The sequence below is a fragment of the Camelus ferus genome, chromosome 5 (assembly GCF_009834535.1).
Source record: "Camelus ferus isolate YT-003-E chromosome 5, BCGSAC_Cfer_1.0, whole genome shotgun sequence".
NCBI classification, from domain to species: Eukaryota; Metazoa; Chordata; class Mammalia; order Artiodactyla; family Camelidae; genus Camelus; species Camelus ferus.
In genome coordinates this window covers 93,009,225-94,162,657 of record NC_045700.1, presented here as the reverse complement: position 1 = coordinate 94,162,657, position 1,153,433 = coordinate 93,009,225, and the positions used below count along the sequence as shown (strand labels likewise).

Below are 1,153,433 nucleotides of genomic sequence, written 5' to 3'. Positions count from 1 at the left end.
GGGAACTTCATGTGCCAAATGTAAATAAATGAATCACTGTGATTAACTGCACGAAGGCATGGAGCTCAAAGTGTAGGACGGGTCTCCAGGGTGGGGATCACTGCCCTGTGGACTAGTCACCGCACAGACCTGCCTCCTTTCTGCACATACGTGCATTTTAACATTCATTCAACAACCTTCCTGCAGAGCCTGTGTGCTGTTCTTAGTTCTGGGCCTACAGAGCTGGACGCGACAGAGTATTACCCACGGGTCCTGCTGTAGACAAACAATTGCCCTGCAAAGTGACCAGGGCTGTAAATGCAAAAAATGCAACTGTCCCAGGTCATCAGAGAAGAAGGGAAAGATCCTTCAGTAAGTGACTTTGGAACAATAACACTTAGAAAAATGACTTATTCGGGTTACTGCTTGCCATAGACCAACACACATTCTAGATGGAGTCAAAAGGAAGCTGTTTAATCATCTATTTTTTAAAAAAAGCAGAAAAACTCAAAAAAAAAAAAACAGCGATCATCAGATCTCTGGAGGACGAACTTTTTAAACTTTGAAGCAACAGAAGGAATTATCAAGGGAGAAAGAGATTTTGACTAGATAATAATTTTAAATGTCAGTCTATTAAATATAGAAATAGGATTTCAGAGTAAATGGATAAAGAAAATGCAATTGTAGTAAATATGCAGACAGAGGGTTAATTTCATAGCAAAATGCCAATGGAAGAGTGGGGTCGGGGGGTCATGGACGAAGAATTCACAGAAGGAAATACAATTAGTAAACAAACACTTGGGAAAATTTCCCGCAGCATCAAGGATGGAATAAATACAATTAAAGTAATTATATACCATTTGCCCTATCAAGTTAACAAAGCTTATAAAAATAAACATCATTGCCAGAGAAGGTACGGGGACACAGCCCCTTAGTTACCAGCGGCCAGCACTTGCCCGGAGCTCGGAAAGCACTGTGGTGACAGCCTAAAGAATCCGGCTTCCGGGAACCCTAAGGTGATGGGAACCAGCACTGTAACACTGCAGAGAGAAAGATTTTCATCACAACAGAATTCATCATAATGACAAACTGATAATGTTAGGAATGCCCCAGAAGGAGACACGCTAGTTAGGAAAACACAAGGCAAAAGGGATTACTTATATTTTTAAAAAATACGGCATAACAAGAAAAATATGTCTGATAGACTATTCATTGGAAAAGGCAGAGCATAAACCTGGATATACAGCACGGTCAAAACCATAATAAAAAGGAGTCACATGGAAAGTCAGAAGAACAAGGGAAATGTGTTCGGGGTTGGGTGAGGACCGGTTTGCTTTTCATTTCATTCTGCTTGTTTCTGTTTCACAAGCGTGCTTCAATGAGCACGCCAGTCCTTCCCCAGTACACGCATCACGAAGACACTGCTTAAAAATGAGGATCCCCTGGCCCAGATGATCTGCTCTAGTCCAGAATCTGCATGTTTATTAGCATTCCAGGGGATGATAAAAGCCACTTCTCACACACCAGCTGGGTATCTGACAATCCGACTCCATTCTGGCACCAACCACCTGGAATTAGCAAAGGCCCCACGCTAAGGGCAAAGTCCCTCATTTCCGACACGAGCTACCTGTGGCGAGCATCAGACCCCACAGTACCGCCTTTACTTCAGGTGCCAACCAAAAATGGGACCCCAAGGCTGGCCAGACTTCCGTCCCACTTGGCTACACATTTGGGAGCTCTCATAACTCCCACCTCACGCTTGATAATTTGCTAGACCGACTCACAGAACTCAGGGAAAAAATATACTTACAATTACAGGGTTTTTTTTTTTTTTTAAGAATACAAATTAACAGCCAGATGAAGAGGTGCAAAGGGCAAGGTCCTGGGGAGGGTGGCCCAGAGCTCCCCGGCCCCTCCTCTCGGAATCCAGGTGCGACACCCACCAGGAACAGGGTGTGTTCGCCAACCAGGAAATTCCCTTGTTCCTCCGTGTTCAGAGTTCTGTTGGGGTTTTATTACCCAGACAAGTTTGATTAAATCATCAGCCGTACAATTGAATTCCATCTCCAGCCCCCTTCTCCTGAGGTCTGAGGGTGGGGGTCAGAGTTCCAGCCCTCCAATCACATGCTCAGTCTTTGTGGTGTGGCTTGATCTTTCTGGATCTTTCCTCCTTTGAAACTATTTAAGATCCTACCTCATTAGCATAAATTCAGGTGCGGTCAAAAACGTCCTTCTGAATAACAAAGACTCTCCTATTACCAGGGAAATTCCAAGGGTGTGGGAGCTCTGTGCTCCGGATGGGGGCAAAGACCAGATTACTTCTTTATTATGTCACAGTGACCCACGTCCAAGAATCATACTTGAGAGATATTAGAATTACAGTATTTTAATTTAAACAATAAGTTTTAGGCTATTAATGGGGAGGGTATTTGGGGATGCTAGAGGCAGGGGAGACTACCGCGGAGACCCCTGAGCTGGGTCTGGAATGGTGATGGGCTTTGCCCAGAGGGGTGTTTGATGGGGATGGGCGAATGGGAGGGGTGAGTGTACGCTGAGGATAGAGGGTTGACATGCATCACGATTCTGAAAGGAGTGCTGTGTTCTGCAGTGGCTGGAGCTCAAGTCTGCATGAGGGAGCGATGCTACCACGTTGGGCTGAGCCACATTTGCTATGCAAAGGGGGTCTAATATGTCTTTTTTCAAACTGAAGTATAGTGGTTTATAATGTTGTGTTTCTGATGTACATCATAGTGATTTGGTTACACATAAACATATATATATATATATATATATATATATTCCTTTTCATATTCTTTTTCAGCACAGGCCGTTACAAAGTATTGAATAGAGTTCCCTGTGCTGTACAGTAGGACCTTGTTGTTCATCTCTTTTACATATAGTAGTGTATAGCTACAAATCCCGAATTCCCAATTTATCCCTCCCCACCCTCCTTCCCCCCAGCAAATGCAATTTGTCCTTTAGATGAGAGTTTTAAACACTATGTGTGGCATGGCTGCTTAATAGAATAGGCACATCAGAGGACACTGTATGCTTTAAGAGGAGCTGTTTTTTTGTAAAGTGTTTTGGTTTTATGAGTATGTTTATGGTGTGTGTGTGTGTGTGTGTGTGAACATCTGGGCTCCACAAGTGTGCTGAAAACTGCTAGCGTCCCACTGCTGAAGCTGTGGCTTCCGACCAGGGGCCGTGAGCTGCAGACAGGTGATGGTCAGCGTGTGATAAATGAGCAAGGCCAGGGAGGTTCCACCCCAGAGTCAACCGCAGTAAATGCGTGATGGACTAGGACCTGGTAGGGACTACAGAGGAAATTCCATACCGGCAATAGATATATTGGGGAATTTTACTGACAGATTTAAGAGCCTGCCTGACAGGAGGCTGGATGAGTCTAAGAGCCACAGAAGAAATACCAGGAAGGCGAGGTGCGTCACGAGTGAAGAGTTGACGTAAAGGACCCACAGGACACGATGTCAAGTGTAGATCTAGGTGTCTGCCTCAGCCACGGGTCAGGGAAAACCAACCCAGGAGAGCCAAACACACTGGAAAGTGGGAGGACAGGGCGCCACAGCCCACCGTGGCTCACGGAAGGACAGGAAGCTATTAGGGAGACGGGAAAGAGACGTCGGAGACCCTGGAAGGGAGGTTTCCGGGTAGAGACCAGAGCTGCCCTAGCCCGGTCTCCCCCAAAGCCCACTGGAGCACACACAGAATCTCACTCACAAAACTGCAAAATTAGCTAAGCTTGGGAATTGGAGAACATAAATCAGTCATTTTCCAGACTCTGGGAAGAATTTCCACACAACACTACCTGGAGAGAGCTAGTCGGAGCCAGAGGCAGTAAAAGGCTGTGGGACTGATTCAAGGAGACTGATCCTGGGACAGAAGAGATTCCAGACAGACTGCAGTGTGAGTGAGACCTGGGTGTCTGCAGAGAACACACGCCAGCCGGCAAAATTCAGGTGAATTAATTACCCAGCAGCACCAAGAGAGCTGGCTCTTTGGTTAAAAAAATGAAAAAAAAAAAAAAAAAAAACAAGCAAACAAACAAAACACCCATAAGATCATAAGATTTTCACCTTAAGCCATACCCAAAAAATTTCAGACAAATCGGTGAATTAATAAAACAGAAAATACATGAGTATCGATCTAATCTGTCTGATTATGCTGAGACCAGAAATTGACACCTTGTAACTGACTATACTTCAATTAAAAAAATAAATCTCTGTCTGAAGAAGGGCCTTCTAAATAAATTACTTACATAAAATATTTTATATATATGCCAAGATGGGAACAGAGCCAACAGAAGGCATTACAGAAAATTAACGGAGACGTTTCAAAAAAGAGCGACCAATAGTGTCAACCATGTCTGACCACTGGAGTAAAATCAGAGCTGGGTCTTGAAGAACAGGCCAGATCCAGGCAGGTGCAGATCGGGGAGGGAGGCCCAGGTCACCAGGGCAGCGTGAGGCTGGACGAGGGGACAGCCAGGCCTTGGGTTGGCCTTTCTTAATGATCAGTTTACTGAAATCCTGCATAAACAAAGGCCACCTGGGCGAGTGACACCACCTGCCTAACTTCATTTCCTTATGACCATCAACACTGACATTTGTAGACTCTTTGAAAACGAATGTAATTACTCAGGCAAACACTCGCCCCTCTGCAGGTGAGTGGGTCTAATTCAGATACCTGGGCCAGGATGTGGACTTTGACTTAGAGAGGACAGCGCTTGGGAAAGTGCTCCCAGGCAGCTGTAGTGCCTGTGTGCAGAAGTGGCTAATTAGTTTCTGCTCCATCAAACATCTGAAGAACAGCGTTTTGCATATTGTATCCAGGATAGATCCCTGTCATAGGCAGAAGAAAAAAAAAATTAAAGGAAGAGCCAGCAGAGACAGGAGATTCACGCCGGGCTCACTGTTACCTTCCCTGGAAGGCATTTCAAAGAAGCTGTTCGATCCCTTGTTAAATACAGGTGGGTTTTGTTTCATGTTCCGCAAATACCTTTGAAACGTCTGGCAACCAGAACAGGGCAGTAATTTACAATGCACGTGCTATGTCCACGTTTTAAAATGGCATTTTCTTTCCTGATATGCAAGAAAGAAATCAGACACTGAGACAAAAAAGGTTAGAAAAATAACCTTCTAGTAATTACAACCTTGATTTTTTTTCTTGCGTCATCTTGGCTTAGATGTGCAGGTGGCACTCCTGCCCAGTGTAGACGTGCTTGAAGCCGTGGCTCCAAAATCAAGCAGAAGCAGTTTTTCCTAGTGACAAATCCTAGATTCAAAACAATACCATCAACATCTCTCAACCTTGAAGTTCAAAATCATATTTAACAAGCCTGCATTCCAGCCCTGAGGTGCACACATCCACCTCCGGGATCTCCTTGGACCTCCTTTTCCTCCCCAGGCCGGAGGGAGGATCCCTGCAGAATCTCCATCTCCTGGGGCCCTGATTTGAAAGATTAGAGTTTTATGAACAGTTTCTCACCTTCAATCAGGTGGTTTCCTCCCTTTTCACTCGGGACAGCCTTTGTTCAGGGAGCTGAATCTGCTGTTGGGTGGGGATGAATTCCACTGAAAGGCAGTGTTTAGCCAGGAGGGAGATAAGGATTTTTGCTTTGTGATGTAGGTGACCAGATGGATGCAGACACCTGCGACAAAGCGTGAGCTCATTAGCATTTGAAAGAAGCCCACAGATGCTCTTAGCACACAGGGATTTTGCTTGATGCTTCTGTTCTATGAAAGCTGAATAAAAGGTGTGTTTTTCTGCTTCCTGGGAGAAGCACATGGAAAGACACACAAGTTTTCCTTTATAACGTGCAAGAGGTACCCGGATCCTGCAGTTACTGATGAGCAAACATCCGAGTCTTGGGGACAGAAGGCAGAGCCGTCAGCAGGGACTTAACCTGTCCCGCCCGTCCTCCCAGGCTCAGCGCCGCCTGGCCGGGTCCCTGCCTGGCCGGGTCTCCTCTGCTAACCCTGCCTCTGCACTCAGCTCCTTTCCTCTGTGGTTCTCCTCACAAATCGCAGGGACACGTGTGTTGACATTTGTCCATCACTCCACTAGACCCAGCATTAGAACAGGGGTGCGGTGTGTGTTCCACTCTGCACACCCAGCCCCTTGCAGGGGGGCGTCGGCAAACACTCAGTAATTACGGAATCAATGGCACCCTCTCCAAGGAGGCTTTGATGACGTCTGCCCTTTGTTTAGAAAGTACACACTTTATTTTTCTTCTATCTTAAGTGTCTTCCTGGATACGGGCTTCCTTCCCTAAACTGATAAACTTTTAAATATCTTTAAGAGAAGGAAGGAAGGGAGGGAGAGAGGAAGAGAGAAAGAAAGGAGGACTCAAAAACAAGCAAGAAGAAGAGACACACACTCACAAAAGAAAAAAATCAGAAAAGAAAACGTCTTCAAACCCATCTTGCCATCCAGGCTTTCAAGCTTCTTGAAAGGTGAGGTCGCCCCTCTTTCACCTTTGCTCACCTCCGTCCATCCTTCAGCCTCCAGCCTCACGTTCCACCCTGCCTCCACCATAAAATCGCCCCCGAATTCCCTGCGTACTTCCGTTCTGACAGGCCGCCTCCTGCACCCAGAAGCGGCTGGACAGCCGCAGACCGGCCCCAGGGACCAGGAGCAGGCTCCCCGCGGGCCACCCTCCTCTCTCCCAGCCCGGGCTTAGGGCCGGGAGCGCACACGGCCGTTCCCTCCTCCTCTTCCTAGCGGTTGTGCTGAGCCTCCTTCATCACCTTCGACACCTCCCACCCCACGTCCATCATCCAAAGTCCAGCAGACGGACTTTGTGTCTACGCCACAGAGATGGCGAAGACCATCGAGCACAAAGAGCCTCCACTTCCCCGGTATTTCCACCTCCAGGAGTATGTCTACCTTTGCCTGTTGCTGCACAACAAAGTGCTCCAAAGCTCAGTGGCCTAGAAGCTACACTGTAGCTGAGGAGGTCAGCGTGGCGGCTAGGGGTTCTGGCTCAGGGCCTCTCATGAGCCAAGGTGTCAGCTGGGATGAAAGCCATCTGAAGGCTTGAGTGGGGCTGGAGGATATGCTTTCAGGATGTGTTACTCACAGGGTTGATGGCAGGAGATCCCCCCTCAGCACGCGGACCTCCCCACAGGGCTGCTTGGGTGTCCTCGCAATATGGCGGCCGGCTACCCCCTCAGAGTGACCCAAAAGAATAAGCCTGGTGGAAGCCACCATGCCTGGTATGACCTCATCTCAGGGGTGACCCTCCACCAGCTCCCTAGTATCCTGCAGCTTACACAGGCCAGCCCTACTCGGCTTTGGAGGAGATTACCCCGAAGTGCGAGCAGCAGGAGGCGGGACCAGAAGGGTGGTTCCCAGGTAGAGCCTCCTCCATCCTGGCTCTGCCAGCGACCCACTTTCTCCCTTTATCTTTAGTCTCTCCCCTTCTGCTGACTTATTTGCCTAAACAAATAGGTATATTCAGATATCTCCTAAACAAAGAGAAAGAAAATTCTCTCCAAGTCTGCCTGATTCCACCGAGAGTTTCTTTAAAAAGTCCTCAATCCGCTGTCTCCACTTCCTCAGTTCTGTTTAGGCTTCATCCCATCACGACCTCTCTTTGGTCCCCACTGTTCCTCTAAAACTCCTGCTGTGGCCACCAGTGGAGTCCTGGTCACCAAATCCAGTGACCCTATAACCCAGTGACATCTCTGGGGACACAGGTGTGGGTGACACCTCCTTCCGTTCTGAGAAAACTTCTCTCTCCGTTCCTCAGGCATCTTCCTCTCCTGGGTCATCTCCTAGGTCTATTTCTTCTACATCTTCCTCCTTGTTCCTCTGCACTTCCCTTGCATGCTGCCTTTCTGAGGACTCCACCTTAGCCTCTCCTCCCCACGCTCTATCTACACTCAGTACAGTGAGAGCTGAAGCCCCGGGCGCTACAAGGAAGCAGACCTGGTGCGAACCAGCTCTGCCCTGCCTCTCTCAGTGGCCTTAACCAAGTCTCCCAACTCTCCACGTGTCAGCTTCTTTGTCTTCAGGATGGAGAGCGCAGGGCAAGCTCGCAGGAGTGTTCGGGGTGCTAACTCACGCAGGTGGCAGTGCTCGGCAGCCAGCGATGGTGTGGGGTGCACCTCACTCACTGGATCCAACAATTTCTTGTAGCAGATTCTAATTTCACAAGTCACTGACTTTGGGGTGCAAACGTTTCCCGCTATCTGGACTGTGTACTTTGAGCCCCCACTGCCACCTGAAGGCATTGGAAAACTGAATCTAGTCACTCCCAATTAAACTCAGCCAGCTTCAGTGATTTCTTGGTCATTTCAGATTAAACTCAGCCAAATTCAGGGTCCCCTCCCCCTTCTTTCAGGATTACACCTGCATTTCACGGACATCTGCACAGCATCATAGCATCAGGGACCAACATTTGATTCATGGTCAGTATCTGTCCATGCATCTTCCACTTGTCCCATCGTCCTCAGTAATGGTCACCTGATGTCACCCACTAAAATATGACCCTCCAGGATGGTCCTATGGCATCACCACCCTTCAGTGCTGGCGTCGGCTGCAGTGTACTTTGTAATCATCTCCTAATCCAGCCTTCAGGTAGGAACCCTCATCCCGGACAACAGGGGCTTGCCAGCTGTCTCTTTCTCAGACAATCTGCACGTCCTTTTGGGCCACAGTAGGACCCGCCCACACCCCCCTGGTGTCCATGGGCCTCTGGGAGGTCCCCATAGACGCGTCTATTTCTCTGTCATTCTGGTGCCTCGTTGCACACCTGGCTTCCCTCCAGGCCTGCTGTCTACCCGACACCCCTCGGGAAGGAAGGCATGAGATCATTTCAGCCTGGGAGCCGCTGATCTGGCTAGATCCTCATTGCCACCCACTGCTGTGGGGACTCAGCCAGAAGAGGGCCGGCCGGCAGGCCCAGGCATCTGAAACGGGCCTTTGGCTCTCCTGCTTCTCCTCTTGTGCACCCCCGTCACCACCTCCCCATCGAAGACAGCAGCTTGGACTCTGTGTGGACGAGGGGAAAGGTAACTGCTGTCATCTGTGCATGGCTCAGCTGCGCACCCAAAGCACGCGCACTAGTTTCTAACTGGAAGCCAGAAAGTTCATAAACTCGTCCTCTGGTTTCTCTGTTCCCCACTGCCTTCCTGCCTGAGCCCATGCCGGGCAGATGCCCCCGGCCCGAAGGGGAGGAAACCCCAGGGTTACGCTATGTATGTGACAAACACTTGGGTTTACAATCACACGCCACCTTGCCACACGTGTGTGCGCTGATAATAACTCCCAACCCCTTTGCTGCCCCACGACCTCCGGGACACCCCAAGCTGCCCAGTGGGCTCCCCAGCATCAGCCGGACGTGGCCTGCTCCTCAGCCTGCTGCGCCCTCGCCTCGCCTCCCTTGGGGCCCCTGCGCTGAAGGCTGTGTTCGCACATCGCCTTCTCTTTCTAGTTCATTCTCAGCATCCAGCCAATTCCAACCACAGCTTCTTGCCACTAAACCGTAAAACACCTTCCCACAGAGCTGGGGCAAGGCTCCGGGTCCCAGCTCCCTTGACATCTAAGCCCTGGGCCCTGCACGACAGATGCCCAAGACACCGGCTGTATGAATCAAAAAAGACCAGAATTGAGCTCAGGTGCAACCCTGACATTTCTTAAAAGAGATTTTTTTTCCGGATGGCATTTTACTCTAGGCCTAAAATCCCTCAGTCTCTCAGTATCTGCCTCCACTGATTTCCAAGCTCAGTAAATTAGGTCATGCCTTTTCCAAAAGGGCTCTCCATGAATGACACTCACCACAGTCCACAGCCCTCGGGGACCAGAGGGGCACACAGCAGTCCTGGAGGGCCCCGAGGGTCGGCGGTGGCTCACGTCTGAGGCTGCCCACGGCGTCCAGAGTAGGGACCCCATCACCCAGAGCGGGAAGGCTGCAGCTGCCCAGGCCTCTGTCCCTCCCCACCCCACCCCCACCCCGGTGAGCGGACCCTCCCTCCAGTGAGGGATGAGGGCGGTAAGAGTCCGTAGGTCCTGGGGGGATGGATGTGCTAGGTTTGGGTTGTGTCTGGAATTTGGCATTCTCAGGGGAGCCGACTTTCACTGAAAGTCATTTCTCACCTTATTGATGCTCAGGGATGTCAAGGTATTTGCCTCCGGGCATCCCCCTTCCTCCCACGGCCGCTTCCTCCTTGTGAAATGTTATGATTAGACATTCTCTTATCAGATGACCTAATGTGAAGAGCGGAGCAGGAGACAGGCGTGTGGAAAGCGGGGCTGGTGCCAAAACCCCCGCCATCACGCGCCCCCCGTGGGCTCCTCGGATGAGCAACCAAAGCTGCTCCTTCAGCCACAGCCAGAGCGTCACCCATCCCTAGCATGCCCAGCCCCCGCCCGGGGTGGGGGGCACTCGGGTGGCACTGAGACTCTGTCTGTCAGCCCTGCCCCACCCCAGTTCGCCTGGATTAGAATCGATGCCCTTCTTTCTAACGCACATCCTCAGGGACTCAGACGCCTGCTGAAGGCGAGGGGCCATTGCCTGGAGCCTCCAAATGCATCGTTGCCCTTTAGGACCATTTCAGGGAAAACAACTTTTCTGTCCAGACCACCACCATCCCAGTGTGCCCTGGAGGATGTCACTGGGGGATGAATTCAGCTGTTCCCAAGGCAGTTCCCTGTCCCGGGTCATGAGGACCCGACAGACCAGCCTAAGTCCCCGCCCTGGAGAAGTGTGAGTCTCACCAGGACGCGGGAATTCCCAGGTGGGTCCCCGTGATCGCAGACCAGGCAGGCCCGGGGCTGGCGTGTGACCCGCGGGCACCACCGCTCTGCAGCCCTCACCACGTGATGAAGGCATGAACTCCACGTGTCCTCCCCCCGGGCAACGTATGCCGGGTCGGGGCCGTCAGCAGTGCTGGTGGCGTTTCTGCTCATTGAGAAAGTGACACGGAGAAGCCTGTCCCAAGGAGGCTGTTTGGTTCTCTCCTTGGTGGAGTTTGCTGGAAAGCCGCCAACAGAGAGCCCTGCGGGCAGCCGTGCAGGCCGCGTCATTCAGCTTTGTCAGACGCGGCACATAAAGAATGAAGGGAAGAGAGGGAGGGAGGGAGGGAGGGAGACATAGGACCACAGTCCAAATAGGTTTCTTAAAGAAATACTAATTTAGTAAAACAAACCCTAAATTAGTTCAATCAGCTTTTTACATGTAAATGTTGGGCACTCGCCCCAAGACAGTGACTTGAGCCTGTGCCCTAAGCCCCTTCCACCACTAACTCTCAGTGAAGCTGCAGGAGAGACAGCAGGAGACCGTGATTCTGTGCCAGTGGTTGGAGGGCGGGCGTCCTCCACAGGCCGGGGGCTCTGAGGACAATCCAGTGCTGTACAGGCTGGGCCAGATGGGGACAAGGGTCCACCCTCCACTGAGAGGGCGGGGAGGGCAGACCCAGACCAGGCCCATAAATCGCAGGACATCACACGCAGACATGCACAGGACAAAGCCACAAAATAAAAGAAACTCAAAAGATCTTCAAAAGCAGACACTGTACCGGCCAAAGCCTCAGCTTCCCCTACCACAGAAACCAATGACAAATGTGTGACAAGTTTATCCTCGGAATAAACTGCGGAATTTTGAGCAGGAAGGGGAGGCCAAGGCAAGAGTGTGCACCTGGAAATTTTCGATCTGCTGCTGGGAGCTGAGGGGGAGACTCAGAGCAGCTGTGAGGCTTGGGAAAGCTGCGTCCGCGGAAGTGAAGCTGTGGGGAAGGGGTCATCGGTGGCCAAGCCAACTAATGCGGGTTTTGGTACTGAGAAGTGGGTTGTCACTGTAACAGATGCCTGAAAATATGGACGCAGTTTTGGAACGGGGTGGTGGGTAGAGGCTGGAGGAGCGTTGAGGTTCCTGCTGAAAACCACCTGCATTGCCGGGAAGAGACTGTTAGTAGGAATACGGGTGTTAAAGGCCATTTAGTGAGGTCTCGGGTGGAAATGAAACTTGTTACTGGTAACTGGGGGAAAGGTGATCCTCGTCACAAAGAGGCAAAGAACTTGGCCGAACTGCGTTCTAGAGCTGTGTGGAAGGTAGAACTTGCAAGTGATGAAACTGGATGCTTAACTGAGGAGATCTTGAAGGTGTGTTGAAGGAACAGCTTGGTTCCTCCTGGGGTATACAGTCAAAATTGAGAGGAGAGAGATGAATCCTTGAAGAAGGCATTGTGATGGAAAGAAAAAGCCAGAATCGAAGATTTGGAAAATTCTCAGCCTACCAATATTGCGAAAAGATGGGAACACTTGTTTTGAAGAGAACGCTGAGGGCGTGGCTGAATGACCATTTGATAAGGAGATTCACGCAGGTGGGAACAACACACTGACTCAGCCACCACAGCAGAAGCAGGAAGAGAGATTGGAGTTGACCAGCAGAAGCACTGCCAGTCGGGCTGTAAGGGATGGAGACAGGACATGGTGAAGGCAGGCTGTTGGACTTAGGTTCTGTGGGACGAGGTCACAGAGATATCAGGCTATGAGCACGTGCTATTCCTCAGGTAAAGGGGAAACGGCCCTGAGGGCCATAAAGAGGTCATCTGGGCCACCACCAGAAGGCCAAAGGCAGTAGGAGTGGGACTCAGGCCCAGCAGAACCATGTGGGCAAGACCGCTGTCCCAGAAGGTCTGGAAGGTGGGGCACTGAATCAAAGAAACATAGTCTCAAGCCTTAAGCTCTAATAGAACTCACCCTGCTAGGTTCTGGACTTGCCTGGGACCCGTCCCCCTTCCTTCTTTCCCATCTCTTCCTCTGGAGAAGGGATGTCTGTTCTATGCCTGTGCCAACATTGTGTTTTGGAAGCCCGTCCCTCGTCTGGTTTCACGGGTTTCCAGCTGGAGAAGAGCTTTGCCTTAGGATGAGTAGTGCTTCTGCTCTCACCCACTTCTGCTTTAGATGAAATTTAAATTAGGCTGTGGGCTCTAGATTTCAGAAGTGATGCTGGAACAAGTGAAGACTTTTGAGGCTGTTGAGAGGGAATGAATGTGTTTGCATGTGAAAAGGACATGAGCTGGGGAAGCTGGGGCAGAATGCGATGGAGTGAATGCTGGTTTCCCACCCCCTCCTCAATTCATATATTGGAGCCCAAACCTTCAGTGTGACTGTATTTGGAGACAGAACCTGCACGGAGGTGATAAAGGTCAAATGAGATCATAAGGCTGGGGCCCTAATTCACTAGGGCTGGTGCTTTTAAAAGAAGAAGAAGGGACAGCAGAGCCCCCCCCCCCATGTGAGGATACAGCAAGAAGGCGGCCGTCTGCAAGCCGGGAAGGAGCCCTCACCTGGAACAGAAGCAGTGGCACCTTGATCTTGGACTCCAGCCTCCAGGACTGTGAGAACGTAAATGTCTGTTACTTAAGGCCCCCGGTCTGTGGTGTTTGAGGTGGGGGACAGAGCCCACTACCAGAGTGCTACCTAAGCTCCAGGGACTCATGCTGGAGACCCACGGAAAGACAAGGACACATGCAAAACGTGAAAGAGCCAGCGAGAGCCAACCCCGCTTAATACGACCGCCGGAAGGGACGCTTCCTGCACTTGGTGGAAAAGCTCAGTGCCTGGACAGGTGGCTGCTCCAGGAGGAGAGCAGGCACACGCCCAGGGGCCACAGGAGCCTGGAGCTCAGCAGTCTCGGGTCCCGGAGGCCTCAGCCATGCCCACCCCAAGGGACAGCGGCACGGCCCAGAGAAGGCCGATGGCATGGAGCAGCCAGCCAGACCCATCAGAGCCCGTCCTCGGAAAGTCCCCAAACTCTACAGGGACGAGGGACTCTCCCTGCCCTGGCAGGGTGGCCAAGGATCAGGGAAGGCCAGAAACGTGTCCCATGAAGCCACCCCATTTGCAGCCACAGTCCTGGTGGGACCTGAGTCAACTCCAGGATTGCTCTTCCTTTGCCCATTCATTTCCCCAGCAAGGACGTGTGCAGGCTTTGTTCTATGCTGTCTTAGTCTGTTCTGGCTCTTACAACAAAAATGCCATAAACTGATGACTTAGAAACCATAGAAATGTCTTTCTTACAGTTCTGGAGGCTGGATGTCCAAGGTCAAGGCCCCAGCAGAGTCAACGCCTGGTGAGGTCCTGCCTCCTCGTTCAAGGATGGCCACCTCCTCCCTGTGTCCTCACATGGTGGCAGGAACAAGGGAGCTCTCTGGGTCTCTTTTCTGAGGGCACTAATCCCATTCATGGGGACTCTGCCCTCATGACTTAATCACTGCCCAAAGGCCCCATCTCCTAACCCATCACAGTGGAGATTAGGTTTCAATGTATGAATCTAAGGTGGTGTCGGAGTGGGGGACACAAACATTCAGTCTATAGCATTTGCCCTGGAGTTTCCGCAGATAACACAGCAGACCAGCTCCCTTCCAACACAGCATTCAATCCTTCGGGGGAAGCAGACAACAGTCAAGGGAACAAAGACATAGCGCCCTGTCTCAGAGGGGCCAAGAGTGAGGTGTGTCCAGATGTTGCTGACCTGCATCCTTGAACCCCTTAATCGGTAGAAATTGATATGAGGCCAGACAAGAAATTCACGCAGGGCTTTACTGGGACCCATGCTGCAGCACCAGGGAGTGAGCACAAGTAACAGATGCCTTTGCTCACTGCCCTGGGGCGAGGGCAAGCTGGTCCCTGAAATGGGGTGAGGGTGGGGGCGGGTCCGTGGATCTGGAGGGGTCTGCCTGCCCCTTGGTGGTGCTGTGTGCAGGGCTCACGCCCAGTTCCCGCTTTTGCTTTGCTCCCAGCACCTCTGAAGTGGCAGTTGGGTTTTGTGGCTTTTTGTATCTTGTTCATAATTTGCCCCAGCTGTGCATGCACAGTTATTTTCAGTCCCTTAGTTTCTTTGTGTTCTGTTGCTCGAGGAGACATTTGTCCAGGTGCACGCACTGCAGCACAGGGTCCCGGGTCCCAGCCTGTCTCAGTGGCACATGCATATGTGGGTATATGACATTTCTATCATAGGTATACAGCTCATTTCTTAATGCATCAGTCCCCGTGAAATTGTGCTGTCTTCATAAAGTTTAAAGTTAAAAGGGGAGGGACAGGGAGACACATGAGCCATGTTCTCCAACTGGATGGACCCTCCTTCCAGAACAGATGGCCCTTCCTCCTGCCAACCAACCAACTCATGACCGTTGGGTGACTGCCTGAGGTGCCTGGTCCCCCTGGTGACACCCAGCCATGCAGCCACCTGCTTAGCCGCTTAGCAAGACTTCACTCTTCCTTCCTTGGAAAAAAAATGGCGGGTGATAATCTGCCCAGACACCTGACACACATGGAGTTGCTTCAATTTCATTTCCAGCATGTCCCAATGTGTCAAATCCATTTGCCTTGTTATTCCTGGAACACACGCTGTCCCTGGCAAACCCGAGTGATGCCTTTATCAGGCTTAAGTGTCTATGAGGGCCCAAGGAATCACCCATTAATGCTGTTTTAGTAGGCACAGAAATGCAGTTGCTAAATCTCTTTGTGGCTTTCCTGATTATATTTTTTCTTTATATGTACAATCATTCGTCTGCCAGTGTCAGCTGTGAAGGGGGCTCGCACTGCAGTTGCTGTGAAAAAGCAGTAATGAGGCTGGAAGACTCATTTCCAGCTTCTCCGCACAGAAGCCTGTTTGACACCAATCGGCTCTCACCTGAATGCCGTACCCCATCTTTTCAAATCATCTCCTCTCCCATTTCCTCGGTCGATGGTACACCTCTGTGACACGGGCAGGCTAGACTGTATTTTGACTTTTTTCCACAAGGAACGGTTTTTCTGCACTTCCCTTGGCAGGTCAGAGGCAGCCCTGGCTTCAGTGTCGAGTCCGGGCTCTCCCCCCACAACAATGGATAACCTGGTAAGACCTCTCCTTTCTGGCCTCGCCGAACCCCGTCCCTGTGGCCACCATTCATCTTGCCACGGCTCACGCAGCACCTGCAAGGGCCACTTTGCCCACCGGTGTGGCCCCCTTCCTTTTCATACGCACGGTGCTTGCCGAAGGCCCCCTGTCCTGCCAGCGCGCCCTTAAGGTGGAGCGCGCCACGAGGACTCCCGGGGACACCGACTGGAGAAGAGCAGGCTGGGCTCGCTGGCGCCTCCCCTCCAGCCGGCGCAGGCGGAGCGCCGTGCGGGGCAGTGACTTTTCTTGCATCAGAGGTGGCGACTGAGCTTGGGACAGAACAGAGGGCTGGCTGGACGCGTCAGCCATCCCTGCTGCTCAGGGGACGGTGGAGGTGTCCAGAGGGCCACGCACGAGACACCCGCTCAGGGCGCCCTGCCAAGCCCAGGGCGCGCTCCTGACTCCCTGAGCTCGCGCGGCCCGGGGTCACCGTGGGGGCCTCGCCGCGCTGGTGCTCACTGCCGCTGCGCTCTGTTAATTGCATTAAGCCTCTTTCTGAAGCGGTGCTGGCAGGCGGGGCTGCCCGGGGGGGTGGGGGGTGGACGGGGTCTATTTTCCCAGGTGCTGGGTGGGGGCCAAGCCAAGGGAAGTGAAATAGGATCCCCGCAAGTGTGGCACTCCCCCGAAGTAACCCTGCCCTTCGCGCCAGAGGACCCCCGTCGGCAGAGCTGCGCTTGCATTTCAGCACATCTTGCTTCAATTCAGTGCTTTTTGCATAAAATTCCAAGCAGAAAAATAAAACGGAGATGTAATGATTTTGATGGGAAATTACTGCTCTCCAACATAAAACATATTAAGTGTCATTAAATTTTATGGATTATAATTCCCTAGTGGACAGCATACTAGCCCCGTCTTCAGAAAACGGTAATTTAGTGAATTCAGATCCACGTGATTTATCTAGAAGCTCTGAAGTGGGACCAAAATGCCTTTGCTGGCGTCTACTGCAGGTACGATGAAGCCTGAGGTGTTAGTTTAAAGCTAATTAATTACTGTCAGCCTCTGTGTTCACTGGTTCCATGTCTGCAAATTCACTTTCTTGCTAAAATGTGTTTGTAAGACCCACGTCAGGACACAAGGCGCTTGGTCATCTGTGCACGTGTGCAGAGCAGCAAAAAATGGGAGTGTGCAAAGCACGTGCACCCAGCTGCGGCCACACGAGGTGACACCCTGGTTTTTGTTTCAACTCATGCTATAAACAAGTGGCCTTCAGGCAGCCTGTCCAGGGCCATGGTTTTTGCATTTGTGTGCTCTTTGTGGGTGATTTTGCTAAGCTGGACACCAAGCATAGCGCTGTCTAGTGTTCCTAAGGACATGAAGCTGTGACGTGCGTGATGGAGGAAATCTGTGGGTTAGCTGAGCTGCTTTCAGCCCCGAGCTCCAGCGCTCTTGGCTGGGAGCGCGATGTCAACGCGTGAGAAGTGCAGCACATGAGGGAACGGCAGAGGAGACTCACCAACCTGCACGCGAGGCCGCGCTGGAAGGTGCCAAAGGCACCTGTCAAGGGCACACTGAAGCAGCGAGGAAGATGGGGAAGCAGCTCAATTTGGGGATTTGTGACGCTACGACCGATTATTTTAGATGTAAAGGCAAAGGCACTACTGTGAGCCTAAAAGCCAGAGAACTTTTTGCCACGTTCCCCAGAGTCATGCAAATGTTAAGCCCTTTTCAGCTAGTGTTCTATTATAAAGAAATACTGCATGTAATTAGTTATCTGCATAGAATATAAAACAAGATGTCTTTAAACAGAAATGCACTTATAACAAGTTTACGATGTACTCACCAGCTGACGAAGTGCTGTGACCAGAGGCTCACAGGAACCTAGTCCTGCAGGTCCTCTGGGAGCAATGGCTCAGTGTTCACTAATTCAGTTTTGTGGTAACTTTACCAAAATAACTAGTGTGACTAATGAGAATGAACTGCAGTTGTATCAATTATAAAAGTTATACATGAAGAAAACAAAATATAAAATCAGTAAAGAAAACTTAATCGGCCACCTCATGTCCTAGACACGAGGAGAGGTAAATTCTGGTTTGTGCCCTTTCGGCCTTTCTTCAAGCTGTCAGCACTCGCGTTTGCACTCCACAGCATCTGTGGTCGGCTGCCTTTTTGCAGTTGCCTGGAGAGCACTGCCTTTTTCAATAAACGTTTGCCTGCTTTTCAGCTATTCAATTCTTCATAGCTGTGTAATACTCCACCCCATGAATTTACCCTGATACTTGTATCTTATCCTGCATTGTTAGACAAGGTTTTCAGGTATGGTTGTACAGGTTGCTCACTGCACAACGGCCCCCAACAGAAGGGCACTTGAGAGAATTCAGCTCACACTTAAGCGGCCAAGTCATGCATCCTGACTGGGGCTGTGTGTCCTTGGAGGAGAGGTGCTTGTTGGGCCATGGGCTGAAGGCTGGCAACTCAGAAGGCACACTTTTCCCATTCCCTCCAGGACACCGGACAGGACAGAGGAGGCCCTGGTTGGACATCCGTGTTGTTTCCAGTTTTGGGCTTGCACAGACAGTGAGGCTGTGAACTGCTCTGCTCGCTACTCCTCCTGGGTCAAGTCACTGTTAATTACTGACCAATTTCGAGAAGCTAGGTAACTGGGTTAAATGAAACTATTAATTTAGAAGGGACCATTTCAGGAGATAGAATAATTCAAATGAGCATAGGCTCACACAAATTCTAATTTCAGGAAAAGTTCTTACCCAGGAATTTGAGTAGAGCTGGATTTTGATGGGTGGAAGATGTGAAAGCCCTTTAAAGAGCAAACTTTTCTCAGCATCTCAGCAACTCTGACCCACCACCTAAGAAAACAGGGCTTTTATGCAAATGAGCTCATTGCAAATCATTCTCCTTTGTTTGTAAATGCTTTGTTTTTAACATTTTTTATTGATTTATAATCATTTTAAAATGTTGTCTCAAATTCCAGTGTAGAGCACAATTTTTCAGTTATACATGAACATATATATATTCATTGTCACATTTTTTTCTCTGTGAGCTACCATAAGGTCTTGTGTCTATTTCCCTGTGCTATACAGTATAATCTTGTTTATCTATTCTACAATTTTGAAATCCCGTCTATCCCTTCCCACCCTCCGCCCCCTTGGCAACCACTAGTTTGTATTCTATGTCTATGAGTCTATTTCTGTTTTGTATTTATGCTTTATTTTATTTTTTATTTTTTTAGATTCCACATATGAGCAATCTCATATGGTATTTTTCTTTCTCTTTCTGGCTTACTTCACTTAGAATGACATTCTCCTGGAGCATCCATGTTGCTGCAAATGGCGTTATGTTGTCGGTTTTTATGGCTGAGTAGTATTCCATTGTATAAATATACCACATCTTCTTTATCCAGTCATCTGTTGATGGACATTTAGGCTGTTTCCATGTCTTGGCTATTGTAAATAGTGCTGCTATGAACATTGGGGTGCAGGTGTCATTCTGATGTAGGGTTCCTTCTGGATATATGCCCAGGAGCGGGATTCCCAGATCATTTCTTTACACTAATGATGAATCAACAGAAAAAGAAAGTAAAGAAACAATCCCCTTTAAAACAGCACCCAAAGTAATAAAATACCTAGGAATAAATCTAACCAAGGAGGTGAAAGAATTATACACAGAAAACTATAAACCACTGATGAAGGAAATTAAAGAAGACTTTAAAAAATGGAAAGATATCCCATGCTCTTGGATTGGAAGAATCAATATTGTTAAAATGGTCATGCTGCCCAAGGCAATCTACAGATTTAATGCAATCCCTATCAAATTACCCAGGATGTATTTCACAGAAGTAGAACAAATCATAATAAAATTTATATGGAACCACAAAAGACCTAGAATTGCCAAAGCATTACTGAAGAGAAAGAAAGAGGCTGGAGGAATAACTCTCCCAGACTTCAGACAATACTACAGAGCTACAGTCATCAACAGCATGGTACTGGTACAAAAACAGACATACAGACCAATGGAACAGAATAGAGAGCCCAGAAGTGAACCCACAAACTTATGGTCAACTAATCTTCGACAAAGGAGGCAAGAATATACAATGGAATAAAGACAGTCTCTTGAGCAAATGATGTTGGGAAAACTGGACAGCAGCATGTAAATCAGTGAAGCTAGAACACTCCCTTACACCATACACAAAAATCAACTCAAAATGGATCAAAGACTTAAACATAAGACAAGATACAATAAACCTCCTAGAAGAAAACATAGGCAAAACATTATCTGACATACATCTCAAAAAGGTTCTCCTAGAATAGTCTACTCAAGCAATAGAAATATTCGTAAATGTAGAGTAGTGTCAGGGTCCTCCTTACTCAACCCTGACTAGGAATAGGATTTTAAATAAGAGAAGAGAAGCTGGTGTTTGCTTAGAGCATATTTTCCCCCAAATTAATGGAAGTGCTGGGCACTGACCCCAGGACCTGGTTCATGCTACGCATGCGCTCTACCACTGAGCTACACCCTCCCCCCTGTTTAGAGCCCTTTTTATGCCAGAAACTCTGCTTTTACTTACATTTCTCAGGGACCCTCCCTGCACAGCAGCTTCTTCTGAAAAATTAGAGGATTAAATTAGCAATCCTCCAAGGTCCTTTTCTGCTTTAGGAAAATAATTCTTACATTGTGTTTGCTATATTTCAACTTTTATTTGGGGGTATCTTTAGTATCGGCACGTTAACCAGGAGAATTTCTTTATAAAAATTCTGTATCCCTGCCCGATCCAGATCCTGTGGCTCCCTGCCTTAATTCCCCACCACTGTGGGTTGTCACTGCTTCGGGGGCTTGACTGGAGAGACCCCGGCCTGTGGCCGTAACGGTCCTGTTACTCATCTGCTTCTCATCTGAAGAATTAAGCCACAACCATTTCAAACAAATAAACCAAACAGATGGGGAAATACTAAACACGCATCATGTTGTTTTTAAAAAAAACCATTTGTCTCTGAATGGCTAAAGTATATTTTCCCTGTTTTTTCCCCTCAGGCAGGAGTTTTGTCTCCTGCCAGCACCTCAGCCCTGGTAGCCAGCCCAACACCCCCCCGGCCCTCCGCTCAGAGCACCTGCCATCCCCGAGCAAGGCTGCCCGCCGCAGCCGGCGCCCCCGCGCCACCCCCACGGGCAGTGCAGCCCTGCAGGGGTCACGTCCTCGCCTCCCCGAAGCCCGTGGAAGCATCCAAATGAATGAAAGTCTAAGAGGAGGACTTCACTCCCAGGGGAAGCGTTGTCCAGGGTAGACCCCCAGCTAAGCGGAGCCGCGGGAGCTCGGTTCCCGGCGGAAGGACGGGAGTCGCCCTGCCCCGCGGGGGCTCGCCGCTGCCCCGCCCCCCAGCACGCGGGCTCCCCTGACCCTCTGCAGCGAGGTCGAGGGAGCCTGGGTCTCTGTAACAGAAAGGAACAAAGCTGACCCCGTGTCAGACCTGCTCCTTTAGCTCTAACCCTGTGCTGTTTCCTGGGCTGAGTCCTGCTGGTTCGGCACTTCCTCTAAGAGAATGTTGCCTGGAGCCTGAAGTGCCCAGGGCAGCCCGTTCTCAGGGCTCTGACCTGTAAGCGTAGAACACTTTCCCATTCACATAAACACAGAAGGTTGCAGAAGGGAAAATAACATCTGTCTGGTTGGAGGTTTATAGGGACACCACGACCTGACCTAGCTGGACAGCTGCAAGGACAAAGGATTTGGACACCAAGAAGTTTGCAACAACCAGCACACCCTGTTCCCTGTTTAACATAAAAAGAGCCTGAATTCTGACTTGGGGAAGATGGTTCTCCAGGACATTAGTCTGCCATCTTCTCAGTCTGCTGGCTTTCCCAATAAAGTCATTATTCCTTGCCCCAACACCTCATCTCCTGGTTTATTGGTCTCTCATGCGGCGAGCAGAACTAGTTTGGACTCGGTAACACCCCAAATCCCCAACAGGAGCAGCTGGGGAGGCTGGCTGTCTTGTCCAGTCCGGAGAAGGTGGGAGACGGCTGTCCTAAGTAGGACAGCGACTCGACAGGTTATTCCACAGGTGAAAGTCAGGTGGGTTACCCTGACACTGCAGATGGTGGATGGATTTTTTTTTTTTCAAAAGGGATGAGGCTCTAAGGAAGAGGGAAGTGCTACCGCAGAGGCAGCTGCACCCAGACAGGAGGGAGGTGATCACGGCCCCAGGGTGGGCAGCTCCTCCGTCGGGGGCGGCATAATCACCGGTGGAGCCTTGAGACCGTGATGAGCATCTCTCATGCTGAAACAGTGCAGAGTGGGGAGACGTAAGGGTCTCTCTCTGAGGCTCCTGGAGCAGCTGCGTCTCCTGCAGGCATCACACAGCTGAGGCCCACACTGGCCATGGCATCGCGGCTGGAGCCGGGGGCTCAGGGAGCCAGTGCTGAGAAGAGCAGACCCATGATGCTCCCTGGGCCATATCAGTGCCTGGTCTTCAGCTATCCTTGGCCTCCAGGGTCTCCATCCGGGCTCCTGGTGCATCCGCCACCACTGGGGTGTTGCTGCCATGATGGTCCTTTACCCGCAAGCTGGGAGGCCAGGCTGTTACATGGCCTCTCTAAGCCTGGATACTGAATCCATTAGCACAGAAGGCGACCTCTGCTTATCCCTTCAACTATTTCACCTCAAAATTCTATTTCTTGATTCTTTGTTTCTTCCCCTACAATCTGAAGATTCTTGCTTTGGGGACAGAAATTAGGAGTCTGAAATTCTGATCCCAGCTTTGCTATTAATTGAGTGTTCTTGGGCAATGCATTTACGTTTTCTTGGCCTCCGTTTCCTGAGTCAGAGTACTTTCCAAACATCAGTCCATGGATTGGTGCCAGTCAACAAAGCGGATTTGATGAGCCCATAGCTAAATGAAAATATTTGGGACAAGGATATTTACATGTACGTGTGATTCTAGCTGCTGCTCTGGGGGATTTCTAAGCTTTTATTTTGGTATCATAGCTTCCTGGTGGGATTTTTATGAGCGTGGAGTGGTGAACTGTTTTCATTAATGAAGTTATCATAATAAATTATTACTGTTTAAATTTTTATCTTATTCCCATCTTTATATGAGAAAATCAGAAGTTGATGATTTTTTGTGGCCAATCCTCCTTACACTGTTTATTACATGTAAGTTCTCTAAAGTCCCAGATTCCAGGAAGCAGTGGACTAAATGCTTTTTGTAACTGTTTTCATGTATAAAACTATAGAATTGTTTGACTAAAACTTCTAGGGCTCTAATATTCTTGTCTGAAGATGTTTTCAGCAATGATTTCCAAAACCTTTCTAAAATTCTCTTGATAAGTTCCTTTAAATATTAACCAAAAAATCAATTTTGTCTTTTTTGAGGAGATAGTATGCTGTCTTTTCCAAGGGAAAGGTTCAGAGTTCTCTCCTCTTTGTCCTTTGGACAAAGTCAGCCCTAGATGGATGGGTCCATTATAGTAACATCTAATGTGTGCGATACCTGTTATTTTGAACTTCTTTCTTTATGTTATTTCAGTCTTCTTATAATTAAAAAAAATCTTTTATAAAAATAAGCAGCTTTGAAACCTTTTGGAGGCAGGATAGAAGAGTTTAAAAATATATAAACATGCTAATCAAAACTTTTTTTAAATCTTGAGTAGAAAATTCATATCAAATAAGTATAAAAGGTAATGATTATATGAAAAAATAAACTTACTGGTAAACAAGAAGCGTCAAATTTACATGAGAGAAAGTTACTCTCCCCTCTCCCCCATCCCAGCCCTGTTGACAAAAATGTAGAGAGGTGCAAGTTTTCTGGCAGACAAGTTAGCAATTAATATCAAAGGCTTTAAAATGTGCATGTCTTTTGACCCTAGACTTTCGCTCCTTGGTCTTATTCCTAAAGAACATGATTAAGGATGTGTTCAAATTATTAGTAATCAAGTAATTAGTTACCCAAGGTGATGACAACATAGAAAAACGGTAACCAACCTGCCGCTGCAGCCGCTCTGCTTTGCTGGGAGGCTGTGGTCCATCCCAGGATGGGATACTCTGAGACCACTACCGACGATTTTCTCCCAGACGTTACTGTCCAGTGAATAAACAGCGTGTCCTCTGAAATCAAAGGTAAAGAAATATATGCCCAGCTAGAAAATGACCTGGAAGGGCGTTTGCAAACATGACAGCAACAGACACCCTGAGGACTAGGAACTAAAGGGACGTTTGCTTTCTTTGTCTTTGCTTGCCTTTATTTTCTGATTTTCCCCCTTGCAAGGAACCTATATGATTTGCATAATAAGTTAGAATTGTCATTTTCAAAAGTAAAAATAAATAAACAAATAAATAAAACAAACAAACACGTGCAGCCTGATTCTAAGTATATTTGATCATAAGAGAACTGCTTTTCCTATTGACTCCTTGGCACGTATGTGAACGGTAACAAATACATTGTATGCTGTTGGTAACAAATATTCTAACCGTCTCTGATGTGGTGGTGAAGTAGAGTGTCTTAGGTAAATTTCTAAGTTTTTACTGGGCTTTTTTGGCAGGGGAGGGTTACCTTAACACGAAGCACCACGCCTCTGGTGGGGGAGGTAAACTAGGGAAAGGTCAGAGCCTGGCGCAAACCTCACCAGCTCCGCGGAAGCTCCTCCAGCCACCAAAGCAGCAGCATCTCCATCCCGCCCTCTTCTCCTGCACGTTCCTGAGAGCCACCGCAAATCCTGAGCTTTTGGCCCATGTCAGCTCTGCTATGCACTGCCCCCATTCTGGAGAATTTCTCCACTTAGCGACAGACTCGCACGGAAATGCCAGTGTTGCCCATGGTTGTCACCTGTTCCTGTGAGCTCGTGGAATCATCAACTCAAACCTTTCAACGTCATTTCCTGTGCGAGTTGGAAGTCCTCTTCGGATTTTACAACTGAAATCAGCTCTTCCTTTATACATACATCACACTGAATAAAGCAGCACAAACAAAAACCAACCAAACAAAAACTACCCAAAATATTTTCACTGCTGTGAGTTGGGTGGAAAATGAGACATGGAAGAAGAAATCCCACAGTTTCCGTGCATCGACGTCCAGGTGAGCTGATCACGCTGCTCTTCTGAAGTGCTGCTCCTCCGCCCCAGACTGGCTCCAGGTCCAGCTTTCCCCGCTCGCTGGTTCTCCTCTCCTTCCTCTGAGTCATTTCCCTTTGGGCCACGCAGGGCATCCCTATCTTATGATGCTTCGGTGCCACACACGTGGCACCGCCCCATCCCAAGATCTCCCCAAGCAACAGCCGTCATTGAATATAAACTGGCCAAACCAGGCATTGTGCTTCGTTCCTTAAGCATCTAATCCTCACAATAACCCTTCAAGGAAAGTAGTTTCTTAAGAGGAATCCTGGTGCGAGCTGGGGTTTTGTTTGTTTGTTTTCACTTCATTACATGAATAACTTTATTGGCTATTTGGAAACCTGGAATTCAATTTTTAGAGCTAGAAGGAACAAATGAGCTAGAGGGGGTTTATTTTCGGCGCAGCTGTTAAAAGGTAGGACCAAGTCACATCATGATTCTGTTTTTCTCAGATGCTCTTTTCATTTCAGAAGATGAGTCCAATTATCTCTGTCTCAGTCCCAAGAAAGCAACCCCACGATTCTGTCTCAACGTAATTCAGTGAGTGGTTTTAAGCCATTTGGCTGGAGAGGGGACGATGATTTGAAAGAAGAGACAGACACGGAATCGATTAACTGTAACTTGACAAAAGTGCTGTCAAAGGGATACAGGAAGAAATGGGACATGAGAGGATGGCCACGTCCCAGGTCCCAGGTCCCAGGCGAGTCCCTGGGAAATGCCCCATCCAGTGAGGGTCCTTGGCTTCCCACAGGAAAGAACTCAAGAGCAAACCAGAGTAGAGCGAAGGTAGATTTATTCAGAGAGATGCAGTCTCCATAGACAGTGCAGGCCTTCTTACTTAGAAGGGAGAGCGGCGGCCCCAGAGCTCGGAGTTGGCCGGGAAGGTGAGACCGGCCGCCAGAGGTGTGGGGCTGTTAGTTTTTTTGGCTCCGTAACTCCACGTGCCAGCAAGGGGGAGGCCTCTTCCCACTGCTCTGGGGAAGGAGACGGGGTTCCCAGGAACTGGGCCACCACCCACTTGCTGACTTTTGTGGTCAGCCTGGAAACTGACCTGGCGCCTGTGGGGGTGCCATTAGCTGCGCGTGGTATCAGTGAGCATACGTGCAAGCTCGGGGTCTACTGGGAGTTGAGCCTTCCGCCATCTTGGCGCTAATGGCTGTGTCCTTCTTTGAATGGTTGTGCCCTTTTCCCTTCCCTCCTGTCTCAAAAGGGTGGGCCTCCCCCTCGGCCCGCAACTTTGTGAGCGAGCCCTCCAGCAGTTCCCCTCGTTAGTTTCCTGCCATTCCAGCTCCCAGCCTGGTGGGATGGGAGGAGGCAGTAGGGGCAGGAACCCGGAGAAGGGCCCCTGAGGATGAGTGGGAGGAGACGGGGTCCACGTGAAGGAAGCAGACGTCTCCCCGCCGGGAGAAGGCTCAGACGCGTTCCCCTCCCTTGGACCTCTGCCGGGGATCCCTACTGGCTGAACTCGGCTGGAGCCGGAGGGCTCAGGAGCCCAGTGGTGACCACGCAGGTGGACGAGGGCAGCAGGGATGTGCGGGGACAGAGGGAGGAGGCCCGAGTCACAGCACTCAGCTCAGGATCGAGCACACACGGACACGCACTCACACTCACAGCCCCCCCCCCCCCACGCACCTGTTGTCTTTGCTGGGTGTGTGTCCCCTCGCCTACCTCACAAACGCTAGGCATCTTTCCACGCATCTTTCCTGGAAAGCCATTTGCGGCTTCCCTCCACTTTGAGTGCCTTCCACATGCATCTGATAAAGTTCCTATGCACTGTTTGCCTTCTTGACTGCTTTCTCCCTCTAGACTTCAAGCTCCTTGAAATCGGGAACTGCGTCTTGTTTATTATTTTATCCTGGGCACCTACAAAGGAGTCTTTCATCCAGTGCTTACTGGAAAAAAAAAAAAAATATATATATATATATATAGAACAAAACACATTATGACCCTGCTTTAGGAGCTTTCCACACAAAAGCATTTTTACTTTCGGGTTTTATTCGCTTGCTCCCCCTCCCAGCACAGCCAGAACAGAGGGAGTCAGCTGTGAAATCACTGCGCGGAGCAAAGATTTGGACTAAGGGGTGGCAGACGTGTCCCCACCTGCCCCCCTCCCCTCTCAGCCCCCCGGGCTTCAGTGGACGTGGGACCAGCTCTGGCCAATGGGCTGCGGCCGGAAGGCCATGTCACTTCCAGTGACACATGAGTGTGCTGTTTCCCTTGCCGCAGCCACACAGCACCTCACGTTCCAGAAGATGCAGACACATGTCAGGAGGCTCCATCCACCTGGGCCTGGAGTGACTGTGGTCAGAACCTTCCACGGACCTTCAGCAGCCCGGCCACCCGAGCGAGAAGTAAACCTCGCTGTGTTCAGCCCCTGAGACGTCTGGATTTGTTACCACAGACCGGCCCAGCCGGACTTACACGCAGAACGCATATTCTTCTGTTACCCTAAAAGGGGAAGGGGAAAGACCCCAGCTCTTGTCGCACCCAAAAGAGAAGAAATCAGACGGGAGATGGAGCGTCGTGTCGCGAAAGATTCTAAAAGACTTGCCAGCAAAGGGAAAGCCCGCCTGCAGGAGCGGGAGGCGGGCTGACCCCCGGCAGAGAGCCGCAGTCTGCGCCCCCCCGCCCCTCACACCCTCGCGCGCAGGCGGTCTCTGGACGGACGGACAGCTCTTGCCCCTGGAGCACTGAGTCACACTCGCCTCCTTTGCACGTGTCCTTACGCGCGATGCAGGCAGAAGAACCCGTGGTGGGGTGGGCGGCCCTACACCGCAATGCTGATTACATCACAGCGAGCACTGGGTCACGTCCGGTTAGGTCCTTGTCGCCACCGCACAGTTACGGCTGTCGGGTTCTAACCAGTTTCTTGCTGGCGCTCATTTAGAGGAAGCAAAGCCCCTTTATGCTGAAGGCAGGCACACCGCCACCTTCCAGACCATCCTCCCTCTCCCCCGCCTGCCTGCCTGGGGCCCCCACTTCTCTAGCTACCTGACTCTTCTATAAAAGGGACTGTTGACTAGCTTGTCTCTGAACTTGGCTCACGACCCACCTTAAGGCAAAGCAGCCAGTGTCAGTGACCCAGGGAGGGCAATGTGTCCTAAAACCCCAAGCCCAGTCTCCAGAGTCCAGTCCAGTGATTTTGTTCACACGTCTGCTTGCTCGTTCTTTGATCTCTTGTCCCCTCCTGTCGTCTTGTTGTGGATTGGATTGTGTCCCTCTGCCTCCAGAAAAGATACATTCAAGTCTTAACCCTCATCTCTGTGAAATGTGACTTTATTCAGAAATAGAGTCTCTGCAGATACGATCAAGTTAAGATGAGGTCATACGGGGGTAGGATGGGCCATGACCCAATGACTGGTGTCCTTACAGAGAAGGGAGATTTGGACACCGAGACACAGAGGAGACACACTCACAGGGAAGAAGCCCACGGGATGACGGAGGCTGAGCCTGAAGCGATGCACTTGTAAGCCAAGGACCAGCAAGGATGCCAGTAACCATCAGGGCTGGGAAGGGACAGAACATCCTGAAGGAGCATGGCCTTGCAGCTCTTGACTGCTGACTTCCAGGCTCCAGAACTGGGAGAGAGCACATTCCTTCTATGCCACGCGGTTGGTGGTCTTCGGTACACTTTCTTCCTGTAAACTCCTTCCCACGGAGTGGAAGGTGTTACGGTCAGTGGTGGTGATAGGTCCAGGCAAAAATCACACACACACACACACACACACGCACACACACCACATACACACCCCCACCGCCACCACATACTTATCAAATAATTAATGAAAACCATGAATGCAGGGCTGTGTAACACAACATGCTATAAATATGCCCCTTTTTCCTGACTAAAGGAGCATAGCCCTGTATAGTTAACCTGAAATGAAACGATTTTGACACAAATAGCTGTCATTTGATATACTGCGTTGTGTATTAGAAAAAGAATTGTACTTTGCTGTTGGCCCAAGTCCACCGTGAAAAAGTTCAACTTATTCTAGCTTTCTTCTCTGAGGGCTCTGAAATATGTAGCAAGGTTTAAATGGAGCCTGTAGGAATAAATCCCTCATTAAGCCTCACGGATATTCATCGTGCTTATTAAAATCACACAACAATAGAACAAAGAAGCTGAAGCGATGCATGGCTCCCTTGTAGTTTTCCTCTGTGTCTTTGAGAGGGATTGAGATTCAAAGCCAAGATTTGTGGGAAAAGTCACAGTATCCAGGCACTGAAAGGAGATGAAAGGGGATAATTTGTCAGAAAGCAAAACAGAATTGCTTTTTTTCTTAACATGTGGTAGTTCAGGAACTAGGGAAAGCAAACGTTTATATTTTTTTCTACCTTATATGCTTTAATTTTTTTAAACAAATTTAAAGCATCATAATGGGCCTTAAGTCAGTGGCCTAAACAGTTGAAACAGTTCTAGACATGGAGGTGACTTGACCCAGCAGGATACACGTTTTGGAAAATCATTGTGGAAAATCAACATCCTTTTAATCATAAAATCCTTTGCTTGCCTTGGTGAGATCATTTTCATCTTCTGCAAATGCTTCATGCTGTAATGATTAAATGGTGCAAATTAATGCTATTTTTAATTTTCTTTTTCTATAGCAATTTCAACACCAGAACATTCTTTTACCAGATTCATAAATTCTTAAGCAATTTCAGCCTTAACAAGCAAGAGTTGAAACAGGGATGCAGGGAAGCGTTGAAATATTTAGAAGGTTGCTCTGCATCATTCTAAATCCATTATTTTTAGAGTGAAGTTTTGAAAATACCACTCCATAATAGTTCATAATCAGAAGAGCTCTGCACAGCTCTGGGGGCTGAAGGCAGTCCTCTGAGTTGAAAATCATGGAATAAAAGCAGATCCCTGAGAGCACAGTTCTGCAGACTAAATGTTACTGAGTTAAAACTCATTCTGCTTGCCCCACCACAGGCCAATAAATCAGGGGACAAGGTGATGGGGCAAGGAATAATGACTTTATTGAGAAAGCCAGCAGACCAAGGAGGTGGCAGACTAATGTCCTGGAGAACTATCTTCCCCAGGTCAGAATTCAGGCTCCTTTTATACTAAAAGGGGAGGGGGCGTGTTTGGTGGCTGCAAACTTCTTTGTATGAGAATCCTTTGTTCTTGTAGCTGTCTAGGTAGGGGTCAGGTCACGGTGTCCCTGTAAACCTCCAACAAGGCAAATGTTATTCTCTGTTCTGCAACTTTTTGTCTTTGTATGAATGGGAAAGTGTTACACCCTTAAAGGTCAGAGCCCTGAGAACGGCCTCTCCTGTATTATTTCAGGCTGTAGGCAACGTTCTTTTACAAAAGGTGCAGAACCAGCATGACTAAGCCCAGGAGGCAGACAACAGGGTTAGAGCTAAAAGAACAGACCGAATATGGAGTCAGGTTTGCTCTCCCCTATGACTAGTCACTCTGTGACGGTCAGCCTGGCCTGGACCTGTCAAAACTGCATGTGTGCTCCCGGCTGAACTGGTTTCTCCAAATTGTCAACCTCTCGGTGGGAGAGCACCTGACTGCTGCCTCAGATGGCATTAAGATGACATGGCCATCTCCCAGGAGCAAGGTCACTGCTTTCAGGAAATGAGACTCTACCTTGAGGAACTCTTGGGGCCCAACAGCTCCCCTAGAACTCTTGTATCCTCAGAAGCAAAGATACACAGAGATTCATCAAAACTTGGCTGGAAAAGTCCCTCTCAAGGAGGCCCACGCAAGAACGCAGGTGGCAGGTGGGGTTATGAGGCCCTCGGCCAGGGTCTGGTTCCAGATGTGGGCATCCTATTTCCTGGAATGGGAGCCTCCATCTGCAAACCTCTGCATTTTATGGACCAAAATGGCAGACAGCAAAGCAAGTTTTCATCAAAGCTCAAAGGAAGTGGTTGCTGCCCTGGAGATGCACCGCTCAGGTGAACCTTCTAGAAAGGACTCGTGCCCTTGGACAGTGGCCTAGTAAGGCCATCAGGGGCCGGGCCCTTCCGGCCCAGTGCAGGGTTCCTCGGGGGCGCTCTGTTGGGCCCGCACCTCAGCCTGACGGTGCCCCTCTGCCCACGCTGCTCCCTCCCCTTAACTCTCACAACAATTACCCCAACAAACTGCAATAGGGAAGAACAAACCTGACTCCATGCTAGATCTGCTCCTTTGGCTCTAACCCTGTGCTGTTTCCTGTGCTCAGTCCTGCTGGTTCTGCACCTTTTGTAAAGGAATGTTGCCTGGAGCCTGAAATACACAGGACAGCTGTTCTCCAGGCTCTGATCTTTAAGGGTGTAAAAATTCCCCATTCACATAGAGTTAAAAAGTTGCAGAGCAGAGAATAACGTTTGTCTTGCTGGAGGTTTACAGGAGAATCATGACCTGACCCAGGTGGACAGCTGCAGGAACAAAGGGTTCGGACGCTAAGAAGTTTACAACAACCAACCACACCCCCCCCCCTTTTTAGTATAAAAGAAGCCTGAATTCTGACTTGGGGAAGATGGTTCTCTAGAACATTAGTCCCTCCGCTTCTCAGGTCTGCTGGCTTTCTGAACAAATTTGGGATAAAGTTATTCCTTGTCCCAACGCCTCGTCTCCCGATTTACTGGCCTGTTGCGTGGTGAGCAGAATGAGTCTGGACTCAGGGAAAAAAACCTCTTCACGCCTATTTCCATCTCGGCACCAGCTTCCAGAGAACCCAGCCAGCTCAGAAGCTGTTACCCGGCCCTCGCACTGCTGAGGACAAAGGGAGTCAAATGTGGCCGAGCCTCCAAGCAGAGGGGAGTGCAGGGGGGAAACGGGAACCGGGACTGTGAGTCGGCAGATGTGTAGGGACAGAAAATAGAATTGCGTGAACTCGAAAGGCTGTGACCTCACAGGCGCATTCAGACGCTGCCAGTCCTCCTCTGCGCTGCCTGATGGTTAAACCAGCATCGATTCCCTGTTACAGAGGCTACGTGCTCTGTCTTGACTTGTGTTTTCGAGGGCTCAGTAATGAAATGTCTGTAAGTCTGTAGCTCAGTCTCTGTGACCCTGGAGGGCTTGTATGGGGCCCTTTAAAGACCTTGGAGGGCTCAAGACACAGACCGTGGAGCCCCCCCAGCAGAGCACCACCGGAGGTGAAACATGTCACCAGATCTCTATGAGTTGACTTGATTGGCTATTACCACACGTTTTGGTAGACTTTTAACCACTTATTAACTTTGATTCTGCAGTTTTAGTCCTATGTCTCATAGCCGATGCATCTTTTACCCAGATCGCAATAGTTTTGGTTGGCAGTGTGGTGGGTGGGAAGGGTGCTTAGGAAGCTGGGAGGCCCCTGGTATGTCACCCACAGCACACAGCAGGTGAAGACCTTGGGCTCGGGTGGCGCGTCTGCATGGCTGGCAGGATCTTCTGGCCCATTCTCAGGGCCAGCATTTCCGTTGGTGGGTGCAGAGCTGGCGCCCTGCACGCTAGCTCCCGTGAACAGGAGGCCCGCCACTTTCTCCCGTGACCCTAATGTCCTTGGTGCTTCAGCAGAGCCACAGGGGGACTCGGAGGCAGGCAACGACTCTCTAGTTTCTGCATCAGACCGTTCAGGCCCCTGAGCTGACCTCGCAGCCATGTTCCCTGGAGTGGTTTGCACTCACGCTGGAGAAATGGAAAACAGAGGCCACCGAGGGCTGGTGACAAGAAGATGCAGGCAGAACAAATGAGCCTGGCCCCTGGGGCAGGAGCAGAGCGGGGTAAGCCATGTCAGGGTGCTGGGTTTTCCTGGAAGGAAACACTAGCTCCACTGGGGCTGCCCGTTTCCATCTTCATGACTGTGTCTGAAGTGCCCCATCTCCACACTTTCCCATCCAGCCTCTGCCCTGGGATCTGGCACCAACTGGGCTCCCCACTCAGGAACTCTGGTTGGGTCTGGACCTGGAAGAGCACAGTGGGAGGTGACAGGGATGGAGGGATGGAGGGAGGGAGGTCAGGCCAGTCCCTCAGCCCCTTGCCCCTCCCCAGTGGGGTCACCATGTAACCGAGCAGGATCCTGGGGGGCCTTCCAGTGTCAGAGCCGTCCCCCCATGTACTCTGCCACAGCTCCTGTATGAAGCACCCAGATAACAGTATCTCATTTATATTTCCTGAGTTTTTCAGATGCTAAAAACCACCCCCAAAGGGAGGAAATTAACTACTTGATGATGAGAGCACGTGGCCCCAGGCCTTCTGGCGCCTGGGGGTTGGTAGTGGTGACCGCCCTGTTGCCTTAGCATCGACCAGTCAGAGAGCCGTGCCTGAGCTGACAATGGACCCTGCAACCCCCCTCCCTTTCCTGGCCTTTAAGTGAGTTTTGCTGAAACTCTGGGGGGTTGGGGTTTTCTTGGGCATAAGCCACCCTGTCCTCCTTGCTCGGCCCTGCAATAAACCTTTCTCTGCTCCGAACTCCAATGTTTCGGTTTGTTTGGCCTCACAGGGTGTTGGGCACACGACCTTGCATTTGGCAACAGCCACCCCCTAGGCCATCCCTGTCCCTCAGCTAAAGGTCCCTACCATCTCAAGGCAGCTAAATCTTCACCCTGGCTGCTCAGAGCAGGTCCGCTCCGAAAGGTCTTAGGGAGACATGAGATTTTGGCTTCCATCCTCTCACTGACTTGGAATGGGCACCTTAACAAGCTGTCAGGAGCACGTTTTCCAGGCTCCACATCTGCCCTCCCTCCAGGCTCCAGTGTCTCTCTCCGGCCCCTCCCTCAGGCCTGTGTGGTCCCCACCTCTCCAGCTGCTACCAGCTCTGCTTACTTTCTGCCCCTTTGGGTTTTCTCCAGCACTCACACCTTTGCAAATAGACTTTTTGCAAATACACCTTCCTTGACCCCCCCTGAGAGCCTGTGGGCCGCCGGCCTGGGAACCTGCGCTCTCCTCTGCCTCCGTCTCTGCCTCCACCCCGTCCTAACTACCCCGCTTCTGACGATGGTATGTGGTTGGTTCAACTTATCAGCCGGCTGGGGACATGCTGGCTTTGAGGTGACCTAGGAGGGCTGAGGTCAGACAGACAGACAGACCCGGAGAGAGAGGAGGCCTCCAGCCCCGGCGCCCAGGAGATGGGCCTGAGCCTGTGGAAGACGGAGCCCCAGGAGAGACCACGCGACAAGAGGAAAGGCCCGGGCGGGGGGAGGGCCGAGCGACGGGGGGGGAGAAGAGGCAGAAACGCACCCGGGGCGGGGGGTGGCAGCCAGAGAGCAGGAGGATGGGAGCCGCTGTTTACATCTCCCCGCGCTGAGTTGTTGGGAGTTGGCTCCAGGTGGACTGAAAAGACACCACGCGAATTCAGATGGTGGGGGGCCAAGCCTCCTGCACCCCAGGCCCTGCTGACCCTCAGCCTTGACCCCGCGCAGCCTGGCCCGAGGCGCTGTCCTCAGCCCCCAGCCTGGTGACAGTGCACAGCGTCCTCACCCAGCACACGGCTTTCATCCCGGTGGAGCCCAGCCCGCCACCCGGGCGCATGGACCCCAGCACCCCAGCGCCTTCCAGCCCCTCGGCGCCCTGCTCCAGGCCTCCCCGTCGTGGGAGAAGGAGCTGGTTCTCTTTCCAGTGAAAAATGAAGCCACAGACGGCGTCTTCTCCATTTAAGCCTAAATCCAATTAATTTGGGGGATAGCATTAGAGTCTAACTCCTAATGACTGCACCTGAATTGATTTGTCCCGTCTTCTGATGAAACAGTCTACTGTCTCTCACACAAAGATGGCAAAATGAACGAGCGTGGAAGTGATCGATGTGGAGCCGCTAAGTGTAAACCAGGGAAGTGCTCTGCCCCAGGCCAAACCCTCTTTTAATCTGCAGAGCACCGGTTAACCCCTCTGTGCCGCCTCATTTGTAACATGAAGTTGCTCAAACAGATGATCTCACCCTCCGTGACTTCCTGAGTCCCTCTGATTTTTTAAGGCGAGAATAGGATGAAACAGCTCCTTACCGAAGGAAGGTTCTCTTTGTTTGGGTACTGATTCCTGGCATCTGTGTGAAAGGGAAAATGTCACAGGCAAGACTCAGGAGGTGGACCCTTTAAAACATGACCCACCCTCCTGGCGCTGGAGTCTGGATGATTCCAAGGAGACCCAACAGCAATGACACACTGTCCGCCAGTGCCCAGGGGACACTGACATTCCTTTAAACTGACCCACCTGCTCGGGGAGATCCAGGGCCTGGCCTCCTAGGGTTGTTCATGATCTGTGGTTTAGTTTTGATACTAATTTATTTTTCATTATAAAAACAAAGCAAAATCATTTGTGGAAATTTTCAATATACAAAAAGAAGGGGGTGTAGGGGAAAGAAAGAAAAAGAAAGGAAATTATCGAACAGGTTCAGTCCCTAGAGCCAACTCTTGGCGTCCTTCTGTGGTTCCCACCAGTTCGTACCACGTAGAAAATTTTTTAAATGCAGTTACAATCACACGGTGTATACAATTCCACGTCCCAGCTCCGTCCTGTCACGTTATAACATGAGCATTTAGAAGAGCTGATGGAGCGGACATCTGTGCCTATGGACGGGGCGTGAGGACCGCTCAGCCAGGGGCAGCATGCAAAGACGAGGCTGGACTTCACTAACTGCCCTTAAACAATGGTAGGATAAAAGACTCAGTGGACTAGGAAATGGAACAAGAGAAAGTTGCAGTTTTGCATCAAAGCACTTGCCAATCTCTCAGTGTGCCTTTCCTACAGAAATAAAGGCTGAGTTTAGATCCAAAGAGTGGCCGCGGTTTCGGGTGGGGGTGATGCTGGGCCCTGCTTCCTGCCTGCTGGTGAATTTTCCCCTGAGGCTGTGTCCAGCTGTGGCCCCAGGACCTGTCCCAGCCCAGGTGACGGGTGTGGGCAATTTGAAACCACTGAGCCTACACTGGGGCTCCCCACACAAATGCCGTGTGTCCAGGCTACTTCCCGGGACCTCCGACTCGCACACTGGATGTACCTCCTCCGGGCCCGTCCCTGCACAGGCAGCCCGTCCCAGTTCTATTCCTGAGACTCAGCAGGGTCCGCAGTAACTCGGGGGCTTATTGATATCCTAGAGAAGGGAAAGAGTGAAACAGCTGTTCTCAGAGGAGGCACCTCAAAATGTCCCTGACACACTGTGTGATGTCACTCCACTGCGAGATCAGGTGGCCCCAAAGCCACCCACCTCACTCTGTGTTTCCATCCCCTCTTTGCAGGTTCCTGGGAAAGACGATTTCATCAGCTGGAGCTGACTTATTTTGTGGTTTTGGCACAATTTCCCAAACCCCATGTACTTAAGCCATCCTTCAGAACAAAGCACCTGCGTGCCAAGCGTGTCTGCTTCCAGATGCTCTGAGCACGTGTCTCTGACAGGTGCCGACAAGACCAGCCTGTTGTCTGCAAAGTAACCCCACATCTGGGAATGGGTGGGCATTTTGCAGGGGCGATCACCTGCCCCATCAAAGCGAGCTTCCTGCGGCTTCTGAGCCACTGGGGAGGTAGTTAGTTCCATGGTGAGGACGAGGAGGACCTGGCATCACGGAGACAAAGCAGATAGAGAGCGAAGACGCATCTGGCTCCAGGGAGATGACTGGAGCCTGTCCAAGCAAATGGGGCGAATGGCTTAGTTGGAAGATGATTCCAGGGGAGCCTCACAACCCAGACAGGACAGAATCCAAGGGAAAGAGAAGAGCCGGGGAAGCTGAGAACCGCTCCTCTTCCCCTTTTCTGCTCGGTTATCTGCAAACAAGGCAATGAGAAGGGAGTTACGAAGCAGAGCGGCCAGAATGAAGCAAGCGGCATCCTTTCTTGAGTCTAGCATCCAGCCTGCACGAGTAAGGATGTAACAGGGAAGAACAAATTTGACTCCGTATGAAATCCGTTCCTTTCATTCTAACCCTGTGCTCTGTTTCCTGGGCTGAGTCCTGCTGGTTCTGCACCTTTTGTAAAAGAATGTTGCCTAGAGCCTGAAACATATGGGAGAGCCCATTCTCAAGGCTCTGACCCTTATATTCCCACTCATATAAAGACAAAAAGTTGCAGAAAAGAAAATAAAGTTTGTCGTGGAGGTTTGCAGGGACACCACGACCTGACCCCCGTGGACAGCTGAAAGAGAAAAGGATTCCGACACCAAGACGTTTGCGAAAACCAAGCGCAGCCCCTCACTTTCTAAGAACAAAAGGAGCCTGAGTTCTGACTTGGGGAAGATGGCTCTCCAGGTCACTAGTCTGCCTTCTTCTCGGCCTGCAGTCTTTCAGAATAAAGTCATTATTTCTTGCCCCAACACCTTGTCTCCCTATTTACTGGTCTGCTGCGCAGCGAGCAGAATGAGTCTGGACTCAGTAACAAGAAGGGAGCGCCATTCCAAGAAGGATGTGAGCTCAGGGCAGGCCAGCCAGGCTCAGAGCCTCGCCCATCTGGAGGCAATTCCCTGGCACCCTGAACATTTGCTAACACTTCCCTTGGCACTTGTGGCTGGTCTGGCCTTCGTGTGTGCGCCAGCGGTGGAGGAATAATCCAGAAGACTGTCCCCGCGGCTTCGCAGTGGCGTTAGAGAGCTTCAGAAGAGTGCAGCCTGGCCGCCAGGAACTCGAAACTCTGCTCCATCACAGTCATCAGCATCCCCTCGCCCCGAGTTCCCCACGGAACGTCTGTGTTCCTAAAATTCACCCTTCCGCAGATCTTAATTACCCCAAAGCCTTCCCAACTGGACACGCCTTAGACATTGAAAATAAAATCTCCTAAATATGTATGTCTTCTCGTGTCTCGGCTTAAAACCGTTCAAAGGCAGCCGCTTAGGTCTCTCTGAGACGAGGCTGTAGTTCAACACAGAATTACAACCCCTGTGACTCACCTGCTCATCTGAGAAAGTCTCAGAAGAATCTGCCTAAATGTTGACTGTAACTTGAACCAGTTGTTTCATTAACTTTAATTTACTGAGGTGGGTAGAGGGGGATAAACTGTAATTTTATGATTCATTGCGTGAAATAGTTAAAAGTTTTTTTCCTCGCTCCTAAATGCATGTTTCTCATTTGAAGATCAAATCCACACACTCGCATCTCAGAGGCTGTAGGTCCTCTGTTTACAGAGCCACCTTCATGGGCCCGAGCTGGCCGGCCCCGCAGGGAGAGCCAGCACCCAGGGCTTCACCTCGCGGGCGGGCAGGCGGTCGGCCATGCGTCAGGTGAGCAGCAGGCTCAGGAGGCAACGTGAGGGTGGGCAGAGGGAGCCCCGGGGAAGGGGTCTGTACCCACTGTGGGGACCTTAGGAGAGAACCAGCAGGTGAAAACGGGTTGCTAGGCAACCTGGAAGCTCCCTCTCTGCTTTCTCCTGCAGCTTCTCTGCAGGCACTCTTACCTAACTCCATGCGGTTCCGTGTCCGCAGACCTCGCTCCCCAGATGCACCCGAGCAGAGTTTTCAGAAACTCCTCCGGCCTTTACAGCCTCATGTCCCCTCTCCCCCCAGCCCTGTTCTGCCTCACCTCTGATAAAAGACAATCTCACGTGCTGTTTTTCTGGAAAATAGCAGCTAAACGACCCCAGGCAGGGATGCTTTTCCTGTCTGGCTAAGCAGCGGCAGGGGAAGTTCTCCAGCCCCATCAGGGCTGAAGTGCGAGGCGAGAAAGGAGCAGGGCACACGCAGGAGCTGGAGCACATGCTAGCAGAGGCACTCGGGCGCGCCGCCGGGCACCCAGTCGGCAGCTGGCCATCGCACGCCTGGCTCCTGCTGTTTCTCTGTGAACAGCGTTCCTGGCTTTTCTATCAGCCCCCGTGGGCCAGGGGACACAGCCTCCCACCTGCCTGTGCACACGTCTCTCCTTTCACTCTCCCAGTCCCTTAAACTGTAAGTGCTCAGGGAGCGTCTCAGACCCTGAACGGGCAGGCAGGACATCGCAACCACCCCACCCCGCCCATGTGCGCCCACACCTGACTAGGCTTTTCTGCCTCTGCTCAGCGTATTCCTTCTTGGCTTCCTTCTCAATCCCCTGCCCTGCCAGGTCTCACCCATGGTTCTGGGTCCCGTCTACTAAACACATTCCCATATATGGGCAGCCAAAGCCACCCGTGGGGACCAGACTGGGTCTCTGAGCCAGCTAACTCAGGAGATTGAGTTGGACTTCTTTGGAATCTTGCCTCCATCCCAAGCTTTGTCAGAGACTCTAGGCCAGATATGCCCAAGGCCATGGCCACCGGGCAGAGACTTCCTGCGAAGAACAGACCCTGTGAAGAGACACTGGGTACCCAGCGCCCCCTCACCTTGATGCCCCCAGGTCTGAACTCCCTCCTGCCCCTCCCACTTGACAACCTCACTCCACCATGAAGTTGTTCCCCCAAGCCACCAACAAGTCATCACCTAATATATCCGGACTAAAAATGACATGACTTCTGCACACAATCAAAGTTGGGATTTGCGTACGACCAGCTCATTCCGGTGCATATTCACAAAAGGGAATAAAAAATAACCTATCAGAGTTATATCCTGTGACCCATGGTCATTAGCAAATTTAACCACAGGGATGCTCTCAGCTCGCGGACTGCAAACTCTAGGAAGCACTCCGTCCTAGTGAGAAGGGTTTGGAACCACAGCCCACACAAAAAAAATGTGTCTCTGGTCCCTGTGCATGGGGGTCCCTTCGGAGGTTACCTGTGCAGAAATCCTAGTCTGTATCAAATGATTTTTTCCATTTTCAAGTTTCTTCCTGTCCCTGCTAATAACGTGCGATTTAATACTTGTTTTAGACATTTTGTTATTTACGGCGAAACCTCCGCTGTGATGTTTACACCAGTAAATCTCCCAGCTTCCTCATACATGTTGCCAAATCCCTCCACCCCCAAATAATCCAAACCCAAAAGCTGCATCAGAAATTAATAACCACGATCATAAATCAAAGTGAAGGTTTTATCCTTCCTTTCTGCATACGACATCCTGACTAAATGAGCACCCCAGTGCACACAGGGCTTATCAAAAACGGGGAAAAAACCTTCCTTAATCAAAGGTATATTTCATCTCTGAAAAATTCATCAGAATGTGTTACAGAATGACTGTACATCTTGAAAATCTCTTTCTGGCACATCTGGAAACTTACGTTTTTTCCCCCATCATTTTATTCAGGAATACAAGCGTTTCTGATTTGCATGCATAAGGCAGTTTCTTCATCTCTTATCTTGTGTGCCACGTGAATGAGTTTCTGTGATCTATGGTTACAATTACTGAAATATGGATTAAGAGTGCCCACATTAGGCAGACGGTTGCTGTGATCAGGAGGCTGCAGGAAATACATCCAGGGCGGGGGCACGCTCGGCAGCTTCCTCCGAGTCCTGCCTGCTGCCTGGAATCGCAGGTTTCAGGAGTACCTGAGCCCAGCCGCTTCTGGGCTTCCTCAGGAGCCACGCTGATAGGTCTCCCTGCGCTGGCAGTCTTGTGCTCAAAGCCGATTACTGAGACGCCATCCTCTGATTCCTATAACCCATCACACTGAATTATCCCCTCTGCTCTGCTCAGGGGCTCTTCCTCTCCTGTCTGAGTGACACACCTGCTGGGTCTTGCCAAGACCGCCCAGGTAGATGCTAAGTGCATGCATTTCTTATACACTGGCTGAAATCAGGGGCCAACATCTCCGGGAAGGGCTTCATCACTGACAGTCGTGTTCATTCTACCTTTTCCCAGCATCTGCGTCTGTGCACAAAATAAACGGTGAAATGTGCAGAAAGCAGTTTGTGTGCAGATGCAAAGTGTGGAAGCTGATGGTTGTCACCACCACCCGCCAAAAGCAGGGTGGCTGGTATCTATGACGGCTGTCATCAGTGAGTGACACCCCTGTCCACTGGGTGGGGGACATCAAGGAGCTCGAAAGATAAAGATCCTTGAGATTGTCCCATAACAGCAGCTAAAAGAGCCTGGAGAACTTCCTCAGACTCAGCTCCCTCGTCTAGAAAATGGAAACGGTACTATTGCCTGGTGTGTTTGCTTCCTGGGGGTGCTGTAACAACACGCCACGAAGCAGGTGGCTTAGGATGACAGAAAGTTATTGTCTCACAGTTCTAGAGGCTGAAGTCCAAAGTCAAGGTGCCAGCAGGGCTGTGCTCCCTCTGAAATCTCACCATTCCCCCCAGACATTCCTTGGCTAGTGGCAGCATCCTCTCTGTGGCTCTCCACATAGTCCTGCCTCTGTCCGTTGTCTGCCTCTGTCTCAATGTCCCCCTTTTATAAGGATGCATAAGCCATACTTGATCAGGGCTCATACTATGACCTCATTTGAACTGGATTGCCTCTGTAAAGACCCTATTTCCGAGTAAGGTCACATTCTGAGGTGCTGGGGGTGAGGACCCCAACACATCTTTTTGAGGGGACAGAATTCAGCCCCTAACCTAGTACCGTCGTGAGACCTGGAGGTGATGCAGGCAGGGCTAGCTCTGGGCTCCACACGTCAATGACTGTCCGGGCCACCCCTCCTCCGCATCCCAGCCCCCGGGGACAGGCAAGCTCCATGTAACTCTGGATGCAGCCTAACTGAGGGGATTTGGTCAGGATTCCAACTCCGTAGCGAGTGGAACATCCTGCAAAATGAGCTGCGGGCATCACAGTGGGTCCCTCGGCTAGATACGCAAATTCAGCTTTCAGACAAGCCTAGAACATATACAGCTGCCCCAAACGGGGCACAACAGGAGTCACGTGTGCTTCTAAATTTGGCACAAAACCTGCTTTCTTCCAAAATCATGAGCAATTATCCTTTGTGAAAAGACCAAGATTGTTCATTGTTTTTCAAGGAAATACAAAAGGGAAAAGAAGAATGAATACAGCTTGACGATTACAACCTGCTGTCGGGGTACACGCCCGCACCAGGTGATGAGCGCTTGGAGCAGAGACCGGCTCCGAGCACGTCCATCATAAGGCAGCAAGGTGAAGCGTCCGGACTGACGGTCACGGATGAGGGCTTTCAGCCTGGCTCCCGGGGCTGGTTCTGACTCAGCCTGGTTGCACGCAGTAACCGCTTCTGAAGATTTGTAATAAACAGTGCAGTGCTTGTCGCTCTCAGGGACCAGGTCCCAGGCTTTGACTGGGGCCCCGGTCAGGCTGCAGCCGCACCCAAGAATTCTGGATCCGTGCTTACGTGGCGTCTGCATCAAATGCAGCTGCGTGAACCTTCGCAAATCCAACTGTAATTCCAAATGACATGAAACAGGACTCGTGTGGCGCCCCCAACATCTTAGAATTCAGTCGGCTTTTAGCAGCGCTGGCTACCCGCCCTCCTGCCTTGGAACGCTTGAGACAAGCTCCTTTTGGGCCCATGTGGTTTCACTGTCAAGCTGGGAGCAAGTGCAGTAGGGAAACCAGTCCTGCTGGTTCACTGTCCTCACAGACAGCGTGACACCAACTTAAACTGAAATCCTCACTCCAGAGGACGTTCTTCCAAAGGCGTCACGGCACCGGGCTGGCTCAGGGCACACCTTGCAATCAGTCCTTCTTGCTGGTTTCACGATTCCCTTGAAATCAAACCGGATGTCCTAAGGGCGTGTTGCTGAGGGATCTTTTTCCCCTTTGGCCATGATGAGGTGCCTGCCACAAACAATCCCCAGCTAAAATTTCTTCTGTATGAAATCAAAAGTCTTTCCATCCTCTCTGTTCCCCTCAGAGTGATCTGCTGGGAGGGTGGTCAGTACTCCATGAATAGGGACCCAAGATTTTCCAGGTCACTCAGAGCTGGACCAAGCACTCCTGCTTCTACAGGATCCAAACCTTGTGTGGACTCCTGTTTGCTGACGTACAGATTGTCATACAAAGAATAGTTTCAAACGTTAGAAAATTGTAAGCAGTGGAGGACTGGATTCTATTTGTACCGCTTGACTCTAGAGGTCAGTGAACAGACTTTGTATGACATCTCATGGACGAGGGGAAGTAGAGGACTTAGACATGATCTAAGCCAACCCTGTCCCCGGCCTCCCCTCCCTCCTGGCGTCCCCTCCTGGCGTCCCCTCCATCACTCACCTCCATCCTGGGGTCCCGTCCACCATGCACCTCCATCCCGCACCTCCATCCTGGGGTCCCCTCCATCCCACACCTCCATCCTGGCGTCCCCTCCAGCTTCCTGAAGCCAGTCCCAGCATCTGCTAGCCTCCCCAGCCTTCACCTGCCCCCTCCTCTGCCCAGAGCTGCCCTCACTAGCTCTCCTAGGCCCATCAGTAGGATGAAGCCTGACTGTGAAGAGGACAGAGCTTCAGTTTCAGGGCCAGGGGGGCCGAGCAGTGTGTCCCCATGGACATTTGTTGTGTACAGTTTGCAGAGAATGTGTTTGGACCCCAGCTGGTTAAACCCACCACCTCTGTCTGCTCCAACTTCCTAGCCATCCTGCAGCTGCTGCTGGTGGAGGGGCAACTGATTAGTTCTGTGGTCATGGGATCTCTCTCTATGGTTTGTGTCCACTTCCAGGTACAGGTATGTCATTGGTCACCATCCTGGTTTAGGAGGCACTTCTGTGAATCCTTCTACCATCCCTCAGCCGCCCAGTGAGCGTGCTAACACCTGGATTTTGTCAAGCTGGTTACCAGTGTCACCGATGCAGGGAATCCTGAAGGGCAGGCCCTGGACTGGAAATACAGATATGCCTTGCAATCGTACAAGAAAGAATTTTAACAGTTGCTGTTCCAAACTCGACAACAATCCTAAATGTTTACCTGAGTTTCCAGAATTTGTCCCCAGACGCCCCAGTCACCAGTAACGGGTTATGGAGCTGAAAGATACAAAATACATTCCTAGATCATCAAAAATATAAAGCTAATGTTGACCACGCCGGCCAGAGGAGGGACCAAACTGTCTAGTCTCTCTACAGGAAGTAAGCACTCAGAATTATGGCTGAATTCAGACGCGACCAAGACGATGTAGCCAAACGGAAGGGGCAGCAGGAGAGGCGGGGCTTCGGCGGCTACGGAAATCCATGAACTGTGATTCCCAGAGGCATAAAGCAGGTTGTTTCCTTGCATTTTGTGACTGATGTATTACAGACCAGCTTTTCAAAGTCTGCTATTTGTCATGATATCTTTTCAAGTGTAAATGAATACTCGCTTGCCTAAGTTGGTGCTGGCTTTACTTATTTATTCATCTTGTATGTATTATTTTTTTAATGGAGGTACTGGGGGCTGAACCCAGGACTTCGTGCGGGCTGAGCACGCGCTCCCGCTGAGCCGTCCCCTCCCCTCGAAGGTAGTATTTGGAATCGTGTCTTCTCTTTCCTGAAGAGTCCCCTAGCGCTGACGCTGACCCAAACCCCGCGTCCGCCCTGGCGGCAGGGTGTGGGGGCGGGGCCCCGGCCCAGGGTCCGTGAGGAGCCGCCGGTGGTCGGGGGCCCAGGTGCCCACCTTCAGCTTCTATCCCCAGGTACCCAGTGACTGCTCAGCCTGTGCCCAGTCCCCTTGCGGGGATGGGGTGCTGCTCTGAGGCTTGTCTTCTGCCACAGACTTTGACACTTGCCTGGTACTCGCCAGGTCCCCATCCCAGGCCCGAATCGCCACTTCCCCCCTTAGCCAGTGGTTGGGGCTCTTCCTAAAACCAAGCAGACTTTCCCCAGGATCAGGATGGTCACTCCCCAGGGAAGGCTGCTGTGAGCAGGCTTCTGCAGTGCGACTCCAGCTGCTGCGGCCCCTCCCTTAGACGGGACCCCCTGAATATGAAAGAAAATCAACCATCCTCCCTACCCCTCCACTTCCCTCCCAGGGCCTGCCTTTGTTTCCTCAGTAAAATGAGAAAATAAGGGCCCTACCTTCCTGGATTATGGTGCATAATATAATCCACATGAAGCCTTGGGCACGGTGCCTGGAACCGACGGAGCCCTCTTGACGGTTACTCGCCCTGTGGTTGTCATTGTCACTGTTTTCATTAATAAGAAATACTCATATTATTAATAATAATACCCAGTGCACCGTCAACATCACCTAAATCATGGGCGGAAATGTTTCACCGCAGACTATAAATGGCAGAACCCCCGAGGCCAGGGGCGGCCCGCTAACGGGAGAGCGATCAGCCCCACTCCTGCATAGCCACTAATCCCTTACCAATCCAGGGTGATCCCCCGGCTCACACGTCCAAAGAACATCATGAGAAATTTCTCCAAAAATGTTGTTTCGATCCAGATATATGATGTCTACAGAAGGCCTCAGCTCTCGGAGTCCAATTTCCCTGTCAAAACAAGGAAATGAAACTAATCTTGCCTGATTGGCCTTTACTGAACTCCCACTGGCTTCAAATGATCACCAGCCGTCTCCAGAGGCTTATAAACCATCCAGGGAAAGTCGCGTCTGCATTCTCGCTGTGGACCCAGCTCGCGGGCCTGCGGTGGGAGGAGAGGCCTAGTCTCCCTCTGCTACAGACTGTGTTATGTCAGAGTTTTCACACAGACCACAAGCGTCACAGAAACAGCTACCACGTGGGTGCAGCTGGCTAAAACTGGGCCAGATCTGCTCCTCCATCCTGATGATCTGCGTAATTTTCCAGTTGCTCAAAATAGAATTCTGTCTCCATCTAAAAATGCTAGAAGAGAGGGGGGCATGAGATTTTCATAAGGGTGATATTTTTTTTTTTTATTTTTCTTGGAATTTTTTTTTTCTAAAAGACTTGAGACTTTTATTTGAATCCAGCTGCCCCTGGTGCCCTGAAATGTGTTGCAGCGTCTGAATCTAAATAAGAGAAGACCACCCCCAAGTTCTTAGCTCTGTCCCTGCTGTCCAGGACATGGTAAGCTGGGGCCACTGGGCTTCTCTGAACCACCAAGGCCAACCCGGAGCAAATCAGGGGTGGGTTCTGGTGGAGAGGAGGCCACGGCAGTACGGACTAGGGGCGGAAGTGGGGGCCACATGAGCTATTTGTGACCTGGGAAATAAACACGGGAGCAGTGTCTTAGAGGACATCTGATGTTTCCATCTGCCCAGCACCCATTCCCCACTTTGGACATTGACTTCTTCTACAGGACCATCTCTCCTCCATCCTTAGACCACGTTGTTCATGGGGGTCTGACCCACCTCTGGCTCGTGAGCAAAGGCTATGAAGTAGGTCTGGCTAATGAAACGTCACAACTGCTCAGCCAGAGTGATTAATTTAAGATGTGAGGTATGTGACCCAAACCAGCCAACCAACTTAAGTGCCAACCCTGAGACTCTTGCTAAAATTCCTGGAGAAAAGCCTCTCTGCCTGTGGCAAGCCTGGAGCTCCCATCCTTGGGAGACACTATCTGAGAATGAGTCCAACCCAGATGAAAGCAGAACCAAGAGGTGGAGACTAGCTTCTGACAACATTGCCTGCATGTCTGGAACTAGTTTTCCCTGCAGCTGGATTTAGCTCCCATTGGAAACTTCAGTTCTATAAGCCAATAAATTTATCTTTTCTTAGGCCAACTTGAATTACATTTCTGACTATTGCAACGAAAAGGATCTTATCCAATCGTCTGCAGAACCAGAGAGCTTAAAAAGGGATTGGGCAGGCCAAGGACCAAGGCGCTGGGGCAGACATCACTGAATCTCATCAAATATCCCTAAATCTTGGTTACGTATTAGGTGTGCTTCTCTCCACCCGCCTTTGAAGCTAGCTGTGGTCACGTGATTTGCTTTGGCAGTGAAATGAGATCAGAGAGGCTCATATCACCTCTAGGGAGAAGCTTAGGAGCAAATGTTATTTCAACACATCCCTTTTTTCTGCCTTGCCAATTATGGGAACAGAGATGGAGCCTCCTTCATCCTTGGTCCATGAGATAGAGAGGACCTCATGTCCCAACCAAACAGGGATGGACATGTAGCCTGAATGGGGGGGACAAACAGATGAAAACAAAGTATTTTAATCCACTGATATTCGGGACTTGCTTGTTACTGCAGCAGAGATCATCTGGCCCTGACTGATACTAACATCTGGTCTATGAGAGCAGCAGTGAGAGCCCAGGCAAGAGCTAGGCACGGTGGGCGTCCTGTGTGGCCAGCCAGCTGTGCGGTTAGGTCTTCCATGTGACAAGCGAAATGAGTAGGAGGATCTTGAAGACTGTAAGACCCAGAGGACCATTAGACAAGGCATGTGGACGTTGTTAAACTAAAGAGGTAAGGAAATGGTGGGAGGGAAGACTTAGACTGGTCAGTAGCCGGGAAACTTTGGATAATACTCGTGAATAACAGCAGCCAAAGGACATAAGAGAAATGGAATGTGAAAGAAAACACAGAAGTGATCACACCCAGAAGACAGAACTGTGTTGACTAATGAAACTACACTTGAAATTTACCTGCCTGGATTGTTCTGTGAGTCCGTCTCAGCTCCCTGACATGCACGCCTCACACTGGGCTCCACAGTAACCCTGCAGGAGGCCTTAAGGAGACAGACCATTAGCCCAAGGGTGCGGTCACTGGGGTCAGACTCTAGTCGTCTTGTCCCACCCAGGGGTGTGCGATCCTGATGAGATAAGAGAGGTTCAAATACATCAAAGCCCAAGTCAACGTGTTGTCTCTTGTGGGGGGGGGTGGTCCTGAAATAGCTTATTGTTTTAATTATTCATTGCTCTTCAGCAGATTACCTCAAAAATGTGTGCTTTAAAACAATAAGCATTTATCACGTTATAGTTTCTGTGGGTCAGGCATTTGGAAGTGGGTCAACCCGGTGCTTGCAGTGCAGAGTCTCTCGTGAGATTGCAGTCAAGATGCCAGCTGGGGCTTCCGTCAGCTGAGGGCTTGACTGGGCCCGAGGAGCCACTTCCAACATGATCACTCACGAGGCTGTTGGCCAGAGATCTCAGATTCTTACCCATGGGCTCTCCATGGGCTGCCTGAGCATCCTTACAACATGGCAGCTGGCTTCCCGCAGAGCCAATGAGCCGAGAGAGAGAACAGGGAAGAGGTCAGAACGCCTACTGTATGTAGCCTGGTCTCAAAGTCTAGATGCATCTCCAAGAATTTACAAACCACTCCTTCTGCCATCTTCTATTTGTTAGAAACGAGTTGCTAAGTCCAGCCTACAGTCAAGGGGAGAGGAATTAAGCTCCACGTCTTGAAGGGAGGAATATCGATTTGGGGACAAATTTTAAAATCACCACACTCATGCACCTTGTTCTCTTCTCAGGGTGATGAACAGAATAATGGACTCCAAAGATGCTGGCATCTTAGTTTCTGAGACCTATGAGTATGTGACCTGATGTGGTCAAAGGGACTTCCAGGTGTGACTAAAGGGCCTTGGGATGGAGAAGTTATCCTGGATTATTTGAACTGGCTCAGCATAATCACAGTTTCTCGTCAGACGGAGGCAGGAGGGTCTGAGTCAGAGGAGGAGATGTGAAGACGGAAGTGGAGGTCAGAGTGTGACCCAGGGGATGCAGGCAGCCTGGAAGCTGGAAAAGGCAAGAAGTAAGAGCCTTCAGAGGGAAGACAGCCCTGCCGACAGCCTGACTAGGACTCCTGACCTCCAGAACTGTAAGAGAGTAAGTTCTTGCTGTTTTAAGCCACTCAACTTGTGGTCATTTGTTACAGCAGCCATAGGGAGCTAACACACCTAGCAAGCGTTTGTTGAACCCGCACACGTGATGGGAATACAGAGCTGCACGGGATAGAAAAGTGACCGAGAGAGGCCAGGGGCAGGAGACAAGCAAGCAAACAAATGCATGAACTAAACCTATCCGTAGTGGTCATCGCTATCAGGACAGTAACGCCAGGGGGTGTGACTCGGCCGCCGCGGGGTAGCTGAGGGGTAGCTGTGGTCAGAGAAGGCCACTGGAGCACAGGGAGCCCGCCTCATGCACGTCTGGCAGGGGAGCAGAGACACAGCCAGAAAAGGAAACATGAAGCGGAGAATTCCAGAGGCAAGAATAATGTTGGCGGACTCCAGGGAGACAAAAAAAAACCCAGAGTGAACAGGGACAGAAAGAGGCAGGGGCCAGGTCAAGTAGGGCCAAGTGAAACGGGTCCCAGAGTCAGACACAGCTCAGGGAGGTGGTGTGGCCCGACTTACAGGGAGGGCTGCCCCCGCCGTTCCTGTTGGATATGACGGTAAAGGACACAGCGGCCACCCAGAGGGGACCTGGAAGCTGCTGCTGTCACACAGGTGAGAGATGGGCGGTTGGACAAGGGTGGGAGTGATGGTGAAAAAGACTGGCGGGTCAGAGTGTGTTTTCCAGATGGAGAGACGAGGATTGACCCCACTGGCTAGGGGGTGAGAGGGGAGCCAAAGAGAAGGATGGAGGGGCTATGCTGAGCACGGAAGGCCGGTGCGCCCCCTTCCTGGCTGTGGGACCTCGGGCACGGCACTAGGTGGTCCCGACAGCCCTTCGCAGTGTGAAGTCTTTGGGTTATTGACGGCTTTTATCCTGATGGCTCCCCGACCTCAGGAGTCTAGTGCATGTGGCTGTTAGCAGAGAAAGCAGGGAGCAGCCAGCACCCCCATGTGCTAACACTGGGGGTTCATTACCCACCGAGGCACAAAACGCCCCAGGCAGCACTGCGGAGGAAGACACAGCGAAGGCAGCAGGGGGACTGTGCGCATCTTGCTAACTTGGTTTCCCAGTTGCTCAAGGACTCTTGGCGCTGGCTCCGGGGGTGGCGTGTTTGTGCGCCCTGGATGCTCTGTGCCTGCAGAGGGGGAGCCTGGCTCCTTCTCCCTTTACATTCACCCAGGACCTGAGGCTCTAGTTCATCAGACTCTACTAACAAGCACCGAATTAGAACATCAGCCGCTGTGCCCATTTCTCCCTGCAGATGACGGACAAAGAGCTACAGGCCCGAGCGTGGTGCCCAGAGCTCCTTTCAGACAGAGTAACTCCGTCTCATAAAGAAGCATGTGCTGCAGTTCCCAGGCTGACAGCCGGACCGCGAGCGCCCGCAGGAGAGGGCCACTCCCCGCAGCGTCCGCCAGGCGTGTGGGGGACTTTGCCCCAGTCCGCTGCGGTTCCCAGGCATGTGGTCTGCTTCTTCAGAGCAAGGACAGCCAGTAATTTTTGCCAAGCAGTTGTATTTGTTTGACACTTAATCCCATGTTCCTCTTAAAAAAAAAATCACCATTTTTTGGTGCTTTGTCAGTCATGAGAGTTCAGAATATATTTGTTGAGTGAACGTGTCAATGATGAGGTGACCGTTATCTGGAAAATCTGGATCCCTCTGGCCAACCTTCTCCATGGAAACTATGCCTCTGACAGCAAAGATCTCAGGATGATGGGGTCAAAAGATTTGTTAGTGATACCTGTAGCCAAATATTCACGGATATCAATTATGCGGCTTCAGGCATGGGTCAGTGCAAAACTTCCCAATATTTTTTAAATTATATCACTTTAATAATCAATTACGTCAGTTACAAAGGGCACATGCATAGTATTTCTGCTTCTCTGGGGAGCTGTTCCTGCTGGCGATCATTTCAACTCCTGACCAGTGGCTCTGGAGAGCTGGCCAACTCCCTTCCTTAGCAAATAAGGCTGAGTTGTACCCAGAATCCTAAAGCCACATGGATTCCAGGAAACGATTGCTTTGGAGCTCCAAAAAAATGATGAAATAAACAATATTAGAGACATGGGAAGTGAAAGAAATGTGACTGCCCCATAAGCAGTTGCTTCTACTGCTCTCCGCGGCAGCCCACGCATTTCATGTTTGTCTTAACACAGGAATGAATAAAGGCGACATTCCTTAGTGAGCAGAAGAGCTTGGCTTTCTCACAACTCACACGCCCTTCGGGACATAGGCAAGCTGATCAAACGGAACAAGGAAAAGTAAGAAATGCCGTTAAACTACTAAAGCATCCCATCAACTCTCCTTTCTGTGCGAATAGCCCAGCAGCCCTCAATTTAGTCTCCCGTTTGGCCAAATAGACAAATTCAGTCCTTCCACTTGTTCTGCAGAGAATAAGTCCCAGGTGTCTTGTTTCAAAGGGCATCACTTCAAAAGATGAAGGCAGAACAAAACCTGGGCCAAGCACTTGCTGCCTGACCGTGGTTCTGGCTAACTGAAGGTGCTGGTTCACTCAGTAACTCTGGTCTCTCGCCTCCCGAACCACCCGCCACATTCTCCTCACCCCTGAATTTACTAAAACATCTCACTGTCTTGCCCACAACCTCTTTGGTTTTGTTTTCTAATTTGTTTGAACATTAATTGGAAAGTGCTTTCATATCGTCTCCCCCAAAAGCCAAGTGAGCAGGGCTGACGCTGTGGGACCAGGAACCTGCCGGGAATCTCAGATGACTTTCGAATTTCGAGTCAGACTTTCGACCCATCTCGCATCACCTCAGCTCATTCTCACACCAGCCCCGTGAGGTCAGGAGGAGGTTGGTCTCCTCCATTTTCCAGATGGGCAGGGCACTGACAAGGGCTGAAAGTCACCTGGCTGCTTCCATCAGCCCAGTGATAAAATCCGAGCTGCATACCGGGATCATCGTGAGCTGGTGGGGGTGATTATGAGGGTGGAAGAGACAAAGAGGCGAGAGAAACTGGAGGCAGAGGAACAAGTAGACCGTCTGCTAAGAAAGAGGCCATAAACTAGGGTAAGGCAATGGGAATGGTGACGGGAGTGGGGGACAGATGCAGGGAATAGTCTAGAAACAGCACTGACTTTCCAGAAGCGGCGGCTTCCAAGATGGTGGATGGGGACTCTGGAGAACAGTCAGACACTAGTGATGTTCCCAGAGGCAGGTTGTCCCAACTACAGCATCTGCATCAACGGAAGAGAAGGACATGGGATGGAGGAAGGGTGCTGAGTTCATTCCGATGCTGAGTCGAGGCATCTTCGGCACCTCAAATTCAGGTGCAGCTTGAGAGATGTCTGAGATGGAGATGCAGATTTGAACAATGATGCACAGTCAACGCCGTAGGAAGGGAAAGAGGCAGAGCAAAGAGGAAACGCCAGCAAAGACAGAGCCCAGAGCTCCCAGTGCTCCCGTGGGGACCCTTTTCCTAAGGTGTGACTGGAAAAATACCCAAGTCTTAGAATGCTTGCTAAAGCGAATCTTGCAATTAGAGCCTCAGTTTGGGACAGAATTTCTGGTTTGATATAAACAAAATATATACAGTATGGAACATGTAACTTTAAAAATATTTAATAATAATTAAGTTCTGGGATATCTGGTCATAGTCACAGCAAAAGAACAGAAGAAAATTAGAAGATAATCTACACCTGAATGTGCATGTGTGCGCATGTGCATGTGTGTGGTGTGTGCACGGATGTACGGAAATGATATGTAACGAGCAGGCCACATTCTCTGTGGGCCAGGTGTCTGTGGTTTAGAAACATGAGGGCATTTGCTCCTTTAAGTTCCCATTGCTGAGCTCAGGGCTGTTATGATTGCTGAGCCCTGTGGACTGTGTGGTGCAAAAGGAACATTAGCAGAAGGCTGCTCATCCCTCAGAGATTCAGGCAGAGGAGGGCTCCCCCTCATACACCAGAGAGCAATTTCTCAGTTACCTTGGCAACGTCAGGAAGTCATGGGAAATCTGTCACCATGAGGTGCTTTCTCATTTCCATCTGGTCCTTTGATATTTTGACCAAAAGAAGAGTTTCTTCTCAAAATATATAGGACAGGTAACAAAAGAAAACACAGATAAATTAAACTGTATCAAAAATTGTTTTAAAGTCTATGTATCAAAGGATGAAGTCAACAGAGCGAAAAGACAACTTATGAAATGGGAGATATTTGCAAATCTTGTATCTGATCGAGGTTAATATACAGAATATATAAAGAGCACCAACAACTCAATGACAAAAAAAAGCAACTTGATGAAAAATGGGTATAGTACTTGAATAGACATTTCTCCAAAGAATATACATAAATGGCCAATAAGCACATGAACAGTTGCTCAGTATCACTAGTCATTAGGGAAATGCAAATTAAAACCAGAGTGAGATATCACCTTATGACCATTTGCATGCCCAGTGTCAAAAAACAGAAAGCAACAAGTGTTGGTGAGCAGGCAGAGAAGTTGAACCCCTTACGTTGATGGGAACAGAAAATGATGCAGCTACTGTGGAAAACAATATGGAGATTCTTCAAAAAATTAAACATAAAATTATCATTTGATCCAGGGATTCCATTTCAGAGTGTGTACCTCAAAGAAGTAAAAACAAGATCTCAAAAAGATGATGGAGCATCTGTGTTCATAGCAGCACTAGTCACAGGGGCCCCAGAGTGGAATCAACTCAAGTGTCCACCAGCAGATGAGTAAATAAAATGGTGCCCAGGCCCATGGTGGAATATTAGTCAGCCTTGAAAAGGAAGAAGATTCTGACATGTGCTACAATGTGAATGAAACTTGAGGACATTATGCTGAGTGAAAGAAGCCAGTCACAGAATGACTATTACTTCATAATTCCACTTCTCTGAAGTATCTAGAGGACTCACACTCACAGAGACAGAAAATAGATGGTGGGGGCCAGAGGATGGGGGAGGGAACGGGGAGCGAGTGATGAATGGGGACAGAGTTTCAGTTGGGGAATGGAAAAAAGATCCGGAGAGGATGGTAGTGCTGCTTGCACAGCAATGTGAACACACTTAACACAACTGAAATGTACACTTAGAAATGATTGAGACGGTAAATTTTGTTATGTGCATTTTACTACAATTAAACTTTTTTTTAAAATTTGAAATGAATACATGGTAAGTTTTCAGTTCTTCCCTTTGCCTCTCAGTGTCCTTTCCATACTTAGACCTCTGGGTAAATATGGAAAGGCAGTCTCAGGGGACAGCAGCTGACAGGCCCGTTTGGACGACAGAGCAGTTCCTAAAAGGTAGGACCGTCTATAAAAAGGCCACAGACAGGCATCTTCCATGGAGGGGGGCGGAGGTCAGCAGTTCCTTTGAAAGTGACACATTGCACGTTCACAATTGGTAAAGATGTTCTTGAGCCAAGCATCTTGAAATCTGGCCTCTTATGAAACTACATTCAGCAGATCAAGTGGACAGCAACTCCATGAACAAACGTGTTTCCAGCCTCAGACTGTCATGATCTTGGGATCTTCTGTGACTAGAGGGACGACCACCAGGTCCTAGGGCAAAATGTCCCCACGTGTTTGCGACCCACCTCCTTCCCACCTGGGACTCCCTCCATCGGGTCTCCAGGCCTGCCTCGGGGACCAGCACTGTCCTTTCTCGCAGAGCTGGGATCTGGGGATGACCAGATGACTGAGAGAGAGGAGAGCAGTAAGGAAACAGAACAAGGTCCATCACGCCCAGGTCACAGGACCTGGTCACAATGCCTGTAAATCTCTCTCCTTGCCCTGGACACGTGGTGGCCTATGTGAAGTGACCAGTGCCCCACCCCACCACCCTCCAATGGGCCTTTCTCTGGGAGGTGCCCCCAGGCATGCAGTCCACTTTCCTCCCGGCCCCCAGAGGCCCTGCTGCAGGGCAGACACAGATGTGTGCTGAGTCACGTTGCCTGGGCTTCCCTGCTCCCCCCTCAGATATGGAAACGCATGGCTGTAGTTAGTGGTGACCACATCCACCAAAGAAACATGCTTTGCTTCTAAGAGACAAAGGATGTCAAATTTCTACAATGCTGGATGGCTGCCAATGACTGCAAGGATCAGAAACCCTTCCAGAACACATCACCCTAGCAGGTTATACGGGGGTGGCAGGAGCAGAAAGGAAGAGCAGAGAACTATTTCTTTGTTACTTTACTTTGGTATCATTTAAATTTGTTCGTGCAAGCATACATCACTTTAGAAAGTAAATGCATAGACACACCAGAAAGGCATAAGACTACTTGTGCTGGCCCCGGGCATGGGCGTGCCGGCCCCAGGCACATTTGTACCTCAGCTGTCAGGGAACGGGAGTGGGTGAATTTGAATATCAGATTTCACACAAACAGATGTTAAAGTCAATGAAATAATATTTGTCCTGACAACGCTGCCCAAGATAAGCATGATTCTTGATTTTTAAAAAAAAGCGTCAAAGAGATGAATATAGGATGGGTTTATTGGAGGTAAGAGGCTGGAAAACAGCTTATTTCTGAGGCTCACCTGTGTCAGAAGCCCAAACCTCTCTTGAAATATCAGTAAGAGAGAAGAAAAAGTCAAAAAGCCTTTCTAGTCCTTGCAGAAAGCTGGAGAGAGTATGTGCTGGCTTCAAAAGACTCAACAAGTGTGACTCATGGTCCTGTTAGGGGTCCCGTGAGGAAACCACAGTCATGGACAACCTGCATCAAATCCCCCGGGAGGTGACCCAGCAGAGCGATTCCCGTGCGGTAGAGGCAGGTTGCACCGGAAGGTCTGTGTGTCTAGGGCCCTGGGCAAATCCCTGTGGGGGTTGGAGGATGGAAGGATGTTCAGGAACAAGTCGCCAACCAGGGCTGTGTCTCATATGGAGGTATCGTTTGTGCAGCTCCAAGAGGAGAGGTTGGGTAGGCAAAGAATGACTGAATTTGGGGGAATAAAAGCCCACAGGCGTTTGGTGAATGGTTAATTCACATCGGCCAGGCATTAATCTCAGCAGAAAGAAGCTTTGCAAGGGTCCCAGACACAGCTACGCTTGCCCCTCTGAGGACAAACTGTAATAGAAGAGAACAAATCTGACTCCATATTAGATCTGTTTCTTTGGCTTTAACCTTGTGCCCTGTTTTCTAAGTAGTCTTGCTATCTCTGCACCTTTTGTAAAAGAACGTTGCCTTTAACATGAAATATACAGAAGAGCCTATTCTCAAGGCTCTGACCTTTAAGGATATTAACACTTTTGCACTCATATAAAGATAACAAGTTACAGAATAGAAAATAACATTTGTTTTGTTGGAGCCTTTACAGGGGCACCATGACCTGACCCCCGTGGACAGCGGCAAGAACAAAGGATTCCAAGAACAAAGGATTCCTACACCAAGAAGTTTGCAACAACAAACCATACCTCCTCCACTTTTTAGTATAAAAGGAGCCTGAATTCTTTTTATTTGTTTTTATTTATTTATTTTTATTGAGTTATAGTTACTTTACAATGTTGTGTCAATTTCTGGTGCACAGCACAATCTTCAGTCTTACGTGTGTGTATGTGTATATATGTGTGTGTGTGTGTGTGTGTGTGTGTATTTTCTGACTTGAGTAAGATGATTCTCCAGGACATTAGTCTGACATCTTCCTGGTCTTCCAGCTTTCCTAATAAAGTCACTATTCCTTGCCCTAACATCTTGTCTTCCAATTTACTGGCCTGTTGTGCAGTAAGCAGAACAAGTTTGGCCTTGGTAACAAAATGAATGGAGGCCACAAGTCATCCTCCTTCTGGATCACATAGTCCACAGAACTCACTACATGTCAACATCCTTATCAAAGATGCTAAAAGCATCAACACTTAACCTTGGCTGTAGGCCAAAGATGCTGCCAGTGGAAGCCTCCCTGTTGATGGAAAACCATCCCGTTGGAGGTGAGGGTCGGTGCTGCTCACTCTGGTGGCTGGTCCACAGGCCAGGACCCAGCTCCACCTCCAGCCAGTTGGTGCGAGCACATGCTCGTGATCAAAGCCAGCTTCCGTGAGCCCTGAGAAGGGAAACTGGTGAAACACTCTAGAAGGATTCCAAATAAACATCATTCTCAAGAGCTAAGTAAATCCCATGGAACATCTTTGCAAAAGGGTTCTTTGCTAAGAAATTAAAAAAAAAAATCAAACTCCAAGTACAAAAGGACCCTAAAATATCTGAAATTCTTTCTTGAAATGTCAAGACTCTTCCCACGTCGGCTCGCTCTCTTCTCAATAGTTATTTTTTTCATCCCCAGAAGCAAAGGCATGAAATACCCTCTTTGTCAGAAACTCTCTAATGTTACTTAGTATAAAATTGGGGGGGTGGTTTTGGGGGAATATTACTGTTTTTTATATAATTTTTGTCAAGAGTGCGTAAGGATGACAGGAACCCTCAGAATTAAAAGAAAAGCCTTGCTGAAGCCTGCACTTTGCTACCAGACAAGGACTATGCAACAAACAACATTTTTTAAACTTAGAGCCCTCCTCTCCCATAAAATAGCTACTGTGTTGATAGGATTTCATTGGATTATAAGAAATACTAAAGTAAACAATTACTTACACAATTTAAGTGCTCAAATAAATTATGGTTCATCAACACTGTGGGAGCCATTAAAATACAGCTATTAAAATACTACTCAGCCATGAAAAAGAATGAAGTAGTGCCACTTGCAGCAGCACGGATGGACCTAGAGATGATCATATTAAGTGAAGTAAGTCAGACAGAGAAAGACAAATACCCTATGATATCACTTATTTGTGAAATCTTAAAAAAGTGATACAAATTCTATTTACAAACCAAAAACAGATTCATGGACATAGAAAACATACTATGGTTACCAAAGGGGAAAGAGTGAGGAGGGATAAATTAGGAATTTAGGATTAACAGATATACATATAAAATAGATAAACAACAAGGACCTGCTGTATAATACAGGAAACTATTCAATATCTTGTAATAACCTATAATGGAAAAGAATCTGAAAAGAAAAAAATATATATGTGTGTATATGTACAACTGAATCACTTTGCTGTACACCAGAAGCTAGCATTGTAAATCAACTATACTTCAATCAAAAATAAAATCAAACAGAATGAAATAGAATCATGTGCTCTGAGAATTTTTAATATTATAAAAATGTGTGCCATGTGATGTCAAGTGAGGGCGAGCAGGATCCTCAGCTGTACACAGAAGTTACAGTGTTCCAGGAAATAATTCACTTATTTTTCATTCAGTTACAATTTATTGAGCACTTGCGATGGGCCAGGCAACAGGTGAAACTTGGTATGCTTTATCTCATGTATTCTTTGCAAACTCTAGACGATAGATGCTATCCCCATTTTATAGACGGGAAAACTGAGGCCAAAAAGGGCAGATAATCTGCTCCCTAGCACCGTTGCACGGTGGAAGCCTAAGCTCTCACCTTCCCTGTGCCGAGATGCGGTTCCCAGACCGGCCGCATCCGCAAGACCTGAAACTCAGACCGGTGTGGTCCCAGCCCCACCCTGAACCTCCAGATTCAGCATCTGAATTTCTGTGCCACCTCAAGGCAACCCATATGCACATTTAACTTCAACAAGCGCTGCTCTAAACTACGACTTGAGGGATAAAAACATGGAGAAAATACATCAAAAAATTCACAGTGATTAACTGATTTTACAAGTGATTTTAATTTTCTTATTTACATTTCTCTGTGTTCCCCAAATAGCTTCAATGAGCATCTATTTCATCTTTAATAAGAAAAATATTGAAGTGAGCTTTCCATTTTCACTTGTTGATACGATAGAACATAGATCTGTAACACCCTAAATTGCCGAAACGTAAATTAGAGCTAACTCTTCCTCTTCCATCACCACCAGACTCCAGATGTATGAAGTCCCGTCATGGATTCTGATGTAAAGAAGAAACGGAAAGTCTGAGCTGGGGACAGTGTCATCCAGCAGATGTCCTCAACCACAGCATGGTCCCTGCTCTGCCCGGGCAGCCTGGTGGTCCAGCAGACGCCTCCGCGTGGGGCGAGATGGAAAGAGACCAGGCAAGGGTCCAGATGCACTCACCCGCAGGCTGTCCCCTCCCGGGGGGCTGCAGCGTGCTGTGGCCACAGGCTGGGGTGACAAGGAAGAGTTTGTTCAGGGACTGGGTTAACGAGCGGATTCAAGGATGGGTGACATCATGCGGTCCTTGGAGAAGGAGGCTGGATTCTTCGCAGATGAAAGCACCGTCCCAGCCCTTCATCTGAAGCCTGTCTGTCTGTGGCTGGGACATGGTACCCACATGCCTTCCCTTCCCTTCCAGGAACCATCCTGTCATTACACGCATGGGAACGGTGAGCGGTGACAGGACTGTGAAAAACAAAACCCAGTCCAACAGCAGGCAGCCTGGCGTTTTCTCTGCAGCATTTCAGAATCATCAGAGCAGCGCTAGGCAGCATCAGGGTCTCTTCAGTGCTTCCTAAGGGCCCTCTGTTTGGGCTGCTGACTCCTCTCTGACTTTCTCCACCCAGAGCAGCTCATGCGTCCTAGTCTTCTCACGTCTTTGACACTTTAACTGGCCTTGAACAGCCACCAGGCTCCTCTGTACCCAGGAAAGGGACTCTGCCCAAACCCTCATCACACCAGGCACCTCCGGGGCCCCAGAGCATCTCCCTGACTCCAGAGACACCCTTCCTGCCTTCCCACTCCGTCCACGTGGGTACCGCGGGCGGGAGCCCTGGCCACGCTGTTTGACCAGGGGCTGGGCACCGTACCCAAGCTCAGCCAGCACATGTCTCAGGAATTTCCCACTTTAGATCCAACAGATCCCATGAAAGCTTTTGAGATAAAAACCCAGGAGCTCTCGGGTGGCCTCCTCTCCCGCCTCCTGTAGAAAAGCAGCGTGTCCTGAGACGGCGTTCAGGGCGTTCAGACCCCCGGCCGAGCCCCCTTCCTGTTCAGATGGAAGAAGGGAAACAGCCACAGAGGACCGCAGAGCTTGTATCACGTCCACCACAGACGTGTCCCCTCAGAACCTCAGAATGTGACTCGACTTAGAGTAAGACTCTGTGCTGATGTAACTGAGTTACCTTCATTACATGAGGTCATCCTGGATCAGGGCGAGCCCGAGATCCTTCTAAGAGATAGAGAAGCAGAGGGAGTAAAAGGAGAGGAAAACACAAAAACAGAGGCATAGACAGAGGGCAGGCAGCGCCGTGTGAAAATGAGGCTGGGGTTGGAGTGATGCCACCGCAGCCCAGGACCCTGAGGGGCTGTCGGGAGCTGGGAGAGGTGGGGGGGTCCTCCCCGGAGCCTCCGGCGGGAGTGCAGCCCTGCCTGCCGACACCTGGGCTTTGGACGTGCGGCCAGCAGCGCTGTAGAGGGTACGAGCTGGAGTGTTGTCACAGCGGCCCTAGGAGACAGCACAGAACCGCAGCTGCCGGCAGAGATTTGCCCTGAGTAGTCAGCGGTACTAGGCAGACAGACTGACAGTGTCAGCAGTAGGGACGGAGGCCCCAGGAACCTGAAACGAGTCCTGAGAGATGCTCAGGAGGTGGCCATACTGGCCGAAGCTGAGCAGAAGCTCAGCACAGAGCCAGCTGCTTTTGCAGGAGCCAGGGGGGCAGTCTCGGGACGTGCGCCCCATGAGAACCAAGCAAACAGCCAGCCGGATGTGTGCATCCAACCCTGAGGTTTCAGTGGCTAAAAGAAAAAAGAAGTCAGTCAGTCTGTGGTCATTTCAGCCTCTGCCCCTGGGCCGTGTACCGGCAGAACGCTTCAGTCCAAGAAATGGACCCCTGATGAAGGAAGTCAGAGTGATGGCAACACAATACAGGCAGCCAGAGTTTGACGTCCCGGACACGGAGCTGGGTCCCTGAGTCACACGTGAGTCAGGGGAGGACCCTGTTCACCCAGAGCAGGGCCTGTGGCTGTAGGGATGTGGAGAGAGAGATGCGTGCAGCTCCTGGTACCAAGCGGGATGAGAAGTCTCCACTGCTCGTCCGGCGTTCGGCCACGGGGGAGGGGAACCAGCCAAAGGGCCTCCTGGTTCCTCTGCCACACTTATGGTGTCTTCCTGGGCTGCGCCTGACTTGTGCTCAGGCACAGGGAGCGGAGGGAGCAGGCTTGCGCTCTCACGCGCACACCTCTGGGCCCCAGCCAGGCCGGGCACTTGCAAAGACAGGGATTCTTGCTGAACCAAGTGCAGCAAGCGTCTTCTGCACCTTCCCCCGTGCACAGACCTGCCCCTGCGGGGACTCCTCTGGGGCCTGTCCCGCCTGAGCCAGCTCAGCACGCCTGGGCCACAGCAGGGGTCAGCACGCCCGGGTGGACGGCGTTTGTATTTCCAACCAAAGGGCATCCAATTTGTCCAGGGTCCAGAGCACGAGCCGGTAAAGGGGAGACAGTGTCTCTGACTTTGTAACCTGCCCCCGAAGTGAGGGCCTTGGAGAGCATCGCAGTGAATGACACAGAGGGAAGATGCCTCGGGCTCCCTGACAACTCCTGACCGTTCCCCAGTTCTCAGCGCAGATGCCCGAAGGTAATCGTCAACTGCCCTCAGATCGGGGGGACTCCGAGTGTCACCTGTGGAGATGCTCCATCCTAAAGCTTCCGATACCTCTCCATCTGCTTCCAGTTCTCCTGGGAATGAGCACCTGGAGGCACAGAGCCCACCTGCCCGGGGAGCTGCTCCCCGAGCCACTGACAGTGAGAACCTGGGGCCCACCTCCCACCGGCCCACCCCCTTCACCAGTTCTGGAGTTCTGCCCCCACTGTGCCCCCGGCCCTCTCACCACACGCGCCGCCCTGGGTCTGGGCCCTCATCCTGGGCATTTGCCTCACACGCAGCCTTGCGCTTGGCGTGGGTGGGACCAGGGTGAGTAAGACCCCCGCCCTCATGGCCCGTAGAAGGGACCCCATCGAGCCCTGAAGACGCAAACACTCACCCACCCAGGTCGAAGCCCTTGGGCTGGGCCGCCAACTCCCGCTGCCACCTCTTCCCGACTCCCTGACCCCCACCCGCCCCATCCTGTCCGTCCTGTGGGAGCTTTTCTTAACCTGCGGGACAAATTCTAGGTTTTAGAGCCCTCCCTAATCTCCTTATTTTGTGTCCCCCACAGCCCCTGCTGCCCTAGCTCTCTGATCCCCCAGCGTAGCCCCCTTCTCCAGACACGCCATTTTGTCGAGGAAGCTCTCAGGAGCCCTCCCCATCCGTCTCTGCCCGCAACAGGGAAGCGCGACCCTGACTCCACGCGGGGTCTGCTCCTGGCGCTTTAGCCTCTGCGCTCTCTTGCTTTTGCTGCAAGTTATTCTCCATAAAGGGCTCTTGCCTGTAAGCTGAAATCACACACAGTGGCCGTCTCTGGGAGCCCTGCCTCCCAGGTAGTGAGCGTTAAGCAAAAATACCTGTGTCTAGCTCACAGGAAGCGTCCTGACCAGGTCCCCCTCCCCCGGGAGTGACTGCAGGAGGGAAGAAGTGAGCACCTCCCCGCAGGGGGCTGTGCAGAAGTGGGAAACGCTTGCCTTCACCCCCTCCCCTTTTAGTTTAAAAGAAGCCTGAATTCTAACTCAGGCAAGATGGTTCTTTGGGACGCTAGTCCACCATCTTCTCACTCTGCCGGCTTTCCAAATAAAGTCACTATTCTGTGCCCCAACAACTCGTCTCTCGGTTGACTGGCCTGTTGTGCGAGTTTGGGCTCAGTAACGTGCCCTGCCTCTGGTCCTCCGAGCCCAGGTCAAGGCCCTTCCTTTCCAGGAAACTGCTCTTTCTCTGCCCTCTACTGCATCTGCTCATTTGGGATGAAAAAAAGTTACTTTAAAAGCCACAATCAAAAAAAGAAAAAAAAAAAAAAAGAACCATTTCTCATGCTGGGGAGTGATGGAAGTATATGGCCTGGAGGGGCTGGTGCTCTGCAAGGAAAGCGCTTGGGTCTTGCAGCAAGAAAGCCCAGAGCCTCATCTGGGGGGGGGGGGCAGCCGACGCCTCGGGAGGGGGCAGCCCACGCGGCTCGGGTGCAGCTCGGACCAGGTTTGGGCTTCCACTGGGAAGCAACACTCTGGAAGTGGACTGGGTTCCCTCCCTTCCTGAGGGTCGGTGTCCTGACTCGTCATTTGCCCTTGAAGATCAGCAAGAGTCATTGCCAAAAAGTCAGGGACACTCAGGGGACTTGGCGGACAGCTACCCCGCCGCACGACCACTGCCTGTTCATGATCACGTGACTTGTTCCTGCTACAGCATAAGAGAAACCCCTGCAGGCCAGAGAAATACTGAGGCAAAATCCATTTTTTCAGAACATGGTGCAGAACCGGGGAAAATGTTTCTCTGTCAACATTCAAATCTGGAATCTTAAGCATTTTTGTACTGTCAACAGACCCCAACCCCAGAGGAGAGGAAGGAGTATGAGGGCTTCTGCATTCAAGACACTCCGCCCAGAGCCTGGGGTCAGCTCTGAGACGGCCGGGGAGGCCCAGTCAGGAGAGGCAGAAAAGATGCCCGCGTCTCAGAGCCAGGCTGAGCAGGGCATGGGTCAGCCCTGCAGGGGCAGCAGATCTGACTCAGAAGTCGACATCCTGTCAGCCACCACGGACTAGCTCAGGGCCAGAGGCAGGGACGGGAGGGGCCCGCAGGTTAACCTGGAGAGCCGGGGTCTAACGTGCAGGAAGGCGCAAAGGCAGGAGATGTCTGGAAGGCATTACTTAATACAAAGATTCAGGTTTCCCCACAGACAGGGGTTCTTTCATGTGTAACCCATGACCTTCAGGGCTTCCAGTTTCCGTGTGAGTATTAAATAGCCTCAGAGGGCATGCTGCAACAAGACACCCTGGGGTTAACGGTGGTGCAGCGCAGATCCAAGGTCACAGGCCTGCAGGGCTCGCTGATGGCATGCGCCATGGTCATCTGATCGTGTGACACTCTGCTCTATCCATTCGTTCACAGGACAGAGCTAGGGGAGGCGCTGGTGGTGAGCCCTGGGCTTCCAACCTGCGAAGGTTAAATCCTCGCCTCCCAGCCGGGCAAGGGAGGCGGCCCACGAACACGTGAGCATTACACGTAATGCCAGGATTTGCCCTCGGATCCCTTTTTATTGTCCTGAGAGGTCTGGTAGCTCACGCTGAAACCTCCCTGCTTCCCTGCCCCATCATGGCCAGGGATCCGGGGCACTGTGCGTGGCACCCTGTCCCGTAACTTTGCTGCGTCGCACACAGAGCCTAGCAGTGATGAACGTGTCAGCGAAAACTCAGTGGCTCGTCGTCAAGGGCGTGGATTGCAGAGCGCAAAGGCCACCAGCAGGATGGGGGGAACGCCTGCCAATCACGTGTCTGATACGGGTTGTATCCAGGATGTACAAAAACATAAAAAACCCACACCTCGACGACAGCAGAGATAACCCAAGCCAACTTAAAAGGGGCAAAGGATTAACAGGCGTTTCCCCAAAGAAAATACACAAGTGGCTGATACACACATAGAGAGATGTTCAAAACCACTCATCTTTAAGGAAACATAAATCAAAACAACAGTGATACACAGACACACACAACAAAAAATAATACGTGTTGGCGGGAATGTGCAGAAATTGGAAAACTTGTGCTCCGTTGGTGGGAATGTAAAATGATGCAGCCCGTATGGAGGCTCCCCCAAAATCTAAACCTAGAATTACCATGTGATCCAGCAAAGAAGTGAGAGCAGGGATTTGAACAGATTATTTATACATCCACGTTCATAAGCAGCATGATTACTCACAGTAGCCAAAAGGTGGGAGCAACCTAAGTGTCCATCGATGGATGAAGGGGTAAGCTCAATGCGGTCCATCCATACGATGGAATATTACTCACCCTTGAAAGGGAATGAAATTCTGACACATCTGCATCGTGAACGACATTATGCTAAGTGAACTGATTCAGTCACAAAAGGACAACTATTATATGATTCCACTTTTATGAGGGCCCGAAGGTAGTCAGACTCGCGGAGACAGAAAGCAGGCGGTGGGAGCCAGGGCCTGGGGGAGGGGGACGGGGAGTGAGTGTTCAAGGGGGACAGAATTTCAGCTGGGGAAGATGGGAAGTTCTGGAGAGGATGGTGCTGATGGCTGCACAACAGTGTGAATGTGCCTCACACCACTGGACTGTACACCTAAAAATGGTTAGAGTGTCAATTTTACGTTATCTATGCTTTGTCACAACTTTTTAAAAAAGTCTTCACTTGACTTCAATTTAAGTCATAATGTAAAAACAGCTTTGCTTTTAGACCAATACACCCAAAGAGGTCCCTGTCTCTCCAAACGTGACGAGCGTGTGCGTGACTTCTGTCTAATCTCCCTCCTCTTTGCTGGGCTCCGCAGAGTAGCCTTTGGCGGGGACTGTACTAGGTAACTCTTCCATGAACCAATGATCGGTTTCCAGAGCAGAAAGGAAAAGTCAGCTGTGTGACACAGTCTGGACGTGAACGGGGGCCCTGCCTCCACTAATCACCCCAAGTATTGGAGGCCACGCTCACGGCTGAGCCCTCTGCCGTGGCCCCAGACACGCACGGCCAGGACGGTCCCAACAGGGGCCAAGGACGCGGGAGCCCGGGGCCTGAATATTAGCCGTGACCCATCTGGATTGAATTTCTCTTGCTTTTTTTAGTACAAAACTATGATAAAACTGGTCTGAGCCTTTTCATAGGCACACACTGAATCGAACAGTTGATTAATTTTCCCTTTCAGAACCTGGTTTATCTCGTACCAGGGTGGTCGCCCACCGCCCTGGCCTCTAATGCTCTTGAAAGACTCTTTATGGGGGAAGGTTTAAAGCTTGGAGATTGTGTGTTCTTTTAAGAGATGGACACATTTAAAACCCCTGTCACAGGCCTAACTGATGTGGTCACATGGCCAGACCCAGGGAGGGTGGGATTTGTCCGGCTAAACCCTAAATACGACAGAGATTAAATTCACTGTAAACAAGAGGGATTAAGAAGGAAAAGCCGAGCCGGGTGGGATCAGATGACATCGGTCGTCTGAGAATAAAGGCTCCTTGGGAAGTTTAAAAAGTGGTTTAGCAGAGCCTGGTGCTGGCATCTTTAGGTGACGTTCACAAAGTCAGCAATTATGTACTTAATGGGACAAAAAAGCATGGCGCAGGGCGAGGACAAGAGTGTCTGCACTTCTCAAGCCAGAAAGACCCAACACTTGGCGTCAGCTCAGCCACCACCTTGGCCTCTGAATGTTTTAACCGGATGCTCCTCCAGTCATGTTACTTCTTGGTAACAAAGACCCACACGACGCCGCCTGCGGCTTTGCTGCTGTTCCTGCAGCGGCCCTGGAACGCCCGGGGGCGCTTTCCCAGAAGGAAAACTTGAGGAAGGCCTTTCCACCTGGCGGTTCTCAGCGTGCGGCTTCCGCCGCGAGACGCACCAGCAGGTGGAGGCCCGCGGGGGACCACAGCCCCGCTCTCCACCACGCGATGCGCTTTCAAGCAGCTGCTGGGAGGCTGCAGACCCAGAGAGGGGGGTCCCCACGTGGGGCTGGCCCCAGGCTAAACCTTGCCAGGCCCAGTGCGAGGAACTCACCTCAGGCCGAGTGGACCAGGAAGCATGGATTTTTTTGTATCTCCTTTAAAAAATTACAACAACAACAAAAATCCCCAGAACAAAAACTAGAGAATCTGAACATTTTAGAAACATTTGAAAGCTTTGACAGAGAGTCAGAGAGAGAAAGACAAAATATGAAGCAAGCGGAATCCCATCACCTGAAGGGCACCTTCACTAACGTGTTGGTGCGTGAACTTGCAAGCTGTCCTCCCCTGTGTCTGCCACAGGGGATGCCCGCGAGGCTTCCGTGGGTGCTGGGCACCGCTGGCCTCGAGTGGGAGCGCTCTCCGCGGAGACGGCCTGAAGGTGCGGGATGGGCAGCGGACTTTGCTTAGCAACGCAGCCCTGGAAATGGCAACAAGCATTTCCTCGTGACTTCCTGAGCCTCATAGGGGTGGAAACTGAGAATACATAAAATGTACATTTATATATTTATGTGTGTGTGTATAATTTTAGCACTTTCTTATTTTAAATCATTTTATGTAGTGTTTTTTTTTTTAATCTTCCTCTGCTTATCAATCCTGTTGGAAAAATTAAGACCTCACCCCTTGCTGAGCGAGATGACAGCTGAGGCAGTCTGCACAAATTTCTAAACTAATGGCAGCCCCAGAGCAGCTCATGTCCTCGATAAATGTGTCTGCCTGGTTATCCGTCTCCAGAGGACGTGCACTTAGCTATGTGACTGGCGGTGTTTCTCCTCAAATTCCAGATGTGGGGTCGTATTGTCTGTGCCGCCGTGTACAGTAAATAACCCGGGAGGACTCGGCAGGCCACATCTGGTTCCCACCCGCAGCCCTCACCTGTGAAGAGGGCGATGACAGCAGACGACACTTGGATGTGGTTCGGGCGGCTTTTTTTCCTCAACTGCATAAGCCTCCCATTTGCCTTCTTTGATGGGAAGCTGCAGATTTAAAGCAGGATCAGACTGTTACCTGGACCTGCCATTCCCAGTGTCACTTCTGCATCCCTGGATGTCAAATGGCCATTGTCCTGCCCAGATCAGAAGCTTGGCATTCATGATCACAGTGTAGCAGGTGAGTAACCTCAGGGAGTCACTGCAGCTGGGTAGTGTGTTCACATCCGATGGTGACAGACATGGTGACGGAGGCGGTGCTGATGGTGGTGGTGGTGGCTGTGCAGGAAGATGGCTGATACTGGTCAGATCAGCCTCTTTCCCCACAAATGCCCCAAACTATTCCACACCTGCTGCCAACAGGTGCCCTCCCAGCTTTTGGCCTCTGATTTCCTTCTCTGCTTTCCAGATGAATATAGATAGATAGATAGATAGATAGATAGATAGATAGATAGATAGATAGATAGGCAGGCAGGCAGACAGACAGATAGATAGATTACTCTTAAGTTTCACTGATTTGCAAAAGCAAATTTAGAAAAACTGGTGGAGTTTTAGGTTTGGGGACACATAACGATCAGCTGATCTTGTCACAATAGATCCAGCAGTGAGACCAGCATACTGTTTTTCAGCTCTCTGACTCTGTGGAGAGCACACACAATAATTACCTCACCTCCTCTCTGTGAAAGTAAGACTTTTGCTTTAAAATGTGTCCAAGTCCTTGGGAATCTAGTTTCTGTCCCACTGTGCCCGCACAAAACCACATCTGGAAGAGGGCACATCGCTTCGCTGAATTTTTAAAAAAATATCCAGATAGTTATACTATTTTCATTGTTTTTCTCAACACTTTCAAGTATTCTACTAACTGCAGATTCTAAAACATGTGTAAGGCAAGGCAGGAAAAGTGCTCTGGGGTGAAAACATAAAATCTCCTCGTGTAGAATAAACCTTTATTCGTTCCCAAACTGAATCCACAGCTGCATTTGGAAGATTAAGACGAAAGGGACGAGTTTTGCTATCTCCATTATGCCTTGTGCTTAGCTTTCTCGCTATGCGGTCAGGGGTGAGTGAGGCAACCAGGGTGCAAGGAGGCCTTCATTCTCAGGGTCTCACAAGTTACTCCACACCCGCTGGGAGGCCAGGGGCATGGCGTCAGCATGACCACAGAGGGCAGAGTAAGATGCCGGGTGCTGGCGGTGCTTGGCAGCACCTGCGACTCCACCTCGTGATCTCAGCACTTGAAGGTTGGGGAGATCTTTAGGGGATAAATGCCCTTTCAGTTCTACGCCTGAGCCCATATAGGATTATGATTTAAGAAACTCATGGTTGCTTTTACCTTGGGTCTCCAAGACTTCAAGGAATTGCAGTCTAGTTAGCACTGTGATGGGGTCTTTGGGGCCCATTGCCCAAGGTCTCACTGTCTTCAGCAACAGCGTCTGACATAATCAGGCCAGGGGACTGGTCAATCCAGAACTCAGTCATCTGGTCAACCTTACTGCTCCTGCCCAGGGCTGTCACCCATCACTCACTGCCTCCATGACAGTTACCCCATCACTCCCAACCAGGCTCTTCTCCCCAAAACACCAATCCATGGCCCCCTCAGTGAATGAAAAGAGTTGAGAGCACCCCACAAGAGTATCTAGAACTTTCACCAACCCTTTTCCACACAAAGCATGGCTCCCACACCCTACCCTATCCTTTGACTCAGAGACTCCCCTCCTCTCTAAAACCAGCCTCTCTGCCTGTGTTTTGGATTCTGCCTCTTCCTGACACTCCTGGTAAGAGCTCCTTCCTACAAATGTCCCCAGCCCCCCAACAACTGACAATACTCCTTCTAACACAGACTTCATACCTGCAATTTATTCTTCAATTAAACTCAGATTTTAAATTATTATTGCAAAAGTAATATATCAACATGGTAAAAAAATATTTCACATAGTACAGAAAGACAATAAGTGAAGAGTAAAAATCTCTCCCTCTACCTGCCTTGCTCCCCATCCCACGTTTTATAGACAGCCTCTGTCAGAGTTTCTGGTTCGGGTTGTCCTGGGGCTGTCATTACAGCACTGAACAATGTGCTTAGACATCTGGTTCCCAGCCCATCACCCACAGGCAGCGCGCACTTACTGTCTCTTCTGCAAGGGGAGAGACACAGTGTACGTGCACGTCCCTCCTCCATCCTTTCTAACTTCTTTTTGGTTCTATCATCTTTGGTTTCTCTTATCTTCCAGAGTTTTAAGTGATACACTTCAGAAAGGAGCTCTTGGCCTTGATTGATCATCTAAATGACACATGAAGTGTTTTTAAAGTGCAGATGAAAGACTCTTCCCTCCTCAGACCAACTCAGTACCCCTGGCAACTGTAATATAGCTCTACATTGGAGAGGTGATTGATTCCAATGAGCAGCCAGGGTTGAAAACGATGGAAAGAGACATTTTTATTCAAGGTCAGGAGCCCAAGATAGCGGGAAATAAGGGTAAGTCAAATCGCTTTGACGAACTAAGCAAAGTAAAAACAACCAATAAGATGGAGCCAAGGATAAGAAAACCAATTTTTAATAAAGTTAAACATAGATTTATCACATGACCACACGATCCCACTGCTCAATATTCACCCAAGAGAAATGAAAACAGATGTTCCCATAGAAACCTGCACACTGATGCTTACAGTGGCTTTATTCATAATTGTCAAAAGCTGGAAATGGCCCAAATGTCCCTCAGCTGAGGAATGAATAAACAAATTGTGATATATCCCCACAATGGAATACTACTGAGGAGTTAAAAAGGAATGAACTATTATATGTATAAAAACATGGATGAATCTCAAAAGCATTATGCTGAGTGAAAGAAGCCACACCAACAGTTACATTAGCGTGCCTCCGTTTTTATGGCGTCCTGGTAAAGGCAAACCCACAAGGACAGAAGTTACACCAGTGGTGGCCAGAGGTAAGTGTGGGAAGAATTGACTGCAAAGGGGCAGAAGGGAAGCTTTGAGATGGAGGTACAGATTCTACACATTGATTGTGGTGGCACGTACACAACAAAACGCTTGTCAAAATTCATCAAACTGTACAACTATACGGATACATTCTATGACTTGAAGATCGTACTTGAATCAACTTGATTTTAAAATAAAATTAAGGATCTTTGCCAACATGTGAACACATGGGAATTGAGCAAATAAAAGATTAATTCTCTAAAAGAACTATAGCCACAAAATTCAGATTCAAACATTTTAAAGGAGTCAGTTTACAATACTGTATTGAAATCACTCATTTAGTCTCCTTCGTGTAAGTCCTCACTGTTGTGATTTCTCACTGCGGTTAAGCTTCCTAACTTTCCTGTAACATACCAACCTTTTTAAAAGTCGATTCCTAAGTTATTACACCTTTTTGTTGCTGTAGAGCGTAATTTTTAATATTTTATAATTATAGTAGAGATGTTAAATTTCATAGATATATTTTCTATATGGTCACCATATTGAATTAATTCACCACTAATAGCCACTATGACACAGGACAAGGAAAAAGTTAACTTTTCCCCAGTTTTCCCATATTTATTGATTTTACGCTTTTTAATGAATTTTCTAAAATTTCCGAAGCAAAGTTGCACGGCCTCTGTAACAGGTGGTATGGGGGTGTGCTCCTGCCTCGGGGATGACACACTGCACATGTTGTCATCGGCACTGTGAGGTTTGGATAAATATGAATGATACTTACAGAAGTATTTCTCTATTCGCAGTTTACTACACACTTCAGAAATAACTCCATTTCTAATGTTACCAGAATTCTTTTTGCCGTTAACTAGGGTCATCATACGGCTTTTCCCCTCAGTCTCTAACTTGGTGAATTATAGGAATAAACTGACACTGAATCAGCTGTATATTCCCAGGGTAAAACCGCTATTTTTAATATATTACAGTTAAAACATTATTATTTATATTTTGTTTCTTTTTATTTCTGAGTGTTCTGTCTTTGTTTCCTGAACATTTTATTTAGTGTTTCTAACTCATTTAACAGATGAGATGTCAGAATTTATTTTCTGGGCTCCTTGCTCAGGTCTGGTTCTCAGACCTGAACTCGTGTTATCACTTTTCCTGCTCCTCAACACACATTTTGTTTTCCTTTGAACTTGCATCTTAATCATATTTGAAAATTAAGTACTTTTTCCTACTTCACAAAGAGCGCATATTCATTTAAGAAAAAAAACAAAATATCAATAAAACACAATCAAAATTATTGTCTCCTTCCTTCATTGACATAATGACCCCCATGAAGAATAATCACAGCCCACTTTTCTTTCTTTCCTTCCTTCCTTCCTGAATAATTCAGTGCAACAACCACGAGGTGGGTCCTAGCCAAGCAGAAGTCCGTGCCAGAGCAAGGGGGAGGAAGACCTGTTCCAGCCCAAGGCCAGAGCGCCAGCAGCACGACGAGGGCTAATATGTGCAGGAAGAAGCAGCCAAGGCGGTGGCAGCGCCCCCCATCCTGGGACCAGGTGAGAAGATAATCCACGCGGAACACGAGGACAGCTGGGCATAGGGCCAGGAGGTTGCTTTCACATGAGAAATAAAATGAGCAAATGTACTGATGATAACAGAATAACGGAGTTACACATATGGGAAGGAAATTAAGACAGACCCTACGGTGCTGGGTTGGAATTAAAGTGTCCTTGTGAAGTCACATACATGTCAGCTCCAGCTCTGCCCTTGAAGAGGACGTAAACACCACCAGCACAACCGCAACGAGCACGCCTAGCACCCAGACGGTGCTGTCTAGTTGCCATTCGCTACCAAAAGGAACCAAAGGTGAGTGTGGGAAGGATTGACTGCAAAGGCACAGAAGGAAAGTTTTGGAGAAACAGCTTGTTTCAAGGCTGGGAGGCTAGAACACCTCGTTGTACCAGCAAGTATAGAAGAGCTTAACGCCTGGTGGGGATATGACAGAAGGATGTAGATACCAAGCAGGGAGGGCTCCCACTGGCTAAACGTGGCAGAACGTGCGCGTCAAAATAAGGAAGGATACTAATGCGTAGTAACCCGTTGAGTAAAACAGGAATACGTGAATAAATAAATAAGAATAAGAGAAAGCTCTCCTCAGAGCTGAAAGCCAACTAATCGACGCAAGAGACGCGACGGGATTAGGAAATCGTTTCTGGCGGCCCCTAGACTATAGTGGTAGTTCATCCAGGAAAAATCAATGTGTGCTAAAAGCAGAGGGTGAAATTTTGAAAAAAAAAAAAAAAATAAGGATATCTACCCCAGAAAATACTTATTAATTACAAAGGGGGAGAAAGTAACTTGACAATAGATAATCCTGGTAGGCGCCGCCTTAACCAAGTGACCAGTGTCAACAACACCAGTAATGGGATGAAACGAAATTATTTGGCACCTGCTGTGTTGCAATGGGAAACCACAGCACCATGTCTCTGACGTTCTTGACAAATCTGAATAATCTGAACCTGCTCACGAGGAGACATCAGATAAACTGAAATCTTCAAAGGTATTTAGGTCGTGAAAGTCAAGGAAAGATTAAGAAACCTTTCCAGAAGGAGGGAGAATGTAAGGCGATTAACTGTAACCCATGACCCTGGTTGAGTCCTTTTCCTCTAAATGGACATTGTTGGAACAACTGATAAAATTTGAAAGGAGATTGATAATCAAAGAATAGTAATGTATCAACTTTCCTTTCCTGACTTCAACTACCGTGCTGGGGTTTTGTAGGAGAAAGATTTTGTTTGCATGAAACACGCGAGCCTTTGTCGGTGATGGGGCACATGGCTATAGCATTGTCTCAAATTATTCACAGAAAAAGTTCCTTGTGCTATTCTGCAACTTCTTCTGTTGGTTTAAGTTTACTTCAAAATAAAACATAGAAGGAGAGGCTTCAATTATTGTAATGACCCTACAAAACCAATATATATCAGGAACCTTGAAGTCCGTATACCTTCAAACCAGCAATGCAACCGCAGAGAATAGATCCTGCAGAAATAATCACAAATGTCTGCAAAGACTTAGCTTTAGTTGTTTATCCAGCATCATTTATAGGTCAAAAAATGAGAACCAACCTAAACATATTACAGTAGGATTTGGGAACATAAACTACGTTATAACCATGAAATGGAAAACTAACGCAACTGTTAAGGAAGATGTTTGGGAAAATATTTCATGGCTTGGAAGAATGTTTATGATGTATCACTGAGTAGCGAAATCAGGTTTGAAAACAGTGTTTTCAGTGGGTCCCATTACTGAAATAGCATAAAAACAAGCACGGTGTGACTGTGTGTGTGTGTGTCCGTGTGTCCGTGTGTGTGTCCGTGTGTCTGTGTGTGTGTATGGTGTGCAGAGCAAGTTAATTGTGTTCTTTACAAGGAAACCCAGAGCCCCAGTGTCCCGAGGTGCCCTGTAAGCCTCCGAATCCGGCATAGAGTCAGCAGCGTTTCCCAAACGTGACCCCGGAACCCGTTTGTCTGCACATTTCTGAAAGTGGCCAGAACTTTGAGTGTTTGCCTTACTTTCCTCTGACTTCAATTTCCCAGTTGATCCCACATCCTGTCCTATTCTACTCTGTGCCACTCTAAGTTGCCCTATATTATTTTTCAAACAAAATGTTCAGTGTTATAAATTAATGATCAATAACAAGCAGGAGGCCTTCCTGCAGGAGGCCCAGGGGGCCCTGGGGAAGGATCGAGGGAAGGGGTGGCCCCTTAGGGAGTCTCTTTCTCCCTCCGGAGCACCATCTTCCAGGCCAAGAGTTCCCGCTGAGTTGCTGCAAGAGGTGGGAGTGGGGATCTGCCCCTCCTTCAGGCACCCTCCCCTGCTGCCAAACAGAGCTTCTGTTTCTTGGTTTGAAAAGTTTATAAATCCATCCAAACCTAAAAAAGATCTGGAAACCACTGACCCAGGGGTCTGCCCTGCGTCCTTTGTCCTCTGTGGTCATTAGGAGGAGGGCACCGATTCAAAGTCAGCTCAGCAATGAGTCAGCCAGGCAGATGGTTTCCAATCGGTCAGTGGCAAAGAAGCATCTTCAAAGTACAGGGAGAGGGGGAACACCTTCCCTCGGAGGGGCCGACCATGCTGGAAGGAAGGAATCCTTTCATGAGCACCTGGGATGGAGGGGACTTGATCCAGTGACAACGGGTGACCATCAAATCACCTTCTAACAACGCCACTCTCATGGGGACTAAAGGGTATGAGGTGCACACAGTACTCAGTACAATACCAGGCACAGAGTAAGAACACAGCAAGTGCTGGTGGTCCCTGGCTCCATCCGCAGCAGAGGAGATAGGGGTCTGGAGAGCTGCAGGCCTCCTGTCCCACTGAGTGACGTGTACAAGCCAGGACTTGCACAGGGGCCTCTCCCGACCCTTTCTAAGGGGTGGTCAGGGAGAAGAGAGCAGCACAGGGACAGGGACCAAGAAAATGTCTGTGCCTACTCCCCTCCTCACTTGACCGGCTAGGACTGGAGGGATGTACGTCATTTTAAAAGGATTTTATTTTTTCTGGTAATCGCTGGTTCTGGGCAGGAAATGCAGTAGGCAGAACGGCAGCCCCCTGACCTTTGCTCCCTCGTGTTACTCAACCATGTTGTATTAGGTGGCAAAAAGGACTTTGCAGGTGTAATTAAAGTTACTAATCAGCTGAACTTAAAACAGGGACACTATCCTGAATCACCTGGGTGAACCTAACCCTTCTCTGGTGGACAGCAACAGGGGAAATCAGAGATTCTAAGCTGGATTGGGTGGAAATTTGGTTGCAACTTTGCTTAGACCATCTCTGGCTTCAAAAGATTTGAAGGAGAGTTGAGACCTTTCCTTCCAGACAGACCTCAAGATTGTAAGATCTCGAGATGGCAAGACCTCAAGGCTGGGGAATCTGGACACTCTGAGACCAGAAGAGCGTCAATCACATGACTTAATACCCTCAGCCCTCGAGTTACCCTTGGGCAACCAGCTCAGTACAGCTCCCACGCGAGAGAACTGCTAGGCTGAGAGAACTTTCTTTACATTAGAGTTCCTGCAGATTCACACCCAAAACACAAGCCCACTGGGTCGGTACGATCTTCCCAGAGTCTCCTTGACCTGGAAAGACTGACCTTGACCTTCTCTGGCGGGTTTGGTCTTCTGCTGCCCTGCCCCTCACCCCAGCAACTGGCCTGGCCCACCCGAAGGGGCTGGTCCTTCTGGACTTGAGTTCTTTAAGGACTCTGGTGTCAACAATTCCGAGACAGCGTTTTGGTTTATCCAGTGATTTCTTACTATTGCAGAAGGGGAGGTCTGTTTCCTTCTACAGCTTAATTGGAGGAACAAAGCCCAGGATAGATTTTTGACTAACATTTATTAAGTACCACTGTGTGCCAGGGATTGATCTAGGCACATTTTTTTTATATTAACTTAATCCTTACAACAACCCTGTTAGAAAGATAGTATTATGCTTACTCTAAATATGAACGAATAGAAGTTCAAAGGGTCAGATGACTCTCAGATTGCACAGGTGGCCTGTGGAAGACCTGGTCTCTTGCCTGCAAGCTCGAGGCTCTTTCTACCCTACCTCAGTTTCCCCTGGGGGAGGAGTCAAGGCAGAAGTACACAGAAGGCCAGCTCTCCCAGAAAGTCAGCTGCCAGGAAGATGGGTGAGGGCTGGCCAGTTTCAGGAAAACTGAGTAAGACAAAAGACCCACAGGCTTCCAGTGAAATGAGGAAGGAGAGAACAGTGGTTTACGGTGAGCAGTAGGCTGACAGCCTGCCAGTGATGGGCCTGGGCAGGGCCAGGACCAGGTGGGACAAGCCAGGGGGCTGGGGTGCAAGTGTGCGACCCGTCCTGGGCCCAAGTCCATCTCAAAATCAAGGCCGCAGGAGACAGGCCATTCCCTGAGGCCAGAAGCAAAGTGAGTCAGGGATGCTCAGAGTCACGCAAGGGCCAAAGACAATGGCCACAGCTAGCAGAGGCCCTTTGAGAGTAGGTAGCATGTCCTCACGAGGCAGGCACATGTTTAAGCAGATGAACAGATGTAGCGTGACTTTAATTAAACTGGATAAATCACTGCCGACCAGAGACTGTCACCCCCAATCGATGCCTCCCTTCTCAACTGGAGGAAGCTTAGCCCGGGCACTGCCCCTTGTTTAATGTCTATGAATGCCTCGATCTAGAGCAGGGGCACATTTCATAAAGGATGATGGGGCACTAAATACCAGTGGTCCCGACACATGTGCATTTTTAACCAGAAGAGGATTTCACTGGACATTTGACCTCAAAATCTAACCTTTCAAATACAAAACTAGAGTGAAAATTTACTATGCTTGCTAGTGCATTAAAAGAGAAAGAGAGAGAGGGCACTGAGCCATTGCTGGCAAACATTTCCAGTGCCCCTCCCCCGCCCGATGGATTTGGGGAGGTGACAGATGGCATCTGTGCCGACTTGAGCGGAGCTTTGGATTTTGTTCCACATGATTTACTCATCAAACCCAAAATAAACAAGCGTCCGCCCCGCTACTTGGAGGTGGCACGGAGGGGCCGGCCTGTTTGCTTCAGAATCTTACTGGCGGCCCAGCCCCCACTGGGGGCTCCCCCAGAAAGGGGGTAATGCAGATTCAGGTGACGAGGCCCTTCTCTTCCTCTGGGTCTCACAAGGCACCTAAGGGAAGTCATGAGGGATAAGCAGGGAGAGAAAGCCAGGCTCCCCGAGACAAGCTGGCCTGGGGGACATGGCTCCTGGGGGACGCGCAGGGACAGACCCACGTCAGTCTGAGCATGGACACAGCTTTGGGATGGAGCTCAGCCTGAGTCTGGAAGGAAACGGCTAAATAGGAATCAGACAATACAGGGAACTGGGGAGATGCTGGAGGGGAGGGCCCCTGGTGACCTCATCACTCATACTGTTTCAATAGGTTCAGAATTAAGGGGTTTGGGGAAGAGAAGGGAGGGACACATAGCCACGACCTTCTGGGGTGGCTAATCTTTGCCAGGGATTTCTTCTCCCCTGGGTCAGGGTAGGCAGCGTCTGACACAGACCCAAGAACCTGTGTGGGGTCCGGGAGACGGGAAGGAGCCTGAAATTGCATCCCGTCTCTGCCCCCGACACAGGGCAGTTGTGTTTCTAAGGATGCAGGATGGGGCAGGGCAGGCTGTCAGATGGGGTCTGCTTGGTCATTCATTAATTCATTTAGGCATTCATTCATTCCCTATACCCCCTGCCCTGAGGAAGTCTCTGGTTATTGACTGAGTTTCCCTGCAGGGTCTCAAACCCACCTGCCCAGAGAGTGCAGACAGCTACGGAATTGGCCATGTGGGAAAAACTCAGTGCCCCACCATCAACTTCCAGGAAAGCCCGAATTCAAATTTGCATGTGATGTCCAGTGAATTTTAATCATTGAAAACTATTTCCAACTGGGTGGCCCAAACCACAGCTGGGTTTGGCTACGTGGTCAGTTTGCAACTGGGGTCACTGGGATCACTGACCCGCTCGGGACACAAGTCCCCAGCATCCTTTTTCATTATCAGTCTTGGGCCACAGGTCACAGGTGCCAATGCCTCGGAACCCAGGATGAATGGAGGCCCACCTGAAGGGAGTGGGGAGGACATTCAGACAACGGACCACTAACAGGGGCAGAGTCCCCCCAGGACGAGGGAAGAACCACATGCAAGGAGAAAATTCAACAGCAAGCTGAATTTACCCACAGACCCCTCCCTTGAGTTCGGCCCAGGACCCCCACCCCTCCAGTCACCCCATTTCTCTGCACCCTGTGACAGCCCCTCCTCCTCTTCCAACCTTTATATTTTTCACTTATTTTATTGAAGTGTAGATGATTTACCATGGTATGTTAGTTTCCACTGCACAGCCAAGTGAGTCAGTTACACAGATGCATGCGCATTCTCTTTCAGATTCTTTTCCATCATAGGTTATTATAGGATATTGAATGTGGTCCCCAGTGCTCTCCAGTAGGGCCTTGTTGTTTATCTATTGTATATACACTAGTGTATATTTCTTTCCAACATTTAAACCAGAGACTTAAAACTTATGGTCTGAGGTATGCCGCCCTAATATTTTTGACCACAATAGTGGTTTTTAAAAATATGAACAGATTGGCAATATTTAGAAAATGGAAAACTATATGAAAATTCAGATCTCTTAAAAACTCAAAAGGTCTGTTGACCCATATCCCTCCCCCTGGCAACAGGGGGCTGAGCTGAGGCATGGCCACCAGCCTTCCCAGTCCCTCAGTGCCCACCTGACCTGCTTCCCTACATGGGGCAGGGGAGGGGGGAGCTGAAGAACCCCGGCTGCCTGAGCTGGTGGTCTAGTCTCTTGTGCCTCGGTTTCTCCACATGTCACATGGGGCTGGAGGCACCTCTACCTCACATGACTGTGGGATGATTGGCTGACACCCCGACTCAATGCCAGGACACAGGAACACACAGGGAGGGGGCCCGTGAGCATCTAACCTGGGGCCTCATGTGGAGATGTGAGAGGCAGAAGCTCTGGGCTGGCCTCGCCGCCTCCCCCTGGAAGCTCCCCTCCAGACGTTGGCCAAGACTTACTCACCCAAGACTTGAGTCACATCTTCTTGCTGACAAGTCTCCCGTGTGTATCTCTGGCCAGAGGTTTCCCTGTTTGATGGTGAATGTGTCTGATTCTCTGGCGTGGCCACCACCCCTCTGACGTCTCCTTCAGTTGGCCCAAGGGCACTTCACACGGGCTTCCGTGCAAGTCCTGCCTCGCTCACCCCCGCAGCGATCCATCCAACTCAAGCCTCACCTTCATGCTCACCGCTGCTCGCCTGTGCCGGGGGTCGGCCTCCTGCTGCCTCCTCCCATCCACTCTGGGCCCCTCGATCTGCACACAGCATCCCCAGGGACCCTATGCAAAGGCCAATCTGATAGAAATTATGTCTGGACCAAAGACCTTAAGAGATTTCCATCGTTGAAGGAGAAAGACACATCTCGCTACCTGCTCTCCGCCCGTGTGTGCAGCGGGCCCCTCCCCCACTGGAGGACCACATCTCCGCTCATCCGACGCGCCAGGCCCTTTCACAGGCTGTCCTCTCTCCTGGGAACTCCTGCTCCTTCCTGGCTGACACCGGCAATCCTGGAAGTCTCCGTGTGAACATCCTTTCCTAGGAAGTCTTTCCTGCCCCGTTATTACTTTCCAAGCACGTCTTCCTTCCCTCAAGCCACTTCCCACAATTGTACCCAAACACCCGTCTGTGTGATTGGGACTGTTTGCCTTCCTGCTGGGCTGGGAAGGCCACGCGGGCACGGAGCACGTCTGCCTGCTCGCCACGGAGCCACCTGGCCTGTCCGTGAGTACCAGGGGAGTGGAGTAACTGATGCAGACATCAAACAGAAGGGCTGCGCGGGGAAGGATCAGCGGCTTTCATCAACCACGTGTAGGTGGGCGTCGAGGTAGGCGGTGTTCGGGGGGCAGCGTCGTCATCGGGGCCTGACCCCGTCATGCGGCCCGAGCACCAGCCAGGTCACAGCGGGAACACTCTAGTTATACAATTTTTCCTTTTTGTAAATACTTTTTGCAAAAGCTCCTCTTTCTGGAGGAGCTATGTAGCTCACCTCCTGCTTAAGGCGAGTGCTGCTGTCAATCCCACTGAGGTCACTGAGGTTGTTGGGACCCTGGCCTCTGCACCTTCGCACTCTGCCTGAGCTCTCAGTCCATGTTCCCTGGAGAACTTGGTGGCCAGCAAGGTGCAGGTGGGAAGCCACAGGGTGGGAGCCGGACGGCCCAGCCTGCCCCGGGGCTGCATCCGGAGCCCGCCAGCCATGGGGGCACCGCCAGGCCATCCCCTGTCCTTAGGCTGCTCAGCAAAGCAGGAGAGAAGGCGGTTCACTTCCGCCTGGGAGACCTGTCAAAATGCTGGCCAGCCTCAAGCTTCTGTGATTTTAAAATATCTTGGGCTCAGTGGCCGGGACTCAAAGGAGGGACTGGGGGTGGGAAGGCTCACAGCCTGGCTCAAGGGTGGTCCTGGAATTGGACAGCAACCCGCCGACGGAGGGGAAAGGTTGGGAGGCGCTGCTGGGACCGCGGCAAGAGGGAATGACGCCCAGGGAGATTACTTAATGCCGGTATTTCCGAATCAGGACGGTTTGCTTCTTTGAAAGGCCCCGTGGGCCAAAACCATCGCATCGTTCATTCTGCATTAAAAAGCGGGGAGTGGTTGCAGGGCTGGCTGCTCTGCTCCAGGGGGACCCTCTGAGGCGTGTCCCCCGCCAAGCCCCATCGCTAGAGCTGGGGTTTGGGCACAACACTCTAACCCCCAGTGAGGGAGAGAAGACAGCTGACCCCGCCGAGCCCGAGGCCCCCCCTCCGGCTCCCCTTGCCGGCGGCCTGGGAGATGGAGCCGAGAAGGGAGGGGGTCCGACGCCCTTGCCGCGCCATCCCAGGGGCTGGGGTTCCGTCTGCACGCGGAGAGCAGATGCTTGTGCTCGACTGACAGTGGACAGTGTCCCACAGGCCGCCAAAGCAGAGGCAGGAGGCAGGTGGTCTGTCCCCACCCCGGCGGCCTGCACTCCTCATGGATGTGCAGTGGCTCAGGTGACCCCCTCTGCCCTGACCCAGACGGCACTCCAGAGGTCGGAGGACTGAGCCTGGATGCACCAGCTGCTCCCTGGGGACAGTCAGTGGGAGGGGTGCTGGCCGTGCTCGGCCTCAGGGAGAGCGGTCCCTCCACTCAGGAGACCACCAGGCCTGAGGGGGGCGTGCACGCCAAGCATCCCCATCCCAGGGGAATTTGACCAAATACCTCCCTTCTCAGTGGCTCTGTTGCCAAAGGGAAACTTAAAGGTCACTCGGGGGCATAACTGAGGCGGCGAAAGGCTACATGGGGACAATGCTGGAAGAAGGAACGCTCTTTCAAAAACAACAAAGTCTCATCTTTGGCTTTTGTCACTGCAGCACCTGGGCACAAACAGTCACATTTTTATTTACATGTTGTCAAGTAGAAAGTTGCTTTCGGATTCTCAGCCTCCCACGGTCACCCCGGTCCCCTAGCTCTCAGAGCCCTCAGACCTGTCCTCCCGTGCGCCGCATGCTCCCCCGCCCACCCTTCCAGGGGCCTCGCGTCCCCCAGGACGAATCCCAAGCCCACCCCCGGTGCACCGGCCCCGTCAGCCCGCCACACCACGTCCTGCGCTCCGGGACGCTTACCTCTGCGCCTCCACTGAACTCTGTGTCAGCTTGTTGGTCTGCCGATTAGCAAATGACGCTAAAAATAATCCAGCCCAGCCTCTTCGTTTTAAAGACAAGCATTAGACAAAGGAAGTCCCACTCAGAGGCAATGCAGAAATTCAACGGAAGAGTGAAAACAGCCCCCGTCTCCCTGCCACACCGTGATGCCGTGTGACTGGCTCCTGCGAGCATTCACTAATTGGGCGAGTTTGGGTTTTTTTAATAGAAAGCATAAAGAAACACTTCCACACAAACGGAGTTACATCCTGGATTTCAGAGAAATGTTTAAATATGGCAGCAGAGTGGTCTTAGGATCCAGGAAACGTCCTTTTGCAGCTCCACCCACATCCCAGCTCCCCACCCCATCCCCACCCAGCTGACTGCCCGACGCTGGGCTCTCAGATGGAGGGCCTGCTACGGGGAGGCAGTGGTTCACCAGCGTTCACTCATTTCTTGCGACCTCACCCCCTTGTGGGCCCCAGGGGGTTCTGGGGAATTCAGGTCCCCAGTGTCTGGCTCCACTGGGACCCACCCGTGTGACCCTGCCACGTCGTCACCATCCTCTCCAAGCTGTGTTTCCCCTGGGAGGGGAGTAATGAAGCCAGACCTGCCTGTCACCCAGGTGCTCTGAAGAACCAGTGAGATCCAGGATACTGACCGTACTGAGAGACCACACACTGTCCACCGGTCGGGCAAGACGCGGCAACAGGGCAGCACCATTCCCGTTCACAGAAACAAGTCACAAGGGGCTGGCGTCCCCTCCCCGATGGAATGGCTCTCCACGCTTTGATCCTAGGACGGGGTCGGCAGACTTGATTTCTAGATGGCAACAGAGTGGCGAGAAGAATAGTCAACGATTTTCCATTTTTGTAACACAGGAGATCTCTAACGTGTATGTTTTATTGAAGTAGAGCTGATTTACAATATTGTGTTACTTTCTGGTGCACAGCACAGTGATTCAGTTATACAGTTATATATATTCCTTCTCACATTCTTTTTTATTATAGGCTCACAATAGATATTTTAAAGCGAACTAACTGATTTTTTCCCCAGATTTGAAGAAACTGAAAACAACTTTTAGTGTTGGGCTGATTTCATAGAGACCCAAAGAAAAGATGATATTGAAAAGGTAAAAAACAACAAAAAAAAACAACAGCAAGGAAAATAATTAATCAGAGCAAGCCGACAGACAGCTTCAGAGACGACAGTGTTGGCCCACTCCCTGAACGTGAGCGGCCAGGGGAAGGGCCTCTGCAGGTAACGAGGTCCTGACTTAACGGCGAATGCCAAAGGCCCTCAGAGGTCGGCTGCAAACTCGGGCTCCCCCTGGGGTACCAGTTGCTTTCGAGACTTCCATGGAAAGAGGAAGGTTAGAGAACTCCAAGGGAGGAGCATCTGGAAGCAATTACGGGCTCTGCCAATTACTTAGGGCTTCTGATGTTGCATCCAGCACATTCCTTCCTAGGTCTGCAGGCACCACGGGTCTGTGTGGCACAGTGAGCGCGCCACATTTCAGCTGGCCACACCCCAGGACCTCCCATGTCAGGTGACACAAGGGCGTCAGTGCTGAAGACACACCCACCGGCCAAGCTCCGTGTGTCGTGACCGTCGTCCACCCGAAGGGAAACAGCTGCTGTGGCCTTTCAGCCGACGCCAGAGGTGTCACTTACTGCAGAATGACGGGAGCGCACTAAGATGTGCGCCCGTGCTTGTCTCAGGACAGAGGAAACGCGCAGAAACGGTTGGGGCTTCTTTGTTTCAGCTAAATGGTCACTTCACTAGAAAACCCTGTGTTAGGGTGCGAGAACATATCAACAAAGACTAGGGTGATCTGGGGATTCCAGAATCAGCTCCATCACTGGGGAAAGCTGGGCCCATCCCTTCCCTCATGGTGGGTCCTCATCTGGAAAAGCCAGGTGACCCCAAGTTCTCAGATGGACGCTACCCCGTTCTACCAGGGCACCCTTCCTCCTGGACCGCTGTGTTGGTTCTGGCCAGATCTCTTCCTCCATCTTCCTCCAACAATTGTCTCTTTCTGCCTGGCCTCATCTTTATGTCAAGAAGCAAGACTGAAACCTACCTTTATAACTCAAATGACACTTTCACTATTTGACATTCTTTGTTCCATTGAGCTAAGAATAATTTAGGGGAGCCCAACACAGCTGAGTTTAATAAAAGAATCCTGGAAACAATGTTCCCAACAAACACAGCCCATCAGTCTCCTCCAACAAAGGCGCAGATGCGCGAGTCCAGGGACCTGCCAGGCACGGCCGCCCGCCACGCTGGCCCGGGGAGCCGGCGGGACCCAGGACGCAGCACTCGGTCCTGATGCCAAGAGCTTTCAAGGATAAGGCAGAGCCCCTGCGAGGTGGGACCCGCCTGGATCGCCCAGCTTCACGGTGAGCCAGGCTGCCCAGGCGTTGCTAACTGACGCCCTCCGCTTTACCTGCATAGCTCTCCCACAGGACACATGGACTGAAGAAGCGATGCTGGCCACTGTTGGAAAGAAAACTCTGTGACCTTCTCCTTGGAGAGCTCAGGGTGTTGTCGCCCTACGTAGCCTTATAAGACATATGGAGATGCTACGCATTGTGCATAATTCCTTTACGGAGGATATGGTTTGGAGGAGTTACTAAAATGAATTGAATTAGAAAATGCAAACCCTTGATATGAATTTTATCAATCTTGCACTTCATTTTTTGATTCAAAATAAAGTAATCTTGGGGTCTGTCCCTCCAACAGCCCTGCGTTCCAGCAGCACTGTATCCTGAGCCAGAGAACATTCCACAGGCTCGCAGGCCCCTGCTCCCCGCTCCAGGCTCTCTGACATCACGTTCTCTGCAAACAGTCTTCCTTATTAGTTGGACGTGCTAGTTGGCAACTGAGCGAACAATTGTCAGTTAACCCCACAAGGGTATCTCAGATGTCTACCAAATGTCAAACTCTACCCCTAGGCTTGTTTTTATGTCATATCGCTATTCTAGAAGAAGAGAGGTATGAGGGGGTGTAGCTCAGTGGTGGAGCGCATGCTTAGCATGCGTGAGGTCCTGGGGTCAAGCCCTAGTACCTCCATTTAAAAAAAATCTGAGTTGGGGAGGAGTGCAGCTCAGTGGTAGAGTGCATGGCTGGCATGCACAAGGTCCCAGGTTCAATCCCCAGTACTTCCATTAAAATAAATAAATAAAAACCTAAGTACCTCCCCCAAAATAAGAATTAAAAAAAATTAAAATTGTAGAAAAGAAGCAGAGAAGTGTATCTCCAAAATCTAGCAGTAATCGAAGCAACCCCCAATGGCTGGGCGTGACCGCGCCGGCCGCTCAAGTCTCTGACTGTGCGATTATACATCCACGGAGGCCTGTGGGTCTATTTCCCAGAGTCACTTCTTAGGAAGACTATTTATAAAGCTTTATAAAGCTGTCTTAGAGACAAGCAGAGTCACAAAGTCACAGAGAGCTGATAGAAACAGCAATTTGTGCTAATATATTTCTTTAAACCCTCTACAACCTTTGAAGATGTTATCCAGCCACCTAAGAATGGTACTTAAGAATAATCTTCTAACAACAAACGTCTATGCTGTGAATTGAAGCATATGTTGGTTTACCCTTTTGGTGATAATGTCTATGAATTCTGTAAATCATTCACATTCTTACAGCTATTGTGTTGTAATAGACCACCCAGCTTGATGAATACAAGGTTTTAGCTGGAGGAAAAAAAATAACAATTGTGGTTGAGGCTAAATTCCATTCCAGAAGTTCAGCGCTCAGGAGCTCAGGATCTTCTATGAGAAGTGAGGGCACCTGAGGGTGGGGAAGGGAGAGGTCTTGGATGGCAGAGGCCATGTGCAGACAGGGACCCTGGGCAATGACACCGAGTGGTGTCCCTGTCCCCCAACTTGTGTGAATGCTGCATTCATCCCGTCTTCCAGGCAACCGGACAGAGCACAGTGCTGAGTAGGAATCTGGGGCAAATACCAAAGGAATACATTTCAAGCAAATAACCTTAGAAAAACTCAGCTAGCTGCATCGTTCTCTACCTCTTTTTCTACGATTGCACATTATTTTTTTCTGAATGAAGGGATTTCCCCACTTTTGCATCTTTGACCACGCTGTGTTCTGCTCTACCGTTTTTGGCACAGAAATCAGAATCTCCGGGCCTCATTAAATCACTGATAAAGGCAGGCAGCCCCGCTCTTTTGTCTCCTGGCCAAGGGGTCCGTTCCGAGGGCCTGTGTGCTGACTCAAGCATCTGTGCGCGGTGATTCCTCCCAGAGAATCATCCACGGTCAGCAGCTTCGTATTTGTGGTCAAAATGAAGCGCTTAAGAAATGTCTGTGGCTAGTGAAGTGCAGCTGATACGCCGAAACATTTGTGAATGGGATGGAGCGGTGGTTTTTTCAGAGCATCTCTGCTTTTGCAAAAGCAGTCCAGTAGTTCTTTCCTTAGGTGCTTTCTGGGACGGTCCTGGGAGCGACTCCGGAAACGCGACCCTTCCACGAGGCTGTGGACGTCAAGGTATGGTAATTTCATAATCTGAAACAAATTAGGAACCAAAGACGTCAAGGGTGAGAAAATAGTTACAGGGTCCTCAGGCTTCTCCTGGGGCTTCGGCAAAATCTCCGTTCAAAAACCATGACCCGAATTCGCAGGAAGGTGGACCCAGCAGCTGGGGTCAGGGTCGCGAACTGTGAGACCAGGTTGCAGTTTGGTTTGCCCCTGTCCTTACGCATGAGCTTGTATCTTAACAGCCTAACAGAGCTTCTACAGAACTGGGGGGGTGTCCCCCAACATAACACGGAGGGCGATAAATCTCCTCCTCTCTGCTGATGACACAGTTCTATTATCATGAACTAAGAATGACCCCCAACGATCCAGCCACAGCCAGGAAGGGCTGCTCAAGCTGAATTAGTCCAGACCTGAGGTCACTGTCTTTGCAGACACTCTCCAAACCCAACGGCCATCACTCAGTAAGTTCATGAGCAACTTAGCGTGTTCAACTTGTTTATCCTGGTGAGCTCCCAGCATCCTCAGAGAAAGGGTCTTCGAGGTCTCCCTGGACCTCCAAAGACAAGTAATAGGTAACACTTTCTCTGAAGACACTTCAGGCCTACATGATCTCTGAGGTCTCATGAAAGTTACACCAGTTGCAAAGATACTCCCCGAAGAAAATCTTAGATTTCGCCTGGCATGGCTCTCCCCAAGTTGAGGACAGCAGCTCCTCCTTCTCAAGTGTTGGGAGGAGGGGCTCCATCCCGCCAGCCTAGACCCTGCATTCCCAGATGCCTGGGCCTGTGCTCTACCAGCCAAATTGTTACTGAAGGCAAGTTCATGTGCCCAATGCACAGTGAGGCCCCAAAAACCAAAACACCAGAGTCTGGAGCAGAGAAAGGTTTATTGCAGAGCCGAACAAGGAAGATGGGGTGGCTTATGCCCCCCCAAAACCCACAAACTCCCCGAAGGGTTTCAACAAAGCATCTTTAAAGGCCAGGTGAGGGATGGGGGTCACAGGGTCAGTGATCAGCTCCTGCATGATTCTCTGGCTGATGTTGAGGGAACAGGATGGTCAACACTATCGACTTCTGGGCATGGGAAGGTCTGGGCGCCACGTGCTCTCCATCATCAAGTAGTTGATTTCTTCCCTTTGGTGGTGGTTTTTAGCATCTAAAACACTCAGGAAATATACACGAGATACTATTATCTGGGTGCTTCAGAAAGGAGCTCCAGCAGAGGATACGGGGGGGGGGGTCTGTCCTGAGAAGGCCCCCCAGGGTCGTGCTCAGTTACAACGTGGAGCTGCACGTCCCAGGCCCCACGTGGGGGCCCCAGCAAGTCCCAGCTAGACGTAAGGGCGTCTTGGACACAGGCTGCCCCTCCTCTCTCTCTCGTCTCACATTCAGTCTCTGCATCGAGCTGGAATAGTGCAGGTTACACGCTTGGACCACGGAAACCCAGCCTCGCCAGGGTCCTGCTTGCTGAGCTGGCTTCCGTGCTGTGCCCCGGCCTTTTATCAGGGTTTACTGCGAGGGGAAAGACTCATGAGAAAACAGCTCTTGGGTTTCTTGTAAAAACACTGTTTACGCTTCTTCCCATTATGATCTCCAGTGTGATCCCACAGTTGAAGTCCAGGTCAGTTTTTATTTTAATAATTCACAGCCAGAAAACTCTCAGTCAACCCCGAGGAACTGAAATGCTTCCTGTTTTCTGATAATGAAACTATGGCATAATTTCTCCCCACTTTTCTCTCTACATTCTGGGATGCTCAACACTGAATTTAACGTCTATTCCAAATGTATTGCCTGTTCTCCAGTACCTGTTTCCTTCTTCCTCTTTCTGGTTTCTCACTCTCTCATATATTTTGCTACGTGGTTAATTTGGAGGGGATATAGACCCTTTATCAGAGGCCATCTTTTTTGCAAGCAGATAATGCATCTTGAAAAGTAGCCATTAACAGGAACTTAGATGTACGTAACTGGCGCTGAGAAAGGGCCACGTGTGTTGGAGGAGTCGTCCCCATCCCTGCTCCCCACCCCCCGCCAGGGGATTTGCCCTCTGCTCAGCCAGAGCTGTTCCCTCTGACGCCCCTGCCTCTGCTTTTCTCAGTTGAGCTCCTCCTGCCCTAACTGTCCACATCTTGCCTCACTTAAGCCCAAAGCATATCCAAGGTCATTTTTGTTTCTTGAGCTAAATTCGCAAGAGAGATCATGAGTGTATGTTTGCTTCTGGAACCTTCCAAGTCAGTGGCCTGGCTTCTCCCTGCTGCAGTGGCTCCTGTGTACCACCCCCCTCAGGTGGACATGCCCCATCTCCCTGGGGTTCGCACATCTTCAAACGGAAGGGCAGGCTTTTGCTGGGGCTTCCTGGCAAGAGCACTCACTCAGATGCAGTGACTGGTCTGTGGAGGCACTTTGATATCCTTCTGTGAGGTACTGACAGCTTTTGTTAACCCTTAAAATATCACCGTTGGCAAATTCCACCAAAATGATTACACTCTCAGCAGATTATGGAATGGCTTGGAGGTAAGTGTATTATTCCGAAGTATTCTTCAAAGAAAAATCAGGAGGAAAATGGAATCAGTCCCTAACAATAACCTCTACTAACATTCCAGGAAGCTCTGCGTTGAAGGCTCCCCTAGGAAGGTGGGGGCAGGGATGGGCGGTGGGGTGAAAGGAGGAGCAAAAAGAAAACTTTATTATTACCAAAAAACCACATCACTGCATTGTCACTGAACCCAAGCTCATACTGCTTAGCACACGACAGGCCAATAAACGGAGAGATGAGGTGTTGGGGCAAGAAATAGCGGCTTTATTCAGAAATCCAACAGACTGAGAAGATGGGGGACTAGTGTCCCAAAGAACCAAATCACTGGAGTCACAATTCAGGCTTCTTTTATACTACAAGGGGAGAGGGTGAGGTTGGTAGCTGCAAACTTCTTGGTGCGGGAGCCCTTTGTTCTTGCAGCTGTCCACGTTCAGGTCATGATATTCGTGTAAACCCCCAGCAAGAAATGTTATTCTCTGTTCTGCAACTTTTTATCTCTCTTTGAGTGGGAAAGTGTTCTACCCTCACAGGTCAGAGCCTTGAGAACGGGCTCTCTTGGAGATTCCAGGCTCCAGGCAACATTCTTTTAGACACAGGCACAGAACGAGGATGACTGGGCGCAGGAAACAGCGCACAGGGGAGGAGCTAAAGGAACAGACCTAATGCGGAGTCAGGCTTGTTCTTCTCTGTCGCGGGACCAGAAATGCACCCAGCACCCTGGACTCTCCTCACCTCTGAGAGACCCAGCGCATCTCCAGGAAGGGGTCACGGTACCTATTTTTGGTCGTACAATACATTCAACCAAAGACTGACTCTAAGAGACTCATTAAACAAAATGACTCGGAAAAGTGAAAAGGTCAAAAGCATGTATCAGTCATTAAGCAAGATGAAAGGAGGGTGGCACTAGTCGCACCGAAGGCATTGCTTGGTCGCTTTATACTAATTAGACACAAATTCCAAGATGAAGACCCCATAGTCACGAGCCTTCACTGCTTCGTGACATAGCACTGAATTATATAGACACAGTTGACATACGAGAACTTAACCCACCATTTTCATTTGTCGAAAGACAAGGAAAAACCAATACACAGTCACTCGGATGATGGGCAAGAGGCTTGAGGGGGTGGTCCTGAGGGGGCCAGGCTCCTCTGCTTCACCTGCGATCAAACTAGACGGATTTGACAGCTTTCCTACAGACCAGTGTGACCTGGACCAATTTCCCTTTTCTGTCTTTGGTTTCCAACAATCTGCCTCCAAGTGATTTTATAAAGAAAGGAGCAAGGAAAGACTTGTAATGTACCTAACCAAAGATTTTAACAGTAATAATAACAAGAAGAAGAACTGAGGTCAAATCTGCTAAAACCTAAATGCCTCCAATGGTTTTAGACTGGAAAGGCACTGCGTGAGAACCAGAGAGGCCTTGTTTCTCATGATCCCATTGACCTGCTCATGTGAGACTCAGGTAAGTCCCTGAACAGCTCCTCACTCCACCGTAAATAACAATTATGGAAAGGGTACCAGCTGTCACTCTCGATTACTTACTAACACAGCAGACACTGTGCTAGTTACCTCCTGAGGCCCCTGGGGGCAATCTCAGACGGTGAGCACTGCTATTATGCTGATCTTACAGATAAGGAAATGAACTCTCAGAGACAGTGAGTCCTTTGCCCAAAGCCATGGCGAAGCCGGGGTTCAAACCAAGACTGTCATGTTCCAGTGTCCACACAATTGTTACCAGACTACGTGATTTCCCAGGGGAAGGAGGCACTTGAGTTAACATCCCTCCAGCTGTAAGAATTTCTTTCTACCCACCCACGCAACTACCATCTCATCCATCCATCCACCCACCAATCCATCTGTCCACCTACCCATTCATTCATCCATCCACCCACCCCTCTAGCTATACCCATCTGCCCCCCCACCCACCCACTTACCCATCCACCCACTCATCCAACTGTCCATCCACCCCTCCATCTGTTCATCTGCCCAACCATTCATTCATTTATTCTCCCACCTGCTGGCCTGAAGAATTTTACTTATGGATAACTTATTGAACCATCCTTCCAGCCAGAGAAGCCACTCACAGTGCATGTCCTACTGCCGTTTGGTCACTGACGATATCTTTGTACCCAAAGAACAGTACTGCATGACTCCATTAGTGATACCAACAACTCGGAATTTGAGATGATGGAAAACTGGCCATAGAAACAAACAAACAAACATAAAATCCAACCAGGCAAGAAACACAAGAGCTAATACTTGGTGGACTGAGGAGCAGAGGGAACTGTAACATTTTCTAGTACAGATAGTTTGGGAACTGGCCGTGCCTTCAGGTGTGTTCCATGTCTGAACATTTTTTAAATTTAAGGATTAGATTGGTAAAAACACCAAATGCAGTTTGAAAAAACAAATAAAAATTGTTAGCATCCTCGCCAATATTTACTGCAGATATTTACAAGCACGTGTCCTTCTCTCTGTCCTGCACGAGATGCTCGGGGGAACCCCAAAGTAAAAGGCACACAGCACCTGTGTTGGAAGAGGCTTCACTTCTTGGGGAGGAGATAAAGACTTATCTTCGGCATGAAAAGATGGCGAGGACGGATGTGAAGATGTGGATCGGGCGTCAAGGGCAGGGAAGTTTACAAGCCAAGAAGGCGGCGGTCCTGGGTCTTCAAGGAAGGGAGGAACCGCCTTCCGTGGGGATGAGCAGCCTTGAGGTTTAGCCTTGCTGGTCACTCCGAGGAAAGCCTGGTTCCCGAAGGGGCTGGGCCCTCCAGCCCCGCCCGGCGCCATCCCTGCCAGCCTCCTCCTCACCCACAGCAGTAGGGACAGAGGCCTGGGGAGCGACCCCCAGCAGGGTCCCTGTCACCACACTTTCAGCCTTCAGGGCACCCACCGCATCCTCATCTGGTGAAGCGGAGCCCTGGCCTGGGAGCGGCCGACAGCTGCCCCCACCGGGGCCCAGTGCTCAGGCGGAGCCCGGCGTCTCCGCTCCACGCCCTGGGCTGCAGTGGGCGTTTGCTGCGAGCCTAGGGCACCTGGTTTTCAGCCCCTCGCCGAGGTACCGTCACATCCCGCTCAAAGAGCGCCTGGAGCTCATGGTAATACTCTCGCCTTCTCTGGCAGACATTTTTTCAGTCTTCTCACGGCGGATGAGCACTATCAGAGCGTGTGGTTAGATGCCCCCCCGGCAGCTCAGAGACCGATTCCTTTAAGAGCTGGAGTCTTGACGACCTCAAACTGGGACCCCGGGCTGGACACACACTGGCCATTAGAGGACATACTATAGATGTGTGTGTGTGTGTGTGTGTGTGTGTGTGTGTGTGTGTGTGTGTGTGTGTGTGTGTGTGTGTGTGTGTGTTTAATAACAGCTCTGCTGAGATTTACATGTCACACAATTCATCCATTTAAAGTGTACAGTTAAATGTCTTAGCAGATTTACCAATAAGTACAACCATGACCACAGTTAATTTTAGAACATTTTCATCATCTCTAAAAGGAATCCTGCACTCTTTAGCTATCAGCACCCCGACCCCCTGTCCCGCCAGCCCTTAACAACCACTAATCTACCTTCTTTCTCTGTAGGTTTGCCCCTTCTCGAAGTTTTATGCAAATGGAATCACATAATGTGTCGTTTTATTCTTCACTGGCTTCTTTGAGCATGTTTTCAAGGTTCATCGATGGAGTAGCACGGGTCGGTACCTAGTCCTTTCCGTGGCTGAATAGCATCCCATTGTGTGGACAGACCACATTTTGCTTACCCATTTATCAACGGATAGGCATGTGGGACTTCTCCACCTTTGGCCATTAGGAGTAATGCTGCTATAAAATTAACATACAAGTTTTTGTATGAACATATGTTTTCATTTCTCTTGAATATATACCCAGAAGTGGAATTGCTGGGTCACATGGGAACTCTGTTTCACCTTTTGAGCTATTACTATGTTTATCTAACCTTGTATTCCAAAGTAGCTGCACCATTTTACATTCCCGCCAGCAGTCTGTGAGGGTTCTGGTTTCCACACAGCCTTGGCGATGCTGGTTATTGTCTGATACACAGATACGTGTTGAGAGATGCGGTTGGGAGGATATGAGAAGTAAGTTCAGACTCTAAGGTGGGGCATCATTCCCCAGGATTCCTAGGCTTCCGTGCAGACCCAGCTGGGCCGCGTGAGAGTGACAGCTTACCAACTTCCTGCTGTGTGTCGGTCCCCATCTTGAGGTTGTGCCAGACTTTGCTCATCTTCCCCATCCCTCATTTTCTGACGCCTCCTCATCTTCTTTCCGTGGATCTCATTTCACACTTCAAGGCTTCTTGCTTTTGAAACCTCCTATTGCGTACGCAGGCGTGGGGCAGCCCTGACATGGTCCCCACTGACACACTAAGGACACGGGCAGAGCAGACACACAGGAGGAGCACACAGCTCCACCCCATTAACCAGCCGGGGGGTCTCCCCGCCTGACCCATGCCACCCCAACCCCCGTGCCACATACATGACCTTCATGGAAAATGAACAAGCAATACTGAAAATCAGCAAATGTTCTCATCTGAACAGGCAACAAACGACAGCTCTGTACCAGGATGGCGTCCGAGAAGACACAGGAAGAGTGAAAAGTGGAAGTCACGGGGACCTACTGATGAGCACAGGGGAGGGGCTCCATCCACCCCGATGTCAGCCTGCGGGGGGAGGGCGGTGGGCCCTCTCAGAATCAGGTACCTATCCCGTTTTAGCCCACCCGGTGGAAATCAGCAGAGATTGCTGAATGAATTATTTTGCAAAAGGAATTCAAACTTTCACGCCATTAGTATCAACTCAAACTGTGGGTCATGTTTCCGCTCTTAAAAACCATTACCACTGGTAAAATTGTCTTGAGTCATCGTTTTATAATTGACCTGTGGTTCGATTAGTCCCTTTGCATTGACAAAACTTACAAAGGAACGTTGTCTGGCGTCCTCGTCTGTGGTCCCGCAGCGACCGAGGCCACCTGCCACAAAGCTGCACTAAGGAAAGTGAGGAATCTGGAAACAAAGAAATGGTCTTAATCCATGAGAACATTTTGCCACAGCTTTTCCCAAGGACTATCCTTCAGAGTGGTAATACCATGGGGCGCTAGTAGGTGTTAAATAACAAAGGAGCCCTGTGCTCAGACAAGCCTATAAATCACCAATTAAACCCAGTTTAAATAGGTTTATTTACTGCAGCATTTTGGGGGGTCGTTTTTAATACTGCAATGTGAATTACGAGTCTCTGGGAGGAGAATATAAAACACGATATTTTCTAAACTCGTGTGACCACAAAGCCAGTGTTTTAAAGCACACCGGGGGACTGTGTTTCCACGCAGCACACTTCACCCCTGTGTCATGTACCAGGATGCAGAGACCAGGGATGACCAGAGCTCATGACACTTTCCAAGTGAAAGGCTGGGCGGCCGTCCTCTGTGGGCGTAAATCCCAACTCAGCTCTTGTTTTCTCCCTCTGTAATCAGATCACATAACCTGCATCACACATTGTTTAGAGAAAACTGACTCACTGATTCTGTAAACTTCATATGGCACATTGAACTAATACATTTTCTGTTTGTTTCAGATATCAAGTTTCATAAGGAAACATGTTTTGGTTTTTTTTCCCCAACATGAATTTTAGGGTATTCCCCCCCACCCTGGGGTTTCTGCAGGACCACTCACAGAGTGGGAACGCTGGAAAGTGACATCGGAACCCAGCGTGCCCAGGCATGTGGCCACCATGTGGCCACTGGGTGTCGTTCCGGGGAAGGCATGATGGTCAACTGTTGACACACGAGAGAGGCTTCATTTTCCTTAGTGGAGAACAGGAGGTAACTCTGTGATCACCACACTAATAGCCAGTGAGTATCTCAACGCTGATGGCCACACGGCCACGTTGGACTAACTCCAGTGGCTCCAGCCTGTCAACAGTGCTTCCATTTTGATCAAGGCAGAGAATTCCACGTGAAGAATCGTGGGCTTTTGTGAAATGGATGAAATTGGTGGATGATACAAAACAGGGAAGAAAATTTAATAAAACACATGGCTGTGTGAGTTTTCTGGGGCTCCCTTAATAAAGGACTGCAAACTGGGTGGCTTAAAACAACCGAAATGTATTCTCTCACCTTTCTGGAGGCCAGAAATCCAAAATCAAGGTGTTGACAGGGCCACGCTCCATGTGAAGGCTGTCGGGGAGGCCCCTTCCTGCCTCTACTTAGCTCCTGGCGGTTCTCTTTTCTTATAAGAACACCAGTCATTGGATGGGGGCCACCCTTCCCCAGTGTGACCTTGTTGTAACTTAATTATATCTGCAGAGACCCTCTTTCCACATCAGTTGATGGTCACAGGTGCAGGGGGTTAGGGTTTGGAGCAATCTTTGGTGGGGACATAATTCAACTCGGTACATCGACCAGGATAAAGCCTCTAAAACCTTGAGAACTAGAGCAAAAGAGTAAATATGCAGAAAGAAAGTATCTTTAAAAATTTGCCCCTGGGTTCAAAAATGCATCTAAGCATGTGTACAGCCAAAAAGATTTGACTGGGAGAAACACGTATGTGAAGAAATCTTAGACGTTTTAGTCGACTGCAGAGTTCCTTGGAGTTGAGTCTGCCGTCGTGCCGGTTGACATGCCATCGGAACATGAGCGGGGAGCCCAGATCAAAGGCCGTGGCCCCCTCGGTCCCACCCCAGAAAGTGCAAACCCTAAGTGCCAGGTTTAGTTGCAAACACCAGACCTCAAGAAGGACACTGGCAGGCAGGAGGGCATTCAGGGCCATCTCGGGTAAGTCCAAATCCCATGATGTTCGTGATGATGTGGGAAAAGACTTCAGAACAAGAGAAGCATACCTGAAGGGCAGACAGGTAAGGCAGACTTTCATCAACCAAAATGGGGTTGGGGATTGATATTCCAACAATCCACTTTTGGTACCTGTGGCTGCTGGGAAATTCAGCTGAATCTTGTTAAAACCAACCCCTCAAGGGCTGGATCCCCAAGGCTCAGTGCTGCAAAGGCGGCTGAAAAACTCAGACCACCCTCCTGTCAGCCTGATAGGGTCCAGGAAAGGGGGAGGGCGGGTGCTCAGGTAGGGATGCGGGCGGCGGGCGGGAGGATTTCCAGCTGTGCCCCCACAGATTACCAGGTGCCTCACAGTCCTGCCAACTGTGCAGATTTCCGAATATGCTCATACAGTCACACACAACATATGTACGTTACATCTGCCTAAAGATTATCATCACTCTCTTATCTGCTTTGTACATTAGGATTTGGGATATTTTAGTTTGCTGCTTAAAGTTTAAAAAATGAAGAGAAATGGACAATTCGAACCCTATGAAACATAGTAGGGGGCTAAATACATGATGGGAAAAAAAATGAGTGGAGGCAAGAGTGAGCCAGGAGAGTCAAAGAGTCCCTCCCTCCACAGACCGGAAGCAGCCTAGGCGGGCTGAAGATTTGGACTAAAAAGAAAACATGTGGGTTGAATCTCTGGGTTCATGTAGGACCTGCCCGTGGTCACCCGAGGTGGAAACATCCCCTCCAGTGACCTCTGGCTTAGCCACCTGGACACACAGGAAGTGGGCACAGGACGGTCACCGACAGGAAGGCAGCTGGCCAGGTTTACTCACTTCCTCCCAAGTAAGGTGTCCCTGGCTGGGCTGCGGGGCATGTAAGGCAGGGAATTTATAGTCACATGTTCTCCTGTTTTAACGTTCTCATTTCCTTGACCCTCTTGCTGTCTTTTTTAATTGCCTGGCCCTTCCCCTTTCATAGCATCTCTCCCAGGCAGAGGCACCAGAGCTTCCACCTCCACCAGGCATCCAGGAGCCTCGGCCAAGAATCAGCTGCTGAGCTGCTTCTGTGGGCCCGAGGGGCTCTCCTAGGCAGACACCGTCAGGCAGCAGGTCCATTTTGCTTCCCCCAGTTCATATTTACATTGCCTTTGGGTCAGAGTGTAACAGGGAAGAACAAATCTGACTCCATATTGGATCTGCTCCTTTGGCGCTAACCCTGTGCTCTGTTTCCCGGGCTCAGTCACACTGGTTCTTCACCTTTTGTAAAGGAATGCTGCCTAGAGCCTGAAACACCTGGGAGAGCCCAGTATCGAGCTCCGACCTGTAACACTTCCCCGTTCATACAGAGATAAAAGGTTGCAGAGCAGGGAATAACACTTGTCTTGTTGGAGGTTTACAGGAACGCCATGACCTGACCTACGGGGACAGCTGCAGGAACAAAGGATTCCAACACCAGGAAGTTTACAACAACCAACCACACCCCCTCCCCTTTTAGTATAAAAGGAGCCTGAATGCTGCCCTGGGGAAGACGGGTCTCCAGGACGCCAGTCTGCCATCATCTGGGTCTGCTGACCTTCTGAATGAAGTCGCCGTTCCTTGCCCCAACAACTCACCTCTCGATTTATTGGCCTGTCATGTGGCGAGCAGAATGAGTTTGGACTCGGTAACAGTGGGGGGAGAGATAATGTCCATGACCCTTGAGTTGAGAAGAAACAGACCCAGCCCTTGCCTGGGCAGATGCCCTAAATCGCCAAGGGCCTTCCCACAGGCCACAACGTGCCTTGGCCTGAAGCGCTCAGGCCCCTTGTCCCAGCAGCCCGGCTCCTGCCAACAACCTGGCAGGGCCCTCGGGACAAGGGCACTTTGTGATGATCTGTCCTGTATGGCTGGCTGCTGCTTCTCCTGAGGTCAGGCTGGATTCAAATGCTAGGCTGCCTGTCCACAGTGCTCATGCAAGGAGAGCACGTTTGTGGGCGTCCCTGCATCGTCCGGCCCCCACCTCGGTGAGGCATTAGTGCTTGGGATCCGGACCCTGCAGACCACCCCCATCACACGCAAGCGGCATGACTGTCCCAGACGGTGAGTCGGTTTGCCCGGTGAACCCACACCACTTGCTTCCCTGCCCATGGCCCCCGGCCTGGGAGTCCTCGATGCTTCGATTGGATTCTCTCTTAGGGTCAGTGCACTGGACAAAGACTCGGTGAGGCGAAGTAATCGCCCTGGGCCTGAGCATCCTTAATCTCAGGGGCTGAGGCTGCCAGCTGAATCACGAGTGATTCCAAGAGGAAGCTCCAGAGAGCAGAGCCTGGTCTCAGGGACAGCCAGGCACGAGGGGCCGTGCCACCCAGAGAGGTGGAGGGAGGCCCCGGTCCCGCTGGCACCAACTCCTGTGGACCCAGCTAGACGTGTCTAGATGCTGGTTCTCTGAGACTTGCGTCCTTCCAATCGTCCTGCGCTTTGAGTCCCAAGGAGCCTGCGCTGGAACGCTGACCTCCTTGGGCTGCAGTCCTGGCCCTTTGGAGAGGATCAGTTTGAGAAGAGGGTGGGCTAACATAGCCCGGGCAGTGTCTGGAGCAGAGCCGGCTCTCGGTAGCCGTCATGCCTGCCTCCCATCCCAGGGGTCAGCACGCTGGTCTCTGTTGAGGGCAGACAGTAGATACCTCGGGCTTTGCGGGCCCCATGGTCTCTGTCACATGGGTCCTGCTCTGCCATTGCAGCCTGAGGGCAGTCATGGACAGTTTGTAAGCAAACAGGCATGGCTGTGTCCCAGTAGAACTTTATTTATAAAAACAAGGGATGGGGCCAGAGTTGTCCGGGGGCTGTGATTTACTGACTTTAATTTAGTTCTCCACCTGCCCCTGAACTGGGCATTTTCCCCTTACCCTTCTAGCCAGCGTCCTGCGGTGCTGCCTAAATACCCTCCTGGTGGGCACAGTGTCTGTGGGGCAGGGAGGGCCGCCAGACCACACGCAGGCTGCCCAGTTAAAATTAAATTTCAGGGAAGCAACCACGAATTTGTTGCAGTGTAAATATAGCCCACATATGCCACGGGATATACTCACACTAAGAAAGAAATTGTTGTTTATCTGAATTTAAATTTGACTAGACACCCTCTATTTTTGTTTGCGGAACCTACCCGCCCCAGGTGCTTGAACTGTGGGCTCGGGAGGCAGCATGCCACCAGCGTGAGTGTGGGTGCCCAAAGCTTCCATCCCGCAGAGCCTCAGCTCAGATTTAACAGGACTGGAAGCGGGAAGGGAGAAGCAGCCGTGTGGGAGGGCAGAGCTGGGCCTCCGGCTCCTGTGACTCCATGGACAGCAGCCTGGGGACGTGCGCCAGCCGGGCAGGCGGAGCGCAAAGCCTCAGATGACCCCGGGAACCCCGCCGTTGCCCTGCCCTAGACTGGAACAGAGACCCTTCCGGCCAGATTCAGTCTCCAGCAGCAGTTTCTGATGCCACAGGTTCTCATCTCACTGACACAACCACCCATTTGTCCTAACAACTTTACCCTTTCGCTTTTTGAAAGAAAAAAAATAAAATGTCACGGACACGCTCATCCTTTATCCCATTCTTCTCCGTTAGGGTTCAACCTAAGTGTTTCAGTGGGCTGTGCTCGTGGGTAAAAGTGTGCTGTCTGAAACCGAAGGCATGGTGAGTATGTGAAGAGGTAGATTTCATGGGCGATGATACATTTCATAAGGGGAAGCTAACTTCCTCACTGCTGGGATGACACTGTCTGGCAGGGGCTATTATTATTTCTGTTTTCCAGGTGGGGAAGCTGAAGCCCTGGGAAGTCAACGACCATGAACAGGTGGACACGGTCAGAGGGGGAGGCGGGACTGAGACTCGAGGGAGCTGACACCTGAGCACAGTGAAGACATGCTACACCCTCAAAAAATTACCTAAATATGTTTATATTTGTCAATATCCTGTTCCCAACAGCTTGTTTTAACCATGGTATTTGCTTCTTTTTGATTTTGATAGAAAAATTGTTAAATGTAAAGGGAAAAAAATACCAACAAAATATAGTAACTTATAACTTTGTGGTTTATGACTTTTTTACTTTCATTGCTTTCCAGAGTGTTTTCTAGGTACGGGGATATGTGCATGTGTGCGTGTGTGTGTGTGTGTAAACCTTTAATGTGTACATTTTACAAAGCTGAGACACCCCCTCTTACTTTCTGAAATGCTGCCTGGAGGTCCTGCTCCCATCAAGGGCCAGCACATGTGGATACACAGGTGCATGAAACTGACAGCACCAGGAGCGCAGGGAAGGTCTGGAAATCCTGACACCAGGCAGTATTTACACGCACTGGCAACTAAGAGCAGTGGAAACCCATCTGCCCACCCGCTGCCTGGATCCCACCGGCTCCAGGAGCTGCAGCGTCGGCAGGTGTGGGAGGAGCAGGAAGGGGGACCAGAGGACCCGCTGAAGTTGTACAGGCGCAGCCCCGCTCCCTTCCTCCTCAGGCCCCTGCTCTGGCCCAGCAGCGTCCCGTCGTGGTGGGATGCAGAGAGACCGACGCTCCTGTCCCCAGGGCTCTGTTTCCCTCTGCTCTGAGGCCTCCCTGACCATGATGATAAGAAGCAGGTGCCATCTTTGGCTCCCTCCCCAACACCTCTGCCAGGACGCGGGCTGGGTGCCTGAGCCGCCTGCCCAGTGGGTCCACTGACCCTCACACCCTCCTTCTCAAGGGGGACTCACGGAAGGGACTCCAGACCACAGCAACACGGGGCATGGGACCAGCGCCCACAGAAGTGCTGATTCCTGCGCCTTTCATTCCGGAAGCCGTCGTTCACTGGTGTCAAGTTGAAGGTGGATCCTAGGACAAGCGTGGTGGTGGGAAGGGTGGGGTGGGAGCAGAGAGGGGAGTGGAAAAGCTGTGACTATTACTCGTGTGGCTAGACCAAGTGATGCAAAACAGGGTGCTGCCAAAGGGTAGGGACGTTGGGGGCTGCGCCTTCATCGTCCATTCATGCCCTCCCACCACCAGTCAGCTGTCACTCACCTGCCCTGAGTGCACTCAGGGCTTTGAGTGAGCTGGGGGTGGGGGGTGTGGACCCGCTCCCAGGGTCAGAGGGACCCTCACTGAGGGAGCCTGAGCAGGTGGGTGCCAGCGGAGAGAGGGGCCCCAGAGATGCCCCAGGTGGGAGCAGGTGGCTGAGGCTTGAATCCCGCCCGGAGACTTGCCAGGGGGGAAACCACAGCAAGTCCCTTAAACCCTCGAGGCGCCGGCCGCGGCCCGCGGAGGCAGGAGCGGCGAACCTCAAGCCCTGTTTGTCTCTTTCTGTGTCCCGTCTCCCCAAAGCTTTGGTTTCTCTCCCTATTTTTTTATCCACATTTTCTGCATTGAAGATTTCCTCTTGCTTTTCCTTAAATCCTACTTCAGGGCTGAGAAAACAGTTTTCCCCGAGCACACAGCCACCAGCAATCAGGTCCATCCAGATCAGAAAACCCAAGCCCAACAGCCTGGCTTCTGTCCCACCTCCACCTCCACAGACACCCACTTCTGGGGCCCACGGAGCAACAGGGACAGTCACCAGATCTCCCAAAGCCAAGCATCCTAGGGAAGCCCTCTCCTAATGCAGGCAGGAATTCGGGGCTGAATGCCTGCACCGCTCCTTCCCAGGGACAGAGCTGCAGAGCCCTCGGGGGTCCCTGGGACCCTCCCCCAGAGAGGAAGAGAAGCCGCCTTTCTGCGCAGGCCTCTCCCTGACCTACCTCCTCTGGCGCTGAACACAGAGATGCTTTCCTCGCGCTGCTGCTTCCTTCTCCTGCACAACGTGTTTTTTGAAACCAGCATTTACTCTTTCTGATAGGATCCTGAAAGATGAGGGAACCGTGGAGACGGTGAAACTTGTCGGGGTGGGGAAGCCGCGGGGCCGCCGACGTGCTGACTGTACAATCCATCTCCATATCGCTTACTCCATAGACAGAGTCTGGAACAAATTGCAATATTTAATGCACAATTATGGTTTTCAATAAATTGTTCCCAGATGGCTCGGGGGAACAGCATTAAGCAGAAAACAAGGAATAATCAGATTTTAATGAATGTTTGTTTCTTTTGCCTTGTTTCCTTCGTAAATCTAGTGGAATGTAGGGTTCAAGAGGGTATCAGCTGCAGGGCCGTGTGCAGATACATGCTAAGGCATTAAACACACCTGCGTGTTTAATACACGTAAATGCATGTGTAATGAGTATACGGGACAAGAGTGGTACGTAGGCGTATGTATTTCATTTATTCAGCATGTATTGTGTACTAGGCATTGTGCTCAGTTACACATGTATCATCATATTCCTCACAATTCTGCCAGAAAGATATCATTCCCATTTTAAAAATGAAAATGTTGAGAACTTAAATTACTTGTCCAAGGTCATCTTGTTATGGGAAAATGTGTTACAGCTCCATATTGTGATAGCAACCTGGATGCAGGCAAGAGACCACGCAGCACTTGGAGACTTGGAGAACTCAGGTTTACTACGCCAGCAGGCCCAGAAGCGTTAATACGACAAGCTCTGGACCTCAGCTGTAGGTTTACACTGGTTTTTATAGGCTGCCAGTTTACACTTCGCAACATCATATGCAAATGAGGTATAACGAAAGTTGACTAATTAGGAACAAGCTTTGTAGAAATGGCCTGATCAGGAGGGAGAGAAATAACCAATCAGGAGTGAGCTCCATGCAAATGAAGTACTACAACTGGACCAATCAGAAGTTAGGGAAATGGACCAATCAGGAGTGAGAGAAATAACCAATCAGGAGTGAAGAAAATAACCAATCAGAAGTGAGCTCAGGGAACCAATAGAATTTTAGGGGTAAGTAAGCTGTTTCAGAGGCAAAAAGGGAGATAAAGCCTCTGGGCCAGAGAACTGGATGGTGCTTGCAGGAGAGTAGTGGCCCTGCCGGTCTTTTTATGGGCTCCCCACCACAACCTGAACCCTGATAGAGGTAGTAAGTAGACACCCCTCCACGTGGCCCACAGGCACACCACCTGTGCATAACACGATGAAGCTATCAGAGGGTCAGGCAGACTGATGCTAGACTCCAGGCAAATGCACCATCGGAGAGAAGGTACCAGGCAGGGTCTCAGCCCACCAGGCTGTGCACGGGCTCGGACCTCTGACTCAGGTGCTGGGACCCTCCTGCTCCCCGGCCTCCATGTGGCTGGTCCGCTTATCACTGGCTGGGCTTGAATGTCACATCCTAAGAGATGCTTCCCTGAGCCCCAGCCTAATCCCCCAACTTCTCTGTCAAACCAGCCTTTCCTGTTTTCTTCACTGCAGCTGCATCTCCAGTTAATCGTTGTCCGACTCCCCGTAAACACACTCCAGGGGGTCAGGGCCCTCAGGTGTCTTGTTTGTTGTTAAACCCGTGAAACCGACATACTTATTCCATAAATAAGTGGGGGCCACGTTGGTCTCTCCCCTGCTACCCACTGTATGTTTGAGGCGCTGGGGGCACAACCCATTGGCACCCCCCCAGTGGCCCCTTCGCCCCTGTGGTTGAGGCAGCACAAATTCAGGCCACGTCCACCCTCCTGCGTGGGTTTTGGGTCCCGCATTTGGGCACTCAGTGTTTTCCTCCCCCAGGAAACAGGCACACATGGAGTGAAATGCTGGCGGTGAAGACGTGTGCCAAGACGTGAAGGAAATCCTGCTTCTAATCAGCCCACGTGGAATCAGACAGAGGGGCTCCCACACAGACACACGCGCCCTCCCGGCTGAGAGCCGTGCTTGGCCCTCCGGCCTGCAGCACACAAGGGCCAGTGATCAAGCATCACGGACGTTCAGATGACACCTGCCAAACAGTCTGGGGTGAGGGGGGCGGTTCCCATGCCCCAAAACACTGAGCTTACTTCGGGGCTCGTGAGCCTCCTGAGGAGGGGTTTTCTACCAGTGACGCACATATAACATCTCTGGGTGCTGCACACTGTGCCAGACCCATGCTGTCTCCCCTGGTGTCTTTCAGCACCTGGAGGACAGGTCCTATGACAGTGGGTGGGGCAGAAAGAGCAGGCTTTGGGCACCTGGTGATGGTGTCACTCACAGGAGGTGTGACATCGGACGCTTCCCTTGCCTTCTCAGAGCCAGAGCTCCCCGCTCTGCTATTGGGTGATGTGATTCCTCCCTCCTAGAGGCACGGTGAGGACCAGAGTGAGACGTGTGAAGGTCACACCATGTAGAGCCGAGCATCCGAGACATGGCCACTCCATCCACATCCTCCCCCAGGTGTATGCCAGGTATAGGCAGGTCTACAAGTACCAACCACCATTTCCTCTCTGGTCTTTTGAGGAGGCAGCGTGTGCTCCGTCAGAGAGAAGGAGCCCAACCCTAGGCCAGGTGACGGCCCGTGACTGTCCCTTCCCTGCACGGTCCAGCAGAGAGACCCACCCTCACACAGTGGAGTCTCTGCGCCCAAGGAAGGCACAGAGGGACTCCAGCTGCTCTGTAACCTCAGGCATCTCCAGGCTGCCCCTCAAGCAAACATGACCAGTGCGGCTGCCTTCCATGCTGACGTCCACCCCAGGTCCTCCCCTGCAGCCTGTACCCTGTGTTCTGTCGGCATCCAGGCCAGATGACGTGACTAGGTGGGCCCACGTGTGCTCGCCTGCTGGGAGTTGGGGAACCTCATGCTCTCTGCCGGTCAGCTGCTTCCCACGACTCAGTGTTGAGCCCTGAAATCCAGGGCCCCGAAATGCAGGAAGGAGAAGGGAAAGGACTCATCAAGGTCACTGTTCAGAGAAGCAAACAACAGAAACCACTGTTGTTCCTTGTTGCTAACAAATAGGTATCAACACGTGGCCACCAGCCAGCTCCTGCGACATGCCCGCATGCTCACAAGCTTCCTTAATTCTCGCAGCAGTCCCTGAGACAGGTACCACCGTGGTCACTCCCATTTTACAGACGATGAAACTAAGCTCAGACGAGTTCAAGTGACCCGACAAGGTCGCCTGGTTAGCAGGTAGTACATGTGTGAGATTTGAACCTGGGCACCTGGCCACTCAAAGTCCGGTCCTCCATCAACAGAATCCACATCTCATGGGAGCTGGCAGGGAATGCAGTGTCTCGGGCCTCCCCCAGGCCCACTGAGTCAGGATTTGCCCTTTCATAAGATCCCAGGTGATTTGTGTTCAGGCTGAACGTGGCAAGGGTTGGTGGGGGAGCTGCCCCGGGAGTTGGACTCCAGAAGCCCTGGGCTGCCTCTCACCCCAGCACCCGGGTTCCAATGCCCTGGTTTATCAGGACCTGTGTGTGGAGCACCCACCACATGTCAGATGCTCCACCAGCTTCTGGGAACACAAATAACGCGAGAACAGTCCTGGGCCTAGAATCCACTTCATTAAGAGTGGGGCAACAATGCAAAGTCCTCTCTGCTATGAAAAAGTAATTACCTAATAAGAAAGTATAATGATACAGTATTTAGAGATACACCTCATGTGAATTCTGGGAAAAAATGTTGGAAGTTTGTCAAAGGAGAAACCCAAAAAACCAGGGTAGCCATCTTGAAGGCATTTCCGGTATCCAAATCTGGAACGGTTTGAACAAAAAAATAAATAACGATGTCAAAGAATGACAACCGACGGAATGAAGGAAGTGTGTGCAGCTCATGTTGATGGAAAGAGCAACTGAGGAGGAGAGAGAGCAGGGAGAGGGACCCCAGGACGTGACGAGGGGCGGAGAGGCGGGAGCCAGTCTGCAGAGTCTCCCTGGTTTACTCAGAACAGTGGTTCTCAAAGCACGGTTTGTGGAACCCTTGAAGTCACTGAGATCCTTTCACGGGACCCAGGGGGTCAAAACTATTTTCATAACACGGCCGGGAATTTATTTACCTTTTCCACTGGGCTGACATGTGCACTGAGGTCAAACGCAGCCGGACTAGAGGCAACTAGACCCAACAGCAGTGGTGATTATTACATTCTTCACTACCGTTTAATTGCAGAATAAAAAAGCAAGTTTTACTGAGAAATAGTCTGGTTGTAGTATTATAAATTATTAACTATTAAATCATCTTTCTTGATTCCATATCTTAGGGTACCTGGTAGAATAAACTGGGAAGTGCACACAGACTCCTGCTGTTCCCAAGCGCTACGCCCCAAGGAAAATAATTTTTATGTGCTGACCTAGCCTCTTTTTTATACGATGCCATTTTTACTTTAGAATGACTGACAGAGAAGCTGTGATTATTTAGATTTAGTTACTTGGCATATACTTTCTCAAAAATGAATGTGAGTTTCTCCCTTCTAGAAAATCAACAGACATTATTTATTGCCGATGATGAAATGTAAGCTCTCCTGAGAAAATTCATCTTGACAGCTTCCCAGTACTGACAAACTCTTCTAGTGGGATCCGTGGTGATATTAACAAAGGTGATTATTTGATAATCTTAATTAAATGTGTCAACATTCTAAAATCTATATAACTTGGTGAAATAATGCACTATTTAAAAAATTACACGTTAGTACAAGATTTATTAAATGTGCAAGACAGACCTATGGATTCTAATGCAATGGATTTGACAATAGTCCATGATAGAGTCTGAGGTTCCACATTGCAAATAACCTCTAAGAACCTGCCAGTTGTGTTGTTTCAGTGTAGTATCAAAATCGATAACCACGGTTACCTGAAAACATTATTAAAAATAAAAGAATTTAATAAAGAATAAGTGGGAGAAGGAGCAGCTCTTCCTTACAGAAGAGTTCCAGTTAACGAATGTAGCAGGAAATGGAAGACAGAAATAGAAAATCACCATTCTGCAACACCACACCAATAATTGTCATGCACACAAATGGATGCTAACACTTGTGACCGAAAAGATAAGAAGAAAAAAGATTTTGAATAGTCCTGAATTATTTTCCCACCAGATACCTATTAAACAGAAAGAAGAACTAATAACGTGACAGTGGAGAAACCTGGCAGATACCACTCTAACCACGTGGTCCGGGTTAACCCCCCCAGTCACGGGGCACACCGTGGTCACCTACATCCTGCTGTGAGTCCCTGAGAAGGACACAATAGCACCTTCAGGGTATTTTTGCCAAAATGTATAACCTCAACCCAACAACAAGGAAACACAGAAAGACCCCGGTTGAAGGACAGTCTACAAAAAACCACCACCAAAGGCCAGTACTCTTAAAAATAGGTCATCAAAGACAAAGACAGGCCAAAAGAAGTGCCCCAGATTAGAGATGACCAAGGAGTGCGGCCGCTAAATCCTGGACCAGAAAGAGGGCATCAGAGACAGTCAGGAAAACTGGAATAAGGTTATGTGTTAGTTCACAGGGTTGTAGCAACAGTGAGTTCCTGGGTTTGATCACTGCAGAGTGGCTGTGTGAGGCCTTGGTACTGGGGGAGGTGGGGGCAGGTATTCAGGAACTGTGTGTACTCTTTCTCCAATTTCATTGGCGTAAAATTTTTTTTTAAATAAAAAAGTTTTTTAAAATGTGCTTCCTGTGAGTGGACTCAGGAGCTGCCGCACTGAGTGGCTCTCCGGCGCCTCGTTCATGGCACCGGGGAGGACGTCAGGCAGAGATGCAGAACGGTTCCAGGAGCGCCTACGGAATTGTTGGAAATTAATTTGAATTATGCCATTAAACAGATGTGCTCCACGGGGCATGGACAACTTTTTATTTCTTACATGTCGAACCGGCTGCTTCATCAGATGGCATCCAATTAATTACACAGTCATCCGGGGACATGACATAACAAGCCGTGGCACGGCCATACATCATCCCGCGTCGCGCCGAGGCGCTGCCAGGCTGGGCTCCGACCCAGCTTGACAGGTTGTCTGCTGACTGAGCGCGTGCCCGGGGCACGCTTGTGTGCGTCTGAAAACTTAAATGGGAGCTAAAAGCTAAAGCATCCAAACAGAAGAGATGTATCTGAAATCACCAGAACTGGTCAACTGATCCAAGTTCATTATTCACACATGAAAATACAAGGTTTATATATGGAATGCTTCATACATACAGTTTACACATTTAAATATAGTACTCTACATGTAGAGAACTACTATATACGTCTTGAATATTTTAGGCAGCATGTGAAAGACTAAGACGTGTATAGGAATGTGAGAACAAACAGTCGGATGGATGGATGGATGAATAGACTCACATACATACTAGGAAAATATGCTTAACTTTAGGGTTAATAAACTACAAGGAGAAAGGTACACTCTGCTTCTTCAAAAGTAAAACAACTAGGAAGTTTGTTCAATTATCTAATTTGTTCTGTCAGAGTGACAGTCACTCTTTTCCAAAAAGCAGTGCATTTCCGAAGACCTACAAGACACAAGTCACTCCCACCCTGAATTTTATTCCATAGAGAAAACAAAACACAAAATCAAATCAGAGCCAATCTTTTGATGGTAAGTGCTCAGTGTTTTCAGTTAAATAATAGAAAGATTAGATGTGCACCCCAAAAAACATTTGTTGAATGAGTAAATAAATGGGTGATTAAGAAAAATCATACATATTTTATATCTAAAATAAGAGTTAATACAGAAGAAACTAACATAAAACAAAATCAATTTAAAATACGTCATCTTCAACCTGAAGCAGAGCTTGCATTCTAACACACAAAAAATAGGCTAAATGTTCCCAAATCAGATTTCTATTTACACTTAATTAATCACCCATCCATTCATCCATCCAACCATCCTTCCACCCTTTCATCGTCTGTCCATCCATCCATCTGTCATCCATCCATCCATTCACCCTTTCAGCCAGCACTTCAGACCCCAAGACACTAGCCTAAGTGTTGCCTCTACTAAGACAAACAAGCCATGAGCCTTTTCCAAAGAAGGCACTGACTTTTGGGAAGACAAATCCATGACTCAGTCAACCCTGGCCATAAGCTCCTGCAGGTGCTCTCGTAAGGCAGCTGGTCCAGGCAGACACGCGAGACATGGACTTACTAAGACACAGGTCTGCACAGCTGCTTGCTTGCCTGGTTCTGGCTGCTTGAGGCTGCAGAACCTTGGTTCTTATTCACTCATTCAATCTCCAACTATTTTCTAAGTTTTCATGACAATTATGTGTCTGATAGGGTTCTGCCAAGATCCTCAGCTCTGTACGGGAGAGACAGTGGTTCCAGTGGCCTGGGTGCTGCCGGGCCCACGGAAGCCTCTCGCCCAGGTGGGCCAGCTCATCAAGGAAGGGACAGGACATCCAACCCAGAAGATGAGGGGGATGTGGCCAGCCTGGGGATGCAGGGAGTGCTCCAACCCTCGGGAATAGTAAGTGAGAGGGTAACAGGCCCGGGAAAGGGGGTCTGAAGAAGGTGGTTTGGCTCTGGTTGGGGGGAAGGGAGGGGAAGGACATGGCCTGAGGGCTCTGGTGGCGTCATTGTCCTAGGCCCTGGGGGGCCCGCTGAGTCTATCCTGAGGGTTTCAGCAAGGAACGCCTGCGACTTGATCCTGATCCCTAGTGTGAAGACTGCCTCTGAGAGTTGTCAGAGGCACTGAACCAAACAGTGAGTGCCAAGTCCCTGCACAGCCAGGCCCTCCCCGCACGGGGCAGTCCTGCCACTCCCCAGGCCACGGCACAGGTGGACGGGGCCCGACACCCGCGTTTCCTCTCTCTGGCTCTGGAAGGCTGGAGAGAGGGAAGAAGTTTTTGGTTTTGGTTTTGGTTTTGATTGAAGTATAGTTAGGATGGGAAGGGATAAATTGGCAGTTTGAGAAGCTTTAAATCAGATACATTTCAAAGTTTTGACTTGACACCTCTGGGATTTTTTAAATGATCAAAATAAGTCTGATCTTGGAACTACAAGTGACTGGGGCAACTTTAACACCTGGGAATCAGTGACCCAAAAAGACATGGACTTGCCTCAGAATTCAGTGAGGAACGGATCACGGGAGCTCGTTTTGGAGGGGCTCGTTGGGGGGACGCACGGGGACGTCGTCTTCTTCCTGCTTCGCTTCTGCTCTGTCTCCCTCCGGCAGCAAGAGACCGTCCTCTCGGGAGGGCCTGCCTGGCTTCGGGCAGCAGAGCCGATCAGCCGGGGGAGGGCAAGCAGAGAATGAGGTACCAGGAAAAGTTGTAAAGCAAAGCGTGGGTGGCCTGGAGCGGGAGGACGGGGACCCAGCAGGACTTGGCGGCTGGCTGGGTGCGGGAGGAGGGGGCTGTCGGGAGAGAGGAGGCGCCTCCCTCCGTGGTGGTCAGACTCTCCCAGGCATCTGTGTCACCTGCGGGGGGACCAGGTACCCCAGTGTGTCTGCATCAGCAAGTCTGGGCAGGGCCTGAGAATCCGCATGTCTAAGTTCCCAAATGGTGCGGATGCTGCTGGCCAGGGACCCGGCTTTGAGAATGACGGTGAGTCTTCTCTCTCATCACTGTGGACAGCACTGGCCCGATGTCCATCACGACCGCATTGGTTGGAATGACGGAACAGCACACCCTGAGAATTTTCACACGTTCCCTAAAGCAAACTGTAAAGGGGCGAAGGCAAGTTTTGACATCAAACCCCAGTGCCCACTGGTTCTGAGCGTCGGGCTTCCCTTGACCACCAGCTTGGGAAAGTTCTGGCGCGGAGATCCCTGCCCACGAGCTAGTGCATCCGTCCTCCTGCAGCCCCGGACAGCCCGGCTCGCCGGCTGCCCTCAGAGAGGCTCCGTCTGAGCTCCAGCTCTTGCTCCAGGAGCCCTCCGTTCCCAGCTTTGATCAGGTGCTGCTCAGCACTGCAGTTCCCCTGCCCCCCGTGAGTGCCCCTCACCTGCCAGCCAGGCTCTCCGCGTTACCAGGCCCGATGGTCCTGCTGCGTCCCGTTCCCCAGCAGAAGAGCTGCTTCCCAGGGAGTTCCAGGTCACGGGGCTTATCTAAAATGTCACCAGTGTGTTTGTCCCGCAAGCTCGGGGCAGAGGAAGGAGACCTGGGCAGCCCCCCGCCTCCCCGAAGGCTGACAGGAATCAGGCACCCCGTAAGTGGTGATCAGTGACCTGCAGTTTGGGAAACTGCTCGCCTGCCTCCTCCCGGAGGCTCCTCAGTGTTACCTCAACTGGGGCGGGGTTGCATCCTCTCCGTGGGATAAACCGCCCCCCACTGCCCCCGTCCTTCAGGGGAGGAAACAGCGCATTACAGCTCTTTGCTGGGGGAGTAAAGTGTCCTGTTTGGGGTCTGGGCCGAACCTGGACCCCTCCCCCACCACGCAGCCCCTGACACTTCCTGGATTTTAGGAGAAATTATTCGCAGTGGGGGCAGGGGCCGTGAGCTGGGCTGCGTCATCCCCGTATGCCAAGGGGCCGCCCCAGACTAGCTCGGCAGTGGATACCTTGGGGGGGGGGGCAGTCTTTGCCAGTTCCCAGAAACCCCTCTACTTTGGAGTAACCCCACATCCAAGTGCATCAGGCCCAGCAGCCGGCCATGGTGGGACCACACACTCTCCTGGTGATCATAGCTGCTCTGGTCTGAGATGGAAACCTGGCCACAGTAGGACTGGCCAAGAGCAGACTGTGCTGTGCAGGCCAGAGGAGCCGAGAAAGCCTGGAGGAGCAAAGGCACGGGGTGGGGGGGACAGACAGACAGACAGGCGGGGACAGACAGACAGACAGTCAGAGACAGACAGACACAGACAGACAGAGACAGACAGACAGAAACAGAGAGAAACAGACATAGACAGAATCAGACAGACAGACAGAGGCAGACAGACAAGCAGGCAGACAGAAGAGACAGTGAGGAGAGTCTTCCTGCCTGGTTCCCACCTTCCCCACAAGTCCTGGCTGCATGCTATCCTTGGGGTCCTTGGGACATCCCTATATTTTAAAAAATAATAATGATAAGTGTCTTTTATATTCAGCTAGCTCAAGCTGGTTTTCTTCCTCGCGGTCTAAGAGTCTGACTAGCACGGGTCGCCTGCAGTCTTGCCCCCTCACCCAGCTCCCTGCTCTACCCTCAGTGCCCCTAGTATCAACCAGGGGTCTGACCTTGACCCCAGCCGGCCCGTGCTCCCCTGGGCTGAAGGCCAGACCTCTGGTTGCAGACTCAGGCCACCCAGGCCTCCTTCTCAGGAACCCCCTTCACCTGTGGGCTGTAAATCGGGGCCTGGATGACCTTGACTCTGACCTGCCCCGACCCACTGCCAAGAGCCTTCTTTGTCAAGAGAGACCCTGCCTCCTACTTTAAGCCCAAACCTTAAGGTTTGCTGGGAGTCGGGGCACAGGAAGGGCCTGGTGCAACGTGTAGTTCCTTTTGGAAATACATGCATTTTTGCTTGTTAACGCCAATAACGGAGGCGTTGTAATGGGGCCTTTACCGCGCAGAAACACTGGTACGAGCCCCGCTTCACAGCTGGGAAGCGCCAGGCACAGACTGGGATCTGCCTGGAACCCAGTCTGGGGCTTTTGAAAATCAACAGGGACTGGGGGTGGTAAACTCCAGCGAAATAGATCCCAGCTCCTCACGGCCTGCTGAGCGCTGGCGGCCAGGGAACCCCAGCAGGGAGAGAAGTAAGATCGCAGAGCTCAGGCCACTGCCGACAAGGGAACGGAGACGCTCCAACTGCTCAGCTTTGGCCCCGAGCGGCCTTGATCCTCCAAACCCATGTGTTCCAGGCCCCGCATCTCCCATCACCACGGGACAGGAGACTCTCTGTACCCGTGTTACTTGGGCTTCCTGTGTGTGCAGGGGCCCCCTGGGAGCTTAAGGAAAATGCTGGCTCCTGGTACCCCCAGCCCACCCCACCCCACCCCAGGAGGCTGGCATTCAATTCAGTACTCCCAAGATTAGTCACAATTATAATCAGATGATTATGCTGTGATGGTTCTCTGGCTAAACTCTGAGAAACGCCACAAGATAAAAATAGGCTTGAATGTAAAAGCAGTATTTCCAGGGTTCAGGGGACCCCTGTTAGGAATTCTGCTTGTCTGGCGACACCTTAGCGCCTCCGGTCTGCAGAGAACCCTCATCATTCCAGCCTGTTGATGGCAGCCTTTCTGTTTTCCAGTGAAGACACAGAATTTCTCCTTTTTTTTTTTTTGGTGCTTCTTCGATAGTGTGAGTACGGGGAGGCAGGAGTTAGACTCCCGTAGCCCCACCCCGCCAGCAGCAGAAGCCCGCGCCCGCGGCCTGAAGCCCTGACTGCAGCGCGTCAGCTTTGGCCAGGCTTGGAGCCGGCAGTCGCCTTCTCTAATAAGAGAGTCTACGCAGCTCATGCCACGACAAATGATTTTATCGCTGTCATCGTACGGAGAGAACGCAGGAGGCCCTTTAATATGCTGCCGACGGAGGCAGCTCACGTCCTGCGGGGAGTCCGGGCTCTCTGGGTTTCAATCCATTTCCAATTATTCTAAAAAATTACAAGACTAAGGGCATCAGCGGGGCCCATCCTTCCTCCATATGAATTTAGATCCACCCCCGGTTCCTTGTTTTCTGTCCTCATTGTCTCCAGGCAGAGTTTGAATTGCAGCATCTCAGAGACCCACTCAGCATTCAGAGCAGCCTACTCCTCGGTTCACGGGGCACAAGGCAAATTCATTTATCTTAAAAAAAAAAAAAAAGTAATCCATTGTGGAGGCAGTGTTTTGTGCAGCAGAATCCTGCCTGCTTGAATTGAAAATCCCAGTTTCACCCAGTCTAAGCGGTGTCACTTGGCTGGGCAAGTTTTGTTGCCTCCCTGGGAGTCAGTATCTTCATCTGTAAAATGGGCATAAAAATGGTCCCTACTGTGTAAAACGCTGGTGAGAATTAAAGACACTATTCACACAAAGCCCTATGCACTGTGCCTGGCGTATTGGAAGCGTGCGATGATTGTGAGCTGTGGTCGTTTGCCATGCCCTTGGTGAGGCCTGGGATTCAGCAAGTGCTTGACCTGGGCTCCCCATCCCCCCACTACCCCAAAAAGAAGAGATCTGAGAAAAGTGCTGTTTGGCAGCAAAATTATTAAGGAGACGATGTGAAGGAACCAGAGTGAAGGACCAGGGAGAGAGCGAGGACCAGAAGGAAAGCCACCATCAGGGTGTGCTGCTAAGATGTCCACTCAAAAAGGAAAGTGGGGCCTTGGTCCTGGGTGGGACCCTCAGAGAAGGATGGAGAGTGTCTCTCGGAGTCATCCCTCCAGGGGTTCAGGCGAGGGATTCACCCGTGGGCTCCTTCCCCCGCAGCTTCAGTCGCCCCCTCAGGCACCAGCTCCCCACTCAGCATTACTAGCTTGACGATTAGGCTCCTGGAAGAAGCGAGGGCCAGAATCAGTTCAGATGTCATCCTGGGTGTGGTGAGGATGAGAGCAGTCAGTGGTGGATGCTCTGAGCCAGGGTGCGAGAGATGCAGCCCAGGGGAAGCCAAACACCAGCAGCCCAGGGCGTTCCCCTCCCTACACGCTGGCAGCAGTGACCGGACATTCCAGGTGAACGACCAGGCTGCCTCCCTTCCCAGGCTGGATGCTCACTGCCCGACGCCCGAGAAGCGCCGGCACCTCAGACCCGGCGAAAGATCCCTGAGAGACTTGAACAACGCTCGGCCTTGGTCTTGGGCGGTGACCTGCTGCTCGGGTCTAATGCTATGACCTTAAGCACTGTCGTCTGCGAGAGACCTTGAGCAACAGAACGAAAACGAACACGTTAGGGAAAGAGCAGGGTGTGAAACAGCTCATTACAGCAGGCGTTCTCCCTCCTGGCATCCTTACACGCGCCCTGACAAGTCCTCACGGACACAGGGTGAAAATTCAATCAAAGCAACGTTTTCCGAAGTCCAGTAGCACAGCCAGGATTAGCTAATAAAATCCCAGTGGCCTGATGACGCCAGTCTCTAGGTTGTAATTCCCGTTTTCAGTGCAGTTCGTCTTTGTCTGAGTCCCGATCCCTTTCTTTCCAGCTCTGGGCACCAGTTAATCTGAGTAAATGGGATGAGCACCGTGGACAGGTGAGTATCCATCAGTTCCCCACCTCTCCGGGGGACCTTGCCGCCACACCCTCCAGTGGGCGGCCCTCGCCCACACCTGCTGCTGAGCTGGCATCCAAGGAGCTCAGACGTGGGCAGACAAGACAGTGAATTACCCAGCAATTAAGGGTTTGGTCTGGCCTCCTCGGCGCCTGAGTCCCTCAAAGTTTCTGTGACGGATTAAGTGTTTACGGCTCCCCACTGCCATCGAAACCTCTTCTTCCTCGGGCCTGCTGTTAAGCTGTCAGTATAAACAATGGTCCTGCCCTGGGTTGCCCTCAGCATCCACCAGACTCAGGAAAGCAGGCAGCTATTGTCCCTGTTGGCTAACGTCCCATCTGAAGGCAATGCCTTTTTTCTTTCCTCTGTGTGGTCCTCGTCTGGCTGAAAACAACTTCCCAGAGAGCAATTAACTTTCCATTTCAAATGAAGTAAACCGATTTCTCCTCCAATCTGCTCTCTAAAGATACTTCAGGTACCTCCAGGGCATTGCGAGCTGACGCCACACAAGAGAATTTTGTTCTAGAAGCTGTCCCGACTCAAGAACTCGGAACCTCACCCCACTCCAGTCCTGTGGCCCCGGGAATTCACTCAGAAAAGATGTTCAGCTCTCTAGATGGCAGTCATCATTTTAACTTTAGCGTCTGCTTGGCTCTCTCGTTCAGGCTATCACTTCTCAGGCAGGCTCTTCCCTTCTCAGCATTTGCGAGGCCCGACCCCAAACCACAACCGCACATTAATGCACACGCAGATGAGCTGCCGTGGCAATGCTCGCAGGGGATCGCTGTCAGGGGCCACTCGGATGAGAGAGCAGGGCTGAGGGACGCGGGAGTGATCAGAGCAGCCCCTTGTCCAAGCTTTGCAGCTGCCTGAGCGCTAGACTCGCACGATCCAGTCCAGAAGCCATGAGTCACGTGGTTAATTGAACACTCAAAATGCAGCTGATGCAAACTGAAATGCTCTCTAAGTGTAAAACACAGATTTTCAAAGCTTGTTATAAGAAATAAGAATGTGAAATATTTCACTGGTAATTGTTACAGAGAGTCCATGATGAAATAATAATATTGGGAATACACTGAGTTACATAAAACAATATGAAAATTCATTTCAACTTGAACAAAACTCTTTAAATGTAGATTCTACAGAGTTGGAGGTTATGCATGTGGTTCAGGCTGCATTTCTGTGGGGCAGCACTGCCCTGGGTCCCTCCTGTCACTGCGCCCGTCTCCTGACCCAGGTGCCTCTCCCAGCTGCATAAGGGCGGTGCCTGCAGGTCTGTGTATTCCTGGGCAGAAGAGCGCGGTCCGCGGCTGGCCGGCCACAGGAAGCCACAGGGGCGGGTTACCAGCTCAGCCAAACCTGCCGTGGGCGAGCACAGAAAAGCCACATCTTTGTAGCAGAGTTGTGTGTGCGTGCCCATATTCCATGAGTAACCAGTCATTCAGTCTGATCTCCTTGTGGGAGACCAAGCCCTGTGCCTCGTTCCCCGAGGGTTATGCCGGCAGCCCTCTGAGTCACTCCTGAGCTCTGCTTCTGGGCTGTGTTAGTTTTCTGAGTCTCCTGTGACAAATGACCACACATTCGATGGCTTAAAGCAGCAGAAATTTATTCCATCACATTCTGGAGGCCAGAAGTCTGAGATCAAGGTGTTGGCAGGGCAGCATCCTTCCCTGCCCTCCGGCCTCCATGGCCCCAGGTGTTCACGGCCCCGTGGCTGCCTCGCTTCGTCTCTGCCTCCATCTCCTCCTCTCTGCCATGTAGTCTCCCTCTGCTTCACTCTTGCACGTGTCATTGGACTTGGGGCCCATCAGGAGAGTCCAAGTTCCTCTCCTCAAGATCATCGACTTAATGACACCTTTTGCACACACGGTGATGATCAGAAGTTCCAGGAATCAGGGCCTGGACACAGCCTCCTGGGCTCACCGTCAGGCCCACTACAGGGGTGAAGCGGACCCCTGGTCAGGGCCCCTGAGGGGCAGGGGACTGCTGGGTTCTCATTGCCCAGAAGTCGATGGCAGGTACCCCTCTTACCTACAGGGAGTTTTAAGTGCATTTTCTATTTTGTGTTAAGTCTTCTCTTTTTCTGAGTAAATATCTAAGTTTCTCATTCCAGGAATTTGGCAATAAAGCGCCTCAAACCAAAATCGCTCTTATAAGTGGATGGAATCGTGTGCACATTTCCAGCGTATAGATTACTTTTCCAAACCACATCCTTCAGAACGAAGCCAGATGCTGTCTCAGGTGGGTTGAGAGCAATTTACTGTTGTTGGGTTGGGAGGCCCTTCATCCAAGGCTGTGGTTGAAGCAGACTCTTCCTGGATCACCCCCAGCCGAGCTTCTCCGTGGGCAGCCACCAGCCACGTGCACCGGAACCACGCGGATGCCTGCGCACTCTGTCAGCTCCCAGCCTCCCCCAGATCGGGACCTCTGGGGACAGGGTTCCCAGGAACTGCCTTTCTAGCAAGCTCCCCTGGTGATTTTGATTAAAAGAAAGTTTAAGAACCATCAGCTGGCCTTCTCTTGACCTCAGTTCTTGAAGGTCTGCTCACAGGGATGGGGCTCAGCACTGCTTCTGACGGGGTGGGGAGGGGGGCAAGCAGAAGGCATCAAATCGTAAATCAGGTGGTGAAAACTTTATTACCTTCATGTCTCTCTTTGCCACTAGTCTGTCTTCAACACCCAACGCTCGCCTTTCTCCCAGTTCAGCGGAGAACGAGAGCGGGCCTCCAAGGCTGAGCCCAAAGCGGGCAACACTCCTGGCTTTCGTCTGGGGTAAGTGCGAGTCCTCTCCATTCCCAGCAGGAATACCGAGCTCCTCTTGCAACGCGGTGTGTTCCAAAAAAGAAGTGAGTCAATTTAAAGGAGAGCATCAAGAAAGTTAAAAGTTCAGGCTCTTTGAGGCGCAAGTGGCCACAGCCTGTCCCAGGCGGACAAGCTCCACCTTGACTCAGGGGCACCACAGCACCCCAGCTGGTGAGGAAGCGTCGGCCGGCGGGCGGAGAAGCTGGAACCCGGCCCGTCTGCAGCAGGATCAAAGGAGCCGGAGGAGGAGGAGGGAAGGGGGCCACGGGGGAGCTGGCCACGAGGAGACCCGGCGGAGAAACTCCCATGGCAGGCGGGAGGCTGTGTTCCCCCCACGCCACCTGCAGCCTCTCACCTGAGACACGCTGAGCTGGGGACGCCGGTGCCGTCTCCCTGAGAAGCTTCCTCCGTGGGCATTTGCTGCATCTCGCAGGCTTCCCTCCTCCACACACCCTACTCAGGGTCTGGCGGGTGGGGAAGGACTGTGACAAGCATGAAGGGCTAAGCCAGCCCAGCCCGGAGGCAGTGGAATAGGACGTGTGGCTTAAGAACCACCAAACCAGGCCACTCAGTTCCATCCTCAGAAACTCCATCCACTCGTCCAGATGCTCCCTTCCATGCCACTGAGTGTTCGGAAGACGTACCCTTTGGTTTCACGGAAGCTGAGTCTCCCCACAGGCTGCCTGTCCCGCCAGAGCCTGCATCTTCCCCATCGGGAGGGAGGGAGCTCACGGTACCTGGGAAGCAGCTCTGGCTTAGGTCACCCAGGTCCAGGCTGGAATCCTGCCTTGGCCACCATGGCCTCTGCCACAGTCTTGGTCCCCTCGGTGATATTCTCATCTGTCAAATGGGATGACTGTACCTCGGGGCCAGGGCTGGATGGAGAGAGTTGCCTAGTGCGCAGATTTAAAGAGCTACCCTCGTTCGTGGAAAGTGAGCACCTCTTTAGGGGTTGTCTTTATATTAGGCACTGTTGTCACCTCCCCATGACCCAACCCTGCTGTGGCCACTGCCGCGTGGAGCCAATCACCTGTACACCCTGCCCTTTGTGCCTGTGCAGCTGGACTGAAAGTCTCCCCCAGTCTCGAAGGTAATTGCCTAACACACTGTTTTGCAAATGGAGAGCCTCAACCCACTACTGTAAACTGATGTGAAATCAATACAGAGAGCTGTGACCAGCATTTAAAAAACTGAAATGGACCAGAGTAGCCTGGAGTGGAATAAAAAAAATAACAGAAAATATCAGAATGCATCTTATGTGCTTTTTCATGACATTTGTTTCAAGCATGTGTGTTCTGTGTGTGTGTGTGTGTGTGTGCTGAGTTGGGATAGAAACATTATTCCTGACTGTGGCTGAGGACACATCTGCTCCTCCCAGCCTGCTGTTCTGCACCTGGCCGGTCCCTGTCTCATCCCAACCCATCCCCAGGCACACGATGGCCCTCACGGCGTCCACCAACGGGTCTGTGTCTGCTAGATCAGCGTGCAGGTGTTACGCGTGCTCTCCTCCCCTCTGGGGGCTCGTGCTCTCAGCGTCCAGCTTCTGGGGGATGACAGTGACATACTGGACCTCACCACCATGGGTCCTGGCCACAGTCCTGGCTGCAGCCCAGCCCATGGAGTGGGAGGATCAGACCTGGAGATGAAGTTCAGACCCCAGGCAGCCTGGACAGAGGCTCTGTCATGGTACAGGCTGCGGTGTGGAACCTTGGAAGGGGAGGCTCAGGAGTGACAAGGTGGGAGCCTTCCTCCTGCTCCCACTGCCCCTGAGAAAAGAGATGGTACTGTCTCAGGAAAACCACCTGCTTCCTCTCGCACCTGAAATTATGCTCAGAGCCCTTGCTGGGGAGGACGGAGGTGCCAAGACGCAGAGGACATCATCCCTCTCCTGGAGGCAAGGTACAGACTCAGCCATAGCTGATAGTGAAATATTGTATATCAAGACACCAAGATGCTGAAGAAAACGGGGAGAGGAAACTGGTATTTTTGAGTGCTTAATATGCAAGGCCATGCCTGAGTGATTTCATTTCATCAGAAGAAGAATCCTGTGGTCTGAGTGCTGTTATGTCTACAACGGATGAAATGGAAATTGCCCCACATTTTTAAGAGTTGGGAACAGGATTCATGCATTCATGTCTGCCTCAGATATATTCCTTCATTTATTCAGCAAATAAAGATCAAGCAAACATTATCATTGCATGCTGGACAAGATACAAAATGTTAAAAAATTAAATGCCCTCAAGATGCTCACAGTCTAGTGTGGGAAGATGGCTCCATAATATTGAAGTACGTTCAAGCCATCGATGGTCTTGTAGCTCATTTAGAGCACACACGGGGGAGAGGGGCATCCTGCCAGGAGCAGGCAGCTGGGCAGGGAGGGAGGACAGTGTGGGACTGCAGTCCTCATCTGGGTGAGAGCAGTTTTGACTAGGGAACCAGGACATCTGTTCACTTTAGCAAGGGGGACAGCAGAATGGAATAACCAAAGAGGTGAGACGTGGGGGGGAGAGGTCAGCCCTGCAGAAGGACAGACGAGGGGAGTGGAAGCCATGGTGCCAAGTTGTCCAGGATCCCAGAGAAAGATGGCGGCAGACAGGAGGCCACTTCTCACAGGGAAGACGTTTTAGGAAACAGACATCCTTGGTCCTCGTCTGCTGGGGTTCACAGATTGAGGCCACATTTCCCTTAACATCCGACTCAAAGGACAAGCAGCCTCAGTGTTCCTGAGAGCTCAGAGTTCAGTGAGGACTGGGGGAGGACAGAGGACCTGAGGTCGCTCTGCAGAGCTGAATGTTCCATGCAAATGTCCATCGAGACCGTTGTCTTCCGAGGACTGTCCAGGTCACCCCTTTGGGAAGTGTCTGTTTTATGTTTTCCTAGACAAGCCTGCAATCATCAGGAGGTGAATGCAGTTCTGGGGCAGGTGAGGGAGAGTGGAGTTGACCCTTAAGCAGGGCGGATGGGGGTGGGGCACAGAAGGAGGGCATGGTCACGCTCAGGGAGCTGGGACAGGCTTCAAGAACGCAGAGATCTCGGGGGCTTTTACCCTTCTGTGCCGCTGCACTGTCCCAGACGCAACCTGATTTTTATGCTGAAGACTGGCGCCCAGAGAACAGACAGGGTTGCAGGCACTCATTAAAAAGTTTATGCTCTTAGTAGTGTGTGAGTGTGTGCGTGTGTGAGTGTGTGTGTATACGTACTTGAACTGTTGGAAGCATAAACATCTTGCATATTTTTTTGTTTTTCTTCCAACTTCGAAAAGGCCTTGGGTTTGGTTTGTAATCTGTAATCCCCTTGGAAGCCCGAGGCGTAATCTGATAGAGGAAAGTAAAGCCCAGAGAGGTTCACGGAGCCCTGAGCTGGCTTTTCTCGGGAAGTGGCTTCTCTCAAGGTGGCTTTCACTGCGAGAACGCGTTTTCACAAGGCCATGTTGGAAGACTGGATGTGACGTGTGACTGGGCCTTCCTTTCAAAGGTCAGGTTTTCTTCAATAACGGAACGTGTCATTACTCTGCATAACAGGAAAACACTGGCCAGCTGACAGACCCAAGGCAGAGTGTATTATTTCCCAACCATTTGATTAAGACCTTCTAGAAATGGTCACCCAGCAGTGTACATAAATACTGGGATATGGTAGTGGTTGTAGTGGTTATAGTGTTATAGTGTGTGAACAGGATGGAAAGGTTAATTCTGTTTCATTTTGACACCTCGAGGTGTCCGGGGATCTGTCAGGTAAAAATGTCCATAGAAAGCCCTGCTCCTTTCAGCCTCAAGGAAGAAATACACATCTGATATTAGCCAAAAAGCCAATAAGTCATAGAAAAAACCGATAACTCAAACCGCGTTCCATTATCCACCCTCCAAAGATTGATACCCTAACAGAAACAGCATGTAATAGTTTGGATTATTCATGGAGTTCCAAAGAAAGATGAACTTACAACCTAGATTCTTAAAGTAGACCCAGAGGAAAACCAGACCGCTTGCTGTCAAACAGAACAGGGATGGGCCCTCTCAGCCCGCGTCTATGGCCTAGGCCGCAGTCTCGGTCACCATGGGGCTGTGTCTTCCTGGAACCTGGCCCCCGCAGCCTGAGCATGTGCCGAGTCTCTTCTGACCTTGAAGCTGTCTAGTGACGCTCTGCTTTGGACCGCCCGTCGGTCTCCCTGTGTGAGCGCAGGGCCGTGGGAACCCCCTGGGGAAGGTCCCAGGGCAGGGGTGCCTGCGCTCTCACTCTGTCCTTGCCTTCCCTCCCTCCTCTGCACTTGAGGCTCCAGCCTACCTCTCACTTCCATCAACCCAGTCCCTGCGGCTTTCCAAGTTCCTCTGTGCCTGGAACTTCAACCACAAGTACCCATGACTTACATCCCAGCAAACGGAGGAACCGTTCGTTGGCCTGAAAAGGGCATATGGTCACTTTGGTCACTTTTAAAGCTCTGTGGCTTTAAAAGATGCCTTCCCCTTGAGACTCCATAAAATTCCACGGGCTGTGGCCGGATTGTTGGTCAGTGCCTGCCTGGCAATGCGCACCACGAGACTTCAGCAACAAAATCAGTCCTGCTCCCATGAAAGACGTGAACATTCATACGGTGCCCACAATCCACGTTTTTCTGATCAAAACACTAGTACTTAATCCAAGGTTCAGATACAGCCTAGATGTAGGCTGCCCTTGATTTGTCTTTAGAACCCCCAGAGGCCTCCCAAATCCATCACTGGACCTGCGCCGAGCAAGTCAGTTTGCCGGAATGATCTGGACCAGCGGGACCTCATCACCACTAGAGACACGGAATAGAACCGTGGGTCCACTTCTGTGCGAGAACCGCTCTCAAATCGAAGGGCAGGGAGGCTGTCCTGGAGCGGGGAATCCGCTGTCTGCTGCTGGGGGGAGTCACGGCTGCATCGTGGCACTGCACAGAAAAAACAGGGACTCGGATCAGACTTCGGTGAATACAGTTCCCAGCTCTACTGCCTACCTGTCATGTGACCCTAGGCAAGATGCTCACCTCTGTGCCTGCAAAATGGGAACATTCTAGCGCTCGAAGGGCTTTTGTGGAAATTAAATGAGATGTTAAGTTAATTGATGTGCATAGTCACCTGATGTTAGTCCTCTTCCCTGCAATCCCCGATCCAGAATCACGTCCCATCCCATCTCTCCCGGGGCTGCCCAGCCTCCATCCCAGCGCCCGGCCTGCACGAGGCTGCAGCTCAGTCTCATGGAGGGCGCACTGGCTGGGAGGCCTTGGAAGCACTTGGCTTTGAATTCAGTCTAGGTTTAAATCCCGGCTGCATTATTTGCAGGCCCTCTAGTCCGGATCATTTTGTTTAACCTCCCTGCCTTGGCTTCCTCAACCATGAATCACACTCTCCCTGAAGAATTATCTCAAGAAACAAATAAGCTCCTGGTGGGACAATGCCCATGACCATGTATGGCAAAGCCTACGCGCAGTGTCCTCCCTTTCTTGGCCCTCTCTCCCTTGGGCACAAGGAGCCTGGCGTGCTCTGCCAGGGGAGGGAAGGCGCCCCCTGGAACTTCAGGAACTCCGCCCCATCGCCTGTGATGTCCACTGCACTCTGTGGGAGGAGGCCAGGGGCTGCGCCCCTGCCAGGCCCTCAGGCTGCGTGGGAGCGTGCTGTCTCACCTCTGTATTGAGGGGGGGTCAGCAAGGCCTCCGACGGCTGTGATTCTGTACTGTGTCCTTCTGTCCACACACCAACTCCCCCGAAGGAGAAGCTGAAGCCATCCCTTGGCCTGATTTCAGTTCCTTTCCTTTCCCCAGTCCCTGTTCTCCGGAGCCTCTGATCTCCAAAGCTCTTTTCCTCCCACTACATAAGAAATTTTTAAAACGATGATAACAACAACAGTAATAGTAACAACCACCCTTAGTGGACTCATGGGGACCCCCCCGGATCTTGAAACCATAGGGACCCATCCATTTCCCCCTTCTTAAGGTTAAACATACAGGCAACTCAGGCCAACGCAGAAGCAGTGCATTTAACACACACACACACACACACCCCACACACACACACAGGTTACTGAGTCCAAACTCGTTCTGCTGGCTGCACGACAGTAGAAAAGGTGTTGGTTGGGCAAGAAATAACTTTATTGGGAAAACCAGCAGACTGAGAAGATGGGGGACTGGTGTCCTGGAGAACCGTCTTCCCCAAGTCAGAAATCAGGCTCCCTTTATACTAAAATGGGGAGGGGGTGTGGCTGGTTGTTGCAAACTTCTTGGGGTTGGAATCCTTTGCCCTTGCAGCTGTCCACGTGGGTCAGGTCATGACGCTCCTGTAAACCTCCAACAAGACCAATGTTATTCTCTGCTCTGCAACTTCTTCTCTCCCTGTGAGTGGGAGAGTGTCCTACCCTTACAGGTCACAGCCTGGAGAAGGGGCTCTCCTGTAGGTTTCAGGCTCTAGGCAACAATCTTTTACAAAAGGTGCAGAACCAGCAGGACTGAGCCCAGGAAACAGAGCACAGGGTTAGAGCTGAAGGAGCAGATCTAGCATGGAGTCAGGTTTGTTCTTCCCTATTACATACACACACACCGTAAGGAATACATTTGCAACAAATCACCCTGAAGATCTTCTCGCAATTAGCCCATGAAGAACACAAGAGCCGCTTGCCTCTCACAGCAAGCAGGATACTGCTGTGCCTTCACTTTGGTGTATGCGGAGCAACCCCAGGCCAGTCAAAGGGGACGGATCACCCACCTCCACCTTTCCAGGCAGGAGACCAGGGCTCCTGAGTCTCTCAGACACTTGGGAGGCAAACTCCACGCAAGGGCGTAGTCTTAGAATATGCGATTTACTGCGCAAACATTTGCCTGGACTCTCCGAGCCTCCAGGAGGGTCCCTCCAGGGGCTTGTTAGGAGGGCGGCTGGGCGGCAGAGGCTGCCGTGCTCTGGATTTTCCTTCCTGAGCAAGCACTTTGCAGTTGTCTGACACTTAGAATTGCAAAAGTGTAAAATTAACAAGGGCCCCAGAGACCAAAGACCAAATCAGACATTGCAGAGCAGGTAATCATGCCCAGGCCTCATTCCCGGGCTGGCAGAGGCATTTCTCCGTCTCTACGCAGAAACAGAGATCCAGCTGAACACATCTTCCCTGACTTTGGCAGAAGTTGCCCACACCCCCCAAATTTTTTTTGGAAAAGTGTAAGAAATTATTGCAGGTCCTTACTATTCAAAAATCAGCCTTCAAGTAACCTAAAAATAGAACTAGGAGCATTTTTAAAGACCTGAAAATCTTTTTTTATTATAATGTGCCCCTGTGGATAACAAGAGGAACGATAATAACGTTCATGTAACGTCCATGATCTGACATCCAAAATTGCCGGGTTTGACAGGGGTCCCATTGGGGGTGTCTACCTCTGCCATCGTACAGGCCCAGTGCTAGAGACTCTGTGAGTGGAAGTCACAGTACGTAACAAGCAAACGGAGTACTGAATTGAGCCTGGCTTTGGATGCTTGCAGCTAAGGAAAAGCTCAAGTAAATAAAGTAAGAAATTATTTCACACTAAATAAAACCCTCGGAAGACTTTATAAGTCCTCCCTCTGCTCCCAGAACGCCCACTCACGCCTGCTCCCAGCAACCTGCTCCTGTACGCACGGGCCAAGCCTTGCACAGATGCACCGGGGTGGGGGTGGGGTGGCAGGGAGAGGACGCTGCGGGTGGAACCGCTTCCAGAGCGCAGGAACTCCTTTTTTACACCAGAACCAGATGTGCAGACAGGACCCAACCCAGGGGGCTACGGGTCATTTCTGCAGTTACCCACCAGCCTCAACAACTCCATTCAGTGAAGTGTGGCCTTGTGCTGGAGCTGGGGGGCGGGAGGAGAGAGAGAGAGAGATTGCACTGACACCCAACCCCTTCCTTCAAGAATCTTAGCACTCTGTTGGGTGGATAACACATGTATAAAAAATAAATAAAGAGAAGACAACAGCAAGGGGTAGTGAGAGCTTTCCTCTGGGCCTGCCCAGGGCCGAGGGCTCCGCCAGCGTGAACCCCGCCCGGCCGCCTCCCGTAGGCCCTGGGAGGTGGGTGGCTCTCCCCTTTGGTCTGACTACTGATCAACAGGGACAGGGCTGACATCCAGAAACCTCAGCAGCTTCATCCTGTTGCCCAAGAGCCCCGGTGTCCTAACTTCCTTGACTCGCATGGCCTGTAATTTTGTAAACGGCCTTAAATCACTTAGTAGAACATATGACACTTTTACAAGAATGTGTTTACTAAGTCCAGCGTGTCCAGAGTCAAACTCTGCCATTCTCCCCAGACCTGCTTCTCTTCCGGGTTGTGCTGCTCTGGTGAACGGCAGCTCCACTCCCCCAGCTGAAGCCCTGTTGTCACCTTTGCCGAGTCACTCGGACCCTCCCTGCTTTTTCTCTCTCCTCTGCCTCTAAAGTATTGGCCACTGTCCGTTCCTTCAGAATATCTTCCTGTTTCCATCTGCACGTTTGCCATCCTGGGTAGCAAGTAGGATATTCTCAGTCTGGGAAATGGAAAGACTCTTCCAAGGCCTCCTCCGTCCCCTCTGTGTCCCTCTGCACCACCTTATATACTGCTGCCAGAACTAGTTCTCAAAGAAGACTTCTTAGGACATCAGCACCCACATCAAACCACATGGAACTGTGATATATGTCCATTCATCCACTTGTACACTCATCTATCTACCCACCCTTCCATCCATCCACCCACCCATCCCTCACCCTCTCCATCCATCCACCCACCCATCCATCCGGATGGATTATGGAGCCCTTTCTCTGTGCCTGCCCAGTGCTGAGGGTTTTATAAGCATTAACCTGTTCTCTCCCTACTTCCCAACCCTGTGAAGCAGACATTTCTCCTCTCCTGAAGTGGTGGACAGTGACAAGGACTTTATCAGATGTGAGAGGCAAAGCCTGGAGAGTAGAAGGGACTCAACAAAGGCGACAGAGACTGCAGGGGTCGAGCTCTGGGGGACTGGAGCTGCCGTCACCCACAAGAGGGGCATCCAGGAGAGAAGCAGACGCGGGGAAAATGACAAAGCGTTCGAGCGTAGACATGTTGAACTTAGTCAATGAGTCCTTTGAAAAGTAGATCTGGGCTTTGAGAGAAAGGCTGGAGTTTAGATTTGGGGGCAATTGACGGGGTGAAAAATTGTGTTATGATGTTAAAGAGGTCACCACGGGGCAGGGGGAGGTGGATAGAGAAAGGAAGGAAGAAAAAGAAAGAGAGAGGGAAGGAAGGAAGCAAGGAAAGAAGGAAGGAAGGAAGGAGGGAAGAAGGAAAACAAGAGGCAAACTTGGAGGTGCTCCAGATGCTATGGGTTTAGCTAGGGGACAGCATACTTTTTCTGTAAAGGGCCGCATAGCACATGATTTACGCCTTGAGGGCCACACACCTCCATCACAGCCACTCACCTCCATTGTGTAGTGTGCAAGCAGCTGTAGACGGTGTCCAAGTGAACAGACAAGGCTGTGTTCCAATAAAACTTTATTAGCAAAACAGACCATGGCTAGATTTGCCCCAACAGGCATAGTTTGAGGACCTCTGGGTCCATGGGGCACAGGGGAGGGGCGTGCGGAGGGGCTGGAAGAGCAGGGACCCCCGCCTCCCCCAGCCAGGCCTCCACAAGGTGTATCGCACCCTAACCTCCTGCGTTCCTCATGATGGCAGGGGGTGCCCCACCGCCCACAGATCTGACCGCCACGGCATGTGGGGTCCAGGTTCAAGGCGGCTCTCTGCTCTGCCTGAGGGACAGCGGGACAGCGCACAGACGTCAGGATGGGGACTCCGAGGGAAAGGCTGGGGTCAGATGCGGCCAGCGGCAGGGAGGGGACCGGAGCCTGCCTGTTGGAGCAGACGGAGCAAACGAGCTTCCGCTCTGGTCCAGAGCCCTCCCTCCCCAGGCCTGCACTTCTGGGTCTTCAGAGCCTCCAGACTCTGAGCACTGCAGGGAGCCGGATTTCTCAGGCGCTTCCCAGAGACGTCTTCCGCCAGGACGAGTTTTATTTTCAGAGATGCCCCTTTCCTCTTTCCTCCCCTCAATCAGGAATCTGAGAAGTTGTAAGAACCACGTCCATGTGTTCCTGACCCCAGCAGGCCATCACCAAGGCCCAGAGGGGCGGGCGTCGGGATCTGGGCATCATTCTGTGCTGTGCTGGGAGCTGATTCACCAGAGAAGATGACTGGGTGGAGCGTGAAGGAAAAAAAAAATTCCAGGAAACCTCGAAACTGAGGGGGTAACAGAAAAGCAGAGCTGTCTGCCACCTGTGTCCTCAAGAGAAAGGGTCTCCCAGGTTTCATCACAGTCTGTCCCCCTGCGTGAGAGGAAGCTCAGTGAACACTCGTTGAATGAATGCATGGATGAATGGATGCACGCACTGGACGGACCTCCTTTGAATCCTGGGCCAAAAATAACTACCTTGCAACTTAGGCAAGTCACTCCAGCTCCCAGGCTTTTTTTGTTGTGGTGGTTTATCTATAAAATGCAAATAATATCTCCCCAAGTTGTGAGAACGAGGACTATGTCTCAGATGGAAACTCACCCAGCCTCGGGCTTCGCTGCCTGCATGCCCTTCCCGCCTTCCCTGGGCCTCACCCTCCTCATCTGGAAACGCAGGCTGTGGGACCAGATGGTTCTGAGATCCCTCTCTGCTGGCATCCCCGGGTTCTGAATGCGCAAGTGAATGCTCAGACTTGGGGAGGACCTGGTCGGCGGGGAGGGGACGGGCCCCACGGAAGGCGGCGTGTGAACGCACTCTGCACGGCTGGATTCCTGCGTCTTGGCTCAAATCCGAGATAAGAGAAAACAGTCCTCTTTTTCAATCACTGTCATGACTGACAAGTTCTGCGGGGACCTCTCCGCCCACGGGGAGGCAGAAATGCAAGGCGTTCTGAAACACAGCCCTTAGCGACAAAGTCTTCCCGGACTAATTGATTCCAACAGTGCGGTGCCTCAGCCCTGGGGCCCTTGTCCTTCAAGAGATGTTGAGAAAAGGAGTGTTGGTGCGGCAAGCGGGCAGTCTGACCAAATGCAGTCTGTAAGCTGACGTTGTGCAAGCTGGAGCTCAAAATAAAAAGTGGAGATTCCCTGCGTGCTGAGGTTGTATTTATCTTATTCTGTGACTCTGATCAAAACCCTGTAGAGCACAGCTTATAACAGTTCATGATGAGTGGATTCAACATTTGAAGGAAAATGTAAGGACCATCTTTTGCAACCACAGAGCCAAAAAAGGAGGCAGAACATTCCCCGAAATTGGAGTCAAAAAAGGGATGCGACGGCTCCCCTGAGCGTCAGGTGTTAATGTTCACACGGGGTGGGGGAGGGGGGCAGACCTAAGCGTCCTGCAAAACCTGCTTCACAGGGGCGTCCGGCTCCCCGACCTGCAAAGCCCTCTGTCTTTCCATCCAAGGACGGGAAGTGCACTGCAGACGTGGGGTGGCAGCCCCAGAAGCCCGGACAGAGAGTCGCTGGGGAAAGTGAGGGGTGTGGCCTGGGGAGAGCACATCCCCGTGGAGGACAGGACAGGTCCCAGTGCCCTGGGCATGCACAGCGGGACACTCCCGACCCGGGGACATGGGATACAGCCGGAGTCCCACTGGCCAGGGCTCTGGGCTCAGACTGAGCACGTGCCCGCTCACGGCATCCAGCCCCAGCATCTGTGAGCTCCACGGCCTTGGACGTCTGTCTCATTTCACATGGAGCAGCCTTCAGTAAGTATGAGCTTAAAAAAACCTCACGTTATTAACCGCCTTATAAGACCCTTCTGAATTCACACTTGCCTTCCACTCTGGGAGTGAATATATGGCCAGGCTCCCGGCCAGCCCTTCCCTCCCCTCATCCTCGGCGGGGGTCTCCTTGTTTCATTGTGCGCCACGTTCGGAGCGGTGGAGGGTATTCCGCGTCCCCGGACGCCGCGGGCAGGCAGGCAGGCCTTCCACGTCTCACCAGCTCTACTTGTTAGCGCGTAGATCCCGGGTGCTAAGATCATCTTGCAGCTGAACGTCCCCTTGGAAATGACTTATTCCTGCCTGACACGGTGCACGCAACAGGGACACAGGATGGAACGGCTCAAGCTCTTCAGTGGTGGAAGCAGCACTTGCCCCCAGACCCCCCGGTTCCTGGACCTTCCCAAACCTTCCTTTAACTCCTAGGAATTGCTTATAATTCCACTGTATAAAGGTTAAGTGTAGAATGTTGACCAAAGCAGGACCTGGGTCTCAGATTCTGAACTAAGTGCCCAAGAAGAGAGTAAACGGTGACCCCAAGAGCCGGGGAGCCGGGAGTGGAGCCCGAGGGATGTCCCTGCCGAGGGGCAGGTGACCAGCAGAGGTGGCCAAGCACACAGCCAGTCGCATGACGCCCTGCAGTGTGTGGTTACAGAGGCCACGCGATTGTGTTCTGCTTGTGATGAACACGTTCACTTAGGATAGTCTGAACAATTCCTCCAACCCCAGAACTGAAGTCAGGACTGGGAAGTGAATGGAGCGTCTGTTGTCGGCTGAGCTGGTCTGCCGGGTGGTCCCTGAGCTACTTGGCTTTCCCCATGTTTATTTCTATAACAAGAATGCCTGTCACATTTTTGGATATGCATTCACTTGAAGTCAAAACACTCGACCCCAAATCAGCATTCCTGGGCCCTCTCCACTTGGGAACACGACCTGCCTTCATCCCACAGACCTGCAGACCCCGCGAGGAACATCCTTAGCACGTGGGGGACTGGGGGCTGGGCAGGGACCTTCTCCAGGCCTGGTCTCCACCCCCAGGTCTCCTGAGTCCCCCAGCCACGCAGAGGGGCGGGGAAGGGGCTGCGGTGCTGGGGAGGGAAGCACCTCGCGGCGTCGGAACAGCGCAGCAGAGCCCTTCATCACGTGCGGCTGCTTGTCCCTGCAGGGAGAGGTCAGGGCGCCACGTTCCCTGCCCCGCCCAGACATCACCCTGGAAACCAGAATAACTCCCCAAACATCACCCTACTCCCCCGGCGTTCAGGAACTCACGACTGTTTTCCCAGATGAGCGCGCTGGAGGAGGACGAGAGTGAGCGCGTTTTCTGCCCTTGTCTCCACGAGGAGCTGGGTTACAGCTCTGGCTCCTCCTGAAAAACTCAAGGAGGCTAAAAACCCAAATCTCAGGACAAATGAGAGGTTTACTGATCACTTTGCAAAAGGAACCACCAGTGGCTACCTCTCAGTGGATGGCTTCCCCAGTGCTCATGAAACGGCAAAGCTCAGCCCTCAGGTGACAGTGACCGGGGACACACCCACAGCCCCTGGGCCTCATGTCCCAGAGGAGAGGCCACATAGGAGGGGGCGGGCGGCAGCAGGCAGTGGGCAGGTGTCCAGTCTGATGTCGGCCCGAGGGCGGGAGCCAGGAGGAGAGGGAGGGCCCTGGGGTCCCAGATGAACCCACATGGTCCTGATGCAATGCAAGGGACTAGACATCGCCAGTCTGCTCTGCGCACTTAATCCACGTGCAGTGTGCAGACCTTGCTCTGCCAGCAGAGTCCCGAAGAGAGGGGGTTGTTCTCCAGGCAAGCCCCATGCTTTTCTTTCACTAAACTTCCTAGGCGTGTGGTGACCCGCAGGGGGTCATATCTTCCCAGGGCGGGCTGGAAACTCCAGAGGAGTCCCCGCAGGAGACCGGCTGCTCAGGCCAGAGACACCGAGACCCAGAGCCCTGACTCCGAGCACTCTGTTCCAGAACCTTCCATGTGAGTCCTCTGCACTCTCTGCCTTTAGCCCAGACACCCCACATCGGAGGCCTGTGTTTACCACCCCTCCTCCACGAGCATCCCAACCAGGCCTCCCGCGATCCTGGCCACCGCCCCGACTTCCAGCTCTGGCCAGTGTCCTGTGACTGGCAGTTCCTGGGGACTTCACCCCAGTCTCCTGGGCCCCCAGCCAAGTGCTGACAAGCCCCTGTGCCACCCAGGGAGGTCGGCAGGCCGCCCGAGGCTCACGTCCCATGGTTCACGTCCACCCACTGTGCATAAGTCAGCCTCCCCCTGGGGCCCAGCATCCCACCTGGGCCTGAGAGGGCAGGAGGGCCACGGAGGAAGCTCTGGTTTGCATGGATCATTCAAACAGGGATCTCCCCACTTGGGGCTAGTGGCTGAGAGTGTGTGCACACACAGACACACACACACAGGCGCACACACAGAGGCACACACAGACACACACGCACACAGATCCAAGCAGTGAAGGGGTGGGCACTGCTCCCCCCACCCGTGTGTCTCAGCCTCTGCCTGACGAGCACTTGGCCTGCCATTCTGGGAAGGACGATTGTGAAAGGGGAACTGGGACTGAGAGAGGAAGCAGAGCTGGGCTGGAGGGTCAGGCAGTGAGCACCGTGTCTGCGATGGGAAGGGGCCACAAAGGCAGGGCGTGGACACAGAGCTTCCCTCGCCCCCTCTGCTGACAGGGGTGAGCTGCCACGGCCCCCGTCACCCAGCAGGTAATGGGTAGGCAGGGACTCAGAGGGGAGTAGGAAGGGTCTGACCTGCCCCTGTGGCCCCTCTGCTCTCGCTGCAGCAGCAGTGACCGAATCTGCTAGGTGCTGTGCAAAAAGACAGGGGCCACATGGTAGAAAACTCGAGGGACAGGGACCCCGGCTGAGGTCGTTTGATCAGCCACAGTGGAGGGGTGATGTTTCTGTTGAGGACTGAGGGATAAAGAGTGAGCCCACTAACAGAGGGGAGAAATGATATAGGCCAAGTACCTGCCTCACGTGCAGAGGTCCTGGGGCAGGAAAGAGCTAAACAGGATTTGTGACTAAAAGAAGCACAGAAAGGTTGGGAGAGGGACCCATGGGAGGCTCAGAAAGGGGGGCGGGGCCACATGGGGCACTGACTGGCCACGGCGAGGAGCTGGGATTTTATTCTAAATGCAGTGTTGAAGTTTTAGAGGGCTGTAAGTAGTGGGATGACAGGGTTTGGGGTGAAGCATCACCCTAGCTATGCTGTGGAGACCGGGCGGGGTGAGGCAGGGTGGGGCAGGGAGCACTGCCTCTTGCGGGGACCCTGGGCATGTAGAGAAGGCAGAAAGGTCAGGGTGTCAGATCCACCTGGGAGAGGGCACGGGGTGGGAGGGACAGAGGGAGTCACAGGTTCTGAGACCTCTGGTGGAGCAGCTGAGTGAATGGCAGACTGGGAAACACAGACGGGAAGCTGCAGCAAATACCCGCCATCCTGGGGCTTGCTCAGAGCAGGGAGGAGGAGGAGGAGGCCCAGATCACCTATGTGCAAGGAATTCCAGACCCAGAGGCTTGGTCTGGGCTAAGCTCAGAGCAGGAGTGAGGCTGGGAAGAGGTGTGGTAAGTAGGAGGCCGGCTCCTCCTGTGCCCTGGACATCTGGGTGGAGGCCAGGGCTGGCAGGGGTCCTCCTACTACACAGAGGGTGGAGGAGGCAGGCCAGGCTGGCCAGATGCCTCCCCTCGGCAGAGACCACCAAGTGATGGCAGGATGAATGGACCATCTCCTGCCTTGAGCATCTGAGGTTAGGATTATAACTGAGTTATATTCAGGAATGAGAGAATGGCCTTCTTGTACCCCCGGAAGTTTCTGGACCTAGGTTTCCAGCATCCAATACAGGTAGGCTTCTGGTCCCTCCACCTTACGAGAGGCACAGAGAGGTTGGCCACCCCCAGGGAGACACAGTGGGCTGTCCACCAGGTTGACTCGTGGGCTCGACCCAGGGCTCTTTCCTGGCCGGAATGTACCAGAACCGCCTTCTGACGAGGGTCTGTGACATCAGGGCCACGCAGGATAGTGACTGGGCTGGGTAGCCTTTCCCTGTCACCATGGAAGTAGCCTGATTCATGGAGTGATGTTGGGTCCCTCCGCTCACAGGTGCCTGTAGCTCACATGCAGAAGGTCCTAATCCCAGCAGAGGAGACAAGCTCCAAATGCAGACGTCTGGCTGAGGCAAAGCAATGGCTGAAATACATGCACAATATTAACCAGCAGCAGTGGGTTTCATCTCCATTAAAAACTGAGTTCCTTCTGTGTCAGGAACCACGCCACAAACCAACAGAGTTTTCTCATGTAACCCTCACAGACATCCCAAGGCGCAGGTGCTGCGATCTCCACTTTACGGAAGCAAAAGCTGTTCTGGGAGTTTGGACATCATCCTATGAAGGGAAAAAGTGGGTTCAAACACTTGCTATGACTGGTCCTCCATATCCCATGTCCTTCGTCACCACGGCGAGCATGGGAGTGAGTGAGCAGACCTCAGTCCGCAGCAGGGAGAAGACAGCGGGGGGAATCCGAATTCTAGTCTCCTAGGGAGAAGAGGCCGAAGAGGATCAGGCCCTTGGGTGCCCGAAACAGGCAGCATCCACAATTAGGGAGAAAGATTTAGAACCTGGGGATCAGATACAGAATGCACAGTACACCGGCTTGCCATTTGCTCTCTAATTGTAGACAAAGAGACTTTTTTGGAGATAAACTCTCTGACAGTCACATCCTGCACTGCCTCTCAGGGCAACCGTGACCTTAGGCAGGCCTCATCACCGCTCTGCCTTAATTTGCTGCTGTGCAAGACCAAGGTGGGTGATAAACCCCACGCGCCTTGCAGGTTGACGAGAGGTGGAACTCACCCTGAGGAGAGCATCCTGGCACGTTGTGGGGCTTACAGGGAACAGAGCGGTTCCTTCAATGACAAGCACTGTTCCTGACTCCAAACTCGTTCTGTTCACTGCACGACAGGCCAATACATCGGGCAATGAGGTGTTGGGGCAAGGATTTTATTCAGAAAGCAAGCACACTGAGGAGATGGGGGACTAATGTCCTAGAAAACCATCTTCCCCAGGTCAGAATTCAGGCTCCTTTTCTACTACAAGGGGAGGGGGCGTGGTTGGTTGTTGCAAACTTCTTGGGGTCAAGATGCTTTGTTCTTGCAGCTGTCCATGGGGGTCAGGCCATGGTGTTCCTGGAAACCTCCAACAAGACAAATGTTATTCTCTGTCCTGCAACTTCTTCTCTCTCTGTGAATGGAAAAGTGTTATATCCTTAAAGGTCAGAGCCTTGAGAACAGGCTCTCCCGTATATTTCAGGCTCCAGGCAACAATCTTTTACAAAAGGCGCAGAACCAGCAGGACTCAGCCCAGGAAACAGAGCACAGGGTTAGCGCCAAAGGAGCAGAACTGAAATGGAGTCAGGTTTGCTCTTCCCTGTTACAGAGTCAGCCTGGAGCGCCAGGACTTATGAAGTTGCTTTGTTTTCTTTTTGAAGCAAGACCAACTTACTTTCGTAGGCGCTGGCTTCCTAGAAATTGGCAGATCAAGGTGTCTTTTTTTTCTCTCAAGTCCATAGAGACAAGAATAAAATCCCCTTCCAAAAAGGATCCACGCCCTCTTTATTCTTAGGCAAGTCTAGTAAATCAAAGCCAGATAATAACAGAGCCCGAAGCGCAGGCCGGCCGGCTTCCAAGCTCACAGCGCAGCACTGCGCTTTCACTGGCCGTTTCTGTCACTGGTATTTTCTGGACATTCGTTCTCAGAGCTTTACTGCTGCAGAATCTACACCATCTGCAGGTTTCTGGGACCTCGACCTCGACAGTGTCAGAAATTCCATCAAGAAGCAGAGCTGAAGGGACAGAGAGTCACAGGGTCGGGTTTCGAATCCTCTCGCCAACAGCTCCGTCGGCCCGCCTCATCCCGGCCCTCACCTGCGAAGCCAAGGGGAAACACTGCCTGTGGGGTTAGCACCACGATCGGGTGAACACCAGGGTCGGGTGTCCCCAGAGGGGGCGCCCTCTTTGTAACTGCTCACGGGGACCAGAGGATGCAGGAGCTTCAGCTGGGAGATACCTGTTTCCTTAGCTGCAAACTGCATAGGGAAAAACACAATTCAATTTCTGATGAATCGGTATCCCATGATGAGCCGAGCAGTTTCAAAATTCCTGGCCTGAAAAGTCCCCAGATCTCATGGAGCTCAAACGCAAAGTTCCGGAAACAAAGCTGGCTGCCCCAGCCCGATGCCTCTAAGCCGTGTCATCCCGCGGAAGTGACCACCTTGCTTGGCACCAGGCTGCCCCGCACACGTGGGGTTGTTTATCCTTCAAGCGGACTTAAAAAGGAAGAGAAAGCAGTGAGGGCTGCCGGTGGGGGGTTCTACTGCCTTCTCCTCCTGAGCCTCAATTTTTCCCTCTGGAGGTGATGCTGGCCCAGAAGCCAGGAGATAGATTTCCATCCTTGCGGCCCTAGTCCACCGTGTGCCCCATGCAGTCTGCCTCCAGCCCGGCATCTGCGCGGCAAGTGTGGGACAGACTGGGTGCCAGGGGAGGGGGCGTCCAGTTTGAGCCTCCTGCTAACAAACAGCGCCGACTGGCCAGCTTCCCCCTCATCCTGCCCCCCTCCTCCAGCCCTTCTGCCAGCCTGAGGCGGCTGAGTCCTAGGTCCTAGTAAAAGAGGAGTTGAATTTGGTTTTTGTGACTCAGTTCCACTTTGCTTGGCTTTGCCAGAAGATGGGAAGAAGGTCTGGGGAGGAGCTGCTTCTCGGCTGGCAGGGGGCTGGGGTGGGGGCTGGGGAAGGTGGTTGTGGGCGTGTTTGCTGCAGCTCAGGCATCAGCAGGCCCAAGGTCAGGGCAAGCGGTGTCCCTGTGTCCCACCCTGGCGCTCACAGTCAGATAGAACGGTAGGTACCGTAGGGATGTTTTGGGGTATCCTGTACCCCTAAACCAAGCACCTCCGTCACCGCACTCCACTGCTTTGAGACAGACATGTGATTGCTGCCTTTCCACTGAGCAATGGGGACACAGGTCCCTCAGCCCCAGAGTCCCAGCTAGCGTCTGATGCCTAGCCAGCTTAGGTACAACCAAGAAAACAAGATGAAACAGGTCTTTGCATAAAATACTCCTAGAACCACTTAGAAATGTTAACACCACTAGGATTTTCCAGCGCATAGATGGCCTGGAACCAAAGTTCCAGTAGGAAAATCCATGCTAAGTCTTCTCGCCTGTCCCTGAAACAGCTCAGGAAGGAGCCGAGTGAGTTCTAAAGTGAGAGGTTCCCACTGCAGGGGACCCGATGGCAGCAAAGAACTCGAAAGTGTCTTTGATCATGTTATTAATGCATACATTCAATCTAGTCTTCCTGGGATGGGGGCTGTTTTTGGATCTGAGTTTCTTAAATACTTAGTTTGGGGATGGGAGAGTGTTTCTTTCTGCTTGGCTGACCACCCTCCCGAGATGCTCTCGCAGGCTGCTTCTGAAGGAAATTCACAGGCAACACTAAACATCTGGAAACTGGACTGCAGGTGCTCTGCGTTCAGCGGACCAGCGTCCCTCTACATGAACGTCGCTCTTGGCACAAAGCACATTGCTGAGGATCCCTTTCTGATGCAGAGGGAGTGCATGAAACAGAGACTTGTGGAGGTCAAGAATGTCTTAAGTGAGAGAGACAGACAAGCAAAGGCAATTCCATGAATACTACCTTTGAAAACTAATTAAGCCATTCATGAGTTGGGGTAGGGTTGCCAGATAAAATACGGGGCACCCAGTTAAATTTTAATTTTAGATCATCAATAATTTTTTTAGTATACCTCATGCAATATTCAAGATATATTTACACTAAAAATTTTGGGTCAATGTTTATCTGAAATTCAAATTTAACTGAGCGTCTTGTGTATTAAATAAATATTTGCTGAATCTGACAACAGTAGACGGAAGGTCTGGCAGTCGCACCCAGGTGACCTCCGTACCCCCGACCCAGCCACAGGGTTCCTCCTTTTCAGGGCTGACTGATCACTTCACAGACTGAGCTGCTGCCCTGCGTGTGTTTTGGTTCCAAACTGGATGCTTTGCTCTTCAACGTTTCTAGTTCATGCCATCACTTTTCTACACGTGTTTCATAACTCTTAACTGTGATCAAGCCCAGGTCATTTTTGAATTGTATAAACCCATGGACTCATGCCATTGTTTTTGTTGTTGTTGCTTGTTTTATAGATATGTTTCTTTCAAGCTGTCCATAAGATTCGCTTGCTTTTTATATTTTTAGGAAGAAAACTTGAGTGTGGCTAAATGTCACTTCCACATTCGGGCTGTGTCACATTGCTTTGTGTTTCCTAATGTGAAAATTGAGCTTGTTAAGTTTTACGCACAAACTGTTTGGCCTAGTTGTTAATTGCCTGCTTGCACGTAACAGAATCCCAACTAGCCTAAATGGGGGGTTTGCTGGGAGGCACGAGTTTGCCTCATGAAACTAGCAGCAAATGCCCAGGGGCTTTGGTAGCAGCCCGGCTGACTTCCTCCTGTGCTCTCCAACCTCCATCCACCCTCATCCCTGACCGCCGGTCCTCGGCATCCCTGTGGAACTATCTCCCTCACAGTCCAGTTTCAATGACCTCATAGCTTTCCCAGCTCCAAATTTAGTTACTTTCCCCCCAAACACTAATTGGATGCATTGGGTACTAGGTCCAAATTCTGGGGACAGCCTCTGATTGGCCCAGTTGGGCGGGGGCCAGCCCCTGTACAATCGCTCATGCCTTTCTGACTTGCAGTGCTGGGGCACAGGAAGAGAGGAGCAGGCTACCTGGGCGCAGGTGCTGCGTGATGGCTGAATTCATTGGCGTGTTCACAGCCGTAATCCTAGTTACACTCTAGGGGGACACAAGGATTCGAATAATAAGGTTGGAGGAGAGATTCCAGCTCCATGTATCTGAACCACCTAATCTGCACAATCTCTGGCAATTATGTTACCGAGTCCAAACTGGTTCTGCTCACTACACAACAGACCAATAAATCATGAGACAAAGTGTTGGGGCAAGGAATAATGACTTTATTCGGAAAGCTGGCAGACCGAGAAGATGGACTAATGTCCTGGAGAACCATCTTACTTAAATCAGAATCCAGGCCTCTTTTAATAAAAAAGGGAGGGCATGTGGTTAGTTGTAAACGTCTTGGTGTTGGAATGCTTTGTTCTTGCAGCTGTCCACGTGGGTCAGGTCATGACGTTCCTGTAAACCTCCAACAAGGCAAACGTTATTTTCTTTTCTGCAACTTTTTTTTTATCTCTATATGAATGAGAAAGTGTTACACCTTTAAAGGTCAGAGCCTGGAGAATGGGCTTTCCTGTGTGTTTCAGGCTCTAGGCAACATTATTTTGCAAAAGGTGCAGAACCAGCATGACTAAGCCCAGGAAACAGAGCACAGGGTTAAAGCCAAAGGAACAGATCTAATATGGAGTCAGATTCGTCCGTCCCTGGTACAATTAGCTTCTGGACCAGGGTGTATTCTGGATCTCCCCTGCAGCCAGCATTCAGAACACGCCTCAGGGAAACTGGTCTTGTTGACACGCGTCTATGCATTTCTGTAAATAAAGTTAAATGTTACCAACTCATTTCAGGATCTTCAAATCATCACCAGTTGGTAAGTGGGTTACGGTTATTATGCGAATAATGGAAATCATCAACCGGTCCTGTTGAGAGGAAATTCATAAAGTTGCAATGAGTGTGGGGCTAAATGGGTGCGCATTAAGTATAAAGATGTTTCAACGGCCAGCCAGCGCTCCACAGGCAGGGCAGGGGCACGTCATGTTTTTAACCAGCTCCTTGCCGTTGGATATTTTGGACATTCCTTTTTCTTCTCACTGTCATAATCAGCGCTGTAAATAGGCAGCATTCCTCCCTCAGGCTGAACTTTTGCGCAACATGATTCATGGTAATAGCCTGTCACTGGGGTTTGCTTTCATCTTTGACCCAGTTGTTATGTAGCAATGTTTTGTTTTGTCTTGCTTTGTTTTAATTTTCTGGTGGCTACAATTTCCTATTTATGTCTTCGTCATGTTGCTTGTTTTACTGCTTTGTGGTCAAAGAATGTGGATAGCACTATTTCCACTCTTTAAAATTTATTGAGTTTTTAAAAGATAGTTAAATATACGGTCCATTTCTGTGGCTGTCCCATGGGGTGTTTAGATGATGCTGGATCATCCCTTTGGAGGGCACACCAGTGGACTCTCACTTCTCAACCCTAAGTTATTGATTAGAGTATTTAAATCCTCACAGTCATTTTTCCTTAAGTGATCTCTTAAAAACCAAGGAGAGACCCCCCTGCCATTTGCTCCTGGCGAGCTCTTGTACTAACGCCAGGCAGAGTGTTCTGCTGTTCACTTGGCCTGAAGGCCCAGGGCAGGTGGATTCTGCAGTCACTTGAAGAGCATTCTTTGTGTGTTAGGTATTTTTCTTTAGGAACAAAATTTTACTAGGAAAAGAACAAACTTGACTCCATGTTGGAGCTGTTTCTTTTCACTTTAACCTTTGTATGCTGTTGCTTCTGCCACAACTTAAGAATGTTGCCCACAGCCGGAAACACACAGGAGAGCCCATCCTCAAGGCTCTGACTTTTATGGGTCTAACACTTTCTCGTTCATACAGAGACTAAAGGCTGCCTAGCAGAGAATGACATTGGTCTTGCTGGAGGTTTACAAGAACATCCTGACCTGACCCACCTGGACAGCTGCAAGAACAAAGGATTCCCACACCAAAAAGCTGCAACAAACAACCACACTCTTTCCACCTTTTAGTGTAAAAGGATCCTGAATTCTACCTCGAGTAAGATAGCTCTTTGGGACACTAGTCCACCATCTTCTTGGTCTGTTGGCTTTTGGAATAAAGTTGCTGTTCCTTGCCCCAGCAACTCCTTTCTCAGTTTATTGGTCTGCCGTGTAGTTGAGCTTGGACTCAGTAACAAAACCGCCAGTTCATTGAAGCACCACGATCTCTCATCCGAAGCTATCGCAGCTTTGCTGATATCCTTCATCTCTTTAACCATTTTTTTTTTACTTTATCCTAAAAGAGATTCTAAAAATTGCCCAATTCAATTTTCTGAATTCTGACTGACTTTTACACTTTTACCTTTTCGATTCCCATTTCATTTTTTAAAATTTTTTATTGAAGTATAGTTGATTTACATGTTGTGTTAGTTTCTCATGTACAGCATAGTGATTCTGCTTTATAAATAAATAAATATATATATATATATATATATATTCTTTTCCATTATGGTTCACTGTAGGATATTGGATGTAGCTCCCTGTGCTATACAGTAGGGCCTTGCTGTTTAATCTTATGTATAGTAGCTCGTATCTGCTAATCTGTTTTATCCCTGCCCCTTTCTTTCCCTTTGGTAGCTATAAATTTATTTTCTCCATCTGTGAGTCTGTTTTTGTTTTGTAAATAAGTTCATTTGTATCATATGTTAGATTTCATATATAAGTGATATCATATGGTATTTGTCTTTTTCTTTCTGACTTACTTCACTCAGTATAATAATATCTAGGTCCAGCCATGTTACTGCAAATGGTATTATTTCTTTTTTATGACTGAGTAGTATTCTATCACATATATACATACATACATATGTATATATATATATATATAAACTTCTTCATCCAGTCAGCTGTCGATGGACATTTAGGTTGCTTCCATGTCTTGGCTATTATACATAGTGTTACTATGAACATTGGGGAACATGTATCTTTTTGAATTAGAGTTTTCTCTGGATCTAAGCCCAGGAGTAGGTCTAACCCCATTTTAAATTCTGTTACACTTTTTCTCTATTTCTTTTTAGTGAGCATTTCCTTTTTCATTTTTGTCTTAGTGTCTCAGGGCTCGTATCTTACTGTGCAGAGTCTGTAAAAGGGGAAAGAATATGATGTGTGAATGTTCCTCCTGTTTCCTGCAGTAAACTTTTTTACATGTGTTTCCCCCTGGTGACTGCAACCTAAGTTTGCCTCCTTCTCCTGTGTGGAAGAATGGGACGTCACAGGATGCTCTCTAGTGGAAAACAGCTCTCTGGGCTCCTCCTGTCCAGGCACAGTTACCCGCACCCGCCCACCCCAGACTTCCAGCTGCAGGGCAGCCCCTGCAGATTCACACGGACGGTGCTGAGTCTCAGGGGCACAGCTGTGAGTGTGACCCTGGTCAGCCCTTGACGTCTTCTCTCACTGGCGAGATCTTGACATCGATACCCAGTTGCTCACGTCAGCACCCAGGGTGGCCCTCTGCCTGGTGCCACTCCACGGCTGCCAAATGGGATGATGCGTCCTCCCACCTCGAGTGAGACTGCAGGTCACGACCGGGCTTGGTGGAGTCACATGGTCCTTCTGGGGCCGGGAAGGGCCACTTAGAGACAGGTCCATGTGAACAGGCTTCCCTGAGGGACACTGCGGGCAGGCGCAAAGGAAGGCCAGGTGCTGTCTCCACCGCCGCCCTCTCTCACCTTGAGCCTGGCCTCCCAAGGCTCCTGAAGTTCCCTGAAACTCCCCCACTGACCCCTACAGCCCTCCCTGATTTCTGGGGAAAGATGAGGGACTTCTGTGCCCTACACCACCTCGTCTCAGCTCTACCGCAGCCGGCAGAAAGCCCTCAGCACCCCACCAGGGAGCCCCCACTTCCAGTCTCAGTGCCCGTGACGCCTACCCCCAACTATTCTGCCTTACAGCTAACCTTCGCCATCAGCTTCAAGGATAGAGGGACAAGCTGGCAGTGACTCTTACCCCCACGACCTTCATCATCAGCATCATCATCATTGCTAGTAAACGAATAAGGCATCAATTATGATGCCAAGAACCATCTTAAGCATCTAATAGGCATCAATCCATTTGATCCTCATGTGGCAGGCACCGTTATTATCAGTCCCATTCCGCAGAGGAGGAGACTAAGGCACACAGATGCTAAGTGACTTGTTCCTAGTCACACAGCTGCGGAGCAGCTCCAACAAATCAAATTCAGTCCAGCTTAAGTCTCAATGCATCTTTATGTCTTTAATCCAAAGCACATAAGTGGCCCCTGCAGTGTGTTCCAGCACCAAGCTCCCCAGGTAACCCAGTAGGAAGAACACGGGAAACGGTAGCGTGAGCTTGAATTCCGGCTCCTGCAGACCACCTTAGAGAGGGTCCTTGGACATATGTCAGTGTTAGAGAAACAGGTTGTAGAGACGAAAGCCTTATCTATAAGAGCTTCCCCCGCTCTGTGCCAGGACCAGTCGAGAGACACCACCTCTGTGGTGATCAGGGAAAGTCCTTGAAGTGGCCTTTCCACACGGTGCTTCAGAGAAGCATTTGGCAAAACCACCACTGCTCCACTGCCCATGGGACCCAGGACAACCTCCTGACCTGCACACCCACCTGTCCAGAGCTCGGACCCCAACCTTGGCTCCTCCTCTAATCATCTTCTACATGCTCCACCTGGCATGTTCTCCATCTCACGCACAATACAGAGTTCAACAGAAGAATAACTCTTTTATGCAAACACAGAAAGTGCCAGGAAAATGCTAACTAACCATCTTATAGCCAGTGCCCAAGAACTGCAGAGCACTGCATGGTAAGAACATTCATGCTGATGCCCTAAGAGGCCGTGAGATGTGTGAACCCCTCCCTTGGACAGCTTCTCAGTAGCCATCCTCCCACTTCCCCACACGAGTGTGAATTTACACAGAAAAATCACTCCCTATTCTTGATCGGAATGGGACACCTCCCAAACTGTCTATTCTCTAGCTACCAAAGACACCAACTCCATTGCCAAAGAATCAAAGTGTTTAAGAGATATTTTGCCCAATTAATGCTATGACACCCAAACAGAAGTGTCTGCGGGGTTTCTCCTTCCCTAATTAGAGATCACCATGGCGAAACAAACACACACCGCCCAGTCAGCAGCCCTGAGGCAGGAGGCTGAGAATGCAGCGCCATCTGAGGAACAGAAACTTCTAAATGTCAGGACGTGTGTGATTCATCTGGAGTATTCCATGGTCTTCCTGGGCGATCTCAAGCAGGTTTCCGTGCCTCGACTGACTTCCAATCTGTAAAATCTTGCAGGGATATTAAGAGCAGTCAAGGAATGTCTGTAAAGTGCTTTGAACTCCTAGAGTTAGACATTAAATAAATACCCAGTGCTGTTAGAACTCCACTGGGGCAATAGCATGTTCGAAATGGGACTTTATTATAAATACTCTCTGACGTTTGCCAAGAATAAATTAAACGGGCAAAGGCGACATACTTGGCTGTAACTTAATCCAAACTTGGCTTATTTGCCAATGCTTGGCATCATGATACATGAATAGTGAACTCTGGAGGGAACATGAAAGGATTCTGTTATTTGGAGCCAACTGTTTAGCTAAATTTCCATATCTTCCATTTATTTGTTCTATTCTTTAAATTGCTGCATTATAGAGGAAAGCGAAAGTACAAAATAAAAATAAAGGTCCATGAGCCTGTTTGCATTTTCCTGAAATTAATACAACTGAATGTAAATTGGTTTAAAGACCACAAAATCAACCCCATGTCGATTGACTAAGATGGATAGAAACCAAGATTCTCTTTTCTAAGTTCTCACAGCAGAAACTCCAGCAGGACTAAACTGCCTTTGCATGGTGATCAGAGAAAGCTATGCCTTCAATCAAATTAGATGTATTTTAAAGTCTAACATCTTATAAAGAAATCCTGATTTTCTGGGAGTTGGAAGCCAGTTTAGACTTGCAAATTCAGAACTTTTGCATTGCCTGGAAGCCTGCGTTATGATTTGGAGTCTTTAAAAAGACGCTAAGTGAGGCAATTACCATCACTAAGAAACAGAATACTCCATTTACGTCAGGATGTCAATCAGGGAAGACAGCAGGGTGCAGAGACAACCCCAGCCAATGCTGGGGTGGGACTTCTGCAGTCTGGTCTCATTTCTGTCATGAACTGGCCCCTCCCGCACCTCAGTTTCCTGATATAAAATGACAGATTTGGGGATCTTTTCTTCAAATAGCAACTCTTCTCGAAAGCATTTCCAAGTGAGAATGGGACCAAAAGAATACATTCCTGGGAGGAAAAAGCCCCAGATTGATGTTAAGCCCTCACTCATACTCAAGAATAAGTATTTTGGAAAAAGTTTTTTTTTTAATCAAACCCAGTGTTTGAAGATTCCCCCCGTCATCCTGCTTAAAGAAAACGACCTTATATTCGCAAACACTGTCGGGGACATTCTGCAGCAAATCTCAGTCCTTGTGTGTTCCTGTGTTTAAATTCAGCACTTTTTAAAAATTCTTGTGTCCAGATAAATACTTCCAGGTATGTTTCCAGATCTGCTTACCAGGAGATTAAATTCCCTTGTGATGGATGGCTGGAATTGCCTGAGCTCTGGACTGAAAATATGCTGCATAGTTTCTGGATGGGCAAATGGGAAAAAATTAAAGGCCCCAAAGATGATTTCAGCGAAGCAGTGCACTCGGGGTTTTTGTCCTGAACATGTGCTTTGGGCAAATGAGCAGACGGTACAAAAGTTCTCACTAATCCTGGGATGGAAAATAAAGGCCCGCCAACATGGCCTGGAGGAAAGGGTGGGAACTGGAGCCAGACATGCAACCAGACCCACGGCGTATCCACCCAACTTTTCACAAGCTCACTCTCCTCCAAGCTCAAGGCCCCAGCACGGGGCAGAGGCCGACAGCAAGTCTGAGCTTAAACTGGGCTCTGAGTGTGGGTTGTACCGTCTGAAGTTTGCAAACTCCCACTGTCCTGCAAGAGAGAACAAACGTCTGATGCTTGACTGCTTAGGGGGCAGTGGACCGAGGCCGCCGGACCCCAAGTCGCGGAGTTAAGGGGGTCTGCAGGCATCAGCGTCCTCCCAGAGGGGAGAAGAGGGGGCTGAGCCCCACCAAGGGCAGGATGAGGAAGAGGGGCCTCCGAATGCCCGGGACCTGTCCAAGGTCTGCGCAGGGTCAGGGTGGCATCCCGCTCTCCTGATCCCCTAAGGCGCTGGTCCCAGGGCCCAGCGGCTGCCGTGAGGACGAGGCACAGTGGAAAGAGGACTTACACCTCAGGCACCAGGCCCTGCAGAGGCTGTGGATGGAGGTGGATGAATGTCTCTCATTAGAGACGCAGCTTCCCGCATCCCCTCGGTGGTCCTGCCCTCCTGAGTGTTCTACACCGTCGCATCTTCTGGGGGCTTCTCACCTACATGCCAGGCGGGGTGGCGGAGCAATCTGGAAGTTCTGCCTGTCAGCATGCTGGCTAGTGTGCCATCACCCCACTGAGGCTGACCATTGAATAACCAGCCCCAGTCCCTCATCAGCTTGGCTGTGACGCCACAGCCGTCATGACTGTGAGCCATTCGGGGAAGTTAGTTGTTAGTTTCATTATCCCAGGAGACCTCAGCACTACTGAGGGCATCCTTCCCTCCCCTGCCCCAGTCACCCCCGGAGGAAATGCACACAGGCCACCTCATGGTTCCCGCCAGTCCTCAGTGTGCAACCCGGGCATCCCCTTTCCACATCCTTGCCCAGAAAGCTCTGGGCGTGGTGATTTCCAGCCATGTCTGAACTTTTGAGGAATGTGAGAGTCGAGTCAGGAATGTTTCTTCTCCTTGTGGATGGGTGGTGGGAGGAAGCAGGGGAAGCAGGAGTTACAGCCAACAGCCACACAGGTTCACATGCACACACACTCAACACGCATATGCAATCACGTGGACCCACCGGTTCACGCTCAGGAACTCACTTCCACAGGCCTATGCACAGGTACACACACACTCAGATACGCACAGGCTCACCCACGTGATCAAACACAGGTACACACCACACACACCTGTGAGACAGGCTGGGACCTGGGACCCTGTGCTGCACGCTTGCACCCAGACAAATGTCTCCTCGAGCAACAAATCACAAAGAAACGGTAAGTGACTGAAAATAACCATGTACATGCACAGCTGGGGCAAATTATGAACAAGATACAAAAAGCCCAAAAACCCAACTGCCACTTCTGAGGTGCTGGGAGCAAACGCAGGCACTGGGCGCGACCCCTGCACACAGCCCCAGCAAGGGGGTGTGCAGACCACGTAACCCACTCCCCCCACCAGATCCACGGGCCCGCCCCCACCCTCACCCCCTCTAAGGGACTGGTTCACGCCCGCCTGGGGGGGGCGCAAGGGCGCCCGTCACTAGCTCTCACTCCCTGGTGCTGCAACGCGAGTCCCGTGAGGCCCTGCTGGAATTCCTCGTCTGGCCTCTTAGCAGTTTCTACTGATTAAGGGGTCCAGGGACCCTGGTTGGTAACACTCCATTCTCACACCAAAGCTCACATGCACACACACACACACACACACACACAGACTCACCCCCGACACAGGCAGCCTGTAAAACTGCACGCCGACGAGACGGGGCCCCCGCCCAGAGCCCTGCAGCAGGGCCGTCTCTGGCCCAGGCCCCCAAGGTCTCAGGGTGCAGGGGAGCTTGTTTGCTGGATGCTGTCTTGTCCACAGGTTACGGGTTTATCGGACAAGACTCGTCCACTCTCTCTCTGCATTTGCTCCACTTACCCCCGGCCCTGTGGTTGTGCGGGGACAGAGGGGTGGGCCCGGCCTTCCCCGGCCCGGCCCAGCTGCAGAGCAGGCCAGGGCGCCTCCCCTCACTAGCAGACGGGCCCTTGGATCACTGTTCCTGGAGGAGCCCTGCTGACCCCGCAACCTGGGCCCCCACCCGGCAGAGCCCCTACACACACACACACACACACACACACATGCACACACAAGCACACGCACGCACACGGTTCTCAACTGGCTTACTCAGCCCCAGGCCCGGACCCGGGGCCACCCTGAGCTCTGGTCCCCGCTGCTCATGAACCTCTTTTCATAAAGATGGACCTCGGCAGCACAGCCAGCACCCCTTCCTTTTATTATTGGGAGAAAGTGGACACTTTGATTTCAAAATCTGGCATTACCAAATCTTCAGCAGCAGACTTTGAGCTCCTCAGCAATGCTCGTCATGTCCCCTTTGCTGACACCAACAGGCTGCTGACTCCTTGTCAGCAAAGCAAGACTCGTCCCATCCAGGCTGTCACATCAGCCGTGCTCCATGTTTGTCATGTGTCTTCTTCCCTCTCCTCCCTGCCACCCCCGGCAGGCCCTGGGTCACCTTCTCTGCCGGGTGTCCCACCCCAGGGCCATCATCCCTCCGTCCCTTCAACCAGGGCCAGCGTGGATGCTGGAACGCCAGCCTCCTGTCTGCTCATGCACTTGAGGGCTCACATGCCCTAGAAACGATCAACTGGATCCCAAAACTGTCCCCACCGGCCTCCAAGCACAGCCACCTCCCAGAGGTGCCCTCACCACAGCCGCCCACACCTCGTTCACTGGAGATGAGATGCCGAGAGCATCCAGGTGGGCCAGGCGGAGCCGGGGATGCTGAGTGAAGCCCACGCCCCACCCTGGAGGGCTGACAGCCCAGTGAGGATGGTGGCAGGTGCAAGCACAACCTCCCAACCCCGAGACGCGCTGTAGTGGGGGACGGTGCACATGTGCATGGAGAGGGGGTCCCCCTCACACCAGATGTGGAGGGGCTGCAGGAGGAGGGGGCACGTGAGCTGACACCTGCCAGGCGGCGGCAGCACACACTGGAGGCTAGAGATGCTCTCCTGGGTTACTTACAGCAGCAGAAACAGGCGAGCAGTCGGCTAGGTAGCACTGCCCTCCCAGAGCACAGGCTGCGCATCTCACAGCAACAGACGTTCACTGTCAGCTCTGGACCCTGAAGCCCGAGACTGAGGTGTCAGCAGCACTGGCTCCTCTGAGGCCGTGCCCGCCTCTCTCCTTGGCCTGTAGACACCGTCTTCTTACCCGTCCCCTCACGTCATCTTCCCTCCACACGTGTCTGTCTCTGGGTCCAAATTACCCCCTTTTATACAAGGACACCAGTCATTGGTGGAAGCCCACCCTGATGACCTCGCTTTAACTTGATTTACTCCCTGAAGACCCTGTCTCCAAATAAGGCCCCCCCTTGGGGGTTAGGACCCCAACCTGTCGGCCTAGGGGAGGCACACCTTGACCCATGACACGGTCCAGTTGCAATGATTCGTCAGAGTGCGGTGAATTACAAACCATTAAAAAGGGGGTGAAGGACCCTCTATGTTAAAATGGAAAACGCTTGGGTTGTGATGTGAAATCATAGAAAGAAAAACAGACGAGAGGAGAAGACAGACAGACGAAAACAATGGGTGTGCTGAGCTCCTCAGCCCTCTTGTCTTTTGTCCTTTGTCTGTTCCCCGAGGGTGACTTGGTGAGGCTCCACCGCATTTATGATGCACACTGTTGACATTGTCCTGGAAGCCGAAGCCCCGCCCTCCGCCCTCCTCTCCTCCCCCCGCATTGGGAGGCAGGGATCTGCTGGCACAGACGTCCTTGTCAGTTCTTGAGAGGCTGTGAGTGCAACAGGGCCAAGCAAAATCCCACCAAGAGTCTACCGGACACCCCCACCCCACCTCCACGCTCCTGGCCCTGGTACAGCAGATGGCTTGCCAACGTCGGGTCTCCCTACAGCCCCGGTGCCTGCTGAAGGGGCTCTGGGGGTCTCATGGGATGCTGTCTGAGCATCTCATCCCTGGTCCAGAAGAGCAGCGCAGATTCCTGTCCTCGGGGCGTGGAGTAGGACGCGCTGACAGGACAAGGGAAGGAAACAGCACGGACCCGCTCCAGCCCAGTGGTGTCCTGGCCGTGAAGACCCGGGCCTGCCAGCAGGCCGCCAGTCTGGTGGGGGGGGGGGTGTGTGCAGTGCTCTGAAGCCATCAGCTTCTCCCTGACAGGACGGCATTCCTGGCTGGTCCGGGACTCCTCCCCTGGGGAATGGGGACCCCGGTGTGATGGGTCCACTGTGGGTCTCAGGTTGGCATGTGTGACGAGGCCCAGGAGATGTCCAGCTCATGAAGACTTCGGGCAGAACACTGCTCTGAGTCAAGCTGCGCACCAAGCTTCAGAAGCCTTATTTGCTGGAAAACTGGGGTCACTCCTTAAAGCGGCAGCAGCGTCCCTGTCTCTCTAGCTGGTCGTTTGGATTTGGCTTTGAAGACAGATTGCTGCTCTGTTGTGGAAAAAATATATATAAAACACTAATACTCACCGGGCAAGATAAAGCCCAGATCCTCTTCCAACACGGGAGGGTTGGAGAAATTCAAGCACTTAGCTGTTTGTGGTAAAGGGTGTCAAAGCTGCTTTTGCTGCCGGCAGGTGTGTCATCTGGAAGATTGCTGTGATGTGTAAGTGGGACCTGGGGAGGAGGAGGAACCACAGTCCTCCTTCGAAGTGCTCAGAGGGCGTGGACCCTGGAAAGGAAGGAGGGCGCAGACATCATAGCCCAGGCCAGGAGGGAGGACGCAGGTGCCTAAAACATGGTGACAAGGGGTGAGCTAAGGGCAGATGGAGTCAGTGGGGACCCCGCTGGAAAAAGGAATGGCTGCCAGTCCACGTTGAGTTGACATTTTTGCATTGTAATCTCCCTGCTGACCCGGACTTCAGTCAAGTTGTATGAGCTGTGACAGCTCCGTCAGTGCTGTCTTTCGAGTCATCACAGAAGGGGCTGTGTCCAGGCTGGCGAGAAGCCAGGTACAGAGGTGACCTGCAAAGGCACTGAGCCGTGGTTCAGGGGGCTTGCCGCCTGCCGTGCAGATGACCACCAGGATGCTCTTGGAAGAGGTAAGCCCAGGGACCCCCAGAAGGCAGTGAGGAGCCTGGACAAAGAGTGAGCTGCCTGTGGTTTGGTTATTAAGAGGTCACCTGGGCAGGAGACAGGAGCTCCAGGAAATGGGACACCCTGGCTCTCACTGTAGTAGGAAGAACAATTCTGACTCCCTGTTAGATCTGCTCCTTTGGCTCTAACCCTGTGCTCTGTCTCCTGGGCTGAGTCCTACTGGTTCTGCACCTTTTGTAAAAGAATGTTGCCTAGAGCCTGAAATACACAGGATGGTCCATTCTCAAAGTTCTGACTTTTAAGGGTAGAACACTTTTCCATTCACACAGAGATTTGAAAATTGCAAAGCAGAGAGTAATATTTGTCTTGTTGGAGGTTTACAGGGACACCATGACCCAACCCACGTGGACAGCTGCAAGAACAAAGGATTCTGACACCAAGAAGTTTGCAACAACCAACCACACCCCCTCCCCTTTTAGTATAAAAGGAGCTTGAATTCTGTCTTGGGTAGTCCACAACTTCTCAGTCTGCTGGCTTTCTGAATAAAATTGCTATTCCTTGCCCCAACAACTCATCTTTCATTTTATTGGCCTGCCATGCAGCGAGCAGGACAAGCTTGGACTCAGTAACATCGTCACATGGACCACTGACCAATAAGACTGAGGGGCAGTGGATGACAGTGCTGGTCCGGGTATCTGTCAGGATAGACTAGGTTCTGCCATGTAACAAACAATCCCCACATCTCAGTGCCTAAATAACAGTCATTTCTTGCTCATGCACACGTCCACGGAAGGGCAGCTGGGAGCGTCCATTACTCAAGGAACCAGGTGGTTGGAGCAGCCTCCACCTCCAGCTGGGCCAAGGGAAGAGAGCTCTGGCAGACAAATGCTCCACTCAGAGGTGAGACACTTCCACTCCCAACCCAGGAATAGTCACGTGGTCCCACCTGACTTAACAGACGTTAGAAGTGCAATCCTATAGGACAGTGGCGGGGGCAGAGGACACCAGTGATTGAATACACAGCCCTTCCGCATCCCAGAGAGGAGCAACCCTCCAGCCTTGTGCCCGGCAGCCCCAGCCTCCCCAGCCTCCCCCACCCTCTCCTCACGGTTGGAGGAGAAGCAGACCCCACACCTTCTCTCTAGCTGCTGTCTCCAACACAACCATAGTGGCCGTCTCCCAGGTGGGCAGAGTTTGGGACCTGCCAAGAGCACAGGGAATTTAGCCTCGCTGATCGGTGTGGCTGGAGAAGCTGGACTAGAACCCCACTGCCCGCGTCCTGGAGTCTGCAGGTCTACTCAAGACGGGGCTTGCCCTCTGACTTCAACTGAAGAGAAAGTGATTTATCTTTGATTTCCTAAGGAGCAGCGCTTAAATGAAGAACCAGAGAAACCCTTCTTCATTCCTGTTTTTCTCTCCACTGAGAACAGCAACACAGCTCCATCAGTAAATGTAGAAATTCCTCCTTGAAGCCTTGTGCTCAGCTGTCCAGCACTGTCTGCATGTAATTACCTTCCACCCTCACATAGGAGCTGCAGAGAGCAGTCTGCGGATTCCATCAGGGCTGGTGCTGAGTGGCCTCAAATTGCTCCAGTGACCCTCACTGCTTCCTTCTCAGGCTACCTTTGTCATTGGCTCCAGTTTCAGCAAAACAGCTCTGATCCATCCAGGGGCTCAAACCTAGTGGCTGACAGGTTGAATCCCGCTCCCCCCAAGTGTCCTGTCTGTCTCCACTCTCACTGAAAATTGCATTAGTTGTCGACATTTTTTGATTCATTTTAATTTTAAATATTTGTAAAATATGTCACATTTAAAACCCATATATCTAGCTTCCTCTGAAAATTTAAGAGATTTAAAAGCCAACCAGCCAGCCCTGGGCCTGCATCCTGGCACGGTGACAGTCAGATGAGCCAAGGACAGGTGGTCCCGTCCTCCTTGTCCACATCGCAGTCCCCTCCTATGCCACTCAGCCCTTCGTGCTGCCAGCCTGGCCCCGGGACATCTAAGGCGTGGCCCTCGGGTGCAGAGCGTGTGTTCTGAGATGCAGGAAAGCAGCTGCATGTCCGAGTCCCAGCCCCCAGCCTAGCGTCATGCTGGGGCCAGTGACACGTCCTGAATGAATGGGCACCGTGGCAAAACTCATGCCATCAAAGCCAGTAGGAGCCACGCTCCCCTCCTGCCCCTGCTCACACGGGGACAACTCTTGTTCCTGCGTCCAAGTTCGTACTGCTCACCGCACGACAGGCCAATAAGTCGGGAGACGAGGTGCTGGGGCGAGGAATGATGACTTTATTCGGAAAGCCAGCTCACCGAGAAGGTGGGGGACTAGTGTCCTGGAGGGCAGGGACTTAAGGGGTCCCAACAGCAGAGGAGCATCTGTCCAGGACATCATGGGTAACAGCCGTTCAACCTGGGCCTCCAGGGCCCCTCTAAGAGGCTGCGCCTGGGGCTGAAGGCCCCCCAGGGGCTGTGACCCTGGCCCCGCCTCTGGCTTCTGACCAGCTCTGCGCATCAGCCTTCTACACAGGGCCTCAGCAGGGGGGGAGGTTCCACTGCTAAAGGGAGGAAAAAAGAACCCTTGTAAACCTGATGAGTTCGGTGCCTGATAGGTGATGAGCAGAGAGGTTGTGTGAGTGGTCTGAAGTCACACAGCGAGCAGTTGGCCACGCTGAAGCAGGATGGAGCTCTCAGGGCTGCCAGCCCAAGAGGCCTCCAATGACAGTACTGATTTCAGAACAAGGGACAACTCCTTCAGGCTGCAGGACTGGCCTCAGACAGCTGTCTAAGGAAAGGGCACTCTTCTCTTCCTTTGAGTTAAAAGATGGCAGATGGGGCATGAGTCATGGGGTGGGGAGGGAGTGGCTGGTGCCGCTGCAGACCCAGGGTGGGAGACACAGCCGGCCGGAGCCAGGCGCGGACTTGACCTGCTCAGCTGTGAACTCTGTGGAAGCCCGGCACGGCGCCGCCGGCCCCAAGGGCGCCGTGCGCTGATCAGGCTGCTGACAGTGTCATGGGAGGGTTTTTTTTCTGTCTTTTAATTGGGAACCCACACAGCTTGGTAGACACTCTCTAAAGAACAACCCATGGACGTGTAAAATGCTCCAGCCGTCCCTTGAACGTCAAGGCCATCTTGGTCATTTTCATCCCGCGCTCGCCCCGTGTACAACCGGACACTGCTGGTCTCAGTGCTTTTCCAGTGCAGACCGGGGCCTGGCTTCTTCTAAGCTCAGCTGAAACCCCTGGTCCTGCACGGTCGGAGATCAGTACCCTGTTACCGTGTGTGGTCCAGAAAAAGCCCATGATTCACCCAGAAGCTACGCTCAACAGCAGACAAATTAAACTGTTACAACTTGTTCTAATTACCTGAGAAAGCTTGTCAAGAGCTGAAGAATTCGTCAAGACGAAAACAGTGCTATTCACGCAGGACAGCATTATTACAGCAATAACCGCTGGTCCACCCGCATTCCCGAGCCCCAGCCCTAGGAGAAACTCACTCCGCCCTCCGTCTGGGCGGCTGCTGTGCAAACGTCTCCCCCGGGCATGAATCAGCGCCTGCCCAGGGGTGCAGCAGGAGGTGGAGAGGAAAGAGGGGCAGTTCTCCAGGGTGAAAAGATTCCATTCTGGGAGAGCGGGAGCCAAGCAGGCCAGCTGAACTGTCAGCCACGCGCCGCGCCTCTACGATCAGGCCTGCGGTCCGGGCAGCCTTTCAAAGACACCCCCAGGAGATGCTCAAAGGCCTTCTCAGCCCGGGGCAGGATACGGGGTGTTTTTAATCTCAGGGCAGTCCCGAGCTTCTGGAGAGCCGGAGATAGCCTGGGAGCCGTCCACACACGCTCATTCACCATGCGGGCCCCGGAATTTCATGACCAGCTGTCTTTTCTTTTTCCCTTTCAGGCGAGACTCACAGGTCTGGCCATGATAGCCGATCCCACTGACAGGACACTGAAGCTGTTCCAGCGGGAGGAGAGCCAAGGGAGACTTTGTGGCCCTGACGTGTCTCGAGGGCCTGCTCCTGGAATCTCATCTCTCCCCAGCCCCCTCCTCATCCTGGCCCGGCACGGGCTTCGCTCAGGCTAAAGTATCAACTGCACGAGCTCAGGGTGAAACCGGAGGCAGGAGACACGGACAAACAGCACACGAGGGAAACGTCAAGGTTTTCTTAACTGTGAACTTAGCAGAACCTGACAGTGGGGAGCTGAGACTTAGTAAACCCATCCTCCCCGAACCAAACCTGATCTCACCATAACTTCTACCTACGGTTTCTAAACTCGCTTCTGGAATCACAACGACCAAGTCCAATCTCTTTTAATAAATCTGTGTATGCCCTTCTAAGTACGGAAGACAGCCACCGGCCCCCTGAGGCTTCCCTGTCCCCAGGTGAATCCTGCTGGGTCTCCTGGCGCTTCCTGCTCCCCCAGCTGGCCACGTGCTCGGTGAGCTGCTGGTGCGTCCCCAGTGGGGGCGCTCCTCCTGTGAAGAATTTCTGAAGCTTCTCTCTCCCTGGCGCTGCCAGTCAGAGGCTGGAGGAGATTCTTTCATTGGGTGGGCTTGGATATCTCAACCTCAGACTGTGGGCCAGTTAATCCTTTGCTCTTTAGGGCCGTCCTATGTGTTGTAGGATGTTTAGCAATACCACCGGCCTCTACTTGCCAGATGCCAGTAACACCTCCCCCCAGTAGTGACAACCAAAAACGTCCCAGACCTTCCTCACATTTCGTAAGAGGCAAAGTCACCGAGGGTGAGAACCACTAGGGTTGAAAATTTGATTAGGGCGCCCCGAGCGGCAAGGTTCTAACCTTCATGATTCCGTGAATTTCTTAGCTTTTCCCAAATCCTCTGCTTTATTTAGACTGTGAAACCACCAAGAGCCTAAGAGGAACTTAACAAACAAACAACAAAAACTTGGCATTTTGAAAGTTCTCGATGAGTAATAGACTCAATCTAAAGACGGTCACGATGATGAGGATGACTTTGCAAAAATGCCCCAGTCCTCCTTGGAATGAAAGGAGTAGGGGGATGGGGTGAACTGAGCCGAGAAGAGTCTTGAAACATCATCCCTTGAGGATTTCCCTTTTGGGCTGAGAGCCTTCATAGCATACAGCTTAGTAAGTGAACTTCACAGAACGTTCTTCCCACCTGCAAATGGTGGTTTCCTATCATTTCAGCTGGCGGGAGGGGGGAGGAAATAAAACAGCTGAGGTTTAAATGAAATGAAATAGGAGAGTGGGTGCTCAGACGTCTTCCAATGTTGGCTGTCTGGCTAAAACAAAGTAAGTCTTTAAAAAATGGAGAACCAGCCTTCAGATGCCGGCCTCATTGCCGGCTGTTGTGTGGCCAGAATTGTGGATTGGTTTAAGAATGCAGGAGAAAGACTGACCTGGGATTTCTGAGCATCTGATTCTAGTTTGCAGTTAACTCGGAAACCCACAGGAAGACACGCCATGCCATTCACGTCCGACACGTTGTAAAATCTCATTCTTGGGGCCCAGAAGATTGGCCATGAAGCCAAGGGGACTATCCCTCATTGCCTGCCTGAGGCCTCTCAGAAACATCTTTTTAGTTTGATTTTCTCATATATGGAGAAGGTCAGTGGCTGAGATTAAAATGAGAGATTTTGAACAAATTCCTGTACTGTTTTTAGTCCTAAAGCTTTTCTACCTGGACCTTCTCCATGAGAACCATACCAGTCTGGGTGTCAGGACTGAGTGCAGACCAGCTTCCCACCTGCTGCCACTCCGGATGCCCTGGTGTCCCAGCTCATTCATCTCTGTCTGAAATGCTGGGTGACCCTGAGCCCAGGAAAGCAGCTCAGAGCACAGATGTCTGTCTGGTCCCAGAACCCAGCGGAACCAGGGTGTGAGTGCGAGAATCCCAGATGCAAAGGCTGCTGATACATCAGTCCCTGAACCCTCAGAGCCTTAGTGCTTTCCAAGCCCTTTCCTGGGAATGATCCATTTCCCTGTGTGAGCCAGGTGGCGGGGGCGGCCTCTGCACCAGGTCATGGTCTATTCTAGTCTCGGTGAGGGCACGCTGGTGCCTGCTAACAACCTCTCCAGTGGTTGGGATGGGGCAACCGTTTGCAGCACTTGCCAATTTCCATCGTGTAAATTTCCATGGTGTAACTCCCATCATGATCAGTTTCAAGGAACCGATGTGAAGTCAACCAACGCTCCCAACACCTGAAAATTTAACATTCAGCTCTGGCAAGCAAGGGCAGGCCACCCTCAGCACACCACCCAGTCCGCCACGCGCTCCCCGGTGCGACACCACCCTCCTTAGAGCCCTGACGACCCTCATTTACTCTTGTCCCATAAATGCCAAAGGGTTAAAATGTTTTTGGCAGGAGAACCAGACAATCTGGCTCTGGGAAAGGCAAAGGGGAGTCTGAGTAAATGTAAGTTTGCTTTTTTGTGAGAGACAGGGTAACGGCAAAGTAGTGCAGGAAACTGTAATGTTCTCAACCATGAGCTCTAAAGAACACACACTGTACCTAACATCAAACACCACCAGATTCTTATCTCCCAGAAAAGGGGAAGGGGATTTACTTCTCTTCAACGCTTTTCAGCTAAAGAGCAGCCTGACTCATATTGTGAGGCTACTCCTTACTGTGTATCAGGATTGCTTTTACCCATTAATTTTCTTATTATGGCTGAGTATTGATAATGTCTCCAAGAACGACGGCTCCTACTTTGCCCCCCTCTGTGAAACGAGTTTGTAGTTTATCTTTGCTAACGGGAAGAATGACAATGAAGAAGCTCCATAGCGGGACTTGAAACATTAGGGTCACGGCTTCCTCAACATTTAAAAATAAACGACCGCTGGATGAAGAGATAACCACAGGTTTGCAATGTATCATCCACCAGAACTCCACAGGGCGAAGAGACAAACCGAGCAAATGGAATCTCCAGGACCCACAGGCAGAAGAAACCCAATAATGACCGAGAAAGGCAAGCAAAAGCCCTTTATCAGAGCACATCAAATAACCTGACGTAAACACCCAAATCAACTCGAAGTCCCCTTCTCAGTCATGTTGCACCTTTATGCTTATTCCCGATGAAAAACAGCTGGAAAGAGGCAATAAAAGGGGAAAAATGCCTTCATTCTTCAGGATTTCCGTGGAGACGATGGACATGATTTTATCTTCATGGCCAACCCACCTGGGTTGATCTGTAATCCTTTCACTTGACCCAGGGCTGGGGTGGGGAGCGAGGAGGGGAGGGGTGGGCAGTGGAATATGAGAATGACTTCCGAGCTAATTGCTGGACTCCCTCTTAGGCAAACTCACCAAGTACTCATAACTTGGAACCAGTTCAGGTCACTCTGTAATTTGCTAGACATGTCGGCTATTATCCATACTTTAATGTACAAAAGCAAGGCCAGAGCCAAAACGGCAAGGTGGTGCCAAGACTTAATCACCACTAATGCGCACATGAAAGGTCAGCAGGCTGCACGGCGCAGTCCGTCACGCGGCAGTCAGCTGCGTCTGGCGTAACCCAAGGACTCCCTAAGACAGGCCGCAAAGCCATCTGAAGGTGACTGTTTATGGAGGTTAACCTGAGAGCACTGCGTACGACCACGGGGTTGACACACATAATTAGGTTAGAAAAGCTCTCTAAGTGGAACTGAAGACAGAATCTTATAGAAACAGATGTTTATCTAACTAATGTTCTTGGGCGAGTGCCACGGGGCCATGGCTGGGAGATGCTCAAGCCTGGAACATCCTTGTACTCTCTTGCCTAATTCCAACTCTGAGTCTCTGAGTCTGAAGACAACTTCACCGCCCTGGCTCCAGCCAGATGTGGCATAAGGGGGCACGCCTGCCTGGTACCCTGTCCCTCACACCCCTTTTACAGCCTTGGACCCAAACACCAGACAAGGAACCGCATGGAGTCTCCCACCGAAGGACACTGGCAAGGGCTGCACTGTCGCAGAGAAAGGAGAAGTGGCCATCCTGACAGCAGAGCGTCATGACAGCCGAGCCATAGCTCACAGAGTACCACGTCTGCTGCGCAAGTAGGGGAGGACCAGGCCGCAGGGGAGGGCCCCGAGCCGGGGGAGCGGGGTCGGCGGAGGAGGCAACCTGCAGGAGACTGATTAGGGGGCGCTTATCTTCCCACACTGAGGGGGCCCGGGAGGGAGTGGCGAGTGACAACCGAGACAGACCCCAGAGGCCCCCCGCCCCCCACCCCTCCCACTACCTCCAGAGGATTTTCCCTCTGGGTCACAAGCCAGGGAATGCCCAGCCGCAGCTCTGCAGAAAGGAAACCCCATCCCTCACCACGGGTGCACACTGGTCACCAGAGCAGCTTGACAAGAAGCACTGGTCTGTGCGCGTGTCCCCAGTTTCCTTGAGCAAAGCAAGCTCCCTGCCTGTTCTGACCATCGTCTTCCTCTCCCTGCAACGTCACAGGTGTTAGAAGTCTAGTATATCCGCGTGAAGCGGGGGACTCAAGGACTGCTCCTCCCCTCTCCCCCCAAACTTCCTCCTGCATTCTGCTCCCTCCCGACTAACCCGCCGGCCGTCAGCCAGTGTCCCTGCACTCACCCCCATCGCCAGACTGCCACTAAATCCTGTCAGTTCTACTTGCAAAATTATCCTGAGTCCGTCCACCTCAGCCCTTCTCCTCTGCTACCACCCTGCTCCAGGCCTCTCAAATCACCCATGTCTGGTCTGTCTCCCCCCCTTCTTACCTCACTCAACTCCATTCCACACAAGGCAGCCAGAATGATCCATTTAAATTCTTACCCAATCATGTCAACTCCCCTCCAAAACCCTTTGATGGCTTCCTACTGCCCTTTGGATAAAATCCAAAGTCCCTAACGTGCCTCAAAGACCTCGCATGGTCGAACAGAATGGAAAGTAGTAGTTAGAGACCCTCCGAAAGAGGCAGAAGGAGTGACTGTTACAACATCCTGATATGAGCTTGTTATTACAAGTGGATACTGAATTTAGCTACGAGTTCCCTAAAAGCCAGTCAGAAATGAAATACGTTGGTGTCTGATTGGCATTTTTAAATAAAAGATGCCACGCAAATATGTCTGGAAAGAGCACCTGACCTTAAACCCAAGGACGTAACTCAACTCTTGTCTAATGATGGAAAACCCATTCATTACAAGAGGTATGATAATGAACTTCTCTCTGCAAGTCCAGGGGGCACAACGTGGACGAGTAAAAGGTTCAGACAAGACGTTGCTGAAAGTAAAAGTGCTTTGTAAACTGTAAAGGGCGTTAACCAACCTTCAGTGATCTAAACTGAAAGGTGTGTTCCATCGCCACGCTGTCTGCATTGCCCGTTCTGTTCTCATAAGTGAATGGAGGCATTTCTGTGGAGGGTTAAGTGAGCTCGGGGGTCCAGGCATTTTGCTTTCTGATGCTCTGCAAGTGTTTGGCTGGCTCGCTCATTCTAAAAGAAAGACCAGACAAGATTCTGACTCTCAATCAGCCCCTTGAGCAAAGCTTAGGCAGGAGCTAAACAGCAGCACAGAAGGGGGTTCCAAGTCAAAGCAGCAGGTGCTGTGGGTGTTAGACAAGAGACGAAAGGGTTCTGGCTTCTTCTTGTTATGAAACTTGAAATTGTAACGTGGAGCTCTAGAAATGCAGCTCTTTAGGAATAGCTAATCCCTCATCCTTCTTCCAGTTCAGAAGCGACACCCAGGTCATGATAAAGTGTCTACTGATTGTTCTTGGCCATGAACGCAAGTCAAGAGCATTTTCAATGGTCAGTTGCGTGAAGGACCCAATAATTCAATATTGTTGGAAAGTGATGGTGTTTGCACAGAGTCTACCCTCCCCCCAATCCTCCACCTGCTGACTCTCCTCCTCCTCCCCAGCCCTCTGCCCCCCCAGACCCCGCAGTGCTTTCCTGGAGGAGCCAGTGAGGGTCTCTACCCCATACCTGCCCAAAGCAAGTGCCCAAAGACACTCTTTTTAGAAATACTGGAAACGTTAGAAGCACTGAGGTCCAGATCCCCTTTCTCAGGGACACTTGTGTCACTGTTACTGAGTCCAAACTCATTCTGTTCACTGCAGGACAGGCCAGTAAATCAGGAGATGAGGTGTTGCGGCAAAGAATAATGACTTTATTCAGGAAGCTAGCGGACCAAGAAGGTGGCAGACTAATGTCCTGGAGAACCACCTTCCCCAAGTCAGAATTCAGGCTCCTTTTATCTAGAAAGAGGAGGGGGTTTGGTTGGTTGTTGTAAATGTCTTGGTGTCGGAATCCTTTGTTCTTGCAGCTGTCCACGGGGGTCAGGTCATGGTGCTCCTGGAAACCTCCAACAAGACAAATGTTATTCTCTGTTCTGCAATTTTTTTTTTTTCTCTATGAATCAGAACGTGTGCTACCCTTAAAAGTCAGAGAATGGGCTCTTCTGTGTATTTCAGGCTGTAGGCAACGTTCTTTTACAAAAGGTGCATAACCAGCAGGACTGAGCCCAGGAGACAGAGTACAGGGTTAGAGCCGAAGGAACAGATCTGACATGGAGTCAGGTTTGTTCTCCATTATATCACCGTGCAAGACAGTGCAGGGCACACCCCCAGGTGTGTCATTCCAAGACCACCTTGATCTGCCCAGTGATTTTCTGCTGTGCCCTGGTCATTGGGGTGGTATACTAGGCGATCAGATCCTTTATGAATTTCCTAATTTAGCAGCAGTCAGTCTTGGATTAAGACACGGGGCCTGGCCAATGTTTGTAGACTCTAGCCAATGACAATCTGGACTGGGGACCTTGCAGTGCTATCTTGTCAACTCTGTGTGCTCCTTGGAAGCCACTCTGAAAGCCCAGCTAGTTTTCCACACTGAGGTTCAGCTCTGAGCCCTGACATGTTCATTGGGGTCAGTTTCATATTTGGGTGGTTAGGAGTTTGCCCAGGACTTCCTAGACACTTGGAAAAAAAACTCTTTCTTCAGCATCCTCCAATCCAGAATTCCCCTCACTCTCTAATTTGGGAGGGTAAGGGGCACCATCTGCCATGAAGAAAGAAGTCCAGAATACCCCATGTCTTCCTTGACACTAAATTAGAGGGAAAGAGGCACTTCTGTGGGTGCTCGGTGGTTCCTGGGGTGGGGACCGGGGTGGGTGTCCACACTCCCCACTCAGGCTGTGTGGACAGCACCACGGTGTGGGACAGGAAGAAATCATGGCATTGGGCTGGGGCAGTTAGGGGGTGCTGCCAAAAACTTTCTGTCCTACTGGGATATCCCTTTCCTGGTCCTTCGGCCAGAAAAACTGGGATTTTCTTGGGGCTTTTGCTGTCTGCTCCTGTTGGAAGTTCTGGGTTTCAGACTCTCCCAGCATCCGGTCTGGAATGTGTGGGATGCAAAAGGAAGCCTCAGGGGACTTACTGCCGTGTTGTTCATCAGACTCGACTCCCCAGCCAGTCCTTTAGCTGGTCAGAGTTGTTTTAGGATTGTCTGTTACCCTGTGTCCAGGGTTTTGTTGAACTTAGCAGGAGGCACAGGGAGAGAATGATTTGGAAACCTAATAAACTTTTAATTTGGGGCTGATTTTACACTTACAGAGAGGCGGCAAAGGCAGGACTGAGATGTCCTGTATCCCCTTTACTCAGATTCCCCCAGTGTTAACATCCTGCATAACTAGTGCTTTTGCAAAAAACTGTGTTACAGCTCAGTTCTGACAGCAACCTGGACCCTGTCCGAGAGTTACAGAACTCAGGTTTATTACACCACCTGGTGCAGAGAACTGAACACTTCAAGCTTTGGACCCCATCTGTAAGTTTACACAGGCCTTATATAGGCTGCCAGTTTTACACTTTGCAACATCGTATGCAAATAAAGTACAACAGAAGTTGACCAACCAGGAACAAGCTTTGTAGAAATAGACCAATCAGGAGTGAGCTCTGTACAAATGAAGTACTACAAATGGACCAATCAGAAGTTAGGGAAGTGGACCAATCAGAAGTGAGAGTAATAACCAATCAGGAGTGAAGGAAATAACCAATCAGAAGTGAGCTCAGGGAACCTATAGAATTCTAGGTGTAAGTTAGCCGCTTTAGAGGCAAAAAGTGAGATAGAGCCTCTGGGCCAGGGAACCGGACGGTGCTGGGAGGAGAGCAGCGGCTCTGTCTAGGGGTCCTGCCTGTCTTTTTATGGGGCTTCCCGCCTCAGTGCATTTCTCAAAACTAGGATATTAACACTGGGACGTTACTATCGCATTAAACTCCGGACCTTACTGGATTCCACCAGTTGTCCCATGAACACCCGTTTCCTGTTCCAGGACCCGGCATTGCATTAAAGCATCACATCTCCTCAGTCGTCTGTGGTTTGTGACAGTTTCTCAGTCTGTCCTTATTTTCGTGATCTTGTAAACTCGAAGGTCCTGGTCAGGGATTTCACAGCACCACTTCACTTGGGTTTGTCTGATGTTTACTGGCGACTAGACTAGGGTTGGGGGAAGAAACCACAGAGGTGTAGTGACCTTCCCCTACCAGGTGGGACCTGGATCACCTGGATAGACTGGCGCCTGTGAGGCCTCGCCACTGTGGTGTCAGGATTTTTCCATCTTCATGCTTTGTTTTTTGGAAGTTCCCCATTAAGTGCCCCCACACTTAAGGGTAGAGGACTTCTCAGCTCCACCTCCTGGAGAGGGGAGCTCTACTGTGCGATTTGAAATTCTTCTGCAGGGAGAGTGTCTCTTCTCTCCCGTTCATTCATTCAGTCGTTTGTTTAAACCCAGATGGAGTCGTGCTTGGTTATTTTACACTTTGGGTAACAATCCAGTGTTACGTTGTCTACTCTGTCGCCAGAAGTGTCCCAGCTTTGCTCACTGGAGGCGCTTTCAGGTGACTCTTCCTCAGGTTTAATGTGAAGTTGGTCAAGTGGGTGGAAGCCCCCTGTGGGGTCCTCCGAAAGCCATTCCACCATCTCTGTTCGTACACGCCAACGTTCAGAATGAACACTGAAAGAAGGGATCTCTGGCCATATTCAGTGTTTCCAAAACTGATTTTTAAGGCCAAACTTTATTTAGCTAATCTTATAACTAGAGTAAATTCACCTGCTGGTAAACAGAGATAAACTTTGAGTTCCAAATACCTGTGATGGTGAGACAGCTCATGGAAAACTCTCTCTGCAGCCCATGCGTGGACTTTGTTCAACAGTGACCAAAAAGTGCTCTTCCTCCAGGCAGGAACAGAGAAAAGGAAGCCAGGCATGCAGGAAACTCTCTTTTAAATCAGCTACATGCTCTCCTAAGAATTATAATTCTACTGAGCTGCTGTCTGAACATTTGTGTGGTCACTTAACTCCAGCAGCAACATCAAATAAGAGAAAATTAAGTATTACTTTAGAAGAGAGACCAAAATTTACTGCTTCTGCATCAGTAGAAGATATTGTTAAATGCAATAACAAAAATACTCCTGTACCAAATAAGGTGGAAATCATAAATTAAGATTCATGTTTATATGTGTGGATTTATCAAACACTATCCTAAAAATGTTGCTTTCAAGTCTTCATTTGAGAAGTTGTATAACTACTTAAATAATAGCAGTAAAACTAAAATAGGAAAATGTCAAAATTATTCTAGAAGAAAGACAAAATAAAAATATTGGCCATCTTTTTGGATGACTTCAGTGAATTTGCTAACAGCGATAAAGACGCTGTAATACACTACTGACAAATACAATAAAATAAATTAACTTATACAAGTCAGATTTAAATAATCTACACTTATAAAATGTTATCTAAGAATAATAAAACCCTATCAAGCTTCCATCTGGGCCAATAAAAACTAACAACAATAAAAAGAAAAGGAAGCAACCAAAATTATTTGAGCGGAGAAAGGAGCATCTTGCTGTGGTTCTGGGTTTTCAGAAGGAGCCTCATTGGAAGGAAGGGGCAACTCAGAGGGGCTCACTTCTGCTCTCAGGCTGTGTGGACAGCACTCGGTGTAGACATGTTCCTCTGCACTCAGTGGAAGATGTGCCTGGTGGGCGGAGCCCTCGATGGGGAAGGCTCCCAGGCTGCCTCTTCCTCCTGTTCTGGAATCTGGGGGTGGGGCAGGGGGAGCGGACAGAGTCCTCTTCCCAGCTGCCCCAGGGACATCCGACAGGAGGCAGGAGGGTTGGATCAAAAACCAGCCCTGCATTCTTGTGTTCGATGAAAGGCTGCCAAGGGGGGATGGGTTGGCACTGCAGAGGCTCTTGCTCCCCTGGCCTGGGACCCTGGACCCCACTCCCCACAGGCCGGTGCTCCTGGTTCCTCAGGGTCCGGTCATCCTTGCCAGCGTCGGCCAAATGCCCCACATATAACATCATAAAAAGGGAGTTCGAGATTAGCAGATGCACGCTGCTATACATAAAATAGATAAACAACAAAGTCCTACTGTAGAGCGCAGGGAACTATATTTAATACCTTGTAATAACCTATAATGAAAAAGAATATGAAAGAGAACACATATATGTAGAACTGAATCACTACGCTGCTCACCAGAAACTAACACAACATTGTAAACCGACTGCACTTCAATTAAAAAAAAATAAACTAAGGCTGTTTTGGAAACCTTCAAGAGTCTTCCTCACTATTTTTGGTCTCAGATAAGCACTCATTTTTTCATGCACGTGGGTGTCTCTCAGGCAGAAAGCACCCCACTCACTACCATGAGTTTTGTCTCCTAGAGAACAGCCACCTTGGCCGACAGCCAGTGACTCCTTAAAATTTTTCAGAAGGATTTTGGCTTGTGTTACCTGGCGTCAGATGTGACACCTCCTCCTGAGTGACTGACATCGTCATGTGCTTTGGAAGATTCTTCTCAACTGTGAAGGTAAACTGTCTCTGAGTCAGATACTCGGGGAATCTGCTTTCTTTCCTCTGACGCAGGCGGGAAGGACACTTCCCCGGGGCCGTGGCCGCCTCCTTCGGACTCTGGTTTCCTGACTGTGGTGAAGCTCTCCCGAGGCGGAGGCGTCGCGGCTGATCTTCAAGGGCATCTATTGTATCATCTGTTTCAGTTAATCTAGTGCACATTGTATTCTTTGTCCAACAAGGTTTTTAAGTAGGTATTTAGCTCAGCTGCATGGATGCTGTCTTCAGAATCCCTTCGATTCACCTCCCAGTTGATCTCTTTGTTCCATTGAGTCCCATGTTAATGGCTCGGAGGAGACTTCCTCTTGTGAACGTTGCCACCTTCCTCCTCCTGTCTCAGAATCCAGCTCTGGACAAGGATTAGCACCTTGGAATCAGAGTTTTTCTCAAGTTGTCACCCAGTTTCCCAAACTAGTTTCTCTAGGGCACTCCCTCTCTGCCCCAACCTCCCATGACTCTGATTAATATCTCCCAGAATCAGCATTTCAGAGCACACTTTGGGAAAGGTGCACGTGGTGAGATTCGGTCATTGTAGGGGTTTAACAGGACATGTGGACTTGGCTGGGGGGTCATGATACCTGCCCTGTCCATACAGAGGACAGAGCAGTGTCTGACACTCAGAAAAAGCCCACTAACTTGAAGGATGGGTCTGCGCTGTCCCCCAAGCTTCTGTCCTCTGGCTGGAGTGAGCTATGGATAATCCCAGCCCTCTTGGGAAAAGACTCCAAGACCATGCCCACGGAATGACTCCCAGCCCCTCCTAAACCGTTTGGGTCTGATGGGAGCTAGGTTGTTCTGACCTGCAGTAAACCTCTTGCCCCTGGTGGCCTCTCCTTCTCTTTGGGCCTCACAGCCAGAAAGCTGAGAAGTTAATGCCAACATGGCTTTGCTGGACTTCTAGTTTTAGCTGGGACAGGTCAAGTGCTTGGAAGTCAGCGTCCCATCCTTGCAGTAAGAAAAGCTGGATGAACTGAATATTAACAACTTTTCTTGGATCCGTCAGAGAACTGAGGTCTCAGGGCAAACCACCATTCTAAAATCTGAAGAAACAGGTGGTCCAGAGAGATATAGGACCTAAGATTCGCTAACCTGGAACAGAAACCACCAGATGCCACAAGCCAGCAGAAACATTAAGGTAGGAATTTTAATGAATTGCTGTAATCTGAGTGTGGGATGTCAAGTAAGAAGCTCCTGGGGGCTGTTGTCCTTCCTGGAGGGGCCCCCTCACCTCTGCAGGCCTTTCCTCCAGGAACCCCAGCAGACTCTCACAGAGAGGAGCAGGGTGAATGCAGATGGAACACCCCCTCTTCCCGAGATCCTGACAGGAGGAAGGAAGGGATAACCATTGTGTAACCCAACCAGGAGCTTCCTTCTTACAGAACAAAAGCCTTCTTCCTGGGAAGGAATTTCCAGAGAGTAGCAGCGACATCCATCCATCTGGCTAGAGAGAGGGAACCAGTGTGCGATCCAACCCTTCCCCACTGCCTTCCACCACCTGATTAGGCCTCCAGTTACCAAAATTGAAGAGGACAGAGACAGACCGAGGAGAAGCACAAAGGGAAGGACAAAGCCAAGAGGGGAGACAAGGACAACTTAGTTAAATGAAGCCCCCAATGACCCCATTCAACCTTCAGATACGATGGGACATTGACCTGTGAGGAACTGCAGAAAGCACCGGCTTCCCTGCTGGCTCTTCCAACCACAGACCACGACATAAATAACAATGTGTGTCAGACCAGCCACCAAGCCCATCACTCCTGTCCAAGTCTGCTGCTGGTCACAGCACACCTGTTACCTGATTCCTGCACAGACAGCAAAGCATGTGGTTGTGTTGCCGCCTTGCCTCCCAGTGATAAAACCATGAGGTATTGACAAATAACGGGCCATCAAAAGAGGAGATAAGCCACCATCAAATAAGTGAGAAGTAATACTGTCTGAGAACAACTCCAGCTGGACATAAATGGGTTACAGAAGCAATAGATGACCCTGGGAATGTCACGACCACCTTTCAAAAGACCCTGCAGAAGCAACCAGAGGGACTTAGTGAAGGCAAATTTTCAGCATAAATAAGGAACTTGGTTCTGACAAAAAGGATGCGATTTCCAATGCTAGTGATTACAGATGCAAGTTCACAGTAAAGGAGCTCTCAAAGATATTTCATGACACTATGAGAGCAAAAGATAAAATGGCGGAGGCAGATCAAAATTTAGAAAGGAGTATGACAATTTGCAGATGCATAGAAAAGATGCTCACTACACATTATAAGTTACACAGTGATGAGAAGGGGAACACTGTTCATGCACTCCCAATAATTTTTTTTTTACCAAGAATGAAACATTTTAATTCTCCATGTTTCAAATGTTAGATTATAGTATTCTAAATAAGTAATGGTTTTTACTATTTTTTCATTCTCCTACACATTTGTAACCAACAGCAGGAAAGTTTTTAGTGTTTTGACAAAATATACTAAAGTTCATAGAAACATCATAATTTTTCCCATTGATTATTAAGATCACTCTGCATGGTTTCAGGTTCCATCATCCCTTCTCCAGTTCACTCTAGTGTCCAATGCAAGGGCGGTCTGCATAGAAACAATCATGTTAAACACAAATGGTCTAAACAGAACAGCTAAAAGGCAGAGATTGTCAAACTGGTTTAAAAGGAAATGAAAAGATTCAACTCTATGCTGTTCACAAGAAACCTATTTTAAATATAAAGACTCAGCTATGTTAAGAATTAAGGGATGAAGAAAGACATATGATTACTCTAAAGAAAGCTGGGGGAGCCCTATTGACCTCATACAAAGCAGAAGTCAGAACAAGGAAGATTATTAGGGATACAGAGGGATATTACACAATGATAAGTGGCCAATTCTTATACAGGACAGAAACCCTAAACATGCATGCACCTAACAACGGGGTGCCAAAATACATGAAGCAAAACCTGTAGAACTGGAAGGAGAAATAATAGATAAATTCACAATTATGGTTGGAGACTTCAGCATTCCTCTGTCAGTAACTGACAGAGCAGGCAGAAAACAAGTAAGAAAATAGATGAACACAACAGGAGTATCAATCCATTCGGCCTAAATGACCTTCAACCACAGCAGAATGTACAGGCTTTTCAAGGGCATGTGGAACATTAACTAAGATAGATGACATTCTAAGGCCTAAAACACACCTTAACAGATTTTTTTTTTTTAAATAGAAGTCCTATGAAATACATTCTCACCTTATGACAAAGTTAAACTGGAAATTAATAAGACAGATAACTGGGAAAAAACCCAAATATTTAGAATTACACAGTATACTTCTAATAACGCATGAGTTAAAGAAGAAGTCTCAAGACATTGCAATATATTTTGAACTAGCTGAAATGACACTAAAGCAAAAAGTGGGATGCAGTGAAATCAGTGCTTAGAGGGAAATTTCTAGCATTAGATGCGCACTTTAGAGAAACATACTTAAAAATCAATCATTAAATTTTTATCTTGGAAAAATAAAGAAGAGCAAATTAAACCTAAATGCAAGCCAACGAAGGAAATTATAAATATTAGAACAGAAATCAACAAAATTTAAAATATGGAAGATGAAGAAAGTAAAAACTGGTTCTTTGGAAATACCAATAAAGTGAATAGGCTTTTAGCAAGACTAATCAAGGAAAAAGAGAGGACAGATTATTAATATCATAAATTGAAGAGGGGTAAAAATAAATAGACACATGATAGAGAGTTTGGAAATAGACCCGAAAAACATGGTCAATTGATTTTCAAAAACAGGCAAAGGCAATTCAACAAAGAAAAGACAGTCTTTTCAACAAATGGTATTAGAAAAATTGGACACCCAGATGCAAAAAATAAACCTTGGCCTGTACCTCCCTCCTTATACGAAATTTAACTCAGTGAATCATAGGCCTAGATGTAACACCTAAAACTATAAAGATTTTAGAGAAAGTATAGGGAAAAAATCTGTGACCTTGAAGAATTCTCTTAGGTAGGACAATGAAAACAGAGTCCATAAAAGAAAAAACAGCTCAATTGGATGCCATCAAAATTTCAAAACATTTGTTCTATGACAGAGAATGAGAAGACAAGTCACCTACTGACAGAAAATATTTGTAAATCACATAACTGACAGTGAACTTCTATTAAGAATATATCAATAACTCTCAAAGTTCCACAAAACCAAGAACCCAATTTTTCTAAATGGACAAAAAATATACACAGGTTGTCAAATAAACACATGAAGAGATGCTCAACATCATTATTCATGAAGAAGATGCAAATTAAAACCACAGTGAGACACCACTAAACGCTTACCGGAAGATTAGACATTTTTTAAAAAACAGACAATAGCAAGTGTTTGCAAGAATATAGAATAACTGGAACTTCTCTACGTTGCTGTAGAAATGCAGATAGGAGAGCTTTCAAAGAGCCGATTGACAGTTTCTAATCAAGTTAAATACACACTTCGTTTCTAACTCTGCAGTCGTCTTCTGGGTTCTTAACCAAGAGAAATGAAAATGTATGTCCACTGGAGTGTTTATAACAACTTTATTTCTGATTGCCAAGAACTGGAAACAACCAAAAATTCCCCCAGCTGGGAAATGGATGAACCGTGGCACGTACGTACAATGGATGCTGTTCAGCCCTGAAAGGGACCGGCCACTCACTGGTGCAAGTAGTCACGCAACTGAGTCTTGGATGTTCTGTGTGAAGTGAAAGAAGCCAGGCTCAGGTCACCTGCTGAACTGAGCCATTAATGTCACCTTCTGACAAAGGCCAAATACAGGGACAGAGAACAGATCAGTTTGACTACAAAAGGCAGCAAGAGAGACTTTGGGGTGGGGTGGGACTGCTCTGTACCCTGATTTCAATGGTAATCACATGATTCTGTGCATTTGCCAAAACCCATAGAACTGTACACCAAAAATGTAATGGAGCAGAACCCTGAGGGGGCCTTCCCAGGGACAGACCCTCCAAGGCGTCCGCCTGCCTCTTGTCTGTAGAAAAACTTCAGCCAAGGAATAAATTTAATCAGAGAAATGAGAAAATGCAGAAATAAAGGAAAGCAGTCAAACAAGGTGAAATAATAATAGCTTGGCCATTAAGCAAAGTCAGGGACCTTTAGTTCCTCCTCAAGGGTTGTAGATAATATTCTGAGCCATGTTTTTTGAGCTGTTTGGCTGATAGTAAAACCCCCGCCAGGTGGAAGAAGTTAACTACATGATGACTGGACTGTAGCCACGAAATAAGCTGCTCCGTCTTGCACAGTTCTGAGAACTGGCCTCAAGGAAATGCGAACAAACTCACCCTGGAGCTGAAGATTAACTGTACCTAAAACAACCAAGATGACACTGACCAGACTGCCACATGACCAGTTTCAAGATGACTGTCAGAGCTGACTGTGCTGCTCTGCACATAGCCCCCCACTTCCCTTACCTATACACCCCTAAAAATCCCCTTTAAAAACTCTTTCCCACTGATTGGCAGGGGGAGCTGGTTCTTTGGGACATGAGTCCACCTTCTCCCCAGGATTGCCAGCTTCCTCAATAAAGGTCTCTTTCCTTTTACCCAACACTTGTCTCTCAGTATTGGATTCTTGAGGAACAAGCAGCCCAATGTGGGTTCAGTAACAAAAAGCAAATTTTACTTTATGTAAATTTTTAAATAACCTTAAAAAGTCAAAGCCTTTTGTAAACATTCATTCATTTATGTACTCGGTCTGTGTTTACCAAGTGACTATTGTATGACACAGACTTTGCTGATTCTGGGCAGTGGCAAACGAGCTAGATAATCTTCCCTGTAGAGGCACAGAATCTAAACTCACTGCTTAGTGCAAGGGTTGGCAAACCACAGCCTGAGGGCCAAATACCGCCCACCACTGATTTGTGTAAATAAAGTTTTATTGGAACACAGCCAATGCCCATTCATCTGTGCATTGCCTGCAGCAGAGCTGTGTAAGTGTCACAGAGACCTATGGCTCCCAAGTCCTAAAAATTTCCTACCTAGCCCTTCTTAGAAAATGTTTGCCAACCACTTACATAGCAGGTCTCAAATTTAATGTTGCCAAAGCATCTTTTGGGAGCCTGTTAAACTCAGGTCTGCCCAGAGAATTTCTAATTGAGTAAGTCTCTAGCAAGTCCACAGATTTCTAGATGATTCTAAAGCGAGTAGTTGTGGACCACACTTGGGAAAATCTGTGTAAGAATTACAGACATTAAATAAAGAATTGCAACTAAGGGACTCTTGTTTGCAGGGTTAAAGTCCAACTCATGCATTAAACTCGAGGTTGACAGCTTAGCCCTTTCAGAAGTGGCTTCAGTAATTTGAAGGTGGCACCCTCTGGGCGAAGCAATATTTTGAAAACATGTTTCAGAAGAATTATGGGCGAGGGGTTATTTTGCTCACCTTATCTCCCATTATGAACACATATAAAACTGTTGAAGAATTTGGTAATAAAACCGCACATTATTTTAGGTTTCAGCCCCAGTCCAGCCCCGCCAGGGTTCATCAGAGAGGCCAGACAGCCCCGCGGCAGGGAGGTGATAGCTGTCTCATGTGTGAGCCTGAAGGGCGGGAGTGCGGGTGGCTGGCGGCCCAGCTGGGGCGCCGTGGGGATGGGGAGGGCGCGCTGGGAGAACCAGAGATGCTCTGGGCAGGCTTGGCCGTAACACTCACCGCGCAGCTCCCTCCCGTTGTGGACCTTTCCCCGTCAGCACGGTCGGCCAAACTTATCCAGCTTCACTCCTTTCTGAACATGAAGGCCAGCTCCTAAACAGGCCCTGCTGTCCCTCCACACCTACAGAATGTGACAGAAATACAGGTCGAAGCCAAAGAGCAAGCGTAGTCAAGGAGCTGAGGAGGATGTTGTGAAATAATTGCGACCCGTGAACACTACACTTAGCTCTGAGTTTCCTAAAAGCTACAGTGAAAAAATGAATAAACAAATGACAAACTGCAAATACGAGCAAAATGCCCCGGCCGTGGGTAGTGAGTCAGAGCCCAGGGAAGGGTCTGCAGGAGACGTGGGCCATCGGCCTGTCTCCAGCAGCCAGCCCCGGGGAGCTGCCGTTAGTTGACCTCTGCTGGCCTCCAAGGACCACTGGTGGTTGACTTCAGGAGTCTGCAGTCAGCCCAAAGCCATCCGGCAAATTCCATCCGCTTCAGGGCTGTAATTGTAGCTATTTTAGAGCACTGCAAGATGGGAACATGATTGCTTTAATTAGTACTTACATGACATCATGACTGGGAAGATTTTATTTTGAAAGTGAAGTGCCCCATGATGCAAAGTAAAATTATTTGGGGCCTCCTGTAGTGTCTCCTTGGTGCTTATAATTCTGAAGTCTCACGGAACGGATGAACTGTGTCCAACACATAAACATGAACTTGTTTTTCATGTTGCTTAGCTTCCAAACATACTTAGTTTGAACTTCACATCTGAGGCCAAGATGGCCCCACTGTATAATTAGTAATGAATTGCTGTCTGTCTTCTGTCAATTACTTTCTTCTGGTTATGGTTTGGCAAAAACAGTCCAACAGGTGTCCCATCTGACCTCTCTCAACAGCGTCCATGACGGGAGCATTCCACCATGACGGATGTGGGGAGTTGGAGGGACGGTACTTCATGTATGTGGAGAGTCAGAAGATACATTTCTGGCTGGAATGAAAGGCATCTCTGTTGCTTCAAAGACAGTAGGAGCATCGTGAGGCCAGCACTGATTTATTCTGCTGAAACTGGGGCTTCATGCTCTGTTACAAAGCAGTAGCGACAAAACAGAAACAGACTCACGGACACAGAAAACAAACTTACGATTATGGTGTTGGGGTGGGAGGGAGCAGATGGGAAGGGATAAACTGGGAGTTTGAGATTTGCAAATATCAACTACTATATAGAAAATAGATAAACAACAAGTTACGACAGTATATTGCAGGGAACTATATTCAGTATCTTGTAGTGACTTATGATGAAAAAGAACATGAAAGCAAATACACGTATGTACATTTAAGGCTGACACGTTATGTTGTACACCAGAAACTGACACGATATAGCTGAATATACTTCAATTAAGAAAAATAAAAATTAAAAAAAAAATAAAACAAAGAAACAGCAAATGTCAAAACTCCAGGATCCTCTTCTCAATTATCGGTCACGGTTGGAGCTGACGGGACGGCAGAAGAGAGGTGGTCCGTGGTTGCCTGGGCCCTCACGAAGTCCTGAGTTACCCATCTCTTTGTATTTCTTTATAAAGGTTTGCTTTATATGGACCGTCTTAACAAAAGTCAAATCAAAAGATAATACCGTTTCAGGAAATATCAAATTGTGTAGGTTAAGAGATAAAATAGTTGCAAAATGCACGAACTGTACTTAGATCTGTATTCTAGATGGCATTAATAGTCACGGTGAGAGGTCACACAGAATAACTGCAGAATTTTTACTCTCAGAAAAATGTTGATAATGAACTATTAGCAGTGTTCATGTGTGGAAAACCTTTATGGGAGAAAGGAAAACCTGGCATCGGCCTACACCAAAAAATGATCAATGTCCCAGAGTGAACACACCCACACAGAAGGAGGATGAGAAACCATCAGGATGCTCTTCCTTAAAATCCAAAATGGCTCAAATCATCTCCAAAATCCAAATGGTAAGGAACGGATTCACAGAACACATTTGGAGGAGAAGCAATAAAAAGTCTCAGTCCAGGGCTGTGTGACGGGGACGTGCCATCCATGAGACAGTGCGATCAGAGTGGCACAGAGCCGGAGCCGGGCCACTCAGGGCAGCCTGGCATCCCGAGAGGTGGGCAGAACCGACCAGCAGAGCAGGCGCCCCGGGGCTATGGGAGGGGCCGGCAGGGAGGACCGGGCAGGGCTGCCCGCGTCTGGGGCAAAGGTCTCAGGGCACAGCAGTGAAGCAGCCGTCCAGCAAGGGGAGGTCTCTCAGTGCACACACCTGAGAGCAGGACGTTCCAGGCCCATGACCTGGAGACGGAGGCTCAGTGGTGGACAGCTGGGGGCCAGACACCCAGGCCCGGATGGAAGTGAGGTGCCGGCTGGAGGGAGGAGGTGGTCCTGCGTCAGTGCTGCAGCCAGAAGTCTTAGCTGCTCCCCGGCCTCCATCGAGAGCCTGGCCTCGGGATTTCTGGCTCCCCCTCCAGGTTGCGTGTGTGGCTGTGTCGTTGCGTGTGTGCTGTCTTAGTTTCCTGTGACTGCCGCTACAAATTACCACAAACTGGGGGGCTGTAAACTACAGACACTCTCACAGTTCTGGAGGACGGAACCCTGAAATCAAGGGATTCCAGGGCCACCTACAAAGGAGGCTCCAGGGGGGCCGTTCCCAGCCTCCCCAGCCCCCAGTGGCTCCTGGTGGCCCCCGGTGGCTCCCAGCATTCCTTGGCTTGTGGTCACATCTCTCCAATCCCTGCCCCTCCTCTGTGTCTCCCCTCTGTGTGCCTTATAAGGAAACTTGCTATTGGACCTAGGACCCAGGGGGTGATCCAGGATGATGTGGTCACCCCAAAACCCCTTATGTAATTACACTGACAAAGACCTATTACAAACTTCTACATTATTATTTGTTTTCATTAAATTCATACTCACAGGTCCCAGGGATGTGGGCATGAACATGCCTTTCTGGAGGCTCCCACCCATCTTCAACCCACAACACTTGCTTTGTCAGTGTTTTAATGAAGACGTTGGCTTTACTTTTTCAGGGAGATGAATAGAGGCTGCCGGTCTGGGAGGACCGAGTCTTGGCGGGGCTGGGGGTGGTGAGTGAGGTGGAAAGACGGTGCCTGGAGCATCCAGGTGGGCTGGGTAGTGTCGTTCAGGAGACCAAGTAGCCAGAAATATGCCCTCCAGGGGCCGTGGGAGCCAGTGATGGCCAGAGGCTCATGGGATCATCAGGACAGGCCTCCTGGACAAGTACTGAGTCCCTTCTGGTTGACCATCAGTGACCTGAAGGGCTCAGAGAGATGTTAGATGTCTGCTTGAGCTGCTGGGCAGAGGAACAGCAAGGTACTTAATAAATGTGCTCTGAGGCAGTTGATTGTTTGAGCTACAGAATTTTAACTGATGGACTCATAGAAGAAACAGGTCAAAAATCCAAGGAATTCTTAGGGAAACCAGCCTGTGACACTTCCAAGCCCGTTTACTCTCATATTTTGAACAGAATCAGCTTGGTGCTTTTAACACTCAAAAAGCACATTGCTAGGTCAGGCTTAGGCTTTTTCTTGGAAAGGGCGTGATTCAAGTGAACCCAGAGGCTGACTGTGACATCCCAGTGGCCGGAGCTGTCACGACTCAGCCGCCCTTCCTCGTCCGGAAACAGACCTCACTGAAACCAAACCCATTTGCCATCCCCCCAGGCTGTTTTTGCTTCTCGGCTCCACTCAGGTTCAACTGGCCCTGCGGAAGGCACGGGGCCGGCCAGCGAGCATGAAAACATTCCTCCCCTGGGGTGCAGGAGGCGGCCACATCTGGGAGGACCAGATGTGCGTGGAAGAGAACAGAAGCCCTGGGGTGACTCAGCCTCGCTCAGGAAGAATGTGCCTGACTCACACTGTGAGTCAATTTCGGCAGCGTTGTTTTCCTGAAACCTCAGAGATGTTTTGGAAGCCACTTAACGGCCCCTCCTCTGGAAAGAGCTGTGCTGGACGTCACTCTGGTCCTGTGATTCTTCAACAGACTCTTGCATCAGAAGACATCGTGAAGTTTCTGAGAAGGACATGGGTGTTCGGGTCCCACCCAGACCCATGAAAGAAGATCCCCAGGAGTTCGTGTCTGCATGGTTTTGATTTTCATGGTTTAATGGTCCACAGGTGACTCAGAGATTTGCCACCTGGCGCATGGAGTCCACGGGCCTGAGAGGACCGTCCAGATCAAGCAGGCCCCCCAGGGAGCTCAATGATCTGCCCCAGGTCACCGAACACTTGTGCTCCTAACCCCAAGGGATTTCTCCTCTCAGTGCCCACAGCCCTTTAGGGGAGAATCAACCCCAAGATTTTGGGAATTCAGAGCCCCTCCCTCTGGTACACTTGATCCAACCCCTGTGGAGGAAGCAAAGAAACCAATGATGTCTCCACAGGGGAAGGTGATTTACAAGCCAGAAACACACGTTCAGAAAACAGCTGTGGCCTGGCCAGGGGGGCTCAGGGACCCAGTAAAACCTTCTTGCATAGATTCCAGGAATCTGAGGGGCGTGAGGGACAAGGAAATTGTACACAGCAGATCCATCCCACCCTTGGGAGCAGGCTGGGGAAAGATGAGCTCCCCCTTCAATCAGTCAGATGTAAAAGGTGGCAGAGCGTGCACATGAGACCCCTCCTCACTAGTCACCAGGCCCCCCCAGCGAGTGGGGATGGGGAGCCACGCAATTCGGGCCAGTGGAGGCTCAGCCCTGAGAACAGCATCCCTGAGGTGCCCACAGAGCCACGGTCGCACCCAAGGATGGACACTTGGATTTAACCATCTCCTCCACTTTCCAGTCCCCACTCAACGCACACGCCGCCTGTTGCCCCGCGTGCCCTTTATAGAGGTTTCAGGTTTTGCTCCAGGATCCACTTAAGCTTCTTTCACTGCATTTTATTGTTTTTATTTATTTTTTTACCTTTCATTTTAGAACAGTTGCCCACCATTTGCTTGTTCGTTTTTCAAGGCATGGGATAGTCTAGGTTAGCCGTCTTAAAGAACACCTGCCATTCTGGATCTGCCTGATTGTCTCCTCGTGATTAATATTGTGGGGGAGGAAGGCCACCTGGGTGAACTTGTTGCAGCAAGTTATTCTTTCTGATGGACAGTATGTCCGCTGGGAGTCCCTTCAAGCCAGTTCCTGTGTCACTTTGCACAGCCCTATCAGCCCCAGAGCATGCCCTTGGTTTCTGAAATCAGATGTCCCAGGTGCAAATTGTGCCTTTCCTACCTGCAGCAGACGTTTCTCCAAAGAGCCTTGGTTCCCTTCAGTGGGGAGCGGTACTTAGAAACCAAGGTGTGGGTGCTAGGTGTGCTCACTGTGACTGGGATGTCACTGCCCCTTGGCCCTGTTGGAGACAAGAAATAAACAAACGTGTTCTTTTCTGATACCTCTAATTCAGTCCCAACAGCATGGGTTCTTCTTACCTCCCCCTTCCATATTTGTGTCTCTCTCCTCCCTCGGGGAGAGCCCTGGGTCCCAACAACACAAATACCTTTACTTACTTGATCCCTCCTACAACATTGACAAAGTAATTTAAAAATCACAAAATTATGGTAGCCATACCACTATCAGTAACAGATCTACTTAGCAAAGTTCAACATTACTTGAATTCTTTTCCCTTGTACAATTAAGATGATTAAGTTAACACAGCTAAATTCATTACTTTATGTTTTTATTCAATACTAGAGTTTGATTCTTTTTACCAATGAGCATTAAACTTTATTTTTGAATTATATATATATATATAAAATTCAAAATTTGTGCCGTATATATGTATATGGTACGAAGATCACAATTCTATGAAAAATTATCTTCAAACAACACTTTCCGCCATCCCCAATCTCTATCCCATTTTTATCCAACCCCTGCAGGTCACTACTTTTACTAAATTCTATTTATCTTTTCCGTATCTCTTTTTTTTCAAATATGCAAACATAACCATGTATTTTATTTATCTTTTCTAACAGTCTCTTGCACCTTAACAATATATCCTCACTCAGCAATATAACCTGAAAATCATATTATATCAATCCTTAACAATCGCATCATTAATTTCACTGATGTACATTATTCCACAGATTGTCAGTCCACCCCATTTCATTGTCTTCCTCATACAGAATTCTCACCTAAACATCAACTGAGAAGGAGAAAATGGGGTTGATGAAGTTGTGGAAAGCAGAGGTTGGAAGAGAGACAAGAGAATGTTGATAAAAAGAAGTATGTCAGGTCCGGAAGGGTAACCGGATGCCTGCCTGTGATAGAATCCAATACAGCCTGCCCTCTGTGTGGAAGGAGAGGCTTCAGTGAGACGAAAAGGAGAACGGGTCCCCATAATGTCCAGGGAGTAGGGTTCTTTGCAGGCTCAGAAGGAGTCCCAGAGTGGAGGACAAAGTCCTACACAGCAGACTGATTAACAGGTAGGATCCAGTGTGTGTCTGATGCCTGAAGGCAGTTTTGCAAATTGGAATTTTAAAGCATTTATGTAGGATTACGTACAGCGACAGATAAAGCAAGTCGGAAGAGCGGCCGTCCTCAAGAGCAGGGGCTCTGAACTGCGAATCCTCTGAAATTCCTTGAAAAGTTTGAGTAGATTTTCAGAGGAGAGCATTCAGAGACTTCAGTAGGTTTTGAAAGGTGTTTGTGACTCAAAACAAAAAAAAAATTTAAGTTAAAGATCACTCATGTTCTCAGGGCCAGGAAACTGATGGCTGAGCAGACGGTTACGGTCACTGAATGGACTGCACTAGCCGGTGCAATCAGTGGGAACGACGTTCCCGGGCGTCGTCCGTTACAGCCGTGGATAATCTTTGCATACGTATTAGTCCGCGCTTCCCTATAGCAGGTGTTCACTATTAACCCTGTCCCCGAGGGGTCGATAGCAACCTCAAGGCCGTGACATTGGCAAGGGGTAAAGCTGGGACTCGAGCCCACACCTGTCTTATTCCAGAGGCCACCAGTCTGGCCACTGTGAACACACAGCAACCAGTTCTGAGCACCTTCCTTAGAGACCAAATGGTAACATATCCAGAGAAAAGTGGTCACACTGGATGAGACTCACAGCCTCATCACTGCAGAGACCCGTCAGGTGCCCTTCCCAGACTCTCCTCTCATTACAACCACAGCCAGCGTGCCCTCTGCAGCCTCGTTCCTGCCGGCTCCTACGTCTTCAGCCCATCTGGCCCCAGGGAGTGGGGCTGCTACAGCCCTGCTCTGGCCAAGTCACCACCTTGACCCACCCCTGGAAACTGGGTGCCCCACGTGGGTCTCCATTCTGAGTGCCTTGGTCCTAGGATCTTTCTGGTTCTCTGCCCTGCTCCTGGACCTCTCTCTTGCCCACTGGTCACTTCCAGGAAGACTCAGCCTCTTCGCCTGCAGCACCTGACGCTCTGTCTCTCACTACATCACGTCCCTAAAGCCTATGACGTGATCTCTCCTTACAAAATGCATCATGTTAGCAATCAATAAAGGAATGCCAAAGGCCAAATTTGAGTTCATTGTTTTTTAATTTACTATAAATACTTTTTATGAAATGTCCACATAGTTATAATATAATAGGGAAGAACAAATCTCAGTCCTTATTAGATCTGTTCTTTTAGCTCTAACCCCGTGCTCTGTTCCCTGGGCTCAGTCCTGCTGGTTCTGCACCTTTTGTAAAAGAACGTTGCTAGAGCCTGAAATACACTGAATAGCCCATTCTCAATGCTCTGACCTTTAAGGGTACAACACTTTTCCATTCATAGAGAGAGAAAAAGTTGCAGAGCAGAGAATAACACTGGTCTTGTTGGAGGTTTCCAGGAGCCACGTGGACAGCTGCAAGAACAAAGGATTCCCACACCAAGAAGTTTATAACAACCAACCACACCCTCTCCCCTTTTAGTATAAAAGGAATTTGGGGAAGATGGTTTTCTAGGACGTTAGTCCGCCATCTTCTCAGTCGGCTAGCTTTCCCAATAAAGTATTCCTTGCCCCAACACCTCATCTCCTGACTTCCTGGCCCGTCATGCGGTGAGCAGAACAAGTTTGGACTGATAACAATAACGTCTCCATCCTAAAGAGGAGAGAACGGGGCATCCCTGCCACTACAGGCCTGCCCAGCAGGCCAGAGGGCCTCATGAATATTGATGCCGAGAGGTAAATAAACACCGGGGATACTGCAGCGTCCAGTGGGAATACAATTAATGACAAATGGAAAGAATTCACTTATTTGAAATTATTACAGCAAAATCTTATAACTCCACTTTCATTTGACAACATTTTTCTTGAAATTGGTCTTTTTCCATGGCTTCTCTCTGGAGGGAAGTTAAGAATATTTTTCAATATTTAATAAGGAATCATCTCCTTCTTAAGGTCTTCCCTGTGTTTCAAATCTGGTCCTTGGCCTCAAATGAATGGATGGGATTTTCCATTAGATCTTTTTAGAGAAAGCGTGGATCCTGTGTGTCTGTAATCAATCCTGAAATCCTCCTTCCCCCAATAACACTGCCATTTGGTTGGCTGGTGAGCAAACATGTTTACAGCACTTCCTGTGTGTCAGGAACAGCGGTAAACACTACAAATATTATCTCATGTGATGTCCAACCCCATGGACAGAAACTTACCCATGTTCGAGTTAAGTCTGTGAACCTGCGCTTCAACGTGTAATTTAAAATTCACTAGAAGTTAAAGTTTGTTTTTCATTTTATGCTGTCTCGAGCCAAAACAAAAACAAAAACAAACCGCAGAAAGATGTGCTCAATGCTATAATCAGAAGTTAACACAGTGAAGGAAAGAGAGGGGAGTGAGATGTGATTGCTAACGGCTTTCTTTTTGGGGTGATGAGAATGTTCTGGAATCAGAGTGGTGATATTCACAAAACTTGGTGAATATTTAAAAAATCAGCTGAGTGGTACACTTTGAATGGATAAATTTTACAGTATGTGAATTATATCTTGATTTTTTTCTCAAGTTCATGGAGTAAGAAGACTAGAAAAGCAACGATTCTCTTGTTCCTTCGCATGTTCCAAGGACCCACACCCCACACCCACCATGATTTTTCCCCTTTTGCCTATGACTCAGATGGAGAGAGAGGAAACAGTAAAATTGAAGACAGAGAGAAGAACAGTATAATGGTGTTGCAAAAGTAACCAGAGCCGCCGTCCCAACTTCGGCTGGAAAACAATTTTTGGCCCTGAGACGAGTCCACCCTGTCCCTGGCCCGAAGCCTTGTGTTGCAACTGTTGGTTTGGCTTCATCAGGGCCCTCCAGGTGGCCACCAAGCCGAGCCAGACTAACCTGCCTGGTGCTGGAGTGAGGCCATGGGGAGAGGCAATGGACAAGCAGGTAAATGAAAAATGTCCTTGCCTGAGGTGCCTGCAGCTTTCAGGAGGAGAGACACAGGTAGAGAGACGATCCCAGGGGTAGAAGCATGAGCTGAGAGTGGAGGGAGCAGTGGGTTCAACTAGGGACGCAGGTAATCTCTCCAAAGTAGGTCCATTTGAACAGGGTCTTGAAGGTTGATTAGAAGTCCACTGGGGACCAGACGGCTCCCTGGAGATCTGGGGTCAGCAACAACCATGCACGTTTGTTACAAGTAAAACATCTACACATGGTGGTGGAAGAGGTCCGAAGGACCAAGCGAGAAGGGCTCATATGCCATGCTGGGATGGGGGCCCCACAACAGGCTATAAGAAGGTTAAAAAGAGGATGTAAATAACTACTCCGGACGTGCAGGCGCTGGGTCTTGGGAGGAGGGACATGGTGTGGCTGGAGAGGATTCTGTCCACGTCACTCCCAGGGCTTCTGGCTTCGAGACAGGAGTAACATGTCAGAAAAGTTGGTTTTGATATGACTGTGGGTCTTGCCAATGGAGACCTCCTGGCAGCTATGGGGTCGGGAGCTCAGGGGCGAGGACATCTGAGAGGGGAAGTGCGGGGCTCAGCCTGTCTGTCCGCCCCGGAGCATGGGCAGCTACTATGGAGGACAGCATGGAGGTTCCTTAAAAAATGAAAAATAGACTTACCACATGATCCAGCAACCCACTCCTGGGCATATACCTGGAGAAAACTCTAATTCAAAAAGACCCCTGCACCCCAATGTTCACAGCAGCACTATTTACAGTAGCCAAGACATGGAAGCAACTAAACGTCCATTGACAGATGACTGGATAAAGAAGTGGTGGTATATTTATACAATGGAATACTACTCAGCCATAAAAAAGAATAAAATAAGATCACTTGCAGTAACATGGATGGACCTAGAGATGGTCATACTAAGCGAAGTAAATCAGACAAAGACAAATATCATATGGTATCACTTGTATGCAGCATCTAAAAAATGACCAAAACGAACTTATTTACAAAACAGAAACAGACTCATAGACATAGAAGACAAACTTACGGTTACCAAGGAGGAAAGGGGGTGGGAGGGATTAAGTGGGAGTTTGCAGACACGACTATATATAAAATAGATAAACAACAAGGTCCTACTGTACGGCACAGGGAGCTATATTTAATCTCTTGTAATGACCTATAACGAAAAAGAACATGAAAAGAAGTATGTGTACATGTATAACTGAATCATAGGCTATACACCAGAAACTAACACAATATTGTAAATCAACTATATTTTAATTTAAAAAATTTTTTTAAAAAGAACTAGGGGCTCCGGGAGGCACTGCAGACATGGTGATGGGGAGAGGACCCCAGCTCAGATGAGCACGGTCCCCGGTGCTGAGACCAGATCACCTCCCCAAGGGCATCTTGGTTTCCCCGAGAGGAAGGCCAGCCTCCAGCACCGCCTCCAGGCAAGGGCCGGGGCCCAGGCACACGCGCCGCCGGTCAGACTCCGGGCGCTGGGCTGGGGACGCCGGCCTCCTGTCGCTTCCTCCCCTCGTTCTGCTCGCTTCACCGGAACTGCACCCTCCCCGCCAAGTGTGTGTCTGACTCAGGCCACGCAGGAGGCCCCGGAGCAGAGGTCTCTCGTGCCAAGTGGCTCAGGTCAGAGGAAGGAAGCCTCTCGCAGACAGTGTTCTGCACGGGCCTGAGAACCTTCTCCAAACACACTCACAGAAAGAGCTTTCAGGAGGCCCCTTTTTAAAGGCAGGGTTTTCTGGGGTTTACAGAAGGATTTGCTGAGAAAGACTGAGCCATTACGTGAGGATAACGGCACGCGATGACACGAGATGAATGATGCAGCCGTCACCCACATTCACACCCCTGTGCCCGCACGCGTGTGCACACCCACGGCCACCCAGTGACTCCTCGCTGAGTCACCATGGGTAGACCCTGCGTTATCCTGACCTGGTTTCTTAATCCTCTAGGCTCAGATGATCCCGGGCCATCTGGGCTGAAATCATTCCGTGTTTCAAACCTTATCACTATTTGAAAAAATTGGTTAGGCTTTGATCTGAAACTGCTCAGATCCCGGTTTAAATTCATTCTTTATTTGGAGGTTTCTACAGCCCTCAAATCTGCCCAAGAACTTTTCCAATTAGAGGTCTCCTGCCTGCCCAGTAGACCCAGAGATGACCATTAGAAAATGACCAAGCAGGCCTGCAGCCCCCTTCTGTTTTCACGTCCATCAGAGTCTGCCCTGCCGCATGGATGGCAGCACGCTCCCCAACCCGAGTCCCCGCTGAGCCAGGCCCCCCGTGGGGCAGAAGCGTGGACTCGTGGACGCCACCTTCTGTGTCAGGGCATCAGCCACCATTGCCCTTGGCCCAGTGGCACGACAGCTCTGACAGCTCCTGTGACCTGAACTCATGGTCAGCTTCGCCTAGGTGACCTCAGTAGCTCTTGAACACCCCAGGAAGCATTTGAAAGGCCCTTTCCAGAAGCTTCTGATTCAGGTGTGGTGGGACTCAGGAGTCCACAGTTTTTAAAATGCCCCATTGCCCAACCAGGGAAGGGAACCCCGGGACATCCTGTGATAAGAGGTACCAAGTAAAGACAGTTCCGACCGCAAGTGTGACCTCTGGCCTTCCTTGGAGCCACGTCACTCCATCACGTCAGCAGGACAGATGCCGAGGTGCCGTATGATGTATTGTTTTAACAGAAAAAGTCACCTGCCATGTCAGTAAACAAACGATGCTGTGGCCATCAAGCTCTCAGCCACAGCAGCCAGCCTGGACTGTGCACCTGCAGGAACACAGGATGGAGAAGACAGGGCACTGGCCCTGGACAGCTAAGGTGCACTTCAAAGGATTGAGCCCAGCCTCCTGCATCTTCCTGTGCATAGAGAAGCACCAAATTCCTTGACTTGCAATATCTGGTTTCCTTTAATTAGCAGTAATCTTTTGATGTTCTGACTGCTTCGTTTTTGTTGCAAAACTCCTATATATCCTGGCTCCTCCCCAGCCTCTTCGGAGCAGTCCTTCAGAGCCGTCCTTCAGAGCCATCCGAGACTCTGCCTCCCAGCCTCAAGTCCTCAGCAAGTCCACCAAACAAAATGTAATTCTCAGCCTTTAGGCTCTGCATTTTTTTTCCCAGTGAACAGGGTCCACTTGAATGGGGGATAATCTCTGCTCAAGATCCTTAACAAATCACGTCTGCAAAGACCCTATTTCCAACTAAGGTCACATTCACAGGCACCGGGACTTGGGATATGGACATATTTGGGGGGAGGGGCACTTTTGAACCCACCACAAGGGGGTCATCCTTTACCCCTACTTTAGTGATGAGAACATAGGAGGAGAAGCTCAGTAACCAAGGTACAAAACTGTCAGGAGGCACGCACAGAGCAGTTACGGGAGGGTGTGCGCGGGAGCATGGTGCCTAGAAAAGGGGAGGGGAGGAGTCCCAGGTGTCTGGTGACACCCAAGGCAAAGTTTAGTCTCCAGTCATGGCGTTGCTTTCGACCCCTCAGACCACCCGTCCTTAGCCTGGGCTCCCGCAGCCAGCCACCACCCCCAGCCAGGGTCTGTGACGTGGGCACCCGTGACAGTACCATGAAATGGAAAGATGCAGTTTTAGCGAACACACTCGCTGGCTTTTATCCCTGAATAAGCAAGGATGCTTCCCATGCTAATTAACCGAGACTCCCAGGTCTCACCTGGGGCTCACCAGGCAGCCCTAATTTAGGAGGACTGATCATAAATCCTCATTTAATGCGAGTCATTCCTGCAGCTCGTGGGGAATATGTCAGCTGTCACAGGCACCCGGGGGCTTCGCTCCGCTGCCTCTGGTGAGTTGCGCCTGATGCTTGGAGAGAAGGCGCATGAACCAGCCTCTGGAAAAATTACAGAAATCCAGGAAGAGACACCCAAGATCTCCAGATCACTGAGCCAAGACGGAAGGCATTACAGTAGGAAATGTGACACTAGCTGGACAGGCCCGTCAGGGCGCACCTGCCACTAAGAGGGGGAGGGACGTGGGGCGAGGGGGAGATACGGCAAGGTAATTGACCTGCCAAAGTTATGATCCTTCACCTGCAGTTTAGAGCTAGAGAGCGAGTGATGGAGAAACAAAGGAGACGCATTTCTCGAGCACAAAGAGCGCTTGTAGCCGGTCCTCCAATCCCGATGCTGGACGTGAGGACCCAAGGCAGAGAAATCAGGAGACGAGCTGAGAGTCGCCCTGCTCCGCAGGCCAGGCCGCCGTTAGAAGCCAGCGCTCCTGACTCAGCTCACCCCATTACACCCGAAAAACGGGCTTCCCACTAGGAGAACTGCCCAGTTTCCTTCTGACTTTAATCAACGTCAGCTGAGGGCTTTGCTTTCTTCCAGAACCAGTAGCAGGTCTCTGAATGCGCTGGTGCAGGTCTTGGCTTGGGTGTGGGTTAGAGATGGCTGGGCTGAGTGGTGTCAACCAGAACCTAGGGCTCAAGTTGGACAGCTTCTTCTGCAGAGGTGCCCCAGTATGCAAAAGCAAAGAGCCCGGAGTTGGTTTTCAACTACTGGAGTCAGACTCTAGTACTACTGAGTGAATGCGCCAGCATCTTAGAGGCGCGGTAATGACGTCTATCCAGCGCACTCTGCCTCTGCTGATGTGACTCCACACGGGTAAACCCGGTGAATTGTCCAACACTGATGCCCCGCGGGTCCTGTTCCGGCCCATCTCCTCAAGCTCACGCCACAGGGCCGTCTTCCAGGCCTCTCCCCCACCACCCACCATGTGGAGACTGCTGCCCTGCCCGACCTAATCTCCATCCCAGCTCCCTCCACTGTCCAAACGGAGCAGTGCCCTTCCCGCCTCCACTCACCTGCAAACCTGCCCTCCCGGCGGGGTCCCCACCGTCTGTCCAGCCTGACCGAGGGAGGATGTCACCTTCCCCTGGGGTCTCAGGCTGGCCTGTGGTCTCCACTTAATCCACTGTTTGTCTTCCCCTCCTAAATTGTTTTTTTTTTTAGCCATTTGCCATTTTACTTATTTTTTTAACTATTTTTAATTGAAGTATAGTTAGTATACAATATTGTGTTAGTTTCAGGTGTGTAGCAAAGTGGGGTCATTATCTTCATTCGTGACTTCCTTGCTGACTGGCCGCCTCCCCCACTGACCCGTCTGCCCGTGAGAGCAGGGGCCCACATGCCTCGTCCAGGAGACCTGGGCCGAGAGGCTCACTGACACTTACTGAGCGGATGAAGGGCCAATGTCGGCTGCAGTCCAGCATCATGGAAAGGCGGCGGCGGCTCTGGGGCCGGCTAGATGGGGATCTGAAGGAGGACTTTCAGAAAGGATCTACAGCAGAGCCTCCTTCCCCGTAAAACCGCAGATAAAAGACACCACGTCACAAGGTTGCAAGGGTTAAACCTGATAACAGGTTTGAAGAGCCAAGCGCGGTGTCTGGCACAGAGTAAGAGACGCGCCAACCCCTAGTTTTTGAAAGATACGGTTAAGCCCACAGTGTACGCTGTTTAAATCCTTTCCAACACCAGCCGCACTGCTATCACTCTTCCGCACATGCCAAAGGGCCTCATGTTTTATCTGGACCATAAGTCACACCAAACAGCCCATTAAAGAAAGAAAAAAGTTAACTTTCTACCTTTCCCACATATCCTGCATTCCAAAAAGACTCTAACAATACATTTTGAAGAAAGTTTCTTTTTCTGCTGGTAAAAGATAAAAGGTGAATTTGAAAACTCCACTCAGAGGTGAAGGATGGAGATTCAGAGCATTTGCCCGTGGGAGCTGCCATCGCAGGAAGACCCGAAAGAGAAGACCAACCTGAATGGGAAGCTCAAAAGGCGCTCGGCCCTCCATCTACTCTTTCCTCTGAAACGCCCTCCTAGGCAAATTTTAAGAAGAAAAATAAAATCCTTTCCTTGATGCTCATTACAACACTTACCCAAAACAGACACAAAATGGTGGGAAACACATACTGATGGCAGGACAGGAGAATGTCTGTCCAGGAAGAAGATGTACAAAATGGGAAAGAGACAGACGCCCTGAGACAATGATGGACGAGTGAGGCTTGAGAGGGGACCCTGGGCCAGGCACAATCGCGCCCAGGGGCAAACATAGCATCACACAGCTATTTGTCCCTAAAGAGGAGCCCTGAAAGTGGTGAGGACCTGGCCCCGCCCGGGAGAAGGGTTGCAGCTTCTCGTTTGGGTGCTGGAGAGCTCATGGTGGGTCCCTGCGAAGCCGGCGGCATTGTGCACGGCGATACAGAGACACCTGGCCAATTCCCTCCCCAGGAGGGTGGGGTCCTCACTGCCGCCCGTGTGCAGGCACAGGCTCCTTCCCATGGAAGCCCCTGCGGGGGGCTGGACTGTGTTCCCTGAGTAGGTCGGGGTGCAGACTGCAGGGAACAGAGTCAGGTTGGGGGCCCTGATCTTGACCCTGCAGACTGCAGCTGAGGATGGGGAGCCAGGCCCCCCTGCACACACCCCGCTGCCCGATGTCTGAACTCAGAGGTTCAAAGTGAGAATCGCTCCCCTGCCCAGCGATGCTGGCTTAGGAAAGTACCTAAGATAGTGTCGCCAGACAGCAGCCTCCAGACTTCAGCTGAAGGGCTTCCCTGTGCTAGGTTCTGAGTCACCAGAAAACGCATCACTGCCAGGCTGCAGGTCAGTCGCGGCGTCCCAGCAGGCTGGACGCGGGGGGAGGCAGGCAGGGCAGCACCGGACGTGCAGTGCTACCAGCGCGGGGTCGTTAGAACAAGCCCCGGCTCAGGCGGGCTCAGCAGAGCCCAGATCACGCCAGCGTCACTGTTAGGGTGGATGTGCGCATGCGCTGGAGGAGGCACAGCTGTCGGAGGGCGTGAAAGCCACGCGGAGGGAGCAGAGGTCGGGAGGGTCTGAATCGTCCCTCCCCTCCGATCCCAGCGTCACAGCCGGTCCCCGGAGCAGCGCACCCCAACTCCCACTGCGCACCCCGATCTCACCCCCACCCCCGAAGAGCAGCAGCACACTCTAAGCCCCCTGACGCCCGCCCACCGCCTCAACTTAGCGACCCCCCCCCCCGGCTCCCCGGGTGGCGGGCGGCGACCGCAGGACTGGGCCTGGCCCCTGAGGGCGCTCCTGGGAAAAAGAGGGGTGGAAGAAACTCATTTACCGGCCTTGCCCACGGTGTTTCTGCCATGGTGATTAATGAGTTACGTGGTTCCTTTGCCATGACATTGGACGGAACTTGAGGGAGAAAACCACACCTGAGAGTTTGGAGATCCAGGGCCCTGGGCATAAATTCCTCACACATGCACACCACTGGCCCCACTATTACACCCACTTTACAAATGAGAAAACTGAGGCTCAAAACCTTAAGTCGTTTTGCCTGGGTCACATGGTAGGGTCAGCTTTGCACCTGGGTCTCCTTGTTACTGAGTCCAAACTCATTCTGCTTGCTGCACGACAGGACAGTAAGTCAGGAGACGAGGTGTTGGGGCAAGGAATAATGACTTTATCTGAAAAGCCAGCAGACTGAGAAGATGGTAGACTAGTGTCCCAAAGAACCATCTTCCCCAAGTCAGAATTCAGGCTCCTTTTATACTAAAAGGGGAGGGGGCATGGTTGGTTGTTGCAAATTTCTTGGTGTCGGAATCCTTTGCCCTTGCAGCTGCCCACGTGGGTCAGGTCATGGTGTCCCTGTAAACCTCCAACAAGACCAATGTTATTCTCCGCTCTGCAACTTGTGCTCTCTCTACAAACAGGAAAGTGTTCTACCCTTAAAAGTCACAGCCTTGAGAAGGGGCTCTCCTGTGTATTTCAGGCTCCAGGCAACATTCTTTTACAAAAGGTTCAGAACCAGCAGGACTCAGCACTTGTAACAGCACAGGGTTAGAGCTAAAGGAACAGATCTAACATAGAATCAGATTTGTTCTTCCCTACTACATCCTGACTCCTAGTCCTTCACTCACGCATTCATTTAACAAACGTTTATCAAGGGCCGACGTGAGCTAGCACAGCTTAGGGGTGGGGATATGACAGTAAGCAAATGCACAGAGGCTCCTGCCCTTGGAAATCTGAGTTCTGATCGGGGGACAGGTCCTGAATAGCCATGCGGGCCCCCATCAGCTGGCAGTAAAGCAGCCCAGGGCAGGGACTGGACATCCTGGACCTGTCAGTGCCTGTCTGCTATGCTGATGGTCACGTTTCTTAAGCAAAAGAAAGTTTACCCTTGATTCTCAGAATCTTACATGGAATTTCAACCAGCAAAGCTGATCCAAGGCTCTCTGGGTTGGTGGGGAGTGGAGCGGGTCCCCTCAGTGCCCCTCAGGTACCCCAGCCCAGCCCGCCCCCAGCCCTGGAGGCCCCTCTGGGAAAACATCAGGGTCTGCAGGCCCCAGAGGGAAAATCAGCCCCATGGCTGCGATCTCACTCTACTCCACGGGCCCAGAGGCCCTGATTGCAGCTGCCCCCTGAGAGACTGGCCAGGCTGGACTGGGAGGCTGGCAGTGCTGAGACCCACCACCGGGCAGGCCCCGCCTTCAGGAGCGGCTAGATTCCGTAAGTGACACCCAGGGTCTGGCCCCCACCCTTCTGCCCACTCTGGGTGCTTCCATATTGCGAGGGAGGTGCTGGGAGCCTGGCACCCCCATAGAGAAGGGGGTCGCCTTGAGGGTGCTTTCCTGGAAACCGATGACGGTGACAAATGGCCCTTTGTCTAAAAGGCTCAGATGTTGGTAACGGTGGGCACCCAGGCCACGCCGCATTAGTAGGGTCCTGAGAAAAGAGGGCCGCTTGGGCTGCCTCCCCTGGGCCTTTATTCAGTCACCCACGCGCTCTCCGCAGTGGAGACGGATCCAGCCGAGGGGCAGAATAAGTAAGCGAGGCTGGTGTCTGGGCAGCGGACGGATGGCAGTTTCCCTCGGGACTCAAGAGAAGCCTTTGATTTAAGCTGGAGGCTGAGCCGCGGGGCTGAATACTGAAATAAGGCTGTGAGTCTGGGGAGGCCCCCAGCACCAGGACAGAGCCCTCCAGGGCCCTCCCCGCCACTGCTGCTCATCAGTGGCTTTGCCGGAGCCTCTCACAGCCCTCGTGCCGCCCGTCTGCGTCTTCCCTTCCCCTGATTTTTATTGTTCCTGCCGGCTCCTTTCCTGGGCTGTGTTAAGTACGCACTCCAGAACAGCTGATGAATTGGATTAAAAAGCTGGAAATTATTAAAGGGAAATCAGTGTCAGGAGGCCTGGTCCCGTCTGTGATCGATTTCCCGATTATTAATAAATGGGCGGGATGCCGTGAGGGCCCCGAGTTAGGAGGCGATGAAACAAAGCAGAGGCGTTGTCCGGCCACCAGCTGGTGGACCCGTGGCCCCCATCCCACCGGCCTGAACAGCCTGGCCTCCCACCCGATAGGCACAGGTGTCACCCTCCCCCGACCCCCTGAAGGCTCAGCCTCTGGATTTGTCCCCCAGCTCTGTGTGCACCACACCCCCAGTCCCTGACCACTGGGGCATGCGCGTGGCACGTCTCCCACGTCGTGGGGTGAATGACCCCTCGTGCAGCACCTCAAGGACCCCAGGGTGTGCATTTGCCTCTACAAGTCACCCAGCCCCTCCCCCTGGGCTCCAGCCACACAGGAATCAAGGAATCGAGTCTCAATCACCTTTGCAACCCGATACCTCCTCCAGGCGCCTGGCACACGATGGGGCTCAGCCGGGATGCTCTTCACCCCCCCTGCCCAGCCCATCGCTCTCAGGTGGGACCCCGCATCACAGTCCATCACCGTCCTCCTGGAGGACAAGGGGCCGTGGCTGCCTTAGCTGCGCCCCCCAGGAGCTCAGTGTTTGCAGCATAATCGCCCAATGTCGCAGTGACACCCTGGACGCACCTCAAGCTCTGTAGCCTCAGTCCTGCTGTCGGCACCTGTAAATTCACCACGCTCCCCCTCGCACCCTAAACACAGTCGCCAGTAAGACAAAAACCATCCAGAAGAACTTAGGAGAAAGCTGCAGAACCTGCCCAAGGCTTGTATTTCCAGCAGGCCCGGCTGGACGGGTGGGGAAAGGCTCAGTTCCGCAAACAAGGAGCCCACCAGCCCCCCTCACCCAGTGCCTCCTCCCCGAGAGTTCCCCAAGAACGTTTCCAAGTCCTCGACATCCCATGTCTCACTCGGAATCTGCCCCCCAACCCACGTGGAGCAGATGAGCAGCAGGCAAAATGCTGATTCTGAAAATTGGAGAACAAGGCTCACGCTGACACTGGGAAGGTCCTCACCACCCCAGGAATCTGTGAGCAGCTGGATTCATCTGCCGAGGTTTCCCACATCAGTCCACCAGTAGGATGGCAAGTAATCGACTCTCAGAGTTAGAATTTCTACCCCACTTCGTGCACAAAACTCCTCCGCACTATCCTAGGGAAGTGGCCAAACGCCTCCTCTTGGATGCCTCTGTTGACGGGGACCTCATCACCACTAGCTCACAGTCAGTGCTAGTGTCATGGGGAATCGTTACACCGAGCTCCCGGCCCCGGCCCCTCACCTGGAAGCACGTGAAGGAGTCTAACCCATGTCTACAGGGCCTTCAAACCTGTCCCACCTGGAGACAGCCCTTCTCCTTCCCTGACCAACACTGCCCATCAGCTTGGACATGGCTGGCCTGTCCCCACCTCTCTTAGAGTCCAGCCTGGCACTGGGGCCGTGCTGCAAACGTGATCTGATGAGACACAGCTCAGGGGAAGTAGAGCCTCCACTAGACTCAATGTGATGGGTTAGTTCAGTCTCAGAATCCTGGGAAGTCTGGCTGGGCAGTCACACCACTGTCCCGCCTTCGCTCTATGTTTACAGCCAATGGACTCCTCCATGTCATTTTTAGATGTCCTGTTGTGAAACCAACTCTTTCCCAGCCCACTGTCCTTCACCAGTTGGGCTGTCCTGTACTTTAGTGCAAGGCTTTAGAATAACCCCTGTTGGATGAGGGTATAGCTCAGTGGTAGAGGATGTGCTTAGCATTCACGAGGTCCTGGTTTCCATCCCCAGTGCCTCTGTTAAAATAAATAAATAAATCTAGTTACACCCTCCCCACAAAATAGCCCTATTGTCTATCTATAAAGATGTTTAAGTATCTTCTAATAAACGTGCACATGAAACAGCACACAATACAGGCAAGACAGAGAAGATGCTAGTGTATAAAAGAAAGGCAGAGCTAACTCCTCCAGTGCCTTGAAATAAGATGGCAAGTTTTTGCACCGAGCTTCCTGGAAGACAATGAGAAAAGGGAAACATGAGAGGTTCCCACTGACAGGCAGAAGGAAGCAGAGTGGGCCTTGAGTCAAGACCAACTTTTTCTGGGCAGGAATTCAAAAAGGAATACGTGTCCCATATTTTCCTGTGGAAGTGCCGTTCTGTAATGCGATAGGAAAATGAGCCTCAGCGGGGTTCTTCAGGCTGGCGTTTCTCCTAATCAGGCTTGGAGGGAAGAAGCCGCCTGGCTTCGCACTGGGAGGCAGAGGCGGCCCCGTCAGGACCACATTTCAGCACGTTTGGATCAGTCAGCTGCATAATCCAGCCCAAGGGGTCTTTTTGGATCTGGAGTTGTTTCCAGCAAACTTGAGGTCACGCACAGCCTCATGTCATTTAAAATTTTAATCAGCAGGTCACCCAAGTTTGCGTCAGTGTCCCTCATAACAGGTTGAGCAGGTAGGAAGGGGGCAAGGTCAGAAGGCAGGTGCTGAGGGAATTTGGCCAGAAGATGCTGACTTTGCGTCTCAGCCTGAACAGTCAGACCCACCAGCCACCAGGGAAGGAGAGGGGTCCCCAGCGCCCATGAGCTGAGGCTGAGGCCAGGGTGTCTGGTCCACAGTCAGAGCGCCCTGGACCACCCTGCCATCCCCGATCTCCCACCCCCCCATGCCAACCACCTCCCAGGACAAAGCTTCCAGCACCATCTGTGGCGAATCTCTATGAGATGAAATCCCTTCTGGACCAACGAGGACTTTGCCCGATGGCAGCTCTGGGTCCTGGTGGGGCAGGGGTGCTGCCCCCTCCCCTGATCTTGACCCACCTGGGAAGGAGCTGAGCTAGACCTGCTCTCTGCCTATGGGCTCCCGGAGCAGCAGGCACGCCCTGTAAGCCAGCCAGTCTGTGGCCGGCAGCTCGTTCAGCCAGGATCTGTCCCGTCACCAAACACATGGGTCGGTCCTGACCATGTGATGTAAGCACCTGCTCGGTGCTAAATATCAGAATCTCATGAGGCTGCACACTTTGGTAGAGGGGACAGGAGTTGGGATCTGGACTCCCACAGCAGCTCTCCATCCCCGCCGTGAGCTCTGGGGCGGCACCGCCAGCCCTCCCCGCGCCCAGCTCTGCGGGAGTGGCTGGGCTGCCATCCGTTCACACTCACTGTGCTGAGTGACATCCCGCCTGTGAACGGCCTGCCACGAGTCTTACCGCGTGTCTGATGTGAGCAGTGACGTGGATTGTCTAGGTCAGGAATATAAAGCAGGTGGCCCCTGGTGGGGAGCACTCCCATCGTTACAGAGTGTGACCTCCACTGGGTGACCCCCGGTGTCACGAGAGGAAGAGACAGACATCAGACAGATGCCTGGGGAAATGCATGACCTATATTCCTCTTCCTGGCCAGAGATGTAGTTCCACTCTCTCTAGGTCTGTTCTGCATCCAGGTCTCCGTGGGGTGGTCATGAGAAGACACGGGATGTGCCAACTTCCTATGGAGGCTGTGATAATGTAGTGAGGAAGCCAAATGGTCGCACAACCAAGAACTAAAGTGGAAAGGCCACAGGGCTATAAAAAATGAAGGGGAAAAAATGCAGTTGGGTTGGAAGGGAAGAGAAGGGACTCAGCAGAGGCGTCAGCCCCACTTGGCCTCATGTCGGGTGGGAGAGAGGATGGGGTGGTGGTGGAAGAGGGAACAGACGGAACAGCGTGTGCGAAGATGGGAGGCAGGGGGACGGCACTGAGCTGAGCGTCCCTGCAGAGGAAGCAGGTGCGGCAGCCTCAGACGGGCTCAGGCCAGCGTCTCGGAGCAGCTTGCCCCCAAACCGAATCCTTCCAAGCTCTCGCTCCTGCTCTCTCTTCCTTTAAAAGAGGAGCATGCATTGCAAAAGAGTCAGACTCTGAGCAGTATTCTATCATCTGGATAGACCAGTCATCGTTTACTTCTTTACCTAGAAAACCAAACAGCCCCCCCTTCCTCCAGGACCCCACCACGTGCCCCTTCCTGCCCTCGCCCCAGGTTGACGGGCACTCTGTCTTGTGACCCGAGTGCTTTATGCAGACCCTTCTTCCACACGGAGCCCGAGGGAGGCTGCTCATGGGTCTCTCACCACCAACTCCAGCCACCCGTGGCCGAGCCCTTTCCATCGCTGTACCCACCGTGCCTGGCACACAGCGGACACCCCTAGGTCCTGGGTAAACGAATGAATGACCGATTCGGGGAGTGAGCCTACAACCTGGGGGCTCCTTTACCAGGAGTAAACACAGGGCCTTACAGAGAGCTTATTTTGCACTAATTGGCAGGCTCTGAAAAATGGAGAAATACCGTCTCTGAATTCTAAGAGACCCAGTATCAAAGCCCTTAACAGAGGCTGACACGTGCGTGTTACAGACCCGGCAGAGGCGTTCTAGGGGCTCTGGGCTTTGCAGCGTCCGCAGTCTGTGCATGTCTCGGAGAGCCCAGGAGCGCTCTGCAGGGAGCCCGCGTCCCCATCGACACCGCAGCCAGGCCTGCACCACGGGGGGCGCTGACCGGCTCGCCCCGCGGACTTCGCAGGCGCCGTGATCAAAGGTGAACGGCTGCGGCAAGGGGAAGGCACCTCTGTCTGCTGGACACGGCGAGCAGGCCCGAGTGAGGAACGCGGCGCGCCCTGTGAGCTTCCAGGCCAGCTCTTCCGTCAGCTGCAAGTCCTGCGTTTCAGCTGGGAAGTCTGGGTTTTGTCTCAGAAGCAGGGAAGATTGGAAGAGGGAGGAAGCTCTCTGAATAATAAAGAGTTTGCTTGTTGGCGTGGAATCTTCTCCTGGGCTTTACGGAAATGAATGCTCGCTGCTAAGTCTCACATCTTCTCCTTCAGCAAGTGGGTCCCCGCCCGAAGCCTTCAGTTCTGCGGCACTCTGGCTTCTGCATGCCAAATCCCCATCTGTGTTCCAGCCCACGTGCCTCCACCTTTTTTCTGGTTCAATGCAACCCGACACAAAGCTCAGACGCCGAAGGCGGCCCTGAGCCCCTGAAACAGAGCAGGTGGAGAAACCGGCTCTCCGGGGCCCCTTTCCCATTCCTGGCCCAGCTCACGGCCAGCTCGCATCTCAGCTTCCCACGGGGATTGACAGAGCCCAGCCTCGGAGTGATGCCGACCCAGGACCACCAACACAGCTCCTGCCCAGTCAGTAGCAAGGTCCTCATTGATTCATTCATTCAACAAACCCTTATCAGGCACCTACTCTATGCCACGCACAGTTCCAGGCACTGAGGATGCTACAGTGAAAAAGCCAGGGTGAAGCCTGGTCCTCCTCTACCCTGAGCACCACCTCTCCCTCCAGCTCCCCCTCCCAGGCCACTCCTCACACATGGTCATGGGTCCCCTGAAGTTCATGGCTTCTTCCTTCTGCCTCCTTACCCCGGTACCCTGTGTGTGCTTCCCTACGTGGCAGAAGGGACTTCGCAGATGTGATTGAAACGGAGCGATCTCTCCTGAGATGGAGAGATCCTCCTGATTATCTGGGTAGACCCTCCATACAATCACGAATGTTCTTATAAGAAGGAGGCAGAGGGAGATCCAACCACAGAAGAGAGAAGGCCGTGTGATGACAGAAGCAGAGGCTGGAGTGATGTGCTTTGAAGGTGAAGGAAGGGACCATGAGCCAAGGGTTACACGGGCCTCTAGAAACGGAAAAGGCAAGGAAATAGATTCTCCCCTAAAAGCCTCCAGAAGGAGCAAGTATTGCCAACACCTTGACTTTAGCCCCATGAAACTGATTTCAGACTTCTGACTTATTAAACTTTAATTGAATAAATGTGTGTTTGTTTTAACTCGCTAGTTTGTAGAATTTGTTACAACAGCTATAAGAAACCAACACACACCCTGCAGTGGGGATTTTCTGGAGCCTAATGTCCAGGCCTGGAAGGAACATGATGGGCCATCAGATATTTCTCCAGATTTGTAATTTCCTCAATTCACTAACTGGACAAACATTACAGACCGTGTCTGAGGGCAGTGGGGTGCCAGCGCAGAAGTGGAGGTGACGAGGACAGGCCTGTCCCCTGGCCACGTGGCCCTCCCTGCCCCGCCACGGGCTGCCTGCACACTTCCAGCTTTAGGGAACTCACTCCAATCTAAGGAGGCCTGTTTATCCTTGGACAGCTCATGCTTAGAAAGTTCTTTCTGTGACCAGAATGCGACTGCCTGAAAATTACTTCTGCTGACCAGTTCTGAGAAAGGCTGCCGCCCAGGGATGAAGGCAGCATTCCAGGCATTGTTCTGCATCTTCATTCCAACTTCTCCGGGCTGGGGAACGCAGCCCAGGGCAGGGTCGCTCCCCCCTTGAATTCGTTACACCACCCTCCCAAATCCCTGGCCTCTGTCACACCTGCCGTCATTCAGACACATCTTCTCTGTACCTATGCATCTGGCTTTCCTGAAGCCAAGTTCATTTTGCTTGTGAAATTCCATCTTGCTAGACACGATCCAGTGTTCCTCCCCGACTATGTCATCCAACACACTCACAGACTTAGCTGCATGTCATCAGGAAAGTATTTCTTCTCTTTCTGTGCGTGTGGAAGTAAAAACTTCAACAGCCCCGTGCAGATCACTCCAAGCCCACGTGTCCGGACGCCCAGGCCTGCCCCGCACGGGGCCGCCGGACACACAGGCACAAGTCCTGCAATCACGCGCCTGCCGCCACCACCCTGGCCGCCCGTCCTCTCCAGGCAGCGCCAGCTTCCTGCCAAGAAACGGTTAATACATTTACTCACCTTCAACTATCTGGAGACCCAGACATCAGCCCTCCGGTGTGTGCATTCCATGAGCATTAGGGTACCAGGCAAAACCCTCCCAGACGGATTCCACGGAAAACGCATGGAGGCAAAAGGCGGGTAATCGGGACCCTGGGCTCCAACAAAGACTGGAGAAGGCTTCCTTATCAGCCCGGGGGCCTGCAGGCCGGGGCGCTCAGGCCTGCCGCAGAGCCCAGATGCTGGTAATTAGGGCCATGCCATTCATTAGAGACAAAGAACAGGGTCTCTTGGAGGCTGAGCCCGGGGAGCCCGGGAGGGAATGATCGAATAGGACCTGAGTGACAGTCTCTGGGCGTCCCTACCAGCCCCTCAGGACAGCCAGCTCTGGAGCCCTGGTTATGTGCGTCCTTTGCTCACAGCCTGGTCACAGCACAGGAATTAAAGAGACAAATACGACCCCGACGTAAAAAATAGAGTAAGTTCCCGAAGTCACACCTGTCACATCCTCCCACCGCCCGGACACAACCGCGGAGAACAGCCTGGGTTTCGCCTTCCCAGATCTTTTCCTGAGCTGTGTGCACTGAGAACTCTTACGCACCCAGGCAAGGGCCTTTGAGACGTGTCCTTGGTCGGCTCGCCTGTCCCTTTGCGCACCTCCGACTCCCGGGTCATGCGGTGCTTCGCCTCCGCGTCCCCCGTCGGCGGTGTGGCCCGGGTCTCCTGTCCCGTCTGCTCGCAGAGACTTCCTCGCTTCTCCGCAGGCTGTGGCGCACTCTGCTCTGGGGACACACCCCAGATCGCCTCACTGCCCCTTTCTCATTGGACGTTTGAGTCGTTTCCAGCAGGTTTCCTGCCAAATTTTTTGTTAACCCGCCGCCCCCATCATCAGCTGTTGACACTATGTCCCAGCGTCCTGCCCGGCCCCAGCCCCGCCGCCCAGAACTCACCCATGAGCAACACCAGGAAGCTAGCGCTGTGCTGAGCACACGCTGAGGTCCCCCCGCCTTGACGCGGCCCCCGCAGTGACCTCGCTGGTGGCCTCTTAGTCACCCACCAGGCCACCCTAGGACTCCTGTGCAAGCCACAGTGTGGGCCCAGCTCCGCCCCTCCCTTGGGGGAAGTGGAGGCGCAGAGAGGCAGCGATTAGGGTTTTCCCCCCTGTTTAACTGACCCCAGAGCCTGGGGCCTCCAGGGGTGCGGCAGGGGGTCTGGATGTTTCCAGGACTCACGCCGGGCTTCACTGCAGACTTCCCCTGAGCTAGACTAGGACCCTCACAGAGGGGGCGACAGCAGGAAGGTGACAGGTGAACAGTCCCTCAGCTTCTGTGCACAAGATCGTTCTTAGCAGAAACCAACTGTTACCGCCAAACCACCCTTCTAAGGATGTAAAATAAGGCTTGAACTTTAGGAAATAAAGATCCATCATTTGTTGCTTTCCACGGAGTACACTGCTCACCTCGCCGAATCTGGGCATCCGGCTCCTGTTCCCTTGACATTCGTGTCTTGAGAACACGGTGCCGGGTGCAGGTGCTGTGGCTGATGGAGAGGTGAACAAGGGACCACCTCGTCCTCGGGAACTCACGTTCTGGTACAAAAGGGGGACCGTGGCATCGGTCATCGTGGTCAGACACACAGTTAAGTAGCAATGAGCTTTAACTCCATGTACTTCCGAGGCCAGATTCTAACACGCTCAGCAGGCAAGGGCCCCGTTGTCTGGTCTCCGGCCCCAGCCCACATTTCACCCAATGGAAGACCACCCCCAACCTCAGGCTTCCTTAGTGCCGACCCCCTAAAGCTAAGGTGGCCAATGCGCTTCCTCTGCGGGGCCAACCTCAGCTGATTGGCAGTGGTGCCTGTGATCACGGTGCTGAGAGGATCTGAAACTAAGCCTGCTGGATCCAGGGTGGGAGAGAACCAGGAGGGAAAAGCCCCGCCTGCCGCCGACACCAAAGACGCAAGAGACGCCACACATTCAATCCCGACCTGCAGGTATTTATGCTCCACTGCTCAGTTGCCCCAGCTTGACTGCAGCGTATTCGTAAGAGCTCCCACTAGCCTTGCTATCACAGTGACCATCAGAGGCTCTCAGGGCCACCTCCATCCCTCCCAGCTCGCCGCTGGCCCTGAGCTCAGCTGGCCCCGGGGACAGCTCTCCGGGGGCTGTGAGCAAAATCAATTTGGACCTAATTAGTTCACCCAAACCATCCACCACTGAGGAGCAGGCTAGAAGGATTGGGCTGGTTAATCATTGTTACTGGAGCTGAAGGCAATTAGTTTGATAATTTTGATTCATCCATAGAGAGAGAAAAAGTCACAGAGCAGAGAATAACATTCGTCTTGTTGGAGGTTTTCAGGCACATCCTGACCTGAGCCACGTGGGCGGCTGCAAGGGCAAAGGATTCCGACACCAAGACATTTGCAACAACCAGCCACGCCCCCTCCCCTTTTAGTATAAAAGGAGCTTGAATTCTGACTTGGGGAAAACGGTTCTCCAGGACATTAGTCCCCCATCTTCTCGGTCTGCCAGCTTTCCAAATAAAGTCATTATTTCTTGCCCGGACAGCTCGTCTCCTGATTTATTGGCCTGTCCTGCAGCGAGCGGAGTGAGTTTGGACTCAGTAACAGAAGATAGCCCTCTGGGTCCGTGAACATTAAAAAGCACGAGTGTGGATGCTGGTAGCTCTGGGTCTTAGACAGCAGTGGGTTCAGTGGTTTTGCACCACGTTCCATAGCAGGGCCCGAGCTCCCTGGCGGAGGTGGACAAGAGGAAAGTCTCCTTCTCCCGCCTTCTGCCTTAAGCAGAGCAGCTTGGATTTTTCTGTCTGTGTTTCGTTTTATCTGAAATGGTTACATGTCTGAAAAACGTTGCAGCAGCACTGAGTTAATGCAGTCTCCCTGTTACAGATAAGGAAACTGAGCCTGGCCTCCCCAGCACCTGCCTGGAGTCCCCTGGCCACCTGGCAACCTAGGCCGGCCCAGGACCCAGACTCCACACCCCTACCCAGGATCCTTGCTGGAACATCAGGCAGCTGCCGCAGGCCTGAACTTGCCTGCATTTCTGTGAGTCAGAGCCTCCGATGCTCAGCCCTGATCGTGGCCCTGGGGGAGTGGGTGGTGTTATTATAACTAAATATAAAATTGTGTTCAACATGGCAGAATCACACAATGCAGACTGGCCAGACGGTTTTCTCATAGGGCTTGAAGGAGAATGGAGATACGGCATCATTTGAGATGATCCCAGAAAGCAGAATGCAAAGCAGACCAGCCCGAGGGCAGAGCCAGCCCCTGGGGTAGGTTAGATCGTCAGAGGCCTTTCATCCTGGCTAAGATTTGCTAAATGATGTCAAGAACCGAAAATGTCAGTAAGTGACACCTATTACCGAAGCCTGTGGTTTCTTTAACGGTTAAAACCTGGGTTTTATCTCCTGTTCAGCTTGGACAAATGTCACGACAGGTACCATGTGAGACTAGCAAGTCCAAGGAATGTTCGGGACAGGCTCGCAGCCCTGGTGTTTCAGATCGTTCATGTGGAATTCATTAGATGGGAAAATTATTAAACTTCTGGTCAAATAGGAAAAAAAAAAGTGTATTCTTTGGAAATAGAAGGTATTCACGTGTCAGCAACCAGGCCCTACCTCCAGGGACAGGGTTTTTCCGAAAGAAACGTTATCGTGGCAGCAAGTCTGTTTTTCTGGTGATTTCACCCTGTTCCCACACGTCTTCCCGCGGGCAGGGCCCTCGACCTCTCACCATGACCCTCTCACGTCATCTCCCCAGTCCTGTGGGGTAAACGGCACCTTTCAGCAGGTCAAACAAGTCGTGGACTTGGCTGAGGTCACCCAGCCTAGAAGTGACAGAGAGGCATCCAGGAAGCCGCACTGGGGCTCCTGGCCCAGCGCACCATCCTGGGTGTCCCCCTCCACACCCCTGAGACACCCAGATGCCTCTGCTATGGACTGAATTGTGTGACCCCAAATTTATGTTGATGCCCTGAGCCCCAGTGTGGTCATGTTGGGAGACAAGGTCTTTAGGGAAGTAATTAAGTTTAAATGAGGTCACGAGGGTGGGGCCCACATCAGGACCGGGGCCTTATCAGAAGAGGAGGAGGGATGATGTCTTTCTCTTCCCTCTACACACAAAGAGAGGTCATGTGAGGACACAGAGGGAGGAGGGCCATCTCTAAACCCGGAAGCACACCCTCACCAGAAATGGAGTTTGCAGCACCTCGACCTTCGACTCCTGGCTTCCAGAACCGTGAGAAAATAAGTGTGTTGTTTAACCCCTTCGTGTGTGTACTTTGCCGTGACAGCCCAAGCAGGCTAAGGCAGCCCTCTGTCCCGAGGCCACGGAGTGTGAGTGCAAGGCCTCAGAGGCTGAGGGAAAGGGTCCCAGAAGTCAGGGCAGGCGGCCCTTTCCTCCGACAGAGAGAGCGCGTCCAGGCGGAGGCCCTGCCCGACAGGACTGTCTGAGATGAAGGTCATGTTCTCTAGGTCCGCACACACAGCCGTGTGGCCACCGACACTTTAAACGAGCCCGGTGCAACTGATGAACTGAATTTGTTTTATTTGCTGTAATTCAGATTTAATCCCAGGCGGCTTTTGGCTACCCTGCAGCATCCAGCATGAGCGGCCGGGGGTGCACTCGGGGCGCCAGGGGTACACTCGGGGCGCCGGGCCTGCAGGGCCAGAGCCTCGGGGTCAGAGGCTCGTCTGAGAAAAGCAACAGCCTGAGAATCGTTAGATTCTCTCTTTACTAAACTGAACTACTTGGGGTGGGGCACTGGCCACTGGCCCAGAAGTGGGGGGGGGGGGCGCCCTGGGCATTTTTAGGAGTGAAGTTGTGCTGAGGCATGAACCCTGGGCCTCCTCTCCCTGTGCACTTCTCTTCTCGATCGGCCGAAGTCACGGTGCCCCCAAGGCCCCTGTGCTCTGCCACGTGCCAGCTGCTCTCTGAAATGCTCTGACGCTCCCCGCAGGAGCGGAGGCGCTGTGCCCGCGAGGCGGTCGGGGCGTGGTGTTGTCCTGATGCTTTGTCACGTTGGGTCCTTCTCCCAACATTTTAAAGAAATACCTTGAGGGGGATAAGATGCCTGTGGATTAATTAAACCTGGTAACAAGCCATTTGCCCACTCCCAAGACCTATTAAATCGCAGATATTCCATAAAGAAGCCCCTGAAGGGGTTGCAGTGTCTGGAGAAAAGTATTTAATCACCTTTGCATCATCCACTAAATTTCCCACTGGTTTTCTTGATGACAAAATGCATTTTTGGAAAGCTGGCAGGTTCCTGCCCTGCGCTCGTTCCCCCCCCCCCCCCAGTAAGCTCTTGAAACCCTTAGACGGAGAAGCCGTGTCCCCCTTGCTTATTACAGGAAAGCAAGCCGGGCCGTGGTCTTCAGGAAGCAAGGGGCCCAGCCCAGACCTTTGAACTGTCGAGTCTGTCCTCTTCCGGACGCAGTGTCACCTCCTGAGCACCACGGACCCAGAGCAAAGCAAAAATGTTTTAAAGTCACCCCTCTTCTCAAAGTTTAGTAAAAATCTCTACCATGGTGCTGTTCAGGTGCAAGAGAAGTAAAAGAATTCTCAGTGTAGAAGGAAAATAGATGTTGGGAAATCCGTGCTCGCACCAACAATGGAAAACTGCACACGCTGATGCCTCTTAGAACTGCTGATAAGCGGTCCTCTCAAGAGAGCAGGAAACGCGGCCACAGGGCCAGGCACCGTGGCTCACACAGGCCTGGGGGTGCTCTGTTTCCCAGATGCCCATGACTGGTCTCCATAAATTTCCTAGTGTGAGGAGGCCAGGGGGTTGCCATGTGTTTCCGAATGATAAAATTCAAAGGACTACTGACAACATAGCTTATACAATATTTTTCCTGGATTGGTAAAAAAAATGCATGCTAACACTTTGTTTAAGCTGGTTGCAATCTCTGCTGGAGCCAGCTCCGAGCAGCCCACCCCGCGCAGCCCACCCCGGGGCCGCGTGGCTCTGCGCCCTCTCCAGCCCAGGCCAGGCAGCTGTGGCCCGAGGGGAAAGGGATCATGTTGTGGTCTGTGACTTTTTCATACATAGTCCCTTAGTGCTCTGTTCCACAACCCCCCCCCCCACCATTTATTCAAACCTAATTGGCAAAAAAGTCATTCAGAGAAGCCTGATTGAATCCGGTCATTTCAGAAGCGAGAAGGTAATGGCTGTTATGCCATTTGGGGATCTTGAAAAACAACACTTTCCCAACATCTCTGAAGTTGGCCTTCCCTCTTGAAGTCTGGGTGTTATCTCAGTAAAATGAGTATCCCCCGGCGATGTTTCTGGAGGGGAACGGGCTGGTCAACCCGCACACAGGTGACCAAAGCAGCAATATTTCTCTCTAGCCAAATAGCCCATGAGGTTTCTCTTACTAAAGCAACATCCAAAGCACGCCTTTGGCTCCTGCTGGTAAAAAATCAATTCTAGCCCCAGCCTGGGGAGTGGGGTCTCGTGATTAATGGAGTCATTCTATGCAGAGCGTTTGGTGGCAGAGCTAAAGTCTTTCATGAGCTGCAGAGCCAGACAAAGGTAACTCTGACTTGTGAGTTTTGTTCTCAGTAGGAAAAAGAAACCAGTTAAAATAATATTTCATGTTTACCTCTTCTGAAAGCTACATGCCAGGTCCCGGGGTGGAGGCGGGAGCTGGGCGACCAGCATGAGGTTGGTTTGCAGGCTTCCCCTGGTCCACCTGGAGCCACGTCCCCACCATGTGGCATTCACAGGACTCAAGAAGGCAGGACATTGACCACTTGAGTTTTGTTGTAACAACTACTCTTGTCTACAGATCTATCCAATGCTCAGCCCCACCAGAGCCACTGCTCCCCACAAAAACACTGCAGGTAATTAGAAAGGAGCCTGCCTCCCCGGGGCTGTCGCTGGTGAGTCCTGGCACGATTTATGTTGTTTGGTTTTCATTAAGGAGCCCGCAGATAGTTGCTTTCAAAAAGCCAGCCTGCCCTGAGGATAGATGTGGTTAAGTCTTGGCCAAATTTACGAGTCTCATGAAAGTGCGTAAATCAATCAGCTGTGTCTGAATAAGTGAAGCCTCTTTTTCCCTCAAAGGGCACGAGTCTCATTTGTTCATTCCTTAATTCCGTAAGTCTGGATGGATTTTCTGTGTTCTGGGCACGGTAAGGACCCAAAGACACCAAGATGAGCAGGACCGTCTCCTGTTTAGTAGTTCCACTGCCCTCCTCCCAACTCCTTTTAGGTGGAAAATAGAGTCGAAGTTGGAAAGCACACAAGTGACACAAAATGCAGACCCATTCTCTAATACGTCAGGATGCGCACCGGTGGGCATGCTTCCCGAGGTTCACGTCCCTTCTCTGCTACCCCTGAGGCTGTGGAGCAAGCAACGGAGCACAAGAGGGCCAGGTGACAAGGGACGGACAGGGCGGGACAGCTGCCCCAGTGGGGCATGTGGAGTGGATTCTGATTAAGGCAACTTGGGGAATTCCACCTTCTCCAGGAAGCCCTCAGGGGCCCACAAGGCAAGCTGGAGCTCCGTCTTTTGGCCTCACCCAGTGTTGTTCCAGCAAACTGAGTTGACTTTGGGGAATGGTGTCTGATCATTACTTACTCAGGCCCTGGCCACAACAGAGGATTATGTGAATTGAGTCATCATAGGTGGGGCCAAGAATGTTTCTTATTTTCCCCATTGTTACCAATTTTTAGAAATATGTGAATTCTTCAAATATTATGTACGGAACCACAGGGCAGGGTTTTAGAAACTCATCGCAGAGGGCTATTAAAGTGGAAAAGAATTTCACATTTGAACTGTAAGGACAAGCAACTTCTGGTAAATCTGTATAAAAAGGGTGATGATGTGGAAAGAATTCTTCTACAAGAAGACCAAGAGGGCTGCAATGCCGTTGGCTGTTTCTTGATCAAGCTCGCATCTGCCAAGTTTGCCGGACAGTGAAATTGAACAAACAGGTTAGTTCATTTGATGACCGTCTTCTGAGACTCTTCTGTCAGCAGGGTCTGTGCTGGGCACAGGGCGCTCCCGACATTGTCCGAGACTATGCAGCACAAGCTTGCTCACATATCCTCAATTGTCCTTTTGAGGCAGGCTGGGACCTGGGACCCTGTGCTGCAGTGCTCGTATTTGGACAAACATCTCCTCAAGCAACAGAACACAAAGAAACTATAAGGGACTAAAAATAACCACATGCTCGCACACTTGGGGCCAATTATCAACAACAAAATATAACAAGATCAAAAACCCAACTGCAACTTCTGAGGTGCCTGGAGCAAAAGCAGGTACTACGCATAATCCTTGCACACAGCCACCAAGAGGGTGGGCAGACCCCCTAAACCACCCTACCAGCCCCACCCATCGATCCCCCTGACCCTCACCCCATTTAATGGAGCAAGGGAACATTTTACTTGTTTTTGCCCCCTTGCTCCCTCCTGCTGCAGCACAAGTCCCAGTAAAGCCCTGCCTGAATTTCTCATCTGGCCTCTTAACAATTTCTATTGAGTAAGGAGTCCAAGGGCCCTGGCTGGTAACACTTTCACAATAATGTCAAACCTTGGAGGAAGATTGGGAAAAGAAGTTAGTCAGGCAAGGGGAAGGGGAACCAGCACTGGAGGGACAAGTGTGCTAGGCTGTGCGGTTAGGGCCATCACAGAACTGTCGTAATTAACTCCCACCACATACTTTGAGATGGATGCTAGTATGGAAACCATATTCTAGAGGAGAGAATTAAGGCTCAGAGAGGCTGAGCTGCTTGTCAGGAGCAAGAATTTGAATCTAGGTACACCTGATGTTCCCTTCTCTGAAGAATGTGCTGGGGAGAAAGCCATAAAATTGTTGGTGGTCAGAGGAGGCCAGCTTTGGGGGATGGGCAGTCCTGGCTTCCAGAGCCGGGCTGTGGCTTGGTGGTCTTTCCAGGGCGATCCAGAGTGAGGGTCTGGCTCAGTGAGATCCTGGCTCACAAATCTGAGTTGGCGGGACCCAGGAAGGCTGGTCTGTTGGTGGCATCTGGCCCACCCTGAAGTCAGGGACATTCAGAGAAACCACCCTCCGTGCACAGGTGGACTGAAGCACACTTCACCTGGCCCAAAGCCAGCCCTGACCCCAGAGCTCATTAGCTTTTCAGACTTGGCCAGTTCCGTGGAGCTGCATGGGACTCCACGTGGGTCTGCTCTGAGGGAAGCGCTGCCAAGAAGAGCAGTCGTCTCCCGATCCACGTGACTGCTCAGTGAGCCAGTGAGCCTGCGTCAGGTCCGCTCCACTGCCAGGCTAGGGGTGAGGCCGTGCAGATGCAGAGGGCCAGGAGGGGCCTCCCCGACGGTCCTTCTCTTGGAACACGATCGAGTGAGGAGGTAACCGCAGGGGAACATCCCGAACACTCTGCTGAGCCTTCAGATCTACGGGCATCTTCCTGATCAAGTCACCAAAAGTAGGCCCCACCCATAAGCCAACAGCTGCCCCCAGAAGTGGCCATCGGTTGAAGGAAGAGCTGCTTGGTGATTAGACGACAGCAGAAAGTTAGTCTCCTCTCAATATGGGACCTTTGCAGAGTCTCAGGGCCTCGTTTGGCCTCCCCTAAAACAATCTCCAGTTTCAGGATTTTTCACCCAAAACAAGCCACATGGTGGAGGCATCCAGCCTTTGTAGCCTGCCATTCCCACGTGGCAAGGATCCGTCTCCTAAGAAAGAGCTTTCTGTCCACGTGTGATCGGTATTATTTTTATGAACTGTTGGGAAAAAGAACGAATTGTCAGTTTAACAAGCTTCAAGTCATCTTGGGAGACCAGACCCAGCTGTCAGAAGGGAAAGAGAAGGGAAGGCGAACCGCAATGTAAAACTCAGCGCACTTCGCTGTGCTTTGTTTTAAGCTCGCCGCCTCCTCTTCCCTTCGAGCGGAGCCCCAAAGGCCCGACTTCCTGCCTTCAGGTAGTACTCCTGGCCTGCCATCCCGCTTGGCCTTTGGATGACTTCTGCCTTTGGCAAATTCTGCCAAATAAATCTTCATGTCATCAGGTGTATCTGTTCTTGAAACCAAAGGCACAAGGACTTAGGCCCACACCCAGAGCTCGGCAAAGAGGAAGGGGAGAGAGAATTCTTCTGCAAATGGGGTGTGGGTCTCTGGCAGTGCTGGGGTTGGCACTGGGCGGCTGGACCCACCGTCTCAGAAAGCCCACCGAGTGTCCCCACCAGTCTGCCTTCCCCGACTCCTTTTCCTGGCAGCCGCGCTGGGAGGTGACCTCAAAACCAGCCAGTCTTAGGCTCAGACTCGGGCCTCCTCCCTCCTGCCTCCCTGTGCCGGTTCCTTCACGCGGGAGGCGGGGTGAGAGTCACGCCCCCCCGGAAGCCTGGATCAGGGTTAAAGGAGATGACATTTCTGACACCTAGCACGAGGTCGGAGACTCAAACCCTCGGACCTCCCTGGTCTCCTCTGGGGACCTGGTCGCCGCCCGCCCGCCGGCATGCTCCTGTGACGACTTTGCTGGGGCTTCCAAGACACCCAGAGCGTGAGCCAAACTGCCAGGAGCTCCCGCTTCTGTGCACCAAGAACCCCGGCGCCTTTTCATCTTTTCTTTTAATTGTGTGGACCTCGTACCACAAGTCGAAGCACATGGAGACACTTCTTTTGTTTTCACGAAGAGAGAAGAAAACCCACATGCTATTTAGCAGCTTAGCTTTCAGCTCTCTGAGTGGGAAACCACTGGACGTTGGAGAGGACCAAGGCCAAGGACACCTGCACGGGACGCACAGGACATTCCCACCGAGCAAGGCCGCTCCTCCTAAACCTGGGCGGGCACAGGAACCCCTTTCCCAGGGAGCCCTGGGCTCCAGCTGAGCTGGGCGGCCCTGGAGCAGCACTGCCGGGACACGGAGGGGCAGGCGCCCCTGCCTCCCTCCTCCTCCGGCTTCTGCTCTCGGAGCCGGCCGGGGCTGCCAGGAGCTTAACTCCGCTGAATTCCGTTCCCCCAAGGACCATCTCTCACCCTCATCCAGGTCACCTGCCCTCGCTGTGTCTGTTTCTTCATAAAACAAGTGCTGGCCCGAACCCCAGAGCCCGACATCTGAGAAGCTGCAGCTGTAACCTGCGAGCCAAGAGCCCAAGGCCTTGGGGCTTGGTCACCAAGGTGGGTGATGGCGAGGCCGGACTCCTCAGGACTTGGTCCCCCAACAGGGACCCGAACCAGGGAGAGGAATATGCAGTGTCCCTCGAGTCAGCGGAGCCCGAGCAGTCCAGAAACGACGAACTGATGAAGTCAGCCTCGAGGCCGGCCACCAGGACCACACCTAACTACTCACTGGCCGCTCGTGGCTTGGCCCCTGGCGTCCCGCCCCGGTGAGTCACTCCCCCTCCTTAGCTGCTGGGCTGTGCTTCCTTGTCCGCCTGCTTGTCCGTGGTCGCCCTGCGTAGTTGGTGCCTCTGCCTGCACCGCAGCCTCTGGTCACCATCAAGCAGGAGGTTGACCCCTAAAGAGGAGATATTTTGGGCCTCAGGACCCTGCATGGGCAGCATTAGAAATGAGGCGGCGTTTTACCTACACGGGTGTCAAGTATTGGAATTCACTAACTAAGAAGACAGAAAAGAAAAATCTCAAGTGGGAAGGTGTCAGGGGGTGGGGGTGGGGGTCTAGAACCCCCTCGCCCCACCTGCCCTGCCTGTGGCAGAGAACTAGGCAAGTTCAAGGGAAGGACTCACTGATTCAGCCTGAGTCCGGCCAGGAGCAAGCTGCCCGCGCCCGTCACTGAGCAGAGAGCGTGTGGCACAGGGGCCTTGGTAAAATGTGCTGATCATCCCCAAGAGCCACTTGAGGACAGTGGGCAACCCAGAGGTCAGCATCAGACAAGGAACAGGGTGGAGGTGGTGACCCCAGCAGCCACCAAGGCCGCCCAGCAGGAGCAGCTCTGCCAGTGGGAGTTAGGATCCCAGAGACGATGTAGCCACTGCCGCACGCTGACCCAAGCAGAGACAGGGAGGAAGGGGTATCCTGGCTCCTCTCTCCTGCCCACCCTCCCGCTGGAACTATCCCCTGGCCTAGGGTGGCCAGGAGCCAACAACCAGGGGTCCCCGGAAGTGCAGTTTGCAGGAATCTCGCCATCAGTGTCGGACCTTTGGGAGAAGGACTCTGACACTTGTGTGAAGGCTGAGTTGGATGGACAGAGATACAGTAAGGGACCAACCAGAAAACACCCAGAAAGGGCTTGAAGTGAGGTCACTGCCCTGGTGGGACAACGACAGGGGGGCTGCCGGCCGTGAGGGGCGGCAAGCCCACAAGACAGCCTGCTTGAACTTGAACGTCCGGTGTGACACAGCAGGTGGCCTGCACGGACTCACCCTGCCACTCCATCTCAGTCAGGGTCCAGCAGGAGGAGAAATGTGAGCAGGGAAGGTTTACTGCCAAGAATTATACATTGTAACAAGGACTAACCGGCAAAGCTTCCCAAAAGCCTTGCTACAGGGACAGCAGAGACAAATAAAAAGAAATACAGATACATATAGCCCCTGCACGCGATGTACGTACACACATACATACATGTGCTCACCTTCACTACACACCTTTTATTTTCCATCTCCCAAAACTGTACTGAAATCAGAAGGCCTGCAGGGGGAGAAACCAGTAAGAAACTAGCCTGTTGATGCCACAAACCCCCAAGCCTTGGAAATTTGAGACACCAGGTGCCAATGAGAGGGTGGGACATGACCAGCGGTGCGGCATGTTGGAACCAGCTCATACCAGTCTGCAAGAGCCGACTGCCACATTTCCAGAATTTTTGTGAGTCATTTATTAAACATGACCATTATCAAAACTTAAATTACATAAACTTAAAATTTAAAAGCATTTTATTAAAAACAGAGCCTCAGATGGCATCGCTTCCTAATTCATCTATCACGTTTTCCCGCTGTCTGTGCTGTTGAGGGGACCCCCCACCCCACGCAGTAGACGTGCTGTGAAGCTGGGCTAAGAGCATCTCTTCTGCACCTGCCTCTGGTGACGTCACTCAGGCAGCCTGAAATCGACCGCACGGGGAATATTTACAGCACATGAATGAGCAGGCATTAGAATCAGGATTGGTGGGTTGTTTTCTTTTTTTTCCTCCAGAAAGTAAGCATTTAACAAGACGCCACTGGATGAAACTGAAAACATGTGAGCTCATATCCCGGTCCCTCTCCTACTTCACACTCAGGGATCACCTTTCCCCGTCCAGACGGCCCTGCAAGTGTGCCCTGTGGGGACCTCAGGCAGAGCAGACAGTGGGTGCAGGACGAAAGGTTAAAAATGGGTATTCAGCAAAATCGCCCCCCTCCGATGGGGAGACTCAACCAGCCCCCGACCCTCTGCCCCTTCCAGAATGCCAATAACCAGGGTTCTACTTCCCAGGTCAGTGGAGGATCTGGATAAAGAGACCAGCCTGAGAAGAAAGCCCCACAGTGGGGGGACCAGGTGGAGCATCCTGGTCCCCTCGGCCGTGCTCCCACGGGGTTTGCTGGCGGCCAGGGGCCCTCCACCCGCAGAGCTCCAGGTCAGGATGTCAGTGTCTCATTGTCCATGGTGACTAGATCGCCAGAGATCAGTAGCTATTTGAGGAAAAAAACCTAATGTGAAAGACAGAAACCAAAACCAGCCAGCAGACAAACAGGGGAGACGGCCGTGGCTGGAGCCCAGTCCAGGCCGGGCCCTGTGCGTGTGGGTCTGGGCTGGGCACCAGGACCCGGGACTGACAGTGTCCATCCCGCTCATGGGCAGGAACAGCCCCACAGTGGGTGGACCAGTGTCCCCCAAAAAACATGCCCCTGGAGCCTGTGAGTGGGGCCTAAACGGGAAAAGGTCTTTGCCTCCGACTGTAACTTGGCCCCGGAGCCTGTCCCTCCTGAGGCCCCTGCACTCCCAGGCAGTGACCACGCACCATCCAAGACATCCCCAGCCCTCTTACAGACCAGGAACCCCAGAGCCCAAGGTATCAGCTTCAGGTTCCAGGTCAAGTCTTTCGTAGCCAAGTGCACAGACCAGGTGCAGAAGGAGGAGGCAGCTGGGAGCACGGGGCGCTGGCCTCTTCTGCCACCACTGGCAGTGCCCAAGTGTTGTCATGCGTGAAGCCGGTGATCAGACGCTCCTTGGCTTAAGGCCCTTTGTGTAGTGGGAGGAGAGACTGCAAGGGGGCCCCTGGGAACTGGCTGGACAGGTGACACTGTGATAGCCCAGCTTTATATATTTCTTTTTTATTGAAATATAGTTGATTTACAATGTTGTGTTAGTTTCTGGTGCACAGGATGGTGATTCAGTTATATATATATATATATATATATATATATATATATATATATATATTTTTTTTCTTTTCCATATTCTTTTTATTATAAACCTATAATTACAAGCTATTGAATATAGTCCCCTGTTCTATACAGTAGGACCTTGTTGTTTATCTATTTTATATATATAGTAGTTTGTATCCACAAATCCCAAACTCCCAAATGATCCCTCCCTCCCTCTTTCCCCTTTGGTAACCATAGTTAGTTTTCTATGTGAGTCTTGTTTCTGTTTTGTAAATAAGTTCACTTATACCATTTCTCTAGATTCCACATATAAACAATATCATGTGATATTTGTCTTTCTTTTTCTGACTTACTTCATTTAGTATGATAATCTCTAGATCCATCCATGTTGCTGCAAATGGGATGGTTTCATTTTTTATGGCTGAGTAGTATTCCGTTATATATATACACCACATCTTCTTTATCCAGTCATCTGTCCATAGACACTTAAATTGTTTCCATGTCTTTGCTATTGTAAATAGTGCTGCTATGAACATTGGGGTGCATGTATCTTTTTGAATTAGCGTTTTCTCCAGATATAGGCCCAAGAGTGGGATTGCTGGATCATACTGTAGGTCTATTTTTAGTTTTTTGAGGATGTGTGAGCTCAGCTTTAAAACATGTCTCCCGCCCCCGCTCTGTGATCGGCCGCAGAGCCTGCAGCCGGGCCGCCGGGCAGGACAAGGAGAGTCCAGGCTCGCTGAGAACCGCCCATTCCTTTTGGAAACACGTGTCTCATAGTCCATGCAGCGGCCAACAAGGGCTGGGTGCCGATTCCCCGAAGCCTCTGTCCACTCCCCCGACTTCTTTGTCCTGAAACCTCATCTCCTGGCCTCAGGGTACAGATGGCCTTTATGACTTCGGATTCTCACCTAGAAATATGCTCACAGATCACACAGTGACTAATGACAGTGGTGTGGGTCCACTCCTGCACGCCTCCCGAATGCCTTCACTCTTCTTTCAAGCGTCTACTTTTAACATTGAAGGTGTTCCAGAAACTGTCCTGAGGACTGCCGGCCCACATTGTGTCCCCTGGGCCCGCCACAGGAGTCCTGGCCGCCCTGGGGCCGGAATGGGGGGACCCCTCCCTGTAAGCAATTCCTCCTGTGTAAGATCATTCGGCCTCTCGGCTCTGAGCATGTCCAGAGAAGACACCAGGGACCTTCAGTACCATGCTTCCTGTAACAGTTTCTCTGCATCTCCGCATCTGCCTTCCCTTCCAGGCAGGGAGCATATCAAGAAAAAGCAAAGCCCCGGCTGTCTCTGACGCTTCGAAGACCAGCACAGTGCCTGGCACACAGTAGGCGCTCATCCGATCTGTGATGGTGTGAGCCGATGCAGGGATGGATGCATAAATTAACGGGAGCGAGTGCAGAATAAATCTCCAAGAAAGACATCCACGGACCGCACAGCTGGACGACCGGCGAGGTTCCATCCACACTCAGGCTCCGCACGAAATTCAAATTCTCATTAGAGTGCAGCATGAAACACAGCCCGCGCTCGTAACCGCGGCCCTGAGAACGGCGACGGTGGGGGGACCTTTAATGCCTTCTTCCTATTGATTACAGCCCGGAAAAAAAAAAAAAAAAGGAATGAAAAGAGTGGCTTCAAACGCTTCCCTGTGAAAGGCTAAAAGGAAGCAAATGCAGCGTGGGACAGCGAGGCCCGAGGGGCTTTCAGTCGCACCACGGCCACCGACTCCGCGCTGGCCGCGCGCCCCAGGACCCGCCGCCGTGCCAACAGACATTCTGAGTCACCCAAGCAGATTTAATGCCATTGCCACAATGACTCTTGGCCCTTTCTTCTCAAAACGGCTACAGGGAAGATTCCGACCTACCTAGGAAAGGATTTTAATCAGTTTCGTTCCGGAAATAACTATGGAAATTCAGATGTTTCCATTCTGTTGCTTCTGAACATTATATTCTAACAAATGGCTGATGAAGCCACTCCCCCCGCCCTTTCCTTTTTTTTCCCCCAAGCCCGTCGGGAGAAATGACATGATTGGCAGCCGTTCTGAATCCCACATGGAAAGGTCTGAGTGAATAAGCATATGAAAAGCCAACCAAAAAAATGAGGCTTTTGAAAATAAGAAAAACACCAAAATTGCCCATCACCCTTCAGGCAGCCTACACTAACCCCCCAGGAAGAGTCCTCCCCCCACGGCATCCATCTCAGCCCTGCGGGCAGCCCCGGCGCGGCCCTGGCGAGGCTGTGCGTGCGGTGACCCACAGCAATGCCCGTAGCTTTCAAACAAGCCTGGAGACTGCACGGCGCACCAGAGGCGCGATCCTTGAGATGCGCGGAGCCGCAGGGGAGTTAAGACCTGGGGCAGCGTGAACTGAGTCATGCGAAGGGCCGGCGGGCGTTTGGAAGCCCTCGCTCATCCTTTTATCTCCTCGTTCGACAGTATTTATTGGCACACATGCTCTTTGACCTCGGCCAGGACCCCTTAATGGAAGTGAAGGAGTCGTTTTCAGGGTGAGAAAACTGAGGTTCATGGAAGAAATATTGCCGGCATCTCTGAGCTACTGAGAAGCAGAATTGAATCTGTTGCCCCATTTTTTCATGTTCTTTCTGGGGCCTTTTCACCTAAATGTTGTAAACATTACATTGAAAGTTAAAACCTCCAGAGAGCACTTAAAACGTGGACTGAAGCTGACTCTGTGTGCGCCTTTTGCCTCTCGTGTGAACTGCTAGTGGGCCAAGCTGGCGTAAATGAAATGTGCTCAGGCGCGATGAGAATCTCGGTGTGACTCCTGCACAGGTATTGACGGCATGTCTTGCCTTCGCCTGCCAGCTCACACCCTTCTGCAGAGTTGAGGGCAAGAAAAGGGAAGCTGAGGGGCTATGGGGACCCCCCCAGGATGTACCCCCAGCCCTGTAATGGTCGAAGGGCCCTCCTCAGAACAGATCATTGGAAAGCAATGAATAGAGTCCAGAATTCTTCTGTGGAACCGTTGGCTTATCCGAAACCAGGGTCCCTTAGTGTCAGCTCTCCTGACACCTGGAGCCCAGTTATTCTTTGCTGGGGGGCTGTCTGTGCAGGGCAGGATGCTCACAGCACCCCTGCCTCCTCCCACCAGATGCTGGTAGCATTCCCACCCCCAGGGGAGACAAAAGTGTCCCCGGACACTGCCCGGTGTCCCCTGGGGGACAGAATCGGCCCAGGTTGGGAGCCGCTGTCTGAGGCAGCTGGGAGTCACTCTCTCAGTCACTGCCCACAGGCAGACAGTCTCTGGCCATATTTCTCTGAAATGCATTGTTTCTTGCAAAGAAAATGCAGCCTGTGCCCAGAGGCCATTGGGCACACTGGCTCTGTAGCGACCAGAGCCATGCAGTGGGTGCCCTGGGCGCCCCGAGAAACACTTCGCAGGGACCATGGAATTTGACCATCACAGGAACCCTGTGAGGCAGGTACTCTCACCACCCAACTTCATAGAGCAGCAAGCTGAGGTTTCCCAAAGACTCTCCAGGACCTCAGTACTGAGGGTTCTTTCAGCCTCACACTCAGCTGCCCCCTCTTCTGGCAGAAGCCCCCGCCTTCTAGAAGGCAGATCTGAATGCCAGACACGGGCTAGACCATGCTAGACGTGACCTTGGAAGCCGTGTCCGTGACGTGCGCGCTAGTTGGTTACCGCAGGTGGTAAGTAACCACGTACGCGGGGGTGGGTGACGGCTTAGGAGGCAGCAGGAGGGAAGTGAACTCTTGGAATGTTACAGAAGAGCCAGGTCGTTATCAGCCAGCCAGAAAGCAAAAAATTTCTGCAAATGCAAACTGCCTACACCAAGTAAGTTAATCTCCCACAGACCTTACCCCAACGAGCATCGTTCCATGTTGAATGTCTCCGGTATCGAGATCTGAGGATCCCAGCAGGCAGTGCGTGTATGCACACCATCAAGGGTGTGAAGGAGCTTTTCTCGAGGGGTCCGAGGCCCGGGCAAAGGGAAGTGAAGTGTTTTATAATACTGGGTCAATATTTTCATATATTTTGTCCCCCACCGAAACCAGTGCTCTGGAGACATGAAATCTCTGCGGTTTGTTACCCACAGGGGCACCCTGGAGCGTAAGACTGAAGCCCGGTACTGCCAGGAGGGAACCTTGGGGACCTCCCCATGCTAATCAGCCGTCCTGTTGCCGCATTCAGTGCGGACTCACATGTGTCCCCACGCTCTGAGACGCTAGGCTCGGCTAGTGGGACGGTCACCTGGACGCATGACCGATGGTCGGTGTCCTCACAGGAGGAGCCAGTAGAGGCAGGATTCCCACATTCCTAATAAACTGGGTCACCTCCCTAAGCTGCTGCCTCCTGGGGAGACCCTGGGAAAAGGCCAGACGTGAGTGTTTAAAAATTTCTTGCTACTCTGTCAGCCATCCGGACACAAATGTTCACAGGGCCTCATCCTAGTTAGTGACCATTCTGTCAGAAGAACGAAGTCCACTGTCCGGCAAATAATTTTATTTTTTATGCCCAGAGGATTTTTCACATATGGCATTTTCAGCGGCGTTCTTTTCCTTATTCACTTGCAGGAAACCCAGAAGTTGCTTAGACATTGAACCAAGTGGAAAGCATTTATCACTGACTTGCTGACAGTGGGCCGTCATCGGGGTGCCTCGCGGTGGTCCCGCTGCCCACGTCAGATGGGGGGGGGCAGAAAAGTCCCCCTTGGGTGGAGCACGGGCTCCAGGCGGGGCGGTCGCAGCACTGACGGGCGCTTCCCTGCCCGGCCCAGGGCCTCGTGGAGCTGCAGCTCCGGGCGTCCCGCTGCAGGCTGCACCGCCCAGCACCGTTTGACCCCGGGAAGGAAGACACAGCCAGAGATCAAAGGAAAGGCTTTTGAGTCTGGACAAGCGCGTCCTCGACCCCCGGGGAGGGGACTGAAGGGCATTTCTAGGAGCAGCAGAGAGAGCTGAGTCACAGAGCAGCCCAGAGGTGCAGCCTGCTGCGGGAGACCCACAGAGGCCTGAGGCCCTGGACCCTGAGCCCTTGGGGGAGGCGGGAAGTCGACATGGCGCGTCTAGCTTCAGTCCAGTGCTTGCCCTCCACACCTCAGTGCAGGGGCAAGCGGCTGGTGATCCTCGTGGGCTTCAGAGTAGCAGGAAAGCAGAAAAGGGCCAGGGGCAGCCCACCGACCCCCTGAGTGGGCCGTGGTCTAGCGTGGGGCCGAACAGGAGAAAGAGGCCCTGAACAGGGGTGACGGAGACTGGCACCAGCACCGGGCGGGCAGTGGACGTCCCGGGAGATGCTGGCGGGGGTGTCAGGGAGAGGGGAGTGGGCATCTCTGAACTGAGATGGAGCCTCAGGATAGAAGTTAAGTTCAGTTATTTTGAGGAGGAGGTAGTTAGGGCTATTTATTTATTATTTTATTTATTTTAATGGAGGGACTGGGGATTGAAGCCAGGACCTCATGGCAGCTAAGCACACGCTCTACCACTGAGCTATCCCCTCCCCGCCTGAATTGTTTTTGTTCCACCTACTACACGACTGAGCTCACTGATGGAATCCACGCCCCTTTCTGCATCAGCTCCTCAGTGAGCGTGTCTCCATCTGAACCTGGGCCACTAGAAAGCTCAGAGCAAACGCACAATCCTTTCCATTGTCAGGAACATGTATTTGGGTCATAATTTCCTCTAATTTCACTTTGTCATTCTGCTTGTATTTCTCCTCGGTGTCCTCACCTATGCTCATGCCATTATGCCGTCTCTTACATTTTGACTGTCTGACCTGAATACTATTTGGAACAAGACAAGGTATATATGCACCTGAGAACATGTATGTGTATCGAGCAGATACTTAGTTTATAACCCAGATTTCAGGACTCTCAGCCAAAAGCCCTGTGACGAAGGGGTGCCCAGTTGCTGCAGGCTGTGGGGGAGGTGCTGGAGGTGCCTGCTGCGGGCCTTGGGGGTGGTCAGCATGCACGGGGTACCTTCCTGTAAGATATTAGCCCCCAGACTCACACGAGCCCAGGGACCTGGCCCAGGTCCACCTTTAGGTTGGCAAATAGCTCTCTGTGCTAACCAGTTCCTTCAGAGGTGCAGGAAAGTCCCTGCCTGCCATCTGCCCGAGGGTTCAGGGCTGGATCTCATCCCCCCAGGGCCACGTGTCACAGCTGTGGAACTGTCCCTGCTGAGGTTCTGTGGCTGAAGTCCTTTCCCTTTCTCTGGCAGGAGGATTTTTTTTTTTTTTTGGACAATCTATACTGTCACATTATTTTTTTTAGCTTATTTTTCTTATTCTTTTTTTCTCAATTTTTTTCTTTTTTTAAAGCCCAATGTTTTTTACTTTTTTTTTTTTTTTTTTTTTTTGGTGCGGGGAGAGGGAGGTAGTGAGGTGTTTTTAAAATTATTATTATTTATAATGGCGGTACTGGGGCTTGAACCCAGGACCTAGTGCATGCTAAACACACCCTGTGCCACAGAGCTCAGCCCTCCCCCAGGATGAACTCTTCATTAAAAGGTAACCCACCAATGACCCTCTTCTTCAGGCCGTGCAGTGAGTAAACTCCTGGCCTGTGCGTTACCAGGTAAACCTACACAACACTCACACTCCAGTATTTTTCCTTTCATATCATTTCATCCAAGTTAACCTCTTGGGTTTTGCCTTGCTGGAGGCACCCTTTTCCTTAAGCATTTTCATTCGGTTGATCATGTATGCTGTAAATATTTGAATATTATTCTCATACCCGCCACCTGAATGCCAAACATGCTTTTAAAACTGAGACTCAAATGCCTTCTTTTAGGAAAAGAAAAATCTTTATTAAAAAAAATAACTTACAAATGGAAAGAACTCTCTGCAATGCAGCTGTTGATTTTGTGCAGTGTTGCACCTGGAATAGTGTTTGCTGGGTTTGCTTTCCTGCAACGTAACTTTACAATGCTGTTTTTGTCACCAACTGCGCTACAGAGCAGTCTTCGTTCCCCATCCCAGACCGGTCCAAAGCATCACACAGATATAAAACTATCGTAAATAAAACATTTCAGCCAAGGCTGGCATATATTTATATATTTATGTATTTATATATATATACTTTCAAACCAGCTAACAATGAATGTCATCCTTAGTCAAGACAGAAGTCAAACTAATCTCAAAACTACAACACTGAATATATGTCAGCATTATACCTCCCATACAATCTTTAAAATATATTTCAGCTTTCTTTTAATAAGGTACACCAAGAGTGAGAAAATAAAGTCTTAAGATTTAAATACAAATCACCATATAAACGTTCAGGGAGCAGAGAGTCCTATTGTACAGAAGTGCAGGCAAGCCAGCCCCACGGCTGATCTGATGAGCAGTGCGGGCTGCCACCTGGTCGTCCTAGGACGCAGAGCCGCGCGACAGCCATGCGACAGCCACGCTGGCCCGAGAGAGAGAATGGAGCCCCAGAGACCCTGTCCCCCTCTTCACGCTACTCAGGCATCAAGCCTGAAGCCACTTGGCTTTATTCTGGAGAACGATGCAGCCCGGTGCCCTGTTGGGACCCAGCATCCAGGTCCCGGAGGCTCTGGGAAGCGCATCACTTGGTGTTTTGCTCCAAAGCAGAGTACTCGGTCTCCGACGCCCTGGAAGCGTCGATGAGCTTGGTGAGCCCCGTCTTGGCCGAGTACTTGAAGATGAAGGCCTTCATCAGCTCGTACCTGTAGTTGCGGTTGATGAAGCTGTAGAGCACGGGGTTGACGCAGCAGTGCACCAGGGACAGGCACTGCGTGACGTGCAGGGCCGTGAACAGGAAGTTCTCCAGCTGGCAGGTGAAGGGGATGTAGTGCAGGATGGAGAAGATGTCCAGCAGCACCACCACGTGGTAGGGCAGCCAGCACACGAGGAAGACCACCACGTACGAGAAGATGATCTTCCGGCTGCTCTGCTTCTCCTGGTCGCTGGACGAGGCGATGGCCCGGGCCAGCAGGAAGTAGAAGATGGCGATGACCGAGAAGGGGATGGCGAAGCCCAGGACCACGGAGACCAGCTCCATGCTGATCAGCCACTCCTTGACACTGTGCTCGGGGTAGAAGGACCGGCAGTAGGTCTCGTTGTTGGAAGCGGACGTGACGGTCTTCAGGTAGTAGGTGTCGGGAAGGGACACACAGAAGGCCAGCAGCCACACCAGGACGCACACGGCACGGCGCACCATCTTCTTCCTGCGGCTGGAGGTGTTGGCAAAGTAGGCGACAGAGAGGTAGCGGTCCACGCTCATGCAGGTGAGGAAGAAGATGCTGCCGAACAGGTTGATGGAGAAGATGAGGTGAGTGATCTTGCACGTGAGCTCGCCCATGGGCCACTGGTTGTGCTGCACGAGGCTGACCACCCAGACCGGGATGGTGACCACCACCCACAGGTCAGCGATGGCCAGGTTTAAGATGTAGCAGTGCGTGTCGTAGCCCGTAGTCTTGGCCTGGATGTTGACCCAGACGACCACGGAGTTGGCAATCATGCCGATGACGAAAATGAAGATGTAAGTGAAGGCGAGCGTGTAGAGCAGGACGCTCTTGCTGGGCATGCCGGAGCACTGCAGCGTGTCCACCGCGATGCAGTCGCTGCCGTTGCACGGCCAGCTGAGGTCGGAGAAGTTCCCCGGTTCCGAGTAGTCAAACATGTGCAGATCCATGGTGCCAAGGGCAGCGATCAAACGGCCTGCGTGCACAAGCCAATGGAAAAAGGTGGACAAGAAGAACAGCTCCGTTAGGAAACACCCAAGATCTGGAAAATGCTTTGCCAGTGCCCCCCGCCACCCCGCGCCCTCCCCACCCTGTCTGCTCGGCGGTTTCGCCCTAGCCCGCAGTGTCTTTGCAGAGAAACAAGAAAAGAAACCAACCAGGACAGAATCTGCAAAACCAAACAAAACACACCCAGACTCTAAGTCCACGTGGTGCTCACAGAGAGAAACAGTGTTCGCGTTCTCCGTCTTACAGGGCTGTGTTCCCAGACATCACCAGCCTGGCTGTGCCCAGGATGTGAAATCGACAGAGTCCAGGGGCCGGAGAAACGTCACTACAGGCCCAACGGTGCTGCTGGCTGGCTCGTTTTCAGCTGGGGACAGCCGAGCCATTTTACCTATGTCCCCCAGAGCGGCGGGGTGGATCTCCTCCTGGCACTGGTGTATTATTACAAGTGTCCTGCTCTGCCGTCCTGGGAGACCTGCAGTTTATAGTCACAAAAGCCCCAGGAACGTGGGCAGCGTGTGGAATGCCCTGCGGCTTCCCTGAACCCTAAACCTCAGCCTCTGACTTTGCCAAGTGATTCACAGCTAAGCGCCACCAACCAGCTGTCCCAAAATGCGGGCCACTGCCTAGTTTCCATCTTTTATTTATCCAACTGCTCTGAGAGCAATTCATGCCAAGACTGAACGCACAAAAACCACCACCTGCTGCATCTCTGCAGGGGCTGTGACTTCTCTCAACTGTCTTCCCTGCTGACCCGACATGAGGTCAACATTCTCAACTGTCACCATTGTAACACCTGGGGGGAATCCAGCCCCAAGGAACCACTGTGCCCGGAAACGACATCCTCACAAGCAGCTGTCTCCTCCTCTGACCCCTGCAGTCCCTCCACGGCAGCCCCACTGTGTGACTGTGGGAGGAGGGGTGTAAGTGAAAATCTTCTGCCCGAGAGGGTGCTGTTGAGAGTTAACTCCTATAATGAGGAAGCTGTTCCTCCTTCTCACCTGTCACAGGTAATGACTGCGAGTCACGCTTATTTGCCAAGTTCATGTAACGTGGACTCCAGGCCACCTGCGAGAGCTCCCTGGAGCACGATGGTCGTGGGCCCGTGCCCAGATGGCCCCACGAACGGTGCAAAGGGACACCACTGGGAATGCACCCGCCTCCCCGAAAGGCCTTCCCAGTTGGGACCGGGATCCAGGCTCCTCGCTCCTTAGTGTTTAGCTTGAGACTCGTTAGCCTGCCGTCCGCCACTGCTCTCAGGGCGCCAGCACCCACGTCCCAGGGCTCTCTCAGAGTTCAAGGGCCGAGTTCAGAAGCTAACAGCGGGAGCTCAAAGCTTCACCCCCCGCCCCTCCCTCTCTTTAAAAGTTTTGGGTTTTTTTTTTTAAGTTTTCAAAAAGCACAGCCCCACTTAATTCTTGGCCCATATTTGAAACTGACACTTACCAGCTAAGTAAGTGGTAAGTGTCCCTCCCCGGAGGGAGACCGGGAGCTAGTAGAGGGTGGTCTGATGCATTTACCTCCAGGCTAAGTGAACCCAGTCCCCCGAGGTGAGACACTCAGCTGCCTCCCAGGACCAGGCTCGGCCTCACACTCACAGCAGACAACCCACTCCTGGATCCCAGTTAGGGAGACTGCCCACAGGCTTCTGTCCGTTCTCCTCTGCGGGTTGTAAGTGAACCCCAGGTCCCCTCCAGGTGACCTGCCCTGGCCTTAGTGTCCATTGCTGCTGAGGGAGGTGGCTGGGCCTCCCAGGAGGAGGTTGGAGCCACGCGCCCCTGCAGCCAGGAAGCCTGTCGGTCCCCAGAGCCACCCCACTAGGAGGACCCTTGGCCCTGGGACCAATGACTTATTGCAAGACCTGATCCACAGCACAGGCGGGCACCCACAGACACTCAGCAAGGTCAGGGTAGGACAAATAAACTCTTGCCATTAAGAGATATCACTTACATATGGAATCTTAAAAAAATGATACATTTGTAAAGGAACTCATTTACAAAACAGAAACAGACTCACAGACACAGAAAACAAACTTACGGTTACCGGGGGGAGAGGGGTGGGGATAAACTGGGAGCTCGAGATTTGCAGACCCTGACCACTGTGTGTAAGCCCGATGAGCAACAGGGTCCCACTGTACAGAGCAGGGAACTGTATTCAGTGCCTTGTAGCGACGGAGTATCTATCCTGCCATGGACGAGAGTATGACAAGGAACACACGTGTGTATACGGACGGATGACACAGGATGCCGCACACCAGACACTGACACAACCTTGTGAACTGACTAGACTTCAAAGACAAATGAAGGAAAGACTTTGGAATGTCCTGTCCTACGATGCGGCCCGAGGACCCCAAGAGGACATGGACACTCAGAGGATGCCTTTGAGAAGCCAGGCCCCCGACCCACTGGGCCGGCCTCAGGGTGGGCAGCCAGCCCCAGACCGCGCCTCCCGCTGCCCTGGGCCGCTGACCAGCCCGGAGCTGAGCCCGCCCGCTGCACACCCCGCTACCCGACTCCAGAGGAGCGCGAGGCACGATGCGGGCTTTGCTCTCCGGCATGGCTCAAACCTAGTGACTTTTTTTTCCATTTCCTTAAAATGAAACACAGTTGCAGCGTGGCTTCGCTCACTGAGCGCTTTCACGCCGCGACGTCGTCTGGCCCCGGAGTCCCTGCAGAGCGGAGCAGTTTGGCTGGAGGACCGGGCCGCAGCCCTGCAGCCGGGCAGAGGGGGCCAGGGCCTGGGTGGGGCTCGCTCCCCCGCTCCCCCCGCACCACTACAGCCCTACCAGGCCTTGGGGACGCAGCCATAAACACCAGGGTCGTCCCAGGGGCGGGGAGAAAGGAAGGGCCCCAGCCTTTGTTGGTCTGGCTTGGATGCCAAGCCCACACCTCCATTTCCACCCCAAGGAGTCACTCTGCTCGCTTGTGTCCTCCAGTGTCCAGGCGAGGATGCTGTTCAGTGTGGACAGAGGGACCCACACATGCAGGGGCCTCCAGGAAATGACCAGGCGCCAGTGTCCCTCTAGACCCGCACTTCTCCCACACGACAGATCGCCCACACTCACTCCTCTGGGGCTGGCCAGCCTTCTGAGTTCCTGGAGCCTGAGCTGTGGTGGGGAAGGGCTCAGGGACCCCAATCAAGTCCTTCGGTTCCTGCCTCGGCCCTCTGGGCGAAGAAAACCTGATTTAGTGATGTCTGAGCCTGAAACGTTACTTACGAGCTGGGCACACCCGCCCCTGCATCCGTCTCCTCTCCACTCCCTCCTGGGGGGCACATGGGAATCTTCCAGGAGGGGCTGAGGGGACAGCAGAGGCTGGGAGGCTCCTGGCTGGAGCTATCAAGCCAGCTGGCCCCACCGATCATCGATCACTGATCATCAATCATCAGTTACCAATCAGCCCTGGGTATGCTGCAGGGGTCAGTGCCCTGACCGCCCACCTTCTTCTGGGGGGCCCACCAGCCCCTCCCCTCCCAGGGCAGGGGCCTCATTGGTGGAAAGAAGCAGGGAGATCATAGAGAGAGGAGATTCCACAAGCCATGCAGCAACCCAGCCCTCCGCAGATTTAAACGGGATGCTGAAGAGAAGGAAAAATACGCCACACAATGGCCTGGCCTTTGTCGTTTGCTGTTTTTTCATGCATTTTGTTTTGGAAACAGACAAGGGCTGTTTCCAGAAAAGAGAATATTATTTGACAATCTACCACATTACGTCGAATGTGGTCCTCGGCCGCCCGAGCGTGTGTGCAGGAGGTCTGGGCACTGAGCTCAGTGTGTGACCCTCCCCGCAGATGAGAATATTCCTAAGTCACCAGCGTAGGTTTTAACAGAGATGCTCTCAGAGCCCCTAGCATGAGCAGGGATGGGATACAGCCACCACGAGACGTCTGCCCAGGCCCCTGGATCCCCAAGGCCCGGCCTCCAAGCTCCCAGCAAACCTGAGGGAGGAGGGAGTGAGGGAGCCACCCACGGACTCCCGGGCCACTCCGACCTCCTGAGACCTTGCACTTCCACTCCCCTGGAGCAAAAGCAGAGCATCACCCCATCCAATAGAGATGGCCCACTCCCTGTGTGCCAACTGACTAAGACCGGCCAGCCCTGGCTCCTCGTGGACACGGTCACACGTTCCAGAGGTGTGGCTGGCCCAAGTGTTCCAGGAGGGGCAGCAGCGCCCTGATGATCCCGGGACTGGAGGAGACGCCTTCACCCCTTGGACCAGACCCCCTCTGCTGGAACAAGCTAGCGATTCCGTTCCCGTCCGCTTGGGCCAGAGCTCAGGAGGGGCTTCTGGGCGTCAGCCACACCTGCCCACCGCCTGCCTCCCCCGGCCCAGGGCAGGAGAATGATAGGCCACTTCTGACACAGGTTGTAACATCTGCATAAGGATTCCTGATGGAGGGGAAAAACGGGGCTTGGAAGAAGAGATTTTTCCGGTCTTGGATTTTGCAAGTTCACACATCTCCTCTCAAAACAGTCACAGGTCCCCACATGCATGTGCAAGAATGTTTACTGAAGCACTGTTTATACACCAGCAAAACAGTGGGGATGACATCAGACGGCTGTCTGGACTGCAGCACGGCCACACAGAGGAAGGAGGCGCTCACCTTCACGAGCACGGGAAGTTATGACACACCAGTAAGAGAAAGATACACACGCACACAGAGCGCAGTCTCGCGTGCAAAAAGGAAAAACAAAAATCATGTGCATTTTGTAGGTAAATACATGCGCATAAAGGCATGGAAAAAAATCTGTGTGAATGTGACTTTGGGCTGGGACTGTGGGATGAGGGGACAAAGGGGGAGCTGTAGTTCTACTCTATACACGTCTGTATTATTTGGAACTTGGCATCAAGAATTACGTAAATTTTTATAGAGGGAGGAGTGTTCTACGGAACAATAAAGGCTCATGGTCCATTTTTCCAGACCAAGAGACCCCATGTGAGAACGAAGCAGTAGGCCTCACTTTGCATTCCCTTTCTCCCAAAACGCGCTGCTTTTCTCTTTGAGCCCTCTTCCTGGGGGTCGCTTCCGAGAGATTCCGTGCCCGACACCTGCAGCCGGAGGGCATCATGCTTCCGCCAGGAAGGCAGTGGATTTTCCTACGACCTGTGGACGGAGGACCAGCAGCCGTCCATCACCGCCCACCACGCCCCCCCAGCCCGGGGTCTGTAAAAGGACTCCTCTACCACTCGGGTCCCCACGTGGTGGAAGGGAGATGCTCCACTCATCTCTCAGGCTTATTATTCATCCACCAAGTCTCCTTGGCAACCACTGTGCCACAGCAAGCGGCCTGACACATCCAGCTGCCTCTAAATGCGTTCCCTGAGCTCATCCGGCAAGCTGGTGGCACAGCCAGAATTAGAAGTCTCCAATTTAGGGTCTCCACAGGGTGGCAGTTTGGCCTGCAATAAATATATCCTTTCACTGAGTAAAAGCCACTCCCTCCAGGACAGAGACTGCCAAGCGATCAGGTATCTGGCTGGTGTTCCCCACAACTGCCTTCAGTGTGTTTGCGATTTCCCATCACTACCCTGGAAGACCCTTCTTGACCCCTTAGTGCTTCCCATCCCAATAAATCCTGTTCCAAATACCCCCTCTGCTTCTCCCACCTTCCCCCCAGCCAAGTCTGGCATCTCCACTCTACCTCACTGGGCTGTTCACCTGTCTCCCCTCCTTCCTCCTCAAGCGCCCCCACCTACTCCCTGTGTACAGGGCAGCCAGCAACCTCACCTGGACAGAGCAGGTGTTCGATGACTCCATAGTCAACAGATGAACAGTTAATAAGCTCCCCCAGACCCGACATCCGAGGCCGTTAACAGAAACGGAAGCCCAGAAGAGACCTTTCTGAAATCCTCACTGAGCCGAGGTAAGTATCACCCATTTCTATCTGGGGGCCTCTTCTGTGAGGGGCACTGCTCTGGAGCATAGCAAACCAGAATCCGCACCCGCCCCCAGGAACGCTCCAGCGAACAGAGAAGGTCGCAAGGGCAGGGGGGCGGTGCTGGACGCCCCCGGAGCAGCACAGTGGGGGAGCCCTCGGGAGGAGGGGGCGGTGAGGGGTCACTGAATCTGGCTGAGCAAGCCAGGCTGGGCCTGTCCGTGCAGGAGCCACCGAGGTCTTGAGCAAGGGACTGGTTCTGGGGCAGAAAAGGCTTTTGAGGACGGAGGCGACACAAACCGTGGAGAAGCTTGTGGCGGAGGCCAGGCGCAGAGCAGGCTGGAGGCAGGTACCGGGGTGCCGTGCAGAGAAGGTAACACCGCCAGGCCACCCCAGCTCAGACACCCTCCCTCTGGGCCTCTGTATTCATCAGGACCTCTGCCTGCAGGTGACCTTCTGTACTGGCTTTCTGCAGTTGGGACCTGTGTCCTCCCAAGGAGGAACTTAAGGGAGCAATTTAGTCTTGTCCCCAGATAAGATCACCCAGCTCAGCCCACCCACTGCTACACACCCGGAAACTGAGGCCAGACAGGCGAAGGGCCCGGCAATCTCAGGGACGAGGCTGGGAACAGTGATCTTCACTGTCCCGGCAGCTTCCCGGAGACTGTCCAGTGGGACTCAGGCTCTGATCTCTGGCAGAAGTCCCGCCCCTTCTACCTGGCCAGGTGTAATTCAGGTAAAGAGGGTCGGCACAAGCTCGAAGGGTCATTAAACAAATCAGTGGGGTTTGCTGTGTTTCTTACCAGCCCTGCATTAAATCTATGGGGAAGTCCAGGAAAGTTTCGGCCCAGGCTCCAGGGACCATCTGCTGGGGCTGGGAGCAAACCAGGGACCGTCTGTCCCCCAGTGTCCCCCAGACAGAACGAGGCTGTCCAGACTGCCACTCGCTGGCGCCCCGCTGCTCTCACTTTGCACAAGGAAAGAATTGCTTTGACTTTGTAAATAAGTGTGTTTGTGTCATTTTTTTAGATTCCCCATAAAAGTGATTACAAAACAGAAATAGACTCACAGACGCAGAATACAAACTTATGGTTACTGGGGTTGGGGGAAGAGGGGAGAGAGGGATAAACTGGGACTTTGGGATTGACATATACAAACTGCTATATACAGAACAGATACACAACAGGGCCCTACTGCAGAGCACAGGGAACTACAGTCAATGGTTTGTAGTAACCTGTAATGAAAATATTATGGAAAGAATATGTGTGTATATATGTGTACGTGTATATATATATCTGAATCAGTAGCCTTTACACCAGGAACTAACACAACACTGTAAATCAACTATACTTCAATAAAAAAAAAAAAGGAAGGAAAAAAAGAAGTGAGCTATAAAATATGGGAAAAAAAGAGAACTGCTCTGAATCATTTGAGAATTTAAAAAAAATAATAGAGGGAGAGAAATCCAAACCCTAATTCCGACAGAGGCCACCTATTTCCGGAGTCCTCAGACACGCGTCACATTAACACACTGGGCAGCCTCGTCCAGTTTATGTGTTGGGGGAGACAAAATGAACCCCACATCCAGAAACCTGATCAGTTCTATTGTGCTCAGCTGCCTGACAGGGAAATGATGTTGGACCCAGAAGGAGAGATGCAGAGATTCCCACGGCACAAAGGCTGCCGTCTGGGTTGACCGGCTGTAACCAGAGCCCTAATTCCCACCCAGCCTAGGGCCTGGGTGAGGCAGTGGGAGGTCAGCCAGCCTCGGACAGCCACTCACCATGGGCCAAACACAACGGGGTTCCCAGGAGAATGCTACACAATCTTTGACTTAAAATTGAGGGATTCTGTTACAATAAGAAACTGGAAGATGCCAGCTACCCGGCCGACAGAGCTCTCACCACGCGGTCCCCAGGTGGGCCCTGCTCCTTTACGTGGCCCCTGGCCGAGAGCAGTCCTAGCCCCCGGGGCAGTCTCAGCCTCTCCGCCCTCTGAATACTCAGCACGGTAACAACCAAAAAACAGGGTCAGCTTCCAAACCCACTTGGGGCTCAGTACAGGTTTCCTTATAAAAATACGTAATTCTCTCATCACTTTAATAGTGATGCAACGAGGTTTTACCCCTCCCCCGTTTCTAAACAAGTAGATTTTTCCCTGCAGAAAACCATCAAGCATTCAAAATCAGAGCAGCCCTCCCTTTACTCCTTTTCTTCTGCTTGCTTGCTTTTACTTTAATAAAAAATACGTGTCCCAGAGCTACAAGTTTCCAGACTTTAAAACCACTTGACAGACACGCCACCTTTGGTTTCTTTCGAAGTTCCACCTACACACAGGCAGTTCGGTCGGAAGGCCTTCTAATACCATTTCTGTTCCTGAGTAAAACCAAGTTCCTTGGTTTCCTGGATGAAAAGTACAAAATACTGCCTAGCTCCAAATTCCATCCATGTTCTGCAAAATCAGAACAACCTGAGGTTCTGAAAGCTCTAAGGCTTTTTTTTCGCCTCGGTTTCTCTTAGGGTTCATAGAATGACTGTCTTTCAGTCTCAGGTTTGAATAATTTCCACTGACTCCCCTCACGTCGTCTGGAAAACAGGAGCCTCTCTGCCTGGAGTGATCACACAAAAAGCCACTGTTCCTGATTAAGTAGGTTTTTTTGTTTTGGTTTTTTTTCCTCCAGAAAGCCTATACTTTGCCTGTTCTGGACCTGATTAGCAACCATAATACCTTCCCAAGTCTCTGCAGACTCACTGTTACTGTAGGGTAACCTCACCTCCAGAGTCCTGACTCCGCTAAGCACGGGCATGCTTCCTGGGCTGTACTTTCCGGAACTTTTTAAAAACTCTGATTGCAATGCACACCCCCTGAAAAGTCACATGGGCAGCAAAATAAAGGCAATTCTCTATTCTCTTCTGTTTTTCCACCCCATCCCTTGCAGTCCCCCCCCCACCCCATCTCCAGGAGGCTGTGCACATTGGAGTGTTTATGGCAGAGACTGGGAGGAAAAAGAGCAAATTGTTTCCAAGCTCGAGCTCCCATGTGCAACTTTGCTTTAGAAAAAGGCTTTGCATCTGGGGAAGCTCAAGCGCTGATGAAAGCGGGGCAGGCAGTTTATCCATTTAAAATCCATAGAAAGTTAAGCACAGACACCAGCAGCCTCCACTTTCCTTTCCAGGCCAGCCTATTTGATCTCCGCATTTTCCTGGAATAAATAAAGGGACACAAAGGCAGCATCTGCACGGTTTAAAAAGAAAAGGAAAAGTTACCACAGCGAGACTTTGCAGAATGAAGTTTCAGGGGACGTCAGTGCACCGAATGCCTTCAAAGGGCTGTGAACTGTTTCGGGGGGGCCTCTCCCACTTCTGGAAAATGTAATTATCCTGGTGTGAGCAAATGAATTGAAAGAGAAAGAAAGAAAGAAAGAGAGAAAGAAAGAGGAAAAGAGACAGCCAGTCTGACTTTTACAACTTCTCATTCTCCCTAGAACTTAGAAGTCTTGGCTAACCACCCATCCCTGACCTCACTCCAAAGTTGTTAGTCTCAGCCACCCCTTGAATCTTCATGCAGGCTCACAAAATCAAACGAAATTCACATTTTATTTCAAGAGTGTAATTAAATTGCAAACTCCTAGGCTCGTGAGTGTTCTCCCCCCTCCTTTTTTTCCAACTGAAGCTGGACTTAGCACCTTCTGGGAGAACAATAAATACTCAGATTAGATTAGGAAAGATGCAGTCAAGAGACAAGACTGCCGAGCTGTATTTAACATTCACCATATAGCTTCCGGATTTATAAGACCTGGTAATCCTCCAAAGCAGTGAATTCAGTACACATTCTGGACCCACAAAGATTCTCAGTGTAGTTTTCTTCTCCACTGAAGGATGTCTCTTGATAAAGGGTACATCTTTCTGGAATAACGCCTTCCCTGACAATTCTGCTTCCCAATTGATACACCAGAAGTGAAACAGGTAAACAGTGGTGCCAAGCTGATCCCTATGCCAACTTCAAGCAAGCTAAACGGGCCGTCTGCATTCTTGTAAAGTTCTCTGCTTGCTGGAGCAAAACACCCGCAGCAGCAAATCAACACCAGGATTCCTAAATCCAGCGAACACACACAGAGAGTGCCTTCCCCAAGTGACTGCAGACAACCGCCCTTTTTACTTTCTGCAGCCAAGGTGAAGCCCCAAGTTAGCAGCCGCACTTTGCGATGCAGCCGTGCAACGCGCAGCCTGTGCTTTCGGAAGCCAGACCTGCAGGCTCTCAAGCACCCATCACAGTGATTAAGAAGATCTCTGCAAAAGAACACAGCTTAAAAGCAGACCCCCCTCTCCACCAACCGCCGTCTTCCCTTCTCTCCCAAGCAGGGCTGCTGACCCAGTTTCCTTACCTCCCGGCTGGGCTCCGGTTTAGGGCTCGCCTTCCTGGCTCCTGCGCGCACCGCCTCGGGGCTGAGCAGTTCGGAGAAACTGTGAGCTCGCGGGCTGCAGACTTGCATTATATACACTGCAGGGAGGCGGCCTCTAGATGGCAGCTTTGTAACCCGCATCTCCTCCCACCCTCCCTCCCACAGCCACCTCCCTCCTCGGCACACACACACACAAACACACACACAGGCACACGCGCACGCACACACCCCTCCTGAAACCCCGGTCTGTCGTTTCTGGCAAAGCTCTCCCACGCATGCACACTCTTGGGAAACCCCAGCCTTCATTTGCAAAGTCTAATGAAGCTGCAAGGTCCAGACCCCAGGGGAGGAAAATGCGTCAGCAGAAGAAAAACCAGAGGGGCCCCAGAATTTTGCAAAATCATCAAATATTTATCTGGTCTCAGGTATATCTTTAATAATCCCATTAACAGCCAAGAATTCCTTTGAATTCCTCTTAGCTCTAGGGAAGACTTTGTTCCCAAGACAAATTGCTCTGAACTTCTGAACTTCACTGCTGATTTCTTAAGCCTGGGTTTTCTTTGTTAAATCCTCCGAAGCAGCAGTGACAGTGCTGGTGGGAGCGATGACTCGGTACTACATCACGTACCCCCAAAGCCGGGGAAAGAGCCTTCCTGATAGATTTTATTTACATATTTTACTGGTAAAGGACTTTAGGTCCAAAGGCCTAGAAAGGCCAATGAAAATGAGATTCTGAAGCGCTTACTTGGTGCCAGGCACATGTTAGGGGGATCCTAAGTGCCTTTCGATAATGTCTTTCTGAAGTGAATTTAGCAAACATTTCTTTACAATTAGAAATCTACGTTCTTACCTGGAAGTGTGTAGCTAGAGTTCTGTCCACGGGGGAATTCGACCTACAAATGTGCTCCACGCGGTTCTCACCTCAACTGCCCTACTTAGATAAATCAGCTGGAAGGCAACGACCTAAACTTTCACTTTTAAAACCACGCTCCCGGAGCTCTTCTCCAGAGTAATGAGCAGCCTTGTGGGTTTTGTTTTGCCTTCTGCTTCTGGTGGAGTTAGTTCTGTGAGGGCGGCTCAAGTCACTTGTGTGCAGGCACCTTGGGCCCCACCCCCTCCCCAGCTGCAACTTTTTGAGGTTCTTTTTATACTTCCACTAAAAATAACAGCAGACGGCCAAGTGCTGAGTCTAGAGGATTGGGAGGTCAAACTCTCACGCAGCTAGAAGGCCTGGGTGCAGAGAAAGCTCTTAACAAAAGAAATATTTTGTTTAGATGAAACTTCACGGTGCACAGTGGAAATCATTCGAAAATGGGAGCTAAGAGCACACCTGCTCTGGGAGGCTCTTGGAGGGGGTCTGCCAACACTGTCCCTGCCCAGTCCGGTCTCTGTCCTTGAGAACTGGCCTGATTCTTCCTCGTGGCATCTGGGCACCCAGAGCCCCTTCTCCAAGCTCCCAGGGTGACAGGTGCTATAAATTCCCCACAGGCAGTGCACTTAGGACTTAGACTGAAAGAATTCGAGCAGAGCTTTTTTGGTCTTATTTTCTTTCTTTCTTTCTTTTTTAATTGAAGTACAGTCAGTTTACACTGTTGTGTGAATTTCTGGTGTACAGCATGGTGATTCGTTTATACATGTATATTCCTTTCCATATTCTTTTTCATTATAGGCCATCACAAGGTGTTGAATGTAGTTTCCTGTGCTGTGTAACAGGACCTTGTTGTTTCTCTTTTTTTTTTTTTTTTTTTTTTGGTTCTGTTTTCTCCTAGCGGGTGACCCTGTGTCTGAGCCTGATGGGGATGCACCTGCCGCGGCCAGAGCAGAGGTCTCCTCTGTGACACTGACGCACAGGCTGACTTTCTGTTTCTATGAACTTGATCTGTTCTTTAGAGAACGCATTTCTCCTTTGGCAGGTTTGGGTGTGAGACTGAAAGCCAAGAGAGGTCTGAATCTGCTGTAAATTAAGTGTGCTGTTTCAAAGAAAGCACGCCCTGTTGATAAACTTGTGACAGGATGCAGTTGCTAACGTGGAGGAAGGAAAACACAAAGTAGTTGTTTGAAAAAAAAAAAAAAGGCTTCAATTCAGTTGCTGTGGGGCCCTGTGCTCCCCGGAGGCTGGGCTGGGGTGTGCGGAGGGCCCCTCGCAGCATCCGGACGGAGGGCAAGGGCGCAGGGACGACGCACGCACCTGCCTCGGTGCAGAGCTGTGCGCTGGGACCCGTGCGCCCTGGGACCAGGCCCCCATCTGCGTTCTGCCTGGGTCTCCCCACCTTGACCCCTGCCGGAGAACCCAGTCTTGGGGGAAATGAGAGGGTAAGTAAGCACTGCTTTGTCAGGGAATAAGACTCTATCTCTCCGGAACTGTCTCTTGGAACGTTTGAAGGTCTGTCCCAGCTTTTGGAAGGATTGTGTCTGTAAAGGAGGGGTTAGCTTGGTTGAAGTGAATTTGGATCCCCCCTCCCCGTAGGAAACTCTTGAGAAGGCGTGAATGGGTCGCTGTCCCTAGAGCTGTCCCAGCTGACCCAGAGCTCAGAGCTCTGGGCACAGTTTTGCTGCCCTGATTACCTCCGGCACTGGGGGCGGGGCGTGAAGGTGTTTCCAGCCAAGCCCCTTGCCTGCCTGCCTTTTTCACCTGGGATTGCAGGCTCCGCAGAGCAGGCCGTTTGCCTACGGATGTGGCACCATCAGCCTCCTGCCTTGAAACTCCACTTTGCTTTCAAAGTGCTGGGATCCCGGAGGGTCAGAGCTGCGGCAGGTGGGGTCCGGGCTCCCCGTGGGCACACTTAGGATGGAGACCGCGTGGGCCCTGACCACTGCCCGCGTGGCCCCACGGAGGCTCACCGGACCGTCGGCCTGAGGACTGAAAAGTCACTCTGCCCTACAGCAGATCCTCCCTGCAGCCTCAGAGCATCACACTGGCGTTCTGGATTCCTAGAGTCATCCTAGTGGGAGTCATCTCAGGCAGGACACAGCACCCTCTGAACAACAGGTGCAAGCACCTTCCATGGGGGAAGGACCTGGAAGTAAAGACGGAGCCTGGCCTGCCAGAGGGGCCGGGGGTCCCAGCGGGGGCTCTGTCCAGACGGGTGTGACTTGGAGCCTGACTTACACGTCATGCCTCTTTTGAACCTTGGGTTCTCATCTTTAAAGTAATGCTCATAGAACCTTCTGCCTTTTGGCAGGTGCATCTCAGGATTAAATAAAAACATACATGTTAGAGGCATCTCACAGGTCCCAGAAAGGCTAGTTCTCTTCCTCTTCTCCTGGTCCCAGCCAAATTCCGGTGACACAGAGCAGTTTTAAAGATCTACAACCCAAGGCTTGCAGCATTTTATGAAAGCTTTCATAAAGTTTGGAAAGTTTTCGTAATAATAGCTCCAAGTGTTTAACTTTTGCCCCTCTCTGTGCGAAAGGCTGTGTTCTTTCAATCAATCTTCTCAGCAATCATTAAGCTAAAATGTACCTACTTTTGTCCTACTTTTCTAAGGGAGGGAACTAAGGCCCAGAGGGAGTGGGCAGCCTGCCCAGGAGTAACTCAGGGAGGAGAGGTGGGATTCAAACTCGGTTTGTCCGACTTCAGAGCACTTGCTACTGTCTGGTACCACAGAAAGAGGGAAAGGAAAGGAAAAAAGAAAAACCGTTGTAAAGCATATACAGGGTGTCTTAAGTTGGTTCCCTGAAACCAGACTCTCAGATGAGAATTTAGGGACAATTGATTTATTAAGGAAGTGCTCCCAGAAACTAGCGTGGATAGGAAAAAGATAGCCAGAGGTGTGACTTCTGGTTAAGTCCCAGCTGCAGCCTGACTCCTCGTGTCTGTCTGAAGCCTAAATCACACCCTAATTTGCCCCAACTCCAGGCAAGGGAACTGGCTTCCGAACTCTCGCATCCTTCGACCAGTGGATCAGGGCTGCTCAGTGGTGGGTTTGGGAGTGTAACCTCCAGACCCTTCCAGGTGTCAACCTGTGTGGGCAAAGCTGCTCCAGTAACCTGAGGTCAGTCTCTCAAAGATTCATTCCAGTCACAATCCTGGGCAGTCAACCCACATTAAGGCTTGGGGAAAGGCACACAGAACTAGAAAAGGGTCAGAGCAGCTAGGAGCAGCACCACCAATGGCCAGGAAGAATCTCTAGCATCTATTATATCAAATTTGACCCAAATTAGAGAATACTCTCTAACCAATACTGAGACCAACTTTTTTCTACCTCAGGACCTTTGCACCTCACATTTTCTATTCCTAGAATGCTCTTTCCAAAGATTGTTATAAGGCTGCCTCTTTCTCACTATTCTATTGCAGGCATAAATATAATTTCTTTAGAAAAACTGTCTCTCACCACTCTCGCCCAAGTATCCTCCCACCCCAGTTGCTCTCTCATTATCCTGTCTTCTTCCTAATATCTACCACCATCCAAAGCCGTCAGTTTCTTGTTTGTCTTCTCCCCACTGGAGTATACATTCCTGCAGGACAAGAATGTTGTTATTTTGTTCAGTGATGTATCCTTGTGGTCACACTTGATGCTTGGCACATGGTAGGTGCTCATAAAAATTATCTGAATAAACTCAGACACATCTGTCTTTTGAATCAGGCTTTTGCCCTCCCCATGTTTTGCTCACCTTCTGCCTCTTAGAAATGGGGGGGGGTAGTTAGGAAAGGGCCCACATTAAATATGTTTGGAAGACTTAAAACATAAACCTTGAAAGTGGGCAAAAGACTTAAATAGGTATTTCACACAAACATCTCCAGATAACCAACGCACATATGAAAAGTATATGACCGCCTTAGTTATTGGGAAAACGCGAATTAAAATCACAGTGCCAGACCCACTAGAAAGAATGAAATGAAAGTTACTGAAGGTTAGCAAAGGATGTGGAACCACCAGAATTCTCACACACCAGTGCTTCTTAAACTGTGTGTGGTGAAATGCCTGCATTCTTTTTCTTTTTAAGTCTCCAGTGCATTGCAGACCAAGACACAGTCCCACTGAGAAGGAGGAATATGGAGCTCCTGCCCCCTGTGACTCATCATGCAGGTGTGACATCTGTCAGTCTACACTTTCACACTCGGCTGCCGACTGTGGATTTGTATTCTCAGCAATGGCACATTTCTATCAAAATTTCTCAGTGCTCACTCTCAATTTCTGGACTTACCTCTTTGCAGACTAGTAGCAAATAGCTGGCAGCCCACACTTCAATGCTGCACCTTGATGGTGGAGGTGCAAACAGCCACAACCACTTTGGCAGGATTTGCTAAAACTAAACATACACGTACCCTCTGACCTAGAAATTTCATTGCAAAGTATATACTCAATGTAAAGGCACAGTGTTGCAGCAAAAAGTATGCCAGAATGTTTATAACAGGACTGTTTATAAGAACTCCAAACTAGAAATAACCTGACATGAGCAGAAAAGAACATTACAAACCAATATCCCTCATGAACATAAACGTAAAACCCTTCAAGAAACTAATCAAATACAGCAATATAGTACATCATGACTGAGTGGGGTTTAGCCTTGAAAAGCAAGGCTGGTTTAACATTTGAAAATCAATGTAAGTCAAAAATTAATAAAATTAAGCATTTGAAAACATTCAAAATCAATTCATGATAACTTTCAGCAGTCTGAAAGTAAAATGATTTAACCCCTCAATCTAATACAGAACATGTATAAATTTGATATAAGGCATGTATGAACTCTTAGAGCTAGCTAGCATCATACTTAATGGTGAAAAATTGAACACTTTCCATCTAAAATTGAGAACAAGGCAAAGATATCCATTTTTACCACCTCCTCAACATTGTACTGGTGGTCCCAGCTAGTGCCAATAAGGAAAAAGAAGAAATAAAGGCAATGGGTTGGAGAGAAAGATGTAACACTGCTTTTATTGACAGTTGGCATGATTATTTATATAGAAAATCCAGGTGAATCTACAAAACAAATTCAAGAACTAATCTGTGAATTTAGAAAGACTACAGAATACAGAGAATACAAAAGTCAATTGTACTTCTATATATAAGCTGCAAACCATTAGAAAATGAAATTGAAAAATTCCTTTAAAGTAGTGTCAAAAAACATTAACTACATAGGAACAAATTTAACAGAAGATGTGAGACCTTTACACTGAAAACAACAAAAACAACCCTGAGAAAAATTAAAGAAGACCAAAATAAATAGAGAGGTAGACCATGTTCATGGATTGGGAGACTCAATATTGTTAATACATGAATTCTTCCCAAATTAGTGTATAGATTCAATGTAGTCCTAGCCAAAATCCCAGAAGATTCTTTGGTAGAAATTGGCAGGTTGAGTTTTACATTTTTATGGAAATTGAAAAATTCTAAAAATATCTAAATGTATCTTGAAATGAGAAAATGTTCGAGGACTCACACTTTGTGATTTCATAACTTTCATGTGATTTCATGACTTGATATAAAGCTATGGTGGTCAATCTAGCAGGGTATTGGCATGACAAATAGGTCCAGGCAATAAAATAGTCCAAAAATAGGCTCACACATATATAGTCGACTGATGTTCAGCAAAGTTAAAGTAGCCTTCAGCAACATTTAAGAACAATGAAATTAATACACCATCATAGAAATCACATCGTTGTTGTCTATACGGGTGGGGATTGACTGGAAGGAAGTTTTCAGGGGTGAATGACTATGTCCTATACCTTGATTGGGCTAGTGGTTACATGGGTGTATATATTTATCAAATCTCATTAAATTGTATACTTAACAGCTGTAGTTTTCATTAAATTTTATCTCAATTAAAAAAGCAAGTTGTGGAATGAACATAAAAAGTGATATTCTTTTTATAACATTTTAAAGCTCTTGAAGAAAAGTACAGCTATTTGTGGAACTATACAGGAAGCCTGCATGGATGAAAGAAAGGACACACACCAACCTGAAGACGACAGTCACTGCTAAGGAGCGACGCATGGAAAACAGGAATACACACACAGTCTCAGTGACGTTTCTATTTCTTTAGGCCAAATGCTCACATCTGTTAGGTCTTATTGGTGGACACATGGGAATACTTTACATTACCTGCTATTCTCTCTGTGTTTGAAAATTTTCATTCTTAGCTTTTAAATGTTAAGAAAAGAAAAACTTGAATAGAAAGTTCTGAGTGAAGCGTTGCTTTCTCTTCTTTTACTTCATTGTAAAGTTTGACACAGAAAGGAATGTTTTCTGATCTCCAAGTGAGACCAGGAAACTTCTTTTGGGGGAGCATATCAAAGCAAGGACGGCCTAACGAGATGCCAAGCATAGCAGGTCAAACTGAAGTCTCACTTTTCTGAAACTCTTGGAACCTTTGAAAGTATTGTGATTTCACAGTCCACAAACTTCAATATAAAGATTTTAGCTTCAAAGCCTAAAAACGATTCTGCTCAAAAATACCTAGAACTGATGACAGTCAAAGAACAAATATCTGAGGATATCTAAAAAAGTTATTTCAGCTGACATGGGTTTTAAGATTATAAATTTTATATATGCTAATAGAGTTATATATTTCCATTTCCACTTATGTTTGAAAATACCTCTAAAGCACCATATGAGGTCAAATTAGTGAGGAAACCCACCCACCCTTTCTTCCTTCCTGCCCGCCTGTCTTCCTCTTTTTTATTTTTAAATAATTACAAACTTACAGAAAATTTTCAAGCAGAGAACAAAGACTTTTCCCCCTCCACCACTCGGGGGTGAGCCTCTGGCACGACCCCATCACCCCCAATACTCAGTGTGCGTTCCTCGCAAACAAGGATGTTCTCCCTCTTTATTCCAACGCAGCCCCCAAATTCAGGAAATCAACATGCAGCCGGCGGCGTCAGCTCCAGGCCCTACAGCCCTGGTCCACCCTGACAGAGGAGGCGTAGGATTGTCAGCGTCACGGGTCTGGCGGGAGCCGGGGTGAGGGCGGGAGGGCAGGGTGGGCTCTCCTCTTCCCTGCAGTGGAGCCAGAGCATTCAGGGGCCTGTGGATGTGCCTGCCGGCCAGCATCCCAGCAGAGAGCAGGGGGAGAGGGCCGGTGGGGGAATCTAAGGACTGAATGGATGGTTTCGGTGCCGAGTACCTCCCCCCTCCCAAAGACAGCCGCTGGGGACATTGGGGCACCTTTATGCTTACAGTCCTTTGAAGAGATTGCCCGCGATGCTGGACAGCCCTACCCGTTCTCTGTCAGGGTGGATCAGCGCTGTAGGAGCTGGAGTGGATGCCGTCCATGTAGTCCACTTTAAGAAAGGAACACAAAGTTAGGACTAGCAAACACCAGTGCCACTCCATACCCTAAAGCAGGGGAAACCGTACCAAAGGGGAACTTGGAACTGGAAAGGGAAGAGAGATGCACTACCTGACGGCGGTTTAAATGGGTTCTTTCTGCAGATGTTCCAAAGGACTGATACCCAGAACTCGTGGCGAGATCCTCTCCTGGGGCTGGGAAGGGAGCAGCCTGTGCGAGTGGCCAGGATGCAGTCCTGTGGCCGTTGCCCTGGCCCCTCTGCTTCCGGCCCCGGCCGCTCCGCACCGTGAACTTTGTTCCCCGACTTTGTCCAGTCCCCGCACCCATATCCTGGTACCTAGACCCTCTGTAGACACATGTGTCTCAAATTATTCTCCCGGTGTCACCCCAGCATATATTTTCTAACTGTTCAACAGTAGCAGACATTTACATGTTCTTCCCAAATAAAATTACCCCCCAAAGGGGAAGTCATTTGGGGTCACCACAGCCCCCTACGACCTGCACAATGCAAAGAACAAAACACAGGAGGAAAAGACTGGAAGGAAACACATGGAAATTATAAAGACGGTTTTCTCTGGGTGGTGGGGCCGCTGAGGCTCTGCCCCCTCAGTCCTGATTCTACTGATTTTCTGAGTTGTTCATCATGTGAAATAGACATGAGTCACCTGAACTGTGGATCGGTGACAGGCAGGTGGATGTGGGCCCTTTGTCTCTCCCCAGACTTTGTCCCCTCCTGCTGCCCTCTCACACACTCACCAGGACGTGAGGTCACCTCTGCTTCACATCGCAGAGAGGATTTCACAAAGCACATTGACATCTCAAAAGATCATCCCCACCTTGCTCTGAGAACCCCTGAATCTCCCCCACAGAAACGCAAACGCTCTGAATCAAGGTGTGGGTCCAGAAACCCTGCAGAACGTTCCACTGTGGGGAGAGACCCTGTGTCATTACTAAAATGGGGAAGAAGGAAGCCAGTTTGACAATAAGGAGCAAGACCAGAGTCCAAACACCGCGACCTGAGTTGCACGGCTGGGGGGCCGGCAGCCAGGTTAGAAGCCGGGCCTCTGAGCCACGGCCATGGTCGCCCTCATCTGCCTGGACTGGCCGGCCAGCTCCGAGGCGGGGTGGGGCCCAGCTTCCCTGGAGGTCCCAGCTACAGAACCAGAGAACCAGGAGCCCAGGGGTCCAAGCAGATGGCGGTCTTGGAGGTCTGTCTGCTGGCTGACACTGAAAATGAGGGGTGTGTTACTTCAAACAGCCCAAAACACATTTTGTTGTTTGGAAATATTCTAGTTTGCCTGGTTTGCCTTTTAGAAGCCATGAGTCTGTGGATTAAGGTGATGGAGTGGACAGTCCTGACACAGCCTGTCTTGACTTTGGGGTCAGTTAGCTCATGAACCGCAGGGGCTGGATCCCGTTCTCCCACAGAGATGGTGCACTTGGGGGTGGCTGGCAGCACGCCCCCACCGCATGCCAGCACAGGGCTCTGCATGCCTCAGAGTTCTGTGGGGAAGAGGTTGCTGAGCTCCCCGTGGAAGGGAAAGGGCGCACTTTCCTTCCTGCAGCCACAATGCTGGCCTTGGGAGCAGCAGCCTTCAGTTCAAAGTCACAGGGGCACAAGGGCTCTGGGGCATGAGAAGTTGGCATCTTGGTGTTGTTGCAGCAAAGTGTGTTACAGCTCAGTTGTGGCAGCAACCTGGATCCTGACAAGAGACCAAGCAGCATTCGGAGGGTTGGAGAACTCAGGTTTATTACACCTGCAAGCCCAGGGGAGTTAACACTCCAAGCTCTGGACCCCGTCTGTAGGTTTACACAGGCTTTTATAGGCTGCCAGTCAAGACTTCGCAACATTTTGCAACATCACATGCAAATAAAGTATAACAAAGTGGATCAATCAGGAGTGAGCTCAGGGAACCAACAGAATCTTAGAGGTAACTTCCGCTTTCCCAGAAGCAAGCCATTTTATAGAGGCAAAAAATGAGATAATGCCACGGGCCAGGGAACCGGATGGTGCTGGCAAGAAAGTAGTGGCCCTGCCTGGGGGTCTTGCCAGTCTTTTTCATGGGGCTTCCCACCTCAGCGGAGCCCAGGTGAAGAACCCTGATGCTCTGAGGATGAAGGAGAAGCAGGATGCTAGTCACACAGCCGCTGGCCGTGTTACCTGGACCCCTCTGAGACCAGCTATGGGATGGGATTCAAGATGCAGAGGTAGGCAGGGCCTGAGGAAGAAGGCATCCAGGGCAGGTGCATCTATGGTGCTGAGGGAGGCCCGGAAACCAAGATGGGAACTCCCATGAGAAGGAGGACTCTGCCTCCCAAATGAGGGCTGGAGTACCAGGTAGAGTCTTAACTGTAAGATGCCAGGAACACGAGGCTCAGGGCAGCCAGGTACGGATGGACGTAACACCTGGACTGGTTTTATTTTAACAATAGAAGTGTGATGGCAATAATAATAAATCCTCACTGAGCATCTTCTCCTTGACAGAGACTTGGCATTTATCTTTGAGCCCTTGTTTAACAGCCCCGTGGAAAGTATTCATATACTGATTTTACAGATGGGGACCCTGAGGCTCAGAGAAGTTCCTGCCTTCCCCAAAGCCTTGTGCAGCCACTCTGGTTAGGGAGACTGAGTCACTGGCTCTCGGAGAACCCAAGTGCCTGGAGCTGATCTGGGTCTGTGACGCCTCCTTAGCGTGTGGTATTTGCCCGACACAAAGCGAAGCAGTCACACAGGCATGGATTTCCTCAAAAGGTAATGCCATCAATCAGCACATGTTTTACTGCCCAATGACACGAAGAATGTTGACTCACCAGTTGCAACTGCACTGCTGGAAACTGAGACCCGGCTCGGAGGGTCGGCGCCCTGGCCTGGCAGACATTTGGGCCACAGGCCAGGCGCCCACCCCCACCCCCATCTCCTGCTGGGACCTCGTCTGGCAAAGCAGTGCTCCTGCTCCGGGCTTCCAGCCCCCTGGACCCCAGGTTCAGGCACAAGGATGGACATTACTGACTCCTCCCTCGCACCTCCACACTGCACAGCCTGCCCGGGGAAAGCTGCCCCTCTGGCCCTGGGGATGGGGAAGGACAGGGCGCACAAAGCAAGAATCCCCCTTGCAGAGCAGGAGCCCTTGAGTATCGGTGCTCAGGGTGCATTTGTCAAAACCCCGGCAGGCATCCTGGTAGACAGTGCTCTGTCTGTAACGGACAGTCCTTGCCAGCACAGTCACACCACGCAAGACGATGTCAGGGACACCGTCTTCTTCAGTCACACTAGAGAAAGTGGTGATTTGCCAGTGGTCTTTGCCCATCAGTCCTCTGGAAATAAGTGGATGGATTCATGGCTGGCAGACAGCTGTCTTCTGAACACAGGACATAATGTCCACACTCAGTGCACTCCCCAGGGGTCCATCAGGCACATGCTACAATAATTTGTGCCTGTCACAGCTACGCAGGCACACGGGTGGTGACTTGCTCCCTTCCAGATGCCGCATGGGCTGTGGGAACCACACCCCACACACCGGTCTCCCAGCACCAGCTCTGACCCTGCTCCTGTCTTCACACCCAAAAATGCTGCCAAAGGAGGAAGACACTGCTGTGATGAACATCTTCACTCTGTTAGGATTTAGTCAAGAACTAAATCATCTGGAAACCTATTGGCAGCATGGTTTCCATGCAATCCAGACCAGTATTTGGTAGACACACCTCACGGAGAAGAGGCCATGGGAGGGATGGACCCGCCAGTGCACTGGGGGGGGACTGGGGACCCCGAGGATGAGAGCCTCTGTCCATTGAGGAGGCACACAGGGCACCTGGAATCCCCCTCCTGGCAGGAGAAGGGGACAGAAGGCACGCCCAGAAGGGTGACTGAGCAGGGACTCAGGGATTATGGGCAGGCTTACAGACACCTACCAGAGACTGTGGAGCATGCTGGGGCCAGCAAAGGTGGGAGAAGCCCGTCTCTGCAGCCCTCAGGGTCAGGGCCAGTGGGTGAGGATGGAGCCCGGAGCCCAGCAGAGCTAGGCCTGGAGGAGAGGGTTACCCCATAGACACCGGGGGCTTATCTCGTTTCAGATAAACAAAGTTTATCAAAGTCTGTCACAAGTTCTCCATTATACACTAAAGCTGTCTCACAGTTCCTTCCAAAGTTGAACTAAGATAATTAAGATTCTCTATTTAATTAAACTCTAGTTGGTGACCAAAATCTGCTCGACTCAGAGTTTTAAGAAGAGCATTAAGTGCATGTGCCCTTGCTGCCTGCCATTAGGAAATATATTCCAAAATGGTACGTGAGCGAGTTGGTGAGAAACTCACGCAGTAAGTATAAATTACAGCTAAGTAAATACTGAACTGAGCTGATGCGCGTTTCTCCTGGCTGCCGTGTCAGACAAAGGCCGGCCTCTCAGCTCTGCTCAGATAACACTCCCCAGCCTCTCCGTGCACGTGTCGCCGGGCGCGCCATGCCCAAGCTGAACAACGGCTCCTGCCCCGTCCCGAGGTTTGTGGTGTCCTCTCTGCTTCCTCCTGTTGGATTGGTTTGCTCATGAAGCATGGGGCAGGAGCCAGAGCCAAGGGGTCAGGTCAGAGCCTCCCCGCGCAGCACCACATCCTCTGTGGGAAGGTTAACTAGGGAGATGGTGAAATATCTCACAGTCATGGATTTGGTCCTAGTTAGAGGGAGAGAAAATATTCCTTGGGAATTTATAATAACAAGCCAGATTTGTGTGAGTTTGGGGGCTGATTTCTTCCCACTTTTGTGGTCCAGAAACACCTTGGCTGAGAAGTTATTTTGACGTAGACCTTCACGCAGGAGCCAGACTGATGTAAACACAAATCTCTCTGGAAAAAAGCATTCTCAACCCTGGCCTCAGAGAGTTCCCTGAGATGAAGACCACTGATCATGAGCTCACAACCAAAACACACTCAGGAAAATCACGGAACACGTGAGCAGACAGGTCACCACGAGCACCGAATGAGCAGAAACAAGAAACGGCAAATCCAAACCTGCTGGCATAGATATGAGAATTGTTGTGTAGATACAAGAAAAGAAGAATGCAAGAAAATATCAACATGAAAATGGGACTGAGAAATGAAAAGATATGAAGGGCCAACAGGAATGCCTAAGATGTCAAATGGAAATTCCAGAAGGAGAGACATAAGAGAGTGTGGATGACAAAATAATCGGGAAAATTGGTTCTGAATTTTCCAGGATGGATGAAAGGCACAAATCCTCAGATGCAGAATGCAAGAAAAGTCTCAAGCAGAATACATACAAAGAGCTCAACACCCAGATACATCATTCTAAAATTTCAGAGCACTAAATACCAAAGAAGATCTTAAAGGCAACCCTAGAGAAAAGAGAGGCTACCACAAAGGAATGGCGATGAGACTGCGATCTGACTTTTCAGCTGTAACAGTGGAAGTCAGAAGTTGGGGGAATCCTGTCTTCAACATGATCAATCTAGAACTGTAAACCCAGGGCAATCACCTATTAAGAACGAGTGCAAAATAAAACCCTTTCGTAAGCACATACCACACAGTTCATCAGTTTTAAGTGCACAGTTCAGTGCTTTCTAGTGTATTTATAGAGCTGTACAACCATCACCAAAATCCAATTTCAGAACCCTTTCATCATCCCCCAAAATAGACTTAATTTAAAAAATTAGTTTCTACTCGGCCATAAAAAGGAACAAAATGTTGCCATTTGAAGTGACACGTATGGACTTTGGAGGGCATTATGCTAAGTGAAATAAGTGAGACAGAGAAAGACAAATACTGTATATATGTATATGTGGAATCTAAAAAGAACAACCAACTGTTAAATATAACAAAAAAGAGCCGGACTCACAGACACAGAGAACAAACCAGTGGCTGCCAGTGGGGAGAGAGCGGGAGAGGGGAGACACAGGCTTGGGGATCTTATAAAAGGGTTTTTATGGAATTGTACGAAACCATGTGTGTGAAACTTTTGAAAATTGTAATGCACTATGTAATTAAAACATTAGCAAGTAAAATAAATAGAAATGAAAATTAGCTTCAAGTACTCATTTCCCAAAGAACATTTGACAATAAAATACCCACCACATATTTATACAGTCAAAAATGAATCTTTTGGTCTGTCAAAATTTTAATTTTTTAGCAGCAAACCTTCCTTAAAGGAACTTCTTTAAAGGTTCCACTTCTGGAAGAAATAAAATGAGCTCAGGGTTTAAAAAAAAATCTGATATTCAAGAAGAAAGGACAAGCAAAGAAAATAATAAACTTGTGGGTAAATCTAAACAAATTCTGGTCCTATATTTGTGGAGTTTATTCTTTATAGACAAAGAATATATATTCGTTTATGGATAAACTTAGGGACAAATTGCCTCTCTTCAGAGCATCTCTTATTTAGGCCCTGAACTTTAGCACCTGGGTTTATATCTTTATAGTGTATGATTTGAAATAAGTTAAAAAACAAAAAAGTATATTTGTGAACAGTCATTGTCTGTGCGAAGAGGCTCTGGGTGATATTTTTTTTTTTTGACCAGCAAATTTTATTTATTTTTTTAACATTTTTCATTGAGTTATAGTCAGTTTACAATGTTGTGTCAAATTGCAATGCAGAGCACAATTTTTCAGTTATACATGAACATACATATATTCATTGCCACATTTTTTTTCCATTGGGTGATTTTTATTTCCTTCTTTATATTTGACTATGTTTTCCAAATTTTCTAGAAACATCATTGCCAGGATCTCAGGAGGGTGGCGAGGCTGGCGCCCTCTCCAGGATGAAGGGACAGTCACACATCTTCGTCATTTGTAACATAAATCTCACAGGACACTTTTGCTACCTCAAATCTAATTTCTCACTGTAACCACCAAGAACTGGCCACAGGTTTTATTAACTTTGTAGTGGAAAGGTAGCTGTGTACTAAAATAACCAGATGGAACAGCCCCTGCCCTTGTGCAGGGAGAGACTGATGGAGAGAGACAGAGCGGAGTCTTCACTGGCCCTGGAAGCCAAGAGGCCTCAGTGGATCGGCCCTGGGAAGATGTCCTTCCAGAATGAGCCCTGAAGGAGGCCTGTGTCCCTCACGAGCATGCCATCATCAGCATCCTCCCTTTCCCTGCAACTAAGAAATGACCTGCACGTCACACATTCAGCACACTTAGCCAGTTACCTTGCTCCCACGGGGCTAAGGAGAGTCGGGAGGAAAATTCTGTTGTCTGGTGCTTCTCAGCCACAAAGCACTGCCATGGTTTTCTTCCAGTCACACATGTCATGAATCTCGGAGAAGGAAGCAAAGCCCTTGTGGCCGAAAGATGGCCCCGTCCTCTGTAGTCAGGCCGAAGAATAAGGCAGGGAACAGCGGCTCCGTGACTTCACTTCCCTTCTCACGTACGGCAAACCTGGGGCTTTTCAGTTCTCACCGTGCTGTATGCCATAGGCATGTGAAATGCAACCACAATGGACTAAATCATGCAAGTAATTCCACCAATAAATACAACTTCTCTTTCTAGTAATACAAAAGTATCTGGCTGGGAAGGCACAGTGCACTCTCCCCACCACGGCTGTAAAGGGTATTCCCGGAGGTTCCGTTTCACATCCCCAGAGAGACGAGACCCCATATTACCTACCATGAAATCTCCCTGTTTCATAACCAAGACACAAAGCCGAGCATTGAGACGTTATTGTACTGAGACCGAAGTCCGTGCGGCGTCCCCCATCCCCTGCTCGCCGCTGAGGACGAGCGTGTCCGTGGAGGAAGGGGACCCCCTGACCTGGGCTGGTCTGCACTGCACTCACAGGAGAAGTCGCTTGTGTCATCCTGTTTGTCTGCACCACGTCCTTTCTGGAATCCTGATACTTTCCTGCCTTCACGACCACATCTTGAACATCATCATGGACTTACTTATTACATGCCTTGGTGCCCTGGTTCCATGATCATGAGGAATAAAACGCACTAAATAGCCTCCTCTGTTTTCAGACGCAGCACTGATGGAAGGGCCCAAGGGCCTACAGGTGTGCACAGATACTGAAGAAATACCCAAACAGAAGCCCTCGGCGGTGCTACCCCTCTGCGGTGGTGAATGAAGCAGGAAACACGAGCGTTGTACTCTCAGGCAGGGCGCTGCGGACAGTCCGCGGGGGGCCTTTCAGAGCTGGGAACGAGACCGCTGGCACAAATGCCCAAGTGTGTCTGAGTGTCAGAGCCCCTGAAGGTTAGGGTGGCTGTCTTGCATCCTATAGCTGCAAGAAACAGAAGCCCTCTTACCTCACTTAAGCTTCCAGCAATGAAGACTGTGTGGAAAGGATGCAGGGTGTCCCACAGACCCCAAAGGGAGCCAAGACTGGTTAAACAGGGAACGCCAGCCCCCTGAGATGTGAGGCTTCCTGGAGAGGGCCACGTGTCTCCCTCACCTCTGCCTGCCACCACTGGTAGATCAGATGTCTCTTCTTTGGAGTGAAAATCAGTGGCCTTGTTCCCCTATAAAGATGCCCAACTATCTTCAGTTTAAAATAAAATAAAACCCATAGTGCTCTTCTAGCTTCCTGCCATGCTCTCAGCTTTTCTTAAAACAATTGCCTATACTTTGTATCTTTACTTGCTTCCAAATCAAGGCCCCAGATCTCTTTCCCAAACACTTTTTCCAAGCGTTGACTCCTTCCTCTATGCACCTCAACTTCCTGGATTGAGCCAGTCATCTTCCCCCTAAAGCCTGCTCCTCTTTGTATATCCCCCCAGCTCAGTCGTAAAACCGTGACCCGGGAAGCCGCTCAGTCCAGGACGCAGTGGGGAGTGGCTTCTCCTCATCTGCTTCCCGTTCAGGCTCTGTGCAGCCTCTCTGCCCGTTGACCCAGTCTCCGGACAGCTCTTGAATCTGCCCTCAGCTCTGCCTCCCTGGATGCAAGCCTGTGCTCCTCAGGGGGCCGCCTCCCTTGTCTCCCTGCCTCCAGGCTCGGGGCCACCCCACCATTCAGGCCACCCAGCCATCAAAGGCAGCATCCGAACGGCAGAGCAGCTCCTGTCTTGACCCACAGCACAGCGCGTGGGCCCCTTCTTTGTCTGCAGCAGCAGTTAGAACCTCTCTGAACCTTGAGCCCCTTTGTGTCCCTATAAAGCTATGACCCTTTTCAGGGGGAAAAATGGACAGATGTATAAATACCACAATGAAGAAGCACAATTCATGAACATAATGTTAGTTTTAGTCGGGGGTCCACTGTCTCTTCAGATTACCCTGGCAGGCTGGCTCTTCCCCTCCCCTGGGTGAAGTTTAGGTCACGTCCCATCACTGTTCTGGTCACTTGCAACCAATACAAGTGCTCATGCCAGTCAGGAATGACAACGTCCAGTGCGGCAGTGTGCTCAAACGTGCGCCTTCATTTAAAAGTGTAATAAGAAAGAACAAACCTGACTCCATGTCAGATCTGTTCCTTTGGCGCTAACCCTGTGCTCTGTTCCCCGGGCTGAGTCCTGCTGGTTCTGCACCTTTTGTACAAGAACGTTGCCTACAGCCTGAAATAATACAGGAGAGCCCGTTCTCAAGGCTCTGACCTTTAAGGGTGTAACACTCTTCCATTCATGTAAAGATAAAAACGTTGCAGAACAGAAAATAATATTTGTCTTGTTGGAGCTTTACAGGGACACAATGACCTGACCCACGTGGTCAGTTGATAGAACAAAGGATTCTGACACCAAGAAGTTTGCAACAAACAACCACACCCCCTCCCCTTTATAGTATAAAAGGAGCTTGAATTCTGACTTAGGGAAGGTGGTTTTTTGTGACACTAGTCCACCATCTGGGTCTGCTGGCTTTCTGAATAAAGTCACTACTCCTCGCCCCAACATTTGTCTCCTGGTTTATTGGCCTGTCCTGTATGTTAGCAGAATGAGCTTGGACTCAGTAACAGAGTACTGTCCCTGGCCAGCCAGCGCTGACCACAGGCCGCGCACCTGCTGGGGGGGCGGGGCTTCCTCTCCCCTCCCCCACAGTGTGTATGTGTCCATCACCCCGTGGGGTGGGATTGGGACACACAACACATTAATAAACACCCCGTGCCCAGTCTTCTGTTCACCTCCGGGTCTGCTTGTCTGTAACCCCAACGTGCATAAAGAGTTAAAGTAACGAAACAGCTCTGTCTTTACCGCCTCCTGCGTGGGGCCTCAGGCTCCACTTTACCATCCATTTCTTGGGGTCTCAGGGGAAACTGAGACAAAGTGGTTCCATTTTAACAGCCTGCTCCACACAATTTCTGAGGCCCACGGCGCTGAGCCCCGTCCCTGGTGCCCGCCCCTGCTCCACAGCCTGGACCCCAAAGGCTCTTCCTGCCCACAGCAGCCTCCCGTCCCTACACGCTCGGATGATTCCCGCTCATCGTCTCAGACCCCAAGTAGCAGCTCATCCCGGACTCCCCCTTCTCCTTTTAGGTTCAGTAAAGCACAGACCACACTATTCTTTATTGTTTTATTTCTCTGTCTATAAGGGAGAAGGACCCTGGGGGGCCTTCCCAGGACAGACCCCTCCCTCATGTCCTCTGCTGTAGCTTCTCTCTGAAGCACCCAGATAATAGTATCTCATGTATCTCTCCTGAGTTTTTCAGATGCTAAAAACTACCACCAAAGGGAAGAAATTAACTACTTGATGATGGAGAGCACGTGGCCCCCAGACGTTCAGGTGCCTAGAAGTTGATGGTGTTGACCGTCCTGTTACCTCGACATCAGCCAATCAGAGGATTCTGCACGTGCTGATCTCAGACCCTGTGACACCTCCCTGAAACCCTAACTTGCCTTTAAATGGGCTTTGCTGAAACCCCTCGGGGAGTTGGGGGTTTTCCTGGGCACGAGCCACCCCGTCCTCCTTGCTCACCCTGCCATCAACCTTCTCTGCTCCAAACTCCGATGTTTCGGTTTGTTTGGCCTCACGGTGCGGCGGGCACATGACCGTGCCTTCAGCAGCAGGTGTCCCACGGTAGACCTGCGCTACCTCAGGGGCACACTCTCTGTAACCTGGATGCTCAGCACAGGGCCTGTGTGTCGTAGGTATCGGACAGACAGTTTTCCACGGGTAACTTACCTAAAAGCCGCGCAGAGGGAACAAGAACTATGGCTGAGAGGACCAAGCGTCACGGAATGCTCTGAATTTTTACAAGATGCTCTCAAAATGTAGGGGAAGAGATTCCGTGTTGGACTCTCCTACACGAGTGGTGTCCCAGATCAATACTGCTTTCCTTGAAGGTTTAGACCGTGTGTAAGAAATGCCATATGCTTTTTCGCTTATATGTGAACTTAATTCAGACTGAAATGCAATGTCTCTTGAAATACTGCAGCGCTGCTCAGAGCGAAATCGGTACCACTCCTTCCTAACCCGAAGCACATGTAAAGAGGCTAGACGCTTCCTGCTGCCAATTCACGCTGATGACGCAGAGGACCCCAGAGATAGTCCAAATGCTGTCGGGTAGTTACTGAACCACAGTTAGTTGGGAAAGTTTCCAACATTGTTTAAGTCAGTGTGCCTCCGCAGAAGTAGGTGTAGCGATTTTGAAAATGGGGTCCTTAACTTTCGCAATTGCTGGAGTAAATGAGTGGCAGGAAGGCAGACAAGGGTAAGGATGCGCAGCTCCAGAGCATCCGCCCACTGGCCACACCCACTAATTAGCTGCCATCTCCAGAGAAGCCCCCTCTGGAGGCTGGCTCTAAGGTTGTTCTGGAATCAGATTTCATCATAATGTTACCGAGTCCAGACTCATTCCGCTTACCTCATGTCAGGGCAATAAATCAGGAGATGAGGTGTTGGGGCAAGGAATAGTGACTTTATTAAGAAAGCCAGTAGACTGAGAAGATGGTGTCCCAAAAACTGTCTTCCCCAAGTCAGAGTTCAGGCTCCTTTTACCCTAAAAAGGGGAGGGGTTATGGCTGGTTGTTGCAAACTTCTTGGTGTCAGAATCCTTGTTCTTGAAGCTGTCCACATGGGTCAGATCATGATGTTCCTGTAAACCTCCAACAAGACCAATGTTATTCTCTGCTCTGCAACTTTTAAATCTCTATATAAATGGAAAACTGTTATACTCTTAAAGGTCAGAGCCTCAAGAACGGGCTCTCCTGTGTGTTTCAGGCTGTAGGCAACATTCTTCTACAGAATGTGCAGAACCAGCAGGACTGAGTCCAGGAGACTGAGCACAGGGTTAGAGCCAAAGGAGCAGATCCAACGTGGAGTCAGTTTGTTCTTCCCTATTACAAAATGATCTGCATGATCCTGCAAATTAACACAGTGAACGCAGCCAGATCTATCCAAAGCAGTGAGATGTCATCCCGAAAACAGTGTCCTGACGTAGTGAGCCCTTCCTCACTGCACACCGGAGCACACATGAAAACTCAATGGCTGCCCATCTCCCTGGCAGCAGGAAGGCTGTGCCCCAAGATGCACTGGTAAACATTTAACAACCAGTTCCTTGGTGGGGTGGCGGGGAGTCTTAATTTGTAGTCTTTGCCAATTTCCAGAGGGTCAATGCTCCCATCATGGCTGACTGCAAGCTACCAACAGGGCATCCATCACCGAGTGCAGAGCTGGGAAGAGAGGCGCGAGCTGGTACCTCCAGAGGTACCAAGGCTTGGCCTATTGCTTATTTGTGCGTCTTCCCAACAAGCATGAAGCCCTCACTGAGTCGTGGTGCTGTGCTGAGTTGCACAGAAGACAAAGTGGTGCGTCCGTCCTGGGTGCCAGGGCACAGGCAGAGTGTTTCTCACAAGAAAATGCCAGGGTTTAGAAGTATTGGCCATTGAAAAATAAAGAGAGGCTTCCCCTGCACTCAGGTGACTGAGTCATTTTCCTTTAGAGGCACGTTTCCCAGCAGGAGACAGCAGGGTGGAATCCCAGCTAGGGCACATGGAGTCACCCAGGAGAGACACAGGACTGCGGAAGTGCGCCGGGCAGGAGATGCCACCTGGGTCACTTACCACGTGTTTTGTGGCAGCGAAAAAAGGCTGAAAACAGCTAGAACTGACACATAACCCTGGCCTCTGTCTGTCTTTTGTGGGGATGTTTTTGCAGCAAAAACAGGAGATGACTGGAAGTTAAGTTAAAAGTAGGAAGTAAATTCTGCATTTAAGAACTTTCAATGACTTATATTTTTATCTCACGTGACGAGAAAGACATTCATCATGGAGAGGGAGGGGGGAAAATAAGAGTGCTCCACGGGGACCCTCCTGAAGGCAGCCAGGGTCAGTGCTTTTTACGTATCAGTCCAGCGACGTCTTCAGGGAGAGATATGGACATAAACACAGACAAGTGCCAGTCAGGAGGTGTCCTCATGTGGGTTCCCTAGGAGAGTGGAGTCATCTGTGATAAGGACTTGGGCACAAGGAACTTCAGGACTCACTGTGAAGCTACAGGGTTGAAGACGGCGCGTCATCACTGTCAGGACAAGTGTATCGTCACAGGAGCAGAATGCGCCCACGTGCAGGGGCGCACAGACGTGTTCAATTAATTTTTCAGCAAAGACACCAATGTCATTCGATGTGGAAAGGAGAGTATTTCCAGTAAATGGTATTGGAAAAACTGGACAATTATGCTGGGGGGTGGAATGAAGCTCCACCCTTACTTTATACGATTCCCGCCCAGCCTCCGAACTGTGAGAAATCAACTTCTGTTGCTTTTAGCTACCCAGGCTGTGACGGTTTGTTACAGCCCCTGGGCTGAGCTCAGGCAGCTGGTAAGAGTATACAATAGTACCACCATCTTGGAAATTGTTTGGAAACTGTTTAAATCATCAGATTAAACACACACTCACCATTAACAATTTGACTTGTAGGGTTTCACCCGAGTTACATGTCATGATGTGTATCGTTTTAAACAGGTCACTTGTTTTCGGCTCAGTTTAACTTGGTGATGGATGTTGCTTGATAAACATTAATACTCTCTATTTTGGGAAGGTAGACAGCAAGGAGGGTCCATCTTCATTCTTTCAGAGGGAACGAATGAATTAGAAAGATTATATATACCTTCACTTACTGTTTTAAATATGTGTCTAATGGAATAAACTGTTAACTATCCAGTTTTGTATATTATACATACATTTAATTTTTAATAGCCTTTCCAAAGAAATGAGGGCATGATTCTTGTGCGATACTGTGACTGATTTAATTTGATGTACAGAGCAGAGTGTGCTCGCTAACATAAAAATATTAGACAGCAAAAATAAGGAGAAATGAAAATATATGTCCACAAAAAAAAAAAATGTTTGGGCATCAAAACACATAGCAGCTTTACCCCTAAGAGATGAGAATTGAAAATAACCCATAGGTCCATCAAGAGGTGAATGGATAAACAAGGTGTGGTACTTTCATTCAGTAGAAAATTCCTCTGTAATAAAAAGGAACAAACTTCCCACAGAGGCAACAACAGGGAAGAATCTCAAAACCATACTGAGTGAGAGAAGACAGACATGATCCCAGGAGCCTGAGCGCCTGAGAACGCAATAAAGATTTTTCCGGATCTGATGAGAAGGAGTCACCGCGCGGCCTGTCGGGGCCTCCTTCGCCCTGAGCTGGGGTTGCCAGGCTCAGCCAATAAAATTTCAGGACCCTCAGTTCAGTTTCAGCTTCAGATAAACCACGGATCGCCTTTTCAGTGCACGTGGGCCCCGTGCAATATCTGGGATGTGGGCAGCACCTCCACGCATGGGACATACTTATACTGAAGAAGCACTCACCTTTCATCTGAAAGTCAAATGTACCTAAGCGTCCTGTGTTTCATCTGTCAACCCTGTACTGTGGTTTCCTGTGGCCTCTCTAAAGCCAGGCACCTACTGACCGAGAGGTCCAGCAGGTGGGTCTTACCCCCCCCGGTCCTTTGTCAGAAAAGGGAAACAAGCCCACCCCGGCACAAGGGCCCGGCCCTGCTCGGTGCTGACTTTGCCCTTGGTTTTTTGGTGGAGGTGCGCAAGGTTTGCTCTCCCTCCGAGGCTCAGGGTCGGGGCCCACACCCAGGGAGGACACATGGCTCCCCCCGTGGTCACGGACGGAGCCCACGCTCTGACTCCAATCCTCTTGACCACGGTTTCGATAGCTCAGCTGTGAAAATCCATCACTGGTACGCTGCTGCTGCGCTTTGGTCACTGGCCTGTTCTGCCTTTGTTTTCGGGAGGCAGCGAACTCCTGCCACTTTGCAGAACACATTCAATCCCAGTTAATCAAGCTGAGGTTCCAGTGCACGTGTTTTTAGCAAGTTTCCAAGAAGTCAGACACAAGGTGTGATGCGGCCGGCTACCAACCGCACCACAGGAAAAGGGGAGGCTGGTCTGTTCGGGTTGCTTTTCACACTGAAGACCAAGAGCCCTTTGAACGAAAACCTGCTCAGAGTGGTTTGGGGAATGATCTTTCAAAGAACCTTTTTTTTTTTAAAAAAAAATACTACCTACTTGGAGCATAAACACTTTCTTAACAGTTTATTTTTATTTTCCTAGCCTGGCAACTAAAAGAGGTGCAATTTGCCAGAGTTGTTTCCCTGAAGGACGCACAGTCAGCGAAAGAAAGAAGCTGAATTTGATGAGGAAATTGTACCTTTTGAGGAAAGTGCAAAAAATAATAATAATAAAGGGAGTAGAAAGGAACACTTTGATCATAAAATTATTATGCATTTTCCCTCTCTTGAAAATCACTAGCTTTGGCTCATCAGCAAAAGTAGCAAAAAGATGAAAATGTGAAATGAACAGCAGGCCACGTCAACAAGGCAGAGCGTGTGGAATCGACACCGTTCCAAGGGACGGGTTGCAAGGGGCTCATTGTGTCCAGAGGTGTCCCGGGGGGCCTGCGCCTTCTGTGCTTACACTGGGATGAAGTGGTTTTAAAACTTGAGGTCATGGATCATTAAGATGCTAATAAAAGTTGTGAACCTGCTTCCTGGAAAAGTGCACATGCAGCCACGTGCACACAGCTTTGCAGACCATTTCACAAGGTCCAGGCACTGCCCTCCTAACGTTCCTAGAAAGTGATCACAAATCCCAGAATGCTTGTCATGATGGCACCCTGCCGGATGACACCTGCTTTCCCAAGCCATGCAGAGAGGGGGGAGGCCGCAGGAGTCCCACTGTCCCACGTCCCGCGTGACCCAGGGCAAGTCCTTTCAACTCTTTGAGTTTTTGTGTCTTTATCTGTCGGTGGGGATAATGATGGTGACCACCTTAAGGGCTGCAGTGAGGATTACGTGACATCATGTATATAAAAATGTCCCCTCCTGTCCCTCAGAGGCCAGCAAAGACCAGCTCATCCTGCCACACCCAGGCACAAGTCCCGATGCCTATAAACAAGGCAAGCCCGCGTCACAGAACAGATGATCGTGTCGTAAGAAAGACAAGATAGGAAACGTTAGCATGGAGGGCAAGGATTCCCACTTCAGAGGCTAATTGTCAGTCCCTGATTATTTTTCAGTGGTTTGACACCTCTCAGTATGAACAGAGCAAAACAGCTCTAATTATCTCTTCTTGTTATAGCAGACATTCTAAAGTTGACCGAAAGAGAGATGCCCAGATGAGGTTTGTTAAAGAGAATCACTTTGTATTTGTGTATTGCCGAAGTGCTTTGCAAATTTCATATCAATTTATTTCCTGACCAGCAACATACAACTGAGCTGGTTCCTCAAAATCCTCACCAGGTCCTGAGTGTTATCATTCTTTCCAATTATGGATACTTTGTAGTTGAAAATACTATCAAAAACAGTAAAAACAGTGCTAATTTGCCTTTCTTTAATGACCAGCTCATCAGTGTCCTCTGGCGTGGCCCACACTTTCTTCTTTCACCTGAGCCTTACCCGGTGCTCAGTGAGCCACCCAAAGGTGGGAGCATCCCCTGGTCGCCCTGGGGTGTTCCTTGGCAAACTCACTCACTCTCCACCTGAGGGATGTCTGTGCCCTCAGCCTGGGACTGGCCAGAGGGGCGGAGGAGCTGGTGGGCTGGGAGCAGCCCCATCAGTAACAGGGAGACTGAAGATAATCGCTTGGCTTCCTCGCCCCACGAGTGGATAACTTGTCTCCCCCTTCAACTTCAAAGCAGGGGACGGTGACAGCGAGGAGGCAAGATAGGAAGCCACACGTGGTTTGGGAGTGCTCAGAGGTGACTTCTGACCCCGCCTGGGGCCGCAGCTGGCCCTGTCTTCTGGTTAACCAGCCTCAGGCAGCCAGACCTGTGGTACCAACACCTGCCACAAGCACTTAGGACAGGGGCGCATCGCCTTGTCCAAGGAAGCTTTCTTCCTGGTCATACTCTTTGCAAAAATGTGCGCATTTTGGTGGAGAATGCAGGTGAGTGAACACAGATGATTCAAGTCCTGTTGTTTATGCCAAATCGTGTTCAGTTCATTCCCAAGCGATGTCAACCAGCTGGTCACTGACCTGCGTTCCCTCCCACGGGAATTCCAGCCCCTTCCTGTCTCTCTGTGGATTTCCTTAGAGCTGTGCCTCTGTTCTAAGTCAGCTTCCCCTCGTCCCTGACGGGCCCGGATCCATGTGGAATCAGAGCCCGTGCCAGCGCTGGAGGGAGACTGGCCACATCTCGCGCAGGCGAGGGGGACGATGTGGGGATGATATGGCACCTGCCAACCCGGTCAGCTCCGAGCTCCTGACGGCTTTTCGTAATTTTGCTTGAAATTCTGATGTAAGGATTTTCCTTTGGCCAATACTCTTCAAAATTAACTGTATAACGGTTGCATTGCGGCTGATACTGTGATTTATTTGGCTTGTTTTCCTCATATTGAATGTTGCCTTTTTACTGAATATAAATGTGTGCAGAGTTCCGCCCCCTTAGGAGAAAGTCCCGAGAGTAAGGAAACAGACCCCAACACTCTACATCTTCTCCCCGGGGGTGGGGTGTGATGGTGCCCTTTGATTACTCGTGGGAGGGAACATTTTTCCACCTTATTTACTAACTGTATTTATTCTTGTGAATAATTCTCATCACCCTGCCCATTTATTCACCAACTGCTTGATGTGCTTATCAATCTGAGTGGATGCCAAGGTCGTACGGGTATTCAGTGTTACCATTTCATGTCATCCTCTCCCCGGTGTAAGCTGTGGCTGTAGACCTGCCTGACCTTGCAGTTTGAGAGCTATTTCTGCATCCATCTCTGTGGTGAACACTGCACAGGAACATCCTGTCATGGCCTGAAGCAAGTCAAGTTCATCATTTCCTGACCGAGTTCATATGTTTTTATCCACATAACAGAGAAATTCGGGAAACAGGCTCCTGGTACTGAGGTCTGCTCCACCATCTTTTTAGATGCTTACTGTGGAACTTTCAAAACAGATCATTACTGTTTTATAGCCTAGTTATTTATATTTTGTGTATATAATATATAATTGTATAATATTATATATAATATAATATAGCTTAATATATTTTATATATTAATTATATATTATTTATATGTATTTAAATATTTATTGTATTTTATAGATTACATATCATTATGTATTAGATATTAGATATTTTATATAATATTATATATAATATGTTTTTTCTCCCTTATTTAAAAAAACCATGAAATGAACTACTCATTAGCTATAACTTAGATGACTGATTTCTTGAATGTGTGTAAGCACATTTGTCTGTCCTTTATGATTGGATTACCGCATTCTGTTGATTCTTCTAAAAAAAAGATATTTTGAAAGAGAAAAAATATAAAAATAAAAAATTTAAAAACCATGACCTACCCATTTTTAATATGTGGGTTAAATGTAATATTCAGTGTTGAAGATCAGTCATAATTCTCTGTGCTAGAAATCCTATATTGCGAAGATTCTATTAGAAAAATGAGCAAGCTGAAAATTTTTGAGTAATACAAATGGCAACATATATAAGACATTGGGTATGAAGCACCATGTGAAAAACAATTTCACCTTGTTAAAACGTGATTTCAAGTTTAAACATAATGTGTAATAATGCCCTTTGCTTTTTTTTTAACATTTTTTATTGATTTATAATCATTTTACAATGTTGTGTCAAATTCCAGTGTTCAGCACAATTTTTCAGTCATACATGGACATATGCACACTCATTGTCACATTTTTTTCTCTGTGAGCTACCATAACGTTTTGTGTATATTTCCCTGTGCTATACAGTATAATCTTGTTTATCTACTCTACAATTTTGAAATCCCAGTCTATATAATAATGCCCTTTCTTATAGCTTTGGGTTGTTCTTCAGTAAATAATCTAGTAGAACAGGTACCGCATTGTATCTAGGATGCACTTCCTGCTTGTGAAAAGCATTGGGTTGGGAGGCCCAAAGTTGACGATCTGAAGTCCGACAGAAGAAAAGCAAGCTGTACGCTGGAATTTGACACAACATTGTAAAATGATTATAACTCAGTAAAAAATGTTAAAAAAGAAAAAAAAAAAAAAGAAGAGAAGCAAGCCAAGGGCAGAACAGAGGAGCGGGGACAGCGGCTGCACAGGGGACTGAGCAGGTGGGAGGGCAGCTGTCCTCACTCCCAGCAGGCTGTCTGGACCTCTGGCCCTTGTGTAGCTAACTTTGGACTCTCGATATGTCCTTGAAGCTTCTTAGCACATCCTGCATTTGGTGTAAGTTTGTGCAGGAGTCTTTTCCTTTTACCACGTGACTTCAGGGGGAACACACTTTTCAGGCTTTCTCGAATTCCATCTCTGGTCGTATGAGGCTCTAGACTGCGAAAGTCTTGGGTTAACTCCACTACTTGTTAGCTGTGTGACCTTAAGAAAGTCACATGACCTTCGTTTCCATATTTATATAAGAGTAATAATAATACAGCTTGCCTCACTGGTAGGAGGACTAACTGAGATTTCTATGAAAAGTGCTCCTAAGCTAGAAACTGCTACATAGCTGTTCACTATTATTTTGTTTTCAAAACAATCCTGGGGGTTTTGTAAGGAAAATACCATCACAGCAGCTTTCTGGGTGAGGACTCGAGCGACATGGGACAGGAGCACAAAGATGAGCCCCAGCCTGGAGCTTGGACCACTACACATGGTGGCAGAATCAGGACTGAACCCCAGGCTACTTCCACGGGTCCACACCGGTAGAGTCAGAAGACAATGTAGGTAACGAGTGTATCTGATGTTAATTTGGGGCTTTTCTTTCCGGGGAAAACACAAAGCTAAGCGGTAGGGTATAGACGCAGCCACAGACGCCCTCGTGAGCCCCTTCCAGGCAGGGAGCCAGGGCACATCTAGGAATCACTCCCCGAGCTGCTGCCAGGGCACTGGGGCTCTCAGCATTTAGTGCAATTATCAATATGGTTGGGTTGAGTCTACCATCTTGTTCTTTGTTTTCTATTTTCTCTGCTTTCTCTTCCTTGCCCTTAAGTCTCGTCTTAGAGAGGTCCAAAGGCTCCGAGACGGGGGTGCCCCGTGAAGGAGCCCCGTCTCACAAAGGGAGGAGCGGAAGGGCTGATACACCTTCAGATTTTTAGGGCTCAAAGCAAACATGGAACCCCAACCATCCTGCCCTTTGCCACTCAAACTAAAAATATGATAAAGACCTATTTTTGACTTCATTGAAAAGAATAGTTTCAGTTATTTGAACTGTGGCTGCCAGTTTCATTTTTTTGGTTGCATAAAAAAATGTTATTTTGGCAAATGTGTTGAACTCATTTCATCAAACTAAGTATTTATAAAAATTCAGCAAAACAGATCATTTCCTCCTTGTAAACTGGAAAAAGACAGCCAATCATTGCCACAGAGCCGATGCTGTGAATAGTCCATGAAAATAGCGCATGCATCTTGGGTTTTGAATGAAACTGACATCAAAGATTTTAAAGTTCGAGCACAGTTTTGTGTCTTTTAGATTGTCGGTGTTTCCCCCCGTCTGCTGCTGTGCGGGCCGCACACTAACGCTGTCCGGGAGCCCTGTGCGCGTGGACGGGGGACGCCGTTTTAGGAGGATTCAGAGGTGAGACGTGTGACGGATACTCTTGTACCAGTAAGTCAGTTCAGGAGGAGATCAGAGCATCCTCAAAGAAACGCAATGATAATGGAAAAGTAAAATGAGTAACAGAAGAAAAAAGTACTCCTTGTCCATCAATTAATATGATTTTCAGTCCTTAATAACATAAATCATGACTGTACTTCCCAGGGCCCAGAGGAACAGAAGAGATACTCCAACAGTTGGACCTTCTCATCACACGTGGGGCAAGATCTCTTCATTCACAGAGAAAGAAAAAGAAAGAAACGAAGAAGAAAGTCATCCAAAGGAAAAGACGGTGGGTCCCGTGACTTTTTCAGTGACTGCTCTGGGGGAGCCCGGCTGACTGGGGACGGGCTGGAGGAGTGCTCGACCCAGGGCCAGCAGGCAGGGCCGAGGATTCGGTCGGAGAGGATCAGATAGCGGAGTCTGCAAAAAGGAAAGCAAAGCCCCGTTCAGTCTGGTGTGAAGGCGGCATTAACCCCAAGGCTTTTCAGGTTCGTGGGCCAATAAACAGCACTTCTGGCTAAGGCAATTTGAGTTGGCTTCTCTGCCATTTACAACCTAGAAAAATAAACAACAGCCTGGCAGGAGTTTAGTTGGGGAGAGACTGCTGGACTGGTGGGCAGGAAAGGTTTGTGGTGACTGTGGGTGGGGTTCATCTGGTCTTTGAAGAAGGAGCTTCAGTGAGGAAAGAGGGGCTGGGGGCAGAAGACAGGGAGATGCAGAACTTGGAGAGACCTTTTCTGATGCTGGTCAGTACGGTGTCATTTAGTAAAGGTCTCAATTTGGTGGAGAAGAAAGGGGATTCAAATCTGTTCTCTGGGAAGGAGGCTTCAATATTAAAAAAAAAAAAAAAGAAAAAAAAGAAAGAAATCAAACGTGGTCGTTCTGGTGTATGGTTTGGTTAATCATTCACCGGGGAGATAAGAAACAGCCCTGATTAACAGGCTGACATTCCAAAAACTCAACGTTGTAAGAATTCATGCTGTACGTTCAGTCTTAAGCAGAACATCAAAACACTTCCGCCCCCCAAAACCCCAAAAACTTACCCCATGCAAGCTACCGAATAGAGTTCCCTTTGCTATATAGTAAGACCTTGTTGTTTATCTATTTTACATAGAGTAGTTTTTATCTGCTAATCCCAAACTCCTGATTTATTCCCCACCCACTACCTTTGGTAACCATAGTTTGTTTTCCATGTCTGAGAGTCTGTTCCTGTTTTGTAAATAAGTCCATCTGGTAATAATCCATAATGAAGAAGAATATGTATGTGCATAACTGAATCACTGTGCTGTACACCAGAGACTAACATCACATTGTAAATCAATTATACTTCAATTAAAAAAAAACAAAAACAAAAAAAACCTACTCAATGCAGCTACTTTGAAGAGCAAATTAGCACGCTCTCTGCAGCTACAGAGACAGGTCCCTCCATTCCACTAAGTGGAAGAGCTCACAGCATAACCCTGAGTGATAAAAGGGAGCGACAGAAGAGCCCTTACATTATGATAGCATTTAAACAAAAGCCAAAATCTTGAGAAACTAATGTTTGTGGATACTGTAAAGAAAAGGAAAAAAAAAAAAAGAAAAGTGGACTGTTCAGGTGAGTGGTTACCTAGGGGGAAAGGAAGGAAGGGAATATGACCGACTGAGGTCCTCACCTGAATCAGCAATGATTTTAGTTTTAATCTCCGGAGTGGGAATCTAACCGCTTATTCTGTGACTGTTTACACCTTTTCAGATGCACGCCCAAAAAACCTGCCTAAGCGGAAACTTTTAGTCTCAGCCGAGATGTGGTTGAGGGCTGTTAGGGAAGGCACGCCTTGAGTGCCCACATTTAAGAGAGCAGTAACTCTCGGAGCCAGGAGAAGCAGAAGGGCTGTCAATAATGCCTTTTAACTCGTCCCAGGTTCATACCAGGTCAACGCACCATTCGTAGTTCCCTCATCTGACAGGTTTACGTTGCTCCATCACTGGCATGTGTTTTATGCCGTGAGCCACAGCCTTCCCGCCAGTTCTCAGCGAGGCGTCTGAGCAGCCGTGGGGACGCTGATGGCATCTGTGCCCCGCATCGCGTGGCTCCACCAACAGCCCACGGTGTGGCCAGATTCCCCAAAACCAGACTTAACTCCACCTGGGAAGTCGGCAGCTCCCAGCTAGTGCAGGTCACCCTGAAGGCCACCGGTGGCTGCTGTGAACCTTCAAAGTTCCTCTGGGTTCAGCATCTTTTTTCCTTACGGCAAAAGGAGTTCGAAATGCTATTTGGCACCATTGTGCAAGCCTCACGTCCTTCTACTCTGAGTGTGTTGCTCTGTTTTAACACAGGAGCATCTCTGGGACAGCAGGGGCCCTGGAGATTACCCCCCTTTGAAGAAGTTTTCCCTGGTGACTGGGGGCGCTTAATAAATGCTCAATTAAGGAAGCCAGCGAAACCTGCTGACAAGGACCCCCGGGACCAGCATGACGACTGTGCTCAGCCTTACAACGTGCTGCATTTATGGTGGATTGTTTCCACTTTATTATTTTTTTTGGTGGCACTAAATGCAAAAATGACGAAGGCGCAGACTCTACAGTAGGGAAGGTTCCAGATGGGTAGGGTCCAGATACAACATACAGGAGAGATGACCAGATAAGGTGGGACTGTGTTAACTTCCCAGGGGCAGCAAAGGTGCAATGGGGGCTGGAAAGGTGGCGGGTTGACCTCTGGGGGGGAGGGGGGCACCCCGTCTAGGACATCTCACTGCAGACACGTGTGCAGACACACACACACACACACACGCCCTAGTTCTCTTCTGCTGGCAGAAGCTTTTCACATGTGTGAGTCCAGCCCTACCGCACGTGGGACAAAGGTTCGGGACAGTATCTCCACTTTATAGAGGCTGGACATTGAGATCTCTCTCCAAAATAATGTCTATTGATTATTTTATTGGCCAAAGTGTTTTTTTTTTCTTTCAAAACTGCCTGATTTCATAGCCTATAGTCCCACCCCCATATAACCTCCTTCCCCTGAGCGTGGGCGGGACGGTGCCTGGGACGGTTAGTCACTCCCTCCATCAGGGCACGAGCTGTAAGACTCCCCTGTGACCCACAGAATAGAGCCGCTCTGCTGGCTTTGGAGAAGTGAGCTGCGTGCGCTGCGAGGGGCCCTGCGGCTGGGACTGAGGGTGGCTGTTAGCAGCTGACCTCCGGGGGCTCAGCCCCACTCCCCAGGGAACTGAATTCTGCCAACAACCCGAAGGAACCTGCAAGAGGACCCAGAGCTCTGGCAGGGAACGGGGTCTGGCCAGCCCTCGGTTCCAGCCTCGCAAGGCCATGAGCAGGGCCCCCACCCGAGCCAAGCTGGGACGTCTGAGCCCCAGAAACGCTGAGACACGAGATGGGTGCTGCTCGTGGCATTGGGTCCATGACCCTCGGTTACACGACAACAGAGAGTGAGTGAGGAGCATCTTCTATGACTGTACCCACTTCTTCTCCTTTTTGCCTTTCCTTCACACCTGATCATTTCTTTTCTCCATTTGTCTCTGCCTGAAGTCTACATCCATTATGTTGTTTAATAATAATACAGCCTGTAAATCACACAAAAGAGGAAAGGCGACCCTAGTTCAGCCCCCTGTCTGAGTCGTCCAGGCCTTGACACAGGCAGGAATAAAGGCAAGCCCACGACGACTTCCAGTGCTGTAAAGAACAGAATTGCAGCCTCTCTGAGATCTCTGCATTTTGCAGCAGATGGATGTAACTGATTGTCCCCTATGGGGCCCCTGGCTGGTGCACGAGGACAGGGGCAAGGCCTTTGGGCCGGGCCCTGACTCTGAGGAAAGCAGAACCTCTTTCAGAGACTGAAGGCATGCCCCATCCCCCCAGCAGCCGGGGAATGCCGTCTCTGCACCAGCAGCACCGAGGTGATAAGGACAGACCTGGCCTCGCCCAGCCGCCCTCCCCCTCCCATCGTGTCTTTGAGCCATAATTTCAGGCCTCTGGGGCACTTTCATTTTTTTCTTGTTCATCCTAATGCCTTTTTGGAAGAATATGGGTGGTGGCTTGGGAAGGGAAGCCCTTTCTGCGAGGAACCAGAGATTAAAAGTTTGGACATTCTAATGCCAAACGTTTGTGCACCAGGAAACTAGAGATGGATGGACACACTTGTCAAGTAACTTCTGGATTTGAAACGGAGCATTGGAAGGAGAATTCAAAAAACAGTGACAGTAAAATATGGATGAAACATTTAAAAAGTTAAATGAAATAATTGCAAACAATTCTGACTACAGAGCGTTCATTCAAATTCTAGGCGATTATGATTTCACAGCATAATATCACATGACCCACTGCTTTCCTGAAATGATTTAAAATTCAGTCAGTTACAGTCACGGGAGGTTATCTGCACCGCAAACGGAGATGCCGCCGTGTCTGACCGACTTCATGTTGCAGTTACCGTCCGTGCCGTCACGTCTAGAGGAAGCTGAGGCATGAGAAGAACAGATGAGAAGAAAGTAGTTCTGAAGCAGAAAGTGTAAAGAAAAGTATTTGGCCAAGAAGCAACCTCTCTGTTTGATGGAAAGGGAAGCTTAGAGGCTAAACACAAATATTTATTAAAATAAAAAAATAATAATCCTGCCCGGCCCTGATGGATTAACTGGTACCAGACCAGCCCTCCTGCCACAAATACACATCTGGATAAAAGTCGGGAATATAATGTTTTCAGGCATTTTCAGGCACTTGTCAGTGAAGAGTCTGAGAGAAGAGAAATACTTGGGAATCACTTCCAGTACTGGGTATAAAGAAAGCCTCACCTGCCCTCTCACTCTGATGGGGTTCAGCTGCTGTCCTGTGAGCAGCCGATGGAGGGGCCCACTTGGAAGGGGACCACAGGGCCACAAGCCAGCAGCCAGCACAGAACTGAACTCCTCCGTCCAACAGCCCAAGAGGAGCTCGGTCATGCAACCCTAACAGAATAACAGGAAAAAAATCACAGGCTCATCCCAGAGGCTCAGAAAAACATCCAACAACACCCTTTATAAAGAGACCCGCACATACGTGGATTTATGAAAAAGGTGTCTCCACAAAGCAGTGGGGGAAAAGTGGTCTTTACACATCAGTTCTGGTCGATTTGGATGTTCATATGGGGAAAAAAAAGGTTTAATCCCTACCTCACACTTAATAGAAAAATTAATTCCATCTAGATTATAGGCCTCACTGTGCGCTGGAAGAGTGTGCGAACTGAACGTTATCCAGAAGATAACATCAGAAGGCAAACTTTGGAAGAATATTTTCATTACCTTGAAGTAGATAAAAATATTCTTAAACAGGACACAAAAGCACTAATCATAAAGAAATAGATGGATACACTAGATTTCATTAAAACTGGGGAATTCTGTTCATAAGAAGAGAGAGAAAAGGCAAACCACAAGGCTGGAGGAGATCGATTCAATAAATATATTCAACACAGACGTGTCAGGATACATCAACATCTTACACAAATTAATAAGAAAAAGATAGAAAATTCAATAAAAGTTGGACAAAGATTTCCATAGGCGCTTCACAAAACGGGGGAAAAGAGGGGATATTGAAGTGGCCAAGGAGGCATATGAAAGGGTTCTCAGTACCATGATTCATCAGGGAAATAAAAATTAAAACCACAATGATATTCTAATACCGCAATTTCAAAGAAAAAGGGAAAGACAGAAAATACCAAGTATTGGGAAAATGGAAGAAAATATTGCTACCATCAATTTAGGAACCTTTCTGGCAGAGTCTGCTGGGGTTAAGCTGGCACGTACCTACGGTCTTGCAAAGCGCACGCACGTGAGGTATGAGATATTACTGACTATGATTGGAAAGCAGCATTATTCATAACAGCCTCAGCCTGGGAGCAAGCCAAGCGGCCCTCAAGGGGAGAGCGGGTAACTCAGCTGTGGTCTGTTCATCCCACGGAAGACGACACCAAGTGGGAACAAGCTGCCTCTGCAGGCAAGGGTGCGGGTGACCCGCACTCTCACAAGCAGGTCAAAGCCACACCCAGAAGTGTGCACATCACCACGTAACTGCTTCACATCGAGTGTGTATATAACGTCTCCTCTGTCAGGGAAGACTTACTGTCCATGGCTGGGCAGCGGCCGACTTGGGAAGCAGACCCAGGGCGAGTGCAGGCGGGGCCCAGCGTTGCTTCTGGGATTCAGCTCCTCTGTTGTGTCTTGAGCTATTCGGGTGTTTGCAGATCAAGAAGACACGTTGAGCTGGATGTGCAGAAGTCTCCCACTTCCCGGCACATACTGTGCTTGAGTCAAAAGCGTCTTTCTAAACTGTAGCTATCGCTATTCTTATCTGCGTCTCACGTGCCACGACGGCTGAAAAGTCTGGAATATTTTTCTCAGCATAAAATGCCTAAGTAAGCAACCCCCCGGGAACACGTCAGGCAGGCACAGGCCCAGGACGGCTTTAATATTCCAGCTCTCCGCAGCATCTCCAGGCTGTGCTGCTTGTCTGAACCAGGAAGACGCCTCGGGGAGGTCTGCCAGGTGACACCATCCAGGGTGTTGTGGGGCCTCTGGTGTCCCCGCCCCGGGACAGGGCAAGGTCACTGTTCAGGAGGACCGTGCCTTTACGGAGAAAGAATAAACAAAGGAGAAGCGGAGAGACAACGGGAAGATGGATGGAGGAAGAAATGTGCATAGAAATACTTAGTAGGCATCTGACTTTTTTTATTGACGTGTAGTTGATGTGCACTGTTGTCTAAGCTACAGGTGTACAGTATAGTGATTCACAGTTTTAAAGGTCATACTTCATTTATGGTCATTATAAAATATTGGCTCTATTCCCCGTGTTGTACAATGTATCTTTGTAGCTTATTTTTTACCTAATAGTTTGTACCACCCACTCCTCCCCCTTATATTGCCCCCCCTTCCCTCTCCCCACTGGTACCCACTAGTTTGTCCTCTCCATCTGTGAGTCTGGAGATGGATGAAAGAAGAAATGTATATATAAGAATTCTTACTAAAACCAAGATTATATTTTTATCATCTGGCCGTGTATTATGGTAAATTAACAGGATAAGTAGACATTTTCTCTGTGTTAAACAGCATCTTACTGGTGTAGTCAGGGGCCGTTGGTAATTCAGGTTTCTAAATAAGCCTCATTAATGTGTCATTTTTGTTCTATGAACAAGGCAGCTGTGATTTGTAATTAGCTTTCTACCCTGGGTACCAAGAACTATTGTTTCATTATAAGCATTGTGAGGGGAAAAAAAAAAGCAAAAGAGGAGGGAAAGGGTATGAGAGTCAAATGGAAACAAAACAAAACAAAGCAGAAACTGGACAGACACAGTGCTGGTTACTCAGAAGTATTATCAAAATACAGGAGACAGTCATCTTGGAGGAAGGTTTAGGGCTGAATTTGTCAATGGCTTGTGTTCATTCTAAAAGACAGCAGGTGTTAAAACAATGAGAAGTGACCTCTTTTGCACCTGGGTTACAAAACCTGCCCCAATGTTTGTGAAAAAAACAGGATAATAATAATTTGAAAAACATCCTGCCTCTGCCTAGTTCCTTTTTATTTTTTCTCACACTGGGCAGTTTTATTTATAGATAATAAAGGCAGCTTATAAGACACACGCACACACGCACACACACACACTCATTTCCCAGTGGAAGTGATGTTTATCTGACGCAAAATATCTCTGGTGTTTGTATAATCTGTTGTCTTTGGAATCCCGTCCAGCTTGCAATGTTCAGATTGCTCACATCCCTTTTAAACCCGTTTACTAGCATATTCTTAACAAAATCAACCAAATCAGACTTATTTCCAGTCCAAAAGATCCTTTGATATGCTATTGTGATGGACTGGAGAGAAGCCAAGATTCACAGTGGGAACTTTCTGTGGTTGGGGGTGTGGATCTCAGCTGCTGGGGGGCCTGTGATGGCCACTGTGGTGAGGACGGCATCGACGGAACGGAGAGAATTCGACGGAAACACCCGTATGGAGCAGGTCTTTGACCCCTGGGGTATCCCCAAGACTTCTGTGAACCCCAAATTGGGAACACTGCAGGGATGTGGGCTTTGAGCAGACACCTCGGCCCTCCCCAGAGCCTGAGGGACCAGCGGCCACCGCACAGCACGTGGGTTCTAACTGCGCCAAGTGCTTTACAGACATTGTTCATCTAAGCCTTTGAACAATCCTTGGAGGTCAGTGGGACTGTCCCTCTTACTAACTGTCACATTCGCGGACCCTGGGGATCGGCCGGGAAGAGGCGAGGCGGGGCTATCAGAGCACCGCAGGGCTACCAATGCCGACTTTAATGGTTCTGAATTAATGAAACCCAAACTTGAATCATCGTTTCCAGCTACATATGCAAACATTACAAGTTAGCATTTTATCGGTTTGCTTTTGTGCAGACATATTATCAGACGCAAAGGCTGGCATGTTACAGCAGAAGAGTTTGACATCTTACGCGGAATGACATTTTTTTCTTTGAAGCGTAGAAGATGCTTCTGACAGCTCAGCTGAGAGGAGAAGGCCTTCACATTCAATTGGTCCTTGAGACATTTCACTTTTATCCATCCTGCCTTCTCTGCCCGCAGTCCTGCAGGCCCCCCAGAGAAACGAGTCGGAACTGAATCAAGTCCACTCCACTCCCTTCTTACGGGGACTTCAAGCCCCATCAAGCTCGGGAAGGACCACAGCCATCCCTTCCCAAGTTCTGTGGACAGCCTGAGCGCCAGCCACCACCCAGGCCAAGGGGACCCCCTGAAAGACAGCTCTTCCCTCAGGCACTCAACGAGGAAAGTGGGGGAGCCCCAACAACGCTCAAGCCCTGAGTTTCCCCCATCCCATCTTCTAACTGGTCTCCCTGCCGCATGATCATGCCAATCCCTACTCAAACAGACCCTCAGCCCCCCACCTGCCCCTCAGCACATTCCCCACCTGGCCGCAGTGTGTGATGCCGAGCCTGCGCCCAGGTCAAGTCGAAACATCGGCCAGCAGCTGAGCAGATCTGCACACTTCTCCTGCGCTTAAGCTTGTGCCTGGAATGTTCTCCTTCTGTCCCCTCAGGTTAAAGCCGGCTCGGACCCCCCTGCTGCATAACCTCCTCTACTTCCCCAAGGGCACACTGACCCCTCCCTTCCAAACCCCCAGAGGATCTGGCACTGTGGCATTTCGCCCCCCAGACCACCTCTCCTCCCTGCTCCTCTTTGGAGGCTGAGTCACCTTTTTCTACTGTGCAGCTCAGAGGACCAGGCTTTGCATAGCAGGGGCATCAGTGGACATCTGCCTGGCAGATGCCACACATCTCAGGACTGGGACGATGGGTTTCCCAGGGAACTGGCAGTCAGATCAAGAGGCTGTGTAAAAAGATGTGAACATTTTAAAGGAAATGAAATGCTTAGGGAAAAACAGAGTCACCGTGGAAAAGACACTGATCGATAGAGGAAATTACAGAAAGGTGAGTCAGAATAATGATTTGGGCCTCAGATGTCCAGCAAAGCATAGAGGACGGTCACCAAACAAAACGAACTTGGTATTTTCCTGCCGGGAGAGAAGGAACCTAAGACGCCGAAGGCACGGCAGGAAGGGAGGCTGGGGTGGATTCGGCAGGACGGAGAGAGGTCAGGGAGGGCGGGCAGAGCCCTGGGCCTCCCTTCAGACCCAGCACTGCTCTGGGTCCTTCAGGGAACCAACTCCCAGGGCGATGTGGTGGCCTCTGGCCAGTCCCCCTGGCAGTGCTGCCCAGCTGGGAGCTGGGAGCCTTCCCTGGACAGGGTGCTTGGTCCAGCTGGTTTCCGGGTAGACAGTCTTCCTGGCTTGTTACGCTTCAGTCTTGCTGTTATGGGGGAGAACAGAAGCGGGGTGCTGGTGAAGGAGGAGGGCACGGAGGCTGGTCCTTGAGTGAGAAGGTGGCCCTGGGAAGCAGGAAGCAGTGCCCCACTCTGATTGGCTGGCGACTGGCACGCACCTGGTATAAAAAGGCCCTGCTCCTGGTTGCAGCTTGAGCTGTCCTAGGCTGAGGTTTGGACAGATGAGCTGCTTTGGGGTGTTTTAACTCTGGTGCAGGGCTTCCGGGAGACTCCAGTGTGAGTGAGGACCCAGGTACCCAGGGCGGCTGAATCATCATGGCGCACTGGAAAGCATTCCAGCAGAGGCCCAGTGGAGAGGTTCTGAGTGACTGGTGACTCAGAAAAGGAAAAGTCAGGTTCTGGTCTAGTGAACATCCTGTGGATCCAGAACAGATCGTCAGAAGGATCTGCGAGTTCTTAGAAAAGGAAGCAGAGGTAAGTGGATTCTTAAAAACAAGGCATGCCAGACAACCCCGATTTTCAGTTTCCAGAGTGACCAGCCTAGTAACTCGATCAGGACAGTGCTGTAGATACAACAGAGCTGTATGTTAGTGACAGGCCTGGCAGCATCCGTATCCCACGGACATGTTGAGGCCAAAGAGGAGTGAGAGCCAGATGACAGGGTGGCTGGGCAGGAGGATAACTTGTCGACTGATGCTCACTTGGACACAGTTCGAGGGCTGTGCCATCAGGCTCCCTGTCCTTCTCGCAGAGAACATTTTCGTCAGTGGCACAGATCACATTTGAGGGATGACGCAGCACTGGAAAGGATGAGCACGCGGAATGACAGAAGGGGCTCAGCAGGAGGGCTGTGGGACCACTTAGAGGTCTGGCTGGCGGTGACCGCCACCCGCATCAGCAGTGCCGCGTGGCCGCCCTGCAGTAGGTGTAAGGGGCGGGGACCCAAGGTAGGGCCCCGACGGCTCCCTGCTGAGGTGCCTGCCAGCCCCCGCCCGGAAGGTTCTGCTTCATTGGGTCAGGGTCTGAAGGACACTGACTGAGTGAACAGAGATACAGAGAGCCTGACTGCAAGGGAGCTTGAAATCTTGTTGAGGAACTTGATCGCGCTTACCCTGTAATTAAGAAGACGTCAGGGAAGGGGACACATGGGTTTTAACGTTTAAAAGGCTGCTCCCTTAGAAGAGAGTTGATCTGTTTTACCCTGGAGCTTTGATGTAAAAGCGGAGAATAATAGTGAGAGGTGTCCAAAACCAGATGGACTTGGCTCAAGGGGCCAGGCGGTCCCCCTCACTGCCAGCGTGCAGGCAAGCAGAGATGCTCGGGAGGCAGGGATGTCCTGGGAGCTTGAAGCATCTGAGACAGAAGTAAATCAGACAGCCTCTGATGGCTCTTCTGGGCCTGTCATTCCTCCAGGATTGTCCCTGGGATAATGGAGCCTGAGTTCCTCATCCTCCTGGGTGGCGCCCTGCTCTCTTCCTTGAAGGCAGAGTCTGTTCATATCAGCGTCATCTCTTCCTGTTGCACAATGGGGACTATTGTGATTTGCATAGAATGGGCATCAATAAATATTTGACCACAGTGACTTCAGATATACCCAGAGGACCGAGAAGACGAATTTTCCCAGGGACCTGGCAGTCTGATTATGAAGCTGCGTAAATTATCAAATACTGAGGACAAAGTAACCTTTCCACCATACCTCCGTAATTAGGTGGCAATGATTTTTTTCTTAAAAGAAAAGTGGTTTGGGAAATACTGTCTTTAGCAACATTTGTCTCACAGGAAACCAAATTAGGGGAGGTGTTGCCAACAGAGATAGTAGTTAGGAGTGTAGTCTTTAAAGCAAGGCTGTCAGGTGGTTCGGATACCGACTTGACCATCAACTGGAGGATGGTCTTGGATACAGAGTTTCTTACCCTTTCTGAGTCTCAGTCTCCAGGTGTGTGAAATGAGGATGAAAATACCACTCAGCTCATAACATTAGTGGGAAGAGTTAATGGACGAACACATATCAGGCCCTAAACGGCCCCTGGCAGAGAGTAAGTGGTCAGTAAGTGTAACAACTGACATGTCTCCAGCGATGGGGTCAGAAAACAGTCTCGTTCTGCTCTGCAGAGTTTGGGAGACCTTGATTCACTGTCTTACAGTGAATACTTGTCCTTCCTGGTAACAAGACTTGTATCTTTTCATCACTGGAATTCAGCATCAACGGTTTTATTTTCGAGAAGAGCTCATGGGCTCCGGTTCGTGTTGAATATTGTCTACACAACAGTCCATGCTGCCTGATTCGGTTTTATGTACCCCCCCCCCCATGCAGGTAAATGCAGATGACCCTAAGACAATGATGGCGGTCACATTTCTCAGCTGGGTCCTCCTTCTGGATCAAGATGTTGCAGGGTGAGGCTGTAATGTCTACAGCCACTACAGAGGGCAGTCATCCCACATCCTAAGGATGACAGCTCCGAAAGACGGAAAGGCCATCAAAGATCGGAGATGTCCCTGAGCCACTGAAATGATCAGCTCCACAATGGCCTCACCTCGACTCTTGTTGTTAAGGGAGATCATAATTGTTTAATTATAATTGAACTGTTTAAGCCATTAGACATCTGGTTTTCTATTCCCTGCATTGGAAAACATGCCAGTTGACACATGAGTGCTATATTTCCTGAGAGCTTTCATATTTTGGAATACTAACTGCAATGAGTAGAAATATCTTGTTTCACATTTTCCCACAAGAAGTTTGTAAACACTGCTACTTTTTCATCTGACATTGAAAGCTGCCATGGAGAAATGCGAGGCCAGCCAGATTCCCTGGACCACTCTTCCTTGAAGTTCAGTAACGTACTCAGGATATCTAAAGTGTTGGTCCTTCTATATCCATTCTTCCTGGAACACAGTGAGAAATTTTGATCTGCAGATTTCCTTCTTTTATTTCAGAAATGTTTCTTTATATCTTTAAAACAAATTAATTGGAGATCTTATTTTCAGGAATATCAACTAAACCCTTTTTAATTACTGAAAATGTCTCTGTCTTTTTCCTCTAGTCACTGCAGTTGATTTAAGCTTCTCCCCTAAGTCAGTCATTTAGATGAATTGTGCCCAGTCTATTTCTTAGTTTTGCTAATTTAGTTTCTATAACGGACTGCTCCTGATTTCCATCTGTTGCCTTGGTTGTATTATCTTCTTTCCCTTCTCATTATGTTGTTTTATATCCTCTCCCAGCTCTTAATCTATTAAACTGATGTTCTTATTAACTTACTCTATCATTTGGACCACATGTAAAGAATTTTCTTCTTTTTGGTTGCTTTTATTCCAGACTATGTTCTTCACCTATTCATTCATGCCATAAGCCTTTTTTTCTTTTTTTCTCCTCCCCTTTTACTGAAGTCTTGGATTTGGAGAGCAGACATGCCTCTTCTCTCTGTCTTGTTTCTAATGAATCAGGATTGCTCTTTGCAAATCTTCCAGTTGCTCAAATATAATATGAGCAAATTCTCCTTGGCTGCTTTCTCGCTGAGTTTGAGAGCTGGGAGACTGCATTTTTATTCACTTTTCTACAGCCTCACACCCAGGGAGGGTAAGGGGTGAGGACTGATCCCCTGAATCTTTGCAAGGTCTGGGCGCTGCCTTCTCGTGGGAGATTTTGGTGAGGTCTTTCACCACCATTTTCCACCCTTGTTGGAAGTATGTCCCATTCCTGTGACAAAATGTCCTTCGACTTTGAATCTTTGCCTCAATTTATTGTAAAGTCCTTTAAAATGGCAAATCGTAGTAATTTTTTCTAGCTCTGGTTGGGCCCTGCGGGGGGTGGCGGTTGTTTCCGCTGGTGGTGGCTGAATCCCACCGGGATTCCCCCAGGTGGCTCACTTCCTCACCTTTCATCCCACTTCTCAGATTCCTGTCTTCTTTGTATTAAAAAGGATTAGTGAGAACTCTTGGTATGTTGTCTACTGGGTTTCTTGGGAGGTGGGGATGAGAGCGGGAGCCGTTCTCCACTTCAGGCTTCTGTTTCACTGAGCACAGCGCTTGAAGTTTATGGCACAAAGTTGTACGTAATTTTTTGCTTGGTTGCTCTTTTTTTTCCTTTGCTTTTTTTTTTTAATTATTATTACTATTCTTTGTCCATTTCCTTAGTAATTGTGTGTGAAAGTTTCTGTGTTCCAGATCTACTCTGTCATTTTTATATGTTTGTCCTCTACCTGCGCTTTCTACTGCATTCGTTCTGAATGTGCTCCAGCAGGAATGGCATATTATAAAATCTGCAAATAAATCCCAACAGTTACTAAAGATGACAGGAAAAGAACCACGAAAGCAAGCACTCATTGCGGCTTGCTAATAACTAACATCAACGCAGCATTCTACCTTTACAACGCCCCGTCGCCTTATTTCGTTTTCATTAAACTCCAGAAGGGCAGGGTCTGCGTCTGCCCTGCACCCGCAGGACCTAAGTCTGTGCTTGGCCCTAAGTAGGTACCCAGCAAAGTTTTGAACGAACAAATGAGTGTTGCCCCACTAGACAGATGGGAAGCCTGAGGCTGCAATCATCATTAAGGACCTTGTCCTTGTCCAAGGCTGCATATCTGAAGGTGGATAAAAATAGGCGAACAGGCAAGCGGGACGACGACGTGGAGGACCACGAGCACCGGGTAGCGGGGACCTGGGGCGGCCCGGGAATGCTCTCCGAGCGGGTCCTCCCGAAGGCGGGTTCCTGAGAGGCGGCGGCCCCCACAGCATAACCACCTCGGGCACCAGCAGCGCCCGGCGTCCCGCGCGGTTGCCAGGGAAACAGCAGGCGGGCGGCGCAGGCGCGGGGCGCGTAGGGCGGGGCGGGTAGCGCGCCGGGCCGGAGCGGACCGCACTGCGCAAGCGTAGCGTCTCCGTTGCTAGGTTCCGCCTGGCGTCTGGCTCCGTAGGGTTCCCGAGCCTCGCGGTGGAGAGGAGAACGCTGGAATCCAGCTCTCTGTGCCCGAGGGTCCCCGTGGCTATCACCTTTCCCTCCCCGAAGTAAAAGGAGATCCCCAGCCCCAGACCCTCCGTCCAGAAGGACCTCCCTCTGGCAAAAGAGCTTCGTGGCTGGCGAGGGAAAGGAGCCAGCCATGTCGAACACGTGAGTAATGGGCTGCTAGGCCATAGCCAGGGGGTGGGCTTCTCCAAAGAAAAAGACGTCTTGCTCCGCTTCTTTTCCTATCCTCTTCTCCCCGACACCTTCTTTTTGCCGTTGCAGCAATTAAAGGTATACCTCAGCATTGAGTATCAGCCTCTGTGGACAAGGAGCGCCATACACTCAGGTCTCCCAACTTCCCCTTGCACTATCCCCGCCCCCCATAGAGGCGACCTCCTCCAGAACCACTCAGTGGCCCCAGGAGCCATTGTTGATGTATTGTCGAGGAAGCAGGGCCTTCCGTGTGCTCAGTTCATTACACCCAGGTCCCAATATTTAGGTTAAGAAAGGTCTTGAGGAAGCTTTCTTTCCTCTTTCCTCTTCACCGAGGAACGCCAGTCCGGCGGCAGGGACACCAAAGAATATTCGCCCACACTGTACCATTAACAGAGCAGTTACTTCATAACGATCGTCTCAAACATCTGGTGTAGTGCTGACTCTGCGGGCACTGTTCTGAGTGCTGAAAATTTGACAACTCTTTTCACCTTCACAAAACGCCTCTAATGTAGGAGCTGTTAATATTATTATTTCCACTTTACAGGTGAGGACTTTTAGGCACAGAGAGGCCAAGTAGTTCATATACAGCAAGGACACGATGCCATCCAGGCACTGCAGCTCCAAACTGCACTCCGACTATCACTAACCTTGTTTCCCAGGCCAAGAAATAAGAGAGGCTGAGGGTCTTGGGGGGCGGGGAGATCAGGAGTTTAGTTTTGGACTTGTTGCGTTTGAAGTGCCTATTGGACATCAAGTGAAGATAAGCAGACAGTTGACTTGAGTTCAGATGAGAGGTCTGTGTATGAAAGATGCATTTGACAGCTGTTCGCACAGACAGTCTTTATGAGACATGGGATGAGTGTAGACAGAAGAGAGAACAGGTCCAAGGACTAAGACTCAGGTTGTCCAGTGGCAAGAGACTGAGGAGGAGAAACCAGCAAAGGGATCCAAGGTGTGATCCCTGAGGAATAAACAAGATTGTGGAGCCCGGAAGCCAGGAGGAAAAAGAAAATTGAATTTCTCAGAGGAGGGAGTAACAACCTCTGTCTACGGCTGCTGAGACAAGCCAGGGGAGAGCTGAGAACTGACCATCCGTTTAGCAGTGTGGAGGCCAACAGCGACCTTGATCTTCAGTGGAGTGATGGAGTAGCAAGACTGACTAGAGGGAGTGGAGGAGAGAAATTGTATACAGTGTATGGCTGACTTTTTAAAGGCATTTTGCTATAGCTGGTGGCAGGGGAAATGGGGTCCGGAGACAGATTTTTTTTAAAGATAGGAAACAATAGCCTGTTTGTTTGCTGAAAGGAACAGCCCAGTGTAAAGGAAGCGCGATGATGTGGGAGGAGGAGGGAGAAGAGGGCTGACGGCCTTGCTAGTGAGGGCTTTGGCCCCAGCCGATGGCTCGAGGTCCCAGCTTCAGAGAGAGGAACTCGGGTCCTTGACTGCAGGGAGATGAGAGGGCAAGGGAGAGGCTGTAGGTAGAGATGCTATTTGGTGGGTAGATGTCCTGGTAGGGCCTGGAAAGATGATGTAGACAGTAGATGATGGTGATGTTCAGGGCCCGTGGGTGACACCATTTGACAAAATGAGGTTCAAAACTAGGGGGTGTCGGGGGGAAGGAGGGAGAATGGTCCGGAAATGGAGGGAGGAAGAAGGACCTGGTCCCACTCCACGCCAGTGGTCAGGGGGCTCTGGGACAAAATGAGCCTCTCCTAAAAGGGCTGCAGGGGAAGCTGTGTCCTTACGGGAGAGCCTAGGCCTCCCTTAGAACAAGATGCCAAGGAATATTCCAGAAAGAGGACAAACAGCTAGATAGTATTGGAAGAATTAGGAAGTTTCTCATGTATAAAATAGCTTGGAGAGAAATCCAATTTTGCAAGATTTAGATTTTCCGCCAAAGTACGTGGTACATCTGAATATTCGAGTCTTTCTCTCCACCCCTACCCCTATTGCACCTCGCCACCCCCCAGGTGTAGGAGAACTGCCAAGCTGCAGAAACGACAGTCTGGTCTTTTTCAACTGTCATCGTCAGTCTTCTCCGCCCACAGTCCTCCTGACTTCAGTATCTGTAACATTTCTGGATCATATGCTGAAGTCTGAAACCAATCACGCACTTAAAACAGTTCTAAGGGGTCTCACGGATAAAATACTACCTTCTCTCTACAAGGCACATTTACCATTTCACAAGCGCATTCACATCTGTTATCCCATTCCTCAGGAATCCTTTGGGGTGTCTAGGGCGGGTGTCATTATCCAGATCTGCCACTTGAGGAAGCCAAGGCAGGAGGTTAAGTGACCCGCCCGAGACCGGCTACCTCAGGAGACAGGTTCTGATTTTAAACTTAGAGCACTTATACCTTTAAAAACCACTCCGCCAAACCCAAGAGAAATAAAAACACATGTCCAGACAAAAACTTGAACAGGGAAGCTCACAGCTGCATCCTTCACAAGAGCCAAAAGGCAGAAACAACCCACCTGTCCATGTGCTGATGAGCAGATAAACAAAATGCAGTGTGTACATGCAATGGAACATTATTAGGCAATAAAAAGAAATGAGGTACTGATCAATGCCACAGCGCCCTGGCTTTTGGAAACATTATGCTAAGTGAAAGGAGCCAGTTACAAAGGGCCACCTGTTGCATGATTCCTCTTACGCAGAACATCCAGAATAGGCAAATGAATAGAGGCAAATTAGATGAGTCGTTGCCAGGGGCTGGGACAAAGGGGAATCATGACTGCTAACGGGTACAGGGTTTCTCTTTGGAGTGATGAAAATGTTCTGAAATCAGATCAAGGTTGCACAAGTCTGCAAATAGGCTAAAAGGAAAATCCATTAAATTATTCATTTTAAGAGGGTGAATTTATGGTATGTGAATTATATCTCAATAATTCTCTTACTGTTTTTGTTTTGGGGAGGAGGTAATTGGGTTTATTTATTTATTTTAATGGAGGTCCTGGGGATTGAACCTAGGACCTTGTGCAGCTAAGCACGTGCTCTACCACTGAGCCAGACCCTCCCCACAATAATGCTCTTATGAAAACAGCATCTCCCCCGTGTTCCTTGTCTGAGATCATCTCCAGGGGCACTGGCTCAAAGGAAGGATTCTGAGGCTGTGGCCTCGAGGCGGGGTGGGGCTAAGGCTGGACTGAGGCTTCACGGGAAGTGGGGGCTCCCACAGGCTGGCCTGGCCGAGGCACGGTGGCCAAGCCCCGTAGTCCAGGGAAGGGTAGGTTGTAGCCAGTGGAGACACGTGTGGGCCCGCAGGGGAGATGGAGCGCTGAGTCAGTCTGCAGGGGAAGGAGTGTGATGCTCACACGGCTACTTACTCTTTCCCCATCAACCGACAGCCTTGCCTGGTCTCTCCAGCAAGGGTCACCCGACAGGCAGCAGGTGAGGAGGAAAGAGGCCGCTGCCCAAATGTCAGGACTTGGAAGGATCAAGCAGCCAGGACAGTCTTTGGCCAGACTCTCCGCTAGGAGTCAGCTCGGTGCTGGTCCAGGAAAGACCCGGAAGGATGCCTGTCTCTGACTCTGGGCAGAAGCCAATGAGTGCACTGAAACCAGGGCAACAGGGCTCCCCAGGCTGGGTCTGCCCGGAACCGAGTCTGGGCCTTCCTAGATTCTCAGTGTGCTCCATCCATTAATTTGGCTCCTGTTCCCCCTGGTGGAAGCTTCCTCTAGCCAAGATCCCTGGCTTATGATGGGTGTGGGTCTTTGTGGGGTACAGGTCACCCCCCTGGACCCCACAGAGACCGTCTCCGTGGGTGGCGTAACACACCTTAATGTTTCCTGGCGTGTTAAATGCTTTGAAGTCTGATAAATGCCCTTTATCTTTTATGATCAACTCCACCCCTACATTTAGAAATTATGACTAGATTTATTTATAGAGCCTCCCGGATGTTATTACCAAATTCTCGGTGATATTAAATCCGCATGTCGGCCTCAAGAGTCTGCTTTCTTTTTGTCTCGTCTCTCAGGCAGGAGCAGATATTGTCTCTGGCCTGTTCCAGTCCTCTGCAGACAACATTCCAGAATCGTCTTCAGCTACAGCTTGTGTGGCTGCCACCATATTTGTTCTTGAATGTTTCGTGTTCTTTGTCAGCACTGTGGATGGGGCTCTGTTTTTCGTATTTGCCTCTGCATTCAGTTTTTGTGGCTTTCATCTGTATCTTGTAACTTTGCCAGTCTAATTGCTCTCCTATGTTTTGTTACTGATTTCCTTGAATTTTGCCTTGGTGTCATTTACAAGCAGTTTTTTAAACTGTTTGTATTAATCCCTTTTCCATCTGTTTCATCCTTTTTGTACTCGTATATTTTTAGATTTCTAGTGCTTCTCTACTGAAAATGTTTGTGGCCTCTGGTTTTGCGCATTTTGAAGAGGTTGCCATCTTCTGTCCTTTGGGGTGTGTGGCAGCATCCTTAATCCGCCATATGCTGTAAATTCAATGTATCAAGCATCTTCTTGGCACCTGTGACAATAATTCACAGTTTTTACTGTCCTGTGCTGTATTTAGTTCAGCTTTCCTTCACCTTGAACTCTTGTGAATTCCCCGGGTGATCCCTCCTTGGTCCGAGCAAACAATTCTTTTGATCTGACACTGTGTTTTGTCGGCTGAGTGGAATTTCAGGTCTGAGTTCTAAACAAAATTAGCCTGTAATTTTCTTCTGTAAGGTTGTCCTGACAGGTTTAGGCCCTGAACCCTATTTAGTCCACAAAGCGAATGGGTTTTCTGTTCTAGGGGAATATTTGTTGAGCCTGTTGCCGTGTGGGGCCTGCGTCACCTGGCAGGTCAGTGAGCACCTGGGTCCCCTGCCCCCTCCAGATGCTGCAAGTCCGGGCTCTGGTGAATTAAGAACATGCTCAGCTTCTTTTCATTCTTTTATTTTGCACGGAGTGAGATGTCCTATGCTAAGTGGAGTTCTACCTTTCTGAACCACTTTTCTCTGTTATAACAAAGCTGTCTAGCAGAATGCCGATTCACTAGCAATGTTTTTGTAACATTGCCAAGTTTGGAGAAAGCTGGTACCAGAACCCGAGGGATGGAGTGCCGGGGGCGGGATTCAGCATTCAGACTCAGTGGGTTGCTGGGAGGGAGGAAGAGCTTATTTTTAACTATAAATCTTTGTTTTCTTGTGGCGTCCAGCACACCTCTGCCCCGTGATCTGTCGCCCCTCATTTGCTCTCCCCCTGCCCAACAGGCGGCAACAGAGTTTAGTTGCTCAGAGCCTGACCTCTGGAGCTAGGCTGCCTGCGTGCACATCTTGCATTCGGATTACACAACTTTGGGCACTAACTTTTCCGTGCCTCAGTTTCCTCATTTGCAAACTGAAGTAATAATAATACCTACCTCATCGGGTTTAGAGGATTGTATGAATTAATATACGTAAAGCAACTTACAGCAGTGACGGACAGCATATAAATATAAGCTGTTACCATCACCACCACCATCTGAACCTAAGAGAGGAGATTTTAACTTTTGGCCAAAAGGATGAAAATCTCCCACCTCTGCTCCCAGCACCTAAAATTGATAGGAAAAAAATATTTTTAAGGATTATTTTCATTTTTGTATCTAAAAATTTTATTTAAAAAAGATTTTTCTTTAAAATTTATAGTAATTTATAATATACTGGTAGGATATATATATTTAATAATATAATATTAAATTATAAAATGAAATTAAAATATTTAAAATTGAAAAGTAAAAACTTTTTATTTGTTTTTTTTTTTTAAATCCAAGTTCAAAATCTGAACTTGAGCCCGTGGGGCCTGGGACCAGACCCTCCCCGAGGGCTGGAGCTGGACCCCTGTGTGAACTGGGGGCAGGACCGTCCTTCCCAGCAGGGACGGGGGCAGAGGGAAGGGGCCTCTGAGAAACCAGCTTCTCCGCTGGAAGCCACGCTGTGGCTCACAGAAGTATCCGAATATATAAAGAAGCCCAGCAAATTAGTAGAAAAACAATCCAACGTAAACAAACAAAAGACAGGTAAAACAAATGGATGAGCAGTTTAAGGAAGAGCACTTGTAAACGGCCGGTGGCACGGGGAAGGGTACTCGGTCACCTTAGCCAGCCGAGCGAAAGGACCCTGAAATCCCATTTCTCCCCCGCCCTGTCGGCCCGCATTACGTCGTCGTTACGTCGTCGTGAATCTGGTGGTGGCGTCGGGGTGGGGGGGAGTTCTTTATTTTGGGGGTGGAGGTGGCGGCTGGGCGTCGAGTCGTGGTTTCAGCTCGGAGTCACGTAGACCCGGGTTCAGACCCTGTCCCCGCCCCTGAGGAGCAGCCGCCTCCCCGCTCCTCGGAGGACCGAGGGGACCCGTCCCGTGGGATGTTGCGAGGATGCCGCGCCGCACACAACGTGGCCTGTGGTCAGGGTTTCAGCCTGGCGCGATGGTCACACTTTCTTCCAGGGATGTGGGGAGCGTGCTTGAGGAAGGGCAAAGGGGTTACCAGAGCGGGGTGCAGGAGAGGATGCCTGGGAAGGACCTGGGGAGGGTGGTTGAGGGGGTCTCCGTTAAACAGGGTGGATTTAACCAGCATATTTACCCCTTTTTCCTCCTGAATGGCCTCTCAGACGACAGTAAGGGACTGAAAAGGCTGTAAACACCCGAGAGCCAGGAGAATATGTGAGCCTTTGAGGCGAGACATCAGGAAAACGTGGGAGGAGGGAAGAGACGCGGATGAGAAGGGAGAGGAGGCGGAGACCGTGGCCTGCTCCTGCAGAGCGGGAGCGATGAAAAGTCTGCAGTTCTGGCAGGACCCAAGGGAGGTCTTCCAGAGATGGGGGACTGGTTGTAGATCCATATAAGGGGCCTTTCCACCCCAGGGAGCAGGTGCTACACTGTTCCCATCCTGGGCAAGTGGAAGAGGCACCTGCAGGCAGCCAGGACTGGGATGCAGGGCACAGGTGGGCGTGGGAACGAGGGGCCAGGCTGACCGCAGAGAAGTGAGAGCCCACAGCCTGTTCAATGCACTTGCTTCTCAGGCAGGAGGCTGGAGCTGCCCTCGCCAGCGCATCACGGGGAAGACCTGGTGGACAGAGATGGACACTGGCGGATTCTGCCCTCATTCCAGGAAATGGCCAGGATCCTACCCACAACCTCACCCCCGGTTAAGCCTACTGGTTAATAAGCCCCTTCCCAGACCCAGTGAACTTCCAGTTCACTTTTCAGAACTGGGTTGTGGATAAAAAATGGGAGCCCAAAATCACCCAGCTTTTGAAAGAAAATAAAGACTCTGCAACGAATGTATTGGTCAGGGTCCCAGCAGGAAAAGGATGGCGTGCTCCGCAGGAGAGCTAACAAAGGGACTGGTGACAAAGGTGCTGAGTCTAGGGAAACCAAGGGATAGGGTGGCATCCGGGGCTGGCAGGGCCATCACCACCCTAAGCATTTGTTAGAAGGAGGACCATTCATTGACTCTCCAGGAAGGAAATAGGTGAGGACAGACCTCCAGCTCACTCTCCCCCACTCCCCGGCTTCCTGCTGGCTCCTTGCTCTGACTCAAGGGCGAGGAGCTGGTGCATGCAGCCCGTAGGGGTGGGCCTCACAGGACACAGTCTGCACCTTGCTTCTTATGGTTCTGAGGTTCATAGTGTTGCTTCTGGCTGTAAGACATTCATTTTTCACTGCTATATATTAGTCCATTGGTGAATATACTACAATTTATCCATTCTCTTGTTGATGGACGTTTGGGATATCTCCAAGTCTTTGCTTTTATCAAGAAATGTTACTGTGATTATTCCTGGTGCAGATTTACAAACATCTCTCCAGGGTATAATTGTTCATTCATAGTTATGCCCGTGTTCAACTTTACAAGATACTTTCCGGAGTGGTTGTTCCAATTCATACTCCACCAGCTGTGTGTGTGGAAATCAGTTAACCAATCCAGTTACCAGCTTCTTCATCTTTTAAATGGGTACAGTAACACTGGCTTTACAGGGTTAGTGAAGAATCACTTTATACCATCCAGATGAAAAGTTTTTTACTTGATAATAATAGCTGCGATTGTATCCAAAAATCACATGCACAGCCAAACAGGGCATAAACGGTCTAAAGAACCTTGCAGCCACACGCAGTGTTCTTAGCTCACATTTATGGTGTGTTATGCTTTGTTATACCAGATGCCCAAGATGTACGCCTTCCAGAGTAATTTTTGTTCCCTGTGTTCTCTATCCTGTCTTCCCTCAGAATGTATAATAAGATGTGGCATCAGACCCAAGAAGCCCTCACTTCTTTGCTTGATAAAGAGTCTCAGAAGATGATGGAACCACATCAGAATCAGGTTTTCATCTTCCAAATGTTAGCCACCTTCTACATAAAATACGTGCAGATCTTTAGGAACCTGGAGAATGTCTATGACCAGATCGTCCACCCGCAGAAGCGAATACTGATCCGAAAAATCCTGGACGGGGTGATGGGGCGCATCCTGGAGCTGAAGAACGAGATGGTGGAGCTGGAATTAACGGAGTTTCACTATTTTGATGATCTCTTGCAGGACCTAAAGCTGGCTCCCGTAAGTACTCAGGCTTTCTTTTCATATTTGTTCCTTTCTGTTTTAAATAAGGCGTGTAGGCCTGCAACCAGCATTCTGTGGACTTTCTAGACAAAGTAACTAGTTGTATGTTGTGTTGAAAGTTGAAGCATCGCCCTTGAAGTAGACCACACTGCCACAGACAAGGACTGGGTCCCCTCGGTCTTTGGTGCAAACACATCTTTGCACGGTCCTGGGGTCTGCTGGACACTGAGGTCGTTGTGGTCTTACTTGTCACCGTGGTGTCTGCCCAGGCCTGTGGGAACGGACTAAGACGACCCTTTCACAGATATCCTGTGGCACAGACCATTCCAGTTTCCAAGAGCAGGGCCCCGATTTCTGTTCCCAAAGGAAATCTCTCTGGCCTTTGTTTCCCATCATCTCCTAGAGGAGCAGTCTGCTGGATGCTGGTTCCTTTATATTCAAGAGGCTGCCATCTCCTCCTTTGCTTTGGGTCAGTGGTGACTCGGGATGTGTGGTGATGGGGCTCCCTCCCTTCTCTCCGACGCCCTGAGCCCTCCCTGCGCTCCCTGTGAGCATGCCATCCTGACGCTGCCTTCTGACCGCTCCCTGCCTGACGCCGGCATCTCTCCCAATGCCCTGGCTGGCTGGGTCGGCAGGGCCGGTGGACACCTTGCCTCAGCATCATGAGTCATATGAATTCCGTTCATTTTGAAAGGAATGTTTCCCTAAAATAAAATTAAAAGGACAAAGTGTTTAGTGTTCTACACGGGGTTTAATGTTTCTTCCTTTTGAAAATACTCAGGCTTCTATAAAGGTGATGTTTCTCTCCGGAATAAACGTTCCTACCATTATGACTGCATTTAGTCAGGATGGACTGAAGACAAAAATGAGATGAGTGAAGATGTGGAAGATCATTTCAAAGCGTCCGTGTTTCCCGTGCTCCCGTGTCAGGGCAGGGGTTGAAGCTCTAGACTTTTTAGGTCAGAAGGACTTCACCCACCCCCAGGATATCAGGAACAACTTAGGACAAACTTGAAATGGTCCTTCAGTCATGATACTAAATTTAATTAATAAGGTCATATAATGTATTCATTCAACTCTAAGAATAATAAATATTTCTAACTTTCAGGAATAAGCATTTATGGAATGTATATGGTGGGCCCCTTCAGTTTTTCCCCTGCTTTTCATCCCGCTTCATCCCCTCTGCTTTGGCTGGTCCATCTCCTTGAAGGCCACGAGCACTGAGAGGGGGATGACTGAGCGACAGCCTCCAGGAAACCCTTGGTGGTAGGGGTCTGTGAACTGCGTGTTCTGCTGGCCCTGGAGGGCGGTGATGGAGCCGTGAGACCACACAGAGGCCCACGTGGTTAAGGGGTGCATCTACAAGCCTCAGCACGGACTCCAGTGGACCAGCCTCTGAGGATACCTGTGTGGCCCAGTTCTGCATTTCAGGGCGGAAGCTGAATCAACCAGCATCCTTTGTACCTGGGCCTCCGTGGTATCACCCACATCGCCTGCAGCTCCTCTGTTTTCTGTTGGGCCAGCTCTCAGCTATTAGTACGATGATGACCCACATCCCTGACCATAGCTCACTGGCTCAGGGATGGACACCTTGGTGGCTGCACCAGCCAGTCTTCCCCTGAGAGATTCCGAAACCAAGACAGAGAGAGGGAGACCAGTTTCTGTCTCAGAGTGAACTGTAGCCTCCAAAACTTGTAAGTAGTCGGAGCCTTTGTTCACCAGATGCTCAGACGGAGAAAACTGCTTTTCAGAGAAAGAGACAGAGCAAAACAGACTCACCAAGAGGAGCAGAAATAAATGGCCGAGTCCTGAAGGCATCGCCTTCTCTGGATGCATCTCTGTTGCTGACACAAGCTGAGCTCCTCCCCTGGTTCCAAGAAGTCCCAAGTCCTTCCATTAATGTCCCCTTTGGCTAAACTAGCCAGAAGCCTGTTTCTGTAGCCCACCACCTAGGGAGGCTTTCCTGTTAGGTCCCTCTAACGTAGAGAAATGTGTAGGGGAGAGAGAGTGTTTCTCCACCACCAGAAATTTCCTTTTATTCCACCCCATAGAGAATGGAAACCCCACTGTATCTGCATCGTGGTGGACGGACGTGAAATACATCATGGATGGAAATCTAACAGCAAACCTGAAGCAGCAGACCCCGTCTTCCCCTTTCTTCCATTCTCAGCTGCTCTGTTTCCTCACGGTCAAAACCCTCACTATAGTTTCATGGTCCTATGTAGACCAGATGGAGCCATGTCAACAACGTTTTGTCTTAAAATTTAGGAAAGCGCAACCCTTGAACATGCTTATTAGTAAGTAAAATCACAACATTAAATGAAAGTGTGATCACTGTCCTCTGACCTCCCACACTCGCCCACTGGGCCCTAGAGGCTCACTCTTGGTTCATCCCAGACATTCCAATAGCCTACAAAAGTTCTGGTTAAAAAAAGACTGCCCCTTCCCCACCACGGCTTAGAAAGACAGCTGTTTATGCTAGAATGCTGGCTGAAGGGAAGGCCTGTTCAGAATTCCCTGGATTGGGAGGAGGGTGTGAGGAGTCACGCCACAATGGGGAACGGGGGAGCTGGGCCCAGTGACCAGAACCTTAGCTTCCCCCCAGGCGACTGGTCTACCTACCCGAAGACAGCAGGGAGTGTCTCATGGAGGACTCAGGACAGTTTCCTGGTGCGGTGGCCAGGGGCCCACCCATACCCTTGAATAACACTTGTGCCCTCCTGATGACTGACCCTGAACTGGTAAATATTCATTTGACCTCCACTAATTGGAAGTATCTGGTAATACACACAAATGAAGAACAGAAGTTTATATTTATTGTATAAAACTTAAATTGTCCAAGAAAGCCAATTAATTTGGTAAATAACTTTTGTAATGGGCTAATTTAGGTAGAAATTAAACCAAATTATTTTTAAAATCGTGACCATTTATGGACAAATAGTTGATGGTACTAACGATAAATTATTAGGTTTAATTCCTGTGTCTCTATAGCGCAAGTCTTCGCTGTCCTGATATGCATTATTATTTTAGGTAGGCTCAGATGATGTTCTGTTTCTTCAAAGAAAGTCATAAAACTATCATTAGTTAATTATGGCCTAATTGATACGAATTCCTGGAATTTTACAGTCATGGTCAAAACGGGACATGGTTACTATTTTTCCTCGACTTCATTTGTGTGTCCTTAGTGGGAACAAACCCTCTACACGCCAGTAGCCTCATCACCTCTTAGATGAGGATGGAAAGTAAAGCGAGTCTCTTGGATAAACACATCTCTGTTTTACATGGATGTGAGTCCTGGAATTGGGACCAAAATGCTCTTTTGCTTATTCTTTTTCTTCTCCAGCAACAATTGGATATCCCCATACCCAAGTATTTTTTGAAGGAGAAGCTGGAAGTAATAAAAGAAAGAGAGAAAATCCTTGCTCAGATATTAGCCAACACTGGGTTCGATGCAACTGACAAGGTTGGTATATCATTTTAATAAACATTATTCCACACTCTGTGAAATCTCCTTTTCTGCTGCTCCTGATGGTGTGAGAGACAAGTGGATTATTCTCAGTGCAAGGAGAGCAGCTCCGTTTCCCCCTTGTTGTTCAGTGTATGAGAAGCTGCATAACTTTGGGCTGTGTTGTTTTTTAATTCATATTTTTATTGAAGTGTGGTTGATTTACAACATTAGTTCCAGGTGTACAGCAAAGCAATTCAGCTATGCATATATATATATACATGCATATCTGTATTTTTTTAGTTTATTTTCTATTATGACCCATTACAAGAAACTGAATATAGTTCCCTGTGCTGTACAGTAGGACCTTGTTGTTTATCTATTTTATGTGTAGTGATGTGTATCTGTTAATTCCCAAATTCCTAATCTACCCCTTCCCCTAGCCTTGGGTGTGTTTTTGATGATAAAGAACCTTTTTTTTCCAAGAACTTAGAGATCAAAGCATAGTACTTTGTTGGTTAAATCAGGATCTCTTAAGATTGAGCAGATTATCAACTCAGTTTAATTTTTTATCTCTAATCACTTAGCCTAAAGTCAGTAACTGAATGTTGTTCATATAAAATAACAAAGTGCTGAGATAACTAGGAACTAAAAAATTACGACACTGTGTAAAAATGCTGATTGACCTTCAAGCTGAGTGGCCCTTTGCTGGAGGAGGACTCAGCCCATGATTGGGTGATTTTCTGACTCAAACAGCCTCCCCCTTCTGCCTCTGTCTGAGGCGGGAAGCCCCATAAAAAGACCGGCAGGACCCTCAAGCAGGGCCACTACTCTCGTGCCAGCACCACCCGGTTCCCTGGCCCAGAGGCTCTATCTCACTTTTTGCCTGTGAAACAGCTTACTTACCCCTAAAATTCTGTTGGTTCCCTGAGCTCACTTCTGATTGGTTATTTCCTTCACTCCTGATTGGTTATTACTTTCCCTTCTGATTGGTCCACTTCCCTAACTTCTGATTGGTCCATTTGTAGTACTTCATTTGCATGGGGCTCACTCCTGATTGGTCCATCCCCCTCACTCCTGATTGGTTATTTCTCTCACTCCTGATTGGTCTAGTTCTACAAAGCTTGTTCCTAGTTGGTCAACTTCTGCTATACTTTATTTGCATGTGATGTTGCAAAGTGTAAAACTGGCAGCCTATAAAGGCCTGTGTAACCCTATAGACGGGGTTCAGAGCTTGGAGTGCTAACTCGTGTGGGCCCTCTGGCGTAATAAACCTGAGTTTTCCAAGTCTCACAGTGCTGCTTGGTCTAGCACCCGGATCCACGTTGCTGTCACAACTGATCTGTAACACTGGGCTGTAACACATTTTTCTGGAACATATCCATTGCAGGAGGCTCTGCCCATGCCAGGCCAGGTACACAGCTTCTTCTCGGCTCCAGGGACAGCAGAGGGCCTCATGCCACTCAAGCTCAGGCAGGACCCCAGGCGCCCCCAGCAGCCTCGCCTCTTGTCCCTCACTTCTCAGAAAACAGCACTGCCCGTCGCCCAGCTTTGCCTAATCCTGAGCTCTGGAAAGGCAACATTCTACTGCAGGAGCCTGAGTTTCCTGTCTTATTAGCACCCACCACGGTCAGATGTTAAAGTGCGAGCATGCAGGTAGCGGAAGGCATTTCACAGTGTTAGATACACTCCTGAAATGGCTTTAGTACTAGTCGTGTTGCTGGCTCATTCGAAATGATTGTCATTGCTTTTAAAGTCAGCATTTTATCCTTAGTTCACATTTTAAATTCTATTAGAGAGATGTTTTTAATTTGTATGCTTCTACAATTTAGTTAATGAAACTTGGATGGTAACTTCAAGTTTATTTCAGTCCATTTTATTGGTGTTCCTGGCATAATTTGCTGCTAACCTAAAATATCTTGGGGCTAATTAGTGTTTTGTTCGAAATGGTAGAGGAAGATTAAGGGAACCTTAAACCTGGGGGGGGGGGCCACTGCGTGAGCATGGTGCATTGTTGAAATGTACATCATTCATGGGAAAAACGATTCGTCCTGAATGCCTGTCATTCTCTGTATCAGCAGCTTGGAGACGTTCAGCAGGCTGGTCTTAGAAGGAATCATGTGATGCTTCTGGGATCAGTTGATGTTCATGAACGTGTGTAAGCTTTTATCTTAAATGTTTTTTGCAGAAATACCCCGTAAGAGCCATCCCCTTGGAAGAGGCTATTAAAGTAATCCAGGTGGCCGAGAGGGCCCGGCAAGGGCGCCTGAGAGCCATGTTCATGAAGCAGATCTTCCTTCAGGAATACAGAGCCAGGCAGGCCAAGATCCTTGGCGAGAAGATAGCAGACGCGGGGGCCGCCGCTCTGCGCATCCAGAAGGTGCAGATGGGGCGCTCTCGGAGCTGGGGGGGCAGGGTGTTGACACAGCTGGAGATACAGACCAGGGTCGGGGGTGAGCTCTGAAACCCAGAATTCCTTGGTCCTATGGTCCTGCCTTCAGCAGAACTGGACTGAATTCCAGGAGGACTGGTTATCTTACCCCGGGGAAACTGTAAGAGCTTAAAGCCAGCTTGGTTATATTTTTCAAATTTTATTATAGATAAGTGTGAAACTCAGGGCATTGTATTGAAGTATTTTTAAAGATCGTGGATAACTGTTGGAAAGAACGTTGCTGTATTAGTCCTCACTGGATTTTTAAAAGTACATTGACACACAGGCATGCAATTACCTAAGGGGAGCAGGGGTGTCACCTGCTAGCTCGCAGAAGCAGGTGCCATTTGCACAAATCCCAGGGACCACTACTAGTAACCAGAATGTGGCTGTTCCTTTCGGAAGTGGCCCTTGAGGCTTCCTCCCCATGGTCAGATGAGCACTCTCGAGTTACACCCCATCGTTTTTCAAATGGTGGCTAACGCTGCTTATGGGAAAATGCAGAAGGTGGCAACGTCACACAGAATCAGGTTGGGGAGAAAGTTAATTATAAGGACATAACATAGAGCCAGAAGATGAGGGCTCTTGTCCCTAACTGTGTTTGCATGGGAGTGGGGGCAGGGGCTGGGGACAAACAGAAGAAGACTGTTTTCTTTCAAGTTCTGTGGGGATATAAAATTGTAAACGAGCATCCGAGTTCAAAGCTTGAACTGGACGATTTCTTGGGTGTTACGGTGCTGCAGTTCTCCACAGTACACTGGAAATTTTTCTTTTAAAACCATTAAGTGCCGCCCTTAGACCTAGCTCCGCCCTCCTGCAATCTGGACGTTTCTTTTGAAGAAATGCAGGCAGGGGACTCTCAGTAACAAAAATTATAGGCTATTTCTTTTTTTTCCTCCAGTTTTCCTGAGATATATCTGACATACAACATTCTGCAGCTTTAAGATGTACAGCGTTTTGATTTGATATATACGTATATGTTTATGTAGTTCAAAATGATTACCACAGTGAGGTTGATGAACACATCCGTCACCTTATGTAATTACCAATTTTTTCCTATAGTGAGAGCATTTAAGGTCAGCTCTCTTAGCAGTTTTCAAGTCTAAAATACAGTATTGTTAACTGTCACCACCACGCTGCACACTATGTCCCCAGACCTTGTTCATCTTACAGCTGGAAGCTTGTGTCCTTTGACCATTTTCACCTATTTCCCTCACCACCTCCCCCAGCCTCTGCCATCCACAAAGCTACTCTTTGTTTCTATTCATCTGGTATTTTTAGATTCCACATGTAAGTGAGACCGCAAAGTATTTGTCTTTCTGTGACTTAATTTCTCATAGCATACTGCCCCAGCCATCATCCGTGTTGTCATAATGGCAGGATTTCCTTCTTTTCGTGGCTGAATAATATTCCACTGAAGGTACAGACTGCATTTCCTTTCTATGTTCAACCATCAACAGACGCTGAAGTTGTTTCCATGACACTGATTATTTCTGTGGATAATACTGCAGTGACCACAGGGGTGCGTGTATCTTTTCAAATTAGTGTTTCTGTTTTCTTCATATAAACACCCAGGAGTGGAATTTCTGGATCATATTGTATTTCTACTTTTAGTTTTTTAAGGGACCGACATACTGTTTTCCATAATGTCTGTACCCAGTTACATTCCCACCAATAGCACTGGAGGGGGTCTCTTTTTTCTGCATCCTCACTAACACTTATTATCTCTTTCTCTTTTTTTTTCAAATTTATTTATTTTTATGGAAGCATAGTTGATTTACAATGTTGTGTTAGTTTCAGGTGTACTGCAAAGTGATTCAGTTACACGTACACGTGTGTGTATGTGTGTGTGTGTATGTGTATATATATTCTTTTTCAGATTCTTTTCCATTATAGGTTATTACAAAATATTAAATATAGTTCCCTTTGCCATACAGCAGGTCCTTGTTATTTATTTATTCTGTGTATAGTAGTGTGCATCTGCTAAACCCAAACTCCTCATTTATCCCTCCCTCCCCACCCCTTTCCCCTTTGGTAACCACAGTTTGTTTTCTATGTCTGTGGGCTATTTTGGTTTGTAAATAAGTTCATTTGTATCATTTTGTTTAAGAGTCCACATATAAGTGATACCATATGATACTGTTTTTCTCTGATTTACTTCACGTAGTATGATAATCTCTGGGTCCATCCATGTTGCTGCAAATGGCATTATTTCATTCTTTTTTACATCTGAGTAGGATTCCATTGTATAAATATACCACAATTTCTTTATCCAGTCATCTGTCGATGGACATTTAGGTTGTTTCCATGTCTTGGCTGTTGTAGAAAGTGCTGCTGTGAGCATTGGGGTGCAGGTGTCTTTTTGAATTAGAGTTGTATTCGGATATGCGCTAAGGAGGGGGCTTGCTGGATCACGCAGCAGCTCTAATTTTTAGTGTTTTAAGGAACCTCCATTACTGTTCTCCATAGTGGTTGCACCAAATTACATTCCCACCAATAGTGTGGGAGTTCCCTTTTCTCCACACCCTCTCCAGCATTTATTATTTGTAGACTTTTTACTGATGACTTTTTTGATAACAGCCATTCTGACAGGTGTGTTGCTGGGTCAGGAGTGGGCTCTGCATTGGCAGGCTTGTTACCAGGGTCTTGGACAAGTGTGGATCCTGTCTTGTCCCTGGGTGAGCAGACCCCTTGTTCAGCAAGGGGGCGCTGGGACAAGGGTCCAAGACGGGGTCCACAGTTGGGTGCTTGGACAGTGGACAGTGGTATAGGCCATTTCTGTGATTCATTCTTTCTTTAAAAATTCTACCTGTGATCACAGAAGGGAACATACTCCATCAACACACACACGTGCACAACCTTGACCACATGGTCATTCCATCACTTGGAATGTGTGGTTTACGCAGGAGAAACAGTGTGACAACGTTTTCTTTATGTTTTACGTATTAAACAAGTAACCGTTTTTTTGTTTTTAGGTTTGGCGAGGTTTCCAACAATCTAAGAAAGCCGAGCGAGAGAGAGAAGAGGAGATGATATTCCTGGGTATGGTAAGTTCTCATACAGACAAGATACGTGCCTGCTTTTCTTAAAGACAGTAGTGTCTGTAAGACTCGTGTCTTCCCTGGAGAGTGTTTTGAGAGAAGAAAGGAAAGCAAAATACATGACCAGTGACTTAAGAGAATGGACTCGCCTGTATTATACAGAAGCCCACCCGGGGGCCTCCGGAATCAGCAGGGCGGTGTCCGTTTACGCGTCTCAGTTAGAATACACGCGCTGCTCCGAAGGTGGCGACGAGCTTTGAGCTGCTCAGAGCGTGTTCCCCCCGCCTGACGTCAGTTATTAATGCTAGTGTCTGTGGTCATGAGAATGGGTTTGCCCTGTACAGCCGCCTGCCTCTGGGTGACCTTGGTGGTGGTGACTGGAGCAGGGTTGAAAGGGTGTGTCACTCACCTCTTGCTGTGTGGCAACATCACCACAAACGCAGCAGCTTAAACAGCACGTCGGTCCCCTTGGTTTCTGTGGCCCGGAGTCTGGGCTTGGCTGAGTCTTCTGCTCAGGGGCTCACAGGCTGTGGTCAAAGTGTCGGCTGGGCATGGGGTCTCATCTGAGGCTCAACTGGGAAGGATTTACTTCCACGCTTGTGTGGTTGTGGGTCAGATTCAGTTCCCTGTGGGCTGCCAGCCTGAACCGCTCAGGTTTTTGCCAGTTGTGAGCTGGAGGTGGCCCGCAGCCTCTTGCCATGTGGACTCTCCATGGGGTGACCTGCTTTATCTGAGCAGCCAGGGAGGGAGGGAGTGCTTACAGTCCCAGGGAAATGATCCCAGAAGAGGTTTGGACACCTCTGCCCTATTTAGATGGTTCTCAGTGAGTCGTAGGGTCCACCCATACTCAACGGAGGGGACCACATGCAGGTGTGAGCACCGGGAGGTGGAGGTCATTGGGGACCATCTTAGAGTCTCTGCCTGAGCACAGGAGCGTTCTGCATCCTCAAGTCACAGACCTCAAAGGAGGGCTGGTTTGTCCTCTACCTGAGCCCCTCCTGAACACGGAACCCCCCGCCTCCCAGGCCAGCCCACTGTTTCATTTCAGAAGTTTCTTCCTTTTATTCGACTGAGGTCTGCCTCCCTCAGTCCCACAGACCGGCTGTGGTGGTTCTGACCCTCCTGGTAACTCAGAATGTGTTGGTCCCCTTTCACACGACAACCCGTCAGGTTTGTGACGGCAGCTCTTGAGTCCCCAGGGCCCACACTGTTCATTACCCAGAGATGGGGACCATTTCTGGGGAGCCTTGTTGGTTGACCGGCTCCATTTTCATCAAAGGACATTGTAATTAAAAGAAGGAACAGAAAAGAAAACCTGTGGAGCCTCACTGTACAGCAGTGAGTTAAGGTGTGTTGGAGTGAACTGATTGCTCCCTACCCCATTTTTAATGCCGGATAAAAATACTGAAGCAGTAACGCTGATCAGTACAGTGACGGAGTCTTTGATCCTGACCATGTATAAAACTGTGGTGAAGTTAATCAAGTAAGGAAGAGAAGAAAACACAATACACCATATATCACCATAGATACTAATAAGTAAAAAAAAGCTATTAGATAGTATCATAAATAACTATGGCAATAAATTATAAAATATTGAATGGAAGAGATGGTCTAGGGAAGTATTAGCATCAAAATGACCAACAAGGAAAATACCCAAATAAACCAATCACTGTAGCAAATGCTGAAAAGATTTTCAAAGATCCTGTGTTAGTTGGTGAGAAGCAGATGTCAAGATGAAATTAGACATTCAAGAGATTTGCCAGGAGAATGTCTGTGAAGAATAACGCAAGAGGCGCTGAGAAGACAGGGAGAACCTTCAGATGCAGGTGTGACAACTGTGAAGCAGGGGGCGGGGGAAGGAGGGTTGAGAAGGAAGAGTCTGGCGCCGGGGCCACTGGGGCACGGTTCCAATAAAGGAGTCAAAGCCGTCTATGAAAGTCTGTACGAACGAAAGAAAAGGGAAGCAATACTGATGATTCCCAGATTGGGCAAGGACCCAGGGACAAGTCCAAGGTCAGGACTGCTAATGAGGATTTCTGTCTGTTTGTAGTAACATTAAAAACACTCATGCTTTTTCGCCCAGTGATACCAATTCTTGGAATTTCTTTGCTACGGGGGAGAAAAAAAGAATGTGGGCAAAATTTACAATATATATTCATATCAGTGTTATTTTATAAATTGTAAGAGATAGTGCCCAGAAACAATTAATAGAGTTAAAATATCCGATTGTGTATCTTTAGAAGTGGTGTGTTGGTATTCCTGAATATATTGCAAAATGTAAAATATGAACACCGTGGTCCTGCTTTTATTTGTTTGCTTATTTATACATCTTCCTACAATGACCATGTATGCATGTATTTTATATCTAAAAAATTCTCTCAATGCTTCAAACATAGGTAGTAGTATTTATCCAGCAGTACCATTTCCCATTGATTAAACTCACAAAATTGCTTTTATTCTGTAACATAAAATGTATGCAATATTTATTCATTAATCCTTAGATCCTTCAGTAATAAATCAAGGACACTTGATTTTTAAAAAATTACAGGGGAAATATGTGTTCAAAATTATATCAGAGCGAGGGAAAGATCTGAATCGTGGTTTAAACAATTTGTAACTCTTTAAATTGAAACTTTAAAATTAAATAATAGTCAATTCATATTACATTTTCTCAGTTCTACATACTTACTATCAAATGTATATCTCAGTAGGAAAAAAAATCAGGATTTATGATTTATGCTCAGAGAAAAATGTAAGTGAAGAAGAAAGCAACTTACACATTTTCACCAATGAATAGATGGGTTTTCTTTATAGTATCCTTTTCTTTGTATATCCAAGTTTTATTTTCTAATACTGCGCCCCCCTTCCCGATTTTAGAAGAGAGAAATCAAGCGGTCACCGTGATGAGGTTGATACAAGAGCAGAGAGCGAGGCATCTTGCACCCTTTGCTCTGGAGTCAACCAGAAACATGACTATTGAAATTTTCTTTTCCTAGATTTCAGGATTCAAAGCAAATTAAAAGATCTTACCAGTGATGTTATTATATACAGAAAAAAATAGCATTATTCCCACATTCAAGGTATTGGTCTATAACTTTCATGACTTCTATAATGGCATTTTAAAAATTATTTTATTTTTTATTGACGTATAGTTGGTTTACAATGTTCATTTCTGGTGTACAGCATGGTGATTCAGATATAGATAGATAGATAGATTGATTCAGTTATATATATGCATATATATTCCTTGTCATATTTTTTTTCAGGCTATTACAAGCTGTTGAATATAGTTCCTTGGGCCATATAGTACAACCTTGTTATTTATATGTTTTATCTATATTAGTTAGCATCTGCAAATTCTGAATTCCCAGTTTATCCCTCCACGCCTTCCTTTTCCCCTGGTAACCATAAGTTTGTTTTCTGTCTGCGAATCTGTTTCTGTTTTGTAAATAAGTTCATTTGTGTCATCTTTTTAGATTTCACATATAAATGATAGCCTCTGGTATTTTTCTTTCTCTTTCTGGCTTACTTCACTTAGAATGACATTCTCCAGGGCCATCCATGTTGCTGCAAATGGCATTATTTAATTCTTTTCTATGGCTGAGTAGTATTTCATTGTAAAACTATACCACAACTTCTTTATCCAGTCATCTGTTGATGGACATTCAGGTTGCTTCCATGTCTTAGCTATTGTAAAAAGTGCTGCTCTGAACACTGGGGTGCAGGTGTCTTTTTGAATTAGGTTACCCCTGGATATATGCTCAGGAGTAAAATTTCTGGATCACATGGTAAGTCAATTTTTAGTTTTTAGAGGGATCGCCATAGTATTTTCCATAGTGGCTGCATCAAACTACATTCACTAACAGTGTAGGAGGGCTCCCTTTTCTTTACACCCTCTCGAGCATTTTTCTTTCGTGGACTTTTTAATGATGGCCATCTGACTGGTGTGAGGTGATACCTCATTGTAGTTTTGATTTGCATTTCTCTGATAATTAGTGAAATTGAGCATTTTTCATGTGCCTGTTGGCCGTCTGTATGTCTTCACTGGAGAAATGTCTGTTTGGGTCTTCTGTCCATACAATGGCGTGTTCTAAATGACAGATGACATGGCAGATCCATTTCACTTTAGAATAGCTCCTTTTCTTCCAGCCCTGCATTCTGACTGCTCCACCTGCACTTTGGCCTCTGTGCAGCACCTCTGTTGTCAGCACAGAATGGAAACCATGAATTATTTTGCTTGAGGAAGGGATCTATCTCTGTGGTGCAGACACATGGAAGAGCCTCTTTCCCCGGTGAAGGGGCGTACTCTCACTGAACACGTGTATCATCCCAGTTGTGATGTCCAGGCTTTACTGTCTGAAAACTACAGCGAATCATACCAGAGTGGCATATAGGATTCAAGAAATACCTTGATTTCATCCCCTGCTCTGGTGATTTCCCTTTGATGTTTAATTTTCAAACATTAAGTCAACATTTATTTTTGGAATGGAAAACCCCCAGGAACCCTGACCCATCTTGTATTTCTCAACTGTTTAGGTTCTGTGAAAATCAAATGAATGAGCAGTTTCTGCCAGTTGCAGATTTTTAAGATTTAAAAACTGTGCTTGGTGGAATATTATTCAGCCATGAAAAGGGGAGAAATCCCGACACCTGCCACAGCCTGGATGAACTTCAAGGACATTGTGCTAAGTGATCTAAGCCAATCAGAAAAAGGCAAATACTGTATGATCCCATCTTAATGAGGTATCTAAAGTTGTCAAACTCATAGAAACAGAAAGTAGAAGAGGGTTGCCAGGGGCTGAGGGGGTGGGGAGGTGGTAACGGGCTGTTGTTCGGTGAGTATAAAGTTTTAGTTTGCAAAATAAAAGAAGTTCTCCAAATCTATTACCCAACAATGTGAATATACTTAACACTATGGAACCATATACTTATAAATGGTTAAGATGATAAATTTTATGTTATGTGTTTTTCCACCACAATTTAAAAACAATTTTTAACTCACTGAAACGTTGAAATATATATACTGAGATGGCTGTCTATGAATCATGACTATTCACTAATGGCCAAAAAATACAAATTAAAAATTAAATGAGGTGAGGAGGGTATAGCTCAGCAGTAGAGTATGTGCTTAGGCATGCATGAGGTCCTGGGTTCAATCCCCAGTACCTCCATTAAAGTAAACAAACAAACAAACCTAATTACATCCCCCCAAACCAAACCAAAAAAGTGCAAAAAAATTGTTAAAAAAAAAGAATTAAATGAGATAGTATTTCATTGAATCTAAGATGTTACTGGTTATAAGATACATCATGAGTGAACATGAAAGAAGATGTTTGGGCAAATAAACAAAAACACATCCTTGACTGTAATACAAATCCGTCCCTAATTTCAGGCATGTTAACCTGTGACAGATAGACATCTCAGAGTTGGTGCTACAAGGCAAGTTTTCTTCTTAGGGGAAAAGGGTTTTTTCACATTTTAATTATTGACAAGAGCATGATAAGATTCTTATTCTCAGACACGAAGAGTCACATCAATTCAGCTTTTCTGAAAGACGTTAACAAGATGCAACAGGATCATCAAAATCTGTCTTTTGGCCCCCAGTTCTATTTCTATCCCAAGGGAATCATCAGAAGTAAAGGCTTGTACACGTAGACGTTTCCTACAGTGTCACTTGTAGTAATGAAAAACTGGAAATGAACAATTCTAAAGTAGGGGTGGAGTTAAGTGATTTCGAGTGGACCGACATTAAGGTAGTAATATGCCACCACTGAAAAATTACGACTAATTTCTGATGACGTAGAAAATGCTCAAAGTGAAAATACAGGATTTAGAATAACACATATAATATGATTTCAACTAAATATATACACATATCCATGCACATATCAAAGAAAGAAAAAGAATGTATAAAGTTTAGAAAGTGCTCCTTTTTTAACATTGGAGCTTTGGAAGATATTTTTTGTTTTGTCTGTATTTTCCGAAATGTTTAAATTTTACTGCATTAACTGGGGAGAAGGCACACATTTAAAAAATGAAAGCAAATGGACATAGAATATTATCAATCTTTTCTTTTAAGATCTCCAAATTGGTGTGTATACATAGGTGGGCAGATTTAATGATAGGAAATTGTTTCTCTGTTCCACCCATAAGAGGCACACAGATATGAGATATAATGATAAAAACAGTGGCTATCTCCAGTTTTCTATTTTAAAAATTAAGCCAGCAGTCAGAAGAGTCAATCTAAGATAATCTAAGTTTAACGTGGAGTTTTATGCAAGAAGCAGTTTTGACTTAACAATTTTCACTTAATTTAATTCACCCTACGTTTACTGAATGTCTACTATGCATAACACGCTAGAAACTTAGAGACTGGCCAGACGCTCTTTTTTCATCCTAAAGTCTTAATGGCTTACGTTGATACCACATAAAAATAGAATTACACAGGGTTTTTTACTGTAACTTTTTTGTTTTACTTTGTAGTTCATATCTGCTCAGCTCAAATAAAAGAAATCTGTTTTAATTCCTCAGTGATGCAGAGTTTGGATAATAGAAAGAGAGCCACTTGTCTGTTTTGTATTAAATGTGACTTTCTCCAGTTTGCTTTTTTTCCCAAGCATGTCTTCCCTTGGTATTATGTGTTCTATGAAATTTTACACCGTTGAGAAATATATGGATTCAATTTTTATAAGAATGGTATCTTCTATTCACTGGCTGATAGCCATAAAAATCCATTACCCCAAATCCCAGAAATGTTTTCAATTAAATATATTTTCCACTCGATCACTAATTAACATACTGTCTACTCATTTTAAAATTTCATTTTTCCATTATTTTGTTTTGTTACATCATGTCAATGTATAAACCATTGACTTATCTGATCAAAACAGTATTTGTGTCTTTATGGGAAGCTTGGCATATTTCCAGGGGTGACTATTTAGTAATTGAAACCAGAATTAGAGCGAAAGGCATCATGATGTCCTCACTTCCTGACCAAATCTTTCCTTTGCCATTGTCATATAAATTATTTTTTGATACTGCCTTTTAAAATATTTATATTCTAAAATCTACAAAGGAAAATAAAAGGGCACTCTAAAAATTCATGTGCGGTTATTTTAATTGGCAGAGCCAGTGGAGTGGATCAAGGACGAAACTTAATGAATGTAATACATTTCCTTCTGTGGATCCCTTTGAAATAATCTGTCCTACAGCCATGACCGTCGTACATTTTATGTTACCCTGAAGCCATCAATGTTTGCATTATAATAAAGAACACTAGGGGACACTTATTAAAGAGGAAAAACTGTCACTTGGAAATGCATCAGCTAAACCCTCAAAGCACCATAAAACCCTGCTCACTTTCAAATTCCAACATGAAACAAGCTGTCCCATAGATTATTTTTTGGTCAATAAATTAGACGTCTTTCTTATTAGCAAATAACCCCAAGTAGGCGCTCAGGCCCCAATGATGCTCCCGGAAGACGGCTCCCTCCTGAGGCTCCGCTTGGGAAGGCGGTGGGTACTGTGTCCCGAGCTTCCAGTGTCCTCGGGACCCGTGGGCTCCTCTTTGGGAACCGCTGTCACAGCCAGAATGAGCAAAGAACCAGAACTAGGCGCTCTGAATGGTCACACTTTGATTTCAGCCCCACAGCACATCGTCCACCTTGGTGCGCTATTCATTGTATTTGGCTCCAAATGAGGTTTGGTTGTTTCTGGAAATAAATGTCTTACCAAAAAAACAGATTTGCCCTGATTTATAGGGTTTTGTTTTGCTTTTAGTTTTATTTTACTTTTTAAATCCAAAACCCCCCCCCCACAAACCTGTTGCCTGCATGTCCCTGTGTGTCCGGGATCAGCAGCATCTTAGAAATGGATCTGCGTCCCCCAACATCAGTGTTGAAGGGTTTGCTCTGCTGGGCTGATGAAGAGGCAGGTGTCAGGGGAGGCCCCTCTGCCATGTGGGCTGGGGGTGGGGATCACTCGGAGGCGCACACTCGCCCTCCCTCTGAGCCTCAGTTTCTCCTTCAGTAAGAGCAGGATAGCGCTGCCCATTTCGCAGACCTGTGAGAAGGGCTTCCGGACCCAGCCTGGAGCCTGGACCGGACTTGCCTTCCAGGAGTGGGGGCTGCTGCTCCTCGTCTTGGAGAGTGACCTGACGTCGTCAGGGTAACGGAGTGACTTCGCACCAAGGAAAGCTGTCGTCAGATGTGATAACTTCGCGATGTAGCGAAACACAAAACATCCCAAGATGAGCTGTTGCGTAAAACACACACGCCACCAATTTCAAACCTAAACTCTCTCGGCCCTGGTTGTATGCTGCTCGGATGCATGACCTCGAAGTCGGTCTGTTAAACGTACGCTCTGAGCAGCCCACAGGGCCTGAGTCTGCTCTGCTGCACAGAGAGCATCCCCAAGGAGAGCCCGCAGCAGCCCCCAGGTACCCCGCGTGTGTTGCACAGGAAACGTGTGCAAGCCAGGAAGAGCGGCGCTCCTGGTGCAGATGTGCCTGAAAGGCTCTTAGACAGGCCGGGCAGGGGGTCAGAGCTCAAGGGAGGACACTGGATAACCTTTGCGACCTCAGAAGTCCACCTCAAGAGTCTGAAAACAAGGAAAACTCACCATTTTCTTTTCTGGTTAAATAGGATTTTACAGCCTAGTTAATTGGGAACCTTGAGTTTGATTTCAAGTGTTTTTTATTTTTTACTGAAGTGTAATTGACAGGCAGTGTCATATCAGTTTCAGGTGCTCTTCATCGTGACTTGATGTTTGCGTACATTTTGAAACGGTCACCGCACGAAGTGTTTACGGTATTATTGACTGTGGTCCCTAGGCTGTGCATCTCGCTCCTGTGACGTATTTAATTTATAACTGGAGTTTGTCTTTTTCAGTCGCTTTCACCTTTTTTCTCCTCCCCACCCCCTTCTCCCCACTGGCAACCATCTGTTTGTTCTCTGTATCAGTGAGGGTTTCTGTTTTGTTTTGATGTCCATGTGTTTTGATTTTTAGATTCCACATGTAAGTGACATCATGTGGTATTTGTCTTTTGTCTTTCTCTCTCTGACTTAACTTCACTGAGCATAACACCCTCCAGGTCCATCCATGTTGCCACAAATGGCAAGACTTCATTCTTTTTTTATGGCTGAGTAATAACCTATTATGGATGTATTCATTCATTCTGTACTCATTCATCTATGGATGGACACTTGGGTTGCTTTCATATGTTGGCTATTATAAATAATATTGCAGTAAACATATATCTTTTTCAAGTGAAGTATTTTTGTTTGTTTCTGATAAATGCCCAGAAGTGGACTTGCTGGATCATATAGTAGTTTTATTTTTAATATTTTGAAGAACCTCCATACTGTTTTCTATAGTGGCTGCACCAATTTACATTCCCACCAACAACGTACAAGGGTTCCGTTTTCTCCGCATCTTCACCAGCACTTGTTACATGTTGCCTTTTTGATAACCGCCAGGCTGACAGGTGTGAGGTGGTACCTCGCTGTGGTTTTGTTTTCACTTCCCTGACGATTAGTGATGTTGGGCATCTTTTCATGTGTCTCCGTTGGCCGTCTCTAAAAGTCCCCGTTCACATCATCTGCTCATTTTCAACTGGGCTGTTTGGTTTTCGTCATTAGATTGTGTAAGTTCTTTATATATTTTAGATACTAACTTCTTATCAGGTATGTAACTTGCAAGCATTTTCTCCCATCTGTAGGTTGTCTTTTAAGTTTTGTTGATAGTTCCCTTTGCTGTGTAAAAGCGTTTTTAGTTTGATGTGGTCCCATTTGTTTATTTTTGCTTCTGTTGCCCTTGCCTGCAGACAAATTCAAGATAGTATCGTGAAGAACAATGTCAGAGAGTTTACTGCCTGTGTTTTCTTCCAGGAGTTTTGTAGTTTGGGGCCTTACATTGAAGTCCTTAATCCATTTTTAGTTTATTCTTGCACAGGGCGTGAGACAGTGGTCCAGTTTCACTCCTTTGCATGCAGCTGTCCAGGTTTCCCACCACAGTTTATTGAAGAGACGACTGTCTTTTCTCCATCGTAGAGTCGTGCCTCCCTTGTCACGGATGATCATGTGTGTGTGGGCTTATTTCTGGGAAGTATTTGTTAGTATTCTTACTCTGCCTTATCCTTGTCCCGGGTCTCCAGGGCATCAGAAGCTCAATGAGGAAGACAGTTCTCTGCCTTTTGTCTCCTGGTCTCAGGATTCTTTTATCCACATTCTAGGACCGGACATTTGCCTTCATTTGTCTCACAACAGGGCCCATGACAAAGTCCTCTAACGCAGTGTGCAGAGTAGCATGGGCAAGGCCTACCTGGGCCCAGATGCTGGTCCCACCGTATTTACTCAACGTGTGAACTGGGGGGTGACTTAGCTTTCTTGGTGGCATGATTTCCACATACGCCAACCGGAGACAGCGCTAGCACGGAGCTCATCAGCGTGTGCTCAGTGTTAGGAAACTGGGTGAAAGGGATAAACTTGGGAGTTTGAGATTTGCAAATGTTAACCATTGTGCATAAGAAGAGATAAAAATAAATTTCTTCAGTATAGCACAGGGAACTATATTCGGTATCTTATAATTACCTTTAATGAAAGAGAATATTAAAACAAATATATATATATATGTGCATGATGGGACCTTGTGCTGCACACCAGAAATTGCCACCTTGTAACTACTGTGACTGGCTATACTTCAACTTAAAAAAAAAGGAGGTATCCAGGAAGCATTTAAAACAGTGTCTGACACGTGTCACGCAGTAAGTGCTAGCTAAGCGTTCACTGCTGTTATTTTTGAAATGGCTTATAATCATGGGTTTAAATGGTCACGTAGTTCATGATTCAAAAAGGTGTTAAAAATAAAGGTAGTAAAAAATAAAATGAGTGATGGGAAAAATTACCCTAATAATAAATAATAATAATATAATAATAAGTCATTATATCTGCTAGGAAAAAATGCTGATTAAATTACCATTTTTTAACCTGTTTAAGTTAGCTGAGATCAAAAAGGTTAATGTCACAATACTGGCAAGGTGTAGGGGGAAAGGCTCTGTCATACACTGTTGGGAAGAGTAGATCAACTGTGCAAACTCTCTGCAAGGTAGCTCAAAAATATCTATTAAAATTACAAATGTACTTCAAAAAAATTATGCACTATAGTGCCCATAAAAGCCATTTTTAGGAAGGTGTTTTAAGCCAGAAGAAACCTATCAGTGGAGAGATGCGGCAAAGCACAGAAGGTAAGAGTGGAGATCCTGGAAGTACATGCGTCCGGTCAAAGCCCAGTCTGCCACTTCCTGGCTGTGTGACCCTGGGCAAGTTCCTTGACCTCTCTGTGCCTCAGTTTCCTCAATTATAAAATGAAGATAATAATGGTACCCACACATAAGGCTACTTACTATGAGGAATAAATTAGTTACTATTTGTAAACCACTTAAAATAGTGTCTGACAAACCTGAAGTGCCATCAAAGTGTTTATTTTAACACATTTTTAAAGAAGGTAGGACACTAACGTAGCAAATTAAGCTTCCTCCCACCCGTCGATTATAAGCTCAACCTTACTGTCTGAGCCTAGCTCCTAACTGAGCAAATTTTAAAACTGCTAAAAATTTTTAGAAATTAGGATTAACAGGCTAGACATTGCTTTATTTTTTAATCATTTTGCACCCACTAAAATTGTAGCATCCCAAGATAACAATTTACCGTAACTGAGGTATGAGCAGAGGACAAAAGGAAACCATTGGCTCTGGCTGTCCACAAAACCTTTTTTTCCACATCCCCTGCTGGGTTTGTCTTTCGGAGTAGGTATATTTGTATAAACACAGATACATAAACGTATATGCGTTACTCTCAAATGCAGTGATGAAACAAAAGGGCTTATTTGCATAAACTGGGAAACACACACGCACAGTCTTAAAACAGACCAACCAAAGAGCCGTTTACTCCACAGCATGAGGCACTGCATGTGCAAAATTAGAGTAGGAAGCACGTGGTGCAAGGCGGTGGGCTGATGGAGCCCCGGCTCAGGGTGCTCCCGGGCCTCGTGGAGCTTATTAATCTCTGCTCTGAGGGCGGTGAGAGACTTCACATGTCTGTCATCTGTTGGAAGGGATCCCCTCCCTTCCCTCCTTTGCTCTGTCTTTGCCTTCAGTGACTACACAGCGCCAGGAAGAAGAAAACCCCCAAGACCATGAGCTTCTCGAGAAAGTTGCCAGCATTAAATCACCGATTTGCAAGTGTATTTGCGACTGATAAACTGAACAGATTTTCATTTGGACAAATGTCCATTTTATCTTCCTAATTGGAACAAGGATTTTTAAAGACAAAGCCCATCAAACATTAGATAAGCATTTTAAGTTAATGGACCATCGAGTCCTATTTCTCCACAAAACCAGGAAGCATCATCTCTGTCCTATTTTTACAGCGACATCAATTATTAATATGTATATCTTTGCTGACGGAGGACCTTGCTATAAACGTTGGTTTCGTTATCTGGTTCTGGGTCATTAACTATAGAAAGCTTGTAAATATAATGGTTTATTCACATGGGAAGCCTTCATTAAGATGCATTATTCTACAGCTGATGTATTTCAATACATAGTGTATTATCATGTTCTCTAGTTCCCTTTAATATTCGTAATTTATTTTGAAATGAGTTGCTGTTTATATGGTGAGTTAACAAATTTGAATTCCATATGACCAAAGTCGCTAAAGAGGAGAAGATGTTTTAGCCCAGAGGAGAAGCTACTCATTAACATAGGACCTAAATATGTTATAACCTTTAAATTCAAAAGCAACTCGAGAAAGAAGCTACAAATGACCCCAAATGTATTTTTGTCACAGAAAGTCTATCTCAAGAAACACGCATGAGTACACACATATTAACAGCACAGCATGGTGTAATAGGAGACACACAGAACTGGAGGAATCAGGAAATCGTATTGCTGGCTTCTTCATTAACATAGGATGGCTTGGGAGAGTCGTTAAGTAGTGAACCTCAGTGTCCCCATCTGTTCAATGGGATAGTCAGGTCCTTATTTCTATTCGAAAGATGGATGTATCATCAGTAAAGAAATGTAGAGGACGTGTGGGACAGAGTGCCATGCCGACTATAGAAGTCTGATGGGAGCTGGAAGACTTCGTTTTCACTCACAGATCATGGGAGTGTTCAGAGGTTGGCTGAGAAGGGGGAGGGTACAGCTCAGTGGTAGAGTGTGCGCTTAGCGTGCACGAGGTCCTAGGTACAACCCCCAGTACCTCCATTAAATAAATAATTAAATAAATAAACCTAATTACCTCCCCCTAAATTTTTTTTAATTAAATAAAAGTGGTTATAAAAAAAAAAAAACCAGTTGAACACTTCCCGTGGAGCTGTTTACCAGGCGCCAGTCACTACTCACTGCTCACGCCTGATTCACTTGTAGGCACTCACAGGGGAAAGGCCCAGCAGAAACGTCGTGTGTGTGAATCTCTGAAAAAAACCTGCTGCGATTTACCGTAAGAGCAATGTGCTGGTGGGGAGAGCGACATCAGAATCGTAGCATTCAGGCAAGACTTTGACACAATGTTACACAGTCATCAGAGACAAAGAGACTTGGGTCCTCTGTAGCCGAGATCCATTTTAGCATCTTCATGAACACCATGGACTTTGAAGTAGTCGTTGGAGAGATCGGATAAAGTCTCCATGTGAATTATAAACGCCTGTTTCATGACACTAGGAATGAAAAACATCACCTGGAAGATATAAGAATTGGGCTCTTCTTTAACTGATTAAATAATGGGAATTATTATCTCTTTATTTTGATACAAAACAGATACTATGAAGTCATGGCTTTGAGCACTTGTGTATAGAGGCAATTTCGATCACTGGTTTTTAACATGCTTTAAAATGATTCTGTAATTCTCAGTCTCGATTCACTTTTAAAGTAGTTTTAGGGGTTTTATGAGGTGGTATGTTCTCATTATATTAAACTTGGACAATTGGCTTGTTTTCGTTAGACATTCTAATGCATGTTTTCACCAAGTACTGTAAGTGTGATTTTCTTTTCATCTTTTCTTTCAGTTGACTTTATGTCATTAAGCGGTAGCTATAGTCCAAAAGCATCTCAGTTGTGGATCCGAGTAGAGAAGTCACTTTTAGGGGTTCATAGATATTTCTTGGGGGTTGTGTGTGTGTAAAGAAACAGTAACCAAAAAAAAAAATCCTTGTAACAAAAAGATGCAGATTTTCAGGTCTGCAGTGGCCCCGGCTTTGGGTTGTATTCGTGTCTCGGCTGTTGTGAACAGTGCTGCCATGAGTGTGGGGCGCAGATATCTCTTCAAGATCTTGATTTCATTTCCTTTGGACATATACCCATTGGATTGCTGGGTTATATGGCAGTTCTGTTTTTAATTTGGGGGGGAACCCTCCATAGTGTTTTCCATAGTGGCTACACCAGTTCAAGTTCCCACCGACAGCGTACAAGGGTTCCAGTTTCTCCACATCCTCAGCATCACTTGTCATCTTTTCTGCACTTGACAGTTGCCATTCTGACAGGTGTGAGGTGATAGCTCATGGTGGTTTCAGCTTGCATTTCCTGGTAATTAGTAAGGCTGACACACTTACATACCTGTTGGCCATTTGTATGTCTTATTTGGCAAAAAAATGTCTGTTAGTTCCTCTGCCCATTTTTTAAGTGGGTTGTTTTTAAGTCACATAAATTCTTTATACATTTTTTATATTAAGCCCTTATCAGCTACACGGTTTGTAATGTTTTCTCCCATTCTGTAGGCTGCTTCCTCATCTTGCGGAATGTGTCCTTGGATGTGCAGAAGCTTTTCAGTTTGGTATAATCCCATGTGTCTCTTTTTGTTTTTGTTGTCTGTGCTTTTGGTGTCATATCCGAAAAATTGTTATTAAGATGAATGTCAGGAAATCTTTTCCTTAAATTTTTAGCTGTTTTCTGACTGCATGTCTTGTGTCTAAGTCTTTAATCCATTCTGAGTTGATGTATGTATGGTGTGAGGTAAGGGTCCAGTTTCAGTCTTCTGCGTGTGTGTATTCAGTTTTCCAAACACCATTTGTTGAAGGGACTAATCTTTCCCCATTGTTGTGTTCTTGGATTTGGGGTGTCAGACAGTTGAGTGGACAATTATTTGAGATCTTAAAATTATGTATATGTAAAATAAACATATTTTTTAAAATCACACATACACAGTGATGGAGGTTTCTCAATGTGACACTGAAAGGAACAAACAAATGATCAAAACTGGGATTATTTGAACAAGAAAACAATAAAGTAGTACTTGATTATAGCCCAAGTATAAAATAAATATCTACGAGTCCATAGTGATATAAATGAAAGATTGAATAAATTAACCAATGTGGGAGGAGAGACAAGTCTTCCATGCAGAATAATCCCAAATCATTTTGGAAACTCCACCCTCAAGATCGGAGGGGGCCTTAGCGTTCTGCTCCTTAACTGGGGAGCTGTACCTAGTGACTTCCTCCCAAAGAGGACGGAGTGAAGTGGGAGGTGGAGCGAGGCATCTTGCAGAGGGACACCTGACAGGTGCTACCCCAGCCAGGTGACCCAGGTGAACAGCATGAGTCCTAAATCATGCTGATGGTACCCCGATAGGATGGTGTGACAGCGACACTTCACCTCTGTGCTCTTTCTCTCAATAACCCGTAACCCTAATCTGATCGTTACCAATAGAGCTGTGTGTCAGTAGAATTGATTTCCCTCATAGATCTATATATTTTATCTTTATGCATTTGAAAACATTATTTTTATTGAAGTATACTCAGTCATAGTGTGTCAGTGTCTGGTGTCCAGCACAATGGTTTAATCACACAGACACATACATATATTCTTCTTCATATTCTTTATCATTATAGGTTATTACAAGCTATTGAATATAGTGTCCTGGGCTCTAAGTAGGACCTTGTTTATTTTGTATATAGTAGTGTGTATCTGCTAATCCCAAACTCCTAATTCTTCCTTCCCCCCAACTTTCCCCTTTGGTAACCATCAATTTGTTTTCTATATCTGTGAGTCTATTTCTGGTTTGTAAATAAAATTTGTAGCCTTTTTTAGATTCCACATATAAGCGATACCATATGATATTTGTCTTTGTCTGACTTACTTCACTTAGTATGATAATCTCCAGGTCCATCCACATTGCTGCAAATAGTATTATTTCTTTTTTATGGCTGAGTAGTATTCCATTGTGTATATATACCACATCTTCTTTATCTAATCATCTGTCAATGGACATTTAGGTTCCTTCCACGTCTTGGCTGTTGTAAATAGTGCTGTTATGAACACTGGGGTGCATAACAAAAATCTTTTGAGGTTAGTTAACTTTGCCTGAGATTCTAAGGGCTCTTTAACTATTCCATATCATATAGCATCTTTGGGAAAGAAGATCCACAGAAGGTGAGCGATGGTAGGAGACAGATAACCAAGAAGTTGCAGACAACTGGGTTCTGGTCTTGGAATTACCCAGTGATGTGCTGGTAATGCTTAACCATGGCTCTTGGAAAAGAAATGTACGTGTATATATTCATACGTGTTTATTGTCATTTCATTGATATGAGGATATGCACACACAATTTACAAATAGCAGTAAAATACACACTACCCTTTGTTGGACATTCCATGTAGCCGTGGATTGTCACAGAACACTTCCCTTGATTTTTACTGAACTCTGTATCTGGTGTCAGCCTGTGGTTGCAAATGGCAAGTGTCACTGCAGTGCGACTGTTGGCTGATATTTTTGCAGCATTAATGCAGAAGATGAAAGTGCAACAGCAAAATGTGCGCCAGAGCCATAACGCACTCACCTTTTTTTTAGAGCTGGGGACTCTGCTGAATCAGGTTATGGTTTTTGAATGCTGAATCCTCAATTTTATGCACTCTTCCCGATGTCACTGACACAGACATGGCGCACTGTTGATCTGCGTTACAGTTTTCTCCACCACCTTCTTAAGTCTACACAATCGAATCACAATGGTAAATCCAGGCCTCATTTATAGCATTGCTAATTCCGATGGTGTAAACGTTCTCATCATGGCCACCTTCAAGCTAATAACCTGACAGAACGTAGTTAGGGAGATACACACAGGAGACAGCGTTACACAGTGTTTTCACCGTAGAGAGCCAACAGACGCGCTAACATCAAGCGCACAGGTGACAATAAAATCCAGTAAAAAGTAATTATGAAGCCGTGAGTTTTTAGTATTGACAACTTCCTGTTGTTACCATAATATACATAATCATAAGTTTATATAATTCAGCATTTAAAAATAACTTGCAAAATTCCTGAAAAATCTATCAGTTGGATCTCATGAGTCATTACAGCCTGGCTCCAGTACACACTCGATTCGTCCTTAATTTGCTCAGTGACCCAGGCTGAATCTGTAAACTCCCAAGAGCTCGGGATCTGTGTCTCCTACCTGTGATTCCCGCCACCACAGGCCCCATGCGTGTTTCCCTTCTCCAGGTGCCTTTTAGTTCTTTCCACCCAAACCCACAGGTAGCACCGTTTATAGGTGAGCTGACACCGTTCCCTACTGTGAGGTACATTGCCCTCATCCCACCACCCTCATTTATTTAGGAATTAGGTCTCAAAGTGACTTTGTATTTTCTGTTACCACAACCCTCTGCAGACAGTGGACCAGCGCCGAGCGTCTGGTTGCTGTTCTGCAGTTGTCTGCCTCACCCATCAGCAGACAGCGGGGGAGAACATTCTCACAATGAGATGTGAGGGTGAATGTCTGAAGTCAGCTGAGAATTTCCTTCTCTGGAGATCTTTAACGAGAGAGGGGATGTTTTCAGAGTTGATTTTGGTGTCATTTTTCTTGAAATCAGAACATCCAAACTCTTGTCATTAGTCCTTGCTGCATGTACTTCCTTAGTTTGTAGTCTTTGCCCTTCCTCTCACCAAGACGACTTGGAAAAGCTGTACTGTCTGTAACTCGAATGATTTTTTAAAATCATTTTTTATGGAGGTGGGTGGTAACTGGGTTCTTTCTTTCCTTCCTTCTTTCCTTTCCTTCCTTCTTGCTTCCTTTCTTCCTCTTTTTCTCTCTCTCTCTCTTTCTTTCTTTCTATACTGGGAATTGAACCCAGGACCTCCTACATGCTAAGCACACACTCTGCCACTGAGCTATACCCTCCCCTTTGCATGATTTTTCAATGATGTATATGCATTTTTCAAGCTAACTACCCCATCACCACCAGGTTCTGGGAAATGGTACCCCAACCTGCTTCCCCATGGTGGGGAATCACTCTGAAAGTTCTCTTGCCAGATCTGATCCATTTGTTCGGTACGTATTTCTTTATGGGCCTTTGGTAAGACACCATTGAAGATGTTAACATATTTCATTAGTGTCTAATATGTTTCACCATCTCTGTAATATGGTCTCAAATCTTTTTGTTTCTGTTTTTAGAATCCACCACCTTTGTTTAATGAAGTCGGTGCTACCATAATCGAGGCTGAAAAGGTGACCCACATGCGGGATAAGGTGCAGATGAAGCATGAAGAGGACTACAGAGGTGCCCTGGTTACAATCAAGGATGACCTGAAACTAACAGAAGGTCCAGACATCAAGGAGAACCTTCAGGAGCAGATCCGGCGCTGGTTCATCGAATGCAGGTGCGTGTGAGCGGCGTTGCCGTATCTCGTGACAGTCTCTGCTGTAATGGTTGATGTCCTTGTATGTTTTTAAGCACAGAAATGTGCTGGTAGAGATTCATGTGGTTTTCTGGCTTTTAGAGAAGTGAAATGTCAAGTTTAAAAAATTCAAGAACTAATTTTTTTTAATGAAAATTGCTCTCTGTCCTATTTTTTTAGTGCAGCCCATGTAATACCTCTCCAGCCACGTGAACTTGAACATCGTGGGTGGGTGACGCAGCCCCTAGATGGGAGGACTTCATAGGCCAGGTCTGTCTGAAAACTAAGGGACCCAGCTACACACAGGTCATGCGCCTCCCTTCTGGGGTCCGGCCCCAGCAGTACAAGACTCCCGAGTCTAAGTCACCTTCCGTCTCTGACGCAGTCTCCCGAGGCAGCTGCTGGCTGCGGGACCTGGCACCCGGCCCCCCGCCGCCCTGAAGTGGTGGGAGGGTAGCAGTTGTGGGAACAAGGCATCATGTACAGTGAGGCCTTCCTGTATTAAGGGCCTTCTTTAATGTCCTTAAGTGAAAGGTTAAGCAATTTCAAGTTTGCTTACATAAGACGGTTTGGGGAAGGTGTCCTTTATGAGAGAAGTGCGGCAGAACAGACGCCCGTGGAGCACAGCACGGCTTCCCGCACGGCTTCCCGCACGGCACAGCAGACGCTCTGCAGGTGACCCAGTCAGAACAGCTTCAAACCTATTTCAGGAGAGGAAAGAAAGGGGGAAGGTTGTTGTGGTCAGTCCCAGGGCCGTGGAAGCAGCTGCCATCTGTCTTCCTCGCTGGGCACTGTGCTGCATCACATTAGGCTCAGAGATGCTCAGACCTCAACTTTGGTGAGCTCATCAGGACCAGAGAATTTAACTTGTTGGCAATAAAAAATCAAACTTCCTCTCAAACAATTACATTCAAAGATGTTTATGTCTGCGGTGGGCAGCCTCCCAGGTGGCCTCCACCGACCAGAGGTCTCTCTTCCTCTGGTAATGCCCTCCCCTTGAGTGTGACGTGGACCTAGAACTTCACTTCGACAGAAAAGAACACAGCAAAAGTGATGGGGTGTCCCTGGATCTGGCCTGCCTCTCACCCCCTCACTTGCCTCCTCCCTCTGGCTCGGAGTGAGGTCAGCTGTCCTGTTGTGAGCTGCCCAGTGGAGAGGCCCACATGGAAGGAATCAAGGGAGGTTCCTGGCAACAGCCCCTGGGGAACCTAGGGCCTCATTCCAGCAGCCTGCAAAGAACTAAACCCTGTCCGCACCCACATGCCTGAGCTCAAAGGGGATTTTCCCCCAGACGAGCCTTCACATGAGGCTGCAGCCCCGGCCAACACTTTGACTGCAGCCTCCAGGGGGACCCGAGGCACAGGCACCCAGCCAAGCCACAGCTGGTTCCCCACCCACAGAACCAGTGACGTAACCAGCGTGGGTTGTTTCAGTCTCTAAGTGTCGGGGTGACTTGTGCAGCAATGGATGTGTAATTCACATCAGTTACGTGTACGATGATTGAGAAAAACCTGAACGATCGTAAACTTCTCTTGCGTTAACTTTGTGTGGGATTCTAATGTGCAGTTTCCTCAATAATACTTTGTAACAAAGTTGCTTCATGAATGTTTGATACATTAGTTACATGCTTTTGATTGAGGAGTTCTGTCCTTTATTACATAAATACAATTTTAAAAAATGATTTTTTTAATTCAAAATTGATTACTTGTGAGTTTTTCTTTTGATATCATATCATATCATATTTATCAGGGATATTTTATAGTAAAACGGGGATATTTTAAATGGAAGGAATATTTTAAAATGAGAAATTTGACATTGTATTAATTCTGTACTGATAACCAATAATAATAGAGAAAAGATGTAAATAGGGAGGAATATGTTATATATATACACACACACACGCATACATCCCCTCTTCTCTTTCTCAGTTTCCCTCCTCACTTTCCATTCTGGTGATGGCTTCATGGAGATAGCAGACTTACCCAATTGTATACTTAAATATGAAGTTTATTATATACTAATTATAATCCATAAAGCTCTTAGAAATATATCAAAGTGAGGCTATTCTATGAGCAAAGATTTTAGTGTTTTAGTTCTTTAAAATAGCATGTTTTTCTGTTATCCAGATACCAAAATGCAGTATTTCAGTCACTAGCCTTGTTAAACCCTCCCACCCCCAACTGCTGCTCACAGTTTATGAAAAACTTAAATTTGCCCATTGTAGGTAACAATCTCTTCTGGTTTAAAATAGTCTCTTTAAGGTCACCTGTCTATTTTGAGTATGTTTGGAGTCAATTCAGATGCCTCCCTATCATGAACGTTGCCCCAGTTTCTGCCCCTCGGGGCATCTGACTACAGAGGGAAGTTCCGAACCACCGGCTGGGGGCTGGGCCGAGGGACAGTGTCTGGGCACGTGCTGTCATCGGCACCCTGGCTGGTTTCTGCGGACGCATGGGGTAGCTGTCTGGCCCACAAGGAAAGACCTTCCCACCTGGTCTTTGGGGACTTCCTTCTGCAGCCCACGGTTTCTGCCACATGCCCTCAGTCCCTGGGCACCCACACTTCAAGCCTCTCCTTTTTGAGCCCACCGTTGCTAGGATGCTGGTTTACCAACTTCTTGTTGAAATCCAGTCTCTTTATGAAACCCTCCCTGAGTGCTTCCCTGCCATTCCTCTCTGCCTCCTCCTTGAGCTCTGCCAGCACCTTCCTGGCTCCTCCTCCAGGCAGTCTGCATAATAACACAAACTGGAGCCTTGCTTCCAGAGAAATAGCTGTGCAGCCTTGGGCAAGTCACTTAACTTCTCTGTGCCGCCAGTCTCCTCATCTGTGACCTGAGGACAAGACTCAAACCTATTCTGTGAGGTTGTTAAGACATGAGAGCACGTAGACCCCTATATGCCGACCATTCTTATCCCCATCGTCTAGGATAGTACCCATCTCCTCATTCATATGAGCAAGTAAACGGCAAGCCCGGAGGACCGCACCCAGGGCGGGACGGGAAGTGTGGGGCACATGGCCCGTCTCAGCAGCGGATGGTGCAAGCCAACAGGACTACAGTTTTCCATCCTTATCCAATTACATGACGGTGTCTGGAGAGAATATACCTGGGCTGAGGTTGCCCAGCCCTGGGGCCTGAGGCAGGAAAGCGCTGTTTCTAAAGAACTGAGTCTCCTGACTAAAACCCCTGGCTCCTAGTGGAGAACTTCGTTTTCTAGTTTAACGAGGATGGTGCGCCCTGTGCTCATGAACTTTCCTTATCAGCAACTTTCTTCCTTTTTCTCAGGGCTTCAGCGAATAGATGCCCACAAATGCCTTTTCTACAAATAAAATAATTTTTTACTTTTATGTAGACTTCTAAGATCCAATGTATGGTTAGGTGACATAACCAAGTTGAAAACAACTGTGTTCAGTTATAACACCAAATCAGCTAAAATATATAAAATGTACATATGTACACATACATAGACACATAGATATATTCACAAATGCATTTAACTTATCAAGTGTATGTTGATATACGCATGGAAGTTTCTGGAAGCATACACTAGACACTTGTTGGCATGGCCACCTCTGGGGACAAGAGCAGTGATGTTATTTCTTGTTTTATACTCTTCTGTACAGTTAGAAGTCTTTTTTCAAGATGTATTATTTTTAATAATAAAAAGCCTAGTTAAAAATATATTAGAAGAGAAAGAAAGACAAGCAATTAATTTGGGCTAATCCAAAATAAACATTTAACATTTTGAAACACCCTACTTTTTAAAAAGTAGGTTAATACAATGTAAAAAGAGCACACTCTTGGAAATTCTCTTTTGATGAAAAAGTAAGGTGCCGTGAGGCTGGCAGCGACTGGGAGTTGTCCCCCATCTGAGGTGCCGGCAGGGTCATGGGAGACTCCCGCAGACCCTGGTGGCACCCTGGGAAGTGCCCCTCCGCTCGCCGTGGGCTTCCTCTGAAGGCCCGGCCGGTCCCCTTGGAAACATTCCATCCTGGCCTTGCTGACCGGCCAGGCTGGAGGCGGGTCAGAGCGGCTCCCAGGGGGTCACCGCATATCATTCACAGGGACAGAAAGTGCCTCTTTTTGAAGTAGTGGAAGGTCGAGGGCGGATTTCTTTTCATAATTGGATTACATTTATCTGATTGACTTTGATGGAACCCTTTTCCTTGCTTTTTTAAATCAAAGACAAATGAAAAGCAAATATTGTCTTTTGAAACACGAATCATGATCAGTCCTTAGGACACATTCCAACAGGACACAGTGGCCATTAAAAATCACTAGAAGCTGCCGTCCGTGTACACTCCCACAGCAGAGGGCGTTTATTCTTAGCTCCTTCAAGCAATATTTATAGTTGCCCAATGGGTAAGTTATACTAGGATTTGTTTTTCAAGTCAATTTTTAAATTATTTTAAAGGAAGTCTTCTTTTTTTCCCCAATGTTTAAAGTAACACATGCTCATTGGATAAAATTCTCAAGATAGAGAATTTAAAGAAGAAAATTTAAATTATCTGTATAATTCTACTACACAGAGGTAGCTACTGTAAAAATTTTTGGCAAATTTCTTTCCAGTATTTTTCTCTCACATGTATATTTTATGAACCGTTTTTCTAATTTCTGAAGATTTAATATTGGGTTTCCCCGCATCCTGAAAATGTTTTCCAAAAGATGTCTTTCATGACTGTTTATTATTCTGTTGCATGGATGCACTGACTAATGAGTCAATTACTGTCTCTTTAATATTTTGTCAAATTGATAAGAGAAAAACTACTCTCAGTAATCACTTAATTTGCATTTATTTTACTATTTGAGGAAGAAGGTAAAAAATCTTCGGGTGTTTTTGTCAATAGAGTTTCTTCCATGAACTGCCCTGATGTTTCTTTTTTTTTTTTTTCTCATATTTTTAATTGAAGTATAGTCAGCAGTTTCTGGTGTACAGCATATGTTTCAGTCATGCATATACATACATACATTTGTTTTTATGCCCTGTCATTTCTATGCATCCCTCTGTGAGGTCTTTTTTATTAAGTGATCTCTAAAAATATATACATCCTGATACTAAAGCTTTTTTGACACGTTTGGAATAATGATTTCCTAGTTATCATTTGCCTTTTATTTTTAACGGGCCTTCAGGAAAGCTAGAAAGACAAAGAAAGAAAGAAAGAAACAGAAGGAGAGAAACAACACAGCCATTAAGAACTCATTGCACAATTGCCTCACCTAACCACACCCTGGCTGGCCCCGGCCCCAGCATCCCTGCTCCGAGCCCTGTCCTCCCCACCTGTGGAAGGGATACTAGGACCTGCTGCCCAGGGTTGTTGTGGGGATCAAATGAGAGGGTGTGGATAGAAGACGCGGCCTCCAAGTTTCTCACTGAGGTTATGAATTGTATAGGTATTTTTCCTATTGTTGCAGCAAAGTGTGTTACAGCTCAGTTGTGACAGCAACCCCGGATCCTGATGAGAGACCAAGCAGCACTCAGAGGGTTGGAGAACTCAGGTTTATTACGCCAGCGGGCCCAGAGGAGTTAACACTCCAAGCTCTGGACCCCATCTATAGGTTTACACAGGCTTTTATAGGCTGCCAGTCTAGACTTTGCAACATCATATGCAAATAAGGTATAACAAAGTTGACTAATCAGGAATGAGCTTTGTAGAAATGGACCAATCAGGAGTGATAGAAATGGACCAATCAGTCGTGATAGAAATGGGCCAATCAGAAGTTAGCTCAGGGAACCAATAGAGTCTTAGGGGTAAGTTCCACTTTCCTAGAAGCAAGCTGTTTTAGAGGCAAAAAACGAGATAATGCCGCTGGGCCAGGGAACCGGATGGTGCTGGCAGGAAAGTAGTGGCCCTGCCTGGGGGTCCTGCTGGTCTTTTCATGGGCTTCCCACCTCACTATTTTAGGTGAGATACTCTCCAAATATTATTTTCCTCTTATTATTATTTATATGCATTGATACAGTTCACGCCATTACCTCACTGAACTCTGAAGTTAGCGCTGAGTTTTTCAGTTGACTCTCTTGCATGTTCTTGGATGTACAGTCCTGGTGGCAGTGTGGCCAGCCCCTCCCGTCACAGTGGGTAGGCTCTGACATGCCCCGGGCTCTCAGCTGCGGTTACCTTTGCACCCCTGTCTCCCCTGCTTCCCACGTCAGCTCTAGTGACCTAGAATCTTCTGGATGGTGTGGCAGTGGTGTTTATGTTCCTTTAAAAAGGTGAGCTATTTAAATAGCCGTTTTTATCAAACATTGCCGTCTTAGAAACAGGATATCCGTCGGTGGGCGCTTCAGGTGTTCATCACGCAGGCACTGACTTCTGCTTAACCTCTGCCCCCCTCATGCCCTGGAGTCATAAGTCAGAGGCGGGTTGTTCCCTGTGACGCACCCCTGGCCTCCCTTGTAATCATCACTGTTTTGGTGACTGGTTACTGTTAGGTGACTGTTCAGTAATGATGGTAATAGAATAATAAATAACTCACATTTATCGGGCACTTTTCTGTGCCCGGAGTTCTCAGTGCTTTACACGTAAGTAATTTACCCTTGCATTCATTGGCTATCACTGCTGTAATGAACTCCCTCAAACGTGGTGGCTTAAACCAGTGGAAACTGATTTCCTTCCAGTTCTGGAAGTCAGGAGCCTGAAATCACGGTGTCGGCAGGACTGTGCTCCCTGGGAAAGCTCTAGCGGAGAGTCTGTTCTTCACACCCTCCAGCTTCTGGAGGCTGCCAGCAGCCCTTGGCTTGTGGCTGCATCCCCCCCTCTCTGCCTGGGGGTCCCTAGCCTCCTCCTCTTCTGTCTGTCTAATCTCCCTCTGCTCCTCCTTCCAAGGACACTTATGATTTCATGTAGGGCCCACCAGGAGAATCCAGATGATCCCCTCATCCCAAGATTCTTAATTTTTTTTTATTTTATTTTTTATTGAAGTGTAGTTGATTTACAATGTTAGTTTCAGGTGTACAGCAAAGTGATTTGGTTATAGATACATTTTTTTCAGATTCTTTTCCATTATGTGTTATTACAAGAAATTGAATATAGTTCCCTGTGCTACACAGTAGGTCCTTGTTGTTTATTTTATATATAGCAGTGTGTATCTGTTAATCCCTCCCTCCCTCCCTCGCCCTTTCCCCTTTGGTAGCCACAGTTTGTTTTCTAGGTCCGCGAGTCTATTTATGGTTTGTAAATAAGTTCATTTGTATCATTATTTTTAGATTCCACATATAAGTGATATCATGGGATATATGTCTTTCTCTGACTTACTTCACTTAATATGATCATCTCTAGGTCCATCCGTGTTGCTGCAAATGGCATGATTTCATTCTTTGTTATGGCTGAGTAGTATCCAAGATTCTTAATTTAATCACATCAAATCTACATCAAATATAGGTATCTTTTTTCTTTTTTTATTTTTTCACTGACGTCTACTTGCCTTACAGCGCTGTGCTAGTTTCTGGCGTGCAGCACAGTGACTCAGTTATTCACATACACGTAGGTATCTTTTTTCCTTGCAAGATGACGTTCTCAGGCTGCAGGGATTAGGGCCCGGGGTCTTTGGTGGCCGGTGTTCAGCCTGCTGCAGCCCTCAGCAACCCCTTGAGATAAGTACTCCTCCCTTGTTCACTGGCAACGTTCCTAACAGAAGACAAGACAAGAGAAGCCTGCAGCACTGCAGGCCAGCTCCGTCCAGGGGCACTTGCTGCAGGGGTGGGACTGGTCTGATGTGCACTGTCCCCCAGAGCAGCCACTAGCCCCGTGTAGCCGCTGAGCTCTTGAAAGATGGTAGGGTGCCTGAGGATCTGAATTTTTCATTTAATCGTATTTAATGCATTTACCTCTAACTGTAGATGGCCATGGGCCATCCGTGGCGCCATGTTGGACGGCCCAGTCATGGGGATGCTTGCTTTCAGAAAATATCTTGCTGTCGCTGGCCTTTCTCTTGGCTTGGTTCCCGTCATAAACTGTCATCTAAGTGTCACAATCCATGGATCAGCTTCATTTTAAAGTGTCATAAGGGGATCTCGGAAGTGGCCTCATCCAACCCTGTAGGGTGATTAAGGCAGCATCTTGAAGCCGAGGTAGGCTTCTGCCCACGGCCAGTCCCAGGGACCATGGGCTCCTGTCACCAAAGATACAACTGTCCCCTCCCCCACTTTGCTCACCAGCATCGGAGCCACCGGAGTGGCTGTCAGCTCTGAAAACCCGGCTGATCCTAGGCCTTTGTGTCTTTGCAAATTGTCCTGCTTGGACCATTTCTCCCCAGCTGCATTTTGTTAGTTTGTTGAAACCATGCCTGGCATCCAGCTCACCTTCAGCCTAGAGGGAATCAGACCTCGAGGTGGGCTGGGAGCTCTGGGGCTGGCCCTGTGGCATCTCTCCTGGGATTTTAGCTGACTCCTTCTCATCCGTATCATCTTGAGGAATCTGGAAGTGACGTAAATTAAGTAGCCTTATTCCATCTTTTAAGCCAACACACAAGTGGTCAGAAGTGATGGCTAAGAGGAAGGGCTCAGGGGCTTGGAAAGATCTTCATCCTCAGCAGGGCGTGCCTGGCTGGGAAATAAAACGCCACTGCCTTTTAACCCTAGGATGTGATGGTATCCGTTATACTGTCAATAATAAACAAACGCATCACAGATCACACTCACACGGAGGAGGAGTCTGAGAGCCAGGCTGCTTGGGTTCAAATCCCAGCTCTAGCACTTACAGGCTGTGTGACCTTGAATCAGTTCTTAACCTCTCTGTGCCTCCATTTCCTCAACGTAAAATGAGGATTTAAAAAAAATTTTTTTTTATTGAAGTACCTTCAGTAACAATGTGTCAGTCTCCGGTGTACAGCACAGTGTCTCAGTCATGCATATACACACATATTTTCATTTTCATATAAAACGAGGATTTAACAGTATCTACCTCAAAAGTAGGATAAAGGAATAACACACATAAATCCCTGAGAACAACGTGTGGTCCGTGATGCAGCCACCGTGGTTATTTTAAGAATACAGGAAGACCGTCACAGTTTGCAATTTGGAATAGCTGTCGTCGCACCTTGTGCTTCTTTCCTGGGTCTGGGGCCTTTATCAAAATGCTGCATTCCTGGTCTTCAGGAAAGACTGGCTGGTGGGGGCAGGGGAGGGGCCAGGCTGCGAGGGGTGGGGTGGGGTTAAAGCTGAGGGGGTAATAACAGGGCGGGAGAACAAAAGTTAGACGGGGTGGAATGTGCTTCCAGCCCCCAGGGCGGGGGCGCCGGGGTGTGACATGTCTGCTGATCCCAGCAGAGTACGTTCTTCCTGGAAGAGCACTTGGAATGCTTTGTTAATTTTTTTTTAATTAAAATAATTAAGATACAATTTAAATGTAGTACTTGTAATAATGTATATTGAAAAAAGAATATGAAAAGGAATATATATATATTTGTATAACTGAATCGCTATGCTGTATACCAGAAACTAACACAGTGTAAATCACCTATATTTCAATTAAAATTTTTTTTAATTTTAAAAAATGTAAAAAATAATTTAAATGCAGTAAAATTCACCCTTTTATGTACAGTTCTGCAAGTTAAGCTTTGTCATTTTAAGGTATGTGGACCCAGGGAGCCCTGAGGTCTTGTCTCTCCACCCCCCCCGGCCCCCCCAGTTTGTGCCAACCTAGGGCTCCAGGAATTTACGCTGGAGGGAACTCAAGATGTAAACTGCAAGTGGAGGGAGCTGGACGGCCTCCCCGACCAGGAGAGCTCCCAGCAAGGAGCAGACATTTGCTAAGGGTGAGCCGTGCATTTGGCACAAGGCGGACGTCAGTTTCCTATCCGCCTGGAAAAGTGAATGTCCTGTGTCCATGCGGAAGGCTGGAGGTCTCTGCCGTCAGCCTCCGTGCTGTCCCTGCCTGGACCTCCTAGGTCCTTGGACCTTCACCAGCTTCCATCACTGCTCACTCCAGAGCTGGAATTCACGCTCAGGTCTCTTGATTCCAAAAGCTATGATTCTCCCACCACGGCAAGCACGCCTCCTTGAACTGAGCAGCAGAAACCCTGTCCTGTGTCTTGGACTCGGTGCTGCAGTAAGTGTCGAGTGTCATTTCATAGGCGAAGATGACAGTTGCCCAAGGCTGTGCTGCTCAGTGGGTACCACGTGGAAGCCCAGAGCTCTCCTTATTCCTGACTCGTCCCCTCTCTCTGCTTCTAAGCGTCTTCCTGCAGAGCATGGTGATGGTCTGCGAAGGGAGAAGCAGGGAGGCAGGGAGAGGAAGCGCAGGATTCAAGGAAGCTGGCTGACTCCAGTTACGTCGCGGGCGACAGAGTGGACTCAGAGCAGTCAGGGAACTTGGCTAAAAACTTGGGTAGCTCCTGGAAGAACTAAAACCAGGGTGAACAAAGGCTTTCTGAAGTCGGCATTGTGTCACACCAGGATTGGTTCTCAAGGGGAGGTCAGAATTGTTCTGAGCACTTTTAAGAACATCAAAAAGAAACCACGAGAATGTTCACAGCAGGGCTCTTATGGGGAGTGGGACCACGGCTGAGTTTGTTCTTTTCCTTTATGTTCCAAGTTTTCTACATGGAGCATGAATGACTTTCAGAAGGAAAAGAAATTTTGAGGAGAACAGTGGGTAAGGAATGGCCAAGGAGGTGATTTAGGGGTCAATATTTTGAATTCCTTGTATAATTATATTTTCAGTAAATTCTCAAAAGCACTGTGGTCTATGGAGGAGATGTGAACACGTGTAGATTACTCCTACGGGAAGGTGAATAACTTTTTTTCTGCCATTTGCTTTGGTGGAAAATACATGAGGTTGAATGGAGGACTTAAGAAGAGGTGAGTGAGATATTAAAGTCCTGGGCATTATCCACAGAGGCCTTGGGGGCAGGTGCGCACCACGTGAAATCACATACTTAGCTGTCAGTCTCACGGTAAATCAAATTAAGAACACCCAGTGGCTCTGGGCTCTGTTGGTTTATTCAGACTCCAAACTGTGTGGAAAGACAGGCCCTGGGGCCCTTTTGCAAAGACAGTGGACTGACCGTCTTTCTAGGGGCCACAGACTTCCAGGTTACATCCCTGCCCCCCAGTGTTCCCTCCACTGTGACTCTGTCTTTCAAGCCTGCAGGCCTTCAGGGGGTAGTGACGTCTGCCCCTGGTCTTCTCCAAACCCAGCACGGGGCCTGGGAGTCAGCAGACGCAGCACCTCATCTGAGCAGAGCTGAGTTCCTAGGCCGAGAAGCGCCGAAGGCTCGGCTAAAGACTGTAATCACTGGGGCCCAGCCCTTGGTGCCCCTCAAACCGCCGCCCACGCCGCACTCGGCTGGAAGGCGTGTCCGAACCCGGGTTCCTGCCCCGCCCCTCCCCACCCAGAAGTTCTGACTCAGGAGGTTTGGGGTGGGAACGAGATTCTACACTTACTCTTTTTCAAAATTACCTCCAGTTCTTTTTACTGACTTATTATTTTGTGTGTGTGATAAAAACATCAGAGGCTCTACTTTCTTAGCAAACTTTTAAGTGCTCAGAACAGTGTCGTTAACCAAAGGCTCCGAGCCGGACAGTAGCTCTCCAGGACCGACTCACCCTGTGTGACAGAATCCTTGTGCCGTTTGCCTGGCACCCTCCCGTTTCCCCTCCCCCAGCCCCTGGCAACCGCCTTTCTACTCTCTGCTTCTGTGAATTTGGCTACTTCAGGCTCCTGCTGTAAGTGGTGTCGTATTTGTCCTTCTGTGTCGGACTTCAGTGAGCATAAAAGCAGCACATGGGAGGAGGGCCTAGCTCAAGCGGTAGAGCGCATGCTTAGCACACGTGATGTCCTGGGTTCAATCCCCAGTACCTCCTCTAAAAACAAATAAATTAAATCTAATTACCACTCTCCCAAAAACAAATAAATAAATAAAAATTTTTAAATTTACACGTTTAAAAAAAAAGTAGCATATGGGAAATGAGTTTAAACGCAAATATCTGAACATTCTGCTGACACTTTTCATCCTTGGTCTACTCTCTTGACCCTTCTGGTTTCTTGAGTTGGGAAGGTGGGTGAGCCACTCCTTCAAATGAAGGGTTGACGGATGAATGACGACTGGGGTTTGCAACCAGTGTGTGAACTGAAACAGACGGTGGTCTTTCTCAATGGGCAGTTCTCTCCATTCCTTCCTAAAGTGCTTTGCGCTGGCCTGGGTATTAGTCTTTTCTATTCAGATAGATATTTAAGACGAAAGGTGAAAAAAAAGCTTATGGATCATTTTCTCAGCAGAAGAGTAACCAAAATCAAAGCAGTCAATGATGTACTCAGTAATATAGCGGTCCTTTTCATAAAAGCAAGTGCAGGGTTGGGGAGGGAGGTTCTGGTAGGATTCAAACATGGGCAAAGATAATATTTTCAAATCAAGAAGGAAGCTTCTGTCTTGATTGATAACCGCTTATAATATCCCGCTAATAAGTAGAAACTCCAATCAATAAATCAGACCTCGTGATGTGCCACAAACAAATTGCCTTGCTTTGCACACTCCTTTTTCCTCCTCTCCTTTGAGAGAGGGTGCACCCCTCAGTTTCCCGAGAAGGACCACGGTAATTAAGTCCATGTGCAGCCAATTGGCTTTACTGAGTGTAAGTGAATTTACAGGCAGCAAGTGACACTTCAGGAGGCTTCTGTGCAGTGGCACAAGCTGCTTGCTTTAGAACGCAGGAGAAATTTATGGGCCTGCTGACATTAATGGAGGTGGTTGGATGACTTGGGGGGGGCCGGCCGGAAACCCCTCTATCCATATATTTTTCATACTTGGTGAAACACAGATAAATCTCTGTCCCGGGCATCTGAAATGGTGGGACCGTTGAAGCTCAGTGTCAGACCCCAGGGGGAGAATTTATCATTTTAGGAGTTCTGCTTTCTAAATCACTGCGAACTCTAGAGCTGGTCATTTTCACATTTGTGCAAGAATTTTTGACAATATGCATAAATTTTTAATAGGCCCTAACTTTCCCAAATGTTCTGTACCTCACGTTTGCTAACTAGAAAAAATAGAAGGCATGAGTATTTTTCTCCTCAAATGTCCTCAAATAAAAGAATATACAGGCAGGTAGCTTTGTCGGCAGTATTTTTATAAGAAAGTAACATCAATCACTGGATAGATTCAGTGAGAAATTACCATTGCCTTCCCCCATTAACATGTCACATATAAATTATAGTCTCCAGAGCTGAAAGAAACTTTAGAAATTGATAGACACGCAATACTTATTTTTTAACAACTGAGTGAGTAAACCTAGTTCAACGGCGTCATTGGGCGGAGAGGGAAGCACGCCAGGCTCCCATAGTGATGGAGCGATTTGCTCAAATCGCACCTCTGCCTAGTGGCGGCCCCCCCAGATTTCTTCATTTCCAGTAAAATACCGTTTTCATTATACATCGAGCCCACCAGATACTTCCTTAGTGGGTCTACAGCCTTATTTTAACGCTTTATTATTGGAACCTAAACCAACAGCCTGCTTCCCGTGGCCGGCAGCTCAGCCCTGCCCGTGAGTCCCCAGAAAGTGCCCGGAGTGGGGAGCTGAGCCCGCGGGTTCTCACGCTGCTGCAGGCTTGGCCTTGCCTGGGTAACCCCTTCAACTTGCTGAGCCTCCGTCTGCTCATCTGGAAAACGTTGACAGCAACGTATCATCTACCTCCTAGGGCTGGAGCAGGGATTAAAGCGGACAGCGATATTGTGTTCTGAGCACATCGTGCTGAAAACTGAATATGTTCCCATGAAGATTCTTTGCAAATCATCTCAGTGTGGTCGATGGATCAGGTTATCCAGAAAGAACATCGCACGTTAAATAAAGATGGACGGTGAGCACGTTTAAGCCGTTCAGTTCGCAGGAGAGAACTGGCAGCCGATGTACAGAATGAAATCTGCCCCCTGGGAGCCAAGGACGTGGTCCTTTCTAGCTGGAAAGGCCGTATGACTTGGAGTCATCTCGGCTACTCGTGAAATCCTCAGCTTTGTCCGGCAAATGCCCTGTCTGCAGGCTGACTTTGGTTACATCGTATAAGTGGCAATGCAGTCATCTGAAAAGAGAGGAGAAAACCCTCAGACACAAAATATATGTTCCGAGCTTCCCAAATGCATGATGGTCCCTCCTCTTAACAGCCAGTGGCCCAGGGCCCAGCCCTTGCCTCGCTCCGTCCCCTGCCCTCTGTGTCCGTGGTCATCTCATCCAGGCTCATGGCTTTCCATTCCACCTCCCAGCCCAGAGCGCTCTCCTAAACTCCTGACGTGGAGATCCCCCTGTCCACTCAGGATCCGCACCAAGATGCACGGCAGGGGGCAGTGGGGGGTGCGTCTCAAGCCCCACACGTCCAGAGGTGAACAGGCATCTTACCCTCTCCACCCTGCTCCATGCAGCCTCTCCCATCCCAGCAGATGTGAACCTTCCAGTCTCTGAGCGTCCCCCCGACTCCTCTCCCTCCCTCAGCCCAACGTGCAGTCACAGAAAACTCCGCCGTCTCTGCCATCAAAATACACCCCAAACCCACTGACCTCGCAGGCCTCCATCCTCGCCATGACCCGGGTTGGGTCTGAGTGGCATCAGCCCCAGCCTGGATGCAGGAGCCCCCAGACCCCTCTCCCTGCAACCACCCTGGCTCCCCAGAATCTGTTTTCAGGATGATGACAGTGTATTCAAGATCTGTTGCTACGTATCACTCAGATTTACAAGCTTAGAGGCTTGAGACCCATACCCATTGCTGATCTCAGGGTCTCCCTGAGTCAGGAGTCTGGGCTTAGCTGCATCCTCTGCTCAGGGTCTCGAGGCCGCAGTCAAGGTCTGATCCCCTGCCAAGCCCCCCTGGCTGTTGGCAGCGTTCAGTTCCCATGGGCTGCCAAACTGAGGGCTCTGTCCCTTGCTGTCAGCTGGAGGTTGCCCCCAGCTCCTTGCCAGGTGGGCCCCTCACGGTGGCAGCTTGTGTCACCAAAGCCAGCAAGGGGGAGAGCCTGGGAGCGAGGTGGAAGTTACAGCCGTGCACAGCCTCAGGGAAGTGACACTTGGTCGTCATGCTTGCTGTGTTCTGTTGGATACATGCCAGTCTTGGGTCCCACCCCTCAAGAGGAAGGAACTGCACAATGGTGTGAACACCAGGACGCAGAGAACCACAGGGCTGCCTCCCAGGCTGTCGACAGAGAGGAAGAATCATCCTTTAAAAACCTAAGGCAGGTCTCCAGGAAGGCAAGTGCGGGCTCAGTGTCCTGTGGCCGCTGACAGAGCCCGGGCTCTCCCAGACGCTTGGGACAGCCTGGGGACACCTCCTCCTAGGTGCAGCCCTGTGACCCGGCCCCAGGAGCCCCCTCCACAGGGATTCTAACACCTGGGAGATGTGCTTCCGTAGTCTCTGCTCCCACAACTGTCCTTGGGGTGTGTTTTGTTGTTCTAACAAGATCCCAGAGAAGGGAAATTAGAGGCTTCCGCTTCTGTTACTGAATCCTCACTCTGCAGGATAGAAAGTTACATGTCATGATTTTTTTCTGTTATTCATTGCTGATTTGTTTGTGCTTTGATTTTTCTCTCTGATTCACTTATTTCAGATAGTACTTTTAGATTTCCACATCATTCAAAATTAGACCCGCGTGTTTACTCCCAGAAATGCAAATAGCAAGGTGGTAGGAAAACGCAGCAAGATGTACATCAGGAAATGCAGTATGGTCATTTCAGGGCACGTGACAAAGTCATCTGATGAAATGAAATGCCCACTTCTTATTTTAAAAATTTAAAAACAGAAAGTCAAGGTTAATTCTTAGCATAATAACATGTCAGCTGAATGAATGCAAGGGTCTTTGTCTTCTGTTTACTGCTCTTCCCCAGCGCCCAGCGCCCAGCACAGAGTCTGGCGCGTAGTTCTGCATGAGGGTATGAATGAACGAGTGAGTGAAACGTCGAGTATTTTTAGAACAAACGAGAGCAGTACGCTCACTGAGGGGCCACTATCGGCCTTCCCACAAAAGGAAAGGACAATATGGATGGCTTTGTCCCCAGTAATAATTAATGCCACAATATAAATTATTGTCAGTATAATGACACAAAAAGGAAACAAGACTATTTCAAAGAAAATAGCAGAATGTACTTTTTAAGTCAATGCTAGACTAAGTATGGAAGAGAAATATATGAAAGTTTAAGAAGTCCGTAAATGTTAAAAGGAACAAATAAAAAAGGGCTTGAATAAATGGTGAGATAGGCTATGTTTCTGGTTAAATGGAAAAATGACACGTCCGCCGTAGGTAATTTATAGAGAGCACGCAATTTCAATTAAAATCCCAACAGGATTATTTATCGAACTTGAAAACATAATTATTAAAGTCATTAGGATTAAAATAAGAAAATAAAGAAGGACAAATGGCATTGCATTTTCAAGAACATTATAAAGAAAAATAAGGCGAGTGCTTTACCTAATATCAAAGAACAAGTGTGGGTCAATGAAACAGAGAGCCCAGAACTGACAGGCACAGATGGAAATAAATAGCATCTTATAATTATGTTTAAAAGCAGTAAGAGTGGAAAAAATATATATTTGCAATAACTAGATAGCCTTAATCACTAAAGCCAACAAGCACTGGAAAGCAGAATGGAGAATTTAACTCCCCTAGAGAAAGGTCACAATGTCCTAACTATAGAAACTAATTTTTTCAAAGAAAATTGGACTCGTTCTGCTGTAAAAATGACAAAGTCTCTATAACAATCAAACCCTAAAATAAGACATAAAAAGAAACCAACCAAAAATAAAATTTAATTTTTATGAACTATTTTATCTTACCATTTTATTTAATTGCAACCATAATTCCTATTTATCATAATGAGGAAGACAGGACTGAAATGTACAGAGGAAAAATGACCCGTCTCCTCCCCCCAGGGCCACGCTCTGAGGTAATACAGGTGGACAGTGCTTGGGTCCCACTGCACCTGCCAACGAGAACACACACTTGGATGAGGCCCTCCTGTCCCCTTTTCTCTCGACAGCCCAGATCCCTCCCCAGCCTGGTCCTTCCTCTTAATGCTCTATCATCAGTATCCCCTCTGTTCACGTACAGCAGATTAGTCTTTATGAGAACTGAATTTATTCATCCACCTAAGTATTGATTGAGTGCTGGTGGTAAAACAGGTAAAGAGCAGGTGAAGTCCCACCCAGATTCCACAGTGGGGCTTTACCATGATTACATAACCTTTCCCCGTTGGGTGGTTATTTGCAGTTTCTTATTACAATTTTTATTATTTACAGCTTTTGCTAGTACAAACAGTACATCACAAAATATCTCGGCTTTTATTTCTGTAAGTAGTCCCTATAGTGGAATTGTTGAATTAAAAGATGTGTATATGCAAAAGGTATAGAATGCAAATTTGATAACTGATGTTTTAAGGAATCCACTGTCTAAGGGTTTGTGCAAACCCAGTAAAATGGCTGTGATTAGTCGGGGGTGTCCTGGACATCTGTGCAGAAACCCAAGGTTAGAACCAAGGCTCTTCTGGTAAAGAACTGTTTTGCCTTTGGAAAAGTCACTTAAACTCTCGAATTTTCCAATTTCCTCCTTTGCAAAATAAGAGAAAAGTGCTTATCTCACAGAATTTCTGTAAGGATGAAATGAGAAACTCTTTTGTGAAAGGCATGTGTGAAAATGCCTTGCAAACCTGCAGGCAGCAAGCACACAAGTGATGATCATTTCTGCTAAATCACTGGGTCCAGGAGGCAAGGAGACAGTTACACAAACGCACATAGTACGTAGCAAGGTGCCAACCTCCCCGGCAGCTGAAGAAATGCAAGTTCAAACTGGGTCTCCATTTTACACCCAAACTGGTCAAAACCCATAAAGGCAGTGCATCCTTCATGGTGAAGGCATCCGAGGACGAGGAGCACCAGTGCACGGGTGTGACCAGTGCAACAGACTGCAGGGGAGAGTCAGAGCTGCGTGGTGTATTGTGTCTGAGTTCTGTTCTTTTCAGGAAGTGACCAGGGCTTTTCCCAGTGTACTTCCATCACTGACCTCCCACCTCAGAATAACTGGTTGGAGCTGGGAGTTGTAGTTAATACCAGATTTTTTTTAATTCATTTTAATTGAAGTGTAATCAGTTTACAATGTTGTCTTAGTTTCTGGTGTACAGCATAGTGATTCATTTATATATATATATGTATATATTCCTTTCATACTCTTCTTTACTGTAAAATAATAAGACACTAGCATCCTGCACAGAGCATCTGACTTTCAAGAACAGGTTGCTGCTCTTAGGAGATGCGTGTGAGGTGTGAACAGAGGTCACCTGAGTTGACCTGAGTTTCAATGCTCGTCACTTGGGACGGGCCAGGCGGGCGTCCCCAGCGTCTGAGTGCCAAGGGAGTCGCTCTAGCCCAGCCCTGGCTCCTGCCTCCGGACCTGAAGCCATTTTTCAGGCACAATAAGGAAATGGCATTGCCCGAGTCACCTGGATGCCGGGCAAATACAACTTACGTATAAAACGTGGGATACTTCCCACTCCCCGTGTGAGATGAGGGAACAGGCAGCTCTGTTTGCCACTGGCCTCAGCCGGGGTGGGGACCAGGCTCCTCGGAGCTACTCACTAAGGCTGTGAGATCTACAGGACAAATGCCATATCTGAGGGGCCAAAGACAGGGATTGAGAGCCCAGTCATGGACCACGGGCTTGGGTGGGGCTCTGGGAAGGAGATTAAGTGAGAACAGTTCGGGATCAAACAGTGAGATGACAGGGAATTCCGTGACATTGCTTTGCACACGTGAACCCCGCCTGGAAGCTCACTTAGGGCAGAGATGGCGCAGGTCCCACTGAAGAGTCAAGGAGTTGGAGGCTGTTTTCCTAGATAACTTTGTTTCTTTTCAACTTACTCAGTTTTTTTATGTTGTAATATTTTTATTGAAGTATAGTTGATTTACAATGTTGTGTTAATTTCCAGTGTACAGAATAGTGATTCATTTATACACATATATTGTGTATAATATTTTCATATTCTTTTTCATTATAGGCCATTGTGCCATACAGTAGGACCTTGTTTGTCTGTTTTATATATAGTCGTGTGTATCTGCAAATCCCAAACCCCCAATTTATCCCTCCACACTCCCTTCCCTGCCGGTAACCATAAGTTTGTTTTCTGTGTCTGAGAGTCTGTCTCTGTTTTGTAAATAAGTCCTTGTCCTTTTTTGACATCACTTACATGTAGAATCTTAGAAAAAAGGACTTTTTCTAGGTATCTTTGATTACTCAGTGTGGAGGTGATGCTCTCTGAGTCAAGAACTAAGACTTACAGAAGAAACCAGAAGAAACGCCAGACTCCTGGCGCTCTCCAGTCCTGGGCAAGTGCCGGCACGTAGAAGGTTAAATCTCTGGCAGGGCGGGGAGCTTGGTGTCTCCCTAGCCTGCTTCTTTTGTAATTTTCCAGAGATAATCCAGATTTAATGATAGGGAGGTGTCATGTGTTTTTGAAAAACATTGAACAGTCTCTACAGTTTGATAAATGATATGTTTATATTGAGTTGTTCATATGCAAATTTTCCTAAATACTTTCTAGGGAGCAGATTTAACGAATAACTGAAAGTTTATCTTTTGGAAATTAGACTTAATTTAATACAAATTAAATATTGTTTCAAAAAGCTGAATTCCTGCTATTTAAAAAAAGTGTGATCCCCATGAGACACGCCAGCGTTTGCTTGGAGGTGACTAGTTGCTGACTCAGAGCTCAGAATACCTGATAAACCTGTCTTGTCGAGTTCTGTACACGCCGCTCAGACTGTGTGTTCTTGGGGGTCTTCACCTTTCTTGCTTCCCCTGTTCTGCTCCGTCGATTTGGGTGAAACGTATACAGCTCAGGTTACTTTTCAGGCAGCCGTGTGATGGGTTCCATTTTCTGCATCACTCGGTCCATCTGGTGGTTTGGATGCCCATTTGGCCTTGCCTGTTGCAACAATCTCAGGGCAAGTGGAAATTGGTCAGCGGGGGGCCGGGGGGAGGATGTGCGAGCGACTTTCTAGCACACGCTGCATGTTAACTTTGAGGATCAGCAAAATGATGAAAGCTCAAAGATAATCAAATGTCTGTGGAAGTAAGCTTCAAACTGTAATTGAGGGAAAGCTGTGATTTAAATAATCATCATGTACCAAGTCGGGATATTTAACACAGAATAATTTGCAGAGGATTGTGTTAAAATTTGCTTGAAGTAGAAGTAAATCCCTGCATCTCCAAAAGCGCTTTCCCGGCTGCAGAGAGAAGCCCGGATAATCATCCAAAACCAGCTTGACATTCCGCTTCTTCTCCACCCCGGATGCACGCACCTCAGCGAGCCCTTTGGTTGTGAGATAAGGGGGGACCTACTTTATTCAGTCAAAGACTTATTTTATGCCAGGCAGTAGGGAAGCCTCTGTGATATGATGACATTTGAGCAAAACCTTGAAGCAAGTGACTGAATATGCTGCCTGGGGTATTTTTTTAATCTGAGTGGGAACGTCTCTCTGAGGAGGGAGTATTCGGGTGAAGGAGGAGCAGGTGGAATGAGGGTTCGGGGGGAAGGCAGGCAGGCGGCGGGGGAAATACCAGGTAGGCTGTGGTAAGTGGAGGAACCAGACGACTCACCGTCCAAACCAAGACACTCGTAAGAACGAAAGAGGGTGCTGTTGTTGATTACACGTGACCTGGGCCCGTCCCCGGGAGAGTGGGCCCCAGGCTAACCTAACTATGTGGGCGTCGGTTTCATTTTGAGTGAGAGGACTGGCGAACTTTGAGCAGAAAAACAGCATGTTGTGATTCTTGTTGTAAAAGGATCTCTGGCTGCCCCGTGGAGGAGAACAGGGTTGGGGCGAGGAGCGGGGGAGGGCAGCAGGCAGACCTGTTCATCCCAGCAACACGGGTCTGAGATAACCGCTGCTGGGACCAGTGCGGGGAATAACACAGGTCAGATTCCAGACGTATTTGGAAGGTGGAACCAACAGGGTTTGCTGATGGACAACGCAGGCAGGAAAGAGGGAGACAGGTCAAGGATTCTCGGGTTTTGCCCTTGGAGCAACAAGAAAAAGAATTTCCATTGACTGAAATGGGGAAATCCAAGAGGAAGTGGTGGTTTGGGGGAGAAGGTGAGGACAAGGGTAGAGTTCGGGTACTTCAGCTACTTCCTGTACTTCTGAAGGGAGATACTCTGTTTGCACTTTGAAGCTTTCTGGACACCACACCTTTGAGGTCGTCTCTGCTCCCCTGGAGGTCCCCACACGGCTGTCACCTGCAGTCGATGTGGTCAGTCCTCAGCTGTTTGCACCAGAAACACCATGGGAGCCAAATAATATTTCTGGTCACTGGTCTCTGAGTAGAAGCCATCTGTATCCAGGAGCGCTTTACCTTCACAGAGTGCTGAGTTCGAAGCGCTGAAACACCCGTCACCTTGCAACTTCCGTACCCTGAGCAGGAGAGACCACCAGCGTGTCGCAGTTCTGAGCATCCTTACTCGGGAGAGGGAAGGCTGTGTCCCATCTCTGCCCCAGAACACAACTGAAAACCCGGGGGTGAGAATCCAGCAGCCAAGGAAACATGAAACAGAACTGGAAACCTGTGTTCTCCCAGCATGCTCTGAGTGGCTGAGTCTCTGGGATGGGGCTGAGGGAATCCCAGTCATTGCAAGCCTAGGGTATCTTTGGGACGTTGCAAAACAAGGTTGCAACGGCTCTGGGAACAGAGCCTCCCTTGCCACAGAGGGAGAGCATGGGGTGTCGTGCGCACAGGAAAGCCCGTGTGTGACATAAAGAGCTGTCAGGTTACGCTGCCATTTTCTACATACGAATTTTAAAATACATCTTTCTAAGTGTTTGCCCAACAACAGTTTTTACATTCTTTAAGGATAAGACATCCGACTTTGAATTATGATTAATTATTTAAACTGTGACTAAAAAACTAAATACGTTCATTTATCTATTAGAAATAAATATATTTAATAATAATATATTTGCTAAAAGTATTATGAAAAATATATTATAAAATCTTACTATGACAATTGATATGTAACATAATTAAGAATTCTGCTTTAGAAATGGCACATGTAAATCCTTCTTGGTTTTAGTTTATATGAATTTCTAAGTTTTCTTTTGAGTCCTCATAAACACTCAAGCTTTAAAATGTAGAAATAAAACTTTACAGTGGAGTTGCTTGTAAAGACTGTTGTCAAAGGAATAAGGTGAGTGGGTGTGAAAAAGAGGGAGTGCTCTAACTTCATCCAAATGTATTTCTAGTTTGTTTTTTTGTTTGTTTTTTTAATTGAAGTACAGTCAGTTACAATGTGTCAATTTCTGGTGTACAGCACAATGTCCCAGTCATACATATACAAAAATATGTTCATTTTCATATTCTTTTTCATTAAAGGATATTATAAGATATTGAATGTCGTTCCCTGTGCTATACAGGAGAAATTTGTTTTTATTCCTGGTTTTTATCCGAGGCCTGTCCAGGTCGAGTGATGCATAGATTGACAGAATGTGGTCAGGCAGGTTAGCAAGGCTTGAGATGTGAGTCTTGTAGGATCTGAGGCCAAATTTATGCATCATCCATGCATTTGTGGAGTGTAAGCTGCATAGGGGCAAAATCTGACATCTTTTAACCTTCAGATCGCTGTTTCCTTTCATGACATCTAGAATCTGGTTGGTACTCAGCAGATGTTTGTTGATTGACTATGTGAATGAATGGATGGATGGATGGGTAGATAGATGGATGGGTGGATGGATAAATAGATGGGTGGGTGGATGGATGGATAAATGGATGGATAGATGGGATGGGTGGATGGATGGATGGATGGGTGGATGCATAGGTATGTAGATGGATGGATGGTTGAATGAGTGCATGAGGCCACCAAAGTAGCTGTGGTCAAGGGAGCTCCACTGACAGAATGGCACACATAGTGCATGATCTCCCACCATCCTCGCTTCTGGTGCATTTGTCCACAGACTGCCACCCCCTACCCCACAATTCATTGTGTTCAGTTACTTTCAAAGCAGCACTGAGGATCTGAGTTATCTGTCTACTGAATGAGCTGGTAGGAAAGGTTCAAGAGACCTGAGAGATTTTTGTCCAGACAATGCCCTAACTGTCCTAAGATGCTTGAAGCTCAATCTGTGGAAACAATAGGGCCAAAGCAGTGGGAAGGGGAGCAGTTTGGGGAGCTTCCAGCTCCTCAGCCTGACCCAAGGCAGTGGCCCCAGTTCAGAGTCATCATGGTCCTCACCACCATGCACCTGCCTTTAAAAAACTTCCTTTAACAATATCCCTGAGGACGCAGTAAAAAAATTGTTGTAGGACTTAAGCCTTGAATACACAGCTTTTCACTACTGTGCATGAGGAAATGGGCGGTGGGGTGGCTGCCTTCCGCTGCACCCCGGTGTGTGAGCTCTGCTCAGGAAGGGTACCCCCCACATGTCTAGTTTCAAGCTGAACCAGCCATTTTCTGTGGAGCTTCATTTTTAGTTGAAAACCGGATTTGAGGGAGACATTTCCTCAAAAATGAGCCAGATAAGCCTGAAGGAAAATAGCTAAGATTATTTGTTGCCAATAATACAATTCAAGCTTCTAGCAAAAATTAAAATTTTGGAAATCTTGTAGTCACTTCTGTGAGTTTGAGAGTTTTACATTGCTTAGACTTTGGGTCATGAGACTGATGGACTTGTTAATGATTGCAGTCTTTGAGACAGTGTAATGTGTCAGCTTTGGGAAGACCCACAGAACTCAGTGAACCCTTAGTTTTCAAATGACCAAGACCTGATGTTACAAAACCATGCCTGGGTTAAAAGCCAATTATTCAGTGCACAAGACAGATGGATTTTAATGTGGCGGGGAAGGGAAGGTTCCTGTTGTGGTTTCAGATTCTCACCACCACTCACCTTTAGGAAGCTACCACTTGTCGAATTGTGGTGTAGAGTCAAAGCAAAATATTCACAGCTATCTAAAAGACTATTAAAATAGTCCTCCCTTTGCCAATTACACATGCGTGTGAGGCCAGATGTTCTTCCTACACTTCAACTAAAACCACGTATTGCAACAGATTGAATACAGAAGCAGATATAAACATCCTGTTAACTTCTATCAAACCAAAATGGCAACACTCTTCTCAACAATTTTTTGTTTGTTTGGGGAAGTAAATTCTTCATTAAAAGTATTATTCAGATTGGAAACAACCTAAATGTCCCTCAACAGATGACTGGACAAAGAAGATGGTCATACTAAGAGAACTAAACCAGAAAGAGAAAGAAAAATACCATATGATATCACTTATACGTAGAATTTTTAAAAAAAGATAAATGAATTTATTTACAAAACAGAAACAGACTCACAGACATAGGAAACAAATTTAAGGCTACAAGGTGGGGAAGAAGGTAAAGGGATAAATTGGGAGTTTGAGATTTGCAGATACTAATACATATATATATATATGTATAATAGATAAACAACAAGTTTACACTATATAGCACAGGGACCTATATTCAATATCTTGTAGTAACTTATGGTGACAATGAATATATGTATGTTCCTGTATGACTGGAGCATTGTGCTGTACACCAGAAATTAACACAACATTGTAAACTGACTATACTTCAATAAAAATATATTAAAAATATTATGTAGGTGAACATATAATGGGTTTATTATTGTTATTTTTAAATGAAAACGCATATTTTAGAAATGTCTCCATTTTAATACCTAATACAGTAAGTATCAGTGGCTCTAACTCACATAAACAAAGGCTTTGGGGGACCATCAGAAATGACCAAGAATGTAACAGGCAACTGGTTACCTGTAACAGGTCGACGTTTTGAGAACTGCTGCTGAAGAGTCACCTTGAGCATGGCCATTTCTTCTGACCCTCAGATTCTGTTCTTTGGTGGATTAATGGGACTAACTTGGTAGTTTTTCCTTTCTATGTGTAGAATAAATATAACACTTACATCCACATCAATTTCTCTTGGAAAAATTAACTATATATCCTTCTGGAAATTCCACAACATTAAATTTCAAAGTCTGCTTTTGAAAATGTAGAAATCACATGGTTACAGGAAAAAAATTACTACTTGGAACCCATAACATACGGGGCCTTAGATTGACTAAACTCTGAAGCCTGCATGTGTATTCATGCACTGTTGCTAAATTTGTAATGTGAACGGCTCCATCCTTCTGTTTTATTTCAAAATCCTGTGTTTACCCTAAATTTTAAACAGGAAGGAATCATTTGTACTTCTGTCTTCATTCTTAACTCAAGCACAGAGTGTCTCAATAATTTAAAAAGAAAAAGAGAGACTAGCAGAAAAGTAGAATCTGCTTTAAAGAGAGGTGTGTCTGTCTCAGAGTAACAACTGTCTTGAGGACGGAAACCTGCTCCTGAATGTCACTGGGTCCTTCTGCTCCTTAGAGACGGCGAGTCCTGCCGGCGACTGGCAGGGAGCCCCCGTCCCAGCAAGCATCGCTCGTTATGGTGCACGTACGCAGAGCTGATGGGGGCTGTGAGCGAGAGGGCTGCACTCGGGCTCACGGCTGTATTTTTTATATTAAATAGTAATTTTATTTCATCAGATTTGACTGATGAGATTGCTGTACCTTTGTTTCGTTAACACCTTTATTGTGGTGTGATTCCTGCACAGTAAACTGCACATATTTCAGATGTACAATTTGATGAATTTTCATAGATATACACACCAATGAAACCACCATTTAATCTGCCTTTTTTTCCTCCTCAGGAACTTAACAGGCACATTTCCTGACTACCCCAGAGAAGAAGAAGGAGGTTCAGCTATCATTTTTTCCAACAAGACCCCACAACAGGTACAAATACGCTTGAGAAATAAAATGTAAATGTATCATAATCACATTTCTTTAAACTTGAGAGTTAAAGGATTTGCAGTCTTATTGGATCTTGGTTATTTTCCTGCAAGTGTTTGCATGAAAATGTGTTTGATGTTCATCAGTGGATGTACTTTCAAGCATTTTTTGAAGTGAATTCATCCTTTCTGCTCTTTGAAAGAGAGGTGATGACAGGTGACACGTGGTACCCATCTTCTTAGTAAATGATGAGCAGTTGATTTCAGGAGCCCTTTGTGTTCTGGTCCCTGCTTGCCTCCCAGTCTCATCTCCTGACCCCGCCATCTTCAGGTCACCAGCTCCAGCAGTCCACTTGCCCGTGCCCCTCTCCCCTCGTGCTGCTGCACTGTAGTGTCTCCATGCACATCACGCTCTCCCTCACAACAGGGTGCCCTCTGCCCTTCGTCCTCTGCTTAGCTCCTGTTTGCGCAGCAAGACTCAGCTCTTTGCCATATTAATGTTCTTCCAGAGAAACACTATTTGCTCATCTCTGTAGATGCTCCAGTGGCATTTGATGAAATGACATCTAAAGCTGCTTTTAGAAATGCCTCATTCTAAAAGAAATAGGAAAACTCTTCTTAACCTCAGAGCATTTATCATAGAAAGCAAGAGAGGGTTTGCATCAGGCTCAATAGTGAAACGTTCAGAAGCATTACCATTAATAGTGAAACTCAAGAAAAGAATGATTGCCATCTGCACCGTTAGTTAACATTTCCCTGGAAGCTCTAACACATACAATAACATAAGAAAAAGAAAAGAAGTTACAGATATTTAAAAAGTGATACTTTTATCATTGTTTTCAGATTATGTGTTTATCTTCCTAGAAAACACAAACTTAGCAAAAAATTGTATTGACATACAGAATTGTACAGAATTATACTGATGAAATTCACTGAATTCAGTGAAAGAATGAATAGACAGATGCATTGTTTCTCTGGACAGAAAGATTCAATAAAGTATGAATACACATTATCTTTCCATTGTTTATGCAGTTAATTCAATTCAAATAAAATCAAAACAATTTTACTGATAAAATTATTTCCAAGTTTATATGGAAGAATGAATCCATGATCCAAAAAAGTTTTTGAAAAAGAATTATAATCATGGGGAACTTGCCCTACGTGGTATAAATCAAATTATAGAGTAATAGATGCATCGCAGTTTTGGGAAAAGAATAGACAGATGACAGTAGCCACAAAAATAGTGAGTCCTGTGCACGCATGCAGCATTTACTGGATAAATACTCTGTGCCAAGTCCAATGCAAAGAACACCATGTAAGTTAACCCATTCAACCTTCCCAGTCTGTGAAGATCAAGCTATTTGGCCAAATTCACAGTTAGTAAGTTGTGGAGCTGAGATTCAAACCCAAATAGACTGACTTCAGAATGATGTGCTCAGAAATTGATTCAGGTGCTAATTGGAATTCAGTAATATAGTGATGACATTTCAAATAAGTGGAGAAGGATGAACTATTCAATAAATAACATTGGCACAACTGACTTTCCATTTGGCAAAATTAAGTTGATCCTTACCTCCTTTAATATAGAAAATAAATTTCAGATGCATTAAGTATTTACATGGAAAATATTAAGCCACAAATTACCAGAAGAAATTGTTTGAATATTTAATAACAGTGGGGAACAATTTTATAAGTTTATCACCATAGCAGAAATCATAAAGAAAATAAGCCAACAAAATGGCTTAAAAATGGCAAAAAAAAATGAATTTAAAAAATCATAAATTTCATTAAAAATGAAAAATCATATGATAAAGTGGAGAAAACATTTGCATCATATCTGATAGTAGGTATCTTTCATATACAAAGAGTTCTTAGTAGTTAATAAGAGACAACTGAATACCTCAGTAGAGAAGAAGGCAAAAAATATTAACCTAAGTTAAAAATTTTAAAAACTTACTAGCAAAGAAATTTAAATATAAAATAATGTTACTACATCTCTTTTCACCTGTAGGGTTGTTTGAATTCTTAAATCCTGATAATAACTCAGTTGGTGGGCATGTGGAAAGAAGTCCCTCTTGCACCCTGAGGCTGGATATCTAAATTAGCATGACATTTTTTGAGGGACATGAACCAAGTAAATATCCTAATGTTTACTGTGGATAGCCTTTGACGCATAAATGCCATTTAAGGAATTCCTACTAAGGAAATAATAAGTCAAGCTGCAATAGATTGGAAACAACCAACTTTATCCATTAGCAGCCAAATAGTAAATATTTGAGGCTGCGGCACATACATCTCGGCTGCAGCTACTCAGCCCTGCCCTTATAACACGGAAGCACAGACAATATGTAAATGAATGAGCATGGCTGTGTTCCAATAAAACTTTATTTACAAACATGGGCAGCAGGCCAGACTTGGCCCCCGTGATGTGATTTACCGACACTTGGCGATGGATGACTGAAACAGCTGTTGGTGTCTGCGCTGCTCACAGCACTGACAAAGAGGAAAACAGGCTAATGTTCGCTAGTAGGGAATTAGTTAAGTGACAGGAAGCACTCACTAAGCAGCGGTAAAAACCATGCTGTGGATGAGGTTTTCTCAGCATCCCTGTCTCCCTCTGCCCCCCTCAGGGTCAAAGGGAAGAGCTCTTCCCCCACCTCCCTGTTGGAAGCTGACATCAGCCCCCGAAGTCTCCTCTCACCCCACAGAGGATGCCTTTCCTTCTCCTCTGAACTCTGTGACCACTTAATAACCACCCTCTTGTTGGCAGTTCATCAAGCCCTGTGTGGAGTGACTGTCATTTTGACATAGTGTTATTTCACTTTTTCACATGTTTAGGTCTTGTCCCTCCAGCTAAATCATCCGGCACAAGTTGTGTCTTAAAAGCCCACGGCAAGCAGCCAGACATGTTTCTTGTTAGTTTAGAAAGTATGATTATAGAATTAAGAATGTTGATGGAATGTCTCCATCATCCATGAGAAACACTCAGAAGTAGAGTTAATGTCTAGTCAAACTAAAAGCAAAAGAAAACTGAGGCTGTCTGGTCAATACATTAAAATAAAACAAAGTTGGCCACAGCGCAGCATGACTTTAAAAGGCAATGATGGAAGAGTCAGGACAGCGTTGAGGTGAGGAGTCACAGCGCACGCTAGGTCCGCAGCCTTAGGCAAGGACTCCCCCTCTGCGTCTCAGTTTTCTCATCTGCAGATGGAGATGCTAGCAACACCTGCCTCCCTGTGCTGATGTAATAACTAGATGAGGTGTTACCTGTCAGGTACTCAGAACAGAGCTTGGCACACTGAAGTCGTCCAGAAAGTCTTAGCAATTCTTACTAATGGGAGGAGAAGGAGGAGGAAGATGAAGGCCATGCGTAATCACTATAACATGCACATGTACAGTCAAATGTATTTGTAAAAAATATATATATACACGTGCTTCTTATCAAGCGAGCATAATCAATCCATTGACACCAAACCCCCCAAAAAGATGGAATTGAAATAGAATCACAGATCAGTCTTCCTTATGAGTATTAATGAAAACATTCCAAGTGAGACATTAACACACTAAAACCAGCGGCATGTTGAATTAACAAAAGCCTGCAATCAGGTGGTGTTTATTCCAGAATGCAAGAGTGGTCGGAGCTTTGGATGTCTGTGAATACACTGCATCGTATAAAGAGATACCATACCGAAAGGGAGAGCATAAGCTCATCACTGTGGATGCTGAAGGGCATCTTACAGACTCAACACCCATTCCTGATATTAAATAATAAAACAAAAATGGAATATATGGATACTTCTTTAACATGGGAATATATTTCTTAGTCCAAAAACTAACATCATGCTTAATGAAATTCACTGGAAACGTTTCCACTAATGTCATGAAAAATACAAGGATGGCCATTATCACCACAGACCCACAGGAGCTGTTGAACAATCTTAGGCAGAGAAAGAACATAGAGGTATAGGTTTGGAACGAAAGAGGGAAAGTGACCGCTTTTGCAGACATGTTCTATACTTAGAAAAGCAAAGCAAAGAAACTGAAAAGCTGACTTGAACAGTATGTGAAGCAAGATGGGGAGTTACAAAATTAACATGCAGAAAGAGGAAGCTTTTGTACATTCAAACAGCAGCTACACAGAAACTATAATGAGTCCACTTACAGCAGCAACAGCACTGCAAAGATAAAATATCTAGGAATAAATTTCATAATAAATGTGTATTCTATGTGAAGAAAAGCTTACAGTATTCTGAAGAATGCAAATGAGCAGATGGAAGAGCGTACTTGTTCTTAGATAGGAAGACTCAACATTATAAATACTTCAGCTCTCCCCAAACATCATCTGTAAACATAATATGATCCAAATAAAAACGCCAATAGCAGTATGATGGAGTGGGGGGTCAGGGCATGCAGAGGGTGACCAGTTTGATTCTAAGCTTTAGGTAGAAGGTAAATAACCAAGAATAACTAGTAAAATTCTGAAAACCAAGGGTAATGAGGAAGAACCAGCCCCGCCAGATGTTAAAACGTGTTATTAAGAGCCCATTGGCAAAGGCAAATGACTAGATGAAGAAGAATAGAAAATCAAGAAATACATCCGAATACACATGGAAATTTAGTATATAATAAAGAAGCATCTCATCTTTCTTGTGTAAGAAAAAAGACCATTTAATGAGTCGTATTAGAATAACCAGGTTGGCAACTAGAAAAGAAGAAAATTAAATCTGTCTCTTCGTGCTTAACCCCAGAATGATTCCAAATGGATCAGAGATTTAAATGTCAAACAAAACAAAAGCACAAAGATCTAGAAGAAGCCAACAAAGAAATATGTTGTAGCCTCCAATTGGGAAAGACCTTTTTACCTCTGGTGTACAACCCAGGAGTCATAAAAGAAAAAAAGATAGATTAAACTACATTTTAAAAAAATTTTTAGCTTGCAAGGCAAAAATGACCCCAAATAAAATCAGATGACAGATGACACACTGTGGGAATTATTTGTAATGAGTGTCACATGTAAGAGATCATTTTTCTAATATAGAAAGAGCTCCTACAGCTCTATAAAAAAAAAAAACCCTCAATAACCCAGTATTTTAAAATGTCAAGGATGTGTACAGTTAGTTCTCAGAAAAGAGCATCTAAGTGGATTTGAAACACAATAAAAGATGTTCAGCATATGAAAAGATGATCAACCTCACCTACATAAGAGAAATGCAAATTAAAACTACACTGACAGACAAAACTGATAGATTGAACCTCATCAGAATTCAAAAAATTTGGGGCTTCAAAAGATGCCATTAACAAAATGCAAATGTAAGAACAGACTGGAAGAAGATATTTGAAACCATCTACCTGATGTAGGATTTGTACCAGAACGTACAAAGAACTCTTGATTTCAAAAATCAAAAGACAAACAATCCAATCAAAAAAAATGGGCAAAAGACTTGAATAGACAATTCACAAAGGAATATATGTGAGTAGCTAACAAGCACATGAAAAGATGCTCAACACCATTAGTCATTAAGGAGATGAAAATTAGAACTACAGAGAGATACCATTTCATAACCACCAGGATGGCTGTAATCAAAAAGGCAGACAATAGCAAATGTTGAGGATGTAGAGAAGAGAGGCTCTCCTATGTCGCTGGTGGGGATGTAAAATGGTACAGCCACTTTGGAAAAACAGTTTGTGAATTTCTTAAAGTTAAATATAAATTTACCAAATGACTCAGCAGTTCCACTCTTAGGACATCATCCAAGAGAAATGAAAACATATATCCACACACACAAAAAATTGTACATGAATATCCATAGGAGCATTACTCGTAATAGCCAAAAATTTGAAACAACCTGAATATCCATCAGTTGGTGAATGGATTGGTGAAGTGTGGTATATCCATGCAATGGAATATTATTCAGCAATAAAAAAGGAACAAACAAGTGATACATGGTCCAACGTGGGTGAACATCAAAAACATGATGGACGGTGAAAGAAACCAGACACAAGAGACCGCATAGTATATGATTCCACTTATATGGAATGTCCAAAAAGAGTAAATCTGTAGAAGCAGAATGTAGATCAGTGTTTAGGCAGAAGAGCAGGAGAGGGAAAAGATGAACAATGAGTGGGCATGAGTGGATCTTAGTAGGGGTGATGGGAATGTTCTAAAACTGACAGTGATGGTGGCACAACTTGGTAAATTTTTATACTAAAAAATTATTCAGTTGTACACTTGAAATGGGTACTTGTGAGATGTGCAAAGTATGCCTCAGTAAAATTATATGTATATTTAAAGAAAGAAAAAGGAAACAGTTAGCAGGCCGAATTTGACCTTCAATTCCCTTCATTTACCAAAAACATGATGGCTGACTTCATAGGCAACAAAGTGAACTTCTACTGGGAGATTTACTATTGTTGAAGAGCACAAGCAAAAGAAATCCAGTATTGGCATCTTTAGAAAAATCAAAACAACTACAGCAACAGGCCACTTATCACCCGCTCAGCTGGCAAATGCACTGTGTCAGTGAATATGCAGGGAAACGCTCAGTCGCCTGCATTGCTGGCAGAAGTGTAAGTTGGCACATCCTGGTGGAGGTCATTGGACAGCATTGCACGTGTCCACGCACAGGTCCAGCATCAATCCCTGTCAGGACTCTCCTGCAGAGTTGCTCACACACCTGCAAAATGACACGTGCAGGCTTTGATTCACTGCAGCCTTGTAGGTAATAGAAAAGACTGGCGATAACCTCAGTTTCCATCGGTAGGAGAATGGCCAGACACACTAGGATGCACCTGTGCAGAATGAGCGAGGAATCTGTTCACGTACTGATAAGGAAAGATGGTCAAGGCACATTATTAGGAGAAAAACGCAGAACAGGAACAATGTTTACAATAGTCTAACATTTGTAAAACAACAGATTTATTTTTATAATACCTTTTTGTGTATACGTGTGTGCACTTTGGAAGACTTTGCTATAGATGAAGAACATGCACAAAATAAGCTCAACTTTCGTTTAAAAAAGACAAGCACAGTCCCAAGCCGTTCTTCACGGATGAGATGGGCAGACGTAACAGACGATGTCAGCGTACTCTGTGCACGTGTGTGTGTGCGGACACACGTGTGTTTGCACAGGTCTACATGAAATATGGATCCAGAGATTGGGGTTGGCTTCAGGAAGTGGACTTGTTGGCTGGCTCACAGAAGGCGGAGGAAGCATTTCACCCCACGCCCTTTTGTAACTTCTGACGTGTGCACCATGTAAAAGGCTTATCTTCAAAATAGGAAATGAATAAACTCAGTAAGAATATAGAAGAAACGAACAGTACAATTGATAAGGTTTTAAAAGATACGTCAAATTGTCTGCTCCACAAATAAGAATTTCATCCTTTTATCAGATTTATGTATGTATTTTTTTTTTAAAAAAGTCCTTAAGTCTCTGAAACCTTCCAGGCATCCAAGGGCCAGAACACGCACATGTTCTGTAAGGACGCCAGAGCATGAACGCCCTGGGAACTGTGGCTTGGGTCTGTGAGTTTGAGCCTGATCCCCAAGGAAGCATCGCTGTTCTGACCACAAGGGATTTTTAACCCTATCTAATTAATTTTTAGGTTTTTTTTTGGGGGGGGAGTAGGTAATCAGGTTAATTTATGTAGTTTTTTTTTGATGGAGATTCCAGGGATTGAACCCAGGACCTCCCGCATGCTAAGCGTGCGTTCTACCACTTGAGCTATACCCTCCCCCTGTAATCCTCTCTAAAGACACCCTTTTATTGCCAACCAAATAACCTGGTGCACGGACGTCACCTCTCACCTCCCCAGCGCCCCCTCACTGGGTCTCACCACCCACCAACCTTCCCCAGAGCCCAGGGGATGGGAGGGCCCCCGGACGCTGTGAAGTTGGACACGTGACTATAGATTTTTTACGTCCAGATGATGCCTGCATATCCTGCTTTGTTCATGATAAAGCTGGTTTGAACACTTCACGAAGTGAGCTCCTAAAAACAACATAGCAATAAATTCAAAAATCCAATACGAGAAAAGAGACGTCAGCATTTCAGTACAGCGCCGGATGGCGTCGCCCAGCAGGTGGAGCCCAGGTTTAGCACAGCGCACTGGAGGCGGAGCGATGGAGCCCTCTGTTTTAATTGCAGACCTTGCTCTCCAGAGGTGGCCGCTGCACTGAATTCGGTGTTTGTCACTCCCCTCCTTTTCTTACACTTTGACTACGTGTGTATGCATCCTGAAACCATGGAGTATTTTTTGTTGTTAACTGTATGCATTTCACACTGCAGGGTAAATTAGATACACCATTCCACATCTGGCCTCTTTACTTTCTACATTATGCTGGTCATCCTGGTTGGCACCTGTCTAAATCCCATCTCAACCACTCACTAGCTGTGTGTCCTTGAGCAGGTGACCAAACACTTTGTGCCCCGGTTCCCTCATCAGTAAAGCAGGTCGATAACAGCTCCCACCGCTGGCTCTGCCTCGCAGAGAGTGAGCTCCTCTCCATGAAGCTCTTAGAACAAGCCTGATGATCGTGAAGCGCTGTGGGTGGACGTACTGACTTCATTTTAGAGCCAAGGACGCTGAGTCTTAGAGAGGTTATGCCCCTGGTCCCGGTCACATGACCAGCGAGGAGCCGAGCCCAGGGGTCAGACAGGATATGTGACCCCTCACTGTCACCTTCATGCCTCCCAGAACTCACAGCTCTCCATCAGCCAGGGAGGGCTCAGTCCATCTCTGCTGTATCGAAGGGAATTAATTATCTGGCTTCTTACAAACCTCCACTCATTCTCCAGGGACGCTGTCCTGTGTGAATTGGGTATCTGTTAACAAATATATAGGAGACCACATGGGTTTTTGTAGGAAATACAAATTAAATCACAGGGGAAAGCAAGAAACCAACTCCGAGAAGAGATGCGTGATCATACATGGAGTCCAGGCAGGAGACAGCAGTTCTCAGCTCAGATTTGAGGGGGAAGAGGTGTGGCAGGCAGCTGAGATGCTGAGGAAGTGGAGAGCGGCCCTGGTGTTCGTGGAACCCCTGAGAGCCAGGGCAGTGCCGAGCTAGCAGGGACCTGGGCTCAGAGATGCCCAGCCTCCCTCCCTCTGCCCTCTCCATCTCCAGCGTCCCCCTGCTGCCCGCATCCGGCGAGGCAGATGGCAGGCGGGAGCCCAGTGACGCCAGGGAGGCTCAGTCGGCGGGGCCCAGAGCAGGGCAGGGAAGAGGCGCGTCCTTCCAGACGGGAAATCCTCCTCGCCTCGATTGAGCTCTATTAAAATGCTATGACGATTGTTTTGTTTTACCAGGTTATTGAGGACATGATTGCAAACCAAGAAGAAAAGGAAACAAACAAAAAGAAGAAAAAGGAGAAGAAACCAAAAACAGCCAAAAAAGAAAAGGAAAAGAATGAGACAAAGGAAAAAAATAAGGTAAGGTGTTTGGAATTTTAGAAATAGGGTTTATGGTGGGGTTTTGGGGGGTTTTTTTGGCTTTTTTTTTTTTTTTTTTTTTTTTTGCTTTTGAATCAGTGGAATAACCTCCAGTCTGTTGAGATGGGAGTCATTCGTTTCCTAGACAACCATGCCATCAACCAGCTGTTTCTCCTTTTTTGTGTGTTGGTCGACAGTCAGTTGCCATCCTTCTGTGGCTTATAAATACCTATTAGGGTAAGGAGTGGCTTCAGCAACTCAGATACGTTCCATTATTCACGGGCGGGAGAGCTCTGAATTTTCATTCCTCAAAATCAATGATCCCACTTGTCTTTTCTCAAGGGTAGAGGTAAGGAAAAGTTCTCGGCAGACCGAGTGACCGCTGCAAAGCCAGAACAACTGTGGCTTCTTTAACCCAGGTGTGCTCATGTTGACGTCTTGGACGTGCTTTAACAAGGCTTGCTTTTTACCACCCGAAGGAAAGCGGAGTCCCCAGGGGTGGGGCCTGCCCTGTGAGGTGGGGGGGGGGGCGGCAGGCTGGTGACGTCCTGGGCGAGATGGGGGGGTGTCTTCGCCTTCCGGCACGTGGAGAGGCCCCTCGCAGGGCAGAAATTCCTTCTTGGGGAAGTGGAATTTGGGCAGGAGGCTCACATCATCCAAAAACCTGAATCTGTTTACTGTGGCATTTTGCATGGGCACCCCTTCGCAGCTGGCCCAACCCCTGTTCTGAACCGGCTCAGAAGAATGGGCCCTGAAAGGGCGTGTCCCGCCGCGACTCTGTCCAGAGCACAGACCCCGCTGTCGCTCAGAGAGCCGTGGTCACCCTCCTCATATTCCAAGAGATGGGTTTATACCGGCGCGCAGACTCGAGAATTTCTCAGCTGGGGAAGCAGCTCTCTGGGGCCTGGGGGACGGTGTCTGGGAACTCTGGACTGTGTGTCACGGTGGGGGAGAAATGAGACAGGCTGTGTGATCAAGGAGTGGTTAGACCCAGGAGGCAGAAACTGTGAGGAAGGGAGAATGGGTAATGGTGACTATGAAGTGCACGAAGTCCATGAAAATGCAGGTATAGGTGACGGTGATGAAAGCCAGCCTCTTGTTAAAAATTCCTTGGCCTGGTTGCGGCCGCAGCCGCAGGCGAGTGTCCTTCCTCCGCCGTCACATCCTGCACCGTGATGAGCAAGAATCTTGCCCCTGCCCCTCGCCCCTCCCTGCCCACGTTCCACTGTTGTTGCTGAACAGAAGAAGAGAGACCCCCCCACCACTCACTATGGGCGCGGCCCACTCCACTGCCCGGGGTGCTGAACTGGGCCCCTCCGAGGGCCCCTTCAAGACCAGGGGGCTCAACCCTCAGCCACCCGGGACGTGGTGCTGTGGTGCTGACCCCCACAGTTAGTCCCTCCCCCTGAACTCTTCCAGGTCTAAGGGAGGCGCCTCGTGCGGGGCTACACCCCTCTCCGGACAGCTGCATTCAAGGACGTCACCGCAGGGCACAAAGACCCAGCCCCTAGCCTCGCCGGGACAGCTCTGAAGGGGTCTGCCAGCTCCCGGGCTCCCTGCGGACCCGCTGCGGGCTCTCGTAGAAATGCACCCCAGTCCGGCTTCCCCTTCCCCTCCGCACTGTGCCGCTTCCCTCCCTTATGAGTGGTGTTCCCCGTAAACCACCTGCGCGATCTCCATCCGGGTGGTTTCCGAGGACCCCGGCCCAAGGGAGCAGCTCATGGACTGGCTTACCAGCTTTCTACCTTGCACCCATGTGATCTTTTGCAAAGAATCTGTTTTCCCTTTATAGAGATGAGTTGAAATATCCAGATGCATTTACACGAGATCTTCCCCAAGTTTTGGGACTGTATGTACGGGGCTGGCAACTGATAGACGACCAAGTGCTACAAAAACACCCAAAGAGCTCCCACGCCGCTCTGCCGCTGCGGTGCGGAGTGAGGGTCGGGTGGCTCAGCACCTGTGCGAGTTAAACAGATCCGCCTTCCCCTCCTCCCTGCCTTACCCTGTAACCGGCGTGAATAACAGATGTCTTTTTCTACAGGTCAAAATGCTCATTCCTACCCAAGGATTTGAGTAGCTGGTCTCAGGAATGCTTCCTGATGCCTTTAGGAATGATTTTAGAATAAGACTTTAAAAGTCAATGGAAAAGGGGGAAGAGTATATAGATCAGTGGTAGGGCGTGTGCGTCACATGCATGAGGTTGTGGGTTCAATCCCCAGTCCCTCTGTTACAAATAAATATCTCATTACCCTCCCCTTAAAAACAAAAAAATTTTTAACATAAAAGTCAATGAAAAGATAATCTGATCTCTAAGAAACATACCGACATAATTTTAATGTATCCATTTTTCTTAGAGATTAATGTTTCATATTTTAGTAATCACATTGTCACTTTGTAGACCTGTACTTTTCATAAATTCACTCCTAAGTGAATCTGAAAGATTTCCCCCATCTTTGCAGCTACTTCAGAATTGCTGATGTGTTCAAACTTGGCTTTTTGTCCAAATCGGTTCATCATGAAGTGACTCTTTAATAGCTAGTTAATAAAATGCTGTCACTCCGCAAAGACCAGATTGTGTAGCTGATAATTTCAGATTTTTATGGAACAGGCTTCACTAACAATGAATGTTAATTTGCAAGTGTCAAACTCACTCATGCATATTTAGAGGAAGAGATGCTTAGAATAAAATGGAAATTCTTCCAATTGTTCTTAGGCACAGCTTCAAAATTATCTTGCCAAGTGAGAAGAGGATTTTAAAAATTAACTGTGTCAAGTGAGCAGTCTTTTTGGTTTTGGTTTCATTTTTTCTCTGGAACACGTGAGAACTTTTGGGGTCCAGGCAGACCAGTAGGGCAGTGGGTGGTCTTAGGAACTGGGCTTCCTGGAAACACTCAGATGGAGATTGTGCAGATGGTTTATTGGGAACACCACTCAAAAGGGGGGGAGGGAGAGAGGCAGCGTGGGCACAGGGAGAAGCCCAAATGGGGTGCTCATGCAGAGGCGCGTACACCGTCAGGGGGCAGCTGCTGAGAGGCTCCTGGAGGTGAGGCAGTCAGAAGGCTGGGCGGGGGCAGAACCCCAGGCGATCCCCAGGCCACAGAACTGAGGACAGCTGCAGAGCCTGGCTGCTCGGAGGCCAGGGAGGGCGTATGGTTTGTGGAGCTCAGAGAGGCTGCAGCGGGCAGTGAGTGGGCGCCTTGGGGGCTGGACAGAGCCTTCTGCAGAGAGAAGATGGGCAGTCATGTCGGGGTCGTGACTTGAGTAGACCTGAGTTCGGCAAGTCGTGGTCTTAGATCTGTGTTTTGTGACCCTGTTGTCGGGTGGACTTGGGATGAGGAAGTGACCGAGGCAGAGAGGCCGGTTAGTTCCAGGGGGCAGCGGCAGTGAGACCTGAAGCAGGGTTAGTGTAAGACGAGGTCCCACCCAAGGACAAGCGTGGGCTGGGGGTCCAAGCCTCTAGGAAGTTTGCATCCAACCTCATGGCACGATTCGTTTAAAACCAAACGTCACTCACAAGGCTGGGAGGCGCAAGGGAGTTTGGTTTTGACCTTGTTAGTTTCTCCCAAGGACGTGAAGGAGGGAGGGCATGTTCAGCTGCTGGTAGAAAGAGCTGGGCTTAGTCAACAGTACGGCAGCCCACCTGCCCGGCTCAGAGACCCCCGGCCACCCTTTCACACTGCTCCCCCTCCCTGGGGCTGCCCCTGCCCGTGGGACCGCGTGCAGAGTGACCTGCCCACAGGGCCTCTCCCTCGACCCCAGCGTGGCCGGGGAGAGCTCCCCTGGGCTCTCTGTTAGTCAGGATTCTGAGGACTAATGAGATGTTTGAACCCGGAGACGACCAGAAGGAAGTTTTGGGGTGTGAACTTAAAGGTTTCCACGTCCCTGCTTGGATTTCCAATTCACTGTGGAACTAGCGTCATGAGGAAAGTCTGTAATTGTCAACAAGAACGTTTTGAAACAAAATAACTGTGACTGATAATCTTATATTCACTTGATCATTTCACCAAAAAACGCTGCAAACACATTAGCAGTCAGAATACGAGCGTTCTCAATTCCTGACCAGGATCCACCTGCACTGAGGAGCTGAGGGTCAGTGCAGGAGTTGTCATCTTCAGTTTGGGGCTAGTGGAAGGGAAAATACCTTCAAGGGTGAGCTTCCAAAAATTCATCTTTCATCCATAGGCAAGGAAGTGAAAATCTGTCTAAACTTCATACCTGATACAGAAAATAATTCAAAAGCTATCATGGACTTAAACATGAAGCTATAAAACCATTAGATAAAAAAAACCTTGGGGAAAAAATCTTCAGGATCTAGGGCTCAGTAAGGAGTTCTTAGACTTGACGCCAAAAGCCCCACCCATAAAAGAAAAGAGATAAATTGGACCTCATCCAAATCACTTTTATTGTGTGCTAAGAAGACCGCATGAAGAGGCTGAAGAGACAAACTATAGACTAGGAGAAAATATCTTCAAACCATACACCTGACAAATGATTTGTATCTAGAATGGATAAAGAGTTCTCAAAATTCAACAGCAAGAGGAAAAAAATCAGTCTTTCTTTTGGATCTTTGGTTTTAAATCCATCTCTACAAGTATTGAGGGTTGCAGGTAAGGGGACCCCCTGCTCTGGAGGACTTTTGAGTAGAGGAGCCGCTAGGGTCTGAAGGACATTTCCTGCAAACCAATAGCGGCCTTTGCAAATGTGCTGTCCGTACGCACGTAATTTCACCTGCCTCTCTGTGGGCCTCGTGTTGGCTTTAGAAACAAAATACAGAAAAAGAGCACCATGCAGTCCATCCTTGACAACTCTTTTCTCTGTGTTGTTCTTCAAGCCATATGTTCAACCACTTGGAACCATTTTCAGAGATTTTGACCGACCCGTAACACATGATCATGTGAATGTTCAAGAATCTTCTCTAAATTCCCTCCAGCCATAAAATGACTGCATTCCTGTGGGAAGATCCTTGGACCTTTGTGTCTGCAGCACAGTTAGCTTTTAAAGCCGTCGCTCATCTGCAGGGCTGTCCGGCCAGTTCTCTGATCCCAGGGCCTCTTCTCCAAGCCCTTGGCCCCAGGAGGTCCTCCGTGTTGATCCACTGAGCCAACGACATTCTTAGATAACTTTAGATTATTTCAAACCAAATTTTGCATTACTTCACAAAGATGGAAGTGAGTGTCGTGTTTCTCCAGAGGCTGTTGTCAGGAATAAGGATTTCATGGTGGAAATGTGTACCTTGAGCGTCTTCTGTGTCCGCCGAAGTGCAGTAAGAGGGGGAGGCGCGAGGAGGTGAGAGGCTTCCGGGCTGTCGGGGAGGCGGGCGCTCCTCCCTCTCACCCCATCTAACAACGGAACGAGCCGCCCTGCTTGAGTTTTGCCACTTACCCACTAAGTTGAAGTGCCAGCCCTCCCTCCAGAGCCCCCTTCAGATGCACACATTGGCTAATGGAACATTTCCGCAGGGCCTCCGTTCATCTGAGTCCCTGTTTAAGCCGGAGGGAAGCGATCTTAATGGTTAACATCTGGGGAGGGGCGTGGGCAGGCGCGCAGTTTGTCTCTGTCCACTCTGCTAACTTCACTAAGACAAATGCCTCAGATACGATATTTGACAGTGAGAAGTCTTTTGGAAGCCTGCCTCTGCATTTTTATCTCTGTGTCCCTCGGTATATCTCACTGATGGTGAGTAGGAAAAACATTCTGCACGGAGCATCCATCTGCATTATAGAACACATTTCACACAGTAGTAAAAACGGTCAGTCTCAGTACATTGACTTGATGAATATACTCTAAAAATCAAATCAAGGGGCCTCCACCAGTTTATTCCTGCTAAGCAGCTGCTCTGTCCTTAATGATTTATGACCCATTGGGCCAGACAGGGAGAGTGGAGGGCTGATCTGAGAGCAGCCAGCTGCCCTGAAAGAACCTCTGTGTGGCTGAGCTCCCCTAGTGGGACCGAGAGACCGGGCAGGCCAGGTCCCACTGCTGCTGGCCGTGATGTCCGGGGCATCCTAGGGAAAGAACAGGTCAGTTAAGAGACCAAAGGTAAGCAATTGACATTTATTAAGAATAAATGCTGGAGAGGCTATGGAGAAGAGGGAACCCTCCCACACTGCGGGTGGGAATGCAGTTTAGTGCAGCCACTGTGGAAAACAGCATGGAGACACCTCAGAAAAACTAGAAAGAGACTTACCAGGTGCCCCAGCAATCCCACTCCTGGGCACATATCCAGAAAAGATGAAAACTCTAATTCAAAAAGACACACACACCCCAATGTTCACAGCAGCACTATTTACAACAGCCAAGACATGGAAGCAGCCTAAGTGTCCATCCACAGGTGGCTGGATAAAGAAGCTGTGGTATGTTTATATACTGGAATACGACTCAGCCGTAAAAAAGAATAAAATAATGCCATTTGCAGCAACATGGATGGACCTGGGGACTGTCATTCTAAGTGAAGTGAGCCGGAAAGAGAGAGAAAAACACCAGATGGTCACTTATATGTGGAATCTGAAAAAAAAAAAAAGACACAAATAAACTTATTTACAAAACAGAAACAGACTCACAGACATGATGGTAAACAAACTCATGGTTACCAGTGGGGGGAGGTGGGAAGGGATAAACTGGAAGTTGGAGATTTGCAGATACAAGCTGCTATCTATAAAATAAATAACAGGTTTCTACTGTAGAGCACAGGCAACTGTATTCAGTATCTTGTGGTAACCTGTAATGAAAAAGCATATGAAAACGAATATATGTACGTACATGTATGACTGAAACATGATGCTGTACACCAGAAATTGACACAACATTGTAAACAGACTATATACTTCAGTAAGAAAAAAAAGAATAAAAATACAGTACCATTAGTGCAATTTCAAGGTAGGAGAAATCTGTCTGCACGGGACATACATGAAGAAGGCAGGCGGACTTGTCAGCTCTCAGACTCACAGTGTGATGGGAATGTCAGAAGGTCAGCATTCAGTGCAGGCCAAGAAGGATGCTGGCGTGGCTCCCCCTGTAACCTTTAAAGCAGCACCACTCCTTAACTGGGCGCCTGGCATACGAGAACGTGTCCACAGGAGACAGCCGGGAGGTTGAACTATCCGGAATCCCCTTTCTGAGATGCCGGCAAAGGAGCCAAGAAGGCTTCTCCTCAGCCTGACGGTGGGCAGGAGGAGGGTTCGGATTCTCCGAGGCCCGGGAGGAGCAACCAGATCTCGGCTGATGGAAGAAGGGCTCCTGTTAACCTGTGGTCCCCGCTCTCGCTGCTGAGTGGAATCTCCTGGCTGGTTCGAAGAAGAAAAGACACCCCGATGTCCATGTTTCGTTGGAAGAGTTTCCCGTTTAACTGGTCTGGGGTAGAGCTGGGGCCTTGGAGAACATTCAAGCTCTCCAATGGGTTAAGTAAAAAGATGTTTTCTAATAATAGTATCGGGCTGCCTCTGGGAGAAGTGAGGGTCAGAAGGTGGGCCATGGCTGGCCGTGGTCTCCTTCACCTGAGCAGGAGGCCAGCGTGCACTGGAAGAGGGGGAGACGAGGTGACCCCCAGTTTCCACGGAGGGAAACATGTAGCTGACAGTCCCAGGGAAGCCCAGGACCCAGGAGTCACCTAGTAGGAGGTGACACTGGCAGACATGGGGTAGAGGGTCTGTGGTGTGACCTAATGGGGGTCCCAGGCACAGTCAGTGAGAATCTGAGAATCCCAGCGCAGGAGAGCCCGAGGGCCCCAGAGGCAGGGCCTGAAGGACACACCCTTGCTCCCCAGCACCTTGAAAGTTCCGCCGGCAGTGAGCGCTCAGGCAATGTTTCCCAGTAAACAAGCTCATAAAGTTGGTAAACAAGGTCATGAAGTTGATAAACAAGCAAAAAAAAAAAAAAGATAGAAAAGAAAAGCCCAAGACAAAAATAAAGTTCCGCCGCACCGAATGAAGGAATATAAATTAAAAATAAACACTAGTTTCCACATACTCAGCTGGCAGACTTTTCCGCCATTGTAATTATGCTGCAGCAGACAGACCTCGCCTGTGCACATAAATAAGGAAAAAGCAAAGTGAAGGGCTCTTGGGATAAAGGTGACAATGATGTAGCTGATTATTCCCTTTGATTTTTAAAATTTTCATCGCATTGTTGGCGACGGTGTCCGTTGCGCAGTCAACAAGCACTTTTGCAAAACATGCCGCGTGGCTCTGAAAGAGCTCACAGGAGAAGCCAAGGGTGAGCTTGGAGGCGCCGCTGGCGAGCCGGCGCCCAACTCTCTGGACATCCCCGGCCAGCATCCGCACAGAGCAGATCCTTGGTGATACCTGCAACATTTCTGAATGAATGGAAAGGTGGAAACACATCTAATCTTATGTTTACTCACACACATTAAATACCTATTTAGGGCCCAGGCCCTCTGCTGGCTCCATGGCAGGCACAAAACATCAGCAAGACGACTCCTCCTCCGTGGGGGCCCCAGGGAGCCAAGACGTGCACACACAGAGCCGATAATCTGCGCAGAGAAACAGGCGCCAGCGGGTGTGAGCACATCCCACTGAGCAAGGGGAGGGGCTTTCTGACCCCGGAGAATCCAGGATGGCGTCACAGAGGAGGGGACCTTTGCCTCTCCGGCCTAAGAGGAATTTTCCACAGAGGAAGATGGGAAGGTGGATTCAGGTCACAGAGGAGGTGGGCACCCCCACGTCCTCTCCAGCCCTTGCCCGCACTCCCACCAGGGTGATGTCCCAGGTTCCTGCTCGCAGACCCCAGGAAGCTGCCCTGCTCGCAGGCCAGGTTCACGCTCTCTGAAGAGCACAGCTCGTGGGCCTTCCGTGGGTCTGTGCCCTCTCTCTGCCTGCTCGCCCCTGTTCCAGACACCCCATACACCCCGACTAACTTCCAGTTTTCCTAACTCAAAACGGCCTTCCGGCTCAGACTCACACGTGCTCTTCCCTCTGCTGAAAACACTGCCCCCCACCCTGCCCCTGCTGTGCCCCCTTCCCTGGAGCTCCACCCCCTCCCCTCCACCCCACCTCCACCCACAAAGGCGCATGCTCACCACCTAGAGGGGCTCCCAGGGCCAAACACAGGGCAGTCTGAGCGCCTGAAACACAAAAGGCATCAACACAGCGGTCAGCAGCACAGGGCAGGGACATGCCAGAGCTCTGGGGACGCTCGGTGACACGGGAGAAGAGAGGGGGGTGAGTGGGATAAACACTGCCTCTGAGGTTGCTGGTTATTTGGTTTAGATTCCCCTTCCGTCCATGAATCGTTCCTCTTCTCCAAGGACCTGCCTGTATCCAATGCTGCTCTTTTTCTTGCTTTTCTCGCTGATTTTTCTCTAATGACTGGGTGTCCTGGGCCTGGTATGCTGGGCAGGGCTCCTTCCCCAGTGAGCTTTGATCTCCTGTGGGTCCTGGAAGGTGGGTTAGTTGCTCCCTAGGCTTTGAGCCTCCCTGGAATTTCTGGGTCCGCGGTCTCTCCCAGGTTCTGCAAGGCAGGCGGCCTCCCGACTCGGCCGCAGCAGCCTCTGCCTGTTTCAGGAGCTGTGGTTCCAGGCAGGCCTTCCGTGACCCCCACCCCAGGAAGCAGCAGTCCTCCCGGCACCCTGACTGCCTCCGGGGAGCCCCCCTCACTCTCGTGAGCTCTCAGTTCTCGCGTCTTGCCCACCGCCACGCGGAGTGCGCAGGGATCCAGCGCACGGGCACTGCCCGCCACCACAGCCTGGGTCCCAAAAGGCGGGCACAGCCTGTGCCCAGAGATGTTTGTTGTCTAATTGCCACTCCTCCTCCAAGCTGTATAGGGGGCGCTTCGGAGAACTCACGGACGTAATGTGGACGAGCATCGTTCCTTTCGCCCTTTGCGGGGTGACGGTAATCAGGGTTTTGGTCACCTAACTCTTAATACAGTATGAACATTATTGCCCAGAAACATCAGATGGGGGTTTGCAAGGCCTGGCTCTTCACGACAGGGAGCAGCTGGACCCCGGTGGCATAGGGCAGAGGGGACTCCTTTAGCTGGGGACTGGAGCAGAGCCCCAACCTACAGTGGTGGTGTCCCTGTAGCTCTGATCTGGCTGCACGGAGGCAGCAGGGACCAAGGATGGCGGGGCCGGGCTGTGTCTGCTGTGGGGACTCTGGGAAGGGACAGGCGAGCAAAGAAAGAGCAGCCGGGTGCTCCTTCCAGCCTTGGGCGGTGGCAGAGAAGTGGCAGAGCAGGGAGCAGCATCCAAGCTGGGTCACAGCACCGAGGTGAAGGGAGGTGGCAGGGCTCCGGCTGGGCATCGGCCTTCCGACCAAGGAGGCCGCAGAGCCTCAGAGGACAGGGCCAAACTCTGGGCATGGGGTGCCCCAGGGAGGTGACTGAGGTAGCATGGGGGCCCTCAGTGAGCCTGCTGGTGGCGCTAAGTCTCCAAACCATCCACACCCTGGTCGCAGACACAGCACTGCCTGCTCAGCCTGGCCAGCGTGGGCGGTCGAGGGCCTGGACCCTCGCCCCTAAACCAGAAAAGAGTCTGTGTGTTTTTCCATAGTCACAGTAATCACGATACATGTGCCTTTTACTGTCTGATCGCGACAGATCAAGTCTGCCTGTGATTAACAAGTGGATTATCCCGCTCTGATAGGAAGAAGACGAGGGGTGGAAAATGTCGCCGAGCATTTTCCTTCATACGATGGAGGAAGGAAGTAACGTTTACAAAGGTCAGTGTGGGAGCGTATGCATGGTGACCGAGGTGTCCCTGTCCACCCGGCATGGCCGCTGGCCCCTGTGTTGGGAAGAATTCGATGCCTAACGTGCAACTCACAGCCAAGATCCCCTGACGCCTCTCCTTTAAAATTCTTTGGGTGGCTACAAGGTGCAGACCTGGTAAAAAGCAAGATGAGGGCATAATCTAAACCTCCGTTCTGTTTTAAACCCCTAAGACTTCAGCTGAACCTTCACTACCAATGAAAGGGAAGACGGATTTTCCCTGCGTTGCTTAAATTAAGAAAACTGATACCCTATGTACAGTAAAATGATTTAATCCTATTAGACTAAGCCTGTGCCCGAATTCTGACGCGTAAGTCCTTTGTCCCGTGTTCGGCACACTCAGCAGAGTGTCATCTGGCCAGACCTGCAAGTGTGTGAGTTGGTCATTTAGGTATTCCCATAATAATTTACTAGAACGGTTATCCAATTTCTTGAATTTCACTCCACCCTCACGATAAATCCCAGCACAGACTCACCTGCCCAGGTGACCTTGGTCGTTAGTGCTACCTGGAAATTCCTGAGAAATGCAGTGAGGACATGAGCAGAGTGTTTTCAAGCATCAGTTGTGTGTGTGCCTCCTTTCTCATTCTGGTCTAAGCTGGACGGCCCCGGTACTGTTACTTACTTAATATATATTTTAAAAAATAATATATACTTTTAAAAAATACATAAAAATAATATCTATGTTTGTTTGCATCACAATTTTTACCCCAGTTAATTGAGCTTTATCCTAAGCAACAATACTGAGGCTGTTGCAGGTTTGATTGGCTGCTCATGTAGAAGGACGAGGCCCGGGGACCACCTGAAACTCCCTCACTTGCCGCTGGCAGCAGAGGCCCCCTCTGTCTGAGATGCTGAATGAGGCAGAAGCCCAGGCGAAGGATGACGCTGACGGGATGTGGCCACTGCTCTCACTGGGGAGAAAGGAGGCCAAAGGGCAAATCAACATTTATTAGATGCCCACGACACGGAGGCTTTGTGTTCTCATGTCAATCTCCCTTAATCCTTACAACAAGCAGGGGAGGTTAAACATCACTAACCCCAGTGTCCACAGCAGCCAAGACGCGGAGGTGGCCCAAGTGTCCACCCACGGATAACTGGATAAAGAAGACATGAAATGTATAGAGATAGAGATATAGACACATACACACAATGGACTACAACTCAGCCATAAAAGAGAATAAAATCATGCCATTTGCAGCAACATGGATGGACCTACAGGTGATCACACTAAGTGAAGTAAGTCAGACAGAGACAGACAAATATATGAACTCACTAACATGTGGAATCTATAAAAATGACACAAATGGACTTACTTACAAAACAGAAACAGATTCAGGGACATAGAGAACAAACTTATGGTTACCAGGGGCAAACGGGGTAAAGAGGGATAAATTGGGAGTTCAGGATTTGCAGATACTAACCACCATATATAAAATAGATAAACAACAAGGTCCTACCATATAGCACAGGGAACTGTATTCATTACCTTGTAACGGCCTATAATGAAAAAGAATATAAAAAGGAATATATATGTATGACTGAATCACTATGCTGTACACCAGAAATTAACACAACATTGTAAACTGACTGTATTTCAATAGAAAAAGGAAAGTCGTCCTACACTCACGTTCAGGTGAGAGGTTTGCTCGGGGCTCGGAAGGTGGCTCCCTCCACCTCTGATGTAACTATGTGGAGAAAGAAAGAGAACTGGAGCGCAGAATCCTCGTCTCCCTCATGGGAAGTCAGGGGCTCATGTCTACACCTGACAAACCAAGAAGTAGCAGGAGGCGCATATGATCTAAGCATCAGGAGCGGAACAGAGAAGCAGAGAGCGCATACCTGAAGCCAGATCACTCCCCGCCCTGGGGCGGGCCCCATGCTGCTCCGTCCACAAGCCACTCACCCTCCCACCTTAGGGCCCTCGTGCTTTCTGTTCCCCTGGCCTGGAATGCTTGTCCCTTCAGGCCTTCTCTGCAACCCACGTGGGATACCGGTCTCCCTGCCTCACCTGTGCCCACCTCTGACCCCACTGTACTCACCTCCATCTGACTTCCGTGTGTGAGCTCACTGTCTCCCCACCAGGGGGTGGGGGCGCTTGAGGGCCATGCCTTCTGCTGCTGACCCAGTAGCGACCAGTAGCCTCCATAAGGCCATGAATTTCATAATTTATGGAAAAAAGTCAGATTTATGAATAAATCTGAATCTACTGGAAGCATTTTTTTTATTCTTTTTGGGGGGGAGAGGGGGAGGTAATTAGGTTTATTTATTTATTTTTTAACGGAGGGTCTGGGGATTGAACCTGGGACCTCATGCATGCTGTGCACACACTCTACTGCTGAGCTAGACCCTCCCTCCTCGATGCATTTTTAATGAATGAATGAATTCAGGAATAAATGCCGCTGGGCCACTGAAAGGCAGAGGCTGTTTATTATCATTTTAATACTTTCTGACTTTAATGTGCATGTATGATTTTGATAAAAATAAAAATTAATTTGGAAGACATCTACTGTACCAGTGGAAAGCCTGCTGACCCACCCAGCAAAGCTCTTAAAACGACCCACGCCTTTTGTGTAGTTATGTTTCTATCCACTTGGGAGCAGGAAATGTGATTTTCCGAGTTGGCTGTTGTAGCATTTGATGAATTATCTGCCAGGTCTTCGGTAACTTACAGAAATAAAATGTTTTCATCTGAGACTTCTTTTCGTAAAAATCAAAGGTTTTCCTCCTCAAACGGAAACATTAGCATTTTAATCGGTGAGCTTGAGGCCCCTCCTCTGTCACCCCTCAACGTGTGAAAAGGGCCGCAGCCCCCACTCTCCCATCCTGGGATAAAAGCTCATTCTCCGCGGTAGGAAAGAGCTGGTAATCATCGTCCTTTGAGAGCCCTGAATAGCTTCCTGCATTTATAAATGTCCATGAAATTCTTGAAGGGATTGAGACGTGCCCTGTGCAAGAGTGTCATGAGAAAAGCAAAGTTTCAGTGGAAAACGAGGTCCGTTTACACGACGGAGAGGTGCAATCAGCCAGGGCGGCTGCGAGCTGCTTTATCTGCAAAGCAGAGTTACCGCTCCAGGACGGGAGTGTCTCGGGATGCCGTTGCTGTTCCATAAAGAATCACGCCGCGCTCTCCTTTCTGTGGGACACTCCGTGTTCCTTTCATCACTAAATAAATGCATGGCTTCCTGGTTTTACTAAATCTCTCCTGTGAAAAAGTGAAGCCGTCTCCTTATTTATTTTTTTTAATTGAAGTACAGTCAGTTACAATGTGTCAATTTCTGGTGTACAGCGTAATACTTCAGTCATACCTACACATACATGTATTTGTGTTCACTGAATGGCAAAGCAATTTTGCTCTAAAAGCGCTTAATGAAACAGGTGGGTCGTGCTGTTGGAGGAGATTTAGTAATTGTACGCAGGGGAAATCCGTTAGAAAAGAGGTGTTATTAGTGACCAGCCCATTTTAACACATTTTAAACCTTTGATAGTGTTTTCAAGGGGGGAAGCTTACAATTTTAAACACATAAAAAGCTGCATTATATTATTCCTACATTTTTTAAATTTTCTGCAGTTTAAGCTTATGTCAGTTTCAGAAAATGTGCTAAAAGGAGCAATTGCCTTCTAGCGAGTAGCCTGTCAACTCTGAACCTTTGTTGTAACTTACGAGCTCATCACAAAATCCACCTTCTGGCAGGGGGGGGGGGGGGGTTCAGGCTGGAGGGGTTGGGTATGACCTAAGACACTTTTTCCCATCATCAGGATAACAGTGTATGCAGTGTGCACTTTTCTGCCCTGACTCTGAGAAACAGGATAGGCTGCTCTGGCTGGCAGGCACTCACTCATGGGAATGATTATTTAAAATAATGAAAATCCAGCCCTGGATTTCCAGCCACTTCTTATATGCAGCCCTACCCTCTGCCACCACACGTGGACCCCGTCAGCCTTTCCCGGGTCCTCTCCCCCTTGGTCTTCACACCCCAGTCCCAGGGCGGTTACCTGCCCCATCTGGGCGACAATGCCCCGTGAACTTTGACCCTCACCTCTGAGGTCGCCCTCAGACAGGAGTCCAGGAGGCACATCCCAAAACCTCTCCTGCCCCACCCTTCCATCCCACATCTGCGCTCAGCAGCTGGGCCACCTCTCCTGGGGCCACCCTGCTGGGAAGGGCATGTGGGTGAATCTGTGCTATGAACATTTCACCCCCTCTGTCGTTTGTGTCTCGTCTGGTTCACACGTCTGCATCAGCTGCTCTGGAACAGATCTGAGTAGTTGCATCAGTGTCATTTTCAACCTCTGCCCCTGAAACCCTGCACCCCCCCGTAGGCTTGTCCTTCCTGTCTTCCTGGCAGAGACTGTCGTCAGCCCAGTACCGGCGGAGCCCCTCCCAGGCCACGCTGCCCTCGGTTTGCTGGTGGGAGGCCAGTGAGCCTGAGGGCCTTCGCTGGGCCTGGAATCCAGACAGGCCACCCCCTCTGCTCAGCCAGTTGTCCAGGAAGTGAGCCAGGCCCACCGGACCTGTGGGTGGCCAACAGCTGGTGATGACCCTCTCTGCTTCCAGAGATCTCCATGCCAGCCTCTGGAAGCAGCCTCGGAGTCTTCTGCCCATGGCTTGTGGATCAGCCCACACTTTTCGAAAGCTGGAACTCCATTCCCATGTCCCGTCCTCCTTCACGTGTGTCCCGTGGGGTCCTGACCCTGATCCCTCCTAGAGGACATCTCCTGGCCCTCAGCATCCATCACTTCCACTTCGAGGTCCTGTATCTTCTCTCCGGGCACAAGCATTTTTAGGGTAGCCACTGACCTGCATGGTCCTCTCCCCTGGGAGGCAGAGACTGTTGATAAGGAGAGGGAGGACTGTAAGACCAGCAGCTGATCGGTGGTAGGACGTGGGTTCCACCCGATCCTTTTTTCTTCTCAAGTCACAGCCACTGCCAGCCGGAGGTGGGGGAGCCTATGCTGGGCCCCCGCGGCCCTCAGTTGCCCTCCCGAGTTGAAGGGCATCACTGCCCCAAGGATGAGTTTCCAGTGAAGGGGTGATGTTTTGGTTCCAGCAAATTTCCGTCACCTTTGAACACAAATTCAAGGAAAAGATGGCATTTCCCTGACTGGCAAGCCTGTCTCCCCTGGGAGATCCCCCAGTCCCACTGCCAAGGTCGAGTCGGTCTGCACCCCTGCACACATTTGGAATTCCCCTCCTGAGAAAAGAGCCTATTTCCGTCTATTCCAGTGACATCAAATGACCCTTATTTCCTCTCCTAACTGCCAGGGTAAGGCAAGGGGGAAATGTAAAATGTGTATGATTTCAGAACACCCAAATAGTAATGCAAAAGTACAGCTGTTGAATTAAAGGCAAGTAGCTGGTACTTGTGTGTTCAGGGTTGGCTTTTACCGTGGGCCCCAGGGAATGACCAGTGAGTTAACTAGCAACAGAATCGCTCATATTTTAGCGAATCATTTGCATAGTAAAGTTAATATATACAAAACCAGCCACCTCTACTTGTATAACCCCATGTAAACATACTATTTTTGCATGTTTATAAGCGTATGTAAGAATACTATTGGTTTCATACTTTTTGTTATTTTCACGTTAGCAGTTTTCTTCCTTGTCTTTTAGGTGTTATACAGGCACAGTTCTATCTGGAAGGTGGAAGAGAAGAACTTACAGATCCCACCACTCTCCAGAGCATCGTATTCAAACTTTTATTCCATGCAGTAGGATAGAAAGTTAAACTTGTGTCGTATATCACAAAACTGCTTTCATTAATCTTCACAGTGAAAAAAATTCATTTGCTTCTTCTCTCTCCTTCTGGAGTACAGATGTGTGGAAGAATAAAGATGAATCGTGGAATTTCTACCAGGACTATGATCCCGAAATGATCAAAGAGGAGAAACGGAAGGAACTGGAGTCAGAGATCAGGGTGCAGGTAAAGCTGCATTTATGTCCTAGGAAGTCGTTACCTGCAGCCACTGTGCTTTTTTTTTTTTTTTTACAATTTCCTATTAATAATCTACCCAGAATTTAAGTTATTTTTGATGTCACAAGAAAACACGAGGCATGCAAAGTCACTTAAAAGTAGTGTTTTTTGTATTGACCTAGGTGGATGAGTTGATGAGACAGGAACTGAAAAACTTAAAACTAGCTGTGAACAGAGAGAAGGAATTACCGGTCAAAACAGGAAGGAAGAAAGGAGGTAAAAAGGTGAGTAGCGCACACACACTGGAGGGCTAGGGCAGAAGGCGGATCCAAGCCATGACAAGGAGCCCAGCCCACACAGGAGTGCTGCCGGCAGACTGTGGCGCCCCAGGCTGCTTCACCAGGAAACGTGCCTGCTTTTGATGAGTTTATGGTGGTCCACCGTTTCACCCTCAGTGCTACGAGCTCATAAATGGGGTAAATCCGACAGTCTAGGAGTACCTTCCCCACTCGTCACTGCAGACCCGCACTAGCCAAGCCCCGCAGATGGGGTGAGAACTGTCAGAGGAGCTGGGCATGAGCCCCAAATGCCCACCCATCTGTCGCTGTAGGAAGATCTGTAGGGGAGGCGAATGGCAGTGAGTGAGTGGGGGAATCAGATGATTGAATTGTAAGTAGCCATCCATCCATCTCACAGTGGTTTAGAGAAGCCAGTTGGATTCCCAGTATTCAGAGTTCACTTACTAGGGTCCTGTGAGACAATAGAAAATATACCTATTGGTCTCTGCCCCTGGTTACTGGCACAGAGCTCCTGAAACCCTTAAATTCTTCAGTGATAAGAGCATCTTTTGTTACAATGAAGTGATGCTGGGTGAGTTCCTAGATAGCTCCCAGATTGGGGCTGGGTACCACGAAGACCAAGCCATGATTAGAAGCTTGGACTTCTCAGCTCTACCCACTCCATTCTCTAGAGAGGGGAGACGAGCTGTAAATGGAATTAATAACTGATCATGCCTACATGAGGAAGCTTCCATAAAATCCCAGGAAGAATGGGGTTTGGAGAGTTCCCAGGTGGGTGAACACATCCACATACCAGGAGGGTAACGTGCCCCAACTTCCCAGGAAGAGAAGCTCCTGCACTCAGGACGCCCCCAGACCTCCCCCTGTGTACCTCTTCATCTGGTTGTTTTTCTGCATCCTTTATCATACCCTTTAATAAACTGGTAGATGGAAGTAAGCATTTCCCTGAGTTCTGTGAGCCACTCTAACAAACTAATCAAACCTGAGGAGTGGGTCTTGGGAACCTTAGATTTCTAGCCAGTTGGGCAGAAACATGGGCGACAGCCTGGACTTGTGACTGGCACCTGAAGGGCGGGTAGGGAGCAGTCCTGTGGGACATCCCCCTTCATCTGTGGGACCTGATTCTATCTCCAGGTAGATGGTGTCAGAGTTGAGTTAGATCATAGGACACCCATCTGGCGTTGCAGAAAATTGCTTGGAGGGTGAACCCTCACACATCTGGCATCAGAAGTGTTGTGAGTTGGCAGTGGTGTGAGAGTGAAGGAGGAACACACGGAAGAACGGGTTTTTCCTAACACAGGCCCCCACGTCCCCTTTCATCTGGAGCCAGCCCTGCCTCTGGGGCCAGGACACCCCAGGTCGAGGAGCTGGCAGGGGGTTGGACATTTGCCCTTAGAAGACTTTCTCACGTTTCCATGGCCCATCAGCCCTTCCTGGGCTTCACACACTCCCTTAGAGTTTTTCCCAATCTCAGCTGCGTTAGTGACTGGTTGTGCCAGCCAGGGGCCATATGGTGTCTCTCTGGTGGCTCTATCCTGATGCATTTTGCGTTGATTTTTACAGTTTACAGTTTTACCGTTTGACTCTTCAGTGTAGCTCCTGAATGTCCTTCCTTCGTGGTCCTCTCCTGAGGCTGCATCACCATAGCCTAATGAGGACCGTCTATAGGTTACCCCTCATCCATAGGTAATGCCACACATTGACCCTATTCATGCATTTCTTATCTTCAAAAAGTGATGTTTTAATGGCTGAACATGGTAATCAAGCCAGACGACACGGGAAATGAAGACAGGAGGTGCATGTGTCCCTCCAGCTGAAAATAAATAGTCTTCTTTTACCCAGCAACCTATCGCCCGTCGGGTCTGGCCCAAGGGCTCACCCCCTGCCACTTCCTCCTCGCTTCTTGCAGTCTGGTGTCTGCCCTCACCGTGTCATAACTCGTGATATATCACAGGGAGGGGTTGCTGTGAATCTCCCTCTTGGAATTAAATTGGTTGAACCACAGTGGATGTGCTCAGGATACCCCAAGAGATTGATGGTAATCATGGACTATAGAGTTTTGAGTATTCAGAATTCTAATCCAGGTGACCTCAGTGTAAACGTGGGAGACATAAGTGTGATTTAATTTCATAAGCTGAAACTTAATGAACTATACTAAATCCCCTCCTTAGGAAGACAGTTAGCAGAAGGGGGATGGGTAAACTTGAACACAGAAAAGGAGAAAAAGGACTCAGAGGGAAGAATTTGGCAATATTACTGCAACATTATCCAGAAAAAGTGACTTGATCAGAGGTTCTACAGCAGCCCTAGTTGTTCTTTCAGGATATAAATTTGATCTTAGCACTCCGTGCTGAAACCTTTCCATAACATCCCAATTCCCCTAAGGCCAGGCTTACAAGGCTGTGCCTGAGCTAGCTAGTGCCCTCATCTGCAGACTCATCACCCGCCTCTCCCTCCCTGGCTGCACTCCAGCACCCTGACTTCCTCTTTGTCCCTCAAACACTATGTGCTCCCTTCTACCACAGGACCTTTGTACATGCTGTTCTCACTCAAGAACTGTCTTTACTCTCCCACCCTTAATCCCAAGCATAGTTAACTCTTACTCACCCTTTGAGTCTCAGCCCAAGCTCTTCTTCCTCAGGAAAATCTTCCAGCATCTCATAACCTTAGACCAGCATAAGTCCAGCTTCTCTGCATTCACTTGACACTGTCTACCGTATCTTTCTAGTGCTTTGTCACAGGTTTAATGTTCTATTTACTGGTGAGACCATTAACACTGTGATCTGCCTTCCCAAATCTACTGAAGGGCCATGAGTGCAGAGACTACATGATTGTCTCTTTGCTCACCATTGTAACCTTTTCTAGCACATAGCAAGTCCTCTGCACATATTATTGAATTAGTTAATCAGTCAAATCTAGATCCTCTACAGATTGATCCCTAGAGGCTAAGTGAGTGCCTCAGGATGTCACAGCATGGCGTCCATAGCAACTGACAGCGTCCGGCCACCCCGTTTGCTTATTCCATACTCAGTAAGCAAACTTCTGATGAGTTATTGTCATTTCATGTTTATTTTCTTATAAGAGAGAAGGCTACAGAGGCTATGTCTCTTGGCAGTTACATTTCACATTATAATATAATCTACGTATCATCTATTCCAGCTTCTCTTGTGACTTGCAGATCCAAATCTTGGGGACAGATCATCTTTACTAATTATTTCATTCAGGAAGCATTTATTAATGCCAGGTACAATTCAAGGCATCTGAGGTACAGAGAGAACAAGACAAAGAGTCTATACTGTCAAAAGCAGGTTTCCAGACACACAGGACTGTGAATCAACCCTGGATGTCCTGTCGCCCCAACCATGACATCACTGAGTGAGATCCTGCCTCTCAGAGGCCGTCTCTCTCAAGTTCCTCTCTTGTCCTAATCACAAAAACTTTAGGGACATAGGAGTTCCTGAAAAGCTATGAAGTTCCTTGAGGATAAGATTCTTAATTGGCTTTATTCTTGCATTCCTCACAATGCTAGCAAAGATACATGAAAAAAATGCTGTATTTAAACAGAAATTTAGAGTCTACTTTTAAAAGAAACAAATGAACATTTTACAATTAAAAAATGTGGTATCCAGAATTAAGAACTCTTCTAACTGGTTTAACAACAGCATGGCCATAGCAATAGGTGGGTTGAACTCAAGGGCAGTTCAGCAGGAAATCCAAAATGAAGTACAGAAAGAATGAATAATATAAAGAACAGAACAGAGATAAGTTTTGAGACATGGTCAAAAGTTGTAACATACGTATAATTAGAATTCGCCCAAAAAGAGGAGAATGGAACAGAAGCAACATATGAAAAAGTGCCGTTTGTGAATTTTCCAAGTCAGATGAAATACACAAAGCCACAAATTCAAGAACCTCTGTGAGATCCGAGAAGGGAGATTACAAAGAAAACCACATTTAGACACATCACAGTCAAAATGCTAAACGTCAAAGACAAAAGGCAAAATCTTACTAGATTTTTTAAAAGGCATATTTCCTTCAGGGTAACAAAAAATGAGAAGGAGTACCAAGTCTCGCAACATAATCTGTGGAAGCCAGAAGGAAATGAATGGCATCGTCAGAGACTGGAAAGAAAGAACTGCCAACCTAGAACTCTATACCCAGTGAAAATATCCTTCAAAAATAAAAATGGAGATATTCCCAGACAAACAAAATCTGAGAGGACTTGTCAGCAGCAGACTCTGATAAGCTGTGCACATACAATATAACACCCAGAGCAACCACCAGGAAACCGTACAAAGATACACACTCAAAGAGGACAATCAAAATGAAATTCTAAAAAATGTTCAAGTCATCCACAGGATGAGAGGAAAAAGCAAATGAAGAGATTAAAAAAAGTATAACAAACGAAACAAAACAAAAAAAAGTAGACTTAAGTCCTAACATAGTAATAATCACATTGAATGTAAATAATCTAAGTACACCAATTAAAAGACAGAGTGAATTTTAAAGCATGACCCAACTATATGCTGTCTGCAAGAACCTCATTTGATGTACAATGATTTAAGCAGGATGTAAGTAAAAGGATGGGAAAATACATCATGCAAATAATCAAAAGAGAGCAGGCTTCGCTATTCTAGTATCACACAAAGTAGATTTCAGAGCTGATAAAATTATCAAAAAGACGGGGAAGAATGTTACAGATGGTAAGAGAGCCAGTCCACCAGAGATGCCGTAACCCTAGCTGTGCGTACACCAAACAGAACTACAAAATATGGCAAGCAGAAACCAATAGAACTGAAGGGGAACACAGAGGGGTCCACAGTTATTGTTGGAGATTCAACACCTCGTTCTCAAGAATTGATAGAATACTAGGCGAAAAATCATCAGCCAGATGCTGAAGAGCCCACCGCATCGTCAACAAGCAGAACCTAACTGACGGTGACAGGGCATTTCACCCGACAAACAGAATGCATACGCTCTTCCAGTGCCCACGGAACGTAGTCCAAAGTGGACCATATTTTGTGCCATAGAACAAATCTCGACAGACTGACAAGAACTGAAATCATGAAGCGTGCGTTCCCCTACCACAAGGGGGTCAAACTAGAAATCAACAACAGAAAAAATAAGAAAATCTCCAGACACATGAAACTGAACAACACACTGCTAATTCATAGAACAAAGAAGAAATGAGAAATCAAAACATGTAATGAAAATGAAAATATAAGACATCAAAAATATCTGGGCAATAAATAAAGTAGACCTGAGAGGGAAATTTACAGCACTGAACACATACATTAGAAAAAAGAGGAAAAAGCTCAAATCCATCATCTAATCTCCCGCCTTCAGAACCTAGAAAAAGAAGAGCGAAAAAAAAACAAACCAAAGTGAGCAAAAAGAAGAAAATTAAGAAGTTGAGAAGGAAGAGATTAAGAGCAGAAATCAGTGAAATTGAAAACAGAAAAACAATAGAGAAAGTCGATTCAATGAAACAGAGCTGGCTTTTTGAAAATTATTGATAAAATTGACAAACCTCTAGTAAAACCAACAGAGAAAAAAAGAGGCCACAAATGACTGGCGTCAGGAATGAAACAGGAGTTAGCACTACTGACTGCAGACGTCAGAATAGTAATAAAGGAATCCTGCTGTGATTCTGTCGATGTGACATTCCCCAAAGGACAAAACTGGAGAAATGGAGAACAGATCAGAGGTTTCTAGGAATCAAAGCTGGTGTGGCCGTGGGAGGGAAGTGAGTATGAGTCTGGAAGAGCAGCTTGGTGTAGGGGTCCTTGTAGTGATAGGATCCGTATCGATGGGGACATCGATACCCGGTTGCGACCTCGTGCGAGAGTTCTGCAGGATGTTACCCTTGGGGAAAACCTGCTAAAGGGTACGTCTCTCTGTATCAGTCCTTACAACTGTCCGTGATTCCACCATTATCTCAAAATAAAACATTTAATTTTTAAAAATTTTTTAAAATGCCTTTTACTGTAGTACGTTTCCTGTAAACTACATATTTCAGATGTATAATTTGATGAATTTGATAGATGTATATACCCATGAAACCACCACCACATCAAGACAGCTGACATTTCCATCCCTCCCAAGAGATGCAATTTTCAAATTCCCAATTTATCCCTTCCCACCCGCTTTAACCCCTGGTAACCGTAAGTAAAACTGAAAAACACAGTGCATAGCTGCATGCAACCACATAAGTGAATCTTGCAATCGTAATGCTAATTGGAGGAAGCCAGACATAAAAAAGTTTATACTGTATGATTCCATGTCCAAGAACAGGCCGTACAAATCCACAGAGAAGTCAGAAGGGGTGGTTACCTACAGGCCAGAAAGCGGTGTGGGGGAGAGTTCAGGAACAACGGAAATATGTTCTATATTTTAAACTGAGTGGCAGCTATATGGTTATTTATAAAAATTAACTGTAAAAATTAATAAACCTGACTGGGTATACTTTATGTAAATCATGCTGCAAAAGAATAATAAATGAAAGAATGAGGGAATGAATGGGGAAATGGAGGCGTGAAAGAGGATGGAGCGTTAAGAAAGAACCCGGCTTCAGCCGTCCAGTGTGACAGCGAGCAGAGTACCCTGGGGAGGCCTGAGATCAAAGATGAGACGGCAAAGGAAGCTAGAGGCCAAGCCGAGGACTTTTAACTTTATCTGGTGGGCAATGGGGAGGCACTGATGGATATTTTAAACAGAATAGTGCAGCAATCAGCACTGCTTTAAGGGACCACATTCTGAGCACTGCCCTCCAGCTGACACAAGGATCTGAGTGCAGAGCGCTTTGGGAACCAGAGGTGGATGGTTGCCTGGCTCTGCAGGCTCCAGGTTTGGGGCTGGACGCTGACAGGTGCTCAGGAACCAGAGACAAGCTCAGCTTGATTGCCTGTGTGCTTGGCACACTCATCCTTTGCAATACATGTCCCAGCGCCCAGAGAAAGAACCAGAATGCTTGGGGCCTGCTGGGAGTTGGGGTCCATACAAGGTCTCACCACGGTGACCTCACTTTCTATCCACCTGCAGACACGTCCACAGAAGCAGTTTGGGGTTTTCCAGGCCAATCCCTATGTTCATGAAATGTTGCAACTCCAGGTACCACAAATGACTGCCCACCTCCCCATCCCCGAGGCCACCACCAGCAATCAGCTTCCTTAGCTAACTTCTAGAGCTAATTTTCCTTGTTCTCATTAAACTTGCTTTTGCTATTTTCCATTGTTTTCCATTTTCTTCCAGAAAAATAAAAGGAAGAAAGGCAAGAAAGGGAAAATGGGGAAGAAGGATAAGGACCTGACGGCTGACAGGTGAGGTGTGCACGTTGGGGGGGGGGCACCCCAGAGAAGAGCGTAGGATGAGACCTGGGTCCTCAGCTTGGCCGCTCCTAAACCACCCCCTCCTCATCCTCAGAGTGTGGTGGGGAAGCGCGGGGACCCTCTGCAGCCCTGCACGCGGGGCGGCGTCCTAGACGGGGGAGATGCAGCCGAGGGGGGGCCCAGGAGGCAGACTCAGGCCCCAGTGCTTCTGAGGTCATGTGACTTTTTAAAGTTCTAAAATTCGTGGGGTTCTTCAGAAATTTTTTTCCAAAATGGCATCCCTGCTGCAATCTCTGAGTGTGGACTGAGACCGCCCTCCTTGAGGACAGACAGTGCCCCATGTCTCCACGCCCCTGGGCCTGGCGGCCGAGGAACCTCATAAATGCTCCTGAAGGAGGGGGGAGGGCTAGTCTCCTTGCGGGGGGGTACCTCCATGTCTCCGAGCTTAATCGGCTGAACTTCAATGCTAATGATGGTTTTACTACTTTTGTTTGTTTGTTTTGGGTTTTGTTTTGGGTTTGATTTTTTTTTTCTTTTTTTTTGGTTTTTTTCTTGGGGGTGGAGGTAGTTTTGGTTTTTTTGTTGTTTTTTTTTTTAATGGAAGTGCTGGGGATTGAACCCGGGACCTCGTGCGCTCTGCCCCTGAGCTACGCCCTCCCCCTCGATACTAATGAATAGTTTTAATTTTTAAAGTTGCAATTTTTAAGCTGAAAAGGCCTTCAGTGCTTTAACATAGGAAATAAATAGAACCTAAGTTTTCAGATTTTTTTCAAGGAATTTAATTAAAATCCCTAATAAGCGAATGTCAGAAACCATTTTGAACACATACCTTGCTTCCCAGGAGTCTGTTGACAGGTAACACGCACTGCTCTGGGTGTGGGGCGCCCCACTTTGGGCGAGGTGATACATTCCCAGACTCTGCTTGAGAGCAGACCCCCGACAGAGGGAGCCAGCTTGGAACCACCCACGGGGAAGTGGGGGCCAGCGCACCCCAGCACTGGTGCACATGCCCGGGGCCCTGGCAGACAGCCCCAGAGAGACACCCAGACTGGGTGCGGGCATTGGCTCTGGAGAGAAAAGGCACCCACGGGACAGCCCAAGAGGGAGGAGCTGCTGCTTCCTCACGGGAGGTTCTGTTGTTCGGGGAGAGTTCCAGGTTAACAGCTGTGGCCGACTGCTTCCTGGTGGGGCCTGGTCTGCTTTCCGAAACGCAGGTGCCTAGCTCCTGGGGAGCCCCCCAGCTACCCATGCACCCACACAAGGGACGTCACAGACCCGTCCCCAGAGGAGGGCCCAGCCCCTGCAGACGCACAGGGCCATGGCTGTCCTTTAGTGACTGTCCAATGCCACTTTTCTCCTTTGTCCCCACATCAGTCCCAAGTAGAGTCTTTTAGGAGAAGATCTGCTACGTGTCTTACTGGATGACAACCCAGAGCTAAAATCAGATCTGCCCATATGATCTGACCACTGAGCTAGAATTACTCATTCACATTCTCTGCATTTGAAGGCTCGCTTAACTGAACAGAGCGCTGCTTTAACAACACAGAGCACGCGCGTATGGCTCGTGGACAATGTCTATTAGACGATGAATATGTTCTCGGCATAGTTCTTTACAGTTGAATTACCATCAATGGGCTACAAACAATTCTCTAGTGCTGTGAAGAAAGACCAGTAGTGTTCACTCTTGTGGCCCGAAGTACAGAATCTCACTCCTGGAGACTTCTCATTTTAAAGACCCTGTGTTACTCACAGAGAGGGATTCAGCAGGTGGGCCGCTCCGCTCGGGCTGGTTCTCTGCCAGGACACTGTAACACAGCTTGTTTTTCTCATCAAGTTTCTGTAAACCTTAAATTTGTATTTTTATCATAATTTACAAGGTAGTCTTAAAGTTGAACATTTTTATTCCATAGAATTTATTTCACTGGAAAGATCCAAATACAGGTTTATGTTTCAGGTGTCTTTAAGAAATTTGGTTTTTATTATTTTAGAGAAACTTCTTTCATTTTATGTTCATATTTTACATGTATTATTAACTAAGTATTCAAAACACTACAGTTGATACTTAGATATATTTGATAAAATAAGATTTCAGTCAGTCAAAGGCCGGAGTCATTGAATTAACATCCATCCCAATGGTATTTGCCTTGAATCTAATTAATGTCCTTGAGCCTCTCTTAACGACACTAACCTGGATCATAGAACAGTCAAAGAACAGTTTAAGCATAGTTATATTTCAATTTTTCAATCTAAAGAAAGACTGGGGTTGAACCAAAGCATAAGGCCCCCAGAAATGTAAACAGAAAAGACCAAACATCTCAAAGGGTTAGACTGAGCAGCCTTTGAACTTGACCCACCTGGATTCCCGCAAGCCGAGCCTCAGCTAATTTCACTGGGAGTGTCATTCAGTACGTGGGATCCTATCTCCATTTTCTCCCTCAGTTAGTATAAACGATCAGTGTGCTGGCTACATGCCCAAAGCCCTCTTAGAGAAGTGGTTTTGTCGTCTGTAAACACTATGGAAAAGTGTAACATCCTCCTAGACAATTGTTACACTCACAGCTTGAGACCTTTGCAGTCCATCTTAAAATTATTTCCCTTGTAAGCCTTTGTTCTTTATAGATATTTCTCTTGAACTGTTATGCTATTGGGTTAAAAGGAAACATCAATTTCATGAAGGATTAATGACCTACTACACCCTGCAGATGCTAACTGAATGTATAATTACAGGACCCTTGCATTACCCTTGATTTCTAATTCATATTTGTGTCATCGTGAAGACTGATGAAAGGGCAGATGGCAGGAGTGATAGCTGGCTTCAGACGCCCAAAGAGATCATTCTTATTAATGGGAAACATCAGATATACACATGGATGAGTGAAAACATTGTTTTTAAAAAGCCTAATTTATCCCCAAATTGTAGAAATGCTTCAAAAATCAGTTTACTTGCATACACACAAATGTACTTGGAAAGAGATCTGGTTAAAGTTCTCTGCATATGATGATTAACATAAACGCTGCTGCTTCTGTGCAACGTGTGTGCTCATGAAATCCATGGCTTGCTTTATCCCCAGGACCATTGAATCTCTGTATAAGGAGCTCGTGGAAGAGGGGTTACTGATCCAGGCTCTGAAAGTCAACCTCTCTGACTACATCGGTAAAGTACACAGAGAATAACATGTTCGTCTCCCATGGATCACCCCTTGGGTTTTGAGAACCCAGCGACTGGAAATATATTTCATTTGTGTTTTTGTCTAACCACGTATCTGGCCTGTAGTGGCTTGTAGTCAGCGTTTGTGGGACTGAATGATTTGAGTTCGTTCTGCGCTGTGAACTAATGGCCCAGCTCTCTCCCCTTAATGTGGTGCAAGCAGGTTTCCAACCCTGCTAACAGATTCCTTGGGGCATTCTTTGGGGCTGAAGCTAAATTGAAGAAATGAAGGCTTGTTCGTGCTTCCCTGGTTATCAGAACGCCCTAGGGGCGGCACCCGGCACTTCCACCACTGAGTCCTCCCAGGGGGGCTCCCTCCCAGCAGGGGCCACCACAGGAGGGGCTGGGGGGGAGAGGCGGGGACATTTCTATCACCATCTTTAGCTAATGCTTTTCTTTTTAATTTTAAGAACAACATGAAAACGTATTTAAAGCTTAAAATTCATCATAATCCCACACCCTAATGCATCTACGGTCAGTGAGGACATTCTTCCACATAATCACAAAAAAATAGTCACACCCCAAAAAATTGACATTAATATGATACTATTACCTAATATCTAGCTAATAATCCGTTTTCCCTAGAGCCCTAATAATGTCCTTTGTAGTTGCTGGTCTTTCTCAATCCAGAGCCCAGTGGGTGGTTGTGGATGTGATGGCCACCCCTTTTTTAAGTCTCCTTTCCCTCCTTCAATCTAGACCAGTTTACAGGCTTTTTCATTGACATTTTAAGAGTCCGAGCTGTTTTATAGACTGTCTGTCAACTGAATTGGTTTGATGTTTTCCTCCTGGCTTGATTCATGTTCAACATTTTTTACAGGAAAACTAGAGGTAATGTTGTGTCCGCCTCAGCCTTGGGGGCACACGATGGCTCGTTGTCTCATCACTGGCGGTGTTAAGTTTGATCACTGGTGAAGGTGCTGTCTCCCCAGATTTCTCCACTGTAAAGCTTCCTTTTCCCCTTTGCAATCTATGAGAAATCTGCAGGAGGGCACTTTGAGGCTCTGAAGTGTCTGTTCCCAGCCATCCTAAAGGTTTGCGCCCCCGCTGCGGGTTCTTGCCTGCGTCAGCTGCTGCTGCGGTGGTTGTGTTGCCAGAGAGTGCGTTCTTGTCTCATCGCAGAAAGAATTCAGAGACGAAACACAGAGGTCAAGGAGGTAAAGTGAGGATTCATCAGGTGGCCAGACACTCTCAGGGGCAGAGAGGGCAGACCAGGCGAGCAGCTGTGCTGAGTTTCTTTGGAAAGCCGGTTATATGGGGTGTAAAAAGGAATGGGTGGAATATTTATTGGAGGTAGGGGTTTAAGGTCATATTCCCTGATTTTCATCCCAGCTCAGTCTTCTGGAGGGGAAGAGAGGTTTTGTCCTTATTTAGTCTTGACCAGAAGTGTCATGGTGTCGGCACACTGATGGGCACTTATCTGCAAGGTTAATTTTACTGTAATGAGCGTATAATGAGGCTCAAGGTCCACTAGAAGTCAAATCTTCCACCATCTTGGACCTGGTTGGTTCTAACCAGTTTATGCCTCATCCTCAATGGCTCTGTCATTCTTTTAATGGTGGTGCCCAGCCCCCTTCCCTCCTGTCCCAGTTGTAAAATGGGAATGTTCTATTTCTTTCACTCTTTCCGTATTTATTAGGTGCTGTTCTTCTGGAGAGATTTTCTCCCACCCTCCTTTTAAAATTGTTGCGATATCAGTGCGGACACATGGATTCGCTCTTTTTTAAATTACATTATAACCATTTCCATGCTACTCATTCCGACCTGTACGCTGGCCTGATTTTGGCCTGGGGGAGCAAAAAGGCTAACATTTCCCTCGGATCAAAAAATAATCACTTTAATCCCTTTGAAATAAAGCCGCATTTCCTTCCTGGGGACTTGGAGGAGCCTTTATATTGCCTAATGGTTGAAGATTTTACCAGAAGAGGTAATAGAATAGGTATTGGATTTCTATTTATTTTATGTGTTTCTTATTCAAGTACTGTTGGGTTTTCCCCTGGATTGCCTTGATTATGTTCTGTTAATTCTGTTCATATGGAAAAATAACCCTTTGCACAGAACTCTGTCTCTTTACTTACAGTGGGACCTCTGAGTTCTCTCCCCTTGTCTGCTTGCTTCCCTTCACATCGTGTCCCTTCTTCTCATCACAAATTCCTAGTGCTTAGTGTAGTGCCTGGCACGTGCGAGAGTCTCAAAACATTGCTGAGCATATTTCTCATTTTCTTATTAATTTCTTATCTATCTTGGATTTTTTCAGTGATTTCTTTGTCAGTTTCCAGGTGGCTCAGGTCAAAGCGAATGAAAGCAGCCACTTAAGAGTGACCTCGGCAGGGGAAGAGGGGAGGGTACAGCTCAGTGGTAGAGCACGTGCTTAGCATGCGTGAGGTCGAGTTCAATCCCTGGTACTTCCATTTAAATAAATAAATGAATAACCTAATTTCCCCTCCAAACAATAAATGAATAATTTTTTTTTAAAAAAGAGTGATCACAAATGAAAATGACTCAGCTTAACAAAATTTGTCAAATGGCCATGAGGGCTGGCTCCTTCTGGTCCTTTCCATGTTTTTCTTATTTTTTCTTAGTTAAGATCCTTAGCTTAAAAAGATGGAAATGGATCTATGTGATATCACTTATATGTGGAATCTGAAAAAAAAGGACACAAATGAACTTGTCTACAAAACAGAAACAGACTCAGAGACATAGAGAACAAACTTATGGTTACCAAGGGATGAAGGGGCTGGGAAGGGATAAATTGGGAATTCAAAAATTGCACCTCCTGGGGAGTGATGGAAACGTTAGCTGTCTTGATTGTGGTGGTGGTTTCAGTGGTGTATACATTTATCAAAATTCATCAAAGTGTACGTCTGAAATACGTGTAGTTTACTGTACAGGAACCATATCACAATAAAGGTGTTAAAAAAAAAAAAAGATGGGAGTGGATCTTTCTGATCCCTACATAAAAATAGAGTAACTGCATGGCAAAAGCAAAAGCCTGTGGACGGCACTTGCATAAAACCGAAATGACCAGGTGTCCCCTCAAAGCCTAAAGTACAAGCCCTTGGGGACACAAAACAGAAGACCCTCCAAAGCACCAGCAGGCACTCACTGGGAAGCACCACGGTCCAAGGTAATGCCTGCAGCCGCAGCTGGGAGCAGCCCTGCTCGCTTCAGTAGCAGGTGAGTGAACACGGGCAGAGTCGGAAAGTATGAAGGGGTGAGGACTGTCCAGCCTCCAGACACTCTTAAAAGCGATGCATCACAGCTCCCTTGCAAGGCAGGGCCTGACACTGTTGGGAGTGAAATCACAGTCGAAAGGGCTGGGAACAACAGAGATGACGGAGAGGAAATTCCAGAAAAAAATTAGGGGAGGGAACAGAACCAGGGCATCTGGAAAAGCAAGTCACCGTGCTTTTCACACATGTGTAAACAACAGAAGAGGGGACTCTATGCAATTTAAAAAGCTACCCTGACGCAAACGATTTTCTGAAAATACAGGATTAGTAACTTATATAAATTTAAGCAGTAGAGAAGTTCAAGATTGAAACTCATGCAAAGTTTCCTATGAAAAACAAGAAAGAAAGAGTAAGGAACAAAGGAACATCACAAAAAGGCATGCCCGTGAAGCAGGCAGCACTGGAACCTGCTCCTTCAAACCAAGCTAACAGGCACCAAGACACGGTTAGAAGGCAGGTATAAGAGCACATAAATCAGAGCTAGAAAGTGAAGAAACGGGCCAGACAGCGTTCAAAGGATGTTTTAAACGGAAAAGTTATTTCAGGAAAACCTAAATTACAACAAATACAAGAATGAATAAAGGCAACAAATGATGCTTTAAGAGAAATGAAATGTGAAGGACAGAAATTTTTAAAACTAGGAATGAAGAACAAGATTACAAGGTTTCAAAAGAAAGGAACAAATACTAAGGATGGGCAAGGAAAATCCAACATGGAGATATCACAGGCCCCTGAAAAGGAAAACCAAAGCAAAGGAACAGAGCAAATACTAAGAACAATTATCCATGAAAGATTTCCTAAAACAGAAGTGCAGACCGCATGCTGAATGATGACACTCTGTACCTGGGAACTGACCAACTCCAATTGACCAACACTGAGATGTACTCTAATAAAAGTACCAGAATTTAAAGTAAAGGGGAAAAAAACTTTGGGGCGTCTGTGCAACAAAAGACCCCATGAGCTACCATGGGACAAAGACGCAAAGAGCATCACACTTGCGCACAGCAACAGTTCGCACCAGAAGCAGATGAAGTGGTGTGTTTCAAATGCTCAAGGAAAGGGAAGAAGGTCCAAAGAGAATGGACTCAGCCAAATTTATTTTCAAGTATACAAGACGTAAGTTATAAACATGCAAGAACTTAGAGTATTTTCCCCACGCGTCCTTCCTGAAGATCCACTAGGAATGAGCCAGAGACAGCCAGAAGCGACTGGAGCCTGGGGGTGGGCATCAGTGTGCACTTATCTGTAGAACGAAGACCAGACGAAGGCTGCAGGGGAGCCAGTAATGGTTCACCCACCAAAACTGGGGAAGGAAGAATTAGCACACAGAAAACGTTTAACCATTTTTTCCAGTTACCCTAAGTGGTACTGGCCGTGTCGGCTTTGTTATTATGAGATTTTGTGTGTGTGTGTGTGTGTGTGTGTGTGTGTGTGTGTGTGTGTGTAATGGAGGGTAGTATGAAGCAAATGAGAAATTATGGGATCATCTGTCATCCTCTGCATCCCCGGGGACTAATGTGTTCTCCCCGTATGAAGACGGGAGGTAGAGATGCAATATGAAAGGAGTCAAGTGGTATCAAATAGATGAACAACAGGCTTCTGCTGCAGAGCACAGGGAACTATATTCAATATGCTGCAGTAACCTATAATGAAAAAGAAGATGAAAAGGAGTCTACGTGTGACTGGAACACTCTGCTGTGCACCAGAAACTGATGCAACATTGTAAACTGACTAGACTTCAGTTTTTTAAAAAAAGAAGTAAAAACTTGTCTTGAATTTGAACTGGAAATGTCAGTTTCAATTCATGAGATTTTACGTCACACACACACACCCCGGTGGTGTACTGATACCAGCTCACAAGAGCTGATTTTTAATTTTTCAGGAATTTTTTAAGGTGGGTATAAGGCACACCATGGCATGTTTCCATTGAAAATGCTTATAAATAATGATCACCCCAGTAGCCGTGAGCATTCCCAGCTCCTAAATTATGGTGTTAAAATACCATTTCCTGCTCAAAAGAAACCAGAGTTTCTTGAAGAAATGGCTCACGTTAGAGAGGGACAGGAAATCTCAAGAATTGCCTGGAACACCTCGTCACATCAGGGAGCTTTCCAAGACGACTTGGTTCGTGGCAATAAACCTCAGAAGCCAAATTGAAGACGCTCCCTCCGACCAGAGACGGGACATCGTCAACTCCAGGAAGGCTAAGAAATACAATGGATTAAAATCTACAAAATACGTTTTATATATATTTATTAAAAAACTAACTGTCCATCTTCAGAAGAGGCCAAGAAGCAGATTCATTGTCTTGAAAACTGGTAAATGCAGAGTCAGGCAGTTGTCTGGCTTTTCCTCTGTGAACTGTACCACCAGGTAACCAACTGGTAGATGAGGGGTGTGTTTCTCTTTGAAATAATTTCAGCCAGCACATGAGAGTCCAACAGCAGAGTTAGGACACCACCGCGTTGCTGCCTCCAGCAGATCTGGGCGATGGTCGTCCGTGACTGCTCATGTCACAAAAAGTGACAACCACGCATCCTGGGCCTCCCGATGTAAAAGCTCAGCATGTCCTAAACTTTGCAAGGGACAAGCCTCCGGACTCAGCTGCCAGTTTGCGGGATGTGCAGAGGAACGCGGAAAACACAGCCCGTGGAGTGCAGACCGCGGGGGATGCTGCAGACGCCCAGGTGGGTGTCTTTCTTTCACAGGTGGATTGTGCTGAGAAAAGAAAGAGGGAGATGGACCCTGAAGGTTCACACAGACTCCCAGGGCAGACTGCAGTCTCTGAGCACGTGCACTGCAGGGATGGCGCCAAGAACAAACGTAAGGCCGAGATGCCTATGAAACGTGGGTCTGTTGTGGATCTGGGGAAAAGGGAGAGAGTTGCGACTGGGAGGGGCACATGGGGGACAGCTGTTTCTGGGGTGGCTCAAAATGTCATTTTACAAGCCAGGCAGCCGTTACCAGGATATTCATCTTACAAGAATTCACTAGACTACACATTTCTTTGGTGTTTTCTTTATCTATGTTCTATTTTACAGTGAAAGGGTACTTTTAAAAGAGCCTTTTAGCTTCTTAAGGAGGTGGGGAATAGCTTCCGGTGTTAGCTGCCTGTGTGTCCTGCCGGGGACGCCAGACGGGCCTCTGCCCAGCCTGGGGTCCCACATGGGAGGGGTGCCCTAGGGCTGGCCCCATCGCCCCCGTGTTGTGGGTGCACACGTGCGCAGGCGTGCACACACGTGTTCACACACCTGCGGGCTACCTGGGCTGCAGCTTCCCTGCCCTGCAGGCGGCAGCGTCCTTCCCCTCCTTGTTTCTCCCAGAGATGCTGTTATTCTGTGCCGTGCTGGGTTCCTCACAACCTGCGTCGTAGTCACACCTGCAATGTTCTAAGAATGGCAGCCAGTGCTTTCCTAAGCGTTAAGTATTTTAGATTGTATGAAAGCCTGTGTTCTCAGGTAAAGCCTCAGCCAGCCTTTTTTTTTTGACCATAGAATTTTCTCCTGGGACATATGTGTCCGCATCCTTCTTGAATTCAAGTGCATTCTTAGGACAAATGGGCCACAGAGGGGCTTTTTTTACCATCCCAGCCTTGGCTTCCATCCTCAGGAGGACCTAGCCAGCTGGAAGGAGGCTTTGATGCTGGGCAGGCAGTGGGCTACTGATGGCTGGCTCCCCTAACCCGTTTCTGATTCTGGAACAGACCACCCGAGCCTGCAGGTGCCCTTGTCCAGCCTGGCAGTGTAGACCTCCCAGATCAGGGCAGCCGCTCCCCAGTCAGTGCGTGCAGGGCGGCCGTGAAGCTGCCTGCCTGCTTCTGACACTCGTGGATCAGGCTCATCTTCTCGTCTAAGCCGGGAATTAGGAGAGAGGGGCCCGGCGCCCCTCACCCTCAGCTTCCTGGTGTCAGTGTTACGTCTTGGTTTCTCTTTATCACTTTGACACAGAGGCGTGGTTCCTGCGTTACCCATTCTTTTCTGGGCTCTGGAGCTGCTAAACTGATGCTCAGAGCACTTCCGTCCTCCGTCTGGGCGAGCCAGGCGGGGCAGGTGTCGGCTGTGCCTCGCCCCTTCCCCATCCAGGCAGGGACAGAGCACGGGCCTTCAGACACGGAACGTGGCCACGTGGTTTGGACATTCTCCACGGACCAGGAACCCTATGCCCACGTCCAGGCCCGCTCAGCAATGCCGGGACACAGTTTTTTGTCGGGGCAGGGGGTTTTGATGTGCAATTCCGCTCTCTTCTAAACGCCACTCAACTCCAAACACTCACTAGAAGCAGCAGTGAGGGCTGAAGGAGACTCGGAAGAGGAGGAAGCTCGAGCCCGCAGTGTCCGGCTCCCCCCAGGCGCAGCCCCCAGCCCCCCCGCCACTCCCGTTCCTCGCTCTGTCCCTGCACGCCTGCCCAGCTCGAGCACCGGCCCTGTGCCCAAGAGCCAGCTGCTGCCCCAGCCTCACGTGTGCAAGAAGCAGCACATTTCTTTATTCTTTAAATCACTTTAATTTAGCTTCACAACTGCTACACTGCCGAGGTTATTCAAACTCAGTCCTCCTTACGAGCCCCCCCCCTGCCCCCACGTGTCACCAAGGTCCCCAGTTCCCACATGCTGCTTGGATCCCGGGGAGATATTCAGGGCACTGGTGCCCACCAAGACCCCCAGTGCCCGCAGGGACCACGCAGGTCTGCCCTGGACTCTGTCTCAGTGCGGGCTCCCTCCCTGCTCCCTCGTCCCCTATGCCAGCAGGACACAGGACTGATGCCCACTGCTCAGGGCCCCTGACCAGCCTCCTCTCACCCCCAGGCTAGGAATGTCTCCTCCCTCCCTCCTTCCGAGGCTGCCACCCTGCGGGGTGCTTGTCCCTTGTGTGTCTCAATTTCCACAGTGATGAGGATGGATGGGAACAGCAACCGCCTGACGAAACTGCTTTCACTATTTAAGGAGTCAGGAGATGGAGGACTCCAGGCCGCGCGGGCTCGGAGCTGGCTGGCTCCCTGCTGCGGCTGGCGGCGCCGTTCTCACCCGGGCTTCCGCGGGCTCAGGCTTTGCCAACAAGAGGGCTTGTGACTTCATGGTGCCTCTGAGCACCTCCCTCCCTGTCCACGTCACAGAAGCACGAAGCACCGAAGCCAGCACTGCTGGAGGGGGAAATACAGAGGGACACACACGATGACTACTCCCCTAAAAGCTCCTGCTCCGCCCGCGGTCCAGGAGCCGCTGCGTCTGCTGGGAACAAGGACACCCAGGCCAGGCTGGTGCTTCCTGCTTTCTCCTCGGCATCCAGAGCCCGCCCTTGGGAGGAAAAGACTCCAGTGGCTCCCCCAGACCCCACCCGAGAAGACATGCCTTGCACATTTACATGTGAAAAGCATCTAAAGTGTGGGAATCTGTGTGCCCCATGGTGCATAATCCTGGCAGAGCGTTCACCTGGAGAAGCCTCTGCTGACTCCATTCTGGAGGCTGGGTAGCCTGCATCCGTCACCAATTTTATAAACAAGTCAGTACCCTGGATTGTAACCGCGCAGCATGCATCACCGTGCTCGTCTTGTTGTTAGAAGAAGATACTCTGTGTGCCCCTGGCAATGTCCCGGGCAGGGGCCGGCATGTCCCGGTGGGGGACCTGAAGACCTACCAGCGTCATTTGCTGTCTTGGCACCTCCTATGTTCTCCCTCTCCTTTTCCTCGAGTAATTTCTTTAGGAAGCTAGTATTTTTTTTTTAATAAATTGCTCTGTACTTCATGCTCTTTTTAATGCTACGGGGGTGGAAGGAAAACATTAGAGGCCAATTCGACCTTTATTTCACAAATATTTTGTATTTCTCACCATTTTTTAAGTGTGTTCACGTTCCTACGCTCTACAATTATTTCCTCCCTCTGGGTTCGTTCGGTAGGGCTGCGGTCACAAGGACCACAAACAGGTCAGCTTAAACAGCAGAGAATTACTCTCTCCCACTGCTGGAGGCCAGAAGTCCCAGCCCTAGGCTGGCTTCTTCCAGAGGCTCTGAGAAGGAATCTGTTGGCTGCAGCCCCGAGCCCCTTCCAGCACCCACTTCCTTCCTCTCCCCAGACCTGTCCATCCTCCTCTGCCCGGACGCTAGGCCGCTCTTGGGCTCGCATGGCTTGAAGGGACCTCGTCATTCCATCCCTCGTCCGGTCCCCTGGGGGCTTGCGGGCAGTCTTCGGCGTTCATCGGCTTCTGCTGATCATCCCATCTCTGCCTTCATGTTCACAAGACCTTCTCCCTGTGTGTGTGTCTGTGTCCAAACCCCCCCTTTTTATAAAGGACACCAGTCCTGTTGGAGTAGGACCCACTCTAAAAACTTCAGCTTAACTAGTTACATCTACAACAATCTTACTTCCAAATACGGTCACATTCCGAGATCCTGCAGGCTAAGGCATCACCACATGGATGCTAAGGGGACACAGCCCAACCCATAACGCATCCCTGTTTCTTTCCCTCCTGCTGTTCCAGGTGTCCTCGCCCCTTTTCATGCCTTCTGTCTCCAGCACCTTTTCATCCACTCTTTCCTCCTTCCCTCCCTTGGGGAAGACCCGGAGTCTGTGCAGGCAGTCCCGAAGTGTCCAAGTTCCCAGTGAGCAGGTGGGAAGGGCTTGTGGTTTCCAGGCTGGGCGACAGCAAAACCTCCTAATGTGCTTTCAGAATGAGTCTTCTCACTGGGCAAATGGTCCTTCCCTCTACCGGAATCAACACCCACTAATTCAGCTCAATTTGTCTAAGTAAAATCTGGTCGGGTCTAGAAAAGATGGCGCATCTGGGTATTAACTTAGATTTACTTGAGCAGGAAAACGGGGGTCACCTTCCCATCCCCTCTTGTGTGGTGTTTACAGCAGTCAGTGCTGGATTTAACGGTGGCTGCAGGATCTCTTCCTGCTCTGGTGAAGGCGAAATTAACCACGCTCCCATTTGTTACCTGCTCATTAAAACGCGTGGGCTCAGAAGGCATCATAGAGGCTTTCACTATCCCTCATCCCCCTCACCAGTACCGGCGCCCTTGCCAAGGACTTCTTTCTTTTCACGCAGAGGCTTTAAAAGGCTGTCCTCCACAACAAAACAGCAATTACTATCTGGTTTTCACCTTAATTTTCTTAGCATTCGAAAATGCTTTCAAGCCCTGGCTATAGAATGTTTTGCCTTCAGATTCAGGTACAAATCAAAAGAGAATCATAGGAACATGTAAAAGTCCATCCTCGTGACAAATGGAGACAGCCGCACTAATTTTCTTGGTGACCTTATCTAAATTAGTTAGAAAATAACACTCGAGATTTATGACCAGTTACAATTAAGCCCTTTGATGACTTCTAATTAAACCTGTAAAGATTTATTTCAGTATTATTCCTTTGGTAATCCTTTAAAAATGATAAAAATGTTAATGAATCTCACCCTCAGAAGGAGATGTTTCTATTTATCCTAAATTAGACTCAGATCCTTCCTTTCAAATGATGGTATTTTAGGTTCAGATTTACACTGCTCCAGTACAAATTTCACATCAGGCTTAAACAATTGATTTCTAAAGTTTGTGCAAATGTTATACGTGACCTCTTGGAATAGAAATTAAATAGAACCGACTATATTTCAGTCTACTTTGTAGGCCCTTCATTTTAGAACTTTGTTCCTCCCTTACCAAAATTCAAAGGTATTTTTTTTTAAATACTGGGAGGTGAGAATCCCACTCAACATAACGCCCAGTGATTACAGTGAGTGCAGAGAAGGTTTTGCAGCTGGATAGTTGTTCTTCAAGCCTGCATCTCAGAACAGATGTGTCCTTCATAATGACTCTCCATCATATGATTATATTTGCTTAGAAATGTTAAATTTGTATTCTGTGTTAATTTTGCAAGTGCAAAATCACGCCGTGCAGACCAGCGCGGCTTCCCACTCATCCGCCCTCTGTTTCTTCTCCCCCCCTAGGCGAGTACAGCTACCTGGGGACTACTCTCCGCCAGGTGTCTATAGAGCCCATGCCTTCCCTCCTGGACGTCAGACAGCTCGTCACCCTCTACGGGGTCCTGCCTCTAGGTAAAGGCCCCACCTGCCCTGTCGCGCCTTTTCTGGAAGCAGGGGTGTCTGCTTCTGTCTTCCTGCGCGTCCTCAACGGGCTGACTCTTCCTACTGAGAATTCTGAGGGAGGGTCGTTCCGCTGGGACAGTGCGTCCTGGACACACGGAGAGGCGCACCCGGGAAGCACGCTGCGGCGTCCTTGAACGTGTGCGGAGCACTCTGAGCTCCAGGGCCTGCAGGTGTGCTCTGGGGGGAGGACAGCCAAAGCGAATGCCTGCCATTCAAAGTAGTCAAATTAGACAAAGGCTAATAGCTTGCTTGTGATAAGCTCACCAGGCTCTGCCAGGTTCCGCTCCAACCGCTGAGTGAGGTTCGACCGTGATGGTTCAGGCAGATGGACCAGGGTCTGCCGCAAAGTCGGGGCTCTCCCTGCAGATTCCTGCGGCTCTTCCCCACGTGCGCGCGTGTTGTCGTGACCCCAGTCTGTGTCCTGAGCCAGCTGGGGCCGGAGCGAGAGCTCCAGCCAGGCTGTGCTCTGACAACCATTCTGAAACAGAAATAGCATTGTGTTTGATGAAATCACTTTAAAGCGAAAAGGGAGTCGTTTGGACACTTAACTACCTTGTTCCACTTTGACTGAAATACGAACTTAAACCTACTGGCAAGAAATAGTTTATTCTTCTTTCAACTTCATGTCAGAAGTAGGAAATAGAATTTGGGGTCAACAAACAAACAAAAAAATATATATATATAAAACATCAACAAATATATAAGACTTTGGGGTCAACAAAATAAATATCCAATATTTAGGGGGGCCGTGTGAATAAAACAAGAAGATTAGCCCTCGGGCCTCATCTCAGGCTGATGGAAAGCGTTGAAGCCTAATGCACTGAGAGCTGGCGAGGTTTTAACAGAACTCCTCACAAACTGGGGTGTGGTGTACTCGCATCCGCGGCGGGCAGAGACGACAGGCTGGCCTGAAGGTACCGGGCGGTGTGCCCAGGAAGCATCCGCCGGACCCTCCTGTTGTCAGTGAGGAGCCGGAAGTTCCCGCGGGCCCTGACCTCTCCGGAGTGGGGTGAGACCAGTTCATGAGTTTGCAGCGTACAAACAAGTCGGACAGAGAAGCACCCTCAGACGTCAGCCCTCCAGGGCTTTGCCTGAATTTCATACGTCCAAAATAGGACCCAGATACGAAGAAGAATGTGTTTGTTGGCCTGACTGTTCAGGCCGATGCCGGGACTAACCCAGGTGGCCACTCGGCAGAGGGCACTGCGGACATACCGCGAGCCCACCCTCCACGCCGCCAGGCGACAAAGCTCCCGCCAGCCTTCAGGTCCTCAGGAGCCTCAGCCAGGCCCCAGGAGCAAGGTTTGACTTCTCAAAGCCCCCGGGCAGTCAGGGAGTGCCCAGGAGGCAGCTGGTCAGCATCCACCCCTCACATCCCCCCGCCCCCAGAAATGTCACTGCCCCCACGTTGTGAAAGGAAAAAGGGGGGCGGGGAGAGCGCGTCTGGAGCAGAAACTGCGTTTTCTGTCCAGTGTTTCATCTCCCGGCAGAGGTGGACGTTGAACCCGCTTGTACAGATGAGTAAGTCTTTCCAAGAGGCTGAGGAACTTTCTCCGAGTCCAAGGTTGGAAGGGGCAGAGCTGGGCTTAGGACACGGAACACTGGCTTCCTTGTGACTCTCTAATCCTCCAAAAGTTGAAAAGGGCGAGCACACAAAGGCCTGGAAATTTACTCTGTCTCTTAGCAATTCTGGGTAACTCTGAAAACTGCCCTTGATACTCAGCCATAAAAAAGAATGAAATAATGCTGATTGCAGCAACATGGATGGACTTGGAGATGGTCACACAGAGTGAAGGACATCAGACAGAGAAAGACAAATATCACATGATATCACTTATATGTGAAATCTTTAAAAAAATGAGACAAATGAACTGATTTGCAAGATAGAAACAGAATCACAGACGTTACCAAAGGGGAAAGGAGGGGAGAAGGGATAAATCAGGAGTTTGGGATTTACAAATACACAGTAATACATACAAAATAGATGAGCAACAAGGACCTCCCACTCCAGGCTGCGGGTGGTCACTGCGTTCCTCCTCTCTTGCAGCCTTATCAGATGGCCCTGTCAGTTCTGCCCACTCTTCACAGGACAGCTCAGACGCCACCCTCTCCTGGAAGTTCAGCCTGAGCCCCCTCCACCCTCCCACCTCATCCCTCAGGCAGGAAATACTTTCCTCTCTGCCTCTCGCTGCACTATTTCCTCCCTTCCTAGTTACCTTACTCAGGTTTAGCTCCTCTCCTGGCCATAAACTCTTTACAGCAAATCCTGGCTCTATCCCGCGTGGTAGTCCCCAGCGGTCCCCAGCCAGGGCCACAGACTGAGCAGCCCTCAGTATCCAGGTGGTGAACTGGAGACAGAAAGAATGGCATCTCTCTGCTGCCGCGGAAAACGGGGCCTGCTTCGCCATCACACGCTGCCGTTCCCCGCGCTCACCACCAGTGAAGCGCGCCCGTGGAGCTCCGTTTTAGAGAACTTGCGCAAAACTACTTCCCAAGCTTTTGCGGAGCGTGGGAGGGAAACACAAAAATTATTTCTACGTATTAGGTAAATTCCCTCCATCTCGTCAATCAGACGAGAGGAAAGGAAGACGAAGCGCAGTAACTGTGATACGGGCACATTCAGAGCTGATCAAGGAGCCCAGCCGCCGAGCGAAGGCAGCCAACACGACGGCAGCAGCGCTGATCACGGCTCCCTCCAGGACTTCGTTCCGCTCACCCTGGGATTCCTCAGCGCCCAGTGTGCTCTGCTCGCGTTCGGGACCATGGAAGACACTCAGGCCCCAGCCCCACCCTGGGCTTGAGGGGGTGGACAATGTGGCTGACCTAGTAAACTCAGGTCCTTCTACTATCAAGTGCCGGCTTGGCTGCCCCTGCCCACAGGCTGGAAACCAGGACAGAAGACAGCAGTCAGGCGACCGCCACCTGGACCTCGGTTTTCCCCCTTTCCCCCTAAGAATCACTACTGAACACTTCGTGTACCCTGCTGTCCATCTCACACTTCTCTTTCCAAGCTTTCAAAGGGCGTAGTGCTGCCCCTGACAGACACAGGGACCCCTGCCCCCTCCCCCCAAATGCCAGAGGTGACTTATTGCAGGAATGCGCTTTAGAATTATGAGTCTGGGGAAATGCTAGGGGCAGGGGTGAGAGAGAAGGAATGTATTAGATACCCAAGGAGACCCGACAGCTCCACCTTGAGCCCTGACAACAAATCAAAGGTGTCACAGAGCCGGCTGAGACAGGAGGCGTGCCCCTGGTGAGAAATGCCTTCGACACATCCATCGCGGCTCAGGCTGGGGTCATGCCGCGGAGTCATGGCCTTGAGGAGTCCCAGCCTAAGAACCATGTATTTCCTAGGCAGGGTCTTAGAGCCTCTTCCTCTGCCTTTTTAAGGTTCTGCAGCGGTGCACAAGAAAGCTCCTCTGGTGAAGTCCCTGCTCTTGGCCGGGCCGTCTGGGGTGGGGAAGAAAATGCTGGTCCACGCCATCTGTACCGAAACGGGAGCCAACCTCTTCAACTTGTCCGCAACTAACATTGCCGGGAAATACCCCGGCAACAGCGGCCTCCAGATGATGCTGCATGTCGTCTTCAAGGTATTTATTCCATTTCTTGGCCTCTGGTTCCCCTCCTTCTCTCAGATTACATTTTCCAATGCTGCAGTTAATTTCCTTAAGCCAACTAGCACAGACCCCTGCAGATAATTTCCCTAGGCTGATACGCACCTCCCTTTTCAACTTCCTCCCGTTGCATCCTCCCGTAAATGATTTTATTATTGCATCTGGCTGAGCATCCGACAACTAGACACAGCTTCTTTCTTTGCAAAAATACCGTACTGTGCCACTCAGATCAGCCTCCTTCTCTTAGAACGACAATCTCCAGGTCCATCCATGTTGCTGCAAATGGCGTTATTTTATTCTTTTTTATGGCTGAGTAGCATTCCATTGTATAAATATACCACAACTTCTTTAGCCAGTCATCTGTGGATGGACATTTAGGTTGCTTCCATGTCTTGGCTATTGTAAATAGTGCTGCTAAGAACATTGGGATGCGTGTGTCTTTTTAAATTGAAGTTCCCTCTGGATATGTGCCCAAGAGTGGGGTTGTTGGATCACACGGTAGGTCTATTTTTAGTTTTTTGAGGAATCTCTATACTGTTTTCCACAGCAGCTGCACCAAACTGCATTCCCACCAGTAGCATACTAACTGACTATATTTCAGTAAAAATTTTTTTTAAAAAAAAGAAGAAAATAGGCCAACATGATCGGGCTCCTTCTGCCGCAGGAACCCTTCCTGAAATGCTCACCTGTCTCCTTAAACATTAAACCCACCGTTTCTTTTTCCAGCCCACCCCCTCCAATATGGCATCACGTATTTGCATTTGGGGTTAATTCTTTCTCACGTGGCATGAACTGCAGTCACCCCTCACAGAGGCTGTAAGCAGGAACCCACAGGAGCTGCACTGACTGCAGTGGTGTGGACATCCACTTACATCACAGTGCCAGGGGACGCAGTGCCCTCAAAGGGCCCTACATGACCCAGCCCTGCAAGCTTAGTCAGCCCTTCACCTCCCCGGGTCTCCATTTTTATCATCACCAAAATGCATGAGTCAAACCAAATGATACTGTGTGTCAGCTCTAAAAGCAGTGATTCTCTGCTACAGTTTAGATATAAATGATGGTGGTGATAGAAGACGATGATAAACAGAGAGATGGACGAATACACAGTACACACACATGCCCACAAGGATCACCGAGGTCTAGAGCATACTGACACTGAATATTTATATTCAATATTAAAATTTCACAGGAGTCCAGATAAGCTGGGGCTCTGAGAGGTTAAGTAGGATGCCCAAGGCCACCGAGAACAAGTGGCCGAGTGGGGTTCAAACCTAGATCTTTCTCTCCTGTATCCTCCTGCACTGTTTTTATTAAGGTAAAATTTACGTACAGTGACATGCACAGATCTTCAGTCTGCATTTTAAGTGTGACGTATACAACTGCATCACCACCATTTTCATGTGCTTTTCGGTCCTTCTATAATTTCTTTTTTGAGATGCCTGTTCAAGTCATTTGCCTGCCTTTCACTGACTGCTGGTCTTGAGATTTGTAAGAGTTCTTCATATATTCTGGGTGCAGGTTCTTTGTGGGACACACATATGGCAAGTGTTTTCTCTCATTCTGTGACTTGTTTTTTCAGTTTCAGATTTCTGTTTTTGTTGTTTCTTGTCCTATCAGTTACTGAAAGGGGGTATTAAAACCACCAACTATGATGGTGGAATTCTTTATTTCTCCTTTTAGAGTGCATGCCCTGCATGCATGAGGGCCTGGGTTCAATCCCTAATACCTCCATTAAAAATAAATTAATTAAGAAACCTAATTACCTCCACCCCCCCCCCAAAAAAAACCCAAAGAATTTCTCCTTTTAGTTGTCAGTTTTTGCTTCACGCACGTTGCAGCTCTGTTACAAAAGAGATGCATCCACATTTAGGACGCTGTGTCTCCTGGCTGGTTTTTTATCATTATGAAATGTCCCTTTTTGTCTCTAGTAGTACTTATCATGAAGTCGTCCTAGTCTGATAAGAACATGACAGCCACACCAGCTTGCTTTATCCTCTCTTATTTTCAGTGTCTTTATAATTAAAGTGCCTTTTTTGTGGATAACACATACTTGTCTTGCTTTTTAATCCAATCTGACAGTATCTGCCACTGAACTGGAGTGATCGCTGTCTTTACCTTAAATGCGTTTATTCACGTGGTTGAGTTAGGCCTCCCGTTTTGCTGTTTATTCCCCATTTGTCCCGTTTCTTTCTTATTCTTCTGTTCCTCTTTTCCTGCCTTCTTTTGGGTGAATTCAGTACTTTGTAGCATTTTATCTGAATCCCTCTGCTGTCTTTTATTTTTAGCAATGACTCTTTGTTTTCAGCGATTGCCCTACAAACTACAGTAGTCATTTTTAGCTTCTCACAGTCTGCATAAGTCAGTACTGTGCTGTTTTACTTAAAATGCGAGGATCTGACAATATAACTTGTTATCCCTTGTCCCTTGTGTCTTTATCATACATTTTACATCTAGAAATGTTGTGAACAGCACAATAGAGTGATATTGTTTTTGCATTAAACAGTCATTTGTCTTTTAAAGAAATCAGGAGGAAAAGTTTAGTATTTTATACATATGCACTTATTTACCATTTTCAGTGTTTTCCACTCCTTTCTGTTAAGCCAGACCTCCATGTGGGGTCATTTCCCTTCCAGCTGAGGAACTTCCTTTAACATTGCTTTTAGTGCAGGTCTGCTGGCAACAGATTTTCTTAGCGTTCATTTTATTTTTAAATGTTTTTACATCACTTCCATTTTTGAAGGATACTTTTGATGGATATAGAATTCTGTGTTGACATATTTTTCTTTCAGCACTTTAAAGATGCTATCACACTGTCTTTTTAATCTCCATTATTTCTGATGAAAAGTTATCAAAAGTTCAAATTACTGATCTCCTGTGTGTAATGTGTCTTTATTCTCTGAATAGTTGTAAGGTTTTCTCTTTATTTTGGTTTTCATCCATTTGGCTATAATGTGTTTCAGTATTTTTGTTTTTTCTTTGTCCTTTTACTGCTTGTGGCTCACTGTGCTCATTGAAACTATAAATATATGTTTTAAACCAAATTTGGGAAATTTTGGCCATTATTTCCTCAAATATTTTTTTCTGCACTTTCTCTTTTCTCCTTCTGAGACTCCAATTACATGTATATTTGACTGCTTGGTGTTGTTCCACAAGGCACTGAGGTTCTGTCTCTCCAGTTTCCACATTGGATAATTTCTATTCATCTATATTCAGATTTCCCTGCCCTTTCTTCTACTGTCTTCAATCCGCTACTAAATAATCTTGTGGATTATTTTTTGTGTTTCTGATATTTTGCTTTTCAGTTCTAGGATTTAAATTTGCTTATTCTTTCAGGTTTTTATTTCTCTCCTGTAATTCTCCATCTGTTCACTCAATATAGCTATCTTTTCTTTTAAGTCCTTGAACTCAGTAGTTACATTCTAGTCTTTATCTGCTAATTCCAATACTGGGTCATCATGGGGTCTGTTTCTATTTCACAGCTTTTCTTCCTGACTATGGGTCACATGTTTCTGTTTCTTCATATGCTGAATAATTTTTATTGTCTATTGGACATTGTGGATGATACATAGCTGACACACTGAAGCATGCTAGGCGTTGTTCTAACAGGCAGTTAAATTACTGGCTGATCAGCTTGAACTTGCAGAGGCTTTGTTTTCCCTTTCATTAGCGCGGGTCTGTTATGATTTTGCCTTCAGTCCTGGAACACTGTCTGTACTTTGAAGTGTCAGTGGAAAGCTCGAGGTGTTTACCCAGCTCCTTTAACTTGGCAGAAGCTAAGGTATGCACTTAGCTATTTTAGCTTTCCAGCTGTTGCTTTCCACTGAGCTTCCTGGAATCTTCCCCAACACTTGCACACTTCCGGGGTTAACCCAGGATTTGAAGGTGAGCTGGAATTTGAAGCCCAGAAGCCTGACTTGTGGCCTCTGTGTACTTAACCACTAAGCTCAAAGCACTAAGTCCTTCAGAGGAAAAGTAAAAGAAACCTATCCTCTTGCCCAAAGGAACGCCTAAATTCACTCATTCTAAACACCGAATTTTGTCAAGATTGTCAAGTAATCAATGGAAGCTCCTAAGTATAAAAACACCAGCATTTCATCAGCATCTGTGTTTCACAGACCCTGTCCTACACGCCTCTGGGATTTAACTCATTCACTCCTCACAACAGCCTTATGAGTGAGGCAGGAGCCCCATTTTGCTGATAAGGAAACTGATGTACAAAACATTTAAGTAATTTTCCTGGGTTGCAATGTCATGACATCAGCTCTACTGAATGATTCAGCCTCTCTTCTCCCACCCACCTCCTGGGTGACTCGAGGGCAGAGCCAAAGACCCGATCGTGATGTTCTCACCCTCAAGTAATTATTTCCTCCTGCTGCTGAGAAGTTTGTCTTGATGTCAGATGAGCAGTCTTTGCATTTATGAGAATCACGACAAACTGACCTGATGCGGACCCCAAAGTGCCAGATATTGGATCATCAAAATGCGGAAAAGCACGTTCCCCCACCTCGGCCACCCCGCGTCCGAGTGCCTGCCACACACCTTGTCGAGCTTCACCTTTGCTGTGTATAAAACTGATTAACAAAAGACCCAGAGGTCCTGGGAGTGGAAGTCACTCAATTAAAAACCATGTGCAGTGAGGCCACTGCGTCCTGGCATGACTGACAGAGCAGCTATCTGCTTTGCAAAGAGGTATTTGCTTTTAATTAACCAGGGGAAAGCGGGGTGTTGTGTCTGTGCTGGTAAATCAATGGCAGGGAACCCCAGCCCGCTGCAGGTGCCTGCGCCGGGGCCGGGCCGACTTGAGGGCAACAGAATGTGGGTCTGAGGCTTTTGCTGGAGGAGAAATAAGAGAAGGGCCTGATTACACGTCACATCTTCTTAGAAAGAATTCCCAGGACTGAATTAATCTCTATAGAGCAAAGAATGCCCCCAGGAGGAAGCACATTCATTTCCCTTCCACTGGAGCGTTTGCTCCCCGTGTAGCACCCTGCACACGTGAAAACAAGTCTCTGGTTTGTTTCCCAAGTGCAAATTCAGATCCATTTTGTTCTCATTATTTTTGGAGGCTTCCTTTCTTCTCCACACAATAACTCTAATGGGTTTCTTAAAGAAATGCATTGACTGAACAAGTAAACAATTGTTGAAAATTCTCTCTCACTAAAGCTATCTGTGGAAAGGAATATACGTCTGTTGAGCTAGGAAGTATTAGAAATACAGCTAACAGTAAGAAACAGGCTATAGGTGATTCATATCGAATAGGTATTTTGTGGACAAAAGAAGTTGTCGAGGCCAGATGCCAGCCGTCTCGGGCGTTTATGACGGTGGATCGTGGGGGGAGGAGCAAGGGGGACTCCGGTCGTCCGGCCAGGAGTCCAGCACATGCTAAGGACTTTCCCTTTTAATTCCCCCAATCTCTGATGAGGCGGGAATTAATGTCTCCATTTTACAGACAAGAAAACTGAGGCTCAAAACTTACTTTGACCAAAAAATACAAAAGAAGTAAGGGATCTGGATTTAAGCCTAGGTCTGACACCAAAGCCATCACGCAGCCCCCCACCTTGTCCCCTGGGGGCGTGAAGGCTGTGTTGTGCCCAAGGGCAAGGCCATTCCTGGGTCAGAGTGTCAGGGGGAGCATTTCAGTGTGAGAAAGGGAAGGAACTGGGGGCGTCCTGTTGGCAGCTCCCGCGGGATTCCACGTCTCCCGGTCTCCACCTGCACTGACCCTCCAGACCGCCCATGGGAAGGCCAAGGGGAGGCCAGAGGCGCCCGGGAGAGCTGGCCGGAGCAGAATAGTCCCCGTTCTGCGCTGTGGCTCCTGGGAGAGATGCTGTCTCCTCGCTGGGGTCCTTGCGTCCTCCCTTCCTGCCTTTGTGAGACATCTGGCCGCTGACGGCTGGAACCAGGGGGAGACTTGAGAAAGCAGGGCTAAGGGGGCCACCCGGCCGGTGTCCAGCCCACGTGGCCACACTGGCCGGCAAGCGGGGATGAAAGGGGGCCGAGGTGCTGCTCGGGCTGCGGCACCGCCCACCAGGGCTCCTCGCTGGGCTCTCGGCCAGCTGCTGATGGCACCAGGCCAAGGGAGCTTGCCCAGATGTGCTGGTGTAAACAGCTGGTCCAGGAGTCAGGCGATGGGGAGCCCAGCCAACCACATTCCTGAAGATCCTGGAGAATTCTGCTCCTGCTTAATAACCCAAACAAAGACAGCATCGCTGTTCATGGGTGATGTTTTTTCAGAAAAACACAGATACATAAGAAATGTCATAACTACGTTAGCCCCACCTTCACAAGGTGAAATCCAATAAGGATAAAGCAAAGACCTACACCTGACCCCTCAAGATGGCGCTGCTCAAGCAGAGGGGGTGGGTGATGGAGGAGAGGGGACGCAGAGGGAGAATTCAGCCACTTGGGTGCAGCACCAGGTGTGAAAATAAAGGAACCAGGCGCTGGTGCCCGTCCGCCCCGAGTTGGCTGCTGGCAGAGAGCCGGTCACTTCCCGCTGTGTGGTGGGGACGGTTCAGGCTGAGAAAGGGAGCACACAGAGGCATCCAAGTTTTTTTTAAAGCATAGACTTTCCATTTCAGAGCGGTTTTAGGTTCACAGCAAAAGTGAGCGGCAGCCTCAGAGCGTTCCCACGTCCCCGCAGAGGGTGGGGCAGGCCTGAGGGGGAGGGTGGTCCAGACTGCGGATGCTGCCCCAGGCTCTGTCTGTCAGCGAGGTATGTGGAGACGGCTGTGGGCTGTAAATCACCATAAACAGGGTGTGCATCTGCTCTTGTTCTGTGGTGGGTAATGGGACGACCTGGGACCGGGGTTGATGCCACCAGCGTTCAAGAATTTTGGGCCAATTTGGAAACGCTTAGAGCAGAGGTGCTCTAGCTTCAGCTAAAATGTGCCTGTTGCGGGGTGGGGGGAGTCTGACCTCGCGCCCAGTCACTCACCCCTGTGCTTCTCCAAGTTGGCACGGAGTCGTGCAGCAGGCGGGAATCCATTAGTTCCAGTATCGCTAGCTGGGAGTGGGCTGGGAGGAGGGATCTGCAGGGGAAAGTCTGCATGGTCTGCAAGCCTGACGCCTGGTACCATCCGGACACCATCCCTCGAATCCGACCTGATAACCAGCAGCGGCATCAGGCGCTCCTGCCACCAGCGCGGCCTGCTTCCCTCACACCCCCTGTCATGGTCCGTCAGTTGTGCCCAGCGCCCTCCTGGTCCCCTTCTCTGCCTCAGTTTACCTGCCTTCCTTTCCGTGCAGGGCCAGCCCTGCTGGGCTCCTGGCTCTTCAGCGCACCCGTTCTTCCTGTGACGGTCACTTACGGTTTATCCCAGGTGACACTCAGCGAGGGCTTGAAGGGACTCCTGCGATTGCAGGGAAGATACTGCATGGAAAGAGAAATTTTAAACATCATTTTTAAATGACAGAAATGCTAAACAAAAGTCCTCACATATTGAGTATTGCATCAGAATCCAAGTGACTGTAGTTCAGGAAAGTAAGCTCCCCTCCAAGAGGCCAGCCCTCTCCAGCTCCTCTCCAGCACAGGAGCACCTCACTGGCTGCCTGACCGCCCAGCCGCTCCCATTCAGACACAGGAGGCCACACACTCTGCAGGCAGGGACGGTGTCTCTTAGTTCCCAGCTGTCCCTGCCTCCCGCCACGCACATCACAGATGCTCAGCAAATCTGTGTGGGATGGATGGATGGATGGATGGACAGGTAGACAGGTGGATGGACAGGTGGATGTATGGTCCTTTTCAGTTTGGTAGACTAAGGCACAACCACTGAAAAAAAGTAGCTGGTTTTTCCTGAGGTTCTCTGTGGCAAGCAGAATAGGACCCTTTCAGAAAGAACTTCCAGAGCTTCCAAGGGTCATTTGGGCAGATCTAATTAGTAATTCAAGCATGCCAAGCACAAGCAGGTTTTCATTGTTCCACCAGTATGTACTAACCCAAGAGAATCTAATGCTGATGGCGGACGTTTGACAGCGTGTCTTTGGAGAATACAAAAGGTCAAGTCCATAAAATTCACACGGATGGAGAACTAGCTGTTTGGTAGCGCTTCCCAGAATTTGAAAGCGCACACGCTGTTGAAATCCGTCTTCACTCTGGAGTTGATATTCGACGGGACTACAGGGCCCTCTACTGGCAGCTGAAGTAAACTGTCCCCTGTAACTTAGGAAAAGTTCAATTATGAATTAATTACATTTAATTGCCCTTAACCTCAAACTCTCTGCGGGCAATTTAAGTGAAGCCTTTCCGTTGCTAAGCGAAAATTGAGAGCAAAGAACACCATTTTTCATTAACAAATTAGCAAAGAGTTTTTTACTGTTGATACTCGTTGAAGGGAATGAGGAAAAACAGATCCACGTATTGATGGCCGGAGAACAGAGGGCCTCCAGGAGGGCAAGTGCACGGCACCTCCAAACCAGCAGCACCCTGGCCCCAAAGTGCCCACCGAAGCACTGTCTGATTTAGCAAGAAGGCAGAGAGGCATCCGAACGTTCAAAAGCCAGGGGTTAGATCAGTAAATGGACCCCACGTTTAAATGATGTTGGAGAAATAAATCGCATACTGAGCGAGCAGGAATTTAAAGCAGCGTGTGAGGCGGCATCTCGTGTTGGCGAGCACAGGTGTCGGGAAAGGTCTGGGAAGACAGAAAACATCTGACGATTCATTCTCAGGGGAGGCCAATGGGTGTTGTCTCTGTCTGTCCAGATACGTATTCTAAAATGCCTACTAACCAGGACAGACTTTGCAACAAGAAAGCACCAAATTTCTGGGGAACGTATTTTCAAAGCTCAGCCTTTGCCCGACGCGTCCACGGACATCCATTGGCTCGCGGTCAAACTGCCTGTGGCCACAGCCATCCCCCCACCAAGGCCCAGGCTGGGAGGGCGAGCCCTTTTCGCCTCAAGGTCATCCTCTCCTGACTTCCCTCCCCACCCAGTGCCGTCTCCAGACTCTGCCCTGCCCATGCTCCCTGTCTCTGCCGTACGCACTCCTCAGCCTCCTGGCACCTGTTTTCTGCCCCTGCACCCCACCCCGCCACCACCCTCCGGGTTACCAGACCCTCCGGCCAGCACTGGCCCTCTGCTTTCCCTGCTCCAGGACACTCCCTCTTCTGTGTCCTTTTGTTCCTCTGGTGCTGCTCTTCCTTGTCAGCCCCACCTCCTTCATTAATGCCTTCACCCAGTGGTCCCCGCTCCACAGCCCTGGCCTGGCCTCATCCATGCTCCCCCTTTACTTGGGAGCCCTCCACCCATTCTCATGGCTCCTCTACCCTCATTTGCTGCAGCCGCAGGGCCCTTCCAGTGCCCCCCCACCCCCGCTCCCCAGACCCATCAGTCCGTCTGCCTGGACTCCCAGCTGCCCTCGGGCTCCCGTGGCCTAAAATGGCCTCATCATTTCATCCCTAGTCCAGTCCCCTGTCTGGACTCCTGGGCCGTCAGCCTTCTGTCCTCCTGGCCCCCCAGCCTTGGAGACCCCCATTTCCTCATCCTTCACCCAACCATCACCAGGTCTGGCGGCTCCTAGGTACCCCCACACCCATTTCCTGCATGCCCTGCCTCTCCTCTGCTCAAGGTCCCACCTCATCTTCCCCCAGAATCTCCTCACCCGTCTCTCTGCCCCCAGCTTCACTTCTCTGCACACCTTGTGCACACACCACCCCCCAACCTAGTTCCCAGGCTCCAGGGACCAGCCACCCATCCCACCAAAGGGATTTTTCTGTAACACAACCAGAATCAAAGGTGGTGATTCAAGTTCCTTACAGACTCTCGACAGCTTCCAGGATAAAAGCAAACTGTAGCCTCGCCAAGGCTTTTGTGACATCTTCCAGAATGACCCCAAGCAGCCCCAAGCAGACGCACCTCACTCTGCACCCTGGCTCCCGTCCTGAGCATGGCAGAGGCGTCCCCTCCCCAGGCTCTGGGACCTTCTGGAGAACACTGGGAGGTCTGTGTGCTTGAACCCTCGCCTGCTGTCTCACTCCAAGGCACCCTCCTCACCACTCCGCCCTCTTTCTGTCGCTGGTGGTCCTCGTGGACGTTCGTTTCCCTTGGGCCACCGTCCCAGCCTCACACTTGCCCTCCATGTCCAGCGGTGGGCTTCTTGAGGTCAGGGACCCCAGCACTGAGCACACTGTTCGGCACATCAAAGCCCCTCTTTAAATGATTTTCTTTTTCTATTATTTGAAGTCTAGTCCGTTTACAATGTTGTGTTAATTTCTGGTGTAACTAAATGATTTTTGAGTGAAAGATGAGAGAATGGCCTTCATTCTACACGCTGGGCCCAAACCAACAAAACCAGGCTTTCTTCCCCACGACAGCCTTTCAACTGTTTGAACGCAGCTAACCTCCCCCTCAAGTCTTCTTTTCCTCAAGGAAAAGAGCCTCAGTTCCTTCCGTTCTTCCTGGTGGGACAGGCGTTCCTGGTGGGAGAGCCCAAGTGTCTGGGCCTCTGTTCTCTGCCCAGAACTGAGCAGGGCCACCAGGTGTTCCCTGGCCAGCTTGCCACCAAGGAAGGTCACGGAAATAGAGGTTCACACCCTGGAGAACAAGACTGGATGTCTTTAGAGCCCTTCCTGTTAGAGTGAAAAGTGATGGAGGAGGACACGGGCCAGGGGTCAGGAGATGCTTTGGAACAGGCATCATGTCTCCACGGTAACACGGCAGCCTGCTGCCTGGTGACAGCGGGGGCCTGGGGGTGTCGGGCCACCCAGGGCTGCCTCCGGGCTCCACGCGTCTCCGTGCTGGTGGGCCGCGTTACTGACTTCCCTCTCTGCCTCAGCGAGCTCACGTGTGAAACGGGAGCGGGGGTGGGCCGTGCGGGGCTCCGCGGGGGCGCGGGACGGGGGAGAGGGGAGCGGGCGCCGGGTCTCCAGGCCGTTTACAGACGACTGTTCCTTGTATTGTTACCGTCCAGGAACTGGCTGGGGAAGTGATTTCTGTTTATCTGATAATAATCGCGTCCTCCGCGCGCCCTTGTGAGTCCCAGAGCAGGCGAGCGTCCTGCGGGGGGAATTCCTTCACAGGTGCGTGCGAGAAACCCGGGAAGTGTGCAGTTCCCCCGCTCGCTCTGAAGGGGCGTTCAAGTTCAGGGAACGGTCCTCAGCTTGCACGTTCAATGGAATAGGGTGTCCAGGTTTTCAAAACAGCTTTAAATAAGGTGCTGGAAATGAGACTGCGGTTTAAGAATTACCCTAAGCCAATAAGACACCTGTGCTTCAAGCCCAGCTCTAGCTTAACTTTGTCAAAAGCTGAAAGAAAAAAATGACACAAATGAATTTGTTTACAAAACACAAACAGACTCACAGACATAGAAATCAAACTTACGGTTACCAGGGGGTGAAGGGGGTAGGAAGGGATAAACTGGGAGTTCCAGATTTGCAGATACACAGTAATGTATATAAAATAGATAAACAAGTTCATACTGTACAGCACAGGAAACTATATATTCATTATCTTGTAGTAACGTATAAAGAAGAAAATATGAAAAAGAGTATATGTATGTACATGTATGACTGAAACACGATGCTGACACTGACACAACATCGTAAACTGACGAGTTCAATCAATCAATCAACAAACTAAAGGGAAGGGGAAAGCAGAAAGAGCAAAGGAACGCTGGAATACTTGGGACTCTCATCTGCAATTCCCAGTAAGAACAGCTGCACTGAGAGAACAGAGGCCAAAGCAAAGCCGTGGAAAATCCGCATCTTGCCACAGGACACAGGAGAGGCCAGTGTGCGGCACTGGTGAGCCCGAGAGCCAGCCTGAGACGGGAGACAATTGTTTATGGGAAAATTGTTTTTCCATTGGTTTGAGTTCTAAAACTAAGATTTTTTAAGAGTGATGGAAAAGAGTAAGATTTTGCCTGTATTTATTATACAGTGTCTTTTTCCTGGAAAGCTTAAAACCTTCCATGTACAGTATCTCTCTTTTTTTTTTTTTTTTTTTTTTTAGGGACTGGAACTAGGGAAGCTTTTGACTTAAAACTCAGAATAGCTTTTAGCGGAACAATGGTTCCTTGGAGCCCGCCCCTGGGGTACTTGAGTCGGTCCCTGGGACTTAAGCGGGCGGGCCAGCTGGAAAGAAGTTGGGGGGTAAAGTCAGGAGCCAAGAGAATGGATGCATTGATGGGGTTGAGAGGCATTAGGAGGGGGATGGGTGGACTTGGGGATGGCTAGACATGGGAGGTGAGGCAGGGGATGATGCCCAAGTGTCTGGCTTGAGTAAGTGAAGGGACCTGAGGACGTGGCTCTGCTTCCAGCCATCAGCCTGGCCTGCTGCACATCCTGCTTCTGGGACTTTCTAGCTGTGTGACCTCGGACAGGACACTTCACGTCTTTGAGCCTCAGTTTCCCCATCTGTAAACGGGTGATAACCATGGTACTTGCTTCATCAGGCTGTAGTGTGAGGGAATGAGTTATCACAGACGGTGTCCTCCAAGCAGAGGAGGTACTGGGTCCATGCTGGCCATGACCTTTCATGTGACACCCCGTGCCACGCGCATGGCCCAGGCCTGGCCTGCTCGCCCCGCTGCACTGCCTCAGGTCCTGGGATTGAAACTTGCAGTTCAGAGTTCCTCCATGCTGTGGCTTGGGGTCTGAAAAATAACGTCAACTTAAGAGTGGTTGGTGGGTACTGTTTCCTCTGTGAATGTCCTGGCGTGTGTGGGGTGGGGCTGGAACTGCCAGCCCAGGTGTCGGACTAGCACGGGGACCTCGCTCACTCCACTTGTGTCTTTGAACGTGCATATTCTGCTTCCCTTGGTGTATGTGTGCTGGGGAGACGGACTCAGCCAGTGTTCCCCGTGATTTTTCCATCATTTATGAAATGTCTGTCTCGGTTTAAAGTCACACCTGCTACCTTAATGATGTTTAATGACGTAAAAATTAAGAGTACATAGCTCTGTGTAAGCAGTGGCTGGAGACAGCTTTTAACTGTAGCAATTTTGTACAAAGCACAAATTCTTGCAAAAATGCCCGAACTCCACGATCACGGTGTTGCAGAAAAATGTGTTACAGCTCGATGTTACAGCTCAGTTGTGACAGCAATCTAAATCCGGGCAAGAGACCAAGCAGCACTCACGGAGTCAGAGAACTCAAGCTTATTACACCAACGGTCCCAAAGAAATTAACGCTTCAAATTCTAGACCCCGTCTGTTGGTTTACACAGGCCTTTTATAGGCTGCCAGTTTTACACTTTGCAACATCATATGCAAATAGAGTACAACAGAAGTTTACCAACCAGGAACAACCTTTGTAGAAATAGGCCAATCAGGAGTGAGCTCCATGCAAATAAAGTACTACAAATGGGCCAATCAGAAGTTAGGGAAGTGGGCCAATCAGAAGTTAGGGAAGTGGACCAATCAGAAGTGAGAGTAATAACCAATCAGCAGTGAGAGTAATAACCAATCAGCAGTGAGAGTAGTAACCAATCAGGAGTGAAGGAAAGTGAGCTCAGGGAACCAATAGAATTCTAGGTGTAAGTTAGCCGCTTTAGAGGCAAAAAGTGAGATAGAGGCTCTGGGCCAGGGAACCGGACGCTACTGGGAGGAAAGCAACGGCCCTGCCTAGGGGTCCTGCCCGTCTTTTTATGGGGCTTCCCGCCTCAATGGGGACACTTTGAAGGGATTGGTAGGTATTGTGGCAATTATTCACGGGCCCACGGTAAGTCCCAGCGCCGGCGTGAAGCCCCATTCACCGCGAAGCGGCTCAGGGCCGCCTTCCAGACAAAACCACGGCCACAAAGGCATAGCCACATGGGGAAGAACAGACCATGGGGCCCCGGCGCTGAACCGACCTTCCTCGTAACAAGCTAACTTGAATCAACGTGGGAGCCGGGCTTAGGCTGTAATTAAAACTCATGGCCCAGTGCCCTGCATTTGTGGCAGAAAACTATTGGTTTATTTCAAGCCAGTCAGAGTGGAGGCTCAGGGTTCTGGAGCAGAACGTGCAGACCTCTCCTCCGTTACCCCCATCCTGCTGTGAAGCGGGGTACAGCCGGAGGTGCAGTGCAGCCCCGCGGCGCCCTGCCGTCCCCGAGCCATCCCAGGCACCGCCAAGTCCTGCTGTCCCCGGGGGTCACGTGTGTACCTGAGAGGGAAATGCATTTTACAACCAACCGTTTCTCCTCGCAGGTGGCCCGCCAGCTCCAGCCCTCTGTGGTGTGGATCGGAGACGCAGAGAAAACCTTCTACAAAAAAGTCCCCAACTCGGAAAGGGAGGTGAGTGCTTCCTGGTCAACTGTTTCTTTTCTTTTTTTTTTTAATTGAAGTATAGTCAGTTACAATGCGTCGATTTCTGGTGTACAGCGCAACATCCCAGTCATTCATATACGTGCACATATTCATTTTCATATTTTTTATTAAAAGTTATTACAAGATATCGAATATAGTTCCCTGGGCTATACAGAAGAAATGTGTTTTTAAATCTATTTTTTATATATAGTGGCCAACATTTCTTTTCCCTCCTCGGTACCAGGGACTGCCTCAACTTTTCAGGAAGGTCTTGCTTTTTCAGGGGAGGAAGGAAACGGAGGGGCGTCCATCCCTCTGCCTTAAGCACTTGTCTGTGTTTCAGAGGATCCAGGGTCTGGTTTTACAAGGCATAATTTAGAAGAAATTGAAAAAAAATATGAAAGAAGAGGGAGAGAACGTGTGGAACCCAAACATACGATTCGGAGCTGAGAAACAATCTAGGGAACTCTGCTCAGTCACAGCGAATGGCACACACACGAGTTATTATTAGGATTTCCTATTGTTCACAATAATAAATAGCAAAAGGCCTGAAGTTTATGAACAAAGGCCGTCAGTAGTGCTGCTAAGGGCACCACATTTGGGCCCCCAGGCGGCCCTCGGTCAATTGCTTCCTTCCTCCTTTTCTTTCCTTTCAATGGCTCCCCTCCCCGGCACTTCCCCCCACAAATCACCAGCAAATTTCCCACAAGTTAAAAAAAAAAATTTGCACATACACATGATTGTTATTCCACATCAATTTGCACCAAAGCAAATAATGGTTAACCGTGAATTTCAGATTAAATTCATAAAGATTTTAATCACTTTTGATCCTTATGTATTATACATCATTTTTAGCAGGTAGGGGTGATTTGGATAAAGAATGAAAGCTCAATCTTTTCTTCTCCAAATGAGCCTTGATTGCCTTGTCATTTTAGAAACTCTTAAGAGGACTCATTTATTATTTAAGCTGGGAACCTGGGAGGAAGCTCCCTCTGCTGGCGAAGTTGCTACATTAAAGGAAAAGGCCACCTGCGTGCAGACTTGAAGGCCGGAGTTACCGCGAACCAGATCATAAATCTAAAGAGAGATGCAAGATGTTCCATCCACAGTGTCGCACACCCCATGTCATCGGAAGCTTTGTCCCATTCGTGGGCAGGGGCTACTCACTCTCCCACTGGACATCAGTCTGGGGAGTGGGAATTAAGGAGATGTGGGTTCCGGGTCTGCTCTGCCTTTCTTAGTTGGCTGTGTGTCCCTGGGAGAGTAAATTAACCTCTCTGGGCCTCTGCTTCCTTAACTATCTAAATGAAGGGTTCCAGCGAGATCAGCCTCTGAGTTCTTGAAGCCCCTCTCAGATTCTCTCCCATGACCCCCTCAAGCTGTCAGTTTGCCACCAGCAGTTTGTCTGTTCGTCTGTACACAGGAGTCCGTGGAGAGGAAGCGGATTGGTGGCGGCCGTTTCTGAGAGGGCCGGAGGAGCTCTCGGGGCACGGCTGGTGGGGCTTTGAGGGAGATCTGACAGCAGAGAATGAACCGGTTCAGTAGATGCTCCCAGCATGGGAGTCTGTGTGAAGGGCCAGGGAGCCGGCGAAGGAGAGAGGAGACAGGACCGGGTCCCCAGAACCCCCCCGGGGACCTGCCCTCCTCTTGCTGAGCCGAGGTGTCCTCTCAGCACAATCTCTGACCCCCGCAGATACGGTCTCCGACTAGTCTTACTCCTGTAGAAAATGAGGGGCTCCGGTGGCACCGTCTTTGCTATAGACAAACTAGACGTTTATTCTGCCTGCCTCTGCCTTAGAAGAATGGTCTGTCACCAGTCAGGGGAACTGACTGCACCAAAGACCGTGAATCATGCTCTTAGGAAAACCTCAGGATGCCTGATGGGTACAAGCAGATGGGTCCTTGGGTCCCCAAATGTCCACAAGGCTGGCTGGGGGGCCTGAGCCAGCCCAGGCGGAGACAGAGCCCTCCCACAGTGCCGGGTCTAGGCTCAGGGCCCACGTGGAGGAACGTGCGGTAGAGGGGACCCCCGGGGGTGGCCTCCAAGTCCACGTCTGGGCCTGCCCCGCAGAGGGCAGGACTGCAGGTTGCCGCTGCCTTCCTGACTCTGGCCAGGGCTGGGCCAGCTCTTCTCCCCTGACTTCTGTCCTTAACCAAATGTCTCGGCCACCAGGGCCCGGGGCGGCCCTGAGCATTGGACTTCCACCTTCTGAAGGTGACCACCCAACGCCAAGGTATCAGCTGCCTCCGCAGACGAGAGGGACCAGGAGGCATCACTACCGACTCCTTGTTGATCACTTGGCCACCAGGGGGCCTGCCGTCCTTTCTACCACCCGCCCCGGCCTCTGTCCTCAAGCCTCCTCTGGGTGCCAGAGGCACTGAGACACAGAGGACAGTGTTCACCAGGAGGCAAGCCAGGGCTGCCGAGCCCACCAAGCACAGCCGCGACACGGAGCGCCCCCTCCCGGCGCTGCCCGGTGGATTTGAGGGACTCCAGGACCGCACTTTGATAGGAGATCTCACCCACGGTGACTGACTCCGCCCTCGATGCTTGCACCTTTGGGTTGAGGCCTTTTAGGTGGTAAAATGGGAGGGCTCGCCCAGCCATAAGGAGCGAGGCAATGGAGGAGGCCGGGCGGCAGCAATGGCTCCTGAGTACAGAGCTGCCTGGTGCGGGGATGCCTGTGATGGCGGGGACAGGCAGAGAAGGCCCTGGGGGCGCACGGCATGTGTCAGAAAGCTCCCAGCGTCCCTGGGAGGGAGGTAGCCTTCCCCCAATTTGCCGGAGAGGACAAAGCTTGAGAGGGTGCACAGCTGGGCAGGGGTCGCGCCGGGACTCAGGCCCAGGTCCCTTCTCCCCGTCTGGGTGCTGCTCCGCGGTCGGCACTGGCCTCCTGCTCTGCCCGCCACGCTCCTGTCACACCCGCGTCTGCCCCCCTCCCCTCCTCGCCCCGGGCTGCTCCAGACCACATCTTGAAGACCGCCTGTGGGCCCCTCTGCTCTGAGAGCCAAAGGAGCTGGGCCCAGAAGCCCTAAGCCCTGACTGCCCCTTCCCCAACCCTTCCCTCAACGCCGAGCCCCAGGGCCTGGGCAGGTCCCTGTCCCTCTCCTCCTAGGGGGAGAGCCATCCTCGGCGTGGTCCGCGGGGAGCAGTTGGTCAGTTGTCTGCGTACCAGGCGGAGGTAGGAGAGGATGAGGCAGGACGGCTGCCGCTGCCTTTTCTGCTCCGTTACCCCCCCGTTACCCCATCCAGCAGGGGCCTTCCCGGCATCACAATAGGGCCTTCACGAGGGAATAGCTGCTTTGTTGGGGCTTTGCTGCTGCCGTGGTTTTGTGGAGCTGACTGTAGAAAAGCAGACTGAAACTGCTGCACAGATGTTAGACGCTCGTTTGAAATTGCCCACAATAATACAGTGGTGTGGGGCTGGTGGGTCCCGCGGTCGGGGCAGCGGCGGTGCAGGTTGCCAGGTGATGGGGGGATGCTGGCTGGCGTGATGGATGAACACGCGGGTCTCGTGCACGATGGATGCGGCTCTGAACCGGAACTGGGGGTGCCCAAGCGCCCGGGAGTGCTGACTGAACCGACTCACCTTTCATTTCCATCCCTTCCTAATGGGACTGTTCCTCACCATCAGCAGAGATGTCATTCTGGACACGGCCCAGGATCAACATTTGTTACCCGAGCAGGCTAATTAAGTTCACCCATCCCTGCCATGTTCGGGAGACACAGATAGCAATGTAATCTCCTGCCTCAGAACAGGTGGGACTGTGCCACTGTCACCATGGCAACCCCGCTGCTGGGGATGGGCTCAGACCGTGCAAGCGTGTCTCTGCCCCCAGAGTGACCGTCTCCAGCCTCTTCAGGGTCCTGGGGTCAGTCTGCCTTCCACCAGTCTCTGGGCAGCTCCCCATGCACCCCACACATGTCCAGTTGCCCCCACCACCTTGCGCTGTTCTCCATCAGACAGAAGATCAGTCTGTTCCTACCATGTCCACTCAGTCTCCCACCCGCCACTGTCCCCTTGGGGCTCTCCACACACTGTTCTCACAAAGTTCTTTGAAATCCACCTTGCCAATGAACACCATTTTGTAACTGTCTCCTCCTTTAGCCTCCGTGGCCTTGCCTTCTCCTGGTCTCCTCAGACCCTGCCAACACTTTCCTCTGTGTCTGCCCCCTGCACTTCCAGCCACCCCTTAAATATGCTGGTGCTCACTGAGGTTCCGTCTCAAGCCCATGGACCTTTTCTCTCTCTTTACCCTCCCTGAGCATCAACTCGTAGCTTAAAAAATCATCCCTAAGCCAGCAAGAGCCCGCCCCACCCGCCACCAGAAGCTCTCCCCGGGGCTCACATGCAGCCCACCGGAATCGCCCAGAGTCACCCGTGGGACACCTCCCCCCTCCGTTGCTGCCAACTCAGGCAGGGCCTGCCCAAACTCTCCTCCGCCTTCACTACCTACCACTTTAACTGCTCCTCCTGCATTTTCAAAGGTTACTTTTTTAACATGACCACTTTTCGTAAGAGACCTTTGGATCCACCCTGGTGGAATGAACTCCAAAAGTCTTCACGCTCTCCGCGCCTCGTCCAAACACAGCGGATTTCCCTGACACAGGTGTAGGTGCTCCATGAGGCCCTCCTTGCAGAACCTCGGCAGAGGGCTCTCCTCAGCGGCGGGGGTCCTGGAAGCCGGCTCCTCAGAAATGATCAGTTGGAGTCGATCACTGAGTGCAGTGGAAGCTGGGGGGAGCCTTTGACACCATCGTTCTGAGCTCTGTGGGCAGTGTTGCTGGTTTCCTCCAAATCACAAAGCCTCCAGGTTTTCTGACTTTCCTCCTTACAAACCTTCCTCTCCGTCAGAGCAGACCCAGCACTGATTTCCTACAAGCGCTTGGGTTTCAGAATAATTACTTGTCATCAAGCACTTTGTCAGGCAGACACAGAGAAGTTGAGTAAACAGCTCAGGGTCACACAGCTGTTCAGAGCAGAGCTGAGACTGGGATCGTGTCGATGGGAAGTCTTTGCATTTAACCGTTTGCTCCATCATTCGCCTGTTACTGTGGGGTTCCTCCGTTGAACTTTTCCATTTTGTGCACAGCCTGGCCCCAGGGAAGGCTGGTGTCAGACCCCCCCCCTCCCCACGCCAGACAGCCCAGAGGCCTGGGTCTGAGCAAGGGCAGGTTTCTGCAGAGACCTGGGAGGAGACTGGGGAGCAGCCCCTTTAAGCTCATCTTTGTCCCCAAGCCCCACCGGGCACCTCCCAGGTGGGGTCCTGCGGGGCTGCTGCTCCTCCTGAAGTGGGGAGCAGGCTGTGGATGCAGGGAGTGCGGGAGGAAATCATGGAAGCTGCCCGGTGGCCTGGCCTCAGGCCCAGTCCGCAGGACTGATTTTGCTGGAGAAACCCGTCTCTTTCTCTGCTGCGAGTTACGTGACAAAAAGTCCCTTCTAAACGGACTTCAGCAACACAGAAAAAGGATTATACACCAAGACCAAGCGGGATTCTTCCCAGGTTTCACATCCAAAAATCAACTAATATAATACAGTGTGTCATTAAACTAAAGGACAAAAGCCACACCATCATGTCAATAGATGCAGAGAAAGCATTTAACAAAATCCAGCACCGCTTCGTGATTAAAAAAAAAGGAAACTTGCTCAGCCTGATAAAGGGCAACTAGAAAACCCCGCAGCAAGCGTCATACCTACTGGTGAAACACTGGGCGCCTCCCCTAGCGGTCGCCTCTTCTATCCAAGGTATGTTGGAGGGCCTCACCAGGACAGTTAGGGAAGAAATATAAATTAAAAAATCCATATTGGAAATGAAGAACTAAAACTACCTCTGTCTGCAGATGGCGTGATCTCGTGTACAGAAAATCCTGAGGAATTCACTAAAACAGCACTAGAACTGATCGACAGTTTCAGCAAGTTTGCAGGGTGGGATATAAGATCCATACACAAAGAGCACTTTGCTTCTATACACGTGCAATGAAAGCAATTCAAATTAAAATTAAGAAAACAATTGTCATTCTAAGTGAAGTAAGCCAGAAAGAAAGAAAAATACCATATGAGATCGCTCATATGTGGAATCTAAAAAAAAAAAAAAAGAACATAAATACAAAACAGAAACAGACTCACAGACATAGAATACAAACTTGTGGTTGCCAAGGGGGTGGGGGGTGGGAAGGGACAGACTAGGAGTTCAAAATGTAGAATAGATAAACAAGATTATACTGTGTAGCAAAGGGAAATATACACAAGACCTTGTGGTAGCTCACAGCGAAAAAAAAATGTGACAATGAATATACGTATGTTCATGTATAACTGAAAAATTGTGCTCTACACTGGAATTTGACACAACATTGTAAAATGACTATAACTCAATTTAAAAATGTTAAAAAAAAAAAAAAACAATTCGGGGGTGAGAGGTCTAGCTCACTGGTAGAGTGCGTGCTTAGCGTGCATGAGGTCCTGGGTTCAAACCCCAGTGCCTTAACTAAAAAAAAAAAAAAAAAAAGATTACTACTGGTTCTAAAAAAAATTTTTTAAGGAAAACAATTGCATTTATAATAATATCAAAAAATAAAATATTTAGGAATAAATTTAACGAAAGAAGTACAAGACTTCTACTCTGAAGACTACAAAAACATTGTTGAAAGAAGTTAAAGATCTGGATAAATGGAAAGATGCATCATGTTCATAGATTGAAAAACTTAATATTGTTAAGATGGCAAGAAGTCCCAAATTGATTTACAGATTCAATACAATCTCCAACAAAATTGCAGCTGGCTTATTTGCAGAAACTGACAAGATGATCCTAAAATCTGTATGGAAATTCAAGGTGCCCAGAATGGCCAGGACAGTCTTGAAAAGAACAGACTTGGAAGGCTCATACTTCCTGATTTCTAAGCTTACCACAAAGCTGCAGCAATCAGGACAGCACGGCACTGGTCTGAGGAGAGACAGACAGATCAATGGAATAGAACTGAGTACAGAAATAAACCCTCACATTTATGATCAATTGATTTTTTTGACAAAAGTGTCAAGACATTTCAATGGAGAAATAACAGTCTTTTCAACAAATGGTGCTAGGACCTGCAAAAGAATGAGGTTGGACCCCTACCTCACACAGTTAACCAATAATGCATCGCAGACCTGAAAGTAAGAGCTAAAACTGTAAAACCCTTAGAAGAAAATAGAGGCATAACTCTGGGTGACCTTGAATTAAGCAATGGTGTCTGGCATACATCAAAAGCACAAGCAACAAAAGAAAAGTTAAATTGAACCTCATCAGAACTAAAAATGGTTTTGCTGTGAAAGACATCATCAAGAACGTGAAAAGACAATTCAGAACGGGAGGAAGTATTTGCAAATCATCTATCTGACAAAGGACTTGCATCTATAACGTGTAGAAGCTCTTACAGCTCAATAATAAAAAGACAAATAACTCAATTTAAAAATGGGCAAAGGATCTGAATAGACATTTTTCCAAAGAAGATATACCAGTAGCCAAGAAGCACATGAAAAGACGCTCAACATCATTAGCTGCCAGGGAGATACACTCAAAACCACAGTGAGGTACCACTTCACATCCACCAAGATGGCTAAATAAAAGGGAAAAAAAGAAGAACAGACCGTAACAAGTGTTGACAAGGATGTGGAGAAACTTCAATCTTCTGCTCTCTGCTAGGATTGTAAAACAGTGCAGACACTTTGGAAAACAGTCTGGTATTTCTTTAAAAGGTTAAACATAGAGTTACCACGTGACCTAGCAATTCCATGCCTGTGTGCATGCCCAAGAGAAATGAAAACATTAGTCCATACAAAATCCTGCACACCAATGTTCAAAGCGACAGTATTCACAATAGCCAAAGAGTAGAAGCAACCCCAGTGTCCACCAACTGATGAACAGAGAAATAAAACGCAGCATAACTGTGCAATGCACATCATGCAGCAATTAAGTACTAAAACACGCCACAGCATGGTGAGCCTCGAAACGTCACGCTACCTGAAAGAAGCCAGACACACACACATATTGTATGATTCTGTTTATGAAATACTCAGAACATGCAAATCTGTAGCGACAGAAAGTAGATTAGTGGTTGCCTCGGATCAGAGGCGGGGGTTGGGGGTAACTGGGCAGTGACTGCTAATGGGTACAGTCTTTTGGGGGTGATGAACATGAAATTGATCTGAAATTAATTGTGATGATGTCTGCACAACACTGAATATCCTAAAAACCACCGAATCTTACATTTTAAGTAGGTGAATTGTGTAGTATGTGAATTATATATCAAAAAAGTTGATATACATTATAATGATGTAAATATAATAATATAACATATAGCAAAATATATAACAATAAATATATTTTTAAGTCTCCATTACAGGCCTCAACTGGGTTAGACCCCTGTATGAGAAGGGAATTGAGGGGGACAAGCAAGGGCCCGGGCACATCCCCCACCCCCGAGAGGCAGGGACCCCGGGGGAGGGGGAGGGGGAGGCATCACCGCCTCCGAGTTCACAGCCGGGGTCCTGCACGCTAACTCTGGGTCACTCAGCCTCCCGGTGCCTCAGGCCAGCGTCTCCGGAGGGAGAGTGTCCTGCTCCTGGGGAGGCTGTGGAGATGAGGTGAGGAAGTCCATGTCAGGCATGAGAGCGGGCCCTGGAACAAGGACACACTCAGTACACGCTGTTGAACTTGAAGGTTTACAGCCAGCCCGGGCAGAAGAAGTAGTGAGCAAGGATGACGTGTGTCCCGTCCCAGGAGGTCCAGGCGAGCCCCCAGTCTCCTGCCTCGTTGGAGCCAAAGGTTTCAGCAACTTCCCACGGGGCTTTCCTCCAGTCGGGCCCTCAGCCCAGGGTCCTGCTCTGTCTCTTCCAGTCTTTTCCCTGCGCCTTGTCAATCCAGACACGGAACTGGGCCTTTCTGCTGATCAAAAGGGGGAAGAAAGGAGGGGCTCAGCACTGCAGCCCCAGCGCGGCCACAGCCCCTTCCCTCCCTGGCTGGTCCCTACCCCGCCCTCCGCGCAGCAGGTTGGCCGGCAGGGTTCTGACTCCCAGCTCTGCAGGGGGTGGGCCAAAGGGTCTCCCAGGGAGCAGGTTTTCAGCACAGTGTCCCCATCCCAAAGGCCCTGCAGCCGTGCATGACTCTGTCACCCCACACCCACTGGGGTTCCAGGACCCTGCAGTTCGCTTTTGTTCCCAAGGGTGGAATTTATCACATGCCCACTCCCTTCCCTAGATGTCCCCGGCCCCCTCCTCCAGGCAGGCGTGCAGGGCTGGCTCCTGGCCAGGTGTGCAGGACACACAGGACCAAACAGGCGACCCCATCTCCACGGAGCAGCTCGTGGATGCTCGGGCGGCTCCAGAAAAGCCCCAGGAAAGATGGGCTCCTTAGCTTTCTGGCTCAGTTGTCCCTGAGCCAAATGGGAGCAAAGGAGGCCCAACTGTGCCTGGGCGTCTCTGTGGGGGCTCTGTCACCCCAGCGACTCCCTGTTCTCTCCCTGCGCGAGTCCTGGTTGAGTTAAAGCCCATGTGTTGCCGTGGCGGCGTGGCCAAGTCTGACCCTCCAGGGCAGGAAGTCATCCTGCCCAGGGTACCTGGCGTCCGGCTCCCGCCCCTCATCAGCTGAGATTACACCGAACTAACACAGACTCACACTGCAGCCAGTGCTTCAGAGGGAGAACTTTCACACCCTTCTGTAGCTGGGTGTTTTCAGACAGGAGAGCGAGGACCCCAGTCCTTCATTGTCACCGCAGCCAGCAAAGGAATTCTTGAGTTCACCTTCAAAACAGCTCGGAGGAACACACTAGAAACTGATTCTCAATCCCAGCCAGCTTCCTTCCGCTTGGAAATCCGCCCAGTTTCCCGTTCTTAAGGTTAACGGGGCTCGAATATTCAGTCAGGTGCTTCCTTCCTTCCCCCTTTCCAAATCTGAACACCAGGCTCCAGGAAGGGAAGTGCCTGCGATTTGGACCACCCGGACCAGGAGCCATGTCCCAAGACCCGGCCCAGGACGAGCTCTAAGAAAGTGTGTTTATCAGAGCCCTGGAATCACTTTGACAGGCGTTATGCTGCACATGCATCACAGGGTACATTTTCTTACGTTATTAGTTCTCTTTTCTAGATGCAGGCTCATTTTTCCCCCTCTTTTTCTCCCAGATGGAACCTAAACGCCTGAAAAAACAGCTTCCCAAAATCCTGAAGCTCCTGAAACCAGACGATAGAATTCTGATCGTGGGGACAACACAGCGACCTTTCGACGCTGAACTTCAACCATTTTGCAGAGTTTACCAAAAAATTATTTTGGTTCCCAGACCAGACTACGCTTCCAGATTCGGCAAGTACCCCTCACCCCTTGTCATGTGCAACAGCAAAGGCTGAGCCATCCTGTGCTGGCCTACAGGTGGGCCTTGGTCGCCCAGTGACCATCCCTGTGATGGAGTCATAAGTGTAAACACCAGGTCTAAGAACAAAACGCACATCTCTGCTCTCTTATTAACATAATTCCTTCCACCCAAGACAAAAGGCAACCAGACAGGGGTGACTACTCCGGGCCCCGGTGCTGATTGTCCTTTTGACAGGTAGTTAAGGTCACTCATCTTGCACCCGTGGTGATGGAGTCATTCTCCTACAGCCATATTTCTTGTCACCAGCTCTACAGCTTTTCTTTTTCCCGTTTCAAAATGTTAGTCCAAGAGAATGTTGACCGATTTAAACACTGACCACAGCAAGAGCTTACATTTTTATGTCTTTGTCTTGGATGGATTCAAGGTCCACTTTTGAATTGTATTTTTAAATGGGAACAATACAAAAAACGGACACTGGGAGGCAGTGTAATGAATTAGGAAGAGATGTGAGCTCTGGCAAAACCTGGTTCTGAATAGCTCATGACCTTGCTGAGCTGCTGACCTTCTGAGCCTCCAAGTTCTCATCTGTGAAGTAGGAGACCTGTTTAGTTCATGGGGCTGTTGTGACCTTTCTGTGGGGCGGTTAGCAGGACACCCAGAACTGTCTCAGCTCCCCAAAGAGCAGGGGTGGTGCTAGAGGAGAGAAGCAGGGGAAAGATGGTGGAGGAGGAGGAGAGGGAAGGGAGAAGACGGTGGTGGCGGTGGAGGAGGAGTGCTTAAGTGGCCAGCTGGTAAATGGCACGGGGAACTGGCAGGTGTGCAGGTGGTTGTTTCTGTTATCTGTTGCTGTGCAACAGGCCTCTCCAGTGGCTTAAAACAACAAAGGATGCCTCTCGTGGTTCTCAGGGTCCACTGGGCTCAGATGTGGGTCCCCCTGAAGTGTCTCATGATACTGCAGTCAGACGGCCCCAGTCATCTGAAGACAGGGCTGGATATCCAAGACAGTTCTTCCACAACTAGACTCGTTGCTGGCTGCCAGCTGGGAGCTCAGCTGGCACTGGGGACCAGACCTCCTACACCCGGCCTCTCCCCGTGGCCTTGCACAGCACAGCAGCTGGGTCCCCAGAGGGGGCGTCCTCAGAGCAGACGTTTCAAGAGGTTGAGGCAGAAGCTGGGAGGATTCTTGTGACCCAGACTCAGAAGTCACAGGGTCACTTCCACAACACTCTGCTGGTCAAGGGCAAGTCGCAGGGCCAGCCCAGGTTCAAGGACAGTGGGCCACACAGGGTGCGAGCACTGCAGGTGCAGCCCACTGAGGGTAGACTTCATTGCCCGTAGTGCTGGAGGGCAGTGGTAGATCGTGTTTAGAGACGGTGATGGAGCTGGAAATGGAGGCGGTGGGGGCAGCAGCACAGTGGTGATGGAGTCGATGGTGGTCACGGCGGTGGTTGTGGTAGAGACGGCGGGAGTGAAGACGTGGTAGCTGGTTAGCATTGCTGATAAAATTACTGGGTCAGGTTTGGTTTCTATTAATCCTTCCCTAGTCACAACAGCGCCTTCAAAACCCAGGAGGGGATGTGCAGTCCTTTCTGGTTGATCTTAAGCTCCTGGTCAATGTGATTGGCTAAAAGCACAACCCTTTACCCTCTATACATTATAAACACTTGGCTTATTAGCCACTCCATCTGCAAGGTGCATCCATTTCTGTCTGGGTAAACTGTGATCATGGCTTCATAAACTGATGTTACATGCAAAGGACAGGAAGGCTTTGGTCCCAGTTACTTCTCTATCCACTTAGTGGCTTCTCCATCACTAGGGCCTCCAATGGATCCTTCCAACCAGCCAGCATCAAATGAAAAGAAAGAAAGAAAGAAATAGTGTAAATGCTCTCTCAGGAGACTTTAGGCACCAGACAGAAGGGGCCAGCAGTTCTTCTACCCATATTGCACTGGCCAGAAGGACTCACAAGGCCCCACCAGGGTTCAAGGGAGCAGAGATGTGTCCTTTAGCCAAGGAAAGAGCCAGCACAGGGCCGGGCGATCACCAGTGTTCTCAGTCCCCCGGGAGTCAGTGCAGAGGTTTCCAGGCCCCTGGCTTTATCAGCTTTCCCGCTCTCGTGCCCCTTGGTTAGACAATTCTCTCTCTCCCCCCTCCTCTTTTCTGTATTGTACGTACGGTTTTAAGTTGATCTTCAAGGAATAAGGTAGGGTATTGTTAATTTCAAGGGGGTAGAGCATCACTCTTGACTTTGGATTGAATAGTTCCTGTTGTTTGACAAAACCATACGCCCTTTAAAAATGAAGCTACTGATGTATGACAAGGACAGTTGTGTTCTTTTGATGAAATGCCAGGCGTCTCGAAGGGCTCAGATCACATGACAGATTCCAACCTGAATCCCCTCCCGGCAGCCTCGTGGGGTGGAAGGAGAAACATCCCTCCACCTGTGGGCGGATGATAAACCTGCAGCGGCAACCGTCTTGGGCCCGGGGCTCCGTCCACCAACCCCCGTGCTTCCCTCATACTCCTTTCTCAGTGGGTGATTTGTTCAGGCCGCCATTCTCGCCGGCATCATCAGTGCTGCCCGACGTCTCCCCCAGTGGCCTTGAAGTCATCACAGCCACGGTGGCCGGGACATCTATCTTAAAGAAAGACTGTCCCTGTCTTTGCAGTGATCAGAAATGGTCTCTTCAGCCCATAAAGCATGGGCTGCAAATCCATAACGTGGGCCCTTGCCTGGCCATCTGTCTGCTGGCAGCAGAGCGCCGGAGGTGTGTGGAGACACACCATCCAACCGCTCAGTCTCCTCTAGGCCGTGCGGGGGAGTGGCGGGGCTGAGGAGCGAAGGGTGGATCAGCCGGAGGAGACGCGGTCCTTAAGGTTTACCAAATATAATTCACCCTCTGCCTCCTTTCCCCAAATCAAGCTATTTCCTTCAAAATGTCTCTACATAGAAAATCCACCCCCAGGTTGATTGATGCCGTGTCTAGTCCCCAGAAACCCCTGTGGGCTGCCTCCTCTCCACGTTCCTAATGCTTCCTGCTCTTGCCTCTCTTCCCTGAGGTATGTTCCACTAATAACCAATTCATCACAGGCCCCCAGCCTGGACCCCGTGTCTGCTGGGATGAGTCCAGCCCGTGTCTTTCAGCGTTTCTGGAATTCTGGGCCTCGGAGGCCAGGAGCTCATCCAAATCATATTATTCACCTCTTGCGCCTTGCAAAATCCCAAATGAAAATATATTTAAAGTGCTCTGTCATCTCGAGCACTAGCCAGGACGGACTCCGTGTGGAATGCCAGAAGCGCAGAAGGGGGGCCGGGAATCCAGAGACCAGATTCCGTTCAGTCTAAAGAAGAGGAAGAGAACATAGACCAGTCTGAAGAACTGGGGAGCCTCCTGTGTCCTAGAGAAGAAAGTAGGGTACAGCCCTCCATCCGGAGCGCACCTCGGCCGCCTTCAGCCCTCCTGAATCCCGGCCTCTGGTCCTCTTCACCCCGCCCATCGCTGGCCCCCAAGCCGCTCTTCTCCTCCCCCCACCCCCTGCACCGCTGGGCTAAAGACTCGGCAGCCTGCTGGTGGCTCCCGTGCTGCCTGTGGGGCTCCCTCTCGAGCCCCCTCTTTGCCCCCTGGCAGCTCTTTAAAGGTCAAGAGCCCATGAGCCAACAGCTTTGTAGAACAGTGGAAGCTATTCGTGTAAAAGCCAGTAAGTCCAGCCCATCAAGCACGGGGAGGGAGTCCGGCCTGACCCTCCTTCCCGTCCCTGGGTCTGAGAAGGCTGGATCTCTGGCCCTGGGGCCAGGGGACAAGCCCCGCCCCGGCGGTGACCGCACCCCGGTTAGCACATGGTGAGTGTTGGGAAGTCATCCGCGTTTTACGTATTGGAGGAATCTTGGCCAGGACTTCACATGAACACCAAGTCTCGTACGTGTCAAATGGCAGCAGTGCGTTTACATGAACACACTAGACCAAAGCAGTTGTAGCGTTTGGGGGGGTTTGCATCACTATTAATGAACCTTTACGTGTGGAGACTCCCCAGGTTGAAGGTTGGAAGGCTGTGACTTTCGCGGTGTCACAGGGAGGCAGGGGACAGAGCCCTTGGCCCTCACCTCTTACCCCCGACCCGTGCAGTCCGCGCTGCTGGCGGGAACTCAGCCGGTGGGCACCCAGGAGCGGAGCTGCTCCGGGCTCCCAGCCGGGGGGTCTCCTGGGTCCTCTGCTCTAGGGGTTGTCGCCTGTGACTGCCTCGTGAAGCGTGATCCCGTCTCAGCTTCCAAGGCCACCACCCAGACGCGTTTGCAGGTCTGAGGTTACGGAAGTGGACAGGAGGCGATGCCGTCTGCTGGTGGCGGCGGTGATTTTCACCACGGGTTCGGATTTCTGGTTTCTAACTCTGCAGTAGTTATTTTTAGATAAGGGTAATCCTCACCTCCTACAGTCTATCTTTACACAAACAAGCTTAGAAATATTCTGTAGTTTATTTTGTGTTATATTTTATAATTGAGGTTTTAAGTAGCGATAGGAAACTGTGGCACAAAATGGAATGACTAGTAATAATAAAATTGCAAAAGAACAGTAACAGAGCTAAAGAAACACAGTGCCCACCACAGGCCAGGACGGTTCCTTCCAAGCTCTTTGTATACATTCTTGTACTTACTTCTCACAGCAGCCTGAGACGTAAATCTTCCTGCTCCCACTTTGACAGGTCTGTCTAAGATGGGTTCAGGCTCAAGTAAAGCCACCCAGGAAGTATCAGTGTAGACACGGGACAAGGGGGTAGGTGTTGTTTTAGGCCAGTCTGGGTCCCCGTGGGGCCCTTCCTGGTCTCACCGCAGCTCTCAATTCTTAATGTGGAACCTTCCACGGTTGGTGGACCAGGAGTACAGGCCTCATGGTACAATGTACCCCTTCCCAGCAGTTCAGCCCATCATGGGGCCAAGACTTCCCCTCTCCCCCTGCAGCAAAGACAGTGGAGGCAAATTATTGAAATAACTCGTGGCTCAAAAGCTAGACTCTCTGGTGTGGGTCGTGGTAACACTGGAAGTCATTCTACTCCTTGACAGTAAAGGGGCCTTTTCATTTCGTCGGGTGTTTGGGGTGGACGTCTCCGGATGAAGTGGTCACTTCACGCCCCTGACGGTGCTGAGATCACGCAGTGATGCTCACCTTTTTAAAGCACCGTTCCCAATATTCCTCAAAGGAGGCCAAAATGCTTTGGAGACGTTGGCCCAGATCCTCGCGGTGCTGGGACTGGCTCTGCGAGGGGCGCCCTCACCCTTGCTCGCTGCCTGGATGGAACTAAGCAAGTCGCAGAGGCGCACTTGCTCCCCCGGAGCCTCTCGCTGCTGGATGGACGTGGTGCTCTAAGTGTCGTTTATCGGATGTGTCATGCAGGAGCGCGTTCTGTCCCTGAAGTGGAGTGAACATTAGGAATCACCTTACAGTTCATCTTCACAGCAGCCCTGTGCTCCAAGTGCAACGCCTGGGTTACCCCAGGTCCCGCTGACCCAGACAACGGCGGGCCGCCCGTCGGTAGATCCTGTCAATCTACATGTGTTTGCCGCCGTTGGGGCAGAGAATAAGGCTCTGTCTAATATGATGTGTAATCCAGGGTCACACCCCAACGGGAACTGAGCCCTGCAGTGGCTAATGGAAACTGGGCTCTGCATTCCAAATCCACGTATAAAAATAATGTAACAAATGATCTTTATAACTAAAACAAGTCAAATGCCTACCTCCTGAAACGCTATGTACACCCATGTTAATGGAAAGATTCTGAGCATCTTTGAAGGAACCGCACTAAACCTGTACTGACCCCAGCTTTATTTTCCCTGCCCGTTCACAAGGGACTCGTGCATCTGTAGACCTCAGGTCATCAGCATGAACGTCTTATGCTTGAAAATCACTCAGGGGTGAGTGTTTAGTTAGGTGGCTCCCTGTCCATTTGAATTAACAACCAACTTGGAGCAGATCCCCTGTGCTCTCCTTTCTTGGTGAGACAGGTTTTTATTTTCTTTATTTTTTTCTTTATTTTTTTCTTTTTTGTTTTCACTGAAGGATAGTGATTTACAATGTTTCAAGTCTACAGCAACGTGATTCCGTTTTTTATATATGTTCTTTTTCAGATTCTTTTCCATTATAGGTCATTACAAGATACTGAATATAATTCCCTGTGCTCTACAATAGGTCCTTGTTGTTTATCTAGTTTATATATAATAGTTTGTATCTGCTAATCTCAAATCCTAATTTATCCCTCCTCCACCCCCTTTCCCTTTTGGTAACCGTAAGTTTGTTTTCTATGTCTGTGATCCTGTTTCTCTTTTGGAAATAAGTTTATTTGTATCATATTTTAGATTTTACATGTAAGTGATATCATGTGATATTTGTCTTTCTCTGTCTGACTTCATTTAGCATGATAATCTCCAGGTCCATCCATGCTGCTGAAAATGGCATTATTTTCTTTTTCTTTATGGCTGAGTAGTATTCCATTGTATAAATATTCCACAACTTCTTTATCCAGTCATCTGTGGGTGGACATTTAGGTTGCTTCAATGTCTTGGCTGTTGTGAATAGTTCTGCTATGAACATTGGGGTGCATATGTCATTTCAAATTAGAGTTTTCATCTTTTCTGGATATATACCCAGGAGTGGGACTGCTGTATCATATGGTAACTCTATTTTTAGTTTCTTTAGGAATCTCCATACTGTTTTCAATAGTGGCTGCACCAAATTACATTCCCACCAACAGTGTAGGGGGGTTCCCTTTTCTCCACATCCTCTCCAGAATTTATTACTTGTAGACTTTTTGATGATGGCCCTTCTGACTGGTGTGAGGTGATACCTCATTGTAGTTTTGATTTGCTTTTCTCTAATAATTAGTGATATTGAGCATCTTTTCATGTGCCTGTTGACCATCTGGGTATTTTCTTGGAGAAATGTGTGTTTAGGGGTGAGATGCAACTTTGCTCTGAGAACAGGTTAATGCTGCTCTCTCTGGGGTGACTCCTTCTCTGTCTTTTCCACCACCTTGGCTACAACAGTTTTGTGGAAGCAGATCATTCAGCGCAACAAAGGAGTCATCACTGATGCCCTGAGTGTAAGTTGCCTAGCAAAGATCTCCGACGGCTTCACCCAGGGGCACATCGTCCAGGTGGTGAAGGAGGTGCTCACGGAGCGGAGAATCCGGCAGCAGGCTCGTAAGCCGCTCACCGCCGTGGAGTTCATCACCGCGCTCACCAGCATGAGCCCCGTCTACCAAGAGGAAGAAGAGAGCTTTAAGGTAAACACAGCCCCGTCTGGCCAGGTCTTAGCGGCAGACACTTGTCGTGTTGCCTCCTCCCTCCAGTCTCCTGAGTTTCATGACTTGAATGCTGCTGTCTCCAATGAGGTTTGAAAACTTGGAATTAGGGGGTCATAATATCTTTCTGGCCTTATCAGTAAAGCGTGCATTTTCCAAATTTTAGGGAAATCATGATCCGTGACTTTCTAAATTAACAGCCAAATTGCAGAATTGAGTAACAGCTTCAAAACCATTGGATTCACACACACACACACTCACACACACTCACTCTTCTCCTGGTTCTCACTGGTTTTTACTTCCTAATTCACATAATGGAACAAGTTTTGCATGGAGACAAGCAGCCCCTAAGTAGCGTACGGTGATTTTGCCTCGTATTTGCTGTGACACCCGCATCTTTCAGTGCACTTGCCACAGGAAATCATGAGAGAATTCACCAAAACTGAGTTTTCTAATTTTTGAATACATTCTGGGATGTTCACAGAGATTTTTAGATCTGGAGGAAACTTTGAGAATCAATTCCTCCGAATTCCTCTTTAATCAGAGGAAAAGATGTATTGGAGCATCATGTGCCCTCTCCAGGCAGTCACCGCTGGGGCCCCATCCCTGGTTCCCAGGCCAGCAAGCACCCCTCAAAATCCTTTTAATAAAAATGAATATAACTGCATTCCTTCTGGACCTGAAGGTAGTTTCCTTGGCCAACTGGGAAGAGAAGAGAGGAGAATTGTACCCATGTGATTATGTCCACCACATCCTTGGCCACACAGTCAGTCACCAGAATGAGAGTTGGAATTCTCGCTCAAGCCTCCTATGTCTGAAAGCCCCCTGGAGACTGGGAAAATTCTCTTGACAACGCATCACTCTTCCACCAGCTCTAAAGCTGTGCTTCCCTCTGCTGTGCCCCTGACGCTTCAGTGGAGGTTGAAAGTAGTCACCATACTGACCCCCAGAATCATGATCTGCATAAGGGTTGACAAACTTTTTCCATAAAGGGCCAGAGAGTGAGTATCTTAGGCTGTGAGAGCTACGTGGCGTCTGTCACAACCGTTTATCTGCATCGTAGCACAGAGGTATCCGTATGAAGTATGTAAATGAATGGGTGCGGCTGGGTTCCAATAAAACTTTATTTGCAAAAACAGGTAACAGACCAAACCAGGGTCATCAGCCATAGTTTCCTGAGTTTCTGGCTCCAGTAGAACTCAAAAGAAATATTTCCAACTCCAAGCTGGAGTTTGTGCCAAGCATCTAAATTAATGTGCTTGTTACCTATTTAAACCTTGTTAGTGTTAATTGAAGTATTTATCCTTAGGTGAGGATATAGCTCATTGGAGAGCCCGTGCTTAGCAGGCACAAGGTCCTGGGTTCATTGCCCAGTACCTCCATTAATAAACAAACAAACAAATAAATAAACAAACCTAATTATCTACCCCCCAAAAAAAAACAAAAAAATAAGTTAAAAAATGTGCAAAATCAATGACAGCTCAAAAAATAAATAAATAAAATTTTAGAAATTATTTATCCTCTTCAAGTGATATATTCTTTTCAGAAGCTCCTGGGGTATTTTCCTCCTTTCTAAAGTAATAATTTTCGTCCTTATTTTGAGGAGCGAAGTGTTAAAATCCATCCTTTCTCTTAATAGTTTTTAATTTTCTGAAATGATTTCTAGACGTTTTTCTGTGTGTTACAGGTGCTTGAGGTCCAGGAACTGTAACCCATCACACTAAGCAAAAGAAGGAAATGCCACCACTTTATAACCTGAGATGAGAACGCATATGCTTCTCACAGGTGTTTTTGGCACACGTGATCATTTCATTCAATTTTTTTCATCATTTTACCAGCATCACCACCAGCCCCACCCTCCCCCACCCCTTCCTCTCCTGCCGGCGCCCCAGCGCTTGGCACAGCGCCTGCCGCATCTAGGTGTTCAGTTCATTGTTTAGTGGCAAATGTACTGAGCAGATGGGTAGACGGAACAGCACCATCACTCTGCTGAGTAACGTGCTTCCGTGGCTGAGGCTGCTGGCAAACAGGTCTACCATTTCTGCCCTGAGAAATCTCACCTAATTGTGCTTCTGACAGTGTGTCCGACCAAGGTCTTGCAGATTCTCCAAACATGTGTACCCTGCTCCGCGGACACGATGGAGAAAAAGTGTCATGGTGACGATGTAATTGTCATAATAATGTGGGCCAATACTTGTGATTGTTGTACGCCGGGCCCCCTGTCAGCTCAGTTAGTCCTCACTATTCTCGTTTTGCAGACGAAGACACTGAGTTTACAGTGAGGCGTGGAACGCTCCCCAGAGATGTCTACATCCAAGTCCCTGGACCCTGGGCGTATGTTAGGTTACATGGCAAAGGGGAATTCAGGTTTCAGATGGAGTCAGTCTGCTAATCAGCCGACCTTAAGGCACATTACCTTGACTTATCCTCATGAGTCCAGTGTAATCATAAGAGGTAGAAGAGGGCGTCGGAAGAGAGAACGGAGAGACCGCGGGGGGAAGACTCACGGGCGCTGCGGGCAGCCCAGCATTACTGGCGGGAAGGCGGAGGCGGCCGCAGCGGGGGAGCAGGTGGCCTCTGCAGACTACAAAAGGCAAGAGAGCAGATCCCCCCGGGGCTCCAGAGAGGAACACAGCTCACGGACACCTTGGTTTTAGCCCCGTGAGACCCATTTTGGGCGTCCGGAACTGTAAAATGATAAGTGCTTTGCTTTAAGCCCCTAATTTTGTGAAAATTTGCTACAGCGGCCAAAAAACAAAAACAAACAAAAGCAAAAACACACAAGAGGCAAAATGACTTGTTCCAGGTCACACAGCTTAAAAAGAACAGAGCCGAAACTCCGTTGTGATCATTAAGTGCTTAGTTACTTGGCTCTGGTATCGGCCATGTTTTCAACAGTCTCCCTCAGGGCGTTTGAATGTCCTCCTGAGATTCACCCACGGTCACCGGTCCAGCTTCTAGTGGCCACGTGTGACCCATGGGAGCCACTCACGTTACCAGGAAACCCATACTTTCTGGACCGAGCAAGATCCCCAGGAAGCCGGGTGACTGAGTTGGGAAGGATTGTTGATTAGATTTGACCAGTGATTCTCTAACTGTTAACCCCTTGAGGTAGAAGTTTCAAATTGTGTAGAAATGCAGGTCGGTAAACCTACTGAGAAAGAACCTGTATTGGACGTATGTTAAATGTCCAGTGTTTAATGGCTGCTTCCCCTTCGTTTCAGCAAGCGTGTCTTTGTTTTTAAGGGTATACCAGGGACTCCCGTCCCTCTGCTGTTTTCCTGAGCACCTGTTTGATTTCAGGTCTGGTACGCCAAAACCCCGATGGGGAGGAAGCGAGCCCTGGCGTTAACGGGAGGTAACGCAGAAAATGAAAAGGACAAAGGGAAAAAGAAAGGAAACAAAAGGGAAACAGAGAAAAAGAAAAAGTAGTGCCTTCCTGAGGGGCCGAGCTCGAGTCTCACTCAGGGGTGGAGGCGGCCCCGACTCTCCCACACGGAGGTTCACCGTCGCCTGTGCGAAGACGGCCGCGCCCAGGCCCCAAGCCCATCAGCCCTGCCCTGGCTCAGCGAGACCCTTCCAGGCTGTCCACCAAGTTGCTTGTCCACAGCGACTGTTTCTAGAGCTCGTAACTGTTTCTCAATCTGTGTAAAGTTTGTGTGTGACCGAGTCCACTCTTCACACACTCGCCAGCCTTTCCAAGCTGGACACTTCATCTCATCAGGACTAGTTGCCAAATTAAATTTTGATGGTTAAGAAATACTCTCATCTGACAACAAGTAAGTTCAGGCCACCACCGGCACTACTTGCTTTTTACTGACCCGTACGTACTGCACGTTCTCTTGCACGTGTTTTAATAAATTAATTCTTTGTGCTATTAATATGTGATATGGAATGGAATAAAAGCTGCTTTTCTTGAACTGACTCAGTAATGTGTTTGCTGGAACTGAAAAAGATCTTAAAAATTAACTGAATTTTCTAAGTTTGAAGATGGGGACATAAGGCCCAGGGGCACACAGCTAATCTTTGGAACACTGGAACTGAAATAATTGCCTCCTAGTTCCCAGTTCACTGCTCTTGAAAAGCACTGGGACGTTGGCAGACCAATGGCTGGATGAAAACTACAACATAAAAATGGGCGAGAAATAGGAGATGGGAAACCCTAAATAAAGAAATAACAAAAAAATGAAAGAGTAGAAAGGTAAGTTTCAAAAGACTAAATTTTGCAAGAATATGAAAGTTTATTTGGTGGAAGATAGTGGGTAACCCACTTCTAAATTGTGCTGAGAACATAATCAAAGGATGGAGACAAACTGAAGTGGGGCACGTTGAGTTAAATTTAATGCAGATGAACTCTTGGACAGGGTTTGACTACACCACAGAGAGCCGCGCGGTCTTGGACTCTATGGACCAAACTGGGTCTCTAGGCGTTCCTGGAATTTGATCTTTAATGCCCCAAATGGCTAGTGGTTCCCAGCTGTCTTCTGGCCACCAGCACACGCCCCCCAGCCTGGGTCTGTACAGAAGAGGGACACAAATTAGAACAGGAAGCAACCCTGTGCTCTGGGTATGTTCCACACAAACTAGAAACCATCCGTCCTCTTGAGCAAACTCCCCTTTCCAAGTGCGCTGCCAAACATTAGCCTTCGCACACCAAAGGCACCCCAGGGTGTGCGGGCTGCCGGCCTGCCCTCCCCTGACCCACTCCGGACTGCCTGGCCAAGGTTCAGAGCGGCCTGAGAGGTGGGCAGACTCCCTGGCCTCAGCACAGGCAGCGCTTAAACGTGCGTCCCCCCCGCGTGGCCACTGAGCCCCTTCTTCCGCCCGTCATGGGACGGTCAGGGCCCAAGAAGAGCATTTCAAAGCTCCAGGATTTGATGGTCATTGCAAAACAACAGATCTGGATTGTCAAGCAATGAAAATCCTGATTGTCAAGAAATAAACATTATGAAATCGTTCACAGGAGACGACACCGTTTCTCTTGGTCTCTGTTTTCACACTTTCCAGAGCGCGTACAGACCCGCTGCGGTGAAGCTTCGGGAACGGTCAGCCATTAACCGACAGAACCCTAACGCGTCCTTGTGCCTCAGAGCGGCCCGCCCCGCAGGGCCGGTGGGGGGGGGGGGTGCCGTCCCGGCGGCGGGGGGTGGGGGGCAGCGTGGCCGCTGAGCACTTGAAACGGGGCTGACGCCGCGAGAAACCGGGTTTCTATTTAACGCTGACTTAAAAGGCCGCCGGTGGCTTGTGTGACTAGTACACTGAACAGTGCGGCTTCGGGGTCACTCGAGTCTTAAAAGATCGGTAAAGCTGGCCCCGATACCACCCCCAGGTGCGCGCTCTGCCCCAGGATACTCACACTGAGGTGTGATCTCCCAGCCTGGTCACCCTGTTTTCTCCAAACAGTGGCCTCCTGCCAGTCCCAGGGCTGGGTTTTCACTCTGTGCCACGTGGCTCACATCAGCCACCCTCCTCGGGTACCCGGATCCAGGCTGTCCTCCCTCCCCAGCGGGCTGAGCCCAGCTCACAGGCGCCCTCGACTCTGCACCCAGCGGGCCCCTGTGGGTCGCTGCAGAGTCCACAGGCTCCAGCCTGGCACTTCTGGAAGCTACACACGGCCTCCTGCTCTGTGCGTGTGTGTGTGTGTCGGGATGAGCAGATACGTGCACACACGCTCACAAAAATACACTCCGCTTTTCTGACATGAATGGTAACTAGCGTATATACTGTTCTAGCCCCTCGCTCTTTGGCTTAATACTATATCTTGGACAGTGTTTCACATCAGCTCATAGACTGGTCTTGTCTTACATCAGCTACGCGACACCCCACTTTGTGGCTACAGCATAATTTATCTGATGCTTGGTCCACTCTTGGTCAGACTGCGTTCACCCTTTGCTGTTCCATCAGTGCTGCAATGAATACCTTTATACGTTCTTCTTTGTGGACACGTACAGGAAAAAAATCTGTAGGAAAAAATCTTAAAAGAGAAGTTCCTGTGTCAAATGACCCGTGCATTTTTAATTCGGGCAGCTCTTGCCAGGATGCCCTCGAAAGAGGGGCTCATCCCACCCGTCATGCAGGGAGATGCCCATGACGTCATCTCCACTGGGCAGGTTATCAAACTGGGAGGCTGTCAGCGATCCGTGTTTAAACCCGAAGTCCCCCTGGGAAAGTGATGCAGCCGTGGGTTACAGTTCCCATTCTTACCGGACACAGAGGAGGAGTGACAGCCCTGACCAGAGGAGAGGAAGGTAAGCGAGGTGGGGGTGGCGGGCACGGAAGGGCAGGAGGACTGGGGAAAGAAAGGGGGACAGACTCTTCCTGGCAGTTCTGCTGGGGCCTGAGCTGTTCCTGGGCCGTTATGTGACAATTAGCTCCTCTTGAGCATGTTCTTAAGTGAAGGGGACAGTAATTAATGTCATTAACCCTCATTAAGGGAGCCTTCTATGGAATGCAGTCTATTAAAGTGGAATTAAAGCTCCCGGCGGCTCTGCACTCGGCCTGCCCTGTGGAACAAGCAGGTTCCATGTCCGGCACCCTTCCAGGACACACGGCGCCCCTCCGAGGCTGTTCCCGAGCCCGTCAGCCCTGCTGCAAAGGCAGTCGTCATGCTCGGTGTCACGGGCTCTTTCACAAGAGTGACACTATTTTCAGCCACTGATGACACAGTGGGACCCCAACAACTGAGGAAAGTGGCTTCTGATGTCCTTGAAAGTCTTGACGATTTTAATTGAAAGGAAGTACGGATGATGCTAACACAAGCAGAAGAACAATGAAAGACCAGTGGGCTTGAAGCCAAGCTGGCAGCCACCTCAACAGTGAGGTTTGGGAAACCAAACAGTTTGGCCCAAAACAGACGTCTCTAAGCACCTGAGATCCCAAAATAGGCGTCTCCAAGTACCTGAGGTCCCCACCATGAGAATCGCCTGTTGGCCAGTGTGTGGTCCCCTGAACTGAACCGTCCTGGCTCATTACAAGTCACCGTTGCAGCATCCTAGCCGTTTGGGGTCCTTCTCCAAGGGTTTTCTTGCAACTCCTATGTGCCAGACACCCAGACACAGAGGGAGCTGCTTTGAAGTCTAGTGGTGGAGGGGACGTTAATAAAACGGTGCAATGAACGTGTGGGGCCAGATCTGCATGAAGGGTGTAGGGCCAGATCTGTCTAAGGGATCCGGCTTCCCGCTGCCCACCTTCATTCCTGCAGCAGCACTTCCCTGATGGGGAGTCTGAGACTCCGTGAGTACCAGGCAGGTCTGTCTGACTCTCCAGCTCTTCAAAACAGCTGCACGTACCACCTGTATACCTGAGACAGTGTATTTGGGGCGCCTGGCGCGTGGGATGCACTCAGTGTGGGTGTATTGCCTTGTAGACATTCCACAGTGTGCTTGTGATGTCGGGCTTTGGGGAGGTGAAGGGGACCCCAGGAGCCTGCGGGCTCTGGCCGCCCCTGAACACTGGTTTGTTGTCAGGCGACTGTCTGCTACCCCAGGTGACTAACCCAGTCCCACTACATGGCCAGCAGGCACAGTGCCCCACTCTTTCTTTTGGCCTAGACAGTAAGCATCTTAGAAATTAGGTCTCTGCAGTCAGTGCTAGAGACTCAGAGCAAGGGCTTTTGACCCAAGTGCAGTCTCCCCGCCCTGCCCCTTTTGAGTTTTCAACCAGGAGCATTTGGTCTCTGTCTCACGGGGCTGCTGGGCGGAGCGACCCCAGCTGTGCCCAGTGCACCCAGCGCAGAGCCGGCACCAGGTGAGGCCTCTGCCAGCACGGCTGGCCGGCCGGCCGGTACCAGCAGAGCCGGTGCTGCAGGGGAGGGGTCTGCCGTCACGCGGGGCAGAGGCAGCGCTGGGACGAAGGAGTGGTGCGGGAGGGGTTGAGCAGCTCCTGCCCCCCAGGGCCAGGCAACCGGCCCGGAGAGAAGCCTGTGAGGCCTGCAGAAGCTGGGACTCTCTGCAGGGTCCCCGTCCACCCTCCATCTCCAGCCCTTCACTCAGCTCTGGTTCCCTTGTGGGGGCCAGTTTCAGGGTCTGGGAAGGGGAGGGCCTTCATCACCTCTCGGGCACCCCTGGCTCCACCTCTAGCGTCCACAGCTCGCCTCACTCCACCCCGCCCTCAGGCCTCCCCCGACCCAGGTGCTGTGAAGAGGGTCGTGGCTGCTTGGAAAGCACTGGAGGATGGGCTGGGCTGAGTCCAGATTTCACAAGTGAGCTCGGTACCTGGGGCCAGTCCCCCCTCTTATACACACACATACACAACACAGATCCACACTACACACATGAACACGCATGACACAGACTCACACACATAAGCACACTTACAGACACGGAAACACACAGGCAGAGATACGTGCACCCCACACTTATACACACCCCACCACATTCACACGCATACACACATGCTAAACACACCCCCCTACAGCCCCCATCCCCCCAGGGGCTGACGGCGGAGGCCCGTGGTCCTCGAGTCCCCAGGCCTCCGGCTCCAGCCTGGGGAGCAGCAGGCACGGGGAGCAGCAAACGGGGCAGATGTCCCCGCAGGTGCTCTGGGTTCCGGGCAGCATGTTTACTGTCTGCACTGAGCGAGCGCATCGTGCAAACATCCGCTTCCTGCTCCTCACGGGAGTCGCAGGAGACCCCAGCTGCGGCAGGAAAGACTGACACAGACCCCCCCACGGCTCCCAGCTGCACTGGGTGCGGACGGGCAGGAAGGGCGGGTGGCTACAGCCCAGGAGAGGCTGGAAGTGCACCTCCACCGCGAAACGAAACCAGCGTCCCCACCTTCCCTGCAGGGCTGAGAGAGGTTGGTGGCCTTCTCAAAGTCTGCGAGCTGCTCCCTGACACCACGAGACCACACATGCGACCAGGAGAAGCAGGATAGAAGCCAAATTCTGGGTGATGGGGGCCCATCCTGTGGGTCCCCAGGAAGCCACGTTTATTTCATCTATAACAGACCTGGTGAACTCCAGAAAGATCTTCCTAGCTCTGAGTTCCTACTGCCCTTCGGACAGAGAATGGATAAGCAAGATTATACTGTGCAGCAGAGGGAAACATATACAGGATCTTGTGGTAGCTCACAGCGAAAAGAAATGTGACAATGAACATGTGTGTTCATGTATAACTGAAAAATTGTGCTCTGCACTGGAAATTGGCACAACATTGTAAAATGACTATAACTCAATAAAAAATGCTTTAAAAAGAAAGAAGTGTTCCAGAGATGAGGGATCTGTACACCTTCACCCATGACAGGCATCAGGGTTTTCTGTGATAAGAGGGCCGTGGCCAGGTTCACCTCGCCTCCCAAACATTTGGGGTCTAATACGCCATCGAGGAAGCACCCAAAATATCCCAAGGCAGAGTCCTTCCCCTGCGGCTGGATGACCGGCATCTGCACAGCCAGCGGCCACAGAGCGCTGAGGGTTTTATCCCGAGAGAAACAAAGAGCCAGTGCTCACGGAGAAGGTAAACAGCTGAAGGTCAGAGCTGGCGTGCTCTCACGCCGCACGGGGTTCTCTGAGCATCCCGGCTGATTTTACATCCCAGAGTTACAGTGTCAGAGTCAGACGCGTCTCCAGCAGCAGCTCCCACTCTGCAGCCTTGCCCTCCTTTCTGGCCTCATGCTTTACTAACCACACTTTCTTCCCCCCCACCTGACATGGTGGACATCTGTCTGCTTTCCGTCCTCACCCAAGCTGCTCTAGAACATACCACCCACCGGAAGAGCAGGCGAGAGCCTGGGTGAATCCCGGGCGACGTCCTCCCTGCCCTCTAGCTGGACCTCAGATGGGTGAGAAGCTTCCATTGCGTTGAGCCCCTGAGAGCCCGTGGTGGGCGGGAAGGCACGGAGAGGACCGGTGGAAGGTTTATCTGCATATCAGGTCCGTGTTTCCTCAGCCACCACGCGGTCGCATGGCCACACTCAAGTGCAAGAGAGGCGGGGAAGCTCAGTCCAGTTGTGTGCCCAGCCTCTACACGAACGGAAACGTGAAAATTGCCTCCAGTGTTCAGATGGGGATTCAAGTGTATGAATTCAAGAATGTTTGCTATTTCCAAGCAAAAACGCTAAAGATAACTAAATATTCCCTTCTGACAGTCCCATTTGCTCTCTGACTGCCTGAAATTCCTTGAGAGTCGTTCTTTTGTTGGTTTTTTCAAACAGTAGAAAATAGACATTTTTATTATCTCTTTTTTATTGAAATATAGTTGATTTACAATGTCGTGTTAGTCTCTGGTGTACAGCAGTGTGATTCAGTTATACATATGTATGCAAATATTCTTTTTCATATTCTTTTCCATTATAGGTGATCCAAGGTGTTGAAGATAGTTCCCTGTGCTCTACAGTAGGTCCTTGTTGTTTATCTACTTTGTGTATAATAGTTTGTATCTGCTAATCGCAAACTCCTTTTTTTTTTTTAAATTACAGTCAGTTGTAATGTGTCAGTTTCTGGTGTACAGCATAATGTCCCAGTCATGCATACACATGCCTACATTCATTTTCATATTCTGCAAACTCCTAATTTATCCCTCCCTCCACCAGAGAGTCATTCTTTTGAAAGAAAACTTTCTGATAGTCTTTTATCCAAATGTGAATATCCATTAGAGGGGAGACACAATTATGTCTTTATTGAATTATGGCACAAGTAGAGCAAAGGCACTCTGCTCACACCCAGGATATGAAGCGAGGCGTTGCCAGAACCTTAGACCCCACCCCTCAGAGCTGCCACTTACAGTGAGTGCTTCTACGCTGGGAGTGGATCACACCGGCCACGTCCCACGCCATCACCCCGTGAGATGCGATGACTTCCCCGCCAGCCCGGCACCCATGTTTATGGGGCTCAGTGGGGAGGTCTCATCAGGTGGAACCCTCGCGGGGCTGGGCGGAAGCTTATGCCACTCAGAAACCTCAGAAGTCATGGCACACACGGGGGTGCAGTGCTCAGGGCCCAGGCCCACACTCGGTCCTGGGAGCTCCCCCGGTTCCCAGAACACGGTTCGTCACCGCCCCAGCCCCCTAGGCGAGTGTGGTGCTCAACTCAAGCAGCCAGCGCAGGGATGACGTCCTCTCTCCTGAAAGGTAGACTTTACTCCAAGTGAAAACGAATTGATTCTGCCTCGGCCACTTTCCCCATTTGCGAGCATCCTACAACTGACAGATCAGCTGATGGGGAACACTACTTTTGTATAAAGCAGTTAGCCACAGACTTCAGAGGGTTCTCCAAGGGAAATTTAATTACATCCTCCCCAACCAGACATCCAAAATACCCTCGCTTAGCTTTTGTGCTTGTATTTATATTAAGCACAATGCCCACGTCCTGTGACATTAGTATTTCTCTTCACATCATTGAAAATAGGAGTCCTTTGGAACTGGTTGGAGCAAATTATAATGCACCCAGCCAGGGCCTTTTGTTATGCAGCTCTTCAAACGGGGTGCCTGCCTGGCCCTCTGAAAGCAGTGGGACCACTGGAGTTCATTTGAGAACCTTCTACCCCAAGATGGTCTTGCAAATTATTTCTGCCCTATGCAGAGAGTCTTTTTAGTCTCCTCATGGCATCAAGTGACTTTGAATCTTGCATAATACAAACTGGCACATACACCAGGAAGGGATTATTGTTCTGCCAGGATTAAATACTGTTTATGATAATGAGCAGAAGGAACACGGAATGACTGAGGTTTTGAGTTCGTCCCTGGAGTGTAGTGGTACCTTGTCCACTTCAGGAAGAACTTCAGGACCGCCTGGGTTCGGTTTGCACCTGCAGACTGGCCTGGGCCATCCTCCAAGTGCTCGAACTCTGGATTTGGGGCTACACTGGACCTTGGGGAAGCCCATCCCTGCCTTCTCCCCTGGCCCTGGGCAAGGGAGGAATGGCAGGCCAGCTAACGCTAAGGTGACAGCCGGACCACACAGGGTTCTACTGCTCCTTTGTGGGCTTGGCTGCCCAGGCTGGGTGGTGAGCTTGTTGCGGGCCAGCTGTCCTCAGGTCAGAACCAAGGGCACGCCACCCAGAGCCTTAGCTCTGTGAGGAAGGTGGACCCAGCCTCCCTCCTACCAATAAGGGATCAGACTGGGACAGGCACCCACGCAGGGATGACAGCAGAGAGCTCACCACCCCTGCAGAGACTGGCACCACTCTTCTCACTAGCCTGGCTCCTCCGCCGGCCAAGGACATGCATGGCTGTCTGAGCAGAGCCAGCACGGATGAGCCAGTCACTTGGCTCAAAGCCTCCATCCCTGATGAAGATGGAAGCTTCTCCTGTGCCTCAAGATGCCCACTGGAAGTTTGATGAAGAGGTGGACCGGCTAGGCCCCTGCCCAGGGGTGCAGCAGAAAGGGACACAGAACAACACTGGGATCACAGTGCCCCCAAGTGGAGACCTGCCAGCACTGCTCTTGGTCAGTTCCAGATTGGGAGCACGCTCTGCTATGTCCCGGACGCACCAGGAATCTCTTATTTTAAGTGTCAACATGGCGGCATGTCATTGCAGGAATAAGCAGTTTTGTTTACTAATAGAGTATAAGCTATTCCACCATCTCCAGTAAGTAAATGTACAAATACTGAAGGAATGCCCAGTTTTTGTGCTTGAGGGAGCCCCCACACCTCAGTACGTCCCTGCCAGCTCGCCCATTCTGCATTATGCCCACAGGAAATGTTCATCACAGAGTTGTCCCTTCCTTGGGACCATGGGACATCTAGGGGATGGACCAGCACAGGTAGAAAGGGAGGGAAGTGTGACCACGAGGGAGAAGAGATGCTTGTTGAACAGGCAATGCCTCTGGACCTATTTTGTGCAAGGCACGGGCATCTTTCAACCTCGTGATGAAATGAGATTCTGACTGACTGAGCTGACGGAGAACTGGATGGACGTGGGCCCGAGGCAGTGCCTGGCCGCCCGGGGGGAGGACCTGGAGCTCGGGGTTGCTGTGGAATGGGAGAGTGTTGTCCCAGCCCACACCCTCACCTGTCTGAGAGGAAACACAGCAGTGCAGGTGAGAGTTCCAAGTCCTCCTTGTGTGTTTCATCTCATCACCAGACTATTGGATCAGTGTCACCGGCCAGGGTCTGCCCAGGAAGACTGGGACTTCGGCTGAAGGGTGGATCCTGAGGATTACTGCTAGCTGTTCCCCCTCCGACTGGAGGCATATTCTTTATCTCACAGCATTCCCAGCATCAGCAGACTGCAGCTGACCCCTGGGCCACGGCGAGCATGCCAGAGCAAATATCCTCACGCACATAGCTTTGTTCAGTGCCTCATCCATTTCTGCTAGCAAGACTCCCGAAAGTGGCCCGGCTGGGTCAAAGTTGCATGCACACAGCAAGGAGAAAGTAGAGGGGGAAGAAAATCATGGATTACAGGGCTGTGGCCTCCTGTGAGCCCTCCGGGGCGAGGTCCCTTGGGTCCTGGACACCCCCAGCAAAGCATACCTGCCAGTCATTTCTGCCATCATGGAAACTGGCCGAGGACAGGTGGGAGCAACATCGGGAGGGCCAGACTTTGCTGGAGACATTCCCAGACTCATCCATGTGTGCAGGTGCCTTCAGGGGGCCCCAACGTGGCCAGTGGTTCCACCCTCCATGGGGTCACCTGTCGATGAGAAGGCAGGCAGGCCATGATGCCTGAGTGGCCCCAGCACCTCCCCCAGCATCAGACACAAAGGGAAGGAGCAAGGGGCAAGGAAGCCAGTGTCAGGAAAGGGTTGACATGAACACCAGATACCTCGAGGGCAGGGGAAGTGTTTCCATCAGATTCCCAGTCCTTCTTCCAACGGTGGAATGGACATCTCTGAAAGGCGCTCGCCGGGAGACTGCTGCAGGGAACTGGGCATGCGTGCACCCCTCACCACCTTGTGATGGTCCCAGAGGATCGCACTGAGTGGGGCTGCTGGCAAACATCGGGATTTGCGACAAGATGAGACGATGGGTGGGGGGAGGGGGAAATGAGGAGCTGCTGATCAACAGGCATAAAGCTTCAGGGAAGCGACATGAATGAGCTCTAGAGATGTGCTGTACAACCTCGGACCTAGAGGCGACAAGACTACACCGTGTGCCTAACAAGGGTAAATCTCACGTTAAGTGTTCTTACAATGAAAAATGAGGCGATGGGGACAGGACCTTCAAACTACAAGGGATGGGAAGTCATCATCCTGACAATTCACTGGGAGGTTTAAAAATACGCTCTAAAATAGTGCTTTAGAGGGACCCCCTCAAAAAAAATTGGAGTGTGCTATGCAGGGTGGCTGGCTCAAGGGGCAGAGACCTGCATTAACCAGCCTCTACCAGCACCCCCTCCTACCTCCTGGGAGGTGGCCGCCTTCCCACATGCTCTTGTGCTCACCACACCACAGGATGCAGAGGAGATGCTTGAGATGGGTGCTCCACAGGCAGTATTCCCATGCGAGACACTGAAGAGGTAAATCCTTAGCACAGAGAATCCAGGAATGGATGAATCCATCTGAATGTCTCCCCTTGAGTCCAAACACCCTCAGGGACTATCCAGCTTCAAATGGGCAGCACGAGGTGGAGAGAGGACAAGACCCAGCTCTGAGGACAAGCGGCTCAGATGGTCAAGCGCAGACTCCACTGCAAGCTCACGCCCCCGGCCCCGCTAAAGGTGCCGCCCGCACCGTATGGCAGGGCTGCAAGTTGTGATGGAGGAGACAGTGGGGTGCGGGATGGGGTGGGGTCATGCAGTGAGGAAGGGGGTGCGACTTGTTTTACCTTGTGTGATGGTTTCCACACAGAGTGATAGTAGTAAGTTAAGGCTACAAAGAGCTGACATTTCAAGAAACGTCATTTTAACCAGACAGGCTACTATTCCAATGGATTTGGACGAAATGCAGAAAGAGCAGAAACCTTGACACCTGCTCCTTCTCCTCCCCTCCTCATCAGAACTGGGGACCCGACATGCCTTCCCCAAAGCTGACGAGATCGGTGTTTGCCCATTAGTTTCTGTTGGTCATGGCCAGTTACATTAGAATATGGCAGTTCCACTTGCCTTATCAAACCGCCATCACTGCCACACCCAGATGCGTGCACACACACACACACACACACACACACACACACACACACCCACCCCTCAGCTGACAAGTGTGATTTTGAAATGTCATATCTTCATGAGTCCCACTGACTGTGTATTCTCCCTTTGAATAGAATGCATTTTTCAAAGCCTTCCTCCCTGTTGCCTCGGTGAATCCCTGTGGAACGGAGATTGTCCTGGTGACCAGAGGGAGCCCAACCAGGAGAATGGAGGAGATGTTAGTATATTGGGGCCAATAAAATCTCCTTGAAAGTTGGTTTCTTAGAGACACATTGGGGACACCACAGTGCTTTCACCCAGCTGTCCCGCTGGCATTATGAGGCCAATAAACTCTCCTAAGATTCTATGAGCCTAATGGCCTCTCTTCCTGCACATTACCCCGAGCCCGGGCCCCGACTTCCGTGAAGACGCGGGGTGCTGCTCGCTGAAATGTGACGCCGTCACGTGGCCACTTCTGGAATGTCTTAGGGCAACTGGAGATCAATAAAGTGTCCTCAGACCCTGCCTGCCAGACCCCATCTCTGCCTGGGTTCTCTGGGATTTTAGTGAGGACACAGCCTGTAAGGTGGAGAGTGGGCCCTCTACACAAAACAGACACCTGTTAAATAGGAAGTGTTCCTAGGGGACCCCGGCTGAGGTGGGAGGTATTTATGCAATGGGGAAAACAAACCACCAGGGAAGGGAAGGGAAGGGAAGGAGAAGGGAGCAGTGGTGGATCATCAAGGCGGCCTGAAGGGAAAAACCATGAATCATCCAGATTGGTCTTAAAGAATCTGCGTGGGGACCAGGGCACACAGAGGCTTCCGGCAGAACCGTGGTGCAGTTGCCGTGTGTGGACCATCACCTGCAGCGGCCCCACTGCCGCACCCCAGAGCATCCCCTTCATGCTGGGTGTGCACCGGAGTCTCCCGAGGCTCTCGTTAATGTGCAGATTCCTCACCAGTCGGTCAGGACTGGGGCCCAAGATGCCGCATTTCTGACAAGCTCTCGGATGATACTGAAGCAGCTGGTCCCTGAAACTGTTGCCAGGACTAGAGCATCTCGGGTCCCACCCCAGCCACATGGAATCAGAATCTGCAGTTTATCACATCCCCGGGTGACTTACCTGCATACACAAGTCAGAAGTTTTGTTCTAGACAGTCCTGCTGCCCTGGAAATCAGAAAGAGGGCAAATCAGAGAAAACTGTGCCTGAGCATGAAGTTTGATCCTCTTGAAATGAGCAAACTAAGGGACCAGATGGAGCCATCATCTATGAGTTCCCACGTTCATGGAGCAAATCCATCACACCTGCAGATGCCGCGAGACTGGATGTGCTGGACGGGGACCGGCCCTTCATTAGGCAGGACTGGTGGTTACATACTTTGTCCCAGCCGCTCCTAAATCTTGTCCATTCATGCAGCCACGTGGCTATTCAGCTGGTGGCAACAATGCCCACAATTTTCTCTGATTTTCAAAAGGCAAAGCAACCAATGGTTTTTGTTAAAGTGTAGATGTACCAAAACACGGTTAAACAAAGTTCTGGGAATCGGTCCTGACAGGTCAAATTCATGTGTGTTATGTGAAACCTCAGTGAAGACACTGAATAAAACACAGTACTTTGGGAGGCTCTGATTTCAGGAGGGACACCGGGAAGCAAGGCATTGCCTGCATAAAGGAACAGGCATAGAAAAGCATTTCAAAAGTCTCCCCACGGATAGGTCTGAGAAAAACCCTAACTATTACCAGCAAAAGGAAATTCCTTAAACTAGTAAGAAATGAAAGCTGGTGTATGCTTTACCCCAAAAAGCAAAAACAAACAGCAAAAAAATAGTGACAATGAAGAACACAGGACAGGAGAGGGGCCCCGGGACAAGCTCAGCTCGTCACTGACAGGTGAGTACAGATCTTTGGCAAGACTCAATCTGTCCAAACCTTAGTTTCTCTGTCCCTAAAACTGGCCATCTGACTAGTCCAAAACTCCTTCTTAGGTCTAAGAATCTGGATTTCCAAAATTTATGATTTTATCAATCTTCATTTGGGGGCTTTTCTGTGGCTTTCAAAGTAGACTTAAACAAATGCATTTAAAATATCTTTTTTTGAGAGATATTTTTATCTTTTTTTTAAAAAGGAAACTGAAAAGACAATCCACAGAATGTAAGAAAATATTTGTAAATCCTATCTGCTAAGGGACTTATATTCAGAATACATAAAGAACACCTACAACTCAATAATGAAAAGATAAATAACCCACTCTAAAAGCTGACAAAGGATTTGAATAGATATTTCTCCAGAGAAGATATACAAATAGCCAATAAGCATGTGAAAAGACGTTCAGCACCATTAGGGAAATGCAAATCAGAGCTGCAGTGAGATACTACTGCGCACCCACTAGGATTACTGTGATCAAAAAGACAGACAAGTAGTGGCAGGAACGTGGAGAAACTGAAACGCTCAGACTTTGCTGTTGGGAACGTGCAATGGTGCAGCCTCTTTGGAAGACCTTCTTTTGAGGCAGTCCCTCAAAAAGTTAAACACAGAATTATCATATGATAATTCCAAAGGCATGGTCAGCAATTCCACGCCTGTCTATGCCCAAGAGAAATTAAAATATATGTCTATGGAAAAAATTGTACACAAACGTTCATAGCAGAATTATTTATAACAGCCAAAAGTGTAAATAACACAATGTCCATCAGTCAATGAATGGGTGAATGGAATGTGATCTATCCATACGACGGACTATCATTCAACCATAAAAAAAGAATGAAGCGCCAATACACGCTACAACATGGATGACCGCTGAAAACATTATGCAGGACGAAAACAAGCAAGCACAGACGGCCATTTGTTGTTCGGTTCCATTTATACAAAATGTCCAGACTAGGCAAATCTATAGAGACAGAAAGTAGATTAGTGGTTGCCAGGGGCAGAGACGAAGGGAAATTGGCTGCTAAAAGGATTTCTTCTAGGAGGGGTGAAAATGCCCTAAAATTAGATTGTGGTGATGGTCACACAACCTGTGAAATTACTGAAAAACACTGGATCATACACGTTAAATGAGTGAATTGTAGAGAATGAATTCTAGCTCCATAAAGCTGTTTATACGTGAAAGTTACGACATTTATTTTTTCATTTTTTAAACTTGGCATTGGCATCTCACACAAAATGAAGAAGAAGCCCACGTGGTAAACACAGCTCCGTGAGTCTCCACAAACTGAATCGCTCCGTGCACCCAGAAGCCCCTCGTGCCCCTTCAGCCACGTCCCCCGCCACCACGCTTTCTGATACCCTCGCTTAGTTCTGCCGAGTGTTGACCCTTATGTAAAAAACAATCACACCCTTCGTACTCTTGTGTCTGGCTTCTTTCACGCAAAGTGTTTTTGCAAGATTCATCCCTTTTGTGGCAGGCAGGCTGCTCAGTCTCACTGCCCTGTGAAGTTCCGTTATGTGGATGTGCCACGGTTATGTAACTGTTCTGCTGTTGGTGAATAATGGCTAGTTTCCAGTTTCTTCTTCGTGTCACAAAGAGTACTCTCGAACTTTTGCTTGAACAGGTCCACACATACAGTGGACACATATATGCCCAGGAGAACTGCTGGGGCATGAGGATCGTGTGTTTTCGGTGTTCATAGATGTTGTCATAGTTTTCCAAAGTGGTCGCCTCACTTTACGCTTGAACAGCAAAGTGTGAGCTTCATGTACTCCGAACACTCACCATACTAGGAATTTTTTGTGGGGGAGGGGGAGAAGGTGTAATTTTGAGCCAGTCTGGTGGCTTGCTATTTGCCATATTCTTTTTTTTTTTTTAACCCTGCCTTAGTCCGAGTTGCTGTAACAAAATTACCATAGACTGGGTAACTTAAGGCAGCAGATACTTATTTCCCATAGCTCTGGAGGCTGGGAGTCCAGCATCAAGGCACCAGCCTCTCCAGTGTCTGGTGCGGGCTGGCTTCCTGGTTCCTGACCATCTTCTTGCTATGTCCTCACTTGAAGGAGGGAGTGAGGGATCTCTCCAGGGTCTCTTTTCTAAGGGCACCGATCTCATTCATGAGGGCTCCACCCTCACGATCTAATCACCTTTCAAAGAGGCAACCTCCTCATACCATCATGCGGGGAGGCAGGTTTCAACGTAGGAGTCTGGCGGGATGCACTGAGTCTCTAGCAAACCCCAACCCCATTAACAACTTCAACAAGAAGGTGGGATGGTCCCCAAGGTTCTCCAAGGTTGTTCTCCAAGGTTGTCGTCTGTACTGAGGTCATCCAGAGTCTTGGCCCTTCCAGAAATGGTAAGTACACCACCCTGATAGAACCTGTGTTCCCATCACCGCTGTCTGTGGAGAGTCTCCATGTTTTCCGTAGAACAGGCGGGAGGAAAGCACCCATTCTACTGTTTCACATTCTCTAAGTGACTTTAATTCGTCTGTATTCGTCCTAAGTCTGTCAGGGATTTTCGCTTGGGTAACCAGAAACGTGGAACGCTCTAGCTTTGATGCAAATATAGTTACATCACTGCTTCATCTTGAAATAAAAATACATTCAGGACCCTGCATGCCGTGCTAACCAAAGGTTTGGGCTTTCCCTTCCTCCTTCAACGTCTGGAAATCTCAAGGAGAAAGGACTCTGCTCCTGAGGGATTAACCCATTCTGCACCACCTGCCTGTGAGTGTCTCCTGTCAGACGCTGACACTGACCAGGCTTGTCCAGGCTCTTTGGTGACTTTATGAGCTGGATGGGTGAGTGGAGGGGGGATCATGAGACTCAGGATTGGCCAGGGCAGCCCTCTGATGAAGCAAAGGTCTGTCCTAAATGTAGTGAGAGGAGTGTGACATCTCAGCCCCCTCCTTTCTTCCCCAATCTTTTTATTTCTAGATAACTGTAGGTTCACATGCAGTTGTAATAAATAATGCAGAGAGGTCCTTTGTACCCTTCACCCAGTCTCCCCCAGTGGTAACATCTTGCGAAACTATAGCACAACATCACTGCAAGAATATTGACAAAACAATGCAATCCACCAATCGTTCAGACTTCCCCAGTTTTATTTATTCATGTGTGTGTGTGGTAGGTGGGTGTGTATGTGCTTACTTCTATGCAAATTTATCAAGTGTACGTTCCTGTAGCCACCACCACGGTCAAAATACAGGACATGGTTTTCACAAGGGTCCCTCCAGGTGCCCCCTTATCCCCACGCCCGCCTCCCACCTGCCCTCCTCCATCCCCGGCGACCACCAGTCCGCAGCCGGGTTACACACGCGTCAGCAGCTGGCTCCTCTGTTGCTGAGTGGTGTCCCTCAGTACAGATGTGTCAGCAGGTGTTTCCCACTTACCCATGACAGGACATTCAGGGTTTCTCAGCTGGGGGTTATTCCCCCCAAAAGCTGCTATGTGCATTTGCATACAGGGTTTTGTGTGAACACAAGTTTTCATTTCTCTGGGATAAATGCTGAGGAATGAAATTTCCAGGTCGATGAAAATCGCCTGTTCAATTTTATAAGAAATCGCCAAGCTGTTCTCCAGAGTGGCTGCACCTGTTGCATTCCCAGCAGCAGTGGATGAGGGGGTCCAGCTTCTCCGCACCCTCGCCAGCACCATTATTTATTTTAGCCGTTCTGGTAGGTGTGCGGGGATAGCTTGTTGCCATTTTAATTTGCATTTTTCTGATGGCTCCTGATACTGAACATCTTCTCCTGTGCTAATTTGTCATCTAGGTCTCTTCTTTGGTGAAATCTCCGTTCATGTCTTTTGCCCACTCTCTCTCCTTTTAACTAAATTTGCTTAACTAAAAAATTCAATGTGGCAGCATTTAAAGGAACAGGAAGCATGTACCCCTGTCAGAAAAACAAACAAAACTGGGAGATGGGCATCCTCACACATTCACGTAAAGACCTGCAGACATGGCTGTAAGAACCAGCTGTGATGGGGTGGGTCTAGCTCAGTGATGGAGCACGTGCTTAGCAGGCACGAGGTCCTGGGTTCAATCCCCAGTATGTCCACTAAAAAATAAATAATTAAATTAAATTAAACTCCAATAATTAAAAAAAAAATAATAGTCAGCTGAACTTATCAATCTCTGCCAAGGAGGAAATACAAACACATAAGTCAAAGCCTCAACGGTTTCTGGCAGATTTCTGAAGGCTCCAGAAGAATGTGTCTCTACGATGCTCTTCAACAGGTTCATGTCTGTTCTTATCTGAGGGGCACGGATGTGTTCACAACTGAGCTAATGTGTCTTCGAGGCCCCATTAGGATTCAGACGGCATCCTCAAACCCAGGGCTGACTCTAACACACGGTGCTGTAAGCAGCGCATGAAGATTCTATTTTGGTGGAAATGGACATGAAGGAACTCCTGGCTTACAGTTTTCCAGCCCACAATCATGTCTTCTCTGTTCTGGGACACAACATCCTGGGAGACGCCCGGGCGTTTTAGAAAGCAAACAGACTGCAGTTGCCTTGTTTGCAGGGAGTTCCAGGTCCGGGAACAGGAGCTTCTGCAGCTTCCCTGCAGGGTTAGGGGTCCACAGTGAAAGCGAGCCACAGAGTGGGCTCTGTGCACGTGCACCCACGTCCACAGCAGCGTTACTCACAGTAGCCGAGAGGTGGAAGCAACCCAAATGCCCCCTGACGGATGAAGCGCTAAACAGAATGTGGTCTCCACATACAGTGGAATATAATTCCGTTTTTAAAAGGAAGGGAATTCTGACCCAGGCTACAACACGCATGAAGCTTGAAGACATTAAGCGAAGTGAAACAAGCCAGTCAACAAAGGACAAAGGGTGCACGATCCCACTTACAGGGGGTGCCCGGAGGAGTCAAAGTCAGAGACAGAGGGGGAAGGGTGGGTGCCGAGGGATGAGGGAAGGCAAAGGGAAGTTACCGTTTAGTGGGGACAGGGTTCCAGTTGGGAAGATGAACAGGGTTCTGGGGGTGGACGGTGGTGAGGGCTGCCCAATGATGGGTCTGTACTTGAAGCCACTGAACTATACACCCGGAAATGGTTAAAATGGCAAATTTTATGTTCTGTATATTTTACCACAATTTTTTAAAAAGGGAAAGAAAAGATGGGCTCTTTACTTTCAGACACACTTTGATCTGGTCTTCCCAGTTACTGCCCAGGTCTGCTCAGAAGCTGGCTTGTTTTGATTCCCCAAACCTCCAGGAAGGAACAAAGTGTAACAACCTGGCAACTGGTTCTCATTACCTTAGGAAGCAAAGACCATTCTCTTATTTGCCAGCAGCTGGGTCCAGCTTGATTAGGTCCACTGGAAACACCGCCCTGCCCTTTGGAGCAGCAGGAAAAACTGGCTTTGGAGCAGGAATTTAACAGAAATTCACGTCTTGTTGGCAGAAGAGATATTTGCTGATTTTTTCTTATCTTCAGCATCCTTGGTGGACACTGCCTTGTTCAGATATCAAAGGCTTCCGAGCTAGAATGAGCCTTAAAGATGATTTAATCCAAGCCCAGTTGGGGAAACAGACCACACATCACGGCAGGAAGGGACAGACCCAGGCCACTGCCCTCTGCCCTGCATCGAGCTTCTCACTGTTTATCACACCATCCAGGCCCCCAGGGAGGCTGGTATGACAGAAAAATCTCCTGGGAGAAAAATACCTGCAAATAGATCCGTTGTCTTCTGAAAGAAAGGGGGAGAAGGCCCTGCCCCACAGAGGTCACGCCCACGGTCACAGGGTCCTGGTAGATGCACTGGACACTCAGGGCGCCATGTTGATGCCTTGCTGAACAACATTCACATCATCATAAGAGGAATATTCACTGCATCCCCGCCGTGGGTCACACCGCTCAAAGCACCAGAAAGTGCTGTGTTCCTCCCATCTTACAACTGAGACAACCGAGGCCCAGAAAAATCCATCAACGCCCAAGGCACACGGCTGGTAAGATGCTGACCCAGACCAGCCCCAAAGCCTGACGGCTCTTTGTGGTCCCAGCTCTTAACGCTAGACCCGCTCCTCCTTCACAAATGGACACGGCATCCTGGGAGTGCGCCCTGTCACCATCTCAAGAACCTCAGCGACTCGTGCTCTGAGCCGGGGTGTGAGCTGGACCACGAAGCCATTGGAGGCTGTGGGTTAGCAGGACTGGCGTGTGGCAGCTGCTGCCCCCTGCTGGGCAGCCTGGGCTCAGCAGCCTCTTGCTGGGGGCCTGCCGTGGAGAGAAAGCCCCTGAGGGCAGTTCTGTGAGTGGCCAGTGCAAGGTCATCTCTCCCGCTCCTCCCCTCACTACTGGTCCTCTTCCTGCAGGGGGGTGGGTGAAGGAGCTGAGTGGGTTTCTCAGCATCCCGAAGACAGCCTCACCCAGCTCCGCTGGGTGGCCCATGCTGGTTAGGGAGTCCCGGGCAGACGTGAGCTCTTGCCTTCATCCAGGGGAGGGTCTCCAACGCCGCTCCTGGGGCGGGGAGGCAGGGAGAGGGGGCCCAGGCCACTCAGAAACAGAGCCGACTACCTGGGCAGCCAACAGCCTGGGCCCCAGCACACACACCTTCCTCTAAGTGCAGGGGCCTGAAGTGCGTGCTCCGTCCAAGGGGGACAAACCTGTCCTGTCACAGAGTGGTCGACCTCTCTGTTCTCACCGCAGGGAGTCTTCCTAAGCCGGACCAAACCCACGTGCTCTTTAGGAGGTAAAATAAGCCTCTTGCTCTGCATTATTTAGATTCCGAACATTTGTGAGCTGCCAAGGTCCCTCCTCAGTCGGCCGCCGGTTTCAGGCTCCGCGGCCTCTAAGCCGCGCCAGCCAAGCTGCCAGCGCATCACACGGGAGTCGTCCACGGCTGCAGGGCAGGTTTTTTGTTTCCACCTGAGTGTTTTGGGTGATGAGAGAGTTCTCTATCTCACTGGTGGTGTGGTGACAAAACTTACTTATACACGTCCAATGAGGCAGTTGTGTTGTATGTAAACAGTATCTCAACAGAGTTGAGGGGGTTTTTAAATATCCATTTGAAGGCAGTTTCTTCTCTCTGGTCACGCGTGAATCCTCATGTGGAAAGCCAACTACCTGGCACCGTCTTTTGGGGCTCATTCCAGCGGTGGTTTAGCTACGCTCGTGGACCCATGTGCTCACTGGCCGGCTTCCAGGTAGGAACGTGCCCCGGAGACAGGAATGGGCTGGATCCAGCCCAGGGCTCGTGGGGCTCCGTCCCCAGGGAGCGTCTCCTTCCCACAAGCTCCCAAGGCAGCGCTCCTGTCAGGCAGCCTTGTCTCCCCAGTTTTCTCCTTGTGCTCTTGTCCTCGACCCCCTTTCCATCAGCACTCGCTCCCTGGTTAACCCCCCACCTAAAGGTCTCACGTATCGCCCAAGTGTGGGTGACTCCCAAGCTCCTCGCTCTTGCCTGGATCTTTCCCTCAGACTAAAGATGGTGGGTGGATCTCCAACTGCCACCTCAACGCCCTTCTTGGATATGGGCAACCCTAACTTAAGTCCAAAATTAAACCCTGGTTTCCTCCCAGACTCTCCTTGAGCATCCTAGACGACCTTGGTTGGTGCCTGGAAATTCTTCGCGGTGATCCTGGGCTTCTGACTTACTCGAGTCACGGGGACCACTGCACCCTGAGAGACTGTCTTCCAGTGCACCTTGCAGGCTGAAGACTTGGGGAGGACTGAGGGAGCTGACCAGGAACCATCACAGGTGAAGAACACAGTCCACATCCAGAACAGCAGCCTCTCAAAGAAGCTATAAATCAGCCGGGATGGTAAACGGAGAGCACAGTTTGAAGATACGCGGCCCGGGGAACGGCTGTGTGCCTTCGGAGCTCTTCAGGGGGAGCTATAGATAATTCTGATTGCTGACTTGGGGTTACTTCCCCTCCGCCCTCCTCCCCTCTCACCACCAACGGAGAGGAAGCTTCAAGCCAGAATACATTTGAATGGCAAAATAATTTATGCTTAATTAGGGTGCTGGATTTAAAATTAGAAGTTCACATGCATAATCACATAGATTGTTTAATCGCATTGTTTTGCCACTCATTAGCCGCTTTTCCTAGGGATCTCTGACACCGGAGCCTCCTCCCGATTCCTACAAACCATGCCAAATTCATCTTCCTAAATGCCGTTTCATGAGCTGCCTCCAAAAAGATTGAGTAGTGGCTCGTCCGCAGCTGATTCCTGGCACTTATGACCCCGCTTGCAGACCAAGGCCCCTTCCCCACGCCTTCCACTCTGCTGGCTGGTCCACACAGCTGGCGGTCGCTCTGGGTCCCTTTGCTCGCTCTCTTCCCTCCATCTGGGAGGGAACCTTTCCACCTACCAAAATTCTGCCCATTCCTTAAGACTCCATTCAAAAGCCACCAGCACAGAGTCCTCTGGTTACTACGACAAGACGTCTTCTCCCCTGCCACCCCGCCGCCACCACCGATTGCCCAAGCTCAGGAAGCCCTTTATTACATATTTTTATCAAGTTGGCCCCGGAGCCAGAAAGCTTGCCCTACAAGCCTTTGTAGCCGACAAGGGGGCTCACGAAGACGGTTCTTTGGGATTAAGGGTAAGTGAAAGATAAACCATGACTCTCCTTAGTCCTCTGTGGTCAGAGGACAGAAGGCGGGGGATGGGCTCAAAGCAGGAAGCTTCCCCTCCTGTAGGTGCCACTAAAGTCACAGGCTCTCAGTGCCATGCACAGATTTCCTCGGCTCCTAGCCAGCTACCTCACCCCATGTTCTAGTTGGCACTGCTGTGTCCCAGCTCGCTACCCCATCATCTCTCCCCCCGTGTCAGCAGATGACCTTGACTCTTACTTCACTCAAAGAAAAGACACCATCAGCCCTCATCCATCACTCATCTGGACCTCGGGGCAAACTCACCTCTGCCTTTGGCGCATCCATCCCTCCTCCGCCTCCAACACCAGCTGTGGTCCTTCTGCCGGAGCCCAGGGCCCCAGCTCACTCTGAGGACCAGCCCGTCGGCACCATCATTCCTTCCCCCTTTCTGCAGGACTTTTCCCTCTATATAAGTTTTACCTCTTAGAATAGAAGCCTGCTCGAACCTCTGCAGTCTCACAGTTACAGGTCTGTCCCTGGGGTGGCTAACTTTATGTGTCACTTGACTGAGCCTCAGAGTGGTCAGAGATCTGGTCACTCATCACTTCTAGCATGTCCGAGGGTGTTTCCAGAGAAGACTAGTATCTGAGTTGGGAGAGCGAGTAAAGCAGGTGGCGCTCCCCATGTGGGTGGACATCACCAAATCCACGGAGGACCTGCACAGAGCAAAGTGGCAGAGGAAGGGGCGTGTGCTCCCTCTGCCCGACTGGGCTGGGACGTCGGTTTTTCCCTCCCCTGGACGAGGCCTTACACCACTGGTTCTCCTGGTTCTCAGGCCTTTGGACTCAGACCAGAGCTCCACCACCAGCCCTGCTGAGTCTCCAGCTTACAGAGCGCAGGTCATGGACTTAGTCTCCATCACCATGTGAGTCAACTCCTTATAACAAACCTAGACAGCTAGTAAAACGATGCAGATAGCTCACGACGCCTGGTGAGGGCGGCCTCAAGCTTCCTTCTCGCAAAATGAACGGTTTTGCCCGTGAGTCATTACCATTTGGAGTCCAGAGCCCAGAGGTCTTGTCCCCTGGCCAGGATTGAGAGGCTCCTGTGAGCATTTTGCCTAACTGACATTTTCTTGAATGTATTGACTCATTTAGTCATTTGAGAGCTGAGTCTTACTGACCTGAAAACCATTGTCTCCTTTTTTACATTTTTACATAAACTGCATATAAGCCATATCTCTTACGTGTTTTCTTATAAAATAAATAGATCCTCATTATAGAAAAAAGGATAATGCAGATAAGTGAACAGAATAAAATAAAATACATCCTTCAAGTCTTTAAATAAATATAGTTTTAGGTTTTTTTTTTTTTTTACAAATATTGGATCACAATATGCATTCAACTTTGAAACCAGATTTTCACTTAACAGTGAACTGTAAAACAAATTTCCACGCCATGAAATAATCTGTCCTAACAGATTTGCACGGGGATACAGAATTCCACCAAATCAATGTACCACAATTTATTCAGCCAATTCTCTATTGTAGGATATTTGGGTTATTTCCTACTTGCAGGGGTTCATCAAGTGGTCCCTCCCAAAGAAAATATCCCACCCCAGAAATGGCTGGCAATCCTCCAAATGACAGTTTTTCAGCTTCAACAATTTTAAGATCCACTCTCTGTCAGAACTAGCTCTCAGCCATGTCCTCTGCTCCACAGGTCTGTCATTTCCAAACCCTGTACCACACTGCTGATCACTGCCACTTTGCACCTTCTAGGGGAGTTCCATCTTTTACACGTTCCTCAAAGTTTTCTAAACTATTCTCATTTATGTATTTGGGGGGAAGGGGTACTTTTTCAGCATGATTCTAAAAGCATTATTTTACTGTAGAAAAGTGAGATAATACAGATATTCAAACATACTCATTTAGAGAGAACCACGTTAACATTTGGAATCCGTCCTTCCAATCTTTCTCCAAGAACAGTTTCGTATATACTTTACCAAAAATAAAATCATGCTGTAACATTCTGCCCTCTGAAAACTGTATGCCCACCAGAAATGTACATAAATGCCCCTTTCCCTGTAGTCACCTCAATGCGCAAACGCACACATTTTAAAAGCCTTGTCAATGTAATGTCTGGTTTTAATTTGCATTTCTCTGAATATTAGTGAAGTTTAACATCACTTTAAGAGATTTACTGACATTTTAACTTCTTTTTTGTGAGATGGCTCTAAATGTCCTTGGCCCCTTTTACCGTTGGAGACTTGGAGTTGTGCTTATTGAATAGTAAGAAACCCTTTACATGTGAAGGCTCAGTGCTCTGATATAGCTCTCACAAGTGCTCTTTCCATTTGTTTTTGGAGCTTTTTTATATTTAGAAGTTTAAAATTGCATTTTTGAGCAGAGCTGTCTTCTTCTATATCCTGTCTTTGTTTTAGTATTTAAGGAGTTCTTCTTCAGCCCAAGGTAATAAAATATGTTTTGTACTCTCCTTTAGTGGCTATATGATTTTGTTTTCACTATTTAACTTTTTTAATCATCTGAGACTTCTTTTGGTGCATAATATGACAAATTTAACTTTTTGTTTTTCCAGCTTTCCCAACTCCATTTATTGTTAAGTCTTTTCCTTCTTGATGAATTAAATGCCACTATTTCCTAAACCTATTTATCATTTCTGTTTCCAAACGTCCTATTTTCTTCCATCGATCTTCCATGGAATCTTTTGCCGCTGCCACACTTAGGAGAACTGTGGAGGCTCTACCACATATTTGGCCATCTGGAAAGGCAAGCGTTCTCTCAATATGCTTCTTTTACTGAATTTCCTAGGCATTGGTGTGAATTTACTTTTCCAGGATTCTCTCTTATACACCTTGCTGGCATATGGAACACTTTTTTTTTTTTTAATTTGGGAAGCACAATTGGCTAGCTTAATGAACATTTTTATAAGTTCTAACTAAGGTTGGTTGTTTTTTCAGTTGATTCACTTAGATTTTGCAAATAGTTGTATCATCTGGAACCAATGGTTGCTCTTTTTGTTTTGTTTTGTTTTGTTTAATATTTATATTGTTCTTATTTCTTTTCCTGACTCATCACACTGGCTAAAACTTGTTGAAGAACATAGAATACTGTCAGAGCTCCCGTTGGCTTCAGGCTTCCAGACACCAAAACCTGTGCTTGTGGGATGGTCCCGGTCGCCTTCTGACGTCATGTCTTTCTTTCTCCTTGGGAGCACTTGACTGGTGTCCCTGGGAGAAAGAATTCACTCGCATGGCTTAACCCCTTCTGGATTCATCTGGGGTCTGCCTATCCATGGTCTCTCTGCTTCCCAGGAAGGGTCAGTCCTTGTTGGGGCGGGGTGGGAAGGGAGGGTCAGGCCTGCCAGGGACTGTGTGTACTGCCTAATACAGGGACTGCTAGCAAGCGCCTCTGGCTTCAGATCTAAAGGCTCCTACTTCAGCTGGCTCCCCAGTAACGAAGCTGGCACTTTGAGCCCCATCTGTCTGATGCCTCCTCTCAGGTGATTCCAGACTGAGACACGGAAGATGTCATGGTACGTAGTCTGCTGGCCTGTTTTGTTCTTGGCCGTAGTAAGAACAATCTCTATTTCAGCATTAAATATTAAGTTGATTGTTACTTTTAGAAAGATCATCTCTGTTATGTAAGAAAGTACTTTTTGATCTAGTTCCCTGGAAGTTTTAATAAGAAATAGCTGTGAGAGTTATAACAGAGGTTAGTATCTACTGCGATGATTGGATTGTATTCTCATCTGACATATTATGAGACAATGTATTAGTATGTTTTTTAAAGCTAAACAAACGTTGCAACCCTACAATTAACCCTACTTGGTCACATGAAGTATTCTTTCAACACGTTTCTGGATTTGATTTGTCAATATTTTACATAAGATTTTTGGAATTATATTTGTAATTGATGTTGGTCTAACTTTGTCATTATTGCTATGATTTGCTATTATGTTTGCTGTGTTTTATTTTGGCTTTTTTAAAATATTTCTTTGACAGCCTTTTCTAGTTTCAAAGGCAGAACTGATGTCCTGTGGTAACTATGCCTTCATTATTTAGTTTTTGTTTCTTTTCCTGAAAAACCACCAATTTCATTAAGACTTTTTGGGAAAATGAAAAGAAACAAAAACTAAACCTAGTTTTAGCCTCTTTTCCTAAGTTTATTATCATCGTGCTTGTGTTCTTGGTTTTTTACTGATCTTGCTAGAGGTATTTTCAAATCATTTTTCAAAATAATGTTGAATTTTTAAATCATCTTAACTATTGTCCTATTTATTCTATGTCATTATTTTCTAAATTTATTAGTCCTACATTTTTGCCTCCTTGGTCTTATTTTTGTTTTACTTTCTCTGCTGTTGAGGTGAATGCTTAATTCCTTTATCTTCCTTCTTTTGTGTTCCATAATAAAAGCATTGAATACTCTGAATTTTCTTCTAATGGTAACTTTGGCTGCCTCCCGTACGCAGTGCCCTCCCTGTCATTCATTTGAAATAACTTCTGGTCACTGATTCGATTTCTCCTATAAAATTTGGGTTATTCATCTAAAAACTGCTTTTGTTTGTTCTGAATATCCAAGTGCTTTGATGACTTTTGCTTATCTAGAGATATTGTTATATTTTCATTTTATTCACTCGCCATCAGAGAATATAAATACATTTCTCTGAAAATGTATTAATATTTTCTATATGGCCTATGATCCGAACACATGTCCATGGAACACGGGCATTTGAAAAGACTGTGTCGTTGTTGGTTTACATGCTACAAAGTGCAATACGTACCTGCTACACCTGTGTATTTATTACATGATAGTGGAAGGCACATCTACCCTACCCCGGACATTGGGCAACTTCCTACTGATTTCCGTCCAGTTTTATCTCAGTCCAGACGTGTTCTAACTGCAAGTCTCTTGTCCATTTTTCTACTGGGTTGCCTACCTTTTTTTACTGGTTTGTAAGAGTTCTCTTTCCAGTGGGCTTCTGAGTTCCCAGACCACTAAGAGTGAGTTTCCCACAGTTGACAGGTCAATGAGGAAGAGGAGGAAAGGACTGGGCAATCTTGGGGGCACCAAATAGCATCCAAACCAGATGCTCATTGGCTGACAGGCTGACCTTTGACTAAGGGGTCTGGAAGGTGAGCTAAGCGACACTTCAACCCTGGGTCAGTCCCCGTGGAGCCTCCTGATGTCCACAGTGCAATGTCTCACTCTTCTGCTGTCTGGGGTTCCTCCACCCATACTCCACCTTCCCCAAATCAGGTCTTTGTTTGGTTTCAAAATGTGAAGAAACTCTCAGAAAAGCTCCTCTGAACATTTCTGTATGGTATCTGTTTCAGTTGCTTTTTTCAAGACAGTCTATTTCTTTTTTTTATATTATGAAATATAAGACACAAACAAAACTTCACACACAAACACACACAACTGCTCAGTGAATCATCACTAACACCCTTGTAACCACCAACCAATTCAAGAAATAAAATACTATCTGAAGTTTCCCAGTTACTCCCTCCTCTCTTCCTAAAAAAGGCAACCACTGTCTTGACTTCAATCCCCAGTTTACTTTCCCCCATTTTTTTCATCTTTAAGTAAATGGTGTCATACAGAATTTACTCTTTGGTGTCTGGCAGCTTTCAACTATTCAGCACGATGCTTGTGGGCGACGAACACCTGCTGCAGGCAACTCTTCATGGCTGCGTCTTTTCCGTCGTAGGAACACACGACCTTTATCCAGTCTACTCTTGATGGACAGTCAGACTGCTTCTGGTTTGAAGCTTTGGGAATAATGCTGCTACAAACATTCCTGAACGTGTCCTTTGATGGGAATGTGAGCACATTTGCCTCGGCGTGAGATTTTTGTTTCACTATACGCATGTCTTCAACTTGAGTAGATAATCTCAGTTTTCCGAAGTGGTTGGACCCTCATAGTTTTTGGAAATCCACATTGCCCCAGATCATTAAAAACACTAGCAAGCATTCTGGTGGCAGTGTAGAGGTATTTTAGTGTGGCTTTACTTCACATTTTTTGGTTGGTTAGTGAGATTATGCTGCTCCTTTCATTTATTTAGTGTTATTTGGATATCCTGTTTTGTGGAGGATCCAGTCAAGATTCTTGTCCATTTTTTGACTTCGTTGTCTCCCTTTTCCTAATTGATTTGTAGGAATTCTTTATATGATCTGAAGATGAGAACTTTGTTTTACATTTTGCTAGTATCTTTCCCCATTCTATGCCTTGCTTTTTTCTCTCTTAACAGGAACTTTTGATAAAGAGAATTTATTAATTTAAATAGAATACAATTAATCGATTTTTGTGTTCTGCTTGTTCCCAACCTAAGGTAATACCTAGAAGCTTTCTTTTTTTTTTTTTTTTTTCTTCTCTCTACAATCTACCTGGGGGAAAACTGAATATAGATTGAGATACAGGCCAAATGTACTTATTTGTTTGTTTATTTATTTACATAAAGATGTAACATCATCTCAGGTCAGTTTGCTCAAATGCTCCCACCCCTGCCGTGCCACCATATGTGTAAGTCTGGTCTAGATCCGCTACACTCTCTTTTTTTTTTTAACAAAGAATCAACTTTATTAGACATTCAGGGTCAGTTTCTCTTTTTGCCCTTGCCTGTAGCCCTGGCCGGTGTGAGGCCTGGAGCTGCTGCCTGGTACAGAGGGGAAGAGATCTGGTTGATGTAGAGCCGACCCAACCATGGAGAAGGTGAAGCAGGTGGTGACAGCAGACTCGGTCGATGAGGCCAGAGGCGAAGAGGACCAACAGGAGGCAGAGGAGAATCTCAGGGAAGATCTTCCCTTGGAATCCTTTGCCAAAGACAGGATTCTCCAGATTACTGAAGGCAGCGAGAGAGAAGGCGAAAAGGCGGGAACCAAGCAGGCCGCCCTGGATGGGGAGCCACTCGGTGGAGGCCAGTTGGCGGCTGTGCACCTGCAGCCCAGCGAAGAGCAGCGGGGACAGGAGGGAGGAGCGCGCCAGCGAGGCGCCTGTACCCACCGCCACCGCGCCCGGCCCCTGGGTCCGATCCGCGTCTCTGTCCCGGAGGAGGGTCGAACCGGGAGCGGCTGGCTGTGCGCATGCGTCAGGCGCCAGCCGTTCTCCTTCCTCCCCCACGTCTGCCTCGTTTTCCCTCCCGGCGCCCGGATGCAGCGCCCTCTTCCTCGGCGGGCGCTGTTCGAGGCTGACCGCTGGCCTCTTTATTGCTCTGTTGGTCTATTCTTGTGCCAGCACCACATGGCCTTAATGACGGTGGCTTTATAGTGAGTCTTAATTTCCCTTAGAGCAAGTTCTCCGCCCTTGGTTTTCATCAAGCATGGCTTTGCTGTTCTTGCTCTTGATTCTTACTCTGTATAAATGCTAGAATCAAGTTCCATGAAGAAAGGAAACCTCTCTTGGATTTGGATTGAAGTCATATTAACCTTATAGGTCAATGTGCAGAGGACTAGGGGGGGTGTGTGTGTGTGTGTTCTATGTGCTGCTTCACTGGGAAGGAGCCCCTGGAGCGGGCTCTGGCCCAGGCCCAGCCGCTCCCCGTTCTGTCCATCCGTCCAGCTCACTTGCAGGATGCTCGTCTCCTTGGCCAGGTGGACGATGGAGTGCAGGGCGCTGCTCCTCCACCCTTTGGTCCCACCATCTCTCTGCAGCTCCCTCTACATCTCAGGTGGTAATGAGGGCAGATCACCAAGGGAGCAAATGGCAGCCCTACTTCCTGCAGGTCCCCTAATCCTTTGGTGACTCTCTTGAGACCCCTGCTTTGGCCTTGGGATCCCCGACCCAACCACCCCCCTCCCTCCTTCTAGGGAGGGAGAGGGATACACTTTCTCCCTTAACTCAGAAAGCCACAAACTGTCAGCTTCCTCACTCCTCCCGAAGGGCCAGTGGGCAGCCCTCAGACCTCCCGGCCGGGAAGAGGCGGGCTCCCCACCACTGGCATCTCTCTGAACTTGGCATTGAGGGTGCTTAGTGCTTGTGTGCTCAGCTTACGACTTTGATACCCTCAGATCACTTCCTTTTTTTACTATTTTTTTTAAAACAAATTTTACCCACTTTTCTTTAAACATCTCAATTCTTGAGTTCTTAATTGTAATGTTTAATTTTTCCTTAATCAACTGGAGTCATTTTTAAATAATTTTTTTCTCAAGAGATGATGTTTATGAAAGATTCTTCAAGTCCTTTCATGACTGAAGATCTCTGACTCCCCACACATGATCACTAGACTGGTGGAGAATTAAGTTATTGGGTTATAATATTTCTCTCCCAAAACTTTGTGGACATTTTTCTGTCGCTTTGTGCCACTTTATTATAGGAAGAAAACTGCTGCCAACTAGCTAATGTGGTTTTTCCACTGTAAACTTTGAGAGTTGTTCCTTTATCCTTAAAATACCAAAATGTCATCAGTATATATTCTGGTATGTTTCTATCTTTTCAAAGAATCTCTTGAAGAATATTTAATTTTAAAGACAATTTTCAGTTTTTAAAGGTGCTTAAAGAGAGTTTTAATTTGGGGGAAAGACATCCTTCAGCTCAGGAAATGCCCCACAGCCTCTTTTGTTATGGGCTTCCATAATAAAATAGCATAAAAATAGCATAAAATAGCATGGGGGTGGCTTACAAAAACAAATTTCTTTCTCACAGTTCTGGAGACCGGGAAGTCCAAGATCAAAGTGCTAAGAAAGTAGGCTGCATTCTGAGGCCTCTGCTCCCAGCTTGTAGGTGGCCACCATCTCACCAGGTGTTCGTATGGCCTTTCCTCTGTGTGCCTGGGGAGAGAGGTCCCTACCGACTCCTCTCCTCTATAAGGACGTCCGTTTCATCTGATCCACACCCCTCCCACTTACGACCTCATCTAATCAAACCAGCTCCTTAGAGGCCCCCCTCCAATAGGGTCACACAGGAGGTTAGGGCTTCAACATACGGATTTGCTGGGGGACACAATTCCATCCACAACAGAACTTATTTTGTATTGTTTCCGTGTTTACATATTACATTCTCTCTGCTCTTATTTCTCCTACGATACAATGAATGTTCTGAATCTCTCTCCCATGTTACTTTTCTTTACGTGCATCTTTTTGTCCCTTTTATACTCTGAGTATGAGAAATTTTCTCTGGTTTTTTAAATCACTGATTTGATTTTCCGCAATCTCCAATCACTCTGTCAATTTCATCTTAAAATTTGAATTAGTGGTTTTCATCTCAGAGCAATCTTCCTCGATCTCCTGTCGCTCCTTTTTCATGGACATAATGTTCGTCTGGAGTCTCAGTGGCACTATGAATCAGGAGCTTATCTCAAATGTTTCTCTTGTTTCTTGTCACAACTGTTTCATTGAAAGACATTTGCTGATGACTCAGAATAAACCCTCCTTCTGCAGTTCTGAATCAGAGTTCGTGTTGTCTTATCCTTGAGCCGGGAAGGAGAGAATGAGAGAGGGAAGAGAGAGGTCTGTGGCTTTCTTAAAACGGTAGTTCAGGTGGTGGGTGATTATGTACTGTTGCTTAACAAATTACACCCAAAACCTGATGGCTTAAAGCAACAAAGACATAATTTTTCAGTTTCTGTGGGTCAAGAATCCAGGCACAGCTTAGGTGGGTGGTTGTGGCTCAAAGTCTCTCAAGAGATTGTGGTCATGTCAAGACTCAACCTGGGGGGTGGGCGGGGGAAGGGTAGAGCACGTGTTTAGCATGCACAAGGTCCCAGTACCTCCATTAAATAAATAAATAAACCTAATTACCCCCTGTAAACAAAAAAACAAAATTTAAATTTTTTTAATGAAAAAATTTTTAATTTAAAAAAAAAAAAAAGACTCAACTAGGACTTACAGTTCCACTGCCAGGCCCCCTCAACGACTGTTGGTGGCCTCAGAATATTCACGTTCAAGTTCACTCACCTGGTGCCTCCACAGTGCTGCCTCATCACATAGAAGCTGGCTTCCCCCAAGACGAGCAATTTGAGAGACAGAAAGAGACAGCACACGCCTAGAACAGAAGCCACAGTCTTTCTATAACCTAATCTCCAGAGTGGCAGTCCATCCCTTCTGCTGTACCGTGTCCATTACAAGCAAGTCACCAAGTCCACTCTCAAGGGGAGGGGACGACACAGGGTGTGAAGATGAGGGGTGGGTCAGTAGAGCCACCTCAGATGCTGCCCACCATGGCTGGGTGGGTCATGGATTGTGTGTGTCTGAGGTCAAAGGCTTTGAGGCCGAGACTAGGAGGAGAGACAGAGTTTAACCTTACGGACATTGTGCTTTTCTGTAACAGAAGCGTAGATTTGGGAGGAATTGGCCATAGACACGGCCAGGAACTTCACCACTGGGAAGAGTTTTTGTTTGTTTGATTGAAGTATAGTTGTTTTACCATGTTGTGTTAATTTCTGGCAGACAGCCTAGGGACTCAATTGTATATTTACATATAAATATATTCTTTTTTGTATTGGGCAGAGTGTTTCTTTCCAGGTTTTTGCTTCTTTGTTTTGTCTGGTCTTGTCTTTTAACACACAACCCTCTCCAATGACTCCTGGGATGTCCCTTCCTGAAACACGCAAGACTGAACCTGGGGGCCCATCGGGGCAGAGTGTGACAGGAGATGCTGATGTTCTGGGGCCCCTCCCCACCCTGCAGGAGGAGCAGGGTCTGCCCTGCACTCGCCCCAGGGCTCCCCTCCTCTCCAGCTCCCACCTGGCACCGCCCACTGGCCCCTGGTGAGCTTCTCTGCCCTTCCAGGGTCCTGCCTGCCAGATTTCTCCCAGAACTCCTCCGAACTTTTGTCCTGGTGATGCGCTCCACCCCAAGTTCAACCACTGACGCACATCTCCTCCATTTTCCTCCCTTCCCTTTCTTTCCAAGGTTCTCTCAGAGGAGGAGGCAGATGCCTGTCTCCAGTGTTTCTTCTGCAGCCTTGAAGCGACTTTACACAGTCTGGTCTGCTCTGTCGGGTTGACTGTAACTTTTAACTCTCAGAAAGCAAACTTTCACCTTACAATACTGTGCTTGAGGGGTGCTGCTCTGTCTCCCCTGATCAATGGCAGTTACACCCTTAATTACTCTTAAAAAGCCCTGACCTGGGTGGGCTGGGCCCTGCACAGTGTCTTGATTAGGGCAACACCTTCCAGTCACCAAAGATTATTTCCAAGTAGTTGTCTTTCATTCTTTAGCCAATTCCCACATACGTCATAGCTGCTCCCAAAGTCCCCAAATGCTCCTGGTCCTCCAACCTCTTTTCTCCCCTCCCATGCCTTCCCCATCTTTTCTCACAATTCTGCAACTCAAAAAAGAGCAAAAGAAGAGAAAGGAAGGAAGAGGAAGAAACTCACTAGGAGAAGGAAGACTTGGGGCCAGCGGGGGTAGGATGAGAACCGTGACCACGCCGCTCTGAAGTGCACACTTAAACTGCCCGCATCTGCACCTTAGCTCTGCCCCTTAGCAGCTGTGTGACCTCGAGCAATTGTTTCGCTATTCAGTTTCCCCACCTATCAACTGGTGATAATGACCGCGCCTGCTTCACAGGTTTGCCGAGAGAAGAGATTATATACGCAACATCTTTAGAGGAGCGCCTGGTGGACCTCTGCACTGAGTACTCAGCACACAACACTCTCTGCACAACAAGAAGTGCCTGGTATACACGAGGGCTCAAAAAGTGTTTACTGAGTGAAACTTTGTTTGTTGTTTTGTCTTTGATGGTTATATTCATGCGAAATGTCCGCATCTCCAATTGTATAACTTTATCCTTGAGTCATCATAAATCATGCCCCTAACAGAAAGAAAAAAGAAAAAAAACAGGCCAGGGTTGTAAATGGCTTTTATCACATCTACTCTGTGCCCACATGCCAGCACGTTGTTTCAAGCCTTCAAAGGACACAAAGGAAATGAGAGCGGCCCCTGTTTTGCCGGTGCGCAAATTGCTGTCCATAAAGACCACGTAACAATGCCACCTCACAGAGTGGCTCCCCTGCGGGCAAGCCAGTCTCATCACCCAATGGTGAACGTGTTCGCACAAATGTCTTGGTTGAAAACATCAAGACTTAAAATCCATGAGGGACTCATTAAAAAGGAATTTAAAGAAAACTTCCGCCAAGTTGAAAAGCTTCTGACCACAGGGAGAGGCACCTGTGTTGCTGGAACAGGGAAGCGGGGAGCCGCACGGCAGGAAGAGGAGAGAGGACAGAAGGGCCAGAGATGGACGGAGGCACCACAGCCGGGAAGGGAGCCCCCGCTCAGCCCCAAGCTGGCAGGGTCTGCAGCTGGACCTGAGGTGAGAGATGGACATCTGGAGACACGGAGGTGTAAGTGAGCCCTTGAGAGCTTACCTCCAGGGAACCTGTGTGTTGAAGCAGCTCTCCAGGACCTCAGGAAACAGCAGAGGCATTTCAGCTCAAAGAAGCAGGCTTCGAACTGACCCACTTCACAGCAGAATGGACGGTCACCTTGAGTTACCCTGGGTGTGCCCAGTGCTTGTCCCTGCCCTGAGGTCACAGTGGGGTTGACCATTGCTCCCGGACTGTGACCACCCCCCCCCCATCAGCAACTGACTCACTGATTTTCACCCTAACGGGGGGCTGAGACTAAATGAGACCCACACTGTATCCACTTATCCATTGGGTATTGTTAGCTTGTTGTAAAATAGTTCAAAACCAAGAATATTGAAATAGTTCAAATTCCAAGGCCGGCGGTCTCTGAAGGCGTGCTGCTGGGCTCTGCACCGCGACCCTAGACTTCTGCACCGGAAGTTTGGCCTCACTGGATGGAAACCGTGTGACACAAAAATTCTCAATAACATTTCTGTTTTTCTATGAGGATCTGTATTATCAGTCCTCATGTAACCACATCTATAAACGTAACTTGATGTAAATCACATACAATAATATATTACTGAAAATCCGTGAATAGTGGTACCCTCTGGTGATTGTTTAGACACCAAAGTAGAACCATGGATGACCTTTACCTGATTCAGAGAAAGCCATATCCCCCTGCCACTGATTGCTTAAATATACCCTGCACCTTTCAAGGACAGTTGCTGAAGGAGAAAGTCAAACACAAGATATCGAAGAAGCTAAGGGGGGACATTTGTGCTGGGCTCCTTCCTCCTTAAATGATGGCTCAGCCTGTGGGGGTCTGAGGCAAGATGGGCAGTGGGGGGGGGGGGTCACATGAACTAACTGAAAAAGGAGAGACAAAGAAATAGAAATCAGAAGATTTCACAATGAAATAAAGAAATTCATGTTGCCTTAAATATAATTTGTGTTAGTTACATTCCAATCCCTAATTTATACATAGCAGGGTTGATAAAGAATTACATTATAACAAAATTAGCCAGAATAATTAGCATAGTGTATGTGCCACTGATTAAACACCCAGCAGATAGCTTGGTAATTAAGATCAGTGAGTGCCGTACGCAGAGGCTTTGTCGTCTTATTATCTGCCTAACAAGTGCTTCATCTTTGCCTCCCTTCTGATTTGAAGTTTGATAGCAATTGTTAATAATTCTCGGTTTATTTCTTTAAATCCCCTAACCCAAGTCCCAATCACTTTCCTATGGTCCCTACCCTTCCTCTCTCCGTATGCCCATGAAGGTGCCAGTGTCCAATTTCTTTCAAAAGGTTTGGCATGTGATGCTGCAGAGCATCTGTGCTTGGAAATTCAGGCTCAAAATCTCTTTCAAAACCCGTAATTCTTTGGCTGAAGGAAGAACCAAAGGCCAACCATATGCTCTGCAATTTAGTCCAACATCTGACCTGATGAAGACTGGTCCACAGAGTTCAAATCTACTTTCCAGGCAGCGCCCATTGCCAGTGATTCCCAGACTGTCCCCCTCAGGGTCCATGAGTAGTCCCTGTGCCACAGGAAGGCAGCCCCTCCAGGGGCCCTGGCTGCTGGCTGCTGGCTCACTGACGGCCCTAGTCACTCCTCCGCCTGGGAGTCTGGGGTCGGCTGCTGTCCTTGCAACATGCAGTGAGGTTTTGTCGTGGAATGTGAGAATTCAGTTACCGAAGAACAGAAGCCTTGGGGGCGACTCACGTGCTTTAGCGCAGGCTGAGCTGCGTCTGCCGCACCTCTTTGGCCTGGAACCAGGACACGCCCGTGACTGGAAAGGCAGAGTGAGCGCACCACCTACGTCAACCAGGAGTAATGTCAGCTGCATGCCGCAGAAAGCGCGGGGACAGTACTTAAGGAATAAAGACAAGAAGTCAGGTGGTTGGCAGCCTGGAGCTGGGACAAAGGTCCAGAAATGTCATCAAGGAAACGTCCACCTTGTGTCCTCCTTCTGTTCTACTCACCTTAGTACATTAAGCCTTTATTTCATGTCTGTCACCTCATGGCTGTAATATGGCTGCCACAGCTCCACACATCCTGTCCAAGTTCAAGGAAAGAAGAAAGGGAAAAGGAAGTACCAGCCACTGCTTCCCCTTTCAATCAGGAAAGCAAAAAGCTTTCCCGATGCACCAGAGTGCACCATGTCTGCTCTCCCAAAACTGGGCTGCAAGGGAGGCCAAGACATCGAGCAGCCAGCAAAGGAGACTATGACCAATGTTAGTGACTTAACAGGATTCATCACCAGAGCCCAGGCACACTGTCACAACAACAACAACAACAACAACAACAACAACAACAACAACAACAACAACACCCAGGCTTCATTAGGTAGGAGGAAGGAGAATAGATATTGGATAGGAACTCCTACCTGGCTCCTCAAATGCAGATGGAGACATGATGGGAAAAGAAAAGCATCCGTGTATGGAACAGAAGCTGCAAAATCAGGCACAGGAGCTGAAAGGAGAGGGGTATATTACTCAGAGTTCTCCAGAGGAACAGAACCAAGAGGATGTCCCTGTTCATGTCCCTCCCTCTCTCTCTCTCTCTCTCTCTCTCTCTCTCTCTCTCTCTCTCTCTCTCTATATATATATATATATATATATATATATATAGAATATATATATTCTTAAATCATATAGCTATAGATATAGATGATAATTTATTCCAAGAAATGAACTCATGCAATTGTGGCAACCAGCAAGCCCAAAACCTGCAGTGCAGGCCAGGAGGCTGGAGACCCAGGAAGAGTTGCAGTTCTAGTCCAAAGGCTATCTGCTGGTAGTCCTTTTTCGTGCTTAGGGGACATCAGTCTTTGTCCTAGTAAGGCCTTCAACTGATTATATGAGGCTCACCCACACAACGGATGGTCATCTGCTCTACTCAAAGTCCACCAATTCATCCCCCCACAAAAACTTCACAGGAACATCCAGAATAATGTTTTAACAAATATCTGGACACTGTGGCCTGGCCAGATTCATACAGAAAATTAACCATCACACCAGGAGATAAGAGAAAGTGAGAAAGGGAAGAGGTGGCAGAACTGGGACCCAAGATGGAGGGGGCTCTATAAAGGCCACATGAGGGAACAGGAAAGATGTCATTGAAGAGCACGAACTTGCAACCAGCAGATAAATAAGACGTAGAGATCTAACACACAGTAGAGTGATTCTAGGCAACAGTGTTGTATTCTGAACATCAAACTTGCTAAGGGACAAAGAGAGTTTCATCACCCCCGCCACAGGGTGAACTCATAATTCTGAGACATGATAGAGGTGTTTGCTAACAATTCAGTGGCACCCATATGACAATATATAAATGCATCAGATCAACATGATGTACTCCTTAAACTTACACAAGGTTATACTTGAAATATATTTCAATTCTAATAAATCTAAAAATTAATTGATTTTTTAAGCTACATGGCACAGCCTGTTCCCCTCCGATCACCATGCGCCCAGGCACTGCTGGAGCAGCTGGGCGTGGTGCCCAGGCTGACTTGGCAAGATCCAGAAACCCTGGAGACAGAGGTCATGAAAAAGCCCGCTCCCCCCAGGAATACACAGAAACCGACACATGGTGCTTTGTGCTTCCACAGGGTGTGGAATTGGTGTTTTAAGCCAAAGTTAGCAGCCTTAGGAAGTACGGAGGCTGCTGCCAATAATTATGTTACTTTTTTTGTGTTCACTTGTATCATGCTTTTGTCTTCTTGAGACCAGCCAGTCCATCTCTGAATTTGGAAGTCAAAGATTCTACTGTATTCTCAGTTTTAAGGCATGTCCAATTTATAGTCAACCAGACCCTCCTTTTAGATGAAGTGAAGGATACTGTGGTGTAGACATTACAAAATCTTCCTCTCAACTCTAATTCAAAAAAATACATGCACCCCGATGTTCACAGCAGCACTACTTACAGTAGCCAAGACATGGAAACAACCTCAGTGTCCATCGACAGATGACTGGATGAAGAAGTTGTGGTATATTTATAGAATGGAATACTATTCAGCCATTAAAAATAAAATAATGCCATTTGCAGCAACATGGATGGACCTGGAGATCATCACACTAAGTGAAGTCAGAAAAAGAAAGAAAACTATATGTTATCACTTATATGTGGAGTCTTAAAAAAAAAAAAAGGATACGAATTTATTTACAAAACAGAGACAGACTCACAGACAGGAAAGAAATCTATGGTTACCAGAGGGGAATGGGGGTGGGTAGGAATAAATTGGGAGTTCAGGATTTGTGGATACTACAAAATAGACAAACAAGGGCCTACTGTACAGCACAAGGAGCTATACTGAATACCTTGTAATGGCCTATAATGAAGCAGAATATGAAAAGGAGTATGTATGTGTGTATACGTAAGTGTAAGTGAATCACTGCGCTGTACACAAATGTGTACAGAAATGAACACAACACTGTGAATCAACTACGCTTCCATTAAAGAAAAGTGCCTTCAATAGAACGGAGGTTCCAAGCCCAGGCTCAGGGAGGGGATTTTACAGGTTCCGGACAGAGTCTTGCTTTGATAAAAGAAGACACGGATCAGCAGTACCCACGAGAGCTCTTTTTTTAACAGCTTCGTCCCCCACGCCTTCTGCCTCTCACAAACAGGGCTCCTGCCCGTCTCTAGACCAGTGCTTCCCCGAGGTCTCAGAGAGGTCCGTCCCCATCTCCGGGTGCGGAGGGGCTGGGGAGGGCTGTCGGCCGGCGCCGGTCCCCAGGGCTGAAACTGGAGCCGCGTCTGTTCTATTTATAGCCTCGCCCACAGCCCTCTCGGCACAGCTGCTGACTTTGGACTCAGTTGAGAAAAAGAGCAGGTTGGTCGCCACACAAACGACATCGCAATGTCCATCTCTGACCGCCTTCCCGATTACCCGGTCAGCTCGGATTTGGTGAGGAGATTAAAGTCGGCCCTGGACGCCGAGGACGAGGAGCGGGTGAGCGACTTGATCCGCTCCGAGGTTCGGCACGTGGACGCTGTGATCGAGCTGGCCAACGACGACTGGATGAAGGACCCCGCGGCTCGGCTGCCCCCCGCAGTGCTCCTAGGTAACCGCGCGCGTCCTCGGCGCCTGACCCTGAGGCCGCGGCCCGGCGCGAGGGGTGGGCGCTCGGGGAGGGCCAGTGGGCAGACAGGCAGCGGTGCGTGCCCGGCTCTCCGATTCCTGTTTATGCACGTACACCGGCTGCGCGTACTGTGCATATACGCTGTGCGCACTGTTACACAGTGTGTGTGTGTGTGTGTATACACTCAGTGTGTGTGTATGTACACAGTATAGGTGTATGTACGTATCTGTGTTACACAGGCAACAATTAAGGCACAATACAGAACATTTTAAAGGAGAGAGAGTAAGCCACGTGACCACCCCCCGACACGGTGCCTGTTTTCATTTCTCCACTTCTTTCCCCCGCCTATTTGCATGTGTAGATTTCCTCCACTTACAGCCGAGCGGAAGACGTGATTTCGCGTCCTGCTCTGTTGAGTTAATATAGCTAAAGTATTTTCCAGGCTGCTGCGTAGCAATCACCGATTGAGGTGATTAATCACCAAATACTTAAACCAAATGCCTGCAAGAGGGGACTGTGTGTTTACATTTTTAGTAGTCAATAACGCTGTAATTAGTGTCTTTATTAGCATTCATATGCTTTTTTTCTTATTCCTTAATAAGAAAGGGTTCTATCCTTAAGGATAAATTTCTAGGAACAGCATTCCTGGGACTTGGATAGGAAATTTTCCAAATTGTTTTCTGAAAGGGTTTCTCTTCCCTCTGGTAGTGAGTGTATGTGCCCCGTCACACCCTGAATATCACCGGTGATGAATGTTCACACTGACGTCTCCGATTTAGCAAGCTCGCCCTGGCCATCCGTCCTTTCTCTGCTGCTCAGGACCAACTCTCGTCTGTGGGGTTTGGGTTTTCTTTGTAAACCTCTTCACGTGTCTCTTGTCTGGTCGGGTCCTTGGGCACTGTCTCCTCATTTCTTTACATCTTTTTTGTCATCTTATAGGTCTCCTTCACAGGACATAGATATTATCCCTTTGCTGTATTTGCTGAAAATATTTTCCCTGACCTGAGATTAACTTCTAATTGTGTTGTGCTGTTTCCCCGCTGGCCAGATGTGCCCTCCACGTTGTGTGTTGACTCCTAAGGAATGTTCTGGGCTCCTCTCCCTGCACTAAACAGACTCTTCCCCAACACACATGTGTGTGTGCACACACTTGGGTACACTTGCACACTCACACATGCACATGCACACACACGTGCTCAAATGTGTGCTCACACCTGCATGAAGGGCACCAGAAGGGAACGTGTCGGGGACCTCTGTGCTGCCGAGTGGAGCTTCAGTGTGATGGAGACAAAGATCAGAGACTGGAACTTCCAAGGGGGCGACCATCCCTCAGCTCCCTCGTGGTGTGGGAGCATGCCCCATGCTGCCTTTCGCTGGGGGTGTGAGCAAACTGCAGGAGGCTTTAGGGAGAAACCAGCTGCTGCTTCTTCTTTTCCTTGGTTTTCCCAATATCTGGGACCCGATCAGGGTGAGGGCCCAGGAGCCACAAGCCCAGAGAGCAACATGCCTTTGTTCTGACCCCAGCTGTGCCTGGACGGGCACAGGACCTCCCCCAAGACAGAGCATGGTACACGCACCAATCCAGGAGCCTGCCCTGGGGGCACGGGGGGACTCTGAGATCATAAACTGTGCTTCGGCCAGGAGTATTGAGTTTTGCATTTGCCCTCCAGACCCACCCTGCCCTCTGCCTGCTGCCCACTCATGAGGTGACCTTATGAACTGCATCAACCTGGCTGGTTGTCTCTGGCCCCTGTTGGGTGAAGCTAACAGAAGGTGCCAGAAGGAGCAGGGAGGGCAGGATATTTGCTCTGGGGACCCGTCCCTGCCTGGTCACTGCTGTGATTTGGATTCGTCATTGGGCTGAAGGCTCAGCTCCTGGCTGGCAGCTCCTACCTCCCAGCTTACCCCTTCAGACACAGGGATGGGGGCTCCCCCTGTGGCTACAGCCACCCTAGTTGGCGTCCCTGAGCCCTGCCTGCCTCTGTTACCCCCTGGACTTGCGCCGTCTGCTCTGCTGGGATTCTGACTAGAGCAAGTGCCATCTTGCCACATCTCCCTTTACCAACATATCCCAGCAGGTTGGGGATGTGTGGATTTGAAACCCTTAGTTTAAAATAGCATGTCTTTTCACATTATGAATTGCCCTGCACTGTCTTTACTGTCCCCATCACTTTCCAAAACACTTGAAGCCAATGAAGTCTGCATTGAGAGCCCCGTTCCCTCCCACGACGGGCCCACTGTGTTCTAAACCACATTCGTGTCTCCTTCTCCACACTGGACGGCCCAGTTCAGAAGGGCAAGTTCAATGCTGGTGACAAGTTGTAAGGACTTGGGCTTGTTCTGGGCTGTTCTCATTTCAGGATGATTGTAACTGAAGACTAAGGGCACATTTTGTTACCAGTGATTCTTCTGCAGAAGAAGCTGGCGGGGCTGGAGCCCAGGGTGGAGGAGCAACACGCTCACCCCGGCGTTTGGGGTCTGCTGCTCTGGGTAAAATATGGGGGTAGGATTTGAAGGAAACAAGAAAGCTTAGGAAATGCGATCTAGGTGGGTGGTGACTGAAGGCAGTCGCCCGGGTGAGAGATGACAGGGTCAAAGCCAAGAGCGTGGGGCAGTCATGAAGGCAAGTGACAGCGGTGAGAAACGCTTGGGCGCTCGCTGGGCAGGGCGTGCTGGTGAGCAGAGGGCCGTGCCACCAATCAAGATGGGAATCCGAGGGACCCGCGGCGGTGACGATGTTTGTGATTTTGCTGTGTGCCTGGCAGCACGGTGAGTGGAGAAGAGAAACAGGAACAATGCGTGTGTCTGCCTCCCAGGCACTCGGGGCCCAGCCCATGCCGCCACAGGCGGGCTTTCGGGTGCCTCGAGAAGCTCCAGTCTTGGAGTGGGACGCTCCGGGGGAAAGCCTGGGCTCTGCCACCAGCAAGCTGTGTGACCTCAGAGAAGTCCCTTTCCCTCTCTGGGCCAGTGCCTTTCCTTATTAACTAGTGCATGAGATTCCTGCCGCATCCCAAGCAGAGGTCCCTGAGCAAAGCCCCACGGGAGAAGTGCACTTGGGAAGCGGCCCCAGCTGACCTTCCCAAGGGCACGAGGCAGACTGGCTGTGGCCTCACTGCCTGGGGGACTGGTGATTTGAGGTCACTCTTTGGAAAACGCTGGCTTGGGTCATTGTTGACCTCCCTCCACCCTCCAGGCTTCTCCAAGGCCATGATCCTGAGTGTTTAGAATCTTTGCAGAGTGGGCAGAACTAACAGCAATACCTTGAAATGTGGCCCGTCTTGGGAATGGGTACGGGAAAGAGTTTCAGTCGTCAGGAGGAGGAGCGTGAGGATGGGGCAGGGCCCAGCGAGCGGGCGGAGCTGGGGATGCCCGCCCAGGCCAGGAGGGGCCGGCACCGAAGGGCGTGCTGAGAAGGCATTTTGGGGAAAGGGAGGGAAAACTTGTCCATCCCAGGGACAACCCTGACTGACAGAACCCTGGGCATTGTTCAGAAGATGACAATTTGCAAAAATAAGAAAAAGAAAGGTGACAGTTCTCTCTGTTTGTCAGCGTGCATCTATGAGGGCCTGGCTTCTCGCGGTGAAGTCCCCGTGCTCATCTGTGAGCTTGTCACTCTCACCAAATAGAACAGAAAAAACAATAATTATTTATTTCTATGCATCCACGTCAGCATCACAACAAAAGCTCAGGGAAAAGAGGTCCCAGCCGAGGAGGTGGTGGGGATGACTTGTTTAGAGAACCCCGCAGGTGTACCCGGGCCCCCTCGAGGTCAGAGGAACTGAAAACTTCAGCCCCAGCAGATGAGGGGCAGAGCGCAGGAGGTGCCGTCCCCGCATGGCCAGGAGGCAGGAGAGGGGTCATCAGTCAGACTCCCCTAAAGACACAACTCACCCGTGCCCTGGGAAGCTACCCGCTCGCCTGCCAGGATGCATTTGGGATGCCCTGTGAGACGCTGGGAAGTACATGGAGGTCTCTAACCAGCACTCAGCACCCCAGTCAGACTCAGACTGCCCCACTGTGAGGAACAGGGGAGACCATGCTGGGGGGCACAGCAGTCTGTGTGTGTGTGTGTATACGTGTGTGAGGAGAACAGGGCTGAGCCCCAGCTCATTCGCAATCTGCTCCCACATCTATCCCATCCCACCCACCCCATCCCAACAAGGACCTCCTCGCCAAGGCAACACCCAAATCTGGGGGCTTATGAGTCCCTCCTCTGCCTCCTTGGCTCACCCAGGCCACTCCCTCCTCCCAGACCCCGCATGGAGGGTGGCTTCTGCTAGAAAGGTGCCCCTGCCCGCCCCCGGCCCACAGACCCACCTCCTCCCTCCACAAGAGCACAGTGCCATCAGTCTCCATCAGTTACTGAAACAAATGACCACTCAAGTTCAATACCTTTGCTATCACTTGGTATCCAGAGCCTGGTCCAGGGTCTTAGCCCTGAGAAGGGCACAAACTCTGAGTGTGGTGCCTGCATGGATGGGCCAGCCTCTTTTGGGCACGTTCAGCTGGGTGGACACAGAGGGCGTTTCCACTGATACAAGTGGCATTAGTCTTTCTGCGAAGAAATATCTGATTCCGCTTTCTGCTAAAGCCAAGTCTCTCAGTTTAATATTAGCAACGACCTTTCCTCTTTGCAAAGCCTATGGGCTCACTAACCAGCAAGATCACAGGGACACAGAAAGGTGGGCGGGGGAGGGGTGGAGAGACCCCGCTTGCCCCCCAAACGCATCAACCATACAATTTGGTAACTGGCGTAATCAAACTACTTAAGAAACAACTGATTACTAATTGCTATTATTAAGGATGTCAGCATTCCATGATTTCGCTGCTGATATATACAAGTCAAGATGCTACTTGAATTCTTGATTGAAATAGAGAACTAGGGGCATGATGTTGTGTTTGGGGTGATGGTATTTAAGCATCTGGAGGCAAGTTAAAGAAATCCTAATTGGGTTTTTATTAAGAGATCTCACCCAGCAGCACGTATAGGTGGGGACCGAAGGTGGGTGGCGTGTGGTGGACACGGACCAAATGGAGTGCGCTGGCGGAAGTCGGCTGTTTGCTCCGCCGGCGCACCTGCAAGCTGGCGCCTAGCGTGCGCTGCCGTCGGGGTACATCTACCTCCCCTCCCTGCGCATGGAGGGCCGCGGAGCCCACGGAAAACCGAGCGGGTGAATGTCAGCTGAACGAGCCCAGCTCCCGCCTTAGAGGACCCACATCTGAACCAGAGACAAGCATGTGGGCGTTGCGGGCGGGCGCACCTGAGACGTGGTGTGATGAAAGCAGCAAGGGGCCAGCGGTGCCGTGACCTGGGTCTCTGCCTTCCCTTAGCCACCTACCCACATCCCAGCTGCCTGTGTGGTCTTGAAACTGTCAGTCCATCGCTCTGAACCTTAGTTTCCTCATTTAAAAACATGGAGTCCTCTCTCAGGGTGTTTCTTGCTTGAACCAGGGTTCAAAGACCAATGACTTGTGTCTGTGGAAATTAACAAAACCCCGCTGCCTTACGCGGTGTGGTGCGTCCTCAGACGCCTGTGCAGACCCGGCCTCACCTTCAAAGGAATGGCCGGCTCCAGGCTAGTCGAGCAGGGAAGGTCTCGCCTGGGACGCTGGTGGGAGACTCGTTTATGGGCTTGAATCGCCAAACAGCAACAGCCTGGCCCGGGGCCAGCTTTTTTTTGGAGAGTTAAGTCCGCGGACCAGAGCACGGTGGCACTGGAATGAGGAGAGAGATGGAGGAGCCACGTGCGGTGAGGATGTCAGCACTGGGGGTGCATTTCCCAGGGGCTGTTGTCTTTCCCACTTTCCCAGCTGAGGAAAGTGAGGCTCAGAGAGGTTGAGTTTCACATCCCAGTTACCACAGGCGGAGGAGGTGGAAATCCAATGCTCTTTCCAGTGCTCCGTAATGCCTGTGATTGCCCTATGGCTGCATTTTACAGATGCAGACACCGAGGCCCACATGTGTTCCCTTACCGGCCAACAGCCAGTGAGGAGCAGCAGACAAACCAGGGATGTTTCCTGACTGGCAGTCAAGGGTTCTTGATGCATATCTACCCAGAGGCGCGTTGCAGGAAGAACCATGAAAAAACATCCCCAGTGAAGCTGTGTACAAACCTTTGACTTTACATCACATACACACATACACACATACACACAAACACACGCACACACACAACACCAATAGCATGGAGGCCTTCACTTCAAATCAGAGTATTAAGAAAAAACATGGATGAACGAGTGGGGTACTCGGCTGCAGAATAAAAACAGAAATGGGAAGCTGGAGGTCAGTGGCGACAGGGAAGGATGGAGAGGAAAGGGCCCTGCCGTCTCGGCTGCACACCCGGGTCAGTGTGTGTGGGGGCAGGGAGACCCTGCTCGAAGCAAAATGAAATTAAACCTTTCTAAGCACTTATAAATCAGCACCTAATGACACTATCCCACCACCAGCCGGAGCATTGCTCTTATTACTTTGATTCACAAGCCAGGAAAAGATCTGGAATTATGCACAAATTATTGTCCCATCTTCTTAATTAACGCTGATTGCAAAATTCTTGCTAAAGTCCTTGCTAACAGACTCAATTATGCGCTGCCTGAATTGATTCACCCAGATCAAGTGGAATTTATTAGAAATACACTTTCCTACAATAACATCAGATTATCTTTGAATATAGTTAAATTATTTAGGAATAAAATGGCTCCAGCAGCAGCCCTGGCTTTAGCTACAGAAAAATATGTCCTACCACCTAGAATGAAGATATCCTTTGCTTTCTACCAGACACACACCCTAGGCTCTTTTTTCCCAGAGGTAGGTTGAATCGCTGTGGTGAGATGAGCTATATAACTTAGAGCTAATGGTCCAGCTTCGAAGCATATGAGCAGAAAGAGAAATCCTACAGGGTCGAGTCTCAGCTCGCCCCAGGATGAACCGTCACTGCCTGTGGAACACAGTGAAATTGCAATTAGACTAAATCAGGGTATTTTCAGAATCAAAACTGAGAAACAGGCTAATAAAGAAATAATGTATGCTGATGACACACTTCTATTAGCATCAGTCCCCAGCGCGCTGGAGAGCTTTGAAAGAACAAAAAGAGACGAGGATAAGAGGCAAGAGGCTTTTCTACCTTTCCGGGATGACGCTGGCTCCCGCAACGGTGTGCTCTGCCCAGGATAAACATTTCCCAGAGACTGACTGGAAATGGCAACACACAACCCATAGCCTGGTCCTGCTTTCCAGCATCGCCCAATGCCAAACTCAGCAGTCGGATATTGAACAGGAACTGGGCTTGTCCTAGCCACCATCCCTGGCACACAGCAGGTGTGTGATAAATGTTAATAGACCCAATAGTGTATAGAGGACCCTAAAAACCTCCGGGATTGGCCCTTGAAAGATGAGCATGGTCTCCATAGGCTGTGACGGGAAGGACAGGAACCCACACAGAGGGAGCACAGGGAGCCGACGCGGGGCACACAGCCCGCCTCGCACAGGAAGGCGGGACCTGCTGGAACAGGGGTGTGTGAGTCAGAGAAGAGGGAGGGACACCCAGGCAGGCTAGCTGTGACTGCATTGTGTGAGGCCACAAATTCTAGACGTGAGTGTTTACACCTCTTTGGAAAGGCAGTGAGGAGCCACTCAGCAATGGAATGAGATCATCTAATTGGGGGGGAAGAACTCTCACATATGTAGGAAGGCTGGAGGTGGAGAGACCGGGGCCAGGGGATACGGAGCTGCTGCACCCCCACGCCCCCTCCTCCTCCACCACGAAGGTCCCTGTGCCAACGCAGTGTGCCCGGCCAGAGCAAAACCCTTCCCCACCTCCCTTGACGCCAATAGCGGGCTGAACAGCAGGTCAAAGATGGCAGAACAGTCAGTGAACATGAAAACAGATCAATAGAAAGTACCCAGTCTGAAGAACAGAAATTGAAATGATTGAAAATGAAATGACAGAGACTGTGGGACCATAAAGAAGTTCTGACAGTCAACAGGAGGCCGAGAAAGAGAAGAGAAAGAGAATGGAGTGGAAAAGATACTTAAAGAAATAATTACCAAACTCTTCCCAAATTTGTTGACAGATATAAATGTACAGATTCAAGAAGTTCAGCAAACCCAAAGCAGGACAGATATGGGAGAAAAGAGACAAATACGTGTCTGGTGCCTGGAAGCTCTATTGACCGTTGCTGAGTCAAGCCTGCGTTGTGGATAAAGAGCAGGTTGCATGGGCGTGAAGGGTGGGAAAGGTATGCGGAGGAAAAGACGCAACGGCAGTGTCATGTTTAGAGGTGCACGTAAGTTTCCTTCCCGCAAACCTACAATCGTTCCCCACTGCCCACATCGAAGCATCGGCAAACTATGGTCCAGGGGCCGGCTACCTGTTTTTATAAATAAAGTTTTATTGAAGCACAGCCATGCTCATTCACTTACATACTGTCCAAGGCTGCTCGCATGCTACAATGGCAGAGCCGAGCAGTGGCTGCAAAGACCCTATGACCTACAAACCCTAAAATAGCTACTATCTGGTGCTTCACAAAAAAGGCTTGGCAACCCCTGTCCAACAGAGTACAGTTCCAACTTTTAGCAGGTGTCCAAGAGCCTAGAAGATGTGCTGTGAGCTAACTTACTGCATCGTCTCTCCACATCCCTTCACCCGCCCTGTACCCCAGGGACTCTGATGGAGAACGGTGCTACTCGGAGCTCAGAGGGAGGGAGGTGTTGCTCTGCAAAGTGTTGGCCATGAAAATGGACAGTCAGCATTTAGAAACATGGACAGCCATTTGACAATCAATGTAACACCCATGGGTGTGATTCCTGAACTTGTAATTCTGCTTATTTCTGTTTTATTGTTCCCTGTAATGAATTATTATTGTATTTTGAAAAAGAATCATGTGTGACGAATTGGGACCCCCTCCAAAAAAAAAATCCCTGGTTCTTCACCTGAGGTGTTTGGGAAACTCGATTCCAAATCGCCCTCAATCCATTTGGCCCTTCCTGACCTTGGGCGGGGCACCTGTCTGCTCTCCTGTCTTCACCTGCTCTGACAACACATCCTTCCGCCCTTCCAGGTGGCCTCAGGGTTCCCAGTCCAGTGATGAGGGAATTTGCCTGGCAGGATATTTGCTGGGGACTCACACCTGTGAGGGGCAGGGAGGAGGGCGATTGGCAGAGGGGCAGCTGCCCTGTGGCCCCACCATGCCGGGCCAGGCCCGAAGGGGAGCCTTGGAGCTGATACAGGGGTTAGAGTTTTCCCACATAGGGTCACAATGGGAGGACCTGTTCCAGAACCTGATCAGTCATTGGATCTGCTGTGTCGGGAAGTGTACTCTGGAATGAGGTGGCTCTCTACCCAGAAGGAGCTGACAGCCGGAGCGACAAGTCCTCCCTAACAGCGGCGTCTGGGCAACACACCTCTATGTCCACCAAAGGTCTAGAACCCGCCGCTGACCTCGGCTCTGGGCCCTCAGCCTGCGGCTCCTTTCCTCCCCAGACCCCGCCCTGCCTGCCTGATTGCTGCCTGGTCCCCAGGTGCCCGCCTCCCAGACTCCACCCTTGGCCCCACCAACACAGCCCTGAGGCCAGTGACGCCCATTTCTTGCTCAGCCCAGAATGACAGGACACAGCTGCCCCACCACAGGCCAAGAGGAGGAAACAGACACCCTCAGGGGTCAGGAGCCATCCTTTCCTTCAATTCCATCTGTGCCCGGCTCAGATGCCAGGGAAAGCCCGTCCTACCCGCCCTTCCTGTCGTCACTCTGAGACCTTACTCGATGCATTCTCGTGTCACACCGGCACCTCCGTCAGGCAATGATCTCATTCCACTTGCCAGGTAACCTCTGCCTCGTCCCTCCCTCCCGCTAAGCGTAACACTCCTTAAAGGGAAGGATTTTTACTCTGAATGTCCGTAAGCCTCTAGTACCTAAAAAAAATGCCCTGTATGTGTGCGCTCAATATAGAGCATTTCCAAGTGGTGTAGAAATTTACCCTTCCACCTGCATACGTGGGAGAGATCAGTTTCACTAAACTCTTCCAAAACTGAATTTAAAAAAAACAAAAAACAAAAAACCTCACACAATCCAATAGGCAAAAACAAAACAAAACAAAACAGCAACAACAAAAACGCCTCTTACTTTAGCTTGCTGTTTCAAATTAGGAAAATTGGATGTTGTATTTATGCTTGGTAGGCATTCATGTTCCTTATCATGCCTTTTTCCTATTTTTCTGTTGGGAATTTGAAGCTCCCATTTTCTGCAAACAGGAAAATAAGGACGGGCACTTTACCCCCGTCAGACATCGCGGGGCCCCCCTTGGCCCTGGACAGGTTTGCAGAACAACCAAGCCGCTCCACCAGGCGCACCCCCGTCCTCAGCTGCAGGATCGGTAAATTTCTCGTCTCTAGAAGGGACGTGAAGGATGATACGGATACCAATCAGGCCAAACCAACTTCAGGAGAGAAGTATTTTGCTCCCTGTGTGATGTTCATAAAAAACAATCAGGCTGAACATGCACTTTGTCTCAAGAGGCAGGAGCTGCACTTGCATCGTGTAATTAAACCCCCGCGACAGCTGTCAGGGAACTCCGTCACCTTTCTCAGGGAAAGCTGTACTGAGGTGCTTCCCAGCACCATCCCCTAAGAGCCCGCTGGGGACCAGGCGGCTGCATGTCACACTCAGCCACCGCGGACCGCAGCGCTCAAGGGCACCTTCACTTCTGAGCTTCCAGAAAAGCCCTCCCGGGCGAGTGATGAAAGCTGCACTTGACCTTCGGAGAAGATGGCATTCGTAATGAGAAGGGGCGGTGGCTTTGCAGGATCCGCGCTGGGCTGGGTAGCACTGTCAGGAAAGTGAGTCGGCGAGGCGTTTTGCCCTGCATTGCGTTCTTCCACCCGATGGAGTGGGGTCTCTTAATAATGGGAAATCAGGGCAGACAATTTAAGTCATTATTAATAGATACACTTGATCTGCGGAAGTAAAATGTTTGAATGTTCTGTTAAATGAGGTGAGCTGTGCTAACATGTTATTCAGAGAGGAGGTCAAGGTACGGTAACATTTTTAATGCTGACGTCTGCGTGACTAACTCCAGTGGAGGGGTGGGCTTGTCCTGGAGGGCTTAGAAACAGAGCCTGACACACCTGCCAGCTTTTTTTATTTTTTAATTTCTTTTTTCTAATTTAGAAATGCTACAGGGAGTGGGGATGAAGGGGGGGGGCGGTTAGAAATTAAATAGGGAGAGTGAGGATGAAAAAAGATGTGAAAGTAAATCCACTCCAGGACCTGCAACTGCTGTGCCAGGTGGCAGGGGTGGCAGGTTAGAGCCCAGTCAGGTTGAGCACGTGGTCATTTATAGAAACAGTTCATGCAGGAAGCAGAAAGTTGACCAGGATAACAGTGTCCACTGGCATATCTGAGAAGGTGCTCAGAATCTCACGATGTCCACAAGGGGCGGGGAGTGGATTCCTGCCCTACTATGTCCATTAATTTGGACACTTGACCCCAGAGGAAGCCAGACATTTGCCCAACCGCCCTAGGAAAGAATCCACATGGTTGTCCTTTCCCAAGAGCACGGCCTGAACACGTGGAAAGTCACAGCCCTGGAAAGCCAGCCGGACCCTGTGATAAACCCGCCTGCCCCCCTTTTCCGGTTCAGCTGAGTTATCCCAGAGGGTACCAGCAGAGCTCATCCTCAGACGCTTCTGAGGAAGAGAAAATCATTCATCAGTTTAACAGAGGATGCAAAGGTCCCAACATCACGTGAACGTAATAATTACCATTTGAACACGACCGTTCGCGTATCTCATTATCATTCCAAGGTGGATTATTTTTCGTCTTATTTGATCCAAAAGCAGAAATTCCCTCTTGTGAGCTGCATACGCTACAAGACTTAGGATGGAGGACTGGTCTTTGTGTCTCCCATGGACAAAACTTTATGCCTGTAAGTCCCAAAAATATTCTTTACAAAACTATATTCACACCCAGGGGACCACCTGAAGAGTCATTAGAGCCATTTAGTCCGTTCCCTCAATCATCCAGATAAAAGTTAGGCGTCCTCTCCAGCTTGCATTTTTGTCTTCTCTTTCTAGGTTCACGCCACACTCTGCAGTAAAAGGCCACCGCAATTAAATTTCTTTAGTACTCTGCCATGGTCCACCTGCACAAAGGAGGTTCCTCCATGAAATAGATACCACTTGAAAGTTCGTTTGAAAAACTAAAAGCATTAAACATACTGATTTGGAGAAAATTTCATTCATCAGAACCCCTCTCTTTCAAGAACGGCACTGTGTTTGTTCAGGAGAATTTCCTTGACCAGCTCCCTGGAGTAGAAGCTGAAACTAGCAAGGTCTGTGACCGCGTGGAACCACACGAAAGGGACAGGGCGGGGCGGAGGTGTTCATGGTTGCACCGGAGAGAGAGGAAGTCCAGATGGAGACTGGTGGAATAAGGCTGAACGAACTATGACAGACTCTTCACTGCCTTCAGTATAGTTACCAAATCCGCTAAGGGTGTTGTTAGCGGGCTAGCTTGAAAGCAAACAAAGCAACCAAAACATACAGAACACTCACAGGCAAGCAGACACAGAGGGAGGGCAACGCGAGGCAGCAAAGCACAGGGGGTTCCGGGATTCCAGGGAGGTCTTGGGTTACACAACGTCAGGGGTCCCAACCAGTAAGGGAACTTAAGCCGACATCTAACTGACCCAAGTTATTCTATACTGACCTGCTTCGAGTGTTTGAAAATCAAGTGAATTAATTTGCTGTACTTAAGTCACCTAGATTTAGGAATAAACATCAACACAGACTAACCTCTAAGCTTAAAAACAAGAAAGAGAAACCTCTAGTGCCGGAAGCAGGAGCGCCCCCAGCAGCGAGGGGCAGCCTCAGCCACGTGATCCACAAGGACGGCAGGACCCTGTGGGCCTGGGGTGTCAGTGTTGGCCTGGGGCACTGCCTGAATCAGCCCGGGGCGCTGGTCTGCTGGGATCTTCTGGAATCCTGATTATGTCGTGCTCCACGTCAGCCACCAGTGTGATACCCAGCGGTTCGTATGGTCACTCAGATCATCAGTAAGCGTACTGTACAGGGTCAGCCTGAAAACAGAGCCTGGGTTTCCCTTTTGAGCAACGGTCCTCAGCCTTGGCTGCACATTAGAAGCACCTGGGAAGTTTCTAACGGTCCTGATGCTCAGGCTGCACCCTCCAACACATCACATCAGAATCTCTCAGGTTGAGATCCAGGCATCAGTATTTTTTCAAAGCTCCCCAGTAATGCCATTCTACAGCCAAGGCTTGAACCACTGCTTTACGGGGACCATGAGTGTTATTTCTCCAGTTGGAGTTTGTAAGCAAGATTTTCCTTAAAAAGAGATCCAGATTTTTTTCTATTTTCTCTAAAAGGTTTTCGACTTTCTATTACAGGCTGAACCATTCATACCGTTGCCTACATCTCTTTGCATGTTAATGAGATAACCATATCACAAGAAAACCCTTTCAGTCCACGCTGACTTCTTCCTAGTGACCCACAGAGCTTCAAGTGCCCCCTCTTCCTTTTCTAAATCCTCCCAACCCATCTTCTTCATGATCCATTCAGGGATTTTGCCCAGGACTGATGTCAATTCAGACCTTAAGGAATCAAGAATTTTTCCTATTTGAAAACTAAAACCCTGGTCTTCTGGTCCTTCTTCTGTTTTATCACAGTTTCTCAAAGATTTTGATGATTACTGAGCAACTTGATACACAAATTCACTCTTGGAAGAAACTGAGCTTTCATATGGACCAAAGTAGACAGAGAAGATAAGACTTGAGTTGCATCTTGAAGGCTATGCATTGCCTTTTAACCAAACTGATAAGGGCGAGGATGATAAAAAATGGCTTGATCCAGGCAAAGTATGGATGGGCATGACCGGTGTGCAGCAAGCAACGAGAAGCCCAACCAAGAGCGCTGGGTCAGGAGACAGTGTTAATCACGTCACTAAAGGACACTGTTCGGCCGGTGGGAAGGACAAGAAGTAACTACTGTGTGTTAGGGTCCTATGTCACTGCTTGTTTCCATGTGGCCCTTTTTTAAATTATTGAATTACAGTTAACATAAATATTATATTAGTTTCACTATTTTTATACATTATGAAATGTTCACTGAAATGAGACTAGTTACCATCTGTCACCATTAAAACTTACAATATTATTGACTAAACCCCTATGTGTAAGACGGTGGCCCAGTTTCATTCTTCTGCATGTACTGTCCAGTTTTCCCAGTACCATTTATCGAAGAGACACTCCCCCGTTGTGTATTCTTGCCTCCCTTATTGTGGACTCATTGACCATATGTGCATGGGCCTATTTCTGGGCTCTGTTCTGTTCCGTCGATCTCTATGTTGGTTTTTGTGCCAGTACCACACTGTTTTAATTACTAAAGCTCTGTAGTATAGTTTCAAGTTTTGTTCAGCTTTGTTCTTCTTTCTCAAGATTGCTTTGGCTGTTTGAGATCTTTTGTGGCTCCACACAAATTTTAAGATTATTTTTTCTAGTTCTGCGAAAACTGCCACTGCTGTGTTGATATGATTGCATTCAATCGGCAGGTTGCTTTGGGCACTGTGACTATTTTAATGATACTGATTCTTCACATACATGAGCACCAAATATCTTTCCATTTGTTTGTGTAACCTTTCATTTATTTCCTCAGTGTCTTATAATTTTCCAAGCACAGGTCTTTTACCTCTTTAGGTAAGTTTGTTCCTAGCTATTTTATTCTTTTTGATGCAATTGTAAATAGGATTGTTTCTTCATTTCTCCTTCTGATAGTTTGTTATTAGTGTATAGAGATACAATCGGTTTCTGTATATTAATTTTACATCCTGCAACTTTACTGAATTCATTTATCAGTTCTAGTGGTTTTTTGATGGAATCTTCAAGGTTTCCTATATATCGTATCATGTCATCTGCAGATAGTGACAGTTTTACTTCTTCCTTCCCAATCTGAAAGACTTTTTATTTCTCTTTCTTGCCTAATTGCTGTGGCCAGGACTCTATGTGTTCCTTGAGGGCAAATGTGTTATATGTTTTGTCTCTGAATCCCCAAAACCTAACAACCCATAACGGTATTTATGTAATACATAAATGATTATTGAATGAATAGGTTGGCTCTCAGCCATTTGTGGGGCTTTTTGCTTTTGCTCTCATTATGCTTGACTTTTTAAAATCTGAGTCATATACACAGCTATTCCTCTTCTTTAAAGCAGCAACAGCTCTGCCGTGCTTTGGAACCCATCTACACGTCCTACTTGTGAAGCCAGTCCTGTCTGCCATGAGCTATTTTTAAAGCTCTTACAAAGAACCAAGTGTGTTTCTGGACTACTGCTCCCTACCCACTGGAGTCAAGCTTGGATATTCAGAGAACTGTTGACAAATATAACGCTTGGAAGGCTATATTTAGCACAGAACACATGGTGGAGTGGCTCTTGCCCCTGGACTCACCTCCAGGGTCCCACCCCTTTTAAAAATAACTCATGACAACACATATCAGGTAGGAAAGAATGCTCCAGTGTAACGCGAAGTTCAGGCTCAGGCTGGAGCCGATTATGGCCGCACATGAAATGTCTTTCAGAGGAGCATCGAACTACATACTACCGGTCTGAGAAAGTAACAGGGCAGAATGGCTATGTTTAAAGAAATGAAATACCCAGAGAATTAATATTGCTAGCGAAGTCACTAGAGCAACTACAGAATATGGGGAGTGGGGGGAAGAGGGGAGAGTAGATGGCTTTACTCCAGCGTGCACTCGACGAGGGAAACGCTCTCCATAGCGTTGCTGTCCATCATTTTCCATACACACATGCCTCTTGGGTCCAATGAAGCCTGGATGTTCCTCGCAAACGTGGTCTGGATGTTCTTTACCTCTGTGTTTCCCACAGCACCCAGCAAAGGTACACTTTAAAACAGGTGAGATGAGTTTTCAAAGAGCCCTCATGGTGTGGAGAAAAAGGAACCCTCCTACACTGCTGGTGGGAATGTAATTTGGTGCAGCCACTATGGAGAACAGTATGGAGGTTCCTTAGAAAACTAAAAACAGACTCACCCTATGATCCAGCAATCCCACCCCTGGGCATATACCTGGAGGAAACTCTCATTTGAAAAGATACATGCACCTCAGTGTTCATAACAGCACTATTTACAATAGCTAAGACATGGAAGCAACCTAAATGTCCATCAACAAATGATTGGATAAAGAAGTTGTAGTATGTATATACAATGGAATACTACTCAGCCACCAAAAAGAATGAAATAATGTCATTTGCAGCAACATGGGTGGAACTGGAGAGCATCATCTTAAGTGAAGTGAGTCAGACAGAGAAAGACAAATACTATATGCTATCACTTACATGTGGAATCTTAAAAAAAAAATGACACAAATGAACTTATTTATAAAACAGAAACAGACTCACAGACATAGAGAACAAACTTTTGGTTACCAGAGGGAAGAGGGAGGAGAAGGATAAATTAATAGCTTGGATTTGCAGATACTAACTACTACATATAAAATAGATTAACAACGAGGTCCTACTGTACAGCACAGGGAACTATATTCAATATCTTGTAATAACCTGTAATGAAAAAGAATAGATATGTATAACTGAACCACTTCTGCACCCCAGAAGGTAACACAACATTGTAAATCGACTACACTCCAATAAAAAAATAAAAATTTTTTAAATTTTTAAAATAAAGAAACTGCCCCCAAAAAAGAGAGAGAGAGAGCCCTCGTGGAGCATACAATGGACAAAGTCTTCTGAAACTTGGTGAAGCATCTTTACATGTGGGGAAAGGTGAGCTGTGCAGGGAACCCCATGCCCCAGCATCCAAGTCCCTGTCCTTGGCCAGGCAAGAGTCCAGGTTACCACCTTGCTCTTCCCTAAGGGAAGACGTAGCGTGGCCAGGAATAAGAGGAAGAACCACTGAGGAACTGGCGTGTAGCTGAGCAAGTTTCCAAGAGCCCAATGCATGGGTTCTTCCAAGCATTTGCATTGAGGACCCGTGGTGGATGAAGCACTGTGCTAGGTACTAAGGAGGTGAAGAAGCAGAAGCTCATGGTCAGGTCAGGGCACAGACGAGTGACCAGCAGGGCCAGCACCAGGGACGGGGTGCTGGACAGACAGCAGGACCAGCAGAGGCGATGGAGAGAGCAGGACATGGGAAAAGAGGGTGCTCCAGGCATCCAGGGGACGGAGGAGGTACAGCCTCGTGAGCCCTTGACTTCAGGTCTTTTTTCCTGCTGTCTCTACGCTGTTTGTTTGATTGCAACACCACACAGTGACGGATCCCACGGGTCCCTGGTCTGCCGCTGGCACCGAGGGGGTGGGGACTACAGTTACTCACACCTCCCTCGGGTCTCTGTGTATGACCCTCCCAGGCATGTGCTTCCCTGCTTCCCTGGGCCAGTCCAGAGAGTGCCCTCTTGACCCTCCTTCCTCCCTCCAGCCTCTGGTCACGTTTTTTACTGTAACTCACAGACACAGGCTCCTGTGACATCACAGACATCACAGGAGCCGGTAGCCCCACCACAGTGGCCCGTTCCAGCTTCCTAGCAGGGGAAAAACAAGAATTGGAAAAAATACATGAGAATCGTGTTTTATCTATGTTATCAGAGAAGGTGGCCTTATTAATTTTGAGACAATAAAATAAAGCCCTGAACTACACTGCAGCAAGGAACTAGAAAGTTACTCAAAGAGCTGTTACTATCCATTAAAAAAAAAAAAATTTTGCAGCATCTGTCATCTTGGGCAACAGGTGCACATTTGGGGATCCGTTCTCAGCAACTAGAAGGAACTCACAGGCCACCTGGGACCCCGGAGGATGCCTTTGGGAATCCCAGGTCTGTCCTACGGAGCCTCCCCCAGGGACACTCGTGCAGAGCCTGGTCACTTGCAGCATCCCGCTGGCCCTTCCTCGCACATGCTCAGGGCTGGTGCAGCCCCCAGAACACATCACGCACCACTGGCCACGGCAGCTGAGGGGGTGGAAGAGACGAAGACACCCTACAGGGCAGGAAAGAGGAGCCCCGCCTATGCCAGGGTGTCTGCCTCGCCGTGTGGAGAGCTGTTCTGGAGACACAGATGTGTGTCTCTAGAGTTTACATCAATATAATCACAAGAGGGTGGCTGAGCACTTTGGTGTCTCGGTGGTCACCTGACGCTGGTCATATCAAGTAACCATTATCACATCGGAGCCCACAGGAGTTATAAATACACCGCCACCAAACCCCAACTGGACGACAATTGAGTAATGACAATAGAAATAGCTCACACGCCATAAGACCATCTTTCCCCTTCCTGGAGAACTTTCCTGAGATCATTGCAATGGAGAGCCGGCCAGAGCCAGTTAGAGGGCAACTTCAGATCTTTCAGAAGATGGAAAAAGAGCCTCAAGCAAGAACCGGGCCCCCAGTGCTTGAGTACCATGCAGCCTTGGTCACGGGAGACCTGGGCCGTCTCAAGCCCCTCATGGACCAGTTCTTCCAGGACGCCAACGTGGTGTTTGAGATCAAGAAGGATGAGATGGAGTGGCATGCGAAATCCGCAGGCACGTTTGGACTGTCAGGTACCTTTGCTCCTTTAAAGCTCGGTTATTTATTTTTAAGGAGTTATTAACACACCTCTGAAAGTATGACTCCAGGGTGTAGAGTGCTCATACGAGTGCTGCATTTAACACAGTCGAGCAGAATTCATCAACAAGCCAAATTTGGTTTGCAAGATTTTTAAGATGTAGGTTTTAGGTGATGGGATACGAGAGATCAAATTGGAAAGGCCAAACGGCTGTGGAGGAGCACGCATCCGATGCTGGAGGTGCCGCCTGTCTTTAAAAAGGAGCTTTGGTTCAGGTGTTGATCTGCCAGTGGCCGCGTCGGGCAGCCAGGGAGGCAGGAGATAAAGTACGCCTCTCCTTCGACTGTACCCGGGGCAGGTCCCTGGCGGGCAGTGCTGGTCAAGTTTCCCTAGGAATCCGTGAATACCACGCTCCAGCCAGGTAGCTGGGGCCCAGCCAGCATCACAGAGGGAGAGCTCTCAGGAGACACTCCTCCTGGAACCCTGGGGAGCCGGAGGAGGGGGAAGAAACCAGAGGTCCTCCTTAGGTCGTGTACATCTGCATTCTTGCCACCTGAACACTGTCGCTATGTGCTGGGCAGGCAAGCGTACCCCACGCGGAGAGACGCCCCCTCACCCCTACCCAGGGTGAATGGGATGGCTGACCACCAGGCTGCTGCCTGGCTTCCTAGGCTGGCCCTCTGCACTGGGCACCTTCCTGCTGCGTGCCCTGAGGCCACATGTTGACCGAGAGGGTTCATGTGTTGCAATCCACAGCAGCTCTGCCAGACTGTGAGGATTTGAGACCCTGTGGGCAGTGGGGCCATCGGCCAGTGCCCCGGGCCCCTGACTCGTCAGCTCTAGGTGGCCTCGAATGAGGAAGGGCGGTTTCAAAGCACTGACACCGTCTGTGTAAACCGCACACAGGAGAAGGGAATACAAATGCTGCCAAGGAGCCAGGCCGCGCAGAGCAGCCGGCGAGGCAGCAGGGGCTGGGGGCAGGCTAACAGGGATCCAGCATGGGCAGCAGCCCCTTCCAGCCAAAGGCACCCCAGAGCCTTTTGGGGTCTCCTTTTCTCCGCCTGAGCCAGGTGGGGCACACGTATTCCTCCAAAGGGCTGGGTGATGATTCAATCAATAGTGCCAACTGCCTGTTCAATGAATGTTTTTTTTAAATCACGTGCCTCCCAGCCCTGGACACACTCACAGGCTCAAATGTTGCAATTTCAAATAGATATTACTGGTAAACTACAGTCTGAATCAAAGTCTCCTTCCTTTCTACCCCTTAATCTTTCTGCCCCTAAGTCCAGCAGTTTCTACGGCACATCTGTACAACAGCAGGTTAGAGCATCCGGGCAGTGGAGGGACGTGGGCTGCTGTCGAGCCAAGGACCGCCCGAGAGCTAGTGCTGGCTCAGGCGCAGGCTGGGAGAGAGGGTGGGCACTGCTGGATCCCGCGCTGGATTTCAGACCAGCCACCCGACTTCTCGCAGCAAGTCCAGCAGCAGAAATGACAAAACCGTGTCTGAGAGCAGTGGGCCCCCTCGGCTCTCTCTCACATGAGGACTTTCTGGTGGCCAATTCCAGCTCCTCCTGAAGGGAGCCGGGGGAAGGGGGTCCACTTAGCAGGTTCGCAGTGGCTGGCCCCTCAGTACCACACCCACGATGAAATGCTGGCCCCATTGAGCCCGCAGTCCTGGGGAAGCATGCACACGGAGGAGCTGATGTTCGGAGGGATGTCCCATGTGGGGAGAACCCTGCTTCTGTGTTCCTCCTGGTGGCAAAACCTGGGCCAGGGGATGGGAAACAGAGGAAGCTGATTGCTGATGAAGATTTTCTGGTTGAGAGAGCTGCCTCAGAACAGGATTCTCTTGAAGGCCTGATGGAAGCTCATCGCTACCTCCAGGGACCGGAGAGGGGCCTAGTCCTAAGCCACGGCTGTCCCAGATGCCCACCCATGGCCCCTTCCCATCAGTCCATGGCAAGACTTGGAATCTTGGGTGGGGGAACTGATGGGGGTTGGAGTAGGGCTGGGAACTTAGCAAGCCCTAGAAGATGGAATATCGCCTTCCTGGTCCCGCAGTAAGTAAACTTCCTGTCGAATCAAGAACCAGGAGCTGGGCCCTGCGAAAATGTAGGTCATTGTTCTCATCAAGGACCATAGCCATCCTCCACCCTCAAACCAGACCCAGTCTCCACTGGAAAGGGCAGCCCAAATCACCCCAGACCCATGTCCCCAGGGCCTCCGGCCACCACCATCCACCACCAGGACAACAGGCCCCCTCCCCCGACACCGAGTGGGTACAACCTCCCGGCTGGGCCTTGGGGACGCGGGGCAGGCTAGAACGGTGCACTGCTTGGAGGTAGGTAATTATGAGTGGTCTTTCAAAACTGCTCAGCATGGGTCCCGGGAAGGAGGTGGCCTGTGAAAAGGGTCTCCTCCGCAGCTCATTACAGCCACGGTATCGATTCTTCCATCATTATCAGAAGGCACTCCTGCCATGTGAAATCCTGTCCCTTGAAGTGTATTCACCAGGGACAACTTTCCCCCATTTCCAGGAGCGCTCCTGACCGCTAACAACCTTCCACGGGCCTTTTGAAAAAAGCCCAAAGTTTTCAGAAAAGTGAAATGTATAGCACTTGCTCCATTCATCCCTCAAGAAAGAACAACGCTATACACACACGTACACACGCGCGCACACAAAACCCTAAAAAGCACAAAGAAACAAACCAGAATTGTGCTCAATGCGGACCACCGCATCAAAGCACGCTTCTGAAACTCAGCCACTTCCAAGACAACGAAACTTTCTGAGTCCTTCTCTTGAGTGACCTTGGTGATGTGGGTCCCTTTGTTTTGTCTGTTGTCTTCTCCTCTGAATGATAAAGGGGTAAATTGGGGGCTGATAGAGGACTAGGATTCCAGAAAAATCTACAGCTCACTTTCCTCCCTCAGGCTGCCCCTAATTTAGAGCCTGGAAAATGTGAATTCCTGACTTAAATTCTCCCACCGTCCACTCTGCTTGTTCAGCTTTTAACTCCTCAAACCTAACCCTAACCCTAACCCTAACCCGAGTCCCCAGTCACCCCCATATTTGGCAAAACCCTCTTGCTTCTCAGTAACACCACCCGGCATCTCTCTAGCTCAGTTTCAGTCTCTCCTTTGTGTTTCTCCTCCCGTGTCTCCAGCCCTGTCTTCTCAGTGTGTCTCTGCTCCGTGTGCTGTCACACGCTCTTCCTCCCTTCTTCCTCCACTTCTCATTCCCTTCATTTCTCTCTGCCCCGCTCTGTCCCCTAGGCCTCTCTCCATCCCTCATCCCGTGTGTATGCCTACCTGGACACCAGGTTTCTCTGTCCCTAACCTTTGCGTATCTCCGGACACCCCTACCTGGTCCTTAACTTGTAAAGATGGTTTCACCCTATTTCAGCCCTGATGGACGCCGCCCCCCACCAGAGCCCCAACTCAGCTTACCTCTCCCCACCCCAGGCCTCTGGACCCTGGAGTACAAGCGCGAGCTCACCACCCCGCTGTGCATCGCCGCGGCCCGCGGCCACACGGCCTGCGTGCGCCACCTTCTCGACCGCGGCGCGGACCCCGACGCCAGCCCCGGCGGCCGCGGCGCCCTGCACGAGGCCTGCCTGGGGGGCCACACAGCCTGCGCCCGGCTGCTGCTGCAGCACCGCGCCGACCCCGACCTGCTCAGCGCCGAGGGCCTGGCGCCCCTGCACTTCTGCCGCACGGCCGCCTCGTTCGGGTAAGGACCCGCGGCCCTGGCCACCCCCCGCCCCCGACCCCTGCCCCTGGGGCCCCGGACGCGGCCTGGGACCCCGTCCCCGCCGCCCTGGCCGCCCGGAGCCCGCTCGGAGCTGGGACCCGCCCACCGCCCCACCCCGCCCGCGGGCCCCGCCCCCAGGCCCCGGGGCCCCGGCCCCTCCCGCCGCCTGGACTCTCCCGGGCCGGCCCGGGAGCCCCCGGCCGCCGCCGCCGCCGCCGCCCTCGCCGGCCACCCGGCCCGCCCCGCCGGGCTCCCCGCCCTGGCCTCGGGCCCCGGCCCCGGGCCCGCGCGGCTTTAATTAGCGCTTGATTGCGAGCGCGAGGGGGGAGGCGCCACACGGAGGTAATGAGCCGGTGATCACCGGCCCGCAGACGCCGGCGCTGGAGAATGCTAAAAGGCCACTGGCGGGGTTGGAGGCTGAAAAATTAGGGGTTTTAATGATAATTTTATGCAGAATAATTGTCACAGTGTGACATAAATGGTTAGCTCCTCGGGCGGGGCTTCAGAGCCCCGCAAGCAGGCAGGGCTGTGCCCGCATTTTCGGGGCCCACTCCCCACCCCCCACCCCCAGGTGCTGGGGTTCTGTTGCCGCCAGGTCCGGCCCCGCGGGTGTCCGTGCAGAGTGTCTGTGCCCTCGGGGTCCAGTAGGTCCCAGGAGAAGCGACGGGGGTCACCGTGTCGCTGCACAGGATTCATGTTCCGGTTTCTCAGCTTGTGCTGTGTCATCTCGACATTTCTTTTAGTCCAAATGTTCTAGTCCCTGTTCTTGGGATTAACATTTCTTGGCCTTCTCTATCTATGATGAGGATTAAATAAAATCACCATGTTAAGTGCAGACAGGCAGGACCAAGGCAGGAGCATCTCCTACCAATGTCACCTGTGTCCAAAGTAGGGACTCAGAAAGGCACGTGGACCACCAGGAGACTTGACAGTGATGGAAGGAAACAACTTTATAACAATATATTTTTTTAAAGCAGCTTTACTGAGGTGTGAATGGCATATAGTAAGCTGAACATGTTTAAAGCGTACAATTTGATAAATTCAGGCATAGGTGTGCACTCATGAAACCATCCCTATAATCAAGACAGTGAACCCACCCACCACCATCAAAAGGTTCCCTGGCCCCATTGTAACCTCTCCCAACCCCCTCCTCCATTACTCCACTGATCTGCCTCTTGGGCTGTGTACTTTACTATGAATGTGCTAGAATTTTACGTAAATGGAATGTAAGTCTCTTTTGTCTGACTTCTTCCATGCAACAGTATTACTTCGAGAGTCATCGTATTCTTGTGTGCATCCGTAATTCATTCCCTTTCATAGTGGAGTGGTATTCCATGTTATGGGTGTGCCACAATGTGTCTATCCATTTATATATTGAAAGACATTGGTTGTTTCAGGCTTGGGGCTATTACAAATGAAGCTGCTGTGAACATTTGTGCACCAGCATTTGTATGGATATATGCTTTCATTTCTCCAGGATAAATACTAGGAATTGGAATGGCTGGGTCACATGATATGATAAAAAGATGATCTTTTAGGAAACTGCCACGCTGCTTTCCAAACTGGTTGTACCGTTTTACATTCCCACCAGCAAGGTGTGAGTGTTCTAGCTGCGTCACGTCCTCACCAACACTTGGCATGGTCACTGGTTAACTATAGACATTCTATAGGTGTTTAGAAGTACCCCCTTGTAGTTTTGATTTGCAGTTCCCTAACGGCAAGTAATAGTGGACATCTTCTCATGTACTTATTTGCCACCCATTTATCTTCTTCAGTGAAGCGTCTGTTCAAATCTTGTGCCCATTTTTCAGATTGGGTTGTTTGTTTTCTTCTCGAATTTTGAGATTTCTTTAAATATTCTGGATACAAGTCCATTGTCAGGCATGTGATTTATAAATATTATCTCCCAATCTCCGGTTTATATTTTCTTTCCTTAAAAGTGTCTGTTGAAGAACAGAAGTTCTTACTTTTGGTGGAATCCAGCTGATCATTTTTTTCTTTTCTTTTAGGGGTTGTGTTGGGTTATTTTATCTAAAAAAATCTTCACCCAACAAAGGCCACAAAAATTTCCTCCTGTGTTTTCCTCTAGAAATTAATAACTTTCTATGTTACAGTTAAGTTTATGACCCATTTTGAGTTAATTTCTGAATACAGTGGGAGGAACAGACATGGATGTAGGTACTTTGTTGATGACCTCTTCGAGACTGAGACAGCACCCTTCTATTTCTAGTTTGCTGTGAGTTTTTACCATAAATGGATATTGAATTTTCTCAAATGCTTTTTCTGCATACACACATCATATGGTGTGGTTTTTTTTTAGTCTGTTAATATAATTATTTACACTGATTGATTTTCAAATGTTCGACCATCCTCATATTCTTGAGATAAACCACAATTTATAAATGGCTGGGTTTGATTTGCTAAATTTTTTAAATATCTGCATCTATGCTCATAAAAAGTATTGATCTGTAGTTTTTTCCTGTAATATCTTTGGTTTTGATATCTGAATAAAATAATGGCCTGAAAAATGAGTTGGGTCGTGTCCCCTCCTTGTCTATTTTCTGGAAGAGTTTGTGTAAAATTGTTACTATTTCTTCCTTAAATGTTTAGTAGAATTCATCAATGAAGCTCTCTTGGCCTGGAGTCCTTTGTGAGAAGACTTTCAGCTATGAATTCGATTTCTTTCATGGCTATAGTGTTATTCAGGATATGTCTTTCCTTTGGAGTGAGCTTTGATAGCTTGTGTCTTTCAAGAGATTCATCTCTTTCACCTAAGTTCTTGAATTTATTGGCAAAAGTTTTTCTTTATTACCCTTTTATGAGCTACAGAATCTTCAGTAATATCACCACTTTCATTCATGATATTGGAATTCATGTCTTTTGCTGTTTTTTTCTCTACTCAGTCTTGCTGTGGGTTTCATTGGTTTTCTTTTTTATTTGACTGCTTTATGGTTTGTCGATTTCTGATATGATCTTTATTGTCCTCCTTTCTTCGCGTACATGGAGTTTCATTTGTCCTTGCTTTTCTGTTTCTTAGCATGTAAGCTAATGTCATTGACTTGGTGATGTTTTTTTCTAATACAGGGCTTTGGTTCTACACATGCCCCCCTATGTACTACTTTAGCTGAATCCCACAATTTTAGTATGTTAAAATTTCACTTTAAATCAGTTTAATATAGTTTCTAATTTCCCTTTTTTATACTTTTTCTTTGAACTATGGGTTATATAAAAGCGTGTTATTTAGTTTCCAAATATTTGGGTATTTTCCAGATATCTTCCTCTTACTTACTTCTAATTTAATTCAGTTATAGTTAGAGAACTTACTTTGTATCACTCTACTCCTTTTAAATTTATGAGTCTCATTTTATGATCCACAATATATTCTATATTGGTAAAATGTCCGTGTGCACTAGAAAAGAGTGTGTATTCTGCAGCTGTTGGCTGGAGTGTTCTGTAAGTGTCAGTTAAGTCCAGCTGCCGCATAGCGCCGTGTAAAGCCTCTGGAGCTGTCCTGCCCACTGTTTCACAGGTTATTGAAAGAGGGGTATTGAAATCTTTGACTGTAATTATGGATTTGTCTATTTCTTTTTGCAGTTCTATCAGTTTTGCTTCAAATATTTTGAAGTTCTATTATTAGGTGCATAGATGTTTAGCATTGTTATGTCCTCCTGAAGAACTGACTTCTTATCATTATGAAAAGATATTCTTTATCACTGCTAATAATCTTTGCCCTAGTGTCTACTTTGACACTAAAAGATCTAGTCTGATATTAATATAGATTTCTTTTGATTAGTGTTAGCATAGTATACCTTTTTCCACCTGCATTAGTTATCTATTGCTGTGTAACAAATTACCACAAACTTACAGATTTACTACAGCACACATTTATTATCTCACAGTTTCTGTGGGTGGAATTTGGGCATGGCTTCACTGGCCTCTCTACTTCCTTCAGTCTCTCACAAGCCTGCAATCCAACTGTCAAGAGGGCTAGGGTCTCATCTGAAGGGTCAGCTGGGAAAGAATCTGCTACCAAATTCATATGGGCAGAATTCAGTTCCTCGAGGACTGTTGGACTGATTCTCTCAGTTCCTTGCTGACTATTGATTAAAGGCCATCCTCAGTTTGTGTCTTTACTTTTAAAGTGCATTTCTTGTGGGTAGATTAAAATTGAGTCTTTTTCTATCCAATGTGGTAGTCTCTGCCTTTTAATTGGGTGTTTCGGTCATTTACATTTAAAGGGATTTGATATGGTTAAGTTCAAATCAGACACTTTGCTGGGTTTTTTTTTTCTATTCTTCTCATCCATTCTTTGTTCCCTGCCTTCTTCTGTATTGAGTGTTTTTCATGATTCCACCTTACCTCCTTTTTTTGACTTATTATGTATAACTTTTTTTTGGTTATTTCAGTAGTTGTGTTAGGGCTTATAACACTTTACTTTATCACAGTCTGCCCTCAAGTAATATTATACTACTTTATGTATAATATAAAAACAATATGGCAAGGGGGGAGGGTATAGCCCAGTGGTAGAGGGCATGCATAGCATGCATGAGGTCCTGGGTTAAATCCCCAGTATTTCCACCAAAAAAATAAATAAATAAACCTAATGACCTAGCCCCACACAAAAACAACAACAACAACAAAACAAACAAACAAACAAAAAAACTATATGACAGTATACTTCCATTTTTCTCCTCTGGCCTTTCTGCTTCTGGTATCATATATTTTACTTCTGCATATAAGTCCTACATTGTTGTTATTTTTGTTCAAACAATCAATTATCTTTAAATATATTGAAATAATAAGAAAAAAGTTTTTATGTTTACCCATGTAGTTTCCATTTCCAGTTCCCTTTACTCCTTTGATTGGTCAAAGATTCCATCTGGTATCATCTTCTTTCTGCTTGGAGGACTTTCTTTGATATTTCTTACAGTGAAGGTCTGCTGATGATGAGGCCTTTCAGTGCTTGTATGTTGAAAAGTCTTTATTTCCTCTGATGGTTTGAAATATTCTTTTACTGGGCAGAGAATTCTGGATTGACTTTTCTTTCAGTGTTTCAGACTCATAGCTCCACTGTCTTCTAACTTCCACTTTTTATGGGAAATCTTCTGTCTTCCTTATCTTTGTTCTTTTGTATATAATGTCTTTTTTTTTCTGGCTTTAATATTTTCTTCTTATCACTGGTGTTAAGCAATTTGATCATGGTGTGCTTTGATGTAGTTTTCTTCACATTTCTTGTCCTTGAGATTCATTGAATTTCTTGGATCTGTAGGCTTACACTTTTCATCAAATTTGGAAAATTGTTGGCAATTATTTCTTCACATTTTTTTCTGTACAATCCCCTCCAGTTGCATGTATGTTACCCCCCACTGAAGTTGTTCCACAGCTCACTGACGCTCTGTCCATTTTTTAAAACTTTTTTCTTCTATAATTGATTTATCTTTTGTTCTGAAACACCTGCTCTGCTATTAATCCCATCCATTGTATTTTTCATCTCAGACATAGTTTTCAACTTAAGAAATCCAATTGTAGGTCTTTTTCATATCTTCCATGTCTTTACTTAACATGTTCAGTCTTTCCCCTAGCTTCTCAAACATACGGCATACAGTTATAACAACTATCTCAATGTTCCCATCTACCAATTCTGACATCTGGGTATGAATAACGTTTTGTTTATTTCAACTTTGTTCATTTTGTACATTTCAGGTTCACATAAGGCATAAGACATGAGAGATTAGATATACATAGATATAAGATTCAAAAGTAGAAATGCGTATAAACACATTTCTCAATGCTTTTTGAAAGATGTAAGTAGACAGCCATACTGAATGGATAATAAATAAAGATTAACTTCTACCTCATTTTAACTTACAATTTCTGTCCTCGAGTCATTTGGTGGATGATTTACTGGGGTACAAAGTTGCCATTTGGTGATGAAATTATAGCACTCTTATCTATTTTTGAAAAGCATAGCTCCAAGTTCACCCAACAATGACTTCATTCCCATAAGCATCAAGTTGCCCGTTGTTGAGCCCTATGATGTACCGTGGCTGTGCTGCATCCTGCGTAGTCTAGTCCCTCAGGCTGCTTTCAGCTTCAAGGGAGACGAAGGTGATGATACAGCACTGTGCTAGACGTGGGGCCAGAGATGTGTAGAATACACTATGTGCATGCAAGTTGGGGGTGTGGGCTGGTGGATTTCTACCGGAAATTTTCTAGGACAGAAGGAAGCATCAGCTTTATTAAAAGACATAAGCCAACCAAATCAAAGCAAAAGTCTTTCTGTATACAAAGGAAATGGGCAAAATTATTAAGCAATTTTACATTGATTGCACTCGGTCTTGATCATATTTTTTTAACCCTACAATTTCATATGTTACAAGTACATATTTTGCTACATTTGAGGCCTAGGTTGAACCCCAATTCTAACACTTACTAGTAGTACGAGCTTGGGCAAGTTATTTCACTTTTCTGTGTCTCAGTGTTCTCATCTGTAAAATAAAGATAATATTTGAGCCTACCACATAGGGTAGCTAGTTAAATTAGCTAATGTAAGGAAAACGTTTAGAAGAGCACTTGGCCTAGAGTTAAGAATTATGTAGGTGCTCACTGCAATGGCTGAGGTCTCTTGTATAATCACTGCATCTATTTTATGAGAATTGAAACAATATTTCACTATTTTAATTGATAAAGGGTTTGTTGTTTCTTTCCTTTATCTCCACATTTGTTGGTCATCTATGATTTATTTCCAGTAATATCCCTAGTCAAGAACATACTCTTTATTATAACATATTCCAACGGAAAATTAACCCATTTGATGACATTCCAAGTCTAGGAACACACCATGACTCCCACCGCAAAGAGGCATATCTATATTTGCTGTTCTTTTGTTCAAAATCAAGTTCTATACATGCAGCGTGGTGTCCTGGCTTGGATCCTGGAACAGAACATGGACATTAGTAGGAAAAGCAGTGACATCCAAATAAAGTCTACAGCTCAGCTAACAGAATTGGACTGATATGTTAATTTCTTAATTTTGACAAAGGTACCATTATAATATAAGATATAAACTTTAGAGGAAGTTGTGGGAGGGGCACTTGGGAACTCTACTGTCTTTGCAATTCTTCTGCAAATCTAAAATAATCTTAAAATAGAAAGAGTTTTAAAAACCAAGTTTGCTTCATACCTTGGGCTCCAAACTTCCACCTTACAGTATTAGAAAAAAGACTGCTTTTTACTAAGAAACGAAAATGTGTCACCTACTCAGAATACAAAATACTGTGAATCTGCACAACAGCCCTTAAGACGAGCCAACACGCTCACATTTGGATATCAAAGGAGCTGAGGCCTGTGCAGACCTCGGCTTACGCGCTGTGTGATAGAAACTAATTTCCTGGCATTAGTTGGTTTGTCAGAAATCATACTGGCACATTGTTTAATAAAGACTTTTAAAAGATCTTTGTATTAAAACAAGGCTTTTAAAATCTCTTTTCTTCTGTCTTTCTCTTCCTCATCCTCTTTTTTCTTTTCCTTCTCATTTTCTCTTCTGCCTCTACGTGTCTCTCTACATGAACCTTCCTCCCTGGCGACTTAATTTGACAGTCTTGACTTATTTAAATCCAGGTTATGGGGGAAAAGTTTAAGATAAGTGGTGAACACCCCAGAAGCTCAGGCAGAACCAAGCAACAGCTGGCTGCGGAGCCTGCAATATCAGCGACGTAGTGGAAAATGCCGGTGGGCTCCACTGAACACCCCTGCAATCACACAGCCACCTGCCTTGAAGGATGAAAGGTAACAGATGTCAGAAAGGGCCTGAGGTTTGACTACGGCCTTTCAGCTCTGAAGAGTCCCCCCAAAGTTAGACTCCGAGGAGGTCTGGCTTCAGGTAGTATAAACATTATCACTTTGACAGGAAAGAGCTACTTTCTCCAGGATCTTTTTATACATAATAGATTTTAGGTCATCCTTAATTTTTTTACCTTCAGTAGACAGGGGGTCGCTGACCTACATACAGAGCCATTTCATTTTCTTTCCCTTGATGACCATGGTCTCCACCCCTAGGGACCCAGTTCTGCTCCATCCTCTTTGAGTCAGCAGTTCACCATGGGTGCAGGACTTTAAACCCTTTGAGTCTCTGAGTTCCTGGGATTAAAAAAAAAAATTATCTGTGCTTCCTTCCAACCAGCAAGCTTCAGAATTCAGAATTCAACACACAAAAAAGGGATATCAGAGCTTTAATCTAGGAGCCTTTTGAAGAGATTTTCCCAAAAAGAAAAGTTCCAGTAAAGTTACTGTCTTCACGTCAGTAGCCATGCCAGCCTCGCCCTATTTATTATCAGATTCCTCTCCTTGACCCTCTTTTAGATTCTGAGATAATGAAAATGAGAAGAAGAAAAAAAATTAGTAGAGCCCTGATCCTCTTTCTCATCTAAAGCTGTCTTCATGTAAACATTCATGTGGCGGACACACTTCCACCATGAACAGATCAGTCAAAAAGCATGCAGGTTTCCTTCTTGGTCCCACGTGTGTCAGTTCAACTCAATAAAAATTAATTCATAAGCCAGAGGTGGACCTGTGAAAGCAGCTAATTATCTTCAGAGGAAAAAAATTATTGAAGAAAACCATTGGACAATTCTTGTCTAACTCAGACCTGGTAGGCTGAAATCCGGGCAGAGTGAAAATGAAGTATGGCTTTTCCTGAGGAAAGAAAGGCTCTCTCTGGGCAGGATTTGAGCAGAGAAGTGTTCTGAGCCCTCACCCCAACCCCTACAGTCTCCGCCTCCTAACAGGAGATTTACTGGCATGAGGTGCCAGCTCCTGGGCACTGAGGCACCACTCAGAGAGCAGCCCACTCTCCACAGCCCCCAGGCGTGACCGATTCATCGTCAGGGGGAGGGGAGAAAACGTGGTCTGGTGCGATCAGAGTTTGAGGCATCTGGAGGCGTACTGAGGAAGATGGTGTCAGTTAGGGGCTGCCCACGTTGGGTGATTTGATGTTTGTCGAGAAACTCCATATCCTGAGCACTTGCAAGTGTCATTCTTGCCACAATCCTCCCAGCAGGCCTGCCAGGCACGATTATCCCCAGTTTGCAGGTTAGAAAACTGAGGCTCACCAAGGGCTCACGTTTTGCCAGTAGAGTGGCACGCAATGGAAACTGTCGGAGCCAGGTTCGAAAGCCAAGTGTCATGAGAGAGATGGATGTCACAAGATCGCTTCCCCCTTGTTAACCTAATTTTTTTTTCAAAAACTCCATAATCAGGAAGCAGCTCTGTTCGTTTCTAATCATGACCTTTCAAACATGTTCTGACACAGCTTTATCCCCCTTCCCTGCCGCGTCCGAGCATCTCAGGCCAATTCCTCAGCTTTCTATTCACTTGCCAAGTTCTATTTGAATGCATACAACTCACTGTCAGGAATTAAAAGAGGTAATCCAGGCCAAATCAACCCTTTACCCTCTGGGCAAAATCCTTGATCAGAGACTTCAGGAAAGGTACACAAATGGCCAATAAGCAAACAGAAAGGTGCTCAACACCATTAGTCATCAGAGAATTGCAAATGAAATCCACAGGGAGATATTCTTTATCTCACGCCCATTAGAATGGCTACAATCAAAAGCCTGACACCACCAAATGCTGGCAGGAATGTGGGGCAACTGGAACTCTCCTGCGTGGTTGTTGGGAGTGTATAATGATGTCATCACCTTGGAAGACTGTTACGAAGTTTCTTTTAAAGTTAAATATACACCTGCCAGCAATTCCACTTCTAGACATTTATCCTAGAAATGAGAACATATGCCCCCAAGAAGACTTACATAAAAACGTTCATAGCAGCCTTATTCATAAGAGAAAAAAAACGGAAATGCTCAAATGTCCATCAATCTCAATAGGAGAATAAATTTTAAAAATCGTAGTATATATATCCATACAATTAAATATGACTCAGAAGTAAGACAGAATGTCATGTGTGCAACAGTATGGGTGAATATCAAAGACATTATGTTGAGACAGAAAAGGATAGAAAATTCTAAAAGGTAAAGCATGGTGAGAGAAATCAGAACCATGCTTTCTGACTTGCCTGTGGGAGTGATAAGGAACTTCCTGGAGAGATGGAAATATGTGACCTCTTGATTGGGACACTCATTACACAGATGTATTTCTTTGCCAAAATTCATACAGCTGCACTCTTAAGAACTTAAGACCTGTCTCTGTGTGCAAGTTTTGCCTCACTTTAAAAACACATGCATGTAAAACTTTTCTCTCATACAAGTCAAAGCTCCCCCCGCCTCCCCTCCAACCCTGCTGAAGAAGAGAGTGGAGTCTTTCCTCTCCCTTTTCTTCCTTCTTCTCCTCCTGCCCTGATGCCTCTGGGTCTTCCTCCTCATCTAGTGTACTGGGACCAGGGGAGGAGAGAGAGGGTGCCCATTTCCTGTTGAGGAAGGGATGCCAAGTGAAGCTTCCAGAATCAGATACAGCAAGGCAAATGGTGAAGCTGCCTTCTCAAAGTCTGTTCTTTAAATCATTCCTCAGTTCACCAAGAGGGAGAATTTCACTCGCAGTCTGGGGAGAATTTGCCCCAAATCTCATCACCAGCCACAGCCATTCAACACTTTAGGAACAAAATTAAGTAGCAGCCGTTGCTCCAAGGGAAACTGTGGGGATGGAAATGGCCGGACAATTTCTCTCTCAGTCTCCCTGCTCCCTCAGGATCTGTCCATTCACATCAGCCATTTCAACTGCAGACACTTATGCTTGATAGTCTCACAGCTTCGCACAAAGCAGAGAGGGGCGGGGGGCAGGTCCCCAAAGAAGGGGCTCAGCAGAAGGTCCAGGGAAACCAAGTGGAACTGCTCCTCCATTAAAATCAAGGTGGCGGCTTCCCCATCCTTCCTCCGGGGCCTGCTGGGGAGTCCATCCACAGAGGGCGCCTTCTTGTGATGGCTTCATTAGAAGGTGGGGCGGGGGGAGGAGGACATAGCTCAGTGGTAGAGCACATCCATCACCGTGTGTGCTCAGTGTGCACGAGGTGCTGGGTTCAATCCCCAGAACCTCCATTTATAAACAAACAAACAAACCAACAAACCTGATTACCTCCCCCTCAAAAAATAAAATAAATAAAAAATAGTAGTCAGACAAAAAAAATTTTTTTTAATTAAAAAGTGGGGGAGGGTACAGCTCAGCAGTAGAGCGCGTGCTTCACATGCACGAGGTCCTGGGTTCAACCCCCAGTCCTCCATTAAGAAATAAACAAATAAACCTGATTACCTCCTCCCCCCAAAAGAAAACAGGGCTGTGTTTTCCTCCCAAGTCTCTCCCCCCATGTCCCCTGCCCCCACCAGTCCTGCACTGGCCCCTCTTCCAGCCACTCTGCCTGCCCCCAGGGACCCCCGCTTAGGGCTGCAGCCACCCTGCCCCCAGGGGCGTGTCTCTCCATCCCACCTGCCTCCACGTCAACCCCGAGGAGGGAAAGCAGCATAGTGATGATTCAACAAGACTGGTTCGTAACACCCATTACTGTCCCTAACACACTGTCCAGCGTGAAGCCCCTTCTGTCTGTCAGAAGGGGTTTGGGCAGCAATCGCGTGAGCAGAACCGTAAAGGGCAGCCGGGACAGTCCAAGGACCCCAGCGACTTCCAGGCACGTGAACCCGTCGTCCAGGAGAACAGATGCTGAACACAGCTAACGGACGGCTTAGAAGTCACGTGCTTCCCAGCGAAACAACTTAAGGGATCTTTTTGAATCTTGAATTTTGCCGTATCTTTCATAGTTCTGTGTCGTTGTCATGACATTGTTCTTGCAGTCCCATCTTTTGGTGGTTCTGGAGTTGTTCTCGCATCCACTGGTGGCTGGGCTTCGCCTCCCAAGCAGGATGGTCTGACTGTGGGGTCGCCGAGACATCCCAGGTCCCTGTGCCTTAGGTCACTGCTCAAACCTCAAACACCGAACCTCACTGGAAACTGGGGAGAAGGAACTCCACGGTGCAGGGCTGCCGGCAGCACCGGGGCGAGGGGCAGGACCACGAGGGCCACGGGCAGGCGGCCCCCTCGGCTTGCTGCTGCCTTCAGCGTCCTGTCGGCGAGTCTGTCCGGGAATTCTGTGGCGTGCTCAGAGGAGGAAAACCTGACAGGCTGCTGCTGGACAGAGCTTGGAGGACATTCTTTGCTTTTTTTTTTAATGGAGGTGCTCAGGATGGAACCCAGGGCCTTGTGCCTGCTAAGCATGCGCTCTGCCACTGAGCTATACCCATGTGCCTCTCTACTTACATTCAAATAAATGAGGAGTCTAGAGATACCACCTGGGAAGTGCCGAGTACCGGGCCCAGCTCAGAGAAGGTGCAGAACAACTGCCACCAGTGGGAGGGGCAGCGGGTGGGCGGGTGACTGGAAACTCTGAAGCCGGACTCAGCAGCCAAGGACTCTGCTCTGCCACCAAGTGGCTGGATGGCCCTGTGTGAGTCACCCGCCTTCTTCCAAGCCTCAGTTTCCCCACCTGCAGATTCTACCTACAATGCAGATTTGTCGCAAGGACTAAAGATAACATCCTCTAAAAAGTAAATAAAAAGCCCACGCACTGGGGAATGCACTGACCTCCTGGCTCAGAACCAGAGGCTGAGAAATACCACTTCTGAGGGCTTCATGCAGCTAGAGAGATGGGGTGAGGGGAGGGAAGCGGGAGGAGGAACGCCTGGGGCAGGGTCTGTCTCGTGGGGCGCAGGGGGGTTTGGCAGGTGGTGTGAAAGGGTCAGGAAGAGGTGAGCAGTGAGGAAGCCCAGGCTGAGGCTCTCTGCACCTCCTGCCCCGGAGAGCGAGGTGGGAAAGCCGGTGCTTCGGGAAGATGCTGGAGGGTGGATGGGAGCGGTGGGCAGGACGTATGCTCAGAATCCTGCTTCCCTCTTTAGCAATAAGTGAAAATGACGTTAATTCGACAGCTCTTGTTGGGTTCATCTCTATTAACTCCTGCCTCTTGGCTCAAGCCACTCTTTCTGTGGACTGTCAACCTTGGGCCCCATCAAGCCTGTCACCACGATCATTATCAGGGACAAGGATGAGGGATGGAGGTGGGAGGCGGGTAGCGTTTGCCCAAGTGGCTTCGTCTCAGAGGCTGTTCAGACAAGTGTCTCCTTAATCTCTGTGAGAGAGACAAGTCGTTCTGACGTGTTCGATGGGAGCTCACCCTTGGTTCCCGACAGTGACTGCCCTACGCTGGCTCCAGGCCTTCCTACTTGTGTGTGTCGGGACCGCAGGAAACCTGCTGGCAAAATCCCCGTGGGAGGAAAGGGCTCTGCAGAAGCTGGGGTCCAGTCCTGGAAGGCTCGGGTGCCGCTCTCCCCACTGGGCCGTTTCTCCTTGGACTGGAGACACCCGCACATCCCAGGTCAGGGCCCCAAGACTGCTGCGCCACCGCTCTGCTCACCGCCCGGGACATCCCCCCACCCCGCCCCCTCCTCTAGGCTCACCTTCTCATAGGTGCTGCCCTGCATACTTTCGCAGATCTCTGCTTATGCCTGGACAGATCAGTGGAAAATCTGAGAGCCTTCTGGAAGCCTTGAAAGCTGAGCTGACCTTCTTAGACTCCAGGAGCTGCTGCTGCGGCAGGTGGGGGATGGTTTTGTTGTTAATAACCTCTGTCGTTCCCCTTTCGAACGGTAACTCTGATTCATTTGGGGAAATGAATTTGAAAATTCTAAAGCACAGACAGGCAAAAAGGAAATAAAAGCACCTGTCACCCCATCCTCCAGAGAGAAACACACGTTGGCCTGTGCACGCCTCGGCTTCCTTCCTGTGCGGATACAGATCTGCGTTTTGTTTTGTTTTGTTTTTTGAAAATGGGAGTGTTAGTGCTGTTTTGTAACCTGATCTTTTCACATACCACACCTTCATGTTTAATGGCTGCCCAGCGTGTGCCGGTGGAGACATGCCCCAGTCAGTTTGCTGTGTTGTGTTTTCTCACACCTGCAGCCTGCAACTTACGCTGTTACCAGCTCTAAGGAAGCACCAAGGTTTAGCCAACTAGAAGCTCTTCACTAAAAACTAAAAAGGGCACCTGCCGCGCTCCAGAGGGTGGGACAGGGTCCTCGTTCTTCTGAAAGCTACCTTTGTCGCAAATAGCAAGCTGGACATCAGCCAGTTAGGCTGGAGACATGGAAAAGAGGCCCACTTGTATTTCCCAGTGGACTCCCCTCCCCGGTGGAGAGGCTGGGCTGCTTTAAAAAAAAAAAAAAAAGCACAGAGGAAAATGTTTTGTAGTTGTTTGCGAGAGCACAGAAGCTCAGTGGCAAAATGAGACGAAGCCCTTGATCTCTAACCTCCTGCTGCAATGCTCAGAATCCCTCCCGGAGGGACGAGGAGGAGGCAGGCCTGAAGCACTCCGACTGCCCAGCTCGCATCCTCTCGTAGCTGGTCTTTGTCCCGAAGGACAATTCGCATCAAATTGTACTTGTTGTAGAGCTCTTCCACCCAAGACAGACGACTTCTCAAGACACTGCTGACGCGGAGGCTAGAGAAATACGGAGAAAGAGTTAAAAATACTGAGAGTCCCCAGGTAGAAGTGTAAGCAGACTTCAGGGCAGCCGCTTCCAGCCTGGAAACCCCCAGTGGGTGCTCTCCCTCAGAGCCCCCGTCAGTGAATAACAGGGAAAACAGCAGCCACGTGAAGGAAACCCGGGAGACGTCCGTTAACGAAATGCGTCTGTTAGCGTGCTTTTAGGGAATGCCAACTGTGGGCTAGCCCCGCCGTGGGTGCCGAGAAGCAGAGATAAATAAACCCCCATTTCTACGCCCAAGGAGCTAACAGTCCAAGAGAGGATCAGACGTGCCAGAGGTACATGACAACACAGAGGCGCGGCCGAGAGCAAGAGGAAGGCCAGATAGGATGTGTCTGGCAGCTGCACCAGCTCAGGTGGGATGGATGCTCAGGACGGAGCATCGGTAAATGAAACTGGTGAGGTCCCAGGTCCCTGGGAAAGGAGCATGGGCTCTCTCCAGCAGGCAGGAGGAGTCTCTGGGTTTTCAGCAGGCACATGTCATTTCGTTCACACTGGAAGGGCTCTTTCTGGGTCGTGAGGAGCTCGTTGGATTGGCACAGGGGTCATATTGGGAGAATGTCATTAACATTCAGGCAAGAAATGATTCAAGCCTCAACAAGACAGTGACAGCTGGGATGGAGGGAGGAAGCAGTTCAAGTGATGATGAAAGAGATGGAACGAACAGGGCTGACTGGCCAGATGAGGAGGGGGAGGCATAGAGAAAAAGCCAAGAGCAAGTCACTTACAGAGCAAGACGTTCAAGGAAGCAGAAGAGGACTACACCTGGGGCAAGATGATGGTCAAGAGGGATTCCCTTCCTCAAACATACGGAAGAACAAGAGGACAATCGTGTAGAAACAGGTTCTAATAGGTGTGGGGGCCGGTTCGTTGGCAGAAGGGAGAAGGATGGCAGTTCCGGGATCGCTTGGGGATGGTGATGGACATTGGGAACAGCCACTAAAGGGCAAGGAATGAGGAGCTGGTCTACAGCCCTGGAAAGTGTGAACTGAAGTGTGAGGACCAGCTGAGCCTGGAGGCCAAGCTCCATGAGTGGTGTTTCCTCCACAGCCAAGCGGGGAAAGAGGGTGTGATGAGTGAGTGGGTCCCTGGTGGAAAATTTGGCCAACAGACGTAGTGGGTGGCCACATCCCCTCAACTCAAGGGAACTGAGGATGCTGAGAAGACAGTGAGTGGAGTGCCGCCCAGGGAAGGAAGTGAAGCCAGAAAGCACCGAGAGCCAGCAGTCAAGGACTCAAGTCTCGTCAGAGCTGAGATGCGGAGGGAGCACTCCAACAGGAGTGCAGGCTGGAGGGACCAGAGCCTTCTGCTCTGAAGTCGGCATCAGCATGTCAGACTCCAAAGATGGAGCGACCACACTGATGGCAATGTCCGGGAGGTGACGTGCGGGAGGACGGCCAAAGTGGGGCTGGTGTTTGCGCAGTGCCCGTGAAGGACAAGGGCCAGCAGAATGGAGGAGGGTCTGTGGGACTGTCCTACTTTCAGGCAGGGGCAGACTGCATTTCCCATCAGTGTCCAAGGCCCAGGGTCCAGGGTGGGCCTGCCTAGTCAGCAGCCTGCCCCCGGTGCTGAGGTTAAGGTGCTCGGAGTTCTCCCAGGTGTGGAAGAGGTTCTGAGGAAGCTGCTCTCCTAAGAGAGGCACTGGTGCCTGGAGGAGAGGACAGTCTTGGGATCCACTGGTGGACCTGGAGGCAGCAGAAGCCACCCACCTCAGGGGGAGACCACAGGGTCCCATGGAAGCCTAGAAACCACAGGACAGCATTGTGGAATTTAGTCAAAATCCACAGTCTGTTCAAGGAGAGTTTGAAATCCACGGTCTGTTCAAGGAGATGGTCCCACGGTCAGGCACGGGTGTGTGTATCACCCACACCTCCAGTCCTGTCTGAGGACACCCCGGAGCCACTGCGTGTCAGTGTCTTCAGGGATGGTTAGATTCCTCCCTAGGAGTAAGGCAAGACTTGCTGCCTCATACCGTCTCCAAAGCTAAGGTACATACAGGCTGATAAAGAGCCCGACGGTCTAAGGGACCCCCTCCTTAGAACCGTGACTCCTGGGCCCTCAACTGCCACCTGTGACACAGAGCTCAGGTAATTAGCGTTTCCCACAGTCATCTGAACCGCATTCCCTTCCGAAGGAGCAGCAAGCAGTTACAAATCACGAAGTGTTAACGCTGCGCGTGCGTTCTCAGGAAACTTTCCTAGCGATTTCCACCGCTGAGTAACCCATGGGCATGGTACGCCCAGGTCTGCATTTAGTTTGCAGCTTAGTCTGAACTCCTGTAGACGGGGCACAGGAGATCTGAATCCACGTCCTTTCTTCCCGGCCACCTTGGCCACTTCAGGGAGCCAACCTTCCCGGGGGCGGGGAGTCCCAAGCCCCGGGGCGGCCGGCAGGGCTCGGCGGGCGGGGGGCGGCGGGGCGCGGGCGCCGGGTGACCGCCTCGGCCTCCCCGCAGGTGCGCGCAGGCGCTGCTGGAGCACGGCGCCTCAGTGCAGCGCGCGGGCGGCGCGGCCCGGGACACGCCCCTGCACGTGGCGGCGCAGCGCGGCCTGGACGAGCACGCGCGCCTCTACGTGGGCCGCGGGGCGCGCGTGGACGCGAGGAACGGCCGCGGCGAGACGGCGCTGAGCGCGGCGTGCGGCCCGGCGCGGCCGCCCGAGGAGCAGGCGCGCTGTCTGCGCCTGTGCGCGCTGCTGCTGCGGGCAGGCGCGGCGGCGGACGCGCGCGACGAGGACGAGCGCAGCCCGCTGCACAAGGCCTGCGGCCGCGCGCACCACGGCCTGGCGCGCCTCCTGCTGCGGCACGGCGCCGACGCGGGCGCGCCCGACTACGGGGGCGCGTCGCCGCTGGCCCGCGCGCTGCAGACGGCCGCCTGCGCGCCCGAGGCCGCGCCCCAGCGCACCGTGCAGGCGCTGCTCAACCACGGCTCCCCCACCGTGTGGCCCGACGCCTTCCCCAAGGTAAGAGGTGGCCCAGGGACCGGCCTGCAGACGAGTGGTCAGAATGCAGATTCTGATGGCACAGGTCGAGGGTAGGAGAGTCTGCGTTTCTAGCAAGCTCCCAGGTGAGGCCGAGGCTGCTCGTTTGGGGACCACACTTTGAGGCTCAAGGGCTGGGGGGCCCTTTCTAGAGTCACTAGAAAATTGAGAGGTTGGGGTGTCAGCAAGCATACCCAGTGTGACCTTGCAGAGCTGTCGCCTGGGGACGCCAGGCGCTCATTCCGGTGATGCTGTCGCGCCTCAAAACATTTTGGCAGCTTACCTTTTGGTGTAATTGGTGAAGCACAATGAAAATCAGCCGCTTGTCGCATCTGGCATTTGACTTGAAATGAGATATCCAGTGTGCTCAAACACCTTATTAATGAGATTAATGACCTCATTTCACTCGTTTGCAAATTTCCTTCATTCAGTCCTCACCACACTTCTGCGAAATACCTCAGGCTCGTGAAGTTCCCCTACCTCGGTTTCAGCTGGGTGAAGTGCCCCATCCAGGACCAGGGCTGTATCGGACTGGACTCCGAGCAGCTGGTCACTTTTCCACGTGTCAGATAACCCTGAAATAATAAAGATGAAGCATAAAAATTTCTCATCAAAGAAAATGTTCCCAAAAGAAAAGTTCCCAAAATATTGGTTGAAATAAGAGATGGTCCTCCCCAAAAGACTTCATCGAAGGGAAGTCATTCCATTAGTGGTAAAATTGAGTGTGCTTAATTTAAAAATTACCTCAGACTCACCAATCATATGCAAGAGACATATTTGGGCCTGATAAGTTTTAACAAATAGCTAAAAAGCTGCTATCCAAAAAGGACGGGGGCAGAGAGAAGAGCTCAGTGGTAGAGCACGTGTATAGCATGCACGAGGTCCTGGGTTCAATCCCCCGGACCCCCATTTAAAAAAAAAAAAAAGACAGTAATCTAGGTGGTCTAAAATAGGGAGATTCGCATGTTTCCCTCAAATGCTAACTTTGCATGCTGGATGCCTGCCTAGTAAAGGTCGTGTCTGTCAAACCACAGGTGAGAAATGGAAGGTCCACCCGGGCGACTTCCTTACTTGACAGACATCATGACAAGTTTCTCGTGCCAGCTCCTGCACTGTCGTCGAGTCATGTTCCCAAGGCACTCTGCTAATGCAGAGATTCCAGCATGGGGGGCTCATGAGAGGGAGGAAATACCAGCATTTTTATATCCCACACCACTTACCTTTTATGTTCGTAATTTACATTTTGGCTTTTGCCAGCAGTAGCAGGCTTAGTTCATCGACTGATAAAATGGAAACAAGACCCACCTACTGCCCCTTCAGTTCACACCGTGTGTGCATTAAACCACGCTGCACACTTCAGCCCTTATGGTGTGAAACTGCATCAAGAATGAACAAGAAACAAACGAAACAACAAAGAATCAAGACTTTGGGAGGGAGTGGGTATAGCTCAGTGGTAGAGTGCACCCTTAGCATGCACAGAGTCCTGGGTTCAATCCCCAGTAGCGCCACAAAAGAAAGGGAAAAGAAAAAGAAAGAAACAAGACTTTACAAGATGGGCCACAGGTGAAAGATACCTGGGGCAAATTATTTTAAAGAAGAAAGAGTCAATATATCTCAGTAGTAACTAGTAATAATCCTCTGATAGCCTCTAAGTCATTTAATTGGAGTGATCTCTGACCAGGTTTCCGTATCCCAGGGGCAGTCCCACAGGCATCATCCCTGGGGACAGCACCTCCAGCGCCTGAACTCTGCCTCTGGGGCTGTAAGAATCACCCCACCTTGACCTAGAGATACAGGCAGGGCAAGGCCAGCGCCTCCCCTTTGGGCCTCCAGGAGCCCTGTCCTGGGGTCCTCTCAAGGGATCCTGTGTCAGCCACACGGGAATGGAGCCTGATCGGTGCAGGGTGGGCGTGGGGGTGGGTTTGGGTGCAGTCAGTTACACCGGGGCCGCAGAGGCCCGAGCAGCAATTCCACGTCATTGTGGAAGGAATCGGTGTTTCTCTGAGAAATCTTAATACTTTGAGGCTTTCACAAAATAGCCTCGCCTACCCTGTGCACAGCACAATGCCGGCGGCACTTCCCGGTTTTCCGTCAATGTTGAATGAGTGAAGGGGATTCCAGCGAGTCCACAGCGCGGGAATGCAGTTAATTCTTTAGAAATGGGCTTCCGACCTCTTTGCGCTGAGGTCCCCCACACCTGGAGGGGGCGCCCCACGAAAGAGTGCCGAGAGGTCTGCAGCCACCCGCCCCGGCGCTCCGGGCAGGACCCGGCCGCGGCCAGAAATGCGTTTGCCCCCGCGCCGAGCGTCCTCTGAGCCCGCGTGCCGAGTGCCTGTGATGCTGCAGCCTTGCCCGCAGGACGGCCGGGGCCAGCACACAGGAAACCTGGCGGCAGCGTCTTTCTCCACCCAGGCCCCCTGCGAGTGCTCCACCGGGGAAGGGGTCTAATCACCACGCGGGACATCAAAGGGCAAACCCGACTCGGCTCTGCAGCCCCGCGGAGCGCGCAGCAAACACACTGAAACGAGCCACAAAGATGCTCCGCAGGCAAGACTCAGCGCCATGGCGAGGCGGACACAGAGGCACCGGGGAATGTCACAGAGCACGCCGGCCGTGGGCAGCAGCCGTGCTTTAAATAGATGTAAAGAGACACCCACGGAGCTCAGAATTACTGAGGCAAAAGGTTTCACAGCGAGCTTGTGACATAAATCACAGTTCCCCCATGCCCAGACAAAGGCACCGTCGCCACGGCAGGCGGACTCGGAGCATCCATCGGAGCCGCGCGCAGTGCGCTGCCGCGAACATCAAAGCGGTGTCACGGCTTGGGAAGCAAGCATGTTGACAATGCCAGGCCTTTCTGCCCGGCTGACCCCTAGTTAACACCAGAGTCAGGTATCGGGCACGAGGGCAGGTGCGGGCGCGGTGGCAGGCGCCTGAATTCTGGAAGTCGTCAGGACAGCGGGGGCCCGGCCTGGAGGAGAGCAGGCAGGAAGGCAGAGAACACTCACCCCTGTGGATCCAGCCTTGTTTTGCAAACTGCCACGAGTTGACTCTGTGAGTGGGAAGCTTGGTCTGGAATAAAGCACTTTGCACACGTTTCTCTGTCCCGCCGCCCCTCACCTGGCAGGCATCAGTTACTCACACTCAGACTTGCCCGCGGGTTGGGGAAGTGCAGGGACAATGCCAGCGGTGAAAGACCCCCCTCACAGGCATCTATCTCTTAAGCACTTATTCATTCATTCAACAGACATTTCTAAGGAGTTACAGTGTTGAACAGGAGCATAGGTTTTTCCTGCCCTCCTGGAGCTGCCAGTCATGTGAGTGAGATGGCCTTGACTCAGACAGCCACACGCACCACTGTGAAGTTGCTGTGATGTTAAAAGCTGCAAAGCCAGGGCCTTCCAAACCTTGAAAATGCCAAATAGGGGGCCAGACCTGGCTAGGGATGGGGGGCCCTCCAAGGCTCCCCCAAGCTCTTATAGAGTGAGCCCAGATCTGAAGACTTAGCTGTGTGAAGAGGGGAGGGAAAAACATTCCAGGCAGAAGGAATAGCACAGGCAAATGTCCTGGGGCAGAATGAACACTGTAGTATGTGCAGGGTTGGCGGGGTTGGGGGGAAGGTGACCCAGTAGCTGGAGAGGAAACAGCAAAAGGGAACCAGCTGAGCTGGGATGCTAGGCAGGGGCCTTGTTAAGGGTTTGAGCCTTTGTATTAAGAACAATGGGAATCTATGTCATCATTTTAAGCAGGAGAGGTGACATAATCCAATGAGAATTGGAGGGTGACTTCTCTGCTCAGGGATAGGGACATGCTGGCATAGGAGGGCTGGTGGGGAACCACAGACTGCAATCCCAGTGAGGGATGCAGGCAACTGGACAGGAGGAGATGGAGGCTGATGGCAAGAATGACAGATTCTAGAAGCAACTGCAAATCTCTGATCTTGCTCACCTTCTGGGCACTGACCATGCTGAAAATTTGGACCAAAAGTTTTGTGTTTTCTTTTTACCTAATTACAGAATTCAGCAACGTGACTTCAGCCTCCCATTTCCCAGGGTTTTCCGTGGGAGAATCCCGGGGGAGCAGTAGTCAAAACCCAGGCTTCACACAGCAGTGGGTGCACCCGGCCCCCCAAGAGAGGAGGGAGGGGAGCTATCAGAAACAGCGCGCCTCTGTTTTCCTTGCTCTTGTTTTATTTCTCCATCTACATATAAAGCAGTGTGCCCATGTGATTCTTCCCCTTAATTTTCTTTCTGCCGCCTCATTAGCTGAAGAGAGTGTGTGCGGACTCTAATGACATCAGCGTGTCAGAGTAATGTGGCAGCCGCTTCTCTGCAGACAGCAAGGAGGCAGCGGAAATTTTTAAACTGTATTGGCGTAAAAATAATGAAGGCAGCCAGCTGCCTGGCAAACATGAGGGGGCACAGTGTGGAGGAGTTGGGGAGGGCCGGGGAGCCCCAGAGAGGTGGAACAGAGGAGAGACAGGAAATGAATTCCCGGAGACAGGCAATAAGACTTTGTCACAGTCTGTGACCCAGGGAGGAGGGGCCTGGAGGAGGGGGTGCGCTCCCTGAGGGAGGACAGCTCGTCCTGGGGGAGGGGACTTCGGGGGAGGGCTGGGGATGTCCGTGGCGCATGCAGTCACTGGGAACTGGCTAACATTTTGCACAGAGAAGTGAGAGGGCCATGGGAGGGCAGCTGGAGGGCCGAGGTTAGCCCGAGGAAGGTCTGAAGTCGCAGGACCTGCCTTGGATACCGTATAAAGACAGACAGACTAGAGCTAGAGGTGTCCAGTGTGAGCTGGGTTTTCTCCCAGCACAGAAGGAGGACAACTGGATTCAGGGCCATGCTCCAGGAAATGGCATGTTAGTGGTGGCTTGTGTCAGCCAGAAATATCAACACACCAGGAGCACACTGCAGGGTGCGAGGCTGGGCTGGGAGGATGCACGCCAGCCTGGCTCCCCCTCTGCAGCTCAGTCTCCCGTGTTCATTCTCTATCTCTGTCCTCCTGTAAAGCCCTCTTAAGCCCAAGCTTGTGACAGTAATGAAAAAACAAATTTGGGTTAGGGAGGGGCCAGAGATGATAATAGTAATATGATTACCAATTTAAAAGGGCAGCTGCTCCTGTCTTCACATTAAAATATCTTTGAAGACACAGCAAGAAGAGGAAAGGGGAGAAGGATGGAAGGAAGAGAGGGAGAAGGTAAACCCTCATGAAGACCTCATGTCAGGAAGGCCGACACACCTCTGCTGCACTGCCCTAAGTTTTCAGGCAGCCAGGCAGACATTACAAACAAATGTTTAAGTCCACTGGGCAGTAGCGGATGCTTGTGGAGGTGCAGCGCATCAGAGGAAATGCAGTCAAGTGCAGAGGTGGAAACCGAGGAACCCGGGTTGCGTAGCAACCTGCTAATCCTGCTGGGGAGCCGGTGGGAGGCAGAGGCCTCCTGGTGGAGCGCTGGTCTCCAGGCGAGTCACCAGTGCAAGCTGAGAATGGGGCTGGCATCACCCTTGCCAGCCTTCCTCCCTTTTGCCCCTCCACGGTCTCAGAAGCAGACAGAGAATGGGACCACAGACTTCCCCTGCGTATTGACAGACCTGGTGTCTGGATCTCACCTTAATCGGAGATGAATACAAAGAAAAATAAATGGATTCATGGAGGGGGCACAGAAAAAGAAAAATGAGGCAGCATCCTGAGAATAGAGAGGAAATCCCCACCTCTCATCAAAAGGTCTGGAAGAAATTCTGGGAAATTGTGTGCCCTCCCATCCTCTATGGAATGCAAGAGGACATAGCTTTTAAATCCATAAAGCCAAACAGGTTAAGGTGAGAAGTCAAAAGAAAGACATGGAAAGGAAGATGGAAGAGATAAATTTATACCAAGAAAGCAAGAGCAAGGTGGTGGATTAAATTACACATGAAAGGAAGTAAAACTCAAACTGATTCATTAAAAAAGAATCAAATCAATGATGTAAATGAAGGTGCTGTGCTCTTTGCCTGTGTGCCCTCACATCCAGTCCCTGCTGTCCCTGTGTCCTGCTCTGCATCTTGAGAGGACACAGGCACTGCAGCCAGTCCCTCCAGGCTAATGCTGAGTCCCGTATCATCTGGCTTCTGGGTTCAGCCAAGGGGACACCACTGGAAATTGAATGTGAAGAAGGAAAAAAGCCACAGTATCTCTCCTCCTCTTTCTCTTCCTTGAGTAGCTTCTACAGCAGCACCTGCATCTCCATGGCTCCAGTACTCCCAGATAGCTCCTTCTTATAATCACAGCCCCCATCAGGCAGCCCCTGTCTGACTTGGTTCCAACCTCCCTTGTATCTCACATAACAAGACACACAGAGGAGAAGCAGGCTTCAGGATTGGTTACATCTGAGTCTCAATGATGTCATCAAAGAACCAGATGCCTTCCAACCTCAGTAAGTCAGCACTGACCTCAAAATGGTTCCTCTCTTTGTCCCAAGGTGGCTTCCAGCAACAACTGGACCAACCAGCTTCCTGTTCAGACCCAGCTGCTTTTCTCTAGAGGCCCTGAGGAAGCCCTTCCTTGTGTTTTATTGGCTTCAGTTTAAGGTTTGCTTAAACCTGCCCTTCCTCAAACCGTTAAATGGCAAGAGGAATAGAATGATTAAGATTGGATTAATCTAATCATTTGAAGTGTTGGGAAGTCAACCACAATGTTCACTACAAAGGACTAATGTTAAAAGATCTTAAGTGCAAAAGGAAAAAACAAAGCCAGGAAACTAAAAGAGAACACAATGGCCATGAAGGACAGAGAGCAGAGAGCCAACCCACAGATAATTGATGTTACCGAAGAATGTACAACAGATGGATCAGAAATAATAATCAAAGACATAGTAGAAGAAAACTCAGCTGCACTAAAAAATCTTAACTTACGGAAGTTGAATAGATGTTCTCCACAAATCAGTGATGGGAGACATGTATCTATATATGTTCTAGCAAAAATATTCTAAAAAGTCACAGAAAAAGCTTGCAAAGTATCCAAGCAGAAAACAGGTTATATTCATAAAGGAATAAAAATCAGGCTGGACTCATATCTCTCTGTTGCAGTATTATCATAAAACAATGAAATATCATTGACAGATTTTTAAAGGAAAAGTTTGCATTCTAGCATTCTAGACTCAGCCAAGATAGCTATCATTTTTGATGGCAAAAGACACTTTTAGATGTCAAGGGATCATAAGACATGCCTTCCTAATGTTTTTTGAAAAGAAAAAAAATAATTCTATTTATTTGATTATTTATTCAACAAATATTTGCTGAGCACCAGCCATTTGCCAGGAACATACTAGGTGCTCATAATACCTAATGAGGAAATAGATCAGGGAAAAGAGAGTATTCCTACCCCCAAGGAGCTTACATTCTAACAGGGAAGACAGACCTTAAACAGTGAGCATAAGAAGTAGGCCAGTCAAGCTATAAGGACTTGGGGAGAAGAAGCCGGGCGAGGGGCAGTGAGTTTTAAAGAAGGTGCTTAGGGTAGGTGGACTGGAGAGGAGAGGGAATCAGCTAAGCTGATATCTAGGCAAAGAGCAGCCCAGCGGACGAGCCACTGGTCTGTGGCCCCGAGGATGGAGTGGGCTTGGCCCGGGTGGGGAACAAGGGAACCAGTGTGGCTGAAGGTGGAGAGAGCCAGTGGGACGGTGGTGGGAGATGAGATCGGAGAGGTAGGGGAGGGACGCAGATTGTGTGGGGTCTCGTGGGACGTTGTAGTGACTTTGGCCATTGGAGTGGTTTGATCAGAGGAGTGGTGTGACCTGACTAACATGTTATCGGGACACTTGTGGTCTCCACATTGAGAAAATACTTTAGGAAGAGGAGATTAGAAGTGCAGGGAGGGGTTAGGAGGTTGTTGCCACAATCCACATGAGGGCAAAGGTGACGTGGACGACGGAGGTGGTCTGACACTGGATATGTTTTGAAGCTAGAGCTAGCAGGATTTCTTGACAGATTGGATGTGGGAGAAAGAGGAGTCAAAGATGATCCAAAGCTTTTTGCCTGAGAGAGCCATCAAGGAAGGTGATGGGTGGTAAGCCCGGGGTGAGAGGAGACTGGGGAGCTCTGTCTTCAATATGTTAAGTGTGAGATAGGGCCAGCCGAGCGGAGGCATCAAGTTAGCAGTTGGACATTCAAGTCTGGAGTTTGAGACAGAGGTTTGACTGACCTGGAGACATGCTTTTCAAGGTCAGTGGCATGTGGATGGTATTGAAAGCCAGGAAACTGAGTAAGGTCACCAGGGATTGAGAGTAAACAGAGAGAAGGAATGAGGACTGAATCCAAGGCCGTCGCAACATGGAGAAGATGGAGGTGAGAAAGCAGCAGAGAAAAGGAGAAAAGTGAGTAGGGGAACAGTGAGGGAGGTGAAGGGATAGAAGGGTGGGAGTCAAGTGAGGAAGGTATCAAAGCGGAGGACGCGATTAGCTGGGTCAGATGTGCTGATGCAGCACAAGGGGGGGCAGAGCCTGGACCACCAGACGCAGCCCACTCCCAGGAGCTCTCGGCAAGCGCAGATTGGGTGGAGTGGTGGAGGCCGAATGGGATGGGAGTACTCAGCTGGCAAAGAGGTCGTGTGAAAGACTGTCTCAGGATTGGGAAACTCAGTCTGTCTCAACTTGACCTCTTAAATATCTCTCAAAATCTTTTTTCCCTTTCCACTCTGACTGCCACCAGCTGAGTTTTGGCTACTACCATCTCCCCCTGGGATTGCAAAAATATCCTCATATCTGGGCTCTCTGCCTCCAACGTGGCCCCATGAAACTCATCTCAACATGGTAGCCATGGTGTTATTTCTAAAATTAAAATCTGATCCTGTCACTCCCCCATGCACAATCCTCCAAGGGCTTCCTGGTGCCCTCAACGTAAATCTAGCCTCCTTATCTTGGCAGACAATGCTGTTCTTCATCTGACCCTACCCTACCTTCCTCTCCAGGCTCTCCTCTCACTAGTCCCCGTGTCAAACTACATGCCACGGCCAATATTATTTGTTCCTTCTCGCCTCCCAGTTTTGGTAAATGTTTTCTCCACCTAGAACACGCTAGTCCTCAGAACCCTCCATACCTTTTGTAACTCCTACTCCATGACTAGTTCTTAGTTTGAATGTCTTTTCCTCTAGAAGTCTTTCCCTGACCAACTCACCACCGCAAATCTAGGTTTGAATTAGGTGCCATTTCAAGCATCTTGTGATTCCCCCACCAGAGTACTGTGGCACCTATATTAACATTATCATTATTATTTGAGATGATATTGTTTGGGACTGTAAAATTCTGTGAAGCCAGGGCTTGCCTTTGTATCACACGGAGATAACACAAGCCCTGGCTTCCAGTAGGAACTTGACAAATATCTGTGGAATGAATGGCTTAAATGATCCAGTTAAAATAGAGACAAGTAAGTGCAAGGCAGGGTATAAAACTAAACACAACTACCAAAGATTATTCCCGAAGGAGATATATAACATAAAATATGATCTTGTACCAATTATAGTCTGGAACCCAACTTCAGATATTATTAAGGAAGGAGAAAAATTGAGAGAGATGTGAGAGAAAGGATAATGGTATATCTAGAACACAAAGAACACAAAAGATACTGTTTTGATGTTTAGAGAAATATAGGTTAATTTTTTTTTATTTTGAAGGTAACCAGTAGTAAAATTGTAAATGAGATACAGACTTCCAAAATATAAAAGGTAAATACAAAGAAAATATAAACCTGTATAACAGAAATCAGACAACAAGGAAACAAAAGGTATAAAAAGTCATAAAGAATAAACTGAAATAGAAGTAAGACATGATGAATTATTTATAACAATAAATATGAATGTCTTAAATTACCCTATTACCAATACAGAGACTTTCACTTTAAACCAATGTGAAACAAAAGGTTAAAATTAAAGAGTGGGCAGAGGTAATTCTAGTAAAAACAAACTAAAAATAAAATGATGTATTGATATTAATGTGCAACATAGAAAAATTCCAGGGAAATACACAAAATGAGTGGAAGAAAAGACTCATGTGACATTGACAAAGGATACAGTCCATAGTGAAGAGAGAACCATTAAGAAATTTACATGCCCAAAAAAATTATGTTAAATGAAGAAACTAACTGAAAAAGAATAATTCCAGATGATTTTTGATTCATATCTAAGTCTTTCCCACAGATTAAGTGGGAAAAATTTAGAAGCTTCAAATCATAAAGGTGACAGATCCATGTTGGACTTTGAACCATGCAAACAGAATACAACTTCTAGTGCTCCCAAATCAGACATTACCTAAAGCTACAGCACAGTACACCACAAAATTAATAGCAAGAGTTAATTTCTAAAAATAATTTAACTTTTTGAAGATTTCATAGCATGCTTCCAAATGAATATTGTTAAATTGTTGACTATTTAAGAAAGAAAATGACAACATTTGCCTCAGAACTACGGCTTTGACCACACTTTTGTTTAATGGAAGACCTACAGCACTTTAAAAGTTGCTTTTATTGTGGTTCAAGGAAAAACATTTTGCCAAGTTAACTTGAGCAGTCAATCCAAGGAGCTGGAAAGAGAAACAGAGAAAGGGATTAATAGCAATAAATGCAAAATTAATAGGTTGGAATATTTTTAAAGAGAACTGATCAATGAAACCCAGGAGTTTATTTCTTGAGAAAAAAATTAAAATAGACAAAATTCCAGCAAGACTAAACATGAAGAAGCATTGCAAATACAATCACAGTGATTGTCAAATGAGAAAGGGTGCTTATTCGTAGATACAGTGGAGATATCTCCCATGCAGGTTTGTTCTCCACCTGCAGGGACGCACCCACAAGGCTCCTGGCCCTCTGCTCCCACTGCTCCTTTCAAGAGTGCAGTGCCCAGAAGCTGGAGAGGAAGAGAGAATGAGGTCAGAGGATGTATTCACCTGGCACCCTCTCAGCTTCAGGCTGGTTGTGTGTCCCCAGCCAAGGATCACTGCTCCTGATAAAACAATCCAGCCCACTCTCTCACCTTTCAGGCCCAGGGGTGGAAATAGCCCTGCACCAGCTCCACATCAATGCACTCTTCCTCATGGTTCCCCTGCACTCACAGCTGGCTAACTAGACTCTATATCAATAAACCTTCCTGGAATAATCCTATCTCAAGTTTGCCATCTGTTTCCTGATAGAACCCTGACTGATACATAGGCAATGCTAAATTTCGTTATGTTTTCCAAGAAATATAGGTCAACAAAATTGAGCCAAGAAGAAATCAAAACAAAATATACCAGTAACCATGAAAGAAATTGAAAATATTATCACCTGGAACTAAAGCCTAGGCTTAAAAGATTCAAATGCAAGATCTATCATGCCTTCTTATTTCCAGTAATTATCTACTTATTAAAATCTTCCAGAGTATTAAAAAGATAGGTTACTAAGTTAACATAAAGTGATATTAAAACCAAAAAATAACAGCTCAAAACACTAAAACTATAAACCATATTTAGTTATTAAAAGAGACACAAAAATCTTAGCAAATTGAATCTGTCATCTTATTTAGAAGAATAGCCAGAGTCTCTTTCATGAAGGCAAAATGGATCAGTATTGGAAAATCTTTTTGTATCAATTAGGCAGAAAAAGGCAAAAAAATTAAATCCTAAAATTTGTAGTAACCTCAGAATAGAAAGATATTTCCTTAACCTAAAACAGAGTATTTATGTGAAACCAATATCCAAGATTATGGAGAAATAATTGAGACAATCCTATTAAAATTAGGACTAAGATGATGATCCTTGCTATCAATATTGTTATTTAACATTGAATTTTAAAGCTCTAGCCAAAGTAATAGGACAAGAAAAATAAATAAGAAATAGTAATACTGAGAAGAAAATACCATTATTTGTAAAAATGATTGTCTACCTGAAAAATAAGCTTAATAAGTAAAGTTTGCTTATACATCAATGTAAAAAACTGAACACACTATAGAAAAAATGAGCAAAAGGCATAGTTTAGCAATTCACAAAAGAAGAAAGACAAATGGTCAGCCATAAGTAAATATTCCATATTGTACCTATCAAAGTTAAGTAATTAACAAGATGGTCTGTGTAGGAAGAAAGAGGCCCTTCCATACTCAGTTCTTTAAAAAGTGTAACAACTTACACACTTACAGTTTGACAGTATGTTTTAAAAGCTTTAAAATGTACACACTCTTTGACCCTGCAGTTCTACTTCAGCAATTCAATATAAGCAATTGAAATAAGGATGGTTGGAGGCAAAAAGAGATAGAATTGTGTTCAGAGATATTCACTGTTTATAGTATCAAAACATATTAAGGCCACTTATACATTGAATATATTCATGCAATATTATATGGCCACTAAAAATGATGTTAAAATGCTCATTTATAGTTTTTGAATTGTTCACAGTCTATTCTGAATGATAAAAAATCAACTTTCAATAATATGCGAAGCATTAGCCCATTTTTGTTACACATATGATTTTTGTGTCTAAATGCGTAAAACATCAGTATGTACAAAATGTTGATCGTGGTTATCTCTGAACAAAGAAACATGATTTTTTTTTTTAATTTTGCTCTTCTGTATCTTAAAGGGGTGTTAGATCTGGAAGAAGCTAGGCAAGTTGTAAAGGGAGCAACCACATGGAGCGTGTTCACGGAGCTCCAGTCAGCGTGAGGCAGACCCGGCTTAGCAATTGGCCCTGACCCTTGTCCACTGTAGATATTTGGTGCCTGACCTTAGAAAATTTCCTTAACCTCAGTTTTCTCAACCAGGAAAGAGGAAGAACAATTTTACAACACTCAGCAAATCTTAAACCTCAAAGAGAACTGCAAAGTTGCCCCACTCCTCCCCAAAATCAAATCTGAATTTGATCAAGCTTCTAAATCCAACTACTAATTTACAGAAGGCAGAGAAAGAGCAGCATGTTCAGAAACTCCTCGGGAATACAGTAGCAAAAAACCCCAACACTGAGAAGCTCTACAGGACAAATAACCAGTTTCTTCAACAAAAAAAATCACATGAAACAAAAAAAGGGATCTGAAAATGCGTCATATCAACCAATGCAAAGATGTTGGCCTCATTTGATGTTCCTATTCAAACAAATAAATGGTTGTTCTAATGTAACAGCATTTAAGAGAAATTTGTGAATTTAAACATTGACTGTGTGTTAGGTGATGCTAAGAAACTGTTGTTAATTTCTCAGCTGTTACTATGATACAGTTTATGCTTCTAAACTTCCTTTTAGAGACACAGATATTTACAGGTGAAATGATTGGATACATTGAATTTGCCTTAAAATAATATTGGGAGGGGAGGGTATAGCTCAAGTGGTAGAGCGTGTACTTAGCATGCCAAGGTCCTGGTTCCAATCCCAGGTACCTCCACTAAAAATAAACCAATCAAGTAAATTGCCTCCCCCTCAAAAAAAAATTTTTTAAATAAAATAAATAAATTAGGGAGGGGGCTGGGGCAGTAGATGGGCAGGACTGGCCATGAGTTGATGCTGAGTACACGAGGGTTCCTCATACTATTCAGTCTACTTCTGTGTGCGTTCACATTTCTCTATAACAAAAAAAAAGTTTATTTTTAAAAAGCAAATACTGTTTCCATCTTTATGATGAAGCTGATGGACTTGAATTGTAGAATTTGCAAATTAGGAAACAGACGTCCTTTGTCAGTGAGGACTGTGAAAGTAAATGAAAAGGCCAAGCCGAGAAGAAATCCAGCAGCAAAGCAGTTCTTCTCCCCCAATGTCCTGATGTTAGAAAATTGAAGTAAGACATTGGGGACACCGCCCTTGGTCCAGACTTCCTCCCAGCAGAGCTCATTCCCCTCTGAGCAGCTCTCCAGGGCCAAGAGCACCTGCCCAGCCATCAGCATCCCCCTCCTGGGTTCTGAATGCACAGCACTTGGCTCCCGCTTCTCACGATGGTGAGACAGCCCCTTGCGGAGCACTGCCCTGTGCATCCCTGCCCTGACCCCTGTGGCCCTTCGAAGGCCCTATTGCACTGTAGCTAGGATCACTGTCATTCCCTGCGTGAATGAGGACAGTGAGGACACAAAGCCAGGGAGCCATAGAAGTGGGATCCAAGCACCCCTTCCTATCTCCCTACCCTTTCCCACTTGGACGCCAAACCCAGTCCACCCGAACTGTGTCTCCCACCGTTCCCGACCAGGTGCTGAAGACCTGCGCAGCAGCCCCCGCGGTCATCGAAGTCCTTTTCAACTCCTACGCTCAGCTCCGCGTGTCGGAGTCCTGGAAGGAGCTGATTCCTGAAGATGTGTTGCAGGTGAGGAAGCTGCCCTCCCTTCCCCCGTTAGCACAGGAGTGCAGCCTGTGTCTGTTCGCCTGTGTGTGCAGTTTTGCACTAATACCCAGGTGAGTATAAAACATCTGGAGAAGGAAAGAGAAAGGGAACCTGGGAGCACTTGAGTGTTTGTGGTTTTCTTCTGGAGGCTCAGGAATCACACAGCCTTTGTGCTGGTTGGGGTCCTGCGGGCTGCAAGGACCACGCTGGCTTAAGAGTATCAGGGCTTCAGTAGCCAGTGTCCAGAGGCGGATGGACCGCAGAGGGTCTGGCTCCTGTGTGTCAGCTTCATCTTCTGACGGCTAAAGACATGCCCGAGGCAGCTGTGGGCACGGCATCCGCACACAGCAAGGTCCACAGGTGACTGTCGATTAAGAGAGAGAACATCTTTGTCTAGAAGCCTCTAGAAAATGTCCCTTCGTGCTCTCAGTGACTTGAGCCCCGGGCGGATCACTGAACACGCCTGCTGTGCTCTGCAGAGGGGCCGGACAGAGCGGAATTTCAGGAGGTGGCCCGTGTTGTCTGAAATCACCCAAAACAAAGGACACAGACCTTCTTGGGGAGGTTGGGAAGATGCCTTTCATGGGTTATCCTGTAGCGGTAGCCAGGAAAGGATCACCTGTGTGGTCTTCTGTCTGGGGAAAAAGGCTTGAGGGCTCCAGGTACCCAGACTGATGCTCGCCTGCCTTCCTTTCAGAGGCACCAGCCCTTCTACCGGTCTCTCTTCGCCTTGGCCCACGCCCCGCGCTGCCTGCAGCATCTCTGCCGCTGTGCCGTCCGGAAAACGTTCGGCCGAAAGTGCTTTGACCTCGTGCCCCTGCTGTCCTTGCCCAAGTCTCTGCAAAATTACCTCCTTCTGGAGCCAGAGGGTGTTTTGTACTGAAACTCAGGGCACTTGGACCAAGATGCTTGTGCTCGTCCGTGGAGGCTGGGTGGCGGGTGGGGAGGGGCCCAGATGGGACCGCCCACCCCAGCCTGCAGCCCAGGGCACAGGCTCCTCGCCCAGCGTCAGGCTCCCCTGGGAACCGGGTGGGTGATGAACGCCCTCTCCGCCTCTCAGGGCTGCTTGTGGGGACTGAAACTGAAGACCATGGGACTCGTATCAGGAGGTGCTTTCAACAGAAGTTGAACTAGAAGGTACACCTGTTTTTCTGAGGCCTGTCTCTGGCCCACAGCGGATTCGCAGCATTCATGCACCCTGCTTCAGACCCTCTGCCTCATGGGAACCATCCCACCCCGCCTAGAGCCCAGCCCCCCAGGAAGACTCTGTCCCCAAAACATGACAGACATACATACGGAGAGAGGACGCCCGCTCCCGTAACGGGAGCCCCTTCCCCGGAGCCCACTGCCGCTCCCCAGCCCACTGCAGCCGGAGCGCCCTCGGAGGACCTTGGAGGGGCGGTGAGCCGGACGTGCTGATCCCACGTGCGTCTTCTGTTCCACGTCCTCCCCAGCCACGCGGTCCAGCCGTGAGGAACAGCCCAGGGAGCCAGACGCTAGGAACGCACACAGGGTGACAGCTGAGCCCAAGCGTTCACAGAGGAGGTGGTTCTGACAGCCTCGGGCTGTGCTGACCATGACCTTTCTTTTCTGTGTTTGGGTGTTTTGACATCTGAGGCCTTTCAGACCCTGGAGGGATGGCCCCTCCCAAGATGAACCAATTCCTAGAGACAGGAATCAACTTGCCCCCAAATACTCCTGAACCAGTCCCGAGCTCACACCCCAGCACCTCCCTGGAGCTCCAGCCACATCCCCAGGGGCCAGTGCCAGACGCCCGGAGCCGGCTGGGCCAGGCCTAAGCCCGCAGGCGCTGCCTCGCCCATTCCTTCCATGGAAGCCACAGCTGAGGCTCCTGCCCCCAGCCGCTCCCCCTCCCCTGGACTAGCCCTGGTGCTGCCCCAGGTGGCGTGCCCCTTTGCTGGGGATGGTGGGTAATAAACTCTCTCTTCATTGGTGACTGTCTCCTACTCTGTTGGCCTTTCTAGATCTCAAATTTTCGGTTGAATGCTGCTTTTAAAACAAGGACTCTTAATGGCCATCATCCGAATGGCTCCGCTGTTTCCAGTCTGAGCCAGCGCAAGGACCAGCCTCAGGCCCGGCGGCCCCCAGTCCCACGGTCACAGTCTGGAGCGGGGTTCACACCCAGCAGACAACTGCAGTCTAAGGGGGGATGTTGTGTGCACTGTGAGCAGAGCCCAGCACGGGGGTGAAGGGGGGCCTGGCAGGGCCACCCCTTGAGGGCGAGGTTGTCAGGTTGCAACACAGTGGTCAGGCCGAGGGAGAGACAGGACAGCCTCCCCCAGAGCCTCCAGCCGGCCCACCCCATCCTGCCCTCTGAGACTGGACAACTTGCCTGACCTGTGTAAACATGGTTCACGACCCCACACACCTAGCCCAGCAGAGGGCGCTCTCCCAGCCCCACCTGCATTCAGGAGCCACCACTGTATCCAAAGGAAAAGTGGAACAAAGGCAGGGCTGCAGGGAAGGGCAGGGCTGCAGGGAAGGGCAGGGCACATGGAGGAACAGTGATGCGTCCTCCTGGAGGGGAGGGTCCCCGTGCTTTGGCAACTGGAAGGAGGCAGGGCTGGAGGAGGTGGGAGGCAGCCCGGGGGCCTTGGCTTCCAGATGAAGGATTCTGAACTGAATCAGACAGGCTGCAAGGAGCCACAGAGCAGGTGAGCAGATACAGTCCCAGTGAGACTCTGGGAAGATTACTTTGTCCTGGAAAGGGATGTAGCTTGGAGCGCAGGTAGGAGCCCAGGGTGACACCCTGGAGGTGGGGCTTCAGATCCAGGCTGCCCCACTGAGCAAGAAGAACAGTCACCTAACAGTTTGCTCAGCTGGGCAGTGAAAGCACGTGACCCTCTCTCACTGGCTGAGGTTCAGTGAAATAAGTCTTGGAAAGCAGCAGGCTTCTCCACTCTGAAGAGATCTTGTGAAAGGCACATCTGACACTGGCATCTGGGGTGGGGCCCCGGATTCCGTGGCTCCGCAAACTTTACCATTGCTAATGAGCTTGGGTGACGCTCCTGCCCCTGGCTGGCCCCACTAGGTGCAGAGTGTGCAAAGCCCCAGGCCCAGAGGCAGCCGGGGGATGGAACGCAGTAAATGCTTCCTCCTATCATTATGATTCTTTCATTATTAGAAGAAGAAAATAGCCTAATGTTGAGATAAAGACTGTAAAAACGGGAGCGCAAAGCAACGTTATTTATGAGAACAAATGAGAAAGGCAAATACAGTAAGAGATACAGCCGGGCAGCCCCAGACAAGGCCTGTCCTCGCAGGGGTTTGCAAATGAGCATCTGAGCAAACTTGCTTGGCAGACCCAGCCGTTCTTCAACCTCCCCTCTCCATCCCACATCCACGTAGGAAAGTTTGGTTGTATTTCTGCAATGCACTACATTTTACATTTTAAATATGTTTTGGAGTTTGGAAACAAAAGAGAACTCTTTTTAAACACACTGATTTTATATTTCTAAAAACCTGATGAATAGTGATCAGTTATTATATTTTCAAACACATGTTTTCCCCCACGTGACAGCTTAAAAACAACAACATGATTCTTACAGTCAGCTCCAGACCACTCCCCATAGCCACTGAGATCCTGCCACCAGGGGAGAATTCTTTTCTGTTATTTTCACCCCTTAGAATTTTCTTTTCAAATTCAGATGCTCCCAGAAAGAGCTAATCCACAAAGTTCTTTGGGGATAAACCATTCAGTCATCCATTCGGTCATTTGTTCATTCCTTTCATCAATCCTGCCTGAGTCTGCTGGGGACGGAGCCCAGGACTTGGGATGAGGACCCACCATCAAGGAGACAGGCTGCTAGTGGAGTTCACTGCCAAGCCGAGAAGGCCAACTTGTCAACAAGGCTGCGGGAGAGACGTGGGCGCATCAGGGGAGGTGTGGAGAGAAAGGGCTCCCTTCTTGGCCACTTTCTCTCTGCCTTCATCTCTGCATCGAATGAAGGCTGCCCGTTCCCAATGCAGGTGATGGTTTGGGCACTTTGCAGCTTCCCTCACTGTCACTCTCATCCTGTGCCCTACAGGCAGTCCCGTGGCTTCCCTGGTGAGCGCCCACTCAGCAGTCTCCCACCAGCCAATACCATATGCCACATGTCCCGCACCTCCAGTCTGGTGCTCTTGGTCAACATGGATTCATGTGCAGCAGAAACAGAGCAATGAACTGGACGCCCAAAGATGTTAGGAGTCCTTACCCTGCCCCCAACTCATCAGGAACACGACATCACTTCATGGCTGCACAGAATAAGCAGAAAATAAACTGGCACTGGAAGTTGGTTCTGAATCACCTGCATTCTGGTAGCTCTGGATGCACTAAATACTGTCCCTGATTTCTGGCCGTGGCAGTACAGGACAAAAATGGCTTGGAGTTAGTACGGTGGTTTGGCATTATCTTCATCTTTACATGGGATGGAATTAATTCATAGGTTTTCAGAATCTAATTACAACTAGCAATTTGCTTTGATAAGCAAAAAATAAAATAACTGTGAAAAATTATGGCATTAATGACTGTGTCTAGCTCTGCTCCATGTGTTAGGAAGTTCTAAAATGAAGGGGGCTTGCATGGTTCCACGTAGATAAGAAAGAGAAAGAGGAGAAGGGGCAGGGGAGGGAGGGAGAGAAGTGAGTTGGTTGAGAAAAACATCCAAAACCGCATTCTACTTTGAAGCTGGAATTATTCTAGCTGACTGTTTTTTCCAGTGAACTACATATACCCTGGTATTTCTTTTATTAAAGGGTAGAAATGTTCTCCATTCTTCAGCAGCTCCTATTGAACATCATTACTGTTCTCTTTGAGTACATTACATAAACTCAATTCCCTAAGACCTAAACTTTCTTTAATTTTACATGTGGTGTTTAATGATGCATTCACATGGTCCAAACTTCAGAAGGTAATAAAAGAGCAGATGCTGTTTCTACTGAGAAGAACAAAAGACAGCAGAGGACTGTTTTCCCTCCAACTGTACTGAGTATCTTTGACTGTACAACTTGTCATCAGAGCGCAGAGAGTTCAAAAATGCACAGGTGAGGTTCCCTGCCAACAATGGTCCTGAGAAGGTTCACCCTCTTCTGTCCTGACCTTACCCTGGCAGGATGGGGTGTCCATAGCACAGCCAGACAGACAGACACAACCCGCAGCCCCCAGGTAGGCAGTGCACAGACGTAGCACCGTGTGAGCCGTCATGTTTAAAATTCTGAATACAGCATTGGGCCTCTCTTTGTAGTGTACTTTAAAAATCCATTTAATTTTAAGTTACATAATAATCATCAATTCAACATGTTTTGAAGAAATTCAAAAACCACTGTCTCTTTGAGAAGCATTTGCTAATCCTAGTAACGCTGTGCACTCATCACGTCCCCAGTCTCCAAAAGAATCCTTACGTTTTCATGTTGAGGGGGCAGGCTGTTGAACTTTTGCAAAGAACACTTAACCCTCTACAGAAATGGCATAAAGTACAGGCTTGGAGAATGAGCTGGTCTGCTCCAGTGACTGGTCCTGGTGCGGGCATCTGAGCGGGAGCTTCATCACTGCAATTGCAGGTGTTATTAGCTTGCCAAGTGCTCTTCATCTCTTAAGGGCTGCCCAAGGACCAAGTGATAAACCAGGAATATTGCATCTTTTATTCTATTATTTCAAGAATAAATGGTTCCTTAGTCAAATTTTCTGTGTGCACTTGGGATATTCAGAGTTTCAACTAGGATCAATACAGCGTCTTATTTTGGGATTTCAGTACGCCTTTCAAACTCCAGGGCTTGTCTTGAAATTGCCAGCATCTTTCCATTTTAAAGCAAAAATTCATCTCATTAAATTGCTAAAATAAGCCTGAGGTAAAAATTCCTAAGAGCCCAGCGGGAGGATTGCCAGTATTGAAACTTATTTTCATGGAGTCCTGCAGGTGGCGCCATAAGCAAACGGTCTTACCCTGCCCATCAACCTGCTCTCCCCAGGATTAAAAAAGAAAACAAGATTATAGCTCACATGATAAAGATGAGGGGAGTACAAGGAAACTATAGAATCGTGACGTATCATACAGAATTGTGCTGCTATAATAAAAAAAAATCCGTAATTAAAATATTGATTATGGAACTGCCTACTTCCTTTGTATTAAATATGCGCGTTTTATAGGCAATGTGTTTATAAATAAATACAATTTTAAATTGACTCTTTTATGATGCCATAATGACAGCCTATCCTCATTTGTGTGTTAAACGTGTTCTTTAACAAAATTATACATTCAGTATTGCAATGTAACTGGCTGGGGTTTCAGCCTTCATCTAATCTTCCAGAATGGTATTTCTGCAGTCCTAACATTCTGCTTAATCACTCCAATAAAAAGAGTAGATTTCTTTGTAATGCAATTTGTAAGCAATAAACATGATTGAGAATGCAGTATTTGGTGTCGACTATGTTTAATGCAGGGTTTTAATTTGCTGTGTAATTATTCATTTGGTAGGCACTTTTTCTATTCACATATCTTGTCCCTGCTCAGAAGAAAGTTGGTAAGTTTGGAAAACATTGGGGAAACAGGGGTTCCTTGTGCTTTGTGCAAGCCGGAGTTTGATACAGATGTTGTGGAGAGAGAACATTTTTTTATCTGCTAAAAACAGGAGGTCACATTAATTCGTAGTACAGACACATAAAAATGTGATTATGGGTTCTAAACAGAACGCAGTAGGCTCCTAGTTAACACAATGAGATTTCTAGGAAGTGATGCATAAATTCTTCAAAAATGACACATTTCTCACGTTTCATTCCAATTAAATTACTGAGGCAGCTAACAGCGATGAGCTCAAAGTACGGGGGCAAAATGAGGGTTTTCTTCTTGTAACTGTATCTCTGCGAAAGTATATTTTTATGAGAAGCAGTTAATATTAAGCTATTATTTTTCAACTGCGCTGGAAGGGATATCTTGAGCCTTTCTTGTCCCGCTCTCCCCAGAAGAGTCTGCTTCTTTGTTTCTTGGGTTTGCTAATAACAAGAGAGAATTGTTCCACTGACTGCGGCCCCCACCCGGGTCCCCGGAGTAAAGGGGCCCAGTCCGAAAAGGGTCCCGGGTGTCAGCCCCAGGGTCCAGCCCAATAGCTGCTCACAGGTCCGCGGCCCCACGGACTCTCCATTTACGACCTGCGGCGCCGGGCCGGGGGCGGGGCATGCGGGGCCCGCGCCCACTCGCGATCCGCGATCACGCAGGACCGGTGCCCCCCGCGCCCGGCCCAGGCCTCCGGATGCTGAGTGCCCCGCGGCCTAGCGGTGTAGGGGGTCAGGGGTGGGGGGAAGGTCTGCTCCGGCAACCCGCAAAGCCCCTCTCCCGGCGAGCCTCGGATGCGGGTCGGGGATCCTGCCCAGCCCTCAGGGCGATGGGGCTCAGGGCTGCTCCCCGGGGAAGGAGGCCAGAGGAGCGCGAGGCCACCCTGCCAGGGGGGTGGGGGGGAGGCGGGAGGGAATGTCGGAAGACAAAAGGATGTGAAGCTTTAAATTCAAAAAGATGTTTTTGAAAGCCTCGTCCTGGGGTTTGAAAGGCGCACCGAGGACAGCGGCGGAGCGATCCCAATCAGAAATGCGATTTGAAGTCCTAATGAATTTGATTGCGTGAACATTTATAATCCCCCATGGCCCTAAATGAAATCAGATATAATCAGAAGACACGGGGAAGGGAGTGTTTACAGCCGACGCCGGGCGGCTGCGGGACGGGGAGATGCGGCCCCAGTATCGATGTCGAAAATGATGGATAACGCGGGAATGGCAAATATACTATTTGTCTAATGGCTCGGCAATTAAATTCCCCTGTAAATGACCCATGCCTCATTTCATCCTAATCTATGGAATTTTGATTGAATTCGTCAGCTCTAATTGAAAAATACTGCACTTTAATGTCTGCATTGCAGTTTCAGGACGAGAGTGGTTTTAATGAGACAGTGCCCCCCTGACCCGAGAATATTTGAGACTTTTATTTGGAATCTAAAGCCAGAAGATTGCTCAACTGAGCGCTGCGATTTCCTCCCCTGTATCCACGTCCATCTATCTCCAGGCACGATTTAATAAACGCACTTGGGGATAAATGCGTCCTCGACCCTGATGCCCATGTGACAGCCAAGGGGCGCCCCCTCCCCGAGATAAGAGCGGGAGGGGCCTCAGAGCGGTGCAGTGGCGGGCCAGCAGAGGGGGTGTTCAGAGCCTGTCCCTTCCGCAGCCTGGGTGCCCTGCCTCCACCCCCCGATGAGGCCCAGGGCACCATCGCGGGCCTGCGGTCTCCGACTTCCCGGGTCAAACCCAGGGGTTCTCCCTGAGGAGGAGGCCCAGCTGCCTGCGACCCGCGCACCGGGAAATGGGGCCCGCCCCCGACGCGCTTTATATGCAAATAGCGAGGGGAAGCCATCCCTAAGAAATTAGCTACTTGCTGAAGCATATTTACTAGATTGAAATGAATTAAAGAGAAACATTTTAAGTCTTACAAACGAGATAATTGGGCCACATTAAAACTGGAGATGTTTTCTCCTAAAAAGCCGGGTGGGGGGCGGGTTAAAAGCACCCCCCCCCGCGAAACAAGGAGACCTGGCCCCGGCTGCTCAGAGACCGGAAGTCCGGGAGTGCGAGGGACCGGTCCCCGCGGGGACCTTGGCGCGGCGCCCCTCCCTCCAGAGTCCAAGCAGCCAAATCCTCCGCTCCGAGGGACTGCTCCCGACCGCGGCCCGCAGGGGGCGTCCCCGAGCCAGGGTCCGGCGGCGAGAGCCGAGCGGAGGAATGGGGAGAGGGCGGGTGGTCCCAGGGTCCTTTGCGGGCAGCCCGGCTTCTTCCACCCGCAGTGTCCCCGCAGTGTTCAAAACTCCAACGGTGGGATCGGGATGGGGGCCCTGGGTAGACAAAGTCTGGGGGGAAACAGGCCAAAGTGCTCGGGTTGCCTATTCCCTCCCCAAAAGAGGAATGTATTTGAGCCTCGTTCGTTTAGCACGTAAACAGAGTTAACCGATCTTTTATTTAAAATAAAATTACGGAGAAGTCACCTCCCTGGGAGGGCAGTGCCTAGCGCCATTCTGATGCTAAACTTGGTGATGAGAGCCGACTGCTGAGGGATGCTCCGGGGGCCGGGGACTGTCTGCGCCTCAGCCTCCGTTCGTGCAAAGGGGATGACGCTGCACAGACCCAGGAGTGGTGCTTCCGGGACGTCTCTCTTCCCGGGGGAGGCGCCGTGTGTTAATACTGTATCGCGTCCTGATCCCTTGGCGGCCTGTGGTTTGTTTTTAAATGCTCGAGTGTTGAGATTAGAGGCTGCCTCAAATTGATCATCTCACCCTGAGCGCACAGGCTAGCGCTCCTGGTGCCCGGCGTCCACCCAGCACTCTGCAACGCTCCAGGGCTGGCGCGAGTGCTTCCAATTTAGATGATGGCCTCCCGAGTGTCTGCTCCGGGCCAGGCGCCCTGCTACCGCGTGCTACGTGATCTAGTTCAGTCCCTACGATTACTCGTAACGTAAGCACTGTATTAATTATCTGCGTCTTAGGAACGCAGTCCGTCAGCTAGTGAGACAGAGCCGGCATTCCGGCCCATTACGCAGATGGAACAGCAGAGTCTGGGGCGAGCTCAGCGGTGCCTCCAGGCCCCTCAGGCCCAGATGTCAGAGGCTTTCTTATCCACCCGGCTTCTAGGCCCTGCTCAAGAGTGAATCAAAGAGCCAGGAGAACTTTACATGGATTTTAAAGAGAGCCGACATCGGTTTTCTGTTTTCACGTTCAGCATCTGATAGTATTTCTTAACATCTTGGAGGTCTGATTCCCCATCCTTGTTTGTGCCAAAGCCTTCTCTTTAGACTATATGTTTTTAATTTAAAAAAAGGACTTTTTTTTTTTTTGGTGCAATCGTAGACATGAAAAAGATTGACGTGTCGGCCCTTCTAATCTCCCAGAAGGCCCGGCTGCGTCCGCTTGGGACCGCAGAACCCAAACAAGCCCTAAAATAGATGCCATTATCCTCATGGCCTATAGGCGGCGCTCTAAATCCCTGAGCGCTCCGCACACCCAAGGTGCTTATCAAGCTAATCTTTTTGAAATTGAGAAGCCTTAAAGAAAGCTATTTCCTGCCATCCCTTCATTAATTTATTAAATCTATAATACTTATTTTGACTTCTATTTACGGATCTTAAATAACCTTGTTAGATTATTAAAATTAAAATTGCTATGGAAAATTTGGCTTCCACAATAAATGAATTCATTTATTTACACTTTAAGGTATACATTTCCAGATAACTTCCAATATACTGAGTGAACTGAATTGTAAGGGTTTAGGGGTTAGAATGAAGATGAACTTTAAGAAGTCTCTCATCTCCTAGGTTGTCTGGGGTCTCTTGTTTTGTTTCGTTTACATTTTAAGTGGGTCTGAGAGAAACCCGAGGACAGAAGGAAAGTTGTAATAACCACGAGGTGAAGTGGTTCGGGTTCAGCTGAGAAGCAGACGGTCCAAGGAGGCCCACTCCCCAGGCCCTCGCTTCCGCCCTCTGTGGGGTCTGTGACTGTACTCAGTGGCAGCTCCACTGTGCCCTGGTCAGAAGAGGCCCCAGAGCCGCTCTTCTGGTGGCAGTGACAATGTCCCCAGAGAGTGGCAGTCACCTCAGAGCAGCTGGCCTCAGGATATGGGTGTGGAGGAGCTCCCAGAATAACATCCCTGGCAGGGGTGCTTTAAAGTCCTCGTGCAGAACAAACGCTAGCTAGCGAGGTATGAACAGCCTTTCTTAAACACTCTCTTTAACGTTCCAAACAAAACAAAACACTCTTTCAACAAGCCCACACACAAGTGGCAGCATGCCCCTTGCAAAATGTTTTCGCTTCCTACAAAACCCAGAAATGTCCCCTAGGGAGGTGCAGGGACAGCATTCTGAAGTTTGCTGGGGGTTTTCCACTGCATCTCAAAGCACTCCTTTCCGCGTTCCCTCGTTTTCCAGTCTGCTCTATGTATGTCCTAGCAGGTTGGTCCCTAAATGAAAATGCATCGGGGGTATAGGGTTTGCTCTCTTTCTTAACTCTTGGTTCCTTCTTCCTCTAAAGTTTGGGGACTTCAGGCTGCACCTATGAGGGAGATATCATTGCTGGTAGCAAAGTTATACAAATTATGCCTTCTGTATTTTTTCCAGATGACAAATGGAGGAAATTCAAAGGTTCTTCTGTTTCGGAGGCCTATGAAATCATCACTTCCAAGTACTACCACCAAGGAGGGGTTGTATATTGGGTAGGGGGACCTGAGACAGCAGGTTTTAGAGGATCCCCGCTCCACCGGTACCATTGCAGCCCTCTCAGGCAGTGGCGGGAAACGGTGAGGACAGTGGGTGTGTGTGTGGTTGGACTAGGGGAGAGTCTAGATGGTCCCAGCTGGGCAACACAGATGCCCACCTACATTTCAATCCTCAAGCCTCGCTGAAGGCACCCCCCTTGTGGCCCATGACTTACACCCACCCTCAGGTCAGTGAGCAAAGGTCAGTGGGGCAGGTGAGGGCTCAGAGGGGCTGAAGGGGTGGAGGACAGGGAGTTGAGCCCCGTGGCCAGCCTCCTCTGACTGTCCTTCTCATTGGCTCTGACTCCTGGTGGTTTTCAAGCCCCTCCAACAAGAGTCAAAGATCCACACTGGGATTCTCCTCCGGTGTGGAATGGCTGCACCCTAGTGGTTGTGGGGTAAGCACACTTCTATTTCCTGGTTCTGTAACGGGGGTGCCCTACTGGAAGGGAAGTTCCTGTTGGCCTTTTTAGAGGGCTTTGGCATCTGTTGTTACCTCTCTTCAATGGCCGGTTATAACAAAATGGGTATCTCCCCACCCCCATCAGCCCACGCCCTCTCCTGTCCTCTAGTTGGGAGCGTCTGTCATTAAAGGCAGTCTCCCCTGAGGAGCTTCCCCTAAGAGCCAAACTGTCCTTTGGGGAAACCTCAGTGGCGCTGGGTTGGTCAGATACAGACATACATACCCTTGAGGGTCCCAGATGAGATGAGTTTATTGCTAAGTGAGCTTTTTACAATGACCTTTCCCCCTGCCCCCAGAAATCCACAGGAGGGATTCGTCTGGAGGGACAGAGGCCATCCCAACTCTCCCTCTCCATTTAGCCAACATCTGTCCCCTCTGTTTATACCCAGTGCCCTGCCTTGTCCTGTGGCATCCTTTCTGGGTCACTGTTTCTTAATGGGAGGAGGCAGTAGCCAGAACTGTAGGTCCTGCTTGGCCAGTATCTCTGGAGAAAGGAGAAACGGCATTCTGCCTAGGAGGATCCCTGCTTTTTCCTGGGTCTCTGTAGAAGCTGACGTTGGAACCCTGATGTAGAGGCTGCTGATCCAGACACTCTCTTGCTCCCTCCAGTGTGGTTTCCGAAGGGTTAAATGGATGAACTCTAAGTAAACCTCCTCCTTTTTAAAAGACAACACCCCTGCAGGGGGTCGGGGCCATCGAGGGGTGGCTGCTGGGGCCCTGGTTTGGGAGGGCCCAAGAGTCCCATGAGGCTCCAGTCCAAGTCCCTGGCCGGGCTCTCCCCGGACACACGGTTTCCCACCCCACTCCCAGAGGTAGAAACTCGGAGGGTGCACTGCTGAGTCCCAGCCATCGGTCGCATCCACTGGACGCCTGGCTGCGTCCTACCCAGGACCATCACAATGTGTATGCCGCCTTCCAGGATAAGGCGATTGGGATGGGACGGAGGTGGGGAAGGGCAGTAACTGACCCTGGCGTTCCAGGAGGGGTGCCAGTACAGCGGTTTCCAAGGTCCCCCCACTTAGGCTGGCGCACCCCCTCACCCCTCGGTGCCCTCTGCCCGCTTCCCTGGCCTCCGTTTACGCGGGCCCAGGGATTAGCATCTCTGTGAAGTCCCGCAAACAATGCCTGCTGTGCGGGGAGATGAAAGTCGGGCGCCGGGTGGCGGGGCGCGTTTGAAGTCCCCGAAAGGTGGGGCCGCGGGAATCCGACGGCGCAGATGCGTGGAGATAAAGGCAGGTGAGAAGTGCTGCGTGGCCTGCGCTTCCCTTCCCAGGACCCCCAGCCTGGGGTTCCGGGACAGGCGCAGCCTCCAAACGCGCGGCGGGAGCCAGTCCCGCGGGACGAAAGCGGACGCTACTCCCACGGCAGCCGGGCCCGCGCCCTCGCTGCCCCTTCGCATCCGCGCCCCTGGCCTTCCGCACACCCCCGCAGCTCCAGCCCCGGCTCCCTCTTGGCCCGGCCTCCGCCTCATACTCCCTCCTCCCGGTCTGGGAGCCCCGGGGCGGGCGGGCTCAGTCCTCACTGAGGATCCCCTTTGCCCGGACTGGGTGCTCCCGGAGACACGCGCAGTGAGCGCGAGCTCGGGGCTTCCGGGGCGACGGTGTCCGGCGATCCAATCCCCCAGTGATCATGAAGTCCCTACTCCAACCTTTAGGGCTATTCCGAAAAGGAACTATGTTCCCTGCCTGCGCCCTTGGACGCCTAGGCCCTGGCTCAGGACGCCGGCGCGGGGTGCGGGGGAACCTCGGGCTCCACGCGCTCGCAGCGGGCGCCTGATGCCCCGTCGGCGCGTCCACGCCTGCATTCTAGGGGCTCCAGGTCGGTGCAGGAGCCCCCGATCCTGGCCCCAGATACCACCAGGCCTCGACCACTGGGCAGTGGCTCCGCCCGTTCCTCGGCGCTGGGGTGGGGAGGGTGGCGCAGGTGTGAGGGGTCACGTTTCCCCCGGCCTGCAGGGAACAATTTCCAACTCCCCGAAGGAAATGCAAAAAAAAAAAAAAAAAGTCCTCTTCTACACGTTGAGGTTTTGTTTCTGCTATTTTGAGGACTGGGGACAAAAAGCAAAACTTTCTACATAAGAATGCCACAGCACACACTGTCCTGCGAAGTATTTTTTCTTCAGGGCGCTTTAGAACACCCCCCCCCCCGCCCCGTCCTGCTTTCTCCCTGGCCAAGGAGCAGAATAATGAAACCAAAGACTTTTATTTTATAAACCACTTGATCTTTGCTTGGGAAACTCTATTAATTGAATGGGTTTGCCTTTTTTGCCAGTCCCCTTTATCATTATTTATGGGCTTTAAATTGTTTAAAGTTCCCTTGACGTTCAATTTACAAGTTTGGGGACTTTTTTTGTTCTGCCTTTTGTCCTGGAGAAAGACATCGTGTTGGAAGTGCTTTGAAAAGCCAAACATGAGAGGTTGGCAGTGAAAGGAAAGCGGGCGAGATCCCTTTTAATTCTGTCCTGTTGGTGAATAGCTCTTTTACATAATTGCAGGAGCTATTTCAAAGCCAGCCAAGGGCTGACTTCACTTAGAACCACATGGAGTCTATTTTGGGCTTTCAGATTGAAAAAAAAAAAAAAGCTGAATAAAATAGTTTAAAAAGATGAGGCATCAATGCTTTCTGCTACTTGCAAATTGGTGTGTCTGATGGGGAATTTTACACAAGCACCCCTTTGTAAGTGTGTCTTGGGCTTGGGAGGGACTGTTCTGGGTTAGCTGGGTGTGAATCCCAATTGCCCTTCCATACATAAAACCCATCCCAAGCTATTTCCCAACTATTGCCAGGAGCGAGAGCTGCGGCAATGACCGAATGATCAGGCCACTCAAAGTCCCTATAAATAATAACAACATGGTTGCCCGAGAAACCAGCCTGTAGCCTGAAACTGGGAGGTGGGCTGGAGCAGCCGGCCTGCTAAGCCTGCCGTTTCTCCTCAACCAGGGAGACCTGGGGCTCCCACGCTGCCTTCTCTCCGCGACCACCCGCGACCTCGACCCTGGCAGCAGCTTGGCAGCGCGCGGTTCGCGGTGCTTCCTCCTCAGGCTGGGCTAGGCAGGCCAACGCAAGTTTGCTGCATGAATATTCATTTACTTGTGCATTTTGCATTTTACACTCAACCTCTGTACACCTGCGTGCAAAAGCTGACTGGGACAGCCTTGAAGCGTGGCGACAACTTAATTACCATCACATTTACTGACATCTGATGTTTTAAGTGGCCTAATAGGATCTTGACACCAGCTTGGCACCGGGTGAGGAGAGTGTCCAGGGGCTGGGCCAACTTCATCCCTGCAGGAGGCTCCCTGGAAAAAAAGTTCGCAGAAGTTAACTGGAGTTGGAGGACGCAGCTCTCCCTTCGGGTGCGTCCTTCACTCTTCCTAATCAGAAGGAGAGGAGGGGGGACTCTTGAAGCAAAGTTGCAAAGATCTGTGCCGACTAGTTTTCCCCTTGCAGGCTGGGCTGAACTGAATCACCAAGGGTTCTGCAGTTTGAGGCAGTTCCAAGCCAGGAAGGTAGGCTCCGAAGGATGGATAAGCCATGTACTCGTCTCTTGCTGCCCATAAATCTCACCAAGGAGCAGAGGAAAAACTCTAAAGGCTTTTATTATCCGCTGTCCCCATGCTCTGAACGCTTTGCAGGTAACTGAGGTGCCCGGAATGAATCTTGTTAATCACCGAGAAACACAAGGATCCTTTTATGACGCGAACAGTCGTTTTCTAAGCAGTTAAGCATTAGATGAGAAAATATTACTGCACTGCATTCGAGAAAAAGCACACTAGTAAATAAAATTCATATTGACGAGAATTCTCTGAACTCACTAATAAAAGAAGATTAGTATTATAACCCCTGTAGTCAATACTTCCCACAGCAATTTATGGATGCAAATAATATTCTATCACATTACTTCAACTGTAGCTGTAATTCGGTGGACCTAAATCTTCTTGCTGAACTTTAAATGTGGAATTAACACTAAAATAATCAAAGGAACCTCTGTTTCCCAGAGAGTAATCGGGGATGGAAATTCCTAGAACAATATTTTAATGCCAAAACAGCAAAGTGGATGGCAAATCTGCCTAGGTAAAATGAGTAAGAGCTTACACAGTCATGCCAGTGTCGAGCGGCGAAGGGACCTGGCTGTATCAACGTAAATCCAGCAAAGAGTCGAGCGGTTTTTTCTTAGTACTCAAAAAAACAAGGTGACTATGCCTAAGATGGTGTGACTGTAACTATCTCATAATGAGAGGGAGTATTTATTATGCTCATAAAGAAATCAGCCTTTTGCCCTGGGCTTCGATTTTTTTCCCTTCCCCTTCTCTTCTTTTTCTTCCTTTGTAGGAGGGGAGAAAGAAGGGTAGGACTTAGAGACCCCCACAGACACCTCCTTTCCCGTGGATCCCAGTGGAAATTCATTTCCCTTCACATCGCCTAAGCCACCTCCGGGTCTGGGCGTGAAGGGAACGGAGGCAATACAGGCAGCGTCCTAATGAATTCCTTTCAAACCGCCTGCTGCCGGAACCATCTATTACTGCGGCCTGGAGTGGGGAAACGCGCTTGAGACGTCTTTGTCCGGGGGGGGGGGGGGGGGAGGCGAGAAGGAGGAGGGCGGCTGGCTGCGCGGCCAGCGAGTTTTCTCAGCACTCCGGGGAGCCGAGGATGTACCCTCCCCTCTCTCCTCCAGGGCCCTGTGGGTCCCCAGGCGACTCCGGGCTGAGGAGGTGGTCCAGGATTAAGACGTCCCCCGGGGGCCTTCAGGTTAAAGCAAGAAAAAGAGAGCGAGAAAGAAGAGCTTCAAAGAATCGGGTCGATAAATTCATAAAGATCGATTTATCTTTATCTCCCAATTAAATGTGCTTGTAAGTGATACATAACACACGTCCAAAACGGGCCAACTCCCCAACCACTAGCCCCTTGGCGTGAGCTGATTTTTAATGACTGGCGTTAACAATGCCCTTCTCTCCTCTCCTCCCGAGCCCGGTGCTTGTCGGCCGTTCCGGGCGAACGTCTAGACCCGGGAAGTTGGAGCTGAGGCCCTGGAGGCGCGTGGAAGCCCCGCGCGCGCTGGAGCGCTTTGCATGGTCTGCCTTTGCCACGAAATGATTCCGTTTTAAAAGAGAACATAAGAACTGAAAGTTCTGTTTTTTATCATGGTGAAGGTGATTAAAAAAAAAAAAAACATTCCTAGCACCCACCCTCTCCCCGCAAATCCCCTTTCTCCCAAATTCTGGGTTTTTACCATTGTCGAGACAGGGGAAACATCTGGAGGCAATCGGCTCCATCCTGCAGTAGGCAAAGGGGAACCGCGCGCCCTCGAGTCCTCGCGCTGGAAATCGGGCGGCGGCGCCAGGGTGAGCGCTCCCTCCGTTCTCAACGTGCTTAATTAGCGCCTATTTACAAAACGCAGCTTTTATTTGAGCAAACATCATAAAGCTTTCATCAGGATAATCTCACGTTATACAATCTGGAGGCACAGCAACTCCCCCCCGTCCTCCCCGAGGATGGAGCAGATAAAGGACTCGCTTTATTATCATAATTATCGTGGCTGTTATTTTGGTGCGCGCAGGCAAAGTGCGTAAATAGGTGCGATGATTAAGAATGTCATGAAAAATGAGAAGGGATCGCTCATGGGAGGGCCCAGCTCGGGATGGGGGATCCAGCAGCTTCCCGGCGCCGCCGGGAACGCGGGGGCTCAGGGAGGAACCTGACGGGTTTCCTGCAGTGGGCAGGGGCTGCTAGCTCCGGGCCGGCGCCCCAGAGGCGGATCTGGAGGGGTAGGACCTTGACCCCAACTCCAGGAGCCTCTCCTGGACCCCGGGCGCAGCAACAGCACCCAGCTCTAGGGTGAACGGCCAGCAGGTTTGTTCCAATGCATGTATAAAAGGGGGGGAAAATGCCTGAGGTTTAGCCGCGGCTGTCGATAGCCCCGACAGCTGACCTCGGAGGCGGCCTCAGTAAGGCTGCGGAGCCCCATGTTTCGAGCCTTGGAGGTGCCAAGAGCCCCTTTCAAGTTTGTGCGGCGCGGGCCAGGCGCACAAGCTCCAGCTCTAGGGCCCGAGCGCGGCGCTGCTGGCGCCCACAGTCAGCCCGGGAGAAGGGGCGGGCCCCACTTTCGCCCCGCCTCCTCCTGGAACAGCCAATAGGCGGCGGCTCCCAGCCCCACGTGAGGGGAGCCTGGCCTGGCAGCAGGCAAAATGTGAATGAGAAAGAGGAGCGCGATTTAAAGGTGCTGGCGGCGCCCGCGGAAGACAAGTGTGCCAGCTTCGCGGGCTCCCCAGCCGCCCGAGGGAGGCGACCGACAGCAGGGCGGACAGACGGACGCACGGACGGCTGAAAGCCCGGGCCGAGGGCCGCGGAAGCGACGCGTGTGGGCTCCGACGGGCAAACAGCGGGCAGCAGCTCCAGAGAGCCCGCGGGGCCCGGGGGCCCACTCCACTCCGGGGCGCACGGCCTCACCCCGCGCACTGCTCGCACCCGCTCCTGCCGGGGATGCAGCGGGCCCAGGACTGAGGAGCATCTGCTCTCCGGGTCCTGCTCGGCCCCTGCCCGGTGCAGCCGGCTGTGCTCCCAGAGCCCGGCGGGCTTCCCGGTGGCGGCGCGGCGCGGGGACTTCTCGCCTCTCGCGGGCCTCTCCCGAGCGCGTCTATGAGCGCAGCGTTCCCGCCGTCGCTGATGATGATGCAGCGCCCGCTGGGGAGTAGTACCGCCTTTAGCATAGACTCGCTGATCGGCAGCCCGCCGCAGCCCAGCCCCGGCCATTTCGTCTACACCGGCTACCCCATGTTCATGCCCTACCGGCCGGTGGTGCTGCCGCCGCCGCCGCCGCCGCCGCCCGCGCTGCCCCAGGCCGCGCTGCAGCCCGCGCTGCCGCCTGCGCACCCTCACCACCAGATCCCCAGCCTGCCCACCGGCTTCTGCTCCAGCTTGGCGCAGGGCATGGCGCTCACCTCCACGCTCATGGCCACGCTGCCCGGCGGCTTCTCTGCGTCTCCCCAGCATCAGGAGGCGGCGGCCTCTCGCAAGTTCGCGCCGCAGCCGCTGCCTGGCGGTGGCAACTTCGACAAGGCGGAGGCGCTGCAAGCCGACGCGGAGGACGGCAAAGGCTTCTTGGCCAAGGAGGGCTCGCTGCTTGCCTTCTCCACAGCCGAGGCGGTGCAGGCTTCGCTCGGTGAGTCGGCGTCGCGCACGACCCGGGCGCGGGGGCGCGGGGGCGGGAGGGGGCGGGAGGGGGCGGGGGCGCTCTGGCTCCGTGTTTCGGCGGGAGCGGAGAGGGCGAGGCTGAGCCCTAGCCAGACCTCCGCCCCGGCTGCCCCCACCCCCAGCCCGAGGAGCCGGAGGATGCGGCCGAGCTTTGCCACGGGGCCTCGGGTCCGGGGGTGGGGGGCATTCAGAACCACGCAACAAGCCGGGTAGGGGGGACATTTAGCGCCCCCAGCCAGCTGCTGAGCTGAGCCGCAAATCTGTCTGCTGGCGAGTTTGGCCGAGCCTTGCCCCACTCTCAAACCCCGCGCTGTGACCTGGGGTCCCGGGTAGGTTTCAGCCTTAAGGGGAGACGGGTTTGGCTGTGCGTCTGTGCAGTGTGTGTGCCCAGGGGCGCCCAGACCTATTAAACCCCTTTACCGAGCTTGTTGCTTGCCTAGGAGAATCGGATTCCTAGGAGAATCGGATTCCTAGGAGGCTGTGGGTCTGCGTGTGTGTGCTGGGTGTCTGGTAGGAACTTCTCCTAAGGCTACGAAACTTCTTTGACGAAGTCTCAAAAAAAAAAAAAAAAGACAAGGTCTGGGATCTGCACCTCTCGACGCCCCCACGCTGACTGCGATGAAATTTAAATTCATAGAATTTTCACGGCGGGCGCGGGGTGGGGGGGGGGAAACGTGGGTTGGAGGGGCGGGGAGCGCAGGATGGACTGTGAATTCCCCCTCGGTCCTCACCCAGCCCCCACCCGAAGACAAAGAGGACACTCTTGGGCCTCACGCCTCCTGTTACTTCTGCCTTAAGCTGCGGGAGGCTGGGAGGGTGCAGAGAAGGCCTGGCGGCCCCTTGAGTGATGGTTCTGGGCAAAGGGCCGTCGCCTGTACTGTCTCCTCCTCTCCCTTGAGCTTTCTCACGCCCCCCACCCCCACCCCTCAAAGGCCAGGAAATCACAATGTGTTAATGTCATAGAAAGACAATCCGCTAAGGGGGGGAAATGCCCGAGTGACGGCGGGAAAGGGAAGGGAAGGCCAGTGTGCGAAACGTAATAAAACGCCGTTTGGTTTTGCTTTCAGTCGGGGCTGTCAGAGGACAAGGGAAAGACGAGTCAAAGGTGGAAGACGACCCGAAGGGCAAGGAGGAGAGCTTCTCGCTGGAGAGCGATCTGGACTACAGCTCGGATGACAATCTGACTGGCCAGGCGGCTCACAAGGAGGAAGACCCCGGCCACGCACTGGAGGAGACCCCGCCGAGCGGCGGCGCCGCGGGCAGCACCACGTCCACGGGCAAGAACCGGCGGCGGCGGACTGCCTTCACCAGCGAGCAGCTGCTGGAGCTCGAGAAGGAGTTCCACTGCAAAAAGTACCTCTCGCTGACCGAGCGCTCGCAGATCGCCCACGCCCTCAAACTCAGCGAGGTGCAGGTGAAAATCTGGTTCCAGAACCGCCGGGCCAAGTGGAAAAGGGTCAAAGCCGGCAATGCCAACTCCAAGACAGGGGAGCCGTCCAGAAACCCCAAGATCGTGGTCCCCATCCCCGTGCACGTCAGCAGGTTCGCCATCAGAAGTCAGCACCAGCAGCTGGAGCAGGCCCGACCCTGAGGGCCCAGGGAGGGCCAGGGCCTGGACCGCCATGGAGAAGCCACAGCGCTGGAGGGAGCCCGTGGTGGACCCCACCATGTTGGAAGCAAAACTCCAAGTCACCCCCCAACTTTGGACATCCCAAGCAAATTGAGAATATATTCATTAAACAGGCTTAAAAGACTGCTTTCGAAGGGGCTACAGCTACACCTGAAGACACACTAAATATTTATTATACTGTCCTACTTTGTACATAAATATCTATATAGACTATCTCAGCTGCAGTATTTTGAAAGTTATAGGGCCAAACTACCCAGTTCTATCCTCCGCCCACATCCCAGAAGAAAGTAAAACCTCTGCTGTTACCTGCCACGCATAGCAGCCACCTTTCCATACTTTTCCAAAGGTAAACATGACATGCAAGAACAAACACTGGGGTCTACACTTATTTTTGTTTCTATTCTGGCTTTTTCAGTTGACTGAAAGCAGACGTTTTGGGGGCAGCCTGGAAATTCGCTTTGCTTTGGTTTTGCCTGGCTTTCTTTCCTGGGGTTGCATAGCCTATCTGAGCCACGTCTGAAGCACGTCTCCCTTGTGTTTAATTTATTTCAATGTAGCTTATTTTCTTATAAGTTATGACATTAAAACAATCTCAGTCTTGTGAATAATAAAAAGGAGAGAAGGGGGGGGAAAGGACCAATTCTTGGGTCTCATAAGTATGTCCAGATTTGACTGTTTAGAGGGTACCCCCAGTGTGTGGCCAGGCGGCTGGTCGGAGACCAGTGTTGGATAAACACCCCATGTCCAGGGCCTCCTCAAGTTGGCCAGATATGAGCCACACAGCACCTCACCAGGTTTTAAAGAGGAGAGCAAGAGTTCCAATTGGGTTATCAATTTGAGAAAACCTAATTTGCACCTTAGAAATCTAGTATCTTCCCCTTTGCTCAGCCTAATCAGTACCTAGGAGGCTGGCAATCTTCGGCCAGAGGAGGAGGCGGGTGCCTGAGGAAGGCAAATGAGTGAGGGCATTGGTGGCTTTGCACAAATTCCTGATTCTCTAACCAGACCACAGCCGGGGAGGGAACGCGTTTCCTTACAAACATCTCCGACCCAAAGAGAAGCGGTGCTCGCTCGAGGGGCTGGGCGCGCATGAATCAGGCTCCGGGCGTGATCTTCCGACACGAGCCGAAACCCAACTAGCCGAGCTGGGCTTCCCGGCAGCGCTCAGTCCGGAGGCGGAGGCGAGCTTCGCGCCCGCGGGCCGGGCACCTCCCTCTCCGGGAGGGGTCGGAGGGGGGCGGGACCCGACCACCGCCTCACCCCGAGGAACGGCCGGTTGGGGGCCGGTCCGCGGGGGGGGGGCTAAAAGCCGGGCACCTTCCCCCGCCCCAGGGAGGGAGTGCTGCCAGTGGGGCGCGGGAGGGGCGTGCCCAGATCCCTAATCCCGCTCCCACACCCCCGCGGCCCGCGCCCCCGAGCCCCGGCTGGTTCCGCGCGCGGCTCCTTTCCCGACTCGACGCTGCCGGCAGGACGCGAGCGGCCAGGCCCTCCGGAGATTGCCGTGGATAGGCCAGGGGTGACCCAGGAGCGAGGAGCTGGCTAGCGAGGGTGAGCGTGGTGCCACCAGAGCCCTGGCGGCCACCAAACCAGAGCCCGAAGAGCCCAGTAGCTTCGCCAAACTCAGCCTTCCGAATGGAGGCCGGGGAGCGAGTTGCGAAGCAGCAGCGCGCGGCACTCACCGCGATTCTCAGCCCAAGAGGGAGAAACCCACCGCCGTGGGTCAGTACTAATATTGACTTAATTTATACGGCTTACAACCTGCCACCTTTGCTCGGCGTAGGGGCAGGGGGACCGAGGTCTCAGCCTGAACTGCGGGCGCAAATTGAGGGCTAGGCGCTACCCAGACACCAATTCCCGCAGCATTCCTAAGATTTCCAGGGACAGAAAATGGCCCAGGCTTGGTTTTTGAGCACAGTAAAACCGGCCGTTCCTCCGAGGGCCTCAGTCGGCTCTGCGGGGTGCATAGAGCAGCGGGGGTTTCCTGCTGTCCCGCACCCAACGCTCTGGGGCTTGTGCCCGGGCCTCTCCCTGCCCAGCTCTGGGTCCCCTAGGCCCCGCAGCTCCCACGGATTCCGCCAGTGGCCCGCCACTGAGCGCACCCGGAACGCCGGTTGGCGTCATCCGCTGGCGGCAGGTCCCCGCTGGCCACAGGCTGCTACCGAAGCAATGGAGTCCCATGGAGATGCCATCCCCACCCCCAACCCAGGACCAGTCTGTCAGAGCCAGACTTGCGCCCCTGGTGGAACTGTGGCTGGTGGCGCAGAGTCTGGGCCTGGTGATGTGGGGATCTCTGGCCTCTCCAGCGGTGACGCACCCACTTGACATTGTCAGCCTGGGGAAGGAACCTGGGTGTTGTGAGCAGGGCAATCCCTGAAGATTGGAGAGTCCCCCCACACATACCCTTCCACATAACAGGTGTAACTCCTACCCACCTTCTCCAAAAGCCATGGTAGGGATTGTGGGCACAGAGGGGAAGAGCTCTTAGCTTTGGCTTCACAAACCCATGGGGAAAGTGAAGCTCCATAGAAATGGGGGGGAGCCTCCAGGGAGCCCCGTCCCATTGCTCAAGCTCCCAGGCCTGTGCCAGCTGTGCTGGTCCTCGTCCTTGGGAAGCAGCAGGAGTAGAGGGCAGGGGCCACCTGCCTTGCAGATGCCATACCACTACTGGGGCCCCTGCGGGGCTGCTGCTGGGGCCCACCCGCCCTCTCTGGGCTCAGCCCCATTTTCCCCAACCCCTGAATGCTGGGCGCCCCCGAGAACCCAGCACAGAGGCCCAGGCCCGAGAGACAGGCCGAGGGGAGGAAGATAAACAAGCAGCGCTTGATGGCCGCTGTCATCATGGCCGTCATCATGGCTTTCATTTGGCTGCCTAATGAGTCACATCACAGGCAGAGAGAAAAATTGTCAATCGCCCGGGCCCTAATGAATTTTTTTGCAAATTGTAATCAAGCCAGGCCGTCTCAGCTGGCTGATTAATGAGACCCACGAGGCTCGGCCAGCACCTCAGCTTTTTATTCCATCCCGTCCTCCCTGCACTAAATTAACAGCAACTTGTCTGAGCTTCAAATTAACTCCCAATGATTAATTCTGATGGGGGGGCCTGAAGAATAGCTTGTTCTAATAGGCTCTGGCCTGAGATGCTGTTGGAAATTAATACACTTCCCCTTTGGCTGCCGGCTTTAATCCAAGGTTGGGTTTTGACATCACTATATTTGTTGTTACAATAAATTCCACTTACATCTGCAGATCAAATAATTACGCTTGGGAGTGCCGTGGACCTGTGCCCCTCCTCCCAGCGCTTGGGCTCCTTGGGGCTGCCCACACCCGGGAAGGGGCCTGAGGGGGGCTGCAGGATCTGTCACCCGACCCCGAGAACCCCAAGCCTAGCCCCTCAGGGAGCTGGGCACCCCGGCCTTTGGAGAACCAAGGGTACTTTGAAAACCCATATCTATGTCTCCACGTTCTGGGGACAGGGCCCTCTTAGAATGGTCTTGGGCCTCAAACAACTTCCTCCCCTGCTCCCTTCAGGGGCCGGGAGCACCCCTTGGAGCGCCTTGGGCCCCCAGTGCTTGGACTTTACCGATTCCAGTCAGAGCTGGAATTTTGGAGACAGTGCACACTTCGGAGCCCAGTTTTCACCTCCCAGTCTTCATCCCCAGGGTGGTTGTTTCGCAAGGCCTTTCCAGCTAAGTGGGGTGAGGTGGGATGGGGGTCTTCCAGGTCTCTGGAGACCAGGTTTGCTTCCCAGGACCATCCCCATGCTATGCTTGTCTGCGCGCCGGCTTGTCCGCACTAAACATGCAGCGGGCACGAGCACCTGCATTCCCAGACGCCCTTCCTCTCAGGGGCAGGGCCGCCCCATCTTGGGTCTGTTTGTTTGAGTTTAATTGGCTTAATCATTTCAGCTGTGGATGGCAAGCCACGCATGGGGCTTCCATGCAGCTCCCTCCCACCGGGGCCTGTCCCAAGCAAAGCTGTGCTCTGTCCCCCTTGGCGGGGGGCTTCTGTGTGCTCAGAAAGCCAGGAAGGACATGCCGCTGGCTTCAGGATCTGATCACCACCTGGCCCTCGCCTCGGGGCCTTCTCAGCTCCCTGTGACGGTCCTGCGTGGGGGTCCTGAGTGGTTGAAGCCAGGCACATTTTGCAGCCCTGGTGGCAGAATCGGTCTCTGCGCCCTCTCCTCTCACCTGTGGGAGGCCTGTGTGACCACGCGGCTGAGTGGCTTGCCCGCGCTAGCTCCCTGGGGGAGGAAGCTGCTGGGTATGGCCCCTCTTTCTGTCCCGGGAGACTCCAGCCCTCTGCCCAGGCGCACACGGCTGGGGCAGGTGGCCTGCTTGGACCCTCTGATGTGCCAGGGCTTCCCAGAGGGCCAGGGCGCGGTGGGGCCTCTTTCCCTCCCAAAGCTCTTTGCCTGCGCGTGGGGACTCTGGGGTCTAGGGGGCGCCGCAGTTCGGGTTCCACCGGGAGTTGCCCGGGTAAAGGGAGGGGGCATTAATCTTCATTTCGGGCCCTTATGGTGTAAACAGGAGAAATATGATCTTGATAACTGAACATGAATGCAAATCACAAAGTCAGAGTAATAAAGCACCTGAAACCCCGACACACAAAAGCAACACCATATGTATGAAGACAACCTGCATAAATTATAAATTACTCCATAAAAATTGATTGCCTATTTGAACAGTTCAGAAGTGAGAGGCCTAAGCTGACTTCCGCCCTCTCTGGCTTTGGGAAAGATCAGGAGTGCATCCCCCTCTGCGGCCCGAGGACCAGGGAAACTGGGCCCAGAGTCTCCAGCCAGCGCTGCAGACCTGCTTGCTTGCCGGGGAGGCGGGGAGTGCTCCCTGCACCGGGGCCGCACCGCGGGCCCCACATGACGAGGTGGGGACAGGTCCGAACCTCAGGGAGCCCTCCAGGGCTCAGCGCGGGCTGGGGGAGAGGTGCCACTGCCCCCCAGGCTGCTGTAGATCAAGGCCCAGTCTGGATCCCAGAAACTGCACCCACCAGACCAAGGGAGGCTGCCTCTCTACCCCCGCCCTTCCAGCCTGGAGCGGTGCTGCCTGCTCAGGTTTCTGCCTCGGACCAAAGGTCCCTGCAAGGGCCTCCCTCCGCGCGGAGTCAGTTGGCTCTGTGACGAGCTGGGGTGTGAGTGTGTAGGTGTGGGTGGGTGTGTGATCGTCTGAGAGTGACAGTAGGTGTGCAGTTGTGCAAATCCCCTGTCATGTCTAAGTCTGTTTTGCCGAGTTTCTGGGTTTCCCTGGAGAACCAAGAGTCCAACCCCACTGGAGAATCCAAAACTCCTCTGGAAGAGCTGCTCCAAGGTGCCCAGCAAAGCTGAGTGCCCACTGTGTACTGTGCACAGAGTCGGCACCTCTGGGCTCCCCGGCACACTACACTTCCACGTGGGAAGTCCCTTCACCTGGCCTGTGCCTCTGAGCTCTACCTCCACTCCTGTCCCACCGCATTAGGTCCCCAGTCTGATCTCTGGCCTCCACCCCCCACCCTCTGGTGCTCTCCACCTCCTTAGGCATCTGAGCTCTCCCCAGACACCCCCAACCTCCCCTGAGCAGAGTTACCCCCTTTCTGGTCCCTGGGATAATGTCTGCTGCACCCGAGCCTCCATCCTCTCCCCCACCTCCCTTCTCTTGGCCTTCGGTCTCTCGGCGGGTCTGGGCTCAGAGCTGCTGCTTCTCCCCACCCACGAAATCCTCCACCACCAGACCCCCTCCACCGCGAGGAGCTCCTGGCAACACACACAGGTTTAGGGGCCTGGTCTACCCTCTTCCACCGCCGTGGGCAGGCCCGCCCTGGAGCCGGGCAACACGCGGACCAGGGAGTGGAACACCAAAGCCAGGGCCACTCAGGGAGGGGCTGCCAGACCCCGAGGAGACCCTGGTCTTGCCCGCACCGTCGTCGTGTGTACCCTGGGCCTCGAGGGCAAGAGGAAGGAAGCTGGGATCGCTCCAGCACTCCGCCTCACCTAAGAGGCAGGAAAGCCATGGGGGGGGGGGGGGGGGACGCGGCTGCGGGCCCGGAGCGCGATTCCCCGCCGCGCTCGACCTCGTCGGGGTAATGCTCCCGGCCCAGAGCCCGAAACTGGGGCCCCAACCAAAGGTGCGGCGGCGTCCAGCCGAGAGCGGCCTGGGATCCTGGCAAAAGCGGGGACGGGGCCTGGCCTAGGGGGCAGACGTCACGCTGGGCGCCCTCCCCACCCCAATCTCCATCTCTTTATTTCCGGCCACTGATCCCGCGCGCCTTTGTCATGCGGGTCTGGCTCTGGTGTGCCCGCTTTGCCTTAGAGGGCCCAGCCCCCCAGCTTGGGCTCCGTGGCCACCGAATGACAAAGGCTGAAATGAGATTACACCGACCTGATCCCGTTAAGCCAAACCCCCGCCCCCGCATACCCGCCCCCTCCTCGCCGGGGCTCCCACCGACTCAGATCCCTCCCCCCCACTCGCTCCCCTCCCCCCTCCAGCCCGACTTCCGCCCACGCACCTGGCTCTGCGGACTCTCCAAGGAGCTGAGCACCTTGGGGGTTTGGAACTGGCCACTTGACCGTAGGGAGGGAGCGCGACCCGGGCTCTGAATGACAAAAGCTGAGCCTGCCACACCATAGAAGGAAACAGAAAGAGGCTGACCCCATCCCAGCTTGGACTGGCCTCCCTGCAGGCAGAGGTGGGTGAGCCACAGGCTGTCAGAGACCAAGCCAGGTGTTCTGAATGGAAGCTTCCAGAGCATCTGTCCCACAGGGCCAGGCAGGTAGCCCGGGAGGCCTAGGGTGCAAGTAAGAACAGGAAAGACACCACCACCCAGTCCCCAGAGCTCTACCTGCCCGCTCATCTCACAGCCACTGGGGAGGCAATGGGAGGTCCCCATCAGGAGACCTGGCAACCAGACCACCAGACCACTGGGAAGTGGGGCCTGGATCACTCTAAAACCTGAGCTCTCCATCCAAGCCTTGGGTGATGAGGCCAAAGCCAATGGCACACACTCCAGCCCTGTGGGTCAGGGGCCAGGACACAAGGCATTGGCTTCTGGGGGAAGGGCTGTGAGAAGGAGGCTGTTGGCGGGAAAGGGCCGGCCCAGACAGGGCTTGGTGGATAAGGGATGGTAGGGTGGGGGCTGAGGATGTTTGGCCCTGTTTTAAGTTTTCCTTTTTCTTCAGATAAAGAGATCATCATCTTTATATGAAATTGAATAGATCTTCCAGAGAGGGGGCACAGAGCAGCGCAAAGAACACTGGACGGGAGTCAGATTCTAATAGAAACTCCCCTCATCTAACCTTGACCGGACCAGTTCCCCCTTCTGAACCTTTGTTTCTTCGCCTGATGGTCTGGCACAGGGTTCCAAACGTCAAAACATCTTGATTTCCGGGGAGGTTAATGAAACACTGCTGAAGTGCGTGGTTACACCAGGGCCTCAGCAGCCTGCCTGGGGCCTCGGTGCACAGCTTCCAACTAAGACCGCCTGGGTCCCCATCCTGGAGGGTTTAACTCTCTGACCTCAGGTTCCCAGTCAGCACCGGCGGGGCTGAGCAAAGCTGATGGGGGCGGAAGGCACTGTGAAGAGCTGGGCGCACTGTGAGCCAATATAAGCCGTGTTTCCATTTTTCTCCGAACAGAGACCGGCTCCCCTGCTGAAGGCCAGACAGAGCCAAGGGCTGCATGTGCTCTTCGGCCTCTCAGCTCTTCCTCTGGTGGGGTCTGTGCACACCCAAGCTCCTCAGTAACAGCCCTTCCAGCTGCCCAGCCCTGGTTTGTCCCGGCACAGCTTAAGGCCATTGTTTTAATTCTGTCCTTTGTGGAGATGGTCTGGAGTCAGCAGCAGCCTCTTCGCTCACTTGGCAAACGGGTTTCAGGTCCCGCACCAGTGCCTTCCGCCCTCAAGGAGCCCCAGATCTGTATCGGGGAGACAGCTGAATGGTCTGGTGACCGGCATGGCAGGAGACACCTCGGTAGGATGGCTCCTCACCTCTCTGACCCAGGAAAACCATTTCAACTTGATTTTTCTCCATGAAACCAAATGACTTCAGTTATCCACCTGTGCTGTCTGGTTGGATCTGCTGGGACATCTTAGACCCCGAATTAGGGATCCCTGAGGTTGGTCTGGGATGGTGGCTGGAGTCCGCCTGGAACTTGTTGTTAGTTTTCTGCACAGCGCCCCCAGGGGAGGTCTTCATGAATGTGTAAATTATGAATAACCTTTCAGAAGAGCCTTCATCATTCCTCACATTTGCGCCATTCCTCCTTTGCATAGACACCCGTCTCCCACCAGAGGTGCCTGGTGGCATTTTTCAGAAAGGCGGCAGGAGCCTGAGCACCATAAAAGCTAAGATAAGAATTTAAACTCACTGCTGTCACTCTTCTTAGTCAGAGACTCTCTGAGCTGGGTGAAATCCGGCCAGACTCGTCATTTAGTTTTCCAGTTACTTGGGGGCACTGTGCCACCCACGTGCAGAATGACCACAGAGCTTCGTGTGACCATTCGGAATACTTGTATTACCAAAGCTGTCATTTAATGTCCCTGTATGTGAAGACTACTTTGGGGCTTTAGATTATATTGATCTTTGCAAATGTTTATTGGTAGTTTTGAAGTGAATTTCCATTTTCCACGACCATGGCTGGAAGTTTTCCTCCCAATAATTTTCAGATTTCAGGATTTTGAAAGCTATAAATTGCCAGAAAAGAATGATAATCACCCATCATTAAATGAGAAATTGTTAATTTGGGATTTATAAACGACTTTCCTAAATGAATAATAGTGAAGACAGATTTGTCTTCCTGCCTCATTTTGCCAAGTCACATTTGTAAAGTCAGGTTTCCATTCTTCCCTCTAATTACCCTCTCCTTCCAGAATGCAGTTCTGCGGTGCAGTGATGGCTACCAGGGATGACACGAGTGGACCAGAGTGGTGCCCTGGGCTCCCGAGAGCACCCCTGGAGGCTGCCATCTCCTCACCCCAGCACCACCTCTACGCAGAGCATCTCCACCTGGGGATTTCTGGCATTGGTGGCCGGACAGTTCTTTGTGGCATGGGCCTGTCCTATGAATGTCAGAGATATGACCCAGTTAAATGACAGCTAGAAGTGCCCTCAAGGAGAATAGAACTGTCCGCAGCTGAGAACATGTCTGCTAGGCACAGGGACATGACAGGTACCTGGGTGCAATACATACCCTTGGGCACTCAGTGCCAAAGGGGAAGACAGCTTGTTCCAGTGGGAGGAGACCAGTGTGTCCTGAAGCTCCTGGAAAGGCCCTGGACCCCTGCCAGCGTGGGCAAGAAAGGGGCACAAGGCAGAGGAGCCTGGGTGGAGACCACCGGAGGAACAGGTGTTAATGAGAGCCTCTCCCAGCTCCCCAGGCAGTGACTATGGGGGGACAAAATTCCTTATTTTTTCCATATTCCTTATAAAACAGGGATGATGTTAAGCATAGTGCATTTGGAATGGGATGAATAAACTGTGTCTTAAAAAATTAAAAGATATTGAATTTTATTTTTAAATGTTCATATTTACAATGTGCCCAAGTTTTATCATTTTCAAAAACTTATGATAAAAAATTGAGATTTCAACTTTAAAAGATGCAAGAGGATGCAGAGTCATTCAAATTCTGTTAGAGAGTGCATGAGGGAAAATTTGAAAGACCACAGGCCTAGAGAAACTCTTGAACACCTGTGTCGGGAAAGTGGACAAGAATATTCTTGGCAGCCTGGTTAGTGATGGCATAAAATGGAAACTCAAATCTAGAGGAGAATGAATAAATACAATGTGATCTGTTCACATATCAGAGCAGTACAAACGCAGGAACTCTGGTGACACACAACCTGGATAAATCTTGGAAAAATCTGTCGAGTGGAAAAGAATATGATTCCAGTTTTATAAAGCTCAGAAACAAACAAAACTAACATGGGGGAGGGTGAAGCTCAGTGGCAGAGCAGGTGCTTAGCATGCCTGAGGTCCTGGGTTCAGTCCTCAGTACCGCCTTTGGAATAAACAAATAAATAAACCCAATTACCTCCCCTCAAAAAAAATTAAAAACAAAAAAATAACATGGTATGTGACTAAACTATTTCTTGAAAAGCAAGGGAACAATTAGCACACAATTCAACAGAATTGTTGCCTCTCGGGGTAGAAATACCATGGGTCACTGGTGATTTTCTAGTTTTTAAAATGGGATGGTGGGTTGTTTTAGCGTTCACTTTTCTACCATCGTTCATTCTACCATCACATCTTATCTAATTAAATATAGTCCCAAATTTTTATTTTGAAAGGTTTCAAATGTACGGAAAAATTAAAAAATTAGCAAATGAACATCTGTGTACCCTTTGCCTACAGTCTACAGGTGTTAATATTTTATTATTATTTGTTGCTGTTGAATCACTCTCCATCCATCATGTTTTGTCTGGGAATGAAGACATTTGCCTGCATTTCTCTAAAACCATCACCCACCAAGAAAATCAATAGTATTTCTCCAATAGCACCCCACATCCACTTCATATTTGGATTTCCTCATTTGTTCATACTCGATAGCTTTTTAAAAGACCAGCATCTGATCAAGGTCCATAAGTTGCATTTGATTATGATTAATTTTAGTCTCTCTTATTCTAGAATAATACACTCACTTTTTACGACACTGACTTTTTGAAGGCTTCAGGTGAATATTCTTATAGAATATCCTCTTGACTAGTTTTGTAAGAGTATTTTTTCCCTCCTTCTATCCTCTTAATTCCTGTTGGTGATTAAAACCCTGGGGGTGGGGGGAGCCCCTAAGAAAAGAAAACCAGTGCATTTTATTGCATAACAGTGCTACATTTTTCTGTAGTCAAATCTGTCCATTTTCCTAAACTCTGGGATATTTGTCTTAATGAGGGAAGCTTTTTCCATCCCAAGATTCTAAAGGATTCCAAATTTTTCTGGTATTTTTGTGCTGTTTGTTTTTACATTTTGCTTTAATCTATTTGGAATTTATTTTTGCATTTGGTGGGGTAAGAGTCAAAGTAAACTTGTCCCCAGATGTATAGCCAGTTGTCCCTCCCTGTTTATTGAATAGATTATTTTTCCCATGGATGTGAAGTGCTGCTATTATCATATCCTAAATTCCCGTATATCTATGGCCCATTTTCTAAAATCTAGATATAACTCTAATCTATTTGTTACTTTCTGTTCTGACACCACATCACTTTAATTTCTGTAGTTATTCTGATATTTGTCTGGTAAGTTTTTCCTTATTGTTCTCTAGTTTCAATCTTTTCTTAGTGAGTGTGCCACTTTTGTCTTTCAATTTCAGAATCATCTCTTTGAGTTATTTTGGAAAACTCATTTGGGATTTTGATGGCTAATGTGCTGAATTTGTAAGGTAAAGGGGTAACATTTTAACAATATTGAGTCTTATCATGCAAGGTCATGGCCTTTTTCTCTTGTCTTTCAGATCTCTGCCATCCTTCTGTAAAGATTTAGAATTTCTTCATACAGGCTTCATGCATACCTTATATAGGTTTATTCCTAGACATTTAAAAAAATCAGTTGCTATTATAAATGGAAGCCTCTTTTTTTATATGAAAAATTTATAGTTGGTTAATGGTGATATTATTAGAATGCGATTTACATGGGTTTTGCCTCTCCTGTTCAGTATTTATACCTCCTTTTTTTCTTGTCTTATTGCACTGGCTCTGACCTCCAATATAATAATGAACAGTAGTATGATGATGAGCATATTCCATTTTTTCCTGATTTTAATGGGAATGCGGCTCTTTGTTATTTTCTCTATCGCTGTGCAGGTTTAAATTTAGCATGTGTGTGTGTGGTGCATAGCCCCAAAACCAGAGCTTAGATCACTCACTCTCTAGGGCTGTAGTTGATCACATTTCAAGGGTGCTCAGGCCTTGGGTCAAACACCAGGTTTGCCTTGTCACACGATTGTGTGGCCTCGGGCAGGTCCCCAGCCTCTCAGATCCCCATTCTGCTCTTCTGTAAGAGAGAAACACCGACCTTTCTCTTTAAGAGGACAATTACAAAGCTCCCAGCAAGGGGACTTCTTATCCCATGTCAGTTCCCCCTCCCCTTCATGGCTTTGTTTCCCTGGAGCAAGTACTGCACTTGCGATCATGGCGATCATGGCCTTCGAAGGGGCAGCACACTCCTGGCCACGTGGAGGGAGGCCTACTGGGAAAAGAAACATTTACCAAAAAAAAAAAAAAAACCAAAACAGTGGGGCTTTTGATGAGGTCCGACAGGCCAAGTTTTTCAGGCCCCACTTTTCCTGCGTGCCCACTCCACTTTCTCACCCCCTCGGACCCAGAAGTGTCCTGGGCAAACACACTAGTGGCTGAATCCATTGTCATTGTTCATCATAAAAATGTGAGAACACCAGGAACCAAGGGTGCGTCACGTGAAATTAATTACTTAATTTGGGTCTCCTTGCTCAGCCCCCTCTGGGAGCCTACACTATGCCCGTGGGAAGACTGAGGCTCCAAAGGGGTGTGGGGCCCCTTAGTCAGCACCTTCCATGCGTATGTGACAACAGAGTAGACGATTTCTTTCAGGTGTGCTGGTAAACGCTCAACGATCCATCCTCAGGGGTTGGGGGAGCGGAAGGTGGCGGGGGGTGCTCTCTGCTGTGTAGTGCTGGCCGGTTTCCTTGGTGTAAGCCCCCAGTACAACTGTGCTTATGTGTGCATCAGCGCTTACAAATGGATGCACAGCATGGAATCGTATGTGGAATCACATTATTCTGCACCGGGATTTTTATTCACTTAAGATATTGTGGCCATTTTTCCATCACTGAAACACATGGAAGGGCCTGGATCTTGTGGTCAGCTGGTCCACAGCCTCTTTATCCAGTTTCCCCTTCTGGACATTCCAGGGGTTTCCAGATCCCTACTTTGGAGTCAGGGGGGGAAGGAAGAATGTTGTTCTCTCCAAGCACACATTTCTAAGTTCTTCCTCCGAGGACCTGCCTTGGGCAGCCTGGCCTAGCCCCACCTGCTCTTCCATTGCAGACCCCTGCAGAATGGCTGTGAACTCTCTCTCGGTGTTAACGCCTAATGATAAACCAATGAGTGCCCTTTCTTGAACACTAGGTACCTTCCCTCTTGCCCAAACTTCACTCCCAGTGGCTGCCAGATTAGCCACCTGAGCCTAGGGGAAGGACATCCCTGTGAGTGAGACCGTAACTGCCCCCTAATGCCTGCTCTTCAGTAGTACAACGTTCTGCTGGGACAGTGCCATCCAGAGTGGAGACTACACACCTGGCCTCCTTTGCAGTTGGATGTGGTCACATGATGGGGTTCTTATCAGGAGAATGAAATCCACATGTCCTGGCCCAGGGCCCTTTATCTCTCTTCATCTCTTCCCCAGCCTGCCGCCCTGCATGCAGGTGGTGCCTTGGGCCATAAGGATGAGGGTCTCACCTAGTGATGGTGGTGTTCCGGGTTCAAAGGAGCTGGGTCCCCAAGGACTCCAGCAGCAGAGCGGCCTTGTCGACCCCCGTGGCAGGGCACCCGACTTTTATAAGATCTGTAACCGAACCTGAGTCAAAGCCTCTGTCTTGTTGGAACCACCACTGTGGCTTTGTGGGTTCCCGTTTCTGGCCTCCTGTCTGAAATCTACCCAATACAGTATGTCCAGGGGTGGGGGGTGGTCCTCCACCCCCAGCCTGGCTCTCACTGAACCACGGGTGGAGCCTGGGGACCACCACCAACCATGAAATGGAAACCTTTAGGCATGAGACCAGCATTTGTATCCTTTGAAAGCTCCCAGTGACTCCAGTGAGCAGCCAGAGGCGGGAGCGAGTGAGGCGCATCAATAAAGGAGAAATAGAGTCTGTTCCCCCTCCAGCCGCTCTGAAGGCCGGCCCTGGCGCCCGCCTGGTGGCTCCTCACCTGCGTGACGCCCTCGGGCGAGCTCCAGGCTGGGCGGGGTGGACTAGTTTAGTTACAGGGAACGGATTTCCTAAGCAACGAGAAGAGGTCAAAATGTATTTACTCTTTACCTTTATAAGCACTTATTCTATGCAAGGCGGTGTTTTGGGGGCTGGGAAAACTGGTTGAGAAGCCGCATAGGGCCGGCCCTCCTGGGACTCGTGTTCTCATGGGTGACGTAGATTTCAGCAGGTGACAATGAAGACGTGGTGTAATTGTAATCGTGGCACATGCCCCAGAAACGAGTGAAGTAGGATGAGTGGGGAGAGAGTGATGGGGGTGGGGGCCGTTTCAGGTGGGGTGGTCAGGGGACATGAGCTTGAGCTTCGAGCAGAGGCCTGACGAAGGAGAGGGAGGAGCCACGTGAGAGTCAGGATGAGGAAGGGGTCGTGGGGGGGGGGAGGGAGGGCAGACGGCAAGTGCAAACATGGGGCTGATCAACTGGCAAGTTCAAGAGCAAGCAGGGCCAGTGTGCCTGTGGGAGGGGGAGCGCGTGGGGGAGCCGTCAGAAGAGGAAGTGGTAAGAGCTGGTGGGATCTTTGCAGGGTGAGATCAGCATCCTGATTTTATTCTAGGGGTGCTAGAAAGCCACTGGTATTGAGAGCACAGGGTTTCAGGAGCTGATTTACATTTTGAAAGGGTCACTCTGCCAGGTGGACATTAGACAAAGGGGGCAGCAGAAGAGGCAGGGGGAGCAGCCTGGTTGTTGGAAGCATCCAGCTCTCGGACCTGGGTGGCTGTGCCGGAGGGAGTGAGACGTGGTCAGCTCTGGGAGGGAGCGTTGGCGATGACAGAACAGGACGATGAGAGAGAGAAGTCGTGATTCTTGCCCATTGGGCAAGCCCCCGGCAAGAGCGAGCTGCTGTTTATTAAGATAGGGCTTATTTGGGAGGGAAAAATTAACTTCTTTGAGAAAGTTTCGGTAAAACCGCACCAGAGGCACTATTGATCGGCCACCCCAGGACCTATTCCTAGCTTCCTCTTCCTCATTCCCACCCACAGAGCCGGGGCTCGAAAGGATAGATACTTGCTCCAAGTTCTGGCCAAAGACATAGTCCCAACGGGAAAATTTTCTGGAGAACAGTGGCAAATCTGAGAATGACTTTGCTTTCTTGACAAAAAGGATAGCTGTGGCCAGTGCCGCCCCTTTATCCCATGTTCATGAATGCAATGTCTGGGGCTGTGGCAGCCATCTTTTGACTGTGAGACGGCTTGCTAACAAAGTGGAGCAGCATGAAAGAACCCGGATATTTTCTTTAAGGTAACACTACTGAGCCACAGCACCAGACCTGGACTGTCTGCCTCTAAATATTTTGTTGTGTGATGCAAGTAAATGTCTTTAATGCTTAAGCCTCTGTTACTTGAGTATTCCGTTATTTACAACCAAAGCATTCCTAACTATGTAACATCCAGATCCCTACTCGGCAGTGGACATAAGAGTCCAGAACTCAGGGCAGAGGTCAGGCTAGAGATATAAATTTGGAAGTCAAGGGCAAATCTTGAAAGCCCTGAGCCTAGATGAGATCATTTACAAAGGTCTTGTGACAAAGAGTTTAATAGGTTGAGAACTGAGTTCTGGGACGTCTGGCATTTGGAAGTCAAAAGAGGAGGAGGAGCAACCAGCAGAGGAGACCAAGAGGGACTGCAGAGCGTGTGTGTGTGTGTGTGTGTGTGTGTGTATACAAGCAAACACGTACACGCACAGGACCTCTGCTTTGGAGGTCACATGCTACGTGTCAACGTACTGCTCTGAACCTGACTTTTTATTTAACAGTATATCATGGACGCCTTTCCATGTCAGTACATGGAGGTCCACTTTATTCTTTTTAATGGCTAATATGATTCTATCAATAATGGTATTTCATAATTTGTGTCATATGTTGAAAAGGACTTCCATCCTATTGTTTAATACAGGGAATTTGCACAATTAGCTAGCCATTTGGAAAAAATCAAAATTTCACAAATGGAAGATGAACGAAAAGTTTAACTATAGTGAAGTATCATAAAATAATAGAAGCGTACTAGAAAAGAAATTGAGCTTTACGTAATCTCGGTGAGGAAGGACTTTCTAAGTACACCACTAAGGGCAAGAATCCTAAAAGTAAAGACTGACCTGAGGACATAAGGGTTAAAATTCCATACATTAAAAAATCCTAAAATTAAAAAGGAAATGAGACAATGAGAAACATTTCCTAAATGTGCAATGTAAAGGGTTAATATCCTCTAAGTTCCCACATCAGTAAGAAAAAGATATAAATAAATGAGAGGCTGAATTTACCAAAAAAAAGGAATAAATAAAGAAGTAAAAAGATAAATACACCCAAAGACAAATGAGCAAAGGTAACGACAACAAAATACAAACCGTTACAAAACATGAAACATTGCCGCTGCAACAGTGTTCAAATGCAGATAAGCCAAGAGAGCCTAGTTTTTGCTTTTCAAATTGAAAAAAAAAAAAAAAAAAAGTGAGCACCCTATTGGTGAAGTGCTGGGAACCAAGCGGCCTCCTTCCTGGGTGAGTGTTTAAATCAAATGAGCTAATTTTTCTTTTGACATGAAAAGTTGTTCATGCTCATTTAAGTTTAAAGAAGTAGGTTATCATGACAATTAAGGGCTCTGTGTGATTATTGATTGGATCTTGGATGAGAGGAAAATCAACTCTAAAAGACATTATTGGGACAATTGAAGAGATTTGAATATGGGCTGCATATTACATCATATCAATGGTAACTGTCCTGGGAGCGATAACGGTCTTGCCGCTGCGACAGAGAGAGTCCTTGTGCTTATTTATTTAAGGGTGAAAAATCACGATGTTGGTAATTCACTTTTAAATGGTTCGGCATCGTGTGTGTACATTCCCTGTCTATCTATCTGTCTCATCTGTCTATCTATCTGTCTCATCTGTCTATTAGCCACCTCTGTATCTGTCATCTAGTTCTACTACCATCTGTCTAGAAATCACCAGTGACTACGAATGAGGCATCTTTGAATGTTCACTGAAATATTCTAGTCTTCAGCTTTTCTGTTGGCTTGGAAATTTCCAAAACAAACACCTGAAGGGAGGAGTAGGCTGCAAGATTGTTTGAAGAATGTTGTTTTATTTTTTAAAATAGAAGTCCTTAGGTATGTTTTAGAAGCCTGAAAGGGCACACATGAGGGGTTAGCAGTTTTCATTTCTTTTTCTTTCCTTATTTGAAAAATAGTTGTAGAAGTAATCAATGTTCAGATGAATCAGAAAATTAAAATAAATGGAGAACAAATTAAAATCATGAATAATCTCAGTGAGCACTCCTGCAGGAAGTTGCTGCATGACCTTCTGGCATATTTCTGGGCATATATGTACGTGTGTGTGTGTGTGTGTGTGTGTGTGTGTAAAATTCTATGTATTCTTTTCCAGCCAAAATAGAACTCACGATATACACACAGTTTGATAACTTGCTTTTTGCACACTCTCACTCTGTTTTATAAACATCTTCCCACCTACTACACAACATTTATTGCTTGCATATGGATTAGAGTTTTGTAAGGTGTTGCTTATTTGAATGTTCCAGATTTTCTGGATAATAATGACAGTGATGATTTTCAACACTTACTGTGAGCTCATTAAGGACCAAGCACTGTTCTAAGTACTTTCATGTATTAACTCTTTAATCTTCACAAGTCTCCAAGGTGGGTCTTACACCCATTTTACAGATGAGTACTCAGAGGATGTAGGAGCCCAGGCCATCGGGGTGCACAGTCCACATATCAAACAATTCCATATACTGTTTTGGCAATGAGCACGACATTTTGTTGAAAAAAGGCAATATTCCGTTTTCCATACCAGATAGCTCAGGTCCTGGGAGAAGCTGCAATTTCAGAGAGCTCCCGCTCTCTGAGAACTCGGCCTCCAGGCCAGCGCCTCATCTCTGAGGAAGGCACGTTCCTGAGTGTGGTGTGGCAAAGCCAAGATGCATGGGATGGGATGACAGTGACCAGATCGCTGTGTATTTCACAAGCCCACCCAGCCAGGGCACAGGTCCTGGGCTACTCTGTCCTCCCAGCCCGGCGCAGAGTCACCTGGACAGATGTCACAGAACGGGGCAGCCATTCAGGTGTCTGATCTGTTGAGTATTTAGCAAGAAAGGGCCCTGCACATGAATTCATCACTGGATTCGTCAGCCGGGAGCAGCAGGACTAGGTTCTGGTCACCCCTGTTCGTGTGTGCAGTGTGTGGCATGTGCCAGTGTGTGCGAGGGGAGTGTGCCCTCTGTAGTGCAGTAACTGAGATCCTTTTCCCTCCAGCTCTGAGAACATGGATCTTGAGGCGAGCGTGGCGGAGGTCGGTCAATACCACATGCAAATAAATAAGTGCTAATTGCCTGCAGTGTCTTCGGGTGTCAGGTGCAGTTATCGGACCGCATTTACGGGCCAATTAGGCGCCTTACTGGACTTGAATGGTGGTAAATTGTGGCTTGGCGGCTCCGCGGTACGTGCTGGGGATGGCGCTCCGTGCTGGCTGCTGGCGGCCATCGGGAGGGTCTGTCCCTGCACAGCCTGGCTGGACCCCCTGGGTGGGGGCTGCTCAAGGCTCACCAGGGGACCCAGGGGACCCAGAGGCAGAGGCCCCAGACAGCCCCACACATCCACACCTAGACCCTGGCCCTGGGCCACAGGTCACGGCTGAGGTTCCACCAAAGTGCCCTGGGACAGCTTTGGGGTAGGGGATGACATGACCACCGGGTGGGATGGGTAAGCCCTGAAAGGCGGAACCACCCAGAGAACATGGTGCTGCGGGACCACTGGCGCCTGAGCGCTCCAGCAGGGCCCGGCCGTCGCTGGGCGAGGCCTCTTCCTGTCTCTATGTGCCTTTATCCGGGGGATATTTAGGGGGGGGGTCCTGGGGCTCCGGGGGTGACCAGACAGACCCACGGTCATGGAACCCAAGTCACGTACAGAAGCCGGGTGAATTACCCCACAAAGAAACTCAAAGTGAGGGTCAAGGAGAACCAAATGCAAGCTGGGGGCCCAGCTGAGCTGGGGGTTAGGGTGGGGAAGCCTCTTCGAGGAAGGGTCATGTCATGGGAGACCCCACGTGAGAAGGAGCTGGCCACGGACAGGGGTGTCTTCCCAGGGAAAGGAAGAGGTGGACAGAGGTCCAGAGTAGGGAGGGAGGCCAGGACGGGGGGTGTGGCTGGAGCTGAGGGTGCCGGGCAGAGGGGCGGGGGGAGGGGGATGGGCAAGGTGGGAGGGCAGGGCAAGGAGACCATGGGGCCACCGTTAGGACTGTGGACTTTCTGGTCGGAACTATGGGGAGTGGGGAAGAAGTTTCTAGTGGGGGAGAGCGAGATCAGATCCCAGGACTGGCTGCCGAGAGGAAGGTTTGGAGGGGACGAGAGGGGGCAGGGGAGCAGCTGTGATCCAAGGTGGGAGAGCAGGGGCCTCGGGGGGGGTGGGTGGGGGACAGACAGAGAGACTTGGTCGGGGAGGAGGCACCAGGTCCCCAGCTGGCTTTCTGGATGGTTCCCGGGAGCTTCGTGTGCTGAGACCACAGTGAGGAGCTCTGTTTGAACTTTGTTCCTTCAGATGCTGGGAATTATGGTTTGCTCCTGGCCTGAAAACCTCCTCATTTTTAATCAATTTGTTTCAATCATTTATTTATTAATCAATTAACAAATGCTTCTCCAATTTTAGTATGAGTGAAAAATACAGTAATAAAAAAACCCAACCACTGTTTTCAAAGTCAGTGGCCAACTGTGAGCTTTAAAATGTGCTTCAAAATAACTTATACAAAAATACATACTTTTGGAGAAAAGGTGGAGCGTGAAGTATAAAGAAGGAAATAGAAACGACCCAGGACTCCCCATAGAGAGACGCCATTACTAACGTTTTGGATATTTTTTCTGAATATAAAAATATCTTTATTTAATAGAGATCAGTCTTACATACACCCTGTATCCTAATTTTTAAATTTACATTGTCTCATTTCCCCAGGTGATGCACACAATTTGGAATGGCTCCTCTTCCCTTTTACAGATGTGCCGCAATTTAACCGTCTCCCTACTGTCAGACGCTGTGTTTGTTCCCCATATTTTGTTATTATAAATACTGCAGCCATGAACATCTTTTACACAGATGTCGAAGTGTTCACATTACTTCTTGGCCAGATTCCTAGACGTTGAATTTATTCATGTAATTAACACATACTGATGGAGCCCCCACTGCGATGAAGGCTTGTCTAGGCCCTGGATTCTCGGGCCAGAGGGAGCATTTTTCAGAGCCTTTGAACAGAATTCCATATCGTTGTGCAGAAAACGCTGTTTTACTTTGTTTCAGCCAATGGCGTGTTAGGGGCAGTCCCGTTGTAGACTGGCCAGCACTGCACGTGGTCACGGAAAAAATCTTGGCTGTAAAATTTAGGTAGTCGGTCTCGCCCGGCAGAGCTTTCCTGGGCCCAGGAAGGTGAAAGATACGGTCCTCACTCCAGAAGTGGGAGGGCTGTGATCTTCCGCGAGAGCGATGGACACTCTGAGGCTGACTCAAGGGCACCGGAGGGGAGGTGGGGACAGTCAGGACGGGGTGGATTGGGACAGACCACGGGCCACTGAGCAGCAGCGAGGCCAAGGCTGTCTGCTGGCTGGGGACGCTCTAAAATCACTCAGGGGAGTGTCTGGTGTGTGGACTGAAGGGAGTGTTTGGATGTTGGGGACCCTAAGGGTGGAGGGGCAGAGCCTGAGGGCTGCCCACTCAACACCTGTTCCCTCTCTTCCTTATCACCAGGCCCTGCCTCACCGAGCCCTCTTGCAGCCCTGAGTGATGAGCCACTGTTTTGTAAATGTTACCAAATAGATAAGCGATAAGCGTGTGAATGGAACTGATTCCTCCTAAAAGCACGTGTTTTCGTCCTTTTTTGGCTTATTTCCTGGAAGACCTTTGTAAGGGTTTGTATTTGGCCTGCTGGGGGTCGTGTGACCACGGTGCTGGGTGGGACGCTGCCCCCCCTCCTCCCAGGGGGTGGCGTCACATCCTGTGTCTCACAGACCACGAGACACTTTGTGGTGCCATGGGCTCCCCCTACCTTGGGGAAATCTCAACCGAGACTGAATACTAGCATGCCCTATGATCACATGGCTCCATCTTTAATTTTTTTAGGGGAGTAATTAGGTTTATTTAGTCATTTAATGGAGGTGCTGGGGATTGAACCCAGGACCTCGTGCATGCTGGGCACGCGCTTTACCGAGCTACATCCCCACATCTTTATTGGCATGGAAGGGTGTGGGGCACAGGCCATCTGCCTGTCTGCAGAGAGAAGTGTTTGGAAGGTGCTCCAGTCGCTAACAGTGGTGGCATTTTGGGTCAGTTTTATCTTCTATTTTTCTGATTCAGGGAGGGGGGGTAAAGACAGAACGTACTTTGTAGGAGACAATGCTAATATTAGTAGTAACACCCTCATGGAAGGGTTTTGTTCTCTAGCTGCGTCCTTCACACGCTAGGGGCAGCGTGGTCTAGTGCAGATACATCAGAAGCATCTGGAACTTGCGGGCCCAGCCCGGCTGGGGGAACCGAGGCCTCGCGGAGCTTCTGGTAAATGAAGGAGCCAGAAGACCTTTTTCCTTACGCCACGGCTGCAGCACTTCGGGCCAGTTTCCTCCTGGCTGGGGCTGCCTGGGCCTGGGAGAATCCCTTCCATGAGTTCTCACCTGGGACCGGAAACCTGATTAATCCCAGCAAATGATCCCCTGGCCCCCCCGCAAAAAACCCAAAAAACCAAAAAACCCAAACAACAAAAACCTCCACAGAAGCGGGATAGACATATTTTCATTTCTTTATTAGAAAGAGGTCTCTACTCTATAGCCACCTCTCTCCATTACTTTACACATTTTTCTTTTTCTTTTTTCCCCTTAGAATACTGTACAGTTGACACAAAAAATCCCAAGGCAGGAAAATACAAACTGGCATATTTAATCAAAACAAGATCATGTGAAATAACAAGCAAAGTGAAATATCTGTCAATGGTTTTAATTACAGTACAAACAATATAAATAAAGCATCATGAAGTCATTGTGAAACATAAACTTGCTGAATGAGGTAATATAAAAACAACCGAAAAAAAAAAAAAGACCCATCTCTGGATAAAGCCCAGGCTGCTCTTCCATCTTCTATACATCGCTATTTACAGAAACAGAGAAATGTGCTAAGAGGTGGGCTGAGGCCCAGCCTTCCCTGTTCCCTCCTAAAAATGCCTCTCGGTGTCACCTCTGACCTGGTTAGACTCCCCTTTCAGAGACACAGCCAGCGGCAAGGTGAGAATCCAGGTCCAAGCCAGGGGCAGGGGAATGGGGGGCCGGCTGGGACCGGAAGCCACTCCCGGAGCCCAAGCAACTGTGCCTCTGGCTGGCGTGGCCAGCCCTCCCCGCCTCCCCTGGGCGGCCAGCGGGGTGCAGCCGGGCACCCCCGCACAAGCGCACACGGCGTCCCCAGCACACTCGGGCTCAGGCTGGGGTAGGGGCAGTGGCCTTCAGAGCTGGATTTATTTTAGACGCAGAAACCCAGTTGGAGGAGGGAAACTGCGATGCTTTTCAAGGTTTGAAGGCATCGTCTCTCACACCAGTTTGTGTGACTGCTAGAAAGCAGTTTCTAGGGGTACCCGCCGCCTGTCCACTACATAACAGCCCCGCTCCTCACTCAAGTCCACCAGTGCACCCTGAAACAGTCCCGGTGAGGGAACCACTGGGCCCCAGGGTGGGACTGGGGGGCCAGGAGGTGAGTGGCATGTTCACAGAGCAATGAGTACGAGCTAACTCCCCGGCTGGCCCCAGCTCCCTGCACCCCGGGTCCATCCTCCACGCTCCCACCCCGGAGACCCCGGGCGGGGTGCACATTGTCCCCGGGGACTCAGTGCGCCGTCAGGTGAGGAGCTGAGAGCAGTGGCCCTCCTGTCACTCAGGGTTTCTAAGTACAGGCGTTACACCAGGGCTGGGGAGACCCTGAGTGTCCTCATCAAGCCCCCAACACGCCTTTAATTAAACTTCCACAAGCAGCTGCCAAGTGTGGGCTTCCGGGGGCTGGGCAGAGTCTCCTTTTCGCAAGAGTATTTTGAACCAGCTCAGATGCTAGCTCCCAGGCCGGTGTGGCACCAGGGAGACAGGAGCATCGTCCAGTTTAGGGGTGGCCGTTCCTGACAGCTGGTGAGTGAAAGGGGTTTGAAAGAGTCTCGCATCTTGTCTGTGCCCTCCTTTCATCTGCATCTCAAGACAAGGTCACAGAATGCTCACCAACCCTGAATTCTGGGTTGGTCCTAATGCACTCGGACAGGTGGGGCTCTACTGTATGCCTTGACCGTGACCCTCGGTGGCGGTGGGGGTCCTTCCTTACAGATGCCACATCACCCAGGCCCAATGCGAGACGAGTCCCGAGCCGACAGGCACCTTGCCTTGGGCACAGCCAGCACCCGCTGCATCGTGGGTGTCCCGTGGCTTGAAGCCAGCGCTCCTGTGCCTTTAACCAGGGCAGCTTCTGGCCAGTACCCAGGCAGCCTTCAGAGCGCCCGCGGGTCTCTGCTCGCATGTCTGCCTTGGACCTGCCAGCTTCCTGGCGCTGAAGGCCCTTCGGATGGGATGAGGACCTCAGACAAGGACCTTTTTATCAAAAAGGTGCAAACCCCCAAATCAAACGCTGTCGACGGACAGCAATGGCAGCCCCTTGTAAGTGAGGTGCAGTAAGGAGAGGTTTTCGAGTTCATGGTCACTGAACCCTTGCTTCGAGGAGGCTGCTTACTCCACTGGTGACACAGAAGTACCTCTAAAATCTGGGCTTAAAAAAAAACCCCAGATTAAAAACGGACTTTTCTGCTGACGCAACGTCCTCCAAGTTCGGCTCGGACCCAGACTGAAAGAACCGAACTAGAAAAAGATGCCAATTTGTGTTGAAAAGCAGCAGCCAGCCACCAATTAATAGGGAATTTATTCGTATTAAAAAAATCTAATTCAGGGCGGCATTGCTTCTCTAAGGGGAAGAAAATCTGGGGTTTTAGAATCATAATGTCAGGTTGCTGAACGTCCCACACGGGGGGCTGACCCTGAGTGGAGCGTTTCTCTCTCTCGGGTGTCACCGCGTCTTGGGTTCCAGTGACTACTTCCTGGCAGTGATGCAAATGGAAAGTGTGAGCCCCGTCTCCGTCCGCCCCAAGCAGCTAGCCCACTCCCCTTCTCTGTTCCGCACACCCGGGAGGAATCTGACGTCTGGATTAAAACGCCACCTGATTTAGAAACTTGAAGGACAGAGGGCCCGTTGGCAGAGGGGACAGAGCGGAGCTGGGGCAGACCCGGTCCTGGGCGGGCTGGGGGTGGAGCCGGACTCCCTGCACCCTGTGGCTGGGGCGGCAGGGCGCCCACACCAAAGACCCACTGACCGCGGGGCTTCCTGAAGAAAGCCGCTTGGAAATCCAGAAAAGAAAGATGTCGCTAATGGTTGAAGGAGAGAAATGCAAGTCAGGATGCCGAAGGCCCTTGTTTAGCTTTTTGGTGAAGGATGAGGGTGGAAATCACTTCAAGACACGACTTCACAACATGTAAAACCCCTGTTCGGGGAGGCAGGCCGTTAGAAATAAATTATATTTCCCGGGAAAGAGACATGTGGAGGTTCAACGCACTTCTATTCGAATTCCTTCCTGACGGCTTTTCAATTTGTTTGCTCTCAGGACATAAATACAGTCCAGGCGAGCTCTAGAGAAGTCGTGCCGACCTTGTGGGCGGCTGACGGGGGACACAGAGCAGGTGCGGGGGAGGGGCCACAGCCCGTCCAGAGGTGACGGGTCTGCTTTCCCATCATGTGTCCTTTGAGTGGCTTTTGAGAGTGGACCATACTGGCTCAGAGGACCCACATTATCGCGAGGCTTCTGAGCCTGTCAGGCAGGAATGTGGATTTCCCCCTCTTATTTCCAGAACATTCTCAAAATAAGGAGAAAGGGTTGGCGGGCTTGGAGCCACGGGGAGCCACGTCACCTGTGAGCACAGAGCGGGATGGGGGTCGGGCAGGACCCAATGGCCACTCTTCAGGGGGAAGACAAGACTGCCAAGCTCAGGCTCAGGACGCGGCAAACGGCACCCTTGGAAGGGAAGATGGTTCCATCGAGGTGGACGCTCCCTGACCAACTGCACAAGCTCAATGAGAGACAGAGAGGGGGGGGGGCAGTGAGGCCTAAAGCCACTCTAACTTTAAGGGACACGAGCGTGGCCAGCAGCCTCTCGGTGGCGTCTGTAGGAGGGAGGCTGGTGGTACCAACAACACACAGAGGGCGGGGGAGAGAGGAGGGTGGTTTCGGCCTGAAGCAGCAGGAGAACAGGAGTGAATGGCGTGAGGGGGAGACTCATCCTTGCTTCTCGAGAAAACCACTCAGACCCCGAGGACGGAGGGCACATTTCAGTAAGTGGGCTGACGTGAGGGGTGGGCGCAGGGTGGGCTCATCCTTCGGGGAAGAGGGGCTCTCCGGGAGCAGGGGTCCTCAGAGGGCCTCACTCCCTCCTCTGACACACAAGCTTGGCAGAGGCAGAGGAGGGCTGGTAGCTGGAATGGGAGGGACGGGCACCGACTCCCCAGGGCACTGGCTCGCGGCCGCAGGGCCAGCTCGGGGGCAGGTTTCCTGGCTTGTGCTCTGTCCTACCCATGTTCTGACACTCCTGTCTCCTGAGCATCCACCCTCCTGCTGGGCTGACATGTATCACACTGGTCTGGATGTCACCGGCCTGCAAGGCCACCGTGGCTTCACGGTGGAGGAGAGAGGCTCCAGGATGCTGGAAGCTGCCCAAGGCTGCCCAGGTGGGGTGGCCAAGCCGGGGGATAGTCTGCTCAGCCTCAGGCCTGTCTTTTTCGTTGGACTGTTCTTCCCTAATGAAGGGGTGACAGCCCCTTTGGAAACGAGGGGAATGACCCCGAGGGTGTGCAGGCATCACAGGACTGGGAGGATGGGTGCCTAGGCTGGACAGCCGAGGCCAGGCCCAGGTGGAAACCTCCGAGTGGGCAGCAGAAGCGCCTGGCCCTGCTCTGGGGCTAAGAGCGCCCCAGCCGGGGCTCCCCGCCCTGCAGAAAAGGTGCTGGTTTAAGGATTCCAGCCGGAAGTCCTTCAGGAAGAGCAGCTCTCTCCTGTGATTAGCGAGTAGCCACTACCCTCACCTGCTCTCTGGGACGAATCCATGTAGCATGGGCTTACTGGGAGCCGAGAACTTGCTCATGGGACCAGAGACTCATGACCACGACTTCACTCACTCACCCTCGAAGGGTCATCTCCTGGGAAGACAGGAGACGGAAGGGACCCTGCCTTGGTAAACCATCTATCTGTCCCCGCCCACCCCCACCACCGGTCTTCAAGGTCCACTCATGCAGGGTCAGAATCCCAAGGGTCCTTTCTCTGCAGGGTTCTCTTGGCCACGGAAGAAACCCAGAGAGGTCTGCAATACGTCCAGGTCACCCACGCACGTCCCCTCACATGTGGCCGCCTGATCATGTGCTTTCCCCAGCCAGTGGGTTTTTCAACAAGGAAAATTAAAAATTGACTCAAAAAGGTTACGTGGATTCTGTAGCAGTGGCTTCCCGTGTCATGGTCATGTCACATGAACAACGAAAACCCGGCCGGCTTCCCAAACTACTTCGGACATTGGCCCTGGGTCCTTGCTTCTCCGGCCTTGGTGTTAGTGAGGCTTTACGATGGAAATGAGAGCTTTGTCAGCAAAGGAAGGACTTCTAGTTTGACCGAAATACAAACAGATGAGCCACCAGCCACCTTTATTTGAAAAGAAAACCCTTGAAGCCCACTACTGCCTTTCCTCTGTTGCCAAACTCGGGCTCACGAAAGCAGGCTACCTCCCGGAGCGGATGGATGGTGCTAAAAATAGCAGGAGAGGGGTCAGGTTTTCTAAGGAGGAATCAGTGAGGTCCCAGCGCTGGAGGGAGGGAAGGAAGGAAACCAGTCTAGCAGTCAGATCGTGAAAGGCTAAGTGAAAAAAGAAGTCATTTGGGAAAATATTATATTATAAACACATATAATAATAGTATGTACACACTCATATACATCCCAAAAAGAAGCCTTACAAGGAATTCCGTTTCTTTTCGAAAGAAGGCTTCACTGTGATAAAGCATTCCTATAGTGGGAATTAACTACAATGAAATAATTTAAGGACTTCATTTATACTGTAATCTGCGTTCACTACAGAAAGTCTATGCTAAAGGCGGTGGGGAGGCCAGTGTGTGTGGCTGGATTAGAAGAGTAATGCGTTCTTCAAAACTAGGAAGGAATTTCTCTCCCCCTCCCCCATGCACATTTAAAATAACCACACAGTGACGAAATACAGGATGAAAACTCAGGTGGGGGGGGATCAGGGACCTGTGGTCAAGGCTCCTGGGCTCGTGGCTTCCGCACCTGTCACCCTGGAAATGGCCACCGAGTTCCACCGAGCTGCGTTAAGGTCCAAAATGCCCATGAAACACTGACCCACATATAAATTGTGTAAAGCTTTATTTTTGTCCCCACCTACTTTAATTTTTTTTTCTAAGAAAGTGAAAGAAGAAGAAAAACTCGTATAAAATAGAAGGTTCAATATGAGAGCAAGGGTGTCCCTGGAGGCGGTGGAGGAGCGTGGTCCTGGGCTCCTGGCCCCATCAGCCCCGTGTCCTCCTTCAAGGTGACACCCCTTTCCCCACCCACCGCCCGTCACTCTGCCCCAAGGGCTCAAGGCACAGCTGCCCTTTTTCTTTTTAACAGAAGGTGCCACGAACTGGTTCCCTATGTTTGGCCACCACGATGAAGGTGGCGGAACTCTGAAGCAGCCAGAAACCATGATGACAGCAAAATCAGGTAACCCATTACAAGGAAGGACCTTTTCACCACTGAGTAAAAAAACACCTTAGGGAGCCTTGTGAGCCAGTCTGTGGCCCCAGATCGGTGGCGGTGGTCAGGATGGATCCTTGCAAAGCACCCTGGGGTCTGGGAAATCCTCCCCTGCCTCAGCATCACCCCTGCCTCTGGATCAGCAAAAGGAGTCATCGTCATTCAGTAATGACGAATCACATGCCTCTTTTCCCCTCTAAAATGCTTCAGTGTCTTTTTTTTCTTTCCTGATTTTAATAAGCGAATTGTACCACCATCTTACTCTCATACGCTCCTTTTTAAAAGCTGTGTATCACATTAATGGACGTGTTTACTGCTGGGAGCAGTTCCCAAGTACAATGATCTGTAACCCTCTTAACTCAACTAGTTGTGTGTTATTAGTTCACATCCAGTTCAATTTATAAATTAACAGAGGTGCCATTTGTCTGTACAAAAATCAATGCATATTTATGAACTTCTTTTATTCAAATAGATTTTCACACATCTCATCTAAAGACATAATACAGAAGCCTGTGTGACTGGGGCGACGTGGCCCTGGAGTGACTGAGACCCAAGACACCCTCCTTGGCAAAAGGACACAAAATATCTCTCCGGTTTGGGAAAAAAGAACTAGCCTTTTACGCATTTTCTTAAGTTTATGAAATGTGCTCAAAATGTTGTCATCAGCCAAATTCGTGATTTCCTTTTGAATTTCCAAGTCACTCTTATTTATTTTTTCCATTTGGTTTTTGCACCAAGGAGACTGCAGTCAAATAATACTCAGCACCTCATCTCCTCTCTTTGGACTGAAAAATTAAACAGATACTAAATTATGACAGTGAATTTAGAAAGGAGGGCTCCAAGGGCTCGAAAGAACATGTCTGGGATAATATGATGCTTCTAAGAGTATTGCAATCACATCGTGGCAATCACCAGAGCGTGCTGCGTAACTACCTCTTCGGCTAATACGCTTTCTTCCCGGTGATGACTAATCATGTTCTATTAAACAGCGGTGATGCTGGAGGAACTCAACTATACGAGTGTAATGAAGCCAGTATTCTCCCTGGACAGATTAGCTACAACTGATTTGACACATACCATCATAGGGGCTTCAAACCTGACAAACTCTGCTTGCTTCTGATTTATGCCGTCAGGCTCCTCGGAGAAGAGATGAGATCCAAGCGTTCCGTTTGGTAGAGGTGAAATGTACTGATGTGCTTAACTGCCAGCTAAGGGGAGCTGCCCCTTCTCCTGGCTGCTCGCCTCCCCTCCCCCCTGGTCCCCGTCCCTTGTGCGGCGCTCCGTCTCCTGGCCACCACCGATGGCCCAGGGTCCGGAGCCGTGTGCTCCCGTCCACGGACCCAGGCCCGCCGGCCGCTCCTCTCTGTCGCTCAGGGGAGTCTACGGAAAGGAACCGATGCCGCGGCCTCGGGCCTCCTCTTCGCCCCTGGAGGCCTGTCCGGGTTTTGTGATTTCGCTGGGGGTGAGGGGGTGGGGGGCGGGCGGCGGGGGACTCACGTGGGGCGGCTCCCGCGGGCGCGCGGCGGTCCTCAGATGACGGTGGGCGCCCTCCCGCCGCTGTTGTTCCGGTGGTTGTTCTTCCGGGACAGGTTGGGGGTGGCCATGAGCACGAAGCGCTCGTCGGGGCAGCCGTACTGCAGCAGGACGTCCACGCACTCCTGGCTGGAGGCCTGGCGCGCGTAGGCCAGCGCCGTGTTCCCGTGCGCGTCGCGGGCCATCACGTCCACCCCGTACTGCGGAGGCAACGGGGCGCGTCAGCATCGCGGGGCGGGAGGGGGCGGGCAGCTGGGGCGCAGCGAGTCCAGCGTCCGGCGCTGGTGGCAGCCTGGCCCTGAGGTGTGTTCTTTTAAGAATGTGCTTTTTTTGGGGGGGGGGGGATAGCTCAGTGGTAGAGCGCATGCTTAGCACGCACTAGGTCTTGGCTTCAATTAAAAATAAATAAACCTAACTACCACCCCCCGCTCCCCAAAAAGAATGTGCTTTTTTAAAACAAATTTTTTAATTTTTAAAAATTCCTTTTGGGGGGGTAATTAGGTTCATTTAACTTATTTATTTATTTAATGGAGATTCTAGGGATTGAGCCCTGGGCCTCCTGCACGCTAGGCATGGGCTCTACCTCTAGAGCTATACCCTCCCCCCTCCCCCTTTTGCATCTAAAAGCACTCCTCTGTGCAGCAGGAAGGGATAACTCTAGTTTTGCTATTTCTATTTTGACTGTCCAACTGTAAATACAAAAAAATCACCACCTTAAAAAAAAACTCAGAAGCAATGCATTTTCACTGTAGGAAATACATAGGTAACACCTAAGAGCACAAGACGAGAAAGTCACCTGTAACCTCGCAATTCAGAAAGCATCGTGGTTAATCTCTCACTTGCCTCTTGATGATCTCTCTTTGACTCTAAACGCAGATATGAATAACTCAGGCAAAACCTGCACAAATAATTTGTATCTCTTTCTCTAAACTGAACTGATAATTTTCTCACACCATTAGAAATTATTCAAAAGCATGACACCTAATAACCATATAATATTCCTCCTTATGAACATAGTTCAGGTACTCTGTCCTCGGCTGCTATACATTTTGTTTAAAAATTGTCATTGGAGAGAAGGAAGATAGCTTAGTGGCAGAGTGTCTGCTCAGCATGCATGAGGTCCTGGGTTCAACCTCCAGAACTGCCATTAAAAAAATTAAGGAAAACCTGTCACTGGTGTAAACAGCGCTGTGATGTGCATCCCCCTATCAGGGCCTTCTCAGATCCCTGACCGAGTGGTGACCAGAAGGGGAGACACCAGTTACACTTGCTCTTGAGGAAGGGAGACTGACGTCCACTCCCACACAACGTCTGGGAGTTGCATCTCTCATCGCCGGGAAGGACTACCATTAAAGAGCTCTTGGCCAATCTGAGAGGAAGAGATGGCATGCAATTTGTTCACGGAACTGTGTCCCCACACCCACCCCCCCAAATCCATATGTTGACGTCCTAAACCCCCGGTAATTTCCAATGTGCCTGTGTTTGGAGACAGGGCCTTTAAAGAGGTCATTCAAGGTTAAATGAAGTTATACGGGTGGGGTGCTAATCCAACACAACTGATGTCCTTGTAAGAAGATGAGGCACCAGGGGCGCCTGTGCAGCAGGGGCAGGCCCCGTGAGGACGCGGCCTGAAGACAGCTGTCTGCAAGCCAGGAGAGAGGCCTCGGTGGGGAGAAGGCCCTGCCTGCCCTCACCCTGATCTTAGACTTCTGGCTTCCAGAACCGTAAGAAAATACATTTCTGTTGTTTGAGCTCCCCCATCTGTAGAATTTTGTCAGGGCGGCGCCAGCCGACTCATAGACAACTGCAAACCCAAAGGTGAGCACTGGGTGGTTGGTGTCCGTGCATCTAATTCTCCCACCGCACCCACCCCGAGTCAGGTAAGAACACGGAGAAGCTGGCATCACACTCAGCTGTGCTGGACAGACCCATCCCCTGCCCTTCGGGCGGGGACGGAGGAGCCCCCTGCAGGTGACCCACCTCTAGACACTGTCCCACTCCTGGTGAGGGCGCACCTCCCCTCCCTACCCAGGGACACACTCAGCCACCCTTTGCCGCGGCTGAGGACCCCAAGGGCGTGCAGACGGCTGCATGCAGGGCGCGTGGGGTTCTCAGAAGCGGCTCCTGGCCGCACGGGCAGGCCTCTTCTCACAATCACTGTCTCCCTTTCTTCTCCCCATTCAAGCGGCATGACAGTGCTCTGACAGAAATGAAAAAGATCACTTTCATCAGTAGACGTTAATCAGAACAGTCCGGAAGAAGCCCTCAGACAAACTCCTATCACATCGGCTCTCCAAGTGCAGGGTCTAGTAGTAGTTTTTTAAAAATAATCTCCCTGCTTTTCTAGTGGTAGTGTTTTTAATTTAGGTGTGGATGTTGAATTTATTCATGTCTTTGTAGTTTCATCATTTACTTTTTTTGTGTGTGTGTTTAAAAAATTTTTTTTTTAATTTCTTTTTTTGGTGGGGGGGGGATTAGGTTGATTTATTTATTTACTTAATGGTGGTACTGGGGGAGGAACCCGGACCTCATGCATGCTAAGCACGTGCTCTACCACCGAGCTATACCCTCCCCTCCTAGGGTCTAGTATTTTTGTGTTATGTGGATGAAAACCCCAAAGGTTTGGTCATAGGAAAACCATATAAACCATTTAGCTCATGTCCTCCTTCTCCATCCCTCTTCCAAAAAAAAACAGATGATCAGAGTTTTTTGTAAAAGGGTCATCACAAAGATGAACTCAGCAGAAACTTGAGCAAACGCGGTGCAGAGGGGACGCCATGCCCGCATGGGGAGCGCACATCCCACTGATGCCGTTCCTCCCAGTACCAGGTGCTTCCTGCGGGCTCTCACGCTGTGAGCCAAAAGGTGAGCCTCCGCACCTAAGCCCTAGATTCCCTCTTTACAGTGCATCCCACTTCCGGTGGGCAATGATAGGCCTTCCCCAAGAAAGATGCCGGCGGAGACTCTGCCCCCCGCCGGGCACAGGGGCAACCTACCCAGATAAGGAGCTGGGCCAGGACCACGTTCCCCTTCCGGCAGGCCAGGTGCAGCGCTGTGCGGCCGTCCCCCTCCCCGCATGTCTCGTTCACCTCGTCCCGGGAGCCGTGTGCCAGCAGCAAGATGACCGTCCGCAGGTCCTCGTCGGCGGTGGCCCGCAGCAGGTGCTGGCCCAGGGACAGCTCCGTGCAGGGCAGCGGGGCCAGGAAGAGCTTCTGCTCGTACTTGGCCCGGATCCACCGCTCTTTCTCCTCCCTGCAAAAGTCACCAGAGAGGCGAGGTCACTATCCATCGGGCAGGAGAACCAAGGCTGCACCTCTGAGCCGTGCCATCACCCTGTGCAGTGTGTGCTCAGGAGGCGCCGAGGAGGGAAGTGAAACAGCAGGAGACAGTGTCTTCTCCCTGTGCCAGGAAGCCCCTGGGACAGGTTTCCCTCCAGTTTACAAAGTGGGTCCCCACCCGGAGCACCACCAGGGAACCTGTTAGAGATGCAGGGTCCCAGGCCCTGTGCTCCCCCCCACCCACCAAATCAGAACCCCTGGGGATGTTTTAACCAGCCCTGCAGGGGGTTCTGATGTCCTAAGGTGTGAGGACCAGGGATTGTCCCTGAGTTCTCACGTGATCTGCTTTTGGTGTAGAAGTGGAGGTCCGGGAAGAATCACCCTCCAGCTGGGGGTCCCACGCAGCGTGGGAAGGATGACACGGGGGCCTGGAGGCCAGCTCTACTGTGAGCAGCCACAGCTGAGAGCCAGGATCAGCAGTCACTTGGCTGGAGTCCAGGGGGCAGGTAGCTGGCTGGCTTCCCCACCCGGTGTGACCTGGAAATCTTAGCTTTGAACTCATCCACCCGGGAGGGGGTGTGTCAGAATTCCAGGGTCTCCAAACACTCCCGTGGAAGCACATGTTGCTAGACACCACATATAAAAAGGGCAGAGGCTCCAATGGGGAGCTTGGAAAACAGAGACAAGCGAAGCTTGAAGCTCGTGGCCCCACTGGATTTGGGGCTCTCTCTCTGGGGAAGGCTCAATGGGGAACAACTCCTTCAGGGCAAAGAGCAGCTGGGTGTCTGGGGGAAAGTGTGCAGGGCCCCGCCGAGGAGACCAGAGCTGAGTCGGGTGCAGAGGGGAGGAGGATGTTGGGACGGAGGGCGTGGGGCGGCCTCGGGGTGCAGGGAGCTGGTGCCCCTCCTCCAACAGCACAACCCAAGCAGCGTGGGGGTGATGACAGGCCTCCCTCTCTGGGCCCCAAAGAGGACAGGACGCTCCCTCAGCATCTGGAAGGAGGGCTGGGGAGCTGAAGAAAGAGAGGAAAAGAAACGAGAGCAAGGCATGTTTACTTGGACCGGAAGGAAAGGGCCCTTACAGCCGTCTGCTCCTGCACTCTGGCTGCTGATGGTGGATTTGTGTTTTGGCTCCTCAAAAAGGGGTGACAACAACTGAAAACAACTCAGTAATCCTCAAGACTGCAGCACTGCTGGCAGGGGGAGGGCCTCAAAATGCAAAAGACCGGAGTGAGATTTCACAAGTAGCTCCTGAGGTGGGAGAGTCGGGGACCAGAGTGAGGCCGGGGGTGGGCGGCAGGGTACCTTGGCCGGACAGGTGCTTTGTGATGAGGGTGATGAAAGACGAAACATAAGCCCTACAGATAAGAGGTGGCTGTAATTACCCACCGAGACACACACAGACCCCGATGCACTGCTTCCTTCTCCCAGAACCCAGCGTCTCTCCGGGGGCGGTGCGCGGGGCGCACAGCTACAAAGCACAGAGAAACCACCTCGGGCCTCCGCCGGGCCGGAGAAAGACAGCTCGTCACCCGTGACATTCTTCCTTCCGAAGGACAGAAAGAGGCCCTGTTTACACCTTCTACCCGTGTTGACATTGCTCCTAGTGATCTAGTGTCGGGTTAGCCCTAATCTCTTCTTAAATACTTAGGCAAACAAATTCTTCCAGGAGTAAATCTGGATTAGTTTTGCTTCACTTCCTGGTCCGTGCGAGTGACCCCATAGTGACCCCCGACCCTTTTCATTCGGAGATTTCCAGGGCGAACACGTGGCCGCCGCAGCAGAGACCTCACACCAGCACCCACAAACGCCGGCCTGCACCCGATCCCTATCTGCTTGGGCCAAAATACGAGCACAAAAGTGCTAGCAAGGCCTTGGAAATACTGGCTGAGGCTAAAGACAAAAAAAAAAAGAAAAGAAAAAGGAAAAGAAAAAATATCCCCCCCAAAAACCCAACTGAAAAAAACAACCCAGACAGGCCGTGTTTTTCATGTCATTTAAAAACCTTATTTAAATTATGTATTAAACACACACTGAAGCATTTCATAAAACACCAGAGACAAAGAGCAAAATGTGAATTAAATAAAAAGGGACAGCAGTTGTGGGGGAGGGGGGGATATGTCCAGATTTTCAAGTTCCAATCTGCTAATTCTCATTTTTGGGTAGGCATTCAAATCAGACCGCTTTTATTCTGCTCCAGCTGATTTTAATACTCGTTGCCAAACCATCCAGGGACAAACCAGAGGACGGAACATAGTAACTACCGTCCTGACTGCAATTATTCCATCTTCTTTCCCATGTGTGCGTACCCCAGCCAGAGAACGAGGTCAAACCCACGGCTTCGGGCCCCTCTGTCGTGATCTCACGGGCGCCCCCCGCACAAGCTCACCTGAACTCACTGACTTCGACACGTGTCTGAATGATGAGTGCGCTGAAGCTGTTCTTTGCTTTTAAAAGTCAGTGTTGTTCACAATACATCATAAAGGCAGGTCCAGGTGTTGTGGGGCTGAAAATGTTACAGAACCTGGGTTCTTGGCCTCCTTAATCAATAGAAATTGGTAAGAGGCCAGACGAGAAATTCAGGGACTCGTGCTGCAGCACCAGGGAGTGAGGACAAGCAACAGGTGCCCTTGCTGGCTCCCTAAGTAGGGGCAAGCTGGCCCCTTAAACGGGCGATGGTGGGGTGGATCGGTGGGCGGGGTGGGAGGGGTGGCTTACGTGGGCTGCCCGCGCCCTTGGTGGGGCTGTGTGCAGGGGTCGTGCCCAGTGCCTGCTTTTGCTCCTGGCACCTCAGAAGTAGCAGTTGGATTTTTGGGCTTTTTGTATCTTTGTTGTTCATAATTTGCCCCAACTGCATATATACATGGTTATTTTTAGTTCCTTATAGTTTCTCTATGTTGTTGCTCCAGGAGGAGACGTTTGTCATGTGCACACACTGCAGCACAGGGTCCCAGGTCCCAGCCTGTCTCAGAAACACATACGTTTTGGGAAGCCTTCTGTAAGAGGACGACTCTGATGTTACGCGTGTGGAATCAGGAACAGGAAGAATGAGCGTCTGCCCAAGAGAAGGGCCAGGCCTCCCGAGGCTGGAGCAGGGTGACGGCTACTGGCAAGGGCTTTGGGACCTCCAACAACTCAAACACAGAAAGCAAGCTTGCTGTTGAGAACTGTCCCCAAGGAACACTGCAAGGAGATCAAACCAGTGACAGCCTCTCGGTGGCATGCCTCTCCTAGCCGCACATCCACACGGCCCCTCACCTCCACCAAGGACGCCCCCAGATCTGTTCAATGCGTGCCTTTTATTACCTGATGGAACCATGGCTCTTCACCAAAACTTCTCGTCCTATTTAAAAATAAGCTTTTGGTGGCCCCTGGGTCCTGCAGGACGGTGACGTTTCAGTGTTTTTTCAGACACTTGGAGGCCAGAAAGCTATGGGAGACAAGCCACTGGACTGTGAGTATGGGTCAGGTGTGCTTCTGCTCAGCAGCTGAAACCCAACTAGAAGGAACAGAGGACTCAGACCTGAACCTTTGTGTTTTGTGGGTGCTGATTCAGCAAGCCCTATGCACACATCTGCACTTACTATTAGTTAGGGTCCACGTCGTATGGTCGTTGCTCATGCTGACAAACCAGGGGGAGAGCTTAATCGTGTGTGCCTCCTGCAGTGGCCGGGAGGGGAAAGGGAACGGACACTGAGCGAGAAGGCCACAGCTTTTGTCATGAGGCTGGGGTTGATGTGCCGGCTCTGTTCTTCTCTGTGGTGCAGACTTTTGCAACTTCAGTAACTCCTTGGGCCCTCCTTTCCTCATCTGTAAAGTGGGCACAGTGACATCGACAGCCCACAAGATGGTTTTGGGATTTGAGGTCACATGTTTGGATGACACACTGGTTGGCCACCGCGGTCACTGGGCAAATGGCACCTGGGGGTGTTGTGAAAATAACATCTAATGATTTGTGTTGCTGTGGTGCACACAGGAGCTCGCTGTGGGGGCGGCGTAGATGACAAACAGGTGTTGGTGGCACAGGGGTGGGGCCTGAAACGGCTACTGGATGCTTTAGGTGGTCTTTAGATACGAGCTTCACATGATCAATGTGCTTGGCGGGGCGAGGTGGGGACCCCTGGCCAGGGGCCTGGACAAACCCACGGTTGTCCCGGGGGCCTTCTCCTTCCAAGCCTGAGACACTGGGGTGAGCAGGGCTCAGCAAATTTAAATGACCCCACAGCTGCCAGGGCCTCTGGGGCCAAGTCTGGCTGGCCTCAGCCCACGGCTTCAAGATGTCTACAGCCCTCTAGGATGGTAGGGACTGAATTACGTGCCCCCCAAATTCAAGTGTTGAAGCCCTGAGCCCCCCAGTGTGACTGTATTTGGAGCGATTAGGAAGCAATTAAGGTTAAATGAGATCATGAAGGTGGAAGTGGTCGGTTTAGGAAGAGGAAGAGACAGCAGGGACGCTCTGTCCGCCAGCACAGAGGAAAAGGCCACATAGGGACACAGCCAGGAGGCACTGCATGCGAGCCGGGAAGTGGCCTCAGTGGAAACTAACCCTGCCGACACCCTGGCCTCGGACTGCCGGCCTCCAGAACTGTAATGAATTTCAGCTATTTACCACCCCTCTCCTTCCCCTTCTGTGTGCTTTGTTACGGCAGCCCGGCGGGACGAACACACTGGATGACCAGGTGGTCCATCGTTTTCACTTGCTTCTGCGCCAGTCGTCACCACGTGAAAGATGGATACTCTGACAGTGATCCCTTTTCTGCGAGAATATTCTGTCTGAAACCATTTGCCCCAAGAAACCACGACGCCAAGAGCACAAGTCCCCTAGGCGTGGCTCTGATGTCCCAGTCTTGCTCCTGGGGTCCCCAGCGTGCCTCGGCCCAGCCTCCCCTTCTCCCCAAGGAAGGCCGGCTCGGGAGCAGTGCAGCAGGCAGTAGATCACCTCACCTCGCTCCAGGCCCCTGGAGGCCCGCTGCTCACAGCCTCCCTTAGCTAATGAGCTAAAAAATGAATTATGGGCACGGCCGGCCGTCAGCAGAGAGGAGGAGGCCCCGCTCCTCATTTGAGCCCTGTGCTGACACACCTTTAAATAAATCAACCCCACGCGAGCAGAGAAAATGAGAGATCGGGCAGCTAATCAGGAGACAGACACCAACCCAGTCCCCCCAAAAGAGAAAGAAAAGACACAAGCGGGGGCACAGCAGTAAGTATTTTCCCTCCTTCCTTCCTGATATGAAACGCTTCTCCAGGGCCCTCCATGGCCTCTGGGCTGAGCCCTAAAAGCTGCATGGCATGTGAGCCCCGGGCCAGCACGGGACCCGGGGCTCAGGGCGCAGGAGGGGCCCAGGTCTCCGCAGCCGTGAGTCCGGGGCTCACGGGCTCCGCCGGGCTCGGATGGCTCGGCAGACCTGCCGCCTGACGATGAGGCTGTGCGCACTTGACCTTGAGGGGTGTTGGCACGGCTGAGACTCCACCAAAGACGATCCTGGAGCCCATCCCACCCACAAACTGCAGGTTGAGTGCCTGTCGCGTGGAATCACGGCCGGCCCCGGGAACACGGCCGGCCCAGCGGAGGCGGCGCGGGCTCCCGGCCTCACGGTGCTTCGGCTGCGCTGACACCGGGTACCCAGTTTGCTGGCCGTTCCTGATCACGCCGGGCTCTTAAAGGGACCCCCGAGCCCCTCCCTGCTCGTACGAGTGCGTTCCATGTCAGACGCAGAACACGGTGCATGTGTGACTGCAGCATTGTGGCCGTATTTTGGGAAATGATGACATCAAGGAGGGGCTTCAGGAAAAGAAGAGATGGGTCAGTTTTGTCCAAGCTTCAGAAGGTGGGGAAAAGGGTGGAGTCTGGAACTGACAGACATAGCTTTTCCTTCTTTGAACGCGGACGGCTGGAGGTGAAGCCCTGGGGAGCCTCGCACTGTCCAGGCCGGACAGGGCTGTGTGTGGAAGCCGCAAAATACTGGGGAGCCAGACTCAGGCTCCCGGGACACGCCGGCCTTCAGGACCGGCCTGGGGACCGGTGGCACCTTCTCTATGGAGAAGGATGGACACAGAGCTCTTCTAGCCTCTGGGCACTGGCTGGGCAGGGGAGGGCTTTCTAGCCCACGGGAGCACTGACTGTGGTCCCCTCCTGCCACTGTGGTGCCACCGACTCCCGAGGCTAGTGATATAAAGCAGTGTGCCCAAAGGGCAAGGATGGCCAACCCAGAGGGTGACAGAATCAAGGTGAGGGCTGAGAAGAGAAGACAAGGTAGGGGACCAGGGGCAGGAATGAGTTTTTGTGTTTGTGGAAGAAAATGCGGGGGTCAGGGCTGTGGGGAAGCAGGGCTTTACTCTGACCCCTGTGCAGGGCCTGGGGACGGGCTGACCCATGACCCCTGTGCAGGGCCTGGGGACGGGCCGACCCATGCATGTGGGCCGGACCAGGCTCCACCAGGGTCACGGGGACCAGTTCCGGGGCAAGGGCCGCGGTGCTGGTGCAGGAGAACCCGTGTGGCGCCCGGCTCTAGGCGGACCCGAGGGTCACTGGCAAGCCAGAAGAGATCTGGAGGCTTCTGGGAGCCAAGAATGCCACCGGGGCAAGACCAGCCAGGTGACAACATTGTTCATGATTATGGCGACAAAGACAGCAACCAACCGTGAGGGCTCATCTGCCCTCAAGTGACTGACGGGGCGTCATGGGAAGGGTGGGGCATCCCCCCTACTGCAACCTGCCCAACGCTGGAGCCAGTGCTTTCTCGTCCAGGTGAGTGGGAGGGCTGCGGTGGGGTGCCCTCCCCAGGTGACTTTACTAGGACATTGCCCTCAACAAGTTTGCTGCTTTATAGTAAATCTTAAGCCTTTTTTTTTTTTTTAATCATTTCTTGACCTTTACTTAGAATTTCACATGAGTGAAGTGATGGGCTTTTGGTGATCAACCCATGGACAAGTGTTTATATACAAGGAAAGGCCACTGTTAAACTAGGTGGACCCTTACTCAGACCAGGAAAGCCCCCAATAGCATGAGACCTAGTGTTGATTAAGTCCCTCCGATGTGCTGGCCGTTGGGCCAGTCATCTGGTTTAATTCTGACACACCTGGCGAGGCAGGTCCCGACACCATCACCCTCATTTTAGAAGATGAAGAGAGCTTTGCTGAGTCCCCGACCTGTGACGGCCGAGCGGCTGTCCGCAGTGGTCACTGCCTGAGCTCCTCCTCTGGGCTCTGCGGCCTCCCAAATTAGGACACTTGACCCCATCTGGGAGGACACTGCTGGGCTGTGACAGGACTCCAGCCGAGTCCCCCGCACTCTGCCTTCCCTATTTTCAGCCACCTCAACGCCTGGTGACAGGTCAGGCTGAGTCACTTCCTGACTCAGCAGCACTGAGGGGGGAGGGCGTAGCATAAGCCACACACAGGTGTTTAAATTATTCAAAGTCAAATACCAGAAAGTGTGGCTCCCCCAGACACATCACACGGGTCAAATGCCCCGGAGCACCCAGGGCTGCGGCCGCGTCGTGGACACTGCGGGTGATCTAGAACATCTCCATCGCTGGACCTAGAGCACTCCCTCCCTTGTAGGGGGTGGCGCTGATCTAGACAATGTCCGTTTTTCCCTCCCAATTTTTGTCCTTACCAAAATTCTTTGGGAATGAAAATAAATGCAGAATGAAGAGAAATGAAATCACCACTGTGTGTGTGTGGGGGGGAGGGGACTGAGTAGAATGGATGCCAACACAGACACCAGCACTCCTGACAGCAGTGCCAGGACAGTGGGTCCCAGGGGACCTCGGTCACGGTTGGTGACAGTGATGTCACTTGAGCACTGCAAATCGTTTAGTCATTGAGGAGCCAAGGGTAGGGCGGGTCTCCAGGACCCTTTGGGAAACCCGGGGCAGAGTCAGGGTCACACCAGACACAGCCCACACGGTCCTGATGTGGTCCGGGTCCCCTCCCTGTCCCTTGTGCGTTGGCGGGCTGCAAGCACGCTGTCACAGTTGGCAGCCACCAACTGCATTGGGTCTGGCAGGCTGCCAAGGGGTAACAAGGTTAATGGGTTGGATTCCCAGAAAAGACCGTTTATAGCAAATAGCCACAAAGCTTTGGACTGGCTTTCAGCACTGTCCTGTGGTGCGTTGGGGACCAGTCACCAGAAGCAGACACGGGAGATGCAACCAGATGCCCCCTGGGTCCTCGAGGGGCCCACCGTTGAGGCAGGACGGACGATATTTTGGGGTGATGTGAGGAGAGGTCCTGCGGTGATTTCGGCCTCAGCCTCCATTCTCTGCAAACGAGGCTTTCTCTGGGTGTTCTAGAGGACAATGGGCAGGAACGGCCTTACCCCGGAGTCCACTCTGTGTCACGCCCAACGTGTTCATTTGGATGAGAAGCCTCCCCCTCCACATGTGAAAAGGCCAAGAAGCCAAGAACTCTGGGGGTGCCTGTCACTTGTCACATTGCTCCTTTCAGAAACACCCCCCTCCATCACGGGGTGGGGCAGGATTTCCCACCGCTGATTGGAAAGGAGACTCTGTAGTGAAGCACCTGGGATGACGGACTCTCCTTCGGGACGAGGAGGAGAACCTGGAGGAGGCCTGCAGGGCTTTCAGCAGCGACCCAAGAGCACAGGAAGATGAAAGGAAGCGCTGGCTAGCAGGAAGGAATTTCCCGTGTCCTCCCGCCTCCCGCAAAACAGGAACTGGGAGGGGAGGCACGGAAGAGGGGGCTGGAACAATGTGTTAGGGAGACAGAGGGGCTTCCCCTCTCTGCAGGGGCAGGCCCGGCCCACGGGCCCCGGCTCGCATGCTTCTCCCCCAGCCGCGTTGCCAAGGGGGCCGGCCAACAAAGACCGATGGCTATTTATTCCTTAATTACCGAGAGCTTTTAGAAAACTGGCCACTGTAAATCCCACATGCAGAGCAAGCAGGAGGCCACGGACAAGGACTGATGCTCACGGGGCAAAGACAAAATAAATATCCGCCTGACTTCGGATCAATATTATGAGTGTTTTCGCCAACCTGCAGGGTGTTTTACGAGCTCAGAGAAACAGAGCAGGATCACTGTTAATTAAATAAAGTCAACTGTATTAGGCTTATTACGTCTGCGAGTCACAGCTAAGGGGGCCAGGTGGCAGGTGTGAGGGGCGGGGCTGTGGGCAGGTGCCCCGGGCGGCCCAGCAGTGAGAGCTGGTGCTCAGCTCAGGCGTCCGCTCAGCCCTGCGTCGCCCCAGGAGGCGAGGGCGAGAGCGCCAGGCCCTGTGAGTCCTCCCCAGACCCCTGAGTCTGAGGTCCCGGTTGAGGCGTGGGGCCCTCATGGCTTTGCAGCCGTTGGTACCGGGCACCTCCCTGTGCTGCCAGTTCGGAACCCGACCAGGGTAAGTGGGAAAATCTCCTAGGACACGGGCAGTGATGCAAATGCAACATTATGCCTTTCAAGTCTGGTGGCAACATGGGATTTTACTTTGATGTTTTGAAGGGAGACGCCAGGCCGGGTCACCGGCTCTCGCTGGCCTGAGACAGAGGAGACGTTAGGTGAATTAATGAGCGAAACTGGCCCAAGTCCCACAACTTGTTAGGGGCCTGCGAAGCGCCGGTGCTCGCAGGGAAGAACAGACCCAGGCCTGCACCCGCCCGCCCTCTCCTGGGCCTTGGTGTCCTTTCTGGGGCGGCTGGGTGACATAGAGGTCCCTGGGAGCATCCGCTCAGGAGGCGAAGGATGCATGGAGGTGCCTGCTGTCCCACGGGACCTGGGTGAGCCCCGCACTGCTGAGCCAGACACCTCCCCTCACACCGGCTCTATTCACAGGGCCGCCTCCGCCGGGCTTTCTGTTTGGACAAATGAATCTGTAAACTGAGGAGCACCCGGGGCGGCCACCCACTCGTAGCTTTCAACCGTCTCTCTGGGACCCGCACAACCTCGCTGCCACTTGCAGACAAGGCCAGGACGCAGCTGTGGGGCCTCTCCTGGTCCGAGTCTTCCAGCCAGACCTTGGAGGGTCCTCCCGGCCCAGTCCTGCATGACCCGCGATGCGGCCCTGCTGCCACCAGCACCGTGACCTGCAAAGGTGGAACCACCGCCCCAGCACGCGGCCCGAGGTCAGGCTCACCCTCTGGCCGGCTGCGAGTGACCCGTGCCTGGTCTCAGGCTCCACTCATGGGACATTCACCCCACAACTGAAGGTCCTGCTGCTGTTTATTTTCTGGTCCTTGGAATCACACCGCAGCCCCCAGACTCCGCCCATCTCAAACATGTCACTGTCCGCTCGGGAGGCCACCACCAGGTTAGAAGGGGTGGGGGCAGGTCGAGGGGGTCCAGGCCGGGGCGGGGTGGGTGCTTTATTCTGGGAGCAACGGACAGAGCTGGGGGCAGTGAACGGGGGGAGCCCAGAGGCAGGTGGAGGCTGGGGCGGAGGCAGAGACAGGGATGCTGAGAGTACTTTAGAGAAACTCTGAACTGTTAGCAAAATCTCTTACGTGGAAAAGAACCTGAAAAATAATATGTATACATATGTGTGTGTGTATATATAACTGAATCACTTTGCTGTACCCCTGAAACTAACACAACACTGTAAATCAACTCTACTTCAGTTAAAAAAAAAGAGAGAAAATCACTTTCGGAAGCATGTTCTCCTGGCAGAAAAAGGCAGAGCCTCAGATTGTTCCAGAAGCAGCTGAGATGTTTTTATTTTCAATATTCTCCCGTTTTCTAATCTGTGGTAAAACCAGACAACACAACTTGGGGCACTAAAAGGAAAAATTCCCAGGCGACCCCCCTCTGCCCACACCCTCTCCTTGTCCCTGTGCCCCCACCCAGTCTTCTCCACTCACAAGCGTCTTTCATCTCGCTGGAATCTCAGCACAGACGCCGTCAGGATGCTGCGCAAAGCTGGGCTGACAAATTAAGTGTGTGAGTTAATTTGCGAACTGAGTGTGTGTTTGAACACAGTAATCACAGCTAAGCTACAGTAGCCACGCGCACACTGGCTGTTTCTGTAGTTCGACGTCAGAAAAAAAAATGTGAACAACCGTTTGAAAGCATAAATCCCAATAAATCGGTGCCAAGTGAGAGGGAGCCTGGGCCAGCCAAGCGAGGCGGTCCTAGACTCTGCGTAATGTGGCATGAAACGGGCCGCACCTCGGCGGCGCTCACGGCAGCCCCGGCGGCAGGACCCCCATCACAGCGAATTAAGTTCACCATAACAGTGGCTGATCGGACAGGCTTTGGAACATATCGCATCATAAACAGATAAGGGAAGAGAAATGGCCCTTTTCCTCCTCTTGGAATACTGTAAAATGGAGACAAGTCTTCGCTGGGTGTGCACCAGTGCCCTTTAAACACCAGGGAGCAGGAACTCCACCGTGCTTCTTAAAGGCGACACTGAGGGACAAGATGGAGCGGGGCAGAGGGCCAAGCATGACCTGGTGGCATCTCAAAGACCTGCTGCCTGCGTGGTCATTAAACACGGAGAGAGAGAGAGAAGACTGCAGGTGACAGAGTGGTGACAAAGTAGGTCTCTAGTAAAAACTGCCAAGTGGCCTGAAGATCTATAGTTGTTGGATTTTTTTTACTATAGGTATCCAAAAAGAGACAAATGCTTGATAATTAATCAGAAAAGTGTTGATTAATTTAATGACATTAATGATGTGCAACCAACGATTTAGTTTTGAATCAATTCTAACCCATGAGAAAAGAACTACAGTCCTTGGTAATATGAAGACGTAAGACGATCAATTTTGAGCAGTAAGAAATCATCTTAACCTAGTTTTCCCTTTTCTTCCCCTGGGGGTGGGGAGCTAAGGGGATCGGAAGAATCACGTGGGTTCTCAATGGCCACAAACAAAACAGTAACAATAACAACAAAACAGACGTCGGAAGAGGAGAAAGCCCTCCCGGTAGTTTACAAGTGGCAAAGGCACTTATGGCAAATTAGGTTCTTTTTTGTTTTCAGAATATGAAAACGTGTGGAAAGACACTAATAGGATGAGTGGTCGGCTTTTTCACAGTGGGGATGCCCCCCCGCCCCCAGAAACCATTCATGCCCCTCAAGACGAATTCCATTCCTACGTGTCAACATCAGAAATTCTACTGAAGACTAGAGACCCCTCTTAGAGAAGACCCAGCAAAGGACTAACGCTGGCTTTTCATGCTCAGCTCATCTTCAATGCAAAAAACATGAGCCCCAAACACACATCTCCTAGGTATTATGTTTTTCAAGGTTTGGTTGTGAAGAGGTGGAGCTGATCACAAGAACGATTCATCAGGGGTGTGTATGTGAGGTCTCTAGAGTCAGGAAAGCATTATTATTAAACAAGCTGAAGCGAAATTCTTTCCTCAAAGTCACCAAAGCTCTAATGGGATAGGGAGGCAGAAGCTGGTCAGGTGTTTCATTTTCCACAACTGACACAGTTTAACTTGCCCAATGACACTGTCTTTGATATTAAGACATTAAGACACCAATGGCAACACTAGATGGGATCTGCTCAGCTTTCCCTGGAGAGGGAATCCTAGAACAGAGGTACAAAAGAGAAGGCGTCGGGGGTCCGCTAGCCCAGGGCTGGCTCGCGGTGGCCAGCGTCTGCAGTTGGGCCTCCAGCTCGGAAGGGGCCCGTGCTTGATTTCTGATAATCAAGCACAAGGGCCCACAGTTTCATTCTGCACTGAGCCCCATAAAGTCTGAGGCAGGCCAGTTCCTTTCAAGTGTCAGCTGGTGGCAAAGCTCTTGCCAGTCCACTGAGAAATGGCCAAACACGAACCATGTAGTGAGGTTTCCAGAAAGCTAAATTTTTGAATTTGCAAGAGATTGCAAGGTCTTTTTCTGATGGCACGTTCACTCTGCCTTCTGGATGCTAACATATCCTTTCATGAAATCATGGTGACAGTAAAGGATTTATTTAATTTCCCAACTTGGCAAAGTTAAAACCCAGCCACTCCCCTAATCTACCCCCCAAATATATTTTAAAATCTGACTTAACTGGCAAGCCCCATCCACCCAGTCCCTCCTGGCAGATGGTTCTGTCCAAGGCAGGATGGCTCGCCGGGGCAGCCAGGAGACGGGGGCAAGTCTTTGCTCCCAAGTCCATGTTCTGTGCAGTCTCGTATCTGTGCAATCTGTGTGTCCTCGTGCCTAAGGATGTTTGAGACTTTAAAGGGCTTTTGGGAAAAAAATAGTATTTCATTGAGACATGCAACATTCTATTTCAAATGTGTCACAAAACCAGAATCTGGGAAAATAGGGAGGCTATTAAACCCAGAATTACCCGAGGATCCAATACTTCCACTTCTGGGTTTAGAGCCAGAAGAAGTGAAAGAACGTCCTTGGAGAGATCTTTGTACACCTGCATTCACAGCAGCCTTACTTACAATAGGCAAGAGGTGCAACTCAAATGTTCACTGACAGGTGAACAAAATATAGTCTATCAATGCAATGGAATACTAGGCAGCCTTAAAAATGAAAATTCAGAAATAGGCTGCGACATTTATGAACCTTGAGGACAGGCTGCTGAGTGAAATAAGCTAGCCAAGTGCAAAAAAAAAAAAAAAAAAAAAAAATTCATGATTCCTGACATGAGGCCCCGAGAGCAGCCAATTCCACAGAGACAGAAGGTAGAAGGGAGGTTGCCCGGGGCTCAGGGGCAGGGGCAGGAAATGAGTGTTTAATGGGGGTAGAGTTTCAGTTTGGGAAGACGAAGAAGTTCTGGAGAGGATGGTGGTGACGGTTTCCTGGCAATGTGAATGCACTTAATGCCACTGGGCTGTATGCGTAAAATTGACTAAAATGGTAAATTTCATGTTATATGTATTTTACCACAATTAAAAACAAAATACAGAATCTGCAGGGTGTTCCCTCACAGAGACCACTGTGTGAATCTCTCAAGTTTCCTGCCTGCATTTTGATGGCTCATACTATTAAACTGCAGGAACTTAAAATTAATATAATATTATTATTGACAATATGTGGCCCAGTTTCCCCCCAAATGACCCCGAAATAGCCTCTAGAGTTAAATCTTTCCTCCAATCCAGAATTCAGTCCATGAGGATATGATGCATTTGGTCACCCTATTTCTTTCACCTCCTCTAATTGAAAACTCTCCTCCGAACAGACCCCCCCCCCCAACCTTTTTGGTCTTTCATTACATTGCCCGTTTTGAGGCCTCCAGGCCGTGTCTGCTACAGGGCCCTCCCTACCCCGTTTTGTCTGATTTGATTCAGGTCATACATTTTCATTGAGAACACGACACCCTCATCCGTCTCACCAGGAGGTGCAGACTAGGGGGTGGTCCCAAAGCCGAGTCTGAGCACATGGTTAAAGCAGGGGTCCCCTGGGCCTGTCCTCTATCCGGAACCTTCTTCTCTTTAAAACTAACAAGTGATCTGGGGGCAGGATACCTCGAGCAGGTGAGTCTCCTGTTCCTCAAAGACCCAAGCTGGTCCCTGCTGGTCAGTTACTGCATTCTCAGCTGTAAGACGGAGATTTTCCCCATCCTCTCATCTCTTCTGTGTGTTAGCTGGCGTTTTCTGTAAGGAAGAGAGCCACGGCTCCCCCCGCCCCCCACCCACTTCCTTTTCGGAGAATCACTGTAGAGCCACAGACTGTAAAGAACTAAGTGTGTCATGTAAATTATTATTGACATTATGCATTTTGATTCCTAAATTGTTCCAGGTCTGGCCTGCGGGAGCCCCTGGGCGCCTCTGCTGTTCAGTCTGACTTGTCACCCTCAGTCCCCATCAGTATCCTGCTTTCTGGCACCACAGAACATTCTCACGTTCTCAAATCTGAAATGAGCACTTCCTTAAGGAGTCCTTGTTCTTTTTATTAAAACCGTCATTTATTTGGCTTTCTTTTCTTTACTTAAAATGAGATTGTTGTGGATTCACAGGTAGTCTGAAGCAATACAGAGAGGTCTCATGCACCCCTTACCTAGTGTCCCCCAATATATAGTTTCTCAGTGTAGCATCTTGAAAAACTACAGTACAATGTAACAATCAAGACAGCTTGATATCGATACAACCCAGCCATCGTGCTCAGATTCCCCGCTTTACTTGCAGTCGTTTGTATCTGTGCGTATGCATTTAATTCCGTACAGTCTCATCACAGGTAAGTTCCTGCACCGACCCCCACGGTCAAGGTAAGGAGCTTCTCTATTACGAGGGTCCCTCCTGTTGTCCTATTATAACCACACCCACCTCCCTCCTACCCATTCTCTGTGTCTCTAAACCCTGGCAACCACTCCTCCTTTCTCCTCGTCTATAATTTTGCCATTTCAGGAATGCTCTGTAAATGGAATCATGTAGTCTTTGGGGACGGGCTTGCTTCACTCAGCGTAATTCTTTGGCAACCACCTAAGCTGCTACGTCTCCACCGCTCACTCCCTTGCTGAGTCTGTTCCGCGGCAGGGCTGTTTAACCTGACTCACATGCTGAAGGCCGCCTCCTGTATCTGGCTGTTACACATAAAGCTACGTGGACGTCAGTAAAAAGGTCTCTGGGTGAATGTAGGTCTTCTTTCTGTGGGATAAATGCCATGGGGTGCAGCTGCTGGGTCATGTGGGATTTGTGTGTTTAGTTCTGGAAGAAATCGCCAGTTTAGGAGTTTGGGATTTGCAGATACACACTACTATATATATTAAATGGATAAACAGTGACATCCTATTGTATAGCACAGGGAACTATATTCAATAGCTTGTAATAACCTAAATAAAGAATATGAAAAAGAATATATATATATATATATATATATATATATATATATATATATATATGTATAATTGAATCACTATGCTGTCCACCAGAAATAACACATTGTAAACCAATTATACTTCAATAAAAGTTTTAGATATATTAATACATCAGATATAACACAAAACATGAAAATGCTCCCCACCCCTAACTTGTCCAACTGTTTTCCAGAGTAGAAGAAACCAGTTTTTCAAAACAATATTTGAGAAAACCAAATTCAGCTATGAAAAAGGAGCTGTGGGGGCCCTTGGGGTTTTGGAGGATGTGACCTGCCTGCATCTGAATGAGCATGTGGCTCCCTGGGGGGCGGAGCCCCCCCAAAACCCCTCCAACACCCCTGGGCAGACGGAGACGGAGAGGCGCAGACGACTTCAAATGAGTTTCAGGAAGTAGATGGGACAGAAACATGAGTAGAGACACGCAAACGTGTGTGTGTGTGTGTGTGTGTGTGTGTGTGTGTGTGTGTGTGTAGAAAGCGCGGCTGAAGAGCCAGCGTGCAGGGAGCAGGAAGCGGGTTCACACCGATATTTACAAGCAAAGGATGCGTTCACAGGTGCTCGGCAGGAAAATGGGGGGCCCGTCTCTGCTAGTTTTCAATACAAAGAAACACAAGTGAAAATAACACAGATCTGAACAACTGAAAGCACGTCGCAGGAGAGCTGCCTGCACGTCACCATCCCCAGGTCTTGGCCAAAACAGCGCCTCTCGCTCGCCTGGCAAATCTTGTCTGCGTCTCCACACCTTTCTCTGGCCCCTTCCTTGGCTCTCCGGGGCACATTTGGAAATTATTTAAAAAGATAAAATGTCTCTAATCTGTTACCAATTACAAGAAACATGTGAATATTATTTTCTAATTTGTGACTCTTGTATGTGTGTCTCAAACACCAGAGAGAAGTAATTGGAATAATGGCGTCTGCTCTTGAATATTTCTGTTATGCTCCTGAAATCAGACGGAGGCTGGATCCTCTTTTCGGGAGATGCCCGGGGGTTGAGTGTATCCCAGAGAACATCAAAGCGCTGGACAAGAACGACCACAAACCTGAAGCTTTCACGCAGCCTGGCGGCAGCGGGGGCACCCGGGGCCCGGGGGCAGGCAGGCGACTGCGACGGCCGAGCGGGGCCGTGGGGAGCGGTGGGCTTCCCAGGAAACACGGGCTCTTCCCTGCAATCCACTCGCCCCAAACTTCCCTACCCAAGTGACTAATCTGCAGCTGGAGAGCTGCGGTGCGAGGCCTGAGCCTGATTTATAACATGAGCGGCATGGAGTTTTTTTTTTTTTTTAAACCCAGTTAGAGTGTGACTTGAGTGACTAACTCCTGAAAATTGGTAATTTCTTGGTGGTTAACATTAGAAGGTCCACCAATAAGAGGTGAGGCCGGATAATAAATTTATAGGGCGTTATATGCCAATTAGACCTCATCAGCCATTCACAAGGCAGGGGCACCAGTCGGGTTGTCATTCCACAAAGGCACTCTTCATCACTCACACTCTTGCAATTCAGTCCCATGTTTGAAAAGCAGCATATTAATGCTGACTGTACAGGAATCTGTAATTTTCAGAGGCCCTTTCTGGTTAAACAGCCTCCCTCTTCTTCAATGCAAACGCCCCTTTGTTCTCCAGTGGGAGACGAGGACTTGAGAGGCACATGAAATGGACACGGAAGAAGATTCATTCTAGACTCTGGGATTCCCCACCAGACAGGGGCCCTCAGGGAACCTACAGTTTCCTGGTGCCACTCTGTTATCACTGAGTCAGGCACCGCACACTCCTGTGCTAGGACCCAAGCCCTAGTGGGTGCACATCTCCATCCCGTGGTCGTTGGACAGAACCTCTGCTGGGACACAGACAGTGTCCTGGCAACGGGGGGACCAAGAGACACAGCAGTAGTTCACCCTTTTCAGAAGAGTGAGGAAACACACAGATCCACCCAGGGAAACAGGTGGAAGTTTGCTCTTTGCATAAAAGCAATTGACTGGACAGACGTTAATTTTGTATGTTTTCTTTGCAGAAAAAAAATTCACAGAAGCGCATGCTCTTTGAGAAAAAGCCAACCGTGTAGAAACGTACAAAGTGGACTTGGCACTGGCACCCACGTCAGTGGCCTGGCCTGCAGCCTTGCCTCCTGGACTTTTCCCGCCCCGCACAGCGCCCGTCCGGTCTCCACCCCTCTTTCTCCATCCCCGCAAGAGAGGGATGTTGACTCCCACCTCTGTACGCTGAAACACAGAATCCTTCCCACTCTCCTTACTTGACGTGAGTTCTCTGAATTGATTTGGTTACTGCCTTCATCTCACGCTCTATTAAGCATTTATTCTTTCAAGAAGTATCAGTGGAGCACTCCCGAGGAGTGAGGCCCCGCGCCGGGTTCGGTTCTGGGCTACAGGCGAACAGAGGCAGATGGATAAATAAACACATCACAACGGGAAAGGAGCCACATTTGTGGTTTAGGCGGCGGTAAAGTGATTCACAGGAACACGACAAACTGAATGAGAGAGAGACTCCGTGGGCTCTTAGTTTTTAACTACAAAGACAGCCCTGCACTTAGCCTGCAAAATTTAAAGTGTAGCTCAGCCCAGATGTAAGAGGAACACTACCTTCTGCAGCTGAAGCACACACCACACAGCAGTAGGTGTTAGGAGCGTCTTCGCCTGGTGGACAGCCTGCGAGTCACTCAAACAAACATTCAGGCTCACAGAGGCATCAGCTTCACCACCCGCTGCCCCAGAGGAAAGGCAACCTCTCTGGAAACGCCAGCCAGCGAGCGTGTGTGCCAGAAGCATCTGACGGCTCAAGATGGTGGCCGCAGAGAGTGACCAGGCCCCCAGCTCCACGTGGGCTCGTTGCTTAACAGGCCCTTCGGCTTCCAGCAGCGCTGGAGTCATCTGGCTGCTGCGGTCAGTGTGCGCAGAGACTCCCAATTCCCTGCGTATGATCGGAACATGCCCCTCAGGCGTAAGGGTTGTTTTGAACTGAAGATATCTGAGAATCAACAAATGGGGGCAAAGGCTTTCTCAGAGCTACCCACATCTGCGCACAAGCAGGTCCTCCACAGAGAAGAGCTCAGTGGCTGTGAGCCCCTCCCTGGGGGTTTCACCAACCAGGGAAGACGGATTCATCACGGGAGAGATGCGAAGTCCGCCCCACACCCCTACAAGTTTGTCACAAGCTATCGTGGCCCCAGCGCGTATCCCAGGGGTCCATTTATGTTTCCTTAAAAGTCATTTGTTCTCCCATAAGTGGCCTTTCTCCCCTTGCCTTTCTGCTATGACAATGGTTAGTCCCTAAGTTGTGAAATCTCACCATTCTTTAGTTAGGCACGGCTTTCTGTGATGCCCCTATGCACGTAAAATTTAAAAAATTAATCAGTTTGTATGCCTCTTCTCCTGTTAATCTGTCTGTTGTTAATTTAATTCACAGGCCCCCAGCCACTGAACTTAGGCAGGGAGAGGAAGTGTGTTGTCCCCCCTAACCTACCTGTGGAGGGGCGCCGAGACCTGGTGAGGCTGGGACCCAGGAGAGGGTGACCAGCATAGTGAGGTCCAAAATGAAAGGATGTGAAGCAAGCTCCCCACCTTTCTGGAAATGACTGTCCAGGACGCAGGAGTCTCTCCTGCTCCAGCGCGGAGTCTTGTCCTAACAGCACATCAACAAACTGGACCACCAGGCCTTTGTGACCTGTCCCCTGGGCCAGGGGACACCGAGCATGTCTCTCTCACCTTCCCTACCCTGGCCGGGGCTTGGTGCTGAGGTTGTATCTGACATGCTATGTCCGGTCACTTGCCTTTTGTGATGCTGACCAGCCCTCAAGGTCTCTCCACCCTCCAAGCACAAGCGGAGACTTGCCCACAGGGGATGCTCGTGCTGTCCCCTCCCCCACAAAGATGGAGGGTCCCCCACCTCCGGCCACAGCCCGTTCCAGAGTCTGGATGGTGATTTGGCCCTTCATGGACAAAAAGGACGGCTATTGTCTCTGGCTGTCACTGGCCCTAACAGACTGTCCTCAGCACCACGTGTACACAGGGGAAAGCCTTTACAGACGCTGACGATGGTGTTATGATGACACAGGAGGATCCCTGTCCAGAACCTCAAACTGGTCCTGTCCCTGCGACCCCCACCCTGGTCCCAGCAGGGACCATGGGGCCAGCTCTTGGGAAGGCCTGCATTGGATTCCTGAGAAACGGCGAGCAGGAAGCACCTCCAGGTGAAAGGCAGGTGGATGGACGGAGGGAGGCTGAGGATGCTCGCCCTCCCTGTGGTCTCTCCAGGAGGGGCGTGGGGGGCACGACTTCCTCGGTGAACGCGGAACGACCCCCCCACTTGGGGCAAGAGGGGACCCCTCTCGCTCCCACTCGGCCCCGAAACAGCACTGAATGCCCGTCCCCTGATGGGCTCCGTAATGAGAAGCGCTGTCAATCACAGCTCCATTAGCCTGGACAGACTTTCACTTCCTGAAACAATTTATTGGATTCCCAGAAGCAAATGGGCCTTCTTCCTTTTCAGTTCTGTTTTTAGGGAGCTATTCAGAGGGAGTGTGTGTCGCTTCTGTTCCTGCTGAGCGGCCTTTGTTCCTTCATTTACTCATGAAAACAGTTTCCTGGGTTTACCTACCTCCTCTGCCCCGGGTTTCCCGAGTGTTGGCCAAAACTTCTTTTCCCCCACTGTTCACTGGTTACACAAAACCCACCAGCTGTTTCCAGCTACTGAACCAGGGAGGGAGCCCGTGAATTTTATTTGCAGATTTGAGGGAGGGAGGCAGGGCCGGGGTGGGGGAGGGGAGGGGAGCGGCACAGACTTGAAGAAATTAAACGCATGCAAAGAAATAAACAGGGCTGAAGAATGCCTTGGAGCCAGTGTGCCTGATACAGGACTCTGGGGTCCTGGCCTTTCCCCACCCCCTCATTTCTGACCAAGAATTCTGTATCGAATAAAAATGCCCCAGCTAAAACTGCATCTTAAGACGATGAAAAAATTTTTGGTTGTATTCCTACTTCCAAGATCTACGTTAGGAGGGACAAAGTTTACTGTGATAAAATTTCCGTTTATACTACACATAAAATAGATCAACAACAAGGTCCTACTGTACAGCACAGGGAACTGCATTCAGTCTCCTGTAATAGCCTATAACAGAAAAGAATATGAAAACGAATATATATGTGGAGGACTGAATCACGATGCTGTCCCCTAGAAATGAGTGAACACAACATTGTAAACCGACTATATCTCAATCAAAAATATTTTTCCAACTGTTAAAAAAACCCACACAACCTATAAGGAAAGTGCTACCCAAAGAGTTTCAAAGGACAGTGTATCTCCCAGTTACGAGTAGAAAAAAATGATTCAAAATTACATAAAATAATATTTTTCTTCTACAGATCTTCTTAAAGAATAATATACACCTTGCAACTGTGCTTGAGCGGGGAGCCCATATTCTTTAAGCATAAATCAGTTTAACTTTTAACCTGGGAAAACAGCCTGAAGGAGGCAGAGTTATGACTCGCCGGCTGAGAATCTCACGTCAACACTAAACTGGGGGGCACGGGAGTGTCACTGAGATCCCATCAGGCTGGAATTGTGCAGCCACGTAAGAAATAATATCTATTAGGCTAATTGAATCACTGAATACTTTACAGATGAATTAGAATTTAGAGTCCAATGATTTCCAACATTTGGACTGTCAGAGCCTGTTTCTAAGCAGGAGGAAGGAAAAAAGGGGGAAGATGAACGCAGGTTTTCAAGACGCAGAGAGAGGATTGGACCCTCTCCGGCTCCAAGGCTGCAGGAAGAGCAGAGAAATGACAACTGCGATCAGGGTTTGGCCATCACCCCACCCACCCCGCCGAGCCCAGTGAACCCGAGGCCGGGACACGGGATTTGTTATCCCTGACGGACAGCCATTGTCCTCGTCAGGAGCCCCCCTCCCAGGCTGGCATGCCTTCACAAAGGAAGCTGGCTGGGCCACATCCTGGGGTGGCCCATGGAGCAGGACAGCTCCCCAGGCCTAGAGAACCACAGGGTGCCGCGGGGGCCACCGCAGGGGCCTGGCCCCTCCCCCGCCAACTCCCCCCATCCCATTCTCTTTAGGGCTGGGTTTCTTTTTATTGATGATCAGGGAACGAGGCAGAGAGAAACGAGAACAAGGAAGCAGCCAGGAGTGAGGTGCTGGGGCCTGCTGCAGCTGGCCGGGCTCTGGGATACAGATGAGTTGGTCCCAGCGCCTGGAATGGGGTCTGCTGTTCCGTGAGTGAGGACACCGGGGACGGGTAGAAACTGTGAGGTCAGCATTAGAGACATGGCAGCAAGACCCACATTAGCCTTGCAGAGCGCCCCTCCGCGAAACAGACCGCCCTCCCCAGGGAGGGCGGGGACCGGCAGGAATAGACGGACTTTCCGATTTGTGCTTCAGCAAAGGGGCTCAGTCCTCCCAAGAGCGTCAGGTGTTTTTCCCTCCTCTCCATCTGTAGAGGCCGGTTCAGGCAGAAATGGAAGTGAGTAAACAAAACTCTCACCAATGATGCTTGAGGAGGGAGGTTGTAGCTCAAGTGGCAGAGCGCATGCTTAGCATACACAGGGTCCTGGGTTCAATCCCCAGTGCCTCCTCTAAAAATAAATAAATGAGTAAACCTAATTACCTGCCCCCCCCAAATAAAAAAATTAAAGCAAAACAAGAATGATGAAGAGGTTTGTCTCTGAGTTCTCAATGACTTAAATCCAAATAGAGGTTCCTCTAGAAGAAAATGAAAAATGAATCTTTTTTGCCTGATATATATATATATATGTGTATATATATATATGTATATATATATATATATATGTGTGTGTGTGTGTGTGTATATGTGTATTTTTTAAGGACAGAAATGTGTAGAAGTCCTGTGCATTGCAGCTGTTTTGAAATTCTCAAGAACTTCTCATATTCCCATAACAGAGCAGGAATGTCAGGGAGAAACCTGCTCTTAGAATTCATTCCAGAAGGATCCTTTACAGCGTGAAATGAATGAATGTACCATGCATTCAAATTTTAATACACCGGCGGGTCACGGGGCTGGCCGTCAGGACTGAATACACTTGTTTAAGTTTATGGCGGCTGCGTGGACCCCTCCTCCCCAGGAAGGCACAACTAAAGCGGGGGGGCCCCCCTCCCGTTACAGCCGCTACCCGCTGGGGCCTCCCAGCCCTACCGCTGGCGGGAGGGAAGTTTGGTCTTTCCAGGCCATGGGGGTTTTATGATGGGGGTGCTTCCTGCCCGGCTCGACAGACGGGTCCAACCTCCCGGCTTGGCGTCCTGCACATTTTCTTCCACCTGGCACACAATGCATCGTTATTATCCCTTTAATTACTGGGCCGGACCGCCCTGCTCCCTCTTAACTAGACCCTTTGTGTGCCTGTGTGTGTGGACGTGTGTGTGGGGACACACACACGCACACACACACGCACACACACACACATTTATCTCTTTGATTCATTTAATTGAGGGCAGGGCATTGGATAGGCTCTCAGAAGAGGCTTTCCTTGTTCTAGGATGATTTATTACAGCTCCTGAAAACACCTGTTCATCAATTTATCCTTTTGTAAAAAATCAGACTTCATATCCAGTTTCTTTATTTATAAAAACATTCCTACGTGATACATTAAGTTAAAAAAAAAAACCCACATAACTGATTATAAGAAAAGAAACGTTCTCTATTTATGAGTAATCATGAGAGAGCTTCCGAAGTTGTGGTGATTACGTCTCTATGTAGGCATGTCCCCCCCACCGCCACGCACACATAAAATTATGCGAAATTTCAGTGATGACTTCTTAGTAACGGGTATTCAGCAAAGGTAAGCTGGTAACCGCTTGAAGATAGTTTTTTCAAAGCAAAGCCACAGGAGAGTCACCGGAAGCAGGCAGGCATCCTTTGATGGGTGCGGACTAAAAAGTCACTTCCTTACGACCAAACAAAAACAATCCTTTAACCTTTCCCTTAGGAGAAAAGTCAGCCTCCGAAGCCACATTATCGGCATGATAAGCCCGCACGAGACACAACGCTTCCATACAACAAACCCAGCTCCTCACCCTGAGGGCTGTGTTACTGAGAATACACGGTCTGATTGAAAAATCCAGGACCGAAGGCTGCTGTCAATCGCCCCTACTTCCTAAATTCCCCGAGTCAGCCAGTCCAGACGGAAGGTGACACCTGGTGGGTTTCATAACCCAGTCCCCACGGCAGGTACGGCAGGTATGCTGTTCGCCCCTGACAGACCCTCTGGGAATAATCTTCCTTTCTGGACAGGATGGAGCAAGGCTTCCCCCACCCCTCATCGGCCTGGGTGCTCAGGAAAAGCGCTCCCTCCCTGAGAGATCAAATGGGCAGCAGCCTGGAAGCAGGACCTGGTGGGTGAGCTCCCGCCACATGCCTAATTAATGACCCTGCTGGTCGCAGCTGGAAGAGCTGAGCTGGGGGTGATTAATTAAATTAGCTGGCAGAGGAAATTACAGTGGAAAAGCCAAAGTTTGATTGCTCCATAATTAACCGCAGTGCAAATAGTATCTGCATCTATAACTTCCAGCGATGAGATCAGAAGCCAATTGAGTTTGGCACTGATTGAAGCTGTAAATATCCTGTGGTGAAAAATGATAGGTTTGTTCTAGAGGGAAAACTTACAGAAATGGACATCTAGCAAATGTGATCGGGGGGGAAAGGGCACCAGGGGAAACTGCGGGAAGGAAGCCTTACCTTTCAAGCGGCCTTTTTCCAACATTAAAACAACCCTTTCTTTTTTTTTTCTCTCACATTTCTTTTGGATGACTGACTTCGGCATGATATCCTATACACCCTGCCTCTGCATTTCAGTTTTACTTCCCATGCCGGGAACCTTCGCTGGGGACCCATTTCCCTTCCTCGTCCCAGGGATTCAAACTCAATTCTAAAATAATTTCACAGGCCGATACGAGGGGACCACTTTCATCTCCCCTGGAAGAGGAATATTCTATTTAGACCATCAAATGCGTGAGCTATCGCTGCTTTTCTGGACGACGACAGACTTTTCTTTGTAACCATTTCACGTTCAAAATATGGTTTCATTAGCAATAGGATTCTACTTGAAAGAAAAAAGTATTTTATACAGATAATTGCCCTGCAAAAAAACTGCCAAACTTTCAGCAGACGGAAACATTCTATTTCCTACCATCCACACGTTGTCACCAGCAAGTGATTTCAAAGCACGAGCCATGCCTCTCGACAGGAAAAGCTCTCGCTAATGACTTGGTGGCTTCTGACCAAGAGGTGTGGCAGCCGCTGGCAGCCGGTCAACGTTTTCGCCCAATCTGGACACACAGAGAAGCTCTCAGTCAGACGGAGGGAACGCTAGAGCCATAAGAACGTGACACAGAGCGGCGACACCTTGAACGTCGGATGTGGTTCCGAGACGCATCCCCAGGAGCTTCTCACTGGAGCTGCACAACGTGGGGAGGCAGGGCATGCATTGCTACTCTCTTGTTTTTTTCTTCAAGCGAGAAAAGTTGAGTTTCTGGGTGGCAAGTGGCAGAGTCTGAGCCAGCCTTCCTGCCCAGAACCCTCATTCTGGCCTGAGACCTCCCCCTTCCTGACTGTACATGATCTTCCTTCCAAGAGACGGCTCCCTCCCCCCACCAGGAGATGGGGCCGCAAGGACACACCTGGGGGGAGAGAGTCGTGCAGGCAGCGCTGTGACTGTGGTGGGGCTTTGGTGATGGAGGCACAATTTCTAGAGAGGACAGAATCACGTGGCGGACAGATAAAGGCTCCCCCAAGATGTCCTCACCCCTCAAACCGGCGACCCTGTGACCCCACACGGCCATGTCACTGGGGGGTTGGAGGGTCAGAGTCAGAGAAGCAGAGGTCAGAGTGATGCAGAGCCATGAGCCGGGGTAAGAGGGCAGCCTCTAGAACCTGGAAAAGGCAAAAGCACATGGACCCCCACCACGGGCCCCTAGGAGGGACACAGTCGTATTGACCCAATCTGGACTTCTGGCCCCCAGAAGTGTAAGGCAATGACTCTGTGTTACATGAAGCCCCTGAATCTGTGGTCCTCGGGTACAGAAGCAGCAGAAATCAAACACCCACACCGCCAGCAGGAGGACTGGGTGCAAGGTGTACGAGAGAGGCTGGCGGGCCCCGGGGGCCTGGAGACGAGGCCCGAGCCAGACGTCGGGCAGGCAGCATCAGCCCCTTGTGGACACAGGGTCTCCAGGAGCCCTTCTCTGCCTTTGGCCTGGGGATTCCACAGGCCCCCAAACTTGTCGAGCTGCAAACTGTTCCCTTACTTCCTCCCTAGCTGCCCCTCTGAGCCCGAGTAAGGAGGGTTCTGGACTCTCCAGAACCGAGGCTGGAGACTTGGGGAAAGAGACCGTCGGACCCCGTGTGGCTTCCAGTTCCCTGTGACAGCACCTCTTTGGTCTCTGGCATGTCTGCGCGTCTTTCCAGCAGAGGCTCAACTGCCTTTGTTTCCAATATTTTTCCAAGAATCCCTGCAGAGCAACATCTCACACCAGAGCGGTGGCAGCAGAGGTAAAGGTGTTTACTTCTGCCCACCACTGAGGTTTTGGGTTCCCCGAGCGCAGGGCTCCTCTCCCGTCTCGCAGCCCGCTGCGTGGGCAGACGTTACCTTGCCCTGGTGGCACCAGCCAGCGGGCACTGGGGCTACTGCTATTGCTGCAGGTAAGAGCTTTCTTTGTTTCTGACCCAGGAGTCGCACGTCTTCAACCAGCTCCCTGGAACTGTGGCAGGCTCACCTGCCGGGTGGGAAGAATTTCAGACCCACCACAACTTCTCACTCCCTGCTAATCTCAGCCTCGAGTGCTGGTCTTTGGCATCAGTGAAACACACGTTAAAGTGTCGTGGTGGGTCCCTCCTCGCACCTCTGCACAGGCGGCCGCCTCCCCGTGGCACCCGTCTCCTGGTCACATCAGCCTCCCGCCTGGTGGTCCCCTCTCCCCTTGACGGGGCCTCCCTAAACTTCTCTGTTCCCTTCTTCCTGCTGCAGTTTCGCAGGTATCACGTTATCGAGCGATTTGCAGGGTGTCTGTCTCCCCGCTGGGCAGCGAGACCCCCGAAGGCAGGCACGGTGCCCCCAGGCAGGGGTCTGGGTCCACTGCTGCTCTGTCTGGGGTCTGCGCGTGAACCATCGGCCTGGTGTCGTCCCTCATGAGGACAAGATTGGAACCTCGCTGCTCAAGTCCTGGGGCCACCGTATGTGGCCAGACCTTCTGCCAGGACGAAGGCACAGCTGGTGGCAAGGGAAGGCAGGCAGTGGGCGTGGCCACTCCCTTAGCCACATGGGACCGCAGCCGCTCCGGGGGGGGGGGGGGCGGGGGGGAGAAGCCTCAGCAGGGCCAACGACGTGAGACAGGGCGGGGCCCGCGGAGCGCGGGCAGCCTGGCTCCCGCAGCGGATTCCTACAGGGAGACGGGGCCGGCGGGCAGACTGGGCCCAGTGTGTGGAAGTACCAAGCCACAGGAGCCAGGGAGGGGCTGCAAACGTGGGAGGCGCCAGGAAACACCCAAGGTGTTCAAGATGCCACCTGGTAGTAACAGTTCTCCAGGGAGAGGATCCCTTCAAAGGTAAAAGGACCCAATAAAATGTGCCCCTCTCCTGCCCCCTCCACGTGGGACAGACAGTTGCTGGCTTCTGCTGGGATGAATTCTCCTGCCAACAGGAGCCAAGGCAGGTGTGATGGTCGACGTCATGTGTCCACCTGTCCAGGCTGCAGAGCCCCTGTGATTTAATCAAACACGTCTTAGGTGTTGCTGTGAATGGTTAGCATTAGCTACAACTGGTTGCCTTTAAATGACGATCACCATGGACGATGAGGGTGGGCCGCACACAATCAGTTGAAGGCCTTAGGAGGTGAAACCGGAGGTTTCCTGAAGAAGGAATTCTGCCTTAGGACTGCAGCACAGCCTTCTGTCTGAGTTTCCAGCCTGCTGGCCTGCCCTACAGATTTCAGATGTGCCAGCCCTCACAATCCCAAGAGCCAGCTCCTTAAAATAAATCTCCCTGTATATGCGCGCGCACACACACACATGCACACAGTTGGTTCTGTTTCTCTGGAGAACCCTGATGACAGCGCAGGGAGAACTGACCTGATAAAAGAGGCGCTTTAGAATCATGAGCCTGAAGGTGATATATGGCCTGACTTCAGGGGAGTGAGGAGCACGCGGAGAAGGATGGAGACGAAGGCAGGAGGTTGGTGGGGGCGGTGGGCAGAGGGTATAGCTTTCTGGAGAGCATTTAATGACACTAATTAAAGTCCTCACAAAGTCCACAACCTTTGATCTAGTTAGGCTCCTTCTAGGAACCCATCCTGAGAGAATTACTCATTCGCCCTCAAAGATGTAGGCGCGAATGTGCTCGGTCCGGCCTTCTTTCAGTATCTCATCACAGACGTTCCCGAAGTCCAAAGGGGAGTGACCAAATGATGGCTCAACCACTGCATGAATTACTGTGACTCCGTTAAAAACAGTGCTCTAAAAGGAATACGTAATGACATGGAAAGAGGTTCAAGACACAGCGCCAGTGCTAACCTAAAAAGCCTTCCAAACTGTTTTTAAAGCATTGTTTCTTTAAAAAAAATCTGCATAGGAAGACCCCATACCCCAAACACTGGGGGTGACGTCACAGATGTGTATGCAGATGCACATACAGTGTGGTCTGTGTGTACACATACGCACGTGTGTGTATCTTCAGCTCTCCATGGGAGAGCTTCCCAAAATGTGGCCCTTGACCTTTGAGGCATTCCTTCAGGAAGGGACCCATAAGTAGGTCTGGGAGGCGCTGCCCTTGGCTGAGATGCTTAGAGCCTTCGCCCCTTCCTGGTTCTCAAACACACCTCTGTTTCCAGAAACATCTGTTACCACTTGCTGGAATTAAAACTCACAGGAGTATGTTCTGGAAGTCACGGCTCTGACACGGCATCCTGGTTGTTACACTGAGAAAGCCTGGATGGTTTATAGCCCACATTTAAGACGTTCAGGGAAGAGGTGCTCTCAAGGCTTAAAAAAAGCCACACAAAGGTCTCCTGATGGCGAAAACAGCCTTATCTTCCTCTTCAGGGCTTCCTGAGAAGTATGGGTGAGGGAGGCCCATCGCAGGCCGGGAAGGGCCGGGGGAGGTTGGAGCCCCCCACAGCTCTCGGAGGCCCATGTGGGACACTGCAGCGCCGTCCTGTGACCGACCTGCCCCTCATCCCAGGCTTCCTCGATCCCACAGCCACTGCGGGGCTTTTCTCCTAGAAAAAAATGAATGATTTGCTTCTCCAAATACCTTTCGGATTCAGAGCCACTTGCCCTGACAGCAGATTTCAAATCTAGAACCAAAGGCAGCATCTTCACAACACGCGAGGCCGTCCACAGGCTGCTCTCACTGTCGGGGCCCCGCCTGACCCTGCGACACGTAGGAATGTCTTAGAGTTGATGTGGATCCTCTGGGGGCCCACAGGGGACCTCAGGGCATCTCCAGTGCCTCCAGCAGGTTCTCCATTTACCTGAAAGTTTTTAGAAACCAAGGACTAGAGACAGCCCAGGTTCCTTTGTCCGCATCCTGGGACAAAACACCGTTCCTCTGACAACAGTGACAGGAGACCCTTGGTGGCTTTCTGGGCTCCAGAGATGTGGCCTCTTTTTGTCTTGTTTTCTTAATAAACTGGGAGCCCCCTGGGGTGGGGGAGGGCAGTACTAAGTCCTTTTCCCCTGACAGCTTTACCAGGGTATCATTTATACACCATACAATCCACCTGTTTAAGTATACAGTTCCATGGTTTATAGTGAATCTACAGACCCGTGCCACCATCACCGCAGCTCGGTTTTAGGACATTTCCATCAGCCACCACAGCTCCCTCATGCCCATCGGCAATGAATCCCCAGTTCCACCCCCAGGCCGCCAGGAATCCGCTTTCTTCCTCTACAGATTCATCTTTTCTGTCTGGCATCTTTCACTGAGGACCCAGGTCCTTCAGTTCCTTCCACAGATGACTCTTAAATAAATGAAAACAGGAATTGCAAATAAAAAACACATGTGGGGTGGGGAGGGTACAGCTCAGTGGCAGAGCGCGTGCTTAGTATGCATGAGGTCCCGGGTTCAGTCCCCAGTTCCTCCATTAAAAATAAATAAATTAACCTAGTCTCCCCCCCGCCCCCGCTCCAAAAAAAATGAAGTGTGAAAAAAAAGAAACAAACCATATCTGAGAGAGTGCTTTGCACTGAAGTAATTTCTGGTCACCATTCAACAAATTCAATGTTCCGTAACATTTCCATGCATCTGTTCTGGTTCAGAAAAACCTACTGTATTTAGGTGCTAGGTTTTATGCAGACGATTATTTAGCGAGTCCAAATGGCTTCCTCTGATGTTTACAATGAACTGGAAATTACTCAGTTTAAACTATGAAAAGTAAGAGCGGCCTACACCACGCCAGATAAAAGCTGACCGTTAACTTCCCAGTGCGCCACGCGAACTACCCCTCAGCATCTTTACACATTAACCTGATGACGAAGTCGCCCATTCTGAGGACAGAGGTTAAACGGGAGATGGGGGAAGTGCCTTTGTACGGCATCTTTAGTCTACACTCGCTCTAACTCACAACAAAGAAACGTGGAAACCTTTTGTAGTGGATTATAAACTGGGAGGGAGAGGAGAGAGAGCCACAGAACGGGCTCCTTGGTGGGGCCTCTTGGCAGAAGACACTGAGGTTACAAGGAGTGAGGTGACCTGTGCTGACAGGTGGCTCAAACAGGCCAAGAGTCTGCAGCTTCTGTATCAAGCTGCCCCCTCTCACGCTCAGCTGATGTGCGGGGACGCTTGCAAAGGACTAATGAATTATCAAGGACGTCAGGACAAGCCTCTAATGAAAACTGTCACTGGACCTTTAATGAGAAGGAGGGTCGTCTACTCTAAAGGACTGTCTGGAAGTCAAAAATCATGGGCGCTCTGTACCGGGGGAAGCCCATGACCTTCCCCACAACCTCCCGTGCCGGCGGAGGGCAGCCCCGAGTTACTTCCTGAAGCTGGCGGCTCCGAACTGCCTGGAAATGAGCCCGTAGATACCTGCACCCCCGGCCAGTCCCCGGGCTCTCTGACCAGGTCAGGGGTGGAGGAAAGGGCTGGGGCATGAAGCTGACGGTTGCTGGGGCAGGCTGGCTCAGGGAGGAAGGCTCTGCTGGGCAGGAGAGCCGAGGCCACACAACTGCGAGTCCAGGCGGGTGGCCTTAACAAACGAGGTCTCATTTCAGCCTGCGGTGCAGATCATGCTCGCCAGGCTTGGGGACAGGCAGTTCACACCTGGAGATCCAGCAGGGGGGTCCAGGGAACCAGGCCGGGCCTGGGGAGGGAGGCAGGACCCCAGGCCTTCGGAAGACGATCAAGGTCTAAGGCATTTTGCCAAAAAAGGGATGAGGGAGAAATCCAGGGGAATTTGGAGACAGCAAGACAACATCCCATTTATGGACCCAGGGACCACTGAAGGGGCTTTAGGCACTTCTAGGGCTCAGGACAGCCATACGAAGCAGACACTCTCCTCTCCAGGAGGACAATGACACCAAGGTCGCAAGAGGCTGAAGGACTTGCCCAAAGTCACAGGGCCAGTGAGCGGAGGACCCAGCCTTCAAACCCAAGCAGACCTCTTAGTGGCACAGCACCGGCCGGCTCTGACCGCCAACAGCAAGTGACAGAGCCCGGAGGACCCGGTGGCACAAGCACAGGAACCAGAGCTGGCCCCTAGGTCCTGCTTCCTCATCTTCACCGGTTTGGCCAGGTGTGGCCTCGTGGGTCACCTGCGTGGCTGCTCTCTGGTCGGCTCTCTGCTCCCTCCTCACACTGTGAATCAGTGGGCGTCAGGCAGAGCTTCTGCACCTTCCTCTGTGCTCCTACCACCTGGGGAACTTCTGAAACACCTCCCAGCCCAACCTCACCTGCAGCCACCTGTGAGCTCTGGGGGCGGGGCTGGCACTGGCAGGCTCCGAGCTCCCAGGTAATTCAGACGGTCCCAGGAGAGCCATTCTTCAGCGTGGTCCCTGGACCAGAAGCACCGGCCTCACCTGGGAACGTGTCAGGACTGCGAATTCTCTCATCCTATCCCAGGTCCACGAGTCAGAAACTCCGGGGCTGGCGCCCAGCTCTCCGGACTAACCAGCTGCCCCAGGCAGTTCACAAGCTCCCACTGTCTCCAACCCAATCCTTCAGGACACTTCAGAGATCCTGCAAGTCTCACTGGAGTGACTCTCCTGTCTTCTGGAAAAGATTCAGCGGGGATAAAGCCACTGATGCCGAAGAAATGAACCAGCCCTGCCTTCCGCACCAGGCGGTGACACCGGACCCTGCCTCGTTCTCCCTCCCTGCTGGCCACGCCTCCTGGTTCCTTAAGGGACCCCACCGGCCTCGGAAACACAACTTCCTCCAGCTTCACTTACACCTTCAGAACATGCTGTCTTTGGTTTTTCTCACCCCTTAAAATGTGTGGCATATTTTTTTTCCCTTGAACAGCTTTATGGAGATGTAATTTACATATCATATAGTTCACTCATTTAAAGTGCATCCTTATTCAATGGTTTCCCACGTTTTCACAGTTGTGAACCATCACCACAATCAGTTTTAGAATATTCTCATCACCCCCTAAAGAAATCCCATCCCCACTGGCAATCACTGCCCATCTCCCTGCTGCACCCCCATCACACCCCAGCCCTGCCCCCGCCCCAGCAACCACCAACCTACATTCCGTCTCTGTGGAACTGGCTGTTCTGGATGTTTCATGTAAACAGAAGCACGCAGTGGGGGTCTTGTCTGGCTGCCTTCTTTCACATAGCAGTGTTTCCAAGGTCATTCATGTCAGGGCGTAAATCAGCACTACACCCCTTTATATTGCTGAATAATTTTCCACTGTATGAATAGACCATGTTAAAAAAAAAATCTATTCATCAGTTGATGGCCATTTGGTTTGTTTCCACTGTTTTTGGCTAGCATGAAGAATGCTGCTATAAACATTCAGGTACAAGTTTTTGTGTGAATATATGTTTTCATTTTTCACGTGTATATACTCAGGAGTAGAACGCTGGGTCATATGGGAACTCTGTTTATATTTAACGTTCTGAGGCAGTCATAACATCATAGATGTTCCTCACCTGCCAACAGTTCCTCAGAATTGGTCCATTTACATACAGCTCACTCTTGTTAGTTACCACACAGGTGGGTGAATGTGATGTTCTGGACGCTTCTAGCCACCAGCTCCCCCCACAATCCAGCCTCAGGGGAGAAGAAGAGAACTACTGGGTCCTCTCAGGAAAGAGGACCCTGAAGCGTGGGGAGGGCACGTCTCAAGGCTGTGCGGCTCCAAGGACTAGGCCTCCTCCAGCTTCAGGGCTCTGAGCTCAGGGTCCCAGCCAGCAGGTGCCAGGGGCCAAGGTAAGGGTGCCCAGGGCTGGTGCCATCTGCCACCCTCCCACTGCATTATAAGCGTGGTTGCCTGCCTGCCACTCCTGCCAATAACACACCCTGCTCCTTCCATCTCAGAGACATCTTATAAAAAATCCAACCTAAAATTTTAAATGGAAGAAAATTAGAAAAGAAAGGTAAGCAATAAATAAGTCAAAACCCTATCCCCCTGAAAATAAAAAAATAACAATTTGGGGGCACATTTTAATTTCCAAGATGCTTTTAACTTAATATAATGCGGCTACTTCTCTGGGGTACTATGTCTTCAGCTGCATTACTTTTTAAAGGTTTCAAAATACTTCACTGTATATACTATGTACTATAGTCATATACACATTTCATATGATGTAATTAGACATATGTATATACTAAATAAAAGACAACTTACTTGATCACTGATTTTGGCTGCTTAATTTAAAAGTTTTAACCATTATGAGCAATTCAATGAATCTGTTTGCAATGAAATCTTCTCACACAGCCTTCATTTTCAAGGATAAATGTTGGGAGAACTGATGGGTCAAAAAAGCATGTCCTCTCAGCTTTGTATGTGAATTCTACCAAACATTCAAAGATTTAATGTCCACTCTTCTCAAACTCTTCCAAAACACTGAAGAGAAGGGAATGCTTCCCAACTCATTTCAAGGACAACATTGTCTTGATATAAAAACCAGACAAAAACAACACATAGAAGAAAACTATAGGTCAAAATCGCTGACAAACATAGGTGTAAAAATCCTCAACAAAATATTAGCAAACCAAATACAACAATGCATTAAAAGGATCATATGCCATAATCAAGTGGGATTTATTCCAGGGATGCAAGGATGGTTTAATATCTGCAAATCGGTCAATGTGATACACCACATTGCCAGAATGAAGGATAAAAATCATATGATCATCTCAATAGATGCAGAAAAAGCATTTGACAAAGTCAACATCCATTTATAATAAAATCTTAATAAAATAAGTATAAAACGAATGAACCTCAACATAGTAAAGACTGTATATGACAAAACCCACAGCTAACATCATGCTCAGTGCTGAGAAACTCAAAGCTAACCCTCTAAGATCAGGAACAAGACAAGGATGTCCATTCTCACTGTTCTTAATCAACATAGTACTGCAAGTCCTAGCCAGAGCTATTAGGCAAGAAAAAGAAATAAAAGGCATCCAACAGAAAGGAAGAAATAAAACTGTCACTATTTGAGGATGACATGATTATATATATAGGAAGCCCTAAAGACTCCATCAAAAAAACTGTAAGAAATAATAAATGAACACAATAAAGTTTCAGGTACAAAATCAATATACAAAAGTCTGCATTTCTATAAACTGAACCAGCAGAAAGAGAAATTTAGAAAGCAATCCTATTTATAATTGTAACAAAAAGAATAAAATACCTAGGAATAAATTCAACCAAAAAGGTGAAAGACTGTACACTGAAAACTATTAAGACATTGTTGAAAGAAGCTGAAGAAGACACAAAGAAATGGAAAGATATTCCATGCTCATGGACTGGAAGAATTAGCATTGTTAAAATGGTTGTATTACTCAAAGCAATCTAAAGCCTCAACGCAATCCCTATCAGAATCCCAATGACATTTTTCATAGAAATAAAAGAAAAAAATCCTAAAATTTATATGGAACCACAAAAGACCCCAAATAGCCAAAGCAATACTGAGAAAAAAAGAACAGGGCTGGAGGTATCACAGTCCCCGATTCCAAATTTTATGACAAAGCCACGGTGATTGATAGCATGGTATTGGCAGAAAACAGACACATGGATCAATGAAACAGAATTGAGAGCTCAGAAATAAACTCACACATATACGGACAATTAATTTATGAAAAGGAGCTCAGAAAATACAATGGAGAAAGGATACTCTTGTCAATCACTGGTGTTGGGAAAACTGGACGTCAACATGCAAGAGAATGAAACTAGACCGCTGTCTCACGCCATACACAGAAATCAATGCAAAATGGATTAAAGACTTAAAAGTAATACGTGAAACCATAAAATTCCTAGAAGAAAACATGGGCAGTACGTTCTCTGACATCAGTCTTAGCAATATCTTTCTGGATAGGTCTCCTCAGGCAATGGAAACAAAACCAAAAATAAACAAATGAGATTGCATCAAACTTTTCATCAAAAAGCTTCTGCTCAGCAAAGGAAACCATCACAAAACAAAAAGACAACCTACCAAATGGGAGAAAATATTTGCAAATCATCTATCCAATAAGCAGTTAACACCCAAAATATACAAAGAACTCATACACTCAGTAACAACAAAAACCCTCAAACAACATAGTTTAAAAAAGGGGAAAGGAGTTGAATAGACACTTTTCTAAAGACGACACAGAGTTGGCCAGTAGGCACATGAAAAAATGTTCAACATCACTAATTATGAGGGAAATGCAAATCAAAACCACAGTGAGGTATCACCTCACACCTGTTAGAATGGCTATTACAAAAAAGGCAAGAAAAAACAAGCATTGGAGAGGATATGGAAGAAAGGGAACCTTGCACACTATTGGTGGGAGTGCAAACTGGTGCAGAAATTATGGAAAACAGGATGGGGATTCTTCAGAAAATTAAGAACAGAGCTGCCATGTGATTCCGCTATTCTACTTCTGGGTATTTGTTCAAAACACTAATTCAAAAAGATACATGCACCCCTATGTTCACTGCAGCATTATTTACCATAACCAAGATATGGAAACAACCTAAGTGCCTGTGGATGAGTGAATGGATAAAGAAGATGTTATACACACACACACACACACACACACACAATGGACCACTAGTCATTTAAAAAAACCCGAAATCTTGCCATTTGCAACAATATGGATGGACCTTGAGAGTATCACGCTAAGTAAAATAAGTCAGATCCAGAAAGACAAATACCATATGATTTCACTTATATATGGAATATACAAAGAGAAGAAAATGAACAAACCAACTCAACCCAACCAAACACGCAGATACAAAGAACAGCGTAGTGGTTATTAGAGGGGAAGGTGGGGGAGAAGGTGAAGTGGGTCCAGGGATTCAACTGCATGGTGACAGATGGGACGTCTTGGTGGTGAGCACTGTAGTGTATACAGAATTCAAAATAAACTGTTGTGCACATGAAACCTACATAATGTTGTAAGCCAGTGTTACTTCAATTAAAAAAAAAGATGTCCTTTTAAAGGCTGTTTATACATAATGCCAAGTGTCTTCTGGAAAGGTTTTCCCAATTTTTATTCTTACCAGTGGTGTCGGTGGGGGGAGGGAGGGGCTGAGGGTGCACTTCCATGAACCCTGGCCAACATGGAGCATCACATCACTTCTTTAAGAAACATAACTTTTTCACCCATCAGATGTTGCACACAGATTTGTAGCTAATTATTTTATTTCGGTAAGAGCCAGTCCATTTTATAGGAACATATAAACATGCCCTTCTCTTTGCCAGACCAACAAGAGACCAGTGGTTGACCTTGGAAGTCCAGTGGCTGTGACTTGGAACATGGTGTAAAATACTTCAGTGACGGTCACTGCTCTTTGGTTCTGTGATCACACATGGAAAGCTCTCGTGATCCCCGAGTCTCCCCACACATGGACATAACGTGAATGTTGCAAAGGATGGGAAAGATGTCTAAGAAAGAAACCTGCTTCCCCGGAATCAAAGAAGAAACCACACTTCATTCTCTTCTTCAGGCACATGCCACTCACCATCTGAGCCACGGAATTTAGTCCCTAGTAACATATACTATTTTACACTACATCATAAGAAAATACTCAAATTGTCTTTCCAGAAACATCGTTCCTGTTTGTCCCAAAGTATGTGACACAGAACAGGTAATACTGCAGATACTGATGACATTTTCTGATCACTCATTTGCTTTGGGACATTGTAGCCAATGTGACACACGTACACTATAATTTTAAAACGAGCTTGTGGAACTTGACCCCAAAGTATGTGAACGCATAGAAAAATTTTCTCCTTTAAAGGCTGGGTGATTTTTCCTTAGAAAAACGATAGATTACCTTTATCTGGAATTCAGATCTTTATTTCGAAGATCAGGTGTTCAGTACAGTGCGATATAACTTCTCACTTAATGCTCAAAATCATGCTATGAGGCAGATGCTACAGTTATCCCTACTTTGCAGATGGGGTGACCGAGGCACACAGAGGTCAAACAGCCAGGGATACACAGCAAGTCAGTGGCAAACTAAGATTGGACCCTGGTCAGTTGACCCTGAGCCTGAACTTGAACCTCAACTTCAGAACCAGGCGCACCTGGAGTGCATCTGATGTGTACTAAGTTATTAGGTCCTAGTGATCAAAAGAATAAAGAAAATATCAAAACAACCACGGATGAAGAAATTAAATTTCAGATATTCCTTTGAAAGAATAAAGCATGCAAAAAAAAAAATACACCATTGATAGAACCACAGCCCCTTTCAATATATTTTTTGAGGAATAGAAGTCAGTCACAAAAACAGTACATGCCACATAATGCTATACAGATTTCTAGAAAAGGCAAAACGAATCTGTCCTGATAGAGAGCAAGTAACTGCTGCTTAACAGGGATTAACAGGAAAGAAGACAAGGCCACTTCCTGGGGCGACAGAAATGCACCGACAGGAGTGTGAGTTACACGGGTGTGTGCAGTTGTCAAAACTGGAGGAACTGGGAGGGGGAGGGGGTAGCTCAGTGGTAGAGTGTGTGCTTGGCGTGTTCCACGTCCTGGGCCCAATCCCCAGCATCTCTGTTAAGAATAATAATAATAAATAAAAATAAATAAATCTAATCACCACCCCCTAAAAACACTGGTGGAGCAGATGGCTCACTCGAGATGAGTGGAATTTACTGCATGCAAAATATATATACCTTGATATAAATGTTTAAAAATTACCCCCTCCGCATCCCTAAATAATCTAATAATGGCTAGATTTCACGAGTTATCTCAACAATCGCAAAAGGACGCCTCAAGTGAGTCTTTTGTTTATATTTGGACTGAGAATAAGGTATTTAAATGACTGGTAAGAGCCCTGCAAGTCGGCTTCCTGCGGCCTGTGCTTTAGTAAACAGATTCACGAAGGGAGGGGCCTCTCCTGAGCTTGGGAAGGGCGGCCCCGTGAGGACAGGAAAAGCGGTGGACCAGGGAGGCACGCAAGGGGAGCAAGAATTTTGCAAGAGCACAGCCATCAAGGCCACGAGCAGTGATGCTGACATCGCTGGACACACACTGACCACGGGGCCATCTGGCTACGAGATAACTACTCCATAAAATCCCGGCAAACACGCCATGGGGGAAGGCCACGGTGACCTGAAAGTTCATAGTTGATGGCAAAGGAGTGTCCCGCAGGTGAGGAGCCTGATGGACAGCTCCAGGGTCTGGCAAGGCCACGCTAAAGCCAGTGTCGGAACGTCGGTCCTTCATTTAACAGCCCAGCTGGCCATCACAGGACCCTGGGACCCAGCGCGTGGCACCTGTCAGGAGAGCCGCCGTTTGAAGAGGACCGGGGAGATGGGCTGTTCCAGGCAACAACTGCACCGCACTCCCTCGCCTCGGGGAACAGGGTTTCATTGTAAATACGCACACGGAAAGTGCTGTTGCAGTTTTCACGCAACGGCCCGCGGGCTGGCCAAGCATCATTCCTGTTCTGCAGAGAGCCTGTTGGAGTGTGAGCAACGTGAGAGCAAAGCTTTCCAGGCTGCCTGCAAGCACTTCGTTTAGGGGAGCGTTCTCTGATGGCGGCTTCACAGACAGATGAAGCCCAGCCACGAGGGGTGTGCGTTTCAGGAATAAAGGGTGGTGGGCAACGCCGAGGGACAAGCAGGTGTGACAACGGGGTGAGTGAGGCAGAGGGAACGGCCACGCTCCTAACTCAAAGCCCGTGGCCCTGGTCCCTGTCCTGGAATAAGTTACTCAGCCTCCCCCGGCTCCATGGTTTCCAAACCGCACATGCAATCATCAGGGACAGAGTCCTTTTCAACCCGGTGTTGAAACCAGGGAGTTCTTGGGAAGCCATGACTGAGCCAGAATGTTTGTGTCTGACCTTCCATCCATAGAAAATCACGACTTGAGAAGCAGGGCCAACACCTACCTGCTGGGTTTCCCTTCCCGCCTCCACCCGCTCTGCGGCCTGGGAAAGACCTGTGTCCCTCCCCGCCTCCCTGGGGCTGACTCTCCCTGCCCCGTCCTCATTTCCCACACGGAGTCCCTGGCTTGCTCTGAGGGATGCTCTGGATGAACACGCCTGGCGCTGCCTGGCTTAGCGTATTTTAGGTGAGGGTAACAGTGTCTGCAGGGACGTCAGGAGGTTTGGGAAATGGCTTCTACGAGGGTGGGCGAGGTCGAGGTCAGGTCCCTCATGCCAGCGGAGTGGCGGGGACAGCTGTCCTGCCCTGTGGCTGCAGACCAGACTCCTCAGCGCCCAGTGTAGCGCTGGCTCCCGATTCCCGAGGGAGAGCCGAGGAGAGCATCCAGGCGGCCCTGGACCAGCCATCGCCTCGCCTGCACGCGCCGCTCCCACAGCTCTGCACGGCTGAGGCTGCACTTTCCTGTGTACTTGGCAGCCGGCTGCTGCAGAGAGAGCGTGGCCTCCCTGGAGAATCCGGGAGAAAGTCAAGGAGCTAATCCTGAGTGACCTTCAGACCTCGAGACTCTTCATCTCCCAGCAAATGTGATTCGTTTGACCACATGACTGCAGGTTAAAAAGGGCGGAAAATGACTCTGGAGCAAGGCTTGGCCTTCACCTTGCCCCAGAACAACCCTCTTCTGTCCGCCCCATCCACACCCGGGGCCTCCGGGCCTCCCCTTGAGATTGGCCGGCGACCTGGGATCAGCCTCCCCTTCCGGTTCCGCTCTGCCGCCCTCGGGTGCCGTGGGGCAGGGGAGAGGGGGCTGCAGGCCCGCCTGGAGGGGCCCGCCCTCCCCGAGTCCCAGCACCTGCGGCCCCCACACCTCCCGGGGCTCTGGGACAATGCTCTGGACAGCCAGGTGGCCTAGGCTCACACCTGGGGGAAAAGCAGGACACGACTTCCACCCCGCAAATGACCAAGTCAGAGGCCAGAGTCAGGGGCGGGAGGACCGCGGACGGCGCCTGGTGGGTCTCATCTCAGCCTCCCCTCCCCGCTACAGCACGGAAGATGAGTCTGTGCCTCCGTGCTGCCCTGAATGTATGAGCACCTAGGGAAGCAGGTGCTATGCTCCCAGTTTAAGACAATAAAACTGAGATCTGGGCGTGGTCTGCTAACTTGCTACTGGGGGCACAGTGAGGACCAGAACTCGGCTTGGGCAGCGTCCGAAGCTCCCGCCTTTGTCCCCTCCTGAGCTGCCAGATGGAGGAGAAAAGCCATTACACTTGTTATCTTGGTTTGTCTTTAAAATAAACTTCCAAAAGCACCTTTCCTGAGCTCCAGACTAACCCGGCAGGGGGCTAAGCTGGTTAGGAACTGGTGTTCCTTAAGGGACAGCCACGATACCGTCTGGGGCCTGGGAGCTGGCTCGTCACCTTCCAGCAGCTTCTGTGGCACTATGAGGCGGCCTCCAGGCTTTCTCCCCGCCCGTCTCCAGCCTCTGTCAAGCAGGCCTGATCCCTGTCACCTGCTGGCCAGCAGACTTCTTCAAGTAAGGAACGTGAGGTCAGGAAGGAGACCTCCCACGCCTGGGTGACAAGTCTAAGCGAGATCAGTATTTCCAGCAAGTGCCACAAAAGCCCTGTTTCTGCTCTTTCCTCATACAAAGTGCTCAAAGGACCCCCCTTCCCAAAAGCAGACACGGAGCTGAGTAACAGGCAGGGCGGAGCCCTGACAAAGCAACCAGAGATTCTGCACTTGGAGGAGGGAGGTGGGTACGACCGATGTGCCTCTGGGGAAACAAGAACTTAACGCACAGAATGAAGACTGTTGAGACGGACCAGTCATCTCTCCATGTTGACGAAGCCCTGAACAGTAAACTAAAAATTCTGGCTGTCATGCTTTTGGCCATCACTCTCCACGGTGCTCAGAGGGGATTATGGTCCCCCAGCGTCGGCAAGAAGGCGACGTGCTACGTGGCGGTGGGGTGGGCGTAGGAGAGGGTGAGGCTCCTGCCCCAAGCTGCCCATTTTATATGGGCGGGAGGTGGCGGGATAGGCAGACACGCTGTCACCTGGTCATCCTGCGTCCTGCTGACCCCAATGGCAGCTGTACCACGTCTACTGTTGCCCGGTGTCACACGCCTGTCGGTCCCTGGCCCCACAATAGCCCAGCAGCAGAGCACCGAGGCTCAGAGTGCGGGCTTTGGAGACGGGCTCCTGGAACAAACTCCCTGGCTCTTAGTGCCTGCTGTGTGCCCTCTGTGTCCTCAGCTCTAACACGGGGACAAAAACTGCACCTTTCCAAGGGGTTCTCGGAGATGTAAATAATAGGACACCATCTAGCAGGGGCGGCTGTGCTCTGCCAGGTGGGACAGCGTTGGGAGGAGCCGTCAGAAGTGGGCAGGCAGTGGATGACTAGCACATGTGGCCTTTGCAGCACGGATGGGCCATGTTGATCCTGGAGGATATGCTTTGCACGGAGCACAGGGAACACCAGCCTTTTCAATCAACCAGGAAGTGCTCCCACCACCCTGTCTCTGGCCCTGATGGCTTTAGTGTGGTGGGTGTGAGGGGCCGAGGTCACCCTGCTTTGGGTGACACGATCCTCAGTTGGAAGTTCCTCTCATAAGCCCAGTGACCAGGCTCACAAGCCACACAGCAGACTCCTCTTTGAGGCCTCCGGGTGACCAGTCTCTGAGCTGGGGTTGGCCTGCTCCGAGTCACTGTGCTGGATTCCAGGAAGTCAGTTTCCCTGTCTGGTGTCCTCTTCTCTGGCCCTAAGCAGACATCTCCTGACTTTATTAAGATCGTGAGGACCAGGGTGAAAACACCAGGGCAGCTCCTGGAGGTCCCTGAGGAGAACGTCACTGAGTCAGCACGCTTACGTATGCGTCCTCCAGGATCATCTGTGTCAGATCACACACAGCAGAGATGCTTTTTCTATGAGTCCCTAAGATTGAGTGATGTGCACTCCAGGTAATGTTTGTCTTCTAGACCCCAGGTTGGTGAAATTTTGTTCAGTTACAAATGCCATTTAATTATTTGAAGCTTTAATGCTGTGGCCACTGCTGTTCCCACTCTCCAGGGCCTCAAGCAGTTTCTCGGAGAAACCAGGACTCCGCAGCGGGGACAGGCTTGCTTTGCCCCGCTGGTTGGGGAGGGCGCACCCCAAAGCCCAGAGACCTCGCTCCATGGCCATGGCTGGACAGGCAAGGCTGGGCTTTGGCTGTGCCTAACCACCTTGTTCAAACCGCTGGGCATAAACTGGTGCAAAGTTCACCTTTATTAACACAAAGTCAAACTGTCAGGATTTTACCACTGAAATTACCCTTTGTTTGTTCTGCTTGTCATTTAAAGGCCTCGCCATCCGCCCAGTGGCCCAAGGAAAAAAACGAAATATCACCCTGGATGCTTGTTCTTCCCCAGGCTGCCCAGATCCCGTTGGTCCCCCTGACTCCCAAGGACGGCCATGCAGCCGGCGGGGCCTGGGTTGGATTCTGGCTCCTGCAGTCACACACTGAGAGACTCAGGCCAGTTTTCTTCTCTATTAAAGAAAAGGAACAACCTAATAACAAAAAGGGGCAGAAGACCTTGACAGACATTTCTCCAGTGAAGACACACACGTGGCCAGCAGGCACATGAAAAGATGCTCAATTATCACTAATTATCAGAGAAATGCAAATCAAAACTACAATGAGGTATCACCTCACACCAGTCAGAAGGGCCATCATCAAAAAGTCCACAACAAATGGTAAACACTGGAGAGGGTGTGGAGAGAAGGAAGCCCTCCTGCACTGCTGGTGGGGATGTTGCAGCCACTGTGGAGGACAGGATGGAGGTTCCTTAAAAAACTAAAAATGGAGTTACCATATGATCCAGCAATCCCACTCTGGGGCATATAACTGGACAAGATGAAAACTCTGATTCAATAAGGTACATGCACCCCAATGTTCACAGCAGCTCTATTTACAACACCCAAGACATGGAAGCAAACTAAATGTCCACGAACATATGACTGGATAAAGAAGATGTGGTGTATCTATGTAATGGAATATCACTCAGACATAAAAAGAATGAAGTAATGTCATTTGCAGCAACATGGATGAACCTAGAGATGATCACACTAAGTGAAGTCAGACAGAGAAAGACAAATATCATATGGTATCACTTATATGTGGAGTCTAAAATAATGATACAAATGAACTTATTTACAAACCAGAAATAGACTCACAGACATAGAAAACTTATGCTTACCAAAGGGGAAAGGAGGAGTGGAGGGATAAATTGGGAGTTCGGGATTTGCAGATATAAACTACTATATATAAAATAGATAAACAACAAAGTCCTACTGTATAGCACAGAGAACTATACTCAAAAGCTTATAATAACCTATAATAAAAAATAATATGAAAAAGAATATATATGTTCACGTATAACTGAATCACAATGCTGTACACCAGAAACTAACAACACTGTAAACCAACTCTACTGTAATAAAAACAAAAGGGGGGAAGGAACTCATCGATTTATCCTACGGATTCTATGAGGCAGTGGCTGCGACAGGCATGGCCTCTTAGGGCTCCTGAAGGCCTAACATCTTGTGATCCAACCGCCCAGCTCACCTGGACACTAGGAGCCGCTTCCGCCGGGCCGCACCCTCCTTCGGTCTGTGCCCCCAAGTGTAAGGAGTCTTGACCAAAGTGCACATCCTGCTCAGAGCGCTGGGCTGGACAGCCTCCTGCACCACTGCCCCTGCCCGATGAGGGGCAGCCCTGCTGGCCAGGCCGGCCTTCCCCTCCGCCCAGGCGTCAGCCACCCTCGTGTGTTTCTGCATCTCTGCCCAGAATGGCCTCTCTTTGTGGAATCCCTTGCCCAAACTGTTCTCCTTGGAAACTCTTTCTTTTAACAAAAAATGGGCATAATTCACATATCACACAATTCACACTCAAGTGTGCATGATATGGTCGTTTTTTAGTATATTTTACAAGGTTGTACAGCCATCACCACTATGGAAGTCCAAGCAATTTTCATTATCCACCCCCATGCCACCAAAGCCCTAACCCTTTAAGCTGCACCCCCAGTACACCAGTGCCCTCACCCCCAGCCCCTGGCAATCACGGCTCTACCTTTTGTCTCAATGGATCTGCCTATTCTAGGCCACTCCACATAAAGGGAATGATACGATGTGTGGTCCGTGTCTGGCTGCTCTCACCCAGCATAACGTTTTCCAGGTTCGTCCAAGTTGTAGCACACACTGCACTTCATTCCTTTTTGTGTCTGAATAACAGTCCATTGTATGGATAAACCATCATTTGTTTATCCATTCTTCATTAAATTTTTTTTTAATTTTATGGAAGCATAGTTGATGTATAGCCATTCATCATTTGATGGACATCTGGTTTGTTTTCACTTTTTGGTTATTACGAATAAGGCTGCTCCAGACCCTCATGTTCAAACGTCTATGTGGACACGTGTGTTCATTTCTCTTAGGTATACACTTAGAGAGGAACTGCTGGGTCATCTGGGAAGTCTATGCTTAACTTTTTGAGGAACTGCCAGGCTGTTTTCCAAGGTGGCTGTCATTTAATATTCTAATCACATTTCTCCACATCCACACCAGCAATTGTCCTCTTCTTGAGTATGGCCGTCTCAGTGGGTGTGCAGCAGCACCTCAGTGCGGACTGACCTGCATTTCCCTCATCAGTGAGGACGTTTGGCATCTTCTCATGTGCTTATTGGCTATTCGTATTTCTTCTTTAGAGAAATGTCTATTCCAATTCTTGGCACACTTTTAAACTGAGTTACTTGTTTCCTGTTGCTGAACTGTACATGTTCTTTGTAACTTCTGCATATAAGACTCTTACCTGATACATGGTTTTCAAATATTTTCACTCACGGTGTTTTTACTTTCTTGATACTGTCTTTTGAAGCAGGAAAACTTTCCATTTTGATGAAGTCTGATTTATTTTTTCTTTGTTGCTTGTGCTCTAGGTGCCATACAGATTTACCTCCCTGTTTTCTTCTAGAAGTTTTATAGTTTTACTTTTTACCTTGAGATCTTTGATTCATTTGGAGTTAATTTTTGTGGATTGCACGAGATGGGGTCTAACTTCATTGTTTTGTATGTGGATGTTCAGTTGTCCCAGCACCACTTGTTGAAGGAATATTCTTTCCCCATTGAATTATCTTAGCATCTTTGTTGAAAATCAATTAACCATAGATGCATGGGCTTATTTCAGGACACTTAAACTTTATACCATTGATCTGTATGTCTACTCTAAGGCCAATATCACACTTGACAGAATCACACTTGACAGAATCCAGTCTTGGATTATTGTAATTTTGTAGAAAGTTTTGTAAGATATATGAGTCCTCCAACTTTGTTATTCCTTTCCAACACTGTTTTTCCTATTTGAAGGTCTCATGAATTTCCACATAAATTGTACGATCAGCTTGTCCATTTCTGAAAAAAAAAAAAAAGGGCATTTCTAATTCTGAAAGGAGTGTGTTGAATCTATACATCAATTTGGGGAGGATTGCTAACCTAGCAATATTAAATCCTCCAATCCATGAACATGGATGTCTTGTCAATCATTTAGGTCTTCTTTAATTTCTCTCAATGATGCTTTGTAGTTTTTAGAATCTAGGTTAAATTTGTTCTTAAGTATATTATTCTTTTTGATGCTATTGTAAATAGGATTATGCCCTTACTTTTATTTTGGATTGTCCATTGGTTGTGTATAGAAGTACAACTGAATTCTGTATATTGCTGAAGTCCTTCATTAGCTCTAGTAGTTTATGGTGAATTCTTTCAGATTTTCTGTATACAAGATCACATCATCTGCAAACAAAGATAATTTTAATTCTCCCTTTCTGATCTGAGTGCCTTTGGTTTCTTTCTCTTGCCTAATTCCCTGGCTTGAACCTCCAGTACAACGTTGAAGAGAAGTGGTGACAGTGGACGTCCTCGTCTTGTTCCTGATCTTAGGGAGGAAATTTTCAGTACTTAACCATTAAGTTTGCTGTGAGCGGTCGATTTTCACAGATGCCCTTTTTTAGGCTGAGAAAGTTTCTTTTTATTCCTACTTCGCTGAGTGTTTGTATCATGAGGAGGTACTGAATTCTGTCAAGTGTATTTTTGGTATCTCTTGAGATGACTGTGTAATATTTGTCCTTTTTATTCTATTAATGTGGTAATTACATTGACTGATTTTCGTGCATTGAACTAACCTTGCATTCCTGGGGAAAATGACATTTGATCATAGTATAGAATCATCTTATACTGGTGTCAGACACAGAGATGTCCTCTGTGGGTTGTAACACCTGCTGGGATGGCATACTGGACATGCCAGGCCACAATAGAGTCTGGTAAAAAAAGAGGACAGATACTAGGTTGTAAGAAGTAGGAATAAAGTCCAGGGACTCGGGCTAAGATGGGGAGAGGGACTCCAGGCAGAGTTGTGGGCATTTGTTTATACTACTTGGTGTAGACCCCTGCTTCTCAAATTTTAATGTACATGAGAATCACTCAGAGAGTTGAAACACATCCCTGGGTCCCACCACTAGGATATTGTCTGGGTTTGCTTGGAACGGGGCCCGAGAATGTGCATTCCTAGGTGATGCTGACGCATAAATCACTTCATAGACACAAAGTTAAATAAATGGGGACCACATCTTCCACATCAGCAGGCCCTCCCCAGCACCTAAGAAGGCACGGGGCCACTTGCCTCTCTCACAGCCGGCACGAGGGACCCCGTGGGACCCAGGCCCAAAGTTGATTCCAGATAAAAGGAACCCAGGAAACACCGTACATAGTATTTTCTTTCAGCATTAAACCTACATGACTAAGTGGGTGGGTTAATGACTAGTTTCATCGTACAAATGAGTAATACCCTGGTTTTTTAAAAATCAAAATTGCAGAAGGTGCCAGCTGTGAAAGCAGAAGTAGAAACCGTCTGGCCCAGCTCCATATTTCATCACGCAGATAAAAAACATGGTGGTGAGGCTTTTGGAAATCCAAGCTGAATGTTTTCAACAGTGTTAGGTCAGGGACAGGAGCACAGGGAGGCTGAGGCAGGAGAAGGATGCGGTGACGTAAAAGCTGGGGCTCAAACCCCATGACTACGCTGGCTGATCTGTACGTTTAGGTCTTGGCACTGTCGTCCCTGGGAGCTCTAAGGATTAGCATTGACTGCAGAGGATTAAGACTTTAGAATCATGACCGAGTGACTTAAAAGATTAGGCTTGCCGTATGAATGCAAACCAAAAATGAATGATGCTTTATTATCCTCAAGTTACCATGAATGAGGCTACAAGATTTTATTAATGGAAATATATTGTAGTTATGTTATTATGCATAATAAATGTACACTAACAATATATAAACAGGGACAACAATGGCTAATAAGCATATGAGCTGGGGCCACGGGGAGGAGAGGGCATGGATACTGATAAACATGTGGTATCTCTAGATGTCATAGCAACCATCGGGTTTGGCCATAGGATGCTGAGCAGCAGAAGGACCAGGGATGCGTGTCAGGAGTCAGGTCCTGGTTTTAAGTGATCTGTCCCTTAGTCCTGGGTGACCATGGACAAATGACTGCAGGACCCTGACTCCACAATCCTCTTATATGGGCAACAGGGGTCCATCCTGTGTTGCAGGACCGCTCTGTGCTAAGGAAAAGCATCCAGTGCATGGTGAACTCTGGACACAGCTGTGTTTGCTTCCGTGTCCCCTTCATTACTAGGGAGAAGAAAGCAGGACCCTCCTCAGAAGAGAGAAATTTTCTGGTGCAAGATGATCAAAACACCCCTGAGAGAAATGACCCTCTGGAAAATGTTCTACTGTTGGAGGAATCACAACAGAGGCGGCTGTTTGAGGGAGTATTTATAGGCTCCTGTTTAGAACGTCTCCCTTGATGTATACTTCGAGTCCGGCAGTTAATCTCCACATTACACGGCTTTATATACGCTCACAAGCGGATGCAGGCTCAGAAGGGACCGGGGTGCCTACAAGACCGCTGATGCTCGCAGATGACTGGCATTTTCAGCTACCAGTGATGAGAAAAATCTTACAAATAAAAAAATTCCTTGATTGTCTCCATGGCTACATTTCAGAGAGTAAATGAGGGGGACTTTCAACCCAAGACAGCTCCCTGGTCACAGAGCTGGCTCCCAGTACACATCTGTTTCCTGCGGGATCAAACACAAGACAGGTTTGCGTATGGCGGGCACACATAAGACAACGGCACTATTTTGTCCACCTGCTTCAAAGGCAAGTGTGAGGTTCAGTTCTGCTGCAAAAGGTGGATCCCACTTTGCGCAACCTCATGGAGAATCTTGTCAAATCCGCCTTTCTTATAATTAGGGCTAGTCTATCCTGAGAGTTTACTCGGAGAGCACCGCGGCTGCCCGGATTCCCGCCACGCTCCCCGACCGCGGTGTGCCAGGTGAACTGCTCTATCTGTTGTCAACTGTAATCCAGACGTACTGTTTTTGAGGCTGTGTTACTGCACTTCTCATTTGTACACTTCCCTAACTGGCTTAATATTTCTAGTCGAATATTTCTGATCTGGGCCGGAGCTCCAGTAAACTCAAGCATATTTAGCAACTTGCTAATGAGGACCATCTAGTCGCTGAGTTACGGCTCTTGTGGTCTGATTCCAAGCCTGCTGGCTGGCCGGCTAGGAGTCACTAAGTATCTTAAGTAAAACCTGAGGTCCCCAAGCAGCTGTTGGGTTTACAGAGCTGTGGATGTATAAACTTTATTGGCAGTAAATGTCACTCCTGCCTGTGGACGGCATGCCTGCAAACCCACGGCTCCTCAGAGCCCGCCACTGTCCCCGCCTGCCCAGGACACTGTCCCCGCCTGGACCTGAGGCCGGGAGGGTGGACCCACTCCGCCGGCTGGGACCAGGGCATGCCCCGCTGACAGGCGAGCCACGATGACAGAAATTCACTCTGAGTTGCAATTAGAGGCGCTGTCATTTTCGGGGGCTCCTGCCAATTAATTAAGCCTGTCAAACAGCAAAACCACAGCGCTCACATGATAATTTATATGGGAAGAGACGAGCCTCTCGGAGCACAGTGCCCTCCTCCACAAACAGAATTCTCCCTTGGAGCACGGAAACAAGAGAAAATAAATAAAATAAAACAACAGCAACAAAAAAAGGTGGGTGGGGAAGAGTGGGGGGTGGTCTGCACCGGAAGGGGAGAGTGAGCCTGCCCTTGTTGTAATTGTTAACTCTGATCACCGGAGTCGAAGACAGGCTGATTAAAACTCCAAACGAGCCCCCAGCTCCCTGAACCCTCTGCGTCCGTCCGGGATGATAGAATCAGAGGAGTTTATTCATACCATTAAGCCCCAGAGAACTTAATTGAAAGAGGAGCACAGCCCGGACCTTGACAAGCGGGAGGTCACAGTAATTGCTGCCGGACATATTTAACATTAAGATAATCAGGCCATTAATTACCCTTTGGATCATTAAATCAGCCAGTTGCAAAATGAAATTTCTGCCTCTATTACTCACTTGAGAGACCACAGGGGTGGCCTTTAATTTATCAGTGAGCTTGAGATACAAAGGCTGGGGCTGGGGGAGGGCAGGCGGGGAGGGGGCTGCGCGGTGGCGGTGGCGGCGGGGGCAGGGCATCAATCCGCCATGCTCGGTGATCGTGGCAAATTAAGTAGGTAAGATAACCTCCGCTTCCAAAGGCAGAAGCTGGGGGTATGTAAATAGATGAGGGCAGACAGGGAGATCAGAGTCTGCACACCACTTAGCAGGATAATAAAGGAAATCATCCTTGATTATCAGTGCTAATTTGGACACTGCCGGTAGCTTGTTATGCGTGTTCTGAGTAGCATTTAATTAATTCAATTGCTTGTTAATGAGGGAAGTGACATGTGGGGAGCAGATGCCACCGAACTGCAGATGGGTTCTGGTCATCACGGCAAAGTCCTCTCCCCCCCATTTCTCCCCCTGCCCATTTTTCTTTTTTCTTTTTTAAAATTTTTTTTTAAGGAAAGAAAATAGGAAAAGGTGTCAAGCATAGAGGAACACTCAAAAGAGACAAAACACTGACCTCGGCGGGCCCAAGGACTGTTGAAAAATAATAAGATGAGACAATCCTGGGGCTGCGTGGGTCCTCATGCTCCCAGAGGCCCCGTTTGGATCAGTGCATCTTTATGCCAGAAATTTGAGCCTGAGATTACTATATTGTGATCTTATGATCAAACCTAACGAGACAGAGACGTGGCCAAGTGGTGCTGCTTTTAATATCTCAGAGTTGGCAGTGGGGATCCAATTATTTTCAGTTTGGATACATGTCCCCTTTATCAATATCTCCATGTGCATAAATAAGAAGAAAGTGGCGTTCAGAGATCAAAAGGAGGCGGCGCTCGGTCCCCGGCAGACTCGCTCCGCCAGGAGGTGCAAGGCCCGTCTCTCCCACGCGGGTTTCTGACGTCTGGCCCCAAATCTTTCTCCCGAAGTGACATCTTTTTATAGGTTAAAGACAAGAGGGGAGTTTAGGGGCGCAGGTGAACTTGCAAATAACGGAAACCAGAGAAAGGATGCCAAGGGAGGGAAGAACATGCATTCTCCATCAGCTGACTCGGCTCCCTTCCGGGTGGAATCAAAGAGGTGACGGGTGATTTCAGCTGGGCTTCGAGCTTCTCCCAAGGGCTCTTTCATGGAATGGGGACCACAGCGCTTCACTCTAGGTTCCTTTGATTTCCTAGACCAAATTGGCAGGCCCCCGGACCTCCACATAAATAGGCTACCTGCACTGAAATGCAAACAGCCACGGGTCCCTGCAGACCCTCCTGGGCCAAAGGCCTCAACTCGGAGACACAGTGATGGAAGATGCAGGGAGAATGCAGCTCAGCCCAGCAGGGTCTGGCTCCTGCCCAGAGGGACGTGGCACCGGAGGGCTCCGCTGGGTCCCAGCAGGAAATTATTTTCCCTGGGGTCAATCCAAAAAGCTTCTTAGTGAAAGGGGGATAAGGATGAAGAAGGACCCCCCGTGGTGATGCAGACTGGCTCCGGAAACACCATGGAGGCCCAGGGTGAGAGGGTGTACACGGAGGTTGGCCGAGATGTCTTTGCCGTGTGCTGGGACTGCACTCACGAACACACGAAGAATTCCGAGGCTCTGAGGGAGCAAGACCCTCCTGGGCTGTGTACTCCAAACAGACCAGTTCCCTCTTTGACTCACTCACTCGTGCGTTCCTTCACTCGAGAAATCTGCACGTGACTGCTTTCATTTCTCTCCCTCGGAGCTGTGTCCTGACACTGGAACCAGAGCCCTGCGGGGCTGCCCCAGGCCCCCGTGTCCAACCCCACGTGACAACACAGAGTAAGGGGCAGCCCACAAACTCCAGTGCTGACTGTCCTGCAGACAGTGCACTGCCCCTCCGTGAGCCCCCAGCATCCAGTGAGCTCTGTCCACTGGGACCACCTCTCTCCCACTTCAGCCGCCCCGTTCACAATCAATATTTTAAGTGTGTGCTTAAATGGTATCAATAGCGATTAGAGGGGAACTCTGATTCCACCCCAGATGTAGTTAATTGTTACGGCATCGATCTCCTCTATCTGCTCCTTTTTCCAAATTAAACCTCCATCACAGAGGGGGGCGAAGGGCATCCTCTCCCCCGCCTGCGACAATAAATTTAATATCGAATGCACCAGGAAAAAATGGTGGTTGTTGCAGAATCCATCCAGAAAGATTTTTTTCCTCCTTCCTGGGAGTAATTAAAAGATGCTTTTCTTGACTAACGATTCCCCGGTTTAGGAATGGGAAGTCAATACTGCTTTGCCGCCGTCAGCTTCGATTGATCTCCATGCTGTTCAAGTTTGAACGGCGGTTCTCAGGGCAGCTGAGAATCACTGGAACCAATTACCGGCCGTCCGAGATGCCCTAATCAGGGGCGCGGGGACAGCGAGCAGGAGGGCAGACGGCTGATCTGGGCGCCCGTTTCCCTAACTCCCCTGCAGGTCTGGGAAACACCAATGCAAGGGGTTTCGGTTCTTTCTTTGGAGAAAGATCTGCCGTGTTCTACTTCCCCGTGATCCTGAGTCTGTGCGCGCGCGTGTGTGCGTGTGCGCATGTGTGCGTGCGTGCGTGTGTGTGTGTGCGCGCACGCGCTGGGGGAGGAATGGCACATTTCTAATTATATTCCACTGTCAGAATGAATCTTCTGAACAAGACAGACTGGACGAAGCTTCTCACGAAAACAGCTGGGCCCTTTTCCAAAGAATCAGACTGGATATATTGCACTTGGCTTTTCCTTGGATAGAAATACAAGCATATTAAAATATTTCTTTTTAGTATTACCTCAGGGCCATGTTAGAGACCCCTCCAGCTGTCTGTATGAGCAGTCGCAGGGTCTGCAGAGAGACCAAGGCGGGCCGGGTGGGAGGGAGTGTCTTTCCTCGTCTCGGAGAAGCAGGACCCAGACGAGCCATCCGTCCTCCAATCGAAGACTGGATTCCACGGGGACATTCTAGCCCAAACTTTGAGTTTGTATTTCTATTTGAGGAAACTGCGGGAGGTGGTGAAGGAGGAGGCGCCTGAATCCTTGTCACACTGTGCTGCTGAGTTGTTTTTGAGCATATCTGTGACTTTGCGTATGATTCACCCCGGCCTCAGCCTTCCAACTGGCCTCCCCGCCTGTCTCCATCCCTTCTTATGACGCGCTGGCTGCCTTCAGTCCTCTCGGGAGCAGGTCAAACATACACGAACACATAAACAGACCCAGCCCCTCACCCTCTGCCCGCCCCAGAGTCACTGTTAAAACACCACCCCCAGCTTTCCACGCCTTGCCCACCCCAACTCCTCACTGTACCCAAGGGTCCAGCTCCCCAAGGGCCCTGAGGTTTCCGTACTCCTTCTCTGCCTAGGCCACTCGCATCCTCTGCCACATACACTCCCCACACCCCCAGGTCTGGAAGTCACTCCAGATTTTAAAGTCCTGCTTAGATGACATTTCTCCAGGAACCTTCTGGAGCATACCAACTCCCTCCTGTCTACGCATTCCACTGCGTCCTGGCATCCTCAGCTGCCCCTGAGCAGCCGCCAGTCACCGCAGGCTTGTGATCATCATCTAATACTCAGTGAAGATTTGCTGAATTGCATTAAAAACAAAACTCTCTGGGAGAATGACTAAAGGCACAAAGAAACACTGAATTTTCTATGGTGTTTATCCTCTTAGAAATAGACAGAATTTAGAAATTCCAAAGCTTCCTCTGGAAACACCATGTAACCACATCACCCTCACCACAGGGACTTCACTGCAGTGACTCCACTTGGGAGCGAGGAAGACTTTGAAATGTCTCTAAAATGTAAAGGTACAATGTATACAATACAGTTACATACTCAGAAGTGTAATTCAAATTTGCCAATTAGAACTATGACATACCATTACAGAGAAAGTCTTCACTTATGAAGATGAAATTAATATAAAGCATTTACCAGCTAGAAAATTAACCCACATCTTTGTTTCAGATCCTTCTAAATGGTTTCTAATTTTGATAGCTGGAAAAACACACTTTTCTACTTCATGGTATTAAAAATAGTTTATATGCTCTTTTATACACAAACCGTAAAATGTATAAGGTTAATCTTTCCCCAACTTATTTCAGCGTTTTCTGCATTCACACATTAAATTCAATCCAGTTTCCCAGCGTTTTTGTTTTTCAAACCTAAATAACTTCCAAGAAAACCACATGTATGAGAAAACAGGCATTAAAACACGGATTAATCTTTTAAAGAATAGCCCTAGTTGCTGACCCAGCTGACTTCTTCATTAGTGTTAAGTCCAGATTAAAAAGATGTAAAAGTGGATCATTTCTTCAGTTGGTAAAAGAGGTGCCCACATGTATATTACAAGACATGACTCACGGAGAAAGCGCTCAGAGGGCCAACCCAGGCAATTTTAAACACACACGCTTCGCGCCCCTTTCTTGCTCCCCCGCCCCCTCCCCGCAGAGCACCTAATCAAAGAGCAGGGTTAATATCACAGCTTCATTCTCTCAAGTGAACCGAAGGGGGCACCACCAATTCATTTTTCAGAGTTAATGAAATCGAGCCCACTGGTCTGCCACATTGCAGCTGCTTAGCGGGACAGACCGATTTCCCGCCCCGCGCCTGCGGCCGGACCACAGATGGACACTGGGCTCCCACGCTGTCTGATCACCGGCAGAACAGATCGGTTCTGACGACGGGCGACGTCTTCCCTCCCTGCCCCCCGCAGACACCCGAGCCGCCAAGGCTGCGCCCACCCCCCACCGCTGCCTGGGATGCGGGGACGCAGCCGCAGAGGCGGGCTGGCCCATCCCGCCTCTGCGAAAGAGGCTTTCTCCGAAGATGTGCCGTTTTATCACCTCTTAGGTACATTAAATATGCATGCGTACTCAAAAACGGTTTCTAATTGCTGTAAATGAAAAATGAGAATCGAAATGGCCTCAAAATAAATGCGTTTTTTTACACTGGGTAACAATTAACATTAATGAGGAGCCACCATACGTTACCCCATATTTGGCTGATTAAATGTGTTAGAAATATATTTTAGAAAATAAAATATATTTGGTTACTATAAACTGACTTAGTGTGGGTCAGGGGGGCTGATGAGTCCGTGCTTATCAAAGATAGAAGAATAACGAAGCTAAAGAATCAAAAATTCATAATTAGTGTGAACAGCACAGCTTACGCCTATTAGAAATGTATTAATTAAAGTGATATATTCATAAGGTTAGAAGCCTAATACATTCCTAAGAGAGGGAGAGGAATCCCCAAAGTGTAAAAACAAACATAAAAAATTAAGGAGTCTGAATTATCCACATCTGCTGAAGACCGATTTTAAACGCAGACGTTTGGGCCCCAGTTTAGTCAGCATTCCCACAGGTGGGGAGGGCAGTTCCCACCGTGGTCGTGGGACGGCTGGCAGACGCCCCGTAACCACACGCCCTCCCACGTCCCTACCTCGTGGAGTCCAGCGAGGGCTTCGTCCGCCCCTGGCTGCTCTCCTCCCAGACGCTGTTGGCCAGCTCATTCCCGATGGATGACATCACCTTGATCAGCTCGATGGGCCAGTCGTCGAGGTCCAGAGATCGGACTCGAGAGAGGTGGGTGCCAAGATTCCGGTGGATCCCTGAGCACTCGATGCACATGAGGGCTCCCAAGTTCAAACTGGCCCAGTTGGGATCTGTGGGAAGAGGAACAGGGCACCTCATGCCATCAGACCATCGTCACTCATGCCCACTGCCCTTAGGTCTCAGTAAGAAACCCTGTTAATCAGATTTCCCATCCAGCAGTCCCTCCTTAGAACCACATGGCTTTGAAAACGCTCCCTGGCCAGTCCTTGGAACTGTTTTAGGCATCTCAAAAGATCTGACTGTTGGTGCAACTTTCAAACATCTGACTTTAGCCAAAGCCTTGGAATTTCCCACACAGTAAACAACTGAAAGCACTGGTTTGGATAGAAAGATGCACTTTTCCGTACTTCACAGCAGCATTCCCCTAGTGAGGGCAGACGCACTTGGAAAACAATCAGGCATGACTTGGCGTCGACTGTGGACAGCTGCTGACAGAGGGAAAGTGAAGGGGTGCTGAGGGACAGGGGAGTCATTCCCAAAACTGTACGGTCCCTCCTGACGACTCTTCAACTAGGGGCACGTCCAAGTTTTCAGCGACATGATGAGCATGCTTGCAAATTTCAGACGAAAGAAAGGCACCACAACCACAAAGTGTGGTTTTCGGGATCTTATTTAAGGGTGACGACCAAAGCAACTCTGTTTCTCCATCTGTCACTGCTACCGAGATGGCAAGCATGGTCCTCTGGCTGGGGTACCACCAGCAGGATCAACCGTGATGCACGGAGTGGGTTCTGTTTAGGCTGTGACCCTGCACCGAGGACGCCGAATGAGTTCGGAGAACAGCGCTGGGATCCCTGAGGGGGACCCCTCCCTGTGCTGACATCGTCGGGAGACTGAGCACTCGGGCCCAGGGCTGGCCTTGGACCCAAATCTACAGCTGATCAGCAAAGATGGCGCTGACTTTGACAGTCAATGGCCTTCACCACCAACGGGAGCACTGGAGGCTTCAATCATGCAGGAATAATCAGTATTTCCTCCAGGTACGCTTGAAGAGTCAACAGAGAACCAGGTAGCTGACATCATGTTTATTTTGAATCAGTCTATAAATGACACAAAGGTGGGAAGGCGTGAGAGATACCATGGGGGACACAAGAAGAGGTCTGTGACCTCAGAGACGGTCTGGTTGGGAAGAGGAAACAAATGTCCCAAATAATAACAACAGAACAACAGTAATAATAAAAGCGCCCCTGCCAAGGTGTCATCTCTCACGCCCTTGACCTCAGCCCCGCCACCTTCCCCGGCCTCTGAGAAGACACAGCAGGGCGGCCAGGCACTGAGTTTGAATCCTGATACACGACTTGCTCTTCCTGTGACATGGGATGTAGAACTTGACCCTTCAGACTCTTCACTCCCCCAACTAAGGGGGACCCACGGTAGCACTAACCATTACAGTCACAAGAGTGAAAAGAGGCAGCGCGTGGTGGCCGTGGGCACAGGCCCTTGGGAGTCAAAGAGGAGACCTGGTCCCTCACCTGGAGGCCGCGGATGTGGCCCCGTGCTCCCCTCCTTCCTGCCCTGCGGACGCGTGGCTTCTCACAGGTGGCCTGACCCTTCCCTTCTGTCTGCGACAGTCCCAGGTTCTTCCTGCTTGGAAGATCCTACCTGACCAGCCTCCTGAGCGGCCACTGCTCTTTTCCTGAACAAACCAGGGCGACTCAGCTGCCAGTCCTGCTGCGTCCCCGACTCACAGTGACTCCTTCAGTCACCTGCTCAAATCCTGCCCGCTACCTGCACCAAGTCTGCTCTGAGTTGCTGTGTCCCTAATGACCCTTCTCCATGGCCCCAGGCCTGTGGTCACTCGGTCCAGGCCTCGCCCCCTGGGCTCCAGGCTTGGGGAGCCGGGCCCACATCACATCAGCGCCTTTCATCTTATTCCAACTGGACGTCCCCCTCCTCAAAACACACCTTAACAACAACCAAAATACATGATCGGACACACTTCACTGAGTGTGCCCAGCACCAGCCAGGGCTGGAAGGTGGAGAATGAAAAGTAAGGCCTTCACCTCGAGGGGAGAAATGACAGAACAACTTTCTCAAAGGGAACGTGGCGTTACTCCCCGGACGGCAGAAAACAGGAGGTAAAACGGTGTGTCAGGGCCCGAAGTGCAGTTATGAAGCCTGTCAGCTCTATCAAACGCTCTAGTGTGTAGTCAATTTAAGATGAAAAAAAAAAAAGATACCATTGGGTGGCCAACTCCAAAAGCTATGATTTTGAAAATGAAGAAAACAAATCCCAGAAATCTCTGCACGGGGTCTAACCAACCGTACTCTATTTTTATGGAAAAAGCAAACAAACACGCGATCCTTGATTAAGCCAAGGGCGGAGTCCTGGATATGGCAGAGAATCCGGGCAGGTGGCTGACTCCGCCCTCAGTGTGACCGTGGCTCAGGGGCTGCCCAAGAAACACACAAGCAAGACTTAACGGCGTCGCCAGAGAGGCTTTCGTGTGAAGGGTATCGAGTTAAAGTCCAAACAAAAATATTTCAGCTCCTTAAGAGCCGTTAAGTCAGGTAATTAACCTTCTTTGCTGAAGGACAGGTGCGGGCCGGACGCAGTGCCGGCTGGGGCCACCCCGTCACCCCTGCCCAGGCCAGGCCCCCGTCCCGGGCTCACACTCACTCTGGGTATCGCAGTCCACGCAGTGGGAGTTCCCGCGGATGTTCCGTATCGACTGCAAGGCCATGGCCTCGCTCTGGCTGGTCAGTCGGGACTGGACATACAGGAAGACACACAAAGGCAGAAATAAGAACCCAGAGAGAAACGGACGTACCTGCTAGTTAAGGCCTGGGGCAAAAATCAAATAGACGGAGAGCAAATGCAGCATCAGGGCAGTTTCCAGCAGCCCCTCCCCCTCAGACGCCTCTGGGGGGAAGCCCGCTGACGGAGAGCCCTTCGTGCGACAGGAGGAAACCGCACGTGTTACGGTTAGTCATGTGAGCGCTCAGAGCCCCGAGACACAGCTCCTGACTCCCCCACACCACTCGCCTCCGAGAGTCACTTCCCATTTCCAGACTCTGTCAGTTGTCATAGCAACACGCTCACTCCCCAGGGTGGGGGACGCGAGGAGTGTGAGGGTAGCGGAGGCATTGATGCTTCAGCGTATACTTAGCTGTCTTCTCTAGGCAAGTGAAAAAAAATACACGGGGGGGTGAAGAACAGCATAAAAAATGATAAACTATCACAGTTCAGTTTTATCAACATTTTAATATGTACTCTAGCCTTTTTTTAAGCACATCTATACACACATATGCACTTAAAAAAAAGCCAGCACAGTGTATGTTGCTTTGGAATCTGCCTTTTTAGCCTAACGACAGTGTCACTTCCAGTGCCATCACACAAGCTCCGGCATCATCATTTTAAATGGCTGCAGAATATTCCGCTTACGACGACTTGTTTGGGAAGTTTTCTCTGACAGACACTTAGGCTGTCTCCAATTTTCCTCCACTGTGAACAGTGCTGTGAAGAATATGCTTATTGCTAAGTCTCTGCACAAATTCGTGATTATTTACTAAGGATGAATTCCTCAAAACAGGGGTGCCGGATAAAAGGATACACATAGTTTTAAGGCTTATACATTTAATATAATGGCTAAAGCCAAATAAATTCTAGAGGACACTGAGAATAAGCTTGATTTTTATGTAAAAGTTATTCAGAAACTGAACTACTGTCAAATTGTTTGGTGTGAAATAATTGCATGCTTGCTACTTAATAATAAATTATCATTTATTAATTGCTACTGTCTGATTAGCATAATGCATCACTGGGGTTTTATCTCCTTTGGTCAGATATTGGCCCAAATATTCAAAGTGTGTTTAACAATTTATATTGGCATCTGGAGTGCGTGCGTATGTGTGTGTGTGCATGCGCACAAACAGGGATGTGTCTGTCTGCCTCCGTCTGCCTCTATAACCTCGATGCTACATGTATGTATACGTCCGTCTGCAGTTGCTACCCACTCTGCATTATCCACGGGCAGCCAGAACAGTGCGTAGCCCGTTTCCCCCTCCAGCTGTTCCTTGTGGATAGTATTTCCATGCTGTGCACCCTCATGCCTGTCCAGCAGGCGCCCAAGGTGAACAGGTGTGAGTTTGCTATACTCGGTGCTCAGGGAGCCCCCCCTCCCAGGGAGAGTGCCGCGAGGAGGGCACATGTGTAGTGAGAGAGAAGGGGCGGCGTTTTACGGCTGGCGGGCGCATCAGGCTCAGACGTGAAGCCGTCTGTTTTCACAGAGTAGAGGGCAGGGAGGAGTCTGGTGAGTAACGCTGTCCCACGCTTTCCTGAATCCCACGGTGTGGCATGGATTCACAGCCTGACTTGAGATGCTGTGATTTTCTGCACAATTTGGAGATGCGTTTGTCTGTTCGGCCACACGTGCCCTCCCCATGCCTGTTCCAAAACTAAGTTCCCGAATTTTGTGGGTGACACACGTCCTCGGTCCCACTGTCAGGAGACCTGAGAGCACCCTGAGTTTGCTTCAGAGCCACATCTGCAGCCGTGACTCTGCAAAGCCAAGGTGCTCAGAAATGAAAGGCAGCGATTCTCCCCACTGTGGGTATAAAACATCTTTAAAAAAGAGAGGCAAATTACATTATAATAATAATGACTGTGGTCTGGTTTACCCTGGTTAAAGAGGGTAATAAAATAAGACACTCCATCTTTCTGAAAGGCAGACTCCCTTCTTAATGACAAAGCTGAACATAAATCACTGGCAGGAATTTCTTTAAATGGTTACGAATGAAATTGCAGGTTGGTAGACAATGTCCTTTCTCTTGGCTTCTAGTTGTTCGTAGTTTGATAAGATCAAAGTGCTCTCCAAGACTTTAAAAGTGTCCTAGAGAAAGGGTTAAAAATATCCACGCATGAAAACACTGACTTTGAAGGACTCTCTGATGGGAAGAAGGACATGGGAAAAATGACCTTTGTGTAAGGAACATCACTGGGCAGTAACTCAGAATACGCAGGTTACGGTCTGTTCTTCCTGGCTTAACAGATGCGTAAGAACGAACTCTAGTTGAATAAAGCACATACCAGGCTTTATCAACAGAGTTTAGAAAATGGACACATTATCTTCCCTAAATTTCTCGCACGCTCATATACGTGCATGCGTTTTTCACTGACGTCTGTACAGAGAGTCAGTTTTCTAACCTGCTATGGATTTGAATTCAGGGCATTTATAAGAATGGAACAGTGCATCTTTTTAAGTGTGTGCACTCTTTTCCTGAGTGTATTCTGCCTAGACCAAAAATCAGTGTGGACACAGAAGCCACAAGGTTCCAAAAGACTCCATCATCTACCATCAAAGGTCAATGCCTTACACTTGGGATCAGTTGAGAGTCAAGATTTAAAACGGGATATTCTGCCATCCAAACGTGGTTGGGCTAGGATCCTGGTATGTGGCACAGAACACACATTGACTCGATGTTTCTTTTATCTTTTCAATTATTTAGCTTTCTGCTCAGAAGGAGTCACGTCTTGCCAAACACACGCCTCACATCCTGCTCCCCCGTCCCCTGGGCACTTCCCTGGGGCCCCGGTTCCCTTTCAGGATCAGTGGCTCTTCATGCCGGGTCTCACCTTGTTCTTGCTGCTCTCGCACGACTGTAAGCTGGCCAGGATCTGGCTCTCGATGGCCTGGACCCACGCGTCTCGCTCCTCATAGGTGGTGGCTTCAAAGTGCCATGTCTGGCCAGTGAGGGACACAATGATAAACTCAAAGTTTTCTTCTTGTTCTGAAACACAGAGTGGTGGGGATGGGATGAAGAGTTTAGCTTTCATGAGACCGCGGCCCTCTGCCAGTCCTCGGGCATGAAAGTGCCTTTGGGTTCAATCGCGCCCGCATGGGGCCGAGGCACACACAGGACCCGCCGCCCGCACGGCGGAGATCTGAATCCGCAGACCTCCAAACACTCCAGATTGGTCCTTAAAGCCAGCATGGCTTAGCCAGGTTTCAATCGGTGCTCAGGGGATGAGGAAAAATGAGCATCAGTGTGTGATGTCAGTGTCTCTGTGTTGGGCACAGAGGAAGCAGCTCAGGGACATAATATTGTAACTCATTGCCAGCCGCTGATATTTACAGTGGGATGAAAATCAAGTGAGTACGGCTAATCCCAGGGTGCCATTTAATTTTCTTATACGCATCTGTGCTCCAAGTCACAGATACACCGTGGCCAAGAGGGACGCCTGAGGATGTCGTCTGTCCTTCTAGGGCAGAAGACTGGGCAGAGTGAGGCAGTCTCCCGCTCCACATCCTCAGTCTGGGAGAGGGAGTGGAATTCAAATCCTGCTACACCACTTGCCGCCTGGATAAATTCTCAACCTATCTGAGGCTCATTTCCTCACCCTTAGAATGTTGGTGGGGAGCCACCTTCTTCACTGCGCTTCCCACTGGCTCAGTGACGTGCACAAAGGGCCTGGGCCACAGGATCCCCCCTCGAGCACTGGCGTTTGTCCTCTGTTCTCATCTGCCGCCCACCGTGGCCACAGAACACGCGGAGGGAGGGGAGGGGCTACCCCGAGAGCACAACCAGTTATAAACAACCACTAAGAAGTCTGGAGCCAGAGTCTTAGGTACCATATCTCTCCTGATCGGTCATTTCCAATCACTGGTTGCTGAACGAGCTGTGTCACGATCCCCTGGTGAGCAACTTAACACAAATAACCTGCGGCCCACCTAGCTGACCGTTGCTTTAGTTCATTACCTGTCATCCACACATGGCCATCCTGCATGCTCGCGTCTACTGCAGAGACCTCCATCTCCCACACTCTTGGCTCCTCTACCTGCTGTCTCAAGCATCTCTCGCGATCCCTGACCTCTGCAGAGCTCCTTGCTGCCCAGGTTGGCCCTGCCCCTTATTTGGGCTGCTCCCCCAAAACCCTGCCTCACCAGGAGCCCTGTGGCCTCTAAGACAAGGACGCTCCATCAGCTGGTCACTGAAGCAACTGCAACCACCTCCAGCCGTCCTCTCCTTCTCCTCTGCAGTCTCAGAGAAGCAGCAGCTCCCACTGCTGTGGCTGAGAAATGCTCCCACTGACCAGGTGATCCCAGGCGGGTGGGGGCAGGATGCCTGTGTCTGTCTCAACACACCGCCAGGTCTGGGCAACCGCTCCCCTGAACAAACACTGAGCGCCACGGAAACAGGGCCATGCCACCTTTCCGTGAAATCTTTATATACTCTGATAACAACGGTATCGTGTTCAACGTAAAATCAGCACCACTGCCTTTTTAGAATTTAACCTGCCGGTGGGCTGGGTCTCAACCTGCAGAACGTGCTCTGAACAGCACCCAAAGCTGGGTGAGTGCGCCCAGCCTCGCGCTTCTCTGACAAGAGGGTCCACGGCTCCCAGCAGCTTCTCAAAGGTCTGTGGCTCTCCCAGCAGCAGTTAAAAGCGCCTGTGACGAGGGTGCACTGCGGGGCTGTGGGAGAGCGCTGGGGTGCAGAGGCTGAGTGAGGCCCCCACCTCCTCGAAAGGGGCCAGGCTGGGCTTCACATGCAGCAGACCCAGAACAGCTCCGGGAGGGGGCTGAACAAGGTGGCCCACGAAGGGGAGACGAGAGGAGCTGGGCTGAACCCCGAGACACAGAGCCTTTGGAGGAAGTCCCCCGCCTGCCTGCAGGGAATGCGAGCATCCCACACTCTGGTTCCTGAGCTCGGAAGAGCTGGTGGTGTGAGTTTAGAAAGTGAGGGAGTCCCCAGGGACTTTTCCATCCTCTGGGCTCTTGAGTCAGAGACCACCACCGCCTGCTGTGAAAAAGGGAGGAGGAAGGGTGGATGGGGTCCTGCGGGTCCCTCTGCCCACCCCCAGGAATGCCCTTGGACACTGGAGATTGTCGTTTAAAAAATTAGATCTGACTTTCAAATAGGTTTCCTCATGGCCGACCTATAATTATCTTACAATTATTGGCTGAGACGCTACCTCTGTCGATTTTAAAAGGTTCCCTTCTTGATCCATGGGCTTTTTGTCCTGATTCTATGAACTGCAATCTTTTCTACACTGGTTCTTGTGAGTTGGTGCCCCAAACTCATCTCTTTTATGTAAAACTATCCCAGGGAACAGACAGGGAAGGCAAGTAGGGGCTGCACAAGTCCCGGTCAGGCCAGCAGAGGGACCTGGTGAAATTCACAGGCGGGGCACGCAGCTGCGGATCAGGAGCGCCACGGAACGGGCGCACCCTTCCCTAACCTGGGAAATTCAAACGCACGTTCTAATCTCCCTCCGATCAGGACTTGTCGGGTCTTTTTTTCCCAGTTAAATTTCTGCACAACTGCTCTGCCATAAAGCTTTCCTGTTTAAAATTCTAGCCAGAATCATAAGCTACATTCACTGACCTACAGGGAAAGAACCAACTCGCTTTGCACTGATGTGGTCACGGCGGTTCAGGGCCCCTCCCCACTGCTGGGTACCATGCTGGGTGCGAGGGTTCCAGCAGGCAGGAGACTGTCTCTGTGTGATGGGGACAGGGACACACATACTTCCAGATGATTAAATACAAAGCAACAGACACAACAACGGAGGTCTGTGGCACGGGAACATCTGTATTTTTTGGCCTCATTCCACTGCAGTAGCGGTAACTAGGAATCCTCTGCTGAAATACTCTCAATGCCTCATGCAAAGACCAAACTTTCAAATTAAGTTGCCAAAGTAAAGTCTGGCTTTGCCCTATTAATTATGTAAACAAAATTTACCTACGCATGCAAAAGTGATCACGGGACCACCAGAACTCATTTCTTGCCAATTTCCAGTGGCCTTCTCCCTCCACTTATCTATCCTGTGGCATTTCAATCACCTTAAACATCAGTTCCACCACCGTCTTCTTCTTCCACGTATGCTGGACACACATTTCCTTCTTTCTATGTCACTAAACATTTCTGTCTCTACCTTCAAGAGATTCTCTCTCCCTCAGAGATCCCACAGGTGGAACTTTTTGATTCCACTCCTTTGAGGGCTTCAAGGCCCTGTTGTGTGGCCTTTTCAGAGGAAGCTTGGAGGAAATAAAGCATCTCAAAGATGCTGCACAAACCTCCAATTCTGGGGCCATTCAACTCTGATGCTATGCGAGCAAGGCAAGATGGTTCTCAACCTTTGTAACTTAGAGAGCTTTGAGTAGCTGCCAGGAATCCCATGCTGAGGATTCCAAGGCTGACTCCAGGCGCTTGGAGAAAGGGTGCTGTGATCAATTAGCGATGTCTGTCCCAGGACAAGGAGGGGTGCACGTGGCATGTGTGCCACCTGCTCACCACATTCAACTTTTCTTTCAATCTTTTAAATCACTGCTTCTTTTTCTGCTTCCTGGAGCCTCTCCATGCAGCTGTCGGGGTAAGCATAGACCAGACTTAGTTCACAGTCCTCCCCACTTCCTCTCCACCCACCTTCCCAGGGTCATTTCCTTCCAAAATGTAGTCACTTCCAGTACATGTGGACATTTCTAAAATCTGTATCTCTGACCCCCAAAGCCAATAATTTTGACTGGATTCTCTTCAAATATTTTGTCCTCACACGAAATTAACATGCATAAAATAGATCTGCTATAATCTTCAAATGCTCCTCGTTGGATCTGTTTCTATTAATGGTTCCAATGCTATTTCTAGTCATAAAACTTCAAAGTCTCCCTGATTCCACCCTCTCCCTCTTCCCACTGCCTTCTAACCACTTAGATGTCAGAGTGTTTACAAATATCCCTCCATCTGTACCTTCCTCTCCATTTCCTTCTGTTTTCAGCCCTTGCCTGATTGTTTCTCTGGCTCTGGTTCAGCTCGAACAGGTCCTTCTGAGTTTTCCGTGGAACATACTGAGGCATTCTCTCCTGGCACCAACATATGAGTATGTCTCCATTGGCCTAGGCTTGGCTTCCAGGGCCATGAATGGTGTGACCCAGCCTCTTTTCCCAACCAGATCACCCCACAATACGGCAGACAAGACTGGTGGCAGGACCTTGCCTCCCCAAACATACTTTTTATTGCACTGATGGAATTGCAGTGAGACATGTTCTCCAAGCCCCAAGCCTACCCTTCCTCTCCTGCCCAGATCAAATGCATGAGCTGAGAAGCCACCACTGTGAGTGCTAAGTGCTCAACACCTGCGGAAGTGAAGGCGGCTCTAAGAGGAACAGCAGCAAGGTCATGACAGGGTGGGGGCGAGAAACCTAAGAGCCCCACATCTGCAGTCCCGGGGGGAAGGAGTACAGGGGCTCCCAGTTCTGCAGGGCCCTCTGGCTCCTGGCATCTTCTCTGCAGCAAAGCATCCCACAGACAAAGACCAACCATATGTAAACTCACAGGAAACAGGAGAATAGATTTTGTTCAAAGAATTACAGATACAGAATTTAAAACTGGTATGTGTGGAATGTTTGAAGACATTAAAAAAAAAAAAAAAAAAAAAAAAAGGACTCTCCTAACTAAACTTTCAAGCAAAAGGAGTCTATGAAAACTGACTGGACAGATCTAAAAAAAAAAAAAAAAAGGAAAAAGTAGTTCTTTTGGAAATACTATATGTATGTATGTATGTATGTATGTATGTATGTATGTATTTTTTTTTTTTTATAAAAACAAACCCTCCATGGATGGGTTAAAAGAGGAGCTGGGTGAGAACTATTGGTGGACAACAGATCTGGAGAAACTTGCTAAAACACAGAACAGACAAAAAAGATGGGGAACACTGTAGAAGAGAACTGATGAGGCGTGAAGAGTCAGAAGGTACAACATACACCTAACTGCCAGACAAATAGCAAGACTGGAACAGACTGCGGAACGACATGGAATTCTAGACACAGGAGGCACTACATTTACCACGAGGGATTACAAAAAGGAAGTTTATGACACTGTGGAACATGAAAGACAAAAAGCTCTTAGGAACACGAAGCATGAAAAGACGGACGGCTCTTAGACGAATGTCAGTAAGAGGGATGGCAGACTTCTCAAGATCAACAACCAGAGCTGCAAGATTGAAGAACAGTATGGGCAAAGTCGAGAGAAAACTACGTCAGTCAGGAATAGGGACCCAGGAAACTCTCTTTCAAGAACAAGAGTGGAATAAGGATATTTTCATATAGAAAAATGAAAGAGCTAATTACCAAGAGCCCTTCCCTAAAGAACTACTAAAAGACACACTTCAGAATATTCTAGAAAGGAGGCTTGAACTCAAGGGTTGGTAAGCAAATGAATAGATAAATACGCGGACACACCTAAACAAAAGTTATATCAAATATTCTGGTCATGATCATGTCTAATTTGGGGAAGGTACAAAATACTGGAGAGATGACAGTGGAGGGGAGGACACTGGAGTTAAAGTGCCCCAGGACTTTGTACTGATCTGCAGGGGAGGTAAGAACTAACTTCAGACTTTGGTAAATTAGGTACACATGAAGCTATAAGGTCAACCTCCACAAGAAAAGAAGTAGAAGGTATAACTCCCTAAGAAAGAAGGAGGAAGAAAATTTATTAATAAATGTGATTAAAATCTTTTATCAAACTAGGAATTAAAGGGAACCCTCTTTCCATGGACAATATGTATCTATCCAAACCCACAGAAGGATTATTCTTAAGGATGAAATGTTAGAAGCAATCATTTCACATCACTTGAAGGGCCCTCAAGGCCAAGATGGTCCTGGTACCAGCCCTGCTGGCCAGTGCAGTGAGATGAAAAGGAACAGATACAGAGATTGTAAAGATAAAAGACACCAAACTGCCAAACACTGACTACATGACTGTTTTGACAGGGAACCCCACGGAATGTGTAAGTGATGAGAAATACTAATAACAGCTACCAATGGGCAAGATATAAGACCAATACACTGAAACAAGCATTGCATTTCTGTATATGAGAATCTAAGAGAAATCACATTCAAATATGCGTTTACAAATTCATTTCTCTCCGTCTGATGTAGGAAAGGAGAGGTATAGAGAACTGTGAAGAAGCCAAAATAATTTCCTAAAAGTCATAACACAGAGGATCACTCAGAGCCTGAGTCACTGGTCACAGGTGGGGAAGTGGAGATACTACACTGCGTTGGAAGTGATGGATTAACCCAAGAGAGTGAGTGGAGAGGATTCATGCTTCGTGTCTGGAAGACGAAACCCTGGCTGGTCTGCTCACGATAATGAAACACCAGTAAGGCTCAGAAGAGCAAAGAGCAGATGGATGCAGGACATCCTGTGCCCCCGGCCTGGTGGACAGCAGCTGATGAGAAAAGGCTGGGATGGAAAGGTGGGCCCGGTGAATGGGTCTGAATGGCTGGGAGGCACAGCCATGTTTCACAGCCCAATTAGGAACCGACTGTGCAAATGCCCCAAGCTCGACTCATCTGGGATAGTTTCCTTTTTAGAGGGGGAGTCCTGTGGGGTGACTGTCAAGCTGGAAACCCACATAATTACACAAAAAACAAACACGTGAATCGGAATCCCAGCCCCAACACTTTGGTGACAAAGTGAGCGGCAGCCATAACCTGTGACGGCCGTGGCGACCTGTGCACCTGCTGTCTATTTCTAAGGAGCATGAAACGTGCACTCAGGCCCCCTTGGCCATGGGCGGGTATGAGCGTTGGGACTTGCAGTCAAAGCTCTTCGCTCTGAGCAATAACTATGCAGTGAATCGCTGGCCAAGAGTTCTTTCGGGAATTTTTGTTTTAACTGAACAGCTCAACTAGCCCCAGACAGGCAAAGATGACCCCTCCAGGCTTGTCCACGCAGGGTCCAGCAACGGCTCCCAAATAAAGGGGCCTTTGATGGTCCCTTTGATGCTGGGCTGGCCTCTCCCAGATGGACACTAGTGGACTTCTTGCTGAACTGTGAATGCGAACATCTGGTCTACCTCAGGAACGGGTCCAGCTGACAATTGAGAAGACAGGGAGGCAGAGGGATGGAACCCCCATGCCACCTCAGTGCAGACACAGCCCCACAGCAGGGCTACTCTTAGCCTCCTTTTGGATTTCAGGCCCTGGCAAAGACGTCTTTGTCAGGAGCGGGTCAGCTAGGATAACTCACTGCCTGAGTCAGGGAGTCAAGTCTGAGCGTAGAGTTTAGCTGCAGTCAGTTCACGCCACCAACACCGATGGATCCAGCTTATGCTCAAGGCTTCCTGCTTCCCAGGATACTGTCTTTATGGGTCTTTTTTTTTTTTTTTTTTTTTTTGAGGGAGAGTAATACACAACACTTACAGTTAGTTTCAGAACTGAATTATATCTGCCTGATGACTTTGCCTCCCAAAGTTAAAAAAAAAAAAAAAGAATAAGGCTTATGGGGCAGTTGCATTTTTAATCACGTTACATATGCCTTCCATGAAGGAGTCCTTATTTCTTTGTACTGAATCTACTGCATGGAATAATAAATATTAAAAACAAAACCACTGGGCTCCAATTCTGTGTCAGGAAACATGCTAGGATTTCATAGGCACTGTCTAATTTAATCATTTCCGACTCTTGAAGTGGCTAGCAATGCTGTTTTTTCAAAACAAACAAAGAGTTACAAAAAAAAAAAAGCGCTTTCTTAGGGTGTCCAGTGGGAACTGGAAGGGCCTCCTCCCCACTTCCCAGGGACTTTTTCTCATTTTCCATTACTCCTGTCAGAAGAGCAAGCCGGTGAGGTCTTTTAAAGGTAATTTTCCCAGGAATCCCGAACCAGCTTGTGGCTAGTGTCACATTGCTTTTTAACTGGTCGTGTCTGGAGAATGCCGGGGGACTTGGTGCCGCGGGTGTGGCAGTTGGAAACTGGGGACACTCCAGCTGCCATCCTCCTGTGTGCTCAGCTCTGTGGCCAGTGACTGCTCAGCACAGGAGAAGGGACAGTCCCATCTACACCAGAACAATCAGCAAGGGATGCTCTTTGCTGCTCTGATCTGTCTCAGTGTAGGGCACGTAGCCCAAGTATCCTTCTCCAGGTTTTCCTGAGGTGAGGTCACAGAGCCCCATCCCTCTTATCTGGGACCTGGCAAGACACAGCCCGGAGGTACAGGTGTCTGTGCCCCCTCCATGGGAAGGGACACCTCTGCTACCTATGGACAGGTGAGAAAGCAGAGGAAAGCACGGACGGGAAGGGCCTGAAACCCGCCAGGCTCCTGGGTGCTCGCACCCCTGCAGCCCACTCCAGCCGCCTGTCCTACAGTTGTCTGCATAAGCCAATATATTCCCCACCCCGCCACCCCGCCTAAATCCCTTCACATTTCTGTCACTTGCAAACCCAGTCCTGACTAATCCAGCGGAGCAGAGCCCCACCCCGATGGGGCCGCCGACCTGCCACCTGCTTACCTGCTCAGGTTAACACCTGGTACATCTCTAGATTGGAGCCTGGTTTATCTTCCTGTATCACTGCACTGACTACACCACTCATTAAGCAAACAGTAGATGTGGGGGCCCCAATATCACCTCCTCTTCTGTGAGGACAGAACATTAACATGTTCCTCCTCACGCACAAACAAGAATTTCTGCCAGAGGAGACAGCCTTGCTCGACCCACCAAGGGGCCAGAAGGATTCCGTCACATCACGAAGTGACACTCTGACAATATTTTAGTATCAGCAACGAGATAAAAAATGATAAAAACAATGATCAGCAGTGTGAGGGCCATCAGTCAGAAAGACAGACCGCACATCACTCTCCAGTGTCACCCTCATTCACAACGTGAAGAACGAGAGCTCGGCGGGGGGTGGGGGGTGAGGTGGGCACGGATGGCAACTGTGTTTCAAGTGGTCTCATTTCACTAACGCAAACCGATTCTTAGTGACACTTGCAGCGGCTTGTATCTAATTCATTCTGTAAAAACAGGAATTCAGGTTGTAGAAATTCCTGACACCTACGCTACAGGGTGTTTCTTGGTTTTAGACATATAGGTGATCATCGCAATTCAAACATCGACCCCCCCCCCCCGGCCCCCAATCATGAAAAACCAAAGCCTGCCACCCCTCAGAGCCCGAAAGAAAGAGTTGTCTCGCGGCGCGACAGTCTGGGGCTTGGCTGTTTAATAAAGTTCTGTGATTGGGCTCGCAGGGATTTAAACAGTTTGCCGTGTTTAACGGTTAGCTGTGGAAAGGTCCACTATAATAGTATTTTAGCACCATGAACCTGTCGAAATCAACCTGCCCAATTATTCCAAACGACATTAATAACACCGGATATTACACTAATTGCGTCCAGTTTCTATGCAGACGAGGCCCCGTGGGGCTAATTTCGCCTCCTCAGGGGCAAGCAACTCAGTCATCAGACTGATTTCACAAGGAATCCCTCCTCATTACACAAGTCCGGGCTGTCAAACTTTTTTTTTTTTTTAAAGGTTAATGGGCCAATCAGTCATCAATTATTTTTGCGGAATCCTAGCAGACAAAGGGTTAAAGGGCTAGCTAAATGCAGCTGCAAATGTTCTACGTTTAGAAGTTGTTTTCAACAGGAGACATCTGACAAGGACGCATTTTAGGGGACAGGGTGGAAGGGGAGGAAGACAGACAGAGGCATACGTCCAGCTCGGGCGGGCAGCAAGAGGTATGGAGTGAGAACAATCGCTCTGTGCTTCTGCAAAGGCCACGAGGATCCAGACCCTTGTGCTGACCCGACGCACAACAACTCAGAAATGCCTGCCAGATGCAGGCGGAATGTGTACAGCGATGCCGTGTAGGTCTGTTTCTCTCCTGATCGTCTAAGAACTCGATGTCTCTGCAGAGGTCACTCACTCCATGTTCTTTGTGGGTGGGATGAGGAATCCAAGCCCACGTTCCGGGGCTCCCCAACAGACCTGGAACCCAGACATCTGATGCTTGTTCCTGTCCACGAGGCTAAGCGTCCTTCCTGGCACAGTTAATGACCAACACACGATGGAAACATGTTACTAAGTGGTGTGGAGGTGACAGTGTCCAGTGTGGAGGGGTCATCTGTCCATTTGCAGAGGCGGCCAAAGAGTCCAGGGTCCACCAAGCCCAGAGTCTTCTAGGTGATCAGCATCTGAAAATGATCTGGCAATAAGACAGCCAGGGCTCGCAGGGAACAGCCGTCCTCTCCCCTTGTGACTTCGATTGTTGCAGAACTGGGACTTTGGTCTTAGGGAACGCCACCATACCCTGACGGGTATGTTAACAGCAACGCAAGCTATTGGTCAGGTAGCTTCTTCTCAGTAACAATTGAGGATTCGCAATGCCTTTCTTCCTGTTTCTGCCTGAATCTCTGCGTGGTCTTTTCTCGATGTCCTTCTGGTCTTGGGAGGCCCTCGCTCCCGGAATGCACTCCCCTCTCCTGTCCTTCCCACTCTGACATCTACTAACCGGGAGCCGGGGAGCCCCCATGTCCCCCTTCTGGTCTCAGCAATTTGGTCAAAGGGGACACCAAGCGGACGGGGACGACAAAGGCATGTTGCCCCTCCCTCTCTTTTGTCAGGACAGACCGTCATAACTGACCACAAGGAACCCGAGGAAGCCTCAGAACCTCTCCTAGTCCAGTTCTCCAGGCAGACACTGTCCACGTATCAAAGCTGGAAGCTGAGATGAAATGTGTCTGCTGACCTGCCGCTCTCGGGGTCCAGCACCTTCTACACTCTCTGAGATGACGCCAGCTGGGTCAAACACAGCCCCAGGCTTTTATGCTAATTTTAAGACCTAAACATTTTGTAAAATACTTCAATATTTCTGCTTTCCAAGCACATATTAAATAGGCATGTGGTTTAGATATTCTGCCCAATTATGATGAAAATGACACGTTTAAGGTTTCAGCCCAAACCCACCATAATATAGAAAGCCCGTTTTTATTCATTTTTCATTTTTGTAAGAAAAGATAATGTGAAGGAGAGCCTAAAGAATACGGTCCAGGGTTGGCAGAACCAAGACCTGTGGCAAAAAAGAAAACATTAAAAACATGCCTTCCTCCCACTTGAGAAGTTGTTCATTACAAACAAAGAAAAAAAATCCATTATTTTTGGTCATTATAGACACACTCGGGTTGTCAGGTAAATATTTTTGCAAGCTCTCAATTTGGTAAATATCTTTGTTTAGCCCAGAGTCCAACAGAGGTGTTGTACTGTGGCTTAATTTAGGACAAGAACAGAATTAATTCTCTAAAGAAGTGAGTCCCCAGAGGGAGGTCACAGAGTTGGGACTGTTTACTGCTAAACGTTATCATGGGAAGATGCTCATGAAACACAAAGGAGGTTTTTATTTTCTAAACACATTAGACAGAGCTGGGAGGGCAGTCTGAGAGCCGGGCACCACGGACGTCTGTTCCATTAGCTGTAGCTTCCAGAACCACAGGGTGCCAGGTGCTCTCTTAAACTAAGGAGTCCAAACCTGTGGTTCTCGGCGGGGGAGGGGAAGGAGAGGGGGAAGGATTAGGAGTTTGGGATGAACAGATACACATGACTATGTATAAAACAAATAAACAACAAAAACCTACAGCATAGCACAGGGATATATTCAGTTTCTTCTAATAACCTATAATGGAAAAGAGTCTGAAAAAAAATCTGTACGTATAACTGAATTGCTTTGTTATACACCTGAAACTAACCTTGCACATAGACTACACTTCCATTAAAAAATAAGAATTAAAAGAAAAAAAAATTAAGAAGTCTAAAATAAAGGTCCTGAAAAATAAATGATCAAATCCAAAACCAAAAACATCTCAGGAGGTAGAATATGTCTTAACACGTTTCCTGGTACTTGTTCAGGCCTAGGGACCCCGGGAAAACTCAAGGCCCAAGCTTTTGGTCTAGAAAGAGAAAAAAATACTAGAGGCAGCCCTTGTAATTCACCCAGTTCTAAGCAGCGCTCTGTATGTTTACCATCTGTTACGCAATCTAACGTTTGTCACTTTTCAGAGGGTCCCCTGCTCTCCTCATCACAGAGACATGGGGCTCTGCGGTGCTGGGTGGGCCCAGGGCCGTTCCTCTGCTCTGAGCCCAGGGTGGGAACAGGGAGACGCGGGCAGGCAGGCTCCACGCCCTTCCAGGCCCTTCCGCACTTCCCGCCACCCCTGCAGTCCTCCTCCGGCTGCAGCTCAGGGCGTGGGTGACTGTCAGTATTGTCATTCTTTGAAAAGTCGAGGGAATACTAGCGGTCTTGCTTCTCTCCCCAAAAAGTCAATCCTGGAGTTAGTTCCCAGAAGAGGGTTTCCTAAATCGGAACTCATGTGCGTGCGTCCTTCACCGGTGCGGTTCCTCATCGACCAATGCTTGCTTTGGCTGACGGTGCCTGTCAGACACGTTCCATGGGCCGAAAAGTGGGTTTTCCTCAGTGTGTTCTTGGAGGTGGTTTTCTATTAAATAGGCCTTTATGGCAGTTTCACAGAGACCAAAGTGGTCACCCTCGCTGTGCTCCAGGCTCCGTGGTAAAGGCTTCACCTGCTTCTTTTAATTTCTTCTTCAGTTGTCCGTCCAGGTAGGTTTTATGGTCTCCGTTTTGGAGAAAGAAAACCAAGCAGGGGAGGAGAGATGCAGCGATCCCAGGAGTTCATGCAGCTGAGCAGTGGCAGAGCTGGGGTCAGACGCAGGCACATCTGACTCAAACGCCAAACTTCCACATCCGACGGCTCTTCAGATGATGGCAGTAAATGGAACTGAAGGGGTAGTTTAAAAAGCCTAGGAGAAGGAAGTCTGATGTTTAAATCCCTCTTACACGGGCAGGGGCAGCATCTCCTGTCGAGCCTCTGCTCCTCGCTACGTACTTGATGCTCACGCACCCCAATTCCCTTGGACTGACAGACTTGGTGGCGCTCTGGAAGCAGGGGTGGTGGCAAGTGTGGGCTCGTGTCACCTGCCTCTAAGAGAGATTACCTCACCGTCACCACAACCTGTGCAGGTGGCATCTTCTCCCCAGCTTACAGGTGGGGAAATCGAGGTACTGAGAGGGCACAGGAATGACCCAAGGTTCGAGCTAAGACATGGGGCTGTGGGCACTAGGCCAGGACCAGAGTCAGGGTGTGAAGCCACGGAGCTCAGCGCCTCTCACGAACGCCTCTGTTTCAGAACTGGAGTTGTCTGCACGTGTGTGGAAGACTTCGGGTGAAGGGCCTTGCCGAGCGTGGAAGGAGGCCTCAGACGGCGGCCTGCACAGGCCCGGCAGGCACACAGGGCTTGGGGAGGCTGCCGGGGCGCCTGGGGCGGGCCAGGCATTCAGATACCACAGCAAGTCCTTCAGAAGGGCGGCACGGCCCGTCAGTCACAGAGGCCCAGGCCTCCTCCTCCACCGCGGTGACAGCCGTCTGCTGAGCTCACGGTCCCGACCGGGGCATCCTCATCCTGCCCCCGTTCATCACTGAGCCTGCGTCCGGGCTCCGGGCTGCGCCTCGGACCCAAGCGCCCGGCCCAGTCTCTGTCTTTCTCCGGGCTCCTGACAGCCCTTTTCCGGGCCTTGGCTTCTCCTTTTGTCAAAGGTGAAGGGTATGACCTCCTTTAGGGGTTGCTGGGAGACACAGGGCAGGATGGCAGGAAACCCCTCAGCCTGCAGCCTGCGTGGCTCCTGGGCCCCTAAATCCCAGGTAGCCTCGCCCTCCACGAAACCCACTGGTACCAGGGCTTGTGGAACTTACCCTCCCTCACTCTGCATCAGGATCTTTTTTTTTTTTAATGCTCCAATATTATTATTTTTTTAAATTGAAGTATAGTTGATTTACAACACTGTGTTAGTCTCTGGTGGACAGCATAGTGATTCAGTTACACATGTATATTCCTTTTCATACTCTTCTTCATTGTAGGTTATTACAAGCCACTGACTACAGTTCCCGGTGCTCTGCAGTGGAACCTGCTGTCGATTGATCTCGTACACAGAACAGCAGTGTGTACATGTTAACCCCAAACTCCTAATTTATCTCCCCTACTCTCTCTTCCCTTTGGTAACCGTGAGTTTGTCTTCTATGTCTATGAGTTTGTTCCTGCTTTGTAAATAAGTTCATTTGTGTCACTTTTTTAGATTCCACATGTAAGTGTGCATCAGGGTCTTTGTCTGAGCCCCTGGACGGACTGCCAGCCCTTCCACCTGCCCGGGTCCTGGGCCCCAGCACCGGGCCCCAGCATCGTGGCAGGAACTGGAGACCCCGGCAGGCTCTCAGGCACCAGCGTGGGAACGAGCACCTGAAATTTAACTTGACGTGGACCAGGTGGACATCTCAGAGCTGAGCGTGGATGCCGGGTGGTGGGGAGGTCGGTCACCGGGTTAGGCCGGCCACCCAAAAGGCCTGCTCGCTCGCGTTTGCTCGTACAAAAGGGATGGTTCGGGGGACAAAGGGGGAACGAGGCCTGACCCGAGCCTGAGGGGCAGACAGTGCCCACCACATGCGTTCTCCAAAGGGAGGCTTATGTTTCTCCACGGTGGGGCCCGGTTGGAACCACGGTGCTGGCACCTCTGAGTCCATGACTTCATCCACTTGGCCCCCTGCTCTGTGCAGGGGAACCCCAAGCGGGTTTCACAGGCCTGTCTCTGGGGCAAGTTTCAGATCCACAGAAGCAGGCTCTCTGGGCAGGTCTGGGTCAGGACTTCGGGCTTTACTGAACCGGCGAGGCCTTGGGTGTGAGCGTCACCGACAGCGTGACGAGACGATGGGGATGGACCCGACACCCAGGACACGCCCCTCCTTCCCCAAGACATCTCTTCTTTACTCGTTTACGTTCCATCCCGTGCCTTCTTCTCCATGAGCAAGGAGAGCTGAAGCCCTCCGGAAGAGTCCACTGTTGGCCCGACTCACAGTGGGCGATGGTCCAGCCTGTCTCCAGGGGCTCAGGATTCTGTGTGATCCCGCGTGGGTCACGCTGCTCACAGGCCATCCCACGGGCCTCCCTCCACGCTTCCTTCCACCCAACGTCCGCTTCTGCTCAGTCCTCTGTTCTTAGAAAGACATGTCCCATGGAGTCCAACATCCCCAAGTCCAGTCCCGTCCGCCTGACGGGAGACAGGCGTCCCCCTGGGTCAGGAGGCAGCTACGAACTGGAGAATCACATCATAAACCTTCCATCCCGCTCCACAGGCTTCCGAGATGGAAAAACTAAAGTTGCGTTCTTGTTGAGGGAACTTACATTTCACCGACCCTGGGAAAGAGGTGAATCTTAATAAAGTAACAGAGATTTCAACATTCAGGCAACAGAGCATAGGCTAGTGGCTGGTGTGCGCAGACGCCTGGTTTCAGGGGTAATCAGCCCCAGTGGGCGGAAAAAACACGGAAGGGACACATCTTTGTTTGTTTTCTAATCCTGTGCATGTGTTTCCCTAATTAGTTCTGTTCAATCTGTTTTTATCCCCTCCTGACAGCCATCCTGGAACCCTTTCCGTGAGGACACAGGAGCAGGCCCTGGAGTTGAGAGATCAGGGCACCTGTCCCGTCTCCAGAAGATGCCAGCTCTTCGTCCTGCAGAAAAATCTCTTGACTTACCTAAACGCCAATTTCCTGTCTGTAACATAGTACCCACCTGGCAGTGTAGTGTGAACATTCAATGAGATAATGCCGTCCAGGGGCCGGAACAGTGAACGTAAGAGAAAAGGGCTTTGGAGTGAGACCCTCGGGTGCAATTCTTGGTCCCACCTGTGCTTCAGCAGCCTGAGCCCCGGGGTGGGTCCCATAATGTCTGGGCCGCACCCTCGAGGTCTGCACGGGGCATGTGGACAAGCTCCTCAGGCAGCACCCGGCTCATAGCGGGCACCCTCCCCTCCTTCTTCCCAAACCTCAAGTTCTAACTCCCTCTACGGGCAACTGTGGTGTCTTGGTGTTCTGTGGGTACCTCTGAACTAACTATTCAAGTGGAGCACTTTAAAAAATACTCCATTTGGGGATGGGTACCTTTAGCACTCAAAGTCTCAGGACACAACAAACGTGAGAACGTTCAGAATAAGAATTTTCCTAAAGGATCATTTCATAGACAAAGAATATGTGATGACATCATATATCAAAAGACTGGAAACCAAAAAGGCATTTTGATTGTTTATATTCTAGAATTATGTGAATTCAGAACTACATTACTAAGAGCCGTATGACATGAGACTGGGCACGTACAGATGTTAATCTGAAAAGAAAGCCAAAGTAAATGAAGAACGATCATGCCACTTAATTGAAGATTCACAGACGTAACTGAATACTGAACAGAAATTTACGAAACGTGAGGGAGAACTGGCTTTGCAGTCATTATTTACTCCAGTATCCTCGGGACTGCCTTTGGTAGCTGTTGGCAATTGACTGAGGGACCCTGAGCCAGCAGCACTGCCCGTATTCACACACTGCAGGGAGCAGAGAGCATCACCGCCCCTCCCCGCGCAGAAGCGCCGGGCAGGCCGGACGCCGCGGGTTACCTGCGTGGTCCAGGCTGAGAAGCTTCCACTTCTGCAAACCGTCACACCTGTCGTGAGCTGGAGCCCGCCAGTGTCTCCAGGAAGACCCCACGAGCAAGTCTCAGGGAGGCCATCGGCCTGCCTCCTACAGCTCCCCAGGTTTGTACACAACCACATGTAACACCAGACCTCACAGATATTTCTCACAGGCCAGAAGTCAATAAACAAATCTGTTGTGACGAACGCACACACATACAAAAGAGAAACGCATGTGATCAGGACACAAGGAAGAGAAATGGTATGCACCCCAAGTTACAAAACTAACAGGAAAAGACAGTGAACGAGTGCATTTAATACCCTTTAAAACACAGCAAAAATGACGCTGTTTCTAAAATTCTATTATTCTTCTCTCTCACTTTGTCTCTCTTGAAAGAAGACACCAAAGGGGTGGCACTCCATTGGTACCTTCACAGACGACAGTTTCCCCTTGAGGAATGAAAAAGAATTATGATTAAAAAATAGGTCTTTAACAAGCCATTGTGCAAATGTAGTTTTGTTTTCCAGATTCATTTTTTTCCCTCCCGGCTGAGAGCAGGGCATTCGGTGGCGAGACAGGAGTCATTGTGAAAGGAAGGAAAAAAGGATGGCGATATAAATCAGCAAAGGTTAATGACCGGGATGTGAAGAGAGGGGCTTGTTTACAGAAATAGCGTGCAATTTAAAATTTACACGAGATTTAATGCCACAGCTTGGCAATCGCTGAAATCAACAGCCCAGAAAACAGTGACATTAAGAAAAATATTACAGTTATAATCATCCCCAAATAAGTCAATTAGTGCTAGGGCACGAGCTTGCGATTACTTGACCCATTTGGCTTGCACTTAAGTGAAAAAAAATGTCCCCCCTATTATACCGAGATCGCTGGATTGTGACCTGTTTTGCATCGTACGTTTCGTACGCCAGCCTCCCTCACAAGGGCTGGGGCCGATGGGGCTGTGTTTCCTCTGCCTGGCATCAAAATAATTCTGACCCTTGACATTTGTAATCATAAAAAAAAGGGCAATTTATAATTGTGTTGTTCAAATGAAGGCGGGGGGAAATTCAATCTGCTATTATACAAAAGCAATGACGGCTGTCTTCAGTGAAAAAACCAACGCAAGTCAATTTGTGAACTTTGGCACCAGACGACCTTTAGAAACACAACAATATACTGAATTTACAAGCAATAGCAGCCCATGCAAATGACCCGGGCCTGGCTGCCTCTGGATTAGAGCTGCAGAGAGCATTATGGAGAATGTTTCCACAAAACAAATTAAGACTGTTACTTAAATGTCACGGCACACTATTGTATTTGGCTACAGATCATTACACCTGATACTAACACTTTTAAAAACTGTAATAACTTGGGAAATATTACATTGAGTGCCCACATGTATAAAGGAAAAGAAAAAAAAAAGAGGAGAAAATAGGTTTCCGAAGTAATTTAAACATCACTACTCTACGACTGGAAGGGAAAGGTCAAAATGTAAGTAAGCTGAAAGGGACATGAATGGGAAAATAAAACACACAAACAAAAAGATGGAAAGACCACAGGAATGACTCTGCAAACACAATAAGGGTGCATGCAGCTTTGGGCGAGTCGCATCTCCATTTCTGCATCGGGAAGGAAGGAAGGCAGGGAGGCAGGGAGGCTGGAAGGACGGGCGTGGGGACAGGGGGCGGGGAGGGGCGGGGACGGCGTTACCTTCGGTGTTGGTACTGCTGCTGCTGTAAATATTTCGCAGGCTACCAACACGGTTTAGTTTCCATGCTTTGCGCTTGGCTGCATCCCGAGAGCAGAAAGGGGAGAGGGGGAAAAGAGAGAAAACAAAAAGGAAAAGAAACAAATGAAAAGGGGAGAAAAGAAATGTCAAAGTAGCGCGTGACGTCACCTGGAGGAGGGCAGTCCCCAGGAGGCGGGTGGGCGCCAGCCAGAGAGCGGAGGGCCTCAGCAAGGGCAGAGCAAGGCCAGCCAGCATCCTCCACTTTGCACGAACCCGACACACGACCAGGCAAGGAAGCCCACGCACCCCTCTCGCCCTGCTGGGTTCTGCACGTGGCTACTGAGAACACTGCAAAGCTGGCCTTTTCCTTGGAGGCTGGTGGCATCTTCTGAAGGAGCTATGATGCCGGCAGCCATAAGCCCTTTGATTTGGCAGAATACTGGGAGCATGTCAAATCAAAGGGGACTCTGGTGATTAGCAGCTCCTGTGTATGCCGCGTTGATAGGTCTCTAAATCCCAGAGCTGTATTTTCTCCCCAGACTCATTTTGATCAGGACAGCAACCCACACCAGCAAAACTCTACCACCGTCTTGCTGTGGTTGGAGGGCGGAGTCCATTCTCCTTCCTACCGGGAGGATGCTGGAGGCTCTGAATGGAGCTTCAGGGAACCCCAACAGCACATGCCTCCTTAAGTTCTCAGCTCACTGAAGAAAGCATCCGAGAAAAAGAGACAAACATCAAGTTACCCCCAGAGCAACCCTGGCATCAGGAGTGAAACGCGGGCACTCCCACTGCTCCTGCAGCGCGAAGAGACTAACTGGGCAAGATGCCCCTCCCCGCCTCCCTGGACGCTCTTCTCTGCGGACACATCCTCACCTCATGGGCCCCACCGCCCTCCCAACCATCGACTCAGGAGGGCAGACACCTGTGGCAAAGAGGGCAACTTCAGAGGAGACATATTATAAAGAGTATCGGCTGAAATAAAATCACACAACGTGAGAGCACAGGGTGGTTCTTGAGGATCAAATCTTCAGGCAAATGCGGCTGAAGGTGCAGGCGCAGATCCAAGGGCTGGACAGACAGCCACACGGGTGCATGTCAGCGTGGTCGGGGACGGCCACGGTCAGCCACGTTCCTGAGGAAGGGACCATGTCCCTCCTGACTTCCACAGCAAGGAAGTGAAACCCGTCAAACGCTGCATGAGGCTTTTGTTGTCTAGCCCCTTGTTCCATGCAGGGAGGACATGCCGGCCTGGGGAGGCAGGTGTGCACATTTTCGCAGGTGTATCTGAAGCTCACTGCGGGGGGCCAGGCTGACCCACTGGCTCAGACTGACCAAAAAGCAAGGCACGCGCTGGCCAGCGGCCAGCTCTCTCCCCCAGGGCTCAGGAAGTGTGGCCTGCCATAGCATTAGAGCCCGCAGACGCAGCCTCAAATAGTACGGTGGGGGCTCCGGGTGTGCCGAGGTCTGGGGGCCCCAGAATGACCGGGGTGAGGACCGGGTCTTCCCGAGGAGTTCTGCTGCTGAAGTGACTCTCCAGCACTTCTGTGCACACTGGGTTTCTCTGGCGTGACATCACCAGATACACGTGAGAAACAGGGGCAACGATGGGGACAAATGCAATTCCCCAACACAGTACTGTATAACCCGGTCCTGGGAATCTTATGTTAAGGGGAGTAAAAACTAGCTGTAATTTATGTGTCCCCCGATTTAGAATGAGAAAGAGCTAAGCTGTAACTGAAGAACTAGGAGTTACCTTGTAGCCTGAAAACCCAAGTAAATGAGTAGAGATGTCATCTCTAACCCGGTAAGATCGGAGACCGACGTCCCCTACAGTACATGGGTCTGAATTTAATTTTCCGTGGGAGAAGTTTCCCTTATCTCTGTATCCTCAAGGTACCTTATCTCTAAGGTATCCATCCAGGTAACACCACACCTGGCAAAGAGAGCTTCAGGTACCCATCAGTACAGACGACCAAGGTCACAGTTTTCAAGTGTTTACTTCGAAAATGCAAGTGGATATTTACCAGGCTCCTCACGCATAACGGATACCTTCATAGCATTAAGCGTGTGCTCAATTATTTCAACTGTCCGAGCTCGGGCATCTTGGCCCTGTTTCACGAGTTCCAGAAAGTCTAGCCATAGAGGCTGCACTCCTCGGTGGGAAAAACTTACCTCTTTCTAAAGCATTTACATATAAATAGGCAGAATCTGGGCTGGGCACCTCTCCGCAAGGGAGGGGAGCTCTGGTGCAGAAACCTCTTTCTGCGTGCTCTCCGCCTTGCATATTTCATGCCCCAGTCTCCCATTACCGTACGGATATATAAGCAGGAAGTGAACTTGCAGCCTGGTTTTCTATTAACCTATTGATGAAATAATCAATTTTAATGTGTAAAAATGTCAGGCCTTTTTCTTCCTCTTAAACAAATGGACTTTTTCTGGCTGATACCAAGGTCCTGAGACGTGCATTTGTCTCCTGGGGCATTGATTGCTCTAAGTCCACTTGTTGAGAGGCTTCTCAGTGAGAAAATACAATCATATTATCATCAATAAAATCTCAGGTCCTGGGCGATGCTGCTGCCTGGATTCACCTCTGAAGGAAATGAAGACACTGCACCTAATGGAGCCAGAAGCACCCTAGCCCGGTGCCTCTGGCTGGATGCCCAGCTCCCTCCCACCATCACACACCGTGGCCACTGCGCTGACCTCAGGCCTTTGGAATAGATGGTGGTTCTCGAGGACTTCACGTGGGCTAGCTCAAACAACTACATTTTCTGGGTAATCTATTTTAATTTAAGAATTTAGGTTTTTTTTTTTAAGTTTCAGGAATATAATCTCCCCCTTTTAAACAAAGGCTAACTTATTTTGGTTTGGTCCCTAATGTTATTTCTCATAAACTATTATTTTTATTATTATTTTTAATGGAGGTACTGGGAATTGAACCCAGGATCTCATGCATGCTAAGGATGCACTCTACCACTGAGCTATACCCTCTCCCCCAAACTATTATTTTAATAAGTATTTCGTCCATTATTGAACAAAAAGTGGGAGCAGAGTGTGAGCACGCCCTCAGTGTTTCCCGTCCTGCTCTCTGCTGACCGGATAAACAACAGTCTCTTCCGTAAGCAGGTGTCCACGGTGTCTTCTGTGACTCTTTAAATGGTATAATGTCTCTGTACCGTCTCTAGTGTTTGAAAACACACAGGCACATCTCAACCAACACGAAACCCCACAACGTATAATTCCTGATCTAGTGCAAGCTGTCAGCCCGAACGCAGACGGTCAGATGGACCACTCCTCACTTCAGCCTGCAAATTCAATGGAACCTTCTAAATTCCAGGCCTGGTCGGCAGAAACATCAGTGGGGCCCCGGGAAAGGAAGCCTTTAGCAGGACAGCATAGTGTTCTCCATGTAACGGCACCAAAATGTGAACCGTGAGCTCAGGTTGAACACCAGACTGCCGCATGGCTATCACAGCACAGCTGGTACGCGGGACACGGAACTGATGGTGGAGAATTAAAAATAGAGGAGGAGGTGAAGCTCATCATTATGCTGGTTGGAATATATTTTCTAAGGATTAAAAGAGTTAAAATTTTGAAAAAGGCAGGTTAGGACAGTACAGAGACCCAGGCCCCCAAATTATAAGAAAAGAGAAAGATTTACTGCCCTATAATAACAACGGCACTGTCACTTCCCCTTCAGATTGACAAAGAGCCCTCTTGTGTATGAACATTGAAGACACTGTGAGTAAACTGAACTTGTAAGGCAATCTCTGAATCACAGAGAGAGGGAAAGGCAGGTGAGCGTGGCACCGATGTTGACAAGCGGCCTGGCACGTGCACGGGGGATGTCACGTGACACGCCCCTCCCGCGCGCAGCCCTGCTGATGTCCACATTCTCTGCTGATTGATTTTCTGTGCCAGCAGGCTATCAGATCGGCAGGCACAGAGGTTTTGGTGGTGACCCGGCTCATCCAGGTCCCAACTGCTGCCCCTCCTGAGTCACACATCTAAAGAAGAAAGGCTGGTATAAACTTGAGTTCCCAGAACATTTCTTTAAGGTGTCTGAAAGTTATAATTTTTGCCTGGATGACCGAACGAGGAATGGCACAAAACACTCAGCTCCTCATAATTACTAACAGACAGTCACTGTCTTTTGAAAGGAAATGGAGAGAAAGGGAAAACATGCAAATTACGGCTTTTGCCTGAGTCAGAGCTGCTGGAATCACTTAGAGTTAACGACTCCCAATTGCTACACACCTCTTGGGTTTTGGAAGCTGCAGCTTTTTAGGAGTTCATGTGATGACCATAGGGATGTAAAATTTTATTTTAAAGGAAAATTTGTTATTTTGTTTCTCTAAACAAAAAAAAAATTTTTTTTTTTTTACTACAGCATGTGAATGCCTGAGAACTAATCACAGCAGATTTCCAACATGAGAATCCTCTGACTAGCTCTTTATAAGAGGAATAAAATATCCCTTAGTCTGATGGCATGCTCGAATGAACAGGGCTTCATCCTGAACTCTCCCTCCATCACTGTACCAGGAGACCGCAGACTTATACTAATGCCACCTCTGGTCTCCTCCTGACAGCGCTCTTTGTTGGTTAGATAAATATTCCGCAGACAGCTGATTAAAAAATGACGCAGCCAGGCGCTGCGTGTCCGAGCCTTGTCAGCCATGTTGGATGTTCAAGTGCACATGAATTACATCCCTGGTGTGAGCCGAACAGGGCTGGTGGAATGAGGCAGGCTGCAGCCCTCAGAATCAATTACGAGAACTAATAGGATCTTTTTACCTATGCGGAGGAAGGGGCTGGGTTGAGGAGGGCGTGCCCCTCACTTCTAAGGATGTCTTGTCTCAGCACGAAACAAATAACCCTCTCTATTCACGACCGAGAGCGTCAGCTTGTACCTCTTGGAGAAGCCAAATGATAACCTTGTTAGACAGCACTGCTCCCTGTCCACGTCGGACATGTATTTATTTATTTTGAGAGATGCCACAGGTATAAATGCCAGTGGTGCAAGGGGCAATGCCTTTGCTCTTCGGAGAATTTCAGGGGGACCAGGGTACCAGGATGCTGCACAAAGACAGTCCCCCAGGAACCTCTGCAGGCGGGATCGGATTCCGCTGCGGTTTTGTGTCCCTTCCAGTTTAGCGCGCCCGGTGTCCCGCGATCTTTTGTTGGTGCAATTCCATTGTGAGGTTAGAGATTGGAGATTTCTTTTGTGCCAGCCATCTGAACATTCATGGGCTCAACGAGACTGTGTAAATGGTCTGTTCTTTTATAAAAAAGGCAGTGGGCTTTTTTTTTTTTCCCCGTAAGATGCAACCCCGAAGATTCTTCCACTATGTGAACTCACTACTTTAGCTGTGAAGGGGCTTGACATCATGGTCGCTTCCTAGAGGCTGCCACACAGAGAGGTAGTCATGTTGAAACGTCCATTAAAAGGGCCTTTGAGAGGATTAAACAAAACCTGAGGAAAAAGCAAAATAGGACAATCGTGCAGGAAGAAAATAACTTCGTCCTTCCGCGGGTCCAGCAAGACCAGTGTTCTTTTCGTAGAACAGAAGATAAAATACCTAACTAAATAAAACTCTGAAATAAGTCATCGACCCTTCAGGATACAATTTTAATTCAATTTCCAATAACTCATAACCGCTTTCTGAACAGCAAATACAGTTTCCATGTTGGTGGCTTCTTTAGAAGCTCTCACGACTTGAAAACTGCCAAGGGCTTCCACGTTGTGGGCTAATGCAGACACGCACAGAAGACACCATTAACCCCGGAAAAACATCGAAAATAAAAACTAAGCAAAAACTCCAGGATACGCCATAAAACCAGAAGTTCCAATTAGGCAGAGCACGGGTTTTCCTTTCGGCCTAGAAACACACTGAGTTGCAGAGCCAGGGTTCAAGTGCTCCCAACATTAATTGGGTGGTTCTATTTCACATCAAGAGTATAACTTTTAATAGGGACCGAAATTTAAAAAAAAAGGTGAGTTGAAGTAGGATATACTATTTTAGATTGGCATATTCTGAGATGGAGATGAGAACTCCATCAGTAAATAGTGGAAACTTCTTTCCATGTCTTCAGAGAGTGACTACTCATTCTGAGAAGGGAGGGTTTTGGAGGGTGGCTAGTGAGGATGCTGACGACAGGCTCCTTGGCCTCCTGGCCCCATTCTCCTCCAGGATACGATAAGGGTGTCGGGACAGAGCCCACTCGTGACTTGGACTGTCGGGTCCCCAGCATCACAGGGAACACAGCTTTTTTTCGGTCTAGTTACTCAGTGAACACAGCTCTACGTGCCTTCATTGTTTGCAGTATAGGACTGGACACTTGGCGTTCAAAATAGAAACCAAAAGCAAACTGAATTCTCACTTAAGGAAAAAGGCGGAGGTCCGAATCAGTTTTTCCAAGCTGGGTGACGTGTGTGAAGTGCAGCTTTTGCGAGACGTGCTCAGCTGCGCCCACCCAGGCAGGCGGCAGCGTCTGGGAGCAGCGCGAGGTCCCCTGCCCCCGCTGCACCCCAGCCCCTCTCCAAGGGCCGGCTGGCCGCTGGCCGGGCTGGGGGAAGGCCGGCGCACGGCGACCACCTTAGGATTTTGGAGACAGAAATGAGTGATAATGGGAAACATTCCTCTTTTTCTTTTTTCCTCTTTTCCTTCTTTTCCTTTTTCTTCTTCTCAATCTCCTCCAACAGAACACATGGCAGGCTTTTTTTTTTTTGGGGGGGGGTTTTTTTTGAACACAGAGTCTTTCTCAGCAATTCCAGGAAAAAAAATAGGTTTTTAATAAAACTTCAAATTGCACTATCACATTTCAAAGACAGTGACCAGTTAAAGCAACTAATCAAAGGCATAATGATTTAATGAGCACGGCTCGCGCCCCCTCGGAGGGCTGTAATTGTGGGGCTGTGATCACTGGACCACCGGCCTCAACAATGCGGAGGCTGCATTTGATCTGCCATCTCTTAGCTGACTTCCAGCAACTGCCCGAGTGAAATGATACACTCCGGGTTATTCAGTCCATCACGCTCCCCCTGTGGCCATCTGAATCTGAGAGGACTGGTGAGAATACCTTCTAGAAAACATTGTTAACATTATGCATTTAAGAAGGACTTCACCGGAAATTCTCAGCAGCATTCTGATTTGTGGCTTGAGACAGCCTGGAAGCCGCAAGGTCCACAGTACTTACTTAGTCAATCAAATAGAAAGATCAGAGTGAGAAAACAAAAAGAACCCTAAACTTTTGATTCCTCTTTATTAGAGAAGATTACTATTAAGAAATACATTCCTTTAAACATTAGCAGATTTCTTCCCCATAGAACTGCTTTGACTATAACTTCACAACTTCTTAGCATGCTCCTTGGTTACTGTGAACAACTAAATAAGGTCGTTATTATCCTGGGAGAGCCTGGGAAATTACTGCTGTGCTGGCAAAACAGAATAACAAATGTCTCATTTCTTTCATTTAAGAATAACTTAACTACACTAACTTTCTTCAGCATCAAGCAAGAACACATTAGAGGATTCCTTTAACATTATTGCAGAAGCAAAATAAATTTCATATTAGTTTAATATTAAGAACAAACCACAACCAGTCTAACCATCCCTTCCATTTCCTTTTCAAGTTCTTCTCCACCTACGTATATAACGATCACACTTGTAAGCACAGCTCTGATACAGACCTGGGCGGCTTCCGTATGAACGGTGTTACAGTTACCAGAGTTTTCCAAACGGTCCCTTTTCATAGCTGCACTGTGGATTAACATATAGGCGTAGCCACTCCTTACTGTTAAACATTTAGTTATGCCCAGTTCTATGCTATTAAACATACTATAAGCTGTTCAACTTAATGTAGATACAGACAATTACATATAGAGATACTTACAGCTATGTGTATATACACGCTAGAATGCACACATATATTTCTTTCCTTTGCTCTGTCTGCTGAGAGGACGAAGAAGAAATGACACCCCAGCAGCCCCAAGCATACCTAGACCTCAGAGCTTGGTTTCTAACACCATCCTCCAATAAAAGGGACCAGGGCTCCTTTGGAGAAATGGCTACTCCTAGGAGTGAGACAGGAAAGCACCCTGCAGTTCTGGCAAGTAAAGAAGCACTTAGACAAACAAGGAAATAAAACCCACCTTGATGTGGGGGTGGGGGTGGGTCAAGACAAAAGGGCGCCGGAGCCAAATGAAAGCGCCCTCCATGGCTGAAGCTGGAACGGTTTGAGCGAGAAGAAAGACAAAGTGGTCTTGGATTATAACCTCAAGTATAAAAAAAAATATCCAAGAGTCCATACTGACATAAACAAATGACTGAGTGCATTAATAAATGGGGAGAAGAGGCAAGTCTTCCATGCAGAAAGAATTTCAAATAATTTACGTAGGCATCCACCTAGAGGAGGGGATGTATCTCTCCACTCCTCAAGTGAGGGCTGTGCAGGGAGATGTCCCCAGAGAGGACTGGGTAGGAGGGGGGATGGGGAAGGGAGTGTCCCACAGAGGAAAACCTGGCAAACACAGCCCCGAGCCAGGTGACCAGGGTCAACACTGACAGTCACCAGTCATGCTGTCAGTGTGTGCCTTTGATGTTCTGTGATGAAACTGGCACTTCGCCTCTGCGGCCTTCCTCCCCCACACCCACAACCCCAGGCTAACCCTGAGAAAAACATCAGACAGATTCCAACAGAGAGGTGTCTGACAATATGACTGACCAGCACTCCTCAAAATTGTCACAGTCATCAAAGACAGGGAAAGTCTGAGAAAATGTCCCAGCCAAGAACGGCCTAAAGAGACATGAGGACTACATGTCCTGGCGCATCCAGGATGGGGTCCCAGAACAGAGAGAGGGCATTAGGGAAAAATGAAAGAAATCTTAGTTTTAAAATGTAAATCTCTATTTAGAATAAAGTACAGACTTAAGTTAATAACAATGTGTCAATATTGGTTCATTAATTATAAGAAATTGACCATACTAATAAAAGACGTAAATAATAGGGAAAGTTGTATGTGTGCATGTGTGTGTGAGGAGGGGGTCTTATGGAAGTTATTGGTACTACTGCCTCAATTTTTCTTTAAGTCTCACACTTTTCTAGAAAATAAAGTCTATTAAAAATACCATAATAAGCATCTTTGGGCAGGAATATGGTTTTTTTCTCCCAATTATTTTGTTTACTTAAAACAAAATGCCAGGGGTAACATTACCAAGCGAAGGGAATATTTTGTAGCTTGGAACACAGAGACGAGCCACCTCCTCACAACGTATCGTTTATTCTACTCACTGAATCAACTCCGACAACCTAAAGGCAATTCGAAATCTTAGCGCAGCATCAAGAGTACGTGTCACGTGTGCCACCGAAACTCCTGACAACTTGAACACCTGCCCCAACTGGCCGCTGAGTTGAAAGATGTGCTATTTAATTTACGATTGTGAAGCTGGGCTCCAGGATATGTTTGCTAACTAATAATCTTTAGAAGCGGTAATTTACCATTGCTCGTTCTTTGGGTCACTGTGCTGTCTTCCTCGCATTTCATTTGAAATTGCTGACCTTGACATCATTTTTTTTCCTTTAGTGGGTTACAGTGTATAGTTAACCAAAACGCGCCATATCTGAACACTTTCCCAGCTAACTTCCAGGATTAGCTTCTAATGATGAGAAGATGAGCTTCGATCCACTGAGAAAGAAAATGCTCGTGCTCATGTTGAATTAAGATCTCGGCTTCTAATCAGCACATACAGTCGTCTTCTTAAGAAAAGTGACAGAGTGTAACAAAATTAAAGAGGACTTAATTTGCTCTTAAAATGCTAAGCTGGCTTCGTGAAATTCCCTGAGACGCACCTAAGTGGCAACTTACCTATTCTGGGAAGGTCTGCACTCAGCAGTGGCCTCAAGACCTTCAAGTGCTACCGTCAGGAGACAAAACTAGCGCCTTTTCTTCAACAGGGGTGAACGGTGACACAGTTACACATGAAAAACGAGTCTGTAATCACCAGTGCACCCAGAAAACACTCTCCAAAAGATAGGAGGTCCTAGCCTCACCAGTGCCCATTTCATACATAAAACCCCACATAAACTGCAAGAAAAACACATGCTAAACTTACTCCACAGAAGTACTGAGTTCAAGGCCGGGTTTTAGGGTCGATGGATAAGAACACAGGAATCTGTACTGTATGTGCGTTATTTGAGTTGAAAAAACTATTTCTTTTCTAAGTCTCTCAGGGAGAAAGTGGTGTTTTACAGAGTGTGCGGGACATGCCAACTTCCCAGAAAAAAGCGTCGGGACAGCAATGAGCCAGTCCCTTCGGGGAGGAGACCTGGCTGCAGGGCGTGTGTCTGGCTGCAGCGGGTTCACGACTGAATTTGATCAGTGTGGTGCCCACACAGCGCAGTCCTCCCAGGAGTGCCAGGTCAGGTGCCACAGAGAACAGTGAGGAAGTTGGGGGGCGGGGGAGAAAGCTGGTGCCTGGGACTCACGCCGCCCCGCCTGGCAGCAGCGCTGGGTGGCTGTGGGGTGACTCGGGGCTCCGGGCTGAGGTCCCTGTGTCAACATCTCCCTCTCAGGGCGGCCGCGAAGAGCAACGGAGACAACACACCAAGAGGGGCAGAAAGTCTGTGCCTCAGCGCACACAGGGGTCCTCCCCTTACCCTGTGAGGCCGGGACCATTCAAATACGCGGACCAATTGGAAAGAAAGTCTCCACCAGCAAGAAGGACCCGCGCAAGGGAAATACTGGGTGATCTTGTAATTCGAATGTTTTTCTAATGAACTTCTGCGTTAGTCCTGGAGACCCTCCACTCTCCTTTTCTTCCCCACCCCCTTTTTTTTCTGACAGCAAAGTAAAAGAAGAGCTGGAAACAGAGCAGCTGTCCCGAGGCTGTGCTTCAATTCAAATCCAGCCTTTCTGGCCCCTCCTACTCATACACACACTGACTTCATTCTTAGGAAGCGGAATCATTAGAAAAAATAAGCAATTTAAGGACATACTGAACTGAAGGCAAGAGATAGTATAAATGGAGTGCAATCTGTTATGAGATAGCTTTCTGTAATTTTTGGTGAAGTTCAGTAATTTCATGACATCCAGCCAGTCAGGTCAGCGTGGCTCTCATGACAATCACCCATCTCTGTGTCCCTTCTTTCTGATGCTTAAATGCCGCATCCAAGAGGGACAGGAGGATGCTATGAGCTCCCTCCCCAAAGGCCAAGAGCCTCCAAGGATGAGAAACAGGTGAAATGCCTGTTTCCAAAAAAACTCTGTCACAGCAGCTGGTGACCTCCTCACGGGGGGGGGGGGGGGCGCTATCTGTGAGCACAGTCTTTTCACGTCTCTTTGACCACACAATTAGAATTTGAAGCAGTCTTAAGGTTTATAGTAGCTCTCACGCACGCAGGAGGCTTGAGGAGAGACATCCCAACAGAAGGCACTACCAGAATTAAAAGGGTAGCCCAGAACCCGCCATCTGAGTGGCCTTGGAACTCTTCAGGTAGCAAGAAGGCAGGTTTTTAATACTTATTCTGGAGATTGCACTGGAAAAGCTGGAGCAGCTTAGAAGGTCTCAGAATTACATCATCTTGAACAATAAACCAACCATTTTCACAGAGGTCGACATAACAATAAACCACAAACCATACGCAGTACCCTGTGTGCAGTATCTTGACTACAGGAGCTGGAGGCACAGCATAAAGCCGCAGTCCTCACACAAGTGTACAACCGAGAGGAAGAAATACGGATGAATTATCTTAAGAGAGAATGGAGAGATGTCTGAAAGCTGTAGAAATACAATTCAGAGTGATTTCTGGAATTATCATATTTTATAAGTCCATCATTAAAGGCATTATGCGTGTGCATATGTACACACACACACACATTCTCCACGACTGGCCACGCAGGGATCTAGCAGAATCATCAAACAGGGTCTCAATGATGTATAAACTCAGTGACGTGTCTCTTCTCCTACTTTTAACTAGTGGTAGAGCTATATTTTCTGATAAACTCAACTTGGATGAAAATGCTAAAGAAAACGGTGCAAAGATCAACCTCTCTAAGTGGTTCCCAATTTTTAAAAAATATGCACGCCCCTTTCGATGACCATGATTCAGTGGCATCCTAAAATGCCTCTGCTTCCCGTTCAGCACAATGTCAGCACACAGTCACTTCTGTCTGTGCAGAGGACACCTGGACTCCTGACCCTTGGCATCTCCAGAAGTCTGTTACCCATAGGCTGGGAGCCACAGCTCCACCTTCTTTCCTCCCTCCAGATAAACTGGGTTTTATGATGGATAGAAAGTCCCAAATGGGCAGCCTGAGAGCCGGCAGGGTTTGGCTCTCCCTCCAGCTCCAGCTGCCATCACTGACTTGGTGGCTCGTAGGAACACCACCATCTCTCTAATCAAGATGGCTGGCACTCAAATTAAGGGGTAAAATTTTTTTTAAATAAAGTTTATTTTATTTAAAATAAACAAATAAAAAAAAAGGATAGAAAGGAGGTAAAAGAAAAATGCCCACCCGGTGACTACACCCAGAATGATGTTAGAAACTGAGTGAAGCATAACTTTAAAACATGAGCAGTCGGACGCCAGACACCTGGCCCTCTCCAGGCATCGAGCTGCCGTGACGGGGGGGGGGGGGGGGGGTCCGGCGTCATTCCTGCAGGAGAGGTGGGCAGCGAAGGTGTCCTCACCTCCGGGGCAGAGGCCGGGCGCCGCGCAGCCAGCAGGAGCTCCGAGGGGTTAAGTGCGGATGAGTAAGTGACGATGGCTGCTACTAATCGTTTATTGAATAATGAAGGCGACACAACTGATAAGAGGTTTCAATCTTGAGAAAGATGATTCACTGCTTTTCAGTTTACTGGCACTGCCATTTGCGTGACAAACGGCTGGGAAGCCCCCAGTTAATCTCCGCACACCCCCAGCCCGCAGAGGCAGCCCCAGCCCGAGCGTCCAGGTAATCAGGAATGGCTAATGCCACGGCGGCGTGCGGCCGGGAGGGCTCAACGCTGGTGTTTTATCAAGGCTGATCTCCGAATTAATTTGCACAATGGATTTTTTTTTTTCCGGTGATGGGCAAGGGAGAGGAGAGACGGGAAAGAAAGGCACAATCGGAGAGAGCACGGCGCTACCGCGGAGAAATGGAATTGTCAGGACGATCAAAGCACAAACGACTTCCGATTGGCTCCGGATGCCTTATAGATTTTCTCGACAGCCAAGTCTGATCTGCGGCATCAGAGTGTCCTATCAAGGCTGTTTGTCACCCGGAGTGCGGGGCTGTGTGCGCAAAATCTGCCTCCCTGAAGATGTTTATTCTTCAGGTAGACTTTCTTCTTTTTCACTATGGGGGGGTGGTGAGTAGGTTGGCTTTAAGTACATTAAAGAGTTTATTTATAAACAACACCCAAAATAACGCATTTATTTCTATGGTGTCATATGTTATGTCTTATTCTAATTTTGGTAACAATCACATCAATTCAATGTGCTCTTCCCTGGGAGAAATTCTCATAACATGGAAACTGGAACTTCAGACTGCTCTGAGCCCTGGTCCCCGTGTCATCAGACTGGGGAAAAAAATTAGGATTAAATAAAATAATGCACAGTGTGTAATAAGTATACACTTTGGCAGAGAGAAAATAATAAATATTATCTATGATGACCATGACAATAAAGATCTACTTCTCAACTTTCAAAACAGAAGGGAACACAAGCCTCTACTTAAATTATCATCGAATCCATTGGTAAATTCAAAATGAACGTAAGTATAAGCAATACAGGACTTCAGTTATACGTACAGAAATGAATCTGAGGTGCACTCTATAAATCACATCACCTCCATCCACTTATTCTACAGCATGAAAAAGTCAGGGAACACTTCTGAACGTAACTAGGAATTTCAGGGACGCATTAACACACAGACAGGAAAAAAATGCTAAACGCAGTGGATTCAAACAAAGATAGGCACTTTCATTATGATGTTTGCAGAGATGAGAAAATGAAACTACACGGTTATTCAGAAGGACACATGTGGAAAGTGTGTCACTCAGCTGCAGGTGGTACGGAAAGGGTGCCTAACTCCAGCACGAGTGCTGGGGCGATTAGAGGCTGGGAGCCATGTCTAGCTGGGGACCCGGGGAAGTGTCTGCACTAGGGCGGTCCCGAGAGCCCTGCCCTGAGGACCATCAGACTTTCCTTCCAAGGCTAAATAAGTCAAAGGAGATTTTCTTCCTTTTCTTTCTTTAAATGGAGGGCTTCTCGGAGCCTTCAATTTGCTAACTCCAGGAGGGAGCTAAACACTCTGAGAAGTTTTCTTCTTCCAGAGGATCTTGTTGGATTCATGTTCGATAACACAAACTTCTTCAAAACACTGGTGTATCTCACATAAAATAATCCTGGCACAAAAGAAACACTTTGGAAACCAATGAGGACCTCCACGTGGGCCCTGGGAGAGGCTGTCCTTCCACCAGGCACCACCACGCGCACGCACGGTGCCGGGCTTCCTGGGACACAGACAAGTAGGAGGTGGGCCTCCTGGCTTCTCCGGCTTTCAGTCGAGTTGGAGGGGCGAGACTAACCCACGTGATGTGTTTCCAGCGAACGTGTCGTGCGCATACTGCAAGGCTGCCTGGCGGCAGAGAGTAATCGTCAACCCAGCTGCGTAGGCCAACACGAGCAGAGGAGGAGACCACTGTGCCTCCCGGCCCTTCCCCCAAAAGCGTCAGAGCTGCAGGCGTTCTGCACGCCCTGGTGTCAGTGCCGAGAGACAAGGACTCCACGTAGGCATGCGAGCCTCTGAGACACAGAGTCTTCCTTCAGGCTTCATCTGCAGGCTCTACCCACGAAAATCCATGCCTTAAAATTAAGCAGTTTTTCTTCACCTTTGACGCTAACTTTTGCCACTACTTTACCAGGGAATCTTCCGACGTGGACAGTGGTCATGACAGCGCAGACGTTTCTAAGTTTGCCTCTGTGGCTGGAGGGGCTCCCCAGTCCTGGAGGAGGAGGAGGATGGTGTGTGGTTTGCACTGGAGATCCACCCCCAGAGGCTGGAAGAGCCCAAGGGTGGGACCCACATCCGTGTGGAATCGGCTCTTGTCAGCCCCGAAGTGCAAGGGGAGTGTCCACTCTCCCCGGCGCCTGCCTGCACTCACTCGCCCAGCGGTGGGCGGGAGGTTCGCGGGTGGGGCGCCCTGGGTGAGTGGCAGAATCCGCGTCAGCATTTTGTCCCTGCTCTTTAATGGGTCATCGCTGACTGTTCAGGTCTACCCACCTTTTGAAAAGCACAATGTAACAAGTGACCCTGTAAGTCAGGACGTAGCATCCCTCGCTTTGTTAGGTGAGCCAGTGTGATCTCCAAGTATCCTGCAAGTGATCTGGCTCCTAAGAGCAAGATTTTAATGTATTACCCACCGAATCCCAAGGAAGGAGCTCGGGCAGGCTCTGTCCTACGCGCTGGAAACGCACGCGCTCGCTGAACCCTGACAACAGCCCTTCGGAGGGAGAGGGCATCCTTGTCCCAGCCTACAGCGGAGAGCCCGAGGCAGCAGAGCACAGGAGCGTGCCCGGGCCACCTCGCCAGTAAGAGGTGGGGCTGGAATTCAGCCCAAGAGGCTCGGCTCCTCGGCCCGAGTTCCCAGCCAGCCCCCACCTGCCTGGGGTCGTTACGTTCTCATCGCAGCCCTTGCCGGTGTGCGGCCTCCTGCCTGCCTGGATGGACTGTGCTCCGTGGGAAGCGAAGGCGTCAGGCGAGCAGTCTCGCTGGCAACTGAGGGAGAAGGGAGGCGGGTGGGCACTTGCGACGCTGGCTCTTTCCCGTTCACGGACAGCGAGACTCAGAGCCTTTTTAAAAGTATGAATCTGGGGAGAGTCTCTATACTTTTTATCCCCCCAGCTCACAATTCAAGAAGATATTACAGGAGACAATCAGAGGTAAGAGGGACATTTTCCAAAGTCGGAGTGATGAGTAGAAATAAAACCTTGACAAGAAATATTTCAGCAAAAGAGAAATTTCTTCTTCATTAGAATAAGGAATTGCAGTGAAATGCCTTAATTACCCAGGAAGCCAGGTAACCGTATGTGACTGCCTTTGCTTTAGAGCGCCAGGGGGAACACCCAGCATTCAGTGCTCTGGGTTTTCCCCCAGCTGTTGGACTATTCCCAGTGCCACGTGCCAACCTCAGTAAGTAACCCTGTGCAGAACAAAACTGTTTAAGGGCTTTTAAGTATTTCATCTACTTTATTTTAAACTGTTAAAGTCATGCATGTAAAAATGGGTCCATTTTTTCTTGAGCATCCCTCTTTATGTGGTGGTTTTCTGGACCACTTTAAAAAAAGGCACATCTTCTGATTCATGGTGCTACTCGGACAGAATACATCCTGTAAACGCGGGAATCTAATTGTATGTGGGGAACAAGCTGGAAGATACTGAAATATTTTTATCCTGGATCCTCTCCTAACAATTCTTAAAAACTAAAGTAAGTATTAAAAATTATTTTAAATTTAAATTAAAATACTTCCCCAGGTGTTTTAACCAGCAAATAATTACAACATGGACATCAAGGTAAAAGCCACTTGTTTGAAACGAGGCAGCAGAACAGAAACACGCATGGAGACGATGAGACTGACCAGGGACAAGTGCGAGTTTAACGAGGCCGCCGCAACTGCAGAGAGAGCACGAGTCCTCTGCCGGGAGCACGCGGACCCCAGGGGGCCACCCGCCGCCCCCCAGCGGCCCCCCCCGGGGTCCTCTGCTCCCAGCCTCCTCAGTGAGCCTCCTTGGGTCCTGCCCCCTAGTGAGTTCCCCGTGGTCCCAAGTCTGCTTCCTCATTTCCTCCCAGGGCACTGATCACAACCTGACCTGTCGTGTACTTATCTACTGTCTGTGCCACGTGTCCATTAGGGCAACAGCAACGCTGGGGTTCACATGCTCTTCTAGAACTTTGCCACAGACGGAGAAGCCAATTATGGCCCAAGGGAGGCTGGCAGAGAAGAGAAAGAATGGTTTCTGGTCTTTGAGATTCCGTTTACCCAATGGGCTGCTCATTACTGGGAAGTTACAGAAGAAAACGCAGTTGTTCCCGAGGTGATGGAAAAGCTGACCTCTGTGGGCAAAAGGGACCAGGGAGAGGCGTCCATGTGCCTTGCCTGTGGGACTGCGGCTCAGGGCGAGGGGCCAGGCTCGCTGGAGAATGCCGACCTTCGAGTTCGGAGATGGGTTCCCGATTGGGCGGAGCACGTGATGCTGGGAGGTTCCGGAGTCTCTAGATGGCCTGCGGCTGATCCGTGGGGGCAGGGAGGGGGATCGACTGTCACCCACCCACCAATGAAAGGGAGTCTTAACAAAGACATGTTTAGGATGTTTAAAAAAGAAAAATAGAGGCAGTTTAAAAACACATGAAAGTTGTATGTTTCTGTAATTAAGACGGAGCCAAAAAGTAGATTCACTCAATTATAGGGAATTCTTCCATTTTGTACTTTAGATGAGGGAAGAAGGGAAGGCACACAGTGAAGTAAAAAAAGAGGGCATTTGGCAGTTCTTTCAAAAGCGACACATCCTCCTGGGTATGAACTGGAAAAACCCTGAAGACAAGAACTCAAAGAGATTCGCACGCCAGCGTTTACTGCAGCACCGCACAAGAGCCGAAAGGTGGGACCAGTTCAGGTGTCCGCTGATAGACGGATGGCTAAACACAATGTGGGCGTCCCCACAATGGAGTATTACTCAGCCATGAAAAGGAATGGTGGGCAGACACAGGCTACAGCATGGATGAACCTTCAAAACACGATGCTAAGGCACCAATGGTGCAGGACTCCATGTGTATGGAGTGTCTAGAACAGGCATGTCTGTAGAGACAGAGAGGAGACTAGAGGTCACCAGGGCTTGGGGGAGGAGGAAATGAGGGGTTACTGCTCAGTGGCTGTTGGGCTTCTGTTTGGAGAAACAAAGTTTTGGGAATAGCTAGGGGCAATGGTTGCCCAAAACTGGGGATGTAATCATGTCGATGACTTGTATACTTGAAAACGGCGAATTTTATGTCATTTTTACCCCCACAATTAAAAGAAAGTTTAAAAATTAAAAAAAAAAATAAGAAAGTAAGGGAGAAAAAGAAGATGGCAGTGTGTATGGGAAAAAAGGAAGAGAGAAAGTAAGACAAGGGAGAGAAAGGCAAGAAAAATCTTGCATGGAGGAAGGAGGAGAAAGAAAGAGAAAGAACAAAATGACGGCACTGGAGGAAGAGCCAGAAGCAAAGGATGGAGGAAAGGGAGAGGTCCAGGGAGCAGCGCAGCCTGACCGCCCCTCCTGGTCCCTCCACGACATCGGAGCTCCTGCTTCAGATTCCACGTGCCTGCCCCCTGGGGTCACGCTGTGCCCCGGCATCCCAGGCCACCTGAGTCCCCAGAGCAGCCTTCCCTCCCAGCTTCCTTCCGTGGTGGTCCCTACACACAGACCCCAGTACTACGGAGCGTGACGTCACGTGTCATGCGGTGTACTTGTCCACCTTGACCACGTGGAGGAGTAATGTGGAATACTTTGGGGGTTGGAAAAAAAAGTTCCACCAAGAACTAGACTTCGCCTATTAATTAATGACTTTCTAATCCTCCCTAAGAATTCTACAAGCAAAGAAACCTGGGGAAAAAAAAAAAGCTCCCTCAGGTGAACTAAACTGATTTGTTGTGATCAGAAACAGAAGGGAACAAGTGATGGATGATAACAACATATTAACCCCCAAAATGTCCAAAAAGAAAAAAAACCAAAAACGATGATCTACCGTCAGCATCCTGGACCCATTCCTGGTCTGAAGGAGAAGGTGGCCCGGGGTGGCTCTGTTCTGCCCCTCCATGAGGGCACGTGTCAAGGGCGCTTCTATGCTGTTCAAAGAGAAACGGGGCCAGACCACGTCTCTGATCCCTCCCATCTGGTAGAACAGGAGGAAGGATGCAAACACTGGTCTCTAGTGTTCACGGAGAACCAATGACAACACCAGGTTTCATGCCCTGTCTACAAGCTGTTCAAGAAGAGGTCCCGGACCACCCACCACAATGGCGGCTCCTGACAATACGGGCGCAGAACCAGGTCACAGCTGGCAGGTGGGCCCCTCCCTCCTCCCGGCCTGCTGCAGGAGGCTGACCTTCCCACGCTGGGAAGAAACACTAACATTTGGGGTGGGGGAGAAATTCAAGAAAATCGCTGACTTAAACAGTTTACATTAATTAATGAATCAGCCTTTTCAGGGTAATTACATGTTAATTAAGGTAGGCATTTTGCATTCAGCGATGAAACTGTATTTTCAGGTTATCGGCTCTTTCTCTTTAAATGTGAGCACCAGACTCACTTATTCAGGTAAAATCACCAGGCTGTAAACAGAGCGTCACCATGTTTACCAGCTTTCTGAAGTGACTGCCCTAAACTCGAACGGTTGGCCATCTATGAACTTGGTATTTCCCAATTCTTGTACACATACATTCTGTCAGCCTTTTGAAATACAGGCCAGGGGTAAAATTCTAATAGCTTGAATATTAACATTAAAATTAAGAAATATCCTTCTGACAGCCTACTGTATGATTCTTTGTTTTACAGGAATTTAATCTTTAGGAAAAGTCCTGGAAGAGCCAAGATCTGGAGTGAGGGAAGACTCCTGAAAAGACACACGCGACCTTCCAAAGGGAGGGGCGGCCACTGTGGAGACATAAGAGGCAGAGGCTTCTGGGAGGGTCACCAGAGGACACATGGGGAGGGTTTAATGCGGTGCTGACCTGTAGCAGGGGGTCAATAATTGGGTGCAATTATTATTGCTAACAGATGGTCAACTTTGTTAGTTGCGTGATTTTCTGTTGCGTGATTTTCTCTTTTTAAGACGCATCACTCAATCTACATTTTGATAGAAGATGCTTTATTTTCATGAAACTGAGAAAAAGAAAAAAACCCTCTATGTGTGTATGTGTGTGTGTGCGTGTGCAGTACGTGAAGTTAAAGATTCTGGCAGGTTCTCCCTGGGCGGCTTAGTAACCGGGCCTACACTGTGTCTCACGTCTGCAGAGAGCGAGCTGAAGAGGGAAATCGTTCCCACCTGCGGGAAGCAAGCACGAGCCAAATGAAAACCAAGTCAAAGAAAAAAGCTACCGACTTATTCAATGAAGAAGTCGACTCAGGTTGCTGAGGTGCAGTTGTGCAATGTGAGGGCTCCGGCCCTGGTGTCACCCCCGTGACGGAGGACACCGGGCACCTTGGTGGGTTCAAGATAGGTTTCTGGAAGCACCCCGCACTGATCACTTGCTCTGGCGTATCCAGTTCCTCCCCTTGCACGCAAAACGGTGGGAAGAACGGTGACATTCGCCTAGCTGACGACTCTGAGACAAGACTCTGAATTAAGAGCACAGAACACGAGGAAGAAAACCCTCGGTTTATAACATTTTCTCTTACACACATCAATGTTGGCTGAACTGTGTCAGCTTCGTAATGAGCAGTGTTAACAGGATCATTCTGGTAGGAACGTGTCCCATCCTTTCCAACACCTCTAGGCCTCGAGATCACCGAGGAGAGGCACACGACTGGGTCCACCGTGAAGTGACAATCCTGCTGGACGCAGGCAGCAAAGTGCACCAAACCCCGCCAGGAGGTAACGCATCACCCTTTCCTACAGACGAAAACACCTCCAGCTAATTAATGCTTTTTGCCGAGATGGAAACTGACCAACACTGACCTGTCTCCCCGAAGCGTGGAGCCTCACCTGGACACCGGAGCACAGCGGCCCTGCAACTGAACCCGTCCTCCAGGCTCAACACGTGTGCTCGGCGGCAAAGGCGACGACATAGCTCAAACGTTATCCAACGTTCTCTCATTAAAGAGAAATTAGACGGAAACAAGGGAAGCCTAAAAATTGACTAGGAGTTCAGATGCTCTCAATGGCTAATGTGTCCATTTTTCACCTGCAGCCCTCTCCAAATGCAGTTTTGCTATTAAGCAAAACCCAAAGAAAGGTAATCAATTCCAACTAAAAAGCACTTATCCTGGGAGGACAGTGTGCACGGCACTTCAAACCCCTGGCCGCCTGCCAGAAGCCAGACAACAGCCATCAATGTTTCCGACTCGGCGCGGAGCACGGGGGCCATGCGTAATTGACTAGAAGATGGGCTAGAACTGTGTCCAATCAGCGTGTGATCAGAAACGCGTGGAATATTCAGCACCACTTGATTACACGGAGGCTCGTCCTTTCACTCTCCTCATGAAATCTCTTCAAGGTCCAGAGTACTGTAATAAGATCATTACTGTCAAGCAGTACGAATCGCAGGCAATGAGTCTTGGGAAAGGAAGTCATACTTCACAAGCTCCCCTGGTCTCTCTCTCTCTCTCTCTCTTTTTTTTTTTTGTATTTTACTGCATGCAGAGGCAGCAAGGCGACGAGGTGGCAGATAATGATCACATCGCTGTGTGGTAACTAGAAAGGCACTTTTAAGAAAAAGCAGAGAGACATCAGCTTAAGAGAAACTAAAACATTTTCCCGTTGCCTTTTTTCCTCCTTAAAAAAAATTAAATGGAATTAAACTGTGTGCAGTAGTCGCTTTCATGAACTCTGATATAATGTCATTGAATTTAACCCATTTGAGAGATTTTCATATGGCAGCAAAGCCCATTACCCCACAGACAAATGGCCAATTTTCTCCATGTCCTGGGTACAAAGGAAGCCTTGTTAGGTTGTGTGTGTGTGTCAGCGGCGATGCCTGAAGTTTCCACCATACCTGCTTCTTTCATTGGCGATAACACCCTGGGCTTAATACCTGGTGCCCGTTCTACGTCTGAGCTGAGAAAGGGGTGGGGTTGAAAGGCGCGTTAGCAAAGGTTCCGAAATAAACACACAGAGCTGATCTCAAGCCACACCTGCTCCGGAGCATTAATGGCACATCTCAATAAAATGAGAGCGCGCGGCCGTCAGACCCACTGGCAAGCTGAGGCAGACATCTGATGAATACTTAAATCGGCAGAGCAGGGCTTCAACGAATGATGGGGGGCTTCATAGCTCCCCTCCTCCCTCCGACGGTCCTTAAAAATGCTCCCTCCCCTTGTCCAAAAACCCACAAAGGATATCATCCTCAGAACTAACATAAAAACTGGGCTGCTGGCATCTGAGTTAAATATCCCTAAGTTCAAAAAAGTTAAGTGATGTCCCCTTGTCACACAGACAGAGTTCTCTAATCCTGTGTGTTCTAATTGTCTGCAGAAGAGCTGAAATAGCCATCCTCGTCCTTCACTGAAACGTACCAGTGTGTGTGAGCACGTGCACACATGCACACGTGCACGCACGCACACACACACAAACACACACACCAGAAAAGCAACACTGTTTGCAAGGAAGCCATGTCACAACAGGGCTTCTGAGAAAAGAGGCTGAGATCAAAACTAGTCACAGAATCACTGCTTCCAAGTTCTCAAGGGCAATGGTGGGGGGTGGCAGGCTTGTCCCCGCGGAGCTGTGATAAGGCGAAAAGGACAACACGGAGGGAGAAGTGGGGCCAGAGCCACAGCCTGCAGAAGGCTCCTCCTGCCGCCCAAGCCGCTGAAGCCCCTTCCAGGAGGACGGCAAAGGTGACAGGCAAAGCGTGCAGACCTCCCAGTCCTACAGGTGTGATGTGGACCCCAAATTCACACTCACCTGCCCATCTCCCTCAAACTACTTAATTTCACTGAACCTCGGTCCTCATTTGTGAAAATGGAGGTGAGCACCTGCCTGCCAACACCACTGGTTGTTTGAAGGATGCAAGGGGTAACATACCTTTCTTCCTTTTCTTTTTTTTCTTTTGGGGGGGGGTTCCTTTATTTAAACAGAGGTACTGGGGGTTGAACTCAGGCCCTTGTGCATCCTGAGCGCATGCTGTACCACTGAGCTGGACCCTCCCCGCAAGGTAACACGTGTTTGAGAGCAGGCACCGAATCGCAGCTTCTTGCCTTGATGCTTAAAGATGTGTTCTAACAAGGGGGCCAAGACCCTGGGGAGAGCGGGGGGCGGTGCACAGAACAGGCATGACCTGCAGGGCTGTTTCTGACCTGAGGACCGGGTCCGGGAGTCCCACAGATACCAACAGTTACAAGGTTTTACGGACCGAATGTCCGTGTCCTCCCAAAGTTCACCTGTTGAAGCCCTAACCCCAAAGTGATGGTACTCGGACATGAGGGCTTTGGGAGACAGTCAGGGTCCAATGAAGCTGTGAGGGTGGGGCCCACAGGACGTGGTCAGCGGCCTTACAAGGAGAGGCGAGAGCTCTCTGTGACCTGAGGCAAGGCCACGAGTACCGGCCGAGACGGCCGAGTCTGGGGCCAGGAGCCCAGCGGGCTGGGACCTTGCTCGTGGACCCTCCCAGCCTCCAGAACCAGAAGAAATACCTTTCTGCTGTTCTAAGCCTCCCAGTCTGTGGTGTCTTGTGTCAGAGCTGAGCAAGACACAAAGTGCCCGTGAAGTTTTATTTTATAATTCCCACTTGCCAAACTGCCTTTACATAGACTGAGATTTGCACTCGGTCACCATCTTTTGTTTGTTTGTTTGTCTGACCTCTCTAGGAAGAGGAATGAGATAAAACACTGCCTAGTTTCACTCCTGTCGGGGCCGAGGGGAAAGATGCAGCGTACTCAGCTAGAGCTTCTGGATGGAAACCTCCCAGCTGCTTTTACCTCCTCAAGGCCCCTGGACGTCTGTGTGGAGCGTGCGAGGGCCTGGGGGCTGCACGAGGCGCAGACACGAGAGATTCAGACACGTCATCACATCTGTCTTCCGAACATTTCAGTCTCACTTTGCATCCCGGTACCTTTGTGATGAAATACCGGCAGCAAGATGAAGGGACGGTTAGAACACAGCAGTCAGAGGCATGAGGGACACGCACGCAGACGCACGTGGCCCCGCCCCTCCTGGACCTTGTTCTGAACCGGTCACATCCCCCCTCGGGTGTCTCAACGTCATTGCTGAAGTCAGCGGTGTCCAAAGACTGATGGCTCTACCATTTTGCGCACATCAAGAGAATGACGTTGAGAGGTTATCTTGGAACCCCCTGAAATTCAGTCGATTTGGGGTCTCCCCACCCCGAATTCCAATCCCAAGGTGCCCAGAGGAAAGCGTGTCTCCTGAGTCCTGCCTCTGGGTGGCTCCTGCAGAAAAAACACCTCTCAGTTTAGGGCCAGCAGAAGGAACGGGGGTCTGCTGCACATCTGCACGGCTAGCAGGGAGCTTGAGAACAGAGTGCGTCTTTCAAGGGCGACTCCACTCTTTGGTAGGAAAGGAGACGAGGAGGCTGAGTGGGTCCTGCTGGGTCAGGAGTGTCCCCAGGCCCCCGGAGCTCCACGCCGTCTTACACCAAGCTTCCTCACGTGTTCACTTTTCATGTTCTTTCCTATTTGGGGAATAGCAATTTCATTTTCCATACGAAGTGTGAACGGCTCCCCCTCCTGTGTGGAGCCTTGGGACCCAAGATGCTCGGGGTGCCTTGGACTCCCTGTGCAGGCTGCTCGAGTAGTCACGGCTTGTCCAGAGATCTGCTTTCTCCACTGGACAGTGGGCATCCTGAGGGCAGGGGCCACCTCAGTCACTTTTACATCCAGGACCAGGCAGAGCTCTTGGCCTGCAGTAGATGATTAACACACTTTCATGGAACTGAATCTAACTCTCTTTAGTTTGCGTGTACTTAAAAAAAAAAAAAAAAAAAAAGGACCAAAAAAATTGCTTCTCTTGTTGTCGGCTCATCATGATGGGAATCCTCTGTTCTGCCTTCTCCTGCTGTGATCAACTCATCTTTGTTTATTTCCGACCTGCAGACTTCCACAAAGGATCTGTGAGCACTGACAGCTTGTGTGTGTTTGTGTCGGAAGGACTGAACCCTGCGGGAGGGCTTTCGAGTCAACTGTGCCCCATCTCTAATGTCAACGTCTAGGGTAAACCCAGATCTACTCAATTTGAGCAAGTTCCTTCTTGCGGAAGCTGGAGTTACAACCCGAGGACTGTCTTTGGAAAAACGATCTGGTTTGTGGGGAGGAGGCCAGTCCATCAGGACACACAGTGTCGCCCCTAACTTCCGGCTCAAGGGCGAAGAAACCCAGCCTACCTGGCTCCCTCGTCACGGTCCACGTTACTGCACTTTAGGGGTGCCATCCAGGAATACACTCCCGCTCGCTCTAATTAACCGCTCAGCTCAGCGATTCAGATGCACCAACCAACTAGCTCACCGACAAGGACGTTCAGTCAAGAAGTCCTGTTGTCATGAGGAATCAGCGTTGATTATGGAGTTTTTATGGAGAGGGTTAAGGAGACTTTTTACTTTCTTTCCTTTCACTGAAGGTAGCTGCCAAAATGGAAGCAAGGAGGCACTCACGTGTTCACCATCACATGCATCATGGAGTAGCCAGCATGGGGACGGGTGCCCGAGGAGAGAGGAGAGATGTGAGTATCACAGTGATCAGGCTGTTAAATCACGAAAGACACAAACTGCCCTCCCCATTTTGCCCACGACGTGCAAAATCCCCAAATGACCAACGATGCCCCAAAACGCACGACACTCGTCATGACCCAGTGGCCGGCCGCAGGTTAACCTAAACTTCAGTGCACCTGTGGACTGCTTTCTTGTAAAAATGAGTATGCAGGGAAAAACTGTACAGTGCCCCTGCCTAATTCCCCATTTCCCCTCCAAAGCGTCTTCCAAAATAACAGGTAACTAACTGATTACAGCAACATTTGTTCTCTTAGTACCTAAGTGAAAGCAAACCTGTTCTGTCACTAATTCAGTCACTACCACTGCTGCTTTCAAAGTTGTTGTAAAGAGACGGCATTTAATGAAAGAGATGCTTCTGGCAGCGTTTTGTTAAATAAGAGAACCATTATGTACCAAACCTGCAGGATCTAAAGTTAACTTCCATAACACGTTCGCTTCCCCTGGCTTTACACCTCAGTGCCGTTTTGTCTTTCTTCTGGACTGCCCACGCCTCTTTTAAATATTCTCCTGGACTCTTAGGTACCGTCTCTGGTGCAGGTCTTATCTTCGTGTGAAGCTCTGAATGCCCTGGGGTGAGAGAGGAACTGAGTTTTATTTCTCTTCTCTCCCATGGAGCCAAACACACAGTGCTTCCTCTCTGCTTGTTGCTTAATATTTGATGAAAGAATGAAATGATTCACAGTGTCAGGTTCTCCTTTGGAAGAATGAAGGAAAACAAAGCACCATCTGACCTCTGCAGCTTGGCGTTTAGTGAAATTTGTAAACATGCTGGAGGCCTTGCCTCCGATTGCTGAGTGGGTGCACCTGTGATGGGCAAGTCTTTTTTTTTCCCCCCCTGTAATAGAGACAGGGCAGTTGTGACTCTTCCTCTACAAGGTAATATTTCAATATACAACCAGGATCAACCATACAGTGGTTCTGTAAAGACCCAGAATGAACGACCAAGGGATGGAAATGCGCAGCATAAAATAAATTCCCTTCTGAGAACTTCAGAACAAAGCACTATGAACCCAAGAGACAAAAAACAAAAAACCCCACAACAACAACAGCATTTCTGCAACCCTCTTGTCAAATAAGATTGTCAAATAACATTGGGTAAATCCAGACCAGCCCTGCATTTTTTAAAGAAAGACCTTTGCTACACAGCTTCTCGATATTATGATCCATATAAAAGTCAGCGTCTTTACATGGAATCTGAGAAATATCAAGGAAGCCACTCTGCCTGCCCCACTCCTAGATTCAAAAGCCGCTCCACACACCTCAAAGACTTGCTTTTTGCCTGGTGGAAAGAGTTTGAGGCAGAGAATCAAGAGAAAGTTCTGTCACCTACCAGCAACCTGACCCTGGACAAGGAAGCCATTTAACCTCTCTCCACTTCCGCCTTTTCACTGGGGAAACAGGGAAATTAACACTTGATGCAAACTTGCATGAATGTTACAGAACCAATGAGAACCACTAGATCCCGGACCACGGAGCCCACTGGTACACTTCAGCCACGGCAACCCCACTCCTGGACCCTGGAGGAGAAGATACCCAGAAAGGATCACGATTCAAAGGCAATGCCGAAAGGCGGCAAGTCATTAAAGATCTGCAGATCCCCACTCCCGGGACCTCTCCGCGCACATACCCTTCAACTTGGCTCTGGTCACGAATCCTGGGCCCCTGGTGCTGTCCCCCTCCCAGAGCCTGGATTCCACTGGTCCCATCAGTGCCGTACTTGCTGCAGGGGACCAGGAGCCCTGCTTCTCAGGGCAGCCCCCACTCTTAACAAAGTTTTCCTTTAATATCTGAACCCAAATCCACCTCCGTGAAGCTTTCTCTGGCTGCTCCCAATGAAACCCACCAGGGCCATCCAGGACCAGTCGGGACCGTCTTCCCATTGCTCGGCCACAGGTAGGGTGCTCCCACATCACCATCCTTCTTCCCACGTCTGAATTTGCTTTTATTGGTCTATAATCACGGCAGAGATCAGCACTCAGAGCTGAACATAGCCATTTTCTTAAATACAATCATTCTGAGCAAATCAAATCCAATTAAAAAAGAATGTCAGTGATATTTTAATATCCAGTAGTCTATTAAATAGGAATGCAAGTAGTATTTGGGATAAAGAAGTTATTTTTTTTTAAAGTTTAAAACCGAGTTTGGGGGAGGGTAACAGCTCAGTGGCAGAGCACATGCTTAGCATACATGAGGTTTTGGATTCAATCCTCAGTCCCTCCATTTAAAAAATAATAATAAAGTTAAAAAATAAAAAACTTAATACCAACTTCACATTTTTAATGGTAGAGGATGTTGGTTTCTAAGAACCTTCTTTCAAAGTTAAACTCAATGGTGAAATGTCGTACTTCTGACATTTTAAATTAACAGTCTCCTGGATAAAAATATCACAAAGCTGCAATAGTATTACAAAAAAGGGCCACAGAATTTGAAAAGCTCTCACATATTTTTAGAGATGGTGTACATGCAAAGGACAGATCTAAACCTGGAGGAGCCTCCTGGTAGGTGGCCAGGGGGCCGGATGCCCAGTGACGCAGAGTGTGCTGGAGAAAGGCCCTCTCGTGGTGGGCACAGCAGAATCCCACCTACCCAAAGGCCCGCCTCCCGTCTTGGCCCTGCCAACAGCCAGGCACACACCCCCTCTCTGAGGCGCCTCTGCTTTAAATGACATATGATGTCACCATCAGGAAGTGGAAGCTCCCCCACTAGCTGGCACCTCACACGTTCTCCACACTCACCTAAGGACGGTGCTGGAACACGCGACAAGTCGGACTCTTTACATGAAAACACTGGTTACATGTGAACCCAGCGACCAGCCTGGTCATCAAACGTCTCCTCTGTTAGTCACCGTATATGCGAGCCAATCAGGTCGCCGAGTCAGAGCTCGAAATACTTACAAAGGGATTCCTCAGTCACAGTTTCTGCTCCTAGAATTTACTAGACTCACTCCACTCACTTTAAATTGTCAATATGAGAAAAACGACTGTTCTCCTTAATTAGGTTACAGCCTCTTCTGCCATCCTGGCAGGACCAGCCTTCTCCTGCAGGGAAGAGCCAGCGGTCAGCACCACAGCGCGAGGGCGGCGGGGAGGCCACGGGAGGAACGTCCCCGGTTCCACCGGGTGCGCTGGGTGCCGCCACCTGCACGGGGAACTGCCGGCTTGTGACGCAGCACAGGTGCTACTGCTTACATACGTTGGCCTTTCCCTCCTGAAGAAGCACGCCACCAAGGGAAGAGATGCCCGGCACCAGAACCCCCGCGCCTGGGTGACAGCCTAGGACCACTGTGCGGGGCCCCATTTTCGGGCTTGGCTGGGGGCCAGCAAGGAAGTGCATTCGGGGAGCTCGGGCCCCTCCCTCAGCGGGGCCCAGGCCAGGCCCTCGGGGGCCACGGTGGACAGTGGCTTCCGGCCTAGCTGCACTGATGAAGGTCACGGACAGACGTGCTCGGGGGCCTGTAAGAGGCTCCGTGGAAGGCGTGAGCAGCACGCGGCTGTCCCTGGCTCACCGCCACCTGCCCTCCGCCCGCCCCGGACGCAGACCTGGGTGGCTGGCTGGCAGTGTCAGCAGCTCCCACACTCTTTGGCTTCTGGTCGGGCTGGTCAAGGAAGCGGCAGCAGGGACCGGAACAGGGAGGAGGGAGGTTAGATGCCTCCCCTGGGCTCCCTCACCCTCTGGGTCACCAGGGCTGCACATGTCCCTCTGTTGAAGGACACAGCTCCCGACGGGAGGCCTTCCCCAGACACCTCCCTCGCTGGCCACTCCTGTTACACCCCTAGGGTCCCACAGCATCCCTGAAGCCCTCCCCACCCCTGCCTGCGCCCCTGCAGACAGTCCTCTTGGAGACTCCCATCAGTGACCCAGTTGGGGGCGCCATGTTTTCCCCGATGGAATTAGCTGACTTTTGGTGGAATTTTGTTTTTCTTATACTCTAAAGAGATCTGAGTCTAGTCATCTGTTCCAAGGGGATATGTCAAAAACCACATGATCCAACTACCCTACAGACTTCATCTAGAGAACTTTTTGTATCTGCGATTGTAACTTTTCAGAATGAGGCCAAGCTAAAGGGAATACACTGGTAAGTCATAGTGCCTTGCAGGAAAGAGAAATGGAAATTTTTTTTATCATTAAAATTAAACAACCCTCTAAAAATATACAACTAGCTTTAATTTCAAGAACAGAATGCTTAGTTTTGATGGTTTCCACAATATTCTTTGATTAATAGTCATTAAGAATATTAAAAAACATTGTACACTATTGAACCTACACTGATCTCAACTGTAGGATGCATTCTGACTTCAGAGATGTTAGATGTGAAAAAAACAAATGTGTGCTTTGGATACAATGAATAGAGCCTGTCTCCCAAGAATGACTCATGTAGAGTTTGGTAGGTAACTCTCTTCTGGGGACAAATGATACATTTTCTTTTCTTTTACAGAGAACTTATTTTATTTCCTTCTGGAAAGATGTCATGGCCATGGCATCTCAGAGACAATACTCTTACCTGCAAAGGGAGGGACACTTTCTTCTCTAACCCTCAGTGTTGAACTTCTGAGCACGTCACCCTACTGGTCATCACTCACGGGAGATGCTGTTGTGGTTTGCACTTTGGGGGCTTCTCTGGTGCTGGGAGTCTGTGTCTGCGTCACTGCCCCGGCAGGAAAGCCCTTAAATGATCGGGCCCACGGTTGCTTCGGGGTTGAGGACCTGACCCAGCCTCGTCCTAGGCTGTTGCTTGGCTCACAAGGCACAACCCCAGTAGCTCAGGAAGCGGACTGGAGACATTGCAGGCGTCCAGGAAGCTCACAGTCACTGCGCACGCTTCCTTCAAACTCACTGGAGGGCTGGGACGCTGACGTGAGCCGGCAGCCCAATTAAGGATGCAACCACCACTGATTTACTTCCAGGCTGCATCTTATTCACGCAGTTTCCACTCTGTCAGTAGGTGGGTGGAATAATTAACAGGCATAACATGTGTGTAATGTAGTTATAATCGGGGGACCTGATAAGCAGTTTCTACCAAGCAGTGCCTTTGAAATAAGTCACTGATTGGAAACACAGGACAAACATTCTAAGAAGTTTATCTAGGAAATGGGCATGAGACCCTCTCGTAAAGCAAAGCGTACTCTTCCCCTGGACACGCGGGGCGTATGGTCCCCGCCCTGGTGCGCGGCCAGCCTCCTTCCTGATCTCACCCCGTCCTCTGGCTGGCGGGGTGCAGCCACTGCTGAGTGGCCAGGTGCCTTTTGCTGAAGGTGTCTGAAGGAGTCTCATCAGTGCTGAGCACCCGGGGCCCCTGCTTTTCCGATGGGAAGGTCAGTGGTGCCGGAGGATGCTTTGGTCCACAGTCATTATTTTTCACCACTGCTGCTCTAACAGAATCACCCTCGTTTGCCCTAACAGGAGAAAATGGGTTTTTATTGGCTAAACTTGTTAGCAAGATGCTATGGGAGGCAAAATGGTTAAGAAACGTAGTGAAGAAGGGCTTTCAGACTCTTCCCTGCCCCTGGGAAAGCCCCCAGGAGCTGCTGGACACTCTGACCCTCGGTCTCCTCACCATCAATGAAAATGCCACCGACCGACTCCCAGGAGGACCGCAGATGACACAGCGCACACGCCCTAAGCTCTGGACCTTCCTTGCTAATGCACACACCGCGCGTGCACGGGCTCGTCTCTGGACGTTGGGAGGGAACAAGTCCTTTCTTTAACCCCGCAACGTGCAGTTCTGAACAGTCAGACAATCAGGGTGCTCAGAAAACGTGTGGCAGAAAGAGAGAAAGAAAAAGATGTACGCGCCGAAGGCAGTTTGGCACATGCGGAATCCTTGTCGGAACCAGATTCTCTCACTCTTGTTGGCCTCACAGATAACCATTCATGTTACACAGCAATGTTCTGAAATTTTAATTTGCCTTCGAAGTATTTAAGTTGTTTATCACAACTGTATTCATTTCACCTCCCATAATGTGTATGTGTGCATATGTGACTGTGTATCTCAGCTCACATCCATGGAATAAAAAAAAAAAAATGTAAGTCCATCTGAAGGAGCCACTTTAGAAAGATCACGCCAGGCCACCCCTGAGCATAAAACCTGAGGACTCCACTAGTCAAACAAGAGTCAAGACTACGTGTGCCAACGGGAATGCTAACCGAGCTCACAAAACAGAAGGACTGACGGACAACGACAGAGGGGGCGTTCATCCTCCCACGTTGCTGCAAGCCAGGGTCGGAGCAGCTGTCCTACTGGGATTCAGACTAGCCGCTCTTGGGGCAGACTCCTGCATTAGGAGGCCACGGTCCCCACGGGAGCATTACGACACAGCACAGCGCGGCTGCAGCAGACACCGTTCGCCCGGGTGCCGAGGTCGGGCCAGACCAAACGACTCAACCAGGCACACGAGGGGGACACCCGTGTCCCCAACGACCAGGCAACATCTGCCAGGAGGTAGGCCAGCTGATGTGGGTGAACCAGTGAGCGGCAGGGTCCTGGAGCCCCACCTTGTAAACAAGAGCCTGCGTGATGGTGCGCTGCTGGCTCTGAGGGGACAGATTTCACAAATTAGAAGAACAGAAAGTAACGTTCAGAAACGCGGACTCCAGCCCGCAGCCCCAGGAGGCCTTACCGTCGGCGGTGCCGGAGAGGCCGTCGGCTTTGAAGTTGCTGGTGCTTTTCTTCCTCCGGTGCTTCTTTCTGTTGGCGTGAGGGGAGGGGGGCGGGTCGAGCTTGGGGCTGGTGGTGCTGGAGATGCTGGGGCTGGAGCACACGGAGTCGCCCAGCCCCGTGTCTGCCACCGGACCGGAAAAGGCAAAAGAACGCAAAGGTTAACACTTACAAAGTGCACTTCGCCAGAACACTCCCGCAGAGCTCCTCCAGGGTCCTACCAAGCCCCGCAAGCAACACCTGGTCTGGAGGCCCAGGGCGCCCGCGTGAACGGGTCACGGCACCCCTTGCTCTAATGCGCCACCGGCCAATCGAAAGCAGCTCTCATTTCTGCATCGTCTTTATGCTACGGAGAATTTGAAGTTCTCTACTTTGCACGACCAGAGTTCTGGAAAAGGGAAGTGGGAAGCTCACGTCTTTTACTGGTTGATTTTTCTCTTCCCATAATTACCTTCATATATTAGGAATGAAAAAAAGACACTTAGGAACACACATGAAAGTGTCATCTTAAATGGGACTGTGTGTGTGTGTGCACGCGGGAAAGGCATTGACGATTCTCTTTCTTCTACTCCCAACATTACGTGCAACCGCACGGCAGTTTATTCTCGTGGGAAACGGCACACCACCTCTCTCTCTCACCACGTCCAGCAAAAGTGTTTGGAGGCCCCCGTGGCTGACCTACCAATTTTTGATTCACAGATGCGATACACATGCACAAATGTGGTAATTCACTGCAAGTGAAATTCTCCATTTACCACGCCTGTTTTTACTTTATCCGAGAGAAGAACAAAATGCTGTTAGAAGACCTGAATTGAACGTGTAATTTAACAGAGTGAAAACGCACACCAAGAACGGGACGGAGAAACACCATCCAAACACCCCGAAGGCCTAAGAATTCTTTATTTCGTGATTCAGCATCTTTGTAACTCAAAAGACAGCAAGTTCTGTGCAATATATTTCACTCACTGAAGGAGCGTGCTTTTGGGCACCTGCTGTGGGCCGGCCACTTTTTTAGCTGTTTGGGAGCCATCACTGAGAAACACAGGTGACGGCTCCTGTCTGAGCAGCACTGACACGGTACGGGGGCCACCACCCAGAGCTCATCGCAAGGTGGTGGGTGCTTGCTGTGCGAGGGGAAAGGATTGGATGGAGGGGTGGGGTGGGGTGGCTACTGTAAACAGGGTGGACAGGGCGGGTCTCACCGAGAAGGTGACATGTTAGCCAATATCTGAAGATGGGAAAGGCACGAGAAAGTGAACACGTGGGGGGGAAGGACATCGCCAGAACATGGCCCTACGACCAGGTGAGCATTCCTGGGGTGCTCTAGAGACAGAGACAGGACAGGTGACGATGGAGACTCACAGGAAAGGGCATCGGAGAGGGGGAGGGCTCTGCCTCGGGGGGGCTTGCTGGTCACTGTCAGGACCCCCAGCTTTTACTCTGGGGGAAATGGGGGGCCTCTGCAGGGTCTTGAGAAGAAGGATGGCATGATTCCAAATACAAAGATTGACTTGAGGTCAAACTGAATTTAAAATCTTTTAATTTTGTGAAGCTCTAGAACATTTTATCATTTATTGAAAAATGTTTTTTAAAAAACACTCTTTTGAGATGCACATCTGGTTTCAAGAATGCCCTCGGACGCAGCTCCCTGCTATCCTGAGACCAGCGACTCCTTGCCCATCTTTGCACGGTGGGAGGGTCAGCCTTCCTTCCATATTCCCATCCATGTGGAGGAAAGGATGGAGCTCCTCCTGGGAGAAGCTGCCTTGAGGAGCCTGGGACTCTACGTTGACTCTGGAACCACAAAGTAGTCATTTCTTCTGTTCTCTCTCCAACTGGCCGCCTGCTCTCCACTGAAGCCACACTCACCCTTAGTCTGGTCCTTACCCCTCAGGCCTGGATGGGGGCACAGCTAAGTGCAGAAGGGCTCTCTCCTGCTAGCTTTTCACCTTCGAAGCCGTCCCAGTCTTTTATAATATGAATTCTTACACGTCTTTAAAAAATACTAGGTCCCAATGAATATCAGACAAAAGCTGTAGACATACCTGAGAAAAAAAGGCTACTCTAGTTACTAAGTGAGCCCTCTTTCAGAGGGCTGAAGAGCTGAGGGATGTTGTTAAGGGGTCCAGGCTCATTTGCTGATCCTAAAGCAACCCTTTTAGTTGGGAGGGTATAGCTCAACTGGCAGAGCACGTGCTTAGCATGCACAAGGTCCTGGGTTCAATCCCCAGTACCTCCTCCAAGTGTAAATAAACAAGTAAACCTAATTACTTCCCCCACATAAAAACAACAAAAAAGCAAACCTTTTACATGTGAGTCAACGTTCAAACCTTACAATGAATACTTTGTACGTTTCAAATATTTTCTGCCCATGTTTCAAAAGTTGTCACCCTCAGACCCCATCTTCTCTGATTCTTAGTGTTAAGAGCTCAGCCTATGCCAGCCATGGTGACAGGTCACAGGGAAACCACTGTCACAATGACTAATGACTGCACCTCCCTCTAGTCATGGAGGCAGACAGGACGTGCAGGCAGGACAGCGGCCTCTGCTGCAGCAGGGCTGGGGTTTTATCTTATTTTTCAGTTTGTTCAGTTCTTTAAAATTGAAGCATCATTGTTTTACAATGTTTTAGGTATACAGCAAAGAGATTCAGTTTATATATATATTTCATATATATATATAAAAATATATAAATGTTCCTTTCCAAATTCTTTTCCATTATAGGTTGTTACAAGATATTGAATACAGTCCCCTGTGCTATATAGTAGGTCCTTGTTGTTTACCTCTTTTATATACAGTAGTGTGTGTATGTTAATCCCATAAATTCCTAATTTATCCCTGGCCCATCTCTTTTCCCTTTGGTAACCACAAGTTTCCTATGTCTGTGAGTCTATTTCTGTTCTGCATATAAGTTCATTTTTATCATTTGTTAAGACTCCCCACATATAAGTGATATCATATATTTGTCTTTCCCTGTCTGGCTTACTTCACTTAGTATGATCAGCTCTAGGTCCACCCATGTTGCTGCAAATGGCATGATTTCATTTTTATGGCTGAGTAGTATTCTACTCTGTGTGTGTGTGTGTGTGTGTGTGTGTGTGTGTGTGTGTTGTGTGTGTGTGTGTGTTGTGTGTGTGTGTGTGTAAAACGCTGGATTTCTTCTTCATCCAGTCATGTGTCAATGATAAAAGACATTGCGGCTGCTTCCACGTCTTGGCTGTTGTAAATAGTACTGCTGTGAACGTGGTGGCGGGGTGCGTGCATCTTTTCAAATTAGAGCTTTTGTCTTTTCTGCATATATGCCCAGGAGTGGGACTGCTGGATCACAGGGTAACTCTATTTTCAGTTTTTAAGGAAGCTCCATCCTGTTCTCCACAGTGGCTGCACCAGTTTTCATTCCCACGGGTTGGTATTTTATTATTTCACTCTGTCCCTCAGTTGTCCCCTCAATTCAATGCACAACGTTTATCCCCAACTATGCGTTTTAACCCTTACGTCATTCTACTGCTGTAACGTTCTCTCCCAAACTGACATTCCTCATCTCTGAACCCTACAGATCCTAGAGTTGAGGCTTCCTGCACTTGGCTGTCAGTTATCTGGATGTAACTGGCATGTCTGTTCCCCAGGCAGCTAAAGGTGCTCATTCCCTGCCCCCTCCGTTCAGAGCCATACAATGCTGAGCACACGGAGGATGCAGCAGTGTAGCATCAGCACCTGGATCCCTTCCATTCTCCAGCGGTTCTCTAGGCTGGGTACCAGTGTCGCTTTGTAAGATACTCAGAATATACGCAGAAGCTACACAGGCATAGCGGGCTCCCACTCACGTGTGGTGGCTCTATTTCTGGGTTCTCTGCTCTTCTCTAATCATCTTTCATCTCTCTGTGTCTTAACGGCACATGGTCCTGAACGATACAGCACAGCAAGTTCCCACGCTTTGTTATTCTTCACAACTGTCTTAGCTCTTCTTGGCTATTCTGAGCCCACAACTTTGTATATTCATCCAAATCAATGGAAAAGATATTAAACAAGGTGAGGTCAAGATAGAGCCCTGAATCTTCACTCACCAATCCACACCTGGAAGCTTTTGAGAGTGATCACTGAGTAAGCCTTAGATACACCATATTGTCTGTGCATCCAGCTCAGATACCTTTGAACTTGCCCATAAAGAAACCACAGAATGACCTGGTCAAATGCTTTGTTGAAGGCTAGATGGGTACCCAACTTACAGATATTTTTGACAGTTTAAAACCAATAAAGGGAAATACATTTTAATACTTTTTCTCCTTAAATGAAATACCCCTGCTCAATGAAACCACTGTTTCCTTTTCTATGTGTACACAAAGCACTTATTTACTGATCTAATTCAGAATCCTACCTGGGCTGGACTTTAAATTCACTGGCTCATGGCTCAGAATTCACCATTCTGCAACCCAAAATGACAGGTGCCTGTTTCTACACATCTCACTCCCAGCTGCAGAAAACTTGCCCCAAAGTAATTGGCAGGACATAGCAACCTCATTTCCAAGATTTCTGAGTATCCTGGAATATATGTAATTCATGGAGAAATTCCAGCCTCACTTGAAAGTAGTTAAGTGCCAATCTCGAGAAGGAAATACTTGGAAGTGATGACACCCGCCTTCCTCTAGGGGACCATCAGAGCCAACCTCATTAATATCCTTTACAGCCTTCTTTTTTGGGGGGCATCCTTCAACACCAGTGGGTCTATCCCCATGTGGTTCTGTATTTCCACTAATTTCCACTCACAACTGGGAACCCATGCCCAGCGACACCTGGCAATGTCTGGAGGCATTTTTGGGCATCAGACCAAGCGGGGTGGAGGTGCTACAGGTACGGAGTGGACAGAAGCCTGAGATGCCGAAAAATACCCTATAACATGCAGGAAAGCCCCGCCACAGGAACCATCCGCCTAAAGTGTCAACAGTAAGAAGCACGCGGAATCGAATGGCTCTTCAATTCTTCAACCTTTCAAAGTCCTCCTCCAGGATACGGTCTGTTCGTGCAAGTGCCTCACACCAGTGACCTTCCCAGAAGGTCACTTTACCTGGAACGAGCCTGGACCTCTCCTGGGGACACGTCTCCGCCCCCACCACAAAGCACACGGGCACGCTAGGCGTCCTCCCTGCCCCCAGTTGCTGCCTGCAGACCACTCCTTCTCGCCCAAGTCCAGCCCCTCTGAAGCTCATGCCCTGGAAGACCCCGCTCGCTCCCCAAGACCCCCAAGTTCCGCCCCTTCACCCGCTGACTCAGCAGTGGCTCACCTGCCCATACCTGTGATGACCCTGGCTCTTCCTGGACACTCTCTCCAGCATCCTGGCCTCGGGGGCCTCCCCTCCCCTCGGCCTCAGCACCGCTCTCAGGTCCTGACCCAGGCTGGCCACGGGCAGGAACTGCCCCCTCTGGGATCTATTTCCGCCCCCAACGCCCAGGCTCCCAGGTCACTTACACCAGGACCCTCGCTCAGGTCTCGTCCACCGACCCCGTCAGTCTTTGCCCACTAACATCGCACCAGGTCCCGTTTCTTTCCCTACCTCATGGGGGACGACATCACACGCGTTGCTCCCAGAGATTCCACCCTCGATACCCCCTCCCGCCACCTTTCCTGACAGAAACCCCAGCGCAGACCCTGCGTGATTGATCACTCCCACCCTGGCCTCGGCTGGAGGAGAGCAGCCTCCTCTGCATGACGACCCTGAGGCTGGGGGCGGGCGTGGGATGGGGGCTGACCCCTGGCCTGTGTTTCAACCCACTGCATTCGGGGAAGAAACCTGTTTCTCAGCCTCCAAGAGGTGCTCTCACCCCTCTCCTCTGGCCCCAAACACCCTGCACGTCACCCCGTCCCCCAGAAGGACCCCGATTTTCATTTCACTGAAGATAAAAAAACAGTAAAAGAAGCGATACGAAGAGGACACCCCACCCTCCTCTCCCTGGTCTCCTGCGCCCGGCCCCCGCCAAGGCCGCCCTTCCCGCTGTGAACGGTTCCACCCAGCGGCTCAGACCCTCCCCTTGCCTGCGCTAAACGTGTCGCACTGCTGCGTTATCCCCTGTCCTGAACAGAGCCCTCCCTGGCCCCCACGCCCTCACACAGCTGCCATCTGATTTCTGCTCCTCTTAAAAGCAAAGCTCCCCGAAAGCTGCCTTGAGGAACAGGAACGGGATTCCGGGACCGCGGCCTGGGCCACCAGGGCTCACGGAGAGGGGCAGGGACAAAGGCACCACGAGTCAGGCCCCAAGCGGGGTCGGCAGGGGAAAGAGAACAGGAGACTGTGGGCTCTGGCCTGGTCCCTGGAGGGAGGGGGGGAGGGGAGCTTTCAGGATGACACAGGGTTGTCATCTAGTCATGAAAGCAGAAGTCATAGTAACAAAAACAGGAAGCAGGACCAGCATGTGCCAGCCTCACCAACTCCCCCTCGGACAAGGAGGAGCACAAGTGGAGCTCACGACGCGCACCAGCACCTGGAGTCCAAGCAGCACGTGCAGGCTGAGGCCCCCACCCAGAGGACCATCGCTAGAGGCCTGCCCAACTTAGAGGCGTTCCAGCCATCCTGCAGGCGCGGGCGGCGCTCCCGTCACTCCCCACTCGCCTCTCCCCACCCCCGTCAGTGCTCCAACGCTGGGGTCCCGGCCTGGAGGAAGGACAAGTAACCACTTAGAGGTTGGGGGTCCACAGCGGGCAGGCTGGCGGGTGGGCAGGCACACAAGTACTCGGAGGAACCAGACGCTCCGGAGTGGGCTCAGTGGGGGCAGGCATAGCTCAGGGGTGGGCGGCTGGGCACGGACTGCCGGCTGCCAGCAGACGGACCACCCCGCCAGCAAGAGAAGGCTGTGTGCCAGGACCAGGTGGCGTCTGTGAGACGGCCTGGCTGCTGCAGCAGGACCGCCAACTACGCGAGGTACCTACAGCCGCGGCCCAGAGGCGGCGGTTGGGGTGATGAAATACGAGAGAGGCCAAGGAGGCAGGGCTGTGGTCAGAGAGGCTGGCAGGAGAGAGGCACACCCCCCCGGCCCCCCCAATCCCCGACAGTTCTTGAGGCTGGCGGTCAGGCTGAGGAAGCCCCAGTCTCCAGTTAACTGGGGCCCGGGCCCGGGTGCCGGTGTGTCAACGCCAGGCTTCCAGATCTTGGGATTGAGAACCTCTCTCAGGAGGCGTGGTTTAACACTCCCCTGATTTAAAACACGAACAATCAAAATCTACTAGGCTTGCGCGCCGTGCTTTTCCATTTCCACAGACTCCTCTCGCCTGACAAGGTACCCCGCCAACTGGAGCGGCCTCGCCGGCCCCGCCCCAGATACAGAAACCGAGCCCAGCCGCGGCCCCAGGGACGCGGTTGGCTCCTCCTGCCTGAGCACAGGCAACGCATCCCGTTTTGCATCAGTTCCTGGGCATCGGGACTGACGGCACCGCCGACAGCCTTAAATACGGGAGGGGGGACAAGGAGAGAAGAGAGGTGTGCTGAATTACAAAGGCCAGCGCCCATTACGCCACTGCTAAACCGGCTTCCAGGGAGGGGCTGGAGTCCCGGGGACACGGCGCTGAGCCGGGAGGGGCCGGTCCTCCGCCGTCCCACGCACTCAGTGCCAGCCATTAGTTCTCCCCAATCGGGCATCAATGTTCAACGCACACCCCAAAAAACAGATAATACGAGCCATAATGCTAACAATCTGCAGCCTCTCTGAGCTGCAGCACGTGAAGTATGAGCCCAGGAAGCAGTTTCACTTTTCAGTCGGGGAGCTGACAAGCATGACTAGAGGGGGAATAAAATAACATTCCGTTCGCATAAATATCAAGCAGCCTGCTTGAGACTGATGGGCCAGGAATGTATTCTTAGCCATCATTCCGGCAGACAGGCCCAAGGACACTCATAACTTATTTTACAATCATTTAGTTTCAGCTCAAGTGGAAAACGTGACAACTTATCTCTGCTGACAAGATGCCACATCGAACCTTACAATTAACTCTCCTCCGATTATCTGCCCAGCCGATCATTAGCTGGGCCATTTTTGATGAGCTGATGCAGGGAGCTTGCCCCGGTGATCACCGTCAGTGCCAGGAGTGAGGAGCGGTTTCTGATACCCCAGCTGATATTCAAGTTGACCAGGCTGCGTGCCAGTGATTCCCGTGGCCGTGCTGCTCCCAAGTGTCTCCAAAGGTGCGCGGGGGGGAGGTGTCCCTCTGCGCCGCGCTGCGAAGGAGCCGGGCATCCCTGCCACTGTTACGACTGCAACACATACTGCCATTGCCGTAGCCGTTGCCACCGCCACCGCCACCGCGCGCCCCCGGCCCCGACTCTGGGCTCCGTTTCAGGGAGCTGTGGGCCCTCTGGAGGGACGCCGCCCACCCCTCTTCCTTAAGGAGCTTGATTTGGAGAGGGGACACCGTGAATTTGCTGCCGGGAGCCACCCGCACTACCTGGAGGAGCTACGAAGAGTCCCGAGGGCAGGCTGACTAATAATTTCTGATGTGTGGATGAAAGATACTTTAAAATGCATGTTCAGAAGCAGCCTGAGTCTCTATGGATTAAAAAAAAAAAAAAAAGAAACGAAGAAAAGGACCGTGTATGCATATTAGCCCCCGCTTCTCACCTTCACGTACACCCTGACTTATTCATTTGGCAGGATTAGGAACAACGTATTACTCAAAATCTTCTTTTTTATTTTTTGGTATGAAAAGAATTCAAAGTGATGAAAGACAGGGCTATTTGTCAGTGCCGAGTGGGGGGCGAGGGGGATCGCTCGAGGGCTAAAACCTTCCAAAAACTCGAGATGAAGTCACCGTGGGAGCAAGTAAATGGCAGCACCTTTCCTTCAAGACAGAGCTGACCCTCGAAGGCTAATTTGGATCCTTAATAAGGGCCCTGGTCCTTCTGAAGCTCGCAGAGAGGTGCAGGCTGGTAAATAAAGAACAGGCCACCTCTGCCATCCAAGGAAATCACAACATCCCGGCCTCTGTTAAAAGGTGAGTGTGAAGTGAAGTTCAAAACCTCGCCCCTTCTCACAGCCCTTTTGACGGGAGCTTTCAACAGGAGGAGGTTTACTTGAATCCCTGTCTCTGAAGATGTTTCAGAGCCCGGCGCATTGTCCGGTTCCCTTTGGCTCTCGTGGTGCTCACACAGAGGTACACGGTGTCAGAAGAAGGGGCAGCAGGGACACAGTGGGGGGCCCGGGAAGATGACAGGTGTTGGGGGAAAGGGAGAGACAACATGGTGTTAGACTGAGTTACAAAAGTGGGAGGAAAGGAACACAATAGGAGGGGCCAGCACGGAGAGAAAATCTGGGGAGAAGTGCCTCCTCGCCGGGCTGCGTGCAGCTGCACCCAGAGGCCTCTGCAAATGAGGCCGAGCACGCTGGAATTGGGCTTCATTTGCACGAGGCCCGGACTGGGTGAAATGTTTATATAACAGCCTTAAAAAAAAAAATAAAAAAGCACAAATTCTGATCACTAATGAGGGTACATGTTTTCATTTCAAGGCAATGAAAATGTTCCTCAACTGACTGCGGCGATGGTTGCCCCACCTGTAAATATACTAAAACTACTGAATCGTATGCCCTAAATGGGGGAGGTGAATGTGCTGTAAGTTTTATCTCAATAAAGCTGTTCGAAAAAAAGGGGTGGTGGTGATTGTGTTAAATGCTACAAAGCAACCCACCAAGGAAGACAAAAGAAGACACAGGACAGACTAGCAAGACGCAGGTTCGGAGTCAGCACAGGGGCCCGAGGGGGCCGGGGGAGACTCAGAAGCTGAAGCTGAGGCCGTGCACAAGCCTTAGGCCACAAAAGTTGAGTTTGGGAACTGATGTGGCTGCCAGGGCCTCCAGCCACCTGCTAGGACCTGGTTCTATGTCTCAGACAAATGGTGGACCCTGGAATGTTCTGTCCTCCTCTGAGGGAGCTGTCCCAGCACCCCGCCCACCGTGGCGCAGAGCACATGCCGGTGGGCAGAACAGCCTTGCTCCTCTCTAGTTCCCTCACGCCCCCCATTCCTGAGTCCCATCCTCTGCCCCCCGACCTCCTGGTGAACGCTGTTTCCTTGGCCCCTTCAGCATCTCATTACCTGTCCCTTCTTGCCCATCACGGCAGCCTTTGTAAGGGTATCCTGAGCCCCTTTGGATTTTCCTCATTCCCGATGGCCAGCCTAGACTGCTACCATCACCGCATTTGCGGGGAGAGAAAGAAGAAGGTGTGGTCACTGGTGAGCGGAGAGCCTGAGGAAATCAGTGTGGGGATGGATGCCTTTGGGAACACAAGTCAGGATTTTACATTTAAGGGTCAAAAATTAAATTGTTCTCTAGTTGATTCTGAGCTGAATCAAGCTACACCAAGTTTAAATGAATCCAGTGTATTCCGGAAAATGTAAAGGCGCCCTGAGCACTACTGTTAGATGGAAATGAAATCACTTCAAGAGACCCCTGCTTCTCTCCAGCCTCATTTCTTTTTACATAATCAGCCATAGCCATCTCTCAGGTTGGGTGCTCACGGCTGCTACATTACAGGGATTCTCCTTCACAGGCTGAGCTGGCTGGGGAGAGACTGAGAGGTCTAGGAGAAAACTCAATTAAACAGAGACGTTAATTAAATGAATGATCCCTCTTTGGCAACGTACATTTCCCGTCTTTAGAAACTTGGCTGTCTCTATTAAAAAGTCACAGGGAATCAAATTCCCAACTCCTGCACAGGAAATGGTCCCGTCTGGGGCAGGGATGGCCAGCCTCAGCTTGGCAAGGCCACGGCGGGCTCTGTCCAGGGTCCTGAATACATTCAGTTGGTTCATTCTGTTCAAGGTACAGAAATACATCAAAACAAAGCTGTTTCTTCATGACACATCCTGCTCTTAATCTACTGACATCATGTGGTTTGAAAAAGTAGAGCAAGAGCGTCCCCAGCTTTAAGAAAACCTGACATACAGAAAACACACAGACTGAAAACAGGAGGTAATTTGGTTGTGACATAACTTCCCACTGCTCCAGGGTCAAATGTCAAAAAAGGTAAATAATCTAATGAGCAGAGTTAGACCGAGTGTGCTTAACTATTTCCCTACTGCTTCGATGGGTTCCAAATTTTTGACCATAAATCAACCCTTACATATACTTTTAATATTTGGAATTATTACATTAGGGCTGTTTTCAAGGGCTGGGTCCAAGAAATGAGTGTCTGTGGGGCTCTGGATACGTGCTGCCGGACTGCTCCCGGGAGTTCTGTGCGCCCCAACCAGCAGGGTGTGAGGGCATCCAAACCATCAGGGCCCCAAAGCCTGGGCACCGTCTGCTGGTGAGTTCGCATTTCAGCCCCTACCCTGCCCGTGTCCTGACGAAGAGGTCCACAGTCCTCAGAACGACCAACACCAAGTGGCATAAGAGGGATGAAGGTAGGGGCAGGGAGAGAATCCATGGGAAGGAACAGGCACGGCTGGGGAGTAAGAAAAGCAGTTCAAAACCCCACCTGGCTGCATGGCCAGGTCGTTCATCCCTTTTGGCCTCAACATCTCCACATGTGAAATGGACAAAACAGAGCTCCTGAACTCCTGCCCTCAGCCCCACACCCCAACCTGCTCCTTCTCCATCTTGGTCAACAGCAACCCCACCCTCCGGGGTGCAGGCCAACAGCCCATCCATCCTAACTCCTCCCTTCCTCTCACGTCCCACACCCATCCAAGGGCACGGCACCACACGTGCTTGGACTGCGTGCTCAGGGTGGTGGTGACCAACTGGCAGACAACTGGACAGACAGACAGACCCACTTACCTACATCAGGCTCCCTTCTAGAGCTGTAACAATGTAAGTAAGTAAGACACAGCTCTTGCCCTAGAGAGCTTACGTTCTAGTGAGGGGATGTTATCAGTACACACACAATAGACACAGACTCACACACACTCACTCACACACTCAGACATTAGAGGGGTGATGCTAAATGCTGAGGGGACAGGGAACCTAGGTGGGGGTGGGGGGTCACGGGGATGCTCTCAGCCTCCCTTAATCCTGAAAACCATGCAAACACAACCACAAAAGGAAAGGTTTTTAAAACAATAATCATCCACAAATAACAAATGTTGGCAAGGATGTGGAGAAAAGGCAACCCTCATATACTGTTGGTGGGAATGTAAATTGGTGCAGCTGCTATGGAAAACAGGATGGAGGTTCCTCAAAAAACTAAAAATAGAACTATCATATGACTCTGCAATTCTACTCCTAGGTGTCTATTTGAAAAAAACAAAAACACTAGTTTGAAAAGACACCCAATATTCACAGCAGCATTACTCACAGTTGTCAAGACAAGGAAGCAACCTAAGTGTCCATCAACAGATGGGCTATCTATCTATCTATCTATCTATCCATAAACATACATACAATGGAATACTACACAGCCATAAAAAATAAAGGAAACTTGCCGTTTGCAACATGGATGGACTTGGAGGCTACCATGCTAAGTGAAATAATTCAGACAGAGAAAGACAAATACTATGTATCATTTTATGTGGAATCTAAAAAAAAAAAACAAACTAGTGAATAATAAAAAAGAAAGACTTGCAGATATAGAGAACAAACTAATGGTTACTAGTGGGGAGCGGGAAGGGGAGGCTCTAGGAGGGGCAGGGGTTAAGAAGTACATTTCACCATGTGTAAAATGAGCAACAAGGGTGCACTATGCAGCACAGGGAGGGAAGCCAATGTTTGTAACTATGAATGGAGCGTAACCTTTAAAAGTTGTGAACCACTAAGTTGTACACCTGAATCTTATCTAACACTGTACATCAACTATGCCTCAATTTAAAAAACAAAGAAAAAAACACAATAATCATCCAAATAAGTTGACACTAAGGACGCTCAACACAGAATTGCAACACAAAAAATGCGAGTTACTGACACCAAGAGAAGACTGTACATTAGGCGGGGGGAAGTTCTGGTAACTGTGAGAGAGGATCTGGGAGGTTTACTCTTAGACACGCCGCACTTAAGGCTGGACAGACTACAGTGCAGACAGCAGACGGCCCCCGATTCCCATGGGGCGGGAGCCCAGGGCCAGACGGCCGGCACTGTATGTCCTACCAGCCCCGCTCTCCAGCTCCCACACAACGCTGCGTCCTTCATCACCTTCTCAGTGCTGTGCTACGGTTCTGGGGGATGTTCCTCTCACGTGGTGGTGTCCTTCCGAGTTTTAACTGCTTCATGTGTGCCTAGAAGCCAGTAGGTACTAAACACCAAAAGCAAGTGCTCAGTAAACAGTCTTTCAAAAGAGGAAGGGGCCAAGACACAAAGTGCAGCTCAGAGGACACACATTTGAGTACAGTCTTTGCATGCCAAGAGAAACAAAAGCCAGTACCTCTATCACTGTATATTTTCAGACCTGGAGGTTTTAAATATTATGAAAATGCCAGCTGAAAAACATCTGTATTAAATATCCTTCCAGTTTTGAGCCCTTTGGAGAATAAATTATTACCCTATGAAGACGATAAATTATATCTTCTTTTTAAAAAGATCTCAGTTTCCCTTGGGCATCATCACTTGTAACGGTTTGTTGTTTGAACTCATTTGAATAAAGAGCCTGAGACTCAATGGTGGCTTTTTTTTTTTTTGGATGAAATCAAATGCTAATTTGCAAAGTCATAGAAATAGTATCTTCTCAACATTTACAATAATACTTGAAAAACTTCTTGGTCTATACCATTTCACTATTGTCCCCTGAACCGTGGGACAGGAGGTTTGGCCGTGGTTCCCAAGCCTTTGTTGACGGTGGGTGGCACGGCCGGCAGAGGGGTGAGTGATGGTATCAGGTCCCTCAGACGTCCGGCCACTTGAAAGAGAGGCCCCGCGAGTCTCAGAAACTCCATTCCTTTCCGCCACACCTGGGCTGTAACAATTGCCCCAGTCAATGGGCTGGAGGCTACTGAGTGGGGCTCCCTCCCTCCTTAAGCCACTCAGCCCATGGGGGTGCTTGGCAGGGCTGGGTTCCACGGATAATCCATCCTCAGTGGTCTTGCAAAGAAAGCCCTGGAACTGGAGGGGGGCAGCCAGCAATCACTGAGGGCCAGAGGTGAGGAAGCTCACCACGCGGAGGGGCATGACCTTGACTACACACTCAGGGAGCACGCGCACCTGTGCACCCAGACGCCACTCAGCAAATAACTACCCAGCGCCTGCTTTGTGGGAAGCACAGGTTTAGGCCCAGGGAAAATAACAGAAAGATACTACACGTTTGAAAAACAGATGCAATTAACACTGCAAAAACCGAAGAGGCTAATCCAATGGTAATTCCATATTGCTACACTGACACGTGGATGCAGGAGGTACTCAGAATACATTCACCTAAATTTGCAACATGAGCTGCCTTAGGGACCTGTTTTACACCCACACAACCTTTTAACAAAATAAACACCTTTGATGAAAACAGAAAAAAGACTCCATATTTAAGTGTGAGGATTTGTTCTGTGATTTTTTTTTTCATTTTTTTGGAAAAGTGGGAGATGATTTCTTTAGCTGCCACTGAAAAGAGACTACTTCTCTTTCCCGCTGTTTTAGGGGTTTGGTAACCTGCTGCTGATGCCGGGAGACGGTGCTACATATTTTACGTCGATTCCAGGGCGAGGGTTAACCTCTACCTTCCTCTGCCTGAAAACTAGAGATTATCAAGCCGCTCAAGTTTCTCACTAGTGGCAGGTGAGTGCTGCTGCTGGACGTTCATTTGAATAAAGAGCCTGAGACATACAGGTTGTCTGGAATCAGTCTGGGGTGGCGTTAATGAGATGAGACTCACAACCTTACGCTTCTGATAATGCTGTTAAAAAAGCTGTATTTAAATACGAACCGGGTCGCAAATATGCATTAGGCCAGATGACAGAAGGTTCCCCAAACTGGATGGCAAGTGAACAGATCAGAGGGGGCTGTTTTCTTTCCACCCAGAATCTGTAGTTCAGATTCCTCCTTCTTGTAAAGGAGCCTGACAGCTTCCTGCATTTGGCAAGTTCTACGTTCTGATGGCATAAAAACCACCCAGTCCAAGCAGGGACTTGGCAGGCTGGCCTGGTGTGATGCATCTGAAGCCCAAGATGCTGACCTCCTGGGATATGAGGGCATCGCTGATTTTCTCCTGGAAAAAACTGAGTAATTCCCAGGGCTGGTACCCATGAGAACAAAGGCTGCCCCTAAGGGCCCTCAGGTGAGCCACACTCACTAGGGTGCCGTTCACCCTGTTCTGTCCGGAATGGTCCCAGTTTATGCCTGTTTCCCAGGATGATTATTAACACGTGGTCCCCACCACCGTCATCCCACTCCGCCGTCATTTCTGAAAATGACAAAAAGAACAAAGTTCAAAGGAAACCTAATAAATATGACTATTAAGCTTTGGGCAAGTAAGAGATTTCATGAAAGTCAAAAAGCTACTCCCCAAACCTGCCCCCAAACTTCTGTTGAATCTCGTGACAATCTCATGTCAATCTCAAATCGAAAAACACACCTGGGATGTGTAAATGCTGGAACAAGTTTGGAACATGGCAGATAATTTTACCTTGCCTGGAAATCTGTCAAATATGCTTGGGATAGCTGTCTCCACCAATAACCCCACGGATGAAGACACCATGAATAGTACCTCCATTCAAAACCGCAGACCAAAGATCACTTCATTCCTGAAGCGCTGCTTCAAGTACCTTAAGCCTTTTTCAGTAATATTGGCCAAATGAGTGACTCCTATTTTGTCTTTTGCACAGAAATGAGAAATCAGACTGTAACCTCTAAAATTAATGATGGTGTTTAAAAACTAAGATTAAATTACTCCTGACAAAGAGCAGTTAATAATTCAGCATTCATTCCAGAACATTCTTTTCAAAAACGGACTGACTTCATTTGTACTACTATAGTTTTATCATTTTGCTTCTAGCCCTGTCTTGGAATTGGGGCTTTGTCCTGGCAAAAGTAAAATAAAATGCAATAAAATACAATTTAAAAAAAAGTGGAGATCCTGAGTTGGATTCGCTTTGAGCTCAAAGCATCTTTATCATGGCTAAAATTTTGTCAATATGGTTCAATCAGATACGACGGTGGATCTTTGGGGAAATTGCTGTAAAATAAAATGAAAGATAAGATTGTGTTTCCAAACATAATAACTGACATTTCTCTCTTTTTCCTTAAGCAGAAGCCCAGCCCCCCGTGGCTGATGGAAGGGTCAGGGAAGGGTGCAGCGGCCCCAGACGAGAAGTGAATCTGCCGCCTGCTATTCATCAAAGAATTGCTCATCCCCATTCTTCCCTACTGCTGTCTTTTATCCCCTGGGGGGAGGTTAAAAGAAGCAACTCCCCGCCAGCCTCCCCAACCAGGATGAGGCCTCCTCCCTGCCTCCGCGGCCCTGCCAGGCCCCATTCCTCAGGAACACATCTCTTTTCCTCCTCTTCCCCTATTCCTGCAGGTTTCCAACCATCCATCATTTCCTCTGGGATACACCCCCGCCAATGGCTCCTGCCCGCACACTGGGTGATGCCCTATACAGCACAGCCGCGGCTGGGACTGGCTGGCTGTCTCCTGCGCACCCCTGGGATTCCATCGCTTGCTGGGGTGGAGGAGACTCCAGGTCGCCACCAGGAGGGAGGGCTTTTAGGATGCCCTGGGCACAAGACTGGAAAGGCCTCTTACCCTACGTTCATCCAGGCCCACTGGGGTTATGACCCAGGTCAGAGGCACACACCACCCTGGTTCCCACGGTCTCAGACTCCAGCCCAGACATGTCCCGACTCTGAGTGGCTTAAACTAGCCAACACCTCCCTCCATTTCCTGGGAGGAAGGGCTCCTGGCAGCGGCTTCGCTGCTATTTTTAGTTATCCTTTTCTGATTCCTCAGCTCTGGCTCAGAAACAGAAGAAATAAGTGTAAGTATTTTCCACCATGAGATTCAAGTGAGCTTTCTATTTCTAGATCTCAGGACACTTTCTCTCGGGTAAAGGTCCCTTCCATCTTTTCCATCTTCCACTTCCGCACGAACCGAGCCTGACCGTCGGAGCTGCCGCTGCCTGAGTCCCAAGAACGTCCCGCGGGCCGGGGAGGCTCAGCTCGGCCGGGCTCGCGCGGGCCTGCCCGGGGGTTCGCTCGGCGGGGCCACACGGCGTACCCCGCCCTCGCTTCCCGAGGGCGCGTGGGGAACGCAAGACAGGAGATGGCGCCGTCGGTGAGAAGAGCGCGGCGCGGACGGGCTTCTTGTGCGGAGTGAGCGCGAGAAAGGAACATGCAGGCGCGCTCCCAGCGGCAGATCCGCACCGCCCTGGGTACTCGGGCATTTAAGCACCGCCCTGGGTACTCGGGGCATTTAAGCACCAACCTGGGTACTCGGGGCATTTAAGCACCTCCCTGGGTACTCGGGCATTTAAGCACCGCCCTGGGTATTCGGGGCATTTAAGCACCGCCCTGGGTACTTGGGGCATTTAAGCACCTCCCTGGGTACTCGGGCATTTAAGCACCGCCCTGGGTATTCGGGGCATTTAAGCACCGCCCTGGGTACTCGGGGCATTTAAGCAGGGCTGATTGTGAAGAAAGAGAACAAAATGATGATATGGAGACAGTGCAGAAAAATGGGCCGAGATGAGGCATAATGAGGAGTTTCACAGTATTTTCCAGCTCTTTGGAAACACAATGCCCCATCACCACTCTCTTTTGAAGTGTTATGGCTGCCGTTCTTACAAATTCAACTTTCATACATGGAAAAAATTAATAATGAAATTATGGAAGTGGTGGCCTGCCTGTCTCTGACTTCACACCTGGAACCTCTCGGGAACAGGCCTGCTTGTCCAGCCGTGTTTGTGTGGGCAGAAGGGGTGGGCAAAACTGAGATTCAGAGCCTTGCTTCTGGTCCAAGGAGGTGAGAACCTTCACTGACTACTAAACACTGCAATTTGGTCAAAGCCACGAATGCTCAGCTGGGATTCATCCTACCGCGGACACTTCATGGTTGCGAATAATTCCACTTGTTACGGGTATGGAGTTAGCCTTCCAGGAGCCAGGACAGGCTCTGCAGAAAATCACCTTGAGTTTATCTGGTTGCTCTGAATTGAACTGGGTCTCCCAACGTCTCTGTAATTTTCTTCACTGTGTGGCAAGTGGCAGGATTGGAGCAGGGACCCAGGTGTCCTGACCCTGATCTGTTTGCCTTCCCAGGGTCTGGCTCTCACACCCACTCCCAACCCCGCCAGAGCCTCACATGCCTCCTTCCTGCCCTGCTCTTCTTGGTTCTACCATTGCCAGTCAAGAACCACGCTTTTTTGATAAAGTTTCAACCTGAACATGTCTACCGACAAAGCACCAGTGGACAATCTCAAATGCCTGTCTCTTTGTGTTTTTTCCGAACTCCAGAATTCATATTTGAGATAACTTTACTGAAAACACTTTTACATAAATAATATGTATTCATTTCTACCAGCTAAAAGAGAACAGGGAAAACAGTTAAAATCGTGGGTAACTCCCCTGCCCCACACCCTTTCCATTCTTACACCTGTGCAGGCGGGCGCACCCGCAGCCCTGCCCACAGCCAGGCTTCTGTCTAAGCATCACACACACGGTCCTCACCCGCTGTGTGACCTTGGACTAGTTATTCAGACTCGCTGAGACCCAGCTTTCTCACTGAAGGTGAGGACAGGAGCTGCACCACACAGAACTGCAGTAGAGGAACAAAGGGCGTGCCTGCAGCAGGCAGCCCGGGGCTACTGCATGGTCAAGGACATTCCGCTGTTCGTCCCTTACACAAGCCCGAAGGCAAGCTCCCTGGGCGGATCCCAATGGAGGCACACCCTGTTTAGGGCCCTGGGAATAGAGAGGTGAGCCAGACAGAGTCCCCTCTCCTTAAGAAGCTGAAATTCTAGAGGGGAAGGTGGCAGATAATAAAATCAATGAGTGAATTACAAAGGTTGGAAGGTGAGAAGTAGTGTGGAGAAGAGGTCTGGAGTGACTTTAAATCAGGGTCACAAGGGCCTCCCAAACAAGGTGCATCTGATGGGCCACGAGGGCGGGAGGCCATGGGTGTAGAGGGAGAGGCTCCCAGCACAGCATGTGACAAGGTCCTGGGGTGGAGGGGACCACATGACAGTGATTTTGAAGCTGGTTCAAGGCACAGAGACACCTAGTGTTAACACAAAGATCTTCCCCAGTTATTACACGGAAAGCCGTATTCTCAGGGCTCCATGGCATCCTTTTGTAGGAAGTTACTGTAATGTCCTGTCAGAATTTTTTGTTTTGTTTTAAAAGCAAAAAAGCTTTTTTGCATTTAAAATTTTTCTAAAATGTAATGTTCTATAATTAGGGCAAATGCAAAGTTACCACTGCAAAGTCTGACTTAAGGGATGGGGAGCTAACCCAGCGGCTGAAGGCAGGCAGGCTACTGGAATAGGCTGAAATACGCATGACTGACACCAGTGCGAGGCTGTGTTCTGGCCACGTGACGGACGGGCGCCACGTCCGCTGACTGGTGGCCCTTTCACATGAGTACACCTGTTATCCACGCTTCCAGAAATGAAAGAACTTTAAAAGTGGAAAACAGAGTATAATCAACACACTTAAGGAAAAAATGAGTATTGTTTGAAAGGACAAATAATTTCTTAAAAAAAAAATTAACTGCCCAGGAACTTGTATTAACACGATTTGATTGCTAACACTTTGGCTTAGAGTCTTGCCAGCGCCCCCAGAAGACAGGCGTGTATAAAAACCAGGTGCTGGTTCAGGCCATAACCCAAACCTTGACCTCTGTTAGGTGATATCATAGGATGATAATTTTTCCAGAATGTGTGGCCTGGACGGCTGCTGCTGGCTTACAAATCTCATCTAGGGGCCTGACCTGCACGTCTCGCTGGCATTACCACTGCCTTATGATTGATGGGGGCCTGACGTGCCCCCGGACTTCAATTTCGCTCCACACCCTCCACCATAAAGGCGGCTCGCAGGGAGACGGTGAGGTGGCGCATCTGCACACAGGCTTTCCCGGACATTTTGATGTCAAAAGAAAGCAACACTCAGACGGAAGATTTCTGGGGATGTTTTGGGGAGTGGAGACGTTTATTTTGCTTCCTGCATCAATGCAAAGCCTGGTATGAAATGAACCCAGAGCTGACAGCTGGCTGCAAGCTGAATTTCCGATCTTGTAAAATTAAGCTTAAAAACTTGACGTATGTTTTCCTGTTTGCTAAAATTATACGATACATAGAAAACACTTGTAAGGTAACGATGCTTTCCTCAGTTACAATTTCAGAGTCCAGCCAGGGATATATATTCATAAACACTATGAAAAATCCAGTGCCCCCGTCAAGAGATAACTGGTATGGTTGTGATCTTGACTAAATGCTGCAGGGAGAGCTCTCGTGTCAGAGCTGAATTCCTGAACTACAGACGGATGGAAAGATCAGGTGTGGGAATTGTATGATGTGCTTATCAATAATATCAAGCTCCCCAACACTGTACTTTAAATTTAATTATAATTATTTTCCTGTAAATAAGTGCACATTTTAAGAGACTCTGAAATACAGAAAGAAACATTCCCCTGCAAATGTAATAAGATTTTTTAAAATCCCACTGCGGAAATAATGTAGCAATTAAAATAGCATTTATAACTAAATATGTTTAAAATGTTTCTTCATATAAAAGAGTAAAATTTTAAGTCATTTAAAATAACCATCTGTTTCCTCATGATATAAAAATTTTAGTATCATTGTGTAATTAATATTAATATCGCTTTCTGTTAATAATCTTATCTGTCAGATAATAAAGCAAAGATGTAATGAAAAATATATTCATTGAAACAAGTTGAAGAATGCAAAACCAAAGTAATGTACAAATACTAAAGGAGTAACTACACAGAGGATTTGAAAATGACGATCTGTACATAGCTATCTGTCAACTGTTTCTATCAATCATCCATCACCCTACCTACCATCTCATCCGTCCATACGTCTGTCCACCTACCCTTTTGTCTGTCTCCCTGTCCCATCCATACATCTATCCGTCCGTCTATCCGTCTGTCTGTCCATCCACCCATCCATCCGATCAATCGATCTACCAATCTGTCTATCTGTCTGTCTGCCTGCCTGCCTGCCTATCTATGTACCTACCCACCTCTCTATCTATCTATCTAGTCTACCTATTTCCTTCTGCCCATCTTACAATTACTTGCATTTTTATAACCATACCTCCCCCATCCTCACTTCCACTCCGTTTTCTCTTGTTGGTATCTAAAAATGTTTTAGCCCTTTAGGTCTTTCCCTCTTTGCATGCATTTGTAAATGCTACAATGGGAAGTAAGGGAGGGATGGAAAAAGATCTAATCAAATTTTATTCTAATGATTGATAGTCACCAGAGAGACTGTACAACCGAAGTTCCTTAAGCTACTTGACTCCTACGTTGAAGACCTGAGCAAAGCGGAGGAACACAAACCGAGTATCTTCCTGGTCCAAGTGTAGTGTAAAACCATGGGGAAAAGTCCTATATTGCTTAAAAACATGCCGTGCTACAGAATCAGATGCTCTAATGTCGCAGATACAAAAGCACACTTCAAAGGTCACTTAAAGTTTGCTTTCCAGTTGGGAAAATGGCGCATACACTTGACGACCATGTTTATGCTGCCCCACCCACACGGGATTGGATGCTGGGGTAGTGAATGATGCTTTCCAGCTTTTAAAAAAAATTACCCTAAAATGGGAAGTCTGTAACTAAAACTGCTGGGACCAAAAAGCAAGCAAGCAAAAAAGCAAAAGACTAAATAATTTTGTACAATTGTAAACTTCCGTATTTTTAAGAAGCTTTAAAAATTTACATTAAAAACACATTGCTGCATCGAGGCCAATGAGAAATGATGTTACCCAAAATACCACCGGGAGGAGAAAGGCACGTTTCAGGCACCGTTCCACCAGAGACTTCTCGACTTCCAGGAGAATCATGGGCTGCTGGGCTTGGACCACCCCACTCTCCCCTAACCCACCTCTGCCTCGTCTCTCTACACCGAACCATCACCCATGCTGACTCCAGAGTTAGCCTGTAGAGTTACGTCACTCCCCTCCCAGAAAACCGTGAGGGCACTTGACCACCCAGGCTCAAGTCCCAGCATTTGGGGAGCCTTCTTCTCCCCCTCCTTCCTCTCCCGATGCCTCACCTCCAGCTGTTTCCCCCTGTTATCCACCACACACATTGTGTCCCTCCCAGCCCTGGCTCACACACGCTCCCCTCCGCCTCGGATGCCCACGTGCTCCCTGCCCAGCATTTCAGCCGAAGCAACATGTCTGTCTTCTCCGGGGCCGTTTCCAAATACTTCCCGGGCACCGCTACCCATGATAAAATATACTATGTGTTTGTTGAATGAATTGAGGGATAAATGGCTTTTAGAGTCTCAGTGGGAAGAATGCTTAGTAATTCACATATCTGTAAAGGACCTGACTTCTGAAAGTAAACGAGGAGTTCTCAGTCCGCCCCTTACTAACTCACTGTGCTTCTCACCACAGGACCAAGGACGCTACAACCCGTTTGCTTATCGGTCAGCTGTCTCTCTTCCTTCCCACTTCCAGAGACCCAGGAATTCTGTCATGATCCCTGGCTCCACTGCCGGGCTCAGGGCTGCGGGTGACACACCATAGGTGGTCGGTAAGTATTTGTGAAGTAAATGAAGTTATATATAAAATTAAATAAATGCTGTGAAATGCACCTCCTGTAGATTATCCTACTTAATCCAGCACTGATTTTTACTTACGATTCGGAAATAGGTTGAGATCACCGAAGGCAGGAAACTCAGCTTTAAACTCTATCAACCAATTTCAAAAACACACATCGCGTGCTTCCCACGGTCCACTGATCCTGTTTTCAGTCAGAAACAAACGTCACGATCAGCCTGCTCTGTTCCACGTCAGGGGCACCAGCTCCGCTAGGAACCAGTTTCCAGAGCAGCACACAAAGCATTTTGTTTTTAAAAAGTCTTAAGAATTCCAAGAATTTTGTCATATGAAGCTGGCAGAGTTCTGGTAGCTCATTTTGCAAGCCCACCACACCACCCCTGTCACCACAGAGCTGGCTCCTCTTTGGGGACGTGCCAGGGACCATCCATGTGTGTTCAAGCATGGACTCACAGGTGAAGTCAGTGCATTTACTGAGCAAGGATGACACTGTGACAATGTGCGGGGCGTGGCTCCAGGCCCAGGAGGATATGGGGACCAGAGGACCCTGAAGTACTCCCTGCTCGTGGAGGAGCAGGCCAGCAAGGAAGCAAGACGGGATGGTTTCAGACAATATGACATGGTCCTGGGATGGAACGCGGCAGGGACTTCTGTGCCGGGTAGGAGAGAGGAAGCAGCAGGTGCCGAGGAGGCCAGGTCACAGTAAAGTGCAGGAAAAGGCGTCTGGGGAAGGGGCGGATGGGCCATCTGGGGCCATGTGGACACCAGGAGCTGAGTCTCGAGAGGCAGGGGTGAGTCACCTGGATCTGAGAGGAGCGGCAGGCTGGAGCCACGGAGAGGGAAACGTGGACGGGTTGGGTAGGGGGGAGACCGAACAAAGAAACATCAGGGGCAGAGCAGCTGGGCTTCATCAGCCGGAAATAAAATACCAGGGAGATATTCCATGCGCAGTGGGACGACACCGGGGTGTCACGCGGGGGAGAGGCAATCTGGTTCATGTTCGTCTTCTTTTAAAGATGAGTTTGGCAGACTTCGGGGAAGCAAGAATAAAAGGCAGGAGATGAGACAGGGCTGACAAGGCAGAGCAGCAGTGGGGCCAGGGGACACGGGACAGGGAGGCCGATGGGCGGCCAGCACGCATCCCGGGAAGTCGAGCTCGGAGAATGAACTGCAGGAGCTGATCCTTCAAGGTCAGGTTAAGGGAAGACCCACGCACGAGAGGCTCTGTGTTTGTGGCTTGAACGACTGGGAGAAGGAGGTGGTGGTGAGACTGGCGAGAACCCAGATTCTCAGAACGATACCTGAGGTTCTGAACTGACTCTACTGAGGGTAGGTGAGCTGGTCAACAGCCCCCCAAGGGGATCGTTGGTTACACGTGTTCAACAGAGCAGGGGGCGGTCAAGGCGGCTATGCGATCTCAGGAGTCTTCGTGGTTTAGAGAGAAGGCCAGGCCCCCTGGAGTGGGACGTGCAGGGAGGGGAGAGGCTGAGTTCCAAGCAATGTAACTGATCTGAGGTCTGCAGTGCAGAGGCATGATCTAAGGACCAGAGAACAGCGGGAAAACCCAGAGAACGTGTCATCGGAGAAGCCAAGAGAAGAGAGGGTTTCTAGCAGATGGAGCAGTCAACTGGGCTCACCATGCTAGAAGAAGATGGCCAACAGCACCACAGAGCGCCCGGGGTGGACAGGGTGGGTGGCCTGGCCATGGGATGGCAGCAGCTCGGGGATGGAGGACAGGTCGGGATGGGTCAAAGAGAAAGTGCCCGGTAAGTAGCTGGAGACGGGCAGTGTAGGCAGGGGTCCTGGGAGAGGGCGCGGAGAAGGGAAGCTGAGGAGGGGCTGGAAGGTGCAGAGGACCACTGGGCCAGGATGGGAGACGCCAGAGCAGGCCTGTCTGCTGAAGTGAAGGACCCAACAGCCGGAGAGCCTGACGGCACAGGAAGCAGACAGGATGACCACAGAGGCGGAATCCGTTGGAAACGGAGGTGATGAGTGTAGAGGTGCGAGGGGCGATGCTCCACAAGGGCAGGGACGCCCCGCCCCTTGTGGGGGCAGGACGCAGATCAGAGCTGCAGCTCCGGGTGCGGGTGGGGTGTGGGGTCAGGTCTGGGAAGGTGACTGAGTGCCTCTTCCTAATTCATCGGTGAAGCAGAAAGAGGGTCACCGGGTGAGGGAGAAAGTAAAAGATTCGCGAGGAAAATGTTTGAAACAGGCATTTTGAAAAAATTACGCAGTATGATATGACTTTGTTACTTTGTGCCAAAACTGTCACAACTCCTTCCTGCAGCCACAAACCACCGTTCCGAGTTCAACTCTCTGGATGTACACGGAGTGACACTCCCACTTCTTGTGTGACTGCCATTCACACACAGGCACGCTAGCCCCTCTCCCTGCCCCTCAGAAGCGTGAATCTCAACCCCTGATGCACACTGGGAACATTCCGTGCTCAGGCTTCACCCCAGGCCCAAAGAAGCCCATCTCCGGCCCTCAGCCCCAGGAGCCAGCATTTTTACAAAGCTCCCTGCAGAGCAGGACGTACAGCCAGGTGTGAGCCCCTCTTCCCCAGAGGCCCCTCCTGCCCCCAAGTGTCTCAGCCCCCCTCTCTCAGATGTGGGCTACAGGGTGCACTCACCTCCCCACCCCCCGCTGCGGACACCTCCCAATCTGCCAGCATCCCTCTGGAAACGTGGCCCCACAGGAGAGGCCTCTTCTCTCGGGGCAGAGTGAGTCACAGCATTTCAGCAGAGGAGCCACGCCCCGGGCGCCCGGCCAGATGGGGCTCCCCATCCTACCCGCGCACAGCTGGCCGGCTGACCCTGACTGTCGGATGTGCATCTCTCAGGTTCCCTCTGAGAGCCCAACCCATTCTGCGGCCTCCGAATAGGGCGGGTGCCGAGATTACGCCTGCCGTCCACCTGTCCTCACACGGGCAGCAGACGACATGCCCAACAGCCAAGGCCGCCCGGGCCTCCCTCGGGTAGTGTTCTCGGCGGCGGCCGAGCCTGGCGGTGCAAAGAGCGGCCTGCTCAAGGTCAAGACACAGCCTGAGATGCCTGTGGCCTCGGCCATCGGCCTGCTGCTACCTGTTTCCTCATCAAGGCGCTGGTCTCTCAGGCCCTTGCGCGGGCGAGCAAGGAGTTTGGACAGCCGTCACCTAACGTCCCCCGGGGAGGAGCAGCAGGACGGCGTGGAGCCAGCTACGCCCTGTGGCTGCTGCCTCAGGAGGCGTCTGGGGAGCTGAGCTGAGTCTCACTGTGAACAAGGCACTGCCTTTTCCTTTGGGAAGGATTATGACTGAATTCATGGTGGAATACAGCAATGATGGCTGCAAGGGCCCACAGACCACGAGTCTTCATTGTCCAGACTAGGGTTTCTTGACCTTGGCGCACTGACACTTTGGGGGGACTGTTCTTTGTTGGGGGAGCTGCCTGGTGCAGTGCAGAGATTCAGCAGCTTCTCCGGCTTCTACCCACTCAATTCCAGGAGGTCACCCCATGACAGCCTCAAATGTCTCAAGACACTGCCAAATGTCCCCAGGGGAGGGAAAAACAAAATCACCCTTGGCGGAGAACCATGGGTCTAGATGAAGATTCGGAGGGCCAGAGGGGCTAAAAGACTTGGTCCAGGCACTCTAGCAATTGGTAACAGTATCCTTCTCGACCACCTGCTTAAAATGATTTCTAGACTTTTGCCAGACACGGCGGGGATTGCTGGCCTTCAGGCATGAAACCTCCCGCTCCCCGTTCTGGTATTGGGGGCAGCATTTCTCCTGGTGAGCACCTGCTGCTAGAAATAGCTGACAGGAAGGCATGGAGACAAAGAACAAAGTAACAACGTTCTGACTGGGAGGAAAAAAATACACCTTTGACCCCCTGTGGCCAGTTACCCTAGGAGGCTTCTGCTTCCTCCCTGGTCCCACGCAGAGAAAGCAAAGCAGGTTCTGTGCATAGAAGGGAACTGGGGTCACCCCTCTAATTAGGCCGACCAGCCTGGTGCGGGGAACAGACCGCGGCGGCTGAGACAGGGAGTGCCCGGCTTTGAGATGAGAGCCCACGGGCCCTTCAACACCGCGCTAAGCGGAACGTGGATGACAGACCCCCGGGAATGTTTTTTGAATGCCAGCCAAGATTCGGGAGGAACTGATGATAAAGGAAAAATTCAGGATAAGTGAGAAAAGGCAAATGCCTCTATTTCCTTAAAAGGCAAGCTCTAAGAAAAAACAAATACTTTTTATGATACATTGCTTGAATGCAAAGAATTCATTTCTCCTTTAAAAGAACAGCAGAGGGGAAAATGATAAGCTTTGGAAATAGAAAGACCTGGGTTTGAATTTTGGCCACGAAGACTGCGCTGTTTGAATCTCACTTATCAAATGGGGATAATGATTCTCAGGAAACGGGCATTAGATGCCAAGCTCCTGACAGCCAGAGGCAGCTGTACAAATGAAGACTCTGGTGAGAGCGGTAGTGGCACACTACCGCCACCTGCTGGTCACATGGTAAAATTGTCAGCATAATAGCCAAGGAGAGAAAAAGGCATTCAAGCTGTAAAAACTAAACCGGGTGAACTGACAGTGAACATTCCAGAACCCACAGTTACGGCGTGCTCTCTGCAACCTCGAATGCAGGCTGCCTGCCCCTCCTGTGGCTGGCTCTATGGGAAGGGACAAACCAAAGCAAGTGAAGGACAGAACTATCCAAGCTGAAACGTGTTTCTAACCTCTATTATTAAAAGCCCCCTGCAGGGGGCAGGGTACACCTCGGTGGTAGAGCACATATTTAGCATGCACGAGGTCCTGGGTTCAATCCCCCGTACCTCCGTTAAACATAAATAAGCCTAACTTCCTACCCCCCAAAAAAACAAAACAAAATGAAAAAAAAAAGTCTTGCAAAATATGTTTGTGATGAGAACAAATATTTAAAAGTTGGCAAAAACTCAAATGCTTCAGATTCAGGACTGGCTGTCTAATAACCTTAGATTCTAGGAGGAAGATACGTGATGAAATGGGCGCACACACACACCTGCCATGAGGAGGAGTGAAAGGTGGGCATGGGTTTTTATATTTGATGCTGACAAGGCAGTATGGTGGCCTGGTGGAGGCAGGTGGAAGTGAAATGTCCGAGAGTTGTTTGAGGCAATGCAATCCTGCAAGACGGCGACAACCAGCCAGCAAGACAGAAGATTAAGTGTTGGAATGAAGCAATCGGGGATGGGGTGGAGCCATCGGAACAACCTGACAGCCAAGGGGAGGGGTGAGTTTGGCTCCCACGGCAACAGCCACAGTTGAGGTCCTCAGCCCAAGGCTGGCAGTGGCAGGAGATGGTGGGGCAGGCCCACCAGGCTCGCCGAGACCTGCGGGAACACACGCAGACGGATGCCTGGGGTCTGCAGCACTGGCTTAGGTCCTCAGCACAGGTGGGATGCATCTAAAAACACATTTTTGCCTCAGAGCATGATATGACGACGCAGACTACTCATGACCCCCGGGGTCCCCTGCTACCCACAGTGATGCTGCTTCTTGGCTGACACTTCTAGAGAAAATAACCTACAGAGAAAATGATTAATCAGAAAAGAAATTTGCAGGCACCCAATAAGATTCAAGAGAATCCTCGGCCAATAGTTGTTGCCGAGATAATTGTTCTGAATCTATCAATAAAGCTGAGCTGCCCCTTCATTGACTGCAAACACCGGTTTCTTTCACCCAGGATTATAAGTTGGTGTTCACAGGCTCACTGCTGCCATTACGGTGATAAACAGTTTAAACCACAACAGGGTCTGACATGTAGATCAATTCTGGGTCCATAAAGAATCTATACAAGAGGTTCCAGGACAGGAATTTACAGCCACCAGTTTTTATTCTCTCTTGCTGCAAAAATTACTTCTGTCAAACACTTAGGATAGTGAGGAAAAATGTAAAAAAATTAATTTTTCATGTACTACTGGAACAGCCCTTTTCAAGGCAGAAGCTCAAGATGAATACGTTTCTGCATTTAAAAAATTACGCTGAGAAGCGTGCGTGCTTTAGTTGGAGAGGGACCCAATCCTCTGTGCCGCTCACGAGCCGGCAGACAGCAATTTGAAACCCTGGGCTGAGCTGTCTGGATTTCCTCTAAGGGCAGATGCAGGTCTCACGTTAGCAATGCCAAATGATATTAGACATTTAATTTTAAACCTCAGGTACTTAAATGTAAAACCTTACAACAGTAATAGTCATAAAGCAGTGGGGCATTCCATTTCACAGAATGGATTCTTCTTTTTTTCCCCCCTTAATTTAACTAGAACCTCCTGTTTTGTAGTTTCACACACCGCAAAGTCATCTATCTAATTAGGAGTTGCTCACGGCTACTTAAAAGGCAGAAACCCCCAGGGTCCCTGTGCATCTAGACAGGAAGACTTTAAAAAGTTCTCTGGAGCCAAAGTCTTAATTTAGTGTGGACAAGGGGGCAGAGAAAAATGGAACCCCAATGTTATTATTATTATGCGGTACAATAAAAGCGTGTGACAATGAGAAGGCGTATTCACCAACACATGGGCATTTGGATTTAAAAGCTGCTTACTTCTCCTGGTCCCCGCTGCTAGCACAGTGTAAGCTTTTTATGATTCTGACATCCAAACCAGAGACTCGGGGGAAAAAAGATAAAACGATTAAAAAAAAAAAAAAAGAGGGTGGGGTTTGTATTAACTGCAACTTCAAGAGAAAAAGCATCAGAAAGCTCTTAACCATTGTTTGCTGCTTTTGTGATTATGTTCCATGCACGGCAGAGAGATTGAGTCCAGGTTGAGTCCATTCACAAATGTGTTTTCTTGAAGTCACCCATCAGATCCTGTGCCCCGGCTTCATTAAAACTTGCTCGAGGTCTGGCAGTGATGGCACTCACCACGGGAAGCCAGGCCGTTATCCTGGCCGCAGGCAGACAGGGCTTCTCAACATCCTGGTGTATCTGAGTCGCCCTGGGGTCTTGGCGACACACACTCCCATCCAGAAAGTCTCGGTGGAGCCTAGGACGCTGCTTTCCCAGCCGACTCCTGGGGGGCTGTCGGATACCACAGTCTGTGGACCCCACTTTGAGAAGCAAGGGCTTCGAGCGATGGTCCTCCAGCTTCAGCAGGCAGCGTCACTCCGAGGACGGTTCGCTAGCATAAGGGCTGCTGGGCCCCACCCCTGAGCCTTAGACTCAGTGGGTCTGGGATGGGGCTTAAGAATTTGAATTTCCAACCACTTCCCGGGGGGTACTGCTGCTCCAGGTCTGGGAAGAAGTGACAACGTGGAGCTTAAGGCCTAGAATCAGACCAGCTGAGCCTGCATCTCAGCCCTAACCAGGATGCGGCTTTGGACAAGCAGCAGCGGACCCCTCTGTACCAGAGTCTCCCCATCTGTGAAACGGAGCTGAGAGCAGCATCCACTCCATGGGGATCAACTCTGACGATGCACACGAAGCCCTTGGCACATACGAGCCCTGATGGTGAGTCCTAGTGTTTCCTGCTCAGTCGGATCTGGGGTGTGATATCCCACCCACCCTTGGAAAACACAGGCGTGGAGAAAGACCCCTATAAGGCTGCAGGAATCTTCTGCGCAACGTTCTGCAGCCTCTCTGGATCTTTGCCATTTAAAATGTCAGCTCTAAGCCTTAAAATAAGATGCTGATTAACTTTGCAATTCTGACCTCTTAATCCTCATCCTTCCTCTTGTCTGTCCTCTTTGTGCTGCCCCGACGCCAACACCCTTCATTTCACTGAGGCTCCCGGCTGCTCCCCGCTCCTTCTCCTCCCGAGCCTGTCCAAACTGCCTTAACGCTTGAAACAACCCCCTCCTGCAGTTTTGCGCGCATACACACACACGCACACACACACAATCCATTTGTTTCCTGAAGCACTGCTCAAGTTTAATTCTCTTTGGGATGTTCTCCCTGATTAAGTCACTCAGTCTTTAAACCACCAGCACAATTTCAGTCCAGGCTTTCTCCGTCCACACCCTATAGTCGGTGATACCACGGCGTAGACTGGTTTTTTATCTCCTGGGTTCAGGGTTAAAACACAGCGACACCAGAAGGCCTAACTAGTCTTTCACAAACGTGCCGTGTGCAAGACCATGGACACCCAGGGGTGCTGCTGGATGAGAAATCACTTCATAAATTTCAAAACAGCGTTCACACACAGGCGACCTCAGCCTTACAGCTACTTTGCCGACGCGCTGCACGGCCGCTGCGGTCCCTGCTGCAGGCGGCTTCCCACGAGGCGCGGGTCTGAGAGGAGCGGTCGCTTACGTGCTGGTGTGCAGTGGCCTGGGGCGTGCACACGGAGCAGATGCAGAGCTGTTAGGCAGAGGGGAAGCTAGCGGGTCTTTATCAAAGAGCTAATTGTGCAAGCGGAATCTCAGGAAAGAATGGATTGCAGATCACCACGCTGCTTCCAATGCCCTTCCTGTAAAAATACTCTGAGTGTGGGTGAGGCGAAGGTTTGGGGTGAGGGTCTTGTTCAGGAACCTGTTCTTATAACCCCTACCCTCTCCCCAAGTATGACACCTACGGCAGGTGAGGATCAGAACCTGGAAACCGCTGCCCTCATGGGGCGGTGTGGGCGGCTCAGCGGATCCCCCCCAGGAGGAAAGCTGGGGGCGGCGTCCGCTCAGGGCCCTGCCCACCCTCCGACGTGGGAGCCCGACTTCCCAGAAACGGGGCGACAGAATCCACCTAGTAACACTAGTGCCAATCGAATCATGATACCTTTCAAAGTATCTGATAATGCAATTAAGTATGTGAACTGCTTGCTCCTCCTAAGGAAAAAAAAACCACGGTGACAACAGCAGCAGATATGTAGCCGCGGAAACTGCCGCGGGCGCTGTGCTGCGCACCTGCCGACGCCGCGAGGGCGGGGAGAGCGCACTCACTTAAGGTCAGAACAGCGGCCCACGGGGCAGGGCCCCGGTCAGCAGGGCGGGGTTCCACCCGAAGCCCAGGTGTGTCTGCTGAGACGGCTCACCCCGGCCCCCGCGGCACGAGGTGGCTCTGAGTGCAGATGTCAGGTCGCTTTGACACAGGAACGAACCGAACGAACCGCATGCAGTTAATTTGCAATTTTAACCTCTTCGTTGGGGTTCCAAGGTGCTGTCGTGCTTTCAGAGGAAAGGTGGACGCCTGGAACAGTCCCTGAAGAGGCTGGAGGCACACATTCCCCACCTACAGGAGCATCTTTTAAAAAATTGCTCAATTTTTTACTTTTATGACGCATAGAAGGTCCCAGTGTGTAGCACAGGCAACCAGAGCCAGTATCCTGTAACACACCGAAGCATCTCGTTTCATGAGGAAGCAGCTGGGGGCCGGGAGCCCGCCGGGCCGGGGTGACGCTGTTTGTGTGCTCCAGGCCGGTGGTGCTGCCGTGTCCTTTGCAGCTGACTTTACAGACCCCACTCCTCCTCCCCGGTCTGGCGACGTCTTTCTCCAAGGCCCCTGCTTGGCGGCATCTGGCGGAGGAGCGGGGAGGAGCGAGAAGCAAGGATGGTGTTTACCCAATGCGCACGTCCTTCTGCAGCAGCTGCTGGTCCACAGGGAAGACGTGATGCGAAATCTTCTAATTAGAACAAATTATGCTAAAATTACTCCAAAACCCGGTCTGATGGATGACACACTACAGTGGGAATTCCTTTAAATACCGGTGAACAGGCCACAGACAAAGTGCCACAGGCGAAGCACGGCGCGGTAAGCCAGCGCAGACTCGGCGCTGCATAATTCATGCTCTCATACATATGTCGAGACAGTTTCCAATGTGCATTTGTTTCCTAAGAAACTGCCCACACTTAAAAAAAAAAAAGCAAGACGGAAGACTCCAAAGTACAGAGGCTGGACCAGGAATGTTGGAAAACGATTAAGGAGAAAGAGTTACGTGTTTTCTTTTGATGCAAAAACACCCCAAACCCTAACAAAATAAAATGTCATGGTGGAAAGAGAGGGCCACACTGGACAGGAAAGTGTGATCAGGAGCATAAAACCTGCCGTTAGGTCTCAGCCCTGCCTGCAGCCTCAGTTTCTAAATCTGTCAAATGGGAATGGACGCCTAACTCCTCCCGGCACCAAAGAGGAACATGAGACGCTGTGGGTGAGACAGCGGATCACAGACAAAGCGCTCCACAGAGGAAAGGCGGGTGGTGCACCGTTGATGGGGCGGCCCCACAGCGTGCTGCGCTCCGAGTAGGGGCCACGCAGAGCTCAGGGCGTCGTGTTGAGCCCCAGGTTTACAACCGAGGCCCGTGAGGCAGCCGCAGGTCCGTGGGGCTGTGCCCTCTCTTACCACTGCTGATGGCTGAGTTTGCAATGACCGTAGCCTCATTCCACTGGTCGGCACTGGAGACAGAGTAGGAGCGCTGCTGAACGCCGTCCGGTCGGCTGCTGAAGGAGCCCAGGCTGACGCCGCTTGCCATCTGAGACCCAGGCGCACTAGTGACATTCCCTAGGAATAAACAAGGCAGGTGAACACCAGCGCGGACTGCAGACCCGAAGCCAGCACCAGTTCGTCTAAGGCGCCTACGTGCCTGCACACCGTGGACCCGACACCGAGAGCAGCTGGTGTCCTGATACAGGACAGTGATGTACAGGTCCTGATGGGAGCATCACACGAGCATCTTCCAGAGGAAAATTGGGTGAAGCAACTCCTACAGGGCTTGACAAAGGAAACTGACACTTCAGACCGCTGCACATGCAACAGTCCAAAACGCAGACAGGCACCGCCACGGCCATCTCTAGATTGAGCAGAAGTGAAGACAGAAGACCTACTTTGGGGAAAAGTGATGTTCAGGGCAGGCCAGGGAGACGGGCCCTGGAAGAGCCCTGCTGGGTCAACATACCAATGGAAGCGACATGATCACCAACTGGGAGTCGCCTGTCTGCGCCAGAGAATTGCTTTCACGGGGAAGCTATACTTTATGAGCAGCACAAATCAAAGTTCCTAGATGCCACATCGGCGGAAACGCAGACTCTTAAACCAGGTAAGTTTACTCTTAACCTTGAAAAGACTACGCAGAGGAAAAATCACCTTAGCGACTTCGGAGCGCGCGCACGGACCGTGATGAAAAATGGTTCCATTGGACACTTAATGATTTGAATCAGTTGCCCAACATCAAAATGAATTACTCTTTGGTCACACCAATTTTCAACTCAAAAACATAATTAAGTGCCTTTCTCTAAAGCTCATCCAGTCACACCTTACTGCTAGCAGATTAGTTTGCTGGGTCTACGTGCAGCTCTTCAAAGGTGTTAGGTTTCTCTTTTTAAACTTTCCTCTGATTGTTTCAGTTTAGAAGCAATTAAGTTCTAAATTGTTTTAATAGAAGGTTTTCATGGCACAAGATTTTAAATACATAGACCCTATCTGTAGTTCCCCAAACTGGCCAATTACCAGAATTACCCGTGGAGCTAGTTCTAAAAAATAGAGGCTTCAAAAAATTCAAATTTTGATTCAGAAGGTCTGGGGGTGGAACTCAAGAGAATACACATTTGCAAAAGCACTCCGGTGATTCCGGTGAGCAGCCAGAGGTAGGAACCAGGGCTCCACCAGTAACAATGGTCCCCACGGTAACCCCACGGGACGGTACAGAACCATCCCTGCGTGATGCACCGTGTGAGCAACAGGACAAGCAAGTGATTAATGAAGAGGAAGGATTTTGCTTTTAAACGCGTATTTCTGTCTTGAAAAATGATGCTGATTTTATGCTGTTGTGGGAACCGGGGATATTTTTAATGTTGTAAAAGAAATTATTCCCAGGAAGGCTTACACGATTCCAGAAAAAAAAAAAAAAAGCCAGAAGTAACAGCTAAGAAGGAAAGAAAGGGAGGCCACGAATCTCCCTGGAGTGTGGGTCTGGTGCCAGCAGCAGCAGCATCACCGGGGAGCGTGTCTGAAATGCAGATGCCCTGGCCCCACCCTCTCAGCTGCTTTTTAATAAGATCTCAGGTGATCTGTGCACACATGAAAATATGAGCGGGTCTGCAGAGGAGTTCCGACAGGTTAAAAAACGCTTAACGCAGAAGATTACCACTAACATGTAACAAAAACTACAAGGGAAGTTCTTCGCCAGCACGGACCACTGATATGAAAGCTGCTCCAGGGACGTGCACTGGTCCTGGCTCCTCGGTTTGCAGGAGTCCTGCAGGCCTGGAGTCAGGCTCCCCATCTCCCTCCCGGCTCTGACATGCTGATTTTAGGACCCACATGCACCCTAAAACCTGGAAACGTGCACATCCTGGATGACAGCTCTGGCACCTGTCCTCCCGGCAGGACCAGGTGTGTGGCATCGCACAGGTATGGAGGAGCAGTCCAGGCTCAGCCAGGTGGCACTAAGGGACACACTCCACGTGCCATCACTGAGGGCACTCGTAGCTCTCCTCCGAGTGTGACTCTCTTCGGCCAGGTCCCTGTCATAGCATGGCGCGGGCCTCCTCCTGAGCCTGCGCTGACACCTGCGCCCCCCACCTCCTCAGCACACCTCCCCGGCCCTGCTCCGCTCAGAGGAGGACACCTAGGGGCAGCAGCCATTCGCTCAGGTCCCTCCGGGTCCCTGCTGGGCTCAACTGGGGGGGACAGCATAGGACTTGGGGGCAGTGAGGGATGTAAAATGGGGTTCCCTCCACCCCGAACGGGTCTCCCTGGGCTGTCCCTCCATTGGAGGCTCGCTGGGGCTACCCCTCTCTCCTCTCCCTCTGGGGCTGTGCTGGTCCCGGCGTCACTCTGCCATCCCCCCCTTCCCGAGTCTCTCTGCCCACACCTCTGTCCCCTTTGTGAAGAAATCCTTCTGAGCCAAAGGGTGTGAGCCTGGGCCTTCCCCGTGGGGACCCTGGTCCCAAACACCCACCATTCAGGAGGGCATCACATCCCCTCCCGGGCTCTGAGGCCCCTCACTTTCGTCACGGGAATTCAGGACCCTGCTAGCATTTTCCTGGTGGGTGAGAGGAAGAGGAGAGGATGGAAGGGAAGAGGGGAACAGACGAGGAGAGGCAGCACGCACGCTCGGAGCAGGGCTCCCTGAGCCGGAGGCCCATGGGGACACCTGCTGTTTGGGGACAGCGTCAAGGGGACCAGTCTTTCCTCCCTTCGGTGCCGGTTCGTACCCCTGACAAGTCATTATCGAGTGTGGAATTTGTCCACAAAACCTCCCTTCATACCACCGTTAAGCACACAAAGTCAAAGCCCCCAAATAAACGCACTGCCGCTTGTCTCCGAGCCTGTGACACTGCGGGGCCTCTTCCCTTGTTCCTCCTGGCTGGGGTGGGCTCCCAGGACAAGCAGCCCAAACCCTCCGGCACGTCTGTTAAAAGGCAGAGAGAAGCACAGGGGAGGGAGCAGCTCGGGGGCAGAGCGCGAGCTTAGCGTGCGTGAGGTCCTGGGCTCGACCCCCAGTACCTCTGGTAAAAAAAATACCCCCCACCAAAGAAAGACGAAAATAAGCAAGGTGGGGAGAAGCATGTCAGCGCGCCTCGCTGACCGCTGGAGGTGAGACTCCAGGGAGCAGCGTCCACGCTCGCTCAGCATGGCCAGGTCAGTCGGAGCTTCGGATAAGGAACACGTGAAGTACTCAGCCGGGCACATCTGATAAGGAGTTGATCTTTGGATGACGAGTTCTTCCTCTTAAGGCCAAACAACTGCCATAGAAAGGGAAAGAGGAGACACCCTGAGATGTACCCGCTAGTGGGAAACCACGCAATGGGGCTGATCAGACCCCCGGGTTTTGAACTTCCAGCGGTTTGCTGAAAGTAATTTTAAGCACGGATCCAATACATTACACTGCTGGTGGATCCGCTCTGGCGTTTAGCCCTCACAGGACCAAACCGAGATCTCTGAGGTGATCTCCTGCCAAGCCGGCATGGCCCTGGTGTCTGACCACAGAACCTGGGGAACCCCTCCGAAAGCCCACCCTGCGGGCCCTCCACCTTGCGAGGGTCTTCTCACCCCAATCCCACCCAACTCCTGACCGCTGGACTGGACAGAGACACCTTGACTGAATCTTGGCCAAATGGACTTGTGTATATGGGCACGTGGTTTAAAAGTAAAAATTTAAAACAGGTCTATAATCTTGTAGCCTGGAGTCCGGGCTGAGCTCAGAGATGTGTTTTTGTCCAGGGCACAATGATTTCTCTTTTAAGTAGAATTAACCGGGGAGATTTCGTCTAAAACTCTGTGGTTTCTGGCACGGCTTAAACATGAGATTACATGGCCGCCCTGGGCCTGTCTGTGCTCAGAAACACTTAGCTGACTCTGTCTCTGAGTCTGTCTGCACCACCTGAACCCACACCACAGGAGCCAGGCACACCCCAGCCCTCCTCCCGCCTGCTTCACCCCGCTGCCTGCCTGCCTGGTTCCTCATCTTTGGTGACTGTGGGTTACAACATCTTCCAGAAATGTACACAGGACGATTCTCATTTCAGAAGGAACACATTTCTCATTTCCTCTCAAGAGAGTAAATTTTTTTTATACATGCTCGTTCACTTTATTTTAATTTCAGTTAAAATTTTTCTAAAAAATCAAATAACAAAAGATCAACTGCCTGGGTTCAACCCCCAGCACCTCTATATAAACAAACAAACAAACTAAAGGACGCAGGGGGAGGTTTGCCTCTCCTGAGATGAGCAGCAGGGCTGCGACCCCTGCGAGTGGGGAGGTGGGGGGGGGCACTTTCCATTTTTCCTTCCCTTTGCCCCTCACCCCTGTCTTCCACTCTCCCTGAGACTGAGTTCTACCAAGATGCCCCTCTGCTGGTGGACAGGCCCAAAGGTCCATGTTTCTTTACTTCATGGCACAGGGGCTGGTACCTGCGGTTCCAATGACCTTTTCAGAAATGTCTGCAGAGTGAACAGACTGGGGTGCTAGAAGTACCTCCCTCCAGGGGAGGGCAGATCGGGGTGCTGTTGGGATGGTGACGTCGCCTCCCAGGGCCACGCCAGACAGGCCTGCCTGCGCCCCATTTCTAAGCTCAGGGTTCCTCTCCTGTAACATAACGCACTGTGTGTGCTGGGTCACCTGGCCCCAAAGGAATGAGTGTATGACAATGCTGAGACCCCTGGCCCCAAAGGAACGGGTGTATGACAATGCTGAGACAATGCTGAGACCCCTGCTGTGAGTAATAAGCTGTCACCTGCCCTGATCCAGGAGTCTCACCACCCAGGAAACAGGCAGCCTGAACTTGCACGGATGGTAAAACCAGATCCTGCAGGGTCCTTGGCACCTCTTCTAACACTGACCTCCTCCATCTCCTTGTCCTACTGCATGGGACCCCTGCGGTGCTGGGCACAAGGAGGAAGACAGTCCCTGTCCTTGGGGAAGCCACCGTCTAGTCCAGCAGAAGGTTCCAGACCCGTCCACGAGTGGCCAGAATGCAGGGCAAGGAACACAAGAGCCCTAGGAAGGCACAAGGGCAGAACATGCCTGCTGAGAGGTTCAGGAAAGTCTTCATGCAACGCTGTGGGTTTATTTTTGGCTTTGGAATTGACCCATCTCTAAAAGGAATAGCATGGAAAGGGGGGACACTACCTAACACTATCCCAGGACAACCCAGACCCCTCTTTCCACTCACCTGACGTAAAGTTTTCACAGACCAGCCCGACTTGTTTTTCTCTCTCAAGATTCCTCTTTTTCTCTCATATCCCTCCAGATGAAAATCATATAGACACCAACAAATAATTACATAAAGAAGATGTGAAATATATACATATATATCAATACACATGTGGGAATACTACTCAGCCATAAAAAAGAATGAAAATTTGCCATTTGCAGCAACATGGATGGACTTGGAGAGCATTATGCAATGTGAAATAAGTCAGACCAAGAAAGACAAATGTTGACGCTACCACTTGCATGTGGAATCTAAAGAATACAACAAACTAGTGAATGTAACAAAGAAGCAGACACCGACCTAGAGAACAAAGGAGCGGTTAGCAGTGGGGAGAGGGAAGGCGGGAGAGGCGAGAAACGGTGGGGAGTGAGAGGTGCAAACTCTTAGGTATAAAATAAGCTGCAAAGCTACAGCGCACAAAACGGGGAATAGAACCAATATTTTATAATAACTAAATGGAGAACAACCTTTAAAAACTGGATTGCACACTTATATAATATTTTACAACTGTACTTTAACAAAAAGATTTTTAAAAGGGACAAAAAAATCATACAGACATGCATAAACAATCCACCAGAACACATGGACAAGAACGTTCACGGCAGAATTATTCGGGATAGCTCCACGCTGGGAACAGCCGGTACGTCTGTCCATCCACGTGGGTACCTCGTGGGGGAATGAGTGGACACTGACATGGGCCACGACAGGATGGGCGTCACAGACCAGAGGTGGATCTGAAGACGACAGACACGAGGGCACACCTGTCATGGTCCCATACAACCACCTGATGGTTCAAACCCCACAGTCAAGACTCATCTATGCACCGAGAAAGCAGACAGTGCTCATCCTCGTGTGTGTGTGCGCGTATGTGCATGCGTGTGCGTGTGTGTGTGCGTGGGGGGGGAGGGGGAGATGTGGGCAGTGACAGGAGGGGGCTTTCTGAACTGCTGGCCACCTGCTGCTACTGGACCTGCGGGTCACCTGTACACTCAGCTATAACTTAGGATTTTGCACTTTCTAAGCGTATGTTAAATCAATAAAATTTACCCCTACTTCTCAAAAAAAAAAAGCTAAACAAAACAAAAAACTCATTTGAATGGGGGAGGTGAACGCAGAGGTCAGGTCAGGAAGGAGTCAGGTCTGGCGAGGAGACGGTTTCACCAGCATTAAGCCCCAGGGAGCCGCGCAGCCCTCACGGCATGGGACGCTGGCACCCGGAGGAAGCGAGGCCCGGAAGGACCTATCTGGTACCGTCTCAGCACTCTCCCCCCAAACATGATCTGCATGATCGTGACACGCGTGGTTGGCTCCCTGGCGCACTCTGAACTCAGAACGCGTGTTTCCTCAAACACCCCATCCAGGGATCAGCTGGCGCCGGCCCTGCTCAGCAGGGGCGCGACATCACCATGCTAATCCCCCGCGCCCCACACCAGCCCCTCGGTACCAGGAGGCCTGTGCCCACTGGGCCGCCGGATTAGAGCAGGCTTCTGCGTGTCAAAAGCGCCAGATTCTTCCCAAAGAATAATTTTAGCTTTACTCATCTCCCTAAAGTGGGAGAGTTGATCTGAAAAGGTACTTACCTCCGCCATATGCTATTTTTCTTTAAACAATTTGCATTTCAAAGCGAATATGGCATTTATAGCTGAATGCATATCAGTATGTTGCCTGAGCTGATCTCATACGAGCTTGAAAAAGATGCGGGTTTTCTATTGAACGAGAATGTTTTCAACCACCAGATGACATCAAAGGCAGAATTCCTCTTTTAAGCTATAGGCTTATTACATTAAAAATAGCTGTTCTGATTTTTTTTTAATATACCCTGAAATAAAGGTTTTCATGGCATTCAAATAGAGATTCAACAATCTTTTTTTTTTTTTTTAATACAGAATTCTGCTCACTGTACTTTCTGTTTCTGGTCTTTCCTCAGTAATAAGACTTGACCCTACCAAAGGCTTCAACTTGGAAAACAATACTCGGCATTTGACTTACTGGTTAAACAGCCTGGAAAAGAACAGAAACTCTTGGTGACAGGTGACACGCAGTTTCCTGTACACTGAGAGCGGCGGAGAAAAACCCGAAGAGGATTCTATGAGCACGTGGGTGTGAAACAGACACGTCCACTGTGGGACTTTATAATTTAAAAAAAAGTCATAATTACAGGAATACGACTGACAGGAATCCACTCTTGCCCCTCCGAGGCCTCACCCGTCGAAACATACAGAGGCTGCTTTTGTAGGTCCTTCCCCTCACTACGTGGCTTCAAATGTTACAAAGAGTCAGAGTGCAAGGCGCGCCGGCCGACCTGCAGCTGCGCCACGCCCCCCTCGGCGCGCAGGCCGGGAAGCGGGTCTGGGGGAACCCGGGCTGGACGGTGGAGGCTCTCCTAATGGCCACATCACTTCAAACTAGGCCTTCGCCATCTGTTCCATCCTCTAATTATAAACCCAAAAATAATATAATTCACAAAAGCACCATAAAAAGTGAGATACAAATGATTTAAGCGCCAGTGAGGAGGGCCCACTCGCCTCACTATTTGCATTGGAAATCTGTCCTCTTTTTGGCAACCAGGATTTCAGGCTAAGAGGATATTTTTTTTTTTTTTCCCAAGGACACATTCAGTATCTTTTCTTACAGACACAGGCATTCAGGAGTCTGCTGTATGTGACAGCTGTTTTGTAAAAGAGTGCAATTCAACACAGCTATGGCTGACGAGAGAGGAATCTTGTGTTTCTCAGAATGCTGTGGTTTTTTTGGTTGTTGTTCCTTCTTTCTTGCAGTATGCTTACCAGAGGGAAAAGAAGGCAGAGTCCAGACCCAGTTGTGATGACAAATGTAATTACTAGTAAATACAACATCATGGCCACGCCCAGAATTGAAAATCCTGGAACGAGATAGTTCACAGTTACTTCCTCCAATGTGGAAATAGCCCATTTTATTCAGATTTCTCCTGTTCTAATGATGATGCCAAGGGGGAAAAAATGGGAGAATGTTTTGGTGTACAAATTAAACTAATTTTGCAAGCATATACAGCTACACAGATAATGTAAGTTAGAGGTTTACCAAGATCCCAGCTGACAGACCGACTTGCTGAGCACATGCACACACTTTTCTTAGTTACGACCACAGGAAAGGTGTAATTTTATATTACACTTCTTTGATCTGACCTCCCAGCCATTTCTCCACGTCTTAGTCTCCCATAATTTTAATCCTAATTTTACATGTAGAACATCTTACTGATTTAATGCAGATAATTGACACTGCTACTTTCCTACATCAGGATAGTTCTGATAGTTTACCATTTCACATTATTATAAACAATACTGCCAAGGACATCTTCTACTTTTAGACTTTTCCTGAGGCTGACATGCCAGAAGAGTTACTCCTGGCTCAAACGTCTTTAACATCCTTCTGATTCATGACATGTATGTTGTTCATTAATCTTCTTCACGACAAGGGGGCTGAAAGAAGATTGGAACCCGGGCATCTTGAAAACAATTCAGCTCATAATTCGTAATATGGATATAACAGTAACAGTGATGATGATCAAATGGAGACAATAATGACAATCATAGTAATATGTCCCCTGTGGTTAACATAAGGACAAAGTTACATAAAGCACTTCGTAAACTGCCAAGCCTCCAAAGATACTAGTTAATTCTACCAATGGTGGGTTTTCCTTTTCTCTATAGTTTATGTTTTTAGCAAAAATGGTGATACGGCTAATTTTGTTTGACTTTCAGAAGTCTAAATATTTTCCTCATGGTTCTCTTGTGGCACTGTCTCTTCGTGTGTAAGTTGCTCACACCGCTTGCCTTGTCCCTGTGTTTCATGTTCTAACTGTCACCACTTTGCGTGAGCCCAAACACTCATTCACTGGACGGTGTTTCTTGGACACCTGCTCCTGTATCCAGACCAGTCGAGCACTGAGGGTTGGGACAACTCTGTGACAGTCTTCCCACTCTTGATCTCCCCAAATCCCAAAGCTTCTGTTGAAGCTGTCAGAGGGAGAGTTTACAAAAGGAAAGACAGAAAGGGAAGAAATCATGTGCTCAGGGCAGGATGCAAGCAATGGTTGAGTGACAGTCAGGACGGGAGAGCTGGAGAGCCCCGGTCCTGGCTTCTGCCCCATCGCTGGGACGCTGCCCCGCCGTGGGGGTGGACAGAATTTGGTGTTGCACACAATGTAAGATGAGAACATTAAGCACCTCAGAAGGTAAGTTCTGATACTTCTGATACTTAGCAGTAGGTTTAAATATCTGTTCTGAAGACCAAGCCTGCCTTTTCCAGCTCTGTGTCACAGCATTCATCACTGCAGAACAGCTCCCATACTCCTCACCTGCGCGAGGAACACCTGCTACCACAGATCCTGAAGGTGTTTGTGGAGAGCGCCACCCTACTGCTTACTGATGCTGATTTACATGATGTGCACACAATGCTCACTTAGCTTCAATCCGTTCTTGGAACAGGTTCCACGGACAAGTTTATATGCAATCCAGAGACAGTGAGGGACGGTGACATTACACAAAAGGAGGCTAAAACTAAGGATGTTCTTTTAAGCAGTAAGATATGATTACGGCACTGAAGGAAACGTGGAGTCCAGGATGCTCATATCTCACCCTCTGGTTTCTCATTTGGTACAGCGCCCCCAACAGCTTAATTCAACTGTTCAGTCTCCTCCTTTGCCGTGCATAATAGCCCCTCTTTAAAATATTCCTTCTCCTCCACGTGGTAGATACGCTAGGTATGTTTTGCACAAAATTCATCCTGGCTTGACAACACTGCTCTGGTGGGTAGCTTTCTCAGGCTGTCACTGAATTTCAAGCCTTTCCAGGGAGGCGGCCAAGGGGGCCACACGGGCCCATCCCCCGAAGTGCTCACTGGGACTTCTTCCTCTCTTATCCAGTTCTCGTGCAATCACCTCTTACGACTGACAGAGAGACCGTGCAGGGAGTGAAGGCGCTGAGGAACTCTGTGTTTGGAGCTCTGACGATGTGAAGGGGTCGGCCTGCTTGTGGGTCAGGATGTTTGGGGGTTCACCACTCACCGGGAATATTCCACAGAGACGAGAGGTCTCTGTGTGAGTGGTAACTAGGAGACACCAGCCACCAGGTCTGGAGCTGGCAAAGTGCCACGCGTGCTTTAAAAAGCCCTCCTCTGCCAGCGTGGGGATGAGAACAGCCAGTGGGTCAACCACGGACTCGACGCCAGCACGAGAGGCTCCTCCCAAGGCCCTGGCTCCAGCCAGCTGCCTCCCTGAAGGCCGCTGGGTCCGTGTGGGGAGAGCCCCCCCACCCTGTTCCTACAGCTTTTCCCATTTGGTGGGTGTGGAAAACGTCACGTCAACAGCGGAAACAGTGCCTACTCTTCACTGAACACACACTTTTTGGGGGGGGTAGTTTCTACAGCAACTTTTATTTACTTCTTGGAATGTCTGCTCCCATAAAGATGTCCAGCTCAGAATCCCTCTGTTTTTAACTGAAATCACCACGGATCAACTTGCTCTGGTCAGCTCTTACAGAAAAGAACCCTCCATCTAGAGTTCAAGTCACTGAAGATGGTTTCCTTAAACTGAAAGTACGGTTCTGAGTTATATGTGAGCCCCGGTGACCATGGGAGGTTTCAACGGAGGAACTGTTACCTGGAAGGAACCGAACAGCACCCACCTCCGTGCGCAGCCCTCACATGTCGCACGGTGGGCGATACCCGGTCACGCTGACTTAATGAGAAAAATAATCGCTAGGTCACGAAACTAGAAGAGGACAACAAAGGGAGAGAAATAATGGTCTGTGCCTCAAAGAGTTTACAATTTAATGGTGGGAACAACAGAGCAGAAATTTGCCTACACTCAGTGGGAGAAACACAGAAACAGCTAACAGTAAGAAGGCATTTCTCACAAAAACGGAAGAACCCGAAACTCTTATAAAGAATAAAATAACAACTTTGGAGTCATTTCATTTCGGATGTGGCCAACTTCCTCAGATGTTAGAGAAACCCCACAAAACGTTTTTATTTTTAATCTAAAAACAATGAATTATGAAGTAGCCATCGGCACCTACTCCAATAAAACCCAGTTTATGAAAGCAGACCTCACCACGTGACACTGATCTGGGGAAGACGCTTGGGCAATTAATTCACAGCCAAGAAGGCTTCTCGTCTGCAAGTGTTCTACCAAGTTGCTAGGAGGGTGTTTAGCCAAAGCACCCAATTTAAGTGATCGGCAGATCCGTGCTGTCAACAGAATCCAAAGGGTGGGAGATAATCAGGCCGAGGCAGAAGCAGGGTGAGAAGCCAGGCTCTGAGGTCCCGACGGACAGACGGACGGAAGGACAGGCACAGCTCGTTCAGCGCAGAGCGCCGCCTCCGGAGTTATTAACATGTTTCCTAGACCATTTGAAACTAAACAAAGGAAAACTTTGTTTCCACGAGACAACAACGGGTCTAGTTCAGATGTTGCGGGTTTTTTTGTTTTTTGTTTTTTTTTTTAATAGCTATTACCACTGTAACAGCAGCTTAGCGACTCCGCGTCTGCAGTGTGAGCAGTTTTGATAAACAGCCTCTGCGGGCCACACAACAGGGATAATGTATCCTTAAGTACCGCCAATGAGCTGCCATTCTGCACAGCCAATTACTTCTGTGCGTCTGTCACTCAAAGGAAAAATGACTGAGCCCATTAGATCAAACCTTTGTCACTGTTCCTAATGCACTCTTAGGCCTCATTAATCTCCGGCAGCAGCAACAGAGCCGCCGGTGTCTCATTGCCTCCCCCGATCAGGCCCACGTGAAGCCTCTCATCTCTCCCCCAAGTGCGCCGCGTTAATCAAGGTCTCCTTATTACCCCAGTCCCTGTCACGGCGGAGAGCGCGCTCCCTCTTAAATGCTCTCATTATGACCCATCTTTAGAGCCGGCTAAGTGGAAAAAAAGAGAGAGGGAGAGAGGGAGAAAGAGGACGGGAGAGAAAGAGGAGAGGAAACAGCAAGTCCGATCGCATTAATATTCATGACAATAATTAGTATTCTAGGTCACTGAATATTCATGCTATTAGTTTGGTTTTTTATGGGTTTGCTGGATGTCCTGATTACTGAAGTGTGGAGGAAAACAGCATGGTCGAGACTTTAGATGTCAACGGCAGTTCAATACTCAAAACACATTGAGGTCCCCGCCCCCCACCCCCGGGAATCAGCCTCAACCCTCCCGACGGCTTTAATATTTTGAAGCCACTGGGGGCCTCGGGGAGGGGGAGGGGGGAAAGGTTTTCCGTTCACAAAGGTCTAAGCGTCAATCTGGTTAGGACAGAAATGCATCCGCAGTTGCAAATACCCAGCAGAGACACCCTTTAGGGACAAGAAGATAGCTGTCATCTCGGAACAGAATGTCGCAGTCGGGAGCGATGGAGAACACAGGAACAGAGAGATGGCGGGACGGACAGCGCCGAGCCGAGGGCCCCACAGAGACGCGGGAAGTCCCGGGGGCGCTTCTGCCCGACTCACTGCCGTGCGGGGGATGCTGTGGGTTGCGGGGCCTGGGTTGAGTAAGTCTCACTCATTATGTCTCCTCAAAGACTCAGTAAACAAACCCTTTAAGACATTCGCGGAATTAATTCAAAAGCACGATTTCTCAGCCCTCTTCCATCCTTCTCTCCACCAGTGACGAGCACAACTACTAAAATGGATTCCTGGTACGGTTCTGAAGAGCCACCCGGGCCAGGCTTTGCAGAGGCACGTAGCGTGTTATCCTCACAAGAATGGAAGTAGGCACTGGTCTCCCTTTTTAAAGATGAAGAAGCTGAGCTTTAGAGATACCCACGCAAGGTCCTAAAAGATGGGCTTCAATGTAGTGTTTCTGACTCCAAAATATCTACTGTTGGCCCTTATGCTTTCTACTTAAATGTCAAAAGGACTCAGACCTGATACAATTCCATACTCTGTCATAGGTGGATACAATTCTACCAAACCAGCCAAAAACTCACGCCAGAAGATATTTTTGGACATTTGACCATCTTCTCTGGAAGCATAAAGTTGGGCAGATTCTCTAAAACATGGCTTCTGATGGGTTCTCGTTAGAATGGCAATGAGGGCTCCACGCACAAAGAATGGAAACTGCAGATCCTGGCATGAGCACCCCCGAGCAAGTGACCTTGGACGAAGTGGAAGGTGTGATGGGGAAGGGGGAGTCGAACCAGGCCTGAATAAATAAGTATCATTTGGATTCTTCTTCTTCTTCTGCTGGAGTAGATGCTTAAGTAATTTTTTCAAAAATTCACTGAAAGGGAAACGTTCTAATATCCCTGTATGTCACCTAAAAACGTCTTTTTTTCCCTACCTTCACACTTGATTGATAATTGTTTGGCTCTGCATTAGCTTCTAGATTCCAAGTTATTTGTCCTTGGAAGGGAACGGTGTTGCTCCTGAGAAGTCCACAGCCTGTCAGCGTTTTCTTCCTTGACAGGTAACTTCAGTCTTCCCCTACCTTGGATGCTTTTGGGGATTTGTCCACAGCTCCCATCCAGTTTGATACTTTAATCTTGAGATGCAAAGACACTGGCATTTCCTTTGTCACCTCTAGCATATTTTCTTCTGTTGTATCTTTGATTACCAACAGTGTCTTTAGCCATGTTCTTTATAGTATTTAATCTATTGAAAATTTTATTTTTGGAATCTTTTTTCTTTAATTTCCAAGAACTATTTCTCCCCAGGTTTTCATATAATCTTTTGTTTGTTTCATTTCATAGACACAATCACCAACCTCTTAAATCTTTCTGATGATGGTAGTTATAATTTCCTCTTAAATTCTCTTTCCCCAAATTATCACCCTCTTTCCTCTAGAATCCTTTTATTTATATTGGTCTTTCTTTCGTATGTTGACCGTTGATTTCCACAAACATCTTGGTTGTCTTCCGATATTGATGAATAAGAGTCCATGGGATGATCAGCCTGCACAGCCCTGGAGCAGGAGTGTGGCACGTGTTGAACGGTGGGTTCAGCTCTGACCGACAGTGCAAGTTCACGGGCAGGCTGGTGCACCTCAGTTGTGTCTCTCACAGTCAGAGCTGCCTTCCCGGCCATTCCTTTATGTTTCTCTGTGACTGTGCAGAGGCCCGAGTTTCCTAGTCTGCCTCCTTCTCTTTCAGGCATCAGTATCCACTTTAGGAGGTCCGCCCCAGGCATGGTGCTTACCTCCTCTCCCAGTGGTGCTGGCGGTGGAGATGCCACGGCCCAGGTCTTCCCGAACATGTCCCCCAGCCTGCTGTGTCTGCCTTCCACAGCTGTCCAGCGTGGCCAGGAGCCACCCCACCTTTGCCGCAGCTCTTCTGCTCTGGTTAACCTGCGCGCCCCAAAGTGAGACCCAGGGAGGGGCGTTATCGGTATGTGGGTATAACAATGTGTTTTTCTTCCTCTTCCCCAAGCCCCTGGCAAAACCTGACATTAAGATCACATTGCCAGCATTTTAATGTTTTAAATGTAGTCAGCATCCTAATACTGGCAAACCACTTGCAATACTAGGAGTAACACAAGACCCCCCTCCTGTAAGTAATTTTCTATCCAACTGCCCCTTGTAGTCCTTTAGTAATCATCACCAGCTTCAACGGTCTTATCTGTGTGTTGATCTTCTGACTCCTCCACCGCCATTGGAATGTAAGGACCCTTGAGGGAGGGTCTTTACCACCTTTGCAACTCCAGAGCGCTCCTCAGGGCCGGGTGTGCAGCAGGCTCAGAAATGATGGGAAGTGAATGGTACAGGAGACAGAGCAGAAGGCATCCAAATCATTAGGCTGGCTGGGAGAAACTCAGAGTCAATGCTGACAGACGCTCAGGCACTGTGGTATCTGAAATATGGAACGCATTGTGACTGCACACTGAAAAACCAAAAGGAACTTCTGAATGAGTATTCCAAGTAACAAGTTCAGTCAGATGGCTGGATATAAGAAATGCAAAAATTAGAATCTTATTTTTTATCAATTCAATGATAAAACAGACAACTGCCCACCCCCAAATATAAGCCTCAGAGTTCACCAGAAATTATAAAGTAGCAGAATGAATTAACAGGACACACACAGATCTACATGAAGAGAAGTGTTAAACTTTACTGAGAGACACATAATGAGTTTGAAGAAATTGGGAAAGAATTACTTTCTTTGATAAGAAACTCAATACAGTTAAGATGTCAGTTTCTCCATAATTAATTCAAATATTAACAGCAATGCCAATTAAGAGTCACAATGAGATGATTCTTAGGGGGAAGGAGAAGGCTTCAGGTTACTCGGAAGTTTTCTGGAAAAAATAAATGGGCAGAAATAGACAAGAAAAACTATAAAATAAAAGAGCAATATGAAACCATGTTGTACGTTATATCACCAGATATAAATTGAGCCATGAATCTAAGACAGTGTGGTAAATCCACATAAGGTAAGACAATGTGGAGAAAGCAGGTCAACGGAATACATTCTTAAGCCCAGAAACACAGCTAATTTGATTAAATGAGTTAGTTGGACAGTAAAGATGACAAATAGAATCAAAAGGAAAAGGAAATAACACAGAGAGAAAGGTCAGTTATGTATTTGAATAAAAAGTTTAACTAGATTTCCTATTGCATAAAATAGACCCAACAAATCAAAGGTGGATCAAAGATTAAATATAAAAAATGGGAAACAGAACAACAATAAAATTGTAAAACTCAGAAATACATAGATACGAACTCTGATCTTATTTCAGGATTATTAAAGGCTTTCTAAGTATCAAAAGTGGAAATCCCAGAAGTATAAGTCTTATGATTTGATTATATACTAAAGAGGGAGAACCTCTATATGTAAACAAGACCATAAAATTTAAAAAGGAAATAGTAAACTGGGAAAATGTAGTATAGATATAGTATATATGCAAAATGTATTACAAAGTGCTAATATCCTTAATATACAAAGAGTTCTTACCTATCAATAAGAAAAAGACAAGCAGCCAGTGCAACAACGTGTAAAGGATACATCTGAACAGTTACAGCACAAGAAACACACGTGACCAATAAACACGAGATGTTCAACCTCACTATTAACTGAGAAATGCAAATAAGTAAAACATGAGATATTTCTATTGCTTATCAGATTAGCATAGATTCTAAAAATGATACTCAATGTGCAGAGGTGAAACAGCCACTCACTTTATGGATGGAAGGGAATCTTACATAAAACCTTTCTAGAAATGAACATGGGAATATGTACCAAGAATCTTATAAATGTTCATGTACATTGATTAAGTCACTTCACCTGTGGACTTTTATTCTAAGGCATTAGTAAGTCTTATGCACAAGGATTTAGGTACAAGCATGTATCAGGTCTATGTGAAAGAAGAAGTTACTGGAAGGGAAGGCACAAAACATTGATCTAACTCAATAACACTGATATAGAAAATGAAGGAAAAAGAGAAAAAGCATAAAAAGCAGCAAACATGCCCAGTGCATCCAAAGCCCTATAAAGCAACGGCAGAACCCAAATGTCCCTCGGGTGAAGGAAGGTCAGGTAGCATGTTAAGCTCTTTGGCAAATCGCTCTAAAACCACCAATGCTTAGTTTTAGCTAAATGTCCGCCACTTAAAAGTGGCATCGATTTACTTCGCATTAAATTTGCTGTGTTGGAATTTTTCATGTGAGAGAGCTCTACCAACCACAGACTGGAGGTCACTCTTGCTGGACAGCGGCCACTGACGTCACCTGCACGCACGCCGAAGTGAGGGCGCCACATCCCTGAGCGCTGCTGTGACCATGAGGCACTGTCTTCCCCCAGAGTGGGGCTGTGCTCCGGCCAATGTCACAGTCCCACTTCCAAGTCCCTACTTGTGATCCAAAGAAGACAAAAAATCTACTAGGCTCCCTGAGTGGGGATTTGCCTGGCTTAGGGGTGACAGGATGTGCGATCATAAACTGAGGGTGTGACCCTGGAAAGGAGATTTCAGTGGTGCCCCAAACCCTCCCATTCACCACCAGCAAGAATCTTAAAGACTCAACTGGGCACTGAAACCTCAATCCCTCAGCCAAGGCCTCGACATAACCTACCCTGGGGACATGATAAAGTTTATATGGCATTTTGTATTTTCTATTTGTTATCAAACGTCACACTTTCCTTAGGACAGGAAGTGGCAGTTAAGCCCCAAAGAACATAAATCTCAAGAAAATGTTCAAACTCCAGATCTAGCAGATCCACCCTTCTTCAAGTCATCGGGACCCTTCCCTCATCCTACGTGCCTGGTTAAGTTTCCATCCTTTTTTCACACCCAGCACAGGCATCCTCCAAGCCCCGAAGCCTTGCCCCACCCTCTGGAGCAGTGCCAACCACACCACCCGGGGGCCTGACACCCCCTCACGCGCCCCAGCTAGGAGCTCACTCACTCGTCTGCCCTTCCCTCCTCCCACAGGGTGAGATTCCTGACCACAGGGATCATGTCTTCCTCCCGTGTGTCCCCAGAGCTCAGGACTCTAACTGGCACACGTTAGAAATTTCATAAATGTTTGCTAACTTGAATAAATACATGGACAGATGCGACGTGATGCATTAGAAGGCAAGTGGGGAGTTAGCTGGTTGTAAGGTGACTGCCTTGTGTGCAAGTTCTGGAGATCAGGGACTTTAACACCCACAGCAGGCACCATTTTCGGCACAGAAGACTTGCTCAATAAGCATTTTTTGAATAAAAAAGAAAGAAATGAAGACATCAGCATTTCATTCACAACAGAAAAAGTTTCTTCTTGGGCACTTCTCTCTCTCCCCACCCCACCGAGTTAGCACATCAGCCAGAAAAGGAAAATGCACGTGTCTCTTGGAAGGAAGGTCAGCGGGTCACGGGACCAGAGGAAGTAAACTTACCGTCTTTCTGCAATGAACTCACGTCTGTTACCGCACAGCCCCAGCTGTACTGTGATGAGTAACAACAGCTGACGTTTGGATGGTGCGTTATGAGTGTCCCCAGCACCGTCATGTGTTATCCCACCTGTCACCACGTCTCTGGGACACAGGCAGGCCAGGCACGATCAGCCTAATGTGACCGTGGTCCAGCTACCTGCCCAATGCCATGAGCTCCGGGCAGGAGGACCCAGGCGGGGGGACCCCAAATTCTGTCTTCTTTCTCTTACCCTGCTTTTGCCAACCCACGTCATTCACGGAACGGTGGGGCCAGCATCATCCCACTTTCAAAGCATTCACCATTTCGGAAAGGAAAAAATGGGGCATCTTTAAGAAGCAGAGACATATGCTAGAAACGAGTACAGAACAGAAATGGACTTTGAGAGGACCTGAGGCAGGCTGGACAGAAGAAAGGGGCTGTCTGCTGGAGGAAACGGCTACATCCGCGCAGGGGGTCCCCACGCTGAAGGAGGCTGAGTTTGCTGGTGCGAGGACGCAGGTGGCTCCCACCACCTCTTCTCTGATCAGCGATTACAGGAAGGTGAAAGCGGGACACGATTCGCCAAGACTCAAAAACAAACCACGACGCTCCGAGGGGCCTGCGTCACACACCAAGGCCAGGAGCTTCTCAACACTATGTCTGAGCAAACACTAACTCTCTCTGATCCTGAACGAAAAACCAATTCTCCTTTAAAAGAGAATAAAGAAAACCAAAGTTGTGTTAAAGAACAAATAGGTATGATATAAAACTCAGAGAAGTTTCCAGTGATTTCCTGTAAATCTTGCTCCAAATGGCTTTTCCTGTTTTCTACAGTCACGACAAATGAGTTAATACTAATCCTGGACATTTTAACAATTAATTCACTTTTTTTTTTTTAAAAGAAGTTGCTTAAATCCTCCATCACATGTAAAACTTGGCCCTCAACCTCCCAGTCCTGGAAGGTCCAGCAGCTTGTGCAGCTGGGACTCAAGAGTGCCACGGTTTGCGTGTTGGCAGTACGGAGCCCAAGGATGTAGAGGAAACCATTGTCCACAGAGAGGAGAGACTTCTCAGCCACAGCCTACGACGCAGCGTGCAAGTCTCCACTTAACCCCCAAGGCCCCGCACCGTCCTCCAGCCAGCACGCCCGCCGCGGCTGCCACCCCCGCTTCTTCGGCATCGCCTGCGGGAAGCTTACCTGAATTTGGCGAGACGTGCACGGCGCTCGTGTCCTTGGACAGGCCGTTGGTTCTCGGGCTGGAGACGGGCGCGCAGGCCGACGTGGCTCGGGGCGGCCTCTTCCCGGGGACCTTCACAGTGGTTCTCAGAAGGTCAATCTCTTTGCCATGAACATTCTGCATGTAGTCCTGTGCAAAACGGTAAACATCCAAGAGGCGTTAAAAGGAAGCCCTTCCACAATCCAAGACAAGAGGCTCTATTAGACATCGTGAGTTACAATCCTACGACCTTCCACGGTGGCAGGTACTTTCTGCATACGAAGGTTTTGATCTGCCTGGTGGTGGCGGCATCGTTGTTACACCAGAGTCAGCGCTGCCTCTGTGTCCTGAAGGAACCCAGGCCCGGGAGACACAGGGGGTGCTTCCCTCCAGGAGGATCAGAGCCGCTGGAGAAAGGAGGTCTGAGTGCAAAGCCTACCTGTTTGAGCTGCGAATTAGGTGGCACATTGAGACCCTGGGCTCCTCCTGTAAGTTTTAGGTAAAACTCCATGGAGGAGGAACCATTTTGGAACAACCTTTTGGTCTCAGACGGCAGCACCATTAAACATCTAGATAAGACTGAAGTTGTCTGGTGGGAACTCAAGTGAAAATGCTAAGCAAGAGGGCAAGCATTTAACTCAGAACCAGGAAGACGTCTGCGGGGTCAGTGGTAGGTAGGGGCTGAAAAAGACATGGTGGTCACGGAAGTACAGGAAGTGGCTGGAGACGGCAGTTAATAAACAAAGCTCATTACTTGGACTCAGGTCTTCTGTCTCCCCAAGTGGGTCGCTGGAGTCGGAGCAAGTATCCTGTTGTTCACTACACGTTGGAGGTGGATGACTAGCAGTTACCATGGAACTAAAGGGAAGCCTAGGGCAACAGTGAGTTCTCTGTGCCGCCACCTAACTGCGCGTGGAGGAAAATAATACTGGAGAACTGGCTGCCGGGTGGGGAAAGAGGTGAAGGCAGCTGAGAACCAGGGTGGGGGGGCTCTTGGCAAATCAGGAGTTATTGACCCTTTTATGCAGTTTTGGGGCATGAGCCCCCTTGTCTCTGCAGACATATCATTAAACCAACATCGCACATTAAGAAAGGATATGGTCTGTCTAAATCACTCTTGGGTGAATAATATTTCAAGTGTTTTAAGACTAACCAGGAAATGAAATGAACAGATTCCTTCCTTGGCAGAATCTTGGTGGATTCTTTTTACAATACAAAGGGAAAACTGAACACATCTGTATTTAGTATGAGCAATTAAGTTCAGGTCGAACTAGTTTTAGAATTGTCAAACAGACCGGGATGTGGGGCTGCAAGGGACCCAGGGAGGCTGGAAAACTGAGCTGTGTCCTTGTAACTGCTAATTAACAGTCAAGAGATGCAGAGAGAGAACTAGATAAAGTTCTAGAAGCCAAGTGCACCGTCAGAGGTCCCAGCCTGTGGGACGACGGACATCAGTCAAAGTGTTCGGCAGAGACTTCAGGGGGCACAGAGGATGCTGTGGGAGCCAAGAGAAGGATCCAGTGGCTTCTTTTAATAGCAGGACAATGTCCATCTCCAGCAGGCTGGAGGGGTTGAGAAGCAGCCACTGGTTTATCAATGAGCAGGAAGTTTGCTGATGGAAGTTATGGCACAGAAAGGACCCCAAAGTACAAGACCCCAACACACGGGAAAGGACCCAAACGTGAGTCCTCGGGACAGAGAGTGAGAACTGTCCTCTCCCCGCTGCCCGCAGGAGGCAGGGACCACTGTGAGCATCAGATGTCCCCTGAACCCCAAGCAGTTTGAGTTGTGGCCGCCTGGGAGCCACCCCGGACTCGGGGAAGAGAACGGGAGAACCCTCACCAGCAGAGGAGGGGCTGGCAGAGAAACTCCATAACAGGAGGCGGGCCTTCTGATGGAGACTCGGGAACCCTAGAAGATTCGCCAAGCACGCGCCCAGGAGGAGGGGGAGATGCTACCGGGTCCGCGGTGACAGCCTAAGGACACACCTCAAATGGCCAATTCCCAGTGCAGAACAAAGGCTGGAAGCACCGGGTCTAGGACCAGGGGGCACGTGGAGCTGAAGACAAGCAGGGAAAGGATCAGGACAGCTCCTCCGAGGGAGGGGTGAGGCTGGGCCCCCCTCAGCAATGGTAAATCATCCGGGGAGAAACACCCGTGCTGGCCACATCGGCTGTCAGCCAGGGAAGCCGGGAGCTGCAGCCCGATCCAGCTGGGCTGGGCCACTGCACATTCACTCTTTCAGGGCAGCTCGTGGGGGGAGGGGTGGCATCTGCTGGGCGGGCAGGCTTGGGGGTGGGGGTCGGCCATGGCCATCGTGGAGGAGTCGTCATGGGCTTGGGGAAGGGGTGGGCTATGTCCGGCGGGGAACAGACTTAAGACTCCACTTGGAAGTCAAGATGCTTGGAATCCACCCCGCCATATAATCGACTATTTCCCTCCTCCCCAACTATAATGGACTATAAAAAAAAAAAAAGCTCTGATTTTGAAAGGATGAGGACTAAGGATGGAAAGAAAGTTATTACCGTTAACTTAGACTGAAGGATAACACAGACTGAAGGAAATACAGGCAGTCTCATGACCAAGCTCATCATGAGGACAGAGAACAGAAAGCACAAGGAAGAAGGAAGTGACCTTTGCTTAGTAAAGGACTAAGGGTCAAGGTCATCAAGAAAGAGCTGTTCTTAAGCGTCTTTAGTTTATCTCCATTACTATCAACCCCAAATATGCAAAGCCAAGTTTCAAAACCAAAGTTAAGGCTTGTAAATAATGAATTCCTTCTTGCATAGTTACTCCTTTAAAAATATCAACTTGCTACAACTTTCTCCTTTAATGCCAATTCTTAACAAATTAAAACACAATAACAGGAGTGTAATTGAGCATTTATGGCTTATGGGTTCTAAAATGAGGCCAATATGAGAGCGACTAAGCCCCAGCATGGTCTCTTTTTTAATAGGCATGTTTTAACATACAATAACCAGGATATTTTGTTTAAAATTGTTACAGAAATGCACCAAGTGTCGGCTCTCTGGATTTGAACGTGGTGATAGAGCGCATTTATCTCTGGCTCAGCACGGGCTGTTTTCCTGCCTAAGTTAGGCGCTGAAAGTTTGGGGGAACTAGTCCTTTAAAAAAAAATCAGAATATAAATTTGGTAATTCTTTCATTGCAAGCCACTAAAATAAAAATAAAAAAAACTTTACAAAATGCATTTCCTAATCCACTGGAGCCTGCAGAAACAGGTGGACAGTGGGACCATGAGTCCGTGGATTCCAGCTCCTCCCAAGAGAGACGACACTGAGTTTTCTGGTTTTGAAAGAACTCATCCTTTTCATCCCTCTCCAGCTTGGTACTTGAGGAATTAAAGCGACAGGCTCTAAACAAGGTCGCCGCTGCAGAAGGGGGACGTGCAGCCTGGTGGTCTGCGGTCCTGTCCTCGCTGGTGAGCGAAAGCCGGCAAGCTGGATTTTGATATGCAAATGTCACCGAGACTACCCTGCCCGGGTTCCTTGTAGAAAATGCTGATGGAGGATAAAAGGGGAAAAAACCCTTTAACAAGGCATGAGGGTAATTCAAAGCCAAGTACTTTTAAACAGCACTTAACAAGTCCCGGGGGCCCACTCAAGAGCCGGGCCCCCCAGAGGTGCCGTCTCCTGCCCCTCAACAGCTTGAAAAAGTCGTAATTGCAAACCTATTTGCATTTTCCTTCTCGAGTTGTCCATGCTCATTGGGTGGATTATTTTTTCCAAGCAGGCGCCGGAGCAGAGGGACGGTCCCCGAACGTGTGGATAGCTCTGTACCGGTGCGGCGGTCCCCCTGCCACCCCGCTCCTGCACCTTTGCAATCCTTGTTTTTTACATTTTGCTCCTAATTATGTGGCATCTATTGCCGTACACTTAATTAGCTGCATTAATGTGATTTCTTTTTACATAGTCAAGCAATTAAGAGCTATGATTGAGTTTCATTCAATTAGCCTCAACAAACATGCTAATTGATGTCCCAGATGCAAATGAGGTGCAGTGAGAGGAACCTGGTAGCAATTGAGAGCGTGTCAGAGACCCAGGGCTTTCGGCTTGCTGACAGAAGCACAGCTCAGGGTGCCTCCCACCTTCTGCGGGGCTGCCTTTCGAGAGGGAGCAGAATCCTCCGTGCCTCCGTAGGTGCACCACATCCCTCCCAACATGAGGATGAATGGATTCCCCGCCATTAACGACGCGGTCCTGAAATCTCAGAGTTCCATGTTACCAGGACTGGCAGGTCATCACTGGAAAACACTGAGCTCCAGCAAGGAGGATGGTATTAAGTCCCCATCAAAATACCGCGAGCTGCTCCTAAAAAGATCCCATGGGACTTCTCCCCAAACGGCCAAGGGAACAGTATCCTGGCGCCCTCTGTGTGCCTGCCGGCCACAGTTCTCGGCAGATGGTAAGTTCATCTTAGTCAGCTCTGGGGCATTTGACACTTGAAGTTAAGCTCAAAATACAGCAATCCATCAATAGTCCCTAAAAATACTCTTGCTGTATTGATTCTCACTGCCTCCTGTCCCTTTTGTTACCTTTGGCTGTCTGGTGAAAGATGGTTTGCTTCATGTGTTCTCTGGGTACCAAAAGCAGTTAACAAGATCTTAAAGTGAAACCAAAATGCATTGACGATGTGATTGGCATCCCAAAACGAGATCATTAGAATAAAACACACAGCTTTGAAAGTCTACTCTCTTCAAGTACAGATAATGCAATCAACACCACTCCAATCTTATACATACTTTGTGAAGGTATTAAGACTCTTCATTTCCATCATTAACTGATGGGAAAAAAATTATAGAAATCTTTGCTTCAATTAGATTTTCTCAATATGTTCTGATTTCTAATTGTACATAAATGCTGAGAAATTTATGAATTTCTATTACTACGTTCTGTGTTGTCTGAGCGAGATAACTGTTGGGACACGGCAATGCTCACTTCCGGTCTTTGCCATGGCTAATCTCATTGGGCGTCTTTCCCTGCATCATCTTGTTCGCAATCCTCCGAGTGTGGTCCTCAACACCCTATCAAGGGGTTCACAAGTTTCCCTAAACAAATCCAAGACGCCGTTCGCTTTTACACGGTGTTGAAATTTGCTTTGATGGTGCAAAAGCAACGAGGGTCATCAATCAATCCTGCTGACGACAGCCTGAATCAAGGCGGTGGCACCGCACTGCACTCGCAGTCGTCATTTTACTGAGTGCCAAGTTCTCTGAATACCAACCAACAAACAAGCTTCCCTCAAGAATGTTCTTAATAATCAGGGGGGGAAAAAAAAGCTACTGATTAAAAAAAAAAAATTCCAACCCTGGAGCACGCAGCTTGTTAATTTCCTGGGCGATGACGCGCCAGGTACACATCGGGGTCTGTGCTGCGCGGAGCATGAGGGGCGTCCCGCAGACGCGCGCGTCCCCAGGCGCTTCACGCACAAGCCGGACTCGCCACTAGTCTGCCAGGACAGCACGGTTATTTGAAAGAGTGACTCTGTCAGACGTGAACGGCGGCTGTTCAGTCCTGGGTATTTGGCAGCTACTTTCTTGAAAATGAACAGAGTAGGTGCTGGGAGGAAAGAGCTGAGGGTATTTGTGGCCAGTGACAGAATCTGAGCTTTCCGGGGACACGGAGAAGTTTGAAAACTTGTATGAGCTGGACACCTTCCAAATCCACTGACACGTTTCTGGTGATGGTATTAATGAACACGACCTTTGGGTATTAATGAAAAGTGTCACCATTTAGAAATCTGCACCCCTCAGTTAAAACGATCGTTTTGAAATGGCTGATGTGTGGTGCCACATGCCTGATAAAAGGCCAAAGTGAGAGACGGTTCGGTGGATTTTAATGCAGCAAGGAAGGAGAAACTCCCTGAATTCCTAGGCTTTACGAGACTGCCACGCGTCGAGTTTTGGTGTGGTGTCCAAGACGAACACCCACAATGATCTGAAATGGCTATTAAAATACTCCTCCCTCTTCCAGCTAAGTACCCCTGTGAGGATAGAGTTTCTTCACATACTTGAACCAAAACAACATGTCACAACAGACGGAAGGCGGAAGCAGAGATGACCATCAAATCCTCTGCTCTGATGTTAAAGAGCTTTGGGAAAAAAAAGAAAACGATGCTACTGTTTCAGGATTTCCTTTTATTTTACAAAACCTTTTTCCCCCTAAAAAATGTTATTTATATAATAATCTGTAACAGGTGAGCTATTATTTTTAAAAGAATTACACGAATGTTCAATTTTTTCTGTTTCAGTGTGTAGCGTACAAACATCAATAGACGAAAATCCACAGAAACGAGAGTTCTTTCAGGCACCTCGGTTTTTAAGGTAAAGGGGCTGTGAGGTCAAACGGCGCGAGAGCCACCAGCCCCGCTCCGTGCTCACAAAGCAGCCTGGGCCGCGTGCGGGCGATTTTACGCACGCAAGTGCGGAGCGGGCACCGGAGCCGGACCTGTGCAGATGCTAGAAACGGTCTGCGAGCTGTCTTCTCCCGGAGGAAAGGAGTAACTCGGTCTTCCCCAATTTTCACTACACTTCATGAATGCCCAGGTTCAACAGGTACAGCAGTTTATATAAATTCTATTTTAAAAAACCCTTAGTTCTGGGCTCAAAAAAAAAAAAAAAAAAAGATGTCCAAGAACCATTGTTAGCTGCACGGCGACTCCCAAACCCCATGCAACACCATTTTCAAAGGAGTCTAATCTATAAAGACATACATAATACCATCCCTTCAAAGAGACCAAGCAAATGTTCAAGTCCAACATGCGTGGATAATAAACAATGGCCTCATATGTAGTCCCAGGCACAGAGAGCGCGGTACCCTAAAAATACTACGAAAATACCGCAAACCTGTGAAACGTCTTCTGGTTGCATCCTTTCAGATCGCATACCTCAAAGGAGACAATTTCTCCTTCTCTCCAAAGGATCACAGTGACAATAGCAAGGTAGGAGGCGGCTTCAAAGAGAAAGCCCTTCTGAGAATCAACTTTGTTTCCCAAGAAGCCGACAGAATCCCGGCGTCTCACTACTGGGGCTGCTTCGGAAGGACCGCTTGACCGACACCCGACAACGTGACCTGTGGCCACCGCAGGAGGAAGGTGCCTGGCAAACTGGATGTCACATGGGGACTGGGGCAAAGGCAGTGCTTATGACAGGTGATTCTGAACAAATGCTTTCTTAGGCCCAGGTAATTACCTAAGACATGGCAACAGGAGGTTGGCCAAGCATCTTGGGGGATCAACGGTGGCACCTTTCACGAACGACAGGGAGCTTGACGCCAGAGGCAGGCAGGGCGAAACTCTCCAGGGCGTGGGCTGCTAGCATCCAACACGTGTGGGCTCAAGTCCAACACCAGCCCAGGCGGATAGGTTAATACAATATCAATCAAAACAGCAGAAAATTCCAAACTGAATTATGAATCTACCTCTCGCTTCTTGGTTGTATCTGTCTTGATTGACCTAGTATATTGAGCTTTATGCTGCAACAAAGATTTTTCTCATTTTAAGTTAAATTGAATATTATCCAGTTGTAACCCATGCGTGTTCAAACCTCGCCTGTACAAAATGAACGTGCTGGACGCGGAAACACCCTCCCGTCTTCCCTCTCACCGCGGGCCTCTCCCAGAGGCAAGCAGCAGTGAAATATCACGACAGTGAACTTCAAGGAGCCCGCACCATTCCTTGACTCTACAAGTATTTTAATGGTTCAATATGGCTTAAAACAACTGGACCAGGAGTGAGATTCTGAGTTAGGTAGGAAGGTTCACCATCATGACAATTAGATCCACCTGAAGCTCTTTAAAACTTCACATTTCTTGGGATGAATTTGCTACAATACAAAGCACTTAGAAGTGCACACATCTGTCTTCTGGGGACACTAATGATTGCTAAGCCTTTTCTTCTTACTATCTGACCCAATAAAGGACAGAAAAACTCCCAATTTAGTTTTTGCCCATGACAAAACTTAAGTACGTCTTCTAGTTTTAAGACATTCACTAGGCCTGTCGAGAAGTCTCACTGGCCGTGTCTCCCCACGAGGCGTTGCTTTCTCAGAAGTAATCCTGATTTCTTAATGCTACTTCCTGCCCACCAAGGTGGTTTACAGTAAAATAATCAGAGTCACTTCTAGTGTGCACTGATTACCATAGCTTCCTGGCTTCCTAAACTAAGGATGCCCACAGAGGCCAAAGCCAGCTTCCTTCCGGCCAGAGGATGGCCTCAGAGTGCGAGGGCCTGGGACCCTCCGTCGCCCAGGAGGCGTGTGCGTGGGGCACGCTGTTTCATCATCCCGGGTCTCGGTTTCCACATCTTTAAAAATGGGGATGATAATATATAACAGAATCACACGGCTGTACGCCTGAAACTAACACTGTAAATCAACTACACTTCAATAAAAAATAAAATTAAAAAAAATAGAGATAATAATTGTGCTTGCCTGATGGGATTGTTTCGACGATTAACTGAGATTATATATGAAGCGCTGGAAAGAATGATAAACCGTTAGTAAGTGTCAGCTCCTATTGCTCTTGTCCCCAAAATACTGAAATATTGGTCCTCTGACTTAGGTGGGTGTTTCCTGAAGTAAAGGTGTTGTCCCCATTTGAGGTAGCCATTCCGACGTAAGTCACTGGGGTGATGTGCGAAGCTATCGTCCCCTCTGCAGCACTAGGGGGAAAAAACTGTCCCCTGCAAATGGGTGATATTTTCTACTTTTTTTTCTTCTTTCCCTCCGCCTTCCTCCTTTTTCTTTCTTTCTATTTTTTTTTGGGGGGGGGTACGGTGGGGGGAGAGTGTATAGGGCAGTCAGACATTTTTATTGCAAAATGCCGTCTGGAAAAGATGCAAAACAAAATTGCTAAAATGCAAGGGAGAAAAAATAAGGGAGAAAAACAAAAGGCCCCCTTCCCTTTGCTTATTGAGTTCAAAGGCATAACATGCAAGCACCCTGCAGCAAATGGGAAGCTACACTAATTTTAAAGCCATAAAACGCTCCCAAGTGCCCTGCGGGGCAGGACTACACTGAAGCTAGTGGCACCTAAATAAGACATGGTTCATTTACTTCGCAGCTTAGCCTAATGTAATCATCAGCGGATTTTAGCCTAGAGTTGTAACAGGCAAACAGCCGATGCAGCAGAGGCGGCACTCCCAGCCATCGACGGGCCGCGGCTAGATTGCTGTTGATTAGAAAATTTTTCAGTTTTGACAAGTCCTTAATGAACATAAATCGCACCTTGATTGGTTTCCATTGGGGGCCACAGGCGCACCTGAGAAGAAGCCGGCCTCCCCACCTCCGCCTCCACCTCTCCCTTCCTCCTGAGACCTCCCAACAAGCCGGCAATCGGGTCGTCGCCAGAGAAGAGCATATTTGTAAAGTCTGATAATGAAATTCAACTTCTTGGCAGAAGAGAGAGAACGCTTCCTCACTCTCCCCCACGTCCGTCCTCCCCCACTGAGAGTTCTGGAGAGCAACTCACTGTCAGTGAGGAACACGGACGGTTTTGATTTATTTAACCTTTTGCCAGAATTTCCGGCCACAATTAGTAACACTAAAAATGCAAAACACAATGGTACAGGCTGGGTACAAAGGATGAAATGTCACACTGTGTCCTGGTAAGGCGATGTCCCACCGACCCCACCAGAAGGTTAAAAATTCCAGTCCTCAAGCTACACGGTTCAGTCGGTACATTTACAGACACACACAAACTTTTTTTTTTTTTTAAGAAAAGCGAGAAGACCGAAGAATTCTTCAATGCAGAAAACAATTAGTTAGGGAGGATCCAGGCCATCTGGTGGTTTAAATTTTATAAAGATGCGAAGACTTTATCTGTCCGACCTCGCCCTACTTAAGTTCATTCTGTGTTCTCAACGTCAGGGCCACGTGCACTGTGGGAGGCCTGCATTTTGGCCACTTTATTTGTAAATCTAAACACTTTCAAACCCCAAGGGCTACATAAAATAAACAGGGAATTCCTTAGGCAGAAATAAGACTCTGATAAAGACCCTACCATTTCTGTGGATGTGTCATAGGCAGCATTTTTCAGTAGTCATTTTTTCTAACTGAAGTTGTAGATACTCCCTGAAAATATTTATACCACGGTGGCAGTGTCATTCCATGGGTCTGACAGCACTGATATACAGGAGAAATGATTTGTCATATGATCTGAAACTGGTTGGAGAAATGCCAAAAATATTTCCCAGGTCACCTGAAGCAGCCTGCCTCATCTTTGGAGAGTGCTTGGCAAACACAGAGCCCGTGTGGGCAGGGCCGGGTCAGTGTTTTCCTATCACATGGGGTCCAGACCAACAGTCGGGTAATTAAACCTCCACCACCACGTTCAGGACTGGGTTTCTCTCAGCCCGGGCCCTGGTGAATGCTGGGCATTTTTAAATTAAGCCACCTTCGACAGCTCTCCCAGACTGTAGTTTATACATTAAAACCTTAAGCTCCAAAGAGGAATCTGTACACGTGGTTTCACAGCAGGATTATTCACAATAGCCAAGAGGAGGAAGCACCCCAAGTGCTGATCCATAAACGAACGGACAAACAAAATAAAGTACGTGTCCGGGGGGCTGTTCCATGACCCCTGAAAACACCAAAATCCACGGACGCCCAAGCCCCTTATACGAATGGTGTGGTACACACATCTTCCCGTATACTTTAAATCATTTCCAGATTACCTATAATACCTAATATGATGTAAATGCTATGAAAAGAGTTGCTGGTGTGTAACAAATTCAAGTTTTGCTCTTTGGAACTCTCTGGAATTTTTCTGCTTGAATATGTTCGATCTGTGGTTGGCTGTGTCTGTCTGTGGGCTGTACATATACAATGGTATTGTATGTATATAAAATGGAATACTATTCAGCCTTGAAAAGGAAGGAAGTGCACCACAGGGATGAATCTTGAAAACATGATGCTAAGTGAAACAAACCAGTCCCCAGAAGACAGATACTCCGTGATTCCGCTCTTATGAGGTGCTCAGAATAGCCAAGTTCACAGAAACAGGAAGCAGAAGGTGGGGGCCGGGGCTGGGGGAGGGTTTCAGGGAATTCGGAGTTAGGGTTTAATGGAGACAGTTTCAGTTTTGCAAGATGAAGAAACTCTGGAAGGGACGGTGGCAATGGGCCCACAACACTGTCAACGTCCTCATCACTCCTGAACCACACACTTAAAAATGGCGACAGTGGCAAATTCTGTGTTATGTGTATTTTACTAAAATTAAAAAACAAAACAAACCAAAACCCCCAAACTCCTGTCCAACCTTGGAGATCTTTTCTTCAAATTACAGATATGAGCTTGGATGTGACTGCGACATATTTCTATTTGTTTAAATTTTTTTTAAATGGAGGTACTGGGGATTGAACCCAGGACCTCGTGCATGCTAAGCATGTGCTCTGCCACTGAGCTATCCCCTCCCCTCTGTTTCTGTGGCTTAAAAGCATCACATGGCAGCTTCCTTCGCTATGGTTTCAGAACTGCAGCCCTGTAGATGTGAGAACAGGCCACGTGTACGGCTAACGGCACCCTCACTCTTTCCTTCATTCAGCAGGACGGTGCTCGGTGCCAGGGAAACCCTGGTCACAGGGCCCCCAAAGGTCACTGGCTCCGAGCAGCTCGCAGTCTGGTGGGAGAGTCAGGCCAAGAAATGAGGTAAGAGAAGAGAGGAACGTCCCGAGAGTAGGGCGAGGGCACATGGCAGGGGCGCCCACCCAGGCCCGGCAGAGGAGGAAGCTTCCAGAGGGGTGACCTTTAAGACCGAGCTGGGAAGACAAGCAGGAGCTAACGTCACGAGGAGGAAGGGCAGGAATGAACATTCCTGGTGGAAGCAACTGCATCCGCCAAGACACGGAGCCCACAGACCCCGGCCAGTGCAAGGAACGAAAAGTAAACCAAAGCGGCTGGGAGGGGACGAGGGCAGCCCGAGGAAGCAGGCGAGGTCGGGGGGCCCGCTAGGGAGCGAGGACACCACCCCACGTGCAGTGGGAATCCTCTCCATCACAGGCCATCGGAAAGAAACCACTGGGGAAGCAGATCCACACAGGATGTGAGCTAAGAAGTGAAGGAGAAAGGATCACAGGCAGACGCGCTGCGCCCTGCGCCCTGCGGGGACAGGCTCGGGAAAGCCCGACGCCACTGCGGGGGGAGCGAGCCCACACGTGGCTCAGTGTGACATCTGGGGTCTTCCTGGTGAATTCCCACGGAGGAGGGAGGGCGGAGACGAGACCACCTCGAAACAGGTGCGTGGTTGCAGTGAGCCGCCCAGTCCCGGGCTCAGCCCTCCCGGCCACCATGGCGGGGCCGGGCCGGGAGTGGAAACCACACCGAAGGTGCCGGGTCCAGGGCCGCAACCAGAAGGTACTGACTCGGGGTGGGGTGGGGTGGGGAGGGGAAGCTGACAGAACACCTTGGGAACCAAGGAAGGAAGGAACTTTCAGATGGAAGGAGGTAATGAAGTTTTGGGGGCCAGAGATCCAACACCCCGTGTTTTCACCCTGTAGATAAAACACCCAAAAGGAAGGTCGGCCCATCGCTGTGGGGTGCAGACGTACCAGCCGACGCGCCCACGTGACCCTGCGGGCGCGTGGTTCTAATGCACCTTCCCATCCCCCGCCTGCGTAACCGCCTCGGCTCCTTCCTGGGAAAATGCAGAGCGTCAGGCAGAGTTGAGGCAGACAGATGAACACATCACAGTCCTCAAGGTGATTCCCACAGCACTGGCTTGAAAGGCCAGGTCCCGGGCTTCTGTCCCGACCTCGACAGAGCCCTGCACACAGGGCTTGTCCCTTCGGGCCCGGTGACAGCAGACACACCTGGGCTTTTCTGTACTTCGTGGAGCCAGTTCCTGCCCGTCTGAGAAACTCTGGCAGACGCACCTGTCCTGGTCTGATGCATCCTTTATGAACCCGGCCCCCTTGGCCCGAAACAGGCAGTCGGATGGGAACAGAAGTGTTCATTAGCCGCCGTAAAGCTCCAGACCTCTCATCTTGATAGCTACGTATTTTTCCTAATCTTCCTTAAATGGATTTTTTTGGTTTTTAGATTCCAGTATTGTTCCAAGACTTTGTGGCACTTGTGTGTGTCATCCCTGACCCTGACGTGAGCTAGCCTACATTTCGGGAGGTCTAGCTGTGCACTGTGGGTGGTTTCTCAGGCCCAGTCTCACCCGAATTTTTTTTTAAGCAATTGATTCTGCAGAACTTCAATATTTAGCAACACCTTCCACTCCAGCACAGTAATAAATCATGTGTCCTCGTCTGCAAAGTGCTGTGAGGCCTGCAAAGCACATCCTGTCAAACAGAACTACCTGTGTTACAGGACTGATCCTAAAAATGAGTGTCATTTTCATCATCACTGGAACCTGGGAAATGATTTTACTGTATGTTTACTTGATCTCTTCACCAGAATTTTTAGAGCAGAGCCCGGACCATCTATGATAGGACTGGAGCCCAGAACGTCCAGCAGCAGAGATGTGGACATGGACCCCCAGGGCTACCGCGCTCCAAGCAACGTGGCCCCTACATGCTGGCCTGTGTGCCGAGCACGTGCTGGCCCCGGGCAGATGCGGGGGCAGGGCACAGTCCTTGCCCTCAGTGAGGCTACATCAGATGGGGTATACAGATGCGGGAGGCACCAGAACAGCTGGGCCGCCTAAAACCAGGGAGCACCCCTGGTGGAGGAGGGGCACAAAGGGGCACTGGCACCATGGACAGGAGGCTGGAAGCACAAGAAGCCAGCCTGCGAGGGAACGTCCAGACCGAGGACAGCTTCCAGCGCTGCGGCCCATGCGGGGGAAGCAAGGGCCAATCATTGTTTATCATAAGCGGATCATGCTCACAGCAGACATGCTGGACATCATTCTTATCAGAAAGAGAGGCCTGTCTTCTCAGGGTTATCAGTCATTCTGTGACTCAAAGCTTCCACATCTGGAAATTTGGGCTTGGAATCTGTCTAGTCCTCTTGTCTGGTTTCTGCAGTGTTTTGGGGAAACCAAGGGAGAGTTTCTCCAAGTGGAAGCCAGCGTTCACCACCTTGAGAAATGTGAGGTTTCCTTCACGGGTGCGCAGCTGGCCAAGGGGACTGATCACAGACACTTAGGGAATCCTCAGTCCTGAATTAAAATGTCTCAATTTCATGTGAGGATTGTGTTATTTTAAATGACAATCACTGGCGGTGGGTGCAAGCAAGAGTTGCTCTCACAACACAGGTGTCTTCTTTTTACGCTGAAATCTTTCTTTTGAGAAGAACACTTACTTAGGAAACCACCTCACGTCTTTTTGTTATTTTTGCATCAGTAAAAAAGTGGATTTTTCTGCCTGATTTTGAAACTAGAGACTTACTGAAATCAGCATTCTGATGCCAATTCAGAGTCTGCATCTGGGGGGCGGTGGGGCGGGAAACAAAGAAATGTCAGCAGCATGCAGAATCAAAGCCTCCGCGAAGCTGGAGCATCTGACACTTGATTAGAAACGAAGGTTCTGTCAGAAGGAAAAGTTCAGTTCTGCACAGCAGGGAAAAATGACAGCCCATCAGCTCCAACTCGGGCAACACACAGAATGGGAAAGGAATCCAGGAAGGAGGACTTCAGAACTGTGAGCAGTTCATGCCGACGTCGACGTCAGCCAGGTGTGTCAGCCAGGTGGGCCGCCCCCACCCACCACGTGCGCTCACGAGGAAGCCGGGAGAGCCCCGGGCAGGGGCCCATAAAGTCCTTGGCTCGACCCTGCAGCCACGCGTGACCTCTTACCGGTCCATGTGGGAATCCTTCCGCACACACCTTTGTCAGTAGGAATTTCAGCCGTGCCCTCGGCGGCGGCTCTCTCGACACGAAGATGAATGGGTGGTGAAGCTGAACCGTGCAGCCCCGAGGTCCAGGCGCTTTCTCATTATCCACCCCCTTTTTCTATCAAGGTGCTCCCTAAGGCTCATACTCAAGTCCACAGGAAGGGGATCTAAGGCTCTTAGAACAGGCTGCCCTGCACCTACCCAGACTGTGAACCAGCCAAGTGCCATAAAACTTCAGGACACGCATACGTGTCTCCCCCAAGAAAGTTGCACGGTGAGGGCTTTCAAAGGTCTTGCAGAGGCACAGTTTTGCAGAGAATCAAAAAATGCAGACAACGGGGCAGCCGCACAAGCCGATAGCTCGCCTTCCAGGACTTCAGTCCTAGTCACCTGCTCAGGGTTGTCTTTACGAAGTCCCAAGTGGACCTGCTAGGACAGGTAAGCTGGCCAGTCCGGAAGTGAGGGTGACCAACTTGTCCCACAGGCCTGGGGCCTCCCGGGTTGCAGCACTGAACTTCCTGCAACCCGCCAAAACCAAGGCAGTCGGACGCACTCCTGTGTGGAGCGTTTACAAAACCGAAGCGGTTTCCTTGTTCTGGTTGAGTTTCCCATGTGTTCTCTGAAGGGGGTTATAGGCTTTATTATTTAGTAACGGCGTCTTGAGAAAGAAAGAGGAATCAAATTAACAGGTTTTTCTGGACCCAGGCCTTTGTCTTATCGTGAAACAGGTCTCACTCAGCAGCCCCTGTCTTGGGTGGGTGTCTCCGTAGAAGCCCAGCTGACTCAACGAACCTCCACTTGCTAAGAGGTTTTGGTGAAGATTTCAGACTCAGTATCATCAAACATCTGGGGTTTCAATTTGGCTAATTAACACCGGAGCCACCTAGAGCAGCCCCTGCAAGGAGGGTCCAGCCTTACAGACCACGCTATCCAACACGTGCAGTACTCTCACGGTGTCCTTGGGTTTGACGGGACACCAAGTCGAAGGTGGCTGGTGATGGAGTCAGGGTCCAGCCTGACAGAGCCTGTGAGCAGTGCACGTGTGCACGGAGAATAACTGCCAGCACAGAAAGGCTGCACAGCGACCCGTAAATGGTGGTTCTGAAGGGGCCACTGCTCAGCCCCACACAGTGTCTACCTGATGGGCCTCGAGCCTGTTGCTCTCAAACTCCCACCCCTGCCCCATTACTAGAGCATCATCTTATTAAAATCCCACCCCCTCAAAAGCATGACAGTTTCCCTTTTGGTAAATAAATGACCTAGTTATCAAAAGTGAGCAGTATATACTTATGTAAACAATGGAATACCACTCAGCTATGAAAAAGAATGAAACAATGCCACTGGCCCTAGGGATTGTCACAGAAAGTGAAGTGAAGTGAAGCAGAGAAAGACAAGTATCACATGATGCCACTTATATGTGGAATCGGAAAAGAAAATGACACACGTGAACTTATTTACAAAACAGAGAGACTCACAGACAAACTTGTGGTTACCAGGGAGGGAAGGGCAGGGAGAGGGATAAATTGGGAGTTAGAGTTTTGCAAATACATAGTAACATATATAAAATGGATAAACAACAAGGTCCTATTGTATAGCACAGGGGTATTCAATAGCTTGTAATAACCTATATTGAAAAAGAATGTCAAAAAGAATATACGGGGAGGAGGGTATAGCTCAGTGGTACAGTGCACACTTGGCGTGCAGGAGGTCCTGGGTTCAGCCCTCTGTACCTCCATTAATATGTAAATAAATAAATAAACCTAATTACCTCCCCACTGAAAAAGAATATATATGTATGTGTATGTGTATGTGTGTGTTTATCTGAATCACTATGCTGTACACCAGAAACTAACACAACATTGTAAATCAACTAGACTTTAATTTTAAAAAAAACGTTAGTAATATCCACCAAAAGCCGGCACAGTTACTCCACTATCAAAAAACTCGATCTGAAACCGTCAGACTGCTTAGCCAGGTTCTCTCCCTCGCTCCCTGGAGAGGAGCAGGCTGTGGGCTCTGCTATTGGGGATCAGTGCAGACCCCCTGCTCCATGGCCAGTAACAGGGTGATGACCAGCAACACTGAAACCCAAAGCCACAGCTGGGGCAAGATTCCCCCAACACTTAATCACTTATGTCTTCATCGCACGTGGCCAGTGAACTCATGCAGTACCTTGGTGGTCCTTCTGCCATCAAAGGCCTTGGAGGATAACCTAGGACGTGAGTGTTAACAGTGTGGTTGGTACTTGAGATCATTTGGTTCTATCGCCTTTTGACATCTCCCAGGCTAGACTCGTTGGGCCATTCTCCATGACGCAGAATCGCGGGGCTGGAATTAGCAATACGTCCGTACGCTCCCAACTGTCTTATTAAGGGAAGTCAGGATTCTGCCCGTGGACACCCCTTGAATACCTCTTCCCATTTTGAACCAAAGAATGCCAGACTAACTCAGCAGCCAGGGATCTAACAACTTAGACTAGAACAGACCCCTTCCAGGCATCTGCCAGAGAATATACCTGGGACTCTCTGGCCCCCCAAGTGTGCCTCCAAAGCTTGGCTGTGAAAACAAAATCAGCGAAGGATGACAATGAAGGTCATGCCATCTCTCCGCGCTCTAGTAAGTCAAACCCATTCCCAGATGAAGCCACTCCCTAAGGGAACTCTGTACCTACATCAATAATTTCAGTTCCCAGGAGACTGGCATTAACTGAATTGCACTTTAAAATGACACTGGCTCTTGGCCTGCTATCCAATTACAGAACAAAGCCCCCTGTCCTCCTCTTCTGTATTCCAGTAATATCCATGCATACACAGGAAGAAGAAAAATACGGAGTTGAGGGCCGTCAGAAGAAGTAGCCTGTGTGGGAGGAGTTTTGAAGAACTGATTGAGTCTATAATCGAGAGGCTGAGATGAAAAGGAACCGGGCATTAGCCCTCTTACAGGAGTTTTCCAGCATCCTCTTTCGTTGTTACCATCTTTTCCCCTTGGCAAGAAAGCAGCCAATGTCCCTCTGACGGAGCCTGGGCTTGGCAGGTGAGTGTAAGGTGGCCTGAAATGCGTCATCTACCAGATCTCACTTTTCCCTGGCTGGGGGTCCCAGCCAGAAGGAGGTTCTGACTGCTTGTCTCTCTCCAAGTAACATAAAGCAAAATGGGTCAAGAATGAGGCTTCGCTCTGACGGGGTCCTGGGAAGAACTACGCCAGGGAAAAGGCAGCCCCCCCGTGGAGGAGCCGCTCTGGGGAGGGGGCCCCACAGACCTGGACGGGGCGGGACTGTCCCCGGCAGGCCCACGGGACAGTAGGAAGTCTCTGATTTGGCGGTCACTGGAGAAGTGACCTGACTCTCCTCCCCAAAGAACCCCAAATAAATCAAGCACAAGGGAACCTTCTCAGTACAATAAGGAGCGTACATCCCAGAAGTCGGCTTCATGCTGAAGCGTGGGGAGCACCCCCAGAGACGCCCACTGAAACACCTGCTTTGTAACACGTTTCAGAAAGATGAAGACGAGAGGGGAAAGGGCAGTTCACCCCAGGAGGCAGGTCACACAGCGAGGACACCATCGTGACCTGTCCTATCGGAAGGGTGCTTTTAAATTTTTATTTATTTATTTATTTATTTATTTACTTACTTACTTATTTGCTTGTTTATTTACCTTTTAAAACTAAGTGTTCCTGAGGGTACTGGGGAAAAGCCAGGAGATGAACTGAACCGATCTTTCCAGAAATCTGGCAGCACCCCCACAGGTCATAAAGGCTCACGGACTCTTCAGCTCGGGAAGCATACCGGGAAGATCGCCTGAGGGCATCGGACAAGGGCCCGGAGGAGCCGGAAGAGGACGCGGATTAGAGTCACTCGCAACAGCAGGAATACTTCACAAAGTAAGTTTCCCTGCCCGGTGTCTGCTTTGGAGACAGTGTTCAATCAAAGGGGCGCAGCGGCGGAGTGAACGTTCTGCGACCACTAGAAAGGGTGGCACGCGGCGTCTGCGCCGACGCGGGGGGGGGGCCTGCGATCTGACGTCGCGCGCGGGGCGCTGCGGCTTGCGGGGGGAGAAGCGCGGGGCGCAGAAATGGCTGGGCGTCTACACCCCCAAGGGTGCGCGGGCCCGTTCTCTAGGTGCTATTTTGGGGAGAGATTTTCATTTCCTCCAGTTTGCTCATTTCTACTTTCTCATCAATCACTGTGGAATTTTTTTTTAAGTATTTAAAATTAAAAGCTTAATGCTGTGATATAACTGAGTGACCAGCTCATACCACGCGTGCGCATCTACACACTTATCCACGTCAGGCAGATAAACATCACGCACAGTTCATGGCCTGTGTTGTTCTGGAAAGGTCACCACGCCTGTCTTCATGGTCCCACCAGGGCTTTCTGAAAAAGCTCACCATGGCTGGAATGTCGACCTTCCCCCCATAATGAAGTTAATTGTCTTTTAATCTCTCTTACGTAAGTCGCCAGTACCACAGATTTCATTGCGCACAGAGAAAACGAAGTTGCCTGATGAACTGGTTACGTGTTCTGACTGGACAATAAAAAAGGAAGCATGAATTGCATTTAATTCTTGTTTTTGTTCCCAGCTGCTCAGGGCTGACCTTGGCTTCCAGTGTACTTGATTCCTTCAGTCTATATTTTCAGAGAGATGCTGTGTTTTCTCCCCTCTCTTTTATTACTATTTGCTCTCGTCTTTTTACTCTCATTTAAAATTTTACTTCATCTGTGCCTTTTACTGCAATTCTCTGTAGAATTAGAGCCACAGATTGACTGTTAGGGAGAAGGGAGAGGGAAAGACACCTGGGCTGATGGAGTGCGAGGGGCGGGGTTATTTAGCTCACGAGGGAGGAGACCAGATACTCCTGGAACCTCCAACAGAGACAAGGGTCTTCACTGTGCCGGGGCCCCCTCCGCCCCCACCGCCCCTCGCCGGCTCGCTGCTCTGAGGGGGCGACACTCACATGTAAGCTGGGATGATAGGTCAGCACACCATTGTCGCACAGGGTGACATATTTCTTCTTCCATTCTTTGTTCAGTGATTTGCCACTTCGCTTCAGCAGCATGCCCTGGAAGGAAAATGGAGCCAGATAGAAATTAATAAATACAAATTATGAAGTTTGTGTACATTTTTTTAAAAGAGCAGGCACATAGGTAATTTTTCAACTTTCATTTTCTCTTTGCCATCTTAAAAATGGAACTGACACTCATTTTTAGCTTGGCAATTTGTTTTTTCTCCTTTCCTTTTTATACTACATATATATATATATATATATATATATATATATATTCAACCAATTTCCTTTTGTGTACGTGTGTGTAAAACTTAACTCATTATTATTGACGTAACTCATTTTATTAATGAGCGCTAAGATGTATCATTGGCCCAACAATATAATGCAAACCATCATGACGTGCGACATCACGCCTTCTCCTATGACCAAGTTGTAAGCATATACGGCGCTCCTAAAGGTACAGCGTTTTAAAAGAAGAAACCTGAATTTCCTTTCCTAAAAAATAAGACATTAGCCATATTCTTACCTTATATCATCTGCAAATAAGAACATTTTATTTTATAGTTTTTCATTTCAGATCTTCATTTATTAAAAATGAAATTCCATTTGCAAACTTAGCAACGGCATTTAATAGATGAATTGTGTATAATTTACTTTAATCCACTTTTAATGAAATCATATTAGGTCTTCTTGAAAACCATTCAGAATTTGAAACAATACACTTTTCAAGTATATTTCACCCAGTCTTCCTTAGATGACTGATGAGAATTTATTCTTGTTTTAACCATCAATTTCCAGCAAACCTTCTGCCTGGTTTCTAGGTTTTCCTGGGTTCAGAAAACTGAATGCAGTCCTGAGCTGTGCCAGGCCCAGCACCCTGACTTCGCACTTTCCCTTCCCTGTCGGGGCTTCGTGCCTTCCTGCGCCAGTCAGTTTCAGCCTGGGCTTTCATATCTGGACTCGCCTAGCTCCTGTCCCCGTACAGGAAGGAAAGCAGAACCGCCTTCCTGACTCTCCCTCTCGCTGCCCATTCATAACCTTACATGTTCATAATTATGCCTGAGAAAGCATGCGACCAATGCCAGTTAGTTCGCCTGAACTGAGGCAGAAGGGAAGCTGCAGGTGTGAAATAGAACTGGACACACCCTGAGTCCCCCCTGGGAGTTTCTACCAACCTCAATTGGCCTCTTATTTCTACCAATCAGGAGCCAAAATATGATCAAAACTACAGTGGGGTATCACCTCACACCAGTCAGAATGGCCATCAATCAAAAATCCACAAATGACAAATGCTGGAGAGGCTGTGGAGAAAGGGGAACCCTCCTACACTGCTGGTGGGAATGCAGGTTGGTGCAGCCACTGTGGAAAACAGTGTGGAGATTCCTCAAAAGACTAGGAATAGACTTACTGTATGACCCAGGAATCCTGCTCCTGGGCATATATCCAGAAGGAACCCTACTTCAGGATGACACCTGCACCCCAGTATTCATAGCAGCACTATTTACAATAGCCAAGACATGGAGACAGCCTAAATGTCCATCAATGGATGACTGGATAAAGAAGATGTGGTATATTTATACAATGGAATACTATTCAGCCACAAAAACCGACAACATAACGCCATTTGCAGCAACATGGATGCTCCTGGAGAATGTCATTCTAAGTGAAGTAAGCCAGAAAGAGAAAGAAAAATACCATATGAGATCACTCATATGTGGAATCTAAAAAAAAAAAAAAAACAAAAAAAAACCCACAAACAAAGCATAAATACAAAACAGAAATAGACTCACAGACATAGAATACAAACCTGTGGTTGCCAAGGGGGCGGAGGGTAGGAAGGGACAGAAGAGTTCTTTCAAAATTGTAGAATAGATAAACAAGATTATACTGTGTAGCACAGGGAAATATACACAAGACCTTATGGTAGCTCACAGAGAAAGGAATGTGACAATGAATATATACATGTTCATGTATAACTGAAAAATTGTGCTCTACGCTGGAATTTGACACAACGTTGTAAAATGACCATAAATCAATAAAAAATGTTAAAAAAAAGTTTAAAAAAATCAAGTAAGCATGTTTATGTGAAGGAATTAAGTTCCCATTAATTATCAACATCATGACATTGTTTTTTACACCAAATCTGACAAATACAATGGATTATGAGCCTGCCTGGCACTCTGAGCACCGCTTAAGCATTGTCTCTGAGGGAAAGTCTTCCAAAGTTTGAAGCAACTCACAAGTAAAACCTTGGGAAGATTATTTCTTTGCAAGTTCTTAAAGAAAGCACACAGGGTAACACTATATACTCTGATTTCTTAGAATAAACCTACATAAACCAAACACGGCACTGAGATCAGCAAAAGGAACCAGGCCCAGAAGAAAACTTAAGTTACAAAGTGAAATAGGGAAGAACAAATCTGACTCTGTATCAGACCTGCTTCTTTTACTTTAACCTTTGTGTTCGAGTCACTAAGGGGACGTTGCCTCTAAGCTGAAACTACACACAATGGCCCGTCCCTGGGAGCCCTGCCTCCCAGGTAACGAACACTAAGCTAAAACACCTGTGTTTAGCTCACAGGAAGCGTCCTGACCAGGCCCCCCTGGGGCTGACTGCAGGAAGGAAGAAGTGAACATCTCCCCTCCGGAGGCTGAGCGGAAGCAGGAAATGCTTGCCTTCACCCTCTCCACTATTAGTATAAAAGAAGCCTGAATTCTAACTCAGGCAAGACCGTTCTTTGGGACACCAGTCCCCCATCTTCGCGGCCTGCTGGCTTTCTGAATGAAGTCACTGTTCCTTGTCCCAACACCTTGTCTCTTGCTTTACTGGTCTGTCGTGCAGCGAGCAGAACGAGCTTGGACTCGGTAGCAAAACCAAGGCAATGCAAGTTCCACGGCACAGAAAGACCCAGCGGGAGAAGGGGCAGTCGCTACTAGGACGTGATCATGAAAAAGCAGTCACTCATAATCATTAAATGTCCTTCGCCAGTGAGATTTCTAAGATTTTAAAACTCAGTAAAATGAAACTCGACACAGTTCTCCTGTAGGCTCACATTTCCTACCACCCATTTCAGAGGGAATTCCAACAACACCAGAGGCGGGTCACTGCGTTGTGGGTGGCTGAGAGCTGCCCTGGGCTGCCCCGGGCTGCCCCGGGATTCAGAAGCAAACAGACAAACAGAATGCAGACTGCAGCTCACGCCCCTGGGGCTCTGCGCAGATGGAAGGATGGAAGGACAGAAGCTATCTTGTGGGTGTTTTCATGAGCAAATCCTACACTCCCTCAGGAGAGGTGTAAAGCCTTATTCCTTAAGGGTATAAAGGGAAAGTTTCCAATCAGGAGGCTGTGTGATGAGATCACATCAGGGTTTTCTGGGCAAGTAAATCAGGCTGATTGGTTTGGTGAAGGCAAAACCTAACGTCTTGCTGAAAAAAAAATCCAAATCTTGACAATCTTAAACTCTGTGGTTCGTCTTGCAGGATTATCTGATTACATGTACTATTCAGATGCTGCAAAATTCAGCAGGCCTGAGGCCCACCCAGGGGCCTGAGAAGCCGCGTTTCTGCCCTCCAGCCTTGGCCCTTCAGGCCGCCCCAAGACTCCCCATTCCCCCAAGACCGCTGTGGAGACTGAGCTGATTGTCACGGCTGTGCGCAAGCCGGGGTCCCCCGGCTCCCGGTCTGCAGCAGAGCTGGACCAGGTAAGGTGCACTTTTCTTTAGGTGGCCTGAGTGCTCACATGTGTTGATGTGTTTCTGGGCACAGTCATGTTCACTCTGACTTGCTCCCCAGATACAGCAGATCAGGGTGGCAGAGTTGTCATGGCTCCCCTGTTATAGGCAGGAACTGAGCGACAGAGCTAAGGCAGCTTGTTAGCTGATGGGAAGTGATAAAACCAGATACCCTGCCCTCTTCGTTCCTGGACTGCTAAGTGTCTGCCTGTAGGCATGACCACAGTGGTCCACCTACCTACAAGTGTCCCCACCACTGCCTGGCCTAAAGCTTTCAGTCCCGAACCACCAGCCCCTCCTCCCAGGGCACAGACACCACACCTGAGAGCACTGGGTGACCAGGCATCCTGGCAGGCTCCTCCAGCCCAACTCCTCTCCCAGGAGGCAGTAAGAGGCCTGGACTGCAGTGGCCCAGCAATGCTTGTGTTTTATATTTTATTTTATATTTCCTATTTTATACTCACATAGCAGAGAACAGAGAGGCACTATTGTAACATGAACAAATTCAAATCTGTTCCTTAAAATATACTGCACAGGGATCCAGAGGAAGAGATTTCTGTTTGCTAAATCTTAGAGTACCCTCGGAATGCCCTTGACTCTGAGTGTCCTTGAGAAGGGAGAACACAAGGAGGATTTATGGAAGCAAATCTCAAGGCTACTAAAAAAATTCCAGGAAGGGGGTGGTCTGGGCTGTTGCAAACTGGAGAAGGCCTGCTCAGTGGGCTGGAGAAGCCCGGCCAGGGCATAGCAAGGCCAGTGCTCCAGGAACGGGCCCCTCCGCGTCTGTGCTGCCAGATTTCCTGACTGCACAAGAGAAGGAGGAAAACTGGAGTTTTAAGCGATGGCTTCTTACTCTGGAACACTGGCAACAGATCATACTACCTGTATGTAATTCAGGCCGAGCCCAGCATGTCTTCTGGCCAGATGCAGACACCTCTCTGTTTGCGACCTCCGGCCAAGAGTCGCCAGAAGACAGCTGTGGGGACTGGACGAAGGCTCTGGCCCTCTAACCTATCACTCAGACAACAGCCATCCGCAGACTTGCACCTCCTGGAGGGGGAGGCCCGGCAGAGCCCAGGACTGGAGTTAATGCCCACAGCTCTCAACCCACTTCTGCCCTTAGAGGTGTGAACCTTTGGCAAAGGTCAGCCAAAGCACTAGGAGAACCCAGAAAACAGTGTTGAGATCTCTCTATAAATAATAAAAGCCCCATCCTGAAAAACAGGATGTGGCATGGACTCTTTGATGAGTTAAGGTATGAGGCCAGGGCTTCGGAGGCAGTGAGATGATTTTTTACAATCAGAGGCTCAACTGGACTTCAGATGAGGAGACTTGACAAATAGCTTCTCTGGATTAAAGACATGGGTTTTGCGGTTTTTTCTTTTTTTTTGCTTGCTTTCTATTTTTTTCTTAAATTAATTCCGAACACTGGTTTTTAAAGAATATTTATATCAAGTGAGAATCACAGAATTTCAGAATCTAACGGATTGTCAAACCATTCAGCCCTGAATCTGCTGGACTAATGTTTCTGTGCGATCCCTGCCCAGGGTCACCCAGTCACTGCTCGAGCACCCCTGGGGACAGCGAGCCGTGGGTCTGGACCTCCAGAGCTGCTTGAGTAGGGGTCGGCTGACCTCCAGGGGTGGGGGCGAGCCCGTCCCCAGCATGCCCTTACTTTGAAGGACCAAGGACAGCTGCCACAAAGGCCAAACAAGACGTTTCATCACGCGGCTACATGACCAAGCCCCTTCTTAGTCCCAGCCTCTTCCGGAAGCAAAAGGCTCCAGCGCTCAGACACTGTAGGACACTCTTCCAGACAAAGTCAGCCTCCCCCCAGGTGCTGCAGGGAGAGGACCATGGCCTCCCTCTAGGGCAAACCTCTCCCGATGGAGCAGAACACACCCATGAGCCGGCAGCCCCTCACTGCGTCAGACTGAGCCCCCTAGGCTGTATCCCCGAGACTCTGTCGTCTCGAACTTACGCACTTTCTACTCTAAGTACCAAGAAAATGGAGAACCCTAAAAATAGTTCTTTTTAAACTTCTGAAGGACATGAAGCCACGATCCCAGGAGCCAGAAGATGACAGAGGCCGGAAGGCTCTGAGCCAGAGACACGCGGGCAGGCAGTTCCCATCAGCGAGCGCTGATGGCCCCTGTGATGCTAAGTCGCTTTGATTCTGTGTAACCCCGGGCAAAGCCCGCACGGCACAATGTCAAGACGCATACTTGGCCTATCTTTCAGTTGCCACTTTTGTACATGTAAAAACGATTCCTTAAGATCATTTCTCACTGACCAGCTATCAGAGCCTAGACCTCAATCACAGTTAGTGCTTTAATTGGTTGTCATGAGGCTTATGCATCTGTTTTGAAGCATTTTTATTCCAAAACAATATTGGGCTCATTGTGAGCCAGATGCTGCTCTAAGAGCCTTACAGTATTAACTCACAGAAAGCTTATGACGACCTGATGGTAATTACTAGGATTACCCCTATTCTACAAAGCAGGCCACCAAGGCACAGAGAGGTTATGTCACTTGCCCAACTCACACAGCCAACTTGGCAGCTGGTCCAAGACAGCTCCTCAGGCACCACTCTCTGTGGTATTCATGCCCCTGTGGAAATCATCCCACAGGGACCTGGGGTTGCCTGAGACTCACTTTAACCAACAGAAGCAGCTGAAGTGATGCTGTCTGCACAGGGTTTAAACCTGAAGAAATCCTGGCAGCTTCCGCTTTGGGGAGCTCTGACCAAGAAGCCATGCTGTGCTCTGTCCATGGTCCTGAACCACGGGATTATGAAAAATAATAATAGTTTTTTTTCAAACCATTAAGTTTTAGGGTAGCGTATTATTAAAAAATAGATTAGAAAAACAGAATTAGCCTCCTGCACTGCTGTAACAAAAATCAAAACCACGTGGCGCTGACTTGGAAGCAGGGAGCTGGCTGAGGCTGGCAGGGACTTAGCAGCTGGAAGGACCGTGAGGAAAATGCTCCCCGAGGCTGGGGAAAGGGGGCCGACTTGTGCACTGGCAGGACGGACAGTTAGCAGGCCTGCTGCCTGCGGGAACGTGCAGCACAGCCAGGGTGCCTGGTGAACCCAGGGGCCTAAGATTTCTGGGCAGAATGCCAAACATGTTACCTGCTTTGAAAAATCTGGGAGGAGGGGGAAGAGTTCAAGGTAGTTTTCAAGCAGAATTAGGAAAAATATTTCCAATTAAAAAACCCTCCTGGACCAGACCATGAGAAAAGTTGTTTCTCAATCCCAGCCCGTACTGCCAGCAGAAAACTCCGAGAGTTAAGAATTGGCCTTAGAACGAAGATCAAATCCAGGGCATGCCAGCCGGTGTGATCTCAGAATGAAGATTCCACAGAGCGTGCGGCAGCCAGATTCCCTTTCTGAGAACTCAGAAAGATTTAAGGACCCTTCCCACTAGAGAAGACTTGTGGATTAGAGATAGGAATTTGTGGGTTGGCTTTTGTCTAATGGATGACAATTTGATACAGAGGACACCCACAAGGTTTTTAAAGGAATCCTACCACTTTGGACTAAAAAGCACAGAGGAGGTTCAAAACAAAAAGAGGTTCTGGGCCTTCAACCTAAGTCCAGCAGGAAGCAGGCTGAGAAAGTTACACAGCTGTGAGCTCAGACAGCTGAGCCCAGGGCCAAGGAGGATGCCCCAGGAGCAGAACACACCCTCAGTGCCTGGGGCAGGGTGGAAGCGACACGTGCCTGGTGGGGTTCAGAACTGCTGTGGACCAGTAAGAGACACAGGTCTGCTGTCTCTCCTCCTTTTTGGAATAAAGTATGTGCTGCAGTTCTCCTGTGCCTGTGTCAGCACTGCGTGTGCGTGTGTATGTGTGTGTGTGGGTACATGTGTTAAGATAACTCATCTCTTGAGTATCCGGTCTTCAGATGGAAAGGATCAAATTCCAGGAGCCTCATCTACACGTGTACCTGATGTAGATGACAGTCCTGGCTTCAAGCCTGAGCCAGATGACATGAGGGGGTGAGACTCTGTGAATCTGGGGCTGGGGCGAGGGGACTTTGCATGTGGGAGGGCACACAGAAGTAACTAGTCTCCAAAGACGACTCTCAAAAAAACCCAGCTCCCTGTGTTGTCCTGGGCCCTCTGACTCCATTTAACCAACAGAATGTAGTGGAAATTATGCTATTGTTCTGGTCAAAGTTTTAAGAGGGACTGGTAGCTGCTGCTTTGCACCTTAGCATCCTTGTAAGAAACTGGACCACCCTGCTAGGAAGACAGTGAGGAGGGAGCGGTCTTGAGACAACATGGCAGAGAACTGGGGTCTTGGATATACGATGGCCATTGACCTATTGACATCAACCTCCAGCTGCAGGAGCCACATCTGCTGAGGCACCAGACGTGTGAGTGAAGAAGTGATCTCGGATGCTCTGGCCCTAGAAGGCATCTTGTGGAGCAGAGATGAGCTGTCCCCCATATCCCTGGTCCAATTCCTGACCCACAGAATCATGAGAAATAATGAAATGGTTAATGTTTCAAACCACTGTGATGCGGTTTAACTACCAGCAACAGATAACCAGCGCAGCAGGATGGGCCGGGAGCAACAGGCTGTACTCATAACCGGCTGCTACGTCACCTCCCTGTGGACCGTTTCACTCTCCAGACCAATTTTAAAGCTTTAACGTCTTTTACTTGTTTGCACAGTAAGAAATTTAAGGGCTTTGTGACATCTCACATACTCCTCTTATCTTACTTGGAAATGGCAAATGTCCTAATTGCTATCACCTAGCTGATCTACTGAGACATCAGAAAGACTGACTCGAATGACCTACAACCAAAATACCAGATTCCAGGCAGGCACTGCTTGCTTTTTCGGCTCAAGGAACTTTTTCTGTAGTGGAGCAAAGAGCAGAACTGTCTTTTGGTTGCATTCTCTGTATTAGTCACGCGTATTTTTTGCCAAGTCCCAAGAGGTCGTTGAAAGCCAAAAGCAATGTTAAGTGTACAAGCTTTAAATAACTTACGAAGTTAATGTAATGAATGTAAGTGCTATCTGAAATCCATCACTCAGGGCTCGCTGCAGCCCCAAGCTATGATAAAACACCACTCATAAATTTATATTAAAAGTCTGCTCGATAGTAATTATTTACCAACAAAGATTTACTGACTGCACTAGAGACTGGGGGTTGTAACCAGGCAAATCTGTCTTTGTTTGGAGTTGGAGGGACCGGTGGCATTGGCGTCGGCTGGCACAGAGATCGTTGCGACACTGGGGAAACATTTAACGGCCAGGGTCCTGCAAGGCCACGGAGCCCCAGCCAGCTGCAGGCTGCGCCGTGGAAAGATCAGAGCATCCGCAGGCACCCCCAGGAAGCACAGATCTTTGCTGTGAGGCAGCATTTCTCATCTGCTTTAACAGCCGCTGGAGATCACACATGCATCTGACTGAAAGAAGAGGAGAGTCCGTGTGTGATTCAGCAGTGATATAAATTGAATTATCCTGCACTGGAGGGGGTGCCAAGAGCTTCCTAATCACCAAGTTGAAAAAGACAATAGTTTTTCCAGGGTTTTAATCTACCCACACAAGTTCAGAAACGTTTAGCATTTCTGCTGCTTAAAAAAAAAAAGTGCATTTCGAGTCCTCCTTTGGTTCCATAAGGAACACCTGTGAATGGTTCCTCAGTGTCTTGTGATTCACATTCTTAGTACTTTTGGGTATATTCTCATGGTAACAGTCAAAGATTTCTGTGAATTTCTAAAATGTCGCAGAGAGAGGCTGGCATCTTTACCAGAGTCTGCTCACCTATCATTCGATTTTCGCATCTGCATGTAGTACTTTTGTTCGAATCAAGATGTTCCCTGTAACACGTATTAGACTTGTGGTTACTTACGCTTAATTGACTTGAAGGAAGGAAAAAAAAAACTAGACAAGCACATCTGGGTGAGTGGTAGGTGGATGGAATTTCATCATGAGAAACTGGGGAAGCACAGGGGTCGATCGTTCATACAAGGGACAGGGAAATCCTTCTCCTCGGGGCGTGGCCCCCCACTGCATCCCTCCTGAGATCCCCCTCTCGAGAACAAGACTTCTCTCTCTGCCCTGTTCCTGCTCTCTCATCGTGCTAGGCTGTCCCTCGCTGATAACAAACATACATTTTACTAAGAACATGCCTAGACCCGGGGAGAGGAAATTCGCACACTGAAGTGTCTGTTGTGGGGGGCGGGGTCTGCACGGGCCGCCCGGCCTTCCTCCATCACTTACACACGGCACCGCACTGACGCCAGCAAACCCCCCCCGTTGAGTGCTGGATGGATAATCCAGAGTGTTGTGCACATTCCTGTTCTAATAAGAATCTCCACGCCAGTGCACTCTAACAGGGACTGTGAGTGCCGGGAATTCTGCAGGACTGGGGCTGGTCAAGTCTGGCCTGGGGGCCAAATCTGCCTCTTCCAGTAAATAAAGTTTCGTCGGAACGCAGGCATGTCCATTCTCACAAACCCAGCACTGGGAGAGCTCAGGAGGGGCAAGAAAGAGCGTGTGACTCGCAAAGCCTAAAACTCGCTACCTGGCCCTTTGACAAAAGAAAGACGCTGAGCCTGGCTAAAGGACGCGGATCCACGCAGAAGCAACCGGCAGCCACTGACTTGATTTAAAATCGACACGTTCTGTCTTTTTCCCGCAAGTTCCCATCTTGTATCCTCCCCTTGCTCCCTGCCGTCCTGGTGAAGGCCCTTTACATTAGCACCGAGCTGCGGGGTCCTGGGCTCTGGGCTCCCGTAACCTCAACTCAGACAAGCATCGCCTGGACCCTCGGTAATAGTTGTTCTGGGCTGAATTACATCCCCCCAGACTTTTATGTTAAAGTCCTGACCCATATATTTGGAGACAGGGCCTGTAAAGGCTTATGGGTAAGTGAGGCCTTTGGGACGGGCCCTAACGCAGTGTGACTGGAGTTCCTATAGGAAGGGATTAGGGCACCTGCAAACACAGGGAAGAGGATGGAGGACACGGCGATGACAGCCAAAGACATGCCAAGGAGAGAGCTCAAAGGAAGGACCGCACCTTGATCTCCAACTTCCAGACTTCCAGACTTCCAGACTTTGAGAAAATAAACATCTGTTTTTAAGTCCCCCCAGGCTGTGGCACTGTAACCGAGGAGGACCCTAGGGGGCCTTCCCAGACCGATGCCTCCCCTCCCCAGGTCCTCCGCCTGTGTCTTTTCTGTAGAAAAACTTTAGCCTCCTAGGCCTTCCCTGAGTCTCAAAGAATAAATCTAATCAGAGAAATTGAGAAAATGCAGAAAGAAAGGAAACCAGTCAGCAGGACAAAATGATAACAGTTCATTAAACAAAGTCAAGGACCTTCAGCTCTTCCTCAAGGGCTACAGACAATATTCTGAGTGTATCCCCGAGCTGCCTTGCAGACACTGAAAGCCCCACCAGGTGGAAGAGGTTAACTCTGTGCTGCCCACAAGCACACAGACCCCAGAGCGGCTGGAAGCAGAAAGCTGACGCTGCTGACTTCTGACTCCCTCGCCACCATCAGCAGAATGTCCACGAGCCGGCAACCTCCCCTCCCTCACCCTGTCCTTAAAAGCCTTTCCCTGAAAGCCATCAGTGAATTCGGGTCTTTTCGGCACTAGCTGCCTGGACTCCCTGCTGGGCATCCTGTAATCAGCACCACACTTCCCTTCACCACATCCTGGTGGTGGTGGTTCACTGCACACAGACGAGTGGGTCCAGGTTTGGCTGGTAACAGACTTTGTTTAGAAAGTCCTGAAAGACTAGTGCAACGGTGTACAAACAGGTTGGGCAGAGAAGTGGTCTCATCCATCGGCGCCCAGCACAACACGTGGCACAGGCCGGACCTCCCACTCTCGCCCCACAGCTCTCCACTCCCCGCTCGCTCGAGTCCTGCTTTTCCTTCCCTGCGTGTCTGGTAGGCACCTCGAATCCAGCACACCCCAGCAGACACATGGTTCGTTTCCCCTCCATGGGCTGGGAGATCTCCGGGGGCCAGTTCTGCCTGACTAGCCTGCACAGTTATTTCTGAATAATTACCATTTATAGATGTTCCTACTTCTAAAATATATCCCCAAATCCAAAATATCTCCCAATATCAAAGCAATCCATCGAAAACCTAAAACCAAAAGTTAAAAAGTGGGGCAGGAGTAACACCCCACCACTCGATTAAAATGCCGCCGAACCAAATCTGGATAAGTGACCCACATGTTACAGGTTTAATGGGAAAAAGCAAGCGTGACAAAAATGACCAGATGATAGCCCCACCGTGGGTCAGAACAGCTTGTGGTTCTAGCTGCAGAAAATATTCTTAAGTGAAAGGAGAAAACAGGGAACGGGCATTCACGGGAGGTGAGAAAGTAACCCCAGGTCACTGGCTTCCCGGGTCCTGCACAAAGGGAAACACCCCAGCAAGTTCACACACCCGGGGCTGGGACGCAACTAACAGGAGATGGCCCAACGTGACCAGTACCTGCGAGCGCTGCCACTGCTCCACCATTTTCACTTTCCACCTCGTTTAAAGTGTTTCCATAGAAACAGCAGGAAGCCCCCCTTCGCTGAACTCTTTTTTTTTTTTAATCCTAGTATCTGCTCCCCAGCCCTCCTCCAGAGGATCTATTATACCACAAATGGAAGCTTTGCTTCCAGCTGGGGGAGGGGGTTGGGGGAGGGGGCCAAGGGACTAGGAGATGATTCTGGATCTTTAAGCAGCTCCCCCGTGATCCCCCCCAACCTTCTGGTTAGTAATATTTCTGTCATTCTGCCAGGTTGTAGGGTACAAAGGGTTACACTTTAATTGAGCTGTCAGCATCTCGGGCCATCCTATAAAGCCCCGATTATGCACGGCGGGGTTAGTGACACACTTGTTATTGTGGGTGCCCTATTTGCGAAACCCAAGCCCGCACCACGCGCAGGTCAGCTCACCCGAGCGACCTTCCTGTCATTAGCCGCGTCTATTCCTACCTCACCGCTGAGAAAATCACACGGCAGGGCTTCAAAGCGCCGGCCGGGACTGGATTCGACCAGGAGCTAATCACCCACAAATCCAGCTCAAATGGCAATAATTGGCTAAACTGCTCCCCTCTCCAGAGCTCAGCAGTAATTTGGGATAATAAAGAAAAGAATTATTCAGCCAACTGCCCCGAAATGTATGCTTTGTGACCGACACACTTCACATTTTAATAATGATGGACACAGAATCCAATTTAATTCCATGTCAACGGAATAACCAGACGGAGAACAATGATGGGGAAGGGGAAAAGTTTGTTGGTTTTCTCCCTCTTTTTAAAAACCATGTTGACTCTGAGTAACACAGAAGAGATGTGGCTGCACGTTCGGTCCAGCTGAACGATTCAGTCCCAACAAGAACCTAATGAATTCCAGACAGGGGTGGGGAAAAAAAAACAATGAAGCTGCAATATATACACTGGGATAACTTAAAGCAACAACACAAAAGCCCCTCCTCATTGAAAGAAAAGAAAGGAAACTAACAGCAACCTGGACCGGCAGCCCCTTCTTGAATTTCCTAGTTACTATTATCTCCTGATCGCCTTGTTTTTCTTCCCACTCACCCTGCCCCTTCCTGTCACCGGGGTTTCAGCAGCAGGGATGACAGGATCTGCATTTAGTGGCCACCGGGTGGCACCTCTGGGGCCACCCCTGGACACTGACCGCCGTCTAGGACCAGGGGACCATGCAGCGGACCAGAGCCGCTCCATCACCCTCCGGGCAGTCCTGTCCTCCCACCCAGACCCCCCCGGAGGCAAGGACCACATGCAAACCCACGGGCGCACATCACAAGCTAGCAACGAGCCCCGCTCAGAGCCAGGCTGACTTCTTCTACTAAAGAAAATCAGACTGAATTCAACCACCTGCCTCGGAAGCTAGGCGTCCAAGTGGGTCACAGAGTGAGGCTGGGGATGGAGGGAGCCCCTTCGTGAGACGGCAGGCGTTTCCCAAAATGTGTGACTGCACAGTGACAATGTGAACGCGGCAGAGAGGGGCTCCTGTACAAGCAACAGCAGAGCCTGCAGCTGCTTCTTTACTCAAGCAGATGACCCCTCAACCCAGTCGTCAGCACAGACACCACACACGCCGTGGCAACCGTTTGTTAAAATGCGTGTGAGTGGGGTGTCTGAGCCCGGAAGCCGGATCGAACACATCAGGTAAACTGTGAGAGGGTTTTTATTTCTCCGTCAATCATCCATTAGTCTTCTGCAGGGGAGCTCCGTCTTTTCTCCCCTGACCAACACTTTTAAACGTGTTCTCCTTGGAGCACGCTGTTCTTGCTTCCTTCTAGTTGTCCTTCTACCTGTCCAGCAACAGCCCACACACCTGGCTGAGAGGCTGCCCCTGCTGAGAGCTGGTTTCTTTCCAAGCTACACTCTGCCCCTAGGGAACCTCATGCATGGCCCTGACCAGCTCTCCCTGGCCCACAGGTAGCTCATTCTCACCCTGTTCAGACCGGGCATGCCCCTGTTCCCCGTCACGCCCACAGCGGACTTCCTCCAGCAGCACTGCCAGACTGGTGACAGCTGTCGCTAAGCGCAGTGTCCTCGGCCCCCAGAGCCTCAGCACCCACTGGGCCCAGAAGATTCCCCTCCTACTGCCACCCCTCGCCCAGGCGGCATCTCCTGGTCAGCTTAAGCACCCCCAGCTCTGGACCTGCTCTGTCCAGTAGGGTCACCACAAGCCCTGTGTGACAAGTGAGGACTCCACCTGTGGTCGGTTCTGAGATTTGCTGTAGGTGGAAACCACACACCAGATTTTGAAGGCATAGTAGGGAAGAAAAGGTAACTTTTTCTATTGGTTACCTGTTGAAATGATTACTTTTGGAATAGACTTGGTTAAACAAAATATTATTAAATTTAGTATCGCTTTTTAAAAAAACTCTTTCTAACACGAATACCAAGAGAAGAGTGCTTGTATACGTGGTTCACATTCTGTTGTGCTCTGACCGTGCTGCCCCGACCGTGGCCGATGCCCCGTGCCGCCGGGTGTCCACAGCACCAGCTTCACCAGGGCAGGGACCACTCCCATCAGGCCCACGTTTGTTTCCTGAAAGCTGGCAAACAACAAACATTCAAAAAATGCTTGTTGAACAAATGATATAACCATCACCATGAATGGTAAGCGGTTTCATGGAGAGAAAATAATTGTGCAAGGTAACAGGACCAGTGAGAAGTGAAGCCCAAATTTGGAACCAAGTTGTCTTAAGGTTCCGATCCTTTTTCTCCCCCCTTGAGACTGCACCCAGGACCTCGTGCAGACTAAGCTAGACCCTCCCCCACGGCCTGTTATTGGGACCACGTGCCTACGCCTTGCACGACACAGCAAAGTTGACTAGAAATAGCACACTTGTAAAGAGATCTCATCACAGACCAAATCAATACACGAAAGTCTGCCTGCGCACATTCTAAGTGCAAACTGCTACCTTGGCATAAAGAAAACACCGCTCAGGGCCTGCCCCCGGGGTTCCTCTGTCCGTTTCGGAAGTTAAGATGCAGGCACAGGTAGAGGAAGGCCGTTCAAACCCGGACGCGAGCTTCTACTGGAGAAACCAAAGGAGGGAATGATTACTCACTTTGCTCCTGGTTAAGAAGAGAAGAAGGTTGACACGCACAGCCATGTGTCAGCTTTCAGCCGAGACCCAACGCAGGGGAGGCACCTGGCGGGCGGGCTGCCCCGCCTCCACCCTCTCCAGCACTTGAGTGGAGAGCCCCAAGCTTCTCAGCACAGGCAGCCTCTGCTGTGATGGGAACCTGCACAGACAGGAACCCCCCGGCTGACCCTCAACTCCAGAAACACTCCATGTGCGGGTTTTTTTTTTTTTTTAATGAGCAGCACAAATATTTCCTTCCACAACTGTCTACTATCCCCACAATGCCAATGACGACTACTAGCATTATTACTCCTACTTAATTTCTTGGAAACAGTACTATCGTGAACTGACAAGAAGATGAGAGAGAAAGAGAGAGCTTGAGATTGTGTTTTCAGAAAAACAGCAAACCTAGTCAGGGCCACCTCCTGAGGCTGCATGCGCTCGGGGACAGAAGCACGCAGCACACGCTCGTGCGCTAGTTTCCATTTCAGTCACCTGTCAGGTGCTCCGTTACCAGGCCATCCGAGCTGAAGGGGGTGCTCCTGCTCTTGGTCTTTGTCTAACAGAGTGAGTCCCAACAAAGATTCCGGGCCACCCAGGAGGCAAGATGCAAAATGATTCTCTTTCTCCCAAATGGTCCTGTTGTCCGACATCCAGGATGTCAGGGGGAACACTTCCATCAATTCCAGCATCTTCTCCATCAGTTTCATTTGAGGAAATGTCAGGATCAAATGGATATATGTGCCAGGTAAAGGGTCATTTACAGGATTATTCCCTTAGTCAGCAGGAGCCAGTGTGCCCGCTAGACCACCAGCTGCCCACCAGGGACACCAGTGGGTCCTTCCACAGACAATCATCGGCTCATCTGTCTTAGAGTATTTGGGACCAAGGAGGGGGAAGACAGCCATCAGCATACACACTGCCAAATCACAGGCAGGGGCTGCCCTGCTGAATATACACAGTGTGTGTTGGGGACAGGTGACAGTGACCGTGGGACAGCTTGGATGTACTTCTTTTCTACCAAACACCCTCTACAAACATTCTCTCTGCTCCAGTTTAGGGGGAAAAACAGAGACAGACTGCTGTTGCCATCAACGAGAAATGTGTTCCCTAATTATGGAGTGAAAATCAAGGGGCACCAATCACACCTTCTGAGTATAAAAGCTCTGTCTAAAATTCTCACCAGCTGTCAAAAATGTGCTTATGGAAATATCCACATTAAAAGGAAAAGACTATACCTTATTTTCACTCCAAACTCCTCAAATACCAAAATTTAAAATATCAAAGCATGGTGTTCACCGAATCCTGATTCATCACATTCAGATAAAAAAAAAAAAAAAGACTCCAGTGATGTCGCTCTAGGAGTTGACTGTTAATCAGGACAATTTAATGATGAAACACTGCGAATACGGTGTCAGCAAGTTAAAAATGGCCTTGTTGTTTCAATACAAGAATCAGTTAGTATATACTATATATGAAGTATTGTATTTCATGCCCCATTTACTGTAACATATTAGTGGGTTCAGTCATCAAGTAACAACTGTTTCTTTGCCGGATTCAGATTCTGGAGTGGGGTGGGGTGGGGAGTCTGCAGTGGGAGAACAGCCGTGGGGGTCCAGGGGGGCGTACGCACGTACAGAAATCCGGACCTGCTCCTTTTATGGACCCATCAACAATACTAAGTAATTGCGCATCTAGAGTCCAGCAAATAAGACAGTCTTAGCGAATGCTTATTTTTTAAATGCAAACGACTGAGACATTATCAAACATATTGTTCTTCATTTAATTATTCAAGATTACTCAGAAGGAAGACGAGACAGCCGAGCCTTCTTGCAATTATCGGATTGATTCACTTCACTATCAAAATGTCAGAAATATTTATTAGAAAAAACAGACTACAAAAACTACCACCTCTCTGTACGATCTCTATGAACTGTCTGCAATCCTTGGTCACTTTTTATATCAAAAAAAATCCAAAACTGAGAATAAGACGGGATATTTCACTTGTTGAATGTCTCTCTGATTTAACGCTGTCCTAGATACCACCCCTGTTTATCTAGGATGTGAGGCTGGAAGGTATGGGGAGGCAGTGGTGACTGGAAATTGATGCGATTAGAAAGAGCTCACTCTTATACTGAATCCATAAATGGTCTCCTGGAAGGAAAAACAAGGAACAACCACTCCTGGTTTCAGGTTGGTTAATAGGTTGAAGGCTGAGCCTTCACAGAATGACTTCCAACAGAGCACAAAACTGTATTTCTCTTTTTGCCTTGGGTGCCAGGATGCTCAGAAATAGTCATGCTTTACTGAGTGTAGGTTTTCTGGTAAATTGCCTTTTCCTTTATTGCCTGGCAATTAACTTTTTATTGTTTTCATGAATGTCTGGGTTTCTTTTAGCATAAGATAAAGTTGAAAGAAGAAGAAAAACAGTTGAGAGGAAGGTTTAGCCTCAAAACTCAGGGCATAAGAAAGCAATTAAGAGACTGGTTTGGGAGGGGAAGGGAGCCCATGTGGTTGCTGATCCCAGTCTGGCTCCTCTTGGAGCGGGTCCCAGGGCAGCTGCACCACCTCTGCCCAGTGGTGGACGCATCAGCTCGCAGGTGTCGGACCTGAGCTGCCCTTGAATCTGTTTGTTACTTCTTGCTGCCAAAAGAGGCACCACGCCAGGGTGGAGGCATTTCAGTCTTTGAAGTCCTTACAGCGCTGCGAGGGGCAGGCTCTTCAGACAATAGTTCAGAACTTGTTCAGCAAAGCTTGATTTTTTTTTTCCTTCAAAGGTTGAAATTTGTTCTACAGATAAAAGTAATGCCTTCAGGGAAAATAACTGTAAGGCATTCCTGACAAATTCAAGTTCTTCTGAGCATCAAGCTACTAATGTGCCAAGGTACAGTCAGCTAAGAAAATACAGTTTAAAAAGCGAAACCAGAACTTAGGAAAAAAAAAAAAAAACTGCTCAGAAAAAATAAGGAAGGTCTGATGCTACTTAATTGCTTTTACTTAAAAGGTGGTAGACCCAAGAACTTACACATTTATTGAGATAACATATTTCCATTTGTTTTCAAAATCTTTTTTAGTTTTTTTTTGGGGGGTTGGGCAGTGGGAGGTAATTATGTTTATTTATTTTTAGAGGAGGTACCGGGGGATTGAACCCAGGACCTCATGCATGCTAAGCACGTGCTCTACCACTTGAGCTACACCCTCCCCAACATATTCCCATTTTGAAAGAAGCGGGAAGGAAAAAGAGAGGGTTGGAGATCTTAGGATGCGGGCTCTAACAGGGCAATACCAGCTTTTCCTCTCCGAGAACAGAGAACGGGTCTCGGCCTTCGCCAATCATTCCTCCCATTTAACTTCTTCTAAAACTTCTCATGGGTGGAGAGGGAGTTAATAAAAGAAACAATATGTATAACAAAATGCAAGGTGCCCAGAGTACGGCTAATGGAATTTGATGCTGGCTTTAATTTTAATGAAGAAAGTTGCCAGTAGCAACAGAACTGTCAGCCGCCGCCGAGCGCCATTAATAAAGACGGAGAGGCATCAGAGCCCGACGTCAGTACAAAAGGTTCCCCTCGCTCCATGCTGTGCTAAATTGGCTGCCCAATTTTTCTTAAGTGTCCATTCTATTTAGAAGACAATTTATTAATTTTTGCCATTTATTGTCAGTTGACAGGCCATCATTTTGGAGCCCGAATTTTAGATGAAAACTAATTGAAAAGACTGGCAGTATTTATGAGGGGTATTATTTGTCAATTACAGCGCAAATACTCCTTGCTACCACCGACTCGGACACCCCTGCTCTTTGGGTGTGAGGACTGGTACTGCTGGCATTTAAATATGAGTAAGTCTCTCCCAGCTCATCAGCTCATCAATTTCAGAGGCATGAGGGGAAACCACCTTCACATTAGACGGACCTTTCATGGTAGATGGATACGTTGTAACTTTTGACAAAGGGGAAGAACACATCAAGTAATTGTGCACACAAAGTATAATTCACTGTGAAATAATTCATATTCATTACTTCCTATCATCTCTGGAGAAGAGTCATAATAACTACTTAAACGGTCTGCTTTTATAATTTTATACAGTTTTAAAATAATTTCCCCGAAACTGCTGTATTTTAAACAAATTCAAGTAGATGTATATGCCCTGTCTATTTTCCAATTTATTTTCATTTAAAAAAATTGAACTACAGTCAGCTTATAATGTGTCAATTTTTGGTGGACAGCATCATGTTTCAGTCTCAATTTACCAACTTGAAGGCTCAATGTCTTAAAGAAAAAAAACAACACTAAGCCTTATCTTTTATAAGGAAAAATGCTTTTAATCAGTAAAAAGCCCTTCAGAACCTTGCAGCTAAAAAGTTTGATCAATTCATGTTATGTTCACATCCTGCAGCATTATCTTTTCAGGTTTTAACTAATGTTTCCAAAACCTTGGATAACATGTGCTGGAACAATGAACAGTAATTTGCATACCAACTAAAGAAAAATTAAATGAGTTATAATTTTACGTGCCCAACTTATGTTTCCTTTCTGTACTAATGTTGCTGATGGAATTTGTTCAAGATTGCTATAAGGTTTTAGCCATTAAGATAAGCATTTTACCCAAATGGCAATACTAAATTAAATGACGTGCGGCCACAGCGTCTTGTCAATTACCTGGTCCTCCGCCAGAGAAACGACAAGTCCCTGGTATCGCCCAGGCAGCCATGCCGAGGGCAGCTACACTCACCTAATACATTCAAGCATCCAAACAAACAAACAAACAAAAAAAACGTGGCACAGATCAAAAGGGGTATTTCAGGACAGACTTTGGCAGACTTCTGGGTTCTTCAGTGCTTTTAACTGGAAAAGCTTTCTTTGTACCCAAAGCAATTCCCAAATGACTTCTGGGCTGAGTGCTCGGAAATCGGTTACAGGCACCCACAGAACATGCTTGTCAGAACATGCTTATCAGTGACTGACCTTGCATTTGCCACCATCCCAAAGCCGGCAGGCAGGCGGAGGGGGCCCTTTTGTCATTCATGTATGGTGCACCCGTGGAGAGATGGGTGACGTGTGGGTGACACTCAAGCTATGTTTGTGTGCACATCCACTTTTGCAGTTTCTGTTTTAAAGTAAAAGCTGCAGCCAGGGTGGTATGTTCCTCCCCGGATGTGCTTCGAGCAATCGAGGAGGGATGGGGACAGGAGGGGGAAGGGGCCATGGCCAAGGTCCCCAGGTGATGCTCAGAAAAGCTCCAAGGAGCAGCACCCCAGGCATGCACTGCCTCTCCACAGAGCTACCAACGGGGGGCTCGGGACCTGGGTGGGCTCCAAGGGGGGCACTTTGCAAGGAACACTGGTTCCCATGTAAACAAACTGGGACCCATTACATAGGGTGTGATGGAGTCCGTGCGTCTTTCTGCTGGTCCGCAGCAGCGTCCTGGATGAGGCCTAACCAGACTACGGCACAGGAACCAAGCAGCTTCTCATGGCCTGAGCCGACCCATACTTACAAGAGGTCTTCAAGGCTCAGCCTCAAGCAGGCAGCATGTCTGAGGCAGCTCTCCTTCCAGTTCTGTTGAAGTAACTGACAGGCATCACTAAGTTTAAGGCATACACCATGATGGCTTAATTTACAGATATCGTGACATGATGACCATAGTAGATTTGGCTGATGCCCATCTTCTCAGAGAGACAGAATAAAAAGAAAAGAAAGTGCGGGGAAAAAAGATTTCTCTGGCATGAGAACTCCGAGGGTTCACTCTGCACCATGAGCCCTCACGCCAGACAGCAGCGGGGCTGGGCCGTCACACTGCTCATTACATCCCTTGTGCTTACTTAGCTCACAAACTGAGTGACTGGGAGTCCGCACCTTCCCACCACCTTCCTCCAGCTCCTCCTCCCCCCACCTTCCGCCTCTGGTCACCACGAATCTGCTCTCCTTCTGTGTGAGTCTGGTTTATTGTCTCGTTTTGTTTTCTTTAGATTCCACATACAAGAGAAGAGCTGAGAAGCAACGGCAGCCCTGGCAGGAAGTTTACTGGTGGCTGTCCTGCTCTCACCCCTCCTCTCATCTCGGCCTGTGCACACTGGGCCAGCAGGTGCCCTGGGTCAAGGCCACTGCTTTGCTGGTGCACATCGTGTCCCCGAGTCATGAGGGCGGGGCCAGTGCTGGACTGGAAGGCAGCCCACGTGGGGGTGCTCCCCAGTGAGTGCCACGGGGGGCCCTCGTCTGAGGCCACCGCTGGCTGCCACACGGAAAGGACAGGCGAGCCTGGGCTTCAGCAACAGGGAGCCCGAGATCACGTGGGGCCTGAACCCAAAAGGGTTCAGAGCTGGGGGGCGCCCGCTGGTGTCACAGCGTGGGGTCACCCCTCTGCTTCCTTGCTGGGCCAGGTGAGGTGCATTTTCTCCTGGACACACGATCCAAATCACCTGGGTGAGCCACTGGGGGCGGGGACGAAGCTAAGGGAAGGAGCTGGAGCCTCAGCAATGCAGGATTAAGATGCAAATTTAAAATCCAGTGCTTCTGAGCCAGGGCTGGCCTCCAGGGAGCGCAGCAGTCTCTGCTTCCAGAGCCCCCAAGGGTAAGACGCCCACTTCTCGGCAGCGTGAAGACCGAGGCTGTCTGCTCCCTCCCCCAGTGCCTGGTCGCCCACTCGCCAACGAGCCGCCCGTCCCCCGGGTCGTGGAGACGAGAGGAGGCGGCGTGCATAAACGTGCACTGACAAGAGAAAACCCCGAAGTTCAGGGCAATGAGTCTAAAGGAGAGGAAGATGGATGCGCTGTTTGTACTGAAACCTGGAATCACTCCATTTGTAATTCAGCATAACTCAGTGTTTTTTTTTAAACTATAGTTGATTTACAATGTTGTGATCAACTTTTGAAACTCAAAAATATATCCCAGATAAAATACGCTGAGAATTAGGTTTGAAAAATGATAAATCTGCAATTGACTTAATAACGAAGTCTAGAAAGTCCTGATGCTGTATAAACGAAGGAGCAAAGCGCACTGAGCATTTCAGGTGACGTCTCCTTCTGAGTAAATACACGAGTGATCCTGCGATGCCTGCCACACCGCCACGATCCCCCGGCAGAGCCGCGCCACCGTTCTCCGGGACCACTGCTGCCCGTCCGCCCCCCGATAACCAGACCTCACTCTCCTGCGTCAGCAGCGCCAGTGTCTCCATGGTGAGCCTGAGAACTCCGGTTTGTGGAGCATCACAAAGGAACGCCCGCATCCTTTCTTCCTTTAAACCTTTCCTGCTTTTCTTTTCCCTCACAAAATTAGGTAAGAATCCATTCGTCAGCCTAGTTTAAAATAAATGATGTTGAGATTTCAGAAGTAACATACGGAAAAGAACTGAAAACCTTCCCTCTGACACGTCCTCTCACGACGAGCACGTCACAACGTGAGAGCTGGCCACCGTCCTGGGCTAGAGCAGAGGACGTGAGCTAAATTTGCAGGCATCAGAACTGTTCACAGACCAGCTCCAAAACCAAGGAAGACTAGAGAGAGTTTCCTGTAATCTGCTCCATCAACTTCTACATGAAAAACGTAGTAAGAAAGTAAAGCAGGGGGGCAACCAGCCATCTTTGAAACTGACCATGAGACCACGTGTCAATCACTCATTCACCGCGATGACCGACAGCTTAACAGATGATGCAAGTAAAGCTCAGGCCACTTAAGACACCTCCCTAAAGGCAGAAGTGGCAGGGCCAGGCACCGGGCTGGCCTCGATCCCAAGCCCTTTGTGCCCACAGCCGCGTCTCGCGGCCCCAAGCTAACTCCCTGGCGTGGAGTCTGGCTGTGGCCATGGCTGCGTCGCAGTCAGCTACCGCAGGGTCAGCTGATGGCTTTGCAGTGACAACCGCAGCTGAGGGTGGAATGAGGAAGCAGCGGGCCTCACGTCTGTGAAGGAGGCAGAACAGCCAGCTGGGACATGGAAGTGGGACAGAGCGGCTCCTCTGAGGCCACCTGGAAAACGGACACCACGCCCCACCTCAGGGGATGGGCAGGAGGGAGGCGGGAGTCACCCTCTCCGCCTTGTGCCTCGTGGTCTGCCGATGGGGCTGGGAGGCAGAATTCATAAAGAAGACACGGAACGTGGTCCCTGCTGCGCAACGTTCTCCACCTGCCCACCTTTCACCAAGAACGGGGCCTCAGCCGTCTCAGCTGTGACGGCCACAAGGCTTGACCGTACGGGTTTTCACGGCTTTCCCACGGCTCTGTTGGAGGTGACCCCAGGAATTCTGGAAGACAAGATAACTGCTCCGTAGGGCAGTTTCACTTTCTCCCGCCGAGTAATCTGGATTCCACATCTCGGTCTCAGTCATTCCCGCGAGCCTCTGCATCTCACTCCTTTTTCTTTCCCCCAAAGAAAGCCCCGAACTGGCGTATCTACCGAACATACTCGCTTCGTTAAATACTGGGAGTCAGCAGGTACAGCTCGACTACAGCATCCAGTATTTCTATGCTCGGAGGTGAAGAGGAGGAGCGGAGTTTCCCAGGAATTTCTGCTAACAACATTATTTCCCAAATTAATCCTGAAAGTCATTGACGTTTATTTCTTACCGAACCCAAACCAACCAGCCACCATCCTATCCCCCATCATGTCAGTCTGTGGGCTCCTCATTTTACTCCCCACAAAAATGAACGCGTTTGTTCTAGAAATTTCAGCACTTGTAAACGCACTTATCATACTTTGCTCCCTAAATGAGGTTGAATAATACATTCGGCCTGATTAAATTTTCATTAACATTCAGAATCATTCTTCAGTCATATTGCCTGTAAAACATTCTGGCTTTGGAGTCCCCCAGTAATTACCAGAGGGTCTTGGAAAGTGATACCTAGTGATGCAAAGAAAAACAAAATTGTCTCCTGGACGATCTAAGACAGATAACAACTGCGGACGGAAAGAAAGATCACATCCTCTTATCTGCCACCTCCCTGGGGGACTGAGCGATTTATCTGTACCCGCCTGGGGGTTAATTAGGAAGAAACAAGGAAGTGGACATTACAGGTTCAAGATATTTCTAATTCAGTATCAGAAGCAGTGAGAAAGTCACAACCTTGTTCCTTAAAAAAATCCCTCCCTTCACTTGCCTGTTAACACAAGATTTCTAACCTTTAAACAGAGAAGGGGGAAGGTTTTCCCTGTACAGTCTGTAAAATGCAGCGAAGACAGATCCCTTTAGACAATGTTTGATTTTAATGCCTTACACGTGTACAATTGCTCGTGCTCCGAACAAGCAAAGCTTCAATAACCGGGGGAGGGGGGAGGATAAAGAAGAGGAGGAAAGTCCTTGAGGGAAGAGTCGGCACCCTCACTGACTTCCCTCCTCTGTGGGGTGGATCGCCCGGCTATAGAAATTAAGGGGTCTTTTGTAAGTTGCCCAACTTTGTGCAGAGTTCCACCTCCCCGCCTCTACCTTCCGTAACCTCGAGGTCCGTCAGGGATGCTCGTGAGCGGAGACAGAGAGCGGCCGCCTGCGTGCTATCAGGCCGATCTGAATCCACCTCTGTGTTCACTCCCACCGCTAATTCATCATGGCCCGGACAGCTGGGCTGATTGCGGGCCTCCCGGCACAATGCGGGGCTGGCTGACCACCCCTGGGCCCTGGCCGGGGGGAGGGCTGCCGGCACGGGCTCCGGCGGCCGGAGATAAGTGCTGGCTGTCAGTGCAAGGACAAAGAAGGGCAGGCCCTGGGGAGAGAAAGGAGATAAAAAAAAAAATTCCCCACAACTGCTTTATCTGATGAGGGTTATGGCTAATTAATTATAAACTCAATTACCTAACCCTTACTTCAGCAGTCTCTATCCATTAAGAGATAAAACTTGACTGACAGCTAACTTTCTCCTGCCCACACAGGCACCCAGCAGACTGCCTTCCTTCTACGCGCTAACACCCAGTTTCCTAAAACGATCTCCAAAGCCACTCAGACCTGTCAGGCGCTTGTCAGGAGCTGGCCCGGATCAGGCCCCCCACTTCCAGCCTGGGCCCCTTGTCGCCTGCTGGGAGGGCCCTGGTCCCACGCGGGGCCCAGCCTGAGAAGGCGACACCCAGACAACAGACAACGGACGTTATGTACACGCGCCCCCGGTCCCCGCGGCATCCTGGGCGGGTCTTTTGATCTGGGTCCTAAGACTGGGGAATGGGCTGCAGGACAGGCCTCCCTCCTCCCGAGCACACCTCCCAGTCAGGACCAGGGGCGGGGCAGCAGGAGGGCTCTGCACAGTTTACATATCAATTTCCACTTCCCCCCGAAATTCTGGACAGGCCTGACCTTCTTTTCAGCTCTGCTCGCACCTCGTTTCAGAGCCGGCAGCAGCTCACAGGCCCGCTTCATCAATAGACTCTATTCAGCGAAGGTTGTTAATCTCTCTCACCCTCTCCGCTTTGCCCACTTTAATGTATTTTCATGTCTATAAGTTCTTTTAATAAGCTGGGAGGGTCTGGGAGAGAAATACTTCAGGTTTCCTTACTGCTCGTCGCCAAAATTACCGCTGGCGTTCCGCGGCCGAGATGTGCTGGTGGTGCATCCAAACACCGGCTCTCTCTCTGTTCTTCCCAGGAGGCGGCCAGGACCCCCGGCTTTCCAATTGGCACAGTTTTTTCCACAGAGGGCAGTCAGGACACTTCCCACCCCCCCTTCCTCGTCCACAGGCTCCTGCACTTGGAGCTCCCGGTGGTCTCCTGGGTGGGAAGCGGAGACCAGGACAGACATCTGGGTGCAGCACCGAGCCCAGCACACTGCCCCAGGCATCCTGGCCTCCCAACAGGCTGCAAATGGTTCAAGGTGGGGAGACCAAAGGATGCTGCAGCTGTCAAGGCAATGAGAGCGTGCTCAGCACATCCTGCCTTAAAACCCCCCAAACCAGCATCGTCCCCTCCCCTCTCCAAGGCTGCGCCTGGAGCATCACGGGGAGGGTAAAGTTTACGGGAAGGAGGTGGACCTTCCTCTGCCTTTTCCCGGAGCTGTCCGAGGGTGTTCACCTCTCGTGCCCTCCAAGCCCAAACCCCGCAGCAGTCGTGCAGCCTTTCTTCCTCCCGGCAGTGAGAGCCGGGGGAACGCTGACACACAGTCAGGACACAGGGCCTGATGGGCACGGAGCACCGCTGGTGCCAGTGTTCCAGGCCAGGCTGGCGTCCAGAGATCCCGGAGGGGCTGGCTGGCGCGCCCGAGGCTGAGCAGCTGGGAGGCCACCTAGAGACCACATCTCCTGGACACAGGAGAGTCCTGTCAGTGCCAGCAAGCCAGCACCGTCTGGGAGGCCCCCCCATGGGGTGTGGGGAGTGGGGGGCACTGTGTTTGGTGGGAGAGGCTGGGCTGACTGAGGACGCTGGGTCGGGAACCAGCATTGCCATTGACTTGCCAAACAGCCCCAAGCAGATCAGGCACCCCGTTTCTGCAACAGGCACTGGCCCCCCCAGATGGATGCAGACTTGCAAAGCCACGGGTCCCCTGGAGCGGACCTGATATGAGTGGGCTGTGGGGCAGGCCATGGAACTCCCTGACCTCGCTGGGCCGTCAGCATCTTTCCAAGTCCTGGACAGCACGGCGCCCATCGCGTAGACAGCATGAACGTGAATACCCTTTGCAAAGCAGCTTTTGCTCAGGAATACACCGCAGCTACTCCAAGTGGTCCCAGAGTGTTTCTGGTCAAACGCCTTCCTGCCAGCAGCCTCAAGTAAAGAGGAAACAGCTCACCCTCACTTGCCAACGTGGCTGCGGAATGCAAGGTACCCAGAACGACCTCACTGCAGGGAGACGTGGAGCCCTCGGCACAGCTGCTGGGCCCCCAAGGAGCTGGGTGAGTCTTCTTAGAACTTGAGAAACGTCACTAATTTTTAAAGTAAGATTAGGAAGAGGGGTAGCAGTTAACAACTGTGGCTACTGATTTTTCTGTATTATTTAATTAAAGTGGATTTTTTCACTGCCGGACCTGAGTTGCTGTCTACACAGGGGAGACCGTGTGGGTTCTTCCTCCATGGGTCCCACTCCTTCGGCTTGTGTGCAGCAAGAGGTCTGTGTTTTCTTTGAGGTCACGTTACCAACCCACCCGGGCTTGCGACCATCTGTGCATCGTAAAGAGGTACGGCTGAGGGCGGCAGCCCAGGGGCTGGGACGCGGAGGTGGGCAGGAGTGGGGGCAGGTGTGCGGGCCCTGTAGGTGAGGGCTGGGGTGATGGGGAAGCTGGTCCTCCTCAGAGCATTAGTACGTCTTAACTTCCTTTCCAGTCGTCGTCCTCCACTAACGAGGGAGAGCAGCGAAGGAGACTGAGGTGGCGAAGCCAGAGGCGGGGGCAGGACAGGTGAGCCAGGAGACAGCATCTTAAGGAAAGAGAGAAGCTGTGCGCCACGTGCAACAGGAAGACGGGCACGTCGGGTGCAAGAACACATCTCCTTCCCACCCACGGGTGGGGCAGGAGCTGGGCGCGTGGACTGTGAGGCAGAGAAAGACCCGGAGAAGGGGGGGGCGAGGGGCCAGGTGAGCCTGCAAACTCCACGCCTGACAGGTAACGCCTGCAGCGGGCAGCTTCCCACCTGGGCTGGCATCCTCAGAGCAGAACGAGGGCACCGTCACGGTGGACTCAGGAAGCCTCTCTCAGCCACACGTCTGTGACGCGACACAAACCCACGCCGCGGCCCAGCCCAGGAGGGAAGACCCCGATGGGAAACTCAACGTCAGCTGGCTTCCACCACCACCACCACTCCAACAGAGGAATCACTTTTGAATCTGATTGGAAATGATGAATACTCAGAGAGACATTCAGAAAAAACCGCTTAATTACAGTCATATGTGTCGTCATAATTGGCCCTTGTTGGCCAATAGAAGAAAGACATTTGCAACTTTCCCCAGGAAATTATATTCTAAATCCTTCACGAGGTGGACCTCGTCCTTTTTTCTGAGAAAACTTGATGGCGGTCTTTAGTATTCACTGGCATAATTAGGACTGCAGTTAATTTCATTAAATTCTCTTGCTGCTAAATGAAGCAGATTATGAGACATCTTTTATTGCAAGGCGTGAAATTACAGCCTGTCAGCTGCCAATGGTGGGGTGAAACTAATGAATTACAGGGTAAATAACACCAGAATTAACCAGCCAATTTAACATAGCGCCACGGAGCAAAGTCATTTTTACTTAGAGCTTTAAGGAGCAACGTGATGCTGACCAGGGTACCTCTGAAGCACACGTATGAACAGGGAGCCCTGTCCTTTCAGACCCAGCACACGGAGTGGGGCGGCGAGGGGTGAGGGGGAAGCAGTCACAGATTCGACTCTCAAACACGGGAACAGCATTAAGAGCCCAAATGAGGGAAACTCTCCCAAATGTTTACAAGCTGGGGAAGAAGGTAAAGAAATAAATCACTGAGGTCCAGCTGTGTGTTTCTCACTCAATTTGTTGAGAAGACGGGGAAAACTTGAGCTGCGTGCTGTGTTCAGTGGTACCGTTTCGCACCCCAAGTAAGCGATCTGGGAAACACGGACTTTGAAAACAGCACCTTCCACGTGAACGATCTTGTCTCATCCTGAGCCCGAGGAAAGTAGCAAAAGCCAGAACGGCCACGCGCCAGAGGCGGGGAAGAAGAGATGATCAGTGTGTTTCTGCACCAGTGTCCTTCCTAAAGCAACGCTTTTTTTCCGAATGGAAGCCTCTTTTCTTCCTCAGTTTCCGACTCTGTTAGCAGAACCACCATCCTTACAGGCAGGCACCTAACCTCAAAACCTAAAATCTCATGAAACGTTCCTTTCAACCTCCAACTGGAAATGCCAGTGGGCCCTGGGGGAGGTCGGCCTGTGTGAGCGCCCACCCCCCCGCCCCTCGCCCCTCGCCCCTGCACCGGGTTCCCATCACCTTGTTCAACATGTTTGGCCTGGGACGGGTCAACCACTCTGTGGGTGCGGAGAGGGGAAGGCCACAGCCCTGGAGAACTGCGGAACCTCTTCTGACAGGTGTCCTTGCAAACTCTTCTATTCCATTGGGTTTCCGCGGGGTTTCCTACACATTTACAGATGGCTTTCATCAAAAATCTCCTGAGTCCTAGAGGCAAATTCCCAACTGCCTCCTTCAGATGACTGGCTCCTGCAGACAAACACACCTTCACACACAATCTCAATAAAACATACAAGTGTGATGGAAAGTAGGCTTGAGCAACAGTGAGATGAAAGTTTCTAGGGAAGAGGAGGTGGAATTTAGTCTCGGCAGAGCAGGTGTGCTGGAGGCCCCCAGGCCACCTCCAGGCCGATGACCAGCAGGAAGACTCAGGAATCGGCAGTCACGCTCACAGCCGTGGTCTACTACAGCCGAAGGGTACGGGTCACAACCAGCATGGAGGCAAGGCACATGGGGGGGGGGGATCCAGGTGCGGCCTACAAGGGGCCCCTCCCAGTGGAGCCACACAGGACCCACTGAGCTCCTCCCCCGATGAGTTGTGACGACACAGCAGGGACACTCAGGGCAGGTCACGCAGGCACCCTCTGCCTGACACGGGCCCAGATTCCAGGCTCCCCAGAGGAGAGCAGGTGCTCAGCATAAACCATCCTCTACCCAGTTCAGGGAGTTTGGGGACCCCTCCCCAATTCCCGGACACCAGCCAAGGGCCATATTGCAAGCAGGCTACTCCAAGGACAGCAGTCAGACCTGCATGTGAACTCTTTCCTACACAGCTGGCCAGAAGAAAGGTGGGGGGCGGGCTGGGAGGGAGGTGGGCAGGCAAGGACGTTCCAACGGCGGGAGGCCTGGACACAGGGGAACCAGGGCTGAGCCAACACCACGGGGCCGGCCTCTCGAAGGGGCAGAGACTGGACCGGCGTTTAGGGTGGAGGGTGGGCAGGATGAGACGAGGAACATCCCAGGTTCCTGACCTGGGTGACTGTGCATGTCACTGAGACAGACAAGCAGACCTGGGTGCTCAGGAAAGGAGGAAAGAGAAGAAAAGGTTCCCCACAGATGGGCAGGGCTGGAGGCAGCTGGCGGGGGCCTGGCCAGGGTCCCGAGGAAGCCCAGGACGGTGGTGTGCACAGCTCGCTCGCTCCCGCCACGGGCCGTCTTTCTATCGCGGAGCGTCGGGGACAGCAGACGTGTCTGCACCCGTGTCTGTAACCACCTGCGTTCTCGGAAGCAGCCCAGGGTCTGATTTGGCTCAGGTGCCCCTTGACATCATCACAAACGTGGCCTGACTCAGGAGGCGGTGGGGTGGGAGGGTGGGGGGGGTCACCCCTGCACTCTCTTGATACCTGAGATCTTGGGACCACCCAGCTGTGGGCACCCCTGAGGCTCCCCAACAGCCCCACTCTTGGGACTCAACTTTGGTCTGGGGCATGTTTCCTTTCCTGTCCACGCGGCCTGCCTGGCCTGACGCAGGGCCTGTGGCCTGGAGACTGCCTTTTCCACTGTCCAACAACAGAGTCCAGCCAGGGACCCTCCAACAGTCAGCCATAACTGCTGCCCAGAACAAGAACTGCAGACGGGGGTGGGGGGACGGGGGCGGGAAAGGTGACCCACTATCGTCCCCCAGTGTGATGAGCGCTGTGATGGTCCTGTGCAGAAGGCCGTGGGAGGAAAGCACTGAGGCTTCTGAGAGGAGGCAGCACTGACCCCAGACCTGGGCCAGCAGGACGAGCCAGGTGGAGGCAAAGCGGTCAGTAAACACTGTGTGCAAAGGCACAGCAGTGAGGGGCACTGAGGCCCGGAGACGTGGGTGGGGGACACGGCTGGGACAGAAGGAGGACAGGGACAGGCCAGGTCAGGCCTGGACCACTGTGCCAAGAGGCGTGAACTTCTGGCGAAGGCTGGGAGAGGGTCTGAAGCAGAGACCCACCCTGGCGTCCTGGGGGCTGTTTCCAGCCTGTAGATGCCTTCACACTGGCCCCTACAAATTTTTAATGTTTTTTGGAATCAATGACCAACATTTAAAAATGACAAGATTTGATACACAAACCCAGATTCCTGGCTTCCTTTAAAAACTGGGACCATCTGGGAACAAGGGGGCCAAAGAGTAGGAGGATGCAGACTCAGTGATGGCCGCTCTCATGTGACCCAGGCCCTTAGCCATCCCCCACCCCAAGCCATCAAATGTGCCTGCTTGGCACCTGTGACGCTTTTGTGTTTGTAGTTCCTGCATTAAACTTCTTGATTCATTTGGCCACAGGCTACCCAAGTCCACACAGTCCACTGACATGCCAGAGTCAGGTGGAAAGGTCCCGCCAGGAACTGTATTTACGAGACCAAAAAGATCCCAAAGGTTACAGACCCTGGGAGAGTTGGTTGGCTTAAAAACAGAAATCTCCAACTCAGGGCAGAGAGGTGACAAGAGCTGGGAGCTCAGGAAGATGCTGCTGCCTGCTGGATAAGACAGCACAGGAGGAGATTCTGCAGGGACAGGACACCCAGAGGTTTTGAGAGGCAAGTGTGTGCAGGGTGAGGTGCAGGAACCCCAGAGAAGAGAGTGTCATCTCCCAAGAAGGAGGCCTGACAGCATCACTCACAGAGAGGAGTCGGGCTGTGTGAGGGCAGGGCTTCTGTGGAAATGGGAGTGTCACTCACTGGTCCCAGAAAACAGTCCCACTAGGAGAGGGGCCTGATCCAGATGGAGGGGATCAGTGGGCTGATGGGGGCATGAGGAGCAATTCTGGAATGTCCTGTAGGAGAGGAAGGGAGAGAGTCCGGCGTGGGTGGGAAAGAGTGGATCCAAGATTGAGCCCAACGAGGATGGGGGAGCCAGCTGGTGCCCGGAGCCCAGGGCGGCGAGGAACCTGGGGCATCGCCGGAGACGAGAGGGGTTCTCTTGGCCTTGAAGGGCTCCGTGCTGAGAGCCCAGCACGGGGGCAGGAGCACGACAGACACTTCCACTCAGTCTGAAGACCCACATCCTTAATTTTACACAGAACTTCACGGGATGAACACACCCTCCGTTTACAGAAGTGACGGGGCGGGAAAGCGTGAATCCATTGGGGGGCTGGGTGGGTGATTCCTGCTGGCGCCTCCCAGGGGATCCCTGCTAAGACACATGCCCTTAAACTCACAGGAGTGCAAACTAACTAAACAAACACAGCCACCACAATCTTTCTGAAGTGTCTCTGGCAGATAAAGTAAACAGCCTGACCCGATGATCACTGTGAGATCTAATACTCACCACAACTCCGAAGAGTGAGGGTGTAAGCCATCTGTCAGATTACCTGCGACACGCGCCGCGGGTGGTGACGCGGGCACGACCGCTGTGGGCGACCGTCACAGCCCCCACTATCGCTGCTGCGGGTCGGTGCCTCTGTTCACAGCGGGAGGAAACACTAATTTCGGCGGAGGTGGGTGGAAATAAAGCTGAATCTCCCCCAGCCACATCCTTGGGTCTCCGAATTCCGACTGCGGAGCCTGTTAAGAACTCCTGCTGGAGAGCAGCCCCCCTGCTCTGGACTGTCTTCCAGCTACAGCGGCTCACGAGTTGGCCTCACTTCCTTGCCCTGGAACATGCAGGTTTTGTACTTGATCTAAGAGACGGAGAAGGCCCAACACCAGGAGAACGTGGAGGAGGGCCACCAAGGAGGACGCTCCAGCCACATGGTGGCACCTTGTACACCTTGTACAAGGGCCATAAGCAGGTACCATCGTCATGGACGGACAGCCACAGGTTTCTCTTAAATGTGGAGACGCCTGCTAATTCAGCGCTCAAAGCCCTTTAACCCCCTGAAGAGCGCAGGATAAGACTTCACACATAGTAACGGCAGGGAGCGGCCCCCGGAGCCCGTGAGGAAGGAGACAGCGGTGGCACTCGGGCGAGGACACAGGACACGGCGAGGAGGGACGCACGCTTGAAGTAATTTACTCTTTCGGCAACAGCAGAAGAGAACGACTCCCAGAGCCACGTGGAAGGAACCACCTGTGGGAGGAAGTCGAAGCCGAGGCGCGATGCCTGGCACGTGGCCCGTGCTTGGGAAACAAGAGGAACTGTCTGTAAGCTGCTAAGTGGCAAGCAAGCAAGCGCGTCTGTCTGTTCACAGGTTTCCTAACGAGAAGGGCTGCTGGCAGCTCCTGAGCGGGGACTCGCGCCGGTGGGCCGATACGTCACGTGTGACTAGACGTTCGTCAGTAACGTCCAGACCTAGCTTTCTCTGTTTCATCACAGTCAGGCTTCCTGAAGCGTCGTCCACACGGGCCGCCCCCTCCTGCTCATTTGCCAGCAGCCTGTAACCTGTCTTCCTCCGATTCTTCCCTGACATCATCAGCGACCTTGCTCGCGGTGCCCTGAAGCAGTGGGTACTTTTTAGTCCTTTTCCTGTTTGGTCTCCTTTGAAAAGCCAAGTTCTCTTTCCTGTGTGATGACACAGTCTCTCGGTTCTTCCCCTGTCCCCTGGCCCTGTTTCTCCGTCTTCTCCACGGATTCTTCCTCGTTCACCCGTTCTTTGGACATCTGAGTTTCTAAGATGCCCGGTGATCTCATTCCGTGCAGTTCCTCGATCTCACTCTTGTGTCTTCAGCTTCCATTTCTGTGTAAATGACCCCTCAGCATTCACTTTCAGCCCAGGTCTGCCTCATGGATGCAAACATCCACCAGTCGGCTTGCTCTGGATGTTCCACAGGCTCCTCAAACTCAGCCTGTCTAAAACCACACTCACTGTCTTCTGCGGTCCTTCCTCCTGTTCTGCTTCTAAGAAGCTGACCAAGCTGGAAGCCTCAGCCCCACTCCTTCTTCCTCCATCTCCCTCATCCTCCATATCTCATCCACCCATCAGTACCAGCCACCCGACTCCCGTAAAGTCGCTCAGCAGGTCCTCTTCTCCCCCTTCCTGGAGCCACATGCCCACCAGGCTCCTGCTTGGATCACTCAACTACCCGCCTTCTATCAGGGCTCCTGGTCCCTCCGATCAGCCTCCGTTCTGCAGCCGGAATGATGATGAAGTCCGTATTTGAGCACCGCTAGTAAAATCTGGACCGGTGACTGAGGAGTGCCACCCATCACATGGCAAGGCTTCCAGAGGGAGGGGTTAGAAAGGAAGGTGGAGAGAGAGGCCTGAAGAGGGGATGGTTCTGACCCTCTCCGGACACAGGTGGAAATATGGCCAAGAACGCAGTGTTCCCTCCCTCTGCCCGCGTCGCAGTGCGGTGTCTCTAAGCCGCTGCCTTCCTGAAATGGATCGTAATAGCTGAAGCCATCAGAGCCAGTGCCACTGGGCAGCGGCTCATGGTCACAAAAGACTGGCCTGCAACAGGTGTGTCACCTCTGGGGAACCTGCCTGGTGCCCACCCCACTCAGTCAGGGGAGAAAAACCACAACCTTGGGCTACAATGAGACGGCGAGTCCCCCCCAAAGATCACAGTACGATCTGATTACAAACATTCCTCTCCAATGTTTTGAGTAAACAGCTAATGTACTCTTAGCTGGAAAATTACTTTGCTCATAAATTATTTCAGATTTTAATTTTCCCCTTTTCTGGTTATGCCGCCTCCCTTCATTGACTTTCTCATTTCAAAAAGAAGTTCATAATTCTTTATAAGTTTCTCTCATCCTGTGCGGGTGACATCTATTTCGGAGTGGAAATCGAGCTACAGAAATGTCTTTCAAATGACGATAATCTGCGAATAAGGAGGCATCTCATGTGTGGAAACACAAACCACCCCCTCTCCGGGGACTCCAGGGTGGGAGGCAGCAGCATCTTTGCCTCAGGTTTCCCTAGAGTAGTGGTTCTTAATGGGGTGGAAGTGGAACCGCTGGGGAAACTGGTGTGAAACAAACCTTCCCTCCCCAGGAGCCCGTTCTCAGAGCGTGGGGCCTCGCCCCTCCAATGATGTGTCTCGCTGGGTCTGTAAGTGGTCCAGGGGACACCGATGAACAATCTCTGAGAATCACCTAGAGAACAGGCCACCAGGCTCTACCTGAACCAAACGAGCCCGAATGCCCCGTGGATGGTGTGGACATGCATCCACACGTGTGCAGACGTGAACAGAGGTGCCTCCGGGATGGAAAGCCCTGGTGCAAAGGCTTTTCTGGAGCCCCTTGTGCAATATTAAGTGGAAAAAAACTAACTGCCTTGTGTTCTCAGACACCTCATTTCAGACCCATCCTATTGTCTGCAGGCTTTTTCCACAAAAGATCGCTTCACGCCAAATGCAGACAAGTCCCTGGGGAGAGACATGCCACGGCCACGTGCTGACTTCTGACATCTAGACCTCCGTCACACTATATCCAACGTGGCTAATTTCCTAAGTTCTGAAACATCGACAGTGTGTCCCTTAAATAAACCCCTTGTTCCCTGGAGGTGGCCTAAAGAATGGCTTCATATTTCAAACTTAAATTCCTGAAGGGCTAAATTTCACCAGGAAGTCTTGGAAACTGGATTTTCACTATGAGCACCCCCGACCCCCCTCCCCCAAAACCACTGTGTTCATTTCTAATTTGTGCTTTAAAAAAAAAGTAATCAATTAGATTCCGAGAGAAAAGGCTTCCTGTTCACTGAATGTCATCTATGGAAAATACTCACAAGATGAGGATGGAGGATATAAAATGCAGGACCGAGTGACTGTTCCCCTCCCCGCCCCCTGCCCCCCGCCCCCCCATGTCACAGCACACAGCAGAGCCCTGTACATCCTGGGGCTCCCGAGACAGGCCTGGCTTTCCTGCTAGGCTGTGAGCCCCCAGAGGGTAGCCTGTCTCTCGTTCAAAGCCCTTTCCTGTTTGTAACTAGTGAGGGTGACTACCAGGTACACGGGTCAGCGAATGCCACCTGAAATGATTTCAAGTCAATTTGATCATCTCGTAATATTCTGGCACAAACTATTTTGAATTCATTAAGTTTTCTAAACACGTACCCACGGGAAGAACTGCAAGAACGAACGTTTCAGAAAGCACGACTCCTGCTCCTGCTCCCCACTGTAAGAAGTGCTGGAGAAAATAGTTTCTTTTTTGCTTTTAATAAAATTATTTTGAAGGCAAATATTCACCACTGGCGCCTGTTGAGCATCCGTAGTACCATTTAAGGACACACATCAGATGGCTCAGCTGTCGGCGAAACGCGCCACCCAAGCACTGCAGGTCTGTGAGATGTCTGTGTCACTCCATCCTAACCGTCCACTTAACGCCCGTATCGTCCACCTGCCACTTTTATGTTCACTTGCACTTTCTCCCTTTCTCTGAAATTAAGAGCAACACACTTATTAAGGAGAAAGGAGACTCTGCTCCTATATGTAATCACCATGGTCTAATAAAGTTGAATAAAAGGTGTCTACATTTATATTTACTTTTATGTGAACACAGAAATGGTGAGGGTAGTAACTGTATTTCCTGAGCCGTGATTAAGTGCCACCCGCTTTACAGAGGGTGATCCAGTATCTTTAATCCACCCAGCAACTCTGGAAGGGGGCTGTTCTGTCAAGCCCATCCTCCACCAGAGCTGCCTGAGAGCTAGAGGGAGGCTGGAGGTTTGTCCGAGGGGCACAGCTGGGAAGCAGAGTTTCATTCCAAAGCCTGGATCTTTGCACCTTCCAGGATGTCCTGCCCCTGGACATCGGTGTCCAGGCTCATGCCAGTTGTGTATTTTGATTCTTTATATTAAATGCTCCATCTCAGTAAACACTAGTACCTTTTTGTTTTAATATAATGCTTTTATCACATCCAACCTGAGTTATCCTCAAAAGCCTTGAACACATGACCCATCCGCCCACCCAGTGCACGACCTCCAGTTTACAGCAGCACCTGAGACACGTGTGGACGTAACCGTGGAAATCAGCGTTCGCTGGTGCAACACGTTTCTTCGCTTCACTTTTTGTGCTCAACATCCGCCTTGCCTTGGCTCCATTTCTCTGTCCCTTAGCTCTAAGCACGAAGGCAGCTTTAGTGAGAACCCCAAGGGGCTTGCTTCTTCTGGAGCTGTTAGGATGCAAACAGGCCCGTCTTAGCGAGGCAGGGGGCCGCCTTCATCATCTCCCTGCAAAGTCAATGAGCCCTGAGCTTCTGGAATCGCCCATGTAAACTCGTTAATTTTCAATGCATGCTCTTAAAAACAGGATGCATCTCAACCTGGTTTGAAATCTGAGAATCCCAGAGGAAAAAAAGCATGATGGACAACAGGTGTCGTACTTCTGGCCAAGGCCTTGCTGCAAGCTGGCTGAATCTGAAGCACGATCTAAGGGATGGAGTTTTGCGGCAACCCTGGTGTTCCCATGCACACCGGACGCGCTCCCCCTGGGACCACTTCTTTCTCCCTGACGGATTCCTCAGGTCACCAGCACCAGCACCCTGGGCTGCCTGCTGCAGCCCTCTCACCGGACTGTTAATCATTCGATATGGCTTGATCACTGTACCTTTACCGAAGAATTAAGGTAACAGGAAATTTACAACAGTATTTAGAGCATCAAAAGTTTGCTTCCTTCAGAAACCGGCTGAAGGGCTTTAGCGGCTTGCTGTTTAGTTTACTCTTTTGATTGCTTTGCCACTATGTAAATCAATTTGTTAATGTTCCTTACAAAATGCATGAGCCAGTTATACTGACAAACACACAAAGCTCATTCGTAATTAGCAGTTAATTAGTAAGAAGGAACAGATGCTGTTAGAGTTTCAGCAGGCGAACAGGTTCTGTAAACAATGCTTATAAATCTAAATGAATTTATTAACCACAATACAACTGTCAACATTTTGTTGGCAACCATACAAAGTATGGCGGAATCCCCAAAATGTCTTTACAATGTATTAATAATCACGGTGACAGTCGGGGCTTCTGCAGCCACTGGCTGGCTGTTCTCAGCCTCTTCCTTTGTCTTCCTGAGATGCGGAGCCTTGGTCATTCCATCTTACCTTCGTCTTCCTTACATACTGATTAGTAACAAGGTTTAATGGGATGGGAACTTTCTGCAACTGAGACATGACCTTGCTTCAACCTGCCAGCGGGGCTGGGAGTCAAGGACCCAGAGTCCTCGGGGAACTCACTGCCCGTCGGGAGAGCCAGGTATGCACCAGCCACCCCTCCCAGAAGAGAAAGTGGATACAGTGCACCAGGTAACTTACTAAAGGACCTGGGGGGGTGGTGGGGGTGGAAATCTGTGCCTCAGATAAACATGGAAGGTTTCAAAGGGGAGGGGCTGCATGAACAGCACCTTAAGGATGAGAAGTTCAAAAACCAGATCAGGCAGATGAAGGAAACAGGCTTCAGGCTGAAGCACCTCTCCGTGGACGTGCGGAGACGCCAGACACACAGCACACTTGGAAACTGAAAAGCTTCATGGGGCGGCGGGAGCTCGTCGGAGGCTGCAGGAAACCACATGAGGGCTGGGTGGCGGAGGAGGGCTCCCACCCTGCCAAGGGCTTTGGCTGTCTTGGCGCAGGCAGCGGGGAGCCACTGAGGATTCTAAGTAAAGGGTGACAGAATCTAACTGGCATTTTCTGAAAGCAACCTATGGCCTCGGCGTGGGTCAGGGATGGAGGAGGGACATGCTGGGGGAGGCTGTCCTGCAATCCAGGAGGGCAGTGGGAGTGCGGGGTAAGGAAGTGGGGTGGACATGGGAGGCAGGAAGGGTGTCACAGGGTTTAAGTTAGAGTCTTCCTGGTCTAATTTCTGAAAGTCATGACTATTCACTGCAACTGAGGAATCAAATGTTCTCGTGATATCAACGCAAAAGATTCTGCCCCGCTTGCCTGGAGGGAGTCCGACGGCTCCCCCGCGTGGTCCCAGCAGCAGACCCCCCGGTTCCGCCCGCGGCCCGGGATGGAGCCTCCGCTCCCGCCAGCTGCCCATCCGCTGCAGTGTCTTTCCTTCTCCGGTGACCTTTTACTTAAATGGCATTTTCCTGCCCTCTCGTGGGGACCTTCTTCATAATAGTCTGCTAAATGAATAATTGGCAAACACGAATGAGAACTCCAGCCGACAGTGCCCCCCAAAATTGACATTCCAGATAAAATATTTTCCCAAGGCAGTCACAGGATATGTGAGTTAAGACGTGGCAACGACGGGTTCGGCTTCGGGGAACTGTGGGAACCCCGCCCTCCTGACGCTCGTGGGCTTGGCATCGCTCAGCATGGTCACCCCCAGCCCGCCCTCCCCAGCTAGCCTGCAGCTGTTTCCGCCGGGTCAGGTTGGAGGTCAGGGTGGGAGTGGACTTGACGCGGCAACACCTCCCTCGGCTGGTCCAGGCCCTTTCACATGGAGAGGCCAACACTGGCCAAGGGGCCAATGCCCCTTTAAAACACCAGGATGGTGTTTAAAAAAAAATACGTGTTGTGCCAAGTAGCAGATCAGGAACTCACTGCAGTGGGTGCAAGGAGCACTTTTTAAAAAACAGCACAGAGGAGAGCAGGTTGGAGGGCAACACACACTATCCACAGGACCTTCGTTTCAATCACGCACGTACATGCACAGCCCCCCACACACATACGCTGTGTCGCAGCGTGAGGTGTATTTCTCATTCTGTGTTGTGGCTAGCGGATTCTGAAACACGTCGAGACAGCTGGTAAAAGTCTGTGGCCACTTCTGTGATGATCACAGCAAATAAACGTGGCCCAAGGGAGCTCACAGTCGCTTGCTCTAACATGCTCTGGAAAGTTGAAGGCACGTGGAAGTGTAACAGGAGGACGTCACTGAGGCCTCTGACAGGAACTCATCCGAAAAAGCAGAAGGCTGAGTTTACAAACCAGCCCTCTGCGAAGCTGTGACCTCGGGCAGGGCCGCGCGCCACGGGGCTGGCTAGCACCTGCCTGTCAGGAGCCTAAGGCACAAGCACAGGAACCACAGGGAGATGCTCTGCTGAGCGCCGCCCCGGGGCTGTTCCTGTCAGTGCCTCTCGGGGCCCTCAGGCACAGGCTGCTGCCTCCCTGTCGCTCTTGCTTCTAACCTGACACCGCCCAGGACTTGGCCATCAGACTCCTGCAGACCAGGTCTTCAGGGCCTCTACCCAAGCACGATCATTTCTGCTGAGCTGTGGAGACCCCAGAAGGCCTCAGCCACAGGGACTGGGCCCCGGCCACGACCCAGAGGGACCCAGAAGACGCTGTGGCCAGATTGTGCCCCACTGTCATCCATCCCTGTCCTCTTGGCCACTTCCCACGGGGTGAGCCCCCAGTGCTGGCCCCCGGGCACCCTGGCCCAGCGCCCGTGAGCCTGTGGCCTGGCACCACTTCTGCACAGGTCCTGCTGGTCTCTCCCCGACTCAGGACTCAGCAAAGACCACACAAGTGTCTGAGTAGACTGGCCTCAGCGCCCAGCCCGCGGTAAGCTCTCCAGAACCACGGGTATTGATGTTACTTTACTGTCTCACATTCTCCACAGAAGAGTCTCCCCAGTTCACCCCATGGAAAACCCACAGCCTTCGCTGACAGTGGCACCCGCACCCCCCGCCCCCGTTCCTTGTGGACAGAAGGAGGTGGGGCAGCCTGGGCTTTACTCCACAGTGCCTCCTGCAAACCATTCCTCTCCACCGGCTATAAAGCCCCTCCTTCTGAAGGAGCTCTCCGCCCTGACCTCAAAGCTTAGTTCTAAACCTGCAGAAGGTGACCTGGTGGGGTGCGGCCGGACACATCCCGTCCCGAGACACTGCAGTTTACCTAACACGGAAACTCAGCTCAGTCGAGGAGGGATAAAGCCATCAGCCAACAGAAGAGCAGAACGACCTGGAAGAGCCGAACAGCGAAGCAGCGAGCGGAGGAAGTCACAGGCGGACTTGCGAGAAGAACTTTCAAGCATAAGTAACAAAGGGGGCAACACAAGGTGAGGAAGATTCTAGTCCGGAATTTTTGAAAATCTTCTCCACGCCAAAAATTACTGCGAGTAAAACTGAAGTCAAAAGGTAAACGAAGAACATATATAAAAGCAAAGGGCCAATACGCTTAGTACACAATGAGGATTAACAGGCCAGTGAAGAAGATACAGGAGAGAAAGCAGCCAATGCTACCTCAGGTTCCTCACACAAAACAACCCAGGTAGCCAGTAAATGTGTTTTTAAAAACTGATAGTAAATAAAGACAGTTTGTTTTTAAAACAGTAGGATGCAAGTCTAAAAAACTCATAAAGACTAAAAAACACTCAAATGTATACATACCTGTACACACCCCCCCAAACGCAGAACAAAGTATGTAGGAATATCACTTGTGGAAGAGTGAATTTGTGTATTTTTTTCCAGAGGACAGTTTGGAAATACAAACCTGAAGCCTTAAATTCCTACATCCTTTGACTAAGCAGATCTACTGTTAGAAACATATCCTAGGAAGATGGGGCAGAATCAGCATAAAAAGGATCTGGCTCCCCAGTGTCACTGCAACCCTTCTGCCCTCCAGTAACAGGAACCGGGGTTCAAACAGACCGATGCAGGTGACGCCTGGGAGACGCCTCCGAGGCGCAAAGGCTGGAAACCACAAGGAGGCTCCAAATGCCCTGCACAGTGTAAGGCATGTTCAGAGACAAACCTGCTTCGTTCCACTCATTCATTCATTTATTCACTCATTCAAGAAACATTATTGAGCACCTATTATGATATTAACTGAAACTAAGAGTCCAGGTTTCTTGTGTCATGGAGCCCAGAGCAGGTGGGACCAACCAGGGGGCACGCGCGCTCTAGGGAGGACCAGGGTGACAGGGGTAGGAGCAACGGGAGCCTCGGGGAGTGGGGGTGGGCGGGCGAGAAGAGGCTCCCAGAGACAGTGAACTGGAACAGGAGTCTGAACAAACGTGGTGACCACTGCAAGCTCAGAGTCACGGCATCATGGGTGACGTTTCTTTTCCTTTTGTCCATGTGTGCTTTCTAATGTTACTACAACGAGCACGTATTACTTTTTTCCTTTAGTTTACAAAACAGTTCCATCCAGGCACCACTCCCCTCTCCCCCCCGCCCCCCTCATTCTGGCCCCTGTGGCTCCTCCCCCTCCCCAGGCATCCCGGGCTTCCTTTCAGCTCCAGTCCTGCCAGGCAGCCACCCACACCCAAGCGCCCCCTTCCTGGCTTCCCTCCACCCTTCAAGCCTCACGCTGTGCTCCTGCTGACGCCCTCACCTGGACTGCAGGTCGAGGGCCCTCCTGCGTGGCTGCTCCAGCCCAGAATCCATGCACCCAGCAGCCTGCAGCAAGCCTTCCACCTTCCCTCCAAAGACACCTGCTCTCTGGCTTCCTTATTCTCTTCTGCTGCTTCCCCAGCCCATCAGCCCTTCCAGCCTCACTTCCTTGTGATGCAGTCCGTGCCTCGGGAGTCAGACGTGCTGTGATCTGACAGCAAAGGAGAGCTTGCCTTGTGGGGAGGGGCAGCTTCCCATCCTGTGCCCATGAAGGAGGTGGGAGAGCCAGCCTCTCCCTGGAAACTGATCGAGTCGTGTGCTGGCTGCCTAACCGCCTTCTTATCCAGGGACTGGATGCCCCCCCCCCAAGGCTCACCGGGGCTCGGTCTGCACCTGGTTACTCCAGGCAATAAACACAGAAGCAAACAGGCGATCGATTACTCCCCCAGCTGTTAATTACAGATGTTGACACTGACATGGGACAGGGAGAATTATTATTCATAAGAACTTTTACACAGTCCTGAATGCTTAATATTCTTAATATTCTTATCAACTGGAATTAAGTTTAGAATGTCTACAATATATAATGTATAAAGTGTTTCACCCATTCTCAATTTAATACAATGTATAAAGTACTTATAAAAATTATACGTGCTTCTGAGCAACTATGCAATCAAGAGTTAATGACTTTGAGGATGTATTTACACACAGTCTATAATGGTTGAAAAGCAAGCAATAATCTTACCAAACTGTAAAGAAAATGCTAACGAAACACTGAGCAAACCAGACAAGCCCACGATCGAAAAGAAAGAGCGCCTCAGCAATGACGGCAGGGAGCACTGCAGGATGGTTACTAGAAGTGGAAGGGGAAGTGATCAGGAGAACAAGAAGGCAAGCCACAGGCTGGGAGAAATTATTTGCAAAAGACACATCTGATAAAGGAACGTTACCCAAACGACAAAGAACTCTTAAAATCAACAAATGAGAAAACAAACAACCCAAATGAAGAATGAGCTGAAGATCTGAACAGAAACCTCACCGAAGAAGATCTACAAATGGCAGATAAGCACATGGAAAGATGCTCAGCTCCACAGGTCTCTGAGGAATTAATTAAAAATTGAACAACGACACCTATTAGGACAGCCAAACTCTGAAACCCTGACATCATCAAAGGCTGGCAAGGCTGTGAAGCAACAGGAACTGCCATTCACTGCTGGTGGGAATGCAACATGGTACGGCTACCTTGGAACACAGTTTGTCGATTTCTCATGAAACTAAAAATACTCTTACTATACAATCTAGCAGTCTCCTTGGTAAACAAAATAAGTTGAAAACTTGTGTCCACACCAAAACCTGCACAAATGTTTATAGCAGCTTTATCCCAAATGCCACAACTTGGAAGTAACCAAGATGTCCTTCAACAGATGAACGGACAAAGTACGTTACATCCAGACAATGTCACATTATTCAGTGCTAAACAGAAACGAGCTATCAAACAACGAAAAGGCATGGAGGAACCTTAAATGCATATTACTAAGCAAAAGAAGCAAATGTGAAAAGGCTAAACACTGTGTGATTCCAACTCAGCGACATCCTGGAAAAGGCAGAAGCACAGGGACGATAAAAAGATCAGCGGTTGCCAGCGGCAGGGAGAAGGACGGCTGAGCAGCTGGAGCACGGAGGGTTTTTACAGCAGTGAAACCATTTGATGTGATACTGTAATGATGGGCACGTCACTGTACACCTGTCCGAAAAACAGGACGCACAACACCAAGAATGAAGAGCAGTGTGGCTATGGACTCTGGGCGACAATGGTGTGTCCGTGCAGGTGCGCTGGTTGTCACCAATGTCCTGTAAATGCATGAGATGCCAGCCTCACAGAACTGCTCCGGAGCCCACCTCCCGGGGCTACAATTCCCACCGGCATCTCACCAGGAGTCCCCACCCCTATTTCGTTATGGGCACCTGACTTCTGAGCTTGTAAGAGTTAACTGCTGGACCCCCGAGGGCTGTGTGAGAAGAATGTGCCTGCTAAAAGCAGCCAATGTAAGATAAGTGATTAAAAAATTCCAAGGAAGAAACGTTTTTTAAATACCTTTAACAACCCGCTGTAAGGCAAGTTGTCTAGGAGTGGCTGGTTAAGGCTGCGGCTTCGCACATTAGGGGCCAGGAGGCCTTCCCGGGCTCACGGGGGAACCTGAACCCCACCAACCCCACACAGCACAGCTCCCCTCCAGAAAGGAGCCCCGAGTCCCTGTGACCTCCCAGGCATCTGACAAAGAACGTCCAGCACGCCATGGCTTCTGACCTGTGTATGTCCCCGATGGGCACCACCCCGTGGGAAGGACGCTCTATTAGCAGGTCCCCGAGTTAGCCAATGTTCACTGAAATGAGCACTCGGAGAACCAGGGAGTGGCTCCGACGGCTCTGCTGCCCGGATGGTCAGAACACTGCCTGGGCTCGTTTGGACTCAAGAGAGGATGATGCTCATGGTGATGGACAGCATGGAACTCCCCATAGAGATCACAAACAGCAAAGAATTGTTCAATCTATGAGACACTTAAGACACCTTGTTAAATGCAACTAACTTAACTACGCACACCGATGCTGTCTGGTCACCAAGACGGCCAACTCCAGTCCCACCACCCCTGGTGTCGTCGAGGAAGTCCGCGGAGCCCAGTCCCTCCTCATCCACACCCTCTGTGGGCCTCCCTGCCACGTCCTCACTGCTCTTTCCTGGGTCGGATCATGACCGCCTTGCACTGGGACCGTGGCCTTGGGCCCCTGCCTCTCTCTGTCTTCCAGGATGGGAAGTACAGTGGCCGCCATCGGGCTCTGCTGTACGTGGTCTTGCCCCCAGTCTTCCTCCTACTGTTTCTGGACAAAGTGACCAGGTACGTCTGTCACCACAGTTTGCTTGTCATCTCCTGAACCCCCTCCGCCTCCCCCCGACAGCATCCTCCATGGCCTGTGTCCGTGCTGCCCACCCCGGCCCCTGCAGGGGGATGCAGTCACCTCACACCTCCTGGAAGAGTGTGTCCAGCTCCGTCAGCACTTCCCAGGGGCTCCAGCTTTCCACCCTTCATCCTGCAAACTCCTCAGGGCCCAAGGGAGCCTCCTGTCCACCTGTGTTTACCGTACAGCCCACGGCAAAGTGGCTACACGCCACCGCCAGGACAGACGTGGCTGTCACGCTGGCAGATCAAACCCTCATGCAGTTGGAAGGATTTCCCACAAAGAAAAAGATGCAGAAACACAGTCTGAAAAATTAAAAGGTATTTATCATCAACATTAAGAAACAAAAATGCTTGGCCCAGTATGTCCTCAAATGGTCACCCAGTGACACCCGGTGACCTCCAAGTAACGCGTGCATGGTCTGGGAAGGCAGTCCGGGAAACGGGAGGCGTGTGGGAGCTGCCGGAGGTCTCGCCTTGACCTTCCACTCCCAGGGACCAGGCTCTCAAGTGAACATGCGCCCCAATTCTACCCCAGACTTCCGACTCCCAAAGTCAACCGTCAGAGGCACACACGCCACCCCACTGGGCAGTGCCTCGCTCGGTCTCCCAGGTTCTTCCAGGACAAACGTGATTCTTGGGAAGCCCCAGAGAATGCAGAAGTCTCAGTGTTTACCGTTCCCAAGCTGTGTGACACTGAACAAGGGCCTTAACTTCTCTGAGCACTTACTCTGTCTAAAATGGGGATGATACCGTCACCTCCACAAGGAGGTTGTAAGACTTGAAATTTTTCATTCAAAAAATATTTGAGAGCCTACTGCTTTAGGGGCTGGGATACACCAATGGCCAAAAAGATTGAAAAAAAAAAAAGAATTCTGATCTCAAGGCATTTACTTCTATGGGCTGACCCCTAGCAGGTAAGTTGAGGGCGCAGCCCACAGTGACACCCAGCCTGGGTTAGCTTTTATTTCATTGTCCACAAAATATTTCCTCCTCTAGCAAATCGTGTGCCCAAGAAGGTACCTGCTCATTCATTCCCAGAAACCTGAGAACTAGCCAGAAGACACTTGTCCCCAGAAAAGCAAAATCCAGGACTCGATCCAAACTCACCTTTCTTTGGGGCACTTGTCATAATTCTGTCAAAACACACCCCATTCCTCTGTAAATGCGACCTTGTGTCATCAGGCCCCAGCGTGGCCCGGAGAAGCTTCGGTCACTGGGCGGCCTGAGCTCAGCAGGAACCCTGCCAGGCCTACCTGCTTCAAACCTCTGGCAGCAAACCTCGAAGCTTCTCCGCACAGCCTGCCCCCTAGACGCCAGCAAGTCCCCAGCTGGCCCTGTGCAGTCGGTGTGGGAGGCAGGCACCCGGCCATCCGTGAGGTTGGCCGTGCTTCCCAAAGATCCTGGCAGATTTTTGAGGGCAGGTAAATGATGTTTAAGGGAAATCCTCCATGACAAACCTGGGAACTGTAATCCAACTCTCCAACAGGACTGAGTGACATGACTGAGGGGTGTGACTGTCAGAGCCGGCAGCCAGCGTGACACCCACTTCACAGCTCACAGGCAGCAGAGGGAGGGGGTCAGGGCCCTGGGCGCCCCGTCCTTCAGAGGGCCACGGCACAGTGTCCTGGCAGACCAAAGAACTTCTAAAAGTCATTGATAAGGCTCATAAATGTATCAAAATGTCATCTACCCAATGTGAACCATTAAAAATTATTAGTACAAGTATTAGTAGAAATAGTCATTAAAGTGCAGAAATAGCACGAGAAATACCATGGAGAAATAGTCCTCACCTTGGAGCTGCAGGGCCAGCACTGACTTCCTGCTCCAAACCCTCGAGCCTCGTGTGGCAGGAGATGCACCTACAGTCTCAACCCAAGGAGCTCGGGTCTCAGCCTTGGTGGACCTTGGGTGCTCAGGTGCGAATCCTGATGAACCCCGGGCGCTCGGGTCCGAGCCCTGGGGAGCCCCGGGTGCTCGGGTCCGAGCCCTGGTGAGCCCTGGTGAGCCCCGGGCACTCGGGTCCGAGCCCTGGTGAGCCCCGGGCGCTCGGGTCCAAGCCCTGGGGAGCCCCGGTGCTCGGGTCCGAGTCCTGGTGAGCCCCGGGCGCTCCGGTCGGAGCTCTGGTGAGCCCCGGGGTTTGCAAAGTTATCACGTACACTCGAAACACAAGCAAGGTCAGCCTTAGTGGGGAACCAACTTCATTCAAACATTTGGAGACACAAAATCAGCAATTTAACTGACAAATAACAGAAAACATTCCAACACGAGGTATGTTACGGAGCAGAAGATGAAAGTCACATACATTTTTAAAAATGAAATGTTTAGAGCTGCGTCCTGCTCATCCCTCAAGGGGACGTTATTTCCTCTTCTCTGCAGGGTGGGGAGAAGCACAAGCCGAGACTGCAAACCCGCCCGGGGTCACAAAACTCCCCTCCTCCGCACCCCAACTTAGGGTCAGTGACAAGACCTGGGGCTGAATTCCCCAGCGAGGGACCCACCATCCATGCCATCTGAAAAGTAAAGGCAGGCTGATCTAACTCAATCAAGGCGGGGGCATCGGGGGAGGGGGCTATAACACCATTGCTTCTGGGGTTAAGCTAAATTTGGGTCTTTTGAATTATAGGAATGTTTGTGGAAGAATTTTCAGGATAGCTACTTCTATGAGAAAAACACTTACAATAAGGGATGAGGAGTGGAGGAAAGGAGACAGAATCAGAAACAGTAAGACCCACGTGCAGGATGATGAGGCTCGAACCGCAGCTTTGCTGTATCCTTGGTCAGGTACCACATCTGCCCGAGCGCATCTCCGAGCAGGCAGAGGCTGGGTCTTACAGGCCCCTGATAAACCACGTTGAAGAGGAAAATGCCAGCGGTCCCATTTGGGGGTTGCTGGAAGGAATCCATCTGAGTGAAGAACACACAGAGTGTTCCTTCTCTGTCTACTGGAACCAGCGACTAGACAAGCATCCAGTCCGTTCAAGGTCTGGGCACCACGCGAGCCTAACTTAGCGCGAGTGCCCCTCTTGTTCCTGGGGCACCCGGAGTGGGATGGCGTCTACATTTCAGATTGAACATTACTTTTTAGCGAATATACTGACCAACATGCAAACATACTTCACTTGGGAGGGAAGTGAGTCATTGGGCCAAATTTATAAAGAATTGGTTCTCAGAATATGAAAACGAATGTATGTGTATGTATGAGTGAAACGTGCTGTACACCAGAAATCGACACGTTGTAACTGACTGTACTTCAGTTAAAAAAAGAAAAGAAACTTGGAAAAGAGAAAAAAAGAATTAGTTCTCACCAAAACTTAACACTTTTTAATAGACACAAAGCTAGATGCAAACATCTGCTTTTCCTAACTGAAAACAAAATATTACCATCTATTTTTAAGGGTAGACATTGAAATAAACATCAGCTGCCCTAAATTTAACAAAGCATAATGACATTTACCCATGTCAGGTGATCGTGGGGGAGGGCAAGAGGGAAAAACAACAGACTGACTGAAAACTGATGTAAAGATATTTTTCCAGAAGTCTTTTATGTTATTTTTTGGGCCATAAGCACAGCCAATAGGATGATAAAAAAAAAATGTGTTCTTTGAGATGAAGCTGAGGCCACCGTGTTGGCAGCTGTCCAAAGGGCAGTCAGTTCTTCTTTCAAAACTCCAAGAGGCCTAGAGTTTCTGCCCCTCCACGTACGCAGCACAGTCGCGCACAGAGCCCACAGTCCTGTCCGCCTGTCAGCAGGCAGGCAGGGAGGGGCACCCTCTGCCCACCTATGGTTCACGTCTCAGATTCACACTCAATTTCAACGCAGAGAAACGGGTCTCATTTCCTTCCAATATCATTTCTAGGAGCAATTCGCACTTTTCTACAAATGGTGTTTCGTATGGTTATTCTTGCTGAATTGCAAACAATAAGAAAAGACTTTCATAAATCAAGTCTGCCGACTCTCTCCCTCTGTTGATAATAAAACAAGGGTTTCCATTAGGGGGAAAAAAATGAGGGAAACCTCCCTCCAACATGAGACATAAAAACACACTTCCCTTTTGCTGAGATTATCTGGTCCCGCGAATGTACCGGTCACCCTGATGAGTACACATAAAACAACAATCTGCCTGTTGTGTTCAAGGCAGATATTTTTTGGTTCTGCAAATATGAATGTGGGCAATCTGATGTAAGGACATAGCTAATCTAAGTGTGAAAAATATTTTTATTGCTCTGGGAATAGTCACTGTTAACTGAATGCAACAACAAAAAGAGGGGAAAAGAGCGCATGCAGACCCGAGGGAATTACCAAATCAATTAACAAGTAATTCAGGAACTAATTTCTATATTGCCTCTTAGCACAAAATTGTATCTTTAATTTCTCCTGCAATAAGCATCTCTGTGATGGTCCTAACACACACTGCCGCTGTAAATGAGTTTACAAGGATCTCTTTTTGATTGGCTACACAACATTATTTCTTCACAGCTCAGTGCTACGGTAGCAAGTGCTCTGAGATATTTAATTATCCTGGTAGCTACCAGTTACCAATCTGCAAGACCCATAGTGAGTACAGTACATTTTAAAGAACTAGTAATCAACTAATTAAAACCACAGTAAATTCCAGATACTCCAATTACAAACAACTGCTGTGGAATACACTCAGAGGGGTTCTGCAGGAAGGCGAAGGAGATCTTGCTGGAGGTCTGGCTGCACCATGGAGCGCGGATGCCACCCACCGAAGATCCCGCGGCGCTATCTGGAATACACGACTGCGGTAGTTCCCGGGAAGTCACCCTGAGCCTGGATTTCGAATACAAGATGGGAGCTCAGTGGCAGATGAGGCCACTCAGCATGAAGACCACAGGTTTTGGAAAGAGGCAGGTGGGTTTGAACCCTGTCTGGGCCTCCTGCTGGCTTTAGGAACTCATGGAAGCTGAGCCTCAGGTTTCCCTTCTGCCAAATGGGAACAGTAAGCACAGAGCCTCCCAGGGCTGCTGGCGGATCAGCGAGCCTGCTAAATCAATGCACAATGAATCAGGTCCCTTCAAAGGCAGTGACTTTTATGTATTATATCCCTCATTTTTAAAATAGATCAAACAAGGGCGGGGTCTAGCTCAGTGGTAGAGTGCCTGCCTGGCATGTGCGAGGTCCTAGGTTCAATCTCCCGGGCCTCTACTAAAATAAATAAATAAACAAACCTAATTACCTCCCTTCCCCTCAAATAAAACAAAACAAAAAAAAAACAGATCAAACAGCACGAAGCTGAAGCCGCCAACTCAGAAAAAGATGGCCAGTCACAAAACCATCACGACAGCTGCAAACGCTACCTGTTAGTTCCAGTTTTTTAAAAGCTCCAAAGAGGAGGAAAATCCCTGAGACGCTGGTGTTCAGAGTGGAAAGGGCACAGAAGACACACCTGATAAGATGGGTCCTGGATCCTGCCACATAATGAAGTGTAACCTTGGGTGAGTCCTTTAACCTTCCCGGGACTCAGTTTCCCTACCTGTGAAAATGAAGACGCCTGGCCAGCTTTTAGAAGCAGCCTGTCTGCTGTGCTGAGACGCTGTCATCCCAGTATGGACTCGAGGAGAGCGTTTGGTTATTTGGGCAAAAACGGGACGACCACAGGGGAAAATAAGTCTTATGGTTAATACACGGAACTAACATGTATGAACACATCGCACAATTACACACATGTATCAGCACCTCCGTAAGTGCCGACACACGTCCCTCACCCCTGAGATAAATTACCGAAGGGAAATGTGTAAAATCCTGAGTAAAATTTCAATTTTCAAGCAGAAAAAAATGATTTGGGACCAAACACAAACAGACACCTTTGGTTTGGAACAGCAGCTTTGGGAAACTCCTCTCCTACTTTCCACCAACCTGGCCCAACACCTGACCCAGAGCACTCGAGCCCAGAGCTGTCTGATAAACAGACTGACAAGTTTTTAAAATGAAAGAAACTGACAGCTTAGGATGTGCGGAGAACCTACCACATGCCCACCCTCCAAGGCTCACAGCCTCCGCTCAGCCCTGAGTTTGGGAAATGGCCCTCCAACCCCACAGATCTGTCTCACCAGGTCCATTAACCCTCCCCACAATGCAGGCCCCTCCTCCCCCAGGCCCCTCCCCATCCTCCTCCTCAAAGGCCCAGCGAGTTTCAAACTGTCCCCCTTGGCCTCTTCCCTCCAACGCAGGAGTGGCCAGACCAGCACTGACTTGGTTCTCAGATGGTCGGTCAATGGAAAAAGAAGAAGGAAAGTCCCACTGGGGGGCAATCTTAGCTGCCCTTGCAGGCTCTGAAGTATTTCTGCACTGCACACATGACTGTGTTACAAGGCCACGAAGCACCCGAAAGCACTAGCGTATAGGTATAACCCTTGAAAACCCCTCGACCAGAAGAGGCATTTCGTGGTAGTCAGACTTCTGACTCAGCTGGTATGGCACAGGGGAAACGAGCTTGGAAACATGGCACCCAAGGCATTTGATTCAAGACTACACACATTTATCAGGAGGGAGCTTCATTTTTTTTTTTTCTAAATGGAGGTTCTGGAGATTGAACCCAGGACCTCGTGCATGCAAAGCATGTGTTCCACCACGGGGCTCCCCCTTCCCCCCTTAAAAAGCCTTTAAATTGATCAATTTAGAGGCTGTATATCCTAGTACTGTTTAGTTGACAGTCACTAATTTAACTCCTTGCTTGTTGGACTGGTAGTTCCTGGGGTTTTAATATTATAAATAAACCTGCTATAAACATGTTTTTACATGTAAGGCTTTTTTTCTCTTTCTCCTAGTGAATTATCCCCTTGGGATAAATTTCCAGGAGAAAGATTATTGGGACAAAGTGAATACAATTTTTTTATATCTTTTACATACTGATTACCCTCCAAGAGGACTGGGCCAATTTTTAGTACCAGCATAACACATTTCTAAAAGCCTTTTTTTTCTAATTTTCTAAGAGTAGGATTTTATCATGTTTTGTTAATTATAAGTCTAAGTACAAAATGATTTCTCATTGTTTTAAATTTCTTATACTTTAGATATGAGCAAAGAAAGGCCACGTAACCACCCATGTTTACTTCCTTCTCGTGGTTCTTCATCTCCAAGTCACTCCTCAGCTGCCACTCACATCCCTGGCAGTGTGATGGCATGGCTGGTATATTTATACATTTCCACAAAATTCATTTCTATGCATATTAAAAACAATATAAATTATTTTTCTACCTGAGACCGTGATGATAAAAACATTCTTGTTGTGGGGACTAATTACCATCACGAAGGCTATGGCTGACGTAGACTGAATAATGGGGTAAAAACTTGGCAATTATGAGAACAGCCCAGTGTTACTAAAATCTGCGGGTCTGACGTGGAACGATTTTTATACACCAGATGACACAATGGAGACATTTATTTTGGTGAAATTTTTTCTGTTGTAGAGAAGTTTTAGAAGAAACCAGTTCTTTAAAATGACAATGGCCATGGACAAAGAAAGGGTTTATTTTTTGAAGAGGAAAAGATGTCATTCTTGTGTTTCACCTAAATATAGTGTTCTGTGTACATGAATCAGAGTGAAATTTAAAGAACATTGAGTTAAAAAATGATTCTGTATCTTCAAATGTAGAGGGCAACTTCTCCAGTGTAACATAGTCTTTAAAACAAGCATAATGTTGTTTTGGGGGAAGAGAACCATTTTACACTGCTGCCCTGCTCCGTCCTCCACCGTCCCTGCCCACCTACTCTCCCTGCTCTGTGGACACTGCGGGGAGCGGCACCGTCAGAGCCTGCCCCTCCACAGCACGGGGGAGAGGAGCACGTGCAGGAGGCCCGTGTCCGTGCGGCAGGGAAGGCAAGGGGACATCTCAAGGCCTGATGAGGTGTCACGGGAGACCCCACATCTCCTTGGGGACAAGGGAAGTTTTTCTGCAACGGAAGGCACTTGATCAGACATGGGCCCTGAGGACAGAAGAGGGTGACGGTACAGACTAAAGGGACCAACCAAAGTCGGGAGCCACACGTGTGCGAAGAGGGAAGGCAGGGAGCCCCGAGGGAGCCCCTGTGCCCGTGGTGTTGACATTTCTCATGAGCCAGCCAGAACCTACTGGTCAACCCCTGGGCCTGCCGGGGGCCCTGGTGCCGGCTGCAGCTCAAGGCAGCGGCTGGTCCAGGTGCCAGACAGCACGTGCTGCGGAGGACGGTCCCACATACAACATCCTGTCCTGCTGGAGCCCACGGGGAGAGTAGACCACTCACCTGACTTTCGATCTGGTTTAGAAAAGATGGTTGTTGGAGGCAGATTAAATCGGGTGAACGGGACAGGGGAGGATCTTCTGGCAACAAATTCTAGAGGATTCCTGGATCTGAATCCCAGCTCTGCCACTTCCAGCCCTGTCCCCGTGGCTGTGTGGCAATCTCCCTGAGCCTCGGACTCCTCACCCGTGAGCTGTGTCTGAGGCTGACGGACAAGTAAGTGAGGCCGTGTGATCACAGCTCTAACACGGTAACTGAGGCACACTAGGTACCCAGGAAGGAAGCGCCAGCTCTCACTGCAAACCTAACACAACGATCTGGTCATTGTGAGACTTTCTAAGCAGACGGAAAGGTTAGCGAGTGAATACAGCAGGGTGTGGGTCTCACTGAAAGCCCTAAGATGCCAACAGTATTTTTTAATGTTTCTATTTTACAAGTCTATAAATGTAAGGGTCATCGTAGGTATTTTCTAGAAAATGTCTACCTGCGAATCAGTTCCTCAAACTAACAAACCCTTCCAGGCCTATTTTATAATATTTCAGGAAATTTCTACATACTTTATTACAGCTGTCAGGCTTGGTACCAAGGGTTGGAAAACCTGGCCGTCGGACCATCAGTTGAAACCCGAATTCCCTGAGTGAGATGAAGGAAAGATGCTTCTGCTACACAGAGCTACTGGACAGAACACCGCTGTCTGGAGGCCTCCCTGAGAAGGAGACCCGAGGAGTTCGGGAGACGTCCCCTTCAGAATTTCTGTGGCAAAGGGCCCCGGAGCGGGGCGAGCAGCCTGCAGGGCCGCATCATGAGGAGGGAGCCTGCGCGAGCGGCCGGGGCCGCGGGGCACCAGCGCGCTGAGCGGGGGGGCCCCCTCGTCCAGCTTCTGGAAAAGTACCCGGTCAAGCAGGGTGTTCGACTGTTGCTGTTTTCATACAAAACGTGACGTTCTGACAGCCAGTGGGGCTCTTCCTGCCAGAAAGCCAACTGCTCACTTGTTTCGGACTTTCCACGAAGAGGGAAGCCAACTGAACAACAGCGGCGGCAGGACGCGCCGCGCAGGGAGGGAGCCCACGCTCGGCAGCAGCGCGCTTTCTGCAACCGGCCTCCTTCAAACGGTAACAGTTCACTGCCGCTTAGGGGGGCTTAAGTGCAAACCCTCCAAACAGAGTGTTTCAAATACTGTATGTTTCCTACCTGGGGCATGGAGCCTCAAAAAATAGGTTCTTCTGATATTCAGACACAGAGACACAGATAAAGCGGCCTCGCCCTGGGATGCCAGGAAGTCTAAGGCAGGACAGCCTGTGCGTGGAGGGGTCGTTACCACGGCTCCGAGGGTCACACAGGCCGGGTGCCCGTCCCCACTCTGCTAGTGCTACGGGCTGAACTGTGAAGGCCCAGCACTCGCAGGGTGAAGCTCTAACCCCCAGCGTGACTTTAGCGGCCCCTTGAGGAGGTGGTTAAGGTTAACCGAGGTCACAAGGCCCAAATCCAATGCAACTGGTGTCCTCATAAGACGAGGAGTCCCCAGGGGCGCACGCACGGAGCAAGGGCCAAGTGAGGAGGCAGCGGGAAGGCGGCCATCTGCCAGCCGGGAAGGGGTCCTCACCAGAAACCACCCCTGCGGGCACCCTGACCTGGGCGTCCCAGGCCCCAGAACTGGGAGAAATACATTTCTGAGGTCCAAGCCCCCCGTCTGTGGTGCTTCGCTGTGGCGCCCCGTGCAGACCCCCACACGGTGCAATGCTGGACGAGTGACAGCCTGGCTTTTCTGTCATCTGTGAAATGGGGACCGGTGTCTTTCCTACTTCACAGTCCAAAGGGACGGCAGCACGAAGCCCCAGCACAGCTCCCCGACGTTCACCACTGAGACTGACGGATCATAACTACCCCTCGTAAACACAGTGGGGTTAAAGCAGCAAGAGGGAGGGGGGCCCCCCGATCAGAAGGAAAAGCAGGGATGGTCCCCCCGAAGAGGAGAGGCTGCTCTGGCCAGCGCTCAGGGACACGCTGTCTCCGGGGGGGCCTGGAGTCCTTGGTCTCCCACCCTCGTGCTGCCCCTCGGTGGGGACGAGCCATGAACCCCCCACAGCTGAAATTGCACCCCTCCCTACCTCCCGGCACAAGGCAGCCAGCGCCCTGGACCACCAGATGCCCCAGCCCTTCCCGCTTCCCCTCCTCACACCTCGTTTGGAAACCCCGTCCCCTCTGCTCACCCTGCTCCCTCTGCCTCTGGGGACCACCCACTCGTACCTCAAAGTCCAGTGGGGGTGACCCCTCCATTCCTCACCCTCACCTCTCCACCGTCCCTCGGCTCCAAGGGCCCCAGGCCCCACTGCGATGCCCGCCCCCCAGTACCGGGGGTCACGGGGTGGGGGCTTCCCTGCACATCCCTGGGCAGCCTGGGTGGTAGACATTGATCTTCTGCCTCCCCGAGCCCCTAGAAGGGTCCCCAGGGCGTGTCTACACAGGATGAACGTGGGACTGTTACACGCCCTTTGAGTCTGATAAAGAAACAACGCCGAAGACAAGTATCTTACTGATCCGTCCATAAGCTTCTATTTGCGGATGAGTTTCTAGTTCCGAGCCCACAGGGAGCTGGGTTCCACCACCATCGGCGGTTGAACTTCTAAAGAAAACAAACCACCTTTTGGTAAAGTGAATCACTTAGATATTATCCCAGCTCCTGGACGATGGATACACGGAGGACATACTGAGTCTCTAAATGAACTTCCACTCTCCAAAGTAACATGTGTGCGCGCCCGTTTATCGTGGATAAAACGTTGTACGTTACTCTGTATCTCCCTCCTGCAGCCCTTACAGCCAAGGGAAGGACTGTTTTAAGTCGCTTTGCTGATTTATACTAAAATTATGGATTTTGTATTTTAATCCACATAATTTCCTTCCGCATTTTGGGCACTTTGGACAGACCATACTGCCATCCACCTGCATTGACCTAAGCGTCAGGGGGCAGAGGAGGGTCTGCCCTACTTATTCAAAGATGGGTGACTATAAGTTCCAACGCGGGCACCCAGATATTCCAAACTGTTTTGCCAATGACACTGTGATATTTGAGGAGTCGAATTAAAAGCATGTGATGCACCCACCTGACCCACTAAATTAATAATGGTAATTGGCCGAGTCTGTCGTGAACTAGGACGGATGCAATCCTCTCGGGAAGCTGTTCACCCAAGTGAGGTAAATTAGCTTCAGGGCACCACGTCCATGTCAGTAAATTACCCGCTTTGCGGGGAGCCGGCTGGGCCCGGGTGCCAGGCAGGGCGGATCTGCCATGTGGGTGAGCAGTGTGTTCTCAGGGCGCTGGTGCTCACAGGTCTCCCTGTGGTCGGGGGTCGTGGACGCAGCCCCGTGGCACGAGCTCTCCCGCATCGTGGGAGGGGGGCACACCCGGCCCTTTCTTTCCCTTCCAGTCTCTCTAAAGTTTCGGCCCAGTCTCTGATCTTATTTCCTCCGTGAAAGCGGACGACGGCCTTGACCGGTGTTGCACTTAACGGAGACGCTGAAGTGAGCAGTGTTGGTGACTCTGATTCTGTGGCCGCCACACAACCACCCCCTCGTGTGGATCCCGGGTACCAGACAGCGCAGGGCAGCGGCCTGGGGCAGGCTGGCCGAGGGGATTAACTCCAGAGGATCCTTTCACTTAATTGACAATTGTGCTTTCTACTCAGCTGAGAATCAAAACTGCGCACCACTTCAAAACGGCTCGTGGGCGATGGTGAGGCGCCGGGGAAAGCGCCACTCGGGCCGCTCTGCCTCTGATGCCCTGGGAAGGGCTTTCCCCAGCATTCAGGCGGCAGGAAAGTCTCTGCTCTCCCAGGCTGGCTGGCTGCCCCAGAGGCGGCCAGGACATCCAGGTCAAGGTCAAAAGTAAGACCTCAAAAAAGTCCTAGGAGGACACTTGTGCTTGGTGCATCCAGGGAGCAGCACAGCACCCCCGAGTCTCCCGTCCCGACTAACACAGGAACGCCCACGCCTTAGGGCCGGACTGTGAACGTGGGATGGAGGTAACGACTGGACAAACACCGTCAATCGGTCGGTCTAAAGGGGGAAGGACAGACTCCAAGACAGAAGCATAATGAAGCAAAGACAGTGTTTTTCAGTCTTTGAAATCCCACAATATTTTGCGAGAAGTTTTCCTGTTTCCTGTTTGTCCTTACAAATAAAAGATTTTCAATTGTGTAAGGGAGACAAGATAAACTGACCGAGACTTTAAAACTTCAAATGCGGTCCAGTGGATGTCAGGAGGTGCGAGGCCAGGCCGGGTGGTCTGTTTCTGTGGACCGAGCGCCCGGCCGGGATCTGCTGGGAAGGGGGAGGCCAGGCTGAGGCTGGGGATCTGGACCATAATATAGAGATTAAAAAACGCGGAAGGGAAAGAAAGAAAAAAGAGCACACAGCTGCCGTCCCCCAAACAGACCTCCCATCTGCCACCCACGATTTGCATGTCACCTTCTCCGGGCTCATTTGTACTTCATTAACTGCCATTGACTTAACAAGATTTATGCAAATGACACCACAGGCGCTCCCTAACTCCCACTGCAATCAAGTGATTATGTATGTACAACTCTCCACAGCAATGAAAAATTAATACGTGACAAGCCCACTCGCCACCGAGCCGGGCCTCTGGCTTTTTATTTTTCTTGCTTTGCTTTTCCATTTTTATTCGAATAGACCTTCTCTTCGTAGTAAAAAGGAAAAAAAAGAGAAAAGAAAAAAAGAAAAGAAACAGAACTCTCTGAACCAAATCTCCACTAAGATCCCAAAAAGGACAAAAGAGGGGAGGTGGGCCCAGACCCAGAAGAAATGAGTTATTCTGCAGAAAATAAGTCCTCTGCTCGATGAGAAAGCTTTCCCTGGGAAGGAGGGAGGAGGTGAAATCACCCTGTCGTGCAAAGGCTGCTCCCACGCCGGGAGAAGGAGCCCCCATCCTCACAGCCAGCGAACGAGCTGCATACACTGTGAGCCAAACGTGGTTAAAATAACCCACCAGAACAAGTTTGAGTAAAGACACAAGTCAGGATGCAGGGCGCGTGGGAGACGACCTCGCCAGTGTCCTAAACCGTCCCCGACGGGATTCCTGTGCAGAGCGGAAGCAAGACCTGCAAGGACCACAAGGACCGGCCAGTCCCAGAGCCGTCACCAGTACCCGCCCACGGAGCCCCGAGGCTCAGGACCATTTCTCTGCCGTTAGCGAAGGGACCAAGAGCTGCGGTTTGGCCCAGAAGTGCAGACCAAGTACTCTGAACGCGGGCCGAGCGTTTAGACGAGGGCTCTGCTGCTGGTGCCAAGGGCAGGGAATCAGGGCCGGATGAAGGGACCCGGCCCAGCCCCGGCACAGAGGAGCGGGGACACTCAGAGAAGCAGGTTGCTGCAGGCACATGTTAGGATGTTCTCCCCAGGCCAGGCAGCAGGTATTTTTATCTGGGGTCAGGGGTCACGTGTTTAGCCTAAAACACATAACTTTGCTTCCTAAGCTTTCTGAAGGTTTTTCACCAACAGAGAGTGAGGAGAGCACAGGCGGGGGCGGGGGGGCTGGGACCTGAATCCTGGCCCCGTGGCTTCGTGGACGCCTGGCCTGGAAAGCTCACCTTCCGTGGGTTTAAGATAAGTATATAACACAGCTGCCTCCACCGTGGCAATGCTGAGGATTCAGGGAGAGGCTGCCAGAAAAGTGCGCAGCAAATAACAAGCAGCCGCTCACTGCTCTAGATTTGCAGTGTCTCAGCGTCTAGGGCATTCCAGCAGGCGCTGCCCGCCGGGTTCCCTCCTCTGCAACCTCATTCACTTCTGCTGGTTGAAGTCATCACTGGGAGGGTTAGGAATTGAGACTATCTCTAATGGTCTTGCTTCCTGCGTAAAAACACAGAAAAATCTGTATGACTGTGTACAAACCCACATCAGGAGGTGTGATCCAGAGCGAGGCTGACTAGGGTGTTCTGAGCACAACTAATCTGAAAATCCAGTTCTGCCAGAATCTAAAACTTCTCTCTGGAATCTCCACATCCTGGGGTTTCCAGGAACTGGATATGATCCAGTGCCCATTTCGCAGAGGAGGAATCTGAGGCCAGGCACCTGGTCTCCAGGAGGCGGTCCGCCCGTGGCCGCACGTCGGGGCAGCTGGGAGGACCCGAGCCGTGTGCCCTGCCTGCACCCCGATTCCCCAGGAAGCCAGACCGTGATTTAGAGTCCGACTGGATGATTTTGAACACTCACAACTGAAAGGCTTCCAAGGACTGGATAACACTCATTTTACGCTTGATGCTCAACTCCAAGCGGCACGCATACTGACAGCCTAGCCTGCAAAGCAAACCCTTCTGCAGAGGAGCAGGGCGCAAACTCAGCGAAGGAGGGGCCTGCCAGGCTTCCATGGATCCAGAGCGCCCAGCCCCGAACCCACAGGACATGTGAATTAAGGAAATGCTCTAGTATTAAGTTCTAATATTCCCAAAAGGAAATGTCCTAGGACCAGTTTTTTCAAATGAGAGGAAAAGAGTTGAACGAGTTTTATAATTCCCATTGAAACAGCATCAACAGAATGAAAATTACGCATTAAAATTACCTTATGTGGAGAGCTACGTTTATAAATAAACCCACAAAGAAAGAACACACAGCTGTGTCCGTGGACCTCTACAGTAAAGACGCTGCTTACGAGCGAGGACAGCAAAGAGAAGGGAAGAGGGCTGTTCTCAGTGGATGCCCGAGCCAGACCGCACGCTGGCTGCCCAGTGTCTGAACGTGTCTTGTGGAAGCCCCGCGGCCTCCCTGCTCTGGTGTCACCCTTGAGGCTGGTGGCCACACCTCCACGCAGAAACTGCCTGGCCCTTACCTGAGGCTGCGTTCCTGTTTCCAAATGGGTGAGACTACCCTGTGGGCTCTGGCTCTCGTTAAGGGTGGCTGGTGCCTACAGGGGTTCCTGCAGGACTTGTAAAACTGTCCAGGTACTCACGGAAGAGGGTGGCAAAACATGGTCACCCTGGAGGGACAAATCGGTCACAGAAGTGTTCCTAAGGGGTAGAGCTGCGAACCCACCCACAGAATCCTTGCCCTCTTCAACAGAACGCATGCTAAATCCACTGGCCTTCCTCAGCAAACTAAAAGGTGACATTTCCAGGAGCCATGGGGCCAGGTGGAACTCTTTATTTTTCTTTTCCTTGGAAAAGTAACAGCAAAGGAGGTCACGTGAATTCCCGTTTTACTTGAGACAAAAAGTCATTTGGTACCTGGCTTCTGGGCTAATGAAAACCTATTCCAGGCGAGCAACACAGGCCAAAACAAATGCTTGAATTCGAGTCCTGTTGTGTAATGAGGAAGTTTAATTAAGGCCCCACATTACAGCTGTAAATGTTCCTTTATATAATAAGGTCTAAATGAAACTGAACCTAATCAAAGTTACAATTCCTTCATTAGCAAATTACAAACAAGAGCGCACAGCTGACACACGGGCTATGATTATCACAACTAATTGCCTCGTTGTTACAAACCAGCCTGAAACAGTGTTCAGATGTCCGTCTGCGAGAGCAAATTAGGGCCACGTCGGGCTATTCCTGTGATCACAAGGGGCTCTTGTGTAGCGATCTGATTTACCCCCGTCGACTGGCGGCCAGCGGCCCAATGAAAGCTGGGCTACAAAGGCAGCCTTTGAAGCCAGCTCAGCCTCGAAACACTCCATATGCAGGCGGGCAGACTGCACCGCATTAGATCTGTTGTCACATTTTCCCTCTTCTTATTCTAATGATCCTATTTTAATACACACAGGAACCTCTTCTAATTGATGTCAAGTGAGTGACTTCTACATTCATCAACAGAGCACATCAAACAAACCTTGGCGCACGAGCCAGCATGGCGGCGAGGAGAGACCCGGGGTGTGTCTCCGCCTACAGGGACACACTGGGGGAAGCGGCATACCTGTTTAATTGGGATGGCTCGACCGCTCCCGATGCTGTCCGCCCGACTCTCCAGGCCTTTCTTCTCTTTGTCTGGGTCACTCCCTTTCCGAGACTGCAAAGCAAAAACCAAGTTAGCATTTAGGGAAGGGCTGCGGTTTCCAGATCGCAGAGGTGAAACCCCCTCTGCACAGTTTCTGCGAAATTCACACCCAGAAGCCCTGGGTGGATGAGCTCCGTGTGCGGAGCGGACGGCTAAGAAGTCCGTCTCCGCAGAGCCATCCTGTTTCAGAGGATCTCCTAAACTTTCCCCCGACTTTTCCACTGCAAAATTAGCTCTTAATTCTTTCTGTAAAGAGTTCAAAATTCAATTACTAGAAACCAATGGACCATATAGGAAAGTAACGCCCAACAGGAAAACACATTCAAAGGCTGCAGTTAATCCAGCCGAGAAGAAAAGGACTGCTTGCTGCTTGTTTGGGAAACCTCTGACATAAACGTATATATTTAATTAACGTCTGAAGGATTTAAAAAATTCTATTAATGACTCAGTGGTGCAATTAAATGGTACGTCCTCGATTCGTATCAAGGTGCTGCTAACGTTCCTTTTTATTGCTTCCAGCTAGTTAGAAAAAGAAGGTTCAAAGTTAAGCTGGTATAAGATATCGCAAAAAATTACAAAGGGAAAAAGAGGTTGAAAATATCTTTTTGGACAAAACGTCTGTGCTTTGGGGGGAAATGAGCAGCTTTGTTTGCCAAGTTGCTGAATGGTCTTCTTGGCTGTACTACTGACGGACGTGCGCTGCCCGGGAGCTGGCAACCGGCAGGCAGGGTGGCGATGCTTCGCCCCAGGGAAGCCATAGCCCCAGCCTACCATGACTTGGGGACACCGAAGGAGCGCCACGGCAAAGTCTCCATCTCTTGGTGGCATGAGAAAGTGTGAGCACAATGATTTTCTGACAGATTTATTTTATTATGAGAGAAAGATCTGAGACTCGTCCTCCTTAATAACTGTGCTGACAAGTGACAACTTCACTCCATTACTTTTCAATGGGAACATTACTCACGCAATATTGAAAATGGAGAAACATTTTCATGTGCTTTTCAAATCTGAGATGATATATGAAATGAAAAGACTTTGTGGTGTCCGGTGCTGCAGTGAGGAGCTAATGAAATCCACTTTCAAAGGGTGTGAGATGGAGCAGCTGGTTTTATTATTATTATTTTTTAATATTAAAAGGGGGTTGATGTCTTGGGGACTAAGGGATAAAAGTTCCCATGACATAAACTCAGATCTGACACCACAATGGACACACGCTCGTTAGAAAGCAGGCTTCTTCGAGGATTATAAGAAACCAGCATTTACTGAACACCTACGAAGTGCCAGGCACTGTGCACTTTTTTTTCTTTAGGATGGTAGAAGCCTGGAATGAAATAACAGGAAATGAAACAAGCACCGAATAGAAAGTTGCAGGAGAACATAAAACACAAGGTTTATTTAACCTTTGGGTTAAGAAGAAAATAGAGATTTATCAGTTCCTTGTTGTGAATTCTAGTTAGGACTTAGGGATTCATTTTTCCCTTTAATTAATTCTGTAATTAATAATCTATGGTAAGAACTATATTAACAGCCCTAAATTCTCTTTCCCCACATTTCAACTCATGGGACAGCTGGAGCTTGAGCTCACTATTTGTAAAATGAGATTCAAAGCTCGCAGTGGTAACATTTAAAATTGTTTTAAATCACCAGAGGCCACCGATGGTACCTTTAGAATTTTATGAATTCTAGATTTCTAAATCTGGAAATCCATCTTCATTACTCTCTATTAACCAGAATAATTAACAAAACAAACATTAAAAAAAATTAACATCTTCCTCAAGGCAGCACATCTGTCCCCACAATCACTCTGTTCTCAGAGCAGAACTTCCAGATTCCACACGAAGCAGGGTGGTGCACTAAACCTCAGTCTTGGATCACACACCCCGAGGCGAATGAGATCAGAACTTAGGTGCGACTTCACCAGTGGAAAGAGCCATAAAGCTACCATTTCAAGGACAGAGCAGTGGCGACCTGTGAGGCAGGAGCGTCTGCTGTGTCTGTCCCACGGGGACTCTGGGTACATACAACAAGCTGAGGTACATACCGTAAAACGGAAATCCAGCAACTAAACTAAAACAAACCCACTGGACACAACACACTGCAGCTCTTACGAATCCCCATCAGGTTTCCCACTGCGTCTGCCAACTCTGAGACGACATCGCCCACAGCACATCCTGATGTTACTGGTGAGACGGTGGCGTGAGCGCCTCAGACGTGAAGCCTGCTACCTGGGGCGGGAGTGAGTGTGCGGGGCGTCCAGCCCGACACACAGCCAGACACCTAACAGGAGGGCGTCACACCCACCACAGACGGTCGGGCCGCGGGGCGGGGGTGGCGCACCGGAACAGTGACCACGCAGCCTCCGCAGACGACGAACAGAGGAAGGAAAGGCCAGGATAATACAATTACCACCTCTTTCCTCCAGATGTGTTTTCCTTTCCCCCATGTGACAAAAGGAGCCGTGAAGGGGCAGCCTGTAAGTCGCCTGCTTACAAAGACAGAAGTGTCACTGCCAAGAGCGCTCACTACCAGACGGAAACCTGCTTTCCCCTTTTAACCGGGGAGCAAGTCGTGGGACAGGACCCACGCTGTCCCCTCCACGGGAGACAAAACACCATTCAAACAAATCATCTATACATCGATTTTGCTGCCTTATTTTTGCACAGTTCCATGTGCTGGGCGATGTCTTTTCACAATCTCTGGTTACTGGGTCTGCTTGGCTCTGTTTCGAGGTGTTGGCAACACAGGGTGAGCTTTTCAAAACACCAGGAAAGTGACACCGGTACCATGAAGCTTGAAAACAGGCAGAGCAAAGCGACGCAGTTTGTGGACACCGACTAGAGGAAGTTTAAGACGTGGATACAGATGACAGACACGGAATCCAAGGCTTCACCTGCCACCGCTGACCGGTTTATTCCTTGCAGTAGTAACAGCAGAAAAACGCCCGTATCTGGTGAGCTGCACGGTGAGTACACGCATACTGTTGTTGTTGTTTTTAATTCCTGTATGTTTGAAACTACTTCCTAATAAAACATTTCAGCCACATGTAAATTAGGGCTACTAAACCAATCATGTAAGAGCCTCTATCACAGAACGAGGAATTGAATGGATATAGCCTTTTAATATTTTTTTTCCTCAAAACTACGATTTTTTTTCCAAAGAAATAAGCAAAATAAGATATAACTTAGCTTTTTTTTTTTTTGTAAAGTATCATTCCTACTGCCAACGTAAATAATTTGCTACGACGGGAGAGATTTTAAGTTTGTATTATTTTGGAAAAGATGAATATGATATATTCTTGCTTAAAAACATGTATAAATGCAGGCAGAAACATCTGGGAACATTGGCCCAGAGTGGTACATTACGGTCACTTTATACGACTTATAAGCTCGGTATTTGAAAACGGCGCGTGTCCTACTTAATTAACTCTGGCCTCTTTATGAGCAGCTAATAAATAGGAGTGATGTCCCTTCATCTGGGCCTCACTGTCCCAGTCTGCGTGGATTTTTATTCACTGCACTTCTTGGGAACAAACTTCAGTCCTCCTCCTATGTGCTTTTTGCCAATTTAAGTCAGTAACTACCAACAATCGCCAGGGATGAAAAGTCTGTGAGATTTTACATATTTAAGAATAGGTGCAAACCGGTAGTGAAGGAGAATGCAGTTTCTTAATTGGCTGCACTTTCAAAATTAACCTGCCTCTTTTCATTCCCTGGGCGACGCTGACATCTAGTGGAGCATCTGTAAGGGCTTCAGCTTGAAACACCCCACGTCACTGGCACCGTCACCGTCACCACCACCGTCACCACCGTTCTGTCCAGCGTCAAACCCCATCATGACAAATACCCAGGACTGTAGCTGTCTTTTCCTTAAATGCCTTGATGCAAGCCCACTGTGAGGTTAGCTTCATCCACGACCCTGATTCCTGTTCCTGCAAATAACGGCTGTGTAGCCGGCTTCAATTTCTAGAATGGTTTACACTCAAACCTCTTTCCAGCACTTAGAGAGCAAGTGCCGAGCCCACACAGACTCACAGGCAGGCCTTTGCATCACCAGGTGCATTAATCATGACATAATTAATGGGGCTCTCAGTCACCAGAAGGGTGAGTTCTCACTGGCTCCTGCACTGCCCCCCCCCCCCAGCCTGGACAGCCGGGGTCCTGGCCGCTGCCGGTGCCCAGACGCGGCGTGCGCGTGGGGTGTGAGGTGTGAGTAGCAGAGAGAGGGCCCCGTCCCTCTGCTCTCCACCTCCCCTCGGCAGGCAGAGCCCCACTTGCTCTCCAGACCATTTCCTCTTGAACGCAGGTCGGCTCTGGCAACATCTACTCCTGACACAGAACAAAACCCGGCTGTGCAGACAGCAGAGGGGAAGGAAACGTCTACCACTCGAGTTGCCGTTCATTTGATTCTTCCTTGCCTTAAATTTGTCTCCTTGGTCAGTTACCCAGTGGGCAAGGTCCAGGACACTATTTTCCAGGCCATTCCAACTCCAGAGCTGCCCTTATAAAGGAAGGGGATGGGCTGGAACAGCCCTATTTTAAAAGATACTTCCTGGCTTCTCATCCTTTGCCTTGAATAGAAACCAAAGCCAATGGCCAGTAAACATGCCCCTTAGAAGGTGCGGGTGGTCTCTCTTCCCGCCACGCCCTCAAGGGAGCGGCAACAATACAGAAGCACCCCTGGTCCACACTCCAGAGCCCCCAGGCGCCCGCTGTGCTGTGTCCCACACGCGGCCCACCCTCTCCGCATCTTCGACAATGAGTTTCTCAATCTGCTGAGCCGTGAGTCAGTGCGCTGCCCGTTCTGTGAGGTGACAGCTTCTCAACGGGAAGACCCCACCTGGGTGTACAGAAGCATCACAGGGCTTGGTAAGCCAGGAAGTGCTGTGTAGGTGACGGCCCTTACTCTTGGCGTGCTGACAAAACTTCATGGTCAAGCATCTTGTTTGTGCACAAATTTAAGCGTCTCAGATACTCACCTGTATTTTGCAGAAACCTAAATACTCCCTCCCAATCACACCACCCTAAACTACTTCAGCTAAAGCATTAACATCAATCATTCTGTAACGTCAGTGGTGGTGAGATTAAAAACGAAAGCAAGGCCACAAAGACGCTTCAGCCCTGCAGGGACTCTTCCCAGCAGCCTCACCGCAATGACTTTTGTTTACAGCTTGGAGAGGTTAGGAGACTTGGCCAAGGTAAGTGGAGGCCGGGGTCTGAGCCTGTCTGACCCACGCTGGCCTTCCAGCAGTGGCACCTGCCAGAACGCACATGGCCCAGGGCAGTGAGCAAAGGGAAGGGGAGAGCTGGGGGGTGGGGGTGTGCGCTGCCGGCAGCAGCCCTCGGCAGTAACGACTGCCCAGTGACCGCCACGGAGCCGGTTTCCCCACGGGAAAGGGGTGGGGGCTCTTTCTTACCCGGCAGCCATGCACACCATCAAGAATGCCACTCCCAACCTACTGTACAGCACAGGGAACTATATTCAGTTTCTCACAGTAACCTATAATGGAAAGGAATTCGGACACAGATATATATGAATGTATCTGTATAACAGAATCCCTTTGCCATACACCTGAAACTAACACTGTAAATCAACTACACATCCAGAAATAACGAAATTTTAAAAAAAAATTTTCTAAAAAAGAATGTCATCTCCAAATAAGGGCAGAGGCCCAGATGACAGATTCCTGGACACCCCTGCAGAGGCCTCCTTCAGTTCAGGACGGGAAATACTGAACTTTGTATCCAAGTCAGCAATCATCAACCGAGAGGAGAAGCTGAATGGTTTAAAGCAGGGCCCCTGACCCTGGAGGCTGGAAACATCTTCGCTGGGGAAGGGGGCCGACCTGGGCGCTGCAGAACGTTTAGCAGCTCCGTGGTTGTCACCCTGAGGAGACGTCAACAGGACCATGCCCATCCCTGCCCCCAGCTGAGACAACTCAAACTTTCTCCAGAAACTGCCAAATGGCCCCTGGGGAGCAAAACCACCTGGCTGAGAACCACTGGTTTGAGAGCATATACTAGTAACACACAACCTAGTCCTGGAAGGGAAAATACTCTTCTTGAGTCAAATGACCGCAGTCACATGGCAGTCTGCCTGGATTCTGTGCTCGGACTTCTGGGCTCGGCTGCAGAGCCCTCCATGATTGACTGGTAATGTCTGCTGTGTGCAGGGGAAGGGACGGTAGCAGCACTTTGGTGTCCTCTGTAGCTCAGGGCTTCTCTGCATCCCCACCGCCAGGGGGCTTTTAACAACCACACACGCCTGGGCCCCACCCACAGATTCTGAGTTCATAAACCTGAGCCCTGAGAGCTGACGGTGAGTTTTAAAAAGCTCTGCAGATGGTTCTAAAGAGGAGTCCAAGTGGACGGACAGCCTGATGTCAGAGTCTAAACACCCCTGTGGAGAAGGGGGTCGGTGGATCGATCTGACTTACACATCGCACCTGAAAGGCTGGAAGCACACGTGTGGGAATCCTGGCAGAGTCCTGTCACCTCCTCACGTCTTTAGCCTGAGACCAAGAAAGTCGCAGGGCAATAGCTACCTTTCTACAAACCCTGCATTCTTCATTTCTGACACACATTTCAGGACTCCCTGCAACGGAGATCGCCTCGGTGTCCTCCCCAACCACACCCGAGCCTGCCATCGTTCTCTCAGCCTTCCACGGAACTCAGCGCCCCTCTCGGTAGTCTGGTTTGGGTGCTACAACCATCACGGAACCACCTGGAGGCCAGATGAGTACCAGCTGGAATCCTCCGGAATCACACGCAACCCCCCCTCCCCGGGGACACTCACGGTGAAGAGGTTGGACCGGCGCTTGGACTGCTTCCGGACGGGCGTGGGCGTGTTGGCCGTGGGCGGCACGTCGATGCGCAGCTCCTTCTGGCTGGTGCTGGGCGTCGACGGGACAGAGGAGGAATAGTCGCTCAAACTCCCACCTCCGTTACTTGTCTGTAACGATGGAGTGAAAGCCGAGCTTCTGTGAACCACGTGCTCCAGGAGCCTCACCCCCCACCCACGTGGGGTCATTGCCGACGGGTCAGCAAGACACAGTGGGGAGGGCGCCCGGCAGGTGGGACCACCTGCCCTGCTTGCCGGGGGCCTTGGCACCGAGCACGCACGGTTTCATTCTAGAACAGACTCGTCAGCTCAGAGCCGTTTTGACTAAGAAAAGTGACTTAAGAAAGAGAAGTCTTTATCATTAACTTAAAAAAAAACGGAGAGTTAAAATGTCATTACTTTTCTGTCTCCTCTGTAAAAGGAAGAGTTGGATGAACTAGGTGGTTTCCACCGTCCCTTCAGAGCCTGAGATCAGACGCAGAGACGGCGCGATTTTGCCTCGTATAACCATGGCTCCCGTTTTGAAAATGGCATCTTGGAAATGTGAGTGTTTTGAGGAAGATACTTCAAGATTCAGAGAGAAGGAAAGGTGCCCGCAGTAGAGAAGCTACCATCCCTGGCTGCACCCTCACAAGCCCCACTGTGAGCGCACTTCCTGACTCCACAAGCAGCTAGCGGAAAACACTAAACCTTCTTACTCATCCTTTTAGAAAGCGCCAGTGCAACCCCTACCTGCCCAAGAGACGTCAACTGCAGACACGAGTGCAGGCGAAACGACGCCAGCACGTCCCTAATGGGCTTTTGGTGCAGTTCTTCAAAGTGACAATGACAGTTTTTGTTTGCTTCCAAGTAAATAATTTAGAGAAATGCTGCAATGGAAAGACACTAGTTTCTGCAGGGCCAGAGGGAGAAGGTAGTCGTGAGGGCCGCTACCACACTGAAGTGCAGAGTGCGGTTAGCCACTGAGATCTCCCCACAGCTGCTCAACCCACAAGTGGACAAGAACGAAGCCCAACACAGGGTGACTTAAATCAGCAGCAGAGACCGCGGCGCACACCCCGCACCCCCCCTCCAGCCAGCATGCCTCCTAACACAGGCAGCATGAGGACGGGGAACGGTAAAGAATGATGCCCATAATAACCGCTTGGCCACAGCGGTTTGTGAAGGAGATGTTAAGTCAATTACCAACATGCTGTTATTTATAAAGTTGAAAACAAAAACAATCCACCTTGGAGCTGGCTGAGAACACTCAGGGCTCAGACCTGCCCCCCAGCCCCACCTCCCACGCGCCCGGCATACCTGGCTGATGTGCACGGCGGACACCTGGGCCGAGCAGACAGACGAGTGGCTCGGGGAGTTGGGGAGTGACTTGCAGGGTCCAATGGACAGCTGCTGCTTCTTCCTAGTGGCAACAATCTTCTGGGCAACTAGTAGACAGGGAGACAAAAGACATCTCCGTGAGGCTGGTTTCCAAATCTAGAGACTGTGGCAGAGGCCCCGGGGGTTGTCCCTGTCATTCACTTTTCCCTGATTTTCATCTGGGCACATGATGACCAGAACAGATACGCCATCTCCTGGAGCTGCCTCTGGTCCATCCCCGCACCCCAGCTGAAGAAGGACACGCAAGCAAGCTCTGGGCAACGGGCTGGCGGTGGGAAGGCCACCTGGCAGCATCCAGGAAACCCCCTTGCAGGAGCTGACCTTGGCCATTCTTCCTCACGTTCCTTCTCGCTACGTGAAGCCATGCATGCTGTGTGTAGCCCTGGCAGTGATCTTAGGGATGGAAGCCTACTTGGTGGGATGCCAGATAAAGGGGCCAGGCCTTCAGCTTGGCAGCCCTGCACAGACCACCTCGGAAGCCTTGCATGTAAAACAGAAAAATACACACCTATCTTGTCTGAACTATTCTAATAACAGGATTTTTATCCCCCAGTTACCTGCAGCAATAATAATCCTAAATAAATCAGGGTAATTTAACCCAACTTCCTTGAAAATCAAATATCTATCTTTTGCAGAGCCTAAAGAATTACTCTGAACTCTACCAGCTACTGCATAAAATTATATTCAAGGGCATGTAATTATATCAAAGACTTTTTAAAAAATTTCTATATATTGCTATACACGTTGGGAGTTTATCTTAATCAATACAAGTCTAAATTCAACCAGCCATGACTTCTCTCGGCAAATAGGCTCGCTGATCAAGCATGTTGGATTCAACTGGAAAGGAAGTCAACGGTTAGAAAGCTCTTCCTGCACCAACAGGTGTCACTGCAGGGGAACAACTACAGCTTTTGTCTGAATAGATGCGAGTCCTTGGGGACGAGCTGTAATTAAGTTCAATGATATTCAATCCTTGTCTTTGCCCAGATAGTTGCTGTTTTTAAAGATCCCTTGCAGATGAGCACACCACTGTCCCCAGCAATAGGTTATCATCTAGGCGAGCACACAGTGTCCACAGATAATTTCTTTTCCAAATGGATACAATTTTAAGAAGGAGCTGGTTTGTCCACAGCTTACGGCTTTCATGTAAATGAATGAGTATAAATATGATTAAGTGAAGATGCGATGTATAAAAAATGGCTCACGGAGATGAAGCAGCAGCTTCATTAGTTACATCCCACCTCCGATCGGCCTCTTACCATCCTGAAAGGACGGCATCAATTAATTTATTTCCCTGCAGCATATTGATCATAACCTTCATCAGCTAATCACGTTTAAATTACAGAGGAATATCGCAACACTCTGTCATTTCAAAACCATTGGCGTATTGATCCGGGGTCTTTGAAGACGTGCATTAGAATATTTTAAAAATCATTATGTGAGCTCAAAAATAAAACTTAAGATCAGATTCCAACAGCCATTAAACATGTGTCACACAGGTGAATGGAAATTCCAAGACCAGAAATAAATTAACCTAAAATCATGATTATTTGGGTGATTGCCAATTTACTTTTTTGGGGAAATAAGAGCAAAGGTTTTTTTTTTTTTGACCATTAACTCTAATGCATTTTCACTCTACTCATGGCCTCAGAGTTACTTCATCTTTCATCTTAAATCTCACAGAAAAAGCACAAACGTTAGAATTAAACAGGCTGAAGCTGTTGGGAGAACTTCGTAGACATTTTCTGTGTTTTCTACTCTAAGGGGAGAGCTGAGAAACTTTCTAAGACAAGTCAAATGTGTTACTGAAATCCTCATTTTATGAAACTCCAAATGCAAATGAATGCTCCCTCCTTCCTACATAGAGGCTAGAAAGGGCAAGTTCACCGGCAAAGAGAACATTTTTCCACCAGCGCTTCCCCCAGACGATGGACCGGGCTGTGCACACAGGAGCCCCACGTTACGCACTGAAGTTCTTCCGTCCACTTAATTATTGTTTTGCCTCATTTATTACAAAGAAGTGAAGTCCACAGCTTCTAATAACTGGTAGCGTATTTTTAAACTTTACTATAGCTTATAACCCTATTTGTTCTATTTTCCCAGAATTTTTACGTCTATGCAGAAATGGAAGAAAGGAAGTGAGTTACAAACATTTTGTTCTAAAACACATAGACTGCCTTGGAACCACCGTACAACCCACAAAAGTAGGGGACACTTACCGAAGCACAATGGAAGTGTGTGACTTAATTAAGAAGCAAGAACAGTCAAGAGGAAATGGAGGTAAAGTGACTGTTTCGTAAGGTTGGGTCACCTCATCCTCCACAGGGAAAAGGCAGATCTCTGTGGGCCAGGGAGCTGGCTGGTCCATGCGCGTGGGTGAGCCCCCTCCCCGACACAGCTCAAGGGAACCGGAAAGCCTGGGGGAGGAAAGCACTGTCCTCTTGTAATGGGAATTGCCGACGGCTCGTGACAGTCAGAACCCTTAAATGTTAGCAGACTTAGAACAGGAATGTTACTTACACCCCAGGGTACACTGTCTGGGCAGTTTTTATCATCACTGAGCCTTTGTCTGCCTTTCGTCATTCCACGAAGGGATACGTTACATATTTTATGTAAACACATGTAATGAATGAGTGAACGGAACAGAAGCACAATCTCTTGAGCTGACTTAAAAGAGCCTGGAATCTTTATCACCAGGGTGTGCTGTTTTCCCAATTCTGGTGACACCTGCCCATCAAGTCACCACCGGAGCTAAGCCGACTTGTGAAACGCTGTCATTGACACAAACGGAAAAGGTCTGCTCTTTTCCCAGATGCTCATCGATTTCATTAACTTCCTGATATTTCAGAACTAATGTCTGGAGTGGTTTTAAAAGTCACTTCCTAGGAATGGAGCGTACAATGTGATAAATACAATTAACGCTGTTGTATGTTATATAGGAAAGCTGTTGAGAATAAACCCTGAGAGTTCTCACCATAAGAAAAAAAACACTTCTCTATTTCTTTAACTTTGTGTCCACATGAGACGAGGGATGTGCACTGAACTTACTGGGATAATCAGCTCGTGAGGCACCCAAGCCAAATCGCTTCTCTGCGCACCTCAGACTCACGCAGACCATCAATTCTATCTCGATAAAACTGCAGGGAAAAACTTCTTACACACATGTAAGTAAAAATAAGTAAATAAACAGACAAATAGATACATAAATGTCACTTCCTCCACAATTTTAAAATTGTATTTGGGTAACAGATAAAAGACACCCCCAACGAGCCCCTTCAACCACATCTATAATTACACTGCAGAAACTTCAAAACCAAGCAAGCAAACTGCCTGTGCCTGGGGGGGCATGAGGGGCCCCCCGCGGCTGGCAGTGGCCCCTTCTTGACCTGGGTGGTGACTTGAGATCACTTTTTTCAGCCGTACCCATAAGTAAACTTCCACAGATGCATTTCTAGTCTTCAATTAAAAAGAAGTTGTTTATTAAAGAATGTAAGCAAGAAGAAAAGTAAGTTACACCTTTACTCTCTGCACAAACTTTTAATTTTCTGTTGGAGAGGCGACACGCGGCACCCTTTGATCAGTGTGTCAAAATAAGAAGAGTCTGATGGCTCCCACACAGGACCTCATTAAGCCCTGGCCTCACGCCCTATTTCTGCTTCCACTCTGTTTTGCAAATCATCCACATTAAAGGAGAAGAAAGAATGAGTCTAGTTGCACGGGGGGTTGGGGATTCAGGCCTGCCTGGTACCAGGTAACTAAGAAGCGATTTCCTCCCCCGGGCTCCCTCTCATTTTTGTTGCTTGCATCTGAACGAAGGGCCAGCAGCCTGAGCTTCCCACCTGCTAACTAATTGAATCCTCCGGGTTCCTCTATTTGACAGATGAGGAGGCCAAGGCCGAGCAGGGACCAGTGGCAGAGCAGGGATTCTGACCCCGTCCATCTGGCTCCACAGCGGCTCGTCACACCGCCGCCCCGCCCCGCAAGGAAGCATCCCCACCCAACTCCCGCGCTCCCAGGACGGCACCTGTGTCTCCCTTTGCCCTGTCCCTCAAGTTCCCCACAGTCTCTCAGTTTGATTAGGGTAACAGATCTGAGACCAAACTGCCAGCCAGGCCCTGTTTCTGCAGTCAGCCTTCTAAAGCAGGTGTACTCCCGAGACGCCCCCTCCCCTGTTCTCCTGACCACTTCGGCCTGTCTTCCGCCTCCATACCCTTGGCTGAACCGGCCATCACCAAGGTCACTGGTGACCAGCTAGAGGCCAGGTTGCATCCTGCTTGACCTCTGGGCAGCCGTCGGCACCACAGATGGTTCCTCCTCCCCTGAACATCCCTCCTTCCACGACGCCGACTTCCCGGGTTTCCTCGCCTGGCTGGAACCCCCTTCTCAGCCTCTTCCTCTGGCTCTTTCAATGTGGGTGCCCCCGGCTCCCTTCTGTGGCCCCGCTACCTCCCTGCCAGCGTCTCCAGGTCTACGCAGCCTCGCTCGGTGCGCTTCCTGCTTCTGGAACTCTGTGTCCGACTACCGACTCCACGGTCCACGTGGCCCCGCCTGGACCTTGCTCCTGCTCCGCCTGGACGCTCAGACTGCACGGATATCCCGGGGCAGGGATGCAGGAGACGCAACACATGGGTTCTACCACCAGAATTTCTCTTAAAGTCATCTTCACCGCCACTGCCTTGATCCAAACCTCAACCTCCCACAGCTGTTTTCTGAAAAAGCTTCCAAAGCCGACTCCTCCACCGTCCCCTCCACCGAAGCCCAAGAACACACTGCAGGTGAGACCTTTGGAGGGTGACTTGCGGACACTGCTCTGCTAACAGTTCTTCAACTGCTCCCAACACCACACAGGTGTCAGAACTGAAATCCCGCACCAAATGGGGCTCTTTCGTGCTCGGGGTGGTGGGGGGTGGCGGATTCTCCACTCCTGCTGTTTCCTCCCACAGAGCCAGACTCCCATGGCCCGAACACTCCTGGCCTCTTCACGAGCCCTCCTGTGAAGGCCTGGCCCCCTGAGAAGTGACTTACGTGACTCTGAACTTGGGACAAGCTGTCCCTTCACAACCCCTCCAGTCTGGGGCCACGAGCCCAGAGCGCCAGGGGCAGGTGTGGGCTCCCACACTGCCCGAAGCCAGGCAGGCAAGTCTGATTCTGGTTTCCGCAAGGGGAGCCCCAGATAAGCTTCATTTCCCAGCACAGCTTTACTGATAAAAAGCAATAATCTGACCTTCTGGGGTCTTATTCCTAAATTGGCTCAGAACCCCGGGGAGGACCAGGATCCCTTCCAAACCCCAAGCTGCCACCCTCCAGCCTCACTGCCGGCCCCGGACTCACTGCCCCACTTCCAAGCCAGACAGCACCCACCACAGTTGCCACAATGCGCTGTGCTCTCTGAATCCTGTAACAAGCTGCCACCCTGGCTCAGAACCTGCCTCCCCTTCTCAGAACCCACACATTGAGAACCACCTCTCCGAGGGAAGCCTTCCTCTCTAACCACCAAATTCCTCCGTGGAGACCCTGCACCCCCAAATACGCATGGGCCCTAGTGTGACCAGCTCCACACGTCCCCCAGGCCTCGGCTGACCCCTGTCCACCATGGGCACATCTGCACATGCACACACACACATGCACACACACCCATGCACAGCCAGGGCCACGGGGAGGGGCTGCCACTCTGCTGTCATCCCCGAATCCCTAGCGCTCAGCACACAGGAACTGAGCAGTAAGCAACTCTGTGATAATCCCATGGGATAGTTCACATCAGGTCCTGGCCTCCTGCCCTCTGCTTACAGGGCGAGCCCCTCCGGACAGGGCCGGCTCTGACCCTCCTCTTGAATGGTGCCACCTGGCATCTGTAACTTCCACAATTAAGCACGTAAATTAAGCTTTCTCAACATTTCGTGAACAATTATGACGTTTTGGGCACAGTCCAACTAATGCGAGGAAGTGTAATCAGCAACCTACCTTCTCTGGTTTCAGTCAACAGGGATGTCGCGGTGCCACCTGTGAGCCCAGCAGAGTGGGAGAGAGAGGCCGGGGAAGAGACGTGGGAGCTGGTCTCAGCCCCACGGAGCTCCCAGGCCAGGCCCACGGCCTCTGCATCCCACATCAGCAGCGCCGATGCTTCACCGCTAAAACACTCCCCCGGGCGGCCCGTCTCCCCCCATCCTTGCTTCACTCATTGTTTGCTCGGATCCTACACCCGACCCTCTCCCTGTGCGGGTCCCAGGGAGAAGCTTCTTGCTCAGGCAACAAACTGGCTGCCCTCGGACCTGCCTCCCTCTCCCCAGTCCACTGAGTATGGAGAAGCTTTAACTAATCAGCCGGGTTCGTAACAGGCTGCTTTTTCACGTCCCACAGTGTGACGTCCCGTATGCTTGTCAACTTCCGCAGCGTGAGCGTCACTGTCTGAGCAGAGCAGCCTGTTCCGGGACGAGTAGAGCTGAGCCCCACGTACTCGGGCTGTGCTGGGGCCAGGCGGCTCGGGGGGGGGCGGGGGCGGGGAGAAGTGGGGGCTGTAGCTAAGGACGTTGACGTGGGAGCAGGTAAACTTGGCTGACACTGGAGAGCCACAACTCAGTGCCACATGAGACCTGGTGTGAACCGAGCTGAATCTGAGGAGGAAGATGATGGCTCTTCACGTACTGGGAAAAGGGGCTTACAGCCCGTTGAGGCCAATAGGGTGTGGGTGGGGGGAACAATTCTGAGCAAGCAACGTTAGGTGGGTATTTAAGTATGAATGATAAATCTATTAAAATTTTTTGTAATTTTTATAACAGGTGCCTGTACAAAAATCAGCTACTGTGAGACTCTTAATTTTACTCCACAAAAATATTTTAGGAGCACAATTTGACACTGGGGGCTCATGGCCTGTTTATCTCTATCTTTGGTCCTACCCAAAGGTGGCTGCACGCTGCACCGACAGGCTCTTCCATTAGAACCATGGAGGGTTCACCCAGCGAACCTCCAGAAATAATGAAAACCACGAGGGACTGTAAATTTCCCAGTAACAAATAAAAGGCCCCCTAATGTCTCAACTCAGCTTTAAATCACAGTTGAGTGATCATTAAACTATCTTATTAATTAAGTAGAAATTAATTACCAAATCATCTATGTAGTTCTGAATTTGTGACTTAGGAATGAGACAAAATCTGAAGTGGAGTTTTTCTCAAATCTCCAAGTTAATAAATGTTAAAGGGGGTGTACTCTGTGTCGTTGGTAACCCTCTGCCCATTTACTAGATTTGTTTTTATATTATCTAAGTTTGGGTACAGAGGAAGCTATGCAAAAAAAAAAAAAAAAAAAAAAGCTAGTGAAATGACAAAGAGCGAGGGGAGGGGAGCGAGCAGAGTGCATCCTTCGAGGTCTCTTGGCTTGGGTGATGCTCAGTGCTCACTGGTGAGCCACAGGGATCCACAAGCCTGCCTGGGCTCCCTACCTGTGGATATCCTGCCAAACTGTGCGACCAACTGGAAAATACAGTCAGCTCATGTTCCAAGACAATGAGCCAACTCCACGGACCTCCAGACGAGCTGAAGGCGCAAGACAGGATGCTCTACTCGCCCTCCTATGGCCGAAGCGTGCCTGACACTCAACCAGCACCTGCCAACCGGCTAAACGAATGCACAGACGGATCACCAGTGAAGATGGGGTGAGAACGTTAAGAGAAGGCAGGGGGAGAAGAAGTTTATAAAGGCAACTGGAAACACATTTTTAAGGATCCAGGATGCAAAGAAGGCGACACGTGTGGACTGTATCCTTAAGGCCATAGGAAGCCGTCAGAATGACTCGTGGACAAGTGATAGGCCCACGCTTTGGAAGGACACCTGGTCTGGTTTGGAAGATGAGGGTCATCTCCATCTGGACAGAGGAGAGAGCGTGAGTGTGTGTGTGTGTGTGTGTGCGCGTGTGAGGGTGAATGTGTGTGTGAGTGAGTGCGTGCGCGCGTGTGTGTGGCGGGTGTTCCTGGCATGGGGCGGGGGGACGGGCGCTGGGACAGGGGCCGCAGTGGACACTGAGCCCAGCTTTCACAGCTCAGGGAAGCACGGAGAGACTCTCACATCTTGGGCTGTTACTCTTCCCTTACACGTGGTTACTATTCTCAAAGGGTACGAATTCTAGGCTGATTATGCATCAATGATGATTCAAAGCTTCTAAGAGGAGTTCTTCAAAGGAGATGCAAGCTCAGCGCTGGCGTTTTAGCAAAATCCCCACAGTTTACAAACTTTCAGAGCAGATCTGGGCACTTAACCCATTCTAGGTCAGTTCCTAAAACCCGACAATGCTGACCTCCTTCAGAAAGACGGCCTGCTCTTGTTCCGGACGTGCTAGATCTCGCCGCCGGCACAGTGACCGGCAGGGAGAAACTCACCAACCTGCTCCAGCCAGGCTTTCGTCTTTTTTTGCCACTACCTTAAAATTGCCCAACTGTTCTCTCTGAGGTCCCCTTGTCCCCTTCCAAAACGTCCTCCGTACGGACACATTTTATCATCCTAAAAACAGGCCTGGCCTGGTCACTTCCGAGTTTCAACAAAACAAACTATATCAGAACAGTTTCCTAATTACAGTAAATATTATTTAGGAAGAAACAGGTCACAAAATTAATTTAGGGGTGTATGAGAAGGAAAAGCTCTTCCATGCATTTGCCCTTCGGTTCCTTGTCAGTGAAAAGCTAAGGAGAGGTTCTGCCAAGGACCCCTGTGCCCCAAGCACGTCTTTAGGAAAAAGGGTTTGGTGGGGGAAATCCTTCGATGGCTTACCTGACCTGTACCTGAGCACAAAATATGACATTCCTACTACATTGAAAAAAAAAATCCTCCAGTCCAAGACGGGCCATGGCTAAAAAGCCAAAGGCACTTTAGTTTCCTCTCCTGAAACTTTCCAGTTTTCCAGGAAGCAATGGAGGCTGAATTCTTCATCTGAGATTCAGTTCTTGTCTGTATTCTTTTTATCTCGTTGTATTAAAACAAATTTATCTTCATTTATGTCGCAATTACCTATTAGGGTTGTTAATTCGCTGGAAATGAAGCTATTGTTTAATTGCTCCTATTAATCGGGGGACTTAAGTGCCGACTGTAATAAACAGTTACCTTCAGGACGGAGCAAAGTCACGGCTGCTGGCATTAATTTCACAATTTCAGAATGAGGGGAAATTTCTACCATGTCCCAGGCAGCTGGAATTCCCCCTTTCCTTTCAGAGAAAGTAAAAGAACATTAAATTTTTAAAAACTCATGCTGAAATAAATATGCTCCATTCGACGTTGAATTCTGATATAAAGTTATTTGTGACAAGGGGGACATCAAATCATCCTACCGGAAACTGACATCCCCCCTTTATGTGTTTCTTCACAGTGCAATTGTCCCTTAAAACTGAGTCCCGAAGTGGAGATGCCAACAGGAAGGTTTGGGTCCAGCTGCCCCGGATGCTAAGCCGGTGGGCAGCGGGTAACAGGATGCTGACCACCTGCTGGGGTTCGAGGCCCCGAGAGGGCACAGGTCCCTATGTCCAGACCCACAGGGCTGCAAACATTCACTTCTCTCCAAAATAAGTTTCAACATATCCCAACACCATACTGTCAACGTCCTTCAGTTGGTCTTGCCTATGGCCAGTCTGGATGGGGGGACCTCTGGGGCTGGACTTTGCTTCAATCAGTATTCCTCTGCTAGAAGAAAAGAAGGGTATTGCAGACAGCACCGCCTGAAGCCCGCTCCGGGACTGCACCGCAGGCACCCGTCCGCCCTGTGAGCCAACAGGACGCCCAGCAGATGGTCAGTTCGGGACATTCTGACATTCGCTGCAGACACCTAGGGCTCCTCCTGCCCCTCTGCTCTCGTGCCGCCTGGCCCTCCCTCAGGACCACGCACACAGCTCCATCTTCTCCAGCCACTGACCCCACCAGCACTCTCGTCCCAGCCCTTCACCGAGTCATCCCTCTGTCAATGCGCGGGGGCAGCCGCCTTGCCAGTCTTCCTCTCCGCACAGGACATGATCACACCCAGCATCCCGCACAAATCCGACACATGATGAATGCCCAGTGCATCCGGGTCCGCGCGGGGATGGGTGCGTGCTGCTGACAAGTCCTGGGCACCCAGTGCTGTTGGGATCCAGAGGGCCCCCAGGGTCTGCAGACGGAAATGGACACCACAAGACCCGAGCGTGACTCTCTTAAGGGACAAAGGGGAGGGAGAGGTGCCCTGGCTCTACCCCTCCTTCTCCTGCCACCCCTCGGGCACAGGTGAGGTCAGGGTGACACCAGCCAGGCGTGCATGAGCCAGAGGGTATAGCACCAATGCCAATGACCCAGGCGGGTCCCGGGACACTCTCGGTCCGGCCACCAGTCTGCCCATTTACATTTTTTTTTAATTGAAGTTTGGTTGATCTACAATGTTGTATTAGTCTCTGGTGTACAGCATAGTGGTTGTTATACATATATATTCTTTTTCATCACAGGTTATTACAAGATATTGAATATAGTTCCCTGTGCTGCACAGCAGGACCTCGTTGTTTATCTGTTGTATCTGTTTTGTCTAGAGTAGTTTGTATCTGCTAGCCCCAAGCTCCTAATTTACCCCTCCCCCACTTCCCCTTTGGTGGCCGTAAGTTTGTTTTCTACATCCCACTTAGGTGTCCCACGTGGAGACCGCTCTTCCCTTCCACGTGTCGGGGAGGCATCTTCCCCACACTCCCTGGCACCCCTCACTCACGATTTATTCTTTCATCATGTCTGGGAGGAGCCAGTATGTGCTAGACCACTTGACAGGTGGGGGAGATGGGGGGGTCCAGGGGTCCTGCCGGCCACACCACTGATAAAGCATCAGCTCGGCATGAGAGCCCCTACGGAAGAGATGGGCACATCACCTCCCACGATCGAGTTTGCTGAGGTCTCACGGAGCCGCACTCATCAGCCTTGGCCGAGAGCCCCAGACCTCACCCCGCTCCGCCGTCTCAGATTTAGCACCTGCCTCCTTCCTCACCTTGTGCACCAGTTATGGGATAAGCTGGAGGAGTTTTACCAGTGCCCCGAAGAGAGGCCTGTGTTGGTGACAAAGCAGGGACAATTTTCAAGAGGGGAATGTTGAGGAATTGTGAATATTGCACAGACACAGAAGAACCATTAAAAGCAGGGAAAGTCCGGGAGGAGGAGCACGAAGCACATCCAAGAGTCGTGCCTGAGGGTCCCGAGGAAACGGAGGACCCGTGTGTGCGAGGCCCCAGAGGCAGCAGCAAAGGGCGCACGTGTGTCCTGTTAGCTCAGTCCTGAGCTGGAGAAGATGAGGATTCAGAGAACTTAAGAGCTGGAGCCGTGGGGGCGGTGCCGGCTGCTGCGCTCCGGGCCACTCAGCTCTGAGCATCACCCAAGAGGAGTCCAGGAGGCGGCGCTGGCTCCTCGGGCAGGTGTGGACACCTCGGCAGGAGCCTGAATGCTGCTGGTCGCCTGGACATTACAGACACGGGACCTCTCCTTCAGGACCTCGCCAGCTCAGAGGTAGGACAGCTTAACCTGAACATAGCACAAGATGACAGGCTGAGGACCACTCCACCTGACGCGCGCTGAGTTCACTCCTGTCACTCTGCTTAAGGAAGAAATAATCATTAATACCAACCGGCGGAGTTTAAAAGCCGCTGACGCCGCTTAGGTTAATCGCAAACATGGAAAGATGTGTGAAAAGCCTACATTAAAAGACCTTTCAAAAGACTGAAGCCTTCTAGACTGGGGGCACTGTGACAGTCTCTCTGAGATCCAGGTTCACACGGGGCTGCACACGGACTAGAAAACATCCCAAACGCTACAATTAAAGCCCACGTAAACCTGCTCAGGAGGCCGAGGGATGATTAACTTTCTCACTCACTTATTCTCAAGTTGGATGCAAATCAGTGTCTTTCAAGACAAGGCAAGTGAATACCCCAATAAATTGGCAATACAATTTAGATGGCAGACAAGGATCCAAAAGATGAATGGCTTAAACAAAGAGGGGAAAAATGAACCTGTCACCGCGTCTCAACTCGTCAAGCTGTCTTGCAGAGAGAGTTGATGATTCCGGAGCAGAGATGTTTCTGACACCCCCTGAAGGTGGGGCGCACCCTGGAACGCTTTAATTCTCTCCTCACCATTCTCTGCACACCAGGAGGACCACAGGACTCACTTTTTAGACCTGCTCTTTTTTCAAAGGCCAAATTATGGGTCACAAAATATACTAACACAGGTATGACTCAAGTGAAAGGCAGACCTAAGATAAAAGCAAATAAATGCAGTGATATTGGAAAAATACAACCTAGGAAAGAGGCAGGCGTGGCAGAGGAAAAAGGCGACAGCGATAAGGGTTTAAAACATGGAGAAAGAGAAGCTGTCATAAAGAAATGATGAAGTCACAAAATGATTATTCAAGCTAAGGAAGCTGCACAAAAATTTAAAGAAAGATGAGAAGATGAAGAAGAATGGGGAACAGGCAACGAAATGGGTCCAAAATAAGGAAATATATGCGATGTGAAAGCTGTAAGTAGATTTTTTCAATCAGGAAACTTGAGACAAATACAGTTAAGTACAATAATTGGTTTTCTCTTTTAAAAATTAAATACAGCGTAATTAATATTGGCTTAACCAAAATGTGGGGGTCTAATTTGTTTCCTGTTAGGAGACACATGCTCACAGGAAAACGGAGCTTGGAAGGTTCTCTGATCTCCGCATTGGTCACCAGCACACTCTCCTACAGGTACCTTAACTTTCAAGAAAAATGGACTTATCTAGGCAACCGAAGTTTTCCTATTTTCAGGAATAATTATCCCCACAACGATCTCCATAAAAAAGACATTTCCTTCTTCACTGGGGGGAGAAGATGTCTTGGTTGGAACCTGAGCAAATTACTCCTCTCCTCCCTGGCTCTGTGGATAATAAGCCAGCAGTGGTGCTCCCTGCAGGAGCTGCCTTGGAAAAAAGTGACAGTGACACACAGGTTGAATTATACAATGTATTGTGATGCAATTAGGAAGAAGGATGAGATGACAAAACAGATTTCCACTCGGTCTTCAGCAGGGCTGTGTGCATGAAGTCACTGCGAGGCTGTCCCCATCCCCACCACCCATCAATTATTACTATTTAACCAGCACCACCACCCAGAAACCTACCCTCCGTAATACACATGGTTCCTCTGGGTAAGTTTTGCCTTTCGTGATATTTCAGCGATATAAAGCATTCGGGTGATATGAATTCGGGAGCCCATGTAAAGAAATGACATACGGTTCACTGAATGAACATAGCATCCTACACAATTCTTTCCCATGGATCATGGTTACCGAAGAGTTAAGTACACAGCATTGAGAAACTTTTTGCGAGGTTTTTTTTCCCCCTTAAACAAGAAATTAAGTTTATCAATTGCTGTTGTAATCACTCACAGCACCTCAGGTAATTAGAAGGGATCTAAATCTAATTTTATTTACATTTAGAATACCTGAGGTCATCGCCGATCAAGATTTCACATTTGTGACTAATAGCGTGTAAGTGTTAATTAGAGTTCAGTGGAGAATACTGATTGATTTTTGAATTTGTAATCTGCTGTGATTCAGTAACGGTGAGGAAGTCAAACTATTCCTATCTGCTACTGCCAGTTTCTACAAATTATTGAAATTCTTACAAGAATCGTGCATGCATTTTAATTCTGGAAAGCTTCACTTAAAAAAAAAAAAATGAGAGCTCACAGTAATACTGCACACCCCTCCCTCCCTGTGAGAAAGTACTTCACGTGAAACTCAGCTCATCCGGGCCCATCTGCACGTAAAATACCTACAATAATATTTCTAAAGGAGTAACATTGTTTTTATTTCCCTCTAAATTTCATAATGCAAACTTATAAACATGCACAAAAAAATATAAGAAATGTAGCGTACACGCCCATTTGCACACACCGCCTCCATTTTATAATTGTAACATGTTGCTCCACTTGGCTTATTGCATACCCACCGCCCACCCTTCTTCTTTTTTGATGCATTTCAACCACGTTGCAGACATCAGTGCTCTTCGCCCCTTGCCCTTTCAGCTTGTGCATAATTAACTCTCATTCATCAACTGTTTAAGCTTCCTTTTTTGAGATTAATTGTACATACCGTGAAATACAAAACTCTCAGTTGCACCGTTCTGTGACCTGACAAGTGGCACGTAACGCAGACGGCTACGAAGAGTCCGAGCGTCTGCGCTCCCAGAGAGAGCGCCCTTGTCCCCTCACCCCCTCACTCTCACTCTTCTGTTTTTTTTTAACCAAAGATTAGTTTTGCCTGTTGCAGAACTTCATATAAATGCAATCACGCCTTTCGTACTTCTGTACAGACGCCTCATCATGTTTTGGCCCAGCAGCCTGTTTTGCAGACACACCCATTGTAACAAGTTTTCCAACTAACTTCATCCCAGGCACCCGGTGAGCTAGAATCGTCATTACACAGTCCTCTTCTCTGCCCAGTGAAACCCAGCTGACGGAGGTGGCCTCCTTCCACAAAGTAACTCCCAATTATCACTAACTTCTCTCGTCCTGCCAAGAGTGAGAAAGACGCAAAGTGCCCACACTTTAGAACATTAAACCTATTTCTGAATTTATTTGATGTCAGCTGTAGATAAAAGGTCATGACGACTCTTTAGAGCATAAGCTCAAACCCTCCCTTCTTCACATGGAAGTCTTGCTCTAATCCAGCCCAAGAAAAAATCCTTCATTAACAAAAAACCGAGGAGTGTCCTTGGTGACAACATGGTTCAAACTCGCTGAGAAAAATGGCATTAAAAAAAGCCATGGTGGACGCTTGGAAACAAGTCATAGAATCATGGACTAAAGTCTCAACCTACAGACACCATAGAAGATCCCCCAAAAGTTATTATTTGTATCCCAATAGTCTAAAAGTTAAAAAAAAAAACAAAAACCAAAAACCTCAATTCACTGCACTTACAGCTGAAGACAGCAACTTCCTATCCGACGCCGAGTCTCCTGTGGCAGGAGGCATGGCTAAGAACACTGGCAAAAGTCACACCACAACTGCAGCACGTTCCTAGGTTTATCTTAACGCCGAGAACTGTGAAAATTAAACATTCAATCCTGCTACTGCAACACCATTCAAGAGTGATACTTAAGAGAGAAAGAAGGAACTGATTGTGACTTTCATAAAGTTACTCAAAGAAGGCAGACTTTTCTTTGCAGCTCATTCACTGATACTGCCACATGTAACATGTCATCTCCTAATGATATGTATGTTTACATAGCAGCTTTTCTGATGAAGATTTTGGGAATTCATTTTGAGGGAAAAAAACATGAATAGATAAAAAGGATTCAAATGTGTGCCAGTTAATAATCCAAATCATTAGTATCTATGGCAAGAACTGGAGAAGGGAACTTGAAAGGAAGCTCTCTCTTCACTGCAGATGTCCCCAAAATCCATCTGGGGCTTAGACACATAAGTGGAAGGCAAACTACAGCCCAGGAAATTTAATACACCAAGCAGTGACACTGTCAAAGAGAAGTTAGAAAATCCAGGTATTTATTTTCTTCCTCAAAAAAAAATATATAAATGAGAAAATATGATAAAGGTGGTGTCTTTGTCATTAAAATGGATTTCTCTTTGGATAGGCAAAAATATGAAAAAAAAATGAGGGAGAGGATACAGTGCAAATGTCCTTCCTACAGGATCCAGGCTGTCCTTCAAATGCATTACAAACCGCCCACCTTCGGCTGTGACACAAGCCCATGAAGCAGGCCTCACAGAGAGCGGACGTCTCCCCGCCTCCCCGAGCCTTGGAAGAGCAGCTCCAGCAGCCGATGAGGACAAGCCTGCAGGCACTGGGGGATGGCGGCCACTCTGACCATGTGTCTCAACGATGAACTGAGATTATTCCTTCATTTCTCTACACAACTTTCATGGCTGAACAGAATCTTTGGTGATGAATTTTTTTTTTTTTTTTTTGGTGGGGGAGATTGTCCACTAGGTTGCAGGCATTCTGATTAAAAGCAACTTTCCTTTTTGTTACCAAGGCCGTGTTGTGCATCCCCAGGATCATACCCCTGCCCCTCCCTCGACTAGAAACCAGTTGCTCTTATCTAGGTCTCAGGAGGCAGCTGCAGAGAAGAAACAGGAACTGGTTAGAACCCAGTGCAAGATGGCGGAGGATCTGACTTCCAGTGGAGCTTGAGCCTCATTATAAACTCCCTGTAAGGCATTAGGATGCTAAGTGACACCCACCCCCCCGGCACCGTGACAGTTGACAACTGCCATGACAACCATCGAGGAAAAGCCCATCCAAGGACCGAAAAACCCGAACAAGGACTGATTGGCTCCATCACACGGGAGAGGAGGACATGATGGCGGAACCACTGGCTGGACCGGGGCTGCAGCCAACCCTCCCACCCACATTGGCGGATGCCTCCCAGCTGGAGCGCCTTTCTTCCATTTCCCCTTCTGAGCAGTAAGTGGATGCTCACTTCATCCATCTGCCTCTGCTGAGCAAAGTCTTTCACAGCCGGCTGCAAGAACCCACACTTTGGTGGGCTTCCTAATTTAGGGGTCCCTCCACCCGCTAACAGGTCTAGGAAGTAAGCAGAGTTCCCCAGCTGCCAGGAGTCGTGAACAGAGTGGTTTGCAGCCTCCGGGATCCCACAAAAGGACCTCTTTGCAAACCAGAGGTGATCCACCAAAGAAGACGACTGCTGATGCGAAGGCTCACTTACATCCCCAAAGCAAACTGGTGACAGGAAGAGTACTTCGTGGACTTGCCCCAAAGCTGCAGCGGGCTGTGTGGCGGCTCAAAGGAGCCCTGGGTACCACCTGGCCTGTCACCAGTGCCAGGCGCCTGAAGACTGCTAACAAGGCAGGAATTAACAAGTGTCTCCTGAGCAGACGTCTGGGTTCAGAAAGCCTGATTTTGTGTCCAGTAGAGATGCAGCTCTTCATGGGTGACTTTCTGGCCTTTCTAAGCCTCTCACTGCCATAAAGTCCACAGTTCAGCACAGGAAAGGCGTCACAGAGCGTTTATTATAAATCTTACAAAACACAGAAGGCCCCTTTGCACTTTAATCTTTTGCTAACAGTTACAATGAGATTGTATTAAAAATTTAACCTGCCCTACTTAGCCCATTTACACTCAAACGTCCATTTCCAGGGAATGAATCCAGGGGATGTGAATGTCGAACCCTGGCTCAGATTTATTGCTCCGAAGAACATTTCTCCTGATGGAGCTCTGATGAGTGAAGTCTAATGACGGTAGTTTTTATTACTTTTTAAGCACTTAATGGGAAAATTGAGACATTTTCACAAGACCGGGCTTCAACAAGAATGGTACATTTAAAAAGTGACAGGTGGGTAAAGGTCTACGCTATTACTTCAGACAGACTCAGATTAAACACAACTGGGGGATTTTTAAGGCAGTATCTTACATCGCAGGCTCACCTCTGACATTCGTTTGGTTTTTTATTTTTCTTTCCTCCTAACATCTTCAGTAGTCCAGAGAATATTTAGCAAAGAGTAACCATAGAGAATTTTATTATTACACATATAAAAATTTTAAAGCCATTTAAAAAACTCCACAGCATTTAATCCCCTCCCCCCCATAATCACCTACCCATAGGGAGGCTACAGCACAAATACCGTAATTATCTCTGTGTCATTACCCAAGCCCTGGCAAGGAGCAACTGTTTCTATCACCAAACATACTGTCAGCAGGAAAATTATCTTTAAAGTGTTCCGAAGCAAATCTAGAAGTTTCCCTTTACTTGAAGCAATTTCCCCCCCTCACTTCAGCCCACAGCTGTGATCCCTCAGGTTTCAATTAATGCCGAGGCAGTAATCCTATCAATCAGCGAGGACTGTAAATTTCTTATCTTTCTCATTAGCTACACCGTTGCACAGCTTAAATATAAACACACCTTGCCACAAGACTGTAAATCATTCGGCACCAGCGACTCTGCCCAGCGGCAGACAGGGCAGGAATGATTTCAGCGCATCCGCTGCGCACCCGCTCCATGGAAGCTGATTTACACGTCTCAAAAAAAACAGAAAGCCACCGAGACTCACACTGACAGCAGGTCTCTCTGAGTTTGCTTATTTGGCTTAAAACTGGTAATGGCCTGTCTTTATCAGTGCTACTAAGTTTTATGTGCAAATTTCAATTTTCTGTGGAAATGTATTTTTTTGCTGCACCTGCCGATAATATCTTTTGCAGTTACCTGTCGCTATTCATTTTTATAAACCTAAATTCTTCAACTTATTTTTAAAGCTGTAAAAAGAAATAAAAAATAAAGAAACACAAACCCCAAAGTATCTTCTTTAAAAAAAAAAAATTATTTATTTATTTGTTTCAGGGGGAAGGAGGCAATTGGGCTTTTATTTATTTTATTTTTGACAGAGGTACTGGGGATTGAACCCAGGGCCGTATGCATGCCTGGCATGCACTCCACCACTGAGCCATCCCCCCCGCCCCACGCCCCCCAGGTATCTTCTTGAAATAAAACTGGGCACAACGGTACGGAGAGATGGCAGACGCGGGGGCTGGGAGGGACTCCCTGTAGAGGACTTCTACCTTCTTTTTCAGAAAACCTGGTGGGCTACGTTGATGTCAATATTCTGAGCCTTATGTGAACAGTTTCATCAAATTTCCTCTAATGAAAGTAAGCATTCCTGTCCTTTCACAGAAACTCAGATAACCTGAGTGTGTTTCTATGAGGTGCAAGCTTTACCCCCTGGGTCCGCGCACAGTGGAGCTGGTGAGGATGCTGCCCCGACCGCGCCAGGCGCTGGAAGCCTTGGGCTGAGCCGCTCCCAGAGCTGACAGTGCTTCTGCCATGAGCTTCCAGTCTTCTATCACATTCCTTTTATGTCTAACTTAATTAATTGTATCTTTCAAATTAAAATTGATGTGGCACATTAACTTACCACCTTCAGTCTGCAAAGCATGGAAGTTGGTGGTCTCACCTGAAGGAAACCGCTGGCTGGGCGTCTCTGGCTGTGGCAGCACTGCCATCTGGTGGCCATCGCTGTCACTGACCTGACCTTCCCGAGTGGCTTTGGGGCTGAAAATACTTCTACGAGTTCCCACATATGCCAGGGCAGCCAGATACACTATTTAGAGAGTTTCTAGAGAATAAACTGTAATGAGAAATACTTTGTACAGTACAGAGAGCAGGCGATATTAATCACTAATTGTTTTCAGATTACAAACACCCCAAGAGTTGAGGCAAAAAGCCAAAATCTCAAAGTCACAAATAGTTAAACAGGTAACGCTGATAATGTGAATTGTATCTCAGTAAAACCGTTATTTAAAAGGGAAAATGGGGGAGGTTATAGCCCAGTGGTATAGCGTGTGCTTAGTGTGCACAAGGTTGTGGGTTCGACCCCCAGTACCTCCGTTAAAAAAATTTTTTTAAACCCTAATTACCTATTCCCCAAATAAATTAAAAAAAAAAAACTCATCTCAAAAAAAGAATACTCAAGAAAAAAGTTTTTTTAAAAATGGGAAACAACTCAATGTTTCCAGCAGGGCTTCCTTCTTCCAGTCCTCTGCTGAGGGCTTCTCAGGTTCCCGAGGGTTCTTTGTCTTCGCTGATGACTCCATTTAGATTTTTGGTAAATGTGTATTGATCAGCTGACAAAGGCAGTAAGTGCAGCAGGGAGGAGCATGGATGCGGGAGCCAGACCACCTGTTCCCACCTCAGCTCTGCAGCTGACGACCCGGAGCCCTGGCGAGTGACTTGGCGGTGGTGCCCGTTTCCCCATCCCTACACGCCTTTCGGGCTGGGGGCGGGGGCGGGGGGCCAGGTGAGGGGTAAGTCATTTGGTCAACACGAAGCACTGGGAATGTGCCAGGCTCATGCAGAAGGACCACGCGGCACTGGTGATGCTGAAGACGGGGTCCAGGAGCTGGGACACGCCATCCCAGCTCCCAGGGGTCTTACAGTCTAGGTGGGGCTCACTGCCACCAGACAGGTCCTCATCACAAAGCCTGCGCAGCCCTTATTCTTTGCCAGGGCCTGCTCTGATCGTTTGAGCATTACTGACAAGTGGCAGGTGCCCTACTGTCCTCTCCGTTAGCCAGCTCAGGACCCAGGCACCTCACCCCAGGTACAGGGGCAGCAGAGAGAGGCAGCCGGCCTGACTAAGCACGGAACTTGGGAGGAGACAGGACTTCAAGGCTAAGAAGAAAGTAAGGCTTCAGGGAGAAGATGGAGGAGCCTGGGGCAGGGAGGAGGAGGACGCTGAGATTGGAGGCGTGCAGGGGGTGAGGGGGACACAGGAGCCAGGAGGCGCCCCAGGACTCCGCCAGATCCCCACCCCAAGCACGGTGGGGAGTCTCTGAAAGACCTTAGGAGGTGCTGTCTGATTAGACCTGCATTTAAAAAGCACTGGACTAGGTGGGAAAGTGCAGAAAGGAGCTTGGGGGTGGGCAGTGGCTCAGGCCAGGACACTGGTGGTGGTGGTGGTCACAGGAGATATGTGACCAGGGAGCCAGGCGGAACCCACAGAACTTGGTGACCGGTGCACATGGGAAGGGATGCAGGGGCAGGACAGGATGGCCCCAGCTTTCTAGCCTGAGTAACGGGATAGATGCACTGGGACCCCAGGATCAAAGGGACACATGCTGAGCCCAGGTGCCTCTCAGGTACCCAAGAGGAGATGCCCCGCAGACAGCTGATGGGGGCGCCCCCAGCTCCGCCGCCAGAGATCAGAACTCTCCCTTAAACATACAATGCCTAGGTCGGGGGGACAGAGGGGAGGAAAAGCAAGACCAGGACAGAGCCAGGAGGGTCACAGATAGCCACCCCCACTGACCCCCAAAACCCCGTTTTATTAAGACCATCTGCATGCAGAAGCACACTGAGAAATGCAATGACCAGTAAACGTCCGCCTGCAACAAAGTGCACAGGCAGCAGTCCCAAGTGTGAGCAGGAAGGGGCACGCCGGCTGAACCTGGTCTCAGGGAGGAAGGACGGCGACGCCTCTCGGTGTCACACGTTAGTAAGCATTTCTCTCCCGGCCGATGGCGGCCGCTGACAGAGGAAGGCACAGTTTTACTAAGACTGCCCTGAAGATGCCGCTTTTCTTGTTTCAACAGGAAGGACTCCGTGACACCCGTGATGGCAGCCTTCCAGTGAAATTTCATCTCCACCAGTTTAAGATGCTCTCACCGCAACAGGTACTTCAGACAGCAGAGCTCACGTGAGGGCACCTTCAGTGCAGATCTTCTCCCACGGGGGGCGAGCCCCTCCCCCAGCTTGGGGCCCGTGGCAGACGATGACTCTGGAGCTGGTTCATCGCTGTCACTGCTGGTCAGTGTGTGGACACCCGGCAGGGCCTTGGAATCCTGCACGGCACTCTGTGCCCCCCTCCTTTGTCCACGAGGCTTCTGGCCGACGGCATGGCCTCCAGCACAGCACCCTACCCCGCCGTCTTATCGTTACCACCACTACTTGAACTTCCTCTCGACCGTTCCTAGAATTCAGAGAGGGTATCCTTGACATGAAAAAGCAAGTTCGAATCTCAGGAGGAAGCTCTGGGTTTTCCCGGACTGACACTTACATGAGGAACGGTGGCCTCGTTTTCGTGGCCCGGGGGATGAGAGCGCATGGACAGAAGGATGGGCCGTCCCACCTCTTTAGGGTCCTCCTGCCACGGCCCAGGCATCTCCCTCATCTTAATGCTCTTTCACGGCACGAAAAACCCTTAGTAGCTGCTTTAGGACCACGTCGGTTTTCTCCTTGGAGACTTCACTCAAAGTACGTTCATCCGTGAGCTCTGACTGCAATCCAAGCGCCTGCTGGGGCGACGGTAACTGGGAGCCACATGACCATTGCTTTAACAACTGCGTTTACACCAGCCTCCCCTTCCAGCCCTGGCGTTACCTTCATTTTAAACGCTACGTTTCTCCATCCCTGCGCATTTTACCATTGGCAATTTTTAGGCTGCACACGCGAAGGCTGTGATTTTGGGCTCATCTTTTCTGTCAGCCTATATGACGTGCCCAGACCCAGGCTGATGCGGGGAGATGGACTGAGGCGATGGGACGGGAGCAGGGGGCCCTGCAGACACCGTCCTTTCCAGAAACTGGAGACAAGCGTGGTCACGTCCCAGGTGCACCGTTTGTCTTAGTGACCGGCCCTCCGTCCGCAGACACCTGTCTTCTCACCCAGAATCGGACGTAACAGCACCAAGGACTCTTACAACGCTGTGGTGTCTGTCTTGCGGATTTTCCAGCCGCGGGTTCTTAGTGACACGTGTCCCATCTTCAGGCACGGGGGCGGGAGGTCTGTAATGTGCTCCAGAAAAGTTATCTATTATTTGAATTTTCTTTCCAAGACTTAATACAAAGAAGCTCACGGCTCTGGATGTTTCACTGCAGGAGCGTATAACAAATGTGAACGAGACGAAGAAATTTAGCTTTTATTCGAGTCATGACTACGTGTTATCTATTGATGCTGTTTGTTTTTGCTAAGGATCCTAGAAAAAAGATCGGCTGAATGGAGCAGCAGATGAGATCAAGAGATACTCAACTTCAATCAGGAAAAAAAAAAATCTCTCCAATGAATTCTGGTAATATTTTCAAGAAGGACTTCAGTTTTTAGGTGCAAGGGCAAGAAAAGCAACCAGGGGACTCAGCTAATGAGTAGACACACTGTGGTCACCTAGAGAGACCCTCCACCCCGAGCATCTCACCCTCTTCGGGAGAGACCTGACTCCTTCAACTCACTTACCAGGTCCTCAAGAACCGTTTTTAAAGAATGAGTCTGTGTTATTATTTAAAAGAATTAGAATTTATAATGAGTTAAGCTGTGTCCGGAACACAGAGGGGAAAAGGTGGTTACGAAAGACCCAGCGCACTGCCCCACCCACCTTTGGGAGGCCAGCTTCTAAAGCCTTCCGCTACTTTTACGACGGGTAGATACTGTCTCTCAAAGTCCTCAGGCAAGCCAGACACATTTCGGGTAACTGGGGCACCTGGAAGGAAGTAATAATGAGGTGTGCCCACTTTACAGCTGGGTAAGTGGAGGACATGAGGGGCAGGAAGATGATAATGGAGCCCTGCGTTGACCCACAGGCCACCCCACAGCGATGGTTTCCAGGTGATAGACTCGGTAACACCTGAGCTCACCATTTGGTATCTACTGAGTTTACAGCAGTTGGTAACAGCCATCTTCACGGGATCCAGCAGGAAGTTTGTCAGGAGAAACGAGTTTCTCGGGGTGTCACATCATTAGTTACGGCTCAGCTGCCTCGTCTTAGCCAAGTTGTAAGGAACACACGGGCTCTGAAAGGCTCCACTGACTTCAACCATCTTCTAAAGAGAGCAGTTCGGTGATTCCACCAGAGCGCTGGGGCTGGTTTTGGAAATCTTAGGCAAGTCTGCTTCAATTCCCATCACACTTACTCTCAAATGGCAGAAAGGCTAAAGGCTGAAATACAAGATGTAATAGAGCTGAAGTGGGAACAGTGCTGAACCCTAGCCTCGTGCTCGATGACTCTTCTAATGGTCTACAAGCCTTCCCAAGTCAGCTGCACAATTTAAAGCATGTTTTTTTCCTGTTCTGAAAAGGTTAGTTGGGGCAGATACCAGCTGCCAGGGGGCTGGTAAAGCTGGATGCGTACTTTTTGGCCAGTGTCCGCCGTGGCTGGTCAGTGCCATGTGGACCTGCGGTTAAGAGTCCAACATCGTGTAGGAAGGGCGCTCACCTACACGTACAGCACTCAGTGGGCTCTGAGGGGGGTCGACGCAGACTGATGCCAAGGGTGGGTTTCAGCACCGTTTCTCACTGCTGCCTGGCAGAAGCAACTAAGGCAGTTTCTTGTGCATAAAATACACTGATTGAATCAATGACATGGATCCGGATAGTAACGACTGGAGAGAGATGTGGTGGCCGAAGGCGGCGTCTCAATAAATCCCATCACTGAAAGGGTGGGCGGAGGAGAAACCCACAGAGGAGGAGGGTGGCAGGCGTCACAGAAGGAAAGGCTGACAGGTGAGGGCAGGCTGGGCACTGAAGTGGCCACTGGATTTCAGACAGGAGATCACTGGCAAGTTGGTGAGAGACGGGAGGATGGCGGGTAAGGAGCAGGGAGCAGGAACCAGGAGAAGGAGCCTCCTTGATCGCACGAGGTGTGAGTAACCCGGACTGCAGGGTCCAGAACTGCTGGAAAGCAGCCAAGCAGTCTGATCACCCAGCCCTAGCCCGAGCTTGCGGGAGCCCCTAGACGCTGGGGTCAGTCCCCAGGGAAGACAAGACAGCAGACTGGAGCCCTCAGTGCCTCCGGTCATCAGTGATCACGTGGTAATCCACTGCACAGATCAGACAGCTGCCTTTTTGCCCTCAATCCGACCTGAAGCCCCTCCTGCCCTTGTCACACTTCCTCCAAGCCCGACGTCATTCCGACGGCAGGCGCGTGTCGGGTCCAGGGTCCTGGCGGTGCCTCTGCTCCCAGGCTTGCACGTGCGCGGCGGGAGCCTGCGCTCCGGGCAGCCTGGGCTCCTGCACCTGCACCTGCACCTGCCGGCAGGCACAGCTGAGAGCAGTTCCCGCGTTCCCCCTCCATCTGCAGGAGCTTCCCGGGGCCGCTCTAATGAATCCCCACAAAACGGGCGGCTTGGAATCAACAAGCATTCTCTCAGTTCTGGGGACCGAGTCCCAAACCTGTACCACCTGGATTTCAGCCCAGGGCCGTGAGCTCTCCAGAGGCTCAGGGAGAGGCTGTTTCTTGCTTCGTCAGTCTCTGGTGGCTGCTGGCGTTCCTCGGCTTGTGGCTGCGTCACTCAGACCTTCAGTGTCTCTGTGCCACCTTCACATCGCCTCCCCTGTGTGTGGGCTTGAATGTGCCCCCCACCCCCCGCCATTACAAGGACAAAAGGAATTGCTTCCAGGGTCCAACCAGATCCTCCACGATCCTCACTGGAAGGCACTTTAACATCACACCCGCAACACTCTTTGCCTCGTAAGGTATATTCACAGGTTCTAGGGAACAGGACGTGCCTATCTCTGGGGGGGCATTCTTCTGCCCACCATCCCATCTCAGGCCACGGCTCTGAGATTCCTCAGCTCTGGAATCTGTCACTTCGAGACTAGTTTTCCCTGGCCCTGACAGGGGGAACCCACCAAAGGCACCCTTTTTGCCTCACATCCACCAGCTTTTCTAATTAGTTTAAATAAAATTCTGGAATGACAGATTGTTCTCAGACCTGTCCCTCAATTTAAGCTTTTATTAATTTTTTTTATTTTAGAAGGGTTTATATTTGGGAAAAGTGATGAGATTTAGGAATGGGTCTTTATATAATGTGGCTTAGTTTGGGTAACTGGCCAGAAAAAAACGAGGTCTACAAAAAGCCTACCTGGCCCTTCGTGATTTTTGTCTAACGTGTGTATTTAATGGTATCAATTCCTTTATTTCCCAAGAGAAATCTACACACAGAGACAGACTCTCTTCCTCCAGCCCACCCACCCGGAGGCCAACTTGTAACCACCGTGCACTGGTGATCAGAGCTGCAGGAGGTGCCCCCCGCAGCCTCAGGTCCCGGGCGCAGGTGCAGCGGGAGACGCGGCCAGCCCACCCGGAGCTCCTCCACGTGCAAGCACCTCTCCCAGGCAGGCCCGGACGTCACAGCGGACCGCACCCAACCTAAACGGTCAGAACCGAGGGTGCTGTGAGCAGCAGGGGCACTACTGGCATGCAACAAGCACCTGAAGTTTTAGGGAAAGGGTCTAGTGAAGGTGAGTCTGGAGACCAGCCTTCTGTCTCTGGGGCCGGTGAACCCAAGGCCAGCATGGAAAGCAGTGCTGTGACATCACAAAGTCACAGGGGATATTAAACAGCACAGAAATGATTCCCAGGTATCTTTTTATTTTCGTGGGGGAAGTAATGAGGCCTGTTCACTTTTAGAGGTCCAAGGATTGAACCCAGGACCTCACGCATGCTAAGCATGTGCTCTACCACTGAGCTACACCCACCTCCCCGTTACCAGGTCTTTCTACATACAGCAGGTTATTAAGGACATAGGTTAAAGCCCCAATTTTGTTTTAAAAGTATTGAAAACTGACTAGACTCAATGTTTATCACCAGGCGGTGGGATCACAGGTGATTTCAATTGACTTTATCGTTTTCTGTATTTTTACAAACAGGTGTTATTCTAATGAGGCACATGAATGCTTAAATAGACGTAAACAGCCAATACATGAAACGTGTAACATCACAGACGGGGACGTGAATGTGACTTTGACAAGCCCAACCCCTGGGAGAGGATGACATTTTAGCAGCCGAGGGTCACATCCTCCCCGTCCCAGGGCAGGACTCACTCAGGCAGCCCGGGCTTCGTGCATCCTGAGCGTCGGCGAAGCCACAGAACAAGCAACGCCTTCCCCAGGGTTACCTGGCCAGGTGAGTGGGAGCACGTGGACCTGAGCTGGACTCATTCGATCAGCTCTTCCCAGCTCCCCTCCCTTATCTGAGCCATCGTATTTATAGCAATCAAGTTAATTATTGTACTGAAGGAGTTCCTTTGTCAATCATCTAACTTCAAGGGCCTCCTAACTGCTCCTGTAGCACACAACAGTGTAACCTCACGACTCACTGCATTTCCCTAGGGACCATTTGGGGTGAAAGACAGGAAACAAAGGAGGGAGGGGCCTCATCACCATCACCCTTGCACAACTGAGGAAGGGCCAGGAGCGGGGAGACACCCAGGATGGCAGGGGATCCAGGAAAAGAGCCTCTGCTCAGTTTCGAATCCGATTTTATGGGCATCTTCAGCCACATTTATTCTGCGATACTTGATTCACCAAGATATGAATGTCCTGCTTGGCTATTCCATAATCTCGGATACGTGTAAGAGATCACTGACCCTCAGACTAGCTGTGGGCCTTTCTTCTTCCAGAACCTCGTTGGGCACCACCAACAAGGAAGATGGAGCTGGCTGCTCTGGCCGAGCTGGAGCCTGGCCGGCCCCCCAAGCCCCCACTCAGAACACAAATGCTCCCTGGACACTGTCAACTGTCCGGCAGCCCCCGAGCGTGTGTGCACCCCCCGCCTCACTACAGGGCCAGGCTCACTTCTGCGGGGCCCACAGACCCACCTCAGTGCCTGGCAAATGCCTTAATGCGCTCAGCGTGTGCTGAATTCAACTGAACTATCGGCAGCTGGGCCACTGCTCCCACTGCGCGCCCTCCCCTGCGCGCCCTCCCTCGGACGCTTTCGTTTTCAGGGGCCGGTAAACACTCTCTGGCCCTAAGAGGGAGCGTGTGCATGCTGCCCTCCCAGCAGGGGATCTGACTCCACTTCTCTTGTTCACAATATTCTGCCACGTTTCTACCCTTTCGAGGACTGAAAACCGTAGAACTCTCCAGATTATGTTTTTTTCCATATAAATTCTAAACACTCCATTTGTAAGGAACCCGATAAAAGACAATCTATAGAGAACAGCTTGTGACTTGATACGTTTCTCACTGGAGGGACCGAATGTGTCATTCGTCCAGGTTTCCAAACAAAGAAACTGGAAATTTCCAGATCTGAGATGCTACACTGTCTCACGGAAATCCTGCAGTGGGAGGAAATACAGGCTGAAAGTGAAACGTGAATAAATGGAGAGTAACAGGGGGAAGCCCTCAAGCTCAGGGGGAAAAGTTAGAGGGAAAAAGACCTCGAGGAACTAGAAGACTGGACCACGGTGGGTGAATAACGTGCACAGACTCTTCCCTCCTCCGCGCCCCAGCCCGCTGCTGCCCTCTCAGGGGCGGCGACGGCTGCTAGTTCTCTGGACGGGCCCCAACACCGCAGGCAGTTGTAAACCACGCATCACCTGGCCGCTCTCACCTGTGCTGCTCACCTCTACAAAACGGCCGGCTGCATCCTGTCCCCAAGCTGAGCAGCTCCCTTCTGTCTGTCCAGGACACCAGTCGGTCTCATCTCTAACTACCAGGTGGCACAAGGGCCCGCGGCCGCCCCAGACAGGGAGAGGCCACAGCTGAACAGAGGCCGATGGCTCCACCGCAACCCCGCACAGCCACCCCGCACGGCCACCCCGCTCAGCCACCCAGGTGCCGGGGAGAGGCCTGTGCTCCCCTGCCTGGGGATCCCGGGAGCAGACCCTGAAGTGGGAACGCTTGGGCTGGGCTGTCCCTCAGGCCAGCAGAACCAGCAGAACTCCCGGTGGGTTCTGTTGGGAGAGTACGGCGGACTAAACAAGCCCACTTATCACACTATAAAAAAACAAGCATCTCCTCACCGAATTTTCCTTGATTCTTCTCTACATGCAAGGCAAAAAGGAAGAAGGGATTTGGGTCTTTTTAACCACAGAATAAATCATCTCATCTTTTTAAATTCCTACCCCCCCATTCCCATGAAGGAAACTTCTTTACTTCTGCGTTCGTGCACTGCTGATCCAGTAACCTCACACACTTTATGGAGTGTGTCCTATGACAGGTCTGAATGGTCTCTTAAACCAGTGTGTTAGTTTTATTGTGTCTGTATTGTCCACAGTGACCACAAGTGCAAGAAAAATCCTCACGCTCTCTTTTGATGCCCCCTAGTGGCATTTTATGAAATTACAAAATTGAGTACTTAAAAGCAAATACTTTCCTTTTGCCATATTTTCTACTGAATCTTGGAAACCCTGTCATAGATCCAGCTTATTGCCCACATTCTATCGCATAAAGAAAACAGTCTGTGTGAAATGCATTTTTATTAGAGAGCTTCTCAGAAATGATTTATATGCTGATTTAGCTCTGCACTTAACCCAAGAATCCTTAGTGGTGAAAAGGCTGACATTAAAAATAATTATAGCTTAAAGGAGCATTATCGTTCGCTACCAGGTTAAAGAGGAAATCAATGGCTTTTACGTATAACATCTTCAGAACAAAGGTAGAACTGTGCAGCCAAGAGACACAGACCTAATTTCTAGCTTCTGCTTTGTTACTAAGCAAGCTCTCTGACAGGACGGGCCCCTCTGGCCCTGCCTGCTGTGAAGCGAGCCTCACGGGGTCTCTGGTCACTGCAGAATCCAATGTGAAATTCTACAAGCCTGCAGGTCAGGCAAGAATGAATTTAGACGCAGAAATTCATTTACTACTGAAATGGATTTGTCGGCGCAGGGGTGGGAGTGTTCCCTAGCATCCAGATGACTGCATGGTCGCTCAGTATTTTTTCAGTTTACACACAAAGTTAAATACGACGGAGTTACCTGAAATTCCAAAGTTCACAGTCCAAATCTAAGGCTGCACCTGGGGCGCAGCTGGCCGGACACGGGTGACCGCGCCCCCTGCAGGCACAGCCACGCACACGGGGAGGAGCCCTGCGCCTCCAAGCGGGGCGCGTGCGCGCGGGGCGGTGACGGGGGCTGCACAGACGACCCAGCAGTGAACACTCCTTAGGCTCTTTTTTCTTCTAGACCGGACGGCTGCTTATGAATCCTACGTTTAAGCATAGGCTTGCAGGCCCCACGTGCGCCCACGGAAGGGCAGGTGACAACGCGGTGGGGGGCGGGGGTGAGGGTGGGGGCCCCCGAATCAGAAAATCAGGCAGCATTGTCGACGCTCCCAACGCTGACACCGGTGCTCCCGACACGACAGGAAAGAGCACAGGCTTACGTTTTAATTCTTCACTGTACACAGCAGCGCCTTGGGTGGGTTCCCAAATTTTGACATTTCAGATACCTGATAAGATTGTTGTGTTCCCCCAAAGGAACACGCTATAAGCATCTGGGAAATACGGTCCTGGATGAAGGTCCAGGCCTGACTCCAGGGGTCATCTCCCCAGGGCGGCTGTGCGGGAGCTGCAGCTCCCGGGGCCCACCCTTCTTTGCAGCCCAGTTTCGGTGCCTGGAAATGGGGGGCGGGTCCAAACTCAAGGAACCCGGTCTTCCCTCTGCTTCCCTTAGAAGGCACTGCACTCCTGGTGTCTCCACAGTGACGCAGGTGGCGCCCTGGTGAGAAAACTCAAGGAGACACTGCGCTTGTGACATGCAGCTCTCGGCCGAAGTCACAGCTCCACATGGCACTGGGGACCAGGCTCTGGGCTGTCTGCCCTCAGGGCGGGGGCTTGGGGGTAGGGCTAGGATGCTCAGAGACCCCGCCTGATACACCAGCGAGGGTGCGTTGGCAGGAGGAGTGAGGACCTCTGGCTCCCCACGTGTCATCCCAGTCAAGAGACCTACGGTTAGCTCTTAAAAAATTAACTGATTACAGGAAATGAGGTTATTTTTATACTAAGGGACAGACCTATCGAAAGTAATATTTGGAAAAAAACCCAAGAAGTTATGATTATTTTCTGTCTATAAATGGTAAGAGCTTTTAAAATGAAAACACCCCAGGTAGCCAGGGTGCAGAGGAAGGACACGTTCTGGAGGAAACCTGAGTTGATACAGACTCGCGGGAAGGCCAAGGCTGTCGGACAAAGACCAAAAGCTCTGAAGCTGTCCGAGTCACTGCCCAGCAGGCTCTCGTCCGGGGGTGCATCCTAAAGAAATGATGAAGGACGGAGATGAAGCTTTAGGTAAAGTGGCATCTGCTAAAGCATTAATTCTAGAAGAAATCAATAAATGGGACGGACACAACTATGAAATGTCTCACAGTGGATTGGGGCAAAAAGTTATTATACTCAACGGAATGCAGTGCAAAAATGAGAAATTATTTTGTAGACAATGTATTTCTGCAAAAGAGCAGGCTGTAAAATGTTACAATGCCCGATGAGCCATTTTTTTCAAATACACGGGCAGCCAGGCAGACACGCCGCCCCGAGGCCTCAATGACACCACGGGGTGGCGGTCTGACCGGTAGTATTTATTTCCATGCTTTCGTATCATTTAAAAACCGTCTCTCTCTTTTCTTTGGCAAGTCTCAAGAAATCCAACTTTCTCGCTGAAGTTTTCAGTCCACTTCTCTTATAGACAAACGTACAATCCGCTTTTCGGTTTCCTGTTCCCTAAACCAGGGAAGACCACGGATGCCATCAGTGCATCTCTCCTCTTCACAAAACTTCCAGCAGCTCTGACTCAGACTAACCCCAGACTCCAGAGCCCAGTCTTCGGGGGTTGGGGTTCCCACCATCTGCTCTGAGCCTGACCCCCCTACTCACTCTTGGAACCAGTGTGTGGCCAGGCTCCCCCGAGAAGGAGCAGGTAAAAACATGTTCACGGGGAAAGGCTACCCTTGCAAAGCATGTCACAGCTAAGATGTCAGCCTCCTTTGAGGTTTCCTTCTGTCTTTCATGAACTGAACCTATCTGATGCCAACCTAAAGGCTAGTGGGCAGTTCCTCCATGAAGGACAGTTCCTCAAAATCTGGCAATGGTCATATTCTAGAAGGGAAAAGATGGTATAAAGTAAATAGAAGATTTCACAATACCTTGAAAACGTCAGCTATCTCCCATGACTTCTGACTACCCCAGCTAAGTAATATTTTCCTGTTCTTCTGATCAGAGACTCTGTGGAGGGTTAAATAGGTCAAAAAGCACATCACCATTTAATCATCTTAAAAACATTAGAAAGAGCAGAACGCCGTGGCATTATGAACAGATTATGAACAAAAATAAAAGCCATTTGTATGCATTAATGATACATCAAGCTAATTCAAGCTGGCTAAAGTCATTAAGAGGAACCCTGGGGCAGAACTCAGCGACGATGCCACAGTGCAGAGAAGTATTAAAAGAGCCATTTTCTATGGCATTGATAAAATTAATTCTATGAGCAAGAGAGGGGGTCTTAACATGAAAATCAAAACAGAGCACGTTTACTAATAGTGTGTTTAATGATCTCGTGTTGGTAGCGTGAGAGTTAATCCAGGCATTTCTGTGCACTTCCATGAGCAACGGGGCCCACTCAGCGTTCCCAGTGAGAGAAACACAGCAGGAAAAACTCCGGACTTGGGGTAAGGAACTGCCAGAAAAGATCAAAGCCTCTATAACACGACATTCCACGGCACCATGAAAGATAGTTATTGTCTCTCTCTATTTATAATACCATCAATGTTAATAAAGATGTTAAGATGATGTCTGCGATAATTTCTAAAAAAGTCTAAACACCTTTCCTGTAACGGTTTCTTCTACCCCCGTACAGAAACTGGTTTACAAGAATGGTGAAGTTTCACACCTGCTTCCAGACTGTTAAGGCCAGGAGCCGCAGTCCGTGGGAGCAGGAACCACACTGAAGACTGAGATATGCCCCCCTACCCAAAAACTTGTCATTTTGGGTAAATGAATTTAAGCAAATCAATGGATATTCTAAGGCGATAATCCCTGTTTAAAAGTTGGGCCTCTGGGTCTGCTAAATGTGGATGGAAGATAAATTCTTAAAAATGGCAACATCTAGATAAAAAGACGCCAGACAAGAAACAAGCTGATTCACTCTGGTGACAAGTTAATCATCCTGTTTTAGGACACTGGGACTACTCAAGGCTCATCGCCTTTTAGCCCTGAGTTAGTCTGGTGCAGCCTGGTCGTCCATGCGTGTTGACTGTGTTTGGAGAAGCTGGTCACAGATCACGTGCCAGCGGCTGGGCTCATCTGTCACATGTGTGTTTAAAACATCCCACCCTTAAGAATTTTTGATGTTGATTATTTTTCCTAAAAATAGTAACTCAAAAATTTTTTTTGTTTTTCTTCTTTTAGCCTCTGAAAAAATATGGCTTACTACACCAAATGCTGACATTTTTGTTTTGGTATCATTTCAATGTGATTTAACCTTGTTAAAATTAATTAATTAATTAATTAATTAATTAATTAATTAATTAATTAATTAATTAACTAACCCTTAACCAAAGAAAGCTGCTTTGATTAAGAAATTAACTGAATTTGAAAATGCACATATAAGGGCTACTGACCATGTCATGTTTTATAACAATCGTCACTGTCAGTCATTTACTTTCCCATTCAGACATAAACAAGGGCTACAGCACAAACAGAAAGACCCACCCAGACCTCCACATCCTTCCTCGTTATTCGTATATACACATCCTCCACCCACAGGCTCGATCAGAAGTCGACTTAGTGTTAACACTGGATAGGGATCTTTTCAATTTGGTGCGAGATTATCAACCATGGGTGGATGTGGCCCTTCTGGAGACAACTTGCAGATTCTGATTTCCATGGGACCAGACCACGTTCAAAGCTACCAGGCAGTGACAGCCAATGACACCTGCGGTTAATGACAGCCGGGCAGCCGCCACACCAGGGTCGAGACCGCCTACTGAGGCTCGACCAGTTCCCTCTAGAGGAACGTGATGACTTTTCTTTGTCTTTTTTCTCCCGTTTTAGCATCACTCAGGCCTTAGGTAGGGAATTTTCTCATGTCATCCCTGTTCTCAGAAAGCTTTAAAATATTAAACGTCTTTATTTTTTACTTTATTTTTTCATGCTTTTTCCTTACAGTTTATTGAGATAAAACTGACATACGGAATTGTATATTTGGGGGGATAATTAGGTTTTATTAATTTTTTTAATGGAGGTCCTGGGGATTGAGCCCAGAACCTCATGCATGCTAGGCAAACACTCCACCTCTGAGCTAGACCCTCCCCCCAAATGTCTGTTTTTAAGTGTAATTTACACAGCTGGACCTTTTGTGCCCGACTGTAACACACCCCAACCACCCCTCTGTCCCAGGAAGCCCCGCTGGGAAAACTTCCCAATGCAGAGAGGGAGTGAGCGTGTGCCAGGTGCAGAGGGCGTGTGTGCGCGGTGGCAGGGACGGGCACAGATGCAGTGAAAACTCAGGCGGGGAAGGACACGCTGGCCTGACCCCCGCTGTACCATGCAAGCTTAGGAAGCGAAGGCCTCAGAGGATGTGGTTCCCGGCTGCAAGTCAGGCCTAAGCAGACTATCTTACACCATGAGCCCTTAAACTGCAAGACAAATGTTAGTCATTATTACAGATGATTAAAAAAAATATATATGAACACTTAGTGACTCATTAGTTCACCTTTTCAACACATATTAAACGCCCCATGCGCGTCCACAGGTGGCTTGTTTTTGAACATGGAAAATCTTATTTTTGAAAGCTCCTTTGGAGGAAAAACTTTATATATATAAACAAGTTGGCCCCAATCTGACCTCCGACATAAAGAAGAAAGGGGGAGACAGCAGCGACAGCACAAATAATGCAGCGGCCCCCCGCCAGGCGAGAACGGAGCTGGCTCCAGGGAGAACGGGACAGGCCCACACGTCCTTCAATGGCACGACAGAAGACTGTGGTGTCAGCAAAACGAAACGGCCTGAGACGAGGCCGCACTCGGGGGGCCCCAGCGGGCTGCGCGGGCGCAGTGACGCCCGAACGCGTGCCGTTAGGTGGCACCACCTGGGCCCATCAGGCCAGCTACTCGTGCTCCGGACACTCGTGTAATGAGAGCCAAGCGGCTGCAGACGGCTCCTGTGAAATGGGTTTCAGCCTTTGGAGGCAAAGGATGGAAAGCCAACCGAGGCTCCCTGCTGGGCTGCCCAGCCTCCAACGGGTCACTCAACCTCAGGCCTCAGCACGGGGGAGCAGGGAGCCGGGCCCGGAGGGCCAACCCCGGGCGGGCGTGAAAACCACGTGGAACAGCTTCCACAGAAGCGCCTCCCAGTATGTTAACTGCAGCGCAAGTCTAATAAAGAGCTGGGGGTTGGGGGAGGGCCTAGCTCAGTGGTAGAGCACATGCTTAGCATGCTCGAGGTCCTGGGTTCAATCCCCAGCACCGCCATTAAAAAAATAAATAAACCTAATTACCTCCCCCGCCCCCCCAAATTTTTAAATAAATAAAGAGCGGGGTGATGGTGTTGAAAGGCTGCCGTGGATCTCGCTAGTACAGGGACCACGTTGGATAAATAACCCGCCAGGACGGTGAGGGGAAGCCCTGCAAGTGTCAGGTCGAAGCAGCGCCAGCAGGAGGCAGGCACTGCCCTTCAGACGCTATCCCAGCTTCCCCACCCGCGCGTACCCGAAACCGATTCATTTCCTCTCATGCGAATAAGGCAGATCTAGTCTAGAACAAAAGGTCTCCCGCGTGAGATTACTAAACTATCCCTGACAGACCACAGTGACAAAAAACGGCAGTCGGGGGGGGGGGTTAAGCAGATGGATGGTAACCGACAGTTTATCTACTTCTTGGTTTGTATGGATATGGACTTGGTCTAACAATCATGTCAGAGCAAAATTTTGCACATAGGTTTTCCAACCATGCTATGAATAGAAGCTTGAGAAATTTTACCTTTAGAGTGGAGTATGCCTTAACACGTATAACAGGCTGTCTTGAATGAGGATCTTACAAAGGACTGCAATTTGAGAACGTATGTGCAAGAATACTAAATTCTGCATCCAACTGACGTTGGGAGGCATTAGAGAACAGCCCACTTACAAAACAATACTGCTTACAATCCACATAAACCTACATCACCTCATTCTAGAAGAGAGAGGGGGCAGGAGAGAGGGAGAGAAAAGGGGCATAAAGTAGCTCAGAGAAGGGAAACTGAAGCAGCTTTTCTGTACCATCACCCAGCTCTACTCCCCATTCTGAATAAAGGCGAACCACTTGTCTTTAGGTATCAAAGATCTTTGAAATATCACATACAAGTCCGACACCACCATTAATTATAAAATAAACCCCCAAACTCAGGGAGTCTATCAGCTCTCTTCTGTAAGATGACAGACAGACAAACACCTGACTCCCCCCACCCTCGGGCTGAAGAGGCCAGCTACCCGGGACACAAGTCACTCTGCTCCCCCTCGTCCATGACACACCGTCTCTGGCGGCAAAACGAGTGACACACGCAGACACCGGATGTGAGGTGACAAACCGAAAAGTGTTCAAAGAGCAACTGAAGTCCACAGTTTCCAAAACCCAACCACAGGAAGGTAAAACCGCGGCGGCTCCATCACGAAGACGCCGGGACAGAGCGCACTTCCCTCCCTGCAAGGTGGCGCACGTCACCCCCCAAGGGGCACTTCCACCACACAGACGGCCTCTTACTCCCTTTAAGCCCGGTGTGGTCTCCTGAGGGTAGCATTTACTTCTGCTGTTAAGCTCTAAGTGTTTTAGGTTATCACCGGACATCTAGGTGGAAAAGCCCCACCCCCACCACCCTCCTCCACCTGCTGGAGGCTGGACTGAACCGCCCCGGAGGACAGGCTCACCGCAGGGGCTTCTGCCACTCAGACCCGGTTCCTTTGTAGAGAGAGGAAGACACTTTAAAAAAAAAAATTTCTTCACATATCCAGGCCCTACTCTGAACCGATGGCCAGGACTTTCAAAAATAATCTAATGCCAAACACAGAAACCACCATCATAACACTGAAAAGACAGCCTGCAGTCACCATCCAGGACCAGGCTGGAGGCAAACAGAGCTGAAGAGACTGAGGGACACAGGGAGGGGCCGGGTAGGCCGGGCGGCCTGACTGCATGTGTCTGGCCCGCGGGGGCCTCTGCATCCTGTGCAGAGCTCTTCTGGGAACCCAGACCCACAGATGGGTAACCAGGCCCCACGTCAGATTCAGCCACCCAGATTCCGTCTGAACTGGACGTGTACTAAATCTCAAAAGGTGAATCGTATTTACGGGAAGCCTCTGTGGGGGTCAGATGGTTCTGCTCCACAAATCACACAAACTGTGACGCGGAGAGTGATCCCAGGCCACCGCGACGGGGCGCACCCTAGTCCATCACCCGCCTTCTCTCCATCCTCCAGACATGAAGCCGCTTGTATTTCTGGGTGACTGTTACAAGTTTATCCCCCCACCTGGACTTTCACTTCTTCACCAAGGCTGGGGCCCCTGCCTCTGCTTCCAGTTATATCTCTACCTCTAACCAGAGGCACAGCAGGTGGAAAGCTGGTGCTCAAACAAGGGAGGAAGGAAGGAAGGAAGGAAGGAAGGAAGGAAGGAAGGAAGGAAGGAAGGAAGAGGCAGGGAGGCAGGCAAAGGCAGAAAGGAGAACCTCCCTCCTGAATGACTTTCCAGGAGCCATTCGACAACTACACCAATAAGAGAAAGTAAACAGACATCCCATTTCTCCGTTAACTTCACACTGTCTTCTGGTTTAGGACACTAGGAAAGCACAAGTTCAAGAAGCAAGGACTGAAGCCCCTGGTATCTTACAAAGTCAAGCCGGGCAGGCAGCTGACCAGGAGTTTTCCCTGCAGGGGCAGGTGAGGGCGGAGCTGGGGCAACACGGTGGGCCTGGTGGATGCTTTTATAGGCAAGCTAAAGGTTACACTGCAGTGACCTGCTTTTTCTTTATTTTTTCCTTCTACAACGCAAAGATATAAAAAGTACACAAATAAAAGCAAGCCCTAGGGCACAAAGGAAGCCAGAAGGTCAAAAAAGAAATCCAGGTACGCCGAGTCCGTGAGTGGGCAGAGAGCCTGCACTCTGAAGATGTGCCCCCACGTCCCCCTGATGGACAGGTGGACAGGACCCAGATGCTTTGTTTTAGTGACAAAGTGGTCAAGGGTCTAGGCTCCCAGGACTGGGGTTCAATCCAGGTGAGTGACTTTGATCCAGTTACATGAATTTTCCGAGCCTTGATCTGTTTTGCTGTAAACCTTCCAGGTTTCTTCTCTTCCCTTGCGGATTAAAGTGGATGGTTATTGCTGAGGATTTCTGAGTACTCAGCAACTCCCACCTCGGCTGACTACTCTCACCACTAACAACTGAAGAGCTTATGATCAACAAATAAAAGTATATATACCATCTAATTACCATATAAAACATGCAGACCCGTCCCAATTTTATTTTAAAAACTTATCTGCGTGTAAATAAAAATACTTTAAGAACAAAAATCACAAGAGAAGCTGTAGCGTCGTGGACGTCACTCCCTCTCCAGACTCTGCAAAGTCCAAACACTGAACGGGGTGGATTATTTCTAAAACAGTAATAAAGCGCACCGGAAATCTCCTAAGACTGTGAGAACTCGCAGTGTGAGTTTAAGGTGCCTGGCGGTGGAATCACTGAGCTATCACAGCAGGGAAACACTTCGGTGTTTTAACCCATGACCTTTGGGAAGGTCCTTCCTCTGGCCGCCCTTACCAGCATCCAGCCTGAGGACGACAGCACGGTGCCCCCAGCACATGGGCACCAGGCCACCGCCTGGACAGTCTGGACGCCGGGCAGGGAAGCACCATAGTTTGTCCTCCCCGAGTATGAGTTACTATATGATATGTAAGGTGAGTTCACTTATTTGTGGGAAGTTCATGTTGGCAAACCTCGATCAATTGCCAGGAAAGCAATCACCATGGAGAAGCTCACGCCTGCGGCTCATTCCCATCCCCCATGGCAGGGTCGGCAGGCTGTCTGTGCGAGGCCCCAGAGCGACCGTCTCGGGCGTGGGGGGCCACCAGGTCTCGTTGGCTACTGGCTGGACATGGCCCATGGGCCCCAGGCCGGGGACCTTTCATCTGTAACACTTCACTTGACCCCTCACAGGGGTTTCAGCTGTTCAGTGGCAAACGGCCACCTTGCCCCGTTAGAGCACACCTCCCAGGAGGGCCCCCGGGCTCACTAACATTCAAGGACCTGCGCTGGTTCTCAGTGTGCTCTGCCCCCAGCCTAAGTGGGTGCCGCCCCGAGGAGGTCCCGTCGCCGTGAGGGGAAGGAGGGCTGGGGCGCAGAACCCCACAGACATCGGGCTGGTTGCAGGGCATCCCGAGATGCTCTGGAACTGGCCGGGGGAGGGGCGGGAAGGAGCGTGAGGTCTGAGAGACGACGTGGGGCAGGTATGCTGAGAACGGTCCGTGGGGAGGGCAGAGGGAAAGAGACGGCCGGCTTAGAAGAGGAGCTTAGTTAAGGGAAATGGAAGAAAACGCAAAGATGGACACCACCTTCGCTATTTAGTAAAATGGTGAGTGTGAATGCTTGTCATTTCATCTGAAAACTGACTTGAATGTTTGAAAGAAAAGCATGCATTTCCCGATCTGGGGGAAGTGCCAGGAGCGGTCCCACCCTCACTGGTCTTACTCACAGTAACCAGTCTCCCCAGGGCTGGTGCAAAGCTGGGCCAGCCTCTGGTGAGCCCAAGCCAGCTGCCCTGCTCAGCCCCAACAACCCCCGGCAGCAGAGCCAGGGGTGCAAAGCTAGGTCTACAGGAGATTAAACCAGAAGAGGAGGGGGCCTCGGATTCCCTTCCCACGACTCCCATCAGAAACGGGACGCTTTGCTGAAAGTATCCGTCTCCCTGGTCTTTGATGACAACCTACCCTAGACCCTCCCGACCCCACCAGACCAGAGCCCATCCTGACGGTCCCCCTCCCTCTTTCTCACCACCCCTCCTCTCTCCACCTGCCCCCTCCTCCTCTCCCTGGCATCACAATTTTGTATGTGAACATTTATCCCCTTGGGGAACCGTCTGCTCCTCCAGGAGAATTTCCCGCCTGCGGTGTGGTGTCCTGGAGGTGAGGAGTCAACACTGAGGCAACAACAGAGAAACAGTCCCCAAGCCCTGGGGCTCGCTCCCAGCCCCCAGTCCCCACACGTAGTTACATTTGGCCAAACCTGACTCTCTCTCCTTTCTGTTCACTCTCCTCAAAGCTTAATAACTACTTAAGCCCTTCTTTTTTTTAATGCGGCTGCATTAAGAGTGCACGTCTACAGTGAGTGGAGATGCCGCATGTGCACCTGACGCATTGTGGGCATAAATTAACAGTCTGCGGAACCCTGCAGGCCAGAAAGGTCACAGGACGGGACACACGGGGCTGCTGTGGGGTGGGTGTTCAGTGGGCCTTCTGAACACAGCTCAGAGCCGGGCGCCCCTCCCGTGGGCAGTGGGCAGGTTCCCGTCATCCGTGTGGACCCGTGAGCCGCTGCGTGGTTAAAGGATGCTGCGTTCACAGCGGGAGTATTTACCGTCCTGAAAGACCCTCTCCACGTTCAGCCCGTACGTGGCACACGTCTCGTAGTACGTGCACCTCTTCAGATCGCTGGAGAGCTTCCGCGCCCTGGCATCGTCGATGACCCGCGGGTTCGTGGAACTTATGGCATCTGCAATAGATGGACAAGAAGCGGCAACACGGTGACCACGCGCAGCTCCAAGGACTTCCCACCAGGTCAGCGCCCCAGGGAGCTCAAATCCCGCACCTCGCTCGGCAGGGATGTCACTCTTTTAAGAACCTGGAGTTTTAAAAACATAATTCACTTCCCAAAATAATCATCCCAGACACCAGAACAGTCAGCTGTTTCAGAGGCCCCTGCTTCTGAAAGTAAAACAAAGGAACGTCCGGAAAGACCAAAAGAAAACAGCGTAAGAGTTAAATGGGGCTCCAGAGGGGAGTACTTTAAAAGGGAAGAGGCCCGCTCACTACGTGCAGTGACCTTCTCTGCACAAGGCGCCGGGGAATCGCACCCTGTCCCCCGGCACCACCCCTTCTGGTGCGCCTTCCACCCACCGGAGCCCATCGACTGCCTGGTCCTGTTCTAGGGGCAGGGGTGCCTGGGAACAAAACGGACAAAGATCTGCACTCTCATGAGGGGCCATTAGGCCAGCTGGGGAGGGAGGCAGAAAATAAACAAGACAGAAACGAGGAAGGAAGGAGGCTGGGAGCCGGGTCAGGCAGGGAGGGGTCAGCAGGCGTGCACTCCGTCAGGGACGCCCCACCTGCAGGAGGTGCGAGGCCGGCCACTCACGGGTGGGGCAGAGCGCCTGGTGTTTAAGGGAGCCTGACAGGGAAGGGCAGGAGTGGGAGGTGACGTGGGCAGGGGAGGGCCGCAGACTCCTGTGTGGGCCATGTTCAGTCCTAACAGAACCACTCGGGGCACAGATGCTTGAGCCGGAGAGCAGGGGACACTTCCCAACTCTCACAGGAGCTGGGTACAGAGGGGGCATCTGAGCGGCAAAGCAGACATTGGGCACCAGTCACTAGTCACCTCAGGAAAAGAAATGCAGACTTTTTTTTCCAGCTCAGCCTCTGCGGGCCCCTGACCCCCGCCCCTCCCCGCTCACTTGGGTACCACTGCTCACTGGGAGGCAGCTGCGTGCCAGTGCATGGGACCAGAGGAGGGGCCGAGAGGTTTGCAGCCCCTGTGCTACTGAGGGATGACACACACTTTTCAGGGACCGTTCCTGACTCAGAATTGTTTCCCAGGGTGCGAAGGCTCCAAAGAGACAGGAAACACTCGTCGGCTCTTTAAACAAAAACCCACCCACGGGGAACAGCAGCATACGTCTGGCAAGATAGTGACAACCTTTTACGTGTCTGCTGTTGCACAGGAAGTGTGTTAGGCACTCAGCTTTTTGAAGCATTAAGCAAAAGTGACATCTTGGGGGAATAACTTATTGATTTTTTCCCCCTCTTTCTCTTTTCCCTATTTTCAGCCCCTTGGAATAGGTTTGACTGATAGCTGTCATTTATTCACAGGGAAGCCAACTCTGATTCAGGATCCTTTCCCTGACAGTGACCAGGGCCACCTCAACAGATACCCCAGCACATCCCCTGGAAGGCCCTGTTAGAGGGACTTCTTCAAACAACACCTTGTCCTGTCTTCTTGTCTTGGTAAATCTGACTTGGATTTCACAACACTTAAGGAAAAGAAGTATTTTTTTCTTTTTTTAAAAAAAATTTTATTTATTAAAAAAAATTTTTAAATGGAAGTACTGGGGGACTGAACCCAGGACCTCGTGCTTGCTGAGCACACGCTCTACCACTGAGTCATACCCTCCCCCCGAAGAAGTTTTTTTTTTTAAGTGTAAATATCTTTTAAGAAAATAGTAGAAATGTTAGAAACCTGTAATTTCCCAATGCTTTGGTGTAAACTGGAAAGAAAGGCCACAGAGCATGAATCCAGCTCAAAATTTATCCTGACCTGACTGACCCCCAGCACCTCCCCCACTTCCTTGGTGGGACGCCTGCTCCATGTCTATCCCAACTCAGCTTCCTAGACACACCCTCACTTCTCACAAACGGCCCCTACACGTCAGCGCTGTTCTAGTCTCATTTTTCATCCTACTTTCGATCTTGCATCTTTTTAAGGCTCGTGCTTCTCCCTCAGATCAATCTGATCTGCAAGTCTTTACAAAAGAACCTGTCTGAGGAACATCACAGCATCACCTGGTCCCCTTACGAACACTCCCATGGCTCCCGGCCTGGACCTGGGGAGAACTGGCCCTCCTGCCTCTGGGAGGGGCCCCACCCCCATCCTTGAGGAATGAACGTGATTCTTCTTCATCTTCTCCATCCCATAACCTCCGACCTCGAGGTCACCGACCCCAACCATCCGGGAGGGAAATCTGAGGTCCTTTTGCTGCTGTTCCGGTGTCCCACACAGCCCAGGCAGAAGCAGAACAGACAGGCTTCACAGAAAGCAGTTAACAGTACCGCAGGGTAGAACCTTCCAGAAGCCCACACCTACTCCACCTTCTTGCCATGGGGGCTAGTTCTAGGGTGCTCTGGGGATTAGAGGTCTGGTTAATGACCGTGAGGACCTCTCGGGTGAGGACTGTCCCTAACGGAGAACATTCCTGTCCTGTTCCTTTAGGGTGTGGTTTGCTTAAGTATGAATGGGTCTCACCAGTGAGTGTGAGAAATAGTAATGCCGGGTCTGTCTGAGCCTCCGACAGCCACTCCCTACCACCAAAATCGGCGTGTAAGAAAGATAACAAACTGATCAAAGCAGCTTCCCGGCCTGGACTGAAAACTTACCTGGTCTTTATCACAGTGAGTCTGCAGCAAAAAGCCACTCTGAGTCCTGAACACAAACCCCCTGAAGCCAGGCAGCTGGGAAGGAGCTGCCCAAGCAGACTCTGCTTTTGCTCAGAAATGGCCCCGGCAGGCCGGCAGGGAGAGGCACTTACCGGAAATAACTGCCTCTGTTTAAAGCAGTTTTAAGCAAGATCTTCTTTAGACGAGCTGCCCACTATAAATGGTTATTTATTAAGAATTTTTGGGAGGCCAACTCAAATACGCCAATTCTGCACATTGAAACAGGACCAAGGACTTTTGGCTGGTGCACCCTTGTTTCCTGGTGACCACTAGAGGGCGCCTTGGGCATAAAAAAATCATACCCGCTGTTAGTCTAAATCCAACTCTTGCTCTTGGCTCCTTTTCTGAGACCACGGGCCATGACATATATGCTTAAAAAAAAAAAAAGGCGGGGGTCGGGGGAGGTGGGATGAAGCAACATCCATGAAAATCCATTTTACATCGAGCACACTGAGAAGATGTCTTTAGTTTATTCCACACTTTTTTCTCCCAACACACATAGCCGCTCCACGCGTCCAGCTTACCTGCGCAGACAACTGCCATGACAGCAAATTACCCAGCCTGAGCTCTTGGTTAGTACATCAGACCCGGTGCCATGCATACAGCTAACCATTCCCACCTGTTAGACACAGCTAACATCGTCTTTGAAAAAGCCTTACACCGGGGCATGCAAGGGCAGACCCGACGCACTGATTCTAAAGGTATCAGCAAAAACAGGACCTGAACCAAAACGGGAAGGGATAATCCAGGGTTTCTTGTCATGATTACTTTTCAAGTCACCCACACCTCCGACAAAGCGGTTTTACAGTTAACCTTCATCTGAGTTTTAAAAACATTCTGCGTGACCCTTTGATTTAAGTCAACAGCAGATACCAGTATATCAGTGGGTCTATGGTCAAGACCGAGGGCACTGTGAGTGATGTCACTTTACTAAGAGACCAAATTTGTGACCTAGAAAAAAAAACACAAGATGTACTACCCCTGCGGTAAGATTCTGTGCTGAGGGATCGGCTAGATCAAAGCCGAGATACAAATCCTAAGACATTAAGAAACAGAGCCGAATAAAACAAAACTGTGCAGTGTATTGGAAATCAGCATTATTTCAAAGGTGCAAAAGTTAAAGTAAATAACTTTATAGGCTGCTTATGCATTGTTTTATAACAGGGAGAATTAAGATAGCCTAATACAGAAAAGATTTCATTTTTTCCTGAAGCACTTGGCGGGGGCAGGGTGGGGGTGGTTTGTTTTGAAGTCCCAAAGTGATTTCACATCAGGAAATGTAATAATTTCAGTTTAATGGATTCTCCCTGTAAAAAGCGAGCCTTCAGCAGGAAAGGATTTCTTCTCTGAACCGTTTCCAAACTCCTCCACTCCGACAACACCGAGAATTCCCTTCCTGTTCAACTGCTAAAGCCCTGTCAGCACGGCCTGCCGCGGAGACCACTCACCCTGGGTCCCCACCAGCACTAGAGGCACCTCGCTCGTGTTCCGGTAGTTGGCCATCCGGCTGTAGTAGTGGTACACGGTCTGGAAACTTATTTCATCCTCCAGGCTGAAGACGAATATAACGGCGTCCACCCACATGGCAAACTGCGGAGAAAAGAAGGGCAGGTGAGCAGAAGGACCTGAGTGAGAAGCACCGGGTCAGCCCCGCGAGCATTGGACGGAGGCCGGCCGCCACCCCCCCCCCCCCCCCCGCCACCCACGCCCGCTGCACGAATCCGCTGTAACGCGTTGCTAGGGCGCCACTAACACCCTTCTCAGCCCAAGAAGAGCACACCTGGAAAGGGCCCCTCCATCCCCTTCCCACCCAGGCCACGCTGTCTCCAGAGTAAAACCAGACGTTCCTCCCAGGGGAATGTCCACCCGCTGCGCCCCCTCCGTCAACAGAAGGCAAACTCCGCTCACACCAGAGCCGACCCAGAGACAGGCTCGGAGGGTGACCCTGCGGCTTTCCTGCTTCACACGAAACTCCCCGAGGCCCCCCAGGAAGCCCTGCTGGACGCTGGAGATGGGGCTCCTCCTCTGGGCGCCCACCGCTCAGAAATCCTCCGCCTCCCGCGCCGACTCCTTGGTCAACAGCAGAGCCTTCCCAGAGCTGCACAAGTGGTGCCGTGAAACAGTCTGGCACCAGGGGCCCTTCTCTTTGGTAAAGGATGTGAATGAAAATGAAAATAAAAAAACCCCAATCCCATGTGCCTTCTCTAAGAGAAGTGGCAACTCCCACATGTGTTCTGATGGTCAGAGTATCAGCTCTGATACAAATTTTATACTAGAAAACAATATATTTTGAACTTTTTTTTAATTTAAAAAAATGTAATTTTTTTTGTAGGTTAAGCTCTGACTTTCACAGATAAATGAAAAGTGTATTCAGTGATGTGAAAATTTTAGTGACCAAATTTAAATAAACCTGAAGTTCAAACGATAAACATGAAATGCAATGAGAGAGAAAACTTAGGGACCAGTGATCCTGGGGCTGACAGGTGCCTCCCAAGCATCTCCTTCCCGCTCCTCTGTCCTGGGCTGTGTTTTCCTTTCTTCTCCAAGAAGCAGGGGAAGGTCGGCTTCCTCAAGTCTAGGAGCACCTTACAAACGCTTGTGGTCCCGGGACCAGACCTCATCTCCCAAGACAGAGGCGGACACCGTCTGACCCTCCACGTGGAGGAAACACTAACCAGGTCCCATCCTTTCAAGGGTGTGTCCTGACTGCTCACAGTGCCTGGTGGCCGTGGGCACCCCGTAAGTACCCCCACCCACCCCAGTGGCAAACTGAAAACCAGATAACTGGCAGCGTTTTCCACTACCCTAATACGACACAAGGAGCCACAAAGTCCTGCGACATCCTTCTCAAAGCCAGTCAGTTATCTCTGGGGACGTGAAATGATCTATAACAATGGAAAGGAAGGTCGTGCTTACAGGTGCCCAGGAATGGTGACTTGAAAATTGTTTTTTTTTTTCCCTGAAACGTTCCAGTATGCTCTGCCTGGTTTTGAAAGGCTCCATCTTGAAATCTCCCAGTGTAGACATCTTTCCTTGAAGCAGGGTAAGCTTCCAGGCTACAGGACGCTTTTGAAGGAAGTATGTGCTAGAACAGCGGCCCAGTCCTCAGGGAAACTCATGGCCAGGCCAAGACAGAGACCTCCTGGGGGCCCTAACTCTTCCCCGGGGGTGGTGGACTGACCACCTCAGCCTGTGCCCAGTCGTCATGAGATCTCAGGGAGTCAGCGTCCTTGAAGGCCATTGTCCCCTGGGGTCACCTCCAGGATTAAATGGGCCGACCCACATGGGGGTCCTGGGGGTGGGTGTCCACCCAGTGTCACTGACTCACAGTATATATGTTTTTCAGGCATAAGAAGCTCACAGGAGGAGTCCCACTGCTGGTCGCAGGCCTTAATCTTTTTCTTTTTTTTTCCTTAAAAGCAAGTCTTTAATTAATCACAGGGATGAAAAGGAAGGAAAATATTACTGTATCAAGTGACATCACACATCCTAAGCATCTGAAGCTACTTAGTAAAAGATACATTTCAGCGACGTTGGAGCAAAGATGTTTCTCAGAGGGAAACGCACTGGAGAAGAAAGTCTGGGATTTCGTCTGTCACCTTCTGGGGAAACACTGGGCCTGGGCTTTGTCATAAGGGCACCCCCCAAAAATACTTTCATTGAAAAGGTCACCCTAATAGCGACTACAGCTGATGAAACCTTCAGGGCGGGGCAGTGCTGTGGGCCCCTAACTCCTCAGGCTGGAGCTCCCCCTCTGGTGGACCAGGGGCTCCTTCAGAGACCGGTCTCATCACAGTTCAACTCTGGCCCAGGGCAGCCTTCTCACCACTCACGGCTGGACTCGGGACGCCCCATGTCTCTGCCCATCCCTGCCCATCAGTGTCCATACCCGGACAGCATCCCCAGACAACGGCACTCCTGAGGCCACTAAACCGGCCCCGACGTGTGTGTCTGTAGGTCTCTCAACTGTCTTCTGAGGTTCTTTATGTCAGAGCCAAGGCGGGCTCCTGAGGTCTGAAATGGCCCCTGGCACTCCAAACCTTTACGAGCTAGAAAACCAGAAAATCACCCCCGCTGACGCCCACATTTTACCCACTTCATTCTCCTACTGACCAGCTGTCTCTAAGGGACCCTGCAGTAAAGAACCTTGTGAGAGCAAGACCAACACCCCCATACCACGGAGGACTGAGGAAGATTTATTCAGCATTTAGCACCATCACAAGCCTTCCAGCACAGCATCAGACATCACACCCCTTAGTTGTAAAGGAACAGACACGCACCAGACATGAGCTCACACAGCTTTGTAACCTACTTTTTTTTTCACGTTTAACTTGCCTTCAGTGTTCTCTTAGTATCATCAATTATGCTGTTTCAGTAATGCTAAAAAAATCTTCTCCACGCTTTAACATCTTTGCCATCAGAATGTACCTGACAGACTGCTTTTTTTCATGGTTTCACAGCATTTTTCTTCTCGATATTGGTATAGCTCATAATCAGGGGCATTTTAGACTCGATGGAACACGGTCAATCCACAACATCGTTCTGTAAAGCTGCGCAGTCTTCCAGTGGGTGGAATTCTAGACCCTCAACAACCCCCGCATGCAGCATCTGTCACTTAAAATACTGGCTAATCCCGCGTCACACTTCCACAAAAAGGCAAGTTCAAGAAAGAAATGCCAGGGACATTTTTAACATTAAATTTGCAGGGATGGTCCTGACTATCACTAGCCCTTGGTTTCTTTAAAGTGTTTAGCTGGTGAATTATCATGTAAGTAAAGTAATAAACCGAAGATTAAGTAAACCAAAAAAAGTGGTTTTCTACATTCACAATGTTTTGTTTTGTTTTTTTTCCCCTCCACTACACCCATTTTCCAAGGAACTTTCAAAGAAATCACACCATGCCGTATCCTGGTTTTCGGTGCAGAATGACTTGGGCCAGGAAGATTCCAAAAATTCCATCCAACTTTCTACATGATCGTTCTGCTCTCGAGAGCAAACACTTAACAGGAAAAGGGACCAAAAAAAAAAAAAAAAAAAGACTATAGAAACTTCCAGATGTCGATTCAACTGAGTCAACAACTCAGTGCAGATTCTGCTCTTCCTTCCTTCTTAAAACCACAAAGTGAGAATCAGCCACACGGTCCCAACTTCCCTCTAGGATTCTGTCTGAAGGAACAACAGAATCAGTCTCTTGGAGATGAGAAAACACTCAGCCGTAGAAAACATTATCGTGGAGCCTCTCCCCCTCACCTTTCCTTTCGTTCGTTCTTTTTTTTTTTTTTTTTTGGTGAGGTGGGGAGGGATTAATTTCCTTTCCTTCCTTCTTTCTTTCATGGAGGTACCAGGGATCGAACCCAGGACCTCGTGCACGCTAAGCACGCGCTCTACCACTGAGCTACACCCTCCCCCTCACCTGCTCTCCTGCGCACCTGACTGTGGAGCCAGAATCCTCAGGAGAAAGGGCAGGTGAAGGCTGGCCACCGGTGTGCTTGCAGTACTTACCTGTGCCTCTGGGGGGCCCCCTTCATCTCTAATCAGCAGCAGATAGCTTTGTCCATCAACAACAATCTCTTTCTTGAATCTGCCACCTGCCACACACACAAAAAATCTTGTTACACAAGAAAGACGGAGCGTGAGGAGGGCAAACAGACGTGGGCTTCGCTTGTGGAAAAATACACCCTAGGCTGTGGCCCTGGAGGCCACCCTGAGGATTTAGGAGTGGGCTTCGGATCTGTCTTAGGCAACCGCTGGGTTTTAAAAGAACTACTGAACTCAGAGTCAAGTATTCATCTTTAAGAACCCGTGTTCATTTCGAGTTAGCCTCCAAGGAACGCCAGGATCACTCCTGGCTGACAAGGGGGGAATTTTAATGCAGGCTTTGCATGTCAATTCAGGAGTTCTCTCTCACGGGGAACACGCTGATACGGAGTTCAGAAACAGAGAACACTGAAACTGTCATTCTCTGGTCGGGTTCACAGAACCGCAACGAATTTTTCGGGTTGAACAGGTGCCTCATCTACACCATATGGATCAATTGGGGGTACTGAGAATCTGTATTCTCCTCAAGAGAAACCCAGTTCTTGGAAGGAAAACATAGAACATCATGGGGACGGTGTTTCCAGATTCACAGTTCACAAGTAAGGGAAGGATGCTCAGCTACCACACACGGGTTAGACAGAAACTACTGGATGGCATCTCCGCACAGTGGAGACAGAGCAGTGCAGCTGGCGGACGGAGAGGCGTTAGAGACCACGTTGGGTTAGCAAGAAACCTCGGGGCCCCGACGCAAAGTCGGGGGAGGGGATGGCCACATGAAGGCGGCAGGGGCTGACCCCAGACCCATCCCAGGTGGGGAGGGGCACATGGCTGCCCCGCACATCTCCCCTGAGCGCCCAGACCAGACTGCCAGGCCTCTCCTGGACAGGGGAAACACTTCCACTTCTGGGCTCCCTGCCTCTCTGGAGACACACCACCTTTGGACATTCTGGGCTCTGAGTTCACCCCAGGTAACCCTCACCGGGCTTCCGAATTCGTGGTTTCAAGAGAGGAAGCCATCAGTACCTGCTCTCACTCCTGCTCCTTGGTACGGAGACCTTCTAGAAATACCATCCAACACCGAATAACTGGACCTTGGAGAACCTCGCTGGTGGGGCTCCCCCACTCGCCCCACTGGCCGTGCATCAGCCCCCTGCCACCTGGAGTCACATTTGGTTCTCAGCCATAGTGGCTCCCCAACCATGAGTCCTTCCCAGAGTCCGGGCTTTGAGCTATGCAGGCGCCTGAGAAGCCGAAACCAGAGTCTCCACTCCCCCCCACCCCTAAGAAGTGTTGAGGCCCGGGGGTGGGTTGGGTCGGCTCGGAACTAACCTGCCTGAGCGCGCACGCATGCGCACACGTGCACACACCCCCTCCACGCCCGCCCTGCTCCCCGCCGGGCACCGGCGTGATAGGCAAGATGCTCTTGCTTACACAGCAAACGAAAAACCGAAGAAAACTTCCCAACGTTAAAACAGACAAGCTCTCATTTGGATCCCCCTCACTGCCGACACCGAAAAGAGGACGGGGTCCTTGGAGCAGGGTCAGCTGGACCCACGTCTGATGGGGGGATGACACAGCGCTCGCACGCGGGATCCAGACCAGCTGAGGCCCAGGCTCCGCACCTGCTGCTTCCAGCTGTAGGAGGATGGTTTAGGGTCCCTGCACCCCGGGCAGGTCCCCTAAACACAACCTGACTCCCAGCATCTAAGGATGCACAAGACCAGCCATTGCCTGATTAACTCAGGTCTGACCTCCATGAGGCTCCACAGCTGCCCCGGGCACGCCGGTCTCACACACGTCCAACTCCTCACTAGTCCGGTGGTCTCTTTGGAGACCAGCACCCCTCCGCTGTCAGGGGCCTCCAGCCACCTCCCCCATCTCTCTGGGGAGCAGGAATCCGGTGGGCATCACCACCCAGCTCTCCCGGAATGACCCTGCTGGTGGCTCTGTTCCTCTCCCACATCTCTGTGCCCTCGCGTGTCTTACAGGGTAAGCACTTGGACAAATTTCATTCATTCATTCATTCATTTTAATGGAGGGACTAGGGATCGAACCCAGGACCTCGTGCATGCTAAGCCCCCTCTCTACCACTGAGCTATACCCTCCCCCCTCATATCTATTCTTTTGTTCACTTTCTTTAATGTTTTCATAGGGCCACATTTGCAAGTTATGTGTCCAGATGGTTGGATCACAATATTAAAGTTAAGGAAGGTTTGCACAGAACTCTCTCTTCTCTTCATATACTCTCTGCTTCATAACCTCAAGCAAAGGCCTGCGGGCCTAATTTTCATCAGCTCTAAAAGCAGGGGTGATTCTCTCCTCCGTCCGTAAGGCCCCTTCCAGCTCTAAAATTGCTTTACATTTCACTCCTAAGTGCAATTAGGGGTTTAGTCTGTAATTAGTTTGCCTTCCCAATATTTTATAATTGCAAATATTAGACACTTGCAATGGACTTGGGTGATTTTTCTGGTGTTATACACACATCCAGAAACAAAAGTTACACACCCAAATGCATCTGCCATGAACCCCAAGGTTTAATAATTAGATAAAACTCAGCCAGGTGTTTAAGCACCCAGACTGTGAGAAAGTAAGGACATGATTGATACAAGTTCCACAGAAAAGAGAAACTCCGGATCCTGATCGCCAGCAGGCTCACCGGGAACGTGACCGCTGGGCTGGGCACTGGAGAGACACAGCCCAGCAGGTAGAAGCCTTCAGAATTCATTTTCCCCAGTTCACCTCAGAGACGCAAAGGGGGAAAGCTTTAGGATGAAGGTGTGGGTAGCACCAAGCTGGTCTCCATTCATCAAGGGCCACCACTCTCGTTATTTCAAATTCAAACCCACCGTCCCCTCCTGGCCACTAGACCTTTTCCTACTGAAACTGTAGGGGACACCACCAAACTCTACATCCAATTTCATTTTTAATATAGATTTTTAAATGCCTCTTTTATAATCCAGTTTCCAATTACAGTATCCACAGGGGACTGGTTCCAGGACCCACAAGGACACCAAAATCCCTTAAATAAAAAGGTGTAGTATTTTCATATAACCCACGCACACCCTCCTGAGTACTTTAAATCCTCTCCAGGTCACTTACACTATCTAATACGGTGTGAATGCCGTGTAAGTAGCTGTAAAGACAACAGAAATGCTACATAAATAGTTGTCAGCAGGAGACAAATTCAAGTTTCGCTTTCAGAAACTCCCTGCATTTTTTTTTTTTCTGAGTATTTTCACTCTGTGGTTGGTTGAATCTGTGGACACAGAACCCTCGGATACAGGCGCCGGGCTGTGCTTGCCCTGTAGCTCTAGTTCACCCACCCGTATCCCTAGTGCTTAACGCGCAGCCGGCCCACAGCCCACAATACAGACTTGGTACTCGAACGATTGGCAACCTCCTTTGGCTGCCAAATACTATTACGTAACATTAAATGACCTCAGGGATAATCTTAATCTTAGGAAAGTGTCCTCAGACCTGACCCCTATATTGGGAGCCACCGACAGGCATCTGGCCCAGACCACCTGTGTACAGGTGAACAGGGGCCCCACGCACAGCTGCCTGTCCCCCGAGTCCCCGGGGGCAGCAGGGCTCTGTGCCTATGATGACGTCTCCACAAGAAGGGAAAGTGGAGGTCCGTCCTGCAGGTGAGTCTATTCCTTCTGAGGACTCAGTGAGGTCACCGGAGGTAAACAGCAAACGGGGAGAGACAGGTGAGCAGAACCTGGGCTCGTCACTGGACAGGAGAATGAGTGCTCTCACCTTGTGGGAGCAAAGACGGGACACGCGTCTTGTCTGAACTCAACCTCAAGGGTAATTTATCAAATCTCTGGGTCACCCAAAGGCTAGTTTTCTGAGTTCCCAGAAAACTGCTGCAGTTAGCTCTGTTTGCCCTGAGCTAGGCTTATGAAGCGAGTCAAGGTCTTAATTTCTTCCAAAATTAGGTAAAAGATGGACCTGAATTCACCTACCAAGAGCAGGGGTGCTGACGCGGGTGTGCTGTGAACAACAGCACAGCAGGAAGGAAAGAACAGTGGTGTTTGTGTTGTTGTTGTTCTAAAATAGCCCGAAAAAAGACTTGAAGGTGTCCCTCATAATCCACTGGCAACCAACTACTCTCATGGTTTCAAGGTTACTCTCCTGAGTCCTCGTCTCATGCTATGGGAATCGGTTTTGAAACTGGGAAGCTGGAGTAAACAACTGGGTTCCCTCAACTACGCAAACTCCAGCTAGATCGGCTGGATCTGCAGTGGAGCCCTGCTCAGTGCAAGGGCTGTCTTCGCCCAGAAAGCTGTGCCCCTCCCACCTCTGTTGGCATTTCTGACTTAAGGTGGGGGGCGGCGGGGTAGAAAACTGAATTTTCCTATTCCCCCCAAAAAAAAGTTTTGTTGGGAGTAAACACTGCAACAGATGTTTGACATTTCTGTTTCTGTCTTTTTGGCTAATTGGACTGAAAGCTATTAACATAGCATTAACAGCCCTCCAAGCGACAGAAAGCGATGGCAGTAACAGCGACTCTTACAATACTTAACAGTTTACAGAAAGCACTTTCCTTCCCCCATCTCCTCCATTATTCCTCACAGCATCTTGTGATGCAAATACCATGATCAACACCCATGCGTACTGGGGCAAAAAAGTTCAGACCCTGCCCGAACCCCCACTCTCAAGCCAGCAGGCAGCAGACGCGCCGACTGATCCTGGCCTCTCCTCCCTTCCGTGTGGATTTCTGCTCACACAGAAACCATCACAGACACTGCACACACTGTCCACAGACGAGCCTGGAAGCTTTCGTGTAATTTTCTGGGATGACACCGAGAACCATGGGTCGGGGGATGGGGCTGTCTTTTCCCTACTCCACCCACAGCTCCAGAAAGGAGCTGTCCTCAGCTCCGAACACCATCCCTGCCTTAGGGAACTAAGAAACAGAACTACCACTTTGTTCACTTTTTCCCTGTTGATTTTCATCTTTATTTTTCTAAGCTTAAGAAAAGGATGAATATCATTCTTCAATTTCAAGCTACATTTATGAAGCACACTATTTCCCTTTTCCCTAAGAATGGGGGCATTATTGTAGCATCTGATCAGACCCAGTCAGGCGGCTGTGGTCCCCACCCCGAGGAACCAGTAGACCTCGCGTCCTGCCACCATCACAAAGCCCCAGCTCAGGTGCTGCGTCTCCTGCAGGCACGGTTTAGAGATTCTCATCTGTGAAAACATTTTTAACGCTTGCCTAAAATTTTCTTCTTACTTAGCCCCATATTAAAATAGAAAGACTATCTGCAAATGTTGCTGTTCTCTAATTATTCAGGACCAGCAGGATGAGAGGAATCCACCGAAGAGGACTATGAGTCTTTTTAGTTCTCACTGGGAGAATATAAAAAAATTTCATCATGAACGTGCCAGAAATTTCTTAAAATTAATTTCGCTCTTTTAACTTTGATAAAAATACTGAAGTCTGTAACTCATTACTGAGGTTTTGGAGACGTTTCATATCGTGACATTTAAAAGGAGTTTTGGATCATGTTATTGTTACACTAGGGGAAAAAAGTTTTATTGGTAACTTACTCATTTACAAAATTTAACCACATCAGACTTCATTTCCTCTGCCAGGCTTTTAAAAAGCTTACATTGTTTAAATAAAGGTGGGGGAGGGACTACTATAAAAATGTACTAGCAGTAAGGATCTAATTAATGCGTGATGAAGGCCAAGTAACCTCCCAGGTAAACTCGGGGCTATAACTTGAGGTGAAATGGGGATGAATACAGGCCAGGATCTCTGATGACTTCGCTGAACCCAGACCTGAGCAAAACAAAGAAGGCAGATCAGGAAAGAAGTCAAAACTCCAGGATAAGAGAGATGATTTGACCTTTGCAATAACTGAATTTCTTGTCTTCCATTTCTTTTTTTTTTTAAATTTGGTTTTTTTGGGGGGAGGGTTATTAAGTGTATTTGTTTGTTTAATGGAGGTGCTGGGGAATGAACCCAGGACCTCGTGCATGCTAAGCATATGCTCTACCACTGAACTAGACCCTTCCCACTCCTTCCTTTCATTTCTAATAAAATGGGGGGGGCGGGCGGGTAGTAAAAACCAGAAAGAAAATTCCCCAGCCACCAAGAGAAGCAAAGCCTCACGTAACCACCCTCGAAATCACTGGAACGAAAAACAAAAAGCACAGTGCCAGACTCGGGAAGAGGGGCTCCCCGCCCCTTGGGGGGAGGACAGACGTGGAAGAAGCCGCACAGCCGCCCTGTCCTGTCTCTGGACAAGGATGACGTTAGGAGGTCCCCAAAGTGAGCAGCTGCCAAGGGGGCAAAGAAAGTGCCTGCGTACCCAGACTGTGGGAGGGGGGGGACCCCCGCGGGGAGTAGCATTATACACACACCCTCCCACCCCCCAGAGGTGCAGGGAATCCAGACGGGACAACCTGCAAACTCCAGTGGAGAACAGAGCCCTGTCTCTGACCGTAGATCACCTTGGTCTGGAGGCAGTTTCCTCGGAGGACAAAGGGCATCCTTTTATACTGTGACCTCGGGTAAAGTAACAGCCAGCTTCAGCCTCCTGTGCCTGAGTGCTTCCCTGCAGGTGGTCAGGTGTGTGACTGAGGTCTGGGCAATGGGAGCCTGGGCAGGGTGGGCTGTCCCTCTGGTCCAGGGATGTCTCCTCCACCCTTCCTCCCACTACAGGAAACAGGACGGTGGAGGAGGGGGACTCCCCACGCCCAACACCCAAGCTGGGATGCGGGGTGGCCACTCGGACCTCCAGCTAGGTGAACAGCCTGAGCAATGCCCGTATCTCTGCCCTTGACTGCAGTCAAGACAGCGCCAGTCTCAGAGGAGGGCAAGAGAACGCTGGAGAAGTGGTAAGGACATCATGCAAAGATGGGGCAGGAAGGGAACAAGGGGTGGAGGTGGGCACTGGAAGGAAGCCTGCAAAACCCAAAAAGCCAATGGGGAAGAAAATCGAACTCAAAAAGCGGAAGAAAATCCCTTCCGATTGCTCCCTTCCCTAACGCAGCTTACAAGGAGGCATCAAAAAGGCACGCACTCCAGGGGTGAGAATCTGAAACAGTAGGAAATGGAAACCTCTAGGACAGAGGACCAAAACAACATTTTGGAACGAGTGGATAAAATGTGAAAAAGGAAGGGACAGAAAAAACATCGCTCATAGCTGAATTTCCAACACAGAGGAATGGCCTGAAATAAACTCAGTCGATGAGATGAAAAAGGCGGAAATTAACTGATAGGAAAACAAACGAAAGGAACAAAAGGATAAATGGCATCTCTGACAACAAGCCCCCAACAAAAGAACCCAAAGACTATTTGGAGATAAAATACAAAGGGATTTCCCTGAAACGCAGGCAGGCATGACCTGCAGGTCAAAGAGCACATGAGATGCTCCAGGAGTGACAGAGACTCTCAACGTCACTTGAAAGACGGGGCACACCGAGGCCCTGGTGAGAAGCTGCCAGGCCAGCCAAGGCGGGGGTTCTGGTCACGGAGCCGGGTTAAGGTGCACTCTGAGGAGCGCCCCTCCAAGGATCTGGAAATGGCCAGTGTAATAAGCATTCTTCACACGGGGGCTCCTCCCTGAAACTTGCATGGAATGAGAGTGGTTGCTTTTACTGATTCAGATCGGAATTTCAAGAGTCCCACCATTTCTACTTCAGCACTTCTGGATTATGTAGTGGAAGAGAACCCTGAAATGGCCCATAAGGCGGAGATACACAACACACATTTAAGTGTCCCTTACTTGTGTAGCTCAGGTTTACCTGACATCAAATAGAACCAAACATTAACTGGATGAAAACCTGAAACAGGAGACTCAAACGCCCTATTTTGTGTCATGTAAAAAAGCTTCATTGTCGTCTCTGATAAGTAATGAGTCAGAAATCTACAAACCAGAACTTGTACAGGTTTTATTAATGGAACGTCGTGCTGCACCAGAGACCTAAGGAAAACATTTTGTAAAAGCAGTATTGCTGCTCAGAAAGAAACTGGGAAACTCATGTTTGGGGAAGTGGTTTGTTGCCCAAGAGTTAAATTCAATTTCCTTACATCTTCACTTCCAAGAACTCTGAGCAAAATGTAAATTAGCAGCTCAACACATGAAATCTATTCAAAGCTTTCTCCTCCAGATACTATCTTCTTCAGACTCAAACACGGAAACCCGGTACAAGCGTAGGCGGTGGACCCGGACCAGCCTCCGATCGACAACGTCCAGGGACACACCCAATTTCACTTTAAGTTTTATTAGCTTTTCCCCTCAAAAAACACTAAAATCACTGTAAAACAGCATTATCCCTACAAAACATTCTCCGTCACCACAGCCGCAGAGCCTCAGATAAAGAAGCAAGCACGCCCCACAGTATCAGCAACCCCAGAAGGCAGGCAGGTCCGGAGCCCACAGCATCCTTCTCCCTGGGGAGGTGCACGCGGGCTCCGCGGTGCACAGAGGGAGAGAGAAGCCTGGGTCACGCCGTCCTCAGCTCGCGTCCCAGGTGTGGTGCTGGGGCCAGGGCCTGCAGCCTGCTCCCTCCTCTGGGACTCAGCCGGCCCTTGGGCTCAGAGCCCAGGCCCACTCAGGCTGCCCTGGCTCCACACACTCGGACTTCCCTGCAAGACTGTTTTTGGAACTAGGAACCAACCCCCCCACCACCTTGCCTCCCCACCTCTGCCAAGTTCACACACTGCTCTCCAACGAACTCAGCACCTTCCCAGTAACTCAGCAGCTGTTCCAAGGGACAGGCACCCTGCAGTGGCTGGCGCGGCCCAGCACTTCTGCCATCTATTTAACAGAAGAGTACCACTCAGCAGACTTGGTGACTAGAGGTCCCTTGGAGGCCCCTGAATCTGGCTGCTGAGCCGTTGAGTGGGCTGTGGCCCCTTCAGGACAGCGGTGCATGTGTGATGGCAGGGGATAGGGGGGTGGGGAGACGGGGTGCATGCACTGCAGAAGAACAGGCTCCAAGCTGCCCCCCGAGGGTCACCCTCTGAGCTGAGCGACCCTGAGCAGCTCCAGTAGCCTGATGGCTCAGTTTCCTTCTGGGAAACCTCAAGAAACCACAGCACCTGCCTTCTGTGGCTGCAGCCAGGGGAGCACAAGCTGATCCAAGTCAGCTGTCAGGCTTCTTAAACACCTGCCTTGTCTTTAAAACCCACTAAGAACTGGTATGTGACACTGACGACTTTGTGATTTCCAAGTGGAAAGTTGCACGCTGAGGGAAAGTTTCAAAACGACATTCAGTGAGAGCTGAGACTGCAGGAATCAGAGAAGGAAACATGTGTGTCTTACGCTTCTATTCCTTTAAAAAAAAAAAAATAGGGCTTTCCCTAATACTTTGTCACAATTCCACACATTCTGGGAAGATTCAGGGTAATATTTCTTCTTCCCAAGTCAAAGCAGCTCGTGAGACAGCAAGTCTTGGACGGTGCTGCTCCAAGTGCCCCAGACAGAAGATTCTCTAAGTCCGTCCCCAGGAACAGTGTCAACATTTGTCCAAGTGCGTGGTGTGTTTCCAATCTGAGACTGGACTTCCACGTCAACAAGAGCCGGACTAACAAAGGGGCCTCCACTGATTTACACTCGGCCGACGACACGGTTTGATTCTTATTAATACTCGGCAGGAGCCCTCCCACGTGCTGGCCATCCCCCGTTTCTCGTAGCTCCCTGCACCAAGGCAACAAGGTCTTGGTCTTTGGAACCACCACCCAGCAAGTACTCAGCAAACTACGGGCTCAGCACAGAGCTGTGCTGGGAACAGAGCAGACTGAGGCAGAATCCCTGCCCTGGGGGAGCTTGTTGTCAAGGGCAGGAGCGGGAGGAGGAGGGAACTGACAAGGAGGGCTGGCGGGGTGCGGGGCGGGGGGGACTAGGGCCCCATGAGCAGGCGCGGTCTGTGCCACCACCCTCACCCCCACTCTGAGCCCCAGGGGAACCCACGGAGCGGGTGGGGCGGGGGGCCTGGGTGTGAATCAGCTCTCCGAAGGAGGTAATAGCCGTAAAACAACGAGCTCCTCCACGTAAGATCTAACACACAGGCACACGCTGGAGACGCGGGTTCAGTTCCAGGCCACAGCAATGAGGCGAACGTGGCAGCAGAGTTGAGTCGCAGGAGTTTTTTGGCTTCCCAGCGCCTATAGAAGTTACGTTTGCACTACGCTGTAGTCTATTAAGTGTGCAAGAGTATGTCTACAAAAACAATGTATATACCTTAATTTTAAAACAACTGCTAAAAAAGCAAAAACAAACATACGGCTAAAACGTGCTAACACCATCTGAGCCTTCAGCGAGTTACAGTGTCTTTGCTGGTAGAGTCCGAAATGTTGTAAAATGTGACAGAGACACGAGGGGAACAAATGCTGCTGGAAAATAAATGCGGCCGACAAACTTGCCCGACGTAAGGTTGCCACAAACCTTCAATTTGTTTAAAAAAAAAAAAGCGGTATCTGAGAATCGTATAAAATGAGGTGTGCCTGTGAGACCAAAGAAGTCTGCTGTTTGCTGGACACGTTCCAACGCCCGCTGCTGGGCTGTACGTGAACGTTCCAGTCCGACCGTCTCTGAGATAGTCTGGTGGTGGACCAAATATATTTAGTCAAGCACATTTGTTTCCTTGGGGGGAAATGTACTTACGGTTATTTGTTTGTTTTATTTTCTAATATTCTGCACATTTATTTTAAGCATAAAAAAGGATAAATCACAAAAAGGATTAGATTCAGGAGAAAGAGCCCAGCTGCTCGCCTGGTGTATTTAAAGGTGGCTTTGCTGCCCAATCCCACCGCCCGTGGCCTGAGACGTGTCCACGGGCAGGAGCCTTAGAAAGGAGCATGGCGGGGTGTCGGCCAGCACCCAACAGAAGCCGACTGTTTGGGGGTGGTTATTCAGCTGCCAACATGTGGCCAAATGGTCCCTTGGTCCCTCAGATTTTATTGTTCTAACCTAGTGTTTCCCGTGTGAAAATAACTTTATTAAAAAAAACACTGTCTTGTACACTATTTTTGAATAAACAATTCTAGAATAAAACATGTTCAAGGTACTGGTTTTAGAACTGTCTGTTCACACACGTTTCTCTGAATATAAATCAGATGTTTGTCCCAAGCAACTCAAACAGGGTGGCTGTTGTCAGACTGGATCATATGGAGAAACCCAGAAATCCTCTGCATTTAAAACCTGATGTGTTTACATACTGCAGAGCGGGCGCCATGAACTGTCCCGGTGAAGGGCCACCAGCCAGGACCCACTCTAGGCCCTGTGGGTAGCAGCCTCCCCTGTTTCTGTGGGGGGTTTGTTTTCACTTATTTTTACAAACCTTTAGAAATGCCACACTCCTCAGCTCGTGGGGTAACAGCGCAGGCGGGAGGTGACCGCTATGGGGGGGGGGGGGTCTCACCTTTTGATATTTCTCCTGGGGACACGAGCACTTACTGTTTGGACTGGCACCTGCCATTTCAGACGGCAGGGGCGGCGGGAGGGGAGGACCCTGCTTCCTGCGGGAACAGTGCGAGTACTTTACGGGAGGAGCCCAGTCGGTTCCAAGTCTCCAGGTCACAGATCCCACCCCAGAGGGGCTTTGGTCTCTGAGAAAGTCGGCATCCTCTGAGCCGGGCACCACCAAGACGTGGAGCAAAGCAGGAGCCAGGACCACCATGCTGTGTCTTTGTGTATCTGTGTGTCTATGTGGTGTGTATCTGTGTGTGTGTGTCTGTGTGTGTTGCTCCCTCTCAGGCAGACTCTGATCCTGCCAGGCTCAGGAAGCTCCCGCATCTTGGAACGCTCTTGGTTTGCACCTGCTCCTGGTGCACTGCCAGGTTCCTGCCCAAGCTGGAACGCAGACCAAGGCACATCCTACAGCCAGTGTTTCTCAGGACTATAAGCTGCCACCTCTCCTGATGGGGTAGCAGAGGGTCCACTGGTGAGCAGGTCCCCACAGCTCCCTCCCACCATGATGTGTTGATTCCAACATCCAGAGGTCATCTGAGGACCCCTCCCATCTGCCCTCCTGTGTCCCTCCCCTTGTGTAATGACCGCCAGGAGCCCCAGGGTCCAGCCCCCTGGACTCCCTGCAGAACCCTCATACACACAAGGGCCACTCTCCGTCCCCAGGCCGCAGTGGAAGATGCACACACTGCCAGCTGGGTCCACCTGCAGATCACGCAGCCACGCCGTGTGTACGTGACACAACCTAACACCCTCCCCTCTACTGCAGGCACAGAGGTGAGGACACACTGGGGCCCGCTTTCTGTCACCAAGGCCCCTCTCCACACACACTCCTCACACTTGGTGCAATCCAGTGGCCCTCCAAGAGCAATGCTGTTTCCTTCTTTTGTTTGTGGCGTTGCTATTTTGTAAAATAAGAACAGTAAGAAATGGAGCTCAGAAAGGGGCAACAGGCTGGCCACCAGGCGGCCCCTCAGGCCACGTGGCAGAGCAGGAGCCGCTCCTGGACGCAAGGCAGGCGTGGCCATCCACCCACGCAGCGTTCTTCCTGATCCTGGATCCTGCCTCAGAATCCTTCCCAACACAGCACATCCAGGAAGCCACCTCGGACGGATGGAAGACTACGTCATGAGTTGAATCTGGTTCCCACTGCTGACCTGGGTCAACCATCAAAGAATTTATTCAAACTGTTTCAAGCACATGGAACTGTCACCTTCTGTAGGTAACCGGCAGCTGTGCGGAGCGGGCACTCAGGCAGCGCACACGCAGTCTGCCCCAATCCCCGCCACCCCGATCGTATGCCCGGTTCCCCAATACCCCTTCCTCAGGCCGGGGACCCCGACTCCTGCAGGAAGCCAGGCCCTGGAGGGAGAGCCCGGGGCACGCTCAGAAGAGCCTCCGGACGTGATTCTTTTTGGCACGTGGCCTGTTCTGCTGCTGGTGTTGTAACTTTCACTCCCTTTTCTCCACGTCCTGGGCCCGAGAGTTGCCAGGACCCCGAATGGAAATTTGCACCCACAATTCTCATGAGTGTCCAGCAGGATCACCTTACATGATGTGACATTTTCTTCCCGCAGCGATCCTGTCTCCCACCAGCCGCGACTGGGACAAGGGCTCCACACTCTCGCAGCCATCCCAGGCCCCTCCTGGTACCTAAGCCTCCCCGCCTGACCCACAGCCGTGCACTGAGGGTGCCGCCCACCCCCACCACCTCTCCCAGGCCTCCTCTCTCCACTGCACAAGCCCCCCTTCTCCTCTGCCTGCCCCCCACGAGGCCAGTACTTCTTCCTCTCTGCACATCCTTCCACAGGATCCCTTGGCCCTGATGAGCACCCAGACCCAGCTAAGGACTGGCTGTGAGCATCTGATCTCTCCCCATCCCGGGGGCAGGTGCAAAGTAAAAACAACAGTAAGGAGGGGAATGCAAAAAAAGTCTCAGCTCACAAAGCCACTTAAGATTCAAACAACACATGACAGTCCAAAGACTAACTTTTCTGCCCCTGAAGCTCAAGAAGGAAAAAATGGCTGCAGAAGCCCCAGGTCCACAGGATAAGTGGGACTATAAAAATCAGAGAGAGTTTCTGGAAGAGGCAGTGAGGTGAGTTCAAACAGTCCAGGGCACTTCTGTCTCGCGGGCACCCTGTTCTCAGGGTGCAAACTGAATAACAGGTCTGTTAATTAGGGACGGGGTCTGCATTACAAAGCCCCCGACGCATTAAAACTTAGAAAAAGTATGTGACTCAAGCAATGCCAATCAGAGCTGTCTCTAAGTCTTGCTGGCGCTCTTGAGAAAAACAGCCAATTCTCCCTCCCCACGTGCTGTAGGTCACGTGGTCGTGAGGACACCTGGAACTGCTTGCCACCAGCCAGGGAGACCCAAGGAACGGGAGAGGCAGGTTCCTCATCAGCGCAGGTGGATCAGTAGGTGAGGGTCTTTCTCAAGCTGTGGATCCACCTGCTGAGCTGCTCCAGTTACGGGAGTTGATAAATCCTCCCTTTTCTACTGAAGCTCAGTTAAGTTGGCCCAAGAGCGTCTACACCAAGGCAGTGAACATGGACCCTGTGGCTCCCAGACCAGAGCAGGCAGCTGGACGAGTGGGGACTGGCCGGCTGCCACGCGGTCCCCTGGCACCAGAGCTGGCTGCCAGCAAGACAGCAGAGTCAGGGCCCAGTGACGCAGGCAGATGCAGCCACGGACCAAAGGGGAAACGCCGGATGGCGGTCCAGCCCTGCCGGCTCCAGGGGCCACTTTTCTCATTTGCAATAAACTCATGCCCTTAAAAAAAAAAAAAAAATCTTTGGAGTTAAAATTTCTCTAGAAAGAGTGACTTACAAATTCAGAGGTGAAACTTTCTAGATTCCAGTCTCCTTTTTCTAAGAAAGGATTTGGTAACATCTTTTGAAGTCACGAGGCGTCTCAGGAAAGCTTCCGCTGTGTGCGCGGCCTGCAGCGTGCTGTCCGGAGGCTGCGCTGGGAACCCAGGGCCTCCTCCCGGCAGAAGCCGGCACCCTCGGCGTCCCCGCGGACCAGGAGTGCGTCACCACCCTGAGCTAGTTCTCCCCTCCACGAGCCTCTTCTCCTCTGGAACGCGCACCCGGGCCGCAGGCGCGGCGCCCGGCCCTCAGCAGGCCCTCGGTTTCTTGTTGAATCAATTATAACAATACAGATGACGTGTTCTGAGGTCCAAACCACCAATTCAGAAACACACTTCGTCCTGCCAGTTTTGTCAGTGCCAGAGACGTAACCTCCTTACCCTCATCTTACAGCTTTCCTTTTCTTGCTCAAAGTAGGACATGCTGCTTTCTCATTATTTCTCTGAAGTTCCTCGTAAGAAGTTTTATGTCCTTCAGTATTTTGGACAATGATCACCTGATCTTCAACACGGCTTACACGTGCGGGGGACCGAGATCGCAGACTGTCACACAGACGAAGACAGTCACCAGGCTCAGCGACACTTCTGTGGTTAGGGACTGGGCTAGGAGGTGAAATAATTACAGAAGGTGGCTGAGCCGACTGCTGCTTTATCTATTAACCCAATTTTAAAACTTCAGATAATCCTCACTAAAAACATCATCATGTCCTTATAATTACTTGGTTGCAAGTAACACGGTAAAATTATGCTGAAAAATTTAAACAGCTAGATTTCAATACTGCTCAAGTTTTATTAGTGTTTACAGATATCTCCCCTCATTGGAAAATTAAACGGCACCCACGAACGTGTTCAGAAATAAGCCTAACATCTGTTGAGCAGTGGTAGCTGACAGAAGTTTCAAGTTTATTTGATTTGCAGAGGGTTTTTGGAGCTGACAGTTTAAATGCATTTCATGTGTCCCAGAAAATAAGTCTGGTGTTTACCACGTGGCTGGTTTCTAAGAAACCAAGTAAACATTCGTTTTAAAAAAAATTAATTCAGATCCACATGCTCCCAAGAACGCTTTCACGGGCCTGACGACAGACATGTCTGCTGGGAGAGGGCTCCAGGCAGAGACCCCGGGGAAGCGGCAGGACTAGCAGAGGAACGTCCAGCTCGCGGGGACAGTCGGCCACCAGGCCCCTGCAGCTGGAGGAAGTGACCACTGGGACACGGCCAGCGTGTGACAGTGGCAGCCAGGAACGGGCAGGGCACAGTGGGAAGTCCAGGGCCGGTCAGCCTCGGTGGGCACAGACTGTTAACACGGGGAAGGAAAAGGCAAAGATGCAGCTGACTCGGGCCTCACAGCGGTCACCTGCGCTGAGCCCACGTCCACCCAGAGAAGCTCCGGACACTGCACCGCAGTCCACGCAGTCCGCCCACCCCCATCCCCGCCCCGCATGTGGGAAAGACTTCACAGAACTCAGCCCCAACCCGGATCACCGAGGGGCGGGGGTCGGGGTGGTCAGCCCACTTTCAGTTGTGTTCTTTTCTCTAGTTTCCAAACGACACAATTAGGGCCCAGGCATGTCTCCACTGCCATGACCTGGGATTTACTTAAAGCCGTCGGCATAACCGCACGGACGAGGAGAGACAGTCCCTTGGGCATCTCCCAGCCGGGTCGGGGCTTAACCAAGGAAGAGCACTGATCAGAGGAGAAGGCCATCTCGCTCTGAAGGACCTGAGGTCCTGAAGCCACACCTGTGCTTAGGGCTGAGGAGGCGGGGCCGACAGCCTGGGGCAGAAGCTGTGGGAGAAAAGGGGCGGGGCCTGTACTTAAAAGGTGACCTTCACTGAGGCCTTGCTCTGCGCCAGGCACTAGAGCGGCGTCTTCCACGTTTACGCTCTTATTTGGTCCCTACAACACCTGGGAAGCAGAGAAGAGGACACTGAAATTCAGGACCCAAGGTCCCAGGAACAGGGAGTGGCTGAGACAGGCTGGGGACCCCAGGTTTCAAAGGCCACAGGCAAGTTCAGGCCTGACACAGAGGCTCAGAGCTTCTAGAAGGCAGTACAGCCCTGTCCCTGGGGACACTCAAGTCCAGGCAGGATGGGGTCCAGGCAAGGGTGTGGGGAGGCGGCTCCTCCAGCCCTGAGATCCTCCAGCCCAGGACTCCCTGGAGCTTCCTGACAAGGTGCTCCAGCTCCCAGACCACCACCCGCTTCCCTCCTGCCGTGGTGGCCCCACTCCTCCCGTCCCTGAAACCACCCAGCCCTTCCACACCACGTTTCAGCCTGGAATCATTAAAGACGCTACGCATTTATAGGTTCTTCTCCCAGAATGTGAACCGGTTTCATCTTTCCCATGAAATACCCCAGGTCTTTATCAAACTCCGTGTATCTGACATAAACCAAATACACGAGAGAGACAGGCTCTAGGCTCTTTCTGGGAAGCTGTGAAGCGGAACACAGCCGGGTGCTTCCCTGCTGCAGCCTGGCGCAAGACAAACACACCAGGGATTTCCTGTCATGTCCGGAAGGCCTAACTCCCTACCTTATTGAATTACGTACCTTACCATTTCAACCATTTTGTTTTACACACTGAAGTTTTCTCAATGTAGTAGTTATAATTACTCAGTATCTAACATTTTCTCCAAAGGCTAATTAGCAGCACTCAGGCATCTTCTGTCGCCCTTTTCGGCTTCAGACTCCTTTCTTTACATAGAAGGAGTTCCCATGGAGCTTCCCACTTTGGAAGGACACTGGCTCCCCACCCGGCTCCAGTAAGTTCCTAGAGGAAGGTCCACCTGTAATTCTCTGCCCAAACTCATGGGGCTGAGTCTGTTTTTATTTTTAGTCTTTTTTTCCTGGAGGGGCAGGTAATTAGGTTTACTTATTTATTTACTTTTGGAGGAGGTACTGGGGATTGAACCCAGGACCTCGTGCACGCTAAGCATGTGCTTTACCATTTGAGCTATACCTTCCCCCCATCTGAGTCTGTTTTAATTTGTGAAACGAATGGTGCAGGGCTGAAATTCCTAGATACCCGTTCATGTTTTCCGGTCTTGGGTGGGTTGCAGCCGTGGTGGCACATGTGTGGTCCCCACTGGGAAGGACAGGAGAGCGAAGACGGAGCTCTGGGTCCCTGCCCAGATGAAGGCAGCTTCCCTGGAGGTGACAGGCGGTGCCGTCGCAGCCTTCACACTGGCACGTGCCCCGTCCCCCAGCTCCCAGCCAGGATCCTGCTGGCTGCCGGCCTAGATTCGGGGCTGTCACAGACTTGGGGCTTTTTACCCTGAAATGTGAGCTGGTGAGGAGTCCAGAGAAGCTGAAGACATACTCACTGGGGGAATGAACCTCTGATGGATTCCGCTTACGGGGACCCAGGAAGGACAGCTGCTCCCAAGTCACACCTGGGCAAGGCCTGCAGCTGCCTGGGCCCCTCCTGCTTCACACCCGGATGAGGGTTTACTCCAGACTCAAAGCAAAGGAAGCTCTCAGACAGCATGACGTCACCCTGGCATGTTTTACCCCATCTGGTGGCCTGAAATTCCTTGAACAATTAGCCAGGAGCACTTCACTTTATAACCACAGGAAGGAAGGTCCTGGAAGTTCTTCAGTCTGTTTCCACCAGCCTTAAAACCTACTACTCAATCCGCTGGACAGTTCAGCCTGCCTTAGAGCCGGTGGGCCGGCCCCTGCCCCTCCACTGCCACTGTGAACGCAGCTGCTGGCTCCAGCCTTTCCGGGCCCAGGTCCTCCTGCACGGCGCACGGCGGGAGGCAAGCAGCAGCACAGAGACACGTTGTAGGACAAAGTCTCAGAGCAACGTCTTAGCTCTGCAGCTCCGAACTCCCTGGGGGCACAACCATCTCCCCACCTGCAAGGGGAAAGTGTCTCAGGGGCTCATGTTTTCCATCAAATTCCCACTTAATCCTGGGTGGCCTGGTATTCTTTCCTTTTTCTTTCTCTTTTTCAGGGAGAGAGTGAAAACCAGTGGCAGACGTGCGGGGTCTGTGGTGGAAGGCGGGGTGCCCAAACCCCCGTTCACTCTTCTGATTAGCAGCCGTTAGTGGGGCACTAATGGCAAAGGAGTCATTCGTATCTGATTCTATCAAAGGTGAATGGCAGCTGCAAAACTCCCATCAGCGCTGTGAAGGTCACGTGTAAACTAACCTTCACTCAGGTCTGCAACCCCAGCAGTGAGCGTCGCCGGAAAGGCCTCGGGCAGCTTCGCTCTTCTGGTCACAAGGACGTAACAGGGCAACCACACTCCCGAGTGCAGCCGCCGTCAAACACCGCGTGTGTGTGATACGCGTGCTTCTGTGGGCTGAATTCTCTCCCGTAAACCGTGTGCAAGGCCTTGCCCCTGACACCTGCGATGTGGCCTTGTTTACAAACAGGGTCTTTGCAGATGTGATCAAAATGAGGTCGTCCTCCAGTAGGGTGGCCCTAAACCCAGAGACTTGTGTCTTCATGAGATGAAGGAAATGTGGACACGGACAGACACAGGGAGGAGAGGCAGAGACCGGAGCAACGCGTCTGCAAGCCCAGGAAGGCCAAGGGCCGTCGGTGTCAGCAGCACGGATGCTCCCTCAGCCCCTCAGGCGGAGCCAGCCTGTCCACACCTTGATCTCGGACTTCCGGCCTCCAGGGCTGTGAGAACATATTCCTGTTGTTTTAAGCCACCCAGTTGCTGGTAATCTGTCATGGCAGTCCTAGAACTCAAGCACACAGACATCTCTCTCTCTCACACACACACATGATTAAAAGGGTATTTGCCTGCACAAAATTTTTACTTTGGATTACTTTCATGGACTTACAGGCTCCCCACTGGTTACCCACTTTTGCCTTGTGAATCCACTAATGAAAAACACGGAGTATTTAAATCCTTCCTTCATTTAAATTGTATCTTTCCCATGATCTAAATCATGGGAGTCCACTCTCTTTGCTACAAGAATTAAAACATCAACCAAAATGTACCGCACAATTAAAGCACACCAGATGTCATCCTCTGAGACCCGATGAGAAAGTGCCCGCTGGGGGAGGCTGGGGACCACCCCATCCCAGGGGCAGGTTTTCTATGAAGAAAGAACCCTCTTCGGAAAGCAAAAGGCCCTTTACCCTCCCGGCCATCTAAAGATACCTGCCACAGGTCAGAGTAAAGCTACAGGCTGTTTCCCCGTTAATGAAATCAAAAGAAGAGCCATGTGCAGACAGGAGAGGAGCAGGGCGACCCCAGGCAGCTGGTGCACAGGCAGGGCCCAACCACGCCAGCAGCACACGCCTCCCATTGGAGCTGTTGCCCAGGGTGGGGAAGGCAGCCGATCACTCCAGTGGTGGGAAGAGAGAAGGAGGAAAAATCAGAAAGTAATAGTAATAGCAAGGAAACAGAAAGGTCTCACAGCTCACCCAGAGTCCAAGCCCCTCCGCCCGGTGCCCACAATGTCCACCATCAGCTGTGCCCTGACCCGACCCTTGGCTACGGAAGTCGCTGCCTGGCAGCTGTACTCGGCCTTTGCTGCCTCCGGCACCGCCCGGAGAGGACTTCCTTTGCTCTCATGTTCTCCATAAACCTGGGTGATGTCACGGCACGTTGCAACTCCAAACATTCTCTGTGCAGACTTCTCAGTGAAGCAAGCCTGGGTAACTGAGGGAGTCACCGCGCCCGACAAGAGCTGAAATCCCTCTGCAGCTGCGGCGCCCCGACCGCGAGAAAGAACTTCAGCCTGTCAAGACGTCGGGGAGGCACAGCTTTTCCCGCTCCGTTCCTTTCCTTTCAGAAGCAACCAACTGGGTTCCCTCCTGCTGCCACGTGGATGGAACATGGGAGCCAGTTCCCTGGTCCCGCAAAGAGAGGCAAAGACGTAGCCACCTGCCAGGTTCCAGGGTGGCAAGTCCCTTGGAAAATGGATTCACGGAGGTGAAGGGCTTCCAGGAACCAGGGGGCACCTGTTCACAATCTTCCAGGACCCGGAAGCCCTGATGCATGTGCAAAGGGGCATATCTCTCTAAGCTCCCAGCAATGCCAAGGGCAATCCCTTGACCTGGAATCAAATGGTGAGCGCACAGGTGGCCAGGTGGCAGGACGAGAGGAAAGATCGATCGTGGACAATCTTCCCCCTGAGCCAGGAGGCCCTGGGCACCGGCTCCTCTGAGGGATGAGGTTTTCCCACTTTGCAGAGGAAGAAAGGGATGGGAGCGTACTCAAGAATGCATATACTCTTTCAGATAATGTCTTAACATCATATGATACCGTGAAATTCCAGTAGTAAAATGTGTCACTTGAAAAGTCAAAGAAGCAGGGCTATAAGAGACCACATTCAGGTCCCCCCACTGGGAACAATTTTTACTTCTGAAGTGCAAACATTCAAGACAAAGGCCTTCACGTTCATCAGACTGCAAGGGCCCGCTGCAGACTCACAGTCAGGCTCGAATGCGGTGGCACAAACTGGACGCCCAAAGGGAAAACAGCAGAAGCCACAATAAGGACAAAACGTGCCGCAGGGGCGGGGGCAGCGGCCAGGAGCCAGGGGGCTGGGGACTCGCACCGGCCACCCCAAACGCTGATCCGAGCCCGGAGAGGCCAGCACGTCACCAAACCAGGGCCCAGACAACGTAACCTCCAGGGACCCCCAAATGAAATCCGGAGTGTTCCGAGGGCAACACAGGCAGGTTTACTGGGAGAGGTGATCACGTCACCTGCAGTCACGTTCATCCGTCCACAAGCGGCTGCCGTCACTGACACAAAAGCCACTAACCCCGAGGAATAAGCAGAAACCCCAAGAAAAAGGCTCTAAGACAAACGGGTATAATCCAAGGGATGATGGCTAAAATCCACACTCGGACACAAACGAATAAACACACCAGCGCAACCTAAGCAGAGACCCCAGGAATGAAGTCGGAAAGACGTGTAAATTCCTCGCCTGCCTCACCTAAGGGACACAGTTTTTTGGCATCTGTGTATATTTTCCATTGTCCAGCTACGTTTTTTTCCCCATTGATTCCCACAATTTGAACCTTCAGTTTAACTTCTCGTCTTCCAAGAGCATCATTTCAATGTGGGTAAGGGAAAAGGAAGCCGTTCCCTCATGTGACCACCACGAGACCTTGATGACATGATTGCAAAGTTCTGCAAAGTCACGCCAGAGCCCCAAGCAAAGATGGCCCGGGGTTCCATCTTCCACACTCCCCTGAACGGTCACACAGTGTCCAGGACAAGAGGTAAGTACCAGAACAGGTGTTACAGGAGACACGGGAGCTACTCAGGACTACTGCTAACGACATCTAAGGGACAAAACAGGGTGAAATGTTTAACTTAAAAAAAAAAAAGGAGAAAGCGGAACAAAATAGGATGGTACACAGAACAAAGAGGGCAGGGGACACTACGGTACAGAGCTGGGCCTCTCCTCTCTCTCCAAACAAGACAAGCAGCTGCCAAGAAGAAAAGGTATAGTTACCTGCATCCATGTCTGCAAAGAATGGAACAGCCAGTAAGAAAAAGAAGGAACCAGAAATTCAGTGTCTCAGAGTTGGATTTTCAAAGGTTACACGGAGAGAAAATAAAATTTAGAAAACTGCGTGTGCGAGATACCTTGACTAGGGAACAAGGGGGCTAAAGGGTCTCCTAGCGTTACTACTGCAATTTCATTTACAGCAAAACATAAAACATGGTTATGTTCACAGAAGAAGTAAAGGCCTGGTGGCAAAAGAAATATCTCATTCACGTGCAAAATGATTATCAAATGTTTGTAATACGATCATAAGGGGGGGAACGTTCTCAAACATACGGTGGTGGTGATCACCTGAAGGGCCTTGTATCTCTAAGTAACATACAAATTATACATCAGCTCAACATCCAGATCAGAGAAACGTCCAAGCAATACAGGAACAACACTGGATTAACGTTTGAAAGGACAGAATTACTAGGTAAGAAATACGTTCCACAGCATTCGTGGCTTTACTTTATTGCTGCAAATGCCGAGGTGAAGATAATATAGCTGGTCAGCTAACAATACTGCAGAGGAAACAACGGACCTGCAGATTTTTGAGGCTTGGTATTTTATTACTTGCTTGATATGTGATACATCAAAGTAATGACTTAGAATACGCTAACGAAAAATTTAGAGAAACTAAACTCTCTGAAGCTTGAGGCTGTCTGCCAAACAGCATACCTTCGGGAGACTCCTCCTGGACGTACGTGCCGGTCAGATACCGGTGCACCAGGGCCGACTTGCCGCTGGCCAAGTTACCCACAATTCCCTGGAACAAAGACAGGGACAGTCATTAAGCATCAGTGTAGCACGCTATGCGGCAAGCTGCAAACAGACAAGTTCAAATGTAGTGTAATCCTAAACCTGATCTCAACCAAGCACTGCTGGGTGGCCAAAAATTGGCTCATTAAATCCTCCTGCTGGGAAGAAAGGGGTTCCAACACCCTCGGTGAACATCTCTCATTCTCACCGGCCCCTACAGCCCAGAGAATCAACACAGTTCGAACACACACTGGTGGTGGCCTTTTTCCAGATGCCAGGAGTGCTGGTTCCATCGGGAAGGTATGCACTGAGCCAGCCCATCCACATTTTCAGGTACCCTCAGAACACTCCACCAGGCGCCAGGTGAAGCAGCACAGTGGCAGGATGGAGGACCTCGGGGTAAGGAGGACATTCTGGTGCCTTCCATCATGACTCTGGAGTAGGATTTTGGAGCCGGGTGAGACTAGCAAAGAGCCACGCAGGGAAAAGACTGTCCAGGAAGGACACGAGGGGCGAAAACTGGACCAAGGCAGAGGGAGGGGAGAGCAAGCCTCTACCTCTGGACATGGGGTCTACACCATAGGACCAAGGACAGAGTGGGGGCCACGGTAGGGGCGGCAGAGGGGTTCATACTGGGTTAAAAAGGAGTCAGAGTGACGTGAGGGCCACTGTCCTAGCATGTAGGAAGGCCCGGTCACCACGGGGCAAGGTTGGCACTACCCTGGCTTTTTTCAAAAAATCCCCTATACCACAGCCAAGATACCTGGCCTGGAGGCAGCCAGCCCCCCCGGAAGCCTTCCCTCCACTGGAGGTCTTACCCCACCACCTCGACCTCCCAGGCCATGCTGGTCACCATGACTGTCCCGCATCTGAGTCTTACCCTCCCCCACCAGGACTTTCCTATCTGCACGGCGGCATGATCAAATCAATCCTCTCTTTAAGGAAAGCAAGACAGGAGACCTGCCCTGGAGATGGGTCCCCTCCTAATGGAGAGGCTGCCATTCCTTTCAAGGCCAGGCCTCAGGCTCTACCCACCCCCAGGCTCCACCCACCCCTGCCCCTGCCCTGAAGGTCTGACCCCATCCTCCAGGACACTGCCCGAGGTCACCAAGGACTTCAATTTCTAAAACCATGAGCCTTTCTCCAACTCCTGACCCAGGCCCATCACCAGAAGCTGTAGAACTGAGATTCTCTTTCTTCAAATTCCCACCCTGGGCTTCCTCTTAGAATTCCCTCTCTGACCACATGGGCTCCATCCCGAGCTCTCCCAGATCCTGGATTCTAGGTCCCCCAAGTGCGCCTGGACACATTGGACTCCACAAATAGGCTTCAAGTTCCCACCCTCATTCTCCAGCCCCCACCCCGCAGCTCCAGGTAAACCCACATCGTCCATGCCAGTACTCAAACTTCGGCATGTCCGCGTCCTGCCCAGTCTGCTCATCTTCCTCTGGGACCACATGCCCACCAGCCTCTCACACCAGACACCTGGAAGCCGTCCCGACTCCCATCCCGCCCAGATGTCCCAGGACCCCCGCACCTGGGAGCGTCTTCAGGGTCCCGTGGGCCCGGCTGGGCTGCCCATCACCTGGATCTCGGGAAAGCCTGCCTGGGAGCCCCACCCCCACCCCCAGGATGCCAGAGATTCTTTAACATGGGCACTGCCAAAGTGTTACTCCCTCATTTCACAATTCTTGGGAAGACTCCCATGGCCGGCAAGTCCAAATATTTCACAACAAAGGGTCTCCATCCAAACCCTCGTACACAGTCTGCCGTGGGCACCCAGACCCGGCAGGAACCACACTAACACCTCTTTCTTCCTGCCACCTGGGCACAACTCCCTCCTTCCCCTGAAGAGAGTGCTTGATGCTTTTCCTGCTTCTCCACACACTCAAGACACCTGACACTGTGACCCACTGCACGCAGGTCCCTGGATACCAGCAAGGCCACCACTCTGAATCCCGACCCTCGGCCCAGGTTCCAGCCCCAACAAAGTGCCTGTAAGTACGGGATGGATGATGGATGGATGGCCGGACAGACGAACAGATGGATGGATGGGTGGGAGGGAGGGCTGGAGGGAAGGTTTGCTGGCTGGTTGGATAAATGGATGGTGATGCCAATAACTTACAAGAACAAACACAAGGGAGAACAGATTTGGCATGAGATTGTAGAAAATAAGTTAAAACCTGACCTAAAACCCCAAGCCCATCCTGTCCCCCTCACCACGCAGGGTGCTTTGTCCTCTGTATTCAGGGACCAAACCCATCCCACAGACCTTGCTGTCTCCAGACACCCAGACCATCCCACGTCAATCACTGCCTGAAATAGGACTCTTAACTCACTGCTCAGCAATCAGTTTGGATGTCACCTCCTCTGAGAAGCCCTCCTAACGCCACAGCCTCCAGCAGTGCCTCTCCCCAGAGCCCTCCTCACTGCCCTGTCGTGACACTCACCTCTGCGTTTTCCCAGCATCGGTCTGTGGGGCTGATGCCCTCCAGTGCTGACAAGGCACTGGGTCTCACCTCTCCCTGGCCCTCCACACCCCGGGCTGCCCCCACCCCAAGGTGGACTCTCGGCAGCACTGACTGAACGAAGGAGAGACTCTAAGGCCAGTGGGTAGAAATGAGATGCTTTCTCACTCGGCTCAAGGCCACAGACGATGTGGACAGACCCTCAATAAAGCTGTTTGTCTTCTTGATTTGACGTCTGTCTTCCTTTTGCCTCGGGCCTCTATAATCTGAGAATTTCTACCTATTAATTATTCTCTTGCTTAAGGGCACCTGCTGTTTGTCAGCTTCATGCTGAGAAAATCCAAAACAGTGTGCCACAGAATTAAATTTTTAATTAAGGTTGGGGTTTTTTCTTTCCTGAGGAGGAAAACGCTCAAAATCCAACACCGCTCCCGTCTGTTCTTCCTGTGTGGGGCCGGTGTTCCTCCTTCCTCACGTGTCAGCGATCTGCACAGAAGGAGCTTTCCCCTCACAAGGATCAACTCACCCCGTCCCGGGGCGGGGGGGGAGTTTATTTGGAGTGAATGGCTGGCTCATAGACCTCCTTACATTTGCACACCACGGGCATTAGTTTAATTTGAAACACTGGCAGAAACTAACAGCCAGCTGTGAGGAGGAAATAAAACAAGGGATGAAAACGCTCTCGACGCTGTAGAGCTCCACCAGGACCCACGAACCGTGGCTGCGTGGAAACCAGAGAGCGGAACCACCCCAGTCTGGGTCTCCGGGCTTGAGGAGACACGAGGTAACACGGGTGACGTCCTGAAAACCGCAGGAGCAGCCGTGCATGCTGGGGCAACACGTCGCCACCGCTGGCCTGGCGTCCTCTGGGCAGGGCTGGGAGCCGCCACGCCACAAGAGGGGAAGGAGCTGGGGGGGCCCTTTTAAGCTGATTTCTCGACTGTCCCACACCTTCCAGCTTATCTTGCTCAGCTTGCTGAAAAGGGCATCGAGGCCTTCAGTAAAAACCCCAGCTGGGAATTCCGTGAAAACACACAGACAGGATGTAACAAGGGGCTGATGGACGCCACCTCCACAGGCACGAGGGGAAGGGGCGCGGCGTGCGCCGCCGGGCTCGCGTCCGCAGGGCCCTGAGCGCGGGCCACCAATCGCCCGGCCACCACGTGACCTCGGACAGTGCGCGGCACGGCCCCGCTCTCGCACAGCAAGCCGACACTGACGGTTTCTCTCCGACAGATTCCACAAGATTCATCGCCCAGCGTGACATAAAGAGCCCATCTGAGGCTTGTTACTGTGTCATTTAATCACTCCGTTTCTGAAAACACTGTCAGGGGCTCGGAACACGCTGACCTAGGGGACCACCCGTCCGTCCCGGGCGCTGGACTCGGGCAGGGAACAATCGCGGCCCTGTGGACACACGGACTCTGAGGCTGCCCTGGACAAAGGCGCACTTGCTGGAGATGCTGGGAACCCCGCAGCACAGAAGGGATCTGCTGACGAGGTCGAGGAGGCGGAGCTGCCCACTCCCTGCCCGGCAGGGGGCGCTCGGCCCAGAGCAGAGCTGGAGTCTCGGCCAGCGCTCGGGTCAGGGGGCAGGACGCTGCACAGCGACTTCTCCTGAGACGAAGTCCATCCAACCTGGGAATTCGCGCCAGCTAGGATGTAGGATCATAAATCCATGCTGCCTGTTAAGGAAACCACCCCTACGCCTCCAAGGCGTGTTTCTTATTTCAAAGGTGCTTTTGAAATACCAGCAGGAAACGGGTTGGCAGAAGCATCCTCAATGATGGGCTGGTGTGGCCTCAGCACCTGACTCCCCAAATTGGGTTTAGACCAGAGGGTCTGATACTCAATGATCACAGATTCTAACATGGTCGAAAGGGTGACCCCTGGCCTCATGTGGCTACTTTAATCTAAATTAAGCTTAAACTAAAATTTAAAATTCAGCTCATCATTTGTACTCGCTATAGGGGGTCCGTGGCTGTCACCATGGACAGTGAAGACAGAGAACGTCTCCGTGTTGCAGAAAGTTCCGCCGGTGGTGCTGACGTGGAAGCACAAGCTCCAGGCTCAAACCCCGGCTGCGCCTCTCACTGCCTGGGGCTTCTTCACGTCCGAGACTCAGGCCCCCGCCCATGTGACGGGGATGACAACAGTCCCAGCTCCTGGGCAGCCCTGGGGATTAAGCCCGCCGACTCCACGCACAGCACGCCCCACACAGAGGACGTGTCATCATCCCTGAAACACTGTGCCCCTGGTTTCATGCCGCTCGCTGGGCCTGAGCGTTGGCTGCCTCGTGAAGGAGCATCTGAAACTAGAAGGTCTTCCTGGGAAACTGAGCAGCACCCTGCCGGCTCTGCAGGGACCGCTGCCAGTGCTTCCTGGCCGGGTCCCGGGGACGGTGGTGACAGAGCACAGAGGACAGAGGGGCGCTGTCCTGAGGCCAGCCTTGCGGAACCCACGTTCCTGAGATGGCACCAGGACTGTGGGACCCTTTGTCTCCCGAGAGGAAAGAAACTGCTGGCAGGAGCTGCCGAGAAAGGTCAGAGCCGGTGGGAGGCACAGGGGAAGGCAGCCCGGAGGTGGCCCGGCAGAGGGGATGCCGCTGGCAGGAGGCAGGGGGCACGCCTCCCAATGTCCAAGGACCTGCCCACAAGTTGTCCCTTGTTGCTTAAGCTGAAAGCCGTGTTTTTCTTGGCGACAAAGGTCACAGACACTCTCTTCAAAATCCAGAACTTCTTTGTTGCTCAATCTCTTCATCTCAGTTTGAGAAGCCAGAAAGGGCCTGTCCCTCCCTGGACCAACCATGAAGCACTGCTGGGGTTGGGGCCCCGGCGTCCAGGGGCCTCTGGGGTTCCCCAGGCAGACGGGCTGGATCCACAAACCGGTGGACCTCGGCAGGAAGGGCACGTGCAGGGGATGGAAACACTGAGGGTGAGGGGCTGGGGAGGGCGGAGCCACCAGCGGCCGGCTGGCCGCCAGACAGGAAGGGCTTGCCTGCTTCCATCTCAGAGTCCATCCCTTGAGAAGTTTAAAATACAGACGACCACCTCCCTCCGATGCCACTTATTTCATAACAAAGAACGTGATTATTTAATAGTTCCATTTATCCTTCCCTCTATACTGGGGGCGGGGAGGGCTCAGGGGTGTCACAACCGGCCCAGGTCGTTTTTCATTTAAGCCATATTTGGGCTTTGAACAGTCTCACTGAAGAGCATTTAAAGCTCATAACAGAAACAAAGCTTCTGTTCACTGGGTGCTGCTCCTCTGTGACAGTCAGCAGTCACATGTTTTAAAAATGACGAATTACAAAGCTTGACGGCTAACTGCAGAAATTTTCCACGGAAGTCCTGCAAAGGACCAGTAAAGCCATGGTTATGTGTGTGTATGTGTGTGTGTGTGTGTGTGTGTGTGTGTGTGAGAGAGAGACTCTGTCTCAGATACGAGAAAGGATGACTGACGGACGGACAGACTCAGCCCTGCACACAAGGCCACTCTGGCTGGCGCTGGTTGTGGCCATCAGACACACTCAAGGCTCCGGCCCCAAACACAGCCCACCTGGCCCCCTCTTAAGGACCCACCAGAGCAAGCCCCCACTCCGGGCCCCAGGGGATGAGTGGGCCCCTGGGGATGCAGGCTTCGTGTGCTTACAGGTCACACCTCTCCTCTTCCAGCCCCTGCCTCCTGCAGGTGAGGAATGACAACCACCAAGGCCGAAGGACCACTCACCACTTTGAGCTCCGGGACAGATCGACTTAACGTCCATTCCTGGCTATTCACAAAGGCATCTGTAAAACAAGAGGGTAAAACAAGGTGAGATGCTGTGACTTACCTAAGTGCCGGGTCACCACACCCCAACTGTGCCGTCTGCCAAACCAGAGGGACCCACCCCCTCGCATCACTTCCACCCGGAGGAGCTGAGACACGCCCGGTTCACGTGGCTGTTCCGACTCCCAGTCAGCGCTCTGTCTCGGGAACCAGAACGCACCCGCCAGGCCCCATCCTGTCGGGGGCATTAAGACCCTTCTGAACCCGGATGTTTGCCAAGTGTGGAGACTAGGAAGGCTCCTGGCTCTCCTGGAGCTGACCCTGCAGTCACTCAACTTCCGACTGTCTGGGTTTTTTTTTAAGACAGTCACTTGCCTGTAATCCCACTAACAAAGATACAGTGGATGATGGTTGGATTTTGAAAATCCAAATGTTTACAACAACATTTATGGTTTAGAAGATTTTTTTGTGCCAGAGTTTCGATCCTCAAAAACATCTTAGACGCTGAAGATCCAGTTGGAATACTTCAGGGTGTGTCAGAAGGATGAGGAGACCCCAGACCCTGCCCAGCCAGCACACTCGCGGTGGCCTCCCCTAACCAGCATCTCTGCCTCTCACCCCCAGGGGTGCAGGGGGAGATGACCTATCCAATCCAGAAGACCCAAATGACCTGGATGTCCCTCGTCCCCCACTTGCCACTTCTCACAGTGCGCCCCTGCACCACCACCCACATCATGCACTTACGGGCAGACGTGACCAGCCTGACAGCTGCCCCAGCGACCACCACGCTGGGGGAGAATGCTTCTCCTTCCAAAAGAGATTCGCTTTTTTTTTTCACTTTTTTAAAAATTGAAGCACAGTCAGTGTATAACGTGTCAATTTCTGATGTAAGCCAGAAAGAGATGCACTTTTTATACGTTTTCTGAAAATTCCCAAATTCCTTCCCTCCACATTATGACCAAGAAGTCAAGTCACAAAATGCCTAAAAGTCAAGAAATGCCAGGTTTCAGACGCATGATGTTTGCATCGAATGAGTGTGGGAACCAAAGCGAGGGCCTGACCCCTGCAGTCCCACGGTGGGGGAGTGGGCACCCAGGAGGACGAGGAACGCCTCTGGGGAAGAGAGGCAGCGACAGGAAGAAGGGGTGAGCAGCCACGTGATGGACCAGACAGCGCTGGCCCTGCAAGACAGAGGCGAGGTCCACGATGCTCGGGAGGTGGGCAGGCACGGGAGGAAGACTCCGGGGAAGGGTGGGTCGTGGACAAGGAGGAGAGGGAGGCTCTGGGCAGCTGGAGATGCTGCGAGGCTGACAGGCGCCTTGAGTAACCTCGAAAGCTTGGGTGAAAGCTGGCAGGGACCGGTGTTCAACGGCAGGAGTGCTGGACCTTTGGGGACCTGAACACCAGGCTAGCGGGCAGAGTGAGAGGGCAGAGGCGCACCTGCGGGAGCTCAGAAGGAGACGTCCGTTCGCAAAACAGAATCAGGAGCAGCTTCTCCCTCCATGGAATCGAGCACGTTGGGGGCCAAATACTGGGGGTGCACATCACTTTCTGCCCCTGAACACCCACTCTTTGGTCAGCCAAGCACCACCCTAACAGGTCAGAGACACGACCTGCAGACACAGACAGGGCCGGCCCGGGCACAGGCCTGGACGCCCGGTGGGCGCTTGGCAGATGGAAGCTAACGTCACCACCGAGCACAGGAACAGCACGACTCATTAGGTGGCAAAACGTGCATTTTCTGTCGTCAACTGATCCCTCAGGAAAACGGGCACGTGGCCTCGGAGGACCTGCAGGGTGACCCCAATGGTCCAGGGAAGTAAATGACAGCAATCCTGTCCACGCGAAATGCACGTCCCAAGGGCATCCCCAAAAGCCAGCCCGGTGCTGTGCTTGGAACAACCCACTGCTGGTTAAGTACGCCCGGATAATCCACGTACTGAAGGCTAAGTGGCCAAGAAAATGCTTAAAGCCTCAAGACAAAGCCGTCCCAAAGCTGGCGTAGGTGATACAAGTCTGTGTGAGTGTGTGAAGTGCACATGACCTCGCCCATGCTGAGAACACGTCTGGTGGGACTAAGAACTTCACAGTCGCTGACTTAGGGTTGGGAAGCCAGGTGGCTTGGGGACAAGATTTGAGGAGACTTTCTTTCCATTGCTACCTTTTGCTACCATTCCAATTTCATACCATCTGGCACATTAAAAATATTTTAGAGGACGGAGAAGATGGCGGAGTAGAAGGACGCTCGCAGGTCACCCTCTCCCACAAATACACAAGACCCACATCTACAGACCCACTCAGCCGACCAGAGCACCTGTGGAACTCCGACAGAACATCGCCCTCTTCAAAAGATAAAGATGCCAAAAATCTGGTAGGAGAAAAGGAAAAAAGAAAGAACAAAAGGCAAAGAAGCGCGGGACGAGTCCTGCGGGGAGGGAGCGGCAAAGGAGGACTGGCGCTCGCTCGCTGGGTCTCCCCTCTCCAACTGAGAGGCCAGCGGGACGGAGGGGGAGCCTCCGAGGCTCGGATCTGTACAGAGCAGCCCTTGACTGACAGAACTAAGTTAAACGGGCACAGAGCGTCCCCCCGACACCCAGCCTGAGACGCGGGCTGGCAGCGGCGGGCAGGGCCAGGCTGCACAAGCCGGGCGGAGGACGGAAGTGGCTGCACGGAGGCAGCCCCGGGGGAACGCAAGGGGCTACGCGCCGTGGCTGTGGGTGCACAGGGCAGAACAACCTGGGCCCTCCATAAAACAGCAAGGTTGATGTGCTCTCGGGGGAAGGGTGCACACCCCCATCTCTGAAAACCCGCGGAAAGTTTTCGGGGGAAGAGAGGCGGGGCTCAGGCACAGCCGCCATATCCTCCGCGCTGAGCACTCAGGCGGGGGCGGGGGCGAAACCTGCATCCGCACCAAAGGGCTTAGCAGCCTCAAAGGCCAGACTGAGACTGGCCTGCAGCCCGAGTCAGATAGGATCCTTCCATCCTGGTCCCTCAGAGAACTTGCTCCACAAAGACAAACAAGGAGCTGGGTTTTGGCTCGGAGCAGGGACAGCGCTGTCCCTCGGTCTTCCCCGAGCCCACCCGCCGAGCGCCGACCAGGGCGGAGCACGAAGCCGCACAGAGCAGCGGAGCTACCGGCGGCGGCGCAGGTAGAGCGAGAGCGGCCCCCCCGCCTTTAGGGCAGGAACACAGCCCCTGACGGAGGTGCTGGGAGGGGGCACGACCCGCCCTCCTACCCGGCCAGTCTGCAACATCTGACTGCGGCATCCAGAGGGGCAGCGACCCGCCCGCCCACAGCAGAGAGCTGCACCTGACCCAGTGTTAGGAGGAGGCGCGATCTGCTTGCCAACAGGTGCTGGGAGCAGCACAGAAGAGGGCGCCAACGGAGGGCCTCTGAAAACAGCAAGCTGAGCTTCCAAAACAGGACGAAGGCAGAAAGACTTCACATTAAAAGCACACAGACTCCAGGAGAACACCGACAAACCACCCCCCCCTTTTTTTTTTTAAATCTGTTTTTACCTGTTCTATTTTCTATTACTCTCTTAATCTTTACTTCTTAATTCATTTCTATTTCTCTTGGGTTTTGATGTCCTGCTATTGATTAGACACAGGTTTCAAATACATCTATTCATCTCCCCCCCCCCTTTTTTTGTAAAGGTTTCAAAAGGACGTCTCAACCCGATTAATACTCTGCTTCAACTCACTCTTCTATTATTCATTATACACTGTTTTCAAACCCTCTTTCTCCCTTCTTTTAAAATTCTTTCTCTCTCTCTCTTATTTTTTTTTCTTTTTTTCCTAAGTTCTATTCCTAAATAGGCATCAGATAGATAAAATCCTTAAGGACCAAAATAAACAACTGATACTCCATAAACCACAGTGCCAAAGAGGTATGAGCAAGATGAAGAAGCAGAAAAACCTTTCCCAATTAAAAGAACAAGAGAAATCCCCTGAAAGAAAGATCAACGAAATAGACATCGATAGCCTACTAGATCAAGATTTCAAAAAAGGAGTGATCGAATTGCTGAAGGAATTAAAAGAGATAGTGTTTAGAGATATAAAATATGTCAAAAATGAAATTGAAGCTATAAAGAAGAGCCAAGTAGAATGGGTAAACTCATTGACAGAGATGAGGAGTGATCTAATAGCTGTGCAAAGCCGACTAGATAATGCAGAGGAACGAATTAGTGATCTAGAAGACAGGGCAATAGAAAGCACCCATTCAGGAGAACTACAAGAGAAGCAAATAAAAAATAATGAAAATAGCATAAGGGACCTATGGGATAATACAAAGCATCCCAATCTTCGCATAATAGGGGTCCCAGAAGGAGAAGAAAGATCAAAGGGGATTGAAAAGGTTTTTGAAGAAATCATGACTGAAAACTTCCCAAACTTAAAGAAGGAATCAGATACCCAAGTACAGGAAGCTCAGAGGGTCCCAAACAGGAAGAACCCAAATAGACCCACACCAAGACATATCATAATCAAGATGGCCAGAGTCAAGGATAAAGAAATGATTCTAAACGCAGCAAGAGAAAAGCAAAGAGTAAGTTACAAGGGAACCCCCAAGGGAACCCCCATAAGGCTCTCAGCTGATTTCTCTACATAAACACTACAGGCCAGAAGGGAGTGGCAAGATATATTCAAAGCCCTGAATGAAAAAAAGATGCAGCCTAGGATCCTTTATCCAGCAAGGCTATCCTTGAGGATAGAAGGAGAAATAAAGAGTTTCACAGACAAAAAAAAAGCTGCAGGAGTTTAGCAACACTAAACCCATGCTAAAAGAAATATTGAAAGGGCTATTCTAAATAGAAAAGCAGCAGGATGCTACAGAAATGAGAAACACACAACTGGAAAGGTGATAACTCATGAATTACAAATAAAGTAAACATGAAATTATAAAAGAAGACATACAAATCACTGAGAGTGGGAGAGGGAGGCAGGGAAATACAGAATATTTTTTTCTTTCTTTTTAAAATTTTTTTAACAGTAGGATGGGTTTGAGATCATGTTACTATCAGTTTAATAAAAACAGTTATAGTAATGGGTTGATAGATTTACAAAAAAGGGTAACCACAAGCCAAAAATTTACAAAGGAGTCACAAAAATTAAATAAAATCCATGATAATACAAAGGAAAATTACCAAACCACAAAAGGAAGAAGAAAGGAACAAAGAGGATATACCAATTCAACTGCAAAGATAAGTTCAAAATGGCAATAAACACACATCTATCATTAATTACTGTAAATGTTAATGGACTAAATGCTCCAGTCAAAAGACACAGAGTGGCAGACTGGATAATAAAGCAAGAACCTTCAATATGCTGCATACAAGAGACCCACTTTAGGGAGAAGGACACATATAGATTGAGAGTGAAAGGATGGAAAAGGATATTCCATGCAAATGGAAAAGCCAAAAAAGCAGGTGTTGCAGTACTGATTTCAGACAAAATAGACTTGAAAACAAAGGCCATAAAGAAAGATAAAGAAGGACATTTTATAATGATTAAAGGAGTGATACAAGATGAGGATATTACACTCGTTAATATATATGCACCCAATATAGGAGCACATAAGTACATACAAGAATTAGTAACAGAGATAAAGGGGGATATTGACGGGAATACAATCATAGTTGGAGATTTTAACACTGCATTAACATCACTAGACAGATCTTCCAGACAGAAAATAAACAAGGCAACAGAGAAATTAAATACTACAATAGAAAAACTAGATTTGGTGGATATTTTCAGAGCATTACACCCCCCAAAAATAGGATATACATTCTTTTCAAGTGCACATGGAACATTTTCCAGGATCGATCATGTACTTGGGCACAAAAGAAACCTCAACAATTTTAGGAAGATAGAAATTATCTCAAGCATCTTTACTGACCACAATGCCATGAAACTGGAAATCAACAACAGAGAAACAAAGGAGAAAAAAAGGAAAGCATGGAGATTAAACAATATGTTATTGAAAAAACAATGGATCAATGAGGAAATCAAAGCTGAAATTAAAAAATACCTTGAGACAAATGATAATGGAAGCACAACCACTCAAAACCTATGGGACACAGCAAAGGCAGTGCTAAGAGGGAAGTTTATAGCGATACAGGCCTTCCTCAAAAAAGAAGAACAATCTCAAATAAACAATTTAACCCACCACCTGAATGAATTAGAAAAAGAAGAACAAAAAGCCCCAAAAAGCAGCAGAAGGAAGGAAATAATAAAGATCAGAGAGGAATTAAATACAATAGAGATTAACAAGACCATAGAAAAAAATCAACCAAGCCAAAAGCTGGTTTTTTGAAAAAGTAAATAAAATCGACAAACCTCTGGCCAAACTCACAAAGAAGAAAAAGGAGAGAGCACAAATTAGCAAAATAAGAAAGGAAAATGGAGAAATTACAACAAACAAAATAGAAATACAGAATATCATACGAGAATATTATGAAAAACTATATGGAACCAAACTGGATAACCTAGAGGAGATGGACAAGTTTCTGGAAACATACTGTCCACCAAAACTGAATCAAGAAGAATCTGAACACTTGAACAATCCGATCACTAGAAAGGAAATAGAAATAGCAATTAAAAACCTCCCTACAAATAAAAGTCCAGGACCGGACGGCTTCACTGGGGAATTCTACCAAACATACAAAGAAGAACTCATACCAGTCCTTCTCAAACTCTTCCAGACGATTGAAAAGGAGGGAATACTCCCAAACTCATTCTATGAAGCCAACATCACCCTGATACCAAAACCAGGCAAAGACACTACAAAAAAAGAGAATTATAGGCCAATATCACTGATGAGCATAGACGCCAAAATCCTCACCAAAATTTTAGCAAATAGAATCCAATAACACATAAAAAAGATTATACATCATGACCAAGTGGGGTTCATCCCGGGGACACAAGGCTGGTTCAACATACGCAAATCAATCAGTGTAATACATCACATCAACAAGAGAAAGGACAAAAACCACATGATCATCTCAATCGATGCAGAAAAAGCATTTGATAAAATTCAACACCCATTTATGATAAAAACTCTCGCCAAAGTGGGTATAGAGGGAACATATCTCAACATAATAAAAGCTATATATGACAAACCTACAGCCAGCATAGTACTCAACGGTGAAAAACTCAAAAGCTTCCCACTAAAATCTGGGACAAGACAAGGATGCCCACTATCACCACTCCTATTCAACATAGTCCTGGAAGTCCTAGCCACAGCAGTCAGGCAAGAGAAAGAAATAAAAGGGATCCAAATTGGAAAAGAAGAGGTAAAAGTGTCATTATATGCTGATGACATGTTACTATATATAGAAAACCCTAAAAGGTCCACACAAAAGCTACTAGAGCTGATTGAAGAATTCAGCAAGGTAGCAGGTTACAAAATTAACATTCAAAAATCAGTTGCATTTCTTTACACTAACGATAAATCAACAGAAGAAGAAAGTAAAGAAACAATCCCCTTTAAAATAGCACCCAAAGTAATAAAATATCTGGGAATAAATCTAACCAAGGAGGTGAAAGAATTATACACAGAAAACTATAAACCATTGATGAAGGAAATTAAAGAAGACTTTAAAAAATGGAAAGATATTCCATGCTCTTGGATTGGAAGAATCAATATTGTTAAAATGGTCACACTGCCCAAGGCAATCTACAGATTTAATGCAATCCCTACCCAATTACCCAGGACATATTTCACAGAACTAGAAAAAATCATAATAAAATTCATATGGAACCATCAAAGACCTAGAATTGCCAAAGCATTACTGAAGAGAAAGAAAGAGGCTGGAGGAATAACTCTCCCAGACTTCAGACAATACTATAGAGCTACAGTCATCAAGACAGCATGTTATTGGTACCAAAACAGACATATAGACCAATGGAACAGAATAGAGAGCCCAGAAATGAACCCACAAACTTTTGGTTAACTCATCTTTGACAAAGGAGGCAAGAACATACATTGGAATAAAGACAGTCTCTTCAGCAAATGGTGTTGGGAAAACTGGACAGCAGCATGTAAAACAATGAAGCTAGAACACTCCCTTACACCATATACAAAAATCAACTCAAAATGGATTAAACACTTAAACATAAGACAAGATACAATAAACCTCCTAGAGGAAAACATAGGCAAAACATTATCTGACATACATTTCAAAAATTTTCTCCTAGAAGAAATAAAAGCAAGAATAAACAAATGGGACCTAATGAAACTTACAAGCTTCTGCACAGCAAAGGAAACCAGAAATAAAACAAGAAGAAAACCTGCGGAATGGGAGAAAATTTTTGTAAGTGAAACCGACAAAGGCTTGATCTCCAGAATATATAAGCAGCTCATACGACCCAATAAGAAAAAAATAAACAACCCAATCCAAAAATGGGCAGAAGACCTAAACAAGCAATTCTCCAAGGAAGACATACAAATGATCAAAAAGCACATGAAAAAATGCTCAATATCACTAATTATCAGAGAAATGCAAATCAAAACTACAATGAGGTACCACCTCACACCAGTCAGAATGGCCGTCATTCAAAAATCCACAAATGACAAATGCTGGAGAGGCTGTGGAGAAAGGGGAACCCTCCTACACTGCTGGTGGGAATGCAGTTTGGTGCAGCCACTATGGAAAACAGTGTGGAGATTCCTCGAAAGACTAGGAATAGACTTACCGTATGACCCAGGAATCCCACTCCTGGGCTTGTATCCAGAAGGAACCCTACTTCAGGATGACACCTGCACCCCAATGTTCATAGCAGCACTATTTACAATAGCCAAAACATGGAAACAGCCTAAATGTCCATCAACAGGGGACTGGATAAAGAAGATGTGGTATATTTATACAATGGAATACTACTCAGCCATAAAAACCGACAACATAATGCCATTTGCAGCAACATGGATGTCCCTGGAGAATGTCATTCTAAGTGAAGTAAGCCAGAAAGAGAAAGAAAAATACCATATGAGATCGCTCATATGTGGAATCTAAAAAACAAAAACAAAAACAAACAAACAAAAACAAAGCGTAAATACAGGACAGAAATAGACTCACAGACAGAGAATACAGACTTGTGGTTATCAGGGGGGTGGAGGGGTGGAGGGTGGGAAGGGATAGACTGGGATTTCAAAATTGTAGAATAGACTACACTGTATAGCACAGGGAAATATACACAAAATGTTACGATAACTCACAGAGAAAAAAATGTGACAATGAGTGTGTATATGTCCATGAATAACTGAAAAATTGTGCTGAACACTGGAATTTGACACAACATTGTAAAATGATTATAAATCAATAAAAAATGTTAAAAAAAAAAAAACAGGTTCTTTGGGGAAAGGTACTGTCACATAGTAAGAAACTTGGCAAGATGGAGGGCATGGATCTATCTTAGAGATGATAATGAAAACTAAGAGCCCTCTAACTCAGAAAAACCCACACGCATGAGCCTGCCCCCACACAGTATTTCACATATAATTTCAGAGGGTTCAGGAACCCTGAAGACCATGCTCATTTCCAAATAGCCAGGTGTGGTCTGTTGTCATTTGTGTAGTATGATGTGTTCACGTGTGGAAATGCCTTTGAGATGACACTTGTCCTGAATCTTGAAGTTACAAAGGTAACTCAAAATAAGTTGAAACCTGTCACTGGGTATGTTCACTGACACCAGGGTCATGACAGAAAAGGATGAAACTTTATACATCCCTCACATGCTTTAAAGATCTACAACATCTCATGCCTCAGAGCCATTTCAGATGAAAATCTTTAAGACCTAAATGATAGAATATTTTATAACTTTTTATTAACAAGTTCATAATAGAAAAACTAGGAGATAGAAGCAATCATTAAGAAAAAAGTTTTAATGACCTGCAATTCTACCACCAGAGATAATGTTAATATTTTGGTATATATCCTTCCAGATGTTTCTCTATGTGTACATTTTTTCCTATAAAAATATTTTGGAATCGTAAAAAAATATATATATATATATTTTTTTTAAATATAGCTTTTAATAACCTTGATAGGAAAACAAAAGAGGGTAAAGGGGGAATTAAAATGAACTCAATTCACTAATGCACTGCTTTTTAAACACATATCACCAAAAGATTATGTTTATCACAACGAATATTAACTGCTCATTATAAATTAAGCAGAGCGCCACTAAATAAAGACGTGTAATTATATAAACACTGGGACAATGTGTGCTGCCTTTTTACTTGCAAATATATCTCCTCTCAAACAGAATGTGTTCATCTCTGGCAACAAAATTAATATAATTAATGCTTGGCTTAACGGAACAGATTCATAAAATTAATGCTTGACTTAAATGACCAGAAAAGCACATCTTGAATTTTAAAAGATTTACTTAAAAATGCTCATCATTCTCTGGTCAGGATGGAACGCGCGGCCTCAGGAGAGGATAAATGAAAAGTTACAAAAGATTTAGCAGATACTCCCTCGTGCTACCTCTCCACTGGGACCTTTCCATGGGCTGGACTCAGTAAACGGGGGCTGAGAGAGGACGGCGTGGCCCCTGCAGGGGAGGTCCTAGTGGGGCAAGCGGGGTGGGGACCAGCCAGCTGCCCTATTTCAAGTTCCACGGGGCAGCAACACTTGAAACATAAACACCTGCGCTTTGGGGCCACACCCCCGGGCATCTGCGTGTATGCACATGTGTTCTTTCTCAGAGCAGCTGGAACCCGAAGTCCTGAAGATGTGTCTCAGTTCAGAAGAGGCCGCTCCGTGCTCCCACGTGGGGTAGAACAGTACCATAAAACGCGCTCCCATGCACCCGTGGAAGTGCTGCTGAATCTGAATTTAGAGTAAAACCCAGCCAGTGCCCCTGACTGACAACTTCTAGCCTGTCGCGGACAGAGGCTCAGTGGGCTATCATTGCTGGAGGCCGGCGAGACCCCAGGCTGCAGGGCACCTGCAGCAAGTACCCGACACGGCGCAGTTTAGGAAAAGAAGACAGTTAATCATTTCTTATCATTCACAGGGCTCCCCTTCAGGTGGCACCTTATCTTTTAAATTTAAATCACAATATTGAAAAGAGACTCTCAACAAACGCCAAGATTAGGGAACATGAAGTAACCGGGAATGTTTATCAGGAGGAAAACCTAAACCATTCGCTTCTTTGGAACAGAAATCTGAAGGCAGTAAGAGCAAGAAAGCAGTCCTGCAGGTGACAGGCCTGAGGACACCAGCGGGTGGTTACAGGAAGGAGCAGGAAACCGAAATTACTGGGGTGGGGGTGGGGTACGAATTTTAAACAGAAATTCTCAGCCTAGTTATTCTGAGTTGAAGACCAAAGTATCTGAAGTTGAAGAAAAAGACACCAACTCCCTGCCGTCAGACCGGTACGCCTACAGGTCACACGCACGGCACACGTTACAAGTCTCAAGAAAGGGAACTCTAAATAACTCAATGTGGATGCCGGGAGAATTCTTTCTCAGCTTAACCCTATATTAGGATACAGTCCAGTGATGCTCAGAGTGTGAAACGAACCGTCCCACACATGACAGACTGCTGTCATGATGCTGGGCGAAGAGGAAGCCGCCAGATTCACACTTTCAAAGGGAAAGGTGCTTGGAGTTCGGACAATTACTGCTGAGCCACAAGAAAAATGAAATTCAAACCATCTGGGCCATCCATTTACGGTGCCTTCAGCAGTTTGTCTTTACTTGTATTTTTTTCTTAACCAGCAACTTTCCTTAGTTTAAATAGTCTTTTAAAACATACAAAGTAAGGGGGGTGCTGAGCCTGGACCCCCCCGATGCAGTGATGAGTGAGCGCAGGTCGGGGGAGACAGAGCGTACTTACAACACAACACTGTATTTATTCCTCTTGTTCCTGACACAGCTGACCACGCGGGTCCCTGAGTAATAAACACGGTTACGCACCCAGCGCACAAGCAAAGACACTGCTCGAGAGCCAGTTCCTGGTGCTGCCTGGCCCAGGGGAGACCCCAAAAGTGACAAGTCAGCCTCGGCTCCTTCTGATGCCAGCCAGCCCCCGCCCCAACAGCCACCTTAACAAAGGGCTCGCACTCTGGCCTGGACCCGCACGCCCGGACCCCTGCGGCGTGGTCGGCTCTCCTTAGCCTCCCAGAAATGCCTGCGCTTCCTTCCGAGTGGCCACTGTGACTCGGGCCTTTCTTAGGAAATCTGAACACGTGATGCAGGAGAAACCTGAGACCCTTAGGGCCGGGCTCCCCCCTCCTCCACCCCCAGTGGCTGCTATTTCCCACGCCCACACGCACCCCTGCACCTGCAGGGCCTCAGCAAGAAGACAGCCCGCCACAGACGGCTCGGACAACCGGGAAACGTAAATAAAAGCCTCCGTCCAAGCTTCCGTCCACATCTGTGGAGGGAGCGTGGACTCTGCAGCAGCCCCTATCCCCAGCCATCCTGGATCCCAATACAATCGCATGCGTCTTGCCGTCTCTGAAGCAGACTGAACCCTCTCTCCCCAGAGGACACACACAGATAAATCCTCGGCGGGGCTCCGGAAAGCGTCTTAAGCGCTTGCCCCCAGACAGCCCAGCGTCCCTTCCCTGTTCTTTTGAAAGAGACACAGCTACAAAAGGCTGAAGGCTTATTGCGGAGAAAAGCCCCTCTCCCCAGCAGAGAAGCTGCTTTTCTGAGCCACTGGGGCCCCTGAGGCCTTCTTTCCGGAACCTCCCCTTCCAGGGTCACCTCTGGCCCCAGCCTGCCTCCCCTCAGGGACAAGGACGAGGCACAGGACCCCAAGAAAGACAAACACCCGCTGACATGGACAGAGAGGAGAGCAGACCATCTGGGGCAGGGAGCTGCAGAGGAAACAAAACATAGACCCAGTGACAAAGCTTCTCAGCTGCTTATCCTCATTCCCAGGCCCGGGAGAGCTGTGCTGCCTCCCCGCGCGGGGCCTGCTTAGAATTCGCCCTGACTGCAGACTTCCTCCATCCTCTGCCTGCTAGTAACTGAGGGACTCGGCTCTGTTTTCAAAATTATTCATGTACAGAAATGCACACTAAGCAGGAAAGGTAAGGCCCTCATTACACCACACACAAAATAGGCACTGGGGGGCTCAGGGGTAGAGCGCATGCCTTGCATGCACAAGGCCCTGGGTTCAATCCCCAGCACCTCCATTAAAAATAAGTGAATAACCTCCCCCCACCCCCAAAACAGAAAAAAAAACAGGCGCTCCAACTTGAAAGCCATGAACGTCCCCTTTTTTAACCAACCCTCTTGGACCAGAGAGAACACAATGGGGTGTGGGTGGGCGAGCATGCAGGCCTGATTCCCAGCTGCCTGATTAGCTCTTTGCCTTCCATCCGGGATCACGGACGAATCACCTAATCCCCAAGTACAAGAACACAGGTGAAGAAACGGCCCAGCGCACAGACGAGCTCGGAGTCGCTCACTTTGACCGCAGGCCCGTCTGTCCCTCCGTGCTGCTGCGTTAGTGGTGCCGTTACAGCACCGACCCTGCCGCTCTCTTTACTTGACTTGAGGTATCAAAGCCAGAAATTCAAGTCTTAAAACTGATAGGATTTTTTGCCAAGTAGCTTAAAGGAAAAAAAAGACTCCTGCCCGTCAGAATTCTCCTGCAACATCTCGACATTTATTTAATTGCAGGGCATAAAGATGGCTACAGACCACATTCACCTTTTGGTTCCAACAATAACCAGGAATGCTGGGTTAAGAGCAGCCAGGGAAATCACCCCTTCCCTACGTCCATTTCCGCTGAGCCGGGACACACAGGGACACCCCAACACGCAGAACAGCATCAAAGCTGTAGTTTGACTTCTTTCTTGTGCACTTCATGCTAAAAACGAGCACCGTGCAAGAACAAACAGAGCAACCGACCGGCACAAAGATGACTGTGAAGGATGATCTTACTGGCGTATCCGGGAGGAAGACTAAAATTACAAAAGAAAGGGATGTGTTTTATTTTCTCCTTGTCCTCCCGCCTCCACCCCTCCCCTGGACACCAAGACACCCCCTCCCCAAACAACAGAGTGAAAGACCCTTCAAGAGCATAGAAATGATAATGAATGAAGGCACGAGTCTTTACAAAATGCAATCAAATCTCTGCAATGCAGGCAAACAAGGTAATTTTTCTACCAGTTACTCTGGTTTGGAGACAAATGATTTCAGTGATTAAAAAAAAAAAAGCTTAGGAGTAAAACCGCCCTCCGTACACTGTCTACACAAAGAGTAACAACTCCATGCGTGCCGAATGAATGAAGCACGGAGAGCCAACAGAAGACAGCGCATCGTGCTGACTCACAAGTTGGAGATGCAGGGCTGAACCTGAGACACTGATGACCGTCCCCTGAGCACTGCGGTGCCCCAGGCCCACTCAATACGGCACCAGCAGCGCGACAGCTGTCACCACTCCATGGGTCCCTTGTGAAAGGTCCCTCGGGCCAAGCCCTCCCGCATTCCCTGCTGTGTTCCTCTTGGTGTGCTCCCCGCCCAACCTGGCCTCAGACTCACCTGGGACACTTGGCCAAACTGGCAACAGGTGAGCAATGGCAGGCTCATCCCATTAGAACATGAGAACCTGCATTTCTCACAAGCTCCCCATGGGACTTGACTCACACTCCTTCAGCTTTGCAAACTTTACTAAGCAGATGTTGCAAACTCCTTAGCAAAGTCCAGCATCACGATTTCAGACCACACATTGTGAGAGCCCTGCTTCTCCCACCTGGCCTCACCTGTCCTAATGTCCAGGACTGCACAGGACAGGGAGACACAGAGGAGAAGCAAGGAACTTGGTGGGAGAGGCCAGGAGCTACGGGCTGATGGTGACCTCAACCTCTCGGGTACTTCCAAGCCTGGCAGTTTCCTCACTGGTGAAACAGGAGTCTTTCCTTCCCACTCAGAGACGACGTAACGTAACCCCTCTCCTATCAAAGGCCCCCCACCCCATGGAAGCCCTCCTATGGCCTCTGGGGCTTCTAGCACCCCATGTCCTGGGTCTCACAGCCACGGGGGTGGACGCAGACCACCTGAGTTCACTGCCTTGTTGGGGCCACAAGTGACAGCAGGTCACACGTGAGCCTGAAAAGCACGTGGCTCGTAAAACCCTCATCAAGCAATCCAACTGCAGTTATCGGCTACCATGGTTCAAGGCAAGCCAGGAAAACCAGGTAAAAGGTACTGCCGGTTAGTTTCAATCCCGAGCCAATTCATACTACGTGGAACCATGTGGAACTGCCACGCTGGAGGTCACGAGTGGCCGAGCAGCAGCCAGTTCACACGGTCCACCCCAGTGTGAGAGAGCGCACGGGGAAAACTGTACCCACATGGCGTGAACACTAACATACGTCAGAAATTCTGCAGAGTTTAACATAAACCTGAAAATACCTCCATCCATTCTCTCTCAGCAAAAACAACACAATCTAAGGGACGGAGCAAGCAGGCTACGATAAAGCAAGAGATCTCTCACTAGACGGACTGAGACGGCGAAGCCCCACCTCCCGGGTCCCCACCGCAGCAGCGGCAAGGACCCAGCTACCTAAGGACCAGGGAGGGCCCGCCTGGCTGTGACACAGGCTCCCGCCCCCAGAGCCGGCACCATGTCCTTCCCTCGGGGTCCCAGGACTCATCAGACAAGACAGCCAAAAACTCATCTTCAAGGATATTAAACCAGCCATCCTTTGGCTCCCGGATTCACTCCCCAAGAGAGCTGCAGAGAAGCACAGCATGCAGCCACAGCATGCACATTAAGGTCAGTCCTCCCTCCCTCCACCCCGTTTGGATCCAGTGACCGCAAATACAGGTTCCAGCAAACCTCCTGCAATTACATTCAAGACCACAGAACAGAAACCTGCCAGCACAGGTGAATTTTTAAAAACATCACAGTATCTCAGGGATTGAGAAGTTTGTTTGAAACATTACATTTCACAATGATCCTTTTTCAAGTATTATTTCTGGCCACGGAAAAGTGAAGGAGCATTTATTTTTACTTTAAAGCATTTATAACCCCAAAATATAAATGGATACACCAAGGGGGAGCAGCGAGCACGCCCACACAGAACAGGAGCGCTGGGGGAGAGACGAGGGCTCTCGTGTGGCATCACTTCTGTGCTGAGACGGGAAACGCACGTCCTTAATAAAATAAACCCATCTCAGTGCAGCGGGAACGAGCCACACTGCACAGCAGTTAATGCAGGATCCGCTGATGACTCTCAAGTGGAGAATTTAACAGACGCCCACTGGCACGGTTTTCCATGGGGTGATTTGATTTCTTACTTGAGGATCCTTGAGTCTCTATAATAAATGGAATAAACCATAAACTCTTGGGATCCCAGATGCATCCTAGGCTCCCCTGGAAGTTTGGGTTGCCTTCTGGTGGCCTGAAAGGTCCTCAAACCAGACAATGTCCCACCCCGCCACCCTCATTCCCCAATAGCATCCAACCCCTACTCATGGGGCACCCCCCAGGGCAGGGTGACATGTGCTGGACCGCCAAGATGCCCCAACCCCCTCACCGCAGGCACAGCCAAACCGTTCTCAACCGTCTTCCTCCCTCTGAGCTGTGATGTGAACCAGACTCTCAACATGACCAGACTCTAAGGGGATCCTCTCTCTCCTGAGGAGCCCCCAAGCCCCAGCTCGAGAGGACCCGCACGCTTTCATGTCCTCAGAAGAGGGAGGCCTCCCTTCCCCACGGCTTCCCCCACAGCGCTCCTACATGCCCCACAAAGCACCTCGTTCCAGAACTCTCCAAGAACACCACCGCTGTGCTGGGCACGTGAAGAACACTTTCAGATTTGTGTCTGAGGATAAGGAAAGTAGTGGGTGTGCAAATCTGAGAGCAGAGAGGAAGAAAACGTTCCTTTTCTCCTTCAAATACATAAGCTGATGCCCACCCGCGGCCTGGAGCGGCGCAGAACCACCTACCGAGGACCGTTCCGCACAGCCCTGGCAGGTCTGGGTTGTGTGTTTCCTTCAGAAGGATGTGTGTTTCCTTAGCTGACGCGGCTTCGGAATGTTTTATTCACAAGTAAGACAACAATCCCAAACCGGCGACCTGATCCCACCCGGTCTCTGCTGCGCTGCTCTGAATCCAGGGCGACCATGGGTTTTGCTGCAAACGTCTTTTGAGGGCAAACTTTGGATGGCCCAGCAGGATAACCCTGTGGCCCTAGCCCGTGTTAACCCAAGAGTCAGCACACATGTCTACGCAGACAGACAACAGGCCTGTCTCCACGCTGAAACCAAGGGCCTTCCCGCAGCCCCAAAGTCTGCAGAAGAACCACCATCCAGGCCTTCTGCTCCCTGGGCGCTTCTGGCGAAGCATCACCTCTGGCTGCTTCCTTATTTCATGGGGGGAGGGGGGGGCTCACTTCCGGTTTTGCCTCCCAAACCTTGCAGCTTGGGAGCGAGTTAAGCCCCCATCACTGCGGAGGAAAGGCAGTCCTCACATAGCCTGGTCCCTCACTGAGGTCCGTGGAGCTGGAACACGCACCCCTGCATGTGTTAAAGCACCATCATTAGTTGAAAACCGTTTGGGAATTTGTGCTCTGAATTACATTAACCCTTACAGTCACAGAATGCAATGTGGACACGGCGGTACGCTTTTGGGACAGTCACTTAATGACTCTATAAAGAGTAAATTTTGGCTATGAAATGTTCTAGGGTCTCAGAAAGAAAGACCAAGTGTGTGGAGGTGCCATGGAACCAGTGGGAATTCAAGAGGGCTGCCAAACTTTTTTGGGGAAAAAAAAAAGTACATTCAACTTTAAATCTGTATCAGGGTCCCAAGCTACAATGTTACGGAAGGTCAGCTCCAATTTCCCACCAAACCAACCGCTGCTGTCCAAAACCTTCTTGTTTTATATTTCAGTTTTCTACGCAAAACAACCGTAGCCAAAGACACTGCTGGGTCCTGCCCTGAACCAGCTCAGCTCAAGCTGCCCACTGTCCCCACACCCTGGCAGTGACACCTGGCACCCCTCCCACCAGAGGAAGGAAAGAAAGATACAGGGGCCAAGGACACAGGCTTGAGTTTGAAGTCTTGGGATGCCTGGCCTAACCAGAGCCCTCTGCTTCCTTCTTGCAGGAGCCCAGGGACAGGGGCTGTCTGATGCCCACGTGGTCCAGGCCACCTGGGCCAGGCCTCCCTCAAGCTCCTCTCTGTTCTCCCAAGAGCTGCCCACAGGGGCTTGATAAAGACCCATGCCAGGGTCTTAGCATAGAGGAGGGGTGTTCAACCTGTACGTCATGGGGACTTGTGGCTTGGGTGACAGCTTCTATAAGTCAGAAGATTAATAAGAACTTTGAAATGATGGCTGGTATGATTACTAATTGTTCAACAGGAACAGTGGCTGCCACACTGGGCTGCTGGAATGAAGTGTCCCTGAGACAAAGACCCCAGGAACACAGGGAGCCGTGGCCCCATCACTGAAATGCCAGGTCACTGCCAAGGACACACAGCCTCCTGTCAGGGGCTCCCAGCACTTTTAAGCCGCAGTAAAACATTGTCATCTCAGAACAAAGTCAGAAACCTACATTTTGTAAGATTTAAAATTGTGAACAGAAAAAACAAAACAAAACAAAATAATGTGTCCTTATTTCAATACCCAATGAAACTGCAGTCTTTGAAAATGAATGTCAAAATAAAGATATTTTATGTAAAGGTCTGAGTCAGAAATGGCCAGAAAAAATAAAATCAGAGGTTAAATCCACGGCCATTTTTCTGAGACGGGGTGCAGCCGTTTTCCTTACTGAAGCTTGAGCAGGCACATACATACATTAAAAGGTAATTTCAAATTGACTATACTTCAGTTAAAATAAATTAACACAATATTGTAAATCGACCATACTTCAAGTTTCTTTTAAAAAAAGGTTAATTTCTACAATGCTGCTTAGATGCTGCAGATGAGCAACAACCACTGTGAGTGAAAGTTAAGACAAAGCTGGAAACAAACAAGAAAATCCTCCTGGTTGAAATCGATTCTGAAAAAAACAGAGCCAGCTCAGGTATTTGCAGTTCACATGCTGCATTTCTGTCTGCCTTAGCTGGATATAATGGGGCCTGACAATTTTAATTTCATAAACAATGGTGAACAGTCAGCAATATTTTTTAATTCACGGTGCAATTAATGTTTATCCTAAGAGATGGCTTGGTAATAGATGACGATGAATCCAGAAGGTTACTCCAGGGTAAGCAAGCAGAATTGTCTTCCCCTACTGCCCCTGCAGTTTGGCCAAAAAACCTGTAAGGTTGGCGGAGGAGTGGAGGCAGTGGGACCAGCAGGGCCCAGAGTCCACTCCGTGTCTGTCACCCCAGCCCATCCATCGCCAACAGAGAAACATCACTCTACCTGGACTGAAGGAGTCATGGGGTGCGTGGGGACTCACGTGGCCCACTGCTCCTGGAGGGGCTTCCTGAGGACTGACTAAACACATCAAACAGGAGACAGTTAACAACCAGCACGTCCCTGGGCGGAGGTGAGAATTCTTGCTTCAAATCCGCATGCTGCACCGAACCCTGGGCCACTTCCTGCAAGTCACATGCCTCTTTGGGCCTCACACCCTAGAATCTTCTCTTTTGGGAACACCCTTCCAAGCAGACCCCGGCTGGCTGGGGCGTGCAGCAGCCACGCCTCTCTCAACTTAATGGCCCGTGCTGACCAGAAGGGAGGGGTCAGAGACCCTGGTTCCCTGACATGGCCTTCGGCGAATGTGACCCTCGACTTAAGGCAGATAAAAGCAAGTCAAAACCAAAAGAGTTGGGATCTTTCTCTTTATAAGGTGGGAACAGGGCTCATGGTCAGTTAGCATGAATGATCTATTTTTCCCCCACAAAGAGGTCTGCAGCCCTTGCACAGGAAATGGGCAGTGATTTCACGGTGCCACCACCAATTTTGCGGCTGCGTTACATGATTAAAATAAATACCGCCCATTAGGATGTAATGTCCAGCAAATCTAATCACCGTCCTGGCAGAAGGTCTGCGGAGTCTGCTGGCAAACAGGGCTCCATGTCTCCTCCTTATGGGCTTCGTCTGGGGCCTCACGTCCAAGAGATGACGACGCAGGCGGCCAAGTGCCTGATGAGGGCCTGTCCCCATCATCACACCTGTGTCCCCCGTGCCCTCCAGGACCTGCTGGGACTTCCAGGCCCCTGTCACTGACATTCGGGGTCAATACTGCTCACGAGCCATGGATTAAAAATTGGCAAACAAAACAAAAAAATTGCCAAAAAAACTAACAAAAACTCCCTCCCCACTGGTCAGGCAGTGCCCGTCACCACGTTGCCAGTCCTGGCCCCCCTCCCACGCATGCACCGTCTCCACCCGTCTCTCCCCTGTCCTCGGCATGAAAGAAACCCCAGTGGGTACACAGAAAGGGATTAAGACCTGAAGTCCACAGCAGAGGGTCTGGCGACGGTCACAGCCATCACCGGCACCTGGCCCGACAAGCGGCACAGTGTCTCTGCAGGAAGCTGCCTCAGGCCCCGGTTCACGGAGGCCCCGGGGGACAGCTGCCTCCCTGCCCCTCTCCACGCTCCCTGGGCTCGGCGCCCAGGGTCCTGCGCATACACGCGCACCTCACCTTCCATCTCTCCTTCCCCAGGGAGGGGCCCCCACGCAGCTGACCCTCTGCCCCCGGCAGCTCAGATGCACACAGCATGGACACTGCAGTAACGGGGTGCAGGCTGCACCCCGACAAAACAGGACACCCTGAACAAAACCTGCCTGGGCAGGGACGAGCCCCAGAAGGTTAAGTGCCACACGCCGAGCCTGAAGACTGGGCTACAGAGCGTGTGCCTCGGCCCACAGCTGAACAGCAGGTCACGAAGCGGAGACGCGGCCTGTAAACAAGTGCACGGAAGGTGGTCTGCGTGGTCCGCAAGTCACCTGACAGCAGCGGCGACCTCTGAGGAGGAAGAGGAGGCAGAGCGATGTTCTTTTTCTCTTTTACTGATTTTGGTCCCGTTTCAATTCTCTACCAGGGCCATGCAAGTTTCTGCAATAAGAAAAGGCAACAGAGACACTTTCTCAGACAGAAGTAGCTCCTTTTTACGCCTCTAAGAGCGAGGGGCGTGTGAGATGACTCATCCACGTGGCGATCCAAGTGGCAAAGTCGGAGGCCTTAAGTTGGCCTCAGTGTCTGAAGCATCAAATTAGGGAGGAAACACCAGGAGATGGTCCCCGTTATCACTGGACTTCTTATTCCTCAGACTATGACTGTCAGAGACCCTTAGCTGGTTCTGAAGTTATAAGGTCCATTTAACAATAAAAGAATAGAAATGGAATTTTATATATATATATATATATATGTGTGTGTGTGTGTGTGTATATATTCATTCCCCAACTGCAGGGGCACCGTCTCCCCCATCAGGAACGCCCCCGCGCATCACACCCAGTTCAGTGTCGCCGCGGAGACACAGGCCACGGGGGAGGGCGGTTCCCTGTGTCGACACTGTGCAGGTTTAACTGGGAGGCGGGAATCTGGGTCCCCACACATCCTGGCACCTGCTCACTCGGGCAGTCTGTCCTCTGTGTCTGAGCTGTGTCTGCTTTCCAACGACACAGCAGCTCTCAGGAGGGAAGGAGACAACACGCACACACACAGGGCAGGTGTGCAGGGACGGCTGGACACCTCCCCAACGGTCCGAAGGAGATGCCCAAGTATCTCCCCAAGACCAGGTCAGGCTCCCCAGCCGTCTTCTTGGTTCCCAGGGCCATTTGTTCCACTTTGATCAGACATACGCAACTGCTGACAACCGACCTCTCCCCTTCCTCAGTGAGCCGTGGTCAGCAGCAGAGACACTGGCCTCGCCCATGGGCGCCCCAGCTGGACGTGCTGGCAGGAAGGCACCCAGCGCCTAGCCCTCAGGGCCTGGGTTCCCCAGAAAGGGGCAGACGCGGGAGCAGAGCCGGGGCAGGCGGAGAAGACTCTCTCAGTACACAGCTCCCGTCCCGGAGCCCTGGCACTCTCACAGGAGGGCTCCGAGGTCCCAAGCTCACAGCTTAACCAGAGAAAACCCAGCAGTGAGAGGCTCCCAAGAAGGCTTGTGGCAGATTTAAAATAGCCACGAATCCAAGCCAAGCCCTAGGCCCAGACTCCAAGTGTTTACACGGCTGGATTTAGAACTCTGAAAATAAAACCCTTGATTTGGACTTCTCAGACCAATACTCAGACTGGACTGGAGGGGAAGAAAAATTACAAGCAAAGAAAAAACACACTGACTTCGCCCAAGATGGAGCAAGAGGGACCAAACTCAAGACCAGCACACCCGCCCCGGCGGGGCCGCCACGCAGCCTCCCAGCTCTCCCAACCCTCCTCTCCCCTGCGATCTCGGAAAAGCAGGAATCGCAAGGGAATACAGGGAAACAATACTAACCTCTCCTGGCTTGGGTTTGAGATGGAGGAGTCAGGGACCAGCCCTGTAGCGGGCCTGCCAGTGTGAGGCCCAGAAATTACGTCTCTGAAATAAATGACAATGGGGGGGGGGGGCGCAGTAGCACAACAGACCTGAGACGCCAGACCTACCCAGGTCGACACCTCAGCCCCATGCCGTCCCCTCCATGGACGGCTCACGGACACACCACGTGTCCCTGCACACACACTCTGCCTGTCCCTCTCTGTGTGGTCCCCAAATGTGGGGTCTGGGGCTGCACAGAGACCCGCTCAGGTCCGCTAAACCGAGCCCATTAACAAAGGTACCCAGTACCGTGTCAGAGTCAGCCTAAGAAGCGTGGCCACCTCCGGCTGTGTCCCCCCAGGGGCTGGGACAGGGAGGACACAGCGACATCACTTTTCCCACCACTTACTCTAGGTCCCAAGAACCCAGGACTGTCCCAGTGTGGCGGGAAGGGAGGGTGAAGGCAGGCTGTTAGTGATGGGGCGGCCGCCGGCTCCTCTCTCAGCCTTCCCGTCCCTCTGCACAGATTGCTCTCTGCAGAGAACCCATCAGCCCTATTGATTCGAGGTTGCTGGAATCAATAAGTCAACATAAGCAAAGTGCTTCCAGCAGAGCCCAGCCTGGCACACACTACGCCGGTGCGGCTGCTGCCGCCTGACTGTGACACAGCCACACAAGTCGAAAGAAGCACCAGCAGCCTGCTCCCCAAACAGCAGGTTTGCTGCCAGGGACACCAGGCTGCAGGGCAGGAGAGGGGACCCAGGACAGTCCCACTGTCCCCCGCCTTCCCCCCACACCTGAATGCCCTGAAGTCCATCCCTCCACTGCAAGAGCTGGGCATGCTGGAAGATCCCATCCCTTGAAATCATGGTTTCCATCTCAGCAGCAGCAGCCCCTGGTCCCAGTCCCAACGGGCAGGAGCCATTTCACACGCGGGCAGGACAAAAACCTCAACATAAAGAAAGGGCCTCCACGCCCACCCGGAACTGGAAATGCTCATGACAGATGCTCGTGGAGCACGGGGCTGGAGGTGGTGGGATCTGATCTCTCTGGAGGCAGCCTGCATCTGCAGGGCACACAGAGGACCCAGGGAGAGGCAGAAAATTCCAGAGTGCGTCTGAAGCAGAGGGGCTGTCAACGTGAAAGGCAGCTGAGCTGTGGGACCCTCGCTGACCCCTAGAACTGGGGAAAGAAGGGACAGGAATAGCGTTCCACATGCACAGCCAGGACCCCACACTCCAACAGGCACACGGAGGAAACCCAACCGTCCACAGACCCCGAAGCCGGGATGCCGTTCAGACCTGAGTGTTGGAGGACGGGGGTTGGAGGGGAAATCCAGGAACATCCTCCGACCACGAAGAGCCTAACTCCTGGGAATGTGTTCCTCCCTCCAAAGAGATGCTTAATGACTGGAATCCTTCTGACCTCCCTCCCTTGCGTCTGTCTGTCAGTACCCCAGATAAATCTCTGGCTACATCCCAGGAATGAAGAGAACATTCCTGTGTATTTTGGAAGAATTGAAAAGCTGACAGCTCATCTAAACAAATAAACCATGTTTCAAGTGCTGGTTACCACATATAACATGATTTTATCTGCGTGTTTTATCAAATTGTAACTGACATGCACCAAGTACACTGAAGTTTGGACACTCACCTGAAATGGACTTTAAGCTGGTATCTAAGATGAACGATCTTTCTAGGATTTACTTGGCATTATACACACAAGCCATATAATCACCCCAAAGGCACGTCTATACAAATGAGAGCCAGGCGTCAGTCAGAGGCCTGCCCGAGGGACGAAATTCCAGGACAAAAAAGCTGTGGGTTAACAACAGCCACCGGGGAAGCTGAGACTGAAAGCGCAACTTGGCGAGATGGACCTCAGGACTTAACCTCCCTCTGAAGGATCGAGATCTATCTAAAGGCTGTAAAGAAAAGGAAAACGCCACAAACATCTCCTGCAGGGTAGGAAACGAAGGGACCCAGGAATGCAAATCTGGTGACAGCGCTTCCCTGGATTCTCCTTCGGGGAACAGGGTGCACTTTCAGAGCTGGGGCTCATCCCTTCACTGGACAGAGGCTGTCATCAGCCCCACCCACCTGACCTTTAACCCGCAGGTCTTAGGAGCGACCCCGTAAGTAATAATGTCTTCACGATTCAGCAGGACCCAGTAGAGGAGGGATCAGGGAAGGTGGTTATTCAGAAAGCTTTCCTTTGAACCAGAATCTGGACGACACAGGTCAACCTGTCCATCAGTGAGCATGTCCAAGCCTCCGGCAGGTGCTGCCAACATGCAAGTATTCTTTGCAAAGGGGCAGTGAGTGGCCTGCAAACCTCAGCATGGGCCCCTGTCACTTCCCAGCTTCTTGGCTGACCTCGTAAGTTACTCATGCATTTTTACATTTTAACTCATTTAAACATTAAATACTGAACGTATTATTTCATAATTTATAAAATGTCTATTTGCATAAATTATGAATACTAAATATTAAATTTTAATCAAAATTTTAAATATATATATTTGGGAGAGATAAAAGACCAAGCACGTTTCAAAAAAAAAAAAAACCAATGAAACCCCAAACTGTTACTTCTTTCCAAGGGGTCATTATTTTTACCCATTTCACCTTAAAGAGAAGAAATTATTTTTCATTTGAAAGCAGAGTAAGATTTCTCACACACATAGAACCTCACTTTCCGTGCTGGCCAGGGTGACAGGACTTCCAGAGCAGCTCCTGTCGTTTGGGGAGGAGGGGAGGGGCTGGGTCACCACCAGGGAGGCAGCAGCAGCCTTGGGGACAGAGCGCAGCTCACCCGTTATCCGTCGCCACCAGCCCAGGTCGAGTGTGCTTATCACTCCTTCCTTCCCGGGTGAGGACACTGAGGCACGGAGAGGTGAGATTACGTGCTCAAGGACACCTCCCAAAAACGGCAAAACCTGGCATCCAGCTCAGGATGCCTCATTCTCTGCCAACCAGCGGCACGGGCTCGACGACCAGCTTGAAAGGGCTTCACGACACACCTACCACTGTCCCTAGAGGAAGACACACAGAAACCAAACCCAGCAGCATGGTATCATGGGCTAAAGCATGCAAACTGGTGAGCCGCCGCGGCAGACACGACTTGGTGCATACATCGATGGAAAGCAATACATTTCACCAAGACTCCAATTCTGAACCGATCTGCCTGTTAATAAACTACTCTTGAGAGTCCATAATCCGCCAGAGCCGCTGGGCGTGGTATTCGTCAGGCGCCGGTCAGTGCCGACGGCAGATGGAAAAGCTGCGATGAGTTTGTGAGGCTTCTATGGTATTCGACGTTTATTCTCGTCTCATAAACTTGAGATCTCAGTTTAAGGAGGGGTGGGGGCAACGCCCTTCAAACTCTAACAGGTCTTTACAAAGACAAGACCCCCCCATGTGGGTCTGCGTGCGTCTGTCTGGGGGAAGCAGGTGGACAAGGCAGTTAAAGGAGGCCCAGAGCGCCAAGCTGGAAGTGACTCTCCCTCTGCTGCAGTGTGTGTTTTCTACCCGGGGTGGGGGGCCGGCGGGAGAGAGGTGATGGCGCCAAAACCCGCAAAGAGGCCAGCGGACTGACCATGTGAAAAGAGGACAGAAAGCAGCCATGGGCACAGGTCATCTCATCTGGTGCCCGCGGCCCTGGTAACAGCGCAGGCGCCCAGACGGGGGGCGCAGGGGGTGCTGGGGGATGATTCGGAGCAGAGCCTCTGGGGGCTGTCGCTGCCCTTCCCACTGGGTGCCCGCTCTTCTCAAGGAGGCCTGGACACGACAACCTGCCGTCAGAACAAACATGCCCTACATGGTGAATTCCCTGTGGGGACTCGCTCCAGGATGCTCCTTTGAAGGTGCGCTGCCCGGCTCAGAACCAGTCCCAGTGGATGTCATCTGCCCCCAGGGCAAAGACAAGCCCCCGAGAGATGCTTGAGAGGAACACGGGTCCAATGACGCCATCTGTAACACTGTGTAAGGAAACCCGAAAATGTGACAACACGGGATGCTTCAAATGACCCTGCTTACACCACAGTCCACGGCTCGCACTTCGTGTGCTGTGCCAGAGCTTACTGCTCTGAGGGCCGCAGGTCACAGCCAAGAGAGGCGTCAACCACTGATCGATACAACAGGAAGAGGGCGGCCCCCAGGGATGCAGACGACTGCAGTTCAGGCCACAGGCTCTCCGGGAGGAAAGCAGAAGCGGGCCTCATGAGAGGCAGAGTGCGGACGCGGCACTCAGAATGGCTTTCGGAAATCAACCCGCATTTGGCTCGTGTCAGGAAGGAAATGAATCCATAAGCTAAAAATGGAGTTCACTCTTCCAGCTACACGAATAAAGAGACAATAAAGATAAAAAAAGAATAAGATGAAAAAAGATAACTCTTTTCTCCCCATTTATAAATTGAAGGTACAATGGTCAACAATTTCAAAAGAAGTAGTTAAACTGCAGATCATTAGAAAATACGGGATGAAGGAGCGAAAACAAAATGCAAGGTTAATTCACACTTGCAGCTTTGGCAATGCACTCACCTGACCTGGGCAAATTTACATCTCAGAACACCTGTAAGCCAAGCCTTCCCACGTAGCTGATATGTTCCAGCTTTGAGTCTTTTGCAAAACATACTACAGACAATCATCCTAAAGCAAAGCTGTTGGGTCAAAGAGCTTTTAGGACTTGCTTTCACATGCATTCTGGCCTCCTTGACAATCAGCCACGGTGACTGTCAACACCTACTTAAATAAATGAGGTGGGGGGCAGGGCAGTGAAGCGCCTTCTCAGGGCACTTTGCAAGCCTAAACTGGCAGCCAAGACCAAACCCATTCCACTGACAGGGGATGCTGCACCATCCCCACGTGGTAGCTTTAAAAGTCATCCCTGATAAACAGAACATTCTTTCCGGCCACCATCATCGTCATGACTCACATACCTGAAGTCAGCTTCCGAGGCAAGGACGCTAAAGAAAGCAGTCAAGAAAGCGGCACAGGCTGGGAGAGAATCAGATGAAGGTCACACTAGGACATCACCCACCGCCTTGAGGACAAGAGGACAAGTGGCATCAGTACCCAGATGGCCCAAGAGGAGCCCGAGAAGCACGAGCCGTGGGGGCAACTGCCGGGAGGGAGGGACGGATCGCTTCTGGCTGCCAGGCTGCAATTCTCATAAATCTCAGTTCAGCCAGCTGAGTACAGCAGGAGCCTCATGCGGGGCCACGTGGGGGAGGCAGGCGCTCGCCACAAAGAGCGCAAATGCACCTCCTGTTCTGTAAGTCTGAGGGAAAGTTTCTGCTGAGAGATCAGGCACAAAAGTCATCAAAACCCTAGGTCCTAAAAGGACTCTCGACCTTAAAATCTAACACGGGGCTTTGAGACCACCAATTCTAAGCCCCCAGACAACAAACACAGCACCCCTTCCAACATTCCCTGACCAGCCTGTGCTTGGAAGCCTCCATGGAAAGAGGCAGCCAGCTCCAACTGAGAAGTGCCTTCCTAACTCTGAGTCAAACTTTCCCTAACGCATCTCACTAGTCCGGGTCCTTCTTCTGTTTGCTTCTTGAGAACTGGGTGATACGTCTGCAGGTTCCCCTTCCAAGTTAAAGACCCTCAAGTGTCTTTCCTGATCTGGTCTTCCATAAGCCACACCAGGAAAGCAGAGCAGGCCTCCTGAAGTCTGAAGTGAGAGGTCAGATTCTCAGGAGTTGGGATTCTAGTTTGGGAACTAAAATAACCAGAATGACAGACGCAAGTATCTCGGGGCTATGGGTGAGCTGGGGGGCACCAGGGAGACAAAGCCTGCCTTGCTCAGTCCACCACTCCACCCGTGACCGTGCCTGCGTCTAAGGTAGCAGGACTGAAGCTGCAGGAAACAAGTCACAAGTGTGCATCCCCAAGTCCGAAATCCTGTTACATATATCTCGCAGACCAACCGCTTTTTCCATTGTTTGAAAGCCCCTGCTAATTGGAACAGGAAGGTACAAAGTGGATAAACGCCTGCCATCCTCCCACCCCTATCAAGTGGCGTCTGAATAATTTGGATCTGATGTAAGAACTAGAGAGGGCAGGAGCTGCATCAGAGAGGCCGGAGGCATTGTTTACAGAGTCAATTCTCAAGTGTTGGACAGTCAGCAGCGTGGCTGAAAGAAGCCCTTGCGATGACAGGCACAGAGGGCGCGAGGGGACGCAAGATCCCCTTTGACAAGCGTCCACTCAGATGAATCTGTATTCCACTGGTACCCAAAGACAGCCCACGGGATAACGGGAGTGGTCCTAAGTGTTGACCGAATGACTGTTACACTGAGTCACGCAAAATCTCACACCTGCTGGTCGCACCAGAGATAGTTACAAAGCGTGGATCTATTCTCAGCATATAGGAAAGCAAGTCTCCTTTTCCTTTTCCTTCCCACCAACTGAAGTGCCTCTTAAAATCATCTTCACGTGTTAGGTAAGGAGAAGCCAGAGGACCCCTTCGTGAGCCCTGGCTGGCACGCCCTGGTACCTAAGGAGGGAACAGAGATGCCCATCCTCCAGCCCAGGACGCTGCTTTCTTTTGTAAGCTTTCTGAGTCTTTGGATGCACTAGTTTGAATTGAAAACCAACACGAAAAGGAAATTAACAAGAGATAAGAAAACAAAGTGTCAAGATGCATCTTTGCATTAAAACCAGCCAAACGACTGTATGTGCGCTAACATTTTTTAAAGTGTAGAAGCATCTACATTAAGTAAACTAACAGGAGAAAAGAGAACAGATGTGAACGCCTACATCAACAGACACACAGGAGAAACAGAATTCCTAAGAACGTAACCCACAGACAAGCAAGTATCATCATCACAGCAGACTCTAATTTGAGCTGAACAAAGCCTAGACCAAAACGATGGCGGGCAGATGGTCCTTCCTCTCAAAATGATGCAAAGACAGTAATCGCCCTTCTTTTTGCTAATCTGTTGACCTTAATACCAATTCTGTTCATCACCTGGGGAAACAACTGCAGCTGTACACACTTCATCTCAACCACTGTCCTAAATAAATAAAACCTGTTCTTTTTCATAATTTTTCCCATTGTGTCATTTTAAATGAATATAATTTTTCAAATAATTACAGAAAAGAATAACAATAGTCTAAGGGAGAGTTCCCATCAAAAACAAAAACTTTGCGCCAAAAAAAAAAGAAAAACAAAAACAAAAAAACCTCGTGGAAACCATAACATCCTTTTAATGCTTGACACTGGCATTAGTCATACAGATCTAAGGAAAAGGAATGACTTGTTATGAGTTAACTATAGAAATCCCAACCAACTTGCTGGTGGAGAATCTCCTCTTTTCTACCTGGCAAACTCCTACCGATCCTGTAAGACCCAGATCATTTATCCCTCCTTGAGGCTTTCATTAACTCCTTCCCCTGCTCAAGGAAATTTGCTCTTTTTTTTTTAATCTCCCCCTACCTCCTCTCAATTCCTCCCACATTTATTACAAGCTTATGTGCCAAGCAAGTGCATTTAATTCCGCAGTACAAGGAGGAATGCTACAGGGTTCATTCACGCCCAGGAGGGACTCACTGACTATTAGACCTGGCTGACATGTAAATGCAATTACTGCTACACACCAGGACTAGTGCTCCAACGGCGGTGCGCTGTGCAGAGAAATACAGCCACACCTTCCTCTAAGTAGCCCATGAAGCTGTGATCCACTGTGCTCCACCTGCCCCAACAGGCTCCAGACCTATGAGATCAGGAACTGTGCCTTAGTACGCCCAAGCTCTCAGCTCCTGCTGCAGAACATACCACAGAAACTCAATAAATGCCTATTAACGCAACAGAAAAACAACTAAAAATACACATTGTCGTATCAGCGCTTTATAGTTGGGCTTGAGACTTCCAAGTAAAAGTATTTAATTGTGTAACCAACCAGATGGCTGCAATGGGCCCACGTTAAAACTGGAGGACTTTTTTTTTAGTAGATGTACTTTTGAACATTCCTTTGGGGGCAGGATATTCCAAGCCCAGGTTGACATAAAGAAAGATGCTAACAGGTGAATATGCTGAAACACGGGCTCCAACTTGATAAAATAAACATGGCAAGACATAGTCCAAGCTTCCCACGCCGGCTCAGAGGGTCTCTGGCTGACCAGAGCAGCTCTGCCCACATCCCAAGGGGGCTGCTCTGTCTCCAGAAAAACAGCTCAACCTTTTAACAAAAAGAATGGGGATTTTCCTAAATTACTACCTGGAGTCATTTATTTAAAAAAAAAAACAAAAGTGAATTTCAAAACCCTGAATATATAATTAACTCAAAATGTCTCAAGTAAGAAACTCTGAGCTACATCCTTTCATCCTTTTTTCTTTTTAACATCCTTTCTTTGAAACCCCTCATGTCCTTCTTAGCAACAAATCAAGCTTAGAAATAAAAATGTATCAAGTTATTTCGGTCATTTCACTGCTGCTTCCTCTCGCCACTGAAGTTTTTTTTTTTTTTTAAACTATAAAACAGTCTATCATGCTACACAAATTGAATGATACAAATTAAGGGAATCAAAAATTAAAGAACAAAACCACTCATAGAAATGTGCTGTCAAAAATCAGTTGTAAATTACTAATTTAAAACGCTAACCTCAGTCAGGGCTATCAATGAATCACTTTATTGCTGTAATCAATCCTCCTGGACAGCAGCAGAACACCCTGAAAAGCACATGCAGTCCTGGACTGGCATTGCCTGCAGCTGGTTCCAAGGAGGATCAGCAGGCTGGCCGGATGCAGAGGGCACGTGCCAGAGAGTGACAGCCTACAGTGTAATTAATCACTTATTTGTCTTTCTTTGCATTAAATTATACTTGTGTCAACAGACTCTGCCCTAAGACATGTGTATCAGGTAACAGAAAGCTGCCCTTGATTTGACATAAGGCCTCTATGAAACATTCTAGGGCTTGCTAACAATTACAAACCTTACAGCGAGCAGCAGCCCTGGAACTCTGGGAGGCACCTGTTAGACATCACAGGCGAGGAAGAGGAGATGCCCCAACAGACGAGAGCCAATGGGGCTTAAAGAGCATGCGACAATCATCCAACAAAGGTAGGAGCTTCAATCCCTTCCTCCTAATGCCCTGAATTAGGATTACAAGAAACCCAGAGATACGTGCTGAGGGCGCCTGTGATTCTCAAATAAGACCCCAACCATCTTGCAAAGGTACCTATCTAAGACTACGCATCACTTCTGAGAGGCCAAGTAAACCATATAATGTAACAATGAATTAGTCTGTTACTCTCCTGTAGTCAATTCAAGTATTTAACAGCTGAGTGTAACAATCTTTGCTATACACCTGAAGCTAGCATTGTAAGTAAACCACACTTCAATACATTTTTTTTTAAATTTTAACAGCTGTGAAGAGTCTAATGAAAGGAAAACCAGCCCCAGATGACAAGTTTCCTCTAACCTCCTTCAGACTTGAAAGGATGTCAAATTCTGAGATATTGTAAAGGCTGAGATTTAAAGAAAGCGACTGCTATCGCTCATGGCATGTATCACAAGTCTGCAACAGCTTACGTGTAACTCTGAACTCCAAAAAGGTCCGAAAACGGAAGCTTTATTCACAAGTGTTTAGCAGTCTCGTGGTGACAAAACACATCTGTCATACTGACTGCGAGTGTCTCAGGCTTTGCCACATTTTTTGAGTGTCTGATTACAGGGTGGTGCTGCCAGACCGCACAGGCACTGTTCCGTCACACACACCTTTACCTTCCTAAAACCCAGACTGTCCAAGTCCTGCAAACCCACCCGGCCCCGTGGTTTAAGGCTCTGGGGACCTACACCCTACAGACATTCACAGGGAAAGTGAGCTCTGGTTCCACTGCATCTGAATGTTACCTGAGAGAACTGCACGCTGAACTCAAGACCTCACTTAAACAGCACCTCAACTTTGAGTAATCTACGTCCTAGGAAGCGACTACATAAAACGTGGAAAGCAGATGATAGACTGGGAAGACCTGAAGCCGTGGGGCTGCAGCCTTTACCTGTAATAGATACCAGCCTTACAAAAATCTTGAGAACACCGACATTTCAGGCATTTTAGCCAAAGGCAGGTGAAGGGGGTAGTTTTGTGACTACCTAGAACTTTAGAATAAAGGAAGGCCCTGGGGTTCAGACTGTGCCGTAACCTACTTTGTTACCACTCGGTTTTTCTGCACAACCCACGTTGTTACCGTTACATCAGAGACCAGAGTAATTCCACCCTGACAAGGACCAGCCACAGGGGACAAACCCAGTATTACTTTAATTATTGCTATTAGTATCATCATATACTGCCCTAGAGGGCAAAATTCCAATCCACTTCACCCCTTTACCATTCCAAATCCACCACCCATCCATCCGACAGGAAACACCCAAACCCCAATGCTTTTAAACTCAATCAGTGCTGACCACGGAACCACTCTCCTCCTAAGCGGCTCTGTGCCGTCTCCCTCTCCTGCTCTCGGAGCTGTATTTGTCCGGAACCCAGGCAGCTAATTACTATTTTCGACAAAGCCCATGAGAACAAAGATGCAAGCCTGCTATTACAGGAAGCACTCCTGCCTGCCTATCTGAACTTCCCCTGAATGCAACTGACGGCAGTGGCCACTTCATACAAGCCCTGTATCTTAACAAAATGCACATTAGTTTTAAAAAAATATTTTAAGAGCATATGGGAAGAGATGGAATAATGGTTGGAGTCAAGCACAGCGCCTTCTAAAGTAAGTATTCCAAGGCAGGTTAAAACAAGATGTGTGCAGCAAGTTAAACTAACTCACGCCAGGCAACAGAGAACGTTGTTACATCCTCATTAATGAACTCAGATTTTAAACACTATCTGCACATTCAACTGCTTTCTTTCAAATATTTTCTGTCCAATTCTGAGGATCAGTGGGGGCACCCTGGAACATGACATCATCTGTCTTCAGTTTAACATTAAAAGGACTTCAGGGAGGTCAGTGGTTTCTTTGTATTGGCTGGTTTTAACACACAGCTTTGGAAGTCGGTTCACCTGTAAGGTCCACTAAGGAGGCACTCACTCTCCAGGGCTGGTGAGTTAGCAGCTGAAAATCTTCAACTAAAAGCCCACACTGCGTGTTTCAACTGCCTTTATCTCTATCAGCAGAGGAGTTTTGGTAATTAGCAGAAGGTGCAGTTACTAACGGTTTTTCAGTGGTGAGCTAAGCCCACCTGGACAGTGTCTTTAGGCACCACCCCCCACCCCTCCCTGTGAGATGGGTGTAACCATCCAGCCCACTGCCTGCCCTGGCCGCTTTCCTTCAGGGTGATGCCCACGTGTGCAGAGAGAAGGGGTTTGTGTTTCAAGTTTCTGGAGAATTCTGAGCCCCAAACAACTTCCAGAAGGTTCGCGGATTCTTGCAAGAGAATATTACCACATCTGCCTCCAGAACTCCCTGCGAGGTGCCTGTTGGAGGGCACCAGAGAACAGAGATCCGAGGGCAGGCTGTGTGCCCTGTATGCCAGAACTCATCACTAGGAAGCAGAACCCGGTCCTAGGGGAGCTGCCACCACCCGACACCAGTGTGCAGGGAGGGCTATCTCTGACCACTGGGGTGAACCCTTTTTCTCAGCAGCTCAAAAGATGAGAGCAGCCAAATCAGCGGGGCCACATCCCAGCACTCACAGATGGCAGCGCCTACAGGGAGACCAGGCTTGGGGGGCGGAGGGAAGGGAATTAAGATGAGAAATTAACCAAGATGAATGTCCTTCTCCCAGTCAGGCGGCACCACCTGTGCAGCAGCTTCAGGGGCCCAGCCCCGGCCCCCTGCTGCAGCCCCCAGGTATCACAGCCGGCAAGCACGCAGTGCAGCAGCAAGCTCAGGAGCAGGCTGCGCCAGTACCTGCGGGAGAAAGCACCGCTTGGCAAGGTGATCTCTCCCTAGACAGGCTTCAGTGGCTGAGGTGACAGACCCTGAAAGATACCCAGCACACACAGCTGGGAGCAGGGACAGTCAATCACTTCCAGACCTGCAGCACGACTGAGGGAAAAACCGCAGTACCGGAATTCGCATCCAGCACGGCCACTTGCCGACTGATGACCTGGTAGGGCGGGTCCCTTAGCTGCTCCCAAGTCCCAGCGCGCTCTGCCAAGCAAGCCGCTGCCCATCACCGCCCTCCCCTCTCCGGGCGCGCTGCCCACCTCTGCGCGGAGACCCGTCGATGCTCTCGGCGCTGGACGAGTGCGCGTCGGCCGGAGCCCGACGCAGGCTGCTGAAATAGCCGCGCGGACGCGAGGCGCCGCTCCGCGGGGAAGGACCGCCACCGGGCGCGCCATCCCTGCGCGCGAAAATGCCGCTGAAGAAGCGCAGCAGCCGGTGCTCCGACGCCGCGCCAGGGCCCGCGGCCGCCGCCCGCGCACGCTCCAGCCGCTGCAGGTCGCTGTTGTCCAGCGTGCGGTTCTTGCTTTTGCTGCGCTCCCAGCGCTCGAGGTCCGAGAGCCCATCGTTCTTGCTGAGCACCTCGCCCACGTCCAGGGTGTTGCGCTTCTCCGAGGCGGGTTGCGCGGAGGCCGCGGGCTCCAGGGCGGCCCCGAGGTCAGCCACAGCCTCGCCGCCCGGCGCCCAAGCCAGGCTCCCGGAGCTGCTATGGCGCCTCCCGCGGCCCAGAGACCGGTCCCGCGGCGCCTCTGGTCCGCTCCAGTGCCTGAAGCTAAGGCTCCGCCGCAAGGGCGCGGCCCGGACCCCCTCCACGTCGGGGCTGCCGGACGCGGGCGAGCCAGGCCCCTCCTCCACAGCCGCGGGGCTGCCGGCCAGGTCCGCGGGCTCCGGGCCGCGTGCGCAAGGCCGGAGCCGCCCGAGCTCCAGCTGCCCGGTGCTGCGGGTGCGGAAGGTGCGGAAGTCCCAGGCGCGCGGCTGGAGGTCCTCCGAGTCCTCAGCGTCCGCCGCCTCCTCGGCCTCCTCCACGAGCCGCCCGGGCGCGTCCGGGAAGCGCGCGGGCCGGGGCATCCGAGCCTGTCGAGGGTCGGGACCGCCAGGACCCGGCGCGCCCAGCTGCTCCTTCCTAACCATGGTCACGGAGATGCGGTAGACAGTCCTCCTGGGGGGCGTACCGCGCGGCATCGCGTCCGCGGGCGGAGACGCGGGTTCGCCGCTGCCGTCCAGCAGGTACATGTCGCCCGGGGCCGCGGCCGCCGCGCCGCCCGCCAGGACTCCGCCGCATCCGCGGGCCGGGCCGCACGATCGGGGCGGGCTCCAGGCGAGGCGGGGAGGGCGGGAGCGCCCGGAGTGGGCCCACGCCCCCCGCTCGCCGCGAGGGCTGCGCTCAGGCTGCGGGGACGGCGCCCCTGGCGCCCGCCGGCCCGTGCGCCGTGCGGCCCGAGTGCGGGGGTCCGGGTCCGGGACGCCGAGCCATGGGCCGACGGGGCCGAGTGGGCGGAGCGGCGGGCGGGCAGTCAGGCGTGGGGACGGTCTCGCCGGCAGGTGCGGTCGCGGCGCGCAGGGCCCGGGGCGGGCGGTGGCGCCCGCGGCTTCATTGTCTACGGCGCGGACTCCGCTCGCATCCTCGGGCCTTTTTTGCACAGTTCGGCGGCTCCGCAGCCTTCGCCACTCCCTGGGTTCGGGACGCGCGGGCAGCTGCGCCGGCCGCGGGCTGGGGGCAGGCAGGCGGCGGTTTAAAATGGAAATACGCGCCGGGGCGGGGCGGGGGCCGACGTGCAGGGACCGCGGGCCGCGCGCCCAGCCTGGCCGCCGAGTCCCGGGAGCGCGGCGGCGGCGGCGGCGGCGGGCGCGCGGCTCCGCGGACAGGCCTAAGCGCCGGGGTGGATCGCCAACGCACGGACCGGAGCCTCCGTAGGATGGGCGGTGGGGGCTTGCGCCCCGCCTGAACCGACACTCTGGAGCTTGTCTTGCAAAAGTGAACAAAATATGCGTCGTCTCTGACCCGCTAAGGGTTTATATGAAGCATCTCTCCTAATCGAGGAGCTCTGAAGAATATGCAACCCAAGCGACCTGTTTTAAAAAGCAAGGTACCTTTGGTACTCGTTGCCCTAACTTTACAAGAGGAGCAAGTGCACTCCCAGGAAGGAGAGAACAAAGATCGGGGAGGCAGCATCGCCGTGATGGCGGTCCTGTTCACCCCAGTACCCTCCGAATGAAGGACTGTGCAGCTTCACTCCTAGTACACTATTTTGGAGTCTTTCTGCAACGTGTGTGGGAAAACTCCTGACAGACAGGCATTTGCTGCCCGAGATGCAAGCGGGAGAAGACAGTGGTTAAGAGAAAAAAGAAGGCTGGCCTCTCCCAGACCTGCATGTCCACTTCCCAGAGGGCTCAGTTTTTACACCTGTAAAGTGGGGGTGGACACCACAAACAGCACCTAAACTCTGAGCATTCTTGTAGGACTGAACTCATTCAGAGACTATAGGCAGGCATTCTGCATGCTAAATACCATTAATATTTAATGTTGATTTCTCTTCCATCATATTTTTCCCACTTGCTATACCTCTTGGCTCTACAGATACTTGTTGGTTGGTTTGTTTTAACGGGAATACTGGGGATTGAACCCGGGACCTCGTGCATGCTAAGCACACACTCTACCACTGAGCTCTACCCCACACCCCTATAGGTGCTGGTTCTAGATATCTGATGCAGCACAATATTCACACAGTCGATCAACATACTCGTTCTTCATGATGTCATGAACATAGACTTCCTGGGTTTGCTGGTTTAAAAGTTTCAGAAGGAAAATGTCATAAATACAATGTCCACTCATCAAACCAGATGCTTTTCTGCAGCCTTCTCCAGGCCTGGAAATACCAAGGCTGCGGAGAAGCTGTTTCTAGGAAACGTGCTCGTGGCCAGGCCGGGCGCTACTCTGGGATTAGACAACTGTGTGTAAGAGTTGCTTCCCTTCTTTAATCTTTTAGCAAGTAATTATGGGGCACCTACTGTGTTCATGGCATTGACGAGGAAATAGAGATGAATCATGAGGTCTCTTAGGAAGAAGATTATAACCTGGTAGATCTGGGTTGTACCTCAGAGTGAAATAAAATACTCAGATTTAATGAGATCAACTGAATCAACCAGCAGTCTTTCTGGTTTATTTTTAAAAAGATACTTTAGAGCATAGTGGCTTTTTAGGGCCATGAAAGATACTCTGTATGATACAATAGTGATGGTATGTGTCATTACACATTTGCCCAAACCCACAGAATACGCGACACCAAGAGTGAACCCTAATGTAAACAGTGGACGTTCGGTGATGATGACAGGTCAATGTAGATTCATCAGTTGTAACAAATGTATCATCAGGTGGGGGGTGCCGATTGTGCAGGAGGCTGTGCACATACGGGGGGTGGGGAGACACAGGGGTATATGGGAATTCTCTGTACCCTCTGTTCAGTATTGCTCTGAACCAAATACTACTCTAAAAAATAAAGTCTATTGTTTAAAAGTACTTAAAACACATTTGAGCACCCTTAGTGGCTCCACCTGGACAACATGATTGCCACCATCACAGGGTCACAAGTTCAGTTCACCTGTTCTTGACACTAAAGAGTTCAGGAGTAGTGCTTTGACATGTCCTCACTGCAAAGGTGGAGACCCCTGGGACAGATCAGTATTACCTATTGAGTTTCAATAAAAAGTTAAGACCCACAAAAGACCAAACTTCTAGAGTGCTGCCAGGCAGTAATCACCTATCCGAATGAAGTTTCTAGAACCCATCGTGTTAGGGGGATGTGGAGACCCAGAGAGGGCGGGTGCTTTCCCCAAGGCTACACAGCTCATCGCTGAGAACTAAATCTGGGGTCACACTTTCTGTGCCCATTTCCATGCACCAGCGTCACTTCTTTTGTCAACATTCTGTGAGAAACGAATGTGTGACTGTTGCCAAATCCGACACTCATTGAACTCAAATGATTCCCAACATCTTGGCAAATTTTCATTTATTTTTCCATTTGTTCATTTATTCAAGAAATATACACTGAGTACCTATTGTGACCCTCCAAAGTGAGGGTTTCTCTGTCCTCAAAGAATTCACAAACCTGTGAAAAATGCTGCAGTTCTCAAGGCCACGTGACTTCACAAAGCCCGAGAGGGAGGTGAAAGAATGGTTACAATTCTGAGCCATGCCCAGAATTCTAATGGCTGAGCACCCTGAAGATACAGCAAAAGCCTCCAATTTCACAGCTGTAGCTGTTCAGGCTTAAAGGTCCACCGAGTCTATAAGCAGAGAAACTGAAACTCAGCAGTGCAGAGAGAGGCTGGGCCCTCTCCAACAGGCAGTGGTGGGGCCAGAACCCAAGGCTCCAACGTAGCCTAGGGTCCATTCCCACAAGAATTTGAGACCATGGCAACTTCCACATATTGAGATGAATTTTAATATGAAATTGGCTGGCCCACAGTGAAGCTATAAAGATACAGCTTGTTACCTGGGGCATTCATAGAGCCCAAGGCGGGGGGCAGGGGGAAGAGGGGGGAAATAGTGTTTCTTTAGCGCTCAAATACTGAACTGTTAGGGTCTTCCAATCACCGCATGCTTGTCTGGAATCCAGCCCGGGTTTTGTGCTTCGCCGTCCTAGGATGCGGGCTGCAGAGTAGAAGATTCCATTTGACCCACCTTAGGTGACACTGAATCTTAGATGACACTGGATGAGGGAGCCTCTTTCAGACGGAGCCAGCATGTCCACTATCTTTTGGGGCCTTCTGCCTCACAGGTCAGCACCTATTTTTCCACCCCAAACCGAAAGATTCCAGCTGAGGCCTGAAGGTCTGGGTTGGAAAAGCTGGGAGAATGGCCTCTCCCTACTGCCCTGGGAACGTGGGCTCTTCCGATGCACTGAAGACAGAGGCTCAGACAGAACCTGTCACTCCAAACCCTAAATCCTCTTTCACACAGCCAGACCTGCCTTTGAAAAATAAAAATAACCATACTATATGTGTTCAGGTGGCGTGAGGATTTATTTTCCTGTTGCTTTTTAAAGCAGCCCCGATAGACCGTGACTTACTGAATTTTGTTCCATGCCACAAAGAATATTCGTATCACCATTTTGGCTTTAAAAAAAAAAAGACTGTCGTTGATCTCGCTGGTACATCAAAACCAATCGGCAGGCAGGCAAAGCCTCGGCACCCTGGAGACTCCAGTGCCGCAGAGGGAAGGACCACAGAGGGGGTCCAGGAGAGGGGGCCAGCCCTGCCCACACCCCCATCCATCCGTCACCCTCAGGGCCTGGATTCCCTCTCCTAGTTCCAAGTTTATGAGATCATGTGGCCACCCTCCCATGACTTCCCTGTCCTGGGCAGTTTCTAGCTGCCTATAAATTAAACATCCTGCATGAAAATACTATTTCACAAGCCTTTCTAGAGCTGATCAACCTCATGGAAAGGATACCCCTGGGAGCCAGCAGAGCCATCTGCTCCACGAGCTGACTTCCCAAATGACAGAACCTGCCAGCCAGTCACCATGTGGACAGGATCTTAGCAGAACCACATCTGTAGGCAACAGAGACCTGCCAACCTCTGACCTTGCCCTGGCCTGGGCAAGCCCATCCCGGGAGCCAGCAAAGGACCCTCCCACAGCTCACGGGGCACGTGGCAGGCTCTCCTCTGGCCGTGAGCTGACTGACAGGCACATTAGCAGAAGCACAAAGAAAGACATCTACGTCTTACCAACAATCTCACATTTTTACCTTTTGGTAGGAGACTTGCGTCAGATGGTGACAGGAGGAAGGGTTTCTGATCTCAGACCTACTGTGATGGTCAGCCTCTGCAATCACCCTGCCTGGGCTGAACTCATCAGGGGCCCCATTCTCCCTCATTTTAGAAGCTGCAGGTTAAAAGTGGAACTGTAAGAGAGATAAGGACTTGACCCTTGAGTCACCAAAGGACGGCATGTGCTCGGTCCCTGGGGCAGGGACATTCTGATCCAGCAGAAGACGGACCATGGGAAGCCCTCTGAGCACCTGTGTCTTGCCGGCGTTTTTCAAGTCACTGCCAGCCTAGTGATGGAACCGTGTGAGGTGCAGGGACGCACAGACATCACAGGGCGGCACCTCTGCTCCACACTCTTAAATTGTCACAGGAAGCCCCCAGTGTGATCTCAACACAGCCATGCTCCGCACTCAGAAAGTGAGGAATACAGGTCAGCGACTACTTATCACAACCAAATTTGGTTTGACCTTAGAAAAAAGAAGGGATTTTTTTCAGCGCAGTTCCCATCCGAAGGCATCCTCAGATCTGAGAATCAGGGTTTTGTACACTCGGAAGCCAGAGAGCTGGGTGGCCCAGCGGAGGGCAGAGGAGTGGGAGGTCCACCCCCAGTGGTACCTTTAGCCCGGCTCAGTATCCTGCCAACAAGGGTTTCTCTGGGGGGCCTTCCAGAGGATTCCAGACTACAGTTGGTCACTACAAGATGCTGGTGGTCGGCACACACCTGCCTGGGGCAGCAGCGTGGGCGCTCGCACTTGACGTGCAGAGGATTCCCTGTGTGAGGTCAATCAGGAACAGCGGGGACCCTGACAGTCAGTGGACCTCGGCGTGGGATTAACCAGTGTCACAAATAACCAACCACCAGAATAAAGTGTTACATGTGACAAAAAGAAGGCGGGTAAGAGGAAGGCAGGAAAGTATTATTTCTACCTGAAAACTCAAAAAGGGGTTCAGAAAGGGAAGCGGTATTTGGCCTTCATCCAAAGCGGGGTGTGTCCATTGCAGCGCTGCGGGCCTTCTGGGCTGGGGCAGTCTGTGCTGGGGGCTGTCCTGGACACCACCCCCTAGATGCCAGTAGCGCCCCTCCCCCAGTCAGGTGTGTGCAGACAGGGCCAGTGTCCTTGGGGCACAAAATGCCTCCGGTGTGGAACCAGCAGTCCAAAGGCACAGACTAGACACACTCATATGGAAAGGGGGCGAGGGGCTCCCTCATCTTTTCAACTTTTCATTTTACCATTTTACTAAGTCAGCCAGCCCTGCCTGCCTCTGTATGTAAAAATGAAAAGCTCTAGATGGTCTCTCTATTAAAAGAGAAGCAATTACTTCCAGCATTTCTTCCCCAAATAGGAATCACAGCAGCAGTTACAGATGAGCGGCTATCAGTCCTCATGCTGGGATGGACAAGGCATCAATTACAAGCAGTTTAAATGAATGAGCATCACAGATGGGACTAAAACACTGGAAAGAGGGGAAAAATGAAGTTATACCTACACTAATTATTTAACATCCAAAGCAGTGTTGTATTATTTTTCATCAGAAAAATGTCCTAAGCAGGATCTTGAAGACTTGGACCCATAAGTGCCTTCCAGCACCGCCCAGGTGTGGACAGAGCACCTGAGAGCACGTGGGAGCTCAGCTAGGCTCCTGTCGTCCTTTCGGGGAGCTCCAGCCGTGAGCCCCTGCAGGGACTTGCACTCAGGCTGGTGGGCTAGGCCCCAGGTCTGGAGCTGCCTTATCACAGGGTCCCCTCCCTCATTACACCAGCACTAAGTCAGGATGACATCACTCCATCCTCTGCAAATGGGAACCACTGTTTAAATTACAGCAAGCTAGGGCTGGAAGAGGTTAATTCAACCCATTTCACAGATAAAGCAGCTGACTCCACAGGAAGCCACCTGCCTGAGGCCACAGGAGAGGAGCAGAGAGGGCCCTCCACACAGTTATTGCAGGAGCCCAGAGGAAGCTCTAAAGCCACATGGAAAACTCTGATCCAATGGGCAGGCCAATAAGAAGTCTGAATTTCAAAAATATGCCCAGAAATGTAAGTTATGAGTAGATTCTCATTCCCAAACAAACAAAAAAAAATGTCTAAATGTCCTGGTGGTCTTTCTTGCAGTGTCAGGCAAAAGTGGCCGAAGATAAAATTAACTCAAAACAGACTTATCATATGATCCAGCAGTCTCACTCCTGGGCATATATATATATGTGGAGGAAACTCTAATTCAAAAAGATACATGCACCCCAATGTTCATAGCAGCATGATTTACAATAGCCAAGACAAGGAAGCAACCTAAATGTCCATCAACAGATGACTGGTTAAAGAAGTTGTGGTATATTTATACAATGGAATATTACTCGGCAATGAAAAAGATCAAAATAATGCTATTTAAGCAACATGGATGGACCTAGAGATTATCATATTAGGTGAAGTAAGTCTGACAGAGAAAGACAAAGTGAAATAAATTTCACATATATGTGGAATCTTAAAAAAAAATGACACAAACTTATTTACAAAATGGAAACAGACTTGTAGACATAGAAAACAAACTTATGGTTATCAGGGGAAAGGGAGTTCGGGATTTGAAGATACTACTATATATAAAACAGGTAAACAACAAGGTCCTACTGTAAAGCACAGGGAACTATATTCAATATCTTGTAGTAACATATAATGAAAAAGAATATATATATATGTATGTATGTGTGTGTAACTGAATCACTATACTGTATACCAGCATTGTAAATTACAACATTGTAAATCAACTGAACTTCAATTAAAAAACAAAAGATGACATGAAAACCAAACCTGTCAACTGTCACTTCATGGAAACGAATACGAACACCCTTTGGTATAGCAGCCGTGGCAGCGCCCCTCTACGGTCACCCTTGCAGAGCCGGGTGCGGCTGCAGCCAGGGGTCCTGCACAGATGCCCCCTCTCCTCCATCCAGCCTTCAGCTCTCTGTGGAGATGCAGCTGAGGAATCGGGAGGATTTAATCAAGGGCATCACATAACTTGCACCTGTCCCCTGAACAGCTGCAAAAAAGCTGGAGAATCTGTGTGGAGAAAACCCAAGAAATCCCTACGGATGACCTAATCTCCTAAGTCTTCGAGTGCACGAGGGGCCTGTCCTACCAGCAATGTTCCCCTCCGCAGGATCCACCAGGAGGGATTCCTCTAATAATGACACCTGCACTGTTGTCCTACAGACGCTAATCCAAACACAGGGAAGGGTCTGATCAGGACCCTCCTCACAGGCTCTGGAGTAGAAACAAACCAGGAGCCGTCAGAGATCAGCCACCTAACGTGTCTGACAACAGCTGGATGTTTACCAAGCTGGTCTTTAGGTCCACAGACCCCAAAGATTCGTAAAATCCAGGACTTCTGTGCAAATAAAAATCGAGGACACAGATACTGCCCTGGGAGCTGTCCTCGGCGCTGTTGCAAAGCTCACCACCAAGAAAAGCCTGCTGGAACAAGTTACCACCACTGCATCCCGCTTAAGACGTGGCTGCAGAGATACCTAGAAATCTTTCATCTGAGCCCAGGGGACTTCAAGGTTTGATATATTTTTCTCTAAATGTGGAAAACAACATGACTAAGATGCCTCTTCAAAGCCCAAATCCCCCCGTCCCCAAATCTGCAGCAGGAGACACGTGACTGTTCTCCTGCCTTCATCAGCCAGTGTGTCACCAGCTCCATGTTCCCCAAACTCGGAGCAGAAACACTCCACGGCTCCTGGTGGCAGCAGCCACTCCCTTGGTAGTCACCATTTGCATCAGAGCTCTGGGGGAGGAAGAAAAGAGGGTCACCAGGATCCTTTATGACACAAGAAAATGGAAGAAAACGGCCATGTCTTCTCATCTGTCTGCTGCACACCGGTCGCCAGCAACCAGCGAGCAAAGAGCCGGGGAGAGGGGTTCCTGCCACAGGAAGACGGCGGGTGGGGGCGGGGGAACCCAGGGCTGGGTCTCTAGCCCAGATGAGTTGGGCAGCTATGAGCCTCTTTCCCCGGTTATGATGTTGGGCCATGCTTGCTTGCCTCCTTTAGAAAATCACCACTAACCCTGGAATCTTCCATGAAAAAAAGACAGACCAAATGGGGAATGATCAAATGAATCTGCCATGGCCAGACAGCGTACAGTACACAGAACCTTCAGGGGCTCTCCCCTCCAACGTCATCTCTGTCCCGAGGAGTGCTGCTAAACCAAGATCTGCCTGGTTCTGAACCAGCACAAAACTTTCCAAATTTGGAAAAGGAGGTTAATGACGCCTGATGTGCCCAGCGCTGGGCACCACTGTGGGTCGATCAAAGGCACCTTTTAAAAGCCTTTTAACTACAAGGTGCTAGAGCCATCGAAGACAGTACTGGCTGTCTCGGCCACGAGTGACGCAGAGCCAGGATTTAGGTGCCGTCTGGTTCCCTATGTCCCTGTCACTCCCTCACAGCCACCCTGCCCCAACAGGGACAGCCAGGGGAATCCAGCCAGTGTCTGCGTGGAGAACCAGGTCACACCTGCCTCCTCGACCCTAATGGCCCTTCCCAAGCTCCGGAAGGCTCCTCCCTCCGCCACACCCTGACCTAGCGCTGCTCGACCGCCCTGGCCTCCAGCAGCCTGCTCTCCGCCCACAGCCTTCCATGCCACTGTCCTCTCCCAGAGAACATCCCCTACAGCTGTCAGAAGCTCTTTTTAACTCATCTTTTCCTACTCAATCCTGCAGACCCTTCTCTATCCAGCAAAGGCCAAGAGACATCGCCCTGTCTACTCCAGCCACGGCCCTGCCAGCCTCTGATGCCTCTGAGTCACCCCTACCTCAGTCCATCCAAGCTCCAGCCCAATGGACTGACGCACCTCACAGTGTGTCCACGGACCAGCAGCATGCAGCGCCCACCCACACTCTGCGTCTTAGGAGACTCGGTGCAAGGTCAAGGGTGGGGGCACCAAGTGGACTGCAGATGCTCGCAAGCCCCCTGCAGGCCCCCAGTGCAGCCCTGGGCCCCCCACCCCCTGCCCCATTCCAACTGCACAAGCTTGCTGCCTTCCCAGAAAACGTCAGGGCACCAGGCCCTCTGGGAAGACTTCAGGCCAGTGCTCAGAGCTGCCTGGCTGTTGGGCCTCACCACCACACCCATCCCTCCCGCTCAGAGTTGGCAGCTGGACCCTGTACCATCAGTCACCACCATCTCCTCCAATTGGGCTGGGCCAGCACATAAAGCTGCTCAATTATCTCCCATGTAATTAAAAACAGAAACAAACGCCTCTCCTCCATCTGCATGCCCTCACCCTCCACCCCGCATCCTCCCCATTCCTGCAGGGTGCCCCCCACCTTATTTCCCATCCTCTTCACCCTCCACAACTGACAGAGTGGGTGGGGCCCGGCTGCCCCACCCCCGGCCACCAGCCACTGCAAACAGACTTTTCGGGCACGATGCTGCTCAGACCCCCAGAGACTCCCGTCACCGCTCCTCCACTGGTGTCCAGGCCCGGACAGCCCCACCCACCCCGGCTGTACAGAGCAGCTCAGGGGCTAGGCTCTGGGGCCAGAATGTGCAAACCCCATGTGACTTCGTGAAATTGACCCTGAGTCTCGGCACGTGGTCTCACGTGTGCAGTAAGGCGATGACCGTGGGGCTCCTGTGCCGCCCAAACGTGATGGCACGTGGAGCACCTGCCCCAGTGGGGAGAGCAAACATGCGTGGTCTGCTGCACCCCAGGGCTCTTCACTCTAACACCTCAAACTCCTTTGGAGTCCTGACCATGTCACATCCAGCCTCACCCCTGCCTCCTACTGGGGGGCCGCAGGATCAGCTAAATCCTCTCATCACTGGGGCCCAGCGCACTCAGGAGTCTGTGCCCCACCCCACATACCTGTGCACACCCTGCTTGGTATCAGTCACCCTGCCCCAACCCGACACCTGCCATTTCTAGAACCACCTCCCCCAGAAGACCAGGGTCCTTGGCACAGGGCCAGCAGCTTTATCTCTGAACCCTAGCCCTTATCAGTGTTCTGCTTGATACATTCTACCTAATGGTTAACTTGACCGACCCACGTGGTTGACTGCGGCTGAGCTCTGGAAGGGAGCAGCAGTGCCTCGGTCACGTGATAAATAGCAGCAAGGACAGTGGACTTACTCGACCCCCCCCCCACCATGCCCCTGTTTACACCACTACACCACACAGCCGCCCCCACCCCCTCGAAGTTTATCTATGAAGTCTCCAGTGGTTAGGGAAAGAGGCAGAGAAGAGGCTGATTCATTTCTCCCCCTACCCCCAACCCCGGCCACAAAAATCCTCAGCTGCAGCTGATCTTGGGTGGCTGCCCCCGAGAAAAGTACCCCTCCCTGGGTGGAAAACACACAAACATGATGGGGGGTGGGGATCCCGGAGTGTGACTGCCTGGGGAGAGTCTATTCCATAGCAGTAGCTTCATTTTAGGGAACAGGGTGCTGGTCAGAGAGGAGAGAGCTGGGAGCCTCAAGAAAGCCCTCCTTGGAGGGACCCCCAGTAAGGCTGCATCTTCCCTGCCCTCTTTGGCACGGCCACGCCCACCATGCTATTTGCAGCAGAGGCAGATTTGCCCAAGAGCCCCCAGCCATCCCTGGATGGAGGCGGTCAGCCAGTTCACCTGGATCCAGCTGCACGGGCCACCTGTGGGCACTGGGCCTCTTCTGAGAGCATGAAATGCTGGCGATTGATCCAGGTGCTTAGAACACCCACTAAGAAAGAGAACACCTGAAACACTTAGGACTCTTTGAAGGGAGAATAATGGGGCCGAGCCCAGAGTTAACACAAGGGTCTAACAGCTCTTAGCACCCAGCACTTCAGACGTTCTCAAAATGATGATTTTTCCCTTTTCCAATGGCACATTCAGGGAAGCTGTCAGGAGCTGCAGTGGGCCCAGGACAGGCCCTCACAGTCTGAGAAGTCACCCACAGAGAGGGCCATGCTGCAAGGACCACCTCACTGCACCCAAACTGTTGAAGAATTTCCAGAGAAGCAATAGCTGTCACCGGAAATTTCTGGGCACAAAAAAAAAAAAAAAAAAAAAAGTGACACTAGGCAACAGAATGTTCCTGCAGAAGGCTTTGTTCTCAGGAAGGCTGTTTTCTGGAATTACAAGTTCATGCCCAAGGAAAGGCAACACTTGAAACGGCCATCCGTGAAAGTGAGCGACCGGGACTCCCCACCCACGCACCCCAGTCCTCTGGAGCTTTCCAGCCTCCCCGGGCTGTGACCGAGCGCAGGGATGCACACGCGGCCTGCAGCCTGCTCACATCAGCCTCCCCCAGGCCAGGGCTCAGGGGCCTGGCCCACCTCCTGCCGCCAGGCCAGAGGCAGGTCTCCCCGGTGACAAAGAACTCAAAGGGCAGTGGTGTGGCCATTCTTTGCAAGCCATGCATGCAACACACTTTCAGTTTATCCACTCGCTTACAGACAAGATGGAAAAAAATATCTCACGTTGACTAAAAGCTCCCAGGACCAAAGCCTAGTGTGTAGGGCTCCCGCCCATTAGAGGTTTAACCTCAGGCTTCAAAGATACCAGGCCACCAGCAGGGTGGGCAGGCCCACCCCCAACCCAGCGCTTCGAGCACTTTGGCCCCCTCCTTCTGAAGCCTAGACCTCCCCTCACTGGGCCTCAAGGCTTAGACAGACCAGCCCTGGGCTCCTCTCCCCAATGGGACCCGGGCCAAGGCCGGAGGAGGGCAGACCATGGCCAGGCTCAGCCAGAGGCGCATCACAGATGTTAACCAGTTCATCTTTTATTCCCCAAATGCCCACACAAGGTACATACTGTTAGCATCCCTATTTCAGAGATTTGGAAAGTAAGTTGCAGAGAGGTTGAAAGGTGCCCTAGATCTCCCAGTAAAGGGTGGACCTGGACTTGAGCATTCTAAGTGTGCCCTGCCCCCCACCCCACTGTACCCAAGGGGCGTGGCTGACCCCAGACTGGGCCTCCGGACATGCAAAGGGAGACGGAGTGGAAGTTAGGATGGAGACAGGGCTTCACAAAACAAAGTCAGGTTACTTCATTTTGCTCTGCTGGGGGAGGTGGGCAAAGTGGTAAAAGACTTCAGAAGCAGGTAGGCAGACACACACACACACACACACACGCAGCCCCTCACCCAGTTTCAAGGGACGGGGCACAGAGAGTTCAAGGCAGGGCTTCCATTTCCTGTGAATCTCTAAGGACAAGGCACCACCAGTCCAGAGGTCAGGATTATCCCCAAGTGCCTGCCTCAAGACTCCCCTTCCCTCCTGAGTCCTGAGAGAGGCTGAGCACAGCCCTCAGCACCCTCCCCATCCCCTGCACTGGCTTTGAGTGGCCTTCTGCCTCCAGCCAGACCCCAGGGCAGCTGGCACAGGAAAACCTAGGGCCTGAAATTCCCAAATCCACTGCCAGTGCATCTGATGAGCCCACCTCCTCCTGAGGACCCCTCTCCCGCCCTCCCCCCCCCCCGCAACCCTGTGTGCCTCCAGTGCCCTCTCACCCCTCCTCCTCCCCAGCCCTTGACCTCCATCCTGAGAGGTGGCAGGAAAGTCTGTCAATTGCAGGCCTCCCTTCCCTAAGCGGAAGTACTCACTTACGAAGCCACAATGCTCAGCATCAGACACACTCTGGATACAACCAGATCAGGACCAAGGCGTGGGCATGAGGAAAACTGTGCCTTTCTCAGGAGACACCCAGACCTTTTGCAGGTCTGTCAACTCAGTCCCTCCCAGGGTAATGTTAGCAATGTTGTTTCTAAAGCCAAATCTTGTCATTTCTAACAACAGGAGACATTTATTTTGCGAATAGAAAATGGTGTGCACAAACAAGCAGAAATGCTTGCCAAGAGGGGTAAAGAAAAGGGTGAAGGGAAACATCCGTAAGTGAGCAACTGGCTGCCAAGGTTGTAATGACCTTGGTGACGCAGACACAAAGTTCACAGGGGCTTCTGAAGCATCGCCGCCCTTGTCTGCTCGGGCTGCCATCACAAAGTACGCAGGCTTGGGGGCGTTAAACAGCAGCCCGTGCCTTCTCCCAGCTCTGGGGGGTAGAAGTCTGAGGCACGGTGTCGGCAGGGTTGACTTCTCCTGCATCCTCCCTCCCCAGCTTGCAGGTGGCGTTTCCCTCTGTGTCCTCATTCACAGCCTCTTCTCTCTGGGCCTGCGTCCTGATCCCCTCTCACAACACAGGACACCGGTCTTGTTAGATTAGGGCCCATCCCAGTGCTCTAACTGTAACTTAATAACCTCTTCAAAGGCCCTGTCTCCAAATGCAGTCATATTCTGAGGCACCGGGGGTTGGATTCCAGAAGAACAAACTCAGCTCGCAGCATCATCAAGACACCACCATGTTTAATGAGTAAGAGCAACAATTCCTAAAGGAAGGGGTGCCTTCAGTGTGTCACAGTCCCACTTGGATTTATGAAAGGCATCTGTCTCAGCAAAGCAGCCTTGACATCAGCGAGGCGCCACACTGCTCAGCTCAGCTCCAGGTCACCTGGGCCCTACGTGGAGTCAGCAGTCACTAGTCGGTGACACTCAGGACTGAGAGAGACAAGCTCAGCCTCTTCTGGTGGGATGAAGGCGTCTCACCTCCCAGCCTCGCTGCCATCCTCTCGGGGAAACTAGGAAAATTGCCGGTACACGTGGGGGCTGGGGTTAGTCTGGCCTCTGACTCTGTCTGTGGATGCTGCTGGAGTCATTTAAAACCAGGTGTGTCTCACTCAAATATGAAACCATCACGCATGTGGTTGGTCAGCAACTTCAACCAGAGACCCCTGGCCCGGAGCAGAAAGAAACGTTTCTCCATTTCCTTTGCGGCCCTCAGGTTCAGGCTGCATCGCTCACTACGAGCAAATCAAGATTTCAGGCTTGAAACTCTGTTGTTTCTTCCTTTCCTTCCTTTTTTTTAATGTAGCCCTAAAAACAAGTGTGTGATGACTTGTGTATCACGTTCAAACCGCAGCATCTGTCTCCACAGTGGTAATAAGGCACCAGGACAAACGACAGCAGTGCCCTCTCCCACCCGGGGTCCTCATCAGCCAGCAGCAGGTGCGACGCCCCGACCCCGCCAGGCCAGTGGGAAAAGCACGGCTGCGACGCCCTCACAGGGGAGGGGACACGCCCTGGGCGGCCCTCCCGGACACCGTGCTTTCTTCGCCTGTCCGATGGCGTCTGTGCAGCCCTGCTAGTTGCTCACAGGAACGTGTCAAAGCCCCAGCTGCCTCGCCTCACTGGCAAATAAACAAACAGATGAACAGACCAACCTCACTACCCCTCCAAAAATTAAAAAGAAAAAAATGTAGTTTTGTGTGTGTGTGTGCGTTAAGGTAGACTACTTTACACAAAGTCAGGAATCCTGCTCCAGGGTGACCAGGAAAGCAACACGGGAACCACCTGCTTCTCTCCAGGGTAACGGCTTGAGGACCAGCTCACACACAGCCTGGCCTGAGAAGCATTTTAATTGTTATCAGTTGATCAGATAAAAGCATTCAGCACTGGTCTGCTATCCCCATCAGCTTTCCCTTTGGAAGCTGAGGGCGGGGAGTGTAATACTGGTGAAATAAAGGGACGAGGATCAAAAGTAAAAGTGAGGTGAGGCTGTGAAGCTTCTGGACACCTAACGAATTCCATGTTCTCAAGTCCAGTATGAGTTAATTTTTAAAGCGTATGTCTGGTGTTAAATCTATGCTGCCCTTGTGTGGAATGAATAAATGTTACTGTTACCACACAATTTAAAAAAAAAAAAAAAGGTGGGGGGTGGGGAATCACCCTGGGTACAGCAATTAATATTCTTCACTCATGAAAGAGCTTTGTTTGAAATTACATGATTCAATCAGAAAGTCATTTTCTTTCCAAGTGTGCTGGGCTTCCTATGTGAATGCAAATCATAGTGACAGAAACACAACATATAGATTGAAAACGCACTGCTTACTCCTTACTCATGTTTAAATCGGGTCCAGATATAGCTGTGAGAAGCAAGTCAGAGATCCTGATGGAATACGTGGGATATTTTTATTCTCATTTTCTTGAGACCATTTGCCTCCATGAAAATAAAGCAGAGACCCAGGCTGGAGACTTTTCAGATGAAGTCATCGTCAAGACTGTCACGTGGGAAGAGGAAAAGACAGGGTCTTAAAAGTCCTGCAGGTCAGGATTAGAGCATGTCAACTTCAGGACTGGCCGGGGGGGACTACCGACTACCAACATCTAGCTCCTGTCACTTTAAATGTGTCACTGTCCTGCGATCACGTCTTCTGCGCTAAGCCCACACGGGGACATCTGAGGACGACCTTGGACTGGGGGAACCACCCTTCACTCTGGTCTCCATCTCGGGACTGGGATGTGGCACCTATTAAAATTTTCCTTGTCATCATTCAATTAACAGTACACGTGATGCAGAATATTGAGCCCTTTTTTCATTCCATCATGTATCAAAATATTCAATTGGAAAGTCTGTTTCCTTCATCTTGCCATTGTTGTTACAAAGTTAAGCAACCCCAGCTGTCCAGGAAATACCACCGCAATGAACACATCATTGGGCAGAGAAGAATCAATTGAGGTTCCTGACAACCATCTCACAGGCTACAAAGAGGCTGGGGGAAAAAAGAGCCCACGTTACACTAAATATGCAGTTATGAATAAAATCCTACCCCACACCCCGCACTGCCTTTTATCACCTCATCAAGGGCCAGATGGAAAGACACAGCTGAAGAACGCTGATTATAATCTCTTGATAACCGTAGCATGTTTCTTCTGGTTCTTTATCTGTATGTTCTAAAATTGATACGTACTGCTGTTAATAAGAAAGGCTACTTTTAATTTTTAAACTTGGATTTAAGTTAGCTTTTCAACGGTTTTGTTTATGCTCTGAGCAAAATAATGATTTTTTAAAAATCTATCTTTACCTCTGTCATCTCAAGCCGCCCACCTTTAAATCCTTCTTGGAATGCTTCCCCTTTGCTACCTAATCCATCCAATAATAAACAAGGGTGGGAGGAATCAGATAGAAGAGACCAGTGAACTTACACCACTTCTCCGTAAGTAGCAAGCAAAAGGGTACCCCACACAGTGGTTGGGTACCATTTCCGCCTTAAAGAGGAGGAAACAGGCCTGGAGAGGTCAAGTGCCTTGCCCAAGGCTACACAGCTAATGAGGGGGAACAAGGGATTCCTGCCAGGTCAGGTGCCATTTCTCTTATACTTCTGTTTCTCGCCAGTATGGATGAGCCCTCTTCCCCGAGGTTTCAGCAATGCCTGTGCCATAAAACCGCGGGATCTCCTCTGCTTCCATGCATACCTCTCCCCGGGCCCCCGGCAGAGCACAGTTCCCTGAAGATGGAATCAATGTTGTCACCCCACAGACACGTGATCAGGGAATTTGCTTAGGGCGGTGCCCCGAGGTTGAGTGAACCAACAGGGCAAGTGGAGGGCAGAGTCTCAGAGATGAAGGAACTGGGGGTGCCTCGGGCTGGGTGGGCAGGACCTCAACGTCTGATGGACGGAGGCTGAGGAGTGGCCAGGTGGCCTGGGTGGTGTCCCCTGATGAACACGGAAGCCATGCCCAGCCACAGGGGGCCGGGCTGGCTGCTCCCAAAGGAACACACTTACATGTCAGTCAGGGAGCTCCCACAGGCCCTCCCTCCGCCTTCGGGAAGGCTGCCTGGCGAGTCTCTCACCCAGTGAAGGCAAGCCCACCCCCGCTGGTAGGATCTACGGCTGCCATCACTCTGTATTTCTCTCCCACTTAGGTAACCATCACAAAATTGAGCTCAGAAAACAACACGGTGCCCCAAACCCTAAGCATTTCACAGCAGAAGACACTGTGTAATGTACGGCTAATCCTCATCAAGAGAAGACTTCTCATTGACGAGCTCTTGCCTTTAGTTACCCATCCATCCCTGCGGGCTGCTCTGTGTCCCTTCTGGAACAATCCAATGGTCAATGGATCGATCTGTTCCAGATCAACCCATCAACCATTGTGAGAAATCTCTTTCTTTAGCTGAGATTCCTAGAAGCATAATTCCTGGTCAGAGTGTACAAACCTTTTATCCATTCACATTTCCAAACTGCCTTCTAAAAAAGGTACATGGTCCCGCCTCCCCATCATTATTGGGGGCGGGGCTCAATGTTGCCCCCCCAACACACAGGCTTCCTCTGGTCACAGCCCCCCCCAACATGGCCATAGGAATGGACACGTCTACGTCATTGACATTACTGATTTCAATCTTTGCTTGTCTGTCTAAACAATGGCATCTCAGATTAACCGGGTTTTGTCCCTTTACCTGTGGGAATCTTCACGGCTTTGTAATCTATTTGTACCCACTCTTTAGACACCAGGAACAGCCATTTGTCTGTAACATTCCTCTGTGAATATGTTTTCCGTAACTTGTCAAAATACAGATCAGAGTACATGGAAAGCAAAGATTTTTGAGAATACTGTTACGTAGATATTCCGAGCATGGTTTGTCTCAGTGGCACCCGGCCTCTCCCAGTTGGCATTGCCCACAGAGCGGCTCCCATCTTGTCTCTGTCCTGGCGGGTCTTAAGGCCGCCAACAGTCACAGAGGCTGGGGTTCCTCTGGGGAACATGCTAGCTTTTCCCACAGAATGTTCCTTTAATAAGTCTTTCTAGACTTTTGACTGTAGTTGAAGCTAAACTCACAGGCTTGTAATTTGCACAAACCATATTTTTTTTTCCTCCTTTGAAATGTGATATCCTTTTCATGTTGAGTTTTCTGTGGCCTGCCTGCCAGGTAGTCTTCAGAACAGCGGGGTGGAGGGCAAGCTCACTGGCAAGAACCCCCAGGACCTCAGAAGGTACCAAGCCACAGTGTGAGCCCGCAGCTCTATGCTCCGTCTCTGCTCTGTCTCTGGTGCCTAGAACTGCCATGGAGAACAACCAACATGTAATAGATGGAGTAATGGGGGAGGGGATTGGCGGGGGGGGTGTCACGGGGGAATGAATAAACTCACAGACCCACCCAGCTCCCAGGGCAGCAAGGGCTCCCTCACAATCTCCTCACTACTCCCAGGTCTGAGCAAGGCTTATTTTCATCTTTTCCATCCTAAGATCACCCTCCAATCAAAAAGACATGTTTCTGATTGCCCACCAACATGGTCATCCAGCTTGATTTACTGAACTCTGCTGCCTGGGAAACTCTATAAATTAACCTGAGCTAGAAATTAAAAAGCCACTACTTTGATGTAAAAGGCACTCCAGAGTAAATAATGAGAAGCCAGCCCATGATCTAATGGAAGAGCCAAAGTGCTTCTAATTGGTTTCATCTTCATCAGCCCCATGACATCTAGGCACGTCCCAGATCCTTAAATTAGGGGGAGAGGGCACAGCTCAAGTGGTAGAGCGCATGCTTAGCATGCCCGAGGTCCTGGGTTCAATCCCCAGCACCTCCTCTAAAAGTAAACAATTAAAACCAATTACCTCCCCAAAAAACAAAAACAGATCCTTAAATCAGTGACACCTGATGCACTGTATACTCCATGGAGCCCTCAAAATCCTGGAACCTGGGATCAGCAGTGCTCATCAAGATACATGTATTAGAAATGCAGACTCTCAGGCTCCACCTCAGACCCACTAAATCAGAATCTCTGGGAGGGGGGCCAGGAGTCTATCTCAAAAAGCCTCCAGATGCTTCTGACTTGCCCCAGACACGTGTGCAAAGCGCTGCCCGGGGACACAGAGCCCTGACATCTTTCCTGACATTTCTGATGTAACAGATCATTTTAGAGAAACACTTAAGCAAATGTCTTACAACAACTGCTTAGTAAAAAGCCAAACCTTCTTCTTTTCCCCACCCTTCCTGATTTCCCCTGAATTCTGGAAGAATGGTACATCATTTAAAGGATCACCAAAGTAACACATTTTAAAAAGACGTATGACAAGTGTGAAAGGCTTTTAAAATGGGAGAAAGCCAATGACGGAATATTGGAAAAACTAAAAGTCGCCTGGAAGTAGAGGCAGAGCTGTACCCAAAATGTCACTAAGACTCATTCTGTAAGAGAAAAATAAACATCTGCTGTGGACCCACCCCCTAGTGTAGACAGAACTGACCTCCTCCACCCCATGAAGTCTCTGGGCCCTGGAGCTCCCTGCCCAGTGACCACACCCACTTCCCTCCTGCGCCACCTCCTCCAGGGAGTCCCCCTCCATCCCTCAACAGCAACACAACTAAATTCCAGTGCATGTCAAGGGTTTTAAAAAAGCCTTCTGGACCCTCACAAAAGTCACATGGACCCGAGTCCTCCAAGATCCAAACAGAGGAGCCACTGTATTGACAGCACCACCAGGGCAACCTCAGTTGGACCAACAATGATCCTCATGAAAGTTAACACTGCCCGGGGGCTCAGAACGCCGCGGGCGCCAGGCATGTGCATTTTAGACCTGACCATACTTAGTCCCCGTCCACTTTCGGAGGTGGGTCCCACTACCCCTCTCCTTTTTCTAAATAAAGGGTAGAGACTTGGAGGGGAGCCACTCAGTCACACGGCAGTGTGGGAGGGGAGGCTGCATAAATCTGAACCGGGTTAGACTGACTCCCAGATCCCTGCTCCAGACTTACAAGCCGGAGAACCAGGAGGAGGAGGCGCGGATGTTTGGAGGGGAGCTGCTTGGTGTGGACCAGCCCCTCCTTCCCTGCTCTGGCTTTGGCACAGGGTGTGGGAAGGTGGCCCACTTCCCAGGTCCTGGGCCCTGGGCCCTGGGCCCTGAGTCCCTCAGCTGCGGTTCTGCGGTGGTCTCTGTGCCTGTCTTCACGCGGCTCTAACTTTATGGCTACAAGACAGCATCGTTGTGAAGGAGGGGAAGCACTTTTCACGCTGTGGCTGGATTCACGCAGGGAAGGTCCTCTTTCCGGGGGAGAACCACTCAGGGAGAGGCAACCTGGCTGCCAACCTTCTGGAGCCTCTGACTTAAGGCACTTTAATTTAAGCAAGTTTGAAACTGTCGTCTGCAGGCTCCTCATGGGTCCTCTTGACGCAGTTCTCCACATGAAGAGGGACAGGGCTGGCCCATCCATGGTCCATCAGCCTGGATGCAGGACGAGTGCGCGGACATAGTCTCAGGACCTATCGTTAAGCCACCAAGTGGGAAAAAAGGTCAGAAAAGAAACCAAAGCTCAGTGCCCTGGAGGGCAGAGGAGATGGAGGGGCTGGGGTTGCACAAAGACAGAAAAGAGAGATGAAAGCGTCACTGTGCCCACGTGATGGACACACAGAGCTAAAGCGTTCCCAGCGCCCGCCCATGACTGTGCGGGGCTTTCCAAGAATAAGGTCAGGGGCGGTCAAGATAAGAAGTGATTTGTGCTAATCTCAGTCACCCCTGTATTCTGGACCATCTTTCATGACTGTATTTGGGGGTGGGAGTGGGGAGGTTGCAGTAACTAAAGGATTTAATTATTCTAAAATGGCCACAATCTGCTCTAAGCCAGGCTGAAGGGAGAAGCGGTGGCTGTGTGGGCCACGGGGAGGAAAAGGAGCCTAGGGGCCCCCACCTGGGCCTCCTCGCACTGGTCAGCCTTGAACCCGGACAATAAGGTGATGATGAGATGAGACTAAAACCTTTGTGGAAGTTCAGTCCAGACCTAAAATTCTACCAGGTTAATGCCAGGATTCCTACGGTAGGCTACAGCCACGTGAGTCCTTAGCCGAAAACCTCGATAAAGCAAGTTCACCAGCCTCTGTCTAATCTGAAATACTGAGGTCACCCAAGTGCCCCCCAGGTAAATATTTTCTCCCTGCTCAGCCAATCACTAGAATACTTTAATGGCAGGGTAGATCATGATCAATTGTCAAGAGGATAATTACAAACTCATTTGGTGCGGCTGTGACCGAACATTTAACCAGCATCTTAAGACGCAAACAAAAAGCTGCCCTCTGTGTCGCAGGGCACTGTTCACTGTCAGAAAACAGGCCCCCAAGTCGACCTTCCGTGACCTCGCTCAGCTGACCCCCTTCAGGCTGGCTACATCTATCTTAGTGAGCAACTCCAGCCCACCTTTGCTTTGACGTACAGCTAATTACTCTTCCACTTTAATTCTACATTCTTGCCCTGGGGCGATACACAGGTCCCAGACTAGGAGCTTCACACCTTGATCCGTGTTGCCTCCTCGCACTTAAATGTGTTCTACAGAGACATTCTTAGAAGAGCAAAGCTGACACACCATCAGAAATATTTCTATGCAAGTCAGTACTTCAGAAATTGGGGCTCTCAATCAGTCGCTCATGGTGTACCTGTGGACATGACCCCAGCTGGCGGGCTTCACCCCCACCATCCATGGCGCCCCATCTCGGCTTATTCAACAGGGACGTCTGAGTGGTTCCCTCCACACAGAGGGACTACAGTTGATCTCCAATTCGGGGGATGAAGATTCTGCAAGTGAACAGTTTCTTCCAGAGCAGAGAGGGGTGGCGAGCGACTCTCAGATACACGGGGCCTCCCTGGGGTTTCACAAGACAGACTCCTTGGAAACGCCTGTGTAAGCACCAGCAAGGACGAGTGATAAACATCAACATCCGACTCTCCGAGGAAGTCCCCACAGACATACACACGTCGGCGGATGACAGTGAAACGAGAGACAGGACGTGCTGGCGACGTGCTCCCCCCCCCCCCGTATTATCTAATCAGGAAGAAATCTGACTGCTTTTCCAGACTTTCTTCTCCCACCCTCTCATCCAGCCTCCAAGGACTCCATCCAGTACTTCCAACCACCTGCAGCGGAAACAGCTCAAATAATCCTACGACGCCCTCAAGGCTGACTCTCCGTGGTCAGAAGGCTCCCCCTTTCCAGAACGGAGAGGCTGTTCTGCGGTCCAGCACCCCGTGTGTGGCTCGGGGCGCCACCTTCCTGCTTGGCCCCGACCTCCTCCACCACCCAGGCACAGACCAGGGCAGCGCACACCCTGGGGCCCTGCCGCCTGGTTCCTTTGATTAGATCATCTGTTTGCTCTCAGAGGAAGATCACAGGATGCAGAAGAAGCCAGTGTGCTGGCTCAGACACTGGGACCCCGTGAAGAGGGAGCGTGATGGGAGAAATAAGTAGTGTTTTTTACAAAGACCAGTTATGTTTCAACAGTGAACTTCTCAGTTTCTAGCCAACTATCCAAAGGAAAGGAAACAGAATCGTGCCCAGACTGATATGCAAGGTAACTCCATCTGCGGATGGAGAGGGTAAATCCCGGACGGCTCCCCGGTGGAGACACTGTGGGCCTGATTGGGGAGCTAAACAGCCAGACGGTCCTTTATGTCACAGAGAGAGGGTTTCGGGTTCCTTCCATTCCTTTCCCCTCCACTCCACTCTGACAAACACAATGAAAAGGTAACACGGGGAAAACCTTCCATGCTCTTTAACTTTTCCAAGAACCCACGAGCCTTCCCCTCCCCAACAGTACAGCAGCAGGAAGAAGATGGGCCTACTCTGTGCCTTTCCCAATCCTCCTGATGGAATCTCCCACAAAAACTGATTCCAAGCCACTTTTTTCATCTAAATGCAAGAATCCTGTCTGCACTTCCTCATACAGAGCCTTGTGACTTCCTGAGGCCAAAGGACCCCGGCTGCGAGGAGGCCAGAGCCTGCCTGCCTTCAAGGGTGGGTCTGTCTCTGGACAGCTGGCCCCTGGGGACGCCTCTACCGACAGCTGTTCGGACACAGGGAGGGCGGAGAGGACAAGTTCAGGAACAACCGCTCACTGCAGTCCTGGCAAAACCAAGACCCAGATCCCCGTCCAGATGCCCGGGCTGTGGAAAGCTCTCCCGGAGGATGCGGGGACCACCCCTTCAGGTAAGTGCAGAAGGCCCCAGCCTTGGGTTTCTTGGGAAATCCCATCAAACGCCCCAAGCCTTGGTGATGAAAGAAACGCACAGGGGCAGGAATCCCACTGAGCAGGCAGTGAGCCAGGAGGCCTGAGGTGACGGCTCCCTGGTGGGAGGGGCACGCTGTGGAGGGGGCCACTTTGGGGCGACCCTGAGGGAATTAACTGGGAAACACAGGCACGTGCATCGCCCTGGCCCCAGGAACCCAGGCGGGGACTTGAGGCTGAGCAGAGGCACGAGGTGCAAGATGATGGAAGACATGACCCGTCAAGAGCGAACAACCTACACGCTCACCGAAAAGGGGTCAAGGCAGACAGACACACAGACAGACAGACAGACGGAGGCACATTTGAGAGAATCCTGGGCCACGATTAAAGTGACAACCGTGAGGGCTAAGCAGCACGGTGGAAATGCTGACGGTAACTTCTACGCAGCATTTTCCTAAGGTCATCTCTGCACACAGAAGAGCACGGCCGGAGGAGGATGTGGGGAAATAAACACAGGTCACCTGTCAGGTTGGGGAAATCAGACTGGGGGCAGGGGGGGGCATTATTCTCTAATGACTATTTCCTACAGCACAGTAACATCGTATTATGGCAATAGGGTTGCTTATGAAATAGAAACAATGTGTATTTTTTACATTTGGAGGACAAGTCACCGGAAGGAGGAGGCAGGAAAGCAAAGCTCCGGAGGAAGACAGAGTAGCAGTAGGTTTTGAGCGAGACCAGCCGGCAGCCACGTGGGCAGGAAAGGAGCCTACGGTGCCCAGGGGAACAGGGGCGCCACCAGCTCCACGGCTCCAACTTCTTGACATTTACCAAAGCGCTGCTTGAGTCGCTGCCCTGGAATGCAGGGGAGGCATCTGACGTGCACACGAACAAAAGGCATTTCTTTCCTAATTACAGGTTTCCCTAAAACACAACCAAGACATATTTTTTTAAAAAAGAAGAAAAAGAATCCCACATTTTGGGGACATTCACATACTTCTTATAGAGTTGTATTTGCCTGAACTGTAAGATCAGAGAGTGTTTTTTTTTTTTTTTTTTTTTTTGCCGGTCGCTACAAAGGACACAGCGTCCTTGGGCAAGAAACACTCAGAGGTAGACAGAGTCACTTCACCCACCTCAATCCAGCAAATCAGATCAGAACTCCAACCTTTCCAACCCACCAAACTTCTGAGAGTCCTTCAAGGGGAAAGGAACAAACCAGCCTCCCAAGTGACGTTCAAAAGGTTTGCCCACCACCACTTTAGAATTTGCCCCCAAGACATACTTAAAAGATGACAGGAGAGTAAAAATGGTGGCAGGTAAGAGAACATAAAAGAGGCAAAGATGCCAGCCTGTCCCGTTCATAGCTTCTGCAGCCTTCATTCCCAATCAGAGCGCGTGATCACAGCCCTTCACTGTTTACGGACCAAAACTGCCAGGAACAAGCAGGAGGCGCAGCTCCTGACTGGTCTCTCGTGAAGCTGAGCCTGTCCGTCTACCAGCGGGGGAGATGGTTCTTTGCAGTTTTAGGATTTCTTAGCGTCCGAGTTCTGAGATGGGAACTTGCAATGTGGGAGACGAGGCATAGTTCACTCCTTTTCTGGAAGAGAACCCTTCTGCTCCGCGTCCGGCCAGCCTCTCCTGACCCTCGAGCCCTTGAGGGGAAGAGCAGCACCTTCCCCCGGCCCAGGGCCATAATGGCCATTAGCAATCATTTTTCTTTTTTAACTGCACGGTAAACCGGCCAGAACCTTGGGAGATGGACCAGCTTGGATCTTAAAAAGAGGCAGGAAATGTCACAGCACCTTAAGGTCTCACAGCACGACATCTCAGTCCACCTGGGAATCTGGTCCCTGCCTGACAAGGCTGTCCACACCCAGCCCCCTTCAGGGTCGGCGGGGACAATCTTACCAGTGAGTGACGGTGTCAGTGCACCTCGGAGGGGGGGAGAGGTTAAGTGCCTGTGAGCAGAGAAGTGGGGTCAGCTTGCCCAGGATGCTGGCAACCACCTCCTGGCAGGACACCAGAAACCAGTGGGGCTCCTCAAGTCAAGGGAAACTAGATGCGTTTTTGAGCAACCGAGGGTCCTGAACCCTGTAACAGACAAATCACCACCAGAAAGACACCGATTTCCCAAAAGGGAAACTGTCTATTCCTGACACTGCCAACTCCTGGATCCCTCAAGGCCTCGACAATAGCCCAAAAAGGGAGTTCCAGAACAGCTTAACAGGCCTGTGATGTGCTTTTCACAGCTCTGAGCAGCGCGGATGGCCTGGCAACAGGGGGTGAAGCACGCTGCTTCTGATTTGACAGAAGGCGCAGTCAGACATGCTCTGCTGTTATCTGAGAGATTCCCTGTGATTCTTCCTCAAACAGGACACACCTCCTAGAGGCTCAGAGACACAGCAGACAGCCCCGCCAATACAGGCCGGGGAGTGCAGATGGCGGGCAAGCCCCGGCCCCAGGAGACCGCCCCACGATGTCTGCACCCGCCATGAGCCCCTCCCTGAGCAAGCACTCTGGCTGGAGAAATCCACTCCCCTCTCCGCCGCCTCCTCTTCTGCCCACCCTGGGAACACTGGGATTCCCCAGGACTCCATCCCAGGCCACACAGTTACCCTGGGCGAGTTCATCCACCCCTATGGCCTGCTCTCCGTCTCTGGATGACCTTTAGGCGGCTGGCCCCTGCTCAGATCAGAGCCTGAGGGCCAAGCACACAACCCCACTCAGCCATCTCACAGGAGCCTCATACTCAGAGGCGTGGCCAGCTCGTCCTGATCCCTCCCCCAAACTGAGTGCCCCCAAGATCCACCCAACGCCCCAAGCCTCACTCCCACCCTCAACCTCGTCTCCACTAAATCCAATCCACCGTTGAGTGCTGGAGAAGCTCCTCTCAAATCTCTCCAGAATCTCCCTCTTCTCTCTGTCCCCAGCGCCATCATCTCAGGCCACTGGTTCTCAGCGGGACAGCTGGTCCCTAGGGGTCATCGGATCTGGATTGTCTGGAGACGCTTTTGGTTGTCACAACTGGAAAAGGTTGCTACTGGCTTCTAATGGGTTGAGAAGCCAGGGACGCTGCCAAGCCCTCTACAGTGCACAGGACAAGACCCCCAGCTCAAAGCGCCAGCCCTGCTGAAGCTGAAAAACCCCATCTTAAGTCGGCACCAGCCTCTCCTGGATTACTACCGGCTTCCCAGCTGGTGTCCCCTCCTCCAGTCCCTGCTTTCCCAGCCACTTCTCCACAGGGAAGCCAGAGCCACCTGGGACTGCAGGACACATATAAGCACAAGGTTATTCTTCCCCAAATCCCAGAAAGCGAAGCCATCTCCCCATGGCCATTAACACTGCAGTGTTTTTCTTTCTGGTCTTTTATTTGGGCATATATGTCGATTTTTTTAACTTAAAAAATTTTTTTTTCTTTTACAAAGTTGAGATAGTATTCAACCTACTATTTTGTACCTTGTTTTAACTTAACAGTAACATTTCCCCACGCCATTTTGAGGGCTACCTTTAATTAGACGACCGGTAACTGTTTTGTGCAGCACGCTCCACTCCTGCTCACTGAGTCAACGTGCGCGGAACACCCACTACGTGCGGCGCGCCAGACAAGACTCAGACACGGCCCCTCCACGGGCCCCCGCTCCCGGGGCTGCAGCCGTGACAGGGCCACCCTCGTCTTTCACGCTCGTAACATGCTTGGGCCAAACATGCTCATCAGGACTTCCTCCCTATGTCACAGCTAAAGATGCGGCCCAGAGAGGCAGGAGGGTCGGTACTCAGCCAACAGAGCTCGGGTGCGACACGCCACCCAGCATGCTGGCGGCCCAGCCACCTCCTCCTCCTCCATGACGTGGCTCTTCCTCTTGCCTTGGAAACATGCCGCCCTCTGGGCCTGGAGCTTCCGTCTTCACATCCCTCCTGAAAACGATTACATTCTGAGAGCCCATGAGATGCCGGACAACTCACAGCCCTAGAAGGCAGGTCTCATCTTCACTTTACAGACAAACCAGGATCGAGAGCACCGGCCACACACAACGTGCCAAGTCACAGAGCGAGTCGGGTGGCAGGTCCCCGGGGCAGCTGGGTTTAAGACATCAGACTGAGAAACGTCTGGTCTCACAGTCCCGGGGGCTGGAAGTCCAGCAACGTCTCTGCAGGGCTGGTTCCTTCTGAGTCTGCAAGGGAGAAGCCAGTCCAGGCCTCTTCCCTGTTTCTGGGGCTTTGCTGGCATCCCTGCGGCTCCTTAGCTTGGAGGTCTCTGCCCCCATCTTCATGTGGTGTTCTCCCGTGACGCGCCGGTATCTCCAAATGTCACCTTTTTAGAAGGACACCAGTCCTATCGGACTAGGGCCCACCCGACTCCAGTTTGACTTCATCTCAGCTAATCACACCTGCAAGGACCTCATTTCCAAAAAAGACCACTTTCTGAGGTTCCAGGGGTCAGGACTTCAACACACAGATTTTTGAGGGGACAAAATCCAACCCTTACCGAGTGGTGACACAGGATTCGGTCAGGCTGACTCACCTCCAAGCCAGTGGAGCCTTGGAAAAGCTGGTGTGGAGGGTCCCAGAGGACGGGCCATCTAGGAGTGGGCGCTCCAGCCTCTGGAAGGGGAGGGCTTGGCCGTGGACAAGGTCTCTTCCACCCCCAACATTTACCCAGAGGGCTGGACACGCACCTCCCTTTCCACAGTCATGACCATTTCCACAATCCAAGAGCTTTCCCTTCATGGTCCTTCCCTGGGTACAGCGTTCCTGCAGAAACCCACCAGGGTGTGTTTATTCTTTAGAACAGTCACCCCAAAAAGCACAGTACACAGGATGCACCCCATCCCTCTGCACATGGCCGAAGCCCTGCAATGGTGCCCCCCCCCAAAAAAAAGACACAAAGCACTTGCTTGAAGAAAAGTACAACTGAGATGGGGTTAATCCTCCAGAATTAACCTTATTCTTCAGAACCCTTTTCTCGGTAAGATGAGATTTCAAAGCACTGAAAGGAAAATGTCCGTGTTCTCCGCAGAACACCGTCCCTCGGAGGTCCCTACCCCACACACCCACCTCCTCGGGTGGGCTCCCTGGGGCACGGCTTTGGTGGGGAGACTGGGAAAGCTCTGCAAAAGGCCCCACAGACACTCTGATGTCTACTCCAGAGCAGCCACTCACCTCATTGATTCTAAAATAAAATCCATGTGCATCCTCGCCTCTGCCTTCTTGTGTCTCAGAGAGTGAACCCACTGCTCCCAAATCATTTCAAAGAATCCCAGAAACTGGAAGTTCCTGCATGACGGGTGGAAGGGTTCGTGCACTTCACACACCTAATGACTGCACCGAACCTTCAGAGCAACCTGTTTTCCCAGGGGGACCTGTGGCCAGGGTCACACTCTGTCAGGCAGAGAAAAGGAGAAACGGCAGAAATGCTCGCATCCCACAGAGCGCGGGGGCGCGGGGGGGTGCGCGGCGGCTGGTGACCTCACCTCCTTCCTCGATGACCTTGGGCAGCGTTCCACCCCGTTCCCAGAGGCAGGTCTAAGGACTTAGCCACAGCCATGCGGCCAGGCTGGAAGGTCAGGATTCAAACTCAGGACACCCGCTGCTTACACCCAGGCTCACGCCCCAGGTGCCTCCTGACCACAGGCCCCAGGGCAGGAGGTTACTGTACGTGAGTCCCCGTCAGGGAAGGAGCGTTCTCACTTCAGAGCAGAAGGTTCTGGACGTGAGGCGGTCACAGGAAGTCCACGTAGGCCTGACAACACAGCTGGCCACCGTGTTCACACTTCAGAGGAATTCAGGGAGGAGGTGGGGTGGGTAGGGGGGCTTTTGCTCCGCCCATTCATTTTTTTTTTAATCTTTAATTTAAATTTAAATTTTTTTTTAATGAAGATACTGGGGATTGAGCCCAGGACCTCATGCATGCTAAGCACGTGCTCTACCACTGAGCTCTCGCCCTCCCCTCCGCTCATTTATCCGAGAAAAGGTATAGTGCCCCCAACGATGGGCGAAAGATCTTTTAACACAAAACAAAGGCCCCCTCACTGCAGAGTCAAAGCTATTTTTAACGCTTTGAAAAGATTGTATTCTGACCAAAATAAGAACTAGCATTCTCTGTTTGAACTGCAGGCCTAAAGTGAGAAGAGGGAGAAATCTGATGAAGGAGCGGCCACAAAAGCAGGGGCCTCGAGCCTCTCTCGGGATAGGGCTGCTGAGGAAGGGCTGGCCGACACGTGCAAACTTGCAGAGAAGGCTCCCCTAACCCCCCGGAAGGCTCAGCCTTCCCCCACCAGCCTCAGCGTCTTGGACACAGCTGGTCCACAGCACAAGGTGGTGGAACTGATTAGAGACAGGTTTAATTCACGGCCTGAGAGACTCAGCTTCGACACGAGAAATAACTTTCTGATGGACAGTTTCTAGGCTCCAGTTCCCGTGAGAGGCTGCAAATGAGCTACTTCTGCTGGGATGAGTCCCATCTCAGGGACGCCCAAGGGGACCTTGCAAAGCGAGGGCTCTATTGTTCTATACGTGCCACACTCAGGGGCTGTAATCATGACAATGACACTGCTGTTTGCCTCCAAGACTCCTAAGGACATGGAGAAGAAATGTGAGCATGCATCCACAGCCACCCTGTGTACACACAGACCTCTCAAAAGCAGAACTTTCCTCCAGCAATGTGCCAGCGCAAACTCATACAATAAATTACTCCCAGGACCCAAAGGAGAAATTCAAGAGAGAGACACAATTGTGGGAAAGTGGAGGGAAAAGCCCTACCATTTGTCTCAAAGCCGCAGCTGCTTCTTTCAGTCCCAGGGCTCAGCCCACGTGCATGGCCCCCCACGCCCAAGGCTTTGAGAAACTCAGGGCGCCAGGCTGTGGCGTTTGCCGGTGGGGGGCTCAGGCAAAGCCAAGTTCAGACGCCCTCCAGGCTCGCCCAGGGTGAGGGGGAAGCCTGCACACTGGGCTTCTGATGTTTAAGGAAACAGAGATGGCCCCTGCACAGACAGGGCCAGGCAGGGCTTCCAACACCACTGTCTCTGTTTTCCAGCAGCTGAGTTCCTGCACCCTCCCCTAAAACAATGAAGTCCATCCCAACAGGAAAATCAACGCAACAGCGCGTGTTACAAGCCTCCACCGACACGCCATCCGGCACCACGAAGGGAAGGCCGGGCAGATGAACAGGCTACCCTTCCGGCTTGCGTGCCTCCGGATTAAATCGGCGGGTGCTGTTTTGCAGCAGAAATGTGACCACCTAAACAGCAGGAGAGATGGCAGAGCCTCAGTCCACAGGGAAGCCAGGTGCAACGAGAAACGCAGAAGCATCCGGAGGTTCTGGCTTGCCGCCATGCCAGGTTTCAGCTCAGAAAACCAGCCACGTAGAACCTGACTGTCAGCAGAGGGCCCCGGACTGTCCCAGGTGTATTCACGATCGGCCAGCTCACAGCAGCCTGTGTCATTCGCAAAGTTCCCCGTGGCTGCAGTTCTCACGGAGATGGTGAAGAAGGGAATCCAGGGGCAGGACAGAGGGAAGCCTGGGGACTCTTCCCTAACAAGGCCCCCAGGCCCCGAGCGTGGCCTGTGTGTGGCTTGGCCACAGCCAGGTAGTCCCCTGGGAACTCCGCTCAGTGGGTGAGATCTGAAGTCAGAAAGACCACTTGTTAATGCATCTGAAGACACATAACTGCTGGGGCAGCTCACCTCTCCAGCCTTGCAGACAACATGGTCTCACCTTGTGTATTAATTAGGATCATCCAGCCACAAGTGACTGAACACCCCAAAGAACAGTGGCCTAAACCAGACAAAAGGCAGTCCTCTCCCAGATTAATGAGAGTCCAGGTGGACTGTCCCAGGTGAGGCTGGGGGTTCCACACATCTGGACCCCTTCCAATCCCAACATGGCCACCATCGTCCGGGGTCGACACGAGACCCCACCCACTCTCCTGTAACGCGGTCTTCCGGAGGCGGCCACATAATGCCTCCAGCTGCATCTCAAGGGAGTGGCCACACCCAACCGCAAGAGAGGCTGCTGGGTCTTCATTCTGGGCCCTGCAGCTGAGGGCTGGTACTAACCACCACCTGAACTTGATTAGCATTTCCCTCCATCACAGGGGCTTCTAAGCATCTTTCCACGCATCCCTCACTGAATCTTCACTGCGACCGTGATGCATGGCTATTACTGCCCCCCTTCCAGCTGAGGGCGCCGAGGCACGGAGAGGCCCTGACCGCTCACACAGAAGCCCAGCCCAGGGGGCTGGGTGGAGGGCTTACTGCGCGCCCTAGCGTGGCCGCCCCTCCCGGAAAGAAGCAAACCAAGGGAGACCAGCCGTCCAGGAGGGGTGCTCTCTGAGCCCAGGGACCTCCACCACCGCAGGCACAACGGGGGCCACACGCTTTGGCCCTTGGGGTACAGGCAGGCCCCTCTCAACCAACAGTGCCCAGCCGACCAGGGCAGCCTGCCCCCCTCCCTCACCCAGTATCTCCTTGGCCACTTCCCACAGCCTAGCTGGTCACAGTTGGCCAGCCCATCACCCTTCCCTGCCCCACTCCATGCTCGAAGTGCAGCTTTTTCAGATTACTTCTCCTAAAGCGCCCTTCGCAAGCCCTGGGGGACGCTCTTTAACTGCCTCCCAGGGTCTGGCAGCGTCAGAATCGATCGGCTCTTTACCCGTTAGGACAGAACCCGAGCCTCTTCCGTGTGCGTTTATTCGTAGGCGTGATGCGCCCTCGTGACGCCGGCCACCTCCCTCTTTGCATTTTCCCTTGGGGGCCGCCCTGGGAGCCAAGCTTTGCCAACACGTTTGCATAAGAAGGAGCTAGACTGTGGGCCCTGTCAAAATATTTTTTGGCAGGCCAGAGATGCGTTTTATGACATGATTCGCAGTTACCAGGGAATGTGTTCACAATATGCTTCTACAATCTGCCCAGCTCTCAGAGGCAAGCTCTTTGTTTTGATCAGGCTGTGTGCGGGCTGTCACTCAGGTTCATACATTATGCAGCCCCGGCAGCGAGCTGGGGCAGCACGCAGGCCTGGGTTCGAATAATTGGGAGGAGGACCGAGAGCGGAGGCGGCAGAGCTGAGCGTTGCCATGGCGGTGGCAGGGATGCTCGGATGAAGGACAAGCATGCCTCCACCGGAGCCACTGCGTAGCCAAACAGCATCCATACGGGGAAGGAGCAGACGCACTGAACGTGCAAACTGAGGCATGACGCAGACTGCTGCTTCCCCCAACCTGCCCCAGATCCTTCAACAGACACGGTGGGTGCACATACCACACAGATGTGCCGCACTGTAACATGACACAGGAAATGCCTGTGCCCTAAGGCGACAAAGTCCTATCTCAACCGTCTCACAAAAAAACAGCACACAGAAAAATGTTTAGCAGAAACTCCTCCAAAATATAACAATGATGTGCAACAGGACGCCAGGCTTCCAGAAAATAACTTTTCTTTCAACGTGTGTCTTATTTGAAAAAATAAAACATAAAATCCTCTGACAGTTCTCTAAAGTTTCATATTCGTGTATTGCTATTCTAACGAAAGAACAATGAAACAGTCCACATACAGTGATGAAATGGCTAACAGCGGCTTCAGAAGCTACTTTTGATTAGTAAGGCTTCATAAAAACCCCCCGAGGAATGGTCATCTGCCTTCCATGACGTCTATCCACATCAGATTATCAGCCGTGGTCCCCACGCTTCATGTGCGGTCCCCATCCCGGAGGCGCTCCTCCCGCACGTCTGTCCTGTTTACCTTCTCCGGAGGCAGCACCCTAGCCGGCCTGACTTCCTCCCGCTCCCGGAACCTCGTCTCACCACACCTCACTTAAGAGGGCCACAAGGGCTTGCCCACCTTCCCTGCACACCCTGCCTCCACCTTCCCTGCTCTCTGGGGACGTCCACCTGCTCACCTCTCCACCCAGACCACACCTCCAGGCTTCCCTTCTGCCAAGCCCACCCCCAGGAGTCCAGCCAAGCACTCCTCCTCTCCGGCCCCACCTCATCCCGCCAGGGCTTCCCCACCCGGTGTCCCTGACACCCACAGCGGGGATCTGGCTCAGCGTCCTCCACTCCAACAGCAGCTCCACTGCAGGCAGCCAGAGTGAGGCCACAGGAAGAAATCTTCTTTGAAAGGACTGGAGGGGACACTACGGCTGTTCCCAGCAGCGCTTTCCTCCATCTGCCGCGACTGACCTTCCCGGGAGTCACTGAGCACCAGACTCACCCGGAGTCCTGTGCTCCCCTCCCCCCACCAGACCTGAGCCAGAAGATGCTCGCCCAGCAAGCGAGGGAGGGCTTGGCCGACCTCCCGCGTGGGTCAAGGACACGGTGCCCCCACCCGCCGGGTCATCCCTCCCTTCCTCTCCAGCAAGCATGTCCTGGTCGCAAGTCTACACTGCCTCCCTCCAGTCAAGAAGATTTCAGGACACATTTTTCTAGTCCTGACCCCACGCTCATCATGTTTTGGCCAGAACTCAAAAGTAGTACATTCAAACCACTGAGAAAAACTCCCCGAAAACAAAACAAAACAACAAAACAAAACAAAACAAAACAAAACCACCCTCAGCAATAAACGTGGGCCTCAGTCCTGAGTTGTCCTGAATGGGAATATTGCAACGGTGGCTGAAGGCTCGGTCAGGGACACATCATCTTACTGCGACCTCCCTGGATCCGTGGCAGCAGGTGCTGCCATGACCCCACGATAAAGAACAGAGCTGGGCTTGGTACCTCGATGGCCACCACGTGGGGCCGCAGAGATCAGCACACCCAGCAGAGGAACCCAAACAGCCCACGGCCACTGTCAAACCAGAGAAAGGGCTCAGCTCCCCCCTCAAGAATGAGTGCTTTTCCTAAAAGAACATCACAACATCACCTTTAAGAACAGCGTGGTCTAGTGTGAAACTCTGCTTTATGAGAGCAATGAAAGCAAACCCAACACACCTACATGGTGGTTGGACGCTGTTCTACTGGATTTCAAACATCAAATCTGTTAGAACCCCTAAGAACAGAGGTTAACAAGCGATGGCCCATCAGCCACATCCAGCCCGACACGTGTTTTTGTGAATCCAGTTTTGCCCGTGTGTCTGTATACTTTGCACGACAAAGCACTGGGGAGGCTGCTACAGGTCCGCACCACCGGGCCCTCCCCAGGGAGCATCTGCTGACCTCTGCGGAACTCTACTTCAACTACACTTTGATCCTCAGAAGAGAAATCTTTAATATCATTCAAGCTACATCTTTTTAAATAACTTTACTTACATAATACGTAACTGTTGAGGAAGGAAGAATATATATTTAAGAAAAAAATAAAAGGGGAACAAAATTGCCCATAAAACCTGCCATCACAAGCACTACCATCCTGGCGTGCGTCCCTCCGCGTCTCCAGGTAACGTGTCCTTTTCAGAAAAGACGACATGACCCTACACATCAGGCGCTCGTCGAGCCCCGGGCCCTGCACCAGGCCCGACCTGAATCTTGCCACTCATCCAACACACGAGCTTTAAAGGGACCGTGTGCACGCTGTCTTCAGTTATTTCTGCCTGCGATACAGACACAAACATGAACATTCCCATTTTCCCAGTTTTTCACCCTGATGTAACAGAGCAACAAATACGTGTGCAATCTTTTTACAAACATCTCTGCTAATACTCTGCTTTCCTCTAACGCCTTCCCCCCGTGGGATTTCCAGATCAAAGGCGTGAACACTTTCACACAGCCCATCTAGAAAAAGCCAGCGTTAGATGTTTGAATCGAGGAGGTGCCGCCTGACGTCCACCATGGTCTCCTCTCTGGATTTTACTACTTGGACCACTGAATACTTCCAACAAGGAGGACAGAAGGTTCTCTCAACGGTTAAGAAGTGTCTTTTCAGCAGAGGGTCACTTGGGATGGCGGCTGCAGAGCTGGCTGCTGGCCACGGCTCCGCACTCCTCTGTTAGTAATTAGTGGTGACGCCCCCCCGGGGGCGTGCCTGTGGTCACACTCGGTGTGACCTAACTTCTCCATGAGTCAGCTCGCATCGGAATTATCTTTAAAACGGAAACAAAATATTCCTCCTGGGTACTATGTGACCTTGTGTCATGTTACAGATACTAAGTGTTTCATAAATACAGAGAAACACTATAGTACTCCAGAAAACTTTGACGCAGAAAGTAATAACGGAGCGGGGCAGAGAGCAGAGGGGCGTCATTCACTCAGAGAAAATGCCCACAGTGAGGAGAGGGGCGAGGGCCGAAGGCCAAGAAATACACCCAAGCGTGTCGCTGGCAGGCCTCCAGGAGGGCAGACTCGTCCCAGACCTACAACCCAGCATCCTGACCTTCCGTCCATGCCCAGCCTTGCTGGGAGGACCACAGTCCCTGCAGCCGGCCTGGGAGCACTGGCGTGGGGACCCAGGAGAACAGCGACAGGAACAGAAAAGGTACCGCAGGAGGGGCTGAGACAAGGTCCTGCCTGACCCAGGGCGGCTCAGGTCACCCTGAAACCTTGAAGTAGTAACACTCAAAGCCACCACGTGCAGAACGAGCCAAGTCTCATAACCCCCTATTTCCAAATGAACTAATTTTCCATTCCCAAAACATGTTTGGCTAATGTTTACCCGAGCTGGCACGGAGCAACACAAATTTAGCTCTGTGGGCTGCCGCCCATAGATTCTGCATTGTGCGCAACATTCACCATCAGCAAGCGGAGGTCAGCCGGCAGAGCACGCACCAATCCCCAAGGCAGTCAGTCAATTCGGATGCACTGTTTCTGCAGCTGCATTAAAAGTTCCAAAAAAAAAAAAAAAAAAGGAAAGGCCCATTTATATAAAAATATCACAGCTGTGGCAATCGACAGGAAAACGGGCACAGCCGTTGACCCCTGTTCTATCCCCCTCCCCATCCCCCCAGGCCCAGGCGGGTCCCAGCCCACCGAGACCTATGTCTTTCTTGGTCCCACATCCCCTTCCTTGAAGCAAGGCTGCCCGGCAGAAGAGGCCAGATACATCACAATGTACTTCCTACAGTGATGGCAGGAGACCAGGTGGGTCATAATTTACATCCTACGGGATTGTCTGAGTGTGTGTATGTGCAGGAAGCAACAGGTGTGTGTTTCCTGAAATCTCACTGCAAACGGGGTTTGGGGTAGAGGAGTCAGCACTGAGAACAGAGCCTGGCCCACAGCAGTGCTTAGTAAACTTTAACTAATATGGTCCAAACGATCCTTTGTGAGTGGCCACAGACGTCCTGCTTCTGTCCCGGCTGGGGCCCCCAGTTACATGGGTCTGGTTTTGCAAACCAACCAGGGGTCAAAGTTGACTCTGGTTAGTCTACAGATGGGACCCTCGGAGTTCAGTTAAAGAAAGCGCAGCCAGGGCCACCGCCGTCCTCTCCGACAACTGTCATCAGACCACGCTTACCTGGCTCTGCAGAACGAGTCCAGACATGAGGTCTGGTTTCCATTCACCAACCGGGGTGCACGTGGGCACACAGGTGAGAGGAGAGGGCTGTCACAGAGCCACAGGAGCCCTGCAGGTGAGGATGCTACGGACCACCAACTGGCCAGAGAGTGTACGAGACAATTAATTCGCTCATTCCAGAGCCCTCTGCCTGTCTAGACCACAGTGAACACTGTAAAGCCTGCAGGAGAGCAGGGTGGCTGGGACACGGGTCACTCCAGGATGCTGCGTTCTCAGAGTCAGAAGAGGAACATCAGTTCTGAACCTACTTCTACTGACTCTTATTTTGTGTAGCAAACAAACAAAATAAACCAAGAAGGTTTCATCATTTTGGGTGGCTTTCTGTCCACCTGCAATCCACTGGCTACACACCAAGGAAAGGTTAAGGCCTTCTAAAGCAGTGAGCAGGATTTCATGTTGGACAGCAGCAAGCTGACCGCAAGCTGGAGAGGAATTTTGAATTCTGCTTCATCTGCAGCAAGGAAAGGGCCCGAGTCTGTAAGAGGCAACGGGAAAGAAATGTCCACAAAGCGGGCCGGGGCGCCTGAGCAGCACGACCTGACCATGCTGGGTACCAGCAGCACCTCCGGGGGGGAGGGGTGGCAATCAGGTGCTCCCTCCCGCCACCCTGGGAGCAGCTCCAAAGTAACAGCCGCGGCTCTTCCATCCCCAAAAACTCGGGACATAAGCCCACAGCAGAGAGCGGGCACTCCGACCACCAGTGCAAGACGGAGCAGAGGACACAGACGGCCCACCTTGGTGTCAGGGAGATCAGAGGGGGCGCTGAGACCGAGCCAGAGAAGCCTCTAAGGGCACGAGGGGCAGGGGGCCACCAGGGTCCAGGGTCCAGGGAACCAGACATGAGACACAAGGGGCCCCTGAGGAGGTGGGCAGGATGGCCTGACACAGACGTTCTCGCTACAGACTGGTAAGACTACAGGGTGCCCTGAAGAAGAAGGATGAGGGCGGCAGCAGGTGCTCTCACTCTGGACCCGGCACGGTCCCACCCACACACTCACTTCTTTCAAGCCTCCCCCCACTCTGGGAAGGAGGGACTTACAACACGCCCATTTTGTTGACACAGATGCAGAAGCTGAGGCACACAGAAATTAAGCAACTCTCCAAGGTACCCCCCCATCAAGCGTAGAGCTGAGATTCAAATGGAGCCCCAACCTCACCCCTTCTCCATCAGAGGGGAGGGGCACCAACCACTGTCAGGAATCGTCCACCACAACGGAGAGGAAACCGGAGCAAATTCAAGATTCCTTCACCCTCACATCCAACAAGCCATGACACAGCACTTGCTGGGTGTAGCTCAGTGGTAAAGGGCATACCTAGCATGCACGAGGTCCTGGTTCGATCCCCAGGACCTCCATTAAGATAAATAAAGAAGCCTAATTACCTCCCCCCAACAAAACAAAAAATTAAAAACAAGTAAGAAAATAAAGCACCTGCTCGGGGCTGGATCCTGGTCCAGGTGCTAGGGCACAGCACCAGACAGCCCCCCCCCACCCCGGATCATGCACTCCATCCAGCGGGCAGAGAAACCAACACCGTGCGTCAGGGTGGGACGTTCCATGGAGAACCACGAGGCAGGCTAAGCAGAGGGGCTGTGGCGGGGACCAGAGCGGCTGCCGATGAGGCCAGAGGAGGTGGGGGCTGGGCCCCAAGAATATCGGAGGACAGCAGGGAGGGGAGCCAGTGCACAACGCCCATTGGCAAGAGCGTGCCTTGGTCATGTGAAAGGGAAGCAGGATAACCAGCCAGGTGAGAGCAGAGGTGAGGGTGGTGCCTGGAAAACTAGGCGGAGGTTTTGGCCGGAGAGGGTCATGCCTGACTTGGGCTTGAGGGCTTCCCCAGGCTGCTGTGGGGAGAACATTCCAGCCTTAGCTAGAAGCCTGCAGTGGGACCCACCGAGTGATGCTGTGCCCAGGAAGGACCAGGACACTGACAGCTGCTTCCCAGCAGGTGAGGCATCTCAGCCTGGGGCATGGAGGCCTTCAGGTGCCGCCAGGGAGGTCTCCGCAGAGCCCGGCGCAGGTGAGAGGCCAAGAAGGCAGCGCGGTGTCCCTCCTGGGGACACAGCGAGTACAACATAGCTCTCCTTGAGATGTGTCGCCAAAGGCAGCCAGCCCAGCAGACACCACGCTCAGCAACACTGAGTCCAGCACACTCAGGCCATGCAGCACGGACAAAGGCTGACCGGGTAGGGCAGAGAGGGGCCCGCCACGCCACGTGGAAGGAACCGTCACATGTCTGGGCCCTGAAGGCAATGGATATGTGAGCTGCGGGGATGGTGAGCATGTCCAGGAGTAAGTCCCCACGCCTACTGTCTCGTGCCTCACTGCTGCTCCAACAAAGTACACAACTCAGTGGCTTAAAACAATACAGTCCGAAGCCGGTTCTGGCTAAAATGAAGATCCCTGCAGGGCTGCGCTCCTCCTGGAGGCTTCTTGCCCTTTCCGGCTTCTAGGGACGGCCCTTATTTGGGAGATCACAGCTCCATCAGTCCAACTTCTGTATCCGTCTTCACCTCTCCTCCTCTGCCCAACCCCTCTGCCTCCTCTTGCAAAGACCCCCTGTGATTACACTGGGCCCACCCGGATAATCCAGGATAATCTTCCCATCGACTGGGCCTTATTTTAATCACTTCGGCAAAAATCCCTTTTACCATGTCGGGTCACCTCTCTGCAGGATTCAGGGATTAGGATGTGAACATCTTTGGGGGCCATTATTCTGTCTCCCAGACTTACTTTCCCAGGTTTTTGTTTTTTTTTTTTTTTGCTTTGTTTTGTTTCATTTTTCTTTCGGTGAGGATTAGATGAGACTATACTTAACCAGAGCTTGACAAAATTTAAATATTACTATCAAGAGCTTATTGATAACAGTGATTAACAGACAGCATGGAAATTAAGTCTTCTCATTTTAAGCTTTTATGGTCCGCTGTCTAAATGGAAGCTTAACGATGGGTCTTATTAATGTAAAAAAGATAAAAACAATTAAAGCCTTGTTAGTCCATAAACCGGTACTTTGAAGCTTGCGGATTTGTGCTTGAATTGTGCCTGAAAACTTCTGCATTAATGTAAAATGGGTCTCCAGGAAAGGAAAAGTGAGAGAAGAAACAGACTGCAGGGAGCCAATTAAGCCAGACAGATCAGGGCTTAAACTGCCAGAACAGACCAGGCGCCCAGTTACGGACGGCACTGGCTCGCTCGGCAGAGGAAGTGTGCAGCCCACAAAAGCCAAAACTGCTCCTGAAGATCACCCACAAAAACCTACTGGAATTTTCCAACCCCGGTGGTTCAGTAATGATGAGAGAGAAGTTACTAGCATCCCATGAACCTGGCGCTGTGGGTCCCCACCAGAACACAGCCTACGTTACAATTACTAATGGACACAATGGGTAACAAATCAACCTCAGGAACCATCAAAGGGAGCAAAAATTGTGCGCATCAAAAACTGAATTTTGCGAATGACAAAGACTATGAAAACGAATACACGTGTGTATATGCGTGACTGGGACACTGTGCGGTACGCCAGAAACTGACATGTTGTAACTGACTGTACTTCAATTAAAAAAAAAATACATAACTGAATTTTGCAGCCCTACAAAAGGTGTACATGTGCTTAAATAAAGAACTGAACTTTCCAAATGCTGATTTTCTCAAAATTAGACAAGTCACATGTGCTTGGTTGATGCTCCAGGAAATGTTGTTTACCTAACCCATTTCGCTCACTCTCCCTTGCTCCCCGCCCACACCACCACAAGACTCGGGTTCCCAAATCACTGTCTTAGCATTTAAATTCAGAAGTGAAACTCTATTTAATATCTTGCAACAATCCATAATAGAAAAGAATCTGAAAAAGAACACACAGATGTATAACTGAATCACTTTGCTGTACACCTGAAATTAATATGACATTATAAATCAAGTATACTTCAATAAAGAAAAATAAGTAAATTTTTAAGAAAATGCATTGAAAAAAGGCAAATACGTAAATAAATACATTCATAAGTGAGTTCATGCATATCCTAAAACAAGCCATTGTATTCAATTACTTAAAAAAAGAAATCTGATTTCAGAGTTAAGCAAAAAAAAAAAAACAAAAAAACCTCTTGCAGGTGAAACATGTTCCTACCCAGACCTTTCCCCAGGTCACAGATCAGAGACGCCAGCTCAAAAGCACACGTTCTTCACATCAGCAGAAGCGGCGGCCGCAGCCAGCGTACTCCTGATTTGGGGCTTAATTATTTCCACCACTCTCCAGCCTTTCTCTTAAACCCCAGTGTTTCAAAAATGCTTGCACATAAAGAGCAACTTTCTGTGCTTTGGACAGAGTAAAATCCAATTCTCCAGACATTTTAATCCAGTTTTCAAAAATTATTGTTTCCATTGCTGTTCCCCATCTATTCACATGTACCTGGCCTGAGTTTTAAGAACTTTTTTTCCTACATTACAATTAATTCTTCAAATTAAAGTTACAGTCCCCTGGTAAGGCCACTTCAGCTTGCCAAAACAGCAAGCAAATGTTTCCCTTCTTCACTGCAAATTCATAAAATGTGAGCTCTGCCCAATCCCTGGGGAACTGCAATGACTTTGACTTTTTAATTCATTCGAAGTTAAAAAAAAGATTCACATTTGTTCGTTTTACAAGCATCTCTAGGGAAGTTAATAATGGCATTTAAAAATTACACAATGGATCCCCCCTCACTTCAAAGAGGCAACAAAATTGCATCTTTCCCAAGCTTTTATTAAGCTGCTGCAGAGTGGTTTTTAAAATTAGTATGTTCAGATTTTTTTCTTTTACTATTAATTTTTGAAAATCCGTTCAGGGCAAAAACATGTATTAAAGGTCTGTTCCACGCGAGGCACCCAGAGATGTCAGGCTGGCCGCAGCCCAGCAAGGTGAGACCCAACAGGGGCCAGAAGCCATAAACCTATCAGGTTCTCTACCCACTCAGCTAAGTGCTTCATTAAGCTGCCCCGGCCCAAAGTGATGGTATTCAGAGGCGGGGCCTTTCAGAGGTGATGAGGTCATGAGGGTGGAGCCCTCATCAGTGGGATCAGTGCCCTTACACGAGACCCCAGGGAGCTCCCTTGTCCCACCAGCCACATGAGGATGTGGGAGAATTCTGGGATGCAGCAGAGGGCCTTCACCTGACCCTGCAGGCACCCTAACCTCAGACATCCCCCCCGCCCAGACATGAGTTATAAATTTCTCTTCTTCTTCATAAGCCATTCAGTGTGAAGCAGTTTGTTACAGCAGCTGGAACACACCAAGACAGGGACCTATTTCTATATACCTTTGCCAATATGGGGTCTTTGTTTTTAATATTGTACTTAACTAGGTGTAAAAAAGAAAGTCACATCTTCCTTTTAATTTTTCTTTAATTAACAAAACTAAATATGTTTATGCATTATTTGCCCCTTATTTCTTTTTATAAATCTGTGCCTTCTCCTTCTGCTGGGAATTTTTTCTTGTTGTTTTCTAATAGCTCTTAACATATAAAAGACAATTCTTTGCCATATGCTGTCAATATTTTCCCAGATTTTTATTTGCCTTCTAATTTTGCTTAAAGTGTTGGTGATGTGCAGAAGTTGTTCACTTGTTCAAATGTTGTCATGGCAAACCTCTTCTTTTTTTTTTTTAATTTTCTGCCTTTGCTGGCCATCCTTTACATGACTTTCAAGATTTGTTTTGGAGGAAAGGATTCTGTCTCTGGAATGGCTATAGGCAAAAAAAGAGAAAAACAATTATTTGACCTAGTTTCATAATAACCCAGCTCCCCAAGAGAGGCAGAATGCATAGTTATCCTGTGAAGTCAGGAGACTGGAGGACAGCTGACCCTGCTGCCTTAAAATACTTTCTCTTGGCATAAAAAGTAGGCTAAAATGGCTTAGGGATGAGAGTGACGCCAAATGCACATTTGATCCACACTTACAGATAAGTTTAGGCAAAATGTCATAAATTCTCTGCCTAGAAACATCAGAGATAATGCTTTGAAAAAAAGTATCTCAGGCTGTGAGTAAAGGATGGGATGGTTCCAACTTTAACGATGCTGGCAAGTTCCTCGGTGGGGTCTGTTAGAAGAGTGTGAGTCAGGGTGGAAAGAAGATGCTGTTGTGGTCAGATGTCCTGTGAAGTCTGGTTCCCTGACTCCCCATCACGTGGCCCCAGGTGACCCAGTGTCCGCAGCCAGATCCAGGAGGCGCTGACGCCCACCTCTGACCACGAGAAGGAGCACAGACTACACACCGCCCTCTTGCTCTTCCCGTAAGAGGCTACTATCTTTTCATTTTATTAGTAGAGAAACAATCCAACAGAAAAAGCACTGGCCTGGCGTAGAATTCCTTATGTGAGCGCACTGCCCACAGGCAGAGTTCGCTTGGCTGCGGGTGTTTGGAAGAACTGAATCTGTTGTAAGAATATCACATGTGGCACGTGCTCTAAGTAGAGAAAACATCTGAGCTGAACAATTCAGGTTATTCCTAAGAGGCAAAGAAAACGGACAGAGACAGCACCTCGTGGCACCCAGTGTCTTGTTTTGTTCTGCACAAAGCACTCGTGGTAAATGGTGAGGGAGCTGACGTGGCCTCTTCCCCGGCTGGTGTCTGCCCCTGTGCCTGGCACGTCGCAAGTCCCATGCCAGGCTGCACGGGGCTGAGGGGTGGGGGCACACTCCTAGGGACGCTCAGGTCTCCTAGTGCAAGGGAAACTGACAGAGAATTTACACCAGAACCGTCCAGGGACTTCACCACTCACCACGGGTGTTACAAAGAACAAGACTCTAACCCTGCCCTACGCGTGCCGCATTCTCTCCCCACTGAGCTGCCAGGGCCTTCTTCCAGTTCCTCAAAGTCACCCCCAGCACAGGGCCTTTGCACACGCTGCCCCAGCTCTGAAAGACACAGAGGCCCACCCCCACAAGACCTGAAGGCGCAGCAGCTCACTAAGCTAGGTCACCCCCCAACCCAGGCCCTTTCCTGACCGCCTCACGGGCATGTGTCCCCAGCACCGCCCACCTCCCCTCTAAGCAGCACTCGTCACACTGAACTGCATAGTTTTCAGGGTGACTCCGGCCAACCCGCCCTCCCTTCCAGACTCTGAGTGCCCAGCACAATCACAGATGGTCAATAAATATTTGATGAATGAATAAATGAACAGACACCAGTGCCGAAAATTTGGAGGCGTTCGTGATCATTCGGCACAACACACACTTGTGTATGTGTATGTATACAGGAGTGCACGGGTGCAGGCAGATGTAATTTTTTTAACTGTAAGAAGAAAATCATAGCAGAGATCTTGACACATCCACACACCCCTAAACGACAAAGAGCTCGCACAGGCACTGCTGGCCAGGTGTCGCCCCAGCTCCCTGCACAGCAGATGGGGGAGGACCCCCGCAGACCACACCACGGTGCGATATGCTAATTCGCTGTTAATTACAGCCTCTTCCCCAGAACTGCGGGGAAGGCTGCACCAACCAGGCACGTTCACAAAGGATGATTTTAAAGTAATTACTAGTTTATTTTAAATACTTCCTTTAATTTATCAGTAGATCACCTGGAGTAACAAGTGATAAAACGGTTCCATTTGTGATATATTTTCCCCGTCTTCCTTTTCCTTACAATTTCTAGCAGTTTTTAAGGGAGAGCAGAAAGGGAAGCCCCACGGGCAGGAATGCTTCAGTGTTGAGCTGGAACTTCTTTCCCTGGCTCTTATCTTGTCAGGGGCAGCGGGTGTTCTGTTAGTTCCTGAATCCGCAGTTTCTATTCAAATAGATGTCGTACTTCTTACTGACAGAAGCTGAAAGGTATGGGGGACAGGGCTTCTGGCGTACACACTAAGTATAAACAAGCTTAGACTACAAAGCAGAACCGACTTTACTGTAAGTTGCCAAATTACTAAGGTGCTTACAGTCCTAAGACTGTTGGCCTCGGAATCTCATAGGAAGAGTATTAAATGTAAAACTATTTCAACAGAACTCTTATCTATTTGCTCAACAGAGCGTCCACGTCCCGGCCCGTCAGTCAGAACGCCCCCAGCCCTAATGAGCGGTCGGGACGTCTGAAAGGTGAAAGGGCGCCAAGACAGGTCCAGCGAAGAGTCTGCGACGGAGGCGGAGGTCAGACTCTAGAGCGGTCGGCTCACACGTCCACCGGAGCGCAGTGTCGGCCAGCAGGACACGCCCGAAGCAGACGCATGCACACCTGGGGGAGCACCACCAGCCTGGCTCTCTGGCCATGGCACGCAGAACGGCCACCGCATCCCCAAACGACCCTGGGCGCGCTGCTGAGGCTCCAGCGTCCGTCCCACCTGAAGCAGGACTCCTCTTACACTAATGTCCTGGATTCGCAGGTCCTCTAGAGTCAGAGGGACGTGCACGCGCACAGGCCTTGCTCCCCTCCCCGGCACCTGAGTCCGACCAGCCATTAAGTGTGTATTTGTCAGTCTGAAGAAGCACAACGGCAAAGACCAATCCACAGCCATCTGGAGGGGTCGGGCACTCCCGGCGCGGCCCCTGAGATCTCATTACTGGGACAGGAGCCCCGCTGGCGTGAACTGTTACTGCAGCCCTGGCCCTCTGAGTCTGCGCATGCATCACACGCAAGGAAGGTGCATCTGGGCCCCGTCCCGAGGCCCCAGCTCTGAGCGAGTGAAAGGTGCAAGCAATTAGCAAGCACCCTGAAGCCCCACGGAGACGGAGACGAGAGGAAATAAACGCTGGGGTTAAATCTGTGCACCCCTCCCTTGCTGCACGGCAGATCCACCCCCCCCCCCCCACACACACACACTCTAGCAGCACGCCATCACCGAGAAAAGGAAAAGCCTGGAACAAAAAGCAATTTGGAAAACAAAATCCTGAAATTGTGCTCGAATTATGATCACAATTAGAAAATAAAGCATGTCTGACTGTTCTCCAGTGAGACCGCAGGCAGCAGACCAGAATAATTTTACACAATTATCAACATCAACATTGATGGAGGCCTTTCCACAGGGAGTCATGCCGTGCCTGGGTCTCTGACCGGTGGCCTAAGATGTGATTTCAGCCCCTGAAGGATGTACCCAGGGGCCACATGGTCTAAAACTGGGGCGGAAGACGGGAGCACTTCTTTGTCTGAAATGTAACCATATTTATGCGGAAACTCCTACAAAGGTATGAAATTCTGATCATATTTACAGTTGATGAATACTCTTTTTCTTGTCTTTTCGTGGGGGGAGGGAATTCGGTTTATTTACTGATTTATTATTATTTTTTTAAACAGAGGTACTGGGGATTGAACCCAAGACCTTGTGCATCCTAAGCACACACTCTACCAAGGAGCTAGAACCTCCCCCGACCACTGATGAATGCTCTAAAGAAATGGAGATACATCCGGCAGACCTAAATTGTAGCAGAAACTCATATTTTAGCAGAAAACTGTATTTTCTCCTCTGCCTGTAGTGCAGACACAGCTGTTCTTTCACAGCTGGCTCGATCTCCTGCTCGTCAGTGAGGAGACCCAACGAGCCCTGGACTCCTGTTCAGAGCCACACACGAGAGGGGTTCTCTGATTACACCGAAGTCCGTATTTGAGGCCTGAGCACCCCAGTTCTCTCCACAGACATGGTAAATCATGGCTGCAAAACACCGCCACCCCCAGTCTTATCGCCCCTGTGTGCACCTCCAGGCAAACTACTCTTACACAGATCAGCTCCTGAAAGACACTCCTGCAGAAAGAGAACACCTGAGGCTGTCCTGAGAAGGACCAGGACTTGGAAATGTTAACACAGTTTAGATTTTCCAATCGGTTGCAGGGTCCTGCCCTTAAGGGGCTTGCAGTCTGAAACGGAGATGCCATGACTCCACAGTGTTCCGTGGGTCCTGGGCGAACCGAACTGAGATGACATTTGTTCTGCCGGAGCAGGTGCTCTGGGAACAGCACGGAAGAGGTGGCCCCTAGGCTGGGCTGTGGAAGATTTCAGTTGGCAAAATGAAGCAAGAGGCTGGGGTTCAAGTAAAGGTAAAGCCGTCCCCTCTGAGCAGCAAAAGGTCAATGCCCTGGCCCAGCAGGGACCCAGCATCCCGGGAACTGATGTGGCTGCAGGGCCCTGAGGGGCGGCCCGAAGGCGGAGGCGGATGATGCTGGGTTTAAGATGCAGAAGGCAGTGCGCCGGGAAGAAGCCAAGCTCAAGTCAGTGACCCATCCTGCAGAGTGGCCCTCACAGGGGCGGGGCCGGGGTCGATCCCAGGTAGGAGACAGTTGAAAAGCAGCTGGGCATCAGGAGGAGAGTGAGAAGGGAGGGGGCAGGTGTGGTGAGGGCAGGAAGTGGGACTGTGAGGGTTTTCTGCACCAGAAGACCCCTGCAGCAGGTTTAGGTACCACCGTGGCCTCGACTCTGAGGCAGGGAGCCCAGTGGGAGGGGAAGTGACTTGCTGAAGACTGAATTCATGTGTTGGAATCCTAACCCCCCCCCCAGTGTAGTGCTACCTGGAGAAGGGGCCTCGGGGAGGTGATAACGTTTAGATGAGCTCGTGAGGGAGGGGCCCACGATGGGGGAGACACGTGAGGACACAGCCAGAAGGTGGCCGTCTGCAGTCCAGGAAGCGAGGTCTCCCCAGAACCCAGCCTCGCAGGCACCCTGATCTTGGACTTCCGGGCTCCGGAACGGTGTGCCATCAGTGCGTTGGCTGGGTATCTCGATCTAAGGCAGCCCAAGCTGAGACATGGTGGGCTCGAGGCAACTGGCCACCAGGTCAGCACGGCGGATCCTACCTGATCGACTGGGAAGCCTGGGCTGTGTTCTGTGACCATGGGGAGCAGCGCCAGCCCGAGCAGGGCCCGGCAGAGGGCTGTGGTCTATCAGCGGGGGGCATCGACACAGATCAGGAGCCGGGTCAGAGCTCACTCCCCAGGTGGAGACTGCGCATCACCCTGTCTGTGACCACGAGCCCCAGGCTGTTGCCCTTCATGGAGTCAGGACGCTCGGAGAACACCTGCAGAGGGCGTGCGGGAAGGGCAGGGCTGCAGCTCAGACCTCTGTGATTGTTCCACTCGGGCTGAACGGAGGTGTGCGTATTCATTTACAAGTTTGTACTAATTTTGATTATACAGTCTTTTGTCACAGGGAAGACTTGGCTTTTTATGTGATAGTAAAAGAAGCAGGTACCTCTGGTGTGGACAGAGGAAACCATGGCTTAGAAACAGAAGGGCAAAGAGAAGTGTCTGGAAGGGCAGCAGGAACCACCCACCCGCAGATGGAGGGAGCGTGGGGGTCAGCGGGTCAGCCCTCCGACTGCACAGGAGGCACTGAGCCGGGCTGGGGGCCGGCCCGCGGCACAGCCGAGGGGAGGCTGGGGGTGGCGCTGCATGTTCAGGCCCCACGTGGGTCAGGTGCCGGGGCCACACCTCCTAGGCGTCACCTATGCTGATACAATTCAGTGTTTGCAATCCTCTTGAAGTGACAAGCAACTTGCTTCATAATCCAAAATTAGGCTGCACCATCATTCCTAAATTAGCGTGATTTTAGACACAGATGATTACAGGTCCAGGTTTTAATCTCAGATATTCTTCCTACAGTGTTGGCCTCTTCAGTTCCCAGAAGAGCATCCTGGTTTGAGACCAGAGGAGGCAGACAGCCCACTGCCCACTCCCAGCGCCCTGAGGGGGCGAGCCACAGCAGGGCTCAGAGGCCCTCCTCCTGCAGAGGGACGACTATGCTCTCGGGCATCTTTCCTTCTTCTTTCTTTGCTAAAAAGCAGGAAGGTGTGAGAACCCTGGTGCCCCAAGCCAGTTACAGAGGTCCCTCAGAAAGCATCTTCCCACCCCAAACTCAAATAGCTCGGCATTTATGTCAGCATTCTTCACAACTTCTGAGAGCCGGATCACCGCCATCTTTCCAGCACAGGATGGGGCACAGAGGCCACCAAAGCCACATGCCTGAGCCACACAGCACAGCGGGGCACAGGCGATGCCTCAGTGCCCTGGCTGGAGGCTGCGGGGAAACCAGAGCGGTGAATCCTCCACGGAGGGTGCAGAGGGATCCAGTGCAGCCTGTCTCTTCCTCGCCCTGATCCATCCCACCATCAGAGAGCCCAAGACTAGGCAAGTTCCACTCCCAGCTTCAAACCGCAAGGCTGCAGAACAAGAGGGGGTCCTCTGGGCACCACGCAGACGCGCAGGCATAACGAGGAACGCGAGTGACACGTCCCCCTCACCCCGCGGGCCCCCACGCCCACAGAGCTCATGTCACAGGGAAGAGCGAGCCTGGCTCCCTGTCAGACCTGCTTCTCTTACTTCACCCTCTGTGTTCTAGTCCCTAAGGGGACGGTGCTTCTAAGCTGAAACTACACACAATGGCCCGTCTCTGGGAGCCCTGCCTCCCAGGTAATGAGTGTTAAGCTCAAATACCTGTGTTCCCTTATTCACTTATCAGTGAATAACTTGTTCACTTCTCAGTCCGCCGTCTTTCCGAATAAAGTCGCCATTTCTCGCCCCAGCGCCTCGTCTCTAGGTTGCCTGTCCTGTCCCGTGGAAAGCAGTATGAGCCTGGCCTCGGTAACCCCACCTCCCTAAGCTCTTTGGGGCCCAAGGCCTTGTATCTCTCGTGACCCCAGGGTTCGGCACAACGCCAATGGGTGCTCACAGGAGGGGTGAGTGAGGGGACACCCGGAGAGCGCTGAGACCTGGAGGAATTTATTCCAACCTATCCTTAGCAACGGTACAGATGCTGCTCAAGGATATCGGTCCCTGGGCAACGCAGACCAGCAAACTCAAAAGAAGGAGCTCTGAACACACAGGCAATGCATGACCACGATGTTTCCATGGTCTGAATATCATGTCGGACGGAGACACACCTCCTCCTCTCAGGCACAGCCAGGGAACGATGGGCCGCGACGGTCTCCGCTGGCTTCACGCTGAAAGCCGCTCGTCTTGATGTGAGCACCGGGACAAACCGGAAAAGCAGCCAGCCCAGGCTGAGGAGCCTGATACCAGGTAGTCGTGAAAGAGTCAACAGGCACCGGAAACCCTAGATTAACGGCTCGTGAGCACCGACCCTCCTATAAACGGTGTTCGAAGTGTCCCCAAGGAAGGAGATACTCAGTCACTCTAAGATGCTCAGCCAGTCACGTCTGGTCCCCAGCCCAGTGACCCGACCTCAAGCAACTAGCCAGGGTCTCCACTTACCCGTAAACCTTGGAGGCAAGAAGCCAGGAGCCGTATCTCCAATCCTGCTGCAGCGAACGTTTCTACACCCTCCTACTGCACCTCCTGGCCCCCTTGTGGTCGTGGGACCACTGACCAGTTCTGGCCAGTGAGCTGGGAGCAAAAGTGACCCATGCAACTTCTGAACATCTAATTACAAACACAAGACCCTCCACCAGAGCTCCCCCCACCTCCCCGCACAGAACCAGGGACGTTCAGAACAGGGACTGCTCCACCAGCCAAGGACCCCGAGTGCCCAGACGCACCAAAGCCCCTCCGCCCGGCCTCCGGGCGCACGCAGATCTGGGGTGAGAGCGGGGACAGACTGGGTCTGCTCCAAGCTCAGTGGAGGCTGCTAGTTACTGCAGCACAGCCTGGCCCCTCCTCACGGACACCCCCCAACCTCGTGCTCTTTCCTCCACTGCCCTCGCCAGCCCCCAGCCTCTATTTATTTTTATTCCTCTAAATCTCAAATAATGTTATTCCAGCCTTGAGGGCTTCCGGCTCACTCCCCGGCTCTCCCTCCCCCACCGTCTTCACCCCCCGATCCCCCGTCACTTCTCCCCACTTGGGACGCAACTTCATTGCTTTCTCCCAAGCACCACTGGTCATCTCAGCTCCAGCTGTTCCTTCCTCTCATGTGTGCCCATGGCTTGTCTTATGATCAAAATCTGTGCTCAAGGGAGGGGAGGGAAACAGCTCAGTGACAGAGTGCATGCTTAGCATGCACGAGGTCCTGGGTTCAATTCCCCAGTCCCTCCATTAAAAAAAAAAAAAATCTGTGCTCAGGAAAAAGTGCTCAGAGAGCTGCTTGACTAGGACCTGGCCACAAACCCTCCCACACATCGTGAAAGGAAACCACCAAAATAAGACCAAAAAGGAGGAAAGGAAACCACAAAGCCCTCTGCAATGAGCATCCTTCAAGATGGCAAAGCCTGGTGCCAAGTCACTTCTACTACAACCCCGGCTGCTGTTGCCATGATTACTGTCACGTGGGTCAGGGGTTACCTGGAAAACAGGGGAAGGTAAAGGATGAGTTACCAGAGCGGGGACGGGAGATCTCAGCCCCCTTCCATTCTAACACCGCTTTCATTCTTGCCCCCTGCTCCTCCCAGGCCTCCAAGGTCTTCCATCAGTTCCAGGTCATAGAAAACTGCCCCACTCAGCCCCACTAAAACTACAGAATTGAGTACAGGCACAACAGCTCTTCACTCGGCAGCTGGACAGCAGCAGAGCCCCGGTGCCATGCTGGCTCCATCGTTTCTACGTCTGCGGCCTGGGAAGAGCCATCTCACTGTGTAACCTCCCTGAGCATCGTGGCTCCGGTCCCCCCCACTCATCCCAAGGGCAGGGCCAGCCACACTGGGAGGGGCACACGAGGCCTGTGAGGCTGCTGCGGCCGCCGGAGGGCCCCGAGCCTGACCACCCCCACCCTGGGCATCCCGGTGCCCTGGCCTGGGCCGGACAGCGCCACCTGCCAGGGACTGCACCCGCAGAACCCTCGCCAAGGACTCTCAGCTGGGAACTCTCATCAGCAGGTCTCTATCCAGAGCCAGATTACACGGGGGAAAGACACACACGCCTTGGAATTTCACAGAACACAGCCAGCCGGCTCTGACCCCAGCAGTCTGTGTGTGGTGCTGCGGGCCAGCGCTCCTTCTCTGCGATGACAGGCGGGGACCTCGACGTGCAGCAGGCAGAATAGTGACCCCGAGACTCCCCAGCAGGGGGATGTCCCGGAGGAGCCCACTGTGAAGCCAAAGACACAAGCGAGCCAAGCTAAGAGCGACACAGTCCCAGAGCGGGAGACGGCGTCTGACCCCCGACCTCCCCTGCCCACCCTCTGAACAGGGCACCCTGCAAAGGGCAGGGCCACCGGCGACCCTGCGGCTGGGACACAGCAGGCAGCCACTCAATGCATTTCTAGGTCAGGCTGAGCAGATCTGGGTGCATTTTCTGTCTAACATATTTTCAAAAGAACAATATTTGTTTTGGTGGAACACAACATCGAGATATTATCTATCCCTTAAAAATTCTAAAATACTAACAAAACCTCAAAGAATGTTCCCACCACAGTGTCCTGGGGCCTGAGAATCCAAGCCTCCGGCAGCACAGAGATCTCCTCTCTCTGTTGCTCCCCCAGCTCCGGGAAGATGCCCGGAGCTGGAGCCCCATGGAGGTCCAGAGAAACTCCAACCCGTCCCTGCGCTGTGCCAGGTGGAGGGGCCTCACGGTGTTCGCGGTCCAGCCCCTTCAGGTGACAGGCAAAGTAAAGGCTGAGAGAAGGGCCCCGAGCCACGCTCGACCCTTGACAGTGAAGAGCCAAGCCTGAGGCTCCCAATGAATCGCCCTCACCCGGCCGCCCGACATCAGAACCCTTTCTTTCTCCTGCCTTGAGCTCTGTGTGTCGCCTTATTCCTGCAGAGAGCACTGAAGGAGGACAAACATAGCTCTGCTTACCAGCAGGTACATTTCTACATAATGCGCTGAATTTCATGAGTAAGAAGGTAATCCAAGCACAGTTTTCAGAACACACTGGCATGCCTGGAACCCAAGTACCAGCTGGTTAAATCACGCTTTGATCTCTTATCAAATCTCCCATTTCCCACCCAGGACCCTTCCCTGCAGGGTTTGGGGACAGCCTGGGGTCAGGGAGAGGTGGCTCTGGGACACAGGAATCACTTTGGTCCCAACTCTCTTACCAAGGAAACCGGGCGGAATCCTGTATCCACCTGACCCTACTTCCCATCCAGAGGATGTGAACGAGAATTCAACATCCGTTCATCCCGCCTCCCAGCCTCACCGGGCACGTGAGGTCATGTGTCTGGAACAGGCTTGTAAACCATTATTATTTATAAGAAGTGCTGCTTCCTGCTTTAAAACTTCACGACACCGGTAAGCACTTCCGCCGTCATTCTCCTGGGGCTGGCCCGTGACTCCTTCGGTGATACGCAAGGTTCACTGCTTTGCCTGATTATCTTTTCTGGAGAAAGGCTCATTCTGGATGTGACACTGGACATTCAGAATACAAGGCCCGCTGGCGCTCTGATCGCAGCAGGACTTGCTCTCTGACCTGCAGAGCGCCATCTCCCCGTCAGTAATGCTGTCTCGCCACCCCTCCCCAAAACCGTCAGAGCATGGACGGCTAAAGGGGCAGTTGTGCTCATCTTGTGCAAACGCGTTCTGTGTTCATTTAAAACCGGCACGTTGACTCTCAGCCACCGAGCGTGGGCTGTGACGGAGAACAGAACTCCTGCACCAGATTCGCCAAGAGGCTGGAAAAGGCCACTGGTGGAGCAGCCGCACATGCACCTGGGCAGTCGTGCCCAGTGTGACAGACGGCAAGCGGGCACTGGGCCACCACAGAAGCCTCACTTCGCACCTTGGAATCAATGGTCGATATTTACTAGTGTCCAAAGAACTCTCTGCCAGCACATAAACATAGTGGCTTTGTTGCTTTCATTATAAAAAGCATGCTGATTAGTGGAGGTCTAGAAAATCCTTAAAAGTAGAAACCAAAAAAGTGAGGACTCCAGCAGGCAGGTGCCTCTTTGTGCCTGGACCGCCTTGGTACAGCTCCGTGAACCCCGCAAAGGAAGCTGCGGGAGGAAGACGACGGGGCTGTTACCACGGAAACGTGAGGCCATCGAGGGCAGCCCGGCTTCATCCACACTCCTCAGATCTGTGGCTGAAACTGTAGAGTCACTGACTGATTGCTGGTTGCGAAGAAATATTACCCAACAAAAATGCGCTGACTGGGCAGAGCTAGTGATTTTTAAGAAAGCACATCTTCAGAGATTCCCAATTTCTGACGCAGAGTAAGTCTAAAAATTTTAAATTTCTGTACACGTGCTTACATTTCTTAAATGCTGCCTTCCTCATGTTCTCCCTTGGAGTGTCTCGGTTTTTAGCATTCCACCCGTTACACACCCACGTTTCACCTGGGGCGACATGGCAAGGACAAAATAACTAAGAGTGATAAAAACAACTTAATGCCCCATGACGCAGCTCCAACTGATGAGCATAGGAAGCTAAAGAACAGGATGTAGGGTTAGATCACACATGGCGAATGCCGCCAGGGTTCAGCGGTACAGCCCTGGGCAGTCATCGACTCCCTGCGCCCAGCTTTCCCCGTCTGTACAGTGAGGACAGCAATATGGTGTTAATGAAGATGATGCAGGGGAAATGCGCAGACAGGACACAGAGAGCACTCAATCCATGTTAGCCACATTCATTACCTTTTATTATTACTATCGTTATTGTATATTGTTAGCCAGAAAAGAAACATCCATGTGCAAGCTGAAACAAACCAACAAACAAAAAAAGGCATAAAGTGTATAGTGACAAGCAACAGTCCTTGCTGTACATCTGCCAGTGGGAGAAGGAATGATAAATCTGAACCAAAAAACTTTTTAAAATTCTATCCCTGGTGCCAAGCTGGAGGTTATCTCAATTCTGAGGGCAATGACTGCATTTATCTTAAAAGAAAAACGAAACGAACAAACGACTTGCATGGCCGGAGAGCTTTTAACGAGATCCCCCTGTTAGGCCAGCGTTTCCTTCATCTGAGTTCTTAGATAAGGGATTTATTAATAGTAAGCAAGCTTTTCCAAAAGCAACAGAAAATTCGGCACAAGGAATGAGGGCGTGTGCTGACGGACACGTGCTCGGGGCTCCTCACAGCCCCTGGGACCTACGCATGGGAACCACCTCCACACGCCCCTTTCGGACACAATGGGATGAAGCTAAACTAATTCACTAACTGCCGAGAACGCTAGTGCTCAAATTCCCCACCAAACATTTCACAGCCCAAACACTTAAAAGCAGGGCTTTGCAGATAATCTAGGGGAAAACACTACACACACGTGGTGAGACACTCACTGTGGAAAGAAAAAAGATACTTTTTAATTCTTTAAAAGAAAAAGAAAAATCACTGTAAGTTTCACGGTTCATACACAAGAGAAGTATCAAAAATGTCTACACCTGCCCTGAGCACCCAAATTGCACTATATTTATTCTACATCAAGTCCTTCAACAAATACAGATTGAACACTGCAAGCACCCCTCTCTGATCTCAGTGACAAAGCCCCGGTCCTCGGGGACACACAGGCCAGCAGTAGGGGGACAGGCGAGACACACGTACGAGCGTGTCAGGTGTGGGTGACCGCACTGAGAGACAGAACAGTGGGGGCGGGGGGAGGACACGTCACACCCCGAGCAGCTCAGGGGCTGACGTCTGAGCGAGGGCTTCAAGGAAGGGACCTCCAGGCAGAGGGCACGGCTGGAGCAAAGGCCCTGAGGCCTGGGGAGGAGGGGGAGGTTGGGCAGGAGATGGGGCTGGAGCAGGGCTGGCAGACCTCCCCCATCGAGCACCAAAGAGTCGAGAGTTTAGGCTTTTTGGGCCAGGGGACAACCCAGGGTGCCACGAAGGCCTGCATCTCAACGGCTCAGCTCTGCCAGGGTTGCCTGCACACAGCCGTGGAAGGGACATGAGCACATGGCCTGGCTGCGACTTACTCAGACCCCGAAACCTGAATTTCATGTGACTTTCACAGGTTGCCAAATACTCTTCTTTTGATTTTTCCCGCAAGCACTTATAACCATAAAAAAAATCCTTAGCTCAAGAGCCAGACAAAACAGGCTCCCAAGACTTTGTAAGGCTTCTGGCGTTTGTTCCGAGCACAGAGAGGCCACCGCGGGTGCAAAGTTCTGGACACACGACCGGACTGAGGTCTTAAGAACCACCTAGAAGCTCTTGAGAGCGGACCCCAGCGGGAGGCGGGAAAGTCAGGAGACCAGCCCAGACCGTGGGAGAGCCGCAGGACCCCTCCTGTGCTGAGGGTGCAACCAGGGATCCCAGCCTGACCAGGTGAGGGGACAGTGAGGAAAAGAGAGGCCCTGTGGCTTGCCCTGGGCTTGGGGCCTGGGGGCCTTCGGGCTGGGGCACACTCGGCCGGGGCTGCTAACGAGCATCCCCAGAGGAGCCGCGCTGAGACGGGGAAAAGTCACGCAGCGCGCCTCCCTCTGGAGCGGCCAGACTCGGGCGCAGGGAGCATCGACGTTCACCCGACAGGGAGGAGAGGCCTCGAGTCGCCTTGTGTTAGGTCATCAGGTCTGGCTCTGCTGCCAAATGAGTTCCAGAATATTTCCATCCTCGTGGCTTCCTGGATGCGGGACCTTTGTTTGCTGAATAAATGCCTAAACGACTACAAGGGGGATGGGGGGCCTCCCTGGGGGCTGCTTATAGTCCTCTGAAGTTGGCGACCGAGGTTCTACTGTGGCTGCAGTGTGTGCCTCTTGGTCCTGAAAGCTGTCTGGAAGGCTCGCCTGGTTTCAAACCTCCACTGGAAAAGGAACTGGCTTGAGTCAGTTACACGGACCGGTTTTCTTCGCTTTCGTGGTCCATTGTGGCCTCCACGTCCTGGGTACCGGCCCTGCCTGGCAGAGAAGCTCCCCCGTCCTCCCCACCTGGAAGACCCCGCCCCATCTCCCCGGCCTTGGCTTTGGCAGGACTAGGAGCAGGGGCTCCACCGGCCGCAGGGCGGCTCCCTCTCCAACACCCAGGAGAGCGGGCCCTTCTCATCTGGGGGAAAAGCCCCTAGTGGTTCTGGGCTGAGCCTGCCTCGCCAGGGAGTGGCCAAGTGGAACAAAGGACCACGTGGGAGCAATGCCCGCAGTGGCCCCTGAATTCCTCTCCCTCGCCTCAGCTTTCTTGAGACATAATTGACAGGTAACAGATGAAAGTTTAAGTGGACAATATGATGCTTTGACACACGTATTTGCTGTAAAATGCTTACCGCCGTAGGGCTGGTTAACACCTCCATCCCATCCCATAATTACCTTTCTTGTGTGGTGAGAACACTTAAGATCTACTCTCTTAACAACTTCCAGCACGTAATGCAGTGCTGTTCAGTCACCAGGCTTCCCATGAGATCCCAGGACTTACTCACCTAATAACTAAGTCTGCACCCTCTGACGGCCATCTCCCCGACCCACCCCGGCAACCACCAACCCATTCTGTTTCTATGGGTTTGGCTTTTTTAAATTCCACAACTGAGTGAGCTCATACAGTATTTGTCTTTGATTTATTTTAGTTAGCACAATGCTCTCCAGGTTCATCCATGTTTTTGCAAAACGCAAGACTTCCTCCTTTTTTTGTGGCTAAAAAATATTCCATTGTTTATATACATATACTACGTTTTCTTCATCCGTCCATCCATCCACGGACACCTACGTCGTTTCCACGTCCTGGCTATTGTCAACAACGCTGCAATGAACCTGCAGGTGTAGCTCTCTCTTCTAGGCCACTGTTTTCATTTCCTTTGGATACATGCCCAGAAGTGGGATTGTTAGATCACATGGTGGTTCTATTTTTAATTTTTTGAGGAGCCTCTATACTGTTTTCCATAGTGGCTGTACCAATTTTCATTCCCACCAACAGTGAGAGAGTTCCCTTTTCTCCATATCCTCGCCAACACTTGTCTCTTGTCGTTTTGATAAAAGTCATTCTAACAAGTGGAGATGATCTCTCACTGTGGTTTCCCTGATGATTAGTGATGTTGAGCATCTTTTCATGTACCTATTGGCCATTTGTGTGCCTTCTTTGGAAAATGTCTATTCAAGTGCTTTGCCCATTTTTTTAATCAGATTGTTTAGTTTTTTTTTTTGCAGGTTTCTGTCTCAGGGCTTGTCATAGGGCTCTCAAAGCCATTTCTAGAAGGTTCCGTAGGCATGTGAGCAAGGGCAGGGGCCTCAAAGTCATGTACAGATACCCAAAGCCAAATGACCACTTTGTACAAATCCTGACTCGGTGGGGAATTCTTTTTTAATTTATTTTTGTAGCCATGGAATAAAGCCTCATGTGACTTTGTAGTCATTCCCCAGACGTGGAGAAGGCATCACCAATTACCCTCCTTCACATCTAGCTGATGAACTAAAGCAAACACCCCAAGGTCCTCTACAGCTCACTCTGTGGTGTCCACGTCCTCCCCACCCCCCAACCCCCGGTACGGGGCACAAGGACAAAAGGCAGAGGCCAGTCCCCAGCCTCTTCACCCCCACCCCCACCCCGTCTATCATCTGACTCTTGGGCAAAACTGGGGCAGGAAGAAAGAAAACACACAGGCAGCCACACAGTGTAGCTCACTCCAGCACGTGCGCATGCACGCACACACACCCAGTAGCTAAAAATACACACCTGCCCGGGCTCTCTCAGCATGCGGGGAAGGGACCAGCTGTGGTAAAGTGGGGTGCCCTCTAGAAGCAGCCGGAAGTTTCCATTTTGGCCTCAAGGAAGTTCTCCGTGAGTAAAAACATAGGAAGCCTTTGAAACTGATTTTGCAAGATCATCCAAAGGCCTCGGAGGGAATGCATTTTCACCTGCTGTGAGGAAAACAATGGGCTCCTCCAAGCAGGGCCAACCAAAGGAAGCCAGGCTCTGCTCACTGCACCAGCCAAACATTTAAAGCAACTGAGCTCACCCACAGCCCAAAAACTTAGATCAGTGGATGAAGACATCGTTTTTCACGTGCTTTTTAAACAGAGGTACTACTGGAGCGCACACTGCAAGTAAGAGGGGGATGCGGCCCCAGCACACCTCCCTGCCCCTGAATGAGAAACAGCCACCCCTCCAACCTCCCTGGGGACTTGAGGGTCCTCTGACGAGTCTCTACCACACGTCACCCTGGACCACCAGACCTGCTGCCTTGAGCGTCACACAATCACAGAGCTCTCTGCTCCCAGACAGGAGGCAGGGGGCTCTGATGTCACATCTGCCGTGGCCACACCCTCTCCCAGGGCCCCCACCCACCTGCCAGGGCTTCTGATGTCACCTGTGGAAGGTGCTATCTGCTCAAACACAACTTTACTTTTTAAATGTGATGATTTGCTGGATCTTCATGGGTGACGCACAAAGGGGAGATTGGTCAGCACCGGGCAGCACCTGGACAGGGTTTCCCCAAAGGTTGTCAGAACGGGCTTGGTCCCAGCAAGTTTCAGGGGTTATGCATTTTGATTAAAATACTTTTAAATCATCTTTAAAAACTAAAGCCTTTGCCGTTGAGTCCAACAGAGGTAGCTGGGGAACTAAGACGTCCCACAGCCTGAGGAGGTACACAGGCCGAATGTGCAGAATCCAAGCCACCCCGCTGCCTGCAGCAGTCACGCCAGAGGGGCGACTCCGTCACAGCAAACGCACCCCGTCCCATCATAACAGGCCCACAGACACAGAAGACAAACCAGTGGTCACCGGGGGAGGGGGGAGGGGATTAAGAAGCACAGATGACCACGTATAAAATAAATAAGCTACAAGGACACGCTGTGCAGCACAGGGAAACAGGGCCGTTATTTTATAGTCATTATAAATGGAGTATAATCTATAAAAAATGTTGACTCACTATGTTGTACACCTGAAACTAATATAGTACATCACTTAAAAAAAAATACTGAGTATGTTTATACAACAAAAGTACCCCGCCTGTCACATTAAGCGGTTTCTTCTCCCGCCGTTGCATCTGATTTAGTAAATCTGCAGCCGCAGCTGGAGTATCCAAGAGGGATGAACACAAGAGGGAAAAGCCAGTCTGGGGAGCACTGCTAAGGGATCATAAAGTACAGCACACGCCAGCTGCAGGCTGAGAGCCCGGGAACGTTTCCTTCGCTGTCGTGCGTGACCAGGGCTGAGGCCGGCGCCGAGGTGCGCTGGGGTCCAGGGCTCTGGTCCCAGGAAACACAGTAGTCACCCCACAAGAAGGAAAGGGAGAGGAACTGGAAGAGCAGTAAACCAAGGGGTGCCTGCAGGGTGGTCGGGGCGGACCCCAGGGGAGACTTCCATCTGTGGACGGTTCTCGGGGCAGGGCTGGGGGTCAGGCCCCGGAGGAGGTGAGCCCCAGCCTCAGTTCTGGGAGCCGTGTTGCAAGAGGGGAGGCAGCTGGGCACACACCACTCACTCCCCGCTGCACGTGCAACGTCCAGGCTGCAGCTGGAGGAGTGGGAGTGCAAGGATGAACCGGAGGGTCCCCAGGTCTCGAGGTGGCAGGAGGGGCATCATTCTGAAGAGAGACCGCTGGCCCTGGATTCCTGCCCCCCGCCCTGTCCACTCCCCTCAGACTCCTGTATTACTCAGTTCGGGCTGTCGGAACAAAATCCCAAAGACCCGGTGGCCGAGTAAACGGAATTTCGTTTCTCACAGTCTGGAGGTCAAGGTCAAGGGGTCGCCAACTCTTTTCCTGGTGAGAGCGCTCATCCTGGCTCGCTGGCCTTCCAGCCTCTTGCTGGCTCCTCATGGAGCGGAGGGCAAGCTCTCTGCTGTCTCCTCTTCCAAGGAAACAAACCCCACTACACAGGCCCACCCTCATGACCTAAGGCCCTTCTCCAAATACCATCCCAGTGAGGGTTAGGGCTTCCACAGGAATGGAGGGGGGAACACACTTCTGTCCACAGCCCTGACCTCGGAAGACAGTTTTCTTGTCTCTAGGACTGGGGCTGAGGAAGAGGATGAGTTAGAGTTATCTCCAAGGCTTCCTGGAGATCTAAAATTCTGTGATTCTAAAAACTGACTGAACAGTCCACATGCACTTACACAGTCCCATCCAATCCAGGCACACAGCATCCTAACCTCCGGGTCTCTCCCCAGACCAGCAGAGGCAGTGCTGAAATTGGAGGAAAGGTGTGCGTGTGGGTCGTTTCCACGGAATCAGGGCACCACTCTCCTGTCGAGGGTGGGAACACAGCACAGCAGGCTACGAGGCAAACCATTGCATTTACAAAACCTTATCCAAGAACATAACATCGTAAGCCCTAGGAACGCCGGGCCCCCAGCGTACACCGTGTGCAGAGCATCACGCCGCTGCTTCCTTCTGAAAACGTCTGACCTTGTGGTTCTCCACAATATTTTAATAACCCACCCTGGTTTATGCTGATTCTCAAATCGCTCTTAGCAAGGCAAATACATGTATACCATTTTCTTAATTTTCAAACATAAAGATGTTCTAACATCAACTTCGCCACCTCACGTTGCTGTCCACAGCTCGTTTTTCTTCATTTCAGATGAACCATCGGCTATAAATACCTCAGCTGTATCTGCAGGGGATTTATGAGTGAGCTTGGTTTAACGGCGTATTTACACCGACAGGAAGTGGCAGGGCGGTCACTCTCCTCTGTTTACACGTCTCTCTCCCTCCATCTACCGGTGGCTGCTGAAAATGAATCCCCAAAAAAGTCCAGGCTTAAATTTTTAAATAATTGGCATTGACAAATCCACACAGCCGTGCTCCACCTGGTTCTCAGTAACACATAATGTACGGGGCTACATTTACTTAACAAAACTGAAACCATCTGAGCAGGCAAATTAAAGCAACAGTGGACCAGCGAGTCAGGGTAAGGTGAATTCTAGACCTCAGGGGTGTCCTGGGTTGGGATCACCATTTCTGGCCCTCCAGAGGGCATGACCCCCCAGGAAGCCTGCTTTGCTAAGTGTCAGCTCTAAGATCAGCGATGAGCCCAGCAGCTGTGTTTAAGGCGGTGTAACCACGCTGGCCGCCTCCCCAGCAAATCCCCGATTTTCCACCCACTTTCCCCTGGGAACTGGACTGCGCTGTCACTCCCTGTCCAGGGCCCTTAGTGAAGGTTGCCCCCTTACTCTCGGAGACCCCTCTTCCGGGGAAATCTGAGCGAGTTCTTCAGGCCTGAAATAGACTCCTATGTGGTCCACACCTGTCTCACCTGCGCCACTCCCCCATCCCAGGAGTCTCAGACAGACAGACAGACGTCCGTCTTCCTCCTCATCACTGCCAACCCTGGGGTCCTGACTACAGCCACCGCATCTGCGTAGGCTGAGATTCAATTTCTTTAAAAATTTCTTTGTAACTGTGTTGATATCATTTAAAAAATAATCTGGAAAACTACACATCATTTTCCCAATTCTTTAAAGTAACAGACTTGCTCATGGAATGCCAATCATGGTGCCCTGCACACAGAGGTGCCCCACACATCTACTGAAGGAAGGACCCAAGAAGGAAGTCAACTGGAGGGGATAATACAATCAGGTTAAAATCCAGAACAGGAGAGAGACTAGAAAGCTATTCCTGCATTCGTGGACGAAGAGAGGGACAGAGGAGAGAGACCACTGCTAATCTCCGGTTTTCAAATTTAATAATAAAAATAAAGTTTAAACAGAAAAAAATCAAAATGCAATTTTGTCATTAAGGACAGATAGTATTAGAGTAAGTTCAGTCACCAGAAGGGGGCAGTATCTTACAGACTACGCAAGCACTTTGTTTCAAGTAGCTCAAATTCTAAATGCCCATATGAGGCCAAAACTATACCAGGTTTCTATTCAAATATCTCAATCTCCACTTTCTTCATTTTTTTTTAATTGAAGTATAGTTGATTTACAATATGTGACAGTTTCTGATGTGCAGTAGAGTGATTCAGTTTATATACGTATTTTTTCATATTCTTTTCCATTATAGTTTCTTAGAAGATGTTGATTGTTTATGTATTTTATACACAGTAATGTGTATCTGTTAACGCCAAACTCCTAATTTACCCTTCCCTTCTTCCCCTTTGGTAATCCACTTTCTTTATACCACCTAAAATATTTTTATTGTATGTGAATCTATAATTAAAATAAAATTTTAATTAACATAACATATATTTAGAATATATTTTAAATTACCCCAGATATCAGTTCATCTTTTTCTTTACATGGTTGTAAAGAAAAAATGCTCTCAGAGTATTTGAATGCACATTTTTTTGAAAATCTTGAAGTTAAAACACCTGGTACATGTGTCTTTAAGTTCATGTCTGCAGACACTCAGAAAAACACATTTACATTATACATTTAGCAATTATCGTTTGCTTAAACATAGCGAAAATTCTTTTTATTAAAGTTCATCAGAAACATTTAAAATGTAAAAAGAAGCAGGAAAAATGTGACCTAAAACAATTAAAAATAAATTCTCCCCCTGCCCGCAGTGGAAGTTTATTAATTTCACTATAATTCATTCCAAAACTAATTCTAAACTGCGGCTTTGAGATCACGCTTGTTTCTCTGAGCGTCACAGCTAAGCCTGCCTGTCTTTTGGGGGAACTTGTGGGGGAACCGCCACCCATTCACGCACAAGGAGCGCCGTGTTCACCCACCACATCATCTCATCTGCAGTACAACAGACTCTTGTAGTTCTGCGAAAGCAGCTGGCCTGGCCCCCACTGTCACTCTGAGACTTGCCCTGCGATCTGAGGGTGGCCGGCATCAATCACCAACACAGAACTCCACACCCACAGCCTGCACCGCATCACGGCCCGCCATCGCACGCCTGCCCAGGTGATGAGGGCTTGAGCAGGATGGGCTCACCCGGGGCTCGTTCCAGAAGCTCAGCCGGCTCTCAAGGCCCCCTCCCTGCCCCAGTCCCAAGACCCACCATTTGGAGCACTCAGACAGCCTCTCCTTATAGAGTTAAAACTCGTATTCCTGGGATCCAATATTCTCAGGAGCCTTGCAGGAGAAGTTAAACCCACCCCATCTTCTAGTTCCCAACTGGTCCTCTGGGAAAACAGCCCCCTCCCCCCAGTATCTTCAACCCCGAGAGACCATGATGTTCCAACTATTACCTTCCCGAACGACCTGAACCAAATCCCACGTCCCATGTCGACGGCAAAGGGGGGCTACTGACCTTCTTTCTAATTCCACTGTTTCAACTCGGACCTGATTACTGGCAACGTCCCTCCCAGGCACATCACACCAGGAAACAACGAGGTCTCCGTGGAATCACAGCCCGCGGGGAAAAGGGCCGGAGACGGTCCCTGGAGAACCCTCTGCAGTGGAGTCTGGCCACCAGCTACAAACCCGCTGCAGTACTGGTTCCGAAACTACTGGCCTAGAACCAGCTCTTCTGGAGTCCAGCCCACCAGAAACACTAGAAGATGGGGCCCAAAGGAAAGGCCCGTCCATCCTGTGACATGGCTTCAAGGCCGGCACGACCAGGCTCCTTGCAGATGCTAAGGGTTGTCTCCTTGTCTTCAAGGGTGTGGTACCCAGAGAAAACCCCATATCCAGCAGCCCGAGGTGTGGAGGACAAACCCCTCCTCCACCTGGGCAGGGGGTGCCAAACACACTCCCAGCCTCCTCGCCAGCTCCTCTGGACCCAGCTCCCCATCCTGCTGGGCCTGGACCCTCCCAATCGGGGCTGCTTCAACTCACTCCCATCTCAGACTGGAGGGAAACACACACACAGCAAATGGGACACGCTGGCTCTTCTGGGACCACATTCCACCAAAAAAGAGAGTGACTGGCTCTCGGAACCCAAACCCACTGGCCTGTAGGACATGTCTGGCCAGTGCTGCTGGGTTCTGGAGCCACAACCAAGATGGCATATTATTTCCTGCTGGATTCCATCCAGGTGAGTCAACGCACTCCCATCACTGAGTGTGAAATTTTTTTAAAAGTATCTGATCCCATCAGATTCGATGGGCAGGTTTCTTTACCTCTGGATTCAAGGGACGGTGCGATCAGGGGCTCTGCTGGCCGGGACCTCTGGGGAAGGCCATCTCTGCTCATCGCTGTCTCCAGCACCGCCTCCCATTGGCAGTAGGGGATGGGAATAGGGGGTAAGCTCTGCCCCTCTACCGTCCTTTGGCAGCCCCATGCACAGGCACTGCCCCTTTCTTGGTATATTATCCCAAAAATAACAGATAAGGTCCTTCTTCTAAAGTCATTTTACAGTCTCGGCCAGGCTCAGCTTTTCTGCCACTCCTCTCCCAGCTCATCACTGGTGTTTATCCACCACCAGCCTCGGGCCCCGTCTTCACACCCAACCCGGATGCCAGGGAGCTCAGCCTCCACACCCAGAGTCCGTGCAACACCCCACACCCGTGGGAGACGTGGCACCTGGGAAAGCAGGAAGGCTGTGAACCAAAGGGCTAATGATATTTACCTCTGTGGAGAGGAGTTATGGTTGCTTTCTATTTTTGTTTTTATAAGAAAAATGAGAACGACTAGTTTTAAAAATCCTAACCTTAAAAAAGTCCCCATCAAGTAAAAATGGGGATAGACGGGACCAGCGAGAGAAAAAGGAAAGCGTTTCTAAACCCCCCCTCCTCTTCGAGCCCTCTAAGGGATCTCGCCCCTTCCCTCCTCTGGGCTCTCTGGAATTCAGTGTCCCTTCACCCAAACTGACCCCGCCTGTGCCTGCCTGCTCCCTCCTGGCTCCCCGACCCATGACAACACAGACACTTAAGATGATCATCACTGCCTCTGACCATCTTCCCTTCAGAAGAGTTTAAAACATAGACACAGCCGTCCCAAAGGGAACAGGACACCTAGAGCTGGCAAGGCCGGCTTCCCTGTGAAGAGCCAGGAGCTATGTGTGCAAAGTTCAGATGGAGTGGAAATTCAACAATCAGACGCTGGAAGAAAGCTGCCTCTCAAAGCCTGGCAACCCCCCATGAGGGCTGGACCCAGCAGGGACTTGGGTAGGGCATATGCAGACCTGGGAAAAGGAGCACTTGGAAAAACCGGCAGAGACATTGCTACAGACTGAATGTCTGTGCCCCGAAAATCATACGTTGAAATCTAACCACCAGTGTGATGGTATTTGGAGGTGGAGCCTTTGAGAGGCTATTAGGTCCTAAGGATGGGGCCCTCGTGAACAGAATCAGTGCATTTATTAGAGGGACCCCAGAGAGCTCCCCTGCCCCTTCCGCCACAAGGACACAGTGAGAAGGTGGCCGTCTATGAACCAGGAAGCAAACCCTCACGGACACCAAATCTGCTGGTGCCTTGACCTTGGACTGCCAGCCTCCAGAAGCATGAGAAACAGATGTTTGCTGTTGAAGCCCCCGCGTACAACACCTTGTGAGAGCAGTCCTGACTAACGCAGACACACTCCAGGTACAGGACACACAGCTGTATTTCAACATGGAAACAAACTAGGGGCACAGGCACAAAGAACAGGAGGAAATCCGAACTGCTGATGACCTCAGGGGCCATTAAAACTCTGCAGTGAGCTCAGAAAACAAGCCACCTGGGACCCTCCTCAGCTGGAAGATTCTTTAAAAAGCCCCATCAGTATCAACAGCCCCCAATATATCTATAAAGGGAGACCAGCCGTACTCAGAGTCTGCAGGTAAACTTCAGTCCTAATGACATTTACGACTCGCTTAATCTGCAGTTTACACTAATAATCTCCAAGTAAAGAAGGACTTAAAAGGAACAGGAGAAAGAACTACTTGTGTCACTCTGTGAATTTAAGGAGATCCAGAAATTTTCCTAAAAAGGAAATCAGGAATTTGAATGGATAGAGCCTAGCTTCTTAACAGCTCGGCTCTGGAGGACTGTAAATAGCTCTACTAAAAGCCAATTATTACTTTAAATGAGGACTTCGCTACGTGGAAGGTAAAGCTGACTTGACCGGTTCTGAAGAGGTTTGCACATCTCAGCACCGAGGACGAGCGCCCGGGTGAGGGGCGGGGCTGACTATATTTAAATAGGGGGCAGGGTGGGGTTGATGACAGACAGCTGGTAGGAGACGAAACCAAAGATTTCCCTTCACGGTAAGATATTTTACACCCTCCCCCGTGACAATTTTCATTTAGAAGTGGGTGAACAACAACCTCCCAGTAAAGCGAAAGTTTCCAACAGCCAGTAAAAGACTGAACTTCAGTCCCTGGGATGCTCTGGGGGAGGCAGCAGGAGGAGCTGGTGTTTACAGCGGGCTCCCCACCTCCTCTACACCAGGTCCATTCACCACCCCTTCCCCCACCGCAGCATCCCTCTGGCAAAACAGGGTACAGTGCAACACAGGAAATGACGCCTCTCCAGTCCTTCAAAGATCATCAGGCAAGCTCAGGTGAGCTCAGGAGGCAACTGACACCTATTACGAGGAAGATGCAGAACTCAAAGAAAGTTGCTGTCCCTAATTTTCCTTCACTCTCCTGCTGTCTGTAGCTCCATCTGCTTTAAAAGACAAGATTCAGTCATCTTTTGATGGGAATCTAACTTTTCCACCTGCTGGTCCCTAGTAGAGAGTACCCCACATACTGAGGAGAGAGCAGTATTTGTGTAATTAACACATGAAGTAAAAGTGATTATAATATTACAGCCGTGTTTATACTTGGGTAAGACCTTCTCCCTACAAAAGGTTCAAAAATTGTTCGGTTCAAGCCACTGACTCATCCATTCAAGGATCTATTGAGCATTTCTGCATCAAACTGCACAAGAATTAACTAACGACAGAGTTAGTGGTTATATCTGTCTGAACAGGACTGAAAACCACCACCCTGGTAATTTTCAGTGTCTTGATAGGACTGCCAGTTACACACACGCGTTTTCCTGGTGGGAATTCTAGCTGCGCCCGGCAGAGTTGTGCACTGTATGTGAGTTGCACTCCAGTGAAACATGTCCAAGAAAACCACCAGTCCCAGCCCACCATCCGGGGTATCCTGCCACACCCGTGGGCGTATCAGCTAACCCTGCCTCTGTGCTGGCCAGGGCACCTTTCTTGAAGTGGGTTTGCAGAGGTAAGCATGGGTAGTCTCCCAGTCTCTCCCAGATCATTCGTCCCTGTAGGTGGCCCAAGGGCTCACCCACCCCAATGAGTGTGCAAGCATGCACCCACAAGTGCACCCACATGGTAGTGTTGAGTCATCCTGAGCCCAAAGTCAACTGAAATCCTTACGCCCACTGTTTATCCGGGAGGCATTTCTTTTCATCCACCGCTTCCCCAACCCGCACCTGACTAGCTGATTAACTAAACTCCTGCGCCTCCTTCGAGCCCCGCCCCACTTCTAACCCGCAGTCAGAACCTGTCTCAGCACGTCCCTTGGTGTCCACTGCTACCCGCAACCTTGGAGTTTACATGATTCCTTCATTGGCTTCGGTTCGCACAAATCCCTGCAGCGTATGGCTGCAGCTTTTAACCCCTCACCCTGCAACCTCAAGGTACTCTGCAACGAAACAATAACGACGCACGGGGCTTTATTTGGGGGTCTCCACAAAACAAGGAGCTGACCCCGCAGCAGAAATTAAGGTGATGGTGGACACCAGTGGGTGAAAACTTGGTGTGTAATGGATCTGAATGCACCCCCAGCTTTTAACTTCAGTTTTCAGGAAGGAAAAACTAGACCTAGTAAAAATGGACTCACTTTTGTGGGATCTTTTGAACGTGTCTCCTCCAAACCCACCTGTCGTCCCCACCCTCCATGAGACAGCTGGTGCCAGCTCACGCATTCCACAGGCCCTGCTCTGCCCCCTTCCTGGTGGACAACCACTGGTCTGAAATAGAGTCACACGGGTCTAAACACATCCCTTGGGCAAGATCACCTCAACCACAGTCTTCTAACGGCGACGCCCAGGCTGGGATGGCCCACCTGACCATGCCCCCTCAAAGTTGCCCCAGGACCTTGAGCTCGGCCTTCCAACCCTATGAATCAAGGAGAAGTGAGGACTCTCTGGAAGATGCACGAAGTAGGTCTGGAGATGCCAGCTTACCAGGGAATCATTTCAACTTTAAAACACAGGCACATCCGGCAGGTTGAGAGCCAAATCCTGCCAACGACGTTACATCAGTGGAAAGCTCTTTCAGACCTCCTCCCTCAATTGCAGAAACAAGTTGCACCCAAAATGTTCTTTAAATTCTTGCCAAAGTGGCTGCCTGCGGCCATCAACATTAGAAAGCGAGTTCAGGGCTCTGTGACCCCTGGAAGCTGGGAGGAAGGCTCTGACCCCGAACTCTGGCTCCCGGGGACAGCGAGACAGGCTAAGGCCCCAGGTTCCCTCTGGCCGTCACCCTGGCAGCAAAACCCCTGGAGCACGCTCCACGCTGTTGCTATAAGTCCCAGGTGAGAAAGACTGACACGTCCTCCCAAAGGGACCCTGCTCTTCCATCTGAGAAGCCCAAATGCTGGCGTGCCTTTCACCTCGGGGCTGCCAGCGGAAACCTGAGCACAGAACAAGGCACAGGACCCTGGGACCCAGCAGCAGAGGGCCCTGCCAGAGCTGTGCCCCTTCTAAGGAGGCACCCCGTGTTCTCATGGGCCGCCACTGCCCCTGGGGAAACACAACTCCACGCGGTACAGGCCTGTCCGGCACACTGGGAGTGTGCGGCGGCCTGGCTGTAACCACTCTGCCCCTGGCCAGCTCGGAGCGGAAGGCTCACTCTCAGAGCTCCGCCAAGGTCAGGCTCCAGCTGCGGCCAAATTGGGTTTAAACCACAACCAGGAACCCCAGGGCCACGACTAGGGGCCAGATGTCTCTCCTCCTCAGACAGGGCTCACACCCCACAGCATCACCTCCTGACCCTGCCAGCCTCTCTCCAGCATCACGAACTCATCACAATCGGCTGCTGCAGTAACACCTTCCCTGGACGGGGTGAACAGCTGGCATCCCTTAAAGGCTGCTTTAATACTTCAGATTCTTTCTTGAAGGTGTTACAGACCTCCCAGGGCAAACACAGAACGGTAAAACCTTCCTGCTTGCTATTCAAATAGCCAGTTTTCACCTTACAGGTTTCAAGTTTTGATACCAACTGTTGTCATGTTTCAGGATGTTCCCTGTGGTTATAGGACGTCCATGGTAACCGCACTAGGTTTTCCTCTTTAAATGGTTTCCGTTAATGTACTTCCATCACTTTCACACTCAGTCCATTACAAACAGAACAATACAGACAATCATCATACTTTATGATCGAATTCTGTATAAACCTGGGGTCAAAAAACAAGCTTTAGGAAGACTCAGACCTCTGCCACAGTGTGCCACCTCCAGGTGCCAGTCTCTTTGAGCATCAGTTTACTGATAAGAAACCCTTGCTCCGTACCTCCCACGGTTATTAGAAGGATCAGATAATGTAATCATCTCTGCCCGAGTGCTGCGTGAGCCAGAAAGTCAGGTCGCAGCACAGCGGTTAATGGTTATTATTCACAATCACGGTGGAGCCGCACCCTTACTGGATAAAGCCTAGAGCATCTCGTACCCACTGCTCAGAAATGCAGCATCTCTCACACAGAGCCCGACTCAAAGGTTCTCTCCGGACTTCTTTTCTTCCACCCTGGAGTTAAGCTATCATTGTTGGGTATTATCAAAGTACCCCTGCCAAAATATTAGGGACCAAAGAAGCCAAAAAGAAGTAAACACCAAAAAAAAAAAAAAAAAAAGCTAGCATCAATTAATAAATCACTCCCAGATGAACAGCCCTCCAAGGCAACTCCTGTACTCGAAGACACCCCAAACAGAGGCCCACAGTATCTCTTCGTTACAGAGCAAGTGTCATTCACTCTAAGACTGAAAGCACCCTTGGATTCACCTGGCGCTGCCTGAAGGAGACACCCGGAGAGCGGGAAAGGACACCCTACCAAATGCCACCTCGGTCCAGCACCTGGAGAAGCCACTGCCAGCGAGACGGAGACAAAAGAAAATGTGGAAATACCCTATGATGGTTAATTTTATGTGTCAACTTCTCTGGGCCATGATGCTCAGATATTTGATCAAACTTCATTCCAGATATTTCCGTGAAGGTGCTTTCTGGATAAGTAACAACTAAATTGGGACACTGGGTAAAGCAGACCGCTCACTCTAACAGGGGTGGGCCTCGTCCAATCAGTTGAGAGCCTTTAAAGAAAAGGCCGAGGTCCTCCAAGTGAGGCCTTTGGACTTGAGCTGCACCATCAGCTGTGCCCGCCAGACTCTGGACTTACATCTCCACAATTATGGGAGCCAATTCCTTAAAACAAATCCAACCATTTAAAGAACAGAGAAAAGGAAACAGGCAAGTGGCCAGCATTTCTAGTCTCACCATCAATTAAAAAACAAAAATGGGGAAAAGTTTGGTGGTGCCTCAAAAAGTTAAACACAGGAGCACCATATGATCAGACAATTCAGTCTCTAGGTACATCCCCCAAAGACCTGAGAACCAGTAACTCAAGTAAATGCACATACAACCCTACCCACAGCAGTGAAAAGTGTTGGCAGCCCAAATGTCCAACAACCAATGAGCAGACCAACTCTGGTTCTAGTTACGCTATGGGATATAATTACTCAGCCATAAAAAAAAAGCCAGATCTTGACATGCTGTCACCTGAACAGACCTCGAGGACATGGTACTGAGTGCAAGAAGGCAGACATGGAAGTCCACATATCCTGTGATTCCGTTCATTTGAAATGCCCAGAGCAGGTAGATCCAGAGACAGAAGCAGACTGCTGGCAGCCTAGGGCTGTGGGGAGGGGGGGACGAGAGTGGCTGCTAATGGGTTTGGGGGTTCCTTCTGGGGCGATGAAACTGCTCTGGAACTAGACAGGGGGGTGGGTGCACAGTACTGTGAATGCACGAAATGCCACTGAAGTGTTCGCTTTAAATGATTCATTTTTTGGTGTGTGTGGGGGGTGCACCTCAATAACTAAAAACAAGCACAAAACGGCAACAGCAAAAGGGCCAGTGTGCCCACTGGGAGCCTGACCCAGGGCTGCACTGAGTCCCAAAAGACCGCTGTGCCCAAGGAAGAGGCTTTTAAAAGGAAAAGGCCTGAGATCAAGGGGCAGGGGGAGGCAAAGAGCGCTGACCAGGAAGCCAAGGCATCACCTGGTAACCTGTCAAGGACTGACAAGGGCTGCTCCTCGCCCGACCTCTCAGACAGACCTCCGGGGCCCCCAGGACGCTTCCCGCCAGTAGACAGTGGGGCCGGCTCCCAGCGCAGCAGCTGGAATAGAAGAAATCTTTTGTTTCTGAAGTCCTCGCGGCGCAGACTTGGACCTGCGCACCCTCACCCACAAGTTACATCTGGGTCAGTCAGCCGCGAAAATGGCACCCAGTGTCACAAGGGCTGAGGAAGGTAGTCTCACGGTGATGATTCTGTTTCCTGACTTTCTTCCCAAGGATGATTAAGCTGGGTGCATTTTAACTTCAGCCAGTAATAACACAATCCTATCTTCTATGACTTCAGACTATCAAGGAAAAGGAAACAATTTTAAGATATATTTATCTATCTAGACAGACACAGATGCATACCATACATGGTTTGTATGATAAATAGAAACATAGTTTATTTAGATGTATAGTTTTTAACCTAAACACTGAAAAATTATCAAGCTTTCATGCAAATATTTAAATAGTGCAGTATGATTTTCCAAACTGTGACGAAAATACACACAAAATATAAAATCCACCATGCTACATGTGCTTAAGTGTAGAATTCAGTGTCACGGGAACAGTCACCGTCACTGTAAAGGTCTCCATCACGTCACTGGCTTCTCACGAAGATGCCCGGGAGTCATCAGGGGAGAAGGTCCTGCTTTTCCTGGGTTCAGGATGCACAGCGAGGGGGTGCCTAGCAGGTGCTGGGCCCCAGGCATCCTGCACAGCTCCAGGGGCCATCCTGTCCCACTCAGGCCCAAAGAACACAGGGCAGACACAGAGCGACCTGCCTCTGACGAGGGGCGGTCCTGATGAAGCCACACCACAACCAGCCGCTGGGATGGGCCCTGGGATGGCCCCTGTGAGCACCCCACCCGCCCCCACCAGCCCTATTCACAACAGGCCCAGGCTTGGGTTTTTTCAATCTGCACAAAGGCAATCTATCAGGTCGGAGCCGGCAGACATGCGGCTTTTGTGCAGCGCTGAAAGCGGGTGACATCTCAGGAACGGCCAGCCTCCCTCCCTCCCTCCCTCCCTCTCGGAGGAGGGGCAGGCAAGCCTGTGTTGAAGGCACTTCTTGTTTATGGCTGATTAAGCCGAGCCATCACAGGGGGACAACACACACTCCCCGCTCAGGGAGCTTGCAGGAAACGGCCACACAAAAACAACCGGGGCAGCACATGGCCAGCCTGCCCCCCAGCCACACAGCCATGCTCTGGGCCGCAAGGACCCTGGGCCACCGCTGACCCCAGAGAGTGATGCGAGAGCGTCTGATGACACACATCCAGGCCTCCGCCCCGAGCAGGCACTGAGCGAGAGGCCAAGTCCAGTCTGGCCAAGGATCCGGGCAGAGGGTCAAGACAGTCAGGATTAAATCAAAACTGCCCAGTGCAGGCCGCCAGCCACAGGGATGAGGCTGGTCGTAACTGAGACGCGCTGGGAGTGGGCACAGCACCGCACCCCGAAGGCTCGGCACCAAGAAGAACGCAGCACACGCTTCCCTCATAGAGTCCACGTACAGCAGGTAGGAAGGACAGGACTTTGGACGTGATGGATTAGACACGATGTCTTCATAACTAATTCCACCTGCTGCCTTTTGTTATTTTTACATGACTACTTGAGAATTTTAAAGGACTCAAGCAGCTTACATTCTATTCCCACCAGACAGAGCCGCTGAGGGACCTCAAGGAAGTCCCAGATTTCATGACAGTATCAATTCTTTCCTTGGGGAGGTAGCAGGGGCAGAGTCTGGCGTTCAAGTACAGATGGGAGCTGGAGATCTAGGGAAGGAGGGAGAGCAGGACTGACAAGGGGGAGCCCTGGAGCATGAGGAGCCTGTCGGATCATCAGGATGGGCAGAAATGGCCGTGCCACCGTGCCCAGGCAGACCACTGGAAGAGAGCCCGGAGGGATATGCTCTTCAGCGGGCATCACCTCCTGCAGGGGCTGCAGGCAGCGTGCTCCCTGCAGCTGGGGTGGCTGTCCTCTGCAGGAGGGCCCCGGGGCCCAGCATCCCCATCTGCAGTACACACGCCACCAGGAACGGCTGTCCAGGGCCTGGTGGCCGTCATCACATAGCAAGACCCCTAGTGAACACCACAGCTACACACAGCAAAGCTCTTAAAACCAGATGCCAGGTCCGCTCATTAAAACTGGCCAATGCTTCCAGGCCATGCAGAGAGCAGATGTTCACGGAGCACAGAACGCCTCCCTGAGCAGAAGACAGCGAGCTTGCAAAGCTCAGTGCACCTGGAGCCTGTACCAACGACCACACACACACGCACGCACACTAAGTGCATCAACTCACACAGACTCAGGTGCCACCTCCAGGTCCCCAAACAGCAGGTTAATAAAAAAGACTGGAGAATGAGGCGAATATGGCGATCGGCAGACTGGACAGAGATTCGGGGCACAGAGGGGAACGAAGCCCAAACCTGACCTCTACCCTTTACCTCTGGGGAACCGGAGGCCCCGTGTCACGCAACCTACTAAGTGTCAGCTGCACTGTGACCCTGGCCTCCAGGGCCCCCGGCCTGGTGCTCTGCCTGCTCGTCACCAGATGTTTCATTCTTGCTAAAAGTTCAGCTGCCTGGATGCCAACTGCTGTGCCCAGGGCAGCTTTCCAGCTCAACTTTCAGGCAACAAGTTTGTCACCTGAACGTTCCAAGTCACAATGTTCCTACAAGGGCCCCAGAGGCACAACCATGCGGCACCCGCTGCCCCACACCCTAGGACGGAGCTGCTAAAGGAAGAACTCAGTATTGCCAGATGGGACGGGTCGTGGTCACCTCGGGCCGCTGTAAAAATAGGCCATAGGCCATCTGGGTGCCTTAAACAACAGACACTTATTCTTACAGTTCTTGAGGCTGGGACGGACTAGATCAAGGTGCCGGCTGACCTGGTTCCTGGTGAGAGCTGCTTCCTGGCGTGTGGAAGGATGCTTTCATGCTGTGTGCTCACATGACGGAGAGAGAGCGGTCCCCCTGGTATTTCTTCCTATAAGGGCACCAACCCCATCTTGGGGTCCCTCCCTCACAACTTCATCGTAACCTGATGACCTCCCAAGACTCACTTCCTAATACCATCACCCTGGGGTTCATTAGGGTATGCATTTGGGGAGGACACTGCTGAGTCCACAATGGGGTACACCAAAACTCTGTCATTCACTGACCTTCACAGCCACAGAAGAGGAGAGACATCTCTTCTGCTGAATCCTCGAATTTCCACTATCTGGCTCAAATCATGTTTGGTTCTTCTAGCCAGGATGTGTCAGCTTGAAACTTACAGGTGACTGCCGGGAGACTATAGTGCTGTGTAGACATTCACATCCATCTGTCTCCTCAAATGCTGCATCCTCACTGAGGGCCATGTGGGCCACCTCAGCCATTCCCCATCCTCAGACCCCCAGGTCCCTCTGCGGGCAGAGCACTGAGCCCAGGCAGCCCCTGGCTCCCCCTCTGGCCCACTCTGGTCCCGAGGACCATGCCTGCTTGACCATCTCCCCTGCAGCAAGGTGTGGCTGGGAGCATCACCCATCAGTGAGACGCCAGGAGCAGGCGGCCGTCCCGGGAGCCCCAGCAGGAGCCCAGACAGACAAGCCTCCGGGAAGAGGCATGTCACCCACGGTGCGTCTCTGCCTTTCCGGGGTTACTGAAGGCTGGGCCGGAACAGCCAGCGAAGCTGGGTCCCCAGAACAAAGGAAGGTCTCCCGTGGGAGGATATGGCTTGGCTCATAAAAAATCCCACTCTTCCATACCTTCTCTTTGGAAAAGAGAGCAGGAGGAAGGGAATGGGATCCCTGGTGTCAGCAGATCATTCAAAAGAGACAGACTTCCCTCCCCCATCTCAGGAAAAGGGCAGTTATTTTACAGAAAGAAAAAGGACGTCAGAGAAGGGGAGAGTCAAGGTAAATCTACACGTAGAAGAAAAAGTTGAAAAGACCCTTTCCAATAAAGAAAACGTCTATAAATATCAAATGTGCAAATTTGCACACTTGCACTCCTCCCTACACAGCTCTCTCTCCCTGGTTACAGGACCGGGGCCGGGGGAACGAGCATGTCTGTGGGTCACAGGGACAATCACCTGGGCCGCCAGGGCACCGAACACGCTACTCACTGAGCCAGACAAGTGACGGGGGAGAGGAGCTCGCGGACAAGGCGGACGTTCACAGACATTCTCTTCAATAGCTTATAATCAGGCTTCCCTCCCCCCAGGCTCAGCCTTCGTCATGTTTCCCTGGCTCTGCTTCCCACGGCTCAGGCACCACGCCCGCCTTCATGGCTTCTGCCACCTTCAAGTCCCACCTGCCACTTACGTGCTTTCAGTCAGCTTTAAGCACTTTTATATCTTACAGTATTACTACTTATGAGCAGAGGGTTTTGATTCCCTCTTAATACACATTAAAAGACAAACATAATCAATCCACAGGGCATGCACACCAGCTGAGGACGCCCCCCATCATACTACGGCCTGCCACGGCACGTAGACCACCGAGCGGCGGGAAGCCAGCACCGAGTCCAACAAGCTCTTCACTCTCTGAGTCACTTAGTGAAAGTTTAGAGGCTAAACCAAAGACACTGGAAAATATTCAGAATTACTCATCTGGTCTTGTTTGTTGGTTTTTTTGGGGGGGGTTGGGGGTAATGAGGTTTACTGATTTATTTTTAGAGGAGGCACTGGGGACTGAACCCAGGACCTCATGCACGCTAAGCACGTGCTCTACCACTGAGGTACACCCTCCCCCCACCATTTGGTCGTGCTTGATTTTTTTGTTTTGGGGGGGGTGGTAATTAGGTTTGTTTTATTTTTTTTTATTATTTGGAGGTACTGGGGATTGAATCCAGGACCTCGTGCATACTAAGCACGTGCTCTACCACTGAGCTACACCCTCCCCAATTTGGTCTTGTTTGATTTTACTTTTCTCATTGTTCTTTTCCTCCTGTTTGCTTGGCCGACTAACTGCTCTGGATACAGTCTCTTAGGAGCGCAAAGACCTCCCCCTAGAAGGGTCCCGTGCACGGCCTATCTGGTAAACACATCACCAAAATGAACCTAAAAGGATGACTCTTCACTTCCTGAAAAACAGGCTGATGGAAACTTTCAAATCAAGGAAACCGAGACTTCAGTGGTGGGAAGTGTTTAAAGAGAGATTTAAAGGTTCAATCTGATTACTGCTATTAAAACAAGAAATCATACTGTTACAAAGGGCTCTTTGTGGTGGCTGTAATAATTTACTTTCTCTATCAGATAATGCACCTTAACTAATTATAATTTGTTAAAAAGTTTATGTGTTTAGCAAGCCAAAAAAAAAAAACCTACAAAAGCCTAACACATACAGGCGAATCAATCCATTTGTCTTTCCATTAAGGTAAGGGAACATTTTTAGATTTTCTGTTCGGAAGATTTTAATGCCAAGTTGGAGGGAGTGGGTGGTGGAGATTCAGTAGGTGTTTTTAGAATGATTATCCAAATGATAAACTCAAATGTATTCACGCACAGACTGAACACCCAGCTTGGACTGAGCGCTGCAAAGCGGACGGCACCTTTCAGGTGGCATCCCTGCAGACCTTAGGCGTGAGGTCAGGCCTGTCTCCGGGGGCTGAGACAGTGAGCAGCGCCCCGAGGTACCCAAGTCCTGAGAGGCCAAGAGTCAGGCTGAAGCCAGAGGGCTTCTGGCCAACACAGGAGGGGTCAGGCTAAGTGAAGGGGTCGTGCCAGGAGTGGGGGAAGCTGAACCCAACGCCAGCTGGCCAGGGGATCCACCTGGAGACAGCTTCAGCCTGTGAACACACGGGCCTCCAGCCTGAGCCAGCTGGTCCCACAGACAGGCCGAGGGGAGAATCTGGGTTTTAGAAACGCACATTCCACGTGGTAGTCTCCTGACCAGCCACCCCGGCATGACTCTCCACATTAACTAGGGCCCTCTTTTCCCCCCAAAACGTACCTGCCAGGCCCACCTACGCTGAGCGCTGGTGGCTGGGCTCCACACCTGCAGCCTCCACCAGCAGAGAACTCAGTCATCAAGCCCTTCCGTGTGTTTCCAAACCTTCCTACAGTTCTAAGTTGTACTCATACCTGTAATTACATCATTTAGTATTACACAAATTGATTAAATGGCAGTTTTAACAAGAGTAACCATAATTACATCATTTGATCAAACGTTACACAGACTGATTAAACAGGAACTTTAATAAGAGGGTTTTCTCTCTGGAAAATTAAGTTGAATGTTTTGGGAAAATTCAATGCAGACAAGCTTTTTAAAAAAAAAACTGTTTTTTAAGTAAATGTGTGCAAGGTCACTGTAAAGATGGGGAGGAGGGTACAGCAGGAATCTAATAGCAGCCCCTGTGCTGTTTCCTCTTTGTTCACGTTCCAAAAAGAAGACACACGCCACCCCACCCGGATGCCCTGGGAGCCCCTGGAAAGGCCGGGCGTAGTCTTGTTCATTTTTGAAGCCTCGGTCTTGAGCATGTGCTCGGCGCACAGTGGGTCCTCATCAGCATGGCTGAAGGCTGTGAAATGATGCCGACAGTTGGGACCCTGAAGGCACTGGAGAGGCAGGTGCAGGAGCCTTTCCGAGGCTGAGAGGGTCTCAGGCTGAGGTGATGGGAAAGGAAATCACTGATTCCCTAGAGAGACGAGATCTGGGCTGGGGCTGAAGCCCGGGTGCAGAGGGAGAAGGAGGTGCCTGGCGGAGGGGATGCAGCAGCCAGGGCAGAGGTGCCGGGGCTCGTAGGGGGAGCAGAGCAAGGGAGAGAGGATGCAGGGAGTCCAGAGGGCAAGGCAGGACCCCCGTAGCCTGGAGAGCCAGCCTGGCCTGCAGGGACCAGGGTCTCAGGTCCCCATGGGGAGGCATCTGGGCCACAGTCCACTAAGCACCTCCAGGACAGCAGCCGTCACTGGCCCAAGATAACGCTGCTAAGCCACCAGCGACTTTCAGGTGATGTCCCAAATGTCCTGGATTTATGCGACTGTAAGAAGTTGAGTCTCATGGCACATACTCAGGTGCAGACAGCTCTGAAGAAGGATCAGCTGACTCGGGATGAGGCAGATTCCAGTCCCACTGGGAAGCAGACAAACTCTCAGGGATGTTAGGAGGTTAACACCTTCTTATCACGTCAAGCAAAACGCAGTGCAGTTCAGCCCCAAACAGAGGCCAAGTCCAGACCAGTGCCGGAGCAGGGAGCAGACCAGGGGCTCTGGACCTCCAGGATGGGGAGCCACCTTTCCCTGACCGAGCATCCACTCCACCACTGGGCCCTGCTGGCCTCATTCCTAAGCCAATCCATCCTTCTGTCTTCCAGAAGAGCTGTCTTTGAAACAAAGATTTATAATTTCCCTACAACTCAAAAGAGTTTTTCAAGTAAACTACATACTGGAAAAGGGCCTGGGAAATGGGTTTCTATACACAAAAGCATAGACAGCTAACATTTTAACCTCAGCCACACAGGCAGTGGCTAACATGAAGGAAATATCCCACATCTGCATCGACCAGCATGGGAGCCACCAGCAACACGTGGCCACTGGACACAGAAAACGTGGCTAATGTGACTAAGGAACTGAACATCTCATTCAATTTAAACGGTCACTTGTGGCTCATGGCTACCAGCCTGAAGGCGCAGCACTGGATAATACAGACATCACATTTAAAGTATTTTATCTTGACAGCAAGACACCTGAGACTTCCTGAGTAGTGCTGCTTGCCAGGCACTGTCTTAATCACCCACACGTATCATCACACTTCATCCTGATAAACTATTATCAGAGGGCTGCCATTACCCCCACTTTACAGATGAAGAAACTGAGGTTCAGTGAAGGTGGAATCCAAATAATCTTAAGACTTAAAAGAATCAAGGGACACCTGAACAAAACTCATTTTAAAAACCAGCATCTGGGGGACGGGAGGTGTGTAGCTCAGTGGTAGAGTGCGTGCCTAGCATGCACAAGGCACCCAGTACCTCCATTTAAATCAATCAGTCAGTCAGTCAGTCAGTCAGTCAGTCAGTCAATCAATCCGAATTACCTCCTCAAACAAAAAAATTTTTTAATATTTTAAAAATTAAAAAAAAAAACAGCTTCTAACAAATCAGCCAAACATCAGCACTTAAACATTCAGTGGCCATAAAACCGCCACCAAACTCACCTAGAAAGGAGCCAAAAGAATTTTCAATTAGCAAGTCACTTCCGTCTCAAAGTCTCTGCAAAACACGAGAGAACTGGGAGGGTGGCACTACATACAGTGTGCTTCCCATGTTAAAAGGGACCCAAGTTTACCTGAAAGTCTTCGTCCGTCCCCTTTTTAAAAAGGGACTTTCTCATACGCTGCGAGATAAGGATCTGGCTTTGACATTCCTTTTGGCCAGCCAGAGGGAAACCTGCCTTAGTGAAGCTGTTCTTGCCTTGGAAGGAGGTCCCACCCTGATCCAGGCCCCAGACACACAGGGCGTCCAAACGGGGCGGGGCTAGTGCGTGGTGACAGCTGCCCGCAGGAGGCGGCGTGCTTCTCTACCAGGGCAAGGGGCCCCGTTCCTGCTCCAGGAAGAACACAAACCTCACAATCCCTGCCCAGCAAGTAAAGAAAGGGCTGGACGGAAGGCAAGCCTGGGGCCTCATTCTCAACAAGGTGAAAATCAGCAGCCGTGGGCTTTGCCTTTAAAGAGCAAAACACTGAAAGCAACAGAGAGAAGGAAGGAAAGGGGGAAGCACCGAGAAGGGGACGAGCAGAGGGACAGGCTCTCCAATGCCTTTAATCACGGGCCACTCACTCCTTGTTCTCCTTTAGATTTTCAAATCTGGGGTTCTTTTTTTTCTTTTAAAAAAATTTTTATTGAAGTATAGTTGACTTATAATGCTGTGTTAATTTCTGGAGTACAGCAAAGTGATTCAGTTATACACACACATATTCTTTTTCAGACTCTTTTTCATTATAGGTTATTACAAGCTTTTGAATATAGTTCCCTGTGCTCTACAGCAAGAACTTGTTAATCTATTTTGCATATAGTTTGTATCTGCTAATTCCAAACTCCTAACTCAACTCTGGTTTTAATGTTAATTCTATAAACATTCTAAATTTATACTTTTTTTTTTTATTAAGGAGGTGAAGAGAGCACCGATCTGAGAAACGACAGCATGCACTTCCTGGTACAGATCAGCAATGGGGATTCTGGACCCAGGTGGCATGAGTAACAGGTACCACATAGGGCTCAGCCCCAAGAGGGGACCTCACCTCCTGTGACCAGTGAAGCCAGGAAGGGCCAGCGAAGGTGAGACCACAAACCCTCCCGTGTGGTGGGCACAAGCCCACCGGTGCCCCTCTCCTCTGAATCACCTGAGTCGGGGCACAGGGCTTGCTCATGGGCTGTTCTCACGTTCGGGGAGGGCAGAACCCTGGGCTCAGAAGCATAAGGGTCTCCTTCCATTTCGCTCTTCGCTACACGGGGGCCCCCAACAGTTCAGCCTGTCTCCCCACCCGTAAAACTGATTAACGAAGCTGACTCTGGAAGGTCGCTGCGATGATTAATGAGAACACACATAAAGGGATGCCTGGCCCAAGACAGGCATCCGGAAGTGGTCAAGTTACAGCACTAGGATCCTTCCTCACAGTGTGTGACGGACTGAACCACGGGCCCACAAAGATGTCCACTTCCTAGTGTCCTGCATCGGTGGATATGTCACCTAAGGCAAAAGGGATGTGACTGAGCGTTGCCTGGATTATGCCGTGGGCCCAGTGTCATCACGAGGCCCTCACGGGAAGGAAGCAGTGGAGCTAGAGTCCGACAGGACAATGTGACAGTGGAGCAGAGGGACAGAGGGACTGGAAGATGCCAATGGCTGGCCTGGAAGCTGGAGGAGGGGCCAGAAGCCAAGGAAGACGGGCCGCCTCTCGATGCTGGAAAAGGCAAGGAAATGGTCTTCCCCTGGAGCACCCGGAGGGGCTGCAGCCCATGGACACATTTAAGAACCTCAGGCTTTCTAAACTCTGAGCAAATAAACACGTGTGGTTTTAAAGCACTACGTGCACCATAATTTGCCACAATAGCTGTAGGAAATCCACCCACAATGGTTTTCATCCCTCTCTGCTCAATGACAGAGCAACCCACACCCTGTTCTGCAACATACACGTGAACTTCTCCTCCCTGCACCTGAGCCGGGCTTTGCTGCTCTGTCAACACCCACCCGACACAGACGCACAGGTGCCACCACCTGCTCGGTGCTGGCGCGGAGGATGTGCCCTGTGCAGCAGAAACAAGGCGAACCCCACTCCACTGGCCATGCGTCATCGACACGAGAACAGGTGTAAATGCTGAGCCAAGCCCCAGGCAGTGCAGGCAGCGCATGGACAGCCACTCCGAATCCTTAAACCTGGAACCGAGCGTCCGTCTGGAACCATCTGTTTGCCTTCACACGAGCTGGTGGGATTTCACGCGACTCAGTCAGGGACGAGTTCCACATGGGCCTCAACCTGACAGCTTCTACCCTCAGTTACCCCCTTTGCAGGATGCCATCCAGGGGTCCCGATGGCCCTAGAGACATCACGAAGTCAGCAGGAAATCCCTGCTAAGAGGACCAGAGATGGAAGGGCACTGGCAGTGTCGCCCACCCCATCCTCCAGCACGCCCTGGGACAACCTCCCAGAGATGTGTCCACCCAGAAAGTACCTGGCGCCACAGCTACCTTCCGGAAATTTCTCAGCTCCGGCCCACAGCCACCTATCCCCACCCCAGCAGATCTCTGGGTGAGCATTTAGGTAGTTCAGTAGCCGCACAAAACGGTACAGGCTGGGGAGCAGGCTGCTGGCGGACGCCTGCAATCACAGCCCTGAGAACCCAGGCTGTTCACAGGCAGACCTCCGAGCTGCAGGGACACAGCACAGGCAGAGTGGGCGTGGGCCCCGCCGCGGAGAGGCCCCAGCGGGGAAGGGACGCAGCAGGACCACACGGCCCCAGCAACGATGCAGACACGGTCGAAGCAGGAGACCTCTCACAGGGCCAGGCGACCGCAGGGAGGGCAGCAGGGAGAAGAGCACTTGGAGATAAAGATGAAGACACAGAGAGCCAGGCGGTCAAGCAAACTGGTGCCCAGTGCCAGCCTCCCCCCTCAGGAGAGGAGCCACCGGGCTTGAGACAGGATAGCAGGAGAAGGAGCCCACAGCCCCGGGACTCTCCTGGGAGAGGCAGGTCCTCTCCCGTGGAAGAGACAGCCTGTCTCCTCGCTTTCTCCCAGGATCTCCATTTCCAAACATCCTCTCAGCTCACCTGTGCCAGGAAAGAGGCTGAGAATCCAGTCCACACATCCAAGCTCCGTGCACACCCTCTGCCCACAGCTGCCCACTGGCCTAGGTGGGGCCCCCTTAGAGGGGTGGACCTGGAGAAGAGGTCTATGCACCGCTGTGGCCAGGCTCGGGCTCCTGGGCTCAAGAATCCCCCCGACTCAGAATCCTCCCCATCCCAGGGCAGAGGGCCATGGGACGATGCAGGCAGAGACTGGAGTGATGCAGACACAAGCCAAGGATGCCAGCCAACACTGGCAGCTGAAGAGGCCAGGAAGGAGCCTCCCCAGGGTCTCTGGAGGGAGTGTGGCCCTTTGACCTCTGATTTCAGGCTCTGGCCCTCAGAATGATGAGAGAACAGATTTCTGTTGTTTTAAGCCATGCTGTTCGAGGCTCTTCATTTTGGCGGCCACGGGAAACTAACACAGGGCCTTTAGGGCGGGGAATTCCAGGTCCACATGTGTTGGACCTGGATCGCATCCTGCTCGGATCTGCGTCCACTCATGTCTCTCTCCAAAAGATTCTCCCTGAGAGCCGGCTGGGTCCAGCTGGACAACACAGATGACACGGAGATGAAGCACCTGCTCTCCGCAAAGCTAAGGAGGTTTAAAACCCTGGCAAGGGGCGCACAGCTCTGGGGGGAGGGGGCTGACGCCAGGTCCCGGGTGAGGAGCCAGGCTGACACCTGGCCCTGGGCTGCTCACAGCAGGCAGGCCCTTGACGTGCTAAATGGACGAGTGACGCCAAAACTCAAAGTTCAGGAGATGCCACTGCAGGCATCATCCAAAGCACCAGTACCTCCACAGGATGTGCAGAAAGCTGGCTGCTTTGGGTATTTGGCCCAAGCATTTCAGATTAAAATACCTCCCCCATTCAAGGCACCCTCGGGAGGCCTCCCTCGGCCCTCTGTTATGCCAGACAAGATGGATTTCTGCGGAAAATAATGCTCAGTAACAGTAACAGCATCCCCTCACCCCTACCCCCGAGAGTCTGACAGCTCGAAAGCAGGGCTCAAGGCTGCAATTTAAGCCTGGTTCAGTGGTCCAAGGAAAACATCCTATGATGTCACATCTTGGTCATTCGTAGCTTGACCACTTTAAGATTCGATAGATACAGGCCAGGGTCATGGTCACAAGTAGGTTTTAAAAGGTTGCGTGGGCTGTAAACTTGTGCAAAATGAAAGGTAACTGCCGAGAGGAAGGCCAGCTGACTTCTCCAGAGAGCACCCCCTGCGGAGACGCAGGCACCAGAAGCAACACGTCCTGCCGGGGAAGGGGCTCACGGAGGGACACACAGAGCCTGGGCCAGGGAACCAGAGCCCCGTGCGGACCACCTGCTCGATAAGGCCCCGTGACCCGCAGCAAGCGTCTCAACCCGCCCGGCGGGGCTCTCTTCTCTGCAAGGAGGGATGACCGCCAACTTCATCGCGACTGTGATGAGAATTAAATCAAGTAACAACTTTCAGCAGCTGACACAGTGCCTGTCGCACAAGACACCCAATAAACGTGGCTTCTTTCTCTCTCCCAGAGGGGCTCGCCCTTCCCAAGCCAGAGCAGAGTTCATTAGGATTGAGAAAATTTGGCAAACTCCTAGAATTTACTCAGAAATACATTAAAAAAAATCGCCCTACTAAGAACAGGATGATCATTTATTACAACAACCCAGGCCCCTGGGGTTATAATCTACACAGAGAGGGTTCTGGAACTACAACAACTTCCTGTCCGGCTGTAAAAACAGAACACTGTTTGGTCTAAGACCCTGGATCCAATTAATGCATTAATTTTCTCCACAGAGGGAGCCAAAGCATCTCAGTTTGTGTCCACACAGAGGAAATCGGGACCGATCCGCAGAGCTCAGGAAGCTTCTCAGGGGCGCCTGCTGCCGTCTGGGCAAGAGTTAAAGCCAGTGTAGACCGAAGTCACGGCCTTAAGGTGAGGGGTCAGATTCAAAAGGGTGGAAAGGGCCAGGCAACCCAGAACCAGAGGGAAGGGGCAGGACCGAGAGATGGCCAAGGGGCTGGGGACATGGAGTGGGTCTAGATGTCCAAGCATGGTCCCAGCCAGGGGGCTGCCTGGGGGCGCGGCCAAGGGCTGGCAGGAGGCCCACACTCTCTGCATCCCCACACCAGGCCCAGAGCGCAGACTGATTCTGTAACCTGCACGGCACCCCGGGACAGAAAGAGGGTGCTGCGGTTCCCACTTACAGAGGGGGAGGCAGGGCGGCCTGACACGGCCAAGGTCACTCCCCTGTTCGGAAGGAGCAGAGCCAGGGCCGGAGCCCAGGCAGCCTGGCTCCGGGGGCCTTGCTCAGACCAAGGACTGAGGACTTCTACAAGGAACCTAGAGGGAAGGAGGGGTTCGAGAAAAAGCCTAAAAGACAGCCTCTGGGTCTGGCGGTTAGAAGGCTGCTGGAAAGCTCCAGGCACGGGAAGACAAGTCCACGGCTGGGGGCTGAGGAGGGACTTGGGGGTTCGGGGTGGGGTGGAGGGGCCGTGGGGCCCATGCCATTCAAGAGCACGTACTCCGAGACGCACAAAGAGGCAACTTCCCTGCCCTTCTGCACGGCTAGGGCTCAGCATCGCCATAAAGGACCATCGCTCCTCCTTCCTCAACCACACAGCAGCCAAAAATGCACCCGCACCCTATAATCACTCGATTACAGTCACAATGTGTTACGACTTGACTACACTGCCGGCTCATTACAGGATGAGAAAACAAAGGAACTGTTTCAATTGTGCCTAACGGTAACAGATGAATAAAGGAATCGCTCTCCATCACGCTGAACGGCCTTAGAAGTCAAACGCCCATTTCCTTTAAGACCGCCTGAGATCATCTTCCACGTGCAAAAACGTTAGCGTTATTCACACCCCCTCAGTAAGAGTGCACATATTTTGTCATCGTCTGTTGAGAGTTTTGTGTGTCTGCTCAACTCAACAGTGTCATAGAATTAGCTAGTTTGTTTGGAGGAAAAAAAAAAAACCAGCTGGTCCGGGGAACAGCCATATGTGTGAGCTAAAATGTAAAGCCTTGTGTTTTATAAAATATGACAAAAGTCAAGCTCAGAGGACATAAAAGAAGTTGCACTTCAGCCCGGACGGGCAGCCAGGGCCTTTCTCTGCACAACAGAAGCGGCTTAGGCTCAAATCTGTCAACAGTTTTTAAATCAAAGGCCTCGGTTTCTGCCTTAATCACTAAGTCAATTACAGTTCTAATCCGAAAAAGGTACTTAATGGGCCTTTATTCAAGTTCTCAGATATTCTTCCCAAATACTGAATTAACAACTTAATCTTCTCATATCCTCAGCAGAGAGGCAGCCGGCAAGAGACTTGGGACCCCTGCCCGGGGCCGTGATGAGGGTCCAGTCGGCCTCTGTGCCAGGAGGGAGCCAGGCCCCCTTCACACCCCCCAGGTCAGCAGACAGAGGAAGCGGGAGACAAGGGGGTACCTGGTCGCTCCCACCCCTGGATCAACGGGGGAGTCGGTCCAGCTACCCCCAGCCCCGCCGCAAATCAAGATCTGTAAGCGCCCGCCTCGCTCTTCCTCCACAGACCCTGGTGGCCCCCCAACCTCCAGGGTTCCTAAAGGTCACGTGTTTGTGGATAGGTGAGAATTCAAGACATAAAGAAGTAACACTGCAAACCGTGGTGAAGTCCCCAGGCAGCCTCCTGAAGCCCCTCTGATCAGAAGGGAAGCTGAAATGCTGTGTCCATGCGAAGACTGCAGACCAGAGGGCAGAGCCAGGGTAAGAGACAAAACGGCTGTGCACTGGGACCCAGGCCGCCCTGCAGGACCAGCCCAAGGCAGCTGACCTCGGCCGCCACTCCCCTCCGCGGGCCTTCTCCCCTCGGCCCAGGCGTCATAGGAACAGCGCACTCTGAGGATGCACTGAGTCCTTTGCTGGCACTGAGTCTGATCGATGTTTTTTAGGACTTTTTCAATGGAACAGGAGGAATTCTGACGGGGTGGGGGTGGGGGCACATCCCGCAGGGACCTGAGTTTCCTGGAGCATCACCAGATCCAGCAGAGAACATAACACCTAAAGTTTACATCTGAAAAGGGAGGCGTTTCCGTTTCCTGTTGCTTCTGTAACAAACCCACACACTTAATGACTTAAAACAACATGCACTTACTCTCTCACGAGTCTGGAGGGCGGGACCACGGGTCTCAAATCAAGGCCCCAGGGAGGAACCCTCCCCTGCCTTTTCCTAAAGCCTTTAGAATCCACCCCGCTTTGGCCCACAGTCCTTTCTCCAGCAACGTGGCCCCAGTCTGGCCCTTCTTGCTAAGTCACAGGTCCCTCTCTGCCTTCGTCTCTCACTTAAGTGCCCCTGTGATTACTCCAGGCCTACGCGGTAACCCAGGCTAATCCCCACCTCAGGGTCGTTCCTCACACCTACAAAGTCCCTCTCGCCATTTAAGGCAACAGAACCACAGGTCCTGGGGATTAAGGCCCTCTCGGGGGTCATTACTCCACCCACCACAGAGGCAGAAGGATGAGGGGAGACAGCAGACCATCCCTTATGCTTAACGTGCTTTTGGACATGCGTTCACGGGCGGTCCCTGCGGTGCTGCCTGTAACGTGGGGCAACGGGGACGGACCAAGGAGTGCGGAACAGGGTCCAGTAACAAGCACGGGGCCGCACAACAGATCCGTAAAAAGACAGATCCAAGCACGCGGTGTGGAGAGACGTCCAAACACACAGTGAAGGGGAAAAGCAAACTGCAGGACGGTGTGTAGGGGCCACCGTTTTCCTTTTAAAAAGTGAGGAATTAGCGCTATCTCACGTCATGTACAAAAACTAACACAGAAGAGATCAAAGACCTAAACTTAAGAGACAGGGCCACACGACGCCTAGAGGAAAACAGACGGGTTAATATTCATGGCCTGAGACGAGGCAGTCAGTTCTTAATTATGACACCAAAGCCCACCAGGCCAAAGGAAAAGCAGGCAAACTGGACTTCACTACAAGCTTCTCGTAGCAAAGACACTATCATGAAAAGACAACAGGCAAAATGGGAGAAAATACTTGCAAACCTGATAATCAGGGTCTAGTATTCACAATAAAAAGACAAATAATCCAATTAAAAGAAGGGCAAAGGATTTGAATGGGCGTTTCTCCCAAGAAGACATACAAACAGCCAAGAAGCACATGAAGCAAAAGCACGCCCACCACCGCTAGCCATCAGGGAAATGCAAACCAAAACCACAATGAGGCCACGCCCACCAGGTCGGCTCCAGTCAGGAGGGCAGAGGTAGCAGGTACTGACTGGCAAGGGCGCGGAGAAATGAGAGCCTCGCACGCTGCTCGCACCTCGGAGGAAATTACTCACAGTAACCAAGAGAGGACAGCAACCCAGGTGCCCTGTCCACCCGTGGGTGAATCGACAAACGAAACACAACACACACATAACACAATGGAATTCCATCTTAAAGAGGGGAACTTCTGACACATGCCTCAACATGGGGGAAACTTGAAACCATCGCTACGTGAATGAAGCCAGGCACTACAGACCACAAAATCTATGGTTCTATTTACATGAAATGTTCAGAGTAAGCAAATCCATAAAGAGAAGAATTAGAGGTTGCCAAGGGGCTGGAAGGAGGGTAATTCCCAAGGGGCCGGAAGGAGGGCAATGTGGACAGTATCTACTAACGGGCACAGGGTTCTTCCGGGGGCGACAAGAATGTTCTGGAATGAGAGACCGGTGGACGGCTGCACAACTCCAGGATGGTTGCACCAAAAACCAATGACGTGTACACTTTCAAGGAGTGAACGTTACGGTATATGAATAATACTTCAACAAAGCTGTTATTTTTAAAAAGTAAAAAAAAAAAAAATGATTTTCATGGGCACAGAATATTTCTGGAAGGATCTCCAAGGAACACTACCAGTGGTTACCTCTGGGGCTTTGGATCAGGAAGCCCCTGTAACTTTCCATCTTCTGAGCTACCTGGGTTTTCCCAGAGTGAGCGCACATCACTCTCACAGCGAACAAACGCGGTCCCTGTGAGGCCTCAGCGCCCGCCCCCAAGACACAAGACGACCTCAGCGCTCACCTCCCTGGACAATTCCCAAATGGTCCTAGGACACTCAGATCACCCCATCAGCACAGTCTCACCAACTCTAAGCTGGCAAATACGTATATTTAAAAAAAACAAACCCTTCAATGAAATGTGTAATGAACTTTTTTTTCCTAATTACAAACAGGCCTGACCGAGGCTGCGTTAAGGGGACCACAAGCTCAGCTTTGCACAAGCCCCACTTCCACCCCCAGGACCGTGGGGCTCCGCGGGAGATCAGTCTGTAAAGTACGTTTATGGATGAGGGTGTGACCGTATTATTATAAACTACAGAGGCTGAAAGTCGTTGCATCTTCTAACCCAACCTTTCGAGGCCGCATCCTCAGATCGCATAGAAACACGGCTCCTCTGGGAAAAGCAGACTGTGCTTCCTGGAACTCCGGGTGAGGGAAAGCAGCCCTTCCATTGCTCCTGATGGCTAGGACCAGAGGGCAGCCGGGTTAGAGGGCAGAAAGGAAGCTGATGGAGACATGAGAACATCCTGGAAAGGCTCTGAGCATTTCCAAAGGCTTGAGAGGTCAGATTTCAACACATGTGGTTTTCCTGGTCGCACTCTATTCTTAGACTCCACCGTGTGCATCAGAGGAACCGGGAGACCGGGACGGAGAGAGGCCCCCAGAGGGTTTGGGCACTGTGGCCTCTCTACCGACACGACACCCTTCTTAGGGCTGTGCACCCGGATTCCCACATGGCTCACCTACAGACCCGGGCATCGTCCCATCCTGGAAGGCCGAGGTGTGGGCATCTGGGACAAGCCTGGCTTGGGCTGCGGGACCCAGCCCTCCTGTCTTGTCTGGGGCCACTGGAGCAGTGGCTGGGTCCTAGAATGCAGAAGGCAGGTGCAGGCCAAGGACAAAGGGACTTGAGGGGGTCGCAGGTCTTGGAGTGGGGCTGGTGGGCAGAAGGAGCTGTGACACCAAGCTCACCAGGACGCAGCTCTGAGGACTTGGGGCCATCTCTGCTGTCAGCAGCAGGAGACCAGCATGTCTGGGCGAGGCCCCACCATACGTGCACCCCTTTGGGCTCGGTACCCCCGCCGTCCTCCCAGAGTGAAGCTGAGCTCAGCACCGATCACTGTCCTCCCTCACGGCTCCTCCCTCGCAGCCCACAGACGGAAGTAAAGGAAGAGGCAGCCAGGCCTGGGAGGCTTGCTTTTCAGTCTGCGTGGCCCTGGCCATAAACAGCAGAGTAGGTGCCCCAACACTCAGGAACACAACCAACCAATCTCCTGGCCAAACCCGCAGTGGCCAGCCTCAGACAAACGGCCCACCACCGCCAAGTGGCTTTTCACCCCCAGTGCCCAGACATGCGTGGTGACCCCCAGGTCTCTCCTCCTGAGCACTTCAGCCAACCCTGGGCTCCACCGAGGTGTGACTCACAGAGCCAGGCCGCCAAGATCAAAGCAGACGTTCACACGTGTGCTTCGGGGCATCTTCCTCCTATCCTGCCAAAACAACATGAAGAAAAGCCACAGGACTGAAGGGACCCGCCTGGCCTCTGTCCAGCCCCGGACGCCACCCCAATGTGCGTGCACCCACATGGGCAAACACAGGGCATCTACAGGCGGGCATCTTGTTGTGGCCGCAGCCGGGTCGGCCTTCACTCAGAGACTGGAAAGGGAGACTGACGGGCACACGTGAACGGGGAGCCCGTCCTCTGGTTCTCAGCTGAGCAGCCCCACTGGGCAGGCAGGACGGCCCGGGGACAGGACAGCAGGCTCCTTGCATCACAGAGGGACGTGGACGGCAGGAAGAGGGGTGCCCTAGAGCGGGGGTGCCCTAGAGCAGGCGCACCTCGGGCTCCTCTAGGAAGAAAGGCTTTCCTCGCTAACCCAGAGTCCTAACAGAACGGTCCACCTGGAGAGAAGACCCGCAGAGCTCTGCCGCGAGGCCCCAGGGCCCAGGGCCCTCCATCCCTCTGAACCTCACCAGGGCTGCCCGGGGCTGCAGAATTCCGCTGAGAAACCACCTCCGCAACCTCTCTACAGTTTAACTGGCTGGAGAGAAAGTTTGTCTGGCAAACTCAAGCAACGCTTCCAAATGGTCTGAGCACGGGTGTGTAAATGGCAGGCTCCTTCCTCCCCACTAGAAGCTGGAGGCCTCACTGGTGGGTCCCCAGAGGCACCTGGAGCAAGAGGCCCAGGTGCAGGGGGGCTGAGGTCAAGGGGCGGCAGAGCGGCAGCTGGGTCCCGGTTTCCTCTTCTTGCCGGGAAAGCTCCCAGTGCGTCCCAGGGCGCCTGAGAGATGGTGGCCGCGCCCACCCAGCGCTGTGCCCCAGAGCCTGGGCCCAGGCAAACTTCCCGCATAAGAGACCCAAGTAAATCCTGAGAAGCAGCTAAGCAGGCCACACGCTCTCTTCAGCACAGACACCACCCGGCAGACCCAGGCTAATTAAAACAAGAGGCTGGAGATCAGGCCTCCCAATTACCTGCTAAATTAACGCGCTGCCTTCCAGCTGCCTCCTCCTCGGCCACGAAGCCTGCCTTCCATCAACCTTTCTATTTCTGAAGATCGCTCTCCCGGGAGCCCTTCCGCCCGCCTCCTGCAGACTCGGACTCCACCTAAGCTACAAATAAGCTTCCCTGGATTTCTGGCCAAAGGTGACCTGGTGGAGAAAAGCCTCTGTCCACCCAGTAGCAGGTGACCAGTTGGGGTGGGAGAGGCAGGAGACGGGGGGCCCTCTGATCCCTAAGCTGAGGTTCTTCCCCACATCAGTGAGGCCGTTTTCAGGAGCGAACACTACTCCCACTGCAGAGGACCAAGGGCTCCGCTCAGGAACGTCCCACGTGCCTGCAGGCGCCCCGACCGGCTCCTTCCGCTGCGGTCCCCACCCACACCTGCCAGAAGTCCCAAATCCAGGACCCTGCGGGGTGGCCATCCAACCACGGCCCTGCCGTGGCTCCAGATGGAAACTGTTAACTGACGTCTTCAGGGACCAGGCTCCACTTCACTCACAGACTCACTGCCACCAAATGCCAACCCATAGGGCAGGGACGTGTGCTGAAACCCCGACACTCAACTCGCTCTTTAAGCCTGATGATGATGGTGACTGTGATCAGAGCAGCAACAATCCCTTACCAAGTACTTACCACCTGCTGGTGCCCTGGGGGGGTTTTCTTAACTAGTCCTAACAAGGCAAAGCAGGCACTAATGCCAGCTGCAGAGAAAATAAAACCGAGGCTCCGAGAGCCGCACAACCAGGAGGCCATCACACTCACACCCATATACGCGCTCTGCGTGTGTCCGTGAGTGTAAGAGGTTAGGACCAAGGCAGGCACTGCCTCACCACACTACCTGGGCCCACAGCTAGGGTCACAGCCTGTCGCACTACAGTCTGCGGCCGGGTTCCTGAAACTCAACCCACCGGACAGCAGACACCGCTCGCACCTGGTCGCCCCTCGCCTCCACGAACCCTCCTTGTCTCCTCTGCCTCGGTTCTGAGGGCCTGAGCCTCCCGGCATCCACAGCAGCCCTGGGCACCTCAGCCTCACCTGTGTGCGCCTGCCCACCACCCCCGTGAGCCAGTGAGCGGGGGCCGCTCCTCGGACGCCGCTGGTGAGGGCAGGACTCGCCGGAGGAGGGAGGCATGGAAGAACCCACCCTTCCACAAAACCCCTTCCCCGGGGCTCTGCGCTTCATCCAAACAGCCAACGGCTCTACTTGCCCAGGCGGCCCAGTCGGTCCTCCTGGCCTCCAGCAGCGGTGAGAGTTAAACACGTACTGAAATCCCACGTGCACTATAAGTGCACCACGGAAGCGTTCCAAATCTGGTTTCCTAAACTATTTCCAGTTATAAAATGTCCCTTGATAGAACTTCCTGGCGCCCACTTCTCCCTCCTCCCTGCAGTAACTGCATGCCTCGATGCTGGCAACATGCAGAACAGAAAGCGGGTCCGAGGGGGCGCGTCCAGATGGAGAGGAGGTTCGACAGCCGTGGAGACAACATGCAGATTCATCCGTTTAACGCTTCTCTCGAGTCCTGCTCAAGGGGCTGGCAGGGACCAGACTAAAGCCGTCGTACCTCAGCTCCTCACTGGAGTTGGCCTCTGCGAACGTCCTGTGTCTTTTTAAAACTCAAATGTGGAGAGCCGGGACATAGCGCCCTCCCCACTCCCAGCCTCCTCCCCCACCACTCCCAGCCGAGGGGTGGCGGCCACCCGTTCCGGCGTCACCGGAGGTGCAGGGCGGCACCACGCTCTCCGTGTGCTCTGCACAGAGGCCCCCCCGTTTCGCCGCCCAGACCACCAGTCAGGGGAAGAGCAGAGATGAGCCCCTTTTTCCATCCCAGAGAAAGCTCCCGGCTTGCCCTTCTTTTTTTAAAGGTGCCTTGCTCACAAACCCCTGGTACGCGCCCTCCAAGAACCTACCTGGGAAAGAAAACAACTCAGCTGTCTCCAAGGTGCCTGAGACCCTGCCCAGCTCCTCCCTCCTCACCTCAGGATCAACAGAGACAGCAAAGCCTGGAAATCCTGTCCCCAGAAGACGGACGAGCAGGCAAAGTGGAACCCAATACAGCTCCCGAGAGTGAGATGCAGAGCGGGGCCGGCCTCCCCCCGGTGGTCTCACCTGTGCAGGACGTGGTCTCAGGTGATGCTGCCCGCCCTCCCTCCCCCACGGGTGGAGCACTGGCCGCCACGTCCAGTCCCGCTGAGCCTGCCGCCTCTTCCCTCGGACGTACATTCACTTTTGAGAAACCCAGCTTCACAGGCAGACTCAACAAGCTCACTCTGCGGCCACAGCACGGACAGAGCCTCACCACTGCATGGAGCACGGTGCCTGCTTCTCAGGTGAAGGACCGAAGACGCGCCAGCCCAAGTCCCGCTGATTGCCGGCTCCACCAGGGCAAACACCTGCCTGCGGCCGTCAGTGCCTTGTCAACCGGGCTTCCTGAGTGGACAGGTCGGGGGGCCCAAGAACGGGCATTCCTGACAGCTGCTGGGAAGGGGGGGCATCACTGCCGTCTGTGCCAGCATTCGGGGTGAAGAAGGAAGAGCTGGACCATGTCTGGGGGACCACCCTGCCCTCTCTCAGCCGACCTCCGTCAGATGAGTGGCTGAGAAGATGCTGCCAGAGGCAAAGGGCTTCGATTTGATACCGAGCTCCTAAGGCCAGAGGCAGGAAAAGGACCCCAGGGGAGACTCCAGCTGCAGGGCACAAACAAGGGACAGGCCCTGACTTCCGGGGCCCCCAACACTGCAGCAGTAAAAGCCTCGGGCCACCTGCGGGCGCAGGGATGACCCACCCGCAGGGCCTGCTGTCACGGTGCTGACCCTCCCCCCCAGCCCACACCCCCGAAGAACGAAGCTCTAGTCCTACTTCCACCCCAGACACGGACGTGCACCCAGCCTGCCTGTCCCCCCAGACTGTTCATCCAGCATCACACGGGCACAGACAAGGACTCCATCATGTTATAAACAGCACCTGCAGTCACCTGAGAACCCAGAGCCTCTCCTCACCCCCACGTGGGATGCACCAGCCCGCAACTCACTCCATCAGCTCCCACCATTTCCTCCAATGCTGGGAGTGGGGGCTACTAAAGTAGCCACGGAAAACCCCCGGCCACAGTGCCTGCAGCAAGTAAGCCAGAGAGCTGTCAACAAGAGGCAGGCAGGGGTGCAACCCCACCAGACAGAGGTGACCTCTTGACAGCTGAACCCATCAGAGACATGTGACAAGGTGTCTGCAGATCACTCTGCACAAAGGCTGCAGAGATAGCCCCAGGCTTGGCCGTGGGCTTCCCTGGGAGGGAGGCTGGACCTCTCCCTGGTGGCTGCCTAGAGCGGCAGGAATCTCTCTGATGAGGCCCCAGGCCCTGCAGAAGGACCTGCCCACGAGGGGGCCCACAGTGGCCTCCCTGGCATGGACCCAGTGCAGGCTCTGGGGCGGGGCCCTGCCTTCCAGCCCAGGTGACACCACACCCACGGGGTGAGCGCACCAGGGACCAGAGGGCACAATAGGGCCGCCCTGCTCGCCTTCCTGACTCCCTCCACGCACGCAAAACAGAAGGACAACAGATTAACGGGGCCAACCAGTGCTTCTCAAACGCTAACGTGTCTACCCACCACGTGGGGACCTGAATGTGACTCCCGCGCAGGCACACATCCTGCATCCTTAACGTGCCCCCGGGGGCTACTGGTCTCCTGTCACACAGCGAGGGGCCGTCCTTATTACTGCCTCGCATCTTGAATTAACAATCCGGAGCGGTTTAAATGGGTCTCCTACACAGACGGAAACTGCTGCGGGCACTCAGACTGCTCGTTCGCGTGCTCAGAAATACCAACTTTTCATGTTATTCACCAGGCGCTAAAATGTAAATGGTATTAAGCTTATTTTTAAAAAATTAGACGGTGGAAAGGGGCTTAAAAAGAACAAACTAATCCAAGAGAACAAAAGCTGCCCATAAGGCCCGAGGAAGATTAACGGACAAACACAACGTGCCGGGAAAGCAAGGACAGGCCAGCCGAGCTAAAAATAGAGGCTGGACGCTGGCTGGGGAGTGTTCCACATCCCCTCTAAACCTCGGCGGCGGCTCTCCAGACCGGCGGCTCCGGGCACTCTCAGGGGTCCTCGAGAGAGGCACTGAGACCAGCAGGCTTGTGCAGTCTGCAACCCCAGACACTGTCCTTCCAGAGGACGGTGATGGGACATCAGCTTCTGGGACCTTCCGCGGCGGGGGGGGGGGTGGCACTCGCTGATTCTCCCCACTCCTCCCCGCTCGATTAGCTACAGGAGCCTTACACACAAAGGGTCTGGGGAGCCCCGTTTATTCAGCACACCTGCCCCCAAAACTGTGAGCAGTAAGATGCCAGAGGAAAAGGAAGCCTGAAGCTCTTTAGTCACCAAGTACCTAGAGGCTGTTTCTCCACAGAGAACCAGCCACCGGTTCCACACCAGCCGCAGCACACAGTGCACCCCCCAAACCAGACCCTCCACACAGTCAGAACATTCCCCAGGGAGGGGGGACACTTCTGTCAAAGGGCAGATGCAAAAGCAGGAGGCCAGCCACAAACGAGGGGGCGCGGCTGTGCCAACAAGATGTCACTTACAAAGGGGCAGTGGGCCGGATCGGGCCGCGAGCGGCAGTCTTCTGACCCCTGCTCTGGACGCCCCCCTTCCTCACACACGGGGACAACTCCAGAGTGAAGTGCGTGTGCCACCACACACAGGGACAGACGGGGAACGTAGCCGCCTCCCAGCCGAGCAGCTCAGGCAAGCGAGCGCGGCGAACCCCACAGCTCCTGAATGTCGGCACTCCAGGGAACGGGCCGTGGGCCTTTACGGCCCCGGTGTTTCTGAAAGTGGGTCGGGGGGAGGTGAGAGTTCTGTTCCGTGGAGAAGAAACGAGGAGGGAAAAACGAGCCCACGAAGCGGCACCTCCCGGCGCGTCTTGCCGCGGGAAGCCCCTGCCTGGAGGCGCAGAGGCCGCGGGGAAGACGGCGCATCCGGCGCAGGGGCCACTCTCGCGGCTGCCCGGCTGAGCGCGGAACGAGTGCCCGAGCAGCTGGACTTCGCTCTAACAGGAACCTCGCAGCAATCACTCTGTCTTCTTGCTCTAAAGGGGACCTAACTGTTTTTCAGGACATCAGGGCAGGAGTGGTAGCCAGAGCCCAACCCTCCCCAGGCGCGGCTAACAGGTACTCCCCAGGCCTGTTACCACTGCAAGCGCACCTTCACAAAACCACGCTGAGGATGGGCTGGTAGACCCGACCTGCTGCAATTTTCCTGGGCTCTCTTCTTCTCCGTGCTCAGACACGGGAGCAGCTGCCTGTCGCCTCCGCCCTCAAGTTCACCCCCACTGCCTGCAAATCTGGCCTCTCGCAGGAACAAGGGTGAAGTAAGGCCATCCTCACAGTGTGATGGGCTCACACAAGCCAAGATGAGGTTACCGGGGAGGCTGACGTCAGAGGGATCTGAGTATTTCCTGGTAGAAACATCCTCCTTTCCACACCCAACAAGCGAGATGCACATTCACCGTGGCAGCACCGAGCACAAGCCGCGGACTGGATCTCAGGCACACCAGACACGCTCTGTGAGGAAGGCGGGGTGGGTGGTGAGAGGTGGGGACGTATACGTCACATGAAGGCAGGCCACGGGAACACCAGCGGGCAGGAGCACCGATGGCCCACTCCCCCATCGATCAGATGAGCTGGCCTAGGGCTCGCCAATCTCTGTGCTAACGGATCTCACGGCGCCCACAGGCTTCTCCTGTGCCAGGCTGAAACTTCGGCCTCATACACCTTGTGGCCTCATTCAGCCCTGTTTAGTTCTCCCAGGCTGGCTGGCTAAAATATGCTGGAAGTACATGACTCGTCTCCCATATAACGCTCTAGATGTTCCGAGCAGTAAGTGATGCTCTTTTAACTGGGACCAGCAGAAGCGCGGGAGCTCCGGCTCGCTCTCCGGGCTCCGAGGTTCTGGAGAGTCATTCGAAAAGTCAACACAGCCGCATATTACTGCCTGGAGTCTTGGCCACGTGCTGGGACGGAAAAGACAGATAAGAGAAGAAGACAGAGATTTGTTAAATTACGTCTTAAAGCCTTCTGGGATCACAAGAGAAAGTATGTAACTTTGGCAGTGGCACCAAGTGGCTAAGCCGTGTCCTCGGGGCTGATGACATGGGGTCTAATTCCCAAGTGCACAGCCTCCGTCCGCTCCCTGCCCTCCAACGGAGACGGGACAGCATCACTGGGGTGCCCTCACACCACCACCCTAAAAATGTGCATTTTCTGTTAAATGGTCAAAGGTGTCTCTTTGGCTCCAGGGTTCACCACTGAGCACAGCTTCCGGGTGACACGCAGGTCCCCATGGACCCTGCGTCCAGCACCGCAGACGGTCTGCATCCTCACTCTGCTTCCACAAGCCGCTTGCTTCCCGTTAACCTTCTTTACTCTGCTTCTAGATTCACAGCAGCATTGCAATAAAATCTTTCCATTCTGTCACAGAGGAAACTGAAGGCCGCACAGGGGTAAAGGAGGGGTGCACGAGGGCTTGGGCCAGCAGGTCCTTGTTCTGGCCATGTGAGGGCACCAGCCTGGGCTGGACTCCAGGGCGGGTGGTGAAGGACAAGCCATCCCCATCACCCACAAAACACACCCCCAAGCTCCCAGCCCATCTCCACCGGCTGCTGAATGACCTGAAATAAATCTTGGATGGGAAGCACAGTCATCTCGGCAGGACCCCAGCCCGTTTCTCAGCAGAGCGCCAGGGCAGATGCGCCCAACCCAGGCACGGTTCCGGAACCGTGACTCCTTCCCCGGTCAGGATGCCAGGAACCACCAGGGGTTCAACCTGGCTAGTTTAAAACCAGGCTATGTTCAGGCTACAGCCTCCACTCTTCTCGTCCCCTCTGTCCCTGAAAAAGATTCTTAAGCCACTTATTTTCTCTTGGTGGGATGATCAAAGCCCCGAAGAAGGACGACCCCACTGGGGGTGGCAGAGGGCCTGCTGGGCACTGAGCCGTGGGCTTCCCTGCAGCTCCACTCTTGGCACAGATGAGTGAGATGCACACACGAGGCAAGAACTCAGCGGAGCTGCAGGGGGACAGCCCGGATTGGTTTGGCCTGCTCTGGTGACAGCTGTTCCCATGTCTCTGAAATTCTGCCCTCTGACCCCGTCCATCACAGACAGACCATTAGAGTCCAGTGTGGAAAATAATCCCCTTGTAAGGCAAAGCCTGGGCCAAATTCTGTAAGAATGAGGCGGGTTCAGCCGAGACCCTGGCGGTGGGGGGCAGATGTTCAGGCAGAGGGAGCCCCCCCCAAAGGCCTGGAGGTGACTCTCACGTGGAACAGAGAGCAGCATTTCTTTTTTGTTTCTTTTTCTTTTTTTTAATTGAAGTGTAGTTGGTTTACACTGTTAGTTTCAGGTGTGCAGCAAAAGCAATTCAGTTATACATATATATTTTTTTCTTTTCAAATTCCTTTCCATTATATGTTATTACAAGATATTGAATTAGTTCCCTGTGCTACACAGTAGGTCCTTGTTGTTTATCTATTTTATATATAGTCATGTGTATCTGGTAATCCCAAACTCCTAATTTATCCCTCCCCTGCCAGAGAACAGTGTTTCTTAACCCATTTTTCATTACTGATTTTTCTCCTAATCACTCTCCTCCATGAAACTGCACATCTGTGTACACCCTGTGGCCCACCACAGACCACTGTAACAGCCACGGTTTTTTCTCCTCCTCCCAAGAACCAACTTCCCCCCTTACTGAGGATGCACGGCTTAAAGGGCTTACAAGCAGCTCGGGTGGTCGACAAAGCAAGAAAGGACCTTGCTCTGCCAACCGGTGGGGGTCCCCCAGGGTTGGGAGTGTCTCCTTCTAGGTCCTGCCAGCCTCACTTCTATCAGAACCCCGATCTCTTCCCTGCTCTGCATCCAACAAGCACTCAGCAAGTGCATCCAACAAGCACTCAGCAAGTGCATCCAGCAAGCACTCAGCAAGTGCATCCAGCAAGCACTCAACAAGCACTCAGCAAGCGTCAGCCAGTGCTTCACATTTCGGCAGGTAACTGGGTGGGGGAAATGTGGTTCTGGTCCCTGGTGCTTTCAGGACCAGTAGAGCCAAAACAGAGTCCAATCTATCCATCATAAAGCAACATCCAACAGGGCCAAAATAAAAAGGTGTTACTGCAGGAGACAGAAGGGCTGAAGCCACGAGGGCCAGCGGGGGAGAGTTGCCGGGGGCGGGGCTCACACAACGTCCCTACAGGCAAACAGCCCAACGTCTTCATGAAGTAAATGGCTTCAGGACACAGTTGCCGAGTTTGACTGAATCTGACTGTGTGTTAGAAGCAGAAAACTCCGTCTCCTATTTCCCCTGCATCATTACCCGCAGTTGCAAGAGACTCAGGTTTTTCAGCTCAGTCTCTAATTGCCTCTAAACAAACCTCTACCTAAGGTTTCGCACACTGGCCTACGGAACTGGGGCTGGATGCACTGCTTCCTTGAGACTCACAGCCTTTGAATAACCACCCCTTTCTTTCAAAAGCAAAAATGCTCACACTCAGCTGTACAGCTGTGCTAAGTTGTAGGCAGCATTCCTAAACACTTGGACTGTTTGCAACATGACAAGTGAGGGTCAAAATGACTTTAACCAACAGCACTATTATTAACAAGCCCTTTGAACCTAGGTGGGCCATTTGAAACAGCTTCGGGATGGTCCACATCTTGAGACCCTAGTGCCTCATCTTCCCCAGCAGACTATGATCTGAACAACAGAATGGTGACACCACGGTTAAGAGAGAGAAGGCTGGGGAAACAGTAATTCTACCCCACAGGGTGTAAACGGCACATCTGTATGCTGAAATGACTGCTGGTCTCATTAGAACATGTTTTAATTCAAGCCAAAATTTTAAAGCTATCAAAAACCTCCACCCACAGAATACAGGACCTTTGAGAAGGTGGTAATGTGACCCTGGACCAGTCTTAAAGCAGGAGGAAACAAAGCCATTCTGAAATCCGAGACAAACGCCTCCCTAGAGCCAACATTCCAGCAGGAAGACAGATTTTCCCGGTTAATCAACTGGAAATTCAAGTTTGACAGTTATGGGAGGTTGGGGGGAGGGTGTCCAGCAGGCCTGTGTGCCTCTGACCGGCCAGGCACACACTGCCCCACCCTGGGGGGCGGGCGCGACAGACTCCTGTGCATCTGGGTGGCTTCACTGCAACCAACAGGGGAAGGGGCTCGTGTGGTTGGCCCTCACGCTTTGAGAACCTGACTTCCGGTGAGCAAAGCCAGTGTAGTGTGCAGCCCCACTGACTGCGAGAAGGATCCTATTTCTACCCCAAAGAGGCTGGTCAATCCCCAAAGAACAACCTTCCTTCTAAAAGTTACCTAACAGAAACTAAACACAGAACATCTAGAAGGGAAAGTCAATCCCTGCAGAACTGGAGACCTTGTAAGCGATGCCGGGTGACACCAATCCCCCACTGTTCTCGCACATTTTCCACAAAGGCAAACTGCAGCATCCTCGGTCTCTGCTGGCTTTGCTCCATCCTGCCCCAATGCCTGACAGACCACGGCCCACCACTGGGTTGGGGATCTGTGCCACTCACTTCCGTCAAGTTCCTGAAACCAGTGAACCCTACATCTGATAATTAGCCTTCACTCATAAAGATGGCCACTCACATGTTTATTAAGCTTCTGTGCACCTCCAAAGTTAGCCTGATAAAAACGTAAGCCCCCCTCCACCCCTCAATCACTCTGTATTCAAACATGCCTCCTTGAGTGGGGGGTGGGGAGGGGGGCACGGGACAGCCAGCACACGAGGAACGGGGCATGGTCTGAGCCAGCCTAATTCACAGGAGTGTGGGCAGCAGATATATGAACCACTGTTTAAAAAAAAAAAAAAAAAAGCTGCCAAGCCCTCGGCAGGATGTCATGGTAGATCCACCCCATGAGCTCCCTCCTGAGTCCATGCTTTGGGAGGGCACACACCACCAGTGGAAACCCCAGAGAGCATCCATGAGGGCACGTGAGGGCTCAGGGTGGCCGTGGTTCCTGCTCACGTGTAAGGTCTGAGCTCACTGCGGGCGCTCTCGGCCGTGGGCACGGCTAGGTTATTCCATAGGTGCACAAGGAACTGGACGAGCCCAGTAGGGTCTGCTCATAAAAATACATTCTGCTCTCAGGTAGAGCCGCGATGCTTCTGCAAGGAGAGTTCCTTCTCTCCCCAGGAGCACTTATCCTGCTGTATAAGTAAGTGCAGAAATGCAATCACTACCTTCTTTTGCTCAGCCTGTTTGGAAACAGAATGTCAAGTTTACCATCTAACAATCCCCACCCCCGCACCCTGGAGGAAGCCACGCCCAGAGAGGGTGGGGGGCGACCGTGGGAGAAGGTGGTGGCACCCCGACCCCAATGCCCAGTCACTGACTGGCCCTGCCTTCCTTCAGGCAACCACACCTGGGCCCTTCTCTGTTGTGACGTGGTCTGCACCCTTTGGAGATGATCGTGGTTAACAGATACACTTTGTTTCCAGCTCAGGAAAAATGACCTTTCCAAGCACCATGCTCCAAGTGAGGCAAAGCCCGGAGCGGAGACACTTCAGACTTGAAGGACAAAGAGACCTTTGCAGGAGAGGTGAAAGTTCAAAGCAAAAGCAACAGGAGGCAGCCCAGAGCCGGGCCAGCCCTGAAGGAGGCTTCCTGCTCCCGGGTACGGTTTCATCCCAGCCCGCCAGCCTGCAGGGCAGGGCTCCAAGAGGCAAAAAGATCCCTGAAGAGACACAAGTGCTCAGACCTTCCGGCTGTCTGGAGGGTGAGGCCTCGAAAGCACCCCCAGGCAGCCTCAGCCCCTGCCGTGGAGCTCGGTCCAGCAGCATCCTTCCTCCAGCCCCTCACCTGGATGCTCCAACAGTCTCCCCGTTAAGAACGCCAAGCCAAAGCTGCAGACTCTGGGTTAACAATCTCCCACTGAGCATGCTCCACAGGAGTGGAAACTTAATAGCAATGAAGCAGATACCTTGTAGCCTGAAGAAAGGCTACACTGTAGCCGGAGGTCCTTCTTACTGACACTTCAGCACATGCCAGGCTCAGTCACCTCCCTTCTCCGAACCTGCCAGTGACCCTGGGCTCCTTCAGCTCCAGCAACAACCAGCCCTCCTCCTCAGGGTCCAGCCTGTCCCCAGTAGCAGCCTCCACCTGCCTAACAGGTCCCAAAGAAAAAAGCCAGCACCCAGAGGCCCAGGGAGGACTCCACCTGAACATCCTCAAATCCCGAAAATGAAGGACAAGATCCCAGCTGCAATGTGGTCCCCCATTCTAACAGCTTGGTTCATGCCGGTGAAGGTAAAATGCAGAGGCTTTTCTTAAAAGCCACTGAGGAGATTAGTGGGGCAAGTCAGGGCTGGAAACAGGGCCGCACAGTAAACTGGCCCTGGATTCATGCTCCGCGGTCAGCGGTCACTGCGGACACATAAAGGACAATATCTGATGCTGAAGCATCACGACGCCCATGGGGCAACCTCAAGTGGTCCCGTGAAGAAGAACAAAAACAAAAATTCACATACACAGAGACAAAGCAAGTGTGGTAAACTACTTTTTTTAGGTCTCAAAGAAAATCAACTTTTTCAGATCATCGACATGTAAAATGTATCTAGTTCTACAAGCATTTTAAAAATCACATCAAATTTAGGTATTAGGGTCAGATGGGTGAGGAAGATTTATGGATTTTTCCTGGTATTATTTGATTTTTTTTTTTTTTTTTTTTAAGCAGGAGGCAGGTATCATCAGAAAGAAAATGAGATTTTACTTTTTGGTGGTGGAGGCTGGGAGATGACGGGCTCTTTTGATCTGACAGAGAAAGCACTGCCTGAAACCGCAGGAGGAAACAAACTGCCTTGATTGCTTCCTTTTCATCTAAGGATTCACTTCCACTCCCACGTGTGCAGACAAGGAGGGGCCCCCTGCGGCCAACATCGAGGCCCCAGCCCTGGCCCCAGCCCCAGCGCTCAGGATGGGTCCCTGCTCTCGGACTTCCAACGCCTGACCTCAGGCTTCTGGCAACTGAACCACAGGAACCCACTCTTTGAACTGCACTTTGCTCCCCGGGTCCTGCTCTGAAGAGTCGTTGCAATAAATGAAAGTGAAAGATACACAAACAGTTCCAGCCGGAAGAGCAGTAACCCTGCTTCCACAAAGAGTATCGACTTCCCCTGGAACAGAGTGATCACTCACAATCTGGGTCCGTATCCATTTTTAAAATGTCAGATAACATTCTATGTCAGCAGGGAAAAAAGGATGCAGCCACTAAGAAGAGGAAGACGGAGCCACGGTGGTGGCCACGCCGAGTACCTCTTCAGCAGGAACTCTATACAGCAGCGAAAATGAAAGCGCCAGACCGATGTCTGTCATTGTGACTCAGCTGCCAACTCGACGTACAGCCAGGAAACGCAAGGCAGAGAGCCACGTGCACATAAGCCACATTTCATGTAAAGTTTACAAAAGCAGGCAAAACCAGGCAATAAATATTTTAGGGGTACATATATTAAATGGTAAAACCATAAATGAAAAAAAAAATGGAATAAAAAGAAAATTTAGGATAGCAGTTACCGGGGGAGGGTGGTGGGGAGCAGGGTCACATGTGGGGAACTCCAAAGGTTCTTGTCAAATGTTTCTCCAGCCGGACGGAGAACAGAGGCATTCATTTTCTTATCCCTTAATCTGTACATTCCTGTTTGTGGGAGGTTTAAGTCTATGCGTTCTGAGGCTGGACCGTGTCCAACAGTTATTCTTTGTTAAATAGAATAAATGTGTTTTGCTGTTTTAGAGCAAGAGATATATGCTTAAATAAGGTGGGAAAATTTCTTGACTGGTCCAGAGAAACTCAACTTTAAATTAACTATAATTACTTTTGATATTTATACTCCTCCCCCCCTCCACTGTAAGCAAGTATTACTTTTACTTCTTAAAAAATAAATTCCGTTCAAGTCTGTATATAGCTAGACTTGGCTCAGGCAACTGAGAGACCACACGAAGAACCACACTGGGTGAAAAATGGCTACAAACAGCCTGCAACTTTTTCATTCCAGGCCCAGAAAACAGCGGAGCCCCTTTACTGCTCCATGGTCCTCGTGCACCAGCCCCGAGGGCCCCCTCCTCCCTTTTTACGCTGTCCTCACTGCGAGCCACGAACTGGATACGCACCCATCTCTGCAGATAACTCCACACCCTCCCGGACTCTCTCCCTTCACAATGGTCTCCTCATCAGGGATTCGCTCACTGTCTGCTCTCAGACACTGCACGGTTCCGTACAGACTTTCTCCGGTCTCCTCCCGTCCCCCAGGAGAGTAAGCAGAGACTTCCCGGAGTCTTTAGAAGTGTCATTTTGTTTGCTTTTCTGATAATTAGGCTCTTTTCTTGTTTTTGATCTTACTACATAAAAAAGATGTTCTATCCTCAACAGGGACAGAGAGAAAGGTCCAGAGGGGAGACGATGAGGAAGGAAGTGGCCCCTGCCGGCTCCCCTCTGCAGGGAGCCTGGGGTGCGGGTGGCACTCTGGCAGGACTGACGTTCCACAGTGCACTCAGCCTGACTGAAGACCAGGAGGATCGAGGTGGATCTCCAAGTGCAGGCACGAGGTGCATCCATGGCCCAGACAGAAAGGTCTTAATTCCTTATGCCCAAGTTTCTTACATTCCTTGTGGAACAGAAATCTTCATTTCCCAGGTTGCCCTTCACCTTTCTTCCTATGCGCTCACACGCCCACACAGCCTCCCAGCACTGACGTGTTCCCACACCCAGCCTCTCATCCAAGCTTCTCTTCTCAGAAACAAATGACTAGTGGGAGGAGGGCTCGAGATGAGACAAACCTCAGTGCCACAGCTGGTACCTCTGGGGCTGCTGCAGTGACCAGTGCTTCCTCCCTCGTGCCTGATGGGGTAAACAGGGGAAGGAGGGCGGAGAGAAAAATTACAATAGTAGGTGCACTGTGCAAAATCACCACTCATCACAAAGGAGGCAGCGCGGCATCCTGAAAGGGACTGAGAGTGGGGGGCAGACCAGCATCCTTCAATTTAATTGAGCCAGAAGCCCCTCCCAGGTAGCCCTCGGCAGAGACAAGACCCATCCTCACGTCTCAAAGAGTGTGGGGTTAACCAGAGTTCACAGCAGCACTACTTACAACAGCCAAGACATGGACACAACCTCAATGTCCACCAACAGATGACTGGATAAAGAAGTTACAGTATATACATACAATGGAATACTACTCAGCCATAAAAAAGAATAAAATAACACCATTTGCAGCAACATGGATGGACCTGGAGATTGTCATACTAAGTGAAGTAAGCCAGAAAGAGAAAGAAAAATACCACATAACACGTACACGAGGAATGCTTTCAAAAATGACACAAATGAACTTATTTACAAAACAGAAACAGGCCCACATACAAAGAAAACAAACTTATGGTTACTGGGGGTAAGGGGGTGAAATAAATTGGGAGTTTGGGATTTGCGGGTACTAACTCCTATACAGAAAACAGACAAACCAGTTTCTACTGTACAGCACGGGGAACTATATTCAGTGTCTTGTAGCAAGCAGTAACGACAAAGAGTATGAGAAAGAACACATACGCGTGGATGTGGACATGAACTGAGTCACTGTGCTGTACACCAGCGACCAACACAATACTGCAAATCGACCACACTTCAATTAAAAAAAAAAAAGAATGTGGGGTTAAATCAGAAAAACCCCTATTGAGGAGATGCCTGGCACATTTTTTTAAGATTCCAAAGCATCGCCAACGTTCTGTACTCTCAGTGCCGGCCTCTTAAGCAGAGACAGTGCGATGCACCATAAAATCTCAGCCACAGGAAGTAAGATTCCTGTACTTTCTCTGAGGAGAAGCCGCATGAAGAGGAAGCTGTTAGATGCAGTAGGATGTGTGCACGCCAATTGCTGCAGTGCCTCACGGCGTCTTCCAGCCCAAGACAGATCACCACTTCCAATCAGGAAAAGGCAGGTGTCTGTGCCGGTTCGCTGGGCGTCCTTACAACATCCGGAAGTTTGTATGTAAGAATGGACTTGCTGTTTCTCTGCGGGCAATAAAGAGATGATTTAAAACTCATACTTTAAACGGGGGTTGATGAGACATGACCAAGTCTTTCTTTCTGCCTCTCACCAGGAAAGCGGTTTAAAGTGCTCTAATAAAGTAACAGCAGGTTCCAAAAACACTTTTCCACTTATTTTTTAAATGACTTTAAAATGCTATAATAAAGGAATAGTAAGTTTAAAAAACATCTTTCCTCTCATTTTTTTCCTTATGGTAATCATTGGCATTCTGCTCTGGAATACTAAATCTTACCTTGGACAACACACTTCAAAAATACCTTCCACAAGGAAAACCCATGCAGAGGCAGGAACTCTGACGAGAAGGTGGGGAAGGGAACCCTATGAGGAAGACTGATGGCCTGAGGTGCTTCAGTCTGGACCAAAGAAGCAGAGGGCGGCTCCTGCAGTGGGAGGGACCACCAGCTGATGAGCTGCTCGATGAACCCGACCAGCAAGGAGCGCAGAAACCTGTGCAGAGAGAACTTTCCAGAGAAGGGGACCCCTGGGCTTAGGAACAACTCTGTGCAGAGGTGTGCGAGAGTACACACGTACACACACCAGCTGAGGCTTTTCCTCCAAAGCCTGGGAGAGAGGCCAGCACATCCTTGGACAATCTGCGTACAATCCAGTGTATTCTGGGATTGAATAACGCTTATCACATAAAAATAAGATGATGTTCCATCACAGGCACAGTTTCTATCAGCCAGAATCCAGTCCCTGCCCCGGAAATTCAGGTGGTGCACTGTAAGGCAGGAACACCCAGGCTGTACAACCATGAACACTGCAAGGCTCCACATAAGACTCTAACCCTATTTTCTTTTCAACAACATCACAATTTGAATTAGGCTTTGCAGTTGTTCTCTGAATTTCTCCTGGGAGACAGGGTATAAGCTGAGATTTCACTTTTATCTTCCATGTGCAACAACTGTGACTGTGGGCATATTAGCAGCCACAGAAAATATGAATTTGGAGCTAACCTGCAGCCACTTCACATGGCAGGTACAATATACCAGAAACAGCCTTCAAGCCTGCTATTTAGGGGGAACGCATGCTAGTTTTTGTGATGACAGAGGCCCAAAATTTTACCTGTGACGCGCAGAAAACAGGACGGCAAGGGAAAAACAAATAAAAAGAGCAATGATGGCCAGTGAGTCTGCAGACCACTCAGTGACTCTGGTCTTAAAACATCCGTGACCTGCAGTCAATGGTATCTCAACTGCTGAGATAATTATTGGACTGGATTCAGAATTCAATAATCTGAACTTGAAAGCTTCAGCCATATTAATGTAAGAAGTGATTATCTGACTCACAGGGACAGTTTCTGCATGGTGAGCTATCCCGGGGCCGGCAGTCGGGGAGCAGACACGCGGACCCAGGCTAAGCTGTCACTGTAGCGCCACCCTCTCCCAGCCGTCCCAGCAGACAGCAGAGTCCATCCTCTCCCTGCCAATGGGCCCTCCTCAGCCAGACTGCTGCTCTGAGCTCCCATCTGCCCTCTCCCCAACTCCCTCTGTTCCTAAAGATTCAAGGCCCCTCCCAGCTCAGGGCTTGGCCTAGAAGCTCCAGCTGCCCCGCCCAGCATCCCGCCTGGACAGCTCCATCCTTCCACGCACCCCTCCTGCGGGGCTGCGGCACGTGGCCCTCCTCAGCCAGGCCTCCTGCGATGCCACATCTTCGCACCCCGTCCCGCACACAGACACTCACACAGACACTCCTTCTTCCCTGTCACGGTTCACTAGTACTTCACTGAGCTCTGTTGGTTTGTATCCTCCCTCTGCCCCTAAAATATTAGCTCCAGGAAGGGGGATCTATGCCAGTTTGGTCAGGGATGATCCCCCAAAAGCCTGGCAAATGTACGGCACCCAAGAACCCCACAACAGGGACCTGTCATGTTGGAGGGTGGGGGGAGGGATGGAGAAGCAGCCGAACGAGGGAGGAAAACAAAGTCACTGAGAGCTAAGAAAGCGGCCACTCAGGCTGCGGCAACCAGACACGCAGACTGAGCACTTACACGCGAGACTTGAGCACGAGCCTCCCCTCGGGGGGAGCCCGGCTCCCGCTGCTCATCCGTGCGTGTGTGCTGGGCCCTGCACACGACCAGCACCGAGGTCCGCAGTGCGGGGGACAAGCAGACCCGACACAGTGCCCAGCCCAAGGGATGAGCACCCATGTCCCTGCACACACACCAGGCTCCAGGTGACTGTGCTGTAGGAGTAGAGAAAGGGCCAGAAGGTCGGCAGACCTGCCTTCCCCATGGTGGGTAAAGGGAGGCAGTATTCATGGAAAGCAGGACGTTGGATCTGTCCTTGCTGGGCATTAGGCTCTGCGCTAATGGAAATGGAGATTACTGTCGGTGGAAGAAAAGTCAAACCAAAGGGGAATGCTCGGAGTTTCAGTAATTCGAGCTTTAAAAGAAAAAGGTGAGTCTGGCTGGAAGACAAGCAAGCACCAGGGATGAAGCGAAGGTCTCAGTCTTGCAGGACAAGCCAAAGGGCCTCTGCGGCCAAAGCCAGGAGGGCTTGGAAGGCAGCCAGCTGGGCCAGGGGCTCCAAACGCGCGGTCCCCCCGCCAGGCGAAGGTTCCGGAAAGCCGAGTGGAGATGCGCAGAGACAGGCGCCAGCACATCCTCCCAGCGAACTTGCCTCCGCAGCCAACCGTCCGGTGAGCACACCGGCTCACTTACCAGGCAGGAAAATGCAAGTTTTGTTCACGGCTGCGGAAAGCCTTTTTCTTCCGAAATGAAAGCATGAGCCCGGAAGAGGGGAGCACGCTGAAGCGCCGAGCTCCGAGCGGGCGAGGCCGCCCGGCCCAGCCCAGCCCCGGGGTCTTTGAGGACACGTTCCACCACGACACTGCGCCTTCCTACCCGCCGTGCAGAACACAGACAGGGGAGGATAAAGAGGAGAGGCAGGCGTTTCAAGTGGTGTTTGAACCCGAGATGCTATTCTGAGAGCCATTCATCCCGCGCCTCGGCAGGGGAAGGGGCGGTCAAGTTCTAATTCCATCCAGAGAGAGGACATAATGAGGGTCACACCCTCCTCAGTGAACTGGCTCAGCACACACGGTCTTTCTTTTCTGGGACTCAGTTCAGCCAGGAGAGCGGCTGGTGCGCGCACGTGCACACGGAGAAGGCTGCGCAGACGGACCAGGCGGCGCCCGCCCCGCGCTCCTGCCAGCACCGGCCTCGGCTCCCCAGGGGAAACCCTGCCCCTTGGCCGGCGGAGAGCCGGTCTCCTAACACAAGCCTGAATTCCAGCCAAGGAGTTTGGGGAAATGGGCAGAAGCATTTGGGAGGGGTCGGAGGGGTGGGGGGAAGCATCCTTGGGGTGCCCTGCTGTCACTTGCCTGGGCTTCTCCGCACTGCTTTGTGGGAAAAGTCAACACAACTGAGAAATCATCCAGGGAACCCCAAACAGGGCAGAATCAGGTTAAAAGAAAAATGCCTTGACAATTTGAGAGAGAAAGAGACAGAGGCAGAAGCCTGCTCTTGGCACGTGCACGGATTACTGTACTTGAGTTTCCAGACCACCTGAATTTCTACCACTATCCCTTGTGTTACTAGTGGGGGAAACTGAGGCACAGGACATCCCTGAAGTTTATTTAAGGAAACAATTAGCAGAGGATGAATATTATGATCACACTGAATAACACAATTTACACATGAATGTGTGTATATATAAATAAACTTCTAATTTAAGTTTCAAGCGTTCACCAAAAAAGACAAATGGCCTTGAGGCTGACATGGGTTATGGAGACAAAAATAGCACAGAGCCAAGAGGAGGGAGCAGTGGGGCACATCCAACAGCCCCCACCCGTGAGAAAACCCCAAAGCTGACTTCCTGCCGGCCTCCCGGTGCCATTTTCTGAGGATTCCTCTTCATTAGTGCAAAGGACTAAAGAACAAAGATCCCCCAAAATATAACAAAGCCTGACTGATGATCTTAAAAACTGGAATAGGACGTCTGCCACGTGTTTAATCTCAGCCAGAGTGTAGTTTCGCTCAACATCCCAAGCAAAGTCTCTGTTCTGATGCTTGCCACAAAATGCCGCCCAGCTTCTAATTATCTGATGTGCTTCCATATAACGGTAATTACAAAACAGCAAACTAATAAGGAATGGATGTACACATTTCCTTAAGACATCCTCCACGTGTCTGAGCCAGAAAAATTAGTCATTATGCTTTCTTACATAATTTCCCATTAAAATCCGCTTGATTTCCTGCCTGCCACAAACGTTTGGATCTTCATTAATTCCAAAAGGAACAAAGTCAAAACCTCTTTCACAGAATGCGGCTGACTGTGGTTCTTAATGAACTTGACCATTTCTGATTTTTAACGGACTATTGTAGGCTGAAAACTAATTCTCTGCAAGCAGAAGCATCCAAAGCAGGGCTGTAATTCCACCTCGAATGCTGGTTAACTTGGTCATGATGGGTCCCGTCTCCCCTCACCCTCACTCCACTGGCACCACACAAACTTTTCAGAATGTTCTTTGGTTCTGTTTTCCTTTCTAAGATCAGAAGCCATCGATGCTTCCCCTTTTCTCCCCTTCTTCGAACACCACCGCGACTGGCCTGAAGCACTGACGACGCAGTCACCACAAGGAAAGCCACGCCGTGTTTACCGACTTACAGAAGGGAGACCACGGTCCACAGTTAAGACTAAGGGTCGTGGCCCCATCACCCACTCACCCGGATGCAGAGCCTGTCTGCACACAGTCAGGGAGGAGACACGGGGTAACCGAGGCAAGGGCTCTGGGTTTTCTTTGTATCTGTTTTAAAATATTAATTTTTGTCATTTTTTTATTTGACGCTCTCAAAAACTTTTTTTTAATTGAAATAAATATAGTCAGTTGCAATGTGTCCATTTCTGGTGTACAGCACAACGTCCCGGTCATGCATATACATACATACGTATTTGCTTTCATATTCTTTTTCACTAAAGGTTATTATAAGATATTGAATATAGTTCCCTGTGCTATATAGAAGAAATCTGGGTTTTTTAAGTCTATTTTTATATATAATGGCTAACATTTGCAAATCTCAAACTCTCAAATTTCTCCCTTCCCACCCTCTTTCCCCAGGTAACCGTAAGATTGTTTACTATGTCTGCAGAGTCTGTTTTGTAGATGAGCTCATTAGTGTCCTCAAAAAGTTTTTTTTTAATCTAATTTGGGATGAGTCCATTCCAATCCACCTCTATAATTAAATGTCATGCAGCCATAAAAAGGACTGTCGGTCCAAAGGTGAGGACACAGGAACATGTCATCCTAACACAGACGTGCCCCTGTGTATGTGACACACACCGACCCTGATAAAACCCAGAAGTGGGGAAAAGAGAAAATCTCCCGAAGTACCAGCAGTCGCCTCCAGATGGAAGGGTCACCAGTGGCTTTTCTTCTTTAGAGTTGCCCGCATTTTCTGTATTGAGCGTATAAACATGTTAATGATCAGAAAAAGAGCTGTATTCACTCCCTATAAAGCCTCCTTTCTGTGATCAGCTCTACCTCTTCTGTTTTCTCTTCTTCCTGTTGAAATGTCTAAAACCCAGACAAATGCCTGCTGGGCGAACAATCTAATGAAGGCACCACGTCTCAGGGTTGGGCTCCCTGCTTCCTTAGAGGCAAAGTGGGGCAGAGAACTAAGGCCTCCCACGAGCCTGGTCCCACCACGAATGCTGCACGAACCACAACATGTGCAGGAAACCATCAGGCATCTCAAGGCAGACGGTGGCAGGTGACATGGGAGAGGGTCCGTCACAAGCTAGGGGACTTAACAAGAGAAGACCCCGCCAGGAGATGAGGACAGTCCCTGGGCGAGGCTAAAAGGATGCAGGACGGGGGAGGGGACAGGAGCAGGATGCTGCGGAGGCATGAGGAGACCTCTTCAGTGCTGCTGAGCGAGGCCGGCTGCAGCGCGAAGCACTGCCTCTCCAGCAAAAAGGGGACCCCGGTCAGCGAAGGGCCACCAGAGGCACCCATCTGGACAGTGAGAACCAGCTGGGATCCCGCAATTGGCCTCCTCGTGCTGAGTCCAGGCTTGTGGTCCACGTGCACTCACGGGTCTGCGCCTAATGCCCCAAAGTCAGTATTCAGCTGCTGGCTTTTTGGTTGTACTTCCTAAACTGAAGAGGAAGCTGGCAGAGTGCCAAGCAGCCTGGTGTCCAGCAGTGCCCCTGCCCTGACCCTGTGTGACCAGCGGGGCCCCAGGGATGACGGGTGTGTCCTGTCCGCTGAGAAACAGAGCAAGGGGACTGCGCTGGGCAGAACAGTACCTCCCCACCCCCACAAGGTGCCCACATCCGAATCTCCAAATCCTGAGACTGTGTCACCTTAAACGGCTGAAGGGACTCTGCAGGTGTGACTAAGCCAAGGATCTTAAAACACCAGGATGTTCTGGATCATCCAGACCAGCCCAAGGCAACCATGAGGGTCCTTAGGATTTTAAGGGGGAAGCAGAAAAACGTGAAAAGGTGATGGATTATGGAAGCAGGGGTCAGAGGGAAATCTGCAGATGACACACAGCTGGCTTTGAGGATGGAGGAGGGGGCCACGAGCCAGAGAATGTGGGTGGCCTGTAGGAGCTGAGCAAGGCAAGGGAGTGAGTTCTGCCCTGCAGACTCCAGAAGGACCACAGCCCTCCCCACACCTCAGTTTTAGGACTCTGCCCTCCAGAACTGCAAGCGAATACATCTGTGTTGTTCTACCCACCAAGTCTGGGGTGATACGTTACAGCAGCAACGGGATACTAACACCCTGGGAAAGTCCCTGTCACCAGCTACGTGACACGGGGCACCACATCTGTCACACAGCAACCAGCAGTGTGGGAAGCGAAGTCTCATACAGCAGCGCTGCGAACTGGCCGCACTCACTCCAGGCAGTTCAGTCACCTGGCGAAAACCTGACTGGTAACTGCACCTTCTGGGCGTAACTGCATCTTGCGGACCCTCCGTGGTAGCACTACGGTGGGGTTTACGTTACAGGCACTTTACAGCTCACATCCTTTCTTCAACAGAAACACCAACGCTTTCAGCTGTGCCCACTTCAGAGACAAGCGATGACACCGGAGGTGGGAGGCGCGGGCTACCCGAGCCGTCTCCTCTCGGTACTTGGGTGCTCATTCATGCTTCCCCAACCCGACTGGCCCCCAAAGCCACACTGAGGCTTCGGGTAAGGATGCAACTCACCTCACTTTAACCTTCCAGGCCCTGGAGGGCAGGGATCCTTGAAACCCATCCCATCACCCAGGCAGGCGCAATCACCGCCCCATCGAGGCTCCAGCCGCTCAGGCGGGCAGACAGCCTGGGGCCCGGAGCTCCGCCTGCCAGCTTCCCTTCCCCCCTCCACTGCTCGGCCTCCACTCCCGACACTGCCAACAGCCCTGACTCACAGGGTACGGTCCCGAGGAAGGTACACGTGCAAACATGTGCGCCTCCCACAGGGGATCCCAGGTGCGGACAGGTCAGGACAACAGCGAGTGACCTGGGCGCAGAGGTTCATCCTCCTCTTCCAGCTCGGATTTGGCGGCACCTGGAGCCAAACTCTTTCGGCCTCGGTTCTTGAGCGTCCTGTGCCAGGCACCCCGGAGCTGCGCAGTCTGATGCTGGCCGTGCAGCTCTGTCCCGCGTCCCACGGGCACCGTGTGCCACTCCTGACCCGTGGGCTCTGGGGTCAGGCCCACCAGGGCACCAAGCCTGACTGTTCCAAAAGCAGCCACCTCTCCCTGTGCAATTCCCACAAGCCTTGTTTCTGCTTTCCCCCGGGTCTGGGGAACTTCTCCATCTCACTCTAATTCCAGACCTGAAATCAAAAGTCCATAATCAATACCCTAATGAAGCCCCAGGAACCACGAACATCAGTGAAGGAGGGGGCGACGAGAGGTGTGCAGGTGGCGGTCTGTCCCTGGGGCCTGCTGGGTAGAACAAGAGACTTGGTCCCGCGAGGCTGACAGCGGCCACCCCTTCCAGCCCTCCCCTCTGGGGGCGGGGGAGGGGGTCCATTCTCCTTGCTGGAGGATAAATGGGTACAAACTTTATGGAATCAATGCAACAATACATTATTTTTATTAAAAAAGAAAAAACTTTGACAGACCAATCACTCATCTAGGAAGGCAGCACAAAGAAATACATGCTCAGTGCTGTTGTTATAAAAGCATCTTTTATTGTATTGTTCAGTGAAAACTCAGAAGCCAACACGGTGTGGCCAATGACGAAACACGCCTTCACTCGAAAGGATGGAGCAGAGGCAACCGGCGAAGGTTCTCCAGCTACACCGCCTGGGGTTATAAACGGGGTGCGGGCGCTAAGCACCCCCAGAGCCTCTGTTCTAAGATGTGAGTGGGAGCAAAGACCATCTGAAACGCATACGAGAAAAACCTAAATACCGCATCTTAAAATGCTCGGTGATGAGTTTTTTTCCCCCCTCCTGTCTCTACTTTGAATAATCCTACAGTGAACACAAATTACAAATGCTTAAAGTAATAGTCTGTTTGAAAAGAACAGGGCAGCTGTCTTCTGGGCATTCTCCCCATTTCTTAATAACTTCTCAACTTAGGTCAGTTTAAATACACCACAGGCCCACGCTCCACACTGAGAATCAGGCCTGACAACCTGAAGCTCCTCCTAGGATCACACACCAGCCCCCGTTTCCGGGCTCCTGGGGGTTCTGCAACCTCTCACCCCGTGTGCACTGCTGCTGATCGCCGTCGCCACGAACAGAACACCAGGGACACAGAAGAGCTACCGCTTAGCTCCTGCCTGAGGCAGCTTCCTGGAAGGTGCCAAGCTCGACGGTATTTCAGAAGGAAAACAAGACTAAACCACCACCGGCCAAAAGTACGGGGAGAAACGCCCCCCAAAGCGACCCACCCCGTCAGTGCCACTGTTTTATTCCCTCAGGGGACGTCTGCCTGAATAGTTTTTGGACAAACGCTACCGGAATTCACCCACATTCACTCACAACGTGAGAGGAAAACAGTGTTTCCATGAACGTTTCAGTTTATTTCGCATCCTAACGGGTCTCAAGCTGAAGAAGCAACAAGTGCCTGGAGCTTGCAGCCTCAGGATGATGATAAACTTTCTCTCACCGACCGCGTGGTTCGCGTCCTCATCTGCATCTCCTTCTGAGTTTAATTAATGCGCAGCAGTCCTGGAAAGACCCTAGTGCTGGTAAGTTTGTGCTTTTTTAAGGTTTTTTCTCTTCTCCAAATAAGTCGCTCTTTGTTACCATAACTTTATTCACGAGAGGCTTTTTTTTAATGTAAATTGTTTTACATCACAGGCAAGGGTGAGATTCCAGGTTTTCGTGTGGTTCTCCTGCTGCCAAAAATAAAAACCTAACTCACGGGCTCCAAGTAAACAGCAGTGAACGATAACCGAAGGCACAGCTGTGCCTGAGCCGCCCCCTGGGAGGAGACAGGCCAGGACACCTGCTCAGGAAGGCCCCCCACGGGGCCCCCTGGGGCCGCCACTCACAGCTGGTCCACAGACCTGCAGCAGCCCGGAGAAGCCAGCGATGCCTCTGGACTGTGGCTGAGTGGCCTGAACTTTGAAAAATAGCCATCACATAGAGCTCCCACGTGGTCTGCTCACTTTATAAACCAGCCCTCTCTCTCGTAATGGAGACATCTGCTGACAGCCACATCAATACCTCCAGTTTCAAAGAAGACGCTGACATAAAATACAAATTTAACGTTCAGCATTTACCACCCCCAGAAAGGGCTAAAGCATGTTAAAGTGAGCGATCTCAGTTCTGTCTGCTGAATTTCACACCTGTCCTCTCTGACCCTGGCATGTTAAGGTGGCATCCACGTTCTGCAGACCAAGGAGGAATCTGTGACATATTTTACGGCTTTTTTTTTCCTGTTTTGCAATGGAGACATTTTCCCTAGGATTCGTACACAGAGTTAGTTTATCTAGAATATGATACCTACTTAGCCTGCAATATCCAAGAACTGATCGACCCAAGGAGATGTGCAATCCCTGAAGAGCCCCCCACCACCGTGCTGGGTTCCAGGCGAGAACGGTGGCCACTGCCCACCACCTTCCTCTCTCGGATGTCCATCCGCCCCCGCGCCCACCCGGATTGGGGAGTGGGGTCTTGCTGAGCAGGCTCTCCAATTGCAACCTTCTGTTCTCTGGCTTGTGCGATGAGAGCGTTTACTGGAAGGGAGAGGTGAGACGTGCAGAGATGGGGGAGTACGGAGGGCGGGTGGGGGCTACACTGACTCGCAGGGGAACCACGGAGGCACTGTCCTCTAACAGCCCTCGTGGGCAAGTGTCCACCTGCATCCTCTCCTCTCCAGATCCTCAGCTCAAAGGCTTTGGACTTTCCACCACCCTTCCCACCCCTGCGGGGACCTTGATACAAAGTATGCTCTGACTCCTACAGCACCACTGGGTCCTGGCCGCCCAGCACTTCCATTGCCAAACTGGACGGACGACGGCAAGGCAGGATGGAAGGTTACATCTTGAGCCTGGACCATCCCCTTCTCACCTGGCCTGACCCACCCCTTCTGAGTAGGACTCTGAGCAGGACTTCTAACTGGAACCAAGATCTTTAGGTTTCATGGGGTTCAAGGTTGGGTCGGCCACACAAGCCCCAGGGACCCAAGGTCAGCCAGGTGTCACGTGACAGTGGGGCCCCATTGTCCACCAGGGCTGTTGTGACCAAAAACACCAATTCAGTGGCACCTGCGCTGTACCAGGTGCTGTGCTCAGAGCTGGGGTGAAGCACCCCTTTTGACACTCCCTGCATGGCTCAGAGGAAACGCCCCATCATCCTCGCTGGACGGAGAGGGAAGCAGAGTGTGATCCCACCATCTGCTGAGGTCACAGGGCTCAAACCCGGGATGCGTGACCGCTGGCTGCTACCTCCCAGTCCCCCTGCTCGGCTCCTCCCCTGAGGACGTCCAGCCTGGCCAGCTCTGCCACTGGACACACACACCTGCTGTTCTGTCCTCAGGGAGCATGAAACACCTCTCCCCACTTACTCTGAAGAGGGTGACCCACCCTGACATGGGGACTGGGACCCCTCTCCCAGGAGCCAGCACCCAGCAAGAGGCGTCCACGCAAGTCTGGTTCTCATCATTGTAGGCACCGATAAATCCAGCTGGAGGAAACCACTCCCCTACCCCAAAACGCCCGCCAACACCGTGTCCCAGACAAAGGGCACAGAGCAGAAAGGCACAGGGAGAGAACACTTTCTTCCCAACAGCCCCAAAAGAACGAACAACAGAAGGACAAAATCTCCACTTTGCAACCTCTTAGCACAAATGGATCCAGACAATGATCATCAGGGCCACTGATGTCAACAAAAAGACGACTAGAGGGTATGTCCCTGATGGAGCCCAGCCACCAGCCAGGAAGTCATCGAGCCAAAGAAAACCGGAACTGGAATCAAACAAGCCTGCAAAAACCACCAGTCCATAGGGAAACACAGAGGCACCACGTTAAATAACTCCAAGGGGATGCAGCCCAAACACATCCAGACCGAGGAAGGGCCACAAGACACACCATGCAATCCTGGTGACAGACCCATTCCATGGAGAGAGAAGAAAGACGGGTGTGGGACCTGCACATCAGAGGAAACTCAGAGGAAGCATCAACCGACAGCACTGCGCAGACGTTATTTCGATTCCAGGTCAAAAAAATGGAAATTATGCTCCTGAGACAACTGGAAATTTGGACACCAACTGGGTATCTAATATTATGGAACTGTTAAGTTTTTAAGTGGGATCCTGGTAATGTGGTCATGTGTGCTTTTTTTTTTTTATTTTTTAAGAGTTCTCTTTTGGAGATGGATTCTGAAATATTTCTGGATGAAATAATAGGATGCCTTGGACTTGCTTCAAAATAATATGGGTAGGTGGCAGGTGTACAGAGGAGACAAGACTGGCCGCAGACTGATAGTTACTGAAGCCGGCTGGTGTGAGGTCATTATGTAATTAATCCACACACATTTTATGTGCTGAGTTGTTTTGTAAGTCCCAGGAAGTATATACTTAAAAAGCTCAAGCCTAAACTTTTCTTCTACCCTCACTCACTCCACACACACAACATACGTACGCGTGAAAGCACACACAGGCACGCACGCACAATTCTGTCTTCTGTGCATACGTTAGCCTGTCTCAGGGAGCGAGGTGAATGATCATTCCACTCTTAGTTTCAAGTTTCCACGTCTATAAATCAAGCATTGTATCTTTCTCCTGGAGCAGCCGCGAGGATGAAACCAGTTAATACACATAAGCTGATTGACCTGATTCATGCCACATAATCTGCAAATTGCTGCCATTAACAGGACCAGCGAAAACGTGCCGAGGCCTTCGCCTGACAGCTCTGCTGTCCAGAACAGGGTGGGGCCCCCAGCCACGGCCTCCCATTACTATGAATTCAATGAGGCCCAAGGACGGAGCAGCAGGATGTCAGAGTCGCCAGCCTGGAAAGGAGGTGACAAGCCTCTCTCTCTCTGGTTTAAGATACAGAAAGTTGTATTATCTTGAGGATTTAAAAGTGAACAATTATCATTCTTTTTTCCCCCCTCGTTTGTGTGTGGGTTAGAGATTACTTTCCAATTAAAACACTAAAAACTTGATGAGCTCCCCTCCCTGCACTGTCCAGGGGAACCCCAGCTGAAGCTCAGCACCGCTCCCAGAGGCCCACTGCAGACAGCCTACACCCACTGCCTGCACCTGCCCCCCCCCCCCCGACTCTTGTGTCAGGAATGAGGGCTCAAGGTCAGTTCCAGGAAGCCAATGGGGGGAGGGGCACAACATAAAACAACTTGGAAAACATCATTTAGGGGTCTGAGGTTTGGGCTGATGGCCAGTTTGGGGGGGGGGGGCTGATAGGAAATTTTATTTCTTTCGATTTAAAATTCTTTATGGGGGGGCGAGGAGGGTATAGCTCAGTGGCAGAGTGCCTGCTTAGCATTCATGAGTTCCTGGGTTCAATCCCCAGTCCCTCTATGAAGAAAATGAATAAACAAACAAACAAACAAACCTAATTAACTCTTCCCCTCCCAAAAAGTAAAGTAAAATAAAATTCCTCATCAAAACCATCTTTAAAAAGCATTCAAAGATCACTGCCAGGCAATGAGTCGTGAGACTCTCCAAGGTTCGGAGACTCGCAATATGATTCAATCAATTAATCCACTGACCCGCTGGTATAAACATTTCCATTGTTCCTACTTGGATCAAGGCTCAGAGCTACAGAAAGAACTGCACAGGGCAGGAGGGATGTGGCAGAACTGTGATGCTTAGCAAGGGGAAGACAGTCAACCCTTCCCACTCCAGGGCATGGGTTCTAGGCCCAGTTTGCAGCCCAGCTGCGGGGCTCAGTCCTGCTCCGCGCCCCAGGGCAGCGGCCTCGCTGAGCTGCAATCTCCCCATCTGCCCCCTGGGGCAGTAAGCCTAAATGTGAGGACCCAGGCAGGCGCCCCTGGACTGAGGTCTCACCACAAACAATTATTTCTACTTTACATTAGGCTTCTTTTTTTAACCAAATTTTGGGTTTTTTTTTAATAATCTCTTTCATATTTAAAAAAACCACTTTGATCTAAACACACATTCTTGTAAATGTTTATAAAGCAATAACCCTATGGCTACTCTTTTCTCCCAGAACAAATCTGTCTCTGCCGCTCCAATTAGAACACAATTATAATAAGCATAAAAAACAGAGGTATAATAAATAAAATGTAAATAGAGGTACAATGAAAAAATAAAGATATTATAAGAATAAGTTACAATAAAGATAAAAAACAAATGTCTCAGGTTCAGTAAGTCCCTGTCCCTAGTCCACTGGTCCTGCTTGCTGTGGAAGTCAGCGGCTGGCCACCCCCACGCCGGTGGTGTCGGTGCCGGGGACGGCCGTGCAGTCGGAGCCCCAATCTGAGTGGATAAAGTACCTGAGACGCTGCAGGAACAAGTCCTCAGACACAGGGGATCCGGGGAGGCCGGGCCAGGGGAACTGTGTCCCCCTGGAATTCCCACGTGGAAGCCGTCACCCTCCAATGTGGCCATATTTGCAGACAGGGCCTTGCAAGAGTGATCAAGGTTAAACAGGTCATGAGGGTGGGGCCCTAGTCCAACAGGACTAGCGTCCTTATAAGAAGAGAGAGACACCAGGGATGTGCACTCAGAAAGGCCCCGTGAGGACACACAGAAGGGAAAAGGTGTGCACCCACAGGCCAAGGGGAGCTGCCCCAGGAGAAACCCCGCCGACACCCTGCTCTCGCACCCCAGCCTCAGAACCGCGAGACAGCGGTCTGCTGCTCAAGCCTCCCGGAGCGTGTGACAGTTACTAGGACAGCCCTGCAGACGGGCCCAAACACCAAGCCCCCCAACACCTCGCAGTGTCCCCGGCCGATCAGACCTTAGCCTGCAGGACCAAGGGCGCTCTGCCTACAACGGCCCGTCACAGCATTTACACCGCGGACTTTGGGTCAAGCACATGACGGAGAGTGAGGCCCACTGCAGAGAGCCAGCTGGTGGAGGACTGCCCCACTGTGCACCGTCAGGAGCATCCACACGGCTGACCGGCAGAGCAGGCGACAGTCTGAAGTCCCCCGAGAAAGCCGACTGAATGTGCGTCCACTCAACAGAACTCTGGGCGCTCCAGGCGTGACGGGAGGCCGGGGGAGGGGGTTGGGGGAGGAGCAGCAGCAGCGACTGCGCTCCGGACTGCGGGGGCCCGGGGCCAGGTGCAACACTCACTTCTTCTGAGTAAAGTAGGAGGAAACTGAGGCTCAGAATCCAAGCGGCTTCCCCAAAGGCACACAGCTAGAGGGCAGCAGGGCCACAGACCACACTATAGTACATGTCCCTCATTCAGTACGCAGAGCAGAAGCAGAAAACTCTAAGAGGGGTTCAGATACAACGTGTCTGGGGAAGGGAGGAAGAAGGGCACAGCGTTTCCGTTTTATTCCCGGCGCAGAGAGCAGAGCAGGACACTCAGGAAAGGTGTTCCTCCCACAGGCGCTCCCGGGGCGTTTATCACGCCAGCCGAGGAGCCGTGCACCCCAGGGGGCGGGAAGATGGGAGGATGCGAGTGGAAAGCCGGGAGAGGAAGGAAGCCCAGGCAAGTGTGTGCCTGCGGGAACCTCCTGGCCTGGGCGCGCAGCAGCAGGGTCCCAGGCCGGAGGCGAGGGGGAGCTGAGCTCAGCCATTTGTCACGATCCGAAGCCCACACGCAGCCCATTGGCCTCCACGCCCACTCTGAAAAGTACCCCACTTCCTCTAAGACAGTGCCGTCCTCTGGCATTTCCCCTGTACATTTAACTTGCATCCTCCAGACCTGCAAGGAGCAATTCGGAATGTTCACGGCTGCTTATGAGTTGACACGTGATGTTTGCACACAGGCAAGATCAGCATCTGCTGCGAAGTCACCGATGATCCCGTCACCTTCTCTTTTAAATCCTGCAAAGCGTCAAGAGTGACCCGGCCTCTTCATGCAGAATTACAAGGACTTGGGCAGATGCCGGCCCTCAGGTTCAGGGCTCACCGCAGACGGGACGGCCCAAGCACCTTCCTGGCCCTGACGCGCTGACACTGCTCCTGCTGACTCAGCCTCGTTGCCCCCGGCTCTTGGAGACGGCACCTCCATTAGCCTTTGAGGACCCACCCCCTTCTCTGCTGCCCTCTGATGGGGCTGTCAGTCAATGCGGCCAAGAGGTGGTTGATTCTCTCCAGCTACAGGAAGCTCAAGTGGTGGTCAAAGAAAGGAGTGAGGGGCCCCAAAGACACGGGGACCTGAGCCGCACTCCCTGGACCCCTCCCTCGGCAGCCCTGTGCCAGTCCATCCCCAAGCCTGGGCCTCAAGCTGGCCTCCCCCGCTCACAGCTGCCCCCACATCCTTCTGGTAAATGCCACATCTGCTGGAATTAGCTAGAAAGGGATTCTGATGCACTCAACCAAGGACCCAAACAGACCAATCAACCATGCTTCCCAGATAAAAGGGTAAGTAAATTCTGACTATTCTAAGAGGCAAAGACCACTTGCTGACAGCAAAGACTGCCTGAATTTAGGAGCTCTTTTTAGTGCCCTAAATTCTGAAGGCCACGCCCCAAATGGTAGCCATGGTAACCTCAAAGTCCTGGATACCCAGCCTCACTGACTGATCACGATGGCCGTGGGCCTCTTCTCCGGGATATTCAGTCCTTGAGTCCGCATTCATCAGGTATGTCCCTGCTGCCACATCCGGCCTCACTCCAGAGAAGATGCCTTCAGGAGCTCGGTCCTGCCCCTCTCACCCAGCTGAGCTCCATGGAGCTCTCGCCACACTGCCGGTCCTGCATGGGATACTGGGTCTGGTCCCCTGACTGCTGGGAGCTCACGCTGGGGAGAGACGGGGGGCCCACAATCAGAGCCGAGTGCACAGGCTGCAGGCCTGACATCACAGTCAGGGGCACCTGAACAGATGGGAGCGGTGACACTGGAGCTGAACAGGGAAGGTGTCAGTTGGGTTAAGAAAAGAGAGGGCCGCCTGCCTGGAGGCAGGACCAGGACCATCATGAGCCCAAGATGGCCCCCAGGGAACTGTCTGCAGGGAGGGAGGGGCAAGACCAGGCAGGCCCATCTCAAAGGGCCCTGGGCGCTAAGAGAAGCAACTCTATCTCCATTTCTTTCTTGTTGTAAACTTGTGGCTTGTTCTAAAAAGGCTAAGGGGTGAGGCCAGGAATTTTGACTTCGTTTGGAAAGCCCTGCTGAGCTATTAAAGGCTTTTAAGCAGGGCAAGGCTTGGCCAGATTTGTTTTGGAATCTATTTATGGGTTAGCTAAGCTGTCAAACACGAATTACTACATCAACGTCCTTGGACATCTAAGTGTGGAAGCAGAGACATGCTCACACACACCAAGGGAGACGCAGAAGGCTCGCCCCTGCTTAATCATGTAAATATAAATACATGCCTACTGTGCATGGATCAAAGCTGCAGGGAAATGCACAACCTGTGAAGGTGATGACAAATCTGGACACACCCCAGGGGTTATCACACTGTGAAAACCTGAAAAGCTATCGAGTCACCGTTGACACGGAGCGCTTGGCAATGCTGACACGGGTTTACGTGAGGGACTGTATGTCGCTGGGCCTTTTGGCTTTTTAACTAAGAAAGGCCAGTTCAATGGTGCAAACTCACGGCTGGCCCCACGATGGCAAGTCCACATTGATGTTTCTTGACCCCAGCAGGTAGGAGGCTGTGTCCACAGGAAACGTCCACATTTCAGAACCAGGTCACATCAGGACGCCAAGATTGGAGACCTGGAGCAGCGGATCCCGGGGGTGGGGCCCACCCCAGCGGTGGCAGGAGCAGCACCCAGAACCAGCCAGGGAGGCAGCATCCTGGCCCACTGGGGCCTCCTGACTCAGAGCCTCGGGGGTGAGCCCGGCAGTCCGCGCTCTCACACAGTCCGGGGGACTCGGAGGCCGGATGGAAGCTGAGAAGCACTGCTCTCTGGGCCTCTGGCTCCAAGGCCAGGCCCCGGGGCAGGCACCGGGGAGGGAAGAGCGAAGACACCCCCGGCAATGCGGAGAAGGGAGGCCAGCCTCACAAACCACACGCAGTGGCTCTTGAATGCAATGAGGGGAACACGTGCGGAAAAAAATACACTCGAGGTTCTCAAATTCCATGATCTCCAACCTTTCAGATGATTTGATGACAAAGAAAAGCCAGCAAAGCCACGTCTGAACTGGAGAGGCGTAAACAGGCCCGAGAAAAGTGCCAACTAGACTTGAAGTGAAGTGACCAACCTGATGGGCAGTGACCTGAGGAGGGACGCTGAGCAGACCCGGAGGGCCCAGCTCCAAGCACGCCGTCAGAAGACCCTCAGCTCCGCAGAGGAGCCGGGACCAGACAGGACCCTCTCTCCCTCGTTAACACATGGTACGGTTTTTTGGTAACATCCAAAGCACGTAACAATTTTCACTCCTGTGTCTTTATCTCCCAGAGAAGGAGGCCGAGGACAGGTCCCCTGGCTGGCGCAGAAGTGACACAGCCCTCAAGGGACCCCTGCTGAGTGGTGGTGGGACCCCAGTGAGGTCACGGTCTACTCCCAGTGCAGACAGAGGTCAGTCCAGCAGCACACGTGGCAAGTGCTTCCTAACAGGGGAAGTGAGGCAGGAACAGGACGGAAGCGCAGGGGTCATTCTCTTATCCCAGTGTCAAGAAAAACTAAAAGGAAAACAAAAACCCAGCATTTCACAACCCCGATATTCTCCCCAGAAGTTAAAAAAAAAAAAAGATACCCAACTCCCAACCAGATAAAAGCCGGCTCTCCCGTACTGTGCTGATGCAGCAGGAAGCGACAGCTGGCGTGGACAGGCTGTCACCTCCCCGACACACATGGAGCCCCACCGTGAACACACCTAGGAAAAGCTCTGCAGGAGCAAAATCCATGACGGGAAGAATCGACATGCGGGTTTCTCCCCGCCCCGTAAGTGGAAGAACTGTCCTGGGAACTCTCCAGAACGTGGAGTTGTCAGAAAGATTTACACAGAGAAGTTTCCGGGAGGTTCACTCGTGGCCAGAGAACAAGTGAGTAATTTTCCTGAGCCAAGCAAAGGTTAATAATCAAAGAAGTTCGTTAAGACTGCCCTGGGCTCAGGCTGCCAGGCAGTTAGTTGCAAAGAGCCGGTGGAATTTGCCTACTTAAGCAGCTGGAGGAGGGACAGGACAAAGAGAGCCGTCCTCACCCGGGAGCCAGTTTCCTAGAAAACTTTGGGGAGAAGGTGCTGACTGAGTCTCACACAGCCCCCAACCCCATGCTCCCCGACCCTAAGGGCCTGGGTCGGACCCAGGGAACCAGGCCAGTCTCCCTCATGGTGCCCGGTGAGCACGTGGGTCCCTGCACCCCAGAGGTAATGCCACTGGTTCCCACCCAAAAAAAGCAGCATGTGCCAGAGGGACCCTTGGTCAGTGCAGAGCACTGCGCTGCAGGCTGAAGTCTGGGAGGGACCACGGAGGTCTGGCCGGTGGTCCTCAGTCCAGCACCACTGAGACTCCGGACCGCCCTGCACAGGTCCTGGTCCCCACCCACCAGATGCCACTAACACCTGCCTCCCCAAAGTCAGGACAACCAGAAACTTCTCCAGATACTGCCAAATGTCCTCTGGGGATTAAATGGGCTCCCCACCTCTTCATTAAGAACCACAGATCTGGGGGAGGGTATAGCTCAAGTGGCAGAGTGCATGCTTAGCATGCATGAGGTCCTGGGTTCAATCCCCAGTACCTCCTCAGTAAGTAAACTTAATTACCTCCCCCCTCCCCCCCAAAAAAGATTAAGAACCACAGATCTTATGAAGCACATGGATTTCCAAGGAGGGAAACTGAGGCCAGGGGTCACAAAGTGATGCAGAGGAACGATGGAGGGCCTGACCCCAGACATCCACCTACCGCCCTCTGCCCGCCTCCCCCTGGCTGCCCTTGTCCTGCCCCAGAGGCAACACCAAGTCAGCGCCCTGACTCTGCCCACACAACTTCCACTTTCAGTCCCTTTACAAGCCCCCAGATAGGGCTGACTGTCACAAAGGGGCATCCGTGGGGTCACAGCACCCCTCCCCTGGGCTCTGGGGAGGGCTCACCTCTCCCCTCCTCGGCTGCACCCTGACAGCCGCCCTACCCCCCATTACGGCAAGACTCCTCTCAGCCCAGGAGACACGGACGGCAAACCTCTCTGTCCAGGGCAGGTGGACAGGTGCTATCCCCACACAGTCACTGCCGGTGGCCTGCTGAACTAACACTCAGAATAAAGACACTTGGACTCCTGGCGGGAGTGGACAACCCAACAACCGATCTGGAAAAAGTTTGGCGGTTTTTTAAAAAGTTAAATATACACCCACCACATCTCCCGGCCACTCCACTCCTCGGCATTTACCACCCCCCCCAACCTAAAAAAGCACATGTCCCTAAAAAGAGCCATCTGTGAGTGTCCACAGCAGTTTATCTGTAAAAGCCAAACGTCAATATTAAAAATCAACCAATATCATCACCAGGATAAACTGTGCTAAGGGCACATGAAGGAGCAAAGAAGAGGCAGTGATGATACGCACCCTGTAACCTGGATGAGCCTCCAAACCATGAACGAACGAAGTCAGATGAAGGAAAGGTCCATTACTGCAAGATTCCATTGCTATTAAATTCTAGAAAATGCAAACTCCTCCACAGAGACAGACAGCAGATCGGTGCAAGCAGATGGGAGCAGGAGGGGTGGGCCACAGCGGGACCGTCAGGGGAGACGGCACGTCCGGAGTCTTAACAGTGGTTTCACAGATGTAACCGTCTGTCATGACTCGTCCAATTGTAAATTTCCAATATATGCGGTCTTTCTTACAGAGTTTATAACTCTATAAGGTTGTAGAGTAAAATAAAATAAGTGCAGGAAGAACATGACAGCTTTAAAATTCACACTCACTTTCCTGACACACGAGGGTCACACGACCGTACAGGTAGGACTGCTCAGGTGGGAACACTCGGGGAGCAGCACTGCACCCTCCCTTCTCAGCTACGATGCCGGCCGCCACCTCCGCTTCCCGCTCTTTGCCCACCCCCCAGGTACGAGGCCCCACCGCCCCTCCCTGGCCTCAGGCAGGTCGCCCCTACACAGACTGGGAAGCAGGACTAAGCCACACCTGAAAGGCGAGTCCAACCTAGAACAGAACAAGAATCCAGCCCGCAACCTGCTGCCCTGGGAAGGGATGCTGTTGGAAAGAACCCTGGATGGGGGTCAGAACTGCCATCCCAGGGAAGGACAACCTGGGGGAGCCCCACGTGTCTCTGTCCCCAGCGCCATTCTCTACAAGAGGGACGGTGCCATCTGACCCACCTGGCCACACCTGCAAGGGGAAAGCAAATCACAGGCCGAGCCCCAGGTGGAAAACTGGCCAGGCTCCCCCATAGAACCAGGACCAGGGCCGTGCACTGGACCAGGCCACCCTGGCTCTGCCACCTGGCTCTGTGGGACCTCAGACAAATCACACAGAATCTTTAGGGCATCCGTTTCTCCCTGTTATGTGAACTGTAGCCCAGAGGAAAAGTAACTCCTATTTATACCCGTTTAAAATGAACCTGTTCTCATCTTTACTATTAAAATGTCACATAATGCGTGTGCCTTAAATTTAAGAGCTACAGTTTCAACCAGCCCAGAATGAAGATGTCACAGGTTTTCTGAACTCAGGTAGATTTTCAGAGGTACACTGTTCAGAATCCCTTCTTCCTCCCAGACTGTGAACCTATCGCTGTGGGAAGCCAGCCTGGGCTGTGTGTCCCCCGGTGCAGTCAAAACGGCCAGCCACTGTCCTAGTGTCCCCAGACCACAGCAGCTGTGACTTCCTTTGGCACCACGGTGAGTAAAAGACAGAGCAAATGTGAGCTTCGAACCATAAATGGGCCCCTGAGGAGAAGCGCAGGTGATGGCAATGGCCCAGCCCCTCTGCAGACCTGATCTGTGATGTCTCCTCTCTGCATCAGCAAGACATCATAACCATGGGCGGCGGCTGGTGTGTGAGCCCCAAGTTAGAATTCGGACTCAGCCACCTCCAGCCATGGGTGGATGTGGGCAAAGCTTTAAGCTCTCGGCCTCAGGTTCCCGGCCTACACGATGGGGCTTCTGCCCCCTCTGTTCTGGGGTGCCAGATACAATGACACAGAGCACATGAAGCCCTTAACACGGGGTCTCACGGACAGCGCCCACTCAATAAACAGCTGGTGCCAGGACAGATTTTATTAGGAGAGGAAAAGGGAGGGGACTAAAAGGGTGTTCATGAAATGTTTAATAGAAATTTCTGGAATCCAGAGCAGGAGCAGCTGTCAGAGATGCCTCCAGGCCACGGTGTCATTTACAAGGCAAACCCGCGCCCAACGTCCACGGAGGCAGAGCTGTGCCCAGGTCTGTGGGCCGAGCCAGGCTTCTCGGCCGGGGCCCCGCCATCCACACACTGCCTTGTGCTAGCCTCTCCCTGACTGTCCTCACACTTTATGGCATTTTGAAGTAGCTGTTTGTGTCCCCTGTTCCCCAAAACCAATTCATAGCTAAGGTCTGAGATGGAGCCGCTGGCGGGAGGAGGCAGCCGTGGCAAGGCCCCTTGGCCAGCTGGCCTGCAGCGGCGAGCTTGGCCCGCAGGACCAGCCCTAACTAGTCATCGACCCACAAGTGACAGATCCTGAGCAGCTGCCTCATTCCGGGCTTTCCAGGCACAGCAGCCCGGCAGAGAGAAAAGACCAGGCAAGATGGGGCACAATAAACCCCTCCACCCGTGAGAGCAGGCAGTTCTGAGGAAGGGCTCAGCTCCAAGGAGCCGGCCAGGGCACATGCGGCCGGGCTGTGGGGCTTCGGGAGAAGGAACCAGCAACCCGCTGCCCCAGCTCCAGCCGCCTTCGAACTCCGGAAAAAGGCTGGAGCCTTAAGAGCAGAGGTGACAACGCACGTAGAAGAGAAAGACCAGACACGGAATGGGTGGCCGGGGACTCGTCTACTGGGCTCCACCCCCTCAGCGCCCCTGTCCACCGCCCGGCCTCTTCTCTTCCATCTCGGCAGAGTGTAGACAGAGGAAAGAAAACAGCATGGATGCGGGTCGAGCTAAGGGCTGGGCCTTCAGGCGTGGCTTCAGGTCTCGGGGGCCCTGCTCACGTGGACACAGCTTCTGACAGCCCCTCACCAACAACGGTCCCGGTGACGTCGCACGTTCAAACCAAGAGGGAGACCTGTGGTCAGATAAACTCAGCTTTCTGACAATGACTCCTGTTGGCATGTCCAAAAACCTCCAAAAAGGCAAAATCATCACTGTTTAAGTTATGTCTTAAAAAAAAAAAAACTGGAACCCAAGCTGAAAAAACACCCCAGTGTCTGAATCGAACCAGAGTTTTTAACAAGAGCCCAGGGAACAGTCACCGCGGAAAACGGGTCTTCCTGACACAAGTTCCTGGAAAAGTTCACTGCAATGAGCTTTGTACAGTGTCTTCCTACAGGAGTATGAGGCAGGGGCTGTTTACAAGTCAGCACGTGGCTGTGGCAGGATGCAGTCCTCTTATACGCGAGACACAAACCCCACCCCAAGCGGCCCATGCATTTCTCCGTCCCTCACCCGTTGACGAGACATCACCGGACGCTGGGGTGGCTCCAGGGGTAAGACAGAACAGGGGGACATGCTCCACCCACTGGGGAAAGTCCTAATGCACCACACACATCTGCACTCACGAATGTAACTGTAAGTCGCATTAAGTTTCTATGGGGGGCGGCAGGGAGGGAGGCGGGAGACAGAGGATGGGGGTCCCGCCAAGGGAGTGACTGAAGTGACTTCCCTGGGTCCCTGGGGGTTATGATAAGGCCCCAAGAACAAGCAGCTGTTTAATACTCAGAGCCAGGTCCTAAGGAGAATTCTGGTTCCTGTTGTTGAACTGGACACGCAAGACATCTGGAAACTGCTTCCACATCAAAGCGCACCAAGGAGGCTGGAGCACTCTTCTTAAACTAAACCGTAAGAACGAGAGAATGCCTGCCCCATCAGCGGACGGTACATCCAACAGTCAAGCCTTTTCCACCTTGAGGGGAGAGGTGGTCACTGTGAGCCGGGGGGGGGGGGGAGCAAAGGACACCCGGAGCCACCCAGGAGCTCAATCCCTCGTCGGGTGACAACTAAGGAGGTGAGACACATTTTGCTGTAAGGTCCCCTCAGCTAAAAGCCTGCCTGGACTTTGAAGAGATGATTGTGACAAAGTGGAAATTAGAAGCCAGGGACAGTTTGGCTTCTACCTACCCGTCTGGATAGTTTAGACCCACAGGCTCACCAAATGGAAACCTGGTTTGGGAGCAGAAGCAGGACTGTGAACTAAGATGTCTTGAAGGCCCGAGACAGGTGAGAACAGAGTCTGAACAGCCAGCATCACCTGGGTGCACCCTGGAGATGCACCGCGGGACATGCAGACAGCAGCACAGATGAAGACATCGAGAGACGATATGGGGAAGGAATCTGCTGACTCAAGTTCCCCCAAAAGGCCGCGTGGTCACAGGCCAGCTCCGGGCAGGATGTGGAGAGAGCTGTGGGGGGTCAGGTGATGAGGAGGCTGGGGACCATCAGCGCTTTGTGAAGTCATTGCTGGCTCAAGGACAACCCAGAAGACATGCCACACGTGGGCCCAGTCTGGGGAGCAGGAATTTGGGCCTAATAGGGTTCTGTAATTAACTCTGTAATTAACACTGCTGAGGCAGGAATCACACAGTAATTCAGCTCCCAGTTTAGGCCCGGGATGATGTCAATTTCGGAGGCCGCTCCCTAAAACTCACGAACCAGAGAGGTGACAGACAGCTGAACCAGACTTCTCGGGTCTGCCTGAACACCCTCCATAGAGGCCGCACATCCCTCTGGGCTTGTCCATCCCACAGCCGCAGCGTATATCGTGTGCGGACCATGACGACCATGAGGTACCACCAGCAGGGTTACAGGTTGACACGTGCTCCTCGGTCTCTGGCCAAGTCTGAGGGACCAGGGCTTGGGAGAGACACTGGAGGTGATCTCAGACGAGGCTCCCTCGGCAGACCCCTGTGCGCTCTCCGATGCTATCATGAGGCCTTCAACGTGCGTGCACCTGTTACACAAGGCACACGAGTGCCAGAGCGGCCACAGACTCCACGGATTCCACACACACGTACAATGTGTCTTCATCTTCCCTTTTTGATATTACTGTGCTGAGTGGAATTTCACTCTTGGGTTTGCTGGGGGAAGAAGACTGTGGGTGAAGCAATTCAACACAAAGCCCTGGGCAATCTGGTGAGTCTCCTCCTCCTCACCCTCCCAGGCCCCTCCTCCACCTCCACCAGACCAGGTCAGGGCAGGGACTAGAGCAACGGATGGGTCGATGGCTGTCCCTTTGGAGACACAAGGAACTCTGAGATCAAAGTTCCACCCCATGGATTCTAGACTCTGAACCTGAGGCCCAAAGGGACATGTGTTTCCCAAGGGTTCCACAACACGTCACTGAGGCAGGAGCCGGTCCTGGTCCCCAGGCTGGGGTTGCCTGTGCCCCTCTAGGCCACGTGGAGTCATCAAGGCTGTGCCTCCACATCACTCTGCTTCCAGGAAGTAGTCACGGTGTAACACAATCCGACAAGGAAATGCCTGTCCTCCATATCAGCACATCAGCTGCTCCTAAAATCAGAGTGCTGGACATAGAGGACTGCATGCCACCCCAGCAGCAAACCCCCCGAGGCCCAAAGAGGGACTGCCCGCATACGCACGCTCGGCCGGAGCGTTCAAGTCAGAGCACAATTCAAAGTCTGCCTGGGGTTCAAGTTTGAACTGTATCAAGATTAACTATAAAAACTGTCTTCCAAAGCACAAGTTAAACCAACCTCCCCAGGAGGAGACACGTCACACTCGATCCACACTTAATAAGCACCTTGTCTCCACTGTGCCTGCACCACAGCTGGAGTCCACGACACCCGGGAAGTCCTGTTTCCAAATATCCACTGGATTCCAAGCCAGCTTCGAACCAGCCTAGGAGAACTTTGCATTCTGTTAAAATGAGAGCCGAATTATCCTCTGGATGGATGGAGAGACATCCCAAACATTAACAAGTGGAGAAACAAAGCAGTGGGTGAGGAAGGAGTTTACGCTAAACATTCTTTCCACTCTTCCAGGGGCTTGAAATTTTTCACCACAATATGTCGAGGAAAAGAGGTCCTCCTCGACTTGTAACCAAATTTCATCTCTCTTCATAGCAGGACGTCTCGCTCACACAAACCGCAGACCCTAGGCTGCAGGATGCAGACCTGGGGGGGTCACTCGCCATCCACCCAGAGGGGTGAGGGCTCCGTGGACTCAGGTGAGCGTTCCCTCTCCCTCCCCATCCCCACCCCCACCCTACACGACACCCCCGGACGCCTGCAGTGAGTGGAGGGGTCCAATCTTCCCTGCCGGTACGACGGCTCCGCTCTGCGATTCCCCATCTCCTGGTGACCAGGAAACTGCAAATCCTGGGTGTCCTCCTTCAACCTGCATCCCCTCAGACGCAGAAGGTGGGACTCTAGGAAAAAACCTAGGCTCTGACGTCTGAGTCTGGAACTCGGAGCCACTTTCTGAAAAAGCAGACTGCCGCCAAGTCCAGAGCCAGCTCACCGTCCAGCCGGGGTCCCAGAGATGCGTGGACAGAGGCACGAGACCCAACCGCCTGTGACCGGGGGGCCCCCCACCCAAGATTCTCCCGGCAAGCTGGGAGTGGCGGGCAAGAGTTTGGGGCCTGGGAGGTTTGAGGCGGGCAACTCTAGATGTGGACAGCGGGCCAAAGAGTTATATAATTTTTTTAATTCCCTAATAACACAGTGAGGTGGTCTGCCGAGATGAGCAGGACCTCAGAGGCCACCAGCCCAAGGGCTGCGAGGAGCTCAGCCGTCCGAGTCCCTGCAGACGGACGCACACCAGCCACGCTGCCAGAAGGCGGACGAGCACCTCGGACACCCACCAAAGAGCCTGTGGAGGAGGCAGCGGCCGCAGTACACCTCAGGTGCCTGCCACCCAGTCGTTCAACAGATCTGAGCCCACCCTGCAGGGCCAGCATCCTTCCTCCACAAACCCCGGGAAACCTGTGGCCAGACACCCCTCCCAACCAAACCTCAGGGCCTTCAGGGCAGCAAGAGGTGGAATCCCCCTGACATGGCCCCACTCCTGCATCCCCGGGATCAAACCTCAGTCCCTTCTCTTGTCCCCTCCATCCTGAGCCTCACAGGCAACTTCAGGCCTGCACCTGCATCTTTGGGGGCCCATCTCTGTTTTCTTACTCCCCTGTCTAGGCTCCTGCCTTCCTTCACAACAGCCTGGTTTGGAACCCTCCCTTCCTGCCCACCCCCACCCCCCAAGGCCCTGGCCCCACGGCCACCACCACAGCTTCCATCCAGCCTGGCGACAGCTGAGTGTCTATGCTCACCCCTCTGCAAATGGAAATCCATGCGCAATAGTTTCCCCCGCCCAATAAAAGCACTCCCAGCCTGCCCTCTGGGGCTCATAGGGCCCTCTCCATCCTTCCGGCCTTCCCTCCCCAGGTCCCCACAGGCTGGAGAGGTGGAGTTCAGGACAGGCCCCTCCTGTTACCCACCCGCCCAGGAACCTGCACTGCCTGCCCTGCCCAGAATCCAGGTAATTCACTCCCTCCCTCCTTCCCTCCCCCCTCCACTGCCTGGACCACTGTGGCCTCCTGCACGAGCCTGATGTCCCACACATCTGCCTGCACCCCCAGATTCAATCAGAGGGCTCTGACCACTGTGGGTGCTCGATAAAATCTAGCCTATTGACTCTCACGTTAGCCGCTTTCCACACTAAACACAGTGAGGATAAACAAGACCCTCCCAGCCCCCAGCCCTCAAAATAAATATTTGTGTTTGTAAAGCTACTAGATAAGTTCACACAAGCGCATGCCCCTCCCTCTCCCCGGCCCTCAGGTCCTGGTGGCCTTTGTGGAGGGGGATGGGCGGCTCCCAGGACACAGCAGAAGGAACAAAGAAAATAACCCCTTGAGAGTAACAGAGTTGGCAACACTTAGCTGTTCTTTTTTTCCTTTTGTGTGTCTACATAATTGCTACAAGCAACAGAAACTGGAGTGCTAATATGTAACCATTAAGACCACAGATCAGTTTGGACCAAGAGTACAGAATGTGTTTCCCTTCAGACGCCAACACAGACCCACACATCACCTAAACCCCTGCACTGAGGTGCGAGAGGGACTCGGGGCCGGTCTGGGCTCAGCCAGGAGGACCCTAGCTGACTGCTGATATCTGGCAGGAGTCAGGGAGAGCCGAGGGGACCCCGGGGCCAGTTTCAGGGGGATTGCACCATCTGCGTTTTCAAGGAAAATACTTCCTGGTGAAGGACTTCACTCTCACAGCTCCTTTTGTAAAGGTGTAATTATTCCACCAAGGGGGAATTAAGAGCCTAGAGAAGATCCTAAATCTAAACACCTAACGGCTAAGACAGTGCCGGAAACAAACATACCAGGCACTTGAATAGTTGTTTATGGACAAACGGTGGAAGGAAAACAAAAGAAGGAAAAGCAAAGGAGGGAGGCAGCAGGTAAACCGCCACCCTAAGTGTCATGAAATGAACCTTGACCAGCCAGGATAGGTCTCTCCAGACAGAGGCCGCCGACGGAGCGGGGTCAGGAACGAGCGGCTCACCGACCCTAGGAGGAGGGGTAACAGGACGCAGCACTGGGCAGACACCCAACAGGAATGGGGGCGCCAGGGCAGCAAAGGCACATACGAGCCCGCGCACCGCAGCACGACTCCCATCAGCCCCAAAGAGGAAGCCACCTGAATGCCCATCAACAGGAGCACAGGTAAGCAAACAGAGGCAGCCACCGCTAACCACACACAATGCAGGTGAGTCTCGCCCTGGGCTGGCCACCTGCAGTTTTTCCATCTGGATGCTGGTTGTACCCAGGTGGTCAGTTTGTGAAAACACCCTCCCTGATGACTTGGGAATCCTTCTGGACCTACGTTCTATGTCCAAAAAAAAGAGTTTAAAAAAAAAAAATGAGGGAGTTGAAGTGGTCTTAATCGCTCTAACCCCAAACTGTAAACAATATACAAGGAACACCAGAGATCCAGGCTTCATCGTCAAAGCTCAAACTGAAACAACTGTTTGTCCAAAATTAGGTTCGCCAGCCTGAACCACCAGGAGTGGTGTCAGAACAGCACCCAGATCTCTGAAACCACAGCAAAAGGCAGGCAGGCAGGCCTGCGGCAGTGCCCTCCCTGGAAAATTCTCCCCTCGCAGACAAGGACAACGGGAAACACAAACAGCAGAACTTCGGGGCAATCCGCTCTCTCCCAGTCCGTTTCCACTTCATTACAACAGTGAGCAAGTAGTTACCATATTTATAATACCAAACCTTGCTGACAGCCACCATCTGCCCTCACACAGAGAACGTGCAGGAATAAAAACTCTCTCAGGAAACTAAGGTGGGTCTTGTTTTGCAGGCAGTCACCACAGAATTTTTCTCTGCCTCCTTCCTTCCAAGCACCCTCGATAACTGCTAGTAGAGTATGTCCTTATCAACTAAAACTCATCGGATTAAAACTAAACTCACCTCCTAAAGATACTGGCCCCCCTTCAATAAAGACTATCACCTCAGAGTTGAGTAACAGTGGCTTCGTGTGCTAAGCTGGAAATCAACACGATCCTATCTGCAAGAGCCTGTTGAATGTTGACATTTCTAAGACCAAACATAAATCGTTTTGTGAACATGGCCAGTAATTATTTGGAATTCTTCTCTCAGAATCATGAAAAGGGTTTCCCACCCTTAGGGAAAAAAATGCAGCTTCTAACCACGATGCTAATGACAACCAGACGGCAGGAGCAGTTTTAAAGATTAGACAGTTGCTTGTGTAGAAACACTGCACAAATACTCCAACACGGCAGCCCAAAAAAAGACAATCCGCATCAAACAGCGGCAGAAGTGTGAAACTTGCAAATGAGCCCCTGGTTAAACAAAAGCACCAATCTGTTCCCAGAGAGCGCGGGGAGGCCACCTGCTCCGGGCTGGTGGCGAGTTCTGATTACCAGTGGAAGAAACAATATCGGAGCGATGATGGCCCCCGCCCTCGGGCCTGGTCCCCACCTCGAGCCTATATTTAGTCCGCTCGTGATGGAAAATGTCCCGACCTCTCACACAGACAGCTATTTGGCTGGTTACTCAAAGGGTCCATTAACAGCCTCTTCTGCTGGGGCTGCTGTTTTCTCTCCCTCCCTCCCCAGCTCCCAGACGTGACCAGGACAGCCCCTCCTGGCCTCGGACAGTAGTGAGTGGGGAGCACAGGGAGGTGGAGGGGTTGGACCCACAAAGACACCAGCCCTGCCCCTGGCCAGGTCCTCCCTGCAGCCTGGTGTGGTGTGCAGGCTCCCCACCCTACAAAACAGGGACCAAAATCCCTCTCGGCCCTCGGAGGCACAGAGCTTGAGGCAGGAAGGGGCTCTCGGCAGCACCCAAAGCCTTGTGCCCACACCCCGAGGGAAATGAGGAGAGACGAACATCTGCAGAGTACATTTTCCTTCTCAGAGAGAGGTACTTAACAACGGGAAGGAATTATGCGGCTAAGTACCAGATCAGAACCCCGAACCCTGGGTTTTAAAAATAACTAAGCCTGATCCGCTTTGCCAAACTCAGTCGCTTAGGGGCAGGGCTCAGAACCCTGGAGCGCTGGCACGGGGTGGGGGTGCGGGACAGGGGTCTGTCCGGATGCTGGGAAACAGGAGGCCATACCAAATCAGTCATTAGAACAAGCCAGAGCGAGACTCACAAATGATAAACACCTGCAGGGAATCCAGGAAAAAAGGATGCAAAATGAGGGATTTTAGTCTTAACAAAATAAAAAGTCTGCTTTGGACAAAAAACAGAGGTGGTAGTAACAGGGCCACAGGTTTTGCTGTGAAGGTTCCGGCAGCTGCAGAAGCTGCTTCTCCCCTCTGACTCACTTCCTTCAGGCTCCCCCAACAGCTCTCATAAGCTGCCAATAACATAGAGCACTCCTTTTTTTTTTTTTTTTTAACAGAAATGCTCTTTTAGCTCCAAAACAACAAAAACAAAATGTATCACCTGCCAAACTACCATAACAAGTGTTGATTGGAGACCCCACTTAAATACACAGGAGATGACGCTAAAAATCAACCACCTCTGAGGGACAGGAAGGAAAGCCCACAGAGACTCAGGCTGGGGCTTAGGAGGAAACGGGACAGCAGCTGGTCCTGCCCCGCTAAGGGATGCCTTTGGCAACATCATCCCCACCAGCCACTCTCCTTGCAAGGCGCCTGGCACCAGCACCGTGGAGACAGAGTGAACACGGATCTGAACCCATCCAAATCTGGGTTTAAATCCCTCCTCCGCTACGTTTAAGCTGTGTGACCAGAGCAACTCCCTGGGCTGCTGGCCCCCAACTGCCATCTGCGGAGCAGGCCCCTCCACGGACTGAGAACACTGCACGGGGTGCTGGCCCAGAGAGGAGGCCCGTTTTGCTGCAGGAGCTCCCTCCTGTCCACAGCCATGCTTCTCAAAGTGTGGTCCCCGGACCAGCAACACCGGCATCCTCTGGAAACCGTTCAGAGAAGCACATTTCCAGGCCTGCTCCAAACCCACAGAACTAGAAACTCAGGGGGCGGGGTCTGATGATCTGTTTCCCCAAGCCCGCCATGCGATTTGACTGCACTGAACTGAGAACCACGGCTCTCAATGGTACTCACACAATACCACTTTATGTCAGCCACCTGTCATTTATTTGTCCCTATCAGTGATACTGATTCAATGTCTAAAACCCACACTCAGCAGAAAGAAACACCACCCTTTTGCAGACAGCCAGGTGGAAAAAGCTGCCAGGATTCAGCAAGCACAACTTTTTCTTCCCTACACACACTGGAGAAAATCTCATTTCCACCCAAACACCACATGGTGCTTCATTCCCACCCAGGCTAACCCACCAGACCCAAACGCTTCCCAGCTTTAACATCCATGCTCTTGTGACAAGCCTGAAATGCCTTCACTTCTGCCAGGGGGTCAACACTTCATGTTACCAATGAGGAGCAGGAGGACCCAAACTCCTGAAACAATGTGGGCCCCTCTGGCATGTCGCCCACTCAGCAGACAGTCCCCGGGCATCCTCCACGGGCCAGACAGGACAAACCGCATCACTGAGGAGATTAAAAGATGAACATGACCTGATTTCCTCAAGGAGCCTGCCCTCCTCAAGCTGGAGCGTATACACACAGGGACCTGGGGCACAGAGGAAGCAGCCTCGGGCGTGACCAGAAGGGGCAGGGAAGTCACTGACGTCAGCCAAGCTGGAAGGGACACCTGGGTGGTGGAAGGTTCAGATGCCGTGAAGGTATGAAATTTAACCTGGAAGCCAAGAACAGCCAACTGAGAATTATTTTTAAGAGGCTGTGACACATACCAGTAACTAAAAGGCCCCAGACCTACAACCTTTGATTAAGCCTGAACTATTACAAATATAGTCAATAACGTCAAAGGACAATTATGCTCATCCACGGCAGGAAGATTATTTGTTCCCTAAACACATACACCTGCAACAACCAGATTAAATAAACTTCTATATGAAAACACAGACTCTTACAAAAGTTTGGCCGAGGTAAGCAACTTTGCAGTTACCTGCAGCATTCGCAACCCCTTCCCATCTTGAGTAAAGGGAACACGTGCTTGGGACTGTCTGTGCAGATGGCCCATGGAACTACTGACAACCAGGAGCTCCGATTACATCTTGGAAAGGGCCAGAGAGCCAGCACTGAGGTCCATCAGCCCAGTTCATCTCTCGAGCAAGTTTCTGGACCTCGAAGGTGGCACCTATGTCGTGGGGTCATTGCAGGATGAACTGAAATGACACACACAGTCAAGCACTTAGCACCCTGCTGGACACAGAATGCTCAACAGAGCAGCCGTTGGGCTGAAGTGGGCTCCCTGCCCCATCTCCCCAGGCCCCCCAAATGCCGGGGCTCAGCCTTGCAGTGCCCCCGTGTAAGTGCCCTGACCAGGCGTGCCAAGCAGAGTTCTCCTGCTGAGGACCAGGCCATGACCACCTCTCTGAGCCCTCAGAGGAAGCCACACCAACCCCCTGCAGGGCTGGTGGGGAGCCTGGTTCCCCCGAGCTGCTGCCCAGCGAGGATAGAGGCACGAAAGCTGGCTAGGGGCTCAACCACAGCCCCGGCTGACCGAGCTGGCTGGGTCCTGCTGCTGGCATCTGATTTACAACGTGCAGTTGTTAACAGAGGCTTTATCCGTGTGAGAACAAGCTTTATTTAACAAGAAGGGCAGCTGACTCATTTACCTCCACCCCATAACCCCAGACAGACTTTTTAAAAGAGAACCAGGAAGGGAACCGCAGACAAGATGCTCACCTGGACCAGGCTGGGCCCCGGCTCACTTTGGGGTACACAGAACACTTGGGGGGCAGGCCACATCTCACAGAGATCTGACTAGGTAAATCTGAAAACAATCAGCAGTGTTTCCTTAAACTGCAGAGACTGGCAGGAAAACAAGAACTCTCTCAAAGTCTGAAGTAAAGCGCTGGAAAAAAACACTTCTTTTTTCACAAAATAATGTTTTAAAGCAAGACTAAGAACAAAATCACATTTCCCACGCCTTCAAACAGGGTCACAGCCCTCTTCGTATTTGGGAATCTCAGTGAGCGCTTTCAACAAAAACATACATGACTGGGTCCGTCGTTAAGAGATCTTCCAATCCAGACCCACTTAGAATCGCTCTGAAATGAGCATTAGCCAAAATTTCCTTCTCTTTGCAAGCCCACTCCTCACTCCAACAGCAAAAAGGTTTAAAGATGCCAGACAACAGGGAAATTTTAAGTAAATTACGGCACAGTCAAATGCTAGAATATAACGCCAACATGGAAAATCGTATCTTCAAAATTTTTTTCCATAACATTGAAAGCTGCTCCACGTTATGCCAATCAGGTAGTTTTGTAAGTATGACTCCAATTTTGTGTATGTACACACAGAGGCAGGGAAAAAAAACTAGCTGGATATCCTCTAAAATGCAGACAATTTTCTTTTTGTTGGGACAAGCCATTTTAAACCTATTTGCTATGATGTACATGTAACTTCCTGATTGGAAATGGTCCTGTTTTAAAATCCAGAAAGACTCACATTTTGCCACTGTACCATCCAGGTTCGCAGGCAGGAGCAGAACTGCATGTATTTCCTAGTTACCAGGATGCTCCGGGTACGCTCAGTTACAGCACCGAGTTCCTACAAACTCACCTGCAGTCCGTGCACCCCACGGCAACGCTCCCTAACACCGTGCGGGTGAATAACCCATACCCCACACAGCTGCACAAAACTGCTTCTGCATACTTCTCCTCTCACAGGAAAAATGCCGTCCTGCCACAGTTGAGCAATCCTCTCAATTTCCAAACCATCACTGATGAAGACATAAATCACAACCATAGATTTAAATCAACACAGAGTGGGAGGGCATCTCATTATAGCAAATGAACTTATGTTTCATTAGGAGGGGCAGTATAAGGTGCTTCAGGGGTCTGCAGACTTGGGTTCAAATGATTCTATGGTTCAGACCTGATTTTGACCTCACTTAAATGTTCAGGAGGTCATTATCCTTCCCTGAACCTCCAACCTCTCCATAAAGTGAAGCTGGCCCAGAATCTCTCACAGGCTTGGTACAGCCACCCAACGAGCTTATGAATGTGAGAGCATTCTTGCTAAAGTTCTACACAAATGAAATGTGGTATCATTGTTGTTAATAATGCTAAGAACAGAAGCAGATTTGAATGGTTGTTAGGCGTCATTAAATTAACAGCAGCCCTGGGGGAGGGTAGAGTGCATGCTCAGCACGCACAAAGTCCTGGGTTCAATCCCCAGTACCTCCTCTAAAAATAAATAAACAAACCTAATTATCTCCCTCCCCCCCCCCCAAAAAAAACCAGCCCTGACACATACAGACACTCCTTTTTCTAACAGAAAAATAATAGCATCGTCAAAGCCCCACAAAGGATTCACTTACTGATTCTGAGTCTTAGTGAAAATGACAAAAACTCCAGCCAAGAAGGGGCCTAAAGCCTCACATCACACAGGTGACATCCGACTGCCAGAAACCATCATCTAGAAACCACGTGTTTCTTTTTTTTTAAGAAAAGAAGGAAAAGAAAGGAAAAAACGAAATCACATCCTCTTTCCAGAAAGTCAAACTGCTCTGCGGGAAGCGCTCGAGACCCCAGAGCTGGGCTTCAAGGGTGGGAAATGAAACGAGGCCCCATGAGGCACACTGGGCCAGAGGTCTCTGTGCAGCGACCAGGTGCTCTCAGCCAGGTGCATTCAGTGCTCGGCACCAGCTTTCAAAGTGTTTCATCAGACTTCTGTGGATGGTGCCAGAGAGCTGCAGAGAGACAGCTGGAATGGGCAGAACAGCCCTTCACGTGGACGCCCGGTCTCGGTCTCTGGAGGGACGGTTCTGTACGCTCCCCCGGCATCAGGAGCGGCGTGCAGGTCCCATGGCCTCCCACAAGCCTCTGCCTCTAGAGGAATCTGGAAGCATCTTAAATAGCCACGAGGGTGGCCAGGTGCTCTGAGAGTCAGGCCCACAGGAGGCTGAAGCACCTTTCAGATCCTCCCCGGGAATTAGCCAGTCCCCTATAGATACAGCCAGCCAATCAGCAGCCTGGCTGGGAGGCCCTTCACATCCACGGGCTGCCACATGCCCAGAAGAACAGCACCACCACATCCACCTTCTCCATCTAACTGGCCAAGCGTCAAATCAAAACACTCTGGGGTTAGCAGTTCAGGCTACACGGTGCCAAAGCAAAGCTTTCCTGCCGCCAATGCCCCCTCACCTGCAGGCGGAGGGGAGACGGGTGATGCCTGCAGCTGAGCTTTGGACACACTCCTGCCAGGCTGTGGGAGGTTCTCAATGCTCCTCAACTGTGGCCCTACTGGCTTCTGATTAGGACAGTTGTAGGTTATGGACAACCCACTCTTCAGATCTTTTACCATCGCTGGCCAATGGCAACGAGAGGGGAAGCAAGGGGCAAACCGGAAGCCTAGGCGCAGAGAAGTAAGAACCATGGTAACCCCGAGAGAACACAGGCCCAGGAGAGACAGAGCTCGCAGCCCCTCTCCTGAGGATCACTGCTTTGCTGGACTTGCAGGAAGGGTGGGTGGCCTCCCATGCTAGGCGTGTGAAAGGGAGACACCCCACCCCACTCCCAGGAAGGGTTCTTCTAATCGGGCCCAGGACTGGTAGAAAACACTTATAGAGGAAGCCAGCCTCTCCACAGGGGCAGGTGGCCCAGCACCTGGACTCGATGCTGCCTGAAGCCGGGGTTGGCTCTCGGCATCGGCTAAGTTCAGCCGCCTCCACTGTGCCCCTGAAATGGGCAACGACACCAAAGGGGTCGGCCCTGCCCTGCGTAAACACGCCGGCCAGAGCCTCACCCCTAGCAGCTGCACTTCTTAAAACACCTCTTCAATGTCCAGCCAGAAGCTCGGCCCTGGCCTGGTAACCTGTCACAGTCGGGCGGCGCTAACCCGTCCAGCTGCCCCCAGGCTTTGGCCGAGCCGGGTTACTCCGGTGGCCCAGGACCCGACCGCACGGTGCCACCTTCTCGCAGAAGACTCTGTTGCCCATTATCACATTATCGCCGGCGATCCATCTTCCACGGCAGAGCTGGCGGCGCGCTCGCCTGGCCCTCGGCCTCCCCCCAGCTCTCGCCCGGCCTTGCAGGGTAAGAAGCACCGCAGTGCTCACTCGGCGGGGCAGCCGCGTGCCACGGCCCGGCGCGTGTGTACACACGCACGCACACACGCGCGCGCACCCCGCCGCGCCGGGGGCGCCTGCTCCTCGGCGCTTTCCAGAAGCCCCGCGGTGGCCCGGCCCTCACCTTCGATGGCGATGACGTGCTCCCGGATCTGGTTCTGCAGCACCGGCTCCTCCACGCGCTCCAGCAGCTCGTAGATGGAGTAGATGTTCGGGTGGACCGACTCGAAGCGCTGGATCTCGGCCCGGATGGCAGCCGAGTTGGCCAGCTGCTGCTGGTAGTTCATGGTGCAGGCGCCGCGCCCGGAGCTGCGCGCCCCCCGCCGCCGCCGTTGCCGCCCCGCGCCCCGGGGCCCGCGGGCCGCCGAACCCGGGGCGCCGCAGCCCCCGGGGAGCCGGGCCCGCCGGCGGCGGGCGGAGGAGGCGCGAGAAGAAAGGAGCAGGCGGAGCAGGCGCGGGGCCGGCCCGCCGACTCAGTTCATGGCCGGGACGCGCGGCCGGCGAGCGAGCGGGCCCCGGCGCCCCGGGTCAGCGGGCCCCCATGGAGCGCGCCGCGGCGAGCGCGGCCGGCCCCGGAGGAGGCTCGCTCGGGCGCCTTCCTGCGCCGCAGCCGCCTTCCACCCCTAGGCGCTGCCCCGCCGAGCAGCCATTAAAGCCCAGGCAGCCGCCGCGCTCCGAACGCAGGGGCCGAGGGCCGGCCCCCAGGCAGTGGCCGCGCCGCTCCGGGCGCCCGGCCGCGGCGTGGGTCCGCGCGCTGCGTGCTGCGCCGCCCTGCGCGCCAGGGCCCCTGCGCCGAGCCCGCCGTGCGCCGCCCGCCGAGCCGGGACCGACCGCAGGCGCCGTGCAAGCCGCGGAGCCCGCTCCGAGCGCCGCCCGCCGCCCGCCCGGCAGGCCCCCTCCCTGGCACGCAGGGCTCCGGCCCACGTCGGCCCCGCCTCCGCCCGCGCCCCGCCCGCCCGCCTGCCCGCTCGCCGCCCGCCGCTCGCCGCCAGCCGCCACTGCGTCCTCCGCGGCGCTTCCCAGCGCGCCGGATCCCGGGGAATTGCGCCAGGCTCCGCCCCGCGCCTGCCTCTGGGCTTCCTGGGACTTGTAGTCCGCGCCGCGCCGCGTCGGCGCCCCGCGGGGACCGCAGGGAGAGGGCGCGCACGCCTCTTGGGGCTGGCGCGCCGCCGGGCCGGGGGCGAGGGATGGGCTGTCCGGCTGGTGGACCCGCGCGCGGCCGGCCTCCCGCACTAGGCCCTCCGTGAGCGTCGGCGTTGTCCCGCCGCTGTCCCCGCGACCCCGCCCGCGTTTTTGTTTGTTTCTAAGCAGCTGGCTAGAGGAGCTTCTGCGACTCGCCCTTGTCCCCCGGCCGCACTTTGTTGGCTCCCCTCTCCCTACATCATTAAACTCTCTGCCTACGTTTGCGAAAGGGACAGGAGTGCTCCCTCTTGATAAACCAAATTCCTTCCCGAAGGCGAAGAGCCTCCTTAGCCGTGGCGGCGTGGGTGTTCACACCCCCACGAGTGAACTGAAGTTTAGACCCGGACTCGAGATGCGGCGAAATACGACGGGGGCTCCCTAGGCATCATGTTCCTTAAAGAGAGAGAGAAGGGTATCAATCTGCAGCCTGCTTTGTGTGGGTCTCTGGCATGCTGACCCCCTCACCCCAATCCCGCGTAAGCTCAGCCCCGGGGACCCCGCGGAGCTGGACCGCACTGCGTCAGGAACCCCAAGAGCACAGAAGGCTCGTCCCGCAGGTGTAAGGTAAATGGGATTATGGCAGATGTGCTGAGCACCGGGGCCAATCTTGTGCGCACCGGCCTAGTCCGTGACCCCACGCATCCAAGTGACCTTTCGGAAGCTGGAGCCCGCTGCCCCAACGTCCCTGATCAAAGCCAGATGAGCCTTCACCTGGTTCTCTTGCAGCCGGGGCCTGGCTTCCGCACCCGAGTCTCCAGCCTCCTTGAGTTACACCCTCCTGGCTCACAACTCTCCCAGACGATGTGCCAGCCGTCTTCAGCACTCAAGCCTTTGTTTGTGCCCTCCCCCACATCCCCAGTACTAACAGGGCCCCTGACACACTTAGGCAGAGTTCATGGCTACATCGGTGATAGCCTCTGGCTTTACTCTCATCCTAAGTGGCTGAGATGCCGCGGATATGGCCTCATCTCACTGCCTATCAGCGGTCCTTGATAGCTCCCCTCCTTGAAACCCTTCTTCTCCTGGCGGCTGGGGTAACTTGTTCGCCAGGCTTTCCTCCTACCTTCCTGGCTTCTCAGTCCCTTTTGTGATTCCCTCTCACTCCCCTAGCCTCTTAAATATGGGTCTCTTCTATACACAGGAATCTCTGTCTTTGTTTTGAATATCATGTACAGATTAATGAACCTCAGAGTCACAGCTCCAGCCCAGACCTCGCCTCGCAATCACGTATTCCTATCTAACTGCCTCCTCAACATGTCTCGGATGCCTGCTGGCAGTTTAAATCTAACATGCCTCAAGCTGAACTCTTGTTATGCCCTGCCCGTGCTCCCCCTGAAATTTCCGTCCCAGTTATGGGCAGCTTGAGGCCTCCTTTTGCTCAGGCTGGCAACCTGGGGCCATCCGTGATCTCTCTCCCCTACCCCAGGTAGTGTCAGCTCCGCCTCCCGGAGCTCCAGAATCTCATAGCTTGTCACCTCCCCACGGCCACCACCTGCCAAAGCTGTGATCATCTGGCCTCTGGGTTATGCTAGGTAATCTCTCCAGCCATTGATCTCCTTGCTTCTTACCTTGTGCCCTTACAGTCTGTTCTCAATAAGGCAGGCCTGGGGAACCTTGTTAAATCTAAATTAGGTCACGTCAAGCCTCTGCTCAAAACTCTCCCGTGACTCCTGTCCAGCTCAGAGTAACATCCAGCTCCTCACACTGATCTCCAAAGCCTTACAGGCACGAGTGCCTCTCAAGAGCAGGACGGGGTCTGAGCGTCCCCCCAACGTGGAAGCTGACAGGTTAGGCTGCCGTGATTTAATGGATCCTGGCAGAAGCCACGAAACTCTTGGGTCAGAAACAAAGGGGTTTACTATTCATAGCAAAAGCAGTAGCTAGAGATCGGCATTTTCATGAGCCGGTTCACAGAGCCCCAGTTCCCACAGGGCCAAGAGGGTCAGGTGCATGTAGAGTGGCTTGCCTTGTAGGAAAGGGACCTGGGCTTGTGGAACCCCCATCTTTGACATGGGCAGCAAGCGTTCTGCCCTTACCTGTAACAGGAAATCCTATCTTTGCCTCCCAAGGCTGTTTGCTCCACAAACATTCTTGAAAAGACAGTTCAGAACAAAGGCAGCCCATGCCTCTGCCCTCAGACATGCAGAAGCGCGAGAGGGTGTCCCTCCCACCGCAGCATCTCTACTTCTGCTCCATCCCCCCACCCTGTACCCATGCTGCCTGGCCTGGCTGCCCCTTAAGTATGCCCGGCACATACGCACCTCCTGCGTTTGCACGTGGTGTTTCCTCTGTCAGGGATGCTCTTCTCCCAGCAACGTCACCAGCTACACCACTTCCTTCACATATTGACTCCAAAGCCACCTTCTCAGGGAGGCCCCCTCTGACCCCCACCAGACATGGCATCCCTATTCCCCCATATGTGGCGTCTTCCTTCCTTGCTGTGGCAGGAAGGACAGTGGCCCCCAAAGACGCCTGCATCCTAATCCCTGAAGCCTATAAATGTGGGATCTGACATGGCAAGGGGGCTTTGCAGGTGCGATTAAGTTAGTGAATGTTGAGGTGAGGAGATTAACCTGGGCCCAATGCAATCACAAGGGTCCTTCTAAGAGGGAGGCAGCAGGGTCAGAGTCAGAGAAGATGTGATGACGGAAGCAGAGGTGAGACAGGGGTTGGAAGATGCTTCACTACTGGCTTTGAAGATGGAAGGAAGGGGCTGTGAACCAAAGAACTTAGGTGGCCTCTGGAAGCTGGAAAAGGTAAGAAAATGGATTCTCCCCAAAGGGTCCAGGAGGAACACAGTCCTATCCACCTATTTCTGACTCGTGACCTCCAGAACCATAAGATAATACATTTGTGTTGTTTGCACTGCCAAGTGTATGTTAATTTGTTACAACAATAGGAAGTTAACACACTTACTCAGGTTCTTGGCACCTGTCCCTATTTGTATGATACATACTTTACTTATTTATCTTGGGCCTATTCTGTGTCCCTTACTAGAGTGTAAACGCCACGAGGGCCAGGATTTTTGTCTGCTTTGCTCTCTGTTCTACCCCCGGCACCTAAGGAAGTTCCTACACAGAGTAGCTACCTATTAAATGCTGGTCAAATTAATGGCTTTCCTATTAAATTGTAATTTCCCTGAGGACAAGGACCATCTCTCTTCTGCACAGTGCTTGGTTCCTGTGGGGGCAAAGCATATTCAATAAGTTAATGAGTAAACAAATACCCTCCTATGGTGAGGGCTCCCCTCTCATTCCACGAGGCACATGGTAGATGATTAGCTGAACTGAAATGGAATTTAGTTTTTCTCATGACAAGAGACCCAGTGGTATTTACCAGGAGGTTCCTGCAGATTCATCTTATGTGACTGCAACCAAGAATCCTGGCCATTTTTGATAGGATAGTCCTTCCAAGGACTTCCATTCGTGAGTGAAAACTTGCCTCTGAGAGCCAACCAGCTCTCAAAGTAGTGAGTTTCTCCTGCCACCGGAAGTATCAAGGAAAAGCCCGATGATCGTCTCACTCATTCATTCATTCATTCACTCATTCTCTCATGTATTCACTTCAACAGATCATTACTGATCCCCTACTGTGTCCGAGACAGGGCGCCACATGCTAGGAATAGAAAGACGGAAAAGATGATGCCTGCTCTTAGTGAGTCTGTGTTCCAGAGGACTATCTGTGGACGAGCCATTGCTTTTAGGGTTCAGTTTCTGAATCCAACTTGGAGCTTGTGAGCAGAGAGTAAGTGAGAAAGGCTATGGATGAAGGCAGCCAAGAAGAACCACCCCCCTCCATGACACACACACATGAATACAGGATTTACACATGCAAACGTCCAGTGGCTCAGAATTGGATGAATAATTTCTGTGATGTCCAAGTAAAAGTGGGAATCGAGGGCATTCTGCGAGGGACTAGCCGTGGACGTTTATGTTCCTCTAACGTGCAGCCAGGTGAGTTGTGTCCTCCAACAGAAAAACTTCATAGTCATAACTTTAAACTTCACAGTGTTCGCCATCCCCCAAGCCTGCACAGCGCCCTACACGTGGCTCCACAGCTCTTCCACCTAAATTATCCCTCAGAAGTGTTTTAGAAAATTTATGAAACATTATGTCTCTGGATTTTTATGTGCTTTATCCATCTACCTGAGCATGAATTGATTTTATTAGATGACTTTGCACGCTTGGTTGAAGAGCACAGAGATTTTTATTTGACGTCTGTGTGGATTATTCTGTGACCGAGGTTGATTCATCTCATGGGGTCATCTGCAGACAGCAGTGGGGTGCTGTGGAGAACCAGCATCTCACAAAGGCTTGGGGGCTCCTGATGGAGGTGGGGAGGATCTTCCAGGGACCAGGAGGAAGAGGAATTCAGGAAGCGCCAAGACAAAATTTCCTTACCTTGCATTTTGCTCCCTGGGGAAATGACTCAGACAAGGACCAGAACACAGAGTTTTGCAGTTTGGGCTCTGGGCTGTGTAGACTGGGCTCCGCTGGGCCATCTGTCTGTACTTCATGCAGCCCTCATTCTCCTCCTGGCCCCGCTGGGCTACCTCTTAGCAATGGCAGATGCTCAAGAGAGAAAGCCCCTGTGGGCAAGCTCATTGCAAGCCTCCACACTCTTCACGTCTGCTGACATCCCCATGGCCAAAGCAGGTCACGGGACTGAGCCCAGAATCAGGGGAGAGAAGCATGCCCCACCAGCAGTGGGGGCCCCGGGGAGTCATGTGGCAAAGGTGTGGATGTACGACCCCATTGTTGGGAGGTGGCACAGAGCTGGCTCTCAGTCCAGTCTTTAGCACATCATCCTGGGCCCTGGAAACAAGCTGTTTGGCTGAAACTGTGTTCCTCCTCCAGGCATTTGGCCTGAGGAAGAAAGCAGTGACATTTCACAGGGCAGTTGTGAACTTCAAATAAAACATGTGGGCAAATGCTCTGTCCAGTGCAGACACTCTTCCAGTGCTGGAGCAAGGTGTTCTTTAAACCTCAGTGTACTTACCTATAAAAGATAGACAATGCTTACAACGTTGGATTATCACCGCTAAAAGAGCTGTCATCAACTGTCCCAAAGCTAGAGTAAGTGACTCTCCAGGTCTATTTTACTCCACTAAGGAAAGCCTTAGTGAGGCAGCATCGACTTTTTCTGCACGTGTAACTTTCCCAACCACTGAATGCCACAGAAGCAGTGCCACGGGGTTCCTAAGGGTGCTCCGTGTAACGCGATTCAGCTTCTACTTGTCTGGTCTTCCCCACCCCTCCCCCACTCTCTTCACCTGCCTTTGGCCGCCATGTTGGGAGGAGGCTCAAGCCACATGGAGAGGCTGCATGTGAATAAAAGACCCTTCAGATGATTCACCTGCCTGAGATGAGGACCAGATAAGGTAGAGTGAGACCACCTGTTCTCTCGATGCCTTGTCTGAATTCCTGACTCATAGAAACTTTGAGAGGTAATAAATGATTGCTGTTATTTTGAGACACTGTATTTTGGAGTGACTTGTGCTACAGTAATAGACTGATGGAGAGGGGCTCCCTGAACCTGTGAAAATGGGTGAGAAGACATGACGCTTTTATCTCTTGATTGATCACTTCTTAAGGAAGTGATGGCCTGAAAAAAGGGACCCCTTGAGAGAGAGTCCAGTCCCCCATCAGCTCTAATTGTCATTTCCAGGTAGCCCTTATCTGGTGGCTGTGACTCACCTTTGGAAACAGCATCACACGAATGCATTATCCTCTAGTTCTGTGGGTCAGAAGCCTGACACGGGTCTCACCAGACTAAAATCATGGTGTCAGCACACATGTTCCCTTTTTTTGTCTTTATCATCTGTCTATTTTATATGTAGTAATATGTGTCTATTAACCCTCAACCCCTAATTTATCCCCCTATCCTTTCCCCTTTGGTAACCATAGTTTGTTTTCTACATCCATGAGTCTGTTTTTGGTTTGTATGTAGAATTTGTATCATTTTTTTTAACATTCTACGTATAAGTGATATCATATGATATTTGTCTTTCTCTGTCTAACTTACTTCATTCAATGTGATAATCTCTAGGTCAATCCATGTACTGCAAATGGCATTATTTCATTCTTTTTTATGGTTGAGTAATATTATACATATATTATATATATGTATAATATATATATATTTATATATATATAAAACATTATACATATATGTGTATATATATAGCACATTTTCTTTATCCAGTCATGCACTGATGGACATTTAGGTTGTTTCCATGTCTTGGCTATTGTAAATAGTGCTGCTGTGAACACTGGGGTGCATGTGTCTATTTGAATTAGAGTTTTCTCCAGATATATGCCCAGGACTGGGATTGCTGGATCACGTGGTAGGTCTATTTTTAGTTTCTTGAGGAATCTCTGTACTGCTTTCCATAATGGCTGCACCAAACTACATTCCCACCAGCAGTGTAAGAGGATTCCCTTTTCTCTACACCCTCTCCAGCATTTATTATTTGTAGACTTTTTAATGATGTCTATTCTGACTGGCGTGAAGTGATACCTGATTGTAGTTTTGATTTGCATTTCTCTGATTATTAATGATTTTGAGCATCTTTTCATGTGCCTGTTGGTCATCTTGGTGTCTTCTTTGGAGAAATGTCTATTTAGGTCTTCTGCCCGTTTCTCTGATTGGGTTGTAGGCCACGTTCCTTCTGTAGGCTCTCAGTGGGATCTGTCTCCTTGCTTTTTTCCAGCTTCCTGAGGCTGCCTGTACTTCAGGCCTGTGGCCCCTTCCTCCACCAATTTCACAGCCAGCGAAGGTGAATTGAGTTTCTCTCGCATCATGTAACTCGGACCCCCTCCTCTGCCTCTTCCTACTTTCCAGAACCTTTGTAATTCTATTGATCCCACCTGGAGAATCTGGGCTAATTTCTGCATTTCAAGGTCGTAAGACTAATGGCCTTAATTCCACCTGCCACCTGAGTTCCCCTTTGCCATGTGAGGTAACAAATCCATGAGCTCCAGGCCTTAGGGCATGGACATCTGTGGGATGCGCGTAGGGGGACATTACTCTGCCTATGGCACATTAGCAGACTCTGCCGCTGTCCAGGACGCGGGTGTTGTTTACTAGTTGGGGGCGTCAAGAGTAACAGTGGCTGCGTTTACACCTCCCTGCGTGGAACAAGAAGGGTTTTCAAGAGAAATATTGGGTTACCAGTATCGGCCTTGGACCCACCCACACCCACACCCCTCAGGGCCAGGTAGCCTTTGGAACCCATGAGATTTGTGTAGCCTGGTAAGTCCCCAACCACTAACATGCTCAGAACCCCACCACAGGGCCCCGCGGACCCCGATGCGACATGATGGGAAACAGAAACACAAGCAAACTGTCCTGAAAGGCTTCCTTTCTCTTGCGTTTACATTTTTAGGTCAGTTGGTGCTTATTTGCAGGGTTAAAAGAATATCTTCCTAAAATACAGAGAAAGCAAAATGAACAGCAGTACTATTTAGCTCAAAGTCATTAAGAAAAGATGTTCCTGTTTATGGGATAGTCTTAAAATGAATAATGGACGATAAACGGCTTTTATCAAGATTTTCAAAATCCCACTGAAAATGCAAGCAATTCCTGTATGAAATCCAAGTGTTATTCCTCCTAATGTCACTGAAATGAAGGTGTGTTTCTTAAGGTGCTTAGAAGGCGTGGGACAACGGATGGTGGGACAGGGGTAAGTCAGAGTTCAGGACTGTGAGAGCAGATTGAAGCTGAACACTGGACATTACTTTTCTGGAAAGTGTCTTGTTTCTGGTCAGGTGGAGCCCTTACTCCTGACCTTTCCCCTTGACCCTTCCTTCCTCCCAAGGCCAGAGGCTCCTCTGCTCACAGTCCCAGTTATCTTGAATCACCAGGAAGGAATTTGCCCCAAACCATGATACTTTGTGACACTCACATTACCCCTTTGGATAAAGGTCCAGGGGCAAAACAAAACAAAACAAAAATCCATCACCATGTTTTCCTAAATTAAAGAGTAAGTGTTATTCAAAGGTGCAGTCTATGGGTCATGATTCTTTAACAGACTGAGAAGCCAATCATATCGACAAATAGAACAGAATGCAATAGAACAGAACAGGACGGAACAGCAGTGATGGTAGGTAGTGGGGAGTGAGAGCTGTTTACAGGTAGCAATTATTCCTAAACTTTTGTTGTTAAGTGAAGACAGAGAGAAAGTATTCCTTCTCAGAGGACTTGCATATAATCCAGCCCCCGCCAGTCTGCCTTCTCTCTGGGTGTCTTTGATAAGCTCGGCTGTTCTGCAGTTCCCATGCTTTATCAGATTCCTATGGCTCCTGTAGCAAATTGACATAGACTTACCGGCTTAAAACAGCCCATTTATTACCTTACTTCTGGAAGACGGAAGCCTGAAATGGGTCTCATAGGGCTAAAGTCAAGGTGTCGGCAGGCCTGCATTCCTTTCTGGAGGCTCTGGGGGAGAGTCTGTTTCCAGGCTCTTTTCTAGCGTCAGAAGCTGCCTGCAGTCCTTGGCTCGTGGCCCCTTTCTCCATCTTCAAAGCCAGCATCGTTACATCTTCAAATCTCTCTCCCACCCTCTTTAAGGGACCTTGTGATTACTTGGCGCCCACGGATGATCCAGGATAACCTCCCCATCTCAGAATCCTTACTTTAACCCACCTGCAAAATCCCGTTTGCCGTGTAAGATTCTAGCATCAGGACACAGACATCTTTGGGGGCCCTGAACCCGCCTGCCACTGATGCTGACAGTGCAGTGGAAGCAGACGTGGGCTTTGTGTATTTCAGTGAGATAAATCATGCTGTCCCTCAGTCACGTTCACATATCAGCACACATGTGGTGAGCAGCCTCTCAAAAAACAGAAATGAAAAACCCAGCCTCTCATGGAAAATTCAAGCACTGTGAGCTTTATCTTTATCTAAAATCTAAGGTTCTAAAATTCATTCAATGAAACACATAGGGTTATGAAGGAAACCAGTTATATTCGATCACAATTATCAAGATATTTAACAGTTTATGATGCAGGAATGTACGTGCGTCTCTGTTAACAAATTAATTAACAAGATGTAGCAGCCAGTCTGTTAGCGGTAACGTAACTTGAGTTGCTGATAAACCTCCACAACATTTAAAGAAATTTGTAACCCTGTGACAGAAAAATATCTGATTTCTCTGGGCGACAAAGCCTCAGATACTGCCAATACATCTGTTGTTTATTATTTCCATTCATAACGGAAGAAATTACTATATTTTAATTACAGCTTGGTGAAATTAAACATGCAAATGTTTTCCCATCCAAGTTCACAGAACCCCCTTCTTTAAGGCCAGAACAACGTGGGAAAGACGAGGCCCACAGCCCAGGCAGAGGGTTAGGGTCTTCTAAGGCAAGTCTTCTTTTTTTTTTTTTTTTTTTTAATTGTGGTACGATACACATAGCATAAAATTTACCATCTTAATTATTTTTGAGTATACAGTTCAGTAGTGTTGAGTATATTCACATTGCTATGCATGCAGTCTCCTGGACCCCTCTCATCTTGCCAAACTGAAACTGAAACAATATAGCCATTAAGCAGAGACCCCCTTCCCCCCTTCCCCACAGCTTCTGGCAGCCACCCTTCGACCATTTGTCTCTCTCACTGGACTCCTTTCGGTATCTCTCAGAACTGGGGTCATGCAGTTTTTGTCTTTTTGTGACTGGTGTATTTCACTTAGCACCACGTTTTCAAAGTTTATCCATGTTGCAGCACGTATCAGAATTTCCTTGTTTTTTAAGGCAGAAAGATTTGCATCTATATATACTATATACATATGCACGTACATCGCGTTTTCTTTATCCATTCATCTGTCCACTGACACTTGGGCAGTTTCCATCTTTTGGCTGTTGTGAATGATGCTGCTAGGAATACGAGTGTGCAACTGTCTCTTAGAGACTCTGCTTTCAGTCCTTTGGGGTGTATAGCCAGACATGGGACTGTTGGACCAGGCAAGTCCTTTTAATGGCTATCAGAGTAAAACTCCACTCTACCAAGGCCAGTCGGCTTCCAGACCAGGGTTACAGCTGCTAAGATCTGTGCCGCAGAGAAGTAGTTAGAAGGTTGGTCTCAGATGATCACAGAACCCACACTACAGAGGGGACCTCAGAGTTCCTTTCATGCCCTGATGAGAAAATCGAGGCCCTGTGGATGAGATCACTTACTTACCAAACCTGCACTGCCTGTTAGAAGTGGACCCAGGAGGAGAACTGACCCTGTGAAAGTCACTGAGTGGTGACCTTACCTGGGGGGGAAGTCAGCGCGACTGCAGACTCAGGGAGAGAGGGTGGCGCTGGCCCCGGGGCAGAGATGCCGCTGTTTAGTGGAAGTGCCCTACCCTTTGGTTGATAGGAATACAGCCACCCAAGAACTGTTTCCCTAGAATTTTTCCACAGAGCCAGCCGCTGTTTCCTTTTCTCATTTCCAAATGAACATAAAAGGCAAAGATGCTTTATTCTCCTAGCAACCTGCTCAAGCCACCTTCCGCGTGCGCCACGAGAACTCCATTCCATGTTCATGTCAGCTCCTGGGGTGTGAAAATTCAGCACACCAACCTGGGATTTGCAGCAGCTTTTAAAGGGGATGTTTATAGAGACATATGCTGACACAGTTGTGTAAATCATTCCTCTGTGTTTCAAGGGCAAAATGCATAATAATTCTGAGCGCAAGAATTCTTCTCTCATAAAATGGAAGATTAATTTGCTTCTACACATTCTGTGAGCTGATTAAAAAGCTGGTTTTATACACATAGCTTTGGCTGATGAACAAATTAGACACTGAGAAGTCAGATGCAAATGAGTAGTTTACAGATACTTTTGAAATTGTATAATCTTCTCCCAGATCATATGAAAACCCAGTAACTGATTGAGGCAACTGAAAGGCAAGGTTTTGTAATGTTTACCAACTGTTTTTTTTTTCTCATCACATATATTTTTGCAAGCATCTTTGCACTTGTGCTTTATATTTGTTTTGTAAATTATTTACTGCAATATCTTTTGGATTTAATACATTTGGTAAACTGTTCCTTTTGGTGTACCTTCTGAATGTACACAAAACAACAGCCCCCCGAAAGACTGCTTTTCTGTTCTTCAATTTTCACTTGGTTTCCAAATATAGATTCAGTTGAAATATTTATCCAATGGCCACTAAGTACATGGCTCAGCACTTATCCATATTATCTTATTTAACCTTCAAAGACAGTGCAGGGCAGCCGTCCACGCCCGAGCCCGAGGGTCAGGGAGGCGGTGACCTCCCCAGAGCTGCAGCCAGCACGACACGCTCAGAGCGTAAAGGCCGGTTTTCTGAGTGTGAGCACACCTGCCTCCCCCTCTGAGCGCACCTGCCTTGACCACAGCGAATCTCCTAATTTTAAGCACACAACGGGCATTTCATCAGCGTGATCGCAGAGACCTCTCCTGGGAGACAGAAGACGAGCCCGTTACAGAACAGGCCCGGGCCGAGGCGCGTGGTTCTCGCTCCGTCTCCGTAGAAGAGCCTCCTCCTGCCCCGCCTTCCCCCCGCCCTGTGCTCGCCACGCGCTGCTTTGACCGCTTTGACTGTCGCGTGATGCTCTGCGAAGCTGTGCCCCCCTCTGCTCCACATGCTGGCCAACACTCATCCTTCCCGGGTGTCACTCTCCGACCGGCGTGTGAGTGTGCCCCGCAGGGGAGACCCTGGCACGTGCCAGGCTGGGATCCAGGGCACGCAGGGCAGCCAGCACGCTGGCCAGGTTACTGCGTCTATCCCAGGAACATACGGCTACCTTTGGGAAAAAAATGGCAGTCACGCGTTTGGACTTGCCTCCGCCTTTTCTTAGACTGGTGGTTGACAAACTGTGTTCCTTGGAGCACCCCAGGGAAGCCCACTGGTTGCAGGGGTGGGTTCTCCCTCACCCCCAACACTGGCTCCCTTTACATTAAAGTGCCTCTATCTTTTTAACATACAAGGGATTAGGGGTGGAGGGTCTAGCTCAGTGGTAGAGTGAGTGCTTATCATGCACAAGGTCCCAGTTTCAATCCCCAGTACCTCTGTCTAAAAAAGTAAATAAATAAATGAAAACCTAATTATCTCTCACCCCAAGAAAAGAAATAATAAATAAAGTAGATTAATTAACTTCAAAAACTTAAAAAATTATATGCAAGATTCCCCACTAGATTCACTTCGCTGGCAGGGGGTTGGGGGGCAGAGTTAAGAAGCAAGACCCACCAGTACAAGGCATCAGAAAACTCTAGGTACCTGAACACATCTGAGCCCCTGAGACTCCTGCACTATCACCTGTGGGTCTCATCCGTTTTTATTCTACAGGACTTGCAAGGTGGGGCAAAGGGATGACGAGGGCAGAGGGGGATCGGCGAAGAAGGCCCCCTTGGCTTTCCTTTCTGACACCTGCCTCCGATTCTGTTTTCCTTCCTCCCTCTACTGAGAGTGGAGCATGGCTGACACAACACCAGCTTAGGGGTTGGCACACCCCAGCCCTGTTTCTGTATGGCCTGAGACGTAAGAATATTGTTACATTTTAAATGATATTTTAAAAGTCAAAAGAAGACTATTTTCTAACTCTTGGAAGTTAATAAAATTCAAATTTTGGTGTCTACATGAAGTTTACTAGAACCCACACACATGTCCATTGGTTTGCACGTGGCCACTGGCTATTCCACCCTGAAGAGTTGAGCAGAATTATGACAGAGACCTGAGGCCTGCAAAGCTTAAAATACTTACTGTTGGACCCTTTGCAGAAAGAGTTTGCTCACCCCTGCATATGCTTTAGAGGGTCCTGCCTGGTTTTAGAGGGGTTTCTGGAAGATGTTGCCTGAAAAGCGGACCTTTAGTAGTGACAGGGCTTGGGAAATTCTGAGAAAAAGTCAGCAAGTCCTTAACCTGCACTCTCCTGTTGCTCCCGCTGTCCTGTGGGGGATCTACGAATACATAACGAAGGAGCAGCACCGCGAACACAGAGCCTTTATTTCAGGGCCCACGGGACTGAGTGCCTAGGAATTTTATGGCTGTGCTAACAGTACACACCAGCCTTTGGCTCCTCATTTCTAAATTTCACTGGTTATGTTGTACCAAACAAGTCTTTGAAGCAGTTTGTGTAACGAACAGCTTACTGAGCATCCTGCAAAGCTGGACAGAGCTTGGTGGGCGCCTTGGAAGGAGAGAAATTTGGCACCCATCCAAACCAATATTCACTGACTATTTACCGCACATAGACGTGCACCTGAGCTGTCCCAGGAAGTAAAGAGAAAGGTGCCTCAGGGTAGCCGGCGCCAGCCCTCATCTCTATTCTCCACAGCAGTTCAGCTCTGCCCCAAACCTGCATCACTCACTCAGAAAACCGGAGCTCTGGAGGTAACTGGAGACCACCCTCCCTACCGTGTGGCATGTAACTGTCTTTGGGTTTCTCACCTCAGTCCAGCTGGACTTCTTGGGAAGCCGACTCTGAGATGAAGCTTCATGTGCAAGGCATTTATCTGGGAGGTGATCCAGGAAGCCCCAGAAGGGGTGCTGGGAAGTGAGGTGAGGAAAGGGAGGAAGCCAGTTTAGGCAACAGGGGACCCATCGCCTGTCCCTCTAGAAGACTGCAAGGGGCTCACCCCAAAGCGGTCCTCACCCCCGACAGAGGAGGAAACCAAGGTATTGACCCACCAATTCATTCATTAAGGGCGGATTTCTGAAGCATCAGCTCCTTGACATTTCAAACCTAGTGCATTCAGGTGGTCAAAGAGACCCCTCGGGTTCCCACAGGGAAGATCCCTCTGTGGGTCTGAGGGTGAGGCTAAGCCATGGGAAGAGGTACCAGCTGTGCTCCCCGCATCCTCCTCCACACACTGAGCTCCCCGTGAGGACTCTGACCTGCCTGCGTCCTCCAGCTCCATTCTCTTGCAGGGTGATTTGTGTTCCCGGCTGGCTGCTGCTCAAAGAGGCCAAGCAGCTTCCTCAGCCTCCATCCTTCTCTGGGGCTGTGGGCTGGAGAAGAGAGTCTTGTAACCAGGAAGAGAGGCTGGAGCAGAGGAGGGAGTGGGGACCGAGCCTCAGCTGGTTGTGTGTGTGGGGGTGGGGCTCCCCGGCACAGCCACCATTTCCTGTCACTTGGAGTCAATGACATTCCTCTCCTGAGCTGCTGTTTCCTCACTTGAAAAATGTCAGATGGACCAGAGGACCTGGAGGCCAGCACTTCTCAAGCTGGAATATGCACACAAACCACTTGGAGTCTTATTAAAAATGCAAGTCCTGAGTCAGTAGATCTCAGGTAAGGCCTGAGATTCTAGACTTCCAACAAGTGCCAGGTGGAGCCCTTGGTCCTGTCTGCCGATCTCATGCTGTACATCCGGGCTGCAGTGCACCTGTCCACCAAAACTCTCTGCTTAACCGGGGTGCTGTGGGAGTGGAAACTCACAGGACCATTAGTGGAAATGTTTCTGTTGTTGCTGTTCTAATCTTTGCTTTTAAATTTCTCTCTAAAATACTTTAGACCACAGATCTGTTTTAGGAAGCCTAGTGTGTTTGTAAAAACCAAAGCAGTTTCTAGAAGTTTCTTAGACATGAATGCAATCTCTTTGTCCTTCCGTCAACAAACTAACTTCCCTGGGACTCCAAAGGTCCAGTGTGCTCCATCATTGCCCATCACCTGCCTGGTTATTAGAAGCACAAAGTCACTGCCAGGCTTAGAGGGTAAAATATCCTAAGTGGGGTAAGCTGGGGGATCTAGCCAATTCCTTTCCCCCAGACCTGGAGGAGAACCTCATGGTCTGGCAGCAATTCTGGCCCTGGGGTGGTCACTGCCTCTGCCTTGCCAGCAGACTGGACTGCGGGCTGGCTCGCTCTCTGCCAGACCGCTCTTCCTGGAAGTGGTGATCAGCTGACCAGTCTGTGCTTGCGAGGCCGGTGCTCCAGACCCGTGCACAGCACCTCCAGATGCCTCTCAATTATGCATGAGGAAATAGAGGCTTAAAGCTAGCCTCCAGGCACCCGGAGGTCGATGGCAGAGGTAGCAGGAGGATTAAATGTCTGGTCCAGTGCCCTCTCCAGGGAACCGCCAAGTCTGACCACAAAGAGGACCCACATACACCATCCATTTGATTCACCTTCTGGCTCTGCTAGGGTTACCTCTATGGCTTCAGTGATTTCATTATTACCTTCAGGCCGTGGCTTCCTCATCTATAAATGAAACCACTAAAACACCCATTTCATACAGTGTTATGACTCTGTTTCAAGGAATCAGCCCCACCCACAATCTTATTAGTAACATGTTGCTAATTTAATTTAATTATTTGCAATTACAATGTTTGTTTGTTTGTTTTTAATTGAAGTACAGTCAGTTTACAATGTGTCAATTTCTGGTGTACAGAATAATAATGCATACATATATTTGTTTTCATATTCTTTTTCATTATAGGTTACCACAAGATATTGAATATAGTTCCTGGTGCTGTACAGAAAAAACTCGTTGTTTATCTACTTTATATATAGTAGTTAATATTTGTAAATCTCGAACTCCCAATATATCCTTTTCCACCCCGTTTCCCCCGAGTAACATAAATCAATTACAATGTTAAATGCCCTTTTACATTTGTTCTCTAACCCAAAGTATGTCTAACTGAACTTAGGTTAAATATGCCCTCTGCGATCTTATTTTATTTTTTTAAAGATATATACATTCATAGGTTTTGTTGGGGTTAACATAAAAAGGGGCCAGTCAGCCAGCCAGCACGTGTAGAGCAGCGGTCTGTATAAGGCAGGGCACTAGGCATCTGGGAATCCAGGGTCAGCACAAAGTTGTTTCCTTCTCAGCGCTGTCAGCGTGGCTGGAGGTGAGCAAATACTTACTCATCACAATGAACTCATTTCAAGTGTGTGCTCTAGCAGCCTTGGGGCGACTTCCGCTTGACATCAGGTGTCTGAGCCAGATTTTTTATTTCCTCTCCCTCAAGTTCATGTGTTTATGACTCTGTAGCACCTGACCTTCCCTTGGACCTTGACCTTCATGAGAAAGATGAGCTGAAGTTCCAGGTTTGAGGAGCAGAATCTGCTCCAGTTATGGCAAATGACAGGGGTGTTTGTTTGTTTTGAAGAGAGGAAGTAAAAATGTTTGCAGAAGAATAGAGCTGAGAAGCCTTGGACGGTAGGTTATTTCAAGGCTCTGTGGGAGGAGATGGGGAGGGTGAGAGACTCAGTGATAGTCAGTCTGGTTTGAAACCTAGAGAGAAAGATAGCATGACCAAAGGGGGAAGTGCACTGCATTTTACGTGTGATTTTTCCTCCTATATGGCGTTCTTTTCTTTCCATGGAACGTCAGTAAATTCTGCATTTCTTGCGCACGTGCTGGACCCAGGTGTGGATTTTTCATTTTGGATGGGGGCGGTGCTGAGACTGCGTCAGGGAGCCAGGGTTCTCCCACAGGTATGGGTGAGTAGGAGGGTAGGAACAGGGGTCCTAATCTTGTATTTTGCTCATGCAGCCTCATCCATCAGTTCTGGGCTTCAGGGCAGAAGCACCCTCTATGGCCAAAATGTTGATCCACACGGGGCTGCCCAGTGCTGACTGGCCAGGGTGTGCAGAGGGTCCTGCCAGAGACGAGGTGTGGCAAGGGGCACATTTGCAGCACACTTCTCCATCTTGCCTGGAAAGGAACAGCCTTGTTTCTGTGGGAAATTTTATCATGGTGATGGTGGGGGGATAGGGCGGAAACTAGGCGGAGTCTTGGAAAGGTGATGCCACAGAACTCGTCTTTGTGAAGCTGACTCCTCTTAGCTCTGCCCGAACTCTTACATGGCCTGTCTCTGAGATGCTGCAGCTCCCTGGAGGCCAGAAATGCTTTTAGAGATTCTCTGAGCCAACAAACCTGTCTTCATGACATGCTCTCAGGATCCCAGGGAAGCTGGGAAGGTCCTGCTGGTGGCATCAGATCAACCTAAGGTCCAAAAAACTGGAGGTGGGAGAACCCGAGAGCAGGTTGTTGAGGGTCAGGTTTAGTCTGGAATGTAGTAACCTCATTCCCAATTCGCTTCAGCTGAGCTCATTTCCCACGATCATCTGTCACCAACAAAGCAGGCTGGAATCAGTTTCTGGGTTTCAATATGGGAATCCAGCTTCCCTGCCTCCTCTGTTTTAATGATTGTCCCCCAAACTCTGTTAAAAGGGCAGAGCTCATGTTTGCTTTTCACACATGTTGCTTGAGCTTTGCTCAGAGAATGGTGTGGTTATGTATCCTTGGATGGAGTTGGACTCAAATGGTCCAGGAACTTCCCTAGCGGGCAAGGCTGATGCTTCGGACTGACTTGTGTCACTTCCTCCCAATTTATTTGTTGCAGCCCTAACCCTCAGTGTGACTATTTGTGGATAGGGCTTTTAGGAAGTTTAGGGTTCAATCAGGTCCTAAAGCTGGGGTCCTAATCCAATAGGCCTTATAAAAAGAGGGAGAGAGCTCTCTCTCCATTACGTGAGGATGCAGAGAGCAGGTGGTCACCGGTAAGCCAAGAAAAGAGCTCTTACCAGGACCCAACCGTGCTGGCACCCTGATCTCGGACTTCCAGCCTCTAAAACTGTGAGAAGTAAGTCTCTGTTGTTTAAGCCACGAGGTATTTTGTCGCAGCAGCCCCAGCGGGCTAGTCAAGACAGCTACTGTCTTCCTGGCTTGGCGGCTGCGTTCCTGCCAAGTTCATTACTCTCAGTGACTTAAAGGCGCTGAATACTACTATAACCCGTCTGGAAAGCAATGTGGCAACATGCTGTAAAAACATTTATGTCTTTATTTTGTGATTTCTGAGTATTTTTCGGAAGTAGTTTAACAGGAGGGAAAAATTGTTTACTTTGAAGATGTGCGTCGGCGTAGGAGCTTTCAGCCCATCACATCGGAAGCACCCAGCATGTGGACTGCAGGCGAAAACAGAACAGGGTGTCAATGTGGGCGACAGGAATGTAGGAAGTACATTTTATATTACACGGTTTAAAAAGGACGGATGAGACACTCTGTGCATGTTTTAATTAGAGATGTGAAAAATATGTGTCCATGCAAAGGAAGATCTAGTGAGTCAAGATTGAATGAGTTAACGGAGGGCAGTGGGATGTTAGGGAATTTGAAGAATTTAGACATTTTCTGTTGTTGGCATTTCATTGTTTCCACTGAGAACAAAACAAGGCTTATACTTGTCGGCTCACACCCTCAGCAGTGCCTCTCCCGGCCTGTTTGTTCCCTCTAGGCTGAGTTTCCAGACCCACAAGAGGCCTTTCAAGCCACAGTCCCAGGGGCCCTGTTTTATCATAGAACATCCGCTTGTCACGGGAGCCGCGTCCTCCTCGGCAGTGTAAACTGTCACCGCAGTCCCCGACAGCCCCCTCGTCACCTTTCCATTAACCTCGCACCTGGGCTCACCTCTGGTTAATAGAAAAGCCTCCGTGAAGCCTGGAGCCAAGAGCAACTGCGCTTTTCCACAGCCTCACGTGGGCCGGCTGTGTCTCTCCCTGGGACGTCACATGATTTGCTCTCGATGACAAAGTTCCCTGGAACCGGACCCTTCTCTGAGTCAGAGCTGGATCCTCTTACTGTGTATCTGGTAGCTGGGCTCAGGCGAGGCCCAGCCCGGCGCTTTGATACTGAGACGTCAGGGCTCCCGCTTCCCGCGTGTGCTGGGGCCAAGTTCCATCCCAGCCTCCAAACCCGCCCTGGTCCCTGTGTCTACGTGCCTTGGGCAAATACCGTCCTTTTGGACTTAAATTTAGGTAGGAAGTGATGACCGTTTTCCATTTATACAGACAGCGCCTCTATCAATTTGGGAAACTAATTCCTTTCTAAGATAAATGACCGCAAATAGTTCTAAAAAACTCCACAAAAAGGTCAAAAGAGAAAAATAAAACTATGTCCCACCCGCTAGCCCCACTCGCTGGGGGTAGTTACTAGCGGATTCTCGTGTACCCTTGGGTCTACGCGTATGTGCACACAAGCAGCGTCTGTATGTGCGTGCTGCACAGCTTAAGCCAAAAGAAAACCAAATTAGGATCACCCCATGCATTGTCCTAGCCTTTCACCTTTCACTTACTTGTGTCTCTTATGGATCTTTACTTACCAGCCCAAAGTTTTCAACGGATGCATGGTGTCTCACCGTGTGACTGCAGCATGAGTTGGACCATTTAATGGACCCTCTGATAGTTATTCAGGCTTGTTTGTTTTGCTGTAATAAATAATGCTGTAAATGACCACTTTATGCACATGACTTTGTGCACATTTGCAAGTTTATTTGTAGGGTAAATTCTTAATGATGGAAATACTGGGTCAAAGGTAACATGCATTTAAAATACGGATTTCTACCGACAAACTGCCTCCAAAGAGGTTGTTCTAGTTTATTCTCCTACTGACAACGTACGAACTCACTAGATTTTCCACACTCTAGCTCATGACACACACAAGCTTTTAAAATTTTGCCTATGATAGTTGAAAAGTGGCTTCTTCCATTATTTAGAGATAGTAGCATCATTATTTAATTTGAATTTCCTTCATCATGAGTGAGGTTAAACATCTCTTCATGCATTTGTTGGCTGTTATATCTTTGGTTCTGTGACATGCCTGGCCCCGGCCCAGGTTTCTGTTGGGCATTAGTCTTTCTCTCATTATTTTATTAAGGAAATTTGCTGTTTATCTTCCTTTGGGTTATAAATCTTTCCTTGATTTTTCATTGTGTGAAATGTTGGTTATGAGATCACTTTTCGTACAGAGAACATTTTCGACTTTCACTTAGTGATCTGAGCAATTTTCTCCTGGTCTCCAGGTTTTTGGGCTGTTTTCAGGCACTCCTCTGCTCCAAGATGATAAAATTTGTGTTTATTTTTTCTAGTACTTTTGTAGGGTAAGTTCTTACATTTAAACACTTGAATCATCTAGAGCAGCCTTGCTCAACAGAACTTTCTGCAATGACTGATACTGGTCTGTGTAGGGTTCTTGAGCACTTGAAATGCGGCTACTAAGATTGAATAAATGAGTAATTACTCTTACGTAATTTTAATTGATTTGGATCTAAATAGCCACACATGGCCGGTGGCTACTGTGTGGCAAACCGCACAGCTAGAATTTATTTTGGTGTTAAGATTACAGGAAGGACCACTTCCCCTCTCCTCCTGAATGCTGAACCCATTGTCCTAATATCATCTGCAGAACCTATCTCTTCCCCTCGATTTAAATGTCACCATTATCATATGCTCAATTCCGGTGCATTTGCGTCTATTTTTGGACTCTCTGCTTGTCTCCATTGATTACGCAGAGCTTTTATATCTGCAAAGAGCTTTTAGAGAGCTTCTCTAGTTACTGCAGGACGAGCTTCAGGATTACTTAACCGAAGCATCAATTTGTTAGCCTTCGCACAGAAGATGGCAATTCATTCCTTGTTAATTCCTATCTTTTTCTATCCCATTCTATTTTTGGCTGTCATATTTAACATTTTATGTCTAAACTAACAGTGATGGTGGAGAATATGGGGAGAATAGTTAAAGGACTGACCCATGAGATTTTAAGAACTCAAATGCATGCATACACACCCATGCACATGCACACACGCACAGATTTTCCAAAGGTTCCTTGGGGAGCCAGTTCAGCTATATATTTCTGGGCCCTTCCATTCCGAACAGCAGCTATTGCTCCCCCATCCTGAGCCTCTCTCTCAAAGCTCTTGGTCCTGACAAGTGTCCAAGCACTGGCTCTTTTTCTCACTCGAGGTATCAGCTCTTTGGAGGGCTGTATTATTGCAAATTTTCCTCCGCTTCTGCCCCAGGGGTCCACCCCACGGCCTTTTACAGCCGAGGTCCCTATGGCCTTGAAGACCACCCTTTTGGGTGGGTTCCCTTAAAGTCAGCTCCATCAGGCTATCTTTTCATCATCCACTTGGCCCAAAGGAAACTCAGGCTTCCTTACCACGCGCATGTAGGGGTCTGTGCTGTCGTGTGGCTGCCGCCCCTCTCCCAGCCTTGCCATCACATATTTCATGAGCCCCCACCCTCAGAGCCTCTGGTGGGCCACAGGTTCCAGTGCTCCCAAGGCCCCTGCTTCTAAGCTCCAGCCCAGGGAGCAGGATGGTCATGAGTTTCTGCAGCTCAGCCACCATTCAGGTGGGAGGAAGACACGGACACCAACAATCTCGAAGGAGGGTTCTTTTGGAGTTTTGGGGGCTTGGAGGGGAGTCACAGGAAACACTTCAGCATCCTCCTCACCCCCCACGCCGCCACTTCTATCCATGGTCTCCGGTAAACTCCAGTGGTGGCTGGGATAGCCTGCTGGCGGGCTTGAGGACCACAGAGCCTACTGGGTCCACTCAGGATGCGGCCCGTGGGGATCTGTCCTGAAGCTTTGTTAGAACCTGAAGTCACTTCTTTCCTACTGTCCTCGGGAATGGGACCTTCCCCGAAATTCTAAGACAACACAGGAAAAAATCATACGTTTGGCACTTAGCACCCCCTCCCGCTGCTTTTGAATCTTCCCTAATTTCCTCTCCCCCCTCCCTCTCAAACTTTTAATGCACCCTAGTTCTTTTCTCAGGGCTGCTAAGATTATTTCACAACAAAGGACTCGGACAACAGTAAAATGAAAAGAGCAGCTAAAAAGTGTCAGCAGGCACTGCCATCCGTGAGGAGGCTCCTTCCGCTTCCGGTGCTGGTGGGAAGGCTCTTTCCCCCTCCGGCGGAGTGGTCCTCCGTTCTGGCCGGCGAGCACGTGACGGCAGGCACCCTACTGCCGCGGCCGCGGCTGGCGGGAGCCGACCCGGAACCGGGAGCAGGAGGCGGGGCGCCCGGCGTCGCTTAGCACGGCTACGGGGCTCCCACGGGAACCGGCAGAAATTACGCTGCGTTCAGAGAAGCGGTATCTAACTACTAGGAAATGTAAAGAAGACCAGTTTGTGCTCCAGAGCACACAGTCCCACAGACCGGCGGCTATTTAGGGACCACACACCATAACGGGCCTAACCGTCCTTCCCTGAAGAGCGGTGGGGCTCCGCCAAGAGCCAGGAAAGGGGCCTTGTGAGCCGAGAAATTTTCCTCGCAGATGAAAAGCAGAGGCTTACTTTCCTCTGGGCCAATACTGAATTTTGGAAATCAGGCTGGAGGGTTTTGCTCTTGTGTTTAAGCCCCGGTAATTCACATCTGTAACGGGAGCCGGCGGCTCGGCCAATGCTAGACCGTCAGGGCGGGGCTCCACGTACGTCGAATTCTCTAAACCCACGTGTTTCAGGACTTTCTCTCCAGTGGAGCAGTTGTTTTGTACTGACTGAGCTCCGCCCTGAGCAGGGGCAGGCGGAGGGAAGCGGGTCAGGAGATGTGGGTGCTAGCCTGGCTCGGGGTGCACCTCTGAACCCCTTGGTGTTAGTTTCCCGGGACTGCTGAAACACGGCAGCACAAACTGGGTGGCTTCAAACACCTGAACTTCCTTCTCGTGGCTCTGGAGGTCAGAAGTCCGAAATCAAAGGTGTTAGCTGGGTTTGGTCCCTTCTTCGGGCTCAGAGGACAGCTCTGTTCCGTGCCTCTCTCAGCTCGGCCTGCCATCTGCGGCGCTGCTGGTTCGTGGGCGTATTACTCCCATCTCTGCCTCTGTCGACACATGGCCCTCTCCCCATGTGCCTCTGTCTCTTGTCCTCTTCTTATGAGGACACCCGCTTTATTGGTTTAAGGGTCTCCCCTACCAATACGCCCTCAACTTAACTTACATCTTAATTACATCTGCAAAGACCTGATTTCCAAATAAAGTCACATTCATGGGTACCAGGGGGTTAGGACCTCAGCCTGTCTTTCGGGGGGACACAATTAAACCCACATCCCCCTCTAACCTGGCTTCCACTTTTTGAATCTTTGTTCTGAGGGTCACAAGGCAGATCTCTGGAGCTAAGCTTTCCTGGTCATCTCCAGTAGCCTGTGCCCAGCTGTGTCTTCCCCAGCGCTCTTGAAGAGAGTCCCTGGGCCACCAACGATTGTCATCAGTGTGCTTCATTTGGTATCACAAACCCCCAGACTTATGCATATGAAACAAATGCAGAATGTCACAAACAGTAACTGAAACTAGCAAGATCTTTTTTTTTTTTTAAATCTCTTCTCCATGAATCCCACATTCTTTCTAACCACTGGCCTTTGGTCCAGTTGAGATATGGTACTTTTCTGCTTGGTGCATTTCTTTCCTTCTGAAATCTGACATGAATTTCCCTGGAAGCACACACTTGCCCTGTTTCTTCTGCGTTCTGGCCCCTTTAACTCTGGAGCTTGGGCACCAACACCCACGTTTCCTGTGCGCTCAGCCCAACGCCTTTGGTCTTATCTCTGCTCCACGGCAGCTCGACTCTGGGCTGTGTCTCTAGATATGGTGTAATTTCCACCAGCATTGATGGAACATTCCATCTATCTCGTCTCCTCCATCTGGCTCCCATCGTGTTCAGTTTGGGAACTTCACACTGGCCACTGTTGGTGTTTAGGGCAGCAGACAGGACCCAAGGGCCACACAGAGGCCAGAGACTTCCCTCCGAGGCCACCTCGTCATTTCTTTGGTAAAACTTGGTCCTGATCGTCCGGCCCTGTCAGTCTGTTCCAATGGCTGGGCTGCGGAGTTGGGAATTTCCGGGGTTGATATTTTTGTTGGCCCTTTCCAGGGGAGACACTGCTGCCAGCGTCCTGCCTGGAGGTGCTGGAGGAAAGAGGTCTCAGCACCCAGAGGGCAAACACATGCGGGACCTCACTGTCTTCAGGGGAGGGCCCTACCCTCGATGGAGCCTGGGTACCCTGTCCAGAGGCCATTTGCTTCCCTCTCTCCAGAGGGTCCCCTTCCAGGCCTTGCAGGGGTCAGGAAGGGGCATTGCCTCTGCCGAGAGGCGGGGTTACCTGAACTCTCCCTCAGCTCCCCCTGGTTTAGCCCTACACTCCCCCGCACTCACCCCACTTCTGTGTGTACCTGGGGCCCCACTTCCTAGACTTTCAGGGCATTCTGCTCCTTGGCCCTTAGCATCCTCACTGCTTCAGGTTTCTCAGCCGTCAAGTCGTTATCACTCACCATTCTGCTTCCCAAACCCCAGACCATAAGGCTGCTGTTCATCCTTCCATTGTCCTTATCTGCATGCCTTGGAAAGAGCCGCTCACTGTTGTCTGACTCTATTGTGATATATTTAACGAGGCAGCTCTTGTTTGGGATATTCATATGGTTTCTATTTTCTGTTATTATAAAGAAGCTGCACTGAACGGCCTTATACATATATGTTTGCAGAGCTCTTATTCTGATAATAAATTCAAATGTATTTATAATTATAAAATAAAAATCTAAGAGAAATTGCCAGATATGTACACATATACACACACATATTTACTATAGATGATATATATTTATCAAGACTTGTGAGCATATATAAACTCAGATGTATCGTATTCACCTATATGTTTCACACTCACATACATGTATATACTCATGAACTCATACGTGAATGTATCTTTATATATACGCATGCATACTTCATGAGTTTATCGTGCTCAAATGTATTTTATATTTGTGCATATAATCTTGCCAACACAGTTTTGCCATTATCCACATATGTTTTCTTTTATATGTATATTTACATTTTATTTTTTTATTTATATTGAAGTATATTTATTTATATTGAAGTATAGTTGATTTACAATGTTGTGTTAGTTTCAGGTGTATGGCATAGTGATTCAGTTTCTTATATATACAATCAGTTTTTTATATATATATATATCTCTTTTATTTTTCAGATTCTTTTCCATTATAGGTTATTACAAGTAATTGAATATAGTTCCCTGTGCTGTACAGCAGGTCCTTGCTGTTCATCTATTTTATACATAGTAGTGTGTATCTGTTAATCCCAAACTCCTAATTTATCTCTCCCCCTACTTTTCCCCTTTGCTAACCATAAGTCCCATATACTTTCTTTCATTAACTTTGGGGCTTGGGGTCAAAATACTTGGGTTCAAGTCTCCTCTCCTGCACTCCCCGTGGGTATAATAGTACTTAGCCTCTCTGTGCCTCAGTGCACTCATCTGTGAAATGGTATGGTAGATCGTCTCCTTGCTGGGGCAGTAGTGAGCACTCAGCACAACAGTGTGTAAGAGCTGGAGCGGGTGTGGAGAAAAGGAAGCCCTCCTACACTGTAGGTGGGGGTGTAATTTGGTGCAGCCACTATGGAGGACAGGATGGAGGTTCCTTAAAAAACTAAAAATAGAGTTACCATATGATCCAGCAGTCCCACCCCTGGGCATATATCTGGAAAAACTGTAATTTGAAAAGACATATGCATTCCAATGTTCAGTAGCACTACTTACAATAGCCAAGATATGGAAACAACCTAAATGTCCATCTACAGATCAATGGATAAAGAAGTTGTGGTATATATATATTGGAATACTAGTCAGCCATAAAAAGAATAAAGTAATGCCATTTGCAGCAACATGGATGGACCTGGAGATCATCATACTAAGTGAAGTCAGCCAGAAAGAGAAAGGAAAATACCATAGGATATCACTTATATGTGGAATCTAAAAAAAAAGACACAAATAAACTTATTTACAAAACAGAAACAGACTCACAGACACAGAAAACAAACTTACCAGGGGAGGAAGAGGGTGGGAAGGGATAAATTGGGAGTTCAAGATTTGCAGATACTAATTACTGTATATAAAATAGATAAACAACAATTTTCTATTGTATAGCTCAGGGAAATATATTCAATATCTTACAGTAACCTATAATGGAAAAGAATATGAAAAGGAATGTATGTATGTATATGTATGACTGAACTATTATGCCATACACCAGGAATTGACACATTGTGAACTGACTGTACTTTAATTAAAAAACCCACAGTATTTAATATTCCTGTGACGTCCCGGCCCAGAGCCTCGTGCCAGGCCAGACCTCAGTAAGGTCAGCAGTGTTTGCTTTCAGGGTCAGTGAGTGGCACTCCCCTCCCACCTGGTCTTGCCTAGTCCTGTCCAGCTGACCCACTTCGCCTGTCCTGCCTTGTGCTGGTCTGGGTGGAGAGAAGGGAAGACAGACTCTCGGGGGCGTAGAAGACTTCTGACAAGTCACTTCAGCCTGCACTTGGTGAAGAGGGCTGGTGCTGTCGCCTTTGAGGAGCTTGCTCTGCTGGTGCGGACTGGGCAGAGGTCTGGGGCGTCCTGGACAAGCCCTTCCCCAAGAAAGCCAGAGGGGTGGCTTCCACTCTCCCCGCCGACTCTGCTCTTCACCCTCTGGGCTCACCTGTCGGGCCAGTGGGCAGTGGAGGGCGAGCCCCGTCTCGGGGGAGGGGACCAGCAGCCGGTCAGGGCAGGCGTGCCCCCGCCCGCACCCACGCTGCCCCCACGCCAGGCGCGGGTCTTGCACGGATTCTCTTAGGAGCTTGGACAGCCTCTGCCCCTGAGCAGCTCAGAAATCAGCTGGGGCGCTGAGTGAGCTAAGTACTCAAGGTCACTTTTCCCCAAGACCACACACTCCGTCTTCTATTTTCCCTTTCAAATTAGATCTATTCCTGTGTTTGGCATCGCCTATGGGAGGTTCTGCAATGTGGTCAAATAACATCTAAAGATTCTCCAGAAAGGAAAAGGCGGTAATGAGTCACCTTATATTTGAATATAAACTCTCTCTTCATTAAGAAGTTCCTGGGGATAAATAAAACCAGAAGATTAGGTCCCCTTCCAAGTTAAACTTCAAAGAAGCAGCAGTCCAGTGGAATCAACGTCGGAATTAAATTTTTTTTTTGTCCTTCTGTGTTAAAAGTCAAAGAAATTAAAGACCGAAAATCAAGCTCCCGGTTTCTAATTCCTCTCCGGCTCAGCCAGAGACCTGGGTGGGACGATGGGCAGACTGAGGGTTCTTCACGCAGTTGGGGGTCTCTGCCATTGGAAAGGCAGGGGTGGCCAGCCTGGCCCCATGGGGCGGTTGACAGGTGCATTTGTTCCCTGGGACTGCTGTAACTGAGTGCTATAAATTGAGGGGCTTAAAACGCCAGAAATTTGTTCTCTCACAGCTCTAGAGGCTAGAAGTTTAAAGTCACAATCCAGGGTTGGCTCCTTCTGGAGGCTCCGAGGGAGAAGCCATCCCTGCCTTCTGCCTTCTGATGGTTGCTGGAAAGCCTTGGCATGTCTTGGCTTGTGGGCGCATCCCTCCAACCTCTGCCTCTGTCTTCACATCGACTGCCCTGTGTTCCTGTGTCTTTCTGTCTCCTATACAAGGATGCTCTCATTGGATGTAGAGCCCGTGCCTCCAGCCAGGGTGCCCCCAACTTGATCACCAACTAATTACATCTGCAAAGACCATATTTCCAAATGAGGTCACATCCTGAGGTTCTGAATGTGAGTTTTTGTCCCACTACACCTGTAGAGTGTGTCCAACTCCCAGCACCCTGGTCGTATCCCACAGCTCTGCACTCAGGGTCTCTCGGGCAGGATCTGGGCATCAGTGCTTTTCCAAGGCTCCCAGGTGATTCCAGTGTGCAGCCAAGGCTGAGAAACTCTCGAGTTTGAAGCAGTCTCTCATGTACACCTCTTTTAAGGAGTCCAAGGGTTAAAAAGGCAGGAATAACAGACCGTCCATGTCACCCCACCACCTTAGTGAGGCAGGCCAGTGCCCAGCCCTGCGGTGACCTGGGGCGTGTGCACAAAGGGTGGGGCTGGAGAGAGCCTTACTCTCATCCCCCAGGCTGCCCGTCAGTCTGTGAGGCGGGGCCCAGGTCCTTGACCTCCAAGTTATGCTCAATTGAAAGAAATGTGCCATTGAGACATTATTTTTTTAACTAAATTTTTAGTGAAGTAGAGTTGATTTACAATGTTGTGTTAGTTTCTGGTGTACAACATAGTGATCCAGATTGATCTATCTATCTAAAATATATATTCTTTTCCATTACAATTTATTATAAGATGTTGAATATAGTTCCCTATGCTATATGGTAGGACCTTGTTTATTTTATATACAGTCATGTGTATCTGTTAATCCCAAACTCCTAATTCATCCCTCCCCGCCTTTCCCCTTTGGTAACTGTAAGTTTTTTTCTATGTCTGTGAGTCTGTTTCTGTTTTGTAAATAAGTTCATTTGTATCACTTTTTTAGATTCCACATATAAGTATTACCATATGGTATTTGTCTTTCTCTGACTTACTTCACTTAGTATGGTAATCTGTAGGTCCATGTTGCTGCAATTGGCATTCTTTCTTTTTTATGGCTGAGTACTATTCCATTGTGTACATACACCACATCTTTTTTATCCAGTCATCTGTTGATGGACATTTAGGTTGTTTCCATTTCTTGGCTATTGTAAATAGTGCCCCTATGAACATTGGGGTGCATGTATGTTTTTAAATTAGAGTTCCCTCCAGATATATGCCTAGGAGTGGGACTGCTGGATCTTATGGTAAATCTATTTTTAGTTTTTAAGGACCCTCCATACTGTCCTCCATAGTGACTGCACTAGTTTACATTCCCACCAACAGTGAAGGAGGGTTCCCTTTTCTCCACACCCTCTCCAGCATTTATTACTTGTAGACTTTTTGATGATGGCCCTTCTGACTGATGTGAGGTGATACCTCATTGTAGTTTTGGTTTCTTAGTAATTAGTGATGTTGAGCATCTTTTCACGTGCCTGTTGGTCATCTGTGTGCATGGAGACATTATTATGGTGTGTGTTCAGCTCGTCTGGGGAGAAGCCATCTGTACATGTGGGACACTGCTGCCTTCTGGCAGAACTTTGACATTTGTAGTCCAAGACCCATCCCCAGGTCTTCTGTGCAGTCTCTTCCTCATTCTGCGTAAGAAAACTTCTAGTGTGGGTACTTCGGTACTTTGAGTGCATGCTTGGCTGCTCCATCGAGGATGCTCCCTTTGCAGCCGGCCCTCCAGTGTTTGGGGGTGTGGGTTTCCCTTTGCTGTCCTGTTCCCCCAGGGGCCCTGGAGTTTCCAGGAGTTTAAGCTACTTTCTGAATGGCTCCCTCTCCTGGTCCCACACACGTCGGGTTAGAACTGTGAGCCCAATCTGAGTGCCTTCTCTCTTTCTAGTGCCTCGTGCCTTTTGTTATAACATTTTCCTTCATACCCATACTCTGCTTTGTGAGGCTGCCGGGTGAAGAAAAGGAAATAAAAACGTTCTAGGTTTGTGACCACCATCCACTGTTCAGAGACTCATTTCCTTACAGCTCCCTTCCTGAGCGGGTCATTCCACCAGGGGTACCCAAGCATGAGTGTTTCATCCAGGCAGGACTTGGTCTAATTCCTGTCCTCCTGGCTCAGGGCTTCTTGGCTGTACCTTCTTGTAGAGCCTTTGTTCCTGAACTTGTTCTCATGGGGCAGGAGGTTCTGGTACCACGTTGGCTGTGTTACCTTGAAATGCATCAGAGGAGGCTTCTTTGAGTGTTTCACGCTGGTCTGGGTGACCTCTGAAATCTGCTCAGATTTTCTGCAGCCACTTGGAATACCTGTCCAATGTGGACGGTGGTTCGCGGTTGCTTTCACCGTGGACTTGGATCCTCTGAGTGCCCTCGCCCCCAGGAAGGAGGTCGTCCTGGCAGAACTCCTGAGAGTGCAGAGCTGTCAGATTTCATCGGACTCTGCTGTTCTGACCTGTTAACAGCCAAGATCACGTTAGCAACATCCCCGCATCTCCCTGCTGGACCCGAGTGCATCTCCTGTCCTGTTTATACCTGTCTCCCCTGGCCCTGAGATCTCAGTTTTCCTTCCAATACTGTTTTGGGTGTTGCTAAAACCCCACCCTTTCTCCCATCTCTTAAAGAAATCTCTCTCTCTCTCCAAAGACAAATATCATATGATATCACTTATATGTGGAATCTAAGAAAATGATACAAATGAACTTATTTGCAAAACAGCAACACACTCACAGGTGTAGAAAATAAAATTTGTGGTACCAAAGGGGGAAGGGGAGGAGTGAGGGAGAGATTAGGAGTTTGGAATTAACAGATAAGAACTATTATTTACAAGTGGGTAGGTAACAAGGCCCTGCTGTACAGCACAGGGAACAGCATTCAGTGTCTCGTAATAACCTGTAATGGAAAAGAATCTCAAAAAGAATATATATATATATATATGACTGAATCACTATGCTGTACACCTGAATCTAATATAATATTGTAAATCAACTACACTTCAATTAAAAAAAAATTCTGTCTCTTTCCAGCTGAATCCTCCCTGCCTGCCTTATGTTATTTTTATTTTTCCAGGGCCCCTGTTCTGACTATAAGCCTAAAGCTTTTTTTTTGGGTTGTTTGTTAAATGTCACTCTGATTTCTCCTTAACTTTCTGAACAAACATGATTCTCAGAGGCACAGGCCTTTCTAGCTTTTGGATTTGCAACCATGTCACTGAGTTGTTTCTCTTCCTTTACCCAAAATGACAGCCCTTGTTTCAGGGGAGATCCCTGTGTCTTTTTTATCTATGACTGAAAATCTCCCACCTCCTGAAGGTAAGTCAGTTTGGTTCTCTGAAGTCAAAAGCTGGGGTCAGAGCTTTCGTGATGACCGCGTCAAGAGCCAGCTGGAGACCCTGTGGGGAACCCCGTGGCTAAAGCTCGGTCCCTCCCGCCTGTCCTTGGCCGTGAATGCAGAATGAGATCGGGGGTCTCTCTGTGGTTGCCTGTCTCCCCAGGCTCGGAACCCACATTCTGAAGCTGCAGCTAACTCCAGGCAACAAACGCAGAACTCAGCTGCCTTCCTGTTTAAAAGCAGAACTGCTCTGCCCACCAGGGTCCAGGTCAAGGAGGGTCTCCTCCAGCCTTGGCCTCACCTGCAGCACCTTTGTGCATACGTAGATATCAGCTGTGTCTGCAGAGCTCAAGGTCGAGTCATGGCGGCCCACGTGCTGTGGCCACCCGTGCAGCTCGCATCTGGCTAAAGCATCTACGGGGTTCCCAGCGGCTTGTGCCTTCGCTGAGGCCTGGGCTCTGGGTGCTCCTGCCACTGCCCAGGTCTGTGAAGGCTGTCACAGCCTGGGAGCATTTGCTGAGGTGTGGGTAGCCTGTGCTGGGTCAAGGGCAGGGGTTGCTGCTCTTCCTCTAGGAAAACAAAACGGCCCAAAGCTGCAGTGGCTCACCAAGGTCACATCTCATGTGGTCAATCTTAAATCTTGAAACTGTCAGTAACCGAAACCTTCATGTCCTGTCCTCACAAAAGCCTCAGTTGCCCTGGGTCTTCTGCAATGCCCCCAAGTGCTCCTGCACCAGACTGTGGCGTAGGATGCCCAGGCTTAGAATTAGACCTGCCAGCTCAACCACAGGCAAACGAAGAACGGCAAACCCCCTCATGTGTGATTCTGGACGTGGAGAGCTCGGGGCTGGGAGGAGCGGACCAGAGCGCCTGCTCTTTGCTGGTGGCGGGGGGTGGGGTGGGGGAGTAGAGGGGTGGCTGTTCTCTTTCCCTGACTTTCCAATCAGATCACTGACCCCAGCTCCCTTGGGAAAAGTAGGGGGCGGACAAGGAACCGAGTATTTAGGGAAATTCTGTCATGGTGAGCAGTGTCAATGCTGTTACTGTGGTATTTTTAGGGAGGAGGGGTCTCTGCCTTCCAGGACGTTAGCACGATTTCGGGGCCGTCACTGACGAGTCTTAGGGTTGCCTGCATCACGTGTGCGGTGTCCTGTCCTGTGCCCGTGCAGACCCAGGGATTTCAGTCACCCTCACTGAAGGGTCAAGTCAGATGGCACACACCTCATTGACCTGAAGTGCATCCCATTGCCGTGGATTGATAAAGCTCCAAGGTCAACGGAGTGTAATTTTAGAAATAAAATCCAGCACAGTATGAGCATCTTCATCCACCTGAATCTCTGCCAGGCACAGCATTTGGAGAACTGACAATTGTAACGGATCACTTTCATTCTATTTCGTGCCCTTGCTTTGTGATCGAAACATGAGACAAAGGTGGTTTACTTGTTCCTGGTGGAGCCTGAGCCCCTCCATCAGTTTTAAGTCACGGCACTAAGGAGGAGCTCAAATGACATGAACCCCCGAGGAGAGCCTGTGAAACCCCACGGCTACAGGATGGACTGGCCATTTGGGGGGCATAGGTTTTACTGTTATTTCCAAGACACTGGTAGCCTCTCCCATGTATTTACCTAGAAAACACTAAAATGAACCTTGTGGTATTGAATTCAGATGGGACGTATTTGTATAAACTCATGATTTTACAGAGGTAGAGAGAGAAGTACAGATGTGTGTGTCAGATGGGTTGCTGGACAGATACACATCTTAGCTCTCTGTCCCTGAGAGCACCTAGAAGCAGGCATTTCCCGGTAACAGTGAGCACACCTGGAGCCCGGATCTTGGTCTCTAAACACCGTCACCCAATAAAAGGGACCAGGGGAAAGGGGTTGGCCCCAGCGCTAGAGCTAGGAAAACACAGGATGAACCTTGTGGTGCCAAAGTAAGAAAATGCTCAAGAAAAGATGGCAGCTTATCAAAGGAATACAAGAGTCAACATGAAGGAAGCCCACGTGGCCAAAGCTGAAACATTTGTGCAACAAAGGAAATGATGATAGTGTTGAATTTTAACGTATGGAGTGAAAAATTAAAAGCCATCATGAGTTCATACAGGTATAAATAAATAAGTAAATGAATAAATAAGTAAAAACATGGGGAAGAGGAGATGGCGCTTCCTCAAAACAGAACTGCAGTTGCTGAGTAAAGACAAAAAGAGAAGAGAGAGTAATCGTTAAGCGAGCTTCTCAGCCATCACTGTTGCAGACACGATCCGCCAACGCCAAAAGCAGTGGGAGAGTGTTTGAGGAGAAGTCGGGTTTGCAGAGTCTCAAAGTGTCTCCCCCAAGATTCTAACCCACTTCCAAGAAGAGAATGACTTGACAATGGAGAAACCCAGCAGGCACAACTTAGCCAAATGATCAAAGCCAACGTCACAATTAACAACACGTATCGGCATCATGAACCCCTTGATGAGACGCCCTGGAAGGATAGAACATCATTTTTTCCGTATTCTTACTCCAGTCACAAACAAACGTTGGCCACACCTTAACTGAGGCACGTCCTTCTGAGTAACTCTTCAGTATTCTCCCAGAGTGTCAAGGTCATGAAAGATGTGGAAAGACCAAGGATCGGTCACAGACTGGAGGAGACTCATGAGAACCAACAGTTAAATGCAATATGAGACCCCGGACAGGATGTGGGAGTAGAAAAAGGACGTTAGAGGCAAAATCAGTCTGGCTCTAATAGGGTCTGCAGTTTAATTAATGATGTCATAGCGGTGTCAATGTCCTATTGTTGATTAAGCTGTGGTTGTGTTAATATGAATTGGAAGCAGGGCATAATGCTTCTATAATTTTGTTTTATGTCTCAAATTAATTCAAAATATAGAGTTTAAAGGAAGATGCTTTCTCTCCACATGATTTTTTGCAAGGGCAGACCCAGATTTTATGGAGCCTGAAGCTTATACAATTTTGGAGTACCTCATTAAGAAAAATACAAAATTATGAATCTAAAATTAGGCACAAAATGAGTATTTATTTATAACGAGTCAAGAAAGTGCAATTTTTGATTACACATATTTTGGTAATTGAGTTGCACTCCTACTACAAATGCTGTCTTTTAGAAAAATACCGTTTTCGGTAAGAACCTGGCTTGCTCAGGCCGCTTTGCTGTGAGGCAGTGATTTTGCATGCTGTTTCATCTAGAAGCATCAGACTTTGTAAGAACAAGACGTGTGTCAGAAACGTGAAAATGTGATCCCAAAGCTGGGGTGCATAAAGCAAGCGTCTTCATCTGCAAGTGTGCCTACTGTCTGTGTTACTGCTGGAGGTTAGTGCAACTCACACAGAAATTCTGGTAAGTTCTATTTACACAATTCCCATGGACAAAGAGAAAAATATGGCCCACTTGTAGCCAGATGTGTGGTATTATAGGCATCATTTTGATGGGAGAGAATTTCTGCTTGAGCTGTGTGTCCCTAAGAACGGCACCTTCAGCTTAAAATTTGTATGTGTAATGACCAGAAGGCTCTCCCACAGTTTAGCTCCTGGCTTCTTACTTTAAACTTATTTTGGCTCCTCTATGCACATCCTTGTGATGCGGGGAACTGGAGGATACCTTCATGTCACAAAGTGGTCATCCACAAAGCAGGGAGTCGCGCAGCCGGTGACAGGGTTTTTCCCGGCGGCCGCCCCTAGGCGAAGATGGCTAGAAACACCCTAAACTATGTACAGAGAAACCTATCCATTAAGCCCCAACTAAACATATCACCAAGGCAACTTCCTCTCAGATCCCCAAACTGCCCAGTCCACTCCAGTGCCATGGATGTGAGGAGCTGACGGAGGAAAATGAGACGAGAGAGAGAGAAAGATCATAACCAACTGCCGTTAAAACAGTTCATTTTCACAGTTTGCAAAAACGTTCATGACGGTGTCAACATATGAGGTGGCCCCTCCTAGCGCTTGGAAGGGGCCCCTGCAGGCCAATGGCCCCGAAGTGTAGACTTCACGGGCCTCCCACGGAGTCAGCCTCTGGCGACCCACCTCAAGGGAGAACTGACCTTTCCTGAAACCACAGCTTTCTCGCCCCTTCTATTCCTAATTTCCAAACTAGCGTCTTCTAGACGTTTGGCAGCAAGTCTTCCCTGTCTCCGCTTCCCGTGGCCCTCCTTTCCGGCCCCACGTTTGGAGCTCACCCCTGACTCTCCAGTTCCCTTTATTCTTCTCTCCAAGATGCTACAAACAAGAATCCTCTCCCGGAGGAGACTGGAGGGGCGAGGAAGACGGAACGTGATCTCGTGCTACGACGGCTTGTCTCTGTTTCAGGTTAATAGTTTGATTTCCATCACACGGTCGTTTACTAATGGTGCTTGGTTTGTAGGAGGCACCAGGTGATTTCTGCGTATTATCCCCCGAGACTCCATGACTCCACAGGACAGGCAAAGGTGATGCTCAAATTATTCAACCTTTTAAACAATGATCATGAAAAGTGGACTTGGCTGCAGTGATAAACAGGGTCCCAGAGGAATAAACCCTTTAGTCGAGGGAGAATTGGGGGAGAATCCTCGGGAAGGGGCGGGAAGAGCCGGCAGGGAGAGGGTTCAGGCAAAGAGATGAGGCTAGTGGCTGTTGACCGACTGACCAATATTTCAGCATTTCATGGCCCTCCTGGTGCCAGGAGCTGGATGCCAGCCCTGGAGAGAGGAAATGGTGCTGTCCCTACTCTGCGGAGGGAGGAAGGAGGTTGAGCAAGATTAGGTAGTTTGCCCAAGCTCACATAGTGGTAACAGGAGTCAATGCCTGGTGTCCTAACCACTGGCTTCAGAGCCTCCAAAGGAAGGGTCCCCGTCCTCCTGCACGTCGCTTATTCCGTCCCTTCACATTGCTGTCCGTGGACTGGCGTTCAGCTGGAATGGTAAATCCACGCCTTAGAGGGCTGAGATATGCCGAGAGCCTCCTGCTGGGAGCCGCCTGGGCCCCGGGCTCACAGCATCGGGGAGGGCCTTTCTCCTTAGAGGAACTCTACCCACGACCCCTCAACCTCGGGGTCATTGAAGCCAAACTAGACTTTGCACAGTTGGTTTTAAAAACCCAAACTGTAGAGATGCCAGGAACAGCCTGAAAAAATTAGCAAGGGGGTCTCTTGAACGTGCTGCCACTTAGCGTGAGAACCCCCCCCCCCCAGCCTCATCAGCACGTTCTCTTCTCCTGGCAATTAGGTGGGTGGGGATGAGGCTGCCTTGTTTTGACTCCCGTTTGTTTGTGAGTGAGGCTGGACACTTGTAGAGCAAATGTTCAGGCAGGCAGTTTGTTTATCAGAACTCTAAACGCCTGCACTCTTTTTCACATGAGTTTTACTTACAGAAATGTACTGTTCATTCTTGCAAAGGATTATAATAATAATATTCAATAATTACTGAGTGCTTATAACACTCTTGCCCTTATTCTAAGTGCTTCCATGACTATCTCTTTTCATCCTGACAACAGTCTCTTGGGAAGCAGAAATTTTATTCCCACTTTACAGATGGGAGTATTGAGATAGAGATTTAATAATCCTGCCCGCAAGCCACAAAGCTAATTTATCTCAGCACTGGGTATCATTGTAACATCCAGAAATAACTTTGATACCTATCAGTTAGGAAACTGGCCAAATAAATTTTAGACCAGCCATTCAATGGGATATTGAACAGCTGCTTGGAAGAATAACGTAGATGCTTGCTTCTCTCCTGATAAGGAAAGATGCCGGAGATCTTTATCTATCTGTACAGTGAGAGAAAATCAAGTGGCAAAATAGTATAAGCCCATTTAGGTAGAAAAAATGTATCATAAATGTATTCAGATATGGAGCTGCTTCTGTGTGTACACACGTGGTCTAGGAGGATGCACAGGACACCTGAGTAGATAAATAACCTACTTATTGCTACTTACGGAGCTTGAATGTTGGGAGGGTGGGTGGGAGCCTTATTTTTCACTTTATACACTTTTATAGAGTTTGATTAAGAAAAACAAAACCATGAGTATGTATCACTTTAGAAATTAAAGACAACAACATTATGTTTTAAATGGATATAGTGGCCTCTGGCTCCTAGGGCTGTTTTAAGAATTCAACAAGACGATGACAAAAAGAGCCTCTCTAGCCCGAGCCGACTTAAAGGCCGACCTCCGCGAGCGTTGGCTCTAAGTCTAGTCCCGCGCCTGGCTCGGGGCGGGTGCTCGGGGCGCCATCCTTGATTGAGGCGGGGGCTCAAGGGCCAGCCTTGAATGGAAAGGCTCGTTTCTGGACTTCAAGCAAGGACCTTGATGGCTTGAAACCTGGATTTCTTTTTAATTAAAGTAACATAAGAAAGGCACCTGGCTTGTATAGGTCAGGACTGCTACCAGGATGAGCATGTTACAGAGGAAATAGCAGTGGGATTTGGCCCCGAGAGCCAGGTTGTCATCTTAGCTCTGCCACTCACAGGTGCGCACCTAGGAGACTGTGTGGGGGTCTCGGGTGGCCGTGAAGGTCACTTAGATAAGGCATTCGGAGGAAAGGCTTTTGTAAATTGCAAAAACACTCCTCATACATTTTGTTTGATGTATGTAAATACATCAGAAGAAACACACCATTCAGCCCCCAAATGTTGTTACAGTCCTCAAAGACAAAACAAAATGAAACAAAAATACACTCAGAGGGAGCCCAGGGAAGTGCATTACATTCAATCCTTTAAAAAATTCTATTTTTTTCAGAAAAGGAATAAAAGTGGGGGGACGTCCAGGTTCTGCTTATGACGTAGAGAAGTGGGGACAGCTGTGCTCCCCCAGAACAGTGAGAAAGACGAATGCACCGCCTGAAGCCCAGGGAGGGACACGGGGCTCCAGGAAGGGGTGGGACGGGAGCACAGGGTCCGGTCCTCCTGGTCAGAACAGGGGAGAGGGTGGGCCGACACACAGCAGGTGGGAAGCTCTCAGCCCAGGGTTTTACCTCCTTGTCAAAGACTCAGCATGGGCTCTTCTGAGAGCGAAATCCTGGGGAGCTGCATACACAAGGGGAGTAGGCCTGTCCATGGTTCTCCTCCGGGGGCCGGGCTGAGGGGGATGGTGGGAGGGAGCAGGAGAGAGGAGAACACCGGCCTCCGCAGTCTCCCGAGGTGTAGGGTGGGGAGGACAGCCAGGACCTTCTCACACAGGAAGCAGGAAGCAGGAGCCTTTAGCTGTTTGGGGAAGCACACCTGTTGCCCCCCAGGGCCCAGGTCAACACTGGTTTGGTCTGGAGGAAAGGAACAGAAAAGCCCTCTGGACCCAGAACAGAAGAGCTCTTCTCCACAGGCAGGGTCAAGAACCGGGAGCCAGGCCTGAGGGTGAGCAGGGAAGGCAGAGGACATGCCTCCCCTCCCAGGTTCGAAAGCACAGTTAACAAACAACAGGGTTTCCAAGGGGGGAGGGGTGGGAAAGAAGAGAGGGAAACGTCTGGGTTCGCAGCAAAAGCCTGACGTGGAAAACAGGACAGGAACCCAGAAAATGCTCTGGCGACAAGGTCTGGGGTCTGGGAGGAGGGCTGGAGGAAGGCGGCCTGGGTCTTGGCTTACCTGGCACTGCTGTGGTCCAGCCTGGGCTCCAGGTGCATCCCCCCAGCTGGCATTCCCCCCGGGGGGGCAGCGAGAGTGTGGGGGCGGTCTGGCTGCAGGCCTCCCCCTGCTCAGTTCTCAAGGCTCCTCCCCGGCCCTCTTCCAGCCCAGATTCTACCCCTGGCCCCGCACCTTCTCCAGGCAGGCCACCCTCTTGAATGGGACCCTTGGTGCCAGGCAGGATGAATAGAAATCATGTCACTGAACTTTTAAGTATTTTTAGACTATTATTTTATTCTTACAGAAATGTTCATGCCTCCCAATTTCTAATAAAGCTGATTTTTCTCTTCTCCCTAAAGACAAAAGCAATCATGCGCATGGTCAGAAACGTGCAAAGTGTGGGGAGGAGACAAGGGGACATCTCAGAATCAAACTTCTCAGCCTAGTAGCTGATGTCTAATGATTTGGATTCAGCCTGCCTTTCCCACTTTCTATATATCTATATATATATTTTTCTTTTTTAGTTTTTTTTTAAGTTTTCTTTTGTGGGGGAGGTAATTAGGCTTATTTATTTGTTTATTTTTAGAGGAGGTGCTGAGGATTGATCCTAGGACCTTGCTCATGCTGAGCATGTGCTCCAGTGCTTGAGCTGTATCCTCCCCCCATGTGTGTATATATATATATATATATATATTTTTTTTTTTTTTAAATTGAAGTCTAGTCAGTCAACGTTTACAGCTTTGTGTCAATTTCTGGTGCACAGCACAGTGCTCCAGTCATACATGTACATACACATGTTCATTTTCATATTCTTTTTCACCATGAGTTACTACAAGATACTTGCCTTCCCCTCTTTCTAACGACCGTCCTGCAGCCAGGCTGGGGGCTGCCTTCTGTGCCTTTGCTGATATGCCGCCAAAATAAACAAGCATCTCGGTTTACATTTTTCCCAAACTCTCACATCTTTCTCTCTCTACATGTATAGGCTCATGTAACTCAAACGTACTTTTTCAACTAAACTTTCAACAGAAAAGCTCAAGCAAGCAGCCCTTTCCCAGAAGGAATAGAGGTGACGACTTTGACATTTCAAACCCCCCGGGAAGGAGCAGGGTGGCGGTGCCAGCCCCACACCACATGCTGGAAGTGAGACATCTTTCTGCACATAAACTTTCTTCCTGGAAATGAGAACAGGCATCCAATGACACTGAATCCTAGTTTTTCCTTTTTTTTTTTTTCCAAGTGACATGTTGGAAGGGAAAAGACCTTTGGTAGGCTTGTTTCCTCTTTTTGCCTTTCCGCCACCATTGTCTTGCTCAGGGCTTGGCCATCTGTGCCCGGGGGAGCCGCACGGGATTAAAGGTGACTCTGATGAGCTCTGACAAGTGGCCCAGAAGCACAGGTTTGAAGCACAGCCCAGTCCACGGGCACAAAGCTCATTCCCCAGCTTCGCTGCCACCGGAGCCAGAAAGAGAGAGAGGGAGAGAGAGAGAGAGAGAGAGAGAGAGAGCGCGAGAGAGCGCGGGAGAGAGGGAGAGGGAGGGAGGGAGAGAGAGAGAGGGAGGGAGGGAGATCTCCCAACAAGGGAGATGCGCTCTACCTGCAGAGGAGGGGGGTTTCTTTCTCCCTCCTGCCTGTTTCTACCGGGGAGGGGGGGATCAGACTTTCTGTCCTTTCTTCCTTGTCCCCTTACCTTGAAACCTACAGACTCTAAAAAAGCTTACTGTGATTCTTCTTTAAATAATGTTGGATCCTCTCCGACCACCTAACCGACCCGGCGGTCATGCCTACCTCTTCTCCATCTTATTGCTTTTTACTTTACTTTTACGTGTCAGTTCTTTTGCAAACAGAAAAGTTAACATAGATTTTTCCGAGTAATATGTCTACAAGGAAATAGGTGTCTGTGCTAATTTCTAACCTGTAAACTGAAACAATATTTTCCAAACACTGTTTAAGTGGGAGACTGGTGGCTGTTCATGGCTGTGTCTCCGCCAGGGCCCTCTGTGACTGAAAATTATTAGTAAAAGGATTTACAAATATGGGCTATTCATGTAGAATGAATATTAACATTTTAAAGTCTTCTGTAAGCTTTACTATAAAGGAGTTTGTACAACTAGAGTTCCCAAGCTTATTTGACTCCAAGAAAAATTTTCTTTAGGAATTCTCACTCAATTTGAAAAACTTTGAATTGTATTGAATAAATAAAAATAGTTTTTTTTTTATTACTGGGCCGACTGCTTCACAAGCAGCATAAGTGTAAACTTGAAATCTTGCTACAAGAAGAAATTCCCAGCCTCCATTCAAAATCCAATGGCTTCCCTCTTCTTCTAATGTGCCATCTGTCCTTTGGGTCCTAGCCGGCATGTTCCTTTGCTCATTCACTCATCCATCATTCATTCGTCAATGTGCTAAGGACTTAGGGAACCCAAAATGTTTCCCTCAGAGTCTCTGCTTTTATGAAGCTACAATCTAGAGATGAAGGAGATGGCCAATGGCTCCACTAAAGGACAGAATAATATGCATAATATTGGTTAATCAATTAATTAACCTAATAACTAAATAGCTATGTATTGAGTGCCTACCATATGCACTTGACAAGAAGTGGAGTCACCAGGGAAACGTCAATGGACAAATAAAATCCCTGCCTTTGAGGGGCTGGCACTTTCTTTGGGGAGACACACAGTAAACGAACACTGGCATGCCAGATGGTGACAGGTGTTATGGGGAAAAGTCATAGGCGAGGGGACAGAAGTGCCAGGTGGGGAGGCTGTGAGGTTTGACATAATCGGAAAAGGCTTCACTGAGAGGTACGCCAAGGAGGTGAGGAAGGAGTTGCTTGCTGTCCTGGGGAGGAGCATTCCAGGCCAAGGAGAGAGCTGGGGCAATGGCTGAACAGACCGGCACCTGGGCAGGCAATTTCTTTTCGTGCTTAGACGTGTGTCTTTAAGAACAGCCCTGCAAGTATTTAAAGAGAGTTCCTCTGTCCTTTCCTGGTTCCTTAGAAGTTCTCACAGTCATTTTCACTGTCGCAGATTCTATTTCCCTAACACACCCCTCCTCTGAAGGACTGCACTCCTCCCACTGAGGATGCTTGCTGGGGACGTTCCCGCTGCCTGGAACCAGCCTTCTTCTTCCTCGCTCCTCCCTCCCCAGATAGCTTCTATGCCCTCATAGGTACCTTGAGGGGCTCCAAATTCTGCAAATTTGGGCAACTGAGTTGAATGAAAGCCCAGAACAGCTTCCCTTGGGATGGAAAATGAAAATTAAAAAAAAAATTATAGCTGTTTCACAAAGGTGTGTCAGTTTCTGGTGTACAGCATAATGTTTCAGTCATGCATACATTCTTTTTCATTATAGGTTACTACAAGGTCCTGAATATAGTTCCCCGTGCTGTACAGCAGGACCTTGTTGTTTATCTATTTTATATACAGCAATGTGTATCTGCAAATCTCAAACTCCCATTTATCCCTTCCCACCCCCTCTCCCCAGGTAACCATAAGTTTGTCTGCTATGTCTGTGAGTCTGTTTCTGTTTTGTAAGTAAGTTCAAAGTTCATTTGTTTAATTTTTTTGGATTCCACAAATAAGTGATATCATCTGGTAGAAAACGAAAATTCTTCATTAAGCCATGGAATACTTAGGATGGAACTTCAACCTTTTCGGGCGATTACAAAATTATTCCCCCTAAAACATCTAAACCTGTGAAAAGGGCGTGAATGCACAAGGAGGAGGTTTAAGGTCACACTGGAGATGATGTTCTGAGCTGTGACCTGATCTTCCACTGGGAGTAGGATACCCAGGTGAAGTAAGGTCCCTTCTGACTCTGGAAGTTATTCTCACATGTCCCAGAAAAGCCTTAGTGGGTGGTGAGCAAGCTGCCCTTTTCTACCAGGGGAGAGAACCTGCCTCCTTGGGTCCAGCCCCATCCTGTGAAGTCACAGTGGCGTGAGTGTTTTTCTTGGCAAAGGCCAGCTTCTGTGTCCTTAACCACTGTGGTCTTTCCCTTGGGCCCCTTCCAACAGGATGGAGTGGGCACGCGGGTGCCAAATGACCCAGAAACAGGCCGCGAGCTGAGTGCAGAGTGGAAAACTACCCAACATCCGGACATCCAGCAAACGCCCCACTGTGCGCGGCGAGCCCGAGCAACGGGCAGTAAGAAAACCGGCGTTCGTTCGCATCACGGCGCGGGGTGCATCCATTCTCACCGTCGAATTGTCTATATTTAGGCTTTTCCCGTCAACGCAGGAAACACCTGCAGGTCACTCGTGCTCTGTCTCCAGGTGCTGAACTTTTTTCTTCCCCAAATCAACACGTCTAGGGGCTGATACGCTACAACAACACAAGAATCGTGTCGGAGATTGCCACCACTGGAATCTGCGAAACATGTCTGGGGGTCGGCCCAAGAGCACAGCATTTCTTACTAGTAAAAGCTCATTTTGAAAAATTTTGTATTGCTTTATTATGTAAGTAATATACGTTCACTGCTGAGCTATCAGGAGACACAGACAAACCGGGGGGAAAAGTGGGGAAGACACTAGTAGTCTCAGAGGTAACTGTACTTAGGGGTTTACTGGGCATCCTTTTAGGAGGTTCTGTGTTCTGTATGAATCGGTCACACATACTATTTTATAATCAGCTTTTTTACTTATCAGTATGTCATGAATAACTTTCCATATTGACGAATTAATTTCTGCAACTACAATTCTGATTCTAGTTCCAACGTGTAGATTCCCCCATCCCCAAACATCCAAGAAATTCTGGGATATGGGGCAGGGGGGTCCTACAACTTACCACAATTCTGACCATTTACCTGGCGGTAACATCAGATCCCCCAGGTTGAGGGCTCAGTCCCACAAGACTGCTCCCCTCCCCCTACCTCAGACGCCGATCTGAAGTCCAGGTTGATAGTCACCCATGCTTCTGAGCCACTGGCTACAGATCTGAGGTCCGATTAACTTGCTAGAGCAGCTCACAGAATTCAGGGTAATGTTCTACCTACTAGATTACTGGTTTATTATAAAAGGATGTAACTCAGAGACAGCCAGACGGAGGAGATGCCGAGGACGAGGTGCAGGGGAAGGGACACGTGCTTTCCGAATGAGCCTCTCACTGAACATCCCCCGGAAAGTCACCAGCTCGGAAGCTCTCTGAACTCTTGTCTGTTGGGTTTTTGTGGAGGCCCAATAAAAAAGGTATGATTGATCAAATCATCGGCTACTGGTGATTAACTCAATCTCAAGCTCCTTTCTCCCCTGCCTGGACATTAGGGAGCAGAGCTGAAATTTCCAGTCCTCTAATCACATGGTTGGCTCCCTTGGCAACCAGTCCCCATCCATAGGTGACTTCGGGCTTTCCCAAAGTCACTCATAAAGGCCCAAAGCCACTCATTAAAATAACACAAAAGGCACTTTTATTACTCTGCTTACAGGAAATTCCAAGGGTTTTAGGCGCTCTGTGCCAGGAACAGGAACCAACACCAAAAATATATTTCTTATTATAAATCACAATATTGCACTGCAGGATAATTTTTAATGGCTGCATATTATCTCATCAAATGAATATACCGTAATTTATTTGATCAGTCCCTTAATTCTTTAATAGCTTAGTAGATTCCAGTCTTTCACAACCATTCCTGTAACAAAAGTTGTGTACATTCATCATTTTAAGGATGTCTGGGGTAATATCGTAGGCAGAGTAATTTTCACTAAATATTTTCAACTTGCTCTCCCAAAGAGCTTTGCCAGTTTATACCCCTGCTAATGGTGTGTAAGGTTTCCTTCCTCTCAGCTCCCTTTTTATTACATCCTTTTAAAATGTGGGCCAGTTTGGTAGGTGCAAAGTGACAATTTTTGTTGATTGAACTTATGATTATTAATAAGATGATTTCTTTCCATGATTTTTTAGCTGTTTAGTTTTTCCCCAGTCTGTGAATAAATTATTCATAGCCTTTTCCCATCTTCTATTTCTTCCTTGTATATTCTAGATTTAAAGTTTTATATTGGCTCACTTAACAAAGAGGTTGAAGGTGTGGTGCCGGTTTCAGGAATGGCTGGATCCAGGGATTCAAATAATGTAATCAGGGGACTGGCTCTGGCTCTTTCGACTGTAGCCCTGCTTTTCCCAGGCTTGGCTTGGGTTTTAAATGAGAATTCTCTACGTGGTGACAAAGAGGAACACTGTCCACTCTCGGCTCATAAGTCCATAGAGATTACAACTGCATCTCCCCTGATAGCCCTGGGAGAAGTCCGGAGGTAGTCTTTGCATAGTGGCTTACGTCTCACACCAGCCTTGCGAGTGGGGAGAAAACGAAAACCCCTCAGAAAAGAACTGGTTTCCCGCTGGAGGACGTGCCGGGCAGCTGTGAGCGCGTCCATACTTTTTATTTTTATGCTTTGACAATACCGACTCTAGAATGGAGGACCAATTTGCATTCTGGGGAACAGTCACCAGTAGCTATTTCTTTGTAGCCTGTTCAATAATAATTATTATCATCTTAAGGAATGTGTAAGTTTGCTAGACAAAAGTGGCCGCATTGTTCGTTTAGTTTGACTTTCTGTGGCTGCGTGAGGGTCGGGCACATACATTTTCAGACACTTACCTGCCGTCTGCTTTGGGAGCATGTGGTGGGGGGCTCAGCTCCTTGTCTTCCCTGGGGCATCGCAGAGAGGGAGCAGCTGCTTCTCTGGTGTGACACCGAGGTCTGCACCTGGGGGCAGAAACGAGGGCCAGTTACCATTTCGGGGAACAAAGCTGGGCCTTCTATCAGCTGAAGGCAGGAGAAGCTTTCCCGCATCTGTTTTCACTTGCCGGATCCTGGCAATAGCTCATACAGGTATTTTCTTTCTTTCTTTTTCTTTTTTTAATTGAAGCGTAATTGATTTACAATGTTGTGTTAGTTTCCGGTGTACAGCTCCGTGATGCAGTTACACACACATACATTCTTTCTTCATATTCTTTATCATCACAGGTTATTACAAGCTACTGAGTGTAGCCCCCTGTGCTGTGCAGCAGGACCTCTCTGTGTATCTATTTTCTGTGTATTAGTACGTGTCTGCCAATCCCAGACTCCTACTTTATCCCTCCCCCCCTTTTCATAACCACAAGTTTGTTTTCTATGACTGTGAGGCTCTCTTCTGCTTTGTAAATAAGTTCACTTGTATCACTGTGGTGGCCGCTGTCTCCTGCGTGGGCTTCTCCCCTCCACACACCCTGCCCCCAACTCTCCCCCATCCAGCAAAGTGGGGCTGCTTTGGTTTCAAGTCAGCTCCCCGCAGCCACCTGAGGTGGTGCCTGGCAGCCACGCTCCCCAGCTCTCCCCACCCCGACCCCCTTTGCCCCCTAGGAATCCCTTGGCACTAACAGGAGGTCCAGAGATGGGGAGGAGGGCACCTCCATATAGGATCTGGGGCCAGGGAGAGCTCGGCAGGGTCAGGCATCACCCAGGAGTCCTGGGCTCGGCCCTGCTGTTCTGGGCTGTGACTCAGTGCTGGTTTGGCTTCTGGGCCACAAGGTAAATTCCCGGGGAGTAAGCTGGAGGTCCTGAAGGCAAGGGGTGGGGCCAGACTGTAAACGCAGCCTGGTGTATACCATGTCAGCATTTACACCCCGTTTCTACTTGCACAACCACAAGTGTAAGGGGGGCCGGAGCACAAGAGATGCCTGATTTTCCACATTCCCCCACATTCCCCTTCTCTGTCTGGCTGGACTGACTCCGGGCGCCCACTCCAGCCTTCCCTGTGACCCCGAGCTCGTCTTGTGCAGAGAGAGGACGCAGGGGCAGGGCCAGCCCTGTGCTTGTCTGAGGGCCTGGGCTGTAACTTCCTGGTGGAGTAGCAGGAGGGCAGAGCTGCCTGGGAGAAAACATCCCACCGGAGACCTGCTCCCAGATTCTCCTCTGGGGGGCAGAGCAGACGGCCTTCGGGTGAGACAGAAAGTAGGTGCCTGCCAGGTTACACACGGGCAGGTCACGAGCTGGGAGATGGGTGTCTGGTGGCCACAGCCCAGGGTGGACTTGCGATGCGTGAGGAGACCTCACAGAAAACCGGCTGCTCGCTCTGCCGGGTGGGAGGCAGACCATCCCGGAGACTGACCGAGTGCGAGTCCTCTCTGCGGTCCTGACGTGGGAGGAAGCGTGGGTACCGCACGCTTCTCAGAGCGTGCCCTGCAAACCCTGGATGCTGAGGTCCCCGGGATGGGCCTCACGCGGACACCCAGAGGCAGGTCACTTTCTCTGTCTTGTGGGCTGGCGTGCACAACATCCAGGGATCTGTACGTTACTCGTGACCCCGTGCTCTCACTCCTAGTCACCAACAGCTTCTGCGACGCAGTGCTCACACACCACAGCTGATGTGTTACTAGCATGTGCTGGGAGTCACGTAGTTGGCCTCTAGGGAGACTGGCTGCCGTGGGGAGTTGGAAATTTTTACCAAACTTGTATACATGGGGATTATCAAGATTCTTATTTGGGGTCAGATTGTGTCGTTCTGTTTGGTTTTTGTTTTGTTTTTTCTTTTTTTCCCATACATTTTCCATGTTATCTTCAATTAATCACAGTGATTAATTTTAGCTATTAAAAATCGACGTTATTAATGTGATTTACCTACAACAAAATGCGTCCATTTTTAATGTACAGTTTGATGAATTTTGATGTGTATTATCCACATAACCACCATCCCAACTAAAATACAGAATATTTCCAACACTCCAGAAAGTCCCATTGGACCCCTTTGCAGTCATTCTCCACCACAGCACCCTGTACCTCCAGGTAACCACTGACCTGGTGTCCTTCACCACTGACCCTGAGCTGCTCTAGATTGCAGGCAAATGGAACCACCCAGTGTACGCCCTGTGTATCCAACTTTTGCTCAGCATAATGCCTGTGATATGCATTTACGTCATTGTGCTTATTAGAAGTTCGTCTTTTCTCCTTGCAGCGGCAGCTCTTTTCCCTTTTTAACTCTACACACCAGCTGTCTGAGCTTTCTCTGAATACATCTAGGAAGTTGTGGGCTGTAAGATGTGCAACCTAAATGTCCGTCAACAGGTGATTGGATAAAGAAGTTGTGGTACACACACACACTCACACACATATACACACAATGGAATACTACTCAGCCATAAAAAAGAATGAAATAGTGCCATTTGCAGCAACATGGATGGACCTAGAGATTATCATACTAAGTGAAGTCAGTTAGACAGAGAAAGACAAATGTCATATGATATCAAGTGGAATCTAAAAAAATGATACAAACAAACTTATTTACAAAACAGAAGCAGACACAGACATCAAAAACAAACTTATGGTTGCCAAAGGAAAAAGGGGCAGGGAGGGATAAATTACGAGTCTGAGATTTGCAGACACTACTATATATAAAATAGATAACAGCAAGATCCTCCTGTGCAGCACAGGGAACTACATTCAATATCTTGGAATAACCTGTTATGAAAAATAATATGAAAAAGAATATATATGTATGACTGAATCACTGTGCTCTACACCAGAATCTAACACAGCATTGTAAATCAAATATACTTCAATTTAAAACAAAAGAAAGTTGTGGGCAGTTCGGTTACTCTTTCTGTGAGGTGGTATATATTTCCTTAACCATTCTTTTCAGTCTGGAAGCTTTCCAATTCCTTTAAACACACATGCATTGCAATAAATGTGGATTATCCCTGCCCCTACTGCTAAACCTGATGTGGGCATGTTCAGCGAGGGTTCATGAATTGATGATGGTTATGTACTTTGCTCACATGTGTGTGCACTAAAATCGCTTGGCTGCTTTTAGTTTGCAGGCCGTTGCTGACAACGGAGGGTCACGTGTAAGAGCGCGTAGCCTTCTTGTTTGATAACAGTTGGGACTAACTCGTCTCTCACTTTTTCTGTAGGTGGAAACCTGGAGGCCCAGCTGTCACCCTTGGTTTCGGAACAGCACTCCCTCTGAGCCACCAAGAGCCTGCACACCGTGAAAGCGGGGTGCGGCCTGAGCCCCTGTTGCGCCGACAACCCCCAGCCTCCACCCCCTGGACCCCACTCATTGGCTCTCCCCTCTCAGCGGCCACTTGATACTGAGACCAGTGTTTTCCACGTTACGGGGCATGACCTCTGGGGGTCATGCCATCAGTTAGGAGGGTTATATTCTGCATTTTTAAAAATGAGAGAACAGAGAAAGTCACCAGGGTGCATTGTACTGAGTAAGAGCAACTAATGCTTTATGAAGCTCTTGTTCCATCCGTGTACGTGCGTGTGTGTGTGTGTGTGTGTGTACGTGTGCGTTTGCAGAGTTGCGTTCTGCGAGCGTTTGTGTGTGTGAATGTGTGTGCTTCATGGGTCACCGTGAGAAATGTCTTTTTTAGTGCGGCTCATGGACAAAAATCACGTTTGAGAAACACTGGCCTGGAAGAGCCCGGTGTCTCTTCCTCTTGTGCTGCGGTGACTGGCTGCAGAGCCGGGCTGTAGGTGTGTCTTTAGGAGGCCCCCTTGGGACAGCCCGTCCCGCTTTTGAGATGTTCTGGCGCTCCTCCCTCCGACTCAGGACAGAGGCAGGCAGGCTGGCTGCCACCTGTCCTGCTCTGTTCGGGTCCAGTCCCTTGTAACCCTGCTGTGCCCCACGCTGGCCCAGACCCCATCGCCACATGCCTCTCCCCGACGGATGCAGCCACGTTTGCTCTTCCCAGGCTCCATGTCGCCACTCCTCGTTGGCACCTGCCACTCCTTCTCTTGTTCAGCTCCTGCTGGTCACCCTGGGTTGCTACTGACTCTGCTGAGCTCAAGCCAGATGAGAGTTTTTAGAGGTTGGGGACCCTGGGGCCTGGACCAGACTGGGTGAGAGCTACCCAGAGGAGGCCCAGGCTGTAACCCTGCGGGCAATCCTGACTGATGAAGGAAGGCTCCAGGAGCAGGATTAGGGAGGGAGGGAGGGCGGCAGACGGGGTGAGTCACCAGGTTGACGTTGGGAGGGTTTGCAGGAAGTTAGGTGTGCCATGCAAGTCCGCTCAGGAGGGACAAAGATGGATTCCGTGACTGGGTGGAGGGCATCAGGAACCCGTACAATATGGCACTGGACATCTTGGGTGGGGACAGACTGGACAGCTGGAAAGAGCCCTGTGGGCCAGGTGAGCTGGCAGGTCGCTGCCCCTCAGGGTCCTCCGCTCGCAGTGAGTGTCCTTCTTTCTCGAAGTGTCCTGCTCAGGCCTTACTGGGAGGTGCCTGTTTCCTCCTGCTGTTTGTTCAGACTTGGAGTATCTTAACCCCAAAGCAGGCGAGTCAACCTGGGCTCCAAATCCTCGCAGACCCTCTGCATGGAATTTAGGGCTTCCTATGCAAACGGGGCTTCAGGGCGTCCCAGAGCCTCCAAACCTGACCCCAAAGGAGAGCCCCGAGTTATCCCCGAGCCATGACTGAGCATTTGCTGAGGGGCCCTGCACACAGGCCAGCCCTGCTGATGCTGCGTTCCAGGGGCTCCAGCTCGTCCTGCTCCAGAGAGGGACTCCATCCTGCAGGCGAAACCTGAGCCGGGCCACCGGTCTGCGTGAGAGCACCTCCTGCCTTCCACGAGGAAACGCGCTTTACTTGGAGACACGTCTCTCCATCTGTTTCCCGTCACCGCCGGGGACTTGCCCGCAGCGGGTGCTGGCTGAGTGTTTATTTGCTGGAGCTGGGAAGCCAAAGTGAGGTGCCCTCCCCGCTCACAAGGGACTGTTCCTCTCTCTTCCCAAGTGTCCGTCGAGCGCGACGCCATGGTCGCCCAGGAGGCTATGTCAGCTCTGGCTCTTCAGACACAGCGAAAGCATCCTTCTTTCTTTGTTTCCTAGTAGCTGCACCTCTTGTTTGGAAACTTGCCTTCTTACTGTGAAAACAGCTCACATGTGCATGAATTCCTTGCTGGAGGGGTGGGTGTGGGTGTTGGGTGGAGCAGGGGGAGGGAGGAGGTGTCAAAACACCCCGGGAACAGGATGCATAGAAATAATTGAAGGGCAGGGGTGGCGGGTGTGTCTTCCCATTTAATTAAGTGACTAATACAGCTATTGGCTAAGTGGGGCTTCATGCAGCGGATGCCCCAGCTGGGCCGGCTCCATCAAAAGCGCCAGAGGCAGGAGCCCCAGGATGCTGAGGGCAGCCTGGTTGTGCCTGACTGCCGCCCCTTTCCGGGGGCCCTGTGATGCAGTGGACGGTGCAAGTTGCCAGGAGGCCACTGGGGGTGGGGGAAGCGCAGTAGCCTGGAAGTCAGGAGACCAGGAGGCACCCCTCCCCCAGCTCAGCCGCTAACTCGCTGACTGTCCTTGGCAGGTCAGTTCGCATCTCTGCCGTCCTCCATGCCCGTCTATAAAAGGGTTGGATGTGTGACGCCAGAGGTCCTTCTCATCGCTGACATTCTGAGTCTGTGATTTCCTCTGGGCTCTAGCATCCTCTGGTTGAGAGGGCAGATTACTGGGAACAAGACACAGATTCTGAAGGTACTGGTGGCTGGGTGCTCCGGTCAGCGGGCCTCGGTGAAACTGTCTTGGCACAGCACGTGGGCGCCAGTGCAGGTCTGACCAATCCCTCAGCACCTGAAAATTCTCAAGCCATCAGGATGGGCAATTATATAACTTTTCTCGGTTTTCTGATAGTGTAGCTATTGAGGACATTTATGAAAATTTCCTACCGTGCAAGCAGTTAGGAGAAGACTTTTCTATTTCTCTTGGGGATAGCATATCCCACAAGTGCGCCTCCTAAAAGCAATTGTGCCTTGAAAAAGTCCCGTGTAAACTACGTGAGGCCTGATAAAGCGGCTTGCTATCAAAACGGAGCCAAAGACTACGGCATGTTCAATGTAGGCAAAGAGTGTTGTTCACGCTCAAATAACCTGCAGCGTCTGCGTGAAGATCTTTTGTATCAATAGCTTCAAAGAGGACGCTCAGCTTCACCACCTTATTTTCCACGTGGTGTTCAAGATCTTCTCTAAAAGAGGCAGGCTAAGCCGACGTCCAGCTTTGCATTTCTTAGACCCAGTGGGCAGCAGACTCACCATGGAAACGTGTCTTTAAGACACTCAAAACATGATGGTCTTTGAAAACATGCACGTCTCCAATGAGAAAATCAATGTAGTGCTTTGGAGGTCAGTCTGAAGTTGAAAAATAACAAAATGAAAAATACTGAATGTTGACGTGTTCTTACATGTACCGTGCTCCACACAGAGTCAGAGCTGAAAACACGTCAGAAGGCCCGTGTGATCACGAGGAAGCTCTGGAAGACTCCAGAAGCAAGGAGCTGGTGTGACCATGTGAAACGAGCTCGCTGAGTGCAGCAGTCTCGGCAGTGTCTCCCATACGGGACAGAGATTTCTTTGAAGACAACTTAAAAAATTAACTGTTGCCTTAGAAGCTGATAAACCACAAAGAGAAATTTTATCATTTCTATATTTTTATAATTTCACATTTTTTGGCACAACTACAATGAAATACTTTAAGAGTAATGCCAAGGGAACTATACTCAATATCTTGTAATGGCCTATAATGGAAAAGACTAAGAAAATGAATTTATGTATGTACATGTATGACCGGGACATTGTGCTGTGCACCAGACATTGACATGTTGTAACCGACTGTGCTTCAATTAAAAAAAAAAAAGAACCCCATCAGCAAAATGAAAAGACAACTTACACACACACACAATGAGGAATGCCAAGAAGCAAATATTTTTGTGTATGCATTGTGTTAGCTTGGGCTACCATTATGGAATTCCGTAGACGGGGTGGCTTTAAACCACAGACATGCTTTTCTCACAGTTCTGAAAGCTCGAAGTCCAAGGTCAAGGTCCCGCAAGGTAAGTTTCATGCCGAGCCTCTTCCTGTGGTTTGCAGGAAGCCACCCTCTCACGGTGTGCTCCCATGACCTCTTCCTTGTGTGTAACTGGGGAGAGGTCGAGAACCCTGGTGTCTATAATCACATCGGGGCCCCAGCTTTGAGCTCATCTCTCCCTAAGAGGCCTCTCCCAAAGGCCTCTTCTCCAAACACCATCCCATTGGGGGTTTAGAGCTTCAATATATGCATTTGGGAGGGGGACACAGACATTCAGTTTACAACATATATGATATATGTGGACTTTTGTATACATATTTACTGAAAAGGCATACACCTTTTAGACTGTTGCCCTGAGAACCAGCAGCCAGTGAAGTCAGGAACACCCAGCCAGCTCCAGGGCTGCCCAAGAGGAGGTGAGGGGGCGAAAGAGACACAGAGCCCTGCAGGGAGCCTGCCCTGGCCCGGGAGTGGATACGGAGGGGCTCTGCTCCCCACCAGCTCTGCGGAACCGGCCTGAACCCCGCCACCCTGCTCGGCATGCCTGGGTGGGAGGGTCGATGGCGTTGGTTAGACAGTGCTCTCTTCATTTGTCCATGAGCTGACTGTGAATGAGAAAAGTCATTCACGCCAGGAGGCCGTCGGGGAGTGGGGAGGCCTGAGGCACCACTTAGGAGTCTCTCCATCACATTCAGTCAAACACAGCTGAGGACAGTGGGGCAGCAGGGACTCCGAGGAGCCCTTTCTCACCACTAGCCATCCTGCTCCTCCCCATGTGGATTCTGCTTGACTGCAATTTCACTCACTCCCCCCAAACCCCAGATACTTTGCACGCTTAGGCCCAGGCTCACATGTCAATGTCTCCTTCTGGGGGGAGGGGAAGATGCCCTCTCCCCCTCACTCACCCCGCCACCACCTTTATCCACCTGTTCTGTGGTTGGTGGGAGGGTGAAAGAACGCATCCACCTTGGAAAGCAGTCAGGCAGCTCCTGGAAAGGTTAAAGGGTCGCCGCACGCCCAGCGAGCCCACTTGCTGGCATGCACCCAAGAGAAATAAAAACATTATGTCCACACAAAACTTGCACGTGAATGTTCACGGATGTATTACCCGTAAGAGCCCCAAAGTGAAAATAGCCTAAATGTCCATCAGTGGCTGAGTGGATAAACACAATGTGGTCTATCCATACGATGGAATATGATTTGACAACAAAAAGGAATGAAGCACTGCTTCAGGCTACAACATGGGTGAACTTGGAAAACGTGGTGCTAAGTGAAACAGGCTAGTCACAAGAGACCGCATATTGTATGACTTTATTTATATGAAATGTCCAAAATAGTCAAATCTATAGACAAATCTATTAGCGGTTTCCAGGGGCTGGCGAGGAGAGCGAGTGACTGCTAATGAATACAGAATTTCTTCTTAGAGTGACGAAATATTTTAAAATAAGACAGTGGAGATGGTTGTACAACATTGTGAATGTATGAAAAACCACTAAATTGTACACTTACATAGGTGAATTTTTTGGTGTGTGTGTTATACATCAATGAAGCTGTTATTAAACAAACAAAAAAGATGAAAGAAAAAAGAAAGAAAGAAAGAGGGAAAGAAAGAAAGAAGAAAAAGGAAAGCAAGCAAGCAAGCAATTTACTTTCTGTCCTTGGTGGGCCCTGGGGTCTGGCTCATTCAGGACCCCAGTCTACCAGCAGTTTTTCAAGTCCCCTGAGTGCCTTCTCAGCACCATGCCTTTATTCATCCTTCTCTCCTTCCTGGAATGTTCTTCCCACTCCTGTCTGCTTGGCAGACCTCCTATTCCACCATCAGGGCCCTGCTCCCCCACGCCCACTCTTCTCTGTGGTTTGCCCAGGTCGGTCTGGCAGGCTGCCTTACTCCCTTCTCTGTGCCCAACGACTGTGCTCCTTTTGGACGTGTCACGTGGTAGCATGATCTGTCTTCCTGACGGCCCTGATGGCCCTCCTGGAGACACTGTCCCATCTATCTGTGAGTACCTGGCAGCTGGCCCAGGGCCTGGCAGACAGCAGGGGCGAGGTGAATGTGTGCGGAGTAGACCTGCACACGCCCACACAAACACCTTCCAGAAACGCACGTCCCTGGGGAGAAGCCAAGGCAGAATTCACTGAATTTCTTTTCAGCCAATTTCCTCCTTCCTGCTAAATTTCGGGCAAGCGATCAGGTATACATGTTCCCACTGTGGTTCAAAAATCAACCACCCAAGTTTGAAATTCAGGAAACTGGAGACCTGGCTACTTAGGGCTGAGAAAGACTGGCAGATTCTGCTCGAAATTCAGAATGCCAAAACGTCAAAGACAATTACCTAGAAAACAGCAATTCACTTGGTGCTGCCGATAGATTTTGCCGTGTGTACAGTTAACAAAATTGATTTAATCGACTAATTTGCCAATTCTGGGAAAGCTTGGTCAGAACAGTAAATAATTTCAAGGAAGATAAATAGTTGCTGCCTGGCTGCCAAATTAATTTGTTCACAATTTACGCGAAATCTCTGAAACTCCTTGATTGAAGGAAAATCCGGATGCCTAACTGATCAATGCTGGTCTTTCTCAATGACAGCTTGTATTTCTCAGGAATTTTGGTTGCAAAGCCTAGCAGGTCACATGCGCTGCTTACACAAGAAGGAAAATTCATTTTAAAGGCACGAGGAGCCTCTGTGAGCCCACAGCCTGGAGGTCCTGAGTGTCAGGGTGAAACGGACCTAGGCCCCAGCGCTCACGGGAGACCACACCCAAGAACTCTGGTTTCTCCACTCCTTGGTTTCTTTGTCAGTCTTTCCTCTGCTGCAGAGGAGCCATTGTCCTGCTCAACACACTTCAAAATGGCGCCCCCAGCAGCTCCCATGTAGACCTTGGCTTCATTCAAGACAAGTGTCAGGCTGACATGGGACTTCTCACTTCCAAATTACATATACATTATACGTAATCTTGGTAAATTTCAGATTAGAATCGTCCTTGTTAATACCAGGAGTTCACAACACTAATGGGTCCCCAGCATCTTCTCCCCACACAGAGATCTCTTTAGCCTGGCTGGGGTTAGCTTCCCAGGATCGTGATGTATGAACCTGGATGCTCCCAGTGGACCACACAGATGGGCAAAGTGGAGGAAGTTTGGTCCCAGCAGAGGAAGGGGCTGCTACGCAGACGAAAGAGTAGGGTCCTCTGCAACCTTGAAACCACCTCCCCACAATCACGCTGGAATTGGCCTAAACTCTTTTCCACTCAGCTCTGTTTCCTTAAAAATGGCGTTTGGAAGGGGAGGGTATAGCTCAAGCAGTAGAGTTCATGCTTTGCATGCACGAGGTCCTGGGTTCAATCCCCAGTACCTCCATTAAAAAATAATTAAATAAATAAACCTAATTGCCTCACCCCCTAAAAACGTAAATAAGTAAAAAATTTTTAAATGGCGTTTTGTTTCCCTAGCAATTTATAAATCTCTACATTGGACCATGGATTATATTATAGGCAATATTTGGATAAGTCGAGTTCCATAAAGACAGTTTGGAGGTGCAGGGCTCTCACTAGTGGGGGGACACAGTAGGCAGGGCTCAGGGAATGAGGGAGGGGTGTCAAGACCTCAGACCTCCTGACCACATCCAAGTTGGCTTGCGCTCCCCGCCGTGGACTGATGCCGGAATCAGGAGGCAGGGGGGTTATCTCTTCAAGGCAGGAGGTGGAGATGGGAGGCGTCGGACTGCTCCCGCGTGTGGTTGGGGCTGGTTCCCTGGAACCCTGGCTTAGGTGGCTATGAGACATAGACCACACCCATGAGGGATCACAAACCTGTTTCCTGCTTGGCTGAGTCTGAGGGAGGTAAGATTTTGATACCTTTGATACCTTCCGTAAGAGCTAGAGGTTGGGGGAGTGCTGGGCCAGGGGGTCCAGGGCCCTGGCCTTCAGCCTGACAGTCGTGGCAGGGGGTCTGGAGAGAAAGAGTGGACTGACAGGTCTTTACAGACTTTCAGGCCCTGAGGCCAGTGGGATTCAGAGATGGGCCCAGGTCTCAGCAGGGAACTTGCGTTTGAATCAGGAAAGCTGGGTGAGCTCTCGCTTAGTCCCGGCTAAGGGGGCGGGCAGAGGCACCCCGGGAGGGTAAGACGGAGCCTGGTCCCTTCCCACTGGTAGAGCTGAGGCCCCTTTGCTCCTACCACAGCTCAGCGCTGGGGGTGGGGGGCGGGGTGAGACGGCAGTAACTAAGTAATTGGGGCAGGGGAGGGGCTGCCACTTGGCGTGGCAGGTAGCGCTCAGGTTCAGGGTCTGAAGACCTGGGCTCTCACGAGAGCTCTTTCCTCGGCAGCCGTCGGTCTGAAGGAATTACTCACCTCCGCGCCTGCTTCCTCACCTTTAAAAGGGGAAGAATGGCAAGCACCTGTGAGACGTGTGTAAGGTCACACACTTCAAGCCTGTGGCACTCAGCACTTGGCACGTGATACAAGCTTGATCAACACGGATGCCCTGCCCTCTGGCTTCTTGGTGATGCCAGACAAAGGATCCATGTCCTTGTCGCCTAAAAGGGGATAACAACTTCACAGGGACATTAGCAGATACTAAGATCATAAGACACGTTAGGGTACGGGGGCTGTGACTGGTGGTGACTGACCACCGTTCCTCTTGTCTGCCTTTCCCCGTCTCCCCTTAGGTGAAGTCGTGACTGGGTTCAGCTCACGGGATGCGGGCAGAAGTTGTGTGAGCCACTTCCAAGCCCAACGTTAAGAACATCCCTCCAGATTCTCCAGCTCTCTTCTCCTGCCACAATGACCTCGGAAGCCACAGAAGTAAGTAAGCGGGCTGCCCAACCTGCGTTGTGAGAAGCCAACCTTTATGGAGGGCTTATTTGTTCTTGCAGCATAGCTGAGACTCTCCTGACAAATTCAGGTACTGCAGAACTCCACAAGTTTATCTACCCCTACTGCCATTCCCACTCCCTTCCCCAAAAAGAAGATATTACTTACAATAAAATGAAGACTTAAAACCCTTCATATAACATGACCTTGTAGGGCTGATGGCCAGTATCAAAAGGAGCAGTCTTCCTTGTACGTTGACTTGGCATTCAGACGATGCTGAAGTGGCTCCTCGGTTACAGAGAACTATTTGAGTAAGTGTGGCTTATACAGACGGGCAGCATCCCAACTTCCAGTGGATATATTTTCTACGCTTTAATGTTCCAGGCTAGAGAACTGTTTCATACTAATCTTTGTATTATAAAATTAATACCTGATTATGGTAAAAAAAAAAAATTCAGAGCACGGATGGGCATATCCTGAAAAGCAGAAGTTGTTTTCCTCTCTTAAACACAGTCCACCCCTGAGACAGCTTTTCTTATAGACTTTCTCTTTCAGTACAAGCTGTTTAAAAAATCACAGTTGGAATTATCCTAAGTACATTCTTCAACAAGTTGCCTTTTAAATTTGAAAATGGGATTTGAATAGGACGTACCTTAATGACTACATAGTGTTCCATCATGTGAATATACTGTAATTTATTTAAACATTTATATGGTTTTCAGAATTTCTTGTTTGCAAATGATGCATCCATGCTTACATTTTTGCCCATTTGTGGGAGTATCTCTGCAGGATAAATTTCTGGGAGGAGAATTTCTGAGTTAAAGGGTATGTGCTTTAGAGATGTCGAGAGATTTTGCTAAATTGCGCTTCTAGAATGCAACACCGATTTACACTCTCAAGAGGGGTGCATCAGTGCGGTTTGTGTATCCTTTTCTGTGTGCATGCATTCAGTCAATTAATAAATCATTCAGTCAACAAAATATTTGTTAAGTTGTCTTTTATGGTGCAGGTGGTCTGTAGGTACCATGTTAAGAGAAACAGAGGCAACCCCGGCTCTAATGGGGATGACAGTGTCGTGGGGAGATAGCTGGGAGCCATGAAAGCACAGAGGAGCTGGTAACATCTACATTGGGGGCGTCAACCTATACAGCTTGTGAGAATGGCCATCTGGCACACAATATTTAAGTCTTTCAAAAGCTAACAATAAAACCTTCTTGTGGTCTGTTTTTACTACTTTTTTTTTTTTTTTTTTTTTTTGCTTTCGTTCATGTTAATTTCCCCGTTCTTTATCACTAAGCACATTTTACCTTTCATTTTTCTATATTTCCTCCTTTATTCAATAGCACCAACTATGAGTAATGTGTATTCCTTTTGCTGTAAGTCATTGTGCCTTTATCTTTATATAATGTTTAGACTTTGGCCTTTTTTTCCCTGAAAGATTTAAGCAGTTTAATTTTAGTAAAAAATACATAACATTAAATGTACCATCTTCACCATTTATGAGTACACTGCTCAGTGGTGTTAAATATAGTCACGTTGTTGGACAACAGAGCCCCAGAATTCTTTCATCTTCCCAAACTGAAACTCTGTACCCATTAGACAGCCACACTCTGTCCCCTCCTTCCCCATCCCCGGGCAACCCCCATTCCACTTTCTGCCTCTGTGAATTTGACTACTCTAGGTACCTCATGTAAGCGAAATCACACAGTATTTGTCTCTCTGTGACTGGTTTATATGACTTACTATAATGTGCTCAAGGTCCATCCATGTTGTAGCACGTGATTGGATTTCCTTCCCTTTGAAGGCTGAATAATATTCCATTGTATCAAATATACCACATTTTTTTATTTTTAATGTTTTTTAATTGATTTATAATCATTTTACAATGTTGTGTCAAATTCCAGTGTAGAGCACAATTTTTCAGTTATACATGAACATACATATATTCATTGTCACATTTTTTTCTCTGTGAGCTACCACAAGGTCTTGTGTACAAATATACCACATTTTTTAAGCTAGTCATTGTCAGTGGACACTGGGTTGTTTATGCCTTCTGGCTGTTGTGAATAACACTTTAATATGGGTGCATAAATATCGCTTGGAGACCCTGCTTTCAGTTCTTCTGGGGATACTCCCAGATGGGGGATTGCTGGATCACAGAGTAATTCTATGTGGATTTTTTGAGGAAACACCAAACTTGTTTCCGCAGTGGCAGCATCATTTTACATTCCCACCATCAGCGCACAAGGCTTCCAATCCCACCGCACACTCGCCACCTGCCCTTCTCTGTTTTTCTTTGATAGCAGCCATCCTAATGTGTGAGCGGGCAGCCCTGTAGTTTGATCTGCATTTCCCCCTGACGTGACGTTCGGCATCTTTTCAGCTGCTTCTTGGCCGTTAGTATACCTTCTTCGAAGAAATGTCTATTTAGGACTTTTGCCCATTTTAAAATTGGTTTGTTTTTTGTTTTCCTTCTTTTTCAAGACAAGAACATGCAGAAACAAGAAGGGTAAATTCTGAAAGATTCTTTTGAAGCTTTTATTCTGAGATGACAGTCTCAAATCCTGGCCCCGGGCAACATTCTCAAACTCAGGAGCAGTCATTTCTTTGACTCCAAGTTCCCGGAGTTCAGCGCCCACAGAGCTGTTTTCAGGGCACTGGCCTCAGGCCGAAGGGGCACTCTGCTCCTCCGAGAACTTCACGATGGTGCCTTCTGCACAGCCTCGTCCTGTTTGGGAGAGGACTCCTGACAAAGTGCTCCTCCAGTTTTGGGTCTCATGAGAGCCCCTCACAGCTGTGCTCCCAGCCACCTGGCCTCATCTCCCTCTCTTCCTTGGAGTCCTCGAGAGTAGTTCGCAGAGGACTTGATCCCAAAGAGAATCCCTGATTCTCACCGTTCCCTGGCCTCTGGGGTGGGGAAGCTATGTGGGGATTTGGGATCGGACACCCCATTAGCTGTTTGAAAACTGTGTCTCCCGGGTGTCACCCAGAGCCACCGGGCTTCTCAGTTTTCACCTGTAACTCTTCTGTTATGACCTAATGCTGCAAAGGCATGTAGGTTTCCTTTATTGCCAGGAAGGAAATCTGACTGACCACGGGCACACGAGGCCGGGAGAGGAGAGCGGAAACACGGCTCCTCCAAGGCGTCTGGCTGCCAAGCCCGAGGGGCCCCCGATGGCCCCTGCCCTGCACGCCTCCTCCCCACGTTCCCTTTTCTGCTCTTCTTTCCATCTGCCCCGGCTCAGCGACGTTTGGTCCTTCACGTCTCGTGGGCCCTTGGAGGAGACTTCAGGTGCTCCTGATCCTGCAGACGGAAAAGTGTCCAAGGCAAACAGCTCTTTTCCATACAAATATTGCTCAACTGTCAGAACGTAGCTTCAAGTCAGTGACTTAGGCCGACAAGTTTTCTGCTGTATAAAAAGCGAAATCCAACCGAGTGAATCTGAAGGTCTGATTGGCTTTAATAGGCGATTCATGAATCAGGCACCCTCCCCTCCAGCCACCAGAAGGGCGCTCCCAGGGGTCGAAAATGGAAGGTTTATAGGAATAAGGGTGGGGCCAGGGAGCTACCCACAAAGAAAAGAAAGGATTGTTCTTAGGCTGGGATGCCTCCTTTTTGGGGGAGAAGGGAACGCAAGGGTTTTATCATGCAGATAGCCTGTTCTTCCTGGGGGTGGCGGGGTGTGGACAGTAAAAAGAAGGACCCACGCGACAGGTTGCTTCTCTGGTGCTGACCTGAAAATTCCAGAGTGACTGATGATGGTCACATTTCTGGTGGTCTTCAAATTCACTCTGTTGGGTTCTTTTCTTTCTTTCTTTTTTTTAAAATCACTGGGATAGGTTAGGTATTGAATCTAGGTTTGATATCATGGGCTTTAGCACAAGCGATGCCTGTAGCTTTTCTCTTTAATACCAGATAGGAGGGTTGGGAGGCAAGAAGTCATAGGGACTCCCACGTAAGATTTCATTTAAAGGAGATGCTCTACTGGTTTGCATAAGGAAGGAAGGAAGGGAGGGAGGGAGGGAGGGAGGGAGGAAGAGAGGAAGGGAGGAAGAGAGAGAGGGGAAGAAAGGGAAGGAAGAAAGGAAGGCCAGACACAGTGAAAAGTGGTGCTTGGAAGCTGTCCCTTGTGGTCAGTATCGGGTTCCTGCAGGGAGAGTGGTGACTCAGGACCACTTGTCCACTCCATCTGGGGACACTACCGTCTCCTTCTGGAGGCAGGGCTGGAGTATTTGTGCAAGGTCTCAAGTCTCTCATCCAGGCTTTTCCTTCTTGGGAGTGATGACCTCTCATGTTTAGGAGTCCAACGTTGGTTCCTACCCGGTTTCAACATAAACACACAGTTGTGTTTAGGGTCCAGGGAAGACACACCAGCTGCCCCAGCTCTGCCCCTTGGAGAATAATGAGTCACCAGCTCATCCTGTTATTGGTCCCATGAACCCTGCCATCTGCAGGACTGTGGCTCCATCTCACGCTGCCATGACTTGCAGAAAAGGCAGCAAACCCCACAGGGTTTGGGCAAGACTGTGTGTGATTTTGTGTCCAAACTCCAGCCTCTCAAACATGAGGGCAGGTAGAGGAGGCCTTTCCACAGTCCCTTCAGCTAAGGAATTCTGCATATTACTTTAACATTTTTAGAATTATTTTTAGAGTTTTTTGGGGCAAATTTTTTTTAGAGTTTTAGACTACATTTTTAGAGTTTTAAAAGAAATTTTAGTTTAGCAGTAAACATCTGGTTATTAAGAATTATAAGATAATTTTGGGGTGGGTAAGGGGTGAGAACTGGAAAATATTTCTTTTGGGGGTTAAGATTTACGTATATTCTCTCCTACTTGAAACTTTTATAATAAACGTATACAGAACATTTCTTTTTTAATACGAAACCACAGGTGAATAAAGTCTCAAACATGCTGTAGGCATCAAGAGGATTATCTGCAGCTAGAGAAGGAATCTGCAGTTCCAGGGCTGTAATGCAGGTTGCGAGCAGTGAAATTGAATTTCTTAAGTCATGGAGCTGGTCACCCATCCTGGCTGGGCTGTGGGCAGGCTGCAGAGTAAATAAAGTTTCCTCTAGGCTGTTCTTAGAATAATACACTATATTTAAACTGTGCTTTCGAGATGCACAGGACTTAACATACTTCAGATGAAACGTGCGACTCCAGGAGGTACAGATTATGCTTCTCATTTTCCAGCTGAGGAAACCCATGTCCAGGGAGATTAAGTGACTTGCCTGCCCCAAGGTGCAGAATGAGTACCAGCGCCAGGAGCTGAGATAAAAATCCTGTTCATTCTCTTCCATGCGAGGGACCGACAAACCCCTCCAAGTGCTTTGGATATTAGACTCTGTACTAGAGGCTTTGTCTGAACATTCCGAGCCTCAGGCCCTCTGCCCTCACTGGCTTCTGCTGTTCCCTTGGGTCCCCGCAGGGCAGTGGACTCCGGGCTCACTGCCTCAGACCGCAGTTTACAGCTGACGGCATTTCCTCCTCCCGAGGGCACCTGTACGGAGGAGAGTTTCAACTGGACCTAACAGTACACTACCGCGTACTTACATTTTTCTAAGGGGGTAGATCTTACGTTAAGTAGCCTTAACACTAATAATAATAGCAGACAGGGTGGGAGGAAGCTTTGGGAGGTGGTGGATATGTTTATGGCCTTGATGGTGGGGATGCTTTCACAGGTGGAGACTAGGCCCCCAAATCATCGACACATTAAGTGTGTAGAGCTTTCATATGTGAGCCATATCTCAATAAAGTGCTTTAAAAATGAAAAAAAAATTTTTAAAAAGATCGCAAGGAAAAGAACCTCTGGATGGTAACATTCTGGGCCTGAGACAGGGTGCGTGTCACCTGCAGGGACAGAGCTCCAGACCTCTGGTTTTTCTTCAGTCACACTGCATGTCATATTATGTTTTATCGCAGACATTCACTCAGCCAGTTAGGATGTATTTATTGAGGGCTGACCGTGTGTTGACACTCATCCAAGATTCCAATCCAGCTTTTAATCTTTTAATTGAGTAGAAGCACGCTTTAAGAGCAGGTGCGTGGGGTGGATATTCCATGATGCCGCTTACATTCTGGTAATGTCTTGATTTCTTCAAGGCTGCGTTGCCTTCACATAGGCGGAGTGGGGTGACCAGCTGTCCCAGTGGGCCCAGTAGCGAGGGGTTCCCAGGACTCAGGACTTTGGGTACTGAAACTGAAGTCCCAGGCTGAAGGGGATGGTTGAACACCACGTGACGCAAATGAGTATCAGACTGAGAGGTCGCCTCTCTTCTCAGACCCTGTTTTCAGAGTGTAGGTTCTTTCTGAGAGTGAGTTGACTTTAAATTGGTCGAGTTCCTCTTTATCCTGGGAGTATTTCTGTGTATGAGAAACCTTCTCAGATAAACAACCAGCTGACCAAAAATGGACTCAAGGTTACCTTCATGTGAAAATTTCAGGCGGCAGTTTAAAACAGACGCTGCCTTCTAAACAGTTACAGACTGTACTAGGTTGAACGGTGTCCCTCCTACCCCTCAAATTAAGGTCCACTGGGACCTGTGAATGTGACCTGATTTGGAAATAGGGTCCTGAAGATGTAATCAAGCTAAAACGAAGTTATACTGGGTTAGGGTGGATCCTAAATGGATCCACTGTGACTCTTGTCCCTATAAAAAGAGGGAAATCTGGACGCAGACAGGAGACATATTTTAGGTGCACAGCAAAGTAATTCAGTTATACATACATTATATATTCAGATTCTTTTCCATTATGGGTTATTATAAGTCATTGAATATAGTTCCCTGTGCTCTACAGTAGGTCCTTTTTGTTTATCTATTTTATATACAGTAATGCGTATTTGTTAATCCCAAACTCCTAATTTATCCCCCATCCCTCACTTTCCCCTTTGAACGACAAGTCTGTTTTCTTTGTCTGTGAGTCTATTCTGTTTGTAAATAAGTTCATTGGTCCCATTTTTAAACATTCCACATGTAAGCGATATCATGTGATACAAACCTCAATCAGGTTAAAAAAGCAGCTTTTCTGTTTTCAGGTACAGAAGATTCCGGCTCATCTTCTCGGGGTGATGGCTTCTGAGTGACCACATCATCTCGGTCCTTTACGCTAACCTCATTTCAGACTCCACACCTGACCTTACAGCACAGCTCACTGGACTGGGCTGACGTCCTCCACTTCTTCCCACGTGGTCTACGCTTCCCTCGGTATCATTCTAACCTGTTCTCAGGGAACACAAGTTCTAATGTGTAGAAAGTTGAAATTCAAGATAAAGCGAACATTTATCACCTAAGAAAGAGAGGAAAACAACCACAAAAGAACCTAGGATTCAGGTATTCTGGTAGTAAGTAACTTTCTTAAAAATAAAGGGAAGTCATTTTCTATTTTTGGCACTGAAAACCAGTTTGGCTACTTATTGTCCATTAAAGTAACTTAAACTTCATTGAAAAACAGCAAGAACAACAACAGCAGACCAGCCTTGTTTAATAATGTTTGCTGGGACACTTCCTTGGCAAGGGTGGGGTGGGGGGCTGGGGGGTGCTAGGACTTTCTGCTTTCATATCTGTATATTGCTTGAGTTTCCTAAAGCAAGCTTGTATTACTTTTGTGATCAGAAAAAGCAATAAAGGGAAATTATTTCCTTGAGGGTAAAAATGTTGGGAAGGAATGAAGTCTTTTAGAAAACAATTTCTGGAAAGCCTTATGAAATTTCAGGTAAGATTCTGTTTCTAGGGAGTTGCTGGGGAGCGTCAGGTTCCTAATGGAAATCTATTGAGCAGTGATGGATGGTTGAAAGAAAGTGCCATAGTCTTTTAATGGTGAGGCGGGAAGCCCCATAAAAAGACCGGCAGGACCCCTAAGCAGAGCCGCTGTTCTCCCCGCCAGCACCGCCCAGTTCCCTGGCCCAGAGGCTTTATCTCACTTTTTGCCTCTTAAGTGGCTAACTTACACCTAGAATTCTATTGGTTCCCTGATTGGTTATTTCCCTCACTCCTGATTGGTTATTACTCTCACTCCTGATTGGTTATTATTCTCATTTCTGATTGGTCCACTTTCCTAACTTCTGATTGGTCCGTTTGTAGTACTTCATTTGCATGGAGCTCACTCCTGATTGGTCTAGTTCTACAAAGCTTGTTCCTGGTTGGTCAACTTCTGTTATACTTTATTTGCATATGATGTTGCAAAGTTTAAAACTGGCAGCCTATAAAAGGCCTGTGTGACGCAGTAGATGGGGGCCAAAGCTTGGAGTGTTAACTGCTATGCAGCTGGTGGTGTAATAAACCTCAGTTTTTCCATGTCGGCAAGTGCTGTTTGGGCTCGAACTCGGATCCAAGTTGCTGTGACAACTGACCTGTAACAGCGGGCTGTAACACATTTTTCTGCAACAATGGGTAGGAGAACGTTCTTTCCTTGTTACCAGAAGGGATCTAGGCCAAGTTTATGGTTACCACACCAGGGGAGAATGTCTACTCTGGCTTTTGGAAAGCTAATGAGAGGGGTTAGCACCATTGGAGGTGGGAAATAAACCAGGAGCCATATGGGAACACTTGACAGTTCTTGGTGTGATGCAGACACTCATGTGTGGGTAAGTCTCACCACCAAAATGGAAAGTTGTTGGGGATGACTTTAGATAAAATGTGGCAAAGGAGAACAGTTACAGAAATGAACTGAAATACTCATACTCAGCAAACATTAGCTTTTGGTCATTAATCGGTTCTCTTGTCACAAAGCCAGATTTAGCATTGGAGCCTGGAGTTCAAGAAAGGACTGACTGTTGTAACTTACACAGATAGATTGTAGTTGGTGTCTACATACTAGAGTTGGAATTGTTTACGACAGTTTAGAAATACTGATCAACAGACCAAAATAAAAGTAGACATTTTTATAATTGTAATCATTATGAGAGAGGAAAAAAAGGAGTGGACTGTACGGAGTTTGGGGAAATTTTTCTCCATTACTTCTGAGGCTTGGGAACTGAGATAGTGACCACTACCTGGGTCAAAGCCCACCCATTACTCCAAAAGCCCATTTTATGGGAGGGCTTGGCTTGCCTGACCTGGGTACCCATCAAGTGTCTGAGGACAGGAAATTGTATTGGGGAGGGGGTGATTCTCTGAGACTCAAAGGATGCGGTGATCAAGGACTTACACTCCATGCATAAATGGTGAGAGGCAGCACTGAAATCAGGACAGTGGTATCAAGGGTGTAGAAGTTCAGCATGAGATCAGGGTCATAACCAGCAAAGAAAGTCAGGCTGGGTGCCATGATCATCTTAAGATGCCTACAGCTCTCCTTTTTTGGCTGGTGTCTACAACCCATTGAGATGAGCAGATTTAATGGAAAAATACAAGGAAGATATATTTCCAGTGGTTCTTAATTTGGACTCTTAGACTGGCTTCATGGAAAGTCACCATGGGAACCTCCTAAAACTGTCTGCAATACTCTATGTATCCACCTTATTTTTTTCCTGTTCTGCTCTGGGCTCCACCTCTTGTCTCCTACTCCAGTGAGATCTCATACGTGCCAAGGCCTCTGGGTGTGTCCAAAGCTGATGGTTCTTTGTGTGTCAAGAGTGGAACTGAGTTTCAGTCAAAAAATGGGCAGAACACCTAAATAGACATTTCGCCAAAGAAGACACAGAGATGGCCAACAGGCACATGAAAAGATGCTCAACATCACCGATTATTGGAGAAATGCAAATCAAAACTACAATGAGGTATCACCTCACAGCGGTCAGAATGACCATCATCAAAAATTCCACAAATAGTAAATGGTGGGGAGGGTGTGGAGAAAAGGGAACCCTCCTGCACTGCTGGCGAAAATTTAAATTGCTGCAGCCACTACAGAGAATAGTATGGAGGTTCCTTAAAAAACTAAAAATAGACTTACCATATGATCCAGCAATCCCACTCCTGGGCATATATTCAGAGAAAACTATAATCCGAAAAGACTCATGCACCCCCAGTGTTCATAACAGCACTATTTACAATAACCAAGACACGGAAGCACCTGCGTGTCCACTGACAGACCACTGGAGAAAGAAGTTGTGGTATATATTTATAATGGGCTGTTAGCCCTAACAAGTAATGCCACTTGCAGCAACATGGATGGACCTAGAGATGATCATACTAAGTGAAGTAAGTTAGAGAGAGAGGCCTCTGATAGTGGGAGACCCTCATTGCTGCTGGCCACCGTATTTCTGGCCACGTGGGGAAAGCAGCCTAGAGTGAGGGGAACGAGGCTGAGGGCAGAGGAGGCTGAGATGCGAGAAGAATGGGAAAGACAGGTGGCATCTGAGTCCTGTTTCGGTGGTTTCAGCTGAGCCCCCACTTCTCCATGCTTAGGTAGGCCATTCCCTCCTGCCATGACATCAACTGTCACTCTTCCAGTATTTCTCCTTTCTGCCTAAGACAGTAAGTTTTTGTAGCTAAGAAGTAAAATAATCTTCAGTAATACCATTTACGGGTAGAGATAAAGACTCAGGACATAACAAAGACCTGTAATTAATAAATAAGGTGTCTGATAAAGGGAGGAGGAAAAAAATTGCAATGGAAAAATTAAGACATTTTGTGTGTGAAAAACAAAGGAATAAGTAAGACATGAAGGATCCAAGCAGAGGTGGGGCCAAAATGGGAAAGGGAGTGCCTGCCTCCCCAGGTCTTCAAGCAGAGGCTGATGGAGACGTCATCTGTCCCTCTGGGCAAGTTGGACTATGATGTATCAGGTCACTTTGTTGCAGAAAAATGTGTTACAGCTCAGTGTTATAGCTCGATGTTATGTCTCGGTGTTAAAGCTCGGTGTTACAGCTCAGTTGTGACAGCAACCTGGATCCAGGCGGGAGACCAAGCAGCACTCGGAGAGTTGGAAAACTCAGGTTTATTACACCAGCGGGCCCAGAGGAGTTAACACTCCAAGTTCTGGACCCCGTCTGTAGGTTTACACAGGCCTTTATAGGCTGCCAGTTTAGACTTTGCAACATCATATGCAAATAAAGAATAACAAAAGTTGACCAACTAGGAACAAGCTTTGTAGAAATAGACCAATTAGGAGGGAAAGAAATAACCAATCAGGAGTGAGCTCAGGGAACCAATAGAATTTTAGGGGTAAGTAAGCTGTTTCAGAGGCAAAAAGTGAGAGAGAGCCTCTGGGCCAGGGAGCCGGGTGGTGCTGGCAGGAGAGTAGTGGCCCTGCTTGGGGGGCCTGCGGGTCTTTTTATGGTGTTTCCCACCCCAATTTATGTGTCGGAGAGTCTGACAAAGATACTCCAATTGTGTAGTGTTCTGTGACTCTTTCTGCAGCTTTCACCCTCTGGTTTTTAGTTTATGGAGACAGATTTCAAAACTAGATAAAAATCACAAACCAGAGGGGAAGAAACAATATTAGCTGGCAGTGACCTACTGGATGGTCTTTAATGTGACTTCAGGACGTCCTTATTCTGGGACTTGTCCCCTAGATCGAGAAAAATTTTGTAGGATGAAGATGTTCTGTGTGGGACTCACGTGACAGTACATCCCAGGTGCTGTGGTATCTCAGTGGCCATCTTCCGAATCACACCTGGAGAGGAGAGAGTTAAGTTAAAGCCCCAAATGAGAGATATCAAGTAATTCATTGAACGGAGGGGTGGGAGGAGTGCTGGGTGTAGGTGAGCTTAGGGGAGGCTTAAATAGAGTTTTAATTATGGGGCCGGAAGGGAGGTGCAGGAGGCTGGCCACCACAGGGACGAGTGGACTCAGGTGTTTTACCCCCAGCCTGAGGCGGGTGGGTTGAGATGGGGCAGGAGGGACTCCAATCCAGGTTCTCCATTCACATGGCCCTCTAGCTAGTGGAGTTCATTGGCCAAGAGCATGGAAATCTTCAACACCTTGTTAAGTGGCTTCAGGTTCTTCTGCAGAAAATGGACTTTCCTTAATTACTGGCTCATGTCTGACCTCACAAGGGTGCTTGGTGGTGAGAAGGTGTTGGGAGTGGAGGTTGGGTTGGTGAGGGAGGCAGAGTTAAAGGTGACAGTGTGACATGACAAGGTGGGATGAAGATCTGGCTGAGGGACAGGACAGCAAACATTATGGCTGAAAACAGTTTGCCTAAAAGCAGATGGCAGAGAACAAATTGGTCAACACAACCATTTGGTTGAGACGACAGCTGTGTCAATGGTAGCCCACAATTGTTTCAATATTGGTAGTTTTTGGGCACCACACAGATGGTTTTGCAACCATTTTTTGGTCAATTTTCCCCCAGATTTCTTTCCTCATTCTATTTACTTAAAAATTTGAATTCATTTCCAGCACATTTTTCTTGGAACACAGGTGACCTAGACCTTTTGCTCCAAGGAGTGGTAGCATCTGAAGTCGGGGGGACATGGTCAAATTCGAGAGTTAGGACTAGAGCTGGAGTTGAAGAGCTTGTGAAAGAGGATGGGGTCAGGATGTTGGGATGGGGCTGGATGGAGAGGGGGCTGTCAGAACCTAAAACTAGCAACCAAGAGGACACTCAGAGCATAGGCCATCATGGGCTTGGGTCCAAAGGTTAAATGGTCAAGGTGCAGTATTTCCAAAATCATGACTGCTGGAGGCCACAAATTCCTTCCCATAGGGAGCGACCCTGAGTAGTAAGGTGGTGGAGAGAGTGCTTGACTATATCCAAATCCCGGGCCGTCTGCAGGCTCCCAGCAGGTGAGAGCTCTCTTTCCACTCTTTGGATATAAGTCAGGGGCTGATGGGAGACCTTGAAACCAAAAGAAATCTACCAGCGGAAATGTCATGCAAAAAGGAAGAGCCGGCCGTGGCTATGCCACCCACAATAACGTCCTCTCCCGCAGGAGGCACGTCCATCCTCCGGCTCAGCTAACAACTTGCAAGACCTGCCACTCTGTTTGGATGTCATCGACTACCGCTTCCGGCGAAGCAATCTGAGAGCCTGTCGGTGCACGCGGAGATGGCCCTTCTGCGGATGGTTTATAGCCTTTTGATTTTATTTAATATGATTCTATGAATGCTAAGTAAACTCATTCATCACACCTTCACTGGGTTGTGGGATCCACGCAAACACATCACAGAGTCTCTGCAAGTCATTCTATGGCAAACACCTTCTCATTGAAAACCCGAGGACCAGAGCTTGTACTGCGGTTGAGTGTCATAGCAGAGTGTTTTTAATTAAAAAAGTAATGCACGCACATGTTCCAAATGTGGACAGAATGGAAGGATGGCTAATGAAGATAAAATTCTTCATCCTGCTCCTGGAGCTCAGTCCTCCTTCCTGGAACTCCTGTTATTTCCAAGGGGTTACGCTGTTGCCCTCCAGAAATTTCCATGCATGTATACAGTTTTGAATTAGCAACCAGCATTTTTCAATCGGTAATTACGATTTTTCTCCAATAACTCTGTCCCGGAAACTGGCAGTGGCACCAGGGGAGGGGTGAAGATGTCGCTGCTAAGGAAGGAGCCGTCCCAGGGGCACGAGTCTAGGAGACGCTGCTTAGCCAGGGCGGCAGCTCTGAGCTGAGGGCCAGAGGGCTAACAACGGAGATTGTCAGCAAACAGTGGAAAGCTGGCTTCCGTCACACTCTCCAGATGCATCACGGTATTGTTATTGGTTGCCGATGGCTGTCTCTTTCTGTTCAGAGGTATTACTAGACTGTCCCCTAGACTGAAATAATGTCATGCTGGCAACAGTCAGGTTCCCCTGCCGTCTCTGGGACACGAGCAGAGTGTTCTCATCTCATTTCATTTCCCCTGTGAGGCACGGGGGGAAATACTAATACAGCCCTCGCCCTTTGCAAAACTCTTCCTCGGATGCATGTTGGAAACTCTCTGTCTTGGCAGTGAATTTATAGCTTGTGAGGAGAGGAGGCTGCCGTTAGAGTACAGTGAGCGTCACGAAGCTTCACTATTTTTATGACAGCTGTCCAAGGAAAGATGAAAATCCTGAGGAAGTCTGAACAGTCGTTCCCCCGCTGCCCATCAGAGAAATCAGGCCAGACCACCCACTAGAATGTGCTCTGATCTGTTGATTTTCCTCTTAACTCACGGAAGTCGGCTTTGAGTTATGCGTACCCAGGGAAACCCAGGAGATCTATTTATTCTTAGGGGTCCCTGGAAAGCCGCGTCTTCACAGCAGTTCATGTATTTACAGAAAACAAACATATGGCTTGGTGGTGTGTTGAATATAAATGATATGCATGTTTCTATTTTGATGTCTCTATCTCAAACCATAGATTATTCAAATTGAAATAGATGGTAGAGGTCATCCTTAAAGTAGTAGATTTCAGCTACACGGTTCATTTGAGGGTGAGAAAAAACAAAAGCCTGCAGAAAGCCCGAGGAAGCCAAGCCATTTGACGACAGAGCCAGGCTGGAAAGCAGGCAGGCTGGTTATCCTCGGTTCCCCGCTCCCACCCTAGCAGGACCCGGTCTCTGCTTTTCTCTGTCTTCTCTGTGCCCCTGGAGACTAACCCCCCAGAGCAGCATCTCCTGAGCTCCCTTCCAGGCTGGCTTCTGTTTGCTTTTGGCCATTGGGAGGCATTGGCACTAGATGAGAGGGCTGGGGGAAGACAGAGAGCCTGGGGGTGTTCCTCCCGCCTGCTCCCTGTTCTGACACCCTGTCTCTGGTGCAGCTCTGCGTCTTCACAATGGCTGCTCCCTTCTCTCCGGTTCCAGCTCTCATCTGTGCTCGGTCGTCCCCTTGGTCCTAGGGATGGCGACACTGCCCTCTGTGGCCAATCTCTGGATTCCCCACCATCTCCTGTGTGGTCCCTGAGCCCTGCCCATGCCTCTGGGCAAGGCAAGGAGTCCTCTCACTAGAGTTTTCCATCTGAACTGTGCTTCCTGCCGGGTCCCTGATGGATACACCAGGCGTCCTGAATCCCCACCCTGGCTTTTCTTGCTTCCCCGTGTTGACGTGTGTGGGCATCTATGCAATAAACCCCCATTACAGTGCTTGGCACACAGAAGTTGGCCAACACTTGCGGAGTGAATTAATGGACGCACACACACTAACTGCCGCCTGCAAAAAACATGACAAATTCTGAAACGGAATGTTGCCTAATATTTGAGCAAAATGTATTCATGTTGAAGCTTTCCTAAAATTAGTAAGCAAAAGTGCTGAGGCCCATGTGCTCTCAGAAGTGACAAAGACCGTCCGAGGGAAGCACCACGACCTAGGTGGCTGGGCGAGCTGTACAGCATGTGGTTTAACTGAGTTGTTTAAAAAGACAACCACCTAGTTAATAAAAATATGTAACAGTGAAAGAAGACACATCTGTAATGCCTAAAACTGAAAAGGGAAAAAATATTTAGAATAAATAAGGAAATACTGCAAATCAACAAGAAGACTATATGAATTGTCAACTTATAGGAAACGCAGAGTAACCATCATGTGAAGAGATACTTTGACTCTTTCATAAAAAAAAAGAAATGCAAATGGAAACCACAGGGAGATCTCCCTTTAAATCTGTTAGAAAATTAGAAAATTAGAAGCTGGCTATTGCTAGTGCTGGCAGGGATGTGGGATGTGGGAACCCCTCGTGCACTGGTCAGGGGAGTGTAGACCGATACATCCGTGGGGGAGCAATCTGGCAGAATTCATCGGATGAACGCTAGGTTCTTCATCAGTTACTGCTTCTGGGTACACACACACACACACACACACACACACACACACACACACACACACACACACCCCTTGGCTATGCCCTGGTGCACAAGCAGGAGATTGTTGGCAAGGCATGCATGTGTGCATGTGTGTGCGTGTGCATGGTGGGGAGATGAAGCCAACCACAGCGCCTAACCCTGGAGGGTGGAGAGGTAGAATGTGGCAGACAGACACGGCATGTAGATCTGTGTAGTACTTAAAAATGATGGAGGAGATGCTCACTTGGCAGCACGGATGTGTCTTAAATAGTGCAGCATGAACAACGTAAGCAGCAGCTATGCAACACAACCCTACTTGCAGGAGTCAAAAAGGCACATCCCAGGGAATGTGCGCTTTTTAAAGATACGTTAAAATAAAGGATGCATACCGACCCCCTGGCATGGTTGACTTGATGGGGGTGGTTGAAATAGGGATGTAAAATGGGACAAAATAAATAAGCGAAGTGAGAGGAGAGAGATAATTTTTAAAATAAATGAGAAGTTCCTGTTCTCCCCACTGCCCAGAAAAAGCAACTCAGGAACTTGAACCCACCCTGCATAAACTCTAATTTTAATGAACTCAGGTGGTTCCTGGGCCAGAGCTTTGGAGCTTCTGTTCTGATTGGTTTGGGATGGGAACAAGGATTCTGCATGAACAGACTCACTTTGTGATTCTGACAGAGGTGGCCCTCGGTCCATTTGGGAAACAGCCAGACAGACCTCACCCGCCCTGGCGCAGATCTTTCTCCTTGCCAGCTGCTGAGGTCTGGCCTCCTTTGGGCCTGCGGGGAGTCAGTCACTCCTGTCCTGCTGGGATCTGACACCTGCTCTGTGTAAATGTGACCTGGCCCCCACTCTGGCTTTGCCTAGTGGACATGACCTTGGCCCCTGACTATTTCCCTCACTGGCTTTCGTGATGGCTGTCACCCCAGCTTCATGCCCACGGTTCCTGGGACCCCATCCCCAGGAGCCAAGCCCAGCTCTCTGGTCTTTGTTGCAGGTGAGAGCTTGTCATCTGGGCCTGGCGTGAGAGCCGCGGCGGGCCCAGCCAGCCCCCAGGAGCACCTCTGCCCACGGCGGACGCCTGGCCACGGCAGTTTGCCTGGTGCGGGGTTGGGGGCGGGGACAGGCAGGTCGGGGCTCTTCCTTCCGGGTGGCACACGCCACCCTGGCCAAACAGCAGTGGCCGCCACGTGGTCATCCAGCCCCAGAGCCATTCCGAGGGCATAAGGGAACTCAGAGCAGACACGAACTGTCCCCTCTCAGAGCTGCCAGGCCAGATGACATGCCCCTAACAGTCACCCCTTTATTTTTGAGGAGCAGAGCTGCATAATGTAGGCCCCGGAATCCGGCCCCATCAGCCGCAGAAACAGAGGCCTTTTCTTTGGCGGGCTGGTGACTTCATTATACATTCCAGGGCCGCGGGAAGCGGGCGCAGCCTCTCTTCCGCCACTGGGCCTGGGACAAAGGTTGGGAAAGCAGAGGAGGGGGCACGCGTGGGCTCTGGCCGAGACGAGGCAGGAAAGTGGGGTGGGAGCGGGTGAGCCGCACGTCCCGATCCCCCGGCCGTGCACAGAAGCCCCCGTGTGGGGGGCTCAGCTGGGCCGGGGGCCGCCTCCTTCCACACCTCCCCACGGAGGAGGCGGGGACAGAAAAGGGCAGGTAGGGAGAGTGAGGGCGGGGCGGGGGCCCGCGAGTCCGTCAGCCCTGGTTGTGTCCTGGTGGGGACCAGAGTCCCGAAGCTCCTAGACACTCTTCCACTGTAACAGGGACCATGACATCCACCTCGCAGGATGGGTCTAGGGTTAGATTTTACAGTAATAGTCTGGAATCAACAGTCTTCCCAAACACTCTGCCGTGGGTCAGACAGAGGCTGGCATCGGGGACCACAGGCTGCAGTTCACACATCCAGGATTTGCATCTCATTCTGAGCACTGCAGTGGTGGACAGGCACCACTGGCCTATTTACAGATGAGGAAATGGAAACCTGGTTATTTCCGGGAACAAGTTCACAAAGCCGGGTTACCTGGCAGACCTTTTACCTCCAAGCTGAATGATGTGTCCCCTGTGTGCACAGTGTCCCTTCTCTGTTCTAGGTCCCAGCTGCTTCCCCAGCTGGAAATCCTGCCCCTTCCAGAGAACTCGATCTAGCCCTGGCCCCCACATGAAAGCGATTCCTTCTCAGCTCTGACTGCTGATGCCCCAACGCTCAGCCTGGCTTGGCCTCCTCCGCCCTCCCTCGCCCCAGGGCAGACGGTCACCTTACTTCCCAGCTCTGGCTCTTCTTTGTCACCCATCGCTCCTCTGATAGCCTGATTTGAAATGGTCCGAGTATCCTCTGCCATAGACGCAGCCTCGGCCAGCCCACGGTAGGCAGGCATCCAACCCCAGCCGTGGACTCCGACTGGCCGCTGTGTTCTTGTGTATCCAGCGCCTTCAGAGGACAAATGGCAGCGTTTCCTCACCCTGGGGGCCGCTCTTGGCCCTTTTCTTGGCACGAGGCAGGAGGGGAGTCTCAGTACAGCAGTTCTGGACCGCAAGCCTTCTTATCTGGAACTGAACATGACATGTCTTGCAGAGACCCACTTGGAGGAGTTCCAGCCCTGCATCCTCAGGACTCGGGGCCCTTTCCTTTACTAACTAAACAGCTGCGTGCATGATGGTCACTGAGAAACCGTGACTTTCTTTGTGATATAAAAGTGAATCTACTTATTTCAAAATGAAGGTCAAAATCCAGAAAACCTTCTCACACCTGCAGTACCCCAAGGCTCTGGGTGCGCTCAGCACACACTAAGCAGCAGTTCTCAGACCAGCATCCAGCAGCATCACCCTGGGAACTTAGTAAAAATTCAGATTCTTAGGTACCACCCTCAGCAGATGTGATTCAACAAGAATGCGACGGGGCTTGGCATCGAGTCTTTAGCACACTTCCCCCCCAATGCTTCAGATTTATATG

At 49.9% G+C, this 1,153,433-nt stretch overlaps 6 protein-coding genes, 11 long non-coding RNA genes and 1 pseudogene across 40 annotated transcripts; 11 read left to right on the top strand and 7 right to left on the bottom strand.

The window, feature by feature from the left end:
• Positions 1-39,496: 39,496 nt before the first annotated feature.
• Positions 39,497-44,734, bottom strand: LOC116663820. The gene is made up of 3 exons (XR_004320183.1): positions 44,622-44,734; positions 43,540-43,595; positions 39,497-42,624 (listed from the first exon to the last, which is right to left on the bottom strand). It is a non-coding gene; the product is annotated as an uncharacterized LOC116663820 (long non-coding RNA).
• Positions 44,735-96,641: 51,907 nt separating this feature from the next.
• LOC116663821 lies at positions 96,642-98,654 on the top strand. Its single transcript, XR_004320184.1, has 3 exons — positions 96,642-96,759; positions 98,263-98,331; positions 98,450-98,654. It is a non-coding gene; the product is annotated as an uncharacterized LOC116663821 (long non-coding RNA).
• A 15,975-nt stretch (positions 98,655-114,629) lies between these two features.
• LOC116663819 lies at positions 114,630-117,433 on the top strand. The gene is made up of 3 exons (XR_004320182.1): positions 114,630-115,568; positions 115,664-115,791; positions 116,216-117,433. It is a non-coding gene; the product is annotated as an uncharacterized LOC116663819 (long non-coding RNA).
• Positions 117,434-170,779: 53,346 nt separating this feature from the next.
• On the bottom strand, positions 170,780-196,436 carry LOC116663817. Of its 4 annotated transcripts, none has more exons than XR_004320179.1 (4): positions 196,123-196,435; positions 195,295-195,511; positions 175,495-175,612; positions 170,780-171,326 (listed from the first exon to the last, which is right to left on the bottom strand). It is a non-coding gene; the product is annotated as an uncharacterized LOC116663817 (long non-coding RNA). The 4 variants fall into 4 exon arrangements; XR_004320180.1 differs by lacking the exon at positions 170,780-171,326 and adding an exon at positions 171,413-174,290 and having other exon boundaries at positions 196,123-196,436; XR_004320177.1 differs by lacking the exon at positions 170,780-171,326 and having other exon boundaries at positions 171,353-175,612; positions 196,123-196,416.
• On the top strand, positions 172,108-178,620 carry LOC116663818. The gene is made up of 3 exons (XR_004320181.1): positions 172,108-172,118; positions 173,549-173,550; positions 177,936-178,620. It is a non-coding gene; the product is annotated as an uncharacterized LOC116663818 (long non-coding RNA).
• A 5,388-nt stretch (positions 196,437-201,824) lies between the features above and the next one.
• On the top strand, positions 201,825-211,127 carry LOC116663534. The gene is made up of 3 exons (XM_032479183.1): positions 201,825-201,864; positions 206,216-206,858; positions 210,486-211,127. The coding sequence occupies exons 1-3, from the start codon at positions 201,825-201,827 to the stop codon at positions 210,646-210,648; spliced, it is 846 nt and encodes a 281-aa protein (XP_032335074.1). The 3' UTR covers positions 210,649-211,127.
• Positions 211,128-216,566: 5,439 nt separating this feature from the next.
• Positions 216,567-228,867, bottom strand: ACKR3 (atypical chemokine receptor 3). 2 transcript variants are annotated; one of them, XM_014553333.2, is made up of 3 exons: positions 228,752-228,846; positions 227,634-227,729; positions 216,567-218,464 (listed from the first exon to the last, which is right to left on the bottom strand). In XM_014553333.2, the coding sequence occupies exon 3, from the start codon at positions 218,436-218,438 to the stop codon at positions 217,350-217,352; it is 1,089 nt and encodes a 362-aa protein (XP_014408819.1). In that variant the 5' UTR covers positions 218,439-218,464; positions 227,634-227,729; positions 228,752-228,846; the 3' UTR covers positions 216,567-217,349. The 2 variants fall into 2 exon arrangements, with proteins under 2 accessions (XP_014408819.1, XP_006177851.1); XM_006177789.3 differs by lacking the exon at positions 227,634-227,729 and having other exon boundaries at positions 228,752-228,867.
• Positions 228,868-230,813: 1,946 nt separating this feature from the next.
• On the top strand, positions 230,814-236,602 carry LOC106728796. 2 transcript variants are annotated; one of them, XR_001365053.2, is made up of 4 exons: positions 230,814-231,082; positions 232,629-232,764; positions 233,717-233,799; positions 235,597-236,602. It is a non-coding gene; the product is annotated as an uncharacterized LOC106728796 (long non-coding RNA). The 2 variants fall into 2 exon arrangements; XR_004320176.1 differs by lacking the exon at positions 232,629-232,764 and having other exon boundaries at positions 230,821-231,082.
• Positions 236,603-272,412: 35,810 nt separating this feature from the next.
• IQCA1 (IQ motif containing with AAA domain 1) lies at positions 272,413-427,345 on the top strand. Of its 5 annotated transcripts, XR_004320174.1 has the most exons (20): positions 272,413-272,805; positions 281,044-281,368; positions 284,715-284,834; positions 287,005-287,196; positions 290,223-290,294; positions 308,727-308,932; positions 334,637-334,721; positions 344,027-344,149; positions 354,753-354,828; positions 360,695-360,801; positions 360,975-361,076; positions 368,343-368,410; positions 371,491-371,573; positions 382,789-382,896; positions 386,338-386,537; positions 400,693-400,779; positions 410,946-411,123; positions 418,167-418,405; positions 424,534-424,671; positions 427,209-427,345. XR_004320174.1 is itself a non-coding variant. In XM_006177788.3 (19 exons), exons 1-19 carry the CDS (start codon positions 272,795-272,797, stop codon positions 421,853-421,855), a joined length of 2,511 nt encoding a protein of 836 aa, XP_006177850.1. In that variant the 5' UTR covers positions 272,413-272,794; the 3' UTR covers positions 421,856-423,312. The 5 variants fall into 5 exon arrangements, 4 of the variants coding, with proteins under 4 accessions (XP_006177850.1, XP_032336455.1, XP_032336454.1 ...); XM_006177788.3 differs by lacking the exons at positions 424,534-424,671; positions 427,209-427,345 and adding an exon at positions 421,727-423,312; XM_032480564.1 differs by lacking the exons at positions 410,946-411,123; positions 418,167-418,405; positions 424,534-424,671; positions 427,209-427,345 and adding an exon at positions 401,759-402,158.
• On the bottom strand, positions 390,706-404,087 carry LOC116663816. The gene is made up of 3 exons (XR_004320175.1): positions 403,702-404,087; positions 392,711-392,714; positions 390,706-390,716 (listed from the first exon to the last, which is right to left on the bottom strand). It is a non-coding gene; the product is annotated as an uncharacterized LOC116663816 (long non-coding RNA).
• Positions 427,346-450,497: 23,152 nt separating the features above from the next.
• LOC102518409 lies at positions 450,498-451,177 on the bottom strand (annotated as a pseudogene).
• Positions 451,178-461,052: 9,875 nt separating this feature from the next.
• On the top strand, positions 461,053-519,626 carry ASB18 (ankyrin repeat and SOCS box containing 18). 2 transcript variants are annotated; one of them, XM_032480560.1, is made up of 6 exons: positions 461,053-461,295; positions 479,753-479,887; positions 483,355-483,622; positions 500,636-501,140; positions 515,323-515,436; positions 516,152-519,626. In XM_032480560.1, the coding sequence occupies exons 1-6, from the start codon at positions 461,091-461,093 to the stop codon at positions 516,335-516,337; spliced, it is 1,413 nt and encodes a 470-aa protein (XP_032336451.1). In that variant the 5' UTR covers positions 461,053-461,090; the 3' UTR covers positions 516,338-519,626. The 2 variants fall into 2 exon arrangements, with proteins under 2 accessions (XP_032336451.1, XP_032336450.1); XM_032480559.1 differs by lacking the exon at positions 479,753-479,887 and having other exon boundaries at positions 516,152-519,625.
• Positions 519,627-533,501: 13,875 nt separating this feature from the next.
• Positions 533,502-536,524, top strand: GBX2 (gastrulation brain homeobox 2). The gene is made up of 2 exons (XM_032480561.1): positions 533,502-534,357; positions 535,457-536,524. The coding sequence occupies exons 1-2, from the start codon at positions 533,835-533,837 to the stop codon at positions 535,978-535,980; spliced, it is 1,047 nt and encodes a 348-aa protein (XP_032336452.1). The 5' UTR covers positions 533,502-533,834; the 3' UTR covers positions 535,981-536,524.
• Positions 536,525-557,722: 21,198 nt separating this feature from the next.
• Positions 557,723-1,077,890, bottom strand: AGAP1 (ArfGAP with GTPase domain, ankyrin repeat and PH domain 1). Of its 12 annotated transcripts, none has more exons than XM_032480554.1 (20): positions 1,077,212-1,077,890; positions 898,794-898,852; positions 892,516-892,603; positions 891,802-891,813; positions 870,016-870,101; positions 865,962-866,103; positions 861,665-861,799; positions 821,802-821,929; positions 820,458-820,613; positions 813,585-813,677; positions 752,129-752,233; positions 732,360-732,528; positions 712,987-713,145; positions 680,037-680,198; positions 647,937-648,014; positions 629,559-629,713; positions 626,604-626,694; positions 623,811-624,033; positions 568,327-568,582; positions 557,723-565,530 (listed from the first exon to the last, which is right to left on the bottom strand). In XM_032480554.1, the coding sequence occupies exons 1-20, from the start codon at positions 1,077,372-1,077,374 to the stop codon at positions 565,327-565,329; spliced, it is 2,664 nt and encodes an 887-aa protein (XP_032336445.1). In that variant the 5' UTR covers positions 1,077,375-1,077,890; the 3' UTR covers positions 557,723-565,326. The 12 variants fall into 12 exon arrangements, with proteins under 12 accessions (XP_032336445.1, XP_032336442.1, XP_032336446.1 ...); XM_032480551.1 differs by lacking the exon at positions 1,077,212-1,077,890 and adding an exon at positions 933,385-935,165; XM_032480555.1 differs by lacking the exon at positions 891,802-891,813.
• On the top strand, positions 775,084-780,120 carry LOC116663813. Its single transcript, XR_004320170.1, has 3 exons — positions 775,084-776,330; positions 776,809-776,814; positions 780,111-780,120. It is a non-coding gene; the product is annotated as an uncharacterized LOC116663813 (long non-coding RNA).
• On the top strand, positions 937,650-956,857 carry LOC116663812. Its single transcript, XR_004320169.1, has 3 exons — positions 937,650-939,460; positions 943,801-943,808; positions 956,848-956,857. It is a non-coding gene; the product is annotated as an uncharacterized LOC116663812 (long non-coding RNA).
• On the top strand, positions 1,013,897-1,037,898 carry LOC116663815. Of its 2 annotated transcripts, none has more exons than XR_004320171.1 (3): positions 1,013,897-1,014,117; positions 1,035,933-1,035,936; positions 1,037,888-1,037,898. It is a non-coding gene; the product is annotated as an uncharacterized LOC116663815 (long non-coding RNA). The 2 variants fall into 2 exon arrangements; XR_004320172.1 differs by lacking the exons at positions 1,013,897-1,014,117; positions 1,035,933-1,035,936 and adding exons at positions 1,028,602-1,028,810; positions 1,030,864-1,030,865.
• Positions 1,077,891-1,122,887: 44,997 nt separating the features above from the next.
• Positions 1,122,888-1,152,852, bottom strand: LOC106730445. Of its 2 annotated transcripts, XR_004320168.1 has the most exons (4): positions 1,152,739-1,152,852; positions 1,146,353-1,146,407; positions 1,141,854-1,142,072; positions 1,122,888-1,122,967 (listed from the first exon to the last, which is right to left on the bottom strand). It is a non-coding gene; the product is annotated as an uncharacterized LOC106730445 (long non-coding RNA). The 2 variants fall into 2 exon arrangements; XR_001366907.2 differs by lacking the exon at positions 1,122,888-1,122,967 and having other exon boundaries at positions 1,141,815-1,142,072.
• Between the last annotated feature and the right edge of the window lie 581 nt (positions 1,152,853-1,153,433).

Bases quoted from the DNA above. Each gene is read 5' to 3' on its own strand.
- GBX2 (XM_032480561.1), top strand. From the start codon at position 533,835: ATGAGCGCAGCGTTCCCGCCGTCGCTGATGATGATGCAGCGCCCGCTG. The intron at 534,358-535,456 runs GTGAGTCGGCGT...TTTTGCTTTCAG, and splicing joins GGCGGTGCAGGCTTCGCTCG to TCGGGGCTGTCAGAGGACAA.
- ASB18 (XM_032480560.1), top strand. From the start codon at position 461,091: ATGTCCATCTCTGACCGCCTTCCCGATTACCCGGTCAGCTCGGATTTG. The intron at 501,141-515,322 runs GTAAGAGGTGGC...GTTCCCGACCAG, and splicing joins GGCCCGACGCCTTCCCCAAG to GTGCTGAAGACCTGCGCAGC. The intron at 515,437-516,151 runs GTGAGGAAGCTG...CCTTCCTTTCAG, and splicing joins TTCCTGAAGATGTGTTGCAG to AGGCACCAGCCCTTCTACCG.
- IQCA1 (XM_006177788.3), top strand. The intron at 344,150-354,752 runs GTAAGGTGTTTG...CCGCTCTGATAG, and splicing joins AGACAAAGGAAAAAAATAAG to GAAGAAGACGAGGGGTGGAA. The intron at 354,829-360,694 runs GTCAGTGTGGGA...TCTGGAGTACAG, and splicing joins AGGAAGTAACGTTTACAAAG to ATGTGTGGAAGAATAAAGAT.
- ACKR3 (XM_006177789.3), bottom strand. From the start codon at position 218,438: ATGGATCTGCACATGTTTGACTACTCGGAACCGGGGAACTTCTCCGAC.
- AGAP1 (XM_032480551.1), bottom strand. From the start codon at position 934,354: ATGTACCTGCTGGACGGCAGCGGCGAACCCGCGTCTCCGCCCGCGGAC. The intron at 680,199-712,986 runs GTAAGAGAGGGC...GTCCGGTGGCAG, and splicing joins AAACTCAGCCATCAGCAGTG to ACACGGGGCTGGGCGACTCC. The intron at 648,015-680,036 runs GTAAGGCCTCCT...CTCGGGATGCAG, and splicing joins CCTCTCCGGCACCGCCGACG to CCAAGCGCAAAGCATGGAAA.
- LOC116663534 (XM_032479183.1), top strand. From the start codon at position 201,825: ATGTTTCTGGAGGGGAACGGGCTGGTCAACCCGCACACAG. The intron at 201,865-206,215 runs GTGACCAAAGCA...CAGCTCTCTGAG, and splicing joins GCTGGTCAACCCGCACACAG to TGGGAAACCACTGGACGTTG. The intron at 206,859-210,485 runs GTGAGTCACTCC...GATCGGCCGCAG, and splicing joins GCCCCTGGCGTCCCGCCCCG to AGCCTGCAGCCGGGCCGCCG.